At 40.3% G+C, this 1,126,790-nt stretch overlaps 1 protein-coding gene, 1 long non-coding RNA gene and 1 other non-coding gene across 4 annotated transcripts; 1 reads left to right on the top strand and 2 right to left on the bottom strand.

Moving 5' to 3' along the window:
• Positions 1 to 216,262: 216,262 nt before the first annotated feature.
• Positions 216,263 to 1,000,627, bottom strand: FHIT (fragile histidine triad diadenosine triphosphatase). 2 transcript variants are annotated; one of them, XM_058678423.1, is made up of 7 exons: positions 1,000,607 to 1,000,627; positions 894,153 to 894,273; positions 470,387 to 470,532; positions 467,772 to 467,801; positions 386,696 to 386,764; positions 236,386 to 236,489; positions 216,263 to 216,552 (listed from the first exon to the last, which is right to left on the bottom strand). In XM_058678423.1, the coding sequence occupies exons 2-6, from the start codon at positions 894,253 to 894,255 to the stop codon at positions 236,391 to 236,393; spliced, it is 447 nt and encodes a 148-aa protein (XP_058534406.1). In that variant the 5' UTR covers positions 894,256 to 894,273; positions 1,000,607 to 1,000,627; the 3' UTR covers positions 216,263 to 216,552; positions 236,386 to 236,390. The 2 variants fall into 2 exon arrangements, with proteins under 2 accessions (XP_058534406.1, XP_058534407.1); XM_058678424.1 differs by lacking the exons at positions 894,153 to 894,273; positions 1,000,607 to 1,000,627 and adding an exon at positions 519,095 to 519,165 and having other exon boundaries at positions 470,387 to 470,544.
• LOC131482820 (uncharacterized) lies at positions 336,477 to 339,331 on the top strand. Its single transcript, XR_009247318.1, has 2 exons — positions 336,477 to 336,850; positions 339,139 to 339,331. It is a non-coding gene; the product is annotated as an uncharacterized LOC131482820 (long non-coding RNA).
• LOC118760344 (U6 spliceosomal RNA) lies at positions 606,760 to 606,864 on the bottom strand. Its single transcript, XR_004996730.1, has one exon. It is a non-coding gene; the product is annotated as a U6 spliceosomal RNA (small nuclear RNA).
• Positions 1,000,628 to 1,126,790: the final 126,163 nt, after the last annotated feature.

Genomic DNA, 1,126,790 nt, shown 5'->3' with positions numbered 1-1,126,790 from the left:
GTGGGGTCTTAGGATGTGTGGTGTGGTGTGGTGTGTTGTGTTGTGTTGTGTTGTGTGTGTGTGTGTGTGAGAGAGAGAGAGAGAGAGAGAGACTATCTATGGATGGTTGAATTCATGGATGTGGAACCTGTACGTATAAAGGAGTTGCCATCCTTATGTGGAGTGGGTTGATTTTTTTCAAAGGAGGCTGCTGTCCTTCCTCCCATTCACATGAGCAATGTGACTTTGCTGCACTTTCTCTCAGGAAGGGGGATGCATTTCTCCACTCCTAGGATCTGATTTGATCTTGAAATCTTTTTTTTTTTTTAAAGATTTATTCACTTTATTACAGCCAGATATACACAGAAGAGGAGAGACAGAGAGGAAGATCTTCCATCTGATGATTCACTCCCCAAGTGAGCTGCAACGGGCCGATGCGCGCCGATCCGAAGCTGGGAACCTGGAACCTCTTCCGGGTCTCCCACGCGGGTGCAGTGTCCCAAAGCATTGGGCCGTCCTCTCCTGCTTTCCCAGGCCACAAGCAGGGAGCTGGATGGGAAGTGGAGCTGCCGGGATTAGAACCGGCGCCCATATGGGATCCCGGGGCTTTCAAGGCGAGGACTTTAGCTGCTAGGCCACGCTGCCGGGCCCTAATCTTGAAATCTTATTAGCCAACAGTATGTTGGCAAACGTGATGCAAGGCAAGGCTTGAAAGCATGTTCATGTTGGGCCAGGTCATCTCTTACTGCTTTGAATCCTCCGCTTTCAGATGAACAAGCTGAGCTAACCTTCTAGAGACTGAGATGTCACAAACACAAACTTCTGTCTCCGCTGCCCTAACCACGGCCCCAAGCACCGTGTGTAAGTTTCCTTTCCCCTAGGGAACCCAGCCAATGAGTTCAGGCCAAAAGATCTGGCCTTGGACAGTGAGGGACGCTAGGTACACACCAGCTTGACTTCACTTCAAGAAGAAATTCAGGAAAATGGCAGGAATAGCAAATAGTGAGAAGCGAGTGTTAGCTTAGTGTCAGGCTTGGCCCCCTGAACTGGCATGTGTCTGGTTAAGGAAGGAGATCAGGTTGTCTCCAGAGCAAGGGAACTCAAGCTCAGGCCCCCTGCAGATCTTAAGTTCATAGAGACTGTTATCTACAGGTCACTCAGCTGCTTCCTCTGCCTTCCTGTTTCAAAACTAGCCCACTGAATCAAAGGAAATGATGTTTTAACATTGTATGACATTATATATCTTGGGGTAGTTTGTTTTATCATGAAAGCTTTGACATATACTCTGTGTTCTTTGTGAAAATTGTTTACTATCTAATGAAGTATTTTCTCACTCAACGTTAAAAGTCTTCAATTCTAACTCACGTTGAAGTTGAGATCAAATACATTTTATTAAGAGAATTTGCTTCTTGGATCAAGAAAATCCTCTTGATAATTCTGTCCCACTCTTATCTTACATGGGACAGTAATACCAAATTCCTTTCTACATTTTTCATATCTGTATTTCCATTTTTCTCTGATCTTTAAAGGGTAAAGCATATCCATTGCTAGTACTTCATGTAGTCACTTCAGTGCAGTAGACACTGAACTATTTATTCAAATGAGTAAAATTTAGAGGAGTTCAGGAAAACGTCTTAATTATCAATTTATTCTTGGTACTATTTTTTTCAGCCCACTACATAGTATCCTCTTAAATTTTGACCAGTCTGAAAAATATGAGATAGAAAATAGAAATTTTATCATTTGGGTAAGAGTGGGATGTTCCACAAAAGCATGCCTATTGAGGGATTGATCCCCATAATCTTATGTTATTAGTCAATAGACTAATGTGAATGGTGAATGAATCAAGGTGGAGTGTTCTAATTACAACATAAATGGGTAGAGTCAGTGTGAGGTTCTCAGATTGTTGGGAGATGGCCCTTAGAAGGTAGTTCTCACAGAGCATTGTTTGTTTACACCAAATTCAGCCCTGCTTCTCTCTCGGCTTCATGGATCACCATGTGTTGGTCTCTCTGCATGCACCCCGTATGCCCAGTCCCACCTGATACCAATCTGATAGGACCACCAGATTCTGACCTATGACTTTCCAAACTATGAGTAGAAATGTCTTTCATTCACAAGAAGCTCCTCTTTGGTATTTTACTGAAGTAATGGAATTGACAAATGGAGAAGGCCATTGCATCCATTTGATTATTAATGATAGAGTACATGGTTTATCTGTAAGCCAAACCTCTTCCTAATGCTAACATATCTGGAGCTATGCAAAATGACCTACTCAGTAATTTGTTATGTTGTGTTGAACTGTATTTGGGTGGAGCCTAGAAGTACACACTGCCCATCCCTTCCTTATTGTAAAGTTTACCTAATTCTCTCAGAATACATTTGTTTTCTGTGCATGGCTCTTTCAGGCAATCATAGTAAGTTACAGGTTCCTGTCCCAGATCCAAGAATATATGCACTTTGAGTTAAATATGGGCATATCAGATTTTTTTAAAAAAAAACTTTTATTTTTATTTGAAAGTCTGTTTTACAGAGAGAGAATATGAATGAATGAGAATGAATCTTGCAACCTCTTGTTTACTCCCCAAACAGCTGCAGTGGTTGGAACTGAGCCAATCCAAAGTCCAGAGTTTTTCAGGTCTCCCATGTGGGTGCAAGGGCCCAAGGATTTGGTCAGTCTTCTGTTGCTTTCCCAGCCATAAGCAGGGAGCTGCATTGGAAGTGGAGCAGCTGGGACACAAATCTATGCCCAAATGGGGTTCCAACACTTCAGAAAGTGGGTTAGCCTACTATGCTACTTCACCAGCCTCCTCATATTTCTGTATTCCCATGCGTTAGCAGAGCTCTGCAGTTCTAGGCACAATATCAGTATTGAATGAACCCTTACTAAGTGACTAAGCTCTGTGATTGTGGAAGTAGATTGACACCACCTTTGTCAGTTGATTGGGATTAAAGCCATCACAGTGATTACACGGCATCTTTTTTATGACACATCCTGGTTTGTATGAGCATAAGGAGAAAAAATCAAACTATGTGACTCATAGTGTCTGTGAGCAAGACACTGATTTTGATAGACACAGGCTCATTTAAAGAGAACAGAAATCATGGCCAAAACAGGCAGGTGATTATCAAATCCCTTTACTGCTTGTGCGCTTTAACCACCCTCTCAATTACAGTATTTTTTTAAAAATGTCTTCAAACTAATAAGAACATGAAATGTTTTGAAAACCAAGTATGAATTCATTGACTTTTTGTGCTACGTGTTTTCAGAAATGTTCACAGGTGTGATGCTTCTGAAGCGATTTCTGTAAGGAATGTCATTTGAAAATTCTGCTTGATTATGTGGTACTTGTTGAAAATGTACATTCCAGGTCTTTATTCCCAGTCCCTGTGATCCAGGTGGCCTGATATGGAGACCAGCATTCCTTCCATATGTTAACAACTGCCCTGGGTGACTTGGGTCCTGGGAGTTCTCTTTACCACCTGATGAGTAAGGTTTCTTTGAGTTGCAAACAACAGAGATCTACTCAACATGATCATCTTTGTTTTTGGAAAGATACAGGGATCTCTCCAGGAACCCAAACACTGCTGCACAAACAGGCCTCTGAAAAGCAAACACCTGGCCAGCTGCAGGGACTGACCTATCCCGCCCCTTCTGATACATTTGTGTCCTCACGCAATTCATAGGTTGCAATCCTAACACCCTCCGTGGGTCTCAGAGATCAAGGTAGGACATTGAGATCAGTGGCCTTGATGAAAGAGATGTCAGAGAGCCCTTTCTGCTCCCTGAAGACAAGAAGAAGTCTGTCCAGTGCAGCCTCAGTGAGAGCCCTCAGCCAAACTTAACCATGGTGGCCCCAGCTTCCGCAACAGTGAGAAATACGTGTCAGTTGTTCAGGCCACTTGGGTCATGACAATGTGGTTGTAGAAGTCTCAGCTAAGAGTTGGCTTTGTCTCTTACTTTCCCTGCTGCTTCTGCAGGTCTGGCCTCATGTCAGGTACTTTGCACTCAATCCTTCGGCTCTCGGCAAGTTGGCACATACCCCAGCCTTCCTTGTGTCCTGAAAGTTCCAGGAACCACCTGGGATCTCTCTCCCTTTTTTTTAAGATTTATTTATTTTTATCAGAAAGGCAGATATATGCAGAGGAGGAGAGACAGAGAGGAAGATCTTCCATTTGATGATTCACTCCCCCAAGTGGCTGCATCAGCTGGAGCTGAGCCAAACCAAAGCCAGGAGCCAGGAACTTCCTCTGGGTCTCCCACATGGGTGCAGGGTCCCAAGGCTTTGGGCCATCCTTGACTGCCTTCCCAGGCCACAAGCAAGGAGCTGGATGAGTAACAGAGAGAGCTGCCAGGATTAGAACCAGCGCCCATATGGGATCCCAGCGCATTCAAGGCGAGGACTTTAACCACTATGCTATTGTGCCGGGTCCAGGATCTCTCTTTTTAAGGAGAGAGAATATAGATGGGTGCTACTCATCTTCTGGAGCCCTGGTACTCAGACTAAAGGTCAGGAACAACTGCTGACAACTCTTCCTGGATGGGTATCTCCTTCTTGTCCAGCTGTCTGGGAGTAGAAAGAAGAGACGATTCTGCAGAACAGAATCTGGAAGGCTGGACAGGCACTGTCAGTTACTGACACCTGTCCCTGAGGACTCAGAACTCTTGGGAAATGATAAGAGAGTGAATTCATCTTAGCAAAAGGCCTTTTCTTACTGGCATGTCCATGCCAAGGTAACCAGCATGTGGCACTCGGTGGAGTGTGATGTTTCAACAGTATGAATACTCACACAATGGGAAAGCTTATGTGTTGAAAAATTCTTAAAGATTGTGATGTGGTAGAATGAGAGAAATCTATTCACTTAGGAAAAGTTTCTATTTATCGAGTTCAGTTATGTGCTCATTTCACCTAGTAAACCCTGGAACTTAGTAAAGTGATTTTTTTACCAACCTGAATCTACCATGTTGGTGTCAGGTAATTTTTTTTCTTATCAAAATCAATGGGAGCATTATTTGTTTGATAGAAATTGAACCAGGTCACCTCTTTCCATACATTAGAAAGTAAAGCAATCCTTACTTAGAATTAATGTGTTTGGCAAAGTAAGAGTTGCTTTGATGTGTACTTAATCACAGGTGCGCGTGTATGCCCTAAGAATTAGTACACATGTTGTCAGAAACCTATTATTTTCCCACAATTCATAAACCTTCCCCGGGTTCAAGAGATTTTTATTTTGGACACTGCGATACAACTTTAAGTAATTATCCAAGTTGTGTGTCTGTGTGCTTGATGGCAGAAGCCTTCAAAATATTTTGATGTGCAACCTTTCTTCTTCCCCTTTGTGTTGTCAGACAACATGCCAGCTGTCAGACGGAGGGGAGCAGGCAACTTTGGCATCACTATCCCTGCCACCTTCACTGAGGAGGGCCTATAAATAGCATAATAGGATAAAGGCAGCCACAGAGGAGGGAGCAGCAGGCAGCGTTCCTTGCATCCAGCACTGGAGGTATAAATGAATTCCAGTGTCTTCATGATACCAAACAACAATAAGATTACAGAGAATGGAGCTTTTGTTGTAACAGGGCCTGATATTTGAAGTAAATAATAATGATGATGATACTTTTCATTATTATGCAGTCTTTCCCTTTGAAAGTGATTTCAAAGAAAAGGGCCCTGTTTTCAGAAGAGCCAATTCCCCTCTTTTCTCCCTCTGAAGGGTCCCCGTCTTCTCAGAAATGGGAGATGATATTGATCCAAGCCAGCTTGTAGGTGGAGGACATTTAGCCTCCTACTAACTCAAAAGGCTACTATAGAAGTTCCCTGGCTCTAATTACCAGAAAAGGACACCACGGAGGCCTTCATCTGGAGTAGTCTTGGTTGTCACCTTATTTCTCAGCTTGCCTGTTCTGTGCCTGTTCCTTGCCATTCATATTCATCACTACCTCCACATCCCCTTTCAGGTTCCAGCTTTTTCAGATCCACCCCGAATGCTTCTTGTCAAAGGAACTCATCCTCCTCCGACTGCCTGTAACATGCAGAAATGTGACATATCACGCAGCTCAGCATTTTTGTTGTACTGTAGTTGTGTCTTCTGCCTCATGTTTTTAACTTGGTTTTGAACTACCCCAGAACACAGAAGGCTTAGCCTCCACTAGATTCTGCTAAACTCCAATGTATTTCTGTATTCATCGTTGCTACTGTATGTCTTCCTGGTAGCCAGCGCAACCCGCATCAAATGAGGGTGGCTCAAGCATTCAGCAGATCTGTCACGAAAAGTTGTGCAATCTGTATTGGACCATCTGTATTTGCTTTCCACCTGTTTTCTTAGCTCCCGACTTTCATCCCAGATTTAATCATAAAAGTTGGTCACAGATTAAACTACTCCAACCTACTCCTACTTTACTGGTAGCACTGGAGGTCCCTCTACCTTTGTTTTTGTTTGTTTGAAATCAGGAGTCAGGCATAGATGCTCTGTTGCCAACATTTAATCTCATCACTTGTGCTCAAAGTCAAGCTAGGCGCTGTGTCAGGGGTATAGCTGTAGATTATCTGGCCTTTTCCAGGACTCCAGCCTCTTTCTCTTCTCTTTCAGCTCATTCAGCTCACTCTAGCCTTTCTGCTCCATTTTATGTTAGGACCCCAGCCCTGTTCTTTTGTCCCCGCTACGATACCTTCCCTGAGGCTAATTACTTGTCTGGCTCTGTTCTATCTTGTAAGGTCACCTTGGCAGGTTGTGACACCCTCCCTAAAGTCAGTCTCTCCAGATGCTTTTTCAAAGTCCTTTATAGTATATAGCATTATCTGTATTCCCATTTATTTATTTAGTTTGTAATAAATGTAAACACCTTGAGGTCAGGAGCTTTATTTATCGTCTCTGACCCTGAGGGAATGTTGAGTGGAGAAAATGCTTATGCCATGGCTGAAGGGCTGCCTGGATGTGGGAGGAGTAAGAATATGAACAAAATCCAGTTCTTTATTGATCTTTCTTCACTAGGCAGAGTCTGTTCTCTATTTATTGTCACATATGGGCTGACTTCAAATTGAGACTGAGGTTACTAGCGTCAAGTTGGCAAATTGTCGTAGGATAGTTCACAGCAAGTGGAATTAGTTACATGCTTTTCCTCACATGAGATGCCAACTTCTAGTTGAGCATTTGGTGAAAATATCAGGTATGCTGCCATGCCTACTGATGATGTGGCAAGGAAGCAGCACCACCCCTACCAACGGGAGAGTCTGGATTATGTCAGTTCACTCAATCCTATTCAACATGCAGAGGGGCCCTGTTTTCTTTTTCTAGTAATAAATAGACACAGCACATAGACAACTGCGAAGGTCAAGTGATACTATCTCATTTCACAAATAAACAAACCAAGAAGTAGTACCAACGTGCTAAGAAAAATAAATGATGAACTCACAAAGGTTCTTTTAGAAGTGTCTGGAATTCAAATTGAAAGTTGATTATTTTGCATACATATTTTGAAACCCATGCTTTTATTTTTGCTGGTAATGCAGATGTTTTCCATGAACTTTTTGACCAACACTTGAATGAATATATTTCAAAATATTTTTGTGTCAAAATAAATTTTAATTTAGTTTTTATAAACTTTTTGGAGTACTCTCATAGATGTTGGCTGTGAAATCCAGTTTGGTGTGTTTCGCACTGATGCTGTGTTCTGGATCTTCAACTTACATTTTTCCAATTTCTTCTGTTACAACATAATGACCAACATAAGGTATCATAACACAATATCCATGGGTTGCTTGGTGAACCTCCTCAATCCATGTGCTCCCAGCAGGGTGCTTGGAAGTAGTATCCTTTCCTAACACTCCAGGGCAGGGGAGGACAAAGTCAAGAGGCATTGTGGAACATAGTGTATAGTTATTTAAATGACAAGACATAAGACAAGTGTTCTTACCTTTTTTGGAGGAAGTTGTAGAATTTAAAAACATAAAACCCATTCTCAGCTCATAGACCATGCAGCTTATGGGCTGTATTGTGGTTGATTTTTTGCTGTAAAGGAATAGAAATTGGCCCAGTAAACGGAGTTTAATGTGTCTGTAAATTTTTGTATTATGAACATGACCATTTGAATGAGTGCTCACATATATTAACATATCTATGTCTTCCTACCTAAGGATATATTACATAAACACAGCCTGAAATTTTTCTGGGTGGTGTCAGTCTTTGTAACATTTGGCTTAATGGTTATATAGTTTCTTTTCCCTGCGTAGGGCCAGGAAGAATGATGGCTTCTATACTTATGCACTTTGGTAGCTCTTTCATGGATACCATGACAACTACACAAAGTCCCAAGGGACCATACCTTTCCATTTGGCCACAGAAGTCGCTACCTTGTTTCACAGGACTCCCTTCAGTCAGGTGGGGGCAAAGCCCTCACACAGTGTTTGCACCTGTCCTTCCCATGCACCGTCTCTCTTCAGATGTTCCTGGAAGGAGACTTTGTACCAGTCTAATCTGCCAGCTCTGCTCTGGGACACATCCCTTAACCACAGCCTCACTGGACTTGATCTGCAGACTTTCAGTTATCAATAGAAGCCTGTGCTGAAAGCATCGTTGGGCTGACCACAAAGACACTCGAGGCTTTGGCCTGCTGAGACTCCTGTTTCTTCATGTGCATGGGCAAAAGACCTCATTTTTAACTCATGGGAACTATAGTTATGGCAGATTTACAAACTTCCGTATAAGTCTAGGTTGCTGGGGTGTACCTTAAATCACATTTTTAATATAACACATTGGCATTGTTCTGTGGAAAATTCTTCCAAGTGGTTTTCAATAGGACTTGAAACACCAGAGTTAGAGACAGAGCTGCAGTCAGCATCTCCCTAGGTGGCTGTGTGTAACTCCATTTCATTACTTCCTTCAGAGCATACAGATGGCTGTACTCCACTGCTACCTGCAGTTAGAAGTGAGCTGCGACCAGCTTTATCAAATCATGAGATAAAGAGACAATTATCTCTTTTAGGCAGAAATGTTTCATTACCAGTGCAAGAAACTAATGTATTCCATTATTTCCAACACTGTAGAGCATGGAAGCTCAGTAGAAACAGTTCTTCAGCCAATTTGGCCCCTGAGTTAACTGCAGGACATGTAGCATGAGTGAGAAACACACCTTTGTGGTATTTTATTGTTGCTGTGTAACCTGGCCCATCATAACTGCTGTGAGATAGCCATTCTTAATGTATGAGACTAATGAATAAAACAGATGGCCATGATTGTGTGGGATGATCATTAAGAGTGGTTTCCAGTGGGTTCTTTCTAGAGACCAGTAAACACCACGTTGATTGAGTTGGAGTTGTGGACAGTTCTGTGTCTCTGTGTAGGAAAGTGATGTCCTTCTCTCGGTCACAGAAAAGGAAAACCAGGCACAGACTGAACAAATGCAAATGCCAAGGGTGAATGCCACGTTTATATCTTTTCATTCTGCACATATTTATTGAGTACTTCTTATAGTCAAGGCACTGTTGGAACCCCAGACTACTTTATGACACGTTTTCTCAAAAAAGACCTGCAAGCATTTTCTTTGAATTCTGTGCTGCTTTCCTTGTGGTCTAGCAATCAGTACAGAGGAGGACACCTAATTAGCAGCTATTGCTTCTTGGTACAGACAATTTACAAATCCATTCTCCATGAGGTGAAAAGTTAATGAGAGTATAATCCTGGTGCTGAACTCTGGAGAGGAGCGCCCTCCCATTTCATCATGTTCACGGGCAGCCCCATTCCTCCATTATGCTGAATTTGGTCAGAAGATGACTGGTTAGTCACGTGACATCGAGTTTATTTTGACCTCTTTGGATTGAAAACTTATTGCTAGTTTAGTGAGTTCTCTCTGCCAGCATGAGCAAATAATGTGAAAAATCAAAACTGACAGCACATTTAAATCAAAACCCTCACCCAAATTGGGTGCCTGTACATCTCATGGAGCAATTTAAATCCCCAGATGAAAAAGCTGGGAGCACTTACCACAATGGCTGGAGAATGGCACCTGATGGTAGAACTTTCCAGCTGCTGAGAAACAAATGCTGGAAGACCAGATGTAAGTCGCAAGGGATAAATTAAGTCACTGATCACTCAGGAAACTTAAATCATCAAAATGTAGATGTGCTGTTGACTGCCATACATGTGCAGCCGCTGTAGAATTTTCTTTCCTAAGCAACATCACCAGGAGATTGTCTTCCTTTCTTCTCACTGCAGAATAACCAGATTTATTTCATAAGTAGATTTGGGATTTTCCTTCGCTCTCATTAGTCAAGCAGGAAGTGCAAACCTGTGAAGAAGTTTGCTCCTCAGTCCAGGTGATTAGGATGGCCTCTGAGATAGGGTGGCTTAACTAGCAGTTTCTTCTTGAGTTGTGTTTTACTAACATACTGGATAGAAAGAAACCACCTGATTTTTGAATCATAAATCTTGGTGTGCATACTGAGGAGCTAGAAGTCTGGGAAAGAAAGTAGATGGGAAGCTATTGTGAAGAAGAAGGGATCAAAATGTCTGTGTTAGCAGAGATTCGGAAATGTGCTGTTTCTGCCCCAAATCCCTGTCTGAACCACAGGTTCACATTTTGAGACAGGTGACATGCCTGGGTATAGAAGCTGAGAGACTCCCCTTTGCTAATATAAAGAGGCACAGAAGCACCTGTCACTTCGTCAAAATGAATTCACTGGTTAAGAGGCTCAGAGAATTGAGCAAATGCCCGATACTAAGCAATCTCTGCGGAAGGTGGGATTAGGAGAGTCTTGATTTACATGGGAAACTTGGGGTGTCTTCCAACTTTATTCCTCCAACATTGATGAATGAGGCTTTGAGCCTCAGACTTCCAAATGGAATGAGATTGCAGATTCCCATGTCTGCTTACTCTGCCATGGCAACAGGAACCAGTTCACAAGGGTTTCAAGCAGCACTACATAACCATAGTATGACAGCATCTCACTTGGGTGTGCACCATACCCCTCTGCCTCTTGGCACTCCTTACAGCAACCCTTGGCCAAGGAGAGCTCACATCCTGAGGAATAAGTATTTTCTGTTCTTATGTCCCAAGTGGACACTTCCAAGATGACATTCGGAAAGTCCTAAGGACAGAGCCCACCAAGAAACTGCCTTAGCATGTCAGTGATGTCTTCCTTCATTCTAGCTATACCATGGTCCCTCTCCTGCTCTGGGAGTCCACTGACCAAACCAAATACATGAATATAATGTTTGTCTCCTATCCTAAGACTCCATATACCCACTTCGCCTGCCTTCTGTAGAAATGTGTACTTTCAGGCCTTATTGCAGTTGGGACATGATTAGTGAATATAAAAGATCTCATTCACTTTCCCATTTCCAATATGGTTTTAGCACCAGGGGCCAGTGTACTGAAATGATCCCATTAAAATAGTCGATGACATACTTTTTCCTTTTGATATAGGAGAGGTTCTTTTAATGTGTGTTTCTGGCTCACTGTATCGCTCCTTTGTGAGCCTCATTATAAAGCCCTGACCTTCAGGAAAGAAATTAAAGTATAGGGCTACTCGTGGTATTCACCTTCATTCTCCAATTGCGTTTGATCTTTGTGAAGTATAAACAGTCTGAGCAGAGCGCTGACAAGGCCAGCAGAGTGGCCTTGATCCTGGCATGGCTGATTAGCCTTGCATGCAGTCGTGCTGTCACTTAGACTGAAACAGCATTCTGCATTCTGGTGGGAATGTGGTGTATGTGCATGCTCTTGGGCACCAGGGTAGCAGATGACAATGCATGTTTCGCCCTTTCTCCTCGTTCCTCCACGCAAGGACCGGTGACCATGATTCGCACATGCAGTGCTGTGTGTGATGAGAACACGTTTATGTAATTGGGAAATTTTTAGCTGGCTGAGCAGGACTCAGATGGGACTTGTGGAGCCAGCACCCTGGGGTTAGGAGTGTGCAGGCAGCCAACCATCAGAGCTGTTGCATGAGACGAGGGATTTTGTGAGAAATTGGGCACAGGCAAGGTAATTTTAAGATGCATGTGAGCAGGCAAAATGGCATGTTTGCCTAGGTGCCAATGTTTGTGGGTGGCTGAAGCAGGAGTGCAAGAAAGACAGGCAAGAGTGTCAGTCTGAAAAGCTCAGCTTTAGTGAAAGGATAGTGTTGGAGGGTAAAGAGGAACAGAACAAAGATGGGTAGCTGTAAACCATATCCACTGGGAGCTTTGGTGTGCCCATGAGTTTCTCCTTTGTGTGTGTAGAGGGAGGGGCTCCTCTGATCCCACTGGCTCAGTGGGGGCGGGGAAGGTTGTGGTTCTAGCAGATATAGTACATTTTGCCATAAGAGACTAGGTAGTGAGGAGTGTCCTCATAGGTCATTGTGAATCTGTGGAAGGCCCTAAAGATGTGGTACGGTCATTCTGGTACTTGCCTCCTAACCATAGCAAGTTGAATTTTTGCAGCCCTATTGCCTGTGGCCATGGATCAGCTAGCATCTCACAGAGCTGTGATTGACCCTGAGCTTCAGAGAATGTTTGTGCTTCCCCAGGAGGCTGCAGTATGACTGATTTTGCTGACAGTACAATTGATTCCCCAAGGTAGGTAAAGAACATTTGAGTTCTTTTTAGATAAAGTTCATCTAACAATAAGTTAATCATTAGAAGTGGACACATATATAAACAGTGGCATTTAGTGTATACACATTGTTGGATAGCCATCACCTCTATCGAAAACACTTTAAGTATCCCCAAATGAGACCCTAGACTTATGGGGTTTAATGATTGACTACACTAAAGATTGCCTTTTTGTAATGAATAATCTTTTTTTTTAAGACTTAGTCTTTCTGTTTGTTTTAGGAACAAATCATATGCCATCAGTGTCTGTGAGAGAAGGGTGGTAGATGTGTGTTGAACTAGCTTTCATCTGGTAGTTTGCTCCTCCAGAGTCTGCTGAAGCCAGGAACCAGGAACTCAGTCCAGGTCCCCCATGTTGTTGGCAGGGGCCCAACTACTTGAGCCATCACCTCTGCTTTCTAGGGTACACAGGAGCAGGAAGCTGCAACCAGGAGCTAGAGCAAGAGTTAGAAATCAGGTGCTTAGGTATGGGACTTGAGTTCCAAATTGGTCTCTTAATTACTAGGCCAAAGGACTGCCTCACCTTTTGATTTAATGTCTTAATGATGTGTCCTTTTCTTGGTTCTTTCCAATTTATAGACACAATATGTCTTCAATGCAAAAAACTTAAAATGGAGACTTCGTCTCTCCCATGTCCAGGTGGAGGTGAGAGATTTTCTTTGAGAATACCCTAAAGGAATTTTTAATAATGTAGTTTTATCTATCCCTCAGCTGAGTTTTGCTAAGTTTTTTTTTTTTTCTGCTTGAGTATTCCCAGGAAAGCTACAGGGATGCATTAGAATCAGGTCATATTGGAGATCAGAATCTGAGCCCTGCTGCTTGCTAGCCATACATACTTGGAGCATGTGGGGGAGATTTGAGCCTTGATTTTTTTTTTATTCTGTAAATAGGAACAAATACCTTCTTCATGAGGTTCTTGTGAAAACTGAATGGGACTTAGCGAGTGTTCTTACCTAGCAAGAGGTAAGAACAAAGATAGGCAAGCTATAGATATTTGGGGATGGTTTGGCCCAGCCTCTGGGGTAAGTGCCTTTTTTCCCGTGCTTTAGTGTGACACTGGGTCTGATTTAAATTCAAATCCCCACAAATATGGCTAAAGTACCACAAACTATAGCTACAAGCCAGACATCTGCTGCTAGACATTGCGATAAAGGGCTGGAGATCATCTCCCAGTGTAATACAAGACCAGTTTAGGCATTAAATGGCTGTGGTTCATCAGCAAAGGGTTAAAGTCATAGATAGAGAAGGACCCAGTTGGAGGGGGCCAATGTTCTGCATGTGGCTAGCTCAGTAAACTGAGTTTTGGAATAAAATCTTCCCCAAGTTCCTGCTGACACCAGTCTGATAGATGGGACACCTGTTTCCCAAGTGCTCCAATTGTTGTGGAGTGAATAGGAACCTACAACTTGTGCCTGGGAGCTGTTTTTTTTTGTTTTGTTTTGTTTTTTTTACAGGGTGTATCTGTTGTTACCTAGGTATAGAATGGAATCTGGAATCCCATTAGGTTTGCTGAATGAGATGGTCTTGCCAGTTTGTCATTTGTTCGGCAACTTTGTGGAACACCTGTGCTATAGATGTTAGTTGAGGTGTTGACATTTGAGAGCTAGAAGATGGTTTCAACCTTTGTAGAAGACCCACTGTAGTGTGATCATTCCCCAAGCATGTCCTACATATCCCTCATTTCAACATGTTCCACTCATCAGAAAAGTATTCTGTGAGGAGGCAGGTTTGGGAAACACCATGTTGGTCCTAATTTATTAAGATTCCTAATGCAAAATAGCAGTTAAAGCTTTTGGAGCTGTGCATACTGGGTCTAGTGGGCAAGGTGCACCTGTCACACATCACGGTGCCTAAGCTGAATCTGTCTGTCTCAACTACAGTTTTCCATAAATGCAAATCCTGGGAGGCAGCAGTGATGATTTAAACGGTTGGATTCCTGACACTGGCTTGGGAAACGGCAGATTTAGTTCCTGGCTTGCAGTTTCTACCTTATCCGAGCATTGGTCATTGCAGGCATTTGGGAGAAAAGCAGCCGATGGAGGAGTACTCTCTCTATTTCATAATACATATACTCACAATCTCTTATCCCATCATCATGAAAAAATTCTTAGTTATTTAAATATGATGCCTTTTTACCACTTAACAATTTTTGCTGAAATTGTATTTCTTATTGGCATAAAGAAAATCTGTAACAAAAAGTTACTAGACTTCCACCCTGAAATTCATAAACTTTTTGAATACTGTACTTTATATAAAGAGGTAGACCTGTCCTCAGAGAGTTGGAAATCTAATCCCGTTTTTAAAACTTCTCAGAAGAGAAGTGGTAAATGGGGCTGTTTATCTAGCCAGGCAGTTTGGATCAATTGGAAAGGATGGTTGATGGGAATTCATTCACATCTATAGTCGGTGATTGCATGCTCTGGTGAACTGGCAGTTCTGAGCCCTCAGTTTTCATCATTACTGGTATTCAGTGAGACTGTGGCCAGGGGAAGTTTTATAGTACTTGGGAGACTATGGAAACCTTTATTTTTTTCCAACTATGATGTTTTGTATCTTTAAGGCATTAAATACAAAACAGATTCCAATAACCCAGAAAAAAGCAGAACAACCAAAAGAATAAGAAGCACAGGTGAGGAGAAGCTACATCTCATAAACCACTAAGACCTGTCCTTATCCTAAGGGAATGGGTCTGGGGGCTGTCTTCATTTTGTGACACTGTACCTGAATGCCAGGGACTGGGGAATTGGTAAAGAACAGAGATATATTTAGCTCAGAGTTCTGCAGGTTAGCAAGTCCAAGAGCAACTAGTGAGGACCTTTCACATGATAGAGAGCAGGTGTTAGAGGGTGCTCTCTCTATGTCAGTGCCCGATAAGCCAGGAACCCATGAATATGCTAGTTCATACACAGGAGTAGAATCCCTGTGGCTCCATTGCCTCCTACAGCTTCTACTTCCAAATGCCATTAACAGACAAGTATTGAGAATAAATTAGCAACGCATGTGCTTTTAGGAACATTTTAAAATGACAGCATGGACTCTTCAGCTCTGTGAGATAAATGAGAGGTACATGAGGCACATGCGCAACTGTCCAATGATGTTGGTCACCTTTGTCCTTTGTGGCTTTCATGATTTTCTGGTTTCATCATTCTGGTCTCATTCAGTTGACAGCATTGGTTCAGCTTCTCCAGTGAGCCTCCAGGTTGGTGTAAGTTCTCCATTTGCCTCATAACTTACCCATTTTGTGTTTTCCTTCCTCGTTCTTCCAAAGTGGGAAATATTGGAAGTTCCCACTGCAGAACCCTTGGTTCTGCCTGCTTCTCTGTTGGTACTCGCTTCCTGAGCCATCTTGTATATATTTGTGGTGTTAAATGCCATCTTTGTTCCAGGGTGTTCATATGTGTATTTCCTTGCTGAATCTCAGACTTGTATATTCAGTTCAACTTCCTGCTAATGTGCCTGGGATGGCAGTGGAAGATGGCCCAAGTGCTTGGGTCCTGTCACCCATGTGGGAAACTTCAATGAAGTTTCTGGTTCCTGGCTTCCACCTGGTCAAACCTCAGTTGATGCAGCCATTTGAGGGGATGAACTAATAGAACAGAAGGTCTTGATCTTTTCTGTTTCAAGATTCATGAATTTCTTTGAAAGGCAGGGTGGCACAAATGACACAGATCAACACACACACACATACACGTTATTTCAACTTTTGATTCACTCCCCAAATGTTTGTAACTGCTGAGTCAGTGTCATACCAAAGTTAGAAACCTGGAACTCTACCTGGGTCTTCATCATGGGTGGTAGAGGCCCAAGTAAATGGGAATTCTTTTGCTGCCTTTTCAGGCACATTGACAAGAAGCTGGATTAAAAGTGGAGTAGCTGATACTGCAACCTGACCCAAGTGAGGTGCTAGTGTTGTGAGCAATGGCTTTATATGCGGCTCCTCATCAGTAGCAAGGAACTTTCTCTCACTTGCTCCCTCTCTCTCTCCCTCCTTCCCCTCCTTCTCCTCTGTGCCCCTCCCTGTCCCCCTCTCTATCCTTCCCTACCTCTCCCTCCCTCCCTCTCTTTTCCTTTTTAGGGTGCTCTTTCAAATAAATAAAACAGATTTTTAAATTATCATTATTATAATTGAAAGTCAGATTTACAGAGAAAAGGAGAGACAGAGAGGAAGAATCTTCTATCCACTGGTTTACTCCCCAAGTGACTGCAATGACCAGAGCAGTGCCAATCCAAAGCTAGGAGCCTTCTCTGGGTCTCCCACATGGATGCAGGGTCCAGAGGCCTTGGGTTGTCCTCATCTGCTTTCCCAGGCTACAAGCATGGAGCTGGAAGGGAAATGGAGCAGCCAGGATATGAACCAGCACCCATATGGGATCCTGGCAGGTGCAAGACAAGGACTTTAGCCACCATATGGGGCCCAATAAAAGCAATTTTTTAGAAACCAAATGTAAGTTTAAGCTTGTCATAAAAGATCAGATGTTAATTGCCCACTATTTATGTTGAACCACAAAGAATTGCCATGCAAACAATAATTTTCAAAACACATTTGATGAATGGAAAATTATTATGGGGACCAGTTTGAAGAAACTATACAAACATATGTACACATATGGACACATGTACATACCCAAACATGAACATGTGTGCATACACACGCTTAGTCGCTCAGCGACAGCGTCACACCCTGTGCCATTGACTGAATATTCTGATAGAATTGACTCTTGCAGCCGCCTTTCAAATTTCTGCTTGAGCTCCAAATTTAAACTTTGAAAAGTCCTGTGGTCTTCTCCCTCTATTGAAGAGCTCATTTCCCAGTGTGTTGCTAATCTCCAGCTTTGCCCCAAAGATACTATTTTAAAAATTTTCCCACTGAGTTCCTTTGTGTGTGAAAGACAAAGTTATTATCAGAATTATTACTCATGTTCTTTGTCATGCAAAAGCAGAAGTAATGTTTTTAATAATGCAAGCCATTAGAAAAGTAGAGGGGTTGGATTCATTGTGTCTGATTCTAATCCTTGTTGGGAAAGACTTTGTGTGCACACATGTATAACCCTTTGATGTTGAGTCTTTCTTTTTGTGATAGAGTTGAACATGATTTCCTTCAGAGACTCAGAGCCAGTAGTGCCTTTCAAGCTCCGTCCCTCAGGAAGGAACAGTTTTGAAAGAGACAATTTCTCTGCCAGGAACAACTTTCTTTAATAAGAATTGCTTTGGAGATAAACAGAAGCTGAGGAATGCCTTTAAATGATAATCTCTGTTTACAAAATTTTCAGGTAGGTTTGTTGGACAGGTGATATTTTAGGAGTTAAAATTTCCTTCATGATCAAAGTATTTTAATCACTGGCAAGCTGGGAAATACTCATAGGACATGTGGGTAGCAGGTGCCTCATGCCTGTGCCTGTGGCCTCAAGCAGCCTTCACTCAGTACTGACTAGAACATCATCAAGATCAAGGAATCTTACATCAAGTTTCACAATTTCATTTAAACTTGATGTTCTAGCCGCCAGCTGTCCGTCTGAGTTGGCATGTGACATTATGGAGGTGGGAAAACAAATGAAACAGTGAAAGCGAGTTTTAAAGCGTGGAAGGCATTGTCAAGTGGGCTAACATTCTTGAAATCTACAATCCAGATCCTATTTCAGGTGTTCTGATTGTTATCTCAGTAGCCTAATCTAAATTAGAAAATTTCTGGTTCCTGTACAAGCTTTAGTGATTCTCTCTTAGATGTCTCAAACTATTACAGAGGTTTTATGGCATGAAATGCAGGTATAAAAGCTTGCTTTTGGGGGCCAGCATTGTGGCACAGTTGGCCAAGCAGCCACTTTTGACATCCCATGTTAGAGTGCTGGTTTGAGTCCTGGTTGCTCTACTCCTGCTAAACGCCTGGAAAAGTAGCAGAAGATGGTCCAAGTGCTTGGGCCTCTGCCACCTGTGTGGAAAACCCTCATGGAATCCATGGCTTCTGGCTTTGGCCTGACCCAGTCCTGGCTGTTGCAGTCATTCAGGGAGTAGTTAGCCGGTGAATGTATAATATTTTACTCTTTTTCTTTGACAGTCTGTCTTTCACATAAATAACTCCTTATTAAGGCTGCCCCTTGTCTTCTAACCTAGTGTGTGCGTCAGGCTTTGAGTATCATGGCTGTACTTAACACACCTTTAACCCATGGCCTTTGAATTATTTGATGGATACACACACACACACACACACACACACACACACTTTGGTTTTCTTTGGAAGGATCAATTGGCATATAACTTGAGTTCTTCTGCTATCTTTTTTTTCTTAAATCAAAATTATTCCCCTCCATAAATCAGTTATGTAATTGTGGAAAGAGAGGAAAAAAAGAATAGAATAGCTTCCGCCAGAGAGGAGAATGCATTAATTTTCTCAAACCCCAAACTTGCCACTTTGCTGTTGTAAGAAATTGGTGGCTTTTTTTTATGCCATTTTCAGAAAAGAAATGTGAAAGGATCAAAAAGAATGAATTTGCCTGAATGTTAGCATGGCTTGATTAGGTCTGAATTAGCCTCTTTTTCTTCTTTCACTGGGGGAAAGGAAGACCATCTGCAGAAATTATTCAAATCCTTGTGCCTTCCAGGAAAGTGCTTTATTTGCCACTGCATTTATTGTCACACTGGGGAGCTTGACAGTCATTCCAAACTTCTGCAGCCACAGCATGAGAATGGCCTGTGGCCATTAGATTAACAAAAGGAAAAATTAACTGTCCTCCAGCTGAAAACTAACACTTCAGATTAATTAAAAAGCAAATATAATCAAGGCCTTTGGATTTTTCTCTGAAGGTCCATTCTTTGGGGACCCCGGGATTGCATTGAATCTTCTTAACTCACAGGAAAAGAAGAGTTCAATGTTTCATCAGGATTAATTGATAATGTCATTTGCCCACCGTGAATAGATTGGGAGCTGCCAGGAGCTTAAGGTTTCCCTTGCTCTATGCAGAACAGACTACCACTGCTGGTTGGCTTTAAGGAGACAAGGACATAGGGAACTGCATGATGTTTGCTCGAGTTGGCTCAGAGCCCAGATGCCTACTTCCTGTGTGGATGACTCTGGGCAGGTGACTTAATCTTTCAGGAACTCTGGTCATTCAGCAGCAAAGTAAGATAGTAATACAATTTCATACTAAAGCTCTTGGCACTTAGGACAAGCTCTCCAGGTGGTGGTCAGCCTCTTTATCAGGGGTGTGTGGGGTTGTAAGTCAGTCAGGAGTGTGATCATTGATCTTACAAACACTACTATGGTGTCCACAAAATTATCTAAGATTATTTGGTCTTTGGGAATACTATACCTATCCCATGTGATTTGTTTGGATTTTATTTTTGTTAGATGTGTTTTTGTTTGGTGGGACTTGGTTTAAACCAGGACATACAAACTAATAAAATGGCATAGTGAATTTTCTTTTATACATTATGTTTATTTTTTCCTTGAAGGGTATCTCTATGCTTTAGACATTTTTAATGTTTTTAATTTTTAAAAAAATTCCTCCAAGTACAAATGCAACTTCTTCAGTGGTGTGTAAATTTCTAGCAGTCTTGACCCAAGCAGCTTTATCCCACAGATCATAAAATACAGGAGCCATATTTAAGTGCTTGTGGTTTGTCACACCAACCGGATGTGTAGGTTTATGGCTTGGCTTAAAAGATTTTCTTTATCTTTGAAAACTTTTCTGTCTTTGGAATATGAATAACTCTTGTCTTCTATGTTGTCCCTTCTCGAATATCTTACCTTTTCCTTTTTAGAAATTTCCCTAATTTTTTTTTTAAAGATTTATTCATTTTATTACAGCCAGATATACAGAGAGGAGGAGAGACAGAGAGGAAGATCTTCCGTCTGATGTTTCACTCCCCAAGTGAGCTGCAACGGGCCAATGCGCGCCAATCCGAAGCCGGGAACCTGGAACCTCCTCCGGGTCTCCCACGCGGGTGTAGGGTCCCAAAGCTTTGGGCCGTCCTCGACTGCTTTCCCAGGCCACAAGCAGGGAGCTGGATGGGAAGTGGAGCTGCCGGGATTAGAACCGGCGCCCATATGGGATTCCGGGGCTGTTCAAGGCGAGGCCTTTAGCCGCTAGGCCATGCCGCCGGGCCCCTCCCTAATCTTTTTTTAAGAGCTATGTGGGGAGTGGGGGGGATAAAGCCGCTCCTGGGATTGGGAGGGGCTGTTTCAAGATGGCGGCTGGCCCAGGGCCAGGAGGCGGAGTTGGTCTTGCCAGCAGGTAAACAGGAAGTCACAGGGATAGGCTAATGCCCTCGCTGCGATTATGTCATTGCTACTGGCCTATCATGTAGCGCCAAGTGGACCCACGGGGAGAAGTGATTGGTGGAGAACTATATAAAAGTAGCTGGTAAAAGCTAGGCGAGGACTACGACGAGAAAGACGGAGATACTGTGACAGAGAAAGACTGGGACGACGGAGAAAGACTGGGACGACGGAGAAAGGTACGACGACGGAGAAAGACGGGGAGGAGAACGAGGGCCGGAATGTGAAGACTAGGGCAGGGGAAGATGGACGGGGAGAGGGACAAGCGCTGGAGCAAGAGGAGAGGGATGACGGAGAAAGACGGGACAGGAGAAGGACGGGCGGGAAGAAGCGTGGCGGAGAGAGGGCTGGAAGAGTGGCAGAGAGGAATACAAAAGCAGTACGGAAGCAGTAAGGGGACAAGAACGGAGAAATGCAGCTTAAGAATGTGAAGAAGGGTGGTGGAGAGAGGGCTGGAGAAGCGGGGAGGAAAGCTAAGTCCAATGGGGAAAGGGGCAGCAGAGAGAAGGGTTTAAACTCAGCTGCTTTTGGCAGTGAAGGGTCTGGTTGCGGTTCCGACTTTTCCCAGACCCTCAGAATATGCCTCGTCATTTTAGTGTCACTGCTGGGCGGCGACAGAGCTATCCAGAAATGTATGTATATTTATATGTATACATTATGTATCCATCTTTCTGAAAAGCAAAGTGATAGAGGAAGAGACATTGATTGTTTTTCCATTACCTGATTGACTCCCTAAGGTCCACAACAGCTTGGGTGGGGCCAAGTCATATCCAGAAGCCAGGAGCCTTTTCCTGGTCCCAGCTTGGTGGCAGGGACCCAAGCATGTAGGTTATCGTATGTGCTACAAGGGCATATTAGCAGAAAGCTGAATCAGAAGCAAAGGAACTCAAACAGGTGTTTTGGAATGGGAATTTGATGTTACAAGCTGCATCTTAACCCCCTGTACTACAACTCCCCTAATCTTAATCCACATTCTTATCCTGTATCTCACTCATTTTAGTACCAACTTATTCCTGCACCCATTCTGTTTTCTTTGAATTGTGTGTGTAATGGCAATATCATTGAGACAAGTGTTGACTTTATGGGACAGAATTTTTACCTACAATTTTTGTAGCATTGCCATCTGCCAGAGATTGTAAAGGGTAAAAAAAAAAAAGTGCAAATTTCCTCATAGCTTCATGAGGCAAGAACCATGATCTTCCTCCTTTGCCAAATGAAGCTGAGACAGTCAGTGTATGGTGAAGCTGAGGCTAGAACATGGGTCAGTTGGTCTCAGAAGTTCATGCTGTGAGCTATAGATCAATAGAACCATAATCTAATCCATGCCCGGGCAAATCCTGTTATCATTTATTGTCAAGTTTGTATGTCCCTTTTTAAATCGTAAGTCCTCTGAGATCCATGACCATGGATTATTTGCCTTTGTACTCCAAGGCCTGCCCTAGTGCTCACTGCCTGGTGAGTGCCCAGTGCCAATTAGGATTGGATTTGTGCATGCATGAGTTGGCAGCTACAAATACTGAGGACAATGGCACCCTCCTTTCTGAAATATGACACGGTGCCGTAAATGACATCCATGTGTGTGCCTCCCCGGACAATGACTAATGACACTCATTCTCCTTAAGCACAGTAACACACAATTACATTTGTTAGATCAGTTCTCCTCCTGAGTAGAAGTCGTGCCCACAGCTCTCTGCTTCAGCTATTTTGCTGCAGCAGATTCCCTTCTACCTGCTGACATGACTTTGTGTGATATTTCACCGTTTAGCATGCAGCTGATGAGACAGTATTTCCTGTGTCCTGTGTCTTTTCAGCAAGCAGGTCCACTTCCAGGTGTAACCAGGTGATTTGCCCTATCCCCCAGGTCGAGTCCACCCTTTTGACATTCACTGCTGAAATCCACTCATCAGACTCCCATATGATCCATCAGTATGGAACTGATTAGCATAGTGTTCTTTTGCCATATTAATCTTTGGAGATGGATGCTCCTGAGTGCTTCTGAGTGACTCACATGATTCTGACTATTAATCTTTATCTCAACTAAATTATTTACTGTTTTAACTTGGAAGATCTCGCTACTCCAGGGATTGAGTCTTAACCGTTGCGATCGCTTGGTAATAAAACCTATTTTTGTTTTATATTCCATAGACATTTCACATTGCAGAAAAATGTCTTTTGAGGATTCCTGGGTACTGTTAATATTTTCTTGAGCCTCTTTCTAAACTGGCATTTTTCTCTTCATTGTCTTTACTCTTCCTTCATGAGACTAATTAAATCTGTTTATTGAAAAATGACCTTCAAAAACTCCCCAATTGTCTGTCACAGAAGAATGTACAGGGGTGGCCTTCAGGAAGGTGTTTTTGTTGTTGTTTGTTCATTTGTTTTCAGATCTCTTGGTATAAGAATCATAACTAAGATCCCAGTCCTTGAAACTTGAATTTTGCAGCAAGACCCCCACCTCCTACCTGCCATTCCTTGCTGCTAACTAAGAGTGTCAGGGATACTAAGACCCCATTCCTGGAAGATGAGAGCTGCTTTTGTGGACCCATTTTGGTCTCCCCCATTACTTTGCTGACAAAGGGACTTGCTCCCTAGCTCCAAAGGGTCAGATTGCATCATGATCTGATGACTCACCCAGGTCACAATTAGGCTGAACCTAATTGGCCATATGAGTTTAAAGCAGAGTGATGGAGGCTGGGAAGCAAGAAAACAGATCAAATGAAATTTCAAAAGGGATGAGATGGAAAGACCTAGTTTCCAACATGGGACTTGTGGCATTTATTTCAAGGATTCACAAGACTAAGCATTGCCTACTTATCCTAATTAATATTTAATATATTCATTAGGATGTACTCACATATTTCTCCAACAGTTAGGGGTCAAAGGTGGAGTCAGAGGTGGGGAAAAGCATGACAAATACAGTAAAACGGGGAGAGGGCAATTATGTCCTCTGAATTATCATTCATAAAATCATGTGGTTTTGATTCTGTATGTGGAGAGTGGATATTTTTATTATCAAGAGATGTAAACTACTTTCAGGCTTGTGTGATTATAAAGCAGATGTAAAAAGAAGGAAATGATACTTGTGAAGACCAAGTTTGATGAGGTAGAAACTAACTCAATTCATGAATTCTTCTCACATTGCCCCTTTTAGAGGAGCCGCAGGCCGGAAAATAATTGTTTCAATAAATTCACTAAACCATAGAGGTAACATAAAAAGGCATATCGTCAAAATTTATTTGGGCTTGAAACTTAAATATCATTGCTAGGAAAGTAATAGTATTCACAGACCAGTATTAAAATATCAATTTTTAGACATTGCTAATATGTCTGTCTGTAATATAAATACATACATTTTATTATTTAATTCTGTATGTGTGTGTATATAGTTATTGGAATTTACAAAATTCTTTTCCACATATGTCACATTTGTCCTGCTCTTTGTGTGATCCTGTCTCATAAGAAAGCCTCAAACTCAAAAATGTTCAAACCACTCCCCATTTTCCAGATGAGGAAAATGAGGCACAGAAAAGTCCTGTTTGACCCAAGATCACTGGTAGTGCGGTGGCCGCATGGAGCCCTGTGGCTGTGACTGTGACTCTGCTGTGGCCACTCTGGCTGTCACTTTCTCAAGATGACATGCAACAGACACAGGCTACAGATTCAGATGGGTCTTCGATTTGTAACCTTTGGTCTCTGTACCCTGCATGCCTTTTCCTGAGCTGTGTGTTTCACATCAGAATGTAGACAGCCTGCATTGTTGTTGTAAGCTAGCAACACCTTGATTTAAAATATTTCCCCTAATTTCCTACGACCAGTAGCTTATTTTTTTGTCTTTGAAGGGGACAAAAACATCCCTAGTTCTCATGTAAACGATGGATATGGAACAATTTCTCCATGATCAGCATCAGACTAAATGGATGAGATGCTACCAATCTCCTTGGAGTTGATGCTCAGATTTTTCTGAAGCCATTGTCCTTAACCATCTGGGGAGCTAGTTCAAACTTTATGGAGCCCACCCCAGTCTGATGGCATCAGAATCATTAAGAAGATATAGACAGGTCAAAATTGCAGGTTTTGAAGATATAGACAGGTAATTTGTTCTGATTTATAACCATGCAGTTCAAAACCACCAGACCATCTAATCTATTTCTCCCATTTAAATTGCTTGGGCTGATTATTTGGGGGTATATGGCTGTGACCTAGAGAGAAGAAATGAGCTCAACCAGAGAGCAGATGTCACAGCATGATAGCTCCTTACACACAAGTATGAATTTTTCTTCTGTTTGCATTGCTTGTGAGAGGATTAGTTGAATGAAATCAATCTGATAGGGCATGAGTGGCAAATGGGCTTGTCTTCGATGGGTTGTTTGGATAGTTATAGTATCATTTGTGTGCCATCCAAAATTATCAACTTAAAAATGAACCTGCTATAGATTTGTTGAATTCCCCCTGCAGCAAAATAAATTTGCTGGTTTCCCATATGGCGCTCAGACTGGACCTACCCCACTCCAGTTAAGAGTTTTCCATAGGGAGGAAGGAAACATGGAGCCAATCACTTGGTAATTTACACCATTCCTTGGTTCAGTTTGTATGAGCTGGATGTGTACAACATGCCTTCTTGTGAATGTAGAATCCCACAGGAAACTTATACCCTCCAGACATTAAAGGTTTGTGTTGATGTTTCCTATGTCACAAGCCAGTGCTCACATAGAATGACACCAGAATGATCAAAATGGGTAAAACTTCAGGATCTAGATAGAGCATCCCTATCCAAGTATCTGAAATCTGAAGGGTTTGGGGGGCATGAAGCCTGAAATGGAAAACACCATACCTGAACTTAGATGATAAGCTGTAATCAAAATGCAGGAATGCTAGAAATAGCATATCAAATTACCTTCAGGCTGTGTGTGTATAAGGGTACTTGAAAATGTTTACAGAAAATGAGATTAAAGAGATAAATCTAAGGAACTCAGTGTTTGGCCTTATAATTAAGATGCTTGTATCCCATAGCAGAATGCAGGAGTTTTATTTCAGACTTTATGTACTGATCCCATTTTCCTGCAAATGAGGACTTGGGGCGGTAACAGTGAAGAGTCAAGTGAGTGAGTTCTAGGCACCACGCGGGAGCCCTGGGCTGTATTGTGGGTTCCCAGCTTGAGTCTGACCAAGTTCCAGCTGCAGTGGACATCTGGAGATGAGCCAATGGGCGGGAGCTCTCACTTTTCTCTCTCTGTACATCAGGTGTATTAGAAAATAATGTTTATTTTGGTGGAATATAGTCCATGCATGTGAGTGTTTTTCAGAAAAAACATCATGGAAAGTACACATTATGAGAAAACTATGTATGCATAGATTTCAAACATTTTTTTTGCAAGAAACTAAACTTTAATCCCGTTTATCATGAGCTTGTTAAAATGTCCTCATAAAGCGCATACATGAAATATTAATTTTGCATTTTTACCTGGGTCCCAACCCTAAGATTGCTCATTATGTAAATATTCTAAAATCTGAAAATAAAAATCCTGAAATTTGAATCATTTTTGGTTCTACAATGGATACTCAACCTGGACTCCCTTATTGAGCAGTTACAAATGTAGAAAGGGAAGGTAAGAAAGTATAGATTTCATGAAATGTTTTATTTCGGGGGTGTCTGCTGTGTGTTAGGCACAAGATAGTGACACTGTTTGCTTGGGTTTGGGCTCTGCTAGTGTGACCGTGCAGATGAGCACCTGCTGCCTGTTGCCAAGTCCCTGGCTACCTCCCCCTTCCTGTAAAAGCAGAGAGACTGCTGGACAGAGTGGAGTGGTGGCGCAATATCAGTTGAGCTCCTCTCTGCATCTTCAAAGGGAGAACTCACTTCCCATCACAGGAACAAACAGTGTGTGTACAGATCTACACTTAAAAGATTTCTATCCCGCTGCCTTTTAACATTTCTTACTGCTTTCAGAAAGGGGAGAGAGAATCAGATTGGGTGACAACACTTCTAATGGAGTCTTTATTTTGATGGTTTCTGAGGAAAAAAAAAATCATTGTATGTGCTTGCTGTGAAATGCTTTCTGTCTTGCAATGTCACATTACTTTTTCCATCCACCCCAGCCAGTCACAGCCAGATGCTCCTTTAGAACCCTGTGATCTAACAGTCTGAAGTAGCCAGGTGAGCGGCTTCGAGGTCACTTGGCATGGGCTCTGCCCAGCCAGTATTTCCAGGGTCCATTCTCTTCTTGCTGTAGTCCTTATCTGTCCTGACTGTCCTAAACTCAGGATTTCAATAACCTCTAAATTTCTTCCAGCACCATGGTGTTACAGGGATGCATCACAGTGGTCCTGACTCTTGGTGGACTAGTGTGTGATTCTCTCTGCAGCCATCCAGAACTCTTTTATACACCGCTCCCCACCCCACCTTCTCTGAACCCCTGTGGGAATTGGCTTGCCTTTACTCATTTTCATATTCTCTTTCTCTTTTTTTTTTCCCTGGGCCTGGCATGGTATCCTAGTGGCTCAGTTCCTCACCTTGCACGCTAAAAAAAAATTGTATATATTTTTTTATCCTTATATGGTGCCAGTTCTAATCCCAGCAGCCCCACTTCCCGTCCAGCTCCCTGCTTGTGGCCTGAGAAAGCAGTTGAGGACAACCCAAGGCCTTGGGACTCTGTACCCACTTCTTCTGGGAGACCTGGAAGAAGCTCCTGGTTCCTGGCTTCGTATCAACTCAGCTCTGGCCATTGTGGCCACTTGGGGAATGAATCAACAGATGGAAGATCTTCCCCTCTCTCTCTCCTCTTCTCTTTATATCTCACTTTCCAAAAAAATAAATACATCTTTAAAATTTTTTTAAATTTTTTGATGATGTTTACATAGTTGATCAGGGTGGGAAGGATTGAGAATTAGGGGAAAGTGGGTGAGACCATTGCTTTCAAATTTTGTTTTTCATCTTCCTCTACTTGGGGGCAGGGGGAGAAAAAGGGAGAAACTACACTTAGACTCCCAGCTGCCTCAGTACCTGGGGATGAGGAGCAGCCACCTGATACCATCCCAGTGTCCCCAGTGTGGAGCACGTTGCAAGGGTTCTGTTTAAGTGGTCTCCAAAGCTATGGAATACTGTCAGTCTCACAGATCCAAGGATGAGGAAATCCTTCCAAGTTCCATTGGCTGCTGCAGTCCACCTTAGAGTCTCCATTCACCCAGATATGTGCTGTCAATGCTTAGCTGGGGTAGTTGTCCAATCTGTTCTGCCCTTCTTCCTCTGCTATGGTACTGGATGTCCTCTGCAGGCCCCAATGGATGGCCATGTCTTCTAACGCTACGGGGCATGCCATCCATTGTTCTGTCTTATCCATTTTGTGTTTCAAAGCATCAAACACCTTTATCAATACTGATTACATCATTTTGGGTTCTTTGAAGAAAGCTTAGGGAGAAAAAAAAGCAGAAGTAGGAAGAAAAACAGTATTCCTCTTTCATGTAAATAGTTTACATGTGATGTTTTTTCTTCTAAAGCAGGGATCTTGGTACACGAACTGTGCTGTAATTACTTTTCACTAAATAGAGTATTTGAAACATTTTCCTGCCTTTAAATCTACTTTTTCAATAGAAATTTTAGAGTTCCCCATTACTCTATGCATTGATATGTCATATCTGATAAAACCACATTCCTACTACGGTTCTAATAAGGTTGTATTCTCATTCAGTTTTTTGTTTTTTTTTTTTTCACATCCAGGATTTTCTTCCTTTGGATAATATTTTCAACAGAATTGCTGGGTTGATCAGACTTTTTAAATAGTGTTGTGGGCCTCCTGCATCCACAGCCTTTGGAAGAGCTTTGGAGGAAAGGCTATACATTACAGACGGATGTGGGGATAATTCCTACCCTAGGTGAATGTGATAGGTCAGAGTGAGCATTGAGAGCTACAGATTTTTCGAGTGTTAACACCTTTACTTCCCTGGATTTCTAAGTGACTATTTCATTTTAATTTTTTAGTGCTGCTTTGTATATTATCCATTATATCGAAAGTACCTTTCACCATTTTAGTCTTAATTAAATTGAGTTCACAGTTTTTTATGTCACTTTTACGTCTCTCTCTCTTTTTTTTAAATTCTTACTTGAAAAGCAGAATATCAAAGAGCAGGGTGGGAAGGAAGAGAGAAAGATGTCTTTAATTTGACAATAATACTTCTCAAATGTACACAACACCCAGTGCTGGGCCAGATTATTTTTGGGAACTGGCAACCCTGTCTATGCCTCCCACATGGGTGAATAGTAGAGACCCAGGTGCTTAAGCCATTGTTCTTTGTCTTCCTGTGTGCATTAACAGGTACCTGGGTTGGGAGCAGCGTCAGGACTTGATACTACTGATTCAAATATGATGTGTAGGTGTCTCAAGCCGTGCATAATCTAAAACTTAATTTTTGGCATCACTATGTCTGCTCATAACTTCTGCTTTTATTCTTTTTAATATGTGAATTTCTCACCTGTAGATGAGATACAGTACATCTTCCTTGGTGTTTAAATTTGCCTAACAGTTAACTTGTGCTCAAATTTCTTTCCCTCCTGGGCTTACCCCATGCAAATGTTCCATTTCAGGACAATCCTCTGTTGAGTGGCAGGTAGTATCTGCTAACATCCGACATTAGTAAATGCTCTTATTTGTTGCTTTAACCCTTTCCTTTTACTCTTCTTTATTCCTGTTGTATTGCTAGACTTTTGGCATCTCCTAATTTTCTGTTCTTTCTCGACCTAAACATGATACTTCAAAATGCCCGTTCAAACTGAAACTCAAGAATAGATTTGGATGAGTGTTTGGCTTTGCAAGTGACACTGGTTAAGGCAGATGTAACCCACATCAGCATGCCTGGGGCCAACTCTGGCTCCTGACTCTGCTAAAGGAAACTCGCAAGGCAGTGGCAATAGCTCAGTTGGAGCTGAGTTGTTGGCCTCAGGTCAGCCCTGACCATTGTAGTTACTTGGAGAATGATCCAGTCAGTATCTGGGAACTCCATCTCTATTTCAATCTCTGCTTCACAAATAAACACATTTAAAAATGTTTTAAGTATTTATTTATTTTGAAGTAAGGAAACTTAAAACTTATACACTGAAGGTCTTCAAAAAGTTAATGAAAATACATACTATGAAAAGTAATACATAGATCTAGATAATTTTTGCACCAAAAATATATATTTTAATTCCATTGCCATGATCTTTTTAAAGTTTCTCTTACAGTTAACTAGCTATAATTTCCTAAGTTGGAATTACTTGTGTTTTTTTTTATCCTAGTAGATTTGCAAATTATTGACATGTTTTCAGACTTTGTCTAAAAATCAAATAAATTGAACAAATATCAATGGGAAAGGAAATTCCAAATTGCAATTTACTGTGAGTTATATTTACTCTCAAAGGAGAGAAATGGATAATATTTTCCCAGGTATACTGCCATGATAAGCAACTCTCTGATCCATAGAAGAAACCACTACCTCCTTGACTATGAGGCCATGTGCCAAGAAACTATATTTTTCTCCTCTCTCTCTCACGTGTTGAGTGATAGGTTTTACATCAAAATCTAAAGTAACAGTGTGCTACCATTATTGGGTCCCCTTAATAAATTAAGAACTTAGCATATATGTTTCACAAGTCAATTTTCCATTCCATTAACTTCACATTTCCTCTATCGCTTGACTTTGCACATCCCCAAAGTGTCTATCACTGTTAGTTCTGTTTCAGACCCTGTGAGTTAATGTAGAAGGCTTACAGGAAATAGTATAGCATCATGGTCAAGTGCAAGGGCTAGTATACTTGTTCTGTAAAAATTATTTATTTTTATTGGAAAGGTTTATTTACAGAGAGAAAAGATAGAAAGATTCACTGGTTCACTTCCCAGATGGCCAAAATGGCTAGAGGTGAGCTGATTTGAAGCTAGGAGTCAAGAGCATGGAGACTTTTCCTGGTCTCTCATGCAGGTATAGGATCCCAATTCTTTCAGCCATCTTCTGCTGCTCTCCTAGGCCATTAGTAGGAAGCTGGATGGGAGGTGGAGCAGCCAGAACACTTATAGGTGTAGGGATTGCCAACTGAGCCATTGCACTGGTTTCTAAACCCTGTGTTATACAACACAAATGGTAAATATTTTTTGACACTATGAACCACAGATCTTGGGTACAACTACTCAACTCTGGCATTATAGTGAATCAATCAATCAGTCTATCTATTAAAATGATATAAAAGAAGATGTTACCAAAATACATGATAAACTGCATTTGACCCATGGGATATTGCTGACTGACCTCTGAATATGGTTGCAACTTGCCTTTTTAAGAATCTGAGTTACTTTCTGGTGATGTGACCATGGATAATTTCCTTAGCTCCCATGACCCATTACAGTAAGATGCCTGCTCATAAAATGAGGATAATTATAGAATCCCCATTTAAAGGGTCCTTGTGGGGATTGAATGGATTACCACCAACCAAAACCTCAGAATTCATGGCCAACATAAGCCATCAAAAATCAAATGTGGTATTAGTTTTAGGTGCTTGTACCACATGAATGGCTGCTTATACCACACGAATTCATCAGTGGAAGAACATTTCTGGATAGTTTTAAATGTTACTAATACAGCTTTTCTTTCCTTTAAATTCTATTGTTGTGTCTTGGGTCCTCCTTCATCCCTCTACTGTATAAAATCTCTGAAGAAATAGAAGTAAAAATGTCTTAAGTGCTGCCTGCTTTGTTGTTTTATTTCCCAAAAGGAAAATTACAGTGACAACAGCAGGTCTTCCCAGGATACTTGCTAACAAAGAGAATAAGAGCTACTTGGTTACAGCCACAGTGAAGTTCATGCATTGCTTTTCACATGGCTTGCCAGTCAAGATCCATTCACGCTGTGGTTTCTTGGCTAATTATTTGCAGCATGGCACTGATTGAGCTGTTAATAAAGTGTGAAGGTGCCTTGCAGATACATTGTGAGTCTGAAGGAAAAAGATCAGTGTCTTTAAACTACTAACTGTGGTATCCTCCAGTCCCCCCAATATTCTGGTGATGGCATCTTCAATAGTAAAATTAATCAAACTTCTCTCAGTGACAGATGTTAATTTAATTTTTGTCACGTTTACCAGGAATGTTATTGCAGCTTCTAACTTGTAATTCTTTCTTTCTTTTTTCTATCACTGGGTTAGACTTCTTTGTAATAATGATAAATGAAAGAGCTGCCGGACCTTTTTATTCTTCTTCTTATTATTATTTAAAATAAATTACTTCACAAGAAAAAATTACCTTTAGGTAATCAACAACTTCAGATAAACAGGCGAACATGGGACGTTAAGAACTCCATTGTTTTTCTCTCTTTGCCTCTACTGTGTGTCTGTCAGTGATTGAAACAATAAATAAGAGTGAAGTGACTATTCCTTCTTGGCTGTGTCCCTGCGTGGAACTAATTTACGCAGTGACTTTATGGGGAACACTGATAAAGTCAGGGTGTGGTACTAAGGAGGATGCCTAATATAAAATTCAGGCATCCCACAGTGAAAAAAGAAGCAGCAAGATGTTTTGTCTTCTAGAACAGGGCCCCTTGAGTGAGAACCATTTCCCTGCTGCCTCAGACCAGGCATTTGGCAATACCTAGGAGTTTGCTAGAAACACAGAATCCTAGGCCATGCCCTAGCTGCACTGATCGAAAAGATCCCCTTTCAGTTTGCACACTGGAGTTTGAAAATGGGGTGAGGAGCTTACAAATGAGGCTTATGAGCCAAATGCAAATATCAAGATAGGTGGCCTTTAAAACCTTGTCAAATTCTGGTATTTGGTTATTGAATACAGCCTTTGTTTATACTCCTGAGGAATAGTAGGGTTTTTGTTGTTGCTGTTCTTCACTGTTCTTCTTTACTTGCCATGTGTAGGTAGGTATCTTTTCCTAACAGAATGTTAAACCTGTGTTTGCAATGAAAGTGTGCCATTGTAAAAGTTAGGGGGTAAAAAGAGAAGAGTGTGGGTGGAGAATGTGAGCATGTAGGAGGCTGGGTGAGGAAGTATCGCTGTGCTCCTAAATCTGTATTGTAACGGATATGTGAAATTTGTCCAATTTATATAAATATATATATAACCTGTCAAAGCATGAAATACAAAGATAAGCTTGTTTTCGTGAAAAATGTTAGAATGCATGCTTAGTTTTTTTTACATAATGTGTCATTTTACATCAGTTTTTAAAGCCCATTTGTATGCATGGATTTCAACATTTTTCACCAAAATAAAATCTTTTCATTCTGTGTTCCAGAACTTTCTAAAATACCTTTATACATTACCACCAAGTAGTATAAATAGTAACAGATTAAATATGCATATTTGAATTTAACAAAGGAACAGTTCAAGGTTGAGGGATGAAAAGAGATACTTAGAGATGGGCATTGCTCTCCTAGTCTGTGGCCAGAGGGCCAGATTTGGGACAATTAGAAGCCTGGTGCTCTTTTGAAGGATAAGGACTGTTCACCCCTGTCACAGTTGAAGGTCAGTGAACATCTGGCTGAGTGGTAGAAAGAACCATAGAATCTTCTGTCTGGTGGAAAAATTCCAAAGTAGTTCACACAGGATGTACAATGGTTAGCTTTTAACAAACAAGTATTTTCCCCCCTGATGAAATTGAATCATGGAAGACAGGAGAAAACTTACATGATTGCATTGCTGGAGAGGAACAAGAACACACAGGAACAGCAACATTTTACATTTGAGCCAAAACCTTAGCAATAAAGAAGAGATACCCATCAAACATGCACATATGTGCTCCTCTCGCCCCGGGTATGTGCACCTGTGCTGGGTGCTGTTAACATAGAGCTACAAAGACCCATGGGAGTGATTCACAGCGTCTGAAACATGGTGGGCAACTGATTCAGTTTCTCTTTAGGAGTTGGTTTATTATTTCCTTTGGAAAGCATTGCTTTTCTCATTACTCTAGGTGGTGACTCTATATTTACCTACACTTTAGCCTTCAGTTCTCATCATGAGTAATGCTGATGAACAATGGGGGAACATTTAGCCACTCTCATGAAAGTTGGGACAAACAACACAATGTTGTGATAAATTTGGCATTGGGTATTTATCTTGTCACATTAATAATCAAGGTAGTTAAAGAGACTGGTTTAAGACCTTATCCTCAGCAGACAATTTTTTTGTGGGAAAAAAAGGATTATATACAGAATACTTTTGTCAGAGAAACAAGACTGGCTTGGGATCGTTGTGAAAACCTCTGTCAAAATTAATTAAGGTAATCATGTAATTACAATTCATGCATCTAGATGGCCCCCAATGGCTTGTTTCTTAATATGGGATTCGTTTTGAAACATCTGAAATAGCAAAGAAAAGACTAAATGGCCTTTTTGGGGGATAAAATGTAAATAAAAGAGCTAAAAAAGAAAGAAGAAACCCTTTAATTCAGTAATGTCTTAATGACAGTTACATAAAGTGTGAGATTATTCCCCCTCCCCCGTTTAAGCTTGACTTATTTGCTGTAAGTCCTCAAGACAAGCTAGTATTATTTTAAAAATGAGGTCCCATCTCACAAACATAGTATAGGTGGCAAACTTGGGAATAGATAATTACAGCCTTGGGCTCGTAGAAAGGCATTCCTCTCAAGATTGAGTTCCTCTGGCCTTGAGTTATCACTAACACACACCTGATGATGAATATATTATTCCATTCACCAAATGGAGATTTCAAATGACTGTGTAACATACTGTATTAGGTTAATCATTTTGCAAGAGTATTTCAGAACAAACTTTAATGCAGTCTAATAAGGCTGCAGAGGACCCATTATTATCTGCTTTCATCATTGCCCCCTTCCTGGAGGGTCACTCAGCCAGTGTCCTTTGTGACACCCCTTACCACTATCAGACCAGGGTCACTTTCCTGGACATCAGTATTGTGGGAGGATTTCCTTCCCTTCCAGCTCTTGCAGTGAAACCCATCACCTGCCCTGAGGCTGCTGTAGGCCAGGACAGCACTCACCACTGGCTCTTGAAGGTCGTCACTCATTTTTGTCAACTTTGTTTTAACAAAGACATCACTCCTCAGCCAGCAGAGCCATGAAAACAAGACAAGATTGCTCATCGAAGAATCCTACCATGGAGCACGTGTTTGAAAACAAAGCTCTAATAGACACATGTTCAGTAAGTTGTGATAGAATTCATCCTTTGGCAGGAATGTACTTAGTACTCTGAGTTGCTGGAATGTTGGTAAACCATATGCCTTCTTTTCTCAACAAAAAGTTTATTTGGGAAACAGAGGCACTACAATGTTTTAGGCAAAGATATTACATGGTTTCATTAATAATAAAAAGTAGTAATATAAAAATAATAAAAATTATATATATATATATTAATTGAATGCAGAACACCAGAAAGGGAGTCATCAATGGATACATTTTCTATCTTTCAGTTTACTAGTCAAACAGTTAGGACTATGTGAGGCCAAACCTAATAAATCCATCCATGTATCCTATATGGGAAATAAGGATCAACAATCTTGGGACTTCTACCCATGCCTTCCCAGGTGTGTTCATAGGAAACAGGATAGGAAGCAGAATAGCCAGGAATCAAACTAGCACTCTGATCTAGGGTGCAGGCATCCCAAGTAGTTTAACATGTGGTGCTACAACACCAGCCCCTCACAGATAATTTTAAAAGTAAAGAAAAAAATGCATACCAGGAAGAAAGATTTGTAGAGAGGCTAAAGCAAGAGATGATATCTAGCATGAGGGTGATGACAGCTTTAATGGAAAAAAGTGAGTTTTTATGGATGTAGTGATAAAATACCGCTCATAGGTTGGTTTTTTCTATACCCCATGAGCCAAAGTAAGTCTGTCTTACTGAACCATAGCAATTTATTTTGGAAAGATTCCATTACCCATTTTTGGCTGAAAGAGGCACTTCTGCCTTGACATGCTTTTGGCACATTCAACAGAGATTTCTGGGAATTTAGCACGCGTGGCTTTTCTAAAGAAATGTGTAGCTGAACATTCTGATTCCTAATGTCCGAAGGGGGTAATTCACCGTTTGATTGTTTGGATTATAATGGCTCACATACCTATGAAAGTTCACCTAATACTGTTATTTGAAAGTATCCCTGAAAATATCTGTGGCAAACTTAATTACCATTGCAATAGTAGTTGGAGAGGGATCTTTAAGAAGTGATTGGGCCATGAGGACTCTGTCTTCGTGAATATAACTTGATGCTGTTATGGCAAAAGGGAATGTTTCTAGTAGGAGGACAGTCCTTACCAAAAAACATCTAGCCTCCTTCTCCCTGCTGCTGATGGATGCATTCTCTTTCTCTTCCTCCACGAGATAACACCTCAGGAAGATCCTCACTAGAAACCACCTTTCTGTCTTGGCTTTCCCAACTTCCAGAACTGTTAACATCTGTGCCTATCATTTGGAAATTACTCAGTCTGAAGTAATCTATTATAGTACTGCAAAATTGAATAGACATCCAACTTACGGAAAATTTTCATTTATTGTCAAGTCGCTGTAATTTTTATCATTGATATGTTCATCCCTTGAGCAACCTTTATATTCTAGGTTAACCCAACTATCACAAGGCAGAAAGTAATTAAGTAATTGTGCTTAGCATGAAGGGGTATCTGCTTCTATGGCTTTGTCTGCAAATGAATCTGCCCAGCTTCTCAGCACATGTTGATTTTGGAGAAGGCAAGTTAGCATTTCAGTATCAAATCTATATAATTTTCTGTAGAATTTTGAAATTACTTTTTTTTTTCATGATATAGTTCCATAGGCTCAGGGATTTCCTGTTCCACAGTCTGCATTCTCCCCCTCTTCCCCTCACCTCACTGTGTTCAAAATGAATTATTTGCAACTGGTAGACATTTTTAACATCATCCAAGAATGATAAGATGTTTTCATTCCTTACCAGCTGATTTACTAAGAATTGCAAAAAGAAAATTCTATTCATAGTCCTGCATACAAAGCTTCCTCGTACTAGTCATGATTTCCTGAAATGACAGTTTTTTTTTTCCCCATGTACCAAGAGAGGTCACCGTGGATATTGGGAAGGTTCATTTTGGAAAGTGTACTGCTTTCAAAACCTGTTGTTTAAGGTACAGAGAACTGCTGTAATGACTCTGTGTGTAGATTGTACCCCACTTCATGGAGCAGAGCAGCTGAGTTGGTGTTACAACAGGTGACTTAAGCATGAGATTGACTGAGCTGTGCATGATGGGCCATGGAAGTGGCACTGTGGGAGTAAGAGACTGAGCCCACAGGATACCATAAATCATGACAAACTGTGAAAGGTAGCATATGTGGTAGAAGGGCCCCAAACCATAGAGATTGAGTCTTACCATTAGGAAAAACAATTTTTCTGCACAGATGGTAAGAAATATGGTGAGAATGGATGGGTCTTCTATAAAAGATTTTAAAATCACTTTGTTTTTTACTGTTATAGTAAAGCAATCCTGTCTAACCTGTGTTGGGTTTATGAGAAAAAAAAAAAACCCTTCTGAATCCTACTATTGTAAAAATAAAGACAGCAGTTGTAGTGAGCCTTCAGTGCGTATAAATAAGCCTGTGGGAACTATGGTAAGGATCTGTCACGGATTCATTTATGTTTTTCCCAGATTGATCTACCATAGCTCTAACCACCAATGTGCCTAGGTTTGGAGATAGGGTGTTTAAGATGTGATCCATCCAAGCCAAATGAGTGTGTAACGGTGGGGTTCCGATCTGATAGAACTGAATTCCAGGAAAATATACTAGAGGTCTGTTTCTATGCAGCAAGGGAAGATCATGTGCGTATGTGGTGAGAAAGCTGCTGTCTACAAGCTGGGATGAAACCTTACCAGACATCAGCTCTGCTAGCCCCTGATTGTAGGATTTCAGCATATAGCACTTACAGTGTTTTATTACAGCAACCCAAGAGTTTAACATAGAGTCTTACATACTTAACTATTCTATCCTCTTAGGAAACTTAGATGACACTTACTATACCCATTTGACAGATGAAGATACCCAGTTAAAGCAGATGGATTAATCAGCATTAGAAACAGGAGTTGGATTTAGGCACATTCTTCTTTTAGTCTCCATGAGGCATATTTATCACCAAAGATAACAAATAGAGACTGCTTTCTTACCTTAAAGAACTTCCATTCTCTTGTGATGCTCAATGAAATGTGCTGTCTTCCGTGTGTCACCATCCCGCAGAAGCAGTAGAGGCACTGGAAAGGAAAATTCAGGTAAAATCATTGGAATCATCAACTACTTTTATTGATTGTACAACATTTTCCTCTATAGCTCTATAGCCTCTATATCCCGGATAGAACGTGTGACTACATGCCATGGCTGAATAGAGTCTGAGAGACATTTGCAGTCCGAGCAATTCACTATGAAGAGCAGAAACAAAGATAGATAGGCATGACTGGGGATTTTAGGTAGAAAGTGGCAGTTGGTCTATTTCTCAGACTAGGAGAGGAGAGAGTTCCTCTGTGTCCCCAATGCACCCCCCCAGGGGTAACCCTGATCCCTGGAGTTGTGAAGCAAAGCAGTCCTTGGGCTCACATTCTGTTTTTCCCTTCTGCTGACTGGCATAGTGAACCCTAAATCTTCCAGGAAGCAAAACATTCCCCCAGGAGATGCTGCTTTAATTTTTCCATCGTAAAGAAGCTTGCAAATTCCTTGGGTAGTGGGGGGTGGGGTGGTAAAAGTGTTTATTCTATACCTTCTTCTCAGCTCCACGAGAAATTCTTTTCAAGTCAGAAACATGCCTTCTGCTTTCCTGTAGATTATTGTCTGGAAAAAAATTACTGTCATCTCCTTAAACATTGGTGAAAGATTAGAGTTACATATTTAAAAAGATAATTTTGTCTTAAAAATAATTCTTAATCTTGATGAACAGATTTGCTGAGACTTTACTGTATCCATTCACATAGCCCTGTATCGTCACTTGACAATGTCAGAAGTGACCATTGTTAAATTAAAAAGTGCTGTTTGATTGACACATAACTTAATACTTACAGGGTACAATGTTTTGATTCAGGTGTATGTTGTGTGATTAAATCAGGGTGATCTACATATCCATCATTGTAAACATTTATCATTTCTCTGTGGTGAGATCTTTCAGATTTATGATTAATCCTGGTTAACTCCAGTCACCTTACTGTGCAGTAGTACAACAGAATTTTCCTCTCCTGTCTAAGTATAGCATTGTTTCACACTGGCCACCCTCTCATTTCTCCTCAAGTCCCTAGGAGAGAAGCTCATAAAGGGATTCTTGGTTCTGGGTAAACTAAACTTTGGGAAACCTGCTAGATAATACAGAATAAGCCAAGGCAGGTCATCTTTTCAATGTTGACTCCATCATACTTAGATGTTTGTCTAAGCAGCATTAACCTCCAGAGGCCAGCTATGAACTGGAAACCTAAAACTCGAATGTTAACTCTAAATCTAAGAGTATTTGCATTACCTAACCAAAAAAATGGGATCCATGTTACAGAATCTTAATTCAACGTGAGTTTTCAGAAACTTGTTTCTTAAAAAGATGTAAGTTAATACCAATTTTTTTCTTCCAATCGATGTGATCTTAATCCTTTCACTGTCAGAGAAGGGATACTTGAGTTTTAGCATGCTTGAGCAGGAAGGGAGCAGACAAGAGATAGAAAACTCACTTACGTTACAAATGAGGAAAATCTGATTAACTGATTTGTCCAAGGTCACATACTTATCAATGACAGGCTTAAGTCTAAAATCCACACATGCTGATCCCCTGGAAATCCTCACTTGGCTTCTAGGCTTACAAAGGTGTAATTGCTTCCATCATTTGAGATAGAGATACGTCTAACTACTGCAGGGTTTCATCCCATCCCAAGATGGATGTATAATTGTCTAAGGCATCATCTGTTATTCTGCCAAAGATTCAACTGAATCTCAGTGGGAAACCAGTTCTAATTTAAATCAGAGCAAATGATGTGGGTTTTCTTTTCTCCTTTTTTTCTATTGTAGGGCATGATGAGTTTCAGAAATAATGAGCTCCACTCAGTGGACTTCTTCTTGGCTGGGTATTGTTCTGTAGAATCATTCTTACTAATATCCTCTAAGGAGCTGAAAGGTTATGCATGGGTTTTCAGAGCCATGTTTTATTATAAGAATCATTCATTCCAGTTATGCATAAGCACATACCAATGGAAAGAGGAATTGGCAGTATTATGTGTGTATTTAACTGAATGTGGAAGGGCGTATTGAGGTTTGAGATCTTATTAAGGTACAAGTCTCATTTTTATGTAAACCCTCTCTGGCCTGAGGCACTTTTCTCATTACATCCCTTCCTGCTGCAATCTGCTACCATAAAGAGAGCTTATGCTTATTGAAAAATATCAAAAGGTAGATAGTTTAATGTCAAGCATTTGAAGAGCCAGTTGAAATAGAGGGGTTGAAACACATTTTGCCTACAAACTCTCCCATCTATGGGAAGAGGCTTTTGTTATTCCTTTTGTTATCCCAGCCTCGAACTGCCACACAAATGCTACTCCCTCCTCCTGTACATGTTCCTTTATGTGTCTGCTTGTGACATAAATAATGTTGTGTGATCCTTTGTTAGTAGCCTTTATGCATCATTAGATGAAGGTCACAGACCTGCTTATCCATGACCCCAGTGCACATGGAAACACATGTAAGATTGTGTTCCTAATTTTAGAAGGTTCAGTGACCCTCTGGAATCCTTAAGGGTTCCCAAATTAAGAATTTGGGTCCTCCTTCTGTCTGAAAACGAAATATCTACGAATGGGTGATTTATGATGCAGAATTTTGTTTAGTATATGATTCTGGGGACTGGCAGTGCAATAGTTTTTGGTGAAGGCCTTCTTCCTGCACCATAACACGGTGGAGGGGCTCATGTGGTAGGGGACAGACCAACTATGCACAAGAGAGATTGCTTTTATAATGAATTTTTTTTATAATGATTGCTTTTATGATGCTCCTTCAGTAGATGGCCCAACTACCCAGCTATTTTCTCAAAGCATTGCTTCTCAACAACTGTTCCATATTATGTTGGGGACCACTTATCATTTGCATAAAATCTGGGAGATACTCCCAAACTGTGGTTTCTAATTAATGTACTAACTCTGCTTGTCCTAGAATCCAGAGCTTTCAAGATCTGGGGAAATCATCTCTGATTTCTGTCTTGAGGTTTGAACCATGAACAATGGCTGGCATTTGAACAGAGATATTAATTTCCATAGCAAGTTGAATAAATGTATCATCCAAACACTTATAATATATACTAAAACTATTGTGTACTTTTACAAACAAAGCATATGGTATAGTAGGGACTGGAATAACACATAAAATGGTTGCTTGAACACAGACTGTTCACCACCACCACACAAAATTCACAAGTCAAAGTACCCTCCTTGGGTGAATGTGATCAGAATTTTTTTGGAAGGTGGTAGGAAGTTATCTATGGCTTGAAGCACAAATGAGCATTTCACAGGTATAGGGGAGATGTGTGAATGGGGAAAGGACATTTTGGACGGAGAAACTATGTATAAGCCAAACTATTGGATAGTGTCAAATCAAATAAGCACATGTGTGGACATTTATGCTATTTTTAAAATATCATCTGATAAAAAAATGTTCACAGATGGTGCTGCTATTTGCCTATTTCTGACGAGGCATGTTATATGACCAATCATACTGAATTTACCACGGTTTGGGGTTATATAAATATGAATCGAGTGATGTTTTGGATTCTCAACTAAAAGAGAGTTGACATGTTCATCTTAACCTTTTCTGTGTAGGTCAGTCTTCCCTGAGGATCAGTATGTCTTAAAAGGATGCTAATGTGTCCTCAACTGCTGCTTCTGCTTACTTTGTTTTTGCACTTTTATGGTTAAAAAAAAAAGCAACAAATGATTAAGGGGCTAGCATTGTGGGCTAAGCTACAGTTTGAGATGCCACAGCAGCCCATTTCAGAGTATCCGTTCAAGACCCAGTTGTACTGCTTCCTGCCCAGCTTTCTGCTCATGCTCCTAGGAAGGAAGCAGAGAATGGTCCAAGTACTTGGATGCCGATAACTTGTGTAACAGAATACAACTAGAGTTTCTGGCTTTTGATTTCAGCCTGGTCCAGTCCTGGATCTTTCAGGCATTGGGGGAGTTAACCAGGGAGTAGAAAATTACTGTCTCTGTGTATCTCATTTTCTCTGTGTAACCCAGCCTTTCAAATAAAAAAAATAAATGTCTCTTGTTTTTCAAAGTGTTAAGCTTTTGGATGCTTGAATGTCTGTAGCAATGCATTTGCATATTGTTATACATGTGTATATGTGCAAAAGTATTTGCAAGTAGGAAAGGACACTGACGGTTTTGTTCTAAGTGTTGGCAGGGGTTGCCTCTGGGGACTGGAATTGGAAGATGGTTCTGGCAAGACGGGAACTCTATTTTTATTCTATATACTTCTGGGTTGCTTGAGTTCCGTATAATAAACCTCTATTGCTTTTGTAATTAAAGAAAAAGAGGAGAAATTAAATTTGACACACCTCCAAGTAATATGAAGCTCTTTCATCCTTTTGAAGGGATGAAAAACAACAATTGTGCCTCAAGGGAAATTTATCAGAACCTGTGCTTCTTTTGCTTGTTTTTAATCATGTAATGAAACATCTTGCCCTGGATTTCCACTAGGTTTGCTGTGTTGAAAGATGCAGCTCTCTGCTAATAATTTATGGTACCTGGCAGTAGTATTTGTTAGCCTGGTGTCTCATCCACATACTGGTGTGTACATGTGCTGCCTAGAGTAGATTTCTCCCACTCTGCAGGTCATTTGTACTTTGGTAACCAGTGTACTAGTTTTCGTCTAATCACTTCTCTCTACTCTGTAACTAGGGCTGTCATTTCTGGCACTGTGCCTTAGAGCCACATGATGAGCCAAAGACCCATGATTTTGTAGTACCTTGCAGAGCTCCAACTCTCCTTTTAGATGCTAGCCAGTCTAACATCATTCTCAGTTTGATGCTAGTCCTGAGTGTGATGGGAGCTAACTAATCGCATGCGCGCGCGCACACACACACACATATCCTGCCATTCAGTGTGCATGAGGTGTGTTATACTTGCATAAATAGGTGGAAAATTAAAAAGGCTGACTAATAATGCAAGTATTATGATCACATTTGAAGGAATACATTTTTTTCACATGGTTATATAATGTTACAAAACACCATTAAAATTGCATTCTAGTGCCTAGCATGATAGCCTAGTGGCTTAATTCTGACCTTGCATGTGCCAGGATCCCATATAGACAGCATTTTTATCCTGGCTGCTCCACTTCCCATCCAACTCCCTGCCTGTGGCCTGGGAAAGCAGTCAAGGAAGAGCCAAAGCCTTGGGACCCTGCACATGCATGAGAAAACTAAAAGAAGGTCCTGGCTTCAGACTGTCTCAGGTCTGGTCGGGGTAGCCACTTGAGGAGTGAACCAGTAGATGGAAAATCTGTGTCTCTCCTCCTCTCTATAGATTTGCATTTCCAATAAAAAATATAATAATAAAAAATTATATTCCTACTCTGGTGGCTAGTGTATAAATTACCTATTTAGTGAAAAAATGGTGAGTACACAGAAAACCTTTAAGATGCCGCATGAGAAAATCAGGAATATAAATGTTCTTTATTTTCTTGAGGTGCATAGAGACAGTGGCAAAGAGATACTGGTTCTCTCCTCAGTAGATATAGTTGCCACAGATGGGAACATAGAATGCAATCCAGATGTTCAGAGTGGATGAGAGGAACTCAGCTTATTCAAGTCATCTCTGCTGCCTCCCAGGGTCCACATGAGCAGGAAGGTGAAGTTAGGGACCAGACACCCTGTCGTGGGATGCCAATATCCTAACTAGCATTTAACTGCACGGCCAAGTGCCTGCCTGTGCAGAACCTTTAGCTAGTGAGGAGAAACTATCCATATAACGTGTTGGCAGTTAATAAAAAATAATACAGAGGCAGCATAGTGTCATGAAGATCCCAGAGGTTTGACTTCTGGCTCCCTCACTCATGAGCTGTGTAACTTTGTGCAAATTCCTCAGCCTCTCTCTCTTCTTGACATTCTTCATGATTAATTGAAATTAGTGATAGTAACAACCTCATGGGAACAACCTCATAGGCCCAAAAATGTCTAAAAGTCACCCTTCACCTAAAGTTTAGAACCACTAGGAGAAGCTTAAGCCTCATTACCATGATGGATGATGAATTTGGGAACGTGTTTCCAAACTCCACCTGTGGGAAGCTTAGCTTGGCCTCGGCTTATAATGATGAAACTGTCCCTTTAGAAAATTTGTTTCCTATCTAAAATAAAAAGTATCTGCTTTTGCTTCCTGGAGGATCCATGGGCTTGGAAATGATTTACTGTGATCTCTTTATTTGCTGCAAATAAAAATTAATTCGAGTGACAGTTCCTTGTGGTGAAGGTCTTGCTCTCCCTTCACCAGAGTTAATTCACTTTGGGTAGGCAATGCAAGGACAATTGGCCCCACATAAGGAATGGTGCTAGGGAGTAGGAGGGTCAGGGTTGTGGCATAAGAGATAAACTCTGACTGTGATGGTTTAAATGTCTATGGGTGACATTTAAAGTTGCAGCTGATCCACTTCTGTTCTAGCTCTCTGGTAATGGCCTGGGGGGAAAAAAAACAATAAAAGATGGCTCAAGTGTTTGGATGTCTACCATCCACATTGGAAACTGGATGAAGTTCTTGACTTCTGGTTTGGCCTGGCATGTGGCCACCTGGGAGGTGAATCAGTGAATGAAAGATCCCCTCTCTCTTTATCTCCCTCTCTCTGTAACTCTGACTTTCAGAACAAACATATAAACCTTAGAGAAAGAAAAAAAAAAAGATGTAACATTGACTGATCTGTGACCAACCCCTGCACCCAGGGGACGCTAGCAACAATGGTCTCTTTCCCCCTTGAGGTTCACCTCTAGCTACACCAGTACTGCTCCTAGCTTTACTACAAAAGCTTTTGATGCAGATTGTGGGAGTGATGAAATCTCACTGTGGCCAGCACACAACAACTGTCCTTCTATAAGTTGGGAGGCGTAATTGTGTTTTATTCCCCGATAATAAAAGTTCCCTGCATATTTTATCCTGAAGTGAGAAAGCAGAGCCCAGGAGGGATTTTGTTTTCAGCGAATAATAATTTTACAAGATTAAAGCAACATGAGAAAGAATGAAATAAGGGGATATATTAAGAAATATAAATTAAGAATAATTTGTCTTTAACTTTTGTCTTTATTTAAGTCTTTAAGGAGTCCATTGTCTAATTGGCTAGATTTTGAAAAAGGGTGAGGGAGGTGAAATCCTTCATTGTTCTAACCACTCAAGCTTTGGAAAAATTTAATCCTTCAGTGAAAAGGGGCTAACAAATGGCAATATGCTCTGGTCATGTTGGTTTAATTATCAAACAGAATGAAACTGTAGACCACTTAATGCATTAAAAAAAGAGACTATTATTAAAGGCATATTCAGCTGGGGGCTGACTCTCAGGGCAGTTCGTTTTGTTTTCTTAGACAATATTTAACTCAAAATCTGGATACTGGGCTGCATCATACAATTGACATTGGCAATATTGACATGGGGGAACCAGGCAGGGAGTTACAGAGGCATAGAATAGTTGGGATTTCTGCCTACCCTGCATTGTAACTATACCCACTTACATGTCACTCTAACATTCCCAGCATTTCATGGTGCATCTGTGTCTCATTTGAGACCAGAAAGGAGATGTCACAATGGCCACGTGGAAGCTAAACTCCCTGTAGAGGCACCATGAGAACTGCAACAGAAGATCTACACACTAAACTTCATTTTACATGTTCAATTAAGGAAGCACTCCCTACTTCAAAGAGGCTGAGAACACAGGAAGGATTGTTTTTTTTGCTGTTACTCATGCATGGAGATCCTTCCTTGCCACCTTCTCTCCTGCTCTCGCCTCCTAGGCAACTTTCTGTCTCACTCCATGAAGTGTGTCTTCCTGTATGGGGTGACCTACACTCAGAAATAAATGTATGTTCCCCTTCATTTAAAAATACTGTTGTCATCTGTGCACTGTATTTATGCCTCTGCTTCCACTTATCACTACGGGGCCAAGAACCTGGAATATAGGCTAAGATTGGTAGGCCCAAATCAGTGTGAACCACAGTCCCCTTGTTTTCAGTTTGAATATGAGGGTGGGGTAGGTGTAATGGTCAGGGCCGAAATCCTTACCTTGCATCTCTTGGGATTCCACATGGTTGGTGGTTTAGTCCCAGCTGCTCTACTACCCATCTAGCTCCCTGCTTGTGGCCTGGGGAAGCAGGAGAAGATGGCCAAAGCCTTAGGACATTGCTACCGTGTGAGTGACCCAGAAGAAGCTCCTGGCTCCTGGCTCCTGGCTTTGGATAGCACAGCTTGCAATATCTACTTGGGGAGTGAAGCAGCGAACTGAAGATCTTTTTCTCTGTCTTCTTTCTCTCTGCAAATCTGCTGTTTGAATAAAAATAAGTAAAAAGATGAGGTTGAAGGTGTTGTATTTAAGAATGGATGTCCTCCACAAATTCCTTTAGTCAGCTAAAAAAAAAAAAATCACCGTTGTGATAAACTCATGAAAATGCCACGTGTCCAGTCAGATTCTGATATGAAGTTTAAAATGTGCGGATTTCTTGCTGATAAACAAATGAAAATTAATAAGTAATGGATCAGACTGTGTGACCACACGCAGGTAACCCTCCAAGTGTGAAGCCTCAAACAGAATCAACATGATATTTTACTCCCCTTTGCCCTCCATGTGTTCTCTCTTTGCCAGAGGAGATTAATGAGCTGGATGATCTTATTAGCTCTGAGTTTTCTGGTTTCAAAGAAGTATGTTTGGCCCATGGGAGAACTAATGTTGTTGAATTTCAGAATTATAAATTTGCCAGAGATATGCTGTAGTTAGCTGAATCTTCCCTTGTGTTTAAGGGTTACGACACCCAAAGCTGTGATGATCATCAAGCCAAGAGATAATGTTGGGATACTGATCTTTTGAAAGACTTGCTATTGTGTGCAGTGTTTGTTCTTAGAATATTTGTTTTGGTCATTTTGTGAACTTTTTCTTAATGATGACACTAAAGACTTAACACTTTGTGAAGGATTTAAAATAAGGTTTTGGGAGATTTTTGTTGCTATTACTTTGTTAGTAGACTTACAAGTGTGAAAGCCATAATTGTGTATGGTAAAATTGACTCATGTCCTAGAAAAAAAAGCTATGTTCATTGTAAAGTCAGCATCACTGTTTTGGAGTTTATGAAAGAGAACTTAAACTCATGGGCGCAGACAGGGGAGGGAAAGAAAAGGTGGTTTTCTAACTGAAAAGTTGAGATCCAAAGGGCAGGTTCTTGGGAATGTCACATGACCCCATCCTTCAGGTCCTTTATTCCTGAAGCTGCTATTAATTTCAGAAGTGAAGAGACCAACTAGAGGGGGGCAGGAGGAAAGTGTCCCAAGATGGATTTTAACATTTGTTTAATTTTATTTTCTAGTTCCAAGATAGGACATGTGATGGAAGCTCCAGATGTGTTGCTGTGTGGATCTCCTTGGAGCCAGGTACATGTCAAGTGGCAATTCTTTGCACTTATTGTTCAGAAAACCAAGAACCTAGTCCTGTCCAGACTGGATGGGATAGGCTATAAAGCAGTCCATGCTGAAGAGTAGTTACGAGTATTTATCCTGAAACACATACATAACAGATTTTATTTATATATATTTGTTTTATAGCCTATATATATATATATTTGTTTGATTTTTGCTCATTCATGAGGTGATGAATGCTGTTTTTATGGGTTAGCTAGTGTTTCGTGATTTTGGAAACTTGAATCTTCATCTTTTACTGTTGCAAGAAGTATTACCTTTCAACGTTTCATTCTGTTAGTGTGATCTGCGTCTCAACTGGATAGAACGGGATGATTACATTGGCCAAAGATTCCAATATTTCTGTTGGAAACATGATACCATGCTCCCCTGACTACTATTAGTTATGCATCGGTTGCATTAGAATTTGTGGATTTTAGTCAGGTAACATGATATATAACAGCTTGCAGAGTTTTACTGTTTATCATTTACTGTTTATCATCATAATAGGGGTGGTGTTTATTAAAAGGTATAACATGTCACCTCTTTAGCTCTATTGTCTGTCTTGGTAAATAACATTTGAAATTAAAGATTCTCTGGAGATTACGAACCATCTTTTCTATGGTAATGTCAATGTGAAATGGAATGTAGCATGTTTAGATAGTAAGAAAAAAAATCTCATAGGATGAAACAGGAAAAGGAACTTGTCTTATGTAAAAAATAAGAGGTCGGTGCCGATGTATGGAATAGCAGATAGGAGGTTGGTAATTACGGTTGTTCCTTAGAATGATATTTGGCCTCATGGTAAAATGTACCTATGAAAGCAGTTGCTATGTCCCAGGGCTGCCCTTAGTCTGCTTTTCCTTGTCTGCCCATTGAGGACAAGAGGTTAGATGATGCAGCAGTTCGGTGTCTCTAAGAGGGGAACCTGGAATCCTTAAGAACTTTCCTCCCTGGATTCCCTTGACTCCTCACTAGCTGTCTCTGTGTCCTGGAGGGGTTTTCCCTGTCATCTTCTCTATATAGAATTGCGATCCACAGACTTTCTGGTACCAGAATATCTTCTGCTTAAACATGGCTAAGGACTCCAAAGGGATTTTGTTTAAAAATTTTTGTTTAAATATTTGACGTATTACAGTTCAGAACTAAGGCAAAATAAGCATACTTTGGTAAATAATAATCTCAGTACATTGTTGCTAAGATATTTTTATGAAACATAACTATGCTTTCCGAAATACAAAGGAAGTTGCAAGACTGGAATTGTGCTACAATTGTATAAGCCTGTGTAGTGTCTGGCATAACAGAAGATCGCCAAGTTCTGTCGTTTGACTTGCATTTAATTTGTGGTTACATGTTCGTTTTGGTTGAAGTGCTACAAGAAAATTTGGTCTCACACAGATGTATAGCTGTAAAAGATATGAGCATTTTAATGCCTTCTCTTAAATAACTACCTGTTCTTTGATACAATGCCAAACCCTAGTGAGTGGTACTTTTTCTGAAGCTAGTTGCAAATCTGAGACTTTGTAAATTAATGTTTTATTTCCTTGTCTATTTATGGTCTGTTTTTCTTCGACTTTGGGGCACTTACCAATGGAAGGTTTTATAACATGTGTTGATAGTTTGGGGTAAATGCCAAACGTTGACATATTTAAATGTGTAATATTAAAAAGTTACATGCATTAGCAGGAAGATGTATGCATTATTGGGAAGCAGACAAATATAGACACAGTGTTTCCAAAAATCTAAATGATGCTTTGCATCATTGTTAACAAATACCCTGCGGTATTCTCCTGGAAATGACATTTCATTTTCTTTAATTTAGAAAAAAATATGCAAGTGTCAGTGTCCTGATTTGCCCATTGTTCCTTGACCAAAAAACGGGGGTGGGGGGTGTTACAAGAAGAGGGTAATAAGCTGGGCTCTCAATGCCATCATGTAAGTGCTTTTCCCGAGCAGGCCTGCAAGGGAAGTGTTTTTGTGCTATTGCCCATTTTGTTACAGAATATTGACAGGATTTGTACTCAAGGGAGAAGATAGGCTTAAAAAAAGCACGTATCTCCCTTATCAAGGCTAGGCTTCAGTGCAGCCACTTTCATCTTATTACGTGTGTCTGGGTGTCATGTGTGTGCAGTTCCCTGGACTTGTGCAAAGCCAGTAGGCAGATATTTTTTAAGATTTATTTATTTCTTTATTAGAAGTTTCCATCTATTTTTTAAAGATCTATTTTATTTGTATTGGAAAGTCAAATTTGCAGAGAGGAGGAGAGATAGAGGAGGAAGATATTCCATCCAATGGTTCACTCCCCAAGTGGCTGCAACAGCTGGAGCTGAGCCAATCTGAAGCCAGGAGCCTGGAGCCTCCTGGGTCTCCCACACAGGTGTAGGGTCCCAAGGCTTTGGGCCATCCTCGACTGCTTTCACAGGCTACAGGCAGGGTACTGGACAGGAAGTGGAGTAGCCGGGATTAGAACTGGTGCCCATATGGGATTCTGGTGTGTGCAAGGCGAGGACGTTAGTCACTATGCTACTACGTCAAGCCCAAGATTTTAATAATTTCTAATGGAAAGGCAGATATAGAGAGAAGGAGAGACAGAAAGATCTTCTATCTGCTGATTCACTCCCCAAGTGGCTGCAATGGCTGGAGGTGAGCTGATCCGAAGCCAGGAGTCAGGGCCTCTTCCAGGTCTCTCATGCCCGTGCAGGATCCCAAGGCTTTGGGCAGTCCTCCACTCCTTTGCCAGGCCACAAACAGAGCTGGATGGGATGTAGAGCATCCAGGACACAAACAGGCATCCATCTGGGATCCCAGTGAATGCTGGGCTATCGAGCCAGGCCCTCAGTAGGCAGTTTATCCATGATTACTTTTGCTTTCCTTGCATAATGATTAAAGCAATGATTCCTTAGGCCTATCAAGATGATCGTTTTTGACCTACTGGGTTCCCTAAAGGGCTCTTTGGCCTTCAGTCCTCTCTGGTAGGGTTTCCCCAGCCACGGTGTAGGAACTCCTGCTCTGGCACGATGCTTAGATCTGGTGGTTGTCCAGGAGGCAGTTTTTATCTTTCTCACTTCCCTTAATATGTGTAACTCTCTGAACTCCAGAAAGTCAGTAACTGTCCCATGACTCCCATCCTAAGCACTTTCCATGTCAGACACCTTGGATCTGTGACTAAAGAGGAGGGGGAGGGTGGCTGATCACACACCCGAAGCACAATGCTCCTCAAACTGCAAAAGGAACAGCCCTGTAGTTTTCACACTGTGCTGTGTGACAGATGGCAAAAACTGTTTTGATTTTCCCTGATCTGCAAGGAGCAGCCAGCTGTGGCTGTGCCTCCCACCTCACTCTTGTTCGCTGTCATCTCTGGTCGGCCCTACAGCAGGTGCATTCTTACCCCTGTGATCTGTGCTTCAGGTGACTGTCTTCATTTGCCACTTAGTATTAAACATAAAATGCACAGGTCCCATCACATAAACTAATTAAGACTTGGAAGGTGTCAAAAATCCGAAAGCCACAAGAATATATCAGCCACGTACGTCCAAGAGTCACCGAGACCTGACAACCAAAGTTGTCATGGCAACAGGAGAATCTGCATCCCTCCACTGGGCAGATAGTTGACAGTAATTTTTGCTGGGTCAGAGAATTGGGATGAGTGAGAACCACCTTCTGCTAGGCAAAGGATTGCTCTCTGCTCTCTTAACCAAAAGGCTTCTGAAAGATTTGTAAGTGCCTCCTGTAAAATTCCAGCCGAATTTGGGAAAGGATTGGCATTCATGCTCTTAGAAAGCAAACTAATGCTGGATGCTCAGTGTTATACCAGGCACCCTTTATCTTTCCTCTAAAAGCAGAGTCTATTGATGCGGGCTTCTTATGCTTATTGTTTGCTATAAATGGTGTACCTAATGTCTGGCTGAAAGCCAGCATGTTTTATTTCTTTCTCTTGCTGATGGTTAACTATAAAAACAGATTAAGTTTTTGTGCATGATCTCCGGTAATGTTTGCAGATGTGTGTGTGTGTGTGTGTGTGTGTGTGTGTGTGTGTGTGTGTTTGTGTGTGTGTGTATCTGAAAGGCTTAGAGAGGTAGAGATATTCCATCTACTACTTCACACCCCCCCAGTGCCTACAACAGTTGGAGCTAAGCCTTGTTGGACCTTGTAAGGGCAGCAGGGACCCAAACACTTGAACTTGCTGTCTCCCAGGGTGCTCATTAGCAGGAAGCTGGGACTCATAACCAAGCCCTCTGATGTGGGATGCAGGCATCTCAGTGGCATCTCAACCACTATGCCATTAGGCCACCCCATCTGGTCACATTCGTGCTTACTGTTTTTTTGGATAGTGATGTTACATACACGCTGACCTGACTATACCAGAGAGATTGGGTTAAGGCTTATTTGTGGATGTTTTGTCATTTAGCAAAAAGAGAGCTTGCATGTGAACATCTATTTTGCCAAACAGGCTTCTCAGACACAGCAGGGTTGCTGAGCTGGTTGATACATAGTGGTATCTGACCTCGTAGAACAGAAGATTTAATGCCAACCCCATTTAAAGAAAAATGAGGCCCCATGCAGTGGGTAATGGAGTGGATGATACATTGCAAAATAGGGAACAAAAATATTATTATTTCTCTCTCTCTCTCTCTTTTTTGAATTCAGCATCTCCTACTCTGAAAGTCTATAGGTTTTTCTCCTCCTTGTTCAACTTAAATTTAAGGAAAATATTTTAAAACACTGATCTAAAGTCAAGCTACAACAGCACAGTCCACCAAGTTGCATAATGTCTTTTCCATAATGGTTCTGGGTGGTTCTTTCTTATTAAGTGCCATGATGTGATATTATGGGGAAATTAAAATATGGAACTGCAGTTTTAATACAAGAGCATTAAGAGAAATGTCATCCCTTACAAATTTGGCACTGGGAAATCTGCCCTGTAGTCAGAAAAACAGGCTCATTTTTGCCTTTTGCTGTAACTTAGGAAAACAAAGCTCGTGATGTAAACGCCTCTGGGTCTGGTTTCCAGTGGAGAGTAGGCGACAGGCTTCAGTCAGGGGAAAAAGGGAGAGGCTGATGTTTTGTTTGTTTCAGACAAAGGATTTCTGGCCTGGGGCAGTCCAGCTGCAGTTGCTGTGGATATTGAAGCAATGAGACTTTCTCTAGCTAGATCAAAAGAAGAACATTCTCCCTGTGATTCACTGTATCAGAGTGGGAGCTCAGGGATGGGAGGGGGAGAAGAGAAAAAGAGGGAGAAAGAAAAGGGCCCTTGTTAATTCCACTGCAAATCGTCAGCTGGAGTTGCCTCTTTCAAATCAGAAGAAGCTGAATTTACTTGCAACACAGAAACATGCAGGAAAGAGAAAAATCATGGGATTCTTTGCTGCACAAGGGAGAGGAGTTAGGGGACTCACGATTCTTAAAAGATGCGTTAATTTATTTGAGAGGACAGGAACTCCATCAAGGTCTCCTGCATGAGTGGTAGACACCCAAGAATTCAGACCATCATCTGTTGCATCATGGACATGTTAGCAGGAAGTTGGATCAAAAGTGGGGTATCTGTAATCCAAAATAACACACCCCACCCCACAAAATACATTGAAAGAGATGAACAGACAACTACGGACTCTTAAGTTTTGACTTTCCTCCATTCAGGCTTACACAGAACATCAGACTTTTTGTTAATCCGTTACATCAACTTCCATGACTTCTTGTTGGATATTCTTGTGCTGATATTATTTGGACCACCCGCTTTTGGGGTAGATGAATTTGACTGTACATATTGGTGCCTGGGTCCATGTAGTCCTGGTCAGTGGAGCATTCGCACTCAAGCTTCATTTGGGGCTTGGACAGGGCTAAAATTATTTCCCTGGGTCTGTGGTTTGCATTCTGTGGTATTGATCTCTTTCCGTTCACCCATACTTCTTCAGCTGAGATGTTAAATATAATGACTGGGAAAACAATGAGAAAAAATATGCCCAAGTAACTGAACGTGGTTTATAGGATTTACATATGTGTTTAACGAACATAGACTGTCCTCTCCTTCCTGCCATTGTGCCTACAGTATTGTCCAGCCAGTTCTGTAGAATGAGCAGACAAGGCCTCCTGCACAAATGCCTCAGGCCACTGGGTCAATGAGAAGACGCCTGCTCTGGCATTTTGATACTTTGAGTAAATAGACACTTGGGATAATACTCAAGATATGATCTATTTTATATAACCTTTTTAAAGTTGCTGAAATTTTTCTTCATTTTAATAATTTATTTTACTTTATTTTTTGATAACATTTTCATTCATTTTACATTATCATTAAAGGCTTAATTGCTCCACATTATTCAGCAAATAAAAAGTAAGAAGCCCATTGTCTGGCAGGAAAAAGATGTTCAACTTCATCCATATAAACTCAATAGAGTCATGAAAACATTAAAACTAATCTTCTGTGTATATAGAGATCCATGAGGATTAAGGGCAGGATCGCTGGGATGCTGGCAGCAATAAAGTTAAGGTTTGTGGATAGAGTGGTGAGGAAAGGCCCTTTCAAGATGCTGCCATTGGACTTGAAATCCGATGCCAAGGAAGGATCAGGACTGGAAAAAATCTTAAAAACAGTGACTAGGAAGATCTTCCGTCCAATGATTCACTCCCCAAGTGAGCCGCAATGGGCCGGTGCGCACCGATCCGAAGCCGGGAACCAGGAACCTCTTCCAGGTCTCCCACACGGGTGCAGTGTCCCAATGCATTGGGCCATCCTCGACTGCTTTCCCAGGCCACAAGGAGGGAGCTGGATGGGAAGTGGAGCTTCTGGGATTAGAACCGGTGCCCATATGGGATCCCCGGGCGTTCAAGGCGAGGACTTTAGCCTCTAGGCCACGCCGCCGGGCCCTTTATGGAAGCAACCAAAATGCCCATCAACAGAGGATTGGATAAGAAAGCTATGGTTCATCTACTCCATGGAATACTACTCAGCTATTAAAAAAAACAAAATGCAGTTCTTTGTGGCCAAATGGGCCAAACTGGAAACCATAATGCTAAGGGAAATGAGCCAATCCCAAAAGGTTAAATACCACATGTTTGCCTTAATTTAAGATGATATGATGTTATGTATAACATGTTATGTTATGTATGTTATATGTTGTGTATAAACTAAAATTGAAATGTCAATGAGGTGGTCACAGAAGGTGGTTAAGAACTCGCATTTACTTTTACCATATTGGTTACTCATTACTATGTCAATTAATTCCATAATGATGTAAATTTGTGCTGATGATATGTTGGAGCTTTCAATTGACTGGGATGATGCTCTGCTGGCTCTGTCTTCAGACCGGAGAGGGTATACCTAAGAAGCCGTTGGACTTGACTGGACAATAAGATGCTGGACTCTATGTTTGGTATACGCTTGCAATGGGGGAATCTCAACTGAACTTGAGCTGTGGTTATGCAACAAGGTGGAGGAATCCACCATGGTGGGAGGGTTTGGGGAGGGGTGGGGAGAACCCAAGTATCTATGTAATTGTGTCACATAATACAATGTAATTACTGAAGTTAAATAATAAATATATAAAAAAAAAAAAAAAAAAAAAACCAGTGACTAGGGCACAGGGAAGAGAAGGAGCTAAGTCACCCACGTGGGAAAGAGAGAGTTCTCCCTTAGCCCCTCCACAGGTGCAGGGCTCGGAGGGCTCTGCAGCAGGTGGTGACTGACAGACTGGTAGTCCTTTACCCACGTCCTTACCAGGCCACCTTCACTGAGATGCTTGCCATTCCTGGTGTCTGGGCATTCTCCCAATTCATAGAATGTATTTACTGCACTGTAACAGTAGGCCTGTTCTTTTTGGCTGAGAAAAGCCAAAAAGAACACATTTTGCTTTTTTTTTTTTTTCAGGGACCTGGTATTCTCTGATGGTGGTTAGTTAATGATGAGCTGTGGTATGTTCAGTATGTCTTCTTGGTCATTACTTCTGCAAAATTTCTTAGTTTAGACCTTACTGGAGTTACTCTTAGTGATGGTATTTCTGCAGCATTTTCTGATATTTCAGTAGGCCTTGGAGTGACCCAGCTTGGCTGAATTCTTCTTCCAGGGGTTCAGCACTAGGTTTTCAATCAGAGGTTCAAACTTGCTTCGTGGGCTGTCCTCTGAGGGTGGTCATGGTTCCGTTGTATTATGTGCATTGCAATGCTGCTGGCTAACAGCCTACATTTAGAACTTCTTTCTGGTCTCCAAAAACCTGAATTCCAGCTCCTGGAGAAGGATGAGCCATATGCAAGTTGTGTCAGAATCAAAACAGCAAAACCCACTACACCCAGCTCTCATGGATAAGTAGGAGGTTGATCCTTGGAAAATGGGCTAAGCAATTAAATCTCTTTTTTTCTTCTAATGACTGTGCTCCAAGAGCTGGGCTGTAACCATTGCTTTCCAAGGAAATTGTGTGGTTATAAAGCTAATGATGCATTCAAATAGGTGCATAAAAATGTCACAATGTTGGAGACAGCACAAGCTGAAAGGCCCTTTGGAGGGAAGTCCTCAGTTATCAGGATTGTTCTCTTAAAAGCAAAACCAAAGTGAGGAAGAAAACAGTCTCCAGGCATTTAGTGAAGATCATTCTAATTTTTTAAGTTTTCCAGATGCATGATCTGAATCTAAGTTAAAAAGCATGCAAATAGAAAGACTGAGTATCTTGGGAATGAATGACTTCTATAACCTTCTACATTGTGTGCCTCTAATAAACATTCATGTCCGTTGTATTTAAGGTTGATTTATTATCTGTATCAAGTAAGATTTGAGTAACTTGAAGTAACATCAAGTAACTCTCAGAAACAATGTTTTGTGATACTAAAAACAAATGTATTTAAGGAGATAAGTATTTTCTCCATAGAATATTATAAAAAACTACCCCAAAATTCTCGCTGCTTACAGTGGGTAGAGCCCTGGGTGAAATGGTGGAGGGAGGGGGGCCAGTCTGCACAGGCTCCAGGGGTGTTTACCAGTTGCTGGCCCCGCCAGTGGTGATTAAGACAGACTTGGCAATCAGATACATGTTCCAGATACATCATTAATAGGATTCAGAGCAAATAGGTATAAATTCTATAACTTTTCATCGAAATTAGTGCTTCCTCTTTTCCCATGCCAACACTCAACCCTGGAAACTTTTGTAGTTATTAGTAATTCTCTTGTATAAATTTGAGAAGAAATGATATCTTCTGTTTGTTGAACCATGAAGCTTGACATGAGATGTGAGAGAATTTGTGTTTGACTTACTTTTCCTTCGTTGTTCATGTAGAATCATTTAGAATAATTTCATACTCATAAATGCCAATAGTACTAATTTGTGCTTTCTGAAAATATTTCATTACTTATTAATTGCCTTGCAAGCCAGCATAACATGTGATTATCAAGGAAAGTGCATATTACTTATCAAGTTCAAATTCTGTTCTGGTTCCTAATTGGTCTTTTGTGAGTAGGTTTATTTGATCTTCATGAAATCAATAGGTAGAAGGCATACAGTTACCTAAAAGAAAGTCCTTCCAAATTTGTTGAAGTCCTAGATGCTATTACTTCAGAATGTGACCTTATTTAGAAACCAAGTTATTACAGATTTCACTAGTAAAACTGAGTTCATACCAATGTAGTGTATCCTTACAAGGAGAAAATGCCATAGATGCTTGGGAGTGGGGAGAGAGGATGGCATGTGAAGATGAAGGTGATCATTGAGCAATGCTGCTAGAAGCCATGGAAGGCCAAAAGTTGCCAGCAAGCCACTTTGACTCTGATCTCTCTCATGATGCTAAGAAAGAGCCAATCCTGTTAGCACTTGATCTCAGACCTGGAGTCCTCAGGACTGTGAGCACGTTTGTGTTGTTGAACCCACCCACTCTGTGGTGCTTTGTTACAATCATTCTAGCAAACTAAGACAGGTTACAAATGGAGAGACACAGAACAAGTGAGCCCCAAAGGAGTAGTGGTGAGTTACCAGGCTAGAAAATGAATACTCTAAACCAGACCAGTTGCTAGCCCTACCTTTGACTGTTGACCAGCACCAGCGTAGAAATGCAGTTATTAAAGGATCTGCAAGCACTAGGTAGATCTTGACATTGATAGATGGCACCTGGCTGTTCCTCTCTGCCAAAGCTGCTGACTGGATAAATGTTTTATTCATGAGGCCCAGAGTAGGAAGGGATGCCAAAGGTTTAAGAATATTTTAAGAAACTCTTTCGGATGTCAGGCAAGTTATCAGGAGATGTTAAGCAAGGAAGCTGAGGTTCTCCATCAACTCAGTTGGCAGTAATCCTCATGCTAACACTGGAACTGGTGACCATGGTGTTGGGATGCCACATCATATTCTTTGCTCATCTTGATTTTTTAAGTTGATTTGAACTCAGGGGCATGGTTCAGAGTACCAGAAGTCCTTCTTATGGTTTAAGGGTCCCTCTATCTCATTTAGGATCCATGCTCTCCCAATACAGAGTATAGTCATTGTTCTTCAGCTTCTCCCTGGCCCCAAGGCGAGTTTCAAAAGCATCCCCCTTTGTTGGCAACTGCCTGCTGAAGGAGTCATCTAAATGACATCATGTAGCTTTGGATTAAAGTCTCAGGAGGTCCATTGGCTGCACATTTTAATTACCTATTAACAAAGTCATACTTCAAATTATTTAGCACAATAAGTTATTTTCTGCTGTGAGGAAAGAGGGCAGTTTAAGTGTGGACAAGTTGCTAATGTTCCTTTCATTTTGTTCTGTAAAAAGAAAAGTCTTCTCTTGTGTAGTGATGGGTTCTAATGATGAATGTGTGTGCTGATTCAGGCAGCATAATCGAGGGAACTTTGGATATGTGTAATTCATTAGAATGAAAATGCCATTTGCTTTTAATTCGGTATTGTGAACACAGGATTCCTGTGTTTCACAGTATCTATCAATATACTTTTAAAGTTGCTTGAGATCACGTAAAAGAACCAAGAACAGAAAAGTAGGTGGACATAGTTGTCTATCCAAGCACTTGACTCAGTGCTAAGAAAACAGGTAGCAAAGAGTGAATGGTGCACTCAGTGAATTTTTTCAAATATGATAATGCTATTGAAAACACAGTGGGTTAAAATAAAGAGTTAAAATATAGAATACACTAGAGGACCAGAAACAGGCAAGTTCTAAGTCTCCATTACCCTTTCCATCTGGGGAGTTTCTACATTAAATACAAAAATTTCCTCATGGATCCTGGTTAGAAAAAAAAAAAGAATCAAAGAGCAGAAACTGACAGGGACAGCCACTCAGGGACACACTGTCAAAATCCATCAAAATATGTCGCTATAACCACCTCCCCCTTTCTGTCTGTCAAAGCCATTGATTATTTTCAATGAAGAAAGCTGGTGACAGTCACTGGAATTGTAGAACTCAGCATACATGCTAGGTAAAGTTTGTCATTCTCTTCTGAATAGACAAGTGAGGAAATTTACTTACTGCCTTAGACATGTAGCTTTGGAGGCATATTTAATTGTGGTTTCAGAAAGAGTAAAAATAAAAGGCAGAAACATGAAATATCTATTAAGCCCCAAAACATGTCTCTGGTTTCATTGTTTTTTTTTGTTTTTTTGTTTTTTTTTTTTTTATGAAATTGCTGATTTAATGCCTCTCTCTTAAAGCACCAGTACATTGAATGAAACAATTTAAAACTTTTTTTTTCCCCATTTCTTTCTTGAGTTGGAGATCCTTGGGTATCCTGGTGTTTCCCAGTCATCAGTGAATGCCATGACTCTTCATCAAAACAGTTAGGCTAATTCTTGACCCCAGGAGCCATTCATGGTTCAGGTTGTATAGGAGCAACTGAGGAAATCGTGAACTTTAGTCATACATTACTTGGTCATCTTGTATCCCAGGAGGATAGTAGCATCCATGTAAGAGATTTATAAAAGTCATAAAAATGCTGAACACAGAAAAATTCTTTGCTGGCAGCAGCAGCCCATTTTCTAGAGTAAAGCCAAGTGGCAGGGATGGCACCCAGAATCCAAGGGAGTGACGTAGTCCAGATATGCAGCTAGGAATTCAAGGTGGTTGGCGTTCTTCAGGGTGTCCCGAGGAAGTGGCATAATTTGGTTCTCACCCACCTGTCTCTTTGCTTAGAGCCAAGTTGTCCAGGCCTTCCCCATGATTCTCAGTTTCCCTAATATCATTTCAATAAATTCCTATTCTGTTTCTATTAGCCGGGTCTGTGGTTTTGTTTGTTTGTTATGTGTTTTCTTTATCCCAAAGTAGCCTGCCTGGAGAACAAAGTTAATGATGATAAGAAAGGCAGAAGCGGTTACTATTTGAGATGTTGTATTGTGTTGGGCACAAAAGTTCATATGAATGTTTCAAAGGATTCATCCCAACAGTTCTCAGTCAAAATGACAGATGCTACTGCCATCCCAGTCATGTGGAAGCTGAGACACAGAGAGGTTGGCTGACATTCTCAGGGACCCAGAGCTTGGAATTGGTGGCGCAGGGGATTAAATTACAGACAGAACCCTCTGATGCAGAACTTGCTATCCTAACTTTGCATTGCTTACTTTGTTGTTCTGCTTCTGACTTTCCAAAAGCTATCTGATCTCAAAGCAGTCCTAGTAAAAACCTTAGAAAACAAGCCAAGAATCATTTTTACCGAAACACACATAAGACAATTCCAGAAGACTGCATCGTCTAACCTGTGTTTTAGAGGAGATACTTGTATTTCACAGGTGTAAGGAAAAGGAAATGATCTTTGGGAAGACAGGGTTAGGTAGATAACTAATATGATTTAGAGTCTGTAAACACTTGGGTCAATAATTTCTATTGCCTGTCATCACCCCAAATCATATTATTCTCTGAATAATTTCTTAGAAAGGACTTTGGTTTAGGAGGGAAAATGGCCCTTGAGTTATTAACCTGGTACACTCTACTGAGGTTGAGCTTAAAAAGTGCGGTGTTTGATATTCATCACATACTCCTCTGCTGATAAACATGTACGCAGTAGCTACGTGTTTTGGGGGCATTTTTTTATATATAAATTATCTCCTTGAAATTCATGGCAATAAGTCCAGATTAAGAGTACAATGTGAAGTCCATTCAAAAGGAAGATGCAAAGGATTAACAGTACTTAAACCAGAAATAAAGATATTGAAACGTAATGGTTGGCAGGCACTGATGGACCCCTTGAAAGAGTCTACTAATGCTTGCTTAGCATAATGCATATCTGGTTTACTTAGACATTTTTAAACAGTTTATAAAGCTAAGTCACAGACACTTTGAAGATATTTTTATCCTCAAACTAAGCAAATAATTTTTGTTAATGCTTCCTTAAAAATACTAATCTATTATAATATCAAGACAAGTTTTCCAGGAGAAAACTAGCTTATATTCTAACCAAAAATAAATACAAAATATACTTCTTTCTGAGATGTGTAAGATATGCCCATTTAAATATAAATTATTAAAATACATGAAATACATGTAAATGTACCCTGAGCACACATAAATACATGAATATTTCTTCAGGCATTGGTAACAAAGCTAAAATTAATTTAATTACGGTGGATTATAATAATCTGGTTGATACTCTTGTTCCTGATTTTTTTTTTATTGCTCTTAAACTGTGTTATACCATTAAATCTTGTGATATTTGAAAAGGTATTGCTCCCAGCTGCTGGGGAAAAGAGCTCTTCTGCATTGGAATGAAAAGAGCTATCGCCAAGCCCTGCTAGTAAGAATCCCTTTTAGTGGGCTCCCACTAAAGCCAAGGCAGATCCCTAATAGGCTGGCAGAATGGGGCAGTAATCCCTGATCCTCACCAGCGCAGGAATGCCAGAACTGGGTGTTAACCAGGGCTGATGGATTTGCTGAGCTCGGCTGTGACTTCAGTCCTGCGTGTTCTGCCTGGTTTCCATTGTTCTTTCTCATCTGTACTATGAAAAAAAAAAAGACATTCTGTATTCCTTTGATGTGAAAGAAAGAAGGTAAAGAGTTGTCATTTGCAGATATGCTAGATTTAAAGACTTCAGGCTTGAAAGTAGAATGTTCAAACTGGTGAAAGGACTCAGACTTGATGCATTTTGACATAACCTTATGGAAGGAATTTGTGATTTCAAAGAGTCTTCAACAAATTGTTTGAAAAGCCCAAGTTCTACAACAAGTTAAGAAAATACTTGGCAGATTTATCTGCAGTGAGTTGCAGAGCTACTGAGATGGCTTTTGGCTTCACAGATACACTCTGTACCCCTCATCAGGAAAGGGATAATTTCCTGGGTAGACCATTAGCCTGACTTGATTTTCCTTCATTTATTCATGAAATATTTCTTAAATGTCTGCTGTATGCCAGGCTCTGTGCTTGACAGTGTGTGACGAATGGATATTGCTGCTTTCCCTGGCTGAATGGAACTAAAAATGCTGTGGGTGAGAGTGATTACGACATTATGTGCTGAATTTGATAGCAGGATAAGTACCTGAAGCCAGTCTCCAGGTGTGGGAAAGGTTAAAGGAGAGAGGAACGTAGGCTTACTGGAATAAAAAATTGGAAAAAATAAGGTTTGGAGGTAAGAGTGTTCTGCTTCAAGGAGATGATGAGCGAGTGTTGGGAGGTAAGAGCCTGGGGCTGCCTGAAGATGCACCCAAGTTCTGTGTAACTGGTCTTGAATAACAAATAAAGTAAACACAAATTCAGTGGGGTGATGAAATACAAAAACAACCTGTGCCCTGGTTTGTACACAAAAGGCTTCGGTGATCAATAACGGAAGGAAAAAAAAAGCAGAACAAATAAAAAACAAAGCCACGCAGCAAGGCTGGAGCCCAGGACCAGCTGAGAAACAGCAGAAATGCTAATGGCTCGAAGTTTCAAGAGCAGCAGAGAAACTGCTCCTCAAGGAGCGGGATTTACTGTGGCGGACAGAGGAAGGTCAACAGTGACAGACAGTGTTTTGGAAAATGGTTGAGTGTGTTTTGAAGCAGTATTCATCCAGGAGTAGGTCTCAACAGGCTGACATGGTTGATGATGATGAACATGAAAGAAGTGTATTATTTTGAAGACAGATAGAGGAGAGTGTGGGTAAAATATGACTTTCCTTTTGGAGGAAATTAGGCAGCTTTTCCAGGGTCTTTTGTCAGTTTTCCAGTAGTTTTTGCCCACCCCCCATGAATTCAAGGGTTACAATTAGATACCCATCACTGTCCCATCTATATTAGTAATGGCTACTAATTATTAGAAAGATTCAAGTTTTAAAAGTTAAATGAAAATTTTCAGTGATGCAGAGTATGGAGGATTATATAAGGACACTTAAAAAGTTTGGATAAAAAAAATGAACACAAGAAGCAACTTATTTGGTTTCCAGAATTTTGAAACCCATGCCTAAATTTGTTTTCATAACATGCATTTTCTATGAAGGATCTGAAGGATACTCACATGGGAAACATTTTTGTGTCTTCTATTTGGCTTTCTTGAATATGACTTCTACCAAAATTTCATGTGTTGTTGTAAAGACATATCCATCACAGATAAATTAAGCTCTGTGTATACAACTCTTTCGATCCATACCCCCTTCTTCCTTTTAGAGGAAGCCGTTGTCCTGTTTGATGTTTATCCTTCCCGTGTAGGTCTACGTTTTAAAATTTTACTGCATATATATGAATAAGAAGGATGCAGACCTTGACTCTCTGAGATTAAAGGGCATAGTATTTGCTGTGCATATTATTCTACATTTCTTTTCACTCAGCCTGAAGCTTAAGAGACTCTAGTTGGTACTTTATCCCCGCTCAGCACTGTGCCATCCCCATCCTATCCAGGTTTCAAATTTGATACCTTTGTCTTACAGATTTTTATTTGCTGCAATAAGCAATGCTGTACAAAGTTGGGTTTGAGTTTTTGTTTTTGTCTTACTTTTTGTGACAATTAGAGGTAGTCTGGGTTAGGTGGATATGTCCAGACTTGCTGGTTTTCCTGAAAACCCTCAGCAACATTTTAATAAATATTGCCATCTACTTTCTTTTTTTTTTTTTAAAGATTTATTTATTTTATTACAAAGTCAGATATACAGAGAGGAGGAGAGACAGAGAGGAAGATCTTCCATCCGATGATTCACTCCCCAAGTGAGCCGCAACGGGCCGGTGCTGTGTCGATCCGAAGCTGGGAACCTGGAACCTCTTCCAGGTCTCCCAAGCGGGTGCAGTGTCCCAATGCATTGGGCCGTCCTCTCCTGCTTTCCCAGGCCACAAGCAGGGAGCTGGATGGGAAGTGGAGCTACCGGGATTAGAACCGGCGCCCATATGGGATCCCAGGGCGTTCAAGGCGAGGACTTTAGCCGCTAGGCCACGCCGCCGGGCCCGCCATCTACTTTCCAAAGTGGCCTGATTGCTTTCTTCTACCACTAGTGTTCATTCATATGGTTCCAGGTCTTTACATTGGTAAATACCTGAGGACAGAATGACCAGTCAGTCACTCTAAGAACATTCTAGGACTTGTAACAGAAGGAATGTTAATGTATGTCACTGACTGGGCAGATGATGGTGAAGCTGAGAAACCAAAGAGGATGAGGAGACAGTATCCACAAGAGGTGAGCACCGTCAGTGCTAGGATTGGGGGAACAAATGAGACAGTGTTGTGACCAGAGACCAGGACCTGGCACCCTTTCTGACCCTAAAACCAAGAGGGTGGAGGTGGGCATTGGTCACAGACTCCAGATGTTCATGGAATCCCTCGGAGACCCTGCAGGAAGCAAAGTGAAGAAAGAAGAAATGTCTGGCTTCTCCTCTCCTCTTTCCTGTCCTGTAACCTTCCCATAATTCACCTGGGAGCTAACAAAGTTACTTATGGTATAAGTAAGAACAGAAAGAGAAGGACTGATATGAAATCAAACACATAGTTTATTAGGAAAAAAAATTTTGTGGGCTCGGTACAATAGCGTAGCCAAGCCCTCACCTTGAACATGCCAGGATCCCATATGGGTGCCGGTACTAATCCTGGTGGCCCTGCTTCCCATCCAGCTCCCTGCGTTGGCCTGGGAAAGCAGTGGAGGACAGTCCAAAGCCTTGGGACCCTGCACCATGTGGGAGACCTGGAAGAGGCTCCTGGCTCCAGGTTTCAGATGGGCTCAGCTCCAGCCATTGCTGCCACTTGGGGAGTGAATTATCAGATTGAAGATCTTCCTCTCTATCTGTCCTCCTCTCTGTATATCTGTATATCTGCCTTTCCAATAAAAATAAATTTTTTAAAGATTTAATTTATTTTTATTGCAAAGTTAGACATATATAGAGCGGAGGAGAGGCAGAGAGAAATTTCTTCCATCCGATGATTCACTCCCCAAGTGATCCCAGTGTCTGGAGCTGAGCCAATCTGAAGCCAGGAGCCAGGAGCCTCTTCTGGGTCTCCCAAGCGGGTGCTGGGTCCCAAGACTTTGGGCCGTCCTCCGCTGCTTTCCCAGGCCACAAGCAGGGAACTGGACGGAAAGTGGAACTGCTGGGATTAGAACTGGTGCCCATATGGGATCCTGGCACGTTCAAGGCAAGGACTTTAGCCACTAGGCCACGGCACTGGGCCCAAAAATAAATAAATCTTAAAAAAAAAAAAAAAGAAAAATTTTGTGCTGTGGTTTTTCATTTGCTTATTTGTGATTTTTTTTTGTCATCTTAGAGTAAAATAAAAATATGTTTACTAAGAATTATGGTCTATTTCCTTTTGGCTGCCCTTCCCCGTTTTTTTCTGTGTTTACAACCATTGGGTATTTTACGAGCGTATTGATACTTCTTATTATTTTTTATCTTTAAAAAAATTCCATGATACAGTTTTATAATTATAGGGATTTCCTACTGCGCTTCTCCTTCTTTTTCCCCATTCTCCCCCATGCCCTATTTTCCTCCATCTCGTGATGCAGTATAGTCCTTCAACAACAGTCACTGTCGCTGTCCCGCAGCGATGGACTTGGTGCATGGAGCCGATATTAATACACGTGGACCCTGACTGATGGTCAAAAGCCATAGTTTATTAGTGGCATCAGACTTTAAACACTGAGGGCCATATAGGATAAGGGAGGAACTATTGAGCTAATCAGCAAAACCATCAATGCTTTTGTTTGGAACTCTTTTTGTCTTGTATATTCCACCAGGTGTTCTCATATACATACTGTCCACTCAACTGTTCTTACACAAATGATATCCAATCAGGTACACAAAAGGTAGCCATTTGGTTGTTCTCCAAATATTATCCAACCAACTGTAATCCTGTGCTCCTTGACCTTCTAGGGTCACAATGTCCTCCTACAAGTCACAAATCCAACATTCTGTTATTTAAATGTATCAATGCTTTGTTAGGTATAGGCAATGGTAGAAAATCTAATATATTGTCAAAATATATTTAACAGTTTCATTGGGAGTCTTCCTTTTATTTGGAGTACAGATGCATACTGTAACTTAACTTCCTGATATGCTAGTCTCCATTATACAGTATATGTATAAGAACATATGTATGCATGTTTATATATATACATATATACATATGTATACACATATATATTCTGTATTTTGCATGAAGTTTTACTTATATTAGAGAAAACATTATAGTTACTCTTTTGAGATTGGCCTAATTCATTGAGCATAATCATCTCAGGTTGAGTCCATTTTGTTGTAAATGATAGTTTCATTGTTTTTAATGATTGGTATTCCATGGAGTAGACCTATCACATTTCTTTATCCGTTCCTCTCGATCTGAGTTGTCTCCATGTCTTGGCTTTTATGGCTTGGGCTGCTGTAAATATAATGTTGCAGATCACTTCCTCATATGTAGATTTTGCTTCCTTTGGATATATTTCCAGGAATGTGATACTTGGGTCATATGATAGATGAATTTCCAATTCTCCAATCTGACTTCCATAGTGGCTACACTAGCATACATTCCCACTAACAGTGGAATAGGTTACGTTTCTCCCATATCTATGCCAGCGTGTGTTGTTAGTAGATTTCCAAATGTAGACCAGGCTCCCATGCTTCTGTCATGGCCTGTGAAGCCAGGGCTCCCTGGTTGCCCCTCTCTGCTCCCTGTGATCCGGTGTTGTGGATGCACCACTATCTGCTCAGCCTTTCTCCCACTCACAGTTGCAAGCAGTACCTGGGGGTAAGGAGCCACCAGCTGTGACTTTTCACTAGATCACAAGGTTGTCAGTTGTGTCCAATGCACCGTGACTTTTTCTTTTCTTTTTCCTTTCCTCCTCTTATCTGGGACCTGAATAGAACCCATGGGATGTCAAATCAGTATTATTTCCCAGTGGACCAGTGCAATGCATTGAGCTGGAAGTGAGCTTTTCCCTAGCTTAGTGAATGTGCAGTTTGTTGTTCAGCCCCTTAGGAGCTTTATCATAGAAGTCAAAATGGCACCCACTGTGGCACTAATGGAGGTCTAGGCCATGAAATCCCATCTGATAGAGCTGTCGCTCTGTTTCTGTTCATGATTGGATTAAAGTTGGTGGGGTCCCTAATTCTATGGCTGGATTCACTTCCTGCATTCCCCATGATCTCCTCTCCCCACTTGGCTGCAGGTGGATTGTCTGTTCACAGCAGCACCTCTCCACAGTCTCTGGCACATCCCCGCATGTGCAGGTCTCCAGGTGTCCCTCTGTCCTTGGCCTTCTACATCCCAGGATCACACCCTCTCTGCTTCTCTTCAGCTAATCCTTCTGCATCTGTTTTAAGGTGACCTCAGTCAATTCTCACTGTTACTTTTTGAGTGTACTCCATTCTTTCCTCACTCTCTGCTCCTTTCTTTTTTTTTCAATTTGCCTTTTGAGTTTCACAATGGCATACTTTGAATTTACTCTAGGCTTCCACTAAATAACAAGTAACAAATAAGAAAACCACTGTTGCTCAAAACATATATAAGTGCTAACAATAATCACATCTCTAAAAGTCAGTTTCACTCTTATCTCTTATACATCACAATATTGTACTTTGTGTATTGGTTACTGTTAATCAGGGAAAACATGATATCTTTTAGTGATTAGCCTATTTGCTAAGAATTAGGGTCTCCAGTTGCATTCATTTTTGTTGCAAAGGACCGGATTTCATTCTTCCTTATAGCTGACTGGTCTTCCATTGCGTATGTATATATGTATGCCGTATTTCCTCTATCCGGTCACTAGCTGATGGACATCTGGGTTGATTCCATCCAACTATTATGGCTTGAGCTACCATAAACATGGGTTATAAATAATTCTTCTATATGCTGATTTCATTTCTTGGGTAAGTTCCCAGGAGTGGAATGGTTGGTTCATATGGCAGATCTATTTACAGATTCCTGGGTTATATCCATGCTGTCTTCCTTAATAGTTGTACTAATTTATTGGAAATCTGTATACAGTGAATATTAATCTTTGATAGTTATACATACTAGTGAAGTTATGTATAGTTTGTGATTACTTTTCCATTGTAATTTTTGTGGTAAGTCTAATGATTAATACTTGTCTTATCCAAGGAAATTCTTTCCTAAGTCAAATTCTGTTTAATTTTTCCTAAAACACTTTAGCTTCATTTTTTTTAAATTTAAGTCTTCAATGTGTAAAGGATTTTTTGGTAGGGTTTTGTAGCTGATACATTTTTTAAAATTCCTAAAAGAAAAGCAATTCTTATATATTCTTTTTAACTCTTTACATAGTATGTGCAGGTTAATGAACTTTCTAAGTAATCTAGAGGAGATTTAAGGTGTACAGGACAAGCTTAGGTGATAGCAAATACTACGTCTTTAAAATTTTAATCTGTTTGAAAGGGAGGGAAGGAAAGAGTGAAAGAACACTCCTATCTGCTGATTCACTCCCCGAATACCGGTAACAACCAGTTGAAGATGAGAGTCAAGCATTTAAGCCATATCTCTAACCTGGTGGCAGGGAGGCAGAAACCAAACTACTTGAACCATCACCACTCCCCCGACCCCATCCCACACTGCTTCCTTTCTCCCCCAGGAAGCTGCAAACTGAAATAGCCCGACCTTAAACCTAAGCACTCTAATGTAAGATTCAGGTATTCAAGTGGTGGTTTAACCACTGGGCACTTTGCCATTTTATATAAGGACTAGAATAAATCTCTTTGGTAGATTTCAGTGTGTTAGGGGCATGTCCCAGATCCAATCTCCAAGGATCCTAAGGGTGTGATATCAATATTTTATAGCTTGGTATTTCAAGGAAAACAGGATAAAAGTCATTATGATCAGAAGAATCAAGGTAGAACTTAGGCTTGTTTGATGCCCTAGAGGCGATGTAATTTGTAATTAACATGATGAATGAATTGACCAGAGAGAGCAAGTCCCACTATTGAGCTAATGCTTTGGTACCTAAATGTTTGCATTGGACACCACACACATTTCTAGTGAGCAAGACAAACCCGAAATGCAGGGAGAGGCCATGCAATAAATCCTTTGTATATTCTGCGAAGGGATCCAGATGTTAGGCAGTGCTAAAATCTGAACTAGGCATAAAATGCAGAAATTGAAGTCAGAGTAAAGACGGAGTGACGGGAGGGTGTGTGTGTGTGTGTGTGTGTGTGTGTGCATGTAATAAAGTAAAAACAAGTCAGATCATCTCTGATAAAATGCCAAATGATTTTAAGGGAGACATTTCATCTCCAAAGGGAAAATCGTAGGTGAGCTTATGGAGAAGAAGGAAGCGAGATGACACAGCGGTACCTGAGCTGCAGAGCCCAGGGAGAGAGGGCCCGCCAAGGCAGGAAGGGCAAGGCAGCTGCAGTCTCGTCTGAGTGCCTCTCCTCTAAGTGTCACACTGATGTCCTAATCTGAATCATCCTCCTCACTCTGTAATGTTTTCTAACACCTCTCTCCCTCCTGACATGGTCACAGGAAGTCCAGGGGGAGAGAGTTGCACAATGTGAATATTTGCAACTCCAAATGTCACTCTGAGGAGGATGACAGGCAAATATGCTTCTGTTTTGTTGTGCTGAATGTGCACAGAGCTCGGAGGTGTGTTTTTCACACTTTGTCATGTTGTTTAAAGATACAGAGAGAAAGGAATTGAAAATTGTTAATCTTGAACAATGCAAAAAATATGATTTATTAAAACAGAATTCCTGAAGAAATTAGATTTGTCTTCATTTTGCCCATCAAAGTCATTACTATATTAAGTGTCCATGTGATAGTGGGTTTCAAACACTAGCCATGGTTGTTATATGTGCTTTTATACAGTTGGGCCAGATGGGAAACAAGGCACTCATGGATTTGGCTGTAGAGCCAGATTAGAAGACGCTGCTCTATATTAGCAATCTGACCCAGTATGGGCTGCTCAATAAAAGGCTCACTTTCCTCACCTATCAAAGTCATAATCCATGTATCATAAATCTCCCATGAGGAATAGATGATCCCGTATAGTGAAATTTGGCCAAGCTCCTTGCACAGTACCAAGTACTCAGTAAATGATGCTGCTGATATAGGGATAAATATCAAGGGTATATTTTATGTTTGTCCAATAATGGTGTTGTCCTTGGTTGGCCATGCAAAAGGCAAATTTCTTTTTTTCTTAACATATATTTTTATTGCATTTCCTTTTTTTAAAACTAATTACATTGCATTATTTGATTCATTTTTTTATGCACTGGGATTCCCCCCGCCCCTCCCCACACCCTCCCCCCACGGTGGATTGCTCCACCTTGTTGCATTTCCATGGTTCAAATTCATTTGACATTCTTTCGTTGGAGGTATTTACCAAGCATAAAGTCCAGCATCTTATTGTCCTGGTAAGTTCAATGGTTTCTTGGTGAGACCATCTCTGGTCTGAAGGTAGAGCCGGAAGAGTATCATTCCAATCAATTAAAAGTCCCAACATAATATTTCCAACCATTTACAACATTATGGCATTAATTGACATGGTATTGATTAACCAATATGTTAATAGGAAAATGCAGGTTCTCAACCACAACCTGTGACTTCTTCATAGACATTTCAATTTTGGTTTATATTCAACCGTATTCTATACACCTTAAAATGGCTTAGATTGCTATTCAGCTGTCTCATGCCTATTTTAATTTTAGTCTTTAGCAGTTTATAGCATTGAAGCATGATTTCGCTGAACCTGGCTGTTTTTCGGGTGGTCTAACTCTATAATTCTAACAGGATAGGTGTCAACAGTTTAGGTGAGCATGTTTAGGAGGGGTGTGCAGAGAAATCTTCCATACCCCAGTTAGGAGTAACTAATCTTTGTGTCCCACTCAGTGAGGTATAAGTGCATCCCCGCTGACCGTTTCCTGTCTGGTTCTAAGCTTTCCTTGTTGTTCTCTGTCTATCTATTCTAGTTTTGTTTGTTTGTTTGTTTGTTTGAAAAAGTCAAATTTCCATGGCTTAACAAAATCATGACATCTTTTTCTCACACCTGAGAAGATGAAGGCCAGGAGTCTGTCTTTAAGCACGTGCTTCTCCCATCTCCTTGTTCTGCCCCTCTTAGGACATATGCTCATCTTCACAGTTGTAGGATTCTCCTGCTAGTTCAGGAGTCATGGCTGTTCCCTGAAAGGAGAGAGAGAAAATGTCAAAGACCCAAGACCTGGGTCAGAAGATCTTCCAGCAAACAAAGCTGTCCTGGTAGCTCCACTCAGTGGACTTCCTCTGATGCTTCATTGGCTGGAATTCAGTCACTTGAGCATGCCTACTGCAAGGCATCAGACAGTCCTGCTCCAAGACCTATGGAGAGAGGGAGAATAGATCTTAGTATCAAAACATATGTGAGAAGGAAGAGAGAGAGGGAGAGAGGAGAGGTGACCCAGATTGGTGTGAATTAAGGGTTAGGACACTAAATTAATGGAATATTAATACTCATTTGTGTGTCAATATACTAGAGTGGTAGGGAAATTGCCTGAATTAGATTCAGGTAGCAGTATTCATCATGGCCAGGACGAAAGTCTTCTAAAAGGATTTTCAGACACTGTGTGCCCACTGCTCGTACTACCTAGAAGTCTGATGCCCTTTCTTACTTATTTGTAACGGATAAATCTTTACAAAGTTGTGATTTAAAAGAAACCCCCTCAGTAGCATGTGCCAAGTATATAACACTTAACAATGGCGACTTATAGTTCTTATGGGGGAGATTTCAAATGAAGACTCAAAATGGTTTCGTGCTGACAGAGAAAATTACCAAATTGGATTACAGTGCGAGAAATCTGACACTAACAACCCATCAAGAGCCAAACCACTCTTCAACTCTCCTTACCCTTGTCTTTGTCACCCTTTTTTCTCTGTTATAGATTGCATTGTTGACAGCAATGCCTATTCTTGTAGCATCTTCCTTGGCTTAGCCAGACTTTCTGATTTGGATTGTTTTTTTCCACTGGGTGTTCCTGTCTGAAAAGATGGAATGTGCCACCATGATGCCCAAGTAACTGCAGCAAGCTTGGAACGTTATCTCCTGAGAGACTAGTGATTTACTCTTTTAGAGAAAATTAAACTTCACAGAAGCTGTTCCCATGTGTTGTATCATTGTGAAAAGACTTAATTTCTGATCCCACAGAATACAGATTGCAGAAAAGCATCAAGCCATGCCTGTCCCTGAGTCTAAGGATTCATCAGACCCTTTCTGGCCAACTCTGATGTGTGAGTCTGCACGACCCATCAAGTGTATGTCTGCTTTGTGTTTCTGCCCCAGTCGTTCACCCGGCTCCAGCTTATAATGGGAATATTGACTGGCCATTGATGAGGTCTGTGCAGGCAGACTTTGCAGTAATTATGAATGAAAGATGTCAGTGGTGAGGCATCTCATTCCAGATATTTCTACACATAGTCGATATTGGCTTTCTTAAGTGTGACTGAGCTCCAAATGGCTTGCAGTCATAAGGGAATGACCAATTGAATAGCTATTATTTCATCCAATTGATGCTTTTTGTGCAAAAGGAAACAGGAATGCAAAAGCATGCACATTTTACACCAGCCTGGTTCTTGTTTTCAATAGCTGCTGTTTTTCCCAGAAAGCTAGCTCCTGGGGAGAGCCAAGTGGGAAACCATGTTAATTTCCAGCTAAGGTTAGGAACAAACAAACAGAAAAAAAAGAAATTTCACCTAAACTTCTTCAGTAGTGGATTTCCACTCAACAGAAGATGAGTGTTGATTTCCCAAACTCTTGAATCTTGCTTCAGAGATAAGATAAGGAATATGATGGCTAAGAAAATAACTCAAATAAAAGTGAAGTGGCTTTGTGATTTTTCCAAGATGCATGAGGCGAGGCAAGGAAACAAATCAAGGATTCCACACGATGCCACTTTTCTGCTTGTGCTGAGGTCTGATCCTATTTAAAACACAGGAAATCTCTCATAATCCAAGTGCCGCCAACTTATATTTTTATGATTACTATTAAAATATTTACAGAGATTTTGATCTTTCCTCAAAATTATCTTACTATTAAAGGCCTCTCTTAAAAAGTGCTCACAATTATCTTACTATTAAAGGCCTCTCTTAGCAAGTAGGTTGGTGTATTTCAAAGCAACATTTCCCAAATGCTATAATGAGGAGAGGACATTGACACCAAGAGGTTAAAATTGCCATCAGAGCCCGCAGCTGTCCAGCAGCAAAGCAAGGTACTGATGGAGGGTTGTTGAATTTTGGAATGTCAGAAAAAGCAGATCTCAGCTCAGATTTGGTTTCTGGTATGCTAACTCCTTTTTGGGCGAATACTGATGCCAGGAGCTGCACTGAGGCTGCCTTAAATGACCATGGGACTCACAGGCTTATCATACAGGACCTTGAACTAAACATTGAAGCAGTGGGTATTTCAAAAAGTTGTGGAAAATGACTTTGAGAGACAAATTCACGTTGGTACATAACTTCTGAAATCCACATATAGTGTTTGTTATTTTTTTTTCTTGATAGGCATCCTTCCTTTTTCTGAGTTCTGGACTCTAGCTTTCCATTGTGATGCCAGGGTTTGAAACACTGCAGGTGAAGTAGAAGTGTTTCCCATGGCCGTGGGGAACAAGAGGCAGGACTGTAGATGGGTCTGACTGATTTTACTCTGTAGTCCTGTAGCATGTGGTGACCATGTACTTGCATCTTTGCTCTCAAATTCACACCTAACACTGCATCCTGCCTGTCATTTGAATTGGGGAGAGACTTCATTCTCTTTCCTGCCAAGGTAGTGGTTGGGGTATTTCATGAGAGTTGGTATCAGTCCTGGATGGTGTGTTCGAAATTTGCAGGGCTACTGTTGGTTGTCGTAGTGTTGTCAAAGGTGTAGTCATATAAGCACAGACATCAGTTGTACCATCTCAAGCCTTGGACTCAACTCCAAATCACGTACCCCAGGGTTTTCATTATACACTGTATTATTCCAGGAATGCAGCTTCTAGGTGATTACTTAAGTGTTTAGAATTTTTACCAAGGTTTGGTTTTATGGATATAGCTTGACACATACACGCACCAGTTCATACCAATGGCAACTCCCATTGTGGTGTTGTAATCATGTCTCCATCAATGTATTTCCAGTTCCAGTCCCTGTCCATGGGTGTGCTTGATGATGTCTTCTAGTGAAGTCATTTCCAAACATGTCTGCAATAAAACAGACAACACTGGGCCTGGTGTGGTAGCCTAGCAGCTAAAGTCCTCACCTTGCATGTGCTGGGGTCGCATATGGGCAGCCCCACTTCCCATCCAGCTCTCTGCTTGTGGCCTGGGAAAGCAGTAGAGGACTTTCCAAAGGCTTGGGACCCTGTATCCGCATGGGAGACTTGGAAGAAGCTCCTGGCTCCTGGATTGGGATGAAATCAAGGCTGGTGTTGCGGTTGCTTGGGGAGTGAACCAGGGATGGAATATCCTTCTGTCTCTCCTTCTCTCTTTACATCTGCCTTTCCAATAAAAATAAATAAATATTAAAGAAAACCAGACACTACTTTATACAAGTTACTTTCCTTCACATTACGCTTAGGGAAATAGATGTTTTTGTTTGATTAAAGTTTTGCATTAGGCAAAAGGCCATATTTGTTATAATATGAACATATGGGTACAGATGGGTTTGAAAAGCACTTTTTCAACTTTCATAGTTCTGCAACCAACACTTCATGCTTCTGTCTGTCTCCTCCTACCTCCCACTCTTCCCTTTCTGATCTTCCCTTGGGGACCTCACAGATCATATCCTCGGCAGAGTGATCATCCAGGTCCGTGTCATTAGCCATGATATTCCCGTGTGGGAGCAAATCACCCCCAGCCCACTACATTACCAGTAGCCCTGTCTGTGGTTACATTAGACTTTTTGACTGCCATGGGTCATATACATGGGTGCAGCTTTCATAGTTTTCCATAGGAAATATTAAGAACGCTGTACTAATATTTTTTAGACCTGTTATTTTTGGACATTGGAAAACCTTTTCTCTCAGTAGAAGTTAAAAGCCACCTTGGTCAACAGTATGTGGTAGAGGGGAAGGGGAGAAAAAAACCATTCTTTTCCAGATACTTTATGCATCGAAGCCATCAAAGTGCATGATAAAATTTAGAGGTTATGTTTTAGAACTTGAAGCAACAAAGAACTGCAGAGACTCACAGCAACTGGAATGCTTCATAAAAGGAACTAAGCTTATGCCAGCAGCGTCAGTGTTTTAGCAGGCAAGGCTGTAGTGATGAACATACCATGGTCTGGCAAATGTACAGCCGTTTGAATGAAATGGCAGTCAGGAGCCGGAAAGATGCAGGGCAGTTTTCTCCCACGCAGCCCACACGAGTGTGAATTATATGAAAAGTCTTGTCAACAGCCATCTCTGGGATCTGTATTAGCTTTCTGTTTTCATGGAAAAAAAATTACCACAATATTAGTGACTTAAAGACATTTTTATTATTTTGTAGTTTATATTGCTCAGGAGTATGGACATTTGGCTTTGCTAGGGCTCACAAGGGCTATGATTAAGTTCTTATCAGAAACCTCCCCTGGGGAAAAGATTTCCTTTAAGACCACTAAGTTTCTCTGTAGATGTTAATGTCTCCGATTGACTTTCCTTACTGGTGGTGAGAGACTACCCTCTGTCCCTTGGCCTGTGGCCCTCTTGTCCAGGTAGCTCACAAAGTGAGCAAGGTAGGTGGTCTGTCAGAATGATGCGTGTTAGAGACGGGCATGACGTAAGGATGGAAGTAAAGCATCTATCGCCTTGGCCAAAGTCTGTTGATTAGCAGTAAGTCCTTCTCAAAACTCCATGGGAGTGTTGGATTCTGCCAGAATCCTAGCAGTCAGAGGTCATGGGACACCATCGCAAAGGCCTATGGCTGAGTCCTGCAGACACATCCCAGTGTTTGGAAGTAGAACATTGCACAATCACGTTCTTCGGAGAGGAACTGTAGAATAGACATTATAAGTGGCTGCTGTTGCAAGTACTTCCACATTCACATATACTCAGGCCCAGGGGACTCAACACAATGCATTTCCTTAATGAAACAATTTACCTGGTAAACCGATTTGTATTGCACAGGGTGGATTTTAAGTAACAAGGATGATGGAGCCAGGGCAGTTCTTAGAAGATGCCCTTGCACTATCTCCTCTCTGTAGGTCTTTTCCTCTGCATTTTATTTATTTATTTTTCTGTTTAGTACCTCTTTGACTTCTCATCTCAAGTGAGAAGTTTTCTGTATTAAGATGACAGTTTGAATATGTGTACAAAATGTTTGTAATAGGTAGGCATGTTGACATTACCTTTAGGTGCAAGAAATCCTTATTTTCAGCTGATTCTATCTTGAAAAGGATGTGCAGCCCTGGGAACCTGGAAATGGTCATGCATCGTTGTTCAGCAGATGAACATCAGGGGTCAGAAGCTCAGGACGATGGCAGCCATGGTCCTTAAATCAGCCAAGGTGCAGGTGGATGCAGTGAGGCAGAACAAGTTGGGGCTGGAGGGTGAGGGTCCAAGTTCATGGCTCCTGGCCTCCTTCCTGTCACCTGCACTGACGAGGCATAGCTAGTGCTACTGGAGTCCTTCCCACAGGGCTGTGGTTAAAAAGTAGGCTGAGTATAATGTACTCATTCCTAATGTGATATAGCAGGCAGGAACAGGTAAGCAAGAAGACCGTTGCGGAGCACTGAAGAGTTAGGAGCCGGCAGAACACACATGCCCCAGGAACCCTCCTGCCATGGAAGCAGGTGGCAGCTGGAGAGATCCTTGCTGTTGAAGCATCAGATGTTCAGACCATGGGATCAAGGTCAGAGCTCCTGACTCTTAAAGCTGGAGGAAACTGTTAAAGGGCTTCTATGTCTGACCCCTCGTTAGGCAGATGAATGATCTTAAATCCAGGAAAGGGACTTGTACCTACATGTGTATGCCTCTTCCCAGGCAGCATCTCAAGCTCCTGCCTCTTGTGCAGCTTCACCAACTGGAGTGGGAGAACCTGGTGTTCTGAGTCAGTGATGGCAGTGGTGCTCTAGCCACCTCTCCAAAGTCTCCTACATTCTGATACTTATTTTGTGTTCTAATGACCCTGCCACCAAGAGATTAATGCATCTCTGCCCCATTAACTCACATTAGGCAGGCAACCTGCTTGATCAATGCAATGCGAGTCAAGGAGAAGCATGTCAGTTAGAGGTCTTCCTCTGCTGTGACACAGTATTCTGGACAGAGGCTGGAACCCCAAGCAAGGAAGACATGGGCAGAACCACAGCTGGCTGGGAATGGACATGAGTGACAACCCCTTGTTACTAGGGTCATTCAGGTTGTCACCTCTTCATACCAAATGACTCAGTGTGGTGCGTAGACAACACATGTTCCTTCAAGTTCTTGAACTCAGCTTTCCCAGGTACATCCTCTTCCTCCAGGTTGCCTCCTTTTCCTGGGTTCCTAGTTCTGCGAATGGCTCAAGGAGCCCAGTGTCATCCCTCCCCTTCTCTCCTCTCGTTCCTTATTTCTTTCCCTCCACCCACAACTCTCCTCCTTTACTTCCAGTGTGTACTTCCCCTAGCAGTCCATCCTCCACAGGCAGTGAGTGAGAGGGAGCAGAACCCACTTGAAGATGTTTTAGAGGGTGGCTGCAAGTTGAACCATAAAATCATCTGCAGAGGGCTTCCAGCAAGACCTGCTTATCTTTCTTCTCACAGTCTTTCTGAGTCATTTGTTCCCTCTATTTTGCTCTGTCGGATTGTTGTTCTTCTACTTGGAAACTTATCTCCCATCTTCATCACTCAGCCACTGTCCTTTCCTCCTGGTCTACCCCCCTTGATTTGATTGACACAAACTCGTTCTTTGAGCCTTCCAATTGAGACACCTCCTCTCAGAAGCCTTCCCTGAGCACTCGAGTGCAAGTTGGTGAGGATGCTCTGTTGCAGAGCAGTGCCATGTCCTGTCTCCTCACTTCTCTACATGGCACAGTGTTCCCTGTGACAGGTGCCTGCTACCCAGTGGAGGGCCGTACTCTCCTCCAAGTCCTACATGCTTGTTAGTCGCTTCAGCATTTGTTGTGGAGTGTTAGTTTTTCATCCACAAGACAAAAGAAATGGACTCCTGGGGAACTGAAATTTGTCTTTTGGGGATGTTCATGTTAGGGCAGGGGAAAGGAATAGAGCTATTCTTAGAAATGACAACCCTTAGGGCAAGCACAGTAGTACAGCAAGCTAATCCTCTACCTAAAGCTGTGTCATCCCATATGGACACCAATTTGTGTCCTAGCTGCTCCACTTCTGATTCAGCTCTCTGCTTATGGACTGGGAAAGGAGCAGAGGGTGGTCCAAGTACACACATGTGGGAAACCCAGAAGAAGCTCCTGACTTCACACTAGCCCATCTCCAGCCATTGTGGCAATTTGGGGAATGATCCAATGGGTGAAGATTCTCCCTCTCTCTCTCTCTGTCTCTCTCTCACTTTTTCTGTGTGTGTAAGTATGTGTGTTTTCCCTGCCTGTGAATGCTTCAAATACAAATAAATAAATCTAAAAAAAAGGCAACCCTCAAAATATATGAAAAGAATTACCAGTTTTGTAAAATATAAGTCATGGGTTCTGTTTGAGCGTACACAGTGAGTCACATTTATTATCCAGAAATAACGTGTTTTAAAGTTTTATTTATAGGCCCGCACAATGGTTCAACTGGCTTATCTTCTGCCTTCAAGCACTGGCATCCCATATGGGTTCATATCCTGGTTTCCTGATCTAGTTGACCAACTCCCTGATTATGACCTGGGAAAGCAGCAGAAGATGGTCTAGTTCCTTGGGCCCCTGCACCCACATGAGAGACCCAGAAGAAGTTTCTGGCTTTGGATCAGTTCTTCTCTGGCTGCTGTGAACATTTGGGGAGTGAAGCAGCAGATGGAAGACCTCGGTCTGCCTCTCCTTTTCTCTGTAAACATCTGCCTTCCAAATAAAAGTAAACAGCTCTTAAAAAATTATTCATTTAAAAAGTGTACGCACAGAAATGGAGACAGACAGAGGCAGATCTACCATCTGCTAGTTATTTCCTCCAACAGCTACAGCAGCTGGAGTTGGTCAAACCAAAGACAGGAGCCTGAGGCTCAGTCCAAGTTTCCCATGTGAGGCTGGGATCCAAGTACATGGGCTGTCACCCCCCACCTCCCACAGTATGCATTAGCAGGAAGCTGAAGTAGAGAGTGGAGCTGAGACATGAACCCAGGCACTTTGATATGGAACACATCCCATCAGTGTCTAATATGGTGTGCCAAATTCTTGCTTCCCAGAGATAAATATTTGAAAATAAACGAAATTGACCATGCCTGCAGGAGAGCTCAGAGGAGCCATGGTATGCATGCGAGTTGTGTTTTGTACAGGAGCCCAGTGTTGCTTACACTGTTCTGTGCTACAAATATGAGCTGCTTCTAGTGATAGAGTTGAAGAAATGTTAAGAGCGGTTGGAATCAGCCAGGTTGATGAGGAGGGTCGGGAGCAGTGAAGCATCCTATAGTCAGTGAGCAGAGGTAAGCTCAAGTGGTTGGGGTTTATTGGCTGGGCAGAGAAGATGGCTAGGGAAATGGTCTTTATTCCAACAACGTTCAGGCAATGATTTCTAGTGCGTGTTGATCCGCATTGGAGTCATGAGTCTGTTTCTGGCTCTGGAGTGTCCCCACCCCTGCTCAGTCCAAAAGATGACGCAGCAGCTTTGGAACCCTGAGCCTGGATCCCTCCCAATTCCTCAAGTGGAAGCTCCGTGGCATGGAGTTGCTGTCTCCAGCTGAATGATCACAAGCCTTGGATGTCATTGATCATAGGAATCTACCAAAGGAAGCCTGACCGACTAACACAAGTTGGTTGGTAGGTAGGTAGCTATGTCAAGAGACTGGCTGACCAACAGCTGGCTAGATGAATGTATGTAAGTATGCAGGGGGAATCTGCACAGAGACAAACTTTTAAGGAAGAACATTTCCCTCTTCTATAAAACAAGATTTTATCACACAGAGAAGGATGTGTGTTTTTGTGAGAGTTGTTTGTGATTTGTTGAAAGTCAATGTTCTAGGCAGGTCGTATTCCAACTTCTTAACCAGAAAAGGCAAATAAATATGGAGATTCCCCAAAGATTTAGTTATGTGAGCCTAACGAGTGAGACATCCTTAACTGATTTGTATAATCAGCACTTGATTGTACATCATTGAATGAAGGACCACAAAGGGGAGGTTAGTAAACTTAAAACCCTTTTGTCTGGACAGAAGCAAATTTCTTAGGAAACGAGAGATCTCATTTCTCCTGTGATAACACAGTTTCTCTGCTTATAAAAGACATAAGCAGCACAATGAGCAGAATAGGGGCAGAATCACCGAGAAGGGAAAGGACCCACTAAAGCCATTAGTCCTGTGTGCCTTGCTCCTGGGAGAGACATGCACAGGTTACACACAGAATTCCAGAGCAGCACTTCTGCTTGCAAGATGCTCTGTTCAGCACAGTGTATCTGTGCCTTGGCTGATTTCAAAGGTCATGGTTCCTGCCTCAGGACCAGCAATCTCTCCTTTCCACCTGCAGAAGATGTGCATGGGATACAAATTCCACGCACACACCCCTTTCTCAAAACATAGCTGCTTCTCCTCTAGCTTTCCCAAGCTTTCTCCCCAACTTGCAACTATGTGGTTTGAGTAGGTAGGGACTGTCAATCACAAAACCCAGTCTCAGCGATGGGTGCAGGAGTCTGCTGGGCCCATCATGGTAGGTATAGATCATGAGCTCAGCCAACTAAAATTCTTCCTAGATTTTTTTTTAAGGGGATGATCACTTCTATTCCCTTGATGTCAAATTATGGACATTGGTAATTTGATAGAACAGAAACAACAGGTAGCAACAAACAGAAGAAGTATATAAAAGATGAGAGGCTGGGGTTCATAAGACAATTCGGTCCCTAAAGCCCCGTTACTGCCCTTCTTCAGACATGGCTTTTTGGCATGCCCAGAGTCATGAGTTTCCACCAAACTCCCTCATTCCTTTCAGTAAATATGCAATTGACCAGTTTGATGCAGATTTTTGTCTTTTGCAGTAACATAGGTCCTATGTCACATGAGATCCGATATGTATCCTGAAAGTCCTCCTGTGAAGGTGGGAAATAGAAAAGCCCACTAGTGGCACAGTGTGTCTAGGAGGGTGCAGGAATGTGAAAATTGGTTTCAGACTGTGATAGGATGAGTCTTCCTGAAATGATAACCTGATGGCTGTGTGTGTGTGTGTGTGTGCATATGTGCATGCGCATGTGCATACATGCAACAAATCCAAAGTAGAATTTGTTTTAGAGATGTATTTATTTTTATTGGAAAAGCAGATACACAGAGAGGAGGAGAGACAGAAAGATCTGCCAGTTGATGATTAATTCCCCAAGCGTCCACAATGGCTGGAGCTGAGCCATTCCGAAACCAGGAGCCAGGAACTTCCTCCAGGTCTCCTGTGTGGGTGCAGGGGCCCAAGGTTTCGGGTCATCCTTGACTGCTTTCCCAGGCCACAAGCAGGGAGCTGGATGGGAAGTGAAGCTGCCAAGATTAGAAGCAGCAGTCATGTGGGATCCTGGCACGTTCAAGGTAAGGACTTGCGCTGGGCTGTGCAAAGTGCAATTTTAACTAAAATACTTTGAAATTCTAAATTTATTTTCTTAAAGTTTAAGAACACCAAGTTAAATAAAAATAAGTTCTTAGGTGTGGAATGCAGAGACTATAATGCTATGTATTTGCAGTAATGGCGAGATAATGAGTAGGTAGAAATGCCTGAGATTTCTGAAGCAAAGAATTCGTTGGTAATATCTGATTAAACTTCAGAGAAGCAGTGTTTTTTGGACTGTGGTTTGGGACCTTCCCACACCAGATCACTTTGTCTCAGTTGATTTAGATTAAGTTCCTGGCAAAGCTGGATGTGGGAGTATCTCTGGGTTAACCAAATCCCCTAGTAGGTTCACCCTGTACCCACTGTGTGTCAGAAGTATGTTCCTGTGCTTGGAAAAGGTGGTTCTGTGCAACAGTATGAAAGGTTGTAATTTCCTCTTTTCAAATAAAGAAAAATTGTGAGGCAGAGAAAAAGAGGGAACAAGTTCCCATTTGTTGATTTACTCCTACAATAGCCATTGCTCAGTAGGGTGAAGCCAGAAGCCAGGAACTAAATCCAGATCTCCTATGTGGGTGGCACAAACTAAATGAGTTGTTTTTAAGATTTGTTTGGTTTTCTGAGAGGCAGAGAGAGAGAGACAGAGACAGACAGACAGACAGATCTTCCATTTGCTGACTCACTTGCGAAATGGCCACAGCAATCAGGGTTAGGCCAGGCCAATGTCAGGAGTCTGGAATTCCATCCAGATCTCCCATATGGCTGACAGGGATCCATGTACCTGAGCCTTCTACCACCTTCCCAGGCACCTTCCCATTAGCCAGGAGCTGGATGTCCAGTGGGGCAGCGAGGGCTCGAAGAAGTACTCTTGAGGAATGCAGGCATTGTGGGCAGCGGTTTAATTTGTTACCCCATAGGGCTGAGCCAAAAGGACCCAATTATTTGCATCATCACTGCTGCTTTGAAAGGTTTACACTAACAGGAAGCTCGAATCAGGAGCCAGAGGCTGGCGATGTGGGGATACATATAACCCATTGTTCTAGCCCCTAAGTTTAAATGCCAATGCGTATTTTCCATGAGCCCAAGAATGCACCAAAAGATGCCACTGGCAGATAGAGGGGCTTCCTGTAGGCTCCCAGGTTCACTTCCAGTGGTTCAATGGACACTTGAAGATAGAAAATGTAGAATGTGGTGGAATTTCTGTGCACCCTCCCCGATACTGCAGCTTTGGAAGATCATGGAATGCAGTCTCTGTTTTTCGTGGAATCAGGAGCTCAGGGTTTCCATTTATGCTCTGGTTCAGTGTCTCAGTGTGGCGTATTTTTATGCTTTCGCTATTTATTGATTTGACCAACGTGAATCACTCTTCGGCAAACAGGGCTGCTGCGTTAATGCGTTAAAAGCTCATTATGAGGATAATGGACATGAAGTAAAAAAGGAATCAAATGATGTGAGCGTAAAAGGTTTTTCCCTAGACGGCTGAGTATAAATTGAAAACAAATTCAATTAAAATAACATTCACCCATTTTTTTATACCTTCCATGGTGTGGTCCCTCTGAAAGAGGGCCGCCCCTCCTGCCACCACTGTGTGTCAGTTTCCTTTCTGCCTTGTTTTTGTTTAAACCCATGGAAACTCCTCTAAATGAGGGAAATTTTCCGTTATCCCTTACTCTCCCCACATCTAAGCCTCATGCCCTGAATAGCAACCTTGCTGTGTCTGCAGTCGTCCAGCCCCACCATTGTCTCCCTTCTGTCCATCACCTTCAAGCTACCACTATGCCGGGGAGAGTTCAGCCATACACGGGAGTCTTGCTTTTTCTTCCTTACATTTTCTCACTGACTTTCCTCCACTCTATTCTTTCATTGATGAAAGTTAGGCTTTGGTTTTTGACAAGACAGAGAATGTGGTGGAACATCTGTTATAGAAAAACTCTTTCCCTTCCATTCCTTCTGAATAGGTCCTCCTTCCAAAGGAAGCCGGTGTTGGTTGGTACTTGAGTGTGCATCATTTACGTGGAAGTTTGTCTTCTCTCAGTTTCTGGTGTCTGACCTATTACAATGTGCTTTTGATTGTACCTAAAATGTGTTTTCCAAATCAGTGAATTCCTTCCCTTCCCACCATTATCACCTTTTATGAGGCCTGTCCTTAGGCTGCTGTGATGACGTTCCACAGAAGATAGCGGCTTATGCTGCGTGTTCAAAGACAGGGCTTGCTACTTCATCATAAAGGAAAATCTTTCCTTCCTTCTTCCTAACCCCCGATACTTTGTTAGCAATCTTTGGTGTCCTTTGGCTTGCAGTCACCTAACTACTCCCACTCACTCCATTGTCACATGGGGCTATTCTTGTATGTCTGCCTTCCCAGGGTGGTCTTCTTACAAGGATCCCAGTCTTGATGGATTAGAAACCCACCAGACTCACTTGTGGCCTCATTATGTATGCAACTAGTGACATATGCAACAACTCTGTTTGCAAGTAAGCTCGCTTTCTGAGTTTCCTAGGGATTAGTCCTTCAGTGTGTTTCAGGGTAGGAGTACTAAGCTGCACAGCATGAGGCCGTAATGAACTGGCTGCCTCCTTTGTATACCTTACTTGCCCAAGGCAGGACGTGGAGTTCTTTCTGTCTTCATCAGATCCAGGCATTTCTCTTCTTAAAATCTTCTGTGATCCTTAAAAGAACACCCAGTATCCGTGCTGTGAGTGACAAGGGATCCCACTCATCCCTGCTGCTCAAACCTCTGCCTGTGGCTCCTCCCCTTGCAGACTCTCCCCATCACTCCCACGTTCCTCTAAGGATGCCCCTGTTGACCTGCTTTCATCACATCCTACCTCGGGTATTCACCCCTGCGGGAAGTCTTCATGGACTCCTCCCAAACACGGCCCTCGTGCAGCCCACTCTTAAATGCGCGTGTCATACATGTGCTTGTGTAGAAGTTGGGGTATTTACTTAAAACTTACACAGAGGTTAGCAAAATATAGCCAAAGGACTGTATTTGACCTGTGGCCAAGTTTTGAGAAGATACAACCTTTTGTAAGTTTTTTGTTTGTTTATTTATTATTGTTAGTCTGTTGAAGAAAAAAAGAAAGACAAAGAGAACTGTCACCCACAGCTTTCCTTCTTAAATGAGTGTCATGTCCAGGGCTCCGCAGGGCCAAAGCCGGTGCTAAGGAATTCAGTCTGGATCTCCCACCACGTGGATGACAGGGACCCCTCCCTTGAGCCATCGCCAGTACTTCTCAAGGGCTGCAGGGTTGGAAGAAAATTTAGTGAAAGGCTAGAAATGGGAATAGAACCTATGGGTTTTGACATGAAACATGAGTATCTTCTTTTTGTTTTAAGGATTTATTTTACTTAATGAGAGACAGCGAGATCTGCCATCTGCTGATTCCTTCCTCAGATGGCTGCAGTGGCCCCAGGCTGGGCTAAGCCAAAGCCAACAGGCTGCAACTCTATCCAGTCTCCCTTATGGGTGGCAGCAGCCAAAGTATTACACCATCCTCAGCTGCTTTTCCAAGAAAATGAGCACTGATATGGAACAGAAGAACAACAGTTGGGACTTGAACCTGCACTCATAAAGAATACCAGTATTGCAGGTAGCAGCTTAACCCACTGTACCAAAGCACTGGCCCCAGTAGGCCCAATAACCAGTTATATAGCCTTCAATACTGTGAAAATGAGGAAAAACAAAAGCAAGCATAAAAAGGAAATACACAACTCCTGCCACCCCAAAACACACACACACACACACACACACTCTCTCTCTCTCTCACGCATACACACACTTATGCTCCAGAGACTGCCTGTGTCCTGCAACTTCCCCCACCCCCGACTCTTTGCAGAAATCTTGCTGACCCTTGATCTAACACTTGGAAAAGTCCTTAGGAGCCAGGCTGTGTGTGTGTGATTCGTGACTGTCCTTGGAGAACCTTATAGGCTGCTTAGCGCCTAGTAGGTCCCCCATAGGTATGTGGTGGTGAGATGAGTGAAGTATTCAAGCTGGTGGATTCTCAGTGACCTTTGAGGTAGTCAGCATCACTTCCGGAGATAATTTGGTGGGAGACAACTCACACTGTGAGAATTAGGCAACCCAGTCATTTCTCACACACTTAGAGAGGACCAGAAGTATTTTGAGATAATGTTTCTGGCACCTGGGGAAGGAGATTAATTGAGCTCTCCCCTTAGGAAGTTCATGGAAATAGAAACAAACAGAGTGTGCCCAGTTTTCAACTAGAGTTAATTAAAAGTGGTGAGAAATTCGAAGCACGATTGCTGAAGTTCCGATTCCTCCTCTGTGATGGTGAAGAGGTGATTTCATGTTGTCAACACAGACAGGGTCTCTCCAAATGGGCCAGCTCTTGCTTTGCCTCTGGCTCCAACCAGGCTGTCACTCTTAAGTCAGACTGGGCTTGTTGCTCTGGAAGTCTAGACAAAAGGTGAGGCGTCCTCCACTCCTGCCTAAGTGAGAAGGCTTGTTATCCTGTGGAGGCCCAGAGGGAGCAGTTGGAGACCTGGGGCAACAGTGGTCAGAAGGGACCATCCCTGGGCCAGCTGTGCCCCCTGCCACAGCCAGGTATGTCATGAAGGCTGTTGTTGGGCATTCCAGCTGAACTTGTGTATTCTGCAAGTGGGTGCAGTTTTAATGCCTAGCACAGAGGCAGAATAAATCCAAGATGCATGCTCTGCAAGTTGAACTTGCTTCGTGTATTTTCAGAGATTTATTGTCATCAGATGAATCTCAAGAAATCAGACGTAATGGTATTTTTCAGCTCTGTATATCTCCATTCCCCTTTCTCCTGCAGAAACACCCATGACCTTGTCTTCCTACTAGGATATAGTAGATCTCTTGCTTCCTAACTCTGTTTTTCTTTTCCACATGGTCCTTGAGAGAGGATGTTTGTCCTCTAAGTATCTTTATGGCGCAGCAGGCAGGGCTTCTCTGCTCTCCTCATGTCCTGCTCAGCTTCCAATCTTCTTCCTGCGGATGCAGAGCCTGGGAGGCAGCCAGTGCTGCAGACTGAGTCCCTGCCTTTAGCATGGTCCAGGCCTGCTTGTGGTAGGCATGTGGGGAGTGAGTAGAGTAGGCTGATAAAAGATTACCGTTTCTGACTCAAATAAAATGAAAATAAGTGAAAATGCAAAAAAAAAATGGTGTTATGTGTGTAGGACAATATAGAACGTAGTGAAGCTTAAATCGAGTGATTTCAATGATGATGTTTCCCCAGTTCGATATGTGGAATATGAGTAGCATAGAATATGAGTCTTGTGGCTGACTGGTGTGGAAATGCACAAATCCTGACTGATAAGATATGGCCCCCTCTGGGGCTGTCAGTCACAGGCTGCCCACCCGGGTGGCTCCACAGCACTGGAGATCTGAGGCCCTTTGAAATGAGGGGCAGACCAACACCTCCTGTTGTGTCTTTGCTATGGCTAGCTGAGCTAAGCCTTCCCCACTGTTTTCCAGCAGGGCATCTCATTTATTTCCACAAGAATGTGTAGCAGTTGCCCTTCATCTACCTGCTTGCCTACTGCCTCCCCTAACTCACTACAGGAGTGTGAGCTCCATGAGGATGGGGAGTGAGACATGTTCAGCAGTGTCCGTGGAGTGAGGCAGCTCATTGCCAGGACCCTATGTCATTATCAAGAGTTTACCTGTTGTAACACAGAGCCTGGAGGTGGCCACACACCAGGAGCAGGGTGCTAGGCTTTCAGCACTCTATTTTGTGCAGTGGTTCAACCTGAGAGATAGCCACCTGACCTGGCAATTGAGCCTGTAAGCCATTTCCCAGTGGGGCTCTTGCTCAGCTCCTGTTGGCTCTGCGGACCTGTGGTCTGGCTAGGCTTATTTAGTGTTCAGTTGGGAGGCAAGCTCTGTCAATCTTTTGTCATTTTCCCCTTTTGTTCTTCTCATTCAAGGTCTCTTGTTCTTTTTGTTGACTCATCCTTTATCTTTCAAGCTGGGGCTGCTACTGTTAGTACAAGGGGAGCTGGTTTTCTGGGACTACTGTATCAGTGGTCCTAAGACTCCATGACTTCAACAACCTTCCTATCGGGTGGCCTACCAATGGTAGCTATTAAAATGGAACCTGAAGGTCAAAGGCTGTGTCTGGAGCCTGGCAGCCTGGGTTCAACACCTGGTCTACTGTGAACTGGCTGTGAATCTATGTAAGCTGCCTAAGCTTCATTTTCTTGCCTGTAAAATAAGGAAAACAGCACCTTCCTCGGTGAACTGTTGAGAGTTAAATACACTGATACAGGAAAGTACATGTGGTGATCCCCGGTGCAGTATATGCTCAGTGTGAGCCAGCTTCTGCTTGGCCAGTGCGTTTGTTCATGTCTCCCCCTTGCTGGGGGCTGAGGGCCTTCTATTGTGTGTTTGACACTTTCTTTGTGTGTAAATGGATATTGGCCCCCATTGAGGGTGTGGTCTGAGCTGGGCTCTGGAGGGAAGAGGTGGGGCCTTTTGCAAGGGGCTATCTCTCGACCCAGCTTGACCCAGCACTTCACTTGCCTCTTTCTGGCAAGCCTCATTGTCCCCCATGGAGCTGAAGCCTCAGAGAAGGAAAGGGAAAGCAGCAGACAGTACGTGGAGCTTGCAGTGGCCAGAGCCCCCAGCAGAGACCAGAGATGGGGCCAAGTGAGTGATGCTTTCTCACTTTGCAGAATTACCACCGATTTCTGGAATGGCAAAGGCAAGGGCAGCTGCTGTCCTGAGAGGCCAGGGACAGAGACCACACACACGACAGCATGGTAGTGAAATTCTTGCTGTGCCTTTCAAGGGAATCCGAACATGGACAAGCACTTCGTGCCCTGTGGATCTCAAGCCACTGTGCTGACAGCTCCCCAAAGGGTTGTGTGAGCGGCTTCACCCCACAACTCCGGAGCAGTTCTTGAGAGTGGCCAGCAGATGGCGGAATTTCTCCTGTTCCAGAGTTATCAACTGGAGGGGAGACAGGGCACCTGTAAGATTTTGAATATACATTAGAGCAGGCATGATATCTTGGAGATCATAATATGGGAGAGATCAATTCTTCCTCCCTTCCCTCCTTTTTTCCTCTCTCTTATCCTTTCCTTTCCGCCTCCCCCTACCTGTATTGTAGATATACAAATGAAATTTGCATTAAAATGTTCATGGCATTTATATACATTAAAAAATCTCATTAAAAAGGGAGATCCATTTTTACTTTTTTGTTTAAAATGCAGTTTAGATTTTTTTGTGGGAAAAAGGTAAACTGAAGCTCCTTCTTCCATTTGCATTTGACGATTAGATTTAGTTTTGGATTGTTCCGCTTCAAGAGTGGGACAGTATTGTTGCTGCCGGAAGGCTACTAATAACAGAATAACAAAACCGCCAGCGACTCCTTATGAAATGTTGCTGTAAACTTAGCGTGTTCAGTCTGTCAGCGTGTTTAATGTGCAGGATCACAACATAATACAGGAATGTGTATGGATTGTCCTTAAAAATCTGGGGGATGAATGCATAACCTGGGGCTTTGTAGAAGGAAGAGCATCAGTAGATCAGAGCTAACGAGAGAGTTGAAACAGCAACAAATTCACTGCTTCAGCTGGTCCCCACGACCTACATGGTCTCACTGCTGCTCTTTCTCCATGTGCTGGTTGGTTAGCTCAGATTGAACAGGGCAGGGACAATGGACAACAGTAGTACCTGCCATTGACTCAGCCCTCATCCTGTGTTGGGCTGATCTAAGCAAACCTGTACAGCATTGCCACATCCCTAGGTAGGAATTTTTCTTCATCACCACTTTGTGGATGGAAGAAGGAATGGAGCCCAGAGAGGTGTAGTTGTGTTTCTGTACAGGCACACAGAGTGTGAGCCAGCAAGTGGTGAACTCTAGAGCAGGAGGCAGGCGTACACCGTCACTGTGCCAGTGCCCTCATGTTCTGTGTGCCTGGATGACTTGGCTGGGGGTAGCTTTGTTGGTTTCATGGCAGCCTCTTCATTCTTTGGCCATCATTCTTCCAAGAGCATCTTCTCGGCGGTCCCTTCTCTGCCCTGTCTGAGCAGTTCTAAGGTGGGGTTTTCACCTGGGAGCATCTCTCTGGGCAGCCACCAAACCACAGTGCTGTCTAGCTTGGTGGTAAGGACACATTCCATACCGCCAGGAGGAGCTCAGACTTGCAAAATATCACAGGGCTTTTCCATCTTGGTGGGACAGTGGGCTTGCAGATGTTCCTCTGGCCAGAGTTACTCTATTTTTTTGTTTGTTTTCGTGGATCCTTCTCTCTCTTTCCACTCAGAAGCAAAAGTCTCCTGCTGCCTGCTGCCTCAGCAGGGAGGGGGCTCATTGTCAGTGCAGGCCTGCGGCTGGGGACCATCTCTGCAGCCTTGCTTTGATGCTCTCTCCCTGCATCCCCACCCCAGTTTTTCTATGACACCCCCCCTCACCCCACCCCTGCATCACTCTGCACTGCTGCTTTCTCCCCTGCCCCTTTGGAGGAAAAGATCCTAGTAGGCGTTTGTTCCAGTTCCCTGTAGTTCACCCATCAGCCTTTCTCCTTAACATCGGGATTTGAAAAGCACCTCGTTGCCGGAGGTGGAGAGTGTGGGGTTGTGTAAGGCACCCCCTCTGTACATCACCCCAGATCATTTGGTCTGACTCTGCCATGGCAACTGCAAGCAGGACTTGAGATTCAGTACATCTGCAGCAGGAACATGTCAAGCGGATCCTTTTGTATGGCCTGCGAATGACGTTATAAATATCCAAATGGCCCTTGGCAGAGAGAAGATTCCCCTACCCTTGGATATAGATGGATTCTGGTCCACCAGGCTGACTTTTTATCCTAGAGAGAATTTCTGTCTGATGAAAGCAGTCTGTGAAAGACCCGGAGTCCAGAGCCAGAGGCCTGGCGGGGATCCTGACTGTGGCTGCTCTTCTTGCTCCCCTGTCTCAGCCTTTGCCTGTGGCTGCGCATTTGTTTCCCTGGGGCTGGTGGTCTAAGTGCAGAGCTGCCCGCCCTGTGGCAGGAGGGTGGCTATAAGTGTGACTTAGAGCTAAGGGAGTGTCTGAGGCCAGAAAGGCAGGAGACTTGCTCCCCACACAGTCATTGTAATCAAAAGAGCGTTGCCCTGGAGTGCTGTTGGGGGAAGATATGTACTTCTCTCACACTCCCACACTGGGAAGGAAGGCAATTTCCCCAGCCAAGCAAGGCCTGGGGACCACCCTGTCTCTGGGTTGCACTGATCAATGGGACTTAACACAACTCCAATGCATATTGATTCACAGAGAGAAGCTGGCCCGGAAATGAACCTGTTTAGTGGAAAACTCTGCATGTGGAAAGTTCCAGCATGGACAGGTAGAATGCACGTGCTGCTTGCCCAGTGGGTTGTAGGTGGCGAACTTGTTGCTTCCCTACCTTGAGTTTCTCATCCATACCAATGCTGCAGGTCAAGTTTATGTTCCCGCAGAGGCTCATTTCTGCTCTGCTCTTCATCCTTAATCTACACTGGCCTTAATTCTCTTTCAATTACGTGCAGACATTAACTAATACTGACTAACTGCAACCCAAAATAATTATTGCTATCTTTCCCTTTGTAAATATAATGCCAGCATGGAGCTGGAAGAATAATGGTATATTTACAGAAGGCAGCTAATTAAAGCGAGTTCCAATTGCTTTCACTTTGCCAGAAGGAGCCATTTTCACAGCAAAAAAATTGGGTGGATGCTTGCATGCTTCCCAGGAACAACACGAGGTAACATAATTCAGGGATCCCAAGACAAAAATTCAGCACAAGATAAATTTTCAGGAGCAATAATAGCCTCATTAAGGAAGATATGAAGATCTTATTAGTATAAAGGCATCATTAGTAAAAGGCATATCCTCTTGGGGAGGGGTTTGCTTAAGGAATAGTATCTATTTTTTTATGATGTAAATCAATGCCAGAGAATCTAGATGATCCTTGAAGAACATTTGGATCTTGGTTTTGAATCTTGTGCAGTTTATGAAATCATTCTGTCCTCCTCAGACTTACAGGTTCCAGACTCTCGAAGTGTAGTTGAGCCAACACCAAAAAATGATGGAGTTCAAACATGCCCTGCCTCGTCAGCGTCCCTCGCTGCTTCTGGCGGACTTCCGAAATCCAGTGTTGAACTCATGGCCTTTGCTGCAGTTGAGCGCTTCTGTGGCGTAACTTCTGGAGATCCCATGGGCTCATGAGCGAATAGGAGATTCCTGTGATGGATTTAGATCTGAAAAGCACATCTTAAAATTCACCTTTTCTTCTGGGATCAGAGTTTGTCCCAACTCAAAGCAGACACAAACCATCCCTCTGGAGAGAATGATGGAGTGGAAGCCCAGGCTGCCCTCCTCTGTGGGGTTTCCTGGACGCTGGGTTCAGTTTGCAGCTTCGCTGCGTGCAATTCCAGAATGTTTCTATTACCAGGAGTGATTTGGCAGGCAGAGGCACTTTTTCCATGTTTAATTAATTCCAGTAATTTTGTGGTAAATGAGAATAATGGGACTTAATTTTGCTATTTATGTAAAATTGATTGGTAATTATGGGGAGCACAGGAGATGTGGCTTTACAGACAAGAATTAAGTGACCTCTCCCTCATGGTGCCTTGGCATGGCCACACTCACTCATCAGGGACGAGCAGAGAAAGCAGCGAAGCAGGTGTCGGGAGATGGGGGCAGGTTTGTGGCATCTATGAAGAGCAACCATGAGGCTGTACAGAGCGGTCGGCTAAGAGGCATAAGTAAGCCACAGTCCCGTGTCAGCTAGAGTCACACGAACAGCACCGAGATGTCTTGGCTGGCTTTTCCCGCTCTGTTTGGACCTGTCTGGTCACTTTAATTCTGTTTGAGTCCTATCTGGGAGTTCCCAGCGCAGCACAGGGCTGTGACAGGATTTCTCCCTAAAGGCCCTTTCTGTTGAAGGAAGATCTCTCAGGGCATGGAGATGTGTAAATGATATCCTCCCTTTTGAAACTTCGGCCACTGCTATTCCAGACTGATCTCTGATTGTCTGCAAATGATGTTCTTGTTGTCAACCATGAAAACAGGTTTGTTATTTGTTGTGGTCTAGCCCTAGATGTCTGTATCTGCATGGTTATTTCTGGTTCAGTAGGTCTCTGTAGACACACACACAATACACACAGCATTTGTGCGTTCTGGCCATCTTGCTCTTCTTCATTCTCTCTCTCTCTCTCTCTCTCTGTGTCTCTCTCTCTCTTGCACATGGGCACCATCTCTTCCTCTCATTCTTCCTCCTCTCCTTCCCTCTCCTCCCTCCCTCAAAGGCTCAAAAAAGTTCATGAAAGATGCAATTAAAAGCTTTTGTTTGTTTCGTTGCAAAAATAATTTAAAAGCCATGTTTTCAAGGTCTTTATCAAAGGTCACTGAAAATGCATATTACCTAAAAACTGTATGGGTTATAAAATCTGTGCACCAAAATTAATTTCTTTTAATTTTGTTTTTTTTCTAAATGAGCTTTTTGAAGACTTTGAGTATGTATAAATTTTGCTTCCATCTGAGAACTAATAAGCACTTGAGCATAAGAATAGAAGTTATTATCATTCCTATCAGGATCCAGTTATTACAATGCAGTGTACCTTTTAAAGAAATAAGCAGGGACAGGCATTGTGGCAGAGTGTGTTGGGTCACCACTTGAGACCTGGGCATCCCGTATCAGAGTACCTGGTGCAAGTTCCAGCTTTCATGCTTCTGATCCAGTGCCTTCGAATGTACCTGGGAAAGCATCAGATGACGGCTAGGGTCTTGTGTCCCTGCTGTTGCCATGGGAGACCTGGAGTTCCTGGCTCAACTTTGCTGTCGTGGACACTTTTGGAGGGAGCTGTTACTCCCTCTTTGTCTTTTACTCTACATTTCAAATAAGTACATCTTAGGGGAAAAAAAGAAATAGGAAAGGTTTCTAGTTTACCTCTGTTTGCCCTCATTCCTAACATATTAAAATGTTTAAAATTATACCTTTGGAATTCATCAGGTGCTTTTATCGCTGTACTGCTTTCTGTGTTGTCTCTTGATTTTGGGTGATGGTGGACTGGACAGAAACATAAGCGTTCCCCCAAGTTAACTATTTTTAAATTCCAATAAAGTAATTCATTCTCTGAGTACTTTGCAAGTCAGTGAAGAATTACAGAAAGATTCCAGTGCAGAAAACTGTCTGCCTCATTGCAGGTAAGAGCAGAGCATCCGGAACACAAATGCTGCCTAAGGGGTGCGCCCTGGCTGTGGTCCTTTTAGAATCACATCATCAGGGCTGGACTCAGCATCTAAGAGCTTTACAGCATTTCTTCCACTGGGGTTTAAGGTGGAAAATAGAGTTGAGACAACAAAGAAGCCTCAGGGATCAATTGCAAATATCACTGCATAATGAAAAATATGTCCTTAATTTTTTTATGGATTTCACACCTGTGGCCTTCGGAAATAGTTTTAATAATATTAAAACTCAAGGACTGCCTCTATATTTCTGAAAAGTGGACTTAACTCTGCAAGAAAATCCATATTCACTTTTCCTGATTTGTATTCATTCCTTTCAGAAACCCTACTTTATGATAAATTAAAGCAAATCACTACCTCTGTTTGTTAAAACCATTGAGTCAAGATAGGTGGTAGCCAAATGTTTGGCTGATCCTAAATGTTCATATACCGTGAGATTACTGAGCAAAACCATTCATGATTGTGGAATAAAACAAGACGATCAGCTATACATTAAGGTTCAAATATAAGCAAGGCTCAGCTTGTATCAGAGCAAACAGAAGAAAGCAGTAGACATCCCAGAAAGCTGGGGAACAAAAAGAGCCTAAGAAATCAACTGAAATGCGTAGCAGACCCCTGTTCAATGGCAGCTGAGCCTGGCTCCACATTTCATAACAAGGATGTGGAGCACTCTTGTCTGTCTGATCTCTTGACACTGACCCCCAGCTTCCTTCCAGGAGAGGCGATTCTAGTGCTGGGAGGAGGATTCACGTTGACCAAGGTAAGGGCATTCGATGCAGCAGAAGGAGGTGGTCTAGAGCAAAGAGGAAGAGGGGAATGGAGGTAGGTGAGCATACAAAGCAGGCTGCCAGATCTTGGGAGAGAGACAGAGAGCAAGCAAGTGAATGTTACGTTCAGTCAACTCTTGAAATGCCCACCACAGCAGGCAAGATGAAGCCAGGAGCTGGGAGCCAAGAAGCCAACCCTGGTCTCTCATGAGGATGATTGGGACTCTAGTACTTAACTATTACTTGTCTTCTAGGGTACACATTAGTATCCATCTAGAGTTGAGAGTGCAACCAAAACTTAGATATTATGAGATGTGTGTGAAATAGGTGGCATCTTAATTGGTAGACCATGTGTTGACTCTGGCTATTGTATTTTTAGTACTACATTGAAGCAACTGAAAAGCAGAGCTCTATGAAGTTAAAATTTTTTGTTGTGGTTGAAAGTTTCTTGAATTGAGGTAGCCTTCAAAAGTTCAAAGGATCATTTTCCATAAAACAATTCATAAATTATTCATAGCTGAAAGGCCATAGAAAGTTGTTTTAAAGAGAGTTGTTTTAAGGAGAGTAAATGGCTGAGTAGTATTCCGTGGAGTAGATGTACCAGTTTCTTTACCACTCCTCTTTGGATGGGCACCTGGGTTGTCTTCATGTGTTTGCTATTGTAATACTACAGTGCCATGATGCACTGAAATAGCTGATTGTTGGACTTGTGACTGTTGCTGAAGGACTATACCACTGTAATAATATTGGGGGGGAACTCCGAGCGAAGGTGTTAGAGAGTGGAGGAAGGAATCCCTGTGCCTATGAAACTTTATGATGGAAAAAAAAAGAACTATGACTATTAAAAACAGAATTAACATTAAAATGTAAAAAAGGAGAATACATAATTACCAAACACATAAACTCAGACCATCTTTTTCATGATGTTTCTTTAAAGATTTGTATGTGTCAAAGGCAGAGTTATGGAGGGAGAGAAATCTTCCATCCACTGGTTTGCTCTCCAGATGGCTGAAATAGCCAGCCAGGAGCCAGTAGTATCATCTGGCTCTCCCACATCAGTGGCAGGGGCACGCCCATGATTTTTTTGTAAAGAATCACTTGCAGTCACCAAAATAACTGGAGATATTAACATAAGAACTGAAAATAGGTATTGAATTGTGTACCTTGCACTTTTGTAGTGAAAAATAGGAATGATTATGGTAAATATTATCTTCAGGATCTGACCATGCACACAGAGTACAGCCATGAAATGAGAGGGGGGGATGGGACAGTGTAAAAATTTGTATAACTGTTTTTATGAAGAATACTGAAGATATCAGTATCATTACACTGAGGCTCAGTAAAAGATGTATATACATGAAAATAAGGAAAATTAAGGAAAAAAATTCATCATGTCAAATTTGAATTTAAAATATCCTAATATATCCGTGAAACATATAGACATTGAGCAATAATGCCTATTTCAAAAAAGAGCAAAATCAGCACTACAAATTTTCACCATTAGTTGTGCTAAAGCGAAATCAATATAGAGAATATAAAAATTGTGCAGATGTCATGTCACTGGCATTTAGTTGTAAATATTACTCACTGAATCACACCATGCAAATGACAATATGCTCTTCTTTCCCCATTTTCAAAGATAACGTATCAAACCTGGGTTTGACAATGAGTCCATGGGATGCAGAACACATTCATCTGGAGAATTCTTTCCTGTGTCTGCGATTATTTTTTAAAATTTGTTTTCAAACATTGTGAAATAAGAAAGAATAATTTGGGGATTCAGGGTCAGACAGTGATTAACATCGCTCCTATGGAAAGGTTGTCGTGGGCCCGGTATTATAATGAAAGCTTTACCTGTATTATCCATAATCCTCACAACAATGGGAAATAAAGTACAACATCCCCATTTCACAGTTGAAGAAATAAAAACACAAGTTGAATAAGTTATACAAACCACTGAACCCACGTGCTGCTGCATGTACCAACTTGGGCCTAAGGAGTTCATAGCTCTTTATTTTCAACTACATCGTATAAAAAAATTAATTTTAGCGTGCCCCTCAGGAAGCCTGTGCTGCCATCGTAGTGCTATTATTTTGGAATCTGAAAAAGTTATTTGTGTTAATATCTTTATTCAGTGTCTAGACATAAAAGCTTACAGATATGAATTTATATTGGACATTAATTTTTGGCCCATTAAAGAGACCATCTTTTTGAACTTTTATTTCTGTGCATTGAAAATTATCATCCTCTACTTCTAAGCATTTTATCTCTTTCAGTCTTGTTTTGAGCCTCTCATTTTATGGAGATTTTGTTTAGCTGCTAACTTAAAATCTTGGTTCCTGGTGGAATCAGTACAGAAAGATTTCTGGTAACTTGCCTAAAGGTGGGGTAAACCATTACCTCAGCTCCATAAGTGGTGCCTTCTACTACTATGGGTCTGGCTCGCAGAGGAAAATAGCTTTTGAGATGCTGATCCTCTGGTGCTGGGTTTAGCAAAGTCTAGACATGCCATGCACGACACGCAGGGAACCGTCTCTCAAAAATGCCCTGATTTGGAGGTGTTTCTCCTGATGGGATGCTCCATAAGTGTATAATCCGTCCTACTCCCTAAGATCTTTGTTCATGTGCAGACTTGGAAGGTGACATGATCTTAGGGAGGCACGGACCTCCCCCGAGATCTCGGGAGGGTTGCAATAATGATGCTTCAATTTGTGGTGAGGTCAAGATTTGCCTGTGTAGAAGCTTTCTCTTCCATTCTATTTCCTTTCCTGTCTAACTCATCCACACTCAGCTTAAAGCGCATCTTGAAATGGTGTTAAATTTAATACCACTCTCAGATTTCATCAATCTTTGAAGTTGGCCAGGGCTACTGAGAGCAAAAAAGCAAGCAGAAATGGGCCTCTATAAATTAGAGATTGGCATGTACCTATTACAACTCCCTGATTGTGCAGGGGGATCTTTTTTCCCTCCAATATAGAACTTGAAAATGGCATAGGTTTATTCCTCTGAGAAGCCCCAAAGAATTTTTTTTAAAAATCTCCTCTGTAGTGGTTTGAATCCTGTTTAACTACTGCTCAAGCTACCTTAGTTTCTTTGTTTTTGATTTATAAATAAAGCTGGTGACTGCTGCATTGCAAATTGACAGGAGTTCCATGTTTCCCCATCACTTGCTGCTTATTGACTTGTTCTCTGTCCTGGGGACCTCAGGATGCTACAGATTTGATGTAATAAAAAAAAAAAACTTAGACACCTGCTGCAGAAGATGAAGAACAACCAGGAAATGTTTTGCATTGTAAGTATTTTTTTAAGACAAAAAGAAAAAAAAACCAATTAGCCACAGTACATTTGACATCCAGGAAGAACAAGAACCAAGAAAATCATATTCTCTTACATTGTGAAGACTGTGGAGAAACGGGATTTTTAAGAGCTGTTTAAATGATGGATGAGGCAACACTAACTTCACAAGGATTCTGTGTTGCTGAATAAAATGTTTTCAAATCACTTAGGTACTGGTACAAGAGGTATATGAAAATACACAGTCAGATCATTGTTACAAGTGGTTCCTTAACTCAGACCACCCGGCAGTTCTTGAGATAATCTTAACAGCTTTTGAATGTTGAGCTGGGCTTGTTTGTGCGTTTACCTCTGGAGTATCTGATTGTGGTTGGTATGGGCAGTGCTGTGGTGGAAGGCATAAGATCGTTCAAGGGATCTTTGACAGATGTGGTAGATTTGTACTGGGAAGTGTTTTCAGGATTGCTTAGTGCTGCTTTGCATGAGTTGGTAAGGTGAAGTGCTATTTCTCTTCTCTTCAGACAAATGGGTTTGGTGATCTCAGTTAAAAAAAAAAAGTTTTATGAGAAATGATCATAATCCTATTCAGTATAAACTTGGACACGCTAGTTTGTATAGTACCCAGGTCTCCTTATTCTGTTTTATTTGAATTGTGACCTTTTCCTTCTTATTTCATTCTTAGAGGTAACTGAATATACTTTAGGATTGTCAAAAATCCTATGATGCTTTTATAAAAATTCATAATCTTGATGTTTACCTTACTTGTAAACCAAATATAGTAAAAGGACAGGAAGCCTGAAGAGGTAGCATCAGAGCTGCCAGTTATAAAGGAACATTGGTTAAGGGGCTTTGCTAAGTGAGTTAACAGCACTAGGCTTCAGCCTTGCTCTCTAACGACCAACATGTCTTCCTCCTAAATCATATTTCTCCAAATTTCAGATGGATAGTTCATTGGTGGTTGTAGGGATTGATGCTGCATGGACCATGTGAATGGATATATGGGTTACAGAATACTGGAAGGAAGGATGTAAGGAAACACAGATAAGATATTTTATAAAGAGCCTATGGAACTGTATCTTAAAGTAATAATAAAAAGGAGGGTGGGCTGGCATGATAGCCTAGTGGCTAAGTCCTTACCTTGCATAGGCCCAGGATCCCATATGGGTGCCGGTCCATGTTCTGGCTACCTCACTTCCCATCCAGCTCTCTGCTTGTGGCCTGGGAAAGCAGTCGAGGACAGCCCAAAGCCTTGGGACCCTGCACCCGTGTGGGAGACCTGAAAGAGGCTTCTGTCTCCAGGTTTCGATCAGCTCAGCTCCGGCCATTGTGGCCACTTGGGGCATGTGCTAGTGTTCAGAAGATCTTTCTGTAAATCTGACTTTCCTATAAGAAAATAAATCTTTAAAAAACAAGACGAAACACAAATAAAATGAAAGTTTCTAAAGAAAATGTGAAATTAATGTAATATAAGAAACATACATGGAAATAAAACTGGAGGAACCAACAAAATTTCAAGAACTTTTCTCCATCCTCCAAAGAAACTATAGAGTCTAAAATACCTTTAAAGTGATTTGAAAAGTTTTATTTATGCCAAGTCCCATGTGATACACATGTTGCTTGCATTCCTTCCTAACTGTCCTGTACATTTTGATCAGTGGGTGCTTCATGAGCGGTTTCTTCTCCTTCACCATGAGACCTTTGCAATCCACAGAAACAACTTCTTGCTGGTTATCTTAGGATCCAGTCCAGTTCTTTGGGATCTGTGAAAAGAGGTCCTAGAACACCAGACTGAAGGGTTCCCCAGTAGATTCCAGGTCCTACAGTAGAGCAGACAACCAGGAGAACCATTGTTGTGTTCATTTGTTTTTGTGAGATTAATGACTCTTCTGTTAATATTTAACCTTTTGTCAAATTGTGATTCATAGGGTTGTACATCTAGATCAATACAAATGAATAATGGGACAGGCATATTTTTTCATCTCATTTCTTTTCCTACTAGTACATACCACTTTGTTTTATTGACAGTCTTTCAAATGGTCCACAATTAATTAAATTTAAAAGAATGACGTATCCTTTCACCATTTGAAAAGATACACCAATGTGAACCCTTTAATCTTTCCTAAGGACACAGAGCAGTGAGGAAATTTGTTAGTGGTATCATGGTTGGGCAGTTGTGGTCGGCTCAACACCATTCTGATACATTGGATCCTATGTGCAATGCATTGAGAGGCAAATCTGAAAGCTTCCATGTGTCATGTGGTGGTTAACAACACCTAGCATGTTCTTGACAATAATGCCACGTGAGAAATGAAACAGTACCGGGGCATTCTTTTAAATAGCATGGGATAAAGCTCTCAAGGCTTTCTCTCAGAGTAGCAGAGATGGTTAACTGCAGCCTTGCTTCATCCCTTACAGTATCTTTTTTTCCAATTCATTAAAAAATTCTTTTTTTCTTCCTCTTTGAACAAAATTTGCTGCATAAGGTGTTATTCAGAGGGATCAGCTGCACTACTATGTAAAGCTCACCTGAAAATTCCTGCATTCTTTAAAAAAAATTTAATGGAAAGAGATTTACAGAGTGAGAGAGAGAGAGAGTGCAGGGTCCCATGGACTTGGGCCATCCTCCTCTGCTTTCCCAGGTCATAAGCAGGTTATCTAAAGGGGAGCAGCTGAGACATGAACGGACACTCCTGGGATGCTGGCCTTGCAGGCACATGATTAGCCAGTGGAGTCATTGTGTGGGTCCCTTGGAAGTTCTGCTTTCACATCCACGCTTCTCTCTGTGCCGCTGAGCTCTCTGATTGATCAGAGCAGGCTTGCTGGTCTGTCTGTCTTGCTTCTTGCTTGCTCACCTCTGCTTCTGCAGATCTGCTGCTCTTCTCCCTGTCTGCCGCCCAGGCCCCCACCCCCTCAGCCTCTGCCCAAGCAGCACGAGGGCACCTCACTCTGGCCAGTTTCATGTCGTATGTGCCAGTCACGTGCAAAGGCTGATGACTAGAGTCTGATTTTCATTTCCCAATTCAAAAAAGAAAAATTTGTTTGGTCCTCCGTGGAGCAGAGAGTTAATCCTGCCTGCAGGTAACCTGCACCTGCGGTGACACAGGAAGAGATGACTATAGCGGAAGTATGGTAAGAATGACCTGGGTGGATTCTGTGTCATGTCTGCTACAACTAAGCATCTCATAATGGTGTGTTCAAAGAATGTAGCAATCTGGGATACATAATTTATCTTTAATTATAAATTATAGTTTATTCTGGAGGGCACCTAAATTTAAGAAACAGAATAATTATAATAGCATTTTCATAAATTAAGTAGCATTATTCTCAACCCAAGTCACGGCTGGGTACCCGCCACAGCAGGGGTTTAATAAAGGCTTGTTAACTGTCTAGAACTGTGTTGAATTTAATTTGGGTTGATTTAGAATTTCTTATATGTGAAGTACTTGACAAAAATTGCATTTACTGATATTTGCAGTCTTCTTGAGACCCTGCAATGTTACTTCCCTGTTTTGTAAAAAAGAAGATATGATTATCCAGAGAATCAGCCATTTGTGAGGCAGTGTGACAGCAGTGATCAAGGACCCTTGGTTCATTTATGCACCTGCTCTGTGATCTTGGTCAAATGACATAATCCTGTAACATTTACTTTTCCATCTCTTACATGTGTTTTACCACATTTGGATGATGATTGAAACTTAGGGTACACAAAGAGCTCAGTATGTTAGCTGTTAATACTTGTCATTCTACAAAACTTCCTAGTGTGTTACAGAATAGTTTATTTGAAGTTTTAAAAAGAAGGCAGATTTACAGAGAGAAGGAGATAAAGAAAGAAAGATCTTCATCTTCTGGTTCACTCCCCAAGTGGCTGTAACAGCTAGAGCTGAGCCAATCAGAAACCAGGAGCTTCTGAGACTCCCAAGTGGGTGCAGGGTCCCAAGGCTTTGGGCCACCCTCCACTGCTTTCCCAGGCCATAAACAGGGAGCTGGATGGGAAGTGGAGCAGCCAGGACATGAACCAGTACCCATATGGGATCCTGGCATATGCAAAGCAAAGATTTAGCCTTAGGCCATGATGTCAGGCCCACAGTTTTTTTCTTAAACATGAAGCTCAGGAATGGTATGACTCAAATATCTTACAAGGCATTTGGTGCTGTTTTCCTGATAGTTCCCTGCAACTGATACTTTCACATCATAGGCTGACATTCCTGCCCCCACCCCTATCCTCACCACGTTCCCATACCACAAAATGATCACATCTGTAAGAGACAGACTAACCTGTGGGTAACTGAACTGAGGGAATGGAGAAGTGATTGCTTTTCCACTCTAACTGAAAGAGCTGGAAAAATGAGGGTCTGTTATGAAGAGCCCTTGCACCTTGTCAAGGTAGAGAAAAAGCACCTGGCTTCTGGCTTCAGATTGGCTCAGCTCTTGGCCATCACATCCACTTGGGGAGTGAATCATCAGACAGAAGATCTTCCTCTCTGTCTCTCTTCCTCTCTGTATATCTGACTTTCCAGTAAAAAAAAAATGATAAAGCTTAAAAAAGAGAATGTGAAAAATATAGTAAGGCTGGCAGATACAGCCACGTCTCTTATCGAAGCTGTCAGGGTTGGAAATTCTTGTCTGAACTGTGGAGGGTCAGCAGATGGCCAAAGGATCTACCAGAGAAACAAGTACAGCCTGAATTCAACTCATTAGGATTCTAGGTCAGCCTTCAAGCAGGAAGCGTGAACTCACAGGTCAGTGGAAACAGACAGGGGTTGATGCGAGTGACCTTCAACATGAAGACCGGATTGCTCCTGTCATGGAGATTGGCAATGAAAAAAGAAAGGGCAGTGGTGTACCTTCAAGCTGGGAATTACATGAAAGCAGCCTAGAGTTTACAAATCCTAAATCACAAGGAAACAGAGGTGTTCTGCCTGAGCTCATGTTCCCAGGAAATTGCTGTCTTGGGAAGTAGTGGCAAAACTGAGACTTCTATGTCTGACAGGATTTACCTAGCTAACCATGTTAGTGAGAGTTTGGGGGCAACTACTTTCCTGGTAGTGTAGTGTCATTTTTTAAGGAAATGAGCAGCATTGGCAGTCCTTTTGTGACTTTGCAGGAAAAAAAAATAATTGAAGGAAAAGAATGTTTTACCAGTTCTCTATTCAATCAGTCAGTTAATCAGTAACTCTCAAATGCCTACCATGTAAGTGACCACTGAGAAACTCTAAGTTACAGCAGTGCAACATTAAGTTGGCACCCTTAAAGAGAGAGGGCCAGCACTGTGGTATAGTGGGTCAAGCATCTATTTGTAGCATCAGCATCCAAAATGGTTGCCTGTTCCGATCCATCAGCTCCACTTACGATCCTGCTCTCTGATAACGTGCCTGGGAAAGCAGCAGAGGATAGTCCAAGTGCTTGGACCCCTGCACCCATGTGTGGGAGATCTGAAAGAAGCTCCTGACTTTGGACCAGCATAGCTCTGGCCTTCATGACCACAGAGGGAATGAATTGGTGGACAGCACATTCTCTTTCTGTCTGTCTCTGTCTCTCTGTGATTATGTTTCAAATAATTGATTCATTCTTAAAAAAACAATAAAAACTAAAAATAAACAAAAGCAAGTAGCTGGCCAGACTTAGCGGAAGAGATGTTCTGCATGTTTCCAATGTAGCAAGGCATAAAAGAGCCCCAGCCAAAACAGTGTCTCGTGAGAGGCCACTTCCTCGTGCTCACTGTGCCCACAGTGTTGGAAGAGTCATTGGAGCCCTCCTAGGTGCTCATGGCATTGGTGTTGTCTCTGCACGCTCTGCGCCTCCTAACACCATTACAAGGAGGATTAGGTTTCAAAAAATGAGGTCTTAGGGATATGAATGTTCAGGTTACCAGGCTCTTCACACACTGGGTGATGGATCTCACTTCTCTGGCTGTCACTCCCCCATTCTGCCCTCAGCACTTTCAGCAAGGCCTCTCCCAGTCAGATTTCCTTGGCCCTGACAGCATAGAGTCCACGTGGCCTCAGGGCTTTGGAGATAGTAGACACCTAATCTGGAGTTCTGTACGTGGACAAATAGACTTTCTGAGTGTCAAGATCTCAGGGGTAACACATTTGGCTTTCAAATCGTCAACCATAGTATTCTATTTGGAGTACCATGGTTTATACAAATGAAAAATGGAAGGCCAACATTAATACATCTTGCAAAGTCCTCTCCTTGGCTGGGCCATCCTAGATATTTCTATGCCATGCCTGCTCCTTGCTGGCCAATGTATTAGCTACCTTTACTCCTATAGCAAGTAGATTTTAAGTTATGTTTCTGTGTCAGCAGTGCTAACTGCTGAAATGAATGGGTCTTACTGTCCCAGAAGCCTTTCTGTACCATATAACCCTATGCCACATCCCATTCAAATTAGACTGGGCTTATGTTTCAGCCTAGCTAAGCTGGACCAATCAGAAGAATCTCTTTCTTCTACATTGGAATTGAGATCAAATAATCAGGAAGCTCAACTTCATGTAACTGAACATGTGACAGTGAGAATAGGGACTTTGGTGAATCTGTTTTTGTTTTGTTATGTTTTGTTTTGTTTCATTTTGTTTTACCATGAACCCTGAAGCTAGAAAGTAGAACCTACATGGGGCCCGGTGGCATGGCCTAGCGGCTAAAGTCCTCGCCATGAAAGCCCCGGGATCCCATATGGGCGCTGGTTCTAATCCCGGCAGCTCCACTTCCCATCCAGCTCCCTGCTTGTGGCCTGGGAAAGCAGTTGAGGAAGGCCCAAAGCTTTGGGACCCTGCACCCGCTTGGGAGACCTGGAGGAGATTCCAGGTTTCCGGCATCGGATCGGCGCGCACCGGCCCGTTACGGCTCACTTGGGGAGTGAATCATCAGATGGAAGATCTTCCTCTCTCTCTCCTCCTCTCTGTATATCTGTCTTTCCAATAAAATGAATAAATCTTAAAAAAAAAAAAAGAAAGTAGAACCTACATGAAGATGGAGAAGTGATGTGGCTTTATGGAGAAACAGACATGAGGTGGGGAGAGAGCCTTATTTGAATTGCTGGAAACTCTCCTGGAGCCTGACTATATTCCTGATCGTGGGTGTCATGGGTGGAGTTACCACCTGTTTCATCCAGTGTAGTTATGCATATGCCCACTTGTATTAGTTTTAGATGATGAAAGCTTGTGAACATCTTTTTCCTAGGGGATGGTCATTTATTCACACAAGAGAGATCTCTTAGACCTTCTTGGAGTATTTTACTAATGTACAGCAAACTTAACAAATAGACATTGTAGAGTACCTCCATTTTGCAGATGTGAAAACCAAGACTCTGGGGAATTAAGTGAGTCCTCCAAGGTCAGACACTGAAAGCAGTGATGCTAGGATTTGAACCAGATATGGCCACTTGTAAAATCCCATGCACTTGCCATTACACTGAAGCCTTTCTCAAGGACACCAGGCTTCAGATGTTTTTGTCAACAGCAATTTTGTCTGTCTCTCAACCTCCTAAGACGGATTGGATGTCCGAAAAAAAAAATGAATCCCAAACTTTTCTGATTAAATATCTGCTTTCCAATTGCTCCTTGAAATATGAGCTACAAAATGGCAATGCTGATGAAGATGAAATGAACTCGGGCAGAAGCATGAGCTGAATTTGGGGAAGGTGATTAGTGAATGGAATGCTGCTGAGAAACAAAGAGATTGTTTTCCTTTTTCCTATTATCCGCCTGTTATTGAAAAGGCAGAGTAATTCCCACCTGAGGGGGCTCTAATTAAGAGGTCTTTGGATAAGAATCTGAATGCAACAGAGGGGCAATAAATTAAAATATATGTGTTCCTTCCTGTGCTCTGGTTTCATTAGCCACTGGACCACATTTCTTTCTATTATGCATCAGGGATTATTACATACACCAACAGTGAAGGCTGCCACCGGCTGAGACCAGAGTGCCCATTAGTATCTGTTGCTTTTTTTTTCTCCCCAGCCAGGTTAAAAAAAATCACATCTTTGAGAAGCAAGAGTTTTCTAATGTAAGTCAGCCTTCATGCAGAATACAAGCTCAATAGATATATAGATAAGTACATATACATATATGTGTGCATATATTCTCATAGATGAGCTGTGTAGTGAAGACTAGCATACTGGCAGTATACAGCTCTGCTCCAAATAAAAGGAGGACTTCCAATGAAACTGCTAAATATGCCTTGACAATAGAATACTAGACTTTCTTCCATTGTCTGTACATACAGTGCTATGATGCACTGAAATAGCAGACTGTTGGATTTGTGACTGTTACTGAAGTACTACACTATTGTAATAATATGGGAGGAAAGAATGGGGGAAAGAGGAAGGGGAAGTGGAAGAGGGAATCCCTACAACTACAAAACTGTATCATAGAAAATAATAATAACAAAGATTGAAAAAACACCAATGGGTATATTTTAATTTACTTAACTGGAGGCCGGCTTCTTTTGAATAGGTCTGCTCCAACACAGGTTGTGTAATATGGTTAGAATTCCCCTGCAGGATGCCTTGGCATCCTGTTGCAGTTTTGCAGTGTCCTTTGAACTAGACTCCCTCCCCTCCTCTCCTTACCAGCACAGTTCAGGGATTCAGTTCAGGGTTCCTCAGCAAGAATTCCTCCTGCATCCTAACCACTACCACCACCCCCACTCAGCCCCATCACCCTTCCTGAAAATTGTGCCCCATACAGTCAAGGATTGAGGGAAATAAACTCCAAATCCAGAGAACTGGCAGCTGGAATGCCTTCTGAGTAAACTTGGATTTGCCTTGTATTTCACTCCGTGCTCTTCATGGCAAAGGGAATGGCACAAATTCCACGGACCAGCAATCAGAAGCAATCCATAGAGAGCAGAGGTGCCAATCTGGAGGGTTGGTGTCATTTTTAAGCAGCGTGCCAAATTCCAGAATTAATCTGAGCCTTCAAGCGCAAAGAATGGTCCAACCAGATCTGGGAACTCTTTATTCCTTCCAGGTTTCTGTATTTTATCATTGTCTTGTTTATTCAGTGTAATTTCTTCCTGCCTTGGCCAAAGGGTGCTTGGGAGAAGGGTCAGGAGAGAGGAAAAGGAAAGATGGAGGGTTTGGAGTGGTAGGGGGAAATGAAGGAGAATGAGGCCCTTCAGAAATGATGAAATGATCAGAGATGAGAGCTGACATAAAACCGATTGGTGGCTCAGAATTATCTGGCAGTGTCTGTACTGCGCAGTTGGTACTGGCTGGTCCCGCCCCGCCCCCAGAAAGGTTATGCAATGCAAATTTGTCATTTCATTACAATTCTCCAGCTAATGTAAATCAAATTTCAATGTTTGCCCAACATTGAGCCCAAAGCCACAGGAAGGAGAATAGGTTGGGTTCTGGGCCTGGGGTAATTTCTTCTCATCCAGGACCTCTTCCCCAGAACCAAGTTTCTCTCATGATGGTTCTGCTGTTCACACCTTGGGAAAGGTATCCCAAATCCTCTGAGCATCCTCTGTGTCCCTGTGGTATTCCCTGACTATGGAATAAATGTTGAGGGGAGAGGCAGCGATCTTTAAGAATTGGAGTAAACAAGATGATTCGTGTGAACTCCTAGTTAGTAGAGCTGTATGCATTGTCACCATTGATTTGAATATATCAGTGGAGGGATCACTGGGGCTGGGACAGGGCGATATTGAAATTTTCGGAACATTCCTTCTCACTTCAATTTGGAGTCAAATCTTTTTTGTGTGTGTTTTTAATGCTGAATTTACAGGAAAAGACAGGTCAGATTTATTTGTTTATAGCCACTTTAAAATTGAAGTCAGAGGAGCAAGCTTACCCCAGATTTGAGAGGAAGGAAAACAAATGATTCATGTTTAGAAAGCCTTTTCTAAAGAATTCTTCCTTTTCAGCTTGAGATAGTTCTTGGAGGTGAGACTTACACCTTCTCATATATATTTCCACCTAGATTACTGTACCAACATTTAGCTTATTCCCAAGACACAGTGTGAGAGCTGCAGCCTCAGAAGTATTTATAACTGAGGCACATGACTAGTGGCACCAAAATTATTTTATAAAATACTACTCCTATCATTTTCAATGGCTGACTTAAGGTGGATGATCTGTATAAAATATGAATTATATGTATTAAAAATGGTGATTAAATATGGGCTTTGTGTGTTAGTCATTAATCTTTCCATTTAAATTCAAATGCTTCATTCCAACCACTACCTGGAGATGCTTGCATTTAATCAGAAGCAAGTTTGATCTTCTGATTTATTATTTCAGACAAGGTCTTTAAAATATGTGTTTTGTTGTCGCAAGGAAATGAAGAGAAGTTTCCATTTTTTTGAAATGCACTCTCAAGACTGTCCAACCAAGCATTACTTGCTACTGAAATATAAAATCTTGATTGGCTGATTGGACAAGGAAGGGATATGTCTAAAAGGGTGTGTGTGTGTGTGTGTGTGTGTGTGTGGTGGAGAAAGATTGGGATGTTGGAGAATATCCACTCTCCTGTAGGATCCCCCCAAGTCAGGCACTAGTAGGAATATTGGAATGAGCAGTTTTACACACTTCTGAATCCAGCAACCATACCTTAGCAGTCTGAAAGCAAATATTTTTAATCTTTATTTTAATAGTGATCATTAATATTACATAGCAGAAGAGATATGGCATTCCTTATATTCCCTTTATGTGAATGAGGAAGTGAGACAACAAGAGCTTAAAGAATGAATCTAAGATGTCATAGATGTTAAGAAAAGGAATCTGACTCCAGCCCAGAGTGGCTGACTTGAAAGACTGTGAACTTACCTTCGGATCCTGTCGCCTTCCTGGATTAAATTTTATTTAAAACTCTTCTGATGAATTGTTTTTCAAAATCAATGCTAAGCAAATGCAATCCTCAAGCCAGAGAAAGCTGAGAGGCCCTGCTCTAATTGAATCAGGTCCTACAGTTAATCAAGTTGGCTGCTGTCAATTGGAGACTTTCAAGAGAAGGTGGGCAGGGAGCAAATCAGAACGTGCATTCCATTCATTAGCTCCTTCACCTGCCATGCCAGGAACAGCACAAGTCCAGGACAGGTCACAGAGGGCCGTAAGAAGGACGAACAAAAGAGTCACATTAATAAACTTCCGTCCTCATCTTTACAGATTGAATAGTCAGGGCAAGATGACCCAAAAGGTGAAAAGAAAAGGAAGTAAAATTCAAACTAAGAAAATGAAGTTATTGAGAAGAGTATTTTCCCTCCAAAATTATTAGGAAAACTCTTCTGTGTGCTGCTGTCCTGGAAAGGCTAGCATCATCCAGCAGCGTCCAGTTACATTACTCAGTGATACTTTTATCCAACCATGAAATAGGAAGTGTTGGCTAAGCAGTTATTTCAGAGACAGAACGGAAGAAAGCACTTTAGATTTGTGATTCACAGAATTCTTTTCTTTTTCTTTTTTTTTTTTTTTGGTTTATTTTATTTTTTTATTCATTGATTACATTGTATTATGTGATACAGTTTCGTTGGAACTGGGAATCACCCCACCCTCCCCCCATGTGGAATATTCCACCTTGTTGCATATCCACTGATCAAGTACTGTTGAAATTCCCTCTTTGCAAGCATAAACTAAACATAGAGTCCAACATCTTATACTCCAGTCTAGTTCCTCCGCTTCTTGGGGAGACCCTGTCCGGTCCGAGGGCAGAACCATCAGATTATCAACCCGATCAATTAAAGGCTCCAACATACCCTCAGCAACAATTAACTTCGTTGTGTAATTAATAGTTATAGTATTGAGTAACCAATATGTTAAAAACAATTGCGATTTCTTAACCATCTTCTGTGATCACCTCATTGTCAATTCAGTAGTTTATCCTATGTTCATAGCAGCACAATCAGTAATTGCAAAAACATGGAAGCAGCCAAAATGCCCATCAGCAGAGGATTGGATAAGAAAGCTATGGTTCATCTACTCCATGGAATACTACTCAGCTATTAAAAAAAAACAAAACGCAGTTCTTTGTGGCCAAATGGGCCAAACTGGAAACCATAATGCTAAGGGAAATGAGCCAATCACAAAAGGTTAAATACCACATGTTTGCCTTAATTTAAGATGATATGATGTTATGTAAAACATGTTATTTTATGTATATTATGTTATATGTGTGTATAAACTAAAACTGATTCACAGAATTCTTAAAGCAAGGAACATTGGCGAAATATACAGGGGCTGTTTGTGGGAGCGAGGTGTTTTTAAACAACCCATTGGTGACAGACCAGATTCAAAGCCTTTGCTTGAAGGGATGGTTTCTGAGCTAGTGAGGTCCCTATTAGTACCTCCTGAGTGCTGACTCCTTAGTGAAAAACAATTGAACAAAGGGAATTGATCTCTCTGCATTTGTTCTCCATCCCCACTATCTTTGGGATGGTTTTTCCTGACAGTTTTGGGCTGGAGTTTGAAACAGGCCCTGGTAGGAGTATTTGGACTTGGGCAATTCGTAGACTGTGCAAACCATGATTGCTACTTTTCCCCACCTGTTTCTCCCCCTAGCTCATGGTAAAACATATACCAGTGAGTTTCCTACCTAGTATTTAATTTTCTTTGTCTATAACATGGTAACAGTAGTATTATTTCCTAGTTTGAGGCAGCTCTAATCACTGTCATCCTCACTGTCAGGCATTAAAGCGGCTAGATGTGATCTTTGTAATGTAGACTCTACCTGTTGGCTCCCACCCTATCTATTCCTTTCCCCTGTCCAAGAGTCTCTCAGCATGGAATCAGTGTCCTGACTAGAGCAAGTGAAGCCCTGGATCTGAGAGTCAACACAGTGGGCTAACCTACCACTTTAGGGGAAGCAATTCTTGGTTGCTGATAACTGTCACAGAGGCTTTGTAGTCACTGAAAGCTTTGTTCTCGCAGTCCTTGAAAGGCAGGGAGTTAGAATAGGAGAGCATATCAGAGAGCATTATCTCAGGCAAGGATCCTCCCAGGGCCCAGTTGAAGAAAATGATCTGATACAAGGGCTTATTTAAGAGACACTTGTACGTTTGGGGAATGAGGAAACAAGTCCACACCACTCTACACAGCTTGGTGAGAGGATTAAACAGTCTGCATTTCAGCATCTCAACTAGTAACCATGTGACAGTGGACAGATGCTACTTAACCTTTTTGAGCCTCATTTCTTCTTTTGAAAAATGGGTGCACCAGTTTCAAAGTTGTCATAGACTTGTGAACACCAATAAAGAGACCCTGTAGTAAATCCTGTAATGGTGGCTGCTGGCTACTATTGTTACCCTCATCCCCCTTGGACAAATTGCTAAATGCAATGACATGAAAGGAGAAATTTTGCTGTTCTTTTTTTTTTTTTTTTTTTTAGTACTAATGAGATGTCTGCTCTGACTCTCTTTAAGATTCTAGGGAAATTCTGCTCTTTTCAGGCATGAGGTGACACCAGGAAGAACCATCAAGTAGCTGCAGGCTGATCAGCAAAACAAGAAGAGTTCAAGGTGGTTATGCTTTGCTGTGCTCCGGGGATAGCTCTGGTCTCTCACCCTTGCCACTTTGGCTGGTATATCCATTCCTGGCCATGTTCTGAGGCTCGCTAACCCATAAGCAAGAAGAAGGGGGCAGGGACAGTCAGCCTCTGAAAACACAGACAATGGGAAAGGTTAAAGCAGCTCACGGTGTTGTAATTAACTGCCGTGTTAGCTGTTTCACAATCGTGACACCACCACAGCAAGGAAATTTGAATCAGAACTCAAAGTACCGATGAATCCATTTTCCGAATGAATCCATTTTCATGGTGCAGATTTCAGTGAAGGCATGAAATCAGGCTAAGGTAGGAAAGCCAGCCCATTTTCCTGGAGCTTGGATGCCAGATGCTGTCTTTCTTTCCACCTGTTGGAGTTTCACCACCCAGAACTTCCTCTGCTGCTATGTAACATTTTGGAAATATAGTATCAGTCTGTTTATCAGCCCTTCTTGAGGTCCAGGTCTCTCCCCCACTGGAATGCTGTAAGCTCTGATCTATTTACAGAGCAGTACAGCATGTGGCTAGGTCAGTGTGGAAAGGGCTGGAGCTGAACCAGTTCCAACCATGTCTCAGGCCCTCTGACCCGCTCTGCAAGGACAATGAGGATCACTTGTCCCTTTTCACCTGGTCACCACCTAACTGGACTGCCCGGAGGAGATAGGAGATGGCTGTATTCCAAAGGGACTGAAATCTGACCTACAGTGGCTTCCTGATTGGATTCCAGTCCCTGAAGTCATAGAGGAGCAGGGATCACTCAGAGGTACCTGATGGAAAATATTGTAACATCTATTTACTCACCTCCATCGATACGCTCAGAAAATGCATTTGCTGATTTTAAAGCCTCTTAGCAAAGGTTAGCTAACGACATTAACTATGAAAATTAGAAAACCCTTAAGATCAACCACATTCTAGTGGTTATTTTAAGAATAGGATATCTTGTCTGTGGTGGTTGACAAAAGAGCCTGTTTGGACAGCCTGTCCCCATTCCACCAGTAATAGATTTTACTTGTCACTGCCCCCATGGATGGGCAGTTTAAAAATGGCTTCCAGCACCTGTGCATTGCAGAGCTGCCTATGCAAACACTTTACCATCCCCTAATAGGAAACAACTAGCCCTCGGATGCAATCAGGTCTGGAGAGTAGCCAGGTAATCTGTGTGTACAGCGTGTCTGTCCCTATCTGAAGAAGGTGTTTATTTTTAGCTCCGCACACTGTTGCTAGCACCATCCTTCCTTTGGAGGCCGACAGCTTGTTTGAGGGACCTTAAACAAGCTGTTAAAAAGCAAGAAACTGCTGAAAGCAGGAGGAAGCCGTGCAGCCAAGAAGGTGATTAGAGCAGGATTCACCTTAGATGTCAGAGGCAGAAGGGCGGCTTGTGGGGAGCATCAAGGAAGTCAGCCAACAAACTTTAAAAGGAGTGCCCCAATGACACTTAACCCAAACTCGAAGGACACAATGCTTGCGGACGACCTGAGAGCAAGGAGACGAGTAGGTACAGAGGCTAGCTCTGGATGTGCAACTTCTCCCAAACAGAAGACAGCTGTGTACCTGAGCACTCAGACTACAAATGCCAAGGGCAGAAGCAGGCAAAGAAATCCAGGGTCTGTGACATTCCCAAAGGGCTGACTGGTGGGTGCCTGTTTGAACTAATTTAAGGTGGCGGGAGCTTTGTGCTTTGAGGTCACATCCATAATCGTGATAGTTAGCTTCAGAAGCCTGACACCACGCAGACAGTCCCTGGATACCTGCAGGGCACTGAACTCCAAGGTTAACGAAGTCAGTGATGACAGAATCTTAGCAAGTCCGGTCCCACGGAGTCACATTCTTCGTGGCAATGAAGGAATCAGGTTGGCCGTGGGGGTGGGAAGCTGGGGTGGGGGGAAAGCATTGTGGGAACTAGAGCCATTGCTTGTCTGTGTGGTGCCAAGGGCTCTGGATGCCCTTGATAAATATTAAATAGCACTGGTGACATCATCTCGCATCAAGTGTTCTTGGGGTCTTAGTAAGCTTCATTGAACCAGCTCAGTGTGACGACCATCAAAACAGTCTCCCCAAGAGTCTTGAGTGTAAAAGGGACAAATGGGCAGCCACACACTAAACACCAGAGACTGTAACAGCAGCTGCAGCTCTGATGCCCACCCAGCCTACCAAAGGGTCATTTCCACGAGAGTGAGTGAACAGGCTCTCTGCCTAGGCGGTTTCTGTTGACAGCAGACACAAAAGATAGCAACCACCTCACATGGATCTCAGCAAATGCAAAGATGCGGTGACTTCTTCACAGAGGCTCAGAATCATGTGCAAGACTTTGGGAGTGGCTTGGTGCACCTGCTAGGTGACTAACAGCGACAGTGGTGATAGACTTGGGGAGGGATAAGTACCACACTGGTAGATGTCGCAGGAAGCATTCCCTTTAGCTGAGGGAGAATCTTTGAGTTGTTGCCAAACCAGAATATTGGCCTCTGAAAATGGTGGAGTATTTTCTTGATTTTTTTTTAAATGCTGGACTGTACCCTGAGAAGTCTAATCACTGTCCTAGATCTAGCTATCAGTCTGGCTGAACTACAAAAAATCTGTTGGCTGTCTGTGAGGGATTAGCAACCACTAAGCAGGAGCCATAAAGAGCAGAGCACCTACAGGGAAGCAGCTGCAGAAAGAACTGAGGCTGTGGAAGCAGAATGAACCTCTTCAAATCCCAACTCGACTATTGACTAGTTCTTTGATATTGGGGAAACTTGCTGAGCCTTTGAATCTCGGTTTCCTTACCTAAATGTGGGTAACAATGGCAGGTACATCTATAAGGCTAGTAAGAGAACCTGTGTCACATCTTGGTTCAGTACCTGACCAAAATGCCATTCGATCAACTGCATTTATTAGTCCAGTTGTGTTTATGTGAATCAATGAGACATGTAAGCCAAAATAGGTACTTTGGGGTTAATCTGATGAACTGAATCTGGAGAAGAACTTGAAGTTATATATTGTGTGTATCTTCTGGTCCTTAACATACAACTAGTTAAGCATGCATCATGGGTAATGCTTTGGCTTTATGTGTTAGAAGTCAGTGGCTTTGTCACACAAGTTACTCAATGTCATAAAAAGAAGAGGAATGGAATTCCCTAGGCCAAGGAGAAAGAGCTCTGAGTGTTTTCCTGCCAGATGAGGAATCTACATAGAGCAAAATGGATCCGTGCTGCTGAGATAGGATGTTTCCAGCTGTGGGAAAATGAACATTATAGAGGAAGTATGATCCTTACAACTGGGACAAGAAAAGGGAGACCAGGTGGAGAGAATTTTAGATTTGGTGGCCACTGTGAGGATGGGAATAGGCCTCTGGAGACCTCCCAACTCTCCACCTGGTCCTTCAAAATGCAATACCCTGTGGAGTGGCAGTTGCCAGCACCACTTGAACAAAGAGCCAACACTGGCAACTGTGCAGTATCCATCTGCTCAAGTGGGAACCAGGAGACTTGGAGAACACGTGGCCTATTAAATATAAATAACCACACCATCATGAATAGTTTATAAACCTATGTACAGAGAAGGTGCCGCATTCTATATTCCTCATGCAAATCTAAATATTTTATTGCTGCCAATTTCACCATTGCTTTCAACCAAAACAGGTCATTTATTGCGATTAACTGTTTTGGTTTTATGACCAGTGACCATCCATGGCCTAAATATCTCTCTGAAGAAAATAATTGCCATCCATTGGCAAACAATGGACACTTATGGGGATGGTTGCTTTTATGTGATTTTTGTAACATGCCCATGTATTTGCCTAAGGCTATGCACATATTACAAAGAAAGCTCCAATTTTAGGATATAGAAATATAGGAAGAAAAGTATAAAGGAAATCTGAGCTTACTCAAATAAAAGATGGCTTTGTTATAGGTTGATTTATTTTTATTTGAAAGATAGATTTCACACAGAGAGAAGAAAGGACAGAGAAGTCTTCCATCTGCTATTTCATTTGCCAAATGGCCAGAAAAACAGAGCTAAGCTGATCCAAAACTGGGAGCCAGGAGCTTCTTCCAGGTTTCCCATGAAGGTGCAGGAAACTTTAGACTTAGGCCATCCTCCTGCCATTTCCTAGGTCATAAACAGGGAGCTGGATAGGAAGTAGAACAGCCAAAACTTGAACCAGCACCCAAATGGGATGCCACTGCTGCAGTTTGAGGACTAGCTTGCTATGTCACTATGCCAGGACCAGAAACAAAGTTTTTAGAATATCTATCTGGAAAGCACCAAGAGAAAGAGACAGAAAGAAAAGAGATCTTCCATCCTCTGCCTCATTCTTCAAATAGGTGCAGTGGCCAGGGTTGGGCCAGGCTGATGCTAGGGTTCAGGAACTCCATTCTGGTCTCCTACAAGAATGAGAGTTGCCCAAAAGGTCATTGTCTATTGCTTTTCCATGCATATTAGCAGCAACTGGATCAGAAGTAGATCAGCCAGGACTTGAACCAGTGTATGGGTATAGGATACCAGCATAAAAACAAAACAGAACAAAAAAACCAGAGCCTTAATGTACTGTGCCACAAAGCCAACCCCAGCAGCAAGATTCTTAGTGAAGACTCTAAGGAATTTATACTTTTATGTACCAGGGATAATATTTGATATACAATGTGATACATCCATACAATGGAATGAAACCTTGTGACCGAAGGAAGCAGAACACTGGCACATGCCACATTATGAATAAGCCTCATAAGCATGCTAAGTGAAAGGCACAGGTGTAAAGGAGGTTGTACAGTTCCTTGTATACATGGCATTTAAAACACACAGGTTCAGGATAGGAAGTATTGAGACAGGAGGCTTTCAGCAAGAGTCAGAATCTTATTCTTGCCCTTGGTTGGGCTCGGAATGGGGAGGAGCATTACGGTTTCTTTCTGGGATGATAGAGGTTTCTAAAATCAGATTGTGGTGATAGTTGTTCAACTCTGTGGACATAACAAAAATGTGCCCTTAAAATAGATTATTGTGATAAATGTATATGCCATAAAAGTAAAGCAATTAAGCGAGAAACTGGATTACTTGAGTTCATGTTACTGAACAAATTCTTTGCAGAACAGAGAGGGAAAAGTTTTGAAAACTGTGGAAGGCAAAGTGGTGGAATAGGGCTCAACAGGCTAAAGCACAGACTCCTTTTCTTGTGGTTACACCAGCATCCTTCACCCCCTAAGAAGTGACCCAGGTCAGCCAGCTGGCTTGTGGATGTGTCTGGGTAGGTGCTGAGACAGACACCCCAGCTCAAGGGAGAGGGACTGCATCAGACACGTATTTCTAGGGTCTTCAGGGGGAGACATTACAGCACCAAAAATAAAGGAAGACAGGATCACCAGCAGGAAGCATAGTCCCAAGGCAGCAGTATCTTGGCGGGATTGAAACGCCCAAGCTGAACACAAGCCAGAGACAGTTGTGTTACAAGGAGTGTCTGGACGGTGTTAGCCACAGAGAGCAAATATGGCGGGGCCTCACAGTACAGCACAATAAGACATATTGAGTGCTGCAACCTCCCGTCAATGTGACATCCTGCCAGAAGCCACCATCCAGCTGATTATTCATAAATGTGACTGAAAACTGCACTGGGGGATTTTTCCCCATCTAATTAAATGGTTAAGTCCCGAAAGATAGAGACCAACATAAGTTCCTGCATGTGCCCTCAGCAGAATTTTTGGTGGTGGGTAAATGTTAAACAATTGTCTAGTAATAAGAATAGTATTTTCCATGCAGGTTATAGCAGGAATAAAAAAAAAAAAAACAACTCTTGAAGGTACATGACAGGAGCTCTTCCTGTATTTTATATTTCTCAGCCAAGTGCTCATTTCCCGTTGGTCGTCACACTTTTCAGACCTGGTAATCCACACTGTTTGAGGATTGTAAATGACACAGTTTCCGATTGAGGATGACCATGTAAGACCTTGGGTGACCCTTCTTATGAGAGCTAGGAAACAGAGGAGGAGCTCGTTCATCACCCAAGCACCTCTGGAAGGGACTGACACATTTAACCCAGTGCCGAGAGCAATGCTGTCTCCGACAGTGGAAATGTCCTTTGATGCAGAGAATATGGGAAGTCTTCAAAAATTTATGGGAGATGCATGGATTTCAAAACTTTTTGTACCAATTATCCTTTCATCCTATTTTCCAGTGAACTTTTTGATCTTCACTTGCATGTGCAGCCAATGGAGATCCTATTGGACAAGGGAACACTAGTGAGCATAGTGTAGAGGAGGCCATAGGTTTTGGATAACCTGCAATGAAGTTTATTCACATGTAGCAGTGAGAACTTACCATGGGTAACTTCTCTTCAGCAACTGTCTAATATGGCTATTCTGAGCCCCGAGCCTTACTCTAAGACTTGGCAGATAGTCTTGTCTGAAGAGCAGTGGTCAAGACCCCAGTCTGAATATGTGCAGACAAAAAGAACAAGTAAATGGATGATTGTAAATAACCATGGTTTTGTTTTACTTTGTTTTTTTGAGAGAGAGATCGTATTGGTCAATAAAATACACAATGACAAAAAATAGTGCTTGTAGGTAAATTTATATTCCATTCATTACAACTGTAACTTCTCTGGAAAACTGGTTGCCATGTCATTCACTTAATATTTAAACAGTTATCTATGGATTATTGGGTCATGGCTGACTTTTGCATAAACCTAAATTACTTATTAGAGATGTGAAAACTGAAATTAACAGGAGGCAAGTGAATTGGCCAAGAGAAAATCTGATGTCAGAGTGCAGATGTGGATTAGTCGTTCCTTTCTAGGTAAAATCTCTGTGACTATAGCTTGTTCCTTGGGTAGGATGGAAATGCTAGGGGCGAAAGGTGATTGAATCCAGGCTGGCAGTTGAGCTGTAAATCCTGCTGTACAAGTTTTCTGAGAAACACTTTAGAGAAGGACCAGGAGGCCTAAACTGCCCTATTGGAGAACAGTGTAGTGATTGATTAATAATACCTATCTTAAGAATGTGTGCCTTGGGCATGGCTGCCAACTGATCAAGTCTTGGTGACTTTTAGGTGGATTTAGGCTGGTTGCCCTCAGGGAATGGAGCCAGATCAAAAGCCTTCAAAAATGAGTAACAGAATAACTCTAACCCTGGAAGGTGATAGAAAGTGCCCATCTCCTTTGTCTTTCTAATTATGACTGTTATTTGCAAAAAAAAAAAAAATCTCCTCTAACAGAAAGGAAGAGGTCATAAAGAAATGAGAAAAACTGGATCCTGGCACTGGAGTTTAGTTCTTGACCGTTAATCCCAAATTGCGGTTGAGATACAAATGAGTAGCCATTTGATTTTTCACTGTTCCCATTTGCCTGACCTAGTACCTTCTTGCCCTTATATCTAAGAACATACAAGTCTGAAAGTGGCATGACTAAAGTGTAATTTCCAGTAGAAATCCTGAATCCATAGATTGGCCTATTGACCAAACACATAAGGGCAAATTTGCCATGGAGTTGAACCTGTACTCTTAACCAAAGTGTATGAGTACCTCACACAGTAACCCAGAGGAGCAAGCCTGAAGTTAGCCTTGAGTGTCAGGTTTCTGTGGAAGGGCAGAACTCTCTGAGCCAGCGCCAGAACAACCATCACAGTGCCAGGAAAGCAATGAAAGGGAAAACTAAATACTTTCTCTTTTTATGTGACCTGGTGTAATGATTAAAATGCTGAATTGCTTTTTTTGAAACTTTTTTTTTCTTTCCTTTCACTGCAAGGAAGACTGCCAGAATCCTCACCAACCTCTGTCTCTTCACTCTTAAATGCCTCTGAGAAAATAAAATGGAATATATATTTAGATATTTTTGTGGTAAACACTTCGATTTGTTTTTTCTGAAAGTTTTTGCCAATGTTTTCAGCAGCTCCCTCAGAGATGGCCGTGATTCTGCTTCTTTCCTTTGAACAAAGAATAGATTGGGTTTTTTTGGTGAAAACTAGAAAAGGCTTTCTAAAAGCTCTGACTTCAACATAGCGCTTATCGTACATTTAGAGAGGGCATATTGAAAAAATAGTGCCCAGTGTTCCAAGAAACCCACTTTGGCTTAAATGACGCTGCAAGAATCTTCTGTGGAAGGAAAAAAACAAAAGAAAGAAAAAACAAACCTTGGAGATGCAGCTAGAGACAGTGCCAGTCTTCTTCGCTTCTGTTTCTCTTTCATTCACTGTTGCTTCTATTATCAATTTATTTTTAATTCAGCATTCTATGGAAAAAGGATATTGCTGGAAAACAGGCACATTGTTGTGCATATGCCTGACATTTTAAGAAATGAATGTAACATACTCTATGCTCAAAATAAACAGGCTTTTTCTTTCCCTGTCGAATAATATTTATGAACCTGCGGGATAAGATTGCTAATGTATTTCCCACCAGCACACCAATGCTGGCTATGTAACTCCTTTGTTCTGTCCCTGGGAAGGCCTCTGTCCCCGGGGCTCTGCTCTGTCTCCCTTGACTGCCCATGGTCCAGGGTTACTGTACATGCTGTGGCTGAACCTTCTCCTGGGGAACTGCTGGATACAGCCCAATCGTATTTCAAAGGTACCACCCCCCAAAGTTTGTAGCATTCACACTTGCCCAATGAGCTGTGTCGTCTTTCATGTTGCAGTGTTTAATCTTCTTTCTCTGAATTGTGTAGAATGAATGAAAATCAAAATATGAAGTAGATCAGAGATGAATCCTGTGCAATATACTCAACACTTCTGGCTCTTGGTTTACTCAGCTACGTTTTTTTTTAAGATTTTGTTTTTATTGGAAAGTTAGATATATACAGAGGAGGAGAAATGAGAGGAAGACCTTCTGCCCATTGATTCACTCCCCAAGTGGCCACAATGGCCAGAGCTGTGCCCAGTGCCTCTTCCAGGTCTCCCCTGTGGGTGCAGGGTCCCAAGATATTGGGCCATCCTGGACTGCTTTCCCAGGCCACAAGCAGGGAGCTGGATGGGAAGTGGGGCTACCGGGATACAAACCGGTGCCCATATGGGATCCCAGTGTGTGCAAGGCAAGAACTTTAGCCACTAGGCTGTCATGCCAGGCCCTCAGCTACATTTAAAATCTGTATTTGCTTTGTATCTGTATTTTACTGTGTATATGAATACACAGTATTTTAAAAAGAATATGGTCAGAATTAAACAAGAAAGTGCTGGAAGAAGCTTAGAACAGTGTTAAGCATATTAATAGTTTCTAGTTGCTAGGCCAATGATTAGATGGCAATATTGAAGATTATGAATAGCCTTACATTTTATAAAGGAATCATCCCTCAAATAGTATCTGAAAAGCAATTTGTTGTCCACTCTTTGAATGGGAATTTAATCTTACAAATGACTTATCTGAGCTGGATGTCCTAGGCCCTTATAAAGTGGGTTGACTGAGACAGGCTCCGACCTTCCAGGCAGTCTTGGTCTCCTGCAGGAAGATGATCACAGTTATAAACATTGACCTGGGGTTGAGTCAGAAATATAATCTACTGCAAAAAATATGCCAATGATTTTAATGTGCTAGTTACAATTTTTAATTACTCTGAGTTCATGTGAAGTGCATTCTGAGACTCAGTGCTAGAGGCGCTTCAATTCCAGAACTTTCTGAACTTTGTCTCTGAAAATCATCTCCCACATTCGTTGGGAGCTTCAGCAAAGCGGAGACGTGTGTGTTTGTCTGTCTGTGTTACCTGCTAGCTGGTATAGTGTGTTTATCTCTAGTGTGCTTTTGCTTTATGACTAGTTTTCTACAGCTCAGTCAGTCAGTGCTTTTTTGGTTCCTTCAGGTATGATGGATACATGTTGAACCTGTGGATTGAGATCTGTTGTTCTGTTGCCAAAATTCTATTCAGTTTTCTTTTACATTTTCATGATCTCATAAAAATAAAGTCTTGCTGCTTTACTGGGGGTTTCCGCGATCTCTTTACCTATGGTGGCTTGGAACACAGCTATGGCTTCAATCAACCTTTTTTTTTTTTTTCTATAGATCGGGGTTAGTAATTCTCTGTTACAGAAACTATTTCTATATTTTAAAATTTTTATTTCTTTAAAGTCTGAAGGACATACACTGTAAGGGAAGGACAAAAAGAGGGAGGAAGGAAGAGAGATTGGTTTCTGTCTGCTGGTTCATTCCCCAGATAGTTACAATGGAAGCTAAAGCTGGGAGCCAGGAGCTCAGATTGGGTCTCTCCCAATGTTCACAGGGATACAGCCACTTGAGGTGTCACCTGATAGTTCCCAAGATAGGCGTTACTAGGAAGGTAGATCAGAAGTGCAGTCAGGACTTGAACACAGGTACTCATTTACGGTCTGCAGGTTGCTCAGGTGGTGCCTTGAAGGCTGCGCTGAATATCTGCTGCTCCACTCTCAGCTCTTGCACCCCATCCACACTTGTTATGGGATGTAGGCTGTGAGTTTCAGGTCCTTGTATGTAACCATTTTGCCAGCCTGTGACTTCAGACAGTTTTAGATCTACTACTCTAGGACAATGGAAGGATTTTTTCAATTTTCCGTTCACAGGGAAAACAAACAAACAAAAAAAAAACCTTTAAAAGCTGTTTGCTGTTGTCGGCTTAAGTGTAGCTTCCAAATCTCCATGGCCCAGAAGGTCACCACGGCATCAGGCCTATTTGGATCTGTGGTCTTATTTGTAGTTGGACATGAGGTGACTACCTCTCTCGTGTAAGCTCTGGTACTTCTATATCTGTCTGTTTCATTGTCTTTGTGATGTGTTCTTCTAGTGTGTGTGTGTTTAAAATGGGAGAATCCCATTCTGTGGCAGCTCAGTGTGCTAGATTGCTCCAAGCATCTTTTCTTTTTTTTTTTCATGAGTGTTACTCAGGACCATATATCACTTGAGTCCACCTGGATGTAACTCAAGAAAATTGCCTACCCAAAGCATTGAGCCTAAAACTAATTTATTGCTTTTGAGTAAAACAGCAACAAAGTTATGCTGCCCGTTTTATTTAATTGCTTTCTTTGAATTCTAGTGTGTGTGTGGGTATATAAAGGCTTGTTTATATTTGATTGTTTTAAAATACGAAGTGCAGTTTCTCACAAGGATATCTCTTAATGCAGCAGAAGGTGTTCCTTTTTGTTTTTACAAATCAGCTCCACATTATCTCAAATCTAAAAGTTTTTTTTCTAGTTCATTGTCTTTCTCCTAATTCAGTCAGTACTGAAACCCAGTAATTATGTTTTCAGCAATAAATAATGTTGCTGCCAGCTTACTGTTCTCATAGAATATCCAAATGTTGCATAAGTTGGGAAGCTTTATACAAAATATTTGGCCAAAAAGGTCTTTTCTTATGGATACCGTACTATCTAGGCATCTCAGTGATCCTTAATCTATAGAATTGTAATTTGGATTCTGCATTGTTCTAGCAACAATAGTAGCAGACTTCTCCTCTCCGAAAAATAATTTCCTAGGGCTTAAAATAGCCATACTTTCTCTTGGTAGGGCCAGCATGTGTGTCAACAGTTGGGGACTAAGAAATGGTGAATATTGGTAGGGTAGAGGGAAGAGTAGAGGGAGGTAGAGGAAGACAGACTGATTTAGGCCAGGCCAGGTCTAGGATAAAGCAAGATAGACACTTGCTCTGGAAACAAAATTGAAGAGACTAAGAAAGTCGACAATGAAGATAACTGATACTGAAGATGTATTAAAGATATGTTAATTAGTTTGATTTACTAATCCTGCAACCCATAACTTTATAGAAATGTCACATTATATTCCATGTGTCATACAATTTTGATTTGTCAATTTAAAATACCATTAAGCAAACAAATTAATAAAGCAGTTTTTTAAGCAAATTGGCTAATCAGAGGCTTGGTTGTTTCCTCTAAGAAATGTTTGCATTGTGATAATTACCTTAATAATTAGAATTTACAGGAATCAAAGCCAGGAATAGGGTAAAGTGAATGAGACAAAGTTGTCCAGTTGCTGGATAAGATACTGTTCTTATTTAGAATCTAATGTTTTGTTCATCATTGGATTTTTCTAGATATTGCCTTTATATGCCATATGGGCTAGTTACTTCCTTAAGTTTTGTGCCCAAGGTGAGTGGTTTCACTTATATTACTTTGGTCTCGGCCCTGACATCATCTTTAAAACTATAACGCTAGTATTTCCTCTTGGGATATATTGAAGATTAATGTAGATGACTCAACACTGTGTCTAGTGGATTGGATCGGGAAATGTCCTAATCCTTTCTATTGCCAACTCCCATAGACTGTATGGCTTATATATGACTAAAATGTGTTTTCTCAACAAGAAAATATATTTCCAGGCTAAGAAATCCAATACCAATTCATGAACAGATGCTTTGTCTAGAGAGGACCCACTCTTGGGTCAGCTTTTGACACAAGGCTCAAGGCACAAGGCACAAGGCAGCTTTCTGGGGCCTCTTTTATAAGGACACTTGTCTCATTCATGAGGGTGCTACCTTGTTGACCTAAGCACCTTCCCAAAGCCCAGCTCCATTTACCATCGCATTTGAGAGAGTTTTTAACATATAAGTGTGTGTGTGCATGTGTGTGTATGTGGCAGTGAGCTTAGTTAGTAGCAGCAGTAATAGAAATGAAAAATAAGTTTAATAAAGACTAAATAGAAACAAATTGCGTAAAGACTTGCTGATTTTTCTAAGAAAAAATTTTATCATGGTAAAATATACATATCATAAAGGTTGACATTTTAGCCTTTTTTAGGTGTGATGTTAAGTATGTCCTCATTATTTAGCTACCATCATCATTATTCATCTGTAGAAATCCAAAGGATTTTGCACTCCATCTTGCAAACTTAGAATGGGCCCTGGAAGATTGTAGCAGGAACCTGGCCTCCCAGGGAGCAATGTGTCTGCGATGAATCTGGGAAGACAATCTAGAGTGATGCAGAAGGAAAACAGGACAGGAAAAGGTGTCGACTGAGAAGGTGACAAGGGGAGTCCGAGGAAGAACAGAGGCCAGAAACCTCATTAGACACAGAAAGAAGGATGAGAAAGGATCAGGTGAGGTGACAATTGTGGAACAGATTACAGATGATGAAAAGTTCCTTAAGGCATGAGAAGTGGAGAGCCAGACAGCTCTGTGGTAGTCAGTTCCTACTGGAGGAAGCAGCTCTGAGATTCCCAGGGATATCATGAGCCAGTTATAATACAGCCATAACTAAAAATGTAACCAAACGTATAGTTAAGTGTATTATGTTTCAAAACAAAGATGCAATAGTCAGCACTTCCTAATTACTTTGCTTTTTTGAGGTCATTTAAATCTATTCTGTAGGAATACTAAGATGCTGTCTAATGGTGTGTCACTGTGCGCATCTTCTCAACCCCAAATTTATTGACATCTATTGGTGGCCTGATACTGGCCATGGTCAGAGCTACTTAGGTTGGGAAAAGGGCAAAGTCTACAGTTTGGAATCTGGTCCATTGTTGTATGAAATGACATTGATCATGTGTATTTCACAGGGGCAGGCATTGTGGTACAATGGATTAAGTTGTCCCTTTTGGCACTGGTAGTGCAGATTCTAGTCCCAGCTACTCCACTTCCCATCTAGCTCCCTGCTAATGTTCCCGGGTAATGAGCAGATGATGGCCTAAGAAACTAAGAGTTACCTGAAAGTAAGTGTATTAGTATTGCAGTAGTCTGAAATAGTAAGTTACTGATGGATACATAGTGTGAACAATGTAGATACAGTGTAAAAATATGTAGTTCATGTCCCAGGGGGTACTGAGTGGGAGCTCATGAGATTGACCACATTACTTAGACCAGCGAACAATTTTTAACTTCTTAATGGTTATTTCTGAGATTTTCCATTTTGTATAGATTGTAGTTGAAACCATGGGAAGTGGAACTGTGAATGGGGCTGCGGATGAGCATAGTAGAAAGAATGGCTACAATACAGAGTTCAACAAAACCCAAGGAAACATTCTGTGACAATCAACTTGAACTTAAGGACTGCTGTAGAAAATTTTTTTTTAATCACTCGTGAATTACATGCTGTGTATCCTTTGTGTCAGTGAAAATTTTTGAACAATTATTACCAACACATACGGACCATATTCTTCAATAGAAATTTGTTATGTAACTTGGATTTGTTTACTTCAACCTTAAGCTTGTTTTGAATCTGGAAGAAAAATGACTTACTGCTCAAAATGGGAAGCTGAATATATTCTAATGTTTTTATCTCCAAGCAAGCCACAGCATTTTAATCTATAATTTATTTTTAATTATGTTTTTATTAATATGTACAGAACAGATTTCATAGATATGATTCCAAGAACATAATACCTTTTAATGCTTTTTTCCTCCCTCCTTTCTTTCCTCCCTCGCCTTTCCTTGTCCTTCTTTTCTTCTTCTTTTTTTGAGACAACACATTGTTGCTAGCAAAATGTGGCATATTTTCTGATACATTCTGTATGAAACTGCCTACAAAAACTGATATGGCCTCTGCCTCTGCTTATCAGGCACAAAGAAAGTTTATTTTGTAAAAAGGTGGCAAGTATCTGAGCTAGAGATAGACCGGCTGGGATGTCTGCATTCCGTACCCGGGCTTGGTTTTGATACATCACTCTAGTTCTTTACTCCAGAGTACAGACCCTGGGAGGCTGCAGGGATGGCTAAGGAGGCAGATTTCTGCAGCCCACATGAAGCTGAACTTCACCCATGGCTCCCAGCAGCGGTGAGCATTTGGGGAGTGAGTGAGTAGATGTGAATGTTGCGCATGCACATACACACGAGAGGTAGAGATCTCAAAAAGAACAACAAAAAGACTTTTGAAAAAAAAGTTGATGTGGAAATAAAACCTCCAAAAATAAAAATAAAATGTCTCAGGCAATAGTTATCAATCACTTACTACATCCCCTGTGCTATGCTAGATACCAGAAAATTCATACACAGGTTAACTGTGTGGCCTCCAGCTCCCAGGAGTGTATGCTGCTTGTACATCATTAGGTGATCAAGAGCCCAGCTTATCACCACCAGCAACTCCAATTCTACAGTCAGGACTAATGTCCTAAAAAGCTATACTGACTTCAAAGCTGAGTCTGATTGGCCAAACTCTACCCAAGGTCCATAATACATCTCTTATGTCCATTGCCTAAATTTCCCTTGAAGTTTTCACTGTTTTTCCTTCTTCTTAAAAAAAAAAAAACCTTTTTTTTTTAATTTGAGAGGCAGCCACACTTACACATACACACACACACACCCAAGGGTGTGCCAGGCCCAAAGCCACAAACCAGGAAGTTTATCCAGATTGACTGCATGACTGGGAGCCAGCCCTTGAAGTTTCCCTGCTGCTTCCCGGGGTCTGCATTAAGCTAGAAGCAGGACCAGAAGGCGTAATGCTAAGCCGGCTCTGCAGGTTGAGATGCAGGCCACTTACCTCCAGGCCAAATGCTGTGTTGCTTTTTGATGGAGTTGAGGGTGATGATGCAGAAATGTTTCAGCAGAAGGATTGTCCCATCAGGATGCTCTTGCAGAAGAACAGAGCTTTTAAGAAGCGTCTCCTGTTCAAACATTGGGTTGCTGTGCTTGTTTGTGGCTGAGCCACCTGAGATAGGTCCAGAATGAGAAATTTCAAGGATTACTGAGCACTGTCACTTCTTTTTTTTTTTTTTTTAATTTATTTTTATTGCAAAGTCAGATATACAGAGAGAGGAGGAGAGACAGAGAGGAAGATCTTCCGTCCATTAATTCACTCCCCAAGTGAGCCGCAACAGGCCGGTGCGCGCCGATCTGATGCCGGGAACCTGGAACCTCTTCCAGGTCTCCCACGTGGGTGCAGTGTCCCAATGCATTGGGCCGTCCTCGACTGCTTTCCCAGGCCACAAGCAGGGAGCTGGATGGGAAGTGGAGCTGCCGGGATTAGAACCGGGACCCATATGGGATCCCGGGGCGCTCAAGGTGAGGACTTTAGGACTTTAGCCGCTAGGCCACGCCGCCGGGCCCGCACTGTCACTTCTTAAGGGAATCGGTACAAAAGTGCTAGATGTTGGTGTCTTGGAGTCTGAGACACAGTGAAAAGAACATTCAAACACTGGGTGGTTCTAAAAGCCTCTGCTTCTTGCAGATTGCAAGGGGATCCTCCAGAGCTCACAAGTATCTCATGCCCAGTTGGCATATACGAGAAACTGACTCAAGGATCAGATGTTCCCTGTACTTAAAATTCTATAAATGTAGGGCTCCCCGTTGTCCTACAGTAATCTGCAGCTACATTTCCAACAGTGGAGAATGGATTCTGTTTTGTCCAAGTGCCGGTGATGTCGTTAGTGAGCACTGTTTGCCTGTTTGCCAGCTGTCTCTGTGCTCCAGGTCATAGAAGGTAGTGCTCTGAGGATGTCATCCCCACACTTGCTACAATGACACCTCCAGAAGCATGAAGATAATTTGACATGTGATAACCTGAGGCTGAAAGAACTGAGGCTGTTTACCCCATGGTATGGAGATAGATGCCCAAGGCGAGACTGGAAATTGAGCCTCTGGGTATGGCTTATTCTGGAGCGAGCCTGAGCACATAGATTTTGTGCTAGGGCTAGGGAAATGCCTGGAGACCACCAGTTGTTTCTCAAAGGTCTGACCTGGTGCTCCCTGCCTTGATGTACCTTACTGATGGTGAGGGGTCAAAGCTTAAGTAATATGATTTGGAAGAGAAAAAGAGAACATTCTTATTTGCTTATTCACTCTCCAGATTCTCCCAGGGCTTCAAACTGAGCCAAGCTGAGACCAGGAGTCTGAAACTCAATCTAGTCTCTGATAATGGGTAGTGGGGACCAAGGTGCCTTAGCCATTACCTGCTCTTTCTCCAGGGCTGCGTTAGCAGGAAGGTAGAGACTACAGCGCAGACAGGTCTAGAAGCCGGGCCATTCGATAAGGTATGTGAGTGTCATATGTGACCTCTTAACTGTTAGTCCAAATACATACCTGGTTGTCCTTTGTTTTCCTACCTAACCATTATTTTCCTCCGGTATAAGTAAAATGATCCAACTTCACACAATACTGGAATAATGGGTAATGATGTGAGTGGAGACCTTTAAATAAGACCTGGCCAGCCAGTACCATTCAGTAATTAGTGATTGTGATTTGTCACTGGATCTAGTTTCAGAGAGATCCTGCCCGTCAGTAAGCAAAGTTTAGACAAGCATATAAGGAGAGAATTGTTATAAAAGCCTAGTTAATCTTATATCCATTTATTTACCCATTTGCTTATTCATTCAACAGATATAGTTATTAAGCATCTGCTGTGGTAGGAGATATTCTCTTTGGTATTTTCTGTGTTGCTTATAAAAATAACAACCTGAAAAATCACACTGTGCAATAGGAGTGGTTTCTTGGGTGCTCTTTTGGCATCGACCATTTGAATTTTGCACACCACCTTCTGTCTTGCAGGCATAGGGCCAGGCTCAAGGATGGCCCAAGAGTACATGCTACCATGTTAGAAAACGAGGAATTCACAGTCTGCTCTGATAGCCAGCATGCAGCATCGCTGGGGTGTGAAAGGGAGCATTCCAAGGAAGATGAGAGATCCAGTGCACAGACCATTTCAGCTGGGAGAGAACATTTTGGGGTGCTTGTGGGGGTGAGAGGCATGGAGGACTTAGGGAGCAGTGAGTAACCAGCATGGCTGAAGCATCAGGTGCAAGGGGCTGGAGTGTCCATTTACCCTTTGGAATACAGTCTTCCTGTAGCCATGGCAACTGCTGCAAAATAAATTCAAGGTGGTACTTCAAATGATGCCTGGGAGGCTGTCCACGAGTCATTTAAATTGCTTGTTTGTTATGTGTAAGAATTTGCCTAACCTCCAACCTGCAATTGCAGCGTGGCCATCTCTTGTTTATTGTGCTGATATGGTTTCTCGGGTCATTATCTTCCTTAAACCTCTCTCCCTCCCTCCTTTTTTTTTTTTCCAGCCCATCTAGGAAATATAGCCAGCCATTGTGTAGATTTTCCCAGGCTCCCTTGAGATTGCCCAGGCTTTCCATTGCTTCCCCCACGGATGTGCTGCCAGGATGGTGTTTGCGATCTCATTACTCACCACAGTCCTGGCTCTGAGCTGTGGGGGGCATCACAGTATAGCTTGTTCAGCCTGCCATGGCAGTTCTCCCTGTGGGATTGATGGTGTCTGGGTTCCTTGGAGGAGCAGGGAGCCAGCTCTGTTGCTTTTCACTCCTTCTGCGTTAAGGGATGAGCATGTCAGCTCTGACACCATGAAAGTCTCTTAGATCCAAAGGTGCCCTACAAACCCAGGCTGCTTGTCTGCTAGCCCTGGCTGTGTCTCTAAAGAAAAAGTATGAAAAAGAATTCATGAAAAGCAAATCAAGGATGTGTAGGGTATCTTTTCCCTTAGGGGACTCAAAAGCCAACAAGCAAAAATTCTGGGCTCTTCAATTAGCAGCAGATGTGCTGAACGTGAAGGAAATGTGTAGAGAGTCCCCTCTTTCTCCTGGTCCTTAAGTGGACAGGTGCCTAAGAGCCAGAGGGGGCCGTCTCAGCATGAGAGAGTTAATGTGTCTGTCTAGGAAAATGGAATATCATAAGTGTAATAAGAACGTCTCACCCATGGTCTCCTTGGGGATCCAATCCACACCCTCTTTGGTTTCTGTCTTGCTCTATGCTGACTTGGAGGGATAACTGTTGTCTATGCTGTGCACTTTCTGCATTTTCAGATCCAAGGTGCTTCCAAGTGGAGATTTGTGAAATTGGCCAAGCGGCCTCACAAGCTTTGTGGTTTAGGTGGTGGCTCTACTCCGGTTTTGGCAGCACTCATATCAGACACTAGTCTGACCCTTTGGCTGCTCTAGCCACTGTTGTGAGATTGCACAGGCATGAACCCATCTAACCCTTCCACTAACCTATGAGCTGAGAGTGGGGTCATGACTATGACCAGGGCATCATCTCCCCTTTTTGCAATTGAGGAAGCTGACATCTGGCAGAAGACTGTGCCCAGGTGCTCATAGCTAGTGAATATGAGAGCTGGGGTTGGAATCTCTACTGTCCTTTAGTAATTCTGTAGAACAGCAATTCTGTAGGCTCATGAAGAAATTTTGTTCCCTGTATCAGGAGCTATGTCAGTGTATCTAGAGATGTTTTGGATCATCAAAACATTAGGAAGAGGGGGGCTTACTCTCCAGCAGGCAAGGGGAAAAATGTTGTTTACCCACCCTATCACTTACAGCAAAGTGCTGAGGTTGGCGAACCCGGTTTTCCATATATAAACTCATTTCTATCCATCAGCAGTATCATATAGAGCTTAAGTTAGGTGAGTCAGATACACTGCCTATAACTGAGGTCACTGAAATGAACTGTGGCAAGGTGTGTGTGTGTGTTACACACTGGTACACACACTGATGCACTGCAGAAGGAACAAGTCCACCAGCACCTCACATTTGCATTTTTCTCTGAGGATGACAGACACTGATAATCAGATCTCAACCTTGAGAACAAATGTTTGAGCTGTAAATAGTCTGATCACCTGCTGCCTGAGCCAGCCCCACTTTGGTGCTTTCTGGTGCAAAGCTTAAGATTCTGCTGAATGACCTTTTGGTTGACTTCACTGAATCTGCCAGGGAACACCTGGCTTGTTGCCTGAGACAACACAGGGGATCTGGATTTGGAATCTAAGGACCACATGGTTGGAAATGAAAAGAAACCATTCAGGGTAACGTTACCCTCTTTCTCCTTGCTCTCACCTGCCCTCCTCCCTGAGTTGTACATCTGAGAAAGTTTCTAACCGTGGTCCTTAGAAAATACTCTCCTTGATTTTGTAGAAAACATGTGCAGAATGGTAGCCTTGGAAGTCTTTTGCTGGATCATTTAAAATATCTTTGGTAGCAGAGCATCATCAATGTAGTTCAGTTTCTACGTTCTAGGAATGATACTCCTTTATGCTCTTCATGGATTTTCTCAGCATGACCCAGAAGGTGTTTGTTTTAACATTCCATTCACATTTGCTAGTTTTAACTTAAATTCCCTCTTTGATTTTACTTACTTATATATCCTAACATCACTGGGGAACTTTCTAGAAAATGTACAATGTCAGGTCCTACCCTGGACCTAACAAATGAGAATCTGCATTTCCGTAAGATCCTAACCAACTCCTACACAGTGATCTCTAAATTGTTGAGGTTGACCCTGAAATTTGTTCCTAGGATGGGAATGCAAGTAAGTGGCAGCTTCCCTCTCTCAGCCTGAGATTTCATACTTTGTCCTGCGGCAGATCACAGATGCTGAGATGCCAGACCTGAGTTATGCATGACATACAAATGGGGACACATTGAAGTCGTGTATGCTTCCATGATTTCATCTTGTGAGCACATCACAAAGTATGCTTCCACAAGCCTGAGTGGTACAGGTGAACTCAACATAATGTCTTGATGCCATCAAGAGACCTGGGTAAACATGAGATGCATGAGATTGCATAACACAGCACAGTGTTAGCAGTAAATTTCATATATATGTGTCTGTATGAATATATATATGTGTGTGTGTGTGTATATATATACATATATGAATAAGTCCACTCTAAAATATCAGTAAACGTACTATAATGAAAGTATAATGAATACAAACAACGTACTCATTTATTACCAGTATCATAATGAACTGTCTGTAAACATATGCTACAAGGTTTTAGATTGGAAATGCAGGTTTGTTTATACTAACCTCACTCACACTGTGAGCAATGTATTGTGCTGTGAAATCGTGAAGGCTGCAACATCACTAGGTGAGGATTTTTTTCAGCTCCATTGTAGACCGTGCAACCACCATCACGTGTGTTTCCTCATGTACGCTCTCCTATGATGGTTGACCGTAGCTGCCAGACAATCCTATCAATACATGTAGGCAGAAATGCCAGAGCTATTAGCACAGTGACATTTCATATGCTGACACTTGACTGCTGGGCTCTTTGCATGACCCACCTGTTCCACTGAGAAAAAATACTTCTTGCTAATGGTCACCTTTTTTTTTTTTTTGGCTACGACAGGTTGGCACTTATTCGGTCTGACGTTTTCCATCACTCAGACGTTTTTCAGAACAATTGCCATGTGTCTCAAGGGATAGGAGTTAGTCCACATTGCAGGCCTCAGTCAGTTCTTGTGGGACTGACATCATCTCCACAATGCTGTTGAAAAATGTCTGCCATTTTAGGGCCCGTTTCACAACTCTCATTCTAAGGTTCCTACTGCTTTACCTCCATCCATCTGGTCTCGTCCCAGCATAGTATTAGGCTGGCTCATCTTAATCCCCGCCAGAAAGGAAGCGTAGGCTACAAATGTACCATCCAAAGAGGTGGCATTGTCATGAGAACTCAGTCAAGATGGCTGTTCGTCAAAGAAGTATAAAATTGCAGTGTAGGTGGGAATTCCAAGGGTACATATCTATAGAGGCTGCAAGCAAAGATCCTGTTGCTGGCTCTGGACATCATGGTAATCTGGAGTAGAGGAGGAAGAAGAGGACACAAATGAATAGCTCCAATTTACTGTTCTAAGAAGAACATACTGGGCTTTTAAATTATCTGACCTTTCTCCAGAGAGGCATACATCTGCCTATTTAAAGAAAAAAATCTAAAAATTTTTATTGGAAGGCAGATGTACAGAGAAAAGGGGATACAGAGAAAAAGATCTTCTATGTGCTGGTTCACTCCCCAAGTGGCTACCATGACCAGAGCTGAGCCAATATGAAGGAAGGAACCATGAGTTTATTCCAGCCTTCCCAACAAGGGCTCAGGGTCCTAAGGCTTTGGCCTCCGTCCACTGCTTTCCCAGGCCACAAGCAGGGAGCTGGTTGGAAAGTGGAGCAGCTGGGACACAAAACAGAGCCCATATGGTGTCCTGATGCATGCAAGGCAAAGACCAAATTACCCATCATGCTGGGCCCTGATACCTTACTTTTAAAGTAATATTTATAATTGCATATCCTTATATATTTTTTCCAAGACAGTGTGCAGGCAAAAGGAAACACTTCTATAAATTTGAATCAATCCTCAGTCCCCAGACCATGACCCTCTCGTTGGGGACACTTCAATCTACATGAACCACCTATGTGGTCCTGATACATTCCAGTGTTTCCCAAAGTTTAGTTTCACTTCTGGATCACCCAAGATAGGCTTGTACAAAGTCACCATGTGCTTTTCATGGTTCCCACCTGGGCAGTGCCACATCTTGCATTCTTTTTATGAAGCCTACAATGTGTCTTCTGTAGGCTTCCCAGAGATTGAGTTCACAGTGTGACTTTTTTAAAAAATAATTTTAAATTGAAAGGTAAATCTACAGTGAAGGAGAAAGAGAGAGATCTTCCATCTGCTGGTCCATTCCCGCAGTGGCCACAATGGCTCCAGCTGATGTGGTCCCAAGCAAAAGCTAAGAGCTTTCGCATCTCTCTATGGGTATGGGGACCCATGGGTTTGAGCCATCTTCACCCCCTTTCCCTGGCACACTAGCAGGGGGTTAGGTTGAAAATAGAGCAGACAGCGCTCAAACCAGTATCCATAAGGGACACATGGCAGTGGAGGCTTAAGCTACTATGCCACTACATCCACTCTGGTGTGATCTTTAATTCCATTGGTATGCAAACTAGAAAGAGACAAAAAAAAAAAAAAAAAAAAAAAGGAAGCACCCATTTACCCATTTCAAAGGTCCCAGGATCTTCTGGAGAAAATATGATTATCTCACATGACATGAGTACAAAAGCCCAGCATGCTGGGCATGTAATGTGACACATCTCATCCAGAACTAGGAATCACATGGGTCAGTTGCCTTAAGCACTAAGCAACTGCCAGTTGCCCTGGAATTGAAAGAGTCCATCTCTTTAACTGGGAGGCTAGCCCTTAGGGACCAGTCTTCTCAGAACTGCATTTCTAAGCACAGGCATTTAGATGAGTGTTGCAAACTCAAATACCTCAGGGGCAAGGCACAGTGTGTGTGTGAAGGAGTAAAGCTGACCAGCATGAAAGGCTGCGGAAAGTGGAGTACTTGGAAAGCTGGAAAGTTCATGGCCTCACTGGAGAGGACAGCTTATTGCCAGGAGGGAGGGAGGGAGGAAGGGAGGAAGGGAGAGAGAGAGAGAGACTGACTGACTGACTGTGTGATCAAGGCTAGGCACAGTAAACAGAATATTGCTGTCATTTGCTCATGTGCAACTACTTAATATGCTAATATTTTTTTAGAGATCTGAGGTAAAGAAATAAGGTTGCATTGCTGCTGTTGGAACAGCAGCTTCTGGGTCTTCTGAGATTCTTCATACGTGAAATGGAGTGATGGAGCCCCAGGATGCTGGAGATTTTCCTTCTTTCTGTGGAAATGAGATCAAGGAGCAGCTGTCACCCTCAGCTCCCTTAAGGCACACCTGTAGTCACCGCAGCATGGGGATTTGCTTTCACAGAGGTGTGCAAGAATTTGGCCAAGTAGCTTTGCATCTGTCAAAGGAGAGCAGAGGAAGGAGACAGGCTGGCCAGACAGACAACTGCTCATTTGTTTTTGCTTCTAGTGGTAATTTATTCCCACAATGAAAGGACATAAGGCATCCACTTAACATATTAAATTTTAAATATCCTTGTATGTATGTACCTGAGTATGGGACCAAGGAGAGCTCCTGTTGTCAGATTTACCCTCCACATGCTTGAAACAGGTGAGGCCAGGACAGGTCCAAGTTAGGAGGACTGAACCAAGGTCTCAGATGAGGTTGGCAAGAACCCAGTTTCTTGAGCTATCACCACTGTCTGCAGGACATGCATTAATAGGAAGGTGAAGTAATGGTGCCATGAGGAAGTATTGCGGTTTTATGTGCATTTCTGTTAAATGAACTATAAGTCTAGCGTTCTCTGACCCTGTGTATTGAATTCAATTGCTGTTTTGTGCACAGCACGTAAGTATCTAAATAGGCACCTTCATCCAACACATCTCTTTGGTATCTGTTATGTGATCGTCATGTAGTTTTGTTATTTTTTTTGTAACTGGTAAATATTAACTTGTTCTAGACCAGTCTCTCCAGGGTGACCTCCCAAAGAAGGCTTAACCTTGAACATTTTGTGATAACTGGCCACTGCTTTGGTCATTAGGAATTAATCCTTGTAAGCAGCCTTGGCCACAGCACACCAATATTAAGTCAGCTGTGAAGCCAATTCTTCCCCAAGCCAGAACTCCGAATTGATAAGCTCTCTGTTAAGTTTTTGGCAGTACAGAGATATAATTATAAAGGTGGAAGCTGGGGGCTGACACATTGCAGCAGGTGAAGCCACTCCCTGCAATGCTGGCATCCCATAGGAGTGCCAGTTCAATTTGGAACTCCTCCTCTTCCAGTTCAGTGCCCTACTAATGTACCTAGGACAGGAGATAATTACAGCCCAGAAACTTGAGTCTATGCCACCATAATCCCAAACCTGCAGGGACTTCTGGATGTCTGAGTTCAGCCTGACCCAACCCTGATTGTTGCTGGCATTTGTGGAGTTAACCAGCAGGTGGAAAATTTCCTTTTCTTTCCCTTTATGTCACTCCACCTTCAAGTAAATAAATCCTAAAAAATAACTTAAAAATTATGAAAAGCATGGAGCTGGAACTCCAGATCAGGGGAGGGTCCAAGAACTAATAGGAAGAGCTAGTACAAAGTGCCTTAAACTAAGATTTCCACCATGTTTCCCTACACACCAAGCATTCCTCCAGTGGACATCAATCAAATGTCCTGTAATTCAGTTTCTGAAACTGCCTATGCAGAGGTAGTATCAGATCCTATAGATTTAGGGCTTAGTCCCCCCACTCTGGATACGAATAGTAAGCATTAGTGTTTTATACCTGTGTTTCTGACCAACTAGCTATAAATTCAGGGTTCCCTTGACCCCTTCCTTGGCTTCAATTAATTTTCTGGAATGGCTCCCTGAACTCAGAGAAGCTCTATACTTACTTTACTGGCTTTTTGATAAATGATATAATAAAGGCTGTAGATGAATAGCCGCATGGAAGAGATAAATAGGGCACAGGAAGGAGCACGCAACTTCCAGACCCACTTCCCTGCACCGTCCTCCAGAAACTTCCCTGTGTTCAGCAATCTGGACACTCTCTGAACAGTGTTGTTTGGGGGCTTTTCTGGATGCTACATTAAGTAGGCATGACTCATTAAATGATGGATCATTGATGATCAGCTCAATCTGCAGTGTGTCTCTTCCAAGGAGATGAGAGTGACCTAGAAGTTTTTAACACTCTGATTGTGTGGTTGATTGCCCTAACAACAACCAGTTGCCCATCAGACTATCCAGGAATCCTCCAACAGTACCTTCATGAGACTAAATAATGCCCCTGTTACCCAAGAAATTTTAGCTATGCGACTGTGAAACTTGAATGTCCTGGTTCTCCTACTGGAATCTGACTAGTAAATTGGCATAGGTGTGCTGGCTGTTCCAGAATGCAATGGATTGTGAGCATGCACACACATGTAATTGATGCTCTATCTGTATACTTTCCCTGGTGAACACTATTCAAAGTAGACTATGTGGCCTGTTTGACCCTCTTACCTGTGGGTGTGATGCTCAGAGGCCAGATATGCCACAGTGGACTAGCTAGACAGTCCTCTCCCTCCTGCAGCTTATGCTCCAGTGCAGCAAGTGAGTCTACAGGCACACAGCCCATCTTCTGAGCATGATGTCTATGGGGCATGGTGGGAGGAGAGGCCTCCTTGCAGACGTGGTCAGTGAGGCCAGAATGAGTGCAGAAATGGAGCCCTAGTAGAGACAGCAGGGATAAAGATTATTGGAGATGGGGAAAGCACCTACAAAGGGATTGAAAACTCTCCATGTACCAGATGTGATGCACTGGTTTATTGCTGGAAATGAGGACTAGGTCTTGTTCGCTTCACCAATTTTTGAGTCCCTGTTACATGAAGATGCCAGAGCTCTCCTTTGGACAGGCCCCCTCTTGTTTGGAGTTGGGTGTTTTTGCAAAGTAGAGGTTTGAGGCAAAGAAGCATAAATCACACTACACAGTGAGAAGTGCTTGGGTAGGGTTTAGTGCTAAGGAAGAACTCCTGAAGATGGATGAGCAGAGCTAGTTTTGTGTAAAGAGTCATCAGAGCTTTGGTCTGTCACATTCCGGAAAAATGCCTGCTGTTGTGGAGGGTAGAGATTGATGAGGAAATGAGCTCTAGAACCCGAAAATTAAATTCTGGCCCCATTGCCTACTTACTATATAACCTAGGATGAACTTCCCTGGTTCCATGTGTCTCAGTGTGCTCTTGTATAAAGTGAGGATGGTAAGAGTGCCCATCTTCACTGAATCAGCTTCAGGAATCACTAAAGCACAACTAAGTGCTTAAACAACTCTCCAACACATAATTAAGTGTTGAAAAAAATAAAAGTTTGTTCAGATACCTTTGATAGATGATTCAACTGGAGCAGTGGTTTAACAGCCATAGTTGCATAAAACATTATAAATTTCTCTATGCCTTTTTCAGGCAACTTTTGTTCTGCATATGGAGGCTATTAAAATCAAATCAACAGCTATGTCATCTTACTCTATAAAATAAAGGTTTTTCTTAAAACCTCAAATATAGGATGGACATAACCTTTTTTAAAAACCTTGGACATGGTTAGCTTTCTGATGAACTAAAAGCAAACAGCAAATGCATTGCTTTTGGTTGAAGCCACCTTGAATCATGAGCTGGATTAATTCAGTTATATGTGCAAGAAAGAAACTGTATAAATGCTGGTCGAGGCTCAAGCTGTCCTTCCCAGCTCTTGGTTTTACAGACTGTTCAATCCGTGTCTGTTCAGTGTTGTCACAGAACTCATAAGCTAGTGGGACAGCCTTGGGTTCCCCCCTGAGGAAAAAAATAGTACTTTGCTGATGAGTTCACCATGCATTTATGCTCTTCCATGAATGTGTCCCAGTTGGGCCAAATTCTCCCCGTGGCTGTTTGAATATTTCCTGGCAACTGCAAGGTGTAATTTCTCCAAGTGTCACATTCTTGCTGAGTCTGTGGGATGAATTGTGCAATTGCAGGTGAGCACTTCTTTATACCCTAGCAAACCTTGTTGCTTCCTCCCTTCTGCTTTCAGGGTCTGCCTCACCTTGGAAAATTTAGGGCCTGATAGGATGCCAGGGATTGGGTGCAGAAGATAGGGTGCTGGGATGGAGAGGCCAAGGAAGCCAAAAAGGGGGTGGCACAGGTGTCTGGGCAAATTCCAGACCCCCACTTTGTGAAATGGGAATGTCTTTAATTTCCCAGAGCTTTCATTCATTTGTGTTTTCACTTGTAAAAAAAAAAGTGATCTGAGTATCAGCTGTTTGCCAGATGTAACTATGTGGGTGTAGAGCAGAGCTGAGGGAGCAGAGAGAATCTTAGCTGTTAGACAAGTGTATGCCACTGTAAATATGTGCAGCGAGGGGAAAGTCCTAGCTCAGTGAAGGAAGCTAGGGCCATCCTCTCGGGGATATGTGGGATGGAACAGCAGTATGAAGACAAGAAGAGGTTAATTTGGTCAAGAGGAGATGGAAGAGTGTCTTACAGGAATTATCCTTTGAAGTTTCTGGAGCAAGCAGAAGGGTGCTTGAGGGTATGAAGAATTGAAAGGCAGCCAGCCTTCTTCCAGCTCTGTTTATTGATGTTGACTGTGTGCCTGGCCCTGCCTTGGAGCTTTATAACCTATGACAAAGCTTGTCAGGATTCTGGGCTTTCATATTAAGAGACAGACTTTAAGGAAATCATTTGTCCATGGCTGCATAACTTGTACATGTTGGCATAGAAATTCAAATTCAAGTTTGTGTGATTCTAAAGGGCTTCTAGACTGTACTTATATGGTTTGCCTATGAATGTGCCTTCATGCGTTTTCTGTTGCTGCGAACACAACACCACAAACAGCAAACATTAGAAAAGAGAATGTTTGTCTCACAATTCTGGTCCAAGGTCAGTGAATTGTATCTACTGACATTCTTGCTGGCAGAGTACAACGCACAGGAGCATGTGGTTCAGACACACAGAACATAGAGAACTTGGTCACTTGACCAAACAGGCTTTGAAAGTACACTGACTCACAAAATAATCCACTAACCTGTCAACTCTTACAGATCCTACCTCAAATCTCTCACAATGGGAATTGCATTTCAATGAATTTTGGAGGGGACATACTTTCTTCAAACTACAAAGACATGCCTCATCATTTACAGAATCCAGATCTAGGGGTATTTCTCCATCTTGGGACAAAAACAAATGCAAAAACAAACCCATTTCCTATAGAATACCTGGTGAAGACAGGAAATACAAATAAATCACAGTAGCCAAAACAGGGAAGCAATCCAAATGTCCACCGAAGAGTGAATGGAGAAGCAAAATGTGGTCCATTTATACAGTGGAATGTTATTCAGCTTAGAAAAGGAAGGACTGTCTAATCTCTGCTATTACCTGGATGACTCTAGAGGCCACTGTGCTGAGGCACAAAGAGACAATCACTGTGTGAGTCCACTACTGGAAGGAACCTTGATTTGTCAAAGTCAGAGTTTGTATAGCACCTGGGAGTAGGAGTGTGATTGAAGACACTATTTCAATTTTCCAAGAGGGGAAAAAATCCTGAAGGTTGAATTTACAACAATGGAAAGTTTTCTTAAGACTACTCAACTTTCTGCTTGGAAAGGGCTAGGAGGATAACTGTTATGTCTATTTTACAATAATTAAAATGCCTAAGAGGAAAGAAAAAAAATCAACTGCACTTTTACTGTTAAATAAGTATTCAGGCTTGTTCTTTATAAATGATGTGTGGGCATCTTTGTAATGTTCCCATATAATTGAGTCACATAATACATGTAATTTGGTAGCCTGTAGATTTTCCCTTATTGAATGTATTAGAAACTCCTTTCCATATGCACATTGGTTAATAGCCCTTAGTAATCAATATCCAGGGTGTGTACCACAGTTTGCAATGACAGACATGAAAATCAGTATGTTAAGCTTGCTGATTGTCTCCTTGGGACTCATTCCCAACTTGAAATTGCTCTATTGAAGATTTTTCTGCCTTTGTGAGCCTCTTCATGCTGCCGCCAAATTGCCCTGCAGAAAAGGCTTTGCTAAATGATGCTCACTCCAACAGTTGTTCCTCTGGATTCTTGCCCTATGGTTCAATCTCAGTCTAGCCATTACTAGAGGTGTGGTGTTGGGCAAGGAGGGCTACCGTTGTCCCTGTTGAATATGGGGATGATGGGATGCCGCTTCTGAAGGCCAAGGGCAAGTCAGTGGTGCAGCCTCGATAGACAGTCTATAGGATAGAGCAGTTGCTAAGTGCACTCCCTTTGTGTGGTTACCAGCCTGTCCTCCTCACTCCATAATCCGTCTTCCCCACAAGTTATGGAATTCTGTGAGAGACACAGCTTGGGTGACCATGGAACACGGAGAGCAATTTTAATGATATGGAAAGTATTAGGGAAGCCTCAGGTAGTAACAAGCAAAAAGCTCAGTTCCGGTGTTGAGACAGCAACAGACATTAGAAGTATAGTGAGAATAATTGACAACTCTGCCGCTCTGTGACTTGTGCCCAGATGTGAAAGCCTTTTGATTCTGATTTCAAACACGTTATTATTCAGAATCAAAAATACCCAGCTAGGCAAGCCAACAAACAACCTGAGCAGAGGCACAGGTCTCATTGCTTCCAGCAGAGAACAGCCCTTGTGTTACTGGTGTGGTGGTCTTTTTCTGATCATAAGGAAATCCAGGGACTGGTTATAACCTGGTTATAGTCTGGTCTGTGAGCATTGGGGCCAGCTGTGCCATGGTTTCTCAGAACTTACTCTAAGGACCACAGTACAGGGTGGTTCCAAGCTCTTGGTGCCACAACAACAGTGACCTCTCAGGGCAGCCGGCCTTTCACTTATCTCTCCCTTTTGAAAAGCACTTGAGCTCATGGATCTTCTGTTCATCTAGAAATCATGTTTACATTAGTGACTCAGACATTCTTGGCAATGATGATCAGAGAGGAACTTACCTCCGGCACACTGAATGGAGCCTGTTTGTTGTACAGGGACCCAGAGACTTCCGTGGGTTAGAATTTGAAAGACTTCAGCAGTTTCTGCTTGAACAAATGGAGACACCAGGGCCCAGGGGGAAGGTAGTGATAGTTAGCCTGGATCTGAACTATTTGTCTCCTCCCTTCCTGGTGTTGTGGATGTTTTGCATCATCCCACCCCTCTTGAAGGAGGTTTATGAGTGCTTCTTTAAGGTTGGTTAATGTGAGAGGCTCAAAGAAGCTAAATAACATGCCCAAGGTTTCACAATCAAGTTATGAAATCATTTCTTTCCCTTTTGAGTGTCTCTGGCCTTGATGCCAGGGGCATATTCTTGTTCTCTTGGAATCACAGGAAGCACAGGAAGTTCTCTACCCAGAAGCGAAGTCAGCAGTCAGCAAGCTTGGATACAGCTGTACCAACGACTAACTGTGGGCTGCCTAATCTGAACACGTGGCAGAGTCTTGCTTGCAGCCCCAGCCTGGAGTCTCCCAAATTCTCATTGCAGACCTCATGAGAACTCAGTTAACAGAGAGTAGGGCATGGGATTAAGAGCAGGGGATCTGGAATCAAATCCAATTCCAACTGGACTCCTTAGGAATAGCATGTTGGCCCAGATTTCCTAAGATCTCGTTTTTGTTTCCTTCATCTGCAAAACATCTTCTAGATTCATATGTGGATTTAAATAAGAAGCATAAAATTACATGAATGATGTTTGGAATTTAGGAAGCATCTTACAAATAAGAACATTTGGAGTATCATCACTATCATCATCATTATCATCATCATCATCATCATCGTCCCCACAAATATCATTGTTACAGAGTGCATGAGAGTGAACCTTGCACATCCAATTGAGAATTCATAGCAGACATGTACATGGTACTCAGGATGGCATCTCTGCAGTGCTTGTGACCTCTCTTGGTGGCAGACCCTAGGAGCAACAAAGCAGACCTCATATTGACAAGTTTCTAGGGTGTATATGATGCCAGAAAACAAACCATAGAACAAAAGGAAGAATAGCAAAAGAATAAAGGGTCCCATCACTTGCTCAAGGAGCTTACCTGTTTGTTATCTGTCTTTACAGGTGAGCTGTAGAAGCAAGGGACACTTACCTTCTGTTTTTTATCCTTTTCAGCTTGGACAGTGTCAGAGTTATTTAACAAACATGTTCTGATTGGGCAAAAGAATGGATAAATTCTCTCATTTTGCTCATTCAGGGCCTTCAAGAAGACTGAAAAATGCATAATATGTGTGTGTGTGTGTGTGTGTATCTGTAGAGCGGGCTTCTCCAAGACACGGAAAGAAGAGTGTGGAGGGACAGTAATGTGAAAGGGGAGCCCAATGGGAAGGGAGGTTGGATATGTAGGAAAGAAGCATGTCATGCAAAATTTATGAAAAGGACAAGAATGTTAGATTTTATTCTTTGTGTGAGAAGGTGTCATTGCAGTTTCTATGGAAGAGGTTCTGTGCAACTTGGGTTGCTAAAGATCATTGTGGCCATTCTCTAGAGATTGGACTAGAGTGAGGATTCTAGTAGGGAGAAAAAAATGAGATGTTATTACAGGATCCAAGAATTCCTAGTTTGGACTCCAGAAATCGCTGAAGAGACATGGAAGAGGAACCAGAATGATTTAGAATAGTTTGTGAAGTAAAGTCAATGGGAATACATTCTGAGTTACATGTGGGGCTGAAGGAAATGGAGAGACAGTTTGACTTGCACTCCTGGAAAGACACTGATATCTTGCTGAAATTGAGAGGTAGCAAGTTGGGAAAGAAAACAAGGGATCTTCTCTTAGTCATTCTGACTCAGTATCCTTTTCTGAAACACTTAGGACAAACAGTATTTGGGACTTGATTTTTGCTCTTTGTTTTGGAATATAATGTCTTTCTATAAGTAATGAGGTATCTCGGGCATGGAGTACAGCCAAAACACAAAATTTCACAGAATATTTTAAGTAAGTTTCCTATGTGAAAGAAAATTTCATGATGTTGAATTTTTCACTTGCGGTGTCATCAAAGAGTTTGGTTTAGAGATGCTCAATCTCATTAAATTTCATAGACCCATGGAATTTCACGTCTTGGGTTAAAGGACAAATGTGAATTTGGAGAGAAAAGTTTAGGAGTCATTGATAGGTAAGTCATTAATGTGTGGTACTTGGTAAAATCATTGTGAGTGAGAGGATTGGAAACAGATATAAGGAGCCCTAACAGGGTCCCCAGATGGCAACCCTGCGAGATCAGGATGGTGGATGTGTGATGGAAGGGCAATGGATGTGTTTCTTCATTTTCATTTGGGAGGAAGAGTGAAAGAGAGGATTAGGGGAGGGAATGAGAGAGACAGAGCACACTCCCATCTACCAGTAAACTCCCTAGGTGCTTGCGATGGCCGGGGCTGGATTGGGGCTGAAACTAGGAACTCAATCCAGGTCTCCCATGTGGGTGACAGGGACACAATTACTTGAGCTGTTACTACTGCCTCCCACAGAATGTAGTAATCAGGACCAGCAATGAGAAACCAGAGCTGAGCATTGAGCCCAAGCACTCCAGTGTGGAAGGTAGGCATCGTAGTAGCCAGGCCAACTGCTTGCTCCCTCAAGATGTGCTTCTTGAGGGGCTAAGATGACATTGAGGTTTATTCAGGCCAGAGCCTAGGAACTTGTCAGGTACTTTGTGCATGTTGGGTCCTTAATACGCAAATAAACTCGGATCACAGTGTTTCAGATTTTGTAGTAGTATGACCTCTATAATCAGATTTTTGCTAGCTAAGTTGTTTAAAAGGTAAAACTGAATAACAAAGAGTAGGCAGTTTCAGTTTCTTCTGTGCTCCAGACTGTTAAAGAGCATGCCAAGCTGATACTGCTCAGCCACTGTGTCTTTGTTGAACACATCAGAATAATCGGTAGGACGGCTGGGGTGAAGAAACTGAACAAAGATGGGATCAGTCTTCTTGGAGAAGACCTGCTCTATTAACAAGGAAGTTATTTCTTGTTATAAACCTTGATTCACAAACTATTTCACAGCAGACATATATTAAAAAGAGTTCATTAAAGCAAGAGAAGAAAGCAAAGAATAACTGTATACACATATGTATATTACCACATCACCCAAGATGATGTGGGAAAGTATCAGTTAGTCAGAGGGAACCAACGTCTAGACCCCATCTCAATGGTAAGATTGAATAGGTTGTTTTGTTTGTTTTTCCTTACTCCCTATAGACTTATCTCAAGCCAAAAACAGCTTGTATTTGTGTGTTCCAGGTTGGAGTGACCCCCGATTTGGCTATGATATAAAAACATGAAGTCTGGTTCTTTGAGCATCCCCACACTTGCACCCCAAATAATGGGAGGCTACAGAAAAGGGCTCTTACCTGTCCTAGGCAGAGACCTAATCTGCCCAAGACAGGTGTGCACATTCCTTGATATACTCTTTATATAAATATCTTAACCTTAACACATCTTTGCTGAGTCTTGACAATACCTAAGCTATCTTTATATATATGTGTGTATGAATATATACTATATATGTTATGTGTATATATATATGTATATAAATTATACATGTCTAGAAAACTGTAGGAATAAGTTAGAGAAGGAGACAATGAGAGACATAGCCAGTATGAACTCAAGTGCTTGAAATTGGGAGAATCATTGAACAGCATGAAGAAAAAAACTTTAGGGAAAATAAAACATGATTACAGCATTTTTTATGTGTTATAAAGCCTACTTATTATCTCTTGTACACATTCAATATAAAACACATTGCTTTTGAAAGACGTGTGTGTGAGAGAGAGAGAGAGAGGGAGAGAGAGAATTTTGTGTTATGACTGGCTAGCCTCAAGTGTCCCAGTTTTGCTTTGATCGCATTGATGACAAAGTACCTTCATACCCTTGTTCTGCTTGGCCTTCACATTACATAAAATGCACCAGTTTTACTCTTAAATTGTTTCCCATCCAACAAAGGAGAGCATAAGTTATTGAGTTGGTAATTGGCAGAGCTGTAAGTAAAACCAACGTCCCCTGGCTCTCAGGGGTGGATTTCTTGCCTTCTTCCATCTTTCCCATTCATTCATCCCTTCTCTCCTTCCCCTCCCGGACCCTTTCTCCTCACACCTCCCCGTCCCCTACCCCAGATTCTTGCTCACAGAGCACTGAGTTAACAACACACCACAGCAGGGGCCATTCTGTTACTTGCCTCCAAGCTTTTAGTTGAAACTTGTTAGTCTCACAGAGTCCCAACTAGTGGCAGCCGGGAACCAAGAAGGCTTGTGTGTGGTTCTCAGAAATGCGAAATCCCAAACGAATGCAGATTTTCAGTTTTCACTGCAAAGGTTCACGAATAGCAGCCGGTATGGTGGTGCATGCATCGCATCCCTTTGCTTCCCGCAGGTACAGATTCAGACCACATGGGGATGTGATAACTCGCTTGGGCCAGGCAAGGTTTTAATAACCTGGAAATAGCAAGGCCGCCTGACAGGTTTCTTCCTGTTGCATTGCACGCCCAGGCCTGATAGAGTGACCAGCTGCAGTCCCTTAGGGCCCTCGTGCCTCCTCCTGCCTTGGGCTGCAGAAAGAACCCATTTCTGTGTAGTTTGGCTGCGAAAAATCCCACTGCTCTCCAAGTGGTTGCTTTGTTGGTTCTGTTACACAAACATCTGAAACATCAGCATTTCCTACTCAGCATCGAGCCAGAATTGACTGCTGTCTTTCTATAATAAAGCAGCATGTTTTGCTCCACTCTTCTAATTGGAAGACAGAAAGTCTCGGAGACAGAAAGAGCATGTTTATTGATCCAGCTTCATCCCAGAAACTGGACTGCACCGCAGGGAATGAGCACAGAGAAAGGGAGCTGATTTTAAATGCTTTGCAAATGCTCCTTAGCAGTATTAATGAGCAGTAGACTGAGAGGTGCATTAAGACCTCATGTGATGGAGTAAATGAAGGCAGAGCAGACTGGTTGGTAATGATCTGAAAGAAAATTCAGTGGAACTGCTCATTTCCTGTGTTGCCCATCTTCGCGTGCCAATCTGGAAATACGCTGGTTCCCCAAATGCAGAGATAATAAAGCTCTCATGAATGCAGGAGCAGGCCTTGCATGTTTGCAGGGGAAAGTAGAAATTCTTCAACGTGGTCTCAAAAGAAACAGCAGAGAGCTGGGCTGAGGGACCATGAGCTGGGAGGGAGCCTGCGATAGCCTTTCTCCTCATTCCTGTGTGCGCTGCAGCCTCTTTACTTTTCTTGTTCTGCTCCCCACTCTCTTTGGCCTACCCATTCCTTGAAGCGTAGTGGGACTGTAGGTAGCAGAGCCTGACCTTCAGGTCTGTTCCAGGACCCTTGATCGTTTCCAAGCCCAGAATGTGCTTGCAAAACCTTAGGAATGTGCGTACAAATCTGTGGAGCTGGAGCCAAAGCCCTTGGCAGAACTCAACTGCTGTCCCATCTGGCAACCCGTGGAAAGCAAGAAGGCACACCTGGTGCTGCCCTGGATCCTGGCCTTGGAGGCCTGCCCTCCCGTCCTTGCTGGCTATACCTGCCTTTTTATTCACTGTGCCTGGCACCATCAAATTGTGATTCTTGGAAATAACCCCTTGGAGGCAGCTCTCCTCCCAGCCTCAGAGTGACTAGCAGGATCTGATCCTTCACCAAGAAAACCCGAACAAGCTTGATTGACCCTGAACTAGAGAGCTACCTGCTTCCTTCTGAAGCCATCCTGGTCCATCACAGCAATGGGTCTTGTCAGGAATCTGAGAAAAGAGAGAGAGGGAAGGAAGAAGAAAGACAGCAAGCGAGAAAGCAAGAACACATCCAGAAGCATGTAAGTTTTGATTGTGGCAGATGCTCGGTTCCAATCTCCATTCTGCTGCTTGTTTCAGCACCACAGCAAAATTCACCATGTCATCTTCCCTAACTTCATGTCCTCAGGCATAAAATCAGAAGGTAAAGATGCATAACATTGACAGGAAGAGGAACTGCTATAACCAATCAAGAGCCTTCAAGCACAGAACATGACATCCACCACGTGTGGAAAACTTTTTTCCATCAGCCCTCACTCCCAGGTTTTGAGCACCAGGAGCTCACTCTGCATTCTGTGGATATTTAAAGAACTGATAGACACACAATTTGTGTAAGTACATTAATGTGTAATTTACACAGAGGAATCAGGCTCAGTGTCGTAATGGCTTGAAACCTTTTGTTCAGGAAGTCAGAAGATCTGTTTTTAAGTTCTGACTGTGATATTTAATTCAGCTTTATTGTATTTTTCTCATAATTTTATTATGTCAAAATAGATACTAAATGTAACCATTAGCTATTATAGGTATGCAATTCAGGGAGTTAGACATACAGTATGTATCACAGTATCACATAGCCAAAAATATTTTAAAATTCCAGAAACTTTATCGTCACCCCAAAATGTATCCCTATATCCATTTAGCAGTAACTCTTTTCTTCTCCCTTTCCCCGATACCTGATAACCTCTATTCATTCTACTTCCTGCCTCTGTGAGTTAACCCTTAGAGCTATTTTGTACAAGTGGAATCAAACTGATTGATTAAATGTGTCTGGTTGATTTGACCTGCAATATTTTTTGAAGTCATCCATGTAGTAGGTTGTTTCAGAATTTCATTTCTTTTTATGTCTGAATACATTCTCTTTGAATGTTATATACCACATTTGCTTATTGTTCAATCTGTTGATTAATACCGGTGCTGTTTTTTTACCTTTTGGCTTTTGTAAACTGTAGTGTACATAGCATTCTATTCTGTGGGAGTCCTGGCTTTTGGACATACACCTAGGAATGGAGTTTATGGCTAATAATAGTTCTCTGTCTAGATTTTTGAGGAACTTTCGAACCATTGGCTGCATTGGCTGTATTTTTTTTTTTTTACATTCCCACCAGCAATGTATGGAAGTTTTAACTTCCCCCATATCCTCTTCAACACTTCTTGGTATCTGTCTTTATTTTTTGCCTTCATAGTAGTTAAGAAATGCTATCTGATTTTGGTTTTGATTTTTTATTTTCTTAATAATTACGAGTTATTGGCTTCTTTTCATGTGTCTGTTAGCCATTCATGTATTTTCCTTGTTAGATGTTCTAACATCTTCTCTGTTTCATGTCCTCTCTGTATGTCTGACTTTCCAATAGAAGTAAAATAAATCTTTTTTAAAAATCTGAAATAATTCTAAATTCTATTTTGAATTTTTGGGGCTGATGCCAGCCTCATGGCTGATGAGCTGCACCTTCCAATATAATGTCTTCTCTCTAAAATGACAGGACAGGAAATGTTTCTTCCCAAGAAATGTAGGACTTGATAGAGTCATACCTCTGCATTCAGCTAGAATGAGGGACTTCAATGATTCTGCTATACTGACTACCAGCCTACAATTCTAATCAGTCAAGTACAACACAGCTACACTCCATGACATTTCCTATTCCTTTCTTTAGCCATAGAGGAAGTTGCCTAATCAGAGATTTCTAGCACTGACCAAACCCAAGACAGTAGGCAGCAGGCAGTATATTCTGACTGCCCAAAATAGTCTATATTTGGAAAGAAGTTGATGCTGATTTGAACACATTTCAGACTCTCACATGAGCATCTCAAGCTTTTTCCAATCTGTGTGCCAGCTGTTTGATGGAAATTCTGTCCCTCTTCACTCTGGTAAGAGACAATGGGACCCCTCTGGGAAACTTGTATTAAGGAAGAGGACCACTTAGGAGGCTGGAAGTGGAGGGAAAAGGAGAATTTTTTTCTCACTAGTAGCGCACCTCAGCACCACTCTTCCTTTTTGTCCAGAAAACATGAACAGGTTTGGGAGAAGGAGCAAAACAAGTTAAGAAAAAAAAGAACAAAGACAAAAACAACCGAATTCAAATCTGTCAGCTTTAAGATGAGGCAAACTCAGAGCCAAATGAGAAAGCATGAGTGCGTGAGTGTGGTCATTCCAGTGGGCAGGAAAAGCAGGAAACTTCGTCTTAGGTTCCCCAAGTGACAGCTCATCAGAGGAAGGGGCGTGAGTTTTCACTCTTACATACAGTGGAGAAAAAAAACGCCATGACTTGGTATGTTGTCAGCCCAAAGAACTGGGGGTATATTGTAAAATACACATCATTCTCACCACAGTTTGTCCTAATTCAAGGCCAAGAGCAACTGGACAACCCAAAATGTAACAAACAAACCAACTTTTGACTTAACTTAGGACCCTGAACTGGTTCTTTGAAAAACCTTGCTGAAACAAGTTGCATACCAGAAAATCTGTAGGCCGCTTAGACACAATTTTTATTTAGGAATAAGTGCATAGTTTTATTTAGTAGCTTCAGAAACAGAGGAAGAAATGCAAATGCTGGTCTGAGACTCCACTTGGTAATCTACTGGTACAAAGGGAAAAAAACAAAACAGTAAAATGAGCTAGTGGTGGAAAGGAGAGACTTGGGCTCCCAGCCCCCTGACTGATGGGGTGCCAATCTCTTTGCCCAAACATGTCAGGGGCTGCCCATACGATGAGTTGTGAGTGCCAGGCAATAGCAGAAGCAGCCTGTTGCATTTTTGGTTTGTTTTTAATCCCTTTACCTTGCCAGGTGTCTATGAAGTGGGCATTCCCTTGGCCCATAAACAATCAAGACTGATAGAATATTTCTGGCAAGGGGGTTAGCAGAAATCATTGCCGTTTCAAGCATTGATTGGGTCCTAAAGAAGAAGCTATCTCCCTGGATGTGCAAATGAAGTCTTGGCAGGCCACTCAGGATATGGAACATGGGATGAATGAGTACTTGGGCAGGCAGGAATGTGGGGGAGTGGGGTTCCAAGCTGAGCAACCTTTGTATTGTCTCTGGAACAAATTTTACTTTCTAAATTGATGTCCACTTGGAAAACATTTCAGATACTGACCTTTGTCTAAAACACACACACACACACACACAAGGACACATACTGAGGCCCAGAGAAAGAAGTTCTTGCTTTGCTTATTACAAATTGATCTTCCTTGGGTGTTGATGGCAGGGCCAGAGGGTAGAACGTTGGACATCTTGTCAACAAGGTGGCTTCCTAGCCCTGGTGAAGGAATGATACCCTTTGAAAAGTCAGTGTGTATCTCTTCTGGGAAGAACACTGGGTCCTATAGAAATAGCAAGATTAACCTTGGGCAAGTCTAGGGCTGAAGTGAGTGACCCAAGCTCTAAGGTTTGTATGGCTGTGATTGGCCCTAACTCCCCCATTGTGGTGTGACTTTTGGCAAGCTATTTAACTTCTCTGTGCCTTCATTTTTCTTATGTCCTGGCAGTGTAACCCACTTTCATTAATAATCAATGTGTAGGAGTTGGCACTGTGGTATAGTAGGTGTAGCTGTTCACTGTGACTCTGATAATCCATATGGATATCAATTTGAGAACAGTTGCTCCACTTCTAATCTGGCTCCTTGCTAAAGCTGCTGGAAAAGCAGCAGAAGATGGCTGAAGATCTTAGGCCCCTTCCACGCATGGGGAAGACCTAGGTGTAGTTTCTGGCTTGGCCCTGCTTTGGCCATTGGAAGCCATCTGGGGAGTGAGCCAGCAGATGGACAATCACAGATTTAATAGTTTAACTGGTAGATGTTGGAGCGTTAACTTGCTTGTTCACAAATATACTGATAGTATTTAATAAATTGCATCTAGGGGCATTTATTAACCGATCAAATGAATGAGTAAGTGAAGGGAGAAGTGCTCAGTTCCCTGGAGCTAGCTGTCACATAACAGAATTTCCACCTGACTGAACTACGGCATTATTGCAGGGCTTAGCTTGAATCCACTCTGGGTTTTTGCCAAGACACTTAGTGTTTTAGCATTAGAAATAAGGCACTAATGACCGTGAGACACTGCAGGGTGTGCAGATGCTTATGACGGTGCAGGTGCAGACAGTGTTGTGGAGTAACTGAGCGCGTGAGTTGTAGCTCCTGACTGGGCAGGATCCAGCTCCTGCCATACCACCTTTGTGACCGTGAGCCAAACCTAAGGCTCCCCTCTGCCCTCCTTTACAGAATCTCCATAGAGGTATTGTGACGTGAAAACAATCTCACATACACAAGGTGTCTGGCACCCAGTCATTACTGTACGCATGCCAGTGTTTGTTTTTTAAACTTAGATACTTTTTGCATGACCCTGTGAAAACTGAGGGAGAGAAAAGAAATCCCTTTTTTTTATCACGTGCCTCTTTTCCTTTAATGTGTCAGGTTTCCAACTCAGTTTAATGTGTCAGGTTCCTGACTCTTAAGTGGAAATGTGATCAGCAGAGCCATTTAAATTTATGTGTGCTCAAGATATCTTGACTGGTGTTAATCCAGGCATTTACGATCACTTAAGTTATGTAAACATACCGTACATATGGGAAAATGTAAAATGCCGGCAGTTGTTTGAAAGGGCTGACTTTCGTGTCCCTAGCCACATAGTGTGCGCACATACACATTCGGGGTGGTGGCTGCTTGGGCATGCTGCCTCTAGAGACAGTTGAATGAATGTCTGTCTTTTGTACCCTTCCATCCGATGAAACCCTTATAAATCATGATCTGCCTGGACATGATGCGAATGACTGGATGTCTCAAACGAGGGAACACTGTGAAAAGACATTATTCTCAGGCCTGGCATGGTAGCCTAGCGGGTAAATCCCTCGCCTTGGACATGGCAGGATCCCATATGGGCACTGGTTCTAATCCCAGCAGCCCTGCTTCCCATCCAGCTCCCTTCTTGTGGCCTGGGAAAGCAGTCTAGGATGGCCCAAAGCCTTGGGATCCTGCGCCCGTGTGTGAGACCCAGAAGAAGCTCTGGGATCCTGGTTTCGGATTGGCTCGGCTCTGGCTATTTAGGTCGCTTAGGGAGTGAACCATTGGAGGAAAGATCTTCCTCTCTGTCTCTCCTCTGCATATCTGGCTTTCCAGTAGAAATAAATACTCTTTTTAAAAGACATTATTCTCTCAGCTCCTAACCACATATCTTCAGTCTAATATCAGCTGAATTGGTCTCCAACTGCCTCTTGCCCATCATCTCTGTTTTCTACAAAGAACAGCTTCAATAACTCCATTTTTTAATGGATTCTGCTGCATCAGCCAAAGCCACACCTGTTGGAGAGCACAAATGGCAGAGCAGTAGCTGGTGGTGTTCTCACTAATTGCACCCCAGAATCTGCTGAGCCAAAAGAGTGGAGAGTGGCTGGGCAGATTAATATTTGCTGGATTTGTGAGCATTCCATATTGGCCTGCCATTGGTGGTGCATGATAATCAAAAGCTTTTGCTTAATTGTTCCATAAACCTCATTTATGTTTGGATGGAATGTTGTGGGTTGGGAAGACCCTTTGTCAGAGAAACGATGCAGCATTTCCAAAGTGATTTACTCAAAAAATGATGTATACAATGTCAGTCTGTCTCAGGGGGCTGTTTTAAGCTTCCTTTACTTAGTGATGGTCAAGAATAAGACAGATGTCTGCTCCTGAGGGACTTTATGTTCTAATGAGGGTGGTATCTGCGAGAATATACATACATAAACAAGCCAAAAGATACCTTGAAGTGTGTGCATGCTAAGCCTTCCAAGACTCTTGTTGGCACAATGGAGGATTACCAGGACAAGTAGTGATGGCACTGAGCAAGGAGACCCCTATGACAAGAAAGAGCTGGCAGCAGGAGGAGTTGGCAGCCAAGCAGGGGAAGAGTAAGTTCGAAGACTCTGAAGATAATAACCACACTTGAAATTATGACAAAAATAGGAGACTGCCACTGTGGCTGATGCATCATGAGCAAAAGAGAGGTGGTCACAGACCAGATCACACATGTCTTTGTAGGCCTTGTTCAGAAGCCTGGACTTGGTGCTGATGGTGGTGGGCCACAATGTGGGTTTTGAATAGGAGTACAGCATGACCCAACTGAAATTAATAGACCACTTTGCTGCTGTGATAATCCTGATAACTATGGCTCACACTGATACTGGTTCTTCACTGACTTTCCTCTACAGAATAACACCAGGACATAATGCTTTTCTTCTTACTTTGAGTAATAATAGGTCACCGAACAATTACTCCAGTCACTATAAAGACCAAGTACTTGTGCATTCCAAGCTGCTGAGTTGGCCTGGCCTAGCTTGATCATTTGGAAGATCCCCTGGAGGCATGACAAGCACCTTAATTCCAATGGGAATTGAAGGAGTTTTGTGCAAAGCCTCAAGTATATGAAACTACAAACAGGAAAGAAACGTGCTGCCAACGTGTTTCTCAACTCGGCCATTCTGTTGGTTACAAGAAGAAAGTTGAAATCAAATAGTTATAGAATTTTCAGAGTATGGAACTTGATTTTGCTCTTTCTTCTGCTCTTTCTGAATTCTTGAAAGAATGGGTCAAAAACAACTGGAATAAAATTCCCAAACACGTGTAATTTCTTCCAATGAATGTTTTTAGAAATGGCCCATAGACAGCACATTGAGGTGTTTAGTCATCAGCAGGCTGTCGACTGAACACTAGCAGTTCTGTCTGTCTGATCTAACTCTGGGCCTAGCACTGAGCAGGTGCTCCACAGACATCTTCAAAAGGTAGAAGGAGTCCCACTGAGCACCTGTTACGATAAGTATTTTGACCTATAGAGCAGTGTGGAAGACAGTGTCTGCCTCTTCATTTCACAGGATCAGATGTCCCTTGAAAATCAGTGATAATTGCTAGAGAACATCATCAGCGTCAAAAGCCAGAGGAAGAGTGCACAGCCAGAACCTGAGGCTGGAGCTTTTGGCCATGGGGACGTTTTCAGTGACCTGCTGATAGATGTCTGGTAGCTAATAGCAGAGATGCCCATTGCAGATGAGGGTGTTAGGACCTGAGAGACAGGGATTCAGATAGCTTTCCCCCAGAAAAGGCAGAAATTGAGAGAAAGAAGAAGTCTGTGTGTGAAACACATGAATCCTCAAAGAATGGGAAGAGATCTGAAAACACATGCATGGCAGTGGCAGGTGACCATGGAATGGGAGGCTGTTCTATTTCAGTGGCTTAAGTCTCAACTTGTGTGATTTTGGTTCATTGTGAGTCTTTTTGTGCCTTTTACTATAAGGTACTTGAGGACAAGGATGATGTCCCACCCATTATCACATCCCTGGTACTGCGAATGCATGCGACACTTGATACGTATTTACTATAGTGAAAACATACTCTTCCTTGATGTTCCCATCTGGGCTACTCCTTTACAGTTCGCATGTTCCTAGTCAAACTCAGGAATCAGATTTTCTTGTCCCTGTTTCCTCATGTACTTTCCTTTCCAAACAGCTTTTCCATTGTTTATTTTTCTTTTTAATGTTGTCCTCAAAACAGTAGTGCTGAGTATGTTTCCCGGGCATCTCTGAAGTCTTTGCTGATCCCGCTAGCAGGCATTGAGTAAATGTTAAGCACTTATTTTATGAACTACTTGTCTTAATGATGTCTTTCATGCTTCTCATCCTCTAAATCTGAGAAAAGTTGACTTAAAGAGTTTTGCTCCAAGAGAAAAATTAGAGGAGGGAGTACACCTGTATGGGAAAAATGAAGTTGATTTGATCGGTAACCACTGAGTTAATTGCGATGCTGTCTATGAATGCATATTTCTCTTAGTTGTGGCATCCATAATAAGGGTATGATCTGACGTGTGTATGTGTGTGTCTGACTACTAAGGTAGGATAATGTCTGTGGCAGTGTGTAGGGTTGATGGGTGCACTGAATCAATGGTTGTGGCACTCTTGAGCTGGCCTCAGTGAGGACAAGTAAGGAAAGATGGCAGAGATGTGAATGGGGACTTCCATAGCAAGGGCTGTGCATCGAGAGTGAATTGAGGGACATTCTCCCATAGCAGTTGCAAGCCAGAGTTCATTTTGAGCAAATAAGGCTTTTCAAGGTATGACCAGGAGATAAAAGAGTCACTTAGATCAACTCTGACCAGTGTCAGTCTAAATAAGTTTACCTGCTTGCCACGGAAAGGGCACACTGACACTCTCTGCTAGAGAAAACCCTGCTGTGTAAACATCCAACTAAATACCTCAGGCCACTGAAAATACAGCCCAGAAACTGTGACATATCCAGGGCAGAAGGGCCCCTTGACCCTGGAACCAGGCTTGTTTCACACTGAATCACTCCTGCTGGATTCTCATCTCCATTTGGGATTGGTTGGTTCAGTTAAGCAAGACCCCAAGTAACCTCTGCTGACCACCTGCAGAATCGTTCACAAAGGCCCCACTGAGATCATCATCAGCCCATTCCTACTCTAGGAAACATGACTGCTTCTCTTACTCAGTTGATTAATATCTGATAATAGTCAAGCATTATATATCTATGTCTAAATCTATATCTAAATCTATATCTAAATTCATATCTAAATCTATATATCTATATCTAATATCTGTATCTATATCTATATCTATATCTACTTTCCTTTCAAAAAGGAAGTAGAGAGATGAAGACATCAACAAAGCCAACACAGGGGATGGAGCAGGACAGAGTGGTGGTTTTACATCTGAACTGGACAGAGTTAGGGCTGGGTTTCAAGCTCTCCACCCGTTACTGCTTGGTGATTCCAGCTAATTTAATGCCCCTGAGGAGCCTCAGGCACATCATCTACAAATGATGATAATAACTACCCTTAAAAGGGATCAGTAAAATAAAGACTATGAAAGAATTATCACACTGTCTGGTAATAGTAAACATTCAATAAATCTCTCCTCTTCTCTTTCTCTCCCTTTTATTACTCCTGTTACTGCTCCCATTCCTCTTATAATTGTCCTGATCACTCTTTTTACGACTGCCACTGCGTACAAGTTGCTGTCTAGCAGAGGAGAGAAGTTGGAGAATGGGAAGAGGTTCTCTCAGAGGCTTTGGGAAAGCAATATGGAACTTCAGGTTTGCAGCATGAATGGTGTTTCCCTCAGAAGGGAATAAATAAGGAGACACATGGGAGCTGATGGTTGAGCAAAAGCCAGGGCATGCTGGCTTGCCATGAACCTCTAGGGCTGGCGAACAGGCTGAGGTGGCTGTGGTGAAAGCCCCTGAGTCTGTAGACAGGGCTCCTGACAGCAAGCACTGGCTTGGAATCTCAAGGAGGAGGACAGTACATACAGTAAGGCAGGGTGAGTGATGGGTCACACAATGCTGCAAGTGGGAAGACACGGGGACCCAGAATGACTGCTGGCTTAAGCAGTGTAGAGGATTTCGTTGATCATTTTGCCTGAGGAAGTTTTGATGTGCATCGCTTTTTGTGGAAGTTATTTTCTGAGTAGAAGGGAGAGAAACACAGACAGAGCCACAGTGATTGGTGCTGGTTGGAGCGGAGAAAGCAATCAAGGTGTCACACATGGGAGGCAGGAACACAAACACTTGGCTATGCAATGTGTATAATGAAAACCAGCTTAAGAAAAGCAATATCTACATGGATGATATCCTTTAGAATGGTGCTTTGCCATTTGTGACCTGCATGTTTGTCAGCAAAACTGGTGTAAGCTGCTTGGAGTGAACCAGTGAAGGAGATCAATACATTTCTTTGCTAACCAATCAGGAAGCGAAAGGCCAGGGCAAGCAATGCATTCCTCCAGGTGCCACCATCAGTGCGAATGCGCTCTAAACCACAGCTTTTGAGCACTGGCAACAACCAGGCTCTTGTGTGGATGACATTGGCACTGAACATGTGGGCTGACGCGGGTTAAGTTCCTGTACATACAAGGAGAGCACTGTGTGTGTGTGTGTGGTGTCTCTGTAATTCAGGTGTCAAAAGTTAAACACTGAAGAAAGAGTCTAGCTGGGAGAATAAAAATCAAGTAAGGATTTTGAGATGTGGAGAAGATTTCTTAAATATTTGTTTTGGGTTCAGATGTTAGACCGTTACATAAACAAAATACAAATATAGTGTAGAGGTAAAAGCTACACTTTACATATTCTGAACTCATCATGAGTGTGTAGTGGTTATCAGTATTTTCAAATGGGAATATTTAGGGAACAAAATTCTTTGTTAAGCTTCTGCAGTGGCCACAGCAAAATTCAAGTAAGACAAGATCATGATCTAGCCTGAGGAGTCTTTTGAGATTTGTATAATTAACAGTTATAAAATGTTGTTATGGTGTGGGTAATAATAGCACAGGCCACTTTATTTTAAAATGTTTTGTTTATGTATTACACTATTATACTCCAGTGGGACTTAGAGGGCCATCCAACTTCTCAGCGATGGGAGGACAGGGGACATGCATCTTTAATAATTAGAATTATTAGAATTAGAATCTCACAATGAAGTGGCCTTTCTGAATCTGTACAAGACTTAGTACTGTGTCATTGTGTTGGAACCTTTGGCAGTCTGTGGTTGGTTCATCACGAATATCATTTTATAAATACAGCTGAAGCTCTCAGAGGCTAGATGATCCGTCCAAGGTCCTAGAGCAAGGAGCAGAGAGCTTCCAGAGCAGACATTCCCTGTTCCCTCTTTTTTGTTCTCAGTTTGAAGCTGGTTTCTTCATGCCAGGGTGTGAACCCAAGTATCACTTTGCCTTTAAAGGCAGCTGCATTTGCTGCAGGCCTCCAAGTCTAGCCCATCCAGGAATATTCCTTCTTCTGGAAACACCGTAGGTGGTCTTAGAACTTCAGAGCATAAGCCCTGCACCACTTAGACACAAAATTTAAAAGCCCATCTGAAAGAGCCAAACTACATGACTGACACATTTGAAAATGTGTTGTTGCTTCATGGCTTGACCTTGTGGGATCAAACTGTCTGTGTTCCCACTTAGACCCCTTGGATTCCACCCCCTACCCCGCCATGAGCTCACAGTTCGTGGCTTTACTTCATGTGTGATGTGTTGTTAGTGAGAATGGGGGGCAGGGGTGGCTTTCAATTTTGAGTAGAGTGAACGTGGACTTTTTTTTTAAGATTGATTTTATTTATTTGATAGGCAGAGAAAGAGGGAAAGAAAGAGAAATGGGCCTTTCTGTGGTCAAATTCTTAAATGACTACAATGGATGGGTCTGGGTCATGCTGAAATAAGGAGCCAGGAACTCCTACATGAATTCCAGGGGCTCAGGAACTTGGGTCATCTCCTGCTGTGCTCCCAGGTAAAGTAGAAGGGAGCCGGATCAGAAACAGAGCAGCAGGCAGTCAGAACAGTACTCTGATATGGTATGCCAGAATGACAGGCAGCAGCTTAATCCCATTGTGCCACATGCCAGCCCTGGATTTGAAGTCCAAGTCAAGTTTGTTACATGTAAATAGGTCTTGGAATCATGCTATTATGATTTGCACGGGCCTTTGGCCATCCTAGGCAAGCATGTTTGTTCAGTTACACGAGATGACCAACCATCTCCTAGGAGCATGATTGTGTTCCTTGCCCTCACCACGTTGGCTTTCTTTCTGTGTCTCATGGAAGCAGTAAGTTCTTTCTCAAACAGGGGCCCAGGCTCTGGCTCTTCCCTCTGACCAGCGTATTCTGCCATTGGAATTGAAAACTGATACTATGCATCAGGCATATCTGGTTGAAATGTCATCTCTTCCAAGAAAACTTCATTGCCCATTTAACCTATAATAGCCAGCCCAATCATTTTTTAAAGTTAGACCACAGCTATGAGCCTTTTTTATTTTGTACTATTTACTGGTTTCATGCCCATCTGCTCTGTACTAAGCGAACAGATACGTTTCCTGCTTTGCTGCAGGTCAGCTGCTTCAGCCTGGGTGTCACTGATACGGCTCTCAGACTGCATCACAAATCTGTCTTGCTTCTAGGATCAGCACCCTTCCTGAGGCGTGTTTTTTTTAATGTGATAGCAGAAGTATAGGACAACAAGCAGTACCCTATGAGGCTTCCTATTGTCTAAGCTCAGCTTTACTAGCCCAGCTTTGCTGCTTTTGGCTGAAGCCAGTCCTCAAGTCAGGGCCAAATACACTCTGCCGGTGGAGAGATGGCGACAACAGTACAGGGAAAGGGAGGGTTAGGGAATTAGGGGGCAATAGGAAAAGGATGCAAAAGTGACAAATTCTCAAAATCCACGAAGACCCCAGATGTTTGATTTAAAAGTTCAATCTCTTCCGTTTTCACTGGGTCTCTGGTATTTTCTATTTCCCTGTTTTAGTATCACAGTATCACTTCATGAGCATATTTTATATATCTCCTTGCTTTTTCTATATTTCTTTCTAATTGTATACACTTTTTTTTTGCGTTTGCTGGCTTTCTCTTTTCTCCTCTCCATCTTCTTAACATTTTTATATCTTCCCTTAAATAAAAGGATATTTATTTTTAATGGTATATTTATTGTATAGTTTTAAATTTCTTGTTACAAAATTTAAAAGAGAAGTGAAAAAGTTACACTAAATTCAGCCTCTTTTTATTTAGTGTTGCCTTACAGTGATTTTTCCATAGATTATTTACACTCTGCCTAAAATCCTTCATCAGAAACATGCATCTTAAATAAAACGCTTTTCTTTTTGCATACAGTGTTGATGAGAACATAAATTGTAAGCCATTCTTTGTGGGCAATTTGGCAGTATACAGCAAAATTTAAAGCTTTCATAATGTTTAACCCAAAATTTGCCATTCCAGACATCTACCTGACTTGCGGATTTATATGTGTGACCAAAGATGCTCATTGCAGCACTGTTTAAATGGGGGAACATCTGTGAAGAACTTAAATAACAGAGGAATAAATAAAATATGGCATATATATACAGTGAACAATAATGAGAGAAAGACAATTGATTACAAGTTTCATTAAGTCCAGGAGCAGGTTTAGTATATGTCACAAATTAAAGGTAAAGGCCTTCTTTAATCTCTGGTTACTTAATAAAATGGGATTGTTCTTTGATGACATGGAAGAATATCCAAGGCATATTATCAGATGAATTCAAAGTATAGAATATTATATGTAGTTCACCATCAATATTTAAATTGCCATAAGCATATGTGAAGAAATGCTTATATTGGGCATTTCTGGAAAAATGCATGAATTATTTATAATGGTTACCATTAAAGACTGAGGCTGAAGTGAAAGAGAAACAAATTTACTTTCATTGGAGACTCTCTGGCATTTAAAATTTTAAGAGTCCATTTCCTCTAAAACAGGAGGTGGCAAATGACAGCTCAAGGGCCAAATCTAGTCTCCTACATGGTTTCATAAATAAACTTTTATTAGAACACATATGTGGCTGCTCATTTAAGTATTGTCTGGCTGCTTTTAGGATGGCAGAGATGAATTGTTAAGATGGACTGTTGACAAAAAAATGGTGCAGAAAAGAAATTGCAGGGGGTGGGGTTGGAGCAGGAGAAAAGGCTGTGGAGGAGAATTTAGCAAGAGTGGGAGGAAGGCTGGAAATGAGAGGGATGAACAGGATAATCTGTCTTCAGGGATACAATTAGTGATGCCATAGCAATTAACCTGTATTAACTCTTTTTTTTTTTTTTTTAAAGTCAGATATACAGAGAGGAGGAGAGACAGAGAGGAAGATCTTCCATCCTATGTTGCACTCCCCAAGTGAGCTGCAACGGGCCGATGCGCGCCGATCTGATGCTGGGAACCTGGAATCTCCTCCAGGTTTCCCACGCGGGTGCAGGGTCCCAATGCATTGGGCCTTCCTCAACTGCTTTCCCAGGCCACAAGCAGGGAGCTGGATGGGAAGTAGAGCTGCCGGGATTAGAACCGGCGCCCATATGGGATCCTGGGGCGTTCAAGGCGAGAACTTTAGCTGCTAGGCCACGCCGCCGGGCCCTTAACCTGTATTAACTCTCAAGGGACGTGTTGAATGTGTGGGGGAAGACAACAGGATGCATGAAAGGTGCTCTCTACCCTTGAGGAGTCCATGATGTGACGAAGAAAGACAATCCAAAGTTCCTTAAAGTCTGGAAACAGACTGAGTATTTCATACTGTAAGAGCCCTCTTGAAGCTTTCAAAACATGAATTTTCACACACTCTGCAAGTTGCCCCCAGGCACGGTTTGGAGTACAGGTTTGAAGAAAGGTTGCAAAAACAGAAAGGGGAGTGATACAGCTCACGTGTGTCCTGTGGTCTGAGCCATTTCATCTGGCCCTTGGGTTGTAGTTTCTGTCAAGGGAACATCACATCAGTCAATTTAATCAGTGCCAAGTTGCGCACATTGCCCATTATAGATGGCACCCGGTTCATACGCTTCTGAGTGCCTCAGTCTGTGGGTAACATCATGTGTCCCTAGGAGAAGGGTCAGCTAATGCTGCAACATCTACCTGACTATCTTCCTAAGATTCTGGGACAACTTTCTCATGATCCACTCATGTAGGTACAAAACTCAAGGTGCGTTCCACACCCTGTTGACCCAGGTTAACAATCTATGTTGGAAACCCCTTCAAAATAATATAAACAAAAAGGGAAACTTCAGAATACAGGGTTCCTCCAGGGATGTAGGTGTTGAGAGGTATGTCTTATAAAGGATTTGATTGATGGTTTGTGAAGACTCTTGTGTCTCTAACACCCCAAGTCTTCCCAGGTCTGATGTACTTGCTTTCTTTGCTCTCCCTCCAATCTGCAGTTGGCTAGTCCCTCCTATGTTTAGTCAACTGTCTATCGCTTTAATGTAAAATCTAATGAAAGAAATCATCAGTTCTCGTCAATATCTGGGATGCATGTGAGGCATTGTGTAGCATGAAGCTTTCAGGGACCCAAGCCAGGTATTCATGTGTGTACAATATTAGGGTAGCTCAGCCTTTAAGCTAGATGAAGATAGAAACAGATGTTTCATTTTGCAAAATTTCCAAGTCTTCAGAAGGTCAGATTAATATCCATAGGTCATCGTAAATATATGCTTAAATTCCACTTAATCGCATGTTGCCTTTAGTACGGGCTTGCTGAAATGAGAGGTCATTGGGACAACTTGTCCATTGACCTTATATAAGCCATGTGACACTGGAAGATGATGAATTTGTCCTCTTTTTTTAAAGTGTTTTTTTAAATTTTTATTGGAAAGTCAGATATACAGAGGAGGAGAGACAGAGAAGAAGAGCTTCCATGGCGATTCACTTCCCCAGTGGCTGCAATGGCTGTAACTGAGCCGATCTGAAGCCAGGAGCCTGGAGCCTCCTCCAGGTCCCCCATGCAGGTACAGGGTCCCCAGGCCTTGTACCATCCTCGTCTGCTTTCCCAGTCCACAAGGAGGGAGCTGGATGGGAAGCAGAGCCTCCAGAACACTAACCGGCATCCATATGGGATCCTGGCACATGCAAGGTGAGGACTTTAGCCACTAGGCTAGTGCACTGGGCCCATTTGCCCTCTTTTTAAAAAGCCATGGAATTGGGCCCAGCACAGAAGCTTAGTGGCTAAAGTCCTCGCCTTGCATGTACCAGGACCCATATGCACATTGGTTCCTATTCCAGTTGTTCCACTTCCATCCAGCTTCCTGCTGTGGCCTGGGAACGCAATAGAGTATAGCCCAAAGCTCTGAGGACCTGCACCTGCATGCAAGACCTGGAAGAAGGTCCTGGCTCCTTGTTTTTGATCAGTTCAACTCTGGCTGTTGCAACTACGTAGGAAGTGAAACAGCAGAAAGAATATATTTCTTTTTCACCTTCTCTCTGTAAATCTGCCTTGCCAAGAAAAAAAAATAAATCTTAAAGGCCACAGAATTGTAATTGAGGAAGAACATTTTATGACCTTCCTTTTTTTTAAATTTGGGGAAATATAAACCCCACAGAAACCCCTGTATGCCTTCTAGATCTTGAAATAGACTTTGCCCTGAACTTGAAGTTCTGAAATATTTCCCTCTATAATAAAGTTGTAGACATTTGAAATGTTCTGTCTCTTTTGATGATTAGGGACAGCAGTGAAGACAGATGCTTTAAACTAATCACATGTTTGGTGGTCTAATCTATCTTCTTGACTGTGAACCCTTTGGGGTTAAGAGTCGATCCATGGGGCACTGCATCTTGAATACATTAAATAAACAATTGATCAAATGATGAATTAAATAGTCCTTTCAAAAACCCAGATTTTACCAAAAACCATACCTTATGGCTTGGTTCTAAGGATAGATGGAATTTCTTTTAAGAAAATTATTTTCAAAATTCCAGTTATTAAAATAGTATCTTGACCAACATCGTAATTACATATTGTAAACCACAGGGATTTTTAAGTATTCTATTAGTCATATTACTTTAAAAAGTTAAGAAGAAATAGGAAAAAGCATATTTTAACCATACATTGGATTTAATTTAGTATAGCCAAAATATATTATTCAGTATATAATCTCTATTAAAGTCATGATGAGATTGGTTAAAGCCATACTAAAAGTTCTGGAATTTATTAAGAGACCACATTACAATTGGGACAGGCCACACTTTAGGTGCTTAGTAGGCAGCTGTAGCTAGTGGCTATGACATTGAATAGTCATGACTTAGCAGCTGAATGATCGGATTCTAAGTGTTCTTCATCAGGAAATCTTTCTAAATCAAGTGCTCTTCTAGAATATGTAATTTTCAGGAGTATGAAGAATTATACTATAGTAATAACACAGGGCGACTGTATCATAAAATGATAATAATTTTTAAAAAGAAGTTAAAAAATGTTGTAATTCATTTGAAAGAGCGAGAGAGAGAGACAGAGATCTTTACTCCACAAATGCCCAAAACAACTTGGGCTGGAAGTCAGGGATTAGTAACAGGCTGAAGTCAGGGATTTGGAACAGCCTCTGGGTCTTCAGTGTGGCAGACAAGTATTCAAGTTTTTCAGCCATCACTTTCTGCCTCCCAAGGTACAGATTAACAGGGAAACAGGATTTCAAGTAGAATGAGAACTCAGACCCGGGCTCCTTGCAGTGAAATGTGGGCATCTGAAGTGGTGTCTTAAGTGTTGCACCAAATTCCCATCCCTGAAAACACATGCTTCAAAGTTCAGTACATATTGCACAAATCCTGAACTTGTATTTAACAATGAAATATCAAAATATGTGAAGCTAGAAAGCACATAACTGAAAAGGGAAACAGATGCTGCTACAACATCCTAACATCACAAATGAATAGAACCAGGGCATTTGTGGAGTGAATCAGTAAGTAGGAAAGGCAGGACTTGGAAAAAGCAAAAAAATTCAGCTAGCCCACTAGGTGCAACAAACATTGAGATCATTCAGCCCAGAGCCTACAGGTTCTTGTCTAGTCTGTGTGTGGACATTCTCTGTGACAGACTGGAATCTCAGGCTCAGAGATTGGTGTCACACAAAGTACCTAAAAGCTGGAAAAATCTGCATTTGTGGAAATTAAAATTAAATTATGCATTCTTTATATATGTGTATGTATATATATATATTTAAAGATCTATTGATTTTTATTTCTTATTGGAAAGGCAGACCCACAAAGAGGAGGAGAGACTGAAAAAGATCCTCTGTCTGCTGGCTCACTCTCCCAGTGGCCACCATGGCTGGAACTGAGCCAATCCAAAGCCAGGAACCAGGAGCTTCTGGGTCTCCCACATGGGTGCAGGGTCTCAAGCCTCTGGGCCAGCCTCTACTGCTTTCCCAGGTACTAGCCGGGAGCTGGATGAAAAGTGAAGCAGCCAGGATCCAAACCGGCACCCACATGGGATCCCAGTGCATGTAAGGCAAGGACTACAGCCACTAGACTTCCACACCGATCTCTAAACTATGCATTCTTAAACAACCAGTAAAATCAAAGAAGAAATCACAGGAGAAATTAGAAAACGTCCCAAGATTATGAAAATGAGAACAAAACCTACCAGAACTTATTGCTTATAACATTAATTTGTAAATTTATGAACACACTAAAAAAAGAACTTAAAGAGAGCTCTCAAATTAATAATCTGACTTTACAATGTAGGGATGTGCAGAAAGAATGACCTATGGTTGAGTACTTGGCTTAGGGGTTACACTGGCATCTCATATTGGAGTGCCTGGTTATAGGCCCAGCTCTGTTTCCATTGTGAGGACCCTGGGAGGCAGCAGGGGATCTCCCTGTTCCCTAGACCCTGGCCCCTGGCTGTGGTTTGGCCTCTGCTGTTTCAGTCATTTGAGCAGTGAGCCAGCCTATGGAAGAACTCTGCAAGTTTGTGCTGTGATGTAGTAGGTAAAATTTCTGCCTATAGGTCCAACATCCCACATGGACTCTGGTTCAAGTCTCAGCTGCTCCACTTCTGATCCAGCTTCCTACTACTATGCTTGGGAAAGTAGTGGAAGAGGGCCCAAGTACCCGGGCCCCTGGAATCACGTGGGAAACCTAGATGAAGCTCCTGGCTTCTGGCTTTGACCTCGCCCAACCCTGGCCATTGTAGACTTTTAGGGAATGAATGAAGATGGAAGATCTTTCTCTGCCTCTGATTCTCTGTGACTATGACTTTTAAACAAATAAATAAATAAGTAAATTCAAAGAAGAAAAGAAAAGAAAACGACAAGAGAGGTGAGACGTCCTTGGCTTGAGGAATGAATCAGTTTTATACAGAGACATATATCCGAAGTAGGAGAGTGACGCATAGAGGCAAAGGCCCCTCTACAGAGAGCGTTCCAGCTACCAGGTCATTTCAGGTGGAAAACTTAAGTATTTTAAAACATTTTTTACTTGTTTATTTGAGAGACAGAAAGAGACATAAACATATACGGCAGGAGACTGGGGATAAAGAAACACACCGTAAACTCTCCACAGCAGGTTCACTCTCCAAATGTTTGCAATGGCCAAAGTTAAGGCAAGGCTGAATCCAGGATCCCAGAACCCAAGCCAGGTTTCCCACATGCGTGGCAGGACCCAGTGTACTGGGATTTGCATTAGCAGGAAGCCAGAGTCTTGAGTTGAATGTTGAACCCAGGCTCTGCAGTGTGTTGAAAGCTGATCCCAACTAAAGTATCTTAAAGGTAATTTAGCAGTTAGAGAACATGTGCATTTAACACTTCACTGAGAGCATTTTTAAGAACAGAGGTAAAGAGGTGAAGAAAACATGGATTTGAAAATGGGTTTGGAATGGATTTGTAAAAGGGTCCAGAATCACGCGCTTGCACTCCTAGAACGAGTGGCCTCTCTGTCGCACTTCACCCACTCCAAGTTGAAAAGAAGATACCTGGAGGGCTTTTGAACACCCATGAGTGTTTCACAGTAGAGCTGTTCAGGGTTATTTAGCTCAGGTGTGTGAATTGATATGCCAGGGAAAGTCTGTGTGTGCCACAAGTCCTTCCTCTACACCTGCTGTTGGGAGTGGTGGGTAGTGGAGAGCATGGAAGCAGAGTGGAGAGATACTTTTTAACCTGCAGTGGTATTCCGCTTCCACCAGCAAAGGAAAAACCGTGGACTGGGAACCGAAGAGCCGGATCCTAGTTCCCATCCTTGAGACTCTTGCCGCGAGACCATAAGAGACCGTGGTATCCTCTCTAAAATGACAGAAATAATTACATCATTGCAAGGCCTGAGCCGTTTCCAGTGTTCTTGATTCAGTGACTCCAAGAGAATTGTTGGCATGTCCAAAAAGAGTGTGTAGAGTGTCAACGTTTTACTTTGTGATAAGAAGGAACTAAATAAAAGGAAACACATTACATAAAAGACCTTCAGTTTAGGGCATGATATAGATTCTGGAGTGTTGAGGGAAATTAAAAGTTTTTTTTGATTGTTTAAAAATGTGAATCAGTATTATGTGAAATGTTCTGAGTCAAGCCTTGCATACATGTACAGAGCAAACCTTGAAAGTCTTTACTTCAACTATTTTTCCTCCAACTCCACTTCCCTGTGAAAATTGTTTTGATTTTTGTGTTTTCAATACCATACCAGTGCATACCATATGTTTATTGTATTTAATTTTTTAAACTTAATTTATTTGAAAGAGAGGCAGAGATCTTCCATCCACTGAGTCACTCCCCAGATGTTTTCAAAAGCAAAAATTGAGCCAGGCAACACCTAAGAGCAAGGTACCCAATATGGGTCTCTGTCATGGCCGGGACCCAAGTGCCTGGACCATATTCTGTTGTTTCCAAGGGGCCGCATTAACATGACACTAGAATGGGAAGTACAGCCAAATGCAAACCCAGCAGCACGGGATACAGGAGGCAGAGGACCTCAAGTGGTATCCTAACTGCTCTGCGAAATGCCTACCTAGTAAAATTTGACATTATGTATGTTTTCTATTTTTAGTAAAAGTGTCATCGTACTGTATTTGTACCATTTTAAATAACTTCAAATATTTTTATTTTACTGTGAACAGACTCCATAAAATATATGTGCCATTATTTATTTACATATTCTTAATTATTAATATTAAGGTTGACTCCATATTTTTTTTTACAAAAAGTACTAAAAATATTCCTGGCATCCCATTTGTATGCACCTGTGCAAATGTTAAAGTGAAGAGTCAATTCCAAGAAGCAGAATTGCTTAGTCAAAAGCTCTGCCTGCTTTTAATTTTGATGAAGACTGCTAAATTATCTTATGCAAAAGCCTAATCCATTTATACTCCCACAAACAGTATATTCCAAGTCTTATTTTTATATACATTAACCTATATGCTATCATCAGAACTTAAAACATTTTTGGCTAATCTTATTGTTTCAATTTATAGTTTCCAAATTGCTGGAGGAAAACTTGAAATCTCTTCAAATATTTATTGGAATTCTATTTTTTTCAGTGAAATGTCTAATCATATTTCCTTCACAATTTGGAATGGGTCACTTGTCTATTCCTTCTTGATTCACAGCACCACTCTACATATTTTTAATATTCAAGTAGTTCTTTGTCTTTCAAATATTTATATAAATTTTTTTCTCTTTTCTTAAACTTTATGATTTTATTATGAAAATATCTCATCCTTATGGTTTTGTATTCCTTTGGTTCTTTCCTAAAGCAATGTTATTTTTCAGCGATCCCTCCCAACTCTTGAGTGGGAGGTAAACAAACATTAGCTAATGTATACACTTTGATGACACTTTACAAAGAGAATTGACGAAACATGTGTTATCTGTTGGTCTTTGAAGATCTCCTGTCAGTGAAAGTTTGTTTTCCTGGGCAGAAACCAGGTACCCCAGGTGGGTCTCCCCATGTGGGTGTTGCTAACCCCTGCCTTTAGCCTGCCCTAGCTTGACTATTGAGAACATTTTGGGGAGTGAACCAGCTGATGAAAAATTTCCTTATTGTATTAATTTCCTCTCCTTTCAAATAAATAACATTTTTTGTTATTTTATAAAAATATTTTATCTAAGAATGAGCTTTTTTTCTAGTATATGACATACTACATAGGACACTAGCCTCCTAACTCCACTCTTGAATCCAGCTTTCCACTAATACAGACTCTGTAGGCGAAGGATGAATCAAATAATTGGGCCCTGCCACCCATGAAAGAGACCTAGATTGTGTTTCCGGTGCCTGGACTTGGCCCAACTCAGCTTTGGTCATTGCAGAAATTTGGGAATCGAACCAAGAAAAGGAAGCTAAATTTATCTGTTGGTCTTTTTCTTTTCCTGTTTCATAAAGTGAATATTATTTTTAAATCCATGTACTTTTAATTAAGTCATAATAGTAAATGTTACTTTGAAATGCCTATCATGGCTTATTTCCTGCACCTACGACAAAATACTCGGTTGTGACCACTGTAGAACATTGGATCCCCACCGAGAATCGCATGGGAAAAGATTTAGTGATGCCATTTAGTCTGCCATTCTGATCCTGGCCATGTGTTTTACCAGGGTAACCCTGGTTACCTAGTGGGCTCCAACATGCATAAATAACACATTCAGATATGTACATTGCAGGCTATAAGTTGTGGAAAAGAGAGAAGTCATGTGTGAATTCCAACAATAGGATGGGTGTTGATATTCTCAGCATTGGCTGCATTGATCTCTTGAGACTGCTAGACTCCCTGCTGGTCAAAGTAGGGAATGGGTATCGTGTCCAGTTATGGGTCACACAGTTTTGAGGACACTGCTTACTTTAGGGCACAGAAGGGGCAGCATGAGTGTGGGAGGAAGAAAACCTATGTTCTGTAAGGGATGACTTGAGAGTGTATCTTAAGAGATGATAGACCTGCTCTTCAGGGATGTTCCAGCTGAGAGAACCAGAAGCTTAATAAGGATGGTTTCCCAGAAGCAGATCTTTGTCCTTTCTTCTCAAAGTATGTCTGCATTTCTTAGGCCCATACCATTTGTCGAATTTATTGATCCACTTTTAAAATAATATTTTAAAAATATTTTCTTTTTAAAAAATATGAATTAATATATAGAGAATGAATTGCATGTATTTTACAGGTAAAACTTTAAAAAGATAACCATACTCCTTTCTCTGCCTCTGTCAAGCCTTTTGGTTCCTTTTTTACGTCTTTAATTTTTGAAAAAGCATAATTTCAATTCACTCTAAATCACAGGCCTGATTAAATATTAACCATAATAACCAAAAAGTATAATCTAGAAACACTGTAGTTCCACAGGAATGTAAATAAGGCTTAGAGCAGCAGTCACATCAAAATATGTTCATTTCATTGCTATACTCTTTTTTAGTATTTTACATTAATTGCCACATATCAGAACAAAACATATTTGTCAAGTTTGGCTGATTTTACTAAGCATCCTGATTTCCTGTTGCATTCATTTTGCCACATTTTATGGCTGAGTAGTTTTCCATAGTGTATATACAAATATATTGAATTTTCTTTATCCATTCATCCAGTGATAGACAACGGGGTTGATTTCATATCTTAGGTATTGTGAATTGAGCTGGGAGTACAGAGAATTCTTTCATATGATGATTTAATTTTGTTTGGGTAAATTCCCACAAGTGGGATGGTTGGGCCATACGGTAAGTCTCTGCAGATTTCTGAGAAATTTACATACTATATTCCAAAATGATTGCACTAGATTACATTCTCACCAACATCACCTACATCATCACCAGAATTGACTGAGTGATTGATTGTAGTTGCTGTTTTTTACTTTTACATGATATCCATTCTCAAGGAGGAAGGCGAAACCTCATTGTAGTTTGTTTGCATTTACTTGATGGCTGTTTCATCCTTTGAAAAATATGTTTTGATGTACTTTGTCCATTTCCTAACTGGATTGTTGGTTTGATGCTGTTCAGTGTATTGAGCTCTTTACACATCCTGGATAGTATTTCTTTATCAGTTGCTTAATTTGCAAATATTTTCTTCCATTCTTTTGGTTGCTTTTTCACTTTGTTCAGTTGTTTCCTTTGCAGTATAGAAGCATTTTAGCTTGATGTAATCATATTTGCCTATTTTTACTTTATTCCATGTGCTTCTGAGGTCTTGAAGAAATCTTTGTCCATGGCAATATGTTAAAAGTTTTGCTAATGTTTTCTTCCAGTAATTTGATAGTATCAGGTAATAGATGTAGATCCCTGATGTAGATCACAACTCCATTGTGAATTAATTTTTGTATAAGGTGTAAATTAGCCTTACTTTTACTTCTGCATACATAGATCCAATTTTACCAGTACCAGCAGTTGAAGAGATGCTTTTCTCCAGGGATTGATTTTAGCTCGTTTGTCAAAAATTAGTTGATTGTGGCCATGTGGATTAATTTCTGGAATTTCTATTCTTTTCCTTTGTCTATGTCTATATCTATATCTATATACCTATATCTATATCTATATCTACTTTTGTGCAAGACCCAGGCTATTTTGATTTTAACTTCCCTGTAGTGTACCTTGAAATCTGGTATTGTGATGCCTCTGGCTTTGCTTTTGTTGTTTAAGATTGTTTTAGTTATTCACTGTCTCTTGTCTTTCCTTTTCAGCTTTAGTACAGTTTTTCTAGATCTTAGAATTAATAATCTTAGTATTTTGATAGAAACAACATTGAATCTATTAGTTACTTTGGGTCCTGTTGACATTTAGATTATGTGAATTCTTTCAATCCATAAATATGAAAGAATTTTAGATTTTCTGTTTCTTCGATTTTTTATTCAGTGTTTTTAATTGCCATTGTAAAAAGATTTCACATCCTTGGTTAAATTTATATTGAGGTATTTAAATTATTTCATGGTTTTGTGAATATGGCAGATATACAAGTTCTTTCTCAGCCATGGTATTGTTTGTGCATACAAAGGCTATTGATTTCTGAGTGTTTTTGTATCCTGCAGCTTTACCAAACTCTAATGAACGCCAACAGTCTCTTTTTTTTAATATTTTTTTAATTATTATTATTTTTAATTCATTAATTACATTGTATTATGTAACACAGTTGCATAGGTACTTGGATTCTCCCCACCCCTCCCCAAACCCTCCCACCATGGTGGATTCCTCCACCTTGTTGCATAACCACAGTTCAAGTTCAGTTGAGATTCCCCCATTGCAAGCATATACCAAACACAGAGTCCATCATCTTATTGTCCAGTCAAGTTCAACGGCTTCTTAGGTATACCCTCTCTGGTCTGAAGACAGAGCCAGCAGAGTATCATCCCGATCAATTAAAAACTCCAACATACCATCAGCGCAAATTTACATCATTATGGAATTAATTGACATAGTAATGAGTAGCCAACAGTCTCTTAGTAGAGTCTTCTGGTACCTCTCTGTATAGGATTATGTCAACTCTGTATAGGATTATAGGGATAATTTGCCTTTTCCTGTTTATAACCCCTTTGGATTCTTTTTCTTGTCCATTGACTCCAGTTAAAACTTCTAGAATTATATTGAGCATCCATTGTGGAAGTGAGCATCCTTGTCCGATTCTGGGTCTTAGTGGAAATGCTTACAACGTTTGTCCATTCACTGTGATGTGGCTGTGGGCTTATCACATGTTGTCCTTATTGTGCTGAGGGTTGTTCTTTCTACACTCAACTTGCTCAAGGTTTTTGTTTCTAACGATAAAAGAAAGTTGTATCTTAATAGATGCTTTCTCTGCATCTAATGAGATAATCGTATGATTGTTATGTGGTGCATCATATTTACTGATTTGCCTATGTTGAACCATCCCTGCATACCGTGATAAACTCTATTTGGTCCAGTGCATGGTCTTTCTAATATGTTGTTGGCTTTGATTTGCTGGTATTTTTGTTAAAGATTTTTTCATCTTTGTCCATTAGGGATAGTTGCCTATAGTTTTTTTTTTTCTGGTTTGGGAATTAAGGTGATTGTCCATTTTTTTTAAAGCAAGAGTGTACTGAAGATTTCCTATATGCTATGCTTCATGTTAAGATCTGGAAACACAGAAATAAACTGACAAAAGACAGGGTTACCTCTAAGTGGTAAGGAGAGTGTCAAGGCCATCCTTAAAGTTCTCTGATGGTGCAGTAGAATGTATGTATAATATTATATTCTATCTATAGTGTAAAATACAGAATGCTTTGCCTGTCACCAAGCTCTACAACAAGATTTTGGACTACATTATCTTATTTCATAGTAATCCAAATAGTCAGGAACCACTATTAGTTTCCATTTACAGATAAAGAAACTGTAGTTCAGAGAAGTTGAGCCACTCACCTATATAGTTGTACAGCTAGTAAATGACAGAGCTAGGATTCCAAGGCCGTTTTGAAGCACTTGTCTCATGGGGAACAAAATTTTTTTTTAAATATTTTTGAAAGGAAGCAAAGTATGACTGTTGTCATGGGACGGCCTGGACACTTGCAACCCTCCAGCAAAGCCTAGAAGAGATTTCCCTGAGACACAGAGAGATATGAGTGATGGCATCGAGGAAATTTCAGGCTTCATCTTTGACATCCCACAACTGGAGAGGCAGCTGATGGGAGACGCCGCTCAGCTCTCCAAGGCTGTTGCCCCTGGGGTTGCAGATCCTCCCTGAGAAATTTCTGAACCTGTGTGTATGCCTGTCTGAGTCACAGGTCTGGACTTCTCTCTTTCATACCACAGCCCTGAGAAAGCCTCCTTCACCTTGGGGAGGAACAGGTGCTACTGGGGGCATGATGAGGGAGTTTCGAATCCAAGAAAACTCAAAAGGCTTCAACAGACTGCTTCTTAAAATATCAGCTTCAAGTCTTCGGTCGCTTCCCGCCTCTACTCCAACGGGCATTCCCCAGCAGTTTTGTGTCCACCTGGGTGGACTAGCAAGCTTTGCAAAACAGGAAGGCTGCAGCAGACAGAGCTAGGAGAGAAATGCTTTAATTTCCCCTCTAACTCTCCTCCTGCCAGCATGACAGGACCCGCTGAGGTAGTGACATGGAGCATAATTAAAGGGTAATTAAAACATGGAGGAGCATTTTTTCACCTCTGCCTCTTAATTCCCATGAGCGGAGCTGGACCCTTGCCCTGCCTTGTGAACGAACTGTGCTTCTGAGAGCTCATGGCTGGGGTGATGGTGAGGTCAGATAGGAACACGGGGCTCGTCCAGCTCTAGGTAGGGCTGCCACCACGCAGGCTCTGACAGGCCCTCCCTGTGGCCAGCGACAATTACATTGCTGTTAAGCCACCTCTCTTTCAATGCACTTTGCTTTTTTCCTTGAGTCAGTTTCTCCATCTATTTGTATAAAGCCCAGTTACTATGCTAGGCATGTGGACAAAATAAAATCCATCCATGCTTTAAAAACAACTGGAAGTAAGCCCAGTATCTACTGAGGATTCTACCATTTGGGACTTGATCTTAATATTCCAATTAATGCCTTTCCTGTCCATTCCCTCAGCTGTCACTTCCTGTTGAGGCTTGAGTGTCGTTGATCTTAATCAAGGAGGTAGCTTCCTGAATTTAACAAAAAGACAGAGGATTTTAAAATAATTATTTCAATTTTTGATGATGTTTACATAATTGATTAGGGTGGGAAGGTTTGAGGATTAGGGGAAAGTGGGTGAAACCATTGTTTCCAAACTTTCTTTTTCTTCTTCCTATATCTGGGGGAAAGGGAGAGATAAGGGGAGAACCTACACCCAGCCTCCCAACTACCTCAGTGTCTTGGGATGGAAAACAGCTACCTGATGTCATCCTAGGATCCTCAATGTGGAGCATGCTCCAAGGGTTCTGCTCAACTGGCTTTGATTACAAAGACAAAAGTTTGAGCTTAAGCCATGGTGTATGCCTTTGTGAAAATTGGGCAATGTGCCCCCTGCTAGCTGTAGGAAGATCTGTGCCAAGATATGTGGTTATGGGACACAGAGAAGGTGGAACTTCAGCCCAAACCACTTTACCAAGTGCCTTTGTCCAGGAGCATAGTCAGTCATGAGCCCTGGGCTTGAACCATGAAAAGCCCTGTTTTTGTTCCCGTTACAACCAACTGAGGACTGGGCCTGATGACCCATATTTACCGTTGAGAGCAAGACTGGATTCCCTTGATTGTTAGCGATGGACCTGTGCTGATCCCTAAGGAGCTAATTTACTGCATTGGTTTTTACACTTGGCCTTTAAGGACTCCTTTGTATTCCAGAACAGAAAAACTCTTCAGGAGCTGATATGAGGAATGACAAGGGGTGTTTAATCGGGAGAGCTGAATGTTCACATTCAGTCCATCATGAAGATCTAACAAGAATTTGTGCTTAAAAAAATTGACTGAGGCTGAACAAATAGACTGGAGACAACTAACTCTGCTCCAGATCAAGTTGTCAGGCCTCTTTCTTGTATGCGTGAATTATTTGCACTTAGTAAAGGTATGCTTGTCCTATGGCTCTTCTGGCCATGATGGTTGTCCTTAGATTTCTAGGTGTTTCTCTGTGTTTCTAGCTGGGGAGCAAGGGAAGAATTTGTTGACACGCCTGGGTTATACACATCCCAAGGTTGTTTGGAGTTTGAATTTTACATGGCACCTGATCCGACATCTGATTCATCCACTGAACCTCATGACAATCAAGAAGGAATCATAGACCATCTAGAATCATACAAATACCATTTAGACTCTGAGTCAAGGGCAGACCTGCTCTGCTGCACATCCTGCCTATGCAAGCTTGACTGTCCATTTCATCTGTTAAGTTAGTGTTAACAGTCACTGTAGCTGGAAAGTCGAACTTGCTGTATAGCATTGTCTTCTGATGGCAAATGTCCCAGAACAAATGTATTGTCCAAAGAAGTAAAAATGAAGGAAGGGCCCTGGGTCATTCCTCCTGGGATTTTGAAGCTTACTGTGGAGCCAGCAGGAAAACTCAATTGGCTCTGTTTTCATAGACAATTGAATTGCACTTCCAATTCTGAGCACCCAATCCAATTGCCCCTGACACGTGACTGTGTCTGAGAAGGAGACCTAGGCTCTGGGAGCGTGCCCTTCCTGACTCTACCACCCTACTCAGCTTCAGGACATCCATCCTTGTCTTCATCATTCAGCCTTTACCCAAGTAGAACTGGAGCCATCTCATTTGCACCTGTCAAAATCTCCAACAATGTCTCTTGTATGTAATAGTAGCTCTGGTTCCTATGAAAATTTATCCTCTTATGAAATCTTAAATTACATTGGAGGCTTATTTTGTGCACAGCTCTGGGTTATTATAGGGCAGGAAGAGAGAAATAGAGATAGGAAAACGAGAAAAAAGGGAAGAGGATGGTTATTAGTAGGTATGACTTTGCCATCTGCACATGTGTGTATCTCTAAACAGTAATAATAAAATAGCGCCACAGCCACCATTTATTGTTTACTCTGGTAACATTTCACAGAGCATGTCACAAACATGACCTCTATGAATCTAATCACATATTCATTCAATAGGCTGTGAGTCCATTACATCTTGAGTACTGTGCTTTACCTGAAGTTAAATAATGTAAAAACTAGCCACAGTTCCTCCTATGTGAAGGTCACACACTTCTGAGAGGAAATCATAATCATGTGATTCCTCAAATAAAAATGAAATTGCAAACAAGCAAGACAAACAAGGGACAGTATAAGATCAGAGCTTCAAGAGGTGGTATAACAGGGTCCTGAGGGATGCAGAAGTTTCCCCGAAGAATAGAATTGAGCTGGAATCCAAGTGATAAAAAGTCAGCCAGAGAAGATGTTAAGTAAAGCACTTTGTTGTTTGTGGGCACACAGCTTAGTACACAGCTGCTGGGTGACCATGGAGGTACTGAAAGAGGCATGGGGTAGACTGTGTTGAATACTCCAGGGATTCAGAAAAGATAGTATTGTTGTCTAGCTGAAAGGACCAGGGGAACTGCATTGCAAAAGGAGCCCTTGGCAGAAACTTCACACCTAGGGGAAGGCTGTTTCAAAACGTGAAGCTGATGTCGGAGAATGCCCGCGTGTGTTCCCCCATTTCCTAGACTTCTGATACCCTGAGCAACCTTACAAACCCAGATAATCAGTTTTCAATCAGTGTAATTCCCTTCCCAGCAAACATTTGGTGCCATCTGAAAAAAAAAAAAACATTGGCGGTTATGACTGGGGGTTGCAGGCAAGTGTTGCCACTGACACTTAAGAAGTTGAGGTGAACAGTGCTGCCAGACACCCCAGAGTGCCCACAACACCCTCTTCCACACAAGAAAGACTTGTTGGCCAACTAAAAAGCTTAACCCAAGAGTTCTAGATGACTATAACACAGGAACTTCAGGAACCAAAGTTCTTGGTCTTTGACACAGAGCTTTAACCAGTTCTGTCTCCTAGGTACTACTATGCTTTATCAACATCTTTGCGTCCATAGTTGTTGGAATGTTTGCCACTGAAACCTATCTCATTTTTATTTTGAACCTCTAGCTCTTGCCATGGACTTTATACGAAAGAAGGAACAAGGGAGAATAAGTGAACGGGCAAATGAGCGAGTGGATCCTGCTTCGTACCCTTTGAATGTATCTGGAATTTCTGAAGACAAAGGCAGCGTGAACATTCTGAATGGAACGATTTCTAGATACGGCAAGACCTCAGTTCAACTCAGGTAGGCCTTCAAATAATTTTTGATACCTTTATTTCTCATTTAATATTTAGTTTATCAACAAAAGTTGTGGGGAATATTTGAAAATATATTTCAATTATAATCACTCAGCATCACCACCCTACCACCTGGTCTTACCTAGATTTTCACCACTTCTCCTGCTTTCTTCCCCTATAAATTTTTACTTCTCTTCCCTCTCATTAACTCTCCAAATCCATCTTTTATCTTCAACTGTAGTTACTCAGCTATAGAAACCCAGCCTCCTTTCTACCCCTGAGCCTTTGCATACATTGTTACTTCTGAGAAATACTTTGTCAGAAATACATGTGGCTCGTTTCTATAATTAATTAGCTTGTGCTCATCCATTGAAAACTTGTTGTGTACATCAACCATTTAAAACTATTGCCCTCACCCCTACCCAGAAGACTCTGTCAGAGCGTAGAGAAGCATGGAGTATTGGGTGGCTAATTTCACCTAAGATTTCCCTGAAATTTTCCAAGAAAGAATTTCTTTCTTGGAAAGCCATCCAAGAGAACCTATTTTTATTAGGTCAGTTATAAAAATAAAATAGTTTTATGTGAAGTTTCTTAACTCGCTCATTTTTGAAATATCTTTCAGAATTCAGAATTTGAAATCTTTCATCTCCTAACATAATCAAAGATTTGCATTCATGATAAATGTCATTGTTCAGAATAAAATTTTTAGACGCGACTATTTGTTCCTTTTTGGTGTACTGTTGGGCAGGTTACCTGATCTTTTAATCCTTATTATTTTCCTCAGTTGTTTTCTTCACCCATAGAATGGGGATGAACATGAGATGGAATGGATTTGCTTGGCATTTACTTATTAATTTACTGTGCTTTAAATCTCTGAAAGAAGATGAAATAGAGGTGAATACATATTCATTCACCATTTAATAGTGGCTGTCATTTTAGCATTTTTAAAGATTATTTTATTTGAAATTCAGAGTTACTGAGAGAGAGAGAGAAAGAGAAAGTTCTCTCATTTTCTGGGTCAGACCCCCACAAGGCCACAATGGCCATGGTTCAGCCAGATTGAAGCCAAGACCTAGGATCTTCATCTGGGTTTCTCATGTGCATGGTGCATGGTAGGGGCCTACGAACTTGGGACATCTACTGTTGCTTTTTCTGAAGTCCCGGCAAGGACCTGGACCAGTTGTGGAGTATCTGGGAAACAAACTGTTACCCAAACAGAAAACCAATCTTGTAGGTCGTAGCCTTACCTACTATTGCTATAATGCTGGCCTGATTTATGTTCAGTTTTGTACAACCTTATTTTTAATACATTTGTAACTGTAAACTGGGTTCATTTTGTTTGAAGGCAGAAAACAGAGTTTCCTAGGTGAAGCGCCGCCCACTCCTCAGCCCGGTGGGAAGATGCGTGCTTACACAAGAGGGGCAATGCAGTGGGCTTAGTACAGAGGTTGATTTCAAGGAATAGTTGGTGTCCTAAAGGCAGCTCTAACATTGTGTGGTGAGTCCTGGTGCAGGTGGGATTGAGGGAGGATTTGCAGAAGAGCCTACATTTTGCGTTATGCCTCCAAAGACAAGCAGGAATAGGTATTGTGTTCCAAAGAAAAAGCAAATGCACAGCCTGGCTTGGACACTGCTGTACTTCTGGAGAGGCCAGGGTTTTCCAAATCCTTGGGCTTCCCAGATACCCCAGCTACTTTCAAAAGGCCACTTCCAATCTGCTCATTAGAGGTGGGGTTGGTTTATAGCACTGGCTCAAGATTCCCTGTAAAAACATGTGCCACACTCAATTTCAGAATTCCTTGTCCGTATTGATTTTCTGTCCATCCTGAAGGCAAGTATACTCAAGCTTACAGTGACCAATAATGACAGTCAGGGCATGCTTCTCTCAGGAGCTGGGCCATTTCCAAAATGTTTATTCACAAGAGACCATTTCTTTCACTTGTTCCGCCCCAATGTTTCAGGATCTTAGTTTAATGTTGTTGTTGTTGTTGTTGTTGTTGTTTTGTTTAATTGATCATTTTGACATGGACTAAGTACATATTTTGGTTGTTTTCATGATTATAACCATAGGACTGTCTCTTTTTTTTTGGTAATATGCATAAGTTAGTAAGAGATTTAGCTTGTGATGATGTTCCAACATTGATCAGAGAAAAACAGGAGTGTTCCTTTTAACATCAAAAAAAAAAAAAAAAAGAAATCCTGTCTTTGGCTCCGGCCTGATTTGGCACACTTCCTGGGCAGCTGTTGTAGAAACCAACTTTGTCCTAACTTGCTGTCAGTAGAGTGGGAAAAAAAAACCTAAGAGTCTTCAGGATTCCAGCTAGTTCATTCCAGAGAGTGGCCAGGGTTCCCCCCGAGAAAAGCTGGAAGTGTTTTCCTTCTGTTGGTGTCTCCCTGGGAGACTCCTGGCCCTGGGATCTGGATTTGCAATGCCTTTCTTTCATCCATTTATTTTAGGCAAAGCCTCCAAAACATGGCTTTGTGGTCTGGTCACTTAACAACAGTCTTTAGGATATACACTTATTGTCTGATAAGTGCTATTCTGTCTCTTCTAAATAAGCCCTTGTTATGCAATAATTCTCTCATAGTTGCTCAAATCTATATTCTGATACCTTCAACATGCAGGTGGCATGAGAACGGCTCCTGAAAGAGTCAGCCAGGACTTCTTACATATCAGTGACTCAGTTTGTATCCTAGAGCTTACCATAATCTTCTCTCTGCATGAGCCATTGAACTTTCAGAATTTCAGATCTGAATTAGAAAAGGAATTGTCAGAATAGTCATATGTTTGTCTATTAGTAGGCATTGCCGGAGTCTCTTTATGCTGGAAGAAAGAAGAGGCAAGATGTTTCTTCTGCAGCTGTTGTCCCTCTGTTATGTCCTCTCTTGTGGTTCTGTAATCGAGGGCAATGACGAGCATTAACAAGTATTTTCTACCAATTTATTGCTTACGAGTTAATTCTGCACTTATGTCCCATCTTATTCTTCTAACTACTCTCTGAGTCTAGTATTTTAGTTACTGTCATTTTTAAAGATAGATTTACCTATTTGAAAAGCAAAGCAAAAGAGAAAAGGAAAGGGAAAAAGGAAGGGAGGGAGGGAAGGAGGAAGGAAGGGAGGGAAGGAGGAAGGACAGACAGACGTAAGGGCAAACATCTTCCACTCTGTGGTTCACTCCCCAAATGGCTGAAATGGCCCTGGGTGCACCAGGACAAAGGCACAAACCAGGAGTTTCCTCCACTTCTGTCAATTGGGTGGCAGGGGCCCAGGTACTCAGGCTATCTCCTGCTGCCTTTCCTAGGCCATTAGTAGAGAGCTGGATATTCCAGAAGCAAAGCAACCAAGATTTGAAGCGGTACCCATATGTGATGCCATTGTTGCAAGTGGCATTCCTATCCCTAGACCACAATGGGCGCCCCAATTATGGCCGTTTTAAAAGTGAGGAAGCTGAAGCAGAGAGGACAACAAAGTCACTGCCCTAGTATATTAGTTAAGACTTATTTGATTTCAACAGCAGAAGCACAAATGTATCTGACTTTCAAAGGAGAAAAAATCAGGTCCACAGGTAGATCCAACTGGTGACCTCATCTTGAATTCAGGTATAGAAGTGATGCTGCCAGACTTAGCTCCAAATCTGAGTTCTGTTTTCTCTGTGAGAGCTTCCTTTCCAGAAGACTGCTTCCACACCATGCTGAGCTGGACTCCTATAGCTTCAAGCTATAGTTCATAAAATTTTAGCATTCCTAGTGAAAAGATACCACCCTAATTTTTGGCTGAAATTCCTAGATTAACTTAGTGTATTTCTTTTGTGTACTGCCCTTGTCACTCTGCCCGGGGAATGACATGTCCCAGGTGACAGATCTCAGTATAGGGTGAGGTCATCCCTACAAGATGATGTGAACTGAGAGCAAATGAAACATGATGCCATTCATAGAAACGGAGGTGAGCCGGAGGCAGGCAGAAGCACCATTTCTTTAATGGTACACCTGCTGCTGCGCCGAGTCAGATGGCTAATAAGCAGAAAGCAAGGCTGGATCCCCAGGCTGGCACTCTCTATGGAATGCTGCAGTATGACATTAAACCACTGGGGACTTTTGCAGCAAATCCAAAGTCTGGAGACAACATACCCTCAACACAGGCAGTTAAACTGTGCTGATTCCCAACTCTGAGACCATTTAATAATGTGAATAATCGGGCCCGGCGGTGTGGCCTAGCAGCTAAAGTCCTCGCCTTGAAAGTCCCGGGATCCCATATGGGCGCCGGTTCTAATCCCGGCAGCTCCACTTCCCATCCAGCTCCCTGCTTGTGGCCTGGGAAAGCAGTTGAGGACAGCCCAATGTATTGGGACACTGCACCCACGTGGGAGACCTGGAAGAGGTTCCAGGTTCCCGGCTTCGGGTTGGCACACACCGGCCTGTTGTGGCTCACTTGGGGAGTGAAATATCGGACGGAAGATCTTCCTCTCTGTCTCTCCTCCTCTGTGTATATCTGGCTGTAATAAAAATGAATAAATCTTTAAAAAAATAATGTGAATAATCTTGACTCCATTACATAGATTATGTGTCTAAATACAACACATACAACAACTTGTTGGCATGGTCACTTCTGAAACACATGTATAGATTATTACAATTTAAATTCCTTTTACACACATCATTGAATTCTCAATAGTCTGGGGTTTTTATGTTAATTTTTAAAATTTACATATATGCACAATCATCTTGTATATGCATACAAATACATGTAATTCATAGTATATGCATATAATCAAATATTCACAAATGCATATCATCTCATATATATATATATCTCTACTCATCTGTCATGTGGAAAGCTTATAGAAGTGTTTTCTCCCTACACTGGCTTAAAATCAGGCTTAAATTTCATTTTTTAGAAGATTTACTTATTTTTATTGGAAAGTCAGATATACAGAGAGAGGAGGAGAGACAGAGAGAAAGATATTCCATCTGCTGATTCATTTTTCAAGTGGCCACAAAGGACAGAGCTATACCAATCTGAAGCCAGGAGCCCCTTATGCGGGTGCAGGGTTCCAAGGCTTTGGGTCATCCTTAACTGCTTTCCCAGGAAACAGGTAGGGAGCTAGATGGGAAGCAAGGTGGTCAGGATTAGAACTGATGCCCATATGTGTATCCCAGCACATGCAAGGGGAGGATGTTAGCCACTAGGTTACCACACCGGGCCCCAGGCTTAAATTTCTTACAAAGTCCTAGAATATTACAAGATCATCAGAAACAGGATCAAGAGTTGATGTATGCCACTATTTGAAGTAACCGGATCTGCAAGTTGTGATTTAGCCATCCTGGTATAGATCACAGACAAAAATGTCAGTCATTTTACTAAATAAGCTCACTGGGCTCGTAGTGAATCCTCTAGCTTCCACTCTTCCATCAATAACCTGTTCTCTGCACAGTATCAAGAGCAGTGTTTGAAAGTTCATAATACTTACAAGATGATGCTGCTTTCCTCTGAGTGGAACTTTCCAGAAGTTTCTTACTGAACATAGACCAAAACTTAAACCTGAAAAGGATTTGGTTTAGCTGGTACAGGATTTTTAAGGCACTGGGAGCAGCCTCGATTTCAGTGAAACATTGACCTTCCCCCTATCCCTTAGCATTTGAGTTCTGGTGATAGTAAGAGCATGGAACGAAAGAGAAGGGATATGAAATAACTTATGATTCCAGCAACTCTTTTGTTGAAACCAATGATTTTCTCTTCTTAAAACTCTGTCTTCTATTACATGTTCAGCTCTCCGCTTACTTTCTTTTATTGAATTTGGCATGCCCTGACATTCATGATCCAGTAGTACATGTGTGCTATTTAATGAATGCATAGATATTACACATACCTTGCCTCTTCATTTGTAATGAATAGTTGAGTAACTGAATTCTATTTTGGAGTGTAGATTGCTACCAGAAAGATTCTATAGTTTCAGGCTTAAGTAATCAAGGGTAGAAGTGGAAAAGAAACTAGAAAGTCAAGAGAAAGGTCCTATTTTACATACATGTTGGGTATGTAATGGGGAGCATCAGTAGTCCCCAGGAGACAGATAGAAATAAGATTTCAGGCTTAGCAATGAGATATAGGATGGGTCCACACACCAGGAGTTAGAGATACTAAAATTAAAGTTAGAATTGAGTAGTTGCTGGGATGCAGAAAGAAAGACACCCCAAGGACAAACAGTATATTGAAAGATGAAATGGGAAGAGACAGAAAGCTCCTTATGAAAGGTAAAATTCAATAAGTAACAATATTTTAAGATTTTAATATTGCCCAATAATAAATAATTCAATAGGACTGAAAAACTGAATAGTCCTTCAAGGTTAATGCTACAGTTACTCATTGACTTTGGAATGAACTCACATGAAAACTTATGAAATAATGGGCAAATCTCGTTAGTTTAGATCCTCAATAAGGTATTCAGGTTTTCAATAATAAAATAATTTGCTTTCTGTGCTGTGCACATAATAATGTATCCTGAGAAAAAAACAACTCCAACTAGATGTGAAATCGGGACTTAGAGTCAGGTGCAAACAGTGCTACTCACCAGTTACTTGCCCTTTAACAACTATTCTAATTTGCCTAGCTTCAGGGAGCACAACCATAATGTGGAGATAATAATAGTACCTTTTTTTTTTTTAGGTCGTGGTTGTAAGGACCAAATTTAAAACTAGTGCTTAAAAACTCATGGTGCCTGCTAGCCACACAGAAATCAATAGGAATTAACAGTTATGACTTTAAAGTCATCTCGATGATCGTCAGGGCAAAGAACTCTACTGCTAGATGCCCATAATTAAAATAGACCCGGCAGCGTCAGGGTGTGGACATGTGGCAAGCTGGCCAGGGTAGAATCCCAGCAGTGGTCCCACAGCCGGGTAAGTGGGTCTCAGTCTCTTCACCTGCAAGTGAGAGGCATAATAACATTTCCTTCCTTGGAGCTGGAGATCGCCCTTTGAAGCTCTTAAAATAGTTCCTGTTCCACAAATAATTTTTAGGACACATTGTTTTATAATTTTATCACAATTGCTCTTATTGGAAGTGAAATGATTCAACAGCAAGATACAATGCAAATTTTGTTCAGTTCCTATTAGATCATCGTGGGGATGTGTCAAAAGGATTATAACAAAATTTAATATGCCAAACTCAACAAATCTATTCTTTGGAGTTGAACTATTTGTCCATATCTAGCTAGCCAGATTAGCAATAAATCACAATGGAGTGTTTGCCCCAGCAAGGTGATTGCACACCTGTTCCTCAGTTGTTCTCATCTCATCCAACTGGAAACCCCTTCCTGGTTTTTTTTGTGGTCTTTATTCTTCTCTCCTACTCAGCAAAGAGAGCTGCCTTTAGCTCCATGCAAAGATTTGGACAATGGCCTGTGGGAATTTGCTCACAGCAGCTTTGAAGACTTCATATTAGGCCACAGGGAGCTGGCAGGGAACATAGGATCACGGTGGGACTCACTGGCCCAGCTGGAACACTGATATAGGGACAGACCCCAGAAACAGTCCCCCAGCATTGACAGCAATGTTAGTAGCAATTGTCTTGGAGGGAGGATCTTTAAGGAGCATCTTGACAGGAGTGGCAGATGAAGAATGACAGCAAAGAGCAATTCACACCTCCTGTCTGGCTGTGAACTGCAAAGCCCACTAAGTAGGCCAGACCATGAAACCATCTCCCCTGCAGGGGTGAAAGGGAAAGTCCTAGCTGAAGCCGGCCGTGCTGTTTGACTGCAGTGGGACTCCATCGTGCTTCAGCTTTTTTCAGTGTGAAATGGAAATAACAGTGAACCACATGTATGAGAAGTGTCTTAGAGTCTGACACGGTGTTTCATTTGCCACCATTACTGCACAAGCATTGTTATGAAGAGGATTGAGTCTCATATGCGGCTTTAGTTCTAGAAAAGGCACATGGTGAGAAGGCAGCACTGTGTTGGTTTCTGGCAAGGAGCTTGGAGCCAGACCAGGCTGGGTCCAGGTTGTGATTTTGAAGTGATTTGTCACTCAAGGCTGCAGTTTCCTTATCTGAAAACTAGAAACGGTAATCATACCTGGCTCCCATTACGAAGAAGATTAAATGGCGTGAATTGTGGATAGCATTTGGCACAGTGCCTGCAACTTTCAGGTGATCCATAAATAACGGGCATTATTAACATCGAGACCTGAAACACTATTGAGCTCTTTGTGGACATGTGGAGGCCTGGGGCTGATGAGGCAGCATGAAGGTCCGCAGGATTAAATCGAGAAAAGGCAAGATTTCAAAAGGCTTGGTTCTCTACCGCAGTAGTTGGCCTCTCTGTCTGTGGGCTAGAGCATAATGGTGAATGTGAATATGGTTCCTCTAGCTAATTTCAAGGGCTGTGTGAGTGTGTGTGTTACTGCTAGGCAGACAGTGTTGGAGAAAATAGGGGGGAGCAAAATGGGAACCACTGTGTGTTTTCTGGGTCACAAGGACCCCTGGAGCCCTCCAGGAAGCCATGAGGGGGGTTAGGTGGTAGACCCTAGCTTAGGGATACTGTTCCACATCCCCTTGTGACTCACATAAAACATTCTACAGTCATTGATGGGGAAAGAAAAGATTCATGAGGGAATTAATAAACAAGCCAAAGAAAATTCTCTCCTACCTTTTAATTATACAAGAGTGATTGCTATGCTAATCATAATCAGCATCAAGGTCAAAAGTTTCCACCACTCTGCAGTGAACATGTAGAAAATAGATTAGCCAGAATACCAGTGCTATTTCTGAACTCCCAGCTCACGTGATTTGAAATCGTGTGCTGGGTCTTGGAAGAGCAAGCGTAGAGGTGCTAATATGTTTACTGAATAAATGTCACCCCACGAAGCTGCTCATGCCTCGGGCAGAGGGGAACTTTAGGAGGCACATGAATCTATATGGTTGCTTGGATTGCTCAGATTAAAGGCTGGTACATTGTTGTCTTAAGTAAGATCGTGCTTCATTCCCAGCAGATATCAATTCAGAACGTTCGGAAAGTGCTTAACATTTTGTATGGAAAGTACTTAGGTATCTGGATAACGTGAGCAATAAAATGTAAATGGTTTTGGAGATACAAATGCATTTTTATTTCCTCCAGAGTATTGGTGTCCACATTGAAAATAAAATATCCCTTGAAAGCTTATATGTGACTTTATAAAAGTAGGTCCTTACCTCACACCATATAAAAATGGACTTCAGTTATTAAAGCTCAACTCTAGCATTCATCCAATGGAATGCTGTTCAATCATAAAAGGGCATGAAATAATGCTACATGCTACAACTTTGTACCTTGAAAACATTATACTAAAATGAAGAAGTCAGGCATAAAATCCTACACATATATTATGATGTCAGATATATGATGTAATTCCAGAGCGATAAGTTCCTGGAGAAAGAAAGAAAGGCTAGTGAATTGTATAATCTGTGGAGAAGGATGTGAGGAATGAACTGTTAATAGATACGGGTAAAGAAAATTTCTGGGAGCTGGCTAAAGGTGAGAGTTGTGCATAATTATGAATGTCCTGAGTGCTTCCAAATTGTATCCTTTAAAATAGCTGATTTATGTTATAGGCATTTCACCTCAATTTTGAAGAAAAAGTATGTCAAAGAATGAGGGAGGGTTACTATTTTATATAATCTGGGACTGGAGCTAGCTCCCTAAAAGCAGAGACCTCAAAGCCATCAGGCAAACATGAACAGATTTATGAATGTGAATTGCAAGCATGTAGAGCAAAAGATGTCAGAGACACTAGACACAGGTAAAAGCTTAGCTGGGGGAAGTACCAGGAGACCTGAAAAGATCTAAGTGGATGGTGACCAAAGCAGACTTTCAAGCCTGTAAGTAAAAAGACAGCACTAGAGAGATAAATTGTGAGATAATAAGAATGAACAGGTCAAATAAAACAGTAAGTGTAAATAACCAGTAAACATTTTTTAAAATATTCAGTTAATAGTCGTGATAGAATAGATTTGAAAGTGAGAGACCATTTATTTCCCAATAATTTCACCAAGAAAGAAATAAAAGTTTTTGAATGATGTACAACAAAGGCCCTATTTGGCTCTGCTGAGCTAGATCGTGCCTAGAATAGACTCTCATAGGACCTACCACAAGTGTAAATGGTTTTTAAAGAATTATTTACTCCTATTTTGAAGACTTATTTATTTTTATTGCAAAGTCAGATATATATATAGAGAGAGAGGAGGAGAGACAAAGAGGAAGATCTCCCATCCATTCATTCACTCCCCAAGTGACCGCAATGGCCAGAGCTGCATTAAACCGAAGCCAGGAGCCAGAAGCTTCTTCCGGGTCTCCCATGCTGATGCAGGCCCCAAGGCTTTGGGCCGTCCTCGACTGCTTTCCCAGGCCACAATCAGGGAGCTGGATGGGAAGTGGGGCTGCTGGGGTTGGAACTGCTGCCCATACGGGATCCCAGCGTGTGCAAGGCAAGGACTTTAGCCGCTAGGCTACTGTGCCAGAGTCGCATTATTTACTCTTTTATAAATATGCATGATTTATCTGACAGGCAGAGAAAGACAAAAACATTCAGAGGCCTCACATCTGCTGGTTCCTCCCCCAAATAACTGCAGCCTCACCAATACAGGAACTCTTAACTCTATGTCTCCACCAGCTAGAAAGGAGTCTGATACATGGTGGGCACTCAGTATATCACTGGGTGAGCCCATTCACCCATGCAGGTGAGCATTTCCCATGCACCAGGTGTGCTAAGATGCCGGTGAATATAAACAGCATGGTGCTTTCAGCTTCAGTTATAACAATCCTATCCTGACACAACATGGTTTTAACAAGCCAGCTAGCAAACTGTCATAGTAAATGTTGTTTATGTACAAGGCATCTCAATGCTGAGGGTAATAAAACAGCCCCGCGGCGCCAAAATCCTCAAGTTGAGTGACTGGTTAACTGTGAGACCATAAATAATTTGAGCTGGCAAGAAATATTCTCACTTCAGCATGTGGCAGTACACTGTCACTTCTCTGGATTCCATCTGACATTTTTGAATATTGTAGACTAAGAAGAAGCAACCCGAAATGGCCTGGAACCTAGCAGTGCAGCTCAGAGCAAAGGAGAAAGGACCTTGAAAAACTGGGCTGTGGTGTGTGGACCTGGTCAAGTGTTGAGGCACTTTTGCTGTGTGATGGTGATACAGTGTGTGTACGTCGGTGTCCCTTGAGGGTTCTGCACAGCACAGGTATTCACTGTGCCAGTCCTCGAGTCCTGTGGATACCTGTGGTTGTATCTTGACACCTGGTCACTAGACCAGGCCTTATTTATTTTACTTGGTGTTTTTTACCGGTTCAGAGCTGGAGCAAAAAAAGAACCTGTTTTTTAATCCATGCTGTATTCATTTCTACCTGTGTGACCTCAGGAAAAGTGGTTGACCTTTCCGAGCCTCAGTTTGCACAGCTCTAAAATGGATGAAAAGAACTCTGCTTTCTTTAGTAGGGGACTAAACACAATCTTACATATAAAGTATTCAGCAAAATGTTTGTATTCTGAGGGGCCAATTCTCACAACTGAGGCCCTTCCCAAAGCCAAAATCACAGTCTGCTCAAATGTCACCTGAGACAGATGTGAGGCAAATTCAAGACAGGCGGGCTAGTCATCTGACTTCCTAAGGACAGGATGCCATCGGAATAGTTCCCAGGAATACACAGAGGGGACAAAGAACACCTGTGAAGGAAACATGACTCAGTGATGTCTCCCTTCACCTGCACACCAACCAGCTCACTGACAGTTTGAACCACAACAACTGGGTGACTCTCAGGTGTGAGGTACACACTGCAGCAGGAGGCCCAGCAAGAGCTGGTGGGGACAGGCAGTCCAACCCTGCACTGCCACTGTGTGGCCTTGGGAGGCCACTTCCTCTACTCAGCCCCAGGTTCTCAGCTGCACATTAAAAGTACAACTAGAGGTCTTACTTAAAACATCTATTTAGTTGTTTATTTGATAACTTGGAAGAGAATGAGAGAGATCTCGGCCTCAATCACGCAGAGCTACACAACATCCAGAGTGAGGGCAGGCTGATCTTTGAGCAGCTAGATACGGGAGATCTCCTGCTTACAACATTCAAGTCTAGGGAAGGCTGAAGCCAGGAGCTGGAAACTCAACCTAAGTCTCTCATTTGGGTGCCAGCAGCACAGCCACTGGCGCCATCACCTGCTGCCTCACAGGTACATCAGCAGGAACTGGGATGGAGAGTGGAGCTGGCTGTTCTGGTGCTTCACTGTGGAGTGTGAATGTCTCAGCTGTGTGACAAATGCCTGCCCGCCCCCCTCCGCCTGTTTACTTTTAAGCAACTTAGCACACTAAGTATTCTAAACCCCTCTTTTATCAGACACAATCTTATTGCATGCATTAATCTTTGCAACAAAAAAAAATTAGCGCACATATTGGAATCTGAATTTTATGTTAATATAGGATGCAGCGAATGATAGCAAGCAGGAAGATGCAAATTTCCTGTTCTTCTCCTACCTGCCCCCGGAGAATTGATAGTTTAAAAGTTGAATCATTTCAAAACCAACTCATCTGCCTGTGGACTGATATTGTTGCCGTGTTTATTCCAGTTTGGTGGTCTTCAGACTGTAGCGTTCCTAAGATCCACATTATGGTTGGTAATGTAAAATAGGCTTTTATATCATCAGGAATTTTCTTCTTCATGCATGTGTAAGAGATTTGGAATGATTGTTTCAGTCAAATGGAATTTCTCTCTTCCCTTGGAAACTGCACTCTGAACAGTATAGCCCTACAATGAAAAGAATCTTCTAAGCCTGCTCATTCCCAGTGTTTTTTGCCGACCCAGAAATTTAAGAAAAAAAATGTTTGGGGGGCAATGAGACGACTATTTCAGAGTAAGACCCTGTAAACAAAATCAGGTCAGATCCCTGAATCTGCCTGGAATGCCGTGTCAGGGGAATGTGAATTGCTGGAAGGGGCCAAAGCAGGTTGTAGCACAGATATTTCAAGGCATCCCAGGTACAGCCCAGGTCTGCAACTTGGATAGGGGAGCCAGCTGAAAGATGCTGATGAGAATACCCAGGGGGAGGAGGAGGAGGAGCAGTGATGGGGTGGGGGGCAGGCAGTAGAGGAGCCTGGATAGCAGAACTGGGTGAGGCAGGTGGCACGTGCCCCCTGAGGACCTGCAGAGCTGGCCAGGTGGGATAGAGCATCTACAATGGGTTGTAGAGTTTGGCACGAGGACATGGGATATGAGACAGCCTTTCAGAATCTGGTCCTCAACGTAGTCCTATGCCGTCCATGAAGTGTCTCTTTCTTTCCATCTCTCAGGGCGTCCTTCTTTCCATCCAACCATTCTCAATCCTAAATCTTGACCACATAACCTGATAGCACCCTAGCAAGGAAATGTGTAGGCGGATGCCCATCAGAGGCCGTGACGGACAGGGGCTTTTACGGCAGCAGAAAGGGATGCTTGATCACTGCTCTGGAGAAGTCAGTTTCTAAAATGTCTAGGCAGGTCATCAAATGGGAGTTCAAGTTTTGGCTCAACTGTTCCTTCCTTGTTATCATGTACCTAATGTAACACATGACTATGGCAGGGTGGGATGGGCTCTACTGCCTGATGGAGAAAGATAGAAGCAGAGTTAACTATTCAGGGGTGAACTTGAGAGTCATAGGAGACTGACTCAAGAACAAGCAGAATTTGACGATTGCCTGCTTTATGAAATGATATAAAAGTAATGTCCTATGCTTTAGGAAAGCATATTGAGCAGAGTTTGAGGAAGTAATGTTACCTGCTTTCTGAAATACAAAGTCACTTCAGAAAGTTTATGGAACAATGTTGGTACTGAAAGAGCCCCCTTGATAGGACACAGCAGAGTGAGCTCATGTATCCAGCAAGTTTCCATTCTCTCCGGGCAGGTTGAATGGCAGCTACATGTTCCACTAATGATGTTTCAGTATATAAGGCATGTACAGATGTGTATAATACTGTGTGTACATACATGCATGTGTGTTGAAGTAAGGTGTCTCTACTTGTTGATCCCTAGCCCAGTGGAAACAGCACTGATTCCATGGAATTCATGTGAAAATGAAATGCTACCTTGAACATAAAGCATTTGACACAGTCTCTGACGTATATGAAGTGTCTCATTATAGGGCATTATTGCTGTTTCATTGGTGGGAACTTCTGGGAGGGGAGAATGAGAGACGTAAAGATGAAATGACAAAGGTACAGGTCCAATATCCCCTCATTTCCCAAAGGCAGAGAAAAGTCAAACCCTGGTGTTCAGAACAAGGTTCAAGTTCAAGGTTACCTTCCTTCCTCTATGTGTATGGCCTCTCAAACCTGTTTTTTGGGGGGAGAGCTGAGTGAAGCCCCTCTTAATCCCCCCACACACTGCAATAGACACACATCTCAAATAAAGAAAACCTTCCCTTTTCCCCAGTTGTCACTCTGTTTTCCAGAAGTGAAGCTGCCTTTCCCCTCACTGCATGACTTGAGGTTTTTCCTTGACAGTTCGGTGCCTACACACTTAACACTAAATGCATTCCCCTCTTGCAATGATCTTTTTGTACTGCAGACAAAGAAGCGAAAGCCACAGTGAAGGCCCATGAGCTTCTTTGTGGCTCATAAAGATGCCCAAACAGACCTGACAGCGTCAGAGGTTTGCTCTTACTGGTTTCTCAAGCAGGTCTCTGACAACAGTGCCTTGTTCCCTAGTTAACATAATGGACAGTGTCAAGGATGTGCCCTCGCAGAGCCAACTTGACATGGAGAGAAGCACAGACCAGATAGTTCCACCCTCAGGAAGCAGATACTGCATCCATCAAACTCAAGAAATTGCTTCTTACAGTTTTCTTTTGTGCCAGTCAGGTCAAATTTGGTTGTTAGCCACAGAGTCTGATCTTGGTAAATCTGTGCCTCATAGGAGGAACCTGGTGGATATATAATATCCCGGGAATTATGAAGGACCCACAAAGATGAAGAGCAGTCATTTCCTACTATACAAGAGGATAAAAATTAAATGATAAAGAGTCCAGCATGGTAGCCTAGTGACTGAGGTCCTTGCCTTGCACGCACTGGGGTCCATTCGTATCCGGCTGTTCCACTTCCCATCTAGTTCCCCGCCTGTGGCCTGGGAAAGCAGTTGAGGATGGCCCAAAAATCTCATGTCCTTATTTTTTCTTTGAACAGAAGCGCCCTTATCATTAATATCAGAGACAATTTGAATACCTCCATCCGGTTTATAGTTGCAGTGTGGACAATTATTTATGAATAATGAGCTGATGGGATACTTTAATTAAGCCAGCATTTTCTAAGTTGGAACTTAATATTTTTAAAAAAAATCAGGAGAAAGCAATAGGAAGTCCAAAATAGCCTGCTAAGAGTCCAGCCTTTTTTTGTAAAGAATACTCAGCTGAGAGGTGATTTTCGCTTCCATGTTGTTAGGGAAACACTTGGGGTCATTACATACTCATGTACAGTTAACAATTGACAATCACTGTAATTGTTCAGCCACTTTCTGAAAATGAACCCAATTGCTTCCATAATACCTTTGATTATACCATTCTCTAAGAATGAAGATGATTGATTATTCTATTATCTGACCAACCAAAACCATGACAAGCAATGACATAAATGTGCCTTTATAGTCTCTGGTCTAATGAAAAGTATAATTAACCCAAAAGGGAAATTTTACAAGTGAATGTCTTGAGATTGATTTAGAAAACTTTTAAGAAGTATGTGTGAGTGTGTGTGTGTATCTGTTTAATCAAAGAAATCTGGACTAGGTAAAGAATCCCTTGACAGTGTTAAACTGTCTGATAAATTGTATCAAGCTGTCTTCTGTAACTTCCTGTAAGTTATATGAGCATATTGAATGGAGCCCTTGGGATAGAAATGTGATAACAGGACTTTTTACAGTAACATGCTTCTGATTGCAACATTTTAAATAGAATGCTTAATTACTTTTGGTTCTCTTCCTCTCCTAAACTCCCATGCCTTGCCCCCATTTGGGGAATATTTTAACAAAATGAAGAATATTCCAGGGAAGACGAGTGGGAAGGGGCGGGGGAGAAGCTATTTTTTAAAACAACTAGCTAGTGCCTTGATGCTGCACATTCAGCAATGCCTTCTTTGTAAATTTTCACTTCAAGGCAGTTACTGTTGCTGCATTTGACTAGACTTTTACATAAAAAGTTACCCCAGTTTGATACCTCCTGTATTCTTCAGTTTGTTGCAACTAAAGTCTCAATTGCATATCATTGTGAAACAGCATCAACTTGCAGAGAACGTGGTGGTCTCATTTAGTGTTGATGAAACGTGGTTTGAAACAGCATCATAGATGTTCTGATTCACTCATTTAGTCTGTTTAGGCAGTGGAAGCCCAAGAATGTTAACATGAAGTGAATCAAACAGGACAGGTTTTTGGGGGGCCATGTTTTACATTGATGGTTAAAGCACTGAAATACTATCCTTTAAATTTCAGCAAAACCAATTCTTATGCAAACATTGCTGTGGATAAAGATGATTGACCCATTTGGAATGCTTTGAACACCCAACATATAATGGAAATAAAATCCACTGCTAGCCTTATCCCATCCTCTGGTAATTTCCTACAAGAAGTTCCCCAGCTCCTATAGGGAGACAGTGCAGCTAAGCGAGTCAGTGATGGGCAAATTCCCTGGGCCTCTTTTGTCATCAGATTACAACATATTTTTTCCCTTCAGTCACAGTATACCAATGACAGCCACACCTGCCTTGGTCGGGATAGGCTTAAGATGATTGTTGGGAATCATGTTAATTCAAATCTGTTACTAGCTAGACGTATCTTATAGCCATTTGAAATTCAGTATGTGTAAGGATGTCACCTGTTCCCAGTTTCATCAGCCATGAGGCAGCCCTTTCCACAAATGGAGATGAAAGCAATAATGATTCAAAAAGGGAAATAAAAGCCAGCTCCTTTGGTATGGCAGGAAAGGCATCAAATGTGCAAACCTTTATGGCACATACTGGAAATCTGCCCAAGATCCTTGTGGTGGAGTTGTGATCTGTGCTCAGAAGGGTCTTCTTTTCTTTTAAGCTAAATTAATTGACACTGAGCCACTTTGAACTCCTATTTGGCCATATCTGGGTCAAAGTCTTGGATTCAGATAATTTTAAAAGCTTTTCCCCTGTCGGAACTTATCTTCAGTTTGGTGTAAAGAGAAGTAATATATCGGATAGCCTGGCCCCCGCTGAAGCTTCAGCACCCTGATTCAGTGGATATTACTAGCACATTGTTGACCTTCTACTGATTCTTTAGGTGGGTCTTGATCTGGTGAGAATGAGTCATACCATGTCTAAAAGATCAGCTGCCTTCACTATTAAAGGAAACTTCCAGTGATGATGAGTGGACCAAGGTTCTATGGTCCCCTCTGCATGATTGATTTAATTTTGTTCATAGGAACAAAACACCTCAGACACGTGATGACTCTTCTCTCAAATATGTCTCTCAGGTTGAAATGACAGAAATCCAGTTAAAAGCTGCCTAAATTGAAATGGGAATTTGCTAGTTTTCAGGATCTTGGGTGTGTCTGAGTCTGAGGATCCTATAATCTACTGACCATATCCCGCCACCATTTCACAATGTTGTGCTTTCCATGAGTTGTACTCCAAGTAGGGACAGTAGGTCTTAGATGAACCTCAGAACCAGCATACACAGTGCAAAAGAGAGTTGTTCTTTCTCCTGTTTCCAAGCACAAGTCCCAATCCATCCCTGTTCCAGTGTTTTGGCCAACGGAATGGTTGACCAGCTGTGGTGAAGGCCACCTGGGACCCCTAAAAGGGCCCAGAGGAAGCATCTTTGCCATACCAAACACATGAATGAAAATTGAGGAAAAAAAACATTTTCTGGGGAAAATCAAAGAAGCATTTCTAGAAAACAAAAAGGGGAAGGGGTTCCGTAGAAATAGAGAAAAATGTATATAGCAAAAACAACCAGTGTCTACTGTCAAGTGAGGATTTAAAAAAAAAAAAGAAAGAATTGTCACACTGGAAAATAGAGTTTCTTATTTATATCTTCTGGCTTATTTGGGCGCCAAGCATCTGTTGCTAGATGCTGGGCACGTCTGCCCGGGAATTTATGGATGGCAGGACAAATGACATACAAGCACGAGAGGATGGGAAGCAAAGTCCATTAATCACATGGTAAACAGACAAATGATTTCTTAAGGAGAAGGGCTCAGATTCTTCTGCGAGTGAAGCAGTGGCGGTGCAGAGGGAAGCACCAGGGAACTTGGGTTTTAAATTGTTTACTGGCTAGAACCGGGGTGAGGGAAGGCTCTGCACACAGGCTGCAGCTGGAGTGGTTTAAACTTTCCTGCTAGTGAGAAAGGAGGATGCCCTTGGGCCTCCTCATCTGTTGACCCATATGTGAAGCAAGCTGGAGAGGAGGAGTGATAGGGCTTGAAAGTCACCAACCATGCAACCTCAAAAATGGAATCAAACTCCTTTTTGAAAAATATATTCTTTTCAGAAAGGCAAAGTTAGAGATCTTCCATTCACTGGTTTGCTCCCCAGCTGGCTATCAAAGTCTGAGGCCAAGCCAAGCTGAAGCCACGAGCGTGGACTGTCATGGTTCTCTCACTTGAATTTCGAGGGTTCAAGTACTTGGGCCAGTTTTCTGCTACTTTCCCAGGTACGTTAGCACGGAACGTGATTGGAAATGGAGTAGCAGAGTCCAGAACTGGAACTCATGGGTTGCTAGAGTTGTGAATGGTAGTTAATTGGCCCTAAGAGCCAAGCTCTTGATGAAATATTTCTCCCTTAAGTAGAAAACATACAGAAGCTGAGGGTTTGAACCTCTTCCTGCCCAAAACCAGCCATGCCTGATGAATGCTAAAAAGGGACTGAGTGTCATTCTTGAGGCTAACGTTGTGCATTGAATTCAGATGACTGTGTTCATGGACAATTATGAAATAAGATTGAATGGCCGTCAAGTTTTTGCATCAAAATAAGCTGATCTTTTGAGTCCGTCTTTCCAGTATTAAAAGTATCTACAATGAAAAGTCAGATATGACATTACCTTCTACAAACAGCAAGGGACACAGGGCACAACATAGGTGACTCACTTTTAAGTACGATCATGCTGTGAGTGTCTCATGGAAGTTCTGTTTAGTGATATAAGAAATGTGGCCTGAGGGCCTGGCATAGTAGCCTAGTAGCTAAAGTCCTGGCCTTGCATGTGTTGGGATCCCATATGGGTACTGGTTCTAATCCCGGCAGCCCTGCTTCCCATTCAGCTCTCAGCTTGTGGCCTGGGAAAGCAGTCAAGGGCAGCCCAAAGCCTTGGGCCCCTGCACCTGTGTGGGAGATATGGAAGAGGCTCCAGTCTCTTGCCTTCAGATTGACGCAGCTACTACTTGTGTTGGGGATGATATAATTGTTCCCCAGGAAATGTTTTTAAAAGCTTACATTTGAAATGATCCTTGGAAAAACTCATAGCATGTTTATGGTCAGAAACTGAATATATGGAAAGGATAGGAAAAGAGGATGAGTTATAGTAGAAGCCACAGAGAAAAAATTCACTTCAGGCTTTCACAGCCTGATTGAATCATATAAACATTGTATGGTGGGAAGGAGGGGGCTCCTTAGGGATGGGAGCGAGCCTTGCAAGTCCTCATCGTGACTTGAGGGTGACTGGAGGGTGGGTGAGAGGCTGTGGATTGAATGTGATCTGTCTCCTCCAGCAGAGAGGTGGAATTCTAATTACCATTGTGCAATCTGGGCAGGTATAGTCTTTTAGAGTTGACTAGACAGTTAAGAGGGAGATTAATGCCTTTCTCATGGGACTGAGTTAATTCTGGCAGTTCTGAGTGAATTCTCATCCTGAAGGGACTCAGTTGCTGTGAAAGTAGGATGTTGTAAAATGAGGCTGCCCTCCAATGTTTCCATCTATGCATGTTCATCTGCTGTTAATTGCAAGTAGCATGCCTGGGAATTTTCATCCTCTGGACCTATAAATTCAAATGCCTTTCCTTATGAACCACCCTGTCTTTACTGTCCCAGTACAATACAGAAAATGGATGAAAACAGGTGCACACAGGTGTAGACATTGAGAACTGTATACTTAAGACTTGTTACTACGTAAATATGTTCTCTAAATGAAAGAAAAAGGACAGAAGGAATTAAGTGCCAGAATCAAAGTCACACTTGAGTGTATGTGGGTAGGCTGAAAAACAGCCCATAAGAGATGGCCAAGTCCTAGAAATCCCTGTTAGCTGTCTTACAGATGAAAATAGTGAGCGGAGAAGATTGGCTGGGTTAAACTGGGCAGATGTATGGCAATGCAATGATCACTTTAAAGATTTATTTATTTTTATTGGAAAGGCAGATTACAGAGAGGAGAGACAGAAATACCTTCTGTCTGCCGGGTCACTCCCCAAGTGGCCGCAACAGCTGGAACTGAGCCAATCCGAAGCCAGGAGCTAGGAGCTTCTTCCCGGTCTCTCACATGGGTGTGGGGTCCCACGTCTTTGGATCATCTTCTAGTGCTTCCCCAAACCACAAACAGGGAACTGGAAGGGAAGTGGAGCACCTGGGATATGGACCAGTGTCCATATAGGATCACAGAGCATGCAAGGCAAGAACTTACTTGAGCAACTAGGCTCCCACACTGGGTCCCGATGCAATGATCACTTTAAGAGAGATTCGGGGGGTAGTCCATGATGGAAAAAGCAGAAAGAGCAGAAGCAACGTTTGGAAAGATACAGTGGGAAGATAGAGGAAAGGGTCAAGCCCAAGAAAGTAACCTCTGGAATGCAGAGAAGACTCCTAGGAATCCAGGGGAGAAGGCCCATACTTTGGCTTGGGCTTAGTGTAAGTGATTTCAAATGACAGGCCTTCCAAAGCCCGAAGAAGTATGTATTTTAGGCCACCAACTTTGTGGTAACTGGTGATAACAGCAATAGGAACTAATAGAGTGAGTGCACGCTGTTTGCCAAGGATAGCGTTATACCCATGTCACGTGTTCCATCTCAATCATGTTCCATCTCAGTTCATCCTCCAAACTTCTCTTGGACCAAGGCTGTTACCATCATTTTATAAGGGAGGGAACTGAGACAGCTCAAGTACCTGGTGCAAGCAAGGAAGGTAGAGGAGGCATGAGTTGGGCTCTAGCTCAGGATGTGGGGACCCCACCCCTCAGCTTTGTTCCTGTCAAGAGAAGGAGCAGCTGCAGCAAAACGAGAGAGAACACAGTCTGTGGGCAAATTGGAGTACAACCCATGGCCCTTGAGCAATCTCAAGCTGACATGCAGAATTCCACATCCAGAATTCTTAGCCTGGCCTCCTCCGGGGCACCTGGTAATGAGAGAGTGGTATGGGTTGCGTGGTAACTGTTAGAGCTTTGATGGTTGGAGATGTACTTTAGTGTCATGGTGACATCACATTTCACAGAGACTTGCTAGCTATCCTCTGGATGTGCTAAACTTTGCAGCTGCCATCAGCTTTGTGTGTGCACACATGTATGTGTGTTAACTTGTGTTAGGGAGGAAGTTATAGCAAGCTGATCATTCTGTCTCCTGATTCCTTGCGAACCCAGTAGCTCCAAGCCACCTGTTAGTCAGAGGGCTGTACAACTAACCTGCATGAAGAATCCCAATGATTGATGCAAGAACCAAGGTTGAGCCATCATTTTTCTGAGCTGTGCATTCATCTCTCCATGGGACAGAATACTGCTCACCCAGTTAACAACAGGAAATGGCACTTACAAGAAAACTCCCAAAAGTTTGTGAGAATCTGTAATTTAAAAGATCAGTATATTTGTAAACAGAACACTCTGAAACCCACACATCTGCGTGGCCTTCCCAAATTAATGGGAAATGTGCATTTGAAAAAGTGTACCTGATCTCAAAAGGTTTTGCACAAAAAGAAATTTGTATTTTAATTCAGTACCATGCTATATCTTTAAGTCTTTGGGTTGGGTTTTCCAGATCACACAGCCAAGGACGGTTACTGTCTGTTTTTCTTTTGCCCGAGAAGCATACAGACTGGGAGACCATCAATACAACTCACATCTCATAAATTGGGTAACTTTTACAGGATCTGACTATATACTGAACATCTGAGACATCTGGGAAAAAAAATATTTCATTCATCCAAATATCAGTATGTGATATCTTGAAAGAACCTCAGAGGTGGTGTAGTTTAATTTCCACATTTTACAGGTAGAAAACAAATTTGCCCCAGAGCAGAGAGAGTGTAAATAAATGGTCAAGAGGAGTGAATGCACACTCCACTGTATTGATAGCTGCCCAGCGCAAGGCTGGCCAGTTAAGGAAAGAAAGCATTAATACCAGAGGCATCTCCAGCAGATTATTAAGATCTATGATATGGTAATCATTTGAACAACTCTGGTTGTTAGTCTTATTTGAAGACACAGTGTTCAATTATGCAGGGCACTGCAGTGCAACAACCCTACAGAAATTTCTCAGCCATCAGTGCGGAAAGGCTGTTTTATTATTCTTTTATACTTAATGTTTTTTATTTCGTGGATACTTGCTGGCCTTCAATCCATTCCAGTTCTTGGTGTTGGCTGTTTCACCCCAGCCAAGGCTTGTCCATACCCAGACACTGCTCACACATGGCTCAGTAGGGGCAGAGACCCAGCCTGGTGCATTCTACATCTACCCAGGTTCTCCAGAGTACCAGATGGTGCTGGCGCTAGCCCGGTTAGATGCACCCAGCCCCAGTTCACACTTGTGCCAAGGGAGACTGCAGCCATATCCAGACCAGAATGCCAGAGAGGCTATTTTAAATGAATATATTCAGCACTTTCTCCAGACCCACACATCATACACAGGAGACTGACTACCCATGGAAAATCAGTTCACTGCAAGGCAAGGCAGAGGGGTTTTCAACTACTTCTCATTGAACAGTAGCCAAATACATTTCCTTAAAAAAATTTTTTTTTAAATCCTACCTCCCTGCCTCAGGGCTGTCCAGAAGGCTCTATTCAAATCTCCCAGTAAGCAGGGGTTATTTCTTGGTCTTGTTCTAGGGAGCCTCTTTACGTAGGGAAATCAATACCTCATTGTCCACAGATCCCCTGGATGCCCACAAGCTGGCTATGTGTGTTTATTTGCAATGTGAAGGAAAGCAGACTTATAATAAGTAGCTGTAAACATACCACAGCGCATCACGAACTAGACTCCATTCACCACATCGCGTGCTTACCTTTCAGTAGACCTACAGATGCCAACTATCGTGCTGGGCTTAAAACACCTGTCACAACCACCTCCTCTCTATGGGAGCAAGACACAATTTTTCCACCTTCTCCTTTCTCTAGCTCTGTTATCCTACATCTTTCCTGTGAACTTTCCTGAAGGCAAGGCCCTCTTAACAGTCCTGAATCTAGCTGCTACACATTGGCAGCTTGTCAAAATCTAGGCAGGTGTGACCATAGCAAAAAAAAATAAACAAGCACCCCACCTGGGACATAGGAGGTAGTTTCCAAAAAATACTTTCTGTATAGCTGGCTCAACAGGAGGAGAGCAGGACTGGGTGTTGGGCAAGAGGCACTCTTTTTTTTTTTTTTTTTTTTTCTCATGCTCTTTTCCTCTAAGTCTCATTTTTAAAGTGTTTATTTATTTAGTTACATACTTTTTTTTTAATTATTTATTATTTAACTTCATTAATTACATTGTATTATGTGACACAGTTACATAGATACTTGGGTTCTCCCACCCCTCCCCAAACCCTCCCGCCATGGTGGATTCCTCCACCTTGTTGCATAACCACAGCTCAAGTTCAGTTGAGATTCCCCCATTGCAAGCGTATACCAAACATAGAGTCCAGCATCTTATTGTCCAATCAAGTTCAACGGCTTCTTAGGTATACCCTCTCTGGTCTGAAGACAGAGCCAGCAGAGTATCATCCCAGTCAATTGAAAGCTCCAACATACCATCAGCAAAAATTTACATCATTATGGAATTAATTGACATACTAATGAGTAACCAATATGTTAAAAGTAAATGCGAGTTCCCAGCCACCTTCTGTGACCACCTCACCTATACTTCAATTTAGTTTATACACAACATATAACATTCAAAACATAACATGTTATACATAACATCATATCATCTTAAATTAAGGCAAACATGTGGTATTTAACCTTTTGTGATTGGCTCATTTCCCTTAGCATTATGGTTTCCAGTTTGGCCCATTTGGCCACAAAGAACTGCATTTTGTTTTTTTTAATAGCTGAGTAGTATTCCATGGAGTAGATGTACCATAGCTTTCTTATCCAATCCTCTGTTGATGGGCATTTTGGTTGCTTCCATATTTTTGCAATTACTGATTGTGCTGCTATGAGCATAGGAGTGCATGTTGGTTTCTCATAAAACAAGTGTTCTGGATATATTCCTAGGAGTGCTATTGCTGGATCATACGGTATGTTGAATTTGAGTTGTTTGAATATTCTCCATACTGATTTCCATAGAGGCTGTACCAGCCTGCAGCCCCACCAGCAGTGGAGTAGGGATCACCAACAAGTGTTGTTGGTGCTTTTATTCATGTGGGCCAGTCTTACTGGCGTTAGGTGGTACCTCATTGATGTTTTAATTTGGATTTCCCTTATTGCCAGGGAACTTGAGCATTTTTTCATATGTTTATTTGCCATTTGGGTTTGTTCCTTTGTGAAGTGTTTGCCCATTTCTCATGCCCATTTCTTGAGTGGCTTGTTTGTTTTGACATTTTGGTTGTTTTGTAGCTCTTTGTATATTCTGGAGATCAGCCCTCTATCACCTATGTCGTGTGCGAAGATCTTCTCCCATTCTGTGGGTTGCTTTTTTACTTTGTTGATTGTTTCTCTAGCTGTACAGAAGCTTCTTAGTTTGATGAGGTCCCAATTGTTTATTTTGGTCTCGATTTCTACTGCATTTGGAGACTTTTTTAGGAAGTGAGGGCCTACCCCTAAGTGTTCCAGTGTGTTTCCAACATTTTCTTCCAAAAGTTTGAAGGTTTCTGGATGTAGGTTTAGATCTGTTATCCATTTAGATCTGATCTTAGTGTATGGTGAGAGATGTGGATCTATCTTTTTGTTTCTGCAGGCTATTAACCAGTTGTCCCAACAGCATTTATTGAATAGACCTTCCCATTTGCCTGGATTGTCGTTTGTCTTTTTGTCAAAGATTATTTGGCTGTATCTGTGTGGGTTTCCTTCTGGTGTTTCTATTCTGCTCCATTGATCTTCCTCTCTATCTTTGTGCCAGTACCACGCTGTTTTGATAACCACTGCCCTATAGTATGTCCAGAGGTCCGGAACTGTGATTCCCCCTGCTAACTTCCTGTTCTTCCGGATGGTTCTAGCTATCCGTGGTTTTTTGTGCTTCCAGATGAACCTTTGGATCATTGTTTCCAGTTCCATGAAGAATGTTTTGGGCAATTTGATTGGGATTGCGTTGAATGTATATATTGCTTTTGGTAGTATAGACATTTTAATGATATTGATTTTACCTATCCAGGAGCATGGGATGTTACTCCATCTTTTGAGGTCTTGTTCAATTTCTTTTTTAAGTAGTTTGTAGTTTTCTTCAAATAAGTCTCCTACATTTTTGGTTAGATTTATTCCCAGATATTTCATACTTTTCTCTGTTATTTTGAATGGTATCTTGCTGGTTAAGTCTTTTTCCATCTTGGGGCTGTTCGCATACACTATGGCTGTTGATTTTTGTTCATTAATTTTGTACCCTGCCACTCTATCAAACTCTCGTACAAGTTCTAGCAGTCTCTGTATTGAGTCTCTTGGCTCTTCTACATAAAGAATCATATCATCTGCATATAGTGAGAGTTTGACTTCTTCGTTTCCCATTTGGATTCCTCTGATTTCTTTTTCTTGTCTTATGGCCTCAGCGAGTACCTCTAGGACTATGTTGAATAGTAGTGGAGAAAGTGGACATCCCTGTCTTGTTCCAGATCTCAGTGGGAAGGGTTCCAGCTTTTCTCCATTCAGTATGATGCTGGCGTTGGGTTTTTCATATATGGCTTTGATTATGTTGTGGATTTTTCCATCTATGCCTACCTTGGTTAGGGTTTTTAGTAGGAAGTGGTGTTGGATTTTGTCGAAAGCTTTTTCTGCATCTATTGATACTATCATGTGATTCTTGTTTTTCAGTTTTTGGATGTAGTGTATCACATTTATGGATTTGCGAATGTTGAACCATCCCTGCATTCCAGGGATGAATCCTACTTGATCTGGATGAACGATCTGTCTGATGTGTTTTTGAATTCTGTTGGCTAGGATTTTGTTGAGAATCTTAGCATCAATGTTCATCAAAGAGATAGGTCTGTAGTTTTCCTTCTCTGTTAGTTCTCTGTCTGGTTTTGGGATTAAGGTAATGTTGGCTTCATAGAATGAGTTTCGAAAGGTTGCCTCTTTTTCTATTGTTTTGAAGAGTTTGTAGAGGATTTGGGTCAGTTCTGTTCGGAATGTTTTGTAGAATTCTGTAGTGAAGCCCTCTGGGCCTGGGCTTTTCTTTGTTGGGAGGTCTTTAATCACTGATTCAATCTCTACTTCAGTTATGGGTTTGTTCAGGTCGTTTGTTGCCTCTGGGCTAAGTTTTGGCAGGTGGTAGAAGTCTAAGAACTTTTCCATTTCTTGGTGATCTTCTGATTTGTTGGAGTACAGTGCTTTGTAGTAATTTCTAATTATGGCCTTAATGGATGCGATGTCTGTTGTTATGTTGCCTTTTTCATCTTTGATGCTGTTAATTCTTGCCTTCTCTTGTTTTTTCTTTGTCAGTCGGGCCAGTGGGGTGTCTATCTTGTTTATCTTCTCAAAAAACCAGCTTTTTGATTCATTGATTTTGTGTATGGTTTTTTTTATTTCTATCTGGTTGATTTCCTCCCTTGTTTTGATGATTTCTTGTTTCCTATTGTGTGTGGGGCACTTCTGCTGTTGTTTTTCCAATTCCTGGAGGTGTGTGTTTAGTTCTTGTATTTGGCGCCTCTCTTGGGCCTTGACATGAGCTCCAATTGCGATGAGTTTACCCTGTAGCACTGCTTTGGCAGTGTCCCACAAATTTTGGAATGTTGTGTCAGAGTTTTCATTGGTTTCCATAAATTTTTTGATCTCATCTTTAATTTCTTCTCTGATCCATTGTTCGTTTAATAGCATATTGTTCAGCCTCCAAGAGTTTCTGTATTTCCTGGGGCATTTTGAATTGCTGATTTCCAGCTTCATTCCATGGTGGTCTGAGAGGGTACATGGTATGATTCCTATCTTTTTGAAGTAGAGGAGAGTGGCTCCACCCAAAGTCCCAAGGAACTGTTCTGTATTTGACTCTGTGTTTTAGGGTAAAGGGTTTTCAACTACCTGGTGCCTGGAATAATGAGATTTTCAATCCTGGGCACCAAGTTGAAGAGGCTGCAACAGAAAACACAAAGAAGACTTTGAGCTAGAAAGGACATTGTTCAGCATGGAGTCCCTGAATGGGACCACTAGGGACAGACGTTGGAACAGGTCTGGTTACCCACATGTGGCCTGTCCTTTGGAGAAGTCTACAAATAGATTTTAGCATAAATATCGAGCCTTTTTATACCTTCACATTCTCCCTGCATCAGCCTCTTTTCTGGGTGTTCTACTTGCATGAGGCATCTTTAAGGTTTTCTTAGCTAATGGTGGTTAGGATGTCTCCCAGTGCTCAGGAGTTTGTCCAGCCTTTGGGTACACTAGTGAGTTATAACACATCAGTGAGCTCTTCAGTCCTGATGACAATCTGTTATTCTAAAGATAATGGAGCCATTCTGTCCATTAAAAGTCCTATGCGTAGTGCCTACATCCTAGTTTTTATATACAGACAGCTTTGGGATAATGAAAAACAATATTATGTTTCAATGAAGCAGAAGGATATGCTGCTATTAGATTCTGAGGTCTACACATCTTCATCTATTCAATCAGTATGTTTTTACTTACAGTTTACTAGGTACACATTTGCTAGGTACTAGAGCTGTAGAATAGTCTTATCCTTGCCTTTAAGAAACTTGCGTTTTAGACAGAGTGATGCAGTGGGCAGGAAATGTGATGCTTCCTGAAATAAGAGGTAAAAATTAAATAAACACATGGACAACATTGAATGTGCTGTGGAGAAGATGCATTTTGGTTTGTATATGTTTAGACTATTTGAAAGGGAGGGAGAGAAGAAGGAAGGAAAAGAGGTGGAAAGGAAAGGAAAGGAGGAAAGGGAAAAGGAAGGGAAAGAAGGAAATGAAGAATAGAAATAGGAAGATAGAAAAATAACACTCGTGTGCTGGTTGCTTTCCAGGTCGCACCAGAGTTAAAGTTAAGAGGCTGGAACACTCTGCTGTTATCACCCATAGGTTTCCTTACATCTGCCCATCTTTTACTGCTCTTCCATGTGCATCAATGTAGAGTCAGATCAAAAGCAAAGTAGTTAGGACTCAAACTGGTGCTCCGATACTAGATTTGAGCATCACAGATGGTGACTTATTCACCTATACCACATAGCCATTCCCAAGGAGGTTGATTTTACACCATGGACAGAGAAGACATCTTAAATGGGCTAATATTTCACTAAGACTCAAATCTTGAGAGAAAAACGCAAGAAAAATATCAGAAACAAACAAAACTAGCATTGCCAGCAGAGCAAAATAGCAACTCTAAAGTCACTAGGGCAAGAGAGACCCAGACTAAGTGTGACTATAAAAGGGAAATGTCATCCAGTGAATGAGAAATGTGATAAGGCAGGAAGAGGGTGAGGCCATAAAGGTGGCAGGGCCCAGATCCTTGTAAGCCATAGACAGCTATTTGGATTTTAAATCTATTTACAGTAGGAAACCATCAAAATGTTTGGGTAAGAAAATAAAAGGCTCCAACTGACATTTTATAGTGAGAGTCTAGCCAAGCAGAGAGGACAAATTGAAAGAGAATAAACATGAAAACTGGGAGAAGAGGCCAAAGGTTGTTAACACAGGGAAAAAACACGTATGATTTGGCTTAGACAGGGATACAGAAGCAGGAACAGAGGCAGAGGCTCAGTCTGCGAGTCAGGAGACAGAGTGACGGGTTGTTGTGTCAGCACCATGGAGGTTTGATATGAACGGAACTCAGTGTGAACTGTAGGCTGAAGTTTAGTCTTGGCTCTTTGAATGCCCTTGGACAAGTCTCTAAACTCTCTTAGTGCTGGGTGGAGAAAATGGCAGGTTTGAACATCATTTGGTTAAGAGGACATCACCCAGATGGAGGGGTCATGACGAGTGTATCAGCCAGTTTTCCATCACTGTGATAAATAACCTGCACAAAGCTAGTTGTGAAGGAAGAGGCTTGATCTGGGCTCAAAATGTTGGAGGCTCGTAGACTGTGAGTGGGCTGTCCCACTGGTCTTGTGTCTGAGGAGAGCAGTGGTCTGTAGCACTCTTAGGGAGAGTCACATTTTGAGACTGAAAACAGGGAGAGAGAGGGAGAGAGGAGGAGACAAAAAAAATTTATGTTGAACTTGGCTTTCATAATGAGCCCTCTTGTGACAGTTGGCTTTTGAGGATGTACCTCCAGCCTCATCCTAAACATTGTAATTGGATCAAATCTCCACACTGTTTCCACTGTACCACCTGTAACACATGGGCCATTGGAAGACAACAACACAGTTCTCAAATGCATTTCTGTTGATGTCAAGGGCCCATTCTGTTGATTTTACTAGGTAAGGTTTCTTACTCATCACTGAATGAAGCTTATATACAGGTGGCTAGCAAAGCTTTGTGTTTTATTTCTACCTCTATGCTGACTTTGAGCTCAACTTCATGTGGGCCTTTCCTAGGCAGGAAGGCAGACGATTGTCCTTGGCCTGTCAAGACTGACGTTGGAAGAAGTTTGTCCCAAAGCTGTCAGTTCAGATGTTCAGTTGGCTAATGGGCAAGAGGATTGTGGGCATCAAACTGTCACAGACCCATGTTAGAAAAACCCAAGGAGAGCTCTGGAGTGAGGCGGGGATCTGTGGTTTATTTATCATGCATATGTGGCTAATTATCAGCTGTATTATCAATGCTAATTTGTACTGGATGCTTGTACAATGTGTGTTAGACTCTCTAGTTTATGAAATTGGGTGTAATATTCAATGTATCACTGATCTCACAGTTTGTCTTCTTGGTTGAATCACCACTGCTTTAAATGTGAGATAATTTTTAGTGAGATAAAACCCTGGGTGTATGTGAAGAGAGAAATATTATTGTGATTACTATCAGCATAATCACAAGGAGGCCCTGTGTGGACTCCAATGAGGCCAGTGGGAGCCCTGTGGTTTCTTCCCAGACAGGCTTCATATTTTAGGAAGAAGAAAAGGAAGCTGGCATAAAAACACATTCAGGCCGCCCCCGCTCAGCTTAGTACTTAAGTTTAATCATCACTGATAACTTTAAGCCATAAAGGATAAACAAACTGGGGTTTGACCTTTGCAAGGAAGAAAATCATCTATTTCCTGGGCTCCCATTGGCCATGCATATAAATTCCTGACACATCAATGAGATAATAGACTCCTAGCGAGCCATTTAATTGTTCTTTTACTGTCACCTTTCATGTCAGGTTGGAAGAAGGCGGAGGCCAGCTGTCTTCTCTAATGAACAACTTAGATTGGTCCTGACCCTCAGTATTCTTTGCCAAAGCCTAGTTATTGGAGCTGGCACTCAGGAAACTCTAGCTGAGAAGATGAGCCACCTCCATATGTGGGCAGTAAGAGCTCCGAGCCTTACCAAGGGAGAGCCTGGCTTGCTGACCTGCCTGAATCCTTTCTCTTCCTCCCTGAGCCAAGGCTTCAGTTGTCCACTCATGGAAGGGAGTACCGCTCCCACTACTTAATGGAGAAAGTACAAGGCTACTTTTCCTTCAGTGCTTACTATTGCCAGTGACCACTCTGTGCCTGAATGTGGCATTATAGTCAATCTGTAAAATGGGCAGAAATCAATGCTAAAATGATTGTTGGGACCATTAAACAAAAGCGTCAGTGAGAAGCATTGAGCTTGTCAGGGGAGTAGCTGTTGGATGGTGGTCTCAGGCCCTTGGGGAGATACTCTGCAGAGGGTAATTCTGTGTCTGGGGGAAGAGCATTAAACTCAGCCTGCCTGGCTGTGGTATCCAGGTAAGCCCTGACCAGGCAGGGGATGTGTCGTGTCCAGGCACCAAGTTTCAGTCATTGCTTCTGCCTCCAAAAGAACGCATTGGTATCATGGTACCAAAGTCAGAAGCTGACAATGGGAATTCTAGGCGCTAAGATGCCTGGAAATGTAGGAGTCTCCTATCAAATAACAAATGAAGAAACCAAGACATCTTTAAAAAGCTTGTTGCAGATAGTTAGGAGATGCAAAGGGCTCCCCCCCCCCCCACTCCTCACTTGTAAAATCCCTCCCTGCTGGAGTCTCAGTTCTAATCTTCAGTAAAAGCTAAAGAGCTACAAGGTGTCTGGTTCTACACACTTGCCGCCTCTCTCCCCCATAGCCTCTGGCAGGAACACGCAACCCAGAGCAACACTTTAGAATTTGCCTCAGCTGTGCTTTTTCTGTCAATCAACTGCCAATGCTGGAGTGACAAGGATGGTGACATGACACAGTTCCTGTCACCTTCGTTACTTCTGGTGTAATCATCCTAGAAAGACCTGTCATTAGCAACTTACCGCCGGCTCCCTGGGGCATGGGACCCTGGGCACTGAAACCCCAGAGTCAGGTGGAAATAATATAAATTTTGGCAGTGAGAATGCAAGGTGCCAGGCCACCTGGGGTCATGGTTCAGCCTCTGCTCTCTCCCCCAGGCAGAGTGAGAAGGCCATTTCGCTTGTTGATGGACAGTCTGTTCTGTTTCATAACAGTGTAATGCATATTTACCTCTTTTAGTGAGGAATGATTCATTCTTTCTTCTCCTAACACTTTATTAGATTGAACTAAAAAAAAGGCATTTATTCATAGAAATGAAAAGTCCAGCTTTCCTTTGGCCTCAGGTGTAGCTGAATCTAAGAGCTTCGACCATGTGATCAGGACTTAGTGGGCCTGTCTTTGACTTTTCTACTTTGCACCTGCACAGGAATTCTTTCCCTCCCTATCTCTCCCTTCCTCATGGAATAGATGATGCCAAGGAGAAAGTCTGAAAACCAGAAGAATCTCCTGAGGTGTTGTTAGGTGAGGGTGCTGGAAGAAGATGGGGCTGAATGTGGGATGACAACCGCCAAGGTGAAGTTTAAAGGAGTGATTTTTGACCTCTGTTCTCTGAACAGCCATAAAGGAGTCCCCTGCCCCCTGCCCCCAGGATTTGTTGCCCCACTGCAGTTTCCTCTGCTCTGTGCAAAGCCTTTAGAATGCCAGGAAAGGTCTCTGGCTCTGAGTTTCTGCAGCAAATTCCCATGCAATCCTGTGCATATCATAATTTAGGATAGTGTCTGGTATAGCAGCCTCCCATTCTGCACAATTAAACAATGAAATGTGATTGGAAGATACACATTGAGGCTGAAACAGGGAATACAAAATATGTAGGGTGGATACTCGAGGGGTTTTAGCACATGAACTTGGGAAGGCCAGCTGTTGGATGCAACCACGCTCCAACCGTCTTGAGGAACACACAGACAACCTTGACTTGTGTGTGAATTTGGTTGTAGACCTGGAGCCTGGCTGAAACCCTACTAGGAGCTAAACTCCTCCTTTTGACATAACAGCATAGAAAGCATGGCAGTTTTCGGAAGAGGCCGCCTCCGGCTGGCCTTTGCTTTGGGTGATTGGTCTCGAGGCAGGGGCCTTGTGCATATTCGATCTCCAGGACGTCCTGGCCAGCTTGTTTCCTCCACCATGGCATTCTTGGAAAGGGAAAGTGGGATGTTTCTAATTCACATACTTCTCCTCCTTTGTGTCACACCAGATCCGAACAGGATCTCGGCAGCGTACAGAAAGATGGCTGATTCACCGTTCTTGCTCTGCCCCTTAACTGACTTTCAGTTATTTAACATCTAGGAGCCTTGCTTTTCTCATAGTGATAACTAAGAAATTATGGGTGAGAATAAAGAGACAGACTGCATGGAAGGCACTCAGCGTAGTGTCAGGCATTGAATCAGTGCTCAGTTACTACCAGCTAATGTAAGTTGGTGGTTCTCATTGATACTTGATCTCTTATATTCTCAGCGAGGAGAAATCTGATTTGAACAGAAAGAAACAATCATCCTCTTCCATGTTTCACAAGATAACATTGGGTCAATAGTGCCTTGGGGAAAGATTTGGCTTCTATTTGTTTTTCTGCTGTCCTTAATTATTCCAAATTAATTCTATATAATTATGTAGAGATAATAACGAATATTTTATTCATTTGTGTTACAGCAACTACATAACTTGGTAGTTCATGCTGTGATTCTGGTGCAAGACAGACTTGGGTATAAGCTGACTCTGTATCATATCAGTGGCGTGATCCAATGTACAAGCGATGGAACCACTCGTACCACAGTTTCCTAGTCTTAGAAAATAAGGTTCCTGTCACTGGTTGCTGTAATCAGTAACTGATGCTTGAAGAAGCAGCACCTGGTATACTGTCTGTTCCACGGGCAGAGCTCTACCCTTACCACCACCTCATCCTCATCCTCCCCCTGGATCACTGGATGTGTCTGCATGTGTGTCCTTCTTTTCATGGAATGACAGTTATGTTGGGTTGGTTATTTTTCCGTTTTGTGTGGTTATGCTTAGACAGACAAGCTCTACATGATTTCTTATCTGGAATCTAAGCAGTTAACGCACAGAAACTGAAAATACAATGGTGGTTTCCAGAGACTGATGAGTATAGCGGAAGTATGGTTGTGGGAAAGTTGACTAACAGGAACTGAATTGTAGTTAGGCAATAATAATAAGTTCTGCTGTTCTATTGCTGGAGTTTAGAAAATGATATTGCACCCAATTTTGTTTATTTGAAAGGTAGAATTATAGAGAGGGAAGGAGAAACACACACACACACAGAATTTTCCATCCACTGGTTCACCCCCATAATGGTCTATAGCTTCTTCCAGGTCTCCCACCTGGGTTTGGGGATACAAGTGCTTGGGCCACCTTCCACTGCTTTTCCAGACATATTAGCCTGAGGCTGGATCACAAGTGGAGCACCTGGGACTTGAACTGACAAACATGCGGGATGCTGGCATTGCAGGCAGAGGTGTAAGGTGCTTCATTACCATGTTGGCCCTGTCTTGTATATTCTTTAAACAAAGTAGAAGGAAAGATTCTAATGTTTTCATTATAAAAAGCATTAAATGTGTGCAGAGATAGATAGATAGGCGTACTCTGGCTGGACGTTGCACAGGGTGGACATGTGTAGAATCATCACATGGTTCCCCCATGTCTGTACAGTTATTAATGGGTCTGTTAACAAGAGAAAGACAAATGCCTGGAACATAAGTTTTTAAAAGTTGTCTCCGTCGAGGTGGCTTGAACCAACCTGAAAAGAGACAGCAAGCTGGAAGAATGACAAGAAGGGGAATCCAGCGAGGTGATCAAGTTGAGACGGTAGATGTTCTGGTATCCTTGGAGTTGGGGATGTCATTACCAAACCCTCTTTGTTGGGTTTGTTTCTATCCCTTCCTTCTCTGCTTCCATTTCATCCTTATCTTATCCTCCCCTCCTCTCCCCTTCCCTCTCCTCCCCCCCTTCCCCCTCTTTTCTTCCCCTTCCCTCCGCTCCCTTTCCCAGCTCTCCTCTCCCTTCCCTCCCCTGTATCTTTCCATACATGTGGCTATGGATATGTATGTATATGTGGGTATAGGTAGAGATATATAGAAATGCTTCCACTAATGTTGGACTATGCCTTTTTCTTTTGCATGACAAATACTAGTAAGGCACAAAAGTGCCCATTTGTTTCTTCCTGCTTATTCATTCTTGCAACAAAGTAACAGGAGAATGGGGAAGGCACTATCAAAGGCATTTCTCTTCAAAGGGAAAACTGCTCTGTGTTCACTATTACTGTAGGAAGTTGCTTCTGCTTCTTTGATAGCGTAATCATTTTTCTCTTCTTGATTTTTTGCCTTTTTCCCCGAGGCACCTGAACCTGAGACAGTTTTCCCCTCATTCAAGACATGCCTGTTGGAAGCTGCAGAGGCGGCCCAGCGAGGCTGTAGGGCATGGACAGAAGGCCACACACAGCTGGGTCTGTGTGGCCCTGGAGGAAGCAGGCTGCTGGGCTAGGAGGGCTTGTACCAAACATCGACCCCCATCAGATTGGGAGGTGAGCAGTTGCTCTCTGTACTTCTCCTTCAGTCCTCGCAGGGCAGGATGGTGTCTGATGGTAAGGTATTTTAACACCTCTCTAACAATTCTTAATGTCCCTTTATAATAAAGTGAAAGGGCTTTCAGCCTGCAAGAGGGTCTAACTGTAATTTAATAACATTTTTTTTCTTTCATGGACTTCTTTCTTACAGTTAGCTTCTGTTTCTAGCAAGGGACAATGGTTTTTTTATTTGCTGTGATCATTTCAAGTTTTCATTTCTTTGGCTAAGAATTGAGAAGGCATACTAACTGCTAGTTATTATGTTGATGGTGCCCCAAATGTTGATGACTAAGAAGGACTGAAGCTTAAGAAAATGCTCTTGATGCAGGAACACATTTTTCCTTTTGTTTCATTCATTTCCAAAGTAGGTTTTACTGAAGGCCGTCAGCTAGATGCGTTGTTTTGTGATTCTCTATGTTTACACAAAGACAGCCTCTCCAGGGAGACAACGATGCCATGAGGAAACACTGTAGTTGGAGCTTGTATAGTTGTGAGTAGAAAGAGCCTTCTAGACTCCTTCCCCAGCAGGATTCTGGGCAGCAGAAAGTGGTGGCCTTACAGTATGGCCAACTTGGGTTTGCATCTCAGCCAACAAAGGTGACATCAAAGATCTGGGGATTCCCACCATCTAGATCAAGTCCCCAGAACTGAATAATAATGAATAAGTTGTGTATCCTTTTCTCTATAACTTTCCATCTGTGAAATGGGATCATAATAGAGAATTGTCAGGAATATCAAACAGTAATACAGAGAACCTAGAAAAATGATCTAGGTAAATGTCATGGTAAATGTCCAACAAATATTAGGTGCTGTTACTGTTATCGTCATCATTGTCACCTTGGGGACATTCTCCTGAGCTTCATTTTCCTTATTTATAAAATTAGGCTAGCACTATCTACTGCACGATGCAAATTGTGTGTGTAGTTGACGCATGATAAATACTAGCTCCCTGCTGTTCTTTTCCCTGAAGATATGAGACTTTTCATTGATAGGAACATAAAAATGTATGAGTTGGTGCATTTTAGAACTTAACTTTGAATGGAAGCACTACCACCATGGGGGTTTTGAGTGCAGAACTTTATATGCATGATATTGGGATTCTTGCATCCATAGCTCTGGGAGACAGGTGTGAATAAGATTTGTTCACAGTGGCTCCTGTGCCTGATGCTACAATTTTGTTTTGTTGTGCTTTGTTTTTGACCAGTCAAGCTCAGCAAAACTGCTTCACCTGTCAAAGTCCTTTGAATAGCCATATTCCAGCTACAGCAAGGTTGAAGGTCTAGCTCCTCAAAATGGAAACCCTGGAGTCTGCGGCAGTGGAGAACAATTTTAAGGCCATGCTCCTTATCTTGGTTGAAGTGAGCTCTGTCTTGTTAAGTTGGTTGTGAGCTATAGCTGCCCCACTTTGCTTTTGTACACAGACTATCCATCTAACCTGATCACTTAATTAACCCAGACAGGGAGCCTTCTGTGATGTTAAATAACTCTAAAGACCTACTGGAGATGCATGGGTAGCCTGATTGTACTTAACTTGTAGTTCACTACCACTGGATCAGGATAATTCAAGTGCAGGACTTGAAAAATAAGCTGGATTGTGAGTTGAGAACAAAGTTGTTTATTTAAGAAAATAAATCACTAAGTTCCATGAGGCCAATGGTCTTCCAAGCATGGGTCCTTCTCACAGTCATCCCCGTCCCATTCCAGGGACTCGTCAGTGGTGCCAGAGAATCTGGCAGGGTGCCTTTCAATCAGTTCTAATGAGTCCTCTCCATGCCTTTGATGGAGGCTAATGTTTGAGAATCACCATTTATACAGTCTCTCAAGATATTGGATTAGTTGTTGTGGGTCTAGTTTTTTGGAGAAGAAAAAGATGAAAAATACAAGCATGCCAGAAAAGATCAGAAGTGTGGGGAAATGAGTCCTGACCAACCAGAATGGGAGATCTGGTGACTGTGGCCCAGCAACTTAGGGCTCTATTGTACTCCGACACCCTCATAGGATCCAGACATGGCAGAGTGACATATTTGCTCCCAAGCAAGTCCAGCTAAATGCTGCTGTACTCCCAGAAAGTAAGACAGTGGGACATTGCTGCAGTGAAATAAAAACCCCAAGAAAACCCTATGACTCTTGGAGGTCTCCCCAGGAATCAGTTCACAGTGTTTGTCTGGCAAAGGCTCACTGAATTGACCAGCACTGGGCCAAGACTGAAATTTTCCAGTTAGCTAGGTGCTAAGAGAGTTGATGTTTTGATTGGACTTCATCTTTGGGAAAATCTAGAGTTAGAATTAAGGGCATCTACAGTACCTGCACCTTCTGCCTTCTGAGAATTACCTTGACTTAAGAGGAATGAGCAGGCTTTCATGTGTGGATTTGCGCTATTAGTATGTGGCCTTAGCTAGGTCACAGACCCTCTAGGTTCAGTTTCCTCATCTATGGGAAGATAATTATGTCTTACAGGTATCCACATCATAGCACCAGCCCCTCGCACCAACATTTCTTGGCCTACAGTAGTTGTTGAAGAGTAAAGACAAGAAGGCAGGTGGGTTGAGTTTTGTGAGGCTTGTGGGATATAATGGTTTGGGATTTCCCAGCATGATATGTTACATAGATGGCCTGTTAGTAGGATATATGGTGATGATTAAAAAAAAAAAAAAAAAGAGTATATAAGGTGATGAAGAAGCTGAGTGGATTTTAAAAAAATTTGTAAATGCTTAGAATGAGCCTCTCTTCTTGTTGAAATAAGGACTGTTGTTTTCATTCTCCTCCCCTTTGCAAGCTGTGATTATTTGGTCTATTCAGGTTGTTCCAACCAATTCCACAAACTGGGCAGCTTATAAATCACAGGAATTTGTTTCTCAGTGTACCAGAGACTAAGAAGTTCAAGATCAAGGTGCTGGCGAGGTCTTATTTCCTGGTCCATCGATGTTACCCCCTCAGTGTGTCCTCATAGAATGGACTAGCTGCTTTTAAGAACTTCTGTTCCCAGGGTTCAGTCACCTGCAAAGACCTTACTCCTCATATTACTATCACACTGGCGATTCAGTTTCAATATAGAAACTTTAAGGGACACAGGCTTTCAGACCACAGCAATTAATCTACTTGACACATTAGAATCCAGCTCACTTGTGACTGCCAAGGCCTAGAGTTGGGTGCATAGTAGGTCACATGATATATTTAGAACCACAGAACTCTGTGGATATGGCTATGATCGAGGGGATTTGGTGGTTGTTGTCCTAAGTAAGAAGGCCCATTTTAATTCTTATAACTATGTCATTGCATGCTAATTATTTTGCCTTGTTTGATTTCTAGAGTAGGTAATTACCAACCCTTTGTCTTCAGATAAAAGTAAGAATTTTGAGGGAACAGTCTTCCTCTGTCATACAATTGAGTTATACAATTGCCAACAGTTGCCTTGATTGGCAGGAGCAAAGGAATGCTCTCAACTTGAGGACATTGGGATATTTCCCACCTTACCTTAGGCATCACTTCTGCTTTCCCTTTGGACATCAGATGAAATTGCCAACTCAACAGACAGTTCAGGGAAGAGCTTGGCCTGGTTCCAGAGCATGCTAGGAAGTTGTAGGAGCCAGGAAAGAGATGGGGAATGGAGCCTCTGGAGGGATAACAGGCTTGCTGGATTCTGGAATATTGGTCTTCCATAAGCTTTTGTTGTTGCTGGCTCCCAGGTTTGTGGTCACATTATAGAATCTCCTGTACCATGTGGTGGTGGCAATGTTGGAATCAATGGAGTAGCCTGGGGAGATTTTCAGAGAAGTGTTTTCTGCGTGTGTGTGAAAAAGAAAAATCCTGTTTTTGTTTTGTCTTGTTTTTGTAACATTTCTATAGATAAGCTTTATTTTTCTATATAACTCTAATCCTGCCTTTTTATTAACACGAGAGAAAGAACCCACTCCTTCCATCCTTCCTTAAAGAAATTGATACTTTGGGCAAGGGATATACTTGCTATAGCCATCCTGGAGCTTTGCTGTTCCTTTTCATTTTATTCCTAGTTCTCCACGCTGCCCAGGCCTAGGTGACTGATCACTATATGACATGTGCTTGCCTTCTGCACCTAATTTGCCACCTTAAGCTCTTTTATCTTTGCTTCCCTGCACCACAGGAAGACACAGAATATAACTGAAGAAAGGGTGTGCATTTCATGTTATCTGATTTTACCTACCAAAATGGAAACTCACTAAATCAGAGTTCAGCCTTAACAAACATCTGGTTTACAGGAAGCGTACCAGTCCAAGAGATCTACTTCAGTTTTGCCTCTCTGAGGTCTCCACATGATAATGTTTAATTTTACCAACACACATGATAAGTATGTTAGCTGCGATTTTATTTCAATTCAGGCCAAAGTACAAATTAGACAAAGTTCTATTCTAACAATACAGGCAAGGAAGAGTGGGACAGTTGTCAGTGTAGTTAAGAATGTAGCCATCTATCATCGTAATCACAATCACTTGTGCTAGTGTGCTAAAATGCTTTATGAAAGGTTGCTGAATGGTTAGACATCTCAGAGTCTGCAGGGCTTTCTGACACCTCAGTGTCCTAGAGAATGAGGCCCGTTTCCTTATGCTTGGAAATTTGTTCAGCTTACATTCATGCCTGGAAATGACAGAAAACAAACAGATACTTAGTTAGAACCAATAGCATTTTTTTTTTGTCTTGGTGATAAGCAAAATGAAACTCTGTTTACTACTAACATATGAGATTGCTGTTAATGTGGAGTAGCTGCCAGTGCCTCTGCTGCCTTGCCAGGCCCCCATGTTTTTCTGTGGCCTCTGGCCCTAGCCCATGCTCCCGGAAGTCAACTTCCTGCCCTGCGACAGAATCAATGTTTATGGAGACAGAGCTTATACATAAGTGAAGTCAACTTAGATCATTCTTCATTCATTATATATGACATAGCTACGTCAGCTATATTGGTTACTGGTTTTAATAAAATGGGTATGGTCAGGAACTGTGTAAGCTGGGGTTGTTAGCTCAGAGGATGTGGAAATGACAGAACATTAAATAGAAGGGGGTGGAAGACGAAGACTGGAATTCTGTGCATAAAATTAGGAAGTGCTGCGGGGAAGAATAGAAGAAGTAGGGTGGGCGGGCATCTACCATAGGTATGTTGTCTGAAGAGGTTTGGAGAGAAATGGTTTAAGAAGCACAAATAGATTTCCCTGTTCAGTGTTTTCAAAAGATTGCAGTGAGGATTTAAATTGCTGTTCAATATGTTGTTTTCAGTGGGAATTCATAGCTTTGTTAGGGGCAATGCTGCAGACACAGACCTGGGAATCTGGGATGTGAAACTTTATCTTCCCACTTGTTCCAAGCAGGTAGTTCAGGGATGTACCCAATATGGGTCTGTTTAAACCTACCTTGGGGAAGGTTCCAATTGTCTCCTTCCAGCCTCTGTAGAGTTTTTAGAGCCTGACACTATATTGTTTTCCTTCCCTAACAAGTCAGAGAACAGAAAGTCTGGCATTGCTTTGGAATTCTATCTGGCGCCTTGAGGGATCTAGAACACAGGGCCAAATCACTTCAGATTCTAATCTATATCCAGACCTCTCAGTATCTGCTTCCTCTAGGTCCAGCGATAGCAGTGGTGAGACATGGGGGGGGGGACACCCTAGGAAAGGGACCTGTCTCGTTCTTATTTGATATTGGGATTATCCCTAACTGTGTGCAGTACCACCCATCTGTCTGGAGATACAGGTCATCCTCAAGTCATTCATCATTGTCCCTTGTCCTTGAACAATGATTAACTTTGAGTCAGAGGCACCTGCGCAGGCCTGAAATGAATGTGCCCTCTGTTTTGCTGTGCTTTGCCTGTCCAGGGCAGATTTATGTCCTAGCAGATGTGTCTGGGCTTTTATTTTTGTCTTCTGAACACTGTAGCCCTGTATTACTTCTCAAACCTGCCCCTCCCAGCACCAGTCCTGTCGTTTGGGAACTTCCTGTCGGTCGACTCACCGTGCTGTGACTCAGCCTTCATGTACAGAGGTGTGCCTAGCTTTTTGCATCTCTTCTTTCGGTATCTGCATTTCCCTCAAACAGCCTGAATGTCTGTGGGAAGCAAAATCTATCTTCCATGCAAAGCACAGGTGGTCAACATAGAAGGCTTTGAGAAGAGTAAGGCTAGGTCACTTACTGGCCATGCATCTGAAGGCATGGTGGGGCCATGGAAGAAACTGGATGGCTTAGTGCATAGAAGTGTTCAGGGCCATGCCTAGCACATTCCAGTGCTCAGAAAATGTTAGCTTCTGGTGTTATTATTTACTACAGTCAGGAACCACCAGGTAACAGAAAAGCAAATGTCCTTGTAAGTGAAAATGGGCCTTAGGCTACACAGTGGAAGATTCAGCATCATTACTGAAAAAAAAATCTGGGCCATATCCTCACCCTTTCATCTTCTGGCGTGACCTTTCATACATGATGTGACCTCTTGCTACTTCTACTATGCTTCAGTGTCACCTCTGGAACACGTAGTGCTGTTGTGGAAGGCCGTCTGGGCAGAGAACTGAAAGATTTGTGGAAGTGCTTGTAAAGCTGCAAGGAAGTTGTGTAGACTGGAATGGTGCTTCCAACCCATGTGGGAAGATACCAAACAGTGAGGCAAGGCTCAGGGAGAACCAGGTGTCAGGTGAGCTTTGTAGTTCAGAGACACGAGAGAGCAGGAACCTAGAGTGCCCAAGTTGTGCTGGTGTCTGAGAACGGTCTTTAATCTTCGATGATTTCTGTGTGCCTAATGAACATATTGGCAGATTAACTTCCCTTATTCCCACCCACCATCAACAAGCAGGGAGTTTTACGATGCTTATGATGGGGGCTGGGTTTGCGAAGTAATAAATTACGGTAGAGGGGAAGCTCTGCTGCTCTGCACAATGGATGCTATTTGAAGAGGAAGTTTGGAAGGAAAACTAGGATGTCTAATGGAAGATCATTAAATAAATGTTAAGGCCTGATGTATGGTGAGGGCTCTAGGCTTCTTGTCCCCCTCTCCATGAATCCTATAGAAAAGTCCTTGCAGGGCCTGGTGGTGTGGCCTAGTGGCTAAGGTCCTCGCCTTGAATGTGCCAGGATCCCATATGGTCGCTGGTTCTAATCCTGGCAGCTCCACTTCCTCTCTATCTCTCCTCCTCTCTGTATATCTGACTTTGTAATAAAAATAAAATAAATCTTTAAAAAAAAAAAAAAAAGAAAAGTCCTTGCAGTTGGTTTGTACTCTAATCTGTGATTGAGTGACCAAAGGATAAAGGCAGAGATACCTAAAGGCTCCCACATGGGATCCAAACTGAACCTACATTGACAACTGCTTTGTGTTTTCAAAGAACACCTTCTTTCTACATGTATGGAAGACAGAGGTCCTGCACCCCTTCCGTCCATCCCTCTGTCCTCCCAGAGACCCAAGGGAAGAACCCTCCTCCTGTGTGGAAGGCAACATGATAGTGGGGAATGTGGATGGGAGCTGTGCACAAAGAGTCTAACCTGGTGGAATGTAAAATGAACATTTGAGGTCATAAAAACTCAAGAATTCCTGCTTTTATTTTGTTTATCTTTTAGATTTATTCATTTTTGTATTGGAAAGTCAGATTTATAGAGAGAAGGAGAGAGGGAGAGAAAGATCTTCCATCTGCTGGTTTTCTCCCCAAGTGGCTGCAACAGGAGATTGTTCCAGGTCTCCCACGTGGGTTCAGGGTCCTAAGGCTTTGGACTGTTCTTTACTGTTTTCCCAGGCAAGGCAGGGAGCTGGATGGAAAGTGGGGGCACCCATATGGGACCCCGGCATAGGCAAGGTGAGGACTTCAGCCACTAGGCTACCGCACCATGCCACTTTTGTTTGTTTTTAGGTAGTTTTCCTACCTGGCTACTTATTAGAATTGTTTTTAGGGATAACAAAAAGTCATGGTACTATCATCCTACAATCCTCCCAAACATTGGATTTGAGATTTTTAAAATTTTTTTTTATTTTTTTTTAGGGAGATCATTTTATTTATTGGAAATACAGGGACAGAGACACAGATCTTCTAAGTGCTCATTCACTCACCAAATGGCTGAAATGACCCAAGCTGAACCAAAGCCAGGAGCCTGGAGTTCCATTTTATCTCCCATGTGGTAGCAGGGACCCAAAGAGTTGGAGCATTTTCTGTTGCTTTCAGAGGTACGTTGGGAGGGATCTGGATCAGAAGTAGAACAACTGGGCATCAAACCAGCCTTGTGGTATGGGATGCCAGGGCTATGAGCAGTGACGTAACCCCATGCACCATAGTGCTCAGCCCCCAGGATTGTAAGCAAGTTGGTAAGGTGTGTGGCTTGACTCCTGAAGGGGAATCACTGAGTGTGATGGTGGTGACTTCCAATCCTGCTTGTTCCTTGAGCCCACTCAGTACCCCCAAGGCAGGTTCAACACTGCAGATGGGTTTCAGTATGTTCTAGGTAGAAACATTCAACATCTGGTGGTTAGCACTGTAGTGCAGTAAATAAAGCAGCTACCTGTGACTTGAGCATCCCATATTTGTGCCAGTTCTAGTCCTGGCTGTCCCACTTCTGATCCAGGCCACTGTTAATGGCCTGAAAAAAAAAAACATGAAAAATAGCAGCCAAAGTGATTGGGCCGTTGATACTTTCTTGGAAGACCTGGCTGAAGCTCCTGGGTTTGGCCTCACCCAGCCCTGGCTGTGGGGGCCATCTGGGGAGTGAACAGGCGTAGGAAAAATCTCTATTTCTCCCTTTCACTGCAACCCTGACTTTCAAATAAATAAATACATCTTAGAAAAAATCTGACTTTTTTGGAAAGGCAGTCTGTTTTCCACACTCTCAGCGGACATAGGTCTGTGGGCAGACTGTCCTGCACGTGTGCTGCTCCTGCCCCTTGGGGCGTGAGAGTGTGACTGTGTGTGGCTTTCGTGAGAAACAGCCACACTGACCAGTAAAGCAGTCCTGAGACATGAACACCGAAGTCTTTTTCTTTTTTGCCACCTTTCTTCTGTTTAAGTAAAAGCTGTTCTCAGTTCCTGGCGGGCTAGAGACAGAAGCGAAGGCAGCCACAGAAATCCATTCTCTCACAACAAAAACAAGAGGAGCAGTTTTCTCAGGGCAGTCACCCCTGACTTCTGCATCTCATCTGTCCCTTAATAAACTCAGAAATTGAACGACAAAGGCTGCTGGTGACAGTCTCTGAGAGTGAGTGGACAAAGCAGAATGCAGGGAGAAATGGCAGAATGCGAGCTACTCTGATGAGCATCTTTGAGGCATCGGAATTGTCTGGAAATGGGAAAGGGACTACTGTCACGATCTGGGGCCAGAATCCTGGCAGGGTGCTGGGAAACAGGAGAGAGGGGTGCAACTTTCAGCAGGTTTGCTAACTGGAAATTAAGCTTCCGTGGCATGTGGCATGCTGATTCTAACACAGCACCTGGAGGAAGATGCCACTTGGTTTGCATGCATCGCATAGCACAGTGCCCGAGTTGGATTCTCAGCTCCACATCCAAGGCAAGCTTGCTGCTACTGAACACCTTGGGAGGCAGCCAAGTGACAGCTCAAGTAGTTGGGTCCCTGGCTACCCATGTGGGAGACCCAAATGGGGTTTCTGGCTGCTGCCTTTGGGGCAGAGGGTGAAGGTAGCTGTTCTGGCATAAGGTGGAAGTTCACCCAGAGCTGTCACTTGTAGCTGACCCTAGATCCTCTTGGGAGGGATCAGAGACTCTTCTAAGATGAGTACACACCCAAGGAAAGAAGATTCCAGGGCTTGTGGCTGTGATTTACCTCAGTCCAGTAGGGCTTTTCACCTCATGGCAGATGCAGCTGTGTCCACTTGGGGCTGGAGGGGAGTAGGGCAAGGATGCAGAGCAGACCCAGCCCTGGAACGCTCATGCCAAGTGGGGCATTTTTTTTCCTGGTACCCTCCTGAAGCCAACACAGCTTTTGTGTTCTAGGTTTGTTCTGTTCACATCACCTTCCCTGCATCTGTGCCTACAAAGCCTCTCCCCAAAAGACTTTCTTCTCCTTGCAGAACTTTGGAAGAACAGGTTTTATTTGTCCCTAAATCTTCATCTGATGTTGCTCCTCCCTGCAACTCAGTCAAAAATGAAAAAGGATTACACTCTATTTACTTGCGTCTTTCACAAGAGAAACTAATTTTGAAAAAGAAAGCTCCTACAATGTGAATACTTCCCCTTCCTGAAATCCCCTGGAGTAGTAAAGGAAAAGCTAAGAGGCATGCATTCCTTATCATTTACTTTCCCTGACAGCTTCCTCTTACTGTGCTTTGGAGGGTGACCTTCTGCCAGGGGATCCTTCCCGCGCAGTTCTGCCCTCTTGTTGCGCTAGAGTCTAGAGCTGAGCATGCAACAGGCTATCCTTGGTAGTTAATGGCTCTGAGAATTTGCTGAGTGTATTATTTAATTAATGACCCTTGTGTCTGGAGTTTGTACAAGTCTGTGGCTGAGTGAGAGCCATATTTGTTGAAGGATTGTAGACACATTCGAGGACCGTTTCATTGAGAATTTGTCAAGGTCCAACATACGAGACAGGCATCTCTGCCACTGAAAAGGCCCCAGTGTGGGTGTAGTTCTGTTCATTCTGCCTTGTTGTGGGAGCTCATGTTGTAATCTCAAATCATCCTTGGGCGAATGGAGCAGGCCCTTTTGTCAAAAGCAGAAAGAGGAAAGACTAGATACTACATGTTGAATATGAAATTTGTGGTCAGACAAGTTATGATCTACTTCTGTGAGTCACAAGTAGGTGAACTTGGATGATTCTTAAGCTCTACTTAAGACCAAAAGATCAAGGGTTGAAAAGTGGCAAGGAAGCCCAGTTGATGGCCATGATGAGTAGAGTGTGTTTCATACTACCCTGTTTTTCCCGTGACTCCAGACCTTATGATCCAATGCGGATTGTGGTGAGACTGAAATGGGCTTAGACACCTCGTGGAGAAGCTTCACCCGGGGCTCTCATGCACCTGCCTTTCCGTGTGCTTGGAAAGGGACTGCAAATACAAAAGTTCTGAGGCAACGCCGTGCTGTTTCCAGGCTGTTCCACTGTGTGTCTCTGGGCACACACACAAAAAATCTTTCCCTTGGGATGCAGTTCCTTTCCTTGTTAAAAAAAATAACAACAGATTGAATAGCATGCTTCGAGATCCACCACCACCGCCAGTCCCTCATCTGTAGTCTATGAATTCTCCTAGTAGGAATAGCAAAGCTGCATTTTCTGATGACAGGAGAGGTCGTGAGTTGCTCACTTTTGGGGACTAAGGGTTCTTGTTTTCCTGTTAAGTGATCCCGGTGGCATGAAGAGCTACCTCACTGCACCCTGAGCTAAGCCCTGCTCTGAAGCACAGCCTCATGATCCAGGAGGCAGGGATGAGTGTCAGGAGCTGGCCTCCTTAGAACATTGCTCATGGAAGATCATGGGAAGGGGAGAGAAGGCAATAGGAAGACTACTTTAGATTGAGCACACAGGGCCTTTCTGAGCAGGTGACAAATGTCAAAGCCTGAATGGAGGAAGGAAAGGAAAATATTCTGAGGAGAAGGAGACAACAAGTGCAGGGGCTGAGATAGGATGTTTGCGACCCAGAAGTAGCATGGAGGCTGGAACAGACTGGATAGGCAGGGCATTGTCACTGGAGCCAAAGTTGGACTTTATGCTCAATCCTGTATTGCAATTGCCTCATGCCATACCTCATAGGACCTGGTTGGCACTGTGAAGCATGAAGGAAAACACATGATCTGGCTTCTCATTTAAAAAGATCGTAACCCTAACACATTTCCTGTTTGGTGTGCTTATTTGATTGGGTGACCTTGAGTGAGTGTGAGGGTAGAGATATGTATTTTAAGAATCATGGGTGACAGCTGATGTATGACATTTATATAAAGAAGGTATATTTTTATCACTAGTATGAAATAATCCCAGAATGAGGGAAATGTTTAGGTTTTACTAAAAATACGTATCATCTAAATGTTTGCACTACTTTTAATTTCCATTGAGCCTCAGTCTTTACAGGGTTAAAGGGACTGAAATTTACCATAAGCAAGACTTTCTGTTTAAAAGGAAAAAAAAACCTTGACATATGATACCCTTGAGAATAGCAAAGCAAAACTTAAAGCTGTCACCTATGAATTCCTGCTCACTATTATAGGCATATTCTTTATCCAAATTGATAACTCTGGAACCTGTAGGTGCCATGAAGAGGTGGGATAAAGAGGAGGGACAATGTCCTAACAGCTGGCCAGAACTCAGCATTCCACAACTGGCCTTGCACCTGTTAGCTCCCTTTCCTACAACTGGAATTCTGGCTAAAATAATTCAAGTCACATCATAGGCCATCAGTCCTTCAAAGCAGTGCCACATAGTTAATTTGCAGCTCCAAATGCCAATGGTTTTGAACTTTTCCGCAGGCCTTGTTGGGGCACGCTATGGAGCTTTTGCTAAGGAAAACTGGTAAGAACATCTAATTACATTCAAAGTCATCTTTGCCTGTCTTAAAGGAATGAAAATGATCTGAAGATTTTTATAGACCCTCTTGACCTAAAGATATGTGCTGGCAGAAAAAGAATCCGAAATTGGGATCTTTTAATGCTTTAATTATTACATGATCTATCATCCTAGGCTTTGACTCCCACACTTTGAAAAAAAATCTCTTAAATATCTATTAAAATTGATTGGCTCACTGTGGACTGTGAGGTGGCTCTTGTGTGTGTGGGCATAGAGGATGATACATGATTGACACAAAGTCAACTGCCTTATAATGGATAAGGAAGAGAAATGGATTTGATCATGGTAGCACCTGCCTGCACAGCACTGCATTGCACACCTGCTCTTGAGTCATTCTGTTTCAGCTCACTAGCAGCTGCTTTGTAATAGGGGTAAGGGGTCCATGCTAGACCACCAAAGCCACAAAGATCCCTAGGAAAACAAATAGTCTACATAGCCAAAACTCATTGGATGACAAGTAAGAGCATTCTATGTCAAATACACCTCTGGGTAAGCAGAGGCTTAACGCCCTGTTAACTGTGAAGGACTGATGAGAAGTCAGAAAACAGGCTGTCATCTCTCCTCTCTTGAACTCTCTGCTTCTTTCACTCAGGGAGCTTTCTCCATCATCAGGCAACGACTGCTTATTTGGTATTTGTTCACCAAACAGCAGGGAAAACTCTGATTGGCCAAGCTGCGAGGGGGTGTGTTGGGGTCTGTGCAGTGGATGTGGGGGACACGAGGGTGTGAAGAGCATTGTTCCATTGTAGGCAGGGCCGCAAGGAACTTCCCGCTGTGGCAGGGCCGGGTGGATGATGCAGCTCCACCTTCCTTGGCATGGATACCGGACCACCCTGTGGAAGAATTCTAATCCATTCAGGCATTTTTGCTACTGTGAGGCTGGCTTTTTACTCAATGTGAGCTTGGAGGTTAATGTCAATAATGTCTTGCAAAAGGGCCTTCTATTATTCCTACTGACTTGGCTGTCCCCATTGACCTTATGCTAATCAAGGGACCTATATTTAGGGTTTCATTCTTTCCTTGATCTTTAGGTTCTCCTTTTCTTTGTGATGCAAGATTAAGTTGTAGAATGAGAACTGTATCAGGAACTTCTATTGTTTTTGGGTAAAGCAGGTGGCAGGGTTGTCCTTAGAAACACCCACTTGACCATGACATAGAAAGTCTGAGCCAGAGTTTGACTGGTTCTGTATAAATAAAGTGGACAGCTTTATTGCATCATCCATTATGATCAAGGAATCCTAGTGGTCCGTCTCTTTCTTTCTTCGCCTCTTCCACGCACCCTTCGCGAGTTCTGAACCTCGGCCGGAGCTGGACTCCAGCAGGGGTTGTCATTGTTAGATTAGATTAGTAGTCCCAAGTGCATATATCTAACGTTCCTCATTCCACGTTGTCCTTGGATTCTTCAGTAGGCTTATAAATGTTTTGAAAATAAAAGGCCTATTGTAGATTCTTAAGAACCTTCCATTGCTGGAGGGAGCCTTTGTAAGGAGTTATTCGAATATCCCTCCCTGGACCCAGCGCCATTCCTTCTTCCTCACAGCTCACGAAATTCTCGCTGGCCTAGCCATCCACCAATCAGATGTAACCTGGCATTCCACCTGAGAATCCCACCCCCAATCTTCCAGCCCCTTCCCCAACTCCGCCCACTCACCAGTCATCCCTAGGCATTCACCTGCAGGCACCAATCCCCTGGGGGCCTGCCCTCAATCCCTCCCAATCCCCACCCCCTACACCTGGCAGACAAAGGCCCCCCCCAGGTGCGGCTCGCGCTCTCATGCTCTCTCTCTCTCTCTCTCTCTCTCTCTCTCTCTCTCGCTCTCGCTCTCTCTCTCTCTCTCTCGCTCTCGCTCTCGCTCTCTCGCTCTCTCGCTCTCTCGCTCTCTCGCTCTCTCGCTCTCTCGCTCTCTCTCTCTCTCTCTCTCTCTCCCCTAAGATACCTCGTTGCGTCTGGTGTTTTCAGCTCACGGTAAAGAACCAGGTTGCGGGAATTAGCTGCGCGCAATAATATCGTAATATCCTATGAACTAGAACTCACATTGTTTTTTAAATAACAGCCTTAATAAAAGATCTTTTAGTAGAGATTTGCAGAGTTCTCGCCGATCCTAAGAATGCAATACCTAATGCAAAATAGTTCAAGGTTAATTAGCTGCGATTCAATCCTTTTCATCTTTCAGGCAAGGGTTCCATATGGGACTATTGCTGGGTGGGAAGATAGGACAGCACTGAAGGAAGGGTGGCTTTGATGGGAAGAAAGAACCTAACATGAAAGTCATCAAATACTCTCTTCCTGAAGTTAGTGAAGAAGCAAGGTTATGCTACATCTTGCACCTCACGTTCATTATCTAGTTTCTTAAGTCAGCTAGATCTTCTACAGGGAATATTGTTTCTGAACTGAAATCCATCAGTGTTATGCAAAGCTAAGTGTTGGCTCCCGAGTCAAACTAGTCGGATTTGAACAGTGACTTTCCAAGTGTAACTTGTGAGTGCTTGGCCAAGAGGCAGAGCTGCTGTCAGGCCCATTTTACATCTCCGAAAGCCAGTCAGCACTGGTGTGTTATGTTTACAAGATGTTTGAGATAACTTGTGTACTCCTTAAGTTCCAACAGTAAGAATGATTAATAATAAAGGATCTTGTGTGTTGTGGCTCACTTCCAAAAACACTGATTTGTTTGGCCAGTGTGGACTCTGAAAGTCAGGAACTATGGCCGGGAGACAAAGAAAGTGAGCTTTTAGATGTATTAGCACTGCACCTGTAGAGATTATACTCAGTGATTGCTCCTCTGTTTAAGCCTATTACGGAATAATACCCTCTCTAGCCAGCTAGTAGACCATACACTAAACTAAATCCCTGCCTTCCTATTCTCTGCTCTTTGTGCTTAGCAAAATTTTTCAATTATCTGATGTGCATTTTTCAGCCTTTTTATGGCAGAATGCAGCATATTTACAAATATGTTTACATATTTTACATATTTACAAATACGATCTGTATTTGGCTCACAAAATTACTGTGAGACACATTTCTGTCTGCCCACCACCCCATGTCAAGGAATATAATAATGCCCGCCCTCTTTTTGTTTTCTAAATTACTACTACTGCCTCTCCCACAAAGGTAACCATTGGCTTAACTTCTATGGGGTTTCCTTCATAATTTTATAATTTATGGAATAAATATATATATATATACTTATATGTATATATAAGCACTATAATTTTGTCTGTTTTGGAATATTATATAGTGTTTGTTGATCCACATTATCTAAACACTTGATACCGTCTTTTAAAAATTCTGACTGTTGTGGTGGACATATCGTATTTCATTGCACTTTATAGTTTTCAATATGAAACATCTACTACCTTATATAATTTCCATTCCCACAAACAGTAAGTAATATTTTTACCTTGACGGCATAAGTTACCTTCTAGACCTAGCCTTACTAAACTTTTTATTTAAGTTGGATGTTTCGTTTGCTCAATAGTCAATCTGCATTTCTGAGATGATCCTATGTTGGTGGAAGGCCTGATGTGCTAGTCTAATGTGAAATAAAAAGTTGCACTGGTCGTTATGTAGTATGATGTTCATAAATTGTGGGTGTGAGGGGGTACATACACAGCATATTTAGATGTCATCTATCTTTCTGTTATCTTACAGTGTGGGCATCTTTGTTTCACTGTACAATAGTCTATAAATTTCCTTTATGCAATGGCCATGCTAGGCCACGCAGTGTAGGTCAAAAATAAATTCGACAATAAAAATATATTTTTGCCTCTCTGCATTCTGGCAGAATTTGAACAGGGTTCCTTTTGATTTCTCAGCTGTGTGGTGGGATGTAGTAATAATGCTTCCTGAGCTCAAAGTTAACTTAGATTCACTTTCTTCAATTATTAATTATCCATTTTTATATTTTTGTCAGTTTGCGCACACTGTATGCTTCTGGAAACTTAAGTATAGATCTGTAAACCTACACACTGCAAATTTTCTAGTGTTTTGCTCTAAACAGGGGTGGAGAAAGATTTTCTTCCTAGGGTTACGTGGATATGTATAACATCATTCACAGGTCATAGAAAATTATCTACTTAAAAATAGGCCTGCTGGAAATGTATTTAATTTCTAGTCCTGCCCATGGTTACCTTGGCAAGGCCAAGCCAAATAATTTTGCAGGCCTTCTGTGGGCTACTGGGCAAACATTCCCCACTCCTATAAAGTTATGCCTCATGTAAGTAGATTTTTACCATTTTTAACAGCTTCTCTATCTGTATAGAAGATTTTTGCTTTTGAGATTCTCATGCTGCTGCTTTTCAAATAAGCTGCATTTGATTTCATGGATCCTCTTGACAATATTTGTGTTTCCCATGAAGGGTCCTCAAAAAGTTGATAAGACGTTAAGATTAAAAGATAAATTTATGTTAATGTAAAAACACTTTTTTCCATAATTAACATTTTCATAAGTTCTTTAAAGGCTGTCTATTTGCATCAATTTAAAAGGAGATGTTTGCACCACCATCAAGTTGGTTTTAATTGTATTTTCCATGCAGTTATTGGCTATTTCATTGCTTATTGATTTATATTTTTTCCTTTTAAGAATAATTTTGTGGCCATCTCTCTCTTCCAGGAAGATAGACAGCACTCTCAGATTTTAATAATTATATTGAAGTTAATCAAATCCTTTCTAATACTGGAAGGAAATATCCCCCCCACGTGCCATAGAGTACCTGCAGAATCACCTGGGTCATCCCTTGCTATAGGAACTGAAGGCAGAACTTGAAATTTAATACATTCATACCATCAGGCTAATTTTTAAAGCTGATAATTTTGTATGATGACACACAAAAAGTCCCCTACCCCTGCAACACACCTTTAGTTGTATTCACAGTTTCAATCATCTTTATTCAGTACAAAATAGTTTCTAAGAGCACTTATTTTACTTTAGAATTCCTTTAATGACTATTGGTGTTTCTGTCAGTTTTTTATAAGTGAAAAAAGCTTACCTTTGTTCATAGAAAGTATTCTTTTTAAAAATTTTTTACTTATTTTTATTTGAAAGGCAGATTGAGAACAAGGAAGCAAGAGAGTGCACGTTCCATTTTGCTACTTTAATCACTACATGGCTGCCAATGGCTAGAGCTGAAATGATGCAATGTTAGGGGCCAGGAGCTTCTTCCAGGTCTCCCGCATGGGTAAAAGTGCCCAAGAAGCTGGGTTGTCCTCCACTCCTCTCCCAGGCCATTAGCAGAGAGCTGGATCTGAACTGGAACAGGAGCCCATTTAGGATGTCTGCATTTTGCAGGCAGATGATTCTCTTGATAAGCCACCGCACTGCCCCCCTAAAAATTACTTTAATTGTGCAGGGAAATTTACAGATGTCATTATGTGGATCTGTAATTTTTGGTTTTTATTGCTTTTACTTGAATCATTCATCCTTTGAATGTTGAGTGCTTTGCTCAGACTGAATTTGGGCAATTTTCTCTTTGCCTTTAATTTTCTACAACTCTACTACGAGGTAAGAATGTATTTGTCATTTCCGCTTTGATTTCAACATGTTTCTGATTTTCTGGATTGGTAACCTTCCCAAATTATAAAAATGTCACCATAGTTATCTCTAACTACAGCTTTCACCAAAACTCTGGTTTCTCTTTTGTATTCACCACACTCTACGTCTCTGTCCTTTCTTGAGCTCTCTGGATTCTCCAGTTACCTCTTTTGTGGTCCCATCATGGTGTTTTCCTTAGTGGGTCCACTCATTCTCCTTTTAGCTATGCAAAAGCTGTGCTGCCTTATCCTTTCCTTGAGTAATTATGCTATTCTAGTTCAGGAATTTTATTCTTTTGCTCATCATCTGTGGTTTTTTATAGATTCCAGTCCTCTGCTAATTTGGTTTAAATCTTAACTTCATCTGTAGACAAAGTGAACAGTTATGTTAACGTCTGCCTAAGTCTAGTTTCTAGATAACACGTAAGTCTGAGTTTACTAGTTTCTCTGTCTTAGAAAATGTTGTCATAACAAAGCATCATAGACAGGGTGACCTGAGTGACATCACATTTCTCATCATTCTGGAGGTTAAAAACAGGGTCAAGATCATGTAAGTGTGAAGCTGGTTTCCTCAGGTTCCTTGTGGTGGACCTGGCTGTGTTCTCACATTAGCCCTCTTCTTAGGAAGGTACTAATCCCATCAGAAGGACCTGTATTCATGCTGCCAAGTAAATAATCACTGCTCAGAGGACTTATCCCTAGTGCCGTCACACATGGGGGTTAGGAACCTTGGAGCTTAGGAGAAGATACACCATTTAGCCCACAATAACTTGTCTTGTTGCACCTTCTTTGTATGCACTCACACACACATACACACTGGGCATCCTATTCACAAACTTGTGAATTTTTAAAAAAATGTTTATTAGTTGCTATTTTATTCCAGACAGGGTTCTCCCCTTCTCCTGCCCGCAGCTAGTGGCCTCGCAATTCGGGATCCCCTGAATCAGTTTCTAGGACTCAGCCTTCCTTGACTGGAGTGATCTGAAGTGAGGGCTGCAGCTTTTGAAGTGGCTCACTCTTTTTTTTTTTTTTAAAGATTTATTTACTTTATTACAAAGTCAGATATACAGAGAGGAGAGGAGAGACAGAGAGGAAGACCTTCCGTCCGATGATTCACTCCCCAAGTGAGCCGCAAAGGCAGGTGCGTGCCGATCCAAAGCCGGGAACCTGGAACCTCTTCCAGGTCTCTCACGGGGGTGCAGGGTGCCAAGGCTTTGGGCCGTCCTCGACTGCTTTCCCAGGACACAAGCAGGGAGCTGGATGGGAAGTGGAGCTGCGGGATTAGAACCGGCGCCCATCTGGGATCCCGGGACTTTCAAGGCGAGGACCTCAGCCGCTAGGCCACGCCGGGCCCAGTGGCTCACTTTTGTTCCAAGGGGTAATTCCCCAAGACATATCAGTTCCCACTCAGGTGTGGAAGTTTACTAAGGGTTCTGGCATTGGCAAACTGACTGGATTGCTGTAACTCTGGGTGGCTCACCAAGACTCACAAAAACCCTCGGTCGCAAAGCGGCAGAAATGCTGCATTGACCTTCCTGAGATTCTGTCTTCCCTAGGCTCATGTAATCTCTTGCTCCGTTATTGCCTCTAAAGTGATTTTGTAAATAATTAAATAAATTGTACAGACTACCTACAATGGGTGGTTTGAGGTAAAGTATTTAGCCTGCTAGTAATAGAAACACTTTTCCTTTTTAGTGATTGGACAAATTGTTTCACAGATTTTTTTTTCTTAAGGCAACATGTTTAGCTATTAACTAAACATGCTAGTAATTTTTTATGCTCATAATGTTATATGATCCATAGGGAAAATGACCTATGATATTGGCATAATGGTTTCATGTCTGTGGTTGGATGCTATCTTTCATGTAGCCATAGGTTAAAAGAAAAAATGGTATCTCTGTCCTGGTAAGTCAGAGGTTAGGAAAGAGACACAAAAATGTGCTTGGACAAGATTGGAGAGTAAGTTTTGCGACAATGGTCCATGAAGAACCACTGTAACAAATGAGTTTAAAGTATATCCACTGAGAGTAAAAACCAGAATGACATACACTATAGACATCATCCTTACCAGATTACAGAGAGCCTTTCCATGTTTTCCTTTGGTGGTAGATGTGTTTGATGCTTAGGCCAAAAGACTGAAAAATAGATTGGTCTTTTTTGCAGGGTAGACTGGGACAGAATTTTTACAGTATTATGTTCATTGTATCAGCACATAGAAGATTCTAGAACATGATTTGAAATTCAGTGTTGAGCATAAGACAGGTACTTACTGCGGAGAAGGTGTAACCTGCTGCCTAACCTATTTGGAGCACTTACTGTGTAAGGGCTGGCTGAAATTATTGAACTACAGAGCTATTACTATTAACTGATGAGGGCCAGATCCTAGGCATACGAATTTTCACAGCCTTGCCTCCTATCAACCTCCTGTACTTTCTTCTGGCAGATACCAAGACAAAGCAGTCATCTGGAGGGACATGATTGCTCAGAGTTGAGAGAAGCAAATGGGAGAAGAAGAAAGCCTTGGGAGTTGATCAAAGACAGGTAAGATATGATTTGTTTTACCAGATACGCAGATTGATGTGCAGTCATTTATTCTTGGGTATAAGATGAAGAAGGGGATGAAAACATGTGCTTTGTTTTTGTCACATTCCTATTTTGCAAGTTGGAGGTAAACTTCGAAATCCTCAAGAACTTGTTTCGTCTATGTGGATTATACTGCACTGGAAAAGACTGCACGGATAGACTAGGTGGTCCCAAATTTTACAAGGGTTAAAATTAGCTTGGGGAGGTGAGAGGACAGATAGGTAGCTTACCTGTGAGACAGCCATATGCTTGGGTTTGACAACCACTTAGCATCCTGATCCAGGCTTCCTGTTACTACAGAAGCTGGGAAGCAGTGCTGATGGCACATCTACCTGGGTTCCTCCAGTGGTGTGAGAGGCCAGGATCGTGTGCCTGTTTCCTGGTTTCAGCGTCAACCTCAACCCAGTTTTGACTGCTGTGGCACTTGAGGAGTGGGTCAAGAATGAGAGCCCCGATTCTGTGGCTGAAATACCAGAGGCAGATTGACTTTTTCTGTGCTAGAGGGGTAGGTTTCAAAAAGTTATGATTTACAGACCAGGCTGCATACTAAATAGGCAACCTGCCCTTTGTTGTATACCTTGATGTCCATGCTTCTAAGTGTGGTCCAGATGCTAACATTATGAGGGTTTTGGGAAAAAAAAGCATCCAATTTTTACCCGGTCAGTACATCTGGAACTACTAATATTTCTGTCTGGGGCTAAGTTGCTTTGAAACTGCATGGCTGTATTAGAAGTACATTAGAGACAACAAGTTATCTAGAAATTAGCAACTTGCATGGAAGAGCATTTGATGAATTACAAATGAACTCTGCTAAAACAACAGGGTGTGAAAGCCTATGCTGTTTTGACTTTTCTACCAGATTCAAGGGAGGAGCTTACATTTCATGCACAACATACCACACTCACATCCAACAAGGGGCGGGAGTGAGGGCAGGGAAACGACCAAATTTCTCAGTACTCATAAACACATGCTGCTTTTCTAATTCAGTAGGAAACCTAGCACTAGTACGTACAGGCATCAAACCTACACATTAAATACCCACATAAAGAAATACCATATTCCAAGAAGGAGGCAAGGTTAGAGAAGAAATGCAGATCCAATTCCATCTAACGTGATTTAAATCATAGTCTAAAAAGAGCCGTCACAGAGCCCCTATCCCGGAACTCAGCCCAGTGCACAGGAAGCCAGTGCATAAATTCACCTGGGCAGAGAGGAGATGCTGAATTCCTGGAACCAAAGGATTCCAGCCTCCTCAGGGATCTGTCAGGCTTCAGTGAGACAACAGCAGTTTCATTTGACACTCCTTGCACTGTTGATCTCCTGGTGCATGGGGAGGGCAAGACCTGTTTTTACACTATTTAAAAAAAAATATATGATTCAAAGGCATTTTCTTCCAGCAGAAGGATACACAGAGCAACTACAATACCAAAACTGCTTGAGAAGATGATGAAAAATGTCTACATAACTAAGCTAATCTTAGTGGTTGGATTGTCCCATGTACCAATGTGTAGCTTGGGAATATTTACTTTTGTAGGCTTTCTGGTGCTCCTGCCATGCTTGGGATTCCGCTGGGTTTCAAGAGCAAAAAGCTACAGAAGAGGGGTTATCTGTCTATGGAAGAATCGTAAGTATGCCCTTGAGCTTTGTGCCTGCCATGGGCCTTTTGCCTATGTACGCTATTTCATGGTCTAAGTGTCCATGTGTTCCTCCGTAATCTGTTGGGCTTTCATATAGGCAGTTGTCAAGTACAATGTTAAGGGACAAACCCTGGGATGTGTTCTCCTGAAAGAAGGAATGAGTTTTAAGACATCCAAAGAGGCAAGCTGTGGTTTGAGACACAGTGGGGTGTCATGAATGGATTCCAGGCTAGTGTCCTCTGGTTTCGAGTAGAAGAAAGACATGCTAATCCTAGGGAAGCAGACCCTTTGTGGAAAAGAGTATGGGTTCAGTGAAAAGTTGTCACTTAGCAGTTGATGCAATTTTGTGCAATCCATTTGCTGCTAGTATTTTTAAGTCTGTTTTAAATTTGAATTAGCTGCATTTCATCAACATAAACAAATTTACACACAGGCCAGATGAAGGACTGTCCAATTCATATATAGGATAATGATTATCTAATTCTATAGAGCAAAAAGAATCAAGGTTGAGAGGATTGTGATCTGGGATCAGCCTTCCCTAAGGAAGTTTATTAACAGGGTTACCTTACAAAATACAGGGTTCCAAGTTAAATAATGTAGTCATGCCCCCACATTGTATTACAATGCTAGTTAGGAACATACTTCATATCATCTATGGGCCTCTTGGCATTATACAAACATTATCTAGATAGATACATTTTAGAAAGAGATTGACAGTACAAGAGGACTTTCAAAAGCTCATAGAAAGTATGGAACAAAGTGTTGAAATTCATGCAAAGATTTTTTTCCCTAGAACTTACCTTCCACCAACTTTTTTTTTTAGATTTATTTATTTTTATTACAAAGTCAGATATACAAAGAGGAGGAGAGACAGTGAGCAAGATCTTCCGTCCGATGATTCACTGCCCAAGTGAGCTGCAATGGCCGGTGCTGCGCTGATCTGAAGCCGAGAACCAGGAACCCCCTCTGGGTCTCCCACGCGGGTGCAGGGTCCCAAAGCTTTGGGCCGTCCTCAACTGCCTTCCCAGGCCACAAGCAGGGAGCTGGATGGGAAGTGGAGCTGCCGGGACCAGAACCGGCGCCCAAGGCAAGGACTTCAGCCGCCAGGCCATGCCGCCGGGCCCCCACCAAGTTTTTGAGGAGCTTTCACAGCTGCCTATCTACCAGAGTCTTAAACCTACCATCTCTGCCTACTAGTGAAGTAAAACATCACTAATGTACAGAGATAGTGCTGTCAGGACCTGCCCTATTTCCCTGTGACCTGAGCTTCCCAGGGAAATAGGTTTCTCAAGGGAAATCCAGGGGCAGTTTACCAAACACCAACTGGATTGAAGTCCCCTCTCCTTTTAGCCTGGGACTCAACTGAAATGCTCGGGATGCAGAGAAAGGTGAATCACAGACTTTGCAGATTAACAAGGACTCTGAGAGCAGTGTCACACCTGTGGATCTTTGGTTGGGTTTGAGCCCAGGGCCCGGGAGTGCAGCAGGGGGCCTGCCAGGCCTGCTCAGGCCCAGGCACCTCGTGAGCCTTCCCGTTTGCTGCCAAGTCAGCCCCCTTGTCCACAGACACCATGCCAAGGGTGTCCTGCCCAAGTGTGCGCTGTTCTGGGGCGCCCTGGGCTGGGAGTTGCGAGGTGCCCTCCCTGTAGACTGTCCCTATCAACTACTGGTTCACCCTCTGCAAATGCCCATAGTGGCCAGGTCAGAGTTAGGAACTCAATCTAGGTCTGCCACATGGGTGGTAAGAACCTGACCACCCCAATCATAACCACTGCTTCCCAAGCCCCAGTGGTTGTAAGTCACATTATGAGTTGGGAGCTGGAGTAAGGCATCACAAGCAGGTACTTAAATATGAGACATAGGTACCCCAGCTACCAGGCCAGTCGCCCAATCTAACACCACCCCAAAATCATGAGGTTTGCATGATCTTTGTAGAAACTGGGTTGGGGAGGAATATCCCTATGGTAAAGAGGGGTGCAGGTGGTCTCGGGTGAGCAAGCAAGGAAGGAAGCTCAGAGACAGAAGAGTTTGTGGCAATGGGGAAGACAAGGAGACAGGGGGTTGGTAGTGAGTTTCTTAGGAGACAGGTCTTCCTGCTTTCCAGCTCGTGTGTCTTCAGCAGTCACTGTTGAAAGCATTACTGCGTCTCATTCCTGAGCCCACAGAAAGGAGTCAGTGAGGACAAAGGAAGCACGTGGTCTTTACCTGTGTCACTGGAAGTAGGCGCGCAGCACTGCAGCTTCTGCTGCCATTTCCTCCTCTGACCTCCAAGAGGCCTGAGTGTCATCCTCTTTGTCATGTTTCTGGAGCTTTGGAGGAAAAGAAAAACAGAAGAGGCTCATTATTGGATCCTTGGGAATCACCTTGGGATGTTAGGGAAGGAGGATTGGACAAACAGATGCTTGCAGGGGTGGTTTGGTCTCTCATCAGCCCCTGTTGCCAACATTTGCACATGAAGAAGGCTTTACATACTAATCTGCATTTTCAGCTTCTTCAATAAATCACTAGATTAGGCTCGGCTGTGGCCTCTGCTACTGACACTCAGAAGTATGGGCATCAGTTGAGGAAGGAAGGACATTATTCCACTCACCAACATCTCTACCACCCTTTAATCTGGTTTATCTATAAAAGTGTGACTACGCATTATCCCAAATTCTCCAGACCAGAAATATTTAGATTTGGAAATACTTGTTTATGCATAACGTGAGAACTTGTGAAGAGGACCCAAAATCAAATCTCACATCTGTCTGTCATATACGCCCTGTGCTCACAGTCTGAAGGAAGCTGAGTGCAATACTCATTGTGTACCTAAGTTTTCAAAGTTCACCTCTCTGAATGAGGTTAGATATGGAATTTTCCACCTGTGTTTTTTTTTTTTTTTATTATGGAGCATTTCAGAGTCAATATTTTTGGGTTAGAGACACTTTACCCATGGTATCCTTGGTTAAGCTTCTCTTATATCAGCAGTTTTGCTCAGAAATAAATTAGTAATTGCATTAAGAGGGCTCAAGCAGAGAACAGCAAAAGAAATCAAATGCATAAATCAACTTATTAACAATGGGTCCCAGTCAAAGAAATCATTTTAAAATCCTCAATGGTATTTATTTTTTAAAAATTATTGCATGAGTTATCAGAAACAGGAGGTTTTCAAAATTTTCTTTTGGGAAAGCTACATGTTGGCCCTTAATCCCATCTCCACATTCAGCTTCATTGGCTAACTTTGTTGTTCCTCTGTAGCTGTACACCTTACAAAATGATGAGGTTATAAATTTTCCACAGAAGGTAAAGTGTGGTATTCTGTGGGTACTCATTTGAGATGGAGACAAATGATTTAATGGCACCAGTGATGGCTAGCGCTGATTATGGAAAGGGCAGTTTGCTGGACATGCATTATTTCATTTAATCTTTACAATAAGCCACTAAGCAGGTACTGCCTAAGCTCATTTACTAAGGAGGAAATTGAGTGTAGCTAGTAGTGACAGGTGCCAGGGTTGTCACCAGCAGTGTTTGCCTTATCCATCCTGGTGGGTGTTTGCCAACAAAAAGTAGATCATTCCAAATTCTGTTCCAGTGCATCAGGCCTATTTACCTAAAAGTTGGATCCTTTGAAATTAATTTTTTTTTCCGCTCAGCAAAAAATCTATTAACTAAAATAATAGGGTTTGTTATCTTAGGCCAGAAACACTCTAACCCTGAGACCCAAGCCCTGGCAGCTTGCAGCTGAGGGGGTCGTTCCTCCATCCATTTCAGAGCACACCTCGATTCAGAAGGCGGAGCAGTGAGGGGACGACAGCTTAGCTCTCCAGCTGAGCCGCACTGCGACGCAGGGTAAGTTGGAACCTAAATGAGGGTCATTAGCATAGAACCGGGTCACAAATATGTTTATGAGGGTCATGGATCTTCTGTTCAGAATTTGGCTGCCAGCATGCTGGTTTTACATTTTGCCACATAGATTTAATTCTCCTTAGTAGAAGAAAGCACATTAAGAAGTCATTTCCTTCCTTGCAGTAGAAGACGTGACGCACTTGCTACAGGCAAGTCAAACAGGATTGCTGTTCTACTCCAGAACTAATTTTCATTTTGATACTACCTTTAGGTCTATTATAAATCCATCTTGTAACAACTCAAAGGATGATGAAAAACAATGCAAAATTCAGGCAATATGGCCTTCCCACTTGTGGGATTGCCTGGAGAAGACACAGAAATCAAATATTAAGTGCTCTCATCAATTTAATTTAAAGCCTGTGAACATTAATGCCATCCTGGCTATTAGGCGTCCGTCTGCTATTGTCATATGCCTTACATATGGCAGCACTATGCCAGTGCTTAGAAGTTGTTTATGGCAAAAGAGGAAATAAATAAAATGACACTAATCATATTTACAAAACTGTTGTACATGGTTTTTAAAACTTATGAGATGTCCCTTCTAAAAGCCACAAACAGAAACATGTGGTCAGCAATGACTGCACATCTGGGATATTTTTGAAACATAAAATCTTGCCCCCAGAGATTCTGATTTAATTGGTTTCTGGAAGCCTGGTAGGAATTTTTTTGTTTTTAATATATACTTGTCTAGCTGTTCTGAGACAAACTCACTATTCAGAAGCACTGCATTCAGAAGAGTGTGTGTAGACATAGCCCATACACATTACAGAGACCTTCAGGAAATCTATAGAATGCTGAAATTAAAAAGTAAACTCACAAGCTATAGTGGAGGGCTTTCACTAAGGGTGCCCCAGGGAATGGTGGGGATCACTGGCCAAGGCAGCAGGAATTTAACCTGGCACTGGAGCCCTGAGGCTGACTGTTCCTTTCCGTTATCCTCAACAGGCATCCCCCTGGAGAGGATGGAGGCATCCTACAGCTGATTCTTACTAAGATGGGACTGCCAAACAGCTGGGGGAAGCTAACCGCGTTCAAAGGTTTTCAGTGTCACAGCATTATAATTTGGAGGCATGGAGGAAAAAGAGTTCTCTAAGGAGCATCCAGCCAGAAGGTGAAGTTTGTTCTATACTCTAACAAGAATACAGAGAATAAGCTCCTTAATCACTTTGTGCCTCTATGTAATATTTGAAGGGTAAGGAAAGTATGAGTACTACTTGCTATTTAGTATTGTGAGTTGTTACTACTATCACTATTATTTTAAGCCAGATATGTTATCTCCACGACAACTACCACCGCCCATCCCACAAGTTGGAGTGTTTCCAGAAATGGAAATACCTTTATTATTTTTATGCTTTCCAGGTGATCTGTACCTTTTGGACTTCATTTTAAAAGTTGAGGTCAAGGATGAGCACTGGGTCTAGTGGCTAACATGCCCATGCCCATAAAAGGAGTACTTGACTTTCAGTCCTGGCTCTCTTCCCAATTCTGCCTTCCTGTTAATTCATCATCTGTTGCCTCCCAAGATATAAATTAAGCAGTTGGATCCATGTTACTTATGTGACTGCCTTGGATTCAGTTCCCAGTTGCTAGCTTTGGCACAAACCGAGTCCTAGCCATTGTAGTCATGTGGGGAGTGTACCTGCAGCAATAGTGGCATTCCCTTTGCCCCAAATCAATCAATATTCAGAGACAAAGCTGGGATGAAAATTCAGATTCCTATCCATGAATGACACCTCTGAGGAAGAAATCTAGCTCTAGGATGAGCCACAACGATTCCTAACTCTGAGGAATCGTTTAAGACCTGAATCATGAAGGCTTCTCACGGATACAAGTTCAAGTCCAAGCGTGAGACCATGTGGAGAAGGTTAAAGGTAATCCATCATCCAGGGAGTGTGGCTGGCAGATTAAGCTACTAAAAATTCAAGACACTCCGTTAATTTGTTTATCTAGTATGTCTCATATAGAATTTCAGTTGTTTTTTTAACCAATGATTTTTTTCATTTGCATTTCGTGTCTAACTGGGATTCCTATATATTCTCTGCCAACTTGACCTATGAGCTTCCCTAGAATGCCAAAGAAAATATTTGACTTGCCCCTTTTTCCCCCCAACCCTGCATCAGTATGTATCATAGCAAAACACAGGGAAGACTATCCAAAGGAAGATCCAAGTGCAGGCTAACTTTCCATGCACTCCAGGGTTTCCCATAGTGAGTATACGGCATGCAGCACAAAACTTTCATTTCCATCATTTCTAAGATGTATACTTTCTCATTCTTTAACCTCCTGAAATCAAAAATGTATCCTATAATGAATAGTGTGTCACAATTTAATTGGCAGTATTTTTTTTCTAAGCAGTACATAAGCTAACACTGCTTCTTCCAGCTCACGCTACCTGGGTTTCCATGTACTGCCACTGTCTCTGTCTTCCTTGCAGTTAAGTCCCATGAGTTTGAGCTCACTGTGAAAACCCTCAGCACAGAGCTCACAGAACACACTTAAAACTTTTCAGACACCTTGTTCTTTGGATACAGAGACATGCCAAAGTGACAAAGTTTGCGAAACCTTGAACCAGCGTCTTTTCTAACATTCCACTTACTGCAACCTATGCTGCCTCCTCCAAACATTTTCTATTTCTATCCAACTTTGAAAAGCGATTAGAAAGTAAAACAGCACACATATCTGTAGCCATCCTGTTTTATCTGCTTGAGATGGTCTTCAAGGAAGGTAGAGGTAACAGGATTTCTGAGTGAAGTACTGATGTGTGTTGATTTTGACATTGTGCTCCCTCCTGTGCCTTGAGTGTATTATCACAAGATGGATTGGGGTAATGATTAATTCTCTGATGTAATGCTCCAGCTTCCTTGGCTATTGACATTTTTTTTTAGTTTTTATTTTATTTTATTTTATTGTATTGTTGTTGACAATCTTTACATAGTTAATTGCGGTTAAAAAAAAAGGTTCAGGGGGTATAGGGAAGTGGGTAATACTATGATGTCCATATTGTTTCCATCATGTATCCGAGGTAAAGGGGGATATTGAGGGAGAAGCCCCACCTGGTTTCCCGCCCACCCCAAGTCCCAGATGTGGGGCATGCTCTGAGATATGTGCTCAAGTGGTATTAATAGTTCTCCAGTTATGAATCGCTGCCAGTTTCGCTCGATGAGGTCGTCCACTGATTGATATGGTCCATCATAAAGTCTCCGTTTGCCCCATATTTCGCTGCCAACATATAGCTGAGACAAATGATTGACCTATTCTGTTTTCTGTCTTTTCTTGGTTAGAGTTCTGAGTCCAGCAGTTCAATTGGGGAGATCTCCAAAGAAACCTTGAGGTATTCCCAGTCCAGATTCTTGTATGTTCTAGCAAGCCCAGCACAGGGCCCAGCACAGTCCATCACCCCGATCAGCTGGTGGTTGCAATTGCTGGGTTGGTTCTGTTTTCAGTCCCGAGTTGCACTGGAACCAATGGGTGTTGCAGTCCAGTCTGGTTCTGCCCAGCACATACTCGGCCCTTACATCAACCAGTGGGAGCTGCAGCCTAGTCGGGGCGACCCACCATAACCCCCATCAGGCCCACCCCCTACCCTGGTTTGCCAGTATGTATAGCAGTAGACCAGTCTGTCCCCTATCCCATTTAGCTCTTGTACTTGTCAATGGGTATTAAAGCTTAGTTCCATCTAACCAACTCAACCATCCAGCCCTCACGGATGTTGTTGAGTGCCTCTCTGTCTTGCCACCCCAGCCCCCGTCCTAGTTTTCATGCCCTCCCGAGGGAATAGTGACCCAGGAAGGGGGAACCCACTTTTTCCCTCCCAGGTCTCTCTCAGTCCCGGTTTATGCACTCTTTAGGTGGTTTTGTGATTTGACTTGACAGAATTAGTCCCCAGTGCCAGCTTCTGCCAGCTAATGCTGCGGCTAAGCCCAAACATCCCTCACCCACTCTAATTTATGCTTGCACCCACAGGAATAATCAGCCCAGCCTGGCTTTTCCCTGATCTAGTCCACATGCTGCGCACAGGTGTTGCAGCCTTGCTTAGTCTGGTCTGTCCCCATCCCAGCCCATGCTCTCCAGTGGAAGTAGCTGTCCGGCGAGGGGACCAGCCCCTTAATCCCCCTGCCAGCTCTGTCCCTCCCTTCCTGGATCTCACGTGTGCTGGCTGGGTGCTCCATTCATATCCAGTACAGGCTACCACGCCCTGGCATTCCATAATGTGTACTGGTTTTGTTGCAACCAAACCCGGCTCAACCCACACTCTGTTCTGGTGTTCGGATTTGCCAGTGGATGACATGAACTGATTCAGCCTGGTCTGCCCCTGACCCATGCCAAATGTGTGCCAGTGGGAAACTTTCCATGGCCTATTCTGGGCTGTTTCCTATCATGCTTCTTGCGCTTACCTGTAGGGACTGTGTCCTGCCAGAGGAGTTGCCCAGGCTCCTCCATCAGAACCCCTCCCAATGCCAGATTTTGCGCATACCAGGGGGTCCTTGAGCCAACCCTACTCAGTTCACCTCCTGTCCTAGCAGGAACAGTGGCTTTTCCTAGCTGGCTTTCACCCCATTCTGGTTCTTGTTGTTGGATGTTTCAGCCCAGCCATGGCTCGTCCATACACACATACAGCTCACACATGGCTCAGTGGGGGGTTGAGACCCAGCCTAGTCAGTCCCACATCTACCCTGGTTCTCCATGACACCAGATGGTGTTGGGGTCTGAACTGGCCTGGTGCATCCAATCCCAGCCCACACTAGTGCCTCGGATGACTGCAACTGTTTCCTAGATAGAACGCAGCCCCCATTCCAGCACACGCGCCCCTTGGTGGGAACCTCAACCCTGTTAGGGTATCCAACTAGGGGAACTTGTATTTCCACAGGGTTGGTCCCACACAACCCCATAGAGTCTACGCCTAGACCAAGTTGTCTCGCGTGCTGGATACAGTCTTGACCCTGCCAAATGTGACCACTCTACCACTCCACCAAACAGTTGGGTAATGGTGCCCATCACTGCCAAAGAGGCCCCCATCCATAGTATTGGTATGGGCTGGTGTGTGACGATCAGTGATGTTCTAGGCAAACAGGCCATTTCTGTATTCCGAATTGGGTTGGTGTATCTGACTAACCGTAATTGTCTCCTGGGTACTTCCCTCCAAACCACCAGGTCTCAGTCCCCACACATGCCTAAAACTTCCATGACCCTGTCATTGGGAATCACCCAAGATTCACTACTCACCTACACTAAAATTGGACTTAGTCATGGGTGTCCCCAGGCAGCAAACATATCTTAAACCCCAGAGCAGGCCACCGGGTGGCCAGCAGGCAAAGCCTGGCACCACATGGTGAGGCTGAGGACTCGTTCACTGCCTTGCGGCAGTGTCTTTGGCGTGAGCCCCCAGCATTGGGTCTGACCCAGCAGGGGCACCCCCCACAGCCGCCACACTGTGAGGAGCGGCACTTGGCCCCAAACCCAAGGCTGGAACCCCCTAGTGACATTTTTATAGCTCTAAAATGGAATACAGTGGAGATGATTCACAATAATGTAAATTTCAGAATTTGGAACTAACCTGTAGTAAACGGTGAAGTGTCTTAAAAGGAGGTTAAACCAATGTGATGCTCTTCTTAAAACTGCAAGTGGCTGAATGTAAATGTAGTTATAAAATAATTTGTGTCATTGTTGCTAGTTTTATAAAAACAGTTTACTGAGCAGAGGGTATTTAAGTAAACTTTTTTTATGGGTTGATATTGCTGTTTACACAGAGTTTAAATAAAGTCTCAAAAAATTGCATTGAATAGGGAAATACATCCTCACGCATTTTTAGATCTGATTATTTACCATATCCAATTCAACCAGTAAGACTTTGTTGAGCACATGACATATCTAACACTCTCTTCTAGGTTTTATGAAAGATATAAAGAGGAATAAGCCCAAAATCTTTGCTTTCTGGGGTTTCACTGCTCAATAGAGCAGACAGATTTATCCATACATAATTTAGCACAAGTCAGACTGGCATAAGTACTGAACAAAAAGTTCCATCAAAGTGTTCTCAGAATGTCTGAGGAAGAAAGAAAAATAATTTTTGCCCGAATCAAGATCTTGGGTGGAATTTAAAACCAGCGATGTAAACTGGGCTTTAAGGGTGGTGATGGAAATTTAAGAACAATGGAAATAGTTTCAGCAGACACAGGATATGGGTATGTACTTATTCCCCCGTTTGGCTACCACAGGCACCTCAGCTCCTCACAGCCATCTAGTCAAACAAGAAATAATAGGTGATGGATGGCAGGGCTGAAAAAAGAGGGCTAGGGTGTCCCATAAAGTAGTATACACTACTTAATGGTGAGAAGGCAGATGCTTCCCTGTAAACATTGCTTGTCCTTATTTTTCCTGCACTTGCCTATAGGGTGCATATGGATCCATCCATTCCTGCTGAGGCTCCTGTAAAACAGTGGGAAAATTGCTCCAGCCATGCCCAATGTCCACTCCACCTCTCTTCTATCACAAATTTTTCAAAGTCCCCTGGAAGCCTTCCTGGACCCTTATGACCACCCTTGAGAAGGAGTCATGTGCCACCGTGTGCTTTCTTGCACCACCCATTGCCATGTGTTCAGCACAGACTCAACTGTAGGACCCTGAGCACCCTCTCACCATGTGTTATTGCTGAGTAGACCATGACTCGTTTTCAGTTTTCCTGATGGCCCAATGAATAATCCCTCCCTCTCACGTGAGGCAAAACATAGTCTTGACACCAATCTCTGCTTCCTTCAAGTTTCTTAGGTTCTCCAAATATTTCTTTTTATAAACGTATGCTCACAGCCTTCCTTCTTACTCTGCGTGTGAGGGATCATGCAAGTGGGAGCCATGGACTAAACACTAGATTGCAAGACATCCAAGTGCAGACAAATTTCTCCTTGTGCGCTCTGTTTGCTATGAAGACCCCCAAGCCCAGTGAGTGGAAATACATTCAGGTAATCAGTGGGGCATGCATCACTTGATTAGTTGCCAAAGCTTTGATTTAGGCACAACTTGAATTAAAAATTGTTAGAGCTGCCTGTGTGGTGCAAATGTTGAAAGAAGGTCTTAGGGTAATTCGTAGCATCCCCCTTTCAAGGAAAACAGATATTGATGTTTAAGAATATGTTACCCCCAGAAGTATTTATTATCTAGAAGTCATGGCACTGGAAAATAATTATACAAAACCACTATACTGTGATAGAACTCAATTGCCTATCTAATTAAACACTGAAGTACGACATTGCCAAGCCATTTGCCAAAGCAGCAAATGAAACTTTGCCAGCATCACAATTTGTACCAGATACAACTCAACAAACAGTACTGTGATGATCTTCAGAGTCTCCCAAGTTCTCAGTAAAACATGCACAAGCCACAGTGAGTATTTCAGCTTTGCTGTAGCCATCCCTGTTACCAAGAAATTACTTTCACTCATTGGACATTCTAGGCTGTATTTTTTTTTCACCCAAAGCTCGTTAGGAGTGGCTCAGCAAAGGGAAATCCTGGCTCTTGGTTCTAAACCGAATTGGTTTCAAGTCTTAAAAGTTATTTATTTATTTGAAAGGAAGGAAAATACAGAGAGCTGCCATCTGCTGGCTCACGCACCCAGCTGTGGTTGAGCCAGAACTCAATCTGGGTTTCCCACCTGGATGGAAAGGACTCAAGTCCTTGAGCCAAAATCTGAGGCTTCCCAGGGTGCATATCAGCCAGGAAATGGTGCTGAAGGTAGAGTCAGGACTTTTAAAGTTAGGTGCTTCACTATGGGATGAAGACAGCGCATGGGGGATTTCAACCACTGTGCCTTGTATTAGTGGAGTTACTTATGGTTGGAGGAAGGTGGGAACCATCAATGAAATGTGGAAACGTGAAAGAGAAATCCAAGTAGAGCCTCCTGGACCTAGGACTCTGCCTCCTGGCAAATGTCCATCTAGGATTTCTTATAGCCAAGAATCAGAACTGCTGAGGAACAGGCCTCCGGGAGGGACTGACAGGATTCCAACTGTTTGAGAATCCTTGGCAAAGAGTGAAGTGTACACCGGACTCATCCTTAGCACACCCCATTGCTGGCTTTTTCCTTACCTTTCTGTTATGAGGCTCATGTTTTTATGGGGTTGACTGATCCTGTTGAACAGTCAGCTTGGCATGACAGATAAAAATCGTATTATGGCAATAGACTGACTACCAGGGTTCCAGAGAGAAATCAATTCCATATACCCAGCAGTTCTTTGCTCTTCAAAAAATAATAATTCCTCCAAAATGCCTTAATTTGTTTGTAAAAAATAGATTTCTGTCTGGATCCCACATACATGATAGAAATGATGAAATATTCACAGTTCTATGCATCTTCCTAATCTGTACTGCTTACCATGTTGGGCACTAATAGATGTTCCAGAAGCATGTATTAAATGTGTCGTTAAACTGCACTTTCCCCTACCACCCCACTAGCAATACAAGTTTATCATTACCATTTGACACATAACTTATTCAATCTCCTTGGAACTTAAATCCCTCAACCTAATGACTAATTCAGAGCATCACCTCGTTAGTTATACCATTTGCTGGCTCCTCTCTACAAATTCCCAGGGACTATCTTGTGGCTCACAGTCTTGAAAGCCTGGGTGGGAAGGCCGCATAGAGCACAGAATCCAAGTTGCAAATAGAGGATCATTCCCCAAGGCAGCATTAAAATTCATCTGAGGATGGGAGGGGAGACCCCAGCTCAGGGCAGTTCTTGGTCCTTAGTCTCTGGTTATCGACTCCTTGCCTCTAAGCTCTTTCCTTTCTGAGATCAACTGACTTTTCAGTGGCTGGGAAATTGGTGAAGCAACAGGGACCAGAGATTTCAGCCAGTTTGATTTCCTCAGGCCTCCTGATTTTAAAAGCATGTTCACCAAGAAATGAAATGAAATTCCTCTGAAAGTTGGTGATGGAGCAAACTTCAGAGAAGAAAGTATTTACTCAAAAAGCAATTTCCTTGGTCAGTTGTGTTCTGTAGGCCTTTCCCCCACCTTGTATTTCAAATATTGGTGGTTAAGTAAGTGCATTCTCCTTTAATCCTAGACTGATGTCAACCTGCAGTACTCAGAATAGGGATGGGAAAAGGCACAGGGGCAGTTCTGCTTGCATTTGAGTCTCCTGAACATTTTTTCATAGTGGCTTTTTTATTTTCTAAGGCACCTTACAGAAGCTAAGCAAACACTAAGGCAAGGAGATAGGCATGAGGTACACAATAAATATGTGTGAACATAATCTCCAAATGCTTCTGAACACCATGTCCCTGGCAGCAGCAACTGGGTTCTCTAGAGAAAACGCTATCAGAGACACTGAGCTAGACGGGATGAAGACTTTGCATAAACCAGCCTGCCCTTCCTCCAGTGCATTTGCAGCTCATTTCTCTGTGGAACTCATTCGATTATTCTACCAGTATCACGGTTTGCTATTCAGTGGCACCTTGGATTCCATGGTGCTCAATGACAGTTAGTGCCCTTGGGAGGTTTACATTGGAGGAAGATGGCAGGCAATTAGCAGGTATAGGTGTCCCTCTGTGTCCAAGTAGATTTGGTTCCAGGATACACCAAGCACTCAAGTTAGCAACATCTGCAGATATTCATGTCCCTTATATAAACTGGCAAAGGATTTTAGTATAACCTAGACACATTGGCATATATACTTGAAATCATCTCTAGATTACTTGTGTCTCCTGGCACAATGTAAATGCCATGTAAATAGTGTTATACTATATGGTTAGCGAATAACAAGGGGGCAATGTCTGTACATGTTCAGTAAAAAAGCTATTTTGGATCTAGATTAGAGTTGCTTGAGTCCCTGGGTACTGAAAGGGACAGCTTTAATCAAATCAATTAATACCATAAGGAAGAATAACAGAGGGATGTGACGGTTAAACAGAGAGATTAGGAAGTGCACCTGTCCTTAGAAAGGAAAGAAGCATTGGCATGGCCTATGTGCTGGCTGAAGACAAGTGACTGAAGTAGAGTGAAGAAGTCCCCAAAGTCTTAGGTTTATGGCATATAGTTGGAGGCTTTGTATAATAATGATTTCTGAAGGTGAGGCCTGGGAAAGTGACCAGAAAGCATTAAGCTGCTAGGTAGGGTGGTGCTTCCATGACTGAACCATATGGATGGCAGGAATATTTCCTGTCTCTCTGCTTCCGGACTCATGGTGTGTTTATGCCTTCATCATCCTGCCCAGTCAGATGCCTCAATCTCCAAACTGTGAGTTGAAACAAACTTTCTCACCTATCAGTGAACTCCCCTATGGGTTAGAGTGATAGAAGGTGTCTAGACCAGGGAGAAACGCTCTGCTTTTAGAGCCATTAGAGCTAGAGAACAGGTGTTGTTACACAACAGCTCTGTCCAAGGCCCAGAATGTCCACAAACATGTGGTAAGTGCAGACTTACTGAGCACAAAGTGCAGAGGCAGTCCAACACAGCTGGCCCTGAGATCGCCTCTGATTATGCAGCTTGATGTTTGCTTGCTGGGTCTCTGGCTCACCTCAACCTCAGACCTGCTACAAAGAAACTTTCCACAGAAAAGCAGGTGAGCAGCAAGCACTCTGCACAACTGGTGACCACCACTGAACAGTCAAGGCGCATACTGCCCTTGCAAGGTTCTTTACGAATGCTTACCATGTGTTTGGCAGAGCTCAGCGAGCTAACCCAGCACCATCCAGCCAGGTGCCTGGCACCAGGACCCACATACTGGCATGTGAAAAGTGACTAATATGAAATCTATATTCCAGGAGTCCTCACTGCTCCCCAGGATTGGTCACGATTCTTTCTACCAAATGACTGTTCTGCCTCTGGCTGTAAAACTGCACTGGCCTAAGCGATTGCTCACCCACTGGAAGTAACATACCCTCTGCTGCCTCTAAATCCATTAATTTCTGATGGAGCTATTCCAATGTCCTTCAGAAAACCTGACCTGTATGAATTGCACAAACAAATTAGGAGCCAACCTTTTCCAAATGCCTTTCTCTATTTCATTTTAAAACCTTCCTTAATGAAGACATAAAGCCCCAAATGCAGCTGAAACGCTAAGCTTATCATGCATGACAGCCGACCTTTGTTACAGAGGATTTTTTTAAGGGATGCTTGAAAGAAATGGAAATTCCCTTGCCTTTCGTTTAACAGTCCGTGTCGCATGCCCTTTAATTGTCTATAATCCAAAAATTAGCATAAGCAACCCAGATGTTAGGCAACTGTACACACACAAACACATAACATCATGCCACACCACACGACACCACATCACACAAACACATCACACAACACCACATCACACACCACCACATCACACAACACCACATCACATATAAAGCTTTAGCACAGTGACATTAGCATGTAACACTAGGCTTTGGAGTATTTGGTAAGACATCAGGGTAAGAAAGAGATATCCTCACTTCTGTCTCAGCTTCCTGTCATCCATCTCACTTTGAAATTATTTGTTACTGAGATGCTCAAAAGGCACTGGAGAAAGTCTGGGAGATGGAGAAATAAATAGTTTTGTTTTTAAATATCAAGCCTTATCTTTCTGAGTATCTGATATTCCCATTAAAGCTGGAAAAAAAAAACTATTGTGGCTAGTTATAGCTTCATGAATGAAAAATCCATAAAAATCTCTAAGAGTTTTAATCTTTTAATTAATCTTATCTCAGTGCTTCTGAAGGATTTAAAGAAGTTGCAGTTGGTTGTATTTTAGAGGACAGAGGATAAAAATACTTTGAAGTAATCTCTTACAATTTCAGCTATCTGTTTAAGGATCCAGAGACAAATATTTGAAAAACAGATGCTCTTAGGATCAGAGTTTGGCACTGATCTTTTCATGATTTTTAAAATTTTTTGCTGATTTAATTGAAAGGAGGGAACAGAAAGAGATCTTTCATTTGTAAGATTACTCCTTGAATACTTGTAACAGCCAGGACTGGGTTAGGTCAAAGCTAGGAGGCGGGGAAATGAACCCTGGTCTCCCACAGGGTAGCAGGAACCTGGGACACAGAAAATCACGTGCTGCCTCCCAGGGTGTGCATGAGCAGGAATTTGAGTCAGATGTGGAGGTGGGACTGGATCCCAGGCACTGCAATGTGGCATGTGGACATTGTAAGCAGTAACCACCCCTGCCGCAATGCCTGCCCGAGACCAATCTTTAAAGTTTTCCAAACATTCATGGGCATTGTTGTCTTTTCTTGTGCCATCTTGCTTCTGAGGAGGACTCACCGTGTTGATTTGAAAGCTCTTACACATAAAGGTCTTATTACTTTGTGACACAAGCTGACAATTCATTGATAGGCCATCCCACTCTTTCATAATAAAAATCTTTTACTTCCCCAGCTTCTACCTATATGCCCTAGCTCGAGCTTTTAAAGTCACACACAAGACTATCAAGCTACCATAAACCAATACTTTCAAATGTTTCTGCACTGGATCTACATCTAAATCTAGCACTGCTGTGGGCCACAGAGCCCCCCTTTGTTCACTCTGTCTAGTAAGAAGATGCACTAACACAATTTGGAAAACAATTTGGCATTACTTTTTAACTTTTCTATACCCCAAGATCCAGCAGAACTACAAGAGAAGTTCTCACACATGCATAAGAAGGTGTGTTGGAGAAAATTCAAAAAGGCTGCAATTAAAATGGTAAAAATCTGGAAATGCCCAGTTTTGCACAGAGATAGATAACTAAACTTTGAGAAAATTGAATGTTTGGTAGTGATACATCCCATAGGGATTCACTTTAATAATATATTATTAAGAAGCAATACTGCAAGCATAATATGTAGCAAAACTTCTATGAAGTTAAAAGAAAATTCAAATATATGCATTTTAGGAATATGTGAGTATTTCAAGAAGTCAATGGAAAAAATAAAGTGGAAAGATGATTTTGGTGCCAAAAAAATCTTGAAATAAATGAGTAGTTCTTTGTTCTATGTATTTCTGTAAACTGTCTGAAGACCCTCTCAATGCATAGAGATGCCTAAAGTCAGGCCAGGGTTGCCTTCTGCACATTGCTTTATTACATTTCTATAATGCATTTTTACAAATTGGCGGCAACTCTGCCTTAAGCAAGTGTACTGGAGCCATTTTTCTATAAGCACATGCTTAATTCATGTCTATGTGTTAGCTTTTGGTAATTCCCACCATATTTCACAGCTTTGCTTATTATTTGGTCATTGTGATCTGTGATGAGATCAGTGATCTGGAATGTCACTGTAGTATTAGTTTTGGGGTTTTCACAAACCCCACTCTTAGGTGTTTGATTCCTACTGCTATTTGATTCCTCTCCTCCCTTTCCTCAGTGTATCTTATCCACTGTATCCCTTAAGGAAAAAAGAAACAAAGCTGAACTCAGACCAATTAATAACCCTCCAATGGTCTCATAAGTGTTGAAGTGAAAGGAGGAATTGCACATCTCTCACATTAAACCAAAAAAAAAGAAGTGATTAAGATTAGTGAGAAAGTCATGCTGAAACCTGAGATATGCTGTAAGCTAGGCCTCTGGTGCCAAACTACCAAGCTACAACTGTGAAAGCAAAGTTGTTGGAGGAGAGGCTCTACTCCAGTGAACACACGAATGACAAGAAAAATAAAGCCTTACTGCTGATACGAAGAAAGTTTGAGTAGCCTGGGCAGAAGGTCAAAGCAGTCACAGTGTTCTGTTAAGCCAAAGCCTAATCAAAAGCAAAGCACTAACTCTTCAATTCTGTGAAGGCTGAGAGAGGTGAGGAAGAGGTGAGTAAACTTATAGAAGAAAAGCCTGAAGCTGGCAGGGGTTGGTCCACGAGGTTTAACAAAGCTAATTCTACAGCACAAAAGTGTAAGGTGGAAATGTGAAGCAGCCAAGTGTGGTGGTAGAAGCTCCAGCAAGTTATCCAGCACAACATGCCAAGACAACTGAAGGGCAGATTTTAAAGGCAGATGAAACAGCTGTCTGTTAGAAGAAGATGCTGTCTCAGACTTGCCCAGCTAGAGAGGAGAAGCTTTACCTGGCTTCAAAGCTTCAGAAGGATGGTTTTCTTTTTTAGGGAACAATGCGACTTCAAGTTGAAGCCTGTGCACATTTACTGTTCCAAAAAACCTAGGACCCTTGAGAGTTATACTCAGTCTCCTTGTGAAACAATGAAACCTGGAAAAATGGACAAAAAGGATAAATATTCTAGAAACAAGCTTATTTGAGAAGCAGAGAGAACCCTCCAGCCTGCTCGTTCATTCCACAGTTGCCTCCAATAGCTTGGACAGATAACAATCTGAAGTCGGGAGTTTTGTAATCAATCCAGGCATCCTACGTGAGTGATGAAGACCCAACTACTTGATTTATCACCTGCCATCTCCCAGGACATGCATGTGATGAGCAGAAAGATGGAGTCAGAGCTCAAACCCATACACCATAATAGCAGAATTGTTTTAACAGCAAGACAATGTCACCCCTAGGCAAACTACCTTTCCTAGTAAGTTGACTTTGATGCTAAAGAGTGCTGAAACCTGCGCATACTTCTACTGGTGCTCACTGACAATAAACCTGATCACCCAGAGCTTGGGAGAAGATGCCCACATGATTAATGTCGCCCTCAGACCTGCTAAAAAACACAATGGCTCAGTTGGTTAATTCTCCATTTGCAAGTGCTGGGATCCCACACAGGCACTAGTTTGTGTTTCAGACGCTTCAACTCCTACCCAGCTCCCTAGGGAGGACGGCCCAAGGCCTTGGAACCCTGCATTCATGAGGGAGACCCAGAAGAGGCTCCTAGTTCCCAGAATAATTCAGCTCCAATAATTGCAGCCATTTGAGGAGTGAACCGGGAGATGAAGATCCTTCTCTCTAAATCTGCTTTTCCAGTAAAAATGAGTAACTTTTAAAAAAAGCATTAAGAGAAAATCTGCAGTTCTTGGATAATTATCTTGACTTTCAAGTATTTTTATTGAGGACATGCATTTCATAACTATAGTTGTCACATGTCCCACTGATGCCTCTGGATAAAGCAAACTGGAAACCTTTGGGGAAGGGTTCACCATGCTAGGTGTCATCAAGAACATGCTGGGAGGAGAACAAAACAGCATTGAAAGAAGCTGATTCCAGCTCTCTTAAATGGTTTCAAGGGGTTCAATACCTCAAGTGGAAGAAGCTCTTGTGTAGGTGGCAGAAGCAATAAGAGGACTAGAGTTGGACACAGAGCCTGAATTGCTGCAATTTTGCGACAAAACTTTAACAAAGAATTGCTTCTTAAGGGTGAGTAAAGAGACTGGATTCTTGAGATGTGATTCACTCGTAAGGAAAAGGCTATGAAGATGACTGGAATAATGACAAAGAAGTCAGAATACTACATGTTTAATAAACACAGCAGTGAGCAGCACTGAGAGGACTGTTTCCAACCTTGAAGTAAGTTAGACTGTAGGTAAAATGCTACCAACCAGTGTCCCAGACTGCAGAGAAATCACTGAGAAAAGGAAGAATCGGTGGCTGCCCGCCCCAACTTCGCTGTTGTCTTCTTAGTCTCAGAAACTGCCACAGCCACCAACACTGATGCAAAGCTCTCCACCAGCAAAAAGGTGATGGCACGCTTAAGGCTCAAATGATCATCAGCAGTTGCTAGCAATAAAGCATTTTAAATTTTAGGTATGTCGGCGGTTGGGTGTAATGCTATTGCACAATAAATAGACTACTGTGTAGTGTATCTAACTGTTATATGCACATGCACTAGAAAATGACAAACTCACGGAATTCACTTTATTGCAATATCTACTTTATTGTAATATCTACTTTATTGCAGTGTTCTAGAACTAAACGTTTAGTATCTCCAAGGTACGCATATATACGTGCATTATATAGGAATATATATAATGTGCTAAGTATATGTATGCATGTGTGCACACACACAGCAGTAAAGCAGTAAGCACTGTGCAATCAGGATACTGGAAAACTGAAGGAGAAAAAGGGAAGTAGCGTGCGGGGCTTTCACAGGGTTAGATACCCAACGCTGTCAAAACCCATAGCTTCCATGTGGGGTAATGTGCTTGCCTTTAAATGTAACTAAAACAACTAAAAAACAGACCTTAAAGGAAAACAAATCAATAAGGACTATCCCTAAGCAACAGGTGAGACTCTGATGTAGGGAGACTGCTGTTTCCCTCACGATGAAACTCCTGCTTCCCTTCCAAGGATTACTGGAAGAATTATAATACAGTAACAATTGCTATATCAAAGTGCTAGAATTATTAATTGGATTCCAGAGGTCTGAAATTGATGAATCCCTTCACCTAATCTCCCCTTAGGATCTATTTTGGGAACAGTGTTTTCACACAGGATGCTGTCCTTAATTAAAACCGCTCTGCCTTCAAGCTTTATGTCTGTGAGATACTCATCCAGTTCTTTCCATAAATTTGCTCTTCCATTTGAAGCCAAAGTAATACCTGCCTAAATTTTAATAAACATGTCTTTAGTGGTAATATAAATTTCCCACACTTTTCACATTTCATAATATTAGACCTTTTGTTCATATCATTTCAGGGTTTGTAGGTTGGTCTGCAATTCTGATGCATATCACTGGAGTGACACACAGCATACTGGCTGTTATTTCTATGGGAAACACAGAAAAATATGGAGGAAGGTCAATAATTTCAAAGTTATTCTGCTCCTTTCACTCTTCAGTTTTTGAGTTTGGCAATAACTCCACTTGACTGACCTAAAACTGAAGCATAGGAGCCCATTTATTAGTGCATAATCTGTGAGTGTTCTTAATTGGTTCTGCAACTGTGTCCATCAGACGCCAAAATAATTTTTTTTGAAATTAGGCAAACTGAAAATTTTTTGGCATCCCAGAGAAAGAAGCATCCTACTCATTAACTGTTCTTTTTGCTTTTTAGATTGCTATTTGGTCCTTGGGTAGAAAGAGAACTCATCCACTTAGAAGAGTCAGATTCAGGATTCAGTTCCTCAGCCAAATGGTACCCACATCAGGAATACACACCACTCTACGAATGGACTGCTGCCCATGGTGAAACAAGAAACACCCTTGGTCCAAAGCTGGAACTTTGCTGCTCTAAGAATGTGGAAAGTGCAGCAGACGCAAACCAAAGGTGAGCAATGGAATGATGACATCATTGAGCTGTGATTAGAGCTCTGTCACTGCTGTGAATGAAGTCCTGTTGCTTGCTTGCTAAGTGCTGGATGAAAACTACTAGTACTTATCATCGGAAAAGCAGCTACCCCATAGTGCTTCCCCATTTTTGAATGAGAACGCAAGCGTGCTCAGAGATCAACCCCTAAAACTAGTGAGCCATTGGAATTCCAGAGCCCCAGACCTTCAACTTGGATTTCCTCTCTTTTTCTATACTTCTTAACATTGCTCATCCACAGAGACCCAACCGAAGTATCTAAATCAAGGCGCAGTAGCAGGCAGAAGCTAACTCGATGAGCTTTGCAGTTCTCAGAATCAGACTGTTACTATCCCATTTCACAGGAAAAGAACCCAGAGACCTAGAGAGATTAAATAAATGATAGCAGTCGGCTGAAGGTTGGGGCTAGCGGGTCCTGAATCTTGTTTCTGAATTGTAGCATTTCAACAAAGAAACATGTATTGGGACATTTTCTTATTTTAACAACCAGATCCAAATTCTAGACATTGGTTCAGGGCACTTCAAGCTTAGCCTTCTATTCTGTGACACTCAATGTCCTGGGCCCAAGTGACTGGTCCCTGCCCTGGCGTCCTTGCTCTGTGTCTCCTTATGTAGCATCTGCCCATCATCTCTCAATGGTTTTGCTCCATGTACAGCCTGCGTAGGTAGGAATTTATCTTGCAACTGCTGACTGTGGTTTCACCATCAACCTTTTGCATTCACTCTTCTCTCAGTAAGAAGATTCCCTCAAACCTGAACCGAGTGGCCATTCTAGGTGGTTAACCATTCAGAAAATTTATTTAAAGCACCTCCTCATTTATCTATCATTCCCGTTAAGCTACAGGTTCCATGAGAGCAAAACAATGCATGATGGTGAAAGCCAATTTTTCTTTGACTTGTAAAAAAATACCAGGGTCATATAGTTCAATTATTACCTAACCAAGCACCTTACAAAGCAAGGACTTGCTACACAGTTGTTTGCTAAGTAAGTTTTTCTTAAACAAACCAACCCTAACAGCCATCCAATGACACAGTTAAACCCATCCCCAGTCTTAGTCCTCATACAAGGGTCTCACTGTGTTCTCTGAAATGTGAAATCTCGTGGAATACTAAGTCAATCACAGAGACCTACAGAGCAGACAGAGCAAGCTCCTTCACTGGCTCTCTTTAATATGAACATTTAGCTAGAGTTACTTCATCAGACACAATAAACTTATCACGAGTCTGGGCACATAGCCAGACTGTGAGTACCCCCGGCTTTGCCCTGGATTCCCAGAAGTAGGCTCCTTCCCTCCGTCAAGGGCAGCTGGAGAGAAACCACCCAGCAAGTGGGAGGGCAGTGGAAAGGTATATCTGTGCCTGCCCAGAGGGGCTGCCCGTTTTGATGCCCCATAATTAATGACAATTTCATTGTTTCAGCGGCTGGAAAATCATCGAGCACACTGACCTCAGATTGTCCCATGGCTTATAATTATTCAAGGCAGAAGCTTGAAGGAAAAATGGAAACAACAGGTTTGTGTACATTTCCAGTGCTGTCAGTGGCTGCTAGAAATAGCTGCCTCTGAGTTTCTTTTGTTTCGTCTCTGTTATGGGTGCGGGACTCAATTACTTGAGTTATCACTACTGCCTTCATGTGTGTTAGTAGGCGGCAGGAGGCAGAAATGAGTCTTAAACCCAGGCATGTTCATATGGGGCTCTGGCACCCGAAGTTGTATCTTAATTGCAATGCTAAATGCTCCCCTTGGTTCCTAGCATTTTGGGGGCACAAGAACAATGAATTTACTTTGTTTATGGGAAAACAGTGAAGCTCTGCTTTCTCCTGTCCCATCTGTAATGGAGGCAGGCCAGTGGCCACAACACCTTGCTGAGCCAACCCTGTCCCAACACACACACAACTCCCAATGGGTAAGGTGCCATGTGGAAAATCTGGCACCATGCCTGTGGGTTTCTACAAAGTTCCTTCTCACGGCATGCATTCTTCTACTTGGCTTCCTAATTGTGTATGTGCACTGGCTGTGTCAAATGGCGTTTCCTCTTGCCTGTGCTCACTGTGTATTACATTTTTAATCAGTATATATAATTACTTACCGCAAGCTGCCAGGCCAGATTTTCTGAGCATTAGTCTAATTAACTTAAGCTTGATAATTATGTTTCAGATACCACTGCAGTACACATGGAATCTGCAGATTTTGCTTCCAGCTTATTTCATTCCAATAACATGTTTTCTCAGACACTGGGTTCGGTTTTGATTTTTTTTTAATGTCCATCAAATAATTATTCAGGTTTTTACATTTCACCTCAAAGAAAATCATTCTGTTATTTAAGATCGCTTCTCAAATGATTAGCACACAGATTAGACTGAAATAGTGGGTTGTTGTATATGTTTACACATAAATCTGGTTTTACTAACATCAGCTCAGGCTGAGCATGCATTGAAAAGTACTGTTTGTCAAGCGGTGAAAGCACCATATTTTAATTAGTCTTTGCTTTGCATTTCTTCCTTTCCTCTCATGAAAAAAAAAATCAAAGAAAAAAAATAGAAGCAAAAGAAACAATGAATCTCCAACATGCAGCAGGGCTTTTTTTTATGTCACAGAGTTGAGTTGTCTCTTGAAACCTTTGTATTTGGAGTACTTGTTCTGTGTCCAGGATCTTCTGCTTCTGATCCCACTTCCTGCCACTAAGCACCACGGGAAGCAGCAGGTGGTGCCGTAAGGGCTAGCTTCCCTGCCACCCACATGGGAGACTTGGATAGATTTCCTAACTCTTGGCTTCAGCCTGGGGTAGCCCTGGTTAATGTAGGCATTTGCTGAGTGAGCTAGTGAATGCAAGGTCTCCCTTTGCCTTTCAAATAACAAGAAAACAAGTAATAAAAGTAACAGAAAGGTTACCCTCTGACTAGGTGATGGGATGATAAATTCCCACACTTAACATTCGCCAATTTGGCAAGGAGCTAGGCATGTGTCAACACTCTGAGTCTTTTTTTACCTGGAATGATCTCATTTAACTATCCTAGCAATCTGGCAATCCTATGCGGGCAGCATGGGCAACGGGTCGGATTGGATAGCACCTCCCCCTGCAATGTATATGTTGAAACATTACCTCAAAGCATAATCTTGTTTGGAAAAAGAGTCAATAAAGTGATAATATTTTTTTTTAAATGGCTTATGATAGATCCTAACTGAGCAGGACTGGTCTCCTTATACAAAGGGAAAATGAGGGTAGAGATTGAAGTGATGATCTATAAGCCAATCAATGTGAAAGACTGCCCAGAAAGCATGAGCAGTTAGGCAAGGGACATGGAACAGATGCTCCCTCAGAGTCCTTGGAAGGAACTAATCCTGCTGACAGCTTGGTCTTGAATGTTGAGCCTCCAGAATTGTAAAATAAAACTGCTCATGGTTAAAACACCAAGGTTTTGATATATTACACAACAGTTACAGCATGCTAGCATGCCTACTACCCTTGTTCTCTATTTTACAGACGGCAAGGCTATAAAGTTATGTGAAGTTTCAAAAGCCACACAGCTGTATTGTGGCATTATAGATGTTCACATCCTCCCAAACTTCCATCCTCGCCCTCACCCATGCCTCTGTACACAGCTTCTGCCCAAGAAGGCCAAGAAATCAATACATAATCCCAGAAACAGTGGATGTTTTGTGGTCAATTTAAGACTTCTAAATTAAGAGTCTAACTCCAGTACTGCCTTTTGCTATATGTCCATTCATCTTCTTAAATTTGAATCAGAAAATTCAAATTCAAATGCACTTCAAATTGAACTCAGAGTTCAAATGCACTTCCTAGCTTTCAAGTACAATATAGAATTTACCATTTTTTGGGAGAGGGTGGTGGCATTATTTTTTCCCTTTTCCTACCTTTAATATAAAAATAATAATGAGCTGTAGTGTCACTTGCCAATTATGAAAATCAGAGAAAGAGTGATGACAGCACAAAAGAATAAAAGGAACTCCAGGAGGGCAAACAAGAAGGTTTTTCCAAGATGTCATAAAGGATGGACTGAGCAAGAGAGGACCTTATCCCACCAAGGCTACCCTTGAGAGGAGATGTAATGTTTCCCAGGGAGGAAAGCAAGGGAATAGGAAGGGGGAAATGCCATCAGTTGAGTTTTCTGAGGTCTCCTGGGAAGCATCTGATAGATTCTTGGTGTCAAGCAAGCAGAGAAGCTCACATCTCCTGATGGTCTGTCACATCTGAGATGCATGCACGTGTAGAACTTTCCAGCCCCTCCAAGAGTGTTACGAAGTAGAAGCAATCACACTCCCACTGCACAGATGAGAAAGCAGGTAGAACAGTGAGATCATTAGCTCTGCACCAGCTACCTCCTTGGCCTGAGAGCTCACAGGCAAGGTCCACACAGAGCACCAGTGCCGAGTTGCCCCAAGGAAAATGACAAGCCCTCACAAGCATCCATGTCCTTCTTTGGACTACAGGCCTTCATGTCTTTAGGTGAGGCCACAAGTCGTCACTCACAACATGGGCATCTCATGGCTGAGAATGTTCACAAATCACCTACAAATTTGTCTCAAACTATTCCATTGAGGATCCCTATAGGGACATGTGGGCACAAACACATACACACATTCACTTTATATGAAATCTCTAGAACCCCAAGAAATCTGCTGGCCAAACCCATGGTTTATACTCATAAAACATTCTAAATCTGAGGACGCCAGAAACTCACCAACATGAATGAACCATGCAACATGCCATGACCTAACCTTTCTCTGGCATTTCCCCATTTGGTCTCTAGCTTGTACTTCCACTTTAGCACATCTGTCCCCACCACTGTTGGGTAGCTCTAATTTGTTCATCTATAGTCACCCTGAACAGAGTCAGTCTAAAGTAAGAGTTAAGTGAATGTGGATGTTTGAAGACACAGAATTAAAACTGAGCACTTGGACCCAGCATGATAACCTAGCAGCTCAACTCCTCACTTTGCATGCACCAGGATTCCATCTGGGCACCAGTTCTAATCCCATCATCCCCACTTCCCATTCAGATGTGGTCTGGGAAAGCAGTCAGGGATGACCCAAAGCCTTGGGACCCTGCACCAGTGTGGGAGACCCAGAGGAGGCTCCTGGCTCCTGGCTTCGGATCGGCACAGCTCCAGCCACTGTGGCTGCTTGGGGAGTGAATCATCAGATGAAAGATCTTCCTCTCTGTCTCTCTTCCTCTCTGTATATCTGACTTTCCAATTAAAAAGAAAAAAAGACTGAGCACTCTCAGTCATGTTGTTTTAGTTTCTGAACTCTGTTTTGTCACCTCTGCAGTATGGCTGAGCCCACCTTCTTTTTTCTGAGGGGTAGTTGGAAAGGAATCCATGCAAGTGACAGTTGCTTGTAACAGCGACAATGAGCACTTGCTGTGTATAGATACTGCCGCTACATGTTACGTTCACTCATTCATTCATCTTTATGGCATGGCTCTATTCATCTCCTTGTGTAACCCGTAAGAAAGCAAAGCATAGAGAGGTCTGAAACCCCACCCAGCTCTCCTGGCTCTATTGATTGTCTCTCTCTTGCTCACTCTTTTTCTCTCACAGGCAATGCCATACAAATGATGAAAATTCTTTGACAAGAAATCAAACAAATACCTTAAGTCTTCTGTAAGCATGACTGGAGCACGGCAGGAGTATAGGGAATCTCTGGAACCCGATCACTAAGAAAGACTTAGCTTTTTCACTGTAACTCATTGAAGCAACATTTGCCATTGACCTTCAAAGTGTACAGATCATGCTTCAGTCTAGCCTCACTCAATTCTTCTTAGAAAAAGTATCTCCTGCTATTTCCCAATTCTGCTGTGCTCCCAGCAACCTCAACTTCTGTGCTGACTGCCTTGCAGTGGGGAACAGATGTCACAGAGGAATGCAGGGGCCTCAGGTCGGCAGCAGAAGGTCAGGGCCCTGTCTTAGAGCAGACTGCCACGGATGTATGGTGCTAGCCCACATGAGCATGCCTGAGGGCTTTTCTGCTAGAGGCTCATTCATGGGGCACCAGGTGTGGTCCTCCTTCTCCAACTTCAGACAACACCTTCACTAACATTTTGCTTGAGAATTCCCTTTTGTGTTGCTTCTCAGCCTTTTGGCTAAGATTAAATTTGGAGTGTTCCCATTTGGGAAGTTCTCCAGGGTCCAGGAAATAGAGGGATGATGGAATGAATTCCAGACGTTCTCTAAGTTTCTGCCTTCATTTCCAAGCAGTCACAGCACGGTTGCTGATATGCAGGCTGAAGATAGAGCAGTGTCTCCAACCCCTGCTCACCCAGAACTATCAAAGCTCCGGTAGTTGATCCAGAAAGCCACCAGGCACCAATAGAAAGTGCTGTGATTAGGGAATGAAGGGTCGTAGAAGGTGGGATGCCTAATCTAATCCAGGGGAGAGTGAGATGCTAGGAGCTCCAAAATGTCAGACATCTTCTCTGCCTTGACACTGTCACAGGCACAACTGATTAAGCCATTGCTTATGCCATCCCCATCCCATAGGCGATCCCATAAGCCATATCAAATCCTGGCTCCTCTGCCCTGGATCCAGTTTCCTGAATCCTAGGAGACAACACATGATGGCTTAAGTTCTTAGGTTCCTTCTACCCATGCAGGAGACATGGATAGAATTCCTCATTCTGGCTTCAGCATGACCAAGCCCTAGCTATTGAAGCCATTTAGGGAGTGAGTCTGTATATGGGATACATCCCTGTCTTTTTTTTTTTCTGTCACTCCACTTTTCAAATAAATAAAAATAAATCTTTTGAAAAGTTTAAGACACCCTGTGATAATCTCAGTATTAAGTGTTGTGTGCTTCACCTCAGTTAGCTGAAAGTGTTTTTAATTCTGCCTACAGTGTTTCTCTTCTTCTGGTCTACATTTGAAAGGATGGAAGGAGGGAGACACGTTCAGGGAGCCTTCCAGGACCCTTACATGACCTCTCCCCCTCCAGTGCCATTTTACTGTGACTGCTTTCCAGGGAGGTAGTGTGTGACCCTGCTTCCCCAAATTTGGACTACAGACCAACATCACTTGTGGCTGGTTAGAACTGAAGATTTTAATGCATCACAGCTACTCCTTAAGCAATTTAAAACTGCCTTGTCCAATACATTAGCACTTACCCTCATACGGCTATTGGATACTTCAGAGTTAGACTAGTCAAGAGGTATTGCCAAAAGTAAAACATACTGGATTTGAAAGACTGAGTGCAGTAAAGAATGTAAACCATCACACTGTTTTACACTGATTACTGTTTGAGAGGATAATATGACTATTTCATATTAAATACATCATTAAAATTAATTTTATCTCTCTTAATGTAGCTATTCTAAGATTTTAAATGTTAAATTAACTATAGTGTGTGGATCATGTCATGTTTACATTGCCAGGAACCTTTAGATTGTGAGAAGCAGGGATCTAGGATGACAGTCAGGAACAGACATCGGCAGGGACACACTTCTGAGCCATTGCTCAGAGCACCTGCTTCCCACGGCAGAGTGCCCGGAATGGAGTTCTTCCTTCACTTCTGACCCAGCTTCCTGCTAAGGTGGGACCCAGGAGGCAGATCATGGCTCAAGCCCATGCTCTCCTCCACGTGGGAGACCCAGGTGAAATTCTTGGCTCCTGGGTTTGAGCTGGCCCAGGCATTGCAGCAATGGGCATTTGAGCAGTGAGTCATGGGTGGATGCTCTCTCTGTCTCTCTCTAAAAATGTGTGTGTGTGTGTGTATTATACATAGTATATTATGTGTATGTATAGGTTTACATATATAATCAGAGTATATTATGTGTGTATGTATATATTATGAATAGAATATTATGTGTGTGTATTATACATAGCATGTAAAGACACATATATATACACATATATAAAAATAATGGTGCAGAGGAAACAACTCTTAGCTTGAAAGACAGAAGCAGCAAGCACAGGCAGTGGCAAACTACAGCCACTGCATCAAATCTGGCCCATTCCTGCTTCAGTAAATAAACTTTTACTGAAACAGTCACACTCATTCGCATATTGTCTGTGCCCTTTCATGTTACAACTTGAGTTGGACAGGTGTGACAGTCACAAACCCTAAAAGTCTAGTTTTTTATAGAAACAGTTTCCCATCCCTAGTCAAGAGCATTAATGCCAGAATTGTACTACTTAGATAAAATTGCTTTTTGGAGTGTGAAGCTAAGCAAGATACCTCACCTATTTGTGCATTAATGCCTTCATGTGGGGAGAAAAGAAGTTAGGGTATATGGGGAGAGCTACCTGCTTACAAAGTTGTTACAAAGATTAAATGATTGAAATGTTTTACACAGTCTGTCGTATACAAGCTTTCAATAAAAGTTAGCCACCATCACTGTTACAGCAATTATCACAAATTTAATTACAAGGCTTTTTTGCCTTTGTTATCTTTTATCCTCTCTTGTAAAGATTATAATATCCAGGAGAGTAGGGACATTTTATGTTGTGTTTTACTGCTTTACTGGGAAGTGTCTGGCCTACTTTGGAAATTGAATAAATGTGGATAAAATGGAAGAGGTGCAGAGGAAGTAAGCAGCTGGCCTAAGATCACAGGGCCAGCGAGTGGCCAAGACATGAACAGGTACTATCTGCGCCCCAGACACCTGCCACACCAGAGGTTATCTAGAGTTCCCGGGCCACAGCACTGGCTGGGAACTTCTTAGAAATGCAGAGCCTCAGATTCCATCCCAGATAGACGGAATCAGAAACTCACCCATACCACAATCTCTAAGAGATGGGCAGACATGGGAAAGCTTGACACACAGCGCTCTAGGCTGTAATTCCAAGGTAACGCCCGCCTGCCTGTTTATCTCAGCAGTAATTCATGTGGCGTCAATCTCTGCACTGCGTGTTCTGTTGAGACCCCTCTCATTCCAGAGCTGATGATTTCTATTCAAACCAATGACGACCTGGAGATGTGGAGGGTCTTCAACAGCCATCACTGTGCTGAGGCAGGGGTGCCCTTCTCCTGATGTATTTAAAACACTACAAGACGGAGTAACCCTGTTCTTAAGATTCCACACCAGCCTCAAATGACCAGAATTGAACTCCTAAATAACTTCCCTGTGAGTGCCTACCCTAGCGAATTAGTTCTTAGCATTTTACACACCAGTGGCTACACCACCACAACACAACCATCCCCAAAGTTAATAACGTAAGCATCTTCCTTTTTTTTGTACAAATGAAGCAAATCATCTCCTCCTACTATTACAAACTAATTAAATCCTATTTCTTGTTCCCTTTTGCTCTCAAAGGTCCTTTACCCTTCACCTGTTTTCTTTGAAAGGGTCCCTTAGGTGGCATTTCAGAGGAGGAGGGTGTTTAAAATTACCACAAAATCTTACAATGGATTCCCATTTGTCACAGTGAGAAGTTTCAAATTGCAGACATTGGATGAGCACTTTAAATTAGAAAAAGACTGATTAGCATAATTCTTAAAGGTCTGCACTCTACACTCACAGATGGCCTCTGCGAGGATTGATGGTGCGTAGCGGAGATTAGAATAAATCTAATTAGTTAGGGGGTGTTCTCGTTTCTCAAGTCAAGTGGTCAGTGATGGAGAAGAAGTGATGGATGGACAGATGGATTTGATGAAGCCCCATTAAAGCCTCTGACTCACATGCTCTATGGTAGAGGACATCTCCCCATTAACATTTCCGCGAAGCTAAAGCAGTCCAAGTTTGGCGCTGTGACCTCACAAATGAATCTGAATTGCCTGGCCAGCTCTGATCTGGAGGATTTAAATGGGCTTGAAAACTCTGCCTGCCTCCTGAGCACCACCACCTGGAGGTGCCCCCCACCCCCGAGATGAGTGTTCCTCCCGCCTGATGTCTGACATTTCCAGCAAAGTCCCCCAGCATTCCTGCTCCTGTTTCTGAGATGCTGCTGCGTCCAAGTGCTGAGCTCCTCTTTGTCCAGGGTGATGGCCACAGAGGGTCGTCATCATACCTAGATGAGGGGCAATGGGCAGGGTTTCAGGAAGAAAAGAGATAGGCTCATAACTCAGTTACAGAGAACTGAGATCAAGAAGAGGATATATCACAGACCAGGACTGCCTCCACCAGGTCTGGGATCAGAACAAAACACCTCAGTTTCCATCAAGCAGAGGGATGAGATGCCTGTGGGAATTAAAGAAAGGCCTTTTTCTCTCCCCCTGTGGGATCAACAGTTTCCTTGATGGGTTCCTTGCTTCGACTATGAAACTTCCATTCTGCAGCAGCATGAAACAATGTAAACTCAGTCACACAGCCACCCCCGCACAAGAGCAATCCTAGCCAGCACGTACTGACCACCGACTGTATGCTCAGCACAGAGCTAAGCATATCATTCCATTTAGTCTTTGCAGTTACTCTAAGTGATGGGTAATAAGACCAGTTGTGCATGACAGACAAGGAAAAGGAGGCACAAAGAGGCTATCGGACCCAGGGAGCAATAGAACTACAGGCATCCTGCCTCTGAACCTCATATTCTTAAACTCTTCCCTTTCTGTTCTGTGTTCAGTCCATGCCCTCCTATCAAGCATGGGGTCAAACCAGAGCTCTCAGACCTCCTCTTACTCCGGTCTCTCCCATGCTCACTGTGCTGTGACACATTCAGGTTCTTCAGGCTTGGTCCATTTCAGCACTTAAGGAAGCCTGCATCTGCTTATCAGATGTCCCCCTCCTCTCCTGTCCAATCTAGGCACGTCAAGAGTGACCAGGACTTGATGCCCAGGACTTTTATTTCATTCTCTTCCCAACCCTGATGATCTCATTCAAGGCTGAGGTCTTACATACTCTCCCCATGACTTTCAAATTTATGTTTCTAACCTGGAACTGTCTTGATGAGTTCCAACTACATATATTCAGTGGCTCATCTAATCATTTCTCTTGTATGCATAGTTGGGTGTCATATTTATTGCAATTCAAATAAAACTCCTGACTTGTAACTTGCCCACCCTTCTTAAGCCTTTGCAGTAAACAGAGCTATCTTCTAGTTGGCTACCCAAGCCTAAAACTAGCGATCCTTCTTAGCTTCTGCGCTTCCACATTCAATCATAGACAAATTCCACTTGCTGTATTTCTGAGATATATCCCCAAATGGCCTTCTTCTCCCCACCTTTTCTGTATCATTATTATAAAATTGTTTTATATATTCATGCATTTGAGAGGCAGAGCAACAGAAATAACCAGAGAGAAGGAGAGAGCGAGCGAGTGAGCAGGATGGAAAGAGAAAGAGAGATCTTTCACCTGCTGGCTCTTTTCCCAGTCACAACACACAATAGCCAGGCTTAAGCCAGGAGCTTCATCTGGGGTGGATGGCAATGGCCCATGTACTTGGGCTATGTTTTGCTGCCTTCCCAAGTGCTTTAGCAAGGAGCTAGACCAGATGCATACCAGCTGGGACTTGAACTGGTACTCTAATATGAGGTTCCAATGTTAAAAGCAGTGACTTTACCTGCTGAACCACACTATACTGTCTCCACACCATAACCTTTAGCATGAACCACTGTGCTAACCTGATAACTGGTTCCTGGCCCACATCTCCACATCACTTTCACCTGACCAGAGTGATCTTAAAACTTAGCCCCTGCTGTTCTCTTGTAATGCATTTCTATTCCAGTACTGGAGTAGACAGGCAAGACCTCATGGGACTCCAAACCTGTGTTCACATGCTCACCAACGTCCAAAGCACCCTGGTCTGCTTCTCTTCCCAGAATATGCCAGGTCCATCTTAGAGGCAGACCTTGTACAGCCACTCTGCCTCTAACACCCCCTGCTTTGGGTTCTCCAGGCTTAGATGTTGTCATTTAGTCATCAGCTGGATGACTCTTATCTACAGAGCTTTTCTGACCTCTCAATCTACACAATGCTATCATGTCATTTAACAGTATTTCCTTTTCCTATCTGTGATGATGCCTGTGCATTTATGTCTGTTTTCTTTTGATAGTTATCTCTTTGAAGGCCTGGGCCTGGTCTGGCTTGTTCACTGTTATATCCCCCAGTACCTGCAAATTTATAGGAAATAATATTTATTGGATAAAGAGCATCTTTTGTTTATAAGCTAACAAAGTACTACTGGAGGATGTCAAATGGAACTTAGATGGTAAGGCTGGGACTTAATTGTACAATCAGTGGGAAAGGAAGGAATAAAGAATAAATGTAATAGGCATATCCAGAGAGAAGGAGGAAATTTTTCATCCCTTGTTTGTTGAGTAACTATTAGCCATAAAGTCCTGATAATACACAGATGAACTACTCACACAGCAGCTTTCTAGAGCTTCCATTGTAGCATTGCCATTTTAGGATAGTACAAGGGCAAGCAAATGTTTTGTGTAAAGGGTCACATAGTAGATATTTTAAGATTTGAAAGCCATATGGGCTGTGCCACAAATACCTTCCCATTGTAGTATAGAAGCAGCTAGACAATATACAAAACTCTATTGACAACAAGAAACATGTTCCAGTTGCCATGTGGGTCACAACTTCACAACCATTGGATTAGATATTTCTTCTGGAGGACATTTTCCAGGCCTATTAAATAGAGAAATAGGCTTTGAACTTTAAGTAGTGTAAGACTCTTGTATAGAAGCATGCAGGTTTATTATTAACCTCACAGCTTCACTAAACATCTTAGAAAAGAGTAAAGAACCCTGAAGTTGTTGATCTGAAGTTCTTGCCTTCTGATTAAATCTTTCTTAGCTTTACTAAGAAATTTCACAGTTACATGGAGGTGCATATACACAGTCTGACAAAGAATACTTCGCAGTGGCTAATGAACACACCATGGTGAACCTTCCCTATTCCAGCGTTAGAAAGGAAGAGAACGGGTACTTTTGATGGGTTTATATAATCCAAGGTTAAGCCGATTACTTGGCAGTACCATCACTTCCATAAGGAGAGAAAGCCACCTTCAGGCTTACCAGCCTCTGAGAAGCACTTGCCATTTAGAGTAAGAAAAGATTTCCAGGAAGAAGATGCCATTGTTGTGAATCATTCTTGATCCGGGGTACTTTTGGAAACAACCACCAGGATTAGAGAAGTAAATATTGTTTAGAAAATAGAAAGCTGTTCTGGAGAGGCACCAAGAACCAGCTTCCAGGGAGCCATGGCCAACAGAATCAAGCCTTTGTAGGTAGAAACTGCTCCTGGGCTTTCACCACAAGTTACCTTTGTGCTGTTTGCCTGGTTTCTAGGGTGCCTTCAGTTAGACAATTGAGCTGAGATAATGTATCCTGTGTGATACATTAGGCTCCATTACCATTCACATAAATACATGTTTAGTTACAGGAGGCAGGCATAAAGGGTATGTATGACTTCTCTTCTTGAAAACATGTTTTTCAAAACATCAGTTTCCTTTGTATGCAAACTAAATTAGACTCCCAAAACATTAGCCTGGTATAATAAAAGGCCTAGAGACATGGATCTGAGTACACCGAGTTAGCCTTGCTTCCTCATCAAGAAGTCTTCAAGTCAGTGCCTTTTCCCACATGACCAGCTCTCTACTTCCCTTCCCTTTCATCTCCATTTCAGCTTGACCTGAAGTGGACGATATGGGTTGTGATTGGCAGCCTAGCAACCAGAGAACTTATCAGTTCAGTTCCTTGCAATGCTCCCAGACTCAGCAAGAGTTCTGTACACATGCAATGAATAAACAGATGGTATGCAAACTCCCCTATGAAGTACATGACCACCTGAACAAATGGGTAGTACTAAGGTTTGAATATTCAATATCCACTCACAGGGTAGCATGGCTGTGAAATGGTGGGACTTTCAGAAAGTGGTGACTAGTACAAGATCCTTGTCTAACTTGGGGTGTGCCCTTGGGAGACAGTTCTCCCCAGAGGGTTGTTAGTAATACCTGAGTTTTCCTCACTAACACTATCTACTTCCTAACTTGCCATGTGATCCTTCTTCCTCTACTATGAGGCTTTCACCAAAGCACAAAGTCATGACTTTTTAAACTTCCAGCTTCTAAAACTGTGAACTCAATAAACCACTTCTTTTATGAAGTCATTTGCCTCAGGTATTTTGTTAATAGTAAGGAAAGGCTGACTAATCAGGACCGTGCCCATTTCTATAGTAAGAGAATAATGGCTTCTGAGAAAGAATTGATGGGTGGTAGGCAGTGAAAGCTATGAAAATTGCTCATCTGCCACCTAGCCATAGGTCCATATAGGTAAGGTGTAAGTTTATTTCATTAAGAGTTATTTCTTCTCACACAGTATCTATGCACACTTGTACTAGGATATAGCTGTACCAGTCATAGTACTAGATTGACCAGAATCCCTGAAAATTCATTATTTGTAATTATAATTGATAGGCCCTCTTATTTCTTCAAATAGTGGTGCCACTACACACCATAAAATGTTCTGATGAGAGACTATAGTGACATACTCTGAGCAAACTGCTTACTCAGCTTAGGTGTTAATGCATTAGGTCCAAATTGATGCTCATGATTGCTGTTGCTACTGCTTTGTTCTTGCAACTGATGAATAAAACTTCCATTACAGCACACTGTGCAGAGTTAGAGTGGTTACTCCAAGCTACAAGATGTGTCACAATCGCCATCTGCCTCCTATATTTCTAGCTGTATCTCTACTAATGGAGATGACTAAGGAGAGCACTCTGGCTCTATCTCCCCCTGATCTTCTTTTCCTAGACTCAGCTCCAGGGGCACCAGAGTGCTAGAGACTGAAGGTTTCTACCTCCCTCCAAAGTTCCTATGTTAAAACCCTAATTCCCATTTCAGATATTGGGTGGGCCTATGGGATGAATTAGGGTTAGATTCAGTCACCAGAGTGGAATGATCAGGATGGGATTAGTGTCCCTAGAAGGACGTGAAGGTCTCAGAGCATTCTCTCTCCACTGTGTTAGGATATAATCAGGAGGAAGCCATCAGTGCCAGACCTCCCCAACTTCCTGGCTACATTCTTCACCCTCATCTTAGACTTGCAAGTTCCGGAGCCGTGAGATGTAAGCGTGTATATTTAAGCCCCATAGTATATGACATTCTGCTCTAACAGCTCAATCTAAGCCATGGAGAGAGACTTCAAGATGCTGTAATTTCTCCATTGGGCACTTCAGAGAGGATTAGAAAATAGTTGATATATGTGTTGTATTTGTAAGAGAATTCCTTAAAATAGACCAGGAGACTGATCCTCCTTGAAAGTCCTGACCTGATGTATGCTGATGTTTGTTAAGCCATTTTACTTCTTCCCAGGTAAATTTTCATTTTGGTTTAAAAGGATTGATGCACCTACTCTTTGCACTACATTATCGCCCCTGTCATGGGTCCTTAGCACACAGCCTAAGGTCTTCAAAACATATGGGTACAACTCACTGGCAAGTAAAGGCATAGCCAGGCATATGATTAACCAGCAAGAAAGGTTGTGGCATCTGACAGGAGGGATGAAGCATTTCAGAAAGCTAAATCAAAGTGCCTTTCTAAGCTGAATGCATCCGTCATCCTGCTTAAGCTCTGCTACTTGGTTCATAAACCAGGGATTAAGTCAATTTTCATTTTAGCTTTTTATTTCACCTTTAAGCAACCCCTAAGGTTTCCAGAAGAATTCTGTTTGACCTTTAGCTAAAGTTCAACCTCTACCAAGTTACAAATTTTGGAAGGTCCCTGGGTGATCACTTAAGACAGATTCCACTATCATTCAATTGAAGGATAATCTCTGTCCCAAAGAGCTGACGGAGGAAGGGTTCCTGGAGCTCTCAGGAGATCAAAGTTGTAGATTTCCTCCCGCTAATGAATTTTAGTGATATTTTCATTGTGCAACATCTCTCTTGGAAGTCAGCCTGGATGCATTTGCTGAGTCGAGGGCATTTCTTTGCCTCCATATGGTCCCAAAGGAGGATTATCTAAACACTCCTTGGTATTCTAAACCTTAGAAAAAAGACTCAGGTGACAGGATGTCTTTTACTTCCAGGGTGATGGTGCTATGGCTCATTGCTGTCAGTGTGGTGCTGAAAACAAAGGGGATCTTCCTGACATCAGCACGCACACTCGGGGTCTGGCTGCTATCTAGCTTTTGGGAACTTGCTCAGGAACAGAGAAAACTGCAAGGGGATGCAGGCTCTTCCAGCCTACGCTGATGAACATGCCTTGGAAGGTGTCTACACAAGCCGACCCACCTACCAGAGCCACTTGATTCTTAAAGAACATGAAAGTCTCAATATATTCTTAGGGCCCCACCCCATATTTGGTTGTGCTCACACCATGAAAAGAGAGTTACTCTTGTCCACAGAGGTGAAAAGACAGGGCCCAGCTGGTATGGAAATCAATTAATTTCTCTCCACGGAATCTGCTTCTACTACATGAAGAGAAACTCCCTCTCTTGAATCTGAGTGGTGATGTGCGCGTGCCGTGTCTCTAACTTCTCAAATGCTACAGGAACACATTCCGCACCTTTCTCAGTTCCTCAGCAGGCTGGAAGCACAACCATTTCAAAGGAAAGCTCTCCATTTGCTGCAGACAGTTCAATACCTGGAGGCATCAGATTGGCTTCTTCCATTCTCCTCCTTATTGATCAGCATACCTCGGACTGTTAGGTGTATTAATTAAATGATAATTTGGGGAGGAGTACGTACACAAGGAGATAAGTGCCTCACAAATAGACTCCTAGCTTACAGGCAGGAGGCATGGAGTGATTTACAAAGTATTTATCTTTCTGACTTTTTTTTTCCCCTAGGGAAAAAAAAATTAATCTTTGCTACCATCTCCTGGAAACAGAGATGCTTGTTTTCTGGGTGGGCTTGGAAGCAAGCCAAGACAGAGTGATGATTGCTGGCATTTCAGTACATCTGCTACAGTGCCACAGATCCTGTGACCTGCCCAGGTCATGTAACTGTACCTGCCCAGGAAGAGTCACTCCCAAATTTCTCCTATCCATAGGGAGCTGCAGGGGAGGTCAGAGACATGAGTCTGAGCATGATTCTGCTGATGCCTGATTCCAATCCTGTAACTATCCTGAGGAACTTGTTTCCTCATTCCCATTTCTCAACCCCTTGCCCTTGCCCACACATCTGTTCCAACACATGGGCTATTAAGAACAAATGACAGCATCCTGATGGAAGTACCTGGCCCACCATGACACTTCCTCTCTGTCCTCAGCTGGCATCCCCACCATTCCAACTGCATTTCTCAACATGAGGTTCCACTCTGTTATTTGAGGGTCAAATGACTCTCACTTGTGGTGGGCTGTTCTGTGCATTGCAGGATATTTATCAGCATTCTTGCTCTCTGCCCACACCATGCAATTAGCACACTCGCCTCTTTGTGACACCCATGAACATTGCTGAATTGCTCCAATGAGTAAGACAAATGGAAAATGATGTGAGAAACTAAGATCCCCCTGACTGTATAAGGAACCAAGTGGGGAGTCTTTTACAGTCACCTCAGGCCTGGTTTGCAGACCTCACATCTGGGTCATCCAACTACACCTGAGACCTCAAATTGGAAGATGGAAGGTGGACAGGACTGGGAATGGGGATTGGATTGTAGAAGACAGTGGGTAGGCTGTGTGCACTTCGCAATTAAAGCAGGTCTGTCAGGGTGAAAGTATGTGACCCACATTTAGGACACAATTTGGGGAACCTATGATGGCCTTGTCCAATTAATTGATAGATTTGCTAGTTTTCTATTCTGGCTCTCTCTAGTTATTCTTGTGGTTTGTGTCACTTTCTTCTTCTTTCTGGATTCCCAGAAAACCTTCCTGCCTCTCCCTTTTCCATGTCTGGCTTTTTGGTGTCCATTCTACATTCCTGCAGTGGAATTAACTCTGAAATGCAAATCAGACCATGCAAACCTTCCATGACTTTTCCATCTTTTGAGCTAAATTCCAAACTCCTCAACAAGACCTGCAAAGTGAAGCGCTGCTTTCGTCCCCTTAGTCTTTCCAATTGTCTGTCCAACTCTACTGAGCCTTGCTTAGGCGCTCACACTATTAGTTTTTAGACACTTAAGGTCTTATGCACAGCTCATTTCCCACAGCCAAGCCTTCTTTTCATGATAAGTTTACCACAAGCCAAAATGCCAGACATAGCGAGGTGCACAGGAGGTCCTTTACTCCAGCAGGGTAGGAATGGCGGGGGTGGGGAGAGCGGGTCGGGAGAGAGTGGAGGGGGAGAGAACAAGAAGGGAAATATGCACCATCTCCTGTCAAGGTGGCAGAATGGGGAGCTGCCAGGCACAGGAAGGGGCAAGATGGAGGAGGATGGGGAAGAGTGAAGAAAAGGGGAGGGGTACATGTGAAGGCTCATTTTATACAACCTGGAAAGTGTGGGGGGGGGCATGAGGAATTGGTTGGGAGGGACTGTGGGTGGACCCCACGAATTGGTGACTGAGATTGTCACAGTTGATTGGTAGGTCAGGGAGGAGTAGGGGGAGTGGCCACGAGAGAAAGGTGGGTGAGATTCTCAGGTAAGACCCCATGAGGTTACATTTCATTGGTTATTTCATTGGTTGAGGTTATATTTCATTGGTGGATAACTGAAATGGTGCGAATTTTGCAAGCAGTGGGAAGGGGAAGGAGGAAGTGGTGCCGGGTCCAAAATAGGGTGTTTGCGTCACTCCTCACACCCACAAGTACAGAAGCTGCTTACAGGCTGCACACAGTCATGGTCTTGAAGAACGCGATCTCACACGGTGATTACTGAGAGTCACCATCCCTTTTCTTTTCTCTGCTTTCTCTCCTCTGCTTTCTCTAAAAGACCTCTGCACTGCACTGAGCCTTCGTGTTTATTCTTATGCACCTAAAAAGGGGCCCTGGACACCAACAACAGAATTCCACTGAAATTTAATCACACGGTTTATTTTCTTGTATATTTACTTTTAATGTTATTTTCTATTTGTGGCATGTTACATTGCTTTTTGATTAAAGAAGTGATATAATCTTTGCTTTTTCAATGAATGGATTTGGGCAGATAATGGAAGCTGATTTAAAGACACAATAAGAGTTGAATGGTTTGGGGATATATCCAAACTCATAGTTAATATTTGATATTTTCGGAGACAAGGAGCTACTTGAATTTGTACGGCAACACCATTTCACAGACCTACCCACCTCTTAACCAGTCTAAGCTTTTGGAGCAGGTGGGTGTAGAAGCCACTCTAGAAAACATTTCTAGAGTGCCATTATTGTGGCACAGTGTTAAGTCACTACTTGTGACACCTGAATCCTGTGTGGCAATGCCCAAGTGCTTGGCCCCTGTGACTCGTGGAAGGTCTCCAGATGGAGATCCTGGCTCCTGGCTTTGATCTGGCCTGAAATTATCTCTTGTACCCATTTGGGGAGCAAACCAGTAGATGGGACAATCCCTCTGTTTTGCTTTTCAAATAAATAAAATAAATCTTTGAACATCAATTTATAGGAATACTGAATACAGAAAGATAATGCGCATTTTTCATGAGCATTCTGAAGTACCCCTGTATCTTTTGGAGTTAGAGCTAGCTGTAGATCTGCGAAAATCTATCAGCACCCAAACTGAGTGCGGTGCTAACACCTAGAATGCCTGCTCAATGCCTCTGTCACAGCACTTGGGAGCTCTAGGATTACATAGGTCATGTCAAATGGTTGGTTCCCTAAGATCTGGCATGGGACATAGCAGAGACAAGGTACTCAGTAACTCTATTTTGGTTGGATAGATGAAATGGAAGGTAGGACGAAGGAGGGCAACACAGAATTCTTTTCAGCAGATCTGGCTCGCACTGAAAGACCAAGGGAAATGACCAATAATTAATCTGTACAATGGAGATGCTCATCTGGCCCCCACCACCCCAGGCAACAGAAACTAAAGAGTCAATGATCTGGATTACTTGAACTGCAGCTTCCTCTTCCCCTTCCACTTGGAGTCCAACAGTTGACTCACATTGGCAGAGGAGACACTCTGGTGACTTGGCCCAGCTGAGTCCTGGCAGGTGCTGGAGAATTCAGCAGAGAAATCTGCATGACACTACACTTGTCCCTTCTCTTTCTTGCTACCTGGAGCCTTATCTTTACAAATTTGTAGCACTTGAAGGTATGTTTCCCCAGCCATTTCTGGATTGTAGCAATTCCTTTTTTCCTACTGACAGAATCTGAAAACTTTGCCTGCAGCACTCTCTTACCATGAAGCGCACCATGTCAGACATGTGACGCTTGATAAAATAGCATAGAAATGTGGAACAGTGCTTTGAAATGCTGCCAGGGAGAGCCTGCATGCAGAATGATTGAAATCACCTGCAACTACAAATGGTAGCTCTGTGGCCCATCTGTAACCTCAGTGTAGAAAAACTGGGATTTTTTTTTCCCTCCCTTGCAATTTGCACTGCCTCCTATTCAAGACTGTGGTGATTATGCCACTGAACATAATTGCCATATTTATTCCACACACAGTTTCTACTAATGTGATCTCTGCACGTTGGGATGCCCATCTGTCTTGTGAGTTTCTGCTGCTGTGAATATTTCATTGTAGAAGTCAAGGCACCCAGCTCAAACGATGACCAGTTGTCCATCTCAGAAGTGAGGGCTGCACAACTGAATGGACCTTCATCTACTCCAGCAACTTCTGAATAGTGACAATTCAATGGGAGTTATTAGGGAGTTGTTCGCTGTAATGGAAAACTAAAATTGCAGTGTCTGTATGTCAGACATTTTGCCTTTTTTGGGGGGAGGGCGTGAAGGGGTGGCAGAGAGCTACAACATATAATATGAAACAAAAACCAATATCCTCACTCTACTGTGGTGAGAATTAAGGCTGTGGGAAACTAATTTGTCCACGTTTTCACAAAAAAACAAATAAGTGGCCTTGTCATGATTGAGTCCTGGGTCTGTGTGTTTCTACGACTGGAATTCTTTCTATAGCAAACAATTTCTAAAAACAAGGGCCTATCTCTCTTCCAGTTATTGCTAAGTTTCCATCATCTATGGCCTTTATGCATTATTTATTTGTTTTCATGTTCCCAGAATACCTGGACCAATGGAAAGTCACTAAATTCCTGAAAAGTCACTTGGCTAAATGGGGAATTTTTTATGCATGCCAGTTTAAAGGGTGGTGGTGATGGTAGTGGAACTCAGCACGTTTCAATAGAATCTACTGTCTCTGAGGAAGATGGAACGACATTTTTATTAGCTATACAAATGGAATGAGGAACTACATTCTTTGATACTCTGATTAACTCAATTGTTGGTAAGACCCTAGTGGTGGTGTTCAGATGCCAGTCATGGTGTGAAGCATTTTGCATGACAGGTAATAAATCCTTATGACTCAGGGATGTACACACTCCTCCTAGACTCACTGGGCCAATATGGAAAGCTAGGGCTTGCCAACAGAGAAATCTTGCCTGTGTAAACCTGGCTGTGAATCAAATCCAGTCATCTCTGGTTCTGAAGTCATGCACTTGGCTGCAATGTTGCTCTGTTTCCTAGTAATTGTTCTTAACTTCCATCAGTGTGTTGAGTTTGTTTTGTTTTTACCAGAGTGAAAATCAGAAGTTCTGTCAAAGTGACAGAGTGTTGTAACAGGAGCCCCCTCTTAAGAACACGCTGGGCTTGCTCCTGCCAATCAAAGTGGGAGACTGGCCCTCTGAGGATTACCTTCCTCCTCTGCAAATTGATGGTAGCAAAGGACAGAGTGTGGGAAGGCCCTGTCTGCCCTAACATTCTAAAATTCTATTTACTGCATCTCCCACTAGCTCTCCTGGGTTTTGCCCTCTACCTGCTCATGTCAGATCCCCATCAGATACATCAAAAGTGGGGTCTCACCCTTTGATTACTAATAATTATCTGAATTTTCTGCCGTGTTTGGCACTATTCTAGCAACTAACCCTACAGCTGAGCAGTCCACTCCATAGAGTGGAAATACACACACCGCATCAGGGACAATTTTTTCCCCTGCTTACTTTCCTTCACTTAGCTGTGAGCTCCAGCCCTGGGCCTTCTTTCAAATCGTCCAACTGTGGCTGTTCCTTCAGGGCATGTGTACATGCTGTTCCCCTACCTAGAATATATTTCTGACTCCTTCTTCTGGGTTTGGCCCAAATCTCAACTCCCAGGCCACTTACACAGGAAGACTTGTTTGATTCCTTAACTTACGAATCCCCTTTGTTCTAGAATGGCCCAGTCCTTAAAGACTTTTTGAACTGTAGCTCCTTGTTGAGTCAGTTTCTGGCTCTTCTACAATATTCACTCTTGTGTATCAGCACAGCACCTAACCTAAGGCCCATCTCTGAAGATCCTCTGAAAACCTTTCGCTAGAACTATTTGAACGCTGTCCTGCTAACCTGTGCCCACTCTTCCTTGGTGATGAGGTGTTAATTTAGTGGGGTTATGAGGCTATCTTGTCTTACAGTCCACCAAATAATCTCTCAAAGCCAGATTCTTAGCTGATTTCATTTTTATGTGTCCCCTCCCCATCTCCAAATAGCTCGTAATCTTTGCAGATCAATGCCCGAAACCAACAAGACTTATGAATGTTAAGAAGATTATGCACATAAATGTACCAGCTATGACAGCCACACTAAGTAGAATAGTAATACTGCACTGAGCGCTAGTTTATCAACCTTTGCCACTTACAAAATTCACAGCCAATTTAATTAAAAATATAACAGTTCTGAAAGCTGCTAAAATGACTGCGACAACAATCAATCATTTTGCAATAGTGTCGAAGATCCATTAGGGACATTGTACTGGATGCCAACTTTTTTAAGCCCAGATAGTCAGGGCATTTCATTCTGCACAATTAATGTCACTACATTTAAAATATTGACTATATATAAAGAAGAAAATACCAAACATCTTTCTAACCCACATTTTTTGCAGTCAAAACTTGTTTCAAAAGGTACTCCGAATTTATTTGTTATAAGTTGTGCATTTCACATTCAGAAAATTAAAATGGCTTCTACTGACTAACTTATTTAATCATTTACATGATTTAATGAAAACCACGGTGCATTTTTCTCTTCTGGCTGCTAAGATTAATACTTTCTGTTCATTAGCAATCAATATCACAGGGAGGCTTACATGTTAATATCATTTAACACACTGTCTTTTATTTTAAAAAATTCTAATAGAATTTAGACAGCATCTTTTTAATCACTTGGAAATTTTCCTCTTAGTAACTCATTTTGTCTTATGGAAAACACATGGCTAGCCTGTGACACTGAGACACTGACCTTGCATTTTTTCCCCATCTTTTTGGGGGGTGGGAGGGGGCGGGGTTGCACATGGAAGAGAGAAAGCAAGACTTCAGAGAAAATGTGCAAATCTAGTTTCCAGAGCTCCTCATTCATTAATACATCAGTGACACGGTGGCATCCCTTGAAATTCTGTTAAGAAGGGTGCTTTGATTTATTAATGGGATTTTATGAGCTAGTTGGGAATGTGAACCCATTAAAAATGTTAACTAGAAGCATCTGGCTTCCATTTAATAAAGAAGGGAAGGGAGCCACAACATGAGAGTGAATCTTGCAGACTCGGCCTCCCTTGCCCACCTCTTACAGAGCGTGTCTCTGGAAACGCCACTTCCTCACAGAGGTGTCACACTGGAGGTGGGCTCTCAGCTCTGTTATCCACTCCTGTTTTCAGGAGTCTATCAATGAGCTGGAAAAGACCTCTCCCTTGGAAATGCCTGTAAGGGCAGATTCTATCATGGAATCTTTTTTTCTGATCAGGTTTGTTAACCCAATAGCATAATCTATTTAAGTTACTGAATAATGGCGTTAATAGTTTCAGAGCAGCATTTCCAGATTGTTCTTGCTCCCATATTCAAAAGCATTTTTTTTAAGCTTATTTGGTTTATCAGAGGACAAAAGCTGATAGCGTTAGGTGTGATGTAGACATTTCTCCACAGGCAGCAGGCAGAAAACCAAAAGCAAGCATTGAGTCAGGCTAGACAAGAGGGTGAGGACAAACAAGTCATTGGGCAGCATGAAAATGATGCATCTTGATGTGGCATTTAGTGAGTCAGCCACCCAAGTACAGGAACAGACGTTTCCCCAACTCTTATTCCCTATTTCAAGGTGTTCTTTGATTTTCACTCAAGTGTATGTAAATTAATTCATCTGCCTTCCTTGGTATGTTATTGTACCATTGACAGGTTGTGGGAGAGGGGAAGTAGAATCTTCTGTTTTATAGCTGGGAGTCTTGGGACACAAGGCATTGGCTTGCTATAACCACGGCATAGTGGGACTCTTGTTAAGTACTCATTAAAAAGGATAATTATTCTCTTCTTTGTAAGATTATTTGTATGTCTCCTCTCCACACTTTACTATCCAAGACAGCCTGCAAGTATATGCCTTGGTCATCATTCTGTTTTCAGCACTAAGCTGCTTCCTGCTACATGATTGGTAGGGGCTCAATACAATCTTTGAATGAAGAATGAATGGATGTATTTTCTGATTTCATCCGTATTGGAACATGAGTAAGCCAGGACTCAGTTCCGGGATACTCTCTGGACTGTTGTTAAAGTTCTATCCATCATTTAGGACTCACCTCAAATCTCAGACCCTTGCATAATATTTCTGGAATCTCCCCAACCTCGCCTTCACTCCATCACTGTTTTGGACTTAGTCCTGCGTTTTGTGCAGTCAGATTTTCTCTTTGTTTTTGTCTCCTTGAAGAACACTTCTTTTAAATAGGGAACAATCCTGCTCTTCAGGTGCTGTGTGTTGGATGGGGTTGATTCTGTTTCTAACTGGCCTAAAGGGTGGGTGCAGGATGTATATCTGGCCTCTTGGAGAGCTCTACCCTTCTGAGAGGCCCAACTCCAACTGGACCATAGAGATCTTTTCAAAGCCTTTATATGTCTTCCTGGGTGACACAATCTTTCCATCTTAACTGAGTAGCATGTAAACCTCTAATGGTTGCTGTTCACACTGTATTCCTTCAGTAAACGAAAGAAATAGACATAAAGCCCCTAATGGAATTGGTTGGAACCCTAGAACAGCTTTACCTGAATCACACCTACTGTTAGACTTTCAGTTATGTGAACTGATACAACTTATAAAGCCTTCTTCCTCTTAAGTCAGTTAATACTGGTCTTCTGTCCCATGCAAAGCATCCCTTAGTTTTTCTACTACATGGTCTACTGAGCATGGACTTCGTGAAAGTATAGGTGATCCATTCCCATGGCAAAGCACAAATCTTCCCCTCAACCAGCGCTTGCTGAAGGAATGAATAAGCATTACTGCAAAGCAAGGACACTTCCATAAAGCCAAATGTCTGAGAGTAACACAATCAACAGGAGCTATTTCAGAGGCCCATGCATATTTTGAATCAAACTATCTTAGAAGGAAGGGATCATATAGACATTCAGGAAGCAGAGGTACCCATGTCAACTTGGAGAGAGAGAACATCACTTAGCCAGTCAGAGAGGACCTTCCAGAAACTTAGAGTCAACTGTGGGAGCTGTGCAGTTCCAAGGGCACCTCCCCTTCCTTTGCCTCTGCAGTGACCAGGCCATAATTACCTTTGTGGCACATGGAATGAGCAATCCCACATGCTTTGGAAATGCTAAACTATTAATAAGCTCCTTGGAGCTTTCCTTCTTCTTGGAACTGCATGGCTCATTTTGGCCACAGAATGGGTATATTAAACCACCTCAGTGTAAGCTGATGATTGAAGGCCACTCAAGGCCTGCCTGGAAGAGAACAGCTTCCACTGTGAGGAGAACAGATGGTGCCAACTTCAATTTTCAAATCTGCAGCTTGGTCTCATCTGGCAAAATAACTCAAGGGAACATGAGGTTCTAACCTGTTGGGAATACGCAGGTGACAGGTACACCCTCACTACAATCCAAAAATGTTGAAAAATCTATACCAGTGCTTGGTATAGCGATCACCACATCTGGGTTTGAAGCCTTAAATTTGTCTGCATTATAGTGAAGAGATAATGTCTTTTAGTTGCATATTCTATACTACCATCTTGTAGAAATTGGGTGAGAAATAAAGAAATGACTACTGCTAAATGCCTAGCAAGAACCTGATACTTAGTAAGAGCTGTGCGAACTGTTGTGGGAACAAGAGCCATGATAACTTTAAGTCTATAGAACATGTTCAATGCCTTATTAGGTTTGAAACTTTAGCCCAAGTGCATTTGTTCCCCTGTCACCCTTTCTCCTGGTGTCGGTCACCTGATCATGATGCTAAACTCTTGCTCCTTTTGTTCAGAAGTCCCTGTCCTTTGAGGGAGGGAAGTTGGTCAAGAAGCTCCTTAATAATGATAGTCTAGGTGATAAGTCCCTCTTGCAATGTTGTAGCACCCCCGCAGGTGACACTGCCATACAGAGACACTGCTGTATGTGTCTGCAGCTTTATAACCAGTACTGACTGTCTTCTCGAGTCTTCCCAATTATAACAGAGGTCAGGAACGATTTAGCCTGAATCACTGTTTCTCTCCCCTTGCTAAGTTCATGGTTCAGTAGAGAAGAAATGTTCAATCCATTCAATGGACAAATAAAAATCACAGAGCCTTCCCCTGACCCATGGACCATCAACCTATGCTCAAGCATTGTTTCTGATTTCCAGGTCTCTTTGGGGACTCCAGGTAAGAGTCTTTGGTTGTTATTTATGTACTTATACACGGCGGTGGGGTGAAGGGGAAAGTATAGACCAGAAAGAGCAAGCAGATCAAGGAACAGCTTCAACAGAGGAGGGACAGGTTTGGTGTTAAACACAAAGGGAGTCACTGTCCAGATCCCCTATTTTACTCAAGAGAATAGAAGAGCTCAGCTTTGTGCAGGCTTTGCTGTGGCTAACAGTAAAGAGAACCTGAACCTCCTGCCCTCCAGACCAGAGCTCATCAGAGCTCAGCCGCTTCTCCAAGCCACATTCCCAGGAGCTATGACCTTGTAAGATTTCAGTGAAGATTTTCTTCCAAGCCTTGCCAGAGGGTAATTTAAGGAAAGACAGCAGTTACGTGACTTTAGTCAAATTAACACACAGGCTTGTGTACAATATAGGTGATTTCAATCTTTTAAAATCTACAGAGTGAAGGGCTTGCCTTACTGCCTCATGTGAGAGACAAGAAATCATTCTGTCTTAGCTTTTGTTAATGGGAGTCTGACCTTGCAGAGGAAAAGACCTAAGTGTTTGAGAGCCAGCCTGGTAAGAGCAGGGAATCTTGCCTTCTCCCCAAGAGCGGCGTCAGCCATGCTATTAGCTCAGGTCTGGTCCATGCAGCATCCCCAAAGGCGGAGTGAGTACAGCTGATTTGTTTCCCAATGACATTTTCCATTAACATGAACCTGTGAGGAGCTGCATTCCATGGCACACAGCATGAGAACCCACTCATCCCAATACCCTGTATGTGAGATCTCACACAGGCGGTTAGCCAGAGATCGACTTTTTAAAATCGGAACAACAGATCCTTACCCTCTGCATCACAGCAGATGCTTCATTACATAAATATCCCACATGATTTTTAGAGAAACAGGATATGATCTGAGAACATCTGCAGTGCTCTGGAACATATTGTTGTCAGAAACTGACTTAAACTAAATGACAGACACCCCCAATTCCTTTCAAATGGCCTGTATTGAGTCTTCCCATTACAGCACGCAAATAGCTCCTTCTGAAATGGCATCAGAGTGAATTAAAAATGCAGCAGCCTATTAACACTACCACAAGTCAATTTCAGATACTCTCATGTTCTTTTTAATGGTGTTAAATCCTGTTACAGAGAAGAAAATTACAGGAGACATGAATGGAGTTTCCCTGTTGTACTTTGATTTGCTGTGGGTATCCAAATTCAAGGTAGCACTTTTTCTTAGATTAAAAACAGTAGCTACAAGCTAGCAAACTCTAGGTACTGTGTAGATGCTTTACATACATGGCTTCCTTTAATCCCTTAGTGGTCTCATGAGCCACCTGTTATGTTCCACGTCACAGAGCAGGCACCCAACGGACTCAGTTTGAAGAGTGCTCACCATGCAATCACTAATATGTTTTATTTACTGCAGTTTAAGAAGTGAAGACAGATACACACCCAGGCTTAGTTTACTGCAAATTCAAGACTACTTTCTGTATGTTTCCTTTTTGATTAAGAGAATGTATCCTGTATCCTGCAATTAAAGCCCTGAGATTCAGGATAACTGTATGATCTTGGGTAAGCACTAGTCAGTTTCCTCATTTATAAAATGTCATAGTAATATTGCTTGTGTCAGATTTGAGAGGATGCAAGCTAAAGCATTTAGAGCAGAATCTAACATGCAGTGAGTGCCCAAGAAGTGTTAAACACCAAGAAGTGTTTATTATTGCTAATAATAATAGTGGCTACAAGACACTTGTTACTTTGATATAAAATAAGGCAATATTCCTAAAGGGTATAGGAATGAAAACATGAGAAAACAGTAGAGTGACAGTGGGTTTGATTGTGTAAGGATTATGGTAGGAGTTGCCTCCACCTTGTAGCCTGGAAATATATCTGACTCGAAAGGCTGTGTTTGGGATGACTGTCGAGCCTCTCAATGAACATACCCACAAAGAAAAGTATTTGCAATATCAGAGAGCCTGGGTTCAAAATGCAGTTCTGGTTCCTTATTCCAGCTTCCTACTAAGGCAGACCAGGGGAGGCAACAGTGATCATTGAAGTAGTTGGATCCCTGACACACATGTGGGAGACCAGGATTGAGTTTCCAATCCCAGCATCAGCCACCCATCCACCCCTGTCACAGCCGGAATTGAGGGGATGAACCAGGGATGGAAGCATATGCCTTTTTGAAGTCATGCTGCTCAATGTAGCTGTAACACACAGCAACATTTCCCTCCCTCAAGTCTCTATCAGAATCTCCGGGGAGTGCCCTGCCCCATGGTTCTAAACTGGTCCTAGGATAGGTTCTACAGTTGCAGGAATACACAGAGACAAGGAACTCTACCTTCTGAGTACAAATGTGCACCTACAGCAAAGCACCTTCATTTGCATTTAAGAAAAAATACACCCAGTGATTAAACAGATACCTGTTGCAGAGAAAGATATGATGTCTGCACCCTGTGACCCACACACCTTGGGCTAGGTTTTTCTTTAACAATCCTTTAACAAATACCAATTTTAAAAATGCAAACACTTTACCCTGAACCTGCTCACTCTGGGTTATACTACCTGTCTCCTTCGTGAGATGGGCCTCCTGCCATTCCCAACCCCTTTTCACAGGCTCCTCCTTTGCCTACGATATTCTGTTCCCAGATGTCTCAATGTAGTCCCTTCTTCTGTTTGTCTTCAAAATCTTCCTCTTGATCTCCTACAACACTCAGGTTTCTAATTCCTTTCTCATACTGCCATTGGCTCATTATGACATTATCCTACATTTGAATGTAGTTTCTGCATCTGTCCCAGAGTGGGATTTTCTTGGTTTTTGCTGAATGCACATATAGAAAGTGCTTAATCAGTTATGGTAATGATGAATGTATGAAAAGATCCACAAGGTATCAGTAGTCCTAACCCTGTATGTTGTTTTAAACATTTATTTGGCAGGCAGGCAAAGAAGAAAAAGATGAGAAAGAGAATGAGGAGAGATATCACCCATCTGTGCATTTTCTGGTTCCTTCCCCAAAGCCTAAAATAGCTGAAGATGGGCCAGGCCAAAACCTAAAGATTTCCACTCTCTTGAAGTCTCCCATGTAGACTGTAGGACTGGTCCTGGCGTGGTGGCCTAGTGGCTGAAGTCCTCACCTTGAATGTACCTCGATCCCATACGGGCGCTGGCTCTAATCCCAGCAGCCCCACTTTCCACCCAGCTCCCTGCTTGTGGCGTGGGAAAGCAGTCAAGGAAGACCCAAAGCCTTGGGACCCTGTGCCCACGTGGGAGACCTGGAAGAAGCTCCTGACTCCTGGATTTGGATCAGCACAGCTCCGGCCATTGCAGTGACTTGGGGAGTGAATTATCGAACAGAAGATCTTCCTCTCTGTCTCTCCTCTTCTCTGTATATCTGACTTTGCAATAAATTGTAGGACTAAAGTTTTTAGACCATAAATTTGTGCATCTCAGGCACATGAAAAAGCTGAAAGCAGGAGCAGAATTGGGACTTAAGTTCAGGTACTCCAGTAAGAAATGAGAAGGTCCCAAGTGCTGTTCTAAATGCTGTGCAAACACCCACATCTAAGGAGGCTCATTCACTCTCTACTAGCTATAGGGCCTAATTTAGTCACTCCCTTCCTCCAAGGCTTGAGGTTTTGTCTTCTAAAATGTGAGTGGTATCCCTCATCTTTCCAATCACCGCATTCATTTGATAAACAAAGTTTGTCTGTGAAAATACTTCCGGCTTGTGAGTTATCAGAAATGAAAAGTAGGTTTCAATTCCTTAGTCTAGTCAGTATTGAAGGAGTTTCTTCCTGAACTACAGTCCTGACATGGTTTCCAAGTTCACACTGCTTTTAGTGAGAATGTGCATCAATCGCTGGTGACTTCTGACTTGGGAGAGTGAGTAAAAATGAGAGGTGTGGGGGTCACATAGCTGTTATTGTACCAAAGAACTACAAATTATTCAAAGGTAAAATCAATAATTCACAAACTGATGCTGCAATTTTTAGCTGTGATGCTTTTTAAATTAGAGTTTTATTCTTCGTTTTCCCTCTTCACTGTTTATTTCACCAAGTATTAATTTTGTACTAAAAACTATAAGAGCATCTGCAGAGTATTCATAATAGCGTTATATCATTGCTTACATTCTAACACTATTTTAAGAAAACAAAAAATAAAAACATAGGAATCATACACCAACATTAAGGGCAGATGTGTGGCACATGAATGCAGTAAATTTGCTGCTTAGCATGTCCACAATCTGAGTCCCAGCTACTGAGCTACTCCATCTCCTATCCAGCGTTCTGATAGCACATACCTGGAAGGCACCAGATAAAAACACTTGTGTCTGCTATCCCCATGGGAGACCCAGATTGAGGCCTAGGCTCCTGGTCTGGGCCTGTACCACCTCTGACTCTTGCCAGGTTTTGAAGAATGAATCTGCAGATGGAAGATCTCTTTCTATTTGATGTGTGTGTGTGTGTGTGTGTGTGTGTGTCTGCTTTCCCAGTAAATGGAAAATAACTATTTTTTTAAAGACAGAACACAGAGTACTTTTCTCATGTATCTTATAAATCACCCACCAGAAAGTATTATTTTGATATTACTATTTAATAAGAGAACAGCAAGCGCATGCAATGAAACTGAATTATTATTTGTCTTTTTCTTTTGGATGAATCAAACCTAAAAAATATGTTTATCAGGGTCTCTCCTCGTTCTTTATCTCACAGTAACCAACCATGGCTCCCTCTTTGATGCTGCTATTGCGTAATTTTCAAGACATTGAGACAGATTTTAATTCATTTAATAATTAGGTCAATAAAAACCATTATAGCTGAGACTACCATTAAGAGTCCATAATGTTACCTTAATGGGGAGAAATGTAATACAATTTTGTTGGAATTTTTCCATAAAATTAATATTATAGGTTTTTATTGGGTGTCTTAAATAGCTTAAAAAGACATTTTGATTAACAGAACTAATCACAGAATTAAAACAAATGAGAATTGTTACATTTGCTATGATGGCATTCCTGTGTTCACAAGATTTTATCAATGCTGTTCCCATAAAGTACTTGAACATTTACTACCTCTAGAGTCATATATTACACTTGCTGGGGCCATAGCTTCTGGTCCCGTCGGAGGCTGACCCTTTGTGCTGTGGTCATTTCTCCCTGAGTACAATGGCTCTATTTCTCCCAGCTACCCTACAAGGAACATTCCAGAACCACAATGCCCCACTTCCATACCCTTCCCTCCAGTGCCCTTGGTGGTGTCAAAACTCCACATACATGGCCAGAATTGCTGACATAGTTCAGGAAGGATGAAGGCACAGAAGGGATAATGTCGAAGCCACCCAGAAACAGTTCATTACTTCTTTTCTATCAGTTGAATCACTAATGGAAGAGATTAGGATGACCTAAACTACCCTCAAATCAAGCACAACGTGTTGAGGAAGAATTCTGACTACAAAAGGTGACAATTTGCAATCACACAAATGTTTTGATTCTCAGATTTCTTAGGATACACAAGTATAAGTATTTGTGGACAGCTGCCTCCTTACTGCTTGGGCACTGGCGAATCTTTACATAATCAGATAGAATTTACATGGATCCAGAGGTAATCGATACAGAAATTCAAGGTCACAGATACACCTAACACCTGATCCATTGACAGAACATTTTCTAATATCCACAAGGTGGTAGCTACTGCAACACACATGAGCATGCAAACATTACAACTTTACACTGGAAAGAGCACTTGATCCCAACGGCATTATTCTCAACAGGATGACTTTGGCAAGTCAGCTCACTTCTCTAACTTCCAGTGTCAATAACTGAAAACTGAACATAAAGGGAGCAGGCCATAGATGTTGGAAGGTTTTAAAGAAATTCCAGTTGGGAAAACTTTTCTAGCATTGCTCCTGGCAGAGAGAGAATAAGGGTTATTCTTTACAGGACAGAGAAACGTGTGATGGAAAACACTCAAAGTCTTATTTGCTTTGGTACATTTAAAATGAGTGGGGGTGGTATCTGCTAATTTCCAACTATATTAACGCCTATTAATAAAGGCTTGCAAGTCAAATATTGTCTCATGAGAGCTGGGATTCTCATGCACAGCACGGAGACCATAACGGTAACGATGCACTACAGACTCAAAAGGTTCTGTGGAAGCTTTAAAATGCTCTCAACACAAATGCCCACAAAACAGGTGAGATAAGAGATATGTTCATCAGTTTGGCTTCATCCTTCCCTTTTGTACACACACATCACAGTATTATGTTGTACTTCAAATATACAGGTTGAAAACAACTTAAAAGTCTTATTTTAAAATTTTTTTCTAATGTAAAAACATTCATACTCTGATCAAAAATTCCTTCTCAAGAAAAGATATACGGCTACTCATGCAGACAGACAGACGAGGTGGGTATTTGGCACAGCTGTGGAGACACTGCTTCATGTCTGCATGCTGTATCAACATGCCTGATCTCAGCCTCAGCTCCACTTCCAATTCCAGGTTCCTGTAAATGGACACGCTGGGACATAATGGAGCTGTCATCCACTTAAACAGTTGTAGGTTGAGTTCTGGGCTCTTGCATTTGACCTGGCCCAGCCTGGACTATGATGGGCATTTGAGAGTGAGCAAACAGATGCAAGGTCTCTTTCTGTCTGTCTATCTGTCTGTCTCTATCATATTGTTTATGCCTTTACAAAACGAAGTAAAACTTAAAGAGGGGCCTGGAGCAACGGCCTAGTGGCTAAATCTTCACCTTGCATATACCGGGATTCCATGTGGTTACCGGTTCGCGTCCTTGATGTTCCACTTCCCATCCAGCTCCCTGCTTGTTTCCTAGGAGGGCAGTGGAGGATTTCCCAAAACATTGGGACCCAAATGGAAAGTGGGTCTAGGAGGAAATGGAGGATGACTCAAAGACCAGTGTCCATATGGGGGACTCAAAAGGGGCTCCTGGCTTTGAATCGACTCAACTCTGGCCACTGTGGCCTCCTGGGAAGTGAACCAGTGGACAGAAGAGCTTTCTCTCTGTCTCTTCTTCACTCTGTAGACCTGACTTTCCAACAAAAATAATAAAATCGTTTATAAAAATTTAAAATGAAAGAAAAAACAGACAGGGTTTTGCAATGGATTCTGAAGAAACCAGGAGAAAATGTGCATCTCCACCTAATACCTCGTTATACCTCCTGGTGTGGGCAGAGAGTAGCGGAGGAGAGGGGTCCATACTGGCACTATTAGCATGAGGAAATTTATTTAAATATTTTTAGTTAAACACAAAAAAGCTATTTTGTCAGAAAAAAAAATGAGCTTCCTTTGAAGGTACATTCAAGAAGAATGTTTGCAACATTCACATTCACAGTCAGCCAGCATCTTGTGTGACAAGGCAGATGTAGGCACACACACAAAAAAGGCACAGAAAAGAGAACATGGCTGCCTGGATCAATGACCTGTCACTGAGACTTGACCCCAAGAAGCCTTCGAAAGTTTCTAATAGAAAGGATGATAAAGATTGTAAAGTCTTTCAAAGAGGAAGGAGAGAAAAATAAAGTAGTCAATGGTATACATTTTTTGTCAAGACTTGTGGTCTCCAGGACACTTACAAACAACCCCAATGTGTGGGCAGGGAAGGATAGGGAAAACCAAAAAGGGGGAGGTGGGTAAAAAGTAGAAATCAGAGGATATCCCTTCTCAACTTGCCCTGGAGTCAACAAATTCCATAAAGAAATGTGATAGCTAGAATTTTCTTATCAAAGAAATTGCTGTAATCACCCACGAGCTTTAGTTTAGAGGAGGATTTTGGAGAGAAGAGACTTCGTGTAATTTGTTTCATTTTACTCGATGATATTATTGGGCGTTAACTCGGTATGCACTATTCCTGTGGCAAGTACTTACTTTTGCTAAAATTACCAAATATTCTCTGGAACAGAGAATCTTATCAGAAAATTGATCTCAAATACATAAAGGCATCTTGCAAGAAAAAAGTCTCAAGGGAGGGGAGGTTTTTTTTTTGTGGTTTGCTGCAGGCCTTTCATAATCTCATGGAAATTTGGAGATTGCTCCGATATTGTCTCCCTGAGTAAAAGGGAAAGGCAAAGCAAGCGACACAACACCTTGACTTTTGAGGCTACTATCATTTTATGGTTTATCTAACAAGGGCAGTGGAAGTTAATAACAAAAAAGCGAAAACCATTCAGGAATTTGAAGTTATTTACAAGAAAAAAAAACAAATGTATATATTGCATCCTTTCCCATTACCGTGACAATTGCCAAGATGTCTCAAGTTTGCTTGCTTAGGATTATCGAAATTAAATTATCCAATGTAAATGCTAAATATGAACTTCTCAGTGCAGCAGCAAATCATAACACCACATTCTCTACTTAGTCTGAAAGCTGATTACCAGTTCTGGAGCTATAAACACACCAGACAATAATTTAATTGCTTGGCAGGTAGAGGAATAGGCGGTGTTCTCGTTCTCATCCTAGAACTCAATGTGACTCTTTCATAATGAGCAGAAGCACCAAGTCTTCACTTGACACCTGCTTTGTGGTAAAAAGAAGCCTAGCAGATTTACACAAAGCTCAAAGAACTTGGTCGTGCCAGATTTTCTAATCACTAAGTGAAAATTATTCTTAACAATCGGCCCAGGTTTTCTCTTCCCACATTCAAAGAGCTGCACAATGGATTTTCAAAATGCATTTAAAACTATAATGAATTTCAGGTGCAGGGAAGGCCCAGCTTATTTACTTTCTGCATTCACTGAGCCGTTAACCCAGAGGCAACCAAGTTGCTCATCCCTTTCATTGGTCACTGGTAAGACAAATATCACAATCAAGACTCATTACCCCAGGACCAGTGTGGGTGTTGACTTAGGAGGGGAGGCAGGACTAAAATGCCAGTAGGAGCCCCAATAAACGGTGGGCATTCTGTCCGCAGAATGTCGAACTAAACAGAACATGAGCACTGGAAAGAGAGGAGGAGAGGAAAGATGGGAGGAGAACAGACAGACTCTGCCACTGTGTGGCTTCCTTGCCCTACAGCTCCCCGTAAGTCACTCCTGATATTCCTGCGCATTCTGGCCATTTAGGCTTCCCAGTGCCTAGAAAAGAGCTGAATATGTTTCTCTGCAAAATGGAAGAAAAAGAAGACTTTGAAATTCAGTCTACGTTGATGACATGATTTACAGTGGTTGCTGCATAGAAATAGCCCTATGTAGAGTCACAGAATTATACCTGCCCATTCATAACCTTCTGCTGGGTTTTATGAGACAATATTCATTGATCACTGTGTACCAAGCACTGTGCCAGTTGCTATATGTTTTCCATGAACTATCTTAATTAATCCTTCAAGCAACCCTATCATCCATATTATTAAGTGCAATGAATATGATCTACTGATCTGCTCTTATCATAATAATGGTAGAGATTGGGACCAGTGTTGCACAGAGGGTTGACCTGAGGCCAGCAACACTGGCATTCCCTATGAGTCCTGAATATTCCACTTCCTGTCCAGCTTCCTGATAATATGACTGGGAAAGCAGTGGAAGATGTTCCCAAGTTCTTGGACGCCCCCTCTACCAAGTAGGAGACCTGGATGCAGCTCCCCCTGGCTACATCCTGGCCCTAACCAGCTGTTGCCACCACTGAGGGAGTGAACCAGCAGATGAGGTCTCTTTCTGTCGTCTGTGTCACCTGGCCTTTCAAACACATCAACCTTTAGTAATAACGATGATGATGATGATGTCAGGGCTTAAATCTTTTTTTTATTTTTGTACTTGATATTTTTCTGAGTTTCTCTGTGGAGATATATATATATATATATATTACAAAGTTTGAAATGATTTTATCTTGGGAAAAGACTAATACAAATGCAAACCTGCAAAAATGTTCCTGGTGGTCAGTACTGGGTTGTGAGAATATAGATGATGATGATTTTTTGTTTGTTTCTTAAAAAGTGAATTTTAAAAAAAGAGCAGCCTTAGGCCAGCATTACAAAAGGAGCAGAACAGAATCTAAAGTTTGACCCAATAGTAGGAAGAAACAAAACATAGTATACATATTCATGAACTATGCAACCTCAGGCATTTTTATGTATTATCAACCCAGTTCCTTCCAAAGCTCTGGGAGGGACAGAATTGAGAAGAGTACATTTTCAAGAGGATAAAACACAGGGTATCTGTTCTTTGCTTATCTCTCTAGCCGCAGTTCCCAGAGTCTAGCTTCCGACCCTTATCCAAACTCTAGTCTCCAGCCACCAGAGTCCTTGCCCTTTTTGGACCACAAATACCAGGGTCCTAGATCCGTACATATACTCAAACTCTGCTCCCCATTCTTCAAAAATCTGTATCCAATGCAAGCATACTTGAAACAGTTTGTGGAAAACACAAGAGCACAAGGTAAATTTATTCTGGAAATCCATAGGTTTCCCACATCACATATTTTTATGACCTGTGAAGATCTCTCACCTCCTTCCCTGAGACTCCTGGCTGCAGCTCACATGTTCCCTGTTATGGTCACAGTCATACTGCATATGCCCATGTCATCTTGAAGGCAGGTCCCAGGTCAGCTCTGTCTCACTGGATTGGTTAATACAGTTGATCCAGCGAATTAAATGTTTTAAAAGATAATTGTCAATACTTGCCAGTTGAGAGGTTCAGATTTTATACAAAAAGCACTATGTATCTAGTGGTCCAGGCCCCATTTCGTCACTGGCAGTAATGAACTGTCCATCAGTGCTCATCGATGTCACTGGAACATTGGAGACCCTGGCTCCCTGTATGCCCTGGATTGTTTCCTCAGGGTCACTTGCTTTCCATTGAGATAATTCTGTGAAATACCCAGTGTTCCTTCTTTCCCACATAACAGGTGCTCAACAAAGCCCAGAAAAATGGTCAAGTAACCATCGTTAAAATTCTAGAGACAGATAATTGTGGCCCAAATTAAAAGAAAAAAAATTGAAAGAATCTCTCCTCTGACATGACAGCATTTTTCATTTAACACTTTCTGTCTGAACTCCAGCACTATGGGTGTGTATCTTACCTGTTCTACTTGACTGAATTTATTGAAACCTGAGGTCAGGGGCCATGTGTGTCCTATAACATGCCCACCCTGATCTAGAAGAATATCTCACAGGTGCCATGCATGCGATGAACACGTTCTGTGATCAGAAACTTCATCCTGAAACCCAGCATGTGTTTCCCCAGTATTTAAAAGCTATCGAACTACATATCATTCATTCCCTTTAGAATAAATCTTGATGTGTTATCAGGATTAGAGTCAAGAGTTGAAGACACCCTTCCTAATTTTTAGGGACAAGAATGGGATAAATGTTCACAAGTTTTAGAGGCAGAAAGAGAAGGGCAAGCACAGGGCCAGCCAAGGTTTCTGCTGAAAGTCACTTGGTGGCATTACATTAGTGCACTGACCCCACATCTGGGGCAAGCTGCAGGGATCCCACAGAAAGCAAACCTTTGAGCTCCATCCTGCTGTATTCACAGTCTCCAGCGCCATCTGGAATGGCTCCGCATCTCATTAGAGCGCCAAGCTGTGCAAAGGCTAAGGGCTTTCCTTTGAAGAACACGTTTTGCATAAGAACAAGGTAGAGAGATGTCACTTTCGTGGAGTGAATCTGCACCTTATTTATTCATCACTTTGCAAAGTCATCAGAAGGCATCACTAAGTAAATTCTTGACCTTTTCAAGCCATTAAAGGTGACCCAGAAAAGCAAAGTGCCTTTGTTCCCCAATTTCTTTTTGCAGATTGCCTTGGACAACCAAGCCTGAACAAAACAGCCTTGGGGGTGATGACTGTATAATTGTAACTCTATTTGCTTCTGCAAGGGATGTCTCAAAGGAACGGCTCAAAAGAATATATATCAGAATGAAACCAGTCACAAGAAAGCTGACAATCCAGGACACACATCATCTGTGTCAGAATCACTGTATATGGGGACTGACTTTGGGGGCTAGAGCTACAAGAATTAAAAGTAGCAGTCTGGCACCAGGCCTGATGTGCATACTCCTTACTGGCAGGGCTTCAGTCACAAAGCATCATGTTCCTTTGGACAAACAAAGCCTTCGGGACATCTCACAGAGGGACTGTCTCATCAGGCTGTGTGTCTTTGTGCCTTGTTGAGGACTGCTCATAGTGTGAGCAGTTAGATGGGCTAAAAAGGCATTAGGTCAGGTCTCTGTGGAAATAAGAATAGGGGGACAGTCCCTTTAATTGTGGATAAGAAATAACAGTAGACAAAATGCTTGCTTTTGTCCAAAGGCTCATTTTTAGCAAGACAAACTTACTAATCCCACCCTTCTGATGGCTTTTCTGGTTTAGCACAGGCAGGCCAGACAAGGTTTCTGCTGGGTGTTGCCCTGTCATCTGATTTATACCATTTATTCTGCAACTACCCCCAGCCAGAATTATGTCTAGAAGACCCCACATGGGTAAGTTTGTCTGAGTATTCCCACTTGGGGTTTCCTCCTGACTGCTGAGGCAGAAGGCTTCTCATTTAGAACACTCTTGATGTGTTCTCACTGTGCCTATCTGCATGGAACTACTTCTTCTACGTGAGATATCCTTCATCATCTCTCCTCACACTAGGACCCCCACATGAGGACCACAAGAAGTCATTGCTCCCTCTACATTGTTACACTCAAATCTAAGCAAGGGCTTAGGCTGGATTGGTCCAGTTGGATGAGATTCAATGAGCTGCCTATGATCCTTATCACAGAGTTTCAGGGCCAGTTGCTCCCTGATCCCTTATCTCATGGCTAGGTCTTCCTATGAGGTCACTGCCACCTTGTTGTCCTTCAGCTCCTTGCAGACATTGTCTTCCCCAAACTAGCAAGGCATGTGATTTCCAGGGCTGTCCCATTGTCGAAAGGCCAATGTGAAATGTGAAATGCCCAGGTCAGTTATGCACCAGGAATTCATGAAAACTGCTTTTTTCCCCTTTGTCTAATTTGGAGGACCCTCTCACAACTGGTGAAAACTTGAAGGGAAACAGAAGGAAGGAGTAAATTAATAGTTTGTTGGCTCTATTTCCAAGCCTAGGATGTACTTCCAGTGAGAGAAAGCATTTTGAGTGCAGCTTAGACTAGTGGGGCGCTGCATGAGGCTTGGAATAAAAGACACGTGTTTCCGTTCCTACATCTGAGTACCTTCTCTTTCAGAATCTAAAGACAGACATAAAGGCAAGTCAACTACTCAACCCAGGGTTTCGGTGATTCTTAACCTCAAATTTTCTATTTCTAATAGGCATGCTAAAGGTAACTCAGTGTAATCATCCTCTTACAGATGCACACAATGGCATCCAGGACCTGTCACCTGCAAAGATGGTGCCTTGACAATAAGGAACAGTTTCACTAGTGACAACAGGCACTCTTCCAATAGGGAACAGTTTCAGGGAAAGGAGTCTGAGAACATGACAAAAGTGAGAACATCCCTTTGATTTTTTTTCCCTGCTCTTCTTTTCTCAAACATGTCAACAGACCCTCACTGGAGGGGCCCCTGCCTTGTCTCAGGAAGAACAGAACACTCTTATCTCTGAAAACAAAGGATCATAGAGAAGAATCTGAATAAAGGGCCTTGCTACATCCCCCCCCCTCCCTCACCATTACTATTCTATTTTTGTCCTAAAGAGAAAGGAAAAAGTAAGGCCCCTTAGACTGTCATCTGGCTTTTCCCACCCTCCATTAGTGATCCAGTTTCCATTTGGACACTTCTTGACACACAACAGTCAAAACAGGACTACTACCCTACTTCCGGGGAATGGGGCACCACAAGAATACAGGTCTCTGTTGGGGCTAACATGGGGTCTCTGGCTGTGACCTCATCTCCTTCGCCAAAATCCTACTAAGTAATTTGCAAGACAATATAGAGATTTTTGTATTATAGCAAACCAGGAGGGATATGAGTAAATTGATTAGAAAATGTAAAAATGCTCTTAAGAAAGCTATGCCACACCTAACCGGAAGACAGGAATGAATGAAGACTCCAGTGAAATCTTTTATTTGGCCTCCCCAAATCCAACGTCACCCATTGTGAGTTGGTTGTATAGTTCTATCTGGCTTAACAGTGGTAAGAAGGAAGCGATGGTTTAGTTAACTCTCAGCTTGGTGGAACGCAGCAGTGCAGGAAGGCTGCTAAACAGGAATACATTTCCAGCTGCCACCCACATGAGTTGCCAGAGCACAGGATCAAGATGCCAACTTGAGAACCAAAAAAGACTGGGAATGATCTGTTTGTTTCGCAGTTTACAGGCGAAGAAGCAGAAACCTTGCAAGGCTGAATGGCTTATTTAAGGCTTCACACTAAGTTAGAGACCCAGGTCACCTAGCACACAGGTCAAAGCTGGCCATTAACCCACAACATACACTGGCTGTGTGCCCCAGCAGTGGCTCACCCCGTGAGCATCCCCATGTCAGAAAAATATGGATATAGCCTGTCAAAGGTTCTTAAGATAAGGGACTTCCAGGATAAACAAAAGGCACACAGTGGACTATTCCAGAAAAGTGGACATGGGTGGGGATGTGGGGTGGGGAGGACATGAAAGCATGGCTCTATCCACAAAGGATACCACTTTGATTTCATGGACAGGTACAAATCCAGAGGGTGGGTCAGGAAGAGGCTGACTGTTTTTATTGTGGTGAAATTCACAACATAAAACCCACCATTTCACCACTGTAAGGTCTATCATTCAGCTGCATTTACACATTCACTATGTTATACAACTTTGCCACTATCGTTTCAGAACATTTTCATTGCAGCAAAAGGAAAGCCTGTAAGACACGGAGGAATTCACTTCCTTTCGCCCCATCCCCTGAGCTTCGGGCAGCCACTCCTCTTCCTTTCTGTCTTGATTTGCATAGGATAGTAATTCATACAAACGGAGGCATATCCTATATGGCTTTTCGTGTCTAGGGAAGCAGATTCTTTATATCATAATTAGAATCACAGGTGAGTAGCCTGCTTTGCATCCCAGGATACTTAATTCAAAGTTAGAAGCCTGCATGGTGGGCTTCTAATCAACGGAGCTCTGACACAAGAAGGCAGGAGAACACAAAGTCCCTTGGGCCTTTCATTCTCCCAGAGACAGCCAAGGTCTGACGAGCTGCCTGGGGGACGACCTCTCTCCCCAGCAGCCCAGTACACTCTTTACTGTGTGCTGAAACTCAGGTCTGGCATACTCTGCCTCACCTGCTGATTTCCTCTCGGCTGTTCTCCCTCCTCCTGTTCTGGTGACACTTGTTTGCCAATTTCCCTGACATGCTGCAGACAATATTCTTCTCACTTGAGCCTGTCTGACCTGCCTGGACCACTCTCTCTAGAGCGCTCAGCTGGCCGTGAGTACAGCCAGATGTGTGAAGAACAGGGAGAAGCAAGGCTCGCCTGAACATTAGCTACACTGATTTGGCCCAATAAGCTCAGGGATAATTCATAAAACCAGAGAATCAAGGGCTGTCAAAGAGACTGGATGGCGCAGAACACGGCCGTTTGATGCTGCACACAAAATGCCTGCTCACAGGCACACAAAACCCTTAAAACCAACCTTTGTCCAAGCCTACGAATGATTTAGAAGAAAGGCACTGAGTTTGAGGAGCCAGAATTTTTCAAGCCCAGGGGAAACCTCAGGGGATTGCAGAAATGTCTTTTCCCAAGTAGTGATAACGGGTTTCTTCCCATGCCCTGGAACTCTTGTTACAACTAAAAATATCAGACCTGCTCTGTGTCCAGACATGGAAGTTGAAAAGCTACTTCTAAAACAAAAAGGAGAAGGAGGAAAAGAAAAACCAAACAAAGAAACAAACAAAAACCAGTTCAGGGACACATCCTCTTGTTGTGGCTGACCTGAGTCTGCTGCCAACCACCAGCAGCCAGAAGGAGGAATGCAAGGATCTTTCCCTGGGAATTGCAAAGGAAACATGGCCCCTCCTGACTCCCTGAGCACAGTCTTTTGGCTTCCAAACTGAGAGAGAAGACAAGTTTTGTGGTTTCAAGCCAATCAGGTTGGGTGCTGGGACACAGCAGCTCGAGAACACTACATCACTTTTCTTTTATACAGTGGGACAACCTGTTTTTACAGTGGAAAAGGCATTGGTTTGTTTAACGGTGTCTCATTACGTTTGCAGTTCGGCTTCCATGCACAGGTTCACAAACCAGCAACATCCGACTCCAGTGATTGAGAATGCGCTCGCTTGCTTGCTTGGTTTGCTTGTTTGTTTAGCTTGCTTCCAGGAAAAGAGAAAGACTGCTTTTGGAGCCCTCAAAATCTCCCACCTGTCTCTTCGGGAACTCCCTTCCCTGAAGCTCCCAAACAGAGCCTTCTCCCATGTGTTTCAGTGCTCCCCTCCTCTTATTCCCGAGCCAGGGGGAGACCCAGGCTCCTGAGGCCGGCACAGGCAGCTGAGCTGTGATTCCTCCAGGTTGAGGATAGTTTTTTTGTTTGTTTTGTTTTGTTTTTTGACTCACATTGTATGGGATCCCTCTGGTGGTTAATAGTGGATGTATCAATTTAGACAGAGAAGAGCCCAACTAAAAACTCTGCAAATTCAGAAGACCAAGAGTGTCAGGGTTGACAAGTCGCTGCAAACAAGAGGATACAGGTCTGCCTTGGACACCTCTTGGAGCAGGGGGGACAGTTCTCAGGTCCAGAGAGGGAGAGGGGTTATGAGAATGCCTCTCTGGCTGATCTTAAAGGCTGCCCGTCTTAGGATTCATGGGAATGTCAAAGGCTGATGTGACTCACCAATCAGGAAAACAGCATGGAACTTACCATCACATCTTAAGAGTCGTTCGAGTCTCGGGCCTGTCAGTTCTCTGAGATTGTGACAAAGAAGATTCGGGGGAACAGTTGTTGGGGACAATATTAGCAGGCCCAAGCAGGAGACAAGTACCCCATCAATATCAACAACAACAGCTCTTCTCAGCACCTCTCTAATCACTCTTCAAGGCAGTCCCCTTGTTACTGATGATCTTAGGTAGGAAAGCATCCACAAGGCTGGACCCAGCCTGCCACTAGGTTTGCAACAATGGCAGAGGAAGAAGTACCTGAAGACAGGAGCACATTTTCTTGGCTAGCTGGGGGCACTCAGAATTGAGATGGGTAAAGTTCTATTAAACTGTCTTCACGTACTGATCAGCATGGACGTGTTAATTCATAGCATATTCATCAGAAGACCCAAATTAATTGCTCTCTGATGAATTTCATAACACCTCCTTTCTGCTTCCCCACCCTCCCCCCCAAAGTACACTAAAAAGGTCAACAGCATTATCAAACGCAACACACTTCAACTTCCTTCCAAGCTTACAATTAAAGCTAATTAGTAGTTTTGGTAATTAGCACATGTAGTCTTTCTCCTCTCTGAATTAATAAGACTTACACAGGTTCTGAGCCAAGTAGACTCGCTGGTTCTGATGCCTGAACTGTATTTGCTTGAGTAACTTAAAATGCAACTGTTCAGTATGGAACACTAGACTCTAGAAAAACTGTACATATAACAGCCTGTTCTCAAGCCAGGACATGATTTGTGAACAGGCAGAAGCGAGATTGCAGTCATCAGATAAAATCAAATACTCCAAGTCTCTCATAGCTGACCAGGTCTGCCCTTTCCATGTCACATGGGTTACTGTGCTTCGGGGGATCAGCAAACTCACGGAGGTCCCACTCATGTCACCCACTGATGACATGTCTACCCCGACCTCATCCAAACCTCTGATTTCAACCAGGCTCAGAGCTGATGGCAGTAGTATACCAAGAGGCACTGTTTATCTTGATCAGATACAAATCAAAGAGGTGAATAATCATTAGTCAAATCACTTCCTGCTTTTGTGCAAAGTGCTTTTCCGAACATCTTCATGTTTCTTTTTTTAGTCAGTGTGTGGGCATCCTGCATGCCCAGACAGAATTAAAAGTATCAAGAAATCAAACCTAAATTCTCTGGAAAAAAAAAAAACCTTCTGTGATTTGTGTACAGACTTGACAACCAATTTGAGAAAAATTTTCCATTGTTGAGCTCAACTGCTTTTTTCCTTTTAAAAGAAAAGGGGAGGAAAACAAAAGAAAAAAAAGAGAGGAAGAAAAGAAAGTGATCTGTAGTATTCTTCGCCAGTTTGGGACAGCAGTGTACAGGGAACTGTGACAGTGACAAGAGGAGGCGGTAGTTTCTGTAGAGGGGATTCAAGGCCCCAGCGAACAAGTCTTATTTAATGACCTGGGCTCTACCGCTGGGTCAGTCCATTTAGATCCACTAAAGACAGTTGCAAAGACTATTCAAGAGCAACTAGCATTTGGGCCTACGTATGGCCGTGACTGTGAAGTGGACAAAGGGTCATGGATCCCCACAGCCTCAAGGACCTTGGTCAATAGGGAGCCTCGCCTTCCTGGGGCCAAACCCTTTAGTGCATGTCCTCTGGTAAATTTCATACATAATGGTTTCAGACACAGTTGTAGAGACTTGGTCCCCAGGAGACATTTATCAGTGTCTAGAGACAGCTATGGGTGTTAAAAACCAGGGGTCAGTGTCCAGTGAGCAGGGGCTGAAGGTACTGTTAACCATCAAACACCAAACAAGACAGTGTCTCACACACACACACAGACACACACACACAGAGCAAAGAATAATTCAGTCCCCAAAGGCCAACAGTACCATGCTGAGGAATCTTAAAAGGTTTAAACAGAGTGTCAGATCCTTTTCAGCTTTTCAGCTTGACTGTGAATTGATCTTGGCCTTAACAACAACCAAAGGGGAGTGAGAGTTCACTCCTGGGGCTAGATCTTAGCCAGGTGTGGTGGACGTCAGCATACACAGGGTAATTCCTTGCCACTCCGAGCCCAGTGTTGGGTATTTTTACATTACATTACAGACGAGCTCACCCTCTCTGGCAAACAGTTTAAGAATGATGCTTATACTTAATGAATCCTAAATGGTTATTACTAAGGGTCAAGTTTCTGCTTCCTATGGGAATTTGACATTTATGAAAGTGCCTGTGCATTAATTATTCAGCAGAGATGTCCTTCCTGTGGAAATTCTCACTCCCGATACACTCGACAGCTCTCCACTCCCTGTCTGCCTCGCTACTTTGCTGTTAATCCTCTAAGCATTATTTAAATAAAATTTACAACTGCTACAGAATGCATCTACCTTCCAATATGAAGCAAAAGGCAGCTAAATGTTCTTTGATTTTTCCTAATAGTAGTCAATCATTACCCATAGCTATCCACATTCTTTCTTTGCTTTAAAGCAAAAACTTGGCATCTCTTCCCACTGGGAAGAAAAATACACTTAGTAATTAAATTATGCCACATTAAACTTACTTAAGTTCACCAGCAGGGAAAATTCCATGCCCTTGGGTGAAACATTAACTCCTAATCAAAGTTGCAAGCCATATCTTTTCCGTGAATTGTTATAATTCTCATCCCTGGAATTCCATTAAAAATGGTAATGTCATTACTCCTGTTAATGCTCAAAACTAGCAGCATAATCCTGCATTTTAATTAGTAATTATAATTAATCATTATTTCATTAATGAAATGGTTGGTTGGTAATTGTCTCTGAGCACCTGACTCCCTAGGCTTATAAGCATTTCATAACATCTCATTCATTGCCTGTTTTGGATGAAGTGGCACTGTCAACCTTATTTTATATTAACTCTTCTGCATGGCTCTGTATCGCAGGTCATTGGCACTGGCTGCATAATGCCACTTTGGAAACATGCAGCTTCCGGCTCTCAAGAAAGTTTGCATGAAGACTTTCCCTTGTGTGTTCCCTGCCAACTGGAGGTGAGCTAGTGTGTTCCCAGACAGCACACAGTACGGTATGAGAAGTCTCAGAACCTGTATTTCAGAATAAATGTGGATCCCAGCGCAGGTTTTTGAGAGGCTAGAGCAAGGATTGGAAAGTACTCTTTGGAACAGGGAAGCTTAACTTTAAAGCTTATGGAATTAAGAATTAGCTGGGATGATTTTCAAAAATTTGATGAGGCAAGATTTCTGTGGATCCCGTTGCATTAGCATAGATACTCATATTTACTTGGATGGTTGTGTGAGGGGAAAGCAGCCCATCGCCCCCCATGAAAATATAACCACAAGAAAGGCAAGGACCGCTCCTGTCCTGTGTTCCCAAGTCTGTGCATGGACACACAAACACCCTAGGCTATAAATGGTGAGTTAATTAGCTGTGCCAATATGGTCTACCCTTAGGCTCTGGGGAAGGTAACTGAAGTACAGGGTTAAGAAATTAAGATGTTCCAGGGATGAGCATTTGGTTAAGATGCCACTTGGGTAGCCTGCATACCACACTGGAGTTTCCGGATTCAAGTCCCAACTCTATTCCAGATTGTACTTTGCTAATAATGTGAACTCTGGAGGCAACAGGAATACCTCAAGTGACTGAGTTTCTGTTACCCATCAGGGAACCCTCAATGGAGCTCCTGGATCCCAGGTTCTCCCTCCCCTACTCTCCAAATAAATACAATACATTAACCAAGTTGTAATGTGGGGATAAGAGCGTAGGACTGAGTGATGGCAGCTATCAAATTGGAGACTGGTATACTCACATAGGATGGAACATCACAACTACTTCTCACTGCCCACGCCACAGAATCAGGCTCAGGTGCCTGTTCTCCATGTGAAAGACATTTACATACATGAAGGTCCTTTAAAACTCCATGGAAATGGAATTAAAATGTAACTTTACTTTGGTGCCCCAATTTTGGAAATTTAAGCCTACCAGGGTCTTCAAAAGGATGAAAAATGTCTATTATATGCATGGATTTTAAAAAATGCATCAGTAAATTTGTCTTGTCATTGTATTTTTTCATGAACTTTGAGACCTCTAAAGATGCTTCTAAAAATCCATGGAAAATGGAATTAAAGTTAATTTCCCAGAAACATGTTGAATTCTCCCTCAGAGCACAGGGAATTATTCAGGAAAGGGAAACCTTGCTGTTCTTTGAAGTTAAACAAGAAGGGTTTTAGCAATGAGAATATGTGCTGTTGTTATTTCAAGGAAAGATTCACAGTTTCAGAACCAAAGCTGAGACAGAACAACACCAGACTTGCTGGAAAAGGCGCTGTCCACTGTGTGTTGCTGACAGCTTGTCAAAAACTCCCAAACATCTGCAAGAAATAAATGATGGCTAACAGTTTGGTACTGCCCCAAGTGCTCACACACATTCATTTGTGGCCTAAGGTGACTCTGAGACAGACCCCAGGGGTCCAGAGGCATCCTTCATGCTGACAGTTTTGGGGGGTTGCCGGCATGCAACTGAAAAAGTGTCAAAAAAAACCCTTCATTTTTGGTTGTATTTTATAAATAGCTAAATCTAACAAATGGAGTTTGGCACACATTAAATATATGATAATTCATTTGGAAATAATAGCAAGTCGAAATCCAAAACCCTTTACAAAAGCCATTACAGAATCAAGTTGACTCCTCCAAGTACTACACTCACACAAGCTAAAAATAATACATCTATTTGGGGCTGTCATTGTGACGCAGCAGTGTAAGTAAGCCCCAGCCTGCTACATGAGAATACATGAGAATCTACATTAGAAAGCTGGTATGAGTTTTGGATGTTCCCTGGTAATGGCACCTGGGAAAGTAGCAGAGGATGACCCAAATGCCACTCACATTAGATGGAATTCTAGGCTCCTGGTTTAGCCTGGATCAGCCCCAACACTGTGGCCACTTGAACCAGTGGATAGAAAATCATCCTCTAGCTAAATTATTAACAACAATGACAATAAAAACAAATGTATTTCCCTATGTGTCTATTCAGTGTTAACAGAGCACCTACTCTGTGTTAGAAACCAGGAGATAGAGCCCCACTCTGATGGAGCTACGTCTCCTTGGATTTCCTTATACTGAGTATCAGCCTCACTCCATTCCCTTTGCTTACTCTTCTTACTTTGAGTTCTCACAGAGGCTGCCAGGATGATAGAGGAGTAAATATGAGACCAAAAGACTAGCTCATTGCAGCCTATTGAGAAGGAGCAGCTCCCTCAGCAGTCATGGCTGTGTACACCTTGCTTATAGGGGAAAAGGTGTATTCAAACAAGTGATGCTTACTGGACACTTACTATGCCTGCGTACTGTGCTCAGCAGTTCAGACGCTCAACTGGGCACAAGGAAATCAGGAGTTGGCCCATTCCTAACAAGGCACTCTTGCTGTCTGCTTGGCCAGTCACTTGGGAACGAGGTCTGAACTGTCTGAACTGATCTTGTTGTTTGTCTTTTATTAGTTTCAGCTTGGGGATGGAGCTGCAGACTAGGCCACTATGGTAACAAAACGAACACAGCATTGTGAAAACATCAGCTACATCCAAGCAGAAATAGTAAGGAAAACAGCCTCTAAGAGCAAGTCAGATTCTCCTTTAGAAAACACCTGGGCATTTCTGACTATTTTCATCAATGAAAAATCCCCTTATCTGACTGACATCTCATGCCAGACAAAAACTGCAAAAGTCTTCCCAGTTTGTGGGCCCTGGACACCAAATATCTGGCTGCAGTTAATCGATGAGCCTGTGGACAAGTCAGCCCGTTCTTTTGTGCCTTAGTTTCCTCATATGTGCAATGAGAACAGTGATCCATCACCCTTGGGCTTGCTTGGAACTGTTTCTGGAAGAAAGTAAGGAAAGATGGGAGTGAAACACCTGCCACAGGGAATATGCTGTTGGATAACATTATAATTTTTGCTGTATTGGTGCAGTCTGTTTGCTTTTTGAAAAAGTTTAAACAATGAGTTTGGGTTTATAATACTGTGGATTTCTTCCATGGCATAAGCAGAAATGTAGGAAGGAACATTCTGTATGATGCATTGAGATTCTAAGAAAGGGGTGACAAAGCACTGGGAACAACAGAAGCCATGTGGTAAGCCAAATGCATATTTTCAGACAATTATAGGAACTAGGAGAGCATGAAATGGGACATGACCTCACACGAGGAAGTAGGAGAGAGATTTTCTAAAGCCCTACACCTACAAATGAAGTGAGAAATGCATGCTCCCTAAAATTGCACAGCCTCTTTACCCTTCTTTATAAGACAATTTTGTTCTCTTTCAACATTTTTATCCCTGTCATGAATCATATTCCGTGTCTGAAGAGCAGGACTGTCTTTGTTCATATTTATATCCCCCATAGCAATTGGTAAATTGTCAGATGCCCTGGAAATGTCTGCTGAGCAAACGTTCTGGAGAGCTTAGGATATCAGCTTACCCCAAGTGAGGGGGCACAGTGAAGAAAGAGAACTGCGTGGGGCAGAGGGGACTCCTGGCTAATGCCTCGTTCAAGAACTTGCATGGATTTGCAGAAGCTGCACAGAAGTGCTGCTTTGTTCTGACCAGGAAAAAGCAGATGGAGCAAACTCAGATACAATGTCTGTTCTCTGCAGACCCCAACAACAACAGAGATCTGAGGTTTAGCAGATGGTGTTTTTGCATTAATTTCCTAAATTACCATTTATGAGATCCTCTGTTTTCTAAAAACTAGTCGCCGTAAGACTAGTTCAGTTTAGATCCATATATGCATATGTTTGAGTGTATGTGTGTGTGTGTTGTTTATGCATCTAATTCTCAGACTCACTACCCTATAGTCAGTATAGGAGCTGAGAATTGTTGGAAGTCAGCTGGCAACAAGATTTGGCCTCCAAGTCTAGAGTCTCAGCACTGCCCACCAACAGGTGCTTTGAGCTCTTCTTAGCCTGGTCAGGAAGAGAATTTTTAGAATGGTGGCCTTCATTAGCAGCAGCATTGGGTGTCAGGAGCAAACCAGATTGAAGACCTATAGTAGGAACTGGCCCACCAACTGTCCTCCAGCCTTCTAAAGACACTACAAAGCTTTACTACACAAGGTGGGCATTTGGTACAGCTTAGGAGTCACCACTTGGTTTGTTACCATCCCAAAGCAAAGTTTCCAGTTTGAGTCCTGACTACTCAGTGTTTGATCCATATTCCTCCTAATACATAGCCTTGGATGTGGTAGATGGTGGCTCAAGCACTTGGGCCCCTGCCACCCATGTGGGAGACCTGGACTGAGTTCTGGTTTCCAGCTGAGTTTTGGTTGTTGTGGTCATCTGAAAAGTGAACCAACAGACAGAAGGTCCTCTCTCCCTCCTCAAGCCCTTCAAATAAAATGAAACAATAAATTTAAAAATAATGCCTTGTTTCACATCCCAGTCCAAAGCAACATATCAACCACTGCCATTAGTTTTATACCCAATATTTTCTCTCCAGTCCCAACTTCTATTTTTGGGGATTAAAAAAAAGCTAAATCATTTAAATATTCCTTGTTTTACTAGCAAGAAAGGAGCCTGCAGAACTCTTTCAAAAGCCAGAAACTACTTCCTTAAACCTGAGACCTTCTGAAGGACTCTAACCTAGGACAAAGAAGGAAGGAAGGAAGAAAAAAGGAAGGAAAGAAGGAAGAATGGGAGGGAGGGAGGGAGGGAGGGAGAGGGGCTGGCTACCCAGGCCTTCTGATTCTGAGACTTCCCGGAAGGGGCTCTGTGTGGGAGAAGGGGAGACACACTGAGAAGGGGGTAGCTGTATAAAGAGCTTGTATGAATTCTGGAGAGACAAAAAAAAAAAAAAAAAAAAAAAGGCAAGGCTTTGATCCACTCCAAAGAGGGAGACAGGAAACTTCAAAGCAGAATAACAATCTCTGTGCACTTTGCCCTGCTTTAAGTACACAGCACATTTACCCTGGGGCAGCCCACCTTCTACAGTCCCATGTGGGAGCGCTGCACACCAGACACACACTCCGGGTGCACGGTTTGCTGAACCTACCAATGAGCACTGCATGAACAAGGATTGAGAATACAAACATCAGGATGCCTATTCCTAAGAGAGATTGATTCACCCATGGGAAAGGAATCTGCACTTTGGTCAGACATTGCTAAATATCAGCTGGCTATGACAAGTTGAAAAAGCCGGGGGGACGGGGACTCTCCTTGACCCCATGAGCCACTCATGGAAGATATGCTTACTATAGCCAGGAATGCGACTTCTGTAACTTCGCTCTCCCCTAGTCTCAAATATAAGTTCTTGGAGAAGGTGTTTGCCCTGGCAGTTAAGACTCAGGCTGGGACGTCCACATCCCCTGTCAATTACCCAGGTTCGAGATCCAAATTCTCTACCTTACTCCACAATGCTAATGACCATACTAGAAGGCAGCAAATGAAGGAGTAAGGGGTCCAGCCCACAACTTGGAAGACCTGCATTGAGGGCCCATCTCCTGGCTTCAGTATGGCCAAGTCCTAACCACTTCAGCCATTTGAGAATTAAACCAATGAATGATAGTTCTCTGCCACTCAAGTAAATGAATACAGAAATATAAGTTCTTTGGGAGGATCTGTCTGCCACTCATAAGAACAAAAATTGCTTCTATTGAAGACAGCAGATTTGCTTCTGTAAGCTGAGTGGATGTATCTGGAATTCATTATCACTGCCCTCTCAGCACAGATAGGACATGCCTTTGGCATTTTCTGCTTTGGGAGCTTAAAAAATAGATTTATATGTATTTACTTAGAAGGCAAGGTTAGAGAGAGAATATGAGAGAGAGAGCGAAAGAGAGAGAGAGAGCGAAAGAGAGAGAGAGAGCGAAAGAGAGAGAGAGAGACAGCAAGACAGAGAGACAGCAAGACAGAGAAACAGCAAGACAGAGAGACAGCAAGCGAGCTCCTATTCATTGTTCTACTCTCCAAAAGGCAGCAATGGCCAGAGCTGTGCCAAACCAAAGCCAGGAGTCAGAAGCTTCTTCCACTTCACTAAAGCGGCTGGGGGGGTGGGGGTCCAAACACTTGGGCCATTTGCTGCTGTTTTCCCAGCTGCATTGACAGCGAGTTGAATTGGAAGCAGAAAAGGCAGGTCTCAAATCAGCATCATGGCAGGCAGAGGCTGTACCTACAATGCCACAACACCAGCCCTGTCATTTTTCTTTAGTTGACTAGTTTGGCAGAGTCAATAAGATTGGCACTGCAGAGAACAGAGATAAAAAGCAACTTCCTGGAGAATTCTACTGGTTATTTTTAAAATATTGTCTCTGTTAACTTGAAATGGTGTGGAAACAGACCCATATGCTGTGTTTCTTGTTTCTTGGTGCAGCTTATAGCTTAAACATAGATCTTTTATCGGATGCAACTTCTGTTAACAATATGGCCTCCTGGGTTAGCAAGGGAACGGTTCTTTTCCTACAGGCTCTGGAAGAGAGAAAGCTGCTAGCACACTGGAGCTCATATTTAGCTGCAGAAAGCATACGCTGTTATGTTCTTTGCCAATCCATTTTTGTAACCCAAATTTAAATGACATACTGATTTCTCTAAGTTCTTGTTTGGACCAAATTAAGTCTCAGAAATTTTCAATTCTGGCAACTGTGTCTCTCAATTGTTTTAAATGAGACAATGCATTTCTCTGAATTCCCTATTGCTTTGTGGAGATCATTAGCCATACAACTTTGTCAACTGCCATTGTCTTGAAAAATTAGATTATAAAAACCTGTTTGTATGGGAAGACTTCACAGTGTGGACCCAATCATGAGTTCCTTTCAGCACCCTGAAACCCACTTCATTCGTGTTAGGTTTCCATCTAGCTTGTGCCATGAGACATTTGAACTTGGGGTGCTATCTCTGAGATCCTTTCTTTGAATTATGCTCAAGTATCAGCCCGTTCAGCGTGGGGCTCCTGAACTGCTGAGCAGGAATAAAGCAGCTAGGGTATGGAATTTAGAGCCCTCATTGACATCTTTTTAAAAAAGCATTTGCTCTTAGGGTACCATAGGTACATGCCGTGTTGGTATTTCCTAAAACCCTGGAGCGAGTTCTTCAGTTTGTGCCTTCTGTGCCTTGCTTGCTTCCCCATGGACTCAGCCCAGCTGAGCTGTACTTGCAAACAAATAGAAAAACTGTGGGTGTCGATTCTTTCCTGCTCAGTGCAGGTCACCTGCTAGGTAGCGACATTGCATGGAGATATTTCTGACTTCGAAGACAATGGCAGTCTAGGATTAGGGACACCCTGTGTGTGCCACAAATGCTTTGACGGCAATAGCAAGTATGAGTACTGCAAACAAACATTATGAAGGTGACGTGTAAGTTAAAGGAAGAAATTCAGCCAGAGTATGGGAGGAGATAATCCTGGAAGAAACGTTAAAACAGGGCTAATGAAAATGAATATTTCCACAAGCAGAGAAGAAGGGACAATGCAGGCTCCTGAGGCTATGTGTGCAAAGGCATGGGACACCCAGAGAATGGCACAGTCCACAGAGTGGAGAACATGGAATACCTGAGCAAAGATGGAGACAGAGGAGGAGGCAAGTGCATGAGCACAAGATGATAAAGAACCTTATATTTGCTAGACGAATATGTTTTAGTTAGATGGCCACTATCATCATTTCTCAGGGTGTAGGCTTCAGACAAGCTTCTCAGAGGCACCCAAAAGGGATGGTAAGCATGAATTCCTTTGCAAACTGTATCTCATGGACCAGGCCAGGTCAGCCCCTTGTTACTTCAAGTACAGATGTACTGAAACACAACGGTCCATTGTTCACACATTACGGATTCTTCCATGTCTTCCATGTCTCAGTGGCAATGGCAGAGTTCCCAAAGTGAACTCATGACATATTTACCAGTGGCCATTGGTCAATGTCTGTAGTGCTTTGTTGTTGTTGTTGTTGTTAGAAAGCTCCTCAGGGGGTCACAGAGAATGGGGAAGGAAGATGACTGGGAGTGGCAGTAGTCAGAACCAATGGCAGGGCCAGGAAAAAAGCAGTGGGAGAGCCAACAAACACACAACTGGTTGCACGAAAGCTCAAAGGGAGAGAAAGGAGTCAATGGTTTTATATTTAAAATGTGGGGACTTGGGCGAATGATATTAATCAAGATGAGGGTTGTGAAGAGAAAAGACCTTAAGGAAAGGGAAGTGGAGACCCAGTCAGGGAATTTGTGAATTCAAAATACAGATGAAAGATGTCCAGGAAGCAAATAGGAGATTAATATTCAGGGGGAAAGGTAAGTAGGCACTAAAGGAAGAAGGTGACAGGGCACCTGCTGAGAGATAGAGGCAGAGTTATTAACATCCAAAAGACCAAGGAAGGGAAAACAGGAAGCCACTGGGATGAGGAAGAAATACTGAGAACTGTAATTGTTAAGCAATGAGCAGAGGGATGAACCCAAGAAAGAATAGTCAGAATGGTGGAAGATAACAGACATGAATAAAATTTGTGGAAGCCAAAGCAAATGATTTTAGTTTATAGAGGTGGGCTTTGCAGGGCTCGGGGATGTGAAGAAAGCTGGGGGAGATTGAGCGCCTTCTGCCAACTTCACGAAGGGACCTTCTGTGGAAGACATTCTACACTCATCTTGTGCAAGGAGACAGCTACAACTCTGCCCCAATGTGCTTTCCTCCTACCTGACCGACGGGGGAAATGCAGTGTAATCTCCCTAGGGAGCAGATGGACTGCAAGCTGAAGTAGTCCCCGTCTTGCAGAATCCTCCCTCTGCTCAACTAGCACAGACAAGGCTGGCTCACCCAGGTCTAGTGCTCAGCTGCTCTGCAGCCTAAGCTGCCAATGCCCACCTCAGAGACATTGGAAGCCTGCATGAGAACTCCTTCCTTTTGCTTCCCATTCTGGATTTGCTTTCTTCTAATGCTTGGAAAGAGAGAGAAAAGAACAAAACAGAGAGGAGACAGACATAAGAGGAAGAAGAAAGAGGAAAGATAGCAATGTGATACAAGAATATATTAGAAGAGAAGCCAGGGACCTTGCAATGGGTTAACACTCCTGCCTGAGGGTCCAGTGCAATGGGCTCAATTACTAATTCTTCCTCTTCAAGCACTGGGATCCCACATGGGTGCCTATCTGTGTCCCAATTGCTCCGTTTCCTATCCAGCTCCCTACTAAGGCCTGGGAAAGCAGCAGAATATGGCCCAAAGCTTTGGGACTTTACACCTACATGGGAGACCCAGAAGAAGCTCTTGGCTCCTGGCTTCAGATTGATTGACAGAGCTCTGGCCTTTGTGGCCACTTGGAGAGTAAACTAAAGATCTTTCGATCGCTCCTTCTCTTTGTATATCTGCCTTTCCAATAAAAATGAATAAATCTTGAAAAAATGAAAATCACTGGTTAAACAGCCTTGTGGCTGTTGTGACTGTATTTTTGAATATCTACAAAAAGAAGGCCAACCTCTGAATTCATACACTGATACTTATCCTTCCATGCAAGAAAATTCATTTATAATTTTTACAACACACATAATGAAACTCATATTAAAAAAGCACAGGAGAATTTCATTTCATACTATACTAGACTAGTCCCTCCTTACCCACAGGGGATACATGAATTCCACATGATTCCCCAATGGATACCTGAAACCTGGCAGTGCTAAATCTTGTGTGCAGTTTATTTCTTATACACATGCCTATACTAAAGTTCAGTTTGTAAATTAGTTGTTGATCTCAGCAACCTCAGTACATGGGTCTTTTCACCTTTATGAAACATAAAACTTCCACCTTTTCATTTAAAGGAAGAACTCTGACATATCTAAATTGCCAGCATCATTACTCCTTCACTGTGGGGTCAGCATCAAGGAAAATAAGGGTTGCTCCAGCACAGGCAATGCAGGGTGGTCACAGCTGACATGCAACGTAGGATGGTTATTGAGTGAATAATGGGTAGGCCAGGACAAACGGCTCATGTTTCAGGCAGGACACAGTGAGTCTGTGCAAAATGTCACCATGTACTATGAACAGCATGCAGCTTAAAACTCATGAGTCAGTCATTTCTAGAATGTTTCACTTCACTTTTTGCAGGGCACTACATGAAACTACAGGCAGCAAGACACAGATAAGAATGAGCAACTGTACATTTATTTTTGCATTCTTAGTAGCAAAAATATTGCCTTAGACACAACTTCATACTTAAGAGCTCATCACTTGTGGGAGCGGGCATTTTGCACCTTAACTATTAAGGTGCTGCTTGGAATGCACGCATCCCATACTGGAGTTCAAGTCTTTGCTCATTTTCCAGTTGCAGGTCCCCCATAATGCTCACGTTGGGAAGTAAGCGTTAGGAACTCATGTAGTTAGTCCCAGCCCAATAAGGGGGAGTTGGAGGCATTTCTCAGTTCTTGGCATTAAACTGGGCCAGCCCCAACTGTCACAAGTAGTTGGGGAGTGGGCCAGCACATGGATGATTCTGTTGCTGCATTTATGCATTTCAAATTAGAGAAACTTTCTTAAAACAAAATCGTCTGCTAAAGATAGAATTAAGCCCATCTTTCCTAGGCATGGATAGTGAATAGTTTAATCCCAAGAGTATTCAATGTGTTAAATCAACATGCCCAATACAGCGCAGTTATCCAACACTGGTTTTCAGCTTCTAACTTGTCTCTCACCTCTCTCCCTGACTTTCTTCAGTTACTCCTTCATAATCTTCCACTTGTTCTTCTCTACATCCCCACTGCAGAGGATTAGTTTCTACTGAGTGTCCTCCAGTGCCTTTGCATATCATTCTATTGGGAAACTTCGCTGTTAACTTTCTCCAGCTAGTTCTGCAAGGAAGCTTTCAAAGAACTTTTGAAATCTGCAGCGGCCGTGTATGTTTGTGTAAAAACAAAGCAAAGGTTTTGTTTGTTTGGTTGAGTTTGCTGTTTGAAGTGCTGCTGTCTCCCTGTGGGGCCTCCTACTATCTTCTAACTAACACCTCAACAGCATCCCTTTCTGCTGATGTGCTGAAGAGTCGATTCTCTTTCAGCAGTGCAGATGCTGCTGTATCACTGCCTGTTTGCTGTAGTTCATATTTCTTCTCTGGATGGATTTTCTATGAAGATCATCCCTACTTCTTTGATCTTTAATTTCAGATCTTGTCATTTTCTTTTTGAGTGTGAGTTTGACATGGATGTTTCCATTGGTGGAGCAACTTCCTGTGGGCCTCAGTGGGTGTTAATGGCACTTTCATTTATTATTGTAGACAAGTTCAATTTCTAGGGGGAGTGTTGAGTTCTGTGGTGGTTCAGAGGAGAAATAAATCCTCTTGCAGGTTTGGCCATTTCATTTCACTTCTGTGGCCTCAGAGGAGGAGAGGAAACTTGAGAACACTGCCCGCATCTGTCCACGAAGATTTCTCCATTATCAATTTTCTTCTCTGCCTAGTGTATTGCTCACTCAGAAAAATCCTCATGCTCACTCATCTAACTCATTGTTTCAGTAAAATAATAGAACTACATCTAACACACAGTCACTTTATGAATAAAACTTTGGAAAAAGACAAAGGTGCATCTTCCGCATCAGGTAGGCACATTAAAGAGAAGTCTAATGCTTCCCATGTGGGTGAGGAAGGGATCCAAGTCCTTGCATTGAGACTTGTGTTGGTTTTAGTGTTGGTCCCATGAAACGTGCCCGTTTCTGTCCACTAGGCTTCAAATTAGGAGTGGCAGTCTGAATCTACAGAGTGGCAGGATCCCATCCCAAGGCATTTTAATATTCTGATTGATTTCTAAGGGCTGTTTTCATGATTGTTTGATGATTGTCAATCCACATATCCATCTTGTCATCCACCCATCCATCCACCCAAGTCTCCACCATAAATATGATTGATTTCTTGTTTAAAACAAGGAATCTTGACAGGTGGACCTCATTTCTCTCTCCTGCCACAATGTAAGGCCTTGGGTCCTCCTTAATTTCAAAATACATTTCTATATCCAGAATAAACTTGTGTTCACGTCTTGTGCCTTCTATTCTGACTTCTCTACTTTGATACTTACATATTTTACTTTCTTAACAGTCTTCATTCCCATTACTCTTCATTTCTTTAATTGTACCAATCACTTCTAAGCCTAATACATAATATACTTACTTATTAAATTTATGATTTACTGCCTCTTGCATGAATGTCAACTTCCTAAATGAAAAGATCTCTGTCTACCTACTGATGTGTCCTAACCATGTGGTCTCTGATAGGTGTTTAATAAGTCTGAGTTTCACTGAGCATAAGGTCTCTCATAAGACAGACCTTATAGCATCTCTCCTCAGTATGCAGTATTTCTCATCTCCTACATTGGCACTGAAGGTGGGACAATTCCTCATTGTATGAAGTCTCCTACTTGCTATAGGATATCTGACACACCTATCAATCATCAGTAGTGCCAGCTATCAGCAGCTGAACAACATTTCTAGATTCCTCTGTGGAACCAGTCACCTTTGCTTGCTAACTTTTTAATGACATTTCACTTGACAATAATTAGTTAAACTCCGGCATCTTATCAGCACTTTAAAAAAGAATACACCTTCCTTCCTTCCTATATGCCTCACTCAATGGTTTTAAAAAGCCTTCTAAATGATGAAAGACAATGTGTTTTTATTGTTGTTGTTTTGTAAAACTCAACTGTGAAGCATGCCTTCTACAATAACCATTATCAGGCCAGTCGCCATTATTTAATAAGTGGCTTTGTGACTGTCTCTACATTGGGAAATACATTATTTAAATTTTATTTATTTTATTTGCTTGAAAGGGAGAAAGGAAGAGAAGGAGGGGGAGAAAAGGAGAGATGGAGGATTTCTCATTTGCTGTTTCATTTTCAAAATGTCTGAAAAACTGATAATGGACCATTCTGGAACACCATTAGAGCCTCCAAATTGGTGGAAGGGACTCAAGTACTTGAGACAGCACCTGGTATATCCAAGTGAGCATTACCAGGAAGCTGGAATAGGAGTGGAGCCAGGACTTCAATCCAGGCATTTCTATATGGGATACAGGCACCCCTAGGAAAATCTCAGTTGCTATAACAAACCACTCCCTATTCTAAAGCACAAATAATATTCCATTTGCCAAAACTGTACACATGTGGGGTTTCTTGAGGTCAGTCTCTGATCTAATCTTTCACTACATTTTATGCAAAACTAGGCACTCCAGTCAATGATCAAGTTTTGACTGATTTCTTTTCACTGTGCTGGCCAGCTCTTCAACTGTAATAGACAAACTGATGAGTTAAATTGGAATTACACAAAGAGAATGACACCTAAAGTCAAAGATGGCAAAAATAACAGACATTTCTATGACAGAATATCACCAAATAATTACTGATTATCTACTGGATGCAATGTGCTATGCTACAGGACACCAACATGCAAGGCTAACACAGCATCAAATGTCATCCCGTTGGATGACAATGAAATATGTATATGACCGTTTGTCGTGATGCAGACAATTCAGAGAGCAGTTTTGTTCAATGCTTTACAAGCAATACCCCTTTTAACTACTGACATGGACACTACAGGTATCCCTATGTTACTGGGGAGGAAGCTGAAGATCAGAGACACTCAGAGGCCATGCAACTGAGCTGAGGACTTGAAGCTCATGCTGAAACTCAAGTCTATCTGATGCCAAAGCATCTGTTCCCATTGTTTGAAAATTGAAGTATTCATCTACAGTGGTTGAACAGGCACACACAAGGAGATAAACAGATCACATTTACTTTTACTTTTAAGTAGTAAGTGTTGGGCAGCTCACACCAGCCTCCCCGCTGGGCCTCTAGAGTTTGAATCCATCTGTCTTTGCCGGTCTGACTTTGGTCATACACTACTCATACTGTATTGAATTGCCACACCCCACATTTAGAAGGCACTGAGAGATCCATGTCCACTCCCTTTCAAGGGACTTACATGGTCATCCTTTTTGATGTTTCCTATAACAAAAGGCCACATTCTGGAAACACCATGGAATAATGTAAATGTCTATTTCTAAAAAAAAGGGGGGGGGTGAGTGACATACCTCACTGTTTTATATTTACTGTGTAGATCTCTTTGTGTCATTTATTTTTCATCTGGAACCCTATTATTAGATTATAACACTCTTTTTCTAGTTTTTTTAAATTTAATGATCATCAAAGTCAAGAAAGAAAGCAAAGAAAGAAACCGTATTTCCTCTGCTTTCTCAACTGAAGACATTTCCCACTTGGCACAGACCCTGGCAAGTAGGAAAATCTAGAATGAAAGTTACTGTGTTGCTTCAGTAACTTCTAAAGAATCAATATAATTGTGTTTTTCTGCTAGAGCTCTCAAAGAACACTTGATGTATCTGTTAGTCTCTGACAACTTCCTTCACACTCTGAAGTAAAGCCATCCCAGCTAAGGGTGTGTGCCTATAGGTAACACTGTTGGGTTATTTGAAGTTTGCCTCTTAACGAAGTAGGCCAAGTTTCCAGACAGATACTAAATCAGACTTGTTCACACAGATTTCACCAAGCACTTGCCTGACTTCTTGGGCCAAATTCCATTAAGTTTTTGAGCCAAGAAAACTAACTCATCACTCATTGAAAAACATTTCAACCATGTCATACCCTTGGTTAAGGCAGATTTATGGGAAAAAAATCTCTTTCCAATGTTAAATGTGATTCTTCAAAAGTAAGCAGTTTGCCGAGGCTTGTACTTACTTTATTTAAAGGAGTAGATGGTTGTTTTAAGGTAATGGCCCTGCATATATATGTACCACCAAATCAACTCATTAATAAGCAAGACAAATTTACTCAAGGAACTCATTTTGTGTTATGTAAACTTTCCAAGGAAGAAAGAAAAATCTTAAGTGTTTCAAGGGCTCTCTAGTGTAATCACAATGGCTGTGAAGAAACAGCCATGAAAGGAATAATGCATGAGAAATAGATGCAGAATTATATTTATTTTACATGTATATGGTACCCATTGGATACTAAAAAGAAAGTGATGGTTAATTACAATAATCAGCCTAGGGTGGCTAAATAACACTGTACTGACAGCATGAATTTCAGCTCAGAACAGCAATACAAGTGGACTGAAACAATCTCTATGCAATTATCTTTGCCTCATTTCTTGGCCTCTGAAATGTCTCTTCTAAATAGATCTATGCATACTGGATGCAAGGAGTGAATATCTCACTGGAAGGAGATCACATTGGTAACTTCGTGATGGCTCCTTCAAGTTCATCAACTCCACAATGGAGCACCAGTGTCAGCGGGATGTGAGAGACCAGGGAGTGCCAGTCTTCCGTCAAGCAGGGAAGGCTCAGCCAGGACAGTCTGTTTCCCTCTTCTCCCATGCTGCCTTGGGCATAGCCATCAGAAAGAACATGCACAGTTTGATGGCAGTCACCATCCTTGCAAATTGCAGCTGGTGAAATAGTAGTGAAGTGGCAGAGAAATTTATGAAGACAAAAAAGATACTCTGAATCCCCTGCAGAGAAGTTACCAGTTCTGGCCAACTGGTATTGAACAAACACATGACCTTAAGGCCAACACAACCTAATGCTAGCACATACCACTCTAGCTCGCTCTGCTGCTATATCAGCAATGTGAAGTCTGCATGTTGAGATGTCAGAGTGATACAGCATAAAAGACTGGATCCCTTGAAAACAAGTTGGAGGTTGCATGCATGAGAAATAAGCTGGATGTGTTGTGTTGTTAAAGTGAAGCAAATATATTACCTAGTAGGCTATGAAAATAATTACAAGCTAGAATAGGGCACAAATACTAAACTGTAGATATTAATCTTTGCACCTACTTCATTGGAGAAACTCTCTAAAACAAACAAACAAAAAAGCCCAAACTTTTTATAACTGTCATTCCAAGAGGAAAAGAAGGAAATTCTGGGAAAAGTTTCATTCTGGGTAAAAGATGGTAATAAATACATGATTTCCATTGGAACATCTTCAGGCATGCATAAATATCCTTAATGCTAAGTAGATGCATAATTGGTTCCCTGTTTTGGGACTCTGAAATTTGCTCTGTCAAAACTGTTTCCTGAAAATGTTAAGCTGCGACTCAAAAAGCAATCAGAGGTTGTTGAAAACTCTCTGGGATTTTGCAGTGTAAATTTTTTCTCCAACAGGCCTGTAATTAATCATTATTGGAAAAACATCCCAAGTCATTCATATTTCCATAGTCTAGACACTAAGTCTAACATTTTAATTTCTGTTGACATAAATCCCCTCATTATGTGTGTCTACAGTCATCCACAGCTCAGGGGCATCCTAGCAGATACCCAAGATGATCCTTTTTGCAAAGGAATAGTGAACAACACCTTCAGAAAGACTGATTCCTGGCAGGCCCTCATCATGTGAAACAGCCAACCTTCCTAATTGGGTCATTTATCCCTTGGATGATTTACACAGCATGCAGACATAGGCTGATGTGCTGAGAACAGCAAGCCTGCTTTGCTGTCCCCAGCTGTACTGAGGAATGCGGGTACTGGCACTTACAACTCTTCAAAAAACCCAGATACCACAGAAACACTTATCTGATCTGCTTGGAAGGATCTTGTATCCAGCCAGGCTGGTCAGGGTGGAAGACAGTGACCATGCAAAATGGTAACAAAGCAAAGAGTGTATCAGGAAGTAATGCAATATGGGAAATTCTTAAATATGGCCTTGTTTGGAAAGACGATTGCTGATGTAATTCATTATGATCAAGTTCTGTTGGAATGGGAAGTGGAATAACCAGGACACAAAGTAAAAGTCTAGCAGGGGAAGTCAGGGTTGAAAATGATGGCTTAACTGGATGTGGTACAATGCTGGACTGACGCCTTGGTGACTACGTTTACATCATGGCTTCATTCATGATGTTTAACTCATGAGAGTTACATAAGTGAACGCATGAGAAGTGTTCTTCATTAAATTCTGATAGTATAGGTGAACAGTAGTCAGATGACACTGAATTGGTTTTGACTTCAAAACCAAGAAAAAAAGAGACTGGGTGGTTAATGAACGACAAACAGGCCTCACAGTTCCAGTGGCTGGAAGATCTGCAGCCACAGTGCTAGTAATGTTGGACTTTGGGGCAAACTCCCAGCGAGAAGACTGCTGGCTTTTCCTAGTGGTTGCACACAGCAGAAGGGGGGCGCTTGCCTCTCTGTCTCTTTTTTGTAACAGCACCAATTCCATTCACGGGGCCTGTATTTTTGCCTGATTATTTCTCAGAGTCCCTATGTTCAACTCCATCATAGTGAGTACCAGGTCTCAATCCATAAATTTTGGAAGGACACAAGCATTCAGTCTATAACAGATAAACACTAACACTTAGAAAGATATACCAACACATAAATCCATAAAGATCTGTATCTCTACTCAGCTGTATTCAATTAAATAAATTAATAGCAATCAAGCAATGAATTCCCCCAACAAACTCCCAGATAGTTTTAAATTAATACATTGTGATATTGATGCTTTTCCTGTTGTTGTTTTTAAACAGAATTTGACCAACTCAGTTTTTTATAGATAAAACAGATAGCACTTACACAAACAGACTCTGTCCTATAAATACTCCCATCTTTTGTCTTTGTAATGTCAATCTGCTGAAGAGTTACAATCTCCTCCTAACACACTGATTGTCTGAATCAAAGGTCCCATAACTTTCATCAATGGGGACCGAAATAGTCATTACCATAGATTTTCCGCTTTCCCTCTGTAATAGACTAAGCTTTTAGGATCCGGCTTACAGTCTGGATGGCAAATATTTCTTTACACACAAAAGAAGAGTGAGAATGAACATATGCTCCTTCTTTATCAGCGGCAGTATTTCTCCATTTTCCCTTCTGTCTATTGCTATCTCACACCCCATTTGGAGACTTCTAATTGAGACCCTTCTTTAAAATAAGGAGGATTTTTTATGCATTATTTTATCTATACCTACAAAGAAAAAAAGAAGGGGATTTACCCAGAAGCAACAATGTGTTACCTTTTGAAGAGATGTTACCTTGCACAGCCATGAGTGAGCCTACTTCCATGGGTAGTCTGTCCCAACTTTGAAACATAAAATGAGGTCCAGAGCTATCAGTAAACAAGATCCAGAGTAGGCTGTGGAGCAAGCACACCACTCCTAGCATCTGTTCCCTAAAACATATTTCATTAAGCTGTCATCGTCTAAGGAAATTCCAGGGTCTTGAGGGAATATCCTATTCCCTCAAGGTTAAAATTTGGCCAACTGGTACATTACTGAAGGGATAGAAAGAAGCAGATTTGGTGGGTGCAAATAAATTATCTGGGAGAAACAGCTTTCTAAATGATTCCAGGGAGATTGTCTAGATATGATCTTACCAGATTCTTACCACTCTCCTCTTCTTAGTGCATCAAATCAAAAATATGTGGGCTGGACACAGTAGCTTAGCGGCTAAAGTCCTTGCCTTGCAAGCACCAGGATCCCATATGGGTACTGGTTCTAATCCTGGCAGCTCCGTTTCCCACCCAGCCCCCTGCTTGTGGCCTGAGAAAGCAGTCGAGGACAGCCCAAGGCCTTGGGACCCTACACCTGTGTGGGAGACCTGGAAGAAGCTCCAGGGTCCTGGCTTCAGATCGGTGCAGTTCCTGCCATCGGGGCTGCTTGGGGAGTGAATCAATGGATGGAAGATCTTCCTCTCTGTCTCTCCTGCTCTCTGTATATCTGATTTTCCAATAAAAATAAATAAATCTTTCACAAAGGAGAATATGCATGAGAGCTAATGAATGAAGCAAAACCAAAGCACAGTCCCTCTGTGTTTTTGAAGCAGGCAAGACTCCCAGGACTAAGGGACATGACACACCAGGGAGTAATGATAATTCTCAAATGGGTTGGAGAAAGTTTCTAAGTGCTGCAAAAACCAGAAAATGAACAGATGTTCTATGATTCACTCAAAACGTCATAAGCTGTAGCCCTTTGCTCCACCCCACATTGTTAAGTGAGACCTCTTTTTTACTTTGTAAATGTTTCACAGACAGAAAATGAGACACACCATGCTCCTTCAAAGACACTGAGGGTTCGTCTGACACATTAGTGCTGTCTCAGTTAGCTAGCAGGAGTCCTAGCAGGTAGAGGAGTGGTCAGCTGGCAAGCATGTCAGATACAAGAATAACCAACAAACCCGTTTGGAATTTCCTAGTCCCTTCATCCCTTCTTGCTGCAAGTGGGTTTTCCCTGCACATGTCAGATGAGCCCAGCCCTAAGGTTTTTCCTTCTGCATGAGAATATGAGACATTTCTTATCTAGGAGTATCATTAGAAATTAACCAATTTTGAGCTGAACAGGCTCAAAGATGAATGCTTCAGTGTGGCATCTGAAGTCCAGCTTTTTGAGAGTAATTGAGCCCAGGCTGTTAACAGGCGCAGCCACTTCTTACTAAGGAAAAAGAACACCTGCCATGTGTGTTACACACGGGCTCAGCAGGGAGCTGCCTCACAAGAGAAATGGAGAGACAGACTGGAAAGGCCTGAACAGCAATGCCAAGCCTGAACAATGACTAGATGAGGCTTCTGCAAAAGGCTTCAATGGGCAAGGCATAATGAACGTACTGTCTTACTTCCACAGCATGAGATTCTTACTTGTTGCAATGCTCTATCTACACTATCATTTCCCAGATAAGTTTGTAGAAACACAAGTGCATTTTCCATAGGGAAAGACAGGAGTTAGGTTTCTCAGATTTGGTTAGGAAGTGCTGCTTGGTGCAGGCTCCTCTTGGACATTTTCAGGGCTCATTAGTTCACTTAAAAAAAAAAATAAGAAATGCCTGGGCAGACCTGCAGTAGCAAACTCGGATTCATTTTACGTCATCCTTTCCAGAACCATTATCTGTGCTCATGAGATCTTTTACATATATCCCAAGGGACACTCTAAAAAATTCTTATTTATACAAGTCAACACAACTGAAAAGTATGGGTTTCTCTATGAAAATGTAAAGGGCATCCCTGCTCCTATTAGTGAACTGGTTTAATTGCTGGTGAGTGGTAGGAGAGCTCAGCGGACTAAACACTAAGTTAGGAGCCAGAATGCTGGGGTGGAAGACTGCCTCCGCATCCATTAGTCAGGGAATAATCTCCAACAAGTTCCTAGACCCCTCTGCACCCAGTGTTCTCTGGCGCTAAAAGCAGAGGATAATCATAACACCCACTCTAGTGATTTGCAGAGATTAAACTAGACAGGGAACGTAACCTTAGGGCAATACTGCTACCTGCAAGTGTAGGTGTTAACAGTCTCTGTTACATCCACTGTGATCTCCCTCTCATGGCCCTAGTTTCTGACTGCAGAGATTGTTTTGTCTCTCTTATCTATACCCCTTGCACAGTCATTCCTTCTTTCCTTCCCACCTCTGCCTCTGAAAAGACCCCCGCTGAGGTGGACATTTGACCTGTTGTGAAGATATCAGAAGGCTGCATCCTGGGCATCAGAGTGGCTGGGTTCAATCAGGGGTTCCAGCCTGTGATGCCATCATCCTGGGAGGCACCGATGATGGCTCAGGTAGGTGCATCCCTGCTACCCCCACGGGCAGCCTAGCTAGGCCACTGTAGCCAGTGACCAAGTGAATCGGAGGATGAGAGGTTGCGTGCCCCCCTTCCCTTCCTCCCTCTCTCTTCTTTATGTGTGTCTCTCAAATAATAAGTACAAAAAAGAAAGCTTCACATATTTACTGATTCAAGTGTTTTCCCTAAAGGGTTGGTAGCCTTCTCCCACATGGGCTTGTCTGCTTTCTTCTCTATCCACACATTCTGCCCTGCAAGGCCATGTAGCAATGCAGAAATCTCTGCTCCCTGCTTGGCTCTACTTCACAACCAACACGGGTTCCACCTTCAACTGCCTGGATACAGAGTTCAAGATTATCTCTGATCGTGGACCACCCCAAACTTATTTTCAAATCTCATTCACCCCCTCAGACCAAGCCACTGCCCCTGCTGTTGTGCCTAACTGGAATGTCTTTGGTGGTTCCTGCTTGCCGTCCAAGTAGACTCCAGGATACATTTCAATTCCTGCTTTTTCCCTCACAGCCTTGCTGATCACTCTTCACTGGTTTGGCTGAAGAGCAACAGAGACAATAAGATGTTCGATTTAGAGATCTGAGTTCACATCCAGCTCCTAAATGACAAAGCAAACAGACTACTATTCTAACTATTCATGTCTGCTTAATAATGATCACCCAGTGCTGTAGAAAACTGATTTAACGAACCCTCTGGAATATCCACAATTCACATTGCAATGCTTAGGATCTAATCATCGCTCTAATCTCTATTCTAGCTTTTTGTTTCTGTGTACCCTGAGAGGCAGAAAATGATCACCCAGTTACCTGGGTTCCTGCCACCTACATGGGAGCTTCAGAAAGAATTCCAGGCTCCTGGCTTCACCCTGACCAAGCCCTAGCTGTTGCAGACATTTGGGGAGTGAACCATGGGATGGAAGAATTTCTCTCCCCACCGCCAAACCTTATCTTCCCTCTCTCTTTCAAATACATAAAAAAATTTAAAAAAACATGAAAAATCAGATTCTCACAGAAAGGTTAGTACAAGGTTTAAATTATAACACCATGCAATTCACATTCTCTCCCAGAGTTTTCCTATGTGGATGTCAAGGATACCGGGACTAGTGACAAATGCCATTGAATCAGAAGTCAGGAAGAGAAGGGAGGCCAGGTTATTAGACCCCAGCCATTGCCTCTACGTTTCTATTAGGTTGGGCAGAACAGCTTCAACCAGAGCTGGGATAACTCTACTGTGATCATCTGGGGAGATGTTTTCAGCTTCCCCAGTTAAATATGTTTTGCTGGATCTTGTGTGATGGCTTAGTGGCTAAATCCTAGCCTTGAACACGTTGAGATCCCACATGGGTGCTGGTTCGTGTCCTGGGCTGCTCTGCTCCACTTCCCATCCAGCATGGGAAAACAGAAGAGGATGGTCCAAAACCTTGGGATCCAAACCCATGTCTGGGAGACCCAGAAGAAACTCCTGGGTTCTGGCTTTGGAATGGCTCAGCTCCAGCTGTTGTGGCCACATGGGGAGTGAACCAGTGGACAGATTTTTTTTGTCTTTCTCTCTGCAAATCTGCATTTCAAATAAAAATAAATACATCTTTTAAAAAAGTATATGTTTTGCCATGTAAGTACACAAACACTTGTAAATGGAGAAATGCTGCTATGCTTCCTATGGATTCCTCCAGAAATCTATCTTTTATGCAGCTAAGCCTGCAAGAGGCTCTTTGCCACTTTCTAAGCAGGCAGCAGCCACACTTGCTTATCTCCTGTTGTAGCCTTCAGGAAAGATCTGCTTCAGCCACAGCTCCCTTGTCCGTCTCTGCCAGCTCCAAGCACCAGTCCGGGAACAGCCTGTGAGATGCGTGTTGCCTTAGCAGGATTCAGAGGATCACAGATATGAGAGATGAAGGCTGAATAAAATCTATCGGGACATCTCGTTCTCTACCTTTCGCAAAATGGTTCTGGCCTGAACATTACTAAATATTTGTCATTCCTGGTATGAAAGGTTTGAAGTGACAGGCCCCTCAGGGGAAAGGTGGGCATTAAATCCTGCTCTTAAAGATGATTACTTGTAGTGACTGCATAGCCCCACATTTTACCACTGAATCTTGCTTCTTGGCTTGAGCAGCAGAGCCCTTTGCAGCTATGGAGAGCAGGGCTGCAGGGAGGTCAGTCTCCCATTTTTAAACGTAAAGATAGTATATACAATGATGCACAGAGCATCAGCCACGTCCAAAGTACAATCTCAAGGAAGTGAAACTATGGAGATTACAAATGGATCTATGGCCTGTACAGTCGTGTAGATCTCTGACTCACAAGTATCTTGGACATCAGGAAGGGCTAACTGCCAAGGATTTGCTCCTTAAGCTTCCAAACAGCATGTGCCCGAGGGACTACATGAAAGGGATGAGACAGGAGGCAAGAGCTTACTAATAAGGAACTAGCTAGCTTCTAGTCGAAAGCAAAATGTCTGAAGCTTCCCCGTTTAAAAGAAAGGTTAACACTGTTTTCAGAAATTAAAGTGGTTATCTTGAGACAGTAACATATATGAGTAGATCACAGAATGAGATGTGTTATTTTTGCAGTGAAGGAAAAATTCAAATTTCCCTCTGGACAAAAATCGGCAGTATTATAGAAAAAAGACTCGAATGATAAAAACATGCATTGTGGCCCGGCAGGTTGAGCCCCTGGAAGGAATACCTGTAACCATATCAGAGTGCCTATAGTCAAATCCTGATTCCGCTTTCCATCCAGCTCCCTGCTACTCTGCACGATGGGGAGCAGCAGGGTATGGCTGAACACGTGTGCCTCTGACTTGTCTAGGAAGGATTCTTGGTTCCGTGTTCTGCCCTGGCTCAGTCCTAGCTGAGGCAGCACTTGGAGAGTAAACAAGGGAATGGAAGATCCTGACTCCTCCTCAAACTCTCGCACCGGGAGCTCTGCCTCCACAGCTGCACTTCCCAAACAAACAAACTCAAAAAACAATATGTATATAAGCCACAGAAGCTACCTTTCATTTCATTTCCTTAAAATATCTTATACATACACAACTACATATATGCATATCCTCAAAGTACTTCATTCATACAACTTCAGTTTTCTCCCTAATGACTTTTGAAATGATTTGTTAGAAGTTAATTCAATAAAACTTAAAGTGGGCTAATTTCTAACATGCAAAAAAAAAGTTATGTTAGTATTTGGGCCTAGTAGACCATTTCCTTGGAGGAGGAAAGCTTTAACATACACACACAAGAAAGCAGTCATTATTTCCATGTAGAGAAATAAAAGAAGCTAGAATTCACATCTACGCAGAAGGAAACTATAAACTGCTGTTATCAGTGTACGAATGACTTACTTATGCAAAACTCCATAGCCAGGTCTGACTTGGCATCTCTATCTGCTCTTCAATGTCTAACATAATTTATGATATAAAAATTATGCAGGTATAATGCTGGGCCGATTACTTGGCATCCCGCTCTTTGAGATGATGGAATTGTGCATTATGCTCTGTCTCATTGAAATGAAACTCAGTTTCAGAATCACCCTGAATAACTTAATCCCTCCTATTAAAAAAAAGTACATGCTTCTCTTTTTAAATTACATTGCATAAGTAAAAGCCAATACATACGTCACACACAAAGAAGACTGTCAAGCTATTAGAGTTAATGAGCCAATGCAAGCTCAGACTTTAATCAGACAGGTTAGGGACAGAAAAAATGGTCACCATAAGGAACTTTAAAATATCAGTTAAACATGGGGTAGCTCTCTGCTCAACTTCTGCTCTCAGCACCCACACCAGAAGCAGTAACTAAAGGACTCACTTGCTTGGGGGAAAAAAAAGACCCCTTACATATGCGATTGGCTGCAAACAAGAGCCTCTCTACACTTGTATATTTGTTACCAAGATGGCAGAAAGAACATCATGGGCAGACATGGCAATCATGGCATCTTAGGTGTCTGACATGTTCTAATGCATTCTGATTCCACCAAGGTTCTCCTCTTCAAGAGAATGACCTCAACAATGTTGTTCTTGCGTCTAACAGTCTAACTGCTCACATATACTAAAAATCAAGGGGAAAAGCAGGGTTTCTCTAGTACAGCTCCAGATACTCACACTGGGGTTATGGTATTCTAACCTGACAGCCTCTCCTGGATCCTGGGACAAGGTTAACGTAATTTCAGACAGCATGTGGCCATGTGTTTTCATGAAAGAATCTACATTTTATGAAGGTGTTGGTGGTAGAAGTGATGTGAATTCTTAGTCAATTCTTAAAGCTCAAAAATGATTAGTGTTCACTGATTATTCATTAACTAAAATTTTCATAGCTCTTAGCTACTACTTAAATGCTAATTAACAGGTAGTATTTAACATGAAACAGTAAGAGTAGAAGCATAAATACACAGGGAATTTCTTACAAGTTAAATATGTACAACTGTTTCAAATATCATCATACTTGATCCTTACAAGCATGCAAGGGCTATATTTTTTAAGCCCCATTTCAGAGATAAGAAAGCCCAGTAGGAAAGGCTGAGTAATTTGTCTGAAATTAAATAAGGAATGAGTGACAGAGTTGGGTTTGAAACTCACATCTGGCTGACTCCAAGCCATCCAGTGGGTATACTTTCAATTTAATCAAGATTAAGTTTTATTCTGTTTCACCTACACTTCAGCGAAGATACTCTCACCCCAAATCAGGCATATTAAACTCTTTCATATTTTCTGTAGAAAATGCTGTCTTGCCTAAAACCATACAAATACACCATCAAGAGTCGGCGTTCCCACTGGAATGTACCTTGACCTCCTCAACATTCACTATTTTGTTGGTTTCTTCGCAGAAACGCTATTTCCAAACTACAAAATTAAAGCCCCCACAGCACCGTGATGACATGAAAGTCAGACAGCACTTTGGAATTCTTTTTCAAACAAACAGGTAGGGCTGTTCCAATTAAGAGACTGAATAGTCACACATACCTATCAAACTGATTCTAATTTACACTTTAATCTTGTTTTAATAAATACTGCATGAGTCTCTGCTTAGACAGAGATAAAGATTCACCCAGTAGGGGGATATTAGCTCTTCTGAAGTATCTAATTAAAACAGTGTTACACTGAATGTAATCATTTAATGTGTGGTCTCTGGTATACAGCCTTGCCTTCTGTTTCGTTACATGAACTAGGTAAGGGCATCCACGCATGCTTTGTCATTTTACATTTCTTAGATGGTGCATTTTTTTTTTCTGGAAAAGGAGAGAATAATGCAAGGGAATGAATCACCAGGCAGTGATACTATGACCATTAGCAATGGCTAACATTTACAGAACAGTTACTGTGTACCAAGAAAGAAGTTAACAGCCTTTTTATAAGCACTGACTTAAAAAAAATCCAAGACCCTTTTCGTGTTTTACATATTTTTATTAACTTGAAAGGGAGGGATGGATGGAGAGAGGAAGGAAGGAGCTGCAGCTGGAACGCAAGCGAGCTCCTATATGAGCTTGTCTGAAGCCAGGAACCCGTAACTCCATTCTTTGGCAAGAATCCAAATGCTTGACTCTGCATCTGCTGCCCACCAGGGCGCAAATCAGCAAGAAACTATATTCAAGCAGAGCCAGGGCTTGAACCCACACCCCCTGATTTGGGAAACAGGATTCCTATGTAACAGCCTAACCACTGTGCTACAACGTCTACCTTCAAGATTTGGTTTATTTTATCTTTTACAACATTCACCCACTCTAATTGGAAAGGCAGATTAACAGAGAGAAGGAGAGACAGAGAGAAAGATCCTTTGTCAACTGGTTCACTCCCCAAGTGACCACAACAGCTGGAGCTGAGCCAATCCAAAGCCAGGAGCCAGGAGCTTCCTCCAGGTCTCCTATGTGGCTGCAGGGTCCCAAGACTTTGGTCCATCCCATACTGCCCTCAGAGGCCACAAGCAGGGAGCTGGATGGGAAGTGGAGCAGCCAGGACACGAACAAGTGCCCATATGGGAACCCTGAGCTTGCAAGGTGAGGGTTAAGCCACCAGCCCATCACACTGGGCACAATATTTAATTTTAAAAAGTGATTTTAGGGGCATGGAATAATTGAAAGGCAAATATGATCAATGTAGTTGCCATTATTAACTCCTCCCACTAGAGTGGTACATGTGTTCTAGTTAATAACCTTACATTGGTACATCATTATCACCCAAACTTCATATTTTATGTTAGGGTCCACTCTTGTGTTATGCATTTTGTGGATCTATAAAAATGTGTCACAGTGTGGGCTCACCATCATAGAGCATGCAGAGCAGTTTCTCTGCTCTAGAAACCCTCAAGCTTTGCATATTCATTCCTCTCGCTTCCCAGCCTGTGGAGACCACTGCTGTCATTCTCCCCATGCCTCATCTTCCCCAGAATATAATATTTGGAATCATACAGTGATTGCCTTATGCATTGGCTTCTTTCACTTAGTCTTACATATTTTAATTTCTTTTATGTCTTTTTATGGCTTGATAGATTAGCCTTTTTTGATGGTTTTTCATTTAAGGGAATCTATAGTAACTGCCATATCCAGACGTGAAAATACAATGCAGTATGTACCTCTACTTCCAAATCAAAGGTGGGCTCCCAGTGAAACTGTTGGCTATCTCTTTACAATAGGATGCTGAACTGTCTGCCATCGTCTGTATCCACAATATCAGGATACACTGAATAGCACAATGATAGACTTATGACTGCTTATGAAGGACTATGTTATTGCAAAAATATGGAGGAAATCAATTGGGGAGAGGGAATTTTGGGAGGGGTGAAGGAAATTCCAATATCTATAGAATTGTATCATAAAATTAAAAATAAAATAGAAGACAAAAAGAAACTGAGTAAGAGGAAGTTGACATGACCCTCTACCTATAAGCGCTAGCATACTGTATGGGTGTCAATTAATGTCCTGGCTGCTCCATTTCCCATCCAGCTCCCTGCTTATGGCCTAGGAAAGTAGAGAGACATGGCCCAAAGTCTTGGGATCCTGCATCCTTATGGGAGACCTAGAAGATTCCTGGCTCCTGGCTTTGAGAATTTGAGTATTAGAGCATGTAAGGAGAGTATGTTAAATTTTGCAAGAAGCTGTCAAACCATGTTTCAAAGTGATGGTAGCACTTTGTGTTCCAATCATCAACAAATGTCAATCTCAGTTGTTCCTTATTTTCATTAGCATTTGGTGCTATCAGTTTTCTGAATTTTGGTCATTCTAATAATGGATGTGGTTGTATCTTACTCTCACATGAACTTTCATTTTTAATTATTTATTTGAGAAGAACTAGGGAGGGAAGGAGGTGGCAGGTAGAGGAAGGGGAAAGAAAGAGGGAGGGTAGGGGAGAGAGGGTAGGGGAGAGGGAGGGAGAGAAGGAAGGAGACGGAGGGGGAGGGAGGGAGGGAGGGGAGCTGGGAACACAGAAGGTTATGCAGTCCTTCCACTTGGGTGGCAGAAACTCAGCCATTAAAGCTATCGCCGCAGCCTCCCAGGATCACCATCAGTAGGTATCAGGAGCTGGAGCCAGGAATAGAATTTAGGTAGTTTGATATGTTTCACAGGTGACTCAACCCTTAAACATTCATTTTTTTTTCATGAAAACCTTTTAAAAAGACTCATCTTTTTATTTACTTATTTAAAAAGCCAGATTTTGGGGGAGAGAAAAAGAGATCAATCTATCACTCATCTTCTAGGTTTATTCTCCCCAGATAGCTACAACTGCCAAGACTGGTCCCAGATTTCTCACATGGGTGACAGGAACACAGGTACTTGGGCCATCTTCTGCTGCTTTCCCAGGAACACTTGTGTGGAGCTTCATGACACAAACAGGTGCACCTATGATATGCCAGTGTGCATTCATTGGCTAAACCTACTGTGGCACACACCAACCCCCTAAAATTGGCTTTTAGAAATATTACCATTGTTCCCTGGCCTTTTGGCTAAGACCAGATGTAGAAATTATTGTGATCCTCACTTTATGTTTGAGGTTCCTGAGACTCAATGTACACAGAGAGTCAGTGTCAACTTCGGATCTTAAATTCACACCAAATTCAGGCGAAGGCCATAGTCCACATTTTTACCGTTTTAGCTTTCTCTTCTTTTCTCCATCATATTATCTGAGTTGCATTTTCTATGAATGTTAAATACAACTACACTATCAGAAAACGTAGCTTAATCTTTAGCCTATCAAAGCTTAATCTTTAGCCTCTTAGTTCATCTAAATGTAAAATGTAAATCGTAATGTACATGGACTAAATCTTTAATATAATTCAGAAGGGATGATACTTCAAATCGAGGTTGAATAACACAGTTTTTTTTTTAACTTTCACCATATTCTAGTGTGTGTGAGAGGGGAAAAGATGGGAAGGAAGAGACAAACACACAGATCCCTTTCTTGCTATATTTTGTTTCAACTATTAAACTTAGTTGCCTAACTCCCATAAAATATAAAGATACAAGTACGTTTACCGAGACACTGAAATCCCTAAATGTTATGACGATGCATTAGGAAAAGCAAGAAAGCCTTGGGCTCCCAGCTCACCTTTTCTGTAATTCCACATGCCTTCCACATCTGAAATCCAGCACAGTAGATAAAGTTGTCAGGAGCTAATGAATCCAACATGGAAAAGAAAGACTAATAACGGATTCCTAGAGCACCCAAAGCCAGACTAAACCCAAACACAAAAAACTCACAACAAATCATTCGAACAATTGGGTAGCTCGAGGACATGAAAATTGTGCAGTAAATTAATTAGCTTTGCTTCGACTGCTATCAAAAGTCATTAGCCCTACCCTCGGAGGAAACCCCCGGAAGCCAGAGGTGTGTGAAAGGAGAAAGTGGGAAAGGAAATCAATCTTGGCTCCTCGGTGCTGATGCTTTAAAGGGTTCCCACTGTACAACTCACCCTGAAGCTTTCCAGGGGGGAAAACCCATGAATTTATATCTGCCACATGTGTCACTGAGCACAAATACATCTTTTAAATAACTGGGGCTCTGGAGAAGAAACGCACCTGATGTGCTCACATAGTACCTGCTAAAGGACAGGAAATAGAGGGCACAGGGGCCAAGCTCCCCACCAGTATTTCCATAGAGCGTCCTACTCATCCATTCAGTCACTAATCCACCCCATAAAGTCTCAGTGCACACTGTCCCGGGGAAGCTAGGTAGAGGCATCATACATGAAGGAATTCTGGTTCCTTCTCTTTTATCCTGAGAGCAGTTTCCTCAAGCCCAAGCATAGTGTTGGAGGATAATCCAGACCTGATTTTACAGTCTTGGTGATTTTATTTTATTTTATTATTATTTTTTTAATAGAAACCTGGGGATAGGGACTTGTTGGCCCTAAAAGGCATAGCTAGTACAAATGAAGAGCTGGGGTGTGACCATGGGTCCAGGGAAATCTACGTTCCATCTAAACAGCGTTTGTAGAAGGTAGGCCAGGAGGGGATGGGTGCCCTGAGGCCTCTGATGCCAACAAAGATGAGGCCAAGAAGTCTAGGTAGCTCAGTCGTACCTAGTAACCCATCCATGGAAGGGGCCAGAGGGCTGTTAGCGCGTGTGTACTAGCCCAGAATTCTAGCGCACCTTGCAGAACTGTACAGCAGATACTTAGAAAGCTTTCAGTGTGCCCTTCACTAAAACACACCCAGTTATCCTAACCATGCACACCAAAGCCAAGCTCAGCCCTCAGATCTACAAGTATCAGGAAAAGCATAGTAAAATATTCACCTGCTGGTGAGGTTTCATTCACAATTATAATGGCCACTGATACCTACAAAGCAGTTACCCATTGTTAGTTCTGAAAAAACCTGGATGTTATTTTTTAGTGAAACGAGTACATGAGAGTTAATATGTGTATGTACATATGAACGTTAAACTTATGACCTGGACAATAGCTTCCCGATTCCCATCTGGACCCTCCTCATTTGACCACCATTGGCTATTTGTAGGCATTTGGGAAGTAAAGCAAAATGAAACCCCTCTAGTCTGTTTCCCCTTCTCACTCTGCCTTTCATGTAAACATAAAGTAAGAAAATAGTTACATTACCACAACAAAATTGAGTGTTGAAAAAAAACCAGAGAAACATAGTAAGCACAAGAGCAAACATTGATGAAATAGGAAAGAAACACTTGCTAACCGAGATCAAAAGTTTTTTTAAAAAAATACAAATTTGGTAAGATGTATAAAACACACGAGCCTTTGGCAAGACTGACAAAAAGAAAAGGCAAAGATTCTTGAATGAAAAAGCTGATATTAACACACCTAAAATAATAAATAACTTAGCAGTAAGTATGTGTTTACACTGTAAACAGATGAGAAGTATCTAGAAATTCATCTTGCTGTAACATACAGAATAAATAACAAAAAGCCTTTAAAGTTTGATAATTATTAAAGAAACAGAGGGAGCTATTAAAAATAATGCTGGAAAGGAAAACACCACTTCAGGCGGTTTCACAGGCAAGCCTTTCCAAACATTCAAGGAAAAGATCATTCCAATTTTCTGCAAATTTTTTTCCAAATGACAGAAAAAAAATTACCACTGATTCTACAAGGTCAAGATAGCCCTGCTACCAATTCCAGACAAAAAAACATATGACAGAGGAAAACTACAGTTCCATTTCACTGGTGAAGACAGACGTGTATCATTCTTAGCAGTATCTTCTCGATTGTAATTTCTAAGAAACTTGATTTCCCACATGCACATGGCAGCATAACCTTACAGAGTACATCGGCTTCAGAATGGGCAGTTTTTCCAGTTGTGGTATACACACATGTTACCTAATTTCTCTGAGACTTGCTTCCCTTCTCTGCAAAAGAGCTTTTTGTAATATCTGGCTAATTCCATGAGAATGACTGAGGAAGCAGCAACAAGCAAGAAAGTGGGGCAGTTTCTATTGATTCAGCCTTTGCTTCCTTGACGGGGTATTTTTGAAATATGCTTTCTTGAATCCTCATAGTTACCATGAGAGAGAGAGAGAGAGAATGAATGAGAATGAATCCTCTATGAAGGAACACAGAAACTGAGGTAAGACAAATATCAGCAATGCATCCAGTGTCACACAGCGTGAGAGAGGTCAAGTTCCTCTAAGCACCGCACACAGCCTCTAAACAAGAGCAGGCAGTGAGCCCCTCCATGCAGGGGCAACCTTCACAGCTGCTTTTGGGGAGTCCAAGCTTCCTCCTAGGGGCCCTCCACCTCTTCCCCAAGGCGTGGGATGTGTTTGTGGTTGGAGACCAGAGAGTTTTCAGGTTGCGTTCTGATGTGTGACAGGTGAGATTTCACGGCATCGTTTCCAATGCAAAAGGCTTCCAAGGGCAGGTGAGTGACACTGTCATCTTTCCATTTCTGCGTGGAAAAGCTTGAGCACTAACAAGATCCGATGTGCCATGTAACTCCCTCCACTCCTGCCTGACTCCAGGCCACAAGACTTTGCTTTGTTTAAAATTCTGGCCACTTTCCTGCCTGCTTTCAGATTTCTGAGATGTAAGATTTATGGTAATTTATCTTAGGTAGGGCTTGTGGTTTTATTCCATTAAGGTTATCGAGAACGTTGTCATTAATCCATTTCTTATTTTTGTAAGACAAGATTATTTACACACAGAAGCAACTTGGGAAAAATAACACGCATACTAGTTTTCCACTGGGGAAGAGGTGAGTGGCAGGAAGCTTGCAAGGTCTGTCGACTTCGCTGGCCTGAAACATCAGTAGGGAAGACACGCTGTTCCACTCCATTTTTCCCCCAGAGAAGCTTGCCTATCGATTAGACATGGAGAACTAACGAAGATGCAAGAGCCAGTTTGCCCTGTGAGTGTGAACACACCACCTCTGATGCGGAGTACACAGTGGCAACTTCTATTACTATGCTGTGCGTGGTGCTGTTTTTGTATCTTAAGAGGCTTGATGTTTGTCTTTGTACTGATGGTACCTTGGGAATGAAAACAACAAGAATATGTTTCTCACCATCTATGTCTGCAGCAATACTAGAAACTGTGAATGTTAATATATTTTTAAAGAGAAAACCAGATGGCAAGAGGGTATGGAAGAAACCTAAGAGCATCTTGAGCTGAACCTTTGGGCGCCACCTGCTGGAGCCCTAGCATCAATGCCTGAAGTATTCAGCTCTACTTTTCTCTAGAGTCCTAGTGCCTTGCCCAGTGGGCTGAGCTTAAGATTATGAAAGTATTTCTATTATTATGCATACATACATCCAAGCAGAGATTGATTCAGTATAAGGGCAAGAGGGAAGGATGGCAACATGTCTAAAAAGAAAAGAAAAGAAATCCTAATTGCCAGATAGGGAGCGTGCTTGCACGAAGGCCAACGATTGCTTTGGGCATAGAAGCTGCAGGAAAAGAAGGGTGTTAGGGGAAGGTTTGTTCAATTTCTAGATGTTTGGAGGAACACAACCCTTCCATTATTTCAAGACAAGCACCAATACCACCCACATGAACTCATCAAAATTGGAGGAATAGGCACAGGTGCCTACCCTGCTTGCTAATTTGACTTTATGGTTACTGTATGGATGCTGAGCGGACAGGAGCTAGGTAAGCAAAGCGCTGTCTGGACAGCACACGCAGAGCTGGGCTTCATGTGAAAAGTGAGATAAGACACATACATCAATAGATCTAATTCATGGTAGAGAAGAATAAGAAGCCACAAGAGAGTGGCAGCCATAATGTGAGGAGATTTCAGAGGATGAGGAAAAAAAAAAAAAAAGAGAGAGAGAGAGAGAGAACATTCATTCCTGAGCTCGCTCTCTGAATCAAGAAGTATTAGGTACAGAAATGGCAACCTAGGAAGCTCCAATAATGAACCTGCAGCTTCCAAATAACAGCATTCAAGATAAGACCACTTATTTTTTTTACAACTGCAAAGACCATTTTTCTTCTATCACAGTCTATTCAGCCCTCTACCTGGGCTTGCTGAGGACAGAGGGAGGATTTCAGTGGAGAAGGCTTTACGGCATTGGGTAACAAAACTTAAAGCAGGATTTGACTGGCCCTTAGGGTGACAGGGACGGACTCTTGGTGCAAGCTGGAGTTAACACAAGCACGTGGAAATGACAAAGTAGGGGTGGTGGCATGGGGTGAAGGTGGTGTTTTTCAAAGATGGCCAACACTCAAGAACATATATTCCACACAAATATGGATGCCATGGTCACATGCAAAGATGAAGAGGGAGAAGAAGATTGCTTAATCCGTGATCCTGATTGGAACATACACCACTGGAAGCACTTCTGCATCTCACTGCTGCACTCCAGAGCTTGAGGCCAAAACTAAATGTAAAAGAACCTCACAGGGAGGCACTTCTTTCAGGTATCCATAAAGACAGATGTTGGCTCTGTGAGGAAGGCTCAGTGCAAACCTTCAAAATGCTATTTTTGAAACTGTAGACACTTCCACCTTGGGTACATCTTCTTAAAATGCTCCCCATCATTATTAGCACTTTTGCAGAATAATCACATCCCTAAAAATAGTCCCTTTTTGATAATGCACAAATGAGGCCTCTTCAATGAGGAGGAGCAAGAAAAGGAAGGCGATGAGTTGTAAATCAGTTATAATTTATGCAGATATCCTACTGAAAACCACTTTCATCACCTTTCCCAAATAGCACCATGTGAATTTCCATGAAGTACAGGAGGTCTGTTTTCATAATTAGGATTTTCATTCATCTCCATAGACAATGTTTTTTTTTAACGTAAAAAGTCAAATAAACAATAGAGTTGGAGAAGGAATTATGAACTTGATGAACATAAAATACAATATTCATTTAAAAATAGTAACACAATTGTGGTCTTCGTTGTGTCTTACAGCACTTTTCATCTCAAGGATTGTGTAAAGCAATGGATCTAAGTAATGATGCATATGAACCAAGAATTCTGAATGATCAGGACAGATCTTGAAAAACAAAAGTGCAACTGGTGCTGCATGTGCTCAGTCAGCTGCAGACATGGTGACTGACAAAGGAACATCTCACAAAGCAAACAGCAATGTGAAGATTCACATGGTGTTCTTGTGAGTCACCTGTGTCAAATGTCACCCTTTCTCTTAGCATCCTGTGTGCAGAGCAGCAGGCATGGGAAGGTTCCAAGCCCTGACTCGTGGGATCACTGCAGGGTAAACGAGTTGTCCCTTTCTCAGGCTGGGTTCCTCTAACGTAATCCCTTTGGACAAGTCTCTGGCTGAGCAGGAGATTCCAGAAACCACCAGCAGGGAGTGTGGAAGTGAGACAAGAGAAGGAAAAGGTTCCAAAATATGTGATCAAGGTGAATTCTGTGATTCAATTCCACTGGGAAGGAAGGGAAGGTGTATCTTAGAGTTACTCCAGCAAAGCAGCAGGGTACTCTGGGCACTTGGTCACCCACTTTCAGTAATCACTGGTAATGCCTGCTACCAAAAGGAGAAGGCAAATTATGAGCAGTATGCTTAAAAAGTGCCTTTTTTGCTTATCTTTTGTGGTTTTTAAAAAGATCTATTAGTTTATATTTATCTATTTGAGAGGCAGAATTACGGAGAAGGGAGGGGGAGAGAGAGAGAGAGAGAGGTGGAGAGACAGCAAGCGAGCGAGTTTCCATCTACTGGTTCACTCCCCAAAGGGCCACAACAGCTGCAGGGTTGAGCCACCTGAAGCCAGAAGTTTCTTTTCACGTTCCATGTGGGTGCAGGGGATCAAGGACCTGGGCCATCCTCTGCTGCTTTCCCAGGCCATTCAGGGGGAGCTGGATTGGATAGTGAAGCAGCCAGTACATGAACCAGCACCCATATATGATGCCAGTAGCACAGGCAGAAGATCAGGCTGCTACACTGCTGTGCCATGACACAGTGGTGCCTTTTATGGAGTCCTCTCAAGGACAGACACTTGGAAGCCTGGGTCAGTATTGGTCTCTAATTCAATGCTGTCATCTCCCTCACTACTCCCAGCTATGATGTGAATATGTATGTATTTGTTTCAGACACAGAGAAAGAGAGATGATGATGATGATGATGATGATGATGAGAGGGGGGAGGAAGAGAGGAAAAGAGGGATGGAGGGGAAGAAGGGAGCCAGTCCAGCCAACCTTCACAGAAACTTTCACTGTTTCAGTAGTGGGGCTGACTGCAGCACAACTCGCCAACACAGTGCACGATATGCAGCTCTGCTTGGTGACCTGGTAGATCAAGATGACTTGCAAATTCCCCATTTCACCAATTGCTGTGTATCCCCTACATTGCAGCACAGGTGTATTCTTCTCTGCACACATCATGACCCTTTAACAGGTGCTTCCTGGTCATTTGGGGAAAACAGTGGGGCACTAGGGCTTAGCCACCTCTGTCCACAGCAGACCTCTTAAGATAGAAAGGAAGGAAAAACAAGCACTCTGGCTGCTGCTCATTTAGAAGGGAGTCCTGATCCTTCTTCTCTCCTGTAATCTCCAGAGCAATCCCTGCATCATCAGTGCTGCCCCTCCCTGGGGGCCTGAGCTTCAGGCTCCTAATGAGTTGTACTACCACTACTATCACTGCTAATTAATGGCCGAAGCTCAGCTTCAATTGAAAACCAACCATTTCTGACTGCTGCACTGACAACTCCCCATCTCCAAAACCTCACTCCATCTTATCAGTACAATTTCAATTTCATTTGAAAATGGGGGGGGAGGGGAATGGTGGAAGAAGAAAAATTTAATTGAGGAAGAAATGACATTCTCAAAACTAGAGAGTTGGGATATCAAAATTAAAAGCATAAAAAATTAATAACATGGCCCTACTATTATTATAGAAATGTATTCACTCCTACATTTAAATATGGTTCTTTTAAACCACAGCTGTCAGAGTAAAAAAAAAAAAAGTTAATAGTATTTAAACATAAATCCAGCTCCCCACGAAGAAAGAATCATTGTGCCAGGGCACGTTAGCTATTCCCTTCGGCGTACAGATGCTGCTGCGCAGAGCATTTTAACATAAGCCCTGTCAGCGCTAATCCCAATGTCTGATGCGGAGATGTGTGTTCTATTGCTTGATGTAACTGACAAATGGGAAGCCTTTATGGCGGATTACAGGCTGAAATAATGACCCCCTCTTGGAAGTGAGGCCTGGGATATAATGAAGTATCAAATGCGATTTCAGGCCAGAGCCTCCGCAGGACTTGAAAGGCGTCAGAGCTTTTGTTGAGACCCATTCACTCACTCACACAGTGCTTTTGCCCCTTACCTCCTACTCACGACTCCTGTACAAAGACAAAAAAGGCAGGATTCACAAGAGGGCCTGCCAGCCAAACTCTGGACTGCCATGGACAATGTGGGGAAATGGGCCAAGCTATTTCTTTATGGCCACAGCTAACAGTCCAAGCCCGTGGTGTTCAAACTGCAGTCATCGAGTCCAAGGTTGTGTGAAACAGCCCAGGTTTGGGTAAGGTCAGGGAGAGGGAGCTCAAGATGTCTCCTCTCTGTACCCTACACCCAGAGAGGTGCTGACATGGTGGCACTAGGCAGGAAGACGGGGTAGGCACAGGTGATAGTGGTTTCAGCCTCGGATCCTGCATTGTAACTCCACTCCATATTTGTCAATTCATAGCACATTTCCTCATAATGCAATTATGTTTCATTTGAGACCAGAAAGCAAGACATGGCACATAAGTCAAGTAAGCTCACTGCAGAAATGCCATGAAATTCCCAGGCAGCTCCATGCACACTCAACCCACGGAGAGAATAGCTTCCTTGCACATTCAATTTTGGCACCATCCCCTACCCCCATAAAGATGGTTATTACATGTAAGAATACATTGTTTTGGTTTTTGGTTTCTAAACCTACTTATGGGTCTGTGCCCTCCTGAATGTTTTCTCCAAATGGACACTTTTCTGGCCCTCTCATAGTGAGTATCTTTCCATGGGGGCGATGACTCGCACTCACTCATGTTTGTGTATTTTCTCTCTCAAACAAATCCGGCTCTCCCTTTTGCACTGCTTTGGTTTTGAATGCTTATCTCTCTTGTAGTAAAAATTTGGATTAAAAATTGAGATATTTTTGCTCATAAGAGTTACTGTTTTATATTTTGGGTTCAGTAACTGGTGACATAGGGAATAGTATTCTGCTTGAGGGATGTTACATTCACTCATTTTATGTTTATTAGGCACAGGCAAGACCCCCTTAAATAATCTCAGAAAATAATAAATGGTTTAGAGACAAGAAACCATGCCAATGGGATGGTACAAGTGGAATACGGATTCCTTTCTTACACAGATGCCAGGAAGAACATGGCTGAGTGGTTGGGATCCAAGCTGACACTCGGACAAGGGGGAGCAGTCAACCACTGAGCTCCAGGAGACAAACATATCGGGCCCTGAAGCATCCAAGGCAAAAACCCCAAAGCACAAACAAGCTGGAGGTTTCTGTGAACAGAAACCAGACAATGCATCAACAGCAGCTTGGTGAGTGAAAGAATGTTGTAATTTTTCAGGCAAGAGAAAAAGCAAAAGAAGATGTGAACATTTTGGTGGCAGGTAAATGTGATTATTCTTGAGGATGTGAACTTGCTGATGCAATATGAAAGAGAGGAAGGTAGAACATGTCCTGGGAAGGGAAGGAAGAGAAGAAAGAGCATCAGAAGGAATCACTGAATCACTTCAACAACTTCTTCTAAGATTTATTTTCATTGGAAAGGCAGATTTACAAAGAGAAGGAGAGATAGAGAAAAATCTTCTATCCTCTGGTTCACTCCCCAGGTGCCAATTGCTGGAGCTGAGCCTCTCCAAAGCCTAGAGTCTCCTCTGGATCTCCCACACAGGTGCAGGGTCCCAAGGCTTTGGGGTTGTTCTTTACTGCTTTTCCAGGCTTCAAGCAGGGAGCTGATGGGAAGTTGAACAGCTGGGATTCAACTGGTGCCCATATGGGACCCTGGTACATGCAAGGTGAGGATTTAGCTGCTAGGCCATCACTCTAGGTCCAATCACTTCCACTTCTATAGAAAACCAGCAACAGATTCATCTCTCTTTTCCTTTTTGCCTCCTATGACATACATGAGGCTTGTGAACTTCATTAATGTGACATATCATAAAAATAGCATCTAATTACTTAAAAGATCACAAATTATACCATCAGAGAAAACTATGGCAAAATCTGATGGCTCTAATTATCTTAATAATCAGCAGAACCACTCTGAACCTCCCAAGAGAATGAGTCACTAAATGGCATTTTACAAAGACTACTCACTTTGTTGTGTAGTTGGTCCTTCCTGTACAAAAATATGGACATACTTTCTGTCCGAACCAGAAAAGTATGATTTCTAAGAAATTTCTGAGGCCATGCAAGATCAAAACATAAGTAATAACCACATTCATTCGCAATTAACATCACAGTGAGAGGAATTTACTGCAGAACATGTAATTAAGTAACAAATGAAATTTCAAGGCAGAAATTGCTTCCCTTTTAAATTTTTCATTGTCCCCATCCTCATAAATGAGAAGAGGGATTTTCTCACTTGAATTCTAAATCCATCACTGTATTAGTTACTTCATTTGCCTTCCTGCAATTTCTTTTATTTTGTGCAATTTGTTTTTTATTTTGTGATCATCTTATCTGGCGAAACAAGTTGGCAATGTGGCTCAGCCAAAAGGAAATTATTACATAATTCAAAATTGGAACTCACTTTAAGACAAACATCCCATGCCATCTACCCTGCAGACTTGAGAGCTTTACTCTAAGTTTGTAGATAAAATTCGCCTAATATCTCAGACCCCAGGACATGAACTCATCATAGCAGGTCTGGAGACACACGTGTTGTGGAGAGTCAAATGAACTGGACTTCATAAAAAATCTAAAGAAAGAGGTCATAAAACAGCTAGTGGTTGTCTTAAGGCGGAAACAACATGGTTCCTCTTAGTTAACTTTCCTTTAGGTTGAGTAAATGAACTGCAGTAAAGACCTTTGTTAGAAATAACCTTTCATTGTCCCCGACTAGAACTCTAAATAAAGGGGCCTGAGTTGTGCTACAGTGGGCTAAACTGCTGTATGTTATACCGGATCCTATTAGATTCTGCAGATGCTGATACAGTATCCTAGTAGCCTCTACCACCCACTCGGGAGATCTAGAAGTCTCGGGCTCCCGGCTTTAGCCTGATCCAGTCCTGGTTGTGGCAGCCATTTGGAGAGTCCAACAAATGGACGATCTCTGTTTCTACCTCTCCCCAACTCTGTCTTTATTATTTTTAAAGATGTATCTGTTTATTTAAAGACTGAACATGGTCCTATCAGAAGAGGTATTTTAAAAAATAAAAACAATTTCTTAATGAATAGAAAAATACTCATCAAATGACCTTGCTTCTCTGCAGCACAGTTGCAGCAAAAATGCCAATCCTCTCTACACACATGTTCCTTGGGTTCTAAAGCAGAAGGGTTGATGTTGTTGGTTCCTAAGCCATTGTGATACAGAACCAAAAAAAAAAAAAAGGTTTGCATCATCAAACTATCAGTGTATGTCTCACAGTGATAATGGGGGATAAATATATATATAAAAGAAGGAATGGCTCTTTACCAATGGACCGATAAAAAGAAGAAAATTAGCTTAAAAGAGCAGACACTTTCCTTAGCAGTGGAGTGCTTGTGCCCCACATTAGAGCATCCTGTCTGCTTTCCTGTTCCAGCTCTGGATGTCGGCTTCCTCCCAATGCAGACCCTGGGAGGCAATGATGATGGCTTACACAGTTTGGCTGTCTTCACCTTTTGGGGGAGACAAAGCTTGCCCTCCTTGCTGCTGGCTGTAATCTCACACTATCCTTGGCTATTGTGGAATCAGCAGAAGGGAGCACTCAGTCTGTGTACCTCTCAAATTAAACAAGAATAATTTAAAACTTTCAAACAATAAGTAAATAATTATAACTTTTTGAAAGTTAAAAACTTAAAAAAATGAACACAAGTATTCTTTGATAATATAAAGCAGGAATGAGATCCTGAATCTTGCCATCCTAACGGTATTGCTTTATTACAAAAGTCAGTTTCTGGCCATCTATCACCATATGGTTCACAGTGCATTTCTCTGATAGCAACACAGAACAATCAACATTTTCTTCAGTTGCAACCAATATTAAAGATAATCTGAACTCAAAAGCTTATGTAAGTGCAAAATGAAGCCCCCAAAATGTTCTTTCTCTCATAACTCTTTTCTATGGGTACTGGGCCAAATTCCTGTACTTCTTTGTATGGGGAACCTAAGGGAAGAAGTAGAATTTTAGCCATTTCAACGCTTAAAATCATGCAAGCTTAGCATACTTAGACTGAAGGGGAAGAAAAAAATTCTCATTCCTATTGCTTGGGTATGAAATTGTAGTGTAAGACTGTGAGTGACTCTTTTGGATCAGTCATCACTCCAATTCTGCAGCCAAGGCTGATTAGTCAGACCTGGACACATCCCCATCCTAATAGTTAGAAAATTATGACTGGATGAGCACGCAAAACCATATGAAGCATTTGTACAGGAGAGACAGCAGTCCAGCAGAACTAGGGCACTATGATTAGAAAGAAAGGGCTGGAAGTCCCAACTGGCAGGCAGAAAAAATAGGAGTCAATGGCCAATTTGAACACATGTTCTATGCGAGTGCAGGCAGGCTTTGCTCAGGGACTCTGATTCCAAGATGAAATGGGCAGGGCTGCACTCAAACTGACAGGCTCAACCCACTTGCAAGGAGAGTAAAGGATGCATAAGCATCCCTCAGATTAATGTTAATCTTCTTTATTTGGCCAAATTTATAACTACAAATATATTTAGGAGATGATGAATTCCCTAAATTAGTCATCATATTAAAAGCAATATATATATATATATATATATATATATTGCTTTTAATATATATATATATACCCTTACTAAAGTGTATTGGATAATGAAAGCCTGCATTTTCTCATACTAGTCATTATTGCAGTCTTCCTTAAATGATACCTTTTAAAAATGATTTACCATTTCATCTCAAGATACTAGATAAAGAATGCATACTTAAAATCCAGTGAAAGTTTTTGTCTGGTTTTATTCTTTAAAGATACCTAAATCTGGAAAATTTGGAGTCTTCTGCTAAAGTGAATAGCTAATCATAACCACAGCTGCCATTTTCAGGTGCTACTTATCAAGTGATGACTATGCTTAGTATCACCTATATTATTATTACTAATCTTCATAACAGCAATCATCATCAACCCCATTGCACAGTAGGGGAAACTGAGGCTTACAAAGCTCAAAGAATTTGCTCAACATCATCCTCTGGGAAGTGGCACAGCTTGGCATCAAATCCTGCTCTGCTTTACAATCAGACATCTCCTAATTTTACCCTTCACCGTACCCCTCAGCTGGGTACCATGCCCTTAGCCTTTCCCAGATGCTATGATAAACACTACCCACGGATGGCCTCATTCCACCTCTATATTTGGAGGATAAAGATTCCCATTCCTGTTTTATAGGTGAGGAAAATAAGGCTTAAAGAAGTCAACCATCAGATCTAGTTAGTTCTGTTGCTAAAGATCACAGGGGCCAATATTACGGTAGAGTGCGCAAAGCCAGTGTCCGCAACGCTGGCGTTCCATACTGGTGCTGGTCCAATCTCAGATGCTCCACTTCCAGCTCAACTCTTTACTAATGCTCTGGGAAAAGCAGCACAGGATAACCCAAGTGTTTGGACTCAGGCTTCACATATAGGGATACCTGGATGAAGATCTTGACTCCTGGCTTAGGTGTGGATCAGCTCTAGTCAGTGTGACCATCTGGAGAGTGAATTACATTTTAAGTTCTTTATATCTTATTTCCTTTTTCCGCAGCATTTTGGCTACAAATCATCTCCATTGAAAGAGATGAAAATGTATCAAATACACACACAATGAAGTCATCTCCTAAGTATGATAACTGTTTCCATTCCTACCAGAGTTGGCTTCTTCTGGCTGTGGCGATTGCAACACTCAGATCATAGGCATCGATCCTTTATATCAGTGCATTTCAAATCACCTGCAGGTGAAAGACGTACAGTGTGTGCGTGCGTGTGTGTGTGTGTGTGTGTGTGTGTGTGAGAGAGAGAGATCTTTTTCATGGCACTGATTCATGAGACTGACTAATACATAGCTCTAAGCACATGCAATGTATGACCCAAGTGTGACCACAGTGGAAGTGAACCTCTTTCGGCAGGACTAGCCCACTGATCACACACTTGGATGTCACACTGATAGGAAACTGCCATGAAATCTCTCATTCTGCACTAGTTTTGTGCATTTCTTCAGGACTGGCACTGATCCTTAATGATATTTTGTATAGCTCTGCTCCTTAACTGCAGTCCCAGGAGTGGCAAATCCTGCACCAGCAGTGCTAAGCAGTATGTGTTCTTCTAAGAAATAACTAATGCAGCCACCTGAAAGTTCTGGGCCCAGTTTGAGCAACAGTGGTATCAACTTTGTGAATATTTTCTTACTTTGTAGAGACTCTTTGCCTTTTGCTGTTTATACTAGCAATACAGTCTACAATTTTAAGATGTCAGGACAATTTCCAAAATGCTTTCTCAGATGTTAGAGTAGTTGTACCAGGACACTGTGCGGTAGTGTTAACACCTCCACCCAAATTCACAGATCAGAAAAGTGAGAATTAGAGCTGTGATGATCAACCCCAAACGTGCTTGGTACATTTCACAGCCCATCTAGGGATGTAATGAAAGTTATCATCTCATTTGCTACCTCCAATGAATTGATATTGACTGCCAAAAAGATAGTTTTAGCCCATGTTTAGTTGCAATAGTAGGGAATTGCTGATAGATTAGCAATACCTGCTAGGGCAGAGTGTTTACACTAGCCACCTCAGGAGAGATTCCAATTCAGCTCATCTCATTTGATTCTCTGCATGCTTTAGTATTTTGCAAAGTTGATTGTCCCAAGGAACCATCTCTCACAGAAAGAATCTACCAGAACAATAACTAGATGGCATCACAGAGGTCAAATCAATTTCTTTCTTGACATCAAGAGGCCAGAGTCAGCTTGTGCTGTGTGTTAAGAAAATGATGCGTCTCTAAACAGCTCTGGTAAATTAGTGAAATAGGCACAGGCAAAGCAAGGTGGATACAAACTCCCCAAAGATCAAGTTGTAGCTCAAATGAAAGCCTGCAGTCATCTGGGTACACTACAGAGCAGGCGCTGTCTGGAAAAAGGTACGGAAACCAAAATTTACACATTTGTCTTCCTCAAGGAGGCAGCATCCTACCTGGGACTCTCCTATGGCACAGCAGGGGAGAGGAAAATGACGAGGGATAGCAGTTTAGTATCTTTTGCTCTGTTTTGAAAGCCACGGGGGGTGGGGAGGGTTGCAACCAACACTGAGGGACTGGAGCAACCAGGCTAGCTTTGGCCTGGTTGAGTCCTGCCTGTTAATGGCATTTCTCTCTTTCTCTCTCTTTCTCTCTCTCTCTCTCTCTCTCTCTCTCTCTCTCTCTCTCTCTCTCTGTGTGTGTCTCTCTGTGTCTCTGTCTCTCTCTAAGTGAAAACAAGGTGCCCATATCCAAGATGGAAGGGCCTGGATGGGATTCCATACTATGGATTCCCATGAATGCAGACCCTGAGAAGCAGTTGGTGATAATTCAAAATAGGTCCCTGGCAACCACATGGGTCACCTGGATGGAATTACTGGGTCCCAACTCTGGTCTAAGCTGGAGGTCTCTGGTAGCACTTGGGGTGGGGGACAGTGAACCAGTGAAGTGTTGGGAGTCTCTAAAAAATAAAGCCATGTGCCCATGTTTATGTGAGGATGAGAAGAAAAAACACTTCTATTCATGGGCAAAATTCATGGCAGAGATAGATGTTCATAATCCTAGAGGGAGTGCCATTTCTGAGAATGATGCTTGTCATCAACAGAGAATTTCAGGGCTGACTGGGGAGTTTTCTAATAAGCCACATAACAAGATTCATATTTAGGAAAGAGGAAGAAAAAAAAAGAAATCCCTGGAGATTTCTGAACATTTTTCACAATACTTTGAGAAAATAACACAGCCTGGACATAGCAGATCGCCTACATCTGTGTTATTAGAATGAATAAACCTACAGCTCCTGAACACAGGGGCAGAAGGGCATTCTGCAGGAGGCTCCCATAATTCTATGCTCCCCAGGCTCAACTCTCTCCCATCGCTCCAACTCGTATGGACAGCACATGAAACTCAACAGTTGCAAAGCTGGATGTGACAGCTTTCCCAGCAAACAAGATTGCATTTGGCCAGTCTCCCCTTTTAATTACCCAGCTTCAACATCCTGAAGCAGACCTTCATCTCCTGTGTACCCCAAACTAAGTGATTGTTACCAAAAAAGTTGTTCCATCCTCCCGTCCTTGCTGAGTTTGCTGCGATTCACTCACTCACTGTTTTTCCTTTGATTTTTCACTGTACCCCTTACTTTTTGATTGTGGCCTACACCTATGTCCAGATATTGGTCATGAAGTCACCTCCACATCTGACATGCTGTACTGTGATAGGCACCTACTAGATACTCAGTTAATCTTTTTGGGATGGCTGCACAAGCAGATGGCCAATGCATTTACTGATTATTTATTCCCAGACTATCATTGTGCTGAGGAGGAAAAACAAAGGAAGGCACAAACACCTTCTAAAAACCCACTTCCCTGCACACACAACCCTTCAGTGGCCAAATATCAGTGGTGCAACCAAACAGGATGGCCCTTGTGCAACGCGGTTGCATTCTAGTTTTTTCAATTTGGTAACTCTTGTTCCTATCCAATCTGCAGCCTAGGGTTTCAGGCCTTGACCATACTGACATTTTGGGCCCAATACTTGATTGTGACTGGCTATCTTGCGGATGGTAGCGTATCAACTGTATCAGTGGCTATACTTTATGCTAGGTGCACAGAACTGCTTCTCAGTTGTGATAAGAAAAAAGAAAAAAACCTTTGAGACAAGGCCAAATGTCTTCCTGAGTGTGTTTGTGTGTGCAGACACATGCCTATGCGTGCAAAATCATGTTGGAGAGAATCTCTGATCTCAAGCTAAGATATAATTTACATCTGTTCTGTCTCAGAAAGCACCCTCATTTTACTTTGAAATATATTAGTCACACTTTACCTGCAGCTTAGTTTTCTACAATTGGCTATGCTTGGTCCACAATGATTCAAAAATATTAAATGAAAAAGTTCAGAGAGAAGTCAAACCTGGTGAATGGAGGACTATTCTGAGTAGCATGAGAAGTCTGGGTGTCATTTTGGCTCTATCTTGTCCTTTGTTCAGTGTAGCCCCATTGAAAATGCTACCTGCATGGGAGCCGTTAGCAGCCATCTCTCTATCAGCTTGACTGTCACAGTGTGTTAGTGCTTGAACTTAAGGCCCTCTTTCACAGCAGCCCAGCACTATGCTGAAATGTCTATGTCTTCTACCTCCCTTCATCTCATCACACAAATATCATATCAGATTGTCCCAAGAAGGGTGAGAATAGGACATAAGATTTTGAGGCAAATACACACCATTCACATTACTGTCATTACATTTCATTGCCGAAGTTTCTGTTATTATTGATGTTAATCTCTCATATACTTAAATGATAAAAGGTGGGAATTATATATGTAATATGCATATACTATATATTAACTGTGTATAATATGTGTGTGTATATATATAATCCTCTTCTGCTCAGTGACTATAATCAGCACCCAAGACAAGTCCTATTTTTTTTTTCAAAGCAAAAATAAAGAAGCAGAGAAAACAAGATGAAAGAGAAAACTGAAACTTCTAGGAGCCATCTCCCACCTGACCAAGTGATGACTCTTTTTTTTTTCCTGAAATTGTGATCTTTTTCTAGGAAAGTCCCTTGGCCTGGTCCAGCTCCAGCCCAGGCATTTCCTGCTCTCTGGGCACTGCTGTGTCTAATTTGTTACTTCTCATTTCCTCTACGACCTAAGAAGAAAGCGTGGCTCCTACACAGACAACCACGTGTGAGAGATGTCAGAGTTGTTTCCAGGGAACATACTGCAGACCATGATTTAAGACCCTCTGTCACTGGCACCAAGGCTTCAGACAAAATGATCCACATCCTTGTTGACCACTGTGGGGACTATTCAAGGTGATGGCTGTTTCATCTGACTGCTTACACTGGGACTCTTCAGGGAACACACCTGGTGGTGGCACGTGAGTGGACAGATTCTCTACTCCAGTACCAAGAAAGAGAAAGAGAGGCAAATCTATACAGTACAAATTCTGGTAATTATAAGATAACTCATAGCCATAAATGAATGAGCTCTTTCTAAGTATTCAAAAAAAGAGAGAGAGAAGGAAAAAGAAAAAAGAAAAAGGTGTGTGGGCGGTGGGAGGAAGAAGGTGGCATAATGGCTCAATGGCTAAATCCTTACCTTGCAAGCACCCATATGGGTACCAGATCATGTCCTGGCTACTTCACTTCCCTTCCACCTCCCTGCCTGTGACCTGGGAAATCAGCAGAGGACAGCCTAAAGTCTGGGACCCTGCACCTGTGTGGGAGATCCAGAAAAAGCTCCTTGTTTGGGATTGGCTCAGCTCTGACTGTTACAGCCACTTGGGGAGTGAACCAGTAGATGGTAGGTCTTCCTGTTTCTCCTTTTCCCTATGAATCTGATCTGTATTTGCAATAAAAGCAAATAATTTTTTTTGAAAAAAAGGGAGAGACAAAATGAATGAGCTCTTCAATGTATAAAAGACTATTTTAGATGTATAAAGAGGAATATTTCTTTGTATTTTTTCCAGAGATCACAACTACTAAGCCTCTATTTTACTTAAAAAATATTCATTAGAAAAGCACAGTGACAGTGAAAAGGAGGAAAAACAGAGAGGGATCTACCAGGGCCTGGCTCACTTCCTAAATGGCTGCAAGAGCCAGTTCTGGGTCAGAATGAAGGCAAGAGCCAGGACCTGCATCCCCGGCTTCCATGCTGGTGGCAGAGGGCCATTCGCAGGAAGCTAGATCAGAGGAAGAACAGCAGGACTTGAACTCACACTCCAACAGAGGATGCTGGTGTCAAAGCAGCGACTGAACCCACCGAACTACAGCATTGGCCCTGCGATCCCCCTTTAAAAAGACGCAACACTTCAACAGGGGCTGGGAGTCCTGGAGCAGTGACAAGTGACACAAAGATGGCTTCATATGAACATATGAACAAACACCTGGTCTTCAGCAATATTTGTGAAGAATTCAGTTAAGACACTGACCTTGTTCAAACCTGTGAAATAGTGGTTTCGACTGTGATAAGATGAGTAAAGAAAAAAAGAAGGGTCGAAAGAAAAAGATTTCAGACTGGCTAAAAGGAATACCACAGGATTTCCTGCCAGGAAAATGAGATTCCATGTGATTTCTTACATCACTTTGCATATTCACTGTAAGCACACTAGTCATCAAAATGACAAATTCCAGCTCCCGTATTTGGGTAAATGGGAAGAGCATCTTCTCCACTCCCAAATGAGCTGAGTAGCCAGAGACAGTGAGTTAGGTGAAGATGAGAAAGCACACATGCTTACTCACATCTCAGCAAAGTGTTCGCAGATAAATCATGAGGATCAAATGCATGGCTTTCACCTTCTCTGTTCACCTTCATCTCTGCGGAGATGGATGTATGAACAGAAGCTAAACTAACCAGAAAGAAGAGGCTGCATTTTAGGTTAACAAGTGTACTGTCATTAGAAAAAAAAAAAGTGGCTCCTATAAATGCAGCCATGAGCATTTGGTGCCTTTGAAAAGCCACTTGAACAAAGGAAAGACAAATATGCTTGGCATGTTTTCCCCCTTGTTGCTGTATTTCACTGCAGGCATGAAGCAACACAACATAATGTTTCCCAAGGTCATGACGAATGACAGAAATGTTTGAAAACCAACTATGTCATGGACATCCAAGAGTGTGTGTGTGTGTGTGTGTGTGTGTGTGTGTGTGTGTGTGTGTGTGTGTGTGTGAGAGAGAGAGAGAGAGAGAGAGAGAGAGAGAGAGAGAGAGAGAGAGAGACGGAGACAAAGAGAATGTGAGAGTTCTATGGGAATTTAGAGGAGAAGCTTCTATTTGACACCTAGAGCCCTATTTTCCTGCTGCAAGTAGCAACCCAGTTGTACTAAGGCAATTCTTATCTGAATTTCAATGATATTGATTTTGCCAGAAGTTCTTATGAGCTCTGACGGATGATCTTTAAACCAAAAACTAACATTTTCACAGGCAAGTCAGGAGTACAGTCTGACTTTGAGTCGGAGTAAAGAAACCCAACCTCTTGGGCCTACGGTTTTGGCACAGTGTGTGAAGTCACTGTTTGCAACGCTACCATCCCATGTTAGAGTGCTGGTTAGAGTCCCAGCTGCTCTGCTTCTGTTGCCACTCCCTGCTAATGCACCTGGCAAGGTAGTAGAAGACAAAGGACTTGGGTTCTTGTCACCCAAGACAGGGTGGGACACCCACACAGGGTTATAGGTTCATCACTGCAGCCCGATTGAGCCTTGGCTATTTCAGTCATTTGGAATTAGACCAGCAGAGACAGATTCTCTCATCCCTGTCTGTCTGTCTCTCTTTAGAAGTATACCAGCAGAGAGAAAGAGAGAGCTTCTCTCTCTCTCTCTCAATCTCTCTCTCATCTGTCATCTCTACCTTTGCCTCTTTCCTTCCCTGTGTGTCAATATTCCAAATCAATAAACTTTTTTTAAAAAACAAAAAGAAAGAAATGCTGTCCCCACAGTGAGCTTCTCTTGCAAACACAATCACCCTCCTGAGCATCAGAGACACTCAGGGATTTCAAAAGAACTTTGAGTTTAAAGATTTCACAGCAGCAGGAAAACAGCCTAAGAGAAAACAGGAGAACAACAATACAAAACCAACAGCAACTGGGTGATCACACAGGAGTGAGGCCTGGACACGATCACTTCACAGTCACTGGAGGAGATCAGGAGAGCCATCTATACTGCTTGACAATGATGCTGATCAAAGAGGGCTTCAGAGCAAGTTCAAAGGGAAAAGAAGGAAACCCTTGAATCCCATGCCTGTGTCTGCTAATTTAATACATCTTAGAACTCTGCGTGCTATTTTCTCCACCCCTGACTCACATCTTACACCGTGATTGAGCCATGTCATTCTGACTGTAAACCCTTTGTTCTAACTCCCCATTACACGTAGGCTTGGTATGTTAATCAAACTGTCAGCAAAGGCAAAGAGACAAAAATAAGAGGGTACATTTCAGTCAAATGAAGAAAAATCTGAGTTTCCTACAACAAACAGATTTTTTAGTGGATGAGCTTTCCACAGAGTAATTATTTCACTTCCCTCCCAGATTACGGATTACATCACACCGAAAAATTCAGGGAGGGCCGTTTGATCGTCCCCATCTATCTGTGGTTCTTGTGCAAACTTTCGCTTGTTACCATGAAAAATGACAAATTTGCCATCTGATCAAAATGTTAACAAGGTAACTGTCAGTGAGATGGATCTGTGACTGTCACTGCAAGCCAGAACATCAGGATACATTGATATTTCTCAATACAGCCACTGCTCCCCCAACATTCACTAACAACATTTCCACAGTGAGGGTAATAAATCACCCAGAAATAACGAGCTCTATAGGATCTCTGGGATGTGATATATTCATCTTAACAGCTCTATCTGCAAGGTAGAAAACATTGATAATGAACTAAAGAAAGCCCTAATCAACTGCCATTTGCCACGATGGGGGAGCTGGAGCAAACATGAAATCGTAACCACGTGATGCCTGCTGTGACAAAGATGAACTGCTCAAAAAAAAAAAAATAACAACAGACAAAACACAAATAACTCAATAATCTGTAGAGCTTGATAAAGGAAAACTAACGTTAATAATGCAGTCTAGATGAAATCATTATGTCCGAAATGGGTAATAATGACATGACCATAACAACTGCTAGATTCATCAACAGCCAAAGATGTCATATGAGACACATAAAGCTTCAGACTTACTCTTATTTTAATGCTGATTTATTAAATTACAGGAAGACTCAATCTTATTTTAACTAGTTTGTCTTCCTTCTAGTACTTTCAAGTTCTTTCCCACTCTTTGGCCTACATTCTTTTTGAGCATCCGTTCACTGGCTAAGCCAATGAAGTCATTCCCTTCTGTAGAACAAGATGGCCAAGCGTTACACCACAGGAATCAACAGAGAAGCGGCCTGTGTGAAACTGGGAAATGAAACACAAGAAAGTGTGTTCCCATGAGCTTGTGACATCAGAACATACAAACATAGCTCCGCACTGCTCACATGGCTGCAATTAGTCATCTACCTTCTGTCCACTTCTCTCACAATGCCCACTCAGCTTTTTCTAGAACATCCCAAGCTCCTTTCTTCAGTATGACCTTTATGTATCTTCTTTTCTGGATCAGAGGTCTACTTTTCTCTTCCCTACCTTCTTCTCTTCCTGTATCTTCAATCTACCCCGAGGATTCTTTCTCAACCTTCTGTGCCAAATCAGCCTTCACTCTCAGCAGCTTTGGGCTCTACCGCAGCTTCCTTTTCAGGAAGAAGGAACCACATTTCGCTGGAGCGCTCTGGTTTCTAAGCTTCTCACACTTTCTCCATCAAGCACTAAGGCCAAAGCAAGCCTAATCCCTGATCTAGGATGTCAGATTACCTGACTTTGATTCTTCATACAGAAACTCAGAGGATGTGTAACCCATACAACAATTTCTAGGTGCCTCAGTCCTACTTCTATACAATGGGTAGAACAGGAAGTTAGCATTTGACAGGGATAAGTGCCACTTGGGATACCCATATCCTGTTTCACTGTGCCTGGTGTGGTGTCCTGCTTCTGTTCTCCGTCTCAGCTTCACTCTGTGTGACAGCAAGTAATAGGTTCAGTACCTGGGTCTCTGCTACCCATGTGAGAGACCTGGATTACATTTCAGGTTCCTGGCAGTAGCCAGGCTCAGTCTTGGTTGCTGTGGCACATTTGGAGAATGAACTACCAAATGAGAAGTTTCTCTCTGTGTGTGTATGTGTGTGTGTGTGTGTCTTTCAAATAAATAAGGAAAATATTGTTTTAAAAACTGTAAATGGAAACAGTAATGTCTATGAATTACAGAGTGATAAAGACCAGATGAGTTCATCCGTGTAAAAAGCTTCAGACAGTATCAGACACCCAGGAATCTTTTAAAAGTCATTAGCTGTTGTTATTATAATAGCAACAACAGAGATAATTTTGACATATTTAAGAGAATTAATTCATGATAAAGATGTTAGGTCAATGAAGCATCTTCTTCATTACTAGCTCTTATTTTGCCATTAGCCAGAGCAGTATTCAATTCCTTCTAGGCTCATACACTCTGACTAAATGAAAATATGGCACCAGTCTTTAGTCCCTGTAAGCAGTGTCAGTAACTATAATCAGTCACTTTCAATTTGAGAGCTCTTGGAATAGCAATGGTGTTGCTTATTTCAACTCACAACAGCACTTAAAAATGAAAGAAGGAAAGGGATTCATGGCTCTATTTTCTGAAAACAACAAACATGTCTGACATCAGACACGAGTACTGACACTGTACCTTTGGTCCCTGCATCTCAAGTATTCATCTTTTTATTCACTGCCCACAGTGAGGCATCTGAGTACTTCCAACTGTCACACAGCAAAGACTGAATGACAACATTCTCAAGTTGAAGATGATAGGCATCAACATGTGGCTAAAACCAAGGATCCCCTGAGTACAACAGACACACAGATAAACATCCACATATAAATCCACATATAATCTCCAGGAGTTAGAGAAGCTCCCCAAGCCACTCTCAAGGGCAACAAAGTAAGGACTCCAAGTTGTCCTTACTTACTTCTCATATACTCATTTCTTTTTCAGAAAAATGAGAACAAGGACAATGCAGATAATTAAAAAGTAGCACACAATGTTACAGTTCAAAATGTCTTTACTTGGTGATGGTCTAAAGCTAAGGATATATTAGATTAACATATAACAGAGTTTTAGCAAGTAAATTCAGTTTGAATTAAGCTAGATCTGTTCCTGTATAATTTCTGAATAAATAACGTGTCACTCTTTTCTCTCCTAACCCCCACCAGCAAATTAAATGAGCCAAGGTGTCTGTTACTAAGTAAATCCAATATGGACTACAACAAAAACGATGAACTTAAAGTACTTTAAATTTACATAAATATTATTTGTATTATCTCCTTTTCACCCAAATAGCATCCTTTCTCATTGTCAATCAGTCTCAAAAGTGAGGTGTTTATCTTGTCTACTATTCAAATAAAACACTGCATACTCTCAAACACAGGCATGCTCAATATAGGAGCCTTTTCAACTACCTGTATTTAGTACAATTAGCATGGCTGGTGGGTATAAAAATGATTTTTAAAAGGTCTTAAAATCATTTAAATATGGAAGACAAAACATTTACAACAATGTGTTCGAGTGAACCATTTAACATTCTGAAATACTTTTCAGAAACTGCACTAGTGAAATTGACACATTCGCCTCTTCAGTTAGGTGAGTAAAAGTTAACCCTGGAGGCACACTGTTTTGTCTTAAAGCACAGTAGCAGGTAACTGTGTGAAAAAAATCTCTGGAGTGGTACTCATGGAGACACCCAGATGTGGGCAATGGAATCTAGCTTTTCTTCAATTTGATTATCCCAACCAAAGAGATAACTTTCCTGGTCCCCACAAGCAAACTGTTAATAGAGAAGATTGGCAAGCAAAGCAAGTGGAGAGACACAAAGTTCTCGAACAGCTTTAGATTATTGGGAGAAACATGTCAAAAGGGAAACCACCAATTGGAAGACAACCAAAGCTCTGGTGTAGGCTGCCACTGCGTAGAAATGTATAACATGTGATACTCTGTCTCATTGGTTCTGCTTTCCTGTATTAAACCTCACTGACCCTTTGTCACTGATGCAACATGCTGAAGTCTTCCATCCTGAATACACCAGCCTAAAGCTGATCTCAACTGACTTTGGTCATGACTATGCTGTTCAGAGGAGGGAGATCACAGAATATTTAGTGGAATTTATGCTCTTGGAAACATTCTTACTATGTCAGCAAATGTCCATTCTTTCCCAGTGTTTTGAGTTTCTTGCTTATTTCGAGATACATAAGTAGACTATAACAATGTTAGGGGAGAACGGGTAGGCACTGGCTCACAGAAGCTATTTGAAGTTTTCGAAAATTACGAAAGGAGGGTGCTTAAAAAGCCATTAAAATTATGTAACTTGAAAATTAAACATATACTAAACTCAAAGGTGAAGAAAGAGCTGAAAACTGCTACCTTGCTAATTATCGCAGTACCTATAGACCCATGTTCTGTGTGTGCACTGGAGCTGTGTTGGAGAGGCAACATGAAGTAGGATACCACTGCACACCTTTGGGGAACTGCCTCTGTGGCCAGTCACATCAGCTTGTCACTTGGAATCAGCCATGGAACAAGCAGACTTACAGTTTTCTTATCTACCCGGTCTTCAGAAAGTTACAGAAAAAAATCATAATAATACAATTAAAGGTAAAAGTATGTTGTATCTGTACCATAAGCGGAAAAAAAAAATGTTTGAGCATCATGAGGCAGTATTGCACAGCGGTTAAGAGCATAGACTCCTGATACTTGTTGCCTTGTGATCTACATTTCTAGCTCAACAACATTCACTGTAACATTGGCAAACTTATTCAGACTTTCCGTGTCTCAGCTTCCTCTTTGTAAAATGAAGAATACCTGCTATGTTTAGATACCATTGTAAGCATTTAATATGGCTGCCTATGTCAAATAAGAAATCTAATTGGTATATGGTAAATTCCACTTAGATTTTTCTGCTATAATTTACTATATTTGAGGATACTCCATTTTTTAAAATATGTGCTGTAAAAATGAAAACATTGTAGATTCAAATATAAAGATATATGTTGTGCTTATTGCTGTCACATATTAGTACTAAAACTAAGAAAATATTCTCCAATAGTATAAAACTATTACATGATTTAAAAGTGACTCATGTCAGTGATTAATCTGTGTGGTTTTGACATTTTTATTTATTTTATCTTAATGAAAACATCAATCCACATACATGAAGCATGCTTATTTTTCATAACGTGAGTGACTTAGTCTATCTAGTAATCAAGCATTTGTTTTTCACTTGAATTTCTGTGATTGTGGCTGAATTGTACATCTGTTTTGATGGTAAACACAGAAATTAAACAACATAAGTATTGTGTTGAGAATCAAATCAGCTATCTGGATTCTAAAACAAAGATTAGTATATATCTTAGGATTGTAAATAAGTTGTATACTACACATAGCAGGTATCACTAAAGTTTCTGGCAAACTTACATATAAGTTTGGAGCATTCTAAATATGTGTGTATACACAGATACACAATTTTACACACACACAGTCACAGACACACAGAACATGAACTGGTTGTTAATTAACATTTATCAGCATAGCATTAGACATAAAAACAACAATAATATCTGTAGCAAAACATGATCACTTGATTTTTCTAGGGATGACTTAATTTTGGTGGGAAGCCAGAGTCTAGCTGGAGTCTGGGTTTACTGAATCTTTGCCATAGTTCAGTGAAGTAATTTCCTATCTCTGAATATACTTATATTTAAATGCAGTACAAGGTTATCCCAGAGATTTCCCCCAGAGTTAAGGGATACCAAGACAGGGACTATCTGAAGTCTCATTCCCTCCTTATCTGGAAGCCAGGCAGGAGAGTCAGGCTAGGGGACAAGAGGCCATCTGATCTGTAGTAGGCAGGAGAGGATGGGATGGAGGAATTCAATGCCTTGTCAGTTGCCAGAGAACTGCTGAACAGCAGCTGCTGGGTGTAACAGGAAGTACTGAACTGAAAAGTCACTACTGTGAAGTCCTTGGGACCATGTGCCACAATCATGTTTTTTAAAAAGTTTAATATTTGGTTGTATCCAAATAGTTTAGAGCAATATGTAATTCAATTTCAAGGACAAAACAGATATTAATTACTGCAGTGTTTTTATCTTTCAGAGAGAAGTGAAAATTCTCATCAACACCAGAACACAGCAAAACAAAATGTGGCACTAACATACGTTTGCAACTTTTTGTTTAGTTTCTAAGTAAAAGAATTTTCAAATCTTTTTGATTGTCATTTTCTTCTCTTGTAGAGAAAAGAAAAAGAAAAAGAAAAGAGAAGAAAAAAAAAATCTGCAAGTATCCATTTGGGTCAATTGGAATAACCCAAAGCACATTTATTATGAAAGTTCAGAGGAGGTACTGGGCTGAACGGGAAGCTCAGCTGCCAGAAGCCATGGCTTCATCATGGCAGAAGGTCAGCTTTCAGTACTGTACATAGCGCCTGAGAAACTCAGAGACCAATGAGTGCCATGGGCTCTCCCCTCGACACAGCCTAAAGGATGTAGTTACCTTGGTAAGCAAGGTGACCCAGAAACAGCCTCCGAGGGCTTCTAGAAAGCTCACACTATCTGATGCTTTCTTTTCAAACAATTGTTGTATCTCATTTGATTCGATCCAAGATGTCCTAGGCACCCATAATGGAAGGAGAATGCCAGCGGCTGTACACTATTGGATTCAGGCTTAGTAGAGCACAGTGTTCTGTTTGATCAGGCACTATTCAAGATCTACTTTCACATCCTAACTGCATTTTTTCCTGGCAAAGCTTTGCGACTTTGAATGCTGCTTCTTGTCAGTTCCTGAAATACATATGCCTGGGGTGTTACCAACATGTGATTTTTTTTTTCTTTGACTTTCCTCCATGGAAGCCTCAAGGCATATATAGAGGACATGAATGTTGCTTTCATTTTCCAAAAGAAATCAGCTTTCTACTGGGAATTGCAAGCACATGCCAGGTTCTGCACGGTGATTTAAAGAATTCACACATGCTCAGGGTAAGTACAACCAGCAAGAAGGGGAGGTCTCTGCCAAGAACACATTTGCTAATATCAGCACTGTGACCCTAACAGAGGTCAATGGCAGGCATCGACTGGCAAAAACAGCATAATGATGGGATTAAAAGCACCAGAAACATTCAGAGGAAACTGTTCCATGCAGCAAGTTCTGATCTGGGGGATCTAAGGCAACTTTGTCTACCTCTTAATTCCTTGGCATCGTCTCTCTCTTACACCCAACACTTCCTACTCAAGAAAGATGGCAACCCAAGCTACCAATGTACCACTCCTATCATATGTGACAGTCTGGAAATCCACTCTTCCATAGCAGTCATAGGGAAGGCCACAGCCATTGTCACTTTCTGGGATGTCCGATTTTAAGATGTCAATGTGATTGAGGAATATCTAGAGATCTGGATTAATGTCTGTGAGGAAGTATCCATATAGGTCCAGCAGGTTGAGTCTGAGTCCCCTGAGTGGGAAGACCCAGGCACTGTGTGTGGGCATGCTGGAGAGAGAAGACAGAGAAGGCAAAGTGTTCTCTGGCTCTGAGAGATGGCAGAGGCCCGTTGCCAGTCACGGACATCAGTTGCTGACCTATGAACTCCAGGATTTAAACTTACTACCCACCCACAAACAGACACTCTGGCTTTAAGCTTTGAACTGAATGGTCTGCTATTGGTTTCATCATTCTGATGCTCTAGGGCTTGGAAGTGAACCATGCTACTGGCATCTCAGGGTCTACAGCCTACAGATAACCTGTCTTGGCTGTCATAATCACAAGTCAATTACCAAATAAAATCTCTCCTTTGTCTACCTATGCATATATCCTATCAATTCTCTCTAGAAAGCCCTGGCAAATACACCTACTTATGCTTCTATGCACTCAAGGCCACACAAGGTCCCAGACCACATCTCACTTGAGCTCCTCAGTTTTCATGATAAGAAGAATGAACTTTGCCCCTCACTGACTGGGAACTGACTTTTCACCAGGCCTGTGCAAATGGCAATATATCATTAAATTAACACCGCTACCCCCACCCCGCCACATCCCAGACAGGTGGTATCTGTCTTACAGATCATAAAGTAAGCATGCATTTATATAGCACTAACCACTTATCAGAAATTGTACTGAGGGGCTGCTAGAGATTAAGACAACTGGCCTCCAGAAAAGTGGCCTCCAACCTCATGGAATGTATGTAGTCCCACTGGAGCCCAAACAAGTGGATACTAGGCAGTTAGGAAGTAGTCTCTGGCTGGCTGGTTAAATGGGAAGATTTCTCAGGATAACCCAAGAAATAAGCTCAAGCTTGAGAATCTGAATTGCAGAAATATAAAAAGAGCAGAAAAAGAACGAAGAGAGAGAGAAACTGACTCAACCACAGCCCGACTCTACTCATGGAAGCCAAGCATCATCATCTGCAGGAGCCTGAGTTTCTTTTCAGAGCTGTGACAACAGGAACTGAATTCCAGATTCAACGTGAAGGCTAGAAAGTTTCAGAACATAGCCTGCCCTTTTAAACTTCCCTTTGTTAATATTCTTCCAGCACACAGGTGACGAGAAAGTGCAAAATACAGTTCTCTCTGACTGTTACAGCCCAAAAGCCAAAAACAGACTATGCGTCACACCATTCTATTCCAACAACAGGCTAAAAGGGCACAAACAGGGCACTCATTAGCACACGGAAAAACAAGCAGCTCAATATTGCTCATCTTCATAGCTGGGCAAAATACCACGTGTGCAGATAAATACCTGCATGCACCTGCCAGGGGCTCAGCTGGAATGAGCGGGGGGAGGCAGCCAGCTCCAGCAGCACAACTTGGACGATTCTCCCAAGAATCCAAAGGCACTCAGGTAACTGCTCAGGAATTACAAATCAGCCAGCCCAGAGAGCAGCATGGGCCTCCTAACTCAGCGAGGGACAGCAGAAGACCTTGCCAACCGCCTGATTGATTGTCCATTGGCCAGTCCCTCTCCCCGTCGTGTATTCCTGTCCATGGTCTCCCGCCTGGATTTTATGCAGCAGGCCACTTCTGAGAAATGAGATGGTGTTATTAGCATGCAGGGGCCAGAGGTTAGCCTGAAGGAGAGATACCTTCATCAATAAAATCTTTTCTGATTAAATCTAGTCTTTCTTCTTAAGTCTGCTCAGAGCTTGGGAAATAAGCTGGGTATGCTTTCTAACTTATCCCCAGTTTGTTCCCTGAGGACTTCTGGGATTCTCTGGCTACCAAGGCAATCTGTAAAGAGAAAGAAAAAGAATATTCTTTTTTAAAATAAGTCACCATGAATTAACCAAGAAGTGACTTATTTCTAGTCATTCAGAAATCCCCTGTTCTCAGATATCTAACTTGGCCAACTGACTGTATTCTAGGTTAACAAATTTGCCTATATATTTTTTTAAATGACCATAGAATGTCCTACAGAGGCACTTTTTGAGAGTTTAAATTTTTTTAGTTAGAAGAAAAATATGTCTATACTGCATGAGAGAACGCAGCTAGGAGAATTGATTTTAGTTTTCTTATCTGACAGAATAGTTAAAAGGGCCAGATGGAAGGGAAAGAAATGATATAAGTGAAATGGATAATAATCACAATCCTACTCATTTATTTCCAGTTATAACAAGGGCTGAAGTTGATTTAATGGTACATATTCTACTCACAGTACAATTAATGATCTGGGGAAAAAATGAACACTCTTTTTTGAATGCAAGTTCCACCTGAGAAAACAGATTCTTCACACCCATTTTGATTTACATCCCTGGGATGAGGCTGGGTTTGTGTCCGCACACCTCAGGGACTTTTTACTTCCTCAGTATGAACTATTGAAAGATTGTTCTGTGCTTTAGGTTCTGTACTTCCTTCACAAATACTTTCTTGTTGTCATCTCCCCTATCATCTGAAATGATATTCGAGGATGATCAACCGCTTGGGGTACTGATGGGTCAGAATGAGAGTAGAACAAGGCGACAAGAGCCAGTCCAGCATGCCCAGGGCATTCTACTCACATCTCCTGCCAGTCATCTGAAAGATTCTCATGCGAACAGTGGTCACTTCCCAAGGAGTTGCTTTTTATTTTTTTATAAAATGGATATCTAAATGACAACTCACAAATCCTAAAGGGGGATAATTCTAGAGCACTTAGTGTAAGCCTTTTTTTAAAAAAAAAAAATCTTAGTTTTAATAAAATCTCCCCAAATCCTCAAAGCATACCATCAGGGTGAGGAGGCACTCAGCATGGTCCCTGACTTACACAGTGACCAAGGCCAAGTCACTGAACATTCTCTGGACGCACCAATGCTCCCCATCAAAGATGCTACAACCTTTGCCCACATGCTCAAGGAGATGCTGACAGGTCAAGAAAGGGATGATGCTACAATGTTCTTGGAGGCTCATGGAAAAGTACTTTCCTATCCCAACACATAATTGCTAATTAAGTTTCTTCTGTCTTACATACGGGTTAAGGAATTTCTACTACATACGTTCTTTGGTGCTCATTAAGAAGACACTAATTCTTAATGGGTTCATAAGCACATACATAACTAAGACTCGTTTGCAGTGACCGTGCAGTCATGCATATAGAATCCTAATGAGAGTATGCCGGCTGGCTGGAGATGCATGCTGTCTTTCTTCTCTTCTTTTTGTCAAAGATACTGTATTCAATTTTCTTCAGAGGTTTCATTAGTTCCTGTTTCATATTATCCCTCTCTTTTATGTAAAAGCATTCATTAGAATCCTAGGCAAAGCTTTAAGCTTTCAATGAGGAGGTTATTAAAAATAATTAATATCTAAATGGTGCTCAAAATACCACATTACAGCTAATCATCACCACTGTTGTGGGACATAGCGATGGGGCTAACACTAAACATCAGCAAGCCTGACTGTTCTAGTAGTAATTTTATTTCCAACTATAAAATTCACTTTTTTTAGAGAGGGTGGGTTGCAAAGCACCTGACAGGTTCAATTGGAAACTGAAGATGATTTCCTTCTGGGAACTCCATGAAGGGAGTCAGACCTGAGTTCCTTGGGTTCTCCATAGCTCTTTCTCCACTTTCCACATTCCCTGCTGGGGAGGGGTTGATGTTCCAAGGCAGAATGTTTATGCAAATCCATATACAAATGTGAAACGATTCAATCATTATCTTTTACTATTCAGCAATCACTCAAAGCAATTTTTTGACTCTTGGCAGTCTCAGTCAGGATTTCCCAAGTATGACCTTTCCAAGATTATTATCATACAAATTCTGGAGAGGTTGGAGGCAGAAGTGGACAGTGTGAAATGGAGGAAAGAGAGGCGAACCGAGGGCTGCGGGAGAGGACGTCTAGCTCGGATCCCGAACCCAGTCCGCCATGTGCCCATGGCTCATGGCGGGCTGGGCCCGGACATGCCTGGGTGCGGCCTGCTTCCTTCTGGGGTGAGTACGCCGAGGGGGGAGGCCTCCGTGACTGGGCATGTCCGGGACCCACCCAACACCCTCATTGGGTGGTGGGTGAACGGGATTGGGGAGGGGCGCAACCTCGGGCCTGCAGGATTTAACTTCCGGCTGCCAGAGGCGAGCCGAGGGCTGCGGGAGAGGACGTCTAGCTCGGATCCCGAACCCAGTCCGCCATGTGCCCATGGCTCATGGCGGGCTGGGCCCGGACATGCCTGGGTGCGGCCTGCTTCCTTCTGGGGTGAGTACGCCGAGGGGGGAGGCCTCCGTGACTGGGCATGTCCGGGACCCACCCAACACCCTCATTGGGTGGTGGGTGAACGGGATTGGGGAGGGGCGCAACCTCGGGCCTGCAGGATTTAACTTCCGGCTGCCAGAGGCGAGCCGAGGGCTGCGGGAGAGGACGTCTAGCTCGGATCCCGAACCCAGTCCGCCATGTGCCCATGGCTCATGGCGGGCTGGGCCCGGACATGCCTGGGTGCGGCCTGCTTCCTTCTGGGGTGAGTACGCCGAGGGGGGAGGCCTCCGTGACTGGGCATGTCCGGGACCCACCCAACACCCTCATTGGGTGGTGGGTGAACGGGATTGGGGAGGGGCGCAACCTCGGGCCTGCAGGATTTAACTTCCGGCTGCCAGAGGCGAGCCGAGGGCTGCGGGAGAGGACGTCTAGCTCGGATCCCGAACCCAGTCCACCATGTGCCCATGGCTCATGGCGGGCTGGGCCCGGACATGCCAAATGGCGCACTGGCCGCCCGGCCGGGGAGCTCTGGGGTATTGGACATCTGAATCGCTGCTGAGATAGCTCTAGAGTGACCCCACTGTTTCTGGGATCTGAGTCAATCCTAAAGATTCCCAATGCCAGTAACTCTTCCTTTGAAGAACTTCCAATCCCTTAATAATGCTGAGCTTTGAACACCTATCAAGTAAAAGATAAGCTCCGGCTTGTGTAGCAGGCTGGCACCTAATGGTCCTCGGAGCAACCACGTGCAGGTGCGTGATTTACGGCTAGGAACGGTCCCAATCTGGGAAGCCACAGCTGGGATGAGGTTCCCACCAAGGGGTGTATGTGCTGGAATGGGGGCTGCGTTCTATCTAGGAAACAGTTGCAGTCACCCGAGGCACTAGTGTGGGCTGGGACTGGATGCACCAGGCCGGTTCAGATCCCAGCACCATCTGGTGTTATGGAGAAACAGGGTAGATGTGGGACTGACTAGGCTGGGTCTCAATCCCCTTCTGAGCCATGTGTGAGCTGTATGTGGGTATGGACGAGCCATGGCTGGGCTGAAACATCCAACAACAAGAGTCAGAATGGGGTGAAAGCCAGCCAGGAAAAGCCACTGTTCCTGCTAGGACAGGAGGTGAACTGAGTAGGGTTGGCTCAAGAACCCCCTGGCAAGCGCAAAATCTGGCATTGGGAGGGGTTCTGATGGAGGAGCCTGGGCAACTCCTCTGGCAGGACACAGTCCCTGCAGGTAAGCGCGAGAAGCATGATTGGAAACAGCCCAGAATAGGCCATGGAAAGTTTCCCACTGGCATGCATTCGGCATGGGTCAGGAGCAGGCCAGGCTGAATCAGTTCATGTCATCCTCTGGCAAATCCGATCACCAGAACAGAGTGTGGAATGGGCCGGGTTTGGTTGCGACAAAACCAGTACACATTCTGGAACGCCAGGGCGTGGTTGCCTGTACTGGATATGAATGCAACACCCATCCAGCACACGTGAGATCCAGGAAGGGAGGGGCAGAGCTGGCGGGGGGGTTAAGGGGCTGGTCCCCTCGCTGGACAACCACTCCCACTGGAGAGTGTTGGCTGGGATAGAGACAGACACGACTAAGCAAGGCTACAACACCTGTGCGCTGCATGTGGACAAGATCAGGGCCACAGCATCAGCTGGCAGAAGCTGGCACTGGGGACTAATTCTGTCGAGTCAAATCACAGGACCACCTAAAGAGTGCATAAACCGGGACAGAGAGACCTGGGAGGGAAAAAGTGGGTTCCCCCTTCTTGGGTCACTATTCCCGTGGGAGGGCATGAAAACTAGGACGGGGGCTGGGATGGCTAGACAGAGGCACTCAACAACATCTGTGAGGGCTGGATGGTTGAGTCGATTAGATAGAACTAAGCTTTAATACCCATTGACAAGTACCAGAGCCAAATGGGATGGGGGACAGACTGGTCTTCTGCTACACAAATTGGCAAACCAGGGTAGGGGGCAGGCTTGGTGGGGGTTATTGTGGGTCGCCCCGACTAGGCTGCAGCTCCCACTGGTTGATGTAAGGGCCGAACCAGACTGGACTGCAACACCCATTGGTTCCAGTGCAACTCGGGACTGAAAACAGAACCAACACAGCAATTGCAACCACCAGCTGATCAGGGTGATGGACTGTGCCGGGCCCTGTGCTGGCTAGAACATACAAGAATCTGGTCTGGGAATACCTCAAAGTATCTTTGGAGATCTCCCCACTTGAACTGCTGGACTCAGAATTCTAACCAAGAAAAGACAGAAGACAGAATAGGACAATCATTCATCTCAGCTACATGTTGGCAGCGAAATATGGGACAAATGGAGACTTCATGATGGACCATATCAATCAGTGGACCACCTCATCGAGCGAAACTGGCAGTGACTCATAACTGGAGAACTATTAACTCCACTTGAGCACATATCTCAGAGCATGCCCCACATATGGGACTTGGGGTGGGCGGGAAACCGGGTGGGGCTTCTCCCTCAATACCCCCTTTTACCTCAGATACATGATGGAAACAATATGGACATAATAGCATTGCCCACCTCCCTATCCCCCTGAACCTTTTTTTTTTTTTCCTTCTCTTTCTTGATTTTCCTTCAACTATAGTTAACTATGTAAAGATTGTCAACAACAATACAATAAAATGGATTATATAAAAAAAAAAAAAAAAAAAAGAAATGGAGGAAAAACAAACAATAAAAGCAGTATAGTTCAAACGATTTCTAGAAATAATGCTTATTACGTCCTTTGATTTTTTTCCAATGAAGAGTCACATTTAATTTCGCTTAATAAAGCATTTTTCAGTTTTGTTTACCATAGAATTTCTTCACTTTTTGCCCCTGTCTAATTCTGTTATCATTTCAGATAATCCACAGCATGCATTTTGAAAAGCTAATTGGCACCTGCACCCTGCATTAGGTGACTGCCATCAATTCTAATTTAATTACAAGAGCATGCACACATTATTTATCCAGCATAAGGTCAGAACAAAGGTTACGTACTCTTCAAGGGTAGGTTGCAAATTGGTAGGACATGAGCTAGCTGCTCCCAGAATTTGCATACTTCCCTAAGACCTGAAATCCATACTTCCAGTTGTCCAGCTGAGGTCAATGGACACCTCTGTGTTAAACCAAGGAGACAAATCTGAGTAAATATGGCTTCCACTCCAGTTAAGCCACCATGATGGCCATAAATGCCTAATTAATCAAAGACCATAGGACACAAGGAAGCGGTTTATTCCCCATGAGAAGTGAAGGAAGAGTAGTGACAGCAGAGGCCATGGTGATGGGCTTACTTAGGAAGAATTTTTCATTTCCAAGCACAGGAAAGCAGATGTGTAAGCAGGAGTAAATGCATGGTGGCTACAAATACAAGGAGATGGCCTTTCCAAGTCATTTTTCCTTTCTATAACATAGGTGAACTAATAACATACTCATTTAAGAATCCCATGGCATGGCAGGCAAGTCTTAGCTAATTCCTTCAGATCAAGAGGCCACTGTGTTACTCTCCTCATCAGAAGGCCAAATTTGGAATATGTGTATTTTCCCCTCACCTTAGCCAATGTGGTTTCTAGCTGTTTCTCAGCTATGGGTTTGCCATTTGAAGCATGTCTTTCCTGGTTCAGCTTGTGGGACAGGGACATGTGCCCTTATCTTAGGAAACAAATGGGATTTAAAAACCTCAGCAAACCTTCATATTCAGGAAGGTCTTAACGTAAAATTACTTTACACAGCAAGGGAAATAGCTTGTCTGAAGGATCTTTGCAGTGAATTCTTTGTAGAGAAAAGAATCCAAATGCACTATGAGATTTCTGTTTAGATTTTCCTGAAGGGATTTTTCTAGGGAACCAGTGACTTGAGAGAAATGCTACAGAGTACAAACATCAAAAACCCAATGTCTCTGAAGTTAAGAGAAAAGATGAAAGTAAACTTAAAATCAGCAAATAACATTTGGCAAGTATTTCATGTGAAATTTTAGTCTTGTCTTTTATTCAGTTTAGTGAAGTCCATATTTTCTGGGATCTTCGAGTTACCTAGAATATAGGCCTCTAATATAGAAGTAAAATAACAATGAGATATTTTTGCATCTTTGAGAGGGACATAGCCAGTCAAAGAAACAATAGCATTTGAACACAACAAAGTGAGCCTTGAACAAGTCTCCTAAGCACATAAACTGCGCTCTGTGGTCAGCACCTGTACCACTTTGCCAGGATGGTTCATCTCCTATCCCTACTGATAGGGTCTTAGCTGGTTCAGGGTCATGAGTTCTGAAGCTACATACACACCCCTCTTCTCCAGGTCACATGTTCATCAAAGGATGTGTACCCATTACTATCTCGGACCTGAGGACCAGGAAGTTAGGGGGTAGGGAGGACACCATGTTGTGCTGTTGCATAACCACTCGCTTTCAAGTCCCCTAAAAGCCTGTGTTGGGGAGGGTCTGGCTCTCTCCATCACACATGCTTCAGTTCTCTTCATCTCTTACGCACAGTCTAGTTCTTGGCCTCTCACACACCTGCTTGCTGCTCGCAGATGGACTCTGAGGACAGAGGTAGCAATCTCTCTCCCTTACCCTTTTGCCTCCTGGCTCACTCTCCCTGAGCATGGCCCACGTGTGTCTGGATTCCTCACCCTCTGAATAAACCCTACCACTTGCTTAAGCCATGTCAGTGTCTGTGCTTAAAATGCTTTTTAAATAAGAGGTATTAACCTAAGAAATAAATATTTGGCCCAAATCTAGACCACAACAGTACCACTTAATGATTCTCCATTCCAAGAAGGAGAATCAGTGTGATTAAAAGAACCACTGGCCAAATATTTCAGTAATGAGCCATCTTTTAAAATATAATCTGGTCAGGAAGATTAATCTATTCTTTTACCATCAATCTACTTAACAATTGTAAATTTAAACCTATCACTTTTCTGAGTCCCAGTGTTGAAGAGGTTTAGGGGGCAGATTATACTCAGACATAGGTAGGACCTGGAAAATGAAGCTGGGATTTGAAAAACAAGATTTACAAAATTGTACCTCTTCAAGAGTTTGGCAGACCTAAATGGAAACTTGGTACTATCAATGACAGAAGACATGTTCAACTACCTTGTGAAGGGAAAATAATCTCAATTATGGCCCTATGCCTCACTTATATAATTTATTGAGAGAACAGAAGTCTGTAAAGAACAAACCAATCACCTACCCATCAATGACAAAAATATATATTACCTAACACCATATCCAAGACAGTACATGCTCTATGGCTGTGTTTGGACATCCTGAAAACACTGACCCCTAGAAAGTGTTTTCATATAAAAAGAGATTAGAAAGATATACTAAGCAATATGAATGTCTTATTCCAAAAAAGCTTAATCCCTCAGACACTTAGCCATTAGATCACACTGGATTTTGAAACTATCTAGTAAATTCTTCCCTACACCACAACTAGAACATGGTACCAACTCTACCACTAATATATTTCTAGACACTGTTTCTCTTCACCCTTTGAATCTACCAGGTATGCCCAGTACATTATTTAAACAAGTCACTTTGTTTTCATTCTTGACCTCAAAAATCCATTCTCTACACCACAAGCAATTATATCCTTTGAAAAATATTACTTGTATCAAGTAATTCCTATGTTCAAAATCTGCAAAAGTCCTTCCTGTGGCTTAAAGTGCCTTATCTTTTCTATTGTCAACCCAATCTGTACTTTCTGTGTTCCACGCAGAGTGGAATGTTCTTACTTAGCCAGCATGTCTAGTGCCATCTCCTCTGAGAGCCTCTGCACTGGCCTGGGAATATCTGCTGCAGATTCTTACATGGCTGGCACCTGAAAGTCATTCAGGAATAAGATGTAAGCAAACTCATTACAGAGAAAAGTGTTAGCTACACAAAGTAAGAACTACCGTCCTCCTTACGTCTTTATTATACACATCACTTTGTTCTATTGTCTTCAAACTCTAAGGCCAAACCTAAAAATCCATTCTTTTTCTTAAAGTCATTTTTTTCTCTTCATTGATTTTCAAGCACAGAGTCAGGAAGTGAACTTCCATACACTCATTTACCCTCAAAATGCCAACTGTGGCAGTGCGGGGGCAAAACCAAAACCAGGAGGAGCTAGGAACTCAATACAGATCTCCACAGAGAGGGCAGAGGCCCAACTACTTGAGCCATCATGCCTGCTTCCAAGGGTCTGCACAAACAGGACGTTAAAATTTGGAGTAGAGCTTAGATTGGAACACAGCGATATGATATGGGCTACAGATGCCACAACTGGCATCCTAATTGCTAGATGTTCACCTAACACTTCACCCCAAGCTTGTTCATTTGTTCACTGATAGTGTATTATGGCCATCCCCCTACCTTTCCACAATCAACTCCCGATCAGTAAACCTCCCCAACTTGTTTTCTGCTTTATCCTAAGCACAATAGAGGTGTATTGGAAGGTAGGTAGGTAGGCAGGCAGACAACAGATAGATCTGAATGAGAAGATGTCTCAAGGGTAAATGGATGAACAGATATGTCCATGACCTACTAAGAGGAAAAAAAAAAAAAAACATCCAGGAAAGGAAGTGGATGGAAACTGTCAGTTGTAATCATTTCTAAAATTTCAAAATTAAACCCCAAACTGCATCCTCTGTTTACCTGAGATCAGTGCAATACAAGATGAGCACAAGTATAATGGAGAGAAGCACTTAATGCTCACCCACTCCCAACGTGACTCAGAAATGAACAATTTCTTAGTATAAAGCTCCATTATTCTTAGCATGAGCACCAAATTAAAATTCATCCTATATTTTAAAATTTTTTAAGAGACAATGAAATAATGAAAGTACAAAAAATAATTTTAATAACATCCAAATCATAACCATGGGAATGATTTTGTAGATTTCCAAATATGGTTCAGCAGCATGAATTGGCAGGGTATGAAAGAAATATAAGCCCATTTTTCTTTTATAATTTTTGTTAGCATGAACCAAGTCATTAAAATATTTTAATATTCAGAGGCAGTATCAGTGTAATCCTGCTTTTCTTTTGCAGGGAAGGGGGGGATTGGTAAATCTGAATGTACAGCAGCTATAAAGGAGACAAGCCAGGAACACTTGAGCAGTGACTGCTGGAGTGGCTGGCGGCACACAGACTTGAGGAGGGTCCAAGGTTGAGAAGTAGAATCAAGCACACACGGTTCCTCTTGCTCCACACCTCCTGCCCAACTCTCCTGCTCCCGTCATCATCATTCCAGCAACATCCTCCAAACTTGGAGTACTCTGACCTTTCTGCAGGCTTGAGGTGTCTAGGACATTTTTCACACTAAAGAGGAGCAAAGTTCAACAGAACTTTTTTTTTCCAGCAATGGAAGTGATTTATTTCTCTACCAGCTATTGCTTCCACAATACTGAAGAGAATGTTTCCTTTTATTTAATTTAAACCAAATTAGATTTAAATAGTCACAGAGGCCAAGTGGGTTCCCATATGTCGCAACGCAGTTCAATAAGCCTTTCTTCATTCTTGAACTTAATGGTCCAGCCAACTCCTATTCATCCTTGGAAGTCCAATCCAACACTCCCACCTCCAGAAAACTCTACTAACTGTGGTAACTTGTATATGCTTTAATGTCATTCATCTGTCATACGTATAATAACTACCTGACAACATCTTCATTCTCCCCAGTAGAAAGGTAGTATCTCCAGGGCAGAAAATCCACTGAGTTCTTTTCTAAAATCTTTGTTCAGTGCTTGGCACATGACACATGTCTAGCAAATATTTGTTGGAAACAGTGAAACCATCTTTAGAGGTGAACAAGCATAAGCACATCTTCCCAAGAAAGTTCTGCCCCAGGGACATTGTTAACAGCCTTGATAAAGAAATTTCAAACCAGAAGTATACTTCAGATTTGGTAGCATTTGCCATATATTTTTTGAATGGAAATTATTGTACAATGTGAAAAAAAAAGATGTAGAACACTTCTGGCAATTTTTGTCTCGTGTTCAGGCTTGACAACAAATGAACCAAATTGCTACTTGAAGCTGTATCTTTCAGACAATAAATGCATTCAACAGAACTTTTTTTTATTCTTATTCCACTGTCATTAATTGTTAACTTTAACTTCCTTAGTGCCATTCAACCTTACAATCCCCAAGTCCTAAATGAACAGCCACAAAGTTTAAGTTCAGTCACAAGTCTTTCATTAACAATAATGAAATGACAATGGCAAAAACAACAAGTATAATGGCTGCTAATATTTCCTGAATATCATATGCCAGGAAATCAAGTAATATACATGGTCAGGTGGAGAGATAGACACCTCCACGAGCTGGAAAATCTTCTGAACCTACTATGATCAGTTAGATGGTCAGGGCTTTGAGGGGTGACAACAAAGTCAGCAGAAAGTTCTGGCCCCAGGTCTGCTCTGTTACCAGAACCCTTGTTTCCATGTTTTCATTACCAAATGATGCTCTCCCATGTTCCTCCTGCCCCGAATTCAGGTATCCACTGTGATTCAAAAGCAGGGCCTTGGGCACGTGGTACAAACTTCCTGCATTTTGCTTTTCTGTTGACAATGAAGATTAGACTTCAGAGCTGGCAATACCTTCAGAGGCAATATGAGGGTACACGAGATGATGCAGGTGTTCAAAATGACCTCATCTGGATAGGCAGAGCATCACCAGGGAAGGCTGACACACTGGCACAGAGCGAGTCAGGGAAAGGACTTGACAATTTCAAGAAAACAACAGCACTGTCATTCAGACTTGAGCATCAGGAAGTGCCCAACTAGGGGGAAAAATGTGTCTGTGGAACTTCCTGAAGCTTCCTGCTGCTTTATGCCAATCAGGTGGCATCAAAAGAAGCAAGTCAATTGTCCTGTTTTAAGAATCGGCTGTTGTGCAAAGGACATTCAGTGTGTTCCCTCATCCTTGGATCGGCAAGACTGACAACATTTCAGAACTACTGAAGCCACCTGAGCAGAACCCAAGAGTGTATGCACATCAGGAGCCTGGGTTGATGCTGGGTGGCCAGTCCACATCCCAGGTACTGGGGTGGTTGGAAGGCTGGGTGTGGCTTCTTCCCTTGTCTCCCTTCAGATACAGGAAAAAAAACCTTGGAAACAATGATCACACCCACTTTTCCCTGACCCTCGATCCTTCCCACCCTGATCAACTGTGTAAGCATCATCTAAAGATACATAATAGTAAGAATCTATTGAGCCAGGCATTGGAAAACATTTTTCAAAAAGTCCACATAGTAAATATGTTGTACAAGGCATATGTAAATAAGTGTACAAGGATGTGTTCTAGTAAAATTGTAGTAACAAAACCAAGACTGGCCACAGGTGGAGTTTGCCGACCCTATTACAAGTGTCATCAGAGTGACTCTACATAGTCACACAGGAGGAGTTCTTGGCTCCTGGCATTAACCCGGTAAAGGTCAGGCTGGAGCAGACATTTGGAGAATAAACCAACAGATGGAAGCTCTCTCTCTGTTTGTCATTCTACCTTCCAAATAAACGAACATTGAGAGAGAGACAGAGAGAAAGAGAGAGGGATTTACACAGAAAAAAGCTGAAAGGCTTTCAGAATTACCAAAGGCGGCAGCCTTAATGCTGAGAGCAAGGATGAATTGGTTCCCAGAGGAACCCACAGAGACAGCCACATAATTAAGCAAATGGTTCATGAATGAAGCTACTAAGTACAACAGAAAGGAAAACAAAACATTACAAAAGATCTGGGAAATACAGGCAAAGACACTGAGACCTGACCCTGCTTTGGAATGTTGAATTTTACATTTAAGAAAAATTAACCTACTAGTTTATGTGGTGTAAATGGAAATGGCTGAAGTCAGAACTTATCAAATATGAACTGATAAAGGTTGAAGAAAGATAATGAAAGGAGAAACTTACATATACTAAACTGTGGTTACTTCTTTATCCAAAAATGAAAACCGAAAGCGGATATTCTTACTCCATTCTTCTTCAACACCAACAAAATTAACAATCAAAGTGTTGGCAAAAGTAATATGATATTTATCAGTATGTTCCAACCAGAGAGCCATGGACTAATGCATGATATAATATTATATCTAGTTTCTTTTTGTAATAATCTTACTTAGTTTCTCAGGGTACATAGAGTCAAGGGCTACAAGAAGCAACTAGTAAAAAGAAAAGAGGAAGGTAGGGAAGATAGAAAACAAAGACAAATAGAAGATGGTTTATACAATTAAGGGATACACAACATCTCCCATTCCTCCAGAAGCTGACGGAGGGAAGCATGTGAGTTACAAAATTATAGTATTTCTCTCTAAAGTCACTTAAGATCATGAGGAAAGTAGATTGAGATGATTCAGAGCCCATTAAGGATGAGAAATGGAAGAAGAGGCAAGCTATGGGAAAGGGGACAAATTTTATTATTATTAAGCACATACAATATTAGCAAATTTGATTGCATGGGTCAAGCCAGCCCAGTGTCATTCACATGTTACACATGTGTGTAGGATGGAAGAGGTAAAATATAAATATATAGTATAGATATACATTTATATATAGTATATATATTTATACTAAATATATATATAAGAATATGAGCAAATGATTGTACCAATTGACTCTTCCTAAAAATTACATTTTCAACTACTCTAAAACAAAGGATTCCACGCATCTTAAAAAAGCAAGAATTTTTAACTGTCTTTGAGATGTTAAAAATTATAGTCTGAGTCATTTTGCACTTGAAAACAATCATAAAAAGCATAGTAGAGAATAGAAAAGTTGACTAGGTAACATCCTCCATACTAATAGGACAGGATGTGTCAATACTTGCAATGTACTTCAAGGCTATTTAGCATCTCAAAAGGAAATAAAATAGGTAAGTTTCAAGATAATTGCTTTGTGTACTTTAATGGCATTATATAATGATCAAATGTTGGAAATCGAGATAATTCACACGTACAAAAAAACCCTGAAAATAGCAAGGGTTTGTAAACCTTCATGGCAAGTTTTACTGTGTCACCCTGGGACTGGACAGCTAATTTAAAAGGTGAGAGATAAATACATCAAACGTTTCATCACTGGCTGGTTCACCACAGCAATCAAGCATACTGGGTATTTCCTTTTTTAAAAGATTTACTTCTCTGAATGGCAGAATGAGAGAGACAGGAAAATAAATCTTCCATCATCTGAATCACTCCCCAAATGGCTGCCATGACCAGCGCTGGACCAGGTGAAAGCCCGAGCCCAGTGTTCCATCAGTGACAGCAGCACAAGCCAATGAACCATTTATCTGCTGCCTTCCCAGAAGCAGTAGTAATACAGCAGCAGCCCCAGCGCAATAGCCTAATAGCTAAAGGCCTTGTCTTGCACATGCTGGGATCCCATATGGACACTGATTCTAATCCCAGCAGCCCTTCCGGCTGTTGTGGCCATTTGTGGGGAATGAATCAGTGGATGGGAGATCTTCCTCTCTGTCTTTCTTCCTCTCTGTATATCTGACTTTCCAATAAAAATAAATATTTAAAAAAAAGAAAAGAAAAAAGTAGAACAGTAGAGACCCAAACCTGTCTCTACTTCAGTACAACTGGCAAGTTGGTCACACAGTCTGCAGCTCAAGCCACTCTGCCACCACACCAGCCCTGCTATTTTCCATTTTTAAAATCACCGTCTTTCTACAGTATTGCTATTTGGCCTATCGTTGACTCTTGATGTATGAGAAAAACAGGACATCACGATGCTGTCTGTTGCTGAGAGCCATAGCTGGGCCAATGCACTGAGCCCTGAGATCATGAACAAAATTCCCTGATTAGGTTTGGATGTGAGTTTATAAAATGTCTCACAAAATCATTATTTTGGTGGATATCAAGGACTTCCACATTGAGGCTTCTTAACTTGGGACTTTAAACATCTCAAAAGTCAACCCATATTTTTAAGGTACTTATTGATATTTTTCCTGATAGGAAATTCCAAAGTGTTGGGAGAGTTTTCAAAGGGATGTATAACCTACCTTGGATGAGGAACCACAGTAAGTTAAGACCTCTCTCTATATTTCAGGGACTGCACATAAAATGCACCAAATCTGCATGGCTTCCAGGGAGTGCACTGTTGGAAATCAGTCACTTAGTGGTGAAGTTAAAGGTCTGTTTCAATGACCTGCTTGATTTCCCCAGGCTGCTAGTTTCATGTGCAACTAAATATTCTCTTAATATTTTCATATATAAAATAAAATTCCAAAGACATTACAATCACTCTCATCACCGTCTCATCTCCTTCAGATTCTATTGTTGTCACTTTGAAAACTGTAAATAGCATTCAAGATGGTGTTTAATTTCAAGTTTATGCCAACATTCAGTGGAAATGTCTAAGTTTTGAAATAGTCGGGAGCTCACATCCCATCTGCTGTGTTTTCATTTTCTCTTCCACCCCCAGTGAATTTTAAAAGTCAGCTGTCGTATCAGTGATCCTTTCTGCTAATGCTCATGGGGCCTCCATGTGGAACTCAAAGGGAAGGAGTCCTCAGAGTGAGAGGTTGTTGGTCCATTGAACTCCTTAGGGTCAGGGCTTCACAAAGTATGTGAGCTGTATGCAGACTTCAGGGGGGACTGACAGGAACGCCGTTCATTTTGAAGAGAGGGAAACTGAACCCCAAAAAGGAGTAAATGCCTACAGGCTCCATAGCCATAGAACAAGATATCGAATCTCTATGGGCACCCTCGTTGATGGTTTCATCACAGGCGGTCACTTCCTTCCCTGACACTTCATGGGAGGACACCAGCCCATGCTACCTCATAGTTTCTATTTTTTAATACAGTAGCTGTCACTCACTTCCCTATATGAGACAGGTTAATATTCCAAAGTGATCATAGGTGTGCCACTTTTTTTCCTGACACACTCTTGGCTAAGAGGAAGTGTAGTAAGGATTTGAAATCTCCTGACTCCCAGGTTAGCTTCTCAAGTGCTGATGGCACCACCCTGGCAGGAGGAAAAATTATTCAAGAAGAGATAAGGAAGCAGAACAGTTTAGCACAATGGTCTTAAAAGACTTGAAACGAATTCAAGGGAGACACAGTGAGGGTATGTCCATGGACATGAACTTGCAAGGAACCTACTACATACTGCCATTATCTTAAACCTCAGGCCAAATGCCAAGATATGGTGGCGATAAAGCAGTATTCTGTCTGGTACTGATGAACTTTTGACTGTTGCTGAAGGACCATTCTATTGTAATAATATGGGGTGGGAGCAAGAGTGAGAGGCAGGGGAAATCCCTGTGCCTATGGAACCATATCATGAAAAAAAAAATCACAAATACATGACCTAGTAGTTTCAAAGTTCAGAACTCTGAAAGTGTATCAAAAGGCTAAAACTAAAATGCCTGCAGCTTTTTGCTCCCTGTTGGAGGGCTGCAGGGGGAAATCTGTTTTAGGGGGTCCTTCTACAGTATGTAGAGGGTCTGTAGTCCTTGATTCAAAGCTCACTTCCACTTCAGGACAAGTTGTATCTTAAACGCATGTTGTCACCGGAACACTAAACAGTCTGCCTCTTCATGCCACTGTTAAATATTCTTATAATTATACTGGGTCCACAAGGATAATCCAGGATAATCCCCCTATTTTACTGTCAGCTGGTTAGCAGCTTTCATCCTATTTGCTACTCTATTTCTTTGCCAGGAACGTATTTATAGATTTGGGAGATCAGTACATGGACACCTTTGGGAAACTGTATGTGGTCTTCTCCAGGTGATTTGCTGTAAACCTTCCCTCGGAATTTTGGAATTTAAGAAAAGGAATTTGTAGTCCAATTTTTTTTCCTACAATTCTGACAGGACACAACCTTCCAAAGAGAGTGATGTGGGACCAAACAATGACGTGAGTAGCTGCTGAAAGATCTAATATCCCTGAAGCCTTACAAGAGTGCCAGAGCAGGGCCGGCACTGTGGCTCTGTGGGTAAAGCGGATGCCTACAGCACCAGCGGCCCACCTGGGCATCAGTTCCTGGCTACTGCCATCATTTTGGATGGGAGTTCCCTCTTCAGCAAATAAACAGCTCTTTTATGAAAAGGAAGAATAAGGGAGGAAAAGAGATATATATTCCTGAGTCTGTGAGAACAATAGGAGGTAGGAAAAGCTAACAGAGAATTTCCCCCTCACGTTCTTTTACCAGAGGCCATTTCTAAACCACGGACACCTCCAGGGATACAGGGAAGCCAAGGCCACCACCCTCCACAGTATGTCCACCTTCCGTAGGCGTGGCAGCACCAAGGATACACACAAGCAGCTGGTAATGCAGACTATTTGAACAGCACATGCCAATGAAACTGCAGTGAACAGCATACCTCCTGCCTGCGCTCGATGACACAATGCTCCAAGAAAAGCCCTAAGTTGAGATAGCATGGAATGTGCTGGCCTTTGGCCAATAAAATAATCTGCTACCACTGCCCAAAATACTAAGTGACACCTTAGGAGCTACAAATATTTCATTTTTGTATATTCAAGTTGGTGACCATGAAATCAGTAACATATACAGACTATTCATATGAGCTCCCACACAGTAACAGGTGACTTGGTGATCCATGGGAAACCTGAGAAAAGATGGCCCAAAGGACACTGTGACCAGAGCATCCCCTCGGGTTGAGAAGCCCTCACAACGGATTCTTTTCCTCTGTTTCTCAAGGCAAGAAGGGAAGGGAATTTTTATCTCACAGAATATTTTTTCCTTAACAAGCCAGAGAGTAGAAATCCCCCAAAGCCCATTTCTACAGGCAGTTTAAGTGATAGTTTAAGTGATAGATCACACACAAGTATCTCCCAAGAGGACTTTATCAAAGCTAAGGTAAATTTCTTACACTGTATTCATCAAACAACTGCCAATAAACATTGGTCTGTACCAATGAGCAAAAAAGAGCATATGATGTCTGTTTTCAAAAAAGTGACCCCTACAGTGCTTTAAATTACACAATTACTATGCCCTCATTATATTACATAAAGTTTGGAAAATGACAAAGAGCACAAAGAAAGAGCTGGGGGGGGGGGAGGAATGATCTATTATTTTGTCCTCAGCTGCAACCTCTTTTAATTACAATAATTACAAGGTACATATGTTTCAATCTATTCAAAGAATGCATCTTATCTGTTTATTTCAGTATGACCTATCAATATTTCTACATCATTAAAATATCTTATTTTAATGGCTACATATATGAGTATATAACCATTAAAATGAATTAATTTATTATTTGCCACTTAAATCTCTTGTTATTTATAAAATTCAAATCAAATGTATAGATAAGTTGACACACACTTACACATACTTGGAGGAAACATGAAAATTAGAATACAGACAAAGGTATGTTAAGACTGACGGGAATAACACAGAAATGTTTATTATTCTCTTGTGAGGTGTTGGCACAGTTTGGAAATACAATGGTCTTTGTGGATGAGTCTACTTTGAAGAGAGCTAATAAGCATGTTAGGGAAATCCTTTACCAAATTTAGGGTCTGACATTTCACTTAATGGTTAAGACACTCATTTTGCATACTGGTGTGGGTGAGTGAGGTACCTGGCTCTACTTCTGACTCCAGCTTCCTGCCACTGTGTACCCTGGGAGACACAAGTGATGGTGGCACAAGTGACTGGGTCTCTGCCACCCATATCTAGACCCACACTTAATCCCCAGCTTTGGCATTTCCTGGGCTAGTGTGCATAGTTGTGGAGTTAATCATCTGTTGGGGCCGGGGGTGGTAGGTAGGACTATGTTTCTTTTCACCCATCTCTCTCTTTCTCCTCCTTTCTTTTTCTTCCTGCACTCTCTCAAAGGAATGACTAAACCTTTCTGTTGGAATGATTTTCAGCTAGGCTCCAGAAACACCAGGTATAGTGTATAGAACAGAGTTACCAGCAAAGTCCCACTGCATATTTCTACCAGAGACTAATATCTTAGCTTTAAAATATCATTCTTTTCCAGTAGGCTGTGGTGAGTTTTAAAAATACTTTGTCATGTCAATGTGAACTTCTAGTCTTGCAACAAAAACACAAATATTCCTTAAGAGTAATTCTACCAGGAAGAAAGGCAGTGTCCAAAAAACAGAAGGATTCTCAGCTGATAAATGAAATTGAGCTGAGGAAAATTCAGATCTGAATTCACAGAGTTAGGGAAGTGAAACAAGTTCATTCAACATTTATTTGTAATTTTATTTTTGTTCAATAAGGAAAAAGTAGGAAGCACGGATGGCGGAATGGGAGAGCGACTGATTCACAAGTATATTCCTGGAATGCCCAACAGCCAGGCCTCCCACATGGATCAAAACAATCCAACCATGTCAATCATCACCGCTGTCAAGAAGGACTTGTGGAAGACTAGAATTAGGAAGCAATGACAAATCATGGAACTTGATACAAGACATTGGCATCTTGACTAATAGGACACATGTTTGCCCCAAGAATTATTTCTTGAAAAAATTATCCCACTAAATAATAGCATTTTGTGATTGTTAGGGAGCTGGGGAGGGCAAAGGACACTGGGCTACCTGCAGGAGTTGACAGAGATGACAGCATTAAAATGATGTCATGGTTGAGAGGATAGCACTCAGAAGAACTGGACTCTGTGGACTGACAGCATGAGTGGGAATATAAGAGATGTATCTCATTCATTTTTGTCTTCAGTTTCCAGCTCTAGGTCAGCTCAGCGCTAGCTGTTGTGGACATGGAGGAGTAAGGCCATGAATGCAAGACCTCTCTCTTGCTCTCACTCTGTCTCTCTTCCCCTAATCCTCTCCCTCATTTCCTCTGTCTCTGCATTTCAAGTAAATACACAGCAAATAAAAACCTTAAAAAAGTAAACTCAATCTCAGTATTCACATGAAACAATAAGGCCATGATGATCAAGGAAGCCAGCTGATTCTTCCAACATAAAGTTGATCCAACTGTGCGATGTTCTTTAAATAATTTTTAAAGGTTTTCTAAGAAACAAAATTAGTTTAAGGAAAAGTAATGCTCTGGTACAAGGATGTATTTCAGTGCAAGGGCAATATTCTATTAGTTCTTCAGTTACCACTAGCGTAAGAAGGATTTCCAACAGGTATGGTGTAGCTGGGCTAGCAAATATGTATAGTTTAGGAGGAGTTGTAAGCAAAGACTGTTTCTTTATGAGAAAAAAGGCAGCACTTTTCTTTGAAATTTTTTATTGTGCTATCATGACATGAAACAGTATAAGACATACAAACATATTAAGTGGTTCAATGCGCAAAATCACTCCAGACCAGATGACTCAGGGAGATTGTAGAATATAACTGGAGTGTGTAGAGGACATCATTATGTTTAAGAAACATATATAAAGAGTTAAACAAAAAGCCCCTAGCTGGAAACTACTGGGACATATCCTGAAATTCAAGAAAATGAAATGTCTAACTCCAGAAAATGCTATTTACTTTCATACACATCTAATTATCACTGATGTGTGCAGAAGTGTTGGGTTTAGTGGAACTCCAGGATGTGGGACATGGATTGTGTGTGTGTGCTCAAACTTTTGAGTTTGAACAGGGATCTAGAAACAGAGGTTTATTGGTGGAAATTTGAACAGGGATCTAGAAAAGGAGATTTAGAACTGGATAGTTAGTTTGAAAAAATCACTTAGATCACTGTCTTTGGGTTTCCCCAAATTAAAAAAAAAAAAAACTCATTCACCTCAGAAACAAATAGTAACTGACAAAAAGAAACATACTGGAGTCAGACTTCAGCATAAATAAGCTTTGCTATTAATGTCTCTCACTAATATTCCCCCTCTCAGAGTTTTCTCTTCCATATCCAATGACTTCATGGTTTTTTTTCGGAGGTCCCTAACTCAACATTGCCACCACCATAGTCCTCCATGCTTTTCAACTTTCCATACTCAGTATCAAATATGTCATTCTCTAAATACCCATTTCCTGTGTTCATTTAATACCTATGTTTTCTTTTTAAAGAACATAATTGAGAATACTTTAAAATGTTCAAGGAAAATTAAGTTACAAAATAAGTTCATTAGAGCAGAGCCAGATCAGGAGTGGAGCAGCAGAAACACCAACGTAGTATCCACATGAGATATCGGCTTATAATTAAAGTAGGTAGCCTAAGAAGATGTAGACAAGAATCATTTGAGGTTATGTATCACCAAATTGGCATTACCGTGTTTATTTATTGGTGATATCACATCCAGATTTCTTGAGCTAAAAGTCCCAAGGAGTTACAAAAATCCATGATGTTGTAATTTTATTCTGAATAAGAATTGCCAACATTCTCATATCAAAATTCTCATTCAGAAACCTACTACTCAGTAGGGAGACATCACTGAAAGCTAATTAACTGTCTCACTGGAACATTCCTTCCTTTTTGGTGAATCAACTAGGGAGCCATGGACTTTGAGACCACTGTCAAATGGTGTGTGAAAGAGATCCAAGTTCAATCATAAATATCATCAGCAATGTAATGGTACTCTCTAGCCCTCAGGGCCAAATGACCTGCATTTTAGCAAATTGATTTTGTTCATGCATTGTGTTAAGCCAAGCAATTGTTTCCCATGACACGGTTGAACTCACAGTCGCGCTGTCTTTGAAATTCATGGTTGAATTTGTCCAATTGCTGATTGCTATTCCCATTTGCTTTGATAATAGTCACTTCCTTCATCAGTAATGGGTTTTATACACAGTGCACAATCACAACCATTCAATGTCACTTGCAAACATTTGATGAATTGTCTAATACAGTTATGAGAGTTGCTTTTTTGGGATACAGAGAAAGTAAGTCTTAGTGAGTTAACGAGATGATGTACTTTGACATTAGGCAACAAGTATTTCCATCTTCCATATTAGCTATATATGTCCTTTTATGCAAGGACTCATTTGTATCATGATAATAATCAATCCACTTGTCAAGAAAACAGAGGGGCAGTGAAATTCAGAGAAGACATCAGACAAAGAATGAAAATTTAACACAGAAAGGGCTTGGGAGCCTCAAATAAATATAAGGCTTGAATCTTGAACCATAATGTATGTTTTAGTAGAGATTAGTAGTGATTTTGCTTTACAAAGGGTAGAATTCAAACTCAATTTTAAAAGAAAGGTGTGATTAAACCCTCTGAAGCAGGAAAGACAAACCAGTGAGAAAAAAAAGATGCATCCAGACAATACAGTCACAAAACCTGAGGAAGAACAGGTGAAGATAAACTCTGAGAGGCTGACAAGGTCAGGATGAAATTAAGAGTAGCTCTCAATCTTGTCTTGGCCATTCTTCCTTCTGCATTTGGTACAGGCAAATTAATCCATATTTAAGGAAGGACAAGCCCATGAACAACTCTGACATGAGTCTACTGAGCTAGTTTTACAAACAAGGTTTTAAATTGCTTCTCCAAGTCATTCTGGTGATTATGATTTGCAGTCAGAATCCATAGAGAAATTTGATCAAAAGTTTCTGTTTATGAACTTGCTATCATGTCACAACTCAATTTAATTATGACTAATTGAATTTCCCTTCTGGACAGGAAAATGTACTCTCTTTCTAAACTACATTTATACTGACAGAATCTCAAGATCCTCCAGGTCAACTCCTTTCCTTTAATTTACTGACTTATTTAACAAGTATTCATTAGAAACTAACTCCCTGCCAGATTACATTCCTGCTCTGAAAGTTTCAGACTGTAAAAGGCAAACGTAGGCATTGGTAATAACTTGTGAGTCATTTTAGGCATAGTGAGGGATGAGAAGACATGGTAACATTACAGAGTTATAGAAGAGGGGATGGAGGACAAGGCTGTTTTAGATGATGAGGAGTAACAGTGACAAAGATTCTCTGGAGAGATGAGTTGGAGCTCTGTTTTGGATGAAGACAAGGCATCACATGCAAGAGAGGACACGACAGTGGAAATTACAGTCAATGAGAAGGACACATTCAAAGGTTCTGAGTATGCATAAGGAGGACATTTTTTAAAAAGACTAATATTTCATGGAAAGGCAGATTTACATAAAGAAGGAGAGACACTAGTTCATTATCCGAGTGGTCACGATGTCTTGAACTCAGCCAACCTGCACTGAGGAGCAAGGAGTTTTTTCTTGGTCACCCAAATGCTACAGGGTCCCAAGACTTTGGGCCATCCTCTACTGATTTCCCAAACCACAGCCAAGGAGCTGGATGGGAAGAGGAGCAGCCAGATACGACCCAGCATCCATATGGGTCCCTGGTGTATGCAAGGTGAGGATTTAGCCACTAGGCTATCATAACGGGTCCAGAATGATATATTTGATGAAAGCAAGCAGCAAGATGAAATAGACATGTAGGAACTAGCAAGGTAGGAAGTAGACAGGACTCATCACTCAAGTCAGAGAACTTTCCCATGACTTGCTCAATGGCTCAATTGGCTAATCCTCTCCCTACAAGTGCTAGGCTCCCACATGGCTGCTGGTTCATGTTCCCGCTGCTCTACTTCCCATTCAGCTCCCTGCTTGTGGCCTGGGAAAGCAGAAGAGGATGACCTAAAGCCTAGGCACCCTGCATCTGTTTGGGAGAGTAAGAGGCTCCTGGTTCCTAGTTTTGAATTGGCTCAGCTAAGGCCATTGTGGCCCTTTGTGCAGTGAAACAGTGATGAAAGATTTTTCTATCTTTCCTCCTCTCTGTAAATCTACTTTTCCAATAAAAGTAAAAAAACTATATATAGAACTTTCCCAGGTCTATAGCAGTGGAAATGAACAAGCACGGAGTTAAAGCAGATGCTATAGGTAAACGGAATTGATGGTGAACCAGACAGAGGATCCTGGGGAGCAGTAACATTTGAACAGTAGAAAGGAAAGGAGCAGCCCTTGAAATACGCAGAGTTCATAAACTCAGATATAAGGAGTAAAACAGCCTACTTTAAGAGGCAAACATTGGAACTCTAGTAATGGAGAATGGGTTGACATGTTTAGCAGCATTTAGATTCATTAAAAAAACAATTTGCAGGAAAAACAAAGCATATTGTTAAAAATTGCTTTGCAGGTAAGAATAAAACATACGAGGCATGCAAGGGCCACGAACCACCAATATGCAACACTGAGCTACAGAAAAACCAGGAAGTTGGTTGGAATGAGAAAAATCAATAAAGTGGGGCCTAATAAAGAGCAATAAAAATCAAGAAAGAAGTTATGCTTTATACGAACATGAACAAAACAGAAAAGAATATTTTATTAGGTAGTAACCCAAAGATTCTAAGACTAATAACGAAATGACTCCATTACAGAACTTATATAACCTCAAAATGGAGTTAGTGATCAAAGCGGCCAGTTCTTTAAGGACAGCAATCACAAAAGCCTGTCTTCCATGAAATGACCAAAGACAGACATCCCCCAATGAATCACAGCCGTCTACCCTGCACAGCGGGAGGGTCAGGGCATAGGCAGCTCGGTTCTGGAAAGCCATTGTAAATGTTGATGAGTTTTTGCCAAACATCTGATGGGTAGAGCTGTTACCTGCCTCCTTGCAGCTAAAGGTTCCCAGATTTAATCTCTGTAGCAACATTTAACATATTTAATACTTCTTCCCTCTGCTAGCCCTTCAGCTATTTAGCAACTGGCTGTCACTACCCTCCTGGTTGTAGGTTGTCTCTTCTCTAGACAAAACATCTCCATAAACAACCATTCCTCAAAATCTTCCCTTCTAGAACCTGCCATCCCATAAATCTTCCTGTCACTCTGTGGCAGTTTGTTACCCTCTCAGTTAAAATACGATTTTTAAAGAATACAGTGTTACTGACTGGTTAATACACTCGGGCTTCTGTAGACATTATTCTGTCTGTCTGCCATAGCAGGAGTAGAATGACCTCGTAAGAAGCACAGTCGCATGTTGTACCAATTCCTGCCCTCCACACTCCAAGGTCATCTGTTGGATGTTGTGAACACAGCCATAATCCAGAGTTAGCATTCTCATCAGTACATAAACAACGCTATTCCCTCATCACTTGATCACTGCCGATTAAAATCACGTGGCCTAATGTACATTATGTCTGTATCAATAATGCTTGTACAATGCTTCCCAGACCTTTTTACATACATGATCTTACTACAGAAGATCAAACTATAGAAATACATACAACTAAAAAATTCAGTTGAAAATGAGGTGCTAAAGGGAGAAGGAAACTTAGAAACTGGACACTTGGATTCTTGCATTACTGCTTTTTTTTTTTTTTAAAGCAAAATAAAAGCTATCATAGTAAGAACAGATAAAGGCTGGGGACATACCAAACTCTTGGAAATAAGCTTTTCTGCTATAGCATGCTTTGTGATACACACAGTAATCTTTTGGTTATCATGTTCTATTATCTCCATTTTTAAGATAAAGGAATTAAAATATAGAGGTTAAGTGACAATCAATGTCACATAGACATCAGGCAGCACTGAGATTTTAACTACCTCTGCTTGTCTCCAGAGCTCAATATCTTTATGTCTTTTGCACAATCACTTTAAGTGTATATTATCTGTATGAGATATGGACCTACTGGTTGATGGGGTGGTGGGGAGTTGCGAGGAACTCTTGTGGTGACTGCTTTTCTGAGATGCTCCTGTGAATGGATGCAGAGTAGGCACACAAGTTTCCTCACCCTTGAGATTAAAGATGCCTTCCCAAGTATATACTCCAATGGAGAAGAGCAAGAAAGGAAAGACAGACCACATAGCAACCACAGTGTTGTGAACTGGGCAGCCACATATGCACATAACTTCTGTCACAAGCACATTTGGAACATAAACAGGGTTTCAAGGTGACTATTCAGCTAAGAAAACAAGGTTTCCAAGCACAATTCATATCACTTTAGCAGCATTCATTTGTAAATGAATCATGTGCTAATTTATTCATTAAAATAGCCTGTACTTGGCAACATTTTATTAACCTTAGTTTATGTTAATAAGATCAGTACTTGTATTTTTTAATGCATCTCTTTATAATTACTCTATAATTCTGATGTTCTTTCAACGTGGACTAAGCCTTTACCAAGCCCACACTGCAGTCTACATCCAATGAGTTCACATTATGTAGCTGTAAAATACAGTTTTGTAAAGCCCAAATCTGGAAGAAAACCACTTTGCATACATCGGTCATGCACCACCCTCTCCTGAGTGTTTTATCCTACTTAAATAAGGACTAATTGCTTTGTGTCTCTGAAATCTACTGGACCAGAATCTAGGGGAAAAACTTCCCAGAAACTGAGATCTTTTGTTATTGCTCTTAGCTACCATTGATGAGACTATTTTCACATCCTACCCAGGTTCACTATAAGTCTTGGAAAACACAGGAACTACAAGAGAGTAAGGAATATCCTTAGAATACAATATCCTTAGGCACAACACCCAGTCACCTCAAATGATTCAGAGTCTCAGAAAAATAACTTTGTATATAATCTCTTGTGCTAATGACCAGATATTGCAAAGAAACCCTATAAATCCATAGGAAATGCATAGAATCTGACTCCAAAAATCCAGGAAAAAGTAATCATATGGGTTTACTTGGTAAAGCCATATCACAAACAACCCAGATTAAAGTCATTTCCAAAGTTTAGAACAAGAGTGTCAAATAGAAGGCTAATATGGCAGCTCTCTATGATTTGATTTAATAATACACCCAAAAGTAGCCTTAAGATCCTTCTCAACTAGGTATTCCAGGGCACAAATGACATTTTACCAGCTGTAACTTAACACAGTAAAAATTTTTACTTACCTCGACCTGAATGAGTAGGTCAACCGAAATCATCTACAGATACGGATATCTTTGAAGAGTGAACTGCTAACCAATAAATTATAAACTGCTAAATTGCTTATGATAAAGGGTTAGACTCACATCATTCAAACCAATAATAATAATAATTCAACAACCCACTTTAAATACATCCTATTTGGAAAGACAAGTTGAGTTCCAAAGTGTGTTAAGCTTAATTGTAGCATTTGGGTGTAAGAATTATAGTCAAGTGGCTTGATTTCCATTGGCAATACAGATTGTTCTATTGAAACTTTGGGCCACAGCTCCATGCAAATCTTCAGTGTTCTGGTAAATGTCAAGACAGAAATCATGGGGATACCTGTTTTCCTCTAGGTATCATTGAAAAAAAAAAAAAGAAATCATTATGATCCATTTGTCTTGGCAACTTCCCAAGTCACTGGGTGGAATCTATTTAAGACCATAGCCAAGGTGAAACCAGATTGATTTGGTTGATTTCATCAAACATTAAGCGCTTATGATCAAGCAATAAGTCCCTGTGACAGGCTCTGTGATCAAACAATAACATCAGAGAGAACAGACTCACCTCATCATAGATGCTGTCATTTCTGCGAAAGTCTCCAGCCTTCCTGGGAAGAATGTGGACATGAACGTGCTGAAAATGAACAAGACAGGAAAAAATACAGCGTGATTATCTCCCCACATATTTTTAGACTTGACAGTGATGCTTTCATGAAGTCCAATTACTCCACACTTGTTTGTGTTGGATTGTTTTTTTCAGAGGAAGATGATGTTCATCTTTAGTAACTGTATATGAAATCTGCTGAGACAGAAAAAGGCACAAACAGGAGAGAACAGCGAAGTGGCACACAGGAGCCCTGAATGGAATGCCAGAGTGTTTTAGGGAGCCTGTGGAATTATTCATACTTATCGGCCTAGCTGGTATTTAGCTGCTGTTTTGAAATAACAGTGCATCATAAAAGCTGACCACTGCAACTCTGAAAGTGACAAGAAGTAAGAATTGGCTTACAAAGAACTGCATGAGTAAACAGTGAATGACTGAGTGGAAGAAGTACTGGGGGCAGAATTATAGCATCAGAGTGATAAATAGCAATCACGTGCTAGTAAGATTAAAAGTTCTCATTTATTAAGGTTTTATGAAAAGCCAATCTCTGTGCTTGAGATTATTTCATTCAATACTGAACCTCTCATGAGGCAATTCCACTATGATCTCTATTACACAGGTAAGGAAATGGATATTCACAGAGATCTGGGCCCCCACAGGTGTGTTGCACAGGAAGTGAAGCCTCCTGGCCCTTGTGTCTGCATGCTCAATCAGCGCATGCATGAATGTGTAAAGTTCAGCTTTGAACCAGACCGATTCTCTAGCCTAGCAGAGCACTTAGGTAATACACACAGTAATGTTATTAGGCAGACATTGTGACTCAGGGCTCACAGCGTATCTAATTCAATACATTCTTCAAGGCTAACCTGCCACTTGAAAGTTTTCCTTCCTAAATAGCCTCTATCACACCTCAGCTCAAGTTAAACCTTATTTCTGCCCTCGTGCGACATTCTGTGTTCATGATAAAGAAAGGGAAAATGAAAAAGCCCACACGTGGGGAGGCAGCCAAAGAATCAAACTTCATCCCTGATCCTGGCCACCCCTTCTTGCTGACTGTGGAGGACCTTCAAAGCTCCAAAGGGACTCCAGAAAATGTAAGATGAAGTTATCTCCATGGCTTTGTTCTCCAGGTTGGGAAAACTAGTATGCTATGAGAACAGGAGCATAGGGCAAGGCAGCCCAAACTCCAGAGAGGAGTTCTGCCTCAGATCCCTAAGCACACAGACCCCAAAGGCTAACAAACCTGAACCAGAAGACACTGCAGTGGATTGTGCACTCAGTTATGGATCTCTCAGCAACTTGGTCAAATGCATCCTTAAGTTCCAAAGACAAAGAGAGCCCAGGGACAGAACCAAAAATAAACTAGGAAAAACAAAACCTAGCCACAGAACATTCCTAGGAGAACGCCATTGAATTTCAAGCACAGCTTGACTTGCAATTAATGCCCCACCAAAAAAGTTACAATATTAGAAGCAGACAGTCCACCCTCAGAATCAAGCTTCCTTACCCAATCTTTACTTCTAAACCTTACTGTCTTTTTCCCCCTCCTCCTTTTTCTCATCTCCTTTCTTTTCCCAACTACCAATCAGTAATCTGTTCTCACTTTCTAGCAATCAGTTTCCATTGCAACATCCTGCAGCAAAAGTATCCAATGAAAATCCTGGATCTACTACATCTTTTTTTTTTTATTGGAAAGGCGGATATACAGAGAGGAGAGACAGAGAGGAAGATCTTCCATCCGATGGTTCACTCCCCAAGTGTCCAGAACGGTTGGAGCTGAGCCAATCTGAAGCCAGGAGCCAGGAGCTCTTCTGGGTCTTCCATACGGGTGCAGGGTCCCAAGGTTTTGGGCCATCCTCAACTGCTTTCTCAGGCCACAAGCAGGGAGCTGGATGGGAAGCAGGGCCACTGGGATTAGAACCAGTGACCATATGGCATCCTGGCGCGTACAAGGCGAGGGCTTTAACCACTATGCTATCAAGCCAGGCCCAGATCTAATACATCTTATGAGAGCAGTCTTGCCTCAGGAGGCCTCGTTGGTGAAGGTGCAATCCTTCCTACCTCAAGGGGTTGGAAAGCGGACCAACCCTGCTAAGCATGAGCACTCAGCACATGTCACTGCAGCAGGTGGACTCTGACCATCATCATCTTCACCCCCAACCCTACAACCTTCACCGTCAACAAGCCTTCACTGAAACTAGAAGTAGGGGGTCACACACAAGCACCGACAGTCACACCCACAGGAACGGTAAACTTTGTGCATTGTTAACGCATTTCTTTCGCCAGTTTTTGTTTGCTGTTTTTAATCTTCAACAGACAGTTCTCAGATCAGATTGCATCTAGAGTGTGTTCAAACATATACTGCTGGGTCCTCAAAAGATTCTGCTTGCCAATTTTTAGATACTCCATATCTACCAGGTTTTCAGGTGATTGTGGTGCTTCGGGTCCAGGGTCACACTTTAACAAGCACTGGCCAACACTACTCACATGGGTCCTGACTGCCTCCTGCCAAAGGTACCAGTGCCACCCAGTGCTGGCACCAAGTTCACTACTGTTTGTTCCTGCCCTATTGGATAAGTGAAGATCTACTGCTGAAAGCCTCCTTGGCTTCTCGTACTCTGAGCATCCTCCTTGATTTGTCCTTACAACAGATCTGTTACCCTCCACTACTAACATATGGATGTCTGCTGACACTAGGCGAGCCTCGGGGTCCCAGCCTGGCCCCTGGCACCTCTCCTTCACTTGTTTTTCTGGGTTTACAGTTGAGGGCTCTCTCTACAGGCTCTGTTACCAGTGAAGCCTGGAAATGCCACTCCTGATCATCGGCAACCACTCAAACTTACTGTGACACTGAAGACTGTAAAGAGCTCACTGTAAAGGTGATTTTTCCCAAGGGCAGGGAGATTTCAACCCAGCCAGCTATCTTGACATAAATTCTTAAGTGACAGGCTGATCACACAGCCCTGACAACAGACTCAGTTTCTGACAACAGGAAAATCATGAGAAAACCAGCTCAAAGCCTCCCTGTGAGGGAGGAATACCATCAAGATGATGTTCTGCTACATTGACAGACTGGAACACTGGGGGGAAAAAAAGCTATGGTTACCAGAGACCGGGGATAATTTGACGTAATTTCTTCAGGGTGATTACACATAAAGTCATGGTGATCACCATTTAGTTTTCTAAATGCTGACAAATCACTGATTTAATAAAGCATTCCACAAATCTTCTAGGGATTGCAGTTTACTACTCCTTGAGTCAGAAGAGTACTTTAAAATGTCTCATGATACTTTCCACACCACAAAAGTTTTCACAAATAACATTCCACAATGTTCATTAGCACAGTAAAGTATCCAAGCCATCCGGAGCAAAACAAAACAAAAAGATAGACCTGTCAAGAGTAATTGTCTGGCAACTCAGTTGAGTATGGAGTCCCAGCTCTTTAGTCACGTAACATTTATGTGTGTTTTTAAAAACTGACATTCCTTCATTCAAAAATATATATATTGCCTAGTGCTATTCCCTCAAACAACCAAAGATATAGCGATAAAAAAACCCTGTTTCCATAGAGGTTATATTCCAGTGGACAACCTTGAAAATAAACTAGTAAATGAATAAACAATGTATTGTCGGGGGAATGAATGAATTAAAGAAAAATGTAGAGAGACGAAGATAATGGGTGAGCAGTGGGACACTCCAGCATTTGAAACCTGGGAAGAGAAATAGCTCTCCACTTAAGGACACAAGCAGAAGGCAAAATTCCAACAGCCTAGGAGACAAATGATTCCAAGAAGGATGGTATCATCCACAGTGTCAAACATCATAAAAAAAAAAAAAACTGAAACTGGTTTCACCAAAGCTGGGGGGACAAACCTGAGACACACAGAAAAAGAAGACCAACAGAAGTGTACAGAAAACCCCATGACACACTCCTTCATACCCACCAGGCAGAGTACAGCCGTAAGGTACAACAGCAAGTGGTGATGGGGATTGTGGGGAACTGGAACCCTGATACACTGCTGGTGGGGTGTAAAATGATATGACTGACAGCCTGGGTGTGTTAAAAGCTGTACACGGAGTTACACTGTGGCCCAGGATTCTGTTCCTAGCAGAAAGCTGAGAGAACCAAAACCAGATCGACACAAAAACACGTGCCTCAAGGCTTGCAGCAGCATTCTTTTCCAAACAGTAAAAACAACTGAAATGATTATCAGGGATGAAAAAATAAACACAACGTGGACTATCAAGATCAGACTGTGATGTGGTCAGAACAAGGAGTGAAGTCCTGCTAAGTGAGAGTATTACACTGTATGAAAGCAGCCAGGTGTACACAAGATGTCACAATTCCATTTACTAAATGTCCAGACCAGGAAAATTCATGCAGAAAGAAGGATTGCTGGGGGTAGAGGGTATAAAGAGTCGCTGTTAATGGGCACAGGAATGGGGCTGGCATGGTAGCCAGCCACCTGTTTGCACCACTGGCATAAGGATACCAGCTCATGACCCCGCTGCTCCACTTGAGATATGGCTGGAAAGGCAGCAGAGGATGGCCCGGGTCCTTGGGCCCCTGCGTGCATGTGGGAGACCCCAAGGAAGCTCTAAGCTCCTGGCTCCAGGCTTTGGATGGGCTCAGCTTTCGTCACTGTGACCATTTTGGGAGTAATCCAGTGAACAGAAGATCCCTGTCTCCCCTTTACTGTGTGACATTCTTGTCTTTCCACAAAAACAAAATAAATCATTTTTTAAAAATGGACACAGGCTTTTGCTTTGGGGATAATGTTTATATTTTAGAATTCTTTGGTGATAACTGTTAAATAACTTTGTGGATATACTAAAATATTGAATTATACACATTAGCAGGGAAAATTTTATTAGGTGTAAGTTGTATATCATCAGAGTTGCTAAAAATAACAACGACATATCACAATGGGTATCAGAACCAGAGAAGGTGAGGGAGAAACAGGAAGTACTGCCAGCAGGGCCCCAGATTCTCCTTCCCGGCATGTGAATACCCTTGTTTTTGCAAGAGTGATGGGGGACACTCCACGTAACCTGGACACCTTCTGTCCTTGTCAACCAAAGCACACTGTAATCCAGTTCTATGGGGTCAAGTCACAGACGGGAAAGCTACAAAACTATTCCATGAAGTAACCGATATCCCCAGACATCTATCATTTGCCTCTAGGTGACTAACTTCCCTCCCCGACACCAGCCCATGAGAAACTGGAGAAGTCAGGTCTAGTTTTTAGAAAACAACTAGAACAATGTTAGAGGAGGAAGGTAAAGGTCTTCCTCATGATGTTCCTGTTCTGATTCCTTGGTGACATGGTGAACCTTAGAAGAAAATAACCTTTACAGATAAACAGTTTACTAAGCAGCTAACCTTAAAATTTGGAGAGTAACTTTGATTACCTAGGCTCTCTCAAAGTCATCACAACAGTTGATATAAGTGGAAGATGATGGGGTGGACATGGGGACACATTTTACAAGCTGCCATTCAGGACACCACATCCCATGTCAAAGGGTTTGTTTGAATCCTAGTTATAATAACACATTCATCCAGTTCCCTGCTCATGTGCTCACTCATTTGATGATGGCCCAAGTATTTGGATCTTGGTATGCAGGCAGGAGACCTGCTTGGAAATCCATGGCCCTAGTCTTCAGTCTGATCCATTCCTGGTATGCTGCAACCCTGGAGGATGGGGGCATGTGCAGCAGCCCCCCATGGAAGACCTCCCTCTCTCTCTCACACACACACTTACTCACTTTCTTTCCCTGTCACTCTAACTTTCAAGCAAACAAAATGTTCTTTAAAATAAAAATTGAAGAGGATTATGCCTCAAACAATATAAACAAAAATATAAAAAGCTATGTAATGGGCTGGAAAAAAATTCTTGCCAATGTACTTATGTGATAATTTCTGTCTATAGCACATGAAAAACAATTAAAACTTCAAATGCAAAGTAATGCAAATCGTAATTGAACAAAGGGTACAGACATCTCTCTCTTTAAACAAGATGCACAAATGAACAATAAGCACATGAAAAGATGTTCAACAACCTTAGCCCAAAACCCAGCGAGAATCTACTTTTCATGTACTAGAGTACTATGACATTTCTTTTTAAAAAAAAAGAACAAATGTTGGTTATTGGAGAAATTAGAGAAAATGGACCCCTCACACAGACTGGTATGACTAAAATGGTCCCACAACTTTGGAAAATAGTTTGGGCATTCAAGGTTAACTCCATAACCCATACACTAAGAGAGCAACAATTTGTTTTGATGCAGAAAACAAAAGCCTTTCTGGTTTCTTTTTGTTTGTTGTGTAACTTACCATTTTTCTCACCCCCACAACTGACTTTTATGAAGCTAATGTTATTCTACAAATTTTTCAGGTAAGGGAATAGTGACAAAATTCCCGTTGATTTTTCTTTCTTTGGATAATGACCAGAAGCTCTCAGTGTGGACTTGTCAACTTGTATTTATACAGTAAGATTACCGACATGTTCTGGTTATCAAAGCAAAATTATACACAGCACAGAAAATCTGGGAGACAGAAAAACATACAGGCGAGAATTTAGGTCAACAGTAAACCTCAGAACAAAGCAGTAACAACAAACCCTTTTCTTCATGAAGAGAAATACACTCGATAGAAATAAATACTCTTTATAGTCTAAGATGCCTTAGAAGTAAACCCTGAATCAAAGGTACAAATACAAGTATTTTATGTGGCAGGTGATCCCTGGACACATCTATTACCAAGTGTGGCTCTAGCAGACAGAAAATAAAGAACTGTTATCAAATAATTATTCCTGTGAGAGACCAGAACCATGTCCTTGCTTGAGAATTCTAGAAAACAGAGTTAAACATTCACCTTGGAATCAATCCACTTAAGGGGTAAGGGTACTAGGGTATCTATACCCTAACTTTTGTCCCCACTGGTTGAAAATTATTCCTGGGAGGCACTGAACCATCAACATCATTCCTTTTCTCCTCCGGTAAACAGAAGACGTGCGACCAACTGTCAGTCAAATATTGGCCAGGCCAGGCTACATTGCAACCATAAGGTCGTGGAGGTTAGTTATATGGGCACAACATAGCCCATTTGGGGCAATGCTTTTTAAAGTAATGTGTTGCAGGCCCAGTGTGATGGCTCAATGACTGTATCTTCACCCCCGATCCCAAATTGTGCCAGTTCATGTCTCGGCTATTCAACTTCCCATCCAGCTCCCTGCCTGTGGCCTGGGGAAGCAGTAGAGAATGGCCCAAAGCCTTGGGACCCTGCACCTGCATGGGAGACCCGGAAGAAGCTCCTGGCTCCTGGCTTCAGATTGGCTCACCTCTGGTCATTGTGGCCATTTGAGGAGTGAATCAGCAGATGGAAGATCTTTCTCTCTGCGTCTCTTTTTCTGTGTAAATCAGATCTGCCTTTCTAATAAAAATAAATAAATATTTTTTTAAAAATGTGTTGGTTCTAGTGTCTAAAATTTTAAAACCTGCTGTTATGTCTAAAGAACAAGTGTTCATTCTCTTTGTCTTGTGTGAGATAACACAGAAAGGCATTATCAGTGGTGTCCAAACCACAAATCACAAAGTCCAAGAATCAATGTCCATGATAGGCCTGGGGTGCCCCCTACAGAGTGGGACCAGGAACTCTTCACAAGGGAAGGCAGAAGACTTTAATCCCCAGAGCAACTCTACTTTTACCTGTTTCTGTGCCAGATACCACCTACAAAAAATTGACCTCTAAAAGAAGACTCTATTATCAAAAATAAGCAAAATGCTTCAAAATCATTAGGAATGAGAACTGAAAAAAATGTCTCTTTTAAGGCATTCAGCAAACAATTACAGGCCTGAGAGCAGAATCTCCAAATTCTGACTTGTCTACATCTCACTTGTGTGATCTGAGATCGTGGCAACTTAGAAAAGAAGCCTGGCGTGTGATTCAGACCCACCCAAACTTCTCTCAATCACCTCACCCTTCATATGGGCAAAATCGTTTATCCTAACATATGTAGATTATCCCATAGATGACAGGAAGTGGGTGGCTAGACAAAATGCTTAGGCAAACCCTGGCATATTCTGAGTCTGTACATTCTAGCAATGACCATGATACGTAGGAACTGTAACGATACAGTTGACACTGAGAGTGCTAAGGCGGTAGGCCAGGTGCAGCAGCAAGCTTTGCTGAACCCGTGACGACACACGGTCACGTGTCCGAAGGCAAGGAGATAGTGAGAGTTCAGCACCTATTCTCAATGATTCCTTTCTGCAGAAAAAGGGAAATAGTCTACCAGTTTAGCTTTCACAAAACAAAGGAAACCTGCCCAAATTGTCCCGCTGAAGTTTGGGAACTGAAAGGGAAAAATGAAAAAGTAAAAAGATAAGAAAAAATAAAAAGAAAATTTCCAAAAAAAAAAAAAAATCAAACCCCCAAATCCAAAGACAACCCCCTGCCAGATTATGCAGGGACCCAAGGGAGTTTTGTGGCTTAACAATTGTGTTGTTCAGTCGTACATCACTGGCAGGGCTCCGATGGGGAGTTAGAATAATACATCATTCGAAGGATGGTGCTCGGGTGATCTATAAGTGCTGTACATCATGTAAGCACCGCAGCACTGATGATGCATTGCTCCAACCCACAATGAGAGCTCAAAGGAGCTTTTAGCAACTAGACAGTTTTAAATTTCAGATTTTCTAAAAATTAAGGTCTTTCCAAGTCAAATAAAGGCAGGATAATGGAATCTGATGTACCAAAAAGTCACTGAACTCTGACAGGCTTCCTATAGGTCTTTTCCTTTTGGCTTGGCACTCAGGAAGGAGTGCCAACAGGCTCTTTTTCAAAGCCTCCCTCCAGGAGAACAGGAACCCAGGCAAGTGATCAACTACCAGTGAGTGCCCGAGCAGTGATTTTACCCCTGAGTTTCCTCCATCTTTTCCGCTGGGAGCACGCACAGTTCATCAGTGTCCCAGGCAATACACTACATGAGGTACAGATACTGGAAAGATTCAAATGCATTTTTGTTTGTTTTCTTTGTTAAGAAGTTCTTCCACTGAAATTCAGAACAAAAGAACAGATACAAGTCGACCAAACTCCTTCCTCATTGCCCATAAACTCCAACCAGAGCATGGGGGAGAAGTACATGCTGTTATCATTTTTCTTTGTAAAACACAGGAAGCAATGATTGCCAATGAAGGGGAAAAAAACAAAAGGTGAGTACCATATGGGTCTCTCACCCAGAGGACAACACCTTGCCGTCACCTTTGCAGTTTCAATGACATGTCTGCAAGAGGGTAATGAGGCTTAGAAGAATGTACCCACTTTGTTTAAAAACCACTCACTTCTCGGGGCAAAGCAATCACTATCGATTAAGAAAGCAGGTGTTGGGACAACTTCTCCTTCTTCATTTTAAATCCCACTGCAATAAACTGAACAAAATGAGAAATCTCCCTACTGCTTCTGTAATAGACCCAAACAGGAAGAGCCAGAGACAATTGCATTTCAAGTGACTTCTTCCATTTTCCTGTGCTGAGTGAATTAAAGGAAAAGAGCCAGAGTAGGAGATAAACTTCTGGGAATGGGGGATTGGCACAGTCTCCTTTCCCATTAACTTGCCTCTGATTTTTTGTCATTCCTTCAGCTTCCTTCTGGAGATTCTCTCAAATGACTATAGATTTTCAGTGGCCACCCTTCCTTCTCGCCAATCCCACACACTTCCAAGGGTAGAACATCCTATTTCCAACTAACAGAAACATTCACTGTCTCAACAAACAAAAACTTAGGCTTATTTTCTCACAGAGCAGTGAACAAAATACAGGAGAACACTCCAAAAAAATTCATGGAAGAGTGGAAATAGAAGATAAATTTGTGAAATCTAGCATAGATTTTTGTGACTTTGGAAGATTCCTCATATGCAAAAATGTTTGAACCAAAGCAAACATCTTTTAATCCTACTCTCCATGAACTTTTTGAAGTACCCTATAATTTCAGTAACAAAAACCACAAAAATGAATGCACTACCCACAGCTCTGGGGCTACAAGCTGAATAATACAAGTGAGGCAGGCTGTGCATTTAACAAGATTTGAGCTCTTTCACAGGCTGCTAAATAAATTCCCCACAATTAGCTTACCTCTTTTCAAGACCAAGTAGAAAAAGCATTGAATTATTCCTTTCAAATAAGGCAAAAAAGTTCTATTTACATATCTATAGTAATATCACATCATTTTCCTACCTATCATTAAGTTATGATCAGTTATGATACTAACAATCGTTTATATGAAAACATGTCAGGAACTCTGTGTGTGTCAGTGTGTGTGTGTGTGTGTGTGTGTGTGTGTGTGTGTGTTAACATCTCTGCCAAAACACTATGAAATAGAAACTGATAATGTGTTTGTTTGTTTGTTTGTTTCCTTCCAACAAGCAAACTAAGGCTTACTGGGATTAAGCAATTTGTGCAAAGATACCAAGCTATTTAAAACAGCAAAACAGGTAATATGCCAGGTGCATAGGATGTTGAATTTCATCTTTGCAGGGCTCTATCGTTTCTCAATTAAATAATTAGTACCAGCACAACTGTGTGTTCCGGTTCATTTGAGACAGTCCAGATTTAGGCTTGTAGTGATGGACCAATCAGTGTCATTGCAAACAGTACCTTCCTTCACTCTCAGAAGTTCATAAGTAGTGACATATTTCAAGCTGAAAACAAATCTTCATTATTCTAGCTCTAAGTGTTATTCTATGACTTTAGGATGGAAAAGCCAAGAAGAAAGAAAATGAAGAGGAAAGGGAGGCGCTCACGAAGCTCTTCACCTGGGTGACTGACTCTCTATCATTACACTTGATTATATCTGTAGTGTGTCGAAGCAAATGAATGGGAGTGAAGAGAAATACTTTAGACTAACACAGGGACATTGAAGCTATGCAAAAATAAAAGTTCCCAGTAACTTCTCAAGTTGAATATTGTTCACTTTCATCACCATAAGAAGCAGCAGTTATCTTGGTATCATTTTGTAAGCTCTTACTACATACTCTGCACCTTATGCCAGGAAAGAAAATAAGCAACTTATCTGCAATATCACTCATCAAAAGCTGATAGATATGATCAAAATTATTGTTAACCTTAATTAATAGATGCAAAAACTGAAGCCAAAGGAGTTGAAATGAACAACACTGCTTAACTCCAAGCCTAAACTCACTGCCAGCACTCCACTATCAACAAAGATTTTGCTGAAGTTCCTTGCCTACTTCCATAAAGCTATCCTTTTAGGATTTTCAGTTCTTTTACAAGAGGATCTCAGGAAACGCAAAAGATTTTCAACATATTTGAGATTTAATCCTATGTAATAATATCAATAGGGTATTTTTTTTGTCTCATGATTGGTTTTCAGTGATAAAACAACTTAATAAGGTCAGTTAGTAAGAAGGGAGCAGAAATTCTAGTCAACATCCTGAAAGAAACTATGTCCCCTCATCTTAGCATTGTGTGTGTGTGTGTGTGTGTGTGTGTGTGTGTGTGCATAAAAGGGTACAACCTTTAAGCAGCCACTCTGATCATACTTTCCACATCTTTCTCCCCCTTTGAAAATTATCTTCTAACCAAAAGGGAAATTTAAAGGTCTTGTCTTTCAGGCTCACATGGCTGCTTTAAAAAAAAAAAAGAAAAAAAAAAGACTGCTCAGACACATTCAAGTCTCTGGAGCAATGGCTCATCCTCCAATCAACATTGCAAGGACAGCCAAAGGGACACCTCTGTTCAGCACTGACTTCAGTGAAGAGCCACTGCTGTTTTCTTTTGGGAAAGAAGTATAAGGCCTTGCTTTCTCTGAGTAGCTTCTACCCGTCCCAAATTAATTCCAAATATTCCCTTTTCTAGAAAGAATATTAAGAATATGTATATAGGGCCCGGCGGCGTGGCCTAGCGGCTAAAGACCTCGCTTTGAAAGCCCCGGGATCCCATATGGGCGCCGGTTCTAATCCCGGCAGCTCCACTTCCCATCCAGCTCCCTGCTTGTGGCCTGGGAAAGCAGTCGAGGACGGCCCAATGCATTGGGACCCTGCACCCGCGTGGGAGACCTGGAAGAGGTTCCAGGTTCCCGGCTTTGGATTGGCGTGCACCGGCCTGTTGCGGCTCACTTGGGGAGTGAAACATCGGACGGAAGATCTTCCTCTCTGTCTCTCCTCCTCTGTGTATATCTGACTGTAGGAAAATGAATAAATCTTTGAAAAAAAAGAATATGTATATTACTTTTATTTATATACCATACTGGCACATAAATCCATATAGTTATTCCCTACGGGGATCTTTCTGTTGGGAATACAATAAAAGATCTGGATGCAAATGAAGCAATGATGCCATTTTTCCTTGTCTTACTCATTTGGTGACAAATGCATGCTGCTTTACTGTTTGCCATACCGATAATTACAGTTCTTTAATTTATGTTTCAATAAAGTGTAAAATAATAAACGTTTACTGCTCCATGAATAAACATTCAAATGAAGCTTCTAATGGAGGTTACATGTTTCAAAGCAGCTCGGTGGCTTTCCAGAAATCTTGCCCTCTACTTAATGAGTGTCATTTCCATAATCTGTGCATTATTACTTAAGCCTCCCTTTAGGAACATTTTGCAAAGCAAAAATGTGTGAAATATTATCAGACAAAAGGGGGGGGAAGTCTTAAATGGATTAGGAACTTGTCCTGTTCAAGGCAAGGGACAAGACTTCATGTCCCTCTGCAGGAAAGGAACCATTACAGAACCAGCACACTTCCTAATCAATGTTCAGGCTGGGTGCTTCTCCACATCAGTGTTTGACTCTAAGATCTGGCTTGCAGAAAAGTCATGAGAAACCCCCAGAAAGCAGTCACGAAGGGAGAGCTTGTGCTGAATCCATTTCTAGTGCTAACAAAGAGACCTGGAAGGAGAATTACCAACACAGGAAGGCCAGGATACAGCCACAGTGACTCTCCTGGATGCGCAAACAGAAAAAAAAATAGTTTTGTGTATTAACCTATCACCATCAAGTAAATGATTTCAAATAAAATCTCAACCTGAGCTTTCCATCAGTGGTGTCAAACATTATTTTCAGTATGCATTAGATTCTAGGAAAATTAATATAATTTTATGTCATTATCATTTCAAAAGGTTAATTCATTTAAAATAATTTTTTCAAATGGAATTCTACAAAGCAGGCATTTTTAAAAATAACCAAAGCATAATGATATTTCTTCTCTCTTTGTCTAACAGCTTTAAGTAGATTGTTTAACTTGAAGGAGAAAAAAATCAGGTGACATCAGGGAATACTGACCCTTCACAGTGTAGGAAGGTCAGATACTTGCTTTCACTGGGCAGTGATGAAAGCTGCTAAGTGACAGGCTGTCACATGTCACAACATGTCAGCCTGCTTAGGTAGAAGGCTGGCATGATTTTTTTAAAACCTTATCAGGTGGCACTAATTTTACTTACAAGTTGTGTTTCTTTAGTATGAATAAGTAGTGCCAAGCCAGCATGTGACATTTTCAGATGTGGGAGTGTCTGGCCTTAGCAGTTCAAATGGCCCCATCCCAAATCAGAAAGGCTTCTTTCAACACTCAGTGCTGGATATTGACCCCAGCTTCCTGTAGACCTTGGGAGATCAGTGGGATAGTTCACCTAATTGGGCTTCTCTCATCCAGGGGAGGGGGCTGAGTTGAGCTCCCAGCTCCAGTCTCAGCCATTGTAGGCGTCTGATGAGTGAATCCGCAGAGGGAAGCTCTGTCTCCCTCCCACCCTTTCTCTGTCTCTGTTTTACCTCCCTCCCTTTGTCCCCTGCCATATATTTAAAAGGACAACACTTTGAGACTGCTGTTGTTCAACACAGAAATGAGAGTCAGTAACCAAAAATTCCAGAGAGAAGCTCTTTTCCTACTATCTTACGATTTGCTATGAGAACTTCATGCATTGCTTTGACTGTTACTGCAAAATCATTCAAATGAACATTATCGTTTCTTAACACGAACAGAATATAAGATTTTCACCATTTCAATATGGCTATTTTCACATCTGATTCAACAGAATAAAACAGTCCGCATAAATAGAATTTGTGTGATCCAAATTGTATCATTTTTCCACTGAATCTTTTTTTTCTTTTTGCACATCCTGCTTTCCTCTTAGTACATATGCTTCTCAATTTTCAACATTCCTGAATTAGAAATAAGCAGAACCATCTTTTCCAGAGTTGCATACTCCATCTAATTCAAGTGAGCTAGTATTCATTTTAGAGTCAAACATTTGACTCTAAGAGCATGTGTCCTGATCTTTTGGGATGAGACAAATCTCAACTTACACGGATACACAATGGAGCTGTTGCTTCCTGTAGGAGTTCTACCCAGCTGCAAAAACACATGATCATTGAAATCCTCATCTAGTGCAGATAGCCACAACTCCACGTGTGTTGCAGTGTTATCCACAAAGGTCAAGATACAGAACAACCTAAACGTCTGTCATCAGATGAGGATAAACAAACCACAAGTGCAGATTATGCATTAGGGCTATTGTTTAGAAGTTTCAAGGTGCTGCTGCCACTTGCCGAAACAGATGAGCCCAGAGAATACATCCTAAGTGAAACAAGGCAAACACAGCGAAGAAGAGCAGTGCCAGGTCCTGTTTACATACGCAGTGTAAGGGGAAGAAGTCAAACACACAGAGGCAGCAAAGAAAACAACGGAACAGAGAAGAAGGGGTTGGGGAATTTTTTGAGGATACTTAAAGAGTTTATGAAATTGAGTTAAAAGATAAATGAAGCGCAAAACTATTTTTGCTGCTGACGCAAATGAAATATTAAAAGTGTTCAGGAAATCGAGTATTAGGAGAAACTAGGCATAGATATTTTTAACTTGGTGTGAAAATAATCTTATCTTTTCATTCTATTTTTTTCATAAACTTCATGAAGTGTCTTCTTAGAGGATACAAAGTAATAGAAATATAAAAAGAACCAGTCTAGAGATCTATATACGACATAACCACTACTGGTAATAAATTTTAGGGATTTCAGTAGATTTTAGTTGTCCTCGCCACAAAAAAAGAAGCAAACAAAAACAGTAACCATCTAGGAATCAGAATATGTTAATTGCCTTCACCATAGTAACCACTTTACTATTTATGTGTATCATACATATGTATCATATATGTCATTATGGTGCTTGCCTTTAATATACACAAAAAGTTGCTTCAACATAAACAGAGCACTTTACCTTCATAAATGTGATTTCTTTTAAAGTAACCACTGTGAAATTTATAGTGAAAACCACCCCCTATCAACTCTCTGGGAGCACATGAGCACTGGTTTGTGCGTTTAAAACAGGATAAATTGCTCCGATTAGGCCAATGATCCTGAGTTTTATAGGGACCGCCTAAATCATCCTTCAGTATGGGTCTAGAATGATGGTGCTGGGAATATCCAGAGGGTCACATATCATCTGTGCCTGGCTCCCACACAGGGAGCCCGGGAGATTTGCGGGACGCTGTCTGGTAGCTTTGAGGCATAAACAATGAATACTATGAAGGCAATAATAAATTTTTTAAAAAGAAACAGACAGCAGCGAAAGCCCTGGAACCAAGCCTCATATTTCCATCCTATACTTCATGGTCCAAGGTCCAATGAGGCAGAGTGACTCCAGCAACAGTGCCCAGAGAGGAGGTCTTTGAAGGAACTTCATTTGTTTCCTTTCTGAGTGATTTCATTGACTCACAATCTAGAAAGGAGCTTATACCAACTTCTGCCGGTGTGGTTCACTGGGAACTAACTAGTAAACTGAAGATACACAGCATCGCATCATTTGGTTGAAGTTATAGTAGGGTCAATGACAACTCTGAGTTGCCAGGAATATGTTCACAAACTGCACATTTACAGCAGTAGAGTCCTTTGAGGAACATTTAGCATGGATGCTCCCTCATGGTATGAGTCAGAACCTGCTGTGCAGGAGGTGAGGTGAGGTGAAGAGTTCATAATGATTTTCCAATGCCTTTAACCTTTAAACTTAATATTTGGTCAAGAAGGCCATACCAAGGTTGACTGTGTAGTTGGCTTGTGGAAAAATAAATTGTGTTCATGATGCTGGCTTAAGATGCTGCTGAGTTCTGGCTGCTGCCAGTGTTGGCTTAATTCACTCACGTGTGTAGCCAACAATTGAATTTCAAATCAGTGACATAAAACAGGCCATGCCAGGCTCATGGACACAAAATCATGTTCACTCTTGAGAAATGCCATTTCTTCACCAGCACCGTCTCTGGGCCATGACCATTGCAGGTGAGATAGTAAATAAAGGAGAAGTCCTACAGGAGGCAGAAGTATGTCAAGTGTTCTGGGACATGCAGTCACCAAGTTGAGATTTCATAGCAAGGACAGCTTTTACTCTTAGCCCAGTGACATGAGAAGGTTCAGGTCCCTGAGCCTAGGTCATGGGATGACAGTGTACAGTAGTATACAGATTATGTAGCTCAGTATCTTGGAGTTCCAAATTCATCATTTGGAAAATCTACCTATTTTACTGGGCTGCTAAAAGGATAGAGTGACTAGAATTGCAAAATACTCAGAACTAGCACTTAGAACTTTTTAAGCACTGATGTAATTGCCTTTGGCACTACAAATAATGCATTCCTATTACTACTATCATGGGTCCTATTGTTACCATAACTGCTCCAACAATACTACTGCTGTATGACCACAAAAACGTATTTCAGATTTTCCGAAAGAAATTCCCGAGATTCATTTCCCTGCAAAAGTTCACTCTCAACTGATTTTAGAGGAGTACATCACTCTTTAAAACAATTACTCTTTGTGATGCTTAAGTAACACGGCAAAATGGAGCAGAACCTCTCTCTCAGAAGCCTTGTGGGAACTTTTACATACTCCAGGTGCACAAAGAAACCTTGGGACTCCCACACAGCATGGTCTGAAGATCTTGGCTTTCAAGGGAGGAAGAATGAACACAGAGAGAGGAGTATCTTCATTAGCAACACAGATCACTGGGCAGAGGAGCATGGGGACAAAAGTGCCAACCTCTGAAGTCAGACAACCTGGGATAAAATCTTCCATCCTGTGCTAAAACACTACAACTCTTGTTTCCAGTGTAACTCTGGGAAAGCTGGTGAGCATAAGAAAACTTGGGGGTCCGACATTTACACAACAAATTTAATAAAGCACCTTTTTTGAGGGCCTCTGAGAGGAGTGGACACACAGAAACCTGTCAAAACTGCTCCAGATACCCTAAGAAAATGGCCATCAAATGAGCTGCTCTTCCAGTTATTTTTACACAGTTCTCTGTTCAAATACTACCTCCATAGTGAAGACCCGTCCACTCCCTTAATATAAACAGCCCTTGCCTCAGTGGCTTTTAACCACTTGAAGTTAAAATCGGTATTCATTCACTTTCTAACTTTTCTTATACTCCTATTCATGCTTAGCACATGAAGGGCTTCTAAGAGATAAGTGTTAAAGAAGTCATTTAAGAGGAATGGTAGGAGGAGTTGAGAGGAAGCCTTCCATCTCAACTGTTCAAGAAGCTGCAGCACCTCCTTTGGATTTCAGACTATGAGATCTTAATCTTCAAAGTTATAGCAGAAACAAACTCAATGGCAGAAACAGTCAGCCACCTTTAATGGCCCTCTCTGCTGTAAAGGCACAAGGTGAGGACAGGGAGAGGGAAGTGAAGAGACAGATTGAGTACGAGCCACCCATGGCCAGGGAAAGCAGCAAGGGAACAGCAGGAGTAGGAACTCACTCATTTATTCTTTCTTTTTCCTTCTCTCCTATCTCTATATACTTATATTTTGTCCATGCAAAGAGCCTTCTTGTGAAACAACACATCCTCTCTTACCCTAAAGCATTGCATAGCCTTCTGATGTGGGTTGTGATAGAATCGGAGTTGGGATTTTTCAAACCGCCTTTGTATTAGCTTTGGAGATCAATGTACTACTTGCATCCAAATACGGCCTCAGAATTCAGACACAAAACATGAGATTCAGAAATTCCTCCTAGAAAAGTGAGGTCTTCCACTGAGGATCCAGCAGAGGAAGGTAAAAATCACTATGGGACACTAGGAAGGGAATCCACCCCCCCTCCCGCCCCACTATTATTTCCTGCTAGCGAATGAGTAAGGCATAATGTGGTTTGTTACGATGATAAAAGCTAGGATAGCACCAGGTATGGGAAGTGGAAATAAGTGCATGTGTGGAAGTTACGTTATTTTTAAGACACTTACTCTCTTTAGGAACCAGTTTATTCCTCAAAGATCTGGCTCCAAAATGGCATTAAGCTCACAGCTCTGAGATGAGAATTCTCAGGATCTCTGTCTCATTGCCCAAATGGTCAAGCAACTAGGAGGTAACTATTCCGATCACCACCAGCCCAAGACAGTTAGCATCCGTTTCAAGACTGTCTCCATGCTTTGAGTACTCGACCTTTTAGAATCCCCCTCTCCCTCTTGCTCTGCAGGTTGCTAGCCCCAGACTGTAAATCATTACTCAGTTTTTCAACCAGACTTCTCACCAGGGTAGCACAGAGAGTTTCAACATAGGACTCCGTTACTCTAGGGACAGTTAGAATCCATTACTCTTGTAAACTACCTTACATTCTGCATCCTTGCACGCAAATTGGATGTCCCAAATCCAAAACCAGCCCAAGTCTTCTTTCTATCCTCCTAACATGACTGGCAACAGATTTGGTCAGATTGGTGCCAAAATGCTCAAGAAAGGGGCTGATCAAAGGAAATCATGTTTAGAAGACAGGAAGAAACTTCTTAAACAAAACTAAATGGCAGTTCTTCCAGGAAATCTGGCTTGTATTCCTCCAGAGAGGTCATTTCTAAAACCCCTCAGTGATTCCTTCAAGCCCTTTGCAAACTAATTCTCTTCAATGACTCTACTTTGGTTTTTCTGTGAAAGATGTTCTTAGAGTTCAACTGGTTCCAATCAAAATGCTGAATCCACTCTTTTGAGCACATGCCTACCCTCCTATTACACTAGAAAGAAGAAAAGCAAGGTATTACAATAAATCTTTTTGTGTATCCTTGAAAGTCATGCAGCTTTGCTGAGATTTTACTTCTCATAATAGAAGCAGTTGCATGAGGCAGGTAGGAAAAAGTAAAAGCAGCAGCAGGGGGAAAGAGGAAGCAGACAGACTGGGGCTCAGGGCTTAGAGATGGAAAAGGATGAAGAGTGCCAAGCATTTGCAGGTTGAAAAAAGTCAAGGAACTTTTTAAATCCTTAGATCAAAGAGAGATTAGGCAGTTTGATGGGGGACAGGTAAAGACATATTTTCAGGTTCTACTAAGTCAGCATGGAAATTGGAGGAGCATATGCCAGAGATGGAAGATGAAGAGGTACAGGAACACTTGTTGTGTTTGAAAAACCTTCCTGCTCCTAACCTCTAAACCCACAAAGCACGAGAAGCGGTGCTAGGGAAACTTCTCTTCAACGAAAACCACTGAGTGTAAACAGAAACAAGACCAACTCAACTCTCCTTGGGGAACTACACTGATGACTTCACAAAAGCAGCAGGGCCATCCTTGCTAGACTCTGGTAGATTCTGGAGCCCTCTCCCAACTATCAAGACCAGCCAAGGAGCGAGAAGAAAACTTATGAGGTTTTCCAAAAGTTTATGGGACAATTTCTATGACAAAATCTACATATGAATTTCATTTTTTTGCATATCTGAATATGCTTATCTGTTAATTCCTTTTTCCATGAGTACTTGACGTCCCCTTGTATAAGGCTCTACCATGACAATTCGATACATTAACATAATTTCAAGCCACACGTCTATATAGACTCAAAAAGAATTTATGCATTATCCAAAGCTACAGGCAACTTAAGGAAGAGGAAGGGTGTAAAAATGTAGTTCTAGAGTTAGAATACTTGTATTTGAATCCTCATTCCACCACTTACTCTTGGCATGACATGAAACAAACTACCTCAGTTCTCTACGTCTCTATTTCCTCATCTGTAAGGCAGGTACAGTAATACTTCATACTGCCCCTTTCATGCTTCCTTCTAAGAATTAAGATTAAATTGCAGGGCCTGGCATGGTAGCCTAGCAGCGAAAGTCCTCACCTTAAATGCACGAGGATCACATATGGGTATCAGTTCTAATCCCAGCGGCCCTGCTTCCCATCCAGCTCCCTGCTTGTGATGTGGGAAAGACTTGTGTCCTGGACCAAAGACTCGGGATCCTGCACTCATGTGGGAGACCTGGAAGAGGCTCCAAGTTCTTAACTTCAGATTGGCTCAGCTCCAGCCGTTGCCACCACTTGCAGAGTGAACCAAAGGATGGAAGACCTTCCTCTCTGTCTCTCCTCCTCTTTGTATATCTGACTTTGCAATAAAAATAAATAAATCTTTAAAAAATTAAAAAGATAAAATTACAAAAAAACCCTAAATAGTTAACACAAGCCTAGCAGATAGCAGCTTCTCTAAATGTTAGCTATTATTGTTTTGTAAGTAATGACTTATTTAAAGATCACTATGGATTTCAGGGTAGATGTTTGGCACACGAGTTCAGACATCACCTGGGATGTTTGCACTGCAGATCAGATTGCCTGAGTTTATTCAAGTCAGGCCTGCTGCTCACGTGTACTCTGGAAGGCAGATGATGACTAAAGTTATCTGAGAAGTCCAGATTGAGTTCCAGATTTCAGCCTGGCCTGATCCTGGCTGTTGTGGGCATTTGGGGAGTGAACTAGTAGATTAAAAAAAAAAAAAAATCTCTCTCTCTCTCTGTCCATCTTTATCTTTGCCTTTGCAATGAAAACAGCTAAAAAAGCTTATCATGGATTTGAAGGAAGTTATTATAAAAATAATGTAGAGAAATTCTGGGTGATCTAACATTCATCTAGTTTCCCCAAGTGCTATGCAATGTAGTATGTATATCACCATAGATGTATAATACGGTATCAGTTCCAGGGCATTAACAGAGTAACTATGGTTATTTTTATACTCTGGGTTTTGACAGACTGATTGATACAATGGCAACTGCACTTAAGATACAGAATAAGGGGCAGGCATTTTGCCCAGCTGGTTAAGACATTACCTAGGCTCTCCATATTTCACATGGGAATACCTAAGTCTAAATTCTGTCTCCAGCTCCTGACTCCAGCTTCTTATTAAAGTATATCTGAGGAGGCAGAAGTGAAGGCCCAAGTAATTGGATTTCTGCATTCCTGTGGGAGACTTAGCTGCATTTTCTAGCTCTGAGGACCTGAGAACCAGCTGATTGGAGTGTTCTCTCTCAACGTCTTATAAAGATGTGGGTACCAGTCTAACACCCAAGGTCAATGAATCAACATCTCGATTTTTATTAGGTTGGTGTCTGACTTTGTCCAAAACAAAGCCCATGATTACCATAGATACATAGGCTTGGAATAGATGTAATTTATTTAAAACCTTGGAAAGTACAGTTAGTGATTAATTTCTTTGAAGCTACCACATACAGATAATACTGAGCCACATGATCTTTTGCTAAGGAATATCTATTTATGCCAACATGTGGCTCCCATTTGGCTATTTAAGCATACTTCACGATCTGCAATCTGCAGATTGTGTTTACACAGGAACATCATATTCAAAACAGAGGCAATTGTTTAGCACCTTCAAGTTACCTCTAGCCTTATATTTAATTAGTGAGAAGCTGAGGGGGAAGGCAGGGTATGAATTAACTGAATAGCTACTTTCTCTACAAATCATGACAATAATGTATAATTGCATAATGAGTTCCTTGAGCTTTGTAAAAGTCTTTCTTCTGAAAGAATTAAAGATCCAAGGAGGATCAGGTCACAGGAGAATTAGGAAAGGACTATGGGTGAGGACTCATGGACACAATTCTAGCCCTTTTCCTAGGCCTCTCTTTGTCTCAGTGACATCACTGTGAAACAAAGAAGCAATTACTCCTGACTGCTCCCTGCTCCCTTCTCTACCGTAGGTGTCCCAAACATCCATGTCAAAACAGAGGTAAATTTTCTTATTAAAGTGAAGGTGTAGCATAAAATACAAGAATCATCATTGCTTCTACTGAAGTGCATTATAGTATTTTGGTCTTACATAGCGGGAGAACATTTTTATTCTAAAGGCTCTCAGTGATCCATTTCTACTTATTTCCATCGTGCTCACCTCCTGTTCTTTCTCTCCTTGTTTCTGTATCACCCTGCATTAATTTCCCACAACAACAGACACATCCTGCCCTCAGGGACTCCACTCTTGCAAATATGTCATGCTCAGGAAAACCTTGCCCTCACTGACCCGTCAACTCAAAGTTTCATCTACCCCCTTGACATCTCCTCTCTTTAACTATTCATAGCACTTTCTACCATCTAAACTTACAAAGTTCTGCATCTGGTCCCATGCTTGTTTTCTTATCTGCTTCCTGTACTACCTCCATCTGAATGAAAAACAGCAAACTCAGACTCTTACTTTCCACACCATTAATTGATATATTTCCCAGAAGAAAAATACAACACTGTTTCTTCTGAGACATATCTTGCATACATGAATCATAGAACTTTCCATATTCCGAGTTGTCAGGAGCCCAGAGATTCTACAGTCCATAAATAAGACAATTCATATAAGTATGCAGTAGTGTAATCACATCAATATTAGGATGAACTCAGGCCTGGTGCGATGGTTCAATGGTTATATCCTCACCATGCAAGCACCGGGATCCCATATGGGTGCTCGTTCATGTCCCAGTTGCTCCACTTCCCTTCCAGCTCTGTACTTGTGGCCTGGGAAAGCAGCAGAGGATAGCCCAAAGCCTTGGGACCTTACACCCATATGGAAAACCTAGAAGAAACTCCGTGCACCTGGCTTTGAATTGGCTCAGCTCTGTCTGCGGCCACTTGGGCAGTGAACCAGCAGATGGAAGAACTTTCTGTCTCTCCTCTCTGTAAATCTGCTTTTTCAATAATATCTATAATATATATTTTCCAATTATATATAATATATAATAAACTATTTTATTAAATATTAAATATGCTTGAGTGCTTAAAATAAAATATTAAAATAATTATATATATTCCACCACAATATATATATTAGAATGAATTGCATGAAACTGCCACATTTTCCATTTGAGGAACTAACCATCTCAGATGCTTCAACATGGTAACAACTAGGGTTTGTGCTACATACCAAGGCTTTATACTGCAAGTCTGCACTAAGTCACTCCATTGACTTCACACTACAAAACCAGTAACTGGCAAATTATAGTCACCTAAATGTTATAGATGAATACATGGAGGTTCAGAGAAGTGTCAGTGTTGAGTTACACACTCCATCCTGCATGATTCAAACAGACACAACATGTGTTCCCTTCCAAAGGACTTCTATGACTCCAATGAGTTCCCAGCACAGAAGTAAAATAGGACCCACTAAGGCAGCTATTTCTTATTTTGCTACCCTGGGGGATTTTGCGGCCATTACTCTGGAGTAGAAACCCCTAAATTTCATCAACTTCAGATTTCTCTGCACTGGTAAATTTCATTGCCATGGTCACTAATTCCAAGGGGAAAATAACATAAATTGGAGATCACACAGGCGATGAAAGTATGTTTTTGCCTCTTTTTTTGTTTGTTTGTTTTTTCCCTTTAATTTAGATGAGGGACTTTGAAGATGACAATGATATCAGCTTGCAAGGCCTCAGCCTGCCTGGGTCCTTCCAGCCACTTCTGAATTCACCTTTGGTTACTTAGTTCCAGTAAGAGGCACTCAAGTTGTGAGACTGTGCATCTTAGAGGTCTGGCTTCCTCTCTCACATCCCACGTAAGTCCCAGTAGTACTTCAGGGCTTCTGTCCGCCACACTGGCCTCCTGAGTCCAGGGCTCAGGGGTCAGTATCTCCAGGAAAAGCCCTTTTACCAAGTTTCCTTCCTGTTCACCTCTCTCCAATTGCAAACTTCCAGTCTCAAACCTGAGAAATAAAATTGATCTTCCCTTGCCCTCAGGGTCCTGGAAAGCATCGATCAGCAACCTTCACTTCATAGTTTTCTCTTTAATCTTGTACTACTGGGCATGTCAGCTTTGTTCCAGTCTTGCTGACATCATCTATGGCCTCCCCTAATTTGCCATCCCAAAACTCATCTCACTGTGGGAAGGCAGTTCTCAAAGGAGTAGGCTTCATCACTGTGGGCAGCTACAGCAGTGCTGACAAAAACCCATCCCACAGCTTGCCTGGTGACTCTTGGATTCCTTCTGCGTCTATGTGGTCCCCTGCTTCTCTCAGAACCATTCTGACATGCCACTTTCAGCTACTCAAATCTCATATGAAAGGTAGAAGCATAAACTTCCAGTGGTCTCTGCTTCTAGTTTCATCTCATCGAATCCTATGCTGCATTCCTGCTCAACTTGTATAGGTGATCCCTTCAACCTATTCTCCCTTTATAGAAGACTGGGATCTGAGGTTGGCCACTAAGGGGAAAATCATGGTAAATCACCCTGGAGAGGTCTCTTAAACCAACTATGAACTCACCAGTGGATTCTCCTTCAATGGATCTGAAAATAGCATTTTTCTTCATGGGAGTCATGCACTGGCTTTGCCCTCACATACCAGCGGGGGTCCTGCTTTGCATTCATGGGACAAGAAATAGCACACAATATCCTGAAGTCACAAAATAAGATGCTCATCCTTAAAAGGTAAACAGGGCTATGTTCTAACAGAGGAATAGCAGCCTCACTGACACCTTGGCCCTGGAGTAGTAGGAGCCACAGCTAAATCTAAGATTTCCCCACATGTTGATCTTTCAGGTGTACCTCCGTGCTCTCTGTGCCAGCCTAACTCTCCCCACAAACTGGGTGTTTCCCTAGCTCTCTCTTCTGTCTGTCCATCTGTAGCCCCTTCCATGTGTCTGTGTCTACCTACGCATCTCTGTGTGTCGCTTTCTCTGTTTTCTTTCCCTATGTCATTGTATCTCTATGGATGTCTGCATCCGAGTGTCTGCATCAGCCTCCCTCTGTCTGCCTCACAAAGTCTCCCTGTGACAGCCCCTGTCTCCATGGAAGCCTTTTCTGTTTCTGACTGCCTCTTGGTTTCGCTCCCCCGAGCCTGATGTCTCTCTGTAACCCTGTCTACCTGAGGCCGGGGGTCTGTGTGTAGATGTCTTCTCTTTGTGTGAATGTCTCTCTCTGTGTCTGTTTCTGAGGCTGCAGGTCCCTGCCGAGCACTCAGAATTCATTGATTTCCAACATGTGAACTGCATCTGATTCAATACCACTGTGTGTCCTCTCCTCTCCATACACTCTGCTGGCCTCTGCTGCCTACAAAGCTGTGTTGGATTCCTTGGCATGAGGTGCAAGAACTCTGGCAACCTGTCCCTGCCACATGTGCCAGCCCTGTCTTCTTCTGCCCTGAAGACTTGACTCTGGCATTTGCAAATACATGTTTAGCAAGGCAGCTCCCTGATCCTCCACCAATACAAACTCCTGCTCAAGGTAACCTCCAGTCTTTACAAGAAAAAGAATGAAGGGCACAGGGGAGAAACTGAGGAAAGAAGCGTCAGAATCACATTCAACCTTTGCTTTTATAGCCTACACAATTTGACAGCCACCATAATGCTAAGTACACCCAAATCTTCCTAGTTTCTCCAACTCCTTTGCCACTTTTAAGTAACAGCCTTTGTATCCTTGAGGTCAAGCATACACACTACCTTCCAAAAGGACTCTAGAACTAGGGCCACACCAACAGAGAGCATTTTAATCCCTTAGCATTTGCCTGGTAACTTGTTACTGTGCTTTCACAATGACAGGTCCTGACAAATGTGGGGTAAGCCACTCTGGGCAGTAATTGTAACTTTCAATTGCCAACTGCACGAGCATCATTTCACCTTCCTCTATTTCCCAAATGAAAAATAGGTGTGGTATTGTTATATTCTGGTACTGATGTCCAAGTAAAGAATGACTGGATTCCTGGCACTCGTATGCTCTGGTTCAGGACTGGTAGCTATGGGTGTTGGGAAATGAACCAGCAGATGGAAGATATTCTCTCTTTCTCTGTCTCTCCCTCCCATTAATAAATAAAACTACATTTTAAAAGAATGGAAAATAAGGGAACTTGAAGAAAACCAACAGCTGGATCACATCAGAGTGCCAGATGCCAACTGAGTACTTGTGTAATGGGTTGCAATCTTACTAATTGTGACAAGAAGCCCAGCATTTTTAAAGGACATTGTTTTCCTTTGTTGTTCCAAAGTGTCTTTTTATTTCTCTGTTAACAAAAAGACCTGATTCATGGCAAGTTCAAAATCCCAAAGCTTTCAGAATGTAACAAAGCTTGCATCTTTTGCATTATTTGTAGAAATTACCAAGCGGGCACTTTTTGTTGAAACACAATGAAGGAAAACTCACAGTCCATGCCTTTTGATGCAAAATAATTATAGGAATGACATGCATATATGCTCTAACTCTCATGCAAGAAGGGCAATGTTAAGTGTTGAAAGAAAAGGAAAGTAACATATTTCTGGAAAAAAATCTGGGATTTGACCCTAAAAAGGAGATGGGGGTTAAGCACAGTCTAGATGAAAAAATAGTCTAAGCAAATGCCTGTACAGGATTTGGCACACAATCAGCACTTGCAATAGAAGTTTTTTTTTTTTAAGTGAATATTATTGAAGGTGTTCCAGAAAACTCAAAGACAAAGTGACATTGAGAAGTGGATTTGTGTCAGGGCTTCCTTTGAAGAGTGTCTACTATCGGAGGTGCAGAATGTACCTTGGCTATGTTTTATTTCAATACCTCCCTTTTAATAATGAAGAAGCAAAAACTCCACGGATTACCAGCAAGGGTCAAAAGTGAGATGAAAACTCAGATCTGTTCTCCAAGGCAATCACTTTGAATTTAAATAACTGCCACAGGATCTAAATTTGAGAAACTAAAAGACAGTCAACAATGCCACTTTCTATTTTGCTACAGTAAAACCATGCTGGCAACAAAACGATAAGGCATTTAGAACTCAGCTTCTACTGCAAAATCTGAGTTGAGCAGATACAAGCTGTGTGCTCCAACCCGAGTTACTATTACTGAGTCTCAAACTGCCCCTGTGCATTATGGTAGTAATAGTGATAGTGACACTACAGAGTGATTAAAAAGACTCCGTGAAATCATGTACCCTAAAGAGTCTTGACAGCAGCATTTATGACCTTCCCATAATAATCGGTCCCATCTCACTAAACTGTTGACAGTTGCACCTAACAAAACTGACCACTCGTCTAGAAACACACTCAAACCTTGCTCCTGGAACAGCTGTCTTTCACGCCATTATTTCTTTTTCTCTAGATGCCACTCATTCTCTTCTGCAGTCTCATTTTGTACCTCATTTCTATAGCTTGGCAAAACTTAGTGTTTGTTTCTGAGTATTCCCTCACAAGTTCTCCAGCGGCACTTCTCATAGTGGATACAATTTAATCCGTGTCTATAAACACCAGCTGTATACTTACAACTTGCACTTTCATGTCCTCTTATCCCACTTAGCAAAGATTACCAGGTTCAGATACCAACCTATCTACTTGAAATCTCCAAGGGGATGTCATGTAAGTCTCAATCCAACATTGGGGATGTTGTTGACACAGAAGGTAATGAACTACCTGAGATGCCAGCATACCATACGAGTACTGGATCACATCCTGCTGCTCATTTCCAGTCCAGCTACCCACTAACAGACCGTGGAAAGCAGAACAAAGTGGCCCCTGCCATCTGTACAGGAGACCCAGAGAGAGATTCAGGCTCTTAGCTTTGGCCTGACTCTGCACCGACCGGGAGGGGAATGAACTAGCAAGATGATTCTAATTCTCCGTAACTCTGACGTGCAAAGCAAATGCATAAATCCTTAAGACAAAATTAAACTGCCCACATTCCCATCCCCAAACTTAATTCCTTCCCCCCTTGGGAAAGAGCACTCCAACTCACTCGTTGTTCAAGTCAGAACTCTAAAGCACACACACAACTTCACATCCTCCTGCCAACATCTACCAGGTAATTCTAAGGCTTCTATTTCTGAAATGACAGTAAAACTTGCTTGTTTCTCATTGTTACCACTGTTACCATCACAACCACTGCCATCTTACATTTTGCTACTGCCATCAGTTCCCAGCTGCCCCCGCCAGACTCCAGTCTTGGGCTCTGTTTAGTTCTCTGCACAGAAATGGGTATGATTTTTAAAAAAAGATTTATTTATTTTCATTGGAAAGGTAGATTTACAGAGAGGAGAGACAAAGAGAAAGATCTTTTATCCACTGTTTCACTCCCCAAGTGGTCTCAACAGCCTCAGCTGAGCTGAGCTGATCTGAAGACAGGAGCCAGGACCTTCTTCCAGGTCTCCAACATGGGTGCAGTGTCCCAAGTCTTTGGGCCATCCCCCTCTGTTTTCCCAGGCCACAAACAGGAAGCTGGATGGGAAGCGGAACAGCCAGGACATGAATCGGCACCTATATGGGATGTCGGTGCATGTATGATGAGGACTTTAGCCACTAGGCTACCATACCAGGCCCATGAGAATGATTTTTTTAAAACATGGAATTCAGAGTCCAGAGTTGCACTGAGTTACATCCTTCAATGGCTGTATTCGGTTAGAACAGAGGATAATACCTGAAGTACATCTACAAAATCCTCCAGAATCTGAGCACTTCACTCAGTGGTAAACATATCCACATTCCAAATACGAATGCCCGAGTTTCATCTCCAGTTCTGGTTCCTGAGTGCAGATTCCAGCCAACCCATATTCTGGGAGGAAGTGATGATATATCAGGTAGCTGGGTGTCTGCCTTTCATACGGGAGGTCTGGACTGAATTTCTGGCTCCTGGTGCTAACTCTGATCCAGCTTTGGCCTTGTAAAACACTTAGAAAGTAAACCAGCTTATGGCAATTCTGTCTCTTTCTGTCTTGTCTCAAGAAAAAAAAAAAAGAAAGAAATTCTACAAAATCTGCTCAAAAAATTCCTATGGCATATTTGTCTTTTAAGCCATTTTGCTGGATCCTCACTTGCCTAATCTCTGTTCTTAAAACATCACGCTCTTACTTGAGTCAGGGTACTGAGACAAAAATTCATTCCATCATTAGGAGATGTCTCTTTCTTAACTTAGAAATTAACTGTCTCAGCCCTGGAGTCCTCCTGTCTTTCTGATTATATATTTAATCATAAGATTCTTTTACAAGCTTTGTCTTATTTCTACTATCAGTATATCAGGGATAATTATAGTACACATCTCCTATCATTGGAAATATTAAGGACGATAAAATGGGTTAAGTTTTCAGAAAAACACAAGGCATGTGGGAAGCACCCAATGAGTATTGTTGTCTTTATCAATCACTACTGCCCTTCAGTTATCAACTTAAGTGTTCCTTCTAATACAGCCTTCAAGCTACTCAAACCTTCAAGTTTTATACATTCTAGTATACACACTCATCTTCATTGGTTGTCGATATTAATTTCCAGGCTTACTGTCCATTTCATACCTCAGACTATCCACTAAGTTCCCTAGAACCTTCAGCTCTTGTGACCTAGCATAGCAACTGAGTTCCACTGAAGGTACTTAGTGTTTTTTTTTTAATAATAATTTATTAGAGAAAGAGAGAGCAACAGGAAGAAGGCGGCAAGGCAGAGGGAAAGAGAGGGGAGAAAGAGGAGAGGAAATAAAGCCTCTCTCATTTGGTAGATTTCTCAAACATGTGAAATGGCAGGAACCAGCCCAAGAGAAAGTAGGGAATTAAACACTCAATCCAGGTCTTTCACATAGGTAGAAAGAAACCATATCACTTGAATCATCCACAGAAACAGGTCAAGAGAGTCAAGAGAGAAATTCAGGGTTCAAGGACTCCAATGTGAGATGCAAAACTTCCTAAATGCTGAACCAAATGACTGGTCCCCTTGATGATTCTTTGCAAGTCTCAAGGTAGGAGAGTGGCATGAGCAGGCAGGCCTGGAATTCACAGCTTACCGCCTAAAGGATTCACCCATATTTAATCTTTGCGTAAATTAAGCATCAAAATTAATTGCAAGAGTTAGGACATAATATATCTGAGGGTCATTTTTCTTATCTTCAAGCTCACTGCTAGACTGATTTATTGCCAGGTCTGAGAGGCTGTTATGGAAATGAAATGTACAGGTGAAGTAGTCCTGGCTGACAAAAGTTCTTCGAGACACGTAAACGCAATGCAAGTCCCAAGTAACGAGCTTACTGCTGGATTCTTAGATACTAAGCACACCAGTTGAAGCAGCATCTGGCCCTCCAAGTAAGAAAAATTACTTTATTCCCTTGCTATCATGTACTCCTTTATGACTTTCACCTTATTCTATAGCTCACTCTTCTATGATTCTTTGATGTGTAGTTGGCTGTGGGCTTTCTGACAAGTCTGTTGGTCATTTCTTTCCTTATTTTGTCTTAATCTCTGAAACTTAGTAGCACAGTGTCTGGCCTATAGCACATTAACAAATTTAACCACTTTATCCACAAAGCAACAGAAAAGCCCAGGAAAAAAAAATTCACCTGAGACCAACAGCAACAATGAAACAGGGACACCATGGAGATGCTCCAGTGAAAGACAATTTTGAACCAAAACGCTTAAGGCAGCCATCCTGACAGCATCTACAACCCAAGTGACTCCATCATTTACTTGTTGAAAGCCAGTTCATAGCGTGAAATAGTGTGTAAGAAATGTGAAATCCAGAAGTATTATCAGTTTTCTGTTTTTCAGTAAAAAATGCTGTCAGCTAGAGCTAAAGCTCTTGGAAAATACTTGATGTTGCTGTCTTCATCTTTTATTTTTTCTATCTGAGGAGTTATCTTGTCTAATGTCTTGCCAAAGGCAAACAAAAACAAATCTTCTTACATTCAAACTATCCTCTTCAGGATCACATTAAATCTAAACATCAGTCAAAAGTTCTGAAAAGCAGAAGGTTCTGGAGAGGAAATAATGACATTTATGTAGTTGTGGAATCCATTAGGAGACATGCATTGCTGCTGTCTAACGTGAAAGACGGGCTGATGAAGGATTCTAAAGGACACAGTTTCATTTCCAGTCTTGTTGACTGAAAGGCTGTAGGACTTTCTTCATCTTTACTGTTTAAGAGACATTTAAATGTGAATGTCTTTTTTAACCTTAAAAGAAAATTGCTGAAAAGCATTGACTATTATTTCAGTGTAATTTCATTTCCTACTTAAGTTTTATATGAATAGTAAATTCTGACTTCAAGCAATTATTCACATACGTGTTTGCTAGTTGAAGAACACAAATATGTGCGAATGAGAATGACAACAAAAGAACTAATAAGAGAACAACTGGATCTATCCATTTTTTCCTCTAATATACAATAAGCATGTATTTTACATTCTGCATAGAATTCAGTGCTGCCAATATTTTATTTCTTATAAGGCCAAGTATAATATGAAAGACAAAAGGTACTGTTGGTGCTAAAGGCATTTTGGTTTTATACTGAATCAAGAAACCTATGGCATATGCAAGCTCATTCTAACTTCAAGTCCACATTCTATGGGTTAGACACTAAAATTGTTACTCAAATCACAGAATTAAGAATTCAAATGTTGGGGCTGAAGTGGTGCAGGGGTTAAGCTCAGCTCAGCATCCCAGCACCTTACTGATATGCCTGGAATATCTCAGATACTGGCCTAAGTTCTAGGGCTCTTCTCATTCATGCTGGAGACATGGATGGAATTCCTAGCTCCTGGCTTTCACCTGGCCTAGCCTGACTTTTTCTGTCATTTTGAGGGAATAAATCAAAATGTCTCATTCTGTCAATGAAAGAATTCAAATGTCATTTGTTGGGCAGAGATGGGGGAAAAAACCCTAACCAGCAGTGATTGCTCAGCATGTTCCAAGTACTCAAGTATCGTAAGTAACTTCCATATTAACAATCTCATTTACTCAAAAGAAACTGAGATTCAGGAAGCTAGTTTCCCACAATTGCTCAGGGAAGAGGTGGTAGAATCTCTAAGTCAAAGACAGATCTCTGACTCCAAACTGAATTCTCTTTCCATAGTTACACTACAAATTGGGGAAAACAGCCTATCTCCAATATTGTGTGAAGAAATAAATGAATAAAGTTTCCAGGGTGACAGAGGCAGCAAAGGCAGCAAATTAAGAGAAACCAATTTAAAGTGTTGGATGTGAATTGGTAAACAGATGTATATCACTAAAAAGTCACATTTTTCATCATAATAGTAGCTGTCTGTTGGCAAAAGCCCCAGTAAAGCTGGTTTTCTATGACAGAAGCACAGCTGCATAAAAATAAAAACCCACAAAAGCAAAAAAACAGGAAATAAATGTGGTCCACCAACTAAGATTTTCAATTCATTTGATGCCAACAATCCACATGATTTTTTTTTTTAAAGAATGTGACTGACAAGTAGGTTGACCCACAGCAATTTGTGGTGTGTATATGTGTGTGTGTGTTTCTTTAATAGGATTAACTGTTTGATTCACCCTTCTATTAATAGCCTGTATATTATTTGAGATGAAAGCTCAAATACATTGTAACAAAATCGCTTTGCCACCTTGAAAAGTTCCTTTGCATGAAGGCATGGAAATGGAACGTTCGAAAATAGTTTGAAACTTGGATGTATTTCAAGTACAACATGACATATATTCACATGTTTCTATTTCTGAACAACAGAATATATGGGTTAACACTCATTATCCAATAAAGCACTATTTAAAAACAATTTTTATGCTATTTATTTGAAAGTATAACTGCAATAAAGGCATCTTCCTTTCCTTTCCCGCCTTTTCATATTTTATATCAAACAAGAGGACACTGATTTTCTCCAGTACCTATGCCTAATCTGATGAGTAGTAATATTTGCACAAGAATTTCAGCAGCCCCACAGAGAAGCTTATTTGGAATAGTGGACTTTGAACCAGCTAACCACTGAAGCCTCCATCCTCTGAGGCTGAGGCCCACTGTCAAGAGGGTCTCCCCACATACTGGCTGACACCTTGGGGTTCCCCAAGCAGCTGACAGACCCTTGTCAGAACAAAGCCTGAGCATCCACATAACTGTCAACTGAATAGACTCATGGATTCATTTCTCATCTCACTCTGCAATGACCCTGTCTCTTTAAAAACTCCTCCTAGGGACCTGCTGGACAGAAACAGCACATTTTGGATTTCTATGTTCTCAAGATTCTAGCTTCTTGAAACACACTCTTTCCTCTTACAAACACTTGTCTCTGGCTAACTGGCTATGCCAATGGTGATTAATATGGGTCTGATAATTTGTCCAATTAGACACAAGAGGGTGAGAAGAGTTCCCATTGTCAAGTTCACTGCTCAAAGATCAGAAGCTGCTGGTGCTGGGCAAAACCACAACCAGGAGCAGGAACTGAATCCAGGTTTCTCAGGTGGCTAACAGGACTCAACCACATGAGCCACCACACAGCCTCTAAGGGTGTGTTAGTTCCCTGAAGGGAGGAAGCTAGTATCAAAATATTACTCAGAACTTGAGCCCAGGTAACCCAATATGGAATATGAGTGTTTAAGCAGTGGTTGAACTGCTAAGTCACACACCTGTTTCAATTAATAACTCCTATTAAAAACATCAGTTGATAAAGTATATTTCACACCCAGTACCCTATATGAAGAAATATTTAAATTTTGAGAGTATAGAATAAAACTACAGGCATTTGCTGTGTACCTGGATAATGAGCTATTTCAGATATTTTGGGGGAAAGAGTGTTACGTGTCTTTCCTGGTTATGTGTCAGTTGTAACATGCCCCCAACAAATCCTACAAAATGAATTACAAAAGGAAAATAATAGCATCCAAGAAGCCAAACATTTTAGAAATAACGCGAGTAGACACACATCTCTACATTCTAATTGAAAATGTCATCCAGTGAAAGTTTTGAACTGAGCTATTTATAAAAGTGATCCCATGATGCTGCAGCTAGATCTTAATTTAAGTTGCACAAAGAAGCAAATTGCAGAATTATTCAGTGTTATTATTCTTAAAACCCAATATATCAAAATAAAACAAATCAATATAACATCAACAATGTGAATATCATTAGGCTCAGCATCTTAGACTCAGCATGCTCTTCATCAGACCATAAATTTAAAGGAAGATATTCTACATCAATTTCATAAATCAAATTATCACCAGGATAAAATCTATTATATCACAAAATCTCATTTAGGAGAACGTTGTGTTCTTCAGATTAATTCTAAAACGTGGTTCTCCATTTTAATCTCAAATTTTGCAAATACCTACAGAGAAATGATTAAGCAAGGATACATCAAATTTAGTGTAACACTTTTTATATATGTATCTAAATATGATACATATGAATATATTATATATTTTATATATAAAAATCAAAAGAATACATTTTTACTAAAATGTATTTTCCTAAACAGGTAAAGCTTTCAAATGTCTAGCAGAACAAAGCACAAACCTCCATATATATGTATGTGGCATCTGTAAGTATAGGAAATACACATTCCATTAAGGAAATATGTCTGACATATACATGTGGATATACATAATTATACACTAAATCTAACCAAGCTACATAAATGTGTCTACACTTGCTTTAGTCACTTAATTTTTCTTAATATTATTGAAGAGACGACAGGTTTAAAGGGAATCTCAACGGAACTTGAGCTGTGGTTATGCATCAAGGTGAAGGAATTCATGATGGGGGAAGGGTTTGGGGTGAAGGGGGGGGAAATCCCAGTACCTATGAAATTGTGTCATGTAATGCAATGTAATTAATGAATAAATGAATATTAAAGAAAAAAAATTTTTATCACTTACAGAATTGCATTGTTTTAGCATCTAGAAAAGCAAATGTCTTTCTAGCAAAATATGCTCACAGATTCTGCATTCATAAATCCAACAGTAACCAGCTTCCTCTTTCTTCCAACTAACGGGAGCCACAGACTTGATCAGTTCACACATCCCACTGGGGTTTAAGGTTATTAGATGAAGCCAGCACAGGGATTCTTAAAAGGCACTTTAAAAGAGGAAAAATTAAATCCCATTTGTAGCCTATTTCCGTGACTAAAATGAAATTTACACTGAAAATGATATTCAAAATTATACTGAAAATCCTGTTATTGACAAATGAAACTGGACTAGCAGAAAGGAAGTTGAACTTGGCTTTTGATCCTTTCTGCTCCATACAGCTAGAAAGAACAAATCAAACTGTTTGTTGAAAAATCAGTGACCAAGACAGGCTGGGAAATGAGATTGCCAAAGTGCCTAGCACTGTTTGAAAGGCCTTTTTGGACCCCAGGAATTGAAAGAACATGAAGACAAGACTGCTCAACTAATGTGCAAACCTCTAAGGAAATGTCAGTAGCTATAAAAGCGTTGAAAGAAAGAGAACTCTAGAACTTGCAGAGGAAGCTGGTTGTTCTGAGAGTCGGTGAAGACTCATCTTCAGAAGTACAAGTATCCAGAGAAACCTCAGGCAGTGCGAACAGAAGACAATGACATTGGAGTTGGAAAATACCACTCTCCTAGTCCCACACATGTGGCCTTCAGGGGAAACTGGGCTAAGCTCCATCCTCACCTGCACGATGGCCAGGAACCTACGTACTATGTCAGTGTCAAACCCCTTTACAGTTGCCCTGGACTTTCAATCAGTTAAAAAATAAATGCTCATTAATCTAACAACCTTGACGAAAGCTAGATGATAATGTAATTGGTGGAAACAGGAGATTGATATTTACTAAGCATCAACACAGATGAGTAACTCAGTTCTTACGTTTGCCAGATAAACCTAGATGATTTAAGCAACACTGCACAATGCCATGAGTGGTGCTGAGAGGTGATGTTATTCCATTACAGGGGAGCACAGGGAAGAAGAGACTATAAAAACAACAGCAGCAAAACAAAGAGGAGGAAAAAGGGGTCAAGAAAAAGAAATAAAGATGTAGAAGAGAGCAAGGATAAGGCATTTTAGAAAATAAAAAAGTGGGAATGAGGAATGGAGAGCTGTTATAGCAGCAGGATATTTGTCATCATCTCTCACTTTGGCTGTGAGGCACGTTATTTTCCACCTAGATGTCTGAATGCAAGGAGCCCTTAAATTCCAAAGGAGCGGCGGTTGGCAGGTAGTTTAAGAGCAGGGTTGGTAGGCATTCCAGCTCATATAGTTTCAGTGTGGTTTCATAATATGAACTGGGGACTTCTCAATAAAGAGAAGACTGGCCTAGCAATAGTGTAGGGACTCGTGAACTTAAACTCAGAAGTCCAAATCTAGTTAAGAAATGCTTAGACTCAGGGTAGTAGACACTTCTCTCCCCTTCCTCTCAAGCATTCTGGAACCTGGAATTGTGCCTTCGGGATAGCTCTTGGAGGAAACCTATTTCACCCAAGGTAATACTGCACTTCCTGATTCCAAGCATCAGATATCAGCAGCATTAATCTTGCCACTATCAGTGGCATTGTGGTTTGATATCAAAGGTCTCTAACCTCCCCAGAGACCTGCTGAAATGGTGTCTCAGCACTTTTAATCCATTACTCTCCATTAAGTGCATTAGCCGCACATGCCTAGAAGACATCGTTGTAGGTCAGCACTTGCCCAAGCTTGTTTGCATAAGCACTCCTGCTGCTGAGATGAAAACACACTATGCAACTCAATGCACTTCTGTCAAATAAGTCTGAGAAACGCTAGAATTACACAAAGCTAAGGTTGCTTATTCATAGCTACATTTCTTAGAGCCTTTGGCATGACACTGTGGCCCACAAATGTATAAGAACAGACTAAATACACAACATCTCCCAAACACTCTTCACAAGGGTATCTTAATCTTATAATTTTCCTAGTTATGAGGGCTTCCGAGAACAAAGGTTATGCTGCACACATTTTTGAGAAATGAGACAAATCACAGCTTAGTTGGATGGTATGTGAAATCTGTATCACATGCGTTGTTCACCTATTTAACATCTTGAATAGAGGTTGGCACTGTTGCTCAGCACATTAAGCTACTAGTTGTGATGCTGGCATTTCATGTAGTAGTATTAGCTGCAGCAAGTTCCAGTTATTCCATGTCCAATCCAGCACCCTGCCAATGCTCCTGAGACTACAGCAGATGCAGACCCAAGGACTTGGGTTCCTGTGATTAATATGGAAAACCAAGATGAAGTTCTTGCCTCCTGACTTCACACTGGCCTAGCCCTGATTACTGCAGATGGATATGGATGGTTCTCGCTCCTTCCTGCTCCACCAATCTACCTGTTCCTCTCCCTCTGTCACATCAATAGAACTAAACGTATCTTGTGGGTTTTTTAAAGAATATATTGCACAACTGCAGTATGCCTTTTTTTTTTACTATTATGCTTTATTAGTATGAAGGTCTTCCTTCTACATCCACAGGAACCCAACCTGCTCTACACATATTTTCTATGTTGTTCAAGAATCCAATAAAAAAAGCTCTTTCCCTAGTACAAACTTAAAGTCGTGATTCAAAAACGAAAATTCCAGCAATTGCCTTTAGCCTGGCAGCATGGAAATCTACATACCACATCAAACTGCTTGGATTGGATTCTTAGTTCCATCTCTTGAGGCCAGTCCCTGCCACTGGAAACAGCTGGATCCCTGCCTTGGATGAAGGAGACCTGGACTGCGTTCCTTTTTCCTGACTTGGCCCCAGTGCAGCCCTGGCCATTGCAGACATTTTGAGAGTGAACCTGTGAATGGGAACTTTGTCTCTATAACAATAATTTTATTTCAAACATTAATCACTTCTCAGTTAATTATTCAGTTTCCTTCATTTCCATTTGGTGGCAGTCCTTAAGTGAAACCCTTTAGGGAGTGTTTCTCAAAGAAAGTTATTACCTGTTCAAAACAGTCTCTGAACATCCATATTTGGGAACTCTTCATAGGAGTTAAGTGGAAAAGTAAATGTTAATGGTTCATTAATTCTCATGCCTGGTTTTCACCCCAACCTCTGTAACACTCCTTCTCCCTGAAGTGTTTGTTTGCTTTTCAGTTCACCAAGAGCTCCGCTAAATAAACACGGAACTAATGGGAAGAGAAACTGTGGTTTGGTGTCATTTGGGGCCATTACCAGCTACTTTATGCTTTATTTGTGTACCTGTGTGTATTAAAGGCATTTTGTAAGTTCACCTAAGGACACTCCCCTCAGCAGGCATCAATTCAGTGCCTGGAATGTGATACACATTAGCACAGCTTTGTCCTTGGCACTAATATCTCCCTAAAAAGCAAGATGCTTTTCTGAAAATTGTGCAGCATGCCTGGTGCGGCAGAGGCCACTTAAATAGTCTCTAACAAGCTCCAAAAAGAACTGTTGAAATTCACTGGCCTTAAGAATTTCAACTCCACCTCTCCTTGGTAAAACCACTTCCAAAGATTTGTCATTTCCAGCGCAAGTCTCCCTCTAGGAGAGTCAGTTCCCCTTGCTTCCCCAACCAGAACTTGAGCCCCCCTTCACCTTGCTTCACAACTCATACATTTTCATTTAACCACAATTCTCAGCTAATATCACTGTTCTCCCAGATTTACCTCTGGGAGGATGCAAACGATGGTCTTTACGAACAGATGGTTGTTTCAAGGAGAAGTAGTTACATTTAAATACAGATAAATGTACTGTAAATAATGGCCTTCAAAGGATTTCAGTTTAAGGGAGAAAATGAGAACACAAGATACTCTTCTTTAATTATATGAGATTTTTTTTTCTTCCCTGGAAGACAAAACCAATTCCTAATGAAGCATTATGAGTTGTAAAGAGGCGTCCGTGCCTTTTCTGACAGATGTTTATTGATTAGTGTTGACTGAATACAAACACAACGGCGTGGCGCCTGCTCCTGTCAGCAAGCGGTGGGAAGCTGCACAGGCCCCACCCCCTCCGTATTTTACCTTCAAAGACAAGCTGACAAATTTATTTTGTCACGAGCAGCTGTGTTCTTCTTTTTAAAGGGTTGGCTTACAACGAAGAAAGCAAGTGGAGGTAACAGCCTTTTGGTGTCCAATGCATTATCTGGCAAGGACAGATTGTTTTAAGGTGCAATGGAAAAAGATTTTTAATGAAACTACATTTTAAATGAGCAGCATATGTTTGCTTCTCCCTTCTGCTCCTCATTCTGCCATTTGTTAATTTTTTGTTATTGTTGTTCCCTGGGACTCCTGAATTTCCATGCAAGCTGTCTCGCCCAGCACTAATACAGCTTGGGGTGAAATAGCTCATAGGATACAAAAACCTATACTTCCTACTCCAGACTTTCTTTTTCTGTTTTCCATCCCCGCTTTTCTACATTCAATCAGGGTTTAGTCATGAACCAGTCAACTAGGCAGCCAGAGAAGAAGAAAAAAAAAATTAAGAAATGCTCCATCTTTGTTGATCCTCAGAGACCCAAAGCCTGAAAATGTGATTTCAGAATACATGTGGACTTGTCAACAGCTCAGTTGCACACAATCATGGGGTCAGCACCCAGAATACAGGACTACAGAAGCTCTGAAATTGGGAATTAGGAGAAATGTTTTCCCTTGGATACCATAAGGCCACATATTAATTTAAACGATTCTCTGAGAATGATTCAGTGGCCTTGTTAAATAAAGTTCAAGGAAATGAATTTCAGTCTTCAGCAATCTGATTCTTATTTGAAAATGGTTGGCTTTACAAGATTAAAAAAATGAATTACAGGGAATAAGAAGTCTTTGGGTAACAGGTTCTTTGATGGCTGCAAGAATATTTCTTTTAAAAAATGTGAAGTCACGTAAGACAGAGGCACCACTACTTGCTGGGAGCTGGAAAGGTCCCCAAAGGATGATTCCATTGTGTCTGGGGACTAATGATATAGATGTCGTTGTCTAGGGTCCTAGACAAAGAATCCTAGATCAGGAAGTGGGTTTTTTTTTTTTTGCAAATAACTCGATGCAAGCTAGGATTGGATAGGTTTATTACTGTATTTAGCAGATAATTTCCCATGTACAGGTAAAGATTTTGGAAAGACAATTCTTTCTCTGGCTTTCCATTGGGAATATGCTGAGGTAATCAAAATAAAAACAGAATGCCATATAGGATGCAACATGTGGGTCAACAGATGTGAGAACAGGGTCTTGGAAGCCTAAACACAGTTCTTGGTAAGCTATGGGTTTAGGAAAACGGATTTATGTCCAGGTTTATGTCCATGTTCTCCCATTTACCAGTGATATGACCTTCAGGATGTTAGACCAAATACTTTCACTTTACACATTTGTAATACACAGGCTCATTTAACAGACCTCTGTAGATATGGAATTACCAGAGGCTCTAGTTTATATATTAAGTAGCAAAAAAATTAACCAGAAATATAGCCAATGTCAATTCTTCACCTATCGCATTTCTCTTAACTCATAAAGGCTTACTAAACCTTTTCTCTAACTTGCACCATTTTACTCCCGTAATTCTAATATTCATTTATTGTAACTGCTTGGTCACTGCTATAGAAACGGCCATATTATATGTCCTGGCATGATTATGTAAATCGTTAACCATGTAGCAAGATGGCCCAAATGTTCCAGTAAGGATGACTACTCCGAATCAAGATGTTAGAGCTAACTATGCAGCTTGCTAAACTCAGCTGTGACACACATATAAGCAGAGTACTGCAAAATGTTGGACAGACATAGCAAGACCTTTAACAGGGCTTTGCAAGATGGAGGGCCACCAACCACAAGCACTTGAAATATTACTGCCACCAACTCAAGTTACATCTTTCATGAAGCCATGGGAGATAAGAGAAGCTTGGATATCGATCATCCCCAGGCTTATCCCTTGGCACCCACTGCAGAGTACTTGAGTTTGAATGATTTTGTGAGCCAAGGTTCTTTGCTACCACCAAGCCTCCAATCCCCTGACATTACCCATTCTTCACTCCTCTTGTGTTAGTAGTGCTGGGTCGGCTGACTCTACTGTGCAGGTTCCATCCTGGCCCAGATTCTGAATCATTGCAACTCTGAGCAAGCATATCCAGGTACTGCGAAACCACAGCAAAGCAGTCTTGTCCCTGGTCCCACCTGGCACATGCAAGCTACTCACACCATGGTTTATCTAACAGAATCCCTGCCTTCTTCCTCACTTCAGGGCTTAGAGACATGTCCGGAAACCCTATCTCTTAGTGACTGGATGTCTGCTTACCTCTGAGGTTCTGTAAAGAACAGAGAACAAACAGTACTTGCCGACTCCCTCTTCGTACAGTCATCATATTTGTCCACTCATGGTTCTTCTATCATTGCCTTGGTTCTCTCAGTTTCATATTTTTTTGCTCCCGATTGTCTCTCTAAAGTTTTCCATTCTTCTCTTCAACCCCTCTACCACTGAAATCCAATCCAGGTCAACATTGTGTCCAACCCTGACCCTGAGCCCCAGCCAGACAGGATATCTCTGTTCTCTCTTAAATTACTATGTTCCTCACTTTTCCTCAGTGAATCCCACGATGGTCCCTATTGAAAGCTTTTCTCTTTCTACAACCCTAGGGTGATTTCCAAACTCAAGTGTCCTTATACATTCATATTCCCTCTAACCTATGTGTCATTATAAAATTAACTGTTGAAACAGACTGTCTCTGCTTCTGCCTTTAAGTTCTTTCCCAGAGTATTTGAAATAAATATCAAGCTCCTAAAATACAACTTCCACCTTCTATCATGACTTCATGTACTTAGCACTCCACCTTTGAGAGTTCCTAACAAGGACATTTATTCTTTATAGCATATATTAAAGATGATATTTTAGATTTAAATAACTATGTTGCCCCACTAGACTGAAACTTCCCTGATTATAGCAATCATGTTAGATTTTTGGTCAACATTACATCCCCATGGGTTTCCAGAATACAAATGATAGCTACTCAATATCTGTTGACTGAAGTCATGTGGGCCAAATAACTGATTTCTTCTTTTTATATTCTATTAATTTCTAATGCATTGATGAGGCTCTGTAATCGCCCTCCTATCCCCAGGGAAAACACAGATCTCATTTCTAAAATCTCCCTATTTTTCCCAGCAGTAAAATGAAGTGGTACCAGAGCAACAATACCTCACCAGGCCACTGTAGAATCCTCATGTACAACATTTATAGGGGTAAACACACACACACACACACACACACACACACACACATCTTGCCTGTGCCATACATAAGGAAGAATATGGATCTCTTGGGCCACACAGTGTTTTTCAAAAACTGATATGAATTGCCTCATAATTGCCACAGCTGCAGCAACCTATATTGGCCACAAAGGCAAGCCAATGGGAACTGTCATGACCCCTGAGTGTAACCACTGCCCAAGTGAAGATATAATAAAATCATATTCTCACCTTGTGTACATTTTTGCCTTTTTTTGAGCTTTATTTTCCGGAGGAAAAACAGTGAACTTTGCCTTTTAAACCTAGCTCCTAACTGTAACGGATAGATATTTCCTTTCTGCAAACACTCACCTAGTGACTTCAGTATCACTCTGCCCTCATTCTAGTGAGTATAATGCATAGCAAACACCTTCACCCAACAGAGAAAACAAAACACATGCTTTATTTTCTACCTCATTGTCCTTGAATTTACTCATGCTCAAGACTTCCACATACTCAGTGGCATTAACACAGCAGTCTATCAGCAAACCTTGCAAGGAATAGGCCTATATAACGGCAGGTATGTCATCTACATGGAGTATTGACAACATAGACTGCATTGTGTACCACAGCAAACTCCAACAAACGTCAGATCATAAAGCTCACTATAAAGTGTACAAGTCTTAAAATTCAAGTCTTAAAGAGGGGATATGGTAAAGACAAAAGTATTAGCCCAACTTCAGTTCTAATTAATGGGCCATATACTAATCCAGCAACAGCAGGCTTCTCTGCCAGCTTATTTGCACCAAGTATTTCTAATTTTACCTGGGGCCAATGTCCAGCACCCTCCAGTCCCTTTGCTCTATTTACTTTTCTACAGTGCAGTTACAACCGCATAATACACATATAATTTCACTCTCTCTCTTTTTTGTGTGTCCCGACCTCCCTCACCTAGAATGTAAACTCCATGAGGGCCAAGATCTTCATCAGTTTCAATGACTGTTTAATCTTCAAAAGCTAAGACACAGGGGATTCCCTACGATTACTTACTCAATGAATGAATGAATAAGGTTCTTGTTCTGGCTTTTTGTGACTAGGATAGGGCAGTGTAAATGAACAGCCATGAGCCTAGGCTTAAGAGTAAGACAGCCTGAGTTCCAAATCATTACTAAGGTAACTCCGTTAACATCTCTGAGCCCCACAGTGGTCATGCGTAAGAGAATTATGATAAGGAGTCTTACTGCCTCACAGTAGTACAATGACACATAAGAGATAGTAAGTATAAAGTGCTTTACTCAGTTTGTAGGTACATAGTAATTATTTTAGCTTTACCATTATTTAAAAAATTAATATATGTTAAAATCTATAAAATATTCATGAAAAGTAGCTACTCGTACTGTTCTTCTATAATTGACAGAGTCAAACAATGCTCCCATTTCAACTCTCAAAATCATGAACAGAAAGAATGTTAAAGCGCGGATAAAGGCATCATAGGAAGGACAAGTCCAGAGAAACGAGCCTAGAAATGAGAAGATTCATTGTGGAGAAAATGATGAAGGTGGCTTCTGTGAGCATGCAGGTGCCACACAGAGTCACAGCAGTCACCTAATTTGTCACATTCACAACTGGCAATGAACTAAGAGGATGGGCTATGAAGCTTGGCTTCAGTACTCTCAATTCTGATTCCCTGATTGTATGTCCTTTGTTTTTTTATCGAGAGGCAGAGCTATCACCCCTAAGCTAAGCCATTTCAAGACAACCTAGGAGATTAGTGAGGAAGGAAGTCTCCTCATTTAAGAGCACTTGGGTTCAAAAGCAATGCATTTATAAGCTAAGTGACCATGGGCAATCCATAAATATTTAATTATGTGACCTTCAATTTCTTCACTTGCAAAATGAACATATTCACTGTATCTATCCTACAGGATTAACAGGAAGATAAAATGAGATGGCTTCTGAAAATATTAGATGCTAGATACTGACAAGGAAACATTTCAGTAGTTATACAAGCAAAAGTAGCATTCAATTTAACTGAACAAAAACAAGAAAAAAAAAAACAATTTAACTGAACAAATGTACCTCTGACTCTGACTCCTAAGAAGAGAAAAATGTGTTGCAAAGATAAACCAAAACCACACCCCCAAATATGTTAATAATGGGTAACTAATATACTTAGTATCTTCAGCTTCGGATCAAAACTTAAAAATAAATAAAAGCTCAAATAATGGGATACTGCTATTGTTTGATAGGGTGTGGCCCTAAACTCATGCAGATATTTAAACCCAAAGACTTACTTAATGGCTAATGGATTGAGGATGCGACTTCACCAAATTACGGTATCTGAAGTGACTGGGTTGGATTGGATTGCTAGAGTGAACTCCTCAATCAAATAATGGTGGATTTTTGATGTGAGGCCACAAACAAGGTAAAAGAGTGTGCGCTCTGTTTCTCTGCTTCCTGGAATTGCCATGTGATCATCCCTCTGCCATCTTCAGACCTCACCAGATATGTGAATTAACGAATCACCCAATCTTAGACTGTAAGTCTCCAAAACATACACAGAAACAAACCTGATCCCTCCTAAGAAGTTCCACTCAAGCATTTCCACTAATTAATAACAACCTCATTATTGCAGATACTCCACAAATACAAGTCAGGATGTTTGCCTAGCAAGCAGAAAAAAGCAGGCTAACCATTTGTGGTATGGAGTAGTCACTACAAAAACGAATTTGGGGCAAGAGAAAAGAGAGACTGGGATTTGGGATATGGTGAGGATTTGTTGAATCCCTAAATTAGGTCAATGCCCCCAAACCAGCCCTGCCTCAACCATCTAACATGATACCGGAAATGATTCTCACCAATTTTAGATTCCTCTTAGTACTTTTCAAATATCTTCAGTCCTAGGTATGTCCTAGAACTATTGACAAGGGAGAGTGAAATGCAGTTTAGACACAAAGGCCAGTCATTTCAAAATGTCAAGTGAAATAACATCTCCTCATCCTTCACTAGGCTGATAAACTTACACAACAAAGAAAACCTGACCCTCAGAGGTCAGCCATTGATGCATGCAACATTTCCAGGATATTTTGGAGCTAGATGTGGTTTGAAGGCATGTCTGATGTAGGCATGCAGTTGGGGGAAGGGATTTGTAAATGAGCACTGCACACTACTGGTGGGTGTCTAAGTGAATTGGGGTAAGAACCTGGAAAATTAGTAAGAAACACTCTTGTTTCCCAGAAAGTTGTGATACAGCTTTCACCTTGCAAGGATCCAAGAACCAAATGATTCCCAGACAAACCAAAGGAGTCTTTCTACAAATTGTACACCTGCTGGTAGATCTGATTTTGCTACCAGACAAGTCCTCCACCCTCACGGCAACTTCAGCCTACTGTTTCCCCCACTGTCAAGACAGTCCTCTTTTCAAGTCACTGGGAATGAAGAGGAATTTCCCTCACTAAGATGAAGACAATCTATTCCTTCTTCTCAACATTTTGATTTACTTTTAGTAAAACAATAGACCCCTCCGAGGAACTCAGTGAAAAGAAACCTAGTCTGCCAAATCACACTGATGTGTGGTCTAGGGAAGAGAATTACCCATTGGCCATTGTAAGAGCACAGAGAAAAGGTCAGAAAAGGACATATTTAATTGCCCAGGCCTCAGAGAGGTCATTATACACCATGACAGAACTTAGCTTTGCACTGAGCTTGAACAATCCATATCTTGATAGCAACAGACAACGTGCAGCTATTTTGCTCTTTAGCCACTAACGGAATATCATTATATTCTCAAAAGTGTATCTATAAATCACATTGAATATGTACACATCCAAAGGTCAACATTTGAAAAATAAAATTAAAAGAAGAAACTGCTCCCTTTCATAATCCCCCATAACAGAATAAAAGGGAATATTTCCTACCAGATTTTAATTAATCTAAACTATATTTGTAGTCCCAGGACATAAGACTTACACGTGAGAAATGCTAATAAATCAAGTTTTTTTTTCTTTCTTTTTAGTCCAAGTTTCTGTTAGCTCAAATTGCATCACTATTAACTGATACAGACATGAGGCAATGCCGGGGAATCATTAGAATATTCAGAAGTTGGGAGTTAATTCATAATTTTTTAAAAAAGTATTCATCTTTATCAGATGAATGACTAATGAAAATATAACAAATTAAGAATATCTTCTGACACGAATGGACAATGTGGCTCAGTGGGTCAAGTTCAGTTGGGGACCACTGCATCCTTCATACTGTTTTGAGTTCTGGGTACTCCACCTCCTATTCACTTTCCCATTAATCTGCCTGGGAAGGCAGAGGATGATTATGGAAATACTAGGACCCCTGCCACTCACGTGAAAGGCATGGTTGCAACTCCTGGCTACTGGCTTTGGCTTGGCCAAGCCTGGGCTATTGAGGGAATTTGGAAAGTGAAAGAGCATATGGATATCTATCTATCTGTCTGTCTATCTTTCTTTCTTTCTTTTTCTCTTTCTTTCTTCTTGCCTTCTTCTTTCTTTTTCTTTCTCTCTCTCTCTCTCCTTTCAAATAAGTAAATATTTTTCCAAAAAACAGAGAAGCATCAGGTGAGAGTATTATTAAGCACAGTTAGGGAGAATTTACTGAGTGTTAGTTTCTATGCTATGTATGGAATGGCATGTACAAACTCAGTTAATTCTCACAGTGAACCTGCGATCAAAGTGTTATTTTAAATCCCTGTCTACAGAGGAGAAAATTGAGGCCTCTAACAAGGTTAAGCAACTTATTGTAATTAGAGGACTAAAAATCTAAAGTATAAACCCAAAGTGCCTTTAAGTTGTTGCAGCCCACCATCTTGGCTAGTTTACTTGGGAAATCCCTGAGATTAAGTGTCTCCTTACATGCCAATTACAACTGTCTTTTCAAAAAAAGGGAAATAAAACATAACTATGCTGTGATACTCCTAAAATTAGATATAATGATATACCCATGCCATGAATATTTAAAATGTCATTAAAAGCTCTGTTATAAATAAGAGAAATAGGATGAGTTAAACAGATAATGAATAAGTAAGGACTCTGCTTTTTCCTTGTCATCATTTCCTCTCAACTACCTGAAACAGCAAGAGTCACCCTCTCAGCTATCTGCCACCGTCTAGGTGTCCTGACCAATCCCTTATGATCATGAGGTACCAAAAGGAATTCCATCAACTGAGGGAGTGGCACAGCTGATCCTGTGAGATTCTAATGTCCAGACTCAAGGAGTCATTTGCTTCTCTGACAGGTAAAACTTACAGTTAGCCGAAATCATTCAAACAGGCTTGAGGGTAATTTTAAGTTTAGACAAGGACATTCCAGATCTGGGACAGGATCTAACTACTACCAACATATAACTCTTCAGATTTCATAAAGTCTACTTGGCCACCACAAAAATTCCCTAAAGAGCCCAGCAACACTGACTAATCAAAGGAAGGTCATGAGCACCACTGGCCAGCCAGGAACTTGGACAGAGGCTGATGGTAATCCGTGACCCCAGAGTCAGACTCTTCCCCTCTGAAGCAAGGAAACTCATGACCTTGGTCGTACGGAACTGTAGAACATCCGAAGTTGGGTAGTATTTTAGACTCAAATTTTTTTTTGTACCTCTCATATGTTAACACCTAGCTCATTAAATCCAGAGATACTTTTTGGAAGCTAGCACTTTCCTCATCGTGTTTTTATCACATCTTTTGCACATGTTTCTATTTCCAAGATTCAGTGAAAGCAAGATGCTTAGTTGAAAACGTTTACAATGCAGACACTATAAATTACTTGATTGTCCTGGGAGAGGAAAGCATCTTGAGAAATACCAGCTATGGGAATAAAATCTTTAAGAGACTCCATTGGGATCATTTGTTTTATATGGATATCAAATTGCTTACAGAATAAAAATATCTCAGGTAGGACTAAGACATCGCTGGTAAAATCCAGGTACAGGATTTGTATGCTCTCTTAGAACATTCCTGGCCAATGAGGCACAAGGAGCCTCAAAACCACAATGTGACAAAACTACTCTGCATGACAGAATAGGTTGGCCACTCTCCTCCCCACCAGTCCGAGAGTGAGTGCATACCACAAGAGTACATACTTCAACAAGAAACTGAAAAGGTGTCACTAGTCACCCCTTGCCCCACACACAGGCAAACAGTAATAGCAAGATGGGGATTAAACACAACAATTTCTCTTAACAAAAAAGTTAAAATTTTGAGAGACAGAGAACAAGTGAGGGAGAGGCAAAACTCCATCACTTCATCTCCTGGTTCATTTCCCAAATGCCCATGGCAGCTAAGAGGGAGTCAGGCTCACGTTGGCAGCTAGGAACACAATCTGGGAAAATGTCTCCTACTTGGTAACAGCAGCAAAGTTAGTTGAGCAATCGCCACTGCCTCCCAAAGTCTGTATTGCTAAGAAGCTTCCATCAGCAGCCAGAGTGGAGTATGGAACCCAGACACTGAGATGGAGAATGCACTAAGCCAAAGGGCTGTCCTTGCAGAATTTTCATTAAGGAAGGTTCGAGAAAGTCTGGGGACGAAGCAGCAGCTCTCCTGCAGTCCTCCTTGACATATTGAGGTCGGCAGACAACAGCGTTCAACAGAGAAGACTTAATGTGCCTGACAGATGGCAAATACACCATATTGACTCTTCTTCCTAATTTAACAAATTTGAATCCTTTATCAGTGTTCTCTCCCCAGTGCAAAGACACTTGAAAACACTGCTTACGCCCACACTGCTCTTTTCCCCTTCTACCTCTGACACATTGTATTTGGCACCATCTGAAGAAACTGAATTCAATGCACTGAATTAGCTCATTATCTCAGCCATCCACCATCAGCACAAGAGTGGACACTGGCTGGAGGGTTTGCTGTGAGTTTCTGATACATGTGAGACAGCCAGAGGAAATTAAGTGAATGGTACAGGAGACTCATGCACCCCCAGAAATGGTACAAATTTTGGCATTTGCCTTCTTTTTTGAAGAATACAAATGAGCCCTATTTACATCAAATTCCTGAAGGTTTGATGCCTCTGGATTTAGTCAAGTTTGTTATAATTGGGCATCACACCACAGTCTCCACCCTATTTTACCATTTTAGGGAGTTCATCACAAGGTAGGGATGCTGGAAAAAGGGGCTTTGAATTATAAAGTTCACTGGACCACAAGTTGCCTTTAGTGTTATTCAAGCACAGGGTGCAGAGGCCATGGCCAAGTACACATTGTGGTCATAACGAGGCAAGTGCTTTGCCACCCGTCCCTCATCCCTTGTGCTGGTGAGGACACAGTGAGAAGACAGCATCAAGGAGCCAATGAAACTTCAGCTTGTCTTTCTCAGCCTCCACAGTGTTCAGGAATTAAAGTTTGTTGTTTAGAAGCTACCCAGTTTATGTTACTTGGTTTTATCAACCCAAATGGACAAGGAGGATTTTTTTTTCACAATTTCCAATGTGTTTTACAATTAAGTACAATCCTAATTAGGAACATGAAACTCAGCCAAAGCCAGAATTAACACTAGCTCCTCTTGAAAATCCTTGTGATCACATTATCTAAGAATCTCTAGACAAACCATCTGTGGATTTTTAATTGTTCTGTATACACAAAGATAACAATCCCACCAGCAACAAAAACACAGAGCTTCCATGGTAAAAATAAGTTTGTAAAGCAAGCAGTTGTGCAAACCAAAATCAATTTCTTTACTGCTAGAATATACAAAAATCTTAGTGCAGCTTGTGAGAGCGACCTTTAGTAGAACATGATGCTTTAGATTATTCCTACATCTAAATAAATATTTAAACCATCTCATCGCCAAGGACTAAAGTTTCCATACCTGGAATGTACCTAGATCAAAGAGGGCTTAACACTGTCCTATTGCAGATTTTCTTCATCTTTTCAGGACAATCCATTTTTTTCCAGTTGATTACATGGTTACATCAACATAAGGCAAATGGCCTTATGAAAATAGGTCATTGCTATTGTGACAAATTTAATATCCAAATTCTATTATTGTCCCTGAACTGTGGATGCTGATTCCTCACTACAGGTAAGTAGGCTAACAGTGGGGACCTGACAAATCCTTTCATTACACACAGCTTCCCACAGTGGCAGTGCCAGCCTATATCACCCAACCTATAGATAACATCTTCGTGCTGGACATCTGGTCCACATTTCCTGAGCTGTGGAGCAAGGGACACACCAAGGTGCATATACTCCGGGCAAAGAGATCCGCTCGATAATTAACAGCTCTTAGGCACTTTCTAGAGTGATAAATGATCAAATAGAAAACTTAAACAAACATAAAACACTTCATGTGAAATGGCCCCAATATACCAAATTAACCTTAAAAGAACTTGAAAGACCTTCAGCTCTGGAATCAACATTCATCATTTTCTGGAGTCCAAAAAAAAGAGTCTGATGTGGTTAATTTTCAATTACATTTTATGATAGAGGACAATGAAATCCCTCAGGATTCAAGGTATCTGAGTTCAGATTCTTTCCAGGGTCAGCAAAACAAAAACCTCACTATTGATTTGGTATTAAAAATCAGCTGACTTCACCTCCTTTTTTTTTCTCTTTAAATAGGTATTCCCCGACCACCAGGCAGTGGTAAGTCTCACCACCGTCTGGTAGCAGCAGGCAGACAGCCTGCAATAAGGGTCCTTTGCCTGACATGAAGTGAACAAACAACAGTGTGCAGGTGGCTTTTTTCCAGCTTTACCTTCACTTGTAACAATGAAAATGAAGAAGGCAGGACTCAACACAAACTCTAATATCAAAGTTTAACAAATAGAAGACAAACTTCCCAAGTATGATCACTTTAAGAAAAGTTAGGAACACTTCATGTTTTAGTCATGGCTTTTGGGGTAAGGAAAAATATCAGTCTACAGATCTTTCTTTGAAGATTTTTTTTTCATTGGAAAGTCAGAGCTACAGACAAAAGGTAAAACAAGGGAAAAGGACCTTCTGTCTACTGGTTCACTGCTCAAGTGGCCACGACAGTGCTCATAAGGGATCCAAGCGCGCTCAAGACAAGTGCTTTAGCCACAAGGCTACCACATCAGGCCCTGCCTGTACATCTTTGAAAGTCATGTACTTACTGGAATCTCAAAAGGAAAATAATTATGAATAACACTTTGTGAGGACCACCCTGATGAAATCAAGTGAAAGGCCTATAGTACTTCTAAGCTATAGAATTAGCATGAATCCACTAAAGAACATTATCAATAGCATAATTTTGCCTTGAAAATATCTAAGAATTAATTTTGACCTCTTTACTCTGCTTTTCGCATCCTGTGCTCCATTGCTTGTACAGACCAGTGGTTTTAGAGTGGAATGATGCTCTGCACCAGAATAAATGAGGATGGCTGGCTACTGATATTTTAAGACAATACCTGAAAAGAACCTTAGGTTTGTTAGGGGACACCACATGCAGGAATGGAAGTCAACACTAAAACCTTAGCCACAATCCCTGTTCTCTAGGGACTGCTACTCTAAAATATCTGAGGCTTCTTCTTGTTACTAAAGAATTGCCAAATCTCAAGTTTTCTATTGATAAAATGTATAGATTGTAACAGTAAAGATAGTAAATGAAGTCCCACGCTTTATGCATCGGCTTGCAATCCTTATGACAAAACAGAAAGGTTGTATTAACTGTGCCACATGAACACACAGAGCTGACAAACACTACTCCCCCTCTGGGTGCTGGCTTCATTCTCTTGAAAAAGATGATGACAACCTGGATGGGAATGTTGGCCATAGAACACTCCTAGTAATCAAATGAATGGGAGGATTTCCTCAGCAGAACCAGAAAGGTTGAAAACCAGCAGAGAGAGCCTTGGTTTTGCTCAAGCGCCCATTTTGGAACCACCTGCGTAGTTCAGTGGAAATAAGCTACCACTTATTAGGCAGACCAAAAAACAACAGCACCCATGCATGGATATTACACTTTAAAGGATGTGTTAATGAATTATAGCTAACTAAGTCCACCAACTATCAGAATTTGTGTAAGATGACAATTACTTGACTTTTGCTTGGGCAATTCTTTTTCCTTTTATTAAGAAACATGCATCCTTAATATGCCATGGGGAAACTCCTAGGTCATTAATAGGTAAACATGCTATCATAAGTTTTCCCCCAGTGGCAATAGCAGAAGATATTTTTTTTTAATGTAATAGCCTTGGGAAGCATAGAGAAAGTAAACCCAAGGACATGGACCCTAGGCACACAGTCCAGGGCTAACACACAGGCATGAAAAGATGAATTTGTTCATTTAGCAAATACTTAACAAGTTCCTTCTACATGCAGTGAATATTACTGAAGAACAAGAGTATACCCCAGCTGGTAACCAGCACATCTGGAACAGGTGAGGGGAGATGCCATGAGCTCTGTGCCATCACCTGCATGCAGCAGAGGCCTGAAACAGCATTTGCCACAGGATCATCAGCAATTGGCCTTTCTAAGAGACATCCAGATACGCTGAAGTCCACCCCAGTAACAAATCTCATTCAGGAACTGGCACACTCAAACAACGACTGGAAGGACTTTGAGATTCCAGCACAGGACAGCAACATACATTTTGTTTATAAAGCTCTAAAGGCCTTTATCCCTGTGCTGTCTGCGCCCAGAGGCAGAGAGGAGCTGTCTGCTCCTCCGCTGACAGATGAGGAAGGTATGCAGCTTTCGGACATGAAAGGGACTAAAGCTCATGTGCCCATCTGGGGACTGAATAGCATCTGTGATATCAAACGTGCCTCTCAGAGACCAACTGATCTCCATTTCAAACACCAAGTACCCTGTCTTCCAAATGCTGTATAATTCCATTTCATTTCCACTGGCTACATAGAGCAGAACACTTGCCAAAGCTTCAGAAATGGGAAGTTATTTGTACAAACTTGGGGTATCATCAAACGTATCTTTAAATAACATCATACTCACATAGCAGTAAGTCATTTAGTTTGATTAAAAGACAAGTCTTAACTCCTTTGGGGGGGAAATGGGTATCAGCTACTAAAGCCATTTTGTATTCTATTCTGAACACCTAGATATATGTTTCAGAATGTGTTAAAAGGTGATTTTATGTATTGTGATTAAATCTACATTTTGGCATTTCCTGTCTCCAGGGAGGAAGCCAAAATTCACAAGCATTGCTTCGCTGTGAGAACTTCTATTTGGCTAAAGAGTTAACATCAATACGCAGAAAATAAAATGCTGGTGGAGAATAAGATGAGTTTCGGTTTCCTCACAGCATGGAGAGGCAAACGTGTGTTGTACATATCCTCCAGAGAGCTTATAATTGACCACAGCTCACCATCCCTTCCAGTTCACACTGTGTTTCAGAATCCTTCAAGCACAGTTTTCCAGATAGCAAATTCTTTCATGTCCAGAGCTCCGACTCAAGGGTAAGTCCATGGCACTGCAGATAGCCCAGCAGAGCCTGTTGTTCTGCAAACTACACACACCCTTGCCACGAAAGGACAGCAGTAAGAGGAAGAAGGAGAAAGCAAAGAGGAAGGAATTCTGAAACAAGTGTATCTTCCTCTGTTCCCCGTACATGTCAAGGAAAAATGCACTGTATTTTGCCTTCAATACAAACAGTGAAACTAAAATCCACACCAATCTGCCTGTCCCCTCAGACATCACATTAGTGAATGTTTCTTGGGAGAAATCTGAATTATTCTTTCCAAAACCAAAGTAAAAAAAGAAAAAAAAATCCCCACATCCTTCAGATAACTGAAAAATTTTCAGCTTAGCAAGAATGAACTGTGCAAATAAAATTCAAAAATAATCGCTTTCTCTCACGCTTCAATAATCAATATAAATAGCTTCCCTCTCTCAGAAAAAAAAATCTGGATGTGTAAAGTAGCTCAGCATCCAAACGTCATCGTATCCCCAGCAGTCTCCAGTTTTCCTTCTAATGTGGTGACTACGAAGCATGATCACCTTCACTGTATCACCCACATGTCCCTGACTGCGTCTCCTTTGCAACTCAAGGGTATGAGAAAGCAGCCCCATACATGTTTCTGAAACCCTATCAAAGTTTTCTTTATATCCTCTACTTCCCGCAGTGACCCAGATCATCATTCACCTGCTATAAATGAACTTGGCCATGAACAAGGTTAAAAATTAGAGCTGAGAATGATCTATTAGTTCTTCTTCCTTGCCTCATGGGACAAAAGCAAAACTGTTTCTCTCCAAAGTTTTCTCGAATGACTTTCAAGTGTAACTTCAAATCACATTCCAAACCTTATTTTCCTTTGTTTATAGCCTACTAGTAACTGGTTGTTTCAACACTTCACAGCAATGAGAGCCAACAGGAAGGCAAACTGTAGTCACACACGGTGCCGCCCAGATTTATGCTGCAAACTCAGCTCCAAGCATCATTTGCTTTTATAAACTAGAGATGGGATGATTCTTTCCTAGCTGCCCTTAATTCATATGGGAAGCTCCATATACACTTTTTATTCATCAATCTGGCACTGAAGATACTGAATTCTCTTGTAGTAATTTGAAAGAAGAATCAGTGACTATAAGAAAAAACTCGCATCAGACATTTCTCTCCATGGCCTACTTAGATTTTTCAAAGAGAAAGGATGTTTCAAGAAAAATGAAAAAAAAAAACTTGGGGTGCTAGAGACGTCTGCCCCCTTCGAAAAGTTCTATTTTTCGATTTTTCAACACAAAGACGCCTTATGGTGCATTTTAATAAGGCGACTTGAAATATATTTTGAAAGAGGGAACAAGTTGCAATCTGACCCACTGGAGAACAATGCTTCAAGTGGATTCCTGAAAGGCTAGCTGACCATGGGAGTCCTCGTCTTTTGTCTCCTGGGTAATTATTTCACACATTTGGGAGGTTTGCAGAGAATGCAGAAAACTATTCAAGTGAAAAGTATGAGACTCTGACTCTTCCCGGAAATCTATAAGGAGTAGAGAATAGGAAATTATCAGGTGGCCTATAGAACCGAACTAGAAATCCTGCAGGTCACCTTCAGTGCGGAATATTCCAAAGTTACTTTGATTAAAAATGCAGAAACAGCTTGAGAACATGTCTGACTTTACCTTTTCAAAAGTAGGATTAAAATTTTAAGAGGCTTTAGGAATTACTGTCCCAACTTCCTATTCTTTGGTATTCTTTTCTGTTCCTTAAGCCTTATGATAGGATCAAATGAAATAAAATCTTGGAAACATTCTTTTTTGAAAATAAGTTTTGCCTTGAGTAAATAAGACCATTGCTGAGACAAAAATCACCACATCCCTTTGTCTATACGTATCCATTTTCTGCACATCCACTCACTTGTCTCCCACCCTCCCTTCTGTTCATCCACTTACTCATTTATCCAGTCACTTGAGTGATTTCTGAGCCCATTCTAAATGGCAGACACTCTGATCAGTAGAGATCCACACAGCTCCTGTTCTTAAGCTTACAATCTAGCACAGAAGATTAATTTTTACGTCTAAGAATCAGACATGTTCACAAAGGTCTCACACTGTGATAAGGAGTTGAAATAAAGGAACAAATACTCAACCAATCAAGACAGGTTTTCCCCAATAAAGGAGAGCTTGAGCCCAAAGCCTCAGCAGGAACAGGGTTTAAGAAAGCAGGAAAAGGAGCAAGCATTTGGCACAGTGGTTAAGTTGCTGGCTGGAACATCACATTCCCCAAGTGGCGGGGTCAAATCTGGGTTCCTCTGCTTCCAATCGAGCTTTCTGTTAATGTGCAGCCATGGCAGCAGTAGGTGATAGGTCAAGTACTTCACTCCTGCTGCATTCCTGGGACACTGAGTTTGAATCCTAAGTTCCTGAAATTGGCCTGACCCAGCCTTGGCTGTGCCAGGCGTTTGAGGATGGAAGACCTCCTATTTCTCTATCTTTGAGCCCTTCACCTAAAATAAAAGTAAACAATCAAAAATTTAAAAAGTTAAAGAAATGAACCCTTTAACAAGTGCTCCAAAATGGGGAGAAGGTTAAGCGTTGCAGGAGGAAACACAGGCAAAAAGCAAAAGGAGAGAACAAGAGGTATCTTGAGGGATACTGACAGTCTAATTCTACTAGGAGTGTCACCATGTATATTTTTAGGAAAATGGATATGAATGTTTGCTCTAAGCATTGTCTAGATCAGCTCCATTGAATGGTAGCTTGGACTGGGATAGCTGACAGAGCCTTGCCTTAGGCTTTTCGATTCAGCTATAAGGAGAGTCTGAACCAATCTAAAGTACCTGAGAACGAGAGAAAGCAATTGAACAGGGTTTTTCCTGCCTTCTAGTGGCGTCCTTTTAAGAAAAATAGACATTTTTAGTCTAGGCAAGGAAACTCTGCCTCCAGCATAGTAGAAGTGGACAGTGATGTCCTATTCCCCAGCAATATTTTAGGGTATGGTAAATAACCTTATTCCTGGGTGAGTTTAATGGCAAAGGGATGAAATGATGATTTGGCCATGCATGAGGGCTTTGGTTGCAAGCATCAGCTAGCACCTGAAAAATAAAACAGAGCCTTGGCCTCTGCATCACTTACACTGAGAGCTTGTTCATGCACAGGTTAACTGTCATTCCCGCAGCAAGCAGGTCACAGATGGCCACAGGAGATGAGTCATGACAAATAACTACTTCACCATGGCATGATAGGATCTCTGGGGCTGAGCGTGTTAAAGATTCAAAAATAGGTTGTATTGAAACTTCTATTTTGTAAAACAAGCATATTTAGCAACCTCTAAGTCACAGAGCAGGATCTTGTTATGGACATTCAACAAGAAGCATGTGTGCATTGAGTTTTGTGTTTTGATAGACAGTCACTCTCAGCGGATAAGAAAACTCCCTTGGCCATCCTCACCTACTCCCTGCAAAACCTCACATGGGTTCAACTTCCCAGACAGGGTGTTATGAAAATGACAGGGTCCTCTCCTAAAACATTAAAAAAAAGGCAATCAACAGATTTTCTTTCAATCCACAGGATTTTCCTTGAATGGGAAACCTATTTGCCAGGACCACAGGGACAGCAAGGGTCAAGAAATAGAAGGGAAAACATCCTTAGCAAGGCTTCGTTTTTTCACAGCTGCTCTTACTCTTAACTTTTCTTGGAAAATAATAGGAAAACTTAACATTTGTTGATAGCTGGTTTGGGTGATAATTCTTGTTTAAATACAATATTTGAGACACTCTCCTTCTTACAAAATATGTGTTGAACAAGGACCATCTTTATAATCAGTGGAATGAAAGGTTTCTCTGTCTCTCCTCTCTGTAACTCTGGCAGTTAGTAAGCCCACATGTAAATTATGACTGCTCACATTTATTGAATTTTGAATGTGATTATACCAATCAACATCTTTAGGAACTCTAAAGACATGAACATTTCTCTTTTTTAACATTTACTCATTTATTTGAAAGGCAGAATTACAGGGAGGGATGAAGGGAGGGAAGGATAGAAACAGATAGACATAGAGAGATAACCATTGGTTCACTCCCCAAATGGCCACAGCAGCTGGAGCTGGCCAGGCAGAAGCCAGGAGCTTTTTCTGGGTCTTCCACGTGGGTGAAGGGCTCAAACACATGGACTATCCTCTACCGCTATCCTAAGTGCATCAGCAGGTCTGCATCAGTGGAGTAACCAGCATTTGAACTGGTGCCCATAAAGGATGCAGCTACCATAGGTGAGTAGCTCTACCTTCTATACCACAGCACCAACCCCTCCCCAAATAAAGCCTAAATGTATTCAAAATATCTTCCTCAAGATCTTCAGTCACCTGCTTTCAGGAGTTCCTTTGCAGTGCTAGAGGGAAGCAGGGTGACAGGACCTCTGGAGGTGTGCTGAGCTCCTTGGTGACTTCAATAAAGATGGATTCAAATTTCATTTCCTCTGTATTTTCAATAGCTCCTCCACAGAAATCTTCATTAAATCAATGAATGTGAAATCTTAAAATTTATTTAGATAAAGACACTGTTCCAAATCAAGCAATCTTTCAAATGATAAGTCAGTATTTGAGGAGAAGCTACTCTCTCCCAACCTTACTTTAAAAATCACTCACCTCTTAATTTATGTCTCTAATGAGACCATGTGATGTATTTTTTTTTTACCACAAGCGTATCATGATAACACTTGCTTCATGCTCTATGAAGAAACAATGGCAATCTACACCAATCCCAAGCTGATACAGCACCCTGGGCAAACACCCAGACTGTTGTTAGACAGTTTGGAAGGGACTTGAGGGGAAAAAAAAAAAAAACAAAACTAAACAGTGAAGAGGTTTTTTTTTTTTATTGAACAGCGAGGTCTGACAAATGACATGTAAGTGATCTATTGTCTGACCAGAATAGCAGCATGATGGTTCACTTATTAAGTAATTTTTAAAGTAGTCATTATAGAGCTTTGCCCATAAATCAAGAAAAAGATTCCATGACCCAACGTTTCATGAAAAATGTAAAAATCACTGTGTGTGTTGAGAGAAGGATTATTAAGAGCATTTTCCAGTTGCCTTTCCTAGAAATAATCTTTCCATGGGATAAAAATCTTGAGAAGTCAATACATGCAACACGTGTTTTTTTCTAAACTTGGACATGGGCAGTTTTTGCTAAACTATAAATTCTGTCAAGTCATGGACCACATCTGTTTCATTTCATCAGTGTGTGCCAAGCACCATGCTGCAGGTGACAATGGGTGGTACTCAGTAGGTGCCCAGCGTATCCTCATTGACTAGGTGTGTGATATTTTACAGTACTGCATGACTTTGAAAATAGATACATCATAGTCTTCCTGAATGTAAACTTACATGGTAAAAAGTTAAAACCAGATGGAGTTTTTAAAAGTCCTTTGCTTAGAGATTTAACATGACATTTATTTCACAGTTTCTGTGAGTGAAAAATCCTTCCAGCTTTGGGTCTCTCATAAGGCTAGAAGCATCTTAAAATTCTACTAGGAAAGGATCCATTGGCTCTTAATGAAATTTCTGCATTTACAAAAAGGACTGGAAATTTCTCTACATAGAAAGTAGCTTCTTCAAGTGTATCCCTGATGTGACTAGTCTGACTTTGCAAGGCACAACATCTTCCCAGATGATCAATGTTCTACCAGGTTGTACTGCAATCCTTATCCAATAGACTCTAGCCTTTACTTCATACTCATACTGACTTGTCCCATCCGGTTCTTATTATCATCTCAAGCAAATAAATACATCTCATTCAGATTCCAACCTTGAGTCCTCTCCTATTTGTGCTACCATATCATTCTCTAGGAAGTATTTTTCTTTAAACCTTACTCTCCTCCTTAGTCCCTCAATGGATGTCGGGTGTTTGTTGGGGTTACATCCTAAAAGCAGACTCTGGTTCTTGAATTAATTATGATCTGACTCCAGACCTGCTCTTCAGCTGTTTGTCTCATGCTCCCCACCTTGCTCACATGTGTCAGATGCTTACCTCATGTTGCCACCTCCCTACCCAGCCAGGCACAGAAAGGAGGAACACAAGGAAGGATAGCGAGATGTTGAATCTTGAGTCCCTGGATCCAACCATACCTGAAGTTGAGAATTATCCTTGGATATTTTAATTACATGACACAAAAAGGTACCCACTCACTGTAGTCAGTTTGGGTTTTCTGTTACTTTCAAGTGAAAGAGTTTAGAATTTTAAGGGAACAAAGAGACAGGGGTTCACATGGAAAGGGAATATAAAGGAGAGATAGGGCACAGAGGAGGTATCAATCAATGAAAATTCTATTGGCATTAAAGAACTTGTCAAAATACAAGAAGGCAGAGCTTGACGCCAGAAATGGGATTTACTTATTACAGTTACTTTGAAATGAAACAAATGGGAAGTGGTCAGTCCTAAGGCAGCTGGAAGGTGTTCCTTGGTGCTGAGTGATTTTTAGTCCGTTTCCCAAATTTCAGCAATTTTCTTTCCTAATGAAGCTTCCCTAGGGGGATGGGGATGCCAGCTGTCACTTAAAGAAATATTAATACTAAAATAAATTTAAAGGATTTATCAATAGATCCATGACCACTGAAATCCATAGTGCTTGCTTTTCACCTTTGACCCATAGTCTGGTCCCTTAGACACGTTGTCTGCCATGTGGTTATTTATTTAAGCTTCTTGTCTTTCACAAAGAATTGGAAAACACTGAAAGACAAGTACCATGACACAGAAGACAACTTCATCAGAAACTCTTAACAATCCGGGAGGACACTGCTCTAAATGTGTAGGGCACCTGTAATATCAGAAGTGTTTGACTTAGGCTTTTTAAGACATCCATGTGGACATGGAAGGCATGTTCCCTGAAACACAGGTGGTTCTTCAGCCTGAGCAGAAGGCAGCTTATGATACATCCAACACCAGGTTTCCAAAAGCCTCTCAACCTTCCCAGTTGATGTGTTCTGCAAGAACATAGCTCTGGACCTGCTTTGCTCTGCATTAACCATTAACATTTGGGCCTTCCACACTGTGGACAGAGGCTGACTTTACTGGACTCATTCAGATGAGACTGTCTGACAAGACCAGATTCAGCAGGACTCCACGAGACATTTCTCTCATATCCAAGCATCAGGGACCTGAATACCTGTAACTTAGCTTCTAACGGATTCCAGCTCTTGATCAAGGCACTTCTGCCATCTGAGCTTTAGTCTTAACATAAGAATTCAATTCTGTTTAGTATACAGACGTCCCACAGTGCTGGAAAAAACTGAATAATATGGATACCATTGACCACTAAACACTAACAGCTAACATTCACTGACATGAGCCACATAAGAGGCACTGATAGGTACCAAACCTCCCTTCACTCTATAGAATCAATAACTACCATCATCTCTGTTGTATTGAAGTGACTGAAGCCCAGAGAGCTTCAATAACTGGCTCACAGTCACACAGCTCATAAGACACAAGGCCAGTATTTGACTCCTGACCTCTGGGTTGCAAAGCCTCATCTCTTTATGCTGTTTTCCCCTCATAACTCTATAAACCATGGGCAGGTGCACTTGATGCATGGCAAATTATTATACAAATGCCAAATATGAATACAAGTAGATGCTCATTACAGTTATTGAAATATTAGGTAATTAACAACTCTTTCATAAAAGCTCAGGCACCTCTCTTTAATAGTTCTAACAGATGGGGGAAAATATTAAGTATAGGAGCATATCCTCGCAAAAGAAGTTTGACTGACACCATTTCCAAGACTCCTAATGAAACACTCATTCCTTCCAAGTTCAAAGAAGCAATGGAGGGAAGGGTATTTGGACAGTGGCTAAGATGCTAACGCAGACCTGGAGAGGGAGCAGGGACTGCTCCACCTCTACACCTGCATGGAAGACCTGGATTGAACTGTTAAAAAAAAGAGAGAGAGAGAGAAGGAGAGACACACAGAAATGTCTTCTGTCTGCTGGTTCACTCCCCAAGCAGCTGCAACAGCTGCAGCTGAGCCAATCTGAAGCCAGTTCCCAGGAGCTTTATCCAGGTCTCCCGTGCAGGTGCAGGGTCCCAAAGCTTTGGGCCATCCTCGACTGCTTTCCCAGGCCATAAGCATGGAGCTGGATGGGAAGTGGAGCAGCTGGGACATGAACCATCATTTATAGGGCACCCTGGAGCATGCAAGGTTAAAGACTTTAGCCACTAGGCTACCGTACGGGGCCCTGGATTGAGCTCTTGGCTGTGGATTCTGTCCTAAGGAGTAAGGAGTAGGAGGTAGTGACTGAGCATGGGGGTGCTCTAAACACCATGAAGGCCAGCTAAACATTTGCAAAGTGAATTGGTAAATGGGAGATTTTTCTGTCTCTTTCCCTCTATCTTCTTCCTTTGGTCCCTTTTTTCCTGTCTTTGAAGTAAATAAGTGATAAATAAATAAACAAGTAGTTTTTTGATACATCCTCATTAAAAAAATGAAAAATCCTATGTTACATCTGACAAAAGGACTAAATTTTTCATGAAGCTCCGACAATACGTCACTTTAAAAAGAAAATTAAGGAACAGACTTCCACTGCGGCAGCGAGCCTGGTGACCCGTGTGGGGACGACAAACCAGTAACACGCCTAGAACAAATCCCAGGGAGAAGTTCACACCCAAAGCCTGTTTCCATCTGCAAGCAAAACGTCAGCCCTCAAGGTCTTCCCATCCAGCCATCTGGTTTCCAACTTGGAGCCCAGACTCGCCCCTCTGAGACACAGCACTGCAGGTCCATACTCCAAGAGGTCCAGGAACAGCAATGCCCTTGGCGTGACACACGATTTGCCAAGCTCTGCTTGCCGTGTGTCTCCTCACTAAGTCACTCTGACACCGCACCTGTTTCTGTTCTGCTGTGGAAGTCTGGGCTCCACAACAGATGGCAGAGCGTTTGCCTAGCAAATGTTCTCCTGGGTCAGTCTGAGGAGGTGACAGTGGGGACTGCTTCGTGTGGCGAAGGAGAGAAACAGGCTCGCTTCCCAACTTTGCCAGGGAAACTTACCAGCCAGGGAGCAGTTCAGTACACCTGTACTTGGAGTTCCCAGTTCTGTGCTTGCTTTTGGCCATTATGCCCAGGATGGTATGAACGGGCAGCTACACAGCAAATAACGAAGGGAATCTCATGTGGACATTTAGGGGGAGAGGAAGCACAGAACAAAATTCATCATGCTTCAAACGTAACTGAAAACTCCTTCTGACTAAATTGAATGTGACTCCATTTTATCTATCTATCTTGAGATTTAACTCTTCTAGCACAAAACGTTTTTAAAAAATTTATGTTTATTGGAAAGGCAGAGTTAGAGAAAGAAAGAGAGATTTCATTCGCTGCTTCACTTGGAAGGATACAATGTCATAAGTTGGGCTGGTCTGAAGCTGGGAGCTCCTGTTGGGTCTCCAATGTGGGTTCAGGGGCCAGTGTACTTAGGCCAGCCTCTGTTGCTTTCCCAGTCCACCAGCAGGGAGCAGGGGCAGGAGTGGAGCAGGGGCCAGTGCTGTAACAAAGTAGGCTAGGCCTTTGTCTACTGTACCTTTATCCCATACATGTGGCTGCCCAAGTCTCAGCTGTTCCACTTCTGATCTAGCTCCGTGCTGATGTTCCTGGGAAAGCATCAAAATATGACTCAAGTCGTTGAGTTCCTATACCCATTTGGAAGAATGGGAGGAATCTCCATGTTCCTGGCTTTGGAACACCCAGCTCCAGCCACTGGGACCATTTAGGGAGTAAACCAGAGAGTGAAGGTATCTTTTATTCTATCTCTCCCTCTCTGTCTCTCTCTCTATCTCTGTAAGTTTGCCTTTTAAAAATAAAATAGATCTAAAAAAGAAATATGTGGACTCAAACCAGTGAGCATATTGGATGCTAGTACCACACATTGTGGCTTAGCCTGCTATGCCATGGCACCAGCCCTAAGACAAATCTCAGCCCCTTACTTTGAAGTCTGAAGGTTCATGAATCTAACTGAAAGTCAAAGTTAATCTCTAGAGTGGCAAATTAAAATGTAATAGCTGACTGGAGTGAGTTCCTGCAAATCATGAGCCTGGTTGACCATAACCTCACGTCACATTAGGTTAAGAAAATCCTCACTTTCTGTGAGGCGAATGTAACAGGAAGATAATGTCCTGTCTTAACCAAGAGATGGTGGGAATAGTTTTTAAATCAAACTCTTGTTCATTTTTTTAACAATAATCTGTGAGGGCCCAGTGCTCAAGTCCCCGCCTTGAATGTGCCAGGATCCCATGAGTGCCGTTTCTAATCCCTGCAGCCCTGCTTTCCGTCCAGCTCCCTGCTTGTGGCCTGGGAAAACAGTTGAGGATGGCCCAAAGCCTCGGGACCCTGCACCTGCGTGGGAGATCCTTCCCTTGATGATCTCATTTAACACTCATAATACCCCACCCGGATGGAATATTATTGTTCAGCTTTGCTGATACAAAGTAAAAACAAGAAGTTAAGTTATTTGCCTAAAGTCAAATGGCTAATAAAGTATAGTGTGAACATGGAACTCTTCATTGAGTGAGGGAGACATTTTCCAAACTAAAATTCCTCACATGAATAGGTTGGGGCTCTTAAGGACCTGTGTCAATCTTTATCCCCATTAACTTGGGCTCAAAATACTCTCTGCTCCTGAATCCTGAGTAGGAAGATGTATCAGGTAAGCTGAGTCTAGCAGTCCATGGACAGATCTCTCAGAAAGCAAGAAATCCCCTGAACTAAATGCAGCAGTTCTGTTATGTATGTCTCTGTATGTATGTGTGTATCTACATATATACATAACTATATATAACTATATATAGTTTCCCACAGAAAATGCACGTGGCTTTCCAAACCTTAAAAGAGTGTCAGATCCTTCCAGCATTTAATGGGCTGATTTTTATTAAATTTATGTTTATAATAGTCATTGCTCAAAGATCCCAGAGGATCTTTCAGAAGGGAAACAATAAACATGGAAGCTTGGTAACAGACAAGAAAACAGTCAGCAGATGGAAAACAGGACAGGTATGAAAACTGCCCCAACAGGTCGGCGCTTGGTTAAGAGTATTAACTCAGTGGCCAGCACTGTGACAAGAGCAACAAAGGCCACTGTGTTCGTCAATGCTGACACCCCATATGGTCTCTGCTTTTTGTTCCAAATGCTCCACTTTCCATCCAGCCCCCTGCCAACAGCCTAGGTAAAGCAGAAGATGATTCCGTTTTTAGGCAACCTATCACTCATAGGGGAGACCCAGATGAAGCTCCCCATTCTTGGCTCCTGCTTGACCCCGCTTTGATCATTCTAGTCATGTAGACAGTTTTATCAGCTGATGGAGTATCTCTGCCTCTCTCTCTCTCTCTCTCTCTCTCTGTAACTCTCACAAGTAAATATTTTTCTGAAAGAAAACATATTGGCTCAGAATTTGTCACAGCAAGATCAAGAAGCTACTCTAATATTTCTTGAGGTTAGTTCACTAACCTCAATGACATGGCCCTGGCACCATCAACCAGATTCAGTGACTTACATCTGGTTAAACGATCCTCATCTTGAAAAAGCATTTATTAAGGGTACCACAAAAAACACCGACTCCTATGCTATTTGGGTATCACACATGATCCTATGCAACATGTTTAAATAGATTAGTATTTACCCAACAGATCATACCCAGTATGGGGAAATGGTTTAGTAAAAGAGTAAAAATGCTGTGTATATAATCCAAGGCAACGATGAGACAGAATACATTTTCTTCTAACTCCTCCAAGATTCTTGATAGAGGAGCAAGCAGAGATTCAATGCAGATTATTCAAAGTGTTTGAAATACAACTCAAGGGCAATGATTTCAGGGTTACAAAACCTGGATTCACAAGAAAGAAGAAAAACGGGAAAGAAAAACTAAACCTTTCTAACTGGAACTATCTCAATAGTGCAGTAAGATAGACAGTAATAAGCCAGTCGGTCACTGTTGGAGGAATTTGGCATAGATTTATACAATGGATGCATCAAAGCTACAACTTTAAAGTATGAAAGATGGGCCAGCACAAAATAATCATTCAAGACACAAAGAAACAAATTTAATCAGTGTATGACACTTTAAGGCAAGTATGTTGGTTATGCTGTTTACCAAGAATAATGAGTTGCTCACAAATCAAGTTCCTACAAATTACACACCTACTGTGTCTATTAATATAATGACCTTGGGTGTTGACTCATAGTCTTCCCTAACCTAATGAGCGAGCTGAGTATAATCAATTAGGTTTGCAATTAACAATATAATTTATCTAACACATTCCCCAGCCCTACCTTTACTTTTTTATAACATTCAGGAGACTACTGGGTGATAAACATAAGCCCTTTGGCTGTGGCTAACCCTGTCTTTTTCTCAGCATTTCTATTATGTATAATTTATGAAACCTTAAAGTGCCTGCCTATTTGTAAGTTTCAGCTAAATTTCATCAGGTTTCAACACAGAGTGTCAGGGGATAATTAGGACAGTTAGCAGTCGTTTATCATGTCTCAGCTGGCTTTTCAAGCTCTCGTGGACTGCTCGTACAAATCTGTGAGCCAGTTCCACACAGATGGCTAAGGAAATCTTCCTCCATCTTTGAGCAAATTGCTTTTCTAGTTTCCTGAAGTGAGTTGAAAGACAAGCCCACCCATTCCTGAAAATCTAGCCACTGGTATGCTGTCAGGCACCAGCGAAGGCCAGGTTGGAGAAGGAAGTGCCACAGTGTCTGCAGGGCGACCCAGTGCCTCAGGCAGCCTTTGTCCAAACAGCTGTGGGTTAGAAATGCAAACTGAACAGCTGGGCTTCAGGGTGGATCTACAGAAAAATATCCGCAGGGCTCCATGAATATGCCAATCCACATTTCACAGAGCAAACACTGTCCAGTCATCTGCCAGGGAAGAAAAACCATGTCCAGGGAAGAGAAGCGTTTTCTTATGCCTGAGCTGAAAAGGGAGGACTGCGTGTTCTTTGGACTCATTTTAGAGGTGGAGGGGTGTAGGATGGATGTTCTGAGTAATTTCATTTTGAATTGATTTATTTCTAAATGGGGAGAAATTGGCACTTGGTGAAGAAGGGAAAAAATGTATCTCTGGGAAGAGCCAGCTATTCTCAGGTATAACCCAATTACTTGAACACAGGAAATAAGAACACAGAAAAGAGTGGAGAAGGTCAACCAAGAAAGTCATTCCTTGCCATGAATACCTTCCTCTCACTCTCCCAACAGACTCTCAGGAAAGTAGAAACAGGCTCATATTTCCAGTTGATTTCTGACACCTAAACCTAATCAAAGTTCACTTTTTAGAAACCCAATAGTTATTCTCAATTAGATTGCAAAGCAAATTAAAGCATAAATTTCTTCACTACAGCCCTGGTTGTCACATTTCTAAAATACAACTTTTCTCCCTCCGGCCCTTTATTTAAATCTCTGATGCCCAGCTGCAAAGCCAGTTATGGATTCTGATAATTTGCTAATGTGGCCACAATAATTGTTTGGAGCCATATTTATGATTTTATTGGATTTTGCAACAATCAATAATAATCCATTGATGTTCTTGACTCAGGGGGTTTCTCATAGCCGACAAATGGGCAGTGGATTCATTTTTAATGTACTCACTTAGCACTCTCTTCCTGGGAAAGAGAATCCTGAATATATTAATCAAGGCCAAGAAATGAACGGCACTGGCGCACACTCTTCACTCTGAAGAATCAGTTGCTGGGTAAGATTTACTGTGAACAAGAAAGAGGAGCAAAGAATAACAGGGCCCATCTGCAGTGCCTCTACCATTAAAGTTAACGGAATGACCATGTGGTCATGTACCAAAGGGAGCCCATCTGAAGTTCAGCTTTTCGAGGGCCACTGGTTCACAGACTTTCACTCAAGGATTCCCACTGGCCTATGATGAATATCGCAGATTTACCAGGGCACTTTCGAAACTTTTTATGCAAACTGCAATTAAGCATCTTGAGGAGTAACAATAAGTTCATATTTTAGATTCCATAATGTATGTGAGCTTTTCTTCCCTGTTTGAAGAAAATCAAGTCAGCCTGGTTTCAATGACAGAAGACTTGATAGGACTACCTAACAATGAAGCCCAGAGGTGGTACAGGCTTCAGGCTTCATGAATTCAACGGTCCAGGAACACCAGAAACGATCCCATTGTGTTTTCTGACTCAGCCTCAGCATCTGCTTCCTTTTGAGGCAAGCCTCCCTAGAAATCAAGATGGCTGCCAGTAAGTAGCTTCATCCTGCAGTTGTGTTCACAAGCAGAAGTGGGAAAAACAGCCCTTCCACAATCACAGCACTCAAGGCCTTCAGGATACCCTGTTATCAGGACAATGGGATCAACCACTCCTCAAGTGGAAGGAAGCCGTTATTTCACTTCATGAAAGCAGACAGACCAGGCTTACAACAAGTTTGGAGAAACTATAGGCCCTAGACCACATTTAGCCTACCACCTATTTTTATAAATAAAGTTTTATTGGAACACAGCCATAGCCATTTGTGCAAGCTCATTTACATAGAGTTTATGGCTGTTATTGTTCTGTACAGTTGTATAATTGTGTTAGTGACCATCTGGCCCTCAAAAGACAACATATTTCCCATTTGCTCTTTACCAAAAAAAAAAAAAAAAAACTTTGCTAAAGCCTTACTTACACCAAACAAGGTCTGAACACACTAAGTATGAATTCAAAGTCATTCTAATGTCCAGGTTATTCATTATGGGAAAGTATAAGAAGAATGGTAGAAGGACAACCATATATTCATTACAGACAGGAGACAAAATTATTCCAACTCTAGAAAAGTGGAGTTAGAAACTTGAAGATCAGCCACTTAAGGACACTGATCATAAGTACATGTGAAATACATGCTTCAAATAAATTTAAAACCTACTTCTGATGTCACCTATCTCCCCACCCCTAATTCCTGCCTTGCAGTTATCAATCATTTCATGGGATGTGCCAAATTCAAACTGCTGTTTCCTGTATGCAAAACTGCATTTCTTCCTCATTCTTTCAACTCTCTACATAAAGGAGTCGCATCACCTTTATTTCCCGTCCTCCATATTATCTCATTCCCTGACATTCTGTTACTGTTTTTCTAACACCATCCTAACTCTGCCACATTTTGTCTCCCCACTGAGTGTACTGGAGGACAATGAGTTGAGAGTTGCTCCTTGGTGTCCTTGCACTTGTTACCTGGAAGGCCTGGTGGCAGGCAGAAAGCTTCTAGATGGCGCCAGAAGTTCCCACCGAGAATAACACCCAGACTCTTTTAAGTGAGGCCAATGAATCAGAAGATAACACATACCTTTACCTCAAGCCCATCATCACCACTTCTAAAAGACTGTGTGGCTCAGTCCCGCACAACTTCAGCAGCCTGCTACCACAGCTACCTTGCAGACCAATGAACCATGCTCGGGAGCAGATCTCAATAAACTCTGGTTTTACCATCATTCTGGTCTCAGCAGTCCTGCTGTTTTGGTGCAGTTTTTAATCTAACAGCCCTCTGCTGCATCCTAGAGTTAGAAGCACCTAGCACATAATAGGCACTCAATAAACACTAGGAGATGTATTTATGAATGACAGAACTTCCATAGTAATCTCTGCGTTCCCATCTGACAGTATTTATTTCAAAGACTTTAAACATAGCAACTATGAATCTTATTTTTCTTTGGTCTTCCAGGGCCTATGTTGAACGAAACACATGATAGGTGTTGAAAGAACAAGTAAAGAATAAATTTCCTCTGTTAGAGAGAAATCCTCAATTATCAACCACAAATCAGAGGAGTTTAGAATTGGAAGCAACTGGTTCCCAAACAGGGAAGCTGACAGATTTAAATGCTTGTAGTGAATAATGTATACAGTAGTGGAAAATTCTAGAAGATTTCCATGGTCACTTGCCGCTGTGGGATTCTCTGATTTATCCTCCTCTCTGAGTTTCTTCCTCAGGAGTGAGATTTGCCCACAATCATCTGATGGCAAAGTTGAGCTTAGAATCACACTTACTCCTTCAGGAGTTAAGCAGTTTCATCAAAATTATATTACTGTAACTTGGTTACATCTGGGAATTTAGACCATTTAGCATTAACAGATGAACTGAAACTGAAATAAAAGCCCCTAAGGGTGCGACGACTTAGTGGCTAAATCTTGCCTTGCACATACTGGGATCCCATATGGGCAATGGTTCTAATCCCGACTGATCCACTTCCCTTCCTGCTTCCTGCTTGCGGCCTGAGAAAGCATTTGAGGATGACCCAAAGCCTTGAGACCCTGTACCCATACTGGAGACCTGGAAGAAATTTCGGGCTCCTGACTTTGGATCGCTTCAGCTCTGGCTATTGCAGCCACTTGGAGAGTGAGCCAATAGACAGAAGATCATCTCTCTGTCTCTCCTCCTCTCTATAAATCTGAATTTCAACAAAAATAATTCCTCAAAAACATTTAAAAGTAAAAGCCCCTAATGGCTTATTTCTCAGGAAAGCACAGTAAGAAAGCACATTTTGTTATGGACTCTAGAGAAGGAGATTGGAATGTGAACATGAGGATCAATGGATTTTATCACAAAGTAAAAGAATATTTGATGCATTAACTTGATTCATTCAATAGTGTATATATTCTTCTCAACATCAGGCAAGGTCAACATCTGGAACAACTCTAAGCTTATATTTCATGTAACATCAGAAACAATGTCTCTTATGTTAAAAGAATGGAGCTTCAGAGAAAGAAACGGGAGCTGTCATTGCACTGCCTTCATGCTGAAGGAACCTAGGACTGCTAACCACTGCCGTTGTCCTTTTCCCCTTATTTTCGGGAATAATCTAACTTAGAAAGTTTCTAAGAAGTAGAGAAGAGATTTGCTTTGAGACAAATATAGGAGTAGGGTCTTATTGTTACAGGCAGCTCGGCCTCCACCTGGAAGTGTCCCTAGTTCTGATCTCCAACATCAATGGATTCAAAGAAAAGGGTACAGGAAACCAGGAGATACTGAAAGGGATAGTACTCAGTCATACTTGGGGGCAGATGACCTATCTTCACAAAAAAATGAAGAGCTGCTACTTCTACCGAAATTGGGACTGTAGTAGGATAGAGGGTAGTACTTTAGTTGAATATTGTAGTGAGGTGGAATTTGAGTATCTCTGTGTCCTTTTTAAAGCACTATTGGAAGTGTGATAGTATCTCATATACTAGAACATACAAATAGTCATCTATAGAAAACCATCATGGCATTTGGGGCATGATAAGAAGGCAGGCTCGGGTGCACAATGTAGAGTGGGTGTGCTCAGCCTGCAGTCATGTTGGAGCAGCAGGTGGCAATTGGGTGGTACAGGGCCATGTCACAGATGCTGCTGGCAGCCTCAGCTCCTCCTCACTCACTCAAGCCCCACCTGCCCACATCATTGTTCTATGTGAAGTGAGAATTTCAAAACTACCTTTAGTCAGTAATAGCATAATTCATATAGAGTAGGATTTGTAGGAGAAAGATTTATCACTGTGTTCGGTATAAGGGCATTTAAAGATTCACCTTCAGTCAATATTTTTTCATTGGAAAATCCCCTTTGGAAGGTCATTATTCTAATTCTTCCACATCTGTGGCTCTGTGGGTTACCATGTGTGTTATGCATTAAGCTGGTTTCCATCAGACACTGGCTCAGCCATCAAATCATGTTCCAGCTATTTATTTGTTCATGAGAATACTTTCTTAGCAGCTTTGGCACAGAGGGCAAAGAAGAGCAAAGGAACTGAATAATTCAAGATGAATATACACAGTCAGAATCATATACAAGATATCTGGACCAAGAATCAACATCTAAGTCAGAATCAGAATGACTTGGCTTTTTCAAAATCTATTTTGTGCACTTTGTCCTCAAAAATCTAAATACAGGAGATGGAAGAGCTAGTGATACGGTGGAATTAATAAAGTAAAAACAATTATAATAGGGGCTCAGCACGATAGCCTAGTGGCTAAAGTCCTCGCCTTGAATATGCCGAGATTCCATATGGGCTCAGGTTCTAATCCCAGCAGCCCTGGTTCCCATCCAGCTCCCTGCTGTGGCCTGGGAAAGCAGTCGAGGACGGCCCAAAGCCTTGGGACCCTGCACCTGCATGGGAGACCCAGAAGAAGCTCTGGGTTCTTTACTTTGGATTTGGCTCAGCTCCGGCTGTTGTGGCCCCTTAGGGAGTGAACCATCAGATGGAAGATCTTCCTCTCTGCCTCTCTTCCTCTCTGAATATCTGCCTTTCCAATAAAAAATAAACAAAAAATTTAAAACAATTATAACAACCATTTCTTAATGACTGTCTTCAGACAGGGCTCATATGAAACAAAACTATGGAGGCAGCCACATGTCAATGCACACAGATACACACAATTAAAATATAAATTGAAGTAGGTCTTTGACCCGGTACTTCAGATACTAGTTAAGATGCCCATGCCCCACATCGGAGCTCAATTTCTAGCTCCAGCCTACTCCAAATTCCCACACTAAATGATGCTGGCAGTAACTGGCCCTATTAGCTATACACTAGGTAAATGTAACTGAGTAATGAAACCTCATATTTATATGGTATTTTAGGGTTCACAGTACAATGCTTTTCAAAGGACATTTGATTTCATAGTGTCCAAGTAGAAATCCCAACTTTTAAACTTCAGATATGTAACTGGTCTACTGAAACAAAACACTAGCACTAATAATATATTCACCTTTTCTACCACATTTCTGCATTAAGGATTGCAAAACAAATGTAAGCACTAAATATTCACTTTTCTGAATGTCAAGAAAATTACTGAGATTTTTTTTTGTAGTGCTAATAAGAATCTAAACATCTGAAACATGTAATTCTATTGCAAAGGAACATTTAGGTTAGTTTCTCTTCACTTGCATACGAAGCAGAGAAAGCCTTCTAAAGCCTTAATTTTTAAGATTTAGTTTTGATTTTATTTGAAAGAAAGAGAGAAGTAGTAGAAGATGACAACGATGAGGAGGAGGGGACAGGGGAACAGGAGGAGAGAGGGGAGAGAGGGAGAAGTTTCCTGTTGGCTGCTGATTCACTCCCCAAATGATTGCAACAATTGGGCAGGGGCCGACTAGAGCCATGGTCCCATAACATCATTCAGGGCTTCCCCACGGGCGGTAGGGTCTTACGTACTCCACTCACCATTTACTGCTTCTCATGTCATACACACAGGAAATGGGGATCAAAAGCAGAGAAGCCAAGACTTGAACAAGGCACTCTGACACAAGATGTGGTCACCCCAGGGAGCAACCTGGCCCTGGATATTTTCACATTGAAGGCATGATTCCTTTCAGCAGAGACAAATCACACAGATTAATCCATGTTGAGGGCTAAAAAAAATATTTACTTCCTTTCTTTGGTTATCTTTGGCAGTGCTTCCTAGATGTATTCATGCGATACAAGAAAGAACTGGGTTAGGTCTGGACTTGAATCTCACCTGTCGTATTCATCAAACTTGCTTTTTAAAAATGAGTCTGTCCTCCTGCACACCTCAATTGCTCCAAGTTCAAATGATTAGTACCAGATTTCCAGGGTTGTGATAATTCAGTAGAACATGGAAAACTGAGAGCATTTGTTAAGCTGTAGCAATCAGTGTTTTAATGGTGTTCCCAGGCATAGATTCATTTGATCCTCACAGCACCCAAGGATTTCGGAGATGAGTACAATTCCCATTTGATAAAATTATAAATGGTCTGGGACTCAGGAAGGCTGACTTGCACAGTGACATGCAAGTAGCAGGTGACAGCCTGGGAAGGAAACTGGACAGTCTTGTCCAGAGACCTCCTTCATCTGTATGCTTTAACTACCCTGCACTTGGCCCCATCCATACACCCTCTCCAAGTTTCCCCAACCCATCCACCTTACTGGCCTGCGAGTTGGCAAGAACAGAGAAAAAGAGAAAAAAGGAAAAAAACTTAGTATGTGGAAACACTAGAAATGTTGGTTAAATTTTCTTTCAATACTCTAACCAACTGGCATCTCACAAATCAAAATTAATCAACTAGAAGTAGAACTCAGTGCTGTCATACCCAATATGAGGAGATCTTCAAGATGAGCAGGAGAAAGGAAACTTCCCATAGCAGACAGCTAGGCCCTTGGCCCATTAGAGGTAGGAACCAAGAGTTTTTTGTTTGTTTGTTTTTAAAGATTTATTTATTTTTATTGGAAAGTCAGGTTTACAGAGAAGAGAGACAAAAAGAAAGATCTTCCATCCATTCGTTCACTCTCGAAGTGGGCACAACAGCCAGAACTGAGCTGATCTGAAACCAGGAGCCAGGAGCTTCTTCCAGGTCTCCCACATGGGTGCAGGACCCCAAGGCTTTGGCTGTCCTTGACTGATTTTCCAGACCATAATCATGGAGCTGGAAGGGAGTTGGAGCAGTCAGGACATGAACTGGCACCTATATTGGATTCTGGCTCATGCAAGGCAAGGATTTAGCCACTAGGCTACAGTGCCAGGCCTGCACCAGACGTTTTGAACTAATGACACCAGCAGCGAAAGGGCAAATCAAAGATAATAATATGCCAGAGGGAAAGGATTTGATGCCTCAATACCCCTCAAAGGCATCTAGTGCATGCACACTCATTCCTGCTGACCAAACTTCAAATTGGATTCGGTGTGAGAACAGCGATGCAAATTGTAAGGCAATTTCACAAGATAAAAGCCAATACTTCCCGAGGACATTAATTTGTCCAGCAGTAAACAGGTATTAGTTATAAACATAGGCAAGACACTGTTCATTGTGACTTTAATCAGAGGATAAAAGTCCTCTGACAAATTACGGCTCTCTTGGAATTTCTTTTCAGATGAAAAATAATAAAATAAAAGTCAAAATCCTTTTAATTCTCAAGGCCCGGGTGTCTCTTCTCTAGGCACTCCAAGTTTGTGTGAGGAGTTGGTCATGTGGAAATATTCCTATGGTGACCTTTTAGCACTCCTTTGCAAACTTCACTAGCCTGATGTCCATATCACAATCATTTGCACTGTCTTTGATAAGACAGAATCCAGGAAACCAGCTTAGACCTACCCAACAGGCATGGGGCATGAAAGTCTCTGTACTGGGAAAACCTACTTTGAAGAATCGTGCAGCATACTGTCAGTGTATAGTTTCAACTGGATTCTCTGGCACTGGGACCCACGTCATAGGCTAAACACATGACCCTAGGAAGGGTTATTCCCCTTACCATCATCAATTAATACGGTATACTGGTGTACTTTCCCAATGGTCATTGTTCAAAATAGGCTCAGCCAAGACATTTTGAGCACAAATCATATGACCAGAGGAATGTTTCCTCAAGAATGTTGAACCAACAGCCAATAATTAATCGTGAGAAAATTCAGGCTGTACTAATGGAGTGAACTTGGAAGAACCACGACCGATCTCATTGCAAGGAACATTTTCCTGAAGTCTAATTTCACTCTATTTAATGGGTGAGGAAACTGAGGTTAAGATTAATTTTAAGGGCCCGGTGCAGTGGCCTAGTGTTTCAAGTCCTCGCCTTGAATGCGCTGAGATCCCATATGGGCACAAGTTGTAATCCTGGCAGCCCTGCTTCCCATCCAGCTCCCTGTGTGTGGCCTGGGAAAGCAGTGGAGGATGGCCCAAAGCCTTGGGACACTATACCAACATTGGAGACCTGGAAGAACTTCCTGACTCCTGGCATCAGATTGGCGCAGCACCGGCTGTTGCAGTAACTTGGGGAGTGAATCATCTGACTGAAGATCTTCCTCTCTGTCTCTCCTCCTCTCTGTATATCTGACTTTGTAACAAAAATAAACCCTTAAAAAAGATTAATTTTAAGAAACTTATATAAATTTCCATGGGCAGTGTGTGGCAGGGCTGAAATGTGAACTGAGATTTGAGCAGGCTGGTTGAATAGGCCATGCACATGTCTAGATTATTGCCAATTGCCATGACACGTGTTATTCATGTTAGACTCCTTCCATACTTGAAAAAGGAGGAAATGATGCCAAGAGAGGTGAGGCTAATCCATAGCTACACACAAAGTTATAGAACTCACATCAGAATCCTTGCAGTATACCCAAGTCTGTCGACGACCAGGGTTCATTAACACCTCCAATGTGCTCCATGTGAGGGAATGTATAAGATCACCAGACCTCCATGTCAGGTGGAGTATCTATTCTAGGGTCACAGAAACTCTTCACCAGTTAACAGTACTTCCCATAAAATAAATAAAGTAGGAGATTCAAGCACCATAAACATGAAAGAGGACAAGCCAGAATATTCCAGAAATCATTCTTAGAAGGTCATATAGATTGCCTGTCTGGCATAAATCACTCTTTCAATTCTACCTAACCAACTCTGCTACCAAAGATGCGCACAGTGACTATTCTCAAAGTTCATCTTAAACTTACTAAGCAGTATCTCTTTAAAAAGATTATATACTCCCCTAGTGGTTTAATGCGCTGGGACTGCATTTTGGAATAACATTTGTGTACCCATTTAGTAAAAACCTCGATATTTGTCTGGCATGCCTGGAATATGGGAGATATTTCAAAGACATTCCGGGAAGCTTAGGTTCCTGACTATATAGTAGAAATCAAATTACATCATTTTTTTCTTTCATGTGAAATAAGTCAAAAAATTAGAACCAGAGATTTGTTCTAAGAAGCAAAACCCTGCCTATCTATTATCTCCTCTCCACGGGGGGGGGGGGGGAACCACTGGAAATGTGTATTTTCTTTACATACTAGTTTCACAGTTAATATCCCTACAACAAAAAGAGATTAGCCAAAGAAATGAGTAGCTAACGTATTTAGCCCAAATGTTATGTGACAGACCAGCAAACATTAGGACTCATGAGATACAGAAAAGCTGTGTTTTTTATGGACAGTCATTCGGAAGCATGATTATAAGACAAAGGGGCTTGATTTGTCCATTGTGAAGTAAGGAGAGCTTGGCCAGGCTTGTAGGCTCAGAGTCTAGCTGAGCTAAAGCCTCAGGCAGCTGGGCCCAGGAACCAAGATACTGGCACCTCCATACAGGGTTAAAGGTCAAATAATTTTTTATGGTCACTTCATGGGACATAGTTGGCAGCAGGTCAGAAAGTCACCTGATTCTTCAATGTTCTCATTTTTCTTTTCCTTCAAATACTCAGAATGTCAGCTTGATGTATATTAGGATAATACATTCTGAGTCCATCATTTAAAAAAAACAAAGACAAGATTCAGGCCCTCATAAAACTTACATTTTTGTAAGGATTTTTTTAAAGGAAAGGATTTAATGCTCAGGCTTATCTAGCCCAAAGCATGAAGCTTGGAACTCCCTCTGGGTCTCCCACACAGGTAGGTGGGAGTCCCAGTGCCTGGACCATCGTCCACTGCCTTCCCAGGCAGATTAGCAGGCAGCAGGGTTGAAAGGAGAACAGCCAGAAGTTCAACCGGCACCGTGCCATGGGATGTGCTCATCACAGCCGGCCGCTCAACCACTGTGCTACAACAACAGCCTAGAAGCTTGTATGCCTGAGGCGACTAAGGAAACGAAATAATTACAGGAACACACAGACACACACACCCCAAATACAGGCTAGTGCAGAATGGCTTCCTGGCAATTCAAAAGGTGGCAGGATAGGTATTAAGCAGTTTCAGGAGAATTCCTGCAGACAAGTGTTCAGAGCTGAAGTGAAGGGCTACAGGTCTGAAATAGATGGATGAGACTGTTCCTCAGCCTGGCAGGGTATCCAAATTGCTGCAATGGCCACCTGGTGGATGGCAGTACTCTATTGCTTTGAAACCCCCAAAGGAAAGCTAATGATCAATCGCGAACTAAGAGGTCACTTTTTCACTTCGATATTTCCCTTTTCCTACTACAAGTGCCTTACTGAGAGGGTCAGGCCACCCTTGTTCTTTCCAAAGCGGAACCGAAAGCCTCTGAAACAAAGAACCCTGAAGTGAGGCCATGTTCAAGAGGCTAACTCAGTGGTGCGCCTTCATTAACAGGAACAACACTTGCTGCAGGGGAAAAGCCCATTACCAGGCTTGCTGCTATTTCTACCCAGCAGGAGACAAACACGGTTTAGAACCCAGGCATCAGGCGGAACACCAAGAGTCACACACAGAGGCAAAGATGAAGAGAACAGTCTGTGGGCTATACGTGACAGGCTGCCAAACCTTTCCTCAACAAGTGTAATTGTGTCAGTTTCCAAATGCAAAATGCCCCCCGTTTTGCATCGCACTTTTCAGGACTGGAGAGCTAGATTTAAACATGCTGCTTTGCCTTCCGGGGGAGCAGCAGGTGACTGACTCCAAGGCTGGCTTCCACGGGTTATGCTTGTGTGGCTCCCACTACTCACTAATGTATCACTAGCAAATGAGTACCTGCACTCTGCAAAGGATTAAAATGTTTCTAAGAATGAAGATTCTTAAGCCTCCAGCACTGCATTCTAAATCCAGAGCTTTACTCTAAGAATGGAGAGTCACCTATTCTTTGGGTCCAGCATGATGGCCCAATGGCTCAATCCTCACCTTGCAAGTGCCAGGATCCCATATGGGTGATGGTTCATGTCCTGGCTGCTCCACTTCTCTTCCAGCTCTCTGCTTAAGGCCTGGAAAAGCAGTTGATGATGGCCTAAAGCCTTGGTACCATCTGTACCTGCATAGCGGACCCAAAAGAAGCTCCTGGCTCCTAGCTTTGGATTGGCTCAGCTCTGACTGGTATGGCCATTAGGGGAGTGAATCAGCTGATGCAAGATCTTTCTCACCATCTCGCCTTCTGTCCATATATCTGTTCTGTCTTTCCAACTAAAAATAGCAAACAGCTATTGCTTAATTAGTACCAAAGTTAAATTCCATCAAGGTAGTGTAAGCTTCACAATCAAAAAACTACATATGATATAACTTTAGATATGTATATCTGGCTTAAAAGGACAGAGTTTTATGGACAGAATTTTTTAGGGACAGAATGTTATGTGTCTGCATATGAAGATTATCTGTGAGCCATGTTATTTCAAAAATGATTTGAAATAGCCACACTAGGAGCTGGTTATTGTGTTCTCATAGGCTAATCTGCCATTGGCAGGGCCTTTGAGGCTTCAGTATTCCATATCACATCTCATTTCCTGCTAATGTGCTTGGTAAAGCAACAGAGGTAGCCTAAGTACTTGGAACCATGTCACCCATGTGGGAGATTCAGGCTCCTGGCTCCAACCTGGCCTGATTACGCCAAACAGCCTTCAGGAAAGTAGACAAGTAAATGGAAGGTCTCTTTAGATCTCTTTCTAAAAATAAACAAATACTTAATTTACTCATAAAAATAGAGAAACAAAGAAGGAGGGAAGGGTCCTATTAATTCCTTTTAGGGAAATCCAGGGAACAGGCTGGAAAGAAATGGAAGATGCCCCAAATAATACAATCTGATTATTTTTAAAAAGTCAAAGCTGTTTTCTTTTTTTAAAAAATCCATTTAAGATAATAATGATGATGTTATTAACCACTTAAATATTCATACTTAAAGGCTACATATTAAGAATCCATTACCGTTAGCTTCAAAGTTAACAGAAACATTAAAAAGCTTGGCTATTGGAACATTAAAATACAGTTGCTGGGTCAAGCAGTGAGTTCAACTATTAAAACAACAGTTATTACACCCACGTCTCAGAGTTCCCAGCTAATGCAGGCCCCGGGACTCAGCAGTGATGGCTCCTGCAATGGGGTTCTTGTTGCTCACACTGGATATATGGATTGGGTTCCCAGCTCCCAGTCTTGGTCTGGCTTAGCTTTGGCCATTGTAGGCACTTGGGGAGGAAACCAACAGGCATCATGTTCTCTTTCCACTATCATCCTCTTGAAGAGTTACTATTTTTTTTTAATCACTAAACCAGGAGGAGAGTCCATAGGCATGGTTCCTAGCTCTGCAAGAACCAATATTTGTTTTTAATTGTCATCATTTTAATGCACATACTACAAAATTCCCTCATAAAGTACACAATCCTATGGGTTTTAGTTTGCACAGCCACCACCCCTATAGAATTCCATGCCATCTTTCTCACTGCAAATGGAAAACCACACCCACTAGCAATCACTCTTGGATCCCCTAATCCACTTTCCAAGTCTACTGAAGTCTGCTTATATAGTAGCATTTGAATACCTCCTTTAGAACTATAAAATGAAATTCTGAGCTCCTACATCCTATCTGTTCACATAAATTTTAGCTAGATACACTATATGCATATGATAACGTTGCGTATGCTACTTAATATGGTTTTGTAGTCTCCCATGTCATCAACAATGCTTTCACACTTTCGTAGTGATTAAAGGAATTCTATCGACCACATTGTACACAAAGCTTCTAACCGATTCAGGACAGCCAGAACTTACATTTCATTATCAATTTTTACAAAATTTGATAACTGGGTTTAGATATTTGTGTTTTTATTTCAAAACTGACTTGAAAGGAAGCCACTGACATTCTGTTCATTTTCAGTTGACTGCAGCCTTGGGAGCCTGGCATGGGTGGAGGAAAGAAAAGACCAAAGTTTCCTCTGTCTCTGACCACACCACACATCCAGTGACACCTGAGAACAATCCTGTTTGATCATAAGGAATTTTGTGGCCCTTTTGGTGGCAATCCTTAAAAAATATTCAGTCTTCTAAGGTACCTCCTGGAAATTCTGTTTTAAAAGGTTCATACCTTTTAATGTGTTCAACACTACAGCCAATGTAAATTCAGGTGGAAAAGATCTATGTTTCTTGGCATTGTTTGGTATGAAAGCATTATGTAACACTCTTAACATCTAGCCTCAGAACCATTAAACTTTGTTTCACAACCAGTAACATTAGCATCTCAGACCTGTTTCTGATTTCTCATACTCCCCAATCCTTCTTCCCCCTAAAATTTCTCTTCTAGAAATGATTTAGGCACCTAATTGCACAGGAATTTGCATTTGTATTGCATAACAAGTGCTCAACTTCAGGATCAGCCAAAATCTTAGTCTTTACTGTTACTATGGAAGTCAGTGGGGACTACCTTAATAAATTCTACTTCCCACTCCCAGCACACTTAAAAGCCCATCGCTGAGCTCCACTGAGTCTGTTAGACTCGCACTTTGACATTAAGTACGTATGAAGGAACAGAGAGGGAGAAGAGGTGTCAGGAAGGGGAACAGTAAAAGGCACAGGGTCATGAGGGAAGGGAAACAGTGGGACCACTGCAGTGGCCATCCTTTCCCACAAGAAGGATGAAGCAACTGCTGACCATACACAGAACTGACAGTGTCTCAAAGATACCCTTCCCCACTTAGCACAGGACCCACAAAACACATACCGCGCTTAAGCGCTATTTCCTAGATACGTCAATGAACCTCTCCGACTTCGGTTGCTTTAGGACTCTGATTTAGTTTCTCTGTCATTGTTTGCACAGTAATAACTTTACGACTAAAGGTAAATGCATTCTAAATTAATGGGAAAGACGTTGTTCGGTGCCGTTTATACAGTCAGAATTCACAGATGTGACACTGAGAGTCTAACTCCAATGCAGACATAAACAGGAATGTACTGCGAATGTCTTATGACCTCTTAGTTCTCTGAAGTGGCCGTTCTTAACACATATGCACATGAGAAGGACTCACCTTCACAGTCTGTCCAGCTTCGGGACCATCCTAGAAGCAGAAAAAAAAAACACAACAGAGGTTAGACCAGAGCGAGATGGTACCCGCTGCTTATTCAGAAATATGGCCGTTAATAAGTCAAATCCAATCTCATTGTGAGTTAATTTATAGTATTCTCCGGGGGAACATTCTCTTCAAATGTATGGGCCCAGACAGTTCTCCATTTCCGCCTAAGAATAAGTGAGAAGTTATGTATAAAAGCGATATGAATTATCAAGTGAGCCAACCCCTTGCTGCCTGCCATGCTCTTTGCTCTTGGCTATGGTTTCACTTGCATTAAAGGAAGCTGAGTATGTTTGGAGAGGTGAAATATCACACCTTTTGATTATCTCTACATCAGTTGTGGTTTAATTAATGACTGATTACTTCAGTTTCTACTCTGGAAAATTGCTGTAGGTGTAATGCATTAGGAAAGAATATGGAGATGGCTCACACTAGTTTCAATTTGGGGTGGGGAGGAAGGCAAAAGCATTCATGGTAGCTGAGCTCATTTTCCCTCCAGGTCTTTCTGAAACCCAAGGAATCTGCTGGCTTACTTGAAAACGAGTAAATTCATCAGGTGAGCAGCCATGGCACAAGGGAATAGCCAATGCTTAGATGGTTTGAGAACAGAACAATAAAGATTGTGGAAAACATAACAAAAAATGGGGAAAAAAGAGAATAGAATAAGCAGTGACTCTATAGTGCGAAATTGCAAAATGGAATGAGAATTCCTTGGCTGGTCAAGTATGTTGGCCTCACTGAAACTAACAGAGTGAGCATTCTTGCTCTTTTGTGCAAGGGTTAAGCAGAACTAGGGATGTTCATGATTCTCATGGTTTTCCAACTTGGAGCCCCAACTCCCATGTGGAGCATGACTCTAGCTTCATGGTAGCAATCAGCATAAAAGCAAAAAGAGGAACCGGAACTGTAGCCTAGTGGCTAAAGTCCTCACCTTGCACGTGTCGGGATTCCATATAGGTGCCATCTCTAATCCTGGCTACCCCGCTTCCCATCCAGCTCTCTGCTTGTGGCCTGGGAAACCAGTTGTGGACAGTCCAAACCCTTGGGACCCTGCACCTGCATGGGAGACCTGGAAGAGGCTCCAGGCTGCTGGATTTGGATTGGCTCAGCTCTGGCTGTTTTGGCCACTTGGGGAGTGAATCATCAGATGGAAGATCTCTCTGTCTTTCCTCCTCTCTGTATATCTGACTTTTCAATAAAAATAGAATCTTTAAAAAAAAAGAATTCAGATAATAACAGAACAGGAACTATCAGAATATGTTAAACATTACTTTATGAAACTGTGCTTCCTTTATCTCTATGGATATATGTGATTGTGAAATAAATGTATATCTTGCAGTGGGTTACAATAAAACAAAGAGAAAGTTTAACATCCCTACTTACATTAAAGAATTCTAATAGCTATGCACAAGTCAGTTTGTTGAATTAACTTTAATAAATCTTAATAGGTAATCAAATCTGGTCATTTCCTATAAATATATCTTACATTTTGTATTTCATTACACATTGAAGAATTTTTCACCTGTCTGTATTCAGTTGATCTTTCTGGAAACAAGAGTTTCAACAGTTGCTTGATAAACCCACTCTGAACTGAACAATCTCCCTAAAAGTAACTCAAGTGGTTTGACACACACATATACACAAGCACGTCAAGTATCTCCAGGGGGAAGTTCAGATGCTCTCTACACAGACACGACAGCACACAAAAAGATGCTTTTGAGAAGCAGATACTATCTGTAGTCAGAGTTTTTATAACCTGAAAACGCTGGCTTTCTTTATTCTCTTTGAAGATCTATAGTAGGCAACTGTGTATGGGAAGAAGGATGGGAACTACTTAGCTTACCTCAGAGCTAAGCACAGAGTCTCTGCACTTTGGAATCATCTGCTTATTTCCATGGGGCACTTGTAGGCTTGTGAAATTTCATAGCCAGAAAGGACTTTATGATCTGATACCCGCCCTGTGCCCAGAGGATGTGAGAGGGGTAATGGATGTTACTAATGACTCACTCAGTTCCTAGCTGATGACTCTCATGGAGTTCTTCCTTCCAGCTTGCAAGCATTGGTCTAACTTCTGGTCAAACTGCTCTAGTGTCAGGAGATCAGATTTTTTTTTTAATGAGGGCAACATCATCATTCTAGAGGCATCATTTCAGTTTAATTAGAAGTAGGGAAACGAAAGCTATGGTGATGGGGTGAGGCTTAGATGCTTATTCCCATGGAACTGTAGCAGGACTCAGTCTATGCAGTGCACAACAATATCATGAAATGAAAATGATCTGTCAGGTCCCTTTTCTCGCATAGGGTCCGGAGTGTCTTTGTGCCCATTCAGTTTCATCTCCAACACTCCCACCTGCTTTACAACCAGCACCACATCATTGCCTTGAATGGTTTCCCAGAATCTGTCTTGGGGTCCATGAACAGCAGGGCTGCTCTGGATTAGCCCACTTTTTTCCTGCTACTTCTTATGATGCAGAAGCCACAGCTGCTTTCCTGGGGCCATGTCCAGAGCACACAACGCTTACATTTCAAAGGCATGAGAAATTTCTTCTTTTCTGAATATCATGTGTTCTTACCTGAATGCAAAAGGTGAGCGAGGTCCCTTGGAAATGCTTTTCCACCACTGTCCCAACTTTCTGGCTTGCCTGGAACAAATCGGCCACTTCATCAGGACGCAGATCCCGGAAGCGCTCCACAGGCCGCAGTGGGCACACGAGGACATCTACAGCAATCTCTGTTAAGGCTTATTCCACTTGTTTTGGCAAGAGTTCCCACCATGCCACTTAGATCCTAACAGCCAAAGCCTCTTCGTCCAAGACCGGAACTCCCTGAGACAAACACCTGCCCAGCCCTGAACCCAGGGAGCTAAAAGATAAACACAGTGATGCTTTCAAGGAGATGCTGTGGTGTGCAGACACATTTCTTTTTAAGAGAAAGGGACATTAGCATACAGAGAGATTCAGGTGTTCCTGAGACAATGGCGACAGGGAGGTAAGATTTCTTCTGCTCCATTGTCTCTTGACCCACCCTTCTCCACCTCTGTTCCCCCAACAGTCAAAGGGGGACAACTGGAGTGTTCGGTTTGCTTCTCTAGGCAGGCCACCCTAAACAAACTCTTAATTTCAGGTTCTTTTCAGAATCATAAGAGAAATATGTAATTCACATACTATAGTAGTTCTTTTTTTTGAAGTGTAGTCATTCTGAAACTGTTTGGAGAATTTCATCTGTAATTAAGAATGTCATCTATAACTGCAACGTGATTAAGCAATTTATGACCAGGGTTCCTGAGACTGAAAGGTAAATCACTTCAAAAACCGGCTGCTTATACAACAAAGCCATGTGGGTGCCCTCTGCAAGTTACACGGGCAACATATTCACGTTGCGGATCTGAGTAAACAAAAAGACCTTGAGAATAGGATGTAAGTCTGAACACTCACTGGTAGCAAATTAGGATTCACTGTGGCATCACACACAGTATGTCAGTTCCTTTTGTGTTTGGACCTACCACATAAGTGCATATACATACATGCCTGCACATATATATGCATTTATATGTATATGTAGTACACATATAATAATACGTATTTTTTTTCCAGAATGCATGCTTCTGCCTGGAGCAAAGTAGCAAAAGCAGAGAATAGAAAAAAATTCCTGCACTTGCTGGTCTCACCCGAGTACTGGTACAACTTGGGGTCTAGGGTTCTTGAGCTCAGTGGGAAGGCCTGATTTCCATAAAAGGGGATGGTGGCCAGAAAGAGGGGAAAACTGTAACTGTACTCTTCATCAGGAAACTCATGCCTATGGCAAACTCAGAAAGGGGGCATTGTTAAATCTGAGTTCATTTTTCAAGAGAGAAGGGAGGCCTTCACCCACAGGGCATCTGATACTTAAAAAGATAATTATCCTTCCTTGGCAGGGTTGCTTTATTATCATGGGTCAATGAACCATTTAGAAATGAGAGATTTCCTTTCATTTCATTTTAGCAGATAGCCAGCCCCCACACCCCCTGAGTTACTTTTCTGTGATCACAGCAACCTGTCGCCATCTTCTTCCTCCCTACTTTAATTTGCACCCTCCCTTACGTTCTGATTTCACCGAATCTCAGCAAGATGACACTCGTACAGGCTTCCAGCAATATCCAGAATCAGTGTGGTAGGCTATGTCCACACACAGCATCTAGGTGGAGAAGGAAACATATTTTGCTTTGACACCTACTGATTGAGAATGCTGCTGCAATGACCCTGACTACCTTAGAATACAATATAAATTTACTCATATCAATGACACTCAAGAGTTACTGCTGTGGTTGTTTCCTATTCAGTGTCATCAAATATCTTATCATTTGTTAGTTTTTCTTTGATGCTAAGAACTGGCTTTATCTAATACTCAGTGAGTTAGAATGCTTATGAAATTAAGTGAAAGTAACTAAAAGAATCAGATCTTACGTGTTTGTCCTTTGTATTCCCCGCCCAGGATCACAGGGCCTTTACCCATTTATTAGTCTTATTTATCAGGAATAATGTAAAGACAACAGGTCTCTCAACAAAGTTGAGAGGCCTTAAAGACATTCTCACTTAGGGGAACCTTTCTGTTGGCTCATTTGGGCAACAATGTTCACATTATTTTCTGTATAGCCAAGTCTTTTGTTGAGATGTCATTAAATGTTTCTATTAATCGCACAGTGGTAAGCTAGTGACAATAAGAACTGGTAGATTTTTGACACAAAAGGTGAAGACGGCATTGGAGGGCCTGGGTTTGAATTCTGGCTATGATTCCCATTCTAGCTGATGTGCACTGTAAGACACAGCAGCTGATCACTTAGAGAACTGTGTCCCTACTACCAACATAGGAAACTATAGTGAAGTTTCAGGTTCCTTGATTTGGTCTTGCCTAGCCCTAGCTGTTGTAAGCATCTGGACAGCAAAACAGCATTTAGAAGATCTCTGTACCTGTTTCTGCCTTATAAATAAAACAAAAATTTAGAAAAAAAAGAGCTTTTAGGGATGGTAACTTGATATGTTTGTTTGGGTGATCACTGTGGTTAATGGACAGGTCCTGGAGGATAGCAAACACCTCAAGCCAGAAGTGGCCACCGAGTTAGACTCCACAGGACTCGAACAGTGAGTTGCATGGATCTGGAGTCACACCAGGCTGGCCTCTGGATTCTCCAATGATACATGAAAGTTTTAATTGGCCAGTAGCAGATTCATCATCCAGTATGTCCTCTGTGCCATCCCAGGAGCTAATGGAGTTTCAATATACCTGGATTAACCATCTTCTAAATCCCATGAAAATCACAACAGAAAGCATTTTATGCCACTACCTCATCACAGGCTACATCCTAACTACTACCTACCTCCCTGCTCTTTCCCACAGACTCTGCATACTACCTATTTGCCATATTCTTTCTGCTCCTCAAGCACACTGAACTCCACCTGCTTGGGGCCATCGGCTTGGGTTGTGTTCTCTCTGTGTAGAATTCAATTCCCTGTGATTTTCATCAGTTGCTTGTTTCTGCTCATTCAGATTCCAGTTCAAAATGCTCTCCCTTTAAGTAGCATTCCATAGGCAATGGTTTAAATGACCGCCTGATCAGCCTCTCTCTTCCTTTTCACCAGCTACTGGTATGGTTGGTTAGCCCTCACCTACTAAAATTAGAATGTAAGCTCCTTTAGTGAAAAACGTCTTGTTTAATACTCATTGCCACAGCTTTGAGGACTACAGACACTTAATAGTGACTGTGAGAGTGAGTAAATAAAAGACAGACCAGGCCCTTCAATCAGCCACCACCGAGTATTAAGACAGAATGAAGAGAATAGCAATGAGATGTCCAGTCACCTACATTAGACTACATATTTAAAGTTACTAATTAAAAAGAAGTGATTGCCAGATTATTTGAAACATCAGACTTTCTGTAAATGCTACTGTTTACTGAGATAAAGAAATGGAGTTTATTAATCTAGTCAATGATCACTCGCACCAGTTAAATGTGGGCAAAACTGAGCTCTAGGAATGGTTCAAAAACACCGAGTTCCTCCTCTCCATTCCCCTACCCCAGGAGGCAGAATTGAAATGGCTAACTTCAATTAAAGGTAAATTAGTAGGCACAGAGAAAAAGAAAAAAAAAAAGGAATCAAAACCTATGCACAGGAGGTTCCAGCTTAACAGTGGGCAGCTTTGGAGTAGAAAGGATTGTCTGGTTACTTGGACAGAAACAGGTTTGTGAAGGATTTCAAACAGTCCAGAACATTCTTCCAAACAGATGGTAAGTATCTGGGGTTTTATGAATCATACAACTATGCCATCATAAACAATACAAACATGCTGGGTTCAGCAATATTCCACTGTGCCTTTACTTACAAAAAGGGGAGGTAGGCCAGGTTTGAAAGAAGTAATTGACAGAAACTGAAACTATTTGGGAGTCTTTTTGCCTTTTCTTAAACTGACGACAACAAAATTGCCTTAAAACAGCATGTTGGATAAAGTCTTTGCTATCTTTTAAATGTCCACTCTTTGAGCGAGATTGCCCAGGTTAACGAACCTGAGCATAATGTTCTTGCTTGCAAGGATGAATCACAGGCACCCCCAAACACGTGGCACTGACACTGCACAGAGAACTGGTAAGTATTGCTTTCCAACAAAACTAAAGGAGCTTCTAGATGTGCAAACGCAGAAGAGATCCAAGCAAGATTCTATTCTTAAATTCATCTGGGAATTAAAGCAATTTAATAAAATAAGTGCATAAGCCTTGGGGGTTGGGTGCGGAGACACCTTGCTGGTTCAAGAGAGAGGGTATGATTTGTTACATGTTGTTCCTAGAGAAACAACTCATTGAAAGTAAATTAATTTTGAAGAACAGCAGACAGTTCTTGTAATTCAACTGCCACTGTTTACAGACCAATTACTTTAAGATTAACAGTGGATGCAGGATAATACGATTTAGAGATTTTTAGGCCTTGGAAAAGGGTAAGTCTATTATTTGCATGATATAATAGCATACTTTCTTTTCAGTCTTGTGTCTTGTTATTAACACCTCTGCAGAGATTTCTTAGCAAGCCTATACATGACCGTGGAAGAACTACATGGGCTCATTTGAATTCCATACATGTTTATCCAGTGCCCATTGCAAGTGGAAGCTTAAAAAAATGGGTTCAAAAAGCCATCTGGTCCCTTCCATCTCTAGCATACAGAGTTCCCCTAAGAAAACACTTCTGAAAGGAAGAGGGCAATTGCTACAATTTAGGTTTGATATGTAAACACCAAATAGCTTCCTTGCCACAGAGGAAAATCTAAGGCAGCTTTCTTAGAGCAGATGAAATGTAAACTGAACTTTAAAATTGGAGGAGTAATTATATCAGTTGTGTGGGCTCACAAGCCGCTTCCGGAACCATCACATAACCAGAGCCCTCAGTCGAGGGTTTATGATGGGACTGAGGATGCCAAGGTGAATAGCAAAGACTAGCTGACCTTCAAGAGTTAATACTCCAGGGTCCCTAACCATCAAGCAGTGTAAACAAATCATTACAACACAGAGAGGCAAGAACTGGAGACAGAAATCAGTGCAAGCTACTGTGGGAGCACAGAGGAGGCAGAACAGAACACTGCCCCAAGGTGTGAAACTTGGTCATCCTGTATTGCATTTCATTTTTTCTAAAATAGGAACCAGTTATCCCAATTCAAGCCACAAATCTGTCTTGAAAAGAAAATTTATCTAGCACTTTAAGGTTAACTTCAGGGGCACGCACAGTGGTGAAGCATTATGCTGTCCCTTGCAGTGCCAGTACCTCATCTGGGCACCAGTTTGAATAGCATCTACTCTACTTCCCAAGCATCTCCCTGCTAATGCTCCAGGGAAAGAAATGAAAGCTGTCCCAACTCCGTGGTTCCCTGCACCCGAGATGGGAAACCCAGAAACAGCTCCTGGCTCCTGGCTTTGGTCTGGCCCAGCCTCGGTGGTTGTGGCCATATGGGAAGTGAACCTGAGAAGAAAAGACCGCTTTCTCTCTCTCTCCCTCTCTCTTTCTAACACAACCTTTCAAATAAATACAAGAAATCAGCAGCTGGCAATATGCTGTAGGTGGTAAAAGCTGCCACCTGCAGCACTGACATCCCATATGGGGAAAAAGAGAGGAAATATGTATATATTAGTTTCAAAGAATGCTGCCAGGCATTCCTCTTTTAGCCAAAATCAGTTTGCTTTATGTAAATGCACTCTTATTTATTTAATCTTTACACTGAACCCATAAAATACTATTGCAAGTCTCATTTAGAAGATGAAGAAATTAAAGTTGCCAATACAGCACATCCAAATGATACTGAAAGTAGAATTTAACCTAAATCTGCTAATTCTAAATTCCATGTTAATAATGCTGTGACTTGATGTTTTTTTATTATAACTTTCATGACTCAGTGTCTTGTTGAAATGTGTCATGCACTTTCAGAGTTCCTCTGCTGATGCAAGGCTAATGCAAGTTTCATTAAGCCCAATGATAGAGTACAACACTGCTAGCAACCTATGGAAGGAAGCTCCCATCTGGATACGCATGTCCTTATCCTCAGAGAGAACTGTTAAGGAAGAGATCAAGAAAGACAACCACCTTGCACTGGTGGCAGAATGGGAGAAAAGATGCAGAACCTGCCTTTGGCCCCTTTCAGCCCTTGACGTCATTTGCTTCAAAAGGACTTGGTTTCTCTTAATGCACAGCCCAGGGACGATTTAATACTGCAGTCCACATCAGTAGGTCAGGCTCTGGAACACACCCCCCTTTGGTAGTTGGGTATGGTAAGGATGAAGATCACTTACTGACATCATTTACATCATGGAAGACTACCAGAGACTTAGTGATACCTCCTTTTTGCTTTTTCATTCTTTGGTCTAGAACTGATCATCTTTCTTACTAAGGGCATAAAAACTTCATTTGGCTTTGCCACATTAAAGCACTTTGATGACAATATGCCAAGCCCTATGCTGTGCAGCTGCCGAAATACAGCTAACTCAGAGTAAATACAATGAAAGAAAGGAATTCAATGGAAGCTTTCTACTACTCTACATAAAGCTTGATTAATGCCAAATAAATGCAAGGAACCTCCCCTCCCACATTCCCTTTGCCCCTCTGACAAACACCGGAGTCTATCCTCCTTCCCTTGGCATATCCCAGACACTTGCTTTGATCAGGTGAATATTGTGGAAGCGTCACCATATGACTTAACAAAGTTAGACCTTACGAGAATTTGTGATTTCTTGTTTCTACCCAGCTAGCCTCCCCCTGGAAGATTCACAGAACTAAAGCTTCTCAGCCAATGACTAGCACCAACTGTTCGAGACCACCGCACAACTTTCAGAATGAGGGAACCCACTGTAGCAATTTCTTTTTCAACTATCTATGACTTCATGCAAACCTTCTCTGAAAGCATGAATGTGCCTTCTTATGAGCCTGTAGGTGATTTTTGCTGCGAGTCTCACTGGGCCTCACTCAATTACCTTCAACTGGAAGGTCAGCTGGGACTGAGCTCTGTTGAATCCACTGGGTCCTTCCTTCTAACTGCTCTTTTCTCTCGATCCAGACCTCCAAGATCTCTTATGGCTTAAATGCTAACACATTCTATTGGTCAGAGCAAATCACAAGCCAATCACAACCTAGGCAGAGAAATAAATTCCAACTAGAAGGAATGAAAAGGTTAACAGTGAGGTCTTTACTGTAACAATCTACCACAGTTGGTAACTCAAAAATAGCTTGATGATTTTGGAAAAAATTAACAGATACCCAAATTATCTTGCAAATCTTAGTGATGAAGCACAGTCATAAAATTGTACTGCTGAAAAGGATACTAAAATTTTATATCCAACACTTTATTGCAAGATGAAAAATAAAATGGTGTTCAAAATATTGGCTAATTTGTTCAAAATCAGAAGTTTAGACAGTAACACATCTGAGATTTAACCTTAACCACCCAGCTTCCCTACATGAAGTTCATTCTACTACCGTTTATGTGACATGGTAAAGCACTGAACCTTTGAAACCATCTTCCCATGAAAAATCAGTGATCAATGACAGATAGCGCTCCTTGATCAAGTCCCTGAATCCTTGTCGGTATCAAACTGTGCACTCACCTCCAAGACAAGGGGGCATGTAACAGGAGAGTCAGGGCTCATTTCTGTGCCTTCTATACTGTTTCATAGACTATGGAAATAATTACAAGGTCTCAGGGGAGTGAAGAACAAAGCTAGATGTCTGTAAAAGTGAGAATCAACTCAATGATGTCATTTCCATGATGCCGCTACATTTCTATTTAAAATACATTTGATAAGCTCAAAATGGGCTCCTCAAGGCTAAAAACTGATGATTTAAAAAATATTTTTAGCACTTCCATGACAAATATGAACTATTAGAATATCAAGCCATGACAGAGAAACATAAGTGCACAGATTCAGATGACTAATTAAAAATGACAGTAAAATATTTTTCTGAGTGCTCAGACTTGCCCCACTTTTCTCTATTTGATCTATTCTCAGAATTCAGAACATAAAAGTCACCAGAACAAATTAAATCATCAAAATATCATTGATTTTGATGAGGCTAATTAGCACATGTAAGTATGAATATGAACTAAGGCAATATCAAATAATACAAAGAATTAGTCATTTTGTGAACTGATAAAAAATAGACTGCATTCATTTCTTCTGCAGATCTCTGTGTAGCTTAACGATAAGCAGGAAAATTTTCAGCTTGCATTGCCGACTTCTGAAGACCCTGAATAACTCACTACTTGCTCTATTAAGTATAAATATTCTCAGTCCTTGCAAATGTTTCAAATAATCCTTAATGTCACTTAAAAAAGCAGAATGGATTGTGAGTTACTTTTTAAGAGAAGATTCAATTTAGTGGATTTAAGTAACACAACTGTGGAGCTTTGGACGAAAGCACATGGCTCTTTAAATGTAGGTACTTTGGTAAACGTTTAGACTCAAAAAAGAGAAGTATTACCCAATATAACTAAGAAGGATTGTTTTGTTTTGTAGAACTACCATGCCCATTGATGCCACACCTTTTATCACTGGATGCCAACACCCCCACAGCAGCAGTGTCGTGAAGGCTCCATGAAACAGCACCAATAAGAAGCATACATAGCCTAAGTACAATTTTAAGCAAATTTGATTTCTACAAGGTGGCAAATCCCAGTGTGACAAAGGTGATGCTACTACTGCACTCCCAGCTGGATCTCAAGGAAGCATTTTACAGATAGCTCCTATTTTTTGTCTCCACCTGGGGAATGCTTTGGGCTATAGATACAGTGAGTCCTTGTCATGTGGGGGAAGACAAGCCATGTACACTTCTCTAGGCAGTGTGCCCTGAGCGACTCTCAAAACCCCTGCATTGACCCAGATGCTCAAACGTGAGAGCCCTATTCCTACAGGGAAGCAGACAGGGGGCTTTTGAAGAGAGAACTGCAGGGGGGCCTGCTGCCTCGAAGCATTCTGGTTCAAAGCCTTTGCTTGAATCTCATTTTTTCTCTTGTGAATCATTTAAGGCAAAGTAATCCTATGTTGATTGATACAGGAGCATAGTATTTTTTTTGGGGGGGATACGCTTATATGAAGCAAAATAGGTTAGAAGAAACAGTATCAGAGGGAAAGGATGCAATCCTTAGCCATGTATTGTGTAACAATGTGGTTTTTCACATTTATTATTTATAATACAGTTCCATAGACTGTGATTTTTCCAATGTTTTAATTTCTTTACAGGAGGGTAGTTTCCTAACATCATAATGGAGCTGAACAAGAGTTCCTATTGTGCAGTAACATAGCCATTGTGACATTGAAGTTACACATTATTCACTTGTTTGTGTTGATGTGGGTAAACACATACATGTACTGCTGAGTATGACTAAGTAGAGCACCTGCAATTACATACAGAATTTAGTGCTCAGTGATGATACATGGTTATGCTACTAGTTTATGCACATGTATTACATGTTTATCATTATTTTATAGCTTATTCCTTCTACTTATACATAGTTTACTATAAAACAGATTCTTGTTATTAAGCTTAAAAAGACTGACACATCTAGCATTTACCAAGTCTCTCAAGTACAACATTTACCCTTTGCTTCATTTAGTACAGTGTTGTCTTTTTTATCAGGGCCCTAGGTGCAACAGCTTATACCACCTCCCCCGTAACACATACACATGCACCATATAGCCTGGATGTGTACGAGGCTCTACCACCTAGGTTTGTATAAATACACTCCAATTTTTACATAACAACAAAATCAGCTAGAAGACATCTCAGACCATATCTGCATCATTGGACAAGGCATGACTACACATTTGTTTAATGCCTAGTCAGTCCTAGCGATGATCTGTAACACTTCCAGATATAAAATATCATTTCTTGACTTTCCAGATTCAGAACTAAGATTAAAATAGTTAAACTCCATGCCCATGGTAGAAATCCTGGAAGGGTCATGCTACTTCAATGCCTCCCAAGCCTGTAAAAAAAAAATCCATGTATCTATAGGATTCTCCTAGAGCCCCACAGCAAAATCCCAGTCCCATGAGTTTTTATTAGACATTATTAAAAAATCAAGTGATTAATGGAAATTAAGAAACACTGGAAGAAATTAAATAAAACATTTTATTTATTGAAGTATGCACTAGGATATTTGATGAGCAAATACGTATTCTGAGTTCTCACATAGACTCCACAACTTTTCTCCAAATTGTGTTACTATAAAATATCACTATTTTGTGAACAATGCATAGTGCATTGTTACAAGAATGTCAATGGAGAATCTGAGTATCATTTCTCAAAAAGCAGACATATCTGTTGAAGTTTCGGTTAGTATTTTCATTTTTTGATTAAACAGCCTACTGATCATAAGGATAATTTTTATTTTTTTCTGTTAACTGAAATGTGCTATGAAATTCAGCATTTAAACATATTCTATGAGATACAGCAATCATTTAGTGCTCGTGGCCAGTTTGGGGACTGCCCCGTGTGGGCCTAGGGAAGGTTATGTGTTCTGGATTTTTATGGTTAGATGAAGTTCAAGGAATTCAAGCCAGGGGATTGTGAGCACACACGACTTTAGTCAGTCCCAAGCAACAGCCCTTCACTAGCAGTGTGAGATCCTGAAGCTTCCTCTATTCCTCCAAGCCAATGAGCCATTTTTCAGACACGGCTCTCGGGGAGTTGGGATTGGACTTCACAGGTCAGTGGGAAAGAGTACTAATCACGGTCAGTGCACAGAGCAAGTTTACTATCCAACACATTTTTCATCTTCAACAAATTTTTATGCTGTTATCTCTTGCTCACTCAAACCAACTTGGAATAGTTACTTAGTGTTACATATTGAAGAAGATTATGACACCCTGATTGGGATCAGGAGGAAAGACTGGGAAAATTTATTAGTTCTGGCTACCATGAGGGAAGAAATATTAGCATACATGTCAAGTTTCTGCCATTTTTCAATTAGAAAGCAAGAAGAACATTTTCTCAAAGAGTCCCTCTGTCCCTTTCCTAATGATAAGCAAGTCTTTTCTATGTCTTGCCATGTCTCTGGGCAACCATCATGAAAATATATTATCACTGTTATTGTCCTAGAGATAGATAGAAGTGGCTGGGATTTAGGTAATGTTGGCTAGGAGAATTCTGAAAAGGAAAATTAACTGTCACTCAAACATGTCTGCCTGCGATGAGTAAACAAGAGGACAGGAGCACACCAATATGAAAATGTGATAAACATGCTCTTAGGAGTTAAGAGTCGTAGCAGTGCTGCAAGAGATGGAATACAGTATGCTTGACAAGTAAAACAAATACTTAAGGATCCTCAGTGAGCGATTGTTTTAAACTGAAGTGATGCTCTACTATAAGAATCATTTGCAAAACTCTGTAGAAGGATTTTTAGTTTCATACAAATCAAAAGTAATACTAAAATCTACAGTTTAGTGGAGATCTAGGAAACCACACACGACATAAAAAATTCAACAAAATACAACCATTCACACACTTTGATTTCATCAGTAAGCACACATTGATAAAGCAACCTGTGTGTCTACTTCTACAGTGGGGCTGAAATCAAACAGGAAGCTCAGACTCCCACACAGAACAAATTCTTTTGTCCAAGTTCTGTGTCAGATTCTGAAAAGCAGGGATTCCTACTCAAGTTTCATTCTAGCTCTTCAAGAGCCAATAAGAATGTCCACTTCCCTCAGACCTTCAGAATTAGTTGGCCAAGTCACTGGAGCCAGAGAGGCATCATAATTTACTTATCAAGTGAGGCCAAAAATCAGCCAGACTGTAAACATGGAAGGAAAGAAAGAGACAAGTTGGGGGAAAAAAAGAAGAAGGGAAAATTGAACGGGAGTAGTATAACTAGCAGACAATCATTCTGAAAACATGAAAAATATTTCTTCATAGACAGGAACCATTTGATGGAAGAGGAAACAACATGAAGTATTTGCATTGCTCTATCTAGCAAACAACCTTCCTTTTCTCTCCCGGTGACCTTTTTTAGAGACAGCAGGAGTACACGGGTATGTGTGCACGCATAAACACATGCACACACACACCAACTATCTGCTAGTTTGTTCCCAGACAGCAGCTGGAGTCAGATCAGGGCACAGCCAGGAGCCAGGAATTCAAATCAGGCCTGTCATGGGAGTGATAGTGACCCATTCACCAGAAACATCACCATTACGTCCCGGGGTGCATGCTAGCAAAAAGTTGGAATTTTCAGGAGTAGGATTGAGGCACGAATATGCACTTGCGTAAGGACTGTGTCCCATGCAGCTCGTTACTGCTCGGCCAAATACCCGCCCTGGAGACAACTATTTCCAATGAGGTTTTTTTCCCAAAAGTTTCCAGAAATTATGGTTTCCTAAGATCCTAGTGAACCACCCCACAGTGAACCTGCTTCAATGGACATCACTGAGGATAATGTGTTTAATACTAAAAACAATAAGCAAATAAAAATTCAAAAGCCTGAGTCCTGAATAATTGATTTAAGATGGACCTAACTAAAGGTATGGAAAATAATAAACCCAAGCTCTGTCTCACGCACCAAAGACCCTGCATACCTTTTAAATGAAAAACTTGTGGACCATTAACTCAAGGAAGCTTAAAAAGCTGTGACGGTAACATTGTTCTATGCTTTTTAATAACAATGATGAAGCCTCTTTGTGACATATATTAAATTCTTCATTTCAAAAAAACTGAAAGAAAGCTTTAATTATGCAAATTTGACATTCTCACAGAATCTGAATCAACGCCCATCCCCTCAAAAAATCCAGTTCTCCATGAGCTAGCAACCTGAAATAAATCATATTTGAATACATCACAGTGAGAAGTATTCAGCAAGTATGAAATGAATGAACTTTTGAATAAAGAATTGACAGATAATCATAAAGCTAAGTTTTGGAGGAAGGGATAAATCGAACACTCTTTGAAGAACTTTGGATTCATTCATAATATTTATTAATTAGCCTAATGCCTGACAGGTACTGTGGAAAACACTGAAGACACAACACAGCCAGGAGGCCCAGTCAGTCTCTCCCTTTCCAAGGCGTCTATCACAGTAAATGAATAGAAAAGGACAAAGCACACAGCAGACTGAAGTAAAGATTATGAAAGAGACAAGGGTTAAGAGGAGAAAGTAAAGACCCAAAGATGCAAGGACAAGAACACTCCATGCCAAACATACTACGCCACTACACCAAGCAAGACAGCAGGCCCCCAGCAGCCTTGTCTCAACATCTACATTTCTTCTACCTGCATTATGAAATCAATGAAGGTCTCAGGCAGAAGGGAATGGAGGCTTGCGACAAAACCCTCTAAATGTAGTGCAGAAAAATGTTCCAAGCCAAGCTAGAACGAAAGTTGTAGGCTACTGGGGGCGGGGGGGGAGTGGTGGTGTTAAACCACAGATTAGATGAGAGATACCAAGTCAGAAATACAGTGCAAGCTGTGCAGATGCAGAGAACTTGAGGGGCTTTTGTGAGGTAGGAGATGTAAGAGACTGGTTTAAGAGGATTGCAGGCTTGAGTCCCTGAACTAAGTGATCTGAGTTAGGGTGGTAAGAGAAATGGATAAGGTCATGAATTGCACTATTCAGAAAGTGTCCTTCCTCAACTTGCAGATTTCCTTCCAGAAATAACCAAATCTGACTCCAAGCACCCTGGTCTGTCCCTGGGCTCCAGGGTTTCTGTAAAACTGCTTCTTTCTTTTTTTTTTTTTTTTCAAAAGGTGAAATGTGGTTGTGTAGGTACCATACCTGCTCATTTGGCTCCAGGGTTACAACCTGCATCAGACAGCCTAGGCTCAAGTTCCAGCTATGACTCCAATTTTAGCTTACTGCTAGAGCATACCTTGGGACACAGCTCTCTACTGCTCGCTTGAAAGGCCTGGGCTCAGTTTGTGTCTTCTGGCTTTAGGCTGGTCCAGCCTTGAAGCGGTGAGGATGGAGGTATATTTGGGAACTGAACCAGCACATGGGATCCCTTCTTGTCTGTCGCAGCCATCACTGTCATTACCCTCTCCCTTCTCCTTCCCCTTTCCCATTTACTTCCTCCTTCCTTACTACCTCTTTGTCTCACAAATGACATATATAACTTTTTTTTAAGTCTTAACAAGTTCTGAATTTCCTGACCCCAACTAAGACAAGGATTTTGATTTAAATTAGTAAATGGCATGAAAATCAGTTCCCAATAGAATGATTAATACTAGGCCCGACTTTGATTCATTTTGACTAAAAGCTATAGGGTAACAACATAGTTTGCTGTGTCTGTGCAGTGAGCTAGACCTCACAAGGATGGAGCTCCACAAGAGATGGCAAGATTTTGTTTTTTTAATGGCATGACACTAAAGTCACTTGAATCTGATTCAGCAGTGAGCAATTAAGACATGTCTCTTCTAACAAAAGACAGCTGGACACATAAATATGATTGTGTGTGATCTATTCAAAATTAAAGAATAGGCTAAATCATTTATAACAATAAGAAATGGAGAAAATTCAACCAGGGGAAAAAAGCAAAGATTGAAAACTCTCAGTAACAAGTGAGTTCCAAATGTTTGCCAAACAGGAAGCAAAAAGACTTTTTAATGTCACTGTGGTGCCTTTCAGAACAGAATAAGTTAATCAGGCAGTCTCTAAAAAGCAAGCAGCTATTCATTAACAACAAAAATCAGCAATGAACGACATTGTTGGAGTGTCAAGAAAGCAGACTTTTTCAAGATGGTGATTTGTATGCAAATATAACTCAGCACCAGGCCAGTAAATGCAGGGGGTGGGGTGAGGATGTGGGAGAATTGTTCCCTCTGTTGGCTTACACTTTTTAAAGAAAGTCAACTTTCAATGACAGAAGAGGCTGTGACATCTTTTCAAAAGTAGGAGTGCTACATTCACAAATCCCAGGGTTTCAAACAAGAAACTCTTACTTCTAAGCTATACATTCAAATCTCAGCCCAGTATCCTCTTCCTAAAGTTGGGTTAATAGCTGTATTGACTTCATTGGAGCGTTATGAGGATCCTTTTTCAATGCAATAGCATATTACATGTGACTAAGTGAAAGAACACTTGTAAGAAACAAAAAATTTTCAACTGAAGGACGTCCTTAAAGAAAATTCTCCATCCAACTTACCCCTCTTAGCGTCCATGAAGTGAAAACAATCCACAAGCCCCAGAACTATCATTTAATCACCAGCCTGCCTGTTTCCTGCTGTGATCATTGTATTTCTCGTTGCCATCCCAACATGATCATCGGGGCATCAACAATTCCACAAGTTTAACTTATATATATTTTCAATCTTCCTGAAACGCCTTAGAACTCAATACAAGTGTCTTTCAAAGAACATATTTTCAAAGTCAATTTTTGCCAAACAACAGTCTCAGTTTGAGAAAGCAGGCATTGGCCCCCATCATATACCATTATCAACATATCACCACCACTCTAATGCCACCATGACTTAAATGGCGATATACTGCCACAATTGTTGTTAAAAACAAGTTGTCACAAATTTCTTGATGCTAACACAATGTCCCCCATGAGACTTCAACCTCAAATCCCACGCCACACAGTAGAGAAATTCTAATCTCATTCTTGTTTCTCTTTGGAAGACACTCACTGGTTCTCACTGAAAAGACTCTCTTACTCAGAAATTTTTAGCTTCTAAAGAAACCAAAGAGTGACACACAGAGTGAGCAATTCAGATGAAGAGGGATGGTATTTTCAGTCACAAAAGTGCAGACGTTGTGCGACATCGCACAATGCGCAAACTCTACCATCAGCCCTTCGGTCCACAAATCACAGTGTGTGTAACAGCTACTCATGAAGATGAGTGACAGACCATGTCTCTTTTGTCAGTCACTGCATACTATGCCTGCAGTACTCAGCAAGGTACAGCCGGTAAAGCACACAAATGTGTTTATGATCTCCAAGTGATAAATCTAAATGGACTTCCACTGAAACAGGAAATCAAAAGAGGAAGTAGCTCACAAGTATGAAACTGCACCATGGAAATGATCAAAAAAGCCTCCACAAAATTTAGAATCAAGCATAAAAGAGGTTCTAGAAGAAACAGCTATCTGTGGGAGCATTGACTTTGCTGCTGCTCAAGAGAGTCTAAATACACAACCGGAAGACATCAATGAAAGCTAATATACTGACATGAAGAAGCTAGGTGAAAAAGAGAAGTGTGTAGCAAAAGAAGATAGCCATGCGGATAAAAGCACCTTTTTCCCATCATTTCTTCTTTTTTTTCCCATCAAAATTTGTATTTCACAACATTTAAAAACACAGAAGATACCCTGATGGAGGACATATGGCGGTTACTCAGAAACCTCACAATAAATCGACCACATGACCAAGCCATCCTGCTCCTAGGGATTTACCAAATGAAATGAAATAAATGTACAAGGGAGTTATTTGTGCTCTCAGGTCTATTGCCGCTCAATTAACAATCCTTAAGATATGAAACCAACCCAGATGTTAATCAACAGAAGACTGGACAAAGAAAATATAGTATATAAACATGATGGAATGCTACTTAACCATAAAAAGATAAAATCCTGCCTTTGCAACAAAAACGGATACAACTGAAAACCATTATTATCAGTGCAATAAGCCAGTCCCCAAGAGACTAATATCGCACATCTTGCCTGGTCTATGTTCACTTATACAAAGAGTACAAAAGATGTAGCCTATATGAAGAACACCCACATTTTGCAATTATGATTATTGTTTAAAATCTTTGGCTATACTCTTGAGCAGTAGAAGGTGTTTTTCTTTTTCTTTTTTCCTACTTGCTAGTCTCTTGAATTCTTTACTAGTAGACTGTTAAGCCTGTTGACTGCAAAGAGAACTGACAGTACACCATTGTCAAAACTAACTAAATAAATAGATAAATAACAAAGGAGGAGGGTGTATGGGAAAAACAGGTAAGAGGGAAAGTATGGTGGGCACTATGCTTGTCAATCAGCATTGGGAAAGATATAACATTTGTTCATGTCATATAAATACATTTTTTAAAGATTTATTTTCTTTTTATTAGAAAGTCAGACATACAGAGAAGAGGAGAGACAGAGAGGAAGATCTTCAGTCCAATGATTCACTCCCCAGGTAGCCACAATGGCCGGAGCTGAGCTGATCCGAAGCCAGGAGACAAGAGCTTCTTCTGGGTCTCCCACAGGGGCACAGGGTCCCAAGACCTTGGATCACCCTCGACTACCCTCCCAGACCACAAACAAGGAGCTGGATAGGAAGCAGGGTTGCTGGGATTGGAACTGGTGGCCATAGGTGATTGTGGTGCATGTAAGGCAAGACTTTAGCCACTAGGCTACTGTACCGAGTCCAGTATAAATAAAATTTAAATAAAATTAAATAAAGTACAATGGATAGCACATTCGAAGGTGATGCTAGCTTTGGAAGGAATACTGTCACCAGCCAAGGAGTCTGCACAATTACTTGTAGAAGGGTAAACAGATACGAAGTCATACTGTTCTACTGCTCTCGATAAGTATCTTTCAAAAACAAAACTAAACCAAAAAAAAACCACTAATTACCAATGTTCCTAATGTCTTGAAGTGCCTTAAATAAGAATTAATATTTGTTTTCATTTCCTGTACTCTAGAACAGAAAGAGGTTTAAATGTTTGCATAAAAATTTTAAGGGTCAAGCAACAACTGCAACCGTTTACATTTATTACTAAGTTCACTTAGCATGATTTTAGTTTGCATAGACACTAGGAAGTCCATTCTACTGTACAAGATGAAAACAACTTGAGATTCTAATTAACTTAAAATACTGAATGAGACAAATAAAATGTATGGCTAATGGTTTACACATTTAAAGCCTATGCCAAGAATTAGTATCCTCATGTGAAACTCAGCAATGGGTGCAGAAACTGAGCCAGAGAAAACCAAGAGCTACAGATGGCTTAGGAAAGATCTATTTGCTCAACACTCTCTCCAGGAAGGATTCCTCTGTTTTCAACTGATTACTGAGTTCTCGTGAAAAACAAACAGAAAACCCAAAAAACAAAACAAAAAAGCGAACATTGTACTTTTTCTCCAAACAGCTTAGCTGAGAACTGTAGATTACAAATTTTCTGGCCCAAAAATACACCATTAAACCTGGATGTGAAGCATTCAGGCTTTTCTACCAAGTGTACTATTCTACATCACATTATAACTGGAGGGAGACTAAGTAGTGGGTACGATCAGCAGCATGGGTGATGAACAACAAGCAAAAATCTCTTCCAAATCCTTTTGAGATCATTAAGGGAATGAAGTATCTTTCCCCTCTCAATGCTCTATTTTACATCATTTGCCTCTAGTTCAAAAACTCTTGAACAGCACAAGCTATTTCTCATTCTTCCTGAGATTCCAATAACCAGCACAGAGATCCAGTTATGTGTCCACTCAAATGCTATCATTGAATGACCTCTCACCCACAGAAAGCCTTCTTCCATTTATGGTCACATGTCTGTGCCCTTCACGGTATCAAATCCCGTTATTGTGTGTTTATTCTTACTTGTTTCACTTCAGGAATACAAAGTGAAATGAAAGACACAGTATCTGATTATTAACTACATCTTAGTACCTAGATATGATATTATGGACCCTGAACACTTGCTAACCATGAAATGAGTGAATGGAAGGATGGACAGATGGACAGGTAGATGGTTTAAATAAGCAATTAAGTGAATGGGTATTTGAATATATATGAATGAAAAAAATGAATCACTATTGAATTCATACATGCATTACACTAAAACTATTTCCTTATTTTCACAATTAGAAGTTAGAAATACATTGGTATTTCCCAAGGCAATATTCCATTTCCACAATACAACATTCAACTGCTGGTGTAAGCCTCCAGAGAGTGAACCAGAATAGTCAATCAATCTTTCTCTCTTCCTTTCAAATCAGTAAAAATAAACTTTTAACACAATATATGATTACAGGAAGATTTAAATAGGTTTCAGCAACTATCAAAAAAAATTCATCTAGAAAAAGCAGCTATGGACTCAGGCTTTAGATTAAAGCTTGTCAAGGACATTTTTTTTAAAAATAAAGGTTCATTTATCTTTAGTGAAAAGGCAGATTTACAGAATGAAGGATAGACAGAGAAAACGATCTTCTAACTGTTGGTTCACTGCCTAAATGGCTGCAATAAGCCAGTCCAAAGCCATGAACCAGCAGCTTCTTCCAAGTCTCCCACATGGGTGCAGTGTCCCAAGGCTTTGGGCCATCCTCTAGTGCTTCTAGCAAGCTGGAAGGGAGATGGAGCAGCTAGGACAAGAAGTGGTACCCATATGATATGCTGGCACTCCTGAAGGTGGATTATTAGCCAGTAGAATCCTTTTTCTAAGAACTGCCTTAAAATATTTGAAAAAGCTTGAAATCAAGACGCCAGTATAGTAAAAAGTGTCTAATAACTGAATCTGATGGAAGATATACAGGTCTCATTTGCATTAATTTTTGTTACTTTTGAGTATTTTTGAAACATTTCCAAATGAATTCTAAATGTGATAATGCACCAGACTGGCACATAGGATGTACTCATTAACATTTATTAGCTAATGATTAGCACCATGTTTCTCATTTCTGACCTTATAGTCAAAACTAAGGTCAAGTACTGGAAAGTACAAAGCGATAGCATTAGGCTCCACATAAAAATGGGCTTCTTAAAAGTTAGAGTTCCCAAAGATGAAATTGCAGAATATTCATCATAAAACAACAGTCATGGCTTCCATTGACTTAGCACTGAACTAGGGAAGATGTGATTCCCACACTTTGCCCATCCTCCCCGATTTGGTCTTCTCAACAACCTGATAAGGTACTCTTGTTATTCCTATCGAGACGGTGCCAGCTTAGATTCCTCCTCTGATGAACATGTTACAGAAGAGGGTCAAGGTGGACAGCTGTAGTAGTGACCCTGGACTCTTCTGAACATGTCACTGAGATGGACTGTGCAGGTTGGCCAGCTTGTTGGCTCACACCAAAGTCTGTGAATGAGAACAATTCTCACTTTCACTTATGCAAAGGCCTTTAAGCATGGCATTTCCCTTTCAGGTAGGAGATTGAAACATCAGATGAATGTAATTATCTGTACAGAAGGAGATGGCATGATCAAGAAAATGCTATTTTTCACCTACCTCATTTACCCATTTCTAAATTTCCCAGAAATTATAGGGAATCATCTTTCCCAAGCTGCTATTTGACTAAGAAATGTCCACAATATATCTTGGTCAACATGTTTCAAATATATAAATCCAGATTACAAAAACTCAAATTGTATAAAGGCTGTCATCATATATTATATGATTTGGAAAGAAATATTGGTGACCTTATCCAGTATGAGTGTTATAATAGTAATAAAATTGAATCCTGGAAGATTACACTTCTGGTCAAAGTAGTAAAATGTGACCTTATTCTATCCAACATTGACATTTATTATATTAATTCATATGTAAAAACCTGCATTAAAGTGATATTAAAGCCCTGGTTAGAAATGGAAATGTCCTAGAAATTCAGAAATAGGATTTACCTTCAACCACCATTCACAGAATTGAGTGTTTAATGTAAATCAAAGTAAATTTCTTTTGCCAATCTCTGATTCAATTCTCATTTTATTATTATTGCCATCTCGTTCATAAAGAAGGCAATGTTTTTTCCCCAAACCTCGCTGATATGTTATAAACCTTAACTCACTTTCCACATGCTCTGGAGGAAAAAGTAACAGACAAGCCATGAATATATACACCTGACTCAGATGACCAAGCCATCTGTTTCTGGAAAGGAAATCCTCCCCAGCCCAACAAAATTGTGGCAAGTGCTCCACAGAGTCCAGGAGGGATACCCTGGCCACTGGGGAGTAGTGGAGTAAGACAGCAGCCTGGATTGCACAGGATGGCCACTATGTGAAGAACAGGCTTTTAAATACTTCATTAGGAAAGCGTCACGCTTGATTGTTGGCTGGTGGTTTTTTTTGATTGGTTGGTTATTTACCTTAGATTTAGAATGGTCAAGTGTTTACAAGGAGATGCCACCCTTAAACATAATCTCTGCACATTCTCACTTGAGAAGCAAACGTGGAATATAAAAATGAAAGAACAGGATTGGCCACATCATGAAACTAAAGTCCAAGCTTACCCTGGTAGATCCCGACTCTCCTGGCAAACTCTGCCACCATCTCACCCACACTCCAAGGTATCAATCAAAATTAACGTTGTGTTATGTATTTCCTCACACAACATAGTATTGTACCGTACTCTGAACATTTTTCTGTTTCATACCATTAGATTAGCTGAGGTATTGCTGTGACAGCAAACAGCCGCCACATTTCAGATGCTTCTTGCCTGCCACTGTGAGGAGTGATTAGAACACCCCAAATGGGAGGGGTGATTCAAACATCCCATCTTGGATCAGGTGCTACTGCCTGCTTCCCCTTTCCCACAGCTCAAAAAATTCATACTGTTCAGGTTATCCACCAATGAATGGTGTCTTACCTGAGAACCTCATCATCATTCTCTCATGGTCCCTACCCCTAATCCCTGCCCACCTACCAATCACCTGTGATAATCTCAGCCATCGGTCCTGGGGCCCACCTGCACCCCCTCCCAACCAATTCCCCAGACCCCAACACACCTTCAGGCTTACCTGGGTTGTATAAATGAGCCTCTACTTGTGCCCCACCCCCTCTTTCCTGGCTCTCCCTGTCCTCCATCTTGCCCTCTTCCCCTGCCCTGGCAGCGCGCATCCTGCCAGCATGACAGGAGACGTTTCCCTTCCTGCTCTCTCCTCTTCCGCCCTCACTCCTGCTCCTACCCTGCTGGAATAAAGGACCTCCTAAGCACCTGTCTGCATCTGATATTTTGGCTTGTGGTAAACTTATCGTGAAAAGAGGACTTGGCTGGAGGAATTAGCTTTGTGTAAGAACTTTAAGTGCATCTAAAACCTAACAGCCACCCGTCCACTGTAGGGCAACAGCTCAGCTCAGCTCACCTTTGCTATCCAGGCAAGCAGGCAGAGGGGGCAACTCCAAGCTCACTGTGAGCAGCCATGCCAGGCAGGAGGAGGTCAGGGAGACAACTCGGCACAGTCTTGCGCCAGAAGTCAGGTGTTTCAACAAAAGGGCACAATTCATTTCCCTAAGTAGTCATGCTTCTACTCAATCCCATTCTGCTCTGGGCCTGAAAGCAGAAAGCACTGAAACTACCCAGACATGCCCCCAATGACTCCCTGTCACCACAGACAAGAGACTTTTGCATGCTCCATCTAGGTCAGATTCCACTTCCTCATAAAAGCACCCCTGTCCCTGTTTGCCAAAAGGAAAATGTCCGCCTGGTTAATAAACACAGCACGTTTTTCTCCTTCAGGTCCTTATGCCCCTGCAAGAACAGCATCTCCACTGGGATCCTGTGCTTCCCACAATGCCATGCTAGACAGATATTACTTGAATGACTAAACAAGGCTATATGCATAATGAGAGCTTCATCTCCGAAGACATCAAATACCCTGGAGGGCAGTAACACTTGATAAGTAATAAACATTTTTTATTTTTCTTATTTACATCATAAAGATACTTAAAACAGCATTAAAATGATCATAAAGACAAGATAAAAATTAGCCCATAATCCCACTACCCTAAACTAACAAAGGTTTTCATTTCTTTTCCTTCAAGTCCTGTTCAAAGGGCATCCATTTTCTTAACGTAGCTAGACCCAGAAAGCACATATCCAGGGAGAATTGAAGATGATACAGGTAAATACCCCGCCAGACTTTTCCACCATTGCCCAGACACAACCGGTTCTATCTTAAGCTTCATCCCTACTTTCCTTCACATTGGTGCCAGTGATTCAACATTTTTCAAACGTATATTTGATAATAGACATCATTATTTGGAAAAACCAGTGGACTCTTCCTCACTACTTTCATTGCCTGGTCCAACTCTAGAACAAATTGCCTCTCATGAGCAGAGAGTGGGTCCCAGCACAAGAAAGAAGAAATAAGGGAGAATATGCTAAATTATAGAGAACATGAAGGGAAGGAACAAACTGTCCATGCCCCATGCAGTGATCTGTCATCATGGTAACAAAATCTAACATCACAGACACTTTAATCAGTCTTCAATTTACCATGTTATTTTTCATCCAATTTAAGTCAGGCAATTTTTTATGGCATCATACAGTTTTTCTGTTTATGTTATCTGAGGTAATTCTTTTTTAGGACAAGATGGAATACATACACGTAATTCATATATCCTTACTTCCAAACAGGTGCCAGAACTTTCACTAGAGTTATTAAAGATTCAGATGGTCACAGAACATATAGCGTTTGCTGAAGATCAAATCAGACTTAAAGTCCACACTCAGAGATACTTCTGTACTAAGAAAAAATACTCCAATATCTAGCTAACTTATTCATTCCCAAGTAATGATTTCTTGCCTATTTTCTGTCTTAATAGGTGATAGATTATTAGATTTTTCAAGCCCTAATATTTTAAAATTTTATTTCAGTTTATAAACCACTGCCATGAAACACACAATTTATATTCTTACGTTTGTGAAAGGGTTTATTATTTTATGAGCCATAGTTATTGATCTGAACCAAATCTTTCTCACCTAATTCAAAAGCATATAAGAATAAATTGTGACTCTTTATGAATGTTAACTGCAGCTATAATTCATACAAAATCTGCCAACCTACTAAATTATGAATAATGTTATATGTTTTATTAGTTTGATTATACCTACCTCAAATATAAACATTTTCTGAAAATTTGTCAAAATAAGAACCCTTAAAAATATTCTCAGATATGACTGTAGACCTTTACCAGTATACTTTTTTCTATTTTAACACTGCCTAAATATTCATGAAATGCTTGATGGTTCATCTCTCTCTCTTTTTTTTTTTTCATGAGTTGCGCCCTCATTAAGGTGTGAAACATTTAACACCTGGGATGCTGCTCAAACTATTCTTAAGGGAGGAATTTCGGTGACGAATGAAAGGATACATTTTTAAGCTGAAAAACTTGTTTGCTGCTGATAAAGAATTTATATTAGAATGTTTCAATAGGGAAGAATGCAGTATGAAAAAAAATTAATATTCACTGGGAAATAGCTACCATGGTGAAAAACAAAGATCACAAAAGTAAAACCACAAAATGGAATTTCTATATGAAGATTTACACAGTGTCTATAGCATTGGTTATCTAGTGCTGTACACACAGTACTCCTTAGTCAGGGCCTAGCATACCAATCCCCTATCACTTCTCTTACACTTTCTGTGGGCTGGGGCTGTTGAGGCATCTCAGGGAAGAGGTTCTGTCTCCGGATCTCAGAGTTTACAGTTAATTCATGGAGAGCTGGATCATCTTTAAAACCTCTTAAAGACTTGTCTAGAATGTGAGCTGGCAAGACTCAAAGAATTAGAGTCATTCCATTTTAGTTACACAGGGAAACTCCATGTCTTCTGTCCAGCCATGGTGAATACATTGTGGCCAGACATACTTGTGCGAATCAAGATAAAATTATGCCGAATCACAATCCCTTTAAGATCTTTGGCTTAAAACTCCCATAGCCTTTCTTCCGTCACATGCTACTGATTAAGGCATTTTAAATGACCACTCAGATTCAACAGGAAAGAACAGATACTTAACCTCCTGTTGAATGAGTATCCATAACACACGGTAAAATAAACATGGAGGACAGAAGATGTTATGACATCACCACATGTCTGAAAAATCCAATCTGTCCTGATTAGCCGTATTGGTCGCTTTCACTCAGAAAAGTAACAGTATGTTTTGCAAGGGAAGAACAAAAGTAAAACTGCATCCTGTACTTCAGCTACTTTAGGTCGAGATACTAGGAAGAGGAGACAACTGTTAATGCGCTATAACTTGACCAGACTCAATCATCAAAATTAGCCTGGCTAGAGCTAGTATAAAATTGGAAGCTTTCAACATTAAGTGTAATTTAAAACATTATCACTTTCTGTAGGTTAACAATGATAAAGGCATACTGCTTCGCTCTGAACAACTATTTTTGGCAATCCTTGCTTTTCCTTCCTTGTGATGCAGGATTCCTTTGGGACTCTTGCTAGAATACACATTAAATAGAAACTGGAAAATTTCAAGACTGAATCAATTCAAAGGAGATTGAGTCACTATCTACTACATGTCAAATTACCAGGGTGGACACTTGGAGACGCCACAATTAGCAAATGAGAGAAAAGTCTACCAGCAGTAAGGCATGCCGCAGGACAGCAAAGATACTGTTTGGGTTGACTATAAGAAGCGGAAGATAACTTAGAATGGAGCTAGGAAACACATCTACATTTTTTGAAAATTAGTTTGAGAAGAAATAGTCTGCAAACGAGAATTTCTAGAAGTAGGATATTACAGGGAATAAGGAATATCTTAAAATTGTGAGAAAGAATAGGGAGAAGTCAAGTATGTCAAGAAAACTGAAAACCCAAGATCATGATAAAAATTACATGTAAAAGCTTAGGAACCTCTATTTTAGGGCAATACAGAAGAACTTGTATTATCTCAAACAACTTCTAAATGTGAGGAGATGCAGGGTTATTCTTTCAATCTACCTCAAGAACCTGGTATCTAAAAAAATGTCAAGTCATGTTCTCCATGGATGAAATACTCAAAGATAGTGGACACAAACTACTGCTTTCCACTGAGGCAGTTATACATGCCTCAACTTGTTGAGAAAGAAAGAGGTGTGGAGGGGCAAGTTGCAGCTGCTATATTAAGAACCATACAATCTCAGGTAACTGTGTGTAACCCTGGCCAGCACCCTACAGGTAGATATGTTCAGCATAGGTGTTAGTGAGGACCCATCCTGGTATATGATGAAGAGCTTCAATAGGAAGAATACAGAAAAAAAAAAACCTAAGGAAGCAAAAAGAACGCAACACCGAATCCTTAGCCCTGAATAAGATGTCAAAAGACAGTGAGAAAACAGAAATGATGATTCAGAATGTGCCCTGAGTGGGGCAGCATTGTGACAGCATGGGAAGCCACTGCCTCCCGGCTACAGGCTAGTCCAGCCCTGATAACTGCGACCATCTGAGTTGTGCACCAGCAGGCGGATGTTCTCTCTCTCTTCTTCCTTCTCTCTCTCCCTACCCTAAAACTCTTTCAAATACAAAAATCTCTAAAGAGATTTTTTTTAAAATGTGGCTCAAGGCAATGGTCAATGCATGCTTTCTCACTGTGTGACTTCAGTTAAGTGTAGTTAATTACTTTGTGTGTTAGTATCACCAACAACCTGTTAATGCAAGCATGATAACCACTTTTTCACTGAGCTTCTAGGCCTCGGTAAGCTGGTAGACAGAAAGCTCCGAGCACAGTGTCCAACACCTAGCAGTCCTGAATTCAGCTTGTGGATACTCTGGTGATTCAGTAACTCTTTAGCAGCACAGAATAAAATGTTCTAGCGGGCTATGCCATGACAGCCTTCCTGGGTCATTAATAATTCTGTGGCCTTGACAATGGTGCTTAACTTCTTTATACTTGATTTCTTTAACTATAAAATTGAGAACAATCATCTAGGAGAGTGAATGTAATAGCTTTTCACAGCTTTAAGATAGGTGAAAAGTCGTTTTAAAAGGCAGAATGTGTATTTCACCTTGGTTCACAGTCCAAGATCAGGTGTCCTCACTGCCTGGTGTTTGATGAAGATGGAGACTGGCAAGGATAGAATGTATGAATCACTTGCTCTGTAAACCAGGCAGAAAACAGGCAGCAGGAGAAGATGATACAAACAATCCTCTCTTAAGAACTACTTTCTGGACCTGGTGTGATTGCCTCGTGGCTCAAGTCCTCGCCTTACACACACCGGGATCCTAAATGGGCGCCGGTTCATGTCCCAGCAGCCCCACTTCCCATCCAGCTCCCTGTGTGTGGCCTGGGAAAGCAGTTGAGGATGGTCCAAGGCTTTGAGACCCTGAAACCACGTGGGAGACCTGGAGGAGGCTCCAGGGTCCTGACATCAGATGGGCTCAGCTCCGACCATTGCAGCTACTTGGGGAGCAAATCAGTGGACAGATGACCTTTCTCTCTATCTCTCCTTCTCTCTTTTTATCTGACTTTCAAATAAAGATAAATAAATCTTAAAAAAAAAAAAAAGAACTACTTTCTGACGGCAAGCCTTCAATAATCCAAAAACCTCCCAGACACTTTCTCGGGACCAATCATCTACCCTTCATTCATCAACCAAATCCTGGAGAGCCCTGAAAACCAGAAGCTAGTTCATCACTAATATTTATAGTATAAAGTCTTATTAAATATGCTACTTGCAATTGTCTCATCCTCCAACTTTGTTGTTATAAAAGGAGTATATTAGTAACAGCGAAAGCTTGAAGATAACCCTAACAAGTGTTTGCATGGTGGATTCAGTATTCTTGAAATGCAAACATGATGGTGGGAAAAAAGTGTCTTCATCTAATGGAAGTTCATGGAATAAAATACACTGCACTGAATACATCAGCGGTACCATTTCTGGGAAATAGTAACTCTGACAAAGAACTTAACCTTGCAGAATCATATACCCTCACGTGTGCGATGACGGAGATTACAGCAATTCACAGATCCACACAGAAGTTACTGCTCCATCGTTCCTTAATCCATCCAGTAAATATTTATAGTGAACTTAATATACACCAGGACAGGTGTGGTATGAAAACAGAGTGCTGAGTAAAATAAAAACACTAAGATGACACAGGGAAATTTGGCTGCCAGGGCTAAGGACTGAAACACTGGAGGCAGCTTTTAACTGTTCATTTCTTCCTTTCTGAGCCTCCCATTCTTCCTAACACCATTCAATTACACAAAGAGCAGGAGTCAAACAAGGCTGATACAAATAGACCTCCCCTGCTCTCCCCACTGCTCCCTGAGTCAATCACCTCCTCTGCAGTCTCCATTCTGCCTCTCTCCTGATTCAAAACCTGCGAAATCGATAGACATGTCAGGTAAAGAGAAGGTGCCCATGTCCTAAAGGTTGAAGATCGGAGGAGAATCAATAAAAGGGAAGAAACACCAGATCAAACAAGAACCTGAGGGAGAGGTGAGGCTCTTGGGGGAGGTGAATGGCTTCTGTTTTCCTGAAATATCCAAGGGAAAATTGTGTCCTTTAATTAACACTGAGCCACCATCTGTACTTCTTAAATGTAACTCTGATTGGTGAGTTTATCCCAAGAGTTTTCAAATGTGTTAGGACGCCACAATCTCAAGGCCAAAGCTCTCCTAGCAGAGAGACTGGGGGTGTGTGTGTGGGGAAGGGAGGCTTACAATGAAGACATATTGCAAGGATCAGACATGCATCCAAAATATGTCTTTGATTTTTCCAAACAGAGAAACTGGTATACTTAAAATGAAGTCACAGGGAATGGGTGTCTGGTGGTTAAGACGTGTGTGTTGTACCTTGAAATGCCTTCTGTCTGGATTCCAGCTCTGACTCCTGGATTCCAGCTTTCTGACAAACATAGAACCTAGGAAATAGCGGTTCAAAGAATTGAGTTCTTGCCACTTACATGAGAGACCTGGCTTCTGCCTTCACACCCAGCCCTGTCCCGGCTAGCCAGCATTTAGGGGGTGAGTAACTGAATGTGTATACCTCAGCTTTTCCTGTAGATAGCTAAAAATACAATAAAAATAAAGATGGTCATAAAACAAGAAACCCCTGTAAACAAACTGCTACATGAGCATCTCCAAACCTTCATCCACTCCATTAGTAGCCCATATTCTGGAGCCTGGCGCAGCAGCCTAGTGGCTAAAGCCCTCTCCTTGCATGCACCAGGATCCTATACAGGCACAAGTTCATGTCCCAGCTGCTCTACTTCACATCCAGCTCCCTACTTGTGGCCTGGGAAAACAGTAGAGGACAGCCCAAAAGTCTTGGCACTCTGCACACAAGAGGGAGACCTAGGAGAAGCTCCTGACTCCTAGCTTTAGGTTGGTTCAGCTCTAGCCGCTGTGGCCACTTGGGGAGTGAAGCTGTGGATAAAACATCTTCCTCTGTTTCTCCTTCTCTCTATAAATCTGACTTTCCAACAAAAATAAATTTAAAAATCATTAAAAAGAAAAAGTAACTCATGTTGCAACCCTTGACACAAGCCCACAGAAGATGACTGCAAATCCAGCTGCTCTTTGGAATCTCATGCCCAGCAGGTGCCTTTGGTATTGTGTGCAGAGGCCTGTTGCTGCATTGATGGTGAGCTCTGAGGAGGAGAACTCGGAAGTCTTTCGATCCTCCTTTTGCCTCTCATGTTTTCCCTTTGGGCTAATGATTCCTTTCAGACATGATAATTTACACCTCAGGAAAATGTCAAAGTATACTAATGGTCCAAATAGTAATTACCAGCATGATGATGGAAGCAAACCTCTCAGAGAAGCTTTAAGTTCATTAACCACAGACCTATTTACCTTTAGGCCAGTGAAGCAAGCAGAGAGCACTGGATGAGAACTCACCTGCAACTCACGATCTTTATTAAATGTCATCGCAAGTAATCTACGAGACTTCAGTTTTGTCAACCCAGCAAAGCCCACAACAGGACAGAAGATATAGTTATATTTTCATTCATACTTATTTCCCCAACTCTGTGGTGGTTTTTTTTTCACAAGCACCTGAAATGACTTTTTTAATCTTCCACAACACCTTTGTTTTTAGCAACAACACTTGAAGCAGGACCAATTAGGAAATATGATCTATGAATTCTTAACTAGAAGTCTACTCATGGGCTGGTAGGCTCTTGGTCTAGTGGTTCAGTTGCAAGTGGAATGAGCCCATTCCATACTGAAGTGCCTAGTTTGAGTTTGGGCTCCATAAGATTCCAGGTGCCTGTTAATATGCAACCTGGGAACCAGCAAGCGATGTTCAAATGCTTGTGTCCTTGTCGGTTACATAGGAGAGCTGGATGTCAGTGTCCAGCTTCTGGTGTTGACATGGCCTTTTCTTGGTCCTTGTAGGTGTTTGGAGAGTGAGCCAGGAGATGGACATTTTCTCTTCTTCCCTCCATCCCTAACATTTCTTGACATCAGTGATTAATTTAAAAATCCATTCAAAATTCCTTTTCTTGGTACATTTCCTTCCTTTATAATCATTATTCCACTTTCAGAAAAAAAATGTTTCCTTTAAGCTTCTGCAAAAACTCACCTATTAAAAATGTAAATGATTAAAAAGCCTCCTTGTTTCCGTACCTGTACCATCAAGCCTGCCTTCATACCCCGAATCCTGTTAAAGGAAGATCCATTTTGGCAAAGTAACTTAGATGTTTCCAAAGATGAGAACAAGCACAATTTTGGCAGATGGCTGGGAGATATTCCTTCCAGGGTTACTCTGAACTCGTTCCATTCAATCAATCCCCCAAGAGAAGCATTACAAATTTATCAGAAGCAGCTCGCTGTCTTCCTCGGTTGCTGAATGTTGAAAAAGCATGCTACAAGCAAAACTACACTGAGCTAACATTTTGAATGGAAAATAAAACTTCAAGTATCTTTATATGTTTTCTTTCCTCAATAGCCCTCCTCTTGATTTATCCTTTGCAGAATTGGATTAGTGTGCTAGGAGAGCCATAACAAAGTGTCACAGAGGGGTGTCATAAACAACATTTATTCTTCCATAGTTCTGGAGTACAAACATTCAAGTTCAATATTCTGAAGCCTGTGCTGCGAGCGTATTCTTCCACATTTCTCGATGGCTTATAAATGGCCCCACTCTCACTGCGCCTCTTCACATAATGTCCCGTTTGTCTCTGCATCATTGTTTTTTCTATAAGGACACAAGTCATGTTGGATCAGAACCCAGACGAACAACTTCATTTTGACTTGATCACCCCTTTAACAATGCTATCTCCAAAACAGAGTCACATTTTCCAAGGCACTAGGCATTAAGACTATGACATATCATTTTTTAAAGGAGCATAATTCAACATAAAACTACAGCTGACAAAATTTAACTTTGAAAACATCATTTGTCAAAGAGGAAAGCTGCTTTTATCACATAATTCTCTTACTGTTGCCTTAAGCACCTACTACTTAGTGCCAAGCATTACATCCTGGGCCAAAGAGGATAAAGAACATGGAATGTCTATGCTCTTGAATTTATTTCCTCTTTATTACAACCCATCCATCCTGGAGAAGCGTGGGTTGGTCAGCCCAGGAATTTCCAAGTTGCAACAGCAACCATTTATTTCATTGCCAATTGGTACTCGGTATATCGGTTCCAACTTGGAACATTAAAAACAAGATTAACAATATCTTGATGCTACACAGACTTGGGCTAAAACAAGTCAGGAATAAGCAATGATATCATCAACTGAATCAACCAAGACATGTCCACTTTCCTGCGGCCATTCTCCCCTGGGACGTGAAATCCATGGCACTTACATTAATATACTTTTGAGTGAGCAGAAAATGAAGGCAAAGAACTCTTGTCATTAACTGGCTGACATTTCTAAGACTTTTAACTTTCTCCAACACTTTCTGGCACTATGGCAAGCACTTACACATAATTTATTTCTATTTTTCATGAGGTAAGACTAATAGTACTAATTCCATTTTACAGATGAGAAAACTAAGGATTAGTAAAACCTAAGATATTTCTAAAGCTGCCAGCTAGCACATAATCAAGGTGAGACATGAACTAAGTGTGCCTAGAAAACAAACACCATACTCTTACACACTCTTTTATGCCCCTTTAATGCCTCTTTTTTTCAAAGTCAGATACAGAGAGGAGGATTGAGAGAAAGGAAGATCTTCGTCTGATGATTCACTTCCCAAGTGGCCACAGCGGTTGGAGCTGCACTGATCTGAAACCAGGAGCCTGGATCCTCTTCCGGGTCTCCCTCATGGGTACAGGGTCCCAAAGCGTTGGGCCGTCCTCCACTGCTTTCTCAGGCCACAAGCAGGGAGCTGGATGGGAAGCAGGGCTGCAGGGATTAGAACCTGAGCCCATATGGGATTCTAGCATATGTAAGGCAAGGATTAGCTGCTAAGCTATCGCGTCGGGCCTACTTTTTCAACCTCAGAACTCTGGACACCTGTGCATTACTGCATATTTACATATTCTATGTATGTTGTACATATATGAATGAAATATTTATATTCCTTTGTCCCTCCAAAATCCATGACTAATACTCATTGTTTGCCCATAAACTTGGGACTAATAAGAAACTTGTGATTTCTTTTCATGTCTAAACTTGTGACATAACATTCAACATAAAAAGTCTGTGCCAACTGATTAGTATATGATGTGTTAAAGAGTAGAATGCCTTTGAAGTGGAACAATGCGCCGTCTACTTAATTACTTGGTTGATTTTACAGCTTCAAAATACTAACACAGAATAATTCAAATGACAGGCCAAAGTGGTGAAACAGTAAACGACACTAACATGCACTGAACCCTCAAGTTGTGAAGCAGAACTACGTATCAAAAATCTAACACTTTCAATTTTCCCTTAACTGTTGAAGTCAAAACCAGCTAAATTGATATTTTTTTCCTTTGACTTAACACTGGTTACATGTGCTGCTTTGCAAACTCAGACGACATTTTGCAGCGAAACTAAGGTTTAAAATCACAAAACTATGGGTTTCTTGAATACGGGGTGATTTGACAGTTCTTTAGTTGCAAGAGAATAATTACGTCTTGATAGATGAGTCATCTTTTATGAGCTAGACAAAAAGGGTTTAAGTCCTTCACTAATCATCATCCACAGGCATTACAGGAAATTTTGAGAAAACTGCTTCAAATTCCAGGGAGAAGAAAGAACTCTCGAAGCCTAGACAAACCCAGGAACCTCATTTGGAGCTTTTCCAGTGTGAATGCCAGCACTCAGCAACCTAAGCCTGTAAGCAAATGGTATTCCCTCCACCCTTGGGTATTGTCAGCAACCCTTGGTTGAGCTCATCAGCTGTGTAAGTGACGAAGATGGGTACAGATTAGAAAAAAGGAATAGAGACAACTTTATGATACAGGACTGCAGAAACTGACCTACCAATTAAAAACCAAGAGCACAGCGAATACATGAGCATGCTGGCACATGATCACAAAACAGTAAAATGATGAAAATGAGATTCAAATCCAGACTGTGTATCTTATTCACACTCTCACCTCATCCACTTTCCTCTTAACAATGAATTACGAAAACCAAAGGGCCTATCCTAGGTCCCCTTACCTCCTTTTCAGATTATTGAAATGTAAGCAGTAGAAGAAACCTGGTGAAGACACTGGAAAGATGTTTCTTGCCAAGCCCTGTGAACCTTATGAGCTCATGAGGGGACAAAGTCTAGAGTCACCAACTAGTACCTTATTTAAATTCGCCAACTATTATCTTATTTAAAGTCATCAATTATGATTCTCAAGGTAAGAAATCAATCAACTGCTATTACTTTGACCCAAGTTCTTTTCTACTTTTTCTTTATTCTCAGCACTGGCCATGGAAAAACGGAAACACACATACACACACACACACACACACACAACACACACCACAAAAATTAAGATGACCACAGGAAAAGGAAGAGGAAAGTAGAGGCAGTTTCAGTTTTGCAACAGGAAAACGTCTAAGTATCTGTTATAGAACAATACAAACAATTTTTGGTGTGCATTGAAAATGAGCACGTTAGGACATTTCAGTGAGTTTTGGGTTGTTGTTTTTACCATAAGTAGACATATACAAAAGCAGCAAGTCTTTGCATAGCAGTTACATACCCACATGCCACAATGCAGGACAAAGCAGGATTCCCAGTTCAAACACCTGACTCCAGTTTCCAGTTAATGCCGACTCTGGCAGACATCAGTGATGCCTCAAGCACTGAGGTCCCTGTCACTCCATGAGGGAACTGGACCGTGTCCCCGCTCCTGCTTCCTGCCCGGCCCAGCCCCAGGGCAGCCAGCAGATGGGCACTTGCTGCTCCTGCCAACAGTCCCTACCTCTCATTCCTTTCGTCCCTCTCCCTTCCTCTTCTTCTTTCTCCCCAACTCTCTCTCATATTTCAATAAAAAAATTTTTTGAAGAGAAATACCTCTCTTTCCTTCATTCCCTCCTTTTTCCATGCCTTTCTCCAGAAAAGACATGTACTTCCAAAATGGAAAACAGCAGAAGTATTTGAGGTATACATGAAAAACAGATCAAGGTGAACATGGGAATGAGGAAATGGGAGAAAAGGATGGTTTCTAAGTGCCTACTGAACAGTGAAATGGAAAACTGTCAAGGAGGAACATGTGTGGAAGACAGCAGGGCTGGAATGGGATGACAAAGAGCATCTAAACAGAGATTGCAGGCAGTAGCTGGCTCAGTTGCTCTACCACTGCAGGAGCAGGGGTGGGCGTGGAGACCCTGTACATTTCTAGGACCAACTCCAACTTTTGCCAATGTGCAAAGAGCCAAGCCTGAGGTCTTTTAAAAATGTTTTTCTTCCACTATTATTTCTCCCATCATTTTATGTCTAGCTATATAGATTTACCTTATCTTCCTGCCTGCTATTTCCTAAGTGCTGAACACTAAATGCGCATTGAGTGGTATGTATAAATTAAGAACAAGTGTCTAACATAAAAGAACCATTTAACCAAGATGTGTCTCCAGTTTAACACGTTTCATTTACTAAATGACACTGTCTTTTAAAAAGCTTTTACCATCCTCCTCACATCCCATGAGTCTTCTGCAAAAGCAAATGTTGAATTTAGGCAAACATGGGATATTCAATAAACAGGTGGATGTGTGACATAACAGCAACCAATGTAGCAAGTATGGACAAGCCAGCTGTCAACTGCAATAATCAGTGATGACGCATGCACAGACTATACTGCTTCTCCCCACCACACACCCAGAGTACCTCCCGCGTTTACCAGGTAGAATTTGACAGGCTCCAACAAGTCATCTTAGAGGTTTGCATAGCACCTGAGGAAAGTCTGTATGGATGTCTCTGGGCAACCCCATTATCTCTCCACTTTCATGGACACCAGGACTTGTTCACACATTTGGGATGTTGGGGAGAAAGACAAACAGAACTGGGTCTTGGCTCAAAAAAGACACTTAACTGGGAAATATCCAATATGTGTTAACATAACAGGTAGGGAAGGGCTCAAACGGCAAATCATCCAAGCAAGCCAATAACGTGTTTAGGAAGCAGAGGTTTCAACTATTAAAAATAAACCCTGAGTACAACCACTATGGAAATCAGTATGGCGAGTGCATAGAGAATTTCAAATAAACCTGTCATGTGACCCAGCTATCCCGTTCCTAGGAATATACCCAAAGGAAATAAAAACTGTTTATGAGAAGGGGATCTGTAATCTTAGATTTACAGCAGCACAATCTACAATAGCAAAGACATGGAAACAATGCAGATGCTTGTTCAAAGAGGAGCGGTTAAAGAAACTGGTATATCTACTCCACAGAATATTATTCAGCCATTAAAAAGAATGAAATTATACCATTTACAAATAGACAACTACAGGTCATTATTCTCAGTGAAATAAGTCAAAACCAAAAGGACAAATACCTTATGTTCTCTCTAATATAAGGAAGCCACTGTGCAAATTTTAAGTTCAATAACCCTTTCCATACTGTTTTTGCTGCATCCCATGTGTTTTGATGTTTTGTATTTCATTTTCATTTCATTTCTATTGTCAGATTCATCACTGGCTCATGGATCACACAGTAGCATCACTTTACCCAAAAGGCTTTTGTATTTTCTTTTGGGCTGTTGGTTGTTCAGCAGTGCACCTTTCTGACTCCATGGTGCTGTAATTTTGTTACTGTTGTTGACTTTCTTTCATGGTTTCTAAGTTATGTGAATGTATAGTGATGGCTTAGTAAAGACAACCATATCCAGATGTGAAGATACAATGCAACATGCACCCATACTTCCAAATCAAACACGGACTCCCCGTGAAACTGCTGGATATATCTAGACAATGGGATTCTGGACTGACATTGGCTGTGCCAGCAATGTCAGACCACACACAAGTAACAGACTGATGGAATTATAACTCCTTATGAAAGACTATATTATTGTAACAATAAGGGGGAAATCAGGATTTGGAATTTGGCAGGGGGTGGAATCCTAGACTTTACAGAATTGTACCATAAAATTCAAAACTAAAAATAAAAATTAGAAAAGGAGGTTGGGGAGAGAAATATAGTTAAAAATTTAAAATAAATAAAAAGTAAGCCTTGGGGTCTGCACTGTGGTACAGTAGGTTAAGCCTCCTGTCTGCAATAGTAGTATGCCATATGGATGCCAGTTCAAGTCCATTTACTATCCAGCTCCCTGCTAGCGTGACTGGGAAAGCAGCAGCAGATGGCCCAAATACTTGGGTTCCTGTGGCTCACATGGGAGATGGGGAAGAAGCTCCTGGCTCTGAATTTCAGCCTCAGTCAGCTCTGGCTATTGTAGCTTTTTGTGCAGCAGATGGAAGATCTCTGTTTATCTGTCTCTTCTCCCCTCTCTGTAACTCTCCCTTTCAAACAAATAAATAATTTAAAAAATAGGGTTAGTAGCCATTTTAAAATTTCCAAATGGTCTTCAGACTATTCAATACAATCCATTCTGTGCTTTCAGCTACAAGTCTCCTCTCCGTGGCGCATTGCCATGCAGGGCATAAGTGCTCTAAATGGAACTCTGTGACTTATCGGACTTAGTAAACAGCTTTCTCAGATCCAACCATCCCTTTTATGTACTACAAGATAACAAAAGGTTATGTGATTTTAGGAAATTGAGCATATAAACAGGGATATTTTCAGCATATCCACTGAATATTAAAGGCTCACTTTTATGTGCTGGAGCTGCAGGTGTGAAGGTACCTGACTTCAACACACAGAAGAGATTGCATTTGCAGAGTGACATTTTGCTAAGAATTCCTTGCATGGTAAAAGACAGGCATACATCTTAGTCTATTTTCTGTTGCCATAACAGAATAGCACAGACTGGGTAGTTCATAGAAACATTGATTTTTTTTTAACGATTTATTTATTTTTATTGGAAAGGCAAATCTGTAGAGAGGAGGGACAGAGAAAGATCCTCCATCTGCTAATTAACTTCACAAATGGACAGAACAGCTGGAGTGAGCCAATCCTAAGGCAGCAGCCACAAGTTTCTTCTGGGTCTCCCATGTAGCTACAGAGTTCCAGGGCTTTGGGGCCATTCTTGATTGCTTTCCCAGGCCACCAGCAAGAAGCTGGATGGAAAGTAGAGCAGCCAGAGCATGAACTGGTGTCCCTGTGGGATTCCAGCACTTGCACCTGAAGGACTAGCTGATGGAGTTATTGTACTAGGCCCAACACTGATTTTTTTATAGTTCAAGAGGCTGAGGGCAATCCCAGTGTCAAAGTGCTGATTCTGAGGGCTGATGTCATGGCTCAACAGGCTAATCTTCGGCTGTTGCAGCCATTTGGGGAGTGACCCAGTAGATGGAAGAACTTTCTGTCTATATATTTCCTCCTCTCTGCAAATCTGCCTTTGAAATAAAAACAAATAAATCTTAAAAAATAAATAAATAAAAGGAAGGGAGAGGGAGGGGGAAGGACAGGGAAGGGGAAAATGTACTGGGCCCAACACAGTAGCCTAGTGGCTAGTGCTGGGATCTTATATGGATACCGGTTCATGTCCCAGCTGTTCCACTTCCACTTCCAGCCTCCTGCTTTTGGCCTGGGAAAGCAGTCGAGGATGGTCCAAAGCCTTGGGACCCTGTACATGTGGGAGACACAGAAGAAACTCCTGGCTCCTAGCTTCAGATTGGCTCAGCTCCAGCTGTTCTATTTGTGAAGTTAACTAGCAGATGGAAGATCTTTCTCTCTGTCTTTCCTTCTCTTCGTAAAATGTGACTTTCCAATAAAAATGAATAAATCTTAAAAGAAAAAAGAAAGAAATAGAAGAGCAGAGAGCAGAAATGAGATGAGATTTGCTGACTACTGAAGTTTGCTGCTGGCGAGAAGCTCCACAGAGCATCCAGGCAACACAAATATCACACAGTGAAAAAGAACAGTCTTGTCCTGCCCCTGCTCTGTTCATTTCCTTCGAAAGCACCACTGGTTTAGGGTACCCCCACAGCCTCTCTGAAACTCTCAGATGACTCACCTATAAACATCATGGCAGAATACATGTTCCCATCCTCTTTAAACTTTAACAAAGAGATTTAATCTGGATCTGATTTTTGGTGGACACATTAAACCTGCAGCAGGAAGTCACCGTCCTATTCTACAATGTCCAGTCACCAGGGCCCAGGGGTTCTACCCTCCAACTTAGAAGGGCTCATTCTTCTCTTGGTTCATCTCAGAAGGGAAAACAAATCTCAGAAAGATTGAAATGTCTTCCATATTGCTATCAGGCTGGTTCTTCTGAGGCCATTTATCATATCCTCTGCCCCAGAACAAGTGACGGTATGTGCCTATAACTGATGATGTTACAGGCAACATTAGCCAAGCACGCTTTAATCACAGAGTTGTAAGTAGGCCATGTTAACTTTCCCCCCAAAAACAAAAGCCAAAAAAAAATATCAAATCATATTTGATTTTAAAATTCTAGCCACTGAGTCAAAGCAATGTCCTTACAGAGTGAATCACAGAAAATAATGGCAAGCCAGACAATAGACTAGAAAGTAATCTTTTTGTGTACAGTTCCTAAGACAACACCTGCCACGAACTGCTATGTCAGGTTACCCTGGTTCTTCGGGGACGTTTGCTGTGTGTGGGCAATGAAACCATGACAACTAGAATGAGGTGTTCAATCACAAATATGAAATAATAGCTAACATTTATATAGCAATTACTTCTATCCATTCATTTAATCCTGTCAATAACCCTATGAGATAAGCATACTTATTAATTCATCTTTCACAGACACAAAAGGTATCTAGGAATCCCACAACTAGCAACTTCAAACAAAACAAAATGGTCACTTATTTGAAAGAGCTACAAAGAGACAAAGATCTCCCATCTCTTGGTCAACTTCCTGAATGGCCACAACATTGAGGGCTTCAGCATGTTGAATCCAGGACCTTCTTCTTTGGGGTCTCCCACATGGATGGCAAGGGCCCATGCACTTGGGTCAGCTTCCACTACTTTTCCCAAGCCATTAGCAGAGGGCTTGGTTAGAAGTGGAGCAGCCTAGACACAAATTCATACCCATATAGGAATCAGGCCTATCTACCCACTGAGCCACATCGCCAACACCAGAGATAGTGATTTGCAGGCTGGATTGAAAACCAATTCTATTCGACTCTACAGCAGTCCCCTTTTGCTGTACTGCCTCTCAAACTGTATGCTATGTCACAGGGAAACCATGACAAAGGCCGCCTCAGTTCTCGTCTGACGTGGAACAGTGTTTACGTGGACAAGATAATGAGAATACCAGGATTTATTTAAAGCAGGAACCTCCAATTGCAGTAGCCAGGAGGGGGTTCCAAATGTCTTCTAAGCACAATCTGGGGGAAGAAGAGAATAGCAGGTGTCAATCAATCAGAGTGGGAACAAAACCAATCAGAAGGCCAGAAACATAAATTGTCTAACCTTCTCAAGATAAAACAAAAAATACTCAGAAGGACATGACACCATCCAAGTCTGGTAAAATCCTGGCCACACATTCAAACGTGGGGTACAGGAATTGCCCAGATGTTTCCTATTTGGTCAAGAGACCAGCAACGAGGGGAAGAAGAAACCCTTAGAGCTTTGCTGGTAATGGGCAGGGCAGGTTACTTCTTTCTATCCTCATGATAAGTTAGAGACTCTAGGTTCTGGTGCTGATGTAGCAAGCTAAGCCTCACAGGTTCAAATCCTAGCTGCACCATTTCTAATCCAGTTCCATGCTTATGACTTGGGAAAGCATCCTGGGGCTCTTGCACCCATGTGGAACAGGGAATAATCTCCTGGCTTTGGATCAGACCAGATCAGACCATCAAGGCCATTTTGGGACTGAACCTACAGATCGAAGATTCTCTCCCTCTCTGTCTCTCCTCTCTGTTTCTGCATCTTTCTAACTCTGCCTTTAAAAATAATAATAAATCTTAAAAAACAAAACACCCAGAAACTGAGCAGTGCAATTGTAAGGAGTAAGATGGACTAATAGGCAATTAGTGTCCCTGGTCCCTAGACCGATTAATTCACCTACCTCCTCACACTTACATTTTAAAACACAGACAGATGAGTGTGGCAGGGGGCAATAGCACAACACTATAGAGTGGATGGCTTAAACAGCAAAAACTGATTTTTTCAAATTTTCAGAGACAGAAATGCCAAGATCAACATGAGGCAGGTTTGGATTCTCTCTATGGCTCTCTGCTTGGCCTGAAGAGGCTCCTCCTGCTACCAGTGTACATTCTAGGTATTTCTTTATGAGGTCTCAACTTGTAAGCCCAGCAGTGAGGACAGAGGACAACCTTCCCAAAGGGCTTCATTGCAATTTATATGTCAAAGACACCCACAGTCTTCACTGCAGATAAGGAATTCAACAGGAACTTTGGGAATGTCATTTCACCCAGAAACAGGCATGTAAACGTTCTATAGGACACAACATTGGTGCACAATAGGACTTCCTCTGGCTTGTCAGTGTATATATAGGGCCTCTTTTGGGCTCCTTCCTTACTCAACAGGCTTCTTCTATTTAAGCCAGATACATGGGCAGAATGAAGTTTTGGATAAATGGCTTCAGATATTTCTTCTTATTCTTTTATTTTTGATCATCTTTACATAGTTGATTAGGGCACAAAGGGTCAAGGGTTATAGGTAAGTGGGTAAGACCATTGTTTCCAAATTTTTTTCTTTGTGTGTATCTGGGGTAAGGAGGGAGATAAAAGGGGAAGCCCCACCTGACCTCCCACCCCATCCCAGGGTCCCCAATATGGGACATGCTCCAAGGGCACTGCTCAAGTGGTTTTGATAGTTCAACAGTTCTGAATTGCTGCCTATCTCACCATTCTTCAACTACTCTGATTGTTGCTACTTTTTCTTTAACCATAAATACTTAGAATTGAGTTGGGTATACCTTGAGTTACAATACACCACAGGCCCAGAATCACTGATGTTTCTTAGCTTTTCCCTTTTGACCAGCCCCTCCAGATCCTGTTACCTCACCTTGTCACCACAGGGATAGGATCCCTAAACATTTTCATATATTACATATATTACTATATGAAAACCTATATTCATATCATTTCTCTCTAGGATACATTTTCCATGACCCTTTTAAGGAACACTTGCATATTGCTTAGGTAAAAAACAAATTATAGTGTGTGTGTGTGTGTGTGTGTGTGTGTGTGTGTGAATCTTATTAACTAGTGTTTTACTATATATCTATAATTTAAGAGTTGGCAAAGTGGCACAACAAGTACAACTGCCACCTGCAATACCAGAATCCGCTGAGTACTGGTTTAAGTCCTGGCTGTTCCACTTCCCTCGCAGTCCCCTGATGATGTGTCTGGAAAAGCCCAGGTGCTGCGGTGCTTACACTCATGTGGGAGAGAAGGAAGAAGCTCCTGACTTTGACCTGGCCCAGTCCTGGAGGCTGCAGTAATTTGGAGAATGCAACAGTAAATGCAAGATGCATCGCGCGCTCTCTTTCTCTCTCTCTCTCTGTGTGTGTGTGTGTAACTTAAATAGATTAGATTGGGGTGGAATCTATTTTGTTTTGTTTCCTGCCAATGGTCATTGGGATACTTGTAACTATCAACTTAAAATTTACTGAATTTTGAGTCCCGCCTTCCATTGTCAAGGCAGGACCAAGCCAAATGATTTCATGAACTTCATTGCCTCATGGGCTGATAAAAGGACTCACTGGGGAAGAGGAGTTGGTCACAGTGAGAGAGCACCAAAAAAAAAAAAAGAAAAAAATCTCTGGGTGATTTTCCTACCCCTCCAAGATACAGGTGCAGAGATTTACCAAAAATATACCCTATGTCCAGAATCGGTCAACTGCAGCATCCACTATGACCTGAGAATAACTTGTTCATTCACCAAAGCCTTACTCTTGCTTTACTCTCCAGTCTGGTGCCTCTATCAACACCAAACAACCGTTGAAGGGTGTGACTCCACTGGCTCAATTGCTCTCCTGGGACCAGTGGACCTCACCCTGGAGAGCAGCCAGTGAGGACTCGGCTTGTCAACAGTAACTCTCTTTTTTTCATACATGAACCCTATTCAATACTCTGACCTTAGACTGGACAGTCCCCACCTCTGCTTAGCCTTGCTCTTGTCTATGTATTTATTTATTTATTTATTTATTTTGCAGGATTATGTTTTTGAAAACTACCTGTACAACTATATGCAGCTCTGGACAGAGCAGGTTCAACAAAGAACCTGCTACCCAATGTGGCTACTGAGAATTTGAAATAGGCTAATGAAAATGAATTTCTAATTTTAATTTGCTTTTAATTAATTTAAACACTGACATTTTACTCACTTATTTTAAAACATTTTGATTATATGAATCTGTTTTGTCAGCTGCACATTTTGTAAAACTCAAATACAGATCAATTTTCAATGGAAATTTAGCATCTGATTTTGAATGTGCTGCAAGTGTAAAATGTTTTCAAGAGAGTACAAAGAAAATGCAAAACATGGCATTAATAACTTTCTGTTGATGACATATTCAAATGATAATACTTTCAATTAAGAAAAGTATATTGAAATCAACATCAAATTCTTTTTTTGGTTTTAAAAAAGTAAAATGGGTTTTCCTTTTTTGATAATGGCTACCAAAAAATTACATATTTGCTCATATTACACCTGTATTTTATAACATTGCCTTAGATTTTAATTAGTTCTTATAATTATAAGCATTCTATAATAAGCACAAATCATAATTTTATTTCTTCATTCTCTTAACAAGCAGTTTGGTACATCAAATTTTTTGTTGCAAACAGCCCTCAAAAAATTCTTTTCTTAAATGTATCCTAACATTTACTATAATCAGATTTTTTTGACCCAACATGGAGATTACAGAGTCATGTTTCTCATTTAATACCCCTGTCTCTGAATTCCAAGGGGCATCTCTTTCAAATATTCATCAGCTATTCAAAGACCCATTTCTGTAAAATGCCCACTAATATATCTTCCCCTTAAAACTTTATATCATCACTCTGTTTACCAGTCAGAAATAATACAAAAACTCCGTCAAACAAACTGTAAGGTAGCACATATTTCTAACATTTTCTTTGTTCTGTGTTGGTTTTTTCACAGTTTTCTTAACTTAAAACACTTTATTTATTTATTTATTTATTTATTTATTTATTTATTTATGCTATCATTAACATTTTGGGGACTGGCACGGTGACATCATATGCAAATCCTTCACCCTGTGGCACCCGCATCCCATATGGATGCCGGTGTGAGATCAGTTTTTACTTCTTACCAATTTCTCTGCTTAGGGCTGGGGAAAGCAGCATAAGATAACCCAGGTCCCTGGTCCTTTGCACCCACGTGGGAGACCTGGAATAATTTCCTGGCTTTCAGTTTCATATCAGCTCAGCCCTGGTCATTGCAGCCATTTGCAAAGTGAACCAGTGGATGAAGAGCTTCTTTCTATCTCTGCTTTTCTCTACATAAAATCTATCTTTCAAAATAAAAATAAAAAATCTTTATATTTTTCCCAATATTAAGAAATTCTGCATCATGAAGAAACTGGAAAATAAAAACATTATTTCTAGTAACAGTTTACAACTTAATGCTTCATATTTGGATGATCAGCTCATTATGAATTCCTACAGCACTGAGAAAAGATGCTTGCCAAGGCTTCTTGATCATCAGGGCAGCTGTACGGCACATTAGAGAGGATGCCCCTGGCAGTGACTGCATCCCACCTGAAAGCATCTGACTCTGAGACCTGGCTCTGCTTTCAATGTCAGTTTCCTGATGACGCACATCACAAGAGGCAACAGGTGATGGCTGCAGTCACTGGGCTCCTCACCCATGTGGGAAGGCTGCACTGAGCTTCCCGGCTCTCAACTTCCAACTGGCAAAACCCCGGCCATTCTAGGCATCCGGGAGCCAACAAATAGATGGGTATTGTCATGCTATTTGTCTCTGGAGGAACCTCCCTATGAGCCTTGGTGTCAAGTGCAGAAAATTACACCTCCAGTGAGCCTCTCCTTGCCATGTCCCTCCTATGTCAGCATACACAAAAATGCCTACCAAACACTGTCTACCCATACAGACTATATACAGAACACCATTCAATTGCTGAAGCCAGAAATGCTAAGTGACAAATGCACTTGGATAGGCTCCCCTCTTCCTTAGGATTCTCAGGCTTATTCCTGAGGCTTCAGGCCAATTTCTCTGTCACAAAATTATGCTGCGTAAAACTTACTTGCTTTATCAGTTACAACAAAAAAAACCATGATATTGCAAATTGGGAGAAGGAGACAGACAGGAAAGCAACATTTTCTGAACATTTGGCTCATGGCAAAAACCTCAAGGCTTTCAGAAAAGCTCCTTGAATTCAGTCTTGGCAACCAGTATGTTGAAGGGTAAGGTTATCGTCTGTCTGTTGAGAAGGACGCTTTGACCGAAAGACAGGAAGAGGCTTGCCAAACATCATCCAGCTATGGTAGAGAGAAGTAGGAAGCCTAACTCAATGTGGTTCCAAAGCTTGTACTCACTGCCTGCCCCACAGTCTCTCTGGCAGCTTTGAAGATACTGAACAGGTGGTTTCCGAGGACTCAGCAAAGTTTCCAATCTGCTGGCCAAGAAGGACACATCAGACAACATCCAGACACATGCAGAGAATGGCAGCTCTAAGACATGGAAAGGACAATATCCTTGCTCAGCCCAATCATATTCAAATCCACCACAAAGACAGTGGACACTTGGTAGAAGGATTAATGCCTTCTGGGACACCCGCATCCTATATGGGTGTGCTAGGGTTCAAGTCCTGACTCCAACTAGAATTTTATCTTCTAGCTAATATGCATTCTGGGTAGCAGGAAAGGAGGGCTCAGGTATTGAGTCCTTGCTGCCCATGAGGGAGACCCAAGCCAGCCCTGACTGTTGAGGAGCCTCTGGGGATGAATTACTAGAAGGAAGATCTCTGTTTCTTTGACTCACTCTTTACATCTGTCTCTTCAACAAATGAAAATCAATGAATTTTAAAAAGGTCTTAAATAGGAGCTCATGGCTAGCCCCCACTACACTCTCCATGAAGGTATCTGAGAAACAGTTGTCCAAGTACCAACAATGACGGAGAATTTCTACATGCTGTACACCATGAGGTTGGAAAGAAGAGGTGGGTCAGTGACCCACATTTCTACTTTATCGCTGTAGGTGCTAATGAGCTTCAGTTTTTCCAAGATGCCAGGAATGGATTCTGCAGAGGACTTCTTCCAGAAACTTTGGAGACATTAGTAAACTCCATTGGCCTCTGGTTCTAGCACGTAAGATTTATTGGGAACTAAAAGGTTTTCTGGCCAAAAGTGTCACTTAATGTACAGGGGACAAGAGAAAAATAAGAGGGTTTGTGTTTTCCGCCCCCCTTTGTTTTGCTATTGTCACCACCGTTTCCCAGCTCTGTCAGAAGTTTAGACATACCCAAACGACCAACAGGCGCTTGTGACACACAGGCTTATGAGCCACATGCATCAGCAGGTGGTCGTGTGTTTCACTCTGTTGTTCTTCCAGCCATCCCCCTCACTCACTGCCGAAATGATGCCACTGTCAGTCTCTGCATCGTGCAGATCTTACACCTGATACCAGGAAAGCGGGAGCAGCCGTCAAAGGGTCTTTGCTGGTTCAGCAGGGAGACAGAAATTGCTTTTTCTCAAAATGAAGAACCTTTTTTAAGGGTACCCATACAGTTTGAAAGCAGGGCAGATACTTGTATCTCGGAGAAGGTGTTTTCAGCATGGCAAAAGCACTATCCAGATCCACCAAGTCAGTCATTCCTCAGTATATAGAAGACGTAGAAACGGTTGGAAAGGTCCCAGAGGCCACATGCTCTGGCCTGAGGATCCTGTCAACCCTGAATGGGGGGGTTCTCCAGTCTGAATCCTAGTCATACAAGAATCATTGAGGAAGGCCAGGGGCATGGCACATCAAGCTAAGCTGCCACCTACAAGACCAATATCTCTTATCAGAACCTAAGTCCCAGTTGTTCTGGAACTAACATGCCTGTGCACAGAGGAAGGTCTGATATCTGGACCCTGCCACCCCCATGGGAAATCCAGGTCCAGGCTCCTAGTTTTGGATCACTGTGACCATTTGGTGACTGAAGTAATAGATGGAAGAGAACACTTTCTCTCTCTAATAATGCCTTTCAAACAAATAGGATAAATCTTTTTTTAAAATGAAACACCCAAGACAGAGACCATCGCCACTGCGTATGATGTTCTTCAGGTTTTGTCATGGATGGAAGTTTCTGGAGGTAGGAAAACCAAAAGGCAAGGAAGAAATGAAATTTGCCTTCCCTACTATGTGCCACCATAAGCACCTGCAGCGACTATTCCATATAAAGTGTTCAACAAATTGTTAAGATGTGTTGCTATGCTTGCACAACAGATATCAAAGAAAAGATAGAAAGGAGTTGAATAAAAATCCCTATGTTCGCACTACTAGGAAGTGAGACACTTTTGAGCTCTGGAATATGAATTCGGCCCGCTCTATTAAAAGCCTCTCATGTGACCGAGCAATGCCTTTACACTCTCCACAGCCCAGTATGAAGCAACTCCCTGGTTAAAGAAAATGTGACACATTCATACATGCTAATGCAATTCAGCCTTAGAAAGCATTGGAATTCCGATCCATGTTATCATATGGATACAACTGACAAAACCTCACAGGAAGTGGACAGGGAGTGATGAGTCCACCTTAGGAAGTACCTAGAATAGGCCTAATCACAGAAATACTGAAGTACAAATAGGTTTACTGTGGGCTGGAGAAGGAAGGGAAATGGAGCATTTCTGTGTAATGGGTACAGAGTTTCTGTTTGAGATGATAGAAAGTTCTGCAAATGGAAAATGATGTTGCACATTCTGAGGGTAGGCAGTACCAACCAATGAAATACTGAAAATGATTAAAATGACAAACTTTATGTCATCAATATTTTACCATCATAGAACTTTCCTGTTTCTCCTTTCACAGATGCTCCATCTACTTGGATTTCAGAGTTCTTTCCTGAACTTCTTACATACAGACATATATTTTAAAAAATCATCTACCTCATCCATCTTTATCCATTTTAGTGGCTGCTAAGAACAATGCATTCAGAAGAATTCTGAGAAAGTTTCCAAGTTCAAGAGGGAAGGGAAGACAGAGAAATGCTGGACAAAATGTCTCAAGATGTGTTTGAACTACTAAGTGGCAAGTGCTTAGAGATCGTGGTAGAAAGACACCACAAGGTACAAATATAAGCTGACCTACTAAAGGCAAAGATAGCAAGAGAACAAGAAATTCAGGCAGCTGGAAAGAACATCAGAACATTCTGTGATCCTGCGGCTCAGCAGTGAGAGCTGCCTATAGCTTCTTCCCAGTTCTTACTGGTTTACTTTTTTAATTTCAAGACTCCATGTGGTATGGTATAGCCACAAAATTCCTTCCCTTCATTCAATTTAACTATTTACACTTTAAGTCTACAATACTACTTACAGGCTTCACAGAGCAATTTTAATTCATAGACGTAATATTGATTTCATAATTTTTTGCTTTGATAGACAAGCATGGGCAAAATACGTATTCATTCAATGTCTAACAATGGCAGAAATAACACAATAGAAAGGGATGGTACTGACTTTAGGGAGCCTCAATAACACCTCGACCCCTAAACAAAAGTGAAGAGAATAATGGAAACTACAAATAGTACTAAAAAAATAAAAGATTCGTGGAAATCCAAGTTTCTGTTACGTGAAATATGCTTCTTTGCAAAGAAAGAAATTCTTCAATTCAAAAGTCAACTTTCTAGCTATCTAAAACTCAAATTAAAATGAATTTAGATCACAAAGTCAATATTTGTGGACTAAGGAAGGATCACTAAATCCTGTGTTATTGACTGCTTGGAGAAAACTCTCTTTTAAATTTGTGCCACATAATACGGTTTTCTATTTCTAAGAGCTTTCCTCAAATCCTGAGAACATGTGGTTTATATAATGATTAATTCTTTGCATTAACTATTTTATGTTCCAGAAATATTGAAATGTATATCAACTATTCCTGCCTTTTCATAGTTTCTCATGAAAGTATACTACCTGTATGAAAACTGTAGCACATTTATGAACAAGGTAATTTAGTAATAGAAAAGTGAGTTTCTGAACTATAATGACACAATGAAGACTTGGCCATTTTCAGATTTTAAAAAAATGTAGTACAATCTTTTGTCCTGCATGTATACCAATATAAAAAAAACTGGGGGGGGGGGAATTTCTGGTTAAATTTTTACTGGGGAGAGCTTTTATATTTCATCAAAAAGAAGAATCTTACTTGGATTTCCTCTGATTCACTCTTTCCAAAAAAAAAAAAAACCACTGTAACCGCCTGGTTAACATTGTCAGGTGCAGAAACACATCTCCCTTTTCACACTGTAAATGAGACGGGGGTGCGGGGGGGGAAGGACCTGGATGCAGGAGCATGCCTATCTGACAGGACAGCCCCCGTCTCTTAGGGCCTTTCAGAGCAGCAGAAACCAACGGAAAAGCTTTCAGATGCCATACATGTAAGGTCCAAGTATAGGCTGTCATGCCCCATTCAGACCCACAATCCCATTGAAACTTACCGCTTTCAAGAGTGACAATAACTGGAAGGGGAAAGAGGGCCAGGGTTGGACACTTTCTAACAAGAGCCCAGTGGAATCCTACCTTTCATCTAAGAAACTTCAATGGTTTAAGAGTAGTTTCCTAGATGCCACAAGTGAAAGGACCTACGTAAGATCACAGGGAGGCTCTGCAGTGGAGTGGAGAGAGAGTGCTCGGTCCTGCCCTCCCACCTTAAGTCCACATCATGCAGCCCTCGTTTTTTTTTTTTTTTTTTTTTTTTAAACAACTCTAGAAGCTCCACAGTTTCCTCTTGGGCTGAATCTCACTGCTGAAGAACTCGTTTGCATAGATGTGTTATCTATTTGCCCAAGCTGGTTTCCCTTTATCAAAGTCTCTCCCTAAAGAACTAGAAAGTTTTCACATTCCAAAATAAAATGCAAATTGAGAGCATTTTGTAATTTTGCATTTTCATTCCCTGTTTTGTCAGTGAGTAATTATAGCAAATAAAATATTGCAGCTGAATGTAAATTGTTATACAACCAGCTCACACCGGGAGATTTTTCTTCCGCAAGTTTTACATCAGAGCATGTTAAATATTAAAATATTGCAAGTCAAGTAAACAGAGAGGCTTCTTTGCTCAAAGCATTAATTTTAAACAAACATTTCACTGTTATTCAGATTAGATGCTAGGAAACAAATGATGTTTTCTTTCAAATAAGGAGAATATATCATCTGGGGGGAAGCAGGCAGAAGAATCACACAAAAATAAGGGCATGGAAGACTCTGGAAAGAAATTACAACAGAAAGAAATTATGGAAAGGAGACAGGGAAAAAGCAAGATGGATGTGCAAAAGGGATCCAGGAAAGGAGCCAGGAATGAGAAGGATTGATAAATTAAAAAAAAAAAAAAGGAAGTGAATTCCATGCTAGAAAACAGAGACTTAAAGGAAAGAAGGTAAATATTTTCCAATAGAGTGAAACTTTACTGTCTGCAACTTATTATCAAGAAAGTAAATAGAATTTGTAAATCTCCAAAAGATTACCAAATCGAAAAGAAATACCTTTCACAGTGTGCTCAGACTGAGTGGCTAATGTGTCCTCCAAAACCAGCGACAAAAGCAGACTTGGTCATCGCCTAAGGTACTTGGAAGAATGGCAGAACAAGAAGAGGGGTGAATTCTGTGTGGCCCTGTGTGGCAGGGCTGGGGGTGGGCCTAGTGGTGGTTACTGGGGGGTCACTCCATCTACGCTACAGTTCCTGCTGGTGTACATGAGGGCCGAGTGTGTGGTGGGCAGGGTTGGACTGGGACACAGCACTCATGGGTTTATGTAAGAGACAGGGCCGGAGAAAGAACTGTTCCAAATATTTCAACTATTAGTGTGTGCGTAGGCTGATGTGGGAGACAGACTGAGCTGGACTCTGTATTGGCAAGCACACACAAGAGTCAGGTCTGGAAATACCTCAGACAAGGTTTCTTTGGGGATCCTAACTGAACCACTGAACTCAGAACTACAACCATGCAGAGAATCATAGGATCTGTTATTGACCGTGGAGTACATGTTTTCGAGCTGGGCCTCCAGCAGTGGGCCTGAGCAGTGGACAGCATAATCAGATGCACATGGAAGATATGGCAGTCTATTGCAGCCTGCAGAGGACATCTGGTACTGTAGCAGAGGAAGAAGGGCTGAACAAGTTGGTCAACTACCCTAGCCAAATACTGGCAACAAATATCTGGCAAATGGAGAGTATAAGGTGGACTGTGTCAGCCAATGGGCCTTGAAAGGATTTCCTCATCCTTGGATCAGTGAGACAATTCAGAACTACTGAACTATTGCAATCACTTGAGCAGCACTCTCAGAGCATCATCCACACCGGGAACCCTGGGATGAGGTCAGGTGGCTGTTCCCCATCCCTGGGTACTGAGACAGCTGGGAGGCTGGAGATATCAGTATCTCCAGATACAGAACTCTCCCCTTTTCCCAGATACAGGAACAAGAAAAAGCAAATGTGGAAACAATGGTCTCACCCACTTTCTCTCCACCCTCGACCCTTTCCACCCTAATCAACTATGTAAACCTAATAAAAAATAAAATTAAAAACATGAAAACAAGAAAGAAAGAAAATGGTGATGGGAGTTTGAAGTTTAGATTCATTTGTTGCATTTTCATCCACTCATTTGTTCATTCAACAAAGTATCTATTGACAGTGCTTAGTGTCAGTTTCCAAGCTTAAAATGTTTGCTTTCCTGAAGAGACATACATCTGCTCTAACTTTTCTTTACTGTACAGTGTAACTGATCCTGACTCTGCATCAAGAGTCATCAGGGTTATGCTGGTGATCCTGTGAGGGAAAAATAATAAAAATACCGAGAGTGGGAAAGTGCAGTCATCATGGCGGCCCTGTAGGGCTGTGCACTCTGTGCAAGGTCAGGGGTCTGTGTGATTAGGAGCGTGACACAAATGACGGGGACCTGGGAGAACCCACAAACAGCAGTGCAGTGCAGTGCAGCGCAGCGCAGCAGGGCATCCTTGGTCCACAGGGCTACCCACCTCGTTCAAGGGCACAAATCCAACACTCCAGTTCACCCTGACACACACACACACACACACACACACACACACACTTGACTCCATAAAGCACTGGAATTTCATAATCAGTTTTCTAATCAGTATCTGCAAATTAAGAATGCTTAAAGCAAAGCATTTTCTTTTTCCTAAGCCTGATTTTTACTTTTAAGAGGGAGAAAAACAAGGAAACCTGAATAAAAGAGTAGTTGAATAAAAGGAATGTTGTTCTTTAAAGAAAAATTAGGGAAGCCTAAGAATCTAGTCTCAATAAGTATTGTAACATGCATAAAAACATGTACAAGGATAGTTAATGAAAGTTACTGAAGCTCTGAGTCCCTTGAGTTTGTTAAATGATAACGCTTCCAAACATGAAATCCTTGGATGTCATTAAACAGATTTACAACTGTTGTGACCAAGACAAAACTCCAAAAATCCTCTAAAAGGCTAAAAATGGTAATCACAGAACAATACACACAAGATGAGCCTGTTCATAATCAGACTTAGGTGATGTTCAGATTTGGAGGTTAAAGGAGTAAGAGGGGATTGTATGCTTTGGGAGGATTCAAAAGATGATTTTTAAAACTTCAGTTAGTTAGAAAGCAGAGCTACAGAAAAGTTGGTATAGAGACATAGAGAGATCATTCTTCTTTTTAAAGTCTTTTTTTGTAAAGATTTATTATTTTTGTTGGAAAGGCAGATTAGCTTTACAGAGAGAAGGAGAGAAAGAGAGATCTTCCATCCACTGGCTAACTCCCAAAATGGATGCAACAGGCAAGTCAGGAAGCAGGAGCCCCTGTAGGTCTTCCACATAAGTGCAGGGACCCAAGGCTTCTTGGGCCATCCTCTACTGTTTTCCCAATCCCTAAGCACTGAGCTGGTTGGGAAGTGGAGCAGCTGGAACATGAATTGCAGCCTATATGGGATCCTAGGGTTTGCAAGATGCTTGATCCTCAACATCTTCTTAAGTATTCACTATTTCATCTACACAAGCTTTCTTCCCAGTGAACTTAGCAGAGAGATTCACCATCTTTAGATCTCAGAGCAAGCTGTCCCAGCCTAGGTGCAGTCAGTATACACATTTAATAGGTAACTGCCTGATGTGACTAAATCCCAGAAAATGCACAGGGGTTGTGATGACAGGCACATTTATGGGGGTGTGGGGAAATGCCAAACCCTCTCACCAGGATTAAAATAAGGTCATCTTTCCTATGGGGGGAAATTTCTGCAGGTGTGAACAATTAAAAAATTAAACATTAATTAACTATTCCAGTGGCTGGTGTGCTAGTATGCCGCTTGCTTACTGCACAGGTAAATATTGTCCCCCACCTCCCCATTACTTCACATCTGAAAATAAGGTCCCTTGAGCATGTGAAGGAACAGAAAAATTCTTCAAGATTCAAGAGTTTGGCAACTCCTTTAACACAGCAAATGTCCAAGTCTGTGCGGAACAAAGCTACTGGGAGAGAAGATTGTCTTATCATTAACCTTGCCTTATCACCTTACAAAGTATTTCATATTAAGTGAAAGATGAGGATGATGATTTTATTTTCATCATCTGTAATTTGGTGGTCCAGAAAATAAACAGCCCCGGGTTTCCTCTTGGGGACAGAGGCCCTCACAGCCCACATGTGTATCTTTCTCACTTTTGTGCTCTTTCATTTCAAAACACATTTCCTTCCCAACCCTCCTTAGTTCTCCCAAAGGGATGTTGATGAAGATTTTTTTTAAAGATTTATTTATTTTTATTAGAAAGTCAGATATACAGAGAAGACCAGAGACGGAAAGAAAGATCTTCCATCCAATGGCTCACTCCCGAAGCAGCCAAAATGGCCAGAGCTGAGCCAATCCGAAGTCAGGAGCCCAGAGTCTCTTCCATGTCTCCCATGTGGGTGCAGTGTCCCAAAGGCTTTGGGTCATCCTCTATTGCTTTCCCAGCACACTAGCAGGGAGCTGGATGGGAAGTGGTCTGCCAGGATTAGAACCAGCGCCCATGTGGGATTCTGGCATGTTCAAGGCAAACACTGTAGATGCTAGGCTACCGCTTAGGGCTGGGTATATTGATGATTCTAATTGCCTCATCTGTGTTATCCTCTCACGCTCTTCAGCCTCTTACAATCTGACTGCAGCGTGGTTTTTTTTTTCCCACCAAGCTTTTTTCTTAGAAAAATCCCACAATTGCTCTACCAACTCAGTGATGGGGAGCATTGTCAAGGCCCAGCTTCCTTGATAATCTTATGGAACCTCAAAAAAATACATTCTGCTCTCTACAGTGTTATCAGTTGGAAGGCAAGCCTCTCCCACACAGCTTCTAGATCTCTTAGAATCTCAATCTTGGTACTTCCCAAGCCATACCCAGATACACAAAAACCACCGTATGCCTTCCAAAAGTAGATGAAATTTTTGTTTACTAAATATTCTAATTGCTCCCTGTGACAGGAATACATTCCCATACTCCTTTGTTATCATTCTGGACTTCACTAATGGCATGGTGAGAGAAGTGACCCGTGCAGGCTCTTGGAAATGTGTCCTGCATTCCTGCCTCTCACCATGAGAAAAATCATGTGTTAGCTTCTGCCAGCTGTGAGAGGATGAGAGCCATACAGATCTAACTCACAGCATGGAATTGAGACAAGCCAAATGGACACCAGGTACCTGAGTCAGAATAAATAAAACTTCTTTCAAGTCACTAAGTTTGGTGATGGGAGGGAGTGATTTGTCACACACAGCAGTGTTGTGCAATAGAACTAACGTGCCCTTACAAAATCTTACACTTGTATTCATGCTTTCCTTTTTGCCTGCAGTATTTCCTGATGTTCACAAAGGATTTGTTCTTAAATTTCTACACATTCACAATGTTAGTCTCTCATACACTTTCTCATCTCCACATCTAGTCTTCTCTCCTTTATTGTAGAAGTCATATTATAAACTTTTTATTAGCTATAAGCTTTTAGATATTAAGAACTTATCAATGGTTTTTATTATATTATGAACTATTACATATTGTGATAAATGTCACCTTCATCTTGGCCTCCACAAAGCCTCAAAAGTTCTGATTCTTCCAGAAGATCATGTTAAAATGTGTTGATTCATTCACCTACCCACCTGGGTTTTAGAAACAAAGCTCCATTTCAAAGGCATTTCATATAATGCTCAGTCTAATTCATAGACAGAGGCAGACATAAAACATTCTATGAGAGGCTGTAACACCTTCCTGTACCCACTGATTATTCCTGAGGCAGTGGTAGGCAAGAATATCTAGTATTCATTTTAAAAACATGCTATGCTTGTTGGCAGAAATGACAGAAGTTTGTTCACTTGGCATTGATTCTTTCATGACTTTTTAAATGATTACTATTTGAAAGACAGGTTGACACAGAGAGATCTTTCATGTGCTGGTTCACTCTCTTGAGGGCCAAGTGGCGAGGTTAGGCTGACTCAAAACCAGGACCTAGAAACTTCATCTGAGTCTCCAAAGTGGGTCCAGGGCCCCAGGAAGTTGGGTGACCTTCTGCTTCTTTCCCAGGAACTTGAACAAGGAACTGGAACTGGGCCAAAGGCAGGAATCAGGAGCTCCGTCTGCCTCTCCCGCGTGATGGCAGGAACCAGGAGCTCCGTCTGCCTCTCCCGCGTGGTGGCAGGGTTCCAGGCACTTGTGCCATCTTTCACTGCTTCCCCAGATGCTTAAGCAGGGAGCTGGATCATAAGTGGAGCAGCTGGAACAGCAACTGGTGCCCACATGGGACGTTTGCACTGCCTGCTGTGCCACAATGCTCGCGCTATGCCCCATCACTTTTAGTTCTAGAATTTGGTTACCCTATTTTCCTTGACATTTTCTAGTTTCTCAGAAGATTTTCTCTGGGAAAACATCACCAACATTAGTTCTTATTTGAGCAAGTTGGTTTATCTGCTAAGACATCTGAGACAACCCTTTCAGTCAACTGACTCCAGGACATGAAGAAAACGAAGTACATGGATCAGTGTGGCTTTGAAACAATCCCTTAACAAATACAAATCCAGGTCCTGGAGCAATAGCATAGCAGTTAAAGTCCTGACCTTGAACGCGGCAGGATCCCATAATGGCACCAGTTCTAATCCCAGTAGCCCTGCTTCCCATCCAGCTCCCTGCCTGTGGCCTGGGAAAAGCAGTGAAGGACAGCCCAAAACCTCAGGACCCTGCACCCATGTGGGAGACCCGGAAGAAGCGACTGGCTCCTGGCTTCAGATCAGCTCAGCTCAGCTCCGGCCACTGTAGTCACTTGGGGAGTGAGCCAGCAGACAGAAAATCTTTCTCTTTGTCTCTCCTTCTCTCTGTATATCTGCCTTTCCAATAAAAATAAAACTTAAAAAATACAAATCTATTTCATAAAGTTTCTATCATTCCAGTGGTTTGTACAAAATGATATTTCTGAAAGACGTTGCCAAATATGTTTGAGAATCATTGGGATTCACTGAGAATCATTGAGAATCTTAGACTGAGTCCATGGCCATTGGTTTCAATCTGGCCCAACTGTGGCTTTCACAGGCATCCAGGAAACAGGGACCTGCTCTCTCTGTGAAATCAGCTCAAATTTGTTTTTTTTCCTTCCCCCCTTCTCAAGCTTAGTTCTTTCTGCCTGTTATAGGCATTCAGGGAGTGAACCAGTGCATCAGTGGAAAAGAGCATAGAGTCCCTCTTCTTCTAAGAATGTATTCTTTCTCTCTCTCTACCTCCAGAACAATAACAATAACAAACATGTATTGGTCTAGATCAATACTGCAGATTCCTTCATATCTGTAACAGTCACGAGGACTAAAACTGAAGTGCCAGGTGAATAGAACTGTCAGATATCCAGAGCAGCCACTCAACCCTGGGAGCTGAAATCCTTCATACATCAAGGCACAATCATCTCTTATAAGGAAAGCCATTAGAAATACAATTACGACGGCAAACGAAGACCTTTTGCAAGAACAGACATCATGGTTTTCATTAAAAGCTCTTCCCTTTTTCATGTTCACCTTCCCCTACTTTAAAATGAAAGTGACTTCATTTTCCAGTGACCTTTTAAAAAGCTCAAACATCCAGCACTATAAATATTCAACTACTCAGAATGAAGTCCAGTCCTAGAATGTTCTTTTAGAGATGTTTCAAACTGAGAAAAGTCTATTTTCTTTAAGTAAGTAACTTAGAAATTATTTATATTTTCTTCCTTTGATTCTCACTGTGTTCCCTGTGCAATGAGGTTAGTGTTTTTAACAAGGCACTCTGAGGGCTAATAAAGAAGAAACAAAAGCTTTCTTTGTCTCCCTCCTCCTCCTCTTCTTTTGGAGAGACAGAGTAGCCCATGTGTGCAGAAGAGAGACCGAGTGCAGGCCGACTGTGATCAGCAATGCATGTTTGTGCAGCGAGACACAGATGAGCGCTGCTTATTGCCTCTTGTCACCGAACAGTGATAAGAAGGGGAATCGGAGCTGGTACACAGCTGCTGAACATTCCTAGCAGTTAAATTATTATTTTCTAAATTAATTAAGAAGAGAATGAAAAATAAAGATGATAGGAACCATTAAGACAATCCTCGCCAAGAGGGGAAAAAAAGAAAACTCCATGTTTTAATCCTAAGGTAAATAAAACATATAAAGTATTCACTGGAGTGATATACAAGGGTACTGCACAAAGTACATGGAAAATGGAATTAAAAGCCAAGTTTATGCTCGTGCAAAAATTTTTTTAAATCTATCTATAGAAAAGGTCTTCAAAAATTAATGGAAACGTGCTATGAAAGAAACTATGCATACATTTTCAAAATTGCTACATCAAAATAAACTTTTCCTCTTAACTTCATTTTATTTGTGTTTCACTGCATATTCTTGGGCCATCTTCCACTGCTTTCCTAAAAGCCTTTTAAAGGAGGCACAGTACAATGATCTGATATACTAAATACATATATATACGTATATATGTATATATATATAATAAACCTATAAAGTCTGCTACTTCTGACCCCTTCTGCAGTGATTTTTTTTAAGCTTTATCTATTTTTATTGGAAAGGCAGATATACAGAGAGAAGGAGAGACAAAGAGAAAGATTTTCTGTCTGCTGGCTCACTCCCCAAGTGACTACAATGGCCGGAGCTGAGCTGATCTGAAGCCAGGAACCAGGCGCTTCTTCCGGGTCTCCCACATGGGTGCAGGGTCCCGAGGTTTTGGGCTGTCCTTCACTGCTTTCCCAGGAAACAAGCAGGGAGCTGGACCTAAGTGGAGCAGCTGGGACACAAGCCAGTGCCCACATGGGATCCTGGTGTGTGCGAGGTGAGGACTGTAGCCACTAGGCTACTGTGCTGGGGCCTCTTGTAGTTTTTTTTTTTTTTTTTTTTTTTTTTTTACCGAATATAATGCATTATTATGACCAATAGTTATCTACTGTGCTGAGTTTTGGTACCTGTTACTTAGCCTCCCATCTCCCCTCTCCTAAATCTTCAAGACTCTAGTAAGCACTACTCTGAACGGACTGTATCTTTAAACTTCCACATGTGAGAATATATATTATTTGTCTTTCTCTGCTGTGCTTATTTTATGCAACTACATGTTCTCCAATTCTGCTGATCTTACTAAATATATCACGATTTCATTCTTATCGTTTAATTCCATTTTTGAAGCACATTCATGTGGCTGGAATCCATTTCTTCTCTATGAAGCAACAAAAAAGACAATTTCTGTCTTCTTTTTATGGTGTGCTCATGCATTGGTGATTTATTTGAAATGAAGAACCGGTTAGGTAAGGCAGATAAAAACTTAGAAACAAAATCTTTCCATAACAAAAAATAATGTGCAAAAAAAAATGCTGCAGAAACTAACAACTAAAATCGTTCAAAAACTTGCAACTTGTCTGGTTCAGGCAGGAGGTCAAGGTCAAGAGGACTAATCACAAGATTGAAGATATTACTGTCAGTTCGATTTTTAATATAGAAACGGAAGTATATAAAACATAGATTTCATGTGCATTTCCTGGTTTTACCCATTGAGAGACTGAGAAGTAATTATGTCCCCACACGGTGAGCACACAGACTCAGATCTAGTTTTCAAAATTCGACTCTCCTATGTAATGAACCAGAGAACCTTGGAAAAGTGGCTCACTTTGCAGATGGGACAAAGAACACAAAACATAAGTCTGAACCGTCTCATGGTGCTGCAAGGAAGGAGATGGCAGGGGGAGAAAGCATGGGAGAAGGCGAAGGGCATGCAAAGGCCAAATTAAGAACAACAGAAGTAACAGAAGTAATGGCAGTAATTGGTTATACCCCACACAATAGAAATAGTGAGTAAAGGGAATAGAGATAAAGGAACATGCACGTAGAATGAAGGCTAATAAAACTGTATGACATTGATTACGGCTTGTTAAATAAATAAGTATATTTTTGGCGTTCTTGACACCAAAACTAACACATGCAATAACTAAACTAATTTCCTTTAACAGGTAAAGGTCTTTCTAGCTATATGTGCCCCCAACATCACATTGTAAAACTCAGATATACACACAAAAAATGTTGAAAATGTGGGACGGAAAGAATGTTCTTTCTTCAGAATTTCAAATAGTATATCAAGAGAAATTTAATTATAAAATCATTACTACAGTAACTATCTCAGGTAGGAAGTGTTAATAAGTACTAAAAAAAGAGCAAAGCAATATATGAAGACAGTTATGTTAAAGTTTTCTGTGTTTCCTGTGAGATCTTTACTAGTTATCAGAGAAAAATTGCAGATTCTGCAGTGAGGAAACTTGTAACTATTACATTCATCAGGTGACCCAAGTCCACAAGCATCACAGTGGAACAAAGGGATTTTTGCAAGTCCTGCTATAATGCATTCTTAAGAATGTGATACTACGGCCCCGTGTGATGGCTCAACTGGCTAATTCTCCCCTTGCAAGCACCAGGATTCCAATGGGTCATCAGTACAGGTCCCAGCTGCTTCCATGTCTATCCACATCCCTGCTGTGGCCTGGGAAAGCAGTGGAGGAGGGTCCAAATCCCTGTGACCCTGCAAACACGTGGGAGACGTGGATGAAGCTCCTGGCTCCTGCTTCAGATCAGCTCAGCTCTAGCCCTTGCAATCACGAGGGGAGTGAGCCAGCATACAGATCTTTCTCTCCATCTGCCTTTCCAATAAAACTAAATAAATCTTTTTAAAAAAAAAAGACTAAGAAAAGAAAGAGCAAGCTGATACGAATTCTGATCTCTGCCGTACCCCTTCACACACGTCTCTGAACAAACTGCTGGCCAACCAGGTGCTCGCTTTCTTTTTCACTGCAGCCTCAGGGTGTCTGTGATGACACACAAGCCCGTAACCCAAGGCAAAGCTCCTGCAGCATTGCTGGTGTGGGTGAGTCTAAAATCTGAGTGCAGTGACCTGACTGGACAGTGCTACTGTCAGAAATTGACTGAAGGTGTCCGGAGGTTCTGGGTGGCTGCCCCGGGCTGGGCATTAGAAGTCTGCTTTGAGGTTCAGCCACTCGTTTAGATTAAGCGTTAGTACCTCTATTCAGCAGTCAGCAGCACAGGTTCCAAAACAGCTGGAGGAAAGCAACTGTGGGCAGGGCTTCTTCATGAGAGGGACCGACTCTGCCCTTGAAGAGGGGTCTCTCAATCGCGAAAGGTTTTTTTCCTTCCTCGGGCCTCCCTCGGTGCCCTGCCCATGCCAGCTTTCCCTTCCCCTTTTCAGCTTTCTCTCGCCTCTTCTTTGTTTCTAGTCCCTCAAGCACCACCCTCTCCTGAGAACTCTATCTTCTAACCTCTTATTTTTCCTTTGGTTTTGTGCTGAAAAAAAAAAATGTTAATCTCCAATGAACAAAACAAGGTGAGTGGGAGGAAAATGAACAGCGAGTTCTCAGTGATTACACTGCTGCCAAGCTTAACTTCTTCCTCCAACTCACACCAACCTCCCAGGCAACCAAAAATCACAACCCTTGCTCAGGCCCAGAGGGTTTTAATTGAAACAGAAAACGAGCAAGAGCAGGGGAGTGGTGTTTTATATTCTACCAGCTCAGAAAGTATGCCCAACAACATCAAGTAGGATTCTGTTACTAAATGTCATAGGAAGTAGGTGGTAACAATACAGTGTTTCTCATTCCAGTGTGTTTTTCCCCCCATTCCAATGTGTTTTTCCCCCCATTCCAATGTGTTTTAAGCCTTGTAAGCTATTATTTACTGTCATTACTTTGGTGATGTAGAATGGTAATGATGTAATCTTAGTTAATTCCTGAAAATGTAATCTTGAAAAGGAGAAGCAGATATTTTCCTGTTTTATTCTGGTGTGACTTCCCATTGACAAGTAAGTATGTAGAGCTAGCCAAAAATCATCATCAACATTACAAATAATAAGTATCAAAAAAGATAGAAAAAAATTACCTAGCCCACAACTACAGAAAATCTGCTAGTTTGAGCTTGTCATGATTTAGCATCGTGTTTGGAGGTAGGAAAAATCTGCCCAACACAGCTTCAGATTCTGCATACTACTTCTAAGATGGACAGAACCACTTTCTGAGTTAGCACAGGTACTGAGTATCCAGTAGTAAGCTAAGAAAACCCCTCATGAACAAGCAGGTGTGAGCGGAGGGAGTGAAGTGTGTCTGTGTTTTAAGAGGTCAAGAGAAACGGAATTGTTAATAACCATACAGACTGGCTGTCTTCTCTCTCCTTCCCAGGTAACCTGAATCACTGGTCAAAATTGGCATTCCAACATCTATCAATAATAAGGTATTTAAGGGCCTCCACAAACCAGCTGAGTTCACTGCAAATGCTCTTAGACTCCAGGTCCCTGCTATGGCCAGAAAGACAGAAATGGACTACCCGCAGCCTGTCAGCCCAGACAGAAAGACAGTAGTTTTTTCCCAACAGGTACGAAGAGTACATGCTTTGTTTTGTGGGACATCTGATCTCAATAACCACAGTTCAAGTCTGCCCATCTGCCCTCAAGGCCATCACAGATAAAATGAAAGCAATTCCATGTGTCTGCATCCTAATGAAACTTTTTTTTGGAAGAAAACAAAAATGAAGAATAGGCCAGATTTGGCCGGGAGACTGCCTTTTTTCCAGCCTTAATCCCAATCTCCTACTAGGAAAAGCTAGTCAGTTTCTAACAAATAACAAGGTTATTCTCTACTGTATTATTATTATTATTATTATTACTATTGTAATTAAACACGGGTATGTCAGCTTCAAATTTGCCTGTTGTTACTCCTCTCTGTGATAATTGTTATGCACAATGATGGGCTGACAAGATGATCATTATAAATTAAGGGAAACAAGACACAGTGTTTACAGTGTTTAGGGGACACTGCTATGGCAAAGGGATTTAAGTGAAGTGCTGGCACCCCACACAGGTACTGGTTCTACTCCCAGCTGCTCCATTTCTACTGCAGCTCCCTGCTGATGCACTGGAGGCATCAGAGGATAGCTGAAGTGCATGGGTCCCTGCAGGAGATCTGCATGCACTCCTGGTATCTGCTTCGGCACGGCCCTGCCCTGGCTGTTGTAGCCATTTGGTGAATGAGCCAATAGATAGAAGCTTGTTGGTTCTCTTTGCTATTGTGTCTCTGAAAGTCTGCCTTTCAAATAAATATATTCTTTTTAATAAGAAATATAATTTCTTAAATATATAATATATAAACAAGGACAAGACTCAGAAAGAATGTTAAAAAGTTCAATAAGCTAAGTTCTAAAAAACTGAAATCAAGAGTCTGAAGACATTTAACCTTTTAATTGATTGGAATGATACTCTGCCGGCTCTACCTTCAGACCAGAGATGGTCTCACCAAGAAACCATTGAACTTACCAGGACAATAAGATGCTGGATTTATGCTTGGTAAATACCTCCAACGAAAGAATGTCAAATGAATTTGAACCATGGAAATGCAACAAGGTGGAGCAATCCACCGTGGGGGGAGGGTTTTGGGAGGGGCGGGGGAATCCCAGTGCATAAAAAAATGTATCACATAATGCAATGTAATTAGTTTTAAAAAAAGGAAATGCAATAAAAATATATGTTAAAAAATATATATGTTAAAAAAAAACTCTCTTTCTGGAAACTTCTTGAAGTCTACTTCTAGATCCAACAAACTTCAATTATCTCCTACTCTGTTGAAAAACAGCATATCTTCCAAAGTTACACAGGAATTGGAATCACAATATCCATTGTAGTAGATACCCAGCACATATATTTAATTGGATAATGAACTTGATGCATAATTGATATCAGGCTTAATGTGCACTTTTTTAAATGACCAGGAGCAAAAGCACTTGGCATATGGTACGTCCTCAATAAATACTTCTTTAATGAGAAAATATTCAAAGAAGGTCAGGAAGGGGGTACCTAAAGCAAAACTCTCAATGAAACAAATTTTCACGCCAATTTACCTTTCCCAGACATGGGTTTTGAGATGAAAAAGTGAAGAATTTACCATAATAAGCGGCCCTGATTGTAAGGGCAAGGATGTGAGTCATCATTTTCAAGGGGAAGCCCGCTGTTCGGTAGAGGTGGATAAGTGCTCACTCCCTAATTTTGCAAACGTCCATAGAAGGCAATGTTGGATCCTGTGAAAATTAGCTGAGCCAAGTTTTCTCATTAAGAGCAGTAATTAGTGGTTTGAACAAATATTTGTTTAATTTTTTGTGACATTTGACACATTGTTTTCTTTACAGGACTAACTGATGTTCACAATGATTTTATCAATCTATTCGCTACATTATTTTCCCTGACAGTGATGTACTCTATGTCAAAAAGAACCATGACGTTTTGGTCCGCTGGTATATATCCAGCACCTATACAGCACAGACTGGGACTCAACAAATGTTGAATGAATACATGGAGAGATGACAGGTACGAGGGTTGGTTCAATGAGGGGATGGATGAAAGAGATCAACCAGCCATCCACACAGCCTTCTGGGTCCAAAATTAAAATAATAAATGCAAGTTCTAACAACAACAAAATATTAGTCTTTTTACATTACAAGAGGGGTGAATGGCTTACTTACAGTCTTCATTTGTGCTGCTATAATAAAATACCTCAACTTGACTCCTTTATGAAGAGCAGGAACTTATTTCTGTCAGTTCTGGACGATATGAGGTTCAAGATCAAGGTGCTGCCATTTGGTTCTAGGTAAGGGTTTCCTTTGACTGGCAAGGTTGTGTGTCTTACTGCTGAGTGCTTATTGATGGAGCTTAATGCTGAGTCCCCACAGGGCAGAAGGCAGAAAAGCAAAAGTAGTCCACCCAATCCCTTCTTGCTTTTTCCGTAAGAACACATGTGGAGCTCTCATGACCTAACGAAGACCGTACTTCTTGATAGTCCTGTACTGGAGATTAAGCATTAGTATGAATTTTGGAGAGCAGGGAAATACTGGAAGCATGTTATCTTCAGAGAGGTGAGAGGACAGTAACAGAAATATGTGAATTAAATTTGCAGAAGTTACAACAGAGGTGAGCATTTGACAAACTGATTATGACCCCACGCAGGATGCACAAATCCTACGCTATAGGTAGCGAGTGCCCAGGTTTAAGCCCTGGCTCTAACACTGATCCCAGTTACCAGCTAATCAATACCCCAAGAGGTAACTCAAATAGTTGGGTCAAGCCCCAAAGTGAGCCCTGCTTCCCGGCTTTACTCTTGTCTACTTTTAGCTAAGGTGAATATTAGCTAATGTGGATATTTGGGGGAGTGGAATACCAAGATGGGAGTTAGTTTCTTTCTCTCTCTCTCTCTTTCTCCCTCTCTCTCTCTCTGTATCTGTGTCTTTCAAGTAAATTAACTGAATGGTTTAGAAAAAAACAATTGCAATAACAAAACACAACAGGGGCAAACAGAGCGCTTATTATGTGCACGGCATTTAATTCTCAAGGACAAAGAAAAAGTACAGGGCATCAATGGTCTACAAGACCTTGCAGTATTTAATTCCAGAAGCAAAACTAATTTCTTACCAAGTTCCCAGAGAAACTGCATGGTGTCTCAGGTTGGAAATCCGAAGAATCAAAATGTGATTTGCTTCCCCGGAAAACTGTCATCACACCCTTCATACCTATCACTGGAGGAATCACTTCTCAGGCTCTTCTACAGTTTGGGAATACTAACTAAGTTCTAATGACTTCAAAAGCCTGTAAAAACAGTGCTAATTCACTGGCTCCTTTGGTAGCAAGTCAGTCTCCCATCTTCAAAGGAAAAACAGGATTATCAAGTCAGCCAGAAGACTTTTCTTTACATGATTGATGGAAAGAAAATATAACAACTTTTGAAGTGCTATCACATCCCTCTCCAATGTGTTCTCTCCTCCTGATAGCCATCAGTAATTGATGAGAAAGGGGGCGGGGTCCTCTCAGAGTGATCAATGCAGTGAGGATGAGAACCCATTCTGAGCAATCTCAGAGTGACATGCTGGGGTCTTTTGCAGGTGACAACTGACATGGTATAAAATGTTTGTGTGGTGCTGCTGTGATGATCGGTTCAGTGTGTGCCTGCTACCAGTCAATGCACAAAGGTTTTAACATGAAGCAAGTTCTAAGGATGCAAGCATCATTGTCTCTTCGAAAACTATGGGGCATGGATGTGTTGTGACAAGATCTGCTGTCTGAGTTTGAGGGCAAGGGAAAGGTCCTCAAATGAGAAGTGAAGGAAATCCACAAGTAAGGAAAGACAGCAGAATACAATTTCACAATACCACCTCCTCACTCAAAATCTCTGATGAACCAGGATGTGTGGACGGACAACCTGGAGATCCTCAACCCTTCGTCCCAGCTCATGGATACAGATACAGTTTTCCCTTTGGAAGTGTGCTGCTGCTTTGCAGCTTTCTTCCTGAAGATCTCATTGCAAATGCAAATACTTTCACTGAAATAGCCAACACTCACAAACTAAGAGGCGGGAACAATCAGACAGATGAAAATGTTCGCTTTCACCAGTTTATCCTCACTGAGTTCTTCTAAAACCTGCTGTGGTAATCCAGTATGGCTGTTATATTACAATATCACAGGGTTGTTTACACCAAACAAAAAAATTTTCTGGAACAGAGTTTTAAAGCAGCCAGGAAATTTAATACCAACGGGCCACATTTAGGAAAGTATCCTTGCTGTGTCCTACCAAGGCAGAAGGCATCACTAGACAAGAAAATCCAAAAAGGGGGGTGAACTTGCTCACGTAGCAAATCCACCAATCTCAAAATCCATTCACGAGGGCATCCTGACCTCATCATCTTTTGAATGCCATGCCTCTCAACTCTGTTGCATTGCTTCCAAAACAGGAGCCCTGAGGTGCACATTCAAATCCTAACACTTACCCAGGTAAGGGTCGTTCATCACGTGATCTACAACAAGGGAAATTCCTCGAGGATAGATTATAAGCAGGAAGGATCTTGCTTTGATGATAGTGAAGTAAAATGCTTCTGTGGTTATAATCACAATGCTACTTACAAGCTCCAAACAAGCTTCTAGAATCTGTGGCCACCATTTGTTGGGCAGGGATTGGTGAACCAAAGAGCAGGGGAGTGCTATATGTGATCTGGCATGGAGTGTTTTTCTCCGAAGTCTACCTGGCATAAGAGAGAACTGGGTTGCTTTGGTGGTTCACCACACTGCCTCCAATCTGCTAACCAAATCAAGTTCCTCCACACCAAATCTCTCTCTCTCTCTCTCTCTCTCTCTCTCTCTCTCTCTCTCTCTCAGGCAGAGACAGAGGAAGAGAGATGATCAATGATAGAACTCCCAGTTCCTATTTCATTCCCTAGATGTCTGTAATGGCTAGGGCTGGGTCCAGGCCAAAATTATGATCCAGAAATTCACTAGGGTCTGGTATAGGAGCAGGGTTGGGGACTAGGAACAGAAACCCAATCACTGAAACCACACCCCCCAGCTGCCTCCAGGGTTTGCTTAGAAATAACCAGGAATCAGAAACTGGAGGAAGAGAACCCAGGCATATTGACATGGCCTATGGGACCTTATTCACTAGGCCAAAAGGCCTGCTACATTTTTGTTTTTTAACCATATACAATTTCTACAAGAAAGCCTGCGTTTAAATTTAGAACTATATAAAACACAGTATTTCTAAATTGATCCAATTAGAGGATGCTTTTCAAAAAAAAATCCTAGAGCTGTATTTCAGACCAAAGATGAATACACTAACAGTAAAATCAACAGGAAATCAGTAGAAAAGGATTACTGAAGAGAGCAAACAGATGCAGACTAGAATGTCAACTTTCCCCAATCCTAACAAGATAGGCCAAAAGGCTGTGTGACCTGGGACCACAAAATCACAATAAAAATAATAAGCATAACAACATTTTTTGTGAGCAGATAAACAATGCTGGCACTGAGGGTCTTAATTGATGATGATAGCCAATTTCCTCACATCATCTCATTGAGCAGGAAGGAGAGAATGATCTATTCAGACTAAGCATATTTAATGTGAGAATCAGCCTGGGGCCAAAGCCATTGCTGTCACAGAGGAAAAACTTCCACCTACAAGAAAAGCTCTGTTGTACACCCAAACTTCATGAAACTGGCTAAGAGAGTGAGGTAAGCACTGCTCACGGGGCGCCGTGCAGGCTTCCTCTGGCTGCTCCTACAGCCTGTGAGGCTTCACACAACCCATGCATGATGCCACTCTTCCCATAGGACCAAGGCTCACAAGGGTTTCGTGAGGCCAAAATTAACATGTGGGAACAGCACATCTGCTTTCTAGAAGCTTCTGTTCTGACTCTCAGAGGCTGCATTCTCTTCTAGCTGCTCCATTCCTCTGCCTTTTAAATCAGCAATCATGGGAAGACTCCTCTTCATGATATATTCCCTGATTTCTTCCTCTTCCTCTCTTGTCCACTTTCAGGTAACACTGGACACACCTAGACAAGGCAGGCTGCCCTCTATGCATCAGGACTCTTGTTGTAATACTTGTCATTTTCTGAAGTCCCTAATTCTCCATTTCCTGGAAAGTAACATCCACCTAATTTACCTAAAGAAAAAAAAATGTGGCCAGCCAATGACCACCTAAAGTCAGTGCAAATGACATCCTCCAAAGTGAGTAATTGTGAATTGATGAGGTGTAAAAATCTTTTTTCTTGAAAGTTGGAAATAAATAAATAATATAGAGCAGATGGCAAAAAGAAGGAAAGTGGAAACATGAATTTCTTCAGTGCACGGTTTCTAAGGGATTCTATATACTAACAGAATTTTCTCCATCTCAAGTTCTCAATCATTTGTTTTGCTATATTCAGTATACTCAGGGAGCGATCCCTAATGAGCTTCATTGCTATTAGCAGTCTAGACATTTATGATAAATTAAAACTCCATTAAATGTGAAGGTATCAAAACAATAGCAGCTCTCTTTCCACTGAATATATTTTAGGATGACAGCTCAGCTTTATCTGACTTCTTCAACAAGAACAGCCCATCAAACTCACAGTTCTACTGACAGAATGCAACTGGCACCTATTTTTATAGCAAGCACCTGAAAAAAAATGTGTGTACAGGCAGTATATGTGGTGCAGAAATGAAATTAAATACAAAAATATTAAGGCATCGACCGCCCTGATCCATTTCATCATCTTCTCTCCCAAGACACTCTAATTGAAGGTGGCATTCCAAGGTTAACTCCCAGTTCTAACAGCATCTCCTGTCACACACCTGTCAAAATGTAATCAGGCACCTGTGAAAAGGAAGTGCATGCCAAAGCCTGTATCATATTTCCCTACATCAAGAACTTGGAGGATTCATCTCATCAAACAAAGAATGGGGTGGCCAGGCACTGCCTTGGCTGCACTGTCATTTCCAGAGGAGGAAAAGAGAAAGATGACACTTCAGAGGGAAGCAGTAGACTACTGGTGGGAGATCTGTAAATGATTATGACCATAAAAGGATGGCTGTAACCTGGCTTCCATCTTAGGATCAAGTGGAGAGCCCTGCTTCGGATCAGAGGCAGGGAGTTATTTTTTTATTATCTGTTTTACATAATTATGGGGCAGTAGCTTTCATGCAGATGAGCACTTTGAATGCTCACAACGCCAATTGAGCTTCATTAGCTTACCTGTGCAATTATAGGGCTGGAAAGAAAAAAGCGGAGATAAAACTTTATCTTCAAAAAGGTCTGGAGCAGGGTGAGCTGATCGCTTCGAGGAGGGATGCTGCATTTTGAACATTTATTACCTTACAGGCAAAACTTCTCGAGCTTTTGATACATTTGAAAGCAGGGCATGCATCCCGTTTAAACCCCAAATAAGAGAAACAGGTGGTATGTCTCAGGCTCTGTACAAAGTCTTGAAGTATCTGCTAAACGTTTAGAGGTTTCACCAAGCCTTTCTGCATTTGTGCTAAATGCCGTTTCTATTGTTTTCCAATTGCTTCCCTCATTTCCCTCCCATGTGCATTTCAAAGGAAATTGGAGAGCTTAAAAGGCAGCTAAATATAACGAGGCAGGCACTGAGCAAACAGTGAATAAAACCTCAAGAAATTATTAAATGCATATGCTTTCTCTTTTAATTGGAAAATTCCAATATCACAAACGAATCTCGCTCAGGAGAAAGGCAATCCTTGCGAGACAGCCAGTCACAAAGGGAGAGCCCCGAAATGAAGGGGCTCAATCTGATGCTCAGAATTTCAACACAGATGTTTTTCTAGATAATTGTCCTCATACACATGTTAAAGAATCAAAGATAAATGAAACCTCTTGGGTACTGAGAAAGGCATCAAAACAGCCTGCCAGCTCTGTAAGGGACCATTCAAACTGGCCTGACCTAGCACAGCATCAAGTCTAACTGAGTATCACTGACTTCATCCAGAATGTCAGAGTCACCACCACAGCTGGGTTTAAATCCCAAGACTCTTGTCGACCAACCTGAGCTGTTAATATTCCCCTCAAGCCACCTGCTCAGAGAGGAAGCTTCAGGAGAAGGGGACTGGTAACACTAGACAGCACAGGCGGCTTGAAAGCAGTCTCTTTTTTTTCCCCAGATGTTTTCCATGTACCTTCCTTTCTCACAAACACTTGATTGGCAGGCAGGCTGCTGTTTCTTTTATCTTTGTGTGAATGCAGCCTTTTCTCAGTGGCAAGCATACCAGACAGACTGACTAGGAGAAATCAACTGCTGGCTAAACACAGAGCAGTACGTTTATATAAGCAAGTGGTATGAAGCCCCAAAGTCTAGCGGAGACTCATGCTGGGGAGTGGTGGACGCAAGAGGACATAACTTGAAGGAATGGAAAATGAGTCCTTTTAGGGTAACAGATCCTACCAGAGAACCAAGCGGTAGGCTTAACATTATCCAGTGAACAAGTGAGGAACTCCACTGACCAGTGTCCCCAAACCTCTGTTTAGGTACCAGGTCTAATTTTAACTGACTCATCCCATACAATTCCCTACAGTATGGGAAACCTACCAACTCACCACTCACAAGTTGGAGAACTTATTCGAAACAATAAGAAGAAGATATTTTACTCAGATCAGGATGGGTCTGAATGACACAGGTTAGGAATTTCCCTAGGATCCCAAAGCACCAGGACCAACAGAGGACAGCAACCTGCTGATGAATCCTGTGCTCATGAAACAACCGTCTGCAACATTTATCCAAGACACCCTCAAGCAAGTGTTAGCGCACCATTCACTGCCTTCACTGATCTCAACTTACTGGTCCCAATTTAGACTCCAGAAAGGAGAGCTTCACGACAGACCAGACTGCTCAGATCTGTTCAGTGTCTTGGCACTCAATGCCTTTCCAGGAACTCCTTGCCTGCCCTTCTCCTGTTATCTCTCATATGTACTCAAGTGAAATGGGAACTGTGGAAACGGTAGCTCCTGTTACATTAACGTAGCTCAACTTTCCTTTGGACTGATCTTTGTTTGCACAACTCTTCCTAACAGGAAGATTCTCCCTTCCTCTTTCCCTCTTTCTAACTTATCCACCTACCTGTCAAGTACTTTTAACAAGGGAAAGGATTTACAAACGAAATGAGATAACCCAGGAGGAAGAAAAGTTCCTAATTCTTGAGGTGTTCCAGGAAAAAGGTAAAACAAGTGGTTGAGATGAAATAAAAGTCAGATTAAAGAGTAAAAATAATGATACCTGACAAGGTGCCAAGAATTGTGCTAAGTATACAATGTCAGTTATTCTCACAATCACCAACTGATATAAATAAAATGATCTTTAACTTATCAATGAAGCTCAGGGGAAGGGGGTGTAAAAGAACAAGCCCAAGGCCATGGAGCTACGATTCTGATAGTATGTCAGGGCCAGCTCCTATATTCTCCATGGCTCTGTGGTTCTAAATCCTGAAATGTACTTGCTGCTGACAGAATCTCTTTTGTCTGTCTCTCCTTTCTCTTCCACTTTCTTGACTGAAAGTGTCACTGTGTTGAGTAAGACTACTAGAGGGCGCCCAGCGTGATAGCATAGTAGCTAAAGTCCTTGCCTTGAATGCACCAGGATCCCATATGGGGACTGGTTCTAATCCCGAGACCCCACTTTCCATCCTGCTCCCTGCTTGTGGCCTGGGAAAGCAGTCCAGGATGGCCCAAAGCCTTGGGACCCTGCACCCACATGGGAGCCCTGGAAGGGGCTACAGGCTCCTGGCTTTGGGTTGAAACACTTTGGCTGTTATGCCACTTGGAGAGTCAACAGATGAAAGAGCTTCCTTTTTGTCTCTCTTCATTTCTATACATGTCTGACTTTTCAATTAAAAAAAAAAAAACTGAAAAGTCCAGCTAGTAATATGCCATCAGACACAAAAAGATCAATATGTTCTTGTTTCCATGAGTTCTTCAATTACCATCTTCATGACAACAAAGGACTACTTACCAGGAATAGGTATTTTATAGACTATACAAGATGTCTATAATTCGTAACAAGGTGCCTGAGTTTAAGTCCTAGCTCCAGTTCCCCTCCAATTATGTGGCAAAGTACAACTTGGAGGCACCAAATAATGGTTTGAGAAATCAGGTCCCTGTCACCCACATTGGAGTCCTGGATCCAATTTGTTCAGCACAGACCAGCCCCAGCTTCTGTGGGCATTAAGCGAATGATTCAGTAGAAGAGTCTGTGCTTGCTTGCTCACTCTCTTTCTCTACCTTTCAAATAAAATAGAATTTAAAAATAAATCTTTTCTTAAAAACCACTTGGCATTTGGACAAGAAAGCGACTAATTGCTACCCAGTTCCCCCTTCCATGGGCCAATCCCACATGGCACGCTGGGTCACTCATGTCGGAACAAGTCACTTCTTGTCTCTGAAATTATATACTGACTGTTGCCATTTGCTAGGAAGCCCTTCTCCTTTGCTCTTTACTCAACCAAAGCTCCACTCCACTGTTACCTGCTTTATAATTCCAAAAGAATTGCTGAATATCCCAACACAATGACAAATACAGCCATAATTTTCTAAAATATCTGCATTCAACCAGGTAAGACATGAAGCATCTGAACCATGTCTAAGTCATACATTTATTTTTGGTGCAGGGCTTGGCATACAACAGGGGTTCAACAATTGTCAGGCCAATGAGTGACTCCAGTTTAATGAATTTTTAATCACATAACTGCCCTATTCCAGTCACCAGCTCCACTGAAAGTGAAAGCAATGGTTTGATCTATTAGAAACAGCAAAGCCTAGTTACATAACTACATTTCATAGCAGACCATCAAACATGAAAGTATAAAATGTTTCAGTTGGGCAGGTGCAAAAGAGGTAAGTTCCAGATTAGACAGGAGAGCAGAAACATGTGACACCAAGTGAATGTACGACTGCTTATGACTTTGACAGCAGTATGGAGAAATTGAGTTGGAAATTATCTGAGGATGCCTCTTTGAGGTTCCAGGTCCTTCAGCTAGAATGCTACAATTTAAAATACGCCCATGAATCAGGAAGTAAGAACCTTTAATTCTAAAGTTCCTGACATGTTCACTAAGTTATTTTGGAAAATCAAAGGCAAATGAATAAGAACTTCAAAAATAAAAACCTTCGTTTTTATGTGTAATAAAGCGTCTCTTAGCAATAAAGCTTACCCGTGTCAAGAACACTCCCTCTAAGAGCTTCATTTCTGTTCCACTCTGAGGTTCATAAAGACCATTGTCAGTAATATTGTTTTAGGAATCAAGGAAGAAGGAAACATGAAGGATGCGCAGGCTAATTTAAAGTACCAAAAGGGAGTAAGAAAGAACTAACATACACTCAGATCAAGGTACACAAATCCTGTGATACATTAAGTTATAAATAGAGCCAAGAATGCTTGAACTGTTCATATAGGCCATGAACTTGAGAAGACATCCTGTGGAGAAACTGTTGAAAGTTCCTCTGAGAACATGTAACGATACGATTCACTCTTGCAGTATGAAAGCTATGCATCTTAACGCTACACACCACCTGCTTTGATCCACTCCTCCCATTTCTCTACCTGTTCAAGACTCAGACAGCTCTCCTCCTAGATTTGTTTTGAATCTGTATTTACCTGAATGGGAGAGGAAGAGAGACGCAATGAGATAGGTCGAGAAGAAGGGAAGGAGGGAGAGTGAGGGCACATGAAAACTCCAATCTGCTAGTTCATCTTCCAGACACCCTCAACGGCTGAGAAACTAACAAGCAACTCACTCTAGGTCTCCCAAATTGCTGGTGGCAATCCACCAACTTGTACCATCAATCTCTCTCATCACCCACACTTCTCCCAAACATGTAAGGATGCTGATGCGAAAAGATGTTTTCTCAGATGATAAACAGATAGACATGCTACCCTCTCCATGCCACGTACCTCTCCATCAACCACCAGGTTTTCCTTGCTGCTTATCTTGGATGTTAAGTTACAATCAATTTTTCATACATTGGGCATAATGCTATTATTTGAGAAAAAGCACAGCACTTTCTGAGTGAGAAGCTGGGTCAGGTTTCCTTCCTTACAAACTCTCCCGAGGGAGAAGAGGAAGCAATGTCTGGCATGGATATACAGGAGACTGCTATCATATATGTGCTGATATTTCTGCTTCAACCTTAAGTCCCTTAGTCCCTAAATGAAGCCAGCATCATGCCTAAGGTAAGGAAGGTAGATTTTTTTTCAAAGTATGTCACAGCCCCCAAATAAAAAATCATTTAAGAAAGAGTGGAGGGCCCTGCGGCATGGCCTAGCGGCCAAAATCCTTGCCTTGAAAGCCCCGGGATCCCATATGGGCGCCGGTTCTAATCCCGGCAGCTCCACTTCCCATCCAGCTCCCTGCTTGTGGCCTGGGAAAGCAGTCGAGGACGGCCCAAAGCTTTGGGACCCTGCACCCGCGTGGGAGACCTGGAAGAGGTTCCAGGTTCCCGGCATCGGATCGGCACGCACCGGCCCATTGCGGCTCACTTGGGGAGTGAATCATCGGACGGAAGATCTTCCTCTCTGTCTCTCCTCCTCTCTGTATATCCGGCTTTCCAATAATAATAAAATCTTTAAAAAAAAAAGAGTGGAGAGCAGAAAAACTGTAGTGCACCCCTATGTTGCAGATTAGACAATGCATCGATAAAGAAAAAAAAAATCTGATTTATGGGCCCAGCACAATAGCATTTCAGCCTAGCAACGAAGAAATCCTTTTCCCATATTGGAGTACAGTCTGACCCTTGGCTCCTAATTCAGCTTCCTGTTAATGAAACCTCTGCGAGAGTGGCTGTGATGGTTCAAGTAGCTGGGCTTCTTCCACCCATGAGACATGTGGGAAGGAGGACAGGGAGGAGAGGGGCAGGGAAGAGAGAAAAGGGTGGGAGGGGGAGGGAGGGAAAAGGAGAGCTGTGAGTATAGAGGACAAGCAGTTTATCTTTTAAAAATTCAATGAAGTTAGTAGCACAACTAAAGAATGATCACTTAGAGATTGCAGCTGGACCTTTTAGCTAAACATCGAGAAAAACAAAGAACAAAATCCAGTTACTAACCTTTGAGAGCATTTAATCAGAAAAAGTCTTCTCTTTTGTGGGGAGCGGCCGACCCCACATGGATGAGAGGCTTCAAGATGGCGGCTGGCCGAGTGCCAGGAGGCGGGACTCGTCCCACAAGTGGGCGGGCAGGAAGTCACAGGGATAGGCTAATTCTCCCTGGCTGCCATTGCTGGCCTATCAGATAGCGCCCCGTGGACCACGGGCAGAAGTGATTGGTGGAAGAACTGTATCTAAGCAGCTCGTTTTCGGCAATAAAGGTCTTGTTTTGGTTTGTGACATTCTGGTGGCTCTTACGGGGGGAATGGAGGAATACAGAAACGGGAAGAATTGGGAAGAAGGGTGGTGGAAAACGGGAGGAAGGGTGGCGCAGCCGCTTTTGCCAGTTTTTCCCGGACCCCCAAGAATATTCCTTGTCATTTTAGTGTTGCGGCGACATGCTGGTGGCCCGTACGAGGAAAGAAAAACTTTCAGCCTGCGCCAGCATAGAAAAGCGGCTGAGACAGAAATTTTTCGGCCTGCTCTGGCATAAGAAAAACAGCAGAGAGAAAGAAATTTATCGGCCTGAGTTGGCACAGGAAAAACGGCAGAGAGGGAATTTTTCGGCCTGCGCTGGCATAGGAAAAGAGGCAGAGGCTACCTACGTACAGAGTATCCCCAGCCTGCGCCAGCATAAGTATATTTTATTTTTGCCTAGGCAGTTAAGCATAGCCCAGAGAGGTGGAATATAGCCCAGAGAGGCCGGACACAGCCCAGAGAGGCGGGACATAGCCCAGAGAGGTGGAATACAGCCCAGAGAGGTGGGACATTGCCCAGAGAGGCAGAATTTGCCCGAAGGGGTGGGATTGCCCACAGTGGCGGGGCGCCTCAAAGCACCTGAGTGACTGCAGTGGTGGCAGCGCCTCGAGCAGGCATCTCGGCCTGCGGAGCTGGTATACCACTGCTTCTTCTGAATCTCCTTCCTCAGCCACTCAGGGTTTACAGGACGAAAGCACTATGGAGTTTTATGAGTCAATATATTTTATTGTTTTTATTCCTTCAGTTGTTATTACAGTAACTTTCCTCTTCTTCTGGCTTTTTATGAAAGAGACACTGTATGAGGAAGTTCTTGCAAAACAGAAGAGAGAACAAAAGCGAGATTTTAAATTATCTGATGCTTTGGCTGTAGATGAGCAAGTTGTATCTGCTCCACGGAATGTGGCTGAAACTTCTAGTGTTGGGGAGGATTATCTACCGGAAAGAGGAAGTCGAGCCTCCCAAATAGATTCTGACTCCGAGGAAGGAAATGATAGTGAAAAAAGGGAATTTACAGGGCAGGAGCTGGAACGGCACTCTTCGAAGCCAGGAATAGTGCCGTCCGCCCCGCCACCCGCTTACAACCCCATTGGGTCATGCTGCCATGGGGCATGTGCCTGCGGAGCCAATGCCCCGCGGGGACGGAAGGAAGCTATGTATTCCTCCTCTGTGTTTCCAGTCCTACAGGACCAAAATGAACAGAGATATTATCAGCCTATAGATTTTAAGATGATAAAGGAGTTAAAGGAGGCGGTCATGTCCTATGGAACCCAAGCAGCTTTTACAATAGAATTATTGGAGACCCTTGCTGCCCAAACTTTAACCCCTGATGATTGGATGAATTTGACTCGTGCTACACTTTCTGGTGGCCAATATTTAAATTGGAAGGTGGCATACCAAGAGTTTTGTTCAGACACTGCGCAGCGTAATGCTGCTGCAAATAAGTATCTTCAAATAAGTGCTACTGCCACTAAGGCATGGAAAATGCTTACAGGCACTGGGATCTACAGGGACGCCTCTCCAAGGTTATTCAGGGAGCCAATGAGCCTTATGCTGATTTTGTAGCTAGACTCATTCAAACTGCCTCGAGAATTTTTGGGGAGGTGGAGTCAGCAATGTCTTTGGTAAAGCAGTTAGCATATGAACAGGCTAATAAATGGTGCCAAGAGGCAATAAAGCTGTGGAAGCGTAGAAAGAAAAAAAATTAAAACTATGCTATATAAACAGAAAAGGGGGAATAGGGGATCAATATAGATCCCCAAAGGACAAGCTAGTTATTATTCTTTCAGGTGAGTATTAATATTAGTAATTCTATTGTGCCATCACCCTGCATTGTATTGACTAATTAGACCTTAGGAAAATTTCAGCCTCATCCCGAATCAATTGGAGCACTCTCCAGGTCTGTGTGGAAAATTTTCCCACAGATAAAAACAGTACATTTAGAGGACATAAGTATTCCTACAAAAATCCTATGCAGAGTATAACCACAAATTCTTTTGAGATGAGGCCTCCGTTTGTGCTGTAGGAGCAGCAATGTCCATGATTCTTGGAGGCCAGTTGCAGAATTGCTTCTATTTTCATTCAGGTAATGACACTTTTGAGAGCTTGGTAGCAGTGGCTAATTGCATTGCTTTTCTTTTAGGCCCACTCCTCTGTGCCTGAGGCCAATGTTTCTGTTTTCTTGTTAGCAATGCTAGTCAGGTAGGGATTCACTTAACTTGTGGAATAGATTGTTTTCTTTCAGAATGTTGGAATACAACTGAGTACCCGCCGGCTGTGGTGATTTGTGTGCCCACCTATTTTCCCAGACCGATGATGGTTAAAGAAGAAGACCTGTCAGTCCAGCTGCAGCCAGAGTATGACTTCAGGGTTACTGCTGCCACTGTGACAACAATAGCTACAGCTGCCACTGCTGATGCCACGGCCATTGCGGCCCTAGTGACTGCTGTACCGGCAGCTATGACTGTGAACACCTAGGCGTGGCAGACCTCTGTGATTCTTCAGACACAGGACCAGTTTAACCAACATGTTTGGACTGGCTTGCTAACCATGAACTGAAGAGTGGACTTGATTTAAGAACAGGTGGACACGGTATCTGAGGTTCTCTCAGTTTCCAACTTGCAGCTAATCTATTTAGAAGCCTTTTTAGTTTATTTGAATGGGACTCGAGATGTTTAGTTTGATAATTTATATGCTGGAGAAGCTTTTCGGTTTATTTGTATGGGATTTGGATGTTCACTTTGATAATTTACATGCTGGCTGCATGGAAAAATTGTAACCATCTATGGCCACCTGGGTTGAGGTGGCTACTGTGAAACAATGGTTTTGTTACGGGTACAATCTATGGTCCGCAGGGTTAGACATTGGCTTGGATTTTTATCCCTTGGAGGGTTATTGTGCCTCGTCATCTTCCTGCTTGTCTGGTTTATTTGCCTGAGACATCAGCAAGATAACGCCATTCTGTGACAGGCCCTGATGGGCCTTCCCCCAGGTATAATTGAGCATGCTAGACCAGTAGTCAAAGACGGGTAAGACCTGCGGGGGACAACTACCAACCTAAGACAGGGCATAGAGCTGGAAACTCTGCCACCAAATGATGGGTAAGGAGGTAGTCCTGCTGTGGGCTACCTAAGACAGGCACGGCCTCATTTAAATAAAAAGGGGGGAGATGTGGGGAGCGGCCGACCCCACATGGATGAGGGACTTCAAGATGGCGGCTGGCCGAGTGCCAGGAGGCGGGACTCGTCTCACCAGTGAGCAGGCAGGAAGTCACAAGGATAGGCTAATTCTCCCTGGCTGCCATTGCTGGCCTATCAGATAGCGCCCCGTGGACCACGTGCAGAATTGATTGGTGGAAGAACTATATTTAAGCAGCTCGTTTTCGGCAATAAAGGTCTTGTTTTGGTTCGTGACACTCTTTCATCAAGTTATCATTGCTCTTTTAATCTATTAAAACACAGACACACAGAGTAACCAGCTACCTCATCAGAGCTATTTTAAGTTTAGCCACTTAACTCACCGAGAATCCTCTAAGTTTCCAGGGGACCAGGAGCCACATTCAGTAAAGAGAGCAAAATTACTTTCAAATTGCACTAGCTTTGGTTAACTAAATTCAAGATCAAAGAGGGTTGTTTAACACCCCTCTTGAAGCTCTTACTGTCTTCATATATTTTAAAATAAAATAAAAATCTCAACAATACAGAGCTCAATTAAGCCTAATTTGTGTGCTTCAGCATCTGGCTGGGTAGCTGCTCTCTCTACTTCATCACCCTTTTTAATTAAGAATACTGATTCTGCTTCCTGAAGCAGCCAACAACCAGGTTGTTGCTTGAGAGCAAAATTCTCCAAAATAAGGATTCATGTAACAATGAATTACTTTCTTTGAACTTCCAGACAACCACTGGTTCTGCATGTAGGCTGCCTGCCTTACCTTAAACCTCATCTCTGTTTTAGAGATGCATAAGACATTGCTGCTAGTACACAGTACAACAAATGCACGTGCGCGCGCGCGCGCACACACACACACACACACACACACACACACACAATGTCTCAGAAATTTTGCATTTAGTCAATATGGGTTTTATGTTCCATATCAGTATGAAACATTCCTCGGTAAATCACCAACTGGGATACCTGTGATTTCCCACCTGTACCGGGACTTACACCTAAAAGGCAAGTAGACTTGATTCAATTTCTTTTGCCCACCTTAGTGATCATGGTGAAATATAAAATTGGAGACTCTTAGTGTATGCTTTACTATTCAGTTAACTGTCTCTATAAGGAAACATTTCCTCACCAGCTTTACTCTGAGATGATGTCCTCTGCTCTGTCACATAGAATTAAGCATGTTAGGCAGCTGGTGCCATGGCTCGACTGGCTAATCCTCCTGCCTGTGTCACCAGCAACTCACATGGATACCAATTCATGTCCTAGTTGCTCCACTTCCCTTCCAGCTCCCTGCTTATGGCCTGGGAAAGCAGTAGAGGATGGCCCAAAGCCTTGTTCTGCACCTGCATGGGAGATCCAGAAGAAACTTCTGGCTCTTCGCTTCAGATTGGCTCAGCTCCAACCATTGCAACCACTTAGGGAGTGAACCAGTGGACAGAAAATCTGTCTTTGTCTTTACTTCTCTCTACAAATTTGCCTTTCCAGTTGAAATAAATAGATCATTTTAAAAAAGAATTACACATAACAGCAAGACGAAAATGTGAGATTCAACAAGAGGTTTCACACTCAAATTTCCAACTCTGAACTTACAAAAACACAAATGTGGATTCTTTTGTTGGAAAACCTATCATGAAGTATTTTGCTTTCAATCTAAAATTTTTGAAACCATATTGTAAGAAGAAAAAGGAAAGCAGCAATAGAAAGAAGTACTAAGAATGGATTTTCAGGAAAAAAAAGAATTTTGGATAAAACAAATAGAATCTTAGGTGCCCATCCTAGCCTATTGGCATTTCTGCATAGAATTCAGCACGTACACCCTGTCTTCCCTAGGGGTGTACGCAGTATTCCTCCCACTCTTCCCAACACTTTGTAGTCTCTTGATTCTTGGAGTAAATCCAAAAGTCACAACCCTGATGAGAGGCAGGAAACACACTGAACTCAACCACTCAACAATCCTAGAAGGCAAATCCAGCTCCAACCTGTACAGCTCCTCTTTGTGGCTAAACAAAATTAAAATGTATTTTTATTCTTTCTAATTTGCTGCTTTTTGAAAAGGTGAAACTTTCTCATGGAAAAAAGATTCTTTATGTAAGAAAATAAAAACTTTTTACTGTAGGCCATTCCACTGTCTAAATGTAACTAGCAAAGATTAGTGATCATTCACATTGGTTTTATAAAAGGTACATAAATTATTTTTCAAAAAGCTGGTATTTTATATACACCTAAAAACAAACCTTGACAACATTTTTCTTTGGAAAGGACTTGTTGGATTAAATAAATTCTGACCTTTAAAAGTCTTGATGTTTCTTTTGTTACACAGAAGATTCTTTCACGGCAGTGAAATCAATTTACACATCCAGAGCATATATACATAGATAGAATTTCACTGTCAACTATCTGGCTACAGATTTTCTTAGAGATTAAAATATAGAGACACAATTCTTGCTCTTATCAGAATAACCTGCCAATAAGCAGATTAAAGTATCTGTATCTTCATAGGTAGTTTCTCAACAAAATCTTTCAGAAATATCAGAAAGTGTGTGGTGCAGAGAGCCTTGTTTTGCTTTCTAAAGGCAGTATCTATTTCACTGGACTTGTCAGTTTCAATCATTTTGTTCTACCAAAGAAACATACACTGTTTTGAGGAAACTCCAGCAGGGCATTCACAGTTGCCCAGACTGCTATACAACTCTGAGGTTTCGTCACCACACGCTCACTAGGCTCGATCACTTAGGTAGATGGTGATGTAACTCTAATACAGATTTATGTATGTGAAGATCACTTTGCTGAATTCTGACTATATAAATCACATCTGTATAATCAGTGAAAACCCACTTCTGTGAGTCCAGTTTGAAATTGTTTCCATAATTATTCAATGTATTTTTATGTAGGTTGTCGGGAGAGGGAGCATTCTCATAAATTAAGTAGAGAAATGGGAAGTTTAAACAGTGTATGATTCTGTACTTCTAGTAACTGTTTCAGGGTTGTGCTTAAAACAAATGCACAGGGGTGGTGTTGTGGCATACTAGGTTAAGTCACTGACTATGATTCTGGCTTCCTCTATTGGATTTGCTCCCATCAGTAACCTGGCTGATCCACCTGGGAAGAAAGCTGAGTATGTTGTCCTTACTGCCATGGAGTTCTGGACTTTTGGCTTCAGTGTCTGTTGTTGTGGCCAACTGGGGGATGAACCAGGAGATGGGAGATTTGTTTCTCTGTTTTTTCCCTTTCTATCACTCTGCCCTCTAGATAAATGGTAAAAATACACCTATTTTAGAAAGCAACAAATTGAGTGCTATTGTAAAGGTTAATTTTTGTCCAATTAAAAGAAGAGGTCATTTAAAAGCAGCAGCTTCTTTTAGGGGGTCAGTGTGTAATTTTTTTCCTATGAACTGACTTTGGTTTTATTTTCTGTTTCTCTACTGCCAAACCCTCAATCCTATTTCACAGAAATGGTATCTGATGGATTCTTGCTGGATGGAAAGCGGCCCCCTTATGTTACAGGCCCAGAGCTCCCCTCCTTTCATTCGGGGCCTGCAGCACACATGTCTTCTGGCCGAGCTGCTCAGGCTAAATTCACTCTGTCATTCTTGAACCTCAAAACTGCCTAGGCTCTTTCTGTTTGCTGAGATTGGTCTTCTAGCCACTCATAGATTCCATGAGCTTAGAGCTTCTCCTTTCCGCTATAGATAACCAGAGCTCACCTCTGTATCCCCAGAAAAAAGTTTCCTAAGGTAAAAAGTAGTAATAATTGAAGAAAGCCTCACAAATTGTTAATTCCACTTGAGATGCAATAGAAGAGAGAAAAGCAATGAAGAGAATAAATGATTAAAAAGACAAAGTGAAGAAAACTGTTTCAACCAGAAGTTTGTCTTCTTGTATTGCCAGTATGTTAAATGGATTTAACTTTCTAAATTCAACACAAGAACTTTGGAAAAAATATTAATTCTTCCGTTCATGTCATTCACAAAAAAAATTTGACAACAGTCTGCACGGAATATTTAGTGTTGCTTCACGCATCTCGAAAGGTATTAAACTCCATAAAGTAGACTTCTAAAAGTGAAATATTTCCATACTTTGGCTCTGTAAATGAGTCATAGGGGAAAAAAAATCATGACTGCCTTATTCCTAAAGGAGAATAAGCAGATTTCTAGAAACAAATACTGGGCCGAATTTCAATTCTTAGGATTACTATTCCAAAGGCCTCCAAATCCTAGACGGTCTCGCAAAGGAACAGAGAGAGATGAAACCAATGTTATGAGAATAACACAGGCTCATGGCTAATGGTCTGCTCAACTACACAGAAAATGGCTTCTGTTTCTGGGTAGGCAGTGACACTCAAATGAGTAAGAAGAAAAGGTAAAAGTGGAATTCAAGGGCCCTGAGATCTGGTTGTCAGCTTAGTCTGCTGGTTTGCTCCATCAATCTGACCTTTTCTGTAGGTGAAGATCTTCTTCCTAAATTTTTACTTATTTAGTCATATATTTACTGTATTTAAGAGTTTGGGGCTGACACTGCCTTGCAGCAGGTCAGAGTTCCAGCTATGGATGTCAGCATCCCACATGGGATCTAGTTGGTGTTCTGGTTGTTCCACTTCCAACCCTATGCCCTGCTCATGGTCTGAAAAAAAGCTGTGGAAGACGGCTCAAATGTTTGGGCTTCTTCCACCCACAAGGGAGACTTGGTTAGAGCTCCCAGGTCCTGACATTCGTAGGCCTGGAGAGTAAACCAGAGGATGGGAGATCTCTCTGTCCCTCTCTTGAACTCTTTCAAAATAAATAAATCTCTGGGGGGCTTGGGGAGGAGAAAAAGAGCCACAGAGAGAGAAAGATTGAGAAATTTTCCATTTGTTGGTTCACACTCCAAATGTCTAAAGCACTTGAGTTGGGGCAGGAAGAACTCAATGTGTGTCTGCCCTGAGGGTGGCAGGAAAAACTACCTGAACCATTATCTGTTGCCTGGCTGGGTGGGGATCAGCAAGATGCTAGAATCTTAAGTAGAGCCAGGACTCAAATCTGGGTGTATCAATAGGGGCATCTGGGGCACCCCAAACACCACTTCAACTGCTGTATCAAGCACCTGCCCCAATGGAGTGCTTCTGGACAACCAGTTCCTCCTCCTCCTCTAACTCCCAGCAGCAGTCAGAAATAAACGCACGGAACATTTCCTATGCTTCCTCATTTTCCTTAAATAAGATAATAATTGCAAATATTTGCATTTTCACTTGACTGCTTTGATAGCTGCTTCTGGAAAAACTACTGGGGATGTTAAAGTACGTTTCATTTTGGGCTTTGATCACATATACTCATTGATTCAAACAATTTAATTAAGCCAGAATCGGCCCAATGTTAAGGTTACACAGGAAACAAAACCCATTCCCCTAAACACTCATCTTTATCTTTTTATTCTTGATGTCATCTCCTGCTAATTGTGGAGACTGGGCAACATTCATAGATCAAGAATCCAAGTTCATACCCAAGTGGATTTGGAAAATGCCACATTGAACATCAAGATGTTCCAAGCATGTAATATATACTAATATGCATTGTCAGTCTCTAAAGGTATGTGGTGGTGATGAAGATGGGGCAGATGAACAAAATAAATCACAAACTCCTAATTCATAGAACATACAATGATGTTTTTCCCTAGAAAACAAAGAACTCGGTATTTCCTTCGTGATCATGGTATCTCCCCTGCCAGGCAAGTATTAGAACTCAGTATTTCCTACATCCCATGCAACTATATACAACATTCATGTTACCTTGTCATCAAGACAAAATGACTCAAAGCAATGATTCAAGGAGGGAAGAGGGTCTTATTCGAAAAGATTTCAAAGTAACAGGAAAAACTGAGTTATACTGAATAAGTCTGCTTCTGAGCCAAGCTGAGTTGGGTGCAAACCCAGTTTTGGCATTGGCAGCTACGAATTCCTACCCAAGTTGCTTCATCTTCCTTAGCCTTTTTTCTTGATCCAGAAAAAAAAGGTGACATGCAAATAAAGCCTGAAAGCTGTGTTTATTCTACAAAGATTATGTTGGGTAGAGATCACCATTTCTTAAATATAATCCATTCATTTTATTTCCACTATCATGTATCTCAATTACACTGAGGCTGAGACAGTTCAGGGTTGTTGCTGCCCACATAAGAAAAACTAACATTAAAAAGCCTTAAGATTTCTTTCCACTTTAGGGTTTTATGGTTGTCTTTAAGAATTGTGGAATTTCAAGTCATACCAGTTCTCCTTGGCTATAGCTAAATACTTAAACAGTGTTTCTTTACACATTGAAATCACTTCACATTTGCAGTGCTCTCCAAATAAAGTTAATTTTCTTTTTCAAAAAAAAAAAAAGAATTGTGGAATTTTCAAGATCTAAATGTATTCGATCCAACTCCCCCATTTTATGTGTATTACCAGGCACCTCACCTAATCTCAGCTAAGTGCTGCTCTACCTTGTCTGCTTACAGATGAATCCCCAAAGCCAAGAAGAACTATTCACAATGCATATCCTAAAACGACATGGGTCAGAAACAGGTGTCTCATGCACGTTGTTGGAACTGCCCCAGGTAAACGATGCATAGCAACATGTAGTCTGATATATTACACAAAAAGGACACCAACATTTTCATTGCCACTTGTCACTGCACATAGATCTGTTCAGTCTTTTAAATTGCCTGTGTTTAGAATTTAGATCGCTTTGAGGGCAATTCATTTACAGAGGCATGTAAACAAGGTTAAAGGCCTATCCTAAATCTATAATAATTAGAAACAAAGAGAGTAAAGTTAAAATTGGCCCTCCGGATAGGTCAACATATATCCTTCCTTCCAGCAGGCAGCTGGACTGCAGTAACATTAGTTGATGCTGACATCATTCTGAAGTGTGGAATGAGTAAGAGAGATCTACTGGCCTCTTTGGAAGACAATGTCAGTATAAGCTGCATTTTTTTTTCTTTTGAGAGGGTAGAGCTGCTGAGAAACATTTTTCATTTAGATTAATTTATGCAAGAGTAAATATTGCAAGTGCTATTCATATAATTATCCTCTAACATTTTCATATTTAGGACTTTTGTTTAAAAAAAAAACAAGAGAATACTGGTTCAAAAAAAAGACAAAATGCTTTAAAACTGCTGTGAGCTAGGGAGGGAACCTGGGTAGGCGAAGGAGCCAAGGACTGGCAACCCTCACTCCATGCATACCACCCAAATCATACCTATGTACCCATGATTTGACTTATAATTAAGATTAACTTGCAAATTAGACACAAAACTAATAAACAAAATAAGACAATTATAACATGTATTTTAAAAAGCATTCTTTCACAAATGACTTATTTCTGAGATTTTCAATTTTATATTTAAGACTATACTTAACCATAGGTAATTGCAACTATAGCTTTTAAGTTCTTCCCAATTATGCCAATTAACAGGTAGACCATAAATGAAAATAACTGTTGAGTGCATCTGTGGCCAAACACAGATATCTAATTAGTTTAGTCTTTAGGAATTCGGTAGTTTGTCCTACTAAGTGCCAGTTAGTTTTTCTATTGGTTATGTTTACTTAAGAACCCAATGTCCTAAAGACCTCTCTTGATAGCAGATTATTGAAAATACACAATAGCTACAAGAAAAACAACAATCCAGTGGTCCTTCAAAAAAACTAAAAATAGAAGGACTATATGACCTAACAATCCCATTACCAGTATACACTTAATAGAACGGAAAGCAGGGTCTCAAACACATGTTTAGCGCAGCATCAGTCACAATAATTATAATTTAATATTCTATCAAGCAATCTGGAAGAATGAAAACGTGCCTCTGTGTGTGTAATTATATATGTATGTACACACACATCTACACACACACTTCAATGGACTAGTTCTCGGTGTGAACAGGGGAAAATTTAGACATATTACAGCCTGATCTGAGAGCACATCATCCTAATTGACATCAGTCACAGAAAGATCAATGGTGTATGACTTTACTTACAGGGGCCACTTACAATAGTCAAACTCACAGACACAGAGAGTAGGACAGTAGTTGCCCAGGGCTGAGGGAATTGGAAGGCTATGGACCTGCTTTCCAATGGGAATAGAGATTGTTATTCTGCAAGGAAAAAGAACTTCTTTTGCAAAGAATTCTAGAAGGGTAATGGAACACTAGAATGTTCTTAACACTCTTAAATTGTACTTAACTGCTACTCAAGTTAAATACATTTGATAGGGAATTTTATATTACATGGATGTTACCACAGTTAAAAAAAAAAAACAGGAAACTTGATAAACCATGAATTTTATGTGACCCACTAACTTAAAGCAAGCAGTATGAATGTCCCTATTTTACAAATGCTAACACAGCATTAGCCTGATCCAAATTCCAAAGCTATAAGTGCACACTGCAGCACAGAGAGAAAAGCCATTTCTTGGGATACCAAGCATCCCACCCATATCACACTCAATTCCAATCCTGACTACTCAGCTTCTAATCCAACCTCCAGCTAATGTACCCATGACACAGCAATCCTGTCTTGAGTATTCAAATGTCTGCCATCTCAAATGTGGGAGATTCAGGTCATATTCCAGAATCATGGCTTCTGGATGGCGTAGCCCAAACTCTTACGGGCATTTGGGGAGTGATAAACCAGATGTAAGATCTGTCTCCCTTTCTTTTCAAATGAATAAGTGAAATAGGGGTAGAATTAAAACGAGCATTTAAAAAACTGTTTATGAAAGATGGATCAAGAAAGAGAGAGGCAACATACTATATTCCAATGGCCAGGATTGGGCCACTGTGACGTTAGGAGCACATCACTCTGTCTCAGTCTTCCGTGTTGTCTGGCAGAGACGTAGGTGTTGAAATGCTCACCCACTGCCTCCTAGTGTGCGCTTTAACAAACAGCTAGACTTGAAGCAGAAGTGAGGCTCAAAGGCAAACACACTGAATAGGACAGAGAGATTTACATCCAGTAAGTCTCTACCCAAAAACCTCCAGTAACTGGGTCTAGGCCAGACAGCAGTTTAATTGAGCTCTGAAATGAGAATTTTGAGACTGCTAGCTCCAAAGATCATGCTGCTAAGTAGCAAGATACACAAATAAATAATAGCACCATATTTTTGAATCATTTATTCTCTTTACTGGGTTTCAGTGTTATTTTTTTTCGCTATTTGTTACACAAAAGCAAATGAATGTACACAGTAATGTAGACTGATACATTCTCCAAATTAAGTGAGAAAAATAGTAAATCTTGCATGTTTATACTAAAAGAGAAAACTATGGCTCCAGCACCTGACTCCAGTCTTCTACCAATAAAGCTCAGGGGAAACAGCCAAGATGCCTCAAGTACCTACATTCTTGCTATCATCAAAGGAAATATAGATTGCATTCCTGGTTTCTGCATCCATTTCTTTTTTATTTATCTTCTTATTGGAAAGTCAGATTTACAATAAGAAGGAGAGACAGAGAGAAAGATCTTCCATCCATTGATTCACTCCCCAAGTGGCCATAATGGCCAAAGCTGAACTAATCCAATCTAATTTGAAACCAGAAGCCAGGAGCTTTTTCCGGATCTCTCATACGGGTGCAGGGTCCCAAGGCTTTAGTTCAGTCCTCAACTGCTTTCCCAGGTCACAAGCAGGGAGCTGAATGGGAAGTAGAGCAGCCAGGATATGAACTGCTGTCTATAAGGAATCCTGGAGCATGCAAGGTGAGAACTTAATCCATTAGGCTACCATGCTTCCCCTTTCATCCACTTCTAACTCTGCCCTGCTCATTGCTAGCATTTGGAAAGCTTAAAACATATGGGAGCTCAGTTAGCCTTCTTTTCTTTGCTCTCCCACCCCCCTCAGGCTCTCAAATTTAAAAAAAATCATGAAAAAAAAAAGATGATGATGATGATGATGATGATGATGAGGTCTAAGGGAAGCTCTGAGATTGGGAAGCACACTAAGTCAAGACCCCCAGGTCCATGAGCAGAAGGAAGGACAAAAGATCATCATCGTACCCACATGGTCCCCAGTGTGCCACATTTCTACTTCAAACATCTCTGACGTCATAACAGTGTGAAAGTCATGGGTCATCAGTAAACTGTGCTAATTTTGAGTTCTGATCTTTTTCTAAGCAAGTAATTCTTGGTGTGTGGTATCGTGTCCCCTTACCATGTTGTGAGCTGATATTCTTGGGAGCACTGTACTGCCATGCCTCTAGGCAGGGCATATCAGTATGCAAGTCCTCCTAAAATATCATGTCAATATAATTAAGGAAGATTCAGACAGCCAGCAGCTGTAAGACATTGGCCACAACTTTATTCACAGTACTTGAAAAAAACCAAAATATGTAAAGGAGCAAATTCTGATGCATAAAAGCTAATATTTGAATGGTGTTTACAAATCAGCTTTTCAATACTTAATGTGAAAAAAATATTGATAGAGCTTAAGAACAAAAAAGCATAACAGAATACAAAATATGTAAATTAACATGTAAGCACATATAAATTCATAAAAATTAAAATGTTTGTAGGTATGATTTAGAAATTAATAGAAAACTAGATACAGATTTATCCAAGTGTTAATAAAGATTACATCTAAAAAAACCAATGCTGACTTTTCATTTTTCTGGATGTATCTTTCGATAAACAGAAGCTATAATTAGAAAACAATTGGTAAGAGTACAAAGACTCTCTAAATTGAATCTGCTGAAATTCACAGTGGTCCAGTTTATTAAGCTATGGAGCTATAATAAAGAGAAAGAGGCTGTAGACACAAAAATGAACTCCTGCATGATGACATCTTCCGAAAAGAGTCTTAATATGGCATGAAGTATTTACGTAAATAAAGTAGGAGTAGAAACAAAAGGACAGATTTATATTGTAGCTGAAAGCCAGGAACGCTTCCCAGAGAAAATGGTAAATGAGCTTTACATGAAAAAATACTGGGTCTCTGTCCAACCTACCATGTGAACAGAGTATTGTCTTTATTGTTGTTGTTGTTGTTGTAATAATAATATTTTAAGAAAACTTAATTGAAAGATTTACACAGAGAGGAAAAGACAGAGAAGGAGAGCGGGAGAGGGAAGGAGGGAGGAAGAGGGGGAGAGAGATCAAGTGCGAGAGTCTCTATCAAGTGGTTCATCACCCAGATGATTTCCAACAATTGGGCTGGGACAGGCTGAAGCAAAGAGCTTCTCCCACATGGGAGCTGGAGGCATTTCTCAGCCATTAGCAGGAAGCTAGACTGGAAGTGCAACAGTTAGGACTCAAACTGGTGCACATCAGGACTGCCAACATAACTATGTCTCAAGACCAGCCCTGGAGTAGAGTATTCTCCACAGTGGGCAGCACCAATTAGGCTGGGGTCCCAGCCCCTTCAGAAAACTACACAGCCTATCCTCATTACCTCTCCCTTCTTGCTTTCTATGTAGTATGGCGTTCTCTTCTTTTACAGCCTCGTTGAGATTAGGTTTACTCTTAAGGAGAAAATCCTTCCCAGACAACTCAAGAATGCTCCCATCCATTACCACATAGTGTGGATTAAAGCCCCCAAATGGACTTTTCCTAGTATTTATAATTACGTATTTAAGTCAACCTATGCTTCAATGAGAACATAAAAACTTCCCCAAGCTTAATTTCATGTATTAATCAAGCAGACCAGGCAAATTCAACCAAGAGGAAGGACACAGAACAAAAAACTACATTGTGCTGCAAAGACCTATTGGTTAATTCATTTGAAAAGCGCTTCCTGCTACAGGTCATTCTTATGTACCAGTAATTTTCAGAAATCAAAAAGAAAGGAATGTAACGAAATTTATGCTTCTCCTTCCTTTTAGTTTTCTCTAGCTAATGATTTCCAATTCAGGAAAATATGTTACCAAAACTGTGATGGAAATATTGCACAAAAAATTCCATGATGGGATTAAAAACTCAAACATTTAAGTACAGGCAATCACTTTCATTAAATATATCTTCTAGTGAGATCCACTATGTCCCACTCCTTAAATTAGAAAGTCAGCAGAAACATGAACTGAATCCCAGATGTTAATTGCACAGACTTACTGGATTAGAACCAGAGATAATTAATTGCTAAATTTTAATATGCTTTGGACTAAATGGATGATAAGATTTCCAGCAGTCGAGTTTTAAGTCCAGAAGGGAATGATTATTTTCTTCACAGGCCTGGGAGCCCTCGAGGCCAAAGACATTTAAAATGTCTGTATTTGGGGAGAATGAAGTTAGATAAATAATAGAAGGAGTAAGGAAATGGCATAAACTTGTAGAACGAGTTGCACACGTTCAGATTGCCTTTTCCCAGTAGAAATTTAGAATATAATTTGGAATAAGAAAGAAATTTTTGAAATTCTTTATTTTTAGTGAAGCTTTGGGTGATTAGCATTCTGATCCAATAATATCAACGTTAAATCCACACAGACCAAAACAAAGTCCGTTATTTTCTCCCTCAAAAATAAATAAATAAATAAATAAAAGGAACTGTGTATCACTTCGATAATTACATTTTTTTATGTTCTTAAGAATTCAGTAGCATGCTAGGTTTAATTGGAAAAAAATTGTGAATTATGGCTAAGTTCTATCTATTTTTCAAATTATTGTTATTAAATCTGTAAACAGTGCAAGAGGTGAGGAGCCAGCCATTTGCCAAGGCTGAGGATTCAAACAAAAGGCACAGAAAATTCTGACAAGCCAATTCTATTAAAAAGTTGGCTGTGCAATCCCAAAAGGTTAGATACCACATGTTTGCCTTAATTTAAGATGAAATGATGTCAATAAAAAAGTACCTATAAAATGTAATATTATCTCAACCTCAAACAGCCTATCTCACATGCAATAAGATATTGTGAAGTAACCAATGAACCAACAATCAATGCGAGTCAGACTGCTTATCATCTACATAAAAGAACTGTAAAACCTAATATACTTTTAATACCCTGACTTGCCTGGTTGCCATTTCATCCTTCATGTCTCCACTACACCTGTGAATGTACCCTTAGTGTTGAGGCCATCTGTGGCTTTCGTTCATCGGGATTACTTCCCTCCTGACAGAAAACCACATCACCCTTGTAGCTTACTCTACATCCCAAGTCACAGTGCTGCTTCTCAGTCCAAATCTTACACTGTGAAATAAAGCATGTGCTCAGGGGAATTAGGTCCCCCTCCATTCTCCCCTCCTGCCTCTGCCTGAGGCTTCCAATTCAGTAAGATTCTGTGAGGTATCTCCCACAGGTATCCTTTCCAGTACTTCTCAAGTTAAAAATCTATTCAGATTTTGGTATTTAGGTCAATCAAAAAATAATCTATCTTGAAAAAAAAACTTCACAGTTTACATAAACCAAAAATATCTTACCATGCTTCAGAAAGAACAAATTGCTTTTCTAGCCATTTGCGAAGAGTAGTGCTCAAAGGGTTTTAAATTTTGAGTGGTGAAATGAAGGAAATACACAACAAAGCATTTTGTTGTGTTTTCAAACTGCAACTGAAAAAATAGATGCTTGGAGATAATAAAAGAGATGTTCCAAAGCAGCACAAGTGTCAACTGAATTGTATAGCTAATGACTGTAAAAAGGAACATTCATTCCAAACAGGAATAATTACTGCCTGCTAGCCATGGTCCAAGTACTAGAGGTCAGATACAAAGAATACCCAACATGTAGAAAAACTCATCAACAGTTGTCTGTATTAATATCCTATCAGAAATAATATATTATATTCATTTCATATTTACCATTACCAAAAGAATCCGGCTTACAATCACAGCATGAGATAAGATTCTAAGGTATTTCTTATCTGGGAGAATGCAGGAATCCTGAATACGAATGAGTTTGTACTGAAGTTCTATTCGGAAGGTACTTGCAAGTTCATGAGGAAAGTCAAGCAATCAAGAAGACTGAGCAAAATTTATTTGGCTAGGAACACAGATTGATTTGAAGAAGTAACAGAAATGTCTTGGAACTCAAACAGGAGTTTGGCATAGAAAACAAAGGGTTAGGTTAGAGGATTTGGCAACATGATCGGAGGAGAGGGTTAGGTATCACCAAGATTATTTCACAATACAAAAATTCACTGTGCCCGAAAACATGCAATATAGGACACAAGACATTTGGGAAGTAAAATCAGAGAATCCAGAGAAGGAAGGTATGCAAAAATCTCTCCTAGAAACAGGCTTGGAAGAAGTTACTGTTTTAGAAATAGTTGAGTTAAAGACCTACAATAAAGTCTAGAAAAAGAAAGAGGCAACTTCTTACAATTTATCCCGGCAGAAAGCAGTTACAAAGGAAGAATAAATGTTAGTTAAATTCTTAAGATTAAATTACAAATTTACTCAAGTGATTTAAACTTTTATGGCCTCAGTAGCAATTTTAAGTCGTAAGGGATCTGAAATGTTTCCAGAGTTTTAAAATTGGCTGTTTTACTCTAGTGAAAAAAAAAAAATAATTTCTAAGTGTTGAGCACATAGAAAAATCCTTTGCCTGTTACAGCCTGGTATAACTACATAGTTTCATTAAAATAATTTTATTGCTAACTTGCTAGTTTTCTGTTAATTATGATTTAAGAATAAGGAAAACTATTACTTATCAAGTCTGTGTTAGAAGTGGGTTTAAATAAGCATGGAAAAAGTCAGTAATGACAATATAAAAAGGAACTATTAATATCAACAGTACAGTCAGACACTTGTTCATTTAATCTTTGCAATATTAGCAGGATTGATGAGAATGAGTACAAATGAGAAGAACAAGATAAACGATCATTTGTTATCATTACTGAGATATAAACTATGATTCAGTGTTTCATAATGGGTGTTAAATTTGATTTAACATATGGTTGGCTCATTTGCTGAAAACTGTTCTTAAAGACACAACTCACTGTAAAGTCAAAACCGTTTTCTTAATAATAATCTTTGAATTATCTTTTTATGAAACGGAATGAAACATGGGGGTGAGGATGTGAAAAGGCCAGTTCCTAAAAAAGGCAAATATACCATAGAATCATAGAATCAGGTTTGTTAAATACAGTGTCATATAGGTTGAAAGATTGTAGAATTGATGCATTTTCAAACCAAGAGAGAAGGATTCTCCTGAAACAGTTGCTTAAATGATCAGAAGAAAAGCTCTCATTGCCATAACTGTATCAGCAGTGATGTAATGAATTCTCTTTTGTCAATTCCACTTGGAAAAACACCAAGGAATATCTGAGCTCGCTTTAGTTCAGCAGATTAAGTAGATTATCTCACATTCTGGTAAAATAATTTATAACCTACCATTATATTTCAGGAGTGACTGTGCTGGAATAAGAGACACTTAGAAGTACTTGTTATTGAGTATATTCATATGAGCATTGAGTTTTTTCTGAACCCTCAGTTCTCTAAAAAGATATATATTAACTTTTAAAAATGTATTCTCATTTGCCAGGTAGGTGGGTCTATATCTATATAAATATAGATACAGATATGGATATGTATGTATATATATAGACAAGGGCAGAAATACACCACTTTCCAAGTGCCTGCACCAGTCAATGCTGGGCCAGACTGAAGGTAAGAGCCAGGCTGAATCCAGGTCTCTGTGCAGGTGGCTTGGACTCAACAGAAGCAGGGTCAGGATTCCAAGCAGGAATTACGAGAATGTGGGCATCCCCAGAGGCGACTTAATCACTGCCTGTGCTTCAACTCTGAAAGCACACGTTTCTCCTTAAGACATCATACAAACTAAAAGGCTCAATATCTGCAGCAATCCCTGCATCGATTCTGACCAGAAACTGGTTCCTTGAACTGGCAAGCATTTGTTCTAAAATTGGGTTCATTAATAAAACATCTTTTAAAACAATATTTGATGATTCTGCCTTTGTTCAACATTGGATATCCATTCTTATAATCCAGTCAATGCTCAACTAATATAAGAGACAGCAAGGAAGCCTCACATTTTCCTTTTGAAAATCATCTAGATGTGGGGAGAAGCAGTTCACCTGGTTACAGATATTAAATCTATTTATATTGTTATGTTGCATCTTGTCTGATCAAAATGTCATCTAATTCACATTTAGCCATCAGAAACCATTCGAAAAAATAGCACTTTAGCTAAATAAGCTTTATGCACCCCTCCTTGGGTTATTTTCTTTAGTCAAGATGACTCTAATTTGGTGGTGATTTCATTTACTGACAACAGGAATGAACATGTCCAACAATCCCTTGCCTTATGCCACTGTCACACAGAGTCCCTGAACTTTGTTTCCCTTTCCAGGGATTCATGGTGGTAGGATCCCCTGCCAGGCTGATTTTACTGCTATCTGCTGAAGAATTTACTTGATGTCCAAATGCACATAGTAGTTCTCATGGAAAACTAAAATTCCATGTTAGCAAATTCCTGGATGATGCTCATGGATATCTCTTAAGAGAACACTGGTACTCTGCGCTGAACTCATTCAGTTATGAGTTGAAGGAAGAAACAATTCAGTCTAAGACAGCTTTTCATCTACTCCATCGGGCTATCTTACAGCTCCTCTGAAAATGTGACCTCTAAAACCACACAGCTGGGACGAGGATGCAGAGCCTACACCCATGGTTAGAGTCCCCTACACAGCTCCTAGTACCTATGTAATATGCTCTTAAGTCTCCCTTTAATAGGGATTGTGCGTGTTAGTTACACAACACCATCAATGGGACAGGTGTTCAGTCCAGCAATTATGATGCCCATCTTCCACATTTGAGTGCCTGAGGTCTATTCCAGCCTCCTAATTGAAATTCCTCCTTCCTACTAATGAAGAACTTGAGAGATAGTGGGATGTCTTCAGGATTTGGGTCTTTGTGACTCATGGAGACTTAGACTGAGTTCCTGCTGCCAGCCTGGGCCCTGTCCTAACCAACTGCAGGCATTAGTGAGCAAATCTGTAGAAGCTTTTCATGTCCTCTACCTTTTGACCTAAAAGAATTAAAATACACTTTCAAAATGCAAGTATCGTAGACTTGTAGGAGGATTACAGTTCATCTTAACTCACTCTCCCATTCTTTCAGCTGTTGGACTTCAGCAGGTGCTAAGAAAACAGTAGCTTGAAGTAATAGAATTTAAACCAACTATCTGTGAAATAAATTCTTCATTCCACACATTCTAATGGAATGTCTGCTACCTACTTTCCACGAGTTCTTGCCCTGCTCTCTGCCCAGCAAGACTTATCCGCATTAACTGCACTGATGGGCTCTCTTGCCTTTTGACTTCCCCTATAAGGTGGCCAGAAATAGTCCCAGAAGATGAGAAATGAAAAATGGATCCAGCAGAGATGCCACCCAAAGTTCTAACTCACAAAACCCATCATTCCTCTCAAAGTAGTCTATTCCTGCCAACTGTCCACCTTAACTATGTTGACTATCATCTCTTCTCCTCAGATCTTTGGGTTTGAGTCTTATATCCCTTTGGCACAAGACAACACTTCTGGATTTACAGTGGCCCTCTTCTTTGACCTAGAGGCCAGGGAATTTAGCTCTTCCATGGTTTTTAAAATAAACATCTCTTAAGACTGGGTGGACAGGCACATAGTTCTACCAACTTTATTAATTAGTACACAGACCTTTTGAGCACTGATTTCCACTTTGATCTGATTTGCACATTTTTATCTTGGATATCTAAACAGCAAATCATGTTATCTTATAATTAAGTGATAATCTCCATGACAGAAAAGATGACATGCCTATAAACGGCTTCTCTGAAGGATTAAAATAACTCTTCCTCCTTCCCACCCATCCCTGGAAATTTTCCTCAACTATGCAAAGCCATTAGTTGTGAATTCAGTCTCCATGACAAGAACCCCAGCCCTATTCGGCAAGATCACATTTCCGCTAAGCTCATACTCACAAAGCACAGATGTCTTATGTTTCAGTGCTTAAATGTGTATATCTCAGCAGAGGAAGCTACAGAAATTCAACCAAAATTTTTGCAAAATCTAACAAGGTTTATAAAGTTCAAAGTAATATAAGGACCCCTGTTAATGTAGCACTGAAAATTAAAATGCAGTAACAACAAAGATACATGTAGATGGATTTTAAGTGAATATTGAAATAAATATTTACTAAGTAGCTACTTTGTACTGAATACTGGGGTATGCGCTCAACATACTATAACAAATGATCCAATGTCAAAACACAGCCAAATCGCCAGAAAATGAAGAATTCAGAAGCCAGCTGGTTCCTAAAAGTCATCTAGAATGAGACACAAAGTTTGCTGGAATGGACTGGCAGTGTCTGCATCTCTGGCTGGACATGTGAATGACATAGTCTATGGCTTATGTGCTCAGTGACCACTGCACACATGCAGAGATGGCATGAGATCCAGCTTTCTGAAAAGACTGCTCTGACAGCTTCTCCCTTAGAACACCCAAGACAATTCTATGAGTTTAGCAGACTCTCTTCTGGCTAAATAGAGTCCTACATAGATTGCGTTAGTCTGATTCTGACAGGATCATTGGATGCCAAATTGATTAGAAATCCTTGCTGTCCAGTCATTCTCACTGTTTTCTTCTCTCCACCCTTACTTCTCCACTCCCGGTAACATTCTTATCTCTCTCTCCTCATAACATTCTTATCCCTCCTCCTCCTTTCCAAACACATCATCAAATTATATTCCTAGATCAACAACCCATAACAAGTTTTGTCTAAATAAATTCAATAAACGTATTTCACAAATGTACAAGTATGGTGGGGAAGACTTCAAAAAGTTTGTTGAAAGACAGAATTAAAAGATAAGCTCATTTTGGTACGAGCCCTTTTACAAATATATGAATTGCTTTTGCCTAACGTTCATTTTCCATGGACGTTTTGAAAATCCCCTTGTAGGTGTGACCCCTAGTTAGTTATCAGCATCAAAGCCTTCTTGAAACCAAACTGAAAACTTACACAGATGACATATTACTGTTTTTAATATTCACATTCCCAGTATCATAAAAGCTGATTTTAATTTTCTGAATAACAGGATATATATCTGAAATACTAAAAGATGCTGTAACTCTACCACAGCGGTAAATTTTGTTTTTACTGTTTTGTGCTACATTTAATTCATTCTTGTTGCCTTTTCTTTTCTCATCCTGAAGTTTAAAACCTTTTTTGTTCTCAAACTAAAGTGAGATACAAGACCCTGTCAGGATATCTAGCCCCACTATGAATTCTCAGCATTACTGTGTTTTTCATACACTGCACTGAACCTTCAGTTCTGATCAGATTCACCCCCTTCGCCATGTTCAGATTTCCAATCAAAAGACAAACCTCTTCTTAACTTGTCTACATGTCTTACAGTGTCGCTCTGCATTTCTCTCTGCAATCGTCTGTCTCCTTAACTGACCTCTCCCTCCCTGCCTCTCTCTGACACACACACTGTGAATTAGCATTTACTGTGTTCTAAGCCGAGACAGGCTCTGGACTAACTGCTGGACATGATTATCACTTTAATGCTCACAACTCTGTAAGGCGGGAACTTGGTCATTCTCTTTGCATCACTGTGGAAGCTGAAGCTCAGAGTGCTGAAGTTACTTCATAACTGATAAGATAGGGGTTTGAGACTGGACCTCAATAATTTAACGGTCAAGTTACCTTGTCCATATTACACTCTCATTCTCATTTCCACACAATGTCAAACATGGAAATGATTTTGGATATTTGGCATGCAACTTCTGTGAAGGGTGAGATGATATACCAAAATAAAACATCAGCAACACTGTTAAAATTTTATTTCCTTTTCCAAAGCCGAAAGGGCAGTAATGGGCGCTAGGACATTACTCCAGGACAGTCTTAGTGCATAAATACAAATACTATATATGTTCCCATACTCACACAAATGCTTGCAATCTTGCACTCTTATGTTGTACACGTGCTAAGCGATGTTGCATTACTGTCTTGACAAGATAATTGCATATGCTTTGTGTCCTTGACAACAAGCTTCCTGTTATTCAGAACAACTGTAGCTGTCTAACTACCAAGTTCTATCCACAGCTCTGACTTTCTCAGCTGTGTCTTCAAATCCTAGGCCCACAGCTCATCCTAGCAACATCCCCGCTTGTCCTCATTCCAGGTGAGACTCTCTCCAGCTCTGACAGCAACCTCCCCCCTGGGATCCTCTGCATTCCCAAGTGCATCTCCATGGGGCGACTTTACCAAGCCAATTATAGAGCCAACTTCCTCCACACCCCCACCAAAACCACAGAAAGGATTCCTTAATGAAACAGAAATATAATTAAACTATCACTGCTTCGGAATCCTACCCTCCACCCTTCCATACATACAGTGTCAGCTGGTCCTAGATCCTCTTCCCAACTAAGGACCTTTGCATGTTGTTCCTTCAACAGGTATGCTCTTTGTCTGCAAGTCACTTCCTTTCTACAGTTAGTTCTTCTCAACTTTCAGACCTGAACTTGAAGCCCTACCCTAGAGAGCTTGTCCACTTCAAGTCAGTATTGGACCTACCTATTTTTCTATCGATTCTTAATTTGTTTACTTTGCAATATTTATCAGTGATAAATTAATTATCCCTCTGCATGTGTGTTCTCTTAGAATTACACAAGCCTTGTGAGGCTGGAAGGGACAGGGGCTTTGTTCAGGGATTTATCCCTAGCACATATTCAGAGTCCAACTCAGCTGAAACCACCAATTATCATGTATTAAATGAACACAGGGACCTCACATCTTTTCATGTTAAATAGAAAGAAAAAATCATTTTAAAAAGGGAAGGAATTTTAGAAAGTTAGCAAAACTCAAGGTTTTGGCAAATATAATGGACACAGATGTTTAGAAAATGGAGATTGTTTCTTAACATAGTTGATATATCATCTCTATTTGGAAGGTACTTTTAACATTCCATCTGTGTCCATTAGTTGACAAATGGGTGCAAATGTCCTGTGTGAGCAACAGAGGCTAATGAATTGATCACTATTTCTGTCAGGCTTCTTGGGTGGTTGGAAGTCTCTGGGTATTTCTTTCTCATTTTCCCTACCTTTCTGCCGGTTTATTTTCACACTGATTTGTATAAATCTACATTGAGCAGCTAAGGTACATGAAGTGAAACTCAGGAGAATGCTGAACAGTGACTGAGTAGTCAGAGAAGTTTTAAATAATCAAAATTCCTACTGCTAAACCCGCCAATGTATTTTAATACATCCGTGCGGAGATTCAAATGAAAACTGCGCTTAAACTTGTTCCGAACAGATTCCTGAAGATAAATGAAACTTTGAAATAGAAACTAAAGGAGGTAAGACACAATTGTCTACTCTACATAGATTTAAATAACAGAAGTGATTTGGAACATACTAAAACTCAGGAAGATACAGAAGATGAAGACTTAAAGTGGATGAGTAGAAAAAGCCTGATGGGGACCTAGTGGTTTTTATGTTAGAATGAATCACCTAGTATGACTCCTACAACACCTGACACCTCCATCGCTGGTCTGGACAGTGAGGTAAGCAGCGTCAGTGCCGGCTCAGGGGTCTGCATCTCACATGTGTAATCCTGAAATGCCAGTGCGCTCAAAGGAATGCCAGAGTTTGGTATGTTCTATCCTGCTTTACCCTCAGATTTCCATCTTTTCCTTGCTGGTGAAGTATTTAAAGATGTGTGCTAAAAGTCAAATTTTATTGTAATTCTCTGGGCCAGTCCCCTAGCACAACCTGTGCTCAGATGGATAATGCAAGGAACCAAGACAGGGGTTTGGAATGGCAGCATGGCTCAGCATCTTAAGGTAGTTGATATGAATGGGGGGCGTGGCAGGGGAGAAAAAAAAAAGATAGAGTTGGGTACCCAAAGCAGAAAGTTTTCTATAGCTTACAGTCTCCCCCACAGTATGAAAAGCAGTCTCCAGGGGCCAGGAATGGGATCATTGTCACTGATGTATGTGGCTCAGCGGCAGCAGAAAAACTACCTTACAGATTGGGTGGTGCTCTCGCAACACTGCCTTACACCATAGCTATTCTTGCTATTTGTTTTAATTTTAAAACAGGAAATGTCTCAAATGACCTAAATCTAAAAATAGCATACTTCATACTCATGACTATTCTAAATAACATCTTCAAAAAAAAAACTGTACATTTTCATTTCTGTGATTTCCACCCTTTCTCCTCTAGACTGATTGTCATTCAATCTAAAATCAGACTTTGTGCCAGCTGGAATCCTAGGTCTATTTATTACCACACACAGCTCTGACATTAACTCTTTGCTAAATACTGATTTTACGACCACTACGAAAATACAGTCCAACGGGAGGACCTGCCACATTTTGCCAAAAAGATTCACACAAGTATGACCAGTCTGGGAGACACACCATTAAAAGGAAAATATTATTCAGTAACTTCTCCAACTGTATTTCTGGAGATATTAAGCTTAAACAAAATTAAGTGCCTAATGAATATGGGCTGAACAGACAGGAAAATGGCCAAAAACCTCGGCTGTATTTGAGTAACAGACTGACAAATAGGTTGATAGCATTTTATGAATGTCACATATTTAGTCATTTATTTGTAAATACATCAGGAAAAGATAACCTAATAAGAGGACTGTCTTATTCTCCAGAGAACTGTTCACATTTCACCTGATGAGAGTTCTCGGTTCAGCCTGGAATTATACCCAGAGAGCTCAGTCCAAAATGTCAAGTCTGTAGCAGTAGGTATGGAGCCCATACGCCCTCACCAAACCATTCAGTTTTATACCAACAGAGCTCATACATGACACTCAATGGGCAACATTGAGTGACTATTTTCATGCACACAGATACTAATGCACAAATATACATGCCATCCAAACCATCCACATTTTCATGGTTTACTTCTGCAAGACTGAGTTCCTGTTTAGTTTCCCCTGCCAGCTAATCCTACCCTCAAACACACACACACACACACACCTCATTCTCTCAGTTTTCTCCAAATATATCTGGAGTAATATTTATCACTCTATCTGAAGTCCTCAATGAATGAATCAGCTGTGTTTCAATACACTTAACTTAAGACCTCTTTGAAAGTACCCCCATGCCACCCCAAGCTTTCCCATAAAGTTGTGTTTCTTAGCTCACTTCCACTCCCAGCTTATCTTGTTGTGGCTCTGGAAGCACCAAGGTATACTCATTAAACATGATGTGAAGAAGAATGAAGGAGAGGGAAGAGAACCATGGGAGACGAGACAGCAAGGGATCAAAGAAAAAGGGAAATTATGGAGTAAAAACCCAGCTGAGAACACAGAAATCTGGAAGAAAAATGGGCAAACCAGAAACATGAAGCAACACAGACGAATGGATAGAAACCGGCACCATTTGAGCTCAAAGATGAACTACCTTGAAGTGAGTTGGACAGATCCTATCATGCTCATGTAGCAGGAAATGATCTTTGCAATATGGTTATGTGTGTCAAGTTTCCCACCCTCCAAATTTATTTAGGGACCAGGCAAATATCCTATGCACCAGATGACAGGTGAGCAGATGCCTGGGTATAAAGCACAACCTCTACTAAAAGGGAAGAGGGAAGCTGTGTAGCTGAAACCACTCAGCCCATATGCTATCCCTAAGGCCTGGAGCTAGCAAATCAATGTGATTCAAATATTTGTGAAATACCTACAAGGTGGTTTGAATCACAAACCCTTATTTGATGAGCTGCAACCTTTAGCCTCTCCAAGCCTCTTTTGCAAACATTGCAAAATTTGTCCAACAGAGAAGAGGTTTAGCATAAAGTAACCTCACGCTGATTGGATTGTATCAAACAAGCAAAGGCCACCATTCCTGATGCCAGGGTTCCTCTTCTCTGGCAGTGGCAGACAGAGGTCTTGGCAGCAAGAACATGCACAGCCACAAAGATGTGGGAGAGATCAAATGCTTTGGAGAAAAGCAATTTCTTTGATGTTAAGACTGTGGATGTCTCTCATGTTGATGTTAAAACCAATTAGTTATGAAAGAGAAGAGTTTGCAGGCAAAGTGGAATCATACTAGTATTTGGCTCATGTTCTTTCTGGTTTCTCACTCATGGTAAAAGTGGCACCAACTCTATCTAAATCAGATTTTGACCCTCCAGACTGGAAGCCAATTTTACCTTCTGCATAGCGACTGTTTTGATGCTAGCATTCCTCCATTTCTTACTCAAAGTTGCCCAAAGTAACTTTTAAGAGAGCTGAGCTACTATTTAATTTCTATCGTTAGAAGCGTTTGCTTTCAGCGAATAATCAAAATACCCAGTGAGCTCAGCAGTTAGGTTCTTGTCAACCTCAGCCATGACCTTTACATGTCTACAACATTCAGGTATAATGATGATGCTTTGAGTAAGATGACAATGGATCCCAGTATCAGTACATCATGAAATGATCAAAGGTTGGTGGTGAACTATGGAAACCCCTCTCACCAGGCCATCTATGCATTTTGTGAGGAGTTTTGTCATGCACAGGAACTACATCTTAGTTATTATTTTTATTTTATTAAAAGGTAGAGGAATAGAAAGACAGTGAGGTAGACGTAGCAGTTTCATTGACTGGTTCACTTCCTAAATGCCCAGGACCACGTCCAAGCCAGAAACCTAGAATTCATCTTGGGTTTTCTCTGTAGGTGGCAGAGATGCAAATATCTGAGACATCACTCGGCGTCTAATTTTGTGCCTAGTAGTCAGAAGTGGGGTAGGAATTGAAATAGGGATTCAAACCTGAGCACTCTGGTGTGGGATGTGAACGTCCCAAGCGGCATCCTAGAGAGGGTATCAATTACCTGCATCTGATTGTTAAATTTGTGCAAATGTGCTTATGCACTTGGAAGTGTCTTAAAAATAGAAAAAGAGAAGCACAAAAATCTGTAAGATGTGACTTGAGAAGAGGCACAATATTCCCTGTGGTTTAATATTTCACCTCCTCTAATTAGAAAAAAACATTCTCTAGGAAATATCTTTTTATTTATTTATTTATTTGCATTATCCCTTTGGCATTTGCATGAATACCTCGAAGGAGCTATATTATTCAAACAATTTTCAATTTGAAAATACACAGGTGTGAGAACTAACAAATTATTACATTTCCTCTAAACGCAGGGAAACAACAAAGTTAATTAAGAAAACACTGAGGAAGCTTTTTCCAAATGGTACCCTACCTCCCTAGGGCAGAATGGTTTCCTTTTAAGGAATCCCGACTGAGAGCAGAGCCACCTTGGAAGGATAATTAATGACACCTTAAAACCGGAACTACTGCTTGTTTCCTTTCTCAGCACAAAGTGCGGGTGATGTAGGGTAAGGATCCTGTCAAATGCCAAGGTGGATTTTTATAAGAGCTTCTGAAAGCCTATATGTGAAACACACATACTTTCCTTAGAAATATTAGGAAATAACTTACGTGTGTGCTAAACTGAGAAAGCACCTCATATTTGTGATTTCCACTCCATAAAGGATATGATTGGATTGCCAGCTGTCAATCATTCACATTTCAGTGATAACACAACTGCCTGATGCGGGTAGGCTTTAGGATTTCAAGGGAGTTGAATCAGAACACTGATACTTGGGATTACAAAGTATGGAGAAGCTGGCATGGAGGGTCCAGCAGTGGCTCCTGCATCAGACAAGAATCTTAAGTGTGTCACTCTCAGTCGTATACTACTGATAACCCCTAAAGGGAATGTGGAGCTTTGGGGATGTGTTTTTAAAGAAGAGGAGGCAAGAACCAGAGCCAGAAAAATGAGTACTACCTCTGACTCATCTGTTACACTGAGTCAATATCCCCAGCTGCAAAATGAAGGTAGGGATAGCTGTACAATAAGCGCTCTGTGAAAAGAAAGTGACAACTTAATATTTAGCCAGTGCTTACACATTGGAGGCATTGAGTAAATATGCATGGAAATTAATACTACTATATGCTTATCCTATCTTGGAGTCCACTGACCTAATGACCCATGAATTTTTAAATTAATTTTTGAAAGGCAGAATGAGAAAGAGGCAGTGTCTTCCATCTGCTGGTTCACTCCCCAAATATGAGCACAGGCTAGGACTGGGGCCAGTCCAAAGCCAGGAGTCAGGGACTCTGTCCGGGTTTCCCATATGAGTGACAGGAGCCCTAGCAAATGGGCCATCAATTCACCAGGTACATTTGCAGGGTGCTGAATCAGAAGTGGAGCAGCTGAAACTGAAACTGGAATACAAATTGGATATGATGTTACAGGTGGCAGTTAAGGGTGCTACATCACAACACTGTCCCCATGAATCATGGTCTTGGCCACCAAATATACAAGAACTTTTTAAATTGTCTCATTTGATGTCCAAAGGAACCTTGTGAGGGAGCAATTACAAAATCCATTTTGAAGATGAGGCCATTAATAAGTCGTGCTTTTAGCAGCTTCGATTGAAGGTCTTCCACTATGAAATTCAATTATCTGATCAACTCTTTCGTGCTGGTTTTAGCAGCCCAAGAAAACTCCACCCTTACACTGATGCAGTGATACACGATACGTATTTGGATACAACACACAAACCACATGAGGGAATGGCTAGAATCTAATACTGTTTGCTGTTCTTTTCATTAAGGATGAGAAAGAAGAGGCTAGGATTTCTGTGTTACTGGAACCAAAGAATACAACCAAGGAAGAGCCTAACACAGACATCCAAACTCCAACATAAAAAGACACACATTTGAGTTCTTGGGTCCAGTTGCCAAAGTTACCACTGGTCAAAATTCCATTTTTTGTATTCATAAGTGAGATACAACTTCCATCTTGTGCCACCAAGAAGAGTTATTTCTTCCCTTACCAGAAATATACTATTTGTTGAAGAAAAGGAAATGACACTAGGTAGTGAAAAGAATGGAACTCAGTTTTGGGGGATATTAGTGCAGACGATCTACCACACAGCTGTTGCAAGGAAAAATAAACAGGAACAACCCAGCCATTATTCAGCCCAAGTTAAGAGAACTAAGAGGGGCTGATGTGGTGGCATAGCAAATAAAGCCACTGCCTGCAATGCCAGCTCCTATATGGCAGACAGTGTTCTGGCTGATACACTTCTGCTCCAAATCACTGTCGATGTCTTAGAAAACAAAGCAGAAAGATGGCCCAATGGCTTGGACCTTTGCCATTATGTGGGGAATTACTGGCTCCTTGATTTAACTGGGCTGAGCACAGGTTACTGCGGCCACATAATGGGTAAACCAGGGAATGGATGATCCGTTTCTTCCTCTCTCTAACATTGACTGTCAAATACATCTTTTTTTTTTGTTGTTTGTGTTAGAAAAGAGAACTGAGAGAACACACAACAACCCTTTTCTTGTCTATAGACACTGATAATTGATTAACAGAAAATATTCATTACTAAATGGCTTCAGAGTTACAGGAATTACCAATGGCATAAAGGAAAATTGAATACTTCAGTTCTCCCTGAAGATGGCAGTGGAATGAACAGTGATTAATGATACTGAGAAGTCATGGTGCCCATTAAGAAAAGCAAGACTTCCCAAATAATTGAAACAAATGAAATATTAAAAAGTAAAAGAGCCTCATCACCAGAAGTATATGAAAGTATGATTAGCCAATAAAACAGGAAGAGTTGCCTTCAGCAAAAATGCCCTATACTTGTCATTCAAACTCATCTACAATTCCTAAAATCTGTCACTGTAGTAGTTTCTAAGTAATATGTCAACAAATACAAATATATTCACTGGGAATGCTTATTCTGCCTAGAGCCAATGTTTTTAGAAAAAAAAAATCCTAAAGAGTCAACTGTTAAATCAATAAAATGAATGTTTTGAGCAGGTGTTTGGAATTCTGCTGATTTAGCCATATTTTCCAGTTTAATTTCTACATTTACCACCAATCTTCTGCAAAAAATAAAACATATCTGCAAGCATTATGTTCATCATAAATACAAAGACAGTTGTATTAAACATATCTTGCACTGGTAAAGCTGATTTTAAATCATAGTCATTTACTTAAATCCTTAAAATCTCCTAGTTAATAGTAGTGATTGGAATGCCAAGTGTCACGCAGTTTAAGTGGTGCTCTTAAGCTATTAGCAGTCGACATTTTAATTAGGTATATTTATGAGAGAAAGAAAACACAGAAGCAAGGAATAAAGCCCGAATCTAGAACTCGTGAAAAGAGAAAAGAATTGCCATCCATTTCTTTTATTCTTCTGTTTCAGTTTGTCAACGAGATGCAATACAGCTTAGTAGTCAAGAATGTGACATCCAAGGCCAAAATTCAGTTCAAATCATAATTTTGGTATTCACCAGCTGTGAGACTCTGAACTAGCTGCACAAACTACATCTGTTTCCTCAGGGAGATTGCCTGTAACTACCTCATAAGGTTATTGCGGAAACTGAATTGGATGTTGCTCAAAAACATTTTGCATAGGGCCCAAGAGGAAAGAATTGTTCAATAAATGCTAGCCATTTCTATATTATTCCCAACTTTGCTTACTGGGTTAAGGTTGAATAGTGGTAGTAGACTGTCGTTTCAAATTTTATTTCTGTCTTTATATTTCTTCTGACTTCAGAAATGATGCAAAAAAAGCTTAGAAAATAGATGAGGGATGTTCAAAAAGTTCATGGAAATTATTATTTTAAAAAAGTGCATCAGGGCCATTGTTATGACTTAGTAGGAAAAACCACTGCCTGTAAAGCTTGTAAATAATAAAAGCATTGGCTTGCATCCAGGTTGCTCCATTTCCAATCCAGTTCCCTGCTGATGGCCTGGGAAAAGCAGTGTAAGTATTTGGGTTCCTGTACCCCCTCTTAAGAAACTCATGAGGCTGCTAGACCCTGGCGCAGTCCTGGATGTCATGGCTTTCTGGGGAATCACTGGATGGAACATAATTCTCTCTGTAATTCTGACTTCCAAGCATATAAATGAATTTTAAAATAAATTTCTTTTTATTGCAAACTCTGATATACAGAGAAGAGAGACAGAGAGAAAGATCTTCCGTCCGATGGTTCACTCCCCAAGTGAGCGCAATGGCCGGAGCTGAGCCAATCCAAAGTCAGGAGTCTGGAGACTCTTCGTAGTCTCCCATGTGTACAGGGTCCCTAGTCTTTGGGTTGTCCTCAACTGCTTTCCCAGGCCACAAGCAGGGAGCTGGATGGGAAGCGGGGCTGCCGGGATTAGAACCGGCACCTGTGTGGGATCCTAACATATTCAAGGTGAGGAATTTAGCCACTAGGCTATGGTGCTGGGCCCATAAGTGAATTTTTATTTTTAAAACATATGAAGGTATTTTGGCACCCAAATAGACTCACTTTTCAGTTATATTTTTCAACAAAAATTTTGAAGTCTCTTTATATAGGAGACCAAAGGAAAAAAAAGGTTCAACTTAAGAACCAAAGTTAAATAATCAAGTAAACCAAGTTAATAGACAAAAACAGGACCAGAAGAAAATAGATGAAAAATTAAAATCACAAGGAGATTACAGCTATAATCCTCTATTAGCTGGTTTGGGCTTCTTGACATCCAACACCAATAGCAAAACTGCTTTGCAAGACAATTTTCAGTACCCATAAGATTAAAATACACTAACTACCCAGAAAGTACAAAGTGGCTTCCTTAGAGACGAAATAATGAGCTGGAACCAACAAATGCAGCCAATTTGTCAAGGGGAACATCACTAGTAAGTGTGGCAGGCAGGATTACTTTCTGATTTGACTGTACACCATTTGAGAACCTGCATCGTGGTCTCTGCAGTCATGCTGTATTTCTCTTGCTCTTCACTTGGACTCCAGATCTCTAAGGCTGTCTTTGGTTCTGATACACACAGTGACAGCGTGTCCTGCCTCTGTTCTAGCCCTTGGCTTGGAAACATCGCAAGTACTTCTGTTAGCCCTGCTGCACAAGCAAGCAGCATGGTTAGTTTGACTGTTGATCGGAAGACGATCAAAGACACAGACCCTGCAGTGTGGAGCAGAGATACCCCGCTGAGCCCATCTGACATCAACTAGACCCCATGCAGTCTGCAGAGGCATGCCATTAATAAATGATCGTTGCTTTGTACTTTTAAATTTCATTTTATTTACATGAAAGACTGAGAAGGGAGACAGACTGAGAAACAGAGAGAGCTCCCATCTGCCAATTCACTCCTCAAATGAGAGCACAACAGCTTGGGATGTACTAACCTAAAGCCTGAAGTTTGCAAATGGGTTCCCATGTCTCATGTGGGCAGTGACCAAGAACTTGAGCCATTATATGCTGCCTCCTGGGATGTTAATAACCAGGAACAGGGTCCAGACTTGAACCTAGGTACCCCAACATGGAATACTAGCATCCCAAATGGCTGTTTAACTGCTGTGCAAAATGCTCACTCTTGATCATTGTTTTAAACTTCAGCATGCTTAATTTTTTATACTGTCATGGAAAAGAAATACATCAAACAATAAAAGATATTTAAGAAATAACTATATGGCCACTGAAAAGTAGAAAGCTTGCATTCTAAGTTATTTACTATGACCTAGATTTAAAAAAAAAATCATAAAAAGTATGTCATAGTAAATAAGCATGATGAGTGAGTCTATGAGGGAAAACTGGGGAGTACAGCCTCTAACTATGTAAGCACCTAACGTTGACTTGTAACTACAGATGTGCAGGTCACTGTACTGTGTACTAGGCATGAGGTATTTCATTCAATTCACTTAACATGCAGAAGTCACAAGGAGGTGGGTATTTCCATTTCCTTCTCCATTCCACTTTGCTTCTTGCTTTTATGAAACTTGGAGACTTAAGTAATTTACCTCTTGTCATATGGATACTCCTTGTGTACCAGGAGCTACTAGGCCAGATTAGCACAGTCATATTTGATTACTATTTTATTTGGCTAAGGTTTGGACATTTTCTTGGTTGATTCATTTCACAATTTTTTTTTCTTAAAGTTTCCCTAATTCAACTAGTCTGAGATCACAATAGGCCAAACAGAAAGCATTTTATATATGGAAAACACTTTGATGCATTGTGAACATCACCCAGATGCCTTAGAGAGAATGCATCAATCTCAGTGCTATTACTTTGGAATCCCCACTGTCCGGCTTATTCAGAGGACTCTGATCAAAATCCCTCAGCATTACCCTTTAACTAACTGTGACCCCTTAGAAACCCTAGTCATACGCTCTCACTGTCACATGGACAACCTATCACATTTTCTACCTTTCAATTGTTTTCTCCTGAAAACAAAAGTCTTGTCTCAGTGGTCCTGGAAAGTACATTTTATATATATGCAAGGTGGTGGGCTTTTATTTTCCATCTGTTTTTCTCTTTAGTTTCAAATTTCTACCATTTCTATCTCAAGGAGGTGACTGATTCTACAAGTACATTAGATGGAAATTATGTACAAGTTTCATCACTTGAGGTTACATATTATTTTAATGATTTCTGCAATTGCATATGGAGTACAAGATAATAACCAGCAACAAATCATTCCAAATTAGATTCAGACCCAGTATATATCAGGCATGTATTTTGTCTCCAAATTATCTCCAGTGACTAATAAAAGACTTTTAGGGTGACTGAAAAAGGTTAAGTTCCTACAAAACAATGCAGCACTGTGACTGGCATATTCAGATTCGGAATATTCATTATGCAAGAGCAAATAAGAAAATTTGTACATGGTAAGTGACAGAATAGGTGGTCCTTGCTAAAAATATTAGCTGGATTCAACTGACTTCTACTGTCACTATGAATTTTTTTTTTCATTTGAGAAGGAAAGAAAGGAGAAAGAAAACAGAAAAGTGTTATATGCTAGCTCACTCTCCCAAAGGGCCGTAAGAACTCAATTCAAGTTTCCAACATAAGCGGCAGGAACACAATTGCTTGCACCATTGCTGTTACCTTCCAGGATCTGCGCTGGCAGAAAGTCAGAATCAAGAACTGGAGTTGAGCATTGACCCAAAGGACTCCAGTTAAGATGCAGGCATCCCAACTTGTGTCTTGGTAAAGACACAGGCCAACCAACCAAATCATCTGATAACAAGCAACTTCTTAATTTTAACCATTCTGGTTAATGTTTGCTTGTTTTAATAACAGAACCACTGCATAGCACTCCATTTTCTTTCAAAGATCATGAATCTTGGGATATAATCACTAATTCAGTAAATTTGTTGTTTCATCCATTTGTCATTCCAAGGTTCCCCAAGAACAGTAAATGATGTCAGACTGCTATCATTAAGCCATCAGAATGTTCTAGAAGTGTCTGCTCACCTGCTTCAGTTATTTTCAGCAACCACCAGGGGGAATACATTTTTGTAATTCAAATCTGAATTGATGCCCTCATTTTTTTCTTTCATGGAACATGTCCAAAGTGGAAAAATAAACTAAAGCAGAACCCTAACATGTAAAGGCAAACTAGCTTAAACTAACTTAAAGTTGAAAGGAGGGGCATTTATGTGAATGGGTTCTGGGTTGTGGTTGTTCGTAAATGTGTAACAATATACTGATTTTTAAAAATACACTGCTGATTCGTAGCTAATTTCAAGCTACCAACGCAACATCAACCAGGTTGCTGAATTCTGACCACTTTTCAATACAATGATGCGCACTGGTGTTCACACCAGCTACGTTATCAGAAGATCCAGATACGCAAGTGAGGTCACAAATATCCCGTGCTCCTTCCTCTCTTCTCTGACTCTATTCTCCAAATAAGCTTGTTCTCTATGGCAGCAAATCTGCGGGTTCTAAACAGCTTGGCTTTTTATAACCAAACTCCAGGACAGAGGAATAATAATCTGATCACTCAGTTTGGGTGGGAGCTGCGGCATTGGGCATAGCCACCTTCCGGTCAGCTAGATAAAGGATTCACTTGAAACTGAGAAGGTTAGTTCCCCTAAGAATCGAGTCCATGCAGATGAACATCATAAAAACCAAGGTTTTAGATTCACAGCACAAGCTGGCTCCATTTCTGGGTGAGTAAAGCATCCTGAACTTCACAGTCTGTATCCTCCGTCAATGGAAATTTGAGGCAAATACTTCAGATCTCAGGAAATGAAATGTATTCTAAGGGAAAATGAGCTCCTGTATCATAAAGAAGCTGTCTTCCATCATGGGGAAATACAACTTGCAAAGATGTATAATTGCTGCATCATTTTACTAATACAAGTGCTAATGCCATAAATTGTATATCTCCATTTTGACATGCAATCTTTTATTTTCCTTTTACTGAGGAAGAAAAATAAATGAGCACAACTGGTAATACAGCTTGCAAGTAAATTGGATTTTCCACTAGTGAAAGCTATTTCAAAAAAAAAAACCTATTTGAAAAAGCAAAATAGTGGGCACAAAAGGTATTAATGAGTCCACCCAGGAGGAAAAAGCCTCCAATAATACACACAAAGCTTTCCAAAGACCTTTTTCAGGATGGAAGCAGAAGGAATGCTTTGAACTGTTTTTGCCGAAACCATCTCACTGGCAGTCAAACGTCAGATTCCAGAGAAATCCTAAGAGTAAAAGCTCTTTTTCTTAAAAAAAAATTATTATTATTGGAAAGGTGGGACACCAGCTGGCATCCATGAGGGATGCTAGTGTTTGAAAAACAAGAGCTCCTTGAGCCATGGCAGTGGCCCCGATGTCAAAACTCAGACTAAGCCACACTGATGATTTCTTCAGCAATTCTAAGTTTAGAAGGAAACCAATACCTCCTGCTCTCAAACCGTGAGGCACTACAGGACCAAGACGTCAATGACACAGGGCCTTTGCATTCAGGCCTTGGCCTTTTCGAGTGTCACGAACCTAGAGGTCCAAGTAGCTCATGAGTGAATATCAAGCAGACTGTATGTCTATGCAGGAATACATGTTTACTGTTCATCCATAAAAATCTGAAAATCCAATTTATGCAGTTACATTTATTTAATAACGAAGAAATGAGAAAAACGGCCAAGGCGTGACGGCTCAGTGGCTAAGTCCTTGCCTTTGTATGCCCAGTATCCCATACAGCTTGTGGTTCATGTCCTGGCTGCTGCACTTCCTATCTAGCTCCCTATTTGTGGCCTTGGGAGAGCAGGAGAGGATGGCCCAAAGCCTTGGGACCCAGCACCTGTGTGACAGACCTGGAAAAGCTCCTGGCTTTGGATCAGCTCAGCTCCGGCCATTGAGGCCACTTGGTGAATGAATCAATGGATGGAAGATCTTCATCTGTTTCTGCTTCTCTGTAAAATCTGTCTTTCCAATGAAAATAAATAAATCTTTCTTTAAAATGAGAAAAACACGGAAACCACTAAGAAAACTCAAGCATTACTCTGCCAAGAGCAAAGAGGTTGAATTAGGCTACATCTTTAGTTTTTGCTTAATCCCCCTAAATCTAATCAAGTACAAAAACACAGTTGCTGCAACTTAATGTACTGCCTGAAAAAAATGCAGCAATTATGGACAATGTCAGCAGTCACACAGATCCTGGACCGTGGCCACATCATTTTTCCAGGCCTTTACTATGGGACAGGAACACTCAGTGAAGTCACAGTTCACACCATGGAAAATAGAGGTAGAAAGCTCTGTTTAACTCAATCATCTCTCTTTTTCATTGGGAAAGGGATTTCCTCCTAGGGCTTCAATCTATCCTCTTTAGTTTATACAAAAGATTTATAAAGGACACGAAGGGGACAAATGTCTATTGTGACTAAGACAAGAGGCTTGTGGTAAGAAAGATATATTCGTAAGAAACTCAATGTATACCTACAAATCCAATAGCAAAGGGAAAGAATACTAAGACACTGTGTTCTAATTAATGTTATCATATGCTATGTGTTAATAAATTCCAGAGTTCCATGTAGATAAACAACACATTTTAGTAGTATTTAAAACAGAATGACAGTAGATGGCACAGGTGAGGGCTCCAACAAATGTTGGCAATCAGAACAATGAAGCTTTCTACTGTTACCTAGTGAAACTGAAGTGTGGGTATGCGGATATGTTGGGGAGGATCTGCATAATGGTTTTTTTTTATTATTCTAGTAAATTGCACTTGATTTTTCCTGCAGAATTTCATCTTTGCTTCTCTTGCTAATATCCTATGGAACCCCACTAGAATCTGATTTAATGCCAGAAATAATAGTTGGAAAAATGTGTTGATGGAGATGGACCATACTGCACATATAGAGGAGAGAAACTGAATTAACTTATAAGGTACACCACATCATAACTACAGACCAAATATCTGCCAGAGTCTCCAATCAGGAAAGATAATTGAGATTACAGACCATGTTCTACAGAATTAAGACCTCAGGATTCTTAAATAGACCGAGTGAGCATTCCTTGCTGGAAAAGCAAATGTGCTATTTCACTCTATCTTCATTTAATAAAGGCAGAACTTCTCACATACAAAATAAATTCAGTCCTAACAAAATAAGTGTAAATACGACCCTGATTTTCACCCCACTATCCTTCCTTCCTTGCTATGTTTATTAGCTGCTGCTGCTGTTTGACCTTGGACATGCAACAGGAACTTATTTGAACATGCAATCTTCTACCACGAAGAACATGGGTAACAATTTTGCTGGAGTTGTTGACATGCCAGATAAAATAATTCCCTTTGGACAGGAAAATCCTTCTCAACTATGGCTCCTTCAAAAAACTCACTCCGTAGGATAGTATAGACATTAAATCACTGCTTATAACAAATTGAATTTTCTTAAGTCCTTAGTTTTCCTCCACTCACTGTTTGCTACCTATAGCAATGAATTTAGGAAACAAAATGGCCATATGAATAGGTGCCATAAACTTCCACAAAGAAATTCTGTATAAGCATCATAATATAACACATTATAAAAGCCCATTTTCAGGATCAGCATTGATAGGTTCTGTGGAGAACAAAGGGACATTTCTTCTTCTGAGCTGTCTGGAGAGCTTCTTCTCCAGAGCTTCATTTCCTTTGTCCCTTAGAAGGACAAACAAAATGGAAAAAAGGAGAAAGTGATCAAAATGTGTTTACCCTGAAACTGATACTAGATGTCCTATGGGATGTGGAGCACCCTCCATAGAGGACAGATAGGATGATACTGTCACAACACTGTCACAAGGCAGTGAATATCCATTGCCTTATGGCCTTCACACAATGTTGGCAAGTCCAGCATCCACTACTCTCAGTCAATTACTTCTGTGTAGAGATCCATCCTTAAGAAATGAAAGATGTACCCCAGGCCAAGCCAATAGGCACAATACTGTTTCCTGCCATGTGCACTTGTTGTAACAGAAACACAAGCCTGTTCTCACCGCAGTATTCTTTAGAATGTATACAAAAGCTACAAGTTGTCCAAGTAAGTCAAAGAAGCTTGTTCTTGCCTGATGAGGTTTCTGCAGCTACACTCCCAACATAGGGTAGGCAACAAAGTTTAAGATCCTTCCAGCATCAAATGTTATGGTAGGAATTCAACACTGCTCTTTCTCTTTGGCAATCAAATATACGGAGTCAGTCTCAGATGTTGCTACCTCATCAGAGATCTCTCCCCTAAGGGGGATCAAACTCTACTTCAGAATTCTGACTGTGGGATTTTTCTGGTACAAGTATGGGATTGAACTAAACAAAAGAAACAATAAGCATGAATTAAAATGTACTACACAAGGGAGTTAAAGACTTTCATTAGGTTATAGTGAAATTACTAAGTTAATAGCATTCCATTTATACTAGCATGATTGCATGTTTTAGTGAAAAGTAAAGTATCAAAGGACTTGGTTGCAACTGATTGAAAATTAGAGTTTATTACAACTTTGTAATCTTTACATCCCCTACACATTTAAGTCGTATTTTAGACCATTAATAGTTTTGTGCTATCCAAAAGTTAGTTTCTAAGGCCAGCACATAGACTGTATCATCATATAATTTGATATTGTTTTATTAGTTGATACCCCTGGATATAATACAGTTCAGAAGCTTCAAAATCTATCAAGATTCTGATCACCTCTCCCCATTACCATTAAGCTCAAGTTATCATCATCTTCCTGAATTATCCCCAAGGTCTCACAATTAGTCTCCTCCACACATTCCCATACAGCCTACTCTTCACAGAACAACCAACAAATTCTTCAAGTATATTAACCAGAGAACAGCTCTGCTTAACATCATCTACTGTCCTCTCAACAGAGACTCCCCAGTCGATAGGACCCATCACTACAAATTCAGTTTCAGTTCCGACTGTTCTCCCTTTCTGTCACAAAGCTCTTATCCCTATTTTTTTTTTTTTGCTCTTTCTGATGCCAAGAAAGACCTTGGATTGTTAAAGGAATAGCAAACAGGCTAGAAGCTAGAAGTTTATTCAATTTATTGTACAAATGTTACTTTTCTGTGTCCCAAATGAAATAAAGCATTCTTTCCCCAATATTCACTCTCTCCTTGTTTTATTTTCTTCAGAGAACTTGCAATTATATTATTTTCTTGGTGACCTGAGGATGATCTGTGTTCTCTTCTGACACATGCTTTGTAAGGGCACATGGATTTTTGCTGAATTGTAGCAGGAAGCACACAGCCAGGCTCAAAGGGGTGATTCTCCAGGTTTCTGGTAAAAGAGTCAACATTGCTACAGCATGATTTGATCACTAACTATTTTGAGACTGTGGAGTAAAAACATCTTTGCAGGAAGTGCACACAAAAATACACAGCTACACACACACACACAAGCCCGACTCTGTTCTCTAACTTCTTAATTTCACTACTTTTTTAAACCTGAAAATATTCTCTAGCACATTATCACTCACCAACCAAAAAGAATAAGTAAATTTATTTGTTTCTCTAGTAAGGAGAGCAGTAACCACTCCCAAGAGTCAAGAAATCAGAATATGTATATATGAAAATAATTCTCATTTTTATGGACTGTCCTGCCACAGGCAACATGCTCATAAAACACACATGAAGGACTAACTTCCATGCTGCCAATCAAGAGGACAACACAGAAATTTCTCAGAAAAGCTCTGAATCCAACTATAGCAAGAAAAAAAAAAAGGGCAAGTTTGGCAAAGCACACAAGAGGCAATAGTCTGAGACATGTCAGGACTCTCCTCCAAAATTGTCTTTTACACATTCCTTTCTCTACAACTGATACTGTGTGGGATTCCCAGACTCCATTAGCAGGGTGTCAGAATACTCAGTAATTTGCACCTGTGTTCATATAAATCATTAAAATTTTTTTAATGTAAAACATCAAATCTCAGTTTTGTAATTTGGAATTTTAATTGAAGCTGCTCAAAGCACAATGCACGCATTAACTTATATTTGCTTTCTACTTCCAAACGTATGTATGTATTTAACTTCAAAGGAAAGCCGAGTGAACTCTCAGGCATGTGGTCATGTGAAGAAGTGGGATTGCCACGCACAGGTCATTAAGAGCATCCTTCACGCAGTTGTCTGTCACTGATTGCATCACCCTTCAGCAATAAGCACATCATAGCAAAAGCTCGTACTGACTTTGTGAATCACAGTCTACCAACTATATTTACATGAATTCTACAAGCTAGGCAGACCAAAGAGCATGAATCTTTCAGATGAGGTTCAGAAAATGGACTGTCCCTTTGGCTCTTGATGATTAGTAGTACAGGATCTGTTTTCTGCAACCTAGCCCCGTGTTAGCTTCTTCCTGCCATGCCAATCTATGAAGACACACCACATGTAAGAACAGGAACTTTTCATGTTCCAATCACCAGCCAAAGTACGTAGATGAATAAGGGGAGGATGGAGAGTAGAGGGAGAACATGAAAAGGAAGAAAAGGAGCCAAAGCACAAGAGGCAGGCAAGCAGGCAGTCGTTGCCTAGCTTCCCAGGGCTGATTTCCTAGTCCACATTCTCATGGACTGGCACTAAACTTCAACAAAATTACCATCTTATAACCTCAATGCTACACCCAGCTGAGCCTGCCTATTTCACTTCTATTAGCTTTAACAGAAGTGCCAATTATGACATGAAAACTCTATTTTGAGATTTATCATGAATGTTGGTTTTCTACAAAAACTCTTAATTAAGAAATGTTAGAAAACACAGCTCTTTCTCAATTGCCATGAGGCAGAATACCCAGGGATTACTTTTATTTCTTCTTTCTAGTTTCAGGAACTACAATGGTTGAATTAAGTTGAGTGGTATTTTAAGGCCAAGTTTCTGGAACTGAAACACCAAATACACAGAATGAATGTAGGGGCAAATTTCACATTCAGCCTTTTTTATCCTTCTGCCCTAGACTTGAGGGTTAACTTCTGCACTGAAATATGGTCATTACTTTCCACTGGAACCTTCTCCATGATCCGACAGTCCTAAGTCGGGACTCAGTGTAACTCATTTAGCCATTTACTGCACACCACCATTATGAGAGTTGATATGCACATAGTGAAGAACACAACAGACATCATTCTTGTTCTCTGTAGTGACAACATACTAGTAAGAGATACACACAAAAGGCCAAGAAAACACAATGGTTTACACAACGATGAACAATTTTAGGAACTAAGAAGGAAATAAACGAGGTATTCATGGAACATGCTGAAGGTCCTTTGTACATATAGAGCAGCTAAGTGAATTCTTCCTGTAGAGGGTAAGCCAGTGACAGGACTTTTTTCCATAATAGATAAATGGTAAACAGGTCAGCCAACCAACAGGCCATGGTCAAAATGTTACCCAGAGCATTAAAATGTTCTGCTTTAAAAATCAGTTGCAACAAAGATAGAGAGGAAGATCAATGGAGCATCTGGAACCCACACAGATACAGTCAAATTATCTTTGACAAAAGGACAAATGATAATCCAGGCAAATAGGAAGGTCTCTTCAATAAATGCTGTTGGGACAACTGGTTGATAGCCTGTAGAAACCAAAAGATAGACCCACATCTCTCACCATATACTAAGATCAAATCTAAATGGATAAAAGATCTAAACCTGCATCCAGAAACCTTTAAACTTTTCGAAGAAAATGTTGGAAATACTCTGCAAGATCTAGGGGTAGGTCCCTACTTCCTAAGAAGGACACCAAAAGCAATAGAAATCAAGACCAAAATAAACAAATGGGACCTCATCAAACTAAGAAGCTTCTGCACAGCTAGAGAAACAATCAACAAAGTAAAAAAGCAGCCCACAGAATGGGAGAAGATCTTCGCGCACTATGTAGGTGATAGAGGGCTAATCTCCAGAGTATACAAAGAATTACAAAACAGCCAAAACACCAAAATAAACAAGCCACTCAAGAAATGGGCACGGGAAATGGGCAGACATTTCACAAAGGAATGATCCCAAATGGCAAATAAACATATGAAAAAATGCTCAAGCTCCCTGGCAATAAGGGAAATCCAAATTAAAACATCAATGAGATACCACCTAACGCCAGTAAGACTGGCCCACATGAAAAACACCAACAACACTTGCTGGCGAGGTTGCGGGGGAAAAGGGAACCCTACTCCACTGCTGGTGGGGCTGCAGATTGGTACAGCCTCTATGGAAATCAGTATGGAGAATATTCAAACTCAAAATCGACATACCATATGACTCAGCTATAGCACTCCTAGGAATATATCCAAAAAACTTGTTTTACGAGAAACCACCATGCACTCCTATGTTCATAGCACACAATCAGTAATTGCAAAAACATGGAAACAACCAAAATGCCCATCAGCAGAGGACTGGATAAGAAAGCTATGGTTCATCTACTCCATGGAATACTACTCAGCTATTAAAAAAAACAAAATGCAGTTCTTTGTGGCCAAATGGGCCCAACTGGAAACCATAATGCTAAGGGAAATGAACCAATCCCAAAAGGTTAGATACCACATGTTTGCCTTAATTTAAGATGATATGATGTTAAGCATAACATGTTATGTTATGGATGTTATGTCATATGTCGTATATAAACTAAAATTGAACAGAAAGTGGTTAAGAAATCGCACTTATTTTTAACATGTTGACTGCTCAATACCATGTCAATTAATTCCATAACGATGTTAATTGTTGCAGATGGTATGTTAGTGCTTTTATTTGACCGGGATGATACTCTGCTGTCTCTGCCCTCAGACCAGAGAGGGTCTACCCAATAAGTAGTTGGACTTGACTGGACTATAAGATGTTGGACTCTATGCATGGCATATACTTGCAAAGAGGGAATTTCAACCGAACTTGAACTATGGTTATGCAACAAGGTGGAGGAACCCACCATGGGGGGAGGGTTTGGGGAGAATCCCAGATTCTATGTAATTACAACACAATGTAGTTAATGAATAAATTTAATTAAAAAAAATTAAAAAATAAAATGACAAAAAAATCAGTTGCAAAAAAAAAAATCAGTTTGCAGTAGGTTATTTCCATTTAAATAAAATCAACATATAACAGCCAAGAATTCTAGTCACTGCAAAAATGGCCTCTTTATGTCCCATCAAGGAATCATTTCTCTAAGATAAGAGGTATATTGCCAATAAATCCACAATTCTGTTTCCAATTAATGCAAAATTATAACTTTCCAAGCTGTTATTATATTTCAATTAATAACCTGTAATGCCTCATTAATGCAAATATGCTCCTAGTGGTGCTAAACCTTCATTAGCGAAATGGGTCCAACGACATGACTGTTTCATATGGTAATGGATCTCTGATTAAAAAGCAAAATTAATCATTTTCTCCTACCACATCTCTGTGACAGTTCACTTACGCTTATATATGAGACACTTTTCTTGCAAAAAGGAAATTTATATTTAATCTACTTGGTAAGAGAAACAAAAGCAGAAGTATTACACTGAAATATCTCTAATCATTGATAATAAAAATAATCCCAGAAGCAACTCAGAATCTAGGAAAATAAAGAAGGCTACACAACCAGTCACATTCTTTACTCCAAGGCATATGTTGTAGTAAGAGCACAGAGGAGACAGCATCAGCCGAATGCAGGTGCTTTTAAATTCCTCTTTGTGTAATTTTAAGTTGTTTGAGTGCTGAATTGCTCAACATGCAGATTCTAGTCAACCAATAATCCTGACACAAATTAGGCAATAGAGGGCTCTTTCTATGTCTCCTGTTTAACTCTCCGCTCCAGACAGCAAAGTGTGACTTGAAATCAAGCTGCCTAGAAGAACAGTTTTACTACAACCTTCCCAGCACCCTTTCCCAATTCTGACAACAGCACTGTACATCCAGTTTCCTTTATAGAATACTCACTAGCTACTATTTGCATTGTCCTAGACAAGGTGCCCACTGAACCTCTTCCTTCCAAAAGGCGAAGTCACATGCAACCATCAGCGCCCAGTACATAACGTAGTGAAATATCCAGATGTGGGCTCCTGACCTTAGCATCTTTTGGGTCTTCCCTGAGATTCCCTTTCCACTAATCAGAGCATCATTTCTGTGTAGCTAGTGAAGCAGTAGATGATGATTCAAGTGCCTGGGGTTCCTACCACCCACATGGGAAACTCAAATTGAGTTCACCGATCCTGTTTCAATCAGGTCTAGTCCAGGTCTTGCAAGTCTCCCTCTTTCTGACTTTCAAATGAAAAATAACAATAAATAAATTATATTGATAAATAGATACAGATATATAAAGAATACCATGTGGACACCCAAGCTTTTAGTTTACTGTTTGTAATTTCTGATGAACTCCCCATATGAAAGACAACCTTTAACAGGACGTCCCATTCCATTTGAACTGGATAAAGTTTATCCTCTCTTACTCTGTCAATCCCCAGAGGTACTACTGCCAGGAGACATGAAGTGTGCAAAACACTGTTTCTCTCACTTCAGTAAAATGCCTTTAAAGATTCACTGAACTTTAATTGTTGCTTAGTAACCAACACAAGATTAGAATTGTTTTCTAGCTTTTAGAAATTATTAAAAAGAGATCTAGATATTTTAACCACAGAAATGGTCTCAAATGTAACTGTTTATAAACTCAGATATTTTAATATTTTTGCATCAGAGACACAGCTGCAGTGTTGCAATCTGAAGCACAGCCAATAGAGATTCTATTTTGATGGAATCGATCCATTCCTTTTCAATGTTTTGTCCTAATATATGGATTATAACCGTCTCTTTAGCAATACAGGTCATACTGGTTCTTAATTAACCACTATTAATAATCTATAGGTTTTCCCCAGGTTTTGATGGTTCAACTTCAGATTGTTTGAGCATACACTGGTACAAATGGTATGAGCAATCAGTAGAAGACATATTTTGAAGGGGATCATTCCCAGGCTGATAATATGGAATACAAGCTCACAGTCAGCCATGTGAGGCTGACTGTGGTGGTGCTCTAGAGAAAACACTCTTCCTAAGCTGTGATTTTTGGTGAAGAGTACTTTCAACTTACATTTTGCACATAGGATGGGTTTTTTGGGATACAGCCTCATGATAAGCTGATGAGCATCTGCATAGTTCTGTCTTAGCTCCATAAGTGTTATGGTTCAGGTGGTTCAATGGCTAATTCTCCCCTTGCAAGTGCTAGCATCCCGTAAGGGCACTGGTCCATGTCCTCACTGCTCTACTTTTGATCCATCTCCCTGCTTGTGACCTGAGAAAGCAGAGGATGATGACCCAAAGCCTTGGAACTCTGCATCCATGTGAGAGACCTGGAAGAAGCTCCTGGCTCCAGGCTTCCGATAGCCTCAACTCTGGCCATTGCAACCATCTGGAGAAAGAACCAACAGATGGAAGACCTTTTTCTATGTCTTCTCTGTAAAAATTTGCCTTTGTAATAAAAATAAGTGAATCTTTTTTAAAAAGGTAATTGCTAAATTCAACATTCAGTATCAAGATGTCTCTGTATGTCAATAGCTGCCAGCTCCTAGGCGGTATATATTGATTATAAAATAAAGATTGTGTAACAGTAGTCTAAGGACATATGTCAACCTTGATCAACTGGTGTGAACTATTGGGGAACTGAGTTATGGATTTTAGAAAGATCTTAGAGACTTGGGAGGAAAGGGTACAGCAGTTTCCAGTTGGAGGAATGTGGGACCCAGAAGAACTATTATGTCCATCATAGTATTTTAAACCCAGGGCAGCAGGAAGAAGCCCAAGCTGTTCTGCCCGGAGCAGCCTGACCTTTCTGAAGCTGCAATTTTCCAGGTCTCCATCTGCTCATCTTTAAAATGAGGGTTTTGATTGGATGACCTCCAAGGTCTCCTCCAGGGTGAACATTAGATGGCCCTCTGAGGGAAGAATAATAATGACGAGTGGTCAAATCCATGCAGTGGGGGACAGCTAACCACCCTCTTCTGGGAGCTGACATGTGAAATCTTTCTAGGAAAGACAGAAAGCAGGCAGACATTCCCAGAGTTGCTTAGTCAGAATCACTCCTACAAAACAAAACTACAATCTCATTGATACACAGTCCATCTTTTACTCACATGTAGGCTCAAAGTCCTAGCTAGAATCATTTCACAAAGGAATTGGAAGTTCAATATTTCTGAAAACTTATACAGTTTTACTGCTGATAATCTCTCAAATATGTCTGCATTTGTGAGTGGACATGTGCCTGAACCTCACTGCAGATGGTTCCAAACTACAGGAACTTGAAAATCACTGTCTCACAAAACAGGAAATGAAAAAACTGAGCACTCTCATGCCTCCACATGGCCTGGGTGGCCCTCAATTTTTTTGAGCTCTCTGCTCTACATACCTTATGAAGGCTCTGTTCTAAGGCTAGTTTCCAGAATGCCAATTAGACAATTTCCGGTAGAAAACTGTACTCTATTTCCTTCTTGAATTCTTGAGAGAGAATTCTTTCTCTTTGTTAGAGAAAGAGTTACAATATAACCAATACTACCCTATGGTCAAAACTGTTTCAGATTAGCTCATCTTCAAACTAACATCTGACCATTAAGATGAAGTCACTCTAATTGAGAAGGAAAGACGGGAGAGAAGAAGCGAAAAGGAGAATAGATACGCAGGTCAAATATAAAGAAGGCTCCTGACATGTGAACATAGCTCTGACATTCAACGCTAGACCTCAGTATTAGGAGCTAGCTGAGAACTCATGGGTCGTCCCACTGTGCTGCAAGACACAATGTCACGGCATACCAGAAACTCAGTAAATGCAAGCCTGAGACCACTAAAAAGGAAAGCCAAGACACTTACGTGCAAACACAGACGCTCACACACACAAAAAATCTATGAGAAACCGATGAAATCCTAAACTTCCAACTTCTTGGGCTAGCAGAAGTGACTGCTGCATCACTAATTAACACCTTCAGCTTCCCTACAAGAATTCACTGAGATATTATCAGAATTGCACTAGTTCGTGAATCTGAGACTCTCTAGAATGAATTTCACTTCCTTAGATCCTGCCCAGCCAAACTCCACAAGTGATAAATTTGTATTTTTGTATTTTTTAGGCAGACAGAATCACATATGGAGAAAGAGCTTCCAGTTCACTGGCACTCCATGAACGCACACAGTGGCCAGCACTGAAGTGGGGCTGAATGTGGCAGCTGGAAAGGAAGTCCACTTCTCACGTGGCAGGGACCTCAGCTATTTGCACCATCGGCCCTGCCTCCCATGGTCTGCCTTAGCAGGAAGCCAGAACCAGGACCTAGGGCCTAGAATTGAACCAATGTACTCTGACTTGAGATATGTGTGTCTTAACCACTATTCCGAACAGCTTCCATTCCCAGTCTTTTCTAATGCCTTCTTACTGAGATGTGTATGTTCTCTCCCATAGCAATGAGCAACAAACCCAACTTGTTCAACTCCAAGTATTCTCCCAGTAGTCACCACCTGGGGCAAAAATATTGGTCTCTTGGCAATGTTAATCAATTACAATTTGTACTATTGCCACCCAAGGAATTTATTCAGTTTTTGCCTCAATTCATCTATCAGCCTTGGAATCTTAATCCCACAGACATAATCATTTATGAACTGGTTATGTTATCTGTGGTTTATACATAAGAAAAGTAAGGTTCTCTCACATACCCACAAACCAATTGTTTTGCTTGGTTTCGACTGTATTATGTGATAAAAAGAAAAGGTAATAGTGCTCACCACAATATCTTATAACGTATACACCTTCTTAGCAGTATGTGTTTCTGTAACAGTAATGCAGTAACAATGGTCAACACTAATAACAGTTTTTTGCTGCGTCACAATACATTTCCCCGTATTACTTCATTTTATTCATTCAAACTTTTATATCATTTAACTTAAAAAAGCTATGTAGGTATTAGAAACATCTCTACTTTGAAGTTGAGGAAAGACAAGAGTAAAATGCAATTAAGCAATCAAATAATGAAATGCACAGGCACCCTCCACAGCTGCGCCTGGGATGCCAGGCTCCTTCCTATGAGATATGATGCCCTGTACTCCACAGTGGTTCCATACACACTTGCTAAATGCCTAAGCCAGCAAGTACACAGACACTGTAACAGTCATGATTTCACTCCCAAACGCTTATTAACAAGGCAGTAACAAATCACAAACACAGGGCTAAGACTTTAAAAGGAAGATGTCTATTGCACAGGAAAGCATTGCGGTGAGAATCGTTTCGGCCAAATGTTCACAGATAGCAATCTCCATTTTCACCATCAGTCAGGACCATTCTTTGGGGTCTGATTTCTTACAATACAGTTGCACCGGCAAGATTTCTTCTCTTCTCCTAAATCCTCCACACTTTGAGAGCACTGTTCTAAGAAAACTGCTCCCACATGGCTTGTTTTTGAAACTGTTCTGTCCTTTCCAACATTGGTGGAAGACTCTATTCCTTGCAAGGTGTCCTATTCTAGGATTAAGTGTTCAGTTACTAGGATTGCTGCTCGAGTCAGAGGGACTAGTTTGAGCTGATATCCCCCAACTGAACAGAGAAAGAAAATGGCTTTTGTGATGAGCATCTGCTGTTTTGTTAAAAATGTGGTTAAAGACATTAACAAAAGTGACATTACCAGCTGTTGTAATGTCAAACAGCTTAGCTAAACTGTTTTTTATCAGATGACAACATATGACACCCAAATCAATTCCAAGTCAATAACACATTGTTACTTATAAAACAGAGCTGAATGAGGTGAGAAGAAGGTACACACACACACACACACACACACACACACACACACACGTGTGTATGAGAAAGAGGAAGGGGATTAACTCAATCAAACATTCAAAATCCTTCTCCAGTAGAAAAAAAATAGGATATTGGCAATTCACATAAAGTTTAACCTCCATTTCAAACAAAAGATGATCATCTACTTCATAATCTAACTCAGAAACAATGGATTTTTTAAAAATCTGCTTGCAATGTAAAAAGGTCTGACAGTTTCTGGCCAGTTGAAATCCAGCTGTTTCTGCCCTTGAGCCACATCCTGCCTGAGGAGTGCCAGCCAGCACCAGGAGAGAAGGACTGCACTGTGTGGCTATGCTCGGCTCCTCTATTTTTATCTGCACATCATTTTAAATTATCGTGCCATTAAAAGGTGGCAGATCACCGGCACTGCCAACTGTGTTGTCCATATGGAAAAGTCTGTGGCAGTTCAGACAATGAACACCCTCCTCGTGTGTACCACGGTGCTTGTAAGATAAAACACCATCACGTCTGCCTGCCTGCCTGCCACACTCACTGCTAATCATGAATAAATGTTTAATTTCCATGACTGTGATGAGGATAGGGTCTGAAGTGTACCCAGTGCTCAGGACTTGGGGGGCAGGAGGTGATGGACATTTCATATGCACGATGATGAAAAATGCAATCCACAAATGCATTTGTGCACCTATCGACGAGACCTCAGCTAAGTCCTGCTTTTTTCTAAGAGTTGATGAGATTTGGTCATCAGGAAAGACGACATTTCCAAGGGCATCATTCTTCCTGGAAGGAAAACAAAGGGCGCATGCTTTGGGGAAAGGATGTCTGTCAGCAACAGAAGGTACATTGCACACGGAGAGTGTTTCAAAGCAGATAACTCATGGGGGACCGATATTTGGGGGGAAAAACACATCAGAACCAACAGAAGAGGCAGAAATAAGCAAGCAGCTGAGTGCCCCTGTTTCTAGTAAATGAGAGGAAGACAGGCCTGAGAGCCACAAGCAGCATATGCAGATGCACGAAGAAGGGCACCTGGGAAGGTCAACGTGCAGCAGGCATGATGACGCCTGCTTCCAGGAGCAGCTCGCCGCTCTATCACAAGTGGACACATTCACACTTCACGTGCTTCTTTGCTGAGAAAGGACTCAAGGAGACACTAAAGCGAGACATCAAAACGAACGTTGAATTGCCAAGGGTAACCACAGGACAAACCACCAAGAGAAACACATAGAGGGGATGTTAAGGAAGGCTTGGAAAACTGTAGCAAGCTCAGAACTCCAACTCTGTGAGTAGAAAGAAAAGGAAGGACAACCTCTATAGGAAGGAAAACTCTGACAGAGAAAAGATCATTCTCAGTCATAGAATGATGTATCATCCACTCATAGGTTTTTGTGAGAAGCAGACAAACAGCACGTATCAACTGGCTTACTCTCCAATGCCTTCCCAGGGCTTGACTGGGACGGGCCTAAGCCAGGAGCTTGGAAATCAACCCAAGTGCCCGACATGGGAGACAGGGCCGCACTACATGAACCATCACCATGGTTTCCTGCAGGAAGCTGGAGTCAGGAGATCAAGCCAGGGATTCAATCCTAGTTACTCTGAAAGCAAAATCACTATCTTCAATGCAAGACTGAATGCCTGACCTATTTTAAATCTTTTCTTAAAATGTATTATTGTTTTCTAATAGTTTCCTTAGATATTTAACTCTTAGAACTAATGTGCTCATTTTCCATGGTCACCTGTTTTTTTTAGTTACCTATCTATTCAAGCTCTCTCTTACCAGAAGAGAAAAATTTAAACCAGGTGCCAGAAGTACCTGTCAGTTATTTGCTCCCATTTCCTTATCTATTTCTTTTCTTTGCTTCCTCCTTTATTTAATCCACTAGAGACGGCAGTTCAGCTTCACTTACTCTGAACACTGGAAAAACAGACTGACCACAGGATAGGACCATGACACATTGGTGAGTCTGTATACATTTTTCAACCTGCCCAGTTCTCAATGTCCATGTGGGCACAACAACATGGCATAAAGGGTAAGAGGGAACACAGGGCCCTGTGGTGAAGACATCCATATTCTTCACCAGGTTTGGGTTAAATTACCGACTGCAGTTGACTCTAGGTGTCTGCTGATCCACACCTAGAGTAGTGGTGGTGACCCCTCAAGGAGCTGGATGCCTGCAGGCCATGTGGAGATCTGGCTTGGATTCTGATCTCCTGACTTTGGCCCTAAGCCGAGGAGTAACGCACATGATGGGAGCCCTGTCATTTGCCTCTCGTTGCTGCTCAAAAAAGATACAAAGCACAGTCTTTTATAGAATTTCTCTCCCCATGTTTAGTCTGCCCTCCACTAAAGAGATTTTATTCAAAGCCAAGAGAAGCACATGAGAAACTAGGACAGTTCTTAGCACTCTTTTAAAATTTTGAGCTTTGCCACAAATGTGGGTGTCCCATATCCTACAAAAACTCTCATCTTTCTTCCATGCCAGAAGTCTTCTCTGACAAGAAGGATTCTATAAGAGACCAAAAAAGCTCATATGCTCATTATATGATACTGAGTCCCTTGAAGGCAAAAATGATTCTGGTTTCTGCTCATCTTCACTTATTTTCTACAGATTTATTTATTCATTTATTTGAAAGTAATATGACACAGACATTTGATAGACATGCCTCAAATGTTTACGACAGCCAGGACTGAGCCAAGCTAGGCTGAAGTTTAAGAGCCAGGAACTCCATCCTGAACTCTCAACCAGGTGGCACTTACTGAAGTACTTGGGCTTCCACCTGCTGCCTCCTAGGCTGGAATCTAGCATCACAAATGGCAGAGTAGAGTTTGCCACATTGCTGGCCCCTTCTGCTCACCTTTTAAGTGCTTGATGTTCAGGGAAGGGCCTAACTTGAAGCACCATTTTCAGAAAAATGTATCTTTTAACATTAATTTCTGTGTTAAAAAAAGAGCCTGTGGCAGATCATATACTTAAGTCAGTGGCTAAGAGAAGATCACCGCAGGTTTTTTTTTTTTCCAGCACAAAAATAATAAAACTTCAGTGAGACTCTAAGGAAATGAGTTTCTGAGCAGGATGGAAATCCTCTTTTCAGCACAGGAGTGCGACTTCCTGCCAGAGAGGGAGGAGGGAAGAGGTTATCAACAGTCCACCTGCTGATGGCCTGGAAGGATTAGCAAATGACATCCCACCAACATGTCAGCCAGCCCCTCATCAACAGAAGCGCCTATTCTCTGGCAAGTCCAGCCATGCAGCCATGGTGCTGCAGGTTTGTGGCACATCACACCGATCTAAAAACAGACACCATGACCTGGCATCCTCACCCAAATGCGCCATCCTATGTTTCCCTGACAGAAATGAGAAAATAGGGTAACCTCATCTGACAGGTTTATTAAGACACAGAAGACATTACAAAGGCCCTTTTGACATTATAATCTCTAGCGCAGTCAGGGGTGGAAGCTGACTTGCCATCATTATTGAAAGTAATTGGTCACGGAAAAAAAAAACAGGTAAGAGTGGGAGAGCAATCCTATAAAGCTGTCAAGTTAATTACTTGGCCTACAGGTATATTCAGAGTTCTTGACTCTGTGCCTACCACCACGTGGCCCAGAGCTTTGTGGGCTCTTCTCACCAGGCACTCCCGCGTCTAACTCCACAGTAGTCCAATTTAAAACAGTACAAGCATTCAAAGCAGAATTCCATCTCAGGGAAGCTTTCTCCTTGCTCAGTTGCATTTACTTACTGGACCAATCCTTGCTATTTCCTTAGCATTCTGTCAAGATGGCATGACACACAGCAATCCTCCAGGAGAGATAAACCAAATAAAAACCACCTACTCCTGTGAAATGCTACAGCGGGTTGTAACACAAAAGCAAATCTCCTGCAGACTGAATTTAAGTTCCTAGGGAACTTCTATCAGGAATCAAAAGCCGAGGTACATCCACAAGCCAGGTCGAGGCAAACTGGAACATGTGAAGGAGGCCAGATGAGCAGCAGATCAAGTGACAGGATGATGAGAAATGGAAAGAGCAGGTGGAGAGCCCAGTGTACCAGAAAAGGTCCCACACCAGGGACTGAAGCTGGGTTCCATCACTGGTGAATGAATGAATTCTTACACAAATCTCTTTTATTTCTAAGTCTTGGGATTCCACCAGTAAGATACAGCTTCAGGCATAATTTTCTGGTGTCCTCTGTTCAAATGCAACTTGAAAAATGATGAACTTACTCAAAGACTGAGAAGAAGAAATGATGAGTTGAAACCATGGATGCAAGTGGGGGACAGCGTTAAGGGCATGCCCAGGAGTGCAAAACCCATTTGGTTCATTGTCATAAGTGATGTTATTCCCAACTTGTTACGGGGTAGTGCTATATAAACTTAGTGGCCTATCAGATCTACACAATGAAGACTAAAAGTATCAAATCAGATTATAATTTGCCCATCTTTGCTCAGAAACAGGAAAAAGAAGAAAGATATACACTTCTCTCCTTTAAGAAGTTCACTGTATCTTTTCTCAGGTCTCAACTCCCTGGGAGTATGTATGTATTAACTATAAACCTATAGAGTTTTTTTTTTTGTTTTGTTTTATATAAGATTTATGTATTTATTTTCAAAGTAAGAGCTAGAGAGAGAGAGAGAAACAGAAAAAGAGAATTTCCATCTACTGGCTCACTCCATACAACAATCAGGCCAGGAGCTTCTTCCTTGTCTCCAGCATGGACGGCAGGGGTTCAGGTACTTTGACCATCTTCCCCTACTTTACCTAGGTCACTAGCAGAGAGCTGTATTGGAAGCAGAGTAGCTGGGACTTGAACCAGCTCCCGTTAGGGGATGCTAGTGACGCAGGTAGAGTCTTTATCCATTATACTACAATGCAGGCTCCAAACCTGGAGTTTTATAAGCTATGAAATGAATGCTGGCAGAAACACACAGAAGTGTGTTAACATGAAAAACAAGTCCTACCGTTAGATTCACCGACCACCAGGGAAGGAATACATCTGCTGTGTATAGAAAAGAATTGATGGTCTTTATTCTAGGGTACTTTGGTCATGGGCTTCCCTTACCTGTGTAGCAGAGACAGATGTGAAGCAGGGAGCTACAGAGGAAGAAGGGCCAGGAAGAGATGTACAAGGGTGTTTTAACTACCCGCCCCCTTAATATGATAGCTGAAGCGGGGGTTGCTTCAGCCCTTATTTGGTGGGGAATATTGGATTTTGTCCATCATTGGTGCAGTCGTGACCCCATTACCTGAACGGCAACCATCCTTCCCAATGCCAGCCTAAGGTTAAAGTGATGCACCAGCTAAAAGCAAGCTCCGCCCTCCTCTGGTCACCGTGGCAACCATCACCTACTACTCAGAGATATCTTCAGTGATCAATTTGAAGTGTGTGTCTATGTTTATGTATGGAACATAACACCATTAAATAGCTTCCTTTGACTTCCTGAGCATCTTTTCATAGCTAAGAAAGTACATCTGCTTTATTCTTTGTGTCTACTGATTAGTAAAATCTCACTTCCCAAGCATAGAAAACCATTTTATCTCCACAATTATCATAAAAGTTCCTATGATGTAGGTTCTATTTTACTTCTCTAATAATTAAAATGTTTCAGCACAGCATCTGAATCAAGAAAACCAGCTGACATCTGGTTTGTATCTAGGACTGAATTTCATTTAATTTTGACCTGTTTAAAAACAAACAAACAAACAAACAAAAAACCTACTCAGGTAGGCCTAAGCAAGAGGAAATCGAGACAGAAGAATCATTTAGGAGTGAGAGGAATGGAAAGCATATTAGGGATAAATATTTTCTAGAGGAGTTCAAGACCCACATGGGTCTTGATCAATCTTATGCATACTTGAAGACTTTCTATAAATAATAGAGAGTATACTAATCATTGACTGCTATTAAAAGCTTTCAGAAACATTTGTCTGTATTATAAACATACATTCAATATGTGTTCAGTGTTCAAAACATGTCAAGCCATGTGCCAAGGACTGCCCATGGATGAAGTGTTTTAACTCACACTCACCTTAAGAATATGTTACCATTATCCCCAGTGTAGAATTATGGAATCCAGGCTCACACCTACACAGACATGGTAAGAGAGCAAAACCCAAGCAACCTGTATCTAGAACCTGCAACTATGACTTTCATCTTGTCTTTAAAAAAAACTACCCACAGATACAGAAACAAGTAGATGTTACTTTCATGTGTTGGGTTTCTTGTCTAAAAAACAAAAAAGTTTTCTCTTTACTGAACTAGATTTCCATCTTTTTAGAGGCTTAAAAGGGATGCCTGGCCAACAAACAGCAAAGAAAAGGGATCATTAGAGACTGTATGTATCTTCCAGAGAGGGAAGGTTAACCTTGCTAGTCCAGCTGCTCTGAGAGACTGCTGTGGCCTTGGTGTGGTCTGAAAGTCCCTATTTCCCTATTCCAGACTCTTGCCCCTTATAGCCAAGAAAAGCATTCTAACTATAGGCATAAATGAGTCACAAGGTGACAGTTTAAAAAGTGAGAAAATTATAGATACAAATGGACCATGTCTAGCAATGAAGTAGGCCAGGGAGGGAAAAGATGAAGCAGGGAGAAGATAGGTGCTTCAGTTCCTTGCTCTTCCAGGTCTATGGAAAGTGACAGAGCATAACTTCATGTTGCCAGGCTTCTTATGAGCAAGTACAGTAGAGTGGTTACATGCGACAGCTCCAAGACAGGGGAGATACATCCTGGAGGAGGGGTCATTTGATTGACAGGTAGATGGATAAGATTAGTAGGGGCAGGGAAAGAGTGGTTTCCAGCCCAAGGCCCTAATCTAGTTACTTGCTTTATCCCACATCAAAACCACTTGCTGCTCCCAAACATACCCAAGCTCCTTGCTTTTCTTGAGGTAGCCCCTCTGCCTGGGAATCTTCCTTCCCCACAGCCACCCGGCCCCATCCAGTTATTCACAGGAAGAAGACCCAACTTCACCAGATTTCTGGGCAAACACCATCTACCTCTTCTTTCTAAAAGAGCTCTATGCCTATTACGTCCATAGATCTTAACCTTCTTTGTCTCCTTAGATTAATATTGGCATGATACTTCACAAATACTCATTAAATTAAAGAATAAACTCATAACAGGCAGTTGATGCAGCGGTTAAAACACCAGTTGGAAGCCATGCATCCCATACCTGAATACCTGCTTTCAAGTCTTGGCTCTAGCAATGATTCCAGCTTCCTGTTAATGTGTACCCAAGGAAGCAAGAGTTGATGGCTCAAGAGATAGGGTCCTGGCCACCCACATGAAAGGCTCAGAATGAGTTCTAGGCTTCTGGCTTTGGCCTGGCCCAGTCACAGTTCATACAGACCTTTGTGGAAGGAACAGATGCATGGAAAATTGCTCTATCTGCCTCTTCAAATTTTTCAAATAAATTAAACAAAAGAATTAAGTATGTAGTACCCAAAATACAACTCTTTCAGTACTTTGGCAAGCATTTTCTAATAAAAATGCATGGGGATGCATACACATATATGTAAACACAAATATTTGCAAAAACAGCATTTAAATTCTTATCACCAATCCAACTTTTCAAATTCAGTAAGCTGCCAGTACAAGCCAAGTGAATTACAAACACGGAATGCAGAAGGTAATTGGACAACACACTAACCATACAGGGGGATGGTAACTGACAGTGGGTAACGATGTTCTAATAAACACAAGCAGCCAAACAAGCATTATGAACTCCTTGGAAAATCCATTTTTCTCCTTTTGTAATATCTTACCACAAACATGGAGGATTTCTTAAAGCTGTTTTTACCTAATCACATCTTCTAAGGATGAAATTTGTGATTAACTTTACCAGAGTTCATCAAGTCCCTATATTTAAACTAAGAATGTAGTTCTCTGTTTGAATCCTGGTCACAAAGACTACAAAAGCTCCTAGTCAGTATTCATGCAAGAACCCAGGAACAAAAACTTCACAAAGCTCCCTGTTGGGCGAATGAATGAGACAGGAGACCAACAGGCTTCATCATTTCTCCCAGGAGCTATCTTGTACCCCTTCACTGCGACTACTAGGCTGATGCAATTAACCTAACACATGGAGATTTTTACCCTTCATTTTCAAGTACAGTCTATTAACATTTGCCATGAACACTCTGATTATGTAAGGTTCCCATCAATGGATCTCTGCCAATACCAACCATCAAGCTAATGATGTGTGCTTGCCAGCTTCAAGGTGAAGGACCACTTTTGGGCAGATTTCTCCAGCTCTCAGATAAACCCCTTTAACAACGATCTGGAGAAGCAGGTGCGTACCCCCGTCTGCCAGAACCTCTACCAGCTAGGGATAGAACTGGGGGAGGGGATGTCAAGAAAGAGGGAAATAAATCCCACTAATTCAAATTGCTTGAACTGGTTGATTTCACTTGCAAATGAAAACACAACAAAAAAGGTAGAGCATTGTTCTTTCAATGAAATAGGATAAGTAATCCTGTATTTCATCACCATCAGCTTTTTTGTAATGGACAATAGTCTATCCCGGGATTTGTCAGTGCCACCACACAGTGAAGCTGAGAAGGGGAAGATAACTTGTATTAACAGTTGATATTCTTTCTGCCACAGCAGTCAAGCGTCTGCTGCTTCTGGCTTTCTCCTATGCTCTGGTGAATCCCAATACAAATCTCTTGGGTGAAAGATCTGAAAAGCCCAGCAAACACCAAACTTTAACCACTCATTTGACATACTGGGATGTGTAACATTTTTTTCAAGCTTTAAGCCCTTTCAGGAGAACTTGGAAAATTCTTTCAACAGAGGTCAAAGTACATGAGTGACATATAATGTCCCTTTGTCTCAACCAAGAAAGAAAGAAGCATTTCTTCAGGTAATGAATAGACTGTCCAATTACATGCACCAGAATCACTAGGAAAATATAATGGTAAAACTAACATCCACAATTCATCCCTGACCTCAGCCCCCTGATAGCAGGAAGTTAGAAATGTCCTACAGGAATTCCCATGAAAACAGTGTCAGTATTGGAGTGCCACCCACCACGTAGACATACACATGGAAGCAGGAAGAGAGCAAAACCACATTTTCTGATTCAAATGCCACATAGAGTATTTTTAGTTTTACTGGGAAGGGCACAACATTTTTTTTTTTTTTAGTAAAAACTATTTTTTGTGTTAGTGCCAATTTATAATAACAAAGTATAAGCCAAAGTCAGATAATTTTTTTTAACTCTATGTCCCTTAGAAACATCACTATTCATGTTCTCCCATTAAAAGATCAAAGATCCTCAGCACATTCCAACAAAGAAATGTCCCAAGTCCATAAAAGATCACTGACAGTGGCTTTCTTACATATCTTTGAAAGATGTAAATCTCCTGCGCAGGAGAGCCCAAGCTGTCTGGTGACATTCAGCTGAAATCTCCAGCTGATGGGAGACCTGGGATGCACGTGGCCACCGAAGCTTCCATTTACTATTGCAACACAGAGGAACACAACAGCACAACGCCTAGAAGGAAGATATAGCGTAAAGATGATGAAATGATTAACCCCAAGGACTAAGTAAAAAAATGTGCTTGAACTGGAGAAACGATGATGGATTGTGGGTATTAGAAATCATAATATTGGGCCCGGCGGCATGGCCTAGCGGCTAAAGTCCTCGCCTTGAAAGCCCCGGGATCCCATATGGGCGCCGGTTCTAATCCCAGCAGCTCCACTTCCCATCCAGCTCCCTGCTTGTGGCCTGGGAAAGCAGGAGAGGACGGCCCAAAGCTTTGGGACCCTGCACCCGCGTGGGAGACCTGGAAGAGGTTCCTGGTCCCGGCATCGGATCGGCGCGCATCGGCCCGTTGCGGCTCACTTGGGGAGTGAAACATCGGATGGAAGATCTTCCTCTCTGTCTCTCCTCCTCTCTGTCTCTCCGGCTTTCCAATAATAATAAAATCTTTAAAAAAAAAAAAAAGAAATCATAATATTTCATGGAAGGGACATTGGCAACTTCTGACCAATTGGCATTCACTCCACTCATGTGACTTGAGAAGAGTCTTCTAGGTATAGGATTGTGACCAAAATTGTTTGAACTTATCTCAGTCATCTGAAAAGCAGAAATACAAAGAGAAAACTTCCATCTGTTGGTTCACTCTACAAATACAACAGCCAGAGTCAGGTCAGGTTGAAGCTAGGAGTCTGGGACTCAATCTAGGTCTCAAGCGGACTTCAGGGACCCAAATACTTAATCCATCACTGTCTCCACAGAAAGCTGCATCCATGAGTGCAACTGCTAATTAAACCCAGATAGTCCCATATGGAGTATGAGCATCATACACAGGGAATATTTGGTTCCATGATGTCGTTCGGCACATGAGTGATCTTCGTTACTATCGCAGAAGAAAAACATTCCAGAGAACAAAGGAATCATGGAGAAGGGGAGAGGTTGACAGGTGACAAAAATCTGTTAGGAAGGTGTACGTGTGAGTGTGCAAACTGAGCCATGCATGAGCTGAGTAACATGATCATTTGAGCAAAATTATCACCCATTACAAAAGGCTGCATTTTTGTTTGTTGAAATTAATATATATTTCTATCACTTGAAATGGATCACTCATTGTACCTAAGGTACAAAATGTCATGTGATCTTTCGAAGTACAAACTGCCTCCTTCCAGACCCTGATAACTTCAGCTCTTAGAAAAAAAAAAAAGTTGGTCAATGAAAACTTCAAATAAGCATTCGGGGATAATTTTAAAAGGAAATTTGATGACTTAAAAATTATCTCCCTAATTCACAGTTTTTAAGAGCGAAAGGCAATCAAAATAAGCCTGTTTTTTCCATCAAAATCCCAGCAAGATCAAACACTGGATAAGAATTAGCACTCTCCTACATCTAAATGACCTGAAGTCAATTACTACCACGCAACATTTCGTTTGTGTCAGATGATGGTAAATAATCTATGGAACGGATTTTCGACGGCTATATTCACCCACTTTTCTTCACCAAACAGGAATACCAGTGCTAAAATATTTAGCAAGTCTCCTAAGAGCAGAGTGTACAATCCAAACCCCTTGTTTCTGGAAGAGATTCATTAAACAAGGAAATTACGGAATCAATTTGTTAGAAAACTCAAGACCTAGTTACAAATGACATGTCCAATGTCCTATCCTTGGGTGATAAAGTTAGGCCTGGTGAAACTAACATTTTTCAAATTCCCGTATTTACCTGTTTTAACATAAGCAAACACAAACCTTTTCATACTATTCATAACTTTATTACAGAGGGTTTTTCTCCCTAAATTTTAATGAACAGCAGTGTTTCTTAGGCTTTCTTTGCACATTAGCAGAAAAGAGAAGATTTTCAAACAGTTTCTTCTGGAAATACTTTTTCAAATTTAGTTTCACTGAAGATTAGTAACTGTATTTTATGGCAAAAAAGTGACTCTTCCGTTCTATAGAAAAAACTCATACAGCAACATGCTGAAAGGAAGGCTTGTGTGCACTTTGAACTGTGTGAGTAATGATGTGACCGTGACATGTGGTCCAATTGTATCCTACCACCTAATGATGTCCAACACACAGTAAACCTCTTGCAAATGAGATTTAAAGGATGCTAACAGTGGATGCAAACAGGATGCCAAATAACTGAAGGATTCTCACGGCCGTTTCCAAAACAAGTATGAAATTCCAGAGTAAAACGACTTGAACTTTCACCCACTCCATTGTGTTCTGCGGCTTTGTTAGGCCCCAAACTCTCACTTGCGAAGTCTTATTTTAATTAAATCCTTATTTATTAAGTGCCTTCCAGTAGTTATTAGTTGGCTGGGAGCAAGTCAGTGCAGGGAATTCAATCATGTGCCAACAGCAACAACAACAAAAAATCACAAACCCAGCTTCTAGGAAATAAACACAAAAACTGTCTATAAACACAGTAAAGGGTCAAGGGTGCTCCAAGTTTACAAACAGCAGGATAAAAATGATTTTGGCAAATCAAGAGAGGTTTATTAAGGAGTGAAGATTTGAGTCGAGTACAAAGCATCACCCTTGTGCAGGGACCATGCTAATCTCCGTATCGTTCCAATTTCAGTATTTGTGCTGCAGAAGGAAGCACAAGTATCAAGTGTCAAAAATGCCAAAGAACACCAAGTTTTGTTGGGATAGGAGGAAGACAGAAGTGAAATGAGAGCACCAAAAAAATGGATGAAGAATATTTAGTTTCAAAGCACTTTTATTATCACTAAATAAAGGTCTAAATATATCAAGGCTTAATATTGCTCATCTGCAATTTCTTCAGGACACTGAACTCTACCTTTGTGCTTCAATCACAACATCTCTCCATTTAACAAAATGAAAGAACAAAAGAAAGAAATGAGTATTTTTACGCAAAAGGCAATGGTATGAAAAAGAGGGAGAGAGAGAAAGAAACATTGTCTTCATCTTTCTCCCTCCACAAATAACCACAATGGTCAGAGATGGGCTAGGTCAAAGCTGGTAATCTGTTAGTATATCCAGGTCTCCTACATTGGTGGGAGGGACTCAAGTACTTGGGTAAATTCTCCTGTTTTCCCAGGCACATTAGCAGGAAACCAGATCAAAAGCAGAGTAGCTGGGAGATGAGTTGATTCAGGATACAAGCCGCTTGTTTCAGTTAGATGCTCTACTTGACAGGCCCTTCTTTTCACCTTTCTGACAGTACCATTTGGAGCACTCAAGATTTCATTTTCAGTCAAGTATACTTCATCTTTCTCTTCTGCTGCCTGTGGTTGTGATATCAAATCTAAGAATCCATTTCCACATGTATGTTTTCCTCCAAGCATTATAATTCCTAGTTCCTAGATCAAGGTTGTTGTGCAGACCAAGAGGTATTTTACGCTGAAGGGATTCAGAGCCCAAGTTTGATCCTTATGCCCTCAGGATCGTAAAGAGAGACTCTCCCACAAGGGTTTCTTAGACTGTAGTTCAAAAGACCAGTCTAGTTTGTTCCCCACCCGGTTTTCTGCATTTCCTTACAACTACCTTGCCCCCAGGAGCAAGACTGAAAAGCTGGCCCAGTTTCTTCTCACTCCTGCATTTTCTTGGAATCCTTCCACTCCTAGGAAGACCACAAGATCCCAAATTACAACAAGCCCAGCCTGCTGAATGACTAGGCCTTTGCTAAGTGGTCACTTGATCTATGTACAGGCAGATAGCCCCCTCTTTGAATCTATTAATCTCTAATAAATTCACTATTTCTGTGAGCTTGTTTCTTGTTTTTTTTTTCTCTGTACCCCTTTCCTCTGAATCACCCCAGAAGCTTATCATTACATTCAAGAAATATGATTTAACTGCCTGAATGAGAAGATGTGGGTGCATGGTGATTAAATCACCATAAAATCGTCAGCTATTGTCCTAACATTCGCTGCTACTTGCTCTCTAAATACTGCTTCAAATTTTATCTTCTGTAACAATGACACTAATTCAACTTAGCCATTGAGCCTGGCAGTAGTAACGCCATTTATTAATTGAGCTCCTATTTTTCTCCATACAAATGACTATTTATTAAAACAAAGCTTTAGAATCAAGATGATCAGAGTAAATCACACTCAACATATTCTGAAAGTTAGACAAAGCTAAGCTACAAATACTGCTCCATTAAATAGAAAACTAATGGCACCCAAGAGCCTAAACAGGAGCATTTGGCAGGGGTTTGATCCAGCGCTTAAGATGGTAAGAGGAACGTGTTGCATAACAGAAGACTTGAGTTTAATTCTCGGCTCCAGGGCCTGACTCTAGCTTCTTGCTGATACAGACCCATGGGAAGAGCTAAGATTTAAGGACTTGGGTGCCTGTCACCCATATGGGAGACACATCTTGAGTTTCAACTTCCTATTCAGCTGATATAAACGTTGGAGTGAGTGAGTAAACCACAGCAGATAGCAGTTTTAGCTTTCCTCCCTTTCAAATACATGAAAACCTAAGAGGACAAAATATGACATTATGAGTAATCTCCCTATTCCTGGCCAGGATATGATGACCCAGTCTTCAATCTACCCTGCAGGACGCCACAGTCTGAACCAACCACACACACGACACACACAAGCTCCCACTAGGGACCTCCTTAGAAGAGGATGGATTTGGGATCTGGGATATAAACAAACAAAAACATTAAATCACTTTTACTCAGCATAATGGCTCTCTGAAACATCTAAAAGGCAACAGCAGCAACAAAGTAAAATACACTTTGGAAAGAAGAGGCAGAGCCAACTGAGAACATTATAAAACATGTTACACAGATGAGAAAGTAAGTGTTTTTAGTGATTTTTTTCAAGATTTAATTTATTTTTTATTGGAAAGTCAAATTTAGAGAGAGAAGGCAAGACAGAAAAATCTTCCATTGCTGGTTCACTCAACGACAGAACTGAGCTGATCCAATGCCAGGAGCGGAAGTGGAGCAGCTGGGGTATGAAGCGGCAATCATAAGGGATCCCAGTGCATACAAACCGAGGACTTTAGCCAGTAGGCTACCATACCGGGCCTGAGAAATGAAGTTTTCCAAAAGGTAACTGGATAAACATTTCTGAGGGCAATATCAACCAATTCTCCAAGTCACATGTTGCAGTATGTTAGAACTCAGAAATTTTCTTTTTGAAAATATTTATGTATTTATTTTATTGGAAAGGTAGGTTTACAGAGAGTAAAGACAGAGAGGAACATCTTTGGTCTACTGGTTCACACTCCAAGTAGCTACAAAGGGAGGAACAGAGCTGAGCTGAGCTGAAGCCAGCAGCCCAGAGACTTCCAGTTCTCCCACGTGGGTTCAGGGTCCCAAGGCTTTGGGCCGTCCTTGACTGCTCTCCCAGGTTACAAACAGGGAGCTGGATGGTAAGTGGAACAGATAGAACACAAATTGGCACCCATATGGGATCCTGGCACAGCATGCAAGGTGAGGACATTAGCCACTAGGTTAACATGCCAGGCCCCTCTCTCTTTTTTTTTTTTAATATTTATTTTACTTGGAAAGTCAGAGTTACAAAGGGGGGGGGGCGCGAAGAGAGAGAAAAAGAGAGAGAGAACTTCCATTTATTCTTTCAACTGCTGACTCACTCCCCATAGGACTTTAAGGGCCAGGCTGGACTGGTCCTAAACTTGGAGTCAAGGAGATTCCTTCATGCTTCATACATGGGTGCAGGAGCCCAAACAGATGGGTCAGGCTCCAGCCCATGAACAAGGAGCTTGATCAAGAAGTAGAGCAGCAAGGATATGAACCAGTGCCCATGCAGGATGCTACCACCAGTAGGGTGAGGGTCAGTCCATGAGGACACTATGCTGGCCGCAAAAGTCAGAGCTCTTAATATACTGGCACACTTAATATGCTAACAGAACCAGTGGTTTGCATCTTTTTTATTTAACTTTTTAAAAAAATATACGGTTCAACCCAGAGAAATCATCACTTAGTCTTTAGCAGCTATGGCTGTAATTTTGATGAAAATTAATTTAAGCAGCCACATGCGAGCAGTAGATACTATATTAGAGTAACTTGAGAGAAATAATGACCTAAACAAAAACTCAGGAGAAAATATTTGCAGGCTAGTTAGATATTGGTAAGTGAAGAATGTGGAAATACCCTTAAAGCATAATTTACTTGAAATTCATAAAAACAGGCCCAGTGTGATAACCTAGTGGCTAAATCATCAACTTGCAAGCACTGGGATCCCAAATCAACACTGGTTCATGTCCTGGCTGCTCCACTCCCCATTGACCTCCCTGCTTGTGGCCTGGGAAAGCAGCAGAGGATGGCCCAACAGCCCTGGGATCCTTTACCTGCATGAGAGACCCAGAAGAAGCTCCTGGCTCCTGACTCTTGGCTTCGGGTCAGCTCTGGCTGTTGTGGCCACTTGGGGAGTAAACCAGCAGATGGAAGATCTTTCCCTCTGTCTCTCCTCTCTGTAAAAAATCTTTCCAATAAAAAAAAAAATCTTAAAAAAAATCCATAAAAGCAATTGAAATGGTCCTGGTGCAGAGTGGGGAAGTTATAAGTAATTGCTCCACATTTCAATACTCTTTTGATGCAGATACAAACACGCAGCAATTGACTAATGAGTAGTGGAATGACACTTGGCACCATGGCAGTCCAAGTGGAGATATTATGAAAAATGAAAATTAAGGAAGGGAAAAAAACCATGGTGGAATTAGAGCTCCCCAAATCTTGGAAAGTCAGGTTTACCTAAAATGTTTCCATTTAACAGAGGTGGGAATTTAGAAATGCTGTCAGAAAGATTTCGGACAAGCTGGAGGCTGGTTTAATGAAAAGAGTTTCTCTGTCCTGAGTCCTGGGAAGTCCTGTCCTTGGCCTTCAGATACCAAATCATAAAACCCACTGCTTGGAATGGGGAACCCCTTTTGCTTACTTAATGTTTTCTCTGTCTACTCTGTCAAGGGGGAATGAGGTCAGGGAACTGAACCAAGGAGTGGGGAAGCAAGGCAAGAGGCCGGAAATTCAAAAGGAAAGGTCAAAAATAGCTATGAGAAATAAATGCTCCTAAGGAGAAGGGATGTTCCTGTGGAGAGAATGATGAAAAATCAGAGGGGAAGAGAGCCTTTGTAGGAACCTTTGTGAACTTCCGTACAGAATCACAAATTACACACATGCCTCCCAGGAAACACAAGTGCTGTGAAGAAAAATAAATACCTGCTATTAAAATAAATGATAGGCAGAAAAGGGGTGAGGACTGAGAAATAATACAGTAAACCAAGGCCAAATTCAAAAACAAACAAAACAGAAAATACCCCTAAAAGAACTTGACATGGAATTGGACAGGTATGAGTTATTTTTAATTCAGATGAACTATAGCTCAAGCAGCCACGATTTAAAAAATTTTTTCTTCCTGTCTTTCCTCCTCACCGTATATCTGACTTTCCACTAAAAATAAATCTTTAGAAAAAGGCTTTGGGACCCTGTACCCACATGGGAGACCCAGAAGAAGCTCCTGGCTTCTGGTTTTGGACTGGCTCAGCTCCGGCCATTGTGGCTACTTGGGAGTAAATCAGCAGATGGAAGATCTGTCTCCTTCTCTTTGTATAACCGCTTTCCCAATTAAAAAAAAAAATCTTAAAAAATAAATGTTATCACTGACCAAAGGATGTCACCAAGCACTTATAAATCAGCAAGGGATCTGCACATGAGCCAAACATGAACCTCTCCAGGTAATGTTAGTCTATACTGTGACAATTTTTACTCTTCATCCCTTAAAAACCTGGAAATTAGGTAATAATTGCCCAGCTCTTGGTTCTGTGCTTGGCAATACCAGCCCAGTGTCAGCAACTAATTCACTGGACAATGGGCAGACTGAGTTTTGGGGGCTCTACCAGAATATCAAGATAAATCAAAGCCGTCTTTTTCTTTACTTCTGACATATGGGTCACGTTAAACTGGATTTTTTTGTTTTCTCTCCATACAAGGAGGGAAACAGCTACCAGTGACTCCCAATTATCTCTTTCTCTTCATGCAGAAAAACAGTAAGCTGAAGATAGAAATCAGTATCACGACTGTAAATTCCGTGAAGAATACAACCCCCACTTCTGTCGCAATCTTCCAAAGGGTGCACATTACAAACGTGGCTGCTGGAAACGCTGCAATTCTAACTGTATAGAGGGAGAGCAGGCAGTGCTGTTTTAGGCAGCTAGCACGACTTATATAGTTATGATAAAATACACACAAGTTCCCCCCCATTGGAAAAATCTGCAAGATAATAATGAGTGAATCTTAAATAGGCGGAAAAAAATAAGTTTTAAAAGAGAAGCAGGAAAATCTACCATGCTGTTGCAACAAAAATAACCCAACTGGTGCTTATGGTAAAGTTATAAAAAGGAGGAAGGGAGAAACTTTTCACACCTGCAAGGAAATCATTAAAACCTGACAGGATAGCTTGGGTTTGTCAGAAGGAAGGGCCACCTGCTGTGGCAGAGTTCACCCTCACCCCTCTCCCCTGCTCCTTGCAAGCAAGCTGAAGGAACTGAGCTGCAGACAAAACCAAGCACAGGTTGAATCTGCTGAAGACTCTTTCTCTAGTCTGGATGAGACATCTTGATGGACTGTTTTTAACAGCTTCATTTTGAAAACGATGTTAATCTCTGCTTTATATCAGACACTCAGCATGATGTAGCTTTTCCTTTGTAAAAATAGACTCTAAGAAGAAAAACCATAGACTCTCAAAATTAATACGAGTTGAACAGCCACACGGGCACTGCCGCTTACCAAAGCCCCTATTGCAGAATCATAAAATACTGCTGGACCAATCACAAATCATCCTCATTTTACAGCACCACACACTTGGAGATTTCAGTACTGTTTACAGCTCTTGTGATACTCTTGAGTAACAGTGGGTTTGCCTTATTTTGTTTTTTTACTTAGTAACATTGAACTGTTTATTCTGTGGAGGGTTAAGTTTCTGAATGCAAAATTAACCGAACAAATCTCATTGCAAAAATTAAAAGAGGAAGAAAGTGAAGGAGGAAAAGTGGGAGAGTGCCTCAGAAGCACAGCAGGTATTCGAATACTAAAACCATCTTCTGCTGCTTTCCCAGGTGCATTAAGCAGGGAGTTGGGTCCAAAACAGAGCGTTAAGATCTGAGGTTGATAGGAGATGCCAGGTGACTTAACCGGCTCTGCTACATTGCTATTCTCCCAACTGGCATCATAACTACAATGGCAAATGGCTACCTTGGATCTTCTTTTATTCTCTATGAACATGAGTGAGGCTACAAAGCAGAAAAGCAAAATCAAAGAAAATAAAAGATTACTCTTTTTACAAGAACTAACAAAGATTACATTTCACTTCAAATGCTTGGGCAGAACAGGGATGTAGGTCTTTCTAATGGCTTTACATAGAAAATATCAACTTCAACACAACTAGTTGAATATTCAAATATCTGTATGAATCTGTGGTAGACATTTTTGTACAAATTTTCTAATACATTTCCTTATAAGTTGTGTAAATACCTAGGATTACGACTACTATATTACATGGCAGAGCTAAGTATAACTTTGTAAAAAACTGTAACTATCTTCCGAAGTGGTTGTATTAGTATTGTCATTAGCAATCCTCCATATCAAACTATTTTTAGAATTAGCTTGTTTTCCTACTGTTGAGTTGTAAGAGGCCTTTGTTCTAAGTCCTTTGTCAGATTGTTTCTCTGCTGACATTCTGGGGTTCACCTTTTAACAGTGTCATTTTCTCTTGAACTTTTCTTCATGGATTAAGGTTTGGTTGCTATATTTATACATCCAAGATCTCATAGATGACTCCTCTAGAATTCAGTTTTGCATTATACTATTTCAATTTTTGTGACATGCTCAATGTCTGCCTCCAGCTTCTGATTTTTTTCATTGGATGGTAAATTGTTTAGCCATCTTAAGTTGACAGGACTTTTCTTTCTCCCTTAAACTGCCTTTATGCCTTTATCCAACACTTCAACTGAGTGAATTTGTATTTGAGAAGTCAAAAGAATGCTTGGCAATGGTGAAAACCCAAGATAACAGAAAATTTCAACATCAAGTCAAGAGCAACTTGCTAAAGGCAGGTCAGTGTTAGCACCTTTGTGTATACAGGTTAGTTCAAGAACATTAACATGCTCAAAATGGAGCCCAGCTATACACAGAATGCTCTGTTTTCCAAATGGCCTATAAGCATAAATTAATTATAGTAGTAGGGAGAGAAGGTGTCAGATTGATAACACTAAATATAGGGGTACAGGAATTAAAGCAGAACTGTAGAGGGTGAAAAGTTTCCTACATATAAACTTTAGGGGTAAAATTTATCTTAAAAAAAAACCAGCATGATCATTTGTTCATTTCTTCCCTATATTTCATATTCCTTCAAATTCTAATTACTGCTGATTAACACAGTGTGGTCATTTTGTACTTCACCCGCAGATGTCTATTTAGGATTGAAGCATATCAGTATTTTATAAAAACTGTTAAGTGTTATGAGTAGAGCCTATTGAAAGCACACAAAGAAAACCAAGGTCAAAGCTACCTTGTTTTTCACAGTGGCCTATGGGGGAATCAAATGATATAGACTGTGATTCACTTGCAATTTTTTCCTCCTGCATGTTTACCCATGATGGGCAGGGAACTGAAGTAAAAGCTTCCCACTGGAGTAACTCTGTAAAATGTGAAACCTCCTAATGTCAAATTAGAATCAACACATCATAAGCCTGTCATTAAACTGGCTTCGTGAAGACAGGAATGAGACTAAAGATGGATGAAATTACCACTGGTAATGCAGAATTAACATGCATGAAGTTGATGTTCAGGAAAGAAGCTGTTCTCTTAGGATCATGGTCTCCAAGTATTTTGTAAATGAGGCCATGGAAGAGGGACTCTTAGATAATTCCAGCGCTGGTGCCCTCAGAAATCATCACGGGTTTTCTGCGATTCACTGCAATGTAGAATGGTGAATATAGAGCATTGGATCCCTCTCTGTGGTAATCAGCCATCAGTCTAGAGAGTATGTGATCACTGACAAATATTGCACTGAGCTGAATCACCAGCTGGCCTATTGTATTCACCCTGCTTGTGCACACAGCCAGAATGCGCTAACAACTTGCAGCAAATAAATTCCAATAAACAGATTTATTGCCCTATTTCAATACAAATCACACTCTATTAAGAATAATGCACTCTAGTCCAGGTTCTGACAGTCAAAAATGCTGATTTAAGAAGAAAATTGTGTTCCTAATTTAATTCATTCATTTGCATCTCTCTCCTCTAAGTATGATATAATTCAGCCTTACTGATCAGAGTTGACAATCACCCCTCCTTTTGTGGTTCCAATGATGCTTTTAAAAATCATGATTCTACTTATTTATGTTGATATTTTATATATTATGGCTCCAGGAGGAATGTTGATCAGCTAACAATAATAAAAACAAACCGTGCCCAAAGTGAACCCTGCAATGATCTTTTCAAATTGATGTCTCATAGATAAGCACAGAAGCTAAGCACATTTTTTTCCCATGACTGATGACATGACTTCTTCCAATGATACCTTTTGTCTGTCAACACTGTCTCCTGATTTCAACACAATCTAGCTCATTGAATGGCAGGCCCCAGAGTAGGCATGTATGAAAGAAACTAAGATTTTCACAGTTTCTATTTTTGTTACTAAAGGCAAACAGGATTCAATCCCTTCAAACACAGGTATTACCAACAGATTGCCTAGTTTTCTTATGCCTCTCTTTAATTGGTAGAGAAAATATATTAGAGGATCTGGCATTTGTCTATAATTTAGGATGATTTTTCAGGTATCTTTTAATTCAAAGATTAGCTGTGGGCTGACACTGTGGCATAGTAAAGCCATGGCCCGAGGCACTGGAATCTCATATGGCACTGACTCAAGACCTTGTGGCTCCACTTCTGATCCACCTCCCTGCTGATATGCCTGGGAAAGCAGCAGAGGAGGCCCAAGTTCTTGGGCCCCTGCTTCATCTGAGGGACCCAGATGCAGCTCTCAGACCCATCCAGCTCTGGTTATTGAGGCCATTTGGGAAAAGAACCAGTGGATGAAAGATCTTTCTTTCTCCCTCTTTATCTCTCTGCAACTTTTCAAATAAATAAATTAATTAATTAAAAAAAGATTAACTGTATCTTGTTAAGTTAGACAAAGCAAGGATCTGAAGTTGCATGCTCTAGGTATATAGTTTCTTCTTGGAAGGCTTCCTCTTGCTTCGTGTCCTATCTGACCTGAAACTCTTAATGAGCCACGGACTACACTGCAGATTTTACCAAGTTTTGCACGAGTTAAGGAGGTACCTGCCCCGATTATTTCAAATTTTGTCTGGATCTATTTTGATAAATCAATTCAAACAACTTCCAAAAAACCTTAAGCAGCATCTCAGTTCACAGATACTCTAATGAAAACAATGTACCTAATCTATTAGAGAGCAACATGGATAACCCATCTCAAGTGAAATTTCGAGCACATACAAGTTTCTCTAAGGAAAAGAAAAATAAATCGCTGTGTTCTTACAAATGTAGAATTGGAAACTAAGATACTGCTGGACTACCAAGTCACAAAGCTTTTTTTTTTTTTAATTTTAAGTTTCAGGGCACTCATGTTAAAAATAGACTATACTTTTATTCATTCAAAAGAATAACACTCCTGTGAGTGCTGTAGCTTTGTACAATTGTGGGAAAAGTTAGACGTGATCTGCAGCATGGTGAATAAAGTTGGTTCACGCACAAAATATCAGCATTTCTCTCCTTGCCTAGCTTTTGAAAGCCTCGCTGTAACAGCCCATGCCTACCAAATTGCAGAGGCATTACTCTCAATTACAGGCTTCTGTCTGTTAAACAGTAGTGCTGGTGATCAGTTCTGACCTTTTTCCTCCAACAAATCAAAGAAATGGAAGAAAGAGAAAAATCTGACAGGTGTTCCATTTAGATGCTGAGGGTGGGGGAAAGAAGCAAAACGAAATACCTATCTAGATCTCCGTGACTTCTTGTCCTCCCCATTTTATTTTTAAAATTCCTTTTCAATGGATACATTGCATGTGGCAATGTAATTTTGCTCCAAGTCACTCACTGAGTGTTTTAATTTGAGTATCATTTACTGAAATCTTCTCATCATTCAGGCTTTCATTTTTCGCAGGGTGAGGGATTCTGTTAGATGTTGCAGCTCTGCTCCTCCTTCCTTCCCTCTGGGACGATACAAGGGACCACAAAGTACGCATGCCATGCATTAATTTCAAGGTAAGTTTTGTAAATGCCAGCCTCCACGGCGTACCTATTCATCCAGTCATGGCTGAACTGACTAGATTCTAGCTAAGACTGAGGTTCCACTGCATGTGCCCATTTTAGACACAATATGAACTTTTCCAACTCTGCATTATATCAACTTCCCATCTCAGAAGAATGACTACTTTGCTAAGGACTGAAAAAGTTATGACGATGAAAGTGAAACTGTAAACGCTCTCTATGCTTTGGAGGTGACTGGCTAAGCTGAGAATGCAGCACTTGTTCGGCAACATTCCTAATGAGAAGTGGAAGCCATGTGTGCATTGAGTGGCTATCTCTCTACACTTCAAAGAGAGAAAAGGGACCGAAGGCTATGCTCTTCCCTTAGGAATCCAACGGACCTGCCTGTAGGACAGTTAATGACAGCTCACACTCTGCTTTGAAACATGCTTTTTTATGTTTGCTACTGTTCAGTGGGGAAAAGCTATTTTCAGAACTAATGACTCTACTTATACAGAAGGCAATCAGTTAGAATATCACAATCTGAAACAGACCTGCAAATGGGTTCTGATGAACTGATGACATCACGTAACCAAAATACTGCCCCATTTTCTCTTCTGGTTCTGTCATTTTGGCTCCTTTTCCATCAGGCAGAACTGTTATTCTAAAGTCAATGAGCCCGTTTGCTCAGAAGTCACATCATGGAAAGGCTAATGGCCAGAGATCAGGATGAAGGTAGAAACAAAGAACAAGTAATCAAACTAAAGGTGGGAAAAGTTCAAAGCTCACACACACACACACACACACACACACACACACACCTCTGTTTAAAAGCAGATGGTTAAATTCAAAACACTAAGGGGGGATCTTGGATTTTTTTTTATTCTGTCATTATCTATGGGCCCTGGGAACCTAAGGAAAATGCCTCCTATTTCAGAAGGTAATGCCTTCTTGATAATCCCTTCCAGTCTAAGTGAAATAGTGTGCTACAAGGATACAGAAGAAAAGTGTTTCCTTCCAGAAGCAGCCAACCAAGGATGAAGATGACAATTGCACAAGAGTGTACAATGCACAGCTCTGGTGACAATGCCAGTGAGGAAAAGGGACAACAGCTAACAACAGAAATAATGCCTAGATCAGTAATAAATAAGTAACTCTATATCAAGTTTCAGGAAAAGAGATGCATTTGAAATAATACCTACATTTAGGCTTTGGTAACCATCTATTATCTGGTTAGGCACTCAGTGAGAGCCCTACTGTGCCACTTAAGTCCTCTGTTACTTGAAAACGGAACAATAGCATTTTGCTCTACTGACCTGAATATACTATAAGATTATAAAGACAATTTGCATGGCTCATAAACAAAACTGTAAAATTATGATTTAAATAATATTGCCCCTGCACATGACTCAAATAGCATGAGTACATAGGGAAGAAATATATAAGTGACATTGTAAATGTTAGCTTTTTTTCCACAAACTCAAGTCACCAGACACAGCAAGTGAGCCACACGAGAGGCCTTAATGTCAATGAGGCGGGTAGTGTGGGGTAGGGAGAAAGTGAGAACAGAACAGGGGACAGAGAGACAGAGCAAATAGAGGTACAACAGGAGAAGGAGCGAGACAAAGAACAGCAGGAAAAGACAAGAGAGCAGAGCAGAGACAGACTAGAGGCAAGAGAGAGAGAGCAAGAGACAGAGAAAGAGCAGAACAGAGAACAAGGATAAGAGCAGACAGAGACAGCAGGAGGAAAGGAGACACAAGGGGAAGAGCCATCTTTTTAGCCTCCAGGTGAGTATGGGGAGTGCCAGGTTGGAGATCGGTAGATGCAGCTGTAGGTGGACACCAGAGATAAAAGCCTCAGGACCGTGGTGGAACACAGGGTTTGAACCTGAAGGTCACTAACTTACGTAGGCAAGTGGGCCTTAAGGGGAAGAGACCTAGGGCATTTAAGGTAGTACTGGGTAAACAGGCATTCAAGGTGGCCCTGAGACCAGGATGGTGCTATCCATAATGGCCAGGTAAATAATCAATAGGTGGTATTTGGAATAATGAAGACTTGCAAAGAATCTGATCCTCACTTCACACTTATTTCCAAGTAAATTTAAGACTGAGCAATGATTTTATAATTTAAAATAACTTAAATATAAAATACTAAGCAGTAAAATAATAATTAAAAAGATCCTTTAAAAGATAATATTAACAACATTCTAGCCATATAGGAAATGTAAGAGACAGGACTTAACAAATGCAATTAATCAGAAAAAAACCACAAGATTGCACAAAATTCAGTATAACCTAACATGAAGGGCAGGTAAATAAATTAAAAACCTACAAAGCTAAAACAGAAATAGGCAAAAGCTCAACGAGTTTCAGTTTAGATGCAATAAACTAATCCTAAGCAGACAAACGAGGATGTAAGCTTAGGACTCAGTGTCAGGCTTAGACCAATAGAATCAGGAGTGCAGCAGAGCCTTCCGCAATCGCCACCAGAGACCACACTTGCCTATCTTGCCATTGGATGTGCACTCCTCTCTTGGACACATGACCCGTGACTAATGAAGGCAGAAGCCTGAGTGGTTCTACGTCTTCTCCAGGCATTCGGAAGTAAAACAGGGAGACAGGTAGGGCTCCAAACAGAAGCGACTTGATCAATAATCCTCCGCTTTCCTGAACCAAGCAGGAACAGGATAGGAAAGGCACTCTGCTGGCAGAGAAGAAACAAGAAAATATGCAAGATAACGTCAAGCAAAGACTGCTCCAGAGGAGCTGCTGGACTGATGCTAGTCCAGATCCTGCTTCCACTTCTCACGGAACTGAGTTTAATTCCTATGTGAGGAGCCAGATGGGCCAAGAGGCCGTTGGGGGTGTCTCTGATCCCTGATAAGGTTGTCTTTTTAAAGTATAAAATCTTGCTTCTCCCCATTTTTTCATCCTTCCAAGAGCACATTCTCTCTAGCGTTGTCCCTCACTCCCCTTGAGGGAGAACAAAGTGATAAAATCAGTGTATAAATCCCCATCACTTAGCAGTTGTTGTACAGCCCAGGCAATAAGAAAACGGCAACAGTAAGGTTTGGTTTTCTGAAACATTTCCGGGGCGAGTCTATAACCTGACCTTTGCCATAACCTTGGAAAGTCTGGAAAGGGAGTGGGGACAGTATCTCATTCCAGGGTGAGCCCTTGCTTCTCTACTACAGCTCAGTCAGCTGACTGCCCCAAATTGTTTCCTGTAAATGGATTAGGGAGGACCTGTTTTCCTGGTTCTGTTGTTCCACTACTAAGCAGGGTGGGACTCTCACTGACTGGATAGTGTAAAGCACATGATGCCTAAATTGGATAGCAGTGTTCCATGCTACTACAGTTGATTGTATCATTTGTATTGTGCACTGATGTGAGCTTGGTTGGTTGAATGATTCGCGTATTGTACCAATGCTCACAGTTGACTGGATGAGCATTGCTTAAGAACCCATGAGCATGGCTGATGAAGGCTGCTCCCCTCTTCCATGTGTGGTAGAATGGGACAACCCAACGGTTGATGCCAGCCAGTGAGGGGGTCTTTGGAGCTCCCTCCTGTCACTATGGCAGGGCACCTCTCTCTTACTCTCTCAAATAAATCTTGCTTTGCACCCTGAAATTATCCACATGAGAATTCGTTCATGTGAGACAAGAAACAAGGTTGTTGTCTTTTGTGTCAAATTCCCTGCAACACCTAGAGATGGAATCCAAGTGACCCATAGAAATGTAAACATAAACACAGAATGAGAAGCCCTTTTTTCCCCCAGGAACTTTGTGTTATTACATGACTTCAAGAGTTCCTCCAGTTTCTTACAATTGTATACAGGTTTCTACAGACTCTGCTGGATGACTTTAGTCCCAGTGGAGAGCATCTGATAGAAACAGAAGTCTAGAGAACAAGTACATTTGGCACTGGTACCTGACCTGATTCTCTACCCTAGTTATTCCAAGTGCAGGATCCAGAAAAGCAGGGTTGACATTATCTTTGTGGTGGGGAATTTTGCATGAAAAGATGAAAGCAATTTTGGCTCTTTTTTCCCTTGAAAGAAAACATTTTCATGTGGATAATTTTAGTGAGTAAAACATTTCTGGAAGACATTAAAGATGGAAACCTCCTGCCACAGCTTGAGGAAGACACATAGGCCTGAGAAATGGTGGAAGTGGTGTCTTCATCACAATTCAGGTGAGCAGAACAATGGCTAGCAATCAACAAGAGGGCAGAGGCAAAACTCATCAGAAGGCCACCATTGTATCCTGTGTAGTGTTCATGCTAAAGCAAAAGCACCTTCTCAAGGGTGTGATTGGTAACATCTTTCCATTATTAGGATAAGCTAAGGACTCAGACGGGTAGAAGTACCTTGCTGAATGTACCTGAGGGCAGTGGCAAGCATTTTCAAGAGTCTTCTGTTCTCTCTCCAGTAAGAATCTGACCCTAACTACCTCTCGGCCCATCTAACTGTCACAATCTGAGAGCTGGTCAGAATGCACAATCTCAAGTTTCTTCCCAGAACACGCATCTCACAATTTTCTCCAAGCAATTTGTACATACAATCAAATCTGAGAAAACTTTGCCCTTGAATCTCTGAAATCCATTCCTAATCATCTAAGCAGGCCAGGATTCTGACTGCATTGCTCCTTTTACTCTCCAGCCATCCCTGTGCCTTCTTGGTCACAATCTTCCAAGTTCCTGACCCATGAAACTCAGGAAATAACCTGCTGTGGATTCACCTGAGTGGTATGTAAGGAGTTAGATGGGTAACAGGCCAGGTCCCTGGTGAAATGAGAAAAACAGAGTTCCTTAGAAAATGTGTAAGATTTTGTTTTCTCCTCACTTTTTGTTTGGAAAGGCAAAATACCTAATCTCTTCCAGTTTCTAGTTTTAACATAAGAACAGAAATTGTTGCACAGTAAGGTGGAGCCTTTCTAGCTTTATTATAAGAATTCCAAGGAGGCAATGACTCTACCCTTCTGAGATTTTAGCTTATGAATGAAAAGAAGTTACTTATCACACTCTTCTGATGGCTGTTTGCTTGGATCAACCAAGATAAGATGACTGATTCTAGCCCTGAGTTTTGCCCCCTTCCCCAAATGATCCATGTTTTTTTTTTCCCTCTCCCCTGAATGATGTTTAAAAGCTTGGACCCTCATAAACACAGGGTCTTCATTTCTTAGATCCTTTTTTCCTGGGCTGTGGCAGGAGGTATCTGACTTAATACAGCTTTGCTCACTGAAACTGTTTTCATGAATATTCTTTTGTGTTAGACAGGAACCAAGGTTGCCTCTGTCCCTTGTGTCAATTTTCCCTGTAATAGTACCCTGTGTGCTCCCACAATTAACAGCAGAACAAAAACTCCTTCCAACAACAGCTGTCAATTCAATGGCCAGCTGTTGTTAACACACAAAGTGTCTGTGTAGACATGCCTCTAAGGTCTTCCCAGGTCAGCTCAGTAAACATCATTTCCAACTTCAACTAGCCACTGAAGAAAGGGACCAACTGGGCTGCCTATTTGACATTTCTATTCCACATGCTTCCTACCCGTCTACCCAGCCAAGTTTGCAATTTGATGTATTTGAATTTGTATTTGGTATATCCTGCTACCTGTCTTTGAATTTGAATTTTCTGCCCTCTAAGTTGATTTTACAATGCTCTGTGAAAGTCTAATGAAAACTCCATGCTGCATGACTCATGTTTGGTTTTGACATCCTCTGCCCACAATTAACAGCTTTTTCAAATAATTACTTTACAGATTCTGTAATTTTCACCAATGGAAGTTGCCCCTGAAGTGACTGATCCTTCATTTCTGTTGCCAGTGGAAAAACGAAACAAAAACACACCAACCAACTTTGTTTTTAAAGCAGTCAAGCTAAATGACAACAGGCTAAGATGACCGCAAACTAAGGGAATGACATTTTGCTTAAAAGGCAGAATTGTAAACACCAGACTGCATTCAACAGGAAAATGAAAATATCTCAAAGTTAAAAATCCTCAGTCATGAGGACCTTACAAACAAAGCAAAAAAAAAAAAAAAAAAAAAAAAAAAAATCGTCTGAAGCACAAACCCTCAAAATCTATTTAAACATGTAAGAAATATCATAATCCTATACAAAGCTCAATACAGGTAAGAGTGTAATTACTGCCCAAGTGAGGGAACATGGCACTTCTGAGATACAACAAATAAACCTAAAATAAAAACACTGTTTAGTTGTCTAAAGAATTTCCAAAAGCCTGTTCTGAAAGGACCTAAGACACTTGCAAATGGTAAACAAACTTTCACAGACACACAGCCACCTACCAAACAAACAAACGTCCAAACTGATGAGCATGACACGGACATGACACTTCTTCAACATACAGGCTTGGACAGTCAGCCACACTTTTAAGGGACTCATCAAGTGCTGCCTGTGGGAATACAGGACACGATCCTTGGCAGACAGGGCTCTGCATGCAAGACTGAGCCATAGTGAGATACAAGTAACGCCAGAGATCAGCAGTGAGAAGATGAGGGCCTGTGGGAGATACATGTCACCTCAGTCAACGAAGATCTTCAGGGCAAAGAGGGGCTTGGCTTGGTTACCAATGAATGAGCTCCCTTTCAATCCAAGGAAGCTGAAAGTGATGCCTCATAATCACCCTGTTATACTTAGTGGATATATTAGTTCCCTATCACAGTCCTAACAAATTGTCACTGATGCGATGACAATGCAAATTTATCTTTCAGTACTGGAAGCCAGAATTCTGAAATGAACTAAGGACAGATGTCAGGAGAGTTGCATATTCCTTGAGGCAGATCTAGGTTAGAAGCCATTCAGCTGCTTTTTTTCAGCTTCTAAAGACTTCCCACATTCCTTGGTTTCCTGGCCCCTTCCTCTGTCATCTAAACCAGCAATAGTAGCTCCAACCCTCACATCTAACTGTACAAACTTCTGCAGCCATCATCACCTCACCTTCTTTAACTCCCTTACTTTGCTTCACCACTTCACCAGTACCATTTTAAATTCAGAATATATACTTGATTAATATAGGATAACTTCCCCATGTCTAGATTCTTAATTATACCTGAAAAGCTGCACTTGCCATATAAAGTAACAGATTTGCAAAGGTAGGGTATATACTTGTTTTAGGGACAGTCACTCTGTCTACCAAAAGGTGTTACGTATTACACATCCACGTCACACAATGGCTTGACATATGTGAATTCTAGAAAAGTCTCATTATTCAGACTAGTTGTTAGAACAGGGCCAGTATTAGCATTGAGATCCCATAGATAATTCTGGCATAGCACAGATAGAAATAGATACTTACATGTAAATATAGGCATATAAATACCCACGTATGTATGGTATATACATAACACATATAGCAAATATTTTATCTGAAAATATCTATACAGCAAGATTACTTCTGTCTTCTTGAACCCTGTTAAACCTTTCAAGAGAAAATGTCATCCATAGTGTACATTATTACCGTCTTAAAGAGCAAACAACTTATCGAATGTTTCCTATAGTGGGGTGCCTATTCTATTAAATCAAACTTTAAAAAAATCTAACTAACTTAATGCTTGATTTAGAAATAGACAAAACAGGAGGTAAAATCCTAATTTCATAATTGTGATAAATCACGGTGGCCAAGATGATAGCCACAAACCATGCACAGCTCTTGAGCCATTAAAATGTGACTGAACCACAATGATATATAAAATACATATAAAGTTCACATAGGATTTCAAAGCCCAGGATTGAAGAAGAAATGCAAAATGTCTCATTGCAAGTTTCCTATATTGACTGCATACTGAAGCAACAACAGGAATATACTGGGCTGGATAAAATATACTGAAGTGTAATCTGTATATTTGTGGTCTTCTACTGAAACCAGTAGAAAGTCTGATATATATATTTTTGGATGACACTTCCATTTAAGAGATCTTAATGAGTGCTAGTACTGAATAGAGCTTAATTATAACAAGGTTAGCCCAGGCTTCTTGAAATCTGAAAGCTCTTAACTGTTTGAGGACACAATGGAATATTCTAGGCAAGCACAGTCCCACCTCTTGTTGTTGTTTAATAGAAAAAGAGCCTTTCTAACTTTTGCTTCAATTTTTATTCCCAGGCTTCTTTAGCATCATTAGCTTCTAAGGATGAACTACACACAAGCAAAACCAAATGTCCAAGCAGCGTGTGCTTAAAAATCTGAAGGGATCTAGATTTTTCTTACATCTGTAAATAACTTTCTTAAAATAAAAGTAAGACTGCAGTTACTATTAACTTCATCAGGTTTTATTTTCTTTAAACATGTCCACTTCTTCCTTAGCAGAAACACTATGTGCCATCTATGATAGCTGTTCCAGGAAATACCACTTTTCTGTGACAGTATCTTTCCCACCAATGTATATGTGTGCTCGTGGTTTTGTGAATTTTTATTGACTGGTTAATGCTAGTTTTTTCTTGTCTCAGAGGAAGGAGGGTCTTATGGAAGACCAGGGTTGGTGCTCAGATGGTCTTCAGATATGAAGAAATTCCTGACTTCAGCTTGGCCCTGCCATTTGAGGAGTGAATTAGTTGACGGAAAACTCAATCTCTTTAATTCCCCTTCAAGCAAGAAATATATTCTTGCAAAAAAATCAAAGTGTAGATGAGCCACGATTAAATACACATATATGAAGGGTATATGGCAGCTTGGAGTCTCACTTGTTAATGTTTCCTGGGAAAGCTATCTTGGGACTATTGAAGGTGTCCAATCCAACATTAGAGAGGTCCAAATGAATAATAATAATAAAAAAAAACCTTGATAGAATTTACTGGAATTTTATAAATTTGTTGTCTATTAGCACTGGCCTTAGTTCTGGCTGATGGAGCAAACACTAACCCACCTACCACTACACATACCTGGCTATTCCTTAGGCTTGGAGCCTTCGGCTGGAAAGTTCCTGTGCAACTCACACAGCATCCTCCTAATTTGATGAACTTAAAAGGCCACATTGTTAGAGGATGCTTCTTATGGCAGACCCTGCCAGGTCCCCTTGATGAGCTCGAGTCAGTTAGGGTAAGGTTCTGTGTACATTTCCTAATGATGGATAAAACAAATGCATATGCCTCACAGGCACAGTAGGAATTAAAAATACATTAGTTCACTGCAACTTCTGATCTGGGAATCAGGAATGTTTGGATGATTTTTTTTTTCCTTTTCAAATAAACTTTAGATGAGGCAGGAATTCAGCACAGAATAGAGTTCTGGGACTTTTTGGGTCCAGTTCAGTACTTGCAGAGAAATCAAATATATCTTAGTGAAGGTATGACTCTAACTTTCATCAAAAAATTATCATATGCTCAGTCACAAATGGTTATTGTAAAATCTTTATTAACCTAACTGCATATAAAAATTGTGAATTCCTAATACAAAGCAGTATTTGACTTTTAAATTTCATTTTAAGCTTGGCCCGTTCACTTGGAATGTGATTACAGAGTAAATTAAAAAGTAATCACATGTGAATTACATTTCCTCATGAATGTAATGACTTCAGGAGGCTGATTAATGTTAAGCAGTGCCTGTCCTACCGCATGCATACCTTCCCAGGTGAGATAGGCAAGATAGCAGCCATGAGTTGATTTAATTTTCTTTCCCTGGTATTCTGGGGAGATGTTTCAACACATAACAAGCTCAGCATGTTCATTACAGCCTGGGATGTTCTTCCCTTTTGTCTGTTCAAGTCCCCGCTGCAAAACATCATCACTGTCAACTTCTGGCGACGAGAAAAGCCCAAGAGAAGTAGTCTAGCTCTGATACCATTTCCTAACCAGCCAACTCCTGATTTCTCAACCTATCTTTTTGGTAAACTCTTCCTATTCCAATATGAGAATTCAACATAATTGCTGGAAAACATGCATTTGCACTAGTGCAAAGGTAACAAATTGTCTCCGAAGGAATGAAAGCTTATTAATAATCCACAACAATATTACTGCCAAGAACAAAATTTAAACTATAAATTTAAACCATGTGGAGTGCAAGATCATTAAAATATTTCCCTTGCGGGTAATGGGGAATGTAGATGTCTAAAATATTTACTCCTTTTCAGAATATTCAAATTAGACACTATTTTCTAAAGAATTCATAAGAGGAATACTGCTATGGGTAGTAACGGTAAAGGCCTGGTGCTTCAGTATTCCTTTGCCATTGGAGAATAAATACAACGGATCTGATGACGAGTCAACTAGAACCAGCAACTGACAGTCACTCTAGGTGACGTGCGGATCTTCATTCTTTCGACTTTCCCTGTGATTGACTAAGAGAATAGCACCCAGGCCTAACAACATGGCACATCATCTTCTAGCTGGTGAGTAAAAACATTGATGGAATTAAGCGATCATAAATCAACACTGTGTGTCACTCTGTGATGTCATCGAGTCCTAATATTGTTTTTTAATTTTGATGGGATAAATAACAGGATACATAATTCAAGGATGAGTCAATGTCAGCATTGTGGACCAGATACATACTTCAACCACTGGTCTGGAAAGGTGACTATCTCACTCCATGGCCATTTCATTGTGAGCTCTTAGACAGGACTGCTGCAAATCTCACTTGTGCCCAGTTTTTGCAACCTGGGATGAAGTGGTCAGGAAAGAATTGATGTTAAGAGAATATGAGTAAAAGGACACACAATTCTGTAGCTTTTTCCAAATGCCACCATTCGAGACACCTTCATTTACATCTGTTTCTATTAATGGCTTGAAATATAAAAATTTCTAAAACATTCAGGATCAATTTCATTTATTCATTACACCTTATCTTAGATTCTAATTTAAATATAAATTAAAACACTCTCAAGGGTTAAAATGACTATGGTAATTCTGAGCGGGTAACTGACATTTCTCTTGCACTGGTGGAAGAATAAGATTTACTCTTATATTTTGAAACTGGGATGCCAGATACAATTGAAACGGTGGATAACAATTTTCTTGGTGAAGATGAAGTATACGAAGATTATTTTTTTCATTCTTAAAGTTTCATTCTGCATCCTACTGTTTGCTAAAATGCTGCATGATATGTGGAGGAAGGCAATGAGCAGAGTGAGTGACCTCAAGAACATGTGTGGTAACCAACCAAAGGAGAAATCAGCCATGCCTCACACAGAGAAGACAAGTCTTTGGTAGGAGGCACAGCTTAGCAACAGTGTCCCATGTGGTGGGAACCATGAGACCCAAGCTACAGAGGCACTGATGGTTGTCCTCTTAGGTCACTAATGAGGATTCTATTACCACCAGGACAGGGCTAATCAATTCTCCCTCTCTGCATAGCCATCAGTAAAACAAGGAATGATATGTAAAGTTCTTTCCCATATTTTAGGGTCTCATGTTTGACAGTCACCTAATGTGCTAAATGAATTCAACTAATTTGCTCTTCTATGTCTGATGGACTCTTGTGGGTAATACTGAGTAGAGCACTGTAATTTCTAATGTGTCATAATCTACTTTCAACCTCGCCCTTCTCTAGGAATGATCACTGGAATGTTGCCATACATTACCAAAATTACTTTTACAGCAGAGAATTTTGTCTAAAATGAGACCAGGGTGAATTACATTGAATAATGAATATGTGAAAAGGTTCATCTAACAAGAATTTTACCTTCTCTGGCCATTCAGAGTTTAGACTTAATTGATTTAGACTTATTTCATTTTTGAGGATATTTACATAGTTGATTAGGGTGGGAAGGGTCCAGAATTATGGCAGAATGATTGAGATCATTGTTTCTACATTTTCTTTTTCTCCTTCCTGCTTCCTGAGAAAGGGGAAAGATAAGGGGAGAAACTGCATCTAGCCTCCCAACTGCCTCAGCACCTGGGGACAGGGAACTGCCATTTGATGCCATCCCAGGGTCCCCGTTGTGGAGCATGCTCTTAGGGTTCTACTTAAGTGATTCTGAAAGTTCTGAAATGTTTTTGGAACTATCACATTCACCTAGGCAGAACCTTCAGAGCATGCTCCACACTGTGACCCTGGGTAATCGGGTGGCCTTTCCCCATACTCGGGTACTGGAATGGTTGGGAGGCTGGATGTGGCCTATCCCCTTTGCTCTCCCATCCCCCCAGAAATGGGAAGAAGAAATAGACATGCTGGAAATAATGATCACACCCACTTCTTCCTAAACCTAGATTCTTCCTACCCTGATTATGTAAACATATCTAAAACAATAAAAATAAAATAAAGTTTTGAAATGCTGTTGATCTTACTGATCCAAAGATGAGGAAATCCTTCCAAGGTCCACTGGCTGACATAGTCCACGTTAGTCTCTATTTACCCAGATGTTTGCTGTCAATGCTTAACTGGGGTAGTTAACAAATTAGTGAAGTAATTTGTTCTGCCCTTCTCCCTCTGCTATGGTACCAGAAATCCTCTGCAGGCCCCAATGTGCATGTCCTCCATGGGCATGTAGGTATGCCATCCATTGCTCCGTCTAAACCAGAGGAGGGACAGTAAAGATTCATCTGAAAGGCCTAGTTTTGTAGAGTGGGGTACTGTGGGAAATCTTCTATCAGCTTGTTTACTGACTATATGGCTGTGACGACCATGGCTGTATTGGGCACAAAAATCCACCTGGGTCTCTCACTTAGATGACAGGGGATCAAATACTTGAGCCATCTATGGCAGCCTTGTCAGGCACATCAGTAGGGTGCCAGATCAGAAACGGAGCAGCCAGGACTTGAACCAGTACCCAGAAAGAAGAGCATGGAAGTCAACATAACTTGCTAAGCCAGATAGCTGGTCTCTACTTCATTTGTACATGTTTACGGTATCTTTCAGGAACATTTCCTGAATAGCCAATGCTACTGAGTTAACATACTGCGTGTTGAATCTGAAAACAACTCAGTCCTTCAGTGAGAACTCTAAGTAGGTACTAACTAAATTCCTTCCAGGATCTCAAAAAGGAGAAAAAAAAAAAATACCTTAAAAATATTTGAATGGGGGGCTGGTGCAATAGCTCAACTGGCTAATCCACCTCTAGGTGCGGCATCTAAATGGGTTCCCATTGGTATTGCAGCTGGTTTCCTTCCCATCAGGCTCCCTGTTTGTTGCCTGGGAAAGTAGTGGGGGATGGCAAAAGTTCTTGGGACTCTGCACTCAAGTGGGAAACCAGGAAGAAGCTCCTCACCCTAGATTCGTTCAGTTCCAGCTGATGCGATCATTTGGATAGTCGATCAGGGAATGGAATATATTTTTCTGTGTCTCTCCTTCTCTCTAAAACTGTCTTTGCAATAAAAATAAATCTATTTTTAAAGTGTAATAGAAATTAAAACTTAAGAAAAGATTGAATTTTGCTATGTTAGCCTAGACCAAGCATTGCTGTTCATTCATACTAGAAAATTGTACATTAAAACAGGTGGTTGCCTATCTAAGAACTGGATTCCTATATCACTCTAAGACACTCCAGTAACAAAGAGAAAGCACAGAAATTTTGTAAGCTATTATGACTTTTTAATGCAATGATTTACTGTACAAAAATGAACAGGACACTACATTGTTATGCATAAAATTAATCTTTTAGGGGAAAATTTCCAGAATTGAGTCTAGACTCTCTTACTAATTATCTTTATTCCTTTAAGCATATTGCTTTACTTTTTTAGACCACATTTACTTACAAGTAAAATAAAATTGGATAAAGGAGCCATGGGAGCAGCAACTTATGGCCTGAATTCCAGGAATGCTATTAATATTGGAGTATTTTAAGATCTATTTTCAGCAGAGGCCTGGACTGGAAATACTGGCTTCACGTTTTTCAACACTTCTTTCAAGTGTTAGAGACCCCCATAAGAGGATTCATTAAGAGAAGGGATATGCTGCTACCCAGGCACACATTCTATGTCACAGCATGTGGTCAGATGCTAGTTGGCATTAATTTAGTTGTTCAGTTGTATATGAGACATTACTTGTAAAGAATAGCTATGATTGTCTGATTGCAGAAGTGTAATTAATTCTGGAAAAGGCCGCTGTAAAATTACAATCCAAGCAATCTCAGTAGGTGTCACAATATTCAGGAGAATACAGCTTCCCATCAACAGTTCCTCATTTATTTTATTCTTAAATAAGAGATACTTCCTACCAGTTCAATGTTAAAGTGCAAAATTCAATTCTCTGCAGGATGCAAGAATCAGCAACTCTGTGAGTTTCTAAAAAAAGAGTTGTATATTTATCGCAAAGATCTGGAGACAGAGAGAGAGATCTTCCATCTGCTGGATCATTCCTCAAATGATCCTAACTTTTGGAAACAGGCCAGTGTCAGCAGTCAGGAACTCCAAGTGTCCCACATGGGTGGTGGAGGCCCACATACTTGGGTCATCATCTGTTGCCCTCTAGAAGTCATTAGAAAGCTGGATCTAAAGGATGAATTAGCCAGGGCTCAAACGAGGCCTCTGGAATGGCAAGTGTATGGCCCATGTGGTGGCTTCACCAGCTGTGCAACAACACCTGGTACGGGTCTGCAGGATTTTAAGAGGGCACTGATCTAGGCCCTACCTTCAAGCAGGTCTCTGTGGGGCAGTATCTCCCTTATGTGGCTCTGTAGATCTTTGTCATAGGTTATACACACACTGTCATTCCATGGCATCAGACAGGAAACCACAGCCAAGAGACACTTTACCCATGACCTCAGTTTTATCTACTTCCAGTTATAAAATTACAACCTTGAATGTAATTAGTTTAAAAAAAACCTAACATAAAAATACCAAACACACCCACACCTATGTGCAGATGAGCACCTGCCAAACAAACGACATTTCAGTCAGCTCTATGGATTTCACTAATTTCTATCTCCTAGTTTTGTTGTGGGGTTTTTTTTTTTTTTTTGGCAAGTGCACCAGCAAACAGAAACCTTAATCTCTTTTTTTCTGAGTCTATACTTTTCCAAGAAACAAAACTACATTTTCACAAGTACTTTTTAAAGAAAGGCTGAATTCTCTGTAAAATTTCTTGTCCTATGTTGTGAACATTGAAGGAATTTGGTGTTTCTGCTTTCTTGCTTGTAAGATCCAGTTCTAAAGATGTGAAAAACGCAAACCAACATACTCTAAATAGCTTGCATTGTGTGTTTAAGCATCCAGAAGAAATGAGTTCTCCTCACTCCAGAGTCAGTCCACATTCTAAACAGCCACCTGGAAAAGCAGAGTAAAGGTTGGCTTTCCCAGTAGGCCATGATTTATGGCCAAAAGCACAATCTTTTTTCTTTTGTTTTGACTTAACATGCCAGAAAAACAACACAAAACTGTAGGAATTAAACCTAATCCATTACAGCTAGGCTCTCGGAGGCATCTAACAGGCAAGGCCAGCACCTCAATGAACTGATCAATCATGCAATGTAGGCCCACTTGGATGATTAGCATAATTCTTTAAAAGAATGCAGTACAGGTAGGCAGTTCTACCGTTAAATTATTCTGTTACAGGAAAATGCCGATGTGGGAAGCCTTTCTAAGGGGACCCTCTACAAGTTAGCAGAGTGTTTTACTAAATGTATATATGCATTTTGCATGTATGTGTGCATATGTGATAACATAAAAATGAAAGGTACCTTTCAAAAATCTTAACACCATGGTTATTTTGTTAATTTCGAGCCAACTACACCTTTGATAGTTCATTCTACAATTATTTTTTTCAATGTAACATTTTTGATATTTCACTAAAATTCTTAAGAGGAACATGAGATCCTACTCATTAGACCAACCTCAAAAAAATTGTGTGCATGTCCTACTTCAAGCACACACTTACCCATACACACCATTAGTGGGCCAAAAAAAAACACTGAAAAATAATCACACTGCACACTTAGGAGTTCCGGATTTACTATCTTGTCCAAAGTGCTATTTCAAACCCATTAGATAAGTTAGAAAGTATGTGCCTATGTGTACTCAAATAAATACCTAAGGAGGTCTGGAAAGGGGGAAAAAAAATCAATGACATAACATAACATTTAAAAAAAACACTTAAAAGAAGTAAAAAAATCCATCATGAGTCTTTTCACTATCCTTAAAAAATGCCTGCTGCAATATTGTGGGTATTGTCATAAGGATTTGCAAAATACTGTAGGCATACAAAATGCAAAAGTTCAAGATCCTGATGGATAGGTGTGGTACCTTGAAACCAAGCCCGTACTGTTTCTGTAGGAAAATTTGAATTTTCCTATGTGCTTTTTAGAGTGTGGAATCTTAAATATAATTGCACACTCAGGGAAGGCTGGGAGCTAACAATGACCCAGCAAGTATTCAAAATATTCTTATATAAATGTTTTACCTATGCCACTTGATCAGCACTTCCTCTAGTATTAGAATACACTTAAGTCTGTCTCTTCAAATGTGTTTCCGCTTAATCTGTGTACAGAATTGCTCACAAAGCCAAGTGTGGCGTGTCATACTGATAATGCGTTAAGCTAAGTTCTAATGGTCACAGGCCAAACCTTAATCTTAGGCAACATTTTAATCACATTTTTATTGGCAAAGGCTAAGAGACACAGGCTTTTAGGACTTGAGAAATTCACTCAGTCTTTTGCCAAATTTGAGGTGAGCAAATGCATTTGGAAATCACCTTCCCCTAAACCATATAGTCGTTGACAGAAACTGGATGTTGATATTTAAGCATCATATGAAGTCCAATTTTGCTAGCATGGTTGAGAATTTGAAAACCCTAAATTCTTACATGATATAAAGAGAAGTCAATATGGTTAGTAATTTCAAAATATTCCTTAGTTTTTCTGTTATCAATTATACATTAAGCATCACACATTCTTTTACATAAAATTATGTGTATTTTCAATCTCCGTTATAAAATAGTCTGCTTTTCAAGGCATTGGCTATTAGTTTCCACACAGGTTGGTTTCTCAGTAGGTATGATTCTGTGCTTATGGGCTGTAGAAGCATGGTTCAGGAAATATAAAAGATGATAGTCACTAGGGAAGGCAATGGATTTCTGTGTAACTAAAGTTTTAGACAAATTTTTATTCCTCCTTTATTATGGAACCGATTTATCTGTAAGTTACTTACACTGTGTCTAAAACAGAGAAATTAATTCACTCAATTCATATTTTAAAAACTATGTTCTGATACAGAAATAAGTGGTATTGGGGTAACAGAAAACAATGATTTTACCTTTAAGGAGGGTTGCAATCTATTGCTTTCCTCAATCTATGCCTCAATGTAGACAGAAAGATAATTTATCAAGCATTCTCAAAATATATAAAGTTTAAGAGAACTCAAAATTCTAACATGAATTCCACGCTAAAATATGTATTTTTCTCTCTTCCAGACCTGATAAACCTAATGAGGGGCCGGCAAATGGCTAATCCACTATGTCTAAGAGACAGGATCCCATGTGGGTGCTGTTTAGTGTCTTGGCTGTCACTTCCCACCCAGCCCCCTGCTTGTGGCCTGGGAAAGCAGTGGAGGATGGCCCAAAACCTTGGGACCCTGCACCCAGTTCAGGCTTCAGATGAGTTCTGCTTTGGCCATTGTGGCCATTTGGGGAGTGAACCAGTAAATGGAAGATCTTTCTGTCTGTCTCCCCATCTCTCTGTAAATCTGCCTTTCCAATGGAAAAAAAAAAAACAGTTTTTTAAAAAAATATTAAACCCAATAAGCAAAGAATTTGTAAAATTTTATTAATTTATTTGAAAGGCAGAGCAGCAGATGGAAAGAATTCCCACTTAATTAATCTTCAAATGACTGCAGTAGCCTGAACTGAGCCTGACCAAAGTTGGGACCTGGGAACACAGTTTAGGCCATTGTCATGTGAAGGAAGAATCCAATTATTTCAGCACTCACTGATGCCTCTCAGAGTCAACATTGGTACAAAGCTGGAGTAAGGAACTAGAATTAGGAATTGGACCTGGACACTCTTACATAGGCCTTTTAAGTGGCATCTTAACAAGGCTAAATGTTTTGCTGCATAATACATTTTAAAAATGTTATTTCAGACATACTATTGTCAGAGAGCAAAAGATGAAAACTTGCATTAGTATAGAACTAAATTAGTAATACTGTCCCAATTCATGAGCTTGAAGATGTGTTAGAATCCTATCACTTTCAGAAGCTCATTGTCAAGAAAGGCAAATGCATTGGCCATCATTGGAAATTCACCCTCTTCTCTCCTCCCGCCATCCCTCTTACCCAGCCACCCTCAATCAGCTGCTCCAAAGACGCACAGGCTTTACCAAGCCAACAGTAGCAATCTCCCTCTCTCAGGATATTCTCTTCGAAAAGGGGTAAGACCACAAGGCGAAGTGTGGCCAAGTCTATTAAACAGTGCTTTGGGAGATGTGGCCTCACTCTTCTAAAAAAAACACAGAACGTAAATCAACTGCATATAAAATTTAACAAAGGAGAAATAATATAACCCCAAATCACTACAGGGAAAACGGTGTTTTAATTGGCACCATTAGGACAAGTTCACATTCACATGAAAGAAAATGAGATTTAGTCCTTAGACTTTCCAGTGGGATTAATTCCAAACAAATAAATATTTAACCTCACATATTTTACACTAAGTACTAGTATAAAACATAGAACAACAATTTAAAGATGGGGAGATTTTGGTAAGAATAATTTAAAATTCTAAGTTGATAAGGGAAAAGATGTGTATCTGTGGATACATTAGGAATTTGTGTGTTAAAAATTCCAAAGCAAACTGAGATAATACATTTTTAAGTCCCACCTTAGAGATAAAAGTGCCAAACATAAAATGTTTTGTAGGAAAAAAAAAGCCAACATAGAAAAATAAGTTAGAAATATGAATGCATCAGTTTCAGGGAAATAAATGCAGGTATATTTTAACCACATGAAAATATTCGACTTTGCTTTATTTAAAACAGAAATGTGAATTACAGTGTTACTGATACCTTTGTGATAGGCAAAATGTTGACAATTCCCTACCTTGGACAAACGTGGGCAAACTCGTACATAGTTCTGGTGTGAATATAAAGTGACACATAGAAATTGGATAGATGAAAGTTTGCCAGTATTTAGAAAAATCAGGCACATATCCCTTGACACAGAATTCTGCTTCTGAGAAGGTACATAAAAGACATAATTGCAAAGATATATAAAAGCATGTATAGCTTTGTTAATGATAATATTATTTATAATCACTAAAGCCTGTAAATAATCAACATCAATACAAACAGGGCACAGAGGGATAAAAAGAACAGCATAGCCCACTGATAGAGTACTGTAAGACTAAAAAAAGGGAAAAGAAAAAAAGAACTTGTGCTGCAAAATGAAACTGAATGTTTTCACTGGAGGCAGAAAAATGTTTACAGATAAATTATGAAAGACAATTAGGATGCATACATTCTGGTGCACATGTGTGTATACATGCATGTACACATATTGGAATCTTTCAATTGAGACGGGAATGTTCTGAAAATATGTCATCAGACAATTTCACCATGGTGCCAACATGTGGCGTTCCGCAAACAGACCTAGATGGTTTGATCAATTATGCAACATAATATCTTGATAAAATCAAGAGAGCCATGAAGTGAGACATGGGAGGTCACTGGTGGTACAACATACAGTTTTACAATATATTATGTTAATACAACAAATGGCTCATTTTGTAATCATGATAGAGTATTTTGTAGCAATTACACGACTAGTAACATGGCTTACTATTAGGCTTATTATTATCAAGCATTATGTTTTGCACGTTGGTGTGTGCACTGTGTTCTTATATGACCTACTACAGGCTTGTTTACACCAGCATCGCCACAAACACACGTCAGTGTCCCGTACTAAGACATTAGGAGGGCAGCCATGTCGCGCCGCAAAACAAATTTTCAGTTCCATTATAACCTTGTGAGACCACCACGGTAGATGTGCTTCACTCACCAAAATGTCACAGTACATAGCGGATAGCCATGTAGTAAAACTCTAAAAAAGAGCTCTACAAATTCAATGTAAAAGAAAGCAAATGAACCTAATTTCATACCAGCTGGTGTCAGAAGTACTCACAGAGGAGCTCTTCCTAGACATCTTATTTAAAAACAGTAATTGGGAAGAAAGTCTTAAACTGTTAGGACTACATTATTTCTAGGAGAATTTGTATTGGTAGTCTGAGACTCATGCATGTGTAATAGCGTATTGCGGATAAGTCAAGGTAACTATCATAGTCTTAATAGAACAGAGAGTTACATGATGTTTTGGAGTTTTTAGAGTTTTGGGTGTCTGTGTCCATGTGTGTGCTTTTGTCAATGAAAGGAAATTAAAATAGAAGATAAATGAGATTCAGAAATTTTGATTGGAGAAAACACATCTCAAAACTATTGTATAAGTTGCCTTAACTACTTCCACAACCCCTAATGTTATTATCATGACCACCTTTTTCATATGCTGGGGCTAATGTATATATATTTTAGTTATGCATAAAGTTTTCATGTATGAGTTTATACACACATACTCTTACTAGACAACATGTTCACATGCAGTGATTACATTTCTGATTTAAGAAGACAGTATACTGCTCACTGGCCCTTTGAGTAACTATCCAAGATTCTTTGGTGGTGGCTGGCAAGCATGAAAATCCAATTAGCTTTAACAAGAAAGTTAGCATATGTAAGTAGGCATTCTGAAAGTAGAACAACAGGCAAACCTGGATCAAAATATACACCTTTTCTTTCTCTCTCTCCCCCCGTCTCCTTCTATCTCTTAAATGTATTTATCTGATTATTTTGGAATCTGTCTCATACACTTTAAAAAAAGAGTAGGTTATAAACCAACAAATTCACATATTAATCCATCAAGTCATCTCTCTTCATTTATCACACCTCATAGAAGGGTTCTTACCAGCTTGTGTGAGGAAAAGCTTCAGCTAAATGTTAATAACCACTGAAATATATTTCTGCAATACCTAAGAGGGCAGTCCCACATCAAGAACCTAGCCACATACAGTCAAGCCACTGTGCTTGTCAATTATACCACAGTGACAGAGGTTCCGGGCTACAAATAGGTCCTTCGAATAAGACTATAAGCCCCTAAGGGCAACATGCGTGTGATTCCTTATACTCTATCAAAGTTCCTCCACAATGACATCAGCCTTCTAATTATGCAGACAGGAACCAGACTTTTTTTTAACTGTAAACATCATCAAGGAATTATTCCTACTGACGGCAAACATATCCCTTCAGTATTGCATTAGCTGATTATGATTATCTAAGCAGCAGATGAGATGTGCTTGATAATCAGGAGTCAAAAACAGACAAGGACATGCCAATTTGAAAGTGTCAGCATCAGAAAGTGTGTGTGTTTGTGTGCACGCACACACACTTCCTAGTTCTAAGTTGCAAAGTGAAAACATTGAATGGAAAACCCAAGATGTTGAGAAATGAGAAGAGGATTGTTCAGGCATTCCAGGGATCTTGCTACACAGGGCTAACACACAGCAAGACTTGCAGAGTGAGGGGCTGGCAGGGAGATCACACGTAGGAGATAAGAATAAGCAGTAGGAATCCAGGCTCTATCTTCAACACAAAGACGACGTTTCAGCCTGTGTCCTCACTCTTATTAGAGACTGTCACATGAAGCTACATTTCAAAAGAGATAGCACTGCCAAACTGAAAAAAAAAGAACAAATACACACAACCAACCAACCAAAAAAAAAAAAAAAAAAAGAACCTGTGTTAATCTCTGACTTTGCAGAAGAGAAAGATCTTGAAGTACAGAGGCTGAGCATGGATCATTGGAATCTCAGCCCAACATTCTTTCTGTTTCACCAAGCTGACTTTCCCAACTTTATTTTGCAAAGGAAGGATTTACATAGCCTATGTTTGAGTTATTTTACAGTTTACTTTCATTTATTGGAAAGGCAGGCTGACATGGGTATTGTGGAGAGGAGTGATCTTTCATTTGCTGGTGCACTTCCCCAATGAGTGTAACCACTTGCGTTGGTCCAGGATAAAGCAGGAATCTGTAACTCCCACCAGAGTCTCACAGATACCTGGCAGTGGCCCAGGCGCCTCTGCTAATACTTTCTCCAGCTTATTCACGGGCAGTTCGACTGGCAGTACAGCAAGAGGAACTTGAAAAGGCACTCTGGCATGGGATGCCTGCCTCGTTGTTGCTTAATCGGCTATGCCACAGCACAGGCCTCCTTTGCATAATTTTATTTCCCATAGGCATTTGCCATTTGCAGTTGATAATTTAGCTTTTATTTTCTCTACTTTGATTGTATATTAATGTTATTTTAGACTTTGTTTTTAATACACACCTACACAAAGCATACCTAATCAAATGAGATGTTGCTATTATTCTGACCTGTTACATGAATTGAGCAATAGAAATGTTTGTATTTTACTTTCACTAATTTTCTTTCTAATGCATATTTTACGTGCATTGTACTTCTTCGTATATTTGAGCCATCACCTCCCACCTACAAGGCCGCACATGAGCCAGGAGGAGGAGTGAGAATTGAAGGGAAACTTGAATGAGGCACTCCTCTGGGATGCCAGTCCTCTGGGATGCCAGTATCGAAGCAGTAGCTTACCTTGTGCCACAACATCACACCCCAATTTCTTAAATTATGTATATACATATGTATTTAAGCTCTGTTTAGAATTTAGAGGAGCCTTACAGAACTCTCAAAGTTTTAAAGACAACACTATTATTACAACTAGACATAAAATTCAACAAACATCTACCCCTCTAACAGTGACTCTGTCTAGTAAACGCCTACAATCAACTTTTTTGATTAAAACGAGAGTTCAGGGGATGGGTGAGGTGGCTTATCCTCCCCTGTGGTGTCAGCCATTACACTTTTGAGTCTGGTCTGCTCCACTTGTGATCTGGCTTCCTGTGTATGGCCTAGGAAAGCAGCAGAGAATGGCCCAAGTGCTTGAGCACCTAAACCCACATGGGAATGCTGGAAGAAGCTCCTGGCTCCCAGATATAGAACAGCTATATCCATTGGAGGGTGAACTGGTAGATGAAGACTGCTCTCTGTCTCTTCCTTTCTCTCACTGTAATTCTCATCTTTAATAAAAATGCAGCTTTACAAAAAAAAATAAAGAATTCAATCAAGTTGACAATATAAGGATAATTAATATTTAAAGCTTATTTTAATATCTTAATATCATTTATATATCTAATGCATATGAGCTTGGTAATGCAAATTTGCTAAAATCTATTAAAGAACATTAAATACAACAAAGGAGAATAATTTTTGAACTAATTTTCAACCTATTTTCTGAAACTATATGACTTTAAAAACATATACTTCAAGTAACTGACCTACATAACCGCAAAAAATAGAGACCCAATCAAACCACATCTCTGCAAGCCAAGATGACACGTAGAAAGTATTTTCTACCTTATGTTCATAGTGATCAAAACAAGGTGGACAATGAAACTACACTTCTGAATGCTAACTGAAATTTCTGTCAGTAAAAGGCAAGAAACACCTTTTAGTCTTCCATGAGATCATGTGCTATGTGAGAATTCAGAACATTTGAAAAATAAAAAAAAATAATTTATTACAGAAACCATGGACCCCGTAAAGACCGCCATTGGGCTTTAACTGCTACACTATCGCCCCAGGCCCAACTCCTTGCACTGAACGTGCCCATGTGGGCACTGGTTCTAATCCCGGCAGCCCCGCTTCCCATCCAGCTCCCTGCTTGTGGCCTAGGAAATCAGGATGGCCCAAAGCCTTGGGACCCTGCACCGCATGGGAGACCTGGAAGAAGCTTCTGGCTCAGCTCCATTCGTGGCGGTCACTTGGGGAGTGAGCCATCAGATGGAGGATCTTCCTCTGTCTCTCCTCCTCTCTGTATATCTGCCTTTCCAATAAAAATGAATATTAAACAAAACAAACAAACAAAAAGGAAATTGGGTAATCAGCAGGATAGTCCTAGAGGCTTTGTCCACGGTTGATCCTTATCATTCTAAGAATGCAATTTGTTTTTGCTTCAGCAGTAACTGAGTCAAGCACCAACTCCCAGTGAGAGTTAAAACTCAAGTATTAGGTCGAAAATCCCAAAGACAAAACAGGTTTTATTATGCATCGGAAGTTCCATTTCTCTTTGGAGTCAAAGTATCTCCATGTCTACAATGTTTTAGAGTCACCATTAAAGTTTTCACAAACCATTTATAAAATTACTAAATATCCTGTTACTCTATTATTGGACAGAAATATATTTAGGGTTTGGGTATATTTATAACTTTTAAATCTTACGGCTTACATTTACACAGGACTAGCTGAATAGATCTTTTACACAAAGATTCCTTAACAAAAATATGTATCTTTTAAATTCCTTAATATCACCTAAACCACAGGCAAAACTGGTTTTCCCAGTGATGTTCCAGAGTCTGCTCAACCTTTTGCAAAACCAACTGTCATCCGAGTCCCCTGACAAAACTCCGAATGTATTCCACAGTACCCTCTGCTCCTTCCCCTTCCCCAACATCTGTCCTGTCTTCCTGGCAGTAAGTCCTTGACATCTGGATACTGTGGTTGGCTACTATTATCATGGACAGATTCAATTTTATCCAACTACTCAGCTCTGAAAATATAACATGAGCGAAATCAGGAGAAATGGAATCATTCTTTTTCCTGCTGAACACATAACTGATTTAAGTAATGGATATTTCAAAGTATTAGAATGCTGAAAAATTACTTTCAAAAATGTAATGTATGACATCTGTAAAGATTACAGAGACTAAAAATGCAATGTTTTGGAAAGAATAAACAATGACATGCTTCCTAAATTTTTATCCGTGTACTAAGGAAAATTCTAAGCTGATAGCTTAAATGGAATTTCTGCTTCTTGGTCTTATTTGATTTTTTTTACACGTAAACATTAAAATATTTGTGCTGGGAAAATGGATGCATTGAATAAAAGACAAAATAAGTCACTTTCCTTGAGCTCTTTCCTTTTCATTCATTTCCAATCAAGCACCAGTTCTACTTCCCAATCTTTCTAAATATACATCATCTTTTTTCAACCTGTTGTTAAAGTTGAACTACTTTCCTTCATCTCATCTACTCTTCTTGCTACTTGAGTCCATTTTTCATAAGCAGCTAAAGTGATACATTGTAAAAGTACAAAATGAATGGTGTCATTCTCCACAATCCCCTTTCTAAATTCACTTAGTGGCCCTTTTTCCTGCAGAAACACAACCACAAAATTGTTCGTATGGACCCAAAAGGCTTTAAAAAGATTTAAGGCAGTTTCTCTGTCCAGTTTCCATAATCTGTCTCCTCCTCAAAATATTCAAACCAAACTGTCTTTCATTATCTAAACAGAGTCAACTTTTCACATCTCTCCTATCTCACCACACACTGTACTATCAGCAAAGTTTCCTGCATGTGGTTCGGATCATGATTTATGTGTCACATCCTGGGGAAATTATTCCTTAGTCAACCAGAAAATATTAGTATCCTTCTATCTTTTATGAGATTATGTCATTTTTCCTCATGGCAGTTTTTACAACTGTATTGAGTTAACACAGTAAGAAAGACATTGAAGATATTTGCGAAACTATACAACAATGCCACTCTCCTCAATTATGTGGTGGAAAACACAGTTATTTTTCATTGCACAGGTAACAAAAGTAAAACTAGACAAATGGGATTATATCAAAATCAAATGCTGCTGCGGAGCAATAAGAAGACATTCAACTGAGTGGGAGAAACTACTTGTACGCTATTTAATCTAACCAAGGATTAAAATCTAGAATGTGTCATGAACCCAAAGCATTTAACAGCAAGAAAACAGCAAATGCAATTAAGAAAGGGCAAACAATCTGAATAGACAGTTCTAAGAAGAATATAAATGCTGTCACATACATGAAAAAATGTTCAATATCACCAGGGAAATACAAATCAAAAGCATAATGAACTATCTCCCCCAAACCTGTAAGAATACCTGTCACCAAAAGAAACAAATGTTGGTTATACAGAAAGTGGAATTCTTACACATGGCTGCTGGGAATGTGAATCAGTACAGCCAATACGGAAAGCAGTGTGGAGAATTCTTAAAAAAAACTAAAAATATAACTGTCGCATAATCCAGTAATCCTACTATCAGGTGTAGACAGCAAAAAGATATGAACTCATTACATGAAATTCCTACTTCATGTTAACTGTTGCACTGTTCACAATAGTCAGGATACGGAATCAGCGACATGTGGATCATCAGATGATGTGGTAAACAAATACACAATGGAACACTATCATCCATTAAAAAGAATAAGAACTTGTTTGTAGGAATGTAGATGAAACCAGAAAACACTGTGATAAGTGAAATTAGATACAGAAAGAAATACTACATGTTCCTCCATTTACAGGAGTGGCAAGGGGGTGGCGCTAAACAAATCACAACAAAAGAAAAAATCACAACCTGAACAAAGAATGGTGATTACTAGAGGTCAGAATAGATGACAAAGATAAGAGTGCTTGAATTTTTAAATATAGGGAAAGCAGAATGTGGCTCATTAAATGTGGCAAATGTATAACACTAACATAAGATATTAATTACAAGGGAAGTCTCAAAAAATTTTTTAAAATCATTTCTACAGGAAAATAATCAAAGTTGGAAGCCAACAATTAGATCATAAGATGTACATTTCATTCCTATACATTTTTGAATCCTGCTGTTTATAAAACAATTTTCATTTTATTTTGTACTGACAAATAATGGACTACCAGATTCAAGAGATAAGAGACTGCCTTTTTTTTGTTTTTGGGTTTTTGTTATTGTTGCTGTTTTTTTGAACCACCTGTGATTGTACGGCTGCATAGGTGGCTGGGATGGATAGTACTGAACTCAGCTATGGGATTAGAAGTATTTTCTGCCTACAATTTCAGATTCCCTTTATAATAAACCTGACTATTTAACTTTAAAAAAATCCTTTGTTCTTATATAATTTTGAAGAGTATGAAGGTATGCTGAGATAAAAAACTTAACTATATAAAAAAATTAAAGTATAGGAATTATAAAGAATTATAAGGAATTATACTCTAGCGTTTTCAAAGAATGAGATACCCTAGAGTAAATCTTTCAGAAATATGTATTTAAAAATTTCATTAAACACACTGAATATGAGGAAGACTGTTAACTTAGAAAGTATGTAATTTTTAGATACTGCTAAATGATTTTATTACAACGAGATAGGATAGGTTAAAGGCAATGTGCTAATTATAACTGAATTTCTAACAGAGTTCAACTTCTAGTGACATAGTTTAAACTTTAAATGATCAGTGTTCTTCTTTGAAGGCACAGTACCAAATATGAGCTTTAACAACAAATATATAGCCTTAAACTGTTGATGTAAGGACCTTCTAAATCCTAGTTAAAATGAAATTTCTTAATACAAAATTATCAACAAAAAGCCATGATGACAAGAAAAAGTGTATTTCCACAATAATTGTTTTTACTACCATAACAATGGAAACACTATACTGGTATTATTCTAAGAGCTTCACATCTTTTAATTTACTACAGTTTTACTAAATTTAACAAAGTTTTAAATTATCATTCACCTTATTAAACAACCTTCATATTATTACCAACACCATTATATAAAAAATGCCACAAACTTCTAAGTAGTAGAAACAAGACTTGAATCCAGGATCTGAACTATCTTTTACCTTCTGTATCATTTTGTGTTATTATTTTCAATGAGCAGTTTCAGAGGTATAGGAATTCTCCCCCAGCTATTTTCCCCAAATTATTACAACAGTAGTCCTTCAGTAACAGTCACAAGTCCAATATTCTGCTAGTTCAGTGTAACCTGACATTGTAGGTACAGACAATGGTAGAAACTCCAGCATCCCATTGTGAAGGTATATTTAACAATTTCATTGGAAATCTTCCTTTTATTAGGGAGGAGCAATGAATACTGCAATGCATCTTCACTTCCTGCTATACTAGCCTCAATGATACAGTTTATCTATGAGAACACACACACACTTACCTATATATCTATTTGTTTTATATTTTAGATGAATGCTGCCTCATATCAGATAAAACATACAATTTTTATCCATTTAGGACTGACTTATTTCACTGAGCATAATGGTTTCCAGTTGGGACCATTTTGTTGCAACTGGCAGAATTTTGTTCTTTCTAATGGCTGAGTAGTATTCAATGGAGTAGATAAACCACAGTTTCTTTATCCATTCCTCTTTACATGGGCATCTGAGTTGTTTCCATACATTCACTATTGTGGATTGTGCTGCCATCAATATAGGGTTGTAGGTCATTTTCTTATATGTAGATTAATGCATACTGCCTACACACATACGAGCTAACTTCCTTTCTTTTCCTACATCTAAATAATTTTAACCAAGAGTGAATCAAATAATTTTAAGCTTAATATAGTTCATGTGGAGGTGGAGAATGCCCAGCATACAGATCATATGAAACCATGAAATCATACAGTCTGGTCCTACCATGCAATTGTGGCTGGGCCTCAAAATTTCATATACTTTAAAGCAGGCTATTTTTTAGGCAGAACAATTTTGGATAGTCAGTGAATGATGTTATAAATACTCTATGGGCCCTTCTCAGAACACAGGTTCCCCACTGGAGATAGAGTTTACCCGTTTTCTTGTCATTTTGCTTACAAAAGACTATCAACATCTTGTCATACCCAATTATTTCCCCAAGTCCTTTTAAGTTTTCATTGCACTTTCAGAATATTCTGGGCAGGGCTAGCATGGTGGCTCAGCATGCTAATCCTCCACCTACAAAGCACTGGAATCCCATACAGGCACTGATTTATGTCCCAACTGCTCCACTTCTGACACATTCCTAATGGCTTGGGAAAGCAGTGGAAGGTGGCCCAAGTCCTTGGGACCCTGAACCCATATGGGAGATCCAGAAGAGTTCCTGGCCTCAGAACGGCTGAGCTCTGGCTGCTGCAGCCATTTGGTGAGTGCATCAAACAAATATCATCTTTGTCTCTCTCTCCTGATCTCCGTAAATCTGCATTTCAAATTAAACAGATTTTTAAAAATTATTCTGGTCTTAAAGGGCTTCTGTGTTGGTGGCCTTTCTGTGTGGCTTGAAGACCTGGCACTGTTCCTCCTAGCTATGGGAATGTAGGAGCACCGGTGCTGTGAACTCCTGATCTCTTTAATGGCTCTACTCTTTCCTGAGTATCTACTCCATCTGTTTGTTTCACACCTACTGTAAACAACCAAATATCCAGAGTTTGCAGTCTCTACCAACTGAAAATGAATTCTGAGGTTAACATATTGAGTAAAAGAGAAGACAGTGTACATTCCTAAGGACAATCAATTATTTGGCCCAACCTTCATGAAATTATGTAATTTAACTGTAAACTCTTTACTGAGGAAGGAAGCTTGAACACAGTCAGAATTTAGGGAAAATATCACTTGTGAACATATATTTAAAGAGGGCTTTGAGGTCATCTGACAGAATCCTGAGTTTAGCTTTCCTGAAGTTTCAGTGTGATGCCTGCACATTGCTTCGTTAAATTTTGGGAAACAAAGTGCTTCTCCTCAGAGCCGTTGTCAGCATTGTGCCACTGCTTTCTTGTCCAGGTTCACAAGCTAATGAAGCTAAGACGTGAGGGGGCCTGCCCACATTAAAACCATTTCTAAGGCTCCAGATCTCAGTAGGATTATCATTTTCTACTAGTGTCACTCGAAGAGGATTAGTAAGAGTTAGACTGTGTCTAGCCGCCCACCTCTACCACCCTCTAAGTCTACATTTAACTATCAATTACTCACAAAGGAAGCAAGCAGGGAAGGGGGAGAATAAGCAGGGAAGAAGGCAAGCAACAGGCATGCAGGCAAGCAGAAAGCAAGAAAGTAGGAAGGAAAAAGAAGAGGGGCAGAGAAGGAAGGAGCGGAGCGGGAAGGAAAATCTAAGCACAGTGACTATAGTGAATGAATCTACCCACTCGTACGTTGACTGCTCCAGACTAGCAGTCACAGAAAATCCTTTGGAGGGACTCATGGACATACTGCCCTGGGATGCAAAAGTTCATCTTATCAGAAAAGAGGCAAAAAAATGGTAAAATTATATCATTTTCAAGTTATAAGCTTGCACCATTTAAAAACATGACTTCAAAACTGAAAACTTCTCATGAAAATCCAAATGGCAGATTTTCAAACATCATCTGCAATAAAATCAGGTATAAATGCTCTGGCCTGATCGATATTCAATACCTAGTATCCTTTACTCATTCGCAGTGCCTGACCATTCTTTTCTAAGCATTTGCTACACTCAAATTGTAACAATAAATAACGCTTAAGAGACAGTATTTAATAAAAGTAACCAATTGACTAAATAGTGTTTATTGCTCAACCTTCATTTTTAGTTCTAAAACAAATGTCTTTGCAAATAAATTGTTTACAATTATTTATTGCAGTATGCAGCATTTAAAATGCCCAGAGTAAATGATAAAAAAAATACAAACTTCTTTGCCAGACATAGATTATTTAAGCAACATTTCGCATCATCTTTATGTATAATTTGGTAGCAAAGGTCACAGTAACAGTTTGGCCAACAAGCTCAAATTCAGGGATGATGGCACCAAAAATGTTGGCTTCCAGGCCAGAGAACAGACTAGTGCAGCAAAAAAGTCCACATTGAGAACTAACACTTTTTTTTCCAGAATTAGAAAAAGGCACAGTAGACGCCATTCCAATTTAGTTGTATCCAAGGTTTTCTGGATGCAGAGCAAGATCCAATTACCAATATCACTAGGGCAATGTGTGTGGATGGTTTTAATATATATTCACAGCATGTATCCTATGGCTGCTGGCTGCTGTTGAAAGGGTAGGCTAGCAACATGAATTAACAATAACACATTTGGTACATTATGGCTCCATAATGCCTAAAGCATGGGGCCAGTCTCCTCATTATTCTTAATGTACTCCACATTCAGCTCTTGTGAGTCATGTGAACTATGTACTCAACTAGTCTGAAATGCTAAATGGCAAAAAAGAATATCTGAAACGTAGTCCTTTTTTGATGTATACATATATATATTTATAAAATTCTGTTTGATATATTTATAAGACACACTGTGGTGTTTGAATAATACATTCTACTATTTAATAAATAAATCAGGATATTTAGTGTATTAGCCACTTTCTAACGAAAATATTCAAAATCCTCTCTCCTCTATTGAACCATTTAGTATAGTATTGTTGACTACAGTCATCCCACTGTATCCTATCAATACAATCCTCCTGTCTAATGAAACTATATACCCACTGACCAACCTCTCCCCTTCTCCTGTACTCGCTTATCCCCGTACTCAGCCTCTGGTAGCCACAATTTTCATCTCCAGTTCTAGAAAAACAACTACTTCAGGCTACATATCTAAGTGACATCATATGGCATTTGCCTTTCGAGCCTGACTTCTTTCAACTTACCATAATGTCCTCTAAATGTATCTATGTTGCTACAAATGACAAGATGTCATTTTTAAACAAAGTTTGAACAGTATTCTATGGTGCAGCATAGCATTTACCCTTTCAACTATTGACAGAGTCAGGGGACAACCTATATACCGCAGAAAATATTTGCAAATAATGCACCTGACAGAATTAACTGTTGGCATAGAGAAAAAGTCAAACAAGTTAACAGCAAAAACAAAGCAAAAGCAAATGATACAATTAAAAAGTGGACCAAACACCTGAAGACATACAAATGGCAGACAGGCATACGGAAAATTCTCAAATCTACAAATCAAACCTACACCATCATAAGGTATCACCTTATCCAATTAGAATAACTTATTTAAAAGACCAAACAAAAAACAACAGTGGTGTGCCAGAGAGTAACTGTTTGCAATCATTCAGGAGAGCAGTATGGACATTCTTCAAAGAATTTCAAATGGATCCCTAATAAGATACGGTGATATGACTACTGGATATATATTAAAAGAAAATGAAATCACTATATTCAACAGATACAAGCACTGCCATGTTATGCTGCACTGTTTAGCATTGCTGTGATACACACTTGGCGGTGGCCACCTGACACAGTGATGAAGACTGGAACACACGCACATAAAATCAAGGTATCTGGCTTGAGTATTAGCTCCATTTATGATTCCAGTTTCCTGCTGGTATGTCCCATAAAAGGAGTCGGTGATGGCTCAATGCTTCAGTTCCTATTATTCACATTGAGGATCTGCATTGATTTCTAGCCCCTAGGTTTTGGCTTGGCCCAATTACAGTTGTTGTGGGGATTTGGGGAGTATATTATTATACTATTGGATAATTCCTCTCTCTCTCTCTCTCTCTCTCCTTCTGAAGTAAACAGAATGTTTTTATTATTCAAAACAGAAACACTCAAGCAACAGCTGCATCTTGGTTTCTCCCATTTTCATCAACGAATTCAGTACATGTTATGTCCAACAAACTTTCCTGTTTGCAAAACCTTTTTTGTTTTCTTTTGAACAAGAACTCTGAAGAATAGAAATTATCAGGAAAAGAGCACTTCAGTACCACAGGACACTCAGTACTTCCCAGCAGTCATCTGCCTGAGCTACCACAAGGGTCCCCTATCAGGTGGCCCTACCTCTATCTGGCTCTCTTGTCATTCTCCTCTCAGCAGTTGCTATCACCTGTAAAAACTAGATTACGGGCCTGGCATGGTAGCCTAGCGGCTAAAGTTCTCACCTTGAAGGCACCGGAATCCAATATGGGCACCAGTTAGTGTCCCAGCAGCCCCACTTCCCATCCAGCTCCCTGCTTGTGGCCTGGGAAAGCAATTGAGGACAGCACAAAGCCTTGGGACCTTACATCCACATGGGAGACTTAGAAGAAGCTTCTGGCTTCAGATTGGCACAGCTCTGGCTGTTGCAGCCGCTTGGGGAGTGAATTAATGGATGAAAGATCTTCCCCTCTGCTTTTGCTCCTATCTGTATATTTGATTTTCCAACAAAAACAAATAAATCTTCGAAAAAAAATACCCACTAGATTATATCTATCCCCAGTTTCACATACTTAGGATAAATTCAAAGTTCAGGTCATTGCCTACAAAATTTCTTTATGATATGGCTGTTCACTAAGCTCTCTGACTTTTTTCTAAACAGGCTCATTGCTAAACCTAAAACATGTCAATTTTGTGTGATTTCAAACCTTTGACATTTGCTGTTCTAACAGCCAACAACACCCTTTCTATACATTTCTTGCTGAATTGCTTTTTCCTTCTTTATCTGCCGATGTCACTCTCTTACATTAGCTAAAGCAGATGTATTTTTCACATCACAGTGTCCTGTTCAAGTGTTTTCACTAAGCATGAGACATAAAATTATCTTTTTTTCATGACTTTTTCTTATTGATGCCCAGTATAGCAATATAGGCATGTGCATACACACATAAAGGAAGAAAACAGCATGCCAATTAGGAGGGAGGCTTTGTCTATCTTGCTTGTTACTATCTTCCACACACTTGGATCAGATCCTAGCAGGCAGTAAGAGCTCAAAGAGTTATACGGCACCAGTAAAATAACCTGTTAGTTGAGCTGTTTCATACAGAGAATAATCAGTGGAGCCCAGCCTATGAATTTTTTCAATTGAGCTGGCTCTCAAGTCTCACCTGATGCAAGAAATCATTATCTTCTGTCAGAGAAAAATCTCAAGTCTGTTCCCTCTTGTGAAGGGTACAAAAAAACATGAGTTCTAGAGATAAAATTTTTCTCTACCCTCCTATGCATATTCCTGAGATTTCATTAACTCACCAACACTGTGATGTGGTATGACTGTGTCATAACCTCAAATGACAACATTTCATTCCATTGTTTTTTCCTCCTGCCCACTCATTTTTTCTCCACAGTAGTCTTACATTATGTAGTGACTGTTGGAAAACAATTAACTTTTAGAGTTTACACATATTTGTTTTCTCTAAATTGATTTCTTCAGAGTGGGCACTGGCACAGTGGTTAAGGCACTGCTGGTACTCCCCAGTTACCAGATAAGGATGCCTGAATTTAAGTCCTGATTCTACCTCCAATTCTTGCTTCCTGATTATACCCACCCTGGGAAGCTACAGGTAACAGACCAAACAACTGAGTTTCTGTCACTGATTTCTGACATCTGAATAGAGCTCTGGGCTCCTCCTTTGGGCATGCACCAGCTCTGGCTGTTGCAGGAATTTGGACAGTACATCAGCATATAGGAAACTGGTCTTTTCATGTCGGCCTTTCAGATGAAATAAAAATAAGTAAATTGAGTCTTTTTAACATGCAGGGAAACAGTGAACTCCAGACGAAGTGACACATTCTTCCACGGAAATCAGCTGCTCCTGGGCAAAGCAATACAACTGTGAGTTAAGCTGATGTGGATGAGGAACTCACTGTGCCTCACCCTCTGCTAAACACTTTATGTATTCTAGAATACTATTATGGGAGGTGTTCGACTATCCCAGCTGTACAGGGGAAGCCATATTACAGAAAGCGTAAATCATTTGCTAAAGGTCACTCAACTGGCAAAAGACAGCAGTCAAGTTCAAATTCAGATCTACCAATACCAGGACTCATTTTCTCACAGTGTCTTTGCAAGTCACAAACTGCCCTTTGTTTCATAATAGAAATAGTTTTTCCTAAGGCACACAAATAGGAACTCTTATTTACTAATACAGAAGTTCCACACACTTGATCTTAGTTCTAAGCAACTAGCCTGTTGAAGTGTTTTAGAAAAAACCAAGTGAAAACCCTCTCCACTACTCACTGATTTCAAGTGCCACTAAGCTAATCACAATCCCTCATATGATTAGACTTTTATTTTCTTCATCACCAGCTGCCATTGTCTTTTCCCAAGCTTCCTAGTAAGCCTCCTCCCCAGATCCATGCTGTTTCCTTAGCATCACTGGTTATTCTCTGAGAAATACCTGAACTATGGGGCTTCCTATCTAGAAGAGATTGGGTTTATTCTCCCCTTCACCAGTCATCAGTGAGACAGACAGAACACTCCAATGTGGCCTTGGGTGTGTCCCACAAGTTTCATCTGATTTTAAGGGGAATGAAGTCTTATTTCTGTATTCAAATCATCTGCCCTTTACTAATGATGCTTGTGTGGCAAAGCAACTCAAGTGCAGGTATCTCTAAACAATTTGTGTAAGTTTCCCTTGGATCACCTTAAAAAGTGAATCATACACAACAAAATGAGAAAAACGAGCTCAGTCAAGCCTTGGCGACTCCCCTTGGGTGGTCAGATGATGGCCTAACACATTTACCTATGGGCAAACAGAAAGACACTCTAGAGAAAAATACCAATTTTACACTGCTCCATCTCATGAAGGAGAAAACTGAGGTCCTTCGAGGGCAGGTCTATGCTATCCCGTCGGGAAGAGAGTCCAGCTCTGAGTTGATTCCTCCCCATTTCTTTCCAGGAAATACTTTGATTAGAAACAAATTTGGATTCAAAACTGGAGTTTAACAAAAAGGTACTTGGGCATCCTGTCTCCAAATAATACCTTAATTGCTGTGCCCAATGCCCATCCCAGTTTGGTGTGATTTTATTGTGAGACACTACGGGTAGGTCATGAAACAGGAAATCTGTAGTCACAGAGCTGGACTCTCTTCCTGATTGGAAATTTGGATTCTGTCACTTAAGTGGGAGAACTGAATCCAATAGGAACAGTTCTTGGCTCCTAATTTCAGCCTCAATGCAGTGACCCAGCAGATGAGGGAACATGGTCTTTTTCATGCTGTCTTTCTCTTCCTTCATATTTGTGTCTCTTCCTGTCTTGTAAGTCAATCATTCTAATCCTTAGGCAAAATTAGGGCAAACACAAAAGGTAGATTGGTTTCTCTGGGGAAAAGAAGCAGAAGACAATTAAGTATTAAAGAATTTAAGCAAGAAGATTTTTTTTCTTTAAAGAACTATCATCTGTTCCAATAGGTCTCTAACTTTTTAAAAGCACCTTCTGAACTCTTTCCTTCTCCTGATTCCTCCTTGTGTTTATATTCCTATTAAATTATCTTCAGGGATGTCACGACATCCTGTTACTCATGATACGCTGATATCTTTAGCATCACCCTCCAAAGCCTTCTCCGGGACAATAAATCTCATGTTCAGCCTCATCATTATCCCCTTGAAAACAAAGAAACCAGCTTTAGTGTTTTGGGCATCTTATGCCAAAATTTTTAGATTTGTAAGTCAATGTATGAGTTATTATGCCTGATAAATAATTCTTCTCCACGAAGAATAATTTTTGTATCCTGGGTCATTGCTGGGTCTTCTAGAGCTCCCGATGATTCCTCAGTTTTGGCAAAAACCACATGGTAACTTCCACAACTCTCACTACTTTCACAATTGAGGCATCACACACTGTTCCTAAACAGGCTGGAGTTCCCACTCCGCTATGTATCCCCTAGGGACCTGCTGAGTTACTTCCCTAGGCAATTGTGGTAACTCAGCATTAACTAATTCAGGTTGATACTTTTCAAACTATCTGAATTCATTTTTCCATGTAAATACTCACTGAAGACCAACTCTTTACAGCAAGATATGGGGAGAGGGTGGCATGATGGCTCAATTGGCTAACCCTCCCCTTGCAAGCACTGGGATCCCATATGGGCACTGATTCTTGCCCTGGATATTGCACCTCCCATCCAGCTTCTGATTTGTGGCCTGGAAAAGCAGAGGAAGATGGTCCAAAGCCTTGGGACCTTGTATACACATGGGAGACCCAGAAGACACTTTGGCTTCAGATCAGCTCAGCTTTGGTTGTTACAGTCATATTGGGGAGTAAACCAGCAGATGGAAGATCTTCCTCTGTAAATCTGTCTTTCCAATACAAATAAATAAATCTTTAAAGAAAAGTAGGGAAACAGGATACAAAAATATATGTTGACACTTAAAGTTGCAATCTATTGAGGTCACTGCCAATGGAATAGCAGCTTATATGTTTGGGAGCAAAGTGGTACAAAGAGTATTGGGTGAGTCAGGATGGAGTATCTATGCTTGGAGAGAAGGATGTTCAAAAACACAAATTATGTTGGTTTCAGAATCTGTTGCCCTCCAGGGACACGCATACTGAAACTGCTGTCTACTGCAAGCCACTACTCCATCTTGACTGGAACCATTTTCTTCTCGCAAGAACATTTATCTATCTAACATAGTAATTGAGTCAAATTTAATTCAAATAAAATCAAAAGTTCTCTCCATTCACTGACATAAGAAAGCACTTAATCTCAATAAACTAGCTGTTGGGATGATGGGAAAACCTACAAGAGCCCAAAGGTATATAGCAAATCAAAATTTTCCCTATTCATGTAAAGGTCTGAAGCCAAAAATAAGCCTTTTTTCTTGGCCTAGAGTGCATAACATAACATATATTAGAGAGATGGGTTGGGCAATGATCTGTGACCACTGGTGATTTTAAAGGAATCCCCAAACACTACCCACTAGTTTCACAGACTTGTACCAGCCCCTGAAAAATGACATGACTGGAGATTCTTAATAAAATGAATCTCTTTGGCTGTCTCATGTGTTATTGGATTTTGGAATACATTTCAGAACTCAAATACCTTATTTCTGTCCATGAGTGACGTGGGAATCCCCACAAGACCACACCCCCCACTCTTGGAAATTTTTTCATTACTCAAGTCAGGCGAAGAAAGTAAATGAAAGTTTCCTCACTCAGGCTAGGTAGATAGCTTAATTTAAGTGTGCTATGGTTTCATGATTTACATTTCCCATGGAATATGATGGCTATCTTCATAACTTGCAATATCTACTGTTTCTTTCTTTTCAGCTGCTTCTCTTCAGCAATCTACTGGAAGAAGGAAAAACATGGATATAGTTACCAAGCAACTGACTGATTTAATACACTCCTTATTTACTTTCAATTAGGTGACCACAGGTCACTGATCAAATATATTCTTATAAGGCTGTTGTATCAACACACATTCTCTGATTTGGAGAGAACAGTGTGTAGGCACTGAACTCAAGGGATCTCATTTTGTTTATGAAGGGACAAAGGTCCTACCCAGCTTCTCACAAGGGTCCATAGAGTATGGTTCTGGCACCCACAGAACACTGCTTCTGCTTTGGTTATGTATTACTCTCCATTATCATTGCATTCTCTTCTCAATTTTTTAATAAAAAGTAACCCATTGATAAATCTACTGAAGATCTGTAAAGGTTTTAAGAGGAAGCCTGCTAATATTTTAAGATGTCATTTAATTCTTTTTTAGATTTGTTTGTTTTTTTACTGGAAAGTCAGATTCACAGAGAGAAGAGACAGAGAAAGATCTTCTACCTGCTAGTTCACACCCCAAGTGACCACCATGGAAGTGGAGCAACTGGAACCCGATTTGGCTTCCATTTAGGATCTTGGCACATGCAAGGCGAGGACTTTAACCACTAGACCCTCCTTTAATTTTTAAAGTGTAGTAAATTCATACTGGGTATCTTCTACCATGCAGAAAGTAACAGACAATGATGTGACTCCAACATGTATGCATTTAAAAAGACTTATTTTATTTTTATTGGAAAGGAAGATGTACAGAGAGAAGGAGAGACAGAGAGAATGATCTTCCCTCTGCTAGTTCACTCCTCAAGTGGCTGCATTGGCCAGAGCTGTGCCAGTCCCAAGTCAGGAGCCAGGAGTCTACTCTGGGTCTTTCACATGGGTGCAGGGTCCCAAGGCTTTGAACTTTCCTCGACTGCTTTCTCAGGCCACAAGTAGCGAGCTAGAATGGGCGTTGAGGACACAAACTGACGCCCATATGGGATCTCAGCGGATGTAAGGTGAGGATTTAGACACTAAGCTCTCGGGCCCAGCCCATAGTACAAGCTTTTAATCTTTGAACTCCTATCATGGGGCAGACCTCATTCTCTATCTCACTCCAGCTTTCTTTTCCCACCTTGTATCACTTCATGCATTACAAAAATGCATACAAAGGCTGCATTTTATGATTCTATTTATGTAAAACATCCAGAATAGACAAATCCATAGATATTAAAAGTAGATTCGCTGTTGCCATAAGAGTGACTTATTGGTAAACACAATAATTTCTTTTGGGTGATGATGGAATTTGAGAACAATATAGAATTTGAGAAATTGAGAACAATATAGCAGTGGCAATAGTTATGTGACCTTATGATGAGGCTAAAAACTACTGACTTACATAATTCTTAAAAAGGTATACTTTGAGGGGAACAATTTTGTAGTAGGTTAAGCATCTACCTGTGGTGTCAGCATGCATATGGGCACCAGTTTGAGTCCCGTCTGCTCTATTTCCAATCCAACTCCCTGCAAATACCCAAGAAAACAGTGAAAGAAGGCCAGAGTCCTTCGGCCCCTGCATCCTCTTCGGAGACCTGGAAGAAACTCCAGGCTCTTGGCTTCAGACGAACACAATTCTGACTGTTGCAGCATTCATATTCTCTCTCTCTCTCTCTCTCTCTCTCTCTGTCTCTGTCTCTGTCTCTGTCTCTGTCTCCTTCCCACCGACTCAACTAAACATCTTTCTTTGGATGGTTGTGAATATATTTTGTAGGTGAGTTTCAAACAAGTTCAACTGAAAGGACTTAAAATTAGATCTAAGGCTCCGAATAGGAGGGAAGAGTAAAGAATGAAGCTGGCAGAGTGTGAGGAACGGGGTCCTTTCCCATCCCTTCACTGCAGACAGCAATAGACAATCATGGTACAGTTACTTTGGGTGACCAGATTCAAAGGCAAGTTACTTTAATTCATTGTTGAGCAGAATCTAAAGGGAAAACGGCAGGCAACAAGCATCCTTGATGACATGTATTCTTGCCTATTGTTTCTGTGAAGGTTCATTTTTAATTTGTGGGTCAGATGTCAGACTCAGAAAAATAAGGGCACTATAATCATGGTAAACTGGCAGAGATATTTGTGTACAACTTTCAGACTTATTTATCTTTCAAACCAGTGTTAGTGAAAGTCTTTCCTTCAAAGTGTTTGAATAAATCTCAAAGACCATGAGACAGTTACTTAAGAATTACTTCTTCCATTACCATATCCCTCTTACATGGATAATTAAGCAGAACTGAAGGGTAAGTCTCAAGAATATGGATATATATGCTACTGCCTTCTATCTTCCTGCTAATGGTTATTAAAGAATCATTTCTCATATTCAGAAGTGAAATTAAGATCCAAAACGAAACCTTAATTTTTCCCTTCCAAACATATCACTTAAAGTCTCCTCCATCTTAATTATTGGTTCACCAAATTCACTCATTCTCCTAGGCTACAATTCTTAGTAATCACCATTGAGTCAGTTGTGCCAAACATATCCCAACAACGGCTATTGCTTTGTCTACCGTAAAACTCCTCGTTCAGGCAACACAGACACAAAACCTGTCTTTTAGTTTATACTCCTGCCTCTATTAGCTATTCTACATGTGACAGAGATGTAAATTAGATACTATTGCACCATTACTGAAAATTCCAACTCAGAGGTGAATGGCGTGGAACAGTACGTGGAGTAAGCCACTTTTGGGGATGCCTGTCAGAGCACCACATTCAAATCCATCCTCTGTTCTGATCCAACTTGCTGTGAATGCATAAAACTGGTGAAAGTACAAGTGCTTTGGATTGTTCTGTCTATAGGAGACCTAAAACGAGTTTTATGCTCCAGACTTCAGCATAGCCAAGCGTAGGTATTGCGGACACTGGAGAATTCTCAAGTACTTAAAAAAAAAAAGATTTATTTAAAAGTCACTGTGGCAAGAATCTGGTCTGGGATCACCTCAGACAAAGTTTCTTTGAGGATCTTGCCAATCAAACTGCCAGAGTCAGAACCCCAACCATGAACAGAAGCGCAGGTTCCACGGTCTGCCATGGAGTGCAAGTGTCTCAACTGAGTCTCCTCAGCGGCTCGGTTGGACCAGTGGACAGCATATCCAGGTGCACATGGAGGATATGGCAGTCCATCGGAACCTGCAGGGGACACTTGGTACCACAACAGAGGATGGAGGACAGAAAAAAAATCAATCAACTACCCCAGCCATGTGTTGGTAGTGCAAATTTGGGAAAATGGAGACTCTAAGTTGGACTGTGTCAACCAGTGGATTCTGCAGCAATTTCATCATGTTTGGAATGGCAAGACTGGCAGCAATTCATAACTGTTGAATGATCAAAAACACTTGAGCAGGACCCTCAAAGCATGACCTACATCAGGGATCTGGGACGGGTGGGAGGCTGAGTGGGGTTTCTCCCCTTATCATCCCTTTTACCCCAGATACAGTGGGGAAAAGGCAATAATAAGCAATAATGTGGAAGCAATAATCTTACCCACTTTCCTGTAGCCCTTGACCCTTTGTGTCCTAATCAACTATGTAAAGATTGTCAAAAATAAAGAAAAAGTCAGTGTGTGAGTGAGTGAAAAAGATTTTATGTTTCAGTTCACTCCCCAAATGGCCACAATGGCCAAAGGTAGGCCAGTCTGAGGCTAGAGCTCGGGGTGCTTTTTGCTACTGCTGCGTCTATGTAGGAATCCAAGTACTTGTTCCACCTTCCATTGCTTTCCAATTAACAGAGAGCTGGGTCAGAAGTGGAGCAGCTGGGACTTGAACTGGCACCAATATGGGGAACTGGCACTGTAGGCAGTGGCCTTACCCACTAAGCCCCTCCCCCATATTTTAAGTGAATGATACCAACAGGATGGAAACTTAACCCAACCAGGGTGCTTAAAAGTGGCAAATTGGGAAATCATTAGAATGAAATAGGTCATTTGAGTGGTCACCAAGATTACAACCTAGTGGTTTTGTTTGGGCCACCAACATAGCCACACATGCGCCCCTCTCCCCGTCCCTTCCCATGTGATGCTCTGTACTTTCTCAGGGCTCTGCCAACAAGAACACGACCACCAAAGACTGAACCAATGGGCCCACTCAATTTTGGATTGTAAACCTCCAGAAGCATGACTCAAAATGAATTTCTTTCCTCTGTAATTTAGGCTCATTTTAGTCATGAAAAGGTAACCAGTACAGACATGTTCTTCCTTCTGCCTGGAGGAGCTCACCATGCTTCTGGTGCTCACTCTTCCTCAGAAGGGGCCTCCTTTGTCCACTGTGTCAGAAGCACCTTCCCTCCTGGCTGACTTCCTACCCACCACTTTATCCCATTCCCATTCAACCTCTCATTTTTTTTTTCTTTACTTAGATTATTCTGCTTTGTTAGTGCTTGACTTATGGAAACTCACATGTCTAGTTCACTTGCATAATCTCCATACACTGCCCAACATAAAAACAGCATTCCAGAGGCATAGCAGGTTAAGTGGGTTAATAGTGGGTTAAGTCACTGCTTGTGACATCAGCATCCCATGTAAGAGTGCCAGTGTAAGTCCTGGCTGCTTAACTTCGGATTCAGTTTTCCAGCTCCTAGATACAGGAGTCCCTCACTGAAGCGGGAAACCCAGACAGAGTCTCTGGTTTCAGCCTAGCCCTTTGCTGCCCTTTGGGGATCAACCAGCACATGGAAGATTACTCTCTCTCTCTTTCTGCCTCTCTCTGAAACTCTGCCAAATAAATAAACACATGCATAAATAAATCTTCTTTCTAGAAGGTAGAATTTCACTGAATGCAGCGTGAATCAGCCTTCTATCAGAAGGTGATGATTGCGGCTGTGTACCCAATATATGAACAGCCAAATATCAATGAGTATTCTCAAAAGTTTTTTTAATAAGTACTTATTGGTAGTATTAATGAAGAGTTAATATCATGAATTTCCTTGGAATTAAGTATATAAACACAGTAAATAACTATTCTTCCACATATTAACAGAATTAATGAATAAGGAACACTTATAAATTTCTTTTCAATTACATCTACTCTATGTATATTCATGGGCAGGCATAGATATAGATTCATATATTCAATATGTAATGAGATGATTAATGAGTCCCATAGAAAAAAACAAGAGGATACTTGAAAAGATTCCAGAAAAATAGAATTAAAAAGTAAGTGAATTTTCATGCAAAAAAGGTATCATGCAGTTTCTTGTGCTACATATTTGCTCTTTTTGAAGAATCCTTAAATAAACATGACTTTTCTTTTTTTGTTACTTATTAAAAATATCGTCAAGTAATCATTTGTGACTGCTACCCTGCCAGAAAGAAATGCTGCTATGCATTCTGTTGTCAGACCTCAGATTTTCAAATTCATTTCTATGATTCTTAGCTCATACTAAACCGTGTCAGCATAATAAGCAAGTTTTGATTTCCTTTCAGATGTTCCTGGCTGCTGAATGCATTGATTTCTCGAGATTCCTGCCATTGACCTGCAAGGCTGTGAAGAAGAGATAGCTCTTCTTAATCTTCAAGATCCAAGCTGACCTTACATTCTCTGCCATTGTGGGGATGTCACCTTCAGAGTTTGTTTCATGACGCATCTTTAATGTTATGTATCTTTAAAGAAACACAAATATATTACTGATGGGATCCTGGATGATAGGCTTTAAGCTCCCTTGAAAATGTCATTTTAATAACGATAGTTTAGTATCATTCATTTGAGGATAACTGTACCTACTTACTACAGAGCCAGCCGCAGATCAGACACATACTTCATACCTTTTAAGCACTGGCATTCTATATTTTGAACATCTCTTACTGTCTTCACCATTCCCATTTGGATTACAATGTATTGGTTTTCAATTACTCACTCTTAGAAATCTCAGAACATAGCTCTCTTTGAAATTCACTGTAATTCCTCCAAAATAGCTGTCTGAGGAATACGCTGGGTCAGAGGGTATGGATCGTAAAGTCTGTGAAACAGACTGTTGCTCATCACATCTCACAAACGAGGATATTGACAATTTTACTTTCCATTTTGTTTACTGGTCAACTCAGTGATAACAGCTATCACCTACCTGACCCCAGGCATGGTGACAACATGTCTGTTCATATCCGCTGGGCGGCACTGTGATTGAATGAAACAGGTCACGCAGACACTAGCTCAACTTCCTTCATACATTCCTTATTAGTAATATAAAATAGATCCAATTCCTTTCATATCTGACTCTTATAAGAAAAGGACTCTGGGGAAAGTTTGCTTCAGCTGTCCTATCTAATTCTCTAAATGCCCAGCAAGGTAAGAAGTTTTATCATTGTTTTATAGGCAAATGAGAATGACTATCCTATGTACATAAACTATGCTGTGTGCCCATAAATGGTTAAGCAATTCCTGAACTAGCACACCATCATAAACCTTTTCCAGGACGTACTGTATTTTGGTGGCTGAGATGCTGCTGTCTAATACTATGTCAAATGTGAAGATGTCTCAACTTTTAATTTGGGCAAAACCCAGGCTTAAATTCAACTCTTAATTTGAAAAATGGCTCAATTAGCTGATCCTCCAGCTGCGACACTTTTCTGTCCAGCTCCCTGCTTGTGACCTGGGAAAGCAGTATAGGATGGCCCCAAGCCTCTGGACCCTGCACCTGTGTGGGAGACCCAAAGAAGTTCCAGACTCTTGCTTTGGATTGGCTCAGCTCCAGCCTTTGCAGCCATCTGGGGAGTGAACCAGTGGATGGGAGATCTTTCTCTATGTCAATTTGTCTTTCCAACAAAAATAAATAAGTATTTTTAATGTGAAAAAATGCAGATATGGCTGTAAAGATAGTGGCTAGAGACAAGAATTTATGCATCAGCAGTAAGTGCAAATTTTACTAGATACCTCTTGATTTCTTTTATAAATGAGTATGAGTTTTTCTCATGAACTAACATTTAAAACTGGAAATGCCAGAGAGCAAAGCCCAAACTGATTAATACAAAGTATCTTATTATAACTTATTATAACTTATTATATCTTGTTATAACTTCAGTAGGTTATATGTTTCAAAACTCTGCATGATCCAAACCCAGCAATATTACATATTACATATTTTGAATTCTATCTAAGTGAAAAATTAAAATGACCAACAGTTTGGTTGCTGCTTGAAACAATTTGTCCTCGTACCATGACCAAAATTTGCAGTAAAGTAACTTTGATGTCACTCAACTAGTTTTATTAAAGGGGAAAGAGCCTCATTTTAGAACCAAGAAAAAAATAAACAGAAAAGAAAGGCTGCTTTCTAAAATTTGAAAAGCATGAAACAAAAGGTTAGAACATTTCACTATGGATGTGGTATACTGGCACTATAAAGCCTTCGCCTGCATAAAAATGGCATTTTAAAGATTACTGAATGTGGTTTCTGAAGGTATAAAATGATCAATTCTTAAAACAAACAAACAAAAAACCTTAATGTAGCAACACTCTTCTTCCTCTGCCTGACAGATGATGGGGTTTAAGGAAAAAGTTCAGAAGTAAGGAACAAAAGGAAAAAAGAGGTTGGCACCAAGTTCACCTCCCCTTCATGCCAACTCTTATCAAACAGTAAAGCAAAAAGAAAAGTACTGAATAGCAAAAACTAGAGATTCCCCATGCCTGAGTTTTGGCAAGTACAAATGTATTAGTAATGGAGCTGATTCCTGTGACCTTTTCAATTATGATAATCCCTCAAAGAAAATTCAAACCATTTTCTCAAACATGGTCCAAGGAGTTCCAGTGGTAATTGAAGAAAGCTTTTAGGAACATCCCTGGCATTTCTTTAAGTATGCACACCCTTAACACAGGCCTGTCTTAGCCCACAGTCACTGCAGGCATGATTGTGAACCAAAGGTCATGCTAACTTCATGGAGTTTTCCAAATCCTCTGTTTTCTGAGGTTTCGCCCTTTGCTTTCTTTTTCTGCATATTTACATTTTGAAGTGGGAAGAACTCAAAGTAGGATCACTATGCACTTTTTTTTTCTGCGTCTGGGGGATTCGGTGTCAGAAGAGCCATTCCACCTGAAAGGGTACTTTGACTGTGAACCTGATCAAGAAGCAGCTTAAGACTGCCACTGACTCTTGCCGAATTTCTATGGAACAAAGCTTTCCGCAAAGCAGGGAAGCACAGGTTGATATGGCTATCTTTAAAGTAAAATGAGCCCAAAAGATTACTCATGTCTCATCTTCACCTAATGAATAAACAGGCTGACTGCTAAAGGAAACTAACGATGCCCCTCATTGGTGAACTTGTATAAACTGATTGGCATAGACCTCAAAAGCCAAATCAAGTATACATACAAATGACTCAAGAAGTGGAGGATTCATTCCCTTCTCTGTGCTGACTCCAAAAGGCATTAATACAAGCAGGGTAATTCACTTCCTTTCGGACTCAGGTTTCTATTAAAATGAAAATATTAGCAAAATCAGACTCACAGGATTTGCTACCATAAACATGAAACAAAATCACATATAAGGAGGATTATTTTTACATTTTTGAAAGGCAGAGACAGATAATGAACTTCTTCCCATTGATTCACTTCCCCAAATATCTGTAACAGCTGGGATTGGGGCTGAACCAAGCTGAATTTGGAGGCCTGGAACTTAAACCAACTGTCCTTTTTGGTTAGCAGGGAGCCAACCACTTGTGCCACCATCTGGGGCACCCAGTGTGCATATTTGCAGCACTATGGAATGGAGAGTGTAGCTGAGACTCAAACCTGGGCACACCGATAAAAGACAGGGAAACATCAAGCAAGCCTCTTAACCAGTGTGTCAAAATCTCACCCTGAAAGGATTTTTTAAAGATATGGAATACAATGGAAAAAGTGAAACAGATGTATTGTTACTAGTTCTAGATTGTAAAGTGAGACTTTCATTTTCACTAAATAACTACTAGAGCTGAACAGAGGTTACTGTTACAACCATGAAATGGATTATAATCAACAGAAGCCATTGGAATGCTTTGATTCTTCCAATAGAATCTCAGAGACTGAGCTGCAGAGCATTTTTTTAATTCCTATTTTTGTTTCTGATGCCTCTGAAGAGCCCATTAAATGATGACTTAGCTGTAGTATGCAACTTAAACTGACTGATAACAAAATCCTTTAAAATGTATCCGTGCAACAGAAGATCGATCCAAGCCATATGCAACACAGGAGGCAAAGTAGCTAATGAAAACTTCAATATCAGGATTATGACCCTTAATTTTAAGAGTATGTTTTGTTCTTCAGCTCACGCATAACTAGAGAAAACATCACAAATAAACTCTCACATCAAAAAGCACTTTGTCTTGGTCCAAGTGCGGTTTCATCTTTATCCAATTCAAATACCATAGAACAAAGACACAAAGACAGAGTGCTGACAAAAGTGGAACACTTGGGAGAAAAGCTGGTTGTGCAATAATTGAGATGGGATAGGGGAGTACAACCGCACTCCTTTGTTTGTGGAAACAAAGTCCCCAACAGCTGGCAGTTACAGGGAAGCAGGATGATGAGGCCTTTGCAATTCACTTCCAAACCTATCAGCAACCCTCAGATCCATGGGTTATAAACACTTCGAAATAAATAGGGAAATAGAAAATAAATTATTTCTTCTAGAGGGAAAAACAGCTTAACGTGATTAAAATATGCCAGGGTTTTCTCACTTAGGAAGAATTAAGGAAACTAATTATTTTAGCACTTGGGGGGGAACCTCACTAGACAGATTTATCGCTAGGAATTGAGATGCCAATGCCCCTTTATGCACACCCACTACCACAAGTGCTTTCTTTGCACTCAAGCGAGGCATACCTGCAACACTCCTTATGGAAATGAGGCTGTGGGAGTGGAAAAGGAGTCACTTCACTCAAGATGTTTAAGTCTGTATTCACTCTTCTGTGCACTCTGTTTCTTCAAACACTGTCCTGAAATTTCCTCCTAAATTCTGTGATCATTCCCCAAGATACCCTCAATAGGATTCTTTTTTTATGAGATGCCAGTGAAACAAACATAACAGGGTTTTCAGATGTTGGAAACTGATCAAATAAGACTAGATGAACACATGCATCATAAATTAAGATCAACCCTTCTCTGTGAAGTTTGTATTTACTTTTATATTCCAAATCTTGCACTTCCTTGGAATTTTATACATTTTTCCACTTTCTAGTAATAAGAAGCATACAGGATATGTACACAACTCGATTTTATTTACATGCATTTATTATTATAAACACTTTCTTATTTTCTTGATCATGGCAATCTACAGCAACTTCATTTTTTAAATTTAACTTTCTAAATGAAGATGTTTTTAAATTATAGATGCAAGGTCCTGGCATGTTAGCCTAGTGGCTAAATCCATGCTTTACATTCACTAGGATCCCATATGGATGCTGCTTCATATTCCAGCTGGATGGGAAGGAGCTGGATAGGAAGTGATGCTGCCGGGATTAGAATGGAGCTCATATGGGATCCCGGCACGTTCAAGGCAAGGAATTTAGCCACTACGCTATTACACTGTGCCTGGGGAATAACTTGAAAATGTATACCATTAATATTTTCATGTTAATGTATCTTTTACCTTCCTCCTTCCCACATGTAAATACATAAAGAGAATGTAAGCGAAAGTAAAAAAAAAAAAAAGAATATGGAAACAGCCTGGTGCGATACCCTAGTGGCTAAAGTCCTTGCCTTGCACCTGTTGGGATTCCATATGGGCGCCGGTTCTAATCCCGGTGGCCCCACTTCCCATCCAGTTCCCTGTTTGTGGCCTGGGAAAGCAATCGAGGATAGCCCAAAACCTTGGGACCCTGCACCCATGTGGGAAACCGGACAAGGATTTGGCTCCTGGGTTTGGATCAGTACAGCTTTGGTCATTTGTGGCCACCTGGGGAGTAAGTCAATGGACAAAAGTTCCTCCTCTGTTTCTCATCCTCTGAATGCCTGACTTTCAGATAAAAATTAAATAAATCTTTAAAAATTAAACATGTGATAGATTTTTCTCTCTGTAGGAGATTGCAAATAAATTGTCAGTTTACTTATTTCCAGGAAACATTTACCTAAAACCCTACTATATTTCACACTGACTTCAAATTATATGCATTTCACTCCTAAATCATTTCATATTATTTATATGCTTGGTGTTTTCACAAATTCTCCACACAACACTTAAAATTATTTGTTATTTCAAATTTTCCAGAAAATATTTTTGAGCTTTTTTTTTCCTCCAAAGGCCACACTACTATTAGGTATGGCCTATGTTCACATATGTGCTTTCCTGCCTCCACCCACCCGTAAGAGTCTCATGAAAAGCCATGTGTTCTCCATTGCTATAGCTTCAACACCTGCCTAATGCAGAATAATCACATGACAAAAATATGCTAATTGGATAACAGTAAAATCTTCTGGCGTCTCCTCAGTGATTGTGTGGATTGATGGCTGTGTCCATGGCTATCTGCAATGAAGACCACATCTTCTAGGCTCAAGATATCACTTTTATCCTTTGCTTGCCTCTCGTTCTCCATTTCCCTTCCTTTCTTTCTCTTTTCTGCGAGTGCAAATGTGACCAAAAGATCTCAAGTTCTATCTATTTAGCACTGTATTGGATTCTTCTCCTGCTTAGACAAACACCTAGGCTCACACACACACATTTCTACAAGTACACAAACACACCTCTTCTTGATTCATCTCCTTCCTTTCTGTCAATATATCAATGCACTGGGAGAAAAAGACATTAATCAGCTATCTAAGCTAATAGGTCTTATGTTGGGTCAACAGGCACCATTTCAACATTACCACAATGCCCTCGAATCAAATCAATTTTCTCATCAGTCAAAATATGCAAGATCTAGACTGCAGTCCCTGATATACAACAAGACATTTATAAAAGTGCATTGTTCATTGTTTATTTACTGTTGAGAAATGATCCATTTTTAGCCAAATGTTCACTATTACTCACAGAGAAATGGTAAGTTAGCCCTAGGAATCCTCATTTTCCCACATGGATCCATTCAGTATCCACAAATAGTGGTTATTTACTGATGTAAAGCTAACATTCCTATGGCAACAATAAAGAAAAAAGTAAGCTGAAACAGACAAAAAAATACCATCTGAAGTGTGTGCTTTCCCTAACGGTTACAATGCTGTTTGGAACACCTGCATCATAGAGGCATGCCTGAGTATAAGTTCTGGTTTTACTTCTGACTCCAGTTTCTTGATAATATAAACCATATATCACACAGCAAGTTTGTGAGACCTACTGTTGAAGATGTGATTTGAGTTCCACACTCCTGGTGCATTTGGACTCCCCTGACCATCTGTGAAGTGCATCATCAAGTGTGAGATATGTTTGTCTTGTTTACTCTCATAGAAATTTATGTAACAGAAAAGTTAGTGCAGTGGAGAGCTACTTGCCAAGAGGAGGTAAGGGCAGAGCTTGGCCTATCTGTGGACATGTTACATGCACATTGAGGTTAATATCTTGATTTCAGGTGGTGTGCCTTTGGCACAGCAGCTGTCACCTGAAATGCCTGCATCCCACATCCAATGCAAGCTTAAATTTTGATTACAGCTACCTGTTAACATGTACTTTGCAAGTGATAGCTGAAACACTTGAGTTTCTGTCACCAACACAGGAAACACAAATTAACTTTCAAACTCTTGAATTGTGTCTCTCCCAACCCCAGTTGCTGCAGGTACTTGGGTAATGGATCATTAAATGGAAGCTCTCTCTGCACTCTTACCTTTAACATAAAACTTGAAAAATCATGACTTTGCCTTTGTCCTTTGACTAAAAATTCCAGGTGATATACCAAACTATTGAATTTTTTTTAAGAATACAGAAGTAGCATTGCTTATTAAACCTACAAATATAAGCTCAATGATAATAAACTTACTCTCAACAGGGTGACATGTCTAACTTGGAGGAATGATAAATACTTTCCTGTACTTTTATGACATACCTGTATATCACTAGCAGGTGATGCTTCACATTTCAAAGTATCATTCTACCACCCTGTTCTATAATAAACTTTACCTTGTCTCTTTTAAGCCAGGAAAGATGATAAAGAATCAATGAGTTGTCAACTCAGGGCAGACACACAGGACCACATGCAGTCTCTAAATAGTGATCTATAAGTGTCGGCGAGGGAATTGAAATTAATTCTAGGAAGCCCAAGAGTTACCAGCATCTGTACTTAGCTAAGTGGTTTGCATAGTTGAGAGATTCAGACGGGTCTTACAGCACTCTTTCTAAATCCCACCACTTAAGGCAACTTAAATTTTCAAGTTAAAGATACCACTTCCCATCAAGTCAAGATATTAGAAATGGCTTTTCTCATCACAGTAATTCTAAAGCAGTTCAGAGGCAGTGATGCACCTACAATATAATTTGATGCATTTTCAACAGTTCATTAAATGTCCAATGCTCCAATTATTATATTCCATTATTATGCAGTATAGAAAGCGTCCAGAAGGAAGAATTGTCTATAGGACATGCCTATGCAAGGTTTCATAAAAAAAGAAATCACTGACATGTACGCTATGAAGAATCAGGCATGGATTTTGAAAATGAATTTGAGAAACATGGTATCACCATTTAATTCCATCTCCACAAACTTTTTAATGTACTAGCATGTACATATATAAAAAGAAGACAGGATTCTGACATAAAAAAGAAAAGGTAAGAAGGTTGACACCATTGTCACATTAAAAAACTAAATTTTTGGTATCCATGATCTTCCAATGTTAATCGAATTATTCATTTGAACTTATTTAAGCCCAAAATTCAAACAGTATCTTCAAGTATAATTCAAATTTGTGCAAAAGGAAACCATTGAACATTTCATAAAAAGCCACCATGACTAACAGTAAAACTTTTGGACTGTTTCTTTTTCTGAGCAACAATGTCACCCAGACGTCCTATTGCCAACGCAGCCACAGAGGAGCCAGCATTGTGGCACACTGGGTTAGGCCACCACTTGCAAGGCTATTTCCTTATCACAGTCACAGCTGTTCTGCTTCCAATTCAATTTCCTGCTGCTGTCCCTGAGAAACTGATGATGTCTTAGGTGCATGGGTATCTGTCACCCATATGGGAGACCAGGATAGAGCTCCTGACACTTTACAGTGAAATCACTACTCATGGCCTGATGTGGCCATTTGGGAGAGTAAATCGGCAGATAGAAGACCTTTCACTCTCTCCGTTTCTTCTTCTCTTTACTATTCTACTGTTCAAATAAACAAAGGTAAATCTTATAAAAAAAGCCATAAAATTGTAAAGCAATGATTTTCCTGAATCAGGACCTCAAAAGAAAGTGGAGATTTGGGCTCAGCATAGTAGCCTAGTGACTCAAGTCCTTACCTTGCACATATGGGTGCTGTCTTGTGTCCTGGCTGCTCCATTTCCCATGTAATTCCCTGTTTGGGGCCTGGAAAAGCAGTTGAAGATGGCCCAAAGCTTTGAGATCCTGCATGAGTGTGGGAGACTGGGAAGAGATTCCTGGCTGCTGGCTTCCAATCGGCTTAGCTCTGGGTGTCACAGCCATTTGGAGAACAAACTAGCAGACGGAAGATCTTACTCTGTTTCTCCTTTTCTCTGTATAACTGCCTTTTAAATAAAAACAAATAAATCTTGGGCCCAGCATGGATTGCCTAGCAGCTAAAGTCCTTGTCTTGAAAGCATTGGGATCCCATATGGGTGCCAGTTCTAATCCTGGTAGCGTTGCATGTCCTGGGATCCCATATGGGTGCTGCTTTGTGTCCTGACTGCCCTACTTCCCATCCAGCTCCCTGCTTGTGGCCTGGGAAAGCAGTGGAGGATGGCCCAAAGCCTTGAGACCCTGCATCCATGTGGGAGACCTGGGGGAGGCTCCTGGCTTCAGGCTTCAGATTGGCATAGGTCTAGCTATTGTAGCCACTTGGGAGTACATCAATGGACAGAAGATCTTCCTCCCTGTCTCTCCTCCTATTGCTGTCTGTCAACACATTTTTCACAAAGTTATATCATAAAAATTATATATAGCTCCATATAATTAAAAAATCCAAGCAGTGTGCATTGACTAAAGTAATATAGACTATTAAATAATTCAAAATTGTGTTTAGCAACCACAGCTGTTTAATTAAAAGGTAAAAACTGCAACTAATCCACTATGGTTGACAGAAACACAGCCTCTATCAGTGGCAAGATCCCTTAGGATAGAGAATAGGGATATGATTTCAAGAAGTCATGAGTTTCCTTTAATGAATATGATGAAAAATAACCCCAATAAATCAGGACTGATTCATTTTACATCAAAGATCATTGCAGTGTTGCCTTACTTTAAATTTTTTGTTGCTAATAATTTCAGATTTCAATACAGCCAGAAAATTCTCTAAGGTACCTACTGCTAATTCTCAAACATGTAGCTTTTATGGGACAGTCCAGAGCTTAAATTCAGCTGACCAGAAGACTTAAAAAGTTCTCATAACCAGTGATTCCTTCAGTGTTCTCAACATCAAGTTGAACTTACTTGCTTACAATTACTCTGCTGCCCAGAGAAACACAAATAACCAATAAATTGATAGCAGTAATCACCATCACTAACAATCAGAAATGGATGTGATAATTTCAATAGTGAACTATTTTCCCATTTGCAAGGTGGGGAAGGAACTCTGGCAACTGAAAACAAAAACCAAAGAGGAGGAGGATGGAAGTATCAAGATGTTCAAGAAAAATGTATATTCTCATTCCATAGCCCACTCTTTCTAATCTTTGCCCATTTTCTGCTGAAATAATAAGGCAAGAGAAAATGGGCGAAGACTGGAAATTGTGGGTTAAGCAATGAGAACATACAAAGATACTTTGTGGGATCATTTTCTTAGATTTTCTTGTACTTCATGCTTTTCTTTTGCTTTATTTCACTTCCTAATTTTCTGCTTAAAAATGCCTAGTTGTTTATTATATATTTGCTAGTTTTCCTTGGCTGTGCTTTCAAATTAAAGCAGAAAGGTACAAAATTAAACTGAACACCTGTAAGGCAATACTTGGGCAAGCGAAGTAGAAAATGAATGGGGAAGCAAAAGAAAATTATAAAAGGCAGATAAGTGAATTATTTTTAGAACATTGACACTAACAGTACACTTCCGCAAAAATGCTCCAATAGTTATCTTTAAAGGATAAACACAAACCCTGTAAATAATGCTCTTTTACTTCCAGAAAGTTGAAGAGAGAAGGCAGGGGAAGGGGCTCTTTCTCAGTTGGCAAACCAAACAGCAGCTCACCGATTTTTTAACATTTACACCAAGCACCTTATAAACTTTACTTGCGAATTATGGGGCCAGCAGAGCACAAAATGGGAGTCTTTAATTAGGCAGAGCAGGTGGCTGAGACCCACAAGGTGAATATTAGCCACATCTCTGCCAAGTGCCGAAAATTCGCCAAGCTGACCTATGAAATGAATTTTAGGGATGACAATACTTTTCTCCATGCAGTCCTCTTTTGTGGAGTTCAAGTGCCAGACCTAGATTTGCAGAACTGTATTTATTTCTGTCTGATACAAAATACTTTATTCTTCAGCTTTGGTTGGAATTTACCAATGATATCTTGATGACAATCTTTACACAATCCACTACCTTTTTGGCTCCAGTTACGGAAAATTCTTGACTTTCCAAACAGTACTGCTTCCCATAGGAGAAGTTTAATAAGTGTTGCAAAGTTGAGATGACTTAGTACAAGGCATAAAATTACTTATACCAATCCCATGGAGTTGTTCAGGGCAGTGAAACTACTGGTGTTTGTTCTCCTAGTAAGAAATACATATGCAACTGCGAAGTCACAACATGCACAAGAATGAACCCTAATTCAAATGGTAAACTTGGAGATGTGTCCAAGGAAACTCACTCTGCATCATTGTTGGAGTCCCGTAGGCAATGCTTATGCTTGGGAAGAACACACATTTCTCGGGGTAGGGGAGAAAAAGAGAATGTCATAACCCTTCCCCTTCCACTTGATTCTGATTCTAAAACTCCATAGATAGATAAATAGATAGATAGACAGACAGACAGATACATAAATACCTATTTAAAACTCTCCTACAGTCTTTAAAAATATGACCCGAAAAGTCCTGGCCTTACTAAATAAACACTGTGGCATTTATGTTTAGAAGCAACAGTGATGTTAGCTGAAAGTACCTGCTGATTACTTAGTCCTAATCTCAGGTTTTCAATTGCATGGCTATGTCACATGCAGGTATATTCTCATATGCTGAATCAACAGCAGTATAAGGCTACACAGAGTTTGTGCCCAAGTGCCAGAGCTTGCTAGCTATGCTTCCTCTCAGGCAGATCCGCAATATCCAGTGTTTCAGATTTCTTTCCTATTAAAGGGTAAGGATAATGGTCCCTACTTAAATGGGTTGTTGCTGCAACCATATGAAAAAAGGTGGTTAGAGGCTCACTGAGGTATGTGGCAGAATATAAAGTCTTAAGAATACCAATTCATTTCATAATTATTAACTACAACTGAATGCAAAGCGGAAACAAACATTTTCATGAATATCACACAGTAGAATCAGAGGAGAAAACAGGGCATCTTCAAAGATGAATATGCAAGGTATAAAATTCATTACTTCTGAGTGTAATTTCACCAAAGCTGCAGGAATCAGTTATAACCATGTCTAGAAATTGTCATTCTTCAGTGTAGCACTCTTCATTTGCATTCAGAGTCACCTACTTGAAAAAAAAGACCTCAAAATAAATAGTTTCAGTTTATCCTCCCAAGAGTTTAGTATCTAATCCCTGGCTCATTCTTTTGTACAAGAAACTTTCAAACACTGGGGTGTCAATGATAAGAAATTTATTTTCAGGAATAATATATCTGATCTAATATGGGATAATAAATAATTCAGAAGTTTCACATTATCAGGGAATTGCATTTAAGAGATCAACTGGGAATCACTGAAATAAGAGGCATTCACCTTGCTGGAGAAACGCTGCATTTAATCTTATTCCCTTGAGGGTATAAGAGACAGCTTTTTGGAAAAATACAATGATCTTTGGCTGTGTTCAAAAACAGAACAAAAGGAAGGCAGGTAAAGGACACAGCACCATGGAAATGACATTTAGCTTCCAAATGAATTCTAAAGTATCAAGCTTTTTAAAGTCCTCATATGAAGAGATTCTGAGAGGCTTGTCAAGAGTGGATATTTGAAATGATATAGACGATCATGAAAGGAGGTTTAAAAAAATGTTAAAAGTTGCTCCACCTAAATGGTGGATGTTTTGTTTGAAGGGTGGTAGAATGAATCACCCTTACACTCTGACGTAAGAACTATTTTGAGCCAAAAGTACTTGTATGAACAGCGGCTGCAAGAAAGGCATCTTGACTCTCCCCTCTCATGAAAAGAAAGCAGGAGAGAGAGGCCTCCCAAGAAAGTTGTCCTTTCCACATCAGAAGCAAGGCATCACATTTATTTGTTATTTATTTGAAAAGCAGAGCAATAAAGAGGGAAAGGGGAATCTGATGGCTTATTTCACCAATGGCTGCAAAAGCCACAGTGGGGTGAGGTTGAAGTCAGGAGGTAGAAAGTACATCCACATTAGCCATGTGAGTGGCAGGGTCCCAAGGACTTGGATTATCACCTGCTGCTTTCCTAGGTACAGCTGCAGGGAACTGAATCCCAAGTAGAACAGCCAAGAATTGAACTGATGTTTTGATATACTGGGATGCTGGCACTGGCTATGGTGGATTAACTCATCACACCACAGTGCTAGTTCTAGGAAGGTATCATTTCTTCCAGGAAGTTATTTCAGATATATAGAATTGTATACAAATACATCTTATTACATTCATTTGCATGTTCCTTTTTGCTTAAAAAAAAACAAACTAGCATCTGGATTCTGCCACTTCTTTGAATTTTCATTTTCTTACCATGGCTCCTATGTCATAGATTACCTATACTAAATAATTTTGCATTTCCCCCTGATAATTTACTACAGGCTATTTTTCAAGACTAGTTTAAAATAAAAATAATGTGGGTATTTACAGCAGCCCAATCTACAATAGCAAAGACATGGAAATAATCCAGATGCCCATAGAAAGAGAAACGGATAAAAAAACTGGTGTATCTACCCTTTTCTGTGGGACAGTGTTTGGGGTGAGTTACTAAATTCTCATTACACTACAGCATGTCTAATTCATGTGGGTCATAAATTTGCATATGAGAAAGTGACCTGTACTCCTGTATCTACAGAAGCACAACCTGCAATAGCAAAGACATGGAAACAATTTAGATGTCCATCAAAAGAAGAATAGATAAAAACTGTGGTTTATCTACTCCATGGAATACTACTCAGCCATTAAAAATAATTAAATTCCACCATATACAACAAAATGGTTCCAACTGGAGACCACTGTGCTCAGTGAGATAAGACAATCCCAAAGCTACAAATGTCATATGTTGTCTGACACAAGGCAACCTTTATGTAAAATACAAGATCAACATATATATAGACAAACATGGTGAATATATATATAATCTAGAGGAACTATACAATGGAGGCAAATATACTATAAAGTAGAGCTATATCACAATATGCATCTCTGCTTCTGAATAAAGGATGGGCTCCCATTGAAACTGCTACATATACCTTGACAATAGAATGCTGGCCTTTCCACCATTGTCTGCATCTACAACACCATGATACATTTAAATAGAAGAATAATGGACTTGTGACTGTTGCTGAAGGAGTATACCATATGGTAGAAAACAGCGGGGGCGAGGGGGTAGGGAGAGAGTGAGGGGGAGGAGGAAAAGGAAAGTTCCTGAGTGTAAGGAACTGTATCATGAAAAATTAACAATTAAAAAAAGAAGAAGAATGTAAGGGCAAAACATTTGGCTCCTCTATTGGATGTTCGTATCTATACTCTTAACACTGTCGGAATGTCTGACAAGTATTATAGCATGAAATAGAAGTATCCTTGAAAATGTTGGAAAAACAAAATTCTATATAATTTCCTCATTGGACAACTGAACAACTGTTTACTCTTCTTTTAGAAATAGAGTATTCACCTCCCTCCCCAACTTCTCTGATAGGGTTGGCTCCATTACTTGGCCATGCTGGGATAAGCCACAGCTCTGATCTGGGAAAACTAACAAACCCTGTGATAGGCTCAGGGATTGGCAGGAGATTAGAGGTAGGCCAATCAGAAGGCAGTTTTTTTTTCTTTCAATAGTTATGTCCTTTCATACCAAACTGGAATGGGAAAATGAGGAAGACGGTGCTGGGACTGGACATTGTGGATCCTGATCTGACAATCTGCTGTGTACCTGGCACAGTACCAAGGAACCAAATCTAAGAAATACTAATACACATACATTTCCTGGACAAGGATATTGAAGGGGGATAATGAGGGATAGGTGGATGCTATGGAAGAATGAGAGGAAATGGAGGAGACGAAGAAGCAGAAGGAGAAACTCACTTCAAAAGTGAAATCCAGCACCAAGTCACTTTCAAATTATTTAATCCAATAAACTTTGACGTCTGTATAAGCTAGAACATGTTACTTTCTTGAATGCTTGCTACTCGCATTATACCAGCAAGCAGAACAAATAGAAGCAATAACTAAAGAAGCCCATTTTTTACCTCCTACACTGAAACTCCAAGAGTACTGTTGTGTCACTTGCTGCCGAATGGTGAGGAAAGTTGGTTCCTAAGGACTCTCTTGGCCAAAAACATACAAAACATCTGTTGAAGTCATGAGTGACTTGTTAGGAAAGTTCAGCAGCAGTACAGCCTTCTTAAAAAAAAAAAAAAAAAAAAAGCAAGAAAAAAACACCCAGATCTTTTCTCACCACTGGGTATTTATATAATTAGGGTCAATTATAATTTAGAATTTCTAGGACATGGGGCTAAATTACAGTGACATTTAAGAGCTCTGCTAAATTTTCCCATTCATTTTGAAGATTTCTGGAGTAACTGTGCTAATTAAGTAATTTTCTTCTTTTCATTTTTATTATAATTTTCATCTTCAGACTCAGCAATTACCAACTACTCCAGGGTACCTTCCTTTAGTGGGGGAACTGCCCGATTTCCAGCGGATGCTGAGTCTGGATTTTGCTGCCTGCTGAGTGATGAATTTTGATGTGTACAGCAACCTCCAAATGAGTTCCTTCAACAGTTTTTTTTTTTTTTTAAATTTCCAATGCCCTTCCCCAAACCCAAAGCTTCTCTGAAATTTATTAAATTTTCTGAGTGGGTGATCAAAACCCAAACAGCTGACATTATGATTGCTCAGCAGCCTTTACTCTTGTGGTGGGGTTTTTAAGCATCCCCAGGGAAAAGTGCAAGCAAACGCTATTACTTGCTTTTCGGTTTTACATATGCCTCACCCATACAGTTTTAATGAAGATATATTATTTGAGCTCTATGCAACAGAGAGGAAAGCCAGCTCTCATTGGATTGAGCTATAGCAACTGCTTTGACGTTTGCCAAAAAGTACGCCGCATCAATAAAAGAACAGCCTGAGGCCTTTATATTTTAGGTCAATAGTACTTGAGTATTCGTAAGAGAAGCTATGACATGTGCTAATTTCATGAAAAGTCTCAGCTCGCTCTGTGGAGGGAGAATCTAAGAGACATGACCAAAATGATACCTACTATTTTTAACTACCGCTCTGTGACAACTCACATTCTACAAGCACCCATCTTCCCTCAGGTAAAAGTATTACTGGCTCTACTTGAATAAAAGCAGCAAAAAACAGCAAATAAGTTATCATCTATGATCATCATTTATGATTCATAAGAAAATATAATTCTTCGTGTTGCATATATAGCTAAAACCATATTTGATCCAATACAGGTTTTTCTAGTTAGATTTTCTATCAAATATTCTTACCCTTCTCTCATCTCTGGGTGGTGAGGTTCACAAGGTTAGTTTTATATTCTAAACCCTTTAACAGCCTCTCATTTCTATTTAAAGATATCTTGATAGTATTTCAATGCCCTGCTACTTATTCATTCTATGACTGTTTACCTGGTATCTACTATGCATAAGACACATACACACCACAATGTAGATCAGACATAGTCCTTTGTTGTACACCTCCAAAATAGTGTGGCATTTGATAATGTTTCATAGTTAATTAAGACATTCCATTTGGCTTCCAGAGTGGCCAAAATTATAATTCTAGGAAGTACATTCATAAATTAACCAATCAGAAACAAAATGGAGAAAAAAATTCCATTCACAAGTCTCATAGATTTCCACATTTACCTACTTTACATACTGAGTGGAAAAAAGTTTGAAATCAAGGAAATTAAAGGAATCAAAAATATTTCTGCAGTAATTATGTTGTTTTAAGAGGCATCAGAACCTTGGCACAACACAAACATGAATCAGTCTGTAGGAATCGCGATCCGCACAAGTGGTGGGGACATTGGGAGTGCTGAACCCTGAGGATTAACACACAGGTAAACAAAGCGTTCATCGAGGATTCTGATATGCTTTTCTTCAGGATAGCAAAAAAAAATAATAACTCCTAAAGATGATACTATCTGATTTCCCATCACAGCTCTGAAATAACTACAAGACAGATAAAGGGCCCAGAGACTGGTCCCGTGGAGTTTCCAGCGCAGTATATCACTGATGGAGCACAGGCTGAGGAAGGTGCCCCTGAGCAGGTGTATAGTAAATTTCTTTTTCATTCCACACTGAAGTTAACAAGATATCTATTGCTCCTCCAAAGGCTCATGATTAACACAAATTTTAGTAACATGCAAAGTTATTATTAGCACATAATTGGCAAGTGTCAGGAAAGGAAGATATTCCAAGATATTGTGGACAAATATAGTAAAATGAGAAAATACATAAAGGCACATACCCAGGCCCATTTCTAGTTAAACTGATTTGAATACTAGTTAATATCATGGGAAGTGAAACAAAGGATATTACTTTTTATATTCAATGTGCCAATCAGTTGGGACTAATCTACGAAGATAAGTCCCAAATACGTGCTATCAAATATCTGTGTGTAGCAATATGTCTGCTGTATCTTCCAACCTGTCTGCTTTCCTCCTTTCTCTTTTCTTGCTTCTCCTGCCTCCCGTGTGTGTGTGCATGCACACGTGTGTGTACATGTGTACACGTGTGTGTGCATGTGTGTGCACTGCCACATCTGCATTTTCAACAATTACTATTTGTGGAAAGATGCAATATATGTTTCAGAAAACAAGAATCAAAATTTAACAATTTTAAAGTAACTTAAGTAAAACAATTCTCTAAATATAAAGGTAGTTTGCAGTACAGGCGACATAGGGAAATTAACATATCTGGAAAGACACATTTTTCTGGCTGTAAGAAATTCAGATTTTTACCTAAAGAAAATGAAGAACTGCTGAAGATCTGAGTGGGTTTGTGTCCCAATAAAATTGTTATTTTTCTCAGACAATTTAGAGATAATATATCAAAGTGGAAAAACAAGGGAATGTGGCAAGAAAATTAACTAGGGAAGTTTAAAACTCAGAGTGTACTAGCAAGGAAAAAAAACACAAAGAAAGAAATGGGGTCTATTTCATTGCTGTAATAAACTACAATTAAAGAGATTTTGAAATTCATTAGCCAACAATATTTAATATGAACTCACTGAAACAGCATCTCTTTCAATTAATTAGGTTTCCACACAAGTAATGTGGTATTTGGACTTAAGACATTAAATCAATACTGGCCTTACAGATAGTAACCATGTTCTGCAGCCCTTTCCTTCCATCCACTCCCCCATCCTCAAAAATCAATACAAAACTCTTATGTCAGCCAGAAAGAACAGTAATCTTTAAGTGGAAATAAGAGATCTAAGTCACAATTGTAAATGTCCAAACCTCAGAGTCTGGGGATTTTCCAAATGGGAAATTCAATGTGATTCTTGGTTATTCTTATGGTTGCATTCATGAGCACATCACAAGGGTGGCTTAAAAGCCTAACTGTATGCCTTAAATTGGATTGTAAAAAATCATGTCCTTGACATTTTTTTTTCATTATCTGAGAAGAATGAAACAGATTTTTCGGTTAATTAGTGCTAAGGCATGTATTTTGCATTAACATTAAGTTTACCAAAATGGCTTGAAAAACTTGAACAGATGGCAGAATTATAATAACTTTTCCTTATGATTTAGGTTAAGAATAAAGTGTCATAAGAATTCTCCTGCTGCCTCACTTTTCTATAAAGTTAATGCATTTAATAGATGTGATGTATTTGTTTTTCTCAGTGAGCTGTAAACAACTCTATCAGCTTAGAAGAATATAATGAGCTTAGGGAATATACGTCAATGATTTCAATACTCTCTACCTAGTATAGAGAAATTTTCCCAAGTCTAGACATCAAACCACATAGAAACAGCCCCAGATCTTAAATGGTAACTGTTTAGGAGGGCATAGGACCAGCCAAGATAGATATTTACAGGAACCTGGCAGGTAATGCAAAAGTTATTTTAAGAGTAAGAAACTCAAAAAAAAAAAAAAAAACAAAAAAACCCAAAAACAAAACAAAACAAAACAAAAAACAGTGCAAAGCCAGCACATCCAAAGCTGGTCAACTGGGCCTCTTACTATTTTCAGACATGAAGGGCAGGCCCTGTACTGCCAAGAGCAGCCTACTTAAAAGACAAAACAAAACAAAACAAAAACCAAAAAACTAGTACAGAATCTGAATATTGTATATGAGATTTCTTAGTTACAACATTGTCATATACTGTTTCTTTAAAACACACACGAAAACCAATGCCAAGAGGGTATACAGCATGCAGTTCTGAATAATCAGTATGCAAACTTGAAGCAAGGTTTTCCATTGCTGTTCATCATTGGTATTACAGGTTATTTCAAGTTCGGATCTTGAGAAGCAACTTATGCTTAAAAACAAAACAAACAAACAAAAACTTCATGTTATTACACTAGATTTGCTTAAGCACCAGCTTTGAAAAGATGAACTGTGATGGAACCAGCAATCCTAACAGGGCAACTCTTGCATCCTGGCAAAATCAGCCTGAGTTCTCATCATCACTAATAGTACAGGTGCTCAGGTAGCTCTTAATTCAATTCTGTTCTGGGCTTCCTCTTCTGTTCCTCAGGCTGTATATTCTAAACTCTTGAAAGTCAAGAGTACCAAAAGTAGCAAATTACAAGAACTGATCCCTTCCTACTCATGTTATACTTGAGTTCTTTTTTTTAAGATTCGTTTGTTTTTATTTCAAAGTCAGATATACACAGAGAGGAGAGACAGAAATGAGGATCTTCCATCTGATTATTCCCCTCAAGTGACGGCAACGGGCGGAGCTGAGCCCATCCGAAGCCAAGAGCCTCCTCCAGATCTACCATGTGGGTGCAGGGGCCCACTGCTTTGGGCCCTCCTCGACTGCTTCCCCAGGCCACAAGCAGGGAGCTGGATGGGAAGTGGAGCTGCTGGGATTAGAACCGGCGCCCATACGAGATCCTGGCATGATAAAGGCGAAGACTTTAGCCACTAGGCCACCACACTGGGCCCAACACACTTCATACTACTAGTTTTACTACTGATTTCATTGTGGCATTTCGCAGATGAGTAAACTCAACACAGACCAAGTGGTTTGATGAGGTCATTTAACTGAGTTCATTCAATATAGAAATACCTGGCAAACAACAGCAGGCTCTTCTTGAATATTTCTCACTTCTACTGACATGAATAATCACCTATTTTGGCTTAATACCTTGCATTGATATCCCTGATCCATCCATATCCCTCAACTAAACATACCTGTCATGACTCCTCCCTTCAACTTGGTAAAACTACGAAGTTTCCTTAATGCCTCTAGTCTTTGTCTCTTCAATCCAAATAATCATATTAATAGCGTTCAGCTATTAACATGCTCTATAGCAGAGAAAAGTATTTCAATGAATTTCTATTGTCTAATGCTGTTCACTTTGCTTAAGGTATTTGATGAATGTAAGTTACAGGTAACTAACAGTAATGCAAATATTGAACACATAATTTATTTTCTGCACAGTAAAGAGGCTTAAATGACTTTGTTTTTCTACCAACATAAACTCACTTTGTGTCTATTTACACATTCATGACAATACTCTTATTCTATCTTGTTTAGATTTTCTTTTCAAAATAGTTAAAACATCTACGTTTTGCCTTGTGAATTGAGTAACATCTTTAACACAGGTTGATTTTTATAACTGTAATGACAACCATAGATACACTTTTGCTAAAAAATGATCTTAGAAATTTCTATTAACTTCATAATAGGTCCCATTCAAAAAGCTTCAGTGAACACTGATTGCCAAATAAACCAAGCCCAGAGACCATACCCTATACTTTGAACCTAATATCACTTCTTTTCCCATTCACATGCTGCATACAGGCCAAAAGGATTATTTTGGTGCCAGATTAACATTCATTGTAGCACTTTTCATCATTTCTTGATGGTAAGTTCCACTTGGAAAGTAACTTTTCAGAGTGATTAACATAAGCGGCTTCTGTGGATATTTCAAGCTCATGCCTCTTGAAGCATTCCATGGGAGTAACACAGGCATACAGAATAAACATTTTCTTCAACAGCACAAGAGAGGAAGGAGTTTAACAGAGGAAGGGGGTGGTGTAAAACCAACTGCTGCAAGCAGTAATCTCCTTCAAGTTTCATATTTTATGTAAAAACTGTATGCAAATTTTATACTCGCACCACAATATATCACCATGGGCTCTCATGATGTATCTCCAAATGCTACAGCTAAGTTGACCTTTCAGGAAGATGACTTATCTAACCTGTGGTTTTGCATACCCCATGGAATACTGCCTGATGATGTTGAACTTTACCTGAGCCCTGTGCTCCTGAAAAACACCAACATCTAAGAAACTTACACCCACATGGTTTTGTTGGGTCCCACATCCATGTTTCATTATAATTCTCTTGTTCTTTTGCCTGTGTAATACACTAAATACCTTAAGATGTTCAACATTAATGACTTTTTTCCATGTTGCAACAACCTGAATAAAATCTTTTTAATTATCTAGTACATTGACATACGATATTCCTAGGAGTATATCCACCAGGAAAGGTCCATATTTTTATGTGGTGTTCATTAGGATCATTACTGCAGAATAATACATTTCTGCAGGAGGAGCGAGTGCCTGGGAGGTAAGATCCACGTTAGAATACTTGTGTGCCATAGCAAACACCTGTCTCTAGCTCCCGACTCCAGTTTCCCAATAGTACAGATAGTGGAAGGCAATGACAATGAGAAAGATAGTTGGATATCATATCCTGTGAGACTTGGATGGTGCTCCCAGTTCCTTCCCACAGCCTTTCTCAGCCCTGACACTTGCAGACACCTGAGGAGTGAACCATCAGATGAAAGCATTCTTTATCTCTCAATCACTAATAATTAAATTTTAAATGTTTAAAAGAATTTTAATATAAATGAAGGGGAAAGTAAATCGCCTTTAATCATCCATAGGTAGGTTATGTCTGTGGTTTCCCAGCGCAAAAGACAGACTGATACAGAGAAGCATTCAAAAATTTATGTCACAAAGTCTGTATGACACAGGAGACTACAGACATAAGGGACATGTATTTTAATGCTAGATTTAGCAGCGAAGTGTAACATAATATAAAGTATGTTCTAATGGGCGTAAAGTGCTGGGGATGCACTAAAATACTATTCTTCTCTGCCCTCAGAGATAAGGACGTTCCTTCCTCTGATGATGTGGAAGGTGCCTCTTGAATGACCAGTTAATCTGTGTCAGAGAGAAGGTTAAGGAAATTGACTTCCCTGATTATGTTTTTTTCACATATACCAAGGTACCAACTTTTGGATTAATATGTTCTAAATCTCATAAAAAGAAAAAAATCTGAACTTGATGCATTTCTGAAGATTATTTTTAACTCTTACCCACACACAAAGTTAGTCACAGTGACTGCAGGAATCACTGTGGCAGGGCCAGATATTTCTGTGGCTGTGCAAAGAAATAGGCAGAGATGTTTCCTATCCCCTTAGGATATCTCAGAATCAAGACAGCTAGAAATGACACCAGTTTGCATTCTTTTTGAAACGACTTTGGTTAAGGAATAATAGATGAGAGGTTTGATGATGGAGACAGCATGTGTTCAAAGGAAAGCAATCTTGCTTAAAGCTTTGAAACTGAAGTCAAAAAGGATGAAGATGGTCACGTGCTTGGGCCCTTCCACTCATGTGGGAGACACAGATGGTGCTCTAGTCTCCCGGCTTGGGCCTGACCCCCACCTTGGCTACTGTAGCCATTTGAAAGTGAATTAGAAGAGCATTAGGTGTTTGCGTCTCTCTTTGCTACTATGTCATTGAAATAAATGATCAATAAGTAACCATTCTGCTCGCAGGAGTGAAAGAATGTTAAGTGATAGAATCCTCAAGTAGTAAGGGCTTGAATTTTAAGAAATATTTTAAAATATGTGGGAACGAGGCTAAGTAATTTATATTCATTGCTTCACTAAATCCTTACAGTAACTGCAGAAGTTAAGTACTATTATTATCCCCACTTAATATAAAAAATAACATAGTTTCGGAGAGGTTAATTAACTTGCCCATGGTCTTACAGACAGCTAAGTAAGTAGGCTACCCAATTCAAAACAATATTGCAATAATGTCTCTTCAAGTGCTTTTAGCATTGGTTTTCTAGCAAGGGAGTCCATTGAAAAGCAGAATCTGAAGTGGAGGACAAGAAAACAGGAGATCAAACCTACTATTCACAGTGAAGCAAAGAGAAGCAAGAAATGAGCTGAAATAAAGGAAAATCAAGAGATTTTAATAAGTCTCTTACTGTGTATTAAAATGAAGGAGCATCAAGCAGAAAATAACCGTATAAAGTTCTTCAACAAACACGAAGTAAAAAGAATTTATCTTACGGGCTTTTAAGTAACTGGATGAAGCAACGTTCAAAACTTTTTTTTTCATTCAAAACACCTTCAAACACTTGTTTGAATATATAAAGGCTGAACTCTGTATATCTAACTACTACACTTAGGAACAAAATTCAGCATTCTTAGTGCAGACTCAGAGAAAACCCGCCATCAGATATAAGGGCTTCTAAGCATTTGGGCGGTGGTTCACACGTTAGGGTGTGCCAATTAAATATGACGACTACAGCTAACTAGCGGATAATAGTGAGACACTACAAACCCAGTTCCAGGATTGCTGCTGCTACGGGAGACGTGTCTTCTCCCCCGGAAAAGCACTGTGTGATATCAAGAGATGACAAAGTGTGAAACACTGAAGTTAAGTTTCTTCTTCCAAGATGGGAATGCTAAGAAGTTAGTGTACATATTGAATAACATTTAGAAGTTTGGCAAGTTTTAACAAACAAACTATAAAACTGAACAGAATTCTTGGAATTTAACATACTATGATTTTTGGAAATAAATGCATTTCTTTTTTATTTTCTTTTTCTTTTTTAGAAAGGCACAGAGAGAAGGGGAGACAACACAGAGAAGTATCTTCCATCCGGTGACTCACTCTCCACATTGCTGCAATGGCCAGGAACCTCTTCCAGGTCTCCCACACAGGGTGCAGGGTCCCAAAGCTTTGACCCATCCTGCACGGCTTTCCCAGGCCACAGCAAGGAGCTGGATGGGAAGTGGAGCTGCCAGAACACAGACCAGCGCTGACCTGGATCCCGGTGCTTGCAAGGATTTAACCACTAGGCCATCATGCCAGACCCACAAATAAGTGCATTTCTAGCATTAAATGAACACTAACAAAACTCTTTGTTGTATTACTGTTTTCTCAAATTCAGGAAGAAGAGAAAGGAAAAACAAATGATGTATTTTCTTTTACCAAATTCTACCAAATCAAAGACAGTATCAATTGTATAGAATATATTAATGTCAAAACTATAAATACTAAGCATTTACGTATTAAAATCAAGAAAACATACTATGATTCTGTGTTGTGGCACAGTTAAGATATTGACTCCAAATTGGCATCCCATATTGGGAGATTTGAGTCGTGGCTACTCTGCTTGTGCCCCAGGTCCATGCAACAGGCCAGGTAAAGCAAGGAAGATGGCCATAATACTGGGGCTCCTGCTACATGTGCGCGTGACCTGGTCAGAGATCTTGGCTCCTGACTTAGCCCCAGAAGTTGAAGCCATTTTGAAAATGAACCAGCAGAATGAAGACAGATCTCTCTCTCTCTCTCTTGATCTCTCATTCTGTCATTCTGCTTTTCAAATAATAAAATCTTAAAAACACCACATGGCCCATATCCTTAGGCTCCTGCACTCACGTGGGAGGGCTCGGAAAAAGCTCATGACTGCTAGCTTTGGACTGGCCCAGCTCAAGTCACTGCAGCCATGTGGGGAGTCCCAGCTGCTTCACTTTCCATCCAGCTCCCTGCTTAACACCTGGGAAAGCAGTCAAGGATGGCCCAAAGCCTTGGGACCATGAAGCCATGTGGGAGACCCAGAAAAAGCTCCTGGATCCTGGCTTCGGATGTGCTCAGCTTCAGCCACTGCAGCCACCTTGGGAATGAACAAGTTGATGGAAGGTCTTTGTTTCTCATTATCTCTGTAGATCTGATTTCCAATAAAAATAAATAAATCTTTTTAAAATGTATGTTTAGCATCATGGCAATTACAGCAACAACAAGATTTCTAATATTCTCTTGCCCCTTTCCCCATAAACAGGCTAGAAAATAATTCTCTGATCTCAATCTAAGTTTGAAGAGCCGCATGTCAGCCCTCTGTATATCCAGAGAGGGAGCTCTCACCACTGGATACACAAAGAAAAAGAGGCCTTTCTAAGTTTGCAATCACTTCTTACTGTTAGATCAGAACATTCTGTCTCCCAGTCGTATTCTTTCTTCATGACTACCCACCTCTTCATAAAACTGATGTAACAATACACAGGTTCCCTATTTCTTTGAGTCTCCATTTCCAAAGGCTCTGGTGTCACATAAAATTTCTATTAAACAAATCTGTAAACGTTTTTCTTGCTAATCTGTCATCTGTTAGAGGAGCCTCAGGCATGTCTCTAAAAAGAATGAGAACAAAAGAAACATTTTCTCACACACAGTATGATTATTTGTACTGAACTGGATTTTGTTTTCTTAGGTAGAAACCTAGGCTGCTTGCAGCTGCCTCATTCTAAATTATCTGACAATTCACTGTTTATCAATAATTCAATAAAAAAACTATAAGCCTTAAGACAGTGTGGGAAGTGTTGTAAGAATAAAAATGTGATAGACAAAAGAGAAATCAGAAACAGGATCACACACTTAGATTTTTAAAAATAGTATTTTCTTAAATGGCAGAAAAAACAAGAAGAGGAAAAGAGGTTGTCTAGTGTTCACCCTCCAGATACCCAGGGCTGGTTCAGGACAAAGTGAGGAGCCAGTAACTCTATTCAGGTCTCCCATAAGAATGGCAGAGGCCCAAGCACCTGCACCATCATCCACAGACTTTCCACGTGTGTTAGCAGGGAGGTGAACTGGAGTAGGGCAGCCAGCACATGGACAAGAGTTCAATATAAGACACTTGTGCTACAGGTGGTGGCCTAAGCCACTGCACACCTCTGTCCCTCATTGGCAATGTCATCAAATGCGACAAACACACACAATAGCCAGAGTCTCATTCATGAGTTTCAACAAATAGTCCTGTTAAAGCTGTCACTCCTTAAGGAATGGCGGCCATTTCACTCTACACAAAGAAGACAACTATAAAAAGAGGTTATAGATACAAGGTTTGATTATTTTTAAAGATAAAATTACTCCAAAGATCATACCAGGGCTTCCTTCCTCATACTATATACATATGAATACATTCAGAATGGGTTACAGATACAAATTTAAGAGTTCAAATTATAAAACTTAGAAAAATAATGGGTATACTTCTTCATAAGCATGATTATGCAGTGGTTCCTTTGATATGACATCAACAGAATATTAACTACATAAATTGGGCTTCATGAAAAGTTTTAGGTTTGTCTTCAAACTATAACATCAATAAACTGAAAAAAGGATCAGATGAAAGGGAGATAATACGTGCAAATCACATACATGAAAAGTTTTTCTTGAACACATAAAATACTCTTGCAACTCAGCAGTAAATAGAAGACCCAATTTCCAAAAGACGAGTAAAGGATAGAGAGGGTTTTTTTTTTTTTTAAATAACACACAAATGGTTAAGATCTTCAACAGCAACTGTCAGAGAACCACATATCAAAGCCACCTTGAGACACAACTTCACAACCCCAAGGACAGCCTTAAGTAAAAACACAGTTGATAGCAAATTCTGGTAAAGATGGTGGTAATTCCACATGGAACTCTGGGAACACTGCAGTGCAGAGCATCCCAAGACATATAAAACATAAATGAAGACATGTTCCCACACAAACCCTAGAACATGAATGTGCATAAGAGCATTATTCACAAGAGCCCAGAGGGTCAAACACATCCAGATGGTCAACAAGTGGTTACAACATACACTGAAGGCAGTATTTCTGTATATTAGCAATGAAGATAAAGCACTGATGAACTGTGCAACATAGGCGAATCTAAAAACATTACGCTAAGTGAAAGAAGCCAGCTACACTGCTTGGTTGTGTTTACTTGAAATATTAATAAAAATGAACATACAGAGACAAATAGAATACTAGCATGTGTGTCTGTTGGACAGGGTTTCATTGCAAATGGGCAGTAAAGGCCATCAAGTACAGTTTCCCAGTGTAGAAATCAAAGTATATTAATCTGATAGTGGTGATGGTTCTACAAGTCTATGCATATACTAAATACTACACTAAGTAAGTGAATAGTTCACAAACCTCAACAAAGTTGCCTCTCCAAAAGGGAGAAGCAAAAGAAAAAAAGAACATTCCCTTTATTGTTCCTTTTATCCAACAGATGCCATGTGACCACCATGGCCAACAGCTTAAGCTTTGTTCCTTTAGAGGACAAAACAGAGGTCTCTGGACATGGACCACACCAGCATGGCTTTGAGACTGGCTTCTTCAAGAAGAAGAAATTGACAGAATACCAGAATTATTTGAGCATAGAGAAACTGCTTTGACAATGGACAGTAAATTTGGGGCTGAGACAGTAAAGAGTACAAGGATTTGTGCTTGTTTGTTTGAAACATTGTGCAAATGGAATCTGAAGTTGAGTTTATGCTGGTGTAAAAATTTTTTAAATGTATACTCATACTTACAAGACCAAACAAATTCAAAAGTATTATATCCAGAGGACCAAAAAGCCAGAAAGGATAGCAGTGTGACCATACTTTACAAGTCAGTTTTAGATGGCATTGAACTAGTGCACTGTTCATATACAGATAGAGTATACTTGTATTAAAAAAAGATTGCATGATATTAACATTGAAATTATGGAAAGATGGAAAAAATATCAGAAGGGGATTATGTGCAATAGAAATGGAAAGAAGGATAGTTAAGTTCTATGTGTCTACAGCAGAAAAAGAGACAGCTTTTCAACTTTTCTTAAGGCAGCAATATAGACACATTACTAAGATTTATAGAGCTAAATACTAAAATAATGATTTAAAAAATGAATTAGGGAGAGGGAAAAATACTTCTTAAGGGATTTTTCTGTTTTTATAACTTTGTAAAACAGTTCAATTTTATGTACATACACATGTATGCACACTCATACACTGAGTGTTACAAACGTAAAATGCATGATTTAATAAATATTCAAGAACTTGACAAAAATGAGAAAACAGTGCCATTACAAAAAGAAAAATGTCACGGGGGGTAAGTATTTGGGCTACCAGTTAAAGACATCTAAGTTCCTTGCCCAAGTTCCTGGGCCCAAGCTCCTGGCTTCAGCTTCCAGCTCTTGCAGACCCCAAGAGGCAGCCCGGAGGGCCCTGATACCTGGATTTTTTCACCCATTAAGTAGAACTAGATGGAGTTCTCCATTCAGGCTTTGGCCTTTGCCGAATCACAGTGGTCATTGGGATTTGGGGAGTGAATCAGAAGACATATCTCTGTGTGTGTGTGTGTGTGTGTTTATGTCTCGTCACATCAAAAATAAATTTTAAAGGCTCTTAAAAGTTGTTACACTTATTGTCTTCTCAATTTTTGCCATTGCGCAAAAATCTTTTGCCACTCGGCAAATAAAAGTTACCCTGGTTTCTACAAATATCAAAGAAAACTTCTGAGATGCAATGTGTTGACCTCACATCTCCGTGGGCCTCCAACACAATGTCAATCACCTTCAAAATATCAGTATGAATAGCACAGGGATTAATTAGAATATGATTATTTATTCATGATTAGCACTTTCTACCCTATATTAGTTCATTTAGCAGATATTGAAGGCCTCAGGTAAGCCTAAATTCATGCAAGACAGAAATACCTGAGCTAGAACTGTTCCTATTTTTCTGTCTTTGTGTTTTTGCTAGATTACCATCTACGATGAACATACTAGTATAAAGTCATTTATTGCATTTATTGAGGTTATGTGTTACTTAGCCACAGTCCTGTGAAACTTGGACTTGATATTCTATGAAGCTACTACATGCACACATATTTGAAGGACATTTTTTTTAAAAAAGTGCTAAACTATAAATATTCTGATTCACTGCTCTCACATGTACTAAAAATGACTTTGTGCAATCACTAACCAGGAGGTAGGCTTTGTATTTCACTGAAAATGTCACTTAATAAATAACCCTCAAATTTAAATGCAAACTATGGTTATCATTCATAGATCCTCAAACTTGTCCTTGAAATCTAAATGGGCAAAGTAGGTAACTAAGAAAAAGCATTCTTGTCATTATCACTGCATTGTTTTAACTCCTAGACAATGAATCCAAAATTCAACATTTTTAGCATAATATCCTTATGCTTAAGATATTGTGTCTCTTTGAAAAGAGGATATTAAATATGACACAGACATTCTCAAGAAGCTTGCCATGTAGTGGACAAGAGAGAAATATGGTCAAGAGTAAAAAAGGAATCCATAAAATCTCGCAGGAACTTAAAGGGAAAATTCATAATTCCATTAGCAAAATACTACTTTGCATTATTAACAACTCAGGAATAACACATTGAAGGGTGAATATACACTGAACTTGCAATTAGTTGAAATGCATAAAAGGGTACCCAGTATTATTTGAAGGTCGTTGTAGGCTCACAATCATTCTCTAAAAATGCTTCCTCCAGTGTCTGGCACAGTAACTTAGTGTCTAAGGTCATCACCTAGCACATGCCAGGATCACATATGGACACTGGTTTGTGTCCCAGTGGCCCCACTTCCCATCCATCTCCCCACTTGTGGCCTGGGAAAGCAGCCGGGGATGGCCCAAAACCTTGAGACCCTGCACCCACATGGAAGACCCAGAGGAGGCTCCAGGTTCCTGGGTTTGGATCAGCTCAGCTCCAGCTGTTGCTGCCACTTGGGAAGTGAATCAACGGACGGAAGATCTTCCTCTCTGTCTCCCCTTCTCTCTGTATACCTGACTTTCCAATTAAAAAAAAAAACAACAAATAGATAAATCTTTTTTATTTAATACGTCCTTCAATAGCTTCTACGTGCACCCAGAAATGAAAAGACACAAGGGTATGCACCTGAGTGCTCAGTGGCTCAAACCCTATCATCCTGGAGGATTAGGAATTAGGTTTCAAAGACTGAATTTCCCTTCACTGACACAGTGAATTCAGGTGACAGATTCATGGTGGTCTGGAGACTGTAACCCCCCCCCCCCCCAGGTATACTGTGACCGGGTAACAGAGAGACAAATTGGAAAACACAAAGAAAGGAGGGTACCACAGAGGCTCACACCACGGCCACAGTTCCTGGCACAAGGCCTGCCACATTTTTTTGTTGTTGAATGAGATAGTCTTGGGTCTTTGGCATCAAATCCTTAGAGTTACTTAAGCAATTTTGTGCTAACTGCGCCATGATATGTCACATTTTCATTCAATGGCCTCCACGTGTTCACTAGCTGGGGTTAAAATCATCGATTTTATCTGCAACACAGAAAGAGGGAAAAAGTTCTCCCAGGAATGGAAGGCAGTAGAATATATAATGTATATCCAAGTATAAAGGGTTTGAGACTATAAATTATCATATAAATTCAAAATTTGAAATCTGGAAGTAGTTATGAAATATTCACAAAATGACCCCTATTAAAAGCCAAATAGCAGAATTGTGCAACAGAAATGAAGTAGAGAAGTCTCAAATTAAAATGGGCTAGGGCTCTCAGCAAGGTTTTCTATTCAACTTCAGTGATTAGCACAACTCTGGTCATTTCAAAGTGTGGAAGAGAGGATACAAGGAGGTTTTAGAGGCATGATAGAAAGGAGCTGTATTCTGACACAGAATTAAAACACACCATGGGCAGGAATACTAGCAAGGATCTTATTCTCTCGAAGAAAACACTATCTTGCTATTAAATTATGATGCACAATCAATTGTAAAGGTTATTATATGAAGATGTGGGGTTTTTTTTTTTTAAAGCTGAGAGGAGCTGGGGAGGGAGACAGAAATCTTCTATTAGTTGGTTCAGTCTTCAATGGCCTCAACAACCAGATCAGGGCCAGATTAAAGCCACACGCCAGAAACTCAATCTATTTCTCCCTTGAGGGTGGCAGCAACACCCCGCCCCCCGCTATAATAGAGTGATGGATCAGAAGGAGAACAGCTTGAGCTTGACGCTGCAATGTGATGGGAAGCAAGCACTGCAAAGGACAGTTTAACCTAAAAAGCCACAGTGCCAGCCCCTTAGCAATGATCTTTCGACAGTATACCGAAAGAGCTACAAAGTCAGTTTTCAAAGCAGAGGTCTTCAGCCAAAATCTGCAACACTGGACTTGTGTCTGACCTATGGGGGAGCTTTTTACCTGTTGTCTACCACTAAGAATCAATCACATAATAAATTTGCTGTCTTCTGCTGCCAATCTTTGAAGTCACTGTCCATTTAATAGAAAAGCAAAGAGAAAATATTGACACCCTAGCTTAGTGTACTCCTTGTTAGTACCTCTGACAATGGACTTGGTTCTTAGAAATTGGCTAAGCCACAGATTGAAACAACCTCATTGAATGACCACTTGTGCACAAATTGAGTTTAAGTCGAAAGACAGAAGAGTTAAGCAGAGCAACCCCTGAGCTCACTGGGAGTGAGGTGGACCTCCAAATGAATGCAGATGATTTGTAAATACAAAAGCCTCAGAAGAAAATAGTGCAGAGCACACTCCCTTCCACCTTTCCATGTTCACATACAGTGATTTTGAAATTTAAGCTCAAGGGCTCCATCCATTCAGAACAAAAGCTCATGACCCACAACAATGTTCAGTCAAGTGGACTGCCTTGAATTGGGCCTTGGAGGCACTAACAGAACAAACAGTGGCTAAGAACTCAGCCAGAAATTAACAGATTCAACCACACGTAACTAATTTGCCCACTATTTTTCTAACAAGGTAAGGAAAAGATTAAGTGAAAGCAGACCTGGTTTCTTAAAACACAATTCTCCAAATGCATGATTTAAATAAAGAGAATTTCTATGATAAATAATGTTCCTACACAGGAAATTACATCACCGCCTGCCTTTCATGTAGTTGGGAGATGAACATTTAAAGATTCTGGGATTTCTCTGATGCTGTACATAAGCACAGGATAAAATAAAAACTTTGCGTTTCCTTGAATTAATGTCCAATTCTCTTTTAGGAGAAATTTTATTAAATCAGAAGTGTAATTCTTCTGTTTGGAACAAAAGGCTCATTATTCTTTATGATGATTATACTGCTGGTGCGACTCTAGTCACTGCCGATAAACAAAACGACAGTGAATAACCATTTCAAGGCAGCAATTAGCATGATGGTGCCTCCTAAGATCCAGGCTTGTTTATTTAATGTGAAAGCACTGTGTCTGCTGCCACACAGGTAGAGTTCACTCTCGTTGGACAGGATACAAGAGCTTTCACAGATACTTAAAATCACAGGAAGAACACTGCGCTAGAAAATTTGGAAGGATTAATGAAAATATGTTATGTATGTTTTTGTAAGATTTATTTTTTATTAGGTAGAGCTACAAAGAGGAGAGACAAAGTTCTTCCATCTGCTGCTTCACTCCCCAAGTGGCTGCAACAGCCAGAGCTGAGCTGATCTGAAGCAGGAACCAGCAGCTTCCTCTGGGTCTCCCATGCAGGTACAAGGGCCCCAAGGCTTTGGGCCATGCTCCACTGCCTCCCAGGCCACAGGCAGGGAGCTGGAATGGAAGTGGAGCAGTCGAGATACAAACTGGTGCCAGCATGGGATCCTGCTGCAAGCAAGGTGATGATTTAGCTACTAGGCCATCACAAATATTTTAAAAAGCACTTATAAAATTATGTAAAGACAATCTTTAAATACAAAGCACATCTTGGTTGTTGTGGTGGGGCCTTGGTTTAGTTCCCTCTTCCTTCACAGTTCTCAGGTTTTTGTTGCTTAGAACACTCTCGTTATTTTCCCTCTTTTCCACTGCCCTTATCTCTCATGACCTGGTAAATGCTTAAACACTTTTTTCTTCTTTAAATGGTATTTGGAAAGCAGGAAGACAGAAAGAGACAGACATTCTCCCATCTTATCCCCTGATTCAATCCTCAAACGCTGAAATCCTCACAGCAGCCAGGGCTGGGACAGGCTGAAACCAGGGTCCGATAACCCAATCTGAGTTTTCCCACACACAGGGAAGGGACACAAGATCTTTAGTCATGATCTTCTGCCTCCCAGGGTGTGCATGAGCAGGAGGTTGGGTTTAGCACGCCTGGAACTGGAATCCAGACATTCTGATAAGGGAAGCAGGCATCCCAAGTAGCGTGACAATGGTTAAACCAAATGTCTACCCCCATACACTTTTAGAACATTAGATATCTCTCCTCCAACATCACTTAGCAGAAGTCTAATGTTAAATTTATGTTCTTGGCTGAACATTTCTATCCATCAGATTATAAACTCCTTGATGATGGACATTGGTTCTATTCTATTCACCACTAAACCCTCAACTCTGAAAGTCCAGCACCAGGGATATTCATTTCCAGGCACATCAGTTACACATTAAATAGTTAAGGAATGAATGGCATAACATTTATCATAATGCTTGCCTAATAATGTGCCTTACATTTGGGATGAGAAAGCTACATTATCTTGTGGATATTCCAAGATAAATGTTCTATTTCCCTTTGCAAATTTCTGAATGGTGATCATGACCTTTTAAAAACGTATCTATAACAAAACCAAATCTACAGCAAAAAGCATGATTTAAAAAAAAATCAAGGCAATAGCCAAGCTGTTTCAGTTAATTTGAGAAGAGATGTTTCTATTAAAATCGAGAACAGGGTCTGAATTGTAGTTTAGTGGGTGAAGCTGTCACTTGTTACGCCAACATTCCTTGGTGGATTGAGGAGAGATGTTTCAAGTACTGGCTACCCCACATCCAACTCAGCTACCAGCTAACATTCCTGGAAAAGCAACAAGGGATGGCTTGAGTGCGAGTGCTTGAGATCCTGGACCCCCATGGGAGACCCAGAAGTTACTGGCTCCTGACTTCAGCTTGATCCCAGTCCTACTGTGGCAGGAATTTGGGGCATGAACCAGTAGATGGAATATATGTCTCTGTCTTCCTGTCTCTCTACCTCTGTCTTTCAAAAAAATCTTTTAAAAAATAAAATAGAGAATAGGCAATCACTTACAGCCTACTGGAATAAACCTAGAAAAATTTTCTGAAAACAAGTCTTGAATAGAGAGCCATAGCATCAGTGCCCAGACAGTACACACGGCCCAGCTTGTAGGTTAGCCTACAGTGAAAACATCCATCTTAGCAAATTTAGTGAGGATGGCTGCAGTGGCAACAGTTTTAAAAATGGCTTTCATTATTAGAAAGGAATAAAAAATAGTTTCAGGAAAAAAAACTCTAATATACATTCCTAAGCAGAAAAAAACAAGCAGAAATACATTAGAATAATAAAAACTATTTCTTCACATTATGAAATTATATAAACAATTAGAGCAGCAAGCAAGAGAATATTCCCTTTTCTTCATTTAACATGGTAAGGATTTTAATCTTCAATTTAAATCCTCCTTATGGCTACACTGAAGAATTCAACTTCAATGACCTGTGACTACTACAAATAGTTTTTATTGCTTTATGAAAACTCTGGAACGAGGCATATTTTCATTTGTACTGACCACAAGCAAAATCAACTCAGCTACCTGCTCTGGGGAAATAGCTGTTTCTAAACAAACAAGGACAATCAACCTCAACAGCCTACTTAGCAAAGCAATCCATTTATTCAACAAGACCTATTTCAGTGTTTTCACCTCTGAGTCACTGCACAAAGCTGTTTTGCCCTGAGTCACCTAATTCTAGTCAGTTCCCCAAAATGCCTTGCAACACTACCATGAGAAGCCACCCCACACAAGTCCTCAACCTCATACACTGGTGCTACAAATGTATTTTGAGAAATACTCTAGATCCTGCTGATGCGACAGTGCAGTGGGCCTGAAAGCACAGCATTATTTGAAAAAATAGGTTTTTTGGCGACCTTGTGGAATGCTGATGGATGACACTCCTGTAACAAACTCTGCAAACAGAACTCTGAGTTCACAGATGTTCATGCGGTGACCACCACAGTTGTTGGCATGCAGTATGTGATGTGATGAACAAATGCAAACTAAATAGGGATGATGTGGTGTGGGCAAAATTGACTTGTCAGATCACAGGAGCACTGAAGTGGTTGTAAGATTAAGTTAAACTGGCATACCCTCTACATCAGTCTTAAGGCAAGCACCCAACCAGATCCTGTGGCGGTTTTGAATTCTGACATTCTTTTATATGGCATACATTACATTAATTCCTATACTTGAGTACCACGCAGAGATTAATGAGAGAAAAGTCCAGAAGATCCATTTTGCTTATCTGAAAAGATGAGATCTATACAGAATCATATTAATAGCAGCTGAAAGAAAAAGGTACAAAACATATTAGGATCTCTGTAAGGAGACTAGATTGTGTGTGTGTGTGTGTGTGTGTGTGTGTGTTGGGGGGTGGGTAATAATTTAATTCTCCAAAATGCTGCTTAAACCTACCATGATAGTTAACCAGGACAAGAGCTGTAATTCAAGATGACATTCGAGATGAACATACTTGGAGTTAAGGCAGAAGAACCTAGTTACTGACAGCAAACTCTGGCTGGAGAGTTAAAAAGCCAAGGTTCCACACTGTTAGGTGTTTTACTTCCAGGAACCCCGTCAAGCTCTCAGGGAGGGTGAGAGAAGAATCTGCACAGGGGAGGGAAAGGGTAATTATTTCGCACACTTCCCAGATTGCTCTCCCTAAGATGACCTACCTTCCAGGGAAACTGCTTTGCTAGTTTGATCTGGGTTGAGAGATGGGCAATTAGTCAATTCTGGCACAGACTCACAAAGTCAATGTGACTAGAGAGACAAACTGAAGTGGCATCCAAAGAACAGCTGATCCAACCAGAGACTGGAAAAGATAGAGAATGCATTTTTCTGTATGTCCAGTCTAATGTTAGGGGACACAAGAGGATGAACAGACACTTGAGAGGATTATAACCCTAGGACTGAGGCTTACTTAAGAAACTGAGACAGGGTTCAGTGCAATAGCCTAGCGGCTGAAGTCCTCACCTTGCATGTGCCAAGATCCCATATAGGCACCGGTTCATATCCCAGCTGCTTCACTTCCTTTCCATCTCCCGGAGTGTGGCCTGGGAAAAACAGTCAATGATGGCCCAAAGCCTTGGGACTGCACCTGCCTGAGACACCAGAAGAAGCTCCTGGCTCCTGGCTTTGGAATGGCTCAGCTCCAGCTGTTGTGGCTACTTGGGGAGTGAACTGGTGGATGGGAGATATTTCTCTCTGTCCCTTCTTTTTCTGTAAATCTGATTTTCCAACTAAAAAATTAGATAAATATTTTTTAAAAAGAAACTGAGACCACTCTCTAATACCTCATCACCACATGAAGAGAGCTTTACTGTAGTAACAGTGATTACAATTTGAGAGCTGACACAGACTCCATGAACAAGTTCTTAAGTAAGCCCAAAGAGGGAAGAAATCAACTGGGAGAAACAACACCTCTTATTTTTTAAAATTAGTGCAAATTGATAAATCTTTAGTCAGATTAACAAAAATCATGCACCTTAATAATATTAGAGATGAAAGAGGTGTCATTAACACTGATCTCACAGATTTAAGAAGACTATAAATCAACATTGTTGTCTCACATATAAGAGCTAAGATGAACTGGATGAATTTATTGAAAGAAGCAAAAGCACTAATGGATACAAAGAGAAATGTAATCTGAATGTCTAAATCTGTTCAAAAAATTCTATCATAAACAGTAAGGTTCTAAAAAGAAAATATGAAGCCTTGATGGCTTGAAGTTTGGGTGTTACTACATTTAAGAAAGAAACAATTTTCTATAATCTTCTGGAGACAACTCAAACACAGAAACCATTCCATTGTTCTGTGATAACATAATTACCCCATAATAAAACCAAAAAAGACTTTGCACAACACATTACAAGAAATAAAAAGTAGAAATCCAGCTATCTCACAGTCAATATGTGTAAAACTCCTGAAAAAACTGAGTCAGTCAAATTCAATAATGCACACCACAACCAAGTAGTTGTGTAAATTGATGAAATGTTAAACATGATTTAATTTTTCATATCAACAGGCCAGAGAAGGAAAAAAAATCACATCAATAGGTATAGGACAGTACTGGGGAGAGTCACACTATTTCACAGTTAAATTTTTGTGTGAACTATGAACTGATAGAACCTTAACTCGATAGAAAACTTCTAAAAAAAATGTAGAGCTAATGTAACAACTATTTTAAAACATTTATTTATTTATCTATCTATTTGCTTGAAAGAGTAGCAGTGATAGAGGGGAAAAACTGATAGATTTTCTATCTGTTGGCTCACTCCCTCAATTGCCACGAATGCCAGAATTGAGCCCCTAGGCATTTAACCAACTGGTTGGTAACTTATGCTAAAACTCTGCCCAGAGAAATTTATAAAAACTTTACTTGTAACATTTTGCCCTTCAATAAGTGGATGCATAAACAAGCTGTGACACACACACATATAGTGGAGTAATTTTCTATTATTTAAAGAAATCTATGAAGCCATGAAAAGACACTGAAGAAATTTCAATCCACATGGACAAGTTAAACAGGTACTTTATGATTGCAACTACATGGCATTCTGCAAAAAGCAAACTGTAAAGACAATTTGAAAAACAAAGAAGTGCTTACCAGAGGTTTATCAGATGTGGTTTCAGGGCCCTGTAAACTCCTCTGTGTGAAAATGTACAAGTAGTTGCGTAATATGAAATTATACAGACCAATAAGTATAAAATATAAAATGGTATTTAATATAAACAGTGAACTGTAGTTTTTCAGAATGCGCCAATAGGCATGTAGTTATTCGTAATGCTGACAGTGAACAGAAACACAAAGCCTCAGTGGAAGACATTACTAATGTGCAACAATGCGGCATGAAAGCACAAGTGTTATGAAAACTCTCCATCATCTGCTCAAATTCTCTAACAGTGTGAAAGCATTCCAACAGTAGTATTTTAATATCTAAAGATTAATCACTCAAAAACATGAACCTGGGAGAGTCACTGGGAACAAGATCCTTGAAACACTTATTTCAAGCAATTAGTAAAATTCTTTTTTTTAAGATTTATTATTTATTGGAAAAGTGGATATACAGAGAGGAGAGACAGAGCATTTTTAATATTAGCACATAGCAACTAAGTTGCAATAATTCTCAAAGTACCCAATCTCTCTCTCTCAAAGTGATACTTAAAAGTTCAAGTATATTTTGATATCAGAGTTGCCTCTGAATATTCCTTCTAACTGGCAATCAATCTAATATAGCAACCATAATGAAAGTGTTATTTAAAAATCAGATGGAAGATCAACATGGACAATCAGTGTTTGCTATCTAAATTGTTTTTATATAAACAGGATTAGAACACTGTGGAGATGTATTATTTTGCTTGGTTTTATTTTGCTTTTAATGTCACCAAAAGGTCAAAGGATAATCCACAAAACAATTCATTCTTGCATGCACAGAATGTTCCCCAATTTGAAAATGTAAATTCAAACGCAGAATGATCTTTAACCCAGCCCTTCATCCCTCAGATATGTTCACATCAATGCAAGTGGAAGGGCATCACTTGTAGCAAAGGCTTTTCAAATAAGCTTGGTGACTCTTTCCTGCCAGTATCTTCTAGGTCAGCAAGAAAGGATACCCTTACTGGGCTAGCAAGTTCTCCTTTTGCTTTTCACAGAGAAAACCCATGTCAGTTCAGGCAAGTCCCTTGCATACTGAACTCAATCAAATCAGTTATAAAATGGGAACAGTACTGTGTGACAAGGGGATTGTTAAAATCAAGTGAAATTTTCATCTACTTTCTGTGGCATTAGGCTTTTGATTGGATTAAAACACTTCTGACACCATGCAGAATATGCATCAGAAGTAAAGTTTCACCTGGTATTTGGGTTAGATGCTTTAATTCTGTTTTGGAATTTGATGAGCACAAGCAAGGAAATGAATGATCAGCTACAACATCAGTGTTCAAGTCCACACAGGAAAGGGACAGATTCAAGGTTCTGACACGCTAAGCAAGCAAAGTGGCAATTTCGTCGGCAGTAACTGAATCCCTAACCTGCCTCCCAGCACTACGACCTTGAGGAAAGTATACACATCATCTGTGTAATCTATCTGTTGCCACTTTACATCCTGCAACTCAAACTCGCTGGCTTAATACAACCACCAATAAAGATCACCGTCCACTGGTCCTGTGGGTCATGGATTCCAGAAGCTACTTAGCTGAAGCATTCTAGTTCAGTCTTGGGGAGCTGAACCTGATATTTACCATCTGCAGATTTACTGGAGGTGCAGGAGCTGCTCAAAGACAGCTCACTTTCAAGATTGGCAAAGTGGTACCAGATACTGGGAGAACCTGTTCTATGCTAAGAGGATCCCCAAAGGGCTGCTTTCATTTTCTCAGAAAAAATGGTGACTCCCCAAAGTAAGCAAGCTGTGATGGCATACCTTGCCTCAAAAGAGGTACTGCAATGCTTCCAGTGTATTCTGCTGGTCCAAGACATCGATGTGACGTGCTGTGAGAGGAAATGTGACAAGGGGGTGGATGCCAAAAAGAGGTGATTGTTGCAGGACATCATCTTAGGGAATTTGTTACCAGGCCCCCTAAATTTTTTATCTGAAATCTTTTAAAATATGGATAATAACTTTCACTTCACAGAGATGATGGAGAGTTTAAAAAAATCCAACATCAATTCAAGAAGTGCCAGATCTCCTTAACTCTTTCTGAATACTTTTAATATTCCAGTGTTTTTAAGTGTGTATCTTGTAAGTGCGTATGTGTATGAGTCTGTGTACTTCTGAACATCTCTGGCTACCAAACGAAGCTCTATGCATTCTTTCTAAGACTGTAACTTTAGACAGCATTGTCCATAGTAGTAGAAAACAAATTGTACTGAGATACAACTGTCAAAACACTTCAAAACACATGCACTTTTTCTAAAAAACATTTAATCACAAGACCCAATGACAAGCCCAGTAAGTTATTTTCAAAGGAATTCTAAGCAAAAATGTTAGTTTGATACGCTTATGGTTTGAGAGTATCTTTGAAGTCACAAATGCTGACAGGGCTACAGCAGTTTTACCAATACATTCATACATGAAATAAAGACTAAATTCTACTTGGAAGTTATTAAGCTGCAATATGTTTCCTCCCAAAGTTCACAGATCTCATGAACACTAATTACGCACCTTGCAGCATGGGCTCACATTCTTTTGTTCCTCTTACTTGAAAAGTGAGTGGAAGAAAGGTACTTCATCTCGTCCACAAATAAAAGTACTTTCCTTCCAATTAAACTCACCCCTGGACACAAAAGCATCTAATGTCTTCCATGGCACTCTCCTTTCAAAATTATCAGTTTCTGAGCTGGACGTATATCTGATCTAACGCTTTCATGTAAGTGTGTTTTAATGAATCTTTTTAGGCCCCAAATAAATGGATTTACAGAAGTGGTACATTAAAAAGCTATTTTAAGTTGGGGATCGAAAGGACCTTTAATTTATAGCTCCAGAAAATATCCATTCCATGGCTCAAAGATTCTTGTGGATTATAAAAGAGGAAATGACTAACAGAAAAGGAATTATTCACCACATTATTAAACATGACAAAAAGCTTCTGAATTGGAGCTTAAAACGGGCTATTTAAGATTCCAGCAATCCCTGGGACTTTGGCAACAAAAATGTTCAAAAGCCTTTTATAGTTGCTGTCAGATTTCTGTAAAGCATTTGAGATTCCTGTGAACTTATTTATATAACAAGCTAAAACCTGAAGCCGACTTGAAAGTCTTTCTATTCTAATTATATAGAATTGGAAATGCCTAGAAATGATGCTCCATGTTCTCCCAAGAATATCTTCCTGAAATGGTGCTTTCAGAACTGGGTGTTTAGAAGAAGAAATGAGAGTGTAGCTGCTACGGCTTATTACAAGGAGGCTACACAAACTGTAGTTTAGTAAAGCAGTTTCAAAGAGCTGCCATTTAGCTATTCTCCCTGCTGTAGCACATTCTAAATGACTGCTCATATTGTTCCCTGCTGGCCTACCAGAGTGGTTTATTTCTGAAGCTCTATAGTTCATGTGTAATCGTGTAGCAACATAATTCAGGACATAATGACTCTCCAGGATCTCAGGTGATTGAGGTTTTTATCCCAGTGTTGTTACTGATGCTGTGTGTGGCTTCCAAAGCCCTCACTGCAACCTGGTAAGACTGTAGGCCAATCTGACCCTTCAGTGCACAAAAGGGTTAGTATAGACCCCAAGTTGCAAGTACCAGAAAATACTCTGAAAACAAATGGTTTGGGGGTGAGAGTTTTGTGGTATGACAGCTTCTACCATGGCTCCTAATGATTCTAACTTCCTGCTATTCACACTCACTGTTATCCCCTCTACTTTAGAATAGGAGCTGGACTTCATGAATGATGTTAAACAAATACTTTTATGAAAGATTGTGACTCCATCCTTCTCAGTTGCTACATCAGACAAAGCAAGTTGCCCAATATAAAAGTCCCATGTACTAAGGAACAAAGGTCATCAGTCAACAACCCAGAAGGAATGAATTCTGCTGTAACTGCATTAATGAGATTAGACATAGACTACTCCACTTCTCAGGAAAAGATACAGATGTCAGCATGGCACAACAGAGAGCTTTGGTCTCCAACCTACAAGGTAGGGTCTAGAGAGGGGGAATGCAATCGAGTACAGGTCCAAACCCATATGTTTCATTCAATGCATCTCATATGCTTTTCCAAATATCTACCAGATTGTATTTTGCCCATTTCAAATTTTGAATACACTTCCATAGAAATGTAATAGTATGCCTGGAATAAACAGCAGAGTGGGTGGCAGGGATATGGATGTAGATCATATACAAGGGTGCCTACACCAAGAACTACTGAGATTTAGCAGTCTGTCCCAGGGAACTATTGGTAGTTGGAGCCCTGGAGAGAACCATATAGGTTGAACTACTTGAGAGAGTCATGTGGTGTATCATACTTCCAAATTTGAATCAGCTCTTATTTGATCTTAATGTCTTTGCCAATGTAATTAAATGAGTAACTCGAGACCAAAAACAACAACAAAACCCTACCTAGAGTGCGCCTTATCTAGCTCTGTGTCACTGACAAAGTGGAGAGGGACCAGGATTTGGATATGGAACACTAGAAGGAGTTCATTCAAAGCAGAAACAGACTGGAATCAGAGTGCACTGAGCCTGTAACAGGAGCCACTAAAAGATGGGAGAGATAATAAAGGAATCACTCTTAGAGGGGAGAATGGCCCTGCTCAAGCTTGCTTCAGACTTGCCTTCCAAAACCATAAAGAAACAAATATTTGTGGGCTTGAAGGTATCATTTTTTAAAAGATCACTTTACTTTTACTGGAAAGGCAGACTTTTAGGGAGAGTAGTTGTCAGAGACATCTTCCATTCACTGGTTCACTCCCCAAATTGCTACAATGGCCAGAGAAGAGCCAATTCAAAGCCAGGAGCTGAGGACTTCCTGTAGGTCTCCAGCATGGCTGCCCGGACTTTGACCAGCTTCTGCTGCTCTCAGGCAGATCAGCAAGGAGCTGGATTGGAAATGGAACTACAGGGACTCCAACTGACAATCATATGGGATTCCAGCACCAGGGGTAGCAGCTTAGCCGCTTTATCACTGTCCTGGCCTCATGAAGATACCATTTTTATGGTCATATGTGACAGCAGTCCCAGAAGAAAATTACAAGAAGTGCTACCCACGTTCTGCTCAAGTTGCTGGCCAACCACTTGGCACTGGGATGGCTACATTGCCCAGTCAATTGTTACTTAGTCAAATAAAGGTCCAAGTGGACATCACAGGCAATGACAATAGCTATTAATAATCAGCAAAAGAGTATCCTCACCTTTGAAACAAAATACTAAACACTCAACAGGTAAAGAAACATTTCTTTTTCCATAAAATTACAGTGAAAGACTTAATGAGTAGTAGTTTCTCTGAAGGGAATGAAAGAAAACAACCAGGTTATCTATGATACTGTAGCTAACTCTCAACCACAGCCAGCACAGTACCAGAAACAAGGTGTATTCTCAGCAAGTTGACTTTTTTTCTTCTTCAGAAATACAAAATGAATAACCTGAGAAAAAAGCAAAATGTGTCATCCTAGCTCACGTATTAGCTTCTGTTGACAAACTTTTATACTTGGTCCTATTCTGAGTAAGTCTTAGAAACTACAAGGACATATTCTATGTAGGACAAAACACTGTGAACCCACAATGTTATTCTGTGACTTGATAATGAAATGCAATTAGACTGCTGGCCAAGAATTCCATACCCAACCAATCATAACAGCCAACTAAGGAACACAGAAAATCAAAGAAAGAATACTACACGATAACAGTAGGCAAATCAAAATAAGATTCCTGTGAGGGAAAAGGAAGAATGTTTTCTTAGGATTCAGTAAAAAAATTATAAAACTGAAAAGCTTTTTTAAGAAAATTTATTGGCTCTTTTAAAAATCGCTTTTAAGTATTGAAAGTCAACTAAAAAACATTCACAAAACAGCAAGACTGCTAAAGAACACACATATATGCATCTGTAAATACATACAAACTACTAAAGGAGACATTAAAACATGCTCCAAAGCAATTGTAAATCAAACCCATACTTCATTTTGGCTCCCTGGATGCCAATATATATAGTATATTAAACCTACAGCTTTCAAAGCATAATAATGCCTCTGAAACTGTAAGTAATCTATACATGACATTCAAATACAGTATAATCTACATCCTAGTGTACAGTTGTTATTTCTTCAAGATATGAGTCTATGAGAAAATAGCATTCTAAACATGATTGTGGGTCATTAATTCTCATAATACAAGGATAAATTTTGATTTTATAAATTCTGACCTTTGGGATTTCTGTACTGTAGTGATTATTTATGTCATATTTATAATTTTTTTCTTAGAAAGCTCAAACCATAGCAAGCCAAATTTATAAACTGCTCATGTTAAAGCAAAAGGACATTGAAGCTAACTATGAAGATACAGATCTCTATTAAGGCCTCTCTGTCACTCTTCTCCACAGCAGGAAAAGAAGTAGGCATCTGCCTTATCTATCTTTATCGCCCTTACCTATCAGCAACATGTAATGGAGAAAAGCACTCAGGCACAGATTTCAACTTCAACTAACTGTTTACTTGCCAAAATTTTGTGGCACAGAAGAAGAGATTAAAATGTATCTGCTACTTGGAATTAGAAACCCAGTCATATGTAGGGATGGCATGATGGCTCAATCCTCTACCTAGAAGCACCAGCATCCGATGTGGAGGCCAGTTCATGTCCCAGCTACTTCACTTCCCACCCAGCTTTCAGCTTAAGGCCTGGGAAAGTAGTGGAGGATGGCCCAAAGCACTCCGACCCTGCATCCATATGGGAGACTTAGAAGATGATTCTGGCTCCTGGCTTCAGATACGCTCAACTCCAGTTGTTCTGGCCATTTGGGGACACTGGAAGGAAGATCTTACTGATTCTCCTGTACTCTATGAAAGCTACCTTTTCAAGGAAAAAAATTATTATAAAGCACAAGGAAATGCAGTAGTATCTTGTAACATCATAAAAATGATCCTAAGACAGAACAGTGTTTAGTCTGTTCCATTCCCAGGATTTGGCAGAAATCCTCACTGTACAGCAGATAGAACCAGTTTAGAAGAAGAGCAGTGGAAGTTACAAGCTTACCAAATGCATTTAAGAGTTCAGAAATTGGGATTTTAAATCACTCCAAAAACTTTTTGCATGAGTCACATCCTATCGTGGACTAGGATCCATCACCCATTACCATGGGAGGAAAATCAAATTCTGGTTTTCCAAATGGTGGGAATATGAAATGTACCTTGTATGGTACAAAGGAAGTCATGAGAAGGTGTAAATCACATTTTTAAAAGCAATTTCAGCAGTACCATCCATTCTGAAATCACAATTCCATTTGAACCCATGCTTGATATGGATCTTTCCACATCTTCCCATGAACTACGCAATACTATGTCTTCAGGGTACACAAACAGAATCTGTAATACCTCAAGAACTGCAAGGTGAGAATCTGGGGCTTTATTTTTTGTCACTGCTGACAAGAAATGCTTGTAAGCTTCTATGCATTAAAACAGCCCATGCAAAACATGTGTGATAAAATAACACAATGGAACCAGTCTTGCACATCTAAGTATACTTTGGAGATGTTAAAATGCATCTGAAGCCTTCAAAAATAAAACTACCAAATCCCACAGCTGAAAGGGACCTGTGGGGTAAATCATTGCACAGCCCTCGAGGGTCCCAAGTACAGCACATATAAAAACGTGACAAAGGTCATGAGTTAGTTGCCCCAGCTTGGACCAGAAGACTGATCTAATTTCACTATTCCACACTTAGTTTCTAAACACCATCAGACATGAATGTACAATGAGTATAACCACATGCTGTGTCCAAAATAATGATTAGGGAAGCAAATCCCTTGTGAGGAGAGAGGTAAAGGAAAGGACAGACAGTGTGGAGAATCAGAACCAAAAGACTCAAGTTTCCAATGGAACAATTGTCACAAGATGTTATTACAACATCAAGCGACTTTAACGTTTAGTCAGCTTCATTTTTCCTTTCTGAGAGATGAGGATGATTCATCTTTCGAACATGTAAGACAGTGACACAGGGTATGGGTATAAAATAAAGGCCTATTATTTCATTCTAATGATCAAATCTCTACCACCTATCAAAACAGTCACCTTCTCTTTTCAATTTTTCTTGTTGTTGTTTTTTTCAGCATTGATCCAGCAACTATTGATCCACATATACAAATCTGACAAGTCCGAGACATTTAGAGAAACTCTGACTCCCCCATGGACCCCACCAGTCTGACAGCAGCAGTACCTTGTACTGTTGATGACTTCTCACATCTGCCCACTTCAATCCATCAGCCCTAGAATTAGCTCCCATCTTCCATCAACTCTATTCCAAATGTCATCTTACAAGTCCGTGTGGTTCCAAGCCCAGGCAGATCATCTTTCTAAATTCTAATCTGATCTTTCAAAACCCATGCAGGCTGCTCCTTTCACAGACACCTTATGCATTTATTCATTTATAAAGAAAAAAATCTGCAAGGGCTCTCCTTTAAATTATTTGTTCTAAAACAAACAAAAACTTACCTAAAAGCATTTCTGAAACTCCCTAACACATTTATGATCAATGGGATCAGATGGTTTTAAACAGAATCACTTTTATGACGTGACATTATCCTTATCCCAGGAGGTCACAGATGGTGAAAATGTGTGGCAGACACAGTATTTTCCCCAAAGACAGTCTCATAGATGCACTATTTGGCAATGCAAATGCTAACTTCCTTTTGTAAATCTGCACTATGAATGGCAAATATATAGGCTATACCCAACCTAGACACTGTTACTAAGGCTACATTCCTGATCAGTAGCTCATTGAGCGCCATGTGCTCAGTGCACAGACACATTAACTCTGACTCTTGCAGTGGCTACCAAGTGGACAAATTCCGACCAACATTTTCTAGTACCATCTTATGACAATTGCCTGGTCCCAGAACTTTCTACTGCCTTTCCTTACTCCTTTTGAGACACCTTTATGCCAATAGCTAATCACACATTTTGGAATCCAGATATGTTCCCAAAGGGTCATTAATAGCTTCAGCAAAAGTAAAACCATACAAATATGTATCAAACAATTCATAACTGACTTTAAATCATTATCACTTCTTAGTAGGACTGACGCACAGGAGGCAGAAGACAGGTTAATGGACTTACTTCTCTGGAATCCTTGAGTTTTAAGTGATGAAAATTCATTTATGTATTATCTCTACAGTTTTCAAAAAGCCTAGTAAAAGCTAAATGCAGATGATATCAATTAAAACATGCAAGAATTGTCTAATTAAAAAATATAAGCTCTTAAGAGATAATTAAATACCCCACTGACTGAATGTTCTCAAAGTAGTTATGATTCAATGTCACACTAATATTTTCCACACCGATTTTAATTGCTTTCTAAAAGAATTATCAGGAGGTTCCAATTAGAAATTAACTGAAGGCCACTTGGAATCAATGTGCTGTGGAACCTCAGACGGATTCTGTGTTTCGCTTGTTGAAGATACTGGTCATTGCTTTCTCCCCTACACTGTAACCACTAAGAGTTCAGGGCAAAGCTTGGCAATTATTTGAGCAGCAAATAAAAGTTTGACTAAATGCTTGACACTCACCCTGCAGACTTCTTTTCATGGACTATGCAATCAATAGAGCATTTCCTAATCCTGTTGCTTGATCATATATTTTACTATATTTTTCTCTTTCTTCAAATGCCTTAACTCTCATTTTTACAAAATTCTGTAATTCTCTCTTTATCCATATGGAATCTATTGCCAGATCCACAGCAGACACCTGAAAACTACACAGTTCTGAGTTATTTCTGTACTAAACATTTTCCCATATATCTATACTTATAAGACAGTTTGAGTTTATAAATTAGGCACAGTGAGAGGTCAATAGAAGTAATAATAAAATAGAAAAATTCTAATGGATATGCTGAAACAAAATTTTTGTGTGGTTATATGAAATATTAACTCCATTGTACTACCATAATATATTTTTTTCTCATTCAGTAACAGACATAGGTAGGGAGGACTATTGTGGCACTAACACATTTTTTAATATTTATTTATTTGCAAGGCAGTATGACAGATTGCTAAGATACAGAAGGAAATAGATCATCCATGCACTGGATCACTTCCTAAATTCCTGCAACAGTCAGACTGAAACAAGTTGGAGCCATGAACTTTGTATCCTGGTCTCCTACACGCAAGATAAGAACCCAAGGACTTGTATCATCATGTGCTGCATACCCAAGGCAGGGGGCTGAATCAAAAGCCACAACAGCAGAGACAAACATGCCATCAGATATGTATATGCTGTGAACATCAGTAGAGGTGGCTTCGTGTGTTAAACTACAACACTAGTCACATGCTTCGGTGATTACTAATGCACCTACTACAGAGCCTTAAACAACTACTCCCCAAAAATACCTAAACAGCAAACATAATTGATTTGAATTCATTTGCGCAAACACTCAGTAGAAGAATTTGACCAAGGAACTTTTCACATGATTTTCTTCACTACTCTGTATTCATGCCGGAATCCTATCCCACTGACATCTAACATCCCTGACTTGAGAACATTCTAAGGCTGGGTCCCCTCATCACAGGTAATTGGTGGAAAGCACCACTCACCAGAAAATTCCATCTAATTGAAAACTGAACTGAAATGGCTGCACTCCAGTGGGGGCTGATCTGCATTTGTCCTTGAACAACACTTCAAGGGCACAGACAAGAATGTCTTGAGCTAGAAAAGGCTTTGATACCATCAGCCTCACACAAGGATCAAAAAAACAACAGTCAGCTTTTACTGAAACCTTTGCTAGTAAATTTCACCCCTGTTACAGTCGTGGAAAACTTCTAATAGTTTTGTTGCATGGACATAGGAGAGGACATAAATTTCAGAGAAATTGGAGATACATTTTAAAAATGCTGTCATCAGTCTGATAATAGGCCAATGTGAAAGCTACTTTCCCCCAAATCAAAGATAATCTGGAGTAATGGTAAGTTAAAACCATTAAGCCCATGAGAGATATCGCGCCCTGCGTAGTAGCCTAGTGGCTTGCCTTGCATATGCTGGGATCCCATTCAGGGTCGGTTCGTGTCCCAGTGGCCCTGCTTCCCATCCAGCTCCCTGCTTGTGGCCTGGGAAAGCAGTCAAGAACAACCCAGAGCCTCAGGACCCTGCACCCATGTGGGAGACCCAGGAGCAGCTCTGGGCTTCTGGCTTAGGATCAGCTCAGCTCTGGCCATTATAGTCACTTGGGGAGTAAATCATTGGACAGAAGATCTTCCTCTCTCTCCTACTCTCTGTATATCTGACTTTCCAATAAAAAAATAAAATCTTAAAAAGAAAAAAAAAAACATTAAGCCCAGGAGAGATCCTAGCACAAAGCAAATATTTCCATCAGCAAAGCACTGATCAGTAAGCATAACATCCAAATTCCCAGGGCCCTGGCTTATGAGAGGAGTGTAGGGATGGCTGAAGTGTTTCAGCTCTCTTAACAGCCATCACTGCTAACTCTTGTCTGGATCCTGGAAGAATTGAGTTTTTGATTTTAATTTGTTTGAAAGGCAGAGAGAGGAACAGAGATCTCACATGCCCTGGTTCACTATCCAAACACCTGCAACAACCAAAGTGGGGCCAGACTGAATCATTGTGTTGAGAACTCAATTTGAGTCTCCCACATGGGTGGTTGGGGCTCAACAACGTGAGCTACACCACTGTTTCCCAGGGTGTGCATGCACATCAGCAGGAAGCTCAACTGGGAACAGATTTGTGTCTTAACACAGGCCTTCTGTTAAAAGATACAATGTTGTAAGTGGCACTGTAACTACTGTGCCAAATCTCCACCCCAAGCAGATGAAGTTTGATTTGGCTTCTCAGAAATGAGAGAAACAATCCACAAGAAACCCCTTCTCACCAACAGCTCTACTCCTCTCCCACTTCTCTATGCATGGAAGGCTATGTTTCAAGTTCTCTTCGCAGTTGATCAGGGCCACATGGTGAGGTCCAGTCCACAGGTTTAGACCAGCGGACCACTGGTTAACACATACCACCTCACAGCTTACATGTCATTTTGTCAACCTCTATTGAATAGTAGTGAGCCCTGAAACCTTGACATAATGAAGACACAAACCAGCAATAGATGGAATGACTGAACCTCCTCTTGGAGAAAATCTTCTCTGAATAGTATCTGGAACCACTGTGAGCTCTACAAGGATGAAAAATTGCAGTTGGCGAAGCCACTGAGATTTTCTTCTCATTTGTGGAGTGCAGTATAAAGCAGCTTACTCTGACTTCTGCATGTGGCTCACAGAGTGGTACAAAAATCCAGTACTTGGCAGTACTTCAACGATCACAGAGTACTACACAGGAATACTGGCTGGTCTTACACTTAAAATACCCACCAACATCATGGCGAGTTTCCATCTGGCATAACATGAATCCTTATGCCTTTGCTTCTCATCATTTTGATGATTATTTGTTGTAGCCTGGACCTTGGCTCCTGCCTGCTTCTTGTGACCATTCTCTTTAAGTACACGCATGTGTGATAATAAATGACCTGGTGAAAAACAAGCAAAAGTTCCAACTTGTGTGACATCACTTAAGACAATCCATATTTTGAAAAGTAGATCTACAATTGCTGCCGGCTGGCAAACATTCCTTTACTTTGAGGAGACCCCTAACCATGGAATTCTAGCAGCAAACACATCGATAGCTTTTCTTCTAACGGTGGCTATTTGTCCCAATGCTAACATTTCCACAGTGCTTACTGAATTTGAGCAATCATTCCTACGACTCTGTTGCTATCAACGCATTCAATTCTTCCTACAACTTTAGAGACTGTGGCTATTTTTACTTGTCTTTTATAGACAATACAATTTGTATATATGTTGACAATGCTTACATGGAACCCTGATCTTTTATCTCCTTATCGTCATAAGGGAGAAAAGAGTTTTCATATGAAACATAGGATGAGCAGTTGACCTTCAGAAAAACAACAACTACAAACTTTTTAGTATAAGCAAAGGGGGAAAAATCTGAATCTTGTGTGCTACAAAAACAAAACATCACAAACCATTTGACAATATATGTTTTTCTTTCTTTATGCCCAGGCATGACGATGGCCTTTAAGCAGGATCCAGATGTTGAAATATCAATTCTGCCAGTTGTCACATTTTATATTTAAGTGGCTGAAAATCCTACATGTGAGTCTCTAAGGCATTCACCTTGTTTGAATTTGTCAGGGGAAATTTAGCAAAATGCACCAGCATAGACTTTTTTCCCTGTTTAAACACGGAGCCTCTTAAAGCAGCAGCGTGAATATTATAGCTCAAGCAGAGATGAAAGGACATAATCAATAAGAAACATTGTTCTCCCAATGTATTCCTGAAGAAGTCCTTGCCAGTCACTTCCAATAAAGCGAATTAAAAATAATGCTTACCACGGCAGGAGTATGCGCGTGCTAGGACAAACAGTTAAATAGGTATAGATATGAGAGTGAAAAGTTTGCAGACGAAGCTACCCTGGAATGAAGTCCTTCAGATGCTCTCAGTATCACTTGAAACTTAGTCTCTGTTTCATATTCTGAGTCTCTGTTTCATAGTCTGACTCATGTAGGGCTGTGAGTTATTGCCAATGAGCTACTATCTACTCTCAGTCCAAACACAGTGTGTCTCCAATTGCCATTCATCAAAACAACATGTTTATCCTTCTACTTGTTGTGAATATTAATAAGATCTTTAAACTGTCTGGAAAGAAGAAGTAACTGCCAAGAGCTTTGGTACAGATGATGTATTTACATACATTAGAGAAGTACCATTAACAGTAATTAATGGTGCTTTTACATCTGAAAATGCATTGCAATTGACTGTTGATTTGTTTTGGAGGTGTCTGCAATCATAAAAATAAATCTCATTCTAAATGGATACTCAGTAATTTTTAATAATTTTAAACTCTAATGTACTATCTAATGCATTGGTGGTAACACACTGTTTCATGAAGAGTTTTTAAATTTACAATTTTTATTGAACTTTATTAAATTTAATGTGACTGCATTGCCTATATTTTACCTTAATTCTGAATGTTTATAAAGGTCATGACAACCAATTTTAAAAAGTTGTATTTGGTGACGAGCAAATGTTGCCTATTAATCACTACTCACCATGTCAGTATAGTATTTTCTAAAGACAGCCAACATTTTGTACTGCGGTTTTAAGATGTAAAGTTTCAAGAAATAGCATATGAATTGGGATTGACACAAACAGAGAAAAAATTTCATTATCTCTCCATGCTTTTCTTGACTTCGTTTAGTGTTTGATGAGAACTGGAGTACATAGGATGTCAAACTACAATGAAGAATATTTACATCAACAGAACTTCTGAAGTTAGAATTAGAAAACAAAACAAAACAAACAAACAAACAAAAAACACCTCTCGCCTGAGCCAATGCATTCTGTAATATTTCACTTGGGACCCAAGGGCCATTTTCCTGAAGGAAACCAAAACCGAAATAGAAAATATATTTACTCTGAACGAGCACATTCTAGAAGGACTCAAAACAGGATGCAGTCTTCAAGCTCTTCCTGAGGGGCACGAGCTGGAGAGCAGACGCGTGAGGAACCCAGATAGGAATGACTAAGCTTTTGTTGGCATATCTGTGGAATGCCACTGCGCTCAGGGCTTCCCCAATTGCACTTCCTTCTTAAGAAGAATTCAGCATTCTAAAAGGAGAACTCGATCCTAACTTCTCACAACTTTCTGAGCAGAAAAGTGAAAAAGTTTGCTCTGCATGGTGGCTAGTAGAGTAGGAGGGTTTATATAAGGTAATTACCCTGAAACAAGACCAAAAAAAAAAAAAAAAAAACCACAGGCTATTCAATTTCATGACCTTAAGAAAATATGCAGGAATAAGAAACATCCCTGGCATGCTTAAAAATATATGTGGTATTTGCCAGCACTCCAAAAGTATAATTGTGGAGGATTGATAATAGGCAGATTTTCCTTCATGTTAATTACTGGAAGACCAACAGGCCTCATTTTCTCTATAATTAGACAAAAAAAAAAAAAAAAAAAAAAAGGCCAACTTGACACAAACCCTGTCAAGGCAGATCCAGCTATTTTCATATGTTCTTAAAGACTTCCAAATCAAGAGACCATGCCCACTTTTGACATACTTCTTTTCTCCCACAAAACAAAGATGAAAGCATCAGGAGAAATTTTTCATAGACCTCAGCAAGTAAATGCAGACAGGCTGACTTCAGTGAGACTCTCATCTCACAGATAAGGAGGCATTTGTGAACCCCGTCTCTAGTCAGGTGTCTCAGAAAAGTCAAACTTACTTGACAGCCACAGCGGAAGTTCAGAGAAGAAGTCGGCGCTACCCATACGTCAACCATATACCATTTGTCATTTGACCTTCCATTTCTGAAGTCTGCCACTCCCTAATTGCAGCAGACACATCCAAATGCCTATAATATGCTATCTGCCCAAAGTAAGAAAGTGAGATGAAAGGCACTCCAGTCCTGCACACTTAAAATCCATTCATATCAATACAGGGTACGACAGGATGCCATGTTTTTCGTTTTACTATCAAGAAAAATCAACTCTGTGATACATGATGCTGCTAAGGACTCCTGCTATACATATGCTGAATTCACGGGCCTTAAAGATCCTGAGGTTTACAGTACAATAGGAAATACTTTTGCAAGTTTTAATGCATTGCTGTTTGTATTTCCAGGGAAGGAAGCACTTTCTCAGGGCCTATGTCACCAATATATACCTAGCATTAGTTGAACTCAGACATGACAAGAATGAAGACTGGATTAGAGCTGGTTTCCCAGCCATGGTGATCTGTGAGGTCCACATGCTCATTCTGCTCAGACTCTCAAGGCAAATGTACTAACCACTGGAAAAAAAAAGTAGGACTGCTGCTATTTTCAAAATACACACATGTTCACCACAGGCAGGGAGTGCTTTTGTGCAATGATTATCCCCCAAAACAGCAGCTACTGTTCACAGAAGAAAACTTGGCAGTGAGCAGTGCTCACTTCAGTTCTGTCTGAAACCATCAACTTATGCAGTTGCTCAACCTCACAAAGCTCCTCAGGTTGTTCATTTACAATGTGTAAGTCATCTAAAACATGCAAACAGGCCACCGAGCTTACACGATTGCCACAATGAAGTGTTCTCTTTGTTGGGCCTTTCTTTCTACTGGTTATTTTATAACTTTAAAAATCAAAAGTAATGTGGATGGGCTGTTTTAAATCAGGAGGACATTATTTTTTTTTCTGTAAAGCTTAAATATTCAACAGTCTGCTGGATTCCATGTAGATGTGTACATGCAAGCACACACTTCTTTCAAAAACTCTTGATTTTTAACCTCATACTGGTCTGTGTGTTGATGAATGCACTGAATAAAATCTACACCTGCCCTCATATTTGCACAAGAGTCACAGATTTGCAGCAAGAAATTTTTCATGGTCATTTTTGAGACTAGGTGATACATATGAAATCTTCAGCTTAAGATTTGTGCTGCAAACTGTTCAGTCTTATCTAGGAGGCACACAGCATTGTGGCACAGCAAGTTATGCCACACTTGGGATGCCCACATCACATCATGCACTGCCAAATTAAGTCCCAGCTGCTTTTCTTCAACCTAGATTACTTCTAAGACACAGAGAAGTAACAGATAATGGATCTAGTAGGACCCAGAGAGAGTTCCTGGCTCCTAGCTTTACCCAGCTCAGTTCCACATATCGCGGTCATTTGGGGAATGAACCAGTAGATGGAAGAGTGTACTCTCCTCTCTTGCTCTATCAATCTCCCTTCCAAATCACTCAATCAATAAACATTTGATTAAAAAATACCTACTACCCACCATATCACTGCCATGCTCATCTCATAACTTGTCACCATAAGTATGCTATGCAATGTTAGTAATTTATTGGTTATTTATATTGGCTCACATAGAAAAATTAACTCAGAGGAGTTAATCACCAACTGAGAAGAATTCTAAAATTGTACACTGCAAGCAACAGGAGAGGCCACTTTAAGATCTGGTCTTGAAAATGACTAACAAACCACACCCCCATGACAAACAAGACATTTGAACATATCCATTTTCGATGCACTGTAGGTTGTGTCTCCATGTGGCAGCTGGGAGCATCAGCGTTGTCACCTATAGTGAAGAGAGTTCATTAGGGGGATACCTGACAGTTGCTTCCCTTTCTAAGTGATTGCTCTGTAGTTGCATTGTGTTCTGTCAGGGAAAGGCAAGCAATTAATGACCAACAAACTGAACACCAACTTCGCCCACAGCGGAAGGTTTAGAATAACTTCTCCTGGTGCTGAGGGGGAATGGGTGTAGTCATGGTAGAACAGAGTGGGGAAATCTGTTTCACAAGATACATGAAATGCTATAAGGAGAGACGGAGAGAAGAAAGAAGCTTTCACATCCACTTTGGTAGTTACTGGTACATTCTTAAAAAAAAAAGAACATGAAATATCCAAATTAATGGGTGTTACATTATGCCCTGTTTTAACATGAGACACTTTGAATACTAAAAAATGAAATGTAGAATGTTTTTATTAGTCACCAGAAAATGACAGAATGAGCTTTAAATGGTAGCGGGTTTTTTGTATTCCCAATAGTGCATTTCTATTAAGTCTTTTCTACTGGAAACAGTACATTAAGCCTGAAGTTAGACTTTCTGTAACAATTCCATCTAAGATCAAAGGGTTTGAGTTATTGCCCATCATCCCAATCAGAAACCAAGACTTGGTTTTCTCAGCAGCCCTACCAAGATTCTGAGCTTTTGTTCATTGCATTACAAAGAAAGACAAACAAACAAAAAAAAAGCAGAGTCATTGCACAGCTCCTCTAATATACTCTGTAATACACATCTGGCCTCTTCAGCTTCATTTTTAAACATTTACTTGAAAAGCAAGGTTACAGACTGAGAGTAGGTAAAGAGAACGAGAGAGGGCGAGAAAGAGAGAAACTTCTATCATTCCCAAAATGGCGACAATAACCAGGGCTGTACCATGCCAATGTCAGAAGCCCAGAGCTTTCTCTGGGTCTTCCACATGGGTGAGTGCCACCCCCATGGTTGGTGAGGCCCCAAACACTTGAAAAATCTTTCACTGCTTTCCCAGACCATTAGCACTGAACTGGATCAGAAGTAGAGCAGACATCACTCAAATGGGCAAACTCCTGAGATGCTCATGTTCTAAGAGGTGGCTTAGCTCACTATCCCACAACACCAGCCCCATTTGCAACTTCTCGGATCAGTTCAAGTCATGCCCAAAGCCACCATGGTCTCTTGGCTGCCCAGATTCCTACCACTCATTACTTACTATAATTTTTGAAGTTATTGAATCACACGTACATCCTGTGTCTTGCACATCCAAGTTTAAGACTGCTAGTCTCCGAGGACAGGAACACCTTAACAAACCCTGGGCACCTACTTTGTTGGAGTTCAGTTGACTGAGCAGAGCCAGTGAGCAAGCAAATATTAAAAAAAAAAAAGGTGGGGGGGGATAAAAGAAAAGGTATCTTTATGGATCTAACAGTCTGCTGACACAAGAAAGGGAGACCACTGATTTAAACAGTTACTGTGGGTGAGTTTCAGGCTTCTGCTGAGAGTCCCTGGCAACTTAAGGCATCCTCATCCCTGCCATATTCAAACATCTGTTCAGATCTGCATCTCTACTGAATAGCGTTTTCCAGAAGACACCAGATGTGCTTTAGTATCAAAATGGACTAACGATGCTTGAAGTTGTGAAGATTTAGTTAACCATGCAGAAAGCAGAACTGTATGAAGCTCAAAGGGCCAAGTGAAAGAAAAGAAACAGAGCCAAAGGAATTGGTCAAGAAACCAAAGCCCAGGTTTTGGCCCCAAACCAGGTACTATGAGAAGAGGAACAGGCAAAAAAAAGATAGGCTGTGGGACACCGGCAGAGGCAAGAGCTGAAAAGGGGCAAGCAGTCCAGGTCTCCAGGTCTCTAAAGCCACTTTCCAAGACTGCAAACTGCAGTCAGAAATAAGAGGGCAATGAGACATCTCTTCAAACTAAGCTGACCTTAAGGGGGATGACTGACAAGACGAAAGAACTTCAGGTGTGTCTGAAACACACCAAGGACATGTTATAGTAGATGGAATTAAAACAGAGGAATCATTCTAGAAAGTGTATTTTGAAATTAATTTTGAATTTATCTGGACAGCCCAAGAACTACAACAGCAAACAGAATGATTGTGAGTCCTCAGGTTCCTTCACTGTCCAGTTTCATCCACTTGCTTTTCTTTTTGACACGCTTGCTGTTTTGCACCTAATATAAAATCTAGTACAGGATCTTATTAGGTGTTCAAGTCTTTTTTCTCTAATCTCACACTCCAACTTGTCTTCTACATTTTTTTTTTTAAATTATATGACAGTTTCATAGGCTTTGGGATACATTTTTTGTTTTAACATTGCTTCCCCAGAACCTCTACCCATGTTTTTGTTGTTTGTTTGTTTTATATAGAACCACTGCTTCATTTGGGGTTTCACTCCTAAAATATTCCTGAAATTAGATTCATGTGACATATTCTTCACATGAGAGCCACACTGGACATACTGCATACTTCTCAGGGTGCCACACTGGGGCAGGACAGGGAAAGAAACATCCATTGACCTATAATTACTGCTGTGAATTCTAGTCTCTGGGCTTGAGACTATCTTGTTTCCCACTGAGCAGTTGCTGTTGTTCACCAAGCAGAAGACTGCTTAATATTCTGACTGGGTATTAGGCATGGAAAGGATTTAGCTCATTATGCTTTAGTTACACACTAACAGAGTGCGTATTCTAAAAAGCTTACAGTTGTGTTTTGTTTGTTTTAAATAATGACACATGTTAAGAACCTGTACATAATTGCTCAATCTGTGTTGTCTACCACGCTGAGCTGTAACTTTTCATTATGCAAAGGTCGTGGTCTGTGAGCCATTGTTCGTAAGTGCTTCTTCAGGCCTGTTCAATAAATGACACAGATGATAACCAGCAAACATCCCCTTTTGTTTTAAATGGTCCGGGGTGGGTTTGCATGTTTCAGAGAACATCTCAGGCTGCTGAAGCTGACAGATATTTGAAATTAATCAGTCCAACTCATATATTTTTTTGTAGTAGTGAAAATCAAGGTCTATGGCGGGAAAATGTGACTTGTCCAAGGTCATGCAATGTAATAGTTCTTGAAAACTGAGAATCAATTTAATTCCAAAGTCTTAAAAAATTAATGATAACAAGTTAATAGAAACCTAATCTCAAAATAGTGTTCAGGAGGTGAGCCTATTAAAAAGTCCAAGATCACTGGAGATGTGACATAAATGTACAATTCTCCCAAGAGGACCAGTTATAAAAGCCCCATCCCAGACACCTCCCCACCACTTCCCCCACTCACACTCTGGCTCATCATTTGCATTACATGGTAATTTCTCTTTTGGGTCCCACTAGACGCCCAAACTACGGAGCCACTGGACCTTGCACTGGAAAACCCAGGAAGTTGAAACCCAACAAACCTTCCTTCTTTTGCAGCCTGTTAGGTATTCCACTGTAGTACTGAAAAGCTGACTAGCTCAATCAACTACAAAACCAGTGGTCACTCCACACAAAATGCATCTCACGAGCTCCAGTGTGACAATAAACAGAGGCTGAAACACTCTCTGGTTTCATAGGTCTAGGACAGGTCTCGACACTGCATTCTCAGCAGGTCCGGAGGTGACATCCACACTGTGAGCACTGGCCTGTTCAGCACATCTGTCTAGATTGAGTGAACACCTAGTGTAGTTTGAAGAATGTCTACATGTGGTGTGTGCCAAATTCACAGATGATGGTGCCAAAAAAATTTAATGTGAAGTGGAAATACTCATTCGTGCTGTACAAAAAACTCCCATGCTTCCCACAATACACATTGCCACCAACTTCAGCACCCCTAATCTTTTCTGATTTGCTAATAATTTGAAAATGAACTTTTTCAAGCAAATGCTTTTGAGATGATAAAACAAATCCTTCCACCAAGCATCAACTGATTGCAGAAAAATTACTGTGATCATAATCAACTGCAACTTACTGATGTTCACGCAGTGAAACTCAAGAGTCAGGGTATTGACAACCCAGGGCAGAATGAGAGGATTTCCCTAAACTCCTAGGTGAAGAAACAGATGTAAACAGGTTCCTTTCCTGAAGGTCACAGAGTTTGAGAGTATAAAGACTCACATCAGAACAAACTTCTATTGTCATGGTCCCATCACTCTGATCGTCTCACACCCGAATACTATCATTCTTTTAAACATTTGCTTTAGACATGACACATAATTACATATACACAATAGCATTTTTCCTTGTGTTATGTTTTTATGAATACTCTACAAAATTCAAAAGTCAGAGATCAGCCAAAGAAAGCAATATGTTGATCTCAGTGTTCTAAAATGACATGACTGGGGAAGTAGTTCAAGTAACACATTTATTTGTCTCCATGATAATGATTTGTTCCTAACAGTCACATTAGCAGGATTCAGGAGCTGAGTTTGTAGATGGAGTGGGACAGAAACTGAGCAGACCAGTAACAAGAGCTACGAACTAGATTTTGTCACTCTAACTTTCACTTTTTGTGGTGCATTTAGTTTAAATCTCAGTACTTTATACAAATAGGTTGTCAAGAGAATTGCAAACAACTCTCTTTTGACAAAGTGTGAGTGCTGTGTTGATGGCTTTATATGCTGCAAAGCTCTTTAAGTGACAAATGAAAGTGGGGCTTTGAAAATATGGTGATATGGAATTACTGCATCAATCCTGTGTGGCTTCCCAGGGATGGCAAGAAGGAAAGCCTTTTGCAGCTAATTGAAAAGAAAATCAGAGATGCCAAGGTTAGATCTTTTGAGTCTTGACTCTATAAAATGAACTTTGAAGTTCTTGGCACCAAATTGCGATCTCGCCCCACATGCTCCTTCAAATAACAAGTTCAATGTTGTTTAAAGATCTGTCTCAAGTGCCGCTCTAGGTCCAAATTATGCCAGGCTAGGGTGCGGTAATTACCTCTGCTGGAGGTATTTGGTAAACTGGCATTGAAACCTTTTGATATGTTTGATAATGCAGCTTTCTTTGTGCACACACTGTTTTCCCAAGCTGTCTACATCAGTGTCATGTTTGAATAAAGGCAAATAGTTTAACAGGCTCTGCTTTCATGCTGGCTTTATTTAGCTTGAACAAACATTCCCAGTCAATCTTACATGAAGTCTTACTGCATAAACGCAGCTGTCCAGCTCTTGTCTCTTAATAAAGATCTTTTCAAAGAGGTCTGGTGCGCACCATATTTTTGAAAGATGATTAATAAGAGATTTAAGATTTCTTTTTTTAAAACCATACTTTGACTATAGAGGGCAAATTCATTATCCATAAATCAAAAGGAGCAAAGGATCTCAACAGTATCAGAAGCCTTATCTGGCTTCAATCTGACAGTTAACTCTAGGCTGTGAATGATTAAATAAAAGTCTAAGTTCACCCAAGCCTGGATAAAGTAAAACTCAAAGCCCAGAAACTTCAAATAAAATGAGAAAAATCACAGAATTTTTAGCCTCAAAAGGAGACCGGATAAGTATGAGCTATCTGATGGGAATCATTTCAAATGGAACGTTTCTTTATTGTTTGTTTTTAGATTCAGAGTCAAATATTACAATGGCCATACAGGAGAAAGGTATAAGATTAATGAGACTGGTTTCAACTTTATAGCTGATATGTAGCATACATCTGATGAGGAAAAACAAAGACAACCACAGAATCTTCCTCCACTACAACCACCCATCCACTGTTGATGGGGGTTGTGTATATTCTCCTGTTTTAGTATGAGTGACTGCTTTCATTAAAAAAAAAAAAAATAGCAGAATTTCCTAGGTCCAAATCTTAAACTAATGCTTCCAATTGTGGTTTTAAAACACTACCTCTTGAGGCTAGCCTGTGATTTAATTTCTTTTTTTCTCAAGATTTGCTTATTTGAAATTAAGTTTTTACATAGAAAGGAGAGAGGAGGTGGAAGGAAGTGGTGGTGCGAGGAAGAGGGAAGGGCAGGAGGAAGAGAGAATTTTCTATCCACTAGTTCAATTTCCATATGGCCACAATGGAAAACACTGACAACCAAACCCTGGCATCTAAAGCTTCCTCCAGATCTTCCATACAAATGCAGCAACACAAGTATCTTGGTCATCTTCTGATCCTTGCCCATGCACATTAGCAGGGACCTGGAGCAGCCAAATCTTGAACAGGTAGCCATATGGGATGCTCACTTTTACCCACTGTACCACAATGCCAGTCCCATTATGGTGCAATTTCATACCCTATCAGAATGCCAGCTCAAATCCTGTTAATGCTGTTTCTAATCTATCTAATTTACACTGTTCTTGTAAAGCAGCAAATGATAATTCAAACCCTCTAATCCTTGCCACCCATATAGAAGTTGGATGGAGTTCCTGTTTCTGGCTTTGGTTGGACACAGGCCAAGCCTCAGCAATTGGTGGTTGTTTGGGAAATGAACCATAGACTGGAAGATCTCTGTTTCTTTGACTTTCAAATAACTAACCTTTTATAAAAACAAACAAAAAAAACCAACCTCCTGAGGCATAAATTGCTCTAGGGTAAGACGTCTAATCCCTTCAAGGCCATAATATCAGCAGGATCTCAAGACAATGAAGAGGTAGAAGACAGTGAAGACAGTGAAGAGTTAGAGAGATGTAACACACAGCCCCTTCCCAGCAAAGTGAGGGAAGCAGGTACTACTGAACTGGGAATAACCAGCTTATGTTACAGTACCTTGTCAGAGTCCCTGGGCTACAAGCTTTTGAGATAAAAAGTTGTTTTCAGCTATTGTCTTTTGTAGATTTAATATACAAGTACTGAAGTGTTCACTGTAGTAGTCTAGTCTTAACACAGCTCTACATGTTTGCATATGTGTACCTACATGAAAGTAACATCCAGATTGTGAAACAGATTCATCATACAAAATCCTGCCAATGCCCAGATGGTATCTCCTTTATCCTATCCTCTACCACACATGTCAGCATTCACAATTCTAACTTCCATCAGCATATATTAATTTTATTACTTCATGAATTTCAACTGTAAGAAGCCATACAGTTTATATCATTTAGCATCTAGATCCTTTATAAAACACACTATGAAGGAGATTTATTAACATCCCTGCTCAGGGCAATATGTTTTTATGCTACGAAATATTCCATTTTATAAGCATACAAGTATCCATTCGGCTATTGGGCATTCTAGTTGCTATTAACACTCTTGTACAACCTTGAGGTAGGCCAGTGCACCTATTTCTCTAGAGTCTCAGTCTGGGAGTGGAATTGCTGGATTGCAAGGTAGGGCAGGTATCAGTTCATGTTACAATTCATGCAATTGCTCAGGAAGCTGCATTATAGTCTTCCCCCCTCACCCTCTATCTAGGAAACACTAGAAAAATCAAGCCACATGAAATGAAGCTCTCCATGATTTGTCCTTCCTTACTGACCTTTCCTGAGTAATTCACAACAGTATTGTTCACAACAATGCTTACTGTCATGAACATGACATTGTTCTTGGGAAAATCCTATCAGGCAAAGTCAACCTCTAAAATAGCATTGTAATAAATATGCAGAAATGTCACTTTTTGCATTAGTCCAAGGTTTTGTATAGCTTAAGGATATGTGCAGTAAGCTAACTATAAAAATAGGAATTTGACAGTGGGGATGTATGTGTGTGTCAAAATAATATTACTCTTTCTGGGTGTGTGGCAGAAAAAATGACACTACATCCACCAGCATGATTTTTATAGATCTGCCTCTTTGCCAGATGTCACCTTTTATAAACTGCTTTATAAAAATATGACAGTATAAGTGCAATAGTGTGTTTATTGCTTGATAAACTTCAGTAACACTTAGAATTGGTTGAAAATTAGAGCCTCAAATCCTACTCATTACGCACTTTAGGACAAACGAATAAACAAACAAAAACAAAAAATAACCCCATGAACTATTAAATTCAAAGTGTACACAGATTAAGCCACCAACAGGACTCCTTATTTTTCAGATGGTATGTCTTATAGCAGTATTGGTCAATTTGCTTGGTTACAAATCTAAGCAAAATCCAGAACCTTGGAGTTGACACAGATTCACCCAAAACAAAATGAAGCCCACTGCCAAAGCGCTCTGTAACAGCCCGGCATAATGAACTCATGACAAACCATGTTTGCAACAACTGATTTTCTGAAAAGACTTCAAGAAATTTCTTAAACTAATGTCAAAGCACAAACTCAATATTTTGATTGATGATAGATTATATATATTACAGTGTTTCTGAAAATGTGAACTGAAGACTTTAGAATTCTCTATAGAGCTTGCTCAATACAGAGACACTAAAGCTGTCTGACAGAGAATGTCTGGATTAAGAAATCTAAGAACTAACATTTTAATAATTAACTCTAAATCATTTTATTTATAACAAAACCTGTAAAACAAAGCTATACAGCAATCTAATAATGATCTATTTCAAGACAAAAATACTGTCTCAGCAGTGGAATCAGTGGATAATGCATTACTGCTGAATTCTTAGGCTTAACTTGTTACGCCATAATATTTTGTTTTAAAAAAGTTTCACATCCATTTTTTGTAGGGTTGCATGAAATCCTGCAAAGCCTCTGCCTCTATAGCAAATACATACAGAAGTAAAATTTCCTAAAGGTTTTATTTCTCCCAGACTGACATTTGTCATCTAACAAAGGAGAAAACAAGCCAGTATCAACATGAAACAGCCCTCTGATATCATCTATAAAATTCCTCTGCTGTCTGTCATAGTTTTTCTACTCACTTTTCACCTTCAGATTTCATGGAACATTATCCTAGTTAATTGTCATAAAGCTAGCAACATAAAATTTGCATTGGGTGGAACCTAACAAAAACTCTTACAGAAATATTTTAGATGAACTTTTTTTCATGAACCAATCAGTATATCAATATGACAAGCAGTTCAGGGGCTGTGGAACACCAGGCCTAGGACTTTTATGTCCCAGTTTCCCTTCTCAGCATAGTATGTTCTAATAATAAGGCAGAATAGAATTTTTATGAACATGACAAAGTTTGCAGATAGGCACCATAACAACCAAAGCAAAAACTCTTGGGACTATGGGGTTGTGTCAGAGAAGATTAAGCTGCTGCTATGAATGCCCACATCCCATATCAGAGTGGTTAGCATCAAGTTCCATTTCCAATTCTAACCCAACTTCCTGCTAACCCATCTGGGAAGCAGGTGAGAGCACAAATACTTGAGTTTCTGCCACCCCTATAGGAGATATGAAGTCCCTGGCTCCTGCTTTCAGCCTCTCCCAATTCTGATTTCAAGTCACAACTGAAGAATGAACCAGTTGGAAGTTATCTTTTTCTTTTATTCGTTTTTCTTCTTGTTTATCTCTCCATCTCTGTCACTCTCTTTCAAATAAATATATACCTTTTCTTTAAAGAGTCAAGTATCTATTTTTTCTCTTGGAAGTCTAAAGAAAAGGCAGACAAAAATAAAGTCAACTTTAATTTCATATAGTTTTACCTCAAACTACTGCATCAGAATAAAAATGAATTTGAACAAAGAAATAATGAAAAACAATGCAGAGAATGATATGTGCATAAATAACAGGCATGAATAAGGATGGGCATGAAAAGATATGGTTGCTGAAAAATAAGACAAAAACTTAAGGAAAAAGAAAAACAATTCAAGCAAACTCTGCCCAAGTTCCTCTGTTTCTTTGGGCCTCATTACAGATGAACCTCACTAGAAGAGGTCAGACTAGACTTCCTGGCATCTTGATCATATCATGAGATGGAGAAAGCATTAGAATTACACATTAAATCATAGGTTAGAAGGTTATGAATCCTTCCGTTTCCTATTTAAGTATAAATTAGTGTGAATTAAAAGGCTTAAGATAATATATGTCGAAGGTTAGGCTTCTGGCCATGTGACTAAGATGCTTGCTTCCTAAACCCAAGTAACTGGTTTTTAAAACTGGACTCTGGCTTCTGACTCCAATTTCCTGCTAATACAGTTCCTGGGAAGCAGTGGTAACGTCACCCGCATGACAACTGAAGTGAGGGCCCTTGGATCCACCAGCCGTTTTTAACAGTCATTTGGACAATGACAGCAAAGGCAGCTTGGAGTCTTTTTCTGCCTTTCAAATAAAAACATTGCAACATTTTTTTCCTAACCAAAACTACACTCAAGTTGTATCTAACAGTTTGGGAGCGGAAAGGGGCATAAATCCAAAGTCAGTTTCACTAGGCTAAAGTCAAGATATTATTCAGGATACTTAGGTTTGTTTATCTTTTTTTGAAAATCAAAATGGACAATTTCCTTGTCTTCTTGAGCTTGTGTTGGTTGCCTGCCTTCCTTGATTTGTGGCACTTTGCTCCAAAATGTCCTACTCTAACCTCTACTCCTGTTGTTACATCGTCACTATCTGAGTCTGACTCTTTGAATGCCTCCCTTGTACCTTCTGATGGCACTGGATTGACCCAAACCACGTAGGATAATCCCTCCGGGATCCTCACCTTAATCATAGCCACCATGTTCCTTTAGTATTCCTACATTTCAGGAACAAGGACATGGACCTACTTGAGGGTCAATTTTCATCTTAGTGTGCACCTGAAGTTTTTAAAAAATATTTATTATGAGAGAGATCCCATTTGCTGATGTCACCAATGGCCCCAACAGCTAGAACTGGCCCAGGCCAAACTCAGGGGCCAGAAATTCAATCTTGATCACAAATATGGGTAACAACCTAATAATTCGAGCCATCACTGCTGTTTCCCATCGCTTACTTTACCAGAAATCTGGAGGCAGTATCAAATCTGAGTACTCACAGGCATCCTAACTGGGGTCCTAAACACCTGACCCAAGCCCCTCCACTGAGCTTTCTTTTTATTTTAATAAGAAAGTCGGATACACAGAGGGGAGGAAAAACAGAGAAGATGATCTTCTGTCCATTGATTCACTCCCCAACTGGCCGCAATGGCTGGAGCTGAGCTGATCCAAAGCAGGAGCCTGGAGCCTCCTCCGGGTCTTCCACACGGGTGCAGGGTCCCAAGGCTTTGGGCCACCCTCGATTGCTTTCAAGCAGGGAGCTGGATGTGAAGCAGGGTTGCTGGGACACGAACTGGCTCCCATACGGGATCCAGGACACATGCAAGGTGAGGACTTTAGCCACTAAGCTACTGCATTGGGCCCGAGTTTTCTTTTAAAACTAGTACATTTGCTTATCTATCCATTCACCAGCCACCCTCACTCTATATGGATTAGTCAGGAGTTCCAAACTGCTTATGGCAGAGTAAACTGGCATGCTGCAAAGTTTCAAAGGATGTGCTGACAAATTGGGATCAATATGTAAAATTGATTTTTGTTGTGACTGAGTATACATTCTGACAGGCTGATGTTTCTCGGGGGGAAATAAAAACACATTGAGCAGAATAGATGATGGAGCACCACGTAGAATGGGATAACTGGCTGCCAGTAAAGGCACAAATAGCGCTTAGCGTTAAGGTGACATAGAAGAAATACAACATTTTTCTGGACTGAGAAGAATGCTGTTTACAGGAAGGCGTGGAAATCTGCATTGTGAGCACAGAAAAGTTCATGATCAGGGCAGCAAATGGCCCAAACACTGTAAGTGGAAGACCACACAGAGGCTACAGGTATCAAGGATCATTGTGCAAGCCTCCGGAGAGATTGTGGGAGGTCATTCCTCCCCAGCCATGACTGTACTACAATTAGCATTAATGGCTGAGTTGGGGACTACAGTTCTTTTCTTCAGTTTTATAATGTTTCATCAAAAAACTTTTAGAGTATTTAAGAATAGTTGCCTGTTTCTAGAGGATTCATCTTTTGTATACTGCATGAGAGAAATTTCAATTCCTTACAAGATGTGATTCTGTGGCAAAGTACAAAACAGAAGGAAGTGATTTTGCACAGTACATTGAAAGCACACCACACCACCGCTATCTCAAGAGCACGCTGAAGGCTACACATTGGTTACAGGATGCAACATATGTCTGGATTTCTACCACATTAGGCATCTCTAGCAGGACTTTTTGTAGATACTACCCAGCCTAGATTTTTTAACTATTTAAGTATTTGAGAGGTAGACAGACACACAGAGATGTAGTTTTGCATGTGCTGGGTTCATTCCCTAAATGCCTGTAACAGTTGGGACCAGGTCAAACTGAAGCCAGTAGGTAGGCCTCAATATGGGCCCCTTTAATTGGTTAGCAACAACCCTGCTTTCCAAGAGCCACAGCCAGGTCCAATTGTAGGTACCTCAATGTGGGTTGTGTCATCTCAACTGTTAGGCTAAGCACCCAGCTAACTACATTCTTAATTAAACCACTTAAACTTGAAAATTTAGAGAAAACTGTCCAAGTATTTTAACATGTTTATGTTATTTAATGCAAATAAAAATAATGACAGCTTTAATCTACTCCATTCAGGCTTTAACTACTCTTGTAAATATTCTGGAAAAACAATGCAATGACTGAGGAAAGAATGGAGTTGGGTGGAGACAGAGAGAATAGTGTTACCATGCCTTGGGAGTGGTGAAGACAGTATTTTCAAGACAAAACTTGAAACCAAATTTGAGCATCACTTATTAACTCAAAGGAAGCAGGAGCAAATGATATAAATGACTAACTGGATGGGAAAATAATCTTTTAATTACAACATAAGCTGTAGCTAATAAAACCATATTTTGACAGGTGTATCGCTAAACATAATGTCTTTTCTCTGGCTGAACTTTACATGTTAATCCTCGTCCAATTACTATAATGGGAGAAAAACAATATGCTCAGAATTCTACGTCTGACTTGTTTGGCAGTTACCTTCCTGATTTCAACTTCAGACATTAACTGAAATCTTGAGAATGATGGAATCATTGATCCAAAAACATCCACTAAAGCTAAGAAAAATGTCTCCCAAAATTGTGATGTAATTTAAAATTGCAAGTAACACACAAAGATGGATACTTGGAATTAGAGATATAATTTTGAGATAGAACATATTAATATTTTAATCTTTATGATAATTCTTTCAAATTACCTAATATTTTTCCATCAGCAAAAATTACCTCAAGGGCTCAATTGAAACTTAAATCATAATGATCACCATTTAACTAATTTATTAAATAAAACATGTCTGTTATATAACAGAGCTAATGACATGGTCATAATAAAGATAAAGCTGCAAGTTTTAGTGAAAATGGAGAAACTAATTAAAGATCTTAAACTTCTTTTACAGAACAGAATGAAAAATTCAGTGACTGAACTTGATCCACTTATATATTAAATGAACCTATGTTAAAATGCTAATTCTGCAGTTGCTCATTGGATAAGCTTCTTGTACTTTGCACACTGGATTTCCTCTTCCCTAGGTAGTTATGAAAATACCTGCAAGGGAGAAAGTCCCTACTTCTCTCTCTCCCTCTCTCTTTTTTTTTTTTGTAGGCCTTGGCTTCCTCAACCAGAAGTAACAGTTATCATAGTAACTCTACCAGGTAGTATACCTTGTAAAATTAGCCACAGCCCAAATAGTATCATTTTTAATTCTCAAAGCCACTAGAATTTATCTCATTTTACAGGTAAGTATGCATGATCTGTGGACCACAAATCTAGTGACAGGGAAACTCTCAAGTCTGTGGGCTAGCCACTAGAATCCAAGGACTTCTCATACAAAAGAACAAGACCTCTGTGGGTTATCTAACAAAATTCTATGTACCTGGGAATTTATAACAAATTTATTATTCACAGTTTTGAAATTTCAAAATTCAAGAGTTAGATGCTATGAGATACAGTGTTGGGGAAGGCCTTGTTCTCTGCTTCAGGGTGGCATACCACAGTGGAAGGGGCCCCTCCCCAGAAGGCCCCATCCATTCCCCAGGCTCCAGACCAGGTGCCTGCAGCCTCTCTGTTACAGGAAGATCAGCAACAAAGACAGTGTTAATTTCACCTTAGCTAAGAAGAAAAGCAGCCTAAAAGCAAAAGGAAATATATTCCTAAGCTTGTCAATTCTTAGTTTACAGAAGTGTTTTCCAAACTTGCTTTGGCCCACATTAACACTATTCTAATGCAATCTTACCAATGCCAATGATGATGGTGCTAATAGCAGATAGTTATGCTAGGATACTTCAGGCATTAGGATAGCTCAAGTAAACTCAGCACTTACAGATATTAACTCATTAATTCCTCAGAACACAGCCATGAAGCACAGGGAGGATTAATCACTCCCTCAGACTCTCTCTGCTAGTGAGGGACAGCCCACGGCTGGACCTCTGGCAAGGCAACAGCAGGGACCCTACTGTTAAGGACCCCTCTGGTGATTTCTCAAGATCTCTGATTATTCTATTGAGGGACCAACTGATAACAGAGCTGGTTGGGATGAAAGGCAATTAGGGAACTTAAATGTGTTTTTTCCCTTTCCCTAGAGCCTATGCTAAGCACAATTAAACAGCAGTACAAGAGCATCTTCTTTTAAGATAATGGCTTGATTTAATTTCCTAAGGGTTACTCCTCCTTAGATTTTGGTCTTATTTTTTCTTTTTAAGATTTATTTATTTTAATTGCAAAGTCAGACATACGGAGAGAAGGAAAGACAGAAAGATCTTCTGTCTGCTGTTTCATTCCCCAAGAAGCTGAAATAGTCGGTCTTCTTAATCTTACCTCTGTTTTGCTTTGGTGATGTTATCTTGATGAACTCTTATTTGTCCAATTTGGCTGCTATGCTAGTACCTTATAATGATTCATTTTTTGTGAAACTAAGTATGATTTTCTTTTTTTTTTTTTTTAAGACCACAAGTCAATAAATTTGTTCAATGATCAAGAGCATTTTAGGTATTTATAAACTGACTCCAAAGTTCATATGAAGATGACTGGATTACTTCTACTACATTGCTGTGTCTCCTTAATGTTTATATCTAGTACTTACAAAGAACACTCTAATATGCCACAGTAAAAAAGCAGAGAGAAATTTAAGTTGAGGTTGATTTAGCACAGAATTCACAAATTTACTGTTTAGATTATCAAAGGAACACACACACTGGGAATGTAAAATTATGGAAAGATACTAAATATTTTCTAATTACATGTTATTTCATTTTCTTACTGGCCTGAGGATTTTTAGAAAGCAGAGAAGATTCTAAACTAAATTATTAGTAGTAAAGCCTGAAGTCTTACACTAAGGTCAGGCTGTCACAAGAACATTGTGATAAATAAAAATCTGTACAAGACATACTTGAATAGTTTCCTTAAACGTGTGTATAAGCACAGTGTAAGACTCTGAACATCTTAAATGCATTTCTCCTTCAGGGAAAGTGTGTTCTTTCAGACATATTTTGTAGTTGTCTACTAAAGAAAGATATAGAGGAATAATTTGTCATATACAAATGTCTTGAGTGTAAGCTATTTAAAAATTGTAAGCTTTCTAAATTTATTGTTGCTAAAAGTTTTTTTTTTCAATCTAATAAGAGTTTTTGCGAATGTATATTTAAGGTTCATTTTCTAACAGTGGAATAAATTCTAATGTAATAAACCAAAGCAAAAGGACATTAACAATACAGAGCCAAATTACAATGGACAATTCAGAATAAAATCAAATATCAGTGTCCTCTGTTAGCAGAGCATTTATTGTGGTGGAGGGGACGGGGAGAAAGATTCGCTTTACAGGATAATCATGTTATGCTGTGCTTTTATTGAATATACTTAAGTTTTGGAGCGTTCAGTTGTTCTTGAAGTGCTTCCAAATAAATGTAATCATCAGCCATATGATGGCACAGTTCTGCTTAAATTTGGCAATCACAGGGGGAATGAGATGTACATTTTATCTAGTGAAGGCACTTCCTCTCACTGAACAAAACAGATCAGAACTTGACCATGAGCTAGCAATAAATTCACCGATAAAAACCACACTCAAAAAGCCCGATCCCACCCTCCAGTAAATTGTAGTTACCTTGGGATCACCCAGACCATTCTCTGAGCCCTTCTAGAGCTACCAGCTGGTAGTATCCCCTGACTGAAGGATGAAGTTGGAGTAGAACATGATCTTGTGCCAAGAGTCACATTCCCCTCTGGTAAAAGAGGAAAAGGTGAAAACTGCTTCGCGAAAGAACATGTTTCTAAGACCACATTTCCTTTCAACTTCCTATTACTACTGATCCAATAGAAAAGAATAGAAGACAATCTTACCAGATTCAGGTAGGTGAGATAAAATTAATGATACAAACAGAGGGAGACAAGGCGTAGAGGGAAGAAGAGACGAGCTCTGTACCAAGAATGGGATTCTCCCCAAGACATTGCACATCATGAAACACTCTACAGCTGTAATATTTTCTTACTTCCTATCTTAATGGATTTCTCCTCCAAAGAGCCTAGAACTCTGTAATAGTATGCAATTTGGCATCTTACCTCCTTTATGGACTTCTTTATCCCCAGCAAGAAGGTATGTTCCATAAGAGAAGGGTATGCATTTGTTTCTTTTTGGCTGTGTCCCTGCAGGATGTGATAGATGATATCCACCTTATTTATCAATATATTCCCAGGGTCAAATCTAGAAGACCTTCAACCTCTTCCAGGTAAGGTATCAGATAGTGGGTAATTTAGACTTTGCAAGACATGCAAACTTCCTTGCAATTACTTAAATCTCATATACTAGTCCAAGAACAACCATGGACAATATAGAAACGAAAGAATATTGCTGTGTTCTAATAAAACTTTATGTACAAATACAGCCAGAAAGCAGGTTTGGCCCACAACTACACTTGTCAACACTTATCTAGCCTTTGTCTTTCGTAAGGTAGATGCTGGATAAATTCTTGACTTAGGAACGAATGGCATGCCCCTAAGACAGAGAGCGCACCAATTTACAACCCTGGAAGTGAGCTGACTCTTGAAGGAGGTAATCGCCATCTGATGTTTCAAAGTCATGAATATTAAGTGATATGGAAATCATGAAGTGTGCCATCAATGACTGGGTAGTCTCAAGCAGAGAAGCGATATCAGCATGTTAAGAATTGGTATGGGGCCCGGCGGCGTGGCCTAGCAGCTAAAGTTCTCACCTTGAATGCCCCAGGATCCCATATGGGTGCCGGTTCTAATCCCAGCAGCTCCACTTCCCATCCAGCTCCCCGATTGTGGCCTGGGAAAAGCAGTCGAGGACGGCCCAAAGCCCTGGGACCCTGCACCCGCATGGGAGACCCGGAAGAGGTTCCAGGTTCCCGGCTTTGGATCAGCGCAGCACCGGCCATTGCGACTCACTTGGGGAGTGAATCATCAGACTGAAGATCTTCCTCTCTATTTCTCCTCCTCTATGCATATCTGACTTTGTAATAAAAAATAATAAATAAATCTTTTTTCAAAAAAAAAAGAATTGATCTGAATTTCATTTCAGATGAACACATCCAATTTGCCTCTAAAATATGATGATGAAGAAACTACAACAGCAGTAACAACAAATGTGATTCTGTAGCAGTCAGAAGTGTGTCTGCACAGATATGCTGGAGAATTAAGTTTAATATTTTCTACACATGCCAGGTCACCTCTTAATATTTGAAGTACCTGAGAACCTCTTTAAGATGCAGATTCAAGGGCCTCAGTCTCAATTTATTAAATGAAATTTCTATGGACTAAAGCCCAAGAATATGGATTTTAAATCAAAATCAATGCCCTGACTCAATGGCCTATTCCTTCTGTGTCAGGAAAGTGAAATCCAACTTAGATGAATCAAATGTAGAGACTCTAAGAAAAAGATTGCCAACAGAGGAGAGGATCAAGGGAGGTGGAGAGAACAGCAAGAGCAGGAAGTTACAGCCTTCCTAGGTCTCAGCAGTGTCAATACAGTCCAGTGAGTGCTGAGGCATGAAGCAGCAACATTACTCAGGTATCCAATACCAGCTGCAACGGTCACTTAGGGAAGCAGAAAGCTAAACTCAACTTCTTTTATGCTCTTATCTCTGATTCCCCTCCCTCAAAATACGAACATTTTGACATCCTCATCTTCTACACAGAGGATGACATAACGGATCATTAATGACAAGATGGTCCCTATTTAGTGACAACCACCTATTCCAAGGCAAAACTGTCTTGATCCATGCTGAAGTCTTATCCAGGGCCAGTTTCTACACCCAGGCCACAGTCCTCCAAAACTACAACCAGCATTACTCCTAGTGTCAGCAACAAATGAAACCAATGCTTTCAATTTCAGATTCTAAGATAACACACTGATGAATAACTATTGTATGTTTAGTCTATTCAAGACTGCGGTGCACAATGCAAGAATCCATCCATTATCTGCTCAACGTAATTCTTTCATCCCAGCAACTTCAAAAATACCCCAGGAAAATTACTGTCCCTTAGTAAAGCCTTTTTGAATTTCATATGCATTTAATTAGGTCACTACCATCTCAAGGACGAAACCCACGATAAATAGTTGCTCTTTTCAAATTAGAAGACTATACTGTTTGATGTTTTCCCACACCTACTTACATAGGTTTAGCTCACCCCACTAACACCTGGCAAATCTTTTGTAATTGCTGTTCAATAGCTCAGAGTTGCAGTTATAAGTTTTTAGAACAAAAGCAGCCTCACCTCTCTTTGTGAACAAATAACCTTTTTCCCATTCAGAAGTTTTCAGCAACCAATAACACAAGAAGAGAAGTTGAACAATAACATCAGTATGACTGCAGAAAAAGGCAGAGAATATTGTTCAGCAAACTGTACATATGCTAGACATGATACCCTTCCTTAACACAGTCAGGATCCCAGGCAGCTGCTCAGCATGGGCATATGGTACCATACCTTAAGCGTTGATTTTAATCATGGGCAATGGTTTGGATCTACGGAGAAGGTTATATTGGTGATTAGAAGCAGAAAGCAAAAAAAAAAAAAAAACAAAAAACAAAAAACAAAAAAACTAACTATACCTCTGTAGGTCTGCCACTCCTCAAGGGGGTCTCTGAGCAAAGAGACCATGAGAACAAATTGGGCCAGTCCTGTTGATTTGATCTCCTCTCATCCCCAATGCTCCTCCTCACAAAAATTCTGATACCAAAATATATAACTACCTGCAAATTTGATACATGTGTGTATATGTTCATACTACTACAGAAACTCAAGAAATGTTCACATTATAAGTAGTAAGAACATGAGCCTGCTGCAAGTAAATGACCTAAGGTAAAGACTTACAAAACCATTTTACTACATATAATCATAATTTAAAAATACATATTGCCCTCCTTTCCCAGGAATAACATAGTTGAGTGTAGTAAACTAATATTAATTTTGGCCTTGATATGATCTCATCAATAGATTTAGCAAACAACGGCTGTGGGAAATGACAAGGAAATATTTCCAATCACTATGACGTCTTGATAATTCATTCTGTGTTTTACAAACAATTGTGCTCCTACGTTTCAAGGGATTCTAAGCACATCACTCAGACTGACAGAGCAAGTATTCCAGACAATTGGTTCCCTGGAGGGTCAAGACAGCAATGCTTGATCAGGATTCAAATGGGTCATAAACCTTTCAAGGATCTCTCTCAAGTGGGTGGTGATGTCTCCCCAGGGTTGCTCATCATTTGCTGCTACCATCAAGCACTTGTCATTATAGACAAACATCCCGTCAGTCTTAAGTACTCATCCAGTGGAGTCTCACAGTGACCATTGGCCAGAGTCGGTGGCACAAAGAAATCCAAGGAGGAAAACTGAGCATGTATGCCTGCCCAGGCTGGATGGCTCACTGCACACTTCATTCTCTTACCTAACACTTTCAGCACAACCACAAACCTCAACACTTTTTAATCTGCCATGATTGCAGGCATCCAAAACATTCTGGGACCATACATATCAAAGGCCCTTCAACAACAATCCCAATTCTAGAAGTTTCTCCTAAGGAAATAACTGGACACATGCCTAAGAGATTTATATACAAGGCTATTTGCTGTGTTCTTCAAAATTCCATTCATCTTAGTTTGTCCTCAGCAGTGGATTGCACAATCTTATTCACACCTGCTATGATTGCATCTTGCTGCCTAAAGCCAGCAGCACTATCACTGATTCTCAGCTAAAGGAACATCACAATCTTAGGTGCCTTAAAAAGGCAGGGAACGCTGCACCCGTGTGGGAGACCCAGAACAAGCTCCTGACTCCTGGCTCAGCTTCAGCCACTGCAGCCACTAGGGGAGTGAATCAGCAGATGAAGATCTTCTCTTCTCTCTCTCTCTCCTTCTCTGTAAAATCTGATTTTCGATGAAAAAATAAGATAAAATTTAAGAACAGAAGCAATGCATGCGTCTTTCAAGCAAATCTGTAATCTGTTCACATCTCTCAGTTCTCTGGTGAGTAGTCAGATGATCTCAGTTTCAGAGTTATAATTGTGATGATAATGACTTTTCTCTTAAAATCTAAGACTTTCTACTGTCCATGAAGATGTTAGGCAGGACTTGAAGACCCTGCAGGATCTTAAGTCTAACTCATCTACTGCCACTGTTTTTCCTCACCAACATTTACCACCCTGTATTCCATCAAGTACTCTTTTTAATATTTAATTATTTATTTTTATTGGAAAGTCAGATATACATAGAGGAGTAGAGACAGACAGGAAGAACTCCATCCAGCTATTCACTTCTTAAGTGGCCTCAACAGTCAGAGCTGAACCAATCCAAAGCCAGGAGCCAGGAGCTTCTTCCATCTCTTCCAAGCAGGTTCAGGATCCCAAGGCTTTGGGCCATCCTTGACTGCTTTCCCAGGCCACAAGCAGGGAGCTGGATCGGAACCAGGGCCTCTGCAATTAGAACCAGCAACCATATGGGATCCCAGTATGTGAAAGGTGAGGACTTCAGATACTAGGCTACCATGCCAGGCCCCATCAAGTACTCTTAGCATATTGGCTTGTGAACTCATCCATTCATTCTGAAATTCCCTTCCACACGTACCTATCAACCAAGCTACAGCAGTTGCTTGTATTACACTTCAGAGGCATTTTCAGGCTTCTCTCCTGTTCCTTCTACAGGTTCCTAAACACCACATTCCAGCGCTTCTGGCTTTCGCGCACATTATATTGTAATGTCTACTTTCCTCTCAAAATGTTTCCCCACTAGACTGGTAGCCACCTTGAAGTAAACAAAATGTCCTCTACTCACGTCTTAGATTTTAGGTAATCTCCAATCTCCACACCTAAGCCCAACTTGCAAGCAACTGTTTCTCACTAATCAGTTTAGAAACACATCCCACTGATTCCTCCAAGAGGTACCTAACTTGAGTACCTCTTGATTTTCCAACATTATTAAAGCACCATTTTCCTGAGCGCATTTGTCCCTTCTCAAATTGAAGGGTGAATCTAACAAAGAGATGCTAAACAGAACAAGTGCCTGAAGGATATCTCATTTCTCATGGCTTCCCAAATGCTGATGATATGACAAATGTTACTCTAGGAACTTTAGATTAATTTACTTGGTATTCATAGCTACCCTAGGTTTCACATCTGATTATTAACCTTATTTCAAAGATGAGGGTATCAGTCTGGGAGGCGTTAAAAAAAAATCACCTAGAATTTCAAAACTATCACATGGCAAGCCAGACACTCTAACTGCTCTAACTATTCCCTGAAACGTAATACACTGTGGCCTTTTAAAGATACATAAGATGACTGGGTCTCTGGGTGTCAGTAAATAAGTGAGACCAGAATGTCTACTCAGATACCAGGGCATCTGCTTTGGTGGGATACCTGATCACATGGTGTCCCTGCAGAACGAAGCTGATGATGACATAAGGATGAAACGGTGTCAAATGAACAGGTTTGCACATAAACGGATGACGATGGCTGGCATTACTGACCACGGTTGATTATTGCCCACCTTGAGGAGGACACTTGGACTTTGGACCAGTGCTAAAGGTCACATTTCTTGAAAATCTCATCTATATGGGTGGGACCCGTAGAGAACCCTAATAAACCAGGGTGACAGTCAGGCAATTTACTATGCAATGTTCTCTAAAAGATGTCATTACAGAGACAGTCATTCCAGATGTGAAAAGACAACTATTTTGTGAATCATTTTTTATAATAGGATCATCTGTATATCCAAATTCTACCTGTTTAGACCATTTCTCAATTTCAGCCAGTCCCAATACAACCAGGAATTTGCTGTCCAGCAACAAAGATGACAGAAATAAGATCAGAACATGGAGAAACTGCCGGAGCCAACCCAAAAGGACATTTTTTTACTCCCCATTATCGCAAAACCTGGCTTGGCCGACGCTGTGTCTGCTTCTAGACATCACTTAACAAAAGGCTTTAAAAACTTTCAGAACAATTTATTTAAAGAAAATTCCATTTCCAGGATCCTACGACTATATTCCAACGTAATAAAATATAAATGAGAATAAAGAACAAGCTAATAAACTGAATTGAAGGCTGCATTTCAATAATAAGGTTTGAGAACCATTTACTAGCCACATGGCTCTCACTCCCCTGACTTCTAACATAGGCCGAATTACTTAACAGAAATGAAAGCTCATATTGCTTCTGCTATCCGATACGGATGCTTTTTGGAGTTGAACAACGTGACATTTGCTTCAGAGCCCTTGTATCTAATCAATACGTAATGCTAAATGTGATTTAAAATCAATTTAATTGTACTCTTGCTCTCTCATGAGTCAATGGGGGGAATCAAAGGTATCATTTGAGAAATGAAATCATTCAGCTATTTCTCAAACAAAACACAGCTCCTTTGCTTCAAATGGGGCCCAAGAAGTGATACACTTGGTTTATACTACAAAGTTCACAATTAAAAAGATCTGTGCTGGAACAAGCAGGACATTGTATCCTAAAAAGCGTATGTCAACTGTAATTCTTTTATTTCAAACTGAGTTCACTGTTCAAAGCGTTTTTTATTGTCCAAATTAAAGGAAATTTTTGAAAAAAAAAAAGATATACTTAACACATACAACTGAAGTTTGTCAACGTATTAGATTCTGTTCTGGAATATTTTCCATGACACTGGTTAATTTGATTATAATGTGCAGTAAATGGATGTGACAAACAGTTACACTGAATCCTGATTCTGTGCAGATTGTGTTAGTCAAAGAAAAAGAACCCCAGGAAGATTTTTAAGGAAGGAAATTCAAGACTTAAATATCTAATAAAGTGACAGTCTAGACACTTGACTTTAAGAATGCTTAAATAATTTCAAATAAAAATACTTACAAAATTTCAAAACTGCACTAAGCTTTATGTGATTTTTCCTTTTCTGGTGGGTTTTTCCTGCATGCATTCAAGCAACTGTATGGCTATGATATTAAACAACAAAATTTTTTAAATGCCATTTATAAAAAATGAAAATAGTGCTATAAATATGCTCACACAATGCTTTTCTTTTCAAAATTCTTAATTAACAGAATTATGAGGGAAGTAATCTTTCATTAAAGAGACCATGTTAAGTACAAATTAAAGCTAACTATGATGGAAATATTTCATTTTATATGAATAAAAATGGGTTACACAGATACAAAAGTCTGTTTATAAAGAAAAATAAATTCACAAAAATCAACCTACTTGAGATTGTGTTTGAATAGAAACAAAAAAAGCAAAACCTGTACAAACAGGAATTTAGATGGTCTTAAGAAGGTACGACAATAGAAGAAAAATGTCAATATCACCAGAGTATAAAGAAATTTTAAATCCTAAAGTATATGGTGACAAATGATTGCAGATTGTTGAATCTCATCTTCCCTTGTGACTCAAGTTTCAGATTAAATTCAGTTTCCATCAGGCAGCACAACAGGTAAAGTGTACTAACCTTTTGGCAATAAAATCCCCCATATGTTCACGCAGGTCACTATGCCCTGAGCCAGCATATGGAGTCTGTGAACTCTAAAAGAGTAGCCTTGAGCCTCATGCCACAGTTGACCAATAGACATATGACTAGTCCATGTAACATGCTCCAAACATACAGCACACCCTGAATTTCAAAGACTCGATGAAGAAGAAAAAAAAAACAAATCTTACCCATGTTTTGTAACTACATGTTAAAAACCAAACAGATACACTAAACTGAATAAACTGTTTCAAAATTCAATTTACCTGTTACTTTTCACTTTAATATGGACATCCCCTGACATGGTAAAAATTACATGAGACTTGTTTTATATTTTTGGACAGTACTGATATAAACAAATCAAAGCAAAAGAGATAACGCACCCACAGTTATGACTATGAACTTTTTCTACTACATTATCAATTACAATTATTTTTGGATGAAACAAGCACATTTTAACAAAGAAAGTTTCCCAACAATCTGATAGCAGCCATGAAAAATGTGTGCTTTCTGTCACCATGATTATTTTCCAGATAACAACAGCTGTTAGCCCACACAAGCAGGAAACAGTTTTTCCTCATACCACCAAGTACTAGCACTCAATCATTAAAGAGTCATTCTCCCTAGGCACTCCCCACATGCTCTCCATCAGCAGCAAGCTGTGCATTCCGATGCACTCTTAAAACGGGAACGGAGTCTGACTCGCTTTCTGGCTGATTGCTTTACCACTTCTCTCTTAATAGGGCAAATACAAAGCACTCACAGCTGGATGATGCAGTAGTAAGTGCAACATCCAAGCACTGGACAAAGTCCTGACCAAAAGGAAGTTTCAGATACGTAAGTATAAATTCTGTACAGTGGCAAGGACTAAAAGCAATACTGGTGTCTTTTTTTGCTGTTGCTGCTGCTGTTCTCCAACACTTTCAAAGTAGTCTTGAGTTCCTGCACCAATTTTAAGGTCACATGTTGTGCTCAAGAACACCTCAGTGGCCAAAATGTACTTAGATGCGTGCTGTCCAATATGAAAGGCACCTGCCACATGTGGCAACTTACACTGAAGCTAACTAAACTAACATGAGAAATTAGTTCCTCTCTTAGTGACTAGATGTAGTGAATGGTAGAACAGACTGTACAAGGCAGTACATTTCTGCCAGTGCAGAAAGTTCTATTGAAAAGCACTGAATTGTGTAATGATGTGCAGGAAAAGGAATCTAGAAAACTGATACACTGTCAGAATGCAGACTGAACTATCTTCAAAGGAAAAAACAGGAAGCACATCATTGCAGCTAGCTTACTTCAAACTAAAAAATGGAAAATTTCATTGTTAGTTTGGAGGGTTCATCAGTTACACATGGAGACTCAGAAAACAGACAAAAACTTCACTTACAGATAGTGACTTGCTACTTACATCACATACAGAAAAAGTAATTCCTGTTGAATGGCTTGATCTTTTTTTATAGGAGAGAGGTGACATTTATTCTTGAGCTAAGTTCATACTTAACACAATGTCTCTCTTGATTATGTGATCAATTACATTGTTACACTGAGAATAGATATTATTCTATCAAAGGAAAGGAAAAAAATCACAGTACATGTATTTGTTATTTTGCTTGTTCTGTAGAAAGAGGAAATACGGGGTAGTCAAAATACTCAGTGATGGTTTAAAGGCTGCCCTAGAATCTCAAACACTGAGTTCATGGGCTTCATTATCTCCTCTTACATGAGTATTTGCTGTGTCCTTAAAACTCAAATGAGACAACGTTTCACTAATTCTCAGTTAGCATAATTTCTTACAAAAAGAATGCTTAATAAGGCAATCCCTCTTCCTTACCTGCCGATGACTAATTTAAAAACGCATCATTCATGTCATCACTGTGTATACATGTAAGCTTACCTTAAGTGGCAAAATTATAAACCTGGCAAAAACACTACCAACCGCTCCAATCCCCCACAGGCTGTTTTTGCAGTGGCTAAGCTGGTATATCATTCTGTATCATTCTGTTAGCATGTTCATCACAATGACTCGCTTTGTTGAAATCTGGTTCTGACACAGAGAGAATACTGAAATCTAGATAAATTCACTGGGGGGTTCCTTGGCAAAACAAGAGGCATGAGGTCATCTAGATTTCCTAAGAGCCCCAAAATGGCAAAGAAGCCACAACAAATGAGAATGTTTGCAGATCTAATGAAGAAAATAGTTTGCATTCTTGTTCACTGGGTACAATCAACCTGAAGAAGTACCTGATGAGGACAGTGAAGCCGTGTTCCAAGCAAATCACCATCTAGTATGTCCAAGAGACAGTATTTAAACTGGTTTGAAAAATCCAACACTTGGTGCCAGCATGGTGGCATGTGGGCTAGTCCTCCACACGCAGTTCTGGTGTCCAAGATGGGCACCAGTTCAAGTCCTGGCTGCTTGAACATTTCCAATCCAGATCCCTGTTTATGGCCTGGGAGGGCAGCAGAAGATGGAATAGGTCAATGGGTTCCTAAGCCAAAGTGGCAAAGTGGAGGAAGCTCCTGACTTCAAATTGACTGTGTCCCAGCTGCAATGGCCATTTGGGAAGTGAACCAGCAGATGGAAGATATCTTTCTGTCTGTCCATCTCTCTGTATAAATCTGCCTTTCAAATTATAAATCTAAAAACAAAAATCCAACACCCGAGTGTGTTTAGAAGATAATTTTTCAATGTAAATTTCATTTTTCCTATTTCTGTAGACACCTTGATTCCATAAAGAGAAACAGAAATTCTGCATTAGTGAGATTCATCATGGGAAACTGCCCAAATTCCAAACACATTCTAGTTCAAGGATGTAACTTTCCCATTAATTGCTACTTCGCGAAAATTGCTACAATTTATGACAAATTATTCATGCTTGATTTCCAGTGAAAGGATGTACCATGAAAATTGTCTCTATAAATGATCAAAATATTTATAAATTTAAATACATTAACTCAACTATATGGAGAAATGTGGAAAATGGAATTTAAAGATGTTATTTTGAGCGAAAAACTTTGAATCTCTGTATAGCTTATTCATAATATGCATGTTTTTCATGAACTTTCTGAAGACTCCTCCATCTATAGATTTCAATTGTATCTTGCTTCCAAAATCTTAGATTCCATTTTCCATGAACTTTTTAAAGTACCATTCTTTTTTACACATTTAACTTAAAAAAAATAAAACCAAAAGCAAAAAGAGGAATAAAATCTTTTCACGTCATTGTTCAAAAGCAAGTTTATGAAACAGAACTGACTACATGAAGACTTGCAGTCACTCAACCCTGTGGATGCTACCTAAGAGTTGACACACGCTCTTTTCTATAATCTCTGAATTGCTCAAGGGAATATAAAGAAATATGGTACACTGATGGGAAATGAACAGTCTACTTATGCAATGCATATATCAATAACCAACTGGTACCTATTGTACCAACAGCAATACTGGCCTTTTCTCAGAATGAAAGACTGCTGGGTGAACAGAGAAAGTCAGAGGGACGTGTCTTAATCTTCAATGTGCTGCCTGACAGCCATGTGGCCTCAGCATCTCGCCTGCTGCAGCAGAGACAACATCGCCTTTCCAGACATACAATAAAGGGGAAGGCTAGCTGGGCAAGAGGAAACCTACCAGGCCTGCAGCTTCTAAAGGAAATGGACACAGTCACAACAGATAGCACTTACCAATCTCTACGTGGGCTGTTATGTAAATGTTCACAGACATACAAACTCTTATATAGTCTCAAGAATATATACAGCTATTATAAATGCATATGTAAAATGTGTATGTAAAATGTATTTTTTGGTCTCTGCTTTGCAAACATTCTCCATTTTTTTTCTATATTTGGATGTCAGGATCAAAAACTAATCTCACTTTCCTGAGATTTTCCTCCAGTATTTTTTTTTGAGATTTATCACGAACCCACTAGTTGATTCTGACCCCCAACTGAAAACAAATGAAAACATTCAAAGTAATGCTTTTATTTCCATTTTTTACCTATACCTCTTTAGAAGGTGGGCATACGAACATATCAGGTGCCAGTAACTTCTTGGATTTCTACACTGACACGCACAGCACACAACCTTCTGAAAATCCATTCTAAGTGCCTCACGTGCATGTTTGGAGGGCTCAAGTCGATCAGTCCACCCCAGCTTCCTGAATATTCTTTTTTATTCTCCTGATTTTTATTTCACGTTTCTTCAAAAGAGGCACATCTGCTAGAAGGAACATTTGTAACCCACACGACAAGAGTGAAATCCCTGCTTTGTAACAGCTGTGAATCAAAACCAGAGTGACTGAAATTCACCACATTGGCTTGGGAACAGATGTTTGTGCAGACCCCGATTCCAGCTCCTAGGTTACCTGGTTGCATGTGGGTACCGCAACAACTCGGTGGGCCTTGTTCTTACCTTGGTGTTCATAATGCCAACTATTACTTAATATCAACTTAGTATCAACTATTGCAGAGTTTGAAATTTAAAAAAAATGTTTGGGATTCTTTGTATTCTCACAGGAAATTCTGAAAGTTGTCAATCAGTCAATGTATGCTCTGACTACACAGATGGGTTTTGACACCTCTGGCTTGATTTTAAATGTAAACATGTCAATTTAGGCTCCAGCACAGGTGGGAGATGTGTTTTTGTTTTTTGGTTTCTTTTTTTTTCTGGTTTTTGGTTTTTTTTGTACTCAATCTTTCTTGTGCATATTTTTTTCTTCTGAAGTTTTGTTCTCTGAACTCAGTTATTCTTACATTGGCAATTAAGGCAATCAAGATTTTATTACACAGTTGTATAATTACTATATTTTAATCTAACAGTTGTAATCTCAAGTCATGACTTCCAACTCTGAAGTAAATTTCATGTAAGGAGAGGCACCAATAACTGAAGCTATATGAATACGAAGGTAAAATAAAAATTAGATGGTCTTTCTCTTTTGCTGGCTCTGAAAGCAAGCAATATACTCTTAGAAGCTGAATGAGAAAATAAGAGGTTCTCTCTTCCTATGGTCTTTGTTCTAGGGCTGATGATATATACCAATATTCATCTTTTTCTCCCTCTGAAAATATACTGAATTTATCATTTTAAAGCATTAAAAGTACAATTTAAAAGTGGAATCAAATCTGTTCTAATACATATTGCCATTTTACTTTTTTTTTCAAACCTTTTTTTTTCAAAAAAGGATGTTCTTTTGAATTATTGTTATTTATTTGACAAGATGGGAGAGGTTGCCCATCTGCTAGTTCACTCCCCAACTGCCTCAAACAAATGGGTTAGGCTAGCAGGTCTGGAGCCTGCAACTCAAGGCAGTGTCCCCACGTGGGAGGCAGGGATCCAAACAGCGCATCTATCATCTGTGCCTCCCAGGGTGCACATTAGCAAGAGGCCAGAATCAGGAGCGAATCTGGGAGTTGATCGCACACACTCTGATATGACACCCAGAGTACCAGGCAACATGTTACCTCCTGTGCCGTACGTTTGCTACCAATGTATGTAAAGTACAAATATGTGATTTCTGCAGAAGCCTAGAGAACCACATCTGTGTGGAGGAAATGAAGTCAATATTGAATGTTAAGAACATTTCCCACCACAAATCATAGTTACTTGGGCAAAATCCATTTTGTTCTAAAGTCTAAGCTGGGAAACAGGCCTGGAAAGCAACGTGTCAATTGCTAATTTTCATCACATTCTCAGAACATCTCTATCATGATGAAAGGCATAAAATACTATCTGCTTGTTTTGGGGAGAAAGCCTCTATCAGTCTAGTTCTTCACCAGGCAGGGGATTTCTACTAGTCAGAGAAGAGGGTCTGACGGACCACTCCCTGACGGGAGAATGCAAAAGACTATCCTCATATGCCGGGGTGACCGTGTGAGGGAAATGGCCACCCAGGGTATACAGCACTGCGCTTTTATACATCTTAGGCATGGGAATGGGAGAAGGTAGCAGCTCCGAGACTAGTGCATGTGAGGAATGACCTGTAGCTGCACAGGGTACTCAGGGTGCTCACCATGGTGGGCTGGGACAAGGTCTGAGTGTTTCTGTAGGGCATTCCAAGCAATCTGAGCAGATGAAGCCGGATGATCCATCCTGGACCCACTGTCACTCCGTCTCAGGCCAGCATCCTATTCTAGCCTTTTGCTTTATGATGCTAGTGGGTGCAGTTTGGCTCTGGCTGCTTTCAGCTGAGCAGGGCCATTGTGGGGACGGAAGATTAGGCTTGTACTGGCCTAGGAAAAATTGGGCTAAGAGGGTATGGAAAGAAGCAAAAATAATATGCAAGGTTTGGGTACAGAAAAATACTGATTTGTTTAGTGTGCACATGCTAGTCAAGAGCTGTGGGATGGCGTAAGTCTGGCTTGCTTCTAGTCCTGGTCTGTCTCATTCCGTTCGTCTGCTTAGAGAAATGCTGGCTGTTGTTAAGAGTTAACATGGCTGTTTTGTTTTTTTTTTTCCAGCCAAACAAAAATCAGAGTTGTGAAAATAATTCCCATGTATCCCACACCCAGCTTGTCCTATCAATACCTGTATCTACTCAAATGTCCCCATCCCACCCCACCTTTTTAAAATCAAACTCCTAACACTCCCATCCTCTCCCTGCCTCTAGTAATCCACATTCTCTGTTTTACAGTTAGTTTTTCTGTGATCCTACGGTGTCAATTCAACAACTGAACCCACTCTGGATAGAACTGTCCTCAACAACAAAAAACTTTGCCTTTTCTGTTGTTATTTTCTCTGTAAAATCCCCAAATGTGGATTTTTACTTTTATAACAGAATATAATTCTTACCCCAAGAATGGTGAGCAAACAGAATTCCACTGAGTGCTTTTGGTGATTCATGTTTATAAAATCACGGATCACTTCCTTTTGCGACCTGTCATCCAACATGACACAATTTAATATGACAGTTCCAATTTTAAAGATGGCATTTTGCACTTTACTTTCAAGTAAAGTGACTGCAGTTATCCAACAGAAGCTGGCCAGCCTCAATGGAGCAGACGGTGAACTGTTAACAGGTTGCCAACTTTAAATTACTGATGAAGAGCTTAGTGTATCTCCAGAATAATTCCTTCAAAAAGCAATTAATCATAATTTCGAAAAGGTGAAGTGTATCTTCTGTCTTTACTTATGGAAAATATATTTCCGGATATGACTAACTCTTCTTTTGCCATTCTACATCTACATTCCTCGTTTTCAATACAGGTTTGGGGGTGGGGGCAAGGAGACACAGCTGGCAAAATCTTAGCACACGTGGAAATGTTCCAACAAAGACTATGCAAATGCAGAAGAGTGAACAGTGAGCAGCCAATACATAGAATCGCTTGACTTCACATCTATCTTCTCCCTGTTTCTACCAATGATTCTTGTCTCATGTCACAAACAGATCAGGAAAAACTACCTGTTGCAACAGGAGAAAGAACACATTACATGAGTCCCTATCTTTTGGCAATGTGTTAACACTTCTAAATTAAATTAGGATATACTGCTTCTTGAGATCCTAAAAGGTAAACGTTGGGCGAGTAAACATGCGAAAGAACTACAGTGACAGTCAAAAGCCTGATTTTAGAGATTTTGCTGAGCATCTTTAAAAAAAAACACATTGACTTTTATGGTTTGTCAGGGAAGTTAGTCATAATTATGCTACATTCATACATGCCCTTCAAGGCCTTTTTTTCCTAATTCAAAACTCAGCTACAGTGAAATTACATCTTAACATTGTTTACAAACTGCTATCAAACCAGTCTATTACCCAGTTCAAAGAATTTTTTTTAATTCAAATATCAAAGTCTTCAGTTTTAAGATTTTTTCTTTTTACTCATCAGAAATATCAAGTATATAGAGAATGGTATCATCAATAATTTATACCATCTCCCACAATATTATTTCAAAAGCAAGTACTAGTTCTCAATTCAATGTCATCAGAAAATTCCTATTGCATGGTCACCATCAGTTGCTTTAGAATATCCTAACTATTTCCACTCGGTATTTAAGGAATTGCAAATCATTTGCAAATCATTAAACTAGTTCTCAATAAAGGTGACACAAACTTTCCAGTGATGGGAGTTTGAGTTTATAGCTGTTTACAGCCATTCCCTTGGATCCTGCACAAGTGTCTGTAAACCTGGCCATGACCTCATGAAAAAGGTCAAACAATGCCCACCAACCTACCAGTTGGAGATGACACAGGATCCACAGGCCCTTTCTGATTCATAACTCAAACAAGGAAGTCATACTTTTTTTCTTACATGTTTTCAACTGTTTTTAAGTATTTACAATTACGCTATTCTTTAAATAGAAGAAAAAGTTGTCCAAAGACGAATGGACCCATAGGGGCATTTTTTTTTCGTTATCAAGTTTACAATGAACAGTTATTGTATAGCCACTTGCTCAGCAGCTAGGTCAAAGGTTATGATATTCACAATCCAAACAGGAGTGCCTGAGTTTGATTCCTGGCACAAGCTCCTAATTCTAGCTTCTTGCTCATGTGGAGCTTGGGTGGCCATTGGTGGTTATTCGAGTGAGAACCTGCCAGTCATGCAGGAGACCTGTACTGAATTTCTGCGTTCCCCAGCTCCCAAGCCACAGCAGGCATTTGGGAAAGAAACCAGCAGATGCAATCACTTCCACCTCTCTCTCTCTCTCTAGCAAAAATAATTTTATTTATGTGTAAAGTTAAGTAAATAAAGACAGATTTGAGGAAATTAAGCAATGTAGAAAATCAAGTTTAGAATAGACAAGGATCTAGAAAGATCTACCAAAACAATCTTCAGGGGACAACAAGGCAGTATTCCTTTCGTCAAATTCATTAAAGTGGAAAAAAGTTTTGAGACCGAAATATCACCTTTACTTTCTACTGCAGACTGTTTAAAAGAAACTAAGTGGTAAAATCTCCAAGTACTTTACTGAATCACAAGTTTTAGCAGTTGTTACATCTATCAGTAATACTGCATGCACTTTAAAAAAGAATATATGCTTTTTGAAACAATTAAGTATTATCAATTATATGAAGGAATTAGTTTAACACACACATACATAAACATATGTACTCTATACATTTTCATTTCAGGGACAGTTTCGTTACGTGAAGGTTCACTGGTCATGTCTAGGTCAGAAGATCAAAACTGACATGAAGTTATTAGCATTTGCTGCTGCGCAAAACTTGCTCTTATTACTTCTTCATCCTGTTCTATTGTGTGCTCACCTAGTCAGCCCCAACCATAAGAGAAAGAAAGCAATGAAGTCCTTGATAGCAAAGTACAATCTGCCACTCTGTGTTTTTATTTGTTCCCAAATCCTCATAGATTTCTTAAAGAAAAAGGCTACCAATTAAAACAGGTTATGTCTAGTCTCAGGAGCCAATATCTTCCAACTATGGAAACCCAGAAATTCTACCAGCTCAGCTAGGGTATGCTGCCATCCACAAGAGTAATGGGAAAATAACCACATTATAAGTTTATCCTGTTTTCAATGACCTGAAGCCAGAGGCCTATAAAGCCACTCAATTTTAATAAAGTATGAAAATAATACTATGTAACACTACAAAATAATAATAGCTATTGCCAACTGAACTTTGAAGCAGAAGAAAATGAAACATCTTGTTTCAAAACAAAAGAACCTTAACATCCCAAGGTAGAATTGGTAGTTGCGACTCAATTTCAGTGAAATGAGGTGTGTCAGATCATTTTTGACATCTATATTTCCTTCTAATAAGGCAGAAAAATCAAAGCCCAAATGAGGACAAATTAAAAAAAAAGACTTCAATTTCATTTATGATGCCATTTCTTCTCTAAATGTTGCTTTCTCAGAAATGTTATTTTTAAGTAAGTTTTTTTCTTTTCATTTCATTTTTAATTTGCAAAACACTTCTTCTTTACCTTTTTTCTCTGCCCTGTGGATGATACGGATACTGAATCCCTCTGTATGGAATATCACCTAGAATGTAAGATCTACACTGAGGGTACATTATCTTATGATTTGATGAAAATAAATGGAGTTGCAAATGCACTTTGATGATGTTCTTCATTTTTTTAATGCAAAGATTCCCAGTCCGCCTACCAACTGAACTGTTCTGGTCATGAAACATTACCTTCTCAGCATGTGCTGTGCCCATCAGCAGAAAAGTAGTAAAGAAGAACAGACCAACTTTATTTATTACATTTGCATTGCCTACAAAGCCATTTACTTAATGGATGAGTCTCATTAGTAGTCCAACCACAATATAAAGAATACAATGATGTGTTTCATAGGTTCATTAAAATAATATTTCAAAGGAGTCATTAGGAAAAAAAAAGAGCTGAAGATTCAACAGACACTAAGTTGTCTGCAAATAAATGAGACGGAACCAACATGTTTCCAAGTAAGTTAAGAAACATGTTTACAAATATATTATAGCCATTAAGAGGGAAGCATCAACTTAGCAAGCATTGGGGGGATGATGACTGTTGCGATTTGCCAGAACAAAAACTATAATACTCTCACATCAACCATTACATGGATTCAAAAGGCTGCAGGTACAGGAACATGGGTCTTGGAAAGGAAAACTCAATCTATAGCCCACAGACAAGTCTGCTCTTTGAGGCAACATGCAAAACATCTAATCCTGATTTTGAATCGTGACTATTCTGTTGTATTCTCTTTTATGTTATTTACCCCCGAATCTGGCTAAATTTCCACTTAAAAATGAAAATCACACCAACTTGACAAAATAAATAATTATGAAAGGGCAGGAACTACATCAAGAATAACTGCCTATTTTGTAGTTTGCCTTCAAAAAACTGTTTTACAAATCCCTTGGATCTTCAATCACACCTATGGTTTGACAAATATTTGTTTAGCAAATGAAAGGATGAATGAAAAAAAGCAATTACTTAACTGAGGGGTTTTTAGCTTAGACTGTTAATTACTACTGCTTGATCAATGTTCTTGACTTACTCTTTCCAGCTTTAAGCTAATAACAGCTTCATACAACCAACTTTCAAAAACAGTTTTAAAACCTTGGCACATACAATAATGTCAATATTTACCAGGGTCATAGTGAAAATTAGATTTTCAAATGGAATAATGCTGGGATTTTTTTCCATCATGAAAATCCACGTGCTGAAAAATTTCCTGTGATTTCACAATATTATTCCACTGTGCATTATGTCTCATACTTAGAAGTCTTGGCTTAGCCATATGATTTGGTTTTGAGAGGGAGGCAGAGCAAATAGCTGGACCACTTGGAGGCAATACTTTTTTTTTTTCTCAAAACCTGCAGGATATGTGTTCAATTCCCTTTGCCTTGGGAGTAAACAGATCCCCAGCATGCAACAGGCTCATAATAGTTTAGAGGGCCAAGGCTGACCTAGACTGAACTACAGATCATTATACTCTCATTTTAATAAATTGATAAATGACACACCTTCCAGCCACCACAAAAGGTAGCTTCTCAACTTTGAATGTAGGAAAAGTCATAATAGCTAGATTCTAGAACTACTTCCCAGAATAACCATTAACATTCTTCCCCTTTATTACAATATACCTCTTCATTTATGAGACTATTCCTCCCCTTTCATTAAATGACCCAATTAACATTAAATACTATCCAGAAATGGGGCTACTCTCAGAGTATGTCCTGCTGTTACTGTGGACCGTGTGTCATTTTGCTTTTTCAATAAATTGCTGGCTGCTTGCTATTCACTGTTTTACAACTTGCTCTTCAAGCCCATTTTGAAGTGAAGTGAAGGACCTGTTTTCAGGATATCCATGCTGTTGCTAGCCTGAAGAATGCAATATCCCAAACGAACTCCAGAACAGACTTGAAAAGCACTTGTGATTACGCTCTTCTGCCATCATCAGCAAGAACACAAATCTATGGTGGACTGCTGGAGGACACAAAGTATTTGGGGCATGGTTAAGTTATTCCAAACATTTGCCAGGCAGGACCCAAACATGGGAGTGGATTCAGTCAACTTCCGCAGAGCTGCCTTGTGACCCCAGCTGTCTCCAGACCAAAAGGACTGAACAGTTACTGCTGCATGGCACTATTTAACATCCAACACATTCACACAGCAGCTTTGTACTTGTAGTAATATCACTCTCCAAAGAGAGCACATAGCACAATGTCCAACAAATATCACATTTTATTAATAACAAAGCATTAATCAATTATTACGGATTTGAAAAAGAAAATATGTGTCATTTATAAACAGGGTGAAATTTTCAGTGGTGGAATTTAATTCAACAAACCCATCAACTGCTGAAGTCAGCCCACAACAAGCTGTCAAATCCTATTGTAGGTACTGAGAAGGTGCCATGATTCCAAGTTGTTTAGAGGTGTGTTGGGATGGACACATAGAATACTGAAACACCTTAAAACTTTCTCAACAGTTGCACTACAAGTGAATTTAGATTTTCAATTTTATTAAACTGATCAATCTATCTACCATATGGATTTAGATTTCCAATCATGTTCTAGCATACATATCTTGCCTTGTGCCTTAAATATAAAGAGTTGTTCAGGAATAAGCATTTGACCTAGCATTTGTCACTTCTGAAACCACTATCCCTTATTAGAGTAGAATTGGTCAACTTCCTGGTTACATACATCCTAAGAGGCAGCAGGTGATAAGTTGTTGGAGACCTGTCACCCATGTGTCGTATCTGCACTGATTTTTTTTTCAGTTTATTTTTGTTTATTTGATAGAATTACAAAGAGGAGGAGAGACAGAAAATTTTCCTGGTTCATTCTTCAAATGGTAACAGTAGCTGGTTTTGTACCAGGCCAAAGCCACAAGCTTCACCCAGGGCTCCCACATGGGTATGGGCTTAAGCACTTGAGCCATCTTTCAATGCTTTCCCAGGAGCATTAGCAGAGAGCTGGGTCAGAAGTGGACTCAGATCAGTACATATACTGGATTCCAGAGTCACCAGAGGAAGCTAAACGTGATATATTGCACTGGCAGCTCCAATCCTGATTCTTGTTGCCACCAGACATTCTAATAATGAATCAGTGGACATTTCTTTCTACTGCTTCAAATAAATAATAAAAAAACTTAAACTCTATAAATCCCTGCAATCAAAAGTTTAATATGCTTTTTTAAAAAATACAGAAGATAAACATAATGAATTCTATAAAATCAGGTGGCTTAACTTTTTCTAGGACCTCTAAACTTCAAGAACGTAAATGCCTCTTGAGATAAGTTATTTGTTAATAAAGACTTCAATTAACATCTTCAGAAAACAAAGGACAGTTCAAACACCAACATTTCCTTTCAAATTTTATCACAGTATCAGTCATGTTTCAAAGAAATAGCAGTTTTTAAAATGTTAAAAACCCAATCCAGTCACTGAATGTATAAAGCACCCTACTGGATACCACCTACTATCATTATATTTATTTAGTGTCTCTTTCTGCCTTCTAGATATTACCTCCCTGAGGATAAGACTAAGATTCTTGCCTTGTCTACATCTCTAAGAAATGCTATGATTGTTTCATTCGCTTATGCACATGACTGGAACAATCACCACAAAGTTACTGGAAACTTTCATCTGAAACAAAAGCAAGAAAAATTGGTACTAAATCAGAAGTCCTTCACTAAAAATGACGTAAGGGGTAGCTGTGTTCTACTGAAATAACATTTGTGGACTATAGTTCTTTATTATAGCCAAGTAATCCACTCTTTCTTTGAAATCAGTGGATATGTTCCCTCAAATTAATCAACTGCTGGGGCTGGACCAGGCTGAAGCCAGGACGTTGGAATCGAATCTCCCACCCGGGACCCAAGTCTGAGCAATCACCTGCTGTCTTCCAGGATGCACATTAGTAAGAAGCTGGAATGGCTTGAATCCAGGAATCCACAATAGATGTAGACATCCTGTGAGTCAACCCAACTGCTATTTTGTGTACCCCAGTCCAACTCTTTACACCAGACACCTAATTCTGCTCTCACCATTTTTGGTATTTTGCTAGTAAACACAAAAGTGCACTCAATTTTTGGGACGGTGTAAGTAAGAAGGGGTAGACTCTTTTGTCCTCTTCAGTCCTTGGATTCTATAATTATTTTTCCTTAAATATTGTCAGTAAATTTATGCTTTAAGTATAAATCAGTTACCTACACTCTAGGACTTAAAGTATCAATCTTTTTCATCAGTAATGGTTTAGACTGTCTGCATTTGTTAATAATTCAAGCAAACAAAATAATAGTAAATCAGTCATTCTGCCTATCAAAAGAAACACATACTCATACACAGAACACAATGGTTATTTCTTAAAAGATTTTGCTACAATCTTCATTCACTTGTCATGTAACAATGGAATAAAATGGTAGTGCCAATCACCTAAAATCAAGCTCCATTTCTCGATTTACAAGCTTTCTGTTTTATTCTATAAATTCTTAGCTGTCAGGGACATAGAAAATTACTACTGTCATCAATAGAAAGATTGTTTCACTGGTCCAGATGGTTGTCCTTTTATAGGCCAACGTAATGACTTGTTCTTATCTAATCTGTCATCTGTTATTTAGTTGTCATTATGAACTTTTTGGATTTCATATCAATCAATTTTCCATGTTTACTAAACAGATGGCTTTATTTTTAAAAAGAAAATGACATTAAATGACAAAAAATCAAAAGGCTACTTACACTTTTTAATGCGTGTAGATGAAATTTAAAAATTGCTATTAAAAAACGAAATTTGAAGCCAAAGTAAAATAGCTTTTCAAACTCAATGGACATGCAAAAAAACAATCAGTAGCAGCTGCTGACAAGCAGAAATGAATTACTTCAAATATAGGAATAGGCCTTTCTTTGTATGGCAACCATTTTTTAAAAATCTATCTTGATAAATAGAGATGACAAATGTCAACTGATGGAAATCATTGATTCTGAAGAGCCATGGACTAAAAAAAATCACAGATGCAGGTCCTTTGTCTACTGTTTGCAATCAGTCTAGAGTAGGTAACTACATAAATGCTTCCATGTAGTGAAAATTGTTCCTTATCTTTGTTATCTTTGAGAACTTTATCAACTGCTAGATTATTATCAAATCAACACCCAAATTCAAGAAGCATAATGATAAACCCAAACAGCTTACATCAATGAGGTTGAGTTCGAGAAACAATAGCTGGTATTGCGTCACAGAAGGGCACAATAGTTAATGCAGCAAAGAATGGAGAGTTACAAGAAAATAAAACACAGTATTATTAAAAAATCTTGTATACTCCATTGGTGTCAGGGTATCAAGACTGTGTGGTTGTGTGTCCAAAAAGACTATTTACAAGTTGACATTTGCTTCTTTAGTCCCTATCAAGACTGCATATATGACAGAGCAGACACATGTATCCATATTAAACATAAAATATTCCAAAATACAGATTCCAACAGAACTCCGAAGAACTGTTTGACTTCATCATTGTTGGATAACCAATGTGAGAAAATACATCTCCCAAGTGTATTAATGCTCTGAATATTGAAATAATTTTTCCTAATTCTATGAAAACCCATTCCAGCTTCTCTATAGTATACTTACACATCACCTGTTGTCATTACCTAGGATGGCAGGAGAAGATGGCTCTGTTGTTTACCAACTGGTTTCTACATTCTTCTTGATAGATTTATGTCAAGATGTAACTGGATGCAACAGACAGCTTGTAAATCAATTCATAGAGCACAGGATGTTTGGACAGCAATTATCCAAACTTTAGGCTCTTTGAGGATTTTTTTTTTCTTTTTACTCCAAGAAAATGTCAGATACTTGATTTGGACTAAAAACGTACATGGGTACATTTGAAAATTTTCCACTATTAATATCTATTACTTTTATTTTATTTGACTGCTAGACTATTTAGAGCTTATAATATATTTTCACCCTTAATATTCATGACCACACCTTACCAAATTAGCCAAAAGCAATCATGGAAGGTCTTCTATAGAAGGTGAAAATGTGATGGTCCTTGTGAGACAAATGCATTTTCAAGAGGGGGAAAGGAAAGGAGAAAAGGTGATAAAAAATGGAAATTAAGAAGGTAGACAATAGTGATAACAGTGAATAATTCACAATCATCATTTCTATGTTGCTCTAGGAGAGACAGACCCAAGCCCTTCACCCAAGGAGCCCTGGGTTTCCTGGGTCTATTTGATTTTTTGGCTAGACTGGAAGTTGCACAGAGATTCGTTTTGAGCACCAAGAAAGTTAGAGGAATGATAGGTATCTTGTGAATCAAGTGAAAGTAAATCCAGCAATGTCTAGCAAGTTGGAAACTTTTATCTTCCTCATCTGTCAAAACGGATGCCTATTTTTAACTTCAGAATCAGCATGGCCAAAACAAAATTCACATTTTATCACATGCTTCATTTTCTCCCAACCATCTCAGACATATCAACAGAACCAGCTGGCCCAGGTTTGTACTATTCAAATGATCGCTTTCTCTAATTTCATCTTCAGAATGAACAACCATCAGATCATACCTTGAAAAATAAAACTATTTATTTTGACCTCTTTATCTCTTTTTCGTCAGTGACAACTCAAATCTAAAGCCTGAATATTTGCAAAAACTTTCCATTTCACCTGCATGATTTTCAGTTTTCCTCTCAGCAATTCATCTGACATCCAACTACTTTGTTTATCCTTAGGACACTGGCATGATATATCCTTACAATGGTCTCTATCATTCAGTTATTCTTTAAGCCATTCATTCAATCAACAGTGACTGGATCCCCAGCAAAAATCAACTATTGTCAAATGAATTTGCGAAGCCCAAGTGGAAAAGCAAATCCACGTCATTCAGAGTCCAATGAGAAGCTGAAGGTTGTGATGCATTGCTACAAACAAAATAGAGATGTACAGAAACTTTGCAGGAAGCACAAGGTGACAATCTCAAAGAAGTGGTGCTATCATCAAGCAACATCAGCAGACAAGAGGTGTTTGTAAAGCAAAGTATTGAAGTACACTGTTGCCTTCTTTGGTTCAAAAGCAGAAACAAAGCAATAATGACTGCTTTTCGTATCTACAAGAACACCACCCCCCTGATGTAGAAGTGGATAAATGGATTCACTACAGAAGCATCTAGCTAATTAACCAAAATTCAGAGACTCCCCTACATTTGACCAACCATGCTAAACACCAAGTTCTTCACAGAATCAGCCATGAAAATAATGGCAATTTTCTTTGAGTGACTATTGTGTTAATTATAAAAATTAAAATGGCAGAGGTTGAGGGATCTAGTCAATGATACTCTACTGTTCAAAAACAGAGAGGATGGAAGTGTGAACAACAGGTAAGTCAGTACTTAAGCCAGTTGAAACAAATATTCTCTTGAACACATCAGTGTTCATATCAACACTGAAAGGCACCACTCTAGTAGGATTATTTCTTAGGAGGGAAGAAAAACAGCCTCATCTCTTGTACCAATCTGTTCCAGGGAAAGACAAACTTGCAAGCCTACTATACTGCAGATCTCATCTTAAAAAGGGCTTTCCTCTATTATTTTACAATTTGCACAAGTCAACTGAAAACCTGCACATCAAACTGCACCCATCTCTTGCCATGCTGCTGTGATTCTGGAATACACACAAGGTAAAAGTATGCCGAACACATAAAGCTTTGCTGTTCGGGTTTTGGTACGAGACAGCAAATATTTTAATCTCATTTTTCAGGCAAATTCATCTTCCCTGCTACAATTTTTTAAAGTAACTATTTCTTAATTATCTATTTTCAGAGGCAGAAAGACACATACACAGGTCTCTCTCACAATGGTTCAGCACAATCTGTGGAGCAATATCTTGCTTTAAGTGAAGGAGAAATACACTAATTTGGTCCTTTCTAACACAATGGAAATTCTGAAGCAAACTTGTGCTAAAACAACATGACAGGTGGAAAATACGCAAACCAAATCTGAGAACTAATAAATGCTCCTGATTGGAGTTTTAGCCAAAATATTTGATGTATTTTAAACACTTGTTACCTTTGTGAATAAACTTGCATTTATTATGAAAAACATAATTAGCTATTTGAATTCATTATTTCTCTGTTGTCGTAAGAAATACTTGAGGTTTTTTTTCAATAACTGAATTAAAAACTACAGAGTTAAATACAGATTTCACAATGGCTATGACTTGACCAACATATACACACATGAAATCAAGATTCAACATTAAAGAATGCTTCCACCACCAGGAAAGCTCTCCAGCACACACTTCCAGCCAAGCTCAACCCTCTCCTTGGAAGATGCTTTTCTGCGTTCTATCACTATATATAAATTGCCCATGTTTCTGAAACTCATACACACATAAACCAACAGTACAATCTTTTATAGTGGATTTCTTTTACCCATTATATGGTATTCACTCACTGTTTTGCATATAATAGTAGTTGTTATTCTTATTGGTGCAAAACACACTGCTTCATGATTACTTAAAAATTTATGTCATTTCCTTTAAATAATCTTTTAGATTAAATGCTCATCTCACTCTTACTAGTAAAGTGACCATAAACATTCAAATAGAAGCTCTTCTGAGAATACAGGCTTTCCATTTTATTACATAAATAACAGTAAGGATTGCTGGATTATAAAATGCATCTTTTAAAATTTATTTATTTGACAGTCAGATATACAGAAAGGAAGAGAGACAGAAAGGAAGATCTTCCATCTGTTGTTTCACTCTCCAAGCGGCTGCAATTGCTGGAGCTGAACCTATCTGAGGGCAGGAGCCAGGAGCCTCTTCTAGGTCTCCCACACGGGTGCAGGGTCCCAAAGCTCTGGGCCATCCTCAACTGCTTTCCCAGGCCACAAGCAGGGAGCTGGATGGGAAGCAGAGCTGCCGGGATTAGAACCGGCGCCCATATGGGACCCCGGCGCCTCCAAGGCGAGGACTTCAGCTGCTAGGCTATCGCACCAGACCTCATAAGATGCATCTTTAACTTACAGGAACTAAAAGGAGTTGTTTGCCAACACATTTTGTATTGTTTCATGCTTTGTATTGTTTCACAGACCAACCAGCAATGTGCAGTACCAAAATCTTGGCTACACCTTCAAGTGGGTGGCACACGAATTGTCCTGGCCATTTGCTAACTGGTAGAGACCACCAATGGGGAACATCTTTCCTACAGCTTCCGGTCCAGAAAAGGAGGGGTCACAGAATGCTTAACCATTCCACGACACTTCCAAAAACCTTTGAGGTCTCGCCCTCTTTGAAAGGGCACCCCACCTTCCAGCTATCCCTGGAGGTGCTTTCCCCTTTCCTCTCCTTGCTATGTTCACCAGTCACTGTACAAACAAAACTTCGCCATCTGCAACCGATTCCCAGCTTTTTGTTTCTATACTCAGCTGAGTAAAGAACTCACCGAGCATTTTTAGTGAGTTATCATTGCTCTGTATGTACACTTAATATTTTACCTCTAAAAGTATATATGAGATCTTACTCTAATGTGTTTTTCATCATTTAGTATTGTCATGATAATGAATGATATTGAACATCTTCAAATGGCTTTATCAATAATTTGAATATATTTATTTACTTGGGGGTAATACTTGTTGAAATCCTCTGCCTTTTATATAAGTTTGGCTGTTTCTCTATGATTCTAGTCTTTGAGAATTTTCACTTGATTCATGCTATAGTTCTTGGGCATCCTTATAATGACAATGGTAACTCCAATGTTTGGGTTACCTTGGCATTTGTTTCCAGCAACTGCTTGTTTTCTTCACAGTATGAATTCTTCACCCATACATTCAATTATGCATGATTCAGCACAGAGTATCTGGGTTATCTTTACTTCCATTACAAGTATTGAGCATCATTCTGGAAGTATATTAAGTCTTTTAGCATAGCCTCTTGATTATTCAAGATTATTTTTATGAAAGAGTAAGTCCGCCTGGGTTTATTCTAACAACATCCTAATTTCAGTTTGTGATTGTGCTAACATGTGCCACTTGCATCGTCTCAAGCAAGTCTTTCAGCTGTTGAGTAGGATCACTCCTTGGGAGCCCAGCACAGTAGCCTAAAAGCTAAAATCCTTACTTTGCATGTGCCAGGATCCCATATGGGCATTGGTTCTAATCCTGGCAGCACCGCTTCCCATCCAGCTCTCTGCCTGTGGCCTGGGAAAGCAACAGAGCATGGCCCAGACCTTCGGGACCCTGCACCTGTGTGGGAGACCTGGAAGAGACTCCTGGCTCCTGGCTCCTGGATTCAGATAGGCTCAACTCCAGCAGCTGCAACCACTTGGAGAGTGAATCAACATACGGAAGATCTTCCTTTCTGTCTCTCCTCCTCTCTGTATATCTGACTTTCCAATCAAAAAATAAATAAACCTTGAAAATTAAAAAAAGATCACACACTAGATAGGACACGATTTCTTTACTTCCCATCACTGTCTGACATCATCTCCTTGGTTAAAGATTCAACTCTTCAGAATCACCCTCAGGTCTGACAGAGGTCCACTCTGCACATAGACCACTCAGTGACTGGCCAGTAACACCAAGGTAATCATCATGTGTCTCACTCCTGCAACCTCCCTGCATGGCTTCCTGCCCTCCAGTACGCTTCCTACCTCACCAAGGTTGGACTACACACTCGGACACCGACCTTCATTCAGACAGGCTCTCTTCTGTGGCCTTCCCTACAAGAGGATTTTAACTAATTCCATGTAACATGTAAGATGCAGCAATCTTAGATGAGTCATCTGTATTCACTTCATGGATATTTGCTAGAATTAACAATATTTTTGTCCAAAATGACTTGATACATTTTGACCCCCAATTTAGTAAGAATTCAAGGTCAAGCAAAGAACTCAGATGTGAAAACGAAAGTAAGCACATATTTCCTCTTCAAGAACTAGTTTTTGAGACTTTTTAAATTCGCATCTGACCTCTCCTCCAACACAAGTACCTTTTCCTAGGACTTCCATTAGCGTTAATTCATTCAAGATGTCCAAATGAACATCACCACAACAGATCTTATATTAGTTGATGATCTGCCAACACATTCACCTTGAACCCAAAATTCCAAATCAGAATTTCTCTTCACTCTCCTCAGATTTCCCATTCTGGGTCCAACATGGGTTTAATCACCTGGAAGTGGGCTCATTTCTACACTACTAAGCACCATTTCATCGATCTAATGCATTCCCAAGACCCAACAGATAGCTTTCTATATTATTTTTGATGTGTGTTTGTTTCCAGTCTCTAGATTCCAGTATGCATTATCTCACTGCTTCTCCACCATACTGCTTCTAATTGGTCTTTTCAAGATATCAATCCTTTATTTTTTCCTGGATTTAAAACACACCCAAACATCTTAGACCAAACAAACAAACAAACAAAACCTATATTATTTTGCTGTTTTCCACGGGTGGAAATCCCTCTTTTTCCATAATTTCTACTGAAGCTATACTGAGCCAGTGGAAGCTGTTCAGATGTATCACAGAGTAAGTGAACCTCAGCCCTTTGCACAAGTTGGGCCATCTGTAAAGTAAAGTATTTCCTCTGAACTACTGAGACAGAACAGTCTTATTCTGGCCTGAATTTCACTATGTTCTGTTGATTTTAACATGTGATGGTTAAAATGACCTGTTTGTCTTCTGCAAATTTCTTATGGGTAGGGGATGTAATGGATGTATCTTTATTCTCCTATGATCTAGCCTGATAGTTCACCCACAGGGTATGTCCAATAAACACTGAGTGATAGATGAGTGTAGGAAAAAACATCCGCTTCTATTTAAGCACAGAGAGAACATTGCAACTGTTCTAAGAGGCGATCCTGAAGCTCTGGTACTGCCAGTGGCTGTGACTGAAGCTATTGAAATCAGAGTCAGCATCTCAGCCAGCACTTCAAAATCAAGCAAGAACATCTAGTCATTTTTACGACCAGCCACTGTCTGGGTTTTTTCTTTTTTTATTTCAACTATGGACTAAATTTATGTCTTCTTAAAAAAAATTGAGAAGAACAGATGGAAGAATAGACAAAGACAGACAGCTCTCATTTGCCAGCTTACTCTCCAATTGTCCTCCAACATCCAGGGCTGGGGTGGGCTGGGGTGGACCAGGAGCTGAATTAGGTCTCACATGTTTGGCAGGGATATAGTTACTTAAGCCATTGTTTGCAGCATCCAAGGCTCCACAACAGTAAGGAGGTGGAATCTGGAGGAGCAGAGCTGGGGACTGAATCCAGGCCCTCCGATGTGGAACAAACACAAAGCTACATAACCACACTTAAGTCTTAGGACCTTAAGCCCTTTACATTAGAAACATTCACTCATAAATTCTAAAAACTGAAGATAATTTAAAGAGAGGAGGAGGTTAGAATGTCTCTTCTCCATCCACCTACAAATCTTGGGCTAGTTCTTGGGCAACTTTTTTTGATTTTCCAGCAAATCACTGAAAGCATTTGAACTGGCAACCTAACAGCCAAAATTAACTCAAATGATTATCTTTTAATAAATCCTCACTTGACAAATTATCTTCCTTATCCTCAATTCAAGCTTCTCACTTGTCCTTAAACTAGCTATATTAAGCAGAATATGATGGGATAGCCTGTTCTATTGGACTGTCCCATCATACCCTGATGGTAAAGGATGGTGAGGGTCCACATCATGAGGACAGATGCTTTGCCCCATGCCCCTAGCAGGTGCTTAGGGCATGTGTGAATAGACGATGATACCAATAATATCAATTGTAGTTATGACCTAGCAAGCATTTACAATGTGTATGCAATATCATGTTGCATGCTTTATATGTAATTTTCCCTTCACTCTCATGACTGCTTGGAATGAGTGTCTTAGTGTAACAGATAAGGCAATGTTGAAACAGTAAGCAAGATAAAACACAGCAAACCTCCAGTGACAGGGCCCAGGTTCTACTACTGCTTCTGACACGTATGGCCCTCATGCCTCAGATAGGCCTTGTAGTGCAGAGTTCATCGCTCTCCCTAACACTGCATACAGCTTTACAGTCCGCAACTGGAAAAAAAATTATCAGTTTGTTAGGGAAACGAAGACGATCCTTTATTATAAAATATCCATTAAAAATGCATTTTTAACCATAGCGAAAATCCTCAGCGGAAATAAGGATTCAATCACGGCAATTCAAAGTAACGAAAACTGCATAGATTACATTTTTCTCTGTCATGATTTTTAATTAAAAAGATATAGTAGTTGGTACAAAATCCTTCCTTGTATTTATGTCTTAATGAAAGGAAAAGCAATAATAGATATTGCATTGAAGTTACTCATTTCTAAGATTTAACAAAGGAAAATTATACAATTGAATACTATTACTAAAAGGCAACATAAAAATTCTCAGGTAGGTGAACATTCTCAAGTCAGTCATGTGGCCTTTGGCAAGACGGAACTGGGGTTGGGACAGTGAGTGAGGGAAAGGTGATATCCAGTTGTTTGACAGCAATTTTAGATTTCTTTTTAACTCAAAAAGACCTAATAAGCAGACCAAATGTAGCATTTGGTACCTAATTCATTACAATTCTAATTATTTTCTCAACAAGATCATTAACATTATATAGAAACTGAAAAAAATCCTGCTGTTGACACACTGCTGCATTCTTACACTACAATACCTTTGAACTTAAAAAGGAGTTGTAGAAAGAGGAAATACCTCTTCTGTCTCTTATGTAGAACATCATATTAAGTCACAACATTTTAGAAATATCTTTATAATGGCTTAAATTCTTCATCTAGCTTTTATTAAATGGTCTCTGAACAAATACATGCAAAGATATGTTTATACCTGGGCTCCAAAAATGCAGTTTTCCTAGTCCTACAAGCTTGGGAAACACTTTGTCCAAGATCAAGACCAGCACAATGTCACCATCATTTTTTCTTTCTGTTTGGAAATATTATTCTATTGGCTATGAGGGGAAGGGTAATCTCTGACTACAGCACAACCATAATTAAATCATGCACAAGACGGTGTTCAAGGATGCAGTGAATGCCCTGCTTCCATTTACTTATCACACATAAATAGATACATTTATGTGTGAGCAACACAGAGAGGGAGAGAGGGAGAGAGAGGGGGAGAAGGAGAGAGGGAGAGAAAGGTGATGAGGGAGGTAAGAAAGGGGGGAAAGAAATAACGAGATCATCTCTGTCTGATAGGGTTGGGACAGGCTGAAGCCAAAAGCTGGAAAAACAATACAGTATCCCACATGGGTGGCAGGAACTGCACTGTTTGAGCCATCAGCTTTGCCTCCCACAGTACACACACATTAGGGTGGATCAAGGTGGTGAAAGGATCTAAAGGCAGGCATGCAACAGGGCACTACAACACTGAATGCTGGTGTTTCACCTTCTAGTAAGACTCACACCTCATCTTATCTCTCTCTTCTGGGTGTGTTTTCCCCTCTTCCACCTCCAACACAAGCCAACATTTTCATTCTAAATTATTTTCCAAGAAAAAAAAAAAAGAAAGTCACTAGCACAAATCCAGGTCAGCTCTACCTGAATGAGCAAACAACTCAAAGCTCTTGACTTCCTGATGGAAGTAAATAAATGCAATGAGTGACATCTACTTCAATATGCATTAACCTCTTTTTTAACAAGTTGCTTCTTATTTTCACTTCTCAAATTGCTTTAGGGCATCTTTTATTTCTCCATTATCAGTGGTTCTTACTTTGCCACAGATACTTTTCAAAATGTGTTTGGGGATTGATATGATCATTGCACTTCCTCTGTAATTAAAGTACTTTTGATATTGAGTGCAGTACATTTATGGCAGAAATCAAAGTCTTGGGCTAGTTACAAAGACTTAAGTCAACAGAGAAGATTCTAATCCACTGGTATTGGGTTTCTTAGCAAAAGAGAAGTTATTCCTGCTCTAAAATCAATCAAATAAAAATTACAAAGTAGCTTCAGAATCATATCAAGCTTATTTATTGAACAAATATTCAGTTAACAGACTTAATGCACCAGACAAACTTGGATGATGAGCTACTAACACACATTGTTCAGACTGTGCCCCTGCCTTCAAAGGTTTCCAGTCTAGTAGAGGCAGACAACAGTTACGGAGTTCTGTGATCTGACGGCCACTGTGACAACTGCTAGACAAGAAACGAGGGGACCGATCTAGCCCTAGCCCATTGAGTAGGTAAGTTAGGATGGGGACAGAGTAAGGATGCCATGATGAAATTTCACATAGGCAGAACATAAACAAGAAGCAGCCTGCCCTAATGGAAGAAGAAAATTGGTCAAATGTCCACAGCGAAGGTTGCAATGCAGGGTGGTATGACAATTTCCAGAGAAGTAGCACAGCCACCATCATGGGGCTCAGAGATCATCTGAAGAATTTAGAACTATTTGCCAAAAAGAGTACAAAGACATCAAAGACTTCTCAAAATCAGGAATAGCCTTGGTCAGGTTGGCTATATGAGCTTCTATCTAAGTGGTTGATGTGAGAAGGAAGCATTTAATCCTATCAGGAACACCAACTATTTTAAGAACCATGTCAGAAGAGACAAAGACTAGGAAAGCAGACAGAAACTCCAGTGGAACCTGTTTATAATCATACAGCTATTTCTAAATTCCTCCTATTTCAAATTTCTAGTGCAAATAGTTCTGGCAGCAAAGAAGAAAGGTTCAACACAGTAATATTAAGAGGGAAAAAATGTAATTAGGAGGTTTCAGTCTAGAAAACCGTTTTCAGTGAGTCAGTTTGCAGAGGTAAATGGATATGAACTACATTGCAGTAAAGAATGTGGTAAACTTCTCTATTGGGAGGCGTATTTATTGTTGCTAAAAACCTAACGGATTTGTAAAATTTGTTTAGTAGTAGAATAAACAACAATATGAAGTACTATAAACACGTGTGTAAATATAATGAAAATATTTACATATGTATAGAAAACTAAGATTTCACCCTTATAATGTTTCAAATAGAACTATTAGTCAAAACCATATTTCAATTTCAAGTTGTCAAAGGACAACTGATAGCTTAATTACAGGTAATTCTTATCCACTTAAAAAGACTTATGGAGAATTCTACTAAAAGTACTGAGAACCTACTTCTCCAACATTATATGGACACTGAAACTCAGTTAAAATCAACTTCTTCCTCTACTAATCTAACTCGGAATGGCTTTGCTAAATATCCTATGTAATTAAAAAGCATAATAAAAGCTTTAATTTTAAGTGAAAGTATGTGATTGAGAAAAACAACAAAATATATACATGTAAATTATTGGAGAAGACCAGTGGCGTCTTCCCTTCTAGCTTTCTTACTGCTTATTTGCTAACACACACACACACATGCAAAGAAATAACACTAGAATATTTACAATACAGCCTTGTAGGTAGGGCAAAACAGACATTCTGTAAAAGGAATTCAAGAACAAAGCTGAAAAATATGCATATCCAAGTAATAACATGACCCTAGCAGCTATGTAGGCCAAAGTCAAAATTCAACAGCTTGTCAATTTTCTGGAAAGCATTCATAGTGTTTCCTTCATTTTGAGATGTGAAAACAGTTGTGCAGATGTATTTTCTTGAGGAAATCTAGTAAGTAGAAGAGATTGTTAACCACTCTGTGAGCTTTCCTACTTGTCCTTTCATCAGTTAATAACAAAAATGATTAGCAATCCAAATCAATGCCCATGTTCAAGAGCTGATCAAGTGAAAGTTTAAGATTTTTGAGTTCTGGAGGGAAAGAAACCTTAAAAGTAGCAATAATATAAGATAGTGAAAAAAAGGCAGAAGATTGTAAAGGATTGTACTTTGTAGTATGGAAGAATTTTCTTGGTTCTGTTTAAAGAAAAACAAATGCACTACAGCTTTTAAAATGGTTTTCATTAGTTTTGGGCACTAGATTTATTATTCTTCCAATAACCATATTCCTTAAGCAGAAACGTAAATTGGTTTTACATGGCTTCAGAAATATTGAGAGTATCAATAATGTTATATCACTTTATAACATGCATGCAGACAACAGCAGTTACAAGGAGTATCCAAAACTTATGCAAAAATGCAATCAAATAAATTTGCATTTTTCATTAACTTTTTACACTCTTCTATAAATATAATAATTTGTTTCAATCAGGTTATTTCCATATTCTAGAGCTTTTCCTTGCTGTTTTTTTTCTTATCCCAAAGTCATTGCCTGTAAAGATCAAATGACAAGTCCAACTCAAGATTTACTGCAGAAAGATTCCATCAGAACCCACAACTATGTCACTGCCCAAAAGGGCTCACTGGAATAACTGACAGATGGTGAATGTAAATTCAACAATATACATCTAGAAGATGGATTCAGTGATTTTGATTAAAAAAAAAAACAGTGGGATTTGCTCCTGTGTTTTTAAGAATGTATAGGACTTGGTGCATGCATGGCTATACAACATTTATAATTACTGTTGAATGTCCATCTTTTCCTTTCAATCAGCAAGATTTCACTGGTAGGAAATGGGTCTGTCTTGATCTTACCACAAAAGCTTACTCCTGATACTTGGTGTCTAATCAAAATGTGTGGACTGATTTACCACTTTTTTGGATGTTTTAATGAAAGAATATCAAACAATAACCTGTGAAGTGAATACCAAAGGTTGATAAAAGGCACTAAAATAGTCATTCTTTTGCAAGCATGGACTTTGAGAAATTCCAGAACATGTATCAAAAATTAATACTATCAGTGGGAAAATGTGTTTGTCACAGATTTTTCATAAACATACACATGCACAAAACACAGCTGCCTTTAGAAAAGGAGTTCTTTATTTTGCTCTCAAATCTGTTCTGGCTGTGAAAATGGTGACACTTCTCTGCAAAAGAAAAAAAAATCAAGGCAAAACAAATTCACATTTTAACTCAGGATGGTATGAAAAAGTTGACATAAAGAAGCTGTCTCTTCCTGGCTTAAATGACAGACTTTATCTTTTAGCCTTTTTTTTAATCTTGTAAAGTCATTCTTTCTCACTTCTGAAAATGAGCAAAAAGGACACCAGAATAATATATTACGGGAGATATTTTCAATAGGAATGGTAAGACAGAGAGATGGACAATCTGAAAAGCATGATGTTGATTGTAACTGAGAGCAAAGTAACTGTAGTTCATTCAATCCTCCCTCTATAAACACAATATTCACACTGCCATACTGTTCATATTGTCATAGTATCTTTGAACACAAATTCCGCAGTCCACTGAGGAAGTGAGAATACAATTAACAGCAGAGGAAAAACACCCAAGAAAGGCACACAGGTCAACCTGGCAGATCCACTGATAGGATTACAAGCAGGACCTAACAGCCCAAACATCCCCATCTAGAATTCTCATTCATATTCAAAGGCCCCCGTGAGAACACACTTCCCTTTAGTTCTGAAATTTACCTGATTTGAGAGAATGCTGATGAAAATATGGGACAATGTTGGGGGGAAAGCTGATAACCCAAGACCACCAGAAAACACAGGACATACCAATTTCTATCATCGGTATAGATCTAAAGATACTTATCATTTATACTAAATATTAATACCAAAGATATCTGCAAGTCCTATTGTCATTCAGCAATAATTTACGTAAGCAAAGCAGCTGCCAACCGTACAGGACAACCTAGACAGAGCTAAGATTTTAAACTACTATGATAAAATTATTTTGCAATTAAGGTAATTTTAAGATGGGTGTGATACTTTCTATTTATGTCTTCTTCTAGAATTGAATATCTTTGAATATTGTCAGCAATCACTTATCTTTAGATATACTGGCCAGGCCAATGATGTAGAGTTCATGGTAATTATGACAGATGTTCACGAATGAAATTTCATATCACGATATGAATTAAAAATTCAACATGGATTTAAGAAAAAAGCTAATAGAACGGAGAACATAACATACTGTAGTTCCTAGAGATCACATAAGTGGTATACATCTCCAAGTTCTTGGAGAACTGCTTAAGTACTGTTGCCTAAAAATGGTCTGGCAAAGTCTGATTTGTCTTTGATTGCACAATGATAAAAAATCCATTTGCTCCCACAGCAGCGAAAATGACAGCACATTACTGCTGGGGGGAGAACTGCAAAAGGTTAATTAGGTTTTAGATACTTATCCTTAATTGTTCAAGATTTTATCCCAATATCAATTTCTGCATTAATTCAAGGCAGCCCAAGGCCATAAGAATTAAATTTCATTTTAAATTTAAATCTTTCCATCCAAAAAGAGAAGCATTTTCCCAGATAATTCCCACATCAGAATTCAACTTTCCTAGATGAAATACTTCAATTAGTACATGTGCTGTCAAAGTGAGCTCGAGATGAAAGTTCAAACTAACTAAGCTTTACTAGAATATGGGCTTCAGTCATTGAATGATTGACATACTTACCTTGCTCATCTTACAGAGATATTCAGCATAATCGTTGACATTAATTAAATATTAAATTACACTATAAAATCTGTCTTAGGGAGCTATATTTCATTAACATGAGCTCTTCAACTTGAAAAGTTGGACTTTTTTCCATAACTGCAACATTGAGTATTATTGACTCAACACATGTTTGATCTGCCTTTCATTTTAGTACTCAGAGTAGGTCTTTAAGAAAACTATCATTACGTATTTTTAAATCACTAGGTTACACTTTCGTGTAATTAGACAGCATTTTCCAAGATATTCTTATTTATTGTCACAATAAACCATCTGGTAAGTTTTAGAGAACTGTGTCTAACAGTCAAGGGTATATTTTTCCAGAACTCTAGGTAGAGGAAACTTAATTCACAAAATCAGTGAAATCAGGGAGATTGGTTTGGACTATGAAGCAATACCTAAATTGAAGAAAAAAATAACACAATCCTTACCCAAATAATTAGGAAAATCTTCAGCTTTGTATATTTCATTTTTTAATATTATATTTCAGTTGGTACGTAGCTTTAAAAAGCAGCATCAATAACATTAACTAAAATCTATGTACTAAGTTAGAATCCATGTATGTATTAGCTCACTGCACTCCTACGGATTAAGTACCTTCATTATTTTAATTTTACAATGAGGACACTGAATCAATATGATAACTTTTCCCAGTAGTAGAACTTTGTTGGATGCAAACAATGAAGAAAAAAAAGCGCATTTCCAAGAAGTGCTGGTGTGAGTAGCTGTTTATCCCACGTTGCCTCATTATATGACTATTCTCCATCTTTTGAGACATACATTACTAACAGAAAGCAATTAACAACTATTACCCCTAGCTTTCTGCTTGGAAGGGCAGGGATGAATCGCCATCCTGAGACAATTTTATCAAGTATGAGGAATTTGACCACTGAACAGGTGTTTGAAAATATCATAGTCCAAGATTCAATGTTTTCTGAAGTATTTACAAACTTCAGTATATTTTCTCAAGTAACTTTCTACTTACATCAGGATCAGATAAGAAACTTCTTGAATGGTTTCTGATACTTCATAGGAAGCTGAGGAACTTTATAGGATGGCTGAGGAACTGGTATTTCTTCATGGCTTATAGTCACATAATCATCACTAAGACCATGGTCCTCCATACCCAAGCACAAGTGAACTTATGTTACCCAAAAATCCTACTTCTGTGATTCATCCCAAAATACTCCCAAATTTAGCAGGTAAATACTAAACTGTCTACGCTAAAAATAAGGGAGAAAATTACGGCATATTGACAGAAACAGCACAAAAAGAAACAAACTATTTCATTGCTTAGGCAAAATTTCAAAGACTGGACAATATAAGAGGCTTAAAAAAACATTCGTTTTCAGTGTTTGCTATTTCCGTTTCAATTTTACACTTGTCTAAATTTAATACTGGCTCCTTTAAAACAGATTTCTATTAGCCCAATCCTCTAGGGATTTCTGGCATATACAACCAGTGGTTACTATATATGCAACATTTCCAGTCCAGAAGACCCATAGTGATCACAATCCTAGGTCTCAAAACCACCTCCGAGATAATGTTGCACTACCCCCATATGATAGCTAATAGAACCAATATGGGAGCTGTTAGCTGCCAGTATCTGTTTTATGATAATACAATTAATTTTATTTTTATGGCTTAGCTATCCTACCACACTGTAAGTATTCTGTAACCATATGAGCTCAACATCTAATCTAGACAGCACAAATATGGCTGTGTCAGACAGTGCTGATTCTGAGTCCCAATTTCCAATTTGTTATCTGAACCAGAGTTTACATCGAAACCAGGCAAAAGATTCTAACTCAAATCCCAGCACTGAATTTGAATTGGCTTTGTGAAGTAATGAATAAAGATGTGTCTAGAGTACAATAAAGAACTGGAGAGTGATGGCTACATGTGGTGAGAAAGGCTCAACAGACCTACCAGCAACTAGAAAGTGTCAGATCTCAGTTGCAGACAGTAGAGAATGGCACAAATTATGTGTGTCTTTCCATGCAAGATCAATATAAGCTGAGGAACCAGCATTTTCTCCTAAGCATTCAGAATGAAATGAAGTCCTCAATATCATCTATAATCACAATTTGAGTCTACGTCAAAACAGATCAGACTGTCTGAAGAACTCAACCAGAAAATGCTCTACAAATAGATTGTAAATACTATACCAATTACATTTTAAATGGTTATTTTACTTATATGTGAACCTCAGATTCTGAATTCTATTTCTTGTTAAGTAAACAACTGCACATTCACTGTTAACAGATCCAATCTAGAGTTTATATTCTCCCCGATCAGATTCAATAATTTAATCATAGGGTTTCTCCCCTACTTAGAAATCAGTGTTTGGATATTCTGACTCAAACATACCTTTCATAAACTAATAGAACTGTATACAACACTTGAAATGCGGCATCTGGTGTCATCTGAATTTCTAAATGACAAGCTCATTGAGCACAACATGCATTTGAAATCAGGAAGAGAATGAGAAATCAGGCCTCTAGCTGTCATCAGTAATCATCTTCCCCAGACACAGCCTCCACTCGATGCTCCGCCATCTTTCCCTTTCAGAGACCTCTTGCTGATGTCATGATTAGCTTGTGAAATCAAATTCAGCAGCACAGGAGAATCTATAGCAATAGCTCTCATCCGGTGCTTTCATTCACAAGAAAGGCATGAACTCCACTTAGCAGCTAGACTATCCATCACCGGCTGTAATTCCAAAGCATTTGAGTTACATTACTAAAATGAACGGGCACTGAAAACAGTGATAGGAATGCGCACTGACAGACAATCAGTTGGGAAATAAGGATCCTCGGTTGCGCATTCTTTTCCAGTGAATTCCCAAATCAGCAATGAGACCACAGTAACGTAGTTCGTTTCAGGTATGATCACTGGGCAAGAGTTCATCTTACAAGGACCTTAATGATTTGCCAAATGTGGTTGTGGTAGGTTTAAAAAAATTACTAGAAATTTTTCTTTGATAATTCTACAGAAAATTCCTATTACAGGAACAACTAACCAGGAGACAATCTGCCCTGTTCTCCCTTCCCCGAAATATTGGGCAATGTTGACACTTTTTCAGATTTCATCAATGGGTATAAGAGTGCTACAGGCACCTAAGGAGTGGGTGTCAGGGATACTGCTGAATATACCACCATGCACACAAAGAATTATCCAGTCCAAAATCTCAGTAAAGCTAAACTTGAACAAGTAAGCCTTGAAGTTTTATATGATTACAAACACTTGTTTTATTATTCAAGATTTGACAATTTACAAGAACATATGATGCTTAAAAAAATAAAAACTGCTGCTTTTGTCTTCTCAGATTTCTAACAAAGTTAGTGTTTACCACTAACAGGGTGAAGAGGTACATCAACTAGTAAAAACAATTTTTTTCAACATAAGTTGTTTTGGTATTTATTCCGTTCTTATTAAACTGATTTCACCAATTAAGAGGGTAATATCAACCTCCTCTCATAAATTAAATGCTGTTGGAGTAACGGCATCCTGTCCAAAAAAAAAAAAAAAAAAAAAGACTTATTGGCTATTGAAAAAGGAGAATGTGACTCATCATCGCTGCAGTACTAACTTGCTTCTGGAAAATCTATATGAAAATTGGCTTAACATTTTGGGAAAAGTTTGTGGTTAGTTTGGCACTATTACTCATTTATTATTAATTTCCAACAAGAACTTGTAAAGTTCAAGTGACATGATTGCATGAAGTAAAAATACAGGGTGTTAACACAGCCTAATTATCATTCCGAATCTTTGCCTTTCAGGGACTCCAACTACAAACTCAGAGTTTGCTATCTCGTGTCCACAAACAGAGACGGACATGCAGTTGTCCTTCTCTCACACTCAAGGAGATGCAGACAGAGTTGCATCTGGCAGCTGCCCCTGGCAGCTTCTTAAGCATACCAGCGATAGCTCACCTGTTTTTTTGTGCTCACCTGTTACAATTTTATCAACTCTTCCTTATCAGTATTAATAAGCAACTAAATCAGACATAACCTTTTAAGTTGCACAAAAAAATACACTTCAAAGCTAGATTCAGCACTGAGAAATCAGTGAATACAATTATCTAAAACAACATTTTAAAAATAAATGAGCTGGGGACTTGCGCCAGGGTGTAGTAAGCTAAACCTTTTAATTTTTTTTTTTACAGTTATTTTTATTGGAAAGTAAGAAATAGAGAGAGGAGGAGAGACAAAGAGGAAGATCTACCGTCCAATGATTCACTCCTCAATTGGCCACAATGACCAGAACTGAACGGATCTAAAGCCAGGAGCCCTGAACCTCCTCCAGGTCTCCAAAGTGGGTGCAGCGTCCTAAGGCTTTGGGCCATCCTCGACTGCTTTCCCAGGGCTCAAGCAGGGAGCTGAATGGAAAGCAGGCCCGCCCGGATTAGAACTGGCATCCAAATGGATGCCGGTGCGTACAAGGCGAGGACTTTAGCCACTAGGCTACCAAGCCAGGCCCAGTAAGGTAAACCTTTAACTGTGGTACTGGCATCCCATATGGACACCAGTTTTAATTCTGGCTGCTTCACTTTTGGTTAAACTCCCTGTTTATGGCCTGAGAAAGCAGCAGAGGTAGCCCAAGTCCTTGGTCCCCCAAACCCACATGGGAGGTCCAGAATAAGCTCCTGGATCCCAGCTTCAGGCCAGTCCAATTTTGGATATTACAGACAATTAGGGAGAGAACTAGAGGATGACGTTGTTCTGTGTCTTTCTCTCTCTGTAAATCTGACTTGCAAATAAAATATTTAGAGCAATAAAGAACATGTAAGTCTTGTCCTAACACCCTGCTTTAAGTCTCTTAATTCTTCAAATCAATTATTCCATATAGTTGCAGCTTGAATAAGTATACTTGATCCAAGATTATCTTCTGTGGTACAGAAATGAGAAAAAATATATATAATACATAACTTTCTGTATATAACTCATGTTGTACACAGATCTAGAAAGCCAGCTATAATAAAACAAAAAGTATGTACTAACTGTATCATAGCTTTTCTTGACTAGAGACAAGGATGGAGAATAAAAGAAAAAAACCCAGCAACTATTAACAATCAAAATAGATTATGATATGTAACTTGCAGACCAATTATTCCCAGAGAATTTATGGCAGAAGGCTCAGGTGAAATACTCATATGAATTGATGTTTTGTTTTTTTGTTTTGATACTACTCGAAGAGGCCAACCATGTGTTAACTCATTGTTCTGGAGACTTGATGCCAAAAATTCAGAATATCCTATCTTGGTGAAGTAACAAAAATAACTAACCCATTAGCACAAATTAATCAGCACTTACTATCCTTACTCATCAGGTAGATATACCTGGCCTACTTCCTGCCTAAGAAGGAACTGAGGCAGGGGTAAATCATTACTTTGGAAAGAGCACACAGGGTGTATGTGGCTGAGCCAGGATTTCAGCCTGAGCAGCATGGCCCACAGGACACGTGCATCCACAAGATGCCCTCCGTCCCCAACACACTGCTGTACCTTGAGGCTTTCTGAACACTGATGGGTAACACACATTTTTGAGGCATCACTCCTCTGGCAGCTTATTGGAGGGACACAAGGCCTAGGAATATCCTCAAAGAATTCAGCAATAATGACAAAGCAGTGACTACTGAAGTGCAACCTCACCTCACAGTGTCTATAAAGCAACTTGTCGTTATGATACCACTGACTTGTTCCTTTCCTGTACTCTGCCATTGTTTCAATGGACACCACTGACTGCCATGACCACTCTCTCAGATACCCAGAGGACAAGGCTCAGGGGGATTCTGGTAAACAGCAATCTTTTTTTCCTGCTGCCGTGACCTCATGCTCCGCTTCTTGCCTCGTCTCTATGCTCTTGCTTCTATTCTCTGTGCTGCTACAAACATAATACACAAAGCTGCAAACCATCCTGGCCTCATACCTGCAGAAGAGTAGCACTTTACAAACTGAATTCCCTATACCCTCATTTATACAGGGTCTATCATGTGTTTCAGGTAATACAGAACAAGCAGACTAACCAAGATGTCATGGCTAGTTAGGTTTGAAGCCAGGATACTAACCAAGTCTGCACTTTAGAATTCATACTTGCTATTATATACATTTTCTTTTTCCATTCCTATGCCTAATGAATTCCTACTTGTTTCCATGCACTCCCATTCTCCATGTGGGAATACTTTCACACCTTGCTCACCCCTGTGTCTGCCATATTTGCTAAGGACTAAAAGCTCCAAACTTACCGAATTAAGCAAAATATGAGAGGACCATATTTAGCGCCCAATAGATTCGTCAGCAGTTATCAGGCAAATGGAGATTTATGGTTAGGATCATTAGATTCTGAAGAAAGGCTCAATCTAGGGTGAGTCAATAGCATTTTGGTGCAGTTACATGTTTGCCTAATTATTCCACATTAGAGAGTTTGGGTCTGTGCCTTTGTTTCAGTCTGGATTCTAGTTTCCTGCCAATGCACATTCTGAGAAGTTGAAAGTAATGGTTCAAATCAGTGGCTTCCTGTTACCACCATAGAAGAGTCGGACTGGGTTTCGGGCTCCCAGGTTCAGCCTGTTCAACCCCAGTCACAACCATCATTTGGGGAAGGAGCGAGTGAACAGAAGCTCTCTCTTTTCCCATCTTATATGACTCTCCCTTTGTCTCTCTGCCTCTATACTATATACATTCTTTAAAAAGATTCATTTTAATTTTATTGGAAAGTCAAATACACAGAGAGGAGAGACAAAGAGGAAGATCTTCCATCCTTTGATTCACTCTCCAAGTGGCTGCAAAGGCTATAGCTGAGACAATCCAAGGCCAGGAGCTAGCAGCTTCTGGGTCTCCCACGCAGGAGCAGGGTCTCAAGGCTTTGGGCCATCCTTGACTGCTTTTCTAGGCCACAAGCATGGAGCCGGATGGGAATTGGGCTGCTGGGATTGGGACTGGCGTACAGATGGGATCCCAGCACGTATGAGTCCAGGACTTTAGCCACTAGGCTACTGCGCCAGGCCCAGTTACACACATTTTTAAAACTCTTTGAAACAGACTTTGCCTTGCATGTGAGTTGTGCTCACACATTCCAACTATCCAGCAGCTTCTGAAATGAGTGTGTACCTTGGAAGACATTTATATGCTACAAGATTATCTCTATTACAGGACTGGATTTGTCCAATGTCAAAAAGCAAGTTGGAGCCACAGGTGACCTATCACTCTTCTGATGAGAGCAAATTAAGTATGGCTCAATATAGGCAGCATGTTTTTGTGCCAACTACAGTCTATAATGAGGTCTTAGCATGTAGTTTTAATTCAAGCAATTGTTCACATAAGTAAACAAATTATAATTGTCATATCTTACAGTATTTGTTCTCCAGTTCATAATATACCTGTCACAACAGTCCTTGGTTGACTGACTGATGTCTGCTTTTGTCTTCCTTGAGTCCTGTGTACTCTCATCATCCCAACCCCCCCATCTCCACATGACTTTTCTCTTAACTTGAGTCAACTGGGGCCAAAGTAATAAAGATTCAGAGTGTTATGGCTGATCGTTCCCAATACTTTCCAGAGCATTTCGTTTGTTTCTCTGAGAACACTTCTGTCGGGCTATACCTAATTGTCTGCTGCAATTAGGGTGTTACAAAGCTCTTGCTGGAGAAGTGACATTTGCTTTGAGCACCGTCACTTTGAGGACTATGCAAGAAGAAAAATGAAAATCAATATAATTGCAAGTTATCAGCTTCAAATTTCACATGCTTGCTTCAAAACTGTCCAACAAGAATGATTTCAATTTGCCTGAGTAAATACATGGATATTCAAATTTTTTTAAAGCTTAATTTTACAGTTCATATTTCTATTATTAGAGGGAGGCTAAGTACCGGGCTCAATTGTCTCTAGTTAGAGAGCTCTGACTATTCTCAAAATACTAGGAATTGAGGACTAGCAAGGTAACTCTTTTATTATATATTGAAACGTATGTCTTAAGCCAAATGTTTGTCAAACATCTAAAAGTTTTTAAAAACTCTTTATCCTTTGGGACAGAAGGTGGCACCCAAACATGTTACTGTTTATTACTAGTTTGAGTATCAAGACGGCATGGATTATAACATATTCATTAGGATCCTCTTAAATTTCCTTTCCTACCTGCTCTGTTTCTAAAACATAGATTTTTACATGGGAAAACAACTGAGTATTAGTTTCTTCCAAGAGACTGTGAAAGCTAACCAAATATAAAGGTAACTCCCTATATAACATGATGTGGAATCTTTCCATTGAAGAACACAGCACTCTGTAGCAGTGGAAGAAAAACTAGTGGCTACTTTCCAAAAACATTTTCACTACCATGTAATCTCTAAATAAAGTGATAATTTTCAAAATCCAGGAGCTTGCATTTAATTATCTAGATTCCTATTACCCTGGAAGAGACATGGCATCTTGTACTTCTCAGCTCCTACCAAACCAGGGCTTGATTGCCTGGTGCCAAGCAGTCATGGCTTCAGTCTAGGAAGCTGTATGTCTGGCTATCGTGGACCTCTGAATTTACTAACCTGCTGTACATTCTGAGGTAGTGGGAAGAGAGTCCTCTTTATATATTTTATTCATTATTTGAAAAAGCAGGATTACACAGAGATGAGGAGAGACAGAGCACTTCCATGCACTGGTTCATCCCCAAATGGCCCCAAAATGGTCAGAGCCATACTGGTGCAAAGACACGAACAAGGACTATCTTCTACGTTTGCTACACAACTGTATTGGCCCAAACACTTGGGTCATCTTCCACTACTTTTTCAGGTACACTAGGAGAAAGCTGGATAGGAAATGGAACATGTAAAACTTGCCAATGTGGATGCCAATGCTGCAAGTTGTGGTTTTACCCGTTATACCAGAGTATCAGCCCCTCTGGGACATTCTTAATCCTCAAATTCATGTTGAGAAACAGATCTATCCACTTTACACACAAGTGCTAGGAAAGTGAAACCCAGTTAAAAACCCCTTGTCCAATCTCCTGTCCTTCACCTTTTAAGTCAACAAACATTTACTAATTTCATATTAATCTTGCAGCAATGATTCCCTGCCCCCACGAACATGAAGGCTCACAATGGAAGCAAGGAAGAAGTCTCATTAAGAAGCCAAATTGCAAAGAAGACAGTTGAAAGTCCTTGTTAAGCACTTGGGCAGCCAAGATAACCTGCCTGGCAGCCTAGGCTTATGATCTAGGATTTCCACCCACTAGTTGCAAAGCTGTGGCCAGTGGGATCTTGGCTCGTGCAACCCAGGTGCTAATGGCATCAGGTGAAGTCTTTAGGCCACCAGGCAGTGAGCTCTGGGGACTTGAGGTTGTTGGCTTATTGGGGGTCTGGAAGATGGCACAAGTGGGGACAAGTAGGGACCTCAGGGTTCATGTGCAGGTCAGGAATGACTTCTGAAGGACATTCATGGGCAAGACCTCTGCATTAGCATGTAAGCAACAGGCTGAGACTGAGCTGTTTGGAGTGGGAAATAGCAAGACTTACAAGGGTCAGACTGAAGTATCAGCACACATGGAAAGCCTGAGATGAGGCAGTTATCATTGGCCATCACCAAATACCACTCACAGTCACACACTAAAGCTAGGGCTGGTGAGCCACCTAGCAAGATTAGATCACAGTACCCACCAGTGAGAGCTGGAACAGGCAATGGGTAATGTGAGGCTAGGCCATGGAACTGACCAGCAAGTGACTGAATCAGATCTGGGGGCAGAATTTGTGTGGGTGTCTGAAGGGGGCTCTCACAATCTCTGTTTGCATTTGCAAGATCTTTGGCTGGAAACAGGCCTGGTTGGAGAGCTAAGGGGTGCCCGGCTAGGCTGGGGTTCCCACTGGTGACCGTTAGAGCCAGAATGGGCAGGCTGGGTTGGACATAGCTGCAATCTCCATGGGAATGGGTGTGGACTGGTTCTAGGGAGCACCAGGCAGAGCTAGACTCCAGCACCCACTGGTACTCTTGAGAGCTGGGGTGGGTGTAGAATGGGCTAGACTAGCTTCTGCTGAATCATATGAGAGCTATGTCTAGGTGTGGACCAGGCGTGACTGGGCTATAGAACCCAACAACAAGAATCAAAATGGGTGTGGGCCGGTTAGGCAAGGTCACTGTTCTGGCTAGGACAAGAGGTAGACAAAGTCAACCTGAACTAATGACCCACTGATATGTACAACATCTGCCTTTGGGAGGAAACCTGATAGAGGAGCTTGGGGAACTCCTGTGTCAAGATGTAGTCCCTGCAGGAGAGTGTGTGATATTAAGGCAAGAAGCAGTCCAAACCAGGAAAGGTAATAGTACCTGTCGGCAAACATGTGTGCCAGGTCTGGGGGCAGGCCAGGCTGGGCCAGTTCATAACATCCACTGATCTAAGAACCAGGACAGGGTACAGGAGGGGCCAGATTGGGTCACAACACTAGCAAATTCACATTAGGGCTGGGACTGGGGGCTGGCTGGGCCTTGCTAGGCTGCAGCACCCATATGCATGAGCTGGAACTGGGGGCAGGCTGGATCAAGCCAGGCTACAACACCTGCTGGTGGAAGCTGAGCAGAGGCGAGCCATGCCAGTCTGTTGGAGGTAGGTGCTGGGTCTGTGAGGCCCGGTGGCAGGGGTTCAGTGGGGCCCAGGTTACCTGCCTGCAAGAGTTGGTCCTCCTTAGTGGAAAAGATAGAGCAGTGGACAGCTAACCGAGATCCACATAGAGGATATGGCAGCCCACTGGGGCCTGCAGAGGACATCTGGGACCATGCCAAAGGAAGGAGGGCAGGGCAAGTTGGGTAATTACTCCCAGTCAAGCAATGGTAGCAAATGTCTGGGTGACTGGAGATTCCAGGTTTGACTTTGTCAGCCAATAGACACTGGAAGGGTTCCCTCATCCTTGTATCAGCCTGACTGGCAGCATTTCAGAATTACTGAGGTCACCTGGGCAGAGACTTTGGCGCATGAACCATTTCAGGACCCTGGCCATTACCCATCCCTGTATGCTGGAGCAGTTGGGAGGCTGTATATGGCCTCTCCCCTTATCCCTCTGTACCCCTCAGAGACAGGAGGAAGAAATGGACAATTTGGAAACAATGATCACACCCACTTTGATCATTCCCACCCTGATTAACTATATAAACATCATTCAAAATTTAAAAAAAAATTGTAAAGGAAAAGAAAAAAAAGATATCCTGCCTGTGTTCAAATCCTGAAACAAATATATGGTAACTGTTTATTACCAAATACAAGCACTTGGGCCTTCTGAAGATGGCTTAATATCTGTCAGCTTCGGTTCTTTTCATCTCTGATGTGAAATATATCCACAGCTATTCCAGAGGATTGTTGAGAATTATATAAGACAATAAATATTATATATGCTCAAGACAGCTTCAAGTGCAAAATAACAGATCAAGAAACACTAGCATTGCATTTATCATCATAACCACTAACACTGTCACCATTATCTTCTAAGCAACACCTGGTTCCTGAGAGGTGATTTGTGGCCCCAGTATGGAAACCAAAGCAAACCTATGACAAAGGGATTGTAAAGAAAGCATATACAGGACTTGAATAAAAGACCTACTCAGAAATGATCAAGATCATACTGAATGAATATGAAGTGGGTTGATGTAACACCAGAGATGGAGAAAATCAGAAAGAATCCAGTCAATGAAGCAATCACATTTAATATGACAGCAAACACTGCTGTGGAATTACACAAAGGCATAAAAGAAGCAGAACTGAAGTGGAGAGTCTGGTCCAAGATGCAGGTTGATCTGTTGTGAATGAATTGAGAAACCAGTATCTACAAGGCAGAGGGATTAGAAACATGGATAAGATACGCTATGCTGATAGTTATTTTTTTTAGGCAGCATTGGCTATATACCTTCTATATACCAGGAATTGTCCTAAGCATTGTATACAGCCTCTTTAGGCCATAACCCTCACTGCCTTGATGAATAAGGCAGAGGCTAAAACCGTGGTTCAGAAGCACTCAGTTCTTAGGCAATATGGATTACAAAAGGAATTTACAACCTTCACTCTGAACAGTTTGTTATAATCCTTCACATTAAAAAAGGAAATGAAAAAATGTAGACAAAAATAAAGGAAACTAAGAAACAAAGTCAAGGAGTCATACTTGTGAGGAACAGGAAGATAATGGGCTTATGAGACATATGTACAATTTTCCCACAGCTTACTTACGTTTCACATACAGAGAAAAACTAAGAGGGGGAACAGGTACAACTAAAGACAGATGCATTCTACCAGCTCAACGCTAGCCAAGAAAGTAATTCTCCAAGTCATTTCCAATTTTAGTTACAGCATAGGGCAAGTGTCAAAAATTCATTTGTTTCACCAACAAAATGGATCCTAGCGTTCTGATTTGACACTCATTTACAACAAAATTTTCATATACCTATGTCTTTTCCTATAGTTTGAACAGTTATTACATTTTGCTTGGAAGGTTGCCAATGCTTAGGTTTCACCTTTAAAGATACACAGGCTTCAGAGGACTACTTCCTCTATTGCTAAACAGCATCAGCTCCACATACCTGCTACAATTGCAACACCAACAGAGCTCCTCACCATGCAGCACCATGCCACTTGGGGACAGCACCCCTTCCATTTCCAGCACCACATGTATGTGACTTAGCAGATTCAGTTTAACTCCGGGGAGTCCACCTCCTGATTCTCTCATTGGTAAATCTCTGGGAATTTGAAACATGTGCTTAACAGAAAATAAAGAATGTGTACTGATTTGGACAGCCACTGTGGCATCATCCACGGGAACACTCATTATGTAAGGGCTCCCTGTCAGTTACATATGGGGATCTACAGAAAGTACCAATGTAACGGGCGTAGGGGAGGAGGAGTAAATCCCACCACTTAGGTATAGTTTATGAAGGGAACACCAACAGGGAAAAAAAGCAGTGTCTCTTCTTTTCTCCTGTGTGTCGCCTGAAAATAAGACAGTCCTGAGGTGGGGCGCTGGGGATCACTCTGAAAGGTGACATCATCATTGTTGCCAAGGACATTTCTTATTGGGATATAAACAGAAGATACAATTGTAGGCATTAAGAGCAAAAGGCCAGTGTCGAAAGGCTGCATACTGTATGATGCCATCTATGTGAAATACCCCAAACAGAGAAATCCATGGATACAGAACGCAGGTCACTCACTAGCTACCACAGGTTGGAGGAAAGGAGAATGGGGAGAGGCGAACTAATGAGAGACTTGACCTTGGAGTGAGAGAGATGTGGGAGCATCATGCAGAGGTGGGTAGTTGAGCAATTATGTGAATCACGAAATACAATTCCATTGCTAAAGATATTAACTGTTTTCTGAATTTCATTTCAATAAATAGTATAAAAATGCAAAAGAAGTGAATAGATTTAAAGCAAAGATGTTGACAAAGAGATTTTTCTACTTTTCCTCAGAGCATTTTAGCGGTCACTGTGAGAGGCTACAATGGTGGCACAGTGCAAGCTGTCACTTGCAACGCTGGCATCCCTGTACCTGTTTCACATCAAGGTTGCCAGTAATGCCTGCGGGAAGTCAGCGGTTGCCTCAAGTGCTTGGGTGAGAGACAGGAATTTTGGTCCCGGCTATTGCAGCCATTTGGGGGAAGGAATCATTTCAAGGAGGGTTTCTGTCCCTCTCTGCTGTTTTGTGTATTGGATATACATGTTTCTTAAGAATATTTATTTATTTTAAAGGCAGAGTTAAAGAAAGCCAAATAGTGCTTTCCCAAGCATATGAGCAGGAAGCTGGAAATAAAATCAGAGCAGAACTTGAACTGGCACTTAAATGGGATACCAGCACCACAGGTTGCAGTTTAGCATGCTACATCGCAGCACTGCCCATAATTTTTTTAAGCCACTGTAAGTTACCCTCCTTGTGCTTTGAAATGATTTTGAGGGAGGGAGAGGAAGAGAAGCCTAACTTTCGATTGTTTACTTTTCATTTTCACAAAATCACATACAGATATGTACTAGGGCAGCAATGCACTTTCACAAAGACTACTCTTACCACAGTATAAGCACCTAGAAAATGCAGGATGTGGATAAGCAAATTTCCTCAAAGTGTTAAAAGGGTAACCACAATGGCAAGAAAGTAAAATTTCGGATTAATTAAGGGCAGACCCGTATCTGACATTTCTGTATATTTAGATTCTTCGGCCTACATACACTGTATAGGCATCATATACCTAAGATACTAGTTGAGAAAGGAGAGATTTCAGATCATGGGGAAGTTCTGATCGCTGTGAGGAAGCAGAGAAGGGAGGAGGGTTAAGTCATTCTGAGGGCGGTTTCAGGTTCCAGGGTAGATTCAAGTAACATTAAGGCCAGGCCAATGAGTAGTTCCATGACAGAGTCTCAATCATTCAAGGGGCCGTTTTGACCAATAGACAATTCACTGGCTGACCACCAGCCCCAGGGTGACACAATGGTGGATCCAGAAGGAGTCACAGCCAGATACTTCAGTCAACCCCCGCAGGAAGCAAGAAAGGAAAGTGTTGCTAACTGAAACCACAAGAAAAACACTGGTTCTATTTTAAGTAATGGTTTCTATCACCTCTTCTGCTAAATGCTTCAGGTATATTGCAAAAAAAGGGAAAGCAGAAAAAAAATAGGCAACAATGACACTGCTCATTTCCACACACTGAACAAAGCATCAATCAGCAAAGAAACTAATGAGATGACAAAGTAAAAACTATGGGCACAGAGTAAAAATAATAAGTCATATCTAACACTCTGAGTGTGACAGCATAATACTGATTGGAAATTCTAGAAAAACAGATTTTTACCCATTGATTCAAGAAAGCAAACAGCCTACTATGTATTAGTGCCACATCCTTCCCAGGAAGTTAGACTGGTTCTGCTAGAGCCATATAAGAATGCAAAACTGCCAGATTGTAAAAGTCTAATTTTTGTTTGCAGTCTACAATCATGCTTTGTAAATCATACAAATAGGTATAAAATATTAAGTATATATCACCACATGAATCTAGAAATCAAATTCAGTGCAAGAGAAGAGGTATCTGTAACTTACCTATTTGATCTGATTTGACTTGAATAAGAAAATAATGAAGATAACTACACAGGTATAAACAAAGTCTATATTTTGAGGGGAAAAAAATCAGTGAAGCCTAGATGTGCCACAAGAGAAACCTTTAACATAATAATAATAAAAGCACATATATACACACATGTAATTTTTACAGTAAGGAATAAAAGGGAGGAACGGCGGCTACACATTAGACAAAAATTTCATCATATACTGGAAAGTAAGTACTATGCTTTGCAGAGAGTTTCTTGAAAGCTAATGCTAATGTATCTATTTTGGACCAGGATAATCAGCCCCTGTTAGAATCAAGTACACCTTAGGACAGATTTTTGGTCATTCTAGCAATAAATTGCTAACCAGGAACTAAATACATGGCTTTAAAGTGTATCTTAAAGTATTTCATTTAGACCCTAACAAAAGTTGGCTCTTGTTATAGTACCTGGTATATTACCATCAAGGGTTATTGTACAAACCTTCTCTGTTTCTCTCTTCTGGCAATTTTCTTTCTTTCACCTGGTTATGAAACACATGTACCATTTTCTCTGTCTCTTACCCATCAGGAACAAAGTCTGATTTCTACAAAAGCTGAAATCAAGGCAATATCACCTGCATGTGACATTTACCATCTCCCACAGCCCAGGAAGGCCAAGCAAGCTAACCACAATCTGATTTCATTTTTTCTGATTCACACCCGACTTGGAACTCACATCCTGCCTGAATTGGAGGACAGAAATACCTACTTCATGGTCAGTCAGTAGCCAGTTGAACAATCACATGCACAATGAAGCAATCAAAAGGGTGAGTAGGTGAACGTTTCCTTTCAGAAGATAAATTACCTTTTCCTGGAAAATGATTATTGGCTGACAATGAGATGGCAATTTACTTTCCTCCAACCTATAATAAACAAAAACACAAAGTAGGACAGCATTTTCAGCAGCTGTGTGGATGATTACAAAGACCTTTTGGCCTTGAAGCCAAACCTACCCCATCAGCTACAATCCCTAAATATTTTTTTCTGATTTCCATGCCTTTCCAAAGACAAAGTTTTAGGAGAATCAGCTTGGCAAGTTGTTCCAGTCTCCATTACCAAGCTTTACAGAGTGAGAGACTTCTTTTGAAATCAGCTGTTTCTCTTGCCTCCTGTTTTCAGGAAGTCTGAGCCACCCATTCCACAACAGGAAGACTACAAAAGAGGTGCATTATATTAGCCAGCAATGACTGAGCTGGTTGCTCCAGGGGGATGGCAGAACTCTTGGGAGAGAAATAAATATTCCTTTAGTGGTCTGTTGGCCACAGAAAAGCCAAGCCAAGCCTAGAATAGAACTTGTACACAAAATGTAACGTTCACTGTGACACACACAAAAGTAATGCAGCTGTTATCTCTGGATAATCTTGCAGGGTTGGGTAGTGGGAAGACAGCACAGCAATGGGATCTGGAGAAGACAAGGGACAGAAAACACAGTGCAATAGGAAATAGGAAGCAGAAGACCCAGGCAGCAGCTCTGCATGCCAGTGTGGGCAAGCTTGTGGCATCAGACTTGAAATGGATTCCTACTCTGGAATCAGATTGCTACTGTTATTGCTATCCCTCCAGCAATATGCTGTTAAGAAAAACAAGCTTGGCTTGTAATGCTTCGGGGACTGAAGGAATAGGTCAAAGACTTTTTAATCACCAAAGCTGACAGACAGTTTGGGCAGAAACACCAGCACAAACATAGTCACAGTCTCATGCAAGACACGATGGAAGAACACAGAGGGGCTTACAAATGTTTAGATGCATGAAGCAGTAGAGCTGGCCTCTCCTATACTAAATAACATTATGCCATTTTGTTGGGAACATCACACAGATTTGTTCAAAGATTCAACAATTTAGGGATTAACAATTTTGGTGTGAAGAGTTTGTCAGTATAAAAATCAAAATCATGTGAACTATCAATACTGAAAAGTGAGATATTAATTTTCCTTTAAAAAGAACACAAACTGTGCAGAAGAAACAAGACCCCTACCTTTTTCCTTATACAAAAATAAACTCTAAAAGGATCAAGGATCTAAACCTACAACCTAATACTATCAAATCAATGGAGGAAAACATTAGGAACACTCTGCAGGATGTACATGCAGGTAAAGACTTCTTGGAAAAGACTGCAGAAGCACACAGAAGCACAAGCACTTAAAGCAAAAATAAATAAATGAGATTACATGAAGCTAAGAAGCTTTGGTTTGGCCCAAGGAACAGTCAATAAAGTGAACAGATAACCAACAGAATGGGTGAAAACATTCACAAACCACACAGATAAATGCCTAGCATTCAAATTTTGCGGAGAACTCCAGAAACTCAACAACAGCAAAACAAATAATGCAGTTAAGAAATGGGAAAGGACATGACCAGATATTTTTTTAAGTGATGAAATTCAAAGGGGTAAGAAAGACATGAAAAAAATGTTCAGGTTCTCTAGCAATTAGGGAAATACAAGTAAAAACCACAGTGAGGTGCCACCTCACAGTAATTGCTGGCAAAGATACAGAGGGAAAGGTACCCTAATCCATTGTTGGTGGGAATGTAAACTGGTACAACCACTATGGAAGTCACTATGAAGAATCCCAAGACAATTTAAAATACATTTACCATATGATCCAGCCATTTCATTCCTGGAAATATATCAAAGCAAAATGACAACAACAACAACATCTAAGTCTGCAGACGACAGAGGTACCTACAGGTCCATGTTTAAGCAGTGCTTTTCACAATAGCTAAGACATGGAAAGAACCCATTTGTCCATCAGCAGATGAAGGGATAAAGAAGTTGTTATAAATTTACTCCATGGAATACTACTCAGTCATTAAAAGAATGAAATTTTGCCATTTACAACAAAATGGACCCAGCTGGAAAGCATTATGGCTAGTGAATTAAGCCAGTTCCAGAAAGACAAATATCATACATTTTCTCTGATCTATGATAAATACACAGAGCACAAAATATGCAATCTATGTAAGTGAGATTAGCATACTCACTTTAACTGCTATTTACAGGCTGCATCTATTTTTCCTCCTTTTCCTCTATTTGCTATGTCATGTTGTCCTTGTGTCTTTCCAATTAAGCTTGAAACTGTGAAGCTTGTAAATATGCTAATGAAATAATTTTGAGGGAAAAAAAACAAGATTGAGAAGACAGAGAAAGGAGAGAGAAGGGGGATGAGTCCCTGTGCTTTCATGGAAGGAACCTGGGGACAAATAATAGCAGGGGGCTACAGAAAGGGGAGAGGGGGAGAGGAGGAAGGAATAAACTCTATGCATGTAACTCAATCATGGGGAAAAATTATATAATAGTAATAATAATAAAGAACTATACCCTTTAGTAAAGGGAAAGAAACCCTGAAAATTCTAGGCTTGAATTTCTTGCTGCAACAGAGACAGCTGCTTCCACAGAAAGCAAGGGCACCAAGTTCTTCTTAACAGACTCATCATTTCCTATTGCCTGCCTCCCCGATCAGTTTAATCATCTGTATGGGTCATCCGTCCCTGTAGGCTTCTGATTCTGCAGCCCTTAATAGCCCATGATTTGGAGGATACAGCTGTGGCTAAAGACATTTTGTATGCATTTGTAATGGTTATTACAAATAACACACTGATTGCTCACAAGATTTTAGTGAATTCCTTACTTCTATACTCTGAGGTGAAACACAAGTTAACCCAGTACATATGCAATTTCCATATTGGTTTCATGCATATCAAGTTAGGTGGGCTGACTATTCACCACTTACTCTGCCTTATACCAGAGAGAATCATTTTCTGCATTTGTTACATGACTTGTGAGTGAGTCCTGCCAATGCATATCATTGGCACAGGAGTGCAGGCCAGGAGATGGAAGATTTATTCCCTGCCATTCTCGGTTCAGTCACTCCCACTGGATACTCTGGGAGGTTCTGGTTACACTTTCCCCCTCAAAACTTCAGAAGGGTCCCTGCTTCCTTCTATTTTTACTTCCTGGTATTGTTCCCTTCCATTTTCAGTGCCTTTAGCCTTACCCCTGTCAGTAAATTACAAGACTCCTCTCATCAAGTCTGACTGTACCTAGTGTTTCCTAACAACAGAATTTCAAAGTTCCAAAATCAAGGGCAGAAGAAGCGGAACGAGAAAGACAAAGAAATAAAAAAGATTTCAAATAAGTCTTAAACCTTTGGAGCAATGCCATTTGTAGATCAGTCCTTTAAAGACTTATTTTTCTTAATCACATACTTAAACATTTGAGTGTTTTGGGTCATTTCTTTTCAGAAGCCATTCATTTTGTGTGTAATTAGAAATATGCCTCTCTGTGATGATGGCAACCTTTCAAAATGGTCAGTCTGTCACTTCCGATTTGTTAATTCAAGATACAAATGCCTGCCTGATTACCAAAAGTCTTATTATGGGACTATTGTTGAAAACATCCCTGCCAACTCCTCCCATCTCCAATCTTTATCAGCTTGCATTCTACTGGGAGGAAGGGTTTTAAAGAAAATCCCACAGACATCCACATCAGATTGTATTCATAAATGAGGCAAAGTGCATCTGTTCTTGTCATTCACAGTTTTTGTTTTTCTATCTAAATCTAAGAATAACTTGCAATCAGTAGGCAAAAGAAGGAGGAAATTCGCTAAAGAGCATGTAAGTGGCAGAAATCAACTGTGACGTAAAACCCATCCTCTAAAGTCTGGCTGGACGATGCGGTGGCCTCCACTTCCCTCTTCCAACTTCTACTTCTAACCTTGACATAAAGCTGGAAATGAATTGTATTGGGCCATGAGTATCCTTTAAAGAGATAAAACTCAGATTGCTTAGCTTCCCCATTGACTGAGCTCGGTCCAAGTAAGCTGTGTCTTCACAGTAATTCTATTCATCCTGAAAATTCTATTATCACAAAATATGCCACATTAAAAAAAACTATTTATTTTTCTTGTAAAGGCAGCTTTACAGAGAGAAAGAGAGACAGAAAGATCTTCCATCTGCTGGCTCACTCCCCAAGTAGCCCCAATGGCCAGAGCTCAGCTGATCTGAAGCCAGAAACTTCTTCTAGGCCTCCCACATGGGTGCAAGTATCAATGCTTTGGGCTGTCCTCCACTGATTTCCCAGGCCATAAGCAGGGAGCTGGATGGGAAGTGGGCCAGCCAGGATCCAAATCAGTGCCCACGTGGGATTCTGGTGCATGCAAGGCAAGGACTTTAACCACTAGGCTACCATGCCCCACATTTTGTTTAACAGACTTCTGTTTACAAATTGTCTAGAAATACGCACTTGGAAAAAACAAAAACAAAAACAAGGCTTTACCTATAATAAAGTAGCATTATCTCCAAGAGTTAGAAATAGACCGAAAGTAAAATATGAAAAAAAATTAATTTCTTTACAAGTAATTGTTAGTCACCTTTTTTCATCACTCAGCATGGCACCAGTCTTGGTACTGCTCAATCAACACAGAACAAAAAGAAACCTCAGTGGCCCATTGTCATGGAGACTTTACTCATCATCAGGTGCCAATTTGGAACACTTCCTTCTCAGGGACCACCTCTGTGTAGTGATGCTCGTGCCCACAGTACAATTCCTGTTTGACAGAGATGTATGTGATACCACACAAAGGTATTCACAGGTTGTCTGCTTTAAAGCATACAAAGAATACACTCCAATCTGCAGAGGAGATAATAGAAGCCAGCAGTTCAAGTCTTCCTGAAGTGGTACTTACTGCCTTCACAAATAAAAGCATCAAATAGGCAAAGACTGAAAAAGAGGCATTGAAATGACCAGTGTGAAAAAAGAACTGTAACAATAGAGCTGTGCACAAAGAAAAGCAATCAGTAGCTTTGTCTTCTTGTATCTTCAAGAGCACAGAGTGGGTAAAATCACCATCCCCCCTCAAGCTGATGGTGCTTAGATGTTCTTTCAGCAGACCCAATGGCTGTACTGCTTAACCCCTTCTCCTAAGAACCATCCAGGAACACCCTACCGGGATGGATAGGAACATCCTAGCTTGGACCATAAAGGCCAGTGGTTCTATGCTTTATTTGGTAATATTATAAATTCAGTGCTGAAAAAAAGGGAAGGTAGTGGATGTTGGCACCACAAAAATCTCTTTTGTTATTGAAGGGAACGGATTTATGTTTTACAGATTTCTTGGGTAATAGTGAATATTTAAAGAGAAAATTAAAGTTAGCAATTTATATAAGAGAGTTTGATGTGGCTGGCATTGCCTGGGATACCAGCATTCTGTATTAGCAGAGAACCTGGTTCAAGACCCAGCTCCTCTGCCTCCAGTTCAGCTTCACATTAATACACATTTTAAAAGGCTATGCATAATGGATCAAGTAACTTGAGTCCCTGATCCACGTGGCCGACACAAACTGAGTTCCATGTTTGTGATTTCACTCAGCCATGGTCCTGGCTATTTTGAGTACTGGGGAAGTAACATAGCAAGATCTCTGTGCCTTTATATCTCTTGCAAATAAATTAAAACTACTTTTAAAATGTACATGGATTATCTTAATCCAGAAAAATAAACGTACCGTAAAAGTGATTAGAAATACTTTGAATTCTACCAGTGAATATAATAATGTTCTGTTAAGTATTTATTCTCATCTATCAAAAAAAGAAAAGCCCATTTTGGTATTTTTTCTTTAACACTTGGTTCTGTAAGTAGCCCATATTTTTGGAAGAGGATGGTTTGTTGAACTCAGAGCTCTCTTGGCAGCACCAGAAAACCTAAATGCAATGAAACTAAGCACCAGGTGGGGCAGGCAGAGTGGAAGTGGAAATACACTTGTTTTTTTTTTTTTTTTTTAATCTTAGGAGGTTTATTCCAACGGGGCAGGAACAGGGTAGAGGTGGTGAAGATCAGGAAAGAAGGGGAGAGGAGAGAGAGAAGAGAGAGAGAGGAGGAGAGACCAGAGAGCGAGCCGCACCTGGAAGGGGCCTTTTGTCTGCCAGGTGTAGGGGGCGGGGATTGGGAGGGATTGAGGCCAGGCCCCCAGGGGATTGGCGCCTGCAGGTGAATGCCTAGGGATGATTGGCAAGTGGGCGGGGTTGGGGAGGGGACTGGAAGATGGGGTGGGATTCAGGTGGAATGCCAGGTTACATCTGATTGGTGGACGGCTGAACCGGCGCGAACTTCATGAGCTGTGAGGAAGAAGGAATGGCGCCGGGTCCAGGGAAGGATAGTGGAATAACTCCTTACATTCCTCCCTTTTGTTATATATAAAGGAAGAGCGGCATTGTTCTCTATGGCTTGTAACAAGTGGTAAGTAACCTGAACGGATGAAAAGAACTACTACTGTCCCATCTTAAACCTAAGAATTTAGAGCATATTCTCTAGCAAAGAAACAAAAATATACTTAAACCAAAGTGAAAAAGAAAACAAAAAGAATAAAAGGGGAAGAAATGGGATGACTTCAAGTCAGCCAGTATAAACTAGTGGTAGCTTTAGGATGTGGCAGTAGCCAGGACCCTATTCTTGACCTGGAACAATGTCTCATTCTTTATTAGTCTTAAAAGTCATTTCATACACATTCCCTTAAATGAATAACCATACAGCAGAATCAACAATAGGAGTAAAGTTTAAAAAATTTACAATACCATGAAGTTAAATAACGTGCCACAGAATCACCAATGAATTGATGAAGAAATGAAAACAAAAAACCTTCCTGGAGAAAATAATGCTACTGTATGACCTATGAGTCATTGAAGAATTTAATATAAAAAAGAAACTATTTTGAATAAATGAAAATAAAAACAAAAATATCAAAAGCATGAGTTGCAACAAAAATAGTATTGAAAATTCTATTGGGCCTGTATATTGCATGAAGGCTGCCTTATATCAGAGAGAACATATGATATTTGTCCTTTGGGACTGACTTCTTAACTGTAATAGACTGTCATATCCAGATGTGAAGATACAATGCACTACGTATCTCTACTTCCAAACCAAATCTGGACTCCCAATGGATCTGTTAAATATATCTTGACAATAGAATGCTGGACGGTTTGCCACTGTCCATACACACAATGTCAGGGTACACTTGGATAGCAGAATGATGGACTTACGATTTCTTATGGAGGCTATTTTATTGTTAAAATATGGGGGAATTCAGTGCAGGGAGGGAGTTTGGGGAGAGGGCAAAGGAAATCTCAGAGCCTATAGAATTGTATCACAAAATAAAAAATAAAATTAAGAAAATTAATTTCCTGTGGGTGGCCTTCCCTGAACTGAATCAGATGTTTCTTCTCAGGACATTGGCAAATGGCTTGATACCATCAAAAGATGTACACTACACAATTATATGTATTTATAATGTTATCTTAGGATGCAGAAAAGTCAAGTCCATGTAGCTCACAACTCCCTGTATCTATCCAAGTGCTTGTCTTCTACAAATATCTAAGAAACAGCTCTCTAATCTATTGAATGTGAAAGCTTTTTTACAAATCAGAAACCATACTTAACATACCCCACAACACAAACTAAATATGCAATGCATTTCCAGCCTTATGAGTTCTAATTCTTGAAACTTCAAAGAGGAATTTACTTTTCTATGTACTCACTGAGCAGTGACACAGTCCCAGGGTAGACCCTGCTTACGAATGATAAAAAAAGGAAAGTAGATGCAGGAGGAGGCACAAAAAGAACTGCATTTCCCAGAAAGCACTTTAAAAAAGACAGCCAGACTGCAGAGTCCATAGCAGAAGAATCTGGATATTTGGCTTCTCAAACTAAAGGGACCCACTGTTCCCACTCAGTGGTTTTGATCAGACCTGACAGCCTTCAGACACATTTCTGTTTTTGACAACTAGAACTTGGAAAGACATGGTTTGCATCTAGCAAGTAAAGGTCAAGGGTACTGCTAAACATTCCATCACACACACAGAATAACTGCTCACACCACGTCAACAGCAGTGAGACTGAGAAACCCAGAGACACACAAGCCTTCATTGTCTACAATGAAAGATGAGTGTCTTACCCTCCCTAAGCCTCAGTTCTCTCCAAGGAAACAAGGCAACATTGTTTATGCTGTAAGTTTACGTGAGAAAACTTAACAAAGATAGCAGATGTAAAATTCACAAAGCAGAGCCTGCCATGCTGTAAACACTCACCAATTACCAGATATTTATAGTTATCATTATAAGAAAAAGCCAACACTTAACCACATATAATAAGACTGGGTCAGGTATTGTTGTAAATGTCTTAAAAATTAGTAATCACTACTGCAATATCCTGGCCTTTAAAAACATGTGGCAAAAGCAACAACTGCGGTATGTGATGATTTATTAAATGACTGCCTACATAAAGCACACTTCCACATGACAAAAATGCTTATCCAGGTACATTGCTAGAAACAATACATTAGATTTTGTTTATTCCATTAAGACTGCTTTCTTCTAAACTTTCCTGATGTTAAGAAAGAGATGATCTTAAACACAAACCTAAAGCTGTTTTTTTGATCTACAGACACAATCCAATCAAACAAGCCATTGCGGAAACCTATTACTGCTGGCCCTGGCAGACCACTGGAGCCAGTGCTGCCACTAATCTGTCCTGTTCTATGCAGCAGGGTGAAAGAGGCACACAGCACTTCAACTAAATCAAATTCCATTATTTGCTTCCTTTCTTTATCGTTTGCTTTTACTGTATGTTTTGTGGATCAAGTTAATCATTTCCACATAAAGATCAATCTCAATGTGCACTTTCATTTCAATGTCACTGTCAAGAGTTTGTAAAGAGGCCAAATTTTCTGGACAAAGATGGATAAGGAAACATCAGACTTTCCCGCCCACCCACCCCCTCCCCTGATGCCTAAACTGCCAATTAATTTTTGGTAACAACATCCAAAAATCACCTTGCCTACTGCTGGCGAATGTTTAGCTAAGATGCTCTCTAGCCAAGACTGGGTCGATTTCCTGATTTAGACAACTGGATACTCTCTCTAGAAAATCTGTGGGTTTTTTCCCCAATATTGACTAACAAAAATAGAAATCGTTTTTTGACCAGCAGTACTAACCACTGAGTAGGGCTTGATGTGTCTCACCCCATCTATTCTGTTTTCTGTTCACAAGATCATTCTACCTGCTTCAGTCTATTTAATGAACTACCCAAAAGCTTTCCAAATCATTTCGTTTCTGGTTAAGCTTTCTAGAATCATCTTCTATTTGCTTATAGCCAAGGCAAAGTTAGCAGTTAGTCAAAATATGAGGTTATCAAGGATGTTGTACCACACTACTATGGTTACAGGATATGATTCTTTTGTTTATTCTTTAGATCATTTAGCTACTTTGTACCCCTATATATTAACTCTTTCAAATGAACAATTCTGAAGAAATTAATAATTTACATATGTTTAGCAAGTCATGAGAATTATCCCCCTGGTTTCGATATGCAAGCTCACCTAAAAAAAACAGTGCTTTAGGGCCTGGCATGGTGGCCTAACGGCTAAAGTCCTCGCTTTGAACAAGCCAGGATCCCATTTGGGTGCTAGTTCTAATACCCACGGCCCCACTTCCCATCCAGCTGCCTGCTTGTGGCCTGGGAAAGCAATCGAGGACAGCCCAAAGCCTTGGGACAACTCCGGCCATTGTAGCCACTTAGGGAGTGAATCAGCAAACAGAAGATCTTTCTCTGTCTTGCCAACCCTCTAAATTTTACTGTCCAATAAAAGTAACAAATAAATCTTTACAAAGAACAAAATAACAATTCTCCACAACCTTTACATACAAATATGTAATCATCCATTCTGTACATGGGTATTTCAAGTATGCTATAATGGTCAGGCCAGCCCAATATTTTGCACATGCTGTCAAGTTTCAATACACTAGCTCACCTGAGACTTCAGCTTCCTGAAACTGACCTGAAACCTCAGCTTCAAGTAAGTTCCATTTCCCCTCCCACAATGCTCCACTTATATTTTCCTATTGGGAGTCCATTTGCAACAATTAGAGAAATTCACAGCATATAACACCATAGCTATCTCAAATGTCTACAGAGTATAAAATCCAATGAGGGAAGGCAAGGAAGTACAACAAACACAGGAGAAAATCTGCGGTTCTTAAGAGAATGTCAGAGAACAAAGAGACAGAGGAATGGAAAAGTCACAGAAAAGTCACAAGCAGGCTGAAATAAGGCATGAGACAAAAGGAACACGGGGGTTTACAACTACAAATGTGAAAACGAAAGCTAGCAGTCTGGGCCAAATGATCAACTACTTACCAATTTGGTATTCTTCAGACTGAATGGTACGGTGGGGTCCATAGAAATTAGAAAAAAAAAAGTGCCTATTATTGATGCAGTTCTATCCTGCCATCTTCCCTCAAATGAAAGAGCAATGCCATTATCATGAACTTACACACACATACACGCACACAATCCTAAATCTGTTTCTGGAGAGAATTTGTAAGGATGTTTGCAACAGATTAAGCACCACACATAACTTTAGCAGATGATAGCAAGAAGCTATGAACTAGCACCTGCAGGTGGGGGACCAAGATCACAATCCTGCAGCTTGAAGAGATGGCTGATGTATGCAATTCCTTAGTATATATCTCAGCTTCAGCTTCCTACTGTGCAACACTGGAGAGCAACTCCTTCACTGGATTCTAGCGTCAATTAAACACATAGTGCCTGTAATAAACATAAATCCCAAGTTCAACTTCCTTTAGTCTCTCCTGATTAAAATTATAGCTTAAATGACTGGCCATTACTTTCAAGCCATTTAATAAGAGAATTTTAAGTAAAGAAACCATTGACACAAGTGGAGATGAAAATAAATGTCATCGATTGTTCTGAAAAACCACGTATATTCTGAAAACCAAGTATACTCAAATTTACCACAAGTTTATACTCTCACATTCTTTTGAAGCTGAATATTTGCATCATTTCATTGATCAAAGGCAGCAATCATCTGTTGTATTAATTGAAAGATTAACATTAACTGATATAACAGTGAATCCATGACCTTGTATTCTGGATCTTTAAAAATACAACTTGTAGAATATTTGTGCTTTCCCACCCCACAGGATGATGGTTTCACTATTTAGTTTTGTAGTAAACGCTAATACAGTGTCCTGGCTGCAAAGTTCTCCTTACAACACTAAGGATTTTTAGGGTTTCTCCTTCCATGTCTTCAAGGATATGTATTTGCTGTTCCTAATCACAGGTATGGCTACTTCCCATTTAAAACTTTATAAGACATTATAGATAGAGCAAACGTAAATAATGGGAAAACTGAATGAAGAAAATCTTAACTAAAAAATATCCTAGAAATCAGAAACTCAGTACCTTTCTACTTGTGTTGTCTGGTTTCCCATTGCTGTTCTAGTTTTCATTGTACAGATTGTTTATCTTATTGGTTAAGAATATTCTTAACTATTTTACTTTCTGTATCTCAGGTTTCCATGGGTGGGGCTGTTAATTTTAAAGACACTTTCTTATTGTAAAAAAAATACTCCCGAGTTTTTTTTTTATTATGTTTGTACTCCAGAACTTTAATGAATTTGCTTTCTAAAAAGTTTTTTTGCATGTGGAATTTCCATAATCTTTCTTTGAAATTAATGTAGTCAGCAGTCTTGCTGCTTTCCTTTCCTCATTTTTTTTTTACTAGCACTTGTACTCCTGTTGTGACTAGAATAGCTGAGAAAGGACATCCATGTTTTGTTCCTAAACATACAGAAAAAAACTTTCCACTGCTGAGTCTGGTATAACATGTGGACTTCCTATAGATGTTCTGATGTTGAGCTATATTCCTTTTCTATTGAATTTAGTGAGAGTTTACACCATAAATATTTGAGTTTTGTCAAAGAAGAAAGTTATGAATGTAATTAACCAAGAAGGTAAAATATCTGTACACTAAAAATTATACAATAGCAATGGAAGACATTGCAGACAACACAAGTAGAAGGCTACCCTGAGTTCCTGGAATGAGGACATGTTATAATATCCATATCACTCAAGCAAGATAGAGCTATCAATACTGATGTCATTGTTCATGAAAATAAACTATTCCAATAGTTGGATGAAAGCACAAGAGATCTAGCTTATTCAATGCAAACTTGAACAAAAGGAGAAAGCCAAAGATATCAAGCTGCTTGATTTCAAAAGTTTTCACAAAGTTAGAATAACAATCATGGCACTGACATAAAGGCAGACAAACTGGCCAAAGGACTAGAGTCCTCAGAAATCAACTTGTACAATTATGCTTGACTAATTTTCAATGATTCCAAGAGCCTACAATGGAGAAATGAGTGTCTCTTTAATAAATGGTATGCATTAGTAGGAAGCTGGAGGAGAAGTGGCTGTAGGCAGTCCAATACGAAACATGTATATTCACACAGAAAATGAACCAAACACTGACTTCCACTGTTACACGTATGGTTATGAATAGATTTTCACAACAGATAAGATGGGAGTAACCTATGGATCTAAAATCAGATGAAAGAATAGAGTAGGTCACACACGATGGAATATTATGCATTTTTTAGAAAGGAAGAAATCATTGGTGACCTGGAGGACATTATGTCCAACAAGATATGGTAGGCACAGAAAGACTAATGCCACAGAATCTCTCTCAAACTCAAGTAAAATCTAAAATAGTTCAAACTCCCAAAAATAGAGAGAAAATAATGATTCCAAAAGTATAGAGGTCATTGAAGGAAAGGGGAGATACTGAAGAATGAAGTTTAGCCATCTAGTACACAGCACAGTGACTTACAAGGATGTAAATGTCTTGCAGGATTCAAAAATGCTCAAAGAGTAGATTTCAGAAGCTTTTACCACACAGTGATTATGTGAGGTGAAGCATTTGTTTATCAGTCTGCATTAATCGATCCTTCCAAAATACACCAAAATTCCAAACTATACCATAGACACAATGTATCCAGTTATTTAAAAGCCAAATTTTGAAAATACAGGATAATTAAAAATACTAAGAATTGTCTATTGTAGAGAAATTTATACAATTTTAAAAATTCCCTGTTGTTTAGTTGATTAAATAGGAGCAACAACAAAAACAACAAAAAACAAAACAGGATATCATACTGATTTGTAATGTTGCTGCTTCATAGCTGCTTCTACAGAGAAACAAATAGACACCAAGCATTTCTGCCAAGGTTAGGTGGGGGTATTTCACCACTGAGAAGATAATAGGTATAAATGAATAGTTCCCAGATGGTACAAGAGGTCCAGTAATTTGTGGATAATTGTAACCAGCTCCAGAGTTTCACACAGTAGCAAAAAGCGCAAGTCTACAGCTAAACAGGAGCAAAGACAACACGCCAGCTGGTTACACCGGACATTTTTATTTATAAGACTGACAGGTTAATTCCAGCCCTACCAAGTAATTATCAGTAGATTCCCACAGGGTCTCACTGTGCACGAAAGAATAACAAGCAGTGATTTTGACTGGCAAAAGACAAACTTCCCAAGCATTTAAAAATGACATTTTAAAAAATGGTTTAATCTGGGACTTGCACAATGGACTACCCCTCCACCTCCAAGTGCAGGGTAACATACGGACACCAGCTTGTATTCTGGCTGCTCCACTTCCCATCCAGATCCCTGCTTATGGCTTGTGAAAGGGGTGGAAGATGGCACAAGGCCTTGTGACTCTGCACCCATGTGGGACACTCAGAAGAATCTGCTGGCTTCAGGTTGGCTTAGTCCCGATCATTGTGGGCATGTGGGGAGTGAACCAGTAGACGGAAGATCTTCGTCTCTCCTTGTCTTTGTGTCTTTGTAAATCTTTCCAATAAAAATAGAAATCTTTTTTTTTTTTAAGTTTATTTACTTGAAAGGCTGAGTGACATACAAATAGAGACAGAGAGACAGATCTTCCATCTATTCTGGGAACTAGAGTTCATTCTCTAAATGCCCATAATAACCAGGACTGGATCAGGCTGAAGCATGGACCTAGGGACTCCATATAAATCTCGAAGGTGGACAGCAGGCATTCCAGTACTTGAGATGTCATCATTCTACCAGGGCGTCCTTTAGAAGGAAGCTGAAAGCTGAGTTTGGAATTGAATTAGGCACTCAGATATGGAGTGTGGGTACAGAATTCAATCAGTAAGCTACTGAAATGTAGCATCAGAGAGTATGGGCAGGGAGGTAGTCACATATACACATGACTGTTTTCCTTTGAAAATTTATAAAAGTAGATGGCAGTTTATGGATCACTTCTGAAAATATATATTAGCTACAATTCACCAAGTTCTGTTATGCAGATTTGAACTTATCTCATGCAGTATCAACAGTATATCCCTCCTTTTACTACAACAACAACAACAACAAAATACTAGAAAGCTAAAAACTAAATATTCCTGAAAAAAGTAGGACAAAAGGATTGAAACTCTGCAATTACTTTTACAAATACTAATAATACTTTTCCATAAAGGCTTATCCTTCCTATGCATTATCCCCATGGAGGATCAAGATTTTCCTGCTTCTATTATGGAGCAATCAGCACATTTTATGTTTTAGTCTTGGTAAAAATAAAAGCATATACCTAGTTTTATCTTAACCATTGATTTATTCTGAGGCAGGAGGAAAATTTGAATAGTGTCCCAAAGATCAATGGCAGTGGCAGAACGTGGAAAAGCATACATCCTATACCCCCAATCTAATAACTTCTATTTCAGCTGATAGAGTGTTTACACATAAAGTCTATCTATATCAGCACACAATGACCGCAGTTCCATAGCACCCCAGATTACATGCTACTGATGCCAACGTTCTTTAAAAATTAGAAAAATTCTTCAATTTCATGTTCCCTCTGATGAATTGAGCCTCCCCAGGCTACTCAATATGACCTGCAAACTCCTACTAAGAAGGAAAGCTACTCTTCTGTATTCCAACTTGGAAAGGATCAAAGAAACCAGGATGCACAGCAGAAGAAAACACTGTTATTTTTCACAACCTCTAGTCTCCCAACTAAGCACACAATCTATTTAATGTATCAAGAAGGACAATGACCTGCTACCATGTTAGGGGATACAAATTCCTAAGGAAGAGAGCCAGTTATGCAAATACTGAGGAGCTGCCAAACATTTCAGGGCTCATGCAGCCAGTGCTAATTACTATGAATACTGTATTTCTGAACCAACTTGCAATATATTGGCTGATCTTTCTGAATTGCGTCTTTCAGGCTGAATGTTCTTTATTTCTCAGATAAAGTAAATGATGAGGAGGATGTGAGGCTATTTTGTGATTGGCAAGGTTATAACATTGTGTTTTATATTAAATCACCCAAAAAATGTGCCAGAGGCTCATCATAAAAAAATGTGGTACAATTTTGGGCAAGATAGAAAAGCTAGAAATGTCCAGGCATTAAAATATTTGTGCTGGCAACACCTGACAATGCTAAAATCTCTACTAGACAGAAAGGTGTGGCTATTATTCCCTCTGGAAAGCTACTGTAAGACTCAGAAGTCACAACATCTGGGTTTTTGTTTTGTTTTGTTTAAATTTTATAAGCACTTGTGTTAGGGCTGTAATAAACTACCACCTTTGACACTGGCATCCCATACAATGTCAGTTCAAGTTCCTGGAAGTCCCACTGTCGGTTCAGCTCCCTGTATAGCCCTGAAAGGCAACAGAGGACAGTTGCCATTCATGTAGGAGAGCCAGAGGTAATCCTTAGCTCCAGATTTCAGCCTGAAGCATACCTGGTTATCATTGTCATCTGGGGAGTGAACCAAAGAATGGAACATCTCTCTCATTCTCTGACTCTCATTGCTTCCAACAAGTAAATCTGTCAGATACATGGTTTTATAAGTTTTATGGGGATTTCTTTGTATATTTTATTCACTCTAGTTTTTGTCTCTTATATGTCAGGAAACCTTTCTCACCTATTATTATCTTTGCCTCAACAATTTTAGCCTGTTTTTCAAAATAATCCAGTAGCAGTTTGTTATCACTTCTTGAATACAAATCCTGAGAAGTGGGGCGGGGGAGGCATTTGTGAGCTTGCATTCCTCATAGTTCTTTAGCACACTGTTTTCTCAGTAGTGTAGAAGGACAAAAAAATCCAAATTTCATTGAGATTCTTAAGAATCACAATCTCCCTTCTGTTTGCCAGGATTTAAATTTTATTTTTAGCATAGCCTTTGTTACAAACCTGCAACCTTTGGCAGCTTTGTAGTCTGTCTGGAGTTAAATGTGACTGTCTCCAATGTTAGCCATGTCATTGCCATTTACCAAGCCTCAATGGAGAGTGAGGCGTTCTGAAAAATCTTACTTCATCTCTCAGCCCTGCCAGAAGGTCACTATTATTAACTCCATTTCATGATGAGCAAACTCTGCTTCACAAAAATATCTTGGAAAGACCTGAGATATGATTGAACTTGGATCTATCCCTTAAATGGCCATTGATGATGAAAATATAAGAAAAAAGAGGCCATATCATTTAAAATCACTTTTTCAGATACATGTAGCAAATAATCTTTTTAAGTCCTTAAGAAAAGATCTGAGGTACTGATCAGAGTGGAAGCATAATTAAAAATAATCAGTTCAAGAGAAAACCATCAGTGAGCTAATAAATCTAGATACTATGAACATTAACAAGAGGATCGGATGTGGGATTAAGCATGCAGGAAGAGGAGGCGAGAGAAAAATGCTGAAAAAAGGTACCACTATACCATGTGTCCTTGATTTTAGCAGTAATAATACTGGAATTGTTTGACTAATGTGGTTAAAAGTCTTAGTCAAGAAGTCTTATGACCACTCCATTTTTGGTTCCCACATCCTAATATACTACACTTTAGTTCCTCAATAAGCACATTGGAGTGAATTGAATACTTTCCACTTAAGTCTTTACTGTCGCAATATTGCTATTGGATTTTAAAGCTAACTACATGCACAGTGCACATACACACATGTGGAAATGCATAGCTTTTAAATTATGCTTGTAAATAGCCTACAAAATTAGTTATAAAGCTGGCAGTATGGCGTTGTCTATGTTAATAACAATAAAACAAACCAGCAAAAATGCACGTCAGAAGAAACAACCTCAGTCACTTCATATTAACAGATCATTCACTCACTCATTTAAATATTTATTATTAATTTCCACATGACAGGCATAGTGGTACATGTTAGGGGAAGTTAGTTAACATAAATGTGGTTTTAACTACTGCAAAACCTACCATCTAGTTGGTAAAATAGACAATACTGAAGCTCAAGAGAAATAAACATGTAACTAACTGCAAATACGAAACAGTATGAAGAACACATTCTAGGTATCATGATAGTGACTTGCAAGATAAGTGAGTGGATAAGGGGGATGCATTTTGATAAGGTCACAGAATGCCTCCTACCTCTAATTCGAGATGTTTCTCAAACTTGAATATGTATCAGAATAACAAGAATGCTTCTGACAATGAATTGCTCTCACCCGCCCCTCTCGCCAAGTGAGTAATTCTTCAACACGGAGACAGGTAGAGAGTTTGCAGGACAAGTGAATTCCTAAATGCTGCAGATCCTGCTAGATTAAGAAAAACAGCTTGAGAACCAGTGGGGTAAAGTAAGTGTAAGTGAGAGAGAGTGGCATAAGCAGAAGTTTGAAGATTAGGCAGAGAGGAGTCTAAATAAGACAATTATGACTAGTACTCATTTTTCTCAAAAGAAGGACCTATACTAGTTCTTCCGAATCTAAAGAACTGTTAAAAAAAAATCCATAAGTATACAAAGAACTAACCCCAAAATCAAGCAGTATTTTTACAAGGCTTTTCGAAATTAACACAGCATCTCTCATCTAAAGAGCAGACCGTGTTTAAAAGAGAAGACAAAAGAGATCAAAGGGTGACAGATGCCTTCAAACACATAGCTTTGAAAGGATTAGAGTGAGCAATGTATTTTTGTTCATGGAAAAGGATGTGAAGACACCATTACCAAGTCAGTGATCTAAATTAAGACGATTTTCTAGACTTTCATGTGGTTTGAAATATTTAACTGGCTTTCAAAAACACTTAACTGCCTTTTATTGGCATTTTTAAAATAGATAAGAAGTCACCAGAACCGTAATGGTTTCAAAGTTCTCAAAACTTTGGTCTACTCCCACAAGTATCAGAGAACTTAAAAGTACAGATGTCCAAAGCCATCCTGAGCATTTCTGACTGAATTGGTCAAGCAGATGAAACAAAGTCCAATTATTACATTTCCTTTGGCATCACTGGCATTCCGATATTGGAATACTAAGCATCACCATTTGAGAAATGTCCAGAGCTTGGTCCACATGGATAATCTCGTGTATTTTGAATGAGGTGCAACCTTATCAAAACATTTATGTACCAGGTACTAAGCTGAATGGAAAGTCAGTAGCACTTTAAAGTGAGGAGGGAGAGAAGGGTATTGCGGCAAGCAGCTATTTAAGATATCCACACCTCTTATTTAATGCCTGGGTTTAAGTCTACCTCTGCTTGCAACCAACCTTCCTGCATATGCACACCCTGGGAGGTACCAGAAGATGGCATAGCTAATTGGGTCCCTGCCATTCATGTGAGAACTGTGAACTCAGTTTCCAGTTGTTGGTTTCAGCATGGCCCAGCCCTGACCACTGAAGCAATACGTCCAGGTAATCAGCAGATGGAAAATGACTTACTCTCTGTGTCAAAAGTGACACGGACCTTCAACTAAGCAACATAAATTTATTGAAATGGAGATAAAATAATTACAAGGGAATTATAAAATCTTTATGAAGTGTACATTATGGCAACATTATATATAGATCTTCAATTGTTATTACAAAGTGAACCTACCTTTTAATTCCATTTTTTCATACTTTAAAAAATACTTTTATATTTCCTATGATCTTCACATTTTTTATATTTAAGTAATGAACAAAATGAGATCCAACAAAGTAAAATTAGGTATGCACCAAACTCATTAAATAGCTAGGATGTAAACAAAAGCTTTTGACTTCATTTGAATTTACTTCAACTACACTAAACGTGTAGCTGTTAACCTTTGTGAAGTTACAACTACTAAATGACTTACTGGTAGTCAGGTTCTCCTACAAAATATTACAAGTTAAGAAGTACAAAAATAAAGAGTAGGAATGCTGAAAAATGTCCCAGGATTTTGGAAGATCTTTCTCCCTGGAAATACTCAGATTATCAGGTAATCAAGGACAAAAAATGTACAGGAATGTGGCTGATGTCCTGTTACAGTGACTGTCATCTTCTGCTTTGTTTATATTCCTCTCAAAATGTGGTCTCTCTACTTTTTACTTGTTGAATATAATGGTTAGCGGTGAATTAAGCCTCTGATTATAGAGTATAATGAAATGATATTTTTGTAAAAACTAATTTAAAAATAGCAAAGAAAACGAGATTGGTGAAAGGGGGAAATTTGGTTATCTTCTTAGAAGTGTACCTATGAAATACATGAAATCTGCTCTCTATAATATAAATAGTAAATAAAAACCAAAAGTCATGAATGAAAATAGAGCCCCAACATGCTTTCTTCCCATTAATATTTTAATCTATGTTGCACTTGTCTCACAGAAGAATGTTAGGCAGTGAAGGACTATAGAGATACTGTCCGTATTTGGAAAAAAATGAATTATTTCCATCCTGGATCAGTCACAGAAGTACAGTGTGTTAATCTCCCTGTGCCATACTTCATCTATAAAATGAGACACTATTCCTATACTGATTCAGTGGTTTTCCAAGCTGTTTAATATTTTTGAACCATTTAGTATGTTATCTAGCATACAGAGCTTCAATAAGTATTTGCTTGTATTTATTAAATTATTGCCTTTAGAGGCATGTGATATGGTTTAGAGAAACAAACATAAAGGGCTAACATTATATGTATAAAATGATAAGCAATTTAATTAGAATCTGAAATAGTGAAAAACACAAAACAGGAAAATACTATTACATCCCAAGTTAGAACTGAAAGAAGTCAACTTTAACATGAAAACCTGGTGAAGATTTTGAGAAATTAGTATTCTCCGAAGAGGTATGCCAAGTTTTCTCATAAAAGATCAAAAACAAATATTTTTTATGGATGGAGTCACAGGACCACTTACATCTCATGGCTACCCCACAACGTTAGCTGACCTGTCAATGTATGTTTTTGTTATGCTTTCTGTAAAATTTTATAACTAGACAGTGAAACTCAAGAAACAGTATGCATCTTTGATTTGCTCTTCAGCCATTTAAAAATTAAAAAGTAATTCTTAGATTGTGGGATGTATCTAATTAACAATAGGCATGATTTGGTTCAGTGGCTGGCTACATTGTGCCAGTTTCTAGCCAGAATGATTCTCACATAAGGGTGACAGGGACATTCATAATGGCTGTAAAAACCTAGAAAAGCTGTCAGTTTATCCAAAGGGAAATAGGGACATGGGTAAACTCTGGGTATAATCCATGACTTGGAATAAAAGCTTAAATGAGTCAGATACAAAACACAAATACAGGGGAAAGTCCAATTGCAATTGTTCAATGAGAAAGTAAGCTAATCTGGGACTTAAAATATACAGGTTTTGGGCCTTGCACAGTTGTAGATCTGAGAATTTTCAGATGAGGCTGGGCAAGATTGAGGTGGTAAGGCTGTAGACAGTCCAAGAATTTTCAACAGGAGGAGGTGGTTCACTCTTGGCACCTCTCTCTGTCATCACAAAGCACTAGCTCAGCCCATTGCTGAGAGATACCAGTGCTCATTAATGTAGAGGTCTCCCAGCAATCAGCTGATCAGCCAGACATATGCTTGAATGAAAAAAAGGGGGTGTAAAAAATCAGAATTCCTTCATCAGCAGCGCTTGGGGACACTTGGACAGATCCTCCCTCCCATGTTGTTATGGTCAATGGCACCACTGTTGATGGCCAAGGCTGATGACAGCATCAAGCAATGTGGTGTCAAATCACATTTCTGAGTTCCCATGGCTGCACTGGAGCCTGGCTTGCCTAACCAGGTTAGAGAAGAAACTGGTCACAGCAAATACCCTGTCTCAGTTCATTATTCAATATCTGTTAAACATGATTAACAGCCCCAGCTAATTATGTGTTAAGAGCATCTCTGATGGTAATAGATCCCGGGGGTCTGTGAAGTTGACTTCATTTATGTGTTTGTCTCTTTTTGCAAGGTCTCAACCAAACATTGCCAAAATCTACTGAGCATTTTATGAACTTCCATGTCACCAACTCAGCTTACAGTACATTGGCCTCTTTCTACCAAGGACAGTGGGAACCTGAGATGTGCATTTGCTCCATAAATAATGCAGGCAAGCTTTAGATTTTAGAGAGCACAAACGAGCCTCTACTTGGCAATCAGTGTTATGAGACTGCTAACCTGTACTTATTCAATCAATTGTTACACTGTGCATTCTTGTATAAATGACTAAATTGTATTGAGACAGCAGCATGCACAAAACCTCCTGTCTCCCCTCAGTTAAAACCACAAAAATCAGTTATTCAGAAGGCTTCAAATACTTTTTATTAACATACTATTTCATTTTACATATGTGTTAAATATTATACCTACACACATGTATGACACAGCATCAGGCAACACCATTATCAGGTTGTATTTCTTGTCTTTCTTAACTGTAATGAACCTGAATAATATTGAACTCTTTCTGAAATTAGTTAAAATGAAAGCCAACTAATTAACTACTACTCCTTTTTTTTGGAAAAAAAAAGGGAGAGTTGACAGCCCAAATTAATTAATTACTTCATTCACATTTGCTTAGTCTAGCAAAATGAGTAAGAAATAAACTCCATCAGCAATTCTACAAAATGGACTATTGGGCAGCAGTAGAAAGCTCTGAAGACATGGTCAAATATTCTTGACCTATCAAGTGGAAAAAAGCAAGCTGCTGAACATCAGGTAGCATACTATGATCGAAATTTAGTAAAGTAAAACCCAAATGTCACATCTGTGCCTCTTTCTTCAAAATATGTGAAAATACAGAAAACTCCCACGTAGGTTAAGTGTGTTGGCTCTGTCTTCTTTAGCAAAACTTGCTAAGTTACTGTCCCACATGGCCAACATAGTTTTCACAACTAGAGAAAGATTTCATGGTCCCTTCTAACACACGATTTAGATTAGGTGCTGTAGATTCAGGCAACTGGGACTCACAACACATCTATGGTTTACTGTAGTGTTTTGGCCAGGCTACTGTTTCTTGTACTTCCATTTCTCTTTCACAAAGTAAGATGATTTAATATCTAACCCATGCTTCATTCAGTACCTTGCTCACTTACCACCCTCTCGGTACCATCTTTGTCTTGTCTTGATCATAACATGAAATTTGCACATTTCTGTACTCACCATCTTTTCTAATTTCCCAAATGTAAAATAGGGCCAACATTCAGCACTATCCTTGTGCCCTCCTTTCTGCAGTGTCGAAAGCCAAACTAAACTATTTGTTTTTCACATCCCTGAAATGTGTTTGGTCTGGTACAAACAAAGGAGATGAACTAAGCCTGTGTTTCCAACTTCAGTTCATTCTCTGTATTTTGTACAACACAGCCACAGCGCATTGCTGACTTTTCTTCTTAGTCAACAGTCCCATAGCATGTTAGGGATTTATTATTTCACCCACTATGCATTTTGCTGAAGCTTCACTGTTTTGTACTGATCTGTAAGTTGCTGTGTTTTGGTGAAATCTGGTGTCCCAATCTTATCTCCAATACTTTCAGCCGTTAGGAGAAATAATGCATCTGTGAGGCTCAGTTCCCCAACAGGTAAAATGCGGAATTAATTTTTTCCTTTAAATAAAAATTACCTTCCACTCAGAAAATGCACACTCATTTTAGTAAAATACTAATAAAGCAATAACCAATGTCATCCATAGCCCTAATGTTAAAAACTCACCTCCTTCTCATCATTACTGATGTGCATACAATAATGCTTCAAACCAAGGGATTCTCAGAATTCTACATTTTATTTTTATTTCTGATTGTTTCTCTCCTGACCACCTAAATCTTCAGCATTTGGTACATTTAACTGTGTCTAGAAACACACACAATTTTTCTAAAACAGAACTTCATACTTTGTGCACTGTCCCTAGTTTTATAGCAAACCACATTCAATCGAAACATCAGCTACATATCCCAGCATTCAATAAGTTTCTAACAATGCATGGAATAGCTATACCACAGTTTACTTAACTAGCCTCTAATAAGCAAAGTTAGCTTCATACCCTCTGCTACTACAGACAATGCTGGAGTAACCAAACATACATACAGCATTATAAGGGTGAGATTATAAGGGTGAATTATAAGGGTGAGAATTCTGTGTCAAAATATAGGTATGCTTTTAATTTAAAATATTATATCCAAACTGGTAAAATAATGTACACTGGTTCCAACATTTTAACAAGTTTCAGATGCTGTATATTTATAAGTTGCAGCTGTATCACAGGAACAAATAAACCCTATCTTATTCTGCTTAGCAGTTCAGAGATGAACTCTTCCCTTCCACTGGCTATTTGTTTTGTTTTCCCCCTAGTGAAGTGCCCATGCTATCTACTACTGTTTTCAGGTGGTAGAGTTTTAAAAGTAAAAATTTCTCCTTTAGGGGAGATTCTTAGTGTGTAAGTAATTTTAGTGGTGATTTAAGTGGAGGTCTTACATGTTATAAGATTAACTTGGTGGAGTATGAATGTTTGCATTTAGTCATTGTGACACCAGACACTGGCTGTGTGTTCACAGAACAACGTGCCCTTCCACACCTTTACATCTTGCTTTGCACAAAAGGTTCTTCTATGTGCCACGCCTTTCACCTACCATCAGTTCTCCTTGTCACTCTTACTGTCTGAGTTCTTTCTCACCTGTATCTCCTACCTGCCTGGTGTCACAATTACTTCCGTGAAGAACCAAGATTTCTTCCACTCCCTGGACTTCTACTTCAAAGAGTGTAAAGCTTCACCAAAGATGGTTTTGATGAGAGAGCTACAAAAACTCCTTTTCTTCATTGGCATTTTGGAAATATTGCTTGGTGGCTTGGGACCCATTTGTTACTGTTGCCTGCATTCATCTCTGCTTTATGGCTTTTGACTTCTGCCACTTTAACTCCACATTCTGTTGTGCTCCACTTTAATTGTTCAGCTGCCAGCTTTGGTTTGCTTTCACTGATTTACTGTATCTAACCTCATTCTCTCTCGGGGTTCTGAACCCCATCCTAGAAGAGGCTGCTTCCAGCTCAGACGCACTCATTTATTGATTGCATAAAGTTTAGTACAGTCAATAAACATTTTAGCATAAATGGGTCCAATTCCAGTAGCACTGATGTCTTTAGATTATTTCAAAGGTTGAGACCCAGAAATTTTAATATATATATATATTTTTTTCCTGCACATCACTGAACAGCAACATTCTGAATTTCATCCCATGAACTATGAAAATCTTACTAGGAGAAAATCACTATCAATGTGTAAATTTTCTATAAGGTTTTACTTTATTTTAGTTACTCTATCTGATGCTACACAGCCATTGTAGTACTAATTACTGCATTGTGCATTCAAATAAAATCCCAGGTATCATACAAAAAACCAAATTTGTGAACTTGAATTTTCTGATGTTTCTCTCCATTAATATCAATTTCCATGCTTTGCTTATTTGGGAGCTGGCATCAATTACTGAGATTATAGGAGAAAACGGTATGAACTCTGTTTCAGGTAAGCTTTTTTTCCCATCAGGAATTGAGGAAGCACAACTTTTGTTTCAGGCAGATGCGGAAAATCCCAGTAGGAGCAGAGAGATGAGTTAAGAGGTGGCTGCTGCCTCATCAGGGAGGGGCTGTCAATCTGTAGCTGCCCAGTGCAAGTAAGAGAAGAGACAGTCTTCTGGGATGGAGCGCAAACAGGATCAAGTGGAGAGGTCACAAGAGTGTGAGGGTATATTCTGACATCTTACAAAAGTATACATTTCACACTTTTCCCCATGAAAACCTCATCCAATCCTCATGGTTTATAAATGGCATAGCTTTCAAAAGCCCAAATAATACCCCCCATTTTTTAAATACATCCTATTCTTCATCTTACATCTCAGCGTCCTGACACTCACACTGTGGAAATATTCCAATGCATTACACAGGATCACACATAGGCTATCCACCCAACCCATACCCCTAACAAATGTGTCAGTTCTAAGTGGTTCTACAAGAGAAGCAATGACATTGGGCCCGGTGCGATGTCTCAATGCTAAATCCTCTCCTTGCAAGTTTGTGTCTGGCTGCTTTACTTTCCATTTAGCTCTCTGCTTGGGGCCTGGGAAAGCAATGAAGGATGGCTCAAAGCCTTGGGACCCTGCATCTGCATGGGAGATCCTGAAGAAGTTCCTGGCTCCTGGCTTCAGATGGTCTCAGCTCTGGTCGTTGCAGCCATTCAGGCCATGAATCAGCAGGTGGAAGATCTTCCTCTGTCTCTCCTTTTCTCAGTAAATCTGATCTGACTTTTCAATAAAGATAAATAAATCTTAAAAAAAAAAAACAGAATCAATGGTATTCTACAGCAGATAAGCCATGATCAACAGAGGGTAGTCTCAGATGAAGCAAGCAGTATAGGTTGTGGAAGAAGAAACAGACAATTAAGTTCCTGGGAACTTTACTCCACCCCTGAGCCTACCAATGCTGAAACATGTTCAGATTTTCCAACCATCCAAGCCAGTGATGCTTTTGGCAGTTCAACTTTCTGTAGTAGATGTTCCTTTAAAACCATGACACTCAGCCAGAAACAGAGCTTCGGGAACATTCCCAAGTCTCTTTCATCAGTCTGTCTCAAGCATACTTGCATAATGATCACAAAAAAAAAGAAAAATGGAAATTAGCAGAGGGTTCTTTGTGCTGGAGAAGAATGACATGCTACAAACCTCATAATGGCCATGAGTTACCAGAACAGATGTCCTCTTAATGATCACTAAAGTTTAAGATTCCATGTTTCCTGATGTCTTTTGTTATGTAAGATGTATTATTGATTCCAAGAGTTGATGCAAAGGTGCATACAGCATTAAAAAATTTCAAACCTGATCATGCTATCTTTTCCCTACCAGTCCTAATTCAAGCAAGTAATGTAAGTCGTTACTAGCTTATCTCCAAGCAGTACTAAACTAACACGGGTTTCCATGAGTAGGACAAAAACAAACAAAAAAAACCACACCTGGTTAATTTCTCATAGGCAAATCTTTATTTCTGATTGTTGAAGTAAATTTCCCACTATCATAACAAAACTATTATCCCCATCATTTTCTCCTCATTCTAAAAAGTAAAACAAACTACTAAAATTGACAGTATCACAATACTGTATTTCTCTCTGCTTTTGCTGTAAGTTATAATTGTACTACAATAACCACAGTGGTAATAGCAAACACTTGCATTAAACCATTTGTGCAAGAATACTAAATCACAGTAGGTACTGTGTTGCAGAAAGTTAAGGCAACCTCAGGATACCCGCATGCCATGTGGAGTGCCTGAAACTGATTCACAGCTGCTCTGTTTCCAATCCATCTTCCTACTGATGGACACAGAAAGCCAAGACGACAACTGAAGAACCCGGACTCCTGCCACTAGAAGGAGAGCTGGACAGAGTTATGGGCTTACAGTTAAGCCTGGCCAAGATCTACCTGTCACAGGAATTTGGGCAGTGAACCAGTGGACAGAAGGGACTTCTCTTTCTCTCTTCTCCTTTTCCCTATCTCTCTACCTTTCACATAAATAAGTAAATATTTTAAAAAGTAACTCATTTAAACCATTAACAATCCTGTAAGGGCACAAGAATATTGAGTTTTTGAGGGGTTTAACTTATGTGCCTAAATTCACAGGCCAGGAAGTCAAGATTTCAACAGAGACCAGACCTCTCACCCACCGCTCTTTATATGAAACGGTGCTAAGGAAAGCCCTGGCTGACAAGTGGAAAGATATTTTGAGTTTATTTATCTCAAACTTTTAGATCACTGGAGATAAACACTGCTTTCCAAAGAGAACTAAAATAAACAAGAATTTCTTGCAGAGTTTGCAAAGCTCAAGTTAGAAACACATTGCCAGAGAATTCTTCCTGATCATTTTGAAAGTTCCAGATCCTAAAGCTTTGGTGTAGGATGAGTCACCATCTCTTAGGCACAGAAACACTTATGCTTGTATCCACAAATTCCTATTTGTGCATTTGCACACTGACATGTGTACACATGACCACCAAATACATGGAAGATAAAAATAAAGTTGACCCTCTTTCCTTTATTTTGATCAAATGTAGCTAGAGTCAGCAGGGGAAAAATATCTCGATGGTTACTTCAGGTACAAGTGCTTTGAAGAACACCCAGGATTAACTTCTTACATAGCAGTCTGGGGGGGAAAAAATCTGCTGTATAATCCAACCCCCTGGTGAGTGCCATTTCCAGCAACGCAGTCTGTTTATCTGTAGTTCTATGATCAAACTGAAAGTCAGTCATCCAGAGGCTCTCAAGTTTTCACCAGTAATCACCTTTTGCTTTCAAAAAATAAATCAAACTGTGGTTTTAATCCAATCTTCCCTTCAACTCCTAAGATCATAGGAAAATTAGAAGACTTTCGAGATGTAGGTGGGAAAGAAAAATATTTTAGCGAGAACTTGCCTGTGTTGTGCAAACACAGATCAAGGCAGGACTGTTGCTACCCATCGCTATCAAGGGGTAAGTATCATTATCTGAAGTACTTGCATGGAAGAGAAGATGTGGCTTGGTCCATTTTGTGTTGCTACAAAACACTTGAGGCTTGGGACTGCCTAAAACAAAGAGTGTTATTTCTGCTCACGGCTTTGAGGGTGATGGAGTTTACCAGCACAGAGTCACTCACTATTCTGCTCCTGGGGAAGACCACATGGTGCATTTAATCATGGTGGAGACTCAGAACCAAAAGCAAAGTACCAGACAGGCTTCATTTTTTATTTATTTTTTGTTTAAGATTTATTTATTTTGATTGGAAAGGCCGATTTACAGAGAAGAAGAGATCTATCTTCTGTCTACTGGTTCACTCCCCAAGTAACCCCAATGACCAGAGCTGAGCTGATCCTAAGCTAGGAGTCTGGAGCTTCTAATGGGTATCCCATGTGGGATCCCAAGGCTTCGAGCCATCCTTGACTGCTTTCCCATTCCACAAGCAGGGAGCTAAATGGCAAGTGTAGCAGCCAGGACATGAGCTGGCACCCATATGGGATCCTGGACATGCAAGGTGAGAACTTCAGCTACTAGGCTACCACGCTGGGTTCCAGACCCATTTTATAACTATCCATTCTTACAGATCAATTCTTGAAATCCTACGCACACCTATGAGACACATCTATTTCTTTAAGATACCTATCACCTTTCACTGTTACACCGATAATCAAATTTTAACATGAGCTGATCATGAGTTTAAACAAAGATAAACTGCATTAAAATCATAGGATAGAAAATGATATTATGCAGTTGAAGGGGATATGAATGGAGAATTGATGGAAATGTTCATGAAGATCAACTGTCAACCAAGACAGTAACTAGCAGAAAAGGAGACGACAGAAGCAGGGTAAAGCAATGCCAAGGCCACTGTCAACTTTCTTTTCAACTAATGTTCAGTTTCAACTCAACCTCATGAGGCTCTCTTATCCTGGGCCTCCATCATTCAAAGATTAAAACACAATCTAAGAATGGAAAATCGTGTCTTTCTTTTCACAAAATAGTTCATAACTACGAACTACTCATTCCCCTTTTTAAAAAAATTAAGTGAAGTCTAATTTATAAAGCAAGAAATTCCTCAGAGGTCTCAGAATTATGTTAAACAATCAAAAAATATGCAGTTAAGGACTAAGTAGTTAAATTGAAATTACACAATACCCTATTAATTTTATAATCAATAAAGATTAAAATATGTAAGAAAGTAAATGATGGAGTCCCAGATTAAACTAAACCAACACCTATTTACTGGCATCTGAACCACATAGAAAGCCATGCAGAAGGAAGGGGCTGTGTAGAGCTGTGTCCTGTGTCCTCAAAGAGCTTACCGTCTGGATGGGGAAGCCGACATGCACAAAAATTTATCCACACAGCAATAACTGCACGAGGGTTTTCTCAAGACCCCAGAGCTAACGACAGCTAACAGAAACATGCAGAAAAGAGTGCCCTGAAAAAGTAGCTAAGAGCACAATGGGTAGTCAAACTTCCTGGGTTTAAATCCCAACTCCACCACTTAGAAGCTCAATGACCTTGTACTTAGTAGTTTTAAGTCTCTCCACGGAGATAAAATGGGACCTAACAAAATGGTTGTAAAAATTAATGGAGCTAATACTCACCAAATGGTTGCAAATATGTCCTGGCACACAATACTAGTGTGGACGTATAAAACAATTGAAATGCAACTGAAAGAAGTGGGAAAATCACTGTCAGAAAGTTTCCCAAAGTACTGGTAGGAATTCAGTGGAGAAAGAATGAAGTAGATTCACTTTCCCCTAACCATGATTTATTTCCCTCAACCATTCTAAAGATTAAAGTGATAAACAATAGTTCACTCTGCCAATCCATGTAAGAGTTCTCCCTTCTCCCTTCACTGATTATCATTTTAAGACTCTTCTTCTATAACTGCTTTTTCCATAAAGACCTCAAAGCCATTCTTGTCCCTAACACACAAACCCTGACTCCAGTTTACACCACATTGCAAGATGCAGTACAAACAGCCCTACATCTTAATACAATTTCCATTTTTCATTGTGGAACATTCTCTCTGGAATATTCAAAATTACTCAACATTTGATCAATCAGTTCTTCCACAGGTCAGATACGGAATAAAAATTCTACAAACAAGAGGCTTTCTTCCTCACACCTATTTCTTTTGACACTTAGTAGGCGTCAAAAGCTGAATAGTTTTTGTTAAATTGTGCTTTGTATTCTCTCTGCAGGCAGATATACAGAGAGGAGGAGAGAGAGAGGAAGATCTTCTGTCCGATGGTTTACTCCCTAAGTGACCGGAACAGCTGGTCCTGCACCGATCCGAAGCCAGGAGCCAGGAGCTCTTCTGGGTCTCCCATGTGGGTGCAGGGTCCCAGGGCTTTGGGCCATCCTCAACTGCTTTCCCAGGTCACAAGCAGGGAGCTGGGTGGGAAGCAGGGCTGCCGGGATTAGAACTGGCGACCATATGGGATCCTGGGTGTGCAAGACAAAGACTTTAACCACTACGCTATTGTGCCAGGCCCAAATATAACTTCTTTTTAAGATTTACTTATTTTAACTGGGAAGGCAGATTTACAGAGAAAAGGAGAGAGAAAAATTTTCCATCGCTATTCCAATGCCCAAATGGCTGCAACAGCCAAAGCTGAGCCCATCCAAAACCAGGAGCTTCTCTAATGTCTCCCAGGTAGGTGCAGGTGCGAAGACTTTGGGTCATCCTTCACTGCTTTCCCAGACCATAGGCAGGGAACTGGATTGGAAGTACAGCATTTTGTACATGAACTGGTAACCATATGGGAATCCCAGCACTTTTAAGGCAGAGAATTAGCCCAAGCCCCATCATTTCTGATGTTATGTTATAACTTTAGGAAATCTCCAGGAGGCAGCACCAGAGACCAGCATCTTAACACTGAAAGTGATCACTGGCCAAAAGCCTGCAAGAACATGGAAAACCTCAAGAGTAACAATCGCGAGGAAAGTGTTCTGCCAACTGGATGGAGGTTGAAAGTCAAGCCTCTAGGTGAGAGCACAGCTGACTCCTGGACTGCAGGGACTCCTTACAAAGAAACCAAGTAAAACAGGTGTCATCGCAACTCGGGCAAATGGCCTTTATCATTCTTTCTCATTCTGCATTTCACATAAATATTAAAAAAGTATTGCCACTATTCTACTATTTTTTCTCCTTGAATTATCACAAAATTCAAATTTCAAATTTCATAATAATCACATTCAAAGTTGCCTAAGGCAATGAAACTGGTATATTTCCTCAAATGAGTTAAATTCGTCATTTGGTTGTCATGGTCTAATAATTTTCATTGTTGTTAGGTTCCAGTTTTTTTTCACGTAATTTACCAGGATTCCTGAGAAATTTAAATAAAGAGGAAAGCAATAAGTGGTGTTTAGTATCTCATTATCTGAAATAATGAAACCAGGACCAGTTTCCTGACACTGAGTTTCAAAGACTTAACAACGCCTCCTGTTACTCTTTCCATACCATCTTGTTCTACCATCCGAGCGACCTTGTCCAAAGTTATTCAGAGTTACTTCCTCAAAGCATGTTACAAGTTTCCATTCAGACTATATACTCCTGGAAAGCATTAATATTTCCTGTTTATCATTTTGTCCATGAAGAAAGTGAAAGGAGTATATGTAATGGGCAGACTTCAACTCAACTGAGATCAAGCCAAGATGGCCCACAGCCTGAGGCTGCGCCTTAAGAGCAATTCCCCTTGGCACATAGGTGTCATCCCTGAGACCAAGTCCTCCTTTTAGGACACAGACAACTATCCCATGGGAGAAAGAAGGCAAAATATAGTATTCAAATTGCTGCATGAAAACCAAAGAAAGTATTTGATATGAATATGGCTTTTAATAACAAAGGAGAATGACGCATCAACTGGATATAATTCACAACTTTGAGTTAGCCCACTGCCACCAGAGGTGTAAATAATTGAGAATTTATGTAGAATATGTCCATGTAAGGTGGAAATTTCAAACCATATTGCCAAAGATTTGACAGCATGATGATTTCGTGATGGTGTCTCTAAGGCAACTTAAGGAACTCATCTCTAAGTGACACTGACACAACTTTATTTCCTGCCAAATACTGGGGATACAATATTCATAAAAAAATCCTGATACAATTAAAAAAACAGAAGGCATCAGTTAGAGTTCTTATAAATAACTTTTAAGTGATTTAAAAAGCTTTCATTGATTTCCTCTACTCAAAATTGTCAAAGAAATAAGCAAAAAAGTTCTAAAAGTGGATATGCTCTGGTCAATATTTGACTAGATAAGAGCTTATAAAATTGAATAGAAGAGCTTCCCAAGAAGGAGGAGAGCTGAATATGCAGATGGAATTCAGGGTAACTCAAACAGGAAGTAGGAATTGTATGAAGTACTTCCAGACTTAAGTGGCCAAGTGAGAAAAGATTTGGAGGGTCCAGGTAGGTCTCCAGGCATGGTCCTGACCTGCTAAGTGCATCTCTGCCAGTGATGTGTCATAAATGGGACAAAGGTCTTCAGGTGGTGGGAGGGGCATGAACAAACTCAGAAACCAGATTTGGTTTGGAAGAGTTAAGGAAGAAAAAGGAGTTGCAAAGGTTAGCACTTGTTGAGAATTCTGATATTTCATACATTATTTTATATCCAAAATAATGCATTAAGGCAGTGCCCACAGCACCAGTATCGAGAGGCTAAAGGAGCAGACTAATGAGCTCAGTGCTTAGCAAGAATTTTCCCTTTTCCAGGACCCCAGTGGAGATGCATACTTCCTTTCGTTTAACATTGCACATGTTCATGTGACTTCCACACACATGAATACTAGACAACAAAACAGCTGTTTGCCATGCCTTAAAAAGTTTGTTTGCCTTCTGGAAGATTCTGATTGTTTTACTCAATGCAATCACAAAACCACCACGCTGGGCACTAAATGACACATTAGGGGCACATATACCACCTTCAGTTACAGGCTTGCATTAGAAAACATTCTCCCTACCCATCATACATTCTGCAGAGCCATGAGGTTATAACAGGATGACTGCATGCCTCTAACCAATAGCATCCCAACTCAACCATCTAAATGGACCTTTTGCATTAACTACCAATCATTTTGCTCATGGCACCATGGTTCAAACACAGAGCATCCATTTTCTGATCAAATGTTAGTATCTGTCAAGACAAAAGGGAGGAAAAGTTTAACAAAGAAACCTAATTTCGACTTCCACACTTCAAACTCTAAGCACAGTATACTTATTTGATGTCTTCAATTTCTGAATCAACTCAATTTTTACACAATCTATTCCATTTTGCTTAAGTTTCTCATGGCTTAAGGGCTGTAGTGTTGTTCGTTTCCACCTTGAGCTACCTCCATGAATTGCTGTTTCTACAAATCATGTTAGCTAAAAGATATTGCAGTCCATTATTTTACTGTCTCCTCAACCTACCTCATTCCTCACTGTATTATAAATCCCTTCTAATTTTTATGTTTGAGAATGCACTATCAAGTTTAGTTAACAGTCACCAAACTCACTGATGAACTAAAGCTCTTACTGAATAATGTGGGGTTACATCTATAACACATTTGATGTTCTTTGCTAATTAAAGATCTCTTTCTATCACTTCCAGAGGTTTTTAACCTTTGAGATTAAGCCAAAGGCAATGAGTTTGTGGTCAGTGATAATTTTTAACGGCTCTAAAGCAAGATCTCTCTCTCTCTCAGCCCTGGTTACACTATATATATTTTATGTAATGTCATGATTAAAAAAATAAATTACCATGAACTTCATTCTATCCTCTATGCTTAATATTCTTGCTTCATAATTTCCTCTATGATGTTGCCTAATGATTTAGTATTTATATGCTCTTGAAAAGCTGATTAATGGTGTACAATTTCATAGGAGAGTAGAAACTCGTCAAACTTCAAACTTCTGCTTTCATTCTCTGTACGTCAATTTTGAACTCTCAGCATGGCATACAGAGGTTCCTTGGTATGTGCTATGCTGACTTCATCTTTGCCAACAATCTTCTAACTTCCCTATATCCTAGACATACTTTGTAACAGATGCATTTAGTTATTTTAAACTTAGGGATACAGAAAGAGAGGGAAGAAACAGAGATTTATTCTCTATCTGTTGGTTCACTTCCCCAGAGGGCTGCAACAACCAAGGCTGGACCAGAGCAAAGAGCTTCTTCCAGGTCTCCTGCGTGGCTGGCAGGGGCCCAAGGATTTGGACCATCTTCTGTCGCTTTTGAAGGCCATCAGCAGGGAACTGGAAGGGGAGTGGGACAGCCAGGACACTAACTGGCACCCAAGAGATGCCAGCAACACACACGGCATTATTATTTGCTATGGCACAATAACTTTCTTAAAATTGAGCTAGTATTTATGTTTTTTATGTGTTTTATTTTAGAGTGTGAAAGACAAAGAGCACCAACTTGGCTGAATCACTCAATACCCACAGATATTGTGGTGGGGCTAGGTGAAGTTGTAAGCCAAGAATTCAGTCTGGATCTTCCATGTGGCTGGAAGGGACCCAGCCCTTGTATTTTCTACTAGCATGGACACTGTCCGGCAGCTGGAGTCAGGAGGAGAAGCTAGGTGTGGAAACCTGGTACTCAAATACAAGGAGTGAGTAGCTTAACCACTGGGCTAAACAACTGCTCTGTTTTTACTGTATATATTTAATTATTCTTTAAAATGTACATATAGCATTCTACTGGTGATGGAAGGAGGCTTAAAAATAGATGGACTGCAAGTACAGTGTTGTCATACCAAAGTCACTACTCCTTTTCTAAGTATGCTACTCATACCTTGAATCTAGTTTACCTAATTATGTCTGCTCTAAATACCTCCCAATCTCACCCTTCCAAGTCGCATCTACAGATTTCCTTATGTCCCACTCAGAGTCTTCCCTGGCTTCTCTTCTATGAGCACCCACTGTCAGACCAACTGTGTACCAATGACCTCCTGTTTTTAAGATTTGTGAGTTTTTTGTTTACTTTGTAGGCTTTCACCAGTTCAATATAGCTCACAGATACTGTTAACCCTCTCTCTTCCTTTCCCTTTCTCATGTTCACTTTTGAGATAACAGGGCTTTAATTTACATTGGACTCAAGGGCTTAATGTTGCAGTAAATGAGAAGTTCAGTAAATAAAAGGCCAAGAGACTCTAACTTAGCAGAAATACTATAAATAAACTATAAATAATCAAATGGGAAAAGTGACTTTCATCCATGTACAATAAATTCCAAGGAAATCACACATCATTAAGACTATACTAGTGTAGCACTCTTAATCCTTAGTTTAACAAAGACATGAAAGTTTGACGAAATATTTGCAGCAGTACTGATACACATGCATTTCTTTTATATATATATATAATTTCAGCTCCCACATATCATAAAAACATGGAGATGTTTGTCTTTCTGTGTCCAGCTTATTTCACTCAACATATTGTCCTCCATTTATAGCCATTTTGCTGCAAATGATAAAATTTCATTTTAATAACTGAACGTTATTCCTTTGTGTATATAGGGTATATTTTTTATTCATTCATCTGATGATGGGCACCTGGGATGTTTTGTCTGTTCTGAAGAGTGCTGTTAAATACAGTACTGCAGGTATTTCTTTGATATGTGTTCCTATTTTTTGGGTACCCAAAAGTAAGACTGGTGAATGATATAGCAAGTTTATTTCTAGCTTTTTGTTTTTAAATAACTCTCCATACTGTTTTCTATAGTGTCTGGCCTAATTTACATTCCTACCAACAGTATAAGTGTACACGTTTCCATACATATATATATTTTAACCAGCATTTATTATTGTCTGCTTGGATGTTCACCTGCTCTGACAGGAGTGAGTCAAGATCTCATTGTGATTTGGATTTTTTTTTTACTGACAGCTAGTGATTCAACAAAAGATTTTAAACTCATCTAGACAATAGGGAAAAATCTAGATTAGATTGCTCTTATACTTATCCAGGGAAAGAGAAAGAGAAGAAAATGACGATCAGATCTCTCTCTCTCTCTCTCTCTCTCTCTCTCTCTCTCTCTCTCTCTCTCTCTCTCTCTGCATTCATTTTTATCTTTAGACAAGGGTTTTTAAAAAGCTTTCCAGCAAGCTTAACCACTTCATGCACAAAGCCCTATTCTGGTCAGACCAGTTTACAAACAAACGTAAATCTCAATTTTCACAAACAAAAGGCTTGAAAAGGATTGTAACATATTAAACAGTGCCCACTACAAACCAATGACACATAGCTCATGTAGCTCACATAGTACAACTGGTACAGCATTGATAATAAAATAGGCCACAAAATTACAACATCCCTTTTTTGATTTTGCCAGTTCATACCACACTGACTATGCTAGTCCATTTCTGAGAATGCCATAAAAAATGCATTTTTTTTCACTTCCAAAGAAAAAAATTGTTTTAAGTTTGCTAGAATAACCAAATGATTACCATTTTGCTGTAACACAAACATTTTTGCCTTGTAACTTTGAGAAGTTAGATCCCAAAGTTACAAGACAACACAGTACGGTTACCTGTAGACACAGGCTACTGAGAAGATTTCTAACCCTTGTCCTTCAGAACTGAATTTTTTATTCCCAGTGAACAATTCCTCATTTCCCACTTTTCTTACTCTGAGTTTTCTGCTCTGTTTCCACAGATTTGGCTGTTTGAGATTCTTTCCATTAACAGACTCATGCAGTACGTGTTCTTATGGGCCTGGCTCATTTCACCAAGCACATTGTTCTCCAAGTTCACCTAGGTTCTCTGTTATGGTAAAATTTCCATGAGTGAAGTGGCACACATGCACGTGTACACATCCACACAAGTGCACGTAAGTGCTTTTGAAAACTCAGTCACTCAAGGTTAAACACTCACCTTGTTTTTATGTTTTGAGCCAGCATGAGCAATGTGCCAATGAACAAGGGAGTACCATCATCCTTTCCACATCCTGATTTCCACTCCTTTGGATAAGGTCCCAGCAATGCCATTGCTGCATCATATTGTGATTCTATTTTAAATTTCTTAGGAAACTCTGAACTTGTTTCCATAGTAGTTATTCCATTATATTCTCCATGACACTGTTGTGAAGTGTCTCATACTTGTCTCTGACCTGCAGTTACTTGAGGCTTAGTAATATGAGATTTCTCTTGGTCCAAAGGTTGCGTTTTCACTCTAATTCTGTGTAGGACTGTCTCAGTTTCAATGTAATCACATTTGAATATTTTTGGGGGCTGGTTATTTATGTTCCAGCCAAGAATTATTTTACATCAATGAAATAATCTTCCCTATGCTTTTTTCAAGAATTTTTTAATCCATTCAGATTACCGATGTGAATATTTAATCCACTTTGAGATTATTTTTGTAGGTTGTATAATGTAGTGAGGTAAGATGCATTTCCTACTCCTTACCCAATCATTTGATATAATAAGCATTGGCAGTTACTGTCTGCCTCATCTAGACTATTTCCCCTCAACATTTACATCTCCCTTTGGGCATTGTTTGTAGTCACATCCCACTGTCCTCTCTGAGCATTTACAGAACACATGTTTTCTCTTTCATTTCTGACTGCAAAATCTGGGAGTAAATCTACATGCTTATGATCATTTTAGAAGAATGGGCAAGTTAAATATTGCACAGGAATCTGAAGAACCTATGACTATCTTCACAACTTGTCTCTCTTTTCCTTCACCCAGTGACTTCAGGACTTGTGAGTGCATACACAAGTACGTTTAGGATTCACAGCCATCTCACAAGTGGAGTAAGAAAGATCTTGTGATCCTAGTTGCTCACAAGGAGTTCTGTAGGAATGGTGTCGCTTTCTCCTCTCGACACTGAAGGTGCTGCCTTGATGTGTCTTATCACCCTGTCTCCCTTTTCAGATTAAAAAGCAAATTCACATTTTTAACATCTGCCTAGATTTTCACTGACACTACTCTACATAAAAGCTTGTTTCACTCCAACAAGTTATCAGAAGGGTAATTTCTCTTCAGTTATTCCTGCATTTTGCCTGTGAATTATTTTTCAAATACTTAACAGTGTATATTCAATCCCACTAAATAAGAAGTCTCTATAAAATTCTTTAGTCACTCCTGCACTTTCCCTCAATCATGTTTTATATAATTTGTCACATCATTGTTAAAAAATAACATTTTACTAACTACAACATTCACAGTTAAACAAAAAATAAGGGGTTCCACTTGCAATAGTCTTTTCCTCCTATGAAACATGCATCAGTGGTTTTCTTCTACAGTTTGTTTTGCAGTGCCTCCACACACAGATTATTCTTTATAAGCTATGCAATGCAAGAGGTAATTGACAAAGTGCATGACTGAACCATTAGACAGGGCAGAATCAATGGCATAGAAGGGACGTACTAATTCATCAAAGACCACTCTATCAATCAGACAACAGCAAAGATGACTGTATGGGCCAGCAGCAAGCCATGAGCCTGCATGTGTGTTCCCTTATAAACTGTACTGAAACATAAGCTCTCCAGCTCATACCCACCTTCATCCAAAGCCCCAAGGGAAGTAGCTACACATCATAAACTTTAAGTCCTTTGAAAGCATTCATAATGGATAAAGTATGCAAATACAGCCACCAGCCAGAGAGTCTAACATACATGACTGAGTGTTGCTGATGCTGATTTTTAAATGAAAAATTAAGATATGATGGCAAGGCAGTTTTTCACAACTACTCTAATGTAGTCAAGGAGGTGATGTAGTATCGAGGACTTAAGTATTTCATGACATAATCAGAAATGTTGTTTTGTAACTACCAACCTAGCGTATGAAGAATGACATTCAACTGCTCGTATAATCAAGCAAGCTAGAAAACAAATACCTCCAGGTTGCATACAAATCTAGACTTTCTTTTGGTTCTCCTTCAGTATGGAAACATGCTAGTTTCTGTTTCTTTTATTCTATGATTTTTAATAAGAGAATGACATTCTGTACATGTACTGGCCACAAGCATATGCCATGAACTGTCCAAGGTAAATGAATAAAAGCATAAAGAAAATTGCTTATCTTGTGGTAACGTTCCATCAATAAAACTTATTCATACTTAAATAGAAGTCAAGAGTCATTTTTATTTACAATGTATTTTACATTGTAATTAACTTACCTAAAATTCTAACCATTTCCTAGGTAAAGCTTTAAAACCAATCAGCTTCAAAAATGTTTGGCTAGTGTCTGAGAAAGGCTTAATTGGTCTGAGACTCTTAACTGTTGGTCTATTTCAAGAATGCTCTTGTATGAATAATACTGTACAGACTAATGGGAAAGTAAACACTTCTAAGTAGAAATAATGGATAGCATCTAATGTGCATCTTTTATTCTATAATTCTGTACTTGATTCTAAGTTTTTGTTAATCTTCTCTGCCCCAAGTTCACAACCATGGCCCATGAAAAGCTTAACAGTAAAGCTTTCTTATAATGCTCCAAAGTAGCAAGCAAAATGCAAAGGTCATATACTGAGATACCTTAACAATCCATCACTGATGCTCTTGATCAATAGTTCGCATCAATAAATCTCAGACATATGGGGAAGACTGTTGGAGCCAAGCAACAGTTTTTCTTAATACAGACACTGATGTCATTATGGTAGAGAGAATGGGGAAGATACGTAAAAACATGGAAGTGATTACACAAAACATTTCAACCATAAATAAACACTCCATTAAGTTATAAAATGCCATGTGTCCTTAAGTAGACAGCAGGAAGGCCTCCTAACTTGAGGGGAAAAGTGAAAGTCTATTTACTAATCATGCATTCAGCTAGGACTCACTCTACACCCAACACAGCTAACCATCAAGACCACTTACTGTGAAGTTTACTAGGTTCAAGACATTGGGTTTGTAGTTAAATGGATCATCTACTTTAATCAAAAGTCTTGCAACATGGGTGTTACTTAATCCTCCTATTTTTTAGATGTGATACATATTATTAGTAGAGGTTATTGTTGGCTGCCTGATGTCATAGCAATTCAATATATTTTAAGTTTTAAAGCAAGATTTATTAGAAAAGCTGATAAAGGAGACTCCCATTCTAGTGACAGGAGGGGGCTTTAAGATAGAAAAGGACTCTTACCCCCTGCCATAGTGGCAGGAGGAAAAATAAAATAACCTGTAATAATCTGATCCCAAATGAGAGTGTCAATTTTCCAAACACCTGGTCTATACTACTCCAATTTTAGTACTTTCAAATCAATCACCTAATATTTATTTGCATAATTAGTGTACTATTTCTGTGTTGAATTTTCTATGTGTCATTTTCTGCTGAATGAATGAACGTCAAAAGTTCGTGCATTTTCTTATGATCAGATGGCTAATTAGAAATAGAACTCTACAACAGGCTCTAATATAGGATTGATTCTGTATTCTTGTACAACTGCGAGCAGATCATAACAATAATGATAATGGCAGCTATTATGTGTGGAGTCTTAACGTACTCTTAAAATGTCTGAGCGCTATAAATGGACAAACCCATCTATTCACAACATGTTTAAAAGATGGGAACCGGGCCCAGTGTGGTGGTCTAGCAGCTAAAGACCTTGTTTTGAACGCGCCGGGATCCCATATGGGTACTGGTTCTAATCCCGGCAGCTCCACTTCCCATCCAGCTCCCTGCTTGTGGCCTGGGAAGGCAGTTGGTGATGGACCAAAGTCTTGGGACCCTGCACCTGTGTGGCAGACCCGGAAGAGGTTCCTGGTTCTTGGCTTCGAACCGGCACAGCACCGGCCGTTGCACTCACTTGGGGAGTGAATCATTGGACGGAAGATCTTCCTCTCTGTCTTTCCTCCTCTCTGTATATCTGACTTTGCAATAAAAATAAAAAGATGGGAACCATCATGCCTCTGTTATAAGCACACAACTGTGATAGAGAAAAGTTTCTCCCTATGGTCATGAAGCATGTAAGTGGCAGAGCAAGATTTGAATTGTGATGGGCAACGATCCAGAGGCGGGCTCTTAACTGCTACCCTATTCTTAGTGGCAAAACCCAATTATCTTAGAGTAACAAATGTAAGAAAAGTCCTCAGCTTTTCTAGGATACTTCTTTGAAAAATGCCAGTCCACATTTACATCCTTATTTTCCCAACTTCAAGTTATACTCTAACTTTTATCAGGCTCACTCACTTCCCACCCCACCCTAACACGATCTTATTTCCAAGACTAGTACTGCATTTTTCACTCCATATGCTCTTCCCATTATTTACCTGTCAAATCAGTGCTTCTAAGTAGATTGCAGCAACTCATAGGACTTTATATTTCTGTCTCTCTCACACACACACAGCATTTAAGATATCCTAACTGATGTTCAAAACTTAGGAGAGGAATTTACATGCCAAATAATCAACATCCAAATTCTGTGAAAATCCAGATTTCACAGACCTAATTTCAGGTTATCCCTCATTCATGTAATAAAATTGTGACTCATGACTTTAAAAAACATGTCTTCAACTCTTCAACAGTTGTTGAGAATGATGTATTATCATGAGTCAGTTTTAAAAACATTAATAGCATTCAATGATTGTATAAGTTAACTATGGTTCAAATAAATAATGGTTCCTTCTTTTAAATTTAAAATTAACTACTCTGGTTTAAACATCAATTCCATTTTAGTAAGACAATGGAAGATTGAAACATTCTTCCTGACTGTGAACTAACCACACTGCTGGGTAGATGCTAGCTTCTCCAGCTCCTTTCTTTGGTGCCCATGAAAACAAGCTAGCCTTGGCTATCCTCTAGCACACTGTCCTTTCTCTTTCCATTAGCTCAACATTCTATCCACCAGAAATATGTATATTCATTTACATGACTGTATTTATAGTGAGGCATGGCTTGCTATTATTTCCCATCATTATATGTAGAAGAAAAATGTTCACAAAATGACAAAAAAAAAAAACTAGTTTAGAACTGTACTTTAGATTGCTTTGAAGGCATCCGATTTTTTATTTCACTTGAAGATAGCACTGTCAGTTCTTAATGGTTACCATGTACATGAGAAAGTAGAGGTGAAATGCTAATTGGCAAATTCATAATAAAAAAGAACCTAGGGCCCGGCAGCATGGCCTAGCAGCTAAAGTCCTCGCCTTGCATGCCCCAGGATCCCATATGGGCACCAGTTCTAATCCCGGTAGCTCCACTTCCCATCCAGCTCCCTGCTTGTGGCCTGGGAAAGCAGTCAAAGACGGGCCAATGCATTGGGACCCTGCATCCGTGTGAGAGACCCGGAAGAGGTTCCTGGTGCCTGGCTTGGGATCGGCGCGCATTGGCCGTTGCAGCTCACTTGGGGAGTGAATCATTGGACGGAAGATCTTCCTCTCTGTCTCTCCTCTCTGTATATCTGACTTTGTAATAAAAATAAATAAATCTTTAAAAGAGTCTATATGATTTCAAAGATTGGAAAGCAAATGTGCATTTTAATGTTAGAATCAACTGTTTGTATATATAATTTGTATTGTGAATTTGATACAAATGAGTTCATAATGGTTGTGAATGTGGTAAACAGTAAGTGCTCATTAAGTAGCCTTTATTGTTTAGAACGTTGCTGTAATTTTATATGCGCACCAAGACTGAAATTTCTTTAGAAGATTACATTTGTTTTTAACACTGCAATATAATTCAGATATTGTCGTGGATGACAACTCAATAAGAATAATTTATCATGAATCTTTTGGCACAATAGCCAGGTAAAATGAGCCATCCTTTCTTGGAAATCTCAATCTGCATGATTTCCAAGACAGAATGCCAAGATTTGATGCTGTCATTCTTACAACTGAACTATCCTATCTGGCAAAATCCAGCAAAGTAAAAACCCAAGGACATCATTGTCTATCTGACACAAGCAGGTAGAAAACTAGACAAATTAATAGAAGGTATTAGGACAGTGATGTAACTTAAGTCACTGGCGAGTTCCAAGAATTATCCCTTTCACATTCTTTTTTGACTAGTCTGCTAGCCCAGTTTAAGTCCTTTGAGTAACAAGGAAATGTCAATATAGGAATCTGGCTTTAAAAAAAGCTGTACAAGTTATTATAAACATCCAGCAATCATTTAGCAATAAGTAGATATTCTTCTTGAAAGTATTTTTTGAGAACAAAAGGCATCTCCACTCATTTAACAATGAACTAACTCAATGAATTATTTAAAATGTCAACTGAAGAAAACAATGAAACTTCAAAAAATAAGGTATTCTTTCAAACTTCTTCAACAATTGCTTCCTTTTCTGGTTACTTTAGAGAATAGGTCAGGGGCACAAGGGAATAATTGAATCCTTAGAGAAAACACATAACTGCACCCTTGAAAGCCATGACAAATGAGGATATAAAGTGATCAAGAAACTAGGTTACTCCTTTACAACATTCAGTTCTGGGGTCTGAGGACAAAATTTTCTTGAATAGGTAACTTTTTTGGGGGGGGGGAAGGGAATTAGTATCTGATATCCATTTCTCTATAAAGTAAAGCACTATTAAAATTCAGAGGCAGAGAGATAGGCACATTCACCCGGGGAAAGACAGAAATTAACACCCACACCCAATCAACAGTTTGCTCCCCATGAGCGAAAGACTGGCATGGGACAGATGAACATCTGCAGTCCGAGACTCAGCCTAGCCGCTCTTAAATCATCACCAGGATGTGAGCCAGGCATCTTAAGGTAGAATGTGGAGATCTTAACTGTTGTCTTATCTACTAGGGCAAGCACTTCCCACAAATACTATTTTGTATCAATTCATTTTATCATGCGCATGGGAATGGGTTAAAACATGTCTTAGCTACATATTGATCATCTGCAAGTACCAGTTCTATTATTATTTTCAGTCATTTCCCCTCTCATCACTCTTAAAGAGATGTGACACTTATTTTTCCTAAGAGATGTGAGTTGTTCCTGATGCCTAATTGCTTCACTCTGGAGCACTTTTGATTCCCAAATATTCGCCGTAAACTGTGTTTAAAACAGGATCTAAAAATCTGTCTTTGGATTATCAGAGGACATAGGTGGGAGAAACTGGTAAAATGTACATCTTTCCAAAAATCTTCAAATGGCAGGCAACGGCAGGCAATCATCTTATGAAAAGAAAGCAACAAAGAGTCTTAAAGGAATGACTCTTCACTGAGAATGAGCCAAATCTGGTTTTAAAGATCTATGTTATTCTCTATCCTTTCTCATCTGGAAGGGATGTGAGAAGTCCATGTCAAAAACTGCACGCAGCACATTTCCAGAAAGCCACTCAACAGGGCCAAGTGTAATTTTATTTAAGCTTGCCTGAACTTGCTTTCTTATTTTTTTTTCCTCTGCAGGCACTCAAGATTTTCCTTCCCCTTCAGGATTCAAAGACAAAGGCACAGATATGATTTTCAGCAAATTTTAAAGCAAACACATTTTTATGTAAAGCCATTCTGTTAATAACAAGATTCCTTGCTCCTCCTGTACTCACGTAGCTACACAAAGAGAAAACAAAGAACATAATCCATAAATGCCACTGTTCAAAACTGATTCTACACACATTATCCAAAAGCCTTACTGTTGATAACACACACCTGCCTTTCATGTTCAAATCTGTATGGCAGCAGTTAGATGACAACAGTACAAATTAAAGGATATGACTCCATGGCGCACACAAAGAATGAGGTAAAACAGATTAGGAAAAATAGAAAACAGGAGAATCCCACCCTTCTCTTGAAAGAGCTCCAGATCTAGGTCCAATTCTACTCATATCAGGTAGATTATGCCTGGTCTCATTCCCACCCTCTCCATCCTATTTGCTGATGTGTTCAGTGATTATAAATTGGATCACAAATGATACATGTAAAAAATTAGGGACTGTGGATTACCATTGTCCCCACAAAAGAATGCTCAGCAGAGTCTCTGGTAGGCAGTTTGAGGCAGGCAAGGAGATCCATGAGCCAAGCAGGACTGAGCTGGTTCTGTACTGGTGGGTGTTTTTGTAGAATTTGGCCTCCCACTGACTTGCCCATACTCCTTGGATGTAGCTTGGAGCAGAGCCTGTGATATTGACCTGTGCCACATGCCCCATGGACCTGCAATACTGTAACCCTCAATACCACCAGACTGTCTAATATCCTGCTTTGCATTCAGAGGAGCTCCTTTCTCACTCGCTGCTCTACGAGGCTCAGAAATTGAGTCAATGTTCTAAGGTTCAGAAGCACCCAGTATTCCCATCCCCATGCTGAGATCTTGGTTTCCTTGAGTCCTGGCTGTGTCAGGAGCTGCAAACATCAATGTGGGTCCCTTCAAGAGCTTTCTGAGATGACCAGATTCTTTCAGCTTCCAGATCTGATCTAGCTTTTGAGCTGCTCATCTAAGGCAAAACTGCTAGGTACCAGGAAGTAGACAGCATTTGATATTAAAATACTTGAAAATTTGTGGGAATGTAATTTAAAAGTTTGATGCTAAAGAACTAAGATCATGCTTCCAAAGGGTCTTCAAAAATTTAACAGAAAACGTGCATTAGAATATTATACATGTATTTCAAAAAGATTTTGCACCAATATAAAGTTATCTTTTAAATTCCATTTCCACAAATTGTTCAAAGTACCCTTGCAGACTGCTGATTCCCCACTCTATTGTTTCCTGAAATGTGTTATTGTTAGCTTTCTTGGAAACTGTTTGGATACCTTCAAATTAAGTGTATTTCTAATTTTTCTGTCATTCGGCTTTTCTGCTGTTTAAGAAGTAGCATTATTGTTTCACACATCACACCGATTTAGGAAACAAAAGTTCTCAGGTTTATTTAGTATCTTATTATAACTACCTCTCCAGAAATGTTTTTATCCTGAAATCTGAAGTTCATCTTCAATTTTAAACACTCAACACATGCTGTATAGGAATTACTGTACAATGTGAGAACTCACTCTTCATTCTGAACAAGACATCAACTAATTCTTCTGGGTCAATTATTTCCTTAAAGACAGATACGTCAGGAAACTTTTGTAATTTGCCAGCAGTCTGAAAAGAAAAATTGAATAACCATAAATCAGTGCTATAGTTTGGCACACTTGAGATGCTCTGGATAAATATTTGATAAGTGGACAGTGAGCAGAGAAAGGATTTCATCTCATGCACTAATTATGACCTTAAATTTACCACGGAGCTAGGACAGACCACTGTTAATAAACTATCTACGCCACAACTGTCAGTAACAGTCTGTACTGGGAGCAAAAACACAGATTCAATTAGGACCATCACCTGACTAGCATATTTGTATAAATGTAGTACCCGATAGCAAAGCGGACATGGAAGATATAATGAGAAAACCCTTACCATGTATTATTTCCACCTGGAGGCTTCCAATATTTCTGCAAGTAAGATGTAGATAAAGAGAAAGCAACAACAAATACTATTTACTAAAAGAACATGGAGGTTCTTTCAGTCTTTTGACATGTTAGGATGTCTAGCCTACTAAGGAGTGAAGAGTCCTGTCCCACTGGCAACTTTAGCATATATTGGGAGTCTCAGAATACATTTGCCCACAATGAATGCTGACCCAAACCCCTCTTGAGTTATAACCAAATGCTGCAGAGGGGCCCTGTTGAAAGGGCTACAGTGTTTTCCTTAACATGCAAATACTCCGTGGATGTGAACGCAGGAAATGTTGGGCAATTGATAGAGATGTGGAAAGACATCAGAACAAGGTACAAATCCTAGCAAATGCCCTGATACCCATAGAGTTTTAAGGCGAGTCTACAAAAATCAGAAAACAGAGACCTGGGATCAAACCTAAAGATGCTGTAGCCTGGCATACAATAACATATGTTATCAATTAATGACACAAAAACCCATGTTATGTATTTGGCAGGCACTGTTCCAAGGATGGTAAATGAAATGTCTTCAGCAGAACTCTTCAACATCAGTTCTTTCATAACCCTTATTCTTACAGATGAGGAAAATGAACTATAGGTGTTTTAACAATTTATTACAGATAAATGGTAGAGGGTCAATGTGGAGCGAGGCTTCCAGGGATCCCACACAAAAAGTCACAGCACTAGAGAGCAGTGGCCACTTCCATGTCTAGCAACATAATCTCCATACTTTAATCATGTGACAGACAATGGACCTGAGACTTCTATGCTATTCTTCAATTCCAAGCTAAGCATAATGACATCTTAGAGTCCATGATTCCTCCCTAGTAAATCTCAGTAGGAACATAGGGTCAGGAATGCTGTACATCTAGTTCTTATGTGTGTCATAATTAAGCATTGCCAGGGAGTCCTTTTAAAGTGATATTTCACACAGGGAAGATAAATGGATACGGGGATAAGAACTCTTCCTTCCCCGCAGTCCTTTTCCTCCAAACAATTTTGTAGAATTTGGAAATGAAAAACTTTTTCGACTTCATTTCACAAGCTTTACTATATACTGGGTTTTTTTGTTTGTTTGTTTTCTAAAATATTTATTCATTTATTTGAAAAACAGTGACAGAGGAAAAAAGACAGATGGAGAGATCTTTAGTTTGCTGATTTGCTCCCCAAATGGTCCTGAATATCCAGACAGGGGTTGAATGAAGCCCAGCAATGAGGACCTCCATCTGGGTCTTCCATACAGGTATCCAGGGGTCTACCTTTGAAGGTTCATTAACAGGGAGTTATAATGAAAGCAGAGCTGCCAGGGCTTAAATTGACACTACAATGTGGGATGGCAACACTGCCAGCTTAACGCACTACACTGAAATGCCAGCCTCCGTATATTAATCTGAAAACTACATATCTTTGAAGAAGTGCCAACTTGCTTTGATTGCCTCTCAATCTCACGTTTCAAATTTTGGTTTCAGTGACTATTTTACGAATCCCAAAGGAAAGAGTATTGCAGTGCTGATCTTCAGGCCAGCACCTCTATCCTGAGGTTAACAGTTCCCAAGTCCCTCTGTGAGCCTCAGTTTCCTCCTCAGTAAAATGAAGGTGACAATCTGCTTCAAGGCCTTCTTATGAAGAAGGTAAGCACTTTAACAACTCTTCCCGAGTGGGCGTTTGGTCCAGTCACTAAAACATCACTGGAAACAACCACATCCCATATGGGACTGCCTAGGTTGGAGGGCTAGCTCTATTCTTTTCATTTGTTTTTAAGATTTATTTGAAAAAGCTACTGAGAGAGTTAGAAAAAGAATGGGAGTAAGAATGAGAGGTAGGCATGGGAGTGAATCTTCCATCCACTAGTTCATTCCCCTGATGACTGCAATGGCCAGATCTGAAGTCAGGAAATTTTTACATGTCTCCTAAATGGTTAGCCTGGGCCCAGTCACTTGGACCTGCTTCCACAATTTGCAGGAGTTGGATTGGAAGTGGAACAGCTGGGACATGAATCATTGCCCATAGGGGATGCCTATCATTGCAGGTAGTGGCCCTACTCGTTACACCACAATATCACCTTCTTAGCTCCATGCTTAATTCCAGCTTTTTGTTAATGGGCACCCTGGGAAGTAGATGATGGTTCAGCTAAACAGGGTCCAGCCATGCATATGGGCAACCTAGACTGAGCACTGGGATCCTGGGAATTTGAGTGAATATTAAGATGGCAGTTCTTGCATTCCTTCTTGAACTCTCTACCATTTAAACTTTAAACGGAATTTTAAAGCCATACACAGTAAATTACATATGTATGCATATACATATATATGTGTGTATATACATATACATACATACACACATACTTATTCCCAAGACCTGAACTGTGAATATTGTTCCAGATTCTAAGAACCACACAGTACAAGAGGTTTCAGGAAGAGGAGTACAGGGGCAAGCACTGAACTGGGCCCTGGGGAGCCCCACTCATGGCAGCTCTGGGTAAAACGAACGTGCTGACGAATTAACAGCCAGCAATCTCATCTGATACAGAAAAGTTTTGCATCAGGCAGGCATGAACTCAAACATCTGGTATTAAGCAGGAATTCTTCTTCAGGTTCCTAATCAGCTACCAGAGGCTTTGAGCAATTCAGTACTAAGCCACCAGGTACATATGGAGAGTACAAAGTAAAATCCTAGTTCATACAAGAGGCCTGACTCCACCGCCTTTGCTCCCACCACCATCAGCCACGCTGCCTGTCTTGACACCACGTCAGGATGCAAACCACTTTTACCAGGTCTATAATTCTGTAGATGAACCTCACTATGCAGAATGCAAAAAAAAAAAAAAATCAGCAATGCTACAGACTCAACTGTAACAGTAACTCTGTATCTTGGAAGTATCAGTGATTTTTCTTTAAGTCCTCAAATGTTTTACTTTTATTATCAGAAATAGAAATTACTTAAAATTTGAAAATTTATTTTTTCATCCTTTAGGAATATTGATGCAAAGATCTATGCAAAAATAAGACTTAGATTGTCAGTCTCTCTGTAGGACTGGATGTTCCAGATTTTTTTTAATGTACTAGTAACCTTAGCAACCCAATCTAGCAAGAGAGGGACTTGTTCTCAGTTGCACCGGTGAGAACCTATGCAGGGATCCATGCATGGTGCCCATTTGTAGCACTCTACTAGCTGTGTACTGTCTGCACCCAAACTTCCGGGGGAATGGCTATAAAAATCACCAGTCACAAAGACACAAACTGTTACACTTCAAAGATGTTGACTTGAAGGAATGGTTAACAGACACTGGCATGCAAAAAGACAGTTTTTTTTAAAACAGTTTAGAGTTAATATTGGAAATCTGCAAATTTGTCAAGTGAAAATTTACTTTGGGTATTCTTAGGTTAACTAAGAAAGCAACCACAATATTAAAACATTTAGCACTGAACACCAGTAAAAGAAATTAATCAAAAAAGAATTGATAACCCGATATGCTTTACTTAGTATTTGGAAAACAAAATACAGTAACTTATGAAGCTACCTTTTGGCAATCTTCAACTTTACCTGAGCCCTGTGCTCCCAGGAAACAGCCAAGGGAAGCAACTTACAATCTTGCATGTTATGAAACACCCAAACCACAAAGACCAACCTACCTCTGCATGTTTTAAGATTCTCCTCTCCTATTCCTGAATCATTTCTTTGTATTCTAAAGCCCTACCTTTTTCTATCTGCTTCCAGACATTCCTCAGCAACGAACACTCCCCATGTTGATTAGCCCAACAATTAAGTATCTCCTTAATTGTTTGGTATATCCTATCTTTGATATATTCAACTACAAGTTTTCCAGAAAACTGTGGTAAGGAAACAATAAAACCGTATTCTATACTGTGAAATATATGTTAAATGCAATTTCACAGAAGCTATTAAATATATCACCTGATTACCCTTCTGCAGGAATTCCAAGAAAGAGTGAATCTAAGGGAAAAATTCAATTTGCACAAAGACATGTTAGTATAATTGAAAAGATTTTCTAATCTTTTACATGAATACCAAGCAAAAAATATTGAGCACTCTGTAGCAGCAAGCAACAGTCCCAACTGAGTGTAACTCCATAGATATTTCCCAATAAACAGAAGATTGGATCAATTCCACATAAGGTGCAGAAAGAGAAAATCAGGACTTAGAAATGAACAGTTCACCATGAAGTTAACTTAAAGAAACATTCATCAGGCTCACATGGGATACTGGGACCATCCAGTCCCAAGTTCCAGAAACTTGTTTCACCTGAGATCTCATGCAAGATCAATGGGGTTAACTTCACTTCATGTTTCAAGACGTGAAACTTTCTTTAGCTTTACTGGCTCACAAGCAAATCAATGAATATGACACATTGTATTTCTGTATTTCTTTGAGATTTTTCAGCACATGCCCAAATGGAGCAGAGCAAATTGATGAAGCTCAAGTCTTACCTGAATTTATACCACAACTTGGTGATCGAAAATAAAAAGTAACCACACCAGAGCCTACTATCGGCAGCTACAATCTAACTTGGACTAACAATTAGTTACCTATTTCCTGAACACTAAAATAGCCGAGTCGCATGCATTGTCTCATGTAAATACCCAAAAAACTCCATAAAATGGTTATAACTTGCCCTTTACAGCCAAGATGTCAGGGTTGAACAAACTTTATTATGTGCACAGGGTTATTAAATGTAAAGTTGTACAACTAGTGACTATCAAGGAAAGATTGAGTGTACACATTGCTATAGTCAAGTGATACTGGAATTCGTGGATCAACAGGACAGAGTGTAGCCAAACACAGGTATTTAAAGTGATCATCTTAATTCAAACAACGATCAGCTTTTAATTAACACATCAATCTTCTGAATTTCAACAGAGTCCTCAAGTGCAGAAGCTTACCTGAAAAGTTTCTGCTCTCCAGTTCGTTAAATATTTCCTACAAAATCTTGTTTACAATATTAATTTGCTCAGTAATCCCTGTCGTCATCTGAGAGGCATAAACCCTCACTTGGACCCCAAGAGCACATATTTTTAATTAAACTGTTCTTAAGTTGAACTGTTTCTGTTTATAAACGATATGTCATGAATAGCATCAATGGCAAATAAATGCAAAACCAAGTGATATTAAATATTATACAAACATAGGTGTCTTAAACACTGAGATACCTAATGTCCAAATACAGGCTTGATACTGAATAAGAAAATCCTGGCAGTGAATCCATTCCTCAGTTGCAATGAATGATTTGCAGCATCTAAGAATGCAAAGATGTATCACAAGTTTACAAATTCAAAGTAAAACCAAACACTTCCTTCAGGAAAAGCTGTGACAAAATGAAATACCATTGAAAAGATGATGACACTTTGCTTTCTTTTGGTCCAAATTATAGTAACAGGATTGTGTACATAACGATGCAATTATATGCTGCCATGAACAGTTCAATTGTTTTATGCCTGAATACCTATTTTTTTTTAATTAAGTACTCTGTAGAACTTGTACACTTGAATGCTTCTAACCTGGTTCTGCTTTCTTTCCACTATATTCAGTTTTCTGTGGACACAGAGGAGTGGTCTTCGTCCTCTAACTGTAAACTTCTTTCACTTTACTTTTAAGTCTGCAGAGGTTAGGAGCCATATTTGCAATATTCACTCTGGAGATGGACTAAACTCATTGAATTTTTCTTCTCTCTCTGATATTCCAGTATTTCCAATCTAAGACATGAGCTACAATGATACAGGAAGTCATGGGAACTTACTGGCAAACGAAAAATTGGAAATAGACAGCATTTTATGCATAGAGGCCACACCTGTTTATGCATGTGTCCTTGGCTCCCACATAAAAACATAAATGAAAAATGCAACTTTGGGTACTTCGGCTCTCCTCAGCACTTGGAAGACACGCACAATAGAAGTCCTTAAAACCATGCAGGGTAGTTGCTATGGTAAAATAAGATGATACAAACATTTTAACACAGAGCTTCGCAGGGAGTATGAGGGTAATTCAATATGTTCACTAGAACAAAGGAGTAAGATTCATGTTTAGCATGTGATTCTTTTGTAACACAAGTAATCTAAGATCTCTCGGGATGCTACATATGACGATGTACACATGCAGTCATGTGCATACACAGTTACATATCATTTCAGCACATTTTGCACCAAAGTCATTAAATTCCACACTTTCATGAACTTTCTGAAGACACTATGTGATGTTCTATGAATATGAGCTGTTGGAGTAATTATAATTGTATCATTACTGCTTTCAGAATAGTAAGTGCCACACTGGGCTATGTAAAGGATGCTAGTACCAAGATCAAAGGTGAAAGATCCATCTCCTTTGTGTTCAGTCTGGGGAGGCAGAAATTGTAGGGAAAGATGAAGCATAACATGGGGGATTAAGTCTGATTTTCATACAAGAAAAGAAAAAAATCTGAGCACCTTTCAACAACAAAAACAGAAGAAAAGATGTGTTGTCTCGTTAAGTGACTCTTTTCACTCAGCAGCTACAGATCCAACTGGAACCCGAGCCATGCTGATCATGACCATGATCACCGTCATCCATAAGCTCATTTGCTTTGTCACGTCTTGGCAAGGGAATGCTCATTTGTTACAATTATCCCTTCAGCTTGACATGAAGAGAAAGCAGCCATAAAGCAACTTCTATTATCCTGGGAAGCTCCTCCAAATAATTAAAATTCTGAAGGGCTCTTAGAGCTGAACACAGATCAAACCCTCGTCTAGGGCACATTCTATCAAAGAAGCAGGCTCGTGTTTGTTGTTCTTGTGGCACAAGGACTTGGGCTCACAGGTCCCACAGCACCAGAAGTCATTATTTTTTAAACCTCACTTTTAACATCCCAAATCCATACCATGAAAAGGACCAGTATTTCTCTCCATTGTCTGGGGGGCCTTTCCAGGCAGTCACTGTGCTAAGGTTGTAATAAATGCAGCTTCACCCTCAACCATCCTTGCAAAGAGCTGTTACTCTATCACCCAAGATTTTAAACTTAAGGGAACTGAGGTGTCAAGAGGGTAAGTTATCCATGTTTTGCAAATTTATATATGTTAGAATTCCTCTGATTTAAACTCAACTTTTGAACTAAGTACTCAAGGCTATTAAACTACAGTATATATACTGTGAGAATGTATACTGTTTCCTTTTTTATTTTATTAAAGCAAATAATAAAAACTTTAGGGGGGTAGTGCTGTGGTACATCCGGTTAAGTCCCCACTTGAAATACCAGTGTCCCATGTCAGCATCATTACAAGTCCCAACTGCTCAGTTTCTTATTTAGTTCCCTGCTAATGTGCCTGGGAAAGTACTTAAAGATGGTCTAAGATGCTGGGACCTTGCTAGTCATGTGAGAGATCCAAATAGACTCGTGGTTTTGGCTGTGCCTGTCACTCTTTCTAATAAAACAAACCTTCAACAGCAACAATACCCACGTTCAAAGACAAATTAAACTGTGATAGGATCAGATAAGTACAGGTAAAGGTTAAGAGCAGGTACAGGATATGAGAAAAAAGTGGAAGACAAATTAATTATCAGGCTGTCATAATCAAATATTAAGATAGAATTCAGAACTCAACCTCACCATGCCAGGTTCTTACAATAGTCAGACAGGATTGATTCTTGTGAATACAGAACTGAACTATCAATCAGTATCTTGGAAAACAAAGGTTATTCATCCTGTTTTAGACTGCAATCTCTTTGCCTAACCACTGGGCTTTGGCTCAACATCTTATGATCATTTACAAAGTGACTCTCCAGTTTTCACCAGGAAACAGGCAGAATGCAACCTCTCCATACGCAAGCTTATAGAACAAACCAACTCAGCCATGCATCACTGCAGAATTATTGTGGAAAAAAATATGAGAAAATGTTTTCTTAAGCACCTACTGTCTGCCTGGCACTGTGCTAAACACTGTAAATCATAATTGTGGGTATTACAATGATTCCTATGGAAAATCATGTAAGTGCTATGGGAGCTAGACTGTGAACTATATGCTATTTTCTCAAAGTTACGCAAATCAAGATTGGACTAAAAAATAGGAAAGTTGAGAATGACTTTCCTATTTCACTTGTGGAGAGAGTAATACAATCAGCTGAGAAAAATTATTTTAATAAAACTAGTCAACAGAGAAATGGGCCTTAAGATTAGAGTAGTATCAGAGAGAGGAAATTTATAAGGTGGCAAAAATGCTATTTTCAATTGTCAAAACATTAAACAAACATTCTTACAAAGCAACCCTGATGAAATGGCATTAACAATTGGGTAAATTGAATCCCAAAAAGAACTGAATGACTATAACGAATTTATTACTTCAACTGGTTCATGCATTTAAAATATGGCCAATTTGCACACATGACGATACTGCCAGTGTGTTAGAATATCCAAAAGCACACATAAACTAGACCACCAGATTCCTTTAATTCATTTGATCATTTGATGTTGGATCACTGATGGATATGTACAACACAAAGTATGTATTTAAATATTTATAACTATCTACCTATGTGTTCATCCACATTGATATTTACAGGAGAACAGGAAGCTGTCTCAGTTCCTGGGCACCTGAAAAGATAGTAGCCCTCAAGTCTTCCTTACAGTCAAAGACCATTTGTTTCTCACCTGCTTTGCCTCATTCATTGCTGCATCCTTCCCTAAACAACTGAACTTGTTATTTCATCTCCACAGTGACTTCAGAGCTAACTTGCAATTCTGCAAAGACACCCTTCAGGGGAACACTACATCCTTGCTTAAAGGCAACACTTAGTGTAGAAGTACCCTGTTTAGTCTCTTGCCCCACACAGTTTGGTGCTTAACTCTACTTCCTCATGTACACTGGGCTCCAGCAATTAAATTAATGGCAGCAGCAGCATGGAATCCCTTAAATCCCTATGGACTTGTTCCTTTGATTAAACCAGATCAAGGAAACTGCAGCTGTTTGCAGGCAGATTAGAGGGACTTGCTTTTTTATTACGATCAGTGCTGAAGACCGAAAGGTCATATGTGTTGACATCTTGCCCATATCCATCTGTGTTACTTTACAATGAGGCAATTCCTTAAAAAAAAAAAGTTTTAAATACAGCCAGAAGTCTGCAAGGATCAGAAACCATGAAGGTACCTCTAGAGATTCCGGGCAAAGGTATCAAGCGGGTATACACTTGTGCATCTTTGATTTCCCAACAGGTGCCAACCATCAAAATTGGGGTCATGACATTCAATTATAGTCCTTTAATCTGGATATGAAGCATATTCTATTGTATTTTTATCTATATTGAATAGAAAAGCATGTCTTTGAGAGTTTATTGGTCGTTCTCAAATCTAGCTGCAAACTCACATGGATTTTTTACATTCAAGTTAAACACATATATATGTGTATATATGTGTATACATACACATACATATATACACATATATACACACACATACACAATTACACTAGCCAACACCACACCATTGAATAATAATCTTTTGAGTGTTGAGCCAAGGAATCAGTAGCTTCCAAATGCTTTCAAAGTTGTTCTAATCACGAGCTACTTCAGGGAATCGATAGCCTATGTCAAAATGCAAATGCAGCAGTCAGCAGGCATGGAGTAAATAAACGTCAATGCTCTAAGTGGGCACCACATGGCAGCACTTTAAACCACTTACTGGGAGGCCTGCACCTCCTATCTGACTGCCTGGAATCAAGTTCCATTTCCACTTCTAAACCAGCTTTCTGTAATGCACACCCTGGGAGAAAACAAATGATTGTGTAAGCACTTGAGTTCCTGACACTCATTTGGGAAATCTAGATGGAATTCCTGACTCTTGCCTTTGTTCTAGCCCAGCCCCAGCTGTTGTGGCCATTTGGGGAGTGAACCAGTGAATGGAAGACATTTATTTTCTTTCTTTCTCTCTTTCTCTCTCTCTCTCTCTTTCTCTCTCTCTCTCTCATCAGTGCATGCAAGACATCCTCTCCAACATCCCCACATCCCCCACCCCACCTTTCTGTCCCTCTGCCATTGAAATAAATAAATAAAAGTTTTAAAAGTGTTCAACTGGCTACAGTAAAGAATGGGTTTTGAAAACCAGGCTTCCTGATATGAAAACCTCATTCTCCATCAATAGGTAACAAGATTTAATACTGAAGCTCTCGGACTCTCTATTTCCTAATTTTAAATGGAATGGTTAACACCTAGCTCAGAGAAATGGACACAGAACACTTATTGCCGGGACCCACAATAAGTTATTACAAAGCATGAGCAGTTACTTTAAAAAAGAAAAAAAAAAGATGCATTCAGTATCCATTGGTAAAGAAAAAACAGAGATCCTACATCTGGTAATTCTTTCCCCAAATGGTGACAAAACCAGGAGCAAGGAACTCCATATGGGTTTTCCAAATAAATGACAAGAACCCAAGCACTTGGGCTATCTTCACAGGCATATTAGCAGGGAGCTGAACTGGAAGTGAAGCATCCAGTACTTAAACCAGTGCCTGTGTGGTATGCAGGTGTCACATACAGCCACATCACCTGGTGTTACAACACCAGCCCCAAGCTATTATTAATGTTACTTTTTCTTTTAACAAGAGTCTTACATTCTGGAAAACGGAGCTCACTGTACTATAAAAACAAATTATCAACAAAACATCGTGTTTACTCTCACTCAATTATTTTTACTTAACACTGTACTCCCTGTAGATTAGGCAAAATGTTATAAATTAGAATGAAAAGCTGCATTAATATTTTATTTAAGTTTAAGGTACCATCAATTCACTAATAACCTTCTTGGAATTTAAAATGAAGAAAACTGATGTGGTGTCATAAATTACAACCCATTTTCAGAAATATTCAAAATACTAGAGTGGATTAGGGCAGGGGAATCTGATGTCACATTACAACCCAAAGTGTCTCCATTAAAAAGATGACTTGTACCATCTAGACAAAATGTGTTTATTTCAAATTGCAATCTGAAAGCATGAACCCTACAAAATATTCCAGGGTCAAAATACTTCAGGAAACTTTCGTTTTTTATCAGCCTTTTCTGCATAGCCGCTATATGCTCACATACCAAGCAATGTGCAGACAGAAACCTTGTAAGGCATCTACCTATTGAACTTGTCTTGAGTGTTCTCATCGTTCTTTGTGGGGAAATATCTTACGCAAAAGCAAACTGAGAAAACAATGAAACAAGGCAATGTGTGTAGGCCATCCTAATTATGAAAATCACCGTTCAAACACTCTGTCTTATCAGAAGGAGGGTTCTATGGACAAAGGAATTCTGTATTTTTGGTATAACTACTAACAGAAAATTTTCATTTCAAAAGAAATTGTATCTTATTCATGTGTTTACTGGTTCTTTTTTTTAAAAAAAAAATTAGCAGGAAGTATGAACAAGAGAAGTCACTTTTTCTGAGATACTTTATAAGTTAGAAATACAGTTAAGTATTTATAATGCATGACACTTTGAGAAATATATAAATATATATGTATATACACACAAATACACATTTTTAGTTTTTAAAAAAATTCCAAGATGAGTAAAAATCAAATATGCATTTATTCAGACCCACCTTGGTAATGTAAATACATTCAATAAACACAAAATAGAGACAGCTTTAATTTTACATGTGGGCCAGGAGGATCCATTTCTCCAAAAACATGCTTCTTCCCATATGTGCTGTGATTTATAATCCCCAAAGCATTAAAGTTTAAATTGTGAATGTACTGTTTTGGATTCATTGGAATTCTGTTCCAATAGTCATTCAAAAATAGATGCAGGCAGAAAAACAATTCTTTACATTTTAAAGCCAGATGGCCCACATCAGCTAAATATTTTTTTCTTCCTAATTCAGAACAAAATTCATGTTGGAAGCAGTGAATCAACTTAAGCAGATTGGAATGTAAGAGATTCCAAGTCATAAATTCCAAACTTACAACTCTATTTAAAGAAAATATATTTAAAGATAAAATTTTTAAAAATACCAAGAAAGCAGATGAGTTTCATGTCTATGGACTAACCAGTCTCAGTGGGAATTTCCTTTCCAAAGGAAGCAATATCATTTTAATATCTTTACATATTAGTTTTTTTAAAAGCTAACGGTGAAGAAATAACACAGGTCCATGTTTTCTTTCCTGAGACACTTTTAAGATAGGAGCGTTGTTGAGCATTTACAACACATGAAATTTTGGTTTTAAAGATCTAAATCAAAAAACAAACTGAGTTTATTCATATCCATCTTGGTCAAACAAGCTACTACCATAGCACATGAAAATCACCTTCTAAGAAAGTCTCCAAATGTTACAAGAAACAAAACCTCATCATCCCCATTCTGCCATGTAATCTAAAGATTGTTTTTCCACAATAAAAATGGGAATTTTTATTTTGCAAATTTTTCAAAGCATTCAGTTGTTTTAAGTAGTTTAGTATTAAGCAGCTTTTACCAGTTAGAACTTAATTCCAAATTTTCCCATCAGTAAAACAGACTACTATTCCTAATCTGAGAATGGTAGAAGCCAGGATATGAACACACTATTTGCACACAAATATGCTTCTTGGGATCTCTCTAGTTTTACGGACACAAAGTCTTTCCAGATATTACTATGCCAAATGATTCAGGTAAATGACATCAAACACCCAATAAAACAGATGTTTGATTTTTTCTCTTCCTCTTAACATTTCCTTTAAGATTAAAGCTGGCAGCTCTATGGTAGCCATTAATAACCAATGCTGTGTCACAGTGAGGTCCACTCTGTTGCAACAGCTCAGCTCTCACCACTTTCAGTTACCTCCTATGAGATTCTAAGATTGGAGGGTTTTCCATGCTTCAGCTTACCTTCATGTCTGCTCATTAAGCATTCCAAATCGGTGTTTCACCTAACATCCTCACCGAACAGATCATCATTTATTTAGGACAAAGGTTCCTAAGGGTAATCAAGAGGTAAGACAAAAGTGCCAGGAGATCCAAAGTCATTTCTGCTCTGAATCTGTTAATCTGAGCTTCCAAGTAAGATTGTATTTTTATAAAAAGTGATGATGTGCACCTTGAGGATAAAACTCAGAATCCCACTAGTTTAACAGAGGTGGGATACCACTTAGGACCAGGCTCAGTATGGCCAGAGTTTGGGGTAGGAGGCCACATTTTGCTGACACATGGTCTTTGTCCCAATCTGGCCTTAACAAGGCCACTCTGCAACATCTTGATTGCCAGTAAAAATCACCCTTATCTCTGCATTGACAGCACATTCTACCTCCTAATACAGATTGAAGCACTGGCTCAAACAGAGGTTGAAGCATTCACAGTTTGCAGCACACAGTAAAAAGACACACACACACAGACAAGGACTGGGTATGGGGAAGGGGAGTTACTGAACAAAAAGGTTCATAACCTTTATCTGCTGAAGTTCACAATCTGATAGAAATCATGAAGCAAACATCAGGTGCTCCAGTACCCACCCAACGAGCATCACCCTAAAAAGGAATACAGTGCTCATCCCTAATTTGTGCAAGAGACACTATGGCACAAAGACGCAGAGAGGTCACAGGGCTGCTGAGTGGCAGTGTGTCGCCTGAATGTCCAGGAGTTCAATCCTTATATTCTATCTTCTCTTTCAAGTTTATGAGAAAACAAATGCGAAATGCCACTGAGTCAACTACTCCATGGAGAGAAACAGCAGCCTCTGATCAGGGAACGTGCTCTGGACAATGAGAACAGTGTTGAGGCAGTGACACTGCGGCTAAGAGATGAAGCTGTGCAAGGAGGACCCATCCGGGGAAAGAACTTGCAGAGCCGTGGGCATAGGGACCAGTCACAAGGGGGAAGCACAGGATGAGGGCGAGCAGCACAAGGTCTATACCAACGTGAAGTCACCAAGGGCTCCTGTAGAGGCATCACTTGGTCCTATGTGTATTGTCACATCTCTGTAGTCACACCCAACACAAGGAGAACCCTCTGGTCATGCAACAACGGTCAGGGGCCAGCTCCACAACAGATGAACATAAGATTCACCCCAGTCCAAAGGTTCCCAAAACTGTCTCTGCATCCTACGATGGACTGATTGCTCTGCACCACCTGAGGAAGCTCCTGATACAGCTGATTTCTGTCCATGTCTCATTGCCTGCAGTCAGTACATTTGCTCCTCAGGCTGTAACTTAGAACGGGGATTTGTGGGTGGGCACTGTGACACAAAAGGATGAGCCACTGACTGATGCCCACATCCTATCAGAACACCCACATTTGAATGCCACCTCCACTTCTGATCCTGCTTCCAGTTTATGAGCCTAGAAGGTAGTAGGTGATGATTCAAGCACTGGAGACTCTTCCATCTGCAAACATTGGACACCTGCACAGAGTTCCTGGTATCTGTCTTCAGTATGCCCCAGACCAAACTGAGGTAAGCATTTGTGGAAAAAAAAAAAAAGTAAGTCTTTTTAGAAAAAGTTTAAAAACAATGCTACTTTTTTTTCAAAGCATTTTTCCCATCTGTAGACAAGAGACAGACATATATTATTGATCGTCATGGGATATTTGTTCACACGTAGTTATTTAGGTGTTATTTCATGCAGATGCTAAGGAAGAAAAAAAATGTATGGCTTCCTTACCTCTGGGGCTATTTTCTAAAAAAAAAAAAGAAAGAAAAAGAAAAGAAATGCATAATTGCAAGGAAACAATACCTCTAGAGGTAATTTGCAACTTACTCTTCTGAAGAATTTAATCACAATAGTCTAATCACTGAACATTAAGCATGGACAGAACTCTGCTGAATATGGCTTTTCAGTGACAATTGGGGGATAACCCTAAAACTAAGCATTGACATCGCTTGAATATATGTCATTTAATACCTTTTCCAATTCTTCCCTTTCTGAACCAAGCAAGGTAACCTCAAGAAAACCCACTCTTCATTAGGAATGTGGTTATGTCAAATTCTAACTTCTCATCATCATAGATTGGCAAAGCCACTGCACAACCCGGCTGACAACAGACACTGAAGCACATGGACTGGCTTTTTACTCAAAAGTGTCTGGGCTCCAGCAGAAGCTCTAACAATGGACAATCTCTTCCCTCTTCTGGGGATCGATGCCTCATAAGGGTAATGTGGAGAAGATAACAGGGAGTACCTTGAATTTCTTCAGGAAAAAAAATCAAATAATGAACACAGAGCCTTACACAGCTGGAGGAAGTAGAAGTACTGGCATTTATTAATAGTCAAACACATCACTGTATCCTTACCTAGGAACAGTATCTGCTACAGGTTAAGCCCATGATCCTTCTAGCAAGCCTGTTGTAATGACTGCCATCAGAAGTTCCTTTTGTGGGAGAAGCTATTGTCTGCCTGTTACCTGCAGAGCTCTGTACTGTCACCACAACACCCTAACTGGCCTCTGATTGCTTTGAAGGAATAGAAGTAAAGCCATCTACTTAAAAAGTAACAGGACAAGACACAGGATACAAACTCCACTTCACCAGGGGATCCCCTGGGCTACTGTTTTTAAAAGGCAGGACCTGGGAAAAGAAACACATCTTTCCAGATCCCCCTGCACTCTTGACACAGGAAAACAAAAGGAAGCAAAAAGCAAAAAGTATCTGGGTTACAGGCTACGAATGGCCATTGAATACTGCACTCAACAGGCTAATTCTTCACCTGTTAATGTTGGCAATGTTGACACTGGCACTCCATATGGGCATTAGTTCTTGTTCTGGCTGCCCCACTTCTAATCTAGCTCCCTGCTTCGTGACTTGGTAAACCAGCTGAGGATGGCCAGGGTTCATGGGACCCTGTGCCCATTTGGGAGACTTAGCAGAAGGTCCTGGATCCTGGCTTTGGATTAGGTCAGTCCTGGACATTGTGGTCATTTGGGGGAGTGAACCAGTGGATGGAGGATCTTTTTCTGTCTCTCCTTCTCTATAAGACTCCCTTTCAAGCAAAAAACAAAGTAATATCTTCAGATTTCATCTTTCAAATGAATTCTTTCCAAGGCTCATTTATTTCCCCACACCACATGCCCACTTTCTTTCCATTCTGGGAAGTTTTATACAATACTGTTAAAAGCAGCACAACTCTTTCCTTGCAACTCCACAGGCTTTGTTTATGTATTCAGGATATGAAAACATTCATAATCCTTAAGGAACATCTGATAGGAAAGTGTTTTATGTAAAAGCCCCCAGCCCCAAAGACATCTATGCTACATTAAGGAAAACTTAAATAGCAGTAATTATCATGTCTTAAATCAGAAGAAAAACAAATGCCTCAAATACTATTATTCATTTAAGCTTTCTGACAACCCGACATTTATCTCCGTTAGTGCTATATTATAGAAATGTTTCTTATTATATGTCACTTTATAGAGATGGAGTGCCTTAAATACTAATGAGATACAAATCCCAGAGTTGGTCCTTTTGTTTCAAAAACTAAGTTTGGAAAAACAAAAGCTGTTATTGCTTATTACAACTCAGAGTGAATGATGCAAAGCAGATTTCACCAACAGATAAAATGTACTTGAAAATGGCACCTCTGCACTTGCAATGTGTGTCACTCTGAAAATCACATCAACACTGAAAGATCCATCTCCACACAGATAGGTAGTTTCTTCAATAAAATCCAACTCAAATCAAACAGTAATTAAAGCACTTAATTTGTAGCAACACTGTTCCAAGATTAACTAAAGGGCTTAGGGGAGCCGGAGGCGGGGAGATCAATTACTAACCCATTAAAATATTCTGAGAAACACAGAGCAAGCAAGATGAAGGCGGGTATGGAAGCCAGAAGAGAATGGGAACGTGAGACACATTATGGTTAAAGCATTAACAGAATCTGAAGACACAGTAAAGTGGAGAAAGGTATTGCAAAGTGCTGAAATGCAATAGAGAGAAAACTTTAACCAACAGATTAAACGGTAGAGGCGGGCCCGGCGGCGTGGCCTAGCGGCTAAAGTCCTCGCCTTGAAAGCCCCGGGATCCCATATGGGCGCCGGTTCTAATCCCGGCAGCTCCACTTCCCATCCAGCTCCCTGCTTGTGGCCTGGGAAAGCAGTTGAGGACGGCCCAATGCATTGGGACACTGCACCCGCGTGGGAGACCCGGAAGAGGTTCCAGGTTCCCGGCTTCGGATTGGCGTGCATCGGCCCGTTGCGGCTCACTTGGGGAGTGAATCATCGGACGGAAGATCTTCCTCTCTGTCTCTCCTCTGTATATATCTGGCTGTAATAAAATGAATAAATCTTTAAAAAAAAAACAAAAAACGGTAGAGGCATGAATTGATGCAAAACACTTCCTGTTGAGAATACCAACTTTCAGGAATCTGCAGATGAAATCCTAGCCTCACAGAGAGCTGTAAATGACAACCAGGAGGTGGAGAAGAAGTGGGATCCTTATTTGGGCGGGGGGGATTTACAGACAGTTCTTATACTTGTAACTGGGAAGAGCTATCTTTGTGAACTCAGATGCATTTTTTTCTTTCTATTACCACAAGGGATGCAGCCAAGACAGAGACTACATCTGCTTGCTTTGCATTCAAGGGAGATAGAGGAGACAGAGGGTAGAAAAGGTCAACCCAGACAGTGCCTACACCAAAAGGCCAGATCTTCTTCTGGTGTACCAAACATAAATTACTTTTCTTTCAGTAAGTTTAATTTTTTATATACAGAAAAAAATGGATATTTGTTCACATTAATTTGGGAAAAAATAAAAATTAATGCAAAGGTAAGCTTTAGAATCTTAAATCAACTGAACACAGCAACAGAGAATGGATTAGATCCCCCACAGGGCTTCTGTCACACTCATATATAATAAAAACACTAGTCAGTTTGTAGTTCAATTTTACAGGGCTAAATTGATGAGCAGTGTTGGACTGATTTGGAAATCCCACAATATATCATTTTTGCATTACAAATATTTCATTTACCAATAATTAGTGAAGAAAATCATTAGCTATATTTTAAAGCACTATAAATAATGCAAAGGACGTTGAATTACTCACGTGTATTACTCTCAACAAAGCACACTTCCAATCTTTAAATTGCAGTATGTGAGGATCAGAACAGCTAACCATTAAAGAGCCAGGTCAACGAATCTGCCACTAAAACTTGGCTCTTATCAGAAAAAGACCATGTTTATGCCAGTCAGTTACTTACTAGGGGTCATGCACTGGGCCAAAGGTTTTGTTCATCTTCAAAATTGTTTCTTCACTAGAAATCATGAGATGCGCATTGTATAGATGAGACAAGTTCTGGTAATGATTCAGTTAAATATTGTATCTGGCTGAAACGCATACCACAGGTGTAAAAGGTATTCTTTTCCTAATCATTTATGTTATTTATATATAATCACTTCTATGTTTACTATAAGCAATAAACATTCACCTCAACCTCAACGAAAAGATGAAGTCAATACTAGGTTACTATTTTGAAACCAAAACTCCATCATTACTTGAAACACACACCAGCAAAGCAACCAAGGACCAACAAGTTGCAAGAGCATCTCAATGCAACGACTGTAGCATGCAAGGCAGAAAGAGGAAGCCTAAATCCAAGAGAACAGAGTATGTGCAAGATCACAAAGACAAAGATGTCAGGATTTTGTCGTCACTGAGATAGATAGTCACCAACTTTCTGGAACTGGATAACCCATCCAACTGTTAAAATTTCTTGTTCTCTGATAGATCTTTCACCATCACTAATGCTGTTACCATTAACTTTGACTGCTAGGACCCTGAATGGAGGTAGAAACAGGAGGCAAATGTAGAACTATACAATCAACAGTAATATTTCTGTATTTTTGAGGAAAGACTTCATGCTGGTATTAATCTTTAAAATCTTCATACTTCTATAAAAACCCATGAAATGTAGGAAATTAAAGGCAGATTAATAACCCATGTAGAAGAGACAGTTTTCAGTATTCTGGGATCTTTTATTCTATTTTTGTTGTTTTTATGTCTTCTTGGAATGAAATGTAAAAGTAGATTTACAGAGAGAAAAAGAGATCTCCCTTAGGCTGGTTTGCTCCTCAAATGGCTGCCATGACTAGAGCTGAGTCCATATGAAGCCAGGAGCTAGAAGTCCCCTCCACATCTTTCATGTGAATGCAGGGTGCCAAGGCTTGGGTCCATCCTCCTGTACTTTTCCAGGCCACAAGCAGGGAGCTGGGCTGGAGTGAAGCAGCTGGGACATGAACTAGAGCTCACTGGGATACCAGCACATGCAGCTGGAAAATTAGCCAACTGAGCCAGCTCCTCTATTCAATATTCTTTGAAATCATCATTATCATTTGTTTATACACAGTCAGTTTACCATATGGGCAGATAATGATAGTAATCACAATGTATATTTACTGTAAACATCTGGGTTAGCCAGTGACAATAAATTTATTGTTAAGTTTCACATAAATGTTCACATTTTAAATCTGGTATAAAGAACCACATATGAATATTTTGGGGGTAGACAGTTATTACACCAAAAAACTAAGTTTATATGGGTGTAACCATCAGCCCAGGCAAGTATATAAGAACATCCCTAAAACATACCTGTGTGTAATGTCTCAGGAATCAAGAAGCCACAGTCTAATGTATTCACTGTCTATAATTTATGATTTCACCCAAATTTCACTAATAAGAGTACAAAGCAACACTCTTGTACCCAGTTCATTTTATGAGTGAAAGGTGAATTAGCTGTGTCTAATTGAGTTCTGTTTACTCACTCTGGCAAGCACAAAGTGGGTATCACTCAGAAGCATGGCAGACCTATGTTAGAGAACTAGTGGTAAACTAGATTATGGCAAAAATGGTATCAGTAACAAAATAAATACAAACAACAGAAGAATGACCACAACCACACAGCTGTTATTCACAAAGCACTAGGCACTGACTGAGGTACTAAGCTAACTATCAAAGTTCATTATTCTAAAAAGTGGTAGTTTTAAGATTTCCACTTACAAATTAAGAAATGAGACAGAGTAAAGGTCACACAGTGTTAAGAATAAGAACCAGAAATTGTTCCCAGTCTGAATGCAAAGCCACGGTCCTTCAAAACAATTGGATTAAATTACCTGGGTCTTGTCCTGGTCAACATATCAGAGAGAAATCCTAGGCAACAAATTCAAGGGGAAGGAAGTCAATCAAATTAGAGTGAACTTCATTTACTAAAAACATATTAGGCTTTGCTATGACTCACATCCAAACCACCAAAGCAGCTACCTAGTCATCACTCCCTAATTTCTTAGGACCTCTTGAAGCAAAGAAAGCATTCACAGTATAAAGGAAAACAGAATGAATCTGGCACAAGCACATGAAGAATGATGAGTGACAGTGATGATTACAACAGCTACAGCAGTATCCAACAGGATGCCACTAAAATCACCACCGTTCTGTGCCACAAATTATGCTATGGGTTCTACATTGACCATTCCTGCTGTATTGCATGTTCCTTAACTTATTTTACAAATGCTTTGAACACAACAGGTACTCCCACTTTTTTTTTACATGAATCAATGAATAATCAAATAAATGGATAAAAAGTGCATGGTGAAAGTGTGGAGGAAACACACACTGATAATTCCCACTAACAAATTCCCACTAACAAAGTATGTGATCTCACAGCATATCAAATCCAAGCCACACACCGTGACGTGTGATACTAAAATGAACCGCCATCTATTACTGGTATGGGAATTAGAGATAAGACCCAGCAAAAGACACTGTATTAATTATATTGTTTTCCACACTTTTTCCAAGGTTGTGCAGAACATCCAGACTGTATAACATTTATGATCAAACTGTCAAGGAGGACTAGATGTGAGGGACCTGTGGGAGAGGAGATTTGGAAATGATGTACCGCCTGCCCATGGCTCAGACATGTCAGTCTATGCAAGTGTGGCCACATTATTCATTCTCCAGGGAGGAAAGGAAATATAACCTTGTTCCTTAACTGACAAAGTTACAGCACTGTGTGGTGCCCCAAAATACATCAAGACATTTTTATTCTGATATAAAAGTTTTCAGCATTCTGGAAGAAGATCACAATGCCCTTTGACCTAAAATCCAGCACTGAAAGACACAGAGCACTTGTAGTGGGAAGGGAAGAGAAAGGAATTGAGGTAGAGAGCTGAAATAGACAAATCCATACATTCAAAGGCCTTGAAATGCTCTGAAAAATGGGGGGCCCATAGGCTATCCATCTTTCCACATACAGATCTCAAACACAATTACTGACCTCAATGAGAGCAAAGAGAAAAATGATATAAAAATTACTTCTGAGTTACAGAAATAGTTATACAGAGGAACAATTTCCCTATTACTAGCCATTTATAGTTAAGATGCTATTGATTATCAAGGTGCAGCACACAGGAGACATTGTTGTGCTTCTTCTCTAGAGTAGCCTGCTTAAAACAACTAGCTCTGGAAGCGGACCTGGACTGTCACCTCTGAAGTCCCATTTCCCAAGTGTGACTGAAGTTCTGATGAAAATGTCCAGAATATATAAAACCAGAGATCACATCAATACAACAGAAAAATGGAGATTCTGAGCTGGAACTTCTGATATGAAGTTGTATTTTGTCTTTATTTTTAATGAGAGAGGATGATGCTCAAGACTTGTGTCATACACTGTATTTTTTTACAAAAGCAAAATCCAACCATAATAAGGAGGAACACAAGGGACCTGTATTGAAAATAAAAAGCATGTATTTCCTGGTACTACAAGCAACGATAGTCCCATAAACAATTCCCCAAAGCTATCTGACATCAAACATTAGCCAGTTTAGGATCCATCAACGAATTTAGGATGTGTCCAAATGGGCCTGACAGGTCAAAGAAAGAATTGGTTATCACTTTCTTTTCCCTAACAATGACAACAGATCCATAGGTCAGGAAGAGCAGACACTGGTGTCTTTTCCATTCATTATTTAAGGTAATATTCAAGATGGCAGCAAATCCTAAGTGAGGATATCTTTTTTTTCTAATGTATTAAAGATGTGCTTTTACTAAAGGAAGCCAAAACACTTCCTATCTAAAAAGAAATCTTATAAAGCCTATCTTATCTTCCAATGGACACACTCTTGTGAATAAATTTAGATTTAATCATGTTTTAAGTTAACTTACTGTAATAAAAAGGTATTAGTGTCTCACTTATACACACTTTCTACTCCTATTAGCCATCATCTAGTTTATCCATGTAATCAGTTTTGGTTGTTTACGGATAACAGTGAACACACCATAAATACTCTATAACTAGCAGTAAGGACTGGACATCAAGATTTTCTAACTTAGCTTTTGTCTTTGTCTTTCATCTTCTACCATGAAGAATTTCAAGCCCATACAGAAAAAGAAAGCTAGTAAATGAATCTTGATATACTCATCACCTTGCAAAGATGATCAATTCATTTTAGTCTTGTTTATTTTTATCCACTCCATCACTATTCACATACTAATCATATTCACAACCTCAACTTCCATGTTTCTACATAAATCTTTAAATAACAAGGACTTAAAGCCTTTTAACAAATCAAGAAGTTTAAACAGACAATAATTTTCAGTTACTCTGGAAAACCCAAAAACGAATGTCAATATCACTACCAAATATAAGTTCAAATTCTCTACTTTTTCCATACCATTTTAATTCCAAACCCAGCATTCAGAAAATTACTTATTGCCAGTGAACATTTTTTAAGCTACTAGAGTTTCTTAAAGCTAACGTAAACACTTTTAATTAAAACCTCTGCTCTCTGTTGCTGCTTTCAAGACAGATACCACAAAATCCAACCGCAAAGTGGCCAATTTTTCACAACTTTTACTATAGTACCATGCTTACCAACAAATGATTTTCTGACTAAATAATCCCATCAGAAGCAAAATGGCTCACCATAAACACAAAACAAAAGGGCCCTTTGGACCGTTACAGAAACTGCACATTCTCAAGTAACTATGCATGGGCTTCAAAAATTTTTTTTGGCATAAAAATAAATTTATCTTAATCCTATACTTACACAGACTTTCTGAAGTACTCTCACATATCCTAAGTGGAAACTAATATTTGCTAAGGACTTTGTATGTCAGAGTCTTGACAAATCTCTCCTGTTTCAACTCCACTGATGCCGCCCAACATTCTCCCCAGAAAGGTCCCCAGTGACTAACAGGCTGGGAAGAGACTGAATCAGGCAATACAAACCAGGACACTATGCTCTCCCTGCTGTTCCTGTGCCTAGCATTCACGTGCAAAAATCTAAGAGTCGTACTGAAAGGAGGAACAAGCCAAAATATATTAAGGAACTCTCAAGGAGGTTTCACTGAGGGTAGAAAGAAAAAAATCATGTCAGGAAATATTATGTCCTGGAATTCCACAATTATCACCAGTTTTTTAGTATGATAATTCCTCATAAATGGAATAGCAAATGTGGAAATGTTTTCTAAATAGGAAATCTACCTCTGAAACAACAATTTAGAGAATGTTAGAATTTGCTGTAAGATATCCAGAAGCCTCATCTCTAATGCCACATTACTTCAACACAAAAGAATATACCTATTGCAAGCACAGTGATAAAACGTACATTTCTGCAGGCAGAAAGTAATCTATCTTAAATTTGCCTCTTAGTTATCACATACTTGGATCCTTCCACAGGGCCTGGCTATTTCAGACTTGCTAAGGCAGAGATGTAAGCCTATCACAAATACTAAACAGCTCATCAGCACATTTTAAAGCACAGAATAGTGAGCCCTGAGTTTAGCTGACAAATCAGAGATGATGAAGTCTTGAATGCCAAGCTATTTATACAGCAAGCTTTCCTCCTAATTCCTTCTCCCCTGTTCTGCTATCTGAAAGATATAATCAGGTGACAAAGTTCAAGTTCATTACCCACAGAATTTATTTCTCTAGCCAAAGCAAACAGAATTTGGATGAACCTTTTAAGTACCTGTTCAAAATGCCAAGTATTAAATTTTCTTTATTCAGTTTTTTACAAGACCTTATGTGGAGGGTACAATCTGTGACCCAAAGGCAAATATTCTGCAAAGGCAGGCAAAGAAAAACTGACAAGGCCCCTGAAGATATTTTTAACACAAAGAAAAGTTCAAAGTTCTTCTGACTTAATGTGAAAGTTAGTCAATGACCATGAAGCCACTGCAGGTTTATAATGATTTGAGTACTAGGATTACGTTAAAATATAATAAGATGCTTAATCCACTTCCTTATTTCCTAAATCTCTGGTACCTTTCTTACTCCCAGTTCTCTCACTGCCAGCACTTCCACAGAAGTGGATTTTGTTGGTCATGATTTATTGCTTACCCTTGACTCTGGTTTAGAAAAAAACCTCAAGGCAAGATTTCAAGAAATTCTTCCCTTACATCAGATACGAAGTAACCCAATATTTGTTCAGCTGACATTTTTGCTGCAATTGCCCACAGGCAACATTCAGGAAGGGCCAGACACCTGGAGCAGGGGCACAGAGGTGCAGGCTCATTCTGTGGTTGCTGATCCTGGCCATGTCAGGGAAAATCTGGGGATGGCAAGGACAGCTAGCGTGGCAGTGTTGGGGATATGTATATCAACTCAGAGCATATCAACTCACTGCACAATGAGTCCACTGGTTTAATAACCAGATGACTAAAGCAGAATTTATAATTTAATAGAATCCCAGCACCCTTGAGTTGTCTCTAGATAAACAGGCCTGAGCTCTTTATTCAGGCAGTTCCAAGATAAATAATATGCTGTGAATAAGTATTTACAGTGTAGATTTTAAATAAACACAAGTGGCAGCTTGTCTTGGACTTCCACAAAATTCCTGTAAAACTTTAATGAATACATTAATACATCCGGATTCTAGGGGAAAAAAACAGCTTTTTCAATTTACTTTCTGCAATAGCATAAGCTTTGCTAATAACCTGTTAATGTCTTTGTTGGTCACAAATAGTTAATAGGAAACTTTGTCAGTTTCATTAGGTTTGAAGATCTAAAGAAAGAACATTTTTAACAATATGTACTCAATATCTTTTACTAAGGAAAACATTGTTGTTCTTAAAGCAATTGCCATGAATCAATCATTATTTCGCACTAAAAAGGGAACAGAACAGCAATGTTAACAATGCCTCAACATTTTCCTTTTTTTCCCCCTTTCAAGTATCAGACTTGACAGAAATTATTAAAAACCCAAATAACTAATCCTCTTTGGAAGGTGCAGAAATACACATATCGTCTCATTAGGAAACATTTGTGGATACTTTGCATTTCTCAGAAGGCAATCAAAATCTTGGCTTCCAATATTGTTATATTTAATGGAGCAGACATTAAATTCCCTCTATCAGCATTTCAAATTTTTAAAAACACACTAGTAGTTAATAACATATGGAAGTGTTCTAGAGTCCAGCTCATGCCCACTTGGCCAGCTAGGGTGCAGTTTTTATCCCATGTACATTAACTGTGCCTACACCATTGATCACCCACATCTCTAGAGCAGTTCTCAACTAAAATATCTGCCGGCTTCAGATACAGTTTCCAGGAATAACAGGCATTCTAACCATTATTGCAAAACCGCCAGCAGTCAAGCTAATTTTAGACAACCTAATTTTCATTAGGTTCACCCTAAGTTCCCTTTCACTTCTGAAAGTAGATCCTGTGCCTATTGCCATTGCCAAAAGATGACCATGCTCACAGATGAGCAAAAAGTATGAGGAATTCCTTTTTCTTCAAATTTTCCAGACATGAAGAAGGAGGCTCCAAATCCAAGTTATCTATTTGGGCTATTATTATCCTAAGCAATAATTGTCCTACTCTAAGTGTTTATCATAGGTATTAATAAAGTAGCAGAAATGAACATCTGAAAGTTTTTTTTAAAAAAGACTAATTTTTTGTCTACTTGAAAGGTTGAGAGGTATCCACAAAGAAGCAGACAGGGAGAGCTGGAGGGCAGGGGAGAGAAAAAGAACAAGTTCTTCCACCCACTGGTTCATTTTACAAATACTTGCAATCGCCAGAGCTTGACACTTCCAAAGCAGGGATCCTGGAATTCCATCCGTGCCAGCAGTGTAAGTGCCGGGACACAAGTACTTAGCCCTCCTTTGTTCGCCTACAGGGTAATCATTCGCAAAAAACTAGATCAGAAACAGTAGCCAGGATTTGAACTGGCAGACCTGTTAGAGGTATAAACATCCATAGCACAGGTTTCAAGCCACCTTGCCTAAAATGTTACCCTCAGCTTTAACACTGAACAAGCTTACTTGGGACTAAGCTGGGAAACTGAAAATTCAGGGACATAGCAAGCTGTAGAACTCAGCTAAATCAATATAAAGGGACAGTATTTTACTAATCATTATGCACTCCTGAACTAAATTGCTCAATATTCAAGGTATCTTTGTAAACCAGTTTTACTCAGAATTAATAAGTTGTGTTTATAACCAATGACAGCATTTTCATAACATCTTATAGTAAAATGGAAGAAACTATACTACCGTAAGTTATGACCCTCCAAATCTCTCACTTTAGATAACAAAATATACTAAATATAGCACAAAAAGAGTCAATAGCTACTCAACTTGCATTATGAGCTAGATGGCGTACTTCATTTTCTTTTTTTTTTATGAATTATTTTGCATTACGTGACAGTTTCATAGGCTCTGGGAATCCCTCCACGGCATACTTCATTTTCAAAAAAAAAAGTAACATAGTCCTAAAAACCCATGATTTACATACCCATAAGTAAACACAGTAAGTTAAGCTGCCAATTGCAATGTCACCATCCCACATTATAGTCCTGGTTAAAGCCCTGGCTGCTTTACTTCTGATCCTTCTCCTTGCTAATGTATTTGGGAAAGCAATAAATGATGGACTAAGTACTTCGGTCCCTGCCACCAAAGCAGAAGACCAGGATGGAGATCTGTTTAACATCTTTTCTTTTACTAATTCAGTTATTGCTGCAGCAAGCATTTACCTAGGGTTTACTTTGTCTTGAGCCCTTCACAGGATTTAATGGATCCTCAAATAAATCTTCACGACAGATGTAAGTATCATTCCGTTCTCTAAGTGAATTTAAATGTAGGAAGGCATTTAGGAAGCTGCGCAGCGTTTGAATACAGTCTGTGTACCTTTGAAATTCAAGGTTGAAGTTTCAGCCCCATGAACAGTGCTGAGAAGTAATACAGCTTGTAAGAGGTGACTGGGATGAATGAATGCCTTTATCTTGGGTGTGGATTCCTTCTCAGGAGAAGAGGTTGCCAACAAGTAAGGCACCTCTTGCATTTTGTCTTTTTTGCGTCTGCATTCTTCCTGTCATCAGCTCAATTGGCACAAGGCCTTCTAGATGCAGCTGCCTGATCACCTCTTACAGTGCAAGCAAACAGAAGCTTCCTTCCTGGAAAAGGTCCCCTGACACACGCGCTTTGTTATAACCACAGAAATGGAACTAAAACACAGAAGCAACAAAGACAGGCCCATAGCTGCAACAGTTAGTGCTGTGCCTTGAGTTTTGCACTGTGTGTTTTTGTTTTCCTAGCTCTGACAGCAAAAGATAATTACAAAATAAAGAGACAGTGACATGCTGCCAAACAATGAAGTGGGTTTGCTAACTTTGTATGTTATAAACTCCACTCTGAGTTTCAAACATGAATTCCTATTGATTGCAAAGAGTAAATCAACCAAGTAGGTCAAAAACAAATCCAGAAAACCAACTGGGGCTGATCTTTCATTAGAAACAGGTTAAAAGACCTAGTAAGTCAGCTCAGATCTGAAAGGCAAATGGTATCTTATTGAATTATGATCTAGAATTCAACATTAGCAAACTAGAGTATTTATCTTTAAGGAAGAAATAGAATAACAAGGTAAATCACATGTGATTTCTTTCTATTCTATACATACACACCCCCTAAGAAAAAACCCAAGGTTATAATAGAAATGCTGACACAATCAACACTCCAATGTTTCAAACCAAAAGCTATAATTATATTTCCTAATTGTACACCAGGCAAAAGAAATGCCAGACAAAAATTTAATAACTAGATAGAAACAGTCCATCAGAAGTCTTAGTTGATAGAAAATGCATATGAAACACTATTATCTTTAGCCACAGCCAGAAGATGTCAGACCATCAATTCATATAACATGCCAGCTTAATAAAATCTGCATACAATATTTATGAATGCAGTAATATTCCATTTTATCACTAGTTATTAATGGTCAATTTAATGAACATCTACAGCTGGAGTGCTTTGGTTCTGTATGATATTTTAATCATCGTTAGCCATAGATTTAAATGCATTTCATTTTATAAGCATCAGCCATTCAAGATAAGAAAGCCTTTACACAAGTACTGAAATACTGGGGGTAGACTACCAATTTCATCTACACCGATATTGATTTTCCTGAAGCTTATGACAATGGAAACAGTACTAAATGTTCCATTACAATATTTGCTTTAATATTTACATTAGGGTACCAAAGACTGCCTGCAATTGTATTTTATGTTCAGTTAGTTTAAAATTTCCCTTCCACTTCCTTTCCAATGAAGAACTTTTGACCTTGTTTACACAAAACAATCTTGCCCAGAGCTATCATGCTCTTGAAGGTAGCTTGCCAGAATGTTGATATCTCAGACATAAATATTCCTAGAAAATTATGAGGTACAATCCCTAAAATATCTTATTTCTATTCAATAGCTAACATCTTGTTTAAAATTGGTGTGTGTGAATTTATCTTTCCCACAGTTTATATTATGAAAACTAACTTTTGCCATCTGAACAATGCAACACCTAACATTTAAAAATTGAGAAGTAACAGTAGATACATGGAAATGTGAATATTCAGTGTTAGTAAATATTCATATCCCACTATGGTCTCAAAATCAAACAACTGCTCTTTCTTACACTTGAGCATTAGAACCTTGATACAGAAACTGCACTCATCTTTAGGAGTTGTCTCAAAGATGTAAATGTCTAGGAAAGTTTAAGGAACCCAAGTCATAAGAAGCTACAGAACAAATACAAATCAGACAAACGAAGAATAGATCAATGATCACTATCAAAAAATGAAGTATGGAATAATTTAGTTGGTGGACAACTTTGTAACAAGTTAATGGTGAGAATTAAGGCAACCTACTTGCATAGGAGGTTGCATCTATTCATAGAATCGTCTTGCTCTTAGGAATATTTCCTATTCCTTAAGATAAAGCACAGGGAACAGTACATGTATACAGACAATTAAAAAATACAGGACAAACGTCGAAGAGAAAAAAAAATCAGAGAAAATGGTCAGTTGTTATAGAAGACAAAAAAAATTTAGAAAAGAAATCATTTTGTGATAAAACCTACAGCATGACATTGAAAGACCATAGACACGAGAACAAAGTGCATGTAGTGTGAATTTTTCAATTACTGACTTATAATAATGCATAAATCTTTAGACAGCCTTCTCCAAAGTTCTCTGATAAGCAGAATATGCACATATGCAAGAAGATTCTAACTCATTAAATTTCATTTTAAGCATTCTGAACCTGCCAAATTTTCTCGTGTTATCCAGCAAGCCAATATATGCTTACACTGTGAGGTTTCACCATTGAACTTGTGAAGAGAACCTGTCAAGTCAAATTATCAAGAAACAATAGTCCCACTATTGGGGGACTGTGTAGGCTGTATCAAAAATTTTAAAGAAGTATGCTTACATTTGCATTTTAATTAGGTCACATCTTTTACAGCAACACATTAACTTTTGTGTAATATTCTATTTTTATTTCTGGTTCCAAAATGGGATTATTTTAGATTTGGACCGAAAGACAAAAAAGTGTGCTTTTATTTTGACAACTTATTAAGATCAAACTCTTTGCTCAATATTTTCAATAATATTGAGCAAATAGTCCAATATTTAGAATAATATTGAGAACAGAGAGAGATGTCTCCAAAATTCTAAATGTTTAGAATAATTGGATTTCAAAAGCATTCCAAGGAGAAATAGATTCAATATTTAAAAGCATAATGGAACACTGAATGAGACATAAATTCAGGTTCCTCTGTATTACCAGAAGGTAAAAGTAGAGAGAGTCACACAAAGGTTTTTCAATAGCCATTTTGGTTACAGCTTTCATGGCAATGAATATATACCTCACATAATTTTATTTTCAGGTGAAACCATATAGATTCAAAAATTCTTATCCTTCCATTTTGAAGTAGATAGTTCAACATGTTATTTTAAAGTTTCATCATTTTTCAAGTATAAATTTCAGTGGTATGACAACACTAGCAGTGTCATGCTGACTTCGTTATTTCCAGTATATTTTCACATCCATAAATAAAGCCACATACTGAATAGGAGCTATTCCTATTGTGCCCTACTGCACATCTTAGCACCAGCAACCATCAATTTCAATCTCTACCAATTTGCCCATTCTCAATAGTTCAGATACACAAATTAATACATGCCCTACCTTTACACTTTCCTTTCATTGACTATAGAAGTTCAAAAGTACATTTTAGCTAAGGCTGATTCTAATGAAAAAAATAGCCAGAAACATTGGTTTTTTAACTGTTTTCTACTTAATTTTCTCAAAATTATTCTGAAAGATTATTCAGCTTTGGGTGTCACTGTTTTAAGAGATGAACACAAGAACTGTACTCCCTGTTTTTCCAAACTAAAAAGCTGGCGACAGATATTCATTTACAAGAAAAGACCAATTTGTTATTGACATCAAATCTTGATTCAATAAAGGCCTAAGAGACCTACAAAAATGGAGACCTATTTTTTGTTTGTGGCTGGGGAGACCCAATGGCACTAGTATGTGACATTTCCATCAGTAAATCCATGTATTCAATGTTGTTAACTTTGTGGGGAGGGGGGAATATCAATAGATTTTTTTCCACAAAGTGGCAACAGAAAAAAATTCATTTGAAATAATCAAGAGTAAATAAGAGAAAAAAGTGTGATGAAAACAAGGATTGCCTTTTTTATGTGGTTTTAAATCAGAACCCAAGCACTGTGTATAAAGTTCAAAGAGACCAAATTAATTCAAATGACAGGCAAGAAATAAACCCACATATGTATATACAGAGTGGGGGAAGCATGCACACTGAAACATTAATTTTGCATGTGAAAAAATTGTTCATATTGCACACAAAAATTGATCATACAAGATACATTTAAACAATACAAGTTATGGGAAGGCATTGCTATAATCTCTGATTTAGAGAAAAGTACCCAGATCTAGACCAAAATGCAAAGACCTGAAGAAAAACACTTTTTTAAAGGTTTATTTATTTTGATTGGTAAGGTAGATTTTACAGAGAGGAGAGAAGGAGAAACAGATCTTCCATTCTGCTAGCTCACTGCTAGTCAGGAGCCAGGAGCTTCTTCCAGGTCTCCCACACGGGTGCAGGGTCCCAAAGGTTTGAGCCATCCTCTACTACTTTCCTAGGCCACAAGCAGGGAGCTGGATGGGAAGTGGAGCTGCCAGGATACAAATTGGTGCCCATATGGGATTCTGGGCATGCATGGCAAAGACTTAATCACTAGGCAATTGCGCCAGGCCCAGATAAAAAAATCCTGAAGTTTCGTTACGTTAAAAATGTTGGGTATCAAAGAGGTATATAGGCCCTCACACGCTCTAATTGCAAGGCATAAGTCAGAAAATGACTTGAAGTGGACATAATCACCAAGCATTTTAATCTACAAATTATAAAATTACGTATCAGTAGAAAACAGTGACTCAGTGGAAAAATGGGTAATGCATGTGCTGACGAGTGCTTTCCAATAAGCAATTTTCATCACTACAGAGTATTAACTGATACAGCCACTTAATTCACATTGCCAAACTGCTGTTCTGAATGCCTAATCCAACTTGGACACTAAACAAACCTTCTACTCTGAGATTCCTCAGTCTTACCAGGTGATACATACATGGAGAACCACTTCACTTTGCCTTAATGGAGAAAAATTAGAAGCAACCTGAAGAAAAGGAATAGGAAATTAATTTGTCCTCTGTTCAAAGACCAGAAAACAGGAAGAAAGTAACAATGAAAAGAAAAATTGATGATCATTTATCAATGTAGCAACATATTATAAACTATGTTGACTCAAAGAAACTGATTCAGTGTAGTTGGGAAACATTTGAGCTTCAGAGATCCAGATATTGGTAAAAAGCATTCAAACCAAAGCAGGTGAGAAGGTCAGTGGCTAAATTCTTGGCCTTGAACACACCGATATCCCACTTCCCACCCAGCTCCCTTTGTGGCCTGTGAAAGAGTAGAGGAGAACCCAAACCTTTGAGACCTTGCACCTGCATGGAAGACCCTGAAGAGGCACCTGGCTCTGGATTGGCTCAACTCTGACCATTGAGGCCTCTTGGGGAGCAAACGAGCAGAAGGCACATCTTTCTCTCCATATCTCCTTCTCTCTATAAAATCTACCTTTCCGATAAAAATAAGATAAATCTTTAAAAAAAAAAAAAAGGGAAGGGAGGGTGGGATGTAAGAAACGTATCTCCGTCCAGTTAGGAAATATATTTCTCAGTTCTCAAAATGCTGTGATTTTGCCTTCTACGGACATTTGACAGGATGTACAGACACTTCCCTTCCTAACTAGGAAAGGTCAAAGCCATACTGGATAGCCCAGCAGAATCACTGAGGAGAAGGTGGCACTTGACAGAAAATGTCAGTGAGCCTGGGCTGAGAAATCTAGCTCTAGATACAGAAGTGCAAGGGAACAGCCGAAACAGGGAGACTCTGTACCTTGTCATTTTAACAAAAATTCTGAAGCCTATATGGGAAATATTGGTATTTGCCATGTAAGTATTTGGGCCTATTTTACCCTTGTAATATTTTATATTTTAAAAATTCAAAGCCAGCCTACAAATAAATACACCTCATTCTAAGATTAAATGGAAGCTAAATAACTCTTGGCATATCTCTGGAAATATATTTTTTGGAGTAAGAATATTCTGACATGAGCAAATTGTATTGGTACTTTTTTTCATGTCCTATACAAAATGGCCTAAGTAAGACAGAGGACAAATTCAGGATTTAGCTATCATTTCAGTATCACCCTATCATCACAGTTTCAGGAAAAGCACTCTAAAATGTTCCTAGACAAAGCCAAGGTCACTGGCCATTCCCATAGGCTAGAATGTAGGACAAGTCTCCCACATTCCACAATGCTTCCCTGCCTTCACAGCATCTTAGTTCGGTTTCTCCCAATCTCTGGCTCCAGGAGCACTTTGGAACTGCTTGAGATCAACCCGTGTGTGATTTTATCTTTTCATGTGGTTGTTTACTGCACGGGTGGGAAAATCCTTAGCGCAAAGTTGTAGTCTCATGAAACTACTTATAAATGCAGGCAGGAGACTGGATCAGTTTCAAGGTACACTTTAACATCTGAAGGACCGGCAAAAATGATACTACTTTATATATCATTTAATCTTTTAGAAATGTATTGCTGATTTCTTCAACAGATAAATGCAGAGAGGCAGACAGAGGAAGTGCCCATCTGTTAGTCCACTCCTGAAATGCTTCCAAAACTAGGGCTGGACAGAAGCTGGGAGCACTATCCATTTGCCACACGGGTGGCAGGCGCTCAACTACTGGCGCCACCACCTGCTGCTTCTCAAGGTGCCCATGATCCGGCATCTGCACTCAAGCGCAGTCAGGGCACAAACACAGCATTCTGAAAGGAAGACCGGAGTCTTGTCTGTCAGAACAAATGGCCACTCCATATTTTAAATTTAAGACATTCTCTGGAAGCATAATTTTATACTCATTTTAATCAGAGCAGAAATTTTAAACAACTAAAATGAATTCATGTAAAAAAATTCACTCCATAAATGATGAAAATGTTCCTTTTTAGATTTACAGTCTACCAACCTCTCTCTGGAAGAGGGTTACACAACCTGATTTACTAAATTACTAATTATAATTGGCTCCATTTGTTTAAATTATGCCATTAATGATCCTTTGTAGTAAAATAAATACACATATCTTATCTTCAATTCAACTCCAGGGTTGAAATGACAAGGACAGTGAAATTACACTCCTTATACAAATAATAGCTTGCTATTAGGTTTCCCATTTCACCTGAATAATTCCTTATAATCATGAATAATGATGTTATTCGACTACCTAATGATATCATGGTGTGTAGCTTCAATCCATCCATCTTTGTCAGGAAGGTCAAATATTTGCATTCCATTGCACTGGGCAAAGTTGAACAATCAGTTAAACAATAATTACCCCTTCAAACAAAACCACATACTATGATTTTACTAGACTTCTGAAATTCAAATCTACTTCTAAGTTACTTAACATCTACATATTTATAAACAGCATTTGAGCTGAACTTGGAAAAAAGAAGTGGCTAAATTCAAAGGAAAAAAAAAGCTTATCTAAGGATATTTCTCACTAGTTGTTGCTTGAAATCTAGTACAAATTTATGACTATCCAAAATTTAAGAATTGCAATATTAGAGATATGAAATACTTCATGTGACACCTTGAAATCTGATACAGGCAAAAAAAAAGATAATGTAGTGGTCATAAAAAAAGGTCATTGTGTTTGCTTTTGCGCAGGCTGCATGAATGACCACTTGAAACCAATGCTAAATAGCTGAAATGAACCGAACAGCCTGTGTGCTCTTTCTGGAGAGCTTGGCTAAGATCTAAACCGTTGGAACAGGGAATGGTAAGAACAATATGGTGAAATGTAGAGCCATTTAAATGACATTGTAGGAAAATAATTCTTACATACAAAGTTTTATCTTCTCTTGGTTCCAGTATTTGGCACAGCAGTTCAGGTGTTACAGTGGTATGCCCACCAACCTTACAGGATTGCCAGGGTTTCACTCCAGCTGGCTTCTCAATTTCACTTTCCAGTTAACACAACTTTGGAGGCTTCAGGTGCTAAGAACATAGGAAACCAGGAATCCAGTCTTGTGGTCATTTGGAAAGCAAACCAGCGATGGAAGATCTTCCTCTGTGTCTATATCTGGACTCCTTTTCAATTAATAATAATTTAAAAACTTTTTAAAAATCACTTCTCTTTCCCTTTCTCCTATTCTCTTCCTTAAGCACCACCAGAGATTTCTCAGTGCATTGAAATAAAGTCTTTACAAGACCTTACTAATCTGTTTCCAGGACCCTGGTATCCTATTTCCTTGCCAGGTGTTTGTGTGGTAGCACAGCCAGTTAAGCTGCTGTTTCCAGCACTGACATCTCCTATTTGAATGCTGATTAGAGTACCCATACTCAGGGTCAAATCGCTTTTCCTAATAAAGCACCTGGCAAGTCAGTGGAAGATGCACTGGTTTGTCACTGGCCAAGGGAAACATTTCCTCTCTGCCTTTATCAGTCCTGTACTCCCATTCAAACCCCTTTTTGTGTTATTCAGAATCTAAGAGATTCTGAAAAGTTTTAGAGAACAGAGGATGAATCTTAACTTTCAGGAACTCCTACAAGATTAATCACAATGATTCCACTTTTTTGTGAAAAGCTTTCTGGTTATTTAAGAAATTATTTTACTACCTATTGTGTGCCAGACACTCAGAAAGAACTTCCAAAAACAGACTCCTACATCCAGATCCAGTGTCAGTGACCAACAATGAGTGGCCATGAAGGTTTGAAGACAAGCCTACGTCCATGATAAAAGTCTTAAATTACACTCTTCACAATAAAGTTTTGATCCATGAATTACATGTCACTAGAATTATTATAAAATAAATAAAGAGGGAAGAAAAAACAGGCAGCTGTACCTCAGGAATTTACTAGACAGAATTTTACAAAGCACATCCGGGTTTTAGTCATTTCCATTTAGACTGACACACTAACAGTATTTGATTACAGTTAACCATTAATAAAAATGAAATGCTTCTAAGAATCAATACAGTACCAAAGGAAATGTACACCATACCTGTTAGGTACAAAATCAGTTGTTGGTTTTCTTTGGTTGGTTGCCTTTGATTAATTTACTTACTTATCTGAGCAGATTTCTTCTCCAGTAAAATTGGAACAAACCTTTTTGATAAAGCTCATCAACCTTGTTTTAAAAATACAAGTTGACACAACAGCATTTTCAACTATAAAGTATAAAATATTAAGGACAGTATTATCCAATGCATGTAATAGGAGAATGATTTTCTACTTTGCCTATGGGTACATGCATTTCACAATGTTTACAGCATACCTCTTATTGAAAATTCTGAAGCAAATTCAGCAGTAACAAAGGTAAGTCTATTATTGTTATGGTTTAAATATGACCGATCCCCCATAAGTTTAATATCCAAAATTTTACATTAATGTAGGGGTGGATGATTTTTATTAATATAAACAAAGTAAATATAAAATTAACTTTTATGTATATAGAGGCAAGCCTAATAATCAAATCATTAGAGTTATGTCCCATGATTGAATCCAGGTAGCTTTGAATGAGATGCAGCCATACAGTATAAAAAAAGGTTCTGTCTTTTCCCACACAATGCCCCATAGCATTTTCCTAGGTCATTGCCCAATAAAAACCCTTAACACTTGTACTCCAAAACGCAAGCCAAAATAAGCCTTCCATTTTCTTTAGCCTTCCTCTTGTATTTCATTACGGTAATGAAAAACTGACCAGTACAATTACAGAAAATCAACTTAATGATTGTTTTTGGAATCATGAAGTGAAATTAGCAAACACAGCTTTAAAGATATGGAAAAGCTCTTATGAACACAGAGATGAAAATAGGTTACCACACTATATGCGAAATACTATCACAATTTTTTTTTAAGAAGAGCTTAGGAAAACACAGAAAAAATTGCAAAATTAACAGAGATTGTACCTGCACAGTAGGAATCCAAGTTCTTTTTACTTGCTTCTCCATACTTCAATGAATGAAAAAGAACATAAGCTTTTGCTTTTATTTTGAATACATGTAATATTCACTTATTATAAGAAAAATAAAATCTAATTGGTAGCATCAATTCTAAAGTGATATGGAAAATATCAGAAAACACTATATAAATAAAAAAGAAATAATAAATTTAAGCAAGGCCATGAGGGATTTCTACGATGAGAACTACAAAACATGAAAGGAGGAAGCAGAAGACACTGAAGCATGGAAAAATCTGCCTTCACCATGGATTGGTATCCCCGAAATGTCGTATTAGCAAAAGTGGATATTAGGAACACTCTGCAAGACACAGGCATAGGTTCAGACTTCTTGGAAAAGATCCTCAAAGCATAGGCAATTAAAGCAAAAATAAACAAATGGGGTTAAATCAAGTTAAGCATCTTCTGTACTTCAAAGGCCATCATCAATATAAAGTGAAGCAGCAGCCAGCAGAATGGGAGAAAACATTCGCACACTGCACAAATAGTGGACTACATCCAGGATTTGCAAAGAACTCCAGAAACTCAACAACAAAAGACAACATCCATTTAATTAATCTGCAAAGGATATAAACCCGCATTTTTCAAAAAATGAAGTTCAAATGGCTACTAGACAAAATAAAAGATGCTCAGGTACACTAGATATCAGAGAAATGCAAATAAAAGCCACAATGAAGATCCACCAAATCCCAACAGAATGGGTATTATATAGAAATTAAAAACAAAAACAGTAAACATTGACAGAGATGTGGGAACAAGTTGCCCTAATCCACTAGCGGTAGGAATGTAAACTAGTGCAACCACTAGGGAAGACAGTCTGGTGAGTCTTCACACATCTAGAAAAAGATCTAACATTGACCCAGCTATCCTACTCTTGGGAATAAATACAATACGAATAAAAAAGAATATTTTTATTCCTGGGAATAAAAAAATATTCCCTGGGAATATATCCAAATGAAATACAATCAGCATTTGAGATTTACTAGTAACCCCATGTTTATAAAGCAGCACAATTCAGAATAACTTAAGATATGGAAACAACCGAGTTGCCCTTCAACTGGTGACTAGATGAAGAAAATGTAGCACATACATACTATGGAATACTACTCAGTCATTTAAAAAAAATACAGAAATCTTAACATTTGCAACAAAATGAACTCAGAAGAAAACCATCATGCTTAGTGAAATAAGCCAGCCCCCAAAAGACAAATATCGTATGTTCTCGCTGATCTGTGAGAAATAATACACAGAGCACAAAACAATGTAATCTGTGAGATAAGTGGGATGGGTATTAACCACTTTTTACAGCCTGTGTCTACACTCATTAGTAACAGAATCTCCACTTTGTTGTTTTCTTTTTCCACTACTTGATATGTTGTGAAATTTTTTATATTGGAAAATTAAGCTTTAAAGTGTGAACTAAGTTAATATGCTGAGGTAAAAATTTGGGCGAAAAATACAAAAGTGAGGAGACAGGGAGAGATGGGAGGGGCAAGAAGAGGAGTGAGCCTACGCTTCTAAATGTGTGTATCAAAAAAGGTCAAATCTACCCATATAAATAAGAAATCATGAAGTATATTTGCAAAACACAAGCATGTCTGCTGCTCATATGTTTTGCCACTAATGTCAAATATGAGGGAAAAAAATCTAGTTCAACATTGGTGCTAAGTAGTTTGAGTTCTCTACTATCTCAACCCAAATGCTTCACATCACAGCCATTTGTTAATTATAATATAATTGTATCAAACAGTTAATGAAAAGACTGCCAAATGCAATATATTGATCTGAGGAGTCTCCTGAGGCTTTTGGTGTTTCAGTAATAACACATCATCACTGTACTCAGCCATGAGCTCCAATGAGAAAGTGATTAACAAAATAATGAAGAAAAACAAGTCACAGGAAACATCAGATTTTTAACGATTTTTTTCTTAAACATAAAAAGAATGAAATGTTTCCTTCATGTCATACACACAAATGCTAGCCACGTGGGTGGGTAGACTTTCTGACTTATAGTTAGCCCAAATGAGATTGCTATTAACAACTATTTCCCAAAATGTGAGGCACAGAAGCAAACACATTATGTTCAATGGGCTGAAAACAAAAATTCTGATGGAGTTCAGGGTGGAAACCAAAGTGTTGCATGCATTATCAGGCTGCGAGCCAGCCTAGGGAACAGCCTGCATATCTGCCAACTTTTATCCAAAAAATATTACTTCAACTAACTCTTGGACATTTGCCAAAGCTCTTCTCTACCTTTTTAGATAACGAGCTATAAAATCAGAACTAAACAAATCACATAGAAATCTATTGGAAATTATTTCCTCCTTTCTCACCTCCTTCCTCTTCCACATTTTTTTAAAAAACAAAAGGACTCAATCAAACCAGTCTATACATATCCACTTCCAGATGCCTAAGATAAGTATTCCAGTATTCCAGTACTACTCATATTCGAGTACTTCAAAAGTAGCTGTGAATTTCAACAGATACTTCCCAAATATCAGATTTCCTATATAAATGTATGTAAAGACTGCCTAACTAGAAAGCCAGCAGCAAATAAGTGGCAGCTGTTATTACTAAACATGAAAATTTCATAGAGAAGATATGGGTTGATAAATGTCAATTATTCAAAATAAAATGTTCCCTAAATCTCATCATATAATATATTACAACAAAGTTTCCAAACTGGTTTTTAGCTTGTATAACTAAAAACGTCCACATCATCTTTCATATTTTTGTTTTTCACCTTCACTTTTCATTTGGAGGAGATCATCTACCAAAGTTTCTTTCAATCCACTTCAAAATGAGGATTGGGAAGATACATTACTCAAGTTCTCTTTTGGATTGCTGTTTTTCTGTGGTATATTTCAAAAAGCTGCCCAAAATCCCCTGCTGATTGTCCTGGTCACAACATTGAGAACTTCCCGACTTCCTCATCCAATGGCACTCTGCCATCAATCAAAGGGTTCTTTCCGAATTATAAGAACATTTGTATCATCATCTTTTTCCTAATGTTTATAAGCTCTGATTTGGTGACATAAACCTCAGAGTTGCCAAGTGCGGCTTTCTCATTTCAAGTCATTTCAATTCTGTGTAGGAGATACCACTAACTGTGGGAAGCCATGCAGTTGGGTCAGATGGGATGGGCGTGTGATGAGCAGTGCTCCTCTGTTAGCAAGGCTACGAGGAGTTTCTGGCTGCATGGCAAGGCCCAGCAGAATGTCTCTGGTCACCTCATTGCTGCCTCACCCTATTGTATGGACACTCAATCACCTCTCTGATGTTTCATAGAATTCTCCTGAAGGTGTTGTTTTCTGCAAATGTTAAAATATTCCTGTAACTGGTATAACACCTCAAATTGATCAATCATATGATTAAAAGCATCTTGAGTGACATAAGGCAATGAATGACACACAGCTAAAAGCATACAATAGTACAATTGAGCCCACAATGTCTCCAAACATCCTCTTATGTGCCCACCTTTGTCCTGGAGCTTACCCTAATATAAGTAACGTTTTCCTTAAGAAATGACTTGATAATATCTTGGAACAGATAGCAATCATGGAAGTACAAAGAGTTTCTTTACCATATGCCTCGAACTGTTACAACACATGAAATGACGCATTTTGGTTTCTCACCATGGAAAGCAAAAAGTATATGGGGCATTTTCTAAAGCGAGAGAAATGTGAACCCCACCCCCAAATGGCTTAAATCTTCTACCTTATATTGGGACTTATATTTATGGAAAGAAAACAGTATATAAAAGCTTCTACTTTATATTGGCACTCATATTTAGGAAAACAGTTTATAAAGATAAAAAAAAGTTTCTTGTAAAGGCCCTCTGTTTGTAGAATGGCTGAGTTGCCCTTATCCCTTTCACTGCCCTTTAACAGAAGAACAAAAAACAATTGAATCAGCCCTAGGTGAAGGTAATGGTGATTAACGCATGACTGATTATGAGATTTAATCAAGAATCTATGATATATGTTTTTATAAATTCTTTTCATTTATGAGATTTTTTCAAATTTGTACTCTTGATATTTTAAGTAATATTAGTTCGTGTTTAGTGAAAATTGATTTTGGATATAGGTAAATCACTTGTCACTATGTCACTGCATGTGCTGCCAACCATGGAGTTCCTGGTTTCAGCCAGGTCACAGCAGGTTTGAATAAGTAATAGCTTGCTGAAAATATTTTCTGTGAAGTAACATAATAATGTTTTTTAGGATTGTTTTTGTAATCATTCTTTTATAAACTAAAAATGAAACAACTGGATGTTGCGCAAAAGCTTGTGATGATTTGTGTATAAATAAAGAAGGCAGCTTTCTCAGTTGTCCACCATGAGCATAATGCCGTAGGGGTCCATGCCTCCTCTGCCTCTTATCCCCTCACTGATCCACGCATCCTTTGCAAGCTCTCGAGTCAGCCGGAGTAGGTCTCCAGTAATTAACCCATCTATAAAACTAATGAATTGTTCATAATTATGAGCATCTTTATCAGTAGCGTTATGTACCTCCCCAAATAATCAACAAAGCATCCATAAATTATGAAACTGTTCTTTACAGGCAATAGCACTGAGACTTATTTTTTATGACCTTTTACATAGAAATCATATTAATGAAACTGCGCATACTTTTTGAAGATACATAAAACTCATGCTTATTTTTTACATGGTTCCTTTTTAGGGTGGTAGGTAAAGCAGAAAAAGAAATATTCCATAGGATCTATATCAACTAATTAAAGCTAACTTCATTCTGTAAACCAATTCAACACTGGTCACCTCAGAGAAATCATTTAGGATATGTATCTATTTCATACAGACTCTGGAAAACCTATGGCTTTAGAGTGAGTACGAGTAGCATGTTCCATAGTGGCTGCTTCTTTGGCCTGGGTGTAGGGAACCAAGACATATCTACAGCCGACCCAATCCTGGTTGAGTTCAGCCAAACACAAGCAAAGCCAAAAGCCACAGTTCCTCTAAAGCAGACCTGTGATCTAGAGATGACTGATGTTGTTTAAACCACCCACATTTCAGCGTTATTTGCTACCCCATTAAGACCTAACCAGTACGTTATGCTTAAATCTTTGTTATTTTCCTCAATAAATAAATTACTGCTTCATATGTACAAAGCACTGTGATAATATTACCATATTGAGACAACAGTTGACAATGCTCCTGCCCTCAGTGTCTAGTGGAACTAGATGGAAATCCAAAGGATCATCCTGGTATGTGCACAGTTACCGAGGGTGGATGCAAGGAATAAAAAACACAGCTCCATTTGCACTCTTGATAAATGAAGATGGCCATGAATGGGGTGTCAGGAGAGCCCTTCCACAATAAGAATAAATCCTTACTTTGATTTCAGTAGAGTAAGCACATGTTGTCGAGGTAGAAATGTCAATGGAAAAACATCCCAGTTAAGAGAAACAAAATACAGATTGGTAAAGAAAACAGGAATTATTGGAGGGCTTGAAGATGTCGACATGACTGTACATGGAAGATAAGAGGAGGCCTGGTATGAGGTGAGACTGGACCAAGCAGAACCATAGTCCTTGATGTCCATGTCTGAAATGTTAGCATCCTTCTCCTGTGTGCAACAAGAAGCCATTAGAGGCCTTTCAATGGTGATAAAGTGAGCGACTCTGAATGGATTTTGTGTTTTAAAGCTGTATTTCATGGAGAATGAAAAAAGGGATAGTAATAATCCAGGTGAGAATTATTGGAAGCTACAGTTAGAGTGATAGCATTAGAATTAGAGGAATGGAGTCATGAAGTTCAGGAAGTAAAACCAGAAAGTTGAGGCCGGTGAAATACCTATAGGGTATTACACAGGAAGAAAGGAAAGCGGTTCTAAAAGACGACCTTTCATGAAAAGATATATCTTACAATAAAGACGGAATATTAGAAAGAACACCTTGGACTACAAATTTGACTTAGTTTATGAATTAATTTTGCCTACTTGAAGGTAGTGCATTAGAAGAGGTAACTTAAACTTCCCTGTCTCTACTGTTATGAATGGAAAATTTTACTACTTTAATAGTGTGAACTAAAATGCTTGCAAAGTCCATGAATCTGGGTATAAATTCTGGGCAAGTGGGTAACTACAAACAGGAATAATTAGGAAAATTTGGATTTTCTTCTTTTGTATAATTTATAAAACTCTCCTTAAAAAAAATTACCTCTATGCTTAAAAAAATGTAATTCTACATCTGTTGTGGCATACTTCAAAATAGCAGTCTACCCTCAGAGTGAGCTCACATACTGTTTCTGCTACAGATGCTCTAGATAATGAGACTTATCTCCCTTCAGTATTTTAAAGTTTAAATAGGACTTCTGTAGCATCACAGTTCTGTTAGTCAAAATCCCATATATTTGGCTTTTTAAAAATTCAAATTCCACAACCAGCTCATGAAGAGAGATGTTACAATACTGTAAATACATGAACATACACATACATTCACCCTCTGGTGTGAATCCCCCTCCCAAGAACAACAGAATAGAAATCCATGATATCTAACAGCTAAGGCAGTGTCTATTTCCACCCAAATTATTTGGCACACTCACCCATTCTGCACAGCAAGTAGTTTTTGTGGACTGTCCAACAGAACACCTCACGTTTCTCCAGACAAGAGATGCAGGGACAAGCATGAACAGAATGACATTTCAGAGACAGCTTCCCTAAGGAGTGTTGTATTCCCTCAGCCTAGGTTCCTACCGATTTCAGCTAATTTTGAGACCTGTTACTGTTCATCTCTTCCATTGTCTATAGAAGACCTCAGAAATCATTCCCTCCCTGGTAAACACACCCTCAGCCACTTCCACACCAATACATCCCCAGACTCTCTTCCTCAGGCTATCTGCAGTGCCTTTCCCTACCCTCTAAGCCTGGAGCCAGCAAAGCATGTCTCAGAGCCCAGTGTTTCACACCTTCTTTGCTTCTCTTAAAAAAGAATAAACAACTATGCTGACATACTGGTATAGTTAACACAAATGTGGCATTAACAAAGTCCAAAATGCCCACCAGCTACTGCCTACTTTTGAACTAACAGCCTACAACTGACAGGGTGTAGGGGAAAGCAGATTTACAGGGAGGAGGACAAATACAGAGAAAGATCTTTTCTCTGTTGGGTTAACTCCCCAAACGACCACAATGGCAAGAGCTAAGTCCCACCACCCATGGGGTTTCCCATACAGGTACAGGGAAGCAAGGCTTTAGTATTTTCTGCCAATTTCCCAGTCCACAAACAAGGAGCTGGATGGGAAACAGAGTAGCCGGGGCGCAAACTGGCACCCACATGGGATGCCAGTGCCGTTGGCTGGAAGATCAGCCAACTGGGCCATCATGCCAGCCCATAGTATGCCTTTCTACATTATGGAAACCATGTTTGCTTTTTTCATTCTCTCCGAGTCTGTTCTCTCAGTGAGTATTTCATGGATTTGGTATAGAGGCCTTGACACCCACCTGACCATTACCATCATAACCATTCAGAGATGTCACCAAAGGTGACAAATCTAAACAGCTTCAGTCCCAGCATAATGAGGCTTACTACAAACAGCTCTCATCCTAGATTCACTTGATGCTTCCTCTGCTCCCTGTATCTTTTTCACCTGACAGTGAAATGATAGGCAGTGTCAATAACACAGTATTACAGAACCCACAAATACAGGTTAGCAATAAAGCAAGAAGGAAACCACATTTAAACTGGATATGTTCTATACTGGGAAGACTGGTATAATTTTGGAAAAAAAAAAACCAGCCAAACCAGTAGTTACAAGTCATGTCTGCAATTCATAATTCACCTTAAATGCAAACCCACTTTTACATATTCTGCAAGCCAAAGGAAATTTAATTATTGTTAAGTTTTCAGAGCTTAGCTAAAATGGCCTTGATTCATTTTTGTTCTCCTTACAAGAACTTCAATATCAGTAGGACAAGATTATCTCCCCTACATATTATTTTTATTCCTAACATTTGGATGGAACATTTGTTCAGTATAATGACATTTTTTGTCCCACTCTCTGTTTTTGAAAAAACAGTGAAATGCTTACTTAGGTACAGGATCAACAGACTGGGTCAGAAATAAACAGATCTCACAGGATATAATAAAGAACAGGTTTCTACAACAAGAAAATGTGGGTGCAAGTCTATGATAATTATGAGAAAAAGAACTTTGTAAAATCATAGTACCCTTCTGAAACTCTTTCTTCATCATAGCAACATTTATACATGTTCTGTACAATTTCAGATTTTAGCAGAATCTGGCACACAGAAGTCATGACAATGCTGCCATTATCAGAAATCCATCAATAGCACTTACAAGGCATGCTCCATGTTGTATATTCAGGTATAAGAATCACATCTCTGACATCGGAGCCTTCCATCTACTCAGAAAAACAAAACAAGATGCAATCCCTATCCAGGGTGAAAAGCCATTTGGTGAAAATAAAGGGTTTCATAAATTATGTTCTTCCTATTACTGATGTAAAACACAATACTATATAGAAGTAAAAAATTGACTCTGTATCAGAATATTTGGTGCAAATCTTATGTCTATTGATTACTATCAGCATGAGTCTCTAAGATTTTCCTTCGGTGAAATGGAAGATACGGTATTTTATGATCACTAAAGAACACACAAACCACCTGAGAACTGTGCCAGGCATACACTAACCTTTAACAAATATTAGGTATAACTATTACTACTCTTCTCATCATTCTAGCAAACACTAACCTTAAAGTTCATATTTGGAATGTCTAAGCACACTAACATTGTTTTCTGTGTTTTAAGACAAGCCTTAGCTAGAGAAAGTTTGAAATTAGCTCTACAGATATTTTCATCTCAGAATATTCTTCTTTGATTACAAATTTAGATGTCATAATTCTGAAACTGAGTATGTATGGCATGTGATTGTTTAATAAACCCGAGAAGAGGGCCTGGTGCGATAGCATAGCAGTTAAAGGCCTCTCCTTGAATGCACTGGGATCCCACATGGGCACTGGTTCTAATCCCAGCAACACTGATTTCCATCCAGCTCCCTGCTTATGGCCTGGGAAAGCAGTCGAGGATGGCCCAAAGCCTTGGGCCCCTGCACCGACGTGAGAGACCCCAGAAGAAGCTTCTGGCTTCTGGCTTCATATTGGCTCAGCTCCAGCCTTTGAGGCCGCTTGGGGAGTGAGCCAGCCGACGGAAGATATCCTTTCTCTCTCTCTCCTCCTCTCTATAAATAAATCTTAAAAGAAAAATAAAGCTGAGAAGAAAAAGCAATCAACATGCCCCTATGTCTCACATACTTCCACACATGTCAGATTTTCTTCTGAAAAACCTAACTCCTTATTTCATAACTATAGCCCAAAGAAAACATAGCTGCCCAGTTAGCTCTCCTTTATAATAAATTCAGCTTGTTAATTTTTTTTCATTTCAAATAGGAGTTGGAAGAACAAAATCACATCTTACTGCATACTAGTTAAGGAGAATAAAAAGTGGTCAACATCCTATGTCAGCCAGTGGATTCTGAATAGGTTTAATCACGATTGGAACAGTGAGATTGGCAGCAATTCAGACCTGTTGAACTATCAAAACAGATTGAGCAGGACCTGGGATGGGTGGGAGGCTGGGTGGGGCTTTTCCTTTTGTTTCTCCTCTGACTCCAGATACAGGGGAAAAAATGATGATAATAGTGTGGAAACAATGGTATTATCCACTTTCCTCACTTTCCTGTAGCCCTTGACTCTTTGTACCCTAATCAAATAAGTACGATTATTAAAAAATAAATAAATTAAAAAATGAGCAAAAAGTAAAAAAAAAAAAAAAGTGGTCAACATCTAAGTATTAAAGTTTGTCATTGCCACCAATGATTCCCAGAGTCTGACACAATGTGTCCTGATAAGACACAATGGTAAATGGACATGGACACCTTTCTGGGGTCCTTTCCAGAAACATTTGACTTGGCTTGAATGATATGAAACAATCACATCAAGAAGGTAGGCTGTTGCATGTGACATCCACTGGGATTATCAAGTAAATGAATACCATGAGGGACTCAAGGGAGTATCTCAGATTAAAAGATATTACAAAACTTAATAACCAAATGCAGTGTGCAAACCTTAACAGGATCTTGTGTAAGAGAAACGAATATAATTAAGGAAACTTGAGTGAGGAAAATATGTTGTCAATAAAATGCAGGGGGTTTTCTGAGATGAGGCAAATAGCCCTTCTGTCCTTATTCCTGGGAGACATATGCCAAATTACATGTGGGTTGAGTGACCTGCTGTCTGTCTTTATGATCAGGTGGTTTGGAAGAAGCAAAATGTCTACCTGTAGCATGCATGCATGTATTAAGAATGATGAATACTGAGGAAAGAATTGCATGGTCAATGAAGAATTCTTCCTGCTGTTCTCTGTGTTTTTTATCCATTCCTACTATGAAAATTATGTTCACACACATTTGGAATATCCCATACATTTTCCTCTACCTCACTGCCTCACTCACAGTCAATACATTAATTAATATTAATATTAATCTGTTGTACTATATTTTTAGTCAGGTTTCATTGTCAGAAGCACTAGCTCCAATAAGCAAATAAAGTTCAAAATACTTAATCCACAACAAGATTTTCCAGCTGCAATAAATACATGTTTTCAGTTTAGAGTAGCCAAAGAAAAAATGCCTTTATACATCCATTGGTCTTTATTATATGGTATTTTAAAATCTCCACTGTGAATCAGATAAGCTGGGACTGGTCAAGTGACATAGTGGGTAAAACTACGGCATCTCATATGGGTGCTTGTTCAAGTCCCAACTGCTCCACTTCTGATCCAGCTCCCTGCTAATGTACCTGGGAAAGCAGCAGAGGATGGCCCAAGGCCATAAGTCCCTGTACTCTGAAGGAGATACATAAGAACTTAGTTCCCAGCTTCAGACCACCCCAGCTCCTACCATTGTGGCCATCAGGGGAGTGAGCTAGCAGACAGAAGATTCTCTCTCTAACTGCCTTCCAAACAAATAAGTAAATCTTTAAAAATAGATAACTCTTTCGGATCCACTGAGGACATTAAAGGACCCTCAAATAAATTACACAAAGATACTAAGGGAAATTTTTTAATGCCTTTATTTACGTATCCACTGAAAGACAGAGAGATAAATGTGGAACTGGCAAGTATTGTTTTTCTTCCTGGCAGGACTAGGCCAAGAACCAAGAACTTAATCCCAGTTTTTCATGTTAGTGGCAGGAGCCATCCTTCTACTGTCCACGTAGAATAGGAAAAGAACCTATATAATCCATCTTGTCTACTAGGAAGCTGAATGCTTGTCCCATGAAGGAGATCTGCATCTTTCAGTAGTGTCTCACTTGGAAGAGTCCACAGTAGAAACAGAGGCTCAAACTTGCAGAACAGTATGTAAGCAGAGGCTTTTTCATTGATAAAATGCAGCTTGTTATTGTGGCCCTAGAGGACAACAAACTACCACCAATGAGTACACGGCTATACTGATTGAGAAATCAAAACTATAAACTTCCAAACCATTTACTCACTTACTGAAAAGAAACTCATGGGCCTGGCATGGTGGCGTGGCAGCTAGAGTTCTTGCCTTGCATGTGCCAGATTCCCATACAGACACCGGTTCTAATCCCAGTGGCCCTGTTTCCCGTCCAGCTTCCTGGTTGTAGCCTGAAAAAGCAGTCAAGGATGGCCGAAAGCCTTGGGACCCTGCACCTGTGTGGGAGACCCTGGGAAGGCTCCTTGCTCCTGGCTTTGTATCAGCTCAACTCCAGCCATTGAGTCTACTTGGGGAGTGCATCATTGGACAGAAGATCTTCCTGTTTGTGTCTCCTCCTCTCTGTATATCTGACTTTCCCATAAAAAGAAATCTTTCTTTAAAAAATAAACTCATGACATGTTAATAAATTTTTAAAATAATTTCTGAAATAAAAATATTACAGTGAAAGGTAGTATGGTTTTAGTGTTTCAAACCTCTAAAGGCTTGACAGAAGACAATCAGTGTCATTTTTGCTTCTGTGTTCAGTCTACAATGAATGTTTGGTGAAGTACAAAAGAAAATGTGGTCTATCACACAAGTGTAGTTGGAAAAGCAAAGATCCCACCAATCCCTTAGAGGCTCTCAAAAACTGAGACCAGTGGTTTAGAAACAGAACTCCAGAGTTCTACAACTTATGCTTGAAACCTCACACTGTCACCCAATAGCAGTTTGAGCGAGATCCATCAAGACCATCTTAGGCCACCATCTTAAGACCATCTTAAGACCATCTTATCCCTCAACTATAACATGGAGGTAACAATAGTACCTACTTCATAGGCTAGATTGTGAATATTATTATAAGCATTTGTCAAAAGTTGAGAAAAATCTCTTGGTATAAATTTCACATGAGTAAGGTTCAATACATAAAAGAAATTGTGACAAGGTTTGCAGGCAAACAACTGTCAGAGTGACATCTTGGTACTAAATTCTTTTGTTCCCACAGCTGGGACAATGACAGGACTGAGCAATGACACTCATGGTACTACAGGGGTTGTTTTAACAAGGACCTCTTTAAGTGGAGAATCCAATTGCATACTTCGCAACTGCCTTCAAGGGAAAAAAACAAAAATCACTGGAATCTCACCCCACAGAGGAAGAGTAACAGCAATGCATTTTTGAAATCTTTTCCTGTTCAAAGTTGTGTCAGAGAAGGGGAAGTCTTCAAGGCAGTTTTTGTTGACTTTTAGCTAGTAAAACAGGTTAAACAGTTCAAGAGAAATTTAAGAGTATTTTTAGTGAGAAAAAGTACAAGAATAGTTATCAAGTAGCAGGAGTCAATGCTACCTAAAGATTAAATATACTTAAAAAACAAACCTGGCCAACTTCTAGTCATTTCATCTCTAAACATTTATAAAGGGCACACAGGAGGCGGTCTGAGAAGTAAAGAAATCACAGAACATGCTCTATAACTTTCTTGTTTTTATAATGTGAGTTAATTTTAATTAAGACTAAGTATACTAATGTAATTCTATTCAGATGCATGATACTTTTCAAAGTAAGACTTATCTTTCCTCTTCCAGCAGGTATCAGTTTTCCCTCTCTTCCTCCAGAAGAAATCCCAAGTCACAGGAGTTGGACTACCTTCCTGCTTATATGTGTCCACCTCCCCAGGACCATGCAATGACGATCCAGCGTTAGAAATCACACAAATGTGGCTTTTTATAAAAACTCAACTGTGGTCAAATATGGTCTGCTGCCTACAGATCTGAACAACCGGGCACAATCAAGTATGGTTTATAATAGTATATAATATATTGTATGTAACCATCCTAAATATAACAAGATAACAGTATGCTGCCTGTATTATCTTTGGTGAATCAGAAGTTACAGTGCAGTTTTGTCACATTCCCCAAGTTTTATCTTTTCAATGTCACATTTGTGTAGGATTTACAAAAAAAATAATAACTGATAATGTAAAACTAGAGACGAGTTCAAGACAAAAGAAACTGACTGGAATTGGTTTAAGGATGTAAAAACATGGCCATGTTTCTGTCAGTCACCCTACTCTCCACTTCATTACTACAGAGCAGTTATTTCATTTACAACTCTGAGACTAGCTTACCCTTTGTCCTTCAGAGTTGCCTGGAAGATGAATCTTTAAACCATTTCTACGAAAAGTTATCATGTTGTTGATGGTACCACAATAAAAATTTTTAAAAAGAAACTTTTAAAACACAAGGTAAAAATTCATGGATGTTTAATTCCAAGATAGACTTTGAAAGCACAAATCAACTGGAAAACTCACATATAATCAAGGTGATTAAATGTAACTACAATAAATTACTGTAAGGGTATGCATTGAATGTGACCTAAAGAGACAGGAGGAAAACTAGAAATAGTATTTACAAAAGCAATAGCTAGAGGGTTAACTCCTAGAAGATTCCTAGCATATCAAGACTTTTAAAGATACTCACAAAAGAATCACAATTTAAATGGAAATTTACTGACAAAATTAAGTCATAAATTCTTTGAAAAGCTAACTAGTAGATGGTACAAATGCAAATAGGGAGATATAGGGGAAAAATATCAATTTTACAAAGGTTAGGACAAACCCAGAAATTTAATTCTTAAAGTTTTTGAGGATATAATGACTTATATACCCCAATGAATGCTGGTGTAAAACAATCTTGAGAATGTTAGTCAATATAAATATGTAACATTTTTAGCAAACAAGTGAATTCAGTTTGAGAAATCTGTAAGAATTATAGCTAAAGATCCTGTATCAAAATAACCATTACATATATATTTCAAACTTAGTACATGGAAAATTGTACATCTATTTAGCAAAATATTATGCTGTCATTTAAAAATATTTTTTAAATATGTATTAAAACATTAGAAGGTGTCAATGAGCAGTTACAAACTAGGTTACACTGTATTTTCTTTTTCCTGAGAAACATTTAAGAACCACCGGAAAATGCTAAAAAATAAACTGAAATTTTAGCAGAGGCTATTTCCAGCTAATACAATTATAAGTGGTTTTCATTTTAAAAAATGTGCATATATTCTTGTAATTTAAAAAATAAATGCAATATTTAAAAACGGATTACATTCGTATCAACTAAACTGCTTTTACACATACATAAGGAAAACAAAACATTTATTTAGTCAGGCAATTCATTAGCTGGTTACTTGCATACCACATTTAGAATACAGCGTTTTTAAGAAATTCCTCTCCTCCCTAACATGTCATTCGTGTCAGAATTACATTAGTGTTGAGCACCTACTGTGTGCTGACTAGGATACAGGAGGGCCAGATGTGGAAAAAGAGACAAGAAGGGAAATCATTTCATTTGAAACCAAATCAAAGAAAGGCCAAAAGGCCAATCAGTCCTGAACTGAACCTCTTCAGCCTGTGGATGCCTTTGCTTTTGGGTAAATCGCTAATCTTTTCACTGCCCTGAGGATTCCAGGCATGCCTCACTTAGAAAAAGAATCCATTAAAATTAGTTCAAAGAGAAAGACACTAACATAGTATTAACGGGTCATCTCTCAGTGTCACGTAGAGGATAGAGTAATGGAGAGCGATGTGTACAGGAACTCCCATTACTGTTAATGAGCGTTGAGCATCTGCACGAAACTAAACCCCCTGAGGATTTAATTTAAAACCACTAAGGCAGAGTAACTCCAAGTCACGGAGTAACCCCAGGACTGTTCACATAACCACGCTTCCTAGCTACTAAAAATGGTGAGAAATAATAAGCTTTCCTTTTTTTCTTTTAACTATGCCTCACCGATGGAAACAAAAAGTTCACAGAATATCAACTTCCAATAAATATTTAAGTTCATTCTAAACCCACAGTGTTATTTTAATGCCACTTTTTAAGTAAGTATATTAAGATTGGGCCTGGGTTTTCTAAAAGCTGCTCTATGTGTTCTATTTATAAAAAGATTGCTTAATTTAGCTTAAATTTCACTTTTACAAACTTGAGGTTACCATTAAGTGGTATTCCTTACCCAAACCCAAGCCAAACCTTTGACAAGCCTGAAAGTATCAGAAGAGTGGAAAATGAAAACACTTATGTGATTATTTTATCATGCTCCCAAAATCTTTTCAGGCAGGTATGGACACAAAGCAAAGCTGAATGACAAGACTTCCCAAATGTGACTGAAACTAGCCTTCCCATTCCCTATGCAAAGCTCACTGGTAGTTTCAACAAGTGATTCTGTACCCAACAGATTAATGAGGCAGCAGACCCACTGGCAAGCAGAGCTCTTTCTGCTCCTACACACATTCAGCAATCCCAACAGCAGGGCTGGGAAAACCTTGTTACCTGTCACTTTTGCTGCTTAGTTCTTTGGTGGATCTGGGGAAAGCCTCTATGCAAGAGATGAAACCAGAAAGGCATAGATTACAGGGAGGTAGGTCAAGGTCAGCGTGAGGCATATTTCTGGTAGAAACAATAGCGGTTGCCAAGGCACAGACCAGAAAACCTGGATGTCAAAAGTAAGACTTGGGATTATATTCTAATTGGAAGACATCACTATGCATTCTCACTTCAGGGGGAAAACCTATTCCTGTTTGCATGTGTAAAAACTAAAAATCCTGCTAGCTGTATGTGGTAGTAGATGAAGGGTGAAAGAGTCCCTAGAGATATGAAAAACAAACCAGTCAAGGCAGGGTCTTTCAAAGGGTACAAAGATTAACAAAAGACTCAAAATACACTTCTGAGGACTCCAAGTCCCCTTTGTGTGCCCTGAAGTGATGTTTTGAGAACTGTCAATTACACATTCGGGCATTATCTCCATGAGCTCAAATTTACAGAAAATATAATTCCCTAAACTCTATAGTGTTGAACTTATTTTTGCATTTTCTGAGCACTCAAGCCTACTTTCACTCCAAGACTAAAGTGCTTGCCTTCTTCAGATTAAATGTTAACAATGCTTCAGTATGTGACCCATCTCTTGGAATTATAAAAGCATTTTTTAACCTATTTCAGGCACCAACCTCACTTTCAAATCTTTCTAACTTTCCTCTCAACTTTTGTTGTACATTTGCTTCTTGTTTCCTTGAGCAATTAACCTTACTCTATATATCAGTCAATTCATGTCATTTTTTTTAATTTTCCAGGAAATGAGCAAACTAAAATTCTCATGGCAACAGTCTTAATTATTGTACAAACAACAGTTGGCAGGTTTTATCTACAATTAATCCAGGTTCATCAGAAAGGTATGTGTAAATGAGTATGTTATAAAGGCAACCCCTATGCAATATGCATAAGCAGTCATGAAGAAAGTCACAGAAACTCTACTCAGGGCAAGTGTTTGACTGAGTACTTAAGATGCCACCTTGGATATTCTCATGCCCTATTTGGCGTCTGGCTTCATGACTCCAATTCCATCTTCCTGCTAAGATGCACCTTAAGCAGCAAGTAATTAAGTCATCAGGCTCCTGCCACGCATGTATGAGACCTGGATGGACTTCCTGGCCCCTCGTTTCAGACTGTCCCAGCCTCAAGTGTTACAGACAATGAGCAATGATCCAGCAGAGGAGAGATGCCTTTTTATCTACCTCTCAAATAGAATAAACAATAATTTTGAAGTGTTGTCTCAACTTTCAGAAATGCCTGTAGAGCTAGTATAGATTTCCTGAGGAAGGAATACAGTGGCAAGTGCAGCCCTGGGAAATCACGGCTCACCAGTTCATCAGAAACCAAACCTCTCTGTTCATTTCCCTCAGCTAATAGAGGACTGATTTGAACAGTTTGGCTGGAATCCACATGGAAATCTAACAAAACTATGCTTGGGGGGTTGTGAGCAAGTCTTTTTCAGGCTCAAACCACTTATTACATCTCTTTCTCTGAGCAGACTACTTTGAAGTGATCAATATTAACTACATTACCAAATGATCACTGTATGTGTATGCACACAGGTCTATAAAAACCCAAGCTGGCAAAGTAGTGTACTGTCTGGTGTGTGAATGCACTAAACTCCTGTACTTGTCAAGTAATGATCCTTGTTCTCTTAGAGCTCTAGAGCTACAAGTCCTGAATGGTCATCCAGTGTGACTCTTCCAATATATGCTCACTTAACAAATGCTCTCTGATTGCCACCGTGTGCCAAGCATTGCCCAGTGTGGCTACATCTGTAAGTAAACCAACCACCTGTGTTTTCAGAGCTGACATTCAATTCAACTTGAATGACCCAAAATGAAAATCATTATATACAGTCATTTCAAGTGTAATTACAAGAAATATACAGAATAAACAGCAATGCAGTTTTCAACTACATAGTGCAGTTTTCAGTTTATCCCCCAAAAAAGATGTATAAATATAATGTGAACAAAAAACTAATGACGACTATAGCGTATGAACCACCCCCCCAGAAAAGCCTTTCATGAGCTGGAACTGCTGTTCTGTGAAGGGCAGAGCCAAGCAGCTCCACTGGCCTTCCTCAGTCTCAGCTCTGACACTCCCCTTCCACAGTTAGGGAGTGTGGAGACGAGTCTGGCTCCACTGCTGCCTGTTTCACACGTATGCTTCCTAGATTATCAACACACTTACTATTTCAGCAACCTGGTTGCTTATTCCTAGGCAAAATGATCTCCATGTTAGCTGCATTTTCGCAAGCTCATCCATGTAACTGGCAAATATGGCCCAGAGAAAAAGCTTCTGTGGGTCCTGTTATTCCTGAACAGAAAATGCTAACCAGTATGCACATTTCTGTGCATGTAATCATCTAGGTGAACATTTTAATGTGATTCTTACCAATTTTTATACTGACACATTCTATTGAACAACCATTAAGGCAATTATCTTTGCTAAGTGGAAGTGTGTCATGGTTTACTTTTAGGGCATTAGCACATAAGTCTTTGGAATTTGAAATGAATTTTAAATATTACAATCTCTTGATAATGACAGATTTCACAACAGATACAAATCTAAAATTCTGAGCCAGATGACTTTAGCTTCCCTTGGACTCATTTCACTTGGGGGCTAATTAAGCAGCTGGTCCCACAAAAACAGAACATGAAGATTCAATTTGAGTCTTACAGATGTTTCAGAAGTTGCCTCGTCATTGTTTTAAATGATGATCATTGTAACAGCATAATAGTGTCAAAGTCACTAACAGCAGAATGCCGAATGTAAACACTTAAGGAAAACAGAAAGGACAGTACAGACTGAAAACTGTAATCCTAGACAGTGAGAAAAGTTAATTCTCTAGAAAGAAATCACTTTTAACATATAAAGGACATGTAAAACACACAGAAAGCAGTTGGAGAGTGGAACAAACCATGAAGCAGGAATCGAAAGTAGTGGTCCAAGTCCTAACTCCCATGAACTAAGGTTACCACCAGTCTGAGCTCTCTTCATTTAAGCTGTTTGTTGCCTGAAATGATGAAACTAAACAAAGGCACCAAAGCAAGCACTGTACTAATCAAGTAGTATCTGAATTCACTTATTTAAAAACATGGTTCTAATGTAAGAAGTGAAGAAGCTGCACACAGATAAACACATTTCCCATTACCACTGCACGGAAGCGGCAAAGACAGAAAAGATTGCTTTGGTTTCCTCCTCAGGGTCATTTTGTTTTATTTTTCCAAAGTTCATTCTGGGGAAGATACAATTTGGAACAAAGAAGAGTTCTATTTTCAATTCGTCAGGACATCTACATCTGTGCATGGTATGACAGCTTCCTCCCACAAGTCCCCCTTTTCTAAAAGAAAGCTGTCACGGATGCTACAGGCACTTCAAGTCCACTCTTGCTGCTAAGATAGCTAAGTGTCTTCTGCACTTGCTGCCTCCTTAGTGCTCCTCCCCTGGGGACTCTATACAATTCCCTATGATGTGGAAGAGAACTGGCTACTTGGTGGCAGGGTACAGAATTCTAGGAACCCCTGACATGGTCAGGGTCGTGTACTGTATGGAGAGTCACCTAAAAACATAACCCCCTGCTTAAGATAGAGCCACTTCCCAAGAACCTAGGACTGGGTTCACAACATCCAATGAAGAAATGTATTTTAAGTCTGTAATAGCAATCTCTCAGATTACAAATTAAGTTCAGATCTTTACTCTTATAAAAGTTTTTTAGAATAAAGTCAGTGTAGGGTTTGTACTCAAGAGCTATTTGCAAATTTACAGCTATTTTGTCAGTCAATTAGTCTGAGAAAGAAAATGGGGACTAAGTAAATAAACTGGGTCATTAATTTGTAATAAATATAAATTATGTTAATTCTAAGTAGAACATATATACAAATTATGTACATATGTACAATAAATAAGGAGTTTACAAAAGACTATTAGGAGAAAAAATCATCTTAAGTTATTGTGTTATAGAAAATTCTATGTATATTCACTCAGGAGACTTTAGCAGTTTTGATATGTGTATGAAAATAGAGGATAAACATTAGCTGCCTACTGATGCTTTAGCAAATCTATTTTTATTCCAGATGAAAATTAGAACATATTTTGCATTATCTGAGTTAATTTTGTGACAGTTCTTATGAATAATGGTGTATTATTCCATTCATTACTTTTAATTATATTCCTTTTCAAGTGCAAGGTTGGCAGTACTGTGACCAGCCTCTTCCTGCTCTGGAACAATCTGATGACACGCACAGAAAGCAGGTCAAACAGATGCTCGGAGCATTATGAGTGGAGTTCAAGAATTGCTAACTGTGACCCCTGAAAACTCATGATAAAGCTACCTGTGAAAATAAATACAAACAGGAATGAGCTTTGCTCATTACAGAACACCTATGTTAGCACCTACTATGGGAAATAGTTGAAGTGTTATTTTGACACATGTAATTATCATTCTCCTTAAAGAGCACCAAAATCACCCCTCAACATGATGTATGGAATTCTGCTAACAGAATTACATTCTGTATACATCAGCATATTGTACAAGTAGCCTTTTCTGCATCCAAATGTGATTTTTTTTTAACCCTTATGCAATTTTGAGAAACGTACCTCCTGAAAGACCACCTGATGCAAAACTACATTAGGCCAGTTAATTTTAGCCCAATCAAGGTAGGATCTGAAGCTATGAAATTAGTTCTGTTGTAGACAAAAGGTCAAGATCAAGATGAGTCTGTCAAACCTAGGTAATCAAACTGAAACACTCAGGTAAGTGTCAAGTCACAGTGTGTTAATATACTCACCAAGTAACAGATAGCAGAAAGCAGCTGGTATCAATCAATCAATAAATAGATAAATAAATATATGCTATGACTAAAAGTAGTATAGAGATTTGACTGTTTATAGTAGTTGTTTATATTTTGGCAGAAAATGTGGATTTTTTCCACTCTACTTCTTGAATTATTTAGTGGGGGATGAAGCCTGAGATTTTCATGTAATTAAAAGCAAGCATGTTATTGCAAAAACTAAAGAGTGGGGTAGAAGTAAAGAAAGGAAGGAGGAGGCAGGTGAAATTGTATATATGAAATACAAGAAATTTCTTTTATATACATAAATTACAGAAAAATGCAGAAATACAAAAAGAGAAATAAACACAGTATAGCAGGAGTGTCCTCAGACAAAGTAGTAGGAGATTACTTCCACAAGATCACAGAAAAACATAACTTGGATGTTTATTTTTGTCCAAAATATTTGATATTTTTAAATGTTACATATATTCCCAAGATCCTTTCATAAAAGCATGGCTCATACATGTGCTTATACATTAAACTATACATTACGTTACTTTCATTAGTAGGAGCCTAGGCTAAGGAAAAAAGATTCACACATTCACTTCTAATTTCAAGCCTTCCTTGTACACATGTGAAATACTCATTTAATTTCACAAATGCCACTTTCTATGAAACCATCACTGCATGGAAAATGAAAGTGAAGATGACAGTCTTCTCTCTAGGAAAAAAAATTAAGAATTGGTAGTGGAAGAACCTGAAAAGACAGGGTTCTCTCTCTTCTTTGACACCCATGGAAGTTACTGCCTGCTGTTCCTGCCTGCATGCAACTTCAGCATTTCTCAATGCTGAATGCTTGATATAAATGGGTGAATTGGCATTGGAGAGATCATTATTTGCTGTCTGAAATATAATCCCTTAGATGACAAATCCAAATGGAGGACCATCACACAACATTCGGCAGGTTAGATACTGAAAAAAGATGTTGGTCAACTCAGATGATGACCAAAGCACCGAATCCCTTCACTTGCCCCTGCTAATCAATGTTATCAAAAGCTACTTCTAACTGCTCCCAGTGTATTCATGAGCCAAAGGTAGGTGACATGTGCATGAAAACTTTCCTTTTAGATGCAGGAAAAGGAAAGCTCTAACTCCATCACTGCCACACATCCATCTTTGAACACAAGCACCTGCTAAATAGACTGAAGGTTAAAATACATGAGCAGAAAAATACTAACTTGCTCTAAGACAATAGACAGCACAACATCTGTGGACTTCTCTCTGAGAGTATTCAAGTGGGTGACACATCACGAGGACACGTGGAGCTAATACAAGACATGTGCTTTAGGCAATTTTGAAAGCAACAAAATTTACCTACTGCAATAAAAATGCTAAAATAGTGCTTGTGCTCATTTTCTTTATACAGGAAGGTTTAAAAAGGAACACTGTAGAGAAATGAAAGATCATCAGATCTCTAATAACTGCAGTTTCCTGACAATTAAAGAAATTCACAAGATTACAACCCACTCAGGAAATGACAAACATTTCTGATTTTTACCCAAGGAGTGAAAGGGCATTTTTATCTTTAGCATCTATTTCATAAGGATCATTCTCAGGCAGTGAGCCTTTTTCTAATATAATTTTTTTCACTATTTAGAAGTACTGAACAAGAAAGTGATCCAAATAAAAACAATGTAACAACACTCACTCATTACGGAAGGTTATGTTTTGTATTAAGGGACATTTGGCAAGGCTCTTGTTCTGGCCTGTTGTGGCTGAACTTACACCACAGTTCTCATGGTCCCTAACTTTGTCTCTAACCTATCAGCAGAAATCTCCTTTAACTTACCTACTCTAATGCCTTGCAAATACATTTTGTGAGGCTGCCTTCCATGTATCATCCAAACATTGTCCCTGATAACATTCTGTGTACTGTGTGTCTGTTTTAAAAAATCTTTCCTTAGAATCAGCAATCCAATAAACTGTTGACAAATGATTTGTTTAATACAGTTTGGCCAGCAAGTAAAGTTTGTCTCTGTCATTACATACCACATTCAATCCGTTCACGAACGTTACCATACCCCCTTATGTTAGAGCTCCTTGTGCCATCCAAACAGCAATTCAAAGATCAATAAGCTGTCTGTTGAAAACAACAGGACATAACAAATGAATAATTTTATTTACAATAAAAGCCCCAGTTCCCAAATGGATTCCACTGATGTTCAAAATCATTTTTCATGCTCCACTCAAGATGAGAGGTAGACATAGTACAATGTAAGAGGAGAGGGATGAGAAGTCTTTGCCATAATGGTTCAAACTGATTGAAGCTGTGCACAATAGCTGGGCAGGAATGAGGCCCATGAATTAAAGACTCGTGGTAGAAATTGAAAATGCGCTCTCTGAAACGATCCTGTTCCCTAACCAAAGCCTGAAATGCAGTTTCCAGGAACACGAAATTAATGGATTAAAGACATTCAGACACAATCTTCTCAAGTGTGGTGCTGCAGAGGCCAAAGCCATTCAATGAGCGTTCAACACCATTGGCAAAGAGAAGTGTTTTTCTTTAGGTGAGCAAGAGGAGGGCCTGAAGAGTCTCCTTTGAGGATGAAGCAAACAGTCAGGCTTCTAAAGCCTATCTTCAGCCCTTGATCTGACAGATCTGTTCCCCATGAAAGCTCTGAAAAAATCAGTGAGCCAAGCTGTAAGAAGAAAGGGCTGAACCGGGGAAGGGAAAAGTGAGAGAGGACACAGCTTCCAAGATTACATTTACAAATCTCTCCTGAATGGAATCCTTCCCCCAAGGCTAGGTAAAAACTGCCTTTTAGAAAAAAATTAATCAAAAAATACAGCATAAAAGGTTCCATTTTACATCAAGAAGCCAATCCACTATTTTGAAAACAGACTTTTCCATTGACAAACTAATATGCCCAAAGAAATAGAATTCCTTCCATCTGCTGCCAAATTGTTTCACTGCTTTAAGTTTAACTTGCTACCCTCAAAACATACACTGCTTTTAAGTTTAACTTACCACCCTCAAAACATACCCTTATCAAAAGAATTGATTGAAACTGATGAAACACAAAGGCAAAATTGAAAAAAAAAGTCCTTGGACATTACAATAAAACATGTAGAGGAAAACAGTGACAAGACTCGGCTATGAGTATAGGAATACGGTGAATAAAGTGTTTCAGCACACCCTATTGCTCCAATTCTGTTACTCTGAACAGTCCCTATATACCTGATGTTTAGTTCCACTTTACTTTCAGGCCAGATAGTAGGTTTGCAGGCTACACAAAATGCAATTGCAAGAATTGTTCCTGCAGGTAACAAGGTATGGCTCAGGGTGGAGCAAGCCCAACACAACTGAAATGCACCTCATTCTGACATAAGACAGACAAGGAGCAGTGTTGAACACGGGTGCCTGGGACAGTGGGAGGTCACCAGCCAAATGCTATATGCAGGTGCAGAGGAAGAAGAACCAAGTGAGACAGCAAGTGGGCAGGCGATGCTTTTTCTAGGAGGGTAGGACGCATATCAAAGCAAATTAACAGAGATAAAATTGAAGCAGATCACCTGAAAGGGAAGGGAGGCGAAGGATGAGGAGGAAGTACAACACCTATGTGATAGACGGCTGGAAAAAAGAGGACACTGAAACCAGATGAGAAAATTCTTCACAAAGTAGCCTGTAGAGTTTGGACTTTATCCTCAAAAATTAGATTCATTAGCACCCGGTTAGCAATAGATCAGAAGAGTGATAATGATCCAAGCCACAGTACAAAATAAGGCCCAAGCTGAGCTGCTGAAGCTCAAATGCAGAGAGGGCGCAAAATGCTAGCTGACCCACTACAAACGGCTGGAGGAGGGCAGGCAGGCTAGAATGCTGGGTGAAGATAAAAGCGCACTGCAGACATCTCACTGTTTATTTTATGAAATGTTAGTGGGCAGAACTATCTGCAGCTTGAATTCCCAAATCTCGGAACAGAAGACTACAGCTTTGTGTAGGCAAATGAATAGCTTATTAAGCTGCATCTCACAGTTGTAAGCTAACAGTTTATAAAGCTAACAGAGTTTATTAAGGCAAAGTAAAATAAAAAGTTTTACAATGAGCATATTTTTTAAAAAAGATCATCTGAATACATTATCTACTAGTCCTAGATGATTTTAAGCCCTGGAAACTTGAGTTAGCCTTACAGAGCATATCAATTATATAAAACTCGGTGCCTCTCCTTGTTCTTGTCCTCAGGAGGATCCAGGGCCTGCTACCTTCCAAACAAACTGAGGTTTGTACATTTCAGTAAAAATGATTCCCAAGTTCTCAGACTTCACTCCAAGTTGTGATAACTGATCAGGCTCATTTCCAATGTAAAAATTCTCCAAATGTTTGGAGAAAACATCTTCCACTCTATTTCTCACTATTCACAACCGGTATCTTCCTAGATGCAGACATTCCCACTTACCTCGAATTCAAACCTCAATATGTCCTAGGTTTTACACATCATACATGCAGAGATGGTTTAAAGACATCAAAACAATGAACAAAAAATAAAAATTGGAAAGCACAGTTCATTCCATTTTCAACCATGTAAAAAAGGGTACATTTCTTCAATATTCATTTCTCAGACCAAGACATCAAGATGATTTTTGTTGCTGCTGTTGCTCTAAATTGTCTTCCCAGTTTCCCTTAGTTTTTTCCCTAAAAGTCAATTAAAGGTATCACCTAGAGAAATATGGCATTCAAGCAATAATCAGAGGATGGAATTTACACTTCCCTTCAAATATAAAAGCTGCCAAGAAAAAGAGCACCACAAGCCTACAGTCACGTAAACAGAAACAAAATTCTGTTATTCTGGAAACTTCGAGAAGAAGTTCAGTACAAAACTGAAATGCTTAATAATAATTTTTCCATTTAATAGTTTTTTCCTAACTTACCCTTTTCAAACTCATTTTAAGCTTCTAAACAGAAAGATTTGACTATTCTAAACATGAGTATTTAGGCTCACTTTGTTGATGAATTTGTAGTTTCAAACAATGTGAAGATTTTCACATAAAATTCAGTGTATTGCTTGAAAGTGTATAGATTAACCAAAATTTAGCTATAATTTGTATTCAAGGAACTCAAGGTTCCATCATACCATCACTGTTATCTGCTGTAGCAATGTTTTCTTGGATTTTTTTTCTTCAACATACAGTAGTTACGTGGCTAGGAAGGAAGATTATTCATATAAGCCTCTTAGTAATTCTGAATTTCTCAATATGCTAAGAAATGTGTTACAAAGCAAAAGCATATTTCAGCATGGGAAAATAATTATAATGTAAAATCTTATTCTTGCTGTCCTCTACGTAGAAAATTAAGCTAGGGTTAGAAAAAATCTGAAGAATCAATCCAAAGTTTATGTACACACCATCAGGCTGAACATTAGACAAGTTTCTGCTACAAGTTTCTACTCAAGTCTGGGCAGATTCTGTAACTCCACAGTCAGATGAAAGTAAGCAAGATCACCACCAATGGCACTGGACCAGAATCCAAAAGCTAGGATATTCCCCCCAGAAAATAATATTTTCGATCCAAATAAAAAAGCAAATTATGTAAATATGCTGACATATTTGAATTAAAACCCTCTAACTAAAACAATTGCTGAGACAAACATCACAAATGTTCGTATCACACTTCCTTCCACATCACAGAGGTCTCATCCGAGCTCTAACCTCTCGTTAAGCTACATGATGGACAAACTGCAAACCACATGCCTGTGGTGTCTGTGGAGACCATTTTGGAAGCCCCCATTTATTCACACAGCTACAACAGTAAAAAAGTTCAAGCAAAAATTCACCTCCAAACCCATGGTTGCTAAGCAACCCTTCAGAAGTTCTGCAACATTGATCAAGCATATTACTGGTGCCACCAACTGGATTCAGAATAAATTTGAGTATCACTTTACCTGCTTTCTCCGAAGGAGGAAAGGGAGCTGGACTCCTGGCTTACCTTTGTGGACACACACATGTGAAGTCGAACCTGAATTCATCTGGTAGATTCAATTTTTCTTCTTTTAATGAAAAGGATACGTCCTGGTACCACAGGTTTTCTGTTCACAAGAGCGAAGGACAGTTCTGTTTTGAGAAACACCACCGAGGGTTTGATGAGATGCTGTCCAAATCGGAATGACATTTCCTTAGAATTGAAAATCTGAAAGGAAAGCAGAGTTTTAGGAAATGAATATTTATAAAACTCAAATAAGAAACTCATTTGACAGGTGGGCCTGTATCCTCACCAGAAAGCCTTCAGTTGGGGCACTCCCATGCCAGAACATATAGCCTATGTTCAAGTTCCGGCTTTCCTTGGAACGTTCACCACAGAAGCAGACAAGTGATTCTTTAAGTAACATGGTCCCTGGTTCCCACATGGGAGACCCAGTCTAAATTTTGGGCTTCAGTCTTTCATGTTGCCTAGTTATTATAGGCATCTGAAGAGGAAACCAGCCACCTTAAAGAAAGCAAATTCCATCACGTAAACGTTTTTAATAATCAAGAAGATGCCATTTAAAATGTTCCTGTCATCGGAGCAGGTGATCAGCTCAACAACTGAGATGTCTGCAAGCGGCTTCCTACTAATGCACGTTCTGGGAGACAGACATGGTGGCTTAAGAACCTGGGTCCCTACTCCCTACGCAGAAAACCCAGACTGAGCTCCTGGCTCTGCCCTAATGCAACTGGACTATTACAGGCCTTTGGGGAGTGAATCTGAGGATGAAAGATCTCTGCCTATTCGAAGTCTCATTCCCTTTCAAATAAAAAGAAAATGCTTCTAGTGAAGTCCACAAACATGCATTCTGGATAAGCCTTTCTAAAACACTGATCTCTATGTATATTCTGCTCTCAGTCAAGGCAAAGTAGATAAACCAAACTTTACACGTGGTCCACCCAGCTATCTTTCTACAGCAGGCATTTGGCCTAGTGGTTAAGACTCTGACATCAAATGTTGGAGTGCCTGCTGTAGCTCTGGCTCTTGATTCCTGCCTTCTATGAACTCTAGACCTTGGGAAGCTGTGATGCCAGCTCAAGAATTCAGGTTTTTGACACCCCTATGGGAAGCCTAGACTCAGTTCCTGGTTCCCAGGTTTGAGCCAGTCCAACCCTAGGCATTTGTGAAGAGAGGAGATAGCATCTCAGATAAAGACAAGAATAAATAAGGCCAGATAGTCTTTGTTCCTAAACTGCCCTGGCACTTCTGGTTGCCACATTAATGCAAATTTAAATCTGCACATTTTCCAGGTTCTCATTTTACCCATCCTTTTCAATTTGTAAAGCTGAAAATTCTCTTTCTTCAGTTTTTAAAAAAGATTTATGTAGTTTTACTGGAAAGGCATCTCCTTACAAAGAGAAGAAGAGATAGATAAAGATCTTCCATCATCTTGTTCATTCCCCAAAATGGCCTCAATGGCCAGAGCTAAGTCAATTTAAAGCCAGGAGACTTATCTGCGTCTCCCATGTGGGTAAACCATCCCAAGGCTTTGGGCCATTGTCCTGTGCTTTCTTAGGGCACAAGCAGGGACTTATCAGAAGTGGAGTAGCTGGGACACAAATTGGCACCCATTCTTTAGCATTGACTAGAAATCTTTAAATTCTTAAATGCTGGGCCAGGTATGATTACTCAATGGTTAAATCCTAAATGAGTGTCAGGATCCCATATGGGTGCCAGTTCATGTCCCAGCTGCTCCACTTCTCATCCAGCTCTCTGTTCAGGGCCTGAGAAAGCAATATAGGATGGCCCAAAACCTTGTGATAATGCACTCATGTGGGAGACCTGGAAGAAGCTCCTGGTTCCTGCCTTTGGATCGGCTCAGCTGTGGCCATGGCAGCCACCTGGAGAGTAAACCAGTGGATGGAAGATCTTTCTCTTTGGCTCTGTGTAAATCTGTCTTTCTAATTAAAATAAATAAATCGCTAAAAAAGAAAAAGCAATTCCTAGTTGACACAGAGCCAAGAAGGCAGACACAGAACTCTCTGGAAGAGAAGTCATGGGGAGTTTGGAAGTCCCAGGGAAATTTTATGCTTGACAGCTACAGTGAGCTCAGTGTGCCCAGCATCATGGAAAGCTGTCCATCTGATGGACACCTGTAGATGGCAAAGCTATTTTGTGAATGACTGAACACACACACACACACCACTGCAGAGAAATACCTTCCTTTTCCTAACTAGACATCTAATACTCACGTGGCATACATAGACCAACCTTAAAAAGATGAAATCACAAAATGGCTGGCAATCCTATAAGGTACACTCATCTATGTCAATGACAAAGCAAATTGCAAACTGGTACAGAGGAACGCACTGACTTTTGCAGATTGCTCTTCCAGCTGGCAACCGAGCTGAACCCTGGATGGCTAATAGTTTCTGTCGTTCCTTTTTTATGTGTATAGATGAATTCACTTGAAAATCATTACAGTTACATCTCATTTCAACTCTTCTTCTTTTGTTTTGTTGTTTCTCTTCAAGCACTGGCCAGGTGGCTGGCAATGTATTTGAGAAACAGAAGCAACACAAGCATCCGATTCTTGCTTCTAACCTTAATTTTTAAAAATTCCACTTGTTCCATTTATGAGTAATGCCCCCAAACAAGTTTTACCAGAAAGCTTTTATCAAGCTAAAACAAACAAATGTTTTTAGAAATAATCCTTTTTACTCAGAATTGCTAAAGGAGTCCATTTTCTCTCTCTGAGGAAATGTTTAAGCTATTTTTGTTCCTTGGATTCTGTTTCAGTTTTTAAAATTTATGTATTTTAGCTAAAAGAGAACAGAGAACTTCCAACCACTGATTGCTTCACTCCACAAATCCAAAAGCCTTAGCAGAAACCAAGAGCCTGGGATTCCATCTGGATCTAACTCACGAACAGCAGAAACCCAAGCTTTCAGGATGTTGCCATCCAGGTTGCACATGAACATGAAACTGACAAGAAGTAGAGGCAAGACTCTATCCCAAGCACTCAATATGAGATTCAGTCATCCCAAGCCACAGCTACAGTGCCACAATACCTGCCCCTAGATTCTACCTTTAAAACAAATTTAAGTGTATTAAGTGCCTCTTATTTTTTGAAAGATTTATTTTTATGGGAAAGGCAGATTTACAGAGAGAAGGAGACAGAAAGATTTTCCATCCACTGGTTCCCTCCCCCATGTGACTGGAATGGCCAGAGCTGAACTGATCCAAAACCAGGAGCCAAGAGATTCTTCTGGGTCTCCCATGGAAGTGCAGGGTCCCAAGGCTTTGCACCATCCTTGACTTCATTTCCAAGCCACAAGCAGGGAGCTTGATAGAAGTGGAACAGCCAGGACATAACCCAAGGCCCATATGGGATTCAGGTGCTTCCAAGGTGAGGATTTAGCCACTCAGCCATTGTGCCAGTTCTGTATTAAGAGTTTTTTAAAATATGAATGATACAACAGTTTGTTCCTTGTGTTAAATCCTACATTATTAAAAACTGAACAGTTCTCCTACTTTCACAATTAATTCGACTTAGTCATGAAGCATTATTTTTAATATACTTCTAGATTTTGAATTCATACTGTTCAAAGTTATAGATGGAACAGGCTATTTTTACCCAAATTTATTTGAAAGGATGATTCCCTAAGCAAGCATTTTCTGTTCTTTCAGAGCTTTTGATTTTTTCATTTCCATTTTACTTGAAAGCCATGATATAAAGATGTAAAGATTTTCTATCTGCTATTTTACACCTCCAAAAAGCATGGAAGAACAAGAGGTAGGATAGAGTCAGACATACAGAAGCCCAAAATGCAATTTGCTTTGTCCTCCACTTTGTTGGAAGAATACTCAAGCATCTAAGTCATCAAATACTACTATCCATGGGAACTAGCAGCAGGAAGCTGGATGAGAAACAGCTGGCAAGACTAAAACCAGGAATTCTGATGTAGGATACAGGTGCCCCAATTGGCAATACATTGCTGAATTCCATCACATCCCCAACTTCAGAAAACAGAACTAATCCAAACTATGTCTACCTCTTCATTTATTAAGAAAATCAGTTGTGCTAATCATTACAATGCATTTAATGTTTGATTTTTATTCCCTCTCTATATATCTTTTACATATTTCCCTTCACACATTCAATTAACTGGTAAAAATCTAACATGTTATTTCCAGTAGATAATATAAGTAAGACATGATTATTAGGAAATCTATCTGAAATGTACCTATCTGAAATGTGCTTTTCACAATTCACATGGATATGCATTTTTTTCATCATGTGCTATTCATGGTTTTGATTATGTCTATGAAGATTCTCAAATAATCCATTTGGGCTTTTATTAGCAATCTTTACTTCATACTGGTCTCCTATACATGGATTTCCTTGGGTATTTTCTCTTAATTCTCCAGGTTCCTATGCTGCTTTTCCAGTTACATGAATCAAACACTGAGTCATGGGTTTCAGATTTTTTGTGTTTTTCTCTCAAGGAAAAAAGCTACATATTGCCTTTAGAGTATTTCATTAGCTAACTCTCTTACCTACTGTGCTTTTATTATCTCCGCTCCAAAATTTTGCTATTCTTGTTATCATTTCCTATTTAACCTGAGGGTTATTTCATAGTGTGTCTTTTCATTTCCAGAACATATGCTATGTTCTTTTGTTAATCTGCTTCAATTTTAAACCACTAGGAGGTCAAGAAAAGAAATCTCTATGGTGTTGATTTATTACAATTTGAAGACTTTTTCTTACCCATCAAAAGAAAATACGTGTCCAAAGGACATACTTTCCAAAATTTAGTAAATTCTATATAGCTGATACAAATTAATCCTTACCCAAATCTATTGCCATTTTATTTCATCGCTTCATCAGTTTGAGAAGATTGTTAAATTCCTAATGACAATTTGTAAACTAGTATGAAATTTATGACTACTATGTATATACTCATGCTTTAGTCGCTCTTTTTTTTTTCCTTTGAATGTTACAACTCTAACTTTTCTGATAGCCTCTTCTTCAAACTGTATCATTGCTTATTTTCTGTATGACCTTTGAAATGCCTTTGAACTAAGTAATATATTATAGCATTTTGTTTCCAGCCAGTGGGAAATCTACTTCGTAATTTTAACCCTTATATGTCACATTTATGTTAGTTGGTCTTTGAGTTCATTTTGGTCATCTTAGTTCATCTTTATGATTATTAGTTTTAATTTCATTCCTTCCTATTTTCCACAGTTGGGTCAGCCTTTATTTATTTAAGAGTATGAAATTGTGTACCCTGTATTTATTTAGATAGGGCTTTTCTATTTTTTTTTTAATTTTTAATTTTTATTGGAAAGGCAGATATAAAAAGAGGAGGAGTAGACAGAGAGGAAAATCTTTCATTCATTGATTCATTTCCCTAAGCGGCTGCAACGGCTAGAGCTGAATTGAACTGAAGCCAGGAGCCCAGAGTCTCTTCCAAGTCTCCCACGTGGTGCAGGGTCCCAAAGCTTTGGGCCATCCTCAACTGCTTTCCCAGGCCATAAGGAGCTTGATGGGAAGCAGGACCTCTAGGCTATGAACCAGCACCCATATGGGATCCTGGTATTTGCAAGGTGAGGACTTCAGCCGTTAGGCTATTGTGCCAGGCCCAGGGCTTTTCTTATCTTATTCTTACCTATACTAAGGTTCCATATCCCCATATTTTCTAAACATGAATTGTATCTGTATCCTTAGTTCATTTTTACCACTTTTGATCTCTTTCAGATATTGTATAGCATCTTCCTCATGTCCTACCTTCTATGACACTGAAATACTGAGTTAGAATTTCAAATGTATAATTAATTTTTAACCCCACACTACTTCTGTAGGGGATCACATTTTTCTCCCACCCATATCTGTAGACAACTGTCTTATAATAGACAGCCAAACATCACTGCCTCCTTTAAATTTTACCTTTTCTCATTTTCTTTGAAGCTCAACTCAGTATTTCTATGAAGATACTTCAAAAAGTTCATGAAAAATGGAATTCATTATAAGATAAATCTAAGTTCAAAAAAAGTTTAAGGCCATGCACAATCTCCCCATAACATGCATTTCTCTAAATTGTAAAAGATTTTGCACTTTATAAAACACTATCATTTTTAGTGGATAATTTTCTGAATCTGTCCTATAATGCAGCTAGAAACGAACGTTGTTATCACTCATTGTACCAAAAATTTTTCTCTGCTTGCTTTCAGTTCTTATATTTCTTCCTGAATTCTTTCAGTTAGAATAAATCCTTTGAAATGATCACAAGAGGATCTCTACATAGCAAGCTTAGGTTTTTGTGCAGGATATCTGTATTTTACCCTCCCATTTCAACATGTGTAGAGAAATCATACTTGAGGCTCTAAGTTCACCTGTTTCAATACTCATCAACTCTTGTGCCCTTCACTGACTTGTACTGATGTGATTGTGATTCAACATGCAGTGCCAATTAGATTCCTGTTCACTATAAAATATTCTATTTTTTTATTTCAAAATTCTTAGTTTTCTTAGGGGATAGAAGTGTAGCACTATAATCTAGTTTCCTAGGGCTTTTCTAACAGGTAACAACCAAGTGGGTGTCATATTCCCTGTGAAGGCTCTAACCAAGATATGTTCTTTACTTTTTACAGCTTCCAATAGTTTCCCAAAACCACTGACAATGCCTGGCTGGTAAAGGCCTCTGTATTAACTCCACTCACATCTTTCCATGGACCTCCCACTGCGTTCATTCTTAGAAGCATACAAATCCATGGATATAGGAATCAACCAAAAAAGTATAGCCTCATGTTAATTATATCTACAAAGAACCTACCCCCAGTTAAAAGCACTTTCCGGAGTTCATGTTGGAGCTATTCCTCTACCCTTCACTACTGACTACTTTTTCCATTCTACCTATTTGTTATTAGTCTCTAAACCTAGTCCATGTGAGGTCTTTACATTCTTAATATTTTTTTGTTAATTTACTCTTTTGTCATTCACTGATACTGATATTGCTATTTACACTTCTTAAAGCTTTCCTCAGTCTTCTCCTTTGTTTATTTATGTTCAATGGCCTGTGGGAAACAGCCTCAAACCAAAATTCTTCTGTTCACTACAGTATTTCCTACCGTTATAGTCTGGGCTTACTTACTTCCATTTTTATCTCCCCTTCAGGCTACCCTGCTTTTCATTTCCCTCCCTTCCACATGCTCTTCCTACCAGTTACACAATAAGCTCAGTTATTTCCACAATATTTCTTATCAATAATGTAGTCTGCCAACAATTTACAACACTGGTTGCTTTTTCATCTCCTCACTGTATCTTCTGCATTTTTTGTCCTGACAATGAAAACTACACTTGGTTGGGAGCAAGCAAGAAAAGGTAGAAATAGGAGATCAAAGCACCACCATTATTCTCAATTCTGCCACTCCTTGCTGGTTTGTCACAATTCATTGATCCTTCCACCCTCAAATATCACATCTGAATATAGTAAATTATACAGTGCCAGTTGATTTGACTGATCCAGGTTGTAAGATACTCCCAAACACTACTTTTTTTTCTCTTTCCACCCAAATCCAAGATCACCTCTTTTTTTCTTATGCTACAACCCTGCCCGTTTGTGCTCCTAATAGATGTATTTCCTCAACTTTTAATTTTAATGGAGAAAAAAGCATACTCCATGAACTATAAAAAGGACAAAAATATGAGAAACTGTGAATCAATATGCTCTGATGGGAGTGTCAGGCTTCTCCAGGATCTGAAGCTGTCTGTAACACTAAGATAAATACTAAATACTTTTTCTCACGTGAAAATGGCAGAAAGCAATTTTACTTTAGCTTAAATAACTTGAAGCTAAAATAAAATTTCTGAATCTTTTCCACCTAACAATAAGGCTGGATTTATCAACATTCTGCTCAATTTTCAAGGGAAACACATTCCCAGGGAACTATGTTTCTGGGAAAATATGGAGATGATGACTTCTGGACTACACAGAACTATATACTGGATTAGGATCCTCAGTTTAACAGCTAGGACCAGAGACTTAAGTTAGCAGGTGTAAAACAGAAAAACACAGAAAAACACAAAGTTCATGCCGTACTCCACCAATAGCAACTTGTCCCATCTCTCTTCATAACCAGAAGCACATATACAAATTCACACTAAGGTCTTACATTTCTAGTTAACTGCTAATAATTGTTTTACAAGGTACGAGAAATATATGACTTCTCAGCATTTAGTTATTCTCCATTTCCTGCATTTTTATGACAGGTTGTGGGAGGAGGCATGGAGGCTACCTATCTGTACGACATCTCTACCTCCTATATATAACCTATCTCGACCTCTCTCTATCTCTTATAATCTTCACCAGCTAGCAGCATTACATTATATTTAGAATATTGCCTTTAGTATTTAATAAATGGAAAGGAGGTGATGGAAAGGTCTCTACTATTCACATTTAATTTTGTGACTCAGTGGATTTGATCAGTCATTTTCTGACAGGATTGGATAGCTACCTAACTGGTAGTACAACATGGTTCAATGGTCACAGAAGCAAATGCAGGTCCACAAATGTAGTTTCCAAATCATTAACAACAGGAGTTGACAACCACTCACATCAGGGTAGATCAGGTGATTTTTTTTCTGGTTTCCTTGCAAATGCTATGTTAATGCTGAACTAAAGTAAGTGCCAAATGTTTCTAACCTTGGTCTTAGGAAAGAACAAAAAACTGGAAGTTTTGAGCAAAATAGAACTTAACAAATCACTTAGATTCAGCCTTTTCATTTCAGAGATGTCAAGCCAGCCCCAGCAAGTCAACAGGCCAATTCAAATCTACTGAGTCCTACGGAGTCCCATGACCCTTTATAGAAGATATTTGTTGAAGGAGTTTTAGGAATTTATGATATCAATGACTCCACAATTTGAGAAATGCTGAAAAAGAGATGAATCTGTCACTATAAAAGATTTCTGGGTGCCAAAGCCTCATGGTAGCCCCTCTTCACCAATCTACAGCTGAGCAAGATACACAGTCAAGGTGCACATATACCAACTTGTCAGAAGCTCATCCCTATAGCACAAGCCCCAGCTCTAGGTTTATTAAAATCATCTTGGGATTTTTCTACAACCAAGAGTTTTATACTTCATTACATCCTAACTCTGGATGTCTCTAGATGTCTCTCCATCAATGAGATTAACAGTTTTGCAGCCAGACAAACCTGAGTCCAAATTCTCCCTTCTTTTCCAATAATTCCACCAACTTGAGCTAGTTCCTTAGCATCTTTGAGTCTATGAAATTGGTACAACAGTAAGTTATCTGTCTAGAATACATTCAAAGCACATAAGTGTTACATGAGTTCTGGTTGTCATAATGGTTAAGACTTTCATAGCTCTATCAAGAGCCATGATTCAATTTAGTTGATCAACAAACCCATAAGCTAATATTGGTATGTTCTTGGTATAGTGTTCATCACAAAGTATCTAGTATTTACTTGAAATAAAAATAAAGAAAAATATCACATATAATCATTTGCCAAGGAGCAACATTCATGTCAAAGGACTACACTACAACAGCAATCATACAAGAACATATTCAAGTTCAGGAATTCCTACTTCCTAGTCACATTGTGGCATCATAAAAGTACAATGCATAATTAATATGCTTACAGAATGTAAATAAACCTGCTAAACTTCCGTTACATCTAGGTTTCAGTATGTACATTCTATGATGCTTGCACGATGACCAAATCATCTAATCACATTTCTTGGATCCCATCTTTATCTTTAGCACTGCATGAGTATATTTGACACTCAACTGTTTTTACAGGGATTATCATCAACTTATTGGAGGTAGAGCATTTTTAGTTAAAAGGTAGCATCAGATAGTTAAATAATAGAGATGAAAGCTAATACTTACTCAGTGCTTCCATTATTCAAAGCAATTTATGATACCTTACTTATCCTCCTGAGAACAGCATGAAGAAGGCACTTGGTACATCAACATGTATGCATCTATTTGATCACATCAATTTCTATATTGGAAAACTACTCCGTATCAAAGGATATTAAACCTTCAAAACTGCTGAAATGACCTGTTAAAGCTCTCTCAGGCAATGTGTCTCATAATTTATAATCAAGTAGCATATAGTGAAAGGGCAATTCCCCATAACCTAGTCAGCACTAGGCATTCATAATTCTTCTAGTCTCTAATAAAAAAATATTATTAGGAATACAATATGGGGGAAATGACTTCTTCAAAATGCTCAGCAAAAATAATATTCCATAAGAGCTAACATCTCCTAGGCAACAAGGAAACATAAAAAATACTAGTCTTTGGACTAAAAATGAAAAATTTGTATTTCCTCTTAACCACAAAAACACTAAGGTTATTCGTTCATATCTGAGGGAGTTTAAATTTACTGTAAAAATTAATCATTTTCTATAACCTGACGTACTCAGCCAATCAGCAGAAACATAGCACACCTCTGAAATGCATGAAGGGTATCAGTGGAAGCATTCACTTCCTACATGACTACAGAATGGCAAGGCTGTTTTCTCAATTCATTTTTAAACTGAGGCCTTGATTGTTAGCCAGGAATACAAATGAGCTTGAAAAGCTGCAGGCTAATGGTTCCCACGGGATAAGTGACCTGTCACGTGACTGAAAAACAAAGCACACTGAGCTAGCTACTTTGTGGAACATTTTATTGATGACTTGGAAAACAAGTCACATAAATGAACACTAGGATAGATATATTTAAGTTTCTGTGATTTATAAGACATTCTAAACCTACAGGCATATGTCAAAATCCCACAGGAGCCAGTGTACAAAAAACTCAGAAGACAATGACAAGACCAACAAAGAGAAAATGAACAGAAACTCCAGTTCTTTAGATTTAAGCAAAGTTGCACCTGTAGGACTTTTATGTAAAGAAACAAAGTGGTTTCTAACATGTATTGAGTCATCAATTCTATGGTGTCAGCAGGAAATTGTTCCATTGCTAAGAGATAACCCTGTATGTATCCCAGCCATTTAAAAAGGGGAACCACAAAGGTATTTCAAAACGAGAATAGCTTTTTCAAGATCACTTCAGTTACCTCTCCTCCCCTCTTCCTTGTCACAGTTAATTGTTTACTTGTTATGGAATTTTGCAGATTTTTGCAGATATGATTTTATTCTCACTGGCTCCTTTGTCTTGAAAGGTGTTGAGGGCTCACCTACATTTAAAAGTTTTGCTGAATGACTGCTCATTAAGCTAATCTCCTATTTATTCACTCAACAAAAATTTATTACGTAATTGCCCTATTCTAAGCACTACACTACAATACATTCTAGGTGAGGAGAACGACAAAGCAGTCAACTTTAAGAAAATAAAGAGTAAGAGTGGGTTGTGGTTTACAAGTCAAAACACTGGCTAATTCAGTGCACATGCACAGGAAATCTGTCATCCGAATAGACAATCAGATGATGAGCAACCCACTACACAGGATGATTCAGGGACAAAAAGTTCCCAGTGGGCTGGCAGGGCTGGCATGTGTGGCAACACCCAACTTCATGAGCTGTAACTGGGGGCAGACCAGGCTAGGCCAGGCTTTAGCACCCACTGGCAAATGCAGAGGTAAGGCAGGCCATACCAGACTTGACCTCAACAATCACCAGCACACACAAGATCTGGGAGGATGGGAAGGAGGGGTTACAAGCCAGGTAGATGAGCTGTGAAGATTCCCCTGCTGGGCCACTGTTCCTGTTGATGCGTGTGAGAGATGAGACTGGGGGGTAGACCTGGCTCCAAGTGAACTGGGTTAGGGAGAGAACCAGGCTGTACTAACCAACTGTATCCACTGATGCAGGCATGAGCCTGGGTAAAGGCAGGTTGGTTGGGCCTTGCCACAGCATCAGCTGGCAAGTGCTGGGACTGGGGGCAGGTCCTGTGGAGCTAGACCAGAGAACCACTTGGAAAGTGCAAGATCCGGGACCAGGAGTGGGACCAGTAGGGACACTGTGGGCACTTCTCTGATGAGCTGCAGCTTACACTGGCAAGCATGAGAACCAGGGCTGGGGGCAGGCCTGCCTAGTTAGGCAGTGGCACCTGTAGGCATGAGTGTGAACTTGACAATGAAGTCAGTTGGATTGAGTTATGCTTCAATGCCCAGTGATGTATATGAGAGCTGACTGGGATGTGCGACAGATTGGACCAATTTGCTGCACATGCTGGCAGGCAAAGGAACCAGGGCTGGATGAAGTAGGCCCAGTGAGAGTTATTGGGGATCATTCTGATTGGGCTGCAGCTCCTGTTGGTGTACGTGAATGCTGAGTGTGTGGTGGACAGGGTTGGGCTGAGCCATAGCACCTATTGGTTTGGGTGGGAGATAGATTTGGCCTGGCAATTGCCAACACCCAGCCTGTGTAGGCTGACGTGGGTGAAAGAATGAGCTGGACCCTGTACAGGCAGGCACACAGAAGAGTCAGGTCCATGGGATTTTCTCAGACAAGATTTCTTTGAGGATTTCCGAAACTGAACTGCTGGACTTAGAACTTCAGCCATGGGCAAAGTAGCAGGACCCATGGTCTGAACGTTGAGCGCATGTGTCAAAAGTGGGCCTTCTCAGCGGCTAAGAGGGAGCAGTGCACAGCATACTCAGATGCAAATGGAGGGAAATGGGAGCACATTTGTGTCTGCAGAGCACATCTAGTATCATAATGGAGGAAGGAAAGCAAAACAAATTGGTCAATTACCCCAGTCAAGCATTGAAAGCAAATATTTTGGTGAGTGTAAACTCTGGGAGTGGACTGCATGCACAAAATGAATCTTGGAAAGATTTACTCATCCTCAGATCAATAAGATCAACAGCATTTTCAAACTATCAAAACCACTTAAGTGGAAAACTTGGAACATGCTCCACATTGGGGAGCCCGGGATGACACTGGGTGGCCAATGCCCCTCTCTGGGTACTGAGGTGGTTGAGGCTGTGCACAACTTCTCCGTTAATCTCTCTCCCTCTCCTGAATGAAAATGGAAGAAAAAGTTGGAAACTATGGTCTAACCCACTTTCCACTATTCCTTGACCGTTCTCACACTAGGCAACTATGTAAACATCAGAAACACACACACACACACACACACACACACACACACACACACACAGCAAGAACAAGGGCAAGCATGGGGAACAGAATGGTGTGGTCAGGCAGAAATGAAAGAAGATGAGTTTAAAAAGTGTCTGGGACAAGACATGCAAAGCCTTATTCAATGTTCATGTAATGGATGATGAGAAACTCATGATGACAGCAACTAACAGATTTAAATCTGAATTACAATGAGAGACTTTACTATGACCCAATGAAACTTGTCAGGACCATAAACATTGAACCTAGCATTTCCAGATATTTCTGGTAAGATTAACTGAAATACAATGCACATACCATAAAACTCACTCTGTTGTATAACTCTGTGATAGTTAATACATGCACAAACCGTGCAGTCATCACGTCTAACATTTTTGTCATCCTCAAGAAGATGCCGACATTCCACACTGCTACATCCTCCACAAACTTTAGCAAATATTTCTCCTATGCTCTGTATGGCTTTGGCTATTCTGGATGCTTTTTAAAAATGCAATTACATGTACTCTTTTTGTAAAAGATTTATTTATTTTTATTGCAAAGTCAGATATACATAGAGGAGAAGAGAATGAAAGATCTTCTATCTGCTGGTTCTCTCCCCAGTGGCCACAACAGCAAGAATTGAGCCAATCTGAAGCCAGGACCTTTTTTCAACTCTCCCACATGGATGCAGGGTTCCAAGGCTTTGGATTGTCCTTTGCTATTTCCCAGGTCACAAACAGGGAGCTAGACGAGTAGTAGAGTTGCCAGGATATGAATGGTCACCCATTTGGGAATTCGGTGGATGCAAAACAAGGATTTAACCACTAGGTTTTCGTGCAGGGCCCACATGTAGCCTTTTGTGTCTGATTTCTTTCTCTCAACATAATGTGTTTAAGGTTCATCCACACTGTAGTATGTATCCACACTTTATTCCTTTTCAGGGCTGAATAATATCCATCTATCTATTTTTCTATACACACACACAAACACACGCACACGTCTTTTTAAAATCCCTTTACTCACACATACATTAATTTCTAGTCCTTTTGGTATTATGACTAGTGTAATGTTTGGTCAGGAACAAGTTTTTATGCAGACTTTTTTTTGTTATTTTAAGTAAATACCTATGAGAACTGCTGCATCATATGGAAACACTATGTTTAACAATCTGAGACAATGCCTAACTGCTTTTCTTACCAGCCGTATCATTTTACATGACCAATTCCAGGAGTCCAAGTTTCTATTTTTCCAGATTCTTGTCCATGAGCTGTTATAAGATTTTTTAAAAATTTTCAGACATTTTTGTTTATTTTAGATCCGTAGAAATAAAGAGCTCCCACTGCTTTACTCCTCAAATGCCCACAGTAGCCAGTACTGAATCAGAACTAGCCATCAATGTTACCTCTATGATCGTTACAGGCAGGAACTTGGAGCCAAGAATCAAACCCAGAAACTTCCATGCCAGCATCCCAAGCACTAAACCTAACAATCCATTCCTATTCCTGGGACTTGGAATTATCTGGATAAGTCCTGGGAATCAGGACCACTTTTGGTCTTAGAAATTTCCACAGTAACTGTCAAGTGCAGTTAAGGTCCAGAACCCCTTACTCCACCTCCCAATGCTTCATAAATACCCTTTCCTCCTCAAAGTTCCTTAACCCTGTTCTTTCCATGCCATTCCGCTCTTCTCCAGCAATGCCTACTTTTTTCCAGGGGAACAAGACAAACAAAGCATGACCTTGGATTCAGAAGAGTTTCATTTACCTTCCAAGTATAGGTAATAAAGTTATGTTTAAATTAGTTATATGTGGTATATATATATATATATACACACACACACACACACGAGGAAATGAGGAAATTCACAATTAGTTCTCAAAATAGACGGAGTTCAGTCTACTGCTTTGTATGCATACTTTCTTCTACCATCGCCATGCACTGGATAAACTACTAGGGGTGTTGAGAAAGTTCTTGGAATCTGTGTGTCATTTTTTAATTGCATATTCTACAAAGTTTCTGAAGCTTCTTCATATTTGAAGGGACTGCTTTCAACTACCCTTGTATAAAGTGAATCACCAACCCACTCCTCTTATTAGGGATCACTGTAATTATAAAGACAAGCTCCCAAAGTCCATCTAGTATAAAAAGGTTGCAGGGTGTTAAACAGACAATCTTTGAGTTTTATACATTATCTTGACTTCGCATCTTCAACTTACATGAGAAAGAATGCATAAAACTTCCTATCACATTTGTTTCTGAAAAAGAAGTTTCCTGATAACCCAAATAAAATACCAGCCTGGAGACCTAGAATCCTTAAAGATAAAACAAAAGGTCGACATTTTGTCTTTGCAGATCTCTATCACAGAGAAATAGGCTTGTATAAGAAAGAAACAGATGCCTAGAACACCATCATAGCTTACTTTACAATACAATGGTGGTTGAGATTGATCTTCAGAGTGAGAATACCCCACAACATGTCTTCACACCAACTCAAAGCAGAGGAGAGGCTGGCACTGTGGTTCACTAGTAAAGCCATTGCCAATCACCCTGGTATTTCAAATGGATAGTAGTTCATGCCCCAACTGGTTCTCTCTGGATCCAGATTCCTGCTAATACCCTAATAGAAGCACTGGAAGAGGGCCCATGTATTTGAGCTCCTGCCATCCACATGGGAGATCTCGTAGAAGCTTCTGGCTTTGGGCTTGCTCAGCTCTGGCCAGCGTGGTCCACTAATAAGTGAATTAGAGGAGGAATGCTCTACTTCTCTTCCACTCTTTCAAATAAACACATTTCAAAATAAAAACAAGTTATTCCATAAAAACAGTACAGAAAAACAATAAAGAAAACCACTTTACTGTTGTGTATAATTCCAAAGCAACCAAGTTTACTGCTGCATCCCACTCGTGACTGGATCCTAAGAGCTTCACAGATATTCACTTCAAGAACTAGATGGTAAGTAACACTGCAGACATGTTGGGACACCAGCCCGCAGGCATTTCCAAAAGCTTCTGTACTCAACCCAACCAAGTCAATGCATCTTCCAGAAGCAGGAAGTGCATGCTGGCACCGCTTTATCAGCACACAGACCTCTCAGAAGTGAGACACAGTCTTATTTTCAAGCTTTCTGACATGTCTTTTAAAATTAAGAAAACTACATAAACTACCTTTTAAACAGTAATAGTGAACAAATTAAAGTTCCCAAAATAAATGGATGTGGGATAAGCAATGCTGTATCATAACAAAGAAAATAATTCCATCATTTTTTACTTGAGACATACCATTTTTGTGTGATGAAGCAATGCCTTTTTGGTTTGGCTGAAACAGGAGAAAAACTAAATATGGTATCAGTTATTTGTTACTTGCAACATACAGACTTCCTTCTATTTTAAATGTGCTACTATATTGAGTAATTTCTAATTGCACCATGTGACTATATGACTGATGCATTTATTCCTTAATAGTGTTTAAGAAGTATCTGTTCATAAGTCAACATGTTTACAATTTAAGCAGAAAACCTTTCTTCAATCATAATTAATAGCATATAGAAAACCTACTTGAAGATCTGATTTCAAGGCATTTTATCTAAGACTTGCCCACCCCTTAGGTTTTCATACACTCTCATAACATGATGGCTGCATTAAATCATTTGATAAAGCCCAATGATGTCCTCTAAACCAATATGGAGAAACCTCATTTCCATAGTGATAACCACAGTGTCTCACTCATGAAGTCTTCAAACTTAGATGCTAATTTCGCCACATTTAATATCACCAAAAATACTAATGCAACATGAATTTGAAGGCAGGCCAGTGTTGACCCTTCTACCACTATGGGTGGTAGGAACATCATCCAAGGTTCCATTCAGAGTCATTTTGCTTTATCATTGCCCTACAAATGCCTTTCCATCGCCCTGCACATAAACAACAGATACTCCCCAGAAGCTCTTGGAATGAGTTTTTTTTTTTTTTTCAGTTTTCCTCCTCTCAACATGACAGCACACATCAGGGGATCTCCACTTCTACCCATCTCATTATCTCTTCATTATAGTTGTCACCATTCAGAATTTCAGAACTCTTTAACTATTGGCTGCCTCTTCCCAACAGTACTGAGACACCGCTGCCTGCGGAGGGGTATCATCAAACACTGATGAGCCTGTAAACTGAAATCTGCACATGACTCCCATCACGTGGTTCAATTGTTCTGGCCAAGCAGGATGTTTCTGTCTTCTGTAGGAGAGCTGCCTTTTGTGGGGAAGCTATTATGCATTCACTTCAGGCTTATGATTCAAACTGACTCAAAACAGCTTTCCTGTGTGGTCAGACTCATTTACATAGAGGCTAGTACCCCCCCTTATATTAATATTCTACAGTTTCTTCCTTCATGACATCCTCTTCGCTTGTTTTATGGCTTACCGGAGCTGAATGTACTCAAAGGAGCACTAATTGGTCATTTTCTTATTGCTACTTTTGATGTCCCAACCTTGCAAGAGCAGAGCTCTCTGTATGTGTGATCTGTGGGTATACAAAGCTTCCAGAACATACCCATAGTGGTCACCACTCACTGCAAAAAGAACTCAACAAGTATGAGTTGACATTTGTCACATGTTCTAAGAACCTGGGAAATACCCACGGGAAGCAGATAAAGCAAGAACAGTGAGCTCCACCACCCTGAAACTGACTAATGTGTCTTTCCCATTAATGAGGAAAGATGAAACTAATGTGAAATCTGCCTCTTCTTGGGCTTCACATTATTTTGAGCAGCAAAAGCATTGTAACATCACCCACAAGTCAACAGTGATTAAACACTCTCTGGTGCTGGGGTCTATGTTGGGCACTTGGCCTACATTAGCTCACTGAAACCCCAACAGCCTGGATAGCAGATGTGGAAGGAAAAAAATATTAAACATACACGTCAGACTACTTGATCAAGCTCTTATCACTAAGTCAAAGTGGCCAGCAAACATTGCTCCGAGAAGAGCAGGTTTTAGTGAGTTACCAACATGTGGACACTGATCAAACCCAATTCTTGCTGCCATGTGAAGAATGAACCAATGTATGCATTTCTCTTCCTCTCAAATAAATATACGTTAACAGTTTAAAAAAAGATAAGCGAATTCTGAAAATAGCCCTTAGGGGACAGCATTTCCACACACAAACAAGAGCCCCTTCCATTGATATTCATGATATAGAGGCAGAGAATAAAAACAGGTGTGGTAATTTAAGTTTGCATTTTTATTCATACTACTACTAAGAACTAATATTCTCACAGACCTAAACATAGACTAATCATTACAGCAAACACTTTATGTAAGTATCTTACTTAGTCTTCTCAGTAGCTTTGGGAGGTATTTTTGTCAGTGTGGTTTTACAAAACAAGGCATTTGGGCTTACCCAAGTTAGCACAGGAATTAAGTGGCTGAGCTGAGACTTGTATTCTGGTATTTCCCTAAGCCTTCTCTCTACCTCCACAAGTGCTAAAAAAAACCTTGCTGCCCTCAGTTCATCACACAGTATACTTCTGCTGTAAAATGCAATGACCACTGCAAATATCCACAACCAGGGAGGAGGGCAAGCAAAGTGACAACAAAAATCAAGAGAGGAATTTTTATATTTTTTCATTTGAAAGTCAGGAGGACCAAATAAGAAATACAAATCTGTTGATTCCTGTCTCAAAAGCCCCTAGCAGCTGGGACTAAGCAAGGCCTATGAATTCAATCCTTCTCTCTTACATCGGTACGAGGGATCTAAAGACTTGGGCCATTACCTGCTGCCTCCAAAAACACATGCTAGCTTAGAGTTGGAAATGCAGCAGAGACTGGATTCAAACCAAATCACTGAGATGAGATGTGGACATCCCAAATGGCCTTTAGACACTCTGCCAAGCTCCTACCCTGGAATTAATTTTCAGGTACACAGCTACTGCTTCTTACAGGCAATCCACTGGTATTCCTTTGGTCTACAGAATTTAAGAGCCTACCAAATGGCCATGTCAGGTTTATCAGGGTTAAATGATAGCACAAGGATTTTGCCAAACTCTCTTTAGCTCTTCGCGCAGTCTACATCATCTGCTCAGTTGGTTATTCCATGACATTCAAGAAACATTGAAGTTCAGGGCAACTTTCCCATGAGTACGTGCCATTGCTAAAGGTAATTTATGGCAACTCGCATTGTCAAGTGGGTTGGAAAGCACAACATTATTAAAAAACTGACAATTATTCACTAATTAAGCATATACACATTGTTAAAAAAATGGACTTTGAGTCTAAGCAAAGCAATGTTGTGTGTTCCCCTCACATACATGCATACATTCTCCATCTTCAGGTCATAAAGATTCCCACCTTTTTATTTTTCTTAATAGTTTCTGGTTTTTATGGAAAGACAGATTTGCAGAGACCAGGAGAGACACAGAAAGATCTTCTATCTGCTTTTTCACTCACAAATGGCTGCAATGGCCAGAGCTGAGCCAGTTGCCTCTCCCAGGTCTCCCACATGGATGCAGGGTCCTAAGGACTTGGGCCACCCTCCACTGCATGGAGCTGTATCATAAATGGAGCAGCTGGGACTTGAATAGGTACCTAGATGGGATATCAGGCCTGCAGCCGTGGATTAGTAGGCTGAACCACCTCATTAGCTTCTCTAAGGAATAGTACTTTTAAACAATGGGTTATTAGATTTTCCAGAAGAAAGAAGTATGGAAAAAGGATCTTAAGAAATACTTGAAAGGGAGGCTGGTACTGTGGCATAGTGCGTTAAGCTGCTGCCTGCAGTGCTGTTACCTCATGAGTGCCAGGCAGTAGCAGATATTGGCTCAACTGCTTGGGCCCTGTTCCCATGTGGGAGATCTGGAAGAAGGTCCTAGCTCCTCACTTTGTCCTGGCCTAGCCCTAGTCATTATGGTCATTGGGGCAGAGGCTGGTGCTTGCAGGTGGAGGATTTGCCTGTTGAGTCACTGTACCAGCCTCAAAGCCTGTGGGGTTTTTTTTTAGCTTTTTAAATTTCAAGTGAGAGCTATGAGTACCCCATTTTTTGACTTAATGACACAGAACAAAAAGCAAAGCAATGCAAACCAAAATAATCTTGAAAAGCTTTCCCCTTAAAAAGTTTTCTCACATTTGCAATGGATCATATTAGAGGATCTCTACTCCGACTCTTGCCAAGACACAGCTTTGTGTCTTGCAAAAGTTCATGCTATTTTCACACGCTCGCCTTTTTGTGTCAAAAGATGTGGAAAGTCTGGACACCAAAGTGTTACTGACAACCCTGAGGCATGTACTTGAGACCTCCCTGTTTTCACTAAGAGGGACACGGTCTTTCAGGCATGCCTGTGACATTATCCTGACCCGTTGCCCTAGCTGGCACACAACAGGGTCATACAATGGCATCTCAAGGCAAGTTCAACATTTCACTCAGCATGCTCCTTAGAGTTCCAGGATGGCACTGTTTATTTTTCATATTGCATGATCCAGGAAGAATAATTTTCCATGGTAGATTTCTGCATGCTCCTACATCCAGTGAAAACAAAGTTGCTTGATAAGCTCATCTCCCAGTTTGTCTACTGCTGGTTCACTTCCCAGTTCTCCTACACCCTGACAGACAATACCAATCAACTGTGATGTGTACCTGCACAAGACTTTCTTAACAGAGCCTTTCACACATTCATTACCCATTAGACTTGTTGCATAACATGAGAAACCCCTTAAATTTTATGTATACACTTTAGACTGAAGATCCAAAATGTCTCATAGCATTCCTCAGAGGGTTTCATCCATTCCAGCCTAGGGATGTGACAACATGTATATCTTCAGGTATATCAGCTTACAATTAGGAACATGAATGATAAACTTTTGACATTGAAATTTCATGTCCTCTGGTAATCCTGTGATTAATCACCTTGTTAATAAATACCTAAAGACTACATTTTTCTCTGGGCATCCAGCTTCCATGGGAACACTCCGATTGTGGCATAATCCTTAAATTAGTGGGTTTATTCATAGTTTGATATTAGTAAATGTCAAGTTTCTTTCTAATTAGCAAATTCTGTAAATCCACAGTAGTATTAATTTTAACTGTATGAGGAATTAATTTATGAAAAAAAGAAATAAGGCAACAATTAAAATTCCCCCAACGGCCCTTATTTCTAGGAAATTCATTACAAAGCAAGAATGCATTAACCCATTTTGAGGGTGTGTTTAGAAGGGATTACAAAAGATGTGTTACTGTCACAGAGAACAAATGAAGTGTCTATTGAGTGTGGAGCACTGTCAGTCACAACTAAAAACTGTGATGACAATTTCTCAGGGTGCTACTGCTGAGTTACCCCTATATGCACTTTTTCCAGCAGTTTCTCATTTAAAAAGGTTTTAATATCTCTTTATTAATGTTTCCACTCAGCCTGCCAGTACAGTTTCTTTTGCTTTAAAGGACAATGAGTTCATAATGTTTTTTTCCTCTACAGCTGTCCCACAAGAGGTTTCATGCTTATCAAGAGCTTGCTAATAACCATCTCACTTTCCCCACTGACAGGATGGAAAACGACCATGTGCAAGTGGCTGTTTAACCTCCCAAGTTGAAAACACAAAGCAAAGCAGGATCCTCTTACGGGCACTTGAGCTATTTCTTTTTGAAACCATTCCACAACATCCACTGTCCAACACATCTGATTCTCAAATTCTCAAACTCTCCTTCAGCTGCTTAAGCTTACTGCTAAGATGCTGGCATCTCCTTGCATTGGTGGCCATGGAAACCACGTGTCTAGAGCCTGGTGTGAAATCTTTCTCTTCACTTTTCCTGGCATGCCAGGCTGCTAGGGACAGGTCAGAGTCCCACATCTGGAGAAGCCAAGTGCAGTGGTTTGAGGCTGTCAGCTCTCAGAGGTTTCAGATCACAGTTAATAACAGCAGTCTGAGACTGACACTTGCTCTGCCCTCATGAGAAAACTGTGTATAGTTTTTAAGTACACCAACAGCAGTGCATAGACATTTGTAGCTTATATGTGGGACAACTTCTTCCCTTATAGCTGTCAGTGAGGTAATCTGTTGCAGAAGAATGAGGTGTCAACCAATTAGCCTAACATGTTGAGCCATTCTATCTTATTGACAGCACCCGGGACACACTCCTCATGGTGTCACACCCACAGTCCTCACACATTTGCTTCTCCATCTCACACACTAGATCATCACCTCCTTGAGGAGAGCAGACTGTCTGAGGTCAAAGTTGCCAGACAGTTCCCCCTCCCCAAGAAGGATACAGGCAATTTTCTCCAGGAATTTTCTAAGCTAAAAAAATAAAAATGTTCACCTCAGGAACTAAAAAGGGCCTTCCTGCTCTCACATTCCAGGTGTAGACTCAGGTTCACAGCCAGTACTGGTCTTTTCTGACCTCCTTCAGCCAAAGGATGAAAATGATAACGGGCAAGAGCAAAGCTGACTCTGACTAACTGATCTTTCTCCTGGAGGTAGGGGATACCAAATCACAGAAACAGCCAAGTTCAAGATAAAGAGAGAAAGGAAGAGTCTCTTTGTTTCATTCAGATGATGGTTTCGCTACCACTAGTATACGGCTCATGGCTTAGCATATACCAGGTTGTCACCAGGCAGGGTAGTTGCTACTTCTGCTGGTAGGACAAAGAGGAGAAGGGTAAGAGGATGTGTGTGTGTGTGTGTGTGTGTGTGTGTACGCACACATGTGTGTGTAAGACGTGGATGAAGGGTAGGAGTGACAGGGAGTTACAGACTACAGAAAAAAGTCCATAAAAATGAAGATTTTCATTATTGTCCCCATATATAAAATAGTCACAACAATGCCGGCTATATGGTGGATACCATGTGAATACTGTGTTAAAATGGATAATAGATTCATTCATTGTACTTTCATGTCTATCTGTAGAATTCAAGGGTCATTTCAAGTATCCCATTAGAGTCTATTGTTGTAAATCAAATCAAACCAATAGAGCAGTATGCCCTGAAGACACCTAGGTAGAAATTAGATATGAAATTGCCAATCAGATAGACACTAAGGCTGGGCTTATGTAAGAGCTAACTCCACTCTGGAAACAGAGGACAAAGCCAGTACCCAAGGCCAAGGTTTATACAGCTATTCTTCCCAAATACCTGGATCACAGAACACATTCTGGTGAACAAATGAACAAATTTCAGTTCATTCCTTTTCTGATTAAACCAGTTATAATCCAAGTTACAGAAGTGGAGTCCTAACAAGATGCTATTGATAGAATAAGAGCTAGTTAAAGAATGTTCAAGCCATTTTTTCCTAGCCTCAGATAATGACAAAGAAAAAGAAAACCTCTATCAAGGATGTCAAAATCAACAGCACTGCAATAGCCATTTGGGCAGAGGACAGGTGAATAGCCCAATTCTTTTCTCAGAGCTGAACAGAAAAAGCTCAGGTCATTATCCAATGTGACTTCAAAATCCAACTCAGTGATTGAAATGTACAGTTCTGGTATCATTCAGACCAAAATGAGACCTGGAGATACAAGGACTGAAGGCTCGTTCTCTCCCAGCAGTACCATTTGTGCCCATACTTCAACATGTCAGCCGACAATGTCTTCCTACCAAGTGGTACCATCTTTTCAGCTTCCGACTATAGAACAAACCTTGCAGCAAGAGAATAGAGGGAGCGAGCACAAGAGCACTTGTGACTATTCAATATCAAAACATTCTCTATTTTTTTGTTGCCTGAACTATAGAAGTCCAAACAAATTAGTTTTTTTAATTAAAAAAAAAAGACTGGCAAATTTCAGAGATGGTTAGAGGGTCCATGTCAAGTAACACCTGCTAATTAACTCAATCCATAATCATTATTCTAATATGATTACCCTATTTTTATCTTCAGTTTTCACTCATTTACTCAGTCTCTTCCATGTGTCAGGTTCTGTGCTACACGCTGGGAACACAATGATTAACAAGAAAGAAATGACCTTATCACAGTATACTGTCATCCTCTGTTTCAATAGCCACTCCATATTTATTATGAAAGCAAGACTCAATTTGTTCACCAAAATAAACTTATCTTTTTTGCACACATTTCTTGAAGTGCCACATAATACTAAAAAGCTGTACATATTAAATAGTACTCTTTACAGTGATAAAGTCAAGCCCAATGCAGTACCTTGGAAGCAAAGCTTGGCATCATGAGGTCCTGGTCTCACAGTGTCTTTTCTTTAGAGTTCTTTGCCCTGCTTTTATATTGAAATTCTACCTTTATTAAATTTACTTTTACTGCACGCATAGCGTTGCAAACAGCCCTACAGGGTTCATGAACAGAAGAAGACCCATGTCACTCATCTCCATGGTAGGTAACATCTTGATATTCAGGTACTGTCTTGGGTTCTGCTCCAGGAACCCCAGGCCCTGTGTAACAGTAATCCCACCTGCACATTGTCCTAAACATACTGGACTCTCACTATCAGAAAAGAAATGCTATTGCTGACCAAAGCTGAGTTAAAAACATGGAAGATAAACTGTGAATTTGGGCATGAACTGAAGATATACTTCTCAGATACAACTTGTATTCCAAGACCTTTTATAGTTAAGCCCTCAGAAAGCCTAGACACTGAATGACAGCTGTCCTTTTCTGTGTATTTTGCAAACATTTACTTTCTCCTATCAACCCTGTATTAGTAATTAAAATGCACTGGGGATGCAGATCCTATTGCAGAGGTTCTAGATCAATCTAATAGCTACAGAAGACAGCAGTGTTATGATTTCCTTCTCTGTTACAGGGATAAGACTATGAAAATTGTAAATAACTAGGTTTGCAGACACAATAAAGAACTAAGAAAAAGATGGTTTAACAAAGTTAAGAGTGATAGGTGGCACTGGGATCCCTGATTGAGATAAATGGGTGAAAAACACATTCTCACTTGAAATCCTGAGATAGAATAAGAAACTAGACATATAAGCAGAATGCTATCAAGAGTGACCTACCCTACAGGTTTAAAGAAAATCAATCACTAATAGAAGATTAAGTTATTTGGCATGATGGAATGTTTAGTTGTTTTGGGGTAGGCAGCTAGTTCAGGATCACAAGCTTGGAAGCCGCTCTGCCACCCCCGGCTCCACCATCTAGGTGCTCCCTTCTTCCCAGCTGTGATGTTCACCTTGAGGGGGTGGTATTATATTGTTGTGTAATCATTCCCTTCCCAAGCCCCCATAAAGGCACAAGATAGGGAGGGGCTCACTCTCTTGGTCACATGCTTCCTTCACTCAGGCATTCTGACACTCTAACTCTTGGCCTCCCCAGCATCTGCTTGCTTTCTGGCTTCCTAGAATCCAAGGACAGGTAACCCTGAGCATGGTTCCTGTAATGTCTGTTCCTCACCCTTTGCTCACTGCTTGGGTAGGACAGAAAAGATGTTAATACTAAGATGCTTTGTATTTCTACTTTGTGTACTTTCAAAGTTCCAGGAGAAGTAATGACTAACAGTAATGAAATGTGGGCAGAGAAGCCAAGGAAAGGTGAGTGTATGTAGTTTTCTAAGTATGTTTTGGTTGTATGTTGTATGTCCCTTACATTGCTGGGAAAGCTGGGACATAGTTTAGTTTAATGGACGGATTTCAGAGTAATGACCATTTGCTCCTCTTGGGGTTTCAATTCACACTGTATTGCCACATGAATTTGTCATTTGCTAATTTCTAGTGGACCCTGTTATCACCAAGCTTGGTTAATAAAGACTCCTAAATAAACCCTAAACTTGTCTAGCATGCTCTTGCTTATACCCCACTGAACAGTAATAACCAGTGCCGGGACCAACAATGCCCTCAGGACCACTTAGAAACTTGTGAGAAAGCAAAGTCTGAGCTCTACCCCAAAACTTCCCTCATGAATGTTTGACAAGTATATTAAGACTGAAGCAACCGAAGCTATCCACCTGTGTTAAGACCTAAAGCCATGTAACAAGTCTGATTTCTATCAGCCATTTCTTCATTTTCATTGCATGGATTGAGTTCCTTAAAAAAAATTATCTTTATTTGAAATGCAGATTTTACAGAGAAAGACATTAAAGACTCCCCAAATGACCACAACAGCCAGAGCTGAGCTAATATAAAGCTGGTAGCCAGATTCTTTCCTGTCTCCCACAGGGGTGCAGGGTCCCAACAAAGTAGGGCTTTCTCTGCTACTTTCCCAGACCATAAGCAGAGAACTGAATCTAAAATAGGGCAACTGGGGGCCCAGTGTGGTAATCTAATGGCTAAATCCTCACCTTCCATGCAATGGAATCCCATATGGGTGCCACTTTGTGTCCTGGCTGCTCCACATCCCATCCAGTTCCCTGCATGTGACCTGGGAAAGCAGTAGAGGATGGCCCATAGCCGTGGGACCCTGCATCCACGTGGGAGACCCGGAAGAGGCTCCTAGCTTGCTTTGGATCAGCTCAGCTCCGGCCGTTGTGGCCACCTAGGGAGTGAACCAGAAGACAGAAGAGCTTTCTCTCTGTAAATTTACCTTGCCAATATAAATAAATTTTTAAGATCTATGAAGTAGAGCAACTGGGACATGAACCAGTGTCCACACGAGATGCTGGCATCACAAGCAGCCCCAGGAGTGCTCCTATTTATTGGCGTCCCTCAAGACCACCTATTTACATGAAAGACTAGGATTAAGGCCCTAATATGAGTTAAACTATGAATTAATTAGATCTTTAAAGGGCCAAACTATTTAAAAAATTTGGGGGAGACAGAATAAAAATTACCTAATTGAAATCTTCCTAATATGACTCTAGGTAATGGATAAAACTACACAGCTCAGAGGCTACAGAGGTGGGCCAGGGGAAAGTGGGCACTTGAGCTATTGGGTCCATAAGAGATGAGTACATGGGCTTATACTGATTCTGTGCATCTTTTGGAAGAAAAAGAAAATATATCTCTAAGTGGAAATTGGAAGTAGCTGTCAGAAAACAATGGGGATGAGGGTCAAGGGCCTAATGAGCAGAACTAGAAGGCATACAGGTGAGCATAACACTAATGCTCCAAACCCCGTGGCCGACACCACTCCCCTAGCTGGGCTGAACTCAAACAGAAAATTTAAAAAAAAAATCATCAATAATCCAACTCTCAGCTGATGGACAATGTCATAATACTCATTTCCTGCTTCTGTTTTTCATTATTTGATTCTAACAGGCACCTGGTCTTAAATAAAAAGAGCAATGAATTTCATTAGGAAGGAGATTAAAAATTAGATAAACACTAATTCATTCAAATACTTCAGTCGAGTACAGATGAAGGTTTAAACAAAAAGAAAATTTTTCATATTCAAAATAATTTTATGGTTGATGTCACGCAATAACGAACAGATGGATAAACGCTAGACTTATCCCCAGTTTAGGAAGAAGTTATACCTCATTACTAAAGAACAATGAATTTAACTTCCCTCAAGATCTCAACCTTTAGGCCTCTCAAAAGGCCATTTCTAATGAGCTGCCTTTCAGCTCCAAGTAGAGCTCATCTTTTTGAACTCAATCTTTATTAAAAAAAAAAAAGAGAGAGAGAGAGAGAAGCACACAGTTAAAGGAGAAGCTGTTAAGAGGTCAGTGGTGGTCTCCTTTACATATAAAGGCGCAAAGCATTCTTTATGGTAATGTCACCAAACTGCAGTAGGAACTTTAACACCTTGAATATTTTTTCTGAAAAATGTAGTGATGACAATCCATTATGAAAGGAAGTCTGTTTTCTCATTTGTGCCTTCTGAAGACCAGTACATACAGGACTTCCAATCACCCCATCTTATTTTTTTCCTGTCTATAGATAAAAACCAAAGATTTCTCCTAATATCATTGAATTGCTTTTACTCCTGACTTATAACCAAATTCAGAGAGTTGACAAGGATCAACTGACTTTCTTGGCACCATCTTCGCCATGGGGGTTATCAGGATCATCTGTATGTGGGAAGGCAACAGGAAGGTGCAGTCTGTCAAACCTCAAGCTTCACAGTCTCATTTCTTGAGTTCCTGGCTCCCACCCTCCGTCTGGCAGACCTTGCTACTGAGGGAATTTGGGGAATGAACCAGCAGATAAAAAATAATGATCTTGCTCTACTTTTCCAGTAAATTTTAAGAACTTTTTAAAAAAAAATTTAAGATCAAGACTCTATGGGATAACCATCAAGGGTATTTGAAATAGAACAAATTTAAGTTGCTCTCAAAGAGGCCTATAGCAATTGGTGTTAAACAGGTGGTGAGAATAACCATAATGATAAGGAAGACAACACTGGTGGGGCCGGGGCTGGGGCTGGTTATTTAAAGAATTCCACTGGAACTTTCATCATATTGATAATAAATTTTAATTCATTCAGAAAACATTTAACTCTGATAATGTGCCCACAAGATATTGGGACCAGCAAAGGGTAGAAACCCTCATCTTATCTATTACACTTCAAGTCACTAAACTTCTCAGTCTTTCAAAATGCCTCTGGTTGGCCTTCATGGTGCTATTGAGGTGCTACCCACATCATCTCCTGCTTGAAGCACATTAACACGTTGCACATGGCCTAATACAGCATTTACCTACCAGGACTGTGTTCCTGTGAAAGCTGGTCTCTCTCCCAAGTGGGAGAGCCCTCTGAGCACAGAATCAACACCCAATGCATAGACACACCAACCTCAAGAGACTAGTACATGTTTAAAAACAGAACAGCTGTTGACTTGAACCACAATGATTCACGGAAAGTACTCTCAATCCAGGGGTGAAGAAAGGCAGAACCCCTGTTCCCAAGTTTTCAGAGCACTTAGTGGCCACTGTAGCCCTCACAAGACTGGCAAGCAAGTTGTACTATTTTGCGAAGGCACATCCCGAGGAGAGATGCTTTAGGTACTTAATAACTCCAGTTATTAAGTGGTACAAACACAAGCTATTAAGAGAACTGAATGATGTATTACCAAAAGCAGAATCAAGAAAAAAAATCACCTAGAGGAAAAAAATTAATTAATATCAATTAATTTTACTTCAGGAGCAGGATTATGTAGTAGGCTTTAGGCTTCTGAGAGGATTTACAGCACACAGGAATTTGCATATGTTTTGGGGGTAAAAAGCTGGGCCCCAGAATGGCTACCTAAGGTGTGTTCTCCAAGAAGAACAAAGGACAGTGGTATTTCTCTAATTGTAGAGTCATGTGGGTGGAAATAAGAGTGCCAAGCATTAAAGGGAATAGCGAAAGATTATGGATTCAAAAGAAAGAAATTATAATCACAATAGAGCTTCATGGCTACACAATAGGCAACAGTATTAAGTACCCACTCTGCAAAGTGTGTTCTTTGAAAAACAAAATAGATCAGAAAGTAAGTTAACAAAAGCTATTAGGTGAAGTCCATTAGAGGAAGATTTCCCTTTCCTTAGCACATGCTTTCAAAGACAAGATAATCAGTTCGATTTGCAGCCCTGGAATAGAAGATAACCATCATGTAGGAGATTTGGTAATGATTTCTTCAGTCTTGGCTTTTCCCTAAAGCTAAGGTTTACATTAGGATACTATTGCCCAATTCTCGAAGATTTACCAGGCATTACCTGAAAATGTTCCACATTCAAATACATTAGGGAAACAGTAGAATCACACCCAACTACAAGGGTTTCTTCCGTTCAGGACTTCCTTTCAGTGTCTGTTTGCAAAGACGATGGTAATTTATGAATTCTACACAGAGTTATTTTCTAGGACAGACCACATCAAATGACTAGTATTTTACTGAAATCACATTAGACAATTCTGGATTGCAACTCCCTTGCAGATCGCTCTCCAGGCATAGAGTGAAGGGATCCTGAACAATACTTGAAAGCAGCACCACAGTCAGTCATTGGTATTTGAGCAGAAAACAGATAAAGCTTCAATTTAGAGCTTACTAAAAATCAATTCCTGGATATTGGATATGCCTATCACATTCTAATAATGCAGGGGAAAATGAGGATGTTGATAAAATAATGACTAAAAACCCATAGCCAATATATTGAAATAGATCAAACACACATCCTCTACAAGCCACCCAAGAAGCCAGCTGAAGCTCATCATTGTCCATCATGCAGTTCACTTTCTAGTCTTTCTTCCTCTCCCCTATACAGCTCATATCACCCTTAGTTCTAGGACATTAAAAACAACAACAATACCACCGGACCACTTGGCAGAAAACAGAAGACCCTTTGAACAGATGAGAAGAATACACTCGTCATATCATTCCTTTTGACCAAGGTCAAAAAACTCCTTCAATAATCTAGCAAAGAAACTAATCATGTCATGGTTAGGGACACATATAAGGAATTAAGGAGGGGGGGTATATTTGCAACAAATGGATCATTAAAGCCAGGAGAATCTTCAGTTATCAGCAACAGCTACTCTTCCAAGCATGCATGATATTAAATGCTCAACACAGCATTGTGTTTTAAAGCCTTAGTGTCCCCTACCATGTATCTCCTAATTCGCTTCTCCTTTTTGACAATCAAGAGAACCAGAAAATTGAAATTCTTCAAATTGGCACGTTACCAAGTGGAAGGTGTTCAGATTTATCCCAAGTCAAAGGTCAGACTCTTCACCAAACCTGCCTGATTTTATGCCAGAAACCTGGGCTCATAAAGGCTAAGCCATTTGCACAGAGCTCCTAAGTAGCAAGGCTGGATGGATCCACATCACAAAGCTACCACTGCTCATTGCTAAGAAGCAAATGGATTGTTCAGTTCCTTAGACGCACTCCCACCGCCATCCATACCCCCTCTTTTCTCCCCCACTGCCTAGAAAGACCCAGGGATATTTAGGACCATTTCCCTCAGACACATTCTTTTTGCTGCAAAAGTGTCTCCTTCCTTTTGGATTTGAATTTCTGCAGAAAAGTAAATGCTCTGTTTACAGATGTCGCATCTCCTGCACCTCCTCTCCTCTCAGATTCCCAAACTGAAGATCCATAATGGGTATAGAAGGCAGCCCAACTACTTTGAAATTCCATCTGGGGAAGACGTCTATCCTTCTCAACAGTAACCCATGTGGAATGGTGTTCCTTTGGGAACAAAATGTACCTGTTTTTCCTGAGCCGAGACCGGCGTGCTGGATCACCAGTAGCTCCAAGAAGCAGGAGAAAGAAAACGCGTCTTCAGCTCTCAGCTTCAGCCAAGAAACTGAAAGCAAAGGCAGCTGCCCTAAATAAAGGGCTAATGGGGGTGAGAGGTCAACCACCTTTGATCACGTGGGTTCAGACCTTCCCCCTTCCAGAGAAAAACCAGAAGATTCTCTTGTCAGACACAGCTCATTTTGTGTTCATTTGTATGTTGCCTACTTTTCACTACTGGGTTCTAATTCCCAATTTTAAAACAGGTCCTTGCTATTGGGGGACTAGAAAGAGCTAGAAACGTTGGAGTTATCCAGACCTCCCAAGCTTCCTCCTGGCAGCTTGTCTAGCTGCTGAGTCACTTTTTACCTTTTCTTGCAAAGCAACAAGATGCGCAACTTGGGCAAAGCCACCAAAGCTTGTGAATTGGGTCACAAATCGCAAACCGCAACCTTCTACTTGCCTCGCGCTTTTTTTTTCTTTTAGTTCTTCCTACCGATTTTGAGCCCAGAGCGGTGTATCAGCTCACATTCACATCACCTGTTTGTTACCCAGTAACAGGGAACAGGTGAGACACGTGCTGCAGGCGCTCAAGCACAGCTGAGAGAGCTGTGTTGTGCTTGTGAATTCTGGTATCTGCCTAAATTCTTCAGAAAGGATGGCAACTTCAGCACCGTAAACAGCCTGTCTTTGGACAACCTCTACATTGTCCCTGCGATGGCCTTATTTATTACTTTAGAACAAAGCCCTTACTAAAAAGTATGACCCCAAGGCTGCAACACCTGTGCACTGCATGTGGACTAGATCAGGGAAAAGCCAGGCTGGGCTGATTATTCCTGCTGGTGCAAGCATAAATTAGAGTGGGTGAGGGATGTTTGGGCTTAGCCGCAGCATTAGCTGGCACTGGGAACTAATTCTGTCAAGTCAAACCACAGAACCACCTAAAGAGTGCATAAACCGGGACTGAGAGAGACCTGGGAGGGAAAAAGTGGGTTCCCCCTTCCTGGGTCACTACTCCCACGGGAGAGCATGAAAAATAGGACGGTGGCTAGACAGAGAGGCACTCAAAAACATCCGTGAGGGCTGAATGGTTGAGTTGGTTAGATGGAACTAAGCTTTAATACCCATTGACAAGTACAAGAGCCAAATGGGATGGGGGACAGACTGGTCTTCTGCTACGCATACTGGCAAACCAGGGTAGGGGGCAGGCCTGGTGGGGGTTATTGTGGGTCACCCCAACTAGGCTGCAGCACCCACTGGTTGATGTAAGGGCCGAGTATGTGCTGGGCAGAACCAGACTGGACTGCAACACCCATTGGTTCCAGTGCAACTCGGGACTGAAAACAGAACCAACCCAGCAATTGAAACCACCAGCTGATCGGGGTGATGGACTGTGCTGGGCCCTATGCTTTCTAGAACATACAAGAATCTAGTCTGGGAATACCTCAAAGTTTCTTTGGAGAGCTCCCCAATCGAACTGCTGGACTCAGAAATCTAACCAAGGAAGACAGAAGACAGAACAGGTCAATCATTCACCTCAGCTGTATATTGTTGGCAGCGAAATATGGGGCAAACGCAGATTTTATGATGGACCATATCAATCAGTGGACGACCTCATCGAGCGAAACTGGCAGAGATTCATAATTGGAGAACTATTAAAACCACTTGAGCAAATATCTCAGAGCATGCCCCACATCCGGGACTTGGGGTGGGTGGGAAACCAGGTGAGGCTTTTCCCTCAATATTCCCCTTTACCTCGGATACATGATGGAAACAATATGGACATAATAGTACTACCCACTTCCCTATACCCCCGAACCTTTTTTTTTTAACCGTAATTAACTATGTAACCATTGTCAACAACAACACAATAAAATAAATTTTTTAAAAAAAAGTATGACCCTAGACCACCCTGTCCTGGGATAGAAATAAAAGCGCCAGTCTCTGTTACGTTTATAGAAAGCCCCTCAATCATTTCCTTTCATTTCTTCCACTTGAAAGGGTAAGAAAATGAACTGCGGGCATTCCCAGCTTTTCCTGATCTTCCTCAACCTTCCAGATGGAATTATTTGTGACCTTTATTTTATTTTATTTTTAATTTGTATGTGTTTCACTTTGGTGACAGAATCTCCCATCTGTTGGTTCACCCCTGCCCGCCACCCCAAATGTCCATACAGCCAGGGCTGGGCCCATCCGAAGTCAGGAGTCCAGAATTCCATCCAGATCTCTACATGCATGGCCGAGAATATCTGCCCCCTTTGCTCTATCGTGGCCCTTTGCACAGTGTGTTAATCTTTTGTATGTGAGTATCACTCCACTTCACTGTGAGTTTCTTGAGGTAGGGAAAATTGTTTGTCTCTCTTTCCTAACAGGCCAAAAACTGGAGATAATAGGCAAAATGATTTGAAGTTATAAAGCATTAATAAATGATGAGGTAATTTTCTTAAAAACAATCTGAGTTGGAGCCTGCACACTCTACCTGCAGCAACAGCATCCTATATGAGTGTGGTTGGAGTCTTTCCTACCCAGTTATCTGATCACAGTCTGGGAAAGCAGTGGAGGATGGCTTAAGTCCCTGGATCCTTGTGTCCATGTGGCAGACACATAGGAAGTACCTGGTTTCTGACTTTGGACTAACTAGCTCAGTTCCAGCCACTGTGGCCATTTGGGGACCGAAACACCAACTGGAAGACCCCTCCCTCTGTCTATCCTTCTCTCTGTAAAAATCTGCCTTTTGAATAAAAATAAATAAATATTTTAAAATTCAGTCTCCAGAGTTTACCATCTAGTTGGTCAAACAATACATACAGTGAAATATGAGACAAAGGAATAAACAGTAACGGTTTAAAAAAAAGAGTAGAGGAGGGAGGGACTGCTGGACTGGTTCAGAAAACAGACAGCAGCTCCTCAGGAAGATGAGTACCAATCAGGTGTGCACAGGGATAAGAGAATGGTTTTTGAGAAAAATGGCCCACGGTCTACTGAGGAAAAGGAGTAAGAAATGTAAATTTATTTCAAGATGCCAGAGACTTTTTTGGCACAGATTGATCTGTGTGTGTGTGTGTCAAAAGGCATTAGCGAGGAATATCCAAGGAATATTCACCTCATTGGTATGACAATGAGGACTACAATGGGCTGGAATTGGTATACATATATACATATATATATACACATACATACATACATATGTATATATATACATATACACACTCATACATACATATATATGTGTGCATTTCCATAAATAAATGTATGCATCATCCACTGATACGTATATACTCAACTTGCAGACTTAAATTATTTTAAGATATGTGTATGTCCAAAAAAAGTTTTTATAAGTTGAATATATCCATTTCAATAAATACTTTAAAGAATTTTATATTTAAGATACTTATTTTACTTATTATTTTTATCTTATTATTTTACTTATTTTTAAGATAAATACTTATATTTAAGAGAAATACTTTATCTTAAGATCAATCTTATTTTAAGGTAAAGTATTTTAACTTACAGTAAGATCTAAATACAAAGGAAAATTACCTGTAAGCTAATTTTCAAATAAATAAAAAGAATAATATTGGTCCAAACATCTAACATCTGATTCACTTATTTATTTCAAGCACCACGTGATTCTGGCCCTTCCAAATGAATATTTTGTCTATTCCAGGATCACGCTCTGACAGACCGAAGTCTGAAGATGCAAATCAGCAATTGGAGAAACCAAATCCTTCTCACGTTTCCAGAAGCTACTCGGATGCCTCTCTTTCTCCTTCTTTTTTTTGTTCACTGTGCTCCGTGCCACGCCGAATCCTCTCCTCTTAATTTAGTCCCTTATAACTGAACATCCCACACCCTCTTGCAAGTTCAAAAAAGGAACAATATCTCATGACTTCCCATTATATATGTAAATATGAGTATGCAGATACAAACTACACGATTTTAATAAAAGTACATTCAATAACGCAGCTGGCAACAAATCCCTTAACGAACATGTACTCAATGGTGCATTTGATGTGCTGGCATAATCTTATAAATTATCTGAAAATCAGATATAGTCAAAGAAAAAAAAAAGTCTCTCTGTTTCATGCTGTCCCTAAGATCTGTATTTACACATTTAGAAGACATCAATGATAAGACGCTTTCCTGAATATTGGAATTTGGGTGCAAAGTTTCATTGATTTAAATTCATACATATTTATGTATAATCGTCCATCTACCCCAGGACATTGATGAAAACAAGGTGCTTTGTCTTAATGAGGTTGGCTTTAGAGTGACACTTGAATCATTAGATGCCTCATTAGCTACAATGAAAACAAACTTCAATCTTCTGCTTTTGCCTTTCTAATATTAGCTAATAATAATTTAATTGCTTCGATAATTCCAGGTGATTCAAATTTCATAGGAAGCTCTTCAAAAGGTCAAGGGATAATTTTAAGTTCCCAAAGGCCGAAGACTGAGTGTTTGACTTAGCTGTATGGCTCTAGGCTGGCATTGTGCTCTGAAGAGATCAGACAACAACAAAAAAAGGCCGACCTATTGCCCCAGATCTACTTCTGAACCTCAGGTCAGGCAGCATTTTACTATCTAGAAAAGGATGATTATAAACTTCTTAAAGTACCAGGCTGACATATATGTACACAAATTATCCTTCGTTTTTCATAGTGTAATAAGATCTTATTTGCATAAATGATCTGCATATTTTCATTCCTCAGGAATTAACAAATATAACTAATATCAGATGGGGAGTGTGAGGGCTTTTTTTTTTAATGAGAAAGATGTTGGGAGAACAATTTTTTAAAAAAAACTCAGGCTCAAAAGTCAACATACAACAGAGTAACTGATTTCAAGAAAACGGGTATTGTTGATCCTTATGTTAGAATTGTAAACTAAATGAAATCTTGAATGAGAGGAACCATTCTTCATCACAGCTAATTTATGCATACGAGCCCACAGTGATACAGGCACACGTTGCCAAATTCCACGTTTTACAACAGCAGTGAATTCACAAGATTCAGTTCACACTTGTCTTATATACCCTATCTTTGGTAGACATGAAATTCTTTCAACACTCCACAAAAGGAAGGGAGTTTTATTATCTGGAAATCAGTGATATTTCAAGAAACACGTTCATTGTACCTTGGCTTTGGTTTCATGTACCTGCGATTATCCTTTCACCCATTATTTACTGTAAATGATCAAGTACATTTGAAAATGGAAACCTTCTGTAAATATCCACAAAACGAATGTGCTATGGAAAATAGTTGTTCTCTTCTATAAATGCCAAAGCAAACGCTAATAATTTGGTTAAAGTAAAACTACACATACATAATGACACATACATAATCATATAAGCAGACCTCAAAAAGTTCAGGGAAAATGGAATTAAAGAATCAATTTAGAGGAAGCCTTGAGCCTTGATATCCTGCCATCAGCTGGGTTGCATGCAAGCATGCCAGAGAGTGTGTGTGTTTGAGTCTTGACTTTGCTCTGGGTTCTAGCTTCCTGCAATGCTTAGCCTGAGGGACAATAGGTGATAGCACAAACGGTAGGTTCCTATCACCCACAGAGGAGACCTGTTCAGGGATTGAAGCCGTGGAGGCAGTTTTGTTGGCACTCTGTCCCGCTCTCTCTCTTCTTTCTTTTTCTCTCCCTCCCTCTCAAATTAAAAAGCAAAAACGAGAACATGTTTAGAGTTTCTTTTTTAAATGGTAAATTTATTTTGGCTCAAAAAATTAGGTGGTTCAACAGGCTGATCGTCTGCCTGCTAGCCCAGGCATTCTATAAATGCATCACTTGTAGTCCTAGCTACTCCACTTCTGATCCAGCTCGCTACTTATGGACTGGGAAAAGAGCAGAGGATGACTAAAGACCTTGGGCCGCTGCACCTACGTGGGAGACTCAGAAAAAATTCGTTTCTTGACTTTAGATCAACTCAACTCTGGAGGCCTGATCCGTTTGGGGAGCTAACCAGCAGATGGAAGATCTCTCCTCTCCTTTCCTCTCTATTCTTTCTCTCTGCAAATCCACCTTTACAATAAAAATAAATAAATTCAAAAATTTGAAATCATGAGAGATTTTCAAATGTTTATGGGAAACATGTATTATGAAAAATAACACAAACATTTCAAAAGCATTTTTGCATCAAAATATGCTCATTTCTTAACTACATTTTCCACAGACTTTCCAAGTGAACTTTGTAGATATGAAAACATATATACATGCATACACACATTTATATATACATAGTGCACACATAAGCTGATGGGGTTTGTCTTACATTAGCTAAGCATTATTACTGCTTGGGATAAATTTAAGATGTAGGAACCCCTGATTTCAATTTGAGAAGAAACTTTGGCATAGTCTCCTCTGCATGGAAAGAGGCCTCCTGATGTCAGCCAGACACTTCAGAGGAACATTAGTGTTTGAGATTTCTAGTAAATTAACGGCGCAGGTAACAAAACACAAGGAACTCTGGCCAGTTGCTTACTTACTCAGTTGGATCTGGCCACATCTCCATGTATTCCCACCACACTAAATGGAGCATGAGTCATTTGAGTAATGAGTCAGAAAAAGTTGAACAGCCTCAGTGCAACAGCAAATGTGATGCTTCAGATACATTTCAGAGTTATTAGGTCAGCGTTTGCATTTCAGCTCTAGGCTGACCACGTGTCTCTCTTGTTGGAAATGAGTAAAACTCCCAACTCCTCCCCCAGAGACGAAAACCATCTAGAGTCTCCTTCCAGCTCTGAAATCCAAAATTTCAAGATAAAACCACTGGAACTGACAACAACAGTACATGGATGCCTGTGATGTATGTTGTTCTAAGTCAGTTTCTGTGAAACACTATTTAATGAACTCAGGGATCACTGAATTAAGAACTTAACATTCAAGTACTATAAATCTCGAGAGTCTTTTGCTTAAACAACAACAGAAAAAGTGAGTTTTGTTCAGCAAAATTTGTGAATCATCTCTTTCTCTTCAATAGAAAAATACGTCATCCTTAATTTTTAAAAAACTACAATGCATAATCAAGGTACAGAGTATTGTTGGCTTTAAGTTTTAATAACAGGAACATCTTCAACTGATTTTAGCCTAGCTCTATTCCAATTCCATTGTGATCCTTTTTCTATGTTATCTTTTTATATTTTTAAGGAATTTATTCATAAATTATACTCTCATGATCACAGTAAATACATGACAATTACTATAAAACAACTAATTACTATAAAACAATTAATACAAAGAGAAAAATTACATGCAATTCACAGGTAAAATTATAGAAATATAATATTTTGACATAGTCTGGGGACTATTTGTGAGGTAGGCAGTTTGCAAACATTGTTTGCCATTCTGTTGGATGTCTCCTTCCTCCACTGATTGCTTCCTTTGCTATACAAGGCACTGGAATTTGACATAATCCCATTTGTCTAATTTTGCTTTGTCTGTCTGTGTTTTGGGAGTCTTCAAGTGAGAAGTCATCACCAACACTAATATGTTGAAATCACATTTGCTTTCACCAACTTTGTTATCTCAGGTCTTTGATCTTTCTTGAGTTGATTTTTGTCTATGGCGTGGGGTTTTATTGCTTTAGTTAAGATTTGAATAGCTTCCAGCTTTCACCTCCCAGTTGCAGCACAAAGCCAGCCAAACAACAGTCACGTATCACTGAATGTGACCAGGGAGGCAATGTCGAATAAGGTTCAGTGTCACTGGATAGGGGATAGGAGCTCTGGTTTTGAGTACTGCTTTGGCAGTTCACTGTCTTCCTCACTGAGGCAAGCCACCACTTCACTGCAACTAGTGACTTGTGCTATTGATTCCATCGCTCATGACAACCCTATCAATTAGCGGTGGCTGTCTGGAGTAGTTAGGCAGAATGTTGGTGGGATGGAGTGCCATGATTGATGATGCCTGCCAACCGTATATGACAGGGGAGTGGTGGCAATTTTCCCCTGCATTTGCCATTCATTTACTAGAACAATGCTGCTCCAAGTGTGCACACAAATGACTGAAAATGCATCTGAAATACAGATTTTAATTGTGTAGAATCTACTGGGGTAATGCCTAAGATTCCACATTTTTTTAAGAATTTTAAATTTTTTTTTATTGAAAGGCAGGTATATATAGAGAAGGAGATATATAGAGAAAGATCTTTCATCCACTGGTTCACTCCCAAAGTAGCTGCAATAGCTCGAGTTGAGCTGATCTGAAGCCAGGAGCCAGGATTTTCTTCTGGGTATTCCACATGGGTGCAGGGTCCCAAGGTTTTGGGCCGTCCTCGACTGCCTTCCCACGTTACAAGCAGGGAGCTGGATGGGAAGTATAGCAGCCAGAATACCAACTGGTGTCCATATGGGTGAGGCTTTAGCCACTAGGCTATTGCCGGGCCCTCAAAATTATACATTTCTAACAGGTTCTCCCAGGCGCTGCTGATGTTTACAGTTCACAGTTCAGCAAGGTACGGTCCTTTGGGACTCTGGATAGACTGTTAAATGTTTCATTTTCTTCTACACACGCGCGCACGCACACACACACGCACTTTACTTTCTTTCAATTTCATATATGTAAAAAGTTGCTTATCATACTACAGGAATAGTGAAATTTTCACTATTTTAATACATATTTCACTCAATCCATCAACAAATGTAGCCAGAAGTTTGTATAAAACAAGAAAATGGAAAATTAAGGAAGATGTGTACCTTCACTACCATGATAGAGCTGACATTTATCTGGAGCATATTTGAGCCTGGAGAGGTTAACTCTAGCATCCTGTTTCTTAACCTTGAAGATATGTTGCCTCGATACCACGGCAACATTGGATAGTTTACACAATGCCAACCATTGAGTTGCTTAACATGCATTATCTCTTTCACTCTCCTTAACAACCGTAAGAAGTGACTGATATCATTATTTTTGGTTTAATAGATAACAAAAGCAATTAATTTACTGCCACAAATTCAGGAAAACTACAGCAATTTTTATTTAAGTGAAGATAAGACTAAGAAACTCTACAGCGAATGAAAACAGCTATCTTAATAGAAGAAAATTTAGCAGCATATATATGTATGTATTAGCAACTACATAGAGATTATTCTGTTACAGATTCATGCTCTATAAAAACTACACTTGAAAGGCAAAATCAAATGCCTCCTGGATTTAGCCATGAGGAGGCTATCACAAAGTCCAAGAGATTATGAGTGCAAGATTAAATTCATCAGTGGGATTTACAGTGGAGAAAATATCAACAATTCATTCCTTATCATCTTCTTTCACTATCTAAAAGATCTTTCTTTTCTAACAAGCTAATGAAATAAGATCGAATCGGTAAATTTCCCTGCAGAGGAGACGCCAATAGAAACAGTTGACAATGGATGCTGCACGTAATGCAGTAACAGGATAGTAGCATTTTTGCTTAGTTTGTTTAAAAAAGTTTTTTTATTTAATCTAAAGTTTGCAAGTAATGATGCTCAAACTCAGATGCAGATTTCCTTTGGGAATCAAGAGTGTTCAGGGCACCTTACAACAACAAGACAGCTGTTTAGGTTCCACTCCCAAAAAGATCTGACATCACAAGATATTAAAGCCCCTTAATTTTCTAGAAGCAACCTGGGTGCCAAATCACTTGATTGAACCAACATTTGTCGCAGTTCGAAGGCAACATTCTGAAAAGAATGAATGTCTAATAGATGAAAACCATCATAAGAGCAGGCCACGGCGATATTGGGACGGGATGCATTTCTGTTAAGAATATGCTTAAATTTCTTAGGCCAAATATTTTAACAGAAAGCAATTTTTACAAAATGTGTGCATAGAGCCCGGACATGGCTTGGTTAGCTAATCCTCTGCCTTGCACACGACAGATCCCATAGGTAACCAGTTTGTGTTCCGGCTGCTCCACTTTCCATCCAGCTCCCTGCCTGTGGCCTGGGAAAGCAGTAGAGGATGGCCCACAGCCTTGGGAACCTGCACCCACGTGGGAGACCCGGAAGAAAATCCTGGCTTCTGGGTTTGAACCGGCTTAGCTCCAGCCTTGTGGCCATCTGGGAGTGAACCAGCAGATGGAAAATCTTTCTCTTTGTATCTCCTTCTTTCTTTAACTCTGCCTCTCTAATAAAAGCAAACAGATTTTTTAAAAAAGCTAAGAAATGAAAAACAAATCTTTAAAACAAACAAGCAAACAAACAAAAAAAACTTCTGCATAGTTTAAGTGTCACAGTGTTTTTTCCCCCTTGACTGAAATGTTTCCACTTGGGGGCAGTCTCTTCTTGGGAAGAACTGAAGGGGAACAAAACTCTCTTATCAGACGAAATATCTGTCAATTAAAATATTGACTAAACTGAAGACACCTCCCTGGGTAGGTGTACTGTTCCAAGACAATTTCATTGAGCTGGAGTATTTGCACTAAAAAGAATTTATGGTATACATGAAAAGATAAATTCCAGATTAAATACTTCTATCTGTAAAAAGCGAAAGGATAAAAGTGCAACCCAAAGAAAAGACATATATGGAAAAAGTACAAACATAGTAACAGTAACCAAAGTAACATTTCCTACATGTTCACTGTGTGTCAGTCTCCATGCTTAGCAACTGCAATACTGAATCTCAGAACCATTCTCTATTTTGGTAAGTGAGAAAAATAAAGCTGAGAATTATCACAGGAAATGTGTTCAATAGTTACACAAAATAAGGAAATGAACTAGGCCTTGAGCCTCCTCTGTTTGATTTTTAAACCAGCCCTGTTCATTACCAGTGATTCATTACCTCGGTCAGAAGCAACATGGTCCCTGTGCACCAGTAAACCAGAGTCCAAAGTGGAACACACCAACGTAAGAAAACACTCTATCAGTTTCCAAAAGAAACTGAATGGAGTGATGGGGGCTAACTGAACATTTCCTTACTCACCTAATTGTTCTTTTTCATTTTAAGAATGCTCACAAGTTGTTTCTGATTCCTCTTTACTTCTTTTTTATTCCTTTCAGTTCCATTAAGGATAAATCTGTCATTTCCATGAACAGTGTACAAAGTTTTGAACTAGCCAGTCCCATTTTCTCAGTGATACGCTTCCTGGCTCAAGGGTAGTGAAAGTGTTCTCTAAAGGGCTAGTTAGTGAATATTTTAAGCTGTGCAGGCAGCTCTCCAGGTTCTGCTACAACTACCCACCTCCACTGGGAAACCATGGAAGTGGTCAGAGTGATACAATGATATAAATGACACCTGGCATGAACAAACAACAAGGCCATGTTCTAATAAAGCTTTATGATGGACACTGAAACGTGAAATTCAAATCATTTTCATGTCTTAAGAATTATTCTTCTTGTGTCTTTTTTTCCAACCATCAAAAAAATCCACTAAACATTATTAGTTCACACAAAAAGAAGCAGTCAGCTGTATTTATTCTAGCACTGGCACCATGGCACAAGTGGGTAATCCTTTGCCTGCAAGTGCTTGCCTCTCATATGGGCACCAATTATCTGGCTGCTCCACTTCTGATACAGCTCCCTCTTTGTGACTTGGAAAAGCACAGGAGAATGACCCAAAGCCTTGGGATGCTGTACCTATGAGGGAGACGTGGAAAGAAACTCCTGGCTCCCAGCTTGGATCAGTTCAGTTCTGGCTATTGCAGCCATCTGCGGAGTGAACCAGAGGATGGGGGATCTTCCTCTTTCTGTCTCTCCTTCTGTCTGTAAATCTGTCTTTCCAATAAAAATACATTTAAAGATGAAAGTCTTATTTGCCAACACTGGTTCTAAATGAGAAGTTGTCCTGTGTTCAAGGGATTTTTGATAACCGAATGTTTTTGTCATGTCCAAAGATCTCATCTGGCAATGGCCCTATACTCAAATTGCAAAACTACTCTCTTACTGTAATGAACCCCCACAATGTAAAAGCAGCACCTAGCCCCTTATCTGTTTCCCTTAGACCTAGTGATCTTTGCCTGTCCTCTATGCAGTTGAATTCATTAACTTAAGAGAGTGCTCTAACTCTCCTTACAAGGTTCTGATCACCAGACTTAGGGAATCATTTGCTTCTCCAATACATCAGGACCTTAATAGCCAGTGTTCTACAGGAGTGATTTGTGCACGGGAATTTCATGTCTGGGAAGAATGTAACTGCCACCCTTATGCAACCCCCAGACCAACTGGCGCTTAACTGGCTCATAAATTCCCTAAAGAGCTTGGCCTCACTGACCATTCAAGGGAAGATCACAAACTCCATTGATCAACAAAGAACTTGAACACCAGCTGATCATACACCTCTCAGCCCCAATTTCAGTGCGTAAGAACCTTCATCTCTAACTCCTGAGGGAGCCTGGGAATTAAGCAATACCTGCCAGGCTCCTTGCTTTGTGTTTTGCAATAAATACCTACTTTCTTTCCATCACCTGTTGTCAATGACTTTTTTTTTTTTTTTGCTAGTCAGGCTGGTGGATCCAGTCTGGAGCTTCTAACACAGTGCCTCCAATCAGTTTGGGTTATTGTTCAGTAATATTACCACTGGCTGGCATGTCAAAATTAACTGAATTCCCCAGGCCATTTTGTAATACACTATACACATCCTCTATGTAGTGAAATTATCTCAGTGCTCTAGGAAATATCGGATATCGGTGATCTAGGAAATATGAACTATAACAATTAATGTCAACATCAACTTTAAAATAGTTCATCACACAGAACTAAAATGTTTCTGCACAATAAAATCTTGAGGAAGTACTATACAATCTGGGAATGGAAAGAGAACTTAGACATCATAATGGCTTTTCATTTTCAAAAAGCATCCTGCCGAGGCTGTAGGTATTTCACAGCTGTAGCTACGGGTAGAGGTCCTTACAGGAGACAGCTCCATCCAATGACAAAGGGCTCAGAAATTTCCTAGTAGATTATGCTAGAGCCAGGTCCTACTGGCTCATGAGAACAGCCTGCTAAATTTGTCAGAATTTTCTAAGCCAGCCGACACAGTTGATAACTCAAAATTGGCCACTGTGGGAGCTGCATGCCACCGAAACCCAGAAATTCACAAGTGCCACAAATCAGGAATACACACACACACACACACACACACACACACACACACATTTTACCTCTGACACCCAGTTGTTAAACATCTGGCAGCTCATGGTTCCTATCACTCCATTCTAGAAAAGAAACTCCTTTTAGATTTCAATTCTCTTAAATTAGGGGGGTGGGGCGGGACGGGACACAAAAACAGCAGGTCCGGAGGGAATGAAGACAGTGTTCCAAATTAGAAACACTTCAGTCACTGCTCTAGCTCAGCCTGTGGTCACTACTCCCCTTGGAATCCAAAATGCATTTCCATTTTGCACTGAATATGGCTACCAGGAGCCAAGGAATGTACTACTGCTGGAATAATGCATGTGTTCAATGAACACAGTAAAGGAAATAACAACATTCTGCAATGTATTGTCCAACTGTATTTCAAGGGATGCCTTTTTCATGTCTGGATAGTGTTACCTAATTATCCCCAAATCGCAGCCCTTTGCTTTTCTCTTCATTTTTGCACACAGCATCTAGCAACACCCCAATGTTCTGGGGCTGCATGTTTATTTTTAAGCAAGAAGAACTCTGATCATTCTTGGTTGTTATCTCACACCACTAAACTACATGCACCCATAAACTTAATGAAAACAAAACAGTTAGAATTTACTTTTTCTACATTTGCTGCCTTTGTCTTGATTTTGTACCACTTCAGGAATCAACAACCATTTTAGTACAACCCTTTCTCTTTATCTTTGCAAGATTAGAAAATAAAAAAAGAACATTTACTAGTAGGTGAGGTGGAATATCTAAAAAGGTATTATATCTTTATTTTTCAGTAAATGTGATAATAATTCATAAGCAAGGAGGCTGAAAACTGAGTGCCCTAAATTTCATTCTCAAATACATCCTTTCTAAGTTCAGGAAAGAATATCTAGGATAAGAACATTTCTGAAACTTTACAACATATATTCATGCATAATCAGGAATATGTTGATGCAAAAAAATCTCACTTGTACTCTTTGCAAAGCAATTTTCAAAACTGCAAATGTATTTTGTTAAAGTTCTTTTGCACTTTCTTAGATTTTATGGCCATTGAGATATTCACTATGAGGTTATTCATAAATATTTTTAATTCTTTATTTCTAGAATGGGGTGGTATTATTTCTCACCATAGCTGAATTTAGTTCTACATTTTACACTAAAATAATTAGAATTCTGAGATTCACAAAGTCTTTATAAAGACGAGAAGAATCTATCAGTAGTCACCATAGTATATCTACAAATTATACCAGGCTTGTTACCCAAATGCATCTCCTAACATAAAGGTAACACACTTATTCATATGTTCTAACTCGGTTTTTTTGTGACAACTTTTCATAACCCATTTTTGTTTTTATATTTTTTGATCAGTTTGTTAAGTACTAGAAGAGAAGTGGCAAAGACCTTTCATCGCTCATGAAAAAATTTCTCAAAGTGGGTTCTGTGGAATATTATTCTAAGCTTTTTTTTTAATAAAGATTTATTATTATTGGAAAGCTGGATATACAGAGAGGAGGAGAGACAGAGAGGAAGATCTTCCATCCAATGTTTCACTCCCCAAGTGAGCTGCAACGGGCTGGTGCGTGTCAATCCGATGCTGGGAACCAGGAACCTCTTCCGGGTCTCCCACACGGGTGCAGGGTCCCAAAGCTTTGGGCCATCCTCGACTGCTTTCCCAGGCCACAAGCAGGGAGCTGGATGGGAAGTGGAGCTGCTGGGATTAGAACCGGCGCCCAAATGGGATCCCGAGGCATTCAAGGGGAGGACTTTTAGCCACTAGGCCACGCCGCCGGGTCCTATTCTAAGCTTTTTTACAGCTCTTGTACTGCTAACAAAAATTACAAATGTGAACAAACATGGGAGATGTAAGATTTAGCTAGTTTTCTAACCTTAGGGACTTCTCAGAGTCATTAATATGCTGATGTATGTTGAGGTAAAACATATATGGCATTATAACATACAGCATTAGCCACACAGTTTAAAACAAAATAATTTTATTTAGGAATTCCTCAGGATATTAGAGTCCCAAAGAACATATGTAGAAGAATGGTGGTGAAAGGAGCATTAGAGCCAAAATCAGAGCATTCAAGAAAGGGAGAATCATCTGTGATCACTCTCCCATGAAGACAGTGGTAGCAGGAAGATGAAGCAAAGAGACTACTAAGTTCTTCCTTCCTCACTTGCGGATCCCATCAAATGGACAATTAAAGCTGGAAAGGGTGGAGGCAGCAGCCCTCTCAAAGAATCTCCTTCCAACCTAGGTGACAGCTGTTTTGACTTTCACAGCAAATCATTTACTCGCCAAAGCAGAAAAATGAATTGTACTTCAAATATCAACCTTAGAAATGTAAGAAAGAGAACTGAGCTTAGTTTTCAACTACCAAGAGTCAACTGAGATGAAGGAATTCATCTAGGCTCACAAATACACTGGGGGAAGCAAGTTTAGGTTCTAAAAATCCCTTGTTATTTCCTTGAATAAGATAAAGAATTTTAATGGATGTTTTATTAATATTATCACTACATATTAGAAGTAACATATAACAGTGTAGGTAAGTAGACCTTTCAAAGCCATGTGGTTGTATTTTCTCATTTGACCAATGGGAAAACTGAGGTTCAAGGAATGTAATGATTTGTCAAGGTCAATGAAGATGTTATCAATTAGCATATCATGGCCTGCTACTTACATTTCTTGCCTAATGGGTCCACTGAGCCAAAGAAAGTCTCCGACAAGCCGATGTGACATTTCTATTTCTTGCTCCCTTAGTAACACAATTAGCCCCCATTTTCAAGCTGTGACATCCTAGGCACTGTGGTAGGATATTTGCACATTCTTTTGCCTCTGACCAATGTAACACAAGAACTTTAAAGAATCATTATTTTACAGGTATGGTACAGAAAAGTTTTACTTCATGTTCAAAATCTCTCAACCTGCCAGAGGTACAGTATGAATCAGGATGCAAGTCTGCCCGACATCAAAGCCTGTGTACTTTGTACTTCAGTCACTTCCTCTTCCATCACTCCACCTTCTTCGCTATTTCCATGTAAAAGCAGATGTGAAAAAAAAAATCAAAGGTCAACTGTCCATAACTTAACTTGAGTGTTCTTTCTTCCTTGCTGTTACAGACAAATTACTGTCTTCTATTATCTACATGAGCCAAAACAAATTTAAGCTAAAAACAGTAGGCATAAAACATCCTGGGCTTCATTATGAGTTGAGCACTTTGGAGTGACTATTCTCTAAAGAATCTGAACTTGATTGCTTCATTCTTTTACTAGTATCTACTAAAAAACAATGGACATAGAGTAGATGAAGTTGTTAGCAATTCATTTATTACTGTTTTTTTTTCAAAATGCATGTCATCAATAAAGAGGACACTGAAATGATTGAAGAATTCAGAGATAGGATCTGGAAAATACTATACTTCAAAATTCTGAAAGGAATAAAAAGACAGGAGGAGGAGTGATAGAAGGAAAGGTGGGACTCACCTATCATCACATCAATTCAGAATCACAAGGGTGGTACCCAGAACCCTGCATTTGGATAAGCAATTCTTGTGTTTCAAACTGCCACCAAAGTTGATTGACCCTAAGAGATGATTTGTAAATGTGCTTATTACTATGGAAATCAAATGTTTTCCAAATTCATTCTGCTCTCACTAAAACCGTGTATTTCTGATTGCAATTTAACTTATCACTGTGACAAAGTTCTGACCAGATATCATGAATGTAACTTATCAGTCATATTTCTTCTGGAGAATGAACACAATGACATTCTAATGTATCATCTTAGGAATTAGGTAAAATGGACCAGTGGCCTTGGCCCTGCATACTTTCAGGTAAATTAAAAAACTTGAATTTCTGCACTTGCAGACCTTCCTGATACCTACCATCAAGTAACTACACATCTGTAACACCATCGATAAGAGCACTGTTTGAATTTTAACCTTTGAAAATTTAAAGATAACTGTAAAAATAAAACATTTCTTATAATCAAGTTAATGATACACAATCTCTAGTGCGTTTTGGTTCTTAAACAATTACTAATCAAGTGTACCTTCTTGAAGTTTAAAAGAGAGGAGGAACTCTGACAGATATGTATAGAATCAACCCTCTTTAGCAGATAACTAAAATCCAGTTCAGACAGAATCTACCCAGACTCAACATTATGCTTCACAAATTAAAAAATCAATCAAAAATCATACCATTTGATGTCACTGATTGTCACAACAGAAAACCAAAACTTCTCCTTGCCCATCACCTCTGGGCTCCACTCGGAGGTAAAAACAGCACACTGCTTCCATTTGTGATTCTGAGGATGGTATTGATTTACTGTTGACTTTTCACTAAGTCAATGCACTTAGGAGGAAACAGGGCATAAGATATATGCACTTTCAGAAAACTGCATTAATGCTGTAAATAACATCCAAAACTATTACTGAAGCCTAGTTTGCAACAAGGCATTACTTAGGGTTGAGAAATTCAATCAAAATTATTTATTTTGTGACATCTATATGCATGCTTTAAAAAATCTCATCCTTTAAGTAAAATAAGACCCAGTAGAGAAGATGTATTCGTTTAATACATGAAAGGGAGCTTCAGAAAGTTTACAGAAAACTGTAAGTAAAAGAAGGAATCTTTTGCTGAAAAACCATTTTTTTGAAAATCATAAATGGGGAGCAAATTTAATGAACAATTTGAATCATTAAAAAACTACATGGATTTCAAATATTTTCCCAAAAAGTTCAACATTTTTTTAAACATTCTATGCTTCAATGAAGATTTCGAGGCATCTCAATATGCAAGATGACTTACACTACGGTGTTAGAGCTCCCAAAATGAGATCCTGCCCTCGAATGAGGAAAACTGAACAAAAACAACACCAAGTCAACACTGCATACGAACACATCAGGAACAAAGCACTGGCTATGGTAGGATCACAGAAAATGGGCTCCTAATTAAGCTTCAGGGTATTCAGAGAAAGCTTGTTGGAGTACATATTCATTCCAGTGTGGTTCCCAAGCACAAATCAGCCAGAGGAAAGAATGGAGCATCAGGGAAATCCCACTGCTTAATTGAAGATGTTCACTTACGTGAGATCACTTCCACTGGGGCATTAGGGATGCGAAAATGAGACCCTGCACTTGAAAGGAAAACTGAACAAAAACATCAGCAGGGAAATCCTATTGCTTAATTGAAGATGGTCACCTAGATTCCATGAAAGTGTATAATAGAATAGTGCACCAAAAAATTAGTGAGCTAGTGTTAGAATATGCACAGACCATGTGATATAAAATGTTTCTCTGAAAAGATAAATCCATCAATAAGAACCAAAAGAAAGCATAGCACCACAAATACACTTCTTCAAACTAAAACATATTTTACATTACAAATATCATACATTCTCCAAAACTGTGAACAACTGAATTTTTATAGTTTCTAGAAACACTACTTCTTAATTCTCTCCCTCCACTTTCCTCCATTCAGCTACAGACGCAATCTCTGTTTTTAAGGCCTTACTTCTCTTAATACATTCAGGACCTAATTTGAGACAATGAAAGAGGAAGATGATGGACTTAACAGGCTGAGGCATGTTTTGTGTCCCTGGTGTTTACATTATTTTGACAGCAAGGAGCCCCAACACAGGAGCTACTGCCAAGCACAGTCCCCAAAGAATACTGACAACGAAAAACACTCACTGAGCTGTATAAATCCACTTGTTACTAACTTTCACATACACATAATAACCAGCATACGAAGTTTAATCTTTGTAGAAAAACAATTCAACACCCAGGTACATTATGGGGCCCTCCTCCTGTTGTCAAGAACTGAAGTTAGTAGCTCTTCACTATGCTCTCCTCTGAAGCAAATGAGAAGAGCGAACAGGAAAATGAAACGAGCCTTTTGAGATTCACACTTCAGTTTGTTGATTCAGATATGCTGCAGAAGAGACTGCTTTCCAGGCAGAAGAAATTTAGTTCTGACTCACTCTGACTTGCGCTGCGCGACAAAGAACAATCTGGCACTATCTCACAGTGGACATTTCCAAAAGCCTGGAAACTCATCTGGCTTTGAGAGAGAAGGAATGTCTGGGGAGGTGGGAGAAGGAACATTTACCTTCTCCACAGTAAAATGATTTAAGGAATTAGTTTGGGTTTCTGCAGTTATCCTGGTTACATGGATAATGTTCCAATCTGAACAGTTTCCAATGTTCTCATTTGAGAGTTTAAGGCAGCAAAAGAGGAAGCGAAAATCAGGTTTCAAATCTGTCCTTTAATGAAAAGCTGCTAAGGTGATTTATCTTAACTAAACTAATTTCCAATTAGAACTGAATGTATTCTAACATCTTTAGCCCCTGGCAACCTATCAAAATTAGGTAGAGTACACACATATGTATAATCACAGATATGCCATGCTTTTCACATAAGACATGATAATTTGTTGGAGGAAATGACAAAAGAAAATACAGAAACTCAAGCAATCTGACATTTAGAACTCAAATAGGAATAATATGCAAAAAAACAATAATGTGAATGATTTAGGCACACTTAGTTTTAGTTTTCCACATCAACCTGAGGATCAGTAGATAAGAAATGGTTTTAAGGTCACAGAAAATCTGGGCTGCATGCTCTTTTCCTGCCTCTTGCTTATCACATTGCAAACTGGAACTGCAGCCTTTCCATTCACTGTTTAGGTAGCAGGATGAAGGCATGCCAAGCCTCCAAACCTTAATGTCCTAAAAGATGACTGTACCGTTGCTCCTCACATCTACTGGCCAGAATCTAGTTATGAAAGCACAACTGGAAGCCAGGCAGGTCGGAAAAACAATCTGGACTCCAGGCAATCGTGTACGTTTGTACAAACAACACAGATGCGCTGCTGCAGAAGTGCCAACTGCCCCGTGTAAGAGGAAAGTGACCAAGGTCTAGAGAAAGTGTGTACATATGCCTTGAATGTTGTCCTCTGCCTGCCTCCAGAGTTAGCCAGACTCAATTCAGGCCCTTGTGCCTAGAACACAGCACTCCCTTGATGCCTACAGCAAAGGTCCCAGTGGTTTTGCAAAGAGCAGCAGCAATGGGAAAGCCTGGGAAATGAGCAGCTTGCCTGTCAGCAGGGTAACTTGGAAAGCAGTTTCTTCCTTCAACTTTGGAAGAGAAGGCGAACATTGATCACAGGGGTGACACCTGCTGTCTTTCATTGTCAACTGGATATACACTTGGAGTTGCTCTTTTAGTACAGGTAGTAATATTCAGTTAAATTTAGTTAGATTCTCTCCCCTCTGCAGCCTTGAGACCAAAATCAAGTCTGTTTTCAATAAGGAATAGAGACAGAAGACCGTTTTTGTCCTTAAGACACCAACAAACCCAAGGAAAGCATTACTTTAGATTGACACTGCATTAGAATTTTATAGAGAACGGCACTTGCCCAGGTGACCTGACACTTTGCCATAATGACGTTCCCTGGAAAATTAATTGTCATACGCACACATATTGCTGAAGAAAGTTATATGGGGTTTCCACCAAAATGGCAGATGTGAAATTAGTGCTAGAAACATTTGGATCCAGGATTTTCACCTCCAGCCCATGAATTCTCTATTTTAGTTTTCTATATTGGCAACTTCAACTTTTCCTAATGAAAACTACAATAAACATAATGACTCAAAATACTCTAGACCTGGCCGTGTGGCACAGTGAATTAAAATACCACTTGTAATAGCAGCAGCCCATATTGGAGTACCAATTTGAGTCCTGGATACCCCACTTCTAAATCAGCTCCTTGCTATGAATCTTGGAAAGTAGCCAAGGATGACCCAAGTACTTGGGCCCCTGTTACCCACTTGGGAGACCCAGAAGGAATTCCAGGCTCCTGGTTTCAATCAGGCCCTTCTTGTACATTGCAATCATTAGAGGAGTAAACCAGTGGGCAGATCTTTCTCTCCGTTTCTCCCTGTGTCTATCACTCTAGCTTTCAAATAAGTAAAATAAATTTTCATTTTTTAAAAATTAGAGTTCTGGGCCCGGCAGCGTAGCCGAGCGGCTAAAGTCCTCCCCTTGAAAGCCCCGGGATCCCATATGGTCGCCAGTTCTAATCCCGGCAGCTCCACTTCCCATCCAGCTCCCTGCTTGTGGCCTGGGAAAGCAGTCGAGGATGGCCCAAAGCTTTGGAACCCTGCGCCCGCGTGGGAGACCCGGAAGAGGTTCCTGGTTCCCGGCATCGGATTGGCGTGCACCGGCCCGTTGCGGCTCACTTGGGGAGAGAATCATCGGACGGAAGATCTTCCTCTCTGTCTCACCTCCTCTGTGTATCCGGCTTTCCAATAATAAATCTTTAAAAAAAAAATTAGAGTTCATTGTTAATTGAAAATGGATGCTTCCCCCTAATAAGGATTTGATGATGTGATTAACTCCATTATTCCATTCTGTATGTTTCCTAAGACAAAGAAAAAAATATGCAGATATGCTCTTTTTTTATTAATTAGATTGCATTAGGTGACACAGTTTCATAGGCTCTGTGATTCCCCCATCCCCTCCCCGTGCCCTCCCCTCATAGTGGATTCCTCCACCTTGTTGCAGTATTGTAGTTCAAATTCAGTCAAGATTCTTTCATTGCAAGCATATACCAAGCACAGAGTCCAGCATCTCATTGTCCAGATAAATTCATCAGTTTCTTGGGGAGACCATCTTAGGTATGAAGGTAGAGCTGGCAGAATATCATCCTGATCGATTAAAAGCCCCAACATAACATCAACAACAATTTACAACATTATGGAATTAATTGACATGGTATTGAGTAATCAATATGTTAAAAAATGCAAGTTCTTAACCACATCCTGTGACTACTTCATTGACATTTCAATTTTAGTTTATACACAACCGGCTTCTATACACCTTAAAATGGCAGACCTGGCAGGCTGGCTATTTTGTCACCATCACCAAGATGTGTGAGGCGGATTCAAATCATGCAAAATACAGAGTAAGGCCAGAGGAGAACCCACCTGACAATAGAGTAATGTAACAGCTTCCAACCCTAAGGAAATCAAGTGCATTAGGACCATGAAGCTGTTAACATTTAAGGCATATTCTTAGACATTTCTTAGAAGAAAGCCTGAATGGGAGCTTATTAAATTCTTTAAAACATCTTATGAACCTCAGTCTGATTCTTTCTGCTTTGTTTACACCCCTTTTGGAAGTTCCAAATGAACCACCTATGCAATTTGTATGTAAAAAAGCTAAATCAACCAAGAAGCATTGAGTCCAGAGTCCCAGCATAGCAGGAAGAAAGAGAAATAACTAGATTGCCGGATACAAAGACTGCGAGCAGCCATGGGCATCTGGAAAGCCACGCAGGAATGATGTGAAGCAGTACTGGCATCTGGACTCAGGACATTTGCATTGTATTCTCTCACTTTGAAAACTGCAATACAGATTTGAAATGATGTCCCATCACAAGCATCTCCCAGCCCCGATTCAAGTTACCTAGAAGAAATTTAATTTGTCTTCCTTTGTATCTGTAAGATACACTCCAGAACACATAGGAATTACACATTCAGAAGCAATTACAGTTTTTTTTAACAATCTATAGATAGGGAATTTTTCTTTTTAAAGATTTATTTACTTTTATTGGAAAGTCAGATTTACAGAGAGAAGGAGAGAGAGAAAATTCTGCTATCCACTGGTTCACTCCCCAAGTGGCCACAGCGGCCGGAGCTAAGCCAATCTGAGGCCAGGAGCCAGGAAATTCTTTTGGGTCTCCCATGCAGTAGCAAGGTTTCAAGGCTTTGAGCCATCCTCTACTGCCTACCTATGCCATAAGCAGGGAGATGGATGTGAAATGGAATATCTAGCAAATGAACTGGCAACCATATGTGATCCCAGTGCACACAAGCTGAAAACTTTAGTCTCTAGGCTACTGTGTCAGGCCCATAGCCAGGGAATTTTTCAGAGTAGTGATTACAATTGAGCTCTTTGCTTAAAAATCTCAAAAATAATAACTGGCAGGAAAGGTAGCCTCCAAAAAAATGTTGATGATTCTTCAAGTTGTGTCTTCTCTTCTGAGTTATTAATAAGCACCACATTTTTATAAAAGCATTTACTCATGGGACTTCCAGTTTTCCCAAAGTGAAGAGGGCTTTACTATTTAAGAATGTGTTTTACCAAGCCAGAAATTAATTTGAGCTAAGTTTTTGAATATATATATATATATATATATACAATTCCACTAATGAAAGACTTTCAATCTTTTATCTTGTCACAAGAGCAAAAGAAACTGCATTTTAAATGTTTATTTAGAAGCAGGATCAAGTTTGTATAAAAACATATCACAATGCTAGAAAATAATAAACATCTTTATTGTCAGTATGACAATAAGAAAACTTATTGTCAAAGTTTTCTTTGATTGCAGCAAAATATTCCTAAGTAGCAAATGACTCCAGGGTATTACTTCAGAGTTTAATTTTTTTTTTTTTTTTAAGACTGTGGCTGGGACAATTTGGGGCATGAAGGCTTTTTGGCAGTGACATTTCCTCATGTATGAGAAAAGTGCATGCAGTTTAGAAAAGACTGTGTTTGTCTTTAGCAGATTTATTGTTCACGTAGTGAGAAAACCTCTGTATGCAATCTAATGAAACTTCACCAGCACCTCCGAGTCATTAGGAGATGTGCAACCAGCCAACAGATTTCCCTAGAAAGGTGTTAATCTTCTTCCGTCAGTTTAGAGAAAGTTCAAGGAAAATGTGACTAATGCACAATGCTGTATGGTAGTGCATTGTGGGCATAGAGTCTAACCAGAAGTCTCATAATGATGTTACCAAAAACAGGTTCACACACACAGGCACCTTCTCCATCCACAGTCTTGCAGAAGGGAGAGCTCATTCACTTTATCTAACTCACACTGCCTAAGTTCAAGGTGCTAGAATGAAGGGGGCTCATTTCTTCCTCCACAGCCTTTAAAACATAAGTCAGTGGCCTGGCGCCGTGGCCTAGCAGCTAAAAGTCCTCGCCTTGAACGCGCCAGGATCCCATATGGGCGCCGGTTCTAATCCCAGCAGCTCCACTTCCCCATCCAGCTCCCTGCTTGTGGCCTGGGAAAGCAATCTAGGACGGCCCAAAGCTTTGGGACCCTGCACCCATGTGGGAGACCCGAAAGAGGTTCCGGATTCCGGCTTCGGATCAGTGCAGCACCGGCCGTTGCGGCTCACTTGGGGAGTGATTCATCGGACAGAAGATCTTCCTCTCTGTCTCTCCTCCTCTCTGTATATCTGACTTGGTAATAAAAATAAAATAATTCTTTAAAAAAAATAAAAAACAAGTCAGTTGAGATTGCAGGTTAGAGAGACTGAATGGAATATCCACAATGGCATGATCAGCTGACCACTGACAAACAATGGGGTCACCTGTAAATACCCATTTGATTACCAAAAAAAAATTAGTTCTTCATGTTAGTTTTGCACAAAGGATGTGAGTTTCAAAAATATGAACTTTTGAGTATGGAGTTAAACTTCACTTACTACCAAATGCACATTATCTGTAGTTCCTGTGGTAACCATTACACAGAATCAAATCCCAGAAACATCATTAGATTTACAAACAGCCATTAAATGTAGGATTAACGTGGCTTTCTTTAGTGAATTAAAATCGATTTCTGGGTGCTAGTACAATTGTAAGACAATATTACAGTGATGTTATTTCTAAAGAAGTTTTTTTAAAGGAATGAAGTACTACAAGACAAGTCTGAAAGAATTCAGTGTACACCCTCCAGCCCAGATTAATGAAACTGTTGACCCGCTAACTATAAAAACAGCTGTTACACTTTCATCAAACTCCCACTCGTTAGGGCAAGGTTTCTGCATCTCAACATTGTTGACCATTTGGACCAGATAATTCTTTGTTGTAGAAGGATCTCATGTGCATTTAAAATGCGTATTGCTTCTACCCACTAGAGGCCAGTAATATCTCTCCCCAGGTAGTAAGACCCCAAAATGTCTCAGCTACTGTCCAGTGCATACAGGTGGCAGCAATCGTAGAGATATGAAACATCTTCTTAAGGGTTTAAAGAACGACTTCCTTCTTCAAAGAATTGGTAGGGCTGTGACTCATATCAAATGCCTGGAAGGTACTTAACAGTTCTTAGTAATTTCATGGGTTGTTAGAGCTTTCCCAATGCCCAAAAATCTGTCCCTTCCAAAGCAATAGTTGCTGGTTCTCTCCAGAACTTGGATTTGAATTCCCTATTACTACTCAATATCTTCCTAAACTTCTCTACTTTTGTCTCAAGTTATTAAAAGTTGTGTTTACTCTTACAACCAAAGAAATCTACAGAAGAAAAAACTAAGTAGAAAATAATTGTTTCTATAAGTGTTGCTTAAAAAAATAAAGTACATTTGTTGCATCTTATTATATAATGAAATAAAAATGTCTTCCATGCAGAACTGATCAACATTTTAAAAGGCTGATATCCTACCAGTACCTATATTAGGCTATACAATTTAGAAGTATGAAAACAGAAAATGAAGATTCTTATAAGTCAACCCTATTCATTTGCTTCATCCCACATCCATACATACCAAAGGCACCACTAATGAAAGAAGATAAGCAAACAGAATCTTGAGAATCCTTATCAATATCCTAAAATTTGTGAAGATATGGACTGTAGTAAAGAGGTTATGTGATAAATTTGGACAAATTAAAGGAAAGCTAGCATTACAATGCAAATAACTATATATCACTTCAAGATTTTATCAAGACTTCCAGACCATACTAAAAATGTTTTTGTAATGACTAGATACCCTCTGGAAGAAGCTACTGAGAAAAAGCATTGCAACAGTGTCTATGAACAGAGCTACATTTTAATTCCTACTCAAGACCTTTTTCCAAGTATCCATATGATAGACAATCTGCACAACAGTTCATGACAGCCCTACCAACAAAGGCAGGCAGGGTCACCAAAACTTGGAGACTGCATAGCAACCTGCCGAGAAAGAAGATGTCTTAGGCCAATAGAGCAGTCTTGGTTAACAAACTGGTCCACGTACAGGACATTCAACAGGATCTCAGAATACACATCACCATTCTCTTCCCATACCTGCACACTGTCTATCACAGTGGGTTTAAAGCTTCAGCAATCACTAGAAATATAAGAGTGCTTGGAACATTTCCGGAGTTTGTGATTCAGTGTGTAGAGAGGACCAAGAACTTCCTCTAGTAAATGATGTTGCTGGTCATGAGAGTCATACCCAGAAAACCCAACATCCTTATATACATGAGCACAAAGTAGCATCCAGACATCAAAGTACAGCTCAGAATAAGGCAACTTCAGGAGACCAAAAAGATTTACCTACACCAGTTCATAAAGAAACACAAGATATCCACTATAATACTAATCCAGAGAAAAAGAGAAAGCATGACTATCATGAAGAAATGCTATCAAAATTAGGGGTTGAGCAGTAAGTGGAAGAGAGGAACCTTGTGCAAAAGATAGGTGAAGAAAGTATAGCCCAAAGAACAGGCTCCCATGAATGCTTTACAAAATCAAAGGAATTAATTTAGCAGGAGCTCAAAGTAAAAATCAATCATGGACAAGATTTTTTTTTATGATGCTAAATGTTTACTCATTCTAAGATATATATATATGTGTATATATATATATATATATATATATATATATATATATATATATAATCTGTTTTTAAAAGAAGAAATCCCACAGTAATAAAAATCAATGAAAATATCACACAGCATCAAAAATCTAGCACAATATTAAGAACATACAGAAAAAAAAAAGCCACAGGTAAAACCAAATTAGTAGTGTGCATTTGTCACAGTGATTGAAATGCCTCATGTGATACCTCTTCTACCAAAGTGTCTGGTTCAAATCCTGTTTCTGACTCCTCCTTGCTAATGTATACCCTGGGAAGGGAGGAGGTCACAGTCCAAGCACTCCCATCCTTGCCACCAATGTGAGAGAACTTGATACACTGTGATCTCCTGACTACCCTGCTTAGTCCTGGCTATGGTGGACACTTAGGGAATCAATCAACAGACAGATCTGTCTTTCTACTTCTCTGGCTTTCAAATAAATAAAAGTTAATAAATAGAAATTCAGCATGAAAACAATAAAATCATAGAGTTATTAATAAATACTAATTATCCAAAAATACATACAAGCAAGACCAGAGCAGGTTAAAACAAATAGAAAGCAGAGCATTAATTTGGGTTACAGATCATGTCAAAGCAGCAAAACAATAATTGGTGTCCTAAAATAGTGAACCAGAAAAATAAAATTTTAAAATTATCACAAAAGAGCATTCTCTTGAACAAAGAATTGAATTCATGGATGAAAATTATATAACATAGTGATAAAAATGGCAATCACAATTATTCCAAATAACCTATAACACATCAATGAAAAAAAATTAGAGTTATTCGGGCTTCCATCAGAAAGGCACAACTACAACAGGGAAGAAAAAATCAGCCTAGCTTCACAGCTTCCAAAGCAACATTCAATCTTTGAGGACCATGTAGCAAAATCTTTAAACTTCAGAGGGAAAGAACAGGTGAACCCCAAATGTCACATCAACCAAGTTGTTGTCCAAATATAAAGGCAATAGGTAGATACAGTCAAAACTTAAAAATCTCAGCAACCTTACCCTTCATGAGCCTACTTGAGAAAAGAAAAATTGCTTGATCATAAGAGTTATAGAACTAAGAGATAATTAAAAGTAAATGATTTGGAAATGTAGAAACCACGGTAGAAAAAGGCTAGTAGAGCCATGCCTAATAGACCTGATGCTCTTGAATTGATCACGGTAGCTATTTCTAGAGGGGAGTTTAGAGTGATGTAGATACATTGCACCTTAATAATTTTCTCTATTGAGTACATTTTAAAATTGAGTGTAAGTCACTTCTAAAAATATACAATTGACATTCCAAAATGAATATATAGAATATAACACTACTTCCCTGACTCTAGTAAGAGTGAATTTCCCCCCCCCCCCAAGGATCAAACAATGTAAAGCAGCTCTGGTTGAGGCATCATTCTAATATCCCATCTCCACGTGAAGTACACTAGAAGTGAATGGCAAACTACATCTAAGGCTATTATCCAGAAAGGTTCTGTACCGCATTTTTAAAAGTAAGTCTCTGGCTTTGAATCCTTTAATTTACACTATAAAATATTTACTGAGTACCCACTAAATGCCAGGCAATATGATCATTCTGTAGGTATATTATACTTTAAACTTCACAGCAACTATAAAGTGATAATAGTAATGATGGTGATGACAAGAGTTACTACAGCTCTGATATGTTGCATGCCTGCTATACCACAGGCTGCAGGTGATGAAATGCAGTAACTGTCTTCAGTAAGACATATTCATGTCAAGGGGAGGCAAAAAAGAAAACCATCATAGCTGAATATTAGCATTACAAGGTGTTTTCACTAGTATAATCAAACTTCACAGGTGCTCTGGAATTGTGTAGGGAAATAAGCCAAGAAAGCTGGCAGGACCATGGAACTGACTGAATAGTTTTATTACAAATGTGAGTGAAATCAAGATTACAGAAGGACCCTGACCAAGACATATAAATGTCTTGCTGAACTTAGAGTTGTCCTGGAACAAAATTCCAACTATTACAATCAGATCATATGGTAATCAGGAAAGCAATAATTAGAATTGGAGCCCACAAAAAGAATCTAATTCTATCTTGGCAAGATCTGGGAGAAGCTTTATATACATATTTTCGCCATAAATTAACAACCTGAAGGGAAAGAACTTCTGCTGAGAGCATGCGGTTGACAGAGAACCCACTGAAGTTTGCTTATTCTGTGTGTCACTTTGGCTGCCCATTCTGACCAGGTTAGGGCAGGTAACAAATGATATGACTGCATACAGACCTATTTACCCATCAGCTTCTCCTGCATGCAAGAAATAAACCACATGGCATGGGAAACAGAGCCATGAATCTTCTTACTATTCTATGTGATGAATCACAGGATTCAAGAGATCTCTTTACAGTCTACCTGTGCTTTATTAACAGGAGGCCTTGATCTGCGCAGAATGGAAGCAGAGTCTGTGAGTTCATCCAGTTCCCATAACAATCCTGTAGACTACATTCCATTATTATTATGCCCCATCACCACCACTTCATTTAGTTAATCATGTACAAAGAGGAGCGATATTGAGAGGCCTATCCAAAATGGGAGCATTCTGACCTCATCCGGGATTCCTTCTTTTTGCTTGTTATTTCTCTTTTCTACTTCATTTTTAGCATTCCTATGTTTGTGCATGCATTTTTGTCCACACTTCAATCAAAGGTTTTGTAATGAAACACAATATAAACAAACAAAGAGATAACTTTTCCCCTTTGACCACAAATTGGAAACCTATACCTTGGTATAGTTCTGTTCTAGGGAGCTGGCTTTAAAAATTAAAGGTCAGATCTTTTGAAATCACTGTGATACAAGTAATTTGAAATCATACCATTGACAGTCATGATAGAAACAAATGCCCATTTACAGCTGATGGGTCGGCTCTCATGAAAGAAAAAAAAAAATCAATAGAGTAAAATGCTTTCCAGCTTTCCAGAGAAAGGTTCACCTGACAGATAATAGGAGATCAAATATTCACCCTGCTAAGTACTAAGAAGTGTTTGGGTAGGACATATTTGAGAAATCAATAAGAGATGGTAGCAATATAGAACTCAATTCTCAGAGATCTCTGTTCATTATTTCTTCATTTACATCTCAATTTGTTCATTCTCTCCTCCTTTGGTTTATTCATTCATTTGTCTCTCTCCTTGGTCTCTGCACTGCATGTTAAAATTACGACGGTCGGGCCCGGCGCCGTGGCCTAGCGGCTAAAAGTCCTAGCCTTGAAAGCCCCGGGATCCCATATGGGCGCCGGTTCTAATCCCGGCAGCTCCACTTCCCATCCAGCTCCCTGATTGTGGCCTGGGAGAGCAGTCGAGGACGGCCCAATGCTTTGGGACCCTGCACCCGCATGGGAGACCCGGAGGAGGTTCCTAGTTCCCGGCTTCGGATCGGCACGCACCGGCCCGTTGCGGCTCACTTGGGGAGTGAATCATCGGACGGAAGAGCTTCCTCTCTGTCTCTCCTCTCTGTATATCCGGCTTTCCAATAATAATAAAATCTTTAAAAAAATAAATAAATAAATAAATAAAAATTACGACGGTTACAGACATGACGCCTGCATTAAGAAGCTCACTATCCAATGGTGATGACAACTACCATTATATTATATTTTGAATTATGTTATTCTAGCATTTGGGACACAGTTGCAGGGCCATCTGTTTCTATTGGTGAGAATTTTAAGGAGGTTGCTTGGAGTTGGTTTTGGGGATTGGACAGGAGAGAAGGCAAAGTGGAAAGGGATTTCCAGACTTTGAGTATTTGAAATTACCCATACAATATGATAGCTCTGTCACAAACGAACATCCTTTCCAAATAAATTGATGCTAGATATCATTGTAAAAAATCGTACAATGCTATTTACTCCTCTTTTTCTTCCTTTAAACATTTATGTTATTTATTTGAAAGGCAGAGTTAGAGAGAGAGTCATAGATAAATCTTCCATTCTGTGGCTCCCTCCCCAAGTAGCCACAACAACCAGGTTCAGGCCAGTTGCAAGTCAGGAGGAAGGAATTCAATGTGGGCCTCCCATATAGGTAGCACAGGTTTAAGCAGTAGGGCCATGCCATTTTCTACTGCTTTTAGAGATGCAGTAGTAGGGAAGTGGATCAGAAGTGGAACAGCCAGGGGTCAATCTTGCATTCACAGGCAATACCAGCACTGCAAGCGCAGGTTAACCCATGGTGCCACAGCACTAGCTCCTCAATCTTCTTGATTACCTTTAAAGATGTTCAAGCCCTAGTTTCTCAAGGGAGATACTCTTTTTGATCATGATCACGTACTGAGGCCACATGGGCCAGATCTTTACAGCTAACTTCTGTTGAAATGAAGAATCCTCTTTCATGATGTGTAATGAACTTAAGGATTAAATGTTATTTCATTTGTGACCTTTTAGCCTCTTCTCCTTTGTAACAAAATCCTGATTTCCCTTTGGGGAATTCTTCCCCATTACAGAAGGTCGGTAGAATAGTAAATTGGGTGTCTAATTACTATGCTGCAAATTCTGGAAGAATCCATGGAGACTTCTGCTCCATTTTGTGTGGCCTCCATTCTACCTGACCAAAGGATGAGCATGATTCTTAAGCCAACTGGTCCTTCTCTTCCTGTACACTTGAATGCTAATCAGAGAATCATCAATCATTAGTCACTATAGATGCACTTTGAAGCCAGGTAGAACCCATTTTGAGTTCTTTCGTGCTTCTAATTCCATTCATTTCCTAGCAGCCAAATACACTAAACTCCTTTTTATGCTTATGTCAGCCAAACTGGACTTTGCTCCTTTCTTTTAAAGAACCCTTGAATATTTACAATTAGTGGGCTGTCATTACTACTGTAGAACTGTGTATTCCACCAGCAGATCTCCAAGTGGTTCATTGATTCTAACATCATCTTCCTTGTTAGCATTTCTCATTAGAAACTAGGAAGAAACATTTTATTTCTCTTTTTTTATGGTACTAAACTATGGTATCTGAGGAATATCAAATACAAGGAAGATTTTTTTTTTGTGGTGGAAACCACTGGGTGCTTATTAACATAAATTTCCAGACCATAGATCTAGGAAATTGGGCTATTCATGGGCATCTTAATCTTTTTCATGTAGTCCCTGGGAAGGCATTTGGCATAGTGATTACAGCACCAACTGGAATGCTCACATTCCGTATTGAAGAACCGTATTCCAAACCCTGGCTCCAGTGACCAGCACAAAGGCCTATTGGCTAAATATTCACCTTGCACATGTTGGGATCCCATATGGCCACCAGTTTGTGTCCTGGCTGCTCCACTCCCCATCCAGCTCCCTGCTTGTGGCCTGGGAAAGCAGTAGAGCATAGCCCAAAGCTTTGAGACCCTGTGCAAATATGGGAAACCCAGAAGAAGTTCCTGGTTTCAGATCGGTTCAACTCCAGTTATTGCAGCCACTTGGGGAGTGAACCAGAAGACAGAAGATCTTTCTCTTTGTCTCTCCTTCTCCCTGTAAATCTGACTTTCCAATAAAAATAAATAAATCTTTAAACAAAACAAAAATCCTGGCTTCCTGCTAATGTGCCACTTGGAGGCAATAGATGACAGCTCAGGTACTTGAGTCCTGGCCAACCACATGGGAGGTCTGGATGGAATTTTAGGCTCCAAGAATCAGCCTGAGCAAGCCTGGCTATGGGCTGTGGTAGATAATTGAGGACTGTTCCAACAGATAGAAGATTCTTTCTCTCTCCATCTCTATTCCTCTCTCTCCCTCCATTGGTCTCTCCCTCCTCTCTCTCTTTCTCTCTGTTTCTCTGTGTGCCTTTAAGACAAAATGGAATTAAACACAATCAAACATTTAAAATCATTTATTCAATGACTGTCTTAGGGAGAATTCATGTTCATGCCTGAGCATTTCCAGAATTCTCCTAGGATGACACCAACGGCATTCTTCCCATATATACACAGCTTTTAGGGATTTATGTATGCCTCCCCCAACTGCATCAATGCATCCCATTACTGAGGTTGGGATAATTGGTGGTTACTTTCCAAACAACTCACCAGGATAAGAGAGATTATTTTTAATTGAAGTAGAGGAGATTTTGAACAATTACTGGGCACTGAGTAAATGTTGCTAGGATGCAATTTCCTGAAACACAACTCTGATCAACATCACATCTTCAACATTTGCAAAAAACCCTGTCATTTCTCCCACTTCAGTTACTCAATCTTCTCATTTTGACAACCAATGTAACTCCCAGTTTATGATTCTGTTCTTGTTTCACTAGCTTAGAAAATTATTTGTCTGTAAATAAATATATTCTCGAGCAGTAGGCCATAAAACTATGTATCTGGAAAACTAAGAAGGGAAACAGGAATCATGGCCAACAAACAGTGGATAGGCCATTTTTGTGCTCCATCTGTCCCTGAGTCTATATACCCTCTCATGAGTGAGGATGAAGGGAAAGTGACTCTCCAGTTCTATAAAGGAAAGGAGTTAGGAGTTCTGTCTAGAAGGACATTGCTTCCTCACGTCCTCATGGTGAATCTCCAGGAGTACCCAGAGGGATGGTCATTTTGTCTCCTGGCTACTCACAAAAAAGGCAACTCTTTCTCACTCTCAATTTATCTTTGCCTTCCCCTTTCTCCCTTTTCCTTTCCCTCTCTTCTTCCGTCCCTACCTCCTTTCCTTTTCCAATGACCACCAACTCTTAAGATGAAGCCCCAGCCAGGCAAGTCTGAGCCAACTAGCCTGGATGAACACAAACCAGGGATAAAACCACTCTTTCCTTGCCCTGGCTTCAGGAATTATGAGAATTCTGACTCCATTTCCACAACCCTCTCCATCACGTTGGCTTAGGTGAGATGGGCTCTGGATCCAGAACACTAACACAACATTAATGCAGGTAAATGCATTTGTCAAAGATTTAATTACGGGCACCGGAGATCTACTTGACTGTGGAATGTCCAAAGACACTGATAATAATAATGAATGCCCTAGTTTTCCTTTAGCCTCCTTGGTTGATTTTTTTTCCTAAAAGATAAAGGACAGAAGTTCAACCTCTAAGGCAATGTCACAAGCTATTCTGGGTGAATGTGGGGTAGGGTGATAGGCTAATGAAAAAACAATACAAAAGAAAAATGCAGGGCCCAGCGGCATAGCCTAGCGGCTAAAGTCCTCGCCTTGAAAGCCCCGAGATCCCATATGGGCGCCGGTTCTAATCCCAGCAGCTCCACTTCCCATCCAGCTCCCTGCCTGCAACCTGGGAAAGCAGTTGAGGACGGCCCAATGCATTGGGACCCTGCACCCACGTGGGAGACCCGGAAGAGGTTCCAGGTTCCCGGCTTGGGATCGGCACGCATCGGCCCGTTGCGGCTCACTTGGGGAGTGAATCATCGGACGGAAGATCTTCCTCTCTGTCTCTCCTTCTCTGTGTATATCTGGCTGTAATAAAATAAATAAATCTTTAAAAAAAAAAGAAAAATGCAGATCTCAAATGAGAAACATACCTATTAGACAATGCAATCCCATTACTCACAGAAAGAGAGTGGGAAGTCCTAACATTTGAGTGCTATCTCAATAGCTCAGATCCTTAAGGAATAGGAAGATGCAAAACTAATGAACAGTACAGCACAAAGGTGTTTTTAAAGTATAAAAAAATCATTTTTCTTCACATTTTAATGTTTCATAAACTAAGAGTTCTTTCAAAGTGATGAGCATATTCAATATAGAGGCTTTAAAAATTATCTAATAACTTTTCAAATTATCGGTGTTATTTTATAATTCCTGGTATCTTTTTTTAAAGATTTATTTATTTTTATTGGAAAGTCAGATATACAGAGAGGAGGAGAGACAGAGGAAGATCTTCCATCTGATGGCTCACTCCCCAAGCATCTGCAACGGCTGGAGCTGAGCCTATCCAAAGCCAGGAGTCAGGAGCTTCTTCCGGGTCTCCCACACGGGTGCAGGGTTCCAAAGCTTTGGGCCGTCCTCAACTGCTTTCCCAGGGCACAAGCAGGGAGCTGGATGGGAAGCGGGGCTGCCAGGATTAGAACCGGCACCTATATGGGATCCTGGCGCATGCAAGGCGAGGACTTCAACCACTACGCTATTGCGCCGGTCCCAATTCATGGTATCTTGAAATTAATGGAATGTTGTGGTTTTAATCCTGACCATTGGATAGAGGTTGGAATGACATAAATCCATCTTGGGAAACCTCTCTAAGTCTCAGTTTTTGGACTTCTGTTGATATCTTACACCATGTCGCTTTTAGAATATCCCTTATGCCCTGTGAAGGATAGGAATGTCCTGTCTGACAACAACAGGAAACAGAGTGCACAGAAGTCTTTCACCTAGTCCCTGCCTTCTTTACAACTTTTATTTATTATTATTGTATTTTTGTGAGACGGCAAGATGGTAGACAGACAGATACACAGGCAAAACCTGCATCCCCTGGTTTACTTCCCCATATTTCTGCAACAGCCAGGGTTGGGTGAGGCTGCAGCTGGTAGCCAGAAACTCAGGACAGGTCAATCATGTGTGTAGCAGGCACCGAGACACTTGAGGAGTTAGCTATTGCCTGCAAGAGTGTCCACTAACAGGAAGCTGGTTTGGAAATGGAACTGGGATTCAAGTCCAGACCCTGTGGCAAAAAATGGACATCTTGAACAGCATCTGAACTTTTAGTTGCTCAACAACCTTTCATTCCCTCTTGAACAGCATGAGCTAATACTAACACATTTGACCTTACCTTCAAAAGAGAGAGTGGAAGTGGGTGCCCCCCCAAAGCTGGTTTGCTTCTGAGAAAGGGAGAAAGGTGCAAAGATTCCCTGGTAATGACAATGGGAATGAAATAGGCTTTCTCACCCAACAATTCTTGCCTGAAGCAAATATGTTCTTATGTCATCTTTGACATATTCCTATGACATGGCTATAAAAAGAAAAAAAGATATACAAGACAGAACCTATGAAGAGCAGGCTTCAAATAGCAACCCTGCTACCATACCACTAGCCCCAGAGCTCATCCTGCTGCATAATCAGGTCCTATGGGATGGGAGAGAGCTCAGGCCACTAGCATTACACAGAAAACGTCTGTGAGCCCTGAACAAAACATTAAATATCTATAAAGACCTACTTCTTTCTAAAATTCCAATTTGGTTGCCTTTAATGTAACAAAGAGAAAGTCCTAATGCGGTCCCTGATCTGATTCAGTGAACACCTGTGACTCTCCCGTGCCTTTTAACAAAAGGAGAGCGCTGAGGACCAGCAGTATTGTCAAGAAATAGTATCTACCTTGAATTAATTAGTGATCATTTCCATTCATTGTGTCTTTCTTCAGTGATCCTCTTCTATTCAAGGTAGATTACATAATTTCCCATTTTAAATTGTTGCAGTCTATCTAAAAACAAACAAACATATGACAGGTGCTCTGCCTAGCAATTAAGATGCTGGCTGGGACACACTACCCATAGCTGAGCATCTATAAGTTTTTTTTTAAGATTTATTTATTTCTATTGCAACCACCAGCTGATTGGGGTGATGGACTGTGCTGGGTCCTGTGCTTGCAAGTAGACACAAGAATCTGGTCTGGAATCACCTCAAAGTTTCTTTGGGGGATCTCCCCAATCAAACTGCCAGACTCAGAATCCTAGCCATGAAGAGAAGTGCAGATTCCATGGTCTGCCATGAAGTGCAAGTGCCAGAACCGAGCCTCCTCAGAAGCTCAAACGGAGCAGTGGAGAGCATAACCAGGTGCACATGGAGGATACGGCAGTCTATCGGAACCTGCAGAGGATACCTGGCACCACAGCAGAGGGCAGAACAAATCAATCAACTACCCCAGCCATATGTTAGCAGTGAAAAACTGGGCAAACGGAGACGCTAACGTGGACTATGTCAATCAGTGGATTCTGCAGCGACCTCACCGTGCTAGGAATGGTGAGATTTGCAGCAATTTATAACTGTTGAACTATCAAAACCACTTGAGTAAGGCCCTCGGAGCATGCCCCACATTGGGGACCTGGGATGGGTGGGAGGTTGGGTGGGGCTTCTCCCTTTATCTCCCCCTTTACCCCAGACACCAAAAACAAAATGTGGAAATAATAGTCTTACCCACTTTCCTATAGCTCTTGAATTTTTGTGCCCTAATTAACCATGTAAAAATTGTCACAAAAAAAAATCCAGTGCCCATATGGGATCCTGGATCCTGGCATGTTCAAGGCAAGGACTTTAGCCACTAGGCTACTACTCCAGCCCAGACCACATTATTTTAATAATACAGGGGAAATCAGCGAGGGAAAGGGATTTGGGGAGAGGAGACAGGAAATCCCAGAACCAATGGAACTATATCATAATATGTGTGTGTGTGAGAGTGCTTGTGTGTGTTAGCAAAAGCATTGTTTCCAATAAAAGAATTAATACATTTAAAAAGATTTATTTATTTTTATTCCAAAGTCAGATATACAGAAAGGAGGAAAGACAGAGAGGAACATCTTCCTTCCGATGATTCACTCCCTAAGTGACTGCAATGGCTGGTGCTGTGCCGATCCGAAGCCAGGAGCCAGGTACTTCCTCCAGGTCTTCCACACATGGGTGCAGGGTCCAAAGGCTTTGGGCCGTCCTCAACTGTTTTCCCAGGCCACAAACAGGGAGTTGGATGGGAAGTGGAGCTGCCGGGATTAGAAACGATGCCATTATGGGAACCCAGTGTGTTCAAGGCAAGGACTCCAGCTGCTAGGCGACTGCGCCGGGCCCATGAGCATCTATAAGTTTTGACCACTTATGATTTCAGCTTCTTGATAATCTAAACTGGAAGGCAGGGATGTTTCAAGTGCTTGGATCCCTGCCTTCCACCTAGACGGGAGACCTTGACTGAGTCCCCAGTCTCCAGCTTCAGCAGGCGATTGCGGGCATTCAGGTTTTAAACTAACAAATGGGAGTTCTGTCTCTCAGTCTCTATCTCTCTCTTTCCATTTTAAATATATTTTTTAAATTTAAAATTTAAAAACCTAGTGGCTAAAGTCCTTACATTGCATGCACTGGAATCTCATATGGGCACCGGTTCATGTCCTAGATGCTCCACTTTCCATCCAGCTCCCTGCCTGTGACCTGTGAAAGCAGTCAAGCCTTGGAGCCCTGTACCTGCATGGGAGACCCGGAAGAAGCTCCTGGCTTCAGATCAGCACAGCTCCGGCCATTGTGGCCATTCGGGGAGTGAATCAGTGGATGGAAGATCTTTCTCTCTGTCTCACTGTAAATTTGATTTTGCAATAAAAATAAATTGCCAAAAATTTTAAAATTAAAAATTCATTTTAAAGTGAGTTTATTTTAAAAATGTGAATATATTAGTGCAATATATTGATCATACACAGACATGGCAAAAACTATGTAAGAGACACAAGCATGACTTTCATGGCACTTTGGAGATTGGTGCATGATTAGTGCTGATTCTCCTAACACTCCTGATGAGAAAAATCATATTTCTCTTGACAATTCTGTGAATTGAAGCCTTTCCCTTGTATGGAAGGAATTAATGGGTTCATGACTAAGAATAAAAAAAAAGTAGCACTTTTATTCTATTATTTTATCCTAGCATTATCTTAGGCTCTCTATTCCTTTGGACATAAATTCAATGTTTTGTCATGGAAACCACAATTTTCACAATCCCAATCACTCAGTTCAGGGAACTGGCATCCATCAACACATACAGAACATCCATACGTCCTGCTGGCGCACTTTAGACATGTTGCCTCACATCTGGAATGCGCTTCACCAGCCCTCACATCTTAGGTATGAAGCAGAGTAAGCTTCTAAGCCCCGTGTATCAAGCTCAGAATTCTCACTATTACAATAACATGCATATTCAAATCACACATATAAAATAAAAACTTTATTTCAACAATACTTTGTTTGCAGAAGGAAGACTGATTGAGTTCATTGTTTCACGTTGATTTTAATTGTTGTTATAATCTGATCCATCTCTAACCAGCTAATTGGTGTTTAATTGTTTGCTTTGATTTTATTACAGAGCAAGTAGAATGCAGCTGTAGTTAGACACTGCACAAGAAAATAAAATGCATTATTATTTTATTATATTGATGCATATGAGTTTTATTATTCTTGTGTCAATACTATAGTCACTTCCATCCTCCTACTAATTTGTTTGTATTAAACCATTATTGTGTACTTGTGATAAGAATAGCTAGAAATGTCTATTTATTGCCAAATGTAAGATATGTAATATATTCCTAGATGTGCCTACCTTCATTTACCAAACAAAATATGATTCATTTAAATATTTATATATTGCTTGAATTACTGACATTCATTAATGTAATGGTGGTTTCATCCTACACATTAATTAAATATAAAAGTGTAAACAACAGAACGAATCGATGCATTATGAAAAAGAATCTGACTTGCTTGTCCTGACCGTACACTTCCACGTCACAGTTACTGTACAATTCCCTGACAATAAAGCATGATTGTATTAATAAATCTGAATGCTTTAGAAGACATGGAACACGGGTAGAGCAGGTTATAAAGTCCTAGCTAAGTATTTGAACAACTTGACCTTATTTCAGCTTTGTGAAAGTATTATCAGGGACAGTCACAGATTCAACAAGAAAAATTATTAAGGGCCTACATAGTGCTTGACTGAAAGGACTCAAAGAGCTATAATAAGCTAAGGAATATTAATAATAAAACTAAAACCGCTCTAGGCTGTTCTTAGATGGCTATATATTTTGAAAAGTCTATTTGACAGGAACTCTCCTGTGCTTCTTCCTGCCATTTCAGCTCCACTGAATATTGTGTGCAGAGACCTGCTTCTTGTCCTTGGGAGAAGTCATGGTACAATGATGATGTAAGGAAGAAGGTATTGAGCAAGGGGTACTTGAGGTCACCAGACCATCCCTGAAGCTCTGCCTGCATGGCCCCAAATCACAGCTTCTACAAAGTTGCCACTTAGAAGGAGCTCTGGACAACAATATCCAACACAACTGCCAGATGAACTCCTAAAAAAACCCCTCAGGTCATTACAGTAACATTCTAATAAAAATTATCACAGCTGACCCTCTTACTCCCATAATGTACCTGATGATATGATACTTCCAAAATCCACCCCCCGCCCCAAATAACAAGGAAATGGCCAGGACGCAGTCCCTCTTCTCAAAATTTGTCCCTTATAAAATAGAGCATTAAACCCCATCTCTTATGCCTTCATATCATAAAAAGGAATGGAGCCCAAATTTGCTGATTACTCCTCTGTTTTGAGTATGCCTGTACTCCTTCTTGAGTATTTTCATTTTTCTTGCAAAGACATCCTGCTTCTCTGCTGAAGTTTATATCCATCTTGCACAGGAATTCTTGTTACAGACAAGAGCCTGGATCCAGCCACTTCAAGATAATGGACATACAGTTCTGTGTCAGAGAAATCTTGCTCCACACCCTACCTCAACAGACTCTGCATGACCCTAGGTCTCACGGGCCCTTAAGCTTCAAATTCTTCATCTGCAAAATAGGAGGAACAAAAGCTAAATATGTGAATATTAGAATTGGACAAGCTAATCTCAAGAAATTGGGATCTGAGGTTAGTATAGCATAACCATGGCAGCTCACCTGAGAGCCCCTTTCCTCTTCCTGCTGACTCATTGATTTAATAACTATTCAGCACCTATGATAGGTTTAGCACTGTCTGGGCACCTGCAACATGACACTCAAGGTACACTTTGAGACACAAAGTTTGGTTTATTCAATGAGAAAGAAGATGATTAAATTTTCCTTTACACAAAACATGTCCAGATAAGTATTTATGAAAAAAAATCAAGATCAAGCCAAGAATAATGAAAATAACTTACAACATACTGAACATGGAAGAGCTGAGCTCCTTGGTTTCCATACATAGAAGAAAGCATCAGAACACACCTATTCTTCACATAGCACTTTGCCATTTAATGAAGAATCTTTAGACATGATAGTTCAAGCAGTTCCTGGCTACCAAGCCCACACTATATGAGGTTCTCAGATCTGCCTGTATGAAATTTCACTACCCCTGTCCCTAAGTAATGGATTCGTATAATATGGGAAAATGGTTAATGAAAAACGCACTCATAGAATAAACTACCCAGCAGTTCTGTCTTACACATTTTAACTGGTTCCATCTACACTTGGCAGAGGCAGGAATCAGTGACAACTGCCTGCGAGTGAGCAGTAAGGATGCAGGAAATGTTGGCTGTATTTCTAGACAGCTGCATCAGATCCTATACTTTGCTCCTGAATAAGATTCCAATGTTGCTCCTAGTCTGCCCAGCTGCAAAACTTGGTAACATGCCCTGCTGCTCACCTGGCCTGCACCTGTTCTACGTATTAGTTCTTACCCACTGAATATGCTCAGAAATGATACTTGCTTATCTTGCATCCTTCCCCAAATTTAGGGCCACCTCTTTGACTAGCAACCTGGATGGATTCTCCATGACTTTCTCAAAAGAGAAATCAGCTCCAAATGCAAAATAAAGTCGTGACTAATTGTGAAATAATGAACAATCTCCAAATACAAATTGTTAGCCACCAAAATTTTCTTCCAGCTCTGAAACTCAGTGGAGATACATACATGCATCATAACAGCAATACATACTTGAAATAGAGAAGCCAGTGGAAGTTTGTCCAATTAGTATCATTTGCATCATGTCATCAAAACAAACAGGAATCACTATCATGTATGGTTATCAGGAACCCCGTGTCTCTGTTTTAGCAGCAAGAGACAAATATTTGGTCACTGAAAAATTTCATATGGGGACAAAGTTATGTCTGCTCCTTATCAACATTAGTACTATTTGTAGATCCAGACCACCTGTTCCAGGACTAAGAAAATGGAGGTGGTGAAGGGTCATTAAATTTCCAAAATTTCTGTAAGGTAGGATATTGTTCCTCTCTGGCTAGCCAGCCCTATAAAATATATGTGTGGGAAGAAAGAATGGGTACTCATGATCAGAAGAACAAGCAAAGATACACAGACTCCACTCCCGTTTTCTCAGCTGTAACAGACATTATTAATCAAATTCAGCACCCTTTCTATATCTCAAAACAGCCTTCAGATGTCTTTCAATGTAGTACCTCAGGTAACTGCGGGCAACTACTTACTCTTGGCATGAATGATAAAAGCTATTCAGAATCCCTGATGTAATGAGGTTGACTCTTACCCTTAGTGCCATTTACAGTATTAACAACCAAGAACATCACAATGTCATTACTTAAAAAAGAAAAGTAGGAAAGAGATCTTGCCTGCAGAAACATGGCTCTGAATCTTAGTAGGGGATTTAGTCACTCTAATGTCTGACTCCTGCCTTGTCTGCTCTCTCTCTCCTTATAAAAGTACAAAAGTCATTCTTACTTCAGAAGAGTCTCCAGGTCAGATTCGGCTAGGATGTGACAGCAGAGAGTTTAAAGCTTTATAGGGTAAGCACAATCTGGAGTTGTCCCAGAATACACAATGAGATTGAAGCCAAGACAACACATAATGCTGAGGCTGAGAGAGATGGTTTGGTGAAAGCAGGAAGGTTAAGAGGTGGCTGGGGAGGAAGGTGGGCAACCAAGAGGGACCAAGAGAAAGAGGCAGAACTTCAATGATAAAGTCTCCTGGTTTACCAATAACAGGCAAATGAAGATCCTGAGTGAAGAAGATCTATGGCACGGAATTTGGAATATCCCTTCTGCCAATAGGATGTTTTCTTTCCCACCCTCCAGTACTTCCCTTCTCTTAATGCCCTTCCATATTAACTTCCATTCCCTTATCACTTTCCCTTGGTCTCTCATCATTCCCTTGTTCTTTTTAAAGTCATTCCTTTTTGTCCAAGTTTTAAACAATTCTGCTGACCAGTGTCTTAGACTTAACAAGCCACCAAAGCGATCCTAGGGGTTAAGAGACTAGGAGCACAGCACAGGGAAGACTTCATGAGACAGAGAGCAGACAGGGGTTGTACCTGTTATACTGTAGAGGTGGAAGGGGGGGTGTAACATGCAGAAATAATGCATATAAGCTTTAGAAATAGGGCCAAAACTTCAGAGGGAAAACTTCTCTGGAGGTTGTTAAAATCAAATACAGCAGGGGTGGACTTTCTGGCACTGTGTTAAAGTCACTGCTTGGGATGCCCTTCACCCATAATGGAATACCTGGGTTCAAATCCTTTGTTCACTTACCATCCAGTTTCCTGTTTATACACACCCCAGAGGGCAGCATGTGATAGTGTATATAGTTGGGTTCACAGCTAACCACATGGATCGAGTTCCTGTCTTCTGGTTTCAGCCTGGCCCTGCCTCAGCTGTTGTAGGATTTTGCAGAGTGAACTAGCAAATGAAAGACCTCTTACTTCTCTCTCTCTCTCTCTGTCTCTCTCTCCCTTTCAAATAAGTAAATAAAACATAAAGGAAAGAGCATAGGATAGGAAGTGATGCAAGCTGGAAAAAAGAAAAACAGAAATGTGAAGCAAATCTGCAAAGCAACAGTGCAAATAATGAACTAAGATGAGGGACAGACATCAGGTGCACAGTGTGGCTAGGAAGGAAAGCCCAACATTATGAATGGTGCTTTTGACACAAAGGGATAGAGGCGTGCCAATGAAATCACAGCATTGCATGTACAAGTAAGTAGATGTTTCTTGGTTTTGAACGAATTTTTTACCTTATCACTCTGGAAACACAGATTCTTGTTGAAAATTAAGTATAACTTAAATCAATTTGAAAGCTAAAATAAAACCAAATGCCTATTCTATTTAGACAATACTATCGATTAACAAAACAGGGTTTGTTTGTTAAACCCACCCTGCTGGACCTGACAGCCAACTGCATTATGATAGGGTGCCTAGGGAATCATTCTTCCTAAGTCATTATTGATTTGTTAAAAAAAGAAAATCAAGAATGTCTTCTACCAAATGACTGTCCCTAAATTGTTACCTTGGACTAATATAGAGTAAATATTGGTATTTTCATATGACAATCTGCTGTTTGGGAATAAACCAGCCTTCCAGGAGAATGGAAACAAAACACATGCCAGTCATTTACCAGCCCACAGTATTAGACACTAGTAATTTGTCATATGCTGTAGTGCTGCAGAATCACCAGAGGAGCCACTCAGCCACTCTCAGACATACCAGGTGTGATCATGTAGGAAACCAGATTCCGTAGGTTTTTCACTAACATTACATTACTCTAGATGGGAAATTAATGACCAGTGCAAACCACCAGGCAATTGCAGTAAAAGAACTGCAGTAAGAAGGCCTAAATCAATCAAAAATTTAAATGGAATTTCAGTCATTAGCAAGAGCAATGGGATGGTCCAACCATCTATTCAGTAATGTACATTGATCATCACAGTGTTTTAAATAGTATTATCCATTAATTCATTAAGTAAGTATCTTATCAGTACCTAGTACATTCATAAACCTCCACAAAGTGCTAAAAAGGACGTTAGGATACAAAGGAAATAGATTCTACATTCTAGTGACGAGTGTGAAAATATTTTATAGAAGTCTCAGATTAAGATTATATAAAATCACTCCTTCCAAACTCTCTGCATCACAAACTTAGGAGAAGAACTACGTCTCCCAGGATACTGTTCCCTGAATGGTTCTGAGGAAATACTGCTACTGAGAAAAGCAGGATGATGTGAAAGGAAAGCATCTCTTTTCATGCAGGAGGAAGCAAGGAAGAATTCCCAGGTGCAACATAGGCAGTGGAACTATTCTGTATTGCATCCTGGTAGTTATACATCACTAATCAGTTGTCAAAACCCACTGCAGGGTCAATAAGAGTTAACTTTAATATTAACTTTCAGACTTTAGTTACTAATAATATGCCAAGGGCCCAGCACAATAGCCTAGCAGTTAAAGTCTTCACTTTGCACGCACCAGGATGCCATGTGGACACCGGTTCTAATCCTGGCAGCCCCACTTCCTATCCAGCTCCCTGCTTGCGGCCTGGGAAAGCAGTCAAGGAAGGCCCAAGGTTTTGGGACCCTGCACTCACATGGGAGACCCAGAAAAAACTCCTGGCTCTTGGTTTAGGATCAGTTCAGCTCCAGCCATTGTAGCCACTTAGACAGTGAATCAGCAGAGGGAAGACCTTGCTCTCTGTCTCTCCTCCTCTCCGAATATCTGACTTTCCAATAACAATAAATAAACAAATAAATAAATCTTTAAGAAATTAATGTGCCAAAAGTGGTTCATTAATTTTGAAAAATGCACCACACTAATGCAAGATTCAGAGAACAAGGAGAGGCCTGTATAGTGGCAGAGTATGCAGGATTGTTTTTATATCTTTTCACTCAGTCTTTTCTGTAAATCTGAAACTGAAGAAAATAAAGTGTTAATTTCTAAAAACCTAAGTAGTCCTACATAAATAATTAGTTGCAAAAATACCAAACCATTAACAATGTATAGACTAAAATGCTTAAGTCCCAAGTGATTCTTTATATCAATAATTTTTGCATTCCCATGAGTAAATCCTATTCATAGTTTGGTATTCATGCTTCTAGTGTGTTATTAATACATTTATTTCCATGACATTTTAAAGTATAAATAAGACTGCTTTATACAAATTATTGTTGAAATAACTTGTATAAAATTCTTCAAGGCACCCACTAGTAACCATGCTGAGCCTTACATAAAGAGAAATCTCAAAATAACCTTTCTGTGTGGGGTGTTCTATAGTCTGAAACTTCTTTTGTCTTCCCAAAGCACTAAACAATGATGAGCATATAAGTAGCTTCCAGAAATGCTTGATAGTTGATGGGCAATTGACAAAGTCAAAACGAAAAAGAATCAGACCATTAAAACATCGCTAACTACATGCTCCGACAGCTAAATTCTAGAGAGAATCAACCTTTTGACTACATACTCAGTCAGCCAGTGGGGTTTCTATTGTATACGGAGAAGCCTTAATTTTTCTTAATGAAGTTCACTTTCCTGGCTACACACAACAAAGAACTTGGTATTCTCATTTTAGAGGCAAGAAAGTTGAGATTCAAGGAGGTTCAAAAACTTGCTCAAGATCATTCAACTGGTTGTCAATCAAGTCAAAATTGAAAACAGTATTAAACTACAAAATCTCATGATATTCCTCAAAATCATCTTCTAGGAACCAGTGCTGTGGCACTGTGAGTCCAGAGCAAGTTAAGCTGTTGCCTGTAGTGCCAGCATCTTATGTTGGCACTAGTTCTGCATCCCAGCATGCCTCACTTCTGATACAGCTCTTTGCTAGTGCACCTGTGAAAGCAGAAATGCTTGGGGCTCTGCCCTCATGTGGGAGACCAGGAGGAAGCTGCTGGCTCCTAGTTTAGGATTAGCCACAAACCTACCATTTCTCCCCCACCCCTCTTGTATCTTTCCCTCTGGAATTCAAAAAGAATCTTCCAAAAGATTAAAAAATAAAGTAATTTATGCAGATAAGAAGAATTCAATTAATCCTTCCCACATCATCCTATATAGGCTGAAAAGGCCAGTTGTGACCAAAAAGGAGAGGATCATCTGCCTCCATCTTTTCTGTTCATTAAAACAAAAACACATTCCTTGCATGTTTTTTTTCCTGAAGGTATTCATCTAGATGAGGCCTTAACATATTCAGGTGCTTAGTTGTTTAGGAAATAGTTTTCAACAGTAGATGGGAAGGACTTGGTATAGTGTTAAATCAGGGAAAGGTGGAGGAAAATATATAGTAAACTCAGTGTTTAGGTGAATTTCATCTTCAGGGAATATAGAAAAATATAGCAAATAGCACAACTAAAAGGAAAAAGAAGTGGGTTGTGAAATAAGGTATTAAGTAATGGAAATAAATCCAAATTCAACATTTCCACCTAGGCTAACTAGAAATATCTAGTGGAACTCATGCTTCCTGAAGATTTACGGCCTCTCAAGGTCTCAGCGCATGTGCGTGTTTAAATTATTGATGACTGTTTATATTCACTGACTTACAGTTTTGTTTGGGGGAGTTGTTTTCATTGCAGGGAAGGTAAGACCATATGAATACAGAATTGCTCAGAATGGAGAGAAGTTTGCAAAAGTTTGCACCCAGAATTGAAAAAAAAATGCTTTATTGCAAGACACGTCTTGCAACACTCATTTCAACCTTTGCCGTATTTCTGAGCTCTGTGCTCTAACGACAGACCCTCTTCTTCTTGCCCTTTCAATCTCACTACCCCAGGAGACTCTTCCACCTAAGCTGGGAACAATTCACCAGTCAGATATTGCAGAGAATCCCACTCATAAGTCGGAGATGTCACTGATAATAGTCATGCTTTAACCTATAGTGGATGCAACACAAAAAGCCTTTCCTCCTGAAAAGTCTGTTCTTGGAAGCATTGTGAAATTTTGCTTGTTTTGTCCAGGCTGTATGTACAAGTACCTAGAATGATTTCTGGCACACATAGTAGACATGCAACAAACATTTACATGGCTATCCCATGAGCAAGAAATAATGTTTAGTTACATAATCGCTTAGTTTCACTATTTGCTACCAAAGCCTAGGCTCCCCTGACTTATACACTGCGGTCTATTCTCTGTACCAAGCACAAGGATCTTCCAGCCCCAGACATGGTCATGCCAGACAATGTGTTGTAAATTTCACACACCATCTCATGTCATACTGATGTAAGGCTATGTTTTCATTTTACCACTGAGAAATTGGAGCTTTGTAGAAGTCAAGTAATCTAGCTATAGTCCCAAAGCTAATAAATTATAGAACCAAGATTTATATACCACTATGTTTTAGCCATAAAACATACCCTTTTATCTGTGCTGTCCTGTATTCTGCCCTAAAGTGAAGTATTATACACTTGCATGATACAACCACAGACAGTAAAGTTTAAATCCAAAATGCTAATGACTTATAAAGAACATGAACAATACACTAGCTTCATTAACCCAGATACAGCTGCTGGTTTGTGTCCCAGCTGTTCCACTTTGAATCTAGTTTCCTGTTTATGGCTTGGGAAAAGCAGCAAATGGTCCAAGTGCTTGGGTTACTCACATGGGAAACCTGAACAAAGCTCTGACTTCTAACCTCAGCCCGGCCCAACAGTAACTGTTATAGTCATTCGGGGAAGATCTCTCTCTTGATCCCTCTCTCTCTCTCTCTCTACGTGTGTGTGTGTGTGTGTGTGTGTGTGTGTGTGTGTGTGTTCCCTCTCTGCAATTCTTTCAAAGAAATAAATCTTTTGAAAAAGAATTAGAATCCAATATTGGTGAAACACAAATTGAATAAAAGCTATAAGTGGAAATAAAATTGTGGAACGAATGTGAAATACTGCATCCTGGAGTAGCTTCAGGAAAGCACTGCTTAGCTAATTTTCCTAGCTGGTGTGCTGGTTTAACTTGCCTAAAGCCATGTGTAAAAAAGGGAACTCTCTCATGCCAGCATCTCTCTTTCCACCTCCTTTCTTCTCTCCCCTCCACTTTCACAATGTCCTAAGCACCAGGCATAGTTTCAACAAAAATAAATCGTATGAAACATACAGAGATTCTTATGGCAAAATACAGTGAGTGTAATGTTAAAACAACTTAGAGGAAAAGCTAGAAGCAAAAAGTCACAAGATACATAAAATCAGTGCCTAAAGAGAGTTGGGGGCTGAAGATACAATGCCAAAAGAAGGAATGGCACAGTTGGGAATGACAAGGCAGCAACCAGCAACATGTATGCAGAGAACCTGAAACAGTTCAGTGGGGTCAGAACATAAACCAAGAAGCAGTGACAGAAAAGAATGAAAGGTTAACTCACTTTTGAAGTTGGCCATGTAGTTAAAGGTCAGCCTTCGTTTCAATACTTGGCCATGTTAGGCATAGGGCTGACAGGTTGGATATAAAACATAGAAATAACTCCACAGCTTCTGTGGAATTGAGTGGAACTGGAAAGAAATCCAGAAGTCTGTATGTATAGGTCAGGCTTTGGTATCTCTAAAATACATCCCTGACAGGAGCCACATACCTAGGAAGGTTTATTTTTGCTGACAGTCGTAGAGGTTCTCAGTCCATAATCAGACAGCCCCTATGATCTGCCAGCTGATGAGGGTGGTGAACGCTGGAATCACATGGGAAGTTATGAAGCAGAGAGACATAGGGAACACATGCACAATCTACCCTCTGTGTGGTCTCTCCTCATAAAATAACCATATATTCAACCATACAAGAGCCAACATCCTAACAATCCAGACTGCTCTAATCATTCTCCAAGGCCCAGCCTTCAAACACTAGAATAGGATTAAGGTCTATTTTATATCAAACTGAGTGATCAAGCCCTTAACACTCGGACCTTTGGGGGAGACTCAAACCATTATCTAAACAACAACACATTATTAGGAAGTGGGTGAAAAGTCCCAGCAAAACATGGGAATCTGAATAAGAGCAGGAGTAACAGGAAGGGGGAAAGGAAATTGATCTGATAATGGTCTAACAAGTAAAGCATTTATAAACGTGGGAACAGCATCTATGAAAGAGAAAAACAACAGTGAGCTGAAGGGCAAAATGAGCATGTAGAGAGCAGAATATGAAGGAATTTAGATAATAGCATTATTAGGCTCTCCATCAGGATCAGTGGTCCTTTCTTATGGCCTCTCTCACCAGGATGCCTTCAAGATTCACCCATGTTTATTCTGTATCAGCATGTCACTTCTTCTTATTTATAAATGAAACTTAATAGGAAGGATAATACATTTTATTGATTCATTTTTTTTTACTTAATGTACCTTTGATTTTTTTTTCTACTTTTTAGCAAGTATAGACAATTCTGTTGTGGACTTCTATGCATAAGTTTTTGTATGGACATAAGTACTAATTTATCTTGGTTATTACACCTATGAATTCAATTTCCCAATCGCATACTACCTCTACACTAAATCTTTTGAAGAAATGTCAGACTGTTTTCCTAAGTGGATGTACCATTTTATGTTCCCACCAGCTGTGCTTGAGTGTAGAAGTTGCTCCTTTATTATTGTGGCTCTCTTAGTGACATGATGTGGTAATTCACTGTGGTTTTGCACTGAGCTTCCCTGATGGCTTATGATAATCAGCTACTTTTCATGAACTAATTGGTCATTTGCTTATCTTCCTTGGATAAAAATTCATTCAGATCATTTTCCATTAATTAAATAGGTCAACTGTTGTCATTGTTGACTTGTGAGAACTCACCTATACTCTAGAAACATCTTTTATCAGATACAAAGTTTGCAAATATTTTCTTCCATTCTATAGAATTTTTTAGTTTCTTTTTGGTATTCACTGAAGCACAATTAATGTCTTTTTCCATTTGTTTATGCTTGTGGCATCTTATCTAAAATATCACTGCCTAATTCAAGGTCACATATCATGCTGCTTTTTTTCTTCCAAGAGTTGCATGATTTTAGTTTTTATGTTTTGGTATTTGATGCACTGTGAGATAATGTTTCTATATGGGATGAGTTCAGAGTAATACTTTTGCATTTGGATATCCAGTTGTCCCATAATGATTTATTACATATTTTATTTTCTCTGGTTGTCTTGGCAAATATATCAAAAACCAATTAATAGTAACTGTGAGAGTCTGCAAGTGTTTCTGGAGTCTTAGTTCTATCTCATTCATCTAAATACTTCTACCACATCAGCATTACTCTCTTGATTACTGTAGAGTTATCACAATTCTGAAATCAGATTTTTTTCTACTTTGGACTTTTTTTTTAATCACACAGGCAGAGACACAGAGAAGTACAGACAAGCTCACACAAACTAGTTTACTGTTTAAGATGGCTACAGCTGGTTAATCCAAGCCCCTCCTGTGGGTGGCAAGCATCCAACTGCTTGAGCCACTGCCATTGTCTCCCAGGGAGAAAAACGGCAGGTGGCTACAAGTGGCAGAAGAACTATTGCATGAACCCCCACTCTCAACTGTGGGATACAGTTGTTCCAAGCAACAGCCCAATCACTAGGTCATAGGTTCATCTGTGTACCTTTTTTTTTCCTATATTATCTGGAGTACTGGAATTTCCCATTTTATCAACTTCTAAAAAGAAGCAAACTTGGATTTTAATGGGGTTCGCATTACTCTGTCACTTTCAGTACAACAGTATTTTATCAACATCAAATCTTCCAATTCAGAAACATTTACTTATTTCAAGAATGATATGTACATTCAGAGGCTAATTTCAATACTTCTTTTATTAAATTTATTTCAAGATTTTATTCTTTTGTATATGAATGGAATTTTTTCTCAACTTCACTTTCTAATTATTCACTGAGTATACAGAAATCCAATCAGTGCTTGTATGTTGGTCCTATATCTTGACAGCTTACTGAAATTATTATTTCTAACAGTTTTCGGTGTAAATTCTTTAATTTTCAACATACAGATCATATTATCTATAATTAGATAGTCTTTCTTCTTATCAAACACATACCTTTCACTTGTTTTTCTCCCCTAAATGTCCAGGTCAGAACTGCCCACACAATCTTAAATGAAGCAGTAAAACTGGATATCCTTGTTTTAAACCTTAATTTTTGGACAAAGCATTAATTTTTCTGATATTACTATAGATTTTAATATACACTCTATCAGGTAGAGGAATTTTTCTATTATCCTATTTGTTTTTAGTGTTTTTATCATGAAGAAATCTTAATTTCTTTACAAATGTTTTTCCTGCATCTATTGAGATGGCCATGTAATTTTTGTCCTCCATTCTATTGCTATGGCATATTACATTTATCGATTTTTAGAGGCTAAAACTATTGTGGACTCCTGAGATAAATCCCAATTGGCCACAGTGTATAATTCATTTTAAATGTTGCCAGATCAGCTTGTGAGTCTTGTGGAGGATTTTTATGCCTATATTCATAGAAAATATTGCTCTGCACATTTCTTTTAGTGTAGTATCTAAGCTTAGTTTTACAACAAAATACTACCACTCTTAGAAAATACACTGAAAATTCTAGAAATATTCTAAGAACTTGTTAATAGACCTTTAAATGTTGATATGATTCATCTGTAGGTTTTTTTATCCCTGGACTTTTGCATGTAACTGGGGTTTTTTTGATGCCTAAAACTGTGCAATCATCTTAATATTTTATGGGTCAAGTTTTACATTTCTTGACTGTCTGGGTAGTCTTTCTAAGAATTGTTCATGTCTTTCAAGTTATCTAATTTGTTATTATTCCCTTGGAATTATTTATCTTTTTGCAAGTTTACAAATAGTACTCACTATTTTATTCATGATATCAGTAATTTCAGTAATTAGTGATTTGATCCAAGCATACGTTTATCCCTTTTATTGGTCTTTCAAGGAACCAACTTTTACTTAAATTGACCATTTTTTCTTCATGTTTTCTATCTCATTAGAATTGATGCTCTAGGGCCCGGCGCCATGGCCTAGCAGCTGAAGTCCTCGCCTTGAATGCCCCGGGATCCAATATGGGCACCAATTCTAATCCTGGCAACCCCACTTCCTATCTAGCTCCCTGCTTGTGGCCTGGGAAAGCAGTCAAGGATGGCCCAAAGCCTTGGGATCATGCACCTGTGTGGGAGACCCAGAAGAGCTCCTGGCTCCTGGCTCCTCATTCCTTGCTTTGTATTGGCGCAGCACCAGCTGTTGCAGTTACTTGGGGAGTAAATCATCGGATGAAAGATTTCTCTCTTTGTCTCTCCTCCTTTCTATAGATATATCTGACTTTGCAATGAAAATAAGTAAATCTTATAAAAAAAAACAATTGATGCTCTATAGGATGTTGAGTACTAAGTCACAGGATGGCGAGCACAACGGGTTAGACAACTCTCCTGGTCAAGTTTCAACAGCAAGTATCTTGGCAAGCAGACACACTAAAAATGAATTATGTTGGCCAATGGACCTTGACCAAGTTTCCCCAACCTTGGAACAACAAAACCAACAACATCTCAGAACTATCAACAGCATGTAAGCAATATCCTTGGAACACTGTTCTCCACATCAGGGTTCCTAGGATGACACCAAGTAGTTGTCCCCCATCCCTGGGTATTAATGTGGTTTGACTGTTGGGAGCAGCACCCTCTCCTGCCTTCCCTCCCCCCACCCCCACGATACAGCAGAAAAAAAACTGGAAGCATTTGATTCATCCACATCCCCTCTTCTTTCAACCCTCCCCACCTTAATCAGTGGTTCACACAGGCATACATCTTTAATCACTATGTTAACAACATAAAAAATAATAAAGTAATTTTTAAAGTTAATGTTCTTTTTTCTTTCCCATATTTTCCCAAGATTTGTTATTCTATATTTTTGCAGCCTCTTAATGAGAATGACTAGGTCATTAGTTAAAGATTATTTAAAACATAGCTGCTTAAAACTACACATTTCTCATAGTTTCCTTTCTGTCTAGGTAGAGTTATATTCTATAATTTTTAATATGTTAAATGTTTATTTTCATTCATAACAATGCTGTTTCACGTTTCCACTGGAACTTTTTCCTTTGGCCCATTAGTTATTTAAGTGTATGTTGGGGGCCTTTGTGGTGGCATTATCAGGCTAATACTCTGCCCTTTGATGCTATCATTTGTTTTTTAAAGATTTATTTATTTTTATTGGAAAGGCAGATTTACAGAGAGAAAAGATCTTCTATCAGCTGGTTCATTCCCCAGATGGTCACTAGAGCCAGACCTGAAGTTTTCCAAGCCCAGGAGCCAGGAGCTTCTTTTGGATCCCCCATGTGAGTTCAGGGGCCCAAGGCTATCATCCATCCTCTCTCGCTTTCCCGGGCCTTAAGCAGGGAGCTGGATATGAAGTGGGGCAGCCTGGCCAGGAAACAGGGCCCATATGGAATGCTGGTGCTTACAGGTAGAGACTTAGGTAGCTGAGCTATCACACAGGTTCCCAAGGGGAAAAATCTATAAGACAATGGTTTTCCAACTCTCTCTCTACTAAGTTCTTTTTCTTTAAAGCTGAGTAGCTTCTGCTACTCTTTCAGAATAGTTCCCATCCATCTTTTTCTTTATTCTTTCTATTTTCCTAATCAATTGCCTCACTCCATCTGTGAATACTGCCCCCTCTGTTAAATTTCCTGTTACTTCCAACAACTTGTCATTCTTGAAGCACAATGACTGTTTAAAAACAACCAGATTAGCATCATGAGAACATGGTATAATCTATTTTATTCATTCCAGCGTTTCCAGAACCTATAACAGTGCCACATCTGCATGACACCTGATAGCTGCTCCCCAAAGTTATATTTTGGCTGGAAGTATCCAGAACTCTCTTCTGTTTCTTTTCATGCTGGCTGCCATAGGGACTGCTTTTTTAAAATATCTGAAAGTGTGCTCCCAGTGACTGACTGGTTCAACCTGGAATCCTACCCAACAAAACAGTCCAAGATTCTTTTAATGTGGATGTCTAGCACTATGTTTTAAATGATTTTGGGAAATTCAAGGAGTGTGCTTCACTATCCTTCTAGGAGGACAAAGAAGAGAGACTGTAGTTCCATTACTTTTATGAATTAAAGGTAGTACAAGCAAGTTGAATCCCAAAGAAGAACTTGTTGGACAGAAAGCAAATTTTTGCTGAATAATTAGTACCCATATTGCCACTTAAGAGATTCAAATGCTTACCAGTGAATGCCCTGGATGATCACAGATATAGGTTTGCCTGTTATGTAAAACTGAGACAATCCAGTCTCTTTCCTAAGGAAGCAGAGTCCTGCCTTAAGAGGAACAAGTCTTTAAGCCATGGGAAAGAATTCAGGAAGTAATAAAGCTATAAAGACATCCACTACTCAAACTTTTTTGGGAACTCTTTGTGTTTTAGATAGGCATTGATCCAGGGCCTCTGTCTAGATCCTTAGCATCCATGTCTACCCACTTAGCGTTTCACTCTAACCCTATCAGCACAGCCTGACATGCCCCTACTCACTCACTCAATACTTGTGACTGGACTTGGCCTGGTGACTCTGCTCATCTAGATTCCCAGTTTTCTGATCTCCCTCTCACCTACAACTGACCAATCTCTTGTGCTGACTTGACTTCCCTTTACTTCACATAAGGCCACTCATGCTTTGGTTAATTGATGGGTTCAATTAACTCATCAATCTTCTGCTTGAGTCCCCGTTGGGATCCTGTGACTCTGAGTCTTTAACCTTACTGGAAAGGAGGCACGTATCAGATTTACTTTACTTCTTCCCACATTATTTAGAAAACAAAAAAGGCTGCGGTGAAAGAACTGCCTTTAAAAAAAAAAAACAGCTCTCACTCCTTGCTCTCTTGGCATCAGCTTTGAGACATCTGGCCAAGCGTTCAGCCTGTTCTAACTTTCAAAGAACAGGCAGGTAACTTTGAAGATTTTATTTCACAGGGGACAAAAGATGAAAGTCTCTGTCAAGTTGTCATTAGGTGCTTAAAGCTCTGCTTGGTGGGGTGCTGCAGAGGCCCCTCCTCCACTGTAGACCTCTAGCAGATTAGCCTTCTGAGCTTTAATTTGAGGAAGGATTTACAGCTGTGAGGAGGCATAACATTTTGATTTCAGTTGTACATGGCTGGGGAAGCCCAATTGCATTTGTAAGAAACTGTGTTAGAAGATAGCACTAAACCTACAAAATCAAATAAAGGAAAAAAATTCCTGAGAATCTAAAAATAGGGTCCTTTATTTTCCAATGTCTATTCACTGTTTCACTGTTGTTGTGACTTACATGAAGGAAACCCAAACAGAAGCGCAGACAGGGGTGGGCCACAAAACCTATGCTAGCTGAGTCTGCCCATGCATCAGCCTGTCATCAACTTAATCCAGAAGCCTACTCCCTGAAAAAAAAAATAATAATTAATCCACAGAGAAGTGGGGAAGTTACTGTGGCAGAGAAGGGATCTCATGAAAAACACTCTACTTTCATTTCCTGGGGCTCTGTCTAATTCAAAACCTCAAAGAAATCCATCAAATTGTCTCCAAAGTCTCCCTGAGCCTTGGTCCACTCTCCACCACCATATGGCACTATGTATTCTTGTTACACAACATCCCCCAGACAATGACTTAAATTGGAGACTATGGTTATCCTTCAGAGCAAATCTTCACACTGCTGAAAACCAGTAAAAACCCAGTTTCTTTTAAGAAGGAGCATGCAAAAGTTTGCACTAAAGAGCTATACAGGAGGACCTGGCGTGATAGTGTAGTGGTTAAAGTCCTCGCCTTGCACACACTGGGATCCCATATGGGCGACAGTTCTAATCCTGACAGCTCCACTTCCCATCCAGCTCCCTGCTTGTGGCATGGGAAAGCAGTCAAGGACGGGCCAAAGCCTTTGGACCCTGCACCCATGAGGGAGACCCAAAATAAGCTCCTGGCTTCGGATCAGCTCAGCAGCAGCCGTTGCGGCCGCTTGGGAAGTGAACCATAGGACAGAAGATCTTCCTCTCTGTCTCTCCTCCTCTGTATATCTGCCTTTCAAATAAAAATAAATAAATCTTTAAAAAAAAAAGAGCTATACAGAACTAGGCAGGTTTTACTAGAATGTATTAATAGTCCTAATTCCCAGATCCATTCCAACACTTGTTTATACCTTTATCTTATTGTCAATAAGTAAATAAACATTAACATAAATCAACTTTCTTTCTAAAATTCACAGTAAGTGCATGTTTGACCTACTGGTTAATAAGCCATTTTGGACACCCACATCAGACATGAGACCTGGCTTTGAATTCTAGCTCCACTTTCAACTGCAGCTTCCTTCTGATGTGTGCCCTGGGAGGAAGAAGATAATGATTCAGATACTTGAGTTCTTGCCATCCAGAAAGGGAGACCTGCATTAAATACTGGGCTCATGGCTTCATCTGGACCATTCTTACTCACTGTGGGGATTTAGGGAACAAGCCAGTGAATATAAGCTCTTTCCTCTCTCTCTCTCTTTCTCTCTCTCTCTCTCTATCTATCTATCTCCATCTCAAATAAAATAAAATTTACAAAATTCAGAGTCATTTACAAAATACCTAAAGTCTCAGATTCGTTTTCTTATGGGAATCTCAAATAGTATAACAAAGATTGCTTCTAGTCCCAAAGAAGACAAAATTACACAACTTCTTTGGCCTTCAGGCACCAAAACAGTTATGAATAACACTGAACCTTGAAATTTTGACATTGAACTCCTTCACAGGTTAGCAGTTTGAAAGCAAAGGAGAACAGGGTACCAAGAAAAAGAAATGGAAAGAACAGTAAGAACCATGCTGCCAACACTTTACTTTTCTGGATATCAGTTTCTCTGCATGGAAACTCCAAATCTGGATCGAAATATGCCTTACAAGAAAATAAACATCTGAGAAATAAATTCAATCGTATTCAAATTAAATGTATTCAAAATACCCTCACAGATAATTTAGGAACATGTACCAGTGAGTCAGGTTAGTTTAGTAGATAGGAACACAATGTATAATTGCACATGCCTGATTGAACATCCTGATTAGCACTCTGAACTGGTTGTGTGATCTTAAGTTTCCATCTGAGTCTCAACTTTTCTATATGTATAAAAGGAATAACAACTCCCATATCACAGGACTACTACAAAAATTAAATCAAATAACATGTACAAAACTTTTAGCATACCTATGCATGGCCCTACAGCAGTTATTACTGAAAATGCATTGAAGAATAATTTTATTTAAACATGAAAGCACAATCTTTACATGCTTGAAACCTTCCTTACCTGAAAATCTATAAACAACAAGGATCAAAACAGTTTTAAGCAAAATGGTATTATGGGATGACCTTTGGATTAAGACAAGGAGCCAAATAAAGTAACCTAAATTTAGAAAAATCTTTTGAGCTATTCTGCAGTGACTGTGTCTGCTGTCACTTGAGGGAGGAAAAAAACGTATGCTCCTTGCATTCTGTAGAGTTGTTAGGCAATGCTAGCTGACCCTTAAAAACCTTCAGCTTCCCCAGGAGCAAAGTTAGGCAGCTTAATTTGGAAAAGTGAGGGGAAAGCATGAGCCCACACCCAGGGGCTGCCTGGTTTCCATCTGCATGATTTAACCAGGAGCCACTGCTCACCTCTATGGACACCTAACCCAGCTGCCAGGGAAAGGTTGCAGACCCACAGCAGTGCCCCAACAGTTTCTGGTTCAATGGAGTGCTGTGGGAAAGCACAGGCTCTCAGCACATGATTTCTTCATATTTCATCAGCTTCCAGGTTTTAAACAATTTTAACCTTCCTTCTCTGTGGACACAGAAACTGCTGTACTGTGAGAGAAAAATCATTGTGCTCAGACTAAAATGAGTCAGCTTCTGGTTGCCTAGGTTGGGGATGGGCAGAAAGAACTGAAGATTTTCATGCAACCTTGGTCACATCCTCATCACCAGGAGCTTCACTTTCCCTAACTGTAAGATGGTCAGAAGACACCTGAAGAAGGTCCTAGGAGGGGAAATGTGCACATTTGACATTAATGTCTGGAATATGCTTTCATTCATTTACAAACTAGCCTTATTCATTCTCCTAAACCGAGATGGGTTGTCCATCTACTCTCAGCACCACTCTTGAATTAAAGCAATTTTTCCCCCAAAATCATGAATGTAACTAGGAGAGGAAGATAGAAAACTTACTGCTACATAAACTGGTTAGGGGCAAAGTAAAAAGCTGCTTGAGTTGAGCAGTTGACTTTCCACAATTTATTCTTTAATAACTCCTACTGTACCATTTTCGCAGCCCATCAAAGGACAATAACAGCTAGATGTTGGTAATCTTTCTCACAGATAAAAACTTTCATTACAGTGTGCTAAAGGCATCACTCTGTCTGAGAAATAGGAACCAATAGGAATTGTCTTTTATTTTGTTTCCCATCTCATGGAGATGGCCCTGGTGTTTCTCCCACTGCTGATGAGGTGCTGTGTGGTCAGTTTCCTATGAAGGCTGGAGATGAACAACAAGATGAAAAATTTCTGTAATAACTAGAAAAGAGGAAAAAAGGTTTGGGAGAACTTCTCTTTGTATTAGACAGTCATGAGGATTCTCTTCAACTAAACCCTAAATGCAAGAATATAGGTTTTGATGTGCATTTAAAATGTGCTAGGATTCATTTTAACTTGGCCATTTTGCCCTCCCGTCTGTAAAACATTTGAATCGAAAAATGTTTCTAAAATGCATCCTGAGAGTAGAATTATTTGAGAGCAGTGAAGAAGATTTTGACAAAGTATCTAAAAGGACAGTAGTCATTTATATAATTTCCTGTGCTAATATTATTGGAGTTGGAAATATAAAATGATTTATGGATTTTTGTTTTTAATTCAGCCAATCTATCAAATTCATTTTCTTGAAGTTATTACTCTAGGTTCTTTAAAAAAACATGTTTTTCACTTGATTATGAATGTGTAAAGATCAACAACTATTCACAGCAGGTCACTGGTAAAGCTGATTGTGAAACCGCAGCTTGGCAAAGACAGTGGCCAATTTCAGGCTACCTTCATTTAAACACTTAATAGCACTTACTCAAGCAACAAGCCACTTCTTCTTAAACCATCTTTTTTATACACAACCATGATTAGCACATGCATTACCTTATCCCTCTTCTACCACTCTGCTCCATTTATCTTCTTTGTGATTTTATATAGGTATCTAAAATCATATCACTTACATGCTCATGGTTTTTAGACCTGATTTCACCAGTTGTGCCCACAAGTCCCAGTCATGTTATAGACATACCAGGAATATGTGTTGCTTAATATTTGATATTCCTTTTTTCAAGATGAAGAAACTAAAAAAATTAGAGGAGTAAAACCACTTGCCCAAAAATACATTGTGGATAGTTGAACTAGGTAGGATGTGAACCCAGCTCACACTCAGGACATTTCTATGATGGCACAGAAGCCACAGTAAATATGCCTAAGAGCAGGCAAACAACCTTCTCTCCTAAATGGACATTAACAAAAATCTGGATATGGCGTGGTAACCTAGTAGCTAAAGTCCTCACCTTGAATGTGCAGGATCTCATATGGGCGCCGGTTCTAATATCAGCAGCCCCACTTCCCATCCAGCTCCCTGTTTGTAGCCTGGGAAAGCAGTCGAGGACCCTGCACCCATGTGGGAGACCGGAAACGGTTCGAGACTCCTGGCTTCGGATCAGCTCGACTCTAGCCATTGTGGCCACTTGGGGAATGAATCATCGGAGGGAAGATCTTCTTCTCTGTCTCACCTCCTCTGTGTACAATAAATAAGTCAGGTATACAGAGAGGAGGAGAGACAGAGAGGAAGATCTTCCCTGTGCTGACTCACTCCCCAAGTGACCGCAACGGTCAGTGCTGCGCTGATCCGAAGCCGGGAACCAGGAAACTCTTCCAGGTCTCCCACACAGGTGCATGGTCCAAAACGTTTGGGCCGTCCTCAACTGCTTTCCCAGGCTACAAGCAGGGAGCTGGATGGGAAGTAGAGCTGCCAGGATTAAAACCGGTGCCTGTATGGGATCCTGGGCGTTTAAGGCGAGGACCTTAGCCGCTAAGCCACGCTGCTGGGCTCAAGATAAATAAATCTTTAAAAATAAATTTCTAGCCTTGTGAGTCATATAGAGCCCTTGTATATTTTTTTAAAAGAACATTTCATATGTCTGTACATAAACTCGCTCTTAGCAAAAGGTCCAGGCAAATGACCATAGCTTTGTTTGGCCCACAGGCCTCGTTTGCCAACCTCTAAGCAAGAGAATATTCTCATTCTCTATTGTTGCAATCACTTTATTCCAGGTCCCAGGCCCCTATGTTGAACCAATCATATTAAGGTAAATGCTAACATTTAAATCCACCCTCCAGGCAGAAGCATCAAGCGTAAGCATGGCTTTTAGCACAGTGTTTAAGATATCACTAGGGGGCCAATATGCTATGTATGAGTGCCTGGCTTGAGGGTCTGCTCTGCTACTAATCCAGCTTCCTCTCAATGTATGCCAGGAGAAGACCAAAGTAATGAGGTTCTTGCCACCCAACATAGAGGATCTGAATTCAGTTCCTGGTTCCTGACATTGCCTGGCCCAGCCCTAGCTGTTGTGGGCATCTGAGGAACATGCCAGCTAATGAAAGTAAAAAAAAAAAAAAAATTTAAATCTAAAATATCATCAAAAGTAAAAACCATTCATGGATACCTAGTACGTTTAAAATGTTTATTTTCACTAAATAGAAGGAAGTAAGTTTCCTGTGGACATACACATGGACCAAAAGGAAGAAAGGGTCCTGAGAAGTACCTAACGAGTCAGAGAAAAGGAAAGCAAGATGAGGAAGAGGACAGCGTTGAAAACTCGATGCCATTTCCTTACAAGGAAGAGGCTTTCTTTGTGTGGATAAAAGCAGCAGCATTAGAAGTGAGAGAAGATGAAAATCCCTTCTCTCATCTTACTGGCCTGTGGAGCTGGTCTTAAGGCCACTACAGAAAGATCCAAAAAAGTGAGTTCTTCACAGCAGGGAGACAGAACAGGTATTCTTTTTGGCCTTTTATCCAGTCACACACACACAAAGGGACAGCCTGTGGCCCCATTTTCATTGTGAAATAACAGTCAGGTGACTTCCTGCTCTGCACCCTATTAAAAGGCATCTCGCTTGTTCCTGTGCAACAAATCACAGGGGACAGCCCATTTCTGTTGTCACGACAAGCATATTCCTTTGGGAAGCAGCAGACTACTAGGAATCCTGAGAGTACCTGCAGAAGAAAGGGAAGGAGGATAAGAAGCTCCAAACCACAGAGAGGGAAGCCTTGTTGGAAAAGGGGAAAGATAATTAGAGGGAAAAAAAAGCAATGATTCAGTAATATGAGTTGGACCCGGAAGAGGTTCCTGGTCCTGGCTTCGGATCGGCGCAGCACCGGCCGTTGCGCTCACTTGGGGAGTGAATCATCGGACGGAAGATCTTCCTCTCTGTCTCTCCTCCTCTCTGTATATCTGACTTTGTAATAAAAAATAAATAAGTCTTTTAAAAAAGTGGTTATTTAATTTTTTAAAATTCACCTTTAAAACAATGATTTTATCTATTGGTTCACTTCCTAAATGCCTGCAACTGCTAGAAATAGAATGGAGTGGAAGCCAGGAGAAGGGAACTCAGTCAAGCATGCCCACATGGATGGCAGGAACCCAAATCACTTGAACCATCATTGCTGTCTTCCCAAGTCTACAACAACAGGAATCTGGAATGAGAAGCTGCAGCTGGGACTCAAACCCAGACATACAGCATGCACTATCTTGACTGCCAGGCCAACTGCCACTACCGTTGCAATCACTGTATGAAGGTATGAAACAACTCGGAATTTTAACAGATCCTACAGAAATGCCTAAGTGACTAACATGAGATCAATTCGACAATTTATGTTTGCCAGTTGAGTTGTTTTTTCTTTTAATTATGGAAGATAGATTATGCCCATCTTAATTGATATCATATCCTGGTGCCCAATATAGTACATTACATAGACAAAGGATATGATAGTTATTTGTTGAAGAAATAAACAACTACAGTGAGCATCAGGGCTGCCTATGCAAAGTGCTTATAAGCAGTAGTCACATAAACATTTGCTGAAAAATGAACCACTCTCATTGTTACATAACTACTACTATTTCTGCAATCAGTACTCCTGTTGAATCTCTATGAAAAAGCCAATGAGATACCCATTATGACAGCATTATCTCAACTAACATTTCCAAATTAGAGATGAAAACACTGAGGCCCAGTGAAGTTAGGTAAGCATCCTAAGGAGTACACAGTGTGTGTAAGAACAGTAATAATGCTGTCATCTTGCTCAAATAAAATAAGGAAAATGAAGAATAGGCTAATAGTTCAAAATAATGTTGTATTTACTTTATTTTGGTATGTTAACTTTTTTCATTTAAAAGAATGAGGCATGCTTGAAGAAATGATTTATTTAGATCTGCACCAAGAAATTGACATGAAGAACTAACAGCATTTGTCAAGGTACTTGAAGACAACACGACAGGGTTTTCCACAGACTAAAGATGAATCCACTTCCACATCAAAAACAATAATGAACAGATTGTAATGAAATGGAAGAATCAAGTAAAAATCTATAAGTTCCTTATTAAGGTTTTGGAAAAAATCATTAGTCACTCTTAGAAGGTGTTAGTATAGCAATTCGTGGTTCAGAAAACCCATAAGAGAAATGATTAAGCATTCAATCTGATTTGCCAGCACGCAGATTATTTCAAAACAATCAAAAAGGCATTTGAAAAAAATCAAGTTTTTTTTTTAGAGTAATGATAGCCAGAAGAGCAATAGGAATGACAGATACAGAAAATGACCATTACCCAATGTCTAATGAAATAATCAGTGTAGGTAGCCATTGCCCACAGTTGTGTAAACTTTGCTTTAAAGATTGATGAGGAACTTGATATTGAAGGCATCAAACTGACAACACCTGGTTCTATGAATCAATTACAACCTTACTACATGTGGGGAAACCAGACATTACATCAGTGATTTCCATACTCTGCTACACATTCAAAGTATCTGGGGAGTTTTAAAAAATTTCGAAATTCAGGTCATATACCAACCCAACTAAATCAGAGTCTGTGCAAAATTCAGATGTCACTAGTTTTGAAGTTTCCCCATTTTAAAGTTTCTCACGAGGTTACAGGAATATAGTTCGAGAACCATTTAATATTAGATATTGTAGAAGATACCCAAAGCTCCCTCTAACAGGCTGAAATATATTTAACAAGGACAACACTTGGGGCTTTTGAAGTGGTGGAAATGGCTCATTTTTTTCAACAAAGAAATAGCATTTCTTTTAATTTTTAAATTTTATTATTTTATGCTGCAGTTCCATAGGTGCTGGGATTTCCCTTCCCCATCCCCCAAATCCCCACTACCCTACTGATTTCCCTTTTATCATTACAACAAAACAGTCCTTCATAAACAGTCCTAAGTCCACCATTCTGCTGTTTAAGTGTATCCTGACCTTATAGTTCTAGACAATGCCAGAGAATCCAGCATCCTATTGCCAAGATGTATTTAACAGTTTCAATGAGAGTCCATCTTTGATTTGGAAGTAGGGATGCATACCACATTGTATCTTCATATCTGGATATGATAGTCTCTATTACACAGTTACTATACATCCTTGTAAATAAAAAGCCATAAACCAAAATCAGCAACAGGAATAAAAATATAAAATTTATAACATCATGAAGTTAAATAACAGGTTACTGAATGACCAATGTGTTGCTGAAGAAATGAAAAAGAAAATGAAAAACCGTCTTGAGAAAAATGATGCTATTGTATGACCTATGAGCAATAGAGAATTTAATAATAAAGAAAAACTTTTTTGAATACATAAAAATTAATATATATGCATATATATGTATGTATATAAACCCATTAGATGTAGCAAAAAGAGCATTGAAAGGGCTATTGCTCCTGTATGTTGCAAGGATGTTGCCTTATATCAGAACGAACATATGCTGTTCATCCTTTTGGGATTGACTTATTTAGAAAGAGCATTTTTAGAAATAACAATGTATGGAGGTGGAAGATGAGAGCCATTCCTAATACAACTATGAAGTTAAGTTTCTAATTATGAAGAAGTAACTTGTAACCAATAGATTCTTCTACAAAAAATAATTATAATAGCTGCACAAATCAAAAAGTGAGATAAACTATTTGAAAGTATTCATCTAGAATTCAAATATTTTAGAGGCTGTTCAGAAAAAATTCAATGAGGTGAAAGCTATACTCATATTTAAAGTAACATTCTGTCACAAGAGCACCTGGTAATTTGAATTGTCCAGAAATAGATCAAATAGAAAGTAGTAGCTAGAATATGAAGCAGTTTCTAGAAGTGACTTAAATCTTGAATTGTAGGTCTAGTGATAAAATGGCTAGGAGTTAACAGGCTAAAATTTTTGAGAAAGGGAGATCACAGAAAAGTGAGCCCGACAAAGCTGATACGATGTAGTACCTCCCCACGAGGCATGTGCAAATTGTTATGCTGCAAACATGTGTAGCAAAAGGCCAAGAAACTAAGCATAGACCAGTTGCTAAAAGCTCAAAGGGCTAAGAAGAATTGTTGCCAGTTAAATGATACTAGGGTGAGAAAAGTGGAATTTAGAACCACCTACCAAGGGTTATGGTAAACACTCCAGATGTTCAGCTGAGAAGTTCAATGGGATTGTTATTAGGACAAACTTGAAGAAGCAAAGAAACATCTTTGAAAATTCGTAGTCCTTGATTTGATCATATACCTACCTATACTGCTTCTACTTGTCACAAAATTAATATTTCTTTGAGAATAAATGAACAAAAATCACAATAAAGGAAATACTAAGAGAAACCTAATTATTCAGAAGAAAAACTCCAATGTGACAGCAAATAATAATGCAGGATGAAATAAAACGTGCCAAGTAAATTAAGGTAAATGTGTGAGTAAAATCTAAATAAGCAGCAATGCTTCAGAGTAGACTAAAAAAATCTTCTATGCATTTGGAGTTGTACAGCTGGCATTACAGACAAGGAGACATAATAGTAGTAGCAAATTAATTCATTGTAAGATTCTTGTATTGTAAATAAGCACTTAAAGTATATTATTGGCCTGGATCAATAAAACAAAAGATAGATACTTTAAATTAAGATAAGTAAGAAATAAAACTGTATTAACACATAACATGATCATGAATACTGAGTTAGAAATTATAAGAAAGACTACCAGAATCAATAAACGAATTGAGTGATCTCAAAGGATACAAGAACAATAAACAAAAATCAATACCATTTCCAACACAAGCAATGAACAACTGGAATATAAAACTAAAGCATCATTCCACTTGCTATTATATCCAAAACCACAAAACATGTGTAGGATCTTTGTACTAAAAAGTATAAATCAGAACTAAATCGATGAAAAGATACAGTATATTCCTGGACTCAAAATTCACTACGGTAAAAAAAAAAAAAAGCAATTTTCTCAAAATCATTCTGAAAATTCAGTGCAATGCAAATCAAAATCCCAGCAGAATTTTCTGTTGGCATTAATAAGCTGATTCTAAACTCTAGGGAAGAGCAGTGTTGGAGAACTCAAACTACTCGACGTAAAGACAGCAAGTTACTAATGAAAGCACAAGTCGATAGAGGTAACAGAGAGCCCATGGACATAGCCATATATAAATGGATCACTGATTTTTAAGGCTTATTTTTTATTTTCTTCTATTTGAACAGCACTGCAACATACAGAGAGACACTAAAAAACACAGAGACATAAATTGAGAGAGAGAGAGAGAGAGAGAGAGAGAGAGAGAGACTTTCCATCTGTCAGTTCACTCTCCTACTCATTGAAACAATCAGGCCCGGGACAGGGCAAAGCCAGGAGCCTAGAACATGGGTGGCCAGGGCCCAAGTCTTCAGCCATCCATCCACTGACTACCAAATATGTAGACTGGAAGCAAAACAGACTGGACTATAGCCAGATACTCTTATTTGGATATAAGCATCCTGCAAACTGCAGATTAATCAGCTGGCCCAGAGCCTGTGGAAATGTATTATAAAATAATAATAATAATAATAGTAGTAGTAGTAGTAGTAGTAGTAGTAGTAGTAATATAGTGAAGAAAAAAGATATTGTTAAGGCAAACCAGGATTTATCATAACAGCACTAAAAGTATAAGCCAAAATGAAACATTTCTGTTGCTTAAAGAACACCTATTTGAAAGGCAAAGTGACAAAGAGGAAAGGGAAAGAAAGGGCAGGGAAAGGAAGGAGATAGAAAAGTGATGTGGCCTGGAGTTTCGCCTGCTCACCAGGGACATAGCTCCTGACCCATGTGCTGGCCTGGGACCCAGGCCCTCTACTCACCCAAGATCCAGGTCAGTTCCCCAAGCCCAGTCTACGAGCACACCTCACCAGCATTTTAAACCACCCCATACCACATCCCCAGGATCAAGCATGTAGGGCAATCCCCAGGTTTGCTCCACCTGCCTGGGTGTGAACCCCCCAGGGACCTGCACGTCCTATCAGCACCATTAGCAGGCCCCTTGCCAGTCTGCACCCCAAGTCTCCCATGCACCTTCAGCAGCGAAAGCAGAATATTTTTTAATGCAACAAAAAAGAACAAACTTCTAGTACAAGTAGCTACATAGATGTAGATGACTATACTCACCAAAGCAATTAGTTTATACTTGTTTAATTTAATTGGTTAAAACCTCTAGAAAATACAGAACAATATATAGTAACAGCAAACAAACTAATGGCTTCCTGAGAGCTGGGAGTAAAACTAGGAAATGATGACAATATGGACTAAAGAAAAATTGGGAGCGAGCAAAAACACTGTGTTTTGACTGTGGTGGTGGGTTTCTGTAGGCACACTTCCTTCAAAACACGGTGAACAATGCAGTTTAAGCATAATTTCTTGTACACAGATTGCATTTCAATAGCTTGACTTTTCAAATTATGATTTTCCCAAAAAATCACATTCAAATTATGACATGCTAGGTAATTCCATTCACACCGATAACATTCAAAAACACAGAAGATAATCTATGAATTAGAATAGCAGATATCTTTTGGTGTATGTGCAGGGTGAGTAGGGATACACTTAATGAATGGAGAACTCCAGAGTGGCAGAGTTGTGTTCTGAATGTTTGGCTAAGTAGTCATTACACAAGTTGCTCATTTTATAACAAGTCAATGACATACACACTTAAAAATTCAAATACTCATGCCATATTTTTACAAGATTACAATAATACAATTTTAAGGTAGAGAGCAATAACCAAAGACAGCACATGGATATTCTATGGATTCTGGTGTGAAAAATCCAACTGGAGAAAATTTTGAGGGAATGAAATTTGACCATGCATGTTTATTAGATATTGAAGAATGATAGTTTATTGTATTGCATGTGCATTGTGATTCATATCCTTATCCCTTAAAGAAATAAACTAACACAGATGAAGTAAGAGAGAACAATGTAAAGGATTCACTTTAGACATTGCAACAAAAAAAGAAAAAGAAAGCTGTGTGCTGAGAGATGGGCCAATCATCACGGATGCTGGAGGACAGGTCTGTGGGACTCCTTTACGCTGATTTGTTGACTCTTGCATATATAATATGAATTCCATTTTTGAGAAGTAAAAGAAAAAATATTCAAGTGAAGATGAAGTTAGGACAGAATAGCAGGTTCAGGAGGGTGCAAAAGGTTTCTGTTTTTCCTGTGACCTAAATCCTTTTCCTTGACTCTGAAGATCAAAATATTCTGAGCATCAAAATTCCTGTGTCAAAATGTCTTGCTTCAGAACACACATGGCAAGAAATCTCTCAGGGGCCCAGAAACATGACAAGCAGGAACAGAATGAAATTTAAGGGAGTCCAATTAGGGCCTGAATGACAGCCCCGAAGACAGATGATGACAAACAGTGCCCTTCCTTTCTCCAGAGACCAATCTATTTTGAGCCCAAAGTGACGAAAGTGAACTCATATAATCCAGGGAATTTTACCATCATTCTTCTGGTCCCCAATTGTCTCAATCTGAAGCTCACCTAGGATTTTGGAAGGGAACAAATGAAATGGGTAGCAGAAAAACAAACCCTGATTGTATCACTCAGAATCCTGGCAGGAGGCAGAAGTCACAGTCATCTACAACTTTGAGGAAGATGAGGTGAAGAAACTCTTTTCAGAGGTGCAGGTAGGGTGATATATAAAGGATTTTGAAGCACCTGGGACCAGCTGCAGCACAATGCTTTTAATACCCTGGACCCAAAGGAACAAAGGAAGGGAACATGATCCCACAGCCTGGTGAGATAAATGGAGAAAGGGGGACTCTTGCAATAAGCCAGAGCCACGAATGGGGCACTGATCCTATCAGAAACAGGAGGAAAAAGGCAGAATGAAGTGAAAGCAAATATCTGCTACCCCTCTTCTCCAAAATGACCTGACGTATTTCCAAGATCTATCATGGACTTAACCAAATTGTCTTTTTTGAAAAGACTTTTATGTTTACTTCAAAGGCAGAGAGATTGACAGAAAAAGACAAATAGAAATCCCTTATCAATTGATTCATACCCCAATTTCTGCAACAGCTGGAGCTGGACCAGGTTGACCTAAGATCAAAGAACTCAAACCAGATCTTCCACCCGACAGGCAGGAAATCCAGAACTTGAGGCATCACCTACTGCTTCCCCAGGTGAGCACGAGCAATCAATAGGAATTGGAAGCCAGCTAGAAATGGGATCCAGGTTTTAACATGGGATATGACCATCTCATGTCTTATCATCCCTGTTAGATCAACTACTTCTGAATGAAATCAAGCTGTTTGCATCCCTGGGCCCATGTTCCAGCTGCATATGATAGCCTTGCAAACAGCACTTGAGAGACATGCTTTCTTCAGCCACAAAGTCAAGAATGGTCACCTCAGTGCACCAACCTTAACATGTGTCTTTACACTCATTCTACACATCAGAGATAGTAGTATTTACAATAAGCAATTTCCTCTAAGCTAGAAAGGAATGACTTGATTACAAGACCGTGTTTCCTTGCCTTTGGAAACAACTCTTCCTGATTGTCATTAGAATTACCTGATATCTTTAGGATTTGGAATCCACGTTGTGTCTGTTGCCACTGGTATTTGTAAAGATGACTAACAGACATGGAACAGTTCAGCATGGCTCGGAAAGGTTTCTTTCTAGAACATGTTGATTTCCAAAACCAGTGTTCTCCAGACAAATTTGTTTAGATACTGCTTCATGCCCTCTGTCTGTCAAGGAAATTTCTAATAGACATTAACAAGCAGACTCTGTGAAGTTCCATGATAAGCAGGATTTGGCAAATGGAAACCTATGCTTCCTAACTTGGAGACAATTTTATTTCAAGTAACACACATTTGTTCAAAGGAATGTCTTCTCTAATCTTCATTTGACCCTGGTATATCTAAAAACTATGAACCAGGTTTGTGGTATTCTATATTTAGGTTATATTTAGCTCCATTATGGACTCCTCGGTAAAATTATTCTAGCATGCCGCTCCCTACATTTTCCATATATATGTGCCTGTATGTGATATTTTATCATACAGTTTTAATGGCAACTTCAAATAGATTAAAAACAAAAAAGCTATAGAAATCACAGCACTCCCTAATTCAAAAACAATTCCCCACCTGTCACTGATTACAATGGATTTGAGTAGTGATCATTACAAATGACTTCGCAACCAAAAACTTACCTTGAGAATTTTCCAATCCATATGTTACCAGATTAAAATAAATAAAGTGCACTTGAAATATGTAGACTTAAAATAGCTGCCTTCCAACACATTAAATTACTCCCAAATTACTAGCTATTGGTGACATGCCTGATAGTGTCCTAGATTTTTTTTTTCAACTTTTGCAGGAGCCCAGATGGTCAAAAAGAACTTTACCAAATTTGGATACTTGTTTTTTAATGGAATGATCTGAAATATTCTTTTAACAAGCAGCAGAGTCACATTGAAAGAAAGCTACTTAGCAGTATTTGCAACTAAGAAAATGGATGATTACCAGAATAAGTGAACAATTTTCTATTGCATATCAACAAATTGGGAAGTAACACAGGCCTAAAAATGTAAAAAGTTATTTATACATATATGCATGCATGTATGTAAATAACATTTTAAATCAACAAGGGAAATTAGTATTAAATCTAATTAATTCTGTTGTGTTTATCTGAGAAGGAAATCTGTTTACTGCCGAAGTTTTACAAAAAGTTTTTTGAGTACAGTCAGACGTTCTGTCATTTCCTTTCATCTAAGATTACCAACAAATAAAATGTTTTGCTATGTTCACAATAAAATGTAAGACACTTTTAGATTTAGTTTCATAAAAGATGTTCTTACAAATTAATTGCAAGGACCTAAATTGACTAGCTTATTTAGCCAGAAAAGGTATTTTAAACATTTTCTATAAGAATTTTATAAAAATTAAAGAAAAAATTTAAACTTCTTTTTAAAACTTTTAAGGAGACAGTTTGTTTAACATAAAGGAAGTCAGAAAAAATTAAATGAGATGATTGCAATTCTAAAGGTTGGCTGACTTGTGGCATTATTGTGGCATTATTAGCCTATAACATCAAGCATTCCATGTTGCTACACTTCTGATTTAGCCCGCTAAAAGCACCTGGAACAGAAGTGGAAGATGGCCAAGTGCTTGGGCCCCTACAGTCACCTGAGAGACTGGAATTAAGCTTTTTACTCCTAGCTGTGGTCTGGTATAGCCCTTGCGGCCATATCTGTAGTAAAAGAACTCTTTCTCTTTCTCTCTCTCTTTCTCCCTTCCTCTCCTTTTCTCTTTCTCTCTCTCTCTTTCAAATAAAAAGAATTTTTAAAAGAAAATTTTGAAAGGTAAAGAAACTCACTAATGTTCTTAGAAGGCACGGATGAAACAAGGTAGTAATAGCTTCAAGAGGAATGATGAGAAAACAAAACCAAACCATAAAACGTAAGAGTTTTTACTCTATTCACCTAGTCTTAATTCAAGTCATTTTACTTAAAACAACTTAGCAGAAAATATGTATTCTTAAAGTTACTCAAGAGTAGAGATAGCAAAGGCTGCAATGTTGTCACTAAGCAATTATAATGATCTAGTCTATTTTCAAAATAGCTCAGAACTGCTCATGCTCAAAAAGTGGTTCTAGATTGAACAAGGTGATTTGTTTCACGCAATACCCATCTATCCTGACAGCTACCTTCCATCATTTTTCATGTTTCCTTCATAACCCTACATGACCCTCAACAGATCTGTCGCTTCAGCAGCCACCAAGAGTACAGGCAGACCCTTACGCACAGGCATGTGAGAGTCTACCGCCTATAATATCTCTGAAACAAGGTAGAGTCATCCAGTACCTGAGCATTTAATTAAAAAAAAAAAATGTTTAATTTCTTATTTGAGAGGCCAGATAGACAGTAAGCAAGAGACCCTTCCAATAGGTCCTACTATGACCTGGCTGGAAACTCAGTCAAGGTTTCTCTCATGAATGGCAGGGGTCCAAGTACGTTAGCCATCATCTGATACCCCTGGAGTCAGCATCAGAACTGAGATTTGAACTCACATAATTCCACATGAGACCTTGGTGTCTCAAGCATTAGTGTTTGTTTTAATAAGATTTATTTATTTGCCTTGAAAACCAAAGTAACAGAGAGGGAGAGAGAGGATGAGGGAGCAGGTGGGAAACAGTGGAGAAGAGAGATCGATCCATCTGCTGTTTCATTGCCTCCACTACCCCATCTCTACAGTTGGCCGCAGTGGCCAATATTGAGCCAGACTGTAGCTAAGAGCTTTATCAGGGTTCCCCTGTGATTGGCAGGCACTCAATACTTGGTCATCTGCTGCTGCTTTTTCCAGCCCATTAGAGAAACAAGATTGAAAGTGGAGTATCGAGGACACGCACAGCCACCAATATGGGATGCAGGCTTCACAGTCCATGACTGAACACAATGCCAGCCCCCAGTAGAGTGGTTTTTAATACTTTGTGGCAGATGCTTTTGCTTTTTAGAAGAATGGGAGCTAAAAGCACAAAATAAAGAGAATCATTGGGTCACAGGCCAGAATTTTCTCTAAAGTTAGAGCTTTATATACATATAAACTTTTTCTTAAAAGTTTATTTATTTAAAAGGCATAGAAAATAAAGAATTCTCATGTACTTGTTCACTACCCAAATGCAGACATCATTCAGGGCTGGAAAAGAACACAGTCACGAGTATAGAACTCAGTCTGGGTTCCCCCACTTAAGTGGCAGTAACACTAGCACCTGAGCCACCAGAGGTTGCTCTCCTGAGTGTGTATAACCAAAAAGCTGGAATCGGGAGCTGAGCTGGACAGGAACTTGGATACTCTGACACAGGATGCAAGCGTCCAAGCCAAGTCTTTTTAAGGGATCATTCACCAGCTTAGGTTTAATTTTTATTTCTATATTTGATTCATGCAGTGCTGTTTTCACTGCTACTCCATAGACCTCCCACAACCCTTTAAATTTGGAAGTGCCTTGGAAAATAATAAATAAGGTGGATCAGAAGAGTCAGAGGAATGATTAGTCCCAGGGCTCCTATAAGGAGTGAGATGAGATTCGGGTGTGCTTCCCCCTCAGTGCAGAGTTCATTCCCCAAATTTTCCCTTGTCCTTTGCTTCGGTCGTTGATCTCCCTGAAAAATGCTTAAAACCTCACTGAAAAGAGTTCCTTGCTCAAAGGAACGTGGATTGCCAATAAACAAACAAACAAATAAATAAATCACAGCTTCAAATATACATTCTAATTAACTGCCTCTGATTGCACTATAAGTCATAAAGCTTACCACACACTGATTCCAGCAGAAAGTGTTATTTATTTATAGCCACCTCTTCTTCCAAAAATAGCTTGATACGTTTTACAGAAATACACAGACTATAGCCAGATGCAAATAAATACAATGGAGGATATTATTATCATGTGGGAAATTATTGCAAAAGGAGAGAAAAAAAAAAGAAAAAGGCAAAGTGAGTCTATCCAAAATGTCTATAGCAGGATCCCTTGGAAAGGAGAAAGACGACACAGTATTCCAGAAGGAACTTCCCAGATGAATTTTCAAATGCCAAGAAAGCAACCTACATATCTTGTGGTTTAATAGCAAATAGTATAAGCAATTTAGTCACAACAACCTGACAAAAGTATGTATGGGCTGAAAACAATTGTTGTCAAGAGTTTCCAGGTATGGATGAGGCATGAAATTCCTTTTATGATTTCTTCAGACACAGGGTTTGGATTCCTAAAACAAGTTATCCCTAAAGCCTTCAAGGTTAGGAAGGGAAAGAGAAAAAAAATGGGGCAAGACCAAAGGAGTAATGTGAACAGATTGGAAAGGAAGAAGAGGGAACCAGGACAGGCTGATGTTAGCCTAGGAATCACTTATTAAAACCTGAAAATAATTCATTACATAATTGGAAGTTCAAATTCATATATCACTTGGACCCAATTGCGCTTTTGTTATGTTATAATGCAATAGAGTGTAAATCAATTGGCTCAGAATTTAGAATTAGAGCCCAATTACCTGTGTGAGGGAATCATAAATCCAACTTGTATTTTTCTAACAAGGTTAACAACTCATGATGCCAGCTTAAACTCAGAAAAATCAATTTTCTGAGCTCAAGAACAATTGTGCATGGCATTTTATCATCCTGGTCTAGTATAGCAGGTGGAAAAATATGAAGGTAGAAGTGGTTTGTTTGGGACCAGGGTAGAAGCCTAAAACAAATACAAACTGAAAACTGAGTATTACCCAAAGCACCAGTTACATACCAGGAAAACTGGAATGATGGCACTAACAGGTGTTAGTCTGGGACACCTGCAATTTGGTGGAGCACTGTGGAAATAAGGACCAAACTCTACTACAGTTTTTTTTTATCAGAAAAAAAATAGTCTTGCTAAAGAAGCAAGATAGAATGCATCACAAGAGAAGAAACTGAACTGAACTCCTACTAATAGTTCACCAAAGTTCACCAAACATGGCTTTATGAATCAGGTCATACCTGCATTTAATTGGAGACTCACTTTTCAAATGCAACCACATAGGCTTCAAAAATATTTTGCAAATAAAATTTAAATTTAATTCCATCTTCACGAATTTTTGAAAATATCCTTAAATACACATACAAATGTACATTCCTGATATAAAAATACATTGAGATGCTCATTGAAATGTCAATGAGCAAATCATAAGTTGTGGTTAGGACTTGTTTTTTGTTATTTTGTTCTTTTTTTTTTTTTTAACATACTGGTTACTCAAAACTATGTCAATTCCATAATATTGCAAATTGCTGTTGATGTTATATTGGGACTCTTAATTGACTGTGATGATATTATACCAGCTCTGACTTCGGACCAGAAATGGTCTCCCCAAGAAACCGTTCAACCCATCTGGACAATAAGTAGCTGGACTCCATGCTTAATATATGTTTGCAAGGAAAGAATCTTGATTGAATTTGAACTGTAATGCTGCATCAAGGTGGAGGAATCCACCAGGGGGGAGGGGAGGGGGAGGAGGATTCCCAAAGCCTATGAAACTGTCACATAATGCTAAATATTAATTAAAAAAAAATACATTTCATAAATTTCATGTCAAGAAGTGTTTGAACAAGCATGCAGGTACACAGCAGGATTTTCATTGTCACAATCGAATTTGGAAACAAACTAAAGGAACATCAAAGGCAATGATATAAGCAAACTATATTTCATCAACACAAAGCAATCTGATACCAGAATTGCAAATGATGATGTAGACTTCTATGGACATGGTGCAATATGAGAAAACAACAAAAGGCTATTTCTGAACGCAGTTATTTTGTGTGTGTATGCATTTATGAATATGAGAACACAATGAAGAAGATAGGGGAGAAAATAACCCCATGCATTAATCAAACCTCCTGCTGTTTTGGTAGGATGATAAATGCTACTTTATTTTTTGTACTTTTCTTTTGTATTAGTTTTTAATTCTAATTTTCTGCAGTAGATAGGCATTACTCTTATAATCTGAAATAATACAGCAATTCCTACTTTGGATCTTTTTTTAAATGGGAGGAGCAGAAGGGGAGCAGCAACAGCAACGATTTAGGAAAGGAGGAAGCCAACACAACCCACAAAGCTTTCATCGCACAAAGCACTAGCACCTGTCCTATAATGGGCTCTGTTTTTAACATAAAATTCCACTGATTGGCACATTTTATTGCAGAGGAAGAAAATGTACCAAATTTATCACTTATTCATTTTCTCTGTGGGCCAAAATAACTCAGTCCACACTGTGATTCTGAGATTAAATTGTGTCCTTTCTACACCCAAAATATAACTAGCAAGGAAATCCTGGAACAATGTCACTCACCTTGGATTTGTTGGTTTCTCTGTTTTCTCACTGTCCAAACAGACAGGTAAAACTATTAACTCACGAACTCCGTGCTCTCTTTTTAAGAAACAGAAACTGATAATGAAACATACCAGTAGAACACACACATTGTAGTGAATCATTTCTGTATCTCAGTTTCATTGGGTTTATACCAAGGTAGAATGTATGCAATGTTGAAGTGAAAGACTCAGAGGGACATTAGAGATCATTCAATTCAAAGCCCTCATTTCTCCACCAAGAAAAAACCGCCCAAGTTATCTGGATAGGACTAAGTCAAACAGTCCAATTCCCAGTCCCTTGTTGTCATTAATTGCATTCCAAGATCCAACTGCAGCTTCCCTACTGGAGAATTTATTCCTTTAGCTAATGCTGACATAGGTCACATATTAGACATCCTATGTGAGATACAGATGGAGAAAAGGAGGAAATCTAACATAATAAACAGGCTTCTCTAAAGGTATCAAAGATACTTCCAATAGTGGAAAACACCTCATCTACCACTCCATACCAGGTGCTTGTGACTCTCCAACAGAAAAGAAAAAACTTTGGGGGAGGGGGTGGGATGGAAAGCTATATAGCTCATTTGATGACGTTTCAAGGACACGAAAGTTAAAGTGTTACCCCCTCCATTTTTTTTAGCATAATCAAACATATTCACTACAAAGTATCTGGAAAAAATATGCTAAAAAACACAAAAATAAATCTCACCCAATTCAACCAACAACAGACAGCTACATTTTTAAATATCGTGCCTTCTACTTTTTTCCTTCTTGAATGCATGAACTATTTTTTTAAGATTTATTTTAATTTTTCTTTGAAAGGCAAAGAGAGATCCTTCATCTGTTGGTTCACTGGCCAAATGACCACAATGGCCAGAGCTGGGCTGATCTAAAGCCAGCAACCAGAAACCAGGAGCTTTATCCAGGTCTCAAACATGGGTTTAGTTGCCAAAGGACTTGAACTATCCTCTGCTGCTTTCCCAGAGCATACGTAGGGACATGAATGGGAAATGGAGCAGCCAGGACTTGGACAGACATCCATATAAGATGCTGGTACCACAGGCAGAGACTTAGCCTACTACACTGGCCTCAAATGGCTGAGATCTTAATACTTATATCATTGCTACCATTTTATTAGTCCTAAATTACATCTAGGTGTTTCACCAGCTCATTAAAAACCATTTATAAACATTATTTTATTGTATGAACAATATATTACAGGGTAAGAATGTATGGATGATATTTAGCTTTCCTTTATGTTGGTTATCTTAAGGGTTTTTTTTCCTATAACACGTAATGCTATACTACACATTTTAAAAAGAAACTTTGGGGCCCAGTGCAGTGGCCTAGCAGCTGAAGTGCTCGCCTTGAACACGCCGGGATCCCATATGGGCGCCGGTTCTAATACCGGCAGCTCCACTCCCCATCCAGCTCCCTGTTTATGGCCTGGGAAAGCAATCAAGGACAGCCCAAAGCTTTGGGACCCTGCACCCATGTGGGAGACCTGGAGGAGGTTCCTGGTCCCCGGCTTTGGATCGGCGCAACACCGGCAGTTGCGGTCACTTGGGGAGAGAATCATCGGATGGAAGATCTTCCTCTCTGTCTCTCCTCCTCTGTATATCTGACTTTGTAATAAAAATAAAATAAACCTTTAAAAAAAATAAAAAGAAACTTTGTTCTTAATTTGATATTTTTCTTATCTGAATTTCCTAAGACACAGAATCACTAAATTAAATGCTAAGGATCTCTTAAAGCAAAATCTATGGGGCCCAACACAGTAGCCTAGTGGCTAAGTCCTCAGCTTGCATACCCAGGATCCCATATAGGCATCAGTTCATGTCCTGGCTACTCCACTTCCCTTCCAGCTTCCTGCTTGTGGCCTGGAAAAGCAGTCAAGGACAGCCCAAAGCCTTGGGACCCTGCACCTGCATGGGAGAACGGGAATAAGCTCCTGGCTCCTGGCTTCAGATTGATTCAGCTCCAGCCATGGAGGCTTCTTGGGACTGAACCAGCAGACGGAAGATCTTTCTCTCTGTTTCTCCTCTCTGTAAATCTGACTTTATAATAAAATACATAAATCATTAAAAAAGAAAGCAAAGTCTTTCTAACAAATTCTGGTGCTCCTGCCAAAAGTTTACAAAAGCATACACCTTTTAAAGATTCATTTATTTGAGCAGCAGAGTGCTCCTACCCACTGATCCACCCCCTAGAGCAGAACTCAGTGCGGATCTCAGCACAAGTGGCAGGAACCCAAAATTCAACCACTACTGCTCCCAAAGTCTGCATTGGAGGACACGAGTCAGGACGGTGGTGTGGTGTCAAATCTGAGCAAATAGGACACCCTTGTCTTCACTGTGAGTGTAAATGCCTACTCCTAAAAGCACTCATCCTGCAATACTGTTTCTGTAACACATATTTTTAAATCTTTGCTAATACAGATTTTAATTGGAATCTGTCAGTGCACAGTCTATATATTCATTGAGTGTTGTGTTTCTCCTTAGGCAGGTCTAGTCCTGTAGTTGGTGCCCATTTATATATTGGGAGAAAAGGAAGGCTTTTTTTTTTCAACTGGAGATGTCCTATTCATGTTTTTGTCAATAAAGAGAGGAAAAATAGAATTGTTAAATAATTAACTGACTTAATTCACTAAGACTAAATAAAACAAACTGGCAAATCAGTTAAGGAATGTAGAGAGCAGAATACACCTGTTTTCCAAGTACATTTTGTGTTGGTTCTCCCTAATTGATAAAACGTTTATGAAAATTTATGTATCTGATGATTTTCAGTATCAGGCTAAAAATCATTGCACATAAACTGAAGAACTACAAAGAATATCATGTGACAAACAAGAATAATAAAATATCTTCTTTAAAAAAAAAAAAGGACGTACTATGGTTCCCTATGCTAGGAGAGCAAATCTATATATACGCTTTCCACCCTGTGCAAACTACCTTCCAAATGATGCTAACCGAATACAAAGGTGCAAACACATCATCACAGGGACAATGAAAAGAAGCCGTTACAAGATGAATGATATCAAAACAGCTCTTTGCCTCAAGAACGGCAGCAAGGAAACCACAGCCTAAAAGGGGAACTGCAGCGAAGCAAAGCAGACCTGCTAATCTACCCCAGAAACAAGCAGGTCTCAGAAGTGACAGGTACAACTCAGAGTGGAAAAGGCAAGTGTTGTTAAAAGAGGGGACTAATTACAGCTTAGCGGACCTCACATAGGCTGTGCTCTTTCCTGGCTCTCTGCTGGTCTGGCCTGAAGCCAAGCACTGGCTTCCAGGCAATCAGAGTGTCTGGGGAGACCTAGCACAGTCTGTCATCATCAATATTAACACCTCATTCTCAAATGTCAGGATGCTTCAACTACCACACATAACCTAAGTTGCAACTCTTAAAGCCTGCCATTGATAAGACTGCCTAAAAAGAACTATCCAACAACCTCCTTGTTGTTCAGTTCTTCTACACACACATACACCTCAGGCCACCAGAAAACTAATATGCCAAGAGAGTCTGCCATAGGACAGAATGATCAAACACTGTGGAAATTGTGGATATATAGAGACAGAGATAGCTTGAGGAAAAAATAGAAACCTGAAAAAGAAAATCTATTTAATATCCTCCAGAATAATTTAAGGATATTTATTAACTGCAAAACAAAGCAGGATATTTAAAAAGCAATTATGAGATAATATAAAAAATCTCTCGGGATGTACATGACTGCTTAAACAAAAAATTCAATAAAAAGCTTGGAAGCAAAGTTGGAGAAATCTACTAAACAACAGACTAAATGCACAAATATGCAAGAAAACATAGGCTTCATAGACCATAAGCCCAGGAGGTCTAAGCAAGGAGTATTGGGATTTTCAGCACGGAAACAAAGAAACTAGACTAGGGAAGAACTATAACAATTCTCAGACTTAAAAGAGGATGGCTGTCCAAGTTATAGGAATCTAATCAGTACCAAGAAGAATGAACTGTGGAGTGTTAGAAAACAAAGAATTCCTAAAGGTTTGTTAAAAGGATGAAAAGAAGGCACCCTACAAGAAAAAAAAAAAAAAAGGATGGATCAGAGTAGAATCAAATTTATTAGCAATGGTCTTCCTACATTTTTCCTTGTTGAATACTATGTTTAGTGGTAAATTAAGCCTGTGAATATAGAGCAGATTAAAACTATATCTTGGCGGGCCCGGCGTGATAGCGTAGTGGTTAAAGTCCTCTCCTTCAACACACCGGGATCCCATATGGGCGCCACTTCTAATCCCGGTGGCTCCACTTCCCATCCAGCTCCCTGCTTGTGGCCTGGGAAAGCAGTCAAGGACAGTCCAAAGCTTTGGGACCCTGCACCCCTGTGGGAGACCTGGAAGAGGCTCCTGGCATTAGATTGGCTCAGCAGCAGCCGTTGCGGCCGCTTGGGAAGTGAACAATTGGACAGAAGATCTTCCTTTCTGTCTCTCCTCCTCTCTGTACATCTGCCTTTCCAATAAAATAAATAAATAAATATATATATATATATATATACACACACACACATACATCTTGGCAAAGTTTGATAAAAGGAGAGGGCAGAGAGATTGGGATGTAGGGGTGAGAGAAACTGGGGAAAGTGTGCTTGTCTTCTTGGAACTCTTCCTATGGAATGTATGACATGTGTTCTCTTTACATTATTCTTAAAAATGATTTTCCATGCAACAGGCTTTAACTAAACTATCCATCATGTTCTGAGGGCAAAACAAAAACACTCAACCTTGCAGAGACTCACGTAGTTTCTCTGTCATTCATCCATTTTTACAAAGTTACTAGCAAAATCGGAACAAAAATCCAAAGAGGGAAGAAAAGCAGGAAGGGAGGAGAGTAGGAAGGCAGGAAATAATCCAGTATATTGGATCCCACAGTGAATCCAACCGCCAGAGCAATATGCTAACCTCTGGATGACTGACTGTAGCCTGTCTAGAGAGCAACCTATCCCAACAAGAGCAGAATGGATCGTCACAGAAAATAAAGAGAATCAATAGCACAAAGCATGTAATTATAACTTTGGTAAAACCTGAAGTGATTCAAGCAAGTTAATAGGAATTTCAGTTGAAACAAAAAGAAATAACTATATGGGAAAGATTTTACCAGTATGTTACACAACTAAGCCATCACATAACTTGACCAAGCCATTTAAAGGAAGGTCATTCATCTGAACCAGACTCCGAGCTCCTTTGAGTATTACAGTGGTTGTTACACTGCTGTCACAGAGGCCACATGGATCTACACTAAATCGTTTAGTAATGTCCTTGTTGTAAAAATCTGCATTATTTTCAATTTGGGAAAAATCTCAAAGCAAGGTAACACTGGTGCTAGAGCAAATGCAAATTAAACTTGACAATACAAAAACAATGACATAGTTGAATAAGAATGCAAAGTGGAAGAGAAAAAAACTGCACTTAGGAAAAAGGGCCTGAGTGGGCACATCTCAAGATGCCCTGTGGGAAGCAAGAGACATGCAGTGGATTGATAGGCCAATAAGGGGAGGGTTAAACATGATATAGAAATAACAACAGTAATTGAAAATTACTACATGGTACATCAGGAGACTATGAAAAGGCAAGTGAAAGTAAACTTAATCCTTCTTGCTAAACCAGAAGGTGTGAAAAGATCAATCACTACTCAACTAGCAATATGGAAGCAAAATCAGAAAAGGGAAGAGGGCTTCTACTGAGGGAGCAGAAATAAAGCAAAGAAGGCTGGGATTGGAAACATCAACTGTTTCTAAAATATTTTATTTTGAACCACATTTACATTTTTGCTTTTAAAAGAAAACCAAATAAAACAAAAAAAGAAAATTCTAAGAAGAGCAAGCACTTTGTGACAAGTGCTTTTACTGAAAGAGCCTGTTTTACTGAAAACAAAAATAAAGAATTAAGCCTGGTTGAAGTGCTGTCTTCTAAGCCCCTGGACAAATCTGGAGGAATAGTGAATTTAGTATAACTGAATTTATTTGTAACAAGGACAGAGCAAATGCAGTGTACGGAAATGAGACACATCATTTTATCCCAACAGGACAATTAGGCTTTCATTAGGATTTAATGACAGGATGACATTGTGTCATTCAGGGTAAGCAAGAGGGTAAGCACATCCCCTTTGTTATCAAATCAAAGATTATCCAGTATCAACAGAGACTTTCCTTTTATCCTGTCTTCCCCCCACCCAAAGCCCCAACATGACCCTAGATAAAAATGGAAATTGAACAAGAAGTTCCCTAATGATAATTGAATATTCCTTCATTTCCCTAAGATTGCTTCCTAACAGCCATTTTACATTAATATCTCCCAAAATGGAAAACAAGTGCACCTATGAATACACAGTTAGGTACATTTCCAGCAAAGTATTTTTGAATGAGCCAGTTTCTAGCAGATTGGCAAGATAGTAGTGACTCCGTGCTTGTGCTATATGCTCATCTGTCTTGCAGGCCTGACAACCATGTTATTTAGAAGAGCCTGGGTAAACTTATTACTGCACCTTGTGTTCACAGAGAAGGTTGGTTCTGAGTTCAATTACAATCCCTAGCAGTTTAAACGATAGCCGCTGTGCTATAATCTAAAATAAATTGCTTTTCTCAAGAAGCCATGTAAGCTTTTGCACTGCAACTTCGCGGAGCTGCTGGTTTTATCTCATCTGAAATTCAAGCAGAGTACAAAAGCTGGACCTCTGAATTCCTGCTTTGATGTCAGATGGTATTCTTCTGCACTTCTGGGGCTCTCTATTCCCCCAAATTCCTACATCAAAATGACATCTAAGAGAAAGCAACACAGTTTTCCTTTGTAAATGCTTCTTGTCACTTTGGTTTTGTTTTTGTTGTCTAAGACACACACAGGTTCGCACTGCCTGGGCTCTTTTTAAAAGAGCTCTATTGTTTGCTGGGTAGGGGGAGAGTGGGTTAGAGGGAGGGAGAAAGATTTATTGTCCCTATTTATATATAGAAAACCTGCCGACATCAATGCCAATATCAAGGATAGGCACGTGAGAGCGCAAATGAATCCAGACACTGCTGCAACGACTCATGCAAATTCACTGCCTTCCTCTTTGTCCAAGGGAAAAAGAGGAAAAGGGAGAAACCTGTGACATTCTCCCAGTAAGGTGGAAATACTGCCCTTCGCCACCCTTCATCCATCCTGAATTTCACCCCAAAAGTCCCATCGGTACAAGCTTTCAAAATTGTTTCCTGTAAGCCCATCCAAACCCTGTGCCCTGGGAGGGACACAGCGGCCTCAGCCCTTCTCTGCTGGTGATGCTTTCTGATCCCCAAGAAGCTTTTCCACAAAGGCAACTGGAAGTGTTTCCAACGTTTATTACATTCTTTTACATTTAATAAGCCAGTATAATTAATGCTGCTGTTTTTCTGCCAGTCACTAAGAGAAAATTGTCCTTCTAAGATATTTTTCAAATTTTTACACATTTACAAAACTAATGCATTAATATGTCTCCCTTTCAAAAAATTATTTTTCTACTCAGATTGGAAAGGACTGGTGAGGTATATGTGCTATAGTCTGTGCTCAGTAGCATTCTTCTCAAAGAAGAAAATTCTCTGTGCCTATCAAGAAGAACATCCAGCACAAGAAAAGCAAAATGAACACTTACGAACCAATTTAAACTCCAGCTTGCAGCCACCGCAAAGGCAAAGAAATCCTATTTCTTTTTATCATGTGGGTGTGCCATGGGGGAGAAGTATGTAGCTGTTGAATCATGTGAAACCCTAATTTCTTTTTCATGTATAATAACCAGAGTGACAATGTGCTGCGTCTCAAACAAGGTACCCAAGGGAATTGGGGATTGCTGTGTGAATGCTACTTCTTCAATGTCCCTGTAATTAGGAAGCAATATCGATATTCAGAGGGCACTCTAAATGTTGTTTGAGTTCTGCAGTGTGTTGTCTCCACACACAAAAGGAATTGTCTTACCCATAATACCAGCAGATCCCAATGGGAGACACTAACCTTAGTGAGAAGAAAGTCATTGCAAACAAATAAATAATAAGGCAGAATCAGCTCACGATGCTAGATCCCTCGATTTCTCATTTAGTACTTCCTGGGCTGCTGGCAGATGTCTAGTGACGGGAGGAATCATCTAGTGGTTGGAAGATGGTAAGACTCATTCATGCAATAAATGTGTAAGAAATATGGACAATGAAAATAGTTACATTGACAGTCTCTCTTTGAGCAAAGCTTGTTGCAATTCTATAAATCCTTTCAAACACTAGACCGTAATGTTGGACCTTTGTGTTGCGCTTTCTGTTGTTCAATTATAACATGAATCCTGCTAAGCTGATTTAGCCAGGACACCTCATCATCAATATATGTTCACCCTCAAAATCAAATCAGGTTCCTCCTTGTCTTCCTTGTCTTCCACCATCTACCAGGTAGCTAGGTCACTCTGGCAGGCCTCTGAACTCATTTCATAGAATGGATCCAGTTTTTCTATACCCTTGTTAATATTTTTTATGTTATTGTTGTTTTTCCCAACACTTGCTAGAATATAAAATTTGTCACTGAACAGTTTTAAGTGTGTATTTCACAGCCATTAAGTTCACTTATGTTCTTTATAACCATTATTACCTATTCATCTTTAAAATTCTTCCCATCTTGCAACACCAAACCGTTGTATATTCACTAAGCAAATCCCAATTCCAAGGGTCTGATCACAAATCTACTTTTGTGTCTATGATTTTGAATACCCTGAATACTGCAAATAAATATATACTGGATTTGCTTTTCTGTGATTAACTTATTTTATTTAACACAGTGTCTTCAAGGTCCATCTACGTTATAGTATGTGAAATATATCAGAACTTCTTTGCCTTTTAGACCTGACTGATACGGAGTTGCATACTTTTATCCCATTTTGTTACTGGTTTCCCTATGGTTTATAGCTTGTGTTGGGCCCAGAGTGATGGCTCAATTAGCCAATCCTCCCCTTAAAAGCACTGGGAAACTACATGGACACCAGCTCATGTCTTGGCTGCTCCACTTCCTAACCAGCTCCCTGTTCGTGGCTTCAGAAAGCAGGGGAGGATGGCCCAAAGCCTTGGGACACTGCACACTGTGGGCAACCCAAAACAAGCGCTTGACCCCTGGTTTGATTGGCTCGGCCTCGCCCATTGCAGCCACTGGTGAGTGAACCAGCACATAAAAAACCTTTCTGGAGCCCAGCGGCATGGCCTAGCGGACAAACTCCTCACTTTGATGCGCAGGGATACCGTATGGGAGCCAGTTCTAATCCCGGCAACTCCACTTCCCATCCAGCTACCTGCTTGTGGCCTGGAAAAGCAGTCGAGAACTGCCCAAAGCTTTGGGACCCTGCACCCACGTGGGAGACCCGTAAGAACTCCTGGCTCCTGGCTTTGGTTCGGCACAGCAGAAGTGAGTGAAGTGAATCATCGGATGGAAGATCTTCCTCTCTGTCTCTCCTCTCTGTATATTTGACTTTGCAATAAAAATAAATAAATATTTTTTAAAAATCTTTCTGTATTACCTTGTCTTTGCAAATCTTCCTTTCCAAAAGATACATATATATCCTTTTTATAAAATGAATTTTTTTTGGTGTTTATCCCTCAATTCCTGCATCTTCATCTTCTTTTGTGTTTTGACTCTTTGCAGTGAAATGTTTTAATTCTCTATCTTTTCCTTTTGTTTATATTTTATACTAATTTTTCTTGTAGTTCATATTTCAACAACATTTAATGTCACAAAATAATGTACTCTATCTGGGATTTATACTAGCTTAATTTCAGCAACACATAGGACCATTGTTCTTTCACTTCTCTGTACAAATTTGTAAAAGCTGTCACACATTATATTTTTGTAGGCTGTGTATCCAAAAAGAGGTATTTTAAAAACCATATACTAAGCCTGGCATGGGGCCTAGTGGCTAAAATCCTCGCCTTGAACACACTGGGATCCCATACAGGCACCAGTTCTAATCCCAACAGCCCTGCTTCCCATCCAGCTCCCTGCTTGTGGCCTGGGAAAGCAGTTGAGGATGGCCCAAAGCCTTGGGACCCTGAACCCCTGTGGGAGATCTAGAAGAGACTCTGGGCTCCTAGCCTTGAATCGGCATAGCTCTGGCCGTTGCGATCACTTGGGGAGTGAATTAACGAATGGAAGATCTTCCTCTCTGTCTTTCCTCCCCTCTGTATATCGGACTTCAGGTGTGCATAGTCATTTTTTTGAATTGCTTTTTTTCTGATTACTTATCTATACTAACTACAAATACTTCATACTCTACTATTAAAAATTCTGCAAATATATAAATAGCTTTCAAAATTACAACTGAACCTACATTTCTCTGCTAGAATGCCTCCTTGTTTTTAAAATCCAGATTTTAAAATTTTTCTTGCCACCATTCATCATAGCAGGATTTCAGATTTTATGACACTGAAACTCATTGTAAAAATTTCAGCAAAACTATATGCAGGAAAATCCTCAAGTGCTTTCCAAGTAATTTAGAGAATACTCGCATTGTGTGTTGCTATTTGGAAATGCATACTGGGAGTCAACACAAGAAAAATGCATTTCAGACGTTGCTGGTGCTGAAAGACCAACAGTGTGAGCCACACTCCGTCACAGGGCACTTGAACACATTCCCGCAGTGCCTTTCACATTTAGGGTTCCTCTGTGGTTATTAGTGGAGTCTCTATAACATATATAAAACATGCTACAAAGCAGCAGAATCCTGAGAAAACATTCACGACAGTTGTTGAGGAAAAACAAAAGTAAGAAAAACTAATACCTACCAAGAAATATATTAAATAGCTGAACCTATTGTGAGGTAACCAAGAATACATTTTAAAAAAAATTTGAACTCCCAATACAATAATTTGTTGCTCAACAATAGGCATTTTACCATACTTCAGGTGCTTTCCAGGAAATTGGCTGAGGTAATGGTGACATGCAAAGCATTATCATTTCTACACTTAAAATAATAAAATACTGTCTGTTGCAAATAATTTTAGATAAAATATCTGCTCACCAGAAATTAATTACAAACATCAAACAAGGGATGCCCCTAATTTTTTTCTAACATGCTCCTTACATGTCACAAAGGATGTCTCTAAAATATTCCAGCATGCTCCTTATCGCTTGTTCACTTCTCTCTCTCTCTCTCTTACGTTTATATATTTTTTCTCATATATTCCAAGTCGTAATGCTGCATTGTAGCTATTATGATCCTATTTTAGATGAAGACAGATTCAGGGAGGTTTGTAGCTGCCTACATTTCCTACCTATGCCTGCTGCAACAAACCATCAACCCTGGTGGTTTAACATAACAGAAATTTAGCTCTGCAGGCCAGGAGGTCAAAAAACCAGGGTCTGGCACCTGAATTCCTCCAGGGGATCTGGGAGAGATGCCACTTGTTGAATCTTTTAGGACCTGGTGGTTGCTGGATTTTCTGAGCTTGAAAGCACAACCCTCTGATGCATCCAAGTTCACATCATCTCTTGTGTGTTTCAGTCTGCGGAACTGGTAGGCCTGGGGAGCATGTTGGCTCAAGGCCACAGAGCAGAATGTGGTACAGATAAGACCAGATGTAAGAGCTGGAGACAGAGCTGGAGACCTAGAACTCATGTTCTTTCCACTGCGTGCATTGCCTTCCATCAGATGTGTGGCCTGTCCTCTTTGACCTGCCTCACACCTAGGCCTCCCTCCATCTTCCCCACCTGGCATTGATGACAAGGTTTTGCAGCCACAGCTCCAGAGCTCTTTCCAAAGTGATTACAGAGGTTGTACTGCTCTTTGATCCCATTTTATGCTCTTGGCTTTCTTCATAGCACCCAGCCACTTCCCTCAGCCTCATTCACGAAGTACACTGTATCAGGAAAGGCACTTGGCTTGACACAAATACTGTGCCTTTCATAGTAATTTTGGCTTTCTCAAACTTCTCATAGGGAGTGTATTTAGTGTGGTGGTTACAATGCTATTAGGATGCCTGTTTGCCATAACACAGTGTCTGGGGGTGAGACCTGGTTCCATTCCTAGCTCTAGTGTTTTGCAGATACACAACCAGCATATGATGTTTCAAGCTCAGTCCGTTCCACCCACATGGGAGATAAAAATTGAATTCCTGGCTTCTGGTTTCTACTTTGCAGAGCCATGGCAGCTGTAAGCATCTGACGAGTAAACCCACACATGGGAACATGTGAGGTTCTCTCTGCCTTCCAAATAAAAACAATTCTTAAATGTCTTCATAAGTCAGTCTGTAGTATGACAGAAGATAAATACCAAATTTTGAAAGGTTCCAAAACATGATAATTCAAAATGATGCCTCTGGCATATTACCATTTTGATTTAAAGGCATCTGAAAAACAGTAAATACAAGATAAACACTCTGACCTTAATTTTTCCTTCTTAAGTACAGGAAGTGAACCTTCAACGTAAAAGATGTTCTTTTTCAATCAGCAGGAAAATAAAAACTATCATCAAGTATGAGAGGCTGAGGTGAGGAAGAGCTATCCAAATGAATCCTATCATAGACTCCTTTGTATTCTCAGGCACTGTGTCACATGATTTACTAGCTAGTCCAAAACCTTTGGTCTCAGAACATTCCCACAATTACTGCTTCTCATGTAATTCAGTTCATATTCAACCTAAATTGTGTCTTTGGCTCTCCATTTTATTATAAGGGCTCCTGTGCCCACAATAAACATGATTTTTTTAAAAAAATGTGTATCATTTTTCTCCTGTGGCTCCACCTATGTCAATTTAATTCTCAAGCCCAGGCAGGAAACACTAAGTAGCAAAATTTACCTTCCTTAAATATCATCCTCTTCTTTTCTGCATTTTCTAATTGCTATTCTTTAGGAAACTAAACTTTGCAAAAGAAACAATCCATATTATGTTTTCCATACTGGCTTAGGTCACTTGATTTGAAGGTTAATCAAAGTTAAGTTGCTTGTTGATAAATTTTTGATCTGGATACCACACAGGAAATTCTTACACTTCCACATACTACTGAACCTATAGAACAGATCTGGAAAATTCTGTCCTATACATGTGTATCCCTTCATTCTGTAAACCACCTTTCCCATTAACACATGGATTTGCCTGTAATTAAACCTAACCTCTTATCTCACAGTCTACCCAGAGCTAATATACGTCACATAAAATAAAGAAAACTTGTTATGGCATGAGTTTACTGATAACCCTCATTCATATTCAAGCTAATTGAATTAGATCTACATTGAATATGAATCCAATAAGATGATGCTATCAGCTTAATTAAAAAATAAAAAGAAAAATGAATGTTTAAATTTCTATTTCTATTTTAATTTCTAATGTTCTTCATTCTTGAAAGAGGATCTGAGTTTAGGTCTATTTCATCATAAAGAATTTCCTCTAAGGCATGGGATTTGAGGTAGTAGTGAAGATGCCCACATCTCTTATCAGGGTGCTGGGTACACATTTCACCTCCACAACTTTGGCTAATGCAAAGTGGGAGGTAGCAGATGATGGTTCAGGTAATCGGTGCCCTGTGAGAGACCTACAGTGAATTCCAGGTACCAAACTTCAGCTTAGTACAGCCTTGGCTATTGCAACCCATTGAGAAGCAAACCATTGACAGGAAAATCCATTTCTTTGTTTTTCAAATAAATAAATAATCCTGAAAAATTAAGTGAATACAGAATAAAAATGTGTAAGAATGAAATGGACATTTTGGGATATGATAGCCATTTTTAACCTTGTTTACACCTTGTGGAACTATGATCTTCATACTTTTCACTTGTTGATAGTATGGTTAGTGGTGAATTAAACTTGATTATAGAGTGAATTAGAATTTGTAAATGAACAAATAATATTAATAAATTTTAAAAAGAAAAGGAATTCTAGCATTTTTCAGTAAATGTTAGTCTGTTGACAATATATTTTCATTTTTCTTTATAGGAGAATGACTTTACTTTGATTACATTCTTGAATTGTAGTTTCATTTAATATGGAATTCTGGTTTGTTTCTTCTCATCACATTAAAGATGTTTTTCCTTTATCTTACAGCTTTTATAGTTTCCAAAGATAGGTTAGCTGTACTTCCAAATGTAGTTCCTTGAAAATATTTCAAGTAACAGAGAACGGAATAAAGAATCAGTGAGCACAAGTAGATGTAATAACTTGAATGTTTTGCCATATTTGCTTCATAAGTAAATATAAGTAGACCATTTTAAAAAGCAGGAGTAGATTAATGCCAAATAATGTTGGTCTTACGACAAAGATCACAAAGAAAGAAGGACATATGACTATACAAAGAGGTAAATTCAATGAAGATAGTACTTAATAAATGCCTACATACAAAAAAAGTGTTGCCTCCATATTACACATACATATTAACTTCTACAGCCTAGAGAAAATGTGATATTTGTCGTTCTGCCTTTGGCTTTCTTAGTATGATGATCTCCAGAATTCCAATCACGGTGTTGTAAATGTCAGGATTCCATTCATTTTTATGGTTGAGTAACATTCTCATATACCTATATATGCATATATTTATACACAACATATCTTCTTCATTTAATCATCCATTGGTGGGCATCTAGGTTGACTCTATATTTTATTATTGTGTACTGCACTAGAGTAAATATGGGCATGTATTTTTTCATGTTTATGTTGATTTCATTTCCTTTTTTTAAAAAAAGATTTATTTATTTTTATCATAAAGTCAGATATACAGAGAGGAGCAGAGACAGTGAGGAAGATCTTCCATCCGATGATTCACTCCCCAAGTGACTGCAACGGCCAGTGCTGTGCCGATCCGAAGCCAGAATCCAGGAACTTCCTCCTCCAGGTCTCCCACACGCAGGTGCAGGGTCCTAAGGCTTTGGGCCATCCTCACCTGCTTTCCCAGGCCACAGGCAGGGAGCTAGATGGGAAGTGAAGCTGCCGGGATTAGAACTGGAGTCCTTTTGGGATCCTGGCGCATTCAAGGCAAGGACTTTAACTATTAGGTCACCACGCCAGGCCCGATTTCATTACATACATGCTTCCAGAAGTAGGATAGTTGTCGTATTGTAGATTTATTTTTATTTTTTTATACTGGATATATTAATTTTAATTCTAACTAATAGCATCTTAACCAGGATTTATTCATTGTTGTTTCTCATTTTACTTTTGACAGTAGGCATTTCAACTACAGTGAAATAATAGTTGAGCTTATTTGTGTTTCCCTGATGACCAGTGATACCGAGTATTTTGTCATGTGTTAGTCATTCATATTTCTTCTTTTCAAAAATGTCTGTTTTGATCCTTTACCCATTTGTTAACTGGATTGTTTGTTTTGCTGCTGTTGAATTTCTTGAGTTCCTTATATGATTTTGACATTACACCTTTCTCAGAAGCATAATTTATGTTTTTTCCCATTTCTTGTTTGTCTCTTCATTCTGTTTATTGTTTCCTTTGCTATGCACAAGTTTGCTAGTAATTGCTGTAATTCCATTTGTCTTCTTTTGTTTGTATTAACTGTGGCTTTGAGGTCAGATCTAAAGGAATAGTTCCTGTGCCAATGTCTTACAGAGTTTCTGCTGTGTTTTCTGCCATTAGTTTCATAGTTTCAGGTCTTATATTTAGATGTTTGACCAAAGTAGAATTTTGTAGAGAGTGGAATGTAAGGGTTTTTGCTTCAAAGCTCAGAATGTGGAAACTCCATTTATGGAATGGACTGTCCTTTCTCTAGGAAATGTTTTTATACCTTGATGAAAGAAAGTTTGTTATGAAAGTGTGGTTTCATTTCATGGTCTCTATCCTGTCTGACTGTTCTATGTGTCTATTCGTGTGTTAGTACTGTGCTGTTTTGGTGAGAATAGCCCTGGACTATGTCTTCAAATATGATAATGGTGATGCCTATGGCTTTGTTTTTATTATTCAAGACTTGTTTGACTATTCAGGGTCATTTGTGATCCCATCTTACTATGTTACTTCAATTTTTTTAAGGCACGTTGCTGTAAATGGATCTCCCATTAAAGCAAATCTTATTCATCCGTTGCTGTAAAAATTTGACAGAATTGCCTTTCACTTTCAAAATCTACAGGATCTTTACAAGGCCTCTTAATATTCCCTGTTGGGATTTGAGTTATAAAGGTACATATTTAAACACAGTGAGTCTTCTCACTGGGTAACATGGATCTTCTTTACCTTGTTTATTTAGGGTTCCTTTTAAACCACTAAACAGAGGTTAGCATTTCTTTATAGAGCTCGTCTGTTTTAGTTTGTTGGCAAATTTTACAATATGCAGAATTCTTACAAATGAACAAGAAATCTATTGATATCACTAATGGAAATTACAGCGTTCTGTTACTGTTTCAAGTTGAATTTTCCGGGTTTTACAATAGGATAAGTGTGGCTTTCTTAATAACACTGTTTTTCTTCCTTCCAGTGTAATTCCAATGTAATTCCACTGGCTTCAATACTCTAATGCAACGGTCAGCATGTAGTTACAGCAATACGAAAAATATTCATTTCATTTATGGAGTGAAGCAAACATTTCCAACAATGACATGAAATACTGCACTTGCTGTAAGGTTCAAATAGATACCTTCCATTAAGCTGTTTCAGTTCTTCCTATGCCTTGATTTTTTTTTGAATTATTGTTTCTTGCTTTTACTATTTGGAGAAGATAGCGTATATTTATTAATTAGCCATTTTTACTTCTCAAGTTTTGTGAATTCCTTTCAATAACAACCTCTCTTAGTATCATAAATTTCCTGCCTGCAGAGCTTTGGTTATTTAAAATAAGGATATTATAAGGTTTGGATACAGTTTCTCATCTTACTAACAGTCTCATATTGATTGAGTTCATATTTTTTAAAGAAAAAGTATGTTTATTTGTTTAAAGGCAGATTTTATATATATAAACACAAAGGTAAATTTCCATCCATTGGTTTACTTCCCACATGCCTACCACAGCCTACACTGGGCCGGGTGCCAGACTCAGGCTCAGTCTCTCAAACAGCTGCAGGATCTGAGTAGCTCTGAGGTGCACTGCCAGAATGCAGAATCAGAAGCACAAAATATGTGGAACTCGAATCAGGCATTCATATTTAAGACACAAGACACAGGCTACCAAAGAAGCAGCCTAATCCAATACGCTACAAACACTTTTCAATTTGATTACAGAGTTCTTTTGAAGGCTTTTTTTTTTTTTTCGGGGGGTGCTTTTGTTGTTTTTATTGCTATTTGCTAAGCTATGCCTTTGCATTTAAATTTTGTTATTAAGTTCTAGCTTTATTTCACTGTAGGCAGACCAGATAGCCTGCTAACATTTAATATTCCATAATTTAATACAGTTTCTTTGAAGTATAACCTACAATCAATTTTTTCCAAATGCTTCAAGACTCCTTAAAAAGCAAATATATTGTTTTCTTCTAGAGAACAAAGTTCAATAAATATTTATTAAATCACCTTTATTAGATTATAAAAACACTCTGTATTCCATGCTTATTTGACCCATGAAAGATCAATACATGTATATTAAAATACATAACAATTCTATTTCATCAATTCTTCCTTGCATTTCTAACAGCTTTTGTTTCAAGTATCTCTAAGTTGTTACCACATCAATAAAAATTCACCACTGTCCAATCTTCCTTCTGAATTTTAAAGAAAAGAGAAACTTCTTGATGGATCACGTTCAATGTTTTCTTAGCCTTTGGTTCCATTTTGTCTAAATACTGCCAAGATTAAATATCATTTTATTTTACTTCTGCCTGAAAATTTGTCTATCTTTTCTTTGAAAAAAAAATCACAATTTTGTTTTATGTAAATTTGTTCTCAGGAACCTAAGATTAAATTTGTTTTTGTCTTGAGTCAAGAATCATTACATTTTTTTTATTAATGTCCTAAATACTTTCTGCTGAGATTCAGTTTCAAGAGATGTTCTAATATTTTTATTTGCTCTTCTCAATGTATAAAGAACACAGAGGACATCACTCCTATTTTACATATAAGGAAATTCAAAACCAGATAGTTTACGGACATTTCCAAAGGTCCTTCAGGCAACTTTGGGTGACGTTAAAAATTATCAAAAGATGAGACTACTGTAACAATGACATTTACAACCACATTATTTCCATACAGAACATTAACGTTTAAATGGACTAGAGGGTCAAATTATTTTTTTTTTCCAAGAGGGTAGTTTATACTACATGTTGTACTAGCATGAATGACAAGTATAGCCGAATCTCTGTTATTTAGTTTTATGCCTTGTAAAGTTTATGCTTTGCTATGTTTTATTTGCTTCACATACTGGGTTGTCTAGAGTGAGCTGTGTATAGTTTTCTCTCTCCCTTAATTTAAAAGTCATACATTCTAGTTTATTCACAATAGTGGTACCTGGTATGTCAAAAAATGTTAATATCTGTTGAATGAATTAATAAGCCTCAGAATTTTTCATTGCTTCAAAGTTTTCAATCTAGCCGTAGAAAAAGGAGCAAATGTCACAGTTTCATTTTCAGATTCCACACACATAATTAGGATTTTGTTAATATGAAGTACAAAATATCAAGATATTAAATACTATAGCTACTAGAACATCGCTTTGCTTTATGTATTTTCTCTTTCAAGATCATAATTCATATTTATACTCAAGGTTAGTTACAATAGTTTCAATCTTATTTCTGCTTAATTGGTTCATTATCTACAGACAACCTTTTGGTATCATTTTCTTGTCTGTTACTAAATTATACTTTCATTTCTGTTATCTGAACCAGTGCTTCCTAAATGTTAGTGTGTTAGAATCTATTTTTTTAATGTTTTCATTTGAAAAGCAGTGGAGAGACAGAGGGAGAAACACAGATTTTCATTCAGTTGGTCTGAAAAGGACTTGACACTCTGATTTCTAGATGATGATGATGTTGAAGAACTCTGAACCTCACTTACAGTAGCATGGACCTGGGTTGAACCTTCAACTCTCTTTAAGTAAAGAGGTCTAGATGTTCTTAAGTCTAGAATATTGTGATTCTCTTTCAATTACTTTCACAAAAGAAAGACATCTTATTACATTCAAATTTTGGTACTTTTACTACGACCTATATTTGTAAATAGATCTTTAAAGTTATCGGAAAGCACATTGTTTGCAAAAACTAGGCATGGTGTCAAAAAAAATTTTTTTTTGCACCATAACAAATTCATCTGTTAACTGTTGCATGAATTTTTGAAGTATACTTTTACTTCCAAAAAGTTTCCAGACCTATTTAGTAGGGAGAATAGTGCTCCCAATCCCTTGACTCTGAACATGTTAAGGCTACAACAAAGGATAGTTAAGAGTAGACAGATTGTTCTTCATCTGACTTTAAGTTAAGGAGATGGTTCCTTATTACTCCAGTAAACCAATTACAATAGTCATTAAAAATCAAAGTCAGCAGCACAAGAGTCAGAGTGATACAATAACATTATGGAAGGGGTGCAGAGGAGTAGGAGGAAATGGGAAAGCAAAAAGGGCATTTCTCTGGAAAAGAATAATACAATAAAAAAAAAAAAAAACCTTCATTGGTTCGGCAATGTGGCATAGTGAGTAAAACTGCAACCTGCAGTATCAGAATCCCACATGGCTATTTCACTTCTGTTCTGTCTCCCTGCTAATGCACATGGGAAAGTAGCAGAGGATGACTTCAGTGCTTGGGCCCTGCACTCAGATCAGAGACACAGAAGTTCCTGTTTCCTGGCTTCCTACCAACCTAGCTCCACCAATGTGATCATCTGGGGAGTCAATTAGTGGATGGAAGAACTTGAAGAACTCTCTCTCTCTGTTTTTCTATAACCCTGCCTTTCGAATAAAATAAATAAATAAGAAGAAAGAAATAAAAAAGAAGGAAGGAAGAAAAGTGGGAAGGAAAGAAGGAAGGAGTTCTTAGACCACTACTGGCTCTGAAATATAAGGAAAATCATAAACTGAAGAATACAGGCAATTTCCAGAAGAGAAAGACAAGGAAACAGACTCAAATCTGCAGACTCCAGAATGGAATCTAGCTTAACCACTACACTGAGTTTTAAACCAGTGATACTCATTTTACACTTATGAGCTACAAAACTATGAAACAATTATGTAATTTATTATCACAGCTGTAGAAAACTAACGTATGGCCATTTCTTTGGCCAACTACTTTTGGTAAAATTAAGTTTTCCTTAATAGTAATATCTCATAAAAGATACTTACAATATATAGGAACTCTTGCTCATATTTCTTGTTAGTGTCTGCATGTTTAGGGAGGAGAGGAAACACAGTAGCCAAAAGGTGAATGGTTTGGCCTCCCTTCAGCCACAGCACAAAATAGTTCTTTGTCAGAATTATTCATTCTAATCGTACCAAACTTGTTTTTACTAGAATTCTGTGTAAGAATCCAGAATTAGGAGAAGTAATTTTCAGTAGCAATGACTTGCTGGCACACACTTTCTTGAGTGGTTTCACAGAAAGGGCAGCTATAGCAGAGGTTATTGTGCAAGTACTGCACAATATTAATATTAATTTCATGCTTTCCTCAAATCCTTCTTGGGAAAGGTACTGTTCCTACTAAAACATCACCTCATAAGTGAAAGTAAACTTACACAATTATATTCTTAGAAAGGGGCATTATTTTTATTTGTTCCTTTAACCAGCATTAATTATATCCTATCTATTTTAATGTGATGTAGCACAAACTTTCCTTTGGGAAGAAATAAAAGATAATTCCTAATGCTTCTTTGTGTCCAGATAGGAGGCTATTAGGAGCAAGATTTGCGTAACTTCTGATACGTTAAAGCAGATACTTCACCTAATGGCCCATGAAAAAAAATCATGGTTTACATAAAATTTAACTCAAGAGCCTAAAGCCATGAGTAAATATTAAGATGGAAAAGGCACAGAACATAAGCAATAATCTATGATTTTCTAAAATGAGCACCTAATTAGAGTCAACTCAGCAGTGCCCTGTGCCACAGCAATGCTGAAGGCCACAGGGCAGACAGCACCCTCCCTTAACTTTGTTCTATAAATTTATGTACAGCAGACAAAGGGTTACAACCGAATATGGTCTAACAAATGGCACACAGTCATTTGCCCATACACTCTAGATCTTATACCATCAAGCTTTTCAGCGTTCCTACTGTAAGAATAATCCTATGCCTGCATGTTGGACAAGTTCACGGGGCAAACCTGTGCTGAACAGAAAGGAAGATTCTCCACTATTTGTCTGCAACAGGATTCAGCATTTCTGCCATGACAATCATCAAACTACATAAGGACATTCTATTCTCTGGAGGATTAAGTCAAATCAAGTAAATTGACCTAGGAGGAGAACACTTAGCACCTTGCCAAATAAATGTAATTACTTGATGACATCAATCAGTAGAGCTGCAAAGAACACTGAGGAAATTACAAAGATTAATTTGGGAAGGACCAGAAAGGAAATTTGAAAAGCCTAAGGACACAGGGAAGGAACACTGTGCAGCCAGACACTACAATTTTATTTGGGCATGACTCGAGCTTGTAGAAAAATGTCTGGGTTCCTCAGAATACTGATGCTGTTTTTACATTGTTAGTAAATGTGGAAGAGACATGACAGAAAATTAAAAACTTCATAACTCTTTAGAAACATACTACTGCTTTTATTTTTATGTGAATCTGTGAAGTAAGTGGTTAAGTGCACAGACTCCACTGTCAAACTGTGAGAGTTCAAATGTTGGCCTTGCCCTTCAAAGAAACATTAGGTACCCTTTTTATGCCTTATTCCTTGTATCTGGGGCAGTGGGTTTTTGGCACACACCTTCATGGTGCTTCTATAGGAAATAAGCAGTCAATAGAGGCTGCTGTGTGGAAATAGATTAAATTTAATGTTTTCTTCAATACCCTCTTTGGGAAAGGTGCTGATCCTAATAACACATAATCTCATGAGTGAAAGCAAACTCATCAAATGTCACTCTTTAAAGTACACATATTTTTTCTTTTGTTTTCTTTAAGTAGGAAAATCCGTGGCTTCTTTATTTTAACTTTGTTTGGCAGAAAATACAGTCATTCCTTTGGCTACTTTGGAAATCGAGAATTTGACAATTCACAGGAAACTCCCAGCATGGTGTCTGACCCTTCCTAAGAGTTCAATGTACTTGCTGCTGCCATTAGCAAATGATGTCAAGCATGGACCAACATTATCCAAGTTCTGCCATCAATAAACTCTGTGATCCTGTGCAAACTGTTGACCATGATACCCCCTTCCTTATTGATACAATGGAAGTAATAATAATAATTATCATGAGAGCTGTTCTGATCATTAAATGTGTTATTTGTCAAGTGCTTAGAATAGCATCTGGCAAATTTGGCAAATACTCACTTCGGCTCTGCATACTGATTTCATAACCAAGAGTTCTGTCAAGGTACTCTAGGAGCCCACATGGCCCAGTGGAGATAATCAGAGGCAGAGAAGGAAACCATAATTATATATCACTGTATCCTTATATAAAATACATTAGTCCTACTTTTACAAAACACTGATTATAAATATGATATAGCTGATGTAAGCAAATCTTTTGCAGGCTCCTTCTAGAATAGAAATGTCCCTGTACCTTAAAAAGCAAATATTTTAGTTAATTCGAATTTTACATACTTACAAAAAGTATCAAAGAGAGAGAGAGTGAACTCCCATTCACTGGTCTACTCTCCAAATATCAACAATAGATGGGTCAGGACCAGAATGAAATCATCAGCCAGAGAGTAAGGATCTGAGTACATGATGTATCAACCAGGTGCTCAACAGGTCATCTACACAGGGAGTAAGGATCTTAGTACGTGAGCCATCAGCCGGGAACTCAGTCTAGTACCCTACTCAGAGATTAAGGATCTCAGTATATGATCCACAGGCTATTGCCTCCCAGCATTTATATTAGTAGGAAGTTGAGATAGGCATAACAACTGGAACTCAAACTCCTGGCACTCAGATACAAGTAGAGTGTTTCACAATAAATCTAACTTGACATTTGAAATTCATGAATAGTCACTATAATCAAATGAATAAAAATACCACCCCCAGGTTCAAGAGCTTTCCAGGCAAAAGTGCCCAAGAGATCTTAGACATCTGTTTTCAAACTTGCTTTATTATTATTATTGTTCTTAGATTGGTTGCTCTTCAAAGCAAACTTTAAAAAGTGCCATCTTCAGCACAGAGAACTGGGAAAAAGCAAAGCACTAGTACCACGAATAAAAGGAAAGAGACCCCATGGATCAGAGGCTGGGCTCCAGAAGACATTTTCTAAATGTCACCAGATAAAATTTATGATACAAAAGGGAGTGTTCTTTAGTTATTCTGAGTATTGTTATCTACATGAATAATAAATCAAAAGGCTCTTTATCCATTTACTGCTGAACATTGTGACCTTAGGGTTGGAGATGTGATCTGCTCTGCTGATATCAATGCAAAGGAAACCCAGTGAAAATATCACTGGATTTGCTCCAAATCTGGAAAATCAGTGAAGCTTGGGACAACATATATTTTGAGGGAAAGGGTACTTAAAATATACAAATATTTATAGCACAGTTGACATAAGTGGACTCATTAAGGAGTTTTCTTTAAACTGATTACCTTTCCGTTTTTCTACACAGAAAATTCAAGTGTATTTAGGATTAACAGGGCTATTGATTTCATAAATTGATAGACACCATCAGTAACATCAGTATTTGTGTCAATGTTGGATTGAATTATGAATATTATTCCTTTAATGATGCAAGCCAGGTGATTTCATTTGCATAAAACTTAAACTATACTAAACCTACAGAGATTATTTGTACTTAAAAGATGCGGGTATCAGAGAAGGAAAAGAAATGCTCATTTCACAGGACATGAGGATGACTAGTGTGGTCAGACAGATGTTCAGGGATATTTTGAGGGGCCCCACGTATCATGATTTGAATAAACAGGTTTCCATTTATAATTATCCATTCAGCTGTGCTTCTATTTCTCACAGTATATAGAATATTTTTGCTTATATAAATTAATTTTATTTAGAGACTATTTTGCCTATATAAATAATTTTTCATAATTTTATTGAAATTGATTGTTCTGAGATGACTCGCCAATCTATTTTTGGGGACACATTTAAATTTAAAAAGAAATAAAGTCCACAGTTTTCTGAAAGTCAAATTTAAATGGGTGTCTTGGGTTTTGTCTGGCAACAAAAACCAAATCAGAACAGTCCACACAGATTAGAAATACTTTAAGACAAGACACAGAGAGAGAGAGAGAGAGAGAGAGATAGAAAAATAAACACAGATACAACTCATCCTTAAACATTTTGGTAATTCCTGTTTTCTACTGTATTAACATGATACATTTATGTTTAATGCTTATGACCCCCCCCTCCAACCCCACGCCTACCCCTGGTAACTCCTGTGTCCAGAGACTGTAAACATAAATAGATTATATAGGTCCAAAATACAATTTGCTTACAGAAAAACAAAAAGGTTGACCTTTATTTAAACAACCATGCCTAAGAAAGGCAAATGCGAGGTCGAACAGAAAGCAGGAAAAAAAAAAATTTTTCATTTGCTTCTTTTTGTTAAGCAATGATTTGTCTTTAATAATGTGTATTTATTTGCACAGAAAAGGCAGACACTACAACAGGTAACAGGATAGATGTATGATCCCCTCTCCACATGAAGAATTACGCATCTGTCTAACAATACTAACCACTCTGAAAGATAATTATGGATCAATGCTTTAAAAAAATATCCTGAATTGCCTGCAGAAATGGCAAGGAGAATTCAATTACATTATTTGTAAAAGCCAGAGTCTTTTTTTCCTATCCATCTGCTACTTGAAATGGGATGACCTTTCAAATAGTGCTTGTTGTTCTCAATGCAAAATCTAAATAAAGAAGTGGAGTGTGGCTTTTTCCCTCCCTCCCTGTGAGGTTGAGCATAGATAGTGCATTTGTCCTGTCATTCTAAACAACTCAAAAGAATGCAGATTTGGCTTGCAGAACATAAAAGAGGCATTTTAGGAATATCAATCAGGCTTCTCTCCTATGCCTTCAGTCATGACATTTGCTTCCTATCAGGAAGGTGTGCTGCTTCTGAGATAAGTATTTGAGAACAAGGTACATGAAGTTATGTACTCTCTGGAGAAACATTGCATACCTCACCCTCAAACAAATGGGGTAAAGTAAGCATGTTAGTGAAGAATCCTTTGTTAAACTATCTGTGGCAGGAGAGCTGATTCAAAAAGGTCAAATATTCAAGTAACAAAAGACTCAAAACAAACTTTATATAGGCTCTTCAATAGGTCTAGATTATCAACTTGTTCTGGGAAATTTAATAGTCAAAAGCACTGCTTTCTTCTGTTGTATATATAACAACATTTTTACAATGTTTTATTATTCCTCTCTTCCTCTTAATTTTTTCTAACATTTCAATATAGTTCTTTTTGAAATCAGGATTATTTTTCCAAAGTTAATGTATTTTTTCTGATAAAATTATATTAAAATTTTCAAAGCGCTCAAAAACTAAAAAAAAAAAAAAAATCCATTATCAGGTCATTCAGAAAGAGCCAAAAGTGTAAGCAGCCTGGGGTTTATATTTCCACCCATATAATCCATAAATATGTCATAAAATTAAATCATATTACATAACAACTGGAATTCACCTCCATCTTAAACACTAATTAACTACTGCATGAATACCTGCCTTCCAGTGTCACAAATGGAAACACACACTGTCATACATGAATTTTTCTTGTAATTTTTAACACATGTGTGTCTCTGTGTGCATGGTTGCAATGCAATGTAACATAAAATGATTTATTTAAATTCTGAACTATTTATAAACATAGAGATTTGCAGGTTTTAGTATTACAAACAAAGCTGTAGTATCTATACACACACCTTGCGAATATTTCCTTCACATTACTTCCTGTAAGAAATCTGTCTGGACCAGAGAGTATAACCATAATGAGCACTTCTGCATTTATACAACGAAACTGCTCTGCTGAAAGGTTACACATACATTACTCCTTTGATATCTGACGAGGCTGAAAGTTTTGTCAGTGTTTGTGTCTTCCTGCGTGAATTACCATTAGATATATTCTGAATGGCAATTCATTAGGAATTTTGAATTTTAGGTATAGTTTTCATGAGGGAAAAGCATTGTCATAAAGCATAATACCATGAGCAGTTAACATGTACATACATATAAATTCAGAAAAAATTGCTACATTGAATAAACTACTTGAGTTTTGAAAATAAGATACTCAGTGTGACAGACTAAAAACACAAGTATATATATATATGTGTATATATGTGTGTGTGTGTATATATATATATTCACTCTATATTTTAAAAAGCACATACTCACCTCCAAAACTACTTCCAAACCTATTTTTTCCAATGGTAAGTAACTCAAACAAAACAGAGGATTAAAACAATTGCTTGTCTATCCTTCCATATTTTTCTCTAGCTTTTTACAAGTATACACAATCACAGATCCATATATACAGTTATTCTTGTCTTTTCAGTTTTTAAGCTTGTATTTTCCAAATGAATATAAACTACCATAGCATTGACATGCTAGAAATCATACTTGGATAAATATAATTATTTTCATTCTTTCCTAACATTTCTCAGCATGGTTATATTGAAGAATATGTTTTGCAATGTTTCTATCCACAATGTTTTGTTAATTTTTTAGTCATGAGTTGTGTTGGTTTTAGGGATACTACTTACACAGCAAGCGCCTTTTGTGTATATTTTCATATGACAGATTAATGAGTCAAAATGCAGAAGTATCTATTAAAGAGCAGGTGAACCATTATTTTTCATAGATACTTGCAGCTTTGTCAAGGTCTGAGTTCCAACGTTCTTAGCACCCTTATTGAGCACAGATGTTATCCATATTTTCAAATTTGGTTAGTTATTTGGGTGAAAGGGTCATTTTACAGTTAGGTGAATTTATATTTTAACAGCTACTAGAGAAGTTGAGGGCATTTTTAAATGCCAACTTTTTAAAACGTGTTAAAACTTCCCTTCTGAGAATTGCCCATAAGAGAGAGAGATTCTATACTAGTTCACTCTGCAAACAACTGCAATAGCTGGAGTTAGCGTAAGCAAATGACAGAAAGTGGAGCTCCAGGAAGATCTCCCATTTGAGTGGCTAGAGCATGAGTATTTGAAATAGCACTTACTGTTTTCCCTAGTGCATTAGCAAGAAGCTGGATTGAAAGTCTGGAGTAGCCTGGATTGGAACTAGATTTCCTATGTGAGATTCAGATGTCCTTTATTGTTTCTAAGACAGAATTATATATATTGTTGTCTATATGTACCATATTTTGTCTACAGTCTCATAGCTTGAAAGAAATGTGCATTGCTCTCATTAAGGGTTTATTGTGAATGGTGCTCACTAAATATCAGAATACAGATGTCCCTTCAGCAGACTGATGTCCGTGTAACAGAAGGTTTGATAATTTAATATACTTTATTGTCTTTAATTACCTTCCATCCACACTCATTTTATTTAAAGCATTATTCATGATTTCTGATGAATTCTTTCACACTGTTTCCTGGCATGTGTACAGGATGAATACTGTTGAGCATAACTTATCATCTGGAATTTTGAGTGACCCTTATTTTGAAATCTGGTCGTTGAAGATAGTATTATACAAATTATACTGACTAACAGCTAGAAGTCATGCTGTACTGGAATACTCCTGATCAAATAACAAGTTGTTCTCATAAAAAGAGAATTCAGAGAAACAGACACACAAGGAGAACACCAGGTGATTCTGCAGGCAGTGGTTGGAGCCCTGTGAGCACATGCCAGGGAATGCCAAGGATTGCTGGTAATTACCAGAAAACAGGAAAAGGCAAGGGAAGATAATCCCTTGGAGCCTTCAGAGAGAACATGGTCTTCCTGAAGTTTATACTGTAGACCGCTAGCTTCCATAACTAACAGAGAATAAATATGAATTGTTTTAAGACACCTATTTTAACTACTTGTTATGGTAGACATAGAAAACTAATACAACATATGTTGACACAATCACAACATTTTATCTGTTCATTGGCTCATGTAAATAATGGTGTAAATATATTCTCAATTTTGAATCAGGTTATGCTTTTTTAAATAGATGCTGTACCAAATATTCAATTAGATTTTTGTAAACAACTGGATTTCATTTTTAGTTTTAAATTACATACATCTACACAGAAAGTTGATATTAGCATAAATATCTTCTTCTTAGAATTATCTATATAAGGTTTTAGTATAAGGTTATGTTACATATGTTGCATTTTCCTCCTTAATAACCAAAAGAGAGTGTTTTTTCTTAAAGTTAGTTTATTTGTAACAAGTCTCAGGGCCAAGTACCTTTTTAGTGGTGCAATTTTAGTAACTGCATACTTCTTCCTATGATTATTGTTATCAACTGGCTTACTTTGCTTATATAAATAGAATTTATATGTAATTACAAATACATTTTACACATATACAAATCCCTGTGAACCATCCCCATTTCACAATAGACTTTCAAACAAATGGCTACAAATTATGTTTTGAAAGTTCACTTTAGGAATAGTAATTGACAGAGCGCACTGGGAAAGTTGAGAGCACATGGCCCCTTCCTCCCATAAGGAGGAAGTAACAGGTGGTAACCTGTGAACTGACTTTAAAGAAATATAATCTTCAACAAATAACACACCCATTCTTCACTCAAGAATCTCAGAGAAGTTCTTATCCCTCCTGAGGGCCTCTAAACAAACACAACCAGCAGGTTTGCATCATGACAAAAGCTACTTGGTTGGTCTGTAAGTCATTTCATATTCTTCTGGGGTCTCAGCAAAATGATACATAAAAAATCTTGACATTTCTGTTGAGTGACAACAAAATTCTCATTTTTGAGACATTTGACAAGGTAAGGAAAGAATTATTCTGCCCTCACACCTGTACACATTTTAAAATATCCCCAACGTCTCTGAGAAACTATTTTATCCACAACCCTTCCAGACTTGATACTCCGATCCTTTTATTCAGAGCAGATGGGGGAAATTAGAGTAACATATTTGCTCTAAAATCATTAGTGCTGCATCAGCACTTCCAGTCTAAATGGCATTTTAAGGCGTTATTGTTACATGGAGCCAGAGTTTGCTACAGGCAAAAAGAGGAATAAAAACATCTTTTAAAATGAAACTTTCTCCTTTTTCTTGCAATTAGCCTTTGCATCTTAATTTCTTCAACAACATTCTATCTGACTTTTAAACACAAGCCAAAGGTTCAATAGTATTGTACATTTTAGCTACAATTCACACTAAGGCTTGCACAGGTCAGTCTTTGATTTTATCATGATTGCCATTTCTTAAAAGCTGTTGTTCCTGAAACATACCATCAACTGCTTGGTTGTATGGAAAACTGAGAATATATTCTCACTTTTCAGATATCAGCAAGCCCTTTAAGTTTCATGAAATGCCTGAAAGCAAACTATGTAGGCAATGTCACTCTGCCTCATGTTAAACACTACAGGGCCCGTTTTGTGAGCCAGTGGGTTACGTCACTGCCTGCAACACCTATATCTGGTTTCCTGCAAATATGTCTGGTAAAGCAACAGAATATGGCCCAAACCAAGTACTAAGACTCCTGCTATTCATGTGGGAGACCCGGATAAATTTTAGGCGCCTGGCTTTGACCTGGCCCAGTCCTAGCTTTTGCAAAAATTTGAGCAGTGAATCAGTGAATAGAAGATTCTCTCTCTCTCTCTCTCTCTTCTCTCCTTCTCTCTGTGTCATTCTATCTTTCAAATAAGAAAAATTAATTTAAAAACATGAGTAAATTCATGAGTGCTTCTTTAGATATACCCCATTAATTCTATTGTATAATTCTGCAAAAAAAAATTAAGGTATTACACACCTGGAAAAATACAATTTTTGTAGAGATATATGAGAAAACACAGAGAACAAAAAAATACATTGTTAAAATTTTCACACTGTATCATGAGACTAAAAATTTTATGCTCAGAGTAAATCTAAAATGCATGTAGCATAAAAGACACAGGAAATGTACACACAGACTTCCACAGACAAAAGTGACATTAAAGGCATCACTAGTGTCCTTTGCAGATAAGAAAATGGAGAGGAAAGGGAAATTGAACACCTTTACCTTGATTCAGCATCAGGCAAGAGAGCTAATAAAGTGAAGGCTGGTCAACAAGAGACTTACAAAAAAATGTCACAAAAATACGAGAAGAAAGGAAGATGGTGTGACTAGAGGACAGTAATACCAACTTAGCATCTTTTCTTGAAAAAAAAATCTATTAAATCAGATTTTGAACTTCAATGAAGATCTCCAAGGATCACTTGGCTATGCGAGTTTTATGTCACTATAGATTATTTACAGAACAAATAAACTTGTGAAACTCAGTTTCCAATAAATATGTGCAAATTTCTGAAGAACAAACTCATGTATATGTAACCGATATATAAAAAGTTAAAAATCACTATACAATTATTAACAAGATTGAAACCAATCTGTCGTTTATTTAAGACACTACATATGCAGGAGTGGACATTAACACACCATTTACGATGGCTGCATCTCACATTGGAGTGCCTGAATTCAGCATCCAGCTTTCACTCCTGAATCCAGCCTTTGCTCTGGCACGCTCAGGAAGGCACTACTCACAGCTTGACTGCTTGAGTTCTTGTCATTTATGTGGGAAATCCAGATTCAGTTCCCAGCTTCTAGTTTCATTTCCACACATTTGGAGAGTGAATAGGTGGACAGCTGTGCTCTCTTTTTCTCTCTACTTTTCTGTTCACATTTTTCTTTTACAAAGAGCTATTCATGCATTTTTGTATACTAACTACTTTTTGTTTAAAGATGTATTTATTTTTTTGGAAAGGCAGATATACAGAGAGGAGGAGAGACAGAGAGGAAGATCTTCCATCCGATGATTCACTCCCCAAGTGACTGCAATGGCCAGTGCTATGCTGATCTGAAGCCAGGAGCCAGGAACTTCCTCCAGATCTCCCACATGCGGGTGCAGGGTCCCAAGCCTTTGGGCCACCCTCTACTGCTTTCCCAGGCCACAAGCAGGGAGCTGGATGGGAAGTGGAGCTGCTGGGATTAGAACCGGTGTCCATATGAGTTCAAGGCGAGGACTTTAGCTGCTAGGTCACTGTGCTGGGCCCCATACTAACTTCTTAATCTTTTACATTCCACTTGACCCAAGTCCTCAACAATTATATTAATCTAATTCACCTATTATACAATACGGGTAGAAAATAATCTTTCCTTCAAATGTGCAACTATGTTAAAAATTATGTATTTTGTTATACAGTTCTCAAAAATGCATTCCAACAATGCATAGGTAATTATCCTAGCATATTTTATTCAAAAGACAACAGCTACTTTCCATGACCTAGTACAGAAAGCTCTTCAATATTTCATCTTGGATATCATCATAATTCTAGTAAAGAACAAAAGTAAAATATGAACAGTAGAATCTTTACCTTAAAAGAAGATATTCACAGTGAACGATTAAAATCAGAATTACAGGTCAGATTGGTTCGTTATAAAAACAATTTACTGTCAGAATTCGCAATAATTACCTCAAATTTTAAAACTGAATTTTGTCACTTTTTGAATGTCTAGGAATGTCTAGGAAAACACGATGTCTGACACATCATGGAAACTTTTATCATTCTCCTTTAAAAGGAAAAATACATACTGCAATTTCCATTCCAGATCTGCACAACACATACTTGCATAACATTTGCTCTGACTCATTTACATTTTGCTGAATTATTTTTTGTCCATATTCATCATGCAAAAGATTATAGAAACAATCCAGCAAACAACAAAAAGTCGTCAAAAGATACTTTCAGATGAAATCACAAGGAAAATAGGCACATGAATTAGTGAAGCAACATCCAAGCTATACAATTGTGGCAGTTACAGCTCTTCTCATCTTGTCCAAGAATTAATCGCAGTGCTGAAATTAGACAATCAAGTCTGCTCCATGCAGACAAATCCCCAAGCCAGAATCCAACCCTCAGAATAACAACACACTGCCTTCTTTTGATTCTTTTCACAAGGCTACATTTTTGACATTTCCCTCAATATTCTACCCAGTTGCAATGTGCCGGTGACAAAAGATTTCTAAGACTGGCACTTCTGTGGTGAGTAGCAGGAAATGGGTTTGGCAACAAGTCCTTTTAGTGGCTTCAAAGCCTGGAGGCACTCTGCAAGCACTTTGCATATATGAACTAAGTACAAAGTGTGAGAAATGAAAACCATGACAACAGGTTTAATCACTTGATTGACAATTCTCTGATCTACCGCAACTTTGTCATGGCAAAACCTCTGACACACAAGAGACTAGCAGGTATATATTCTCACTCTGCCTCTTCTTTAATATTTATTTTGGGATTTTACACATGATACAGATGGACTTAACGTAGTATTTATTTATCCTATCCAAGGACAAATTACAAGTGACTAAATACAGAATCCATTTTTTTTTGTTTAATTTATTTTCTAGAGTCACATCAACCTTTTTTTTCAGTTCTAGAACTTAGGAAATTTCAGGTGTGAGCAATCAGAGTTAGTCCATGTGTGGTCGGCCAGTGCAACTCAAAGTTCTGCATACAAAGTAGTAACTGGAGTTACAAAGACAAAGACTTGACTGCAGTTACTGGTCTTTGTCTTTCCCAGTTAATGTCTCCTTGATACGAGAATGACATTTGTGATTATTCTATCATATCAGAAAAATATGATTTGATAAAACACTGGTATTTGGCAAGACTATAGGGAAAGAGAAAGAAGTATTTTAAAGAATCCAGTTTGAATATAAACTGGGACAACAATTTTGGAAAATAGTATCAAAATATGTGTTACGCGTTCATCCAACTCATACTATTTTTGATCCAATGCCCCATAATTTTCAACAATCTTAAAGAAAACCATACCTTCAATGACTAAGTGGAATTTTTACTAGGTGGATATCTTAAAAATCCCAATTATTTCCACATTCTGTCAATACTTTCATGGTTTTAAACTTGGGATGCTATAATTGTTATTCTTGAGAACACATTCATACATACATTTGAATAAACATTTTGCATATTCCCCAGGAAAAAGCCCTAGAAATGAAAATACAGCAGCTAATAATTAAAAACTGACCACCATAAACCAATTCTTAAGGTAGTTTCTAACAGACAATTCATCTGAGCCAACCAAACCAGATGGCATGGAATATGATTGAGTAACCTTTGACACCAAAAGAAGAAATCAGGTTCTACTAAAAGGACATCCTATGAAAAGGACAAGTTAAGACAGCAGCCTAATGAGTAACTATCATCTGCTCTAGAGCAAAGATCCCTTTTCCCAAGTCCACTGATGAGTAAGAATCTTGTCATCATTGGTTTGTATGAGCTCACCATCTTTTCATATGTGATAAACAATGAGTGTATAAAACCAAAAATGCATAATGTAGTGAAACAATGCACAATAATTGCCTATTGTTTTTATCTTCCCAATGACTTGAATAAAGAAGTTGCTGTCGGGAGCTTGTTCTAAAAGAAAGCACAGTAGGTTCTTAAATTAAAATTCCACATTTCAGGAGCCAATGAGTAATTGCATTCCACTTCTCAACTTATCATTTTGAACATTTCAAACAGTCATTATTGACAAGTGGAAAGCATTTCCCAAATCATGTTCTGAGAAAAATGTTTTCATTGTCAAAAGAATTTAGAAGAAAGTGAAAGCTTAACAAATTTCAAACATTTTTTTAAGCTGTATGTGTGTATTTTAAAGGCAGAGTAACAGAAATAGACGGAAAGAGATCTATCTGCTGATTCACTCTGCAAATAACAGCAACAGCTGGAGATAGGCCAAACCAAATCAAGGAGCCAGGAACAACCCCGGAATATGTGTGGCAGCAACTCAGACTGCTGAGAAATCACCTGCTGCTTCCCAAGTACATTATCAGGAGGCTGCATTGGAAGTAGAAGCAGAGTTCAACACTATACGACAGTAGGTTCAGTTGCCACCTGAACTGCAGGTTCCCATATACATGCTGCTTGGAGTCTCAGCTGTTCCACTTCTTGTACATCTCCTGCCAATGCACCTGGGAAAGCAGTGGAAACCGCCTAAGGATTTGGCTCTTCACCCATGTGGGATATCTGGAACAAGCTCCCACCTGTTGGCTTTAGCCTGGGGAGTGAATTAATAAATGGAAGGATTCTCTCATTCCCCCCTCCACCTCTCTCTCCTTCTCTTTTCATTGCAACCTTGCCTTTCAAATAAATTAAAGAATGAATTTTAAAATAATAATAATAACAATGAAAGTCTAAAGTCAGGACTCAGTCCTAGGTACTCAAATTTGTAATGTGATAACGTGAAGTGATCACTTAACCCTAGGCATCACATTGTATGCCCACCAAGGCAAATATTTAATATGCTGTTATAAACTGTGGGGTTATTAACATTATTAAACTTGTATAACCGCAAAATCTCATTTTCTACTGACTTTTTAGAGAGTCTGAAGGCAAAGTATTTTGGAAACTGTTTCTTCAGGCCAGCGGTTCTCCACCATTTTGGTATCAGGACCCATCTACACATTTAAAAATTTCTTAAGTCTTAAAAAGACTTTTGGTCATATGGCTTCTATCTATGGCTATTTGTCACATTAGAAAGTAAAACAGAAAACTTTGCAAACACCATGGACTCACTAAAAATAATTAACCTATGAAACACATACATAACATATTTTCCCAAACAGAAGAACAGGTAAAATATTTGCACATTGTGCTGTCATATATTGCCATGGGTGAGATACACCACGAGAACAGAGAAGTACTTTAGTAACCTTTTCAAATAATGATGGATACTTTTCTGTGATGCTAGGTCAAAATTTGACAAATGGAAATTTCTTCAATAGTTACTTTCAACATAGAATCTGTAACCATATCAATAAACTTAGTATTAGTTATGTGAAAATCCATGCTCTATGTGGCACTATGAAAGGATCCTTTTCCCACACCAAGGTTCTGTGTAACAGCAATCATTTCTCTGATCGAACATATTGGCTCACTGAATTATGCAGATCTTCCAAATGTTGACACATTTCATTATGTAACATTAAAAAGAATTACATTTGTTAATACCATTATCGATCTCATCAGAAAAGTCTTTAAGTATTAGAAAGCTGTCAAGTTCATGATGGCAGACACAAGCTTTCCAAAATCTGGATTTCTGCTTGAAAGCTTAAATTTTATCATTGGAAACAAATGCTGTCCAATAGGTTACTTAAAGTGACAGGTTCACTTTGTGCATTTATCAGAAATATCTGTGTTTAATATCTAAGTCTGGATAATCATACTCTCTCTGTCAATAATTTTCTCAGGTAAAAATAAATGGTGTTCCATCTGAAAAACAGCTAGTTCAGTTCAGAACTCGGTTTCATAACCGCTCTTTCTGGAGACAACATGATACTTTCATTTATATCAGCAATTCTTTATGCATGCTTCCTATTTCAGCAACCGGAATACTATTTTTTAAAAGAGTTATTTATTTTTACTGGAAATGCAGATATACAGAGAGAGGAGAGGCAGAGAGGAAGATCTTCCCTCTGCTGACTCGCTCCCCAAGTGGCCTCAATGGTGGAGCTGAGCCAATCCGAAGCCATGAACTCTTTTGGGTTTCCCACACAGGTGCAGGGTCCCAGGGCTTTGGGCCATCCTCGACTGCTTTCCCAGGCCACAAGCAGGGAGCTGGATGGGAAGCAGGGCTGCTGGGATTAGAACCAGCATCCACATGGAATCCCGGCATGAAAGGCAAGAACTTTAACCACTACGCTATCGCGCTGGGCCCCCGGAATACTATTTTTAAAAGTGTATGCAAAACCAAAATTTAAATCGACTATTAACTTTTCGGTTTCACAAGGATGATTTTTTTCTTTAAAATACATGTGTCAAAGGGGGCACAACAGCTGTCTGTATTGCTGGCATCCCATTCTTTTTTTTTTCTTTTTTTTTTTAATATTCACATGGTAAAATTTAAATTGTTTCTACACTAATATTTTTTCCCTGTATCTGAGGTCAGGGGAGAAACAAAGGGAAAAGCCCCACCCAGCCTCCCACCCATCCCAGGTCCCCGATGTGAGGCATGCTCCGAGGGTCCTACTGAAGCAGTTTTGTTAGTTCAACAGGTCTGAATTGCTGCCAATCTCGCTGTTCCAATCGCTATGAAACCTATTCAGAATTCACTGGCTGACATAGACCCTTCATAGTTGGGGTTCTGAGATCAGCAGTTCAGTTGGAGGGATCTCCAAAGAAACTTCATCTGAGGTGATCCCAGACCTGATTCTTGTGTGTGCCTGCCAGTGCAGGGTCTGGCACAGTCCGTTGCCCCAATCAGCTTATGTACATGCTGGTCGTTGCAACAGCAGGTCAAGTCCCGCAGGTTAGCACGTGGGCTGGGGTGGTGATGGGCTAAGCTAGGAGTGACCGTGGCACCCGCCATCACTTATGGATAAAGGAACCAATGGCAATCTGGGCAGGTCAAGGCAGCACCACCCAAAGGTGCATCCTAATAGGATGTGGGGTAGGCCAAGCTGCAACTGGAAGGGGGCGGATCGGGCAGGGCCAAGCAAACTTCAACTCAAAAAAAGAAAAGAAATCAGGATGGAGCACATGTCATTCCGACCTAGGCTCTCATACCAACTGGTCAGGCAGGGATACTACGGCACAGCATTGAAGGCAAAGGCTGAGACAGGTGAGGGGCTAAGCCAACTAGGTCAGAGCACCCACTGGCACATGTGCAATCTAGGGTTGGGAATAGACTCAGTTGGGGAGCTGTGAGAGTACACCCTTGCTGGGTTGGGATTCCCACGGGAAGGTGCGGGGGCTGGGGTGGGGGCTGCGTTCTGGTCTAGATATGACTGCAATCTCCCTAGGCACAAATGTGGACTGGGGCTGGGTGCACAAAGCTGGGCTAGACACCAGCACCATCTGGAGAACCTGGGTAGATGTAGGACGGACTAGGCTGGGTCTCTGCCCCTACTGAGGCATGTGTGAGCCTTGGCTGGGGTGAAACAGCCAACACCAAGAACTGGAATGGATGGAAAGCCAGCAATAAGGGTTGGCCCATGGAACTACCAGTATGCGCAAGACCTGGCACAGCGAGAGGTTCTGAAGTAGGAGCTTGGGAAACTCCTCTGTCAGAACACAGCCCCTACAGGTGAGCGCAAGAACCACGATATGGAACAACCCAGATCAGGCCAGAGGAAGATATCCACCATCATACATATGGCACAGGTGGGGGGCAGACCAGGCTGAACCCGTTCACACCAACTGCTGGCGAATCCGAGCGCCAGCATAGAGTGTTGGCTAGGCCAGTGTCGGTCACAACACATACCAGTGCACATTAAGGAATGCCAAGGTGAGGTGAGCCGTACCAGATGTGGTTTCAGCGCCCAAACAGCACACTGGCTGCAGCTCCCACTGGTTTGCGTGAGGACCGAGTATGAAGTGGGTAAGATTGAGCTGGACTATAACACCCATTGGTTGGAGTGGAAGACAGGGCTGGAAACAGAACTGGTATCCCATTCTGAAACGCTGGTTCCAGTGTTGGCTACTCCACCTGCAATCAAATTTCCTGCTAATGAACACAGAAATGCACTGGAAGATGTTGCAAATATTTTGGACCCTCCCACAAAGGGTGGGTGACTTGAATGTAAGTCTGGCTCTTTGTTTCAGCCTAACCTAGTTCTAACTATTATGGCCATTAGGAGACTAAATGAGCAACTGGAAAATCTTTCTGCTTCTCTCTCTGTCTCTCTGTCTCTGTCTCTCTCTCTGTCTCTCTCTCTCTCTCTCTGCTACTCTTTGACATAAACAACTAAATCTTTTTAAAATAAACTGCATTAAAGAATAAAGCAAACAAAGTACACTTTGGGGTCACTGCCTGGATTCGTGCTACAGTGAAAGTAGTTTTATTTGTGAGTACTTCAGTAAATGTAAAGATAAGGGAAACACAAACAACAAAATATTGATAGAATAATGCAGATTTTACTTTGTGGTAAAATTTCCTAGAAGGGATCCAGGTATTCTCAGGAGTCAGTACACCACAGCTCTATACTCGTCATCTCATCTCACAAAAACATTAACCATGGACAAAGAAGAAAGCTCTTGTCACTACTTTATAGTTCATGTGCTGCGCATGGTAATTCCTAAGTACCCAGATCCACGTTTTTCTTCTGTTCACTGTTTTGTGCTCAATTCATTCTGCATGACTCATCAATGACTCCTCCATGGAGTCATGGCTAAGGAGAATCTTTGTGACCTGCTCACAAAGAGTTTGTGTTTTCCTTATAGGCTCCAGACCTGGCAGCAGCATGGGGAATGCTGAGAGTCATCATCAGAGAAGATGCACCAGAAGATATTTGTAAGTTTTGTGGTCCCTGTCTCACCTGGAATGACCACATGGTCACTGGGTATCTGTCTTCGTGAGCAAAGTGACTTGAAGGAAGACCTCTCCCTCTTTCTCTGCCTCTCTCTTTCTGTCACTCTTACTTTCAAATAAATACACAAACCTGAGAAAACAGAAAGAACTGTTATGGCTATAAGCAGTATTATGGAAGCTTCGTAGTAAACACAAAGAAAAACTCCTCTAAAGAATTCAAAGTACATCACTACAAGAAAATTAAACAAATTACAAAGGAAGACTGAGAAGAAAAATAACTACAAAATAATCATGAAATGACAAAAAGTCATGCTTTAGACATACACAAATTATTTATTGAGTCAAAACATATGGTGTAGTTGAACAGATTCTAAAAATAAGATCCGACTCTATGTCTCCTATAAGAAACTAACACTAGCATTATGAGTATACACAGGATGAAAAAGGCAGGAATAGAAAAATATATTCCATACAAATGGTAGTTAGAAGAGAGCAGAGGTTGATAGCAGAGCAAACAGAATTAAATCAAAACTGTTGTAATAGACAAAGATCATTATATAATTATAAAGAGGTCAGCTCATCCAGATGATATGACAGTCTTATATATGCATGCACCAGATATCTGACAGCCTAAGTATCAAAGCTAACGAAACTAATGGTAGAAATAGACAATATAAACATAGCAGAAGTCTACAATATTCCAATTTTAAGCATAGATAGATCAGCCTCACAAAACATCAATAAGAAACAGTGGACATGAGAAATCCTAGGGAACAAAAGGGCCTAATAAAAATACATAACACTGTCCACCAGCAGCAGAAAGCATGTTTTTAAGTCAATTGAATATTTCCCATGCTACAAAATATGTGTGGCCACAAAATAACCTTAACAAATCCAACAAGCCTGGAATAACAGTTTCACATCTCTTTGTATGACAATATAAAACCAGAAGTCAATGACAGGAAGAAAAATGGAAATTTTACATATTTTTAAAAATTAAAGACTTCAGTGAAAATCAAAGACAATAAAAATTTAAAAAATTCTTAAAACAAATGAAAACAGAAACATAACAAAATTTAAGGCATGCAGCAAAGGCAGTTCTAAGAGAGAAGTTTATAGAAATAAAAACCTACGTTAAGAAAACAGAAAGATCCTGGGCCCTTCAGTAGCCTAGTGCCTAGAGTCCTTGGCTTAACATGAGCTGGGATCCTATGTGGGTGTCAGTTCATGTCCCAGCTGTCCCACGTCCCATGAAGCTCTCTGGCTGTGGCCTGGGAAAGCAGTACAGGATGGCCCCAAGCTTTGGGACCCTGCACCCGAGTGGGAGACTTGGAGGACCCTCCTGGCTCCTCGTTTCAGATGGGCTCAGCCTTGGCTGTTGCAGCTGCTTGGGAAGTGAACTAGTGGATGGAGAATCTTTCTGTCTCTCTTTCTCTTGTAGATCTACCTTCCCAATGAAAATAAATAAATCTTAAAAAAAAAAATAGGAAAATCTTAAATAAAAACTCAAGTTTATACTTAAAGGAATTGTGAAAACAAGAACTAACCCAAGGGCCCGGCGCCTAGCCTAGCGGCTTAAGTCCTCGCCTTGAAAGCCCCGGGATCCCATATGGGCGCCGGTTCTAATCCCGGCAGCTCCACTTCCCATCCAGCTCTCTGCTTGTGCCCTGGGAAAGCAGTCGAGGACGGCCCAATGCATTGGGACCCTGCACCTGCGTGTGGGAGACCCGGAAGAGGTTCCAGGTTCCAGGTTCCCGGCTTCGGATCGGCGCGCACCGGCCCATTGCGGCTCACTTGGGGAGTGAATCATTGGACGGAAGATCTTCCTCTCTGTCTCTCCTCCTCTCTGTATATCTGACTTTGTAATAAAATAAATAAATTTGTTTTTAAAAAAAAGAACTAACCCAAAATCAGAAGGATAGAAACGATGATCAGAACAAAAGTAAATGAAGCAGAAGCTACATAAACAATTGAAGAATCAACTGAGTTTTTTCTAAAAATTTATTTATTTTCATTTTATATGAAAGCCAGCCAGTCAGAGAAAGGGATATTCCATATGTATTCCTCGAATGCCGACAACAGCCATTAACAGAACAGGCTGAAGTCAGGAGCTTAAAACTGCTTCCAGGTCTCTCACACAGACATCAGGGACCCATGTTCTTGGGGCATTGTCTGCTGCCTTCCAGGATGTACATTAACAGAAAGCTGGATAAGAAGTTGAGGAATTAGGACATGAACTAGTCACTCCAACGTGGAAGGAGAGAATTCCCAACTGGCAATCTAACAACTGAGTTAAATGCCTACCCTTCAGAGTTTCACTTTTAAATTTTCTTTTATTTATCTGAGAAACAGGCAAAACAGAGATGCAGCAGCTTCATGCCCCCCAACACACACACACACACACGCGTGCGCGCATGGGCCCCCACCAGTCACAGTTGGGACAACATCAAAGATAGAAGCCATGAACTCAATCCAGTCCAAGACTCCCACATGGGTGACAGGCAATCCATCATTAGAATTCTTTCTACTGCTTCCCAGTGTCTGCCTTAGCAGGAAGCTGGAGTCAGGACCTACAGCTGAATATTAGCACACCAACATGGGAGGCAAGGATCTTGACCATCAGAACAAATGCCCACACCTAAGAGTTAGTCTTTGTAAAGAGAAACAAAATAGACAGATCTTGGCCAGGCTAAATTAGAAAGACAGACTGTTTGAATAAAAGTAAATGCAGAAGAGGTATAATAATTGTGATAACAGTTATTATAATTAAGATCACAGAAATACAAAGGATCTTAAGAAACTATGCAGAACACTTTAATGTAAACAGGAAAATGTAGAAGAACTGCAATAATTCTTAGAATCACAAAAGGATAAATCAAGAAGAAACAGAATATCTGAACAGATCAATGAAAAAGGAGGCTGAACCAGTGATCCAAAACTTTACAAAAAAGAAAATGCTACGACCTGTTGGCTTTGTTTCTGAATCTTAAAAAACATTTAAAGAACTAATGTTAATCTTTATCTACCTGTCTTAGGTTTGAGAAAACGTATTTTTGACTGCCTTGATACACCTGTAAAATACCACAAGTAGAAAGCTGAGCCTCTATATTTTCAAGGAACAGATACAAAAATACCTCCTTGATGAAATGGTGGTACACTCCAACTCAACAATGACAGAAGCTTCTATGTTTGCGACCCTTCTACATCTCCCTATGATAAATATCTTTGCATTTTGCTATTCACTTACATCCTTTTTAACAAACCAGCAAGCTGCCTTAAAAAGATAGTATACAGGACTGTCTTAACCTTGCTAACACAACAACAACAACAACAACAAGATACCATCTAGGAATTGGAGCAACATCCCACTGCAAATGGGACTTCCCAATCTCCAGGACTTTCAAAATCAAACCTTTGAGGAAAGTTCAGGACCAGAAGAAAGCAAACAACCAACCAAAGAAATTGGCTCTCATCATCTAAAAGTGCAAATTCATTTACCCACTAGAAAGCAAACAGAGCCTTTTATACTTTCTGCTTTCAACCCTATACCTCCCCCTTATGTTAAATTGTATCAATATCTTTATCTCTGTCTATTCAGAGCTACTGGTGAAAAAAATCCCAACAGGAAAAAAAAAATTACAGAGCGAGAAAGGCTGGCTGATTTAGGGAATTTGAGGGACATTTTGAAAGTTTACTTTGTAGCTTCAGCAACATTTTGAAAGTTTACTTTCTAGCTTTAGTGTAGTCTTTTAAAATACCTAAAAAACTTTTTTTCTACCTATTGAGGTTTTTATCATTTTCTGTTACTACACTTGTGTTTGTTCTTATTATATGTCGACTTTCTATGTCATTCAACCAACATCTTGAAATTTATTTAGCCATAGTTCTCGGATTTTATGTGAGAGCTAACTATGTACTCCTGTATGAGTGTTTAAGGACTTTCTTCATCTAAGGCAAAAACCACTGGAAGACAAACCTAATCCACTTTCAAATGATTAAACTGACTCATTATTTAAACCCATTCAAACTTTCATGTTACACACTTAAAATGACTTAATATAAATATAATTATCTGGTAATGATCCTATTCCTGAGAACTTTGTTACATGAAAAAGAGTAGCAAGAATGATTCCATGGCTGCCAATACAGAGTTAAGCCTGTGAAAGAAAGAAAAACACAACTAACCTCTTCCTGTTAGCAGGGAAAGATGCAGGTAACTTATGATATTCTTTCCATAGGCTCCATAGGTAAAGATGCACTCAGCATTAAGAAAAACCTTAAGTGAAATTCAGTCCTATATACCAAACTGCCAAACTTTCTGTTTTACTCATGGAAAGAACGTGGCCAAGAGCTGGTGTTTAACCTGGAGTCGAGATGTCACGTCTCACATTAGAGTGCCTTGATTCAACTTCCAGCTCTGGATCCTGATCCCAGTTTTCCTGGCAAGCAGCAATGAAGCTTCAAACAACTGTGCTCCTGTCAGCACCGGGGAGAACTGGACTGTATCCTCAGATATGACTGCAGCCCAGTTATTGCTGATATTTGGGGAGTGAGCCAGTGAATGGGTGATCTCTATCTATCCATCTATCTTTCAAATCAATTAATTAAGAACACAGCCCTAGATGGTTAACATGATATATCACAGGAGGCATCTCTACTCCCCAATAAAAGGAGAACTCCTAGTATAGAAGTTAAATACACCTTGACAAAATGATACTAGATTTTCTATCATTATCTAATTATATCTACATACAATGCCATGATATACTCTAATAGAAGAATGTTAAACTTGCAACTATAAGTAAAGGACTATAGTATTGTAATAACATGGGGAAAGATGTTGGGAGAGGAAAATGGGGAGGGAAAAAGGTAGGCCAAAGGGGGAATGCCTGTATCTACAAAAATGTATCATGGAAAATAATAAAAGTATTAGAAAAAAATTAATGTATTCAAAGACTATAATTATCTGTCAGTACAGACCAACAATTTATAATAGTAGGTGCTCATTCTAAGATCAAATTACATTGGACAATCACAAAATTTACAGTTAAGATCTGTTGCTATGCCATTCTTTTTCTTACCATTTATTTTATTTATTTAAAAGGCAAAGTTAGGAACAGACAGAGAGATCTTCCAGCTGTTGTTTCACTCCCCAAATGTGCCATTTCTTAGAGTCCTTCTGTACTATTGCCTTACAGTTTCTGAGAAGAAAGTTCAGGACAAACGGAAAAACTGAGACCAAAGTGTTAAGGCAGATTCTCAGATGTACATCTGAACTGTGGTAGAAGACTCTAACTACCAAAGAAATGGTGAACATAGGTCCACAAGTCAACCCCACTACATCATCCCATAGTCTCTCTCCATTGGCTCCTCAACTCTGAAAGAAAGATGATGCTTACTAGTAAACTACCTTGGGATGGCTGGGCAGGAAACACTAAGTAAGAGCCAATTAGTGCTTTCATTACAGCAGAAACAATCTAATAAGCCATTACCATTACTTGCATAGTTCAGAGGACTACTTTTTTTCTTTTACTGCACACCCGATTGGTATGAAAGATTTATACTTGAAAGAGCAAACAAAATGCTTGCAGAAAATATAGCCAGAAGCCACAATGTAAATTTTCAGATTGAACCCATGTTTGTTGCCATATTTTCAATGGCTGTGAATTATCTACAGATAAAATCCAAACTTCCTGACTTAGTATACATCCCTCCTAGTTCCATCTTTCAGGAACTATAGAGTTTACGATTAACATGAGGGGCTGTGGAGGGCAACAGGAATCATTCAAGTGCAGGCTTCATTCCACGACATCTTGAACATATTATTCTGCTTCTTTAAGCCCTTCTAGCTGTCCAGGGGCTTTCCAGGGGCCAGCAGCAGTAATCTCCACATCATATGTGGCTTATTAAAATGAGTAGCTACAAAATTCAGTGATCTGTAATCTACATTTCACAATTCTCCCATGATCATCACACACAAATATACTCACCTCTTGCTTTCCAGTCACTACTCAGCTCAAGCCATTCTCATTTCTCTCCAGACTTACTGCAATGACTACTCCACTCAACACAATATATCTCCTATTGCTTCCCCCAATGCTCCTTTCCTTAATACAGTGAGAGAGATATATGACAAGCAAATGTGATCAGTGTTTTCCTTTGCCTTCAAAGTCCTGGAACACTTAATAATGTATAACTTCAAGCAAGATGGTACTTCCCATTTCCACATCTTATGCTGCATCATACTTATCCTGGCCTTTTCTGCTCCAAAAATACTTGTCAGACATCCTCCTCCCCAAGACAGTTCCTCTGCAAAAACCTACCTGTGTGTAGTATTTTCCATCTCCTATTTGCCTACTCAATCCCTCCTGTCTTCTCCCACAAAAGTATTTCTTGGCTGTACTCCTGAACATCTAACACACTCTCTGACTTACTGACTGTGCCCAACAAAAACACACTCATTGTGATATTCAAACAAATTACAGGCTGTAAAGCTCTTTGTATAGTGCCTACTAGACAGCAATGTCTCAATGCTACACTACAACAGTTGTTACATATCTTTGGTGCCAGTCATGCCCCAGGCCAGTTAAATCAATTTCAGGAGAGGTGATCCAGGCACCTCAGGGTTGGTTATTAAAACTCTGAAAGGAAAAGTTCAATATGCAGCCAACATGGAGAACAATTGCTTTACCCTTTTCCTCAGCATGGTCTCCAAGCCTTCCAGAGGAAACCATGCTGAGTGACAAGGAAGGTCCTCATTATTCATGGCCTAAGTCCACAGCCTCACTTCTCTCTTGGAAAGAGAAACAATATGAATCCATGTAGCAAAAGTCCAGCAATTCATTTCCCCTGAGCCCCTTGACAGCAGCCAGATGGTAGGCAAACTCCATTTATCACCCAGGGCAGAAAGAAATTTTTTCTGGGGATATCCAAGTTTGTCTGCAGTTCTATTGGGAGAAGGTACAGTAACACATGACAATGACCTTAGGGTTACATGATGATTTAACAAAACTCATCAGGATTCCATTACAAACCTGTCATAATTACATTGAAGCAATTGCTTTATGGCAGCAATTAATTTCAATTGTTAAAAAAAAAAGGTTAGACCTCCTAGGTGTTCAGTCAAGCATCAAAAAAACAGGTGAACTGGGAACCACCTGTCCTTACCTTCTGTCTCCTTCCCTACCCAAGTAGTTGAAACACCAAGAGACCAACTGGTACTTCAACAGGACTTCTCATCTTAATGCCCAATCTTCTGTGTCCCAATGCATGTTTTACTTCAGACATGCGGCACTATATTCCATCAATTATTTTGAATTTTTCAAAATGTGACATAATAATGTACACTCAGATATTTAGCTCTTTTAAAGGCCAAAAACATAAACAGAGAGAGAGAGAGAGGGGGAGAGAGAGAGAGAAAGAGAGAGCGCCAAAATGCCTTGGTTGGAAGGACAAAACAGGCATCATACAATCTGAGCACCAAGCCAGAGTGTATACCAAACCAACACAAAGGTGCCTGATTTGTTACCAAAGGCCCAGGATTGCGCTCTGGATGTAATACCCAATGGTCTAAATTCATACTCCCCCTGTTTTTTTCACGCTGATAGAGTGCAGAATTTCAAAAAAAGTGGAATTCATGAATATAAATCCTTCTTGGCTCAGGAAATCACACACTGGCATATCCCTATCAGAACTTTAGCCAAATGAGAATACACAGATAATGGCAATTTTACAACAACAGCTTCTAGGGCATAGGCTTTTCAAGACTCTTAAATGAAAGGCACTATTTTAAAAAATAGCATTATTGCTATTATTATTGTTGTTGTTTTAGCTATTTCAAGCACTCAGAGAAACCACAATCAATGATTAGCCATAACAATTAAACTAACAATAATACATCTGGACTAAGCACCATGCTAATATGTACTTCATGCTTAACAGTTCACATTAATTCCATCTGATGGCATTAGATATACCAGTTAGGAGTTGGACAGCACCAAAATTCACATTAGCTTCCACTTCGGAAGATATTACAAAAAGAAAAGGAAGGAAATGATGCTGTAAACAGCTGTTAAATAGCAAAAGCTCATAGCTGATACAGTCAGGAATAACTCTCAGCTATTTAGGAACTCAACAAAGAAGACACTAAGACTGACATTTCTATCTTTATACATTCATTCAGGATCGGTGACTGCACAACCCGACCAAAGCAAATGGTCTGAAACCCTTAAAACAGGGCCATTAGACTCAAAGAAGGCACCCTCTCTTTCTTCCTACTCATTCTTTATCAGTTCCCTTTACATGCAAAATTAATGATCAATTTATAATGTTTGGGTCACAGAATTCAAGGAATAAGGAAGGAGAAATGTGGTTGGGAGCCAGCCCAAAAGGTAAGGTATGTATCACTTGATTAACTTGCTTGATGCATTCTAAAGATTTATTAGTTGATGGTCTTAGTCTTATTTGCTCCTCTCAGTAAACTCTGAGGTCAGATTTCTGAAACTTAGCCCTGCTGACATTTCAGCATAGATAATTCTTTGCTGTGAAAGACTGTTTAATGCACTCTAGGATGTTGAGAAGCACTGTTATCTTCTATGTGGTATTTGGGAAGAACACATTTTGCTATTTGTCACAACTAAAGTATTCTGAGATTTTGTCATGTGTCTTCACAGCCAAAATTACCCTGGCTGAGAAGTATTGCTTTAATTTTTTTTTAAAGATTATCTATTGTTATTGTAAAGTCAGAAATACACAGAGAAGAGACAGAAAGGAAGATCTTCTGTCCACTAGTTCACTTCCCAAGTGGCCGATTTGAAGCCGGGACCAGGAACCTCCTCTAGGTCTCCCATACGGGTGCAGGTTCCCAAGGCTTTGGGCCGTCCTCAACTGCTTTCTCAGGCTACAAACAGGGAGCTGGATGGGAAGTGGAGCTGCCGGGATTAGAACTGGCACCCATATGTGATCCTGGCGCATTCAAGGCAAGAACTTTAGCCACTAGGCCACGGCGCCGGGCCCAGGAAACATAAACTTGTAACCAGCTACCTCCACTGACACCATTTTTTTCTAAAGTGAGAGTGACCGCTGTGCCTTAACTGTCCAAATACTGCAGTTTATGCTCTTCTTCTGGGAATCTGGAATTTTAGTATGCAGAGGAAAGAGTCCCTGTAGAGAATTACAGAACTGGAGGTGTTTTTAAAACCATCAAAAGTCATTCTTCAACATTTTATTGTGTTCCACTATTTGCAGACATGGGTGCAATAGCAGGGAATTCAATTTGCAGCCCTGACTGAACATTTTTTAAAAACATTAACCTATTTTATTGGAAAGGCAGAGTAAGAGAGAACTAGGGAGTGTCAATACAGAAAGATATTCCATCTACTGACTCACTCCTTCGAAATATCCACAAGCCAAGAGTCAGCGCTGGGCCAGATGGAAGCCGAGAGGGTGTCATCCCATGTGGGCAGCAGGAACCCAGACACTTCGGCCCTCATTTGCTGCTTTCCTATGCACATTAGCAGGAAGCTGAACTGGCAGCAGTGTGTCCAAATAGGATGTAGGTGTCACAGGCAACAGCTTGCCCCACTGCAGCACAATACTAGACCTCTGACAGAACTTATTCTGGCAGTAGCCCAGGAGGCATTTCTTCTTGCCTGGTATAAATCTCTTTCATTAGAGGGAAAATAGGCCTGTGGTTCTATTTTTAGTTAGATTTTTAAAAATAGCTTTTCTTCAGATATAATTCACATACCACACAAATAACCCATCTAAACTGTGCAACGTTAGCTTTTCAGTACAATCGCTGAGTTTGTAACTACCATCACTATCAATTTTAGACATTAACAGTCACTCTCCATTTTCTCTCAACTCCCAGGCCTGGAAAACTACCCATCTGCTGTATCTGTAGTCTGTCTGTTCTGAATATCTCATATAAATGGATTCATACACTGTGTGGTTTTTGTATCTGGCTTCTATCATGTAGCATAGGTTTTTAAAGATTTATTCATGATGTAACATGTACAAGTGCTCCATTTCTTTTTATTGCTGAATATTATCCCACCGTGTAGATACCCTATATTTTATTTATTCATTTATCAAAAGATGTAGAATTGTATTCCTTCTATTTTTTGGGCTACTATCAACATCGCCACTGTGAACATATGTTATCATCATCCTTGGGAAAATACTTAATAAAATTGCTAGATTATACTTATATTTTTAAACTTCTAAGAAATTTCCAAGCCATTTTCCAGAGTAGGAAGGTTTGCCATTTACTCTCCAACAACAGCATGTGAGAGTTCTAATTTCTCTACATCCTTGCTGAAAAGTATTATTTTTACTGCAACCACACTAGGGACTATGATATGCTACCCCTTAGTAACTTTGACTTATACTTTGCTAGTGGCTGATGATACTGGGCATCTTATCATAGAATTATTTGCTATTTGTATATCTTTTGTAAATCAGTTGTCTATCTGCATATTTCCTCTTTTAAAAAATAAACCATGCGTCTTTTCATTACTGACTTGTAAGATTTTTTTAAAAATACTAATTCTGAGGGACAACATGGTGACTTAGCAGGCTAATCCTCTGATTTGTGGTGCCAGCATCCGATATGGGTACTGACTGTTGTCCTGGCTACTCAGCTTCTGGTGCAGAACTTTGCTTATTGCAGAGGATGGCTCAAGAGCTTGGGTCCCTGCACTGGTGTAGGAGACCCAGAGGAAGCACTTGACTCCTGGCTTCAGATGAGCTTGGCTCAACCCCAGCTGTGTGGCCTTTTGAGAAGTGAGCCAGCAGATGGAAGATCACATTCTCTATCTCTGCCCTTGAAAAAAACTTTAAAATCTACACATACATGTATAGATTCTGAAAGCTCCTTCAAACACAAACAATTTGCAAAAAAAAAGATTCTCTCATTCAAAATTATTTTTGAATTATCTTCATGGTGTCCTTTGAAGATTAAAATGTCTAGTCATTATGTCCAATTTGTTTGTGTTTTACAATTTTATGTTATAGTTGGAAAATCACTGCCTAATACAGGATCATGAAAGTCTGTGCTTCAGTTATCGTCTAGGAATTTTATAATTTCAGATTTTCCATTTAGATTGTTGATCCATTTTAAGTTAATTTTTGTGTGTAGTATGAGTTAGAATTCGAATTTGTTTTTTAAGGTGAATATTCTGTTTTACTTTGGCATCCTTTTTTAAAAAATGATTTATTTATTTTATTGGAAGGCAGATTTCCAGAGAGAAGATACAGAGAGAAAGATTCACTCCCCAAGTGGCCTCAGTGGCTGCAGTGTGGCCAGAGTTGAGCTGAACTGAAAGCCAGGAGCCAGGAGCTTCTTCCATGTCTCCCACATGGGTGCAGGGTCCTAAGGCTTTGGGCCATCCTCTATTCCTTTCCCAGGCCACAAGCAGGGAGCTGGATGGGAAGTAGAGCAGTCAGGACACAAACCGCTGCAGAAATGGAATCCTGGTGTGTACAGGGCGAGGATTTGGCTACTAGGCTACTGTGCTGGGCCCACTATGGCATCTTCTGTGTCACCTCCAGAGATAGTTACACAGAACTTTAGGCTACACAAATTAAAATAATAGGTAGCAGGACATGGAATCTAGCTGTATGATCAATGGCCCTTTTTAAATGGTTTACATTTGATAGTCTTTTATTTTAGAAATATGGATAGTATTGTGCTATATCAGAGAGCAGTACCACTATTATTTTCATGGTGCCACTATTTTATAATGGTGACAGAGCAACTGTTTAGTACTTAGTATGTGCTAGGCATTTTGCTTGCATTTAATATGCACTAACTCATAAACACTACGTATGCCTTAATTTATAAGATCTTCCCACTAATTCTGTGACTAGGTAGAATCATTATTTCCATGTTGCACATATGAGATTGAGGCAGATCAACATAAAGAGAATCATTTTTAGGACACAGAGATATCAAGGAAAAAGATAAAAATTGAAGTAGAAATCAGCAGTGGAAAACGGAGGCTAAATAATGTTGAAGATCAATGTCTAACACATAGTAGCTAAGTATACATGCAAAACACATAAAAATAAGCCAAGAGCTTGTATCAGGTGTACCAGGAGACAGCCTTCCCAGTCTGAAAAAAGTTGGTCTAGCTTTCTAAATAAACAAGTATTTGTAAATTTTGTCATGCATGATTAATACAAAGACGCTGGTGTTGAGGCTCAGTTGAAGGAGTTACTGTCTACACCAGTTACAAAGCTGGCATTGCATATCAGAGTGCCAGCTGAATTTCTGGCTGCTCCATTTCTGTTCAAACTTCCTGTTTGTAAACTAAGGAAGGCATCAGATAATGGCCTTAGTACCTGATTTCCTGCTGACCAATGGAACAATCAAAAGGAGTTCCAGGCTGCTGGTTTTGGCCTGTAACATCTCTGGTCATTTAGGCTATTTGGAGAATGAACCAACAATAACGAAACATATCTATCTCTCTCTCTCCCACCCCACTGTGTGTTACACTCTAAGTCAAATAAATAAACAAATCTTTAAGGAAAAAAAAAGATTTATTTGATGACTGAAAAGGTTTTGTCAACACTCCAAAGATCACATTAGACTAGGAGATTGATTGAGCAAATCAATTTGAGCCAGATTAGAAACCAAGATGTGAAGTAAATTACTTCCAATCTGAGAATTAGGAATTCATCAACTTAAACTATAACAGCATCAATCCTCTAAACTACCCTTTCTCTGTATAAAAAATAATGTTCAAGTGAGAGACACCAAAAATACTCAAACCACAGAGCAACACAGTCTTGAGAACATTCTACCAGATGTCTGAGATTTTGGTCTGACGAACTGAAACATAAATGTTTTAGTAGGGGTGTCTGGTCAGCTTTCAGTAGATGAAAACAGAAAAATCAGCTGACTTGTCAAAGTTGAAATGACTTTTTGTCATAAAAGACAGTTCACTTCAAGTCTAATTCCCTTTCCCTTATCTGGCTGAAGTATTAGTGATCAAAACAATACTAATAGCCAAAATTTATTGAGTTTTAGGTTATATAACTCTGTCCCTAAATAAATGAAACATAGCAACTAATTTATTTAATCCATGAGGCATAAAGTAATGCCATTATCATTCCCATTTCATATAACACCAGGAAATGTTACAAGATTAACTGGCCTATTTACAGGGAGAAGCAATCCTTGCATTACTTTAATTCTCCTAATCATCATTCTGTATGTTTTCAAAGTAAAGTCAACTAGACACATAAGGGTTAAACATGGCTAACTCATAGTTGGGTCTTTTTTACATGAGGCAAAGCTGTCTTCGGTATATTTATAATAACATTATATACCAAATAACATTCTGAAGTGTATTTCCTCCCAACATAAGAAACACCACTGTAACTCCCCTGGGATTTTCAGCACTGCCTGTTGTAGAACTAGTCCAGGGTTAGCGAGTATTGCTTTATCACTCTTAAATAAACACCATTACAGAGAATGCAGAAAACAATTTCCCTTTCAGTTTCCCCACTTCTACCCATATTGAGAAACACGGATCCTTAAAGTGCTGATGGAAATCTCACAATACAATAAAAACTCTGTCCAGAAATGTTTTAAGTCCTTCACCTCTCTCCCTATATTTAGGAAATGAAAATTTAATATAGGGTTTAGACCTCCCGAGTATCTAGTATATAGAAATGTTAATATATATTTTACCCAAGATAAATAAAAAATAGAGAAGCCAGAACAGCTATGACATAGGCATAATGATGATCAGAATAATTCAGCCAACAGCAAGAGACAGATAGTAACTCTACTATGACACGGCTGTAGGGCGTGTACGGCTCCAACACTCTCAAGCAAGCTGTGATGAGCAGTCCCATTAGAGAAAAGGAAAGATAACTTATTGTGTGACTCCAGAAACTAAATCTCATGAAAATCAAATGACATTTGTCTGACTACTACAATGCTATCCAAAAACATTATATAAATTGAACCCTGGATCAAACCTTTTGTAATGAAATAGTAACAACAACAAAAATAATCCATACTATTTCCATAAAGGAAGTAGAGAAACAAATTTTGTGTTCCCACAAAGCTTTTTAAAATTACGCGAGCAACATTAAAATTGTCTTGCCAGGTCAAAACATATAGCTGTGTTATCACCCACGTGATGCATTTCGGTATTTACCAAAAGAATACCTGAAGATACATTCACATTGCCACAGACTTCTGACCCTCAACACCCAACTGTTTCTCACAGATCACAATACATTTCTTCAGTTCATCATCTCCACTTTGCCCTCATTTCAAATAAAATGAGATTTAAAAAAAGAGTTTCTATCCAAGCAGAGTGGAATTTTGTGCCAATCTCTGTACTCTGTCTTAATACTCTATCTAGTACTTTTGGTTAATCCCAGGAGGAATGCCAACTCAAATATGTATCACACCAGGAGGCAGTATAAATAAAGAATTAATTGGTCTACTTGTAAGAAAAATAGCTGCTGATATGCATGACCTATATTGAGTATACTCTTTCAATCTTACAACTTTCTTTTTACTAAAAGTTTTCTCAAATATAGTTCTCATTTTTCAGCTTTGCTACAAAAGCAGTCTTAACAGGGCAAACATGGTGCTAGATGGTAATCAACATGTTACTGCTGTGTTGGGAGACTTTAGAGAGAGTGGAGACTGTGGCAACAAATTGTTTGGTGGCAAATGCTACCTGTCCCCAGCTAGTTCTTGCCAAAACCAATTTAGCCACAATGTTGTGAGATCTTCTATTTTTCGTAACAAGGCAGGAAAACTTACACTTTATTAAATTTTAAATATTTCTACTGTTCATTCATTTTTATACGAAGTGTCTTTTTCCAATATTACATATCCATATTTTACTGTAGTGGCTAAAAATTGAGGCCTCTGGACCAACAGCCGGTAGTTTTTAGCTGTCTTTAACTTCCCTATCCGGCATATCCCCCACTAATACCAATCCTTTACATGAAACGATGCACATTTAACTATGCTTAAGAAAATATTTCTAAGGTTCGTAATCGGTGTAATTAAGGTATCCACATACCATATTGAAGTGCCTGGGTTTGCATCCCAGCTTCCTGATAATGTATAGCTTGTGAGGCTGATGATGGCACAGGTAGTATAAACTATTGTTCACATCTGAGACCCAGATTGAGTTCTAGGTTCTTGACTATTGTTGATCTCTGGGGGAGTGAGCCAGCAAATAGAAAATCTCTCCATATTTTTTGAGATTTATTTATTTTTATTAGAAAGTCAGATATATAGAGAGGAGGAAAGACAGAGAAGATCTTCCGTCCGCTGATTCTCTCCCCAAGCGGCCGCAATTGCCGGAGCTGTACCAATCTGAAGCCAGGAGACAGGAACCTCCTCCAGGTCTCCCACACGGGTGCAGGTTCCCAAGGCTATTCCTAAAGGCCTAAAACTTCCTTTTTTTCTGCTTTCAGACATTCTGAATTGATAAGGCTTGAACTTCAAGATTCTGGACGCCTTCTGGTATAGCTAGTTTGCCAATACTTTGGACAACACTAAAAGGTCCATACAGGTGGTACAGCTGGAGGTAGCAGAACCTTTAGTAGGTGAGGCCTGATAGGAGGTTGTTAAGGCACTGGGGATGTGTTTTACCAAAGAGTTGTTAACAAAAGGACTATTTCTTGTACCTGGTTCTAGATTAACCTCTCATTCAAACACATGCTCCAACCATTTCTACTCGTCATCCTCACCACAGAGAAAATCCAGATTTGAATCCATCCACAGAACTATAAGCCAATATAAGCCACTTTTTTTGGTAAGTTATCTGTCTTAATAGTATCAAAACATTAAAGCACCATCTAAACAACCAGCAAGAGATCTGTTTAAATATAATACCAGCCCAGCAAAAGAAAAACCAAAAGATGAAATTTGCAAATTTCTGAAGCATTTTTAAGCATCTAGACCCAGTCATTCCTAAAGGCAAACAGCTCTTAATTTTACAGATAGGCAAAATATCTCATACATTCATGAAGAAAATTTTATAGCTAGGTTTCTGCAATTTGTGAACAAAAGAACAATGATTAAATGCAAATAAGTTGAGTTATTATTAGATGTTGAACCTCTAAGCATTTGCATCATTGAGTTAGAAAACTTACTTTTTAGTACTCAGTCCAGCAAATCCTCTCAATGCCCTTGTGTCCTTATTGATAAAATAAATAACCCATAAACAAAACACTCAATAAAAACAATAGCCCATGAACAATACACACAATTGGCCAACAGGAAAAGAAACATGAAAAAAAATATTCAACAACATGAATCACTAGGGAAACGCAAATCAACTCTATAATTAGATACTACCTCACAGCTATTAGAATGGTAATAATTACAAGGAGACAATAATAAGCATTTCCTAGGAGGTGGAGAAATTTGATAACTCACACAAACAGAAGTAGGAACCCAAAATTGTGCTTTGGAAAACAGTGTTAAGTTCCTCCAATAGGAACAGAGTTGGTAATTTGAATAATATGGTCATTTGAACAAGATGGTAGCAGAGTTACCACAAAGGCCAGCTATACTCCAGTATATAACCCAGAAGGGAAAAATTGTTAAGGGCAAACAAATAAAGAAATTATAGAAATGTTCATTGCAGCATTATTTATAATAGCCAAAATGGAAACATTGCAAATTTCCATCCACTTATGGAGGGATTAAAAAATGTGTATACATACAACAGTGTTTAAAAGGCATAGAAATATTGATGCATTTGTGTTACATATAAAAGCACCTTGAAGATATTATGCTAAGTGCAAGAAGCCAGTCACAAAGAATGCATTTTGTATGAACACATTTATACTAACTCTCCAGAATTGGGAGAATTATGCAAATTGGCAGATTTATAGAGATTGCAAATAGATAAGGCTTCTGCCACAGCACAGTAGGCTAAGCCTCTGCCTGCAGGGCTGGCTTCCCACAAGGGTGCAGTTCGTGTCTGAGTCACTCCATGGTTGATCTAGCTTACTGCTTATAGACTGGGAAAGCAGCAAAGGACGGCTCAAATCCTTGGGTTCCTGCACTCCAGGGGAGACCTGGAAGAAGCGCCTGGCTTCAGATAGGCTCGGTTCCACCTGTTGCTAGCATTTAAGGGGCATATCCCAGCTGCTCTACTTCCCATTCAGTTCTCTGCTTATAGCCTGGGAAAGCAGTGGAGAATGGCCCAAGACCTTGGGACCCTATACCCACGTGGAAGGCCTGGAGGAGGTTCCTGGCTCCTGGCTTCATTTTGGCTCAGCTCTGGCCATTGCAGCCATCTGGGAAGTGAACCAGCAGAGAGAAGAGTTCTGCCTCTCTTTCTGTCTGTAAATATGCTTTCCAATAAAAATAAATAGATTTAAAAACAAACAAACAAACAAAGGAGAGACTATTCTTGAAAGAACCCAGGGAATAAGATCCAGACAGATGCAAAAGCCTCCGCTGTGTTTGAAACTGTCAGTGAGAGCTGAGAATAGGGAAACAAAATTACCAGAGAGCCTTTCTCAGGTCACTTGGCTGCCTATGTATCAAGGAATGGTCAACAAATATATAGTAGGAATACATAAAAGCTTTTTGGAGACCTCTTGAGGTTAACAGCATGCAACATATTACTACTGCCCAAGCCTGGCCAGCAATATTATTTATGCCATGCAATCACAGCTGTATCAGTCTCTCATTAAACATTCAGAGCCTCCTTGTTAATAAACTACATTATCAGCCACAGTATTGTCTGGATAAACTGCATTGTCTAAAACACTGGCCCATTATTATAGAAAATGCAAAATGTAATTAGTATTCTTCTTCCAATAAACCAGTTTCAAAAAATGGTGCCACATTATGTAAAGCCTTAATTAATAAACAAGACTTGGGCCACGACTGGTGACACTTATCTGAATTCTATATTGTGAAGAAGGGCCACTGTTAAAATTTCGTTTACAAATATCCAAATTCTGGCAAGCCTACATGAAGACAATCTCAATTCACAAGCCTGCAGATTCTGTGTTGCTAATAGTATTGTGCTGGTACACCAACAATAGCAAGTGATTAACTGCTGGGACATAAACCATCCTGAGAAATGCCCAGAGTGGGATGATGATAACACTGTATTTCAGCTGTATTATACAGCACAATTCTTTTATTTGTTCATATGTATTTCCCATTTAATAGATGGAGGGGCCATTGTGGCGTTTCATATCTCTGCAAAGCCTTAAAAATGACAAAAGGGTGGGGGGAAGTAAGCTGCCACCCCAAAAAATAAAAATAAAAAATAAGGAACTATATATATGCCACAGTGCTGGCTGGGGGCAGGGTTATGTTGCGATGGAGTGTAAGTACACAGTTCTTTCTGCATTTCCAGCTGCTTTTTATTGATTTTGTCCTAACCTAACCCCCAAGGAAAGCCATTTATATAGGCCATGAGCATTGAACTAATATTTGGGACAATAATATTGAACAGCTCAGTTTATCAGCCTCAGCTAAAGGATCATTTGCATTAAGTTGCTTTCGATTGATTAAAATCCACATCTTGAGCATATCACAGTACCTGTTGGGCTTAACTTGGACTCTACATGCTGAGGCTAACCAAATGCAGGGGGCAGCAAGAAGTCACACAGAGAAATGAAACAGAGGCGGAGAGTTCGCAGTGTGTGTGAAAAGCAGATTGCATTAAACGCTGCCAGTACTCAACTCTGAACACAGTCCTAAGCCTCCTGCAAACACATAGCTGTGTGAACATGATAATTCTTTCAACAAAGTCCGTAAGGTGGCTTAGGAGGCACTGTGAAAACAGGGTGGCTGATACAGTGTTACAGTTCAGCGAAGAGTGACTGGCCCAGCAACAGCCTGTAGCAGACAAGGAAAGCCAGGAAATGGTCTGGACTTGAGGAAGCCCAAGCCTGGGCTTCCTGAATAAGCCAAGCCGTCTTAGATCACTGCCCTTTCGATCAGCTCTGGGCTCTGAGCACAAATTCAGAGGTCTGTTGGTCTCGGCAGAACCTGCTCCTCTGTGACCACAAAGATGGCATTTGAATCAGTAACAGCTTGTAAGAGGCCATCTTGGTGCATCAGAAGAGAGCTAGCCCTGAGACACTGGTCCAAGTCAGTAATGTGTACCAACCAGCTTTGTAATCTTACACAAGCAGCCTTGCTCATCTTTTAATCATAGAGTGGAAAAAGACAATAAATACACATGAACTGAGTGAATGAGAGAACAAAATCGCTAAAACAGGAATTTTGGATATTGGCACAATTGGCATTTCAGGTCCACTCCTGAGCACAGCACAATGTTTCCAGCTTTCCTGGCCACTACCTACTTAGAAGGAAGAATCACACACATCCCTTACTCAGATGCAACAATCAAAATAGTCTCCAAACATTACCAAGTGTTCCGAGGGGGACAAAATTAGTCTGGGTTAGGAACCGTCAATGTATCTTCTGGAGTTTAGATTGCCGAGGTGAAATTAATAGACTACATCTGCATATACCGTATGGTGAGCCTACTCAATTAGGAAAATCTACAGAGATACTTCGAACATCTCTAGAAATAAACTTCAACAAAAATATCACTGAGTACCACTTACCTGCCAAGGAGAAAAATGAAAAGAAGACAGTGTCCCCGACTTTCGAAGAGTTCATAGTTTAATAGGAAAGAGGCATTTTTCACAGCCTTAAATCAAGGGAAAAGAAAATGTGTGGGGTAATCAGCTCTCAAGTAAGTAATGAGGGACCCTCTTGTGCGCTGACATAGGTGAACTGGGAAAGCAGTTGCTGTTGATACTGCTGTATATATCTGAAAAAGGTTAATTTTGGGTCATTTGGATCCACTTTAGCTGTTTTCTGTAGTTTATGCTTAGGTGGGTAGTGGGTCTCAGGTTTAAAAGGCTTTCTTAGAAGTAGGTTAGTGTAAGAGTGCTCGCTGCACAAAGAACTCTAGAATGAGCCTACCAGGTTTTAAATCTGGTTTCCATGCCACTTGTGTATGATGTAACCCTTGCAAGTCATTAACTCTTCCAAATCCTAAGTCCTTCACTAGGAAAAGGAGAAAATTCCTGTGCCCACTTCACAGATTTATTAGGAGTTAAATAAGTTTATCCACATGAAGTGTCAGGCCTGTAAAGCAAATACTGTGGAAATAACAGCCACTGTCATTGTGACCGATACTACTGCCTCTCTTTTATTATAGCCCAATGGATTTTTACTGCGATAAAATAGATTGAACATAAAATCTACCGTTTTATCCATGTTTAGGTCTGGAGTTCAGGGGCATTAAGGACATTCGCATTGCATACAATCAGGATTACCGTTCATCTCCACAACCTCCCAGACATTCTCCATTCCTTCCTCCTCCAGGAAACTCTTAAACCAGTCATTACCTGAAAAACACCTTCTAGGAGGTTGGACGGAGAGGGAGTGGTGAGGGAGTCAGGGAAGACAAAAGGCAATCCAATTCATAAAACTGAACATAGTGCTTCAAGTGGCCCCTGGGAGGGTGACGTGAAAGAGTCTAGGGTGCTTCAACCAGCACCCAGGAGCAGCATTCTTTAAGTGTTTCATTGCTAACTTTTGACTTCTTTGGATTTTGCTTGTTTTAACCAAATGACTCCTGTCTGCCTTATTTACCACTATAAAAACATTTATAGTACTTTGAACTTTAAAGAAATCAATGATATCATCACCATTATTCCAGGAGTAAGTCCACCAACACATACACTTTCATAACCTGGATCTGGATGGAGCAGACCAATTGTATCAAAACTGTGGAAGAAATTTACAAGGCCTGGCATGATGGCTCAATTGGCTAATCCTCCCCATCAAGCGAAGGGTCCTTGTGGATGCTGGTTCATGTCGCAACTGCTGCACTTCAATGCAGCTATCTGCTTGTAGCCTGGAGGGCAGTGCAGGAAGCTTCTTCAGGACTCTGCACCCACGTGGGAGACCCACTAGAGGCTCCTAGCTACTGGTTTCAAATCAGATCAGCTATGGCCATTGTGGCCATCTGGGCAGCGAACAAGTGGATGGAAGAGATTTCTTTCTGTCTTTCTTGTATCTGTGAATATGCCTTTTCAATATAACTAAATAAATCTTAAAGGGAAAAAAAGGAATTTAACTCTTTCCAAAGACTGCTTCCACATGTTTTTGCAGAAGCATTCTAGAGAGAGACACCTTCTTCTTTATGGGAGGTGCCTTAAAATCACTTCAGAGTCTTAATTTTACTTTAAAGCCAACTCTCCAACACCTATAGGGTTATGCCAAGTTATTCGTTACCAACTGTCAATTCTGACAGGCAGTCTAACCTTACTACAATCAGTTTAAAGATGTGGTAGACAGGAACCCTATTTCAGCTGACAGCAACTTGCTTGACCATTCTTTCCAGAGGTAATTGGGGGAAAACCATGTAGGTAAGAATGTTCTAAAGCAGGCTGTGCAGGACACTGACCAATGGGAGAGACATTCTGTGTTCTGTCTGTAGTTGAAGACAGCTGTATTGCCAGTGGAGACACCCTAGGGCAGTCTTTACTAGGAATCAACTAAAAGCACACATGGTACATCCATGATCACCTATCTACATATTGACCTCAGGCAGCTCAGGAGTTGTCCTAGCTCTGTGACCATTGCCTAGTCACTATGCTTGAAATGCCCCTTCCCTTTTCACCCCTTACCCATTTACTACGACCCAGCAAAATGTCACTACTTTGCAAAGCACTTTATATAGCCTAATGGCAAAACTGGAGATAACTGTGTCAAAACAGAAAAAAAAACAAAAATTGAAATCTCCAGACAATCTATGTTTTTATCTGCTTCAAAGCATGTGGTTTAATGACACTGCTTTCCAAGTCTGCCTACGAAACATTACAGTGCTTTAACCTTGTGGTATTTTTGAAAAGTACACTCCTAGAGGCCAGTATTGTGGTATCAGGTTACCACCTGAGATGCCAGAATCAACTTCAGAATGCTGGTTTGAGTAATGGCTACTTCACTTTCATCCAGCTCCCTGTTAATGCACCTGGGAAAGCAGCAGATCGTGGTCCAAGTGCCCTGGCCTCTGCCACCCTCAGATGGAACACCTGAATGGAGTTTCAATCTTTTGACTGTTGTGGCCATTTGGGGAATGAACTAGCAGGTGAAAGATTCTCTTTCCTTAGTCACTTTCAATTAAGAAACCTTTAAAAGGGAAGGAAGGAAGGGAGGGAGGGAAGGAGGGAGGAAGGAAGGAAGGAAGATAAAGCAAGTCTCCAGATTCTTAAGCTCTCCAGAGTTGAGACAAGTGGTCAAAATTTGTGGCCCAGGGCCCAGTGAGATGGCCTAGCAGCTAAAGTCCTCGCCTTGAATGCATCGGGTATCCCATATGGGTGCCAGTTCTAATCCCGGCAGCTCTACTTTCTATCCAGCTCCCTGCTTGTGGCCTGGGAAAGCAGTAGAGGACGGCCCAAAGCCTTGGAACCCTGCACCCACGTGGGAGACCTAGAGGAGGTTCCTGGCTCCTGGCTTCGGATTGGTGCAGCACTGGCTGTTGCGGTCACTTGGGGAGTGAATCATCAGATGGAAGATCTTCCTCTCTGTCTCTCCTCCTCTCTGTATATCTGACTTTGCAATACAAATAAATAAATCTTTAAAAAAATTTTGTGGCCCAAAAAGTCTCACTTACTGTCAAGAAGTCCCCATAGGATATTCAGACACAGGGGCAGTACTTGAAATAATACCTAGGCATTAGTATAGAGCGACTGTGAGACTTCAAACCAATTACCTCAGTTTTCTGAGCCATTTTACAAGGTCTTACAAAGGATCAAACGAGGAAACAACTGCAGAAGCCTTAAAAGATAGCTCATTAAGTGGAACTTGCATGCAGATTGCCATGAACTGTCTTAAAAGCTACTCTCCACTTCTCAAAATCAACAGTCCAACTTCCAAAACTGTTCCCCATCAGAGAGCAATTTAGCCAAAGAGTAAATGGGTTTCAAACTGGGATGACAGCCTGGAAAAATCAAAAGGAACACTGTGAAGTAGCCCATGTCAGTATGAAATGCTGGATACATTCTTGTTTCCTATTATTAATTTCTCCCTACTAAAGAAAAGATATCTTGGTAGTGGAAAGCACTAACATACAGAAGTCCACCAAACAGCAGTTTTCTAATATCGGTGAGGCTTTGTACCGCTCACAGAATGTTTTTAAGTATTCCAAGGCCTGTAACAAAGTATTTTCACAAAACAAAAGAATGTGCTTCATGATTAGCAAGCAGCAAAGCAGCATTCTGCTTTTGTGAGCCTTAGACTTCATTGTACCCTAAGCTGACCATGAGTCACCACTTTCGCTTTTAATTAAGGAAACCAAACTGACTTTCTGAATCTCAGTTCAGAGTGCCTCCAAGTCCTAGAAGAATGCCCCAAAATGAGCACATCAAACAGAGTGTCATGAATATCACAACTTAGCCAAATCCCCTGCAGAGCAACTGCTCATGAGAACATGGAGATGGAAGACTGGGAAGAGTTTGAAGTGCGGTGTACAAGGAAAAGAAGGATGGCTACCTACAGCTTTACCTTTTCCCTGGTCTGCCCAGGAGGCTGAACTTGGGAGCTGCACAAGACACCGAGTTTGGTGTTTTCTATCTGCAAGAACTCACCCTCAAAGTGTCCATTCTCTCTCCACCTGGCTGGAGTAAGGCGAGTATGAGGCACAGTGTCTTATAATGACAAACAGGACTTGGATCAGCCAGCTTACATTAGATTCCACTCAGCAGGTGACCTGGGTCCCCTCTTTAGGCTCTGAGCTTCCTTCCTTTTTTGCAAAACGGAAATACTCAAAAAGATCCAGCATGTAAGATTACAGAGCAAATCATGTAAAGCATTTCATATGTGCTCAGTGAAAATAGATATTTTTATTATTACTGTATTTTATTATGAACATCAAGAGGCTATCAGCATAGTGTAAGTCTGATAAATTTCAGTTGAAGAGTGGACCATTGACACATTCATGGGTTAAGACTCCAATTGTGGTGCCCACATCCCACACTGGAATGCCTACTTTCCTGTCCCAGTTCTGATTTCTGTTGCAGGTTCCTAGTATTGTGGAAGGCCTTCAAGCACTCAAGTTTCTCCCACCCACATGGGAGACCCAGGTGGAGTTTTAGAATCTGATTTGGGTAGATGAAAAGGACACAATCTATGCATGAGACTTACTCTAGTTCAGCACTATGAAACTATGTTTTGTTTAACTTGTATTTCACCTTTAACTGATGTAAAAGCATGCTTTAACATTTTTTTAATAGGGTGACTTCACACAGAAGTTCAGGTTTTTGGCTTCTCATTGAAAATACTAGACGTCCTGTGAAGAAAAGAATCCCTCTCTCCCTCTCTACCCTATCCCCCTCAATAACCCTACTCTGCTAAGTCCCAAAATACAGTACTAGCACCCATCTAAGAAAAGCTCCTGGCTTTTCTAAATTAAGAGGAAAATCCCTCTGGCGAGATATGATGTGAGGCTCAGGGAACTGTGAGACCAGGAAGCTGAGGACACTGGTCCAAAGCAACAGGGCTTAAACGGGGACAGAGAAAGGAGACTTGGCCCTTATTCTCTTTCACCAGGTTTATTTGTCTTTCAGCTCAGCTCCCTTTGTTTGACTGGACACATAAAACCCTGGAGGGACTTCTGATTCCAACTTGCTCTTTGCACAGCTAATTATTTGGGGCTCCCAAAAGACTGAAAAGAACAATGAGTCCTCCAGCAGTAGCAGTTGGACTGGCTCAGTTCCCTTCTGTTGCCCCGGGGGTCAGAACTCAAGGAAGGGGAGCTATTTGTTTTGGCCTTAAACAAAATCTGCCCAGAGACACAGACAGATGTTCTGACTTGAGACCCGAGACCAGTAACACTACTCTTTCAATGCCTAGTAAAGTTTCCCTCTCTTGCCTTTCCTTGCCGGCTATAGACCGAAACCACATTTTCCCTGTTCAAACTGTTTACTACTGTTTGCATATGGGAAATTATATTCTGAAGGAAAAAATGAATATGCCCATGGATTGCATCCCTATTCCCAAGAAAGATATTTCCTAAGAAAGATATTTCCTAAGCAAGTAGGAGAGATACAAGCAAGGGAGCTAACTGAAATGGATAAGGGAAACAACAACAATCTTATTTGTATAGAGTTTGTTAATAAGTCATTATAATTTTGTTTTAACAGGGAATTCAGGAAAAGTTTCTCAAAAACGTGGGAAGACAAGAAAAAAAATTTCTCCCTTATAGTCATTAACTCAGTAACACAGTAAAACAACCTTCCAGCAGACCCAGGGAGATAGTTATCAATATCTTTTCTTTTTAAAAGATTTATTCATTTTATTACAGTCAGATATACAGAGAGGAGAGACAGAGAGGAAGATCCTCTGTCCGACGATTCACTCCCCAAGTGAGCCGCAACGGGCCGATGCGCGCCGATCCGAAGCCGGGAACCAGGAACCTCCTCCAGGTCTCCCACGCAGGAGCAGGGTCCCAAAGCACTGGACCATCCTCGACTGCCCTCCCAGGCCACAAGCAGGGAGCTGGATGGGAAGTGGAGCTGCCGGGATTAGAACCGGTGCCCATATGGGATCCTGGGGCTTTCAAGGGGAGGACTTTAGCCGCTAGGCCACGCCGCCGGGCCCAGTTATCAATATCTTTTGAAACTATGCCCAACCATATAAAGGAAGTTGATGAAGATTTGTCTGATTCAACATAAAACACAATGGATGCATTTGGTTGTCACAGGTTGCTGCCAGCCTGCCAGCATCTAACATGTTTTCACTCTGGGACGCTCCTCTAAAGACTTATTTGTAATGCTTGGCAACTTAACACATTTCTCATTCAAATTATACTGAATTTTATTTATTTATCAAATCACACAATGTGTATTTATTGAATGCTTCCTAAGCATCACAGCCCTGTGCCAGGTGCTGAAGACATCAGGCTGTGTCAAAACAAAGGTAGGCCTTTCCCTCCAGAAGTTTAGTAGAGAAGCAAATATTAATTGAAATATCTCAGAGTTGATTCTGAAGTGTCTAAACAGAGGCATTTGGTACTGGAGGGATCCATAACAAAGAGTCAGCCTAACTCAGGGCTAGGATAGGCAGAAAATTGAGCATAGCAAATTAAACCTCGACCTGAAATACCAGCATACAAAATGGACCAATTCAAGCGCTGGCTATTCCATTGCTAACTCACATTACTGCTAATACACCTGCGAAAAGCAGCAGCAGATGGTCCAGGTACTTGGGTCTCTGAACCCATATGGGAGACCCAGAATGGAGGTCCTGGCCTTTTGCTTCAGCCTGACCAATCACTGTCATCTGGGCTGTGAACCGGAGGATGGAACATCTCTTTCACTTTCTTCTTCTCTCCCTTTCTCTGTCTCTGACAGATAGATAGATAGATAGATAGATAGACAGACAGATAGATAATGCTTTTAAGAACATGCTACAGAACCAACCTAAAGTACCAATCATCACCGTGGCTCAAGGCTGTTATTAACTGTCATTCCTAGCTATATTTATTTACAATTTATTAATTTTACTTAGAAAGTAGGAGTTGCAGGTCCAAAGCTAGCAGTCAGAAGCTTCTTCCAGGTTTCTCACATGGAAACAGAGGCCCAAGGATTTGAACTGTCCTCCACTGCTTTCCTAGGTATAAGCAGGGAGCTGGATTGGGAAGTAGAGCAGTTGGGATACAAGCTGGCACCCAAAAGGGATGCTGGCACTAGCAGGTAGAAGATTAGCCTGTTGTGCCACTGTGGCAGCCCCCATTCATTCCCAGTTTTGAGTGAAGATATTTAGAAAGAGCAATCAAAAAAGGACCTGAACCTGTTTGTATTCCTCATCTCCAGGAGCAGGATACTGTCACATATTCCATGTAATCATTAGTCCATATTCCGTGTTCACTGGGACGTATTGAAAGGTATACATTCTGAATAAGACACCACAGGAAACACATTAAGGAAGCGGCAAAGAAAAGAAATATAACATAATAAGGATTTGTGTTGGAGTCGGTGATATGCTGAACATCTATTCTCATTAGCCACTGCTCCTATTTTTTTGGGGGGGTGGGGGATAACCAAAAACAATAGGTCAATCAGCTCTTCCACACAGACAGCTCCCATGGTCATAAATCTCTGTTATCACTCTACACTGACATGGACTCAGTCCACTGGAGAGCAAGTAAAAAAAGACAAATGTTTCTCTTCATTACTCCCAAAGGGAGTTAAGCAATAAGTAATAAAAGGATATAAATTATTCACACTGCTTTCTAGAAGTTTATGATTCAAGGCTGATAATAGAAGAGGTGGGGCGGGAAACTGAATTCTACATAAACAGCTCTTTAGCACTGGCAGGGGCAGTTTCTGAAGTGGATCAAGTCATCAGACACATTGCCTACAGGACTGATAGCAGCCATCCACAGCTCTTCCACACAATCAGACATTCTTTCCTTACAAATGTTTGGGCTATCATTATTACTCTATGGTCTCTGTGGAAGAACTGAGCTTCTGCCAATCCATTACTTGGGTTTCTGTGAAAATGGAGAGAGGGCAAGAGACAAATAGGGTGGAGGGAATGTGAAAAAAAAGGAAGAGGATGGATAAATCTGGTAGAATATGGAAAACATTTTGTTTTTCAACTTCACTTTCACAGAATGAGAAAGAAGCATCAGCATAGTAATATAGAGTACAAGAGTTTGCTAATAAATGTGATGTGGTTAGGACAGGGGTCTCCTTCATAGTTTGTCAGAAATATAGCTATAATAGGCAAGCTTTTTTAATTTGCTATCTTATTCAGCGAAATTGTCTTGACTATTATGCTTAAGTATAAATTAGTGCAAATAAGTGTAGCCTTATTTACAAAGGCTACAAACATGTTTACTGGCTTTACCAGAGGTAGGCACTGTTAACAGAGAAAGAATTCAGAATATTTTACAAACCTGCCTCAGCTTTCCTTCTAGTTTTGTCTCCTGCTAATTCTTTGCATGATCACAGACATTTTTTCCATGTAATCCACTAAAGACCATCCTCCATTATTTTCCTCTGTGTATGTTAACATATTGCTATCTGCATCGAATGTCCTTTCTCTCATATCCTGCTGTATCTTCCGCTCCCTGTTTGCAGCCATCTAATGCCACCACTTACCGGACATCAGTTTCATTGTTAATTCCTGAAGGTACCATTCTCAGTTTCAACCAAAGTCAGGTATCCTTCACTGGGCTCTCACCTGGTTCATCTTCACTAAGGTCTAGGTAACATTTGGTGCTATCAGATAGTGCACAGCTTTTTGACAGCAGAAATAGTCTGAACAGCTTTGTATCCTCAGTCCCTAGCACACCATTGTCTCAAAATGGCCAGTAAATCTTTGCTAAGTGAATAAAGAAATATAGTAGTCAATGCCCAACTCTGAAGAATAATCAGTGCAATTAATGAAGATAGAAACATTTTTAAACAGAACACAGAGCATCGTAAAATAACTGCCTTTTGAGTAACAAAGATAGCAAAGAGACGGCAAAGGCCAATTTTGGCAACAACAGCAGTGATGAGTATAAATCAGCAAATGTTGATGATTGCATGTGCCACATTGGCTGTTTAGACAGACAACCATGTGACATCATCATAATATTTTCCTTAATATAAACAAAAAACCCAAGGATAAGAAAGGATAAGTGATTTTTCAGAGTCACATAACTAGTAATCAACAAAGCCAGGACGAGAATACAATCAGAAATAAGCCTTCAAATAATTTATCAGGCAGTGGGACATTAGCTATGCCACAGGGATGTGGTGAATAACAAGGGGTTTCGCAGACAAAGGTACTGTTAAGGGAAAAAACCCAAAAAACAAAACTCCTATTACCCTTATATATTCAATGCCCATGTGCCTAGAAATGAAACTAGCAAACTATAGATTAACACAAAGGGAAAACGTTTATTCACATGCATGTGGAAGTTTATGAAAGCACTAATTAATTAAAGTTGGGACCTTGTGTACCCATCTGAGTAGGAGAAAGGGAACAGGAAGACATCTCTATGTGACAAACAAACGAGCATCTTTAGTTAAAAAAAAAATGGGACATAAGAATGATTGTGCTCTGCTTGTTAACACCACTGAAAATGGTGTTTCTGTCTTCTTCACTGGCACAAAATGCTCCCAGAGAGAGGATTTATGCCAGCTTTACCCTTAGATTCCTTTGTTGGAGTAAAAACTGCCCTGCAGAAGGAATTAATGGGAACCTTACTTCCCAGAAGTTACAGCTTTTAGTAAAATAAAAAAAGTTCCAAGAAGTCTTCTTTCTATCTTTTGAATCCTAAATGTCTTCAGCTTAAAATAGTAATAGTCTTCATGCAAACTTTGAGGTTCCCTGTGGGTCCCAGCATTCCCACCTAGGAGCTGACCCCCAAATGCCTACCATTGAAAGGGCTAATCTGGGGAAATGGAGTGAAAGGATGCCCTGAAGTCATCTTGCAAGAGAAGACACCAAAGCCATTGACAGTTACTGTGGGTCTTACAGAGAAAGAAACTTGAGGTGACTTTGGAATATTGAACTAAGATGACAGAGCAATTGACACCATTAACACACATGAGGAAGTCACCCAGACTATAGCACTGACTTGAGAATAAACATTTTAAATATGTTGAATTCAACACTGCAGGCAAACACAGAATGACCCAAACAAGCTAATCACATTTCTGCACAGGATCAAGATCATACTACCCTCTTGATAATATGAAGCTTTCCTTCCAAAGTTCCTGGCTTATGATTCTGTTCCTAATTACAACTGTCACATGGCCTTATACAGCATGCGGTGTCTTTATTCCTTAGGCTGTTAATACATGTTGACTGAAATGGGGCCAAAATAGTAGGGTAAGCCTCTGTCCATGGTGCCAATTTCCCCTAAGGGAACCCATTCATGTCTCATCTGCTCCACTTCCAATCCAGCTCCCTGCTTATGGCCTGGGAAAGCAGGAGAGGATGGCTCAAGTCCTTGGGCCCTAAACCCAAATAGAAGACCCAGGATGATCTCCTGGCTCCTGGTTTCAGACCTACCCAGCTCTGGCAGTTGCAGCCATTTTGGAGTAAACCAGTAGAAAGAAATAACTCTTTAAATAATGAAAAAATACACTTCAGGGGGAAATTATACAACATATTTTGATTATGTACTTGTTCTTAAGATTTTTTTAAAAAATTTTTTTTGAAAGCATTACAGAGAGTGAGAAAGGGAGAGACAGAGAGAGACATCTTCCATCTACTGATTCACTCCCCAGATGGCCAAAACAGGCAGCACTGGGCCAGGCTGAAGCCAGAAGTCAGCAGCTTCATTCAAGTCTCCCACATGGATGAGAGGGGCTCAGGCATTTGGGACATCTTCCACTGCTTTCTCAGTCCTTTAGCAGGGAGCTGGACAAGAAGAACAGTCAGGACACAGACTTGTGCTCGTATGGAATGCTGGTGTCACAAGCGATAGTGTTATCCACCATGTCACAACTCCTGCCCGGAACTTAATATTTAATCCTCAACAATTACATGTGAAATTCTAGAGAGAACACACTTCAGATGAAGTGAATAAACTGAAGCTTTTGTGCCACTAGTACAACCATGGGTAAGGAGCAAAAGCAGGAACTAGAGTGGGTTCTGTAGGTGCTGGCCAGCTTTTCTCTGACTGGCATGCACTTGCTGGGATGAAAAGTGAGACTTCCCCAATTTCTCAACAATGGCTAATTTTTTGCAGTACAACCTATTCAAACTCACAACTCTGGGTAATTGCATTTCTGTAGTTTTCACTTCCTGAAAGCAAATTCTGCTATTTCAAAATCCCATTTGTGCCTGTTTGCTGTTAGAATGCTTTTGTGAAGCACATGTGTCTTATAAAATATGTTTCTCAAAACTTAACTCTCTGGGAAATCCATTGGCTGATTTATCTCCCAATTCTATTACCCAGAAGAGGACAAAGGTGGCAAAAAAGAATCCATACACATTTCCATTCTGAAAAACAGACACTTAATTTAGTGATTCTATAGACAAGCCCTACTATGCTGTTGCCGAAATTTTTTCACAGAGATTTGTGTGTGTTCTGTTAGGTGTCAGTAATACACCCATTAATATTACTTTTGACAACTCTTTAAGAGTAGCAATATTCATTGGCCTTATAAGCCTTGAGGAATGCAAAATTTAATGCATCTGGGTATAACCAGTTGTTGTCCCCAAACCTTATATTTGAACAAACTCAGACACAGGCTCTGGGATAGTTCAGAAATATTAGATGAAGGTGGATTACAGACCTTCAAACAATCTGACATTGTCCTTTAAAGACATTTTTATGAGACAGATCCAAAGACTGGCAAACCTTTCCTTCACCACAGAGGAAATCTACATTAAAAAGGAAAATAAGAAATTTATGAAGTACTAAAAAAAATACATCTACAGAGTTAGGGAGTTATGGATTAAGTTCTGACCCATTAATTCTTTCACTCCCTGACTCAGAGCTGGTCCAAGATGTGTGGGCCTCTGGCAGGTGACAGAAAAATTCATGTCGAGAATAATCCGGAAAAAAAAAATGAGAGAGAAATGGTTGGCAGTATAAAGAGTGGATGGCTCCTTTGGATGTTAATTTATACAGGAATATGGAATTCAACAATCTCACATCCCCTAGGTAAGGGGATGATCAGCTCCCTGATTTCATTTGGGAGTCCTATTACATTAAGCAGTATTCTGTTGGGCCACACATGCCATTCTTTTCTTGAAGGAAATTAATTTCTTGATTCTTCCAGCTAACAGAATCCCAATTCAGTGCTTAAAAGTTTTCTCAGGGCACTACTAGAAGAAAAAAAGTCTGGAGTATCTCTTGGGGGGACTCCTAAGATACAGCTAGAAACAACAGAAGAAAGGCATATGAAGGGGCCAGGCCAGGCAATTAGGTGTTGATCTCATCCCTTGCAGCACAGGAGATTTGTCGAGAGTTCTGTATTCTTCCTTTTTTGCTGAGTAAGACTGGATTACAGTTTCCACAGAAAATTTATTTTAAGCATGTAAAGCCTCTGAACAGGATAAATAAAAGATTACAAGAAAGGGAAACACAGTGATTTCGGGTTGTTTAAAAGGCAGCTCAACAAGCCTTTACCAGCAAAAGGAAAAGGTCAAGATCAATAAAAAGGCCTTTCCTTGGGAAGGAGATCTGTTTTCAATTTAACACAAATAAATCCTTATGGTCGGACGTCTGAGGACCAAAGAAACATCAGACTGGAAAGGACTTGGCCTTTCCAGGAAAATAAAACTTCCCCATTTGATGTTCTCACTCAATGTCCAAACAAAATAAAAACTACCCAATCCTGTGCCCTATCAACTACCCTCTGAATGATGGAGAAAGACTTATTTTTTATTAACATAAAAAATAAGAAGCCCACAAAAAGGAACATGGTTACTCGAAAATGCAATCTTCTCCTAAAAGTTGTTTCTTGGAGACATTATTTTAAACTTGATGTGAAGAGGGCATCCAACTGAAAGGGATCACCAAAACAGGTTGTGGTGATGGCTTATTAAAAAAAAAATCTATCTATCTATATCTATATATATTTATTTCATTTTTTGTGCTGACATAATTTTAACTTTTAATTCCATTTTGTACATGCATTGTGAAGTGCCTTTGAACATACAAAGACTGATTTTGAGAACACTATAGGATATTGAGTGTCTCTGGTAACAAATATGCCCTTAAAGTGACCTTAGTTAAACTCATCATTTCTTACTTAGGCTTTTTGCAAGCCCAGTTGCCTTTGTAAAGCTCTGGCTCCAGTGCTATGAAGAGAAGTCCTTGTTAACTCCAGGGATATCCCATGGCAGGCTTTATTCTTTGATTAATCTGAAGCTTTCTTGTTCGTTCTGAGCGTTGATCCCTTCTACATACACAGGTGCACATAAACACACTATCTTTACTCATGAACCCATAAACCTATCAGATCATCATTGCTACTTAGCTGGTTTTGATTCCGAACTCTTACTATAACTTTTCCCCTTTTTTTTCCTCTCAAGAAGGCATACTGGATTTAAAGTGACAAGAAATAGCAACCAGTTTTTAAGTCTAAATTCACTTTCACTTATAAGAAAAAGAAGCAACTGATCTGTCTCCTTAACTAACTTAATTACTATTAAAGAAAAGTCTGGTGGGATTCAGTATCAAAGTTATTCTGCTTGAAATGACCTCCACTCATCACTTCTTCAGCTACCTAACCCTCCCAAAATCCAAGGCCCATCTATTCTACATTGTGAAGCTCTTTCCATTATCTCTCTCTGGACTCTACCAGGGCTCTCAAACTCAAGTGTTTTCTGGGATCCAGGCAGATTATTTGCATAATGTAAGTCCACTTCTAGGCAAATTCACAGTATGAGAGATGGGGACATGGAGACAGATGAAGACATGCCCTGCTGAAAGATGACATGATTTAGTCTGCCCCATCCCATTGCTGCCATGTGGGTATTCAAGCCTAGGGTGACTAGACGTTCCAATGAAATGAGAGAAGCAGAAATCTGCACTTGATGAAAAGCATTTCAAGTTTCATTGTCAGTGAATTTAAGAACATTACAATGATGATACCACTGTGATCAGTATTACTCACAGATCCACAAATTTTTAGTCTCTGTTTTCTACCCAATATGTGAATCGTAGGCATAAACAACACACATGTACACAAATGTGTTATCTCGCTTCACTGATGTGGTCAGCATCTTTCAGTGGGACATAAACAAATGTGTAGGTTACTGGTGTCTTATAAGCAAGGCAGGATTTTAACTGTCTTCAATCACCTTATTTCAAGTTTCAAATAATATGAAAGGGAGACATGATTTATTTATTTTTTAGAAAAGGAAAGACAGTGGTTAAGTAAGGAACAATGGACCAGGTAGTAAAGCCCCAGAGAGGATGAAATGGATCTCTATTCAGTACTATCAGAAGTGTTAGGAACTATTATTGTGTCACAGCAAATTAAGCTTCAATATAGGATGCCAACATTTCAGTTCAGAGTACTGTTTTGTATCCTGGCTACTCTGCTTCTGATCCATCTCCCTTCTCATGTGCCAGGGAAGCAGGGGCTGAAGACTCAAGTACTTAACTTACAGCCATCCATGTGGGAAACCCAGATGGAGTTCTTAGATCCAGGCCTCAGGCTGGCCCAGTTCAGGCCATTAAGGCCATTTAGAGAAAGCAGCAGAGAAATGAAACCTCTTTCTGTTGCTTCTCCCCTGCTCTCTCTCCTTATGTTTCACTCTGTTTAAACAAGTAAGTGTGTGTGTGTGTGTGTGTGTTTAAGTAACTACAACATGTAATTTTAAGTCAAAAGGTTGTGGGGAAATGCAACTGAAAAAAGGGTTTTCTTACCAAAAAAAAAGTATTCAATGTGTGAATCTATAGAAAATCTGTATTATGAAAAAGTATGCATAGATTTTAAAGGTGTTTTTCTATTTTGTACCAAAATAAATTTTCTCTTAATTCCATTTTACCATGAAGTTCTTGAAGTGCACTAGTATGTCTGAACGGAATCAATTGAAAATTTTTTGAAAACTTATTTATTTGAAAGGCAGAGTTGACAGAGGAAAAGATCTTCCATTTGCTTTTTCATTCCCTACAGATAATGTTGCCTACTAGGTATATTTGCAGGAAGTGTGGTCAAAAGCACTGTGTAGCTGGGACCTGAGCCATGTACTGTGATGTGGGATGTACACATTATAGGCAGCAGCTAAACTGACTGTACCACAAGCTTCAATCCTAGGCAACCATCTCACATATTAGAAATTTAACATTTCCAGATTGATGAATACTAATAAATCTCTAAACTGCCAGTCAGAGTAAAAGTGTCCAGCTCCTAAATTGTTTTTCTTTTTTTACTTTGTGTTGTTAATAATTCTGAATTCATCTAAAAGTTTAAAATACAGTGAATGGCACCAGGAATGTGTTCCAAGTATACTAGTTAAACTTACCTGGAAAGAAATACACAGAAGTTGAAACTTGAACTCATCATGTCTCTGCATAGTGAATAAAAAAACATCCTGTGGCTTGAGCTTCTTTTATCAAAACTGTACACATTACCTCCTTGTCATATAAACTTATTTGGCTTTCCTTGTGTAATGGGGTGAGTATCATATGAGGTCGTAATGCTTTTTTTTTTCTTTCAACTTCAATGGTCCCTTAGAGGCTCAAAGTACTAACAAAGTGCTTTGCTGCATGAAAGCTCTGTGTACATTCGTCTGGCAGATACAATGCCAACTGGAAAGCCTGATAGGTCTGCGATTTGTCACGGGCATCATTGAGCTCCAGGCTGCTTCCACAAGAGAACAAATGCAACTACATAAAGGGCAGCTTGGACAGGAAAGCCTTCTAGCAAGATTCCCGATAACCAAGATATGCACATGAGATTCAAAGAATAATAAAACAAATTTGGGGAAAGGAAATTGATGAAACAGCAGCCTGAAGAGAAAAGAAAGAGGATTAGGGAATGATTTTATATTAAAGGGACAGTGATGTATACAGAGTGAAGAGAATATGTGTTTAACACCTATAATCCTGTAACAATTCGAGGAATTTCTACAATTGTTGGAATTCTAGCAATTAGGACGCCTCTGCTTTGTTACTACATTAGAGGAAACAAGGCACAGAAGGATGAGTAACTTGTACATAATCTTTCCTACCCAGACAATGAATGGCACACATGGAGATTAGCTCAGGTCTTTCTGGATCTAAAACTCAATTCTAGTCACATCACAGTGCCAGCTTCCAATAGGTTAACCAGAAAGTCAGTTGCACACAGGTAGCTGTGCTGTGAAACTACAGATTACGGAGAAGGCATTGTTCATCTTTCCAGCTTAATTTCAGCCACAAAAGCAATCCACCAGCACTACAGAAAAATCAGCCTTGTAGTTAGTAATTACATGTTATTCAAATACAGTTAGGATTGTCGTTAAGAAGGCTATATTCCAGGCCCAGCATGGTAACCTAGCTGCTAAAGTCCTCGCCTTGCATGAGCCGGGATCCCATGTGGATGGCAGTTCACATCCCAGGTACCCTACTTTCCTTTCAGCTCCCTGCTGGGAAAACAGTGGAGGATGGCCCAAAGCCTTGGAACCCTGCACCCACATGGGAGAGACCCAAAAGAAGCTCGTGGCTCCTGGCTTCAGATTGGCTCAGCTCTGGCCGCTGTGGCCACTTGGGAAGTGAACCAGTGGATGGAAGATGTTTCTCTCTCTCTCTCTCTCTTTCTCTCTCTCATTCTCTCCATAGATCTGCCATTCCAATTTAAAAAAATAAAACAAATCTTTAAAAAAAGATGTCTATACCCCACATCCAAGTGCCTGAGTGTAATTTGCAGCTACAGTTCTTGATTCCAGTTTCCTGCCAATATAGATCTTGGGCGGCAGCAGTGATAACTCCAATGACAGAGTCTCTGCCCTCCATGTGGCAGACTTGGGTTGGGCTCCCAGCTCCTGACGTTGACCTGGCCCAGCTTCAGGCATTTAGGGAATGGACCAACCAATGGGACTTCACTCTCTCTCTGTCTGTCTCAAAATATTTGAGAACATTCAGATATCACAAGGATCCAACTTTAAATACATTTAAGATAACCTTAAGTATGTTACTACTGTATTGCATTATGATAGTAATAACAATGTAAGTGGGAATAATAATTTAAGTGTGGAGATATTTTCAAGAAAATGAATGCTTTCACCCAGTAAATATCAAACATTTATTGAGAAATCACATGACCTAGAAATTGCTCTGTATTGTGAAGATTGCAAAATGAATAAGATAGAGAAAGGTCAGGGCTGGGGGAACACTTATTCTCAGTTGTTTGCAGTCAGACTAAATAAAGCAAAAGCTGAGGGAGTGAAGTGGCAGACACTGGGAGTGAAGTAGCAGACACTGGGAGCAGCCAACCAGGATAAGCTCAGAGTTAGAAGCCTGTGTCACAGCGCAGTGAGTCAAAGGATCCTGAGCCCTTACATCATCCCGGGTGGCTTAGGTTTTATTCTAAGCACAATGGAAAGCTATTGAATGATTTGGTCTTTAAAAGGAATCAGCATGAAGAGATTGACAGTTTTATTTTGTAAAAAAAACAGATGAGAAGAGGACTGTTGGGGAAGTAGGATGCTGGGCTGTATTTTGGGAGGTCTGAGGGCACTTCAAAAAGTTTGGGGAAAGCTCAGAGCTTCTGGTTGTCTTTCCGATGACGTTGGTTTCTGCACGGTAGTGTTTGGACTTCTTCCATCCCCTGCGGAAGCTCCGGTTGGGGGTGGGTGACCTCAGAGTACTCGGCCTCCGAGGGCATCCAATTCCCTGTGGCCTCCTTGGCAGTTGGGATATAGTCCTTGTTGCTCGTATTAATAGTTTGTGGTGAAGGTCTGGGAATCTTCATGGTTGGGATCCAAGCTTCCTCCTTACCACCTGCTCCACTCTGGAGTGCCCCCCAGCTCCACGCACATGACCTCCTGCTAAGAGGTTGTCAGGATCGCAAACGATTCCCCCCTCATGCTTTGGTATAGTAGTTTTACTATTGTTTAGTGCCGCTTTGAGTCTGTTGTCTATGAATTACCAGATTTGATCTTGATAGGCTATATTGTACTTTTTCCTCACTCTTTTTATGGTCCTGAAAGACTTCCCTGCACCTGGCTCCAACTCTGGACCCCCACCCTCCCTCGCAATGACCATCGGGGTCGCTCCGAAAACCCCTCATAGCAAACAAACAATCATACAAACTAAAAAAACCTAAAATAAATAGACAAACAACAAAAAGTAGAGCTTGGAATCTGACAGGAAAGAGCTGGCGTGGATTGACTCATGCCTCGCTGGGTGGGACACAAAGATTAGTCACTCCTCACCATGGTATTGAGGATTTTCCTGCACAACCCCCCCCAAAAAAATGTTCTGCACATTAATTGTCGACAAATGTCTTGTTAGAGTTACAAGCCAGTCTAGATTATCCTAAAATCTGCCATGATCAGCAAAATTATACTTCAACACAACAAATGGCTAAATACTAAAATGAAATAGACACAAGACAGCTGAATGGTACCTTATAGCCATTTTAAGGTATATAGCAGCCGGTCCTGTATATAAACTAAAATTGAAATGCCAATGAGCTAATCATAGGTTGTGGTTAAGAACTTGTTTTTTTTTTTTTTTAACATACTGGTTACTCAAAACTATGTCAATTCCATAATGTTGCAAATTGCTGTTGATGTTATATTGGGAGTCTTAATTGACTGGGATGATATTCTACCAGCTCTAACTTCGGACCAGAAATGGTCTCCCCAAGAAACTGTTCAACCCATCTGGACAATAAGTAGCTGGACTCTATGCTTGGTATACGTTTGCAAGGAAAGAATCTTGATTGAATTTGAACTGTAATACTGCATCAAGGTGGAGGAATCCACCAGGGTGGAGGGGCGTGGCGAGGGGTGGGGGGATTCCCAGAGCCTATGAAACTGTCACATAATGCAAAATAATTAATTAAAAAAAAAGTTTGGGGAAAGGGGCTGGCATTATAACACAGTGTGTTAAAACATCCCATATCAGAGTGACTACTCCTGGCTCCTCCTCTTCTGAAGGAAGGGAGGAAGGGATGGAGGGAGGGAGAGAATGAGGGAGGAAGGAAGGGACAAAGGAAAGGAGGGAGGGAGAGAAGGAGGGAGAAAAGGAAGGAGGAAGGGAGGAAGGAAGAGAGGGAGGGAGGGAGGGAGGAAGGAAGGGAGGGAGGAAAAGAGGCAGGAAGAGAGGAAGGAAAAGAGGCAGAGAGGAAAGAAGGAAGGAAGGGAGGGAGGGAGGGAGGGAGGAGAGTGAAATCTTTCAATCACTGGTTATTATGCATGCTTCATGAGACAGTACATTGCAGAACAGCAGCTGTCACCTCACACGGGGTGCTCTGGAAACACTGAGAGACCAGGCTGTGGATCACTGCATGAGGAACAAAGGGCAAGGGCACAGTGTACACATGACAAGCAGAAGGCAGCATGCCTAACACCTCAGTTCTGATTTTCACAGTACTGACTCCCTCAGCAGTCATAACAAGAGGCAGAAATTAAAGAAGAGAAACTAAGGTGACGGGGGCAACGGTAAGGTGCGCAGATCAGAGTTTTGAATGAAAGAGCGCTCGGATGCAACCTAGCCAGAGGGAGGAGAAAAAGGTTGGGCTTAAGCAACTGGCTAATGGGATTCAGACAAGAGGTTGAGCAAGGTAGGATTTGTTTCTAATAGAGGTGTGAAAAGAGATCAAGACTAACAGCTGATCTCTCAGGGGTACCAAATAAATTCTCTGCATCTCCTTCAGGGCAAGAGAACTCAGAGAAAAATAAGTTTAGGAAAGGGTTTTGAGATTAGGATGGACACTCTGACATCCTGCTCCTCTCTGAGACATGTCTTCCTGGTTGTATTATCTTTTCATAGTTTCAATCATTGCTACCATCATTTTTATTGTGCTCTTTGTGTTTAATTCCATGGAAGGATACAAGTTCTCAAGACCATGTATCTCATTGATGTGAACTCAAGTTCGCAGCAGAAATCCATATTTTCAAACTCATGATCTATGAGAAGTCTTCTTATAAAGATTATTTGACCCCAAACTGCTACATCGTGTTCTCTTTACCCAAAGAAGCTGAGTTCTGGGGCCATTGCTGTGGCTTAATAAGTTAAGTCTTTATCTGAGGTACTAGCATCCCATATGGAGGCCAGCTCTAATCCCAGCTTCCAATCTAGCTCCCTGGCAATGTGCCTGGGAAGGAAGTGGAAGATGGCTGAGCTCACTGAGCTCCTGCACCCAAGTGAGAGACCCAGAAGAAGTTCCTGGTAACCGGTTCCTGGTTCTTGGTTTCAGATCAGCCCAGCTATGGCCTTTGTGGCCATCTGAAGAATGAACCAGAAGATGAAAGATCCCTCTGTCCCTGGCACTCCGCTTCTCTCTTTGTAACTCTGCCTTCCAAATACAAAATAAGATAACTTTAAAGAAGAGGAAGAAGAAACAGCAGCTGAAAACTTCCTCTGGGTATATCATGATTATTCATTACAAATTCAATATCTTTACAAGGCTCTTTGGGGTTATCTATATGCCCCAGATTATCTAATGTGCTCATGTGGATGGAAAGACATTTTAAAATTTCATGAAGCAAGTGCTGAGCTGCTTTCCTGATGCTTTTTGGGATTGCAAGATGGAGCTATTTGTTTAGGCTGAAATTTCCAGGCTACAGGCTGACTTGAACTACATCATTGGATTTCCAGCCTTGAAGATTCCCTGGAAGTGCATCATCAACACCTGGGGCAAGCTTTCCCCCTGAAACCCAACAAGAATACTGTTCGCTATCTGATGGGACTTAAAGGGAAAAAACGACATTACTCCAGGAGTGTAGCCTTCAGCCTATGCAATTCAGTGAACTAGATATGTTCAGGCACACCTGAGAATGGGCTTTCCTAAGGGCAAGAACAACAGTCTTGAAGCCACCTCCTCCCACAGCCTCACCATTGACTTTTGCCTATGATGTTCTTTCTCAAGAAAGTTTGCTAACTTTTTTGTACATAACCCACCCATTGGCTGTGAACTTGTTCCAGTGGTTTTAAGGCACTTTCAGTCCTGATGTTCATTTTTGGGTGACAATGGGATTCCAGATGTCTGTGACTCTGTGCCAAATGCATACTGGGCTAGAACCTCCAAGCAGTAAAGACTGACAGAAACAAACACAGAAGGCTACTATGCACACAGCATCTGCATCCAAGAACATGGGCACATAAACTGGTGGATGAATTCACTATACCTTTTTTTACTAACAAGTTTCAGCCTAATAAATGTGGAATACCTAGAACTGAGTCTTTGAGAAAGAACCCTCAATCATAAATTGCAACACAACCCTGGTGGCATTTCTGATCTATAATAACTCATAACTGAAAGGAAACTGTAGAAGCAATATCTTTCTTCAAAAAAGAGTTGTGCCATAGGTACCTAGTGCTTCAGGACCTACTTCCATAATTAGACTTATCAAGATGACTCTGTTAAAATGCACAATGGCTAAGTAGCGTGATCTTAGTGCCTTGACCAATCTGGCAATTTCTTGATATTTGCCCTTATAGGAAGATATACTTCTGGTCAATGGTAAATGCAAAAAGTATCAGATCTTCACACCAGATTATCACACAAATATCTTCTAATGATAAGGAAAAATTATAGATAATACTTTTTAGGATAATAAGAATTCTATTTCTTTGAAAAAAATAATTTAAAAATACATTAACAGTAACCACTCAAACTGACATGCTGATACAGGATGTATGTTTTGCAAGCAATAGTTTTACCAATAGTTACCATTCTTTGCTCAACCATCTACAGGTATAAAAGCGACTTTTGTGGTAACTCACGAATCCCTTTAAAACATAAGCTACTTGGATTGAAAATGGATCTTTTTGCTTAGTTTCAATGCTAGCAATTTCAGTTGCCCATGTCTAAACTTTTCTGTGTAGTATAAAGCCATTAATATAACTCAGATTTGCTTCAGGACAGGTGTCACTTCTGTCTCAGTTAAAGGTCTTTGAGGAAACAGAACCTTTATAAATACCAGAACGGTCTTAGATCTTTGTTCATGTTGTTTAGTAAGAACTCTTAGAGATGCTATTGCAGTAATCCAGAATAACTTAGAATGACTCAGAAGGAACCAATGTGTTCACCCCTACCCTCCAGTGTTATATTACTTGAAAAATTACAACCAACTATATCCTTCAAAGCTTTCAACTAATCGTCGTGTTCTCTGACTTTGCAATGCCTAGTGATAATAGGAATGCTTTGATACTTAAGGTCTTTAATTGCAGGCAAACATTTCTGCTATTAATTCCTTTGTACCCACCCATCCACTTCATCCATCCATCTGCCCATCTATCAATTCATTCATATAAACATCCATCCATACATCCAGACTACATTCAAAAAATATTTCTTTAGTGTCCATTATATGCAAGATATGCGCTAAATCAAGCAGGAAAATAAGACAATCATTTTTTTTACTCTAAATTTTCTTGAAATCAGGTTAAGATTGGAAAGCCTGCTATAGAAAGTTTTACAGAGCAATTACATTCAATATATTTATAGGAAAATTTATATTTTGTATAATCAGGTAATTAGTAATTACCAAGTAAGTTTAAAACAGAGATTGTTTAGAAGACAGGAGAGGAAGTCTATCATTTACCCTCCAAATCCATCCTCTGCCCTGTGCTTCACTGTTGTCTGCTTCTCAAGCTGGATTCTAGAGATCACAGCTGGAAGTTCCCTTTCCATCTGGATTCCAGTTGACTTCAAGCAACAAGAAGTTCAGGTGGGGATCAGAACAAGGGAAGAGAAAGAAGGAAGAATAGCTGTTTCTTTAGTGCCCTCCATTTCTACCACCTAAGATCTATCACAAATTCACCCAAGTTCTCTCATCGGATGGTTGGGTTTCTCATGCCAGGGCAACCAGTCTTGTCAGATGGCTTCTCTCACCACTGGTATTCAGAGTTTCAATAACCTTTCCTTTCCTTGCTTCTTACATCTTTTCATGTTGCTTTCCCCTTTCCACTTCAGGTCTTGCATAATAACAGAAAAGGCTGCTACTAGCCTCAGGATACTGCACTCTGCCTTGTGGTTTCAAAATGTTTTATTAAACTCTAGTCAAATTACCTAATTTGAGCATGCCATCTGTTTCCTGTGGACACCTTACTGATACAGGAGAAGAGGGGAGAGATTTAATTTAGAAAAGTTCAGTTACTGTGATCCTTAACTAATACTCTGTTCTGCTGTTTCATGTTTGTAATATAAGATCATTAACCGAAAAAGCTCAGCACAAAATCAAATATTCCTTTACCTTTCTAGCAAAACAGTAGCATAAATGGATCAAAATTAATATGCCAGAATCATGGGTGTAAGAAACTAAAAGAAAAAAAACATTGACACTAATATTCAATTTCAGGATAATTATTAAGAGCTGCTGCTTGAATATTGTTATTTACAGTTCTCAAACAATTTTTCATTTATTCAATCAGACTTTATTGATGGAACTGTTTTATTTCCTAGAGCTAGAACAGAGACCAAAAGAAAAGGTTTAGTTTCTTGGAACTTACATTCTAAAAGAGTACACGAATGAATCAACAATGTCTTATGTGTTAAAATAAAATAGTCAAGGGGACTAGAGTATGAGGGATGGGAACAGGGCTCTGGAATTATAAAAGAAACATAAAAGGCCTTGTTTAAGCGATGGAATTTGAATGGATTCCCCCAAAAAATGATGAAGCAAAAAATAATGCTATCTAGGAAAGCATGTTCTAGAAGAAGAAACTACAAGTCACAGAGACAGGAGTTGCTTGATGCTGGATAACAGCAAAAGGCAGCATCGCTGGAGCGGGTCAGCACAAGGGGACAGTAGGTAGTCTATGCAGTCAGTGAGACAGTACCAAAATCCCCTGTAGAACACAGTTCTTGGAGGCAAGAGCCCTCTAAAGTTTTGAGTAAGTACAAAATAGAAATTGACTGATCTCTAATAAATTCACTCTAGCTGCTGTGTTGTAAATTCAACGGTAGGACAAAAATAAGAAAACCACTTAAACAAAAGTCTAGAGCAGGGTGAGTGTGTGAAACAGCGGGTAAGTTGTCACCTGGAATGCCAAAACATTTCCCCTGGGAGGACCAGGGTTTGAGTGTGAGCTCCACCGGTCCAGCTGTCTGTAAATGCATGCTCTAGAAAGCAGCAGGTAACGGCTTAGTTACCTTAGGACTAGGATCCTAACCGCTCACAGCATCGGTGGAGTGCCTGGCTCCTGGCTTTGGCCTGTCCTATTCCTGTTTTGAATATTCAGGGAATAAACTAACATATGGAAGATTTTTCTCCAAATCCCTCTTTGTTTCCTTTTCAAAAAAACAAAATAAATAAATAAATTTTCAAGTCCAGAGAGAAGATGATGCTGGCAGCTTGAACCAGGGTGGGAGTGTGTGCATTTGTCATGATTTTTAGATATGCAAAGGGAAATGAACAAGCACTGATGTATAATCAAAGTGCGGAGCTGAGAGAATTGTTCTGAGCTGGAGGGAGAAAGAGATGTAGAAGACATCCATTGAGAGCCAAGAGAGTGGGTAACCAGGAGAAGAAGAGAAAATTTCTAAGGACAGAGATCAGGGTCATTGTGTGCAGGCACTTCAGAAAGAGAAGGAGGTCCCAGCAAAAGCCACTGAGAAGGTCTACTTTGCAGGAGGGAAACCAGGAGAATGTGGTATTCCCAAAGCCAACAACAAAAAGTGTTCCTAGAATGAAGTGTTCAACTGCAGCAAGAATGGTTGGTGGGTTTAATGAGGAGAGAACTGGATTTGACAAGGAAGGGATTCTTGGTGATCCCGACAAGGGCATTCAGAGAAGTGGCTAGGCAGAAGTCAAGGGCAGAAGCAGCAGGGGCACATAGTGCTCCTTGTTGTAAACAGGGTGGGAAACATAGAACAGCAATTAAGGAGTTAAGCAATTTTTCTATGTTTTTTCTTCTCCTTCCTTCCTTTCCTCCCTCCCTCTCTACTCCTCCTCCTTAATCTCTTTTCTAACCTCCTTATCTATCAGGTTTCAATCTATTGCAGAATCTTTGCATGCTTTAAAGATCATGCTGATATTAGACAGAGGAAATCTGATAATGCATGAGAGATCAGGCAATTGCAGAAACCTCGTCTCGTAGTGACTGGGAAGGGATGGAGTCCCCGGAGCAGGAAGGTCACAGACAGACCAGAAGACGGAGTACATGGTCTAGTTACAGGTGAGCTGGTAAGAGCCTGGGGAGGCTTTCCCATCACTGAGCTTTCTCAGTAAAACAAGACATAGCACCTACATGTTCTGAGGAACAGGGAGGAGCGACTGGAGCCGGCAGGATAGAAGAGGAGAAGTAGTCATCCAGGGTCAGTTAAGCAGAAGCCGGAATGTGCAGGAGGACTTCTAGGCAATCTATTGGGTTCCAAAAGGTGTTTGAGGTGAATTCATCAATACTAATAAGATTAATGGAAATCATTAATACTAACCTAGGAGATGGAGAAATAAGATATTTTTGTAGGGAAAATACAGAAGACGTGACAACCTGAAGTTCTGAGAAGAGGAATTGCAAGTGCTGAATTTACTGTCATTCCTGGGAGTAACCACAAGAAGTACTGACTGAGACCTGAATCAGGAGACAGTGCACAGCAGTGGCTGTGATGGAGAGCCAAGCCAACTGAAGAAGGTGAGGGTGCCCCACTGTTCCCAGCAGACATGAGCAATATAACCAACACAGCATGCAAATGATCTTTATCTCAGGTATCAAGTCTTTCAGGTTCTGAAAATGTGAAAACTAAAGCTAAAATCCTACTTCAAAAAGTTTTCTTGAATATTATTTCCTGTATGCAAAAGTTCAGCTTCCAGACTCAACCAGACAAATATATAACCAAAAGGGAATGACCTCTGACATTCAAATTTAAAATGTCTTGCATATAAATCTACTTGGATTCCTTTCTTTTGTAATGCAACAACCAGGGAGAATTAGAATTGCAAAAATGCCAAAGAAGCTACATGAAAATTATACCAAAAGAAAGGAGTTTCACAGTAATACTGAGAAAAATATGAAACAAATACAAGATAACATAGAGAGCAAAAATCTGCTGCTATGGATATATGAGGCAAAATGTATGTAAGAATATGTGTGTCTGAAAGAGACAGAGACACAAAAAAGTCACTTCTTCCTTTGCTTTAATCTCCTTGAGCAAAAGTTAAAAATAGACATAATTCTGGCCACATTTCAATATTACACATAGTTCCAATTTTAGTCACAAATGATTTCTCACTAAATGGCTTTAAAAATATGTGTAAATAAAGAGGAGATCTTTTGAGCATCTGATTTTAAAAATATCAAGTGATTATCAATGTAGATTTTCTAATACTTTCCAACACTATTTTCTCACAGTTGTTTCTTTTATTCCTAGGCACCACAAAAGTACAACGATATAGACATTTGTCGTTAGGCTTTCGTGAAACACTTGAAATGCAAGAACAGCAGTGAGGTAGACTGTCTTGGGCTATAGAGCCAGAATGTATTAAATAAAGCAAGTAAGCTTTGCAAAATCATTGGGCCCATATAATACATCAGCTACACAAATTATTACCAGTGCCTTTTCTTCTCCCTCCATGAAGCTCTTCTTGTTTTCCTTTTCTGCTGCTCCCATCAGCATAAGTAAAAGAAAGCTTCTCTACTTGGACCATGAAAAGAAATGAAACAATAAGGTCTAGCAAATTTCTCCTAAGACTTTACTACTTTCCCCCAATGACGGTCATTTCACACTGAACCTGAGGTTACAAATTCAGGAAAAAAAAAACTCAGTGATAAACATAAGAGGGGCATGCAATCAAAGGTAAACACCTCCACATCTCCATGTGTGTATTGGGAACAACTGAGTGTGATGAGAACATAAACAACATGGTATCAAACCACCTACTGAGGGTAATACTACCACTTGCCTACCTAATTACTTTCCTCATCCAACTGTTTTCCTTTTCTTTTCTTGGTGTCACTTGAACAAAATGCTCAACTTCCAAGACTTCCTTCCATCTAGGAGTGATCAAAATGATAATAACTGATCAGCAAGAACATAAGAAGTCACCAAGAAGTTATTCCAAGAAAACCCTTTGAACATTGAAGAATCAGATAACGGAGTTCATTAAGTTATGCATTTTACTAATTATCCTTCCTCCTTCCCCTACCCGTGATGCTTAAAGATGAAGCCAGCAGCCACTTTGCAGCCATGAGGGTTAAAGTTGCACTATAAAACATAAATAACCTAAAAAAGGACCTCGTTGTTAGTACCACCCAAAACATGGTCATGCATCTGGTGGACTATCACTGTGCCTGCCTTTTTGTTTCGTTTTTTTCAGACCACAAAGGATTGAAGCAGGCACATAACTCATCCAATGACAAAGTAAAACAAATAAAATGGTATTCAAACTCAAGTCTGAAGGATTTCAAAGCCTTGTGTATCCACCCACTGACATAGGAGATGATAACCCTGCTCTAAAATGATGTATTTGCTAATACAGAATTGCTGTGGGATTGGTAATCCTCATGTCAATAAAAACATTACAAGCATAATGTACAGCGTACAAACAACTAGAGATACTATAGGGCTGCTACTTTTCTTGTCCAGGATAGTATTGTAATTTAAAACATAGTAGAAAATAGCTTCGTATTTTTATATTTCTGCTAACACACTGGTTTTTCAGACCAAAAAAAGTTAACTTTTTTGTCAGGCACTCTGAAGTGCATCTATAAAAAGCTGGATTTCAAACTACCCAGACACCTAGGATCTCGCTTCATTTTTCTTAGCTCTCTGAAGTCAGAGGCCAGGTATTATTAGCCCCATTTTACAAGTGAATGAACCAAATCCTAGAAAGGTTAAGAAGGTGCCCAAGGTCTCCCAGCAAATGAATGGTCCAAGGGGGATGAGAAAGCATGTCTAATGCCATCCACTCCATTACACTATGCTTCCTTGCCTGTCCCGCCCACCATTTCGGAGGAGCAAGAGGCATACTCCAAATTCCTCAGGATGAGCCAGTCCTGTGTGGACAATGTCTGTGTCTGTGCACCCCCCCAACACACACACACACACACAGTATAATTGCATTTGCCAAAATAGCTTCCAAACAGTCCATTCAAGGATACTGAACACTCTGAAGTTGCCTTTCAGAAACAGAGTCCAGAGGGCCAATTTCATCATCCAACAGGAATTTCTCAGTTGTAGGTAGAAGGCTGAGGCAGTGATTGGCAGGCGCAAGTGGCAGGGCACAGAGTACATTAGCAATATGGAGGGATTAAGGGAAAGAGCTATTCTAAATATTTTTAAAAAGATCATTAACTTCCATTGCTATCAAGCAGTGACAACACAAGCCTGAAGTCTCAAAGTGACAGAAGAGGAAGTTGTGTTTCACCTTATGACTTCTGTAACTTTCTAAATTATATATTACTGTATATAGTTTTTTGGAAACAACAAATGTAATTTTCAGTCATTCTATGAATATACTTATAGAAAGTAAAGGACAAGGGAGTATTGATTAACTAAAACACATACAAATAAATTCCTCAGGATGAGGTCATAATCAACAAATAAACAAAGAAAGAATAACTCGAAGTGTTTGACCAAATCAGCACCTGGCCAAGAAAGCCAGGAATTCGAGATAGAAAATCCACCTTTCACAAGCCTAGCAAGTTGTCATATATCTTCCTGGATAGTAATACTCTCAGCAAAGTAGAAGTAAACTTTTATTCTCTCAGCTGGTTAGATAAGTGTGAAAAAGGAGAAATGACAAAATTTGAAGCTCAAAGATAAAAGACCGGCACTGGGAATTGCACTTCCTAGAAATCTCAAACAAGAAGGCTCCTAAACACGGTGTTAAAACCATCACAAGTGACCTGCCATCAAGGGAGGGTCAGCTATAAAAGCTAAACAGCCTAGGGTGATGTTACATTGAAAGTTAGGAGGAAGTTTCAAATACTTTCTTGTTGCTACATTAGCAAAAGGAAGCAGAAGGAGTTTAGATACCAGAAGACTAGTCAACTTTTTTTTTTAAAGATTTATTCATTTTTATTGGAAAGCCGGATATACAGAGAGGAGGAGAGACAGAGAGGAAGATCTTCCATCCGATGATTCACTCCCAAAGTGAGCCCCTACGGCCGAAGCGCGCCGATCCGAAGCTGGGAACCCGGAACCTCTTCCAGGTCTCCCTCGAGAGGGAAGGGTCCCAAAGCTTTGGGCCGTCCTCGACTGCCTTCCCAGGCCACAAGCAGGGAGCTGGATGGGAAGTGGAGCTGCCGGGATTAGAACTGGCGCCCATATGGGATCCCGGGGAGTTCAAGGCAAGGACTTTAGCCGCTAGGCCACGCTGCCGGCCGACTAGTCAACTTTTAAAGAACAAACTTGGAGTACAGAATTACTTAGAGTACAGAATTGTTGTTGCATAAGGCGTAAAGCCCTCGCCTGCAATGCTGATATCCCATGTAGGCAACAGTTCTGTCCTGTCTGCTCTATTTCTGAAATAGCTCCCTGTTGGCCCAGGAAAAGAAGATGGCACAAGTGTTTGTGCCCCTGTTACTCATGTGTGAGACCTAGATGAAGCTCCTGGCCACTGGGTTCTGCCTGACCCAGTGCTGTTCATTGCAGCTATATAGAGAGTGAACCAATGGATAGAAGATCTCTCTCTCTCTCTCTCTCTCTCTCTTCTCTCTCTCTCTCTCTCTCTCTCTCTCTCTCTCCTTCTCAAGAACTCTTTCAAAATAAGTAAGTCTTTCAAAAAATAAAATAAAAAGGAATTTGGCATAGGTTTATAAAAGTTCAAGATGTGGAGAAAATCTCTCAAAATAAAAAGGAGTAACAGTGATTAAAACAGATTTCATCATTCAAAGGGTTTTTCAGTTTCACTTAGATGCATGAGACAATGGGAAGGAAGTGATCCATTCCCTGCACAGAAAATGCAACTAAATGGAGCTTTTCTTGTTACTGCCTTTCTAAACATATGGTAGGCAGCTGGCTGGTGAGAAATTCCCTTGCTACTCTTAACCCAGAGGTTGATCTCCATCACTCATCTCTCTCCCTGTTTTGAAAAGATTTGTTTATCCATTTGACAGACAGAGTTACAGAGAGAGGAAGAGAGGAAATCTTCCATCTGCTGGTTCATTCCTCAAATGGCCACAATGGCTAGGATGAAATCAGGGGCCTGGAATTTCCTCCACATCTCCCACAAGAATGCAGGGACCCAAGCACTTGGGCCATCCTTTTCTATTTTTCCAGGCAATTCAGCCAAGTACTGGATCAGAAGTGGAGCAGTCAGGGTCCAAACTGGTGTCCATATGAGATACTGGTACCACAGGCCGTAGCTTTACTGGCTATGCCGCAGTGCTGGCCCCATCTTTCATCTTTTTATTATGATTTCATAGTCTCTTCATTTCTTTCTCACTGACTTTTTGTTTAGTTTAGACACAGCTGAGTAATTTACCTAGGAAGTATAAGTATTTCTTGTAAAGAAGGGAAATGGTGAATATTGTGAATACTTTTAAATCTTATTTTCTAACATTTAATGATGGGTTTTCTCCCCTTCATTTTCTTGTCTCAAACCCAGAAGCACACAGTTCTTTCACACAACCTTTCCAAAGAAGCCAGGAACTCAAAGCCAACTCTGATTCCGGGGAACTTGATCTTCCTATAACATTGAGAATGATAGAATATAAGATTGGGCAAAGATCTCTCTCCTGATGTCATTTTGATCAAGACAACCAATGCTACTAAGCCTGTGCTAGGCTAGGTAGAAAGAGCACAAAGTTAAATAAGACAAGATTCTTCCCCTCAAAGGGATCACAGCTTAATTAAACTCAAGCTATATCCCTTATATTACCCATCAACAGAAAAACAGATTAATAAAGAAAGTAAAAAGGTTCCATGACCTACTGTCTTGGAATGTAGCACACTCAATAGCCTCTACAATTTTTTTCACAGTCATCTTAATCCTAAAGTAAATAATCTTTATTGCAGCATTTCCTAGATTTAATTCACCAGTGATCAATTTGCCTTGCAAAATACAGGTCTTGAGATAATCCCACAAACGTTATCATAGAGTTTTACCTTTAGTTTAAACAACAGATAAATATTTGGTCTTTGTAAGATGAAACATAATAGAGGCAAGGTTACCTGAACACAGTCTAAACACAGGGTACATCCCTGTGCTTACCCCAATTATAGGAACAGAGGATGATGAAGACAATATAATGATGATCATGTACCAAAGGTTTCCATTAGCAAGCTCAAGGTCTTTACTCACAGTGACATATTTAATCTTTACTTAGTTTCCCTATGCTGCCAGACCACAACAGTAAAAGTCTGGTTGCTTCCAGGTCCAGTACATACTCTGAAAGAAAATGCTTTGGAAAGGCACTCAGTGTTTAGGTAAGCAAGATGATCTGCACTTTCCCTGAAAGCTTGGATCTCAATCAGTGTGTTCATGAAGCCTGTGGTACTTGTGATAACCAAGGACAATGGTTTACCTGTGCTAACCAACGAAGACTTTACCAGCTATGGGTGAACCACTGTGATTCCTGAATGTTCAACTTGCTGGAGCATCAGTAAGCACTGCTGGTGGAGACTTTCTTGTGTTAAGTAAATGCCAGTGTGCTCTTCAACATTCCCTAGACTTCCTAGGGGTCAGGTAACAAGTACTGAGTCACCCCCAGGAGAATACTTCATGGGCCATCTTGCCACTTAAGAACATGCTGTTTATATAGATCCACTGTTTTGGGGGAACAGGGAGAGCAGAAATTTGTTTCTTATTGGAAAACACGTCCTCTATGTGGATACCTTTCCCCATATGCCTTGCTTCTTCCAGCAACCTTGGATGTTTCATCCACCTAAATGGTCTCCCACAGAACACTGCGCTCTTTGCTCACCAGGCCAGGTCTGCTGCATGGTTCTGGGCATTGTTCCCAGAAGCTTAGCCTCACGACTATTTCCCTGGGACTATGATGATTCTTCGAAATGTCTCATATCCTTTAATAAATTCCTTTTCTATTTAAACTAGTAAGAATCCATTCTATTGTTTGCAAAGAATACCCCTGACCGTATTTTCCTTTACCTACTTCCAATATCGAGGTAAATAATTGTTTTAGTGATTCACAACCTAACGGCTCAGAAATTCTAATCTACCAATACTTTTTCTACAGAATCTCCAATATACTCCTTTACTTTTATTCCATCAGCAGTGAATGAGACTAACCCCTAGTTCCAGAATCCGATCTGCTTTCCTTCCTCTCATTGTCTAAGGCAAGCTCATTCATTACATGAAATACACTTTTCTGTCAATGAACACAGGAGCATCTTAGCCAGATAAAAAAACAAGCCATTTATCTTTTACTTAAGTTGAAATCACACCTCTACACACACTAATATTTTGAAGGATATATTTTATCTTTTAAAAAAATTTATATATAATTTACTTATTCAGAAGGCAAATTAACAGAGACAGAGAAAGATCTTCCATAAGCTATTTCAGCACCACATGCCCACAGTTAGCCATGGATGTGTCAAATTAAAGCCATCCTACAACTCCGACTGGTTCTCCAAGTATTTGAGTCATCATTTGTTGCCTCACAAAGTGCACTAGACGGAAGCGAGAACAGGAAGTTGGATTTGAACCAGGCCCTCTAACATGACATGAGGGCATATGATGATGTCTGATAGCGGCTCTGTTGAATGCCCACCCCACATGTTTCAACATTATTGTTCAAAAACCTGCTTTGTCTGCTTTTTTGGAGTACACTATGTATAGAAACACCGTCGTTCAGCAAATTCATCCGGGGCAGAAAGAAATCTTTCAGAATAATTTCAAAACAGGAACTGATTGTTCTGCATATAAAAGTAAGCAAGAAAACCGGAAAACTGTCTCATTTTCCAGACAGGTCAGTGACTACAAACTCGGGCCTCCGGAATGCAACTCCCCAGAGACGCTCAGAGCATTTTCCTGCTCCCACTTCTCCCTAGTCTGCTCAACACAGTTGTTGTATTACTGCTAACTCTTTGAACAGTCATCCTGCGGAATAAAAGCATAATTATTGATACTGTAATTAAATTAAGACTTATATCCAGCAGGAAAATTCCCAAAGGAGCCTACTTAGTCTTCTTACCTATTTCAAAGCAAACTTGACATTTTAAAAAGATTCGTGGGCCCGGCGTGGTGGCCTAGCGGCTAAAGTCCTCGCCTTGAATGCGCCGGGATCCCATATGGGCGCCGCTTCTAATCTTGGCAGCTCCATTTCCCATCCAGCTCCCTGCTTGTGGCCTGGGAAAGAAGTTGAGGACGGCTCAAAGCCTTGGGACTCTACACCCGTGTGGGAAACCCAGAAGAAGTTTCAGGCTCCTGGCTTCAGATCGACACAACACCGGCCCACTGCGGTCACTTGGGGAGTGAATCATTGGACGGAAGATCTTCCTCTGTCTCTCCTCCTCTCTGTATATCTGACTTTACAATAAAAAATAAGTAAAAAATAAAAAAATAAAAAGATTCATTTATTTTTATTGTAAAGTCAAATTTACAGAGAGAAGGAGAAACAGAAAGAAAGATCTTCCGTCCACTGGCTTACTCCCCAAGTAGCTGCAAAGGATGGAGCTGAGTCAATCTGAAGCCAGGAGTCAGGAGCTTCTTTCAGGTCTCCCACAGGAGTACAGGATCCCAAGGTTTTGGGCCGTCCTCGATTGCTTTCCCAGGCCACAAGCAGGGAGCTGGATGGGAAGTAAAGCAGCTCAGGACATGAACTGGCACCCATATGGGATCCTGGTGTGTACAAGCAGAGGATTTAACCATTACGCCATCCTGCTGGGTCCACAAACTTGTCTTAATGGTAAGTATTCAATTCTTATGTAAAATTGTTAATTTTTATCAGCCTGAAATTTTTGGAAAAATCACATTTTTTCTTTAAGTGTTTTTATTGCATCAAAATGTTATCAAGCTTAAAATCTGAAGATGGCATAAAGGTTCTCTTCCGAAGGATATTCAGAGCAGTGCACAGTCCAGACAACTGCTGACAGATTCTTGCCCGTTTAGGTGAGGGACACAGGCAGCAGCATATGATGGTTTAAAAGATTTCTGCTAAAGCCTAGAATTAAAACAGTAAGTGTGTTCAAACTACGCCTTGAGTCTTTGTGGCCTACAAGCCGTGTTCCTCAAGGTGAAAAAAAAGGGTGGGGGGAGCAGAGTTTACAATGCGACTTGGAATGATTTCACTGCCCAACAAGTGCATGCTGGACATGGGTTAATCATCAGATAACTAGAAGCATCTTCCCAACACTGAGGTAGTAGCTATTTATCCAAATGATAGATGATGTGGATGGTACACACCTCATCTGTATTAGCTTTTGTTACCATAGAGAAGTAACCAAAATCTGAGGAGTTAACCTCACTAATTAGAGTGAGAATGTCAAGGTATTTATGAAAATTCATAGAAAAAATTAGGGGAGACTTCCAGGTTAAAAGAATTAAAACTTATTCAGATGGCTCAGGTTAAAATAGTAGAAATTTACAGAATACATATTCTTATCACCGAAAATCAAAGACACGGAAAACTAAGGATTAACTCCAAAGTCAAAACCAAAAATATCTACTTATTACTGCACTATTGGGCTCTGTCTCCAATTAAGGCAAACAACTCTCTAGACTATACGCCAGGATCATATGGGTATCTAATACCTGTCAATGCAATTTTCCTGATCACTAATGAAACTCTCCTTGTTCATCCCATTAGTGTTTATAATCACTATATTAAATCATTCCTCCCTGATGTTTTCCCCTGCAACCATGTGTGAACCATTATAACATTTCTGTTTTCCCTGTATCTCATCTCTTAAATGTTAGTGGTCATTTGGTACTTTTGTCTTTTTTACTCATAAATTAAACCTTTCCAGCATCTCCCAAATGACTAGGCAACTGCTTTAAGACTTTAGTTAGAACTTGAGCTTCCTATCAAGCTATCTAATTAAGCCATAACATCACCGATCTTCTGGTTTACAAGATAATCATCCGGTTCCCTTTTGTTAAGTCATTCGCCCTTTAGCCTTATGGTTTATTCACTTGGGACCTAGACTTCTGCTACATAGACTAAAGCTATTAAGGCATTGTGACTCATTAGAAGTTTAATTAATGCCAAGCAATGCAGGTCAATTGCTTAACTTCATCTTCTTTCAAAAAGGAGATCACTTTGCCTTCAAAAATTTTCTTGATTATGATTTTCCAAGTTTTTTTTTAAAAAACTAATTTATTTTGGGAGATGGGGAGAGTGGCTCAACAGGCTAATAATCATTCACCTGCAAGCACTGACATCCTATATGGGCACCAGATTCAGTCCCAGCTACACTACTTCTCTTCCAGCTCCCTGCTCGTTGCCTGGAAAAGCAGCAGAAGATGGCTAAAAGCCATGGGACCCTGAACCCACCTGTGAGGCCTGGATAAGGCTCCTGACTCCTGGCTCCAAATTGGCTCAGCTCTGGCCATTGTAGCCATTTGGGGTGTGAAGCAGTGGGTGAAAACTCTTATCTTTCTTTCTCTCCTTCTCTCTATAAATCTGCCTTTAAATAAAAATAAATATTTTCTTTAAAAGAAAGCTAAGCAGAGCATATATTACCATGACTACCTTTTTACATCAATGGCTGCCATACTGTCATTGCATCCCAAGTCTATCACATTGTTTCAACCAACGCATCTCGTTTTATATTGCTTGGTCTTTTAAAAGCGCATCTATGTCAAATCATTATTCAAACTGAACAAAGGATATATTAGTTTTTAAATAAGGAAAGACTGAAAGATACAATTATAGAGGAAGGAAATAAAACTCAGTTCTGATGTGAATTAAACAAAAATAAACAGGTAAAAATCGCAAAATCATACACAATAAGCCAGGTTCCTTGCTTCCAAAGAACATTTGTATCTATTACACTGGTGTGCCCCAGGAGAGAAAAGGTCAAAAAAAAGGGGGGGGGAATGCATATGAGTCCATTTTCACCCATTAAAACTGGTAAAAGTAAGCTTCTTGCCAATTGCCAAGTTTAAGTATCTCAGTTTCACTTATTGCCTCATTAGGTTATTCCTTTATCAGTGATCTTACCATAGGCCAACTACGTTCCTTCACTAGGAACTCAAAGCCGCATAAAAGAACAAAAAGACAATTTCTGTATCTGTCAAGAATCACACCTGTGGAACTTACATGAAAGATTTAAAGACCCAGAGAATCTCACTGAAAATGAAGAATAAACACCTGAGGAACAGAGATTAGGCTCCTGGACCGTCATTCCCTCAATAGGAAAACCTGGTAAGAGAGAATCTAGGATTCAGACCACCCAGCAAGGGGCTGACTGTGCTCACTCGCTGAGAAGTGGTCCTCTTCTCAGTGGCATGATGCATGTTAATCTTTCTCTTTACATTTCAAGTAATGACCTCCCCTCAGTCTAGGACAGACCCAGGGATGTGATAAAGATTGAGTGGTTGTGCCCCTCCAAGATTCAAATGGAAAACTAACCTCAAGGTAAACGATGTTAGGAGGTGGTACCTTTGGGCGGTGATCAGCACATGAGACTACAGCCATTGTGTAAAGGGTGAGTGCTCTTACGAGGGCCTGAGAGGCCAGACCTCTTCCTTTCCACCAAATGGGGATGACAGCAGAAAGGGGTTCCTTGCGGACCAGAAACTGAGTCCTTACCAGAAACTAACTTATAAACAAACTGTTGTTTACAAGTTACTCCATCTATGGTTATATTAACGGCCTGAATGGACTCAGAAAGGAAGGTAGGAAGAACCATCAAATGCATTGCACACTCCCTGTACTTGTGCCAGAAAGATAAGGACAAGAGTGGCCTGCTGCAGTGATGGAATGCAGGGTGGTGGAGGTCCAAGACTCATTTCATAAAATACAGGCAGACAGCCTTCACTGAACTTCGATGAAGGAAGAGCCTCCTTCATTCACTCCCATGACATTCACCATGTCCTGTCAGGGGCAGGCACTGGGAGAGGATATATTCACAGCTGCAGCCTGGCTCTCCTTTTTTTTTTTTAAAGATTTATTTTATTTTTATTGGAAAGTCAGATATACAGAGAGGAGATACAGAGAGGATAATATTCCGTCCACTGATTTACTCTCCAACCAGCCACATCAGGCATTAGCCAGAGCTGTGTCCATCAGAAGCCAGGAGCCAGGAGCTTCTTTTGGGTCTCCCACATGGGTGCAGGGTCCCAAGACTTTGCGCCACCCTCAACTAATTTTTTAGGCCATAAGCAGGGAGCTGGATGAGGAGCGGGGCTGCTAGGATTAGAACCGGTGCCCATATGTGATCCCAACACATGCAAACTGAGGACTTTAGCTGCTAGGTCACCGCGTCAGGCCACTAGCTTTCTTCTGCCTATCGAAGTTGATGTGGTGACTTTTGAGTTTCATTCCCTAAAACAGCACAGTGATTGAGCTATTCCTCAGGCACAGGTGGCTGAATCAGCACATAACATGAATACAGAACTCCTTCCCACCACAGGCTTTGACTTTTGCTGCTGCTTTCTGTAGCTGCAGAAGAACTGGGTTACACAGTAGGTGAGAAGTTTAATTTAAAGAAGTAAATTTGGGGAATTAACCATATGCTTTGTAAGAAGACAAGCACTACAGGAGAATGAAATGATTCTTTCTATCCAGGAGCAAAAAGGTTTACGCTTTTTGCAACAAACGGGAAAAAACTCACAAAACATTTTCCATGATTTGGCCTTAAAGGGACCAAATGCAGACAAGGCATTGGCAATATCTAATAAATGTTTACACATAATTACAAATACTATCTTGAAAAGCTTATGTTATGTCAGATAAACCTGAGAGAAGACAGAGATGAAAAGATATATTAAGTTATATGTGAGGCGAGTCAGGAGCCTGGAACTCACACTGGGTTTTGCACGAGTGGCAAGGACCCAAGTACTTAGTCTTCTCTGCTGCCTTTTAGCATACACACATTAGCAGGAACCTGAACTGAATGGAGAACAGAGCTGACACAGAAGTGGAGCACTCCAATACGAGATGCAGGCATAAAGGAGTGCCTTAACTAACTGAGTTGAATGTCTGCCTCCCACAAACTTTGTGAAAAAGAAATTCTGACGGGCCAGCGCTGTGACATAACAGGTTAAGCTGCTGCATACATTGCTGGCATCCCACACTGGCACCTGTGTGAGCCCTGGCTGTTCTTCTTCTAATTCAGCCTTCTTAAAAGGGCCTAGGAAAATACTGAAAGATGGCCTAGACTCTTGGGCCAAGGGTTCCTGCCCTAACCCAGGGATTGGGTGCTGCAGACATTTCGGGAGTGAACCAGCAGACAAAATGTTTCTCTCTCTCTCTCTCTGCAACACCTCTTTCAAGTAGATAAATTAATGCTCTTTTTATATTTTCAGAAAGACTGTGACCCATATTTTGATGTAACTGATTGATTCTCCATCTGCAATCTTGGCATTGGACATGGGACTTATTTAAGTGCCATCTGCTCTACTTTCAATCCAGCTTCCTGCTAATATACCTGAGAAAACAACTAAAGATTAACTAAATATTTAGGCTCCTATAGAGACCTGGGCCAACATAGGAAACCAGGACAGAGTTTCAGGTTCCTGACTTTGAGCTGATCCAGCCTTGGTCATTGAGGCCATTTGGGGAATGAATGAATAAATACAAGAGCTCTAATTCTCTCTGTATTTCCCTCTCATTCTCTGTAACTCAAACAAACACAAATAAAAACTTAAAATAATCAGGCCTGGCACAGCAGCATAGTGGTTAGAGTCCTCACCTTGCATGCTCTGGGTCCCATATGGGCACCGATTCTAATCCCAGCAGCCCCACTTCCCATCCAGCTCCCTGTTTGTGGCCTGGGAAAGCAGTTGAAGACGGCTCAAAGCCTTGGCATGCTACACCCGTGTGGAAGACCCAGAAGAAGCTCCAGGCTCCAGTTTTCGAATCGGCTCAGCTCTGGCCATTGTGGCCGTTTTGGGAGTCAATCAGAGAACAGATATCTTTCTCTCTGTATATCTGACTTCACAATAAAAATAAATAAATCTTAAAAAGAAACCCTAAGGTAATCAAAACAATTTTAAAATTAAGAAAGACATAGATGTTGGCAGCAAGAGGTAGCTGAGGTTTATACATGTTTAGAACCTCATGCTGTATAGCTCAAGAGAGGTTGGGCCATCAATGGTATAAGTCAATATTCTCACTCCATATTAGAGATACAAATACATTTGCATCTGATTCTGGGTATTCACAGCATCACATTACATACCTCAGGTTAAACTCTGGACAGATAGAGGGGAGAATATTTTGATGCAGCGATTAAGCTACTGCTTGGGAATGCCTGTATCATACTGGATTGTTGGTTCTATTCCTGGCTACCTTGCTTTATTTTACTTCCCTCCAAATGTGCCTGGGAAACAACAGCTGATGGCACAAGCTCTTGAGTCTGTGCCAACTATATGGGAGACCCAGATGGCATTCCTGGCTCCTGCACTATGCATGATCCAGCTGACGCTGTTGTGAGCACTTGGTGAATGAATCAGTAGATAGAAAATCTCTTCCTCTTTATCCCCTTCACCACCTCTCCCTACCTCTATATCTCTTTTTCTTTTTAAAGATATATTTATTCATTTTAAAAGACAGAATAACACAGAAAGGGAGAGAAGGAGAGTCAGAGATCTTTCATCTGTTTGTTCACTCCCCAAATGACTACCACTTTACTGGACTTGGGACAGTCCAAAGCTAGAAGGCAAGAGCTTCCTCTGGGTCTTCCATATGGGTATAGATGTCCAAGGATTTAGCCATCCTCAGCTAATCTTCCCAAGTATACTAGCAGGGAGCTCTTTTGGAAATGGAATAGCTGGGACTCAAACTGGCACCCATATGGAATACCTATGTCATAGGTGGTGGCTTTACCCATTAGGTAACAGCATCAGACCCCTGTCACTCTGTCTTCCGAATAAACAAATAAATCTTATGTAAAATCTTGACACACAGAAATACCAATATCAAGAGGGAAAAAGTTGGAAGAAATACACAAATACAAATCATTACAAATGTTACATTTCAAATATTTTATATAGGTTACCGTTCATATTATTTGTTTTTTATCCATAATGACAAAGTCTGAATAATTAAAAAACATATGCAATAACTGGCTGTGAACCATTGGCTAAGACATTGCCTAAACTAAACACAGACAGAAATCTGAGTTGAATAAACACTAACATTGTAATGAGAATACTGACAGTACCCTGTCCTATGGGTTCTCCTGAGATTCTCTGCATTCTAAGATCTGTATATTTATTTTTACCCCCAATGTTTTTCAACATCTGAGGTCTTTGGAGACAGAAGCCATTAAGTCATTAACTCTGGGTCCCTTGATTGTATTTCTTAGTAAAATTTTTATTGTCAAGTTTGTTAAGGATGGAAATAGAAAGGATGCATCATATGGAATAGAAGAAAGACAGCCCTGTAAATGATCCCATGGAAATTGTGATAGAAACTAAAACAATAACACTGCTAATAATTCAGTGTAGGCTGAAAACTCTGCAATTTCGAGTGATTTATACGGACCAGAGTTGGCATATGTTGGACCACGGGTGGAGATGAGGTCACCATGAAACCACTTCACAGTTTTCCCAGAAGTACAGAGTCAAAAAGGTCACTTGTGGTAAAAGATCTTTTGGATTAGTTTTTTAAATCAATGCATGAATTAAACACAATTTACATATAAATAGGCTAATGCTTTGGCTTTGAAATTAAATGGATTTCTTAAAGATTTAAGTAACTGCAGAAAAGGTCAGTTAGACAGTAAGTATACATAATGTGATTTCTGAAAACTGCTTGTCTTGTTGGTTTATTAATATTTTGTATTCATTGTCAGTGTGCACATAATTAGCAATGCACCAAAGTCAAAGACAGCCTTCTGAAAGTAAGGAAAATACATTCACATATCAGTGAAGGAAGGGCAAGTCTGGCTTCTGGACATGAAATGAGTCCAAATTAACCTTTGCCCGCATATTAATACACATTCGATTCAAACACATCACAATATATTCTAAATAAGTGTGGCCTCACTCCAACAAGATTTACTTTGACACTCAGCAATACTGATAAATTAATAACTTTCCCAAAACAAAAAAAAGCAGCTAGTGGTCTGATAAGTTATCAGAACAGGAATATGAACATAATCTGCATTCCCAATTCCCCTGTTAAGATTATAAACCAGGAATTCTTTGCAACCATGATGAAGAGATAGAGCAGAATTGCTTTGGGATCAAACTGGATCCCTGCTCACATTATTCTTTCACAGACTGTTTCACCTTCAGAAAGCTTGGATCACAAGATGCACAGCTCCAGCACCTGGCATTTGTAAAGAAGAATGAGCCTTCTGTGTGATACTATGCTCAGTAGCTACATAGTTTAAGAGTAGGACCACACAGAGCAAATCCCAATGCCACCTGAGAACTTTAGTTTAACGCCAGTGTATCAACATTGGTTCATCAATTGTAACAAGTGTTAACACACTGCTGTGGGGGTAGACAGCTAGTTCAGGGTCACAAACTTAGAAGCCACTCCACTAAGCCACCTAGGTGGTCCCATCTGCCCACCTGTGATACTCATGTATCATCACCTGGAACCTGAGAAGGGGTGGTATGGCATTTTGTGCAACCACCCCCCCAAGAAGTCCCCATAAAGGTCCATTATTAGGAAGGGGCTCACTTCCTTCTCTCTAGCACTCCAACATTTGGCCTCCCAGCACATGCTTGCTCTCTGGCTTACCGCGGACAGACTTCAAGGACAGGTAGCCCCTGAGCAGGACCTCTGTATGTCTGTATTCCTCACCCTCTTTCCACTGCTTGGGTGGGACAGTAAAGATGTTAATACTAAGATGCTTTGTATTTCTAATTTGTGTACTTTCAAGAGTTGCAGGAGAGGTGAGACCTAGCAATAATGGATTGTGGGCAGAGAAGCCAGGGAAATGAGAATGTCTGCACCTTTCTAAGTGTGCCCAGGCTGTTCACTGTATGTCTCTTAGGATAACTAATATTGCTGGGGAAGCTGGGACATAGGTCTTCAGTTTAACGGTAGAACTTCAGGATAATAACCATTTGTTCTACTCAGGGTTTCAATTCAGACTGGATTGCCATATGGACTTGTCATTTGCTAATTTCTAGTGGGCCCTGTTATCACCAAGCTTGGTTAATAAATACTCCTTAATACACCTGAAACTTGTCTGGCATGATCTCGCTCGTACCCTGCAACACAAACCAACCAAGAAATTAATCAAAAAGGAATCTGCTCGCAAAAGGAGAGGAAATATGTATATATGTGTATAATTTCTGTTCAATATTTATATAAACCAATACCTGCTTCAGAAAATAAAATCTATTTTTAAAAAGGATGAATCAAAATAGTAATAGACGCTCAAAGACACTTTCTTTAGATAAATGGTTCAGAGGAGAACCCCTGTTGATCCTAGGAGATGACCCACAGTCCAGTTGATATGGAGGTGTTTGGGAAAATAGAAGTGAAAAAGATGTTACTCAATCTGGGTCTTTATCTTAGACCCCTGCTTCAAACACAGCAACTTTCCTTCCAAGTGCTGTACATCATGCATTTTCCATAGTGAAACCCACTAGAAGGACTACTTCTCAGCTTTTATAAAAAAGCATTAAAACTACCACATAAGCCCAACAAAATATCTTGCTAATGTTGCTAAACAACACCCCAAACTGGTTGGAGACATTGCTGTAGAATTCCCAAACTGGGCTTGCTTACCTAATGTCAGAAAGCCAATCACTGACATGAGGTCCCAGGAGAAAAGACTTTGTTGCAATGCACAGAGCAAGGAGCCAGGCAGCTATTGAGGGCTCCCCTAGTAGTCAGAGGTAAAGATTCTTACAGACAGGTAATTGGGACCAATAGGTTTGTATGTGCAAAGTTCCTGATTGGTCAGCAATGCTGTGATCTTTAGGAAATTTAGGATGGTCTGGCGGGCTCCAATCCATGTTTGGGGATTAACTGAATGTAGTTACAGGATTTCTTTCCAGATAATACTGGCCATGAAGATTTTTATCTACGGCAGAATCAAATGACTCCTGGAGAATCATTCTCTTAATGCAGTGAATTCCTTTTGATAGAAGTCAGCCAAGGATACCTTGTGCTAAGGGAGACAAGGACACCTGGAACTTGGACAAGGGCAGGGCAGTTCAGTTTCACTAATAAACCTGCACACTAATTCCCTGAGCTACTGGATTAAGCAAATGAATACTCAACTAAAACTTGCTGCCTGACCCATTCCTACTTCAACCTAGGACTGACCTAGGCAGAAGTTGAATCATTTAAGAAGTCCAACTCACATTGACTGTGCATTAGAAATGCATCCAACATGCACTAGAATATGCAACTTTCTTGGGAAATACAGGTAAAATTCAAAGCATGGCTCTGGCCTTCAAGAAGCACAGAACCCTATAGGAAAGACAACTGACACTCATGACAAAATGTGGAAACGTTCTATGCCTGAGATACCTAGTATCCAGCTTAAAGAGCCAAAAACAGATTTCGGGTCTTTTTCAAGTATCAATCTAATGTCACAGGAGGACAGTGCAATATGCAGCAAGTCTCACCTTCCCTTTCAAAATGGCATAACGAATGCAAACAAAATCTGAGAGCCAGCCAAGGATGTCAACCTTATTAAAGACATATGTGAAAAGGAAAGGAAGACAGTGCAAGCAGGCTTAATATTTTGTTATCTTCAATGACGTTTATGCCTCCTCTCAAAAGTGATGTCTTCTCACCTGTAGTTACTAATGAGATAGCGCCCAGGATCTTGCAGGTGGTGAACTAGTTCCTAGTTCCTAACAAAGGCACAATGGGCCGCAGCCCTGGGGACCTCTCCCAGGGACTTCTGCCAGATGCCCTGACACAGAAGCAGCACCCTTGACTCAGGATGGCTTCCTACCTGAGATCTCCTCTCTCTACTTCTGAAAAAATAAGCACTTATGACACCCTTCAAGAACCTAACAAGAAAACTGTTTACCAAAGCAGTTGTTTCTTTTTGTCAAGTCTGTATGTGTGTTATGCTATAAATTACTCTGTTCGTGGGTGTGAGAATATTCATGTATGTTGATATGTACACAGGCATACCTGTATTCACACACAATGTTACAGTTAAAATCACATTGTCAAGAACCACTCAAATCCAGAGAAATTTAAGGTTCTAAATGTACACACATATTCAGGATAAAAACATGGGAGGTTATAAATACTTTGATTATTGCTGAAATAAATAAATGACTTGAGGAATCTAGTCATGTGCAGCACAGTCTTTCTGGTTCACATTCACAACTAGCAGATCTGTTGCAAATAAGCAGCTGGGAGGGAAAACATGCTTCACCATGCAAAGATGCTGTACCCAAATGATATGCTATACTTGACAACGAAATTTGGACTGTGAGGCACACTGCAGTCTATGAACAAGGTGTTTTTTGATAATTCACTGGTCCACTGAGGCTGCTACTGAGAAACCTCTCAAAACAAACAAACAAATAAACAAAAAAACTAGAATACATAGACAGAGAACAACAAGGAAAGCTTAGAAACAGACAGGAAACGGTCAGCATGGATGCACTTATAACTCACTGGGTGAGACACAAAGATTAGTTACTCCTCACTGGGGTGTTGAAGATTTCTCTGCACACCCCTCCTAAAACTGTTCACCTAAACTGTTGACGTATGTCTTGTTAGGGTTATAGTTAGACTACCCGAAAAACAGCCAGGTTCAGCAAAATCATGCTTCAACGGTATAAACTGCTAAATACTAAAATTAAAATAAACATGAGACAGCTGAATGGTAATCTATAGCCATTTTAAGGTGTATAGAACCCAGTTGTATATAAACTAATAATTGAAATGTCAATGTAGAAGTCACAGGATGTGGTTCAGAAGTTGCATTCTTTTTTTTTTTTTCTCTCTTAACATATTGGTTACTCAATACCATGTCAACTAATTCCATAACGTTATAAATTGTTACTGATGTAATGTCGGGGCTTTTAATTGATCGAGATGATACTCTGCCGGCTCTACCTTCAGACCAGAGATGGTCTCCCTAAGAAACCGTTGAACTTATCTGGACAATAAGATGCTGGACTTTATGCTTGGTAGATGCTTGCAATGAAAGAATCTCAACTGAGTTTGAACTGTGGTAATGCAACAAGGTGGAGGAATCCACCATGGGGGGGGGGGGGGTTGGGGAGGGGTGGGGGGAATCCCAGTGCTATAAAACTGTGTCACATAATGCAATGTAATCAATTAAAAAAATGTATTGGGTGAGTGTGTGTGCAAACCAATGATTAAGATGGCTGCATCCCATATGACAGTACCTGGAAGTTAGTCTCAGCTCCCGTTCTGGACTCCTAATTACCACTAATACACACCCTGACAGGCAGTAGTGATGGCTCCAATGATTTGGCTGCTGCCACCTATGGATTAAGTTCCCAGTTCCTGGCTTTGGTTCCGGCCTCCCCAACCGCCCCCCACTCCCAACCCCCCCCACACACACCTTCAGCTCCAGCCCCTTCAGGCACTCAAGGGAAAAAAACAGCTGCTATTGGGTTGGTGTTCACCCTTTTGTTTTCTGCTTCTCAAGCAAATAAACAAATAAAAATCCTTAAAAGCAGGTTTGTGTTTCTTTTTTTAATTTGTACTTGGGATAATTTTATTTTTGTTCCAATTTTAGAATATGTGCTGCTGAAGCAAGCACTGTTTAATTTTATTTTATATAATTCTTTGACAGAGCAATTCATGTACAGAGTATCAAATTAAAAAAAAATATCAAAGGGCATAGATTTAAAAGCATCTGCCTCCTACCTATCTTCCAGCTGCCTAGTTCTTTCTCCAGAGGCAATCATTATCAGTTGCTTTATATTCCTTTACAGATAACACACAGGTGCACATACCCACCCACACACATTTACTCCAATACAATACTGTGTATCTTGCTTTTATTCTTAATATATTTGAAGATTGTTCCATAGCTGTACAAAAATGTCTGCTTTCTACCTGTTACATTATGCATATGTAAAATTAACATTGGCAGTTTTCATTTTAAATAGTTCCTTGAAAGTTCAAAATAATTTGCTTCTGAAAGCATAACGCCCCGTAGCTTTTTAAGATCTGATAACTTCCTAAGATTTTTTAAAAATGTTATTAAAATTTCTTTCACTTAGGCAAGTTTAAGTAAGATTTATTTTACCAAAATCCAGTCTATTAAGATTTCCAAACTTACTTGCAAAAGATCTTTCCAGAGTTCTTTGATTGTTTTTATTCGTCAACAGTCACAACTGCTTCCTCTTCCGCTTCTGACTTTACTTTTTCATATCTGTGCTCACAACCTTTTTTTATGAATAGGTTAATTAAGAGACTAGTTCTCTGGTATTGTTTTCAAAGGGGGAAGCATTTGGGTTTATTTATAAAATTAGAAAACTGAACTTCTGAGTTTTAAACAAAAATTTCTTATAATTTATTTAAAAAAAAAAACAATTGCAGAGAGGGGATTTTGCATCTGCTGGTTCACCACCTCAGATGGTCACAAGAGCTAGCACAAGACAGGGACTTTTTCTGGGTGTCCCACATGGTTGATAGGGACCCAGACACTTGGACTATTTTCCACTGCTTTTCCCTGGCTGTTAACAGGGAGTTGTATCAGAGGTGCCAGCAAGCAAGGTATCAACCAGTCTTGACATGCGATACGGGTAGCTGCTTTGCCACATTGCAGTACCCTGAATTACTGCTTCCAACTGTATTATCTAGTTTTGTCTGCATTCTATTATTGGCTGTTCTTTTAAAATGGATATTTCACTCCCTTCCACTATTGTTATTCAAGTGTTGAAGGCTACAAATTTTCTTCTAAGCCCAGCTTTAGCTATATAACTCCTAAATTTGCAAGTATCATATTTTCACTATCAATTATACATACATATGTATGTTTTTTCCAAAACTGGGTTTGAAAAGTTTCTTTGAATGAAGAATTTCTTATCAAAGAGTTCAGATTATTATGTTTTAATATAACTAATTTCTGGTTTGTTGTGCATTGTAATCACTAATAAGGATTTCAGTATTTCAAACTTATGAAAACATCTTGCAGTTTTTTGGTAATCTATAAATGTTATTCAAATAGAGCAATCTATAGGCCTGTAAGAAAATGACATATTCTCTATTATTACAGAGACCTTCATCAATGACTTTGGATTGTGTTCACCTACTTAATCTTTTTTTTTAAAAGATTTATTCATTTTTTATTACAGCCAGATATACACAGAGGAGGAGAGACAGAGAGGAAGATCTTCCGTCCGATGATTCACTCCCCAAGTGAGCCGCAACGGGCCGATGCGCGCCAATCCGAACCCAGGAACCTGGAACCTCTTCCGGGTCTCCCACGCGGGTGCAGGGTCCCAAGGCATTGGGCCGTCCTCAACTGCCTTCCCAGGCCACAAGCAGGGAGCTGGATGGGAAGTGGAGTTGCCGGGACCAGAACCGGCGCCCACATGGGATCCTGGGGCTTTCAAGGCGAGGACTTCTAGCCGCTAGGCCACCACGCCGCCAGGCCCAACCTACTTAATCTTTCACAGATTTATAGAATACAATTCTCTACCTATTAAAATCTTTTATTTCTTTTCATTTCTGTTTGCATTTCTATAGGTTGCACATTATGCATTGCATTGTTCTATCATTTGACATATCCTTAACTCTACAAATAGAGGCCCCTAATCACAAATATGCTCCCCCCCAGAAATCATGAGAAAACTCACTGGGGCTCCTAGAGCTCAGAAATTGGGGCTTAGTTCTTGTAAACATGACCAGTACATCCTGTTCTTTTGTGGAATGATGTGCATAGCCTGGGCAAACGTTTTTCTGCCTCCTTTGTCCATTGTCATTGAAGAAAAGGAGACAGTGTCTGCAGGTGACAAAGGCTTGTGGATTGTGGGCAATGTAAAACTGCAGACAATAGAGGTGTATACTGCTTTGTGAAATGGGCAGGACTGGAGCACTGGAATGACTCAAACATGAGAAAGAGAGATTGATTTGTCAAATTCTTCCTGGGCAGCATGAGTGTACTAGATTCTTGCATAAAGAACTTCCATCCCCAGTAGTACTATGTATCTATCTTCCTGGATCAGAATCTGCTCATCCCATTTCATAATTTGAAAAGTCTTAACAATTTGGGTAACATACAGCAATGCAGGCATATCTTGCAGTTAAAGAAGGCATGCTCTCCTTAAATTTGGCTATGTAAAGGTTGCAACACAGCATGCACAAAATCTGGTTTCAATTCTTAACAGTAGCAATTGGATGGACACTAAGTTGAAAACTAGAAATTATCTTATTTTTTTGAAAATATTTATGCAGACAATAAAACGTTAAAACCTCAGCTATATTTACATATAATTATTTTAACTTTAAACAGTTGGTAAGAATCCTGCATTTTGTTTTTTAATGCTAACATAATTTTGAATATTGTAAATAATAATGAATGTTTCACTGAAATGCTTCATTGAAAACATTTAAAGATCATTTTAACTTTACTAATCTTTAGAATTAACTTGTAAACATGTTTATAAGAGTATGAGGAAGTACATTCAAATGGTTCACACTTCAAATACATACACAGTTTCATTTTTAGTTCTATAGATCTGAAGTCGGAAACTTTTTCTGTGAAGGACCAAACAGCAAACATTTGGGTCCACTGTAAACACATATTTCTGCTATTGCATCATCAAAGGAATTGTAGATAAAGTGAATGGTAGTGGGTAGATTTTGCTACGGAGTCTTAGTTTTCAGAAACTTGCACTCTATCGCAATTGTCAACAATCACAAATTACACAACAAAACCCTGAAATAAACCTTGATTATAATACTATGATGATTTTAAAAAATTGTTCTTTTTTACTTACTTGAAAGGCAGGAAAAAAAAACATAGCAACAAACAGTGATTTCCCATCCACTGATTTACTCCCCAAGGGCTCACAGCACTAAGGCAAGGTTGCGGTCAAAGATTGGAGACAAGAAATAATTCCAGGTCTTCCAATTGGATGGCAGGCATACAAAACCTCAAGCCATCACCTGCTGTCTCCCAGGGTGCACGTTAGCAGGAAGTAAGAATCAGAAATATAACTAGGACTCGAACCAGGGATGCCAATATGGAATGAGAACAGCCCCAGTGGTGGTTTAAGCGCTGCACTAGATAATCTATTCAATACCAAACCTGTATTGAAATGAAGAACAATTTATTTGGAATGGATATTTAATAATTTCAGAAACATTTCTGTTCTTGAGATAAGTCATCCAAATAGTACTGTCCTAATAATCAAATACAAGCAGGCCAGAGTTTTCTTTGATATTTAGCCAACTTCTGGTCACATAAAAAAACACAGTTTTTGCCATAATTTTGGATTTTGTCCTTCAAAAGTTATTTTGTCATGGCAGAAGGATAAAGAACAAATACTTTACAGTTTATTGGCTGGGTCCACAGCTTAAATATTTAGACAGATGGTTTCTGACCTCCACTGTACTTCTATCATGAGCTCCGGAAACGTCAAGCATAGGCCTGGACACATCCAATGTAAGTCCTTGCTGTCTGAAAATATATTCAGGAAGTTCTGGTTTAAGATCATTTGCTGTGTTGTGTTTGAGAGGAAGACAGAGAGGCAGAGGGTTCCCATCTACGGTTCACTCTGTAAACCCCCACAACAGCCAGGGTATAGAGCCGCACCAAAGCTGGAAACAGAGAACTCAATTCAAACTTCCCATGTGAGTGACAGAGACCCAGTTAATTGAACCACCTCCACTGCCACTAAATGTCTACCATTACGACGAGGCTGGAGTCAGGAGCCACAGCAAGTTCACACTCCCAGCCACTTCAACATAGAATTTGGATGTCCTAACCAGTGTCATAATAACTAGGATAATATCTGTTCCCAGAGAAATAATTTTTAAGATTGAATTGTTCGGGCCCAGTGGCATAGCCTAGCAGCTAAAGTCCTCGCCTTGAACGCACCCGGATCCCATATGGGCGCCAGTTCTAATCCCGCAGTTCCACTTCCCATCCAGCTCCCTGCTTGTGGCCTGGGAAAGCAGTTGAGGACGGCCAAAGCTTTGGTACCCTGCACCCGTGTGGGAGACCCGGAAGAGGTTCCTGGTTCCTGGGTTCGGATCGGCGCAGCACTGGCCATTGCGGCTCACTTGAGGAGTGAATCATCGGACGGAAGATCTTCCTCTCTGTCTCTCCTCCTCTATGTATATCTGACTTTGTAACAAAATAAATAAATCTTAAAAAAAAAAGATTGAATTGTGCTAGACTCTCTGTCATTGTCCATTTTCATCCAGTAATCCTAATGTAGATGACCTCTGTTATTTTCTGTCACTGAACCCTTCTCATTTCTTCAATAGCCTTAGACTGAATCCTATAATTACATATATTTGTGGGTTTACTTTTGTGCCAATAGAACCTCTTGGATAACAGAAACTGTTTCTATTTTGCTTAACACTTCCAGTTCCTAACAGAATACCTTGGAATCACAGATATTCAAAACATGGTGAAGACGAAGGAAAGAACATTCTGGACTTGCTTGAGTCTCTACAGCATGAAGCCTTTATCCCCACAAGGGATAGTGATGTCAAGATCCTCTATCCAGGCTTTACTGCTTTCGTCACTCCTCCCTACCTTCCCCAAATTTTCTTTTCCAGATTCACCTCAAATTTTACCAACTGCTCTCCCCAAATTATTTGACATCCTCACTTCCCCAGATAACAGTTCTCTCAAGGCATACAGTTAACATCTAAATCATTTACTTACGTATAATTTTATAATGCCTAATTCTTCTTAAACCTAACTTTTGCCTGTAATATAAATGGGGACTTCACATTCTTATTCCAGCTGTGGTAGCTTACAGTGGAACCCCAAAGCATATTGAAATCATTCATAGTCAAAGTCCAAACTCCTCCCAGTTTCCATAATCTCCACTAGAAAGAAGAATCTAGGCAGTGACTTATAAATAGGTAGGTTACTTCTGGAAAGAATCACAGAGGAAAGTATTGGGGGACTGGGGAGAGTGAAACAGAGAAGGGAGTCTCAAACTGAGTTCTCTTGAAGTGGACCCTGAGATGGGCATTCTTGTGCAAGTAACTTGTGCAAGTAGCAGGAGTGCCACCCACCCCTATCCCAGGAGTCAGCTGTGAGGAAATGAAGGAGCTAGATGGGCCAGAGTAGAAGCCAAGAAAAGATATTCCATCAGTTAGGGCCTGGCCTCAGTCCATTTGTGTATACAGCTCTAAAATATAAGTAGGGCTACAGAATTACCCCTATGGACATTTTGTTGAACCACTGGCTGTGGTCAGTCCTTGGCCAGGAACAGGGGACCCTCTCAAGTATTCCAGGAGAATGTGAGTTTTCCTAAAGATGGCACACCAACACACTATGCCCCTAGGATGTGGGTGTGCAGAGACAGTGAAAAGTGACCTTAGTGGGGGGCCAGCAGTGTTCTCTGCAGACGGGAACATGAGGGTTCCTTCTCAAGCTGATCACCTCTGTGAATAACAGGCCTCAACCTGCTTGAATCTTCTGAGAAAATGTTAACTTGTTCTTAGAAACTGTTTCAACAAGGTATGGGAGAGGAGACCAAGGACACATCAGCTGCTGTCCCCTCTGGCCAGCACCCATTCCATGGGTTATTAACTTACTTGCACAATCAGGCTGCCAAGATCCCATTTCTAGTTGCTTTAGAAGATACTCAGAGCAGCTTAGGCAAGAAACTTTGGGTTACATGCCTCAAGCTGAAGTCCACAATAAAGATCTGAGATGAAATGGGGCAGGAAGTGGAGCACAAGAAGCATTCTTTAGTTTCACTAGATCTTTAGCAATGTAGCTCATCAGTCCTGTTCCCCAGTGCAAGCCCTCCCAGGAACTTTGAGGAGGCTGTATATCCTGTACCTGGTAGGCATCATTGTTAGGTACGTCATATTCTCCTGCCGACGAACAGCAAGCAAGACATTAAAGTAAACTTAACAATATCATGGTGCTTCTATTTTCTTAGGTTCACCAGCACTGATAATATTATTTCATTCTTTTGATGAAAATTTATGTGTGTACTACTAGCTCATTAAAAATTTCAGACATTGGACCTGGCACAATTGCTCAATTGCCTAATATTCCCCTTGTAAATGCCAGGATCCCATATAGGTGCTGGTTCATTACCAGGTGCTCCACTCCCCATCCAGCTCTCTGCTTGTGGTCTGCGAAAGCAGTGAAGGATGGTCCAAAGCCCTGGGGCTCTGTGCCCATGTGGGAAATCTGGAAGACATTCCTGGCTCCTGGCTTCAAATTGGCTCAGCACTGGTCACTGAGGTCATTTGGGACGTGAATCAGTGGACGAAGGATCTCTGCCTCTCCTTCTCTGTGTAAATCTGGCTTTCCAATAAAAATTAATCTTAAAAAAAATTCAGACATTATCTCCCCTGAGAGCATGAACCCACTGGGTTTGATGTACTGGTGCGAACCATAATGTGTGCACACTGCATAGCACTCCCCAAACACCATTTTTAAGGGCACATGGTGTTTCCTTTTCCCAACAAATTAAAATATGTATGTGTATATCTATATATATACACATATATATGATTTTATACATTGAAACAAATCTACAAAACTGACATTTCTTACAATTTATACAGTCACTAGGAAGCATTGTTCGTGAGGTGCTAGAAATGTATAATATCCAACCTTCCTATTTAACGGAGCTTAGAGAGGACTGAAATGCACAGTTCATTATTGTCATTATGAGAACATTTCTGCCAACAAGTTACATTCAGGTTACCATCATTCAATCACACTGTTGATAGGAATAATTTCATGGAAACTGGCGTGTTCTAGACAAGAGAAGAACACAAATGGCCGTGGAATCATTAATGATTTGTGCTGACTTTCATGGTAAAACTGACAGTATATTATTAGTTTACTAGACGCTGGATCAAGCCATGGGTCATTAACAGGAAGGTATTCTCGGAACATTTTCAGAACAAATACCAGCTGGTTTATTTGCAGACATAATCACACGCATCTCAGATCAGATCCACCCAACGTTGTCAGATACCTCATCACTTAAAGGATACATAGGCTCCTTATTAGATCATATCATTAAAGGTAAACATTGTCCCGTGGAGATCCCAAACACGAAAGACACATTTAAAGAAATGGCCAAATACACTGCCTTGAGAAAATAAAACCCATTTAGAATTTTTCAGAGCTCTCTAGTGTTCAAAATGCCCTTCATCCTCAGTTTCGTGTCAGCATTTTTTTTTTTTTTTAAATCCAGAGCCTTGTCCTATAGAACAGCTTTCAGATAAGTTCTAGTAGGAGCTGAGCATCGGTTTATTAGTCAACATAAAATGCTATCTTCAGAAGACAAAGGCGCCTGCAACAAACAAACAGGTTTAGAAAAAAAAAAAAACACTCACTCCAGGAAATTTAATGCACTCCATTAGTAACCAGAACGACTCATATTTCTCAGAATCTACTGCAGAAATCTATCCACATGGGAAAAAGCTTCCTTCTTTCCTGAATCTCTACAACAAACATAAAGCTTATTGAAATTCCTTTTCGGTCTGGCTTCTGTACAAGGCTCCTTGCCTGATGCTGAGCAATTCTGTTTGGAGACAAATGGATATTTGCAAAACAAAAGCCCCCAAAAGTAAATAAAGTTGAGAATTCCTCCTTCCAGCTGCTGATTCCATCATAGTTATCATTTCCTACGATTAGATTATCCACCGAGAAAGTGTAAGAGGGCAATTTTCATTAGCAATGCTCATTGGCCAAAGTGCTAAGATTTTGGATCGTGATCATGATTGGGTGGGGCTGCCCTTTCTTAATCAGGAAATGTACCATGTCTGAGTGATGAGGGTCCACTTTCTGCACCACATTCTATTATCATGCGTTGTATAAGCGACATGCCAGCTTGTAATTAGAATTAGAACCTATATGTATAGTAATTGTTAATCAGTGCATTTGTAGCCAGCCACCACCAAAAACAGAATGGCATTCTTACATCGTGATTGGGGGATTTGTGAGCATTTTGGGGTGGGGGACACTTTCTCACTGAAGACTCTTCCGCCCCATTCACGTTCATTCAGCTCTTTCTAGGGGGAAGTTAAAAGCTGCAGTGATAATCCCTTAAGTATGACTTGGAAGAGTATAAAAGGTACAGTGTATAAGCAATTGGATGAGGAAGCCTTTTATATAAAAGTCAGTGAATGGGGGGCCAAGGGCAGCCTGAGAGGAGAGAGAGAGAGGCAGATTTTCCTTTCTAAGGTGGAGAAAAGCAGGAATACCATGGCAAATTCAATTCCCTTTCATCATGCCCATCACTGTGCCGTCCCTGCCCCTAGTTTCACCTTGTTTCTCAGTGCTCATTATCTTCTTACTGCCTCTTGGCTCTCAAAGGGAAGAGGGCTGCAATGCATTTTTTGGTAAGAACCCAGTTTCTCGTTGAATGCCAACTCCGCCAGCTGGCACCGAACAGGCCATGCCTTCTTCAGAAGGGGTTAGCAAAAACCCAAATTAGCATGCTCCATTTTAAGAACGTGCTTTTATTTTCAAGACTAATTCATGACACACAGTGGCTCCTGCAGTGAAGTCTGGCGCCCCAGGGGGCTGGCATTTAACCAAACACATGCAACTAATTGCCACCCTTGGATGACACGCAACTAACAAGCTCCATTTTGAAGCAGCAGATTCATGCAGAATGTAACCCCGGAAGACAGCCGAGGCAGAAAAGCTCCTTTCATACCCAGGCCTAAGCTAACTGTGGCAGCAGAGCTCCTGAAAAACACTTTTGTTTCCCTGACCCAGAGATTTATCTCCATGCAGAGAGGGCTAACTTATAGGGCGACGGTCAAGGGCACTGAAATCTCCCTTGTGGTTGCCAGAGAGGCAGACATTCTGCCTTTTTTTTTCCAGAGAATTTGTACAATGTGCATTTTGTTCCATTTACAAATCTCTCATTCTGTGATTTAGATACGCAGGATACCTGCAGCCATGATGCCAAGGTTTACATTACAGTTTCATCATTCATATTTGGCAAGTATCTGAACCTATCCATGCCCCAGTTTCCTCATCTGCAAAGTGGAGATAATATTAGTACCCCTCTTGCAGAGATGCTATAAGTATAAATGAGTCAATTCCATAATGCCTGTGTCAGATACATAACTAGACGTGAGCCACTGGGGAAGGAGAACAACACCCTTCTCTAGGGATGAAGCCAGACCCTTGTCGCTGGCTGGTCCCACTCAAGACTACCCACTTGATAGTTAAGTTTTTGTTAAAGTATCCTGATAAAATGGGAGCCCAGATAAACCAGCAAAGTCTAGTTTGTTGCTACATGCAAGATCTCTCAGATGGCAATCATAAATGCCAATCATAACCAGCATGGCCACCTTCTCATTCTATAAGGATATGAGCACTAAACTCAGAAGAAAAGGCGCTGTGTGCTCTCCACTGCCCCCTTCCTCACCCGGAAGATACTTCAATAAGTTTGTTTTATTGTCCCTATTTTCATCCCTCTGAACTATAAATCACTATTACCTCAGTAAAACGGAAGTGAAGCCGATCAGTTATCCCATCTGGCCCATCATGGCTCCTTTGTGAGATAAGCCCTTGTAAGAGAACTGTCTGAGACAGTATAAACAAAGATTTTCCTTAGCATATTCTGTAATACACATTCCTGCCTCCAGATCGTCTGTCTTCCTAGCCATTTAGCTTTTAAATCTTTGTTTACTATTTCCTCTTCTTTTTAAGATTTATTTTTATTGGAAAGTCTGATTTTACAAGGAGAAGGAGAGGCACAGAGGTAGACCTTCCATCTGCTAGTTCACTGCCCAAGAGGCCACAATGGTGGAGCTGAGGCACTCCAAAGCCAACAGCCAAGAACTTCTTCCGGGTCTCCCATACGGGTGCAGGGTTCCAAGACTTTGGGCCATCCTTGACTGCTTTCCCAGGTTGCAAGCAGGGAACTGAAAGGGAAGTGGAGCGGCTCGGATATAAACTGGCGCCCATATGGCATCCTGGCTTGTGCAAGGTGGGGATTTCAGCCCCTAGGCTACCATGCCTGGCCCTTACTATTTCTTCTGCTCTTCAAACTCCATTTCCAAAGCTTATATAACCAAACCTCATTTATTTCCAAAATCTTTCCTAATACCACTTCCTCCAGTGATTCCCTTCAATCCTGGCACAGCTATTGCATTTCTACACACAGAAGATGGTGTTTTAAGTGCCTCTTGTACCTCCTCTTCTAGTCTGACAATCTTTATGAGTGCAAACCGTGAATAATGGGCACACAGTAGACAACCCATAACTATTTCTGAATATGTAGATGACCAAGAGAAAAATATGGCTTTGCATAAATGTGTAGCTTTAGACTGTGGTTATCCTGGGCATTAATTAATGGGAAGGATAGAAGGATGATTTAAGGACATTTAGAGTTTTATTTAACTTATTGACTCAGACTCACAAATCTAAGCCATCAGTGGGATTTGTCAAACACTATGATAATCAGCTTGTGCTGCCATAACAAAATCCCACAGGCTGGGTGGTTTAAAAACCAAAATGAATTTTTCTGCCTGTTGTGGAGGCTCCAAGTTCACGATGGAGGTGTTAGCTTTCAGGTGATTCTGTTCACTGTGTCCTCGTCTGACCCTTTGTGTACATTCATGGTGCTTATTATTTTTATCTACTTGAAAGGCAAGTCAAGACAACAGAGGGAAAGAGATAGATCTTCCATCTGTTGGGTCACTCACCAAATGCCCACAACAGCCAAGAATGAGACAAGTTGAAATCATGATTCAGAAATTCCATCAAAGCCCCCTGTATGGGCAGCAGGGAACCACGCATTTGCAACATAATCTGCTGCCTCCAAGGATACATTAATAGATTGAAGAAGAGCAGCTGGCACAGAAACTGGCACCCCAACATATGAGCTTGAACCCACTATGCCACAGCAACCACCCTTTCATATCTTTTCTTATAATGCAATCACAATTCATATTGGCTAAGGCTGATTCCTTATGATCTCCTTTAATTATGTTACTTTAAAAGTTCTATCCCCAAATACAAAGATCTTTCATAAAATGAGTAGAGAAAGGAATTAAAAAGTGTTTATTTGGATCCCCCAAAACTATGAATTCTCCATGTTTTTTCATAATATAAATTTTCCATGAATGTTTTTAAGTCCCTTCACACAGTTGCACTGCAAGTTGGAACTTCAACAAATAAACTTGACAAATAAACTTACGCAGACATATTTCAATTCACCACAATAGCACATAAAAATGAAAACTGGTAAAATTCAAAGCATGAATATTCTGGATGCTACTTACGTTTTTTTTTTGGGGGGGGGGCAAGGCATGCAGAAACATTTGCTCACTAAAGTAAGTCCTTGCACATAAGTCTTCATTATGTAGTAATTCAGACAGAGGAAGCATTCAAATGCATCACTACTTTTTACAAGCAAAGCCAATCAGTATCTATGGCATTGCACTGGGGGACTCATGCCACTTCCCATTAGAGGCAGGAGAATACCAGCATTCAAGGGTTCTTGCTAAAGCTACAACTTCTCCCAAGATCACATGGAAGTTTCCTGCTAAGGGTCTCTACAGTTTCTAGGACAAGGATCATGCAGGCCCTTGGACGATACAATTTATCTGGACCTTCACTTTCTAAAGATAAACCTGGAGCTTTGAAAATCTGAAGAAAATTCTCACAGAGGAATTCTTTTCTTAGCTACTTTCTAATTCTAATTGCTGTTATCAAACCACTTGAAGTAGTTTGACTTTCTCAAATTATTTCTTAAAAACAATTATTTATATGAAGAGCAGAGGAACAGAGGTAAACGCAGAGGGAGAGGAAAGGAAGGAGAGGGATAGAAGGTGAGCGGGGAGAGGGATGGAGAGAGGAAGAGAGAGCCAGGATGATGGGCGGTAGGGAGATTCCATTTGCTGGTCTACTCCCCAAATATCCATACAAGCTGAGGCTGGACCAGGCTGGATCAGTAATCAGGAAATCTGAGTCTCACATGTGGGTGACCAGAATGGAAGTACTAGGACCACCTTTCACTGCCTTCCCAGGCACATTTGCAGGGAGCTGGATCACAAGCGCAGTATGTAGTACTCCATTCAGTACTCTGGTACGGGATGCTGGCAACTATTGTCAGTCCCAGTCTCTCACATTGCTTTAAATAACAAATTCCTTACTGAGCAGATGTCTCCAAACAATGCTATAAGAGAACGGTTCCCGTGGTGTGTTTATTCATATGTCTCTTAAGAGATTTTAGACTTTTCATCTGGCAGAAGAATCATTTCTGGGTTTATGTGTCTCTTAATGCACTTTTGACTGCCTAGTTTTATATCACATTCATTGTTCTACCCTAACCAGTGTGTAGCAGAACATGGCACACACAACAGAATTTGCCATAGTACACACAGACTTTGCTATGACTCTCACAACTACCTCGAGCACCAGAAGGAACACAGTCACAAAGGAATCCCACACTAGCAGGGGAAGTCCGACACCTGGAGAGCAAAGATCAAATACAACACTTTAGTTTTAATCCAAAGCTTCTCAACGGTTGACCTAGAAACATTCCACACCTGCACCATGACTTCCCAAGTTGTCTGAAACAATAAAGAGGAAAATGAGAGGCTATTAGGTCCACTTCCACTCTCCAGTCAATCATCTTTCTAAATTATTAATCACTTGAACTACTGCCAAGAAGTTTGCAAGCCTGTCTCAAAAACTATAGTCATTTTCTAGTGAAAAATTCACATTTTAATCATCTAGATGTTGTACAATTAATAGACAAGCTGTTTTTTAATGGCTTTTTTGGCAGTAGGGGGTGCTCTGGATGCGGGGGAAGGTAAGAAGTCCACATGATTCTTGAACAGAGCTTCTCTTCCATCACTCGTTTACTAATGACTTGCAGCTATAGAATCCAAAGCTTAAAATGCATGTACTGTAGTACTTCCCGACCAGTTCCACATGTGTAAGATTGTGCCTAATGACTTGACCCCTCTGGCCTACCTGACCACTGCTGACCAAAGCAAACTAATGGATTGTTACCATCAACTCTTTTCACTATGACTGTTTCGATAAAGAAGTAGAGCTGGAGCTTCCATTTTCATTGAGTTTACACACTAAATAGGAAGAGTCAAAAAGGAAGGTAAATAGACAAATAAAATAGGTGCTGTACATTTTCCAACAGAGAAATTTACGATTAGAGAGAGGTGCTTTAAATAAAGAGCTTCAACAGCCAGAATTATAATTCACTGATCCAAAGAATTCTGTGTAATCATTATTCGCTGATAAGAAACCTCATGGGCAATGAAATTCAAACGATGAATATATAAAGACAATTTTTAAAAAAGGTACACTTAGCTCTGGCCATCAGCTGACCTCAGAAACTCCAAATTGCCAGAGCAAACACTCCTGTCTGTAAGAGCAGTTCCATATTGTTTTATCACTATTGTTGTCTATTGCTCAGAGGTAATTTTCTGAGCAAGAAATGTAGTATGCAATTTGCCTGATCACTTTTTCTGATGTCCATTAATAACCTCAACTTCTATATAAGTGATGTACTTTTAAGTATGCTGTGATATGTAGCTAGAAATACTAATTTTTACTTTAATATTTTTGTAATTTTTTTAGAAAATCGAAGATGAACAATAATGTTAACTAAATTTCAGCTGCATTAAAAAAAGGATGTATTTGAAAGAATGACAGGATGGGGTGGGGGAGATCTTCCATCTGCTGGTCACCGCAAATGGCCTCAACAGCCAGGACTTTGTCAGGGTACAGACAGGATTCTGGAACTCCTTACTGCTCTCCTGGATAGGTTTCACAAAGACCCACATACTCAGGTCACCAAGTGCTGTCTTCCAAGGCACATGTATAGGGAGTAGGATCAGAAGCAGAGCTGGTGGGACTACAACCTGCACCGGGATATAGGATTCTGGTATTGCAACAGGCAGCTTAGTTACTCAGCTGCGCACAGTGCTATCTACTGAAATGCAGGCATACATTTTGATAGCCTTGCCAGTGAGAACAGAGCCCAGGGTAATTGAGGTACATAGTACGAAGATACAGGAGCTGCCTAGACTTTCAGCATATTTTCAGTAGGAGGCTAAATCCCATATTTTATAAGGTACACCACCCTCAATATTTTGTAATGTGAAATCTTTGAAAATATTTTATAATCTGCATTTTCAATTATTTGCTTATATATAATTTGGATAATTTGATTTTAAAATTGGCAAAAATTATTCAGTAATCACGATGAATTTTCTTAAGGAGCAAGAGAAGCTAACATTAAATAATTCTAAAAGTAGATTTTTAATCATTGCTAAACCTACCAATTATTGACGATGGCATATTGTTCCATTGTTGACAATTCACTAAAAGCCAAATTGTTCTGATTCTACATTTGCTTTATACACTGAAAACAAAATAATTTTTCTCGTTTAGTTCTCAATATTTTTATAGGTCCTTCAAAAGTTCAATAATCCTAATCATAGACCCTCATGCTTAACATTAGAAAGCAAAGAATGTATATACATGTTTGGATCTTATATGCAGCTAAATAATAGGGGGAATTTTTTCCAGCAAAGTAAACATTATTATTACCATGCATTATTATAGTAGGATCCAAATGCACATACCAAAAATCCCTACTGCTTAAAACAAAAACAAACTAAACAAATAGCCCAACCTGACTACAGTGATTTACAAACTCTCCATTGAACTCCACTTACAAAATTCATCTTGCTTCGCCAGCAGTTTCTCAAACCTTATTGCATATGAATCACGTAGAATGCTTGTTATAATCTGAGATTTCCAGGTCTTTTCCAGAGCCCAGAAATAAGATTTTTTTTAAACTTTGTGGAATCCTAATGGATATGTAAGGCATTACAAAACATTACTGTGGGCTGTGCTGATGGTAAAAGCAAGTGAGTACATGTTGACTAATCTGGACACTTGAGTTCAGTCAAGTCAGTCAGGGTCAGTTAAGGTCAGTCTCCCTTAATCTTGCCTAATTTTAGAATCACCTAGAAAGCTTTTAAAAACTGTTACCCCAAAAGAATCTAACTCAGTTGGCCTGGGAATTGCTGTTTTTCCCAAGCTAATATATAAATAAATACACAATCACCAGTAGGGTTTAGCTGTCAAAAGTCATGGTTAGATCTAAACCTGCAAAATGTTAACACTGAAGAAGAGGTTTAACAAGACTAACTCACTTGCAGTTAACAGGTACAGCCCCCAAAATGGTGCTCTCCTCCTCAGCTCTCATCTGCAGTCAGAGTTAGTAACACTATTATAAAAGCAACTCCATTATAATTACAGTGCTGGAATCATAAACAAAACAAAAAATGCAGAAGGAAGAGTCTTTAATCAAAACTGTAAAAGAGAATAATTTCCGACTGTAGTTGAAAGCAAACTTTGAAATATTAAAAGTAAGCTCTCCAGCCCTTTGATTTTTGACTCTTTCCCATGAGAGTGACATTACACATTTTTTTTCAATTAAGATGTTTGACAACCTGAAGAAACCCACAGTGCATGATTTAATGAGCATATACTGCATGCATGGCAATCATCAAGCTGACAGTTTGCTCATTTCAAACTGACAAGGGAGCACTACACATTAGTAAAAAGGGTTTGGGGGTCTCTGCATTAAATAAGCTTTGCAGTTGATGAGCATTCCAACTGTATCAGCAAAGCTGCCACTGATGTTCCCCAAGTGACCTTAATTTCTGTCACTCTTCCATGTTCGCAGGTCTTGATGAATAATTCCTTTTCAAAATGAAACACAAACACAAAATACAGACATTTAAGGGTTCTCTGGTGCTGTCAGAATTCTTGGGAGCTTTCTGAGCCATGGCATCATCAGTGATTTCTCAGCACAAGCATTCTATTCCAGGGTGCGCTTCTTCTGCACACTGACTACTCTATAAATCAGAATTACTCTTAGGAATAATGCCCAAACCTAGATTACTTAATATTTTAGAAATGGTTCTGTATACCAGGATAATCATAGGTTTTCGTGATAAACACATGACAGTCCAAATTCTGGGTACAACACAGTTAGTTACATGTGGTACTTGGCCAAATTACAAACTCTTCTGAGGCTCAGTTTCTTAATTTATAAAACACGATATGAAGATCATAAAACATGTTCACACAGCTGCAGACAACATCAGGACAATTAAATAAGCAGTGATTATCTAATGCACAGAAGTTCTGAGTAGCAAGCTTTAAAAACAATTATGTTCTTACTTGAGTGAAATTTCTACCAACCACCTTTCTTTCTAGATTCTGAAAGGCAGATTTTATAACCATCATTTTTCCAAATCTCAAAAATTGATACAAAATTGTTTACTTGCATGACAAATTTATAATATATTTTTAACTTTTCAGATAACAGAAATACTAACTTTATTGAACAAGATTTTTTTCAATTAAATGAGAAGAAATACTGAAAACATGTATGAGCTGATATCAAAAAGCTCAGAGAAACAGAATTAAAATATAATTTTGGTGCAAAAATTATTTTTTCACAATACAAATTTTGTATACATTTTCCAAAGACCGCTCAGATTACTGATTCTATTTTTTTTTTGCACCAGAATAAAATCTACTTTCAATGAATGCTTTGAAGTATTCCTGTTTCACTATTTTAAGCAGGAAAGACATCCAAACTATTCAGCAACTAATATGGCAAGGGCATCAACCAGAGCAGACTGATACGGACCAAGTAAACACAAATCATGAAGGATTAAATTATGAAGGTGTCCAAATCTTGGATCATTAGAGGTACTCAAACATATAAAATACATTAAATGAAACAAATACATATTATATGACATTGTAATAAAATTGTTGTAGTTTGTCATACTGAAATATTAAAACTCTGCTACTTTGTTTCTTTAAATACATTCAGTTTGCATTCCACAATTTCATTTACACGGCTGCTGGCCATTTGTACATTTTAGTAATGACTGAGGTAGCCCTCAAAAAATTCTGAATATAAAAATAATAAAGTGGGGAACAGCATGATGGTTCAGGTGTCTAATTCATCCTTCAGCAAGCATTGGGATCTCATATGGGTGCTTTCACGTACTGGCTGCTCCACTTCCCATCCAGCTCCCTGCTTGTGGCCTGGGAAAGCAGTCGAGGACGGCCCAAAGCCTTGGGACCCTGCACCTGATGGGAGACCAGGAAGAAGCTCCTGGTTTGTGGCTTCAGATTGGCCCAGCTTTGGCCATGGTGGCCATTTGGGGAGTGAACCAGCAGATGGAAGATGTTTCTCTCTCTCTCACTGTAAATCTGCCTTTCCAATAATAAATAAATAACTCTTTAAACAATAATAATAAAGTCATCTTCCTTCCTTACTTACAGGAATCAAGCACTTAAATATTAGATGCAGGTATCTCAACCAGTGCCTTAATCTGTTGCACTGTAAAGGCTTGCTTCTCGCTTAGAATTTTATTACTTAAATAATTCATTTACCCATGTATAACTTTAATATCCTTGTAGCACATTATTTGAAATCTTCCACTTTATCTTTTGTAATATTTTTTGTCTTAATGTCTATTCTGACACTAGTGTAACCACTCTGGGATTTCTATGCTGTTTCCAGGGTGTTAATTTTCCCATCAGTTTGCTTCATATCTATCTATATCTTCCATTTAAAGGTTCTCTCTGGACACTTTTTTATGCATTTTACCATCTCTGTCTTTTAGTTAGAGTATTTGGTCAACTAACTTTTAATACAATTCTGTTATTACTGCATTTAGAGCCACAATTTTATTAGCTCTTTCTCTCTTGGGAATTCTGATTCTGTTCTTCTGGGTATTCTTTCCTGCAATATTTTGGTTTGTTTTTAAAATTTGGGGCTTTATTTTAAGTAACTTGTTCAATTTTTAGTGGTTAATCTAGGGACTAAAACACATAATCTGGATATCTCACAGTCGACTTCGAAGTAATTTCATGCCATTTCCTATGAAAATTTAAAAGCCTGGAGGTATATGAGAGGCTTAAGATAAGACATTTAAAAATGTAACAAAAGATCATGCAGATTTTAAAGTCTCCTCTTACAGGTCCCTTGGCCACATACCTTATTCTTTATGCTCTAATTGTCATATGCATTCAAACACCTACACACATTACAGTATACACATCACAGAACAGTGTGATAATTTTTGCTTTGCCACATTCTATGTAATTCCAATCTCTTAAAAATGATAAAATAATATTTTCAACTTACAGTTCCTAATATATTTCATTGTTTTTTGAAAATTTAAGATCCCATCTGGTGTTATCTCATTTGAGCTTGAAAAACTTTCTTTCGTATTTCTTGTAATACAAAATATTTGGCAAAAAGTCTCTAAATTTTATTTTATCTAAAAATGTCTTTAATCTGTCTTCATTCTCAAAGGACTTTCCCAGTACACATAAAATTTGGGGTTAAAATGAGTTGTTGCTATTGTATTGCCTCCTCCCACCCCATACATTAACAAGATTACAATTATTTCACTTCTTCCAAATAGCAGTCCAGATTACCTGACAGTGCTAGTCTGTGTCCTCTATACACATATGCAGTTAAGAGATCATCCAGAAATTTCGACAATGTTTATATTCAAAATTAGAAGGCTCTTCCTCCTTGCTTCTTTTCCTTTCTGGTATTTCTAAGTCACTTTCCAAGGGCCATTGATTCCTTGGATTCTTCTTGGATCATGAAACTAAAAGGACTGCAGGTTTTCTACTGGAGATTGACTACTCCAAGCAACATTAATGTCAGCCTACCTTACGTTTAAAAAGTTATAAAATTAGAGACAACTTAAATTGCTGTGTGCTTACAGATTTTAAAATTTCAATGCCACTCTAAAATCTGTCTGTATATTTTTATTCTAGTGCCTCCAGACAACTTTTCTTTCTCCTCCTCCTCTTCCTCTTCTTCTTCTTCTTCTCTCTCTCTCTTTCTCTCTCTCTCCCTCCCTCCCTCCCTTCCTCTCCCACTCTCTCAGAGAGGTCTATATTCTACAGTTGATCTCTGTGTGAATATCAGATCCAGGAGCACTTATTTAACCATACCAGAATGAGAACAACTGAAAACATTTAAGAAACATTCTTTGCATTTCTTAACTTTGGCCAGAACACTTCACTTTCATTCAGTACTTGGTCTAGTAACACAGGTTTTAGTACTAAGTAGAATTAGAGGTCAGACTCAGCTTCCTTCATCATCTTGCCAAGTACATGAGAAGATGTGGAATGAAAGTACAGCATAAAGTTATATAATAAAGCATCAGTCAGGCCTGGCTCTCAGACTGGCAGCATTTAATCTTGGAGCAATGAGGCTTGTACAGGATCATGACTACCGAAGATTATATTGTACTTTGTCATGTTATTTTTGCTTTAGTAGGTTTTTTTTTGGGGGGGGGGGAGGTAGAGCAGGGAATCTCAGATATCACTCCAAGTTCTGCCTCAGGAAAAACTGCCATATCTAACATACTAATAGAAATAAAATACTAGAAATCCTTAAATACCAACATGAGTGGCTAGGACCACATCGCCTTCCAATAACAATCAGCATGGTTTCTTTCTGTGTTCTGAGTCTCTTGCTAACTATATGACATAAACTGGCACTCAATCCTTTATAACCACTGCATAAGGTAGTTCCTAAAAAAATTTTTTTTGCAGTTCAGAGAGGTTAAGTGAATTCAGTGAGATCACACAGCCAAAAGCAGAAACCTGAGTAAGTCCTCATAAGTAAAAGAATCATTAAAGAAAGGGTATTTGATATCTTTGAGGACAAGCTCTTTACTAGTAGGAAGTAAATAACAATTCCTTATAAGTAAGGAGAATTGAGTGAATTTGTAAAACCTGATCAGTCCACAATTCTCCTCTCCAGTAATTACTGATATCAAAATGTCACATTTCCAGATACATATTTAAATTGACAGCTTTCATGTTACTAAAGCACCTAAAACACTAAGGAGAATCACACAGGATGAATAACTGCATAAGAAACTCATTGTAAAGAGGTATGTAACGCAGTATTCCATTTAACCTCATTTCACTTACCGCCTTTCAACCTTCTGTTTTCCAGGTTAACTCTTTTGATAGCCAGATGATAACCAGGGAAGAACAAAGCACACAGGGGGGAGAGGATGGCAGCATGTCCCTCACCGGTCTGCATTTGCTGACTACTTTCAGGAGATGTGCCAATGGCCTACAGCTCAACAAAATCCCAAGGGAGGTACTGCCCAACTTTGTACACTCTGCATTTTAAAAATCCAGGCTATGTTCTGCCATTAGTGACACAATGGCAAAGAGTGAATAAATTATAAAGAAAGTTTTATTTCAGTTGACAGGTCTGGTCCTAGATCAAGAGACTGGCTTCCTTGCTGCCAGTGCAGGAGGCAACAGATGGCATGTCACATGACAAAAGACATGGAGCACACACAGGTTCAATTATTCTCTGGTCTCTCTTGCTTCTTCTCTCTTCTTTGAAAGCCACTAGGAGTTAATCCCAGGGGTTCCACCAAATGATCTCACTCAGTCCTGGTCATCTCCCACATTCCCACCTCTGAGACTCTTTTACCAATCAGATTGTTTCCACTGTTTTCTTATCTCACATTGAAGATTAACAGCGAATAAGAGTTTCAAAAAGAATTAATCGCATTGAAACGCTAGCACCATGAGTTTCAAGAGGCTGTAGAAGAGAGTAGAAGGGAAGGCAGGACCAAAGAAATGTGAGCAGTGTAGACAGAGAGGACCAGGTCCCTCCTGGAAGCAAGGAGCAAGACATTGTAGCAGTTCGGTGTTTTGGAACACATGGTGCTTCAAAGTATTGCTGGTTAAAATATTCTAAACTGTTGAGATAAACATGGGATGCCTTGTCAAACAATGAAGAAAAGTGAGAAAACAGGAGAAGAGATTTCTTCTGTTAACAACATGCTGGGGCGATTACCAACATGAAAAAGTGCAATACTTTTCCTCATGCATCCTAAGAGGTCAACATTCTTACAAGAGACAGGATGGCAGGAGAAGAGCATAAAAAATGGATTTCATCATAGTCGTATGTGACTATGATGAGTCTTCGGAATTAAACAATAAAAGACTCAGGGGAAACTGTCCATTTTAATGCCTGCGATCTATGGGAAATGGACAGCTGGGAATGGACAACAGAAAGAAGGGTGTGGGAAGGTCAGAAAGAAACTTTGCTTCCAAAACGCTCTTGGAGACCTTCAGACCACAGCTTCCAGATTGCCAAAGTGCCAGACCTTGGGGTACTATTTTCTGAGCACTAATAGTAGATTTCCCCTTCACTTAAAGCTATTTTGAAAAAAATACAAACTCAACTTTTCCAGTGACATCAAAGATGTATAAAGAAAAGTGACTATTTTACTTTACTTTCAAGCTCTTGGTAAGATCTTCCCCTCAATATTCCATTGCACACATCGTAAGTAGTCTTTATTGGATCAAGTAAGATCTCATGACATTTAGGAAATAAGTCTCATTATAAAAGCTTCTTCACACTGCTACTGATGTCATTTCAATTCCATATTCATTATCAAGGCCATGAAGCATTAACAACTTGACTTTCTGTTTAGTTTTTACTTTTTATAAAAAAATTATTCAATATGTGTGACTATCTGGTAGGGGGGAGAATAATAAAATGGCATGTCAATCAGGGAACACTTAAGCTCCACTTTTTGTGAAGGAAAGGTGATGCTTTCCTTCAGCAAGTTGTCGCTTTTGTTTAACTGACATAATATTGATATCCCAATTGAAAAATGGTAGCTACAAATGGAATTCAAAAAGAGGGAAATTCTCAGAAGGAACCTATCCAAAAGAGGTCGGCATTTGAGAAGCTGGCATTTAGGGGATGGGTATTTAGCCTAGCACTTAAAACACCCATATCCCATACTGGATTATCAGGACTGCAGTTCCTTCTCTGGCCCATGACTCCAGCTTACAAAGAATGCAGACCATGGAAAGGAGTGAAGAGCCAAGCAACAAGGTTTCTGCAATCCAC

Source organism: Ochotona princeps, chromosome 21 (assembly GCF_030435755.1).
Source record: "Ochotona princeps isolate mOchPri1 chromosome 21, mOchPri1.hap1, whole genome shotgun sequence".
In the NCBI taxonomy this organism is placed as follows: Eukaryota; Metazoa; Chordata; class Mammalia; order Lagomorpha; family Ochotonidae; genus Ochotona; species Ochotona princeps.
The sequence above is the reverse complement of the archived record's forward strand: the minus strand, read 5'-3'. Positions and strand labels throughout refer to the sequence as shown.

Bases quoted from the DNA above. Each gene is read 5' to 3' on its own strand.
- FHIT (XM_058678423.1), bottom strand. From the start codon at position 894,255: ATGTCATTCCGATTTGGACAGCATCTCATCAAACCCTCGGTGGTGTTT. The intron at 467,802-470,386 runs GTAAGAACACAT...TTCTGCTTCTAG, and splicing joins CGCTCACCTTTTGCATTCAG to GATGGTCCCGAAGCTGGACA. The intron at 236,490-386,695 runs GTGAGTCTGTTC...TTTCCTCCAAAG, and splicing joins ATGACAGCATCTATGATGAG to CTCCAGAAACATGACAAAGA.